The sequence below is a fragment of the Balearica regulorum genome, chromosome 1, assembly GCF_011004875.1.
Source record: "Balearica regulorum gibbericeps isolate bBalReg1 chromosome 1, bBalReg1.pri, whole genome shotgun sequence".
NCBI lineage: Eukaryota > Metazoa > Chordata > Aves > Gruiformes > Gruidae > Balearica > Balearica regulorum.
Genome location: NC_046184.1, coordinates 6180817 through 7262889, shown reverse-complemented (window position 1 = coordinate 7262889; position 1082073 = coordinate 6180817). Strand labels below are relative to the sequence as shown.

Genomic DNA, 1082073 nt, shown 5'->3' with positions numbered 1-1082073 from the left:
GATACGCGGAGATGCGCCGGGATACGCGGGGGGCGGCGGTGCTCACCTGCCCCCCAACACACACACACACACACACACGCACACGTGCAAAACTCGCCCCTTGGCAAGGACTACCCTTACCCAGCACAGCCCTGGGTGCACCCAGCAAGGGGCACCCAAACCCCAGGGTCACCCCTTTGATCAGCACCGAGCCCAGAGGCAGGTGGATGGGCACCGTGGGTGGGCACCGTGGGTGGGCACCGTGGTGGGTGGGCACCGTGCAGCCCCGGCCAGAGGCCCCAGCCCCCCGGCACCGTGCCCGTCCCGCCGGCACAGCAGTCTAAGCCGGGCACGGCACCCGCCTGGCACACGCACACACGCGTGGCCCCGCTGAGAATGTTGCTAAAAGGAGCTTTTTCTCGGCGACACTGAGACCTCTAGTGTCATCGCGTCGGGCATCGGCTGAGCTCTGCTGCGGGAAGATGGGCAGGATTCGTCACAGACATCAGAGAAAATTATAGTCTAGACTGGCTGAGATGATACATTTATAGGTAAAAATCTCTGAGCTTCAGTTTCAGAATAAGTAAGACACTAAAAAAGTGCAATTCTTTTGGGACACTCGAGTTAGGCGACTAAATCAGAGGCCTCGCTGCCGGCAGGTACACGCACTCCTGTGCCTCAGGGGCAGTTCCAAACCTGATCATCAAATTAAGTACCCCAAAATAAATCCTAATACAAGCAGCTAAATAACTTTTACTTAAAACCAGAAATTATTGTATGCACATAACTGTTTAACATGCACTGTGTCCTTTAACAGATTCCTTAAAATGCTGCTTTTGAAGATGATTTTCCAGGTTTCTCAGAATTTATGAGCAGAATTTCCAAAGTATCAGCCTGTGAGGCTTTCCCTGGGTCTGGGCTGAGCTGTGCCTCCCAGCCCAAAGGGAATTTGGTGGAGGTGGGAGTTCAGAGGTGTGTGAAGGTGTAAACAGGCTGGGGTGTTCGGGCAATGCTACCCTCTGCTGGGCAGAGCCATCGGCTTAGTCTGTGCCAGCTCCTGCAATTCATCGCTGCATCCCTCTAATTGGATCCTTTGGTGGCCATCCCCCCACATGGGCAGCCCAAACAACCCGGGATTTCCCACGATGGGCGCTTACATGCTGTCATGGTGCGCACTTTGAACAGCTTTCCTTCTGCTCCTGACTTACTCCCATCCTCTTGCTCCCCTCGGGATTTCCTTTATTGCATGATCCTTACGACCTGCTTCATTGTAGTGTCACCGGGAGTCCCCAAGCAGGCTCTCCATGCCACTGCATACCTGGGAAATGAAAGACGTGACTGACCTAAAAAGGTGCAGTTGACACCCAAACCCAAGTTTCCCTTTGTCGTGGTTTTACCCCAGCCGGCAGCTGAGCACCACGCAGCCGCTCATTCACTACCCCCCATCAGGGGGGTAGAATTGGAAAAGTTAAAGTGAGAAAACTCCTGGGCTGAGAAAAAGAGAGTTTAATCGGTAAAGCAAAAGCCGCACGCACAAGCAAAGCAAAACAAGGAATTCATTCCCCACTTCCCATGGGCAGGCAGGTGTTCAGCCATCCCCAGGAAAGCAGGGCTCCGTCACGCGTAACGGTTACTTGGGAAGATGAACGCCATTGCTCCGAATGCTGCTCCCCCCCCCCCCCCCCCCGCCTCTTCCCCCAAGCTCCTTATAAACTGAGCATGACGTCATATAGTATGGAATATCCCTTTGGTCAGTTTGGGTCACCTGTCCTGTCTGTGTCTCCTCCCAACTTCTTGTCCACCCCCAGCCATCCCGCTGGCAGGGCAGTGCGAGAAGCAGAAAAGGCCTTGGCCCCGCGTAAACACTGCTCAACATTAGGTCCATAGAACAAAAACATCTCTATATTATCAATGCTGTCTCCAGCACAAATCCGAAACATATCCCCACACTAGCTACTGTGAAGAAAATCAATCCTCTCGGCTGAAACCAGGACACCCTTCAACCCTCACCACCATGATATTTTCTCTCTTTTTCACATGTAAATCACCTGGTATCAGAAATGTCACACTATGATTTGGGCTTGCTGAATGGGGCTACTGAACATAACCTCCCGTCTTTGGGAGAAGATTGAGAGAGTTTGAGGCCAGAAAGGGCAAGTGTGATCATCTGCCCTGACCTCTAGCATCACCAAGGCCAAAGAGCTTCATCCATCCAGAAGACAAGCGCCGTAACTTATCTTGTAGCTATGGCATATCAAAACCATCCACCACTATTATTTATGAGTCACGTTGGTCCCTACAGCATTACGTTAAAATCTCACTGCACAGACAGTATCGCCCACTTTCCCATTTCTGCCTTCAGCAGGCAAAAGTTTTACTTAAAATTGCTCAAATCCTTGCCAATGCTGCAATTTCTCAGCGTAAAAATCGCATAAGATAAAGGTACATGTCAGCCTGTACATCTAAGTTCTCTTTTCCTTATTTAACCTGCACCTTTAGCATCACATGGATGTGCTTTTTTTGGTGACAAAATAACTTATATTTGAAGTAACTGGTAATACAGAAATCTCTGGAGCCATTAGTTCTAACGAGAAGTGTACGAGATGCTCCTATAAGGCAGGGACCACTGGCACAATAGACCGTAACAGCCCCTTCAGAGTCATTACAGTCTGTTGTGTCAGGCTGAATTTAGGAAGTCTGTAATCTTGCTTGACTGACAAGCTCCTGCAGAGCTATTGTAGCTATTTGAAGAATAGGTATTTTTAAAAAATGAAAATCTTACATGAAAAGTTCTCTCTAGAGTGGCTGCGTAGAGCCAGGCACGCTGCAGCTATGTGGCTCTGTACGGCTGTATTCAATGTTTAATCACATACAACTGGATTACAAGAACATTAATAGAGCGGTAAAACGAAGCACGCAGGAATGCCAGAATTAGGACTGGCAACGAAACATCAATTCAGGGCCTTTTTGTGGCTGCACGGTGGCGATCTCTCATTACCTGGGCATGCTCCACAGCTCTGCCAAGGGTTCGTATCAGAAGATGGCTAATGAGCAGACGTGGCTGATGTGCGTTTGAAATGGCTACACATGCTGCACGTGCTCCCGTTCACTCCGTGCAACCAAAACCCAAACCCTTCCAAATTTTTTATAAAGCCTTTTACGGAAATATTGGAAATTTAGGGGAGAAATTAAAAATCAACTTCTATTTTATTTCAGAATAAAGAGATAGGGGTTTTTTGAGTAATATTTAAAACTATATTTTTACCATTTCAGTCCTTCAAAACGATGTTGGGGTTGCATACTTATGGTACGGCTGCGCTCGACCACACTCACCGCTGGCCCTTAATATGGGCACTGTGCAAACTGCTTTACAACGAGCATAAATAAAGGAGTCGCATCTACTTTCCAAGCTCTTTCACTTGCAACCTGGCTTTCTTCTGTTTAAATACTATAATATAGGATCTCTTTCCCAATTGTTTCTGAGTTTCTGAGTTTCTGAGTCATACAATTCCTTTTCAATTACAAATCGGCACTATTGATGCTTTTCTGCAAGAATGGCAGAAACTTGCCTAGCTGCCCAGGTCCGAGCCCAACAGACGAGCACCCACATGCCTGTCTCCGTGCTTCGGGTTAAAACCCCATGTGCAAGCTGTGGTTTGCAAGGCAGCAACACCCAGCATCTGAGCCGGAGCAGGTTCCATGTAAAGCAAACAACACTCAAGCACACAGCTGTTCTCTATTGCCTTTACTACCACGTAGCAACCTCAGATAGCGGCTTTTCTGCTTGCAATAGAAAAAATTTTGGCCAACCATACTGAAAAGCTGGATTATTGTTTCCACATGTGTAGGTACGTACACACACAAACTACACTACAGCAGGAGCAAGGTGGTTTGGTGCTGGTCTGCTACCGTGGATGCTGATATCAGTGCTGCCATCCATGAGTGGAACGGAGACCTTGGCAAGCAATTCAAGGCAAAACGACATCTCGGATGCTTCGTAGCCTCTAGGACCAGCCTAAGATGGAATAAAATCCTGGAGCAAGGAATCTTCACATTTGGCAGCACGGGTTACCATCTTAATTTTATTAGATGCCAGGTCTGACTAGCATGATAAACATTCCTTCCAAACTCACTGTTTTTCATGCATTCACAGCATTTCTTGGCATTCTCAAGGATGGGAATGTTGTAGCTCCGGTCTCTGACCCAAGGTGGAGGAAATCCTCTTGGGTATTATACTGAGTCATGAGAAAATTAACATATGACAAAAAATGCTTACTTTAAAAAGAGAGAGAAAAATGCTTATTTTAAATTAGAACTTTAAATGTTATTTAAATGAGAAAATTGTTTATTTTTTGGGGGGGGGGGGGGGAAGGTTCAATGCTATTTCTTTCATTAAGATAATAATTAAAAAGAACCACAATTTGAAAGCTGTACTTTTGTACAGGACCACAGGTTTTGGGTTTTCACTACAGGTGAAACTAGTGTTTATGGTTGGGTTTTAATGTTCTCTAGGTTAGTTTTGACACCACAAATTCAGTACAGAAAATTACAAACTCAGCATGTGCACAATAGCAGGCTGAGTCTGCTGCAGCTGATGCCAATAGCAATGCTTCTTTGAGCTAATGGAAGACTTTTCAGTGACTTTAGGGGGTTTTGACTTGGTCTGTACATCAAGAGGATGCACATGAAGAAAAAAAAAAGAATCCACGCCAAACAAGAGACTTCCACAGATCTTAAACACATGGTGTTTTGTGTTCTTTTTTAGGGTTAATTACCATTAATGTCCTTACACCACCCCTAAGCACGCTAAAGCCTTGGATCAGTTTAAGCTCTTTAAGATTACCTAAGGCCCTTGCTCATCTTAGATAGCTAAAATACTGTCCAAAACCATTCAAAAGCAAGCGAGAGGAGATGATAGATAGTTGCTGCCTGTGCTGCTTTTCTCACAGGGAGGAGGGAGTTTAAATTGCTGTAGGGTTTTTAGCCATGCCTGTAAAGCAGAGTAAGCAAGAGCTGATACAGTCATGAATCCTCAGCCTGCAGTTAGTTGCCTGAAGACCACCGGGTGCTTGGTTAAGCCCCCAAGTGCTTATATTACTTGTGAGGTTCGTAGATGCCAGCCAGACTCTTTAAGTTGTGACTTTTCTTCCCTGGTTTTATTCTCATCTGAATAAACCTAGGAAGTTAGAGGACAAAAGTGCTGACAATGCGATGCAGAGGCCACTTGTTTCACTATGGAAAAATTGGGATTTAAAAGAGTAATAACCAGATTGAACGTATCACTTAGAGTCTGCCATGCCATGTGTGCATTGCAATAAATCTTTAAACTCAGGATCATAAATCATGGTCATATAAAAATGTAGGGGGGGGAACCCTATCACTGCCAAAGCAGAAGAGAGAGGGGTAACATGGCGATAAAGATTGATGTGAGCAATGGGAGAACCAGAAGGAGTTGGACAGGACAGCAAGGAATAGATGAGAGATGAGCAGGACAAAGGGATGAGGGACAGGAAATGCTCCCAGGGCAAAAGTTACAGAACACAAAACCACACACCCCACCCAGTTCCTGGTCTTGAACTCTGCAGCCCCAAATCTCAGTGTTTCCTTGCTGCCAAGCACTCAGTGTGAAATCACCACCAAAACATGTCTCGTGACTTTAGAGACCTGCATGGCTAACACAAACCCTCTTGTACCTCTCCTCTCTCACTCCCTGAGCTGCGGAGGTGGAGGTCTGGGCTTTGGATCCAATGGGCTGAGCCTCACCAATGAACCAAGTTTTGGTAAAAATGAGAATTGGACATTTCTCCAGTTGGTTTGGCTGATTTTTGGCCAAAAATCTCCTCTTGTTTTTTGAGGAGAGCACTGAGTTAGGACATTACATCTCCAAAGTTTACATTGAAAGAACGTTAGGAGATGAGGTAAGGACTCAAAAGCTGCAAAAATATAAAAAAAAAAGAAGTTGCCCAAAGATGTCCAATTCAATACCATAGAATCATTGAATCAGTTAGGTTAGAAAAGACCTTGAAGATCAAGTCCAACCACAAGCCTAATACTGCCAAGTCCACCACTAAACCATACTCCTAAGCACCACAGCTACACGTCTTTTAAATACCTACAGGGATGGTGACTCAACCACTTCCCTGGGCAGCACGTTCCAATGGTTGACAACCCTCTGGGTGAAGAAATTTTTCCTGATATCCAGTCTAAACCTCCCCTGGTGCAACTTGAGGCCATTTCCTCTTGTCTTGTGGCTGGGAGAAGAGATCAACACCCACCCGGCTACAACCTCCTTTCAGGTAGTTGTGGAGAGCGATAAGGTCCCCCCTCAGCCTCCTTCTCTCCAGACTAAACAACCCCAGTTCCCTCAGCTGCTCCTCACAAGACTTGTACTCTAGACCCTTCACCAGCTTCATTGCCCTTCTCTGGACACACTCCAGCACCTCAATGTCTTTCTTGCAGTGAGGGGCCCAAAACTGAACACAGAACTTGAGGTGCAGCCTCACCAGTGCCAAGTACAGGGGGACGATCACCTCCCTAGTCCTGCTGGCCACACTATTTGTGATACAAGCCAGGATGCCGTTGGCCTTCTTGGCCACCTGGGCACACTGCTGGCTCATATTCAGCCAGTACAGGTGTACTTGGGTTTTGTTTGGTTGAGTTTATCCCCAGGATTTCTCCCTTGGTATGAACAGTGCAGCATAGGGAATTCAGCTGCACAGCAAAGGAACTGACCATGAGGGTGTCCCTCCTACTCCTGGTGCCCTGTGTAGGACACTCAGGCTGGATTTGCACTGGGAGACAGGAACAAGTCAATGGGAGATGTGCGTCGGGCGCATGAAATGCGGTGAAACGCCTAGTGCTCTAGAAGATCAGATTCCCAGTGTTGCAAATTCAGCACCCAAAATTAGCAAGCGTGTTTGATCATTTTGGCCTTAATCTCTTTGTGCCTCGGTTCACTAGCTGGTGATATCGCAGGAGCACTGTGAAGATAAATGCATTAACATTGATCAGATGCTGAAACATTAGAGAGGCGCTCACAAGGAAATTAATGTTGAATTCAGTGTGTAGTTTGAACAGCGTGTGTTAATGTGGCCTAGAGCAATTCACTGGATTAAAATAACCCCAAATGATAGGTGATCAGATAATTAAAGGATGTATCACATTCGATGTGCACAAAGGCCCAAATTGTGGCTGTGCAGGCTGTTTAATTCTGGCATTTCTTAGCTCCTGAGAGCTTGACTTTACAACTTTGCTGTCTTCTGCACATGGGGTTTATAGCCCATACCCTGAGGAAGGGAGGTTTACCTGATCACACCCTCTCTGTGCACCCTTTCCATGCGTCTGCCTGTCGGTCTGCTCCACCCCCAATAACTCTTGACTCTCATATCCAATTCCAACCACACATAATACCACCATAGGGAAGCCCAAAAAGAGAAGTTTTCTGTGAATGAGAATGCAAAGCAGAGAGAAAAGATCCAGTTTTTCCTGCCCGGAGAGACAGGTTGCTTTGCTGGACATCAGGGTGCCCACAGAGGATGCAAGTGCAGTTGGAGACACAAGTCATTAGGACGTGGGGCTCCACTGGTTTAGCTGCCCACCACATTGCTCTTTGATCCAATGGATATATCCATCAGGGAACTGGGCTTGTGAACCTCAAAATAACACGTAGAGGCCAGATCCTACCTGCTGTGAAGCAGGCAGTGGTCACAGCTATGCTGATTGACAGCATGGAAGAGCGTCTCTTCCCTCTCCATCCTGATCCATCACTTGCACTCTGTCCATGTTCACCCTGAGGATGGCTCATGGCTCCTTAGCTTCATGCAATATTACTGTGAAGGCTACGCATCTGCTATGAGTTTTCATCTTCCTGAGCTTGACATGCTCATCTGAGCCACGTGAATGTTGCATCAACACAAGTCACTACCAGGGCTGACAGGCCAGAGTCATTCCCTCCAGAGAAGGTGACTTATTCTGGATGTCTCCTCTGCTTGCACCCAGGAGAAATGTCGACAGACTTCAGCACCATCTCACCACACCGATGGAGTCAAATAATAAGTGAAGAGTGGAGGAAAAAAATATAAGACGACACAGACAGGGTAAGAAGATGTGGAAAGCCATTCACTTGCCTGTGAAATAATCACTTTTTTCATTTAAGTAGAACACTCAGCTATCTTTATATTGTTATTGGTAAAGTCCTCTTAGAAGCTGGAAATTAATTTTTTTTTATCTCCTTATTTTCTCTTTCCCATTTGGCAAACGTTGCTGGTTTTCCGTGTTTCTCACAGAACTGAAATGAACTTGGCTCATTTTGTTCTTTCCTTCCACAGACATTAATGTTGCCGAATAATGAAGAGAGAAGGAGCTTTGGTAATTAACCGCAGCAACTGCATTAAGTCCAGGCAGACATTACACTCACATGCAAGAAGAGGCGCAGTGCCATCGGCAGGTAATGAGCATGTGAGAAAACAGCCAAAGCTAAGTCTTGTTGCCCAAACCGACCCAGAAGAGAGACGAGGTGTCTTCATCAGTGGGCAGATTTCCCCATGCCAAGACATTATTTAGGACTGCTTTCTGTGGTTTCCCACTACTTACTTTTAAGCACCATGGGATTCCAGTTTAAAATGATTATATTTATTTTCAATGATGATATGACACAGATAGATATACACATTTGGAGCAGTCTCTCCATTCTGGTTTTCTACAGAAAGTTGCTGCTTTATGAAATGAAGGCTGAGTTTGTCCCCTTGGCCTTTTGCTCCTGGTGTTTGCTATCATAAAATAAGCGAATGCCTTTGAGCAGGCAGTGAAAAAATCAAGTTGGCAGCACTTTTATCTCCACAAAGAGATCTCCACATGTAGAGGGAAGCCTGATTGACAACAAGGAGATCTGCTGGGGAATATGTTCATTCTGTTTCCCCCGAAAAAGCCCCAGCTGAGGACCAGAATCCCTGGCTAGTAAGGCTAGTTTGTATCTGCTGGGATGTGAGCAGACTGTGAAAAGATCTCCAGAAGGTGAGTTATGCAGAGTTTGGTGGCAAGGGAAAGGATTTTAGTAGGACAGCAAGCTGGGAAGCAGTTGACACAGCCTGATCTCACATTTATTCACCCCAAGTCTCTCTCCCATGTTATTCATGCCCTGAGGCCTGCATGAGGCAAGCTAGGGCCATTAGCACCAGATCCTTGGCAACAGGGTTGTGTTGCAGGGACAGTGGTGGAAAGAAGAAAGAATATTCCAGCCTCTTCCAGCCCTGCAATAGTTGGGTGGACCTTAACAGGCCATGGGAGGCTGGAGACCCTCAAATCCGGAGCAGGACCCATTAAAAGTTCATGTATGGGTTGGAAAAAAAAGCTAATGGGTGAAGAGGCCCTACAGGAGAAATGGGTCCCACAGGCTTGGACAGGAAATGTAGACCTTCCCATAAGCATGAGCTTGCTCAAATCTAAATTTTTATTCTTTACATAAAACATGCTTTTGCAACAGATCTAGGTCATGTCCCTGGCAGGCAAATCCCAAATTCAGTGGGTGCTTTAGAAAAAGCACGAGACCTTAATTTCTCCAGAACAGGGACATCAGTACTGCCTTGGGCTGGGCCCTTGAGCTCAGCACTTCCTATGCGGAGGGTAAATATCTGAACTCGAAGCTACCAGTTGGGTTGCTAGAGGGCAACTAATGCAGGTGATAATCCTGTTCACAAGGACAGGCATTACTCATGGAGTAGCTGCAAACTTGGTGTGGGGCACTGGGATGATCTTTTGGATCTAGGCGTAAACACTATTTCATGCTGCGCAGTCCCCATCAGCATGGATGATGGAGTTGAGCTGAAGTTGCCCAAGGGCTAAATCAGTGCCCTCCACTCTTTGCAAGCCATGCTCCATTTACACAACATAATTACCAGGTGAGTTTCCAAGCAAAGAAAGGGTCCAATTTTGCAATTGTAGCCAAAAGTCTCATTCACTGCCAGAGCTGAAAACAGAAGCTGCCAATGTTTAGCAAAAGCAGACTTTTTTTTTTTGGAAAGTTTTACTGGAATTCCTGACTTTCAGGACTCCAGGGCCAGTGACAGCCGGTGTAATTCTTCCAGCTGTCCAAATTTGTGTTTGCTGGGATGTGAGCAGACTGTGAAAAGATCTCCAGAAGATGAGTTATGCAGAGGTTGGTGGTGAGGGAAAGGATTTTAGTAGAAGGTTGAATCTCATTTTTTCAGAGGCCTATAACTCAGCTGGAAAAATGTGCTTTCATCTAATTGATATGAAAGCTACAGCCCCACAAAGGTTGTTACACAGTGGTTAATCAAACGGGTGTCTCTAAGCCTTGTGCCACAATGCAGGTGGCTTTCTCTGATGGAACTGAAGTTCACTTTGTGCTCTTTGAGAACTATTTAATTGAATGGCATATTTTAGGCACTCTCCCTTAATTAAATTTGCATAAGCATAGAAAGGAAGGAAAGCCAGGGTGCTTTATTGCACTCTGCTCCTTTCATTTAGCAATACCTACTTTCCCCTCCAGCGTCGAGCTGCCAGACCCTCTCTCAGCCCAACTACAAGGCTAAATCATGCCTTTATGGGCTTTTGTCAGCTTGCCTTCCTCCATCTCCCATCTTTGAGCAGTGACTGCTGTGGACAGTCTGCTCTATGGCCACATTCACCCCCAGCAGCTGTCAAAAAGGGGCTCCTCACTGCAACTTTGCAGTAATTTCTGCTGGAATATGATGATCTCTGTCCTATTTGTCATCAAGGTTCTTGTCTCGATTTATCCTCGCTGCATGCTGTTTGATAAGCATCATCATCATCATTCTAGAGGGGAAAACTGAGGCACAGAGAAGTCATTGGCCTGATCAACCATGTCACTGGCATGTTTTAGTTGGGTTGAGTCTCACTGACACTCTTGCACCTTAACACAATTCTTTGCAGACACTTGAACTTCAGCCCCCAAATATCGGTCCGTGTCTCTAACTAAAACAAAAGCCTGGTGTGACAAACTGTTCTGGAACTTGGCTGTGCACCTCTTACTGGCTGCTCCTCCAGTCTCACTCAGTTTTGACTAATTGCTTGGACCAAAGAAAGAGGCTAATTAAATAGTGGTGCCCTGTGTCTCCCCACAATTTCTGCGATGTTCTGCAGACTAGGCTGGGACCTGGCTCTGCGCAGGAGAGGCTCACGGAAAATGACCACAAAAGCAATTATTTGGAAAAAGTCAGGTATGATTGAGCAGGAACAACCTCCTGCCAGCTCCCCACAACCCCTGGGCTGCCATTGCATGGCAATGCATTCAACCCATCTTCCCACCACCTCACCACGCTCATGAATGACACCTTCTAGCTGCACCCTCACTCCTTTTCCTCCTAAACCAAGCCGTGGCTTTGGGCTTTTCTCTGCACATTGCATCTCCTCACACAGTTGCTGATTGCTCTCCCACCGGAAAGGAATTCAGCCACTCTTTGTTCCCATGGTCACTTTCTGAGTGGGACTGCGCTGTGTTTTGCCATGTCCGTGTGTTTCCAGTGCCCGCTGACTGTGCTGGCTGTGGTCAGATAAGATCTAATCAGGGCTCTGCAGGCAGGAAAACACCAGCTAGTGCAAGGTTTTACATTGTGCACCACCATCTTCCTTGCTGAGCATTTCCATGTAAATTCAATCCCCTTAACAAAAATGTTTTCTGTCCTACGTGGCCTGTGCTTTATCCCTGTTTAACCACACTTATAGATCCTGGCTGCTGCAGAGCAAGTCCTGTCCTGGTCCCATCTTCATGGTAGGACTTCAAGTACGTGAGTGATAGTGTCCCTTCTGGAATAGACTTTGGCAGAATTTCTCTAGTAAAACTGAAGCATGAACCTCATCTGTCTGACTTCTTAAACTATCAGAGCCCATCATCTTTGGTGTCATTTGCAGTGATAGTTTGACTTGATTCATTCCCACGCTCAGAAGTGAATGAGCAGGTTGAGCTTTGGATGTTAACAATCCATTCGCCAGCTATAGCTATTAGGGCAAACTTGCCAGGGTTACCTGTGCAAACCCAATGCCATTGCAATGATTTGTATGTTTAAAAAAAATTAGAGAAAGGTGATGGTGTCCACCAGTGTAACTCCCATGTAAGCTGCCGTGCTCAAATCCATTTTATTTCAAGACTAATGATGCATCAGACTGCAGTCCCTTGGAAACATTATACCTCCTTATCAAACTGGATTGTGTGCACCACAGCCACGTTATACAACTATTTTTTACAGTCTTAATTAGCCTTAATGAAGAACCCTGGGCCAGGGTCAAATGGTAAGGAGGAGACAGAAATGTTTATTTATCTGGCAGAGGTACCTTAACAGCGATAGTCACCGATCTATGGTCAGATGACTTCACCAGTGTAAGCAAAGCCTTGCAATTCGGGTGAGCTCGTCCTGCTCTTGTACAGCTGCTTCCACCCTTCTGCTAAGTTGGGAAGACAAACCTCACCGAGTATTGTAAGGACTGCCTGGAAAGATTCAGACTTCTTGGAGATTGTGCATGCACTATCCACATTCACCCTTAGGCTTTGGGTGCATCCATTGTGCAGACAAGGCCATTGTTCCTCACCAATGTGGTTCAACTGGGGAATCACCCTGTGGATGAAGGTCTAGAAAAAACACAATGCATCTGCAATTCTCCCTAGAAGCCCATGACAAAGACCTGGACTCATCTCACCTCCCTTCTGCCTTCAAATGCACACACCATGTCTGAGGTTGCTCTCTTGCCTAGGTCCGTCTAATCCACCTCGGACACCTACCAAGGGGATGAAGGCGTCCATTGCTCAGCATTCACTGAGGAGCAAGGCTGGACTGCTGGCTCGGCACCTCACCGATGGCATCGGAGGTGACCCATCCAAAAGACTCCCTTGGTTTCCATCTTACTGCACACCTAAAAGGCCAGCTGGCTTCTCATCCCCTTGCCCACCATCATCAGGGCAGGTTAGATGGTTGGATGGTTTCAGGCAGTGCCACTGCTCAGGCAGTTTCAGACTGGTAAAGCAAAGTGGATCTACCAAAGGCAATGAACTGAAAATAGCAGCACGAAGGAGAACAGATCTAAAGCAGACCCCGTGCTAATACCTGAACAGTACTGCCTTTTCCGTGGTCATTTGCATCAAGAGGTGGATGGGAAGAGTCTGTTTGACCCAGACTATTTGATCCTTAATTTCTGCACCAAATAGAAAAATGAAGATTTCAGGAGAGTGCTTTTTTTTCAACAAGACATGCTTTAGTTAGTAAAAAGGGCTGTTCTAGAAATGCCTGCTGTTCTCCTGGAAGGAGTAATACTGTTCTTGATGCCACATGTCTTATTATAGCACCGTGACATGGGTCTTCTTGTACCCTGGGTTACTCTGTGTTTGTCACAGGCGAGAGCACACAGGACGGTTGTTCAGACAAACAGCCCTCTTCCAGGAACCGCAGCACCGGCAAGCCTGTAACAGCCGTGTCGGTGATGTTTTCAACCCAGCACGAGCTCATTTATTTTTCCCGTTCTCTCCCAGCACAACAACCCCATCTGCCCTGCTGCCGCTTTCCGTCCCCCAGTTCCGTGTCACTTCTTGTTCCAAGAGGGGCCTCTGCACTAACACACACGATGCCTTGCTCTCCTTAAAAATCACCTCCCAGCCAGAAGAAAAGCTGCTCTTTGCTGGAGAATGGCTGTCTTTGGGGTTGGGAGGGGAAAGGGCTGTTTCCTCTTCTTTCTGCTCTTTTCCTTACTGCTCTTATTATTCCTCCCCCATCTGCCTCCATGCTGCTGTAAGAAAAATAGCAACAAGGTCTCCTTGCCTTTTCCCTTAAGGGGAGTCTGGATTAATTTGGAAAAGCCTGGTTGATAGCCAGGTGTATGAACAGTGGGAATATTTTCCTTTTAGGAAGTAATTTTTATTAGAAACACCCATAGAGTGGCTGTAGTCAGGGAGGAACGGGTGTATGAGCTGCTGATGCAGGGGCAGACCTTGTTTGGGACCTCTTCTTCTTATAGCATATATTATATATATAGTATAGTAATCATAACAGACATTGGGTTATTCAGTAGGAAAAGAGTCTGTGAATGAAAAATATATGAAGATACATTTGCTCCTGATGGATTTTTTTTACTGCTATACTGCCAACTTCTCTTTAAGTGGATCCACAAGGTTTATTCATGGCAAGCCCAGGGCATCTGTTTTCCCAAAGCCATGGCAGCAACCAGAGCAGATAGGCTGGCAGCCGAGGCAGTTTTCATGCCAGTTTAATACTGGGCAACTTCACATCAAAAATTCCTGATCTCATCCAGCTGTGTGTAATGGTTCCTGACTTTAGCATTCAAAGTGCCAAGCAGAGACAGACAAGTCTGAAGGTGGCATGTCACCATCATCATCCCTTCTCCAACATCAGTCTGAAGTCAACGTGGGGGGGGGGACTGCGAAGGTGAAAGCCCTTTGGGTGTCCACACAGCTGCTCTTCACTGAGGCTGAGTGGCCAGTGATGGAAGAAATGCTGGATTCTGTCCTAAGAATAGTATTTTCTTACTACATTTTAATTACCTTTCACAAAATGTCCCTTGTTCCTGTGCAATGCCAGTAGGTGAAAAGTAGTCCCAATTCTGAATATCTCTATAATTTCCCTTTATTTAGGTCCTTGCACTTCTACAAATTCCCCCACGCCAAACCGGGAATAGCTGTAATTCCACTCATTGTTGAATCTGCCACTGGAATTTTACCAGGATCACCCCACGTTGACTTCAGACTGATGTTGGAGAAGGGATGATGATGGTGACATGCCACCTTCAGACTTGTCGGTCTCCGCTTGGCACTTTGAATGCTAAAGTCAGGAACCATTACACACAGCTGGATGAGATCAGGAATTTTTGATGTGAAGTTGCCCAGTATTAAACTGGCATGAAAACTGCCTTGGCTGCCAGCCTATCTGCTCTGGTTGCTGCCATGGCTTTGGGAAAACAGATGTCCTGGGCTTGCCATGAATAAACCTGATGAGCAGTATCAGCAGAGGGGATGCCAGGATCCTAAGCAGGTTGTTTGAATGCAGCACAGAGTTTTCTTTGCTTCAGCTTTAGATTGCTTAGTAGCTCGGTGAGAGGGTTAAGGCAACCCTAAGGTACTTATTTTTATAGAAAAGCTCTGGTTTGCATGGAAAGCTGCCCCAGGTGGAGCAGAGATAAACGTGCATTGTTTCCCAAAACCACTGCTCTCTGCATCTTCCCCACTCCCCACCAGCCTCCAGCTAACATTAAAAGAGCCGCAGCACTACTCTTCGAATCACTTCTGCGTATAAAGCTGTGGTCAGCATCTCAGAGCATATAGATTTGGAGCTTCGTTGATTACTATCAGCAGAGAACGTGGTTCTTTGGGGTTTGGGTTGGGTTTTTTTGAATGAGAGAAGATATGTTCTAAGCAGCACATTTGTTTCTACTTTTGTGTCTGAAATGAAAGGACAGCTATTCTTGCTCAGGGAGAAAGTATAAAGGCCTGCTGGCAGCTTTCTCCCAATGCGTAAAATATCAATTTACTCTTCTAACCATATGAAAACATTGTTTTTTCCCTCTTAGCACAACTGAAAATGTGAATTAATGACTCATTTCCTACATTCTTGATTGAAAAGTCAAAAAGCTATTTTTTTTCACTTTATCCTGGGTGCCCAGCTCTCTCAATAGGGTCAATAAAATGACAAAATTCCACAACCTGCTCCCCAACAGTGGCAGGGCTGCCAGCGCTGCCTGTGCACTCATGAAGACATGCTGTAGGAAAAAAAGTCTTTCTGCTGCTGCCACAACAATATTTCCTTCTAGCTCCCATCAAGTTTTCCAGATGTTTTCAAAATTAAGGAATGATGATGCTTAAGTAGCTCAAGGACTGTAACTGAGGCAGACTCCAACAGGACTGATGCAGGAATAGCTGTTATATTAGAAGCTACTTAACCAAGAGCCTTTATTAAAAAAGTTATTGGATTCTGAGTATCTAAAACCCATGACTGTTTTAGTGATTTAGTCCTTATTCAGAGAGAAAAGCAGAAAAACTGGTGCAATGGTACAACGTCAGTTGTATCACAAAGAGAGAAAAACCACACCCATCTGAAAACTTTCATAACGCTAAAAAGCCAAGAGAAGTTTGGGAACTACAACTGGAATCACCATTTTCACAACTGGCTGACGGGGCCTTTCTGCTGTGAGTGCCATGCTGTGATTTCTCCCCGTTGGGGTGCGCAGACTGAGTCCCCTCCCCATTCCCCATGGGACTGTGAGCCCTGGCCATGCCAGGAGACCACAGTATAGGTTGTCCCCATGCAATGTCCAAGCTGGAGACCCTAGACTAAAGGAGTCACGGAAGGGAGAAAGAGGGAGACGGAGGCAGAATTGCCCTAGCAGGATGTCTGGGGCTGCTGCTCACTCGCAGGACTTGGGCAGGAGCGGGGAGAGGCTATTTATTCCCTGGCAGCCTCTGCATCAGTGCAAAATCATCTTTTGATACCAAGATGTAAGTTTGTGGGAAAAATTCAGTAAGACCCCATAGGTCATTGCATCCCAAGCTGTGCCCTTGGTCCAGGTCCTGGACACCTTCTGCTGCCCGAGACCTGGTTTTCTAGCAGGACACTCCTTTGTCATCCCCCTTGGCCTCTTGGACTGGCAGATCCCTTAAAAGCAAGGGAGGATGTGGATTTGTAAAGGTGCTTCAAGGAGTTTTGCACACGAGTGGTGCTCAGGACCCATCCGGATCCAGCCCTACATATTCAGCACAGCTTGCTGGTACAGAGCTTTGCTAAATTAAAGAGTCTTTCAGGGTCAGGAGGGTTTCTGTGCTGCAGCCCTGTGAGCAGGCCTGTGGGTGCCTTTTTTTCTTCAGCATTCTGGCTTTAATGGCTTTTCACTAGGAATATTGGCTTTTGTGCTCCCTTAGATGAATTGGCAGGGCCTAATGAGCTATAAATGAAATTTAATAAAGCTCACATTTGGAGGACGGAAATGGTTCTGTGGAAGGAAATGAATAAAGGTGGGAAGGGGGGGAGGAAGGAGGGCAGAGAGGTGTGCGGCCTCAGAGCATGAAAAAGCCAAAGATGAAATTGTAAGGACTTGCAGAGTCTTCAAACATACCCTAGAAACAGCCAGAAGGGAATACCTGCTTCCCCCAGTTTGTTTTTGGGAATCACTCATATCTATGTTAAGCCATTGGTTCCCATATGTGCTCCAGGAGCTGGGACAGGAATGGTAGAGGTGAAAAGCTGGTCTGATACACCTGAGACCTTCACGAACAGGCTTGATGCTGAAGAGGAAGCCATGGAGAAATAGATTGTGCCAAGAGTGAGGCTTTACTCCAGAGTGATGTGGTTTGCCTTGCTCTGATCTGAGCAGCCATGCTGCAACACTCCGGATCAATGGGCTCAGCCCACACCTGACTCTGTAGGAACGACAAACCTAAGAAAGATGTCCAAAATGCTGGAGTCATCCCACTGTAGAGAAAGCTCAGACCCAGACTCTGATGTCCTTCCAAAAAACCACCCTGCAGGCAAGCCCGGGGCCAGACTAAGCCAGGAGCTCTGACATCTACTCTTGAAAGCTGCTGAAAGAGGTTCAAAACGCATCCCCTTAATATATTTTATTTGGCAGCGTCTTCCAGCACAGGACAGACTGATGGGATGTAGCTAATAGCTTAGTTGGCCTTGATTACTGTAACCTGAGCATCGGGTTTTCTGTTTCCTTCTGCTTCCTCTCTCATCACTGTCCAGAGCAGAAGTTGTCTCTGCACACACCTAATTCTCCTGATCAAGCACAGATGATATTCTGAGAGCCAAATTGATCCCTTGGTCTCATCCTGTCAATTAGACTGAAAATATACTTTACTTGCTCGCTTTTCCTGCTTTTTTGGGTGAGGTTTTTGGGTTGGGTTTTTTTTTTTATTTACAACAAAGTAACCTACACTCTTAAAAACAGGTTTCAAGGACCAGTCTGTTGCGGGGGGGGGGACAACTCCATCGTGCTGGGTTTGCTTTGACTGCTGCACCAGGAACCACCTTTGTAGCATGTCTTCCTTCAACCTCAAGGACAGGTCAGTTCCTGGAGTCTTTAGATGATGCCATCTCGTGGACAGCCCCTCCAGCTGTTGGAAATAAATTGGATTATTGCAAATTTCATTAACACCGTGGAGCATGGCCCTGTGTAAACCTGCTCCCTTCTCCTCATTCTCCCTTAGGGCTGAATCCTGGAGGTGTGAGGTGTTTTCTGCAGTTGTTTGGTTTTTGGGTGCTCCAGGGTGAGGGGGCTGCCAATCTCTGTGTTTCCTGCGATTTCTCTATATAAGAAACATGCTTTTGCGTAACTCCATGTTAGCACAAATCTAAACACATTTATAAAGCATCTCCACCCACATATCCAAAGCACAGCTAAAACACTCATGCTGGAACAAAGAGTCACCTTACGTTACCCTAGAGATGCATAATTACAAGTATATAGGCAATAACACATATTTTATGCTTCCTTCTTAATTTTTTTATGTCAAAGTACCAGACCTGGAATACTTAAGTTTGTGTTTGACTTGCAAGGAGTCTCACTGTTGGCAAGGCTCAGCTGAAAATTTACAAATTCATCACTGCAAAGAGCACGGCGTCATTGTCTACCACAGGATCCAGTTCAATGGAAATCCTGAGCAAAGTTAACCTATGTGCAAATACTGGTTGGATCAAGGTAACCATCTCTCTCCTGTTCTGCTCTCCATTTTTACCTCTATATTCCATGCTAATAATTTTCAGCCCTTTATTTTCTATTTCTCCTGTACAGTCCCTCCCAAACTTAATAAATAACATCTGAATTTCAAACGAATAGAATTTACTGAAATCTGATATAAGATAAAATTCAGCCTTAAGTTACTGGGAATCCTAAATCATTGTCTTAATTTTCCCCAAAATCATTAAATTTACTTTTGCCAAAAGATACTCCTACGTAAATATTCACCAAATTTTGGGGTTTTTTTAAAAGACCTGAATGATATTGTAAGAAGAATCATAGAATCATAGAATCATAGAATCATAGAATGGTTTGGGTTGGAAGGGACCTCAAAGATCATCTAGTTCCAACCCCCCTGCTGCGGGCAGGGACACCCTCCACTAGACCACATTGCCCAAAGCCTCATCAAAAAAAAAATAATCGCCAAACTGGAAGAAAAAAGTATAGGTGAGGAGCTAAATTGTATAAATTGTATTTTAATTAGAGAGGGAAAATAACTTTCTAAAGTTATCAGCTGCATTATTATCTTCTGTTAATAGTATTTTGTTTTTCTTATTTAATTTAAAGATGTCCTTCACTTTATTGATGACAAAACATATCTGAACTGGGAGTGTTGCCTTTAATTAGGAGAAGCAAGTGCTGGATCTATGAATGGAAACATTTGTAGGAAATATGCAGCCAGGATTATGTTGTTTAACAAGCTGTTGGAGGCTCATGGAAAACGTTGTGAAATATTATGGCCCAAGCCCAGCCTCCGTGCATGCAGGACTGCAGGCGGCATGATGGATGTGACTCCAGCAGGAGCCAGGGATGGAAGAAAGATGTGTACAGATGTTGAGATGCAAAACCCACCCCATGTTTTAGCCTGATTTCCTTGAGGTGCAGGGCTTTTGTGATTGCTGTCTCTCTCCATCTGTACCCACAAGTCGTCCAGTGGCCAATTTCTACCAACTTTGACAGTTAAAAATCAAAGATATGAAATAGCTGCATGTTTTGTGAAAAACAATGGTTGGGTAGAAGAAAAAAGTCTGAAATTAGTGCCTGCCTTAACAAGCTACAATATCAGAGCAACTTTTATCTGTTCTGTTTGTCCTTCTGGCTGACCAGATAGCCTGTGAGCTGTGAGCCCAGGCACCGCTCGAAATTATCCCTGGGAAGTTGTGTTGCCTTGCCCATGTCTGAGGAACACAAGAGAGAAGTTTGAGGGCAAACAGGGCACGTGGGAGGGACACGAGCTTAGTGCAAGGGGGCCTGTGTAGACACAGAGGATGTGAAGCCTTTGGAAACCAGACTTAGCTCTACTGTTCGCAGAACAATTTATTGCATTAATTTGTTTTAGCCTCTGCTTTGGCTTCCTCTGGTCCTTTTTCCACAGGGAATGCTCAGTCCTGCAGTCCTTCCCCACAAAGATCCTCTCCCTGCACAGCTTGGGGTGCAAGGTGTGTGCTGACATCCTAAGTCCTGGAACGGGTTACCGCAGCAGGGAAGAGCAAGCTATGAAGGACCATCCCTCTCGGGAAGACCTCGTCCTTGCCTGTAGCTGTGGTTGTCAGCCCATCACCAAGGGGTCCCTGGAGATCATGCATGCATACTTAGCTGCCTGTATGAGGCGATGAAGGCAAGCAGAACAGGTTTCCCATCCAAGTTTCTGCACTTCTGCTGGAGAAGCTTCTGCAAAATGAGAAAGGCTGAAAGCCTCTGTTTTCCCTTGTTTTACAGCAGCCTCTTTAGGCCTGGAGACCCGAATCTCAGTGTGACACACTCATCCTGCCAACATGCCTCCTCCCTTTCCCTGCTCTCCTTCCAGCCTTGAGAGGGATGGGAGAAGACCTCTTGGGGAGGCTTCTGTTGCTGAAGGACATCCCTACAATAGGCACAGAGTGTGACGGAGAACCTCCTGCCCAGGGAGGACCTTTTACAGTCAGAAGTCCTTGCTGAAGAAACCTCAGAAGAAAACGCATGATGGGCATCAGCACACAACGCTGTTCTTGGGCTTCAGAGGTTCCCAGTAGCTGGTTAATGCCATTCCCAACAGAAACCTGTTTCTCTAGCTATAAACGTCAGCCACGAGACTGATGGTTACACGTGGCAGTTGCAGGTGTCTGGAACGACTCCAGTTAATTTATTTCAGGGTTGGGTCCTATTTTTCCCCTACGTTAATTTTAAAGAGGTCTTTGCAACCATGAAGTCACTACAGCCCTTATCTCCTGACACATGAAAGCTGTAGGCTGAATAACTTATTAGCACCCTCAATGATGAAAAACACTTCAATATTTAGGACTAATGCAGATTTCCTACTGGAAAAAAAAAGTATCTGTAAACAGCATCTGCAGCTATGTGCTCAAGGTAATAATTAAGGAGAATTATCTTTGCTATGTGTATTAAAACAACATAATTGAAGTTAAGAAATTATATGTCCATATTAAAGAGAAGCAGATAATTTTTTGCTTAGGAAATTAATATCAAGTGGAGTAACTATTTCCATACCTAGAAGAATCTCAGGCTGAACAAGAAGAATGAGAACCAGATGCCCAAATATCAGATATCAGTTTCTGTGCTCTACCCTGAGAGCCCAGCGTGGAGCTGCCACCGTCCTTGGGCAGTGCTCCGCTCTCTCCCTTGAACACACGTGGTGGAGGCTGCGTGCAATGAGGGTCTCAGGTGTTCATGGGTTTATGGAAAAGGTCCTTCTCCCTAAAGCACAGGGAAGCATGCTGAGCATGATCTGGGGAGTGAGAAGTAAAAGGTGGTTCTTTTACTGATTGCCAAGGTATTTAAGATGTCAGGTATTTTATTTAGAAATCCACGCCAGTTCCCTAATGGGTAATGCAATAAATAAATCTCACGTGCTCTGAGATGGAAGAGAGAGTCATCAATCACTGCTTAGAGCTATGCAGGCCTGACTGGTGAAAAAGCAGCAATTAGCACTCATTAGCACTTATTTTCCAGTCTTTTTTTATGGAAAGGGTCATCAAACACAAATTGGAAGTGTCCAGATTAACCAAAGTTCTTCAATAGTCTAACACTTCTGACTCAAACTCGAAGTCTATCTGCTAGGTAGCAGAACATAAGCAAGCCTTGCACAGACTTGGCTTTGGGGGTTTGGTTCTTCAGTGACTGATGAAAGAAACTCATGCTGAAGGTTCTCCTGCCCTCAGGACATTTGTGATAGATGTTTCTCATGGATTCACTACTGGCTGACAGAGAAATCCCTGCTGCAGCCTTTCCTTCAGGAGGGGAATTTCAGAGCATCTCGCTCTTGCCCTTGTCTCGATCTAGCTGTTTATCTTCATGGTACTTAATATTTTTAAGAAAGCTCTTGATCAAATTAGGTTAAAAATGAAGAGTGGTTGAGCAATAAACACACAAACACACAGAGTACCATTACACATGATTTTCTATCATTAAAAATTACCAGAAAATAATATTAATGCTTTTTTTTTGTTTGTTCCTTACTATGAGTATACACACTCCAAAGAACATCAAATCCTGCAAGTTAAACCCTTTGAGACAGAGGACTTCCAACACTATGCTTCCTTCCCTTTTGCATGCCTGATCCATTCTGCATCTCCTCTTCAAAAGATCTGCTATCCCTTTCCCAACTGTATATGAGTATAAAAGATACTAGACGAGTTTTCTTCCCCTTGCTGTGCGATTAGAGAGCAAAACCTATCTCCAGGCAATCAAAATCTATTATCAAGCCCACCAGGTCTTTTTGCAGCTCAGTGATGCCAATCAAATGGTTTCTGTGAGAGACTAACTGCTGTTCCCAGGCTCTGGCTGACTTCACTACTTGGTGTGGATCATCATCTCCTGGAAAAGGGAGAAAACCCAAGTCCAATGCCAGGGATGGAGCTGAATTCCCCCTCTTCTTCATCCCCATGTACTGAGAAGGGCTGGACCTGTTTTTATCTCTGAGGTATCTCCATGCTCATCTTTGCTATGTATTAGCTGATTCCTTTTAGAAACAACATGGACCTCAGCACCTATTCCCAGATTGAAGGATTCAACTTCTGCCTTTTTGCATGAATCATGTTTTCTTGTGAAACTGTCCCATGAACTATTCATTTCAAGGCAGCTCTTAGTGCATCCCTGAGGCTGAGCTTGAGTGGCCAGGAGGCAGCAGCTGAACGTGCCTTGCACTCTGGCTACTGAGACACTGTGATCCAGGCTAGGCTTGGGCAACCAACCCACCCTCCCGGCTCTGCCAGGGCATTGCCAGGCCCTTGGCGTGAGCATACATGTCATTGCTGACAGCACAGCTGCAGGAGAAGGCACAACACGAATGCAGATCAAGGAGAAAACTCCACTTTTATTGAATGTAGGGACAGTTGAAAAGCAGCAGCTCGGGGGGATCCAAGAGACCCACAGTGTCTTCATGTTGCAAGAGCAATGGGCAGACACTTAGCCAAAATGTCCCAGAGATGCCCTGGCAAGGGTCTGTGTTAAATGTGGCCAAGGAAGACGAAAAACCCACAGGGAAAAAAAAGTCCTTCCTGACCCTAGACCCAGGGTGCAAGTGGCATCTTCACGCTGCAAGAGCAGCAGGCAGTTAATTAGCCAAAATGGCCTGGCAAGGGGCTGTGCTCAGTGCGGCCAAGTAAGGCAAAACCCGCTGGGGATCAGTGCCAATCTGCCCTTCTTCACCCCACACCGCTGGCATCTTCATGCTGAAAAAGAAGCATCGAACTGCTGCAAGAGCAGCAGGCAGTCGCTTATCCAAAATGGCCCAGAGGAGCCCTGGCCAGGGGCTGTGCCCGATGCTGCAGAGGAAAGCGAAAACCCCCCGGGGACCACCAGTGCCAACGTGCCCCGGGGGGGGGGAAATTCCTTCCTGACCCCAGAGCTGGTGATCGGCTGTTCCCTGAGCATGCGAGCAAGACCTGCCTCCCAGCCCCACGGGGTGATCGCACCTACCAGGGATGCCACCACTGCCCGGCCCCTTCCCTCCCGCAACCCAGAGCAATCTCAGGGGCTCCCAAGAGTGGCAAAAAGCCCCCGGCCGGATCGATCTTGGGGGTGAGAATCCTTCCTGTGCCCAGCAGGACACCGGTGGGTGCTCCAGAGCACTGGGGAAGGTGCTGGCTCTGATACCCCTTGCAAACAGCCCATTCCTGAGCGCCACTGGCTCCGCAAGGGATGAGGAAGGCGAACTCTGCAGTGCTCCTCAAGTGCCAAGAACATGTTCCTGTGGTCTTGGCAAGCCACCAAGCCAACCTTGTCCACTGCTATCCAGCTGAAAAGACCTGACAGCCTTGGGCACCTCCAAGTGTTTGTGGTGCTTCTCATCTCCCCAGGAGCTAGTCTCCATCCCCAAAGGAAGGATGAAGCAGGATTGCCATCCAGCAGATGTAACTTTGATTGTAGCCCTGCCGGGAGCTGGGATTGCAGCAGAGAAACTCCAGCAGCCTCATCGAGCCTCAAGTCTTCCCCCTTCAGACCCTCCAGTTAACACCACTGGCCCCTCAAAGACATCCTTTCTCACACCGTGGGGTGTCCCCTGGTCAGCTCTGTCCCAATGGTGCAGCCTGGCAGCAGGGCACGAGAGGATGTCCCTTTTATCACCCGGGCATGGCGACTGCTGCATTGCTGGGTGGTGGCACTGCGACATGGGAGTGATGGGGCCCCCATTGTCGCAGTGGAGGGCCACACAGGAGGAAGGCCTTTGGTGTGCTGGCCCTGAGGTGGTCCCTGTGCCCAGGGCCACGGGCTTTCCCTGCCCTTGGTGGCCATGCGCTGGGCAGAGCCTGCTGGGCTCCTCTCTGCCGCCCTGTGCAGCAGTTCCTGGCATCACCACGGCAGGGCCAAGAGTCAGTCACAGCCTGGCCTTGGCCAGGGGCTTCTCCTGCTGCACCACAAAGCAGCCAGGGAGCTCGTTAGCTGAGGGCAACGTTGCTGGTGCTCTCGGCCTGGAGGAGTCCAGCGTAGCCTTTCCCCTAGGACCTCAGCACAGGGCTCAGGCTCTCCTGCAAGCCACGCTCCCTCCCCAAGGCTCCTGTGAGCAGAGGACACCAGCCAAAGTCTTGCTGTGACAAGAAGTCCTTGCAGTCACCTCCTGCTCTCTGCTTCTCCTGTTCATAAAGCTCAGTGGCTGGACCAAGAAGGGTGGGAAAGACCCTGTCCTCCCTCGCACCTCTGCAGGGTCAGCTTCCCGAGCAATGGCCGCGGCCTAGGCTTCTGCAGGAGAGGCAGCCAGCGCCTCTGGCACGGGAATGGCTGCTACTCTCCAATGCAACACTTCAGGCAACGGATCACAGCACGTGCCACTGCATTGAAGCTTCATGCTGTGGACCCAGCCGAGACCTTGGTCCTGGGGAAGAAAAGCTGGCCTGAGAAGGCAGGCCAGCCCCTTTGCCGACTGCCACCTTGCTGTGAGCAGCAAAGATGGCATCAGGCTCGTTTTCTTGGAGGTTTCCTGTTGTTGCCTTTGCATGAACACTATCTTGAGTTCTCCAGGACGAAGAGTTGTGGGAATACCTCCTTCTTGGTTTCCTCTCTACTCCCCCACAAGCTGCAAGGGGCACAGGAGGGGATATGATAGGCCAAGTTGTTCCTTCTGGGATTAGAGACCATCATCCACTGAAGTTAGAAAAACATGTTTCATGACAGCAGTAGTCTTCTCTAAGCTTTTTGAGTTCTCAGCTGTTCTCCATCTCTGGCGTGTCCCTTGGAGAAGTCCCTCTGGGACTGGAGCATCTCTCCTGTGAGGAAAGGCAGAGAGAGTTGGGGCTGTTTCACCTAGAGAAGGCAAGGGCTCAGGGGGAATCACCAATGTATATGACTGGCAACTTGAATATGGGCCAACATTGTGCCCTGGCAGTCAAAAGGGCCAACCATGCCCTGGGGTGCATCCAGCACAGCATAGCTGGCTGGTCAAGGGAGGTGACTGTCCCTCTCTACACTGCACTGGTGCAGCTCCACCTTGAGCACTGTGTGCAGTTTTGGGTGCCTCTATACAAGAAGGACATCAAACTACTAAAGTGTCCAGAGGAGGGTGACCAATGCTTGAAAGGCCTCGAGGGCCAGACTTACAAGGATCGGATGAGGTCACTTGGTTTGTTCAGCTTGGAGAAGGTTGAGGGGTGACCTCATCGCAGTCTACACCTTCCTCAAGGGGGGCAGGGGAAGGGGAGGTGCTGATCTCCTCTCTCTGGTGACCAGTGACAGGACACGAGGAGGTGGAATGAAGCTACATCAGGAGAAATTCAGACCTGACATTACGAGAAAGTTCTTCACTGAGAAGGTGGTCAGTCACCAGAACAGGCTCCCCAAGGAAGCGGTCGCAGCCCCAAGCCTGTCAGTTCAAGAATCATCTGGAAGATGCTCTTCACCATACGGTTTAGTTTTAGGTATTCCTGCGAGGAGCAGGGAGTTGGACTCGATGATCCTTATGGGTCCCTTCCAACTTGAGGTATTCTATGATTCCGTGATTCAATCTTTGGGTGTTCTCCAATGACCAACATATTTCTTGCAATATTGTGCCTAAAATGACACATCGCAGCACACCATCCCCACATCAAACAAAATAATCAATCTCATTTCTTCCATCCCTTTCTCCCGCTAGCCCAGAACGACACCTGTCTTTATCCTCCCCCAACAGCTTATTACCGCCTTGCGTTTAATGGTCTCTACTGTAACTTATCCACTCCCGCTGTACTGCTGCTCTGCCAGCTCTTTCTCCATTTTGTACTTGAATGTCTGATTTCTCCTTCGAACTGCAGCACTTTGCACTTGCTTTTATCAAATTTCTTCTCGTTATTTCAGGCCATTTTTCCTGCGTATTACGGCCATTTCAAATTCTGACACAGCCCTGGAAAGTGCCTGCACGTATTCTCAAGTCGGTGACAACCGTAGATTTTTATACAGGCTATTTATTTCATCAGTCATTGATGAAGTTATGGAAAAATACAGGCCCTACAATAAAGTGTGTAGTGGTCTCACTCTAAATACCCTCTCTGGTTACATACCAATAGCTATTCCAAGTGCAATTTTTCTGCTACACTGTGATAATTTAGTTTGTTTCCTTCCTTCACTTGTAAAAAGGATATAGTGAGGCAAAGAAAACATTAAATGCATGTTTTCTCTGAATCATGCATCATTTTTTCTCCATCCTCTCATCTTTTCGCACTTAATCATTGCCTTTCCTTCCAATTTCTGCAGTTTCATTTTGATTGATCCTTACAAGTCCTCACTATGCCATTTTTCCTTCACATTAGGAGGAGATTGCTGCTGGGCCATTAAAAAAAGCACCTCTCTCCAGTTATCCCCACCCATCATCTCCAAAACGGACCCAGGCACCACAACCACACTTACTGAAACTGCCTTTCGAGGTCCTTATTCTGCTCCTCTCATCTCCCTGCTTTCTCAAGAGCACCAAATGCCAACTCCACAGCCACTTTCACCTGAATTACCTCTGACTTTAAGATTTTTAGCCACTTTTAGCCTCCAGAACAGTCAACTCTAGAATAACACCCTGTACCTTCTGAAACACAAACTCTGTCCTCTGGAGAGAAAAAAAAAAAAAGTAAAATCCATTACTCTCTGTCTTTTCAAGTCTTCCTGTGTTACTTTCCCAACAGATACTCAAGTAGCAAATACCTCCCATTTCCACCAGACCAGACTTCATAATTTGGGGATACTGGTGGATGAAAAATTGGAGATTAGCCAGCAGTGTGCACTTGCAGCCCAGAAAGCCAACCGTGTCCTGGGCTGCATCACAAGAAGTGTGACCAGCAGGTCGAGGGAGGGGATCCTGCCCCTCTACTCCGCTCTTGTGAGACCCCACCTGGAGTACTGCGTCCAGCTCTGGGGGCCCCAGTACAGGAGAGACATGGAGCTGTTGGAGAGAGTCCAGAGGAGGCCACAGATATCATCAGAGGACTGGAGCACCTCTCCTATGGAGACAGGCTGAGAGAGTTGGGGTTGTTCAGCCTGGAGAAGAGAAAGCTCCAGGACACCTCACAGCAGCCTGCCAGCACCTAAAGGGGCTACAGGAAAGCTGGAGAGGGACTGTTTACAAGGGCAGGGAGTGACAGGAGTAGGGGGAATGACCTTAGGCTGAAGGAGGGGAGACTTGGATTAAATATTAGGAAGAAATTCTTCCCTGTGAGGGTGGTGAGGCCCTGGCACAGGTTGCCCAGAGAAGCTGTGGATGCCCCATCCCTGGAAGTGTTCAAGGCCAGGTTGGATGGGGCTTTGGGCAATGTGGTCTAGTGGTGGGTGTCCCTGCCCATGGCACAGGGGGGTTGGAGCTAGATGATCATTAAGAGGTCCCTTTCAACCCAAACCCTTCTGTGATTCTATGATTCCCAAGCTTTGGAAATACAGGCGCTGTTGATGTTCAGCATCATGCCTCCAAGCCCTTCCTGAACCACTGTTCCAGTGCTACAGTTTATCTCCCAGTCTCTGCAATGCCCATCAACCATTTTTGACACATATCGACATTGAGTTCCTCCTGTATATTCCTCATACCGACCTACAGATGTTTTAGCTTAACATTTTGTTTTAGCTTCATTCTCTCCTGCCTCTTACAGTCCCAGCTCCAATGAATAATTCATTTACATCAATGAAGTGCAACAGTCTGTCAAGACACAGAGTTTCGTAGCAGAAGTTAAGACAGAACCCAAAATTTCAAGCCCCTCCACAATCTGGATGTGAGCCCTAAAGACTAGAAATAATGAGCATTGATTGTTTGCTTTCTCTTGGCTAGAAATGCAGTTTAGGACCTGAAAGTTTATTTCTAACTATCGTGCTTCCATGAAGAAAGGTTCTGAGAAGTCAGCATTTTTGACTGACCAGCCAACAAACCTTTCATTACAACCTGCCAAAACACATTGTCAGAAGCCTGGTCAGCCACTAAGAGAACCGTACAGCAGTCAAAACACTCTTGGTACCCCAGGAGTACATTGCTACAATAGTTCACACACACACAAATATAGCAGGTCTCCCCTGCCCCCTCCCCCAAAAAAACCCCACTCTTACTGCAGTTGATGTATTTATTACTATAAAAAAAAAAAAAGTATAATCACGTTACTGCTTACAGACTCTGTAGTTTTGAGAAAACTTCAGGTCTCCACAAAATACCCCAAAGTTATGATAACAAGTCTTATTTTAATTGGATGAGCACAAGTTGGAGACTTTCTCTTTACAGAGGTCACCAGATTCAAAGAGAAATAAAGACACTGCTAATTCAACATCCAGGGAAACTTTTGTTAAGACAGATTTATTAAGCCTCTACATATCAGCATTACCAAGTATCCATCATGAATCAAAAGCGCTATGGTCTCTGTTTCTGTTACACTTTAAGGCCCACCTTCTCTTAGCCAAAGACATGTATTTTAGTTTAGTATTATTTCCTGAAGTGATAGACTTGCTATCCAAACACAACCAGAATTGTACACTCTTGGTCTCCAAGGTTGAAATTATTTACCAGTTGCCAAGCTGATTTGCCTGTTTATACCTACTGACAGATAGCCTGTAGCCTTCTCCAGCTATGTAACCCCACTCCAGATTTGGGACAGTTTGTGAAAGCTAACATCAGTCATGCACAAAGGTACCAGAAGTATTTTTACACAAGTTTGTGCCACACTACTACCCATCTCCATGCTACCACAGATCTATTTTGGAATCCTTCCTTCTGGCAACACTTTCTTGAAAGCCAGAAGCTTTGATGGTTCAGTCTAATAGTCTGTTGCTCAAACAGGCAGCTGAACTGCATCTCAGCGAGTACATTTTTCCAGCCAGCGCTGCATCCTGGACATCAGCAACAGGAGAAGGCATAAGAGTGAGATACATTAAGTTTCTAGCTAAAGATGTCAGATGCAGTTATGAGGATTTTTACAAGCTGTACACTGTGACCAGAATCCAACAAGTGGTATTCACTTCACTGAGACTTGGAGCTGGCTATTATTCTCCTACTTTTAGGGTTTTTTTCAGATATTATAGAGCACCACTCAAAAAAAGCTCTTTCCAAGAGGGAGGGAAAAGTGGACAGAGAGAGGTATTAAAATTCAGATCAGCATTACCCATGCTGCCGCTTATTTTAATCTTAACATTCACTCAAATATTAGATTGGTGGGTCAAGAAAGATGAGGACAACACTGACAGAAGAAGTGTCAAAGGAGTACAGAGTGGACAGCCTGCAGCCCAGCAGGACAGGAGCATTATTCCAGATCCTGAGCCATTAGACATAGCCAGACTTCTTAAGAGTTTGGCAAGCACATGGTCTGTATGAAACAGCTGCATGCCACCTCCCTCAAACTTCTCATGTTTGTTGTCTAGGCGAGATTACAACTATCTGTATAATGTTTTAAGCGTATAACTAAGAATATAGTGTACCATTAGTCCTTACTCAGCAAATGGTGATCATACCACTCAATCGCATGAGCAAGCACCAGAACAAGTGGAATTTCGTATTTGCAGATTTCTGTATGATGGCTAGAGGCAGAAGCTGATTTTATGATGACTCAAAATAGAATTAAAAGTGTCATATACTGTTCAGTTTAAAACTGATCTGAAGCATTTTTAATGTAGCAACATAAGCTTTCTCACCTCCCCAAGAGGAGTATGTTTGTTAATTATCCTCACAGATCAAAAGGTCGTATGGGATGAAAATTCTTTTAGAAGAGGAATATTTGATCTAGCAGACAAAAAAAAAATTCAACATCTGGTTACCTGAAGTTGGAGAAAGATGCAAAGCAAATAGAGCATACGTATTCAAATTGTAAAGACAGGATATTTTGGGGAATCCAATTATGGAGAACAAATTTTTATAGTGGAGACTCTTTCTGTATCAGGACCTGAACATGGGACTAGTATTTTCGCTCTGCTACCTTTTATGGTCTTCATTAAGACTAAGCCCAGATAAAGTGGCCTAAGTTGCTGCAACTCTGAAGTGAAGTTAGTTATCAGTGTTTGATAGCTTGGCTGAGCAGGCTATTAATTCAGTGGTCATCCATTTGCAAATCATAGGGGAGAAAAACAAACTGAATTCACTTATCACTAGCATAGTATAAAGATAAAGAGAAGACTTCAAGTATGTTAAACAGCTCTTGAAACTGAGGAGCGACCAAGGGGTAAGCTGTGCCAGAGGGCACAGGGCAGGAGACAGGACCAGCACAGCATGTTGATATGGTGGTCCTTTAACTAGGGGACCAGCACAGGCTGGCAATAAGCAAAACTGTTTAGGGAGCCAGGTGCTCAGCCAGGGTCCAACTCCACTGCAATTTGTCCTAGAAAAGCTCAACTATAAATGCAGCGCACCCACAGTTCTTGCAAACACGTGAAAGCTGACGGCAAGGCTAAGAACTCTGCACTGATTATGGTCAGTTCACTTGGTGATGCCATTTTCAGATTAAATAATTATGACAAGAAGCAAAGAACTGTTGAAAGGCTACTGCTCCAGCCTGCTCACCTAAAGGGACACTCTGGAGTGCACAGGGTCCCATCAAACTGGTCCCAACACCATATATATTTTGGTGAATATCCAGCACAGAAAGCTGTGATAATGGTAAACTAATTAGTGGAGCCCACAAAAAAAGATGCAGGAAACTGTCTTGCAGCCTTAAACCAAGACTCAGTATTTCTTAAAGACAATAATCTGTAGTTCAGAAGCATTTATGAATCTGCTGAAAATTCCAGGGCATTATCTGTGTAAAGAAAGTGTTGTTAGATCATCACAATAGTTTAAGTTATGGCTAGAAACTTTAAAAGAAAAAGGAAAGCTTTGTTCATTTTTTATGTTCTGAAGTTCCTACCTGATTTAGAGGCATTTATACTCAAATAATCCCTCTGATAAGGGTGAGAAAAACTCATCCAAAGCCCTGCAGTATGGCAGGATTTAGGTATAGCCCAGCCCTGAGCTAATTATCATCCAGTTTGTGCACAAAAAGCTATCAAGGAGATTCCATCACTTCAAGGGTAGGGCAGATCTTGCACTCTCAGACTCCAGGAGCTTTAATCTATAATGTTTCATCAATATATCTGGTAGAACTGGATTCTTAATCTGCGTAATCTTTAACTATTCATTCAAAACCGAAGCTAAATAAAGACAGTAAGTAATAATTTAACATCTAAGTTCAGATTTAACATCTAAGAACAAATTGTAACCGAACACCATATCAACTTGACAGCAAAAGCAAGGCAAAGAAACATAAACAGCTTTATATACACACACAAAGTATCATGTAACTGGTTGGAAACAGAAACCAATTTCCAGGGGCTATGAGCACCTCCAAACCTCCTTTCGTTTCAACAGGAATTGCGTACATTGTTAACAGATTATTGATGCCATGCAAACACCTACATCCAAAAGTCAGTTGGTTCTTCATCTGAAACTGTCCTCTCCCCACCTCCCAAATAATAGCAATCAGTCATGAGAGCTTCTGTTTCCCCAAATTTAGCCAAGCTTCCTTTTATACAAAAACCATGAAGTACCACCAAATAAATACAGAATTCTAAGAGCTGAAAGAACAATCACTTTCTTAAACTCAGAGATGTGATACTAAAGAAACAAGATTGAGTCCACATATAAAATTACAGGTTGATGTTATGTTTAACTATGTATATTAAAGCCACAGATGATGTCTAGTATGTAATCATGTTAAAAAATAAGTTTCATGAAAGCTTTACTATGACAATGAAATGAAATTTGGTGAAGTGTAACAAATTTCATAGCTTTAGCTACTGTGAAAAAATATTACTTGAAATGCATTCAGAATTTCAAATTCCTGAAATGCAAAATTTTCAAACCTGAAGTAGTCTACGATAGCTACAGCTGTTCTCTGAAATGAAGGATTAGCCCTCGTAACAAAGAAAACAAGATCCCTTCTCCACTTTCTTTTCTTTTTTTACATAAAGGAAGGATGAGAAGTGCTCCCAAAACAAAGTCAATTTACAATTTTAAAGGGTTCTTACAGAAAAAAAAAGTACATTCCTTTCTTTGCTTGTGACTGTATTTTAAGCAAGCCTGTGCCTAAATTCAGAGGATGCTTGATGTTTTAACATTAAATGTTGTCATACTTATCACTGAAGAGTTCGATGGCATACTTCAATGGCATCAGTCTTCACATTATGAGACAGGAAAGCAGTCGTTCAGTTGCACTCAGATTGCTGCTTGCTTGCACCGTGGTGTATTTGCATTTACCCTGGAATCCGTTGAGAACCCACCCTGACCTTTCATGTTTGCCTGAAAGCTTTTCTACACTTTTATATGAACCAACAGACACACAGGATGAACAGCTCTTCAGTTCTTTCACTGACTAGAAAAAGCAGGTTTTCTTTAAACCGATAGCTTAATAGTTATGCTAAACATAGCTTTTGCCACATTTCTTGCTTGTAATTCAATGTAATGCTTCTTGATACCTCAGTCATCATCTTGCTGATTTCTTTTCTGTCAACGGAACAGGAGAGTTCATAACATTAGGACACAGTCATCTGAAGTAAGAGCACTAACAAATTATGACAAGTGTTTCCAGATACAATGGGTATTAGACAATGACTGCATTTCTAAGCCATTTTTTGAATGGTAAGCAAATGGAACAGAGCAATATCAATTCTCTCCCCCATCTCAACCTCTAGGATTTTACTTCCAGTAAAGGACAAGATTTGCTCCACACATTAACCAACAGAATATACAAGAATCAGAAAACACGATGGTGGTGGCAGAAGTCAGTGGTCAAGATGAAGGCAACCTGCCCTCCCTTCCACAGCTTACAGAGACATCATGTTTTCATGTCACCGTCCATCAAAGGAACAAAGAAATCATACTGAAAAAGGAACAAGTGTTTAAGGTTTTTCCCTAATACACTTATCTTCTAACTTTTACAGTTCTTAAAAGCATTAAAAAAAAAAATCAACCTGATAATACATTGTATGATGGCTTCATACATTACTTTTTCTGTAACTATGTAACCTATGTTAATTACAAAAGCACAGGAATTTTTTTCACTACTTCTTACCAGTTTAAGAAAGTCAATTAATTTGTGAACATCCTCTCCTGTGGAAAGGTCCACAAAATCTTTTGGCAGCCGGTAACTCAGGTATGGACTAGGCTGGACAGTAACTTTACTGTTCGTACAACGGAAAACTGGATAGTCCTTTGGAAAAGATATTGGATAAGAGAAGAACAGTGTACGTGAATAAAGCTAGCAACGTTTCTTGAACTCCTCCAAGAGATTGTCTGAGTCACTTTGCCGATGAGATTATTTGGCATTCATTCAACTAAACCCGCACTTTCTAAAAATTGTGGTTTTCTTATTAAAAACTCTGCCCACTTAAGAGCAGAAGTTAAAATGTCAAATAAAGGCATTCGTTCCCTCACTTTAAAGTTTCTAGAATGTACCAATTACTAATGCATTTAATATACATACACTTATAATAGTGCTGTAATAACAGAGCTGTAAGGAACTTTGAGCAATAGTATCTACATAAATATGTGGATAAAGAAAGTCTTTACAATAGACTAAACTCACTTTTACAGGTTCCTTGTTTAAACCCATGTTTGCAAATACAACCTTACCGAAATTATGATCTAAGCTTTCCAACCAATTTACTTACTGAAGGAAAAAATATCTCTACAAAATATCCAAAAATATCTCTACACGGTCAATTATAGCAATGAGTTTACTTGATAACTTGATATAATTTTCAGTTCAACACATTGACATGACACATCATTGTCTACCGTACGGCAATAAGCAGCTTCATTTTAAAGACAGAAGTTCAGTAACTTCACACCAGGTTCTGTGATCGGATGTAAACTGAAGCATAAAGACAAGTCATTCTACTTTTCATCCAGTCTTACACCAGGGAAAACTGTGTAAAGTGTCTGGCACTGAGAAAAAGAAATCCTCAAAACAAAATTCAAGCATGCCATGGACAGCTCAAGAATTGAGGGCATGTTTTAACAAAGGAGATGCAGTTTTTAGCAGGAAGGTACATTGAACGGGTTTTCCTACAGCAAGAGCCACCCAGTGAGACTAAGAAAGTGGCGTGAATGATAGCCTGCAGAGTGGTGTATTTCCCTTTCAAAGTGTTATGAAAATCATGACAGAACTAAAGCAAAGCTCAAATGTTCAAATCAGCTCAATAAAGCACATCATTTCAGTTACCTCTAACGCACTTGAACAGCTAGAAAATAAAGAAAAGCACATGCTATCTGACCTACCATCTCTCCTCAGACAACTACCAAGTGTTTCCCAAGATGAAGTAACATGCTACTTTATATCTTCTATCCAGCTGTCCAAGGACTCGTTAAGATGTGAGGACTCAGTCTCAAGCACGCAGTGAGAAAAAAGCTGGAGAACAAATAAATGGAGACTACTCCTCCCTCTCTGTATTAACAGGAAGTTATTTGTTTTTATGGAGGCAATGCAGCTTGGAAAAGGGACAGAAAAGCCCTGCTCTGCAAGTCCAGGGAGTTCAACCAGAGGACAAGGCTTCCCTGAGGTTATCTGATGTGAGGAAGAGACAGAAGTTAAGTTTCTTTTTGCCTCCCCCCCAAACATAAATCTGGTGCTCTGGGAAACTATGTGACAGATATCAGGAACAAAGCAGAACTTTAAGTGATTAAATAGAAAAGTAACAGATTTTAAGAGAAATTGAAAAGAGCGCATCACAACTGTATAAAAGCAAGTTTCGCGGCATCTGCTTCACACTGTGGTCAAGGCTGCAATAATGGGCTTGTACTGTCGGAACTAAAAATTCCCTTGCAGGCATCTAAAACTTGCATGCAATACTTGTTGAGAATAACTACTGTCTAACAAGGTAGATTCTACTAACAAAGAGTTTATTTTTCATGAGCTAAGGACACCTATTTACTTCAATGGGATTTGTTTGATTATAACAAAGAAATTTAAAAAAAAAAAAAAAAAAAGGCCATAATGCCTCCTGTTGGCTTTGTTAGCCAGCTTCCCTCACTGCAGGGCTGTACCTGTTCCGTTGCTTCCCCTTCACCCTGGTCTCCTTTCAAGTTTTTCCCAGAGGTCAGTTCTTCCCAAGTAAACAGCAGTGAGTCTGTTACTTCACCAAATGGGTTAAAATCTATTAACCAAATCTTACCCTGCAACGGAACAAGAGAAGAATTAAAGTCAGTCACAGAATTTAAAAAAAAAATAAAATAAAAAAATCAGAATACTTATACTACTGTAGTATGCTTGGTCTTTAGATAAAAATATGTCAAAATTGAAATCACCTGGTTTTAAGCACTTAAAATAGTCTAACATCCTTTACATTAGACACAGTTTTAAACACAGCAAGCTATGACTTACTAATTTATTTTATTTAATTTTTATTTAAACAGAAGATCAAACAGTGCTCAAATAAACTGAATTCAGTTCTATGTAAGGTGCTTTCAGAGGGATCACAGTTCTGTCTAATCTCCATGGTCCTCCAAGATCCCCACACAGCATGAAGGAATGGAAAAAAAAACAAACACAAAAAACCCCTCACAAAACAACAAAAAAACAATCCCAAACAAGGATTTGGCTTTCCATCAAAAGTCACCTCAGCACAGCTGTACATTCAGCAGTCTACAAAGACTGCTGTTCTTGGTCTCAGAAGGGACTTTAAAAATACAAAGTAGGGTCTGCAAAATGCTAGAGGAGATCATGAAAGCTGAAAGGTGCTGCACAGATATAGATAAATAAAGAATAATTTAAAGGTATTTTTAATATAGCCATTAGTAGTTGTCCAGGCTAGTTTCTCCTGCCTCATCTTTAATATATTTGTGTTCCAAGCAGTTCTGGTAGTATGCACAACAGCACGCCTGTTTTACAAGTGAGAAATGAAAGCAGAGACTAACATGACTTATTAAATGTAACAGAGATGTCTGCAGGGGAGCAAGAAATAGTTTGCGTTCCTTTAGTCACCTCAAGATACAACTGCCAGCACACGGCCATCTTTTCTTACCCAAGAAAGTGTCATCTATTCTAATAAAGCAAAACATTAGAATAAATTATAATGAAATATGACTATAACCGCTAGTAAGAATTTGCAAAACAAGTATTACATCTGGAAGAAATCAGATCTAGATCTATCAAATATGGAAAGAAAATGGGTGCTGTAACATAAGCAGGACTGAAGGGTTTTATTGTGTTTATTAAAGATCAGTTGGAATTGGAAACCAAACCTGAAGACTGTGTAGCTACTAAAAACTTATTTTGCTTTCTCTTTCTTTCCTTCATTCCTGAAAGATCTTTCTTTAAAAGATCTTCCCTATCTTGATACAAACAGCAAACATGTTCAATGACTTACACTACGGGCAATTGGTTTCTAACTTACAAAGACGCCCTCAGTCACAGAGTAACATGGAGACTTCCTCTCCCACCCACAGTAACCAAGCCACCCCCACAGTGCCCTATAGAATAGGAAATGCATGGAAACCCATACAATAGAGAACAGAAATGCTCTGCCTGGTCTGTTATCATCCACAGCCAGTTACTCATGCAGGTGAGGGCAGTCCCAACACAGATAAACCAGTGATATTACTTTGTAAACTGGAACTGAGCTGGCACCCCGACCGGTGAGTGCATGGTTGCACGCAGGCTTTCACAGGTCGGTCTCTCTCAGGGCAGATCCACGTACAGCTCTCACAGAGCAAATGCGAAGAAGCCAATGCACCTCAACAGCAGCACCAAAACCAGATGGCTACAAAAAAAGCCCAAACCTGCGAACTGTGGGGACACAGACTTGTTCTGGAAGTGTGAAGAAGCACAAATCGGCGTGGCTAAGTTGCAACACCTCTGCACTAATATTGACACCATCAGTGCAGAGAGTGAACAGGGGCAAGCTCTGCTATCATTTTCCATCTCTGCTCCTCTTCAAAAAGCAGCCACAAATTCTCATTATAAGTGATGTTTTACTTTTGTTAATGGGGACATCTTGTTAGCTTCAAGGCAGCAGGAGGAGGAATCTGTAATTTTAGATTCGTTCTATCACACTAAAAAACCAAGCTAATGAAGCAATTTAATCACAGACAGAAGCGATGGCTGGCAAAGTTCATTCACCAGTTCTGAGAATCTTTCCCTGCATCAGAAATGTTTACATTTAATAAAGGACTTCCCTATGAGAGGCTTTTAGAGACTTCTCACCCCAAATACACGAAACTCAGCTTTTTCCTAAGAACTTAAGATCATTTCCCTAGGGAAGAGATGTACCCTGGAAAAAGTGAAAACTGTGTTTGAGACTCCTGAAAACGACACCTGTTTTTTGTGAGCACCCAGCAGTATTTCTCCCTCCCTGCAGACAGCAGTAGGCTATCTACAATACCAACCGTTTCCTTGAGATGGTCTTAAATCCGTATTGAGCTTTGGTAGCTGTAAATTGATGAGAAGTGGCAAAACAAACTAAATAGCCCTTTTCAGGGCTCATTAAAGGGTGTGTATATAACTCTGGGTCAGTAACCAAACTGTATTTTCTTAAGATTAAATACTCTTTCAAGTCTTACGTGTGATGTCATGATTTAAATATAGTTTAAGATGACTTGCGCTGTGTATCCAAAGAGCAGTAGTAAAGCTATTTATCTGCAATCTTCTGGTATTAGTAATCTTTGTTATGAGAGCATAGAAATGCATGAAGCAGACAAGCAATGTTGTGCATATCTGGAGGGGGAAAAACCCAAAACCTGTATTACTTTTTTTTTACCCTCATCCTAAACCAGGAATCAATAGATTTACCGTATCATGTCAGCTTCACGCTTTGCTTTACTAAAGCATTAAGCAACATGCTGCTGAAAGGAAGTGTCTATGACAAAGACTGTTTAAAGGAAGTTAAAAAGATAGATAAAATGCAAACTGAACTGTTACATCTCCCTAACTCCAGCTGCACCTTCATGCACAGTGACAATGCTCACAAGGCAGAGACAAGAGCGCTAGTTTGCATGTTAATAAAAGCAGCTGTAAGGTAGCAGTGGTCTGGAGCCACTGACTGCATTTCTTTGTCTTACCACAGTGACTTGTTTTGAACATGGTTACAAGTTGTTAACACCTGGGTGTTAGCAAAGAGCAACAGCAGAGTGATTCTCAGGCTTGTGGGCTGTTGCACAATGATTGTGAACTGCTGGCAGGGGTAGAGAGGTGGGAGGGTGGAGAGAAAGAAAAAAAGAAAAAGTGGCTTGAAATGAAAACAGGCTACCGGTCCTGCAACATAACCTCTTCAGGACCAGATCTCCAGATCAGCTAGCTTGGAAGACTGTATGGCAGTGTTTCTTCCTTAAAAGATGACTTGTCTGAAGAGAGCGTAACAGGAAAGGCAGACGCATAAAAAAGCTTGCTCTCAACCAGGCCACCGCTGCTTCTATGCCACCCTCCAACTCAACGAGCAGGACCTGTGGCAGCTTACTCTGTACAGTCTCTCAAGTAACTAAAGCAAGCACGGGGAGGGGGTTGCTCTTGTTCATGACCGCATCAAAGAACGAGTTTCTCCAAGCTGAATAGAGTTGAAAGAATTTAAAATAAGCAGACACTGGACATTTCTCTCATTCTGTAGGTGAGGTTGCCATGCAACCAGCCTGATGAGGAGCTCAGGCTCTGGAAATTAATCACAACCGGCAACACTCAATATTGTTTTGCTGCCTATAACTCACATAAAGGGAGCGACAAATAATACAGTTGCAAACCACAAAAGTATGTGTGAAAGGAGGAGGATCTGACACACAAAGGGCTATCTGGCAGTTTACAAGACCTGAGGGTAGGAGGCACCAAGCGATATCTACAAATAGATATGTTTTATCTGGACAGATGAAGAAACACTGTTCATTTGAGATCACACAGGCTGAAACCTTTTACTTAAATAATCTGCCTTCAGGCCTCAGCTGTGAGGCAGAGCACTCAATGGCAGAACCTGGTTCAACGCTGAAGTGTTGCTCCTCATTTTGCCTGACAGTATCCTCAAGTCTGATGATCTGAGCCTGGGCAGGTTATTTTCATTACCATTCAGCATGGCCACTTTTAACCCGTACCCTCATTTTAGATACCTACGTTAGAAGTTGTGCTGAGTAACAGCAAAATAGTTGTTTTCCACACGACACACATTCCTGTTTAGTTTCTGTTTTGCAAACTATGGCATGATTTACTATTACACAATGACAAAAAACTTTAGCAACATTCAAAGTCAGAATCAGGACTTACTACAAATACCCCCAACTCAACTCAAAGACCTTCTCCAATCCCAAGTGTAAACAAGTCAAACAGTGAGACTCAAACATATATAGCAAAAGTATATAGCCTTTTTTTGCATCTGGTTTAGGATTTGGAAAAAATTTGAGCTAGAAGACTTACTTCTCATGCACTAATGTCATTCCCAAAATCAGGTTTTGAGATTTCAGGCTACATTATGCATTTTTGATTGTGGTTGCTTTCAAAACAACAATTGTGTGCCTTTCAAACACAATTCATCAGACCTATTTCTCCATTGACACTAGCAGAGGTCAAGGTGACTAACTCTGATACTGGCACTTCAAGTTCAGATGGGACATTTCTCCCCGCTCTGTCAGTACCTGGATGTTCAGGGTTCTGCCAAGCACTCAGAACCACAGCTGGAGCAGTTTGAAAAGAAAAAATTAGCTTCCGTCTGTCACAAACTAGGCACACCACATTCATATACTCTTTTGACAATTATCCCTTCGTACCCTAGACTTCCATATATGGAGTACAAGTTACCATTTTCCAAACTCACATGGATAATCTGAAGAAATATTAACAAATAGTTGTGATGAGTTCAGATGCTACAGTGAAAACACATCACAGGGGGGAAAAAAAAAGCCCAAGGAATGATTTTTTGTAAGAACCACTCAAATATTTTTTAATGAGCAAAATATCACCCCCGCCTTATATTTTGAAATATCACAGCTATTCTGGCTGAATGTTCAGATACATTTCTGTCAAAAGCACCCAGAATAAGTGTTATGCAGAGAGGGAACCTTAGCAACAGGTAGGGAGTGTTTCACTAAAACAAATTTAGTAATGTTGCATGATATTGATTAAGTACCTATCTTAAAAGAAAACGCCCCAAGCCTGTCAGTGTTTAAGAGGCATTTGGACAGTGACCTTAATAATATGCTTTAATTTTTGGTCAGCCCTGAATTGGTCAGGCAGTTGGACTAGATGAGCATTGTAGGTCACTTCCAACTGAAATAGTCTATTCTATTCTGAATTATTTCAGCAGCAAAGACTCTCCGTGTCATAATGAAATTGCCTCCAGTAGATTCAGAAAACTGACAGAATTGCAGCTGAAGCCAAAGTTATGTGCTTTAAGACAGACTATTTCTCTGGAAGATATTTACTAAAAAATTACATCACTGGCACAGACATATTTTCACTCCAATCCTATTATTCTCCTACTGAAGTCAGTGTCTAACGTAGAAAAAGACCTGGGGAACAGAATAACAACATCAAGTAGGTTTTTTGGGTTTTGGGGGTTTTCTTGTCAGGACCACTTCTAGGACGATAAACCTATTATTCGCTTCGTCTCTGTAGCATTTCAGGAAGAGTTTCCACAGAATAAACAATTATATATAACCTATTGTTCACTTACCCTGCTGTCTCTGTACACATCAAAAACAACTGTAAAGGAGAAAAAAAAAAGTTAATCTTAAAAGATATATCATTTCACAGAAGATGTCTAAATCTGAATACTTACTTGTGTACACAGCACAATCTGCAAAGTCAGTATGTCTAAAGAACAAGCCAGAATCAGGTTCATTTCCAAGACGGAGTGGAAACATTTCAAGAACTACTGTTAATGCACCAAGAGATCAGCTGCTGGGATTTTCCATTTAACTCTGGTTTCTTCTGTTGATTCCCCCCCCACCCCACCAATGAAGAACATTTGATAAACTCTTAGCCCAGAGAGAACCTTATCTTCGACATTACTGTTGTTTGGTTTACAGCGAAACGGAGAAATTTCAAGGAAGGATCGAGACTCCACTGTGCTAAACACTGCATAAACATTTAGTAAGACAAAGTTTCTGCTTGAGGGAGAATAGGACTTCAGCAGATAACAAGACAAACAGGTTGTAGGAACAAAGGGGTCGGTGGGCGTGCTGAGGAGGCAGTGGCAGTGAAAGGGCTACATTTCATGTAACCCAGAGCAGATACAGCACACCTACGGATTATCAACAACTCTTTCCAGCAGGCCCTTTGCTACTTGGTGACTGAGGCAAAGCTGCCTCGAGCAGCTCCATTATTGTCCCTCTCCTTGACTTAATTAAGTGTGAACCTTTGTACACGCATCTATTAGCTTCTGTTCTGTACGGTTAAACAAATCTTTGTCTTTCTACTCAGCTAGGGAAATTGACAGATAAGCATTCAGGCACGACTACATGCAGAAATTGTACCAGTTTAGGAGAAAGAAAAGAAAAGAAAAGCCAGATTTAGAAAAACCTCAGACAAATGCTGTGTTGCCACTTCCTTCACTAATAAGGAAGGGAATATTTCAGCTAACAGATTTCCCAATACACGTGGGATAAACTAAACTCAGGATATGACTAAAGAACACTTGAGCCTCAGCGACTACTCAGGAAGCTGCCTGTCAGTAACAGGGACGTTGATTGATCACGTTCATGCATGTAAAGCTACTCAGCAGCTTAATCCAACATTTCATGCGAAGTTGGCTGGGCTAAGGGCAAACCACAACTCAATAGCACCAAAGCCAGTCACGTAACTGGTTTTGACCATATAGGCTAAAAATCCACGCGGCTTTTTGCACAAGCTTGGTTACATCAATTTTAAATGTCACTCCGGAATTTAAGTGCTATGATTTTCTTGAGAAGACAAGCCCTCAGTGGCTAAGTCATCAATGTGAAGAGGAGCACAGCAACACTAAGTTTCTTCTCCAACTGTTCAACTGCACTTACTGCCTGTACCAGGTACTCTCATTAGTCATATTTCATTAATGGAAAACTTGCATCTGAGCTTTATTATAAAATTACGCCTGTCAGATAGCAAGCCTATGGCAATCATTGAGGCTAACAGCATTTAGCAGAATTTATATCCCTGTTAAGAGTGACTGCACGTTGGAGAGCAATTCAGAACACTCACAAACACTGAACAGAGAAGAAAACCTGAACTCTTCCCTCTTCTTAGGGACCACCTCAGAGCAGGAGTGTCATCTCCCAGTGAGACTGCAGTAAAACTTTATCAGTAATTGCTCAAAATGGAGGGTAAGCCAAGGCTCAACTCTACAGCAACGATCAATACTCCAAACCATTGTTCTTACTGGGCTCTTATGAAAGGTATTTAGAAGGTTCTAACATAATTTAGAAGTATTTATAAAGCATTCACCCATCTGTTATCCTACTGCTCTGACTCTGCAATGCTTCAGCTGCTCTGACTCAACTCTTCCATCTGGAGATGCTACCAGACCAACTGGAAAAAGCAGAGCAAACAGCATCAAACTCCCCAACGAAACAAGAAGTCAGGAAAAAAGCTGTAATACCTTTCCTTTTAAAAGCAAACAAACAAGCAAACCCAGATTTTTATTGTTAACAACACATATGCTACCAGACAGTGGATCAAGGGATAAGCTGGGGGATGACTGAAGGGTGGTAAAAAAAGGCAGAAAATATTTTCTGCATGGCATTTCTCTGCAGAAGGAGAAGTCACCAGCATTTAGAGCCTAGGAACAAAAGGTTAACAAATCTTCATCTCAGAAGGTCACCCTGAAACCCCTTTTCCCAGAAGGTAACTTACATAGCATAGTTTTCCGTCCTTTACATAAGATGACACTTCAGACCTTTCAGTTCACCAGACAGCAGTTTCAGAGCCTAAATCTAGGCACCAATTTCCAAAAATAGTGCCCTGAATTCTTATCTATCAGTTGATTATATACCAGCTAAAATTACTGTGCAACACAGAGGAAAATTAAAAGACAGTAATCAGAATGTCAGATCTATATGACTGTTCTTACTTCAAAACATTAGGGCTATGGACCTATTAAATTAGTATACTGATTTCCAGACTACTAGTCTTCTCCAAGGAGTGGGCCTTGAGAACTTCTCTGGACTGAAATAAAGAAACCCTGCAGAGCCAAATTATTAAGAATTTTCATATAAGGTAGACTGGCATTAGAAGGTATCTTTTTCAGCAAGTCAGACAGGGCAGATCTGTTTGACTGCTCTGGTGGCTCAGCAAAATAATTAACCATGTTCAAAACTTACCTAAACACTGAGTTTTCAAAGCTTTGTCGAAGACAACACAACTGACATACAATTCTTATTTTTATGTATTTTTACCAAACCGAGGTTTGGCCCCACCAGACCCAGTTTAGATTTCTTCATCAGATTTTTCACCACTCCTGATCACCCATCACAACAGAACACTATTTACTTATCACTAAGCCATGTCAGAAACTATTTCCAGTAAGATTTGCAAAGGAGTCCACACTTACAGAACAAGACAATTTACTTGGGCTGCTTAGGTGTATCAAATATCAATGCCTTTATTCAAAAGTTTCAGCAGCTAAGCTGCTGTGCATCAATATTCTAGGAGAAATTACTTCTTGAAAAGAAACTTACAAAACCTTTCTTCAAGGAATATATCAATAATTTAGCAGCAAACATCTGACAAACCTTCAGGGTTTTTTTGTTCCCAATTTTACAGTCATTCAAAAACTACATTGCTCTGCGTACTTTAGCCACACGAGCTGTAAGACTCTCCCAAGTTAAACAGAGCCAAGCCCTGTGAAAGCAATAGCTGTGAATAGATGGATGCATATAGCCGCAGACTTAAGATATTGGGAATGCCATTTTTTCTACTGAGAAGTACTTGTTTTAACACTGATCTCCAGCAGTAAACTGGAATTTAGCACACTGCAGCTTGGTGTGCTGTGGAGGGAACAAGCCTGGCTCACCAAGGGGGCAGGAGGACAGATCTCATTTCTATAGAGTTTCCCTGCAAGCCCTTTCAATTTCAAATCTCCTAGTACCCTGCAAAAGAACTTCAAAGAAGCAGAGCCTTCATTTCTGTTTTTACATCTTTGTAACTATGCATGCAATAAGTACTTGAAAACCCTCATAAACATCCTCCTTCCCTCCTCCATACTCCCCTTGCTAATTCAAGCCTTAAGATACTTACAGTCTTCATCCAAGAATTTATACTGTATATGTTTCTTGAAAAACTCCTGTATTGATCTACAGATCTCCTCATGTTGCTTAGAGATATGATCGTAGTATTGAGTGTAGTCCCTCTGTGAGATACCTGTCAATAATTTTAGTTGATTATAAAGAGCTTTAGGCATGCAAAAAAGCCAACCAGACAAAACGCAGTTATCAGACATAGGCATGTTATCATCTATATTTCAGAAGATGAGGGTCTCCCAAGTTTCAGCCATTAAGAATTACTTACTGTTTGACTTTATTCTCCAATACTTAAAGCACTTCCATTAGTAATCTTTCCCTTGAACAGTCTGCCCTACATTTTGCAAACTTCATTTTATATGTACACACGTTGACTATTTGTATGTGAATTTCAGGAGGAACTTTTGCCCAAGTGCAAGTTTCCAGTTCTTATCTTTTCCTTTCAGTTTTATCCCTCCCAGTTACTCTGGTCAAAAACCTTTTCTGTTCTGCACATCAGCTTTAAGGACCAGAATTTGGAACTATGAAACGCGAGAGGCAGATGCCAGGCTTGTACATTAGCAAAGATGATAGATCCTAGTGTACCGTAAAGATTCTCTTTTAACTGATTTATTATGCGTGGAATAAAGTCCACCTGTTTGATAAAGCACCACAGGTGAAACCTTCAGTTCTAAAAATCAACAAGATGGCATGCAGTCTAGTACCTTCTTTCTTCCGTTCACCCCCCTCAAGGGCTTTCTTGTATATCTGATATTAGATAAACTATCCCAGCTACATCACAAACTCTTAATTTCAGACTTTTGTTTGTCCACAAGAGAACAGTTTAAGTTGACGTCAACAGGATTATATACTTGCATGCATCTTAGTTGGCAGAAGTTCTCATACAGGATATGTCAACATAAGCCACTGCAATACTCTGCTGGACAAATGTCAAATCGAGACCTGCCTCATCAATGCAGAATGAGTTACTCATGCTATATAGGGGCATTCATGCAATTTTATGGGAAGAAAAACCCAGAAACACAGATTGGTTTGGGTTGGAAGGGACCTCAAAGATCATCTAGTTCCAGCCACCCTGCCATGGGCAGGGACACCCTCCACTAGACCAGGGTGCCCAAAGCCCCATCCAACCTGACCTTGAACACTTCCAGGGATGGGCCATCCACAACCTCTCTGGGCAACCTGTTCCAGTGCCTCACCACTCTCACAGGGAAGAATTTCTTTCTAACATCTAATCTAGATCTCCCCTCTTTTAGTTTAAGCCCATTCCCCCTTGTCCTGTCACTACACTCCCTGATAAACAGTCCCTCTCCACCTTTCCTGTAGCCCTTTCCTGTACTGGCAGGCTGCTCTAAGGTGTCTCCAGAGCCTTCTCTTCTCCAGGCTGAACAACCCCAACTCTCTCAGCCTGTCCTCACAGGAGAGGTGCTCCATCCCTCCGATCAGCCTCCCCCAAGAAAGATGTATCCATGATTCCAGTTTGCTATTTTGACTATATACAAAACACAGAGATTAAGTTTTACTGTAAGAGAACGCTGACTGTCTCCAAAGATGTGCTCTTTTAAAAAGTTGATATGAAGTTTATGATGCCAGTGGAACTTTGAATTACTGATACAACTGCAAAGCTTAACTCAGGTCTAAAAACCAAAGATGGTGGCATCTCAGGGGATGCAGATGTGTAACTGGAAAATCATCCACTACCCTGTGCAAGTATCACTCCTTAGTTTGACTGACAGGCTTATTAATTTTAAGAGCATGGGAACATATTGTGAAAAATCTTGGAACTGCTTTCAGAAATGCAGCTGGAGTGCTAGCTAAAATAAACCCCATACTGGTACATCTACTAGGTTTCAAAACCTAGTAATGAAATATACAGAGTGTTTAATTAGCCAGTGTACAAATTCTTTGAGGTATTTGAAAGTAAATATCACTATATATATTCTATAATAAGTCTACATTCAAACATTTTAGAGGTTATTACGGGACATACAGCAATGCTTATCTCTGGCAGTTGTGATGTTCCAGCAGCACATAACAGGACAGGACTCAGCTCTTCCCCTTTCAAAAAGCTATGTCAGTAGCCATTAAGCAATACCGGCTTAATGGAGAATCTCTGCTATTAGCAAGGTAAACTCTTACAGGGAACTGTAATAAACCCTGCAACTGGCATGAATGGAGAGAGAATGGGAGGTTGAGCATAGAAGCACCAGAAGGAACAGCCAAATAAAAGGGCTACAAGAATGGTATGTGTTGACAGCACCTAGATTAGCACATCCCAAAACATCTATGTGCAGCTCCACAGGACACCCAGATCAGGAGACAAAGAACAGGGAGTACGTTCCTAATGATTCAGATGTGGGACAGGATGGAGAGACAAATTGCTGACAGCTCCTAACAGGTACAAAAAAGGCACATCCAAAACAAGTGCATAGTCACCATGCTGAGAAGAAGCCAGGAGAAACAATGAGGACTAGATAGCTAATATCCCTTCACTTCCATATCATCACAAGGAATCCTGGACAGACCACTTGTATATACGCATCTTGGTGCTTGTGAGTATGTAGATATGAGACAGACAAAATGAGCAAACTTGAATTCTAAGAAAAAAAATCATCTTCCTTCCCATAAAATCTGGATTAGAGCTTTGCTACATCACTGCTATAACATCTCCTTGTTAGAAGAGTTTAAGCAGAATGATTCAATCTTAAAGACAAATGTGCACTGGTCCTGTGGTATTTACATTTCTGTTCATCTTTAAAGATTCCATGGTAGGCCACACCAAAAATTAATTGAAACTCCAGAATAGTGTATTTAGCTTGAAATTAAATCCCTCAATTCAAGCACCTGAATGTGCACTAGATGTCAAAGCTGCAGTTACAGTCAGCAGAGAATAGTCAATCTATCTAGAGGAGTATAATTCAGCTAAATTTACCCTAGAGCTGCCTAAAATACATGCTGTAGCACAATCTGCCTGTCCTCCAGCTGTCACAGGTCTCCCAGTGCACCCATCGGCTCTTTGTATGCTGTGGATACCCTAGCTGTTCAGTGCCACTTTATATTTAGGTTTTTGAACCAAAGTAACAGATCAACAGGTTTTCTGACTAAGCTACAACAAATATAATATGAGCTCAGACACCTTGTACACCTGTGGACATGTTCTGACCTCCTCAACTTTCTGCATATATCATCCATATGTCACGTTTTATCAGCATAATACCCAACTGCCTCTGTATTCATTCTGCAAACTGGCTGTGATGCCATTTGCTCCTGAATATAAAGGAGTCACAAAACAGTCTTTAGGTGAAGTTTCTGAATTAACAATTAGAATTACAAATATTCCCATTGTAATATTGAGCATGCTGTGTCATCAGGCTTTCAAATACAGTGGAAAGAGAAATGTGGCACACCACATTTTAAATTACAGAAAGAAGAAAATATTAATTCCAGAAATGAGGTGTGATAAGAAAGAACAGTCTTCAGATTTAGCTGATTCAAGGAATCAGAGAAACTCCTAAGAACTTCACCTAATAATCTTAAGAAAATCCTTACCTATTAGCTTGCTTTCCTTGACAAAGCATCTGAATTCTGCACCAGGTATTAGTTCACACCATTTGCGAAGAACAAGCTATAGAGGAAACACAAATGACAAAGTCTTGTTTCAGAAAGGTAATGGGTAACTTTTTGTCAACAGGTATACCTTCTAGATCAACAGTTTTACTGTAATAAGATGATCTCTGAAGTTATTCCTGATACAAGAAAACAAAACAATCTTAACCTGCAGTTCACATAATCATCTTAGCAAATACTTCAAAGCAATTAGACAATATCAGTTTCATAGAATCACAGAATGCTTTTGATTGCAAGGCACCTTTAAAGATCATTTAGTCCAAACTAGTTTAAAGAAGAAAGGTTCAGACTGGACATAAGAAGAAACTTTTTCACTGTGAGGACTGTCCAGCATTGGAACAGCTCCCTCATAGAGGTTGCACAGCCTCCATCCACCGAGGTTTTCAGGCGAGATTTGATAAAATGCCAAGCAACCCGATTTGATCTCATCGCTTACCCAGTTTCGAGCATGAGAATGGACTACAGACCTCCTGAGGCCCCTTCCCACCTTAATTATCTTATGTTCTTCCACTTTGTACAGCATTTGTAACTGTGAAATTATTTATGAAACAACTTCAAAGCTACATTAATGATAAAGCATGGAAAACAAAAAAAAACCCATGCTGTACAACACAACAAATCTGTCATGGAATTGGCAGAAAGTTGCTCCCTAGTCAAAAGAGCTGATGAGCAGAATTAAATTTAAGCAAATCAACCTCTATTCTGGTATACACCCAGGCAGAATTCTGTGACGCCTTTGAAGGCGCAAACCAGTTAAAATAAGGACACGAGACAGAAATAGTAACCAAACTATTATAGTCAATAGGACAGACTGCCTGGTAATTAAAGCATATCTCTGGCACTTTCTCAAGTTTCTGCATTTCCTAAGCTGAAGAATTCAGATGGATCCATTGAGGCCCTCAATTACTGCTCATGGGTACTGGAAACTCCCAACATCTATCAACTGCAGCAGAAAAACCATCAGTAATCAAAGGTGACGTTCCTAACTACAGTGTAGACGCGAAACCTTTTGTTTCAACTTTCAGATGTCCTGTATTTTTAATGCACTAAGATAGCACTTTAAAAAACCACACTGTTCATTCACTTCTCTAAAGCCCTTTAAGCCCACAGGATGATGACAAATACTATATTTACATAAAAATTATTATTAGAGACATGACTAGATGCTATCATAATAGCACCACATGAACAGTTTAAAGCATTGTTAATATCTACGTTGCTATGTTAACATTTTAATCTGGTAATGAGCATATGAAACAAGATATGATGTATCAGTTCAGGATGTCCCCAGCCACTACAGCTAGCTTCTCTCTTAGTAGCCTCAGTTGTGATAGTTACAAGCAGCATACTATCAAGAACATCGGACTTTTCAGCTGTTGAACTCATCCTTCCTGGCAAAACCTGACAGACATGAGAGGAAACTGCAAGGAAGCTTCAAAAATGTGAACCTGAGCTCATCTCTGATCTGTAATTAAATTAACTCCTTATGGCTTGTAGCACTAAACCAGGCTTCCCCACACTGCCCAAGCAACGCAATTAAACAAAACAAATTTTATGGGCACATACCCAAGCACAAATGGCAGCCTGCCTGCGAGCAATTCATTTAAATTACCTAGAAATCATCCAAAGACTCTTACCTCGTAGTCCAAGGAAGGATCAGGGGAATCATCAGTACAGTGAATAAATCTGCAAAAGTAAGGTACAGAAATCAAAATCTACTGTTACATATATGACTTTAGCCATAGTGAGAAAAATAACTCCAAACTGTGAATCACAAAAGCTACTGTTAAATTATCTGTAAGATGTACAAACCAAGTAAATTAAATACGAACAACAAACCTCATTTTGACAATTATCAAGGGAAAAAAAAATTCTTTTTTCATCTAGTGTAATTTGGAAGCACTTAAATTTGGACAGGGACATGGATTAAATGTGAGTGTTATAACTTGACACTGTCCCACACAACATCATCGTCTCCAAACTGGAGACATGGATTCGATGGATGGACCACTTGGTGGATAAGGAATTGGCTGGATGGTCGCACTCAAAGAGGTGCAGTCAATGGCTTGATGTCCAAGTGGAGAACAGTGATGAGTGGCGTTCCTCAGGGATCACTACTGGGACCAGCACTGTTCAACACCTTTGTCAGTGACACGGACAGCGGGATCGAGCGCACCCTCAGCAAGTTTGCCGACGACACCAAACTGTGTGGTGCAGTCGACACACTGGAGGGAAGGGATGCCATCCAGAGGGACCTTGACAGGCCGGAGAGGTGGGCCCCTGCGGGCCTCATCAAGTTGAACAAGGCCAAGTGCAAGGTTCTGCACATGGGTCGGCACAATCCCAAGCACAACTACAGGATGGGCAGAGAATGGATTGAGAGCAGCCCCGAGGGGAAGGACTCGGGGGCGTTGGTTGATGAAAAGCTCAACATGAGCCAGCTATGTGTGCTTGCAGCCCAGAAAGCCAACCGTGTCCTGGGCTGCATCACAAGAAGTGTGACCAGCAGGTCGAGGGAGGTGTTCCTGCCCCTCTACTCCGCTCTTGTGAGACCCCACCTGGAGTACTGTGTCCAGCTCTGGGGGCCCCAGTACAGGAGAGACATGGAGCTGTTGGAGAGAGTCCAGAGGAGGCCACAAAGCTGATCAGAGGGCTGGAGCACCTCTCCTGTGAGGACAGGCTGAGAGAGTTGGGGTTGTTCAGCCTGGAGAAGAGAAGGCTCCGGGGAGATCTAATTCCAGCTTACCAGTACCTGAAGGGGCCTACAGGAAAGCTGGAGAGGGACTGTTTATCAGGGAGTGTAGGGACAGGACAAGGGGTAATGGGTTTAAGCTGAAGGAGGGTCGATTTAGGTTAGATGTTAGAAAGAAATTCTTCCCTGTGAGAGTGGTGAGGCACTGGAACAGGTTGCCCAGAGAAGCTGTGGATGCCCCTGGATCCCTGGAAGTGTTCAAGGCCAGGCTGGATGGGGCTTTGGGCAACGTGGTCTAGTGGAGGGTGTCCCTGCCCATGGCAGGGGGGTTGGAACTAGATGATCTCTGAGGTCCCTTCCAACCCAAACCAATCTGTGATTCATTGTTCAGGATTTTTTTGTTTGAATCAACAGTGCTGCTCCTTTCCTCTTTATTATGTTGACATAACTGCATTCTTAAAGAACCAGATGAACTTGAGCAACCTAATCTAGTTTCACTGCAGCATGTTTTCCCTAGTACTTTTAATGTTTAACTTCCTAAACTACACAACAGAGACACATCATGATGCCTTAGAGCAGTTAATTTCCATGAATAAGGGATGCAAACCAGCACCACTCAGCAGTTCTGATTCCACAGCACAGTATCTTTCTAAAGTAAAAACCTTAAGAAATACTCTTATAAATCTCTTGGGAGTGGGAATAAACAAAACTATTTCCATAACTGCAAGCAGATGTCAAGGTTTTGTCCCTTGTGAGTAGCTGACTCTGTGTGCCACCTTTCAGGAACTATCAAGAATGGAGGTAGTTATACTCAAGCCAACTTCTATGCAACTTTTTGGTGCTTTTACAGCAAACCTTGCAATAAATCCTGTAACTTTCAAAGGGAATTGGCAAAACTAAATGCATTTTTCTTTCCAAGTGTACTCCCTGACCTTATTGGCAACAAACTACTTCAATGCACAGGACTGTGTAAAGGGTCACTGCTGAGCAATAGTCTTAAATGGCAACATTTATACTGTCTCCCTTTGGCACTGAACTTAGTTAAGCAATCCAGAAGTTCAGCATCTCTAATATAAGCATTGCATTTGTAAGACATGGCTGCCCAGCCTTCAGTTTGAAATGAAAAGCTATTGTAAGAGTTCATTCAGTATGTAGCCAGGAAAAATAAATTTCACACGTTTTAGTTTAGACTTTAACATCCACTACATGCACAAAAGAAGGGCAATAGTAGGCATGCTTTCCAAAAGTACTGTAATCAAACAGATCATATATATCTGTAAGCCTATGTAAACAGATAACATCCTTCAACTACAGTTTATATTCCCCACAATTTAAGATCTGTCAAGGCAATAGAAACAAACTCATAGGAGCTTGCAGTTTTGCTAGACTTAAAATTCCTCCCTTACTAGCATATATACCTACCATGCTCAAGAAAACACCCCCACACACAATCATAAACTGTATATAAAAAGGCAGCTGAAGTCCAGCATATGGAGTTTTACAGTCCCTGCACACTGGGACCTGCAGTGCCTGTCACAGACTTCCATGTCTGAGATCAGGGTACCTGCAATCTGCTTTGTTCCAATAACATGCAGTCTTTTCCAGCAGTCAAAAAAACAGCGTTATGAACAATCAAAATTATTGCCTGCTCAACCCTCAAATATTTTGGGTGAAAACTACATTGGGAAAGATACTTTTTCTGTCCTTGCAAGTCAGAAAATTAAATCCTCGGGTGCCATCCCAAGCCACACAGACTGCTCAGGTACTGCTGACAAATCAAGCAAACAGGCAAAATGATGAATATAGACAAAAATACTGCAAGATGCAGTAACGTTACTTTTCTTGAGCCTCAATGACATAGGACTGAGTGCAAATGAAGAAAAAAATGGGAGAACGCAGCGAAAGACAAAATAAACTCAGGGTTTTGTAGTCTCATTTTCCTTCTAAATAATTTCATGAGGTTTTGTCAACAAAAGGACATTACTACCACCCCTTTTTGGGCAACTTGAGGTAGTTGCAATTTTGTAGTTTTTACCAACTTATTGTAGCATTAATTGTTCAGACCCAGCTAAATTAGTCTATTACATATTGCCTTTTGATCATAAGAGGCAGAAGGCTAAGCAGGGTTTCTTTAACCCACATCCTATTCAGGTTTGGAGGTACTTGAAAGAACAATCAAAAAAACTTCAGGAACCCAAAACTGAGAGATACCTGGGCTCTCTTTTCTGAAGCCTTTGAAAACTGTCATTTTGAACACTACTAAGGGTGAAGGAATTAAACTCTACTGCTTACAGGCCTTGTGCTGTGGTCAACAGCTTGTTTACAGATTTATACTTCAATGTCAAGAACAGAAGGATCAAGGTCTCTTTATATGTAGCAGCTGTACGTTAATCTCCAAATGCATACACTTGACAACACAACACACTACGTGAAGCCATTATGTGGTTCAGTTTTCAACACTGAAAAAGCAATTTAAGAAAGTTTGTAAGACCTCCAGTACCTATCCTGCTAAGAGAGCTGTGAAGTCCTTTGCAAGTCACTGAGATTATTCTGTAGATAATAAACTATTATGAATATAATGAGAACTATAAAAGTTATTCTGTACCTGATAGTTCCCCTGCTATCATCTCATAGTTTATTTTAAAACCTTAATAAAAAAATAAAAAAAAACAAGAAGAAAAACTTCTAACAGCCTTTGAAATGCATCTTTATTTCTTGAATAAGGACTAAAAGAAATAGGAAATTAATGTACCATTCAAAAGAGGATCTGGTACTACACTGTAAATTGCTAGGGAAAACGGGATATGAGTAAAATCTCAAGGAAAAAAAATAAAAAAAATATCAAAGGCCTCATCTTCCACATTCTCTCATGTGGAACTGTCTACCTCAAAATAGATTATACTAAAGTCTAAACCAACAGCTACGGTGCCAAGTCACATCTTTATAAGCCAACACTGCCTCCTGTGTTCTGCTAGGAGAACACACGTTATTCCTCCACATCTCAGAAAGACATCGTAATTTCTTTGTAATTTGTAATTCAATATTTAGAAACATTAAGTCTGATATCAAAAATGTAGTCAGAATGCTAGCTTAAAAATAAAAAGGATTGAAATATCTGCTAGGTTTTAAACAATGTGCTTAGGAGCCTGATGGACTAAACCTCACTCAAGAGCAGACTTTCTCAATTGCTCCAGAAACAGGCACTTAAAATTTAACCACCCCTCTTATAAACATCTAAATTAAAAAAAAAATTGCATCTCCTCTCATGTTCTTTCCTATCTGGCACATTAATGCATTGGGAAACTTTTCCTTGGCCCAGTGGCAGTTGTTTCACCTGCTCTGTTAACCTAGCAGGCATTTCTTACATAGTAAATGTAGCACAGATGGTCCTTCACTGTTTCCTGGGCTTAAGCAGGGTTGAGTAGCTACTTTTAGACTCCTTATTTCACCTGTCTAACCAGCTTCTCGAAAAGTTTTCAGGAATTAAATTCTGGAATTAACATGTCCATAGCACCAGCTGGTCCAATAAGATACTGAGAGTCAATTTACAACATTTAAGTGCACATCAGAAAACAGCCATTCTTACAAGGGACTCATGCTGCCCCTCTATAAGAAGTCAAAGAGCAATCCCTGCACAAAATGTTCTCTGCATTAGGTTGCTTTTGAACAAGGCTGAACTTACAGGACTTCTTATTTCACCTCTATGGTTGTGATTATTAAACAACTGGAAAAATAAAAAACACTTTAGTGTTCATAATCCAAATAATAGCGTCTGCAGATTTAAAACTTCCAGTATTGCCCTCTAGAACAGGAACAATCTCCAAACTCTAACAAAATTTCCAAAGTTTATTAATAAGCATGATATACAACAACAAGCTTATCTTATAATTGAAAGGGCATTATCATATCATTAGAACGATTGCTAATATTTATACCAATCCCAAGGTGGGCAATCACGTCTTAACAAAATGTAGTCCACACATTCTAACAATAAGGAAGAAAACTGTGCTCTAAATCAATACACTCAACAGTGCTTTAAAAGGATATTTGTTCAAAGGAGGTGGTGTATTCAGTCAACAGAAATCCCAGTTAGAAAGGGAATTTTTTTTTTATCACATATCCACAACACTAAGTTTTTGAAAGCTTACATTAAAACCTGAAAAGTTAAGAATCACACCACGCACAAGTCTTTTATGAACTCAGCTAAGTAAAATGCAATGCTTACTTTGAAGCGAAACATTGACTACATTAACGAGTGCATCACTCTGAAGTCTTTGTTAATTTATACAAAATTAACAAGGAGGAAAGTTAGCTCATTATTCTGAACTTTTCAACCAAACAAAGTGTCAACATCATGAGAGAATCCAAACATTTAAGTAGTCAAAGCTTATCTAGTCATGCTCAGTATATTTGCATTAAGGCCATATTTTTTAATGGTTTGTATTGAAATATTGCATAGCTGAAGTTTTCTTGGAACTTGAGACAGTTGAGAATTCCAGCAAGGGCAGTTCTCTGACCTGAACAATGTATAGATCGATACCACATATCCAATAGAAAATGGGAAAAGAAGGAAGAGACAACAGAAGTCATTTGCCTTAAGTCCCACACCACTGGCAAAGCTGGATTAAGAAACAGATCTACAGATTGCCATTGCTAAGTCTTTTCCATATTATGACCCATGAAGTGGATTTTTCAGTTAATACAGTTAACAGAAAACAAAAAACAAACCAAAAAGAGTATACAACGTTTCAGCTGTCACTTATGCAGGCCAATAAACTTTTAGACTATACTGAGCACTACTGAAAGAAGTAGAAATACAGTGCATTTATCCCTTCTCCTCCCTCTGACTAGCCGTTCCAAGGGATTTGGATGTATTATGTATCCAATTTTCATTTGTGCAGCCCTTCAGGTTCTTATGCCAGCTACGTTTTTAATTTCTGCTTGCTAAGGACTGACGAACTGGCAGCTAATCGATAGTATAATTAAGGAAGACCACCATTCTGATTCAGCAATAATCATTTCACTGTTCAGGTGGGGACATTTTGTACAAATAACTTAGCAATTCAGAAATACCATGCACAGACTGGTATAATAAGTGCCTTAATCAAGTATAAGATCTTCATAAAATATAAGATACATAGAGACCAAAGCGATTTTACACATCACACACGTTCCCCTAGTCTTAAGTACAACTTCCACTCAAATTCATGGCAACTGCAAGAATGTACTGCTCATATTAACTCTATCGTACCAGAACAACAGAGCCTGTTCTGGCAAAAAACCCTCCATAACCCAAAATTATACCAACATTAGATTAGATTTTATAGGAAGGGAAAGAAATACAACATTTCTCAAATAAAACTTCACCTTAACCTTTAGATTAGGTGATGATCCCACAGTCATGTTGCAAGGTTGGCTCATTTACCACCCACTAGCTGAGCTGCGCTATCTGGCAGCGTGTACAGTCTTATCACATTGGAAAAGGAGTCTAAATGGATTTGACTACTGCAATTCGAGGTGTTGTCTTTCTGCTAAAGGTTATTCTCCCACAGCAGGATCAGTAGAAGACAGCGTGCCTGCTACAGGCTGCTCAGCCACTACTGTACTTAGTCTGGTGTGAACTTAAGGTGAAATTATTGATGGTTCAAGTTGACACCCATGCTGTGAAATCTCTCCACACAGGAGCTAGAATGCATTCATTGCCTCCACAACTAAGTCAGCACTGTCTGCAGAGGGCAAGGTGAATAGCTGAGGCACTAACTTTACCTGATAAGAGAGAAAACCTGACAGAAAATGCACTGATTTCAGCCTCTGTGAAGGTGGTCGAACTAACTCATTCCACCATACAAATAGCGTAAATTAAGAGCACAAACACTTAACAGGGTTATGTCACCTTTTAAACCAAATGGTGCTTGCTAAACACTTGATTGTGTCCCAAGCTCATTAGAAAGTGGTTAACAAAACAGGAATTCTCCAAGGAGCTCACGATACTTTTTGCTGAACGTCTTTATACACGAGGATAGTAGAGTATAAAAACCCTATTATTAAATATTCACAAAAGGCTTGATACAAAGTGTATGGTTCTTTTCAGACCCACAAGACTCAGTCCTGAAAGCAGTTACAAAGGACACATTAAATTTTAGTGCTCAACCCCTTGAGGAAATCCTTCTCAAGACACCTGCCCAAGTCACCTAGCCTCCCATTAGGGGAAATCATGAAAAAAAACCTCCTTGGTAAGGCACCAAAGTCTCCTGAGAATTATTATTCACACACCTCCAAAATGTAAACTATAGATTTCTCATCTCCCCCATCCCTTCCATTTTCTGTGATCCCAGAATCATAAATTCTCAACGCTCACAATTGCTTCCCGAGTTTCAACATACTTTTCAAACTGTCTTCTCACTCCAACATCTCCCCTCCACCTCGAAATACTGTAGGTTAGATATAACGTAAAACCTGACTGACAGCATTGCTAGCACTCCATAAATGCAGAGATAAGGATGAGGATGTTGCTACCTACATTTTTTTAATGTACCAACAAATTAGAGGAAAAGAGCATTATGAGAGTTGCAGGAATAAAAAAAAAAGAAGGCAGTTGCACAGCATTAATGCAACTGATTTCACATTTTAGACAAGAGAATTCTTAATGGATCATAAGCTACTTAACACAAGACTATTATGCTTATTAACCTTCTCTAAAGCATCTAGAACAAGGGCTCTGCATTTGATTGAATCTCCTAAATATTGCAGTAATATAAATAAGCATTGAATAATTACTGGAAAATGATTGCTTGGATACCAAGCCATGGATTGCCCTTTTTTTTTTGAAATTTGCTTTTTTGGGGGAAAAAATAATAGTAACAAGAATATTAAATTCCAATGATTTTATTTTCTTTCAGAAAAAGGCTGTATTTTAAAAATGTGTAATGTGTACTATAGGAGGAGACTGTTCCTATACAATTAAGTACTTTCTTCATGTGAGCAAACAAAATAAACCCCAAGCACATTGTATCTGCAGTTTTATCTGTAACTATTATCCCTAGTCACAGTTCCTGGAGTGCATTTGTTCAAGAGCTACAAGAACATGGGGTCAGAAGGAGCACTAGGAATATGTCAGCAGAAGTCTCAGGCATTTTCCAGGCAGCCACACAAACAATAGCTTTAAAATTTGAACGGGACATGGTAAAGTCATGCTGTATTACCACAAGAAGTGGCAACGATAAGGCAGGTAGCAACAAGTAAATGCCAAGAGGAGTCAGAAGGCAAAAAACCCCAAGATTAAAACATCACTTGTTCTGGAAAGCAACTCAATAAAAACTGGCTTAGTCCCTAGTGTCATTTTGCATGTACTACTTTAAAATAATATCTGTTTTGCTTTTCACTCATTTGCATATTAAAATCAAGACAATTAAGTATAAGAATAAAATGGAGGCTGCTTCTCTCTTGTTGACTGAAACTAGGTAAACAATTCTAGTTTACTAGAAAAGACTCATTCACAATAAGTAACCATGATGATAATTTGCCTCACAATTCTCTGCACTAAATTGGACCTAGCATTTCTTTTTGCGCGGTGGAGGGAGACAAAGAAGGAGGGAAGGGGTAGTGGGAGCTTCAAACAACAACTAACTTACTATTACTGTACCTGAAACTTTTATTACTGTACCTAAACAACTTTTAAACATGAATATGTGTTTTCGTATCAGATATTTATCATTACTTTACATTAAAGAGTAAGATCTTTCAAAAGAACTGAAAAGTTATCCTTAGAGTTGGGAGTTTTTATGACTGGGTATAAATAAGATTGTCTCCTAGAAATCTACTTACGGCTGAGTGAGGTCACGAGTAATGAAGTCTGAACTCTTGAAAAGGAGAAAGATGTCACTGAGAGCTTTACATTTCAGAGAGCTGTTCATTGCTATCCAGTAGGCATCCTAAATAAACAAGGAGATTATCAAAAAATGAACCTTTACCAGCAGGAAGGATTGCAGGCTGCAGATATATCAGCACTAAATATTATGCGACATTTGAAATACATGCAGAGAATTATTTTTGGATTTTGAGGAAAGCTTCATCAGCTGTTACAAAAGACACAATAGTTATTGCTTTTCTTATGAATACTCTGCTGAAAGCAGAGCAGATCCATTTAAAAACTAAGTTTTTGCCTTACTATTTCCAGGCACTTTCCTGGAATGCTTGAAGACAAGTTTCCCTTGACAACATGATATAAAAACATTTGGGCGCACCCATCCTTAACGTAGAGTTAGAGTACCTAAAAATGACTAAACTGAAGTTTTTTGCTTAAAAAAAAAAAAAAAAGTGAAAGTATTAATCTTTATCCCAGGCAATGTTTTTAACTAATATCCTAAATGAGGAAAGTCTGACCATTCTACTGTAACCAGTAACAAGGATACAGGGTTTTACATAAGAAAGACAGCGCTGTCTTGCATCACCCTCACCAAACAGTGCACCATCTAGCTCTAATCCACCAGCACAATTTAAGGTATCATACTTCATTAATATCTTGACTATCGCTCCTTCCCTTATCAGAACCACTAGTCTCTTCTACTTTCCAATGCATTAAGGTAAAACAAACAAACAAACAAACTCCTATCTGTTACAAGTTTTGGAAGTCAGCATTCTTACCCTTGGAGCACTCCAGTTAAGTTTAGGAAAAACACTACCACCCAAGGAACTTATTGCTTCTTGAACTTTAGCTGTAAACTCAGGAAATTCTGGTGCCTGAACAAAGAACAACAACAAAAAAAAATCAGTTTTAATACATTTAATGGCGAAGCATAGCCATCTTCTAAATACCATTAGAAATATACACTGTAGAAGGAAGAAACGCGTCTAAAAATCAGGAACCAAGAACCTCACAAAAATAACGTATTTGTAGAAATAAATCGCTTAAGAATCAACTCTGACATTCTTTCAATCAGAGAAAATTGAAAATATGTTTCCAGTTCTCACTCTCATTACTATCAATTTTCCATGAACTTCAGGGGAAAACCTGAAATTTCGTAACATTCATCATGAAAGCTGCAACAGCTGTCAAATGTGCAAGTGAAATAAACAGACCTTAAATACCTGTTGTTTTATACCTGATGGTAGATTATTACATACAAATAAGATCCAAGATTTAAAACAAACTTTCAAAAATAGTTTGTTTAGAATTAAGCATCTCCTTAAAAAATCTAAAATACAAATATTGTAGCATTCTGCCAAAGCATTAAAAGGTAGAAGAGATCAGTTCTGTTTTGTAATAGTTCTCTAGCTGCATTTAGGAGTACAGTAAGAGAGCAAAAGTAAATCAATCAATTCATAGGCAATTTGAGTGACAGCTCCTGATTTAAGCTTTAGTTTTACAAAGTGTTGTTAGCAATACTTTAACTAATCAGCTCTTAAATTAGGTCTTAAATTAGCTCCTTAAGAATATATTGCCTCGAAATAGAGAACACACTACAAAGGTATGGGTTGGACTAGAAAATCTCTTGTAAAGAACATTGTCAATGTCATAAACATAAGATGGGGGGGGGGGGAAATAAAGCCTCCTCAGGATACTATAAACTCCACTCTGAATGTGGTGCAATAGGAAAAAAACCCCACAGATTGCTGACCTTTAAAATAATATGAAAGGATTTCAAGCATATGTCAAAGATTTTTCATGTAACAGGATTTATAGAAAAAGTACACTATTTCTGCCTGAGTATTTTTAAACTCAATTATAACTTCTAGGCTAAAGCTCACTGACGTCTCTAAAACAACAAACCTCTCACAGCCACACAAGTGATCAAAACCTGTTCATACATTTTGGCATCTCCTTTCTGCAGCCCCGCCAAATACGAACACTTAACCCCCTCACAAACATTTTAGCATAGTGACCTAAACTGAACTTTAAACATTCTGAATCTTCCCTTATTACATCACCTAGTCTCCATGGGAAACTACACTTGAAAAACTGAAAAAGCACTTCTCTTATTTTACTTTATTTTTAGAGCTTCAGTCAATTCCAGAAATTGTTCCTGCAAGAAGTAAAACTCTTCATCCACTGCATTCTGATTCAATCTCCTCTTATTTTGACAGAAGTCAGGAGTCCTACTACATATGTAATACCAGCACATACTAAGCCTCCCTGGGGAAGTGTTACCATCATGTCATTTGATTAATACAAGTGAAGAAGTTGAATACAAGAGGATAGCTCTAAGGCTGCATAAACAAGCTAAATTCTAACACTCCCTAAATTCTGAATGCCTGACTTTGCAGCCATCAATATTAATGCACTTTTTTTTTAAACAGTTTTCTATAATCCTATATTCTAATTGTTCTTCAGAATATAGAAGGAGCAAGGGAAACAAGTTCTATCTGACGGCTCAAGCGGGTCATCAAATCCAAATAATCACAACTACAGCCCACCTTACCCCTCCTTGAGCCAAGAAACCAATAGAGAATTATAACCTGGGATTTATAGTTAGTAAAATACAAATACCCTAGGCTGACAGCAAATGCAGAACAGCAGTCTCCAGCCTGTCCCACTATTGTTTGCACGTTATGTCCCCTACTGTCTGACTGTTCAGCTTTCACATCGCTACTTGATCCGTTCTCATCTCTTGCGGTAACTCCAACCCTTCTGCAGATCTCCACCCTTCTGCATTCTACACAGGCTGTTTCTTCACTCTCTTCATCACTGTCAAAGTGGTAACAGGCAACACTTAAAAGCACAGAAGACTATTTCCATTTACACTGCCTCAGAGCAGCCCCTAGTTTTCAGCTAGAAAAAGCATATTGGCCATGGATGGAGTCTTCAGAGCAGTCACATACCAAATTTACAAGATCATAAAGAGCATACTGTGAAATTCTACCTTTAGAGTCTCTTTCTTTGACCAAACGTAGATGTATTTTTGTAGGAACTAGCCACAGGCACAAACCATGTTCATTATTAGCCATTTTCAAAGTTCCAGGTTTGGCAAAGACAAAGCCCTGTCAGTGTCTGAACAAGAACCAACTCGGAAGCCAAAACATCCGTCGTCTTCCTCTACCCCTGCTTTTGTTGCTGAGCATGATGTTATATGGTATGAAATACCCCTTAAGACAATTTGCGTCAGCTGTCCTGGCTCTGTCCCCTCTCCTTCTCTTGCATACCCCTAGCCTAGTCCCTGGGGAAGGGCTGGGGCAGACCAGGAAAAGAAAGAGCCTTGAGGCTATGCAAGCACTGCTCAGCAAGAGCTGAACATTAACTCCATCCCAACCAGCCCCAGAAAAACATTAGCTGTAAAGCTGCAGTCTGGATACAGTACCCACTTCTTACCTAGCTAAGCTGAAATCACTCAGCCTATACCCCTCCGATGGGCATCGTACCATTACATATTTCCTTACTGTGTTGTACACTATAACAAAACCCAATTCAAAAGTCTGATATTATTTCTTTAGCAACATTACCATAAGCTTTGCAAAAGATGGATACCAACATCCTTGTTCTGAATAATTTACAACCTAAGGCATCTACTTTATCAAAGCTTAGATATTTGAACTGACGCTATTAGAGTGCGCAAATTTGGCGGGTATTAGTTTTAAAATCTATGCTATAAATTCAGTGGTAGCATACACGCAACGCAAAGCAAGGGCTATGTTTATATTGCACCTAATTCAATGTGAGCAATTCAACGCTATGTTGAACATTAGGCAGCTAATAGGACTGAAGTAATAGTGTCAATGGCAGACAAGTGGCCCAAGTATATTAACTCTGGCAATGACAGGGCAACAGCAGCTTTCAAAAAAGATGTAAAAAAAATATAATCAAGGAAGCCTGGTTCATATCCATGATAATCCTGATTCTAAGCCAGGCACAGTGCAAGGAGAGCATAAAGACAGGAAAAGGGGGGGGGGGGGAGATGATAGAAAGAAATGTACTTAAGGAGGAAATAATGGCAAAGGTGTAAGAGAAGAGCTGTGAAAATTGAGCTGCAGGGGCTTCATTTCTTCTGCATCCAGTCTGATTAAGTAATTGGGAGATATCCAAAGTGGTGAAAATGAAAGAGTTATATTTAGAGCCATACTTCATTTCCTATAGTCTAATAAGTGTGTGATTGTTGGGGATGAAGAAAAGCATTTTATTTTTAGTTAAATAAAATTAAGCCAGCAAAACTTTTTAAAAGTTTTTTAAAGTTACAGTTTTTTAAATCTACACTGCCACTCATCTAGAATAGTCTCAATTGTATGAGGTTCAGCAAGGTTCAGTGCCAGATCCTGCACTTGGGTCACAACAACCCCATGCAACGCTACAGGCTTGGGGAAAAGTGGCTGGAAAGCTGCCTGGCAGAAAAGGACCTGGGGATGGTGGTCAACAATTGGCTTAACATGAGCCAGCAGTGTGCCCAGGTGGCCAAGGCAGCCAACAGCATCCTGGCTTGTATCAGAAACAGTGTGGCCAGCAGGACTAGGGAGGTGATCGTCCCCCTGTACTCAGCACTGGTGAGGCCGCACCTCAAGTTCTGTGTTCAGTTTTGGGCCCTTCACTACAAGAAGGACATTGAGGTGCTGGATTGTGTCCAGAGAAGGGCAACAAAGCTGGTGAAGGGTCTAGGGAACAAGTGCTATGAGGAGCCGCTGAGGGAACTGGGGTTGTTTAGTCTGGAGAAAAGGAGGCTGAGGGGAGACCTTATTGCTATCTACAACCTGAAACGAGGGTGTAGCCAGGTGGGTGTCAGTCTCTTCTCCCAAGTAACCAGCCACAGGACCAGAGTAAATGGCCTCAAGTTGCACCAGGGGAGGTTTAGATTGGATATCAGGAAAAATTTCTTCACCAAAAGGGTTGTCAATCACTGGAACAGGCTGCCCAGGGAAATGGTTGAGTCACCATCCCTGTAGGTATTTAAAAGACGTGTAGATGTGGTGCTTAAGGACACAGTTTAGTGGTGGACTTTGGCAATACTAGGTTAATGGTTGGACTTGATTATCCTAAAGGTCTTTTCCAACCTAAATGACTCTACAATTCTATGAAAAACGTTAAATACAGCAACAGATATCTCCAACTGGTAACAAATTTATATCACAAGGTTGCAGAAAGGATACTGCTGACAAACCCATGTTAGGCTTTTACAGGACCTTACCTTAAGCGTTGTAGTATTCTCATCATCTGACCACTGTTAAAAATAAGAACAAATCAAAGGTTACTGGTTTCCTGAGACACTCTTTATAATTTAGGAGAACATCACAATCCACATAGTTCCTTACAAAATGTACATCAAATCATTGCCCTGGAGCTCCTGTACCATAACATCACCATTATCCAATTATTACAGCTGTAAATTAAGATAGGAAAAATATTGTATTCAGAAGAAGTACTAAAGTATGGATAAAAGAAGACACCTATGTATTTTAATTGTGATTTATATCACAAACTTGGACATTTTAGAACTCAACAGTCTTCCCTGTCTTCAGCACCTCCATCCTTAGACCCATGATCCATTAGTTTTACTTATATTTCTTTTTCATCTCCTTTTTGTAGCTTCTGTTACCTTGCACTTACATTTTTCAGCATCTCTCTTCTAGAATACCATTCTGAGCTATTATGGCCTCAGAAACTGTCATTGTTTCTTGAAATAACTACTCCAAACATACTCCTCCAACTAATTTTTCAGGGCATGAACAGCATTAAGTTCAACTCCAACACCCTTCAACATTCCCTACTCATTATGACAAATGCAATTATCAAGAAATTAAAAAAAAGTCTTCTGTGAAAGAGCATAGAAACATTTTAAACCTTTCCTGACACCATTGTATAAATACTGATGTTTTTAAGTTCTTCCAAGCAACTACCATGTGATTTTTTTTTTTTGCGAAGTACTCTCATCACCTATACATTATGCAGAAAAGGTTACACATTTATATTTTTCTCAAGAGACTTGACATTAAGTTGCATTTTATACTGACCTGTATTTCCTCTGCATCATCACTCCCCTCCTGAGCATGACTTGGCGGATCTTCTCTAAACCAAAAAATCAGCAGGAAAAAAAAATTAAGTACTGGAATTTGACTTGACCATATACATTACATTTCTACAGCTTCTACCAGCTGTTGATCTCAAAACGTGTTCATAAGAAGATTAAGCCTCAAAATCCCTGGCAGAGAAAAATCAGAGCAAGCCAATACAGACAACCGAAGACCAAACACCCTGGCATTAGACTTGGGCTCTACTTGAAACACTTTGCTTCTTTCAAATTAGCAGATCACTTTCTGTTCTGAAAATGTCATAATTGAAGCTTTTCAGCACCCTATTATTCATTCTTTTCCAACTTTACTGTACTCTGACAGAAGCACAAATTACACTTTTTTTAAAAAAAAAAAAAAAAAAAAGAAGTTCAATTTAAACTATGCTTTGCCTCCATACTCCTTTTCCAAGTAGAAATTTGAGTTTCAGATGTTAACATGTGAATTTGTGGTTCTGAAAAGAAAATGTCCTCACACTTCACACACAGAAAAGATCCTAGGGAAAGCGGATGCATAGTCAATAGCTTCATCCTGAAAAGTTCCTTTTTCTGAACAGGTGAGATCTGCTATTTGTAAACAAAGGGAGAAAGCATTTGATTGCAAATATTCCCTTGAAGTTTTAGGTGACTTTTGAAGTTCTTCAGCCAATATAACTGAGTGTGAAGATCTTAAATGAGAAGACTTATTCACAGGAAGACAGTGTAGAAAACAGGGTAAGTTCAAATGTATGTCCCTGCCAAAAGTCAACTCTTCAACAAGCAAAGTTTCTGCAGTCCCTTAATGCACTTCCATAGGCATTAAACTATCAATTCAAATATAAATTTAAGTCAATTATACAGCTGTCCATTATTTCATTGAACACAGCAGCAATTGTTTGTATAACATAGCTGTAAAGTCAAATGCTCAGTTTCAGCTTTTTTGAACACTGATTAAAAAAATAAATAGCTGTTGCTAAATAAGTTGCACAATTCTGCAGAAGGTGACAATACTACTTCTTATCCCAAATGCTTTAAAAAACAATTCTAATCTTCTGGATACCTTGTATAAAAAAAAGAATTCTAAAATTAAAAAATAAACACCTTTTAAAGATGAAAGGTCTTTAACAGCTTCAATTTTATATAAAGCAATTCCTGAGAAATTTTACATAGCTCCCTTATGCTCACAGCCTAATTGGTTGCTGTGTGAGGCGCAAGCTACCAGTTAGGAAATGATGGAGTGTGGACCGATTTCTGAGTCTGATCATTAATAAGATGTATGCATGCAATAATCATTTTACAAGGAAGCTACACAGTGAGATTCTAAGCAGAAAACAAAGAAAAGGCCTGGGTTCTTACCAACTGTTTCTCATATCTATTCACCTTATTCTTCTCCACCCAAAATCCTGGCATAGGTATTCATACAGGACATTCAGCTTTGTCATATGCATGGATTATATATATGCATATGATTACACAGACTCAGTAATCACTCAGATTTTATCTATAGCTTATCTTACTGACAATCAAACTCAGGTAATGTCACCACCCCTGGATAAGGCTGCAGGCATGTGAATGGTATGGCACAACTCAAGCCTCTGAACTGGACCTAATCACATCAAAGTGGCCAAACACAAACCAGCAGGCTGTGCACTGAAACCCCAGACTGAAAGGCTCCACAGGAAAGGTGGAGAAAAAAAGAATGAAAGAACTGCCCCTACTTGGTCTAGAGTCAAATGTATTAAATGGATTTTGGGATCTGCACAAGCACCAGCAAGTCAAGTTTTACTAACAGCTATAGTCAGCCCATTCACATGCTCATACAGTATGAGGTTTACTGCAGTCTGACTGGTCAAATTTAAAAAACTCACAATGCAAAACACAATCTATGTATACAAAATAGCACTGTGAATATAAAATATATTATTAACACTTGGAGGGTGGGGGGAAAACAATCTTTACCTTCCAGAAACCACAAGTGTTCCATCATCCAGCAAATATTCTTTCACATTCTCTGGCAGTGGAAGTATGACACTGGAATAAATATGATCATTTCTTTAATAATTTATTAATAATATTACTTGTTAAAATAATAACAACAAGAGTTGAATAAAAGTAATTTGGCTTTTAACAGAACATACAGTATGTTTTAATCTCTAATACTATGAAAAAAACTCATTTATCTTTGTCCCCTTTCATCTCTTCCCAAAAAGCAGCACCCTCCAGGGAACCAGAGGAGAAAGAGGCAAAAATTTTAGATGAAATGCACAAAAATGCCCTACTCCTTCAAAGCTCTAAGGAATTCAAAGAAAGAGCAGCATGTGGCCAGTGGGAAGGAGACAACATGTTGCTCAAACTAAAGATATCCCTTCTGAGAGCCAAACCAAAATATGCCTATACCACCCAAATGTTCAAAAAATGCAGGACTGTCACTAAACTTATCAAAAATATGCATGTGCTAAACACTCAAAACTATAAAAGATTAAATGCTTTGATTACTAAAAGCCTGATGTCAGCACTTTTTGATCCAACGGGGCAACTATCTTGAGCTTGACTTTCCTGTTCTCGAAACCACCTTGTGACCTGCAGCAACACCTTAGAAACTGCAGACTTGGCTACAGCTTCCAGAAATACACAGAAACATGAAGTCAGCCACTTGCTTTGGGTGTGTTCAGCCTCGGGTTTTTTTTGAGCAACCAAAATATATTGCAAAATGCAATAGCAGCAATGCGAGTATCAGCTGGTACTCAGTGTGAAGTCCCACCAGGACAGCACAGGGGTGTCTGGGCTGCCCCCGGGGCTGCCCAAAACACCCCCTCAGGGTGCAAGGATGAGAGCCCAGTTTCTAGGACTCCAGACTGAGCGAGCCTTCCCCACCTCCATCCCAGCTCTGTCCCACACAGGTCCCCCATACCTCACCCAAGCCTGCCCCAACACAAGCCCCTTTCCGGCCCAGCCCCACGCAGCACCCCTACGCCCTCCACACCCGCTTCTCCCGGCCGCTCGCCCAGCCTAGGCCCACACCCAGCCCAGCCACACACCGCCAGGGCCCGGCCGCCCCCCAGCCCCACACCGCACCCCTCGCTCCCCTCACCTGCGGATGGTGACGGCCCTGAAGAGCGGGTACCACACGGAGAACTGGCAGTGCACCACCTGCTCCTTCTTCATTCTCCTCCTCAACCCGACCCGGCTCGTTCCGGCCCGGCTCGACCCGCTTCGCCCCGCTGCTCCCGGAAGCTCCCGCTCCGCCCGGAACCTCCCCCGCAGCTCTCAGCGCCAGCCGGGCCGCCATCGGCGGCGCACACGGCGTGGCGTTCCCCGGTCCCGCTTCAGCGGTGTGGACGGCTCCCGCCTCGCTTCACCTCGGCTCACCTCACCTCAGCTCGGCTCAGCTCAGCCACTGCCGCCTCAGCGCTGCTCGGTGCCGGTCCCGTCCGGCCACCCCCGGCCTCATCGCACCCCCCCGCGGTAGCGGTTCCCCGCAGCTGCCGGGCCGCTCTCCCGGCCTCGTACGTGTGCGTGGCCCGAGCGGGAGGGGGGGTGGTTCCAGGCGCTTACGTTGGAAACACGGGTGGCCTTGGGGAAGCTGCGGGTGTTTTTGCCGCTTAGCAGGCTTTGGTGTTTGGTTTTTTGTTTTAGTTTTTTTCGGTTTTTTGGTCTTTTTTTGCTTTGCATGTGCTTGGTAAGATTTCACCTGCAGCATTATAACAGAGCTCTACAGCGACAGAGCTTCCTCTCTCCTCAAGCAGGGCTGCAATTCATTTTATTTTGGGGAGAGTCAAGTAACAACTGAATAATATGTTCTCTAAGCCCCATGGTTGTGCCGTCATCTCTGTGCCTGTGTGTCCCCTGCGTGCAGGGCCAAGTCGTCCATCAGTTGTCTGGAAGGTTGAGAACAACTTGGAGATGCTGCTAACCCTCTGCTGCTTATACAAGATAGTCTTTGTTGTCTGTTCTGCAGGGCAAGAACAAGAATATTTCATTTGGTGCTGAGCAGGTCGTCCATGCTGCTAAATACCATGATAAAAATGAAACTTTTTCCCCTCTGCCTTTCTCCTATCAGCTTCTGCTAATGAATTGATTTTGTTGGTAGAATCATATTGCTGAAATGCAAGTGCACTGACTGATGGTAACAGGTTTAATGTGACTTAGGAGCTTTTAGTGATGTTTATCTTCAGCACACGTATCTTGGCATGCTCTTGCTTAAGTTGTGCATAAACCACTGCCAATGTCCCTTTTACGCATTCTTTATAAGAAACACTGTATTTTGTTTTATCTCGAGCTTGCCTTAGGACACTACTGCTAAGCTTCCATTAAATCTGGTTGCTGTCAGCTGGGATATGTAGTTTGGATCAGAAAACACCTTTTGAAAAGTAATTTAGAAAAGCTAATCCATCTGTTGTGACTTGGATAGGTTAATGTGGAGCTCTGGTAGCTTGGCTACTCTCTTAGCTGATTCACAGGCCTCAGTTGGCTTAAGATTTTAACTCCTGGGAAGGATAATTTGGAAACTTGAAGCTACTCAAGGGAATAAGCAATGGGAATAAAGTTTTACCTGTTATAAATGGTATGTCTTTTTCAGGTTGGAGTTTGACCCCCATGTGAAATAAATAGAACAAGTAGCGTGGTTTGCCAGCAGTAGCCTGTAATGTTAGCCACAAAAATCATCAGAGAAGGCAGAAGTGGCCCAAACTTTTTTTTCCAGATCTTATAGTTTTAAGTGCTGTTGATTCGTGCTCAGAAGGCTTAGACATATTCTTAAAATAGCACTGATAACTATTGAAAATTTATACTGATAGAGTTCATGTAATTGTAAGTCAGGTTCACAAGCTGCTGTGTGAGCTGTGTTGCATTTTTAACTCAAATGGTGCAGTGGTAATTTTATGAGATAGAAGAACCTTCCAGTCTGAGGGCTGCAAGAAAAGGTCTATTCTGAAACCTAACATAGGGCTTTAGAAACCTAACCTTGTAGTGATAACTTTAATTTTCAGGCACAGCTAATTTTGTTTATGAACAAAAGGTGTTGCCACCCTTTGACAGTATAATGTGCAATAGCAGAATTGCAGCCTTTGTTTAACCAAATGGTACCTTATCTTTCTAACAGCAGAAGTTCTCACTTCTATACAGTCCACTGAATTTGGAAAAAATTACTTTTTTAGTCAAACATTTTGAAATGTCGCTCATAGATAGAGTTATTGCACCCACTTGTGGAGGAGATCAAAACTACAGAAGCTGTGATAGATTAGTCTTCCTCTCTTGTTTTTACTTGTTTTAGTGATAATTCAAACCACTGAAGCTGTGTAATTTTTTGTTATTTTCAGTCGCAAGCCACCCTTGAATCTCTCCGCTGTGAAAGAGAGCAAGCTGTGTTGAAAAAACTTTCTGCCATGAGATGAGGTTCTAGTATGCATTTGTAACTGGTATAGGTAAGTATTAATACTGTTGTACAAACCATTACTATAGCTGCTTGTGGGATTTAGGGTACAAATTGTGGTAATCTGCATTTGAGGAAGATACACTGATACTTCCAAGTTTATGTAGAAGGATTAGTATGGTCAATGGAACAGGATTTCATGTGAGGGGAGACTGAAAGAAGAGGACTTATTCAGCCCGATTGAAAAAAAAAAAAAAAGTTTAACAAGGATATGGTTCACTGTCTACTCTCTTGATATGTTTATATTGTCAATCAAAAAGGCTATAATTCTTTCCAAACATAGGAGGTGGATTTGTTGTAGCTAGATATGTGAGGTTTTTATATTTTTAAAGCTGGATACTTTGGGTATCACACAGAGCCTCCTTTGACTGTTTCCTCTGGATTACTCTTGGAACTGCTATGCTGGGCTGCGCTTCTTTTGCGTAAGTTTGGTGGAAAGCCTGATTTTGTATTTTAGGGTCACAGCATGATACCATGGCCCTTGTCCAGCTACAGCTCTTAAATCCTCAGTGAAGAGAGTTTGAGACATTGCTGGCTCGAGAACAAACTGGTAACAGCTAACTGAGATAACATGGGATAGAAATTGGAAGATAAGCAAGTGAGGTTCTGGGATGGTTTTTAATTGAATAGTAATAAGGTAGATAGTAAACCTACGTAGTTTAAAGATGGAGCTTCATTGCTTTAAGAAAGGATTATATAACATGTTTTTGAAAGAACAGAATTGGATTTAATAAGTCAGGGTTCTTTTTCAGGATTTATATTACATAAAAACAATTTGAACGATTGATTGGATGACCTATTTCATCCAACAAGACTGTCTTAAGAAAGAGCCTACCCTGTATACATGCTGAGGAAATGGATTTATGTACGTTACTTTTAATACTGCTGATAACTAGAAATATTTTGTACTACCTATTTGTCTTAACTACTTTGTGGAATTAAATGCAAATCTTATATGTAAGGAGGCCGATGTTGCTGCATGCTCTTAAATGTTTCACAAATGGGCAGTAGATGTTATTATAAAAGGATAAAAATGAAGTAAAAAATGAAAGTGCTAAAACTGGGTATGACAGAGGTGGTGATCACTCCCTTTTGGTACTGTTCATTGCTAGAGACACCACAGAGCCTTGCTAAACCTTCACTGAAGTCAACAGAAAGATTCCTGTTGACTTTATGGAAGGTTTACCACCATCAATGCTAAGACTGATAGAGGTCTTTAAGATTATCTCATCCCTCCTGGTGTTTAAAACTGATTTGCTTCTTTGCACTGTCTTTTTTGCTTATGATTCATGCTGATTTCCAGGATTTCAGTATTACAACACAATATCAGAGGTGAGCTTCCTTGGAATAAGAGTTAGTGTGCTGAAAGCAACCCATAGCTCCACAGTGAGACAGGGGACTAATGGTGAATCTCTAATGCATCATATTTTTCTGCTGCCTGGTGTGCCTTTCAGCTAGAAATGGATTGAGAGAGTGGGCAATCTCATCTTCGTAGGGAGCATTAGGATGCGGGCTGTGGCGTTGAGCTGCAGGTGCAGAGCCTTGCTTTGGGAATGTATTCAAGTGCCTTTTGCACAGTGTTAGCCACATCGTTCCCAGTAAGAGAGACTGACATGCTTTGGTCATGCTAACTCCACGTGCCACCTAGACTTGCAACACATGGGTGACTTTTTTACCTTGTTTTTTTGGGGGAAGGATTGAGTCATTTATGTGTTTGTCATGTGTGTAAGGTGGAGGTAGGTTCTAGTTCTGAGTCTGTCTCAATAGCAGACACTTTTTACCCCTGAAGTCCTCTTGGTATAAGATTTTTTTTCCACTTTCACAGTGGAGTGTGTAGTCCTGTTGTGGTAATGCTGTGTTGACAGAGCTCTTCACCTAGGTCAGAATGAAACAATTTGACTAAAATGGATCAATTTGGTCTCTGCGTGTGTCCAACCTTTGAATAGTTAAGGAGGGTGTCTTTGGCCAGCACAGCTACTCGGCAGCTGATAGGTCTATGTAAGTCAGGGATTTGACACAAACTTCCACTTCTCATTTGAATTATTTGACTCTGAAACAATCAGGTGGAGCTGAAAATGTGAATTGTGCTTGCCATCACATATCCCTAACTTTCTCCAGCGAGTTTTGTTTGTTAATTTAGAATGCAGAAATGAACCTTTTAACTTTACTCTGAAAGCAAATATTGACTGTGTTTCATAGTAATCTGGACTTTGCACAGGACTGGAAAAGCCTGACATTCCTGAAAATGGCAGCTGAGACATCCACAGAAGTTCCAAAAACTGCTAGACAATTCGTCCTTAAAGAAGAGGTATAACGTGCTTGGGTTTGACACATGTTTTGTTGTTAAATAACAATTATTTCAGACTGATTAGGATGTTTGTGAGTGCAGAGTAAGAAGTGCTATAGATGTTGTACGTTTGTAAAATCTATTTAGTGGACAAAATACTTCTTCCTGACAGACAGAGAGTTTAAAAAAGGTGGTATTTCTCTTTGTTGAAACAATCATACGAATTATCAATGGGGAGAGAGAAATCTACAGTGTTGTATTATTTTAAGCTTTTTTTTTTTTCCCCAGATTTTGTAGCTGTTTCTTGTATTGTCTGTTCAGGCTGTTTTCAATGTTCAGAAATAATGCTGATACCTCTAGGAGACTATACAAATTGGTGGATCATGAGACTCAGCCTTGCTTTTTCGTTCATTTAGGACGAACCACTAACAGTTGCCTTGATATTTAGGATTGTACCCTCTTTGATGCTTTCTGAAAGGTTTTGAATTTAGATAATTGCTGTTCTGAACACATTAGTAAGGAAGTAGTAAGATTTTTTTAAATATTGTGCTCGCATCTTCATAGAATCAGAAAATATCAGGTCCTGAGGAATTTGGAGGTACTTCTGGGTGTTCATTAGGAGCACTTTCACCCTAATTTAAACTGCTTGTATTTGTTTCTGTTCTCTTTTAAGTGCACTCTTAAAAGGTAATCTTTGGTGTTAAAGGCAGGTTTGGCAACAGTGTCATGCTGTCGTTATAACAGAAATGTAGTTTCTTTTATCTAGCGTTCCTTGGAACAAACGTAGTGTTGTAATTTCTGTAGGTTTTAAGGTACAAGACTTTTTCAGGAAAGAAGAGACACATTGTTGGGGTATATTTATGGCTTTTCCCCTTGGGTGGTTTTTAAATATGAGTATTTCTCAAGCATAAAGGGTTTCATTTTTGTAAGCTTTTTTGGTTTTAAGACCTGTGCTTTTGCAGGTAATGTTTTCATTTTTTTTTTTTTTTTTTTATAAGGCCTCTTACTTCTTCTCCTTTGGAATATTGTACTCTTAGATCTTACATATTTTAAGCCATTTAGCTTTTTCAGGCATTTTGTGGGATTAATACAGGAGAGTATTTACTGTGCTTCTGCCAGTGGCCCTTATATATTGGAAGTGGTTCTGTAACTCCTCAGTAACTATGTGGTCTCATGTTGGAGTATCTTCTTCCATGAAAGCAGCAGCTGAGCTTATTTCCTTCTTCCTGTTGCTGGGAACCCACAGTCAGGCTGTTGTAAGCAAAAGCAGATGTTATTTGCCCATCAAAGTAATAGATAAAGGAATAAAAATAAGTTATTCTAAAATTGGGTATGGTAATTGTAACACATCCTGTATAGTGTTCGTAGGCCCTAAATCGGGGATTTAGCAAAGCAGAAGTTACGCTTCTGTGCCAGCTTCCACAAGTTTTAATTGTGTACCCGATGAGGCAGATGATGATAAAATTCTCTTTTTTCTTCTAGGGAAACCTGGCAACTTTCAGTTTTCTTACCTTGTAGGCTGTTAGCAGCAAGGGTTTCACCCAGCTTTAGAGGATTGTGGAACACTTCCGTTGTAAATGCTACATATCCTATAGTATTTTTTAATTACTGCTCCATGACAGTAGAGGCCAAAAGCTGTACTTAGGAAAACTTGATTAAAATCAGGTTTGACATTGTTCTGTACACATAAAACCTACTTTTTTATTTCTTTTTTTTTTTCTTTTTGGAGCTTGGATAGGTCTAATTTCTTACAGACTAGGGATTTCTTTTTCCTCTAAGATTCCTGGGGACATTGATGTGGTTCTGATTTCAGCCATTTTCCCCTTAGCAAACAATAACTTGGTGACAGGGGTAACAATCTGCTGGTTCTGTTGAATGCTGCAGCAATATGGGACCACAATCAATAATCTAGTCCTTTGTGTTCTCTACAGTGTTTAAAAAAATTAACACAAAACATTTGACCGTGTTTACTTAACTGAAGTATGTATATTCCTCTCCTTGGACAACCAATGGGACATGATTTTCATCTATTTCTCTTTTGGATCTTCGTATACTCTAGTTTTGCAGTGATTTAGGAGTGAATATGAAGCTATTTAAAACATACCTGAATGCTTCCAAATGGAATTACTACTTGTACCTGTAATGAGCATAATATACTTCATCTTCTCCTTTCCTGCTGTCTTTGTGACCACGAAGCCATTAGAAAGCCCTTTTGAGAACACATAGCTCTCCTTTTCCAATTCCTTTTACGTGGAAGTATTATACTTTCCAAAGTAAATGCCAAAACTCCTACCTGTAAAATACGTGTAGCCACGTTTACAACCATAGCAGCGCTATTGTTATTTCAATTGCCTATCAAAATAATTGTTCTGAAGAACACATTTCAAGAATTACATGAGTTCATCCAGCTCAGTTATAATGTACTGGACACCTGAATCACTTCTGATTTACCTTCTGCCTCCAGCTGATGCTGTACTGTGCTTCTGTATGCTAGTGATAGCTGCATCACATGTTACATGTAATTTCTCTGTACTCTTTTTTTAGTTGGTGAATCTCTCCGTTTTAAATTCAAGATCTGCATGGCCACACAGGCCCCATTTGCTCATTGTCCTGCACTACAGGATTGTAGTGTGTCAACCACCTCTTGCACTTCATCCTTTGCTACAATTTAATGTTGTGGGTTTTTTCCCCAGAGCCTCTTTTTCTCTTGCTTATGCTTGCTCCATTGCTGTTAGCAGTGTGTCTCATTAGACAATAGGAAGTGATTTGTTCATCTTACTGATTACTTCTGATTTCTGTGGTCAGACTTATAGCCAACTTGATACAAAATTCTGGAGACAAGCTTCTTGTTTGCCTATACCTTTAGCAAAGCTTAGAATACAAGTTATATTAAAAGTAGTAAACTGCTGGGCTAATACTTAGGGATTTTTCTCTTTTAAAGGAATTACATAAAAGATGAGGAAATATCATAGGGCAGATAAACTCATTTAGCTCAGAAAAGACATTTTGTAATAATGTTAATGCCAAGCACTCAATCAGCAGCTCTCAGAAATCCTAAAACAGCAGGTATGTATCACTGCTTGCAGTTACAGAAAGCGGCGGTTACGCAAGGCCACAGTCTGAGATCACAACAAGGAAAGTTTCAAAATAGTTTGGTTTTCAGTCTTGCATGCTTAGCTATTAGCCCATGCTTTCTGATAAGTGGGCACTCGTAACCACCAGCATAGCTAAGGTCTGTGCAGACCAGTGATCCTTTTTTCTTTCTCAGCTAAAACGTGACCTTTGCAAAATCCTTCTAAAAAGATGAGGACTTTCCAGTACATAAAATCCCATTGAATTCATTGAAACTTGGTTATACAAGTCACATTAAGGAAAGTTACTGGGCTTATTTTCTAATCCTGTTCAAGAACTTGGAGTAAATGTGGGTTTTTTTTCTGTAATAGCTACAGGAATGTTGTTGCATGTTTCTGCACGTATTTTGGTGCTGACATTTTGTCTTCAATACAATCCAAAAATAGTTGTGTTTGTTGTTTCTCCCCTTAGACCCCAAATATCTTTGGGATTAATTTTATTATGTATTTAACAAAGAATTCTTTATTTTAGGTAATTGTAGAAAGAAAATGGTTGAAGCTTGAAGAAACAACTTATACTGATCCCTTTGGTAAAACCAGGTAATTGCCTCTGGCATTTCAGATTCCTATAATGTTCCCAATGGTACAGACTAGCCCCAGGTTACAGAATATGAGCATTACAAACCTATTACTCAACACAAGATGAGATCTATTCATTGTACAATTCCTTTATAGTTCAAACCATTCAGAGAAAAAAAAAAAAAAAAAAACAACCAAACCCTTACTCTAGCAGATGTGCTAGCATGTGGGATCTAATTTGGTTCCTAAATCCTTTTGGGCATGTTGGACCCTGGTTTACTTTGTATTTTCCATTCCTTGTAAGGATGCTATGCAGAAGCAAGTTCTAGCTATGCAACAGGACTGTGATAATCAGAGAGTCTATCCCATGGCTTTTCTGGTTCTTCGTTAAGGGCTCCTTTTTCCCTGCTTGTCCTGGTTTTGGCTGGGATAGAGTTAATTTTCTTCCTAGTAGCTGGTATAGTGCTGTGTTTTGGATTTAAGATGAGAATATTGTTGATAACACACTGATAGTTTAGTTGTTGCTAAGTAGTGCTTAGTCTAAGTCAAGGACTTTTCAGTGAAAATGCTGGAGGTGTACAAGAAGCTGGAGGGGGCACAGCCAGGACAGCTGACCCCAAGTGGCCAAAGTGATATTCCATACCATATGATGTCATGCTCTGTATATAACTGGGGGAGAGTTGGCGGGGGGGGGGAGGGCAGTGATTGCTGCTCAGGGACTGGTTGGGCATCAGTTGGTGGGCTGGTGAGCAATTGTTTCTCATTTCCATCACTTCTTTTTTCTTGGGGTTTGTTTCTTTCTCTTTTTATTATTTTCATTACATTATTATTGTTATTATTGTTGTTATTATATGATGATGATGATGATGGATCTTGCATACTACTGACAAGTTACTGTCCTCTTATATATTATCACACCTGCCCAATTCTTTTCTATGCTTTAGTTTTGCGGCATTCATCTAGATGTGACAACACAGCTTTACTTCCCTCCTCTTATTGTATTGATTGCTTTCTGTAGCACCTCCTTCTTCATCAGCAAAGTATCCTTTTAAAAGAAAGCAAAGATTGGAGGTTTTGTGAAAGGACTTTTGTTGCTGCTGGATTTTTGGGTTTTACTCATCCCATTGCTTATTTTGAGAGAGAAGTTTTGGTCTTCCTTGCATACGTGCTCCTCATGTGCTGAAGTAACTGAGCTGAGAGTTCACAATAACTTCGACTATAAACCTTATGCAAAAGCACGGTAACAGAATGCACGTGGTCTTGTTATAAAACTATCTTTCAAAATCTGACATGTTTTATATATTAATTGCTTTATTTTGCACTTTTCCGGGATCACTTTTATAAGATAAGCCTGTTCTGTGACAATCATTTATGTCTTTCTTTTATTTTTAGTGATTTTAATTATTCATTAATGATTTTCTCTCTCCCGCCTTTAAGTAGGCAAAATTATACTACAGACATTTTATAGTGCTGGTACATGACAGTTTGCCTAAGGCCAACTGTTTTCTTACGCGGCCTCACTGTGTGATGGTTTATTTTGCTTTTAAATGACAGTAGGAAAGGTAGAAGACTTACAAATAAAATAGATATTGTTCATTTTAATGTATTCGTTGTTTTCTCTCTTTGTTAAACAGAACTTGGGAAACTGTAAAGCGTACTGGCAACAGAAAGGGCGTTTCAGCTGATGGTAAGACATCCGTGACTTTTTTTGTTTGCATTTTTTCTTGTGAAATTCTCCTGATAAACTCCCAGTGCAGACGTAGGGCCGATCTATTTCTGAATGAGCGTGTATGTGCAACACATAGCTCAGCAGAGCTTGCTACACCCCTGAGCAAGCGTGCGCTAATGAGATGCTAACTTCAGTGCTGAAGAAGCAGAGCCTTCCTGTAGGAGTGTTTTCCCAAGACCATTGTATTGACTTCAGAACAATGGAGCAATTTCAAAGACACAATGGATGCCCTGATACAAAGTAGCTCAAAGACTAGTGAACTGGGTCTGCCGTTAGGGCAGGGGTACAGTACTCTTTAGGCAAAAGAGGGATGTGATTTGGCCTTGAAGGGAGTGTGGGCAAGGGTTCTGTACAGTGGCTTCTGAACGGCCTCTGCAGGCAGGAGAGCCCTTCTGTAGATGTTGGTGGGCTATGGCTCGGTCTTGTCTGGTACGTGTGCCTCTTGTTTGCTGGAGTACTTTGAAGATCTCGTTTTGGGCTTTTATCTCTCACCACACATGATATAAGGAGTTTAAATTCATAGTTCAGAATTCTGGAGCAGGTACCTAAATGTTTAATGCTCAGAGTAACAGTACTTGGGTTCCTTTCCAGATCTAGCTCTAAATACTCACTTTCTGCTACACTGAAATACTATGAACTTGTGCCTTCTGTCGCTGTTTGTAGGTGTAGCTGTGATAGCGGTACTACAGAGAACTCTCCACTACGACTGCATTGTCCTGGTGAAACAGTTCAGGCCTCCAATTAATGGCTATTGCTTGGAATTTCCTGCAGGTAAGTGACTGAAGCATTAGGATGAGTCACATAAAGCTGACAGTTAAGTGTGTTTAGATGTGCTTGGTGTGTCAATTTTAATGAAGTAGCTCTAACCAGAAAACTGCGCCAGTCTCTGCAGCTCAGTGTGTTACTCAAAAATAATATAATTAAGAACAGAAAATAAACATAGTTCACTTTAGCAAACTGGAGGCATTTTGCACAGTAGTCTGGTAGCAGAATATTGCATTTCCCTCCACTCTTCCTTTCTGTAAGAGCCAAAGCATTTGGCTTCTTTCCCTCATGAGAATATTAACGCCATCTTCTGGGCAGGTGGCACACTGCAGTACATAATCAGTTGAAGACATGGGTAGCAGGATGATGAATCCTGGAACTGGAATCCTTCCTAATGCCTTGGTTTATCCCTCTGTAAAAATAGGGTAGTGAGGATGTTTCATCTCTTCTGTAAAGCTGGATTAGATCTTAGGATGTGTATTGCAGTTAAGTGAAGTGCTAACTTTTTAGTTGTTCTTGTGTATTATTTATCTCCCAGGCCTCATTGAGGAAAATGAGACTGCAGAAAGCGCTGCTTTACGAGAGTTGGAGGAAGAAACTGGGTACAAGGGGGAAGTTGTTGAATGTACTCCAGGTCTTTGCTTTTTTTTTTTTTTTCTTTCTTTCTTTCTTTCCCACCCAAAACTAATTCCATGTCTTACAGATACAAAATGCTTTAAACCAAAGGAAAAATCTACGCAGTTTAGCAGAGTCCCATGGCTTGTACCAATGAGACTTTGGTCCTTGATGAGTCAGCTACTGAACTCCTGTTAAACATACAGGACTAAAGTAACAATTCGATGTCTATAGAAGAAAAGTTTGCTATTAATTAAGATCCTTTACACAAAGCCCAATTATTCGAGCTGTGATTTGGCATTTTCGTATAAAGGTCTAAATTGCTGGACTTAATGTGAACAACATCCATGAAATTAGATTGAAAAAATAGCTGCGTGACGCAGTCTGAGTGGTGGGGAAGTGACAGTACTCAGGTTCTCCAAGCAGAAAGAAGGAAGGAGAGAATAACTGGAGTAAATCCAGAGATCCTTTGGAATGTGATTGTTGCCAATCCAATGCTTCCTACCTAAAATAAGATGGAGGCAAAATGAGGGTTATAAATAAAACTTGAGAAGGTAGGTAGAAAGGTGAGGCAACTCACATATTATTTCAAGTAAATGTTATTACAGTTGAGACTTGGCTCTTGATTATCAGGTACAACTCTGCTGGGGACAGAGAGATGGAGACAGGTGATGGCAAAATTAGACTTTAATAGGCTGAGGAAGTCTTTAAGGAGTTTACAGGTTAGTCTTCAGTCTATGGAATGGAAAGTAAACCTAGCTGCTCAAAACAAGTCTTCCAGCTCTTTTACAGATTCCTTGTGAGTTACAGAAACATTAAGAACATGTGAAAACAAACTTTTCACAACTCTTCAGCATGATCGTATGCCAAATATGAGATCACAGAATCACAGACTGGTTTGGGTTGGAAGGAACCTTAAAGCCCATCTAGTTCCAACCCCCCTGCCATGGGCAGGGACACCCTCCACTAGACCACGTTGCCCAAAGCCCCATCCAACCTGGCCTTGAACACTTCCAGGGATGGGGCATCCACAGCTTCTCTGGGCAACCTGTGCCAGTGCCTCACCACTCTAACAGTAAAGAATTTCTTCCTAATATCTAATCTAAATTAACCCTCCTTCAGCTTAAGGCCATTCCCCCTTGTCCTGTCACTACACTCCCTGATAAACAGTCCCTCCCCACCTTCCCTGTAGGCCCCTTCAGGTACTGGTAAGCTGGAATTAGATCTCCCTGGAGCCTTCTCTTCTCCAGGCTGAACAACCCCAACTCTCTCAGCCTGTCCTCACAGGAGAGGTGCTCCAGCCCTCTGATCATCTTTGTGGCCTCCTCTGGACTCTCTGCAACAGCTCCATGTCTCTCCTGTACTGGGGCCCCCAGAGCTGGACGCAGTACTCCAGGTGGGGTCTCACAAGAGTGGAGTAGAGGGGCAGGATCCCCTCTCTCGACCTGCTGGTCACACTTCTTGTGATGCAGCCCAGGACACGGTTGGCTTTCTGGGCTGCAAGCGCCCACTGCCGGCTCATGCTGAGCTTCTCATCAATCAATACCCCCAAGTCCTTCTCCTCAGGGCTGCAAGTTCTCCTATTGATATTGATCAGACGTATTTCTGTGAAAGCTTTTGTTAAAATGTCAAGGTGCCCAACTTCTGCTTTTGAAAAATTAACCTGTACACGTGCTTGTTGGCAGCTCTCTGCTTGGACCCAGGTTTGTCAAACAGCACGACACACATTGTGAGCGTCACCATTAATGGAGATGAGGCTGAGAATACAAGACCCAAGCAAAAACTTGGTGAGTTTTGTACCATTTATTTGAAAATTGAGAAGATGATAACAAAACAATGGCTTTAAAAGAACTGTCCCTACCACTGCATCTCTTCTCTCCCAGCTGATTTAGATGCTGTATGTCCTGCAGTCTAGATAAGCAGAGCTGTGTTTCTTTGCTGAATTCACTGAGGAGGCCCAGATGTTAAGTGTTGGGTGTTAGCACACCCAGAATGAGAAATTTAGGTGCCAATGTTCAGTGAGGGCCATAAGCACTTGTGAACCTAGATCTTCCTCTTAGTAACTACAGTGTCAGTCAGCTATCGAAATGCTTTTTAGTTGTAAACTCAAGTGTATTTCAAAATCTGTAACTTGCTACTTTTTTGGTTTTTTACTTGCAGATGATGGAGGTATGTTACGTAGCTGTGCTCAGTGACAGTAAGGTCAAGTGTGATCATCTTATGGCAAGTTTTACTTAGAAAATGTCAGTTAAAGCTGTTTTTTATTTGAGCTTAGTTAATCTCCTGACCTGAATCAAACATGCACGAGACCGGCTTTGGCCTAGACATGAAAATGCCTGTGGGGCATTAGCGCATCAGTTATCTTCAACCATTGCACCTACAGCCCCACTATCTCAGGAAATACAAATTACTGAACCCACAACAGCTGTAGATGAAGCCCCAAAGATAAGTAATTCAGATAGACTAGGGAGGTGTAAGGCAACACAAATGCATCAAGAACAACCCCTTTGTCTTTCTGCTATTTTGGTCTTCAAATGTATCTATGGTCCATCACTGTACCAGTATAAGCCAGACAAAAGTCCACTTCAGCAGTGTATCTTCCATTCTCAGAAGGGAGAAGGTCTCCTTTTAGAAGGATTCTCATACTCCATAGCTGTGAGCTACGCTGGTTTTCCCAGCTCTCTCATTTCTTTCTGCTGAACTTGGTTTTTAATGATCCCCTTTTATCGGCCTTTTTGTGATACATGAAGGCTCACAGCTTTTGGATGGTGATGAGCATTAAGCCAGTGTGTTCCCCCTTCCAAGCTGTAAGAAACAGGACACTGAGGTAGCCTTCCTCTACTGTTTGCTAAATTAATGGTGCATGAAATTCTTTTCTTCTCTCCTAGAATTTGTGGAAGTTATTTCACTTCCAAAGAACGACTTACTGCAAAGAATTGATGGTAAGAGCTTTCTGTTGCATTCAGTGCACTAATGTGAGCTTCAAGAAACCCTTAGCTTCTCTTCTCACAGCTCCTCGTGGCATTTCTCATCCTAGAATACTGTATCTTAAAAAGCTCTGAGAGGCTTGGCCAGGTAACAGAGTTAGCAATAGCATTAGGTGTTAGCATTCAGAACTCATGTCTGAATGCTATACATCTTCGTTTAAGTAAAGGACTTAAATTTCTGTAGAAGAGAAGTTTTAACAGCATCTCAATTTATTTTTTTTTTATTATTTCAGAACTAGTAGCAGAAGAACATATTGCAGTGGATGCCAGGGTTTATACTTACGCATTGGCTCTGAAGCGTGCAGCAGAAAAACCGCTCCAAGTTCCTTTTATGAAGTTCTAAAACTAGATGATGAGAAATTTAGTTGAAAACTTCCCAGTTCAGATGGCTTAGAGGTATAACTCTTCTTGTAATAAAGGTCCTTTGCTTTACTTGTAGAACAAAATAAAGTATTTGTAGGAATGATTCTGATATTTTTATCTGGAATTATGTAACTGACAAAAAGCATTTCTTCTAACCGTTCAGTCTATCAAGCTTTGACAGAATAATCATAATAAAAATGCTGTTTAATTTTCAGAATGGCTCATTTCTCACTATATTCATCATTGCACTTACGTTTCAGCATAAGGAAGATGCTTAAGTAACTGTAGTTGGTGTTGTAACACCACCTGGGCGGGAAGAGGGCACTTCTGTCTTCTCCACATGCACAAGCAGTAGCATTTAAACAACTTCACGTCATTTTCTGAAGTAGGAGCAGCACCAGCTGCACAGGATGCAGTGTGCACGCTCTGGCTGCAGCACTTGAAACTGCAGTTTCAGGAACTTTTTTTTATGACTTAGACCTGAAGATGTTGCTTCCTTCTGCCAGCCCTAACCAAACTATCTGGAAAAGAGAAAATCAGTTGGTTTGATCTAAGAAAACAATGACTCTGACAACGATGATGACAGTTAACAACAGAAAACCAGCCAGTGGTGCAAACCAGAAGGGTGTAGGACCCAGCCAGGGGATTCTGTTTAAGGTATGGACTTACATACCCCCAGATAGCACAGCCTCACAGTTCTCCCTCTCCTAGGACACATCCTTGGCGGCCCCTTCGTTCAGTCTGACCACTTCCAGGCAAATCTTCAGCATATCTGTGTACAGTCAACTGCTTCTAATTATGTAAACAACCACCACTGCTTAAAGGTTCAGATCTAAGAGTTGTAATAAACATATGCTAATATCAAAGTCTTGCCTCTGAAATAAATTTGGATGAGCACGCATAATTAGAAAGGCTTTCCTAGCTTAGAAATGAAGCTGAAAACTTGCTTAAGATTTTCATACTTTCACAGACAACACAAAGTTACTTTCAAGTTGAGTGTGAGAGAAGACAGAAGAGATCAAACTGTGAAATCAAAGGGAAGAAGACCTTGATTACAGCTGAGCAGACAAGCTCAGTGATTTTGAAGGGAGGAATGTGGAGATTTGTTTTTTAATTAAGGCTGCTGAAAACTGATCAAAATTATATTCTAGAAAGGATAAAGAGAAAAAAGGCAGCCTTCCAGACCTACCTCACTAACAAAGCATGTCAGAAATGATCAAAAACTGCAAATGAATTATATCTTGCACAGATAAAACACAGGAGAGAGCTTAATTAAATAAGTTTATTGTCTAACGTTTACAGTTGTTACATTGCCGCTCTAAAGTGCGACAACATAAATAAATTTTCAGCAGGAACTCTTCGTTCCCCCCCTTTCCCTTCCATGAACACTGCTTTAGGAACCAGGCCTCATCCTTTAGACTCACAAAAGCAAAGTGGACATGAAGTTTCAGTGGCACAGTTTTCACAAGTACATGGTTAAACAAAACTACTGGGCTGACTTGCTAGCATGACAGCAGCTACCACGCTGTGTCACAGGACACCCAGGACACGAAACCAAACTGCCCCAGGCCCAGCGATGCAGCAAATCCACCACAGAACCAGTTCACAGGTGAGATGAGTATCAGTCTCCGGTAAAATGTTTGCTTGTCCACCCTTACAGCTAAGAGAAGGGTGCCTGGGTGGAGACACCACAGAGGAATAAGCAGTGCTGAGTTCAATGATGGGGAAATGCAAGTTAAAAAAGTATAAAAAAATCAATGTAAAATAAGGCTACAAATAAATTTTGTCAAGAATACTGGCACGTAGCAATCTGAACTCAGATTTTTTTTTTTTTTCCTATTAAGGACAGGGAAATAAATTTAACATTTTAATGCTGTGTGCAAAAACGTTTACCGATACCAAACTGATACATTTTACCATCTCACTGTAGTGTTTGAACAGCAAGGTAGATGAATTGGTTTCCAGCATTACAGGCAACACTAGATAATACTTAAACAAGATAATGTAAACTTTATTCTTAAGGCAGCTGGTACTAATGCTGCACACAGGCATTGCTCAATGCCCATTACAGTAATGGGACATGTAGCACTTTAAAACAAAAAGAAAATAGCATTATTGGACTAAATGATGCATGTTGTCAAAATACTTTCCCTTTCACACAAACCATGAAATATTTGGACATCTAGAAAAATAATGCACCTACTCCTCCAACTTCAGCCTGTTCTTTTACGAATATTTCAAAGTACTGATAAATAATAGTGACTGCAAGCAGAATGCCAGTGCCTGACCCAATGGCTCCTAGAAAGTCAGCCAATACTGAAAGGGCACCAATGCACAAACCACCAAAGGCAGCTGCTGTAGGGATATACCTGTACCAACAACAACACACAAAAAAAAAGTATTCATAATCATGAATTTTCATCCAAGGATTCTAACAATACATCTACTACTAAACCAAAAAAACTAGAATACTGAGCAACAAATTTAGCATTGCAAATGCAGGTCTGCCATTAGCTTGTACTATCTTCTGTGTTTGCACAAAGTAGAAACTAAAATAAACATTCACGGATATGAAAGCTGTGTGAATAACTGAACACTGGCAAAGCTTTTCAATTTAAAGTATAACAATTTTATATATGTGCATGCTATCTAACTTCCACAGGACCAAGAATAACTGCTTTGACTTAAGTATGTAGGGATAAGTCTACCTTTCAATATAGATCTGCAGGTTTTGCAATACTGCATAAAATACCGCTTTTGTAGTGTCATCTTAGTTCAGTAATGGTAAATTAAACACCTGTAAAAATCAAGGTATTTTCCTTTTACAAACATGGAAGAGATTCAACCCAAATTCCCTCATTATGCCACTTAAAAGACACTGTGAGTTAATCTCTTACCTACTGCTGTAAACAGCATCTGCATTACTAGGAAAGGTGACAGCTGAATGAATGGGAAGAATCTTGACATTTGCAGGGGAAACAGAATTCCAAGATACTCCAAGAATATCTAGTCGACACCTCCCCAGCACTCTTAACCACCCAGTACAGCAGTACTGCTGGAAGATGGCACTTCCTTACCTGTTCAGCTCGTGAACCATTGAAGTATCCCGGTGGCCTCTCATCACCATTTGCTGTTCTTTGAGTTGCTTGGCAACCTGCAAAACCCACAATTTTTTTAAACTCCTGTGGTGTTTCATAGTCACCTGATATTTAGTTAGAGTAATAACTGATCAGTTAGTAGTCAGTCAGTTCTAAATTAGTGTCTGAAAACATTTAGGCACGTTTATCAGAACACCTACATCTTTCGCTGATGACCCAGACACCTCGATCCAAGTCTTTGAGAAGAATGCGCAGGATCCCAACATAAATATTATATAAACTATGACATGGACAGGATCCTCAAATATTGCACCCATGGATTCTGGAGGGGACAAGTAGTAGCACAGGCCACCAACAGGGTAAGAGCGAGCAGGGCCACCGCCACTGACATCCTATGAGAGGGGAAGAAAAGGCCAATTAGTTATTTCTCACACATCTCTCACATTCCTGTCCTGTATTTATAGAGGAATTCCTCTTCGATGTTTAAAACAGATTTTATATACAAATGTTAAAAAGTAAGCATTCCAGTTTTCTGCTGGTTAAATACCAAAGTTTTACAATGAAGTAATATATACATATAATTGTATGTAGTTAAAAAAGTGCTAAAATACTTACTGCCCACTGTCCTAATAAGTTCACCAAGAAGTTGCCACTAAAACGAACAGACAACATCTGGGAAATAACGTAGAGGTTGGAAACTAAGGCAGACTGCAGAATGATGGGAATGTTGGAGGTGTAAAAAAGCTTGATAGGATAACTACTGTACTGTCCACGATATCGTGCAGACTTGATAGGTAAATCAACACGGAATCCCTATGGGAAGGAACACAAATGAACTGAGTTTATTTCCAAGCTAGAAGGTATTCCTAGTATGCCTAAAAGCTATTCCTGACTATAGAGTTCTTGCCAGATAAATGCAGAGCACAAGGTCTGAGACAGTAAAACCCAAAGGCTTTCTGCTGTAGTCTGGATTACAAATTTTAAGGATTTCTAAGTGTTCCTGCTTGGGTGCATTACATTCTTTTTAGATAAACATTCTCTCTCATCTACTAAATTACACTTTATTTACCTGTAAAAATACACTTTAAAGAATAGGGTTTGATAAAAGCCTTTAATGGCTTTTAACTTCACTAGCCAGTTAACAGCAGAGTTGTGTGTAATAAGCCCAGCCTTCTGTTTTCTGGGGCAGGCTCCTATCCAAGTAGACCCAAGAAAAGCCACATGGATTTGAAAACCAGAGAATTCGTTTTTTTGCCAGCACTCTGACTCAGAAGTGTTCTTTGAAGTCAATTATGAATATCAAGTATATTATTTGTGTGATACAACCACTGCAGTTCCAGAATCCATTTTTAGTAAAAATACTCTCATAGTGTGTATGGCATTTAATAGAATGTGAGATTACATCGCTGTCTGAGTACAAGTATGTCTGGCTATAAAATTTAACAGCTGTGCTGTCACAGAGGTATGTTACTGAAATAAAAATATTGAGATAGAGTTCCTTACTCAAAGCTAAGGTACTTCAGTTACTCTAGTTTAACTGCTGAATTTTTTCCCCAGTGACTGCAGTGTCTAGGGCTCACACACTTCTACCTACGCAGCTGCAGAGCTACTATCGGGAATTTCTGCAGAGCTACTATGAGGAATTTCTCGCTTTACCTGAAAATATATGACTACAGCAAATACAAATACTGTAGCAATCAGATTCATGAGATTGGGCAAATTCTGTCGGTAAAAAGCCTCCCGCAAAGCACGGACTTTGTCGGTTCGTGTAGCCAGAAGATGAAATAGTGCAATCACAGCACCCTCAAACTCTGTTCCTGCATGAAGCAAAAAAGTAGACATCATTTTAAATTGTAAATTAAAAACATTTTAAAAGATAGTATCTTTTGAAAATTTTAAAAGTGACACATATAAAATCAGATAGAATAGGACAATCCTGTTACAACAAATATATCACATTATAGGGTCCTGGTTTAGTTTGTGGAATAATCTCCAATAATGTTGTCAATTAGTGGTTGAGGAATGAAGAGATGGTAGTCTCTGAAGCATCAAAGCAGCTTAAAGTAATTTGGAGGCACCAACTATAAAAGTATCTTCTAGCCACCAACAACAGCTGGATCATAAACAACTCCTCTGAACATACAGAATTTCTTATCTTCTCTTTCTATGGACTAAATGATGCTAAACCAAGACTATTTTAGTCTTGGTTTGGAAATCAAAAAATCTTCAGTCAAGGGGATTCAAATCCCATTTTAACTACTGCAATTCAAATCAGTGAAGGCAAAGTTATAGGTTATTAATCTTCACATGTCAGACAACATTTTCATCTTCAATATTAGACAACTGACTTTAGAAGCTAATCAACACACAGGAAAACATTTTTAATATCAATCTGATAAACATCTGATAGTTTATGTATAGTATACAATTAGTTAAGTGTTTCAGTGGATGTAATCACACACGTACCTCTGCCAGTGTTGATGGTAGTGGGACTAAAAGCCTTCCATACAATGGTTTCACAGATATTGGTAGCAATAAACAGGGAAATACCAGACCCCAAGCCATAACCTTTCTGTAGCAACTCATCTAACAGCAACACAATCAAACCAGCAACAAACAGCTGTGGGGAAAGAAACAAAACTGAGCAGAAACAAGAATAAATCAAGTCAAGTATTATGTATTAATTCCCTGCTTCAGTATTTTCATCATGTTGGAGAGTGATTGTTAAGTTTTTCATCTAAGTATCATTCACGCAGTATTTTTGCCTTCTGACGTACAAATGCCTGTGCATCTCACCTGGCAATGATCTCTGTGGACTTTTCAACACTGATGCTAGCAAACAGATTACTCAGCAAGTACTTTTTTCAAAAAAGTGTTTTAAGTTTCTGCATTTACTGCTTTGCTCTACAGGATAATGTCTCCAAGCTGCACCTGTGTCATTTAGTGAGAAGTCCTCCATGGTACTGAACAGCAGCTACTGCTTTCCAACTCTGCTGATTCCTGTGTTTTTAATCAAACAGCCACTCCTACCTGAAACATTTCTGATATTAACTATCCCAACTTTCTCCTCTGTTATGGAATATTTAGAATTTCTCATATATAGACAGAAAGATACGAAGGATGATGCTTTATAGCATTAAAACTAACTAAATAAATGGCAACCAGACATAGAAAGATTTTTCCTTCCAGCTACACTGTATCTAACCAGCCTCATTCACATACAAAATAGCTCATTACAAACCTGAATTATAATAAGAAGACAAATTCCAGCACCCATTTCAGCAGGATCTCCATACATTCCAGTCATAACATACACAATGGCTTGCCCAATGGTAATAATCATCCCAAATACTAAAACAAGAGAGAAAGCAAATCCTTTAAAAAAATCTGAAATCACCTACCAAAGAAATGTCACATCTAGTATCACTTAGGCAGGCTGCTTTCCCAAGAATAAAAATATGCTTATTAATTTTAATTGGAACAGCGCTTACATTTCTGAGCTCCATTGAACAAGGCTCTGTCTTTTGGAGTATCACCAACTTCAATGATCTTCGCTCCAGCTAGCAGCTGCATGATCAAACCAGATGTCACAATGGGTGAGATACCTAATTCCATCAAAGTACCTAAACAGGAAGAAAAATTAATACGATTGCCATTCAAGCATCTCTCCTAAAGAATTACACTCTGAGGATACTAGGTCTGTTGAAAGGTTTCTGACCTGTAAGCAACATTTTTCATAATGCTTCAAACGTGTGTATTCCAGTACAGGTATGATCAAAACAAAGACCGTTGTCTACTCACAAAAGGCAGCTGCTGTGTTAAAATCTGTAATTTTGAAGGCAGCATGAGAAACCTATGTAGCTTTTCACTTCAATTATTTTTATGAAACCATGCTAACACTAAAGGTCAATGCACACTGAAGCTCAGCTTTTTGGCATATTGTATCAAGGAACCTTTCACTGGACAGCATCTTGTCCCTGGTTGGTTACTCTGTCAGTGCTTCAACTGTCACATTTTCCAAAAGTTTCATTTTGAAGACCACATGAAAGATGCTGCAGATCCACAGTGGCTGATACTGGCACTCTTGGAATCACTGACTCTAGTTAAGAACACAGAAGTTACGGTTTGTCCTAACAAAACAAACACACGTCATTAAGATGCTCTGCTCTGCCAACTCACCTACTGCCGCAATGTCACCGAGGTATCAACTTCCAACTGTATACAACTCAAACAGGGTGATGTAACTTCATAAAAAACTACTCCTGCAGCACACAGGTGTATATTCTGGAAAACCTGCCTGGTTTTCCCTCCCAGTCACTTCATCTGGTGTAATAAAAACTGGGGCATCACTCACTTTGCTACCATCCTCAGATTGATACACCTGCAACCCCAGAACTACCACCTGATACTCTAAGGTAGAAATATTCTCAGCAAGGTCTTGCTCAAGTACTGATACCTGCTTGAGTTACATACGCAGTATGGGAGCAGAACTGAACGTACACAAAGCAATTAAACTCAGGAAAATCGCCCACCTCTTGCCTATACAATATACTCTCCCATCTCAATACAGAAACATTCTTCCACATCATCTTTTTGGCGCAAGAGCATTATAAAGAGATTACTTTTTGAAATTTGACTTGTCCTTCAGCTAATATCAGATTTTTTTTCTCCTATCTGAAGATGTTGAAAGCTTAAATAACCACAACATTGAAAATATGGATGAAAATTAAGAAACTAGAACCACCAAGTGATCAAACTTTCCACATTTCCCAAGCTGGAACCTTAAAGAAAAAAGTTTGGGTAAGAACACATTTTACAAGTTTAATATTCAATTAGGCCAGATCAAATTACTTTGTCACCATCTTTTACATGGTCACTCAAGGGACATAAATAATGCACATTTTTTTCTGATGTTAAGTCACAATATCCACCAGGCAAATTCCAAAGAGAATCAGCTTACAATTCCTTTCAATTTTGTACATTTAAGTGGAACTCTGCTCTCGTGTAGTACAGTAGCATTCCATCATAAAAATACCAATAAAACTATTAATAAAAAAAGTATTTAGCCACTGCAGACTTTTAAAGTCTCAACAAGAACCAGTGACAGGGGAGACATGGTCTGTAAGGTCATATGGAAGATGAAAAGAAGTAGAAACAATATATCCGTAGCTGATCAGCCTAGAAGCTTGTTATCCTCACACCTCGCCTCTGAAAGGGGCCCCTTCTTTGGGGGAAGTATCACTTTGTATTCCCCTTTTCTCATATATCAGTCATTTATTCAGAAACTGCTTCTGGCAACTTCTGCCAGTAATTTATTCAGAAACTTGGAGTTAATGTGCTGCTTCACAATACCACTGGCTGCCCCTTCCCTCTTACAGTATAAGGAAAAAGTGACTATCCATTCCACTTGTTTCCAGAGATGAAGACATAAAAGACATTTGGGATATGCACATTTCATGGCAAAGAATCCTTATTTTTTAGAATCTCTTTCTATAGATTAATATCTACCTTGTATTTTCCCTGGTGCCTTTTCCTGCGTGTTTTTTTAGTTCTATTATATCTTTCATGGCAGGGTAGATTAGAACTGCATGCAACATTCAATTTGTGGCACCTTACAGATTTGTACAAACATTTCTTCTGATCTTTTCAACCAGGTTTTAAGCCATTAGCTCTTCCCTTTTATCCCGCAACAGCTTAATTTCCTGAAGAGCCTTTAATAAGTAATCTGAATTTAAGAAAGGGTTTTTGAGCACCTCCTTATTGTCTGGAGTCTTCTTTTCATTTCTGCCTAACTACCAGAGTCCTCATTTCAGTTCTAATTTTTAAAAATTTTAAGCATTATTGCACAATTATTTTTTCTTTTTTTTTTAGTGTTTTCCCTGCTACCAAAATGTAAAATGTGAAAGCATTAAAGTCATTATTATAATGTGGTTTTTTCATACTTGCATCCTAGAGTCTACATGCTGTTCATTACCACATTAAATATTACATCGTCTCTCATGGAAATTCTACTTTTCCAACAGCAAGGATATTAGGATGTCAAAACCTTTAGCCTTTACCTCACATCCTCCAATGACATCTAGTCAGTTGAATTAGGCGAAAATTAACTTTCCCACTCCTGCTTTTTGTTGCCTTCACAGTCTCTCTAGTCTTTTCTCGGCCACCGTTACCATTCTGTCTGGGTAGTGGATAGCATATTTAGTATTATATGCTGCTAGTGAGACATGGAATTTTATATGCAAATTCCGCAGTAGAGTTTGAAACAGATAACTTATTTACCTTAATTTATTATCTTCACTGGTGTGACAAAATTTGCCATTCCTAAATAATTTGTACCTTCGCATTACAGGGTTCCACTGATTTTTCTTACTTCCAGCCCATTCTCAAAGACACAGATGAGGTCAGTGTCCTCATTTAGCGTCACGCATGTCACGTCACTCATCTTCAGTTTTAGACTTCTAGCATTAGTTTAAGTCTTACACATTTGGTTGGGATACATTTGTCTATTCTAAAATAAGTTAGTTTGGCTTTGCTAAACTATAACCCTCATCATCTCTGCCCTTAGCTTTCCCACCTATAAAATTACTCACTCAAAATGTTGCCAAAATATTATGAAGCATAACTGACTTTCACACATAAGGTATTTTCTAGTGAACACTCTCATACTGCACATTACTGCTGTTTATTAAGTGGTGGGGCAGAAGATTCCTTGTCCCATATATTAATCAGAGACTGCTCTACAATTCAAAACAGAATCATACCAAAACCTGAGAATCAAGATTAATCTGATCTGCACATCAAAGGAAACCCAACTCCTAAGATGAAATACTCCTCAAAGATCAGTCAATTTTAATTACATCTGTGTTAAGAACTTTACAAAGCGTTTCAACGTGACATCTGGGTTGTATAAAATTTAACAGCCAACTGTTTTTCTCCTGGTCTGTTTATACCAACACAAAAAAGAGAGAAAGGAAATAATCTACTCACCTCTGTTTGACGCAAGAATGACTCGCATCCAATAGAACGGATCTGCAGAATCTGATGACATGATTCCAAACAAAGGTATCTGTCAAAGCACACAGCAGTATTAAACAGATACACAAAGCAAGTATGCATTAATCAAAAAATCTTAACATGTAACGATTCAACTGTTACACTGTTTAATAGCATTTATTCCATTTTATTTTTTTTTTATTAAATCTGAGACACTGACACCATCTATTTTAATCCTCCAACTGGAGTACGACTTGGAGGACTAAACTAAGACCCTTCTATAGGAAGAAGCAGAAACTCCTAGAAAGAAGAGTCAGTGCACATAAACCAGATATTAATGAAGATTTAAATGCCTGTCATATGCAGTTACAGGGTACTACAATACCCCAAAAGAACAAAAAAGCATAAAAAAAAAAGGTTAGCCACCACAAATTATTAACAGAATGGGGAAAATTTTAAAAAAAGGAGCAAAATGTAGCAAAACATCTTTGAGAAGACAGATAAAAGCAGGGGGTTTTTCAATTTTTTTTAAGCAGTCCTAAACAGAATTTCTTTTCAGTACAAATTAAAGATACAGCATAAACTACAATGTAAATATCTTCCTCCAGCAAGCTGAATTATTCAAATTCTACAGCTGGGAATATGTTTTGAAATATCCCATATGGAACTGTCAAGGTCAGCCAAGTTTATACAAAACCTCCAATATTCTATGTGTCAACACTGAGGGATTTTAAGCTCTTCTTAATCACAAAAAAAAGTAGACTAGGAATTCAGGCAATCTTCTAGATTAATTCCTGAAAACTTCAGTCTGGACCATCTGATCTTCTATTCAACTACTTCAATCTTTTGTATAATTACAAAATCTTAATTACACATATATCCAGCAGCTAGGAAACACAGATAAAACTGCATGTTCTTCTAGCTCTACTATCATTCCTGCCTCCTCCTCCCAAAAAAAACAGGTAGGTATGAGAGCTGCGGTTTAGCCTTTCAGCAGTCCTTCACTGTTGTAAACAAAAATTCTTAAACTGCTGCTCCAGAATCTGACTGTAATGGGTAAGTTCAAGTTAATAAATACAACCTAAAAAGCCTAATTCTGAAGATGTATGGTTCATTGTAAATGTTCTAAGAGGTCTAAAAGTTCTAAACAATATCTATCACTATGGATTCTCATTTTCTGCAATATCTAAGTATTCTTTAAAAAACCACCACTGTTTACAACCCCTGTAACAGTTCCAGGAACTCTTGCAACTATGAGTAATAAAGATGACATAGATGTTTACAAAGACCTGTATTTTGGAGGGGTTTTAGCTAACATCTTTGTCAGTATATTCACAAAAAACAAGTTCTAAATGTGAACCAAAACACTTCTGAAAAATGTTTTCCTGCAATCTTTACAATCCATCAGCTTGTTCAAGAGGCATCAGATAAAAACAGTCACTTCTATTTCACTTTCAAACTTGTTACTATGAAGATTTAAATTTAGCTATGAAGAGGGTAAAGAATGCATAAAATTGCTCAGTTTGCTTATACTACTCAATGAATAATTATCTCAGCTGTTTACCCTGCAGCCGGTATCATCATTTGACAGGATCTTTCATATAACAAGAAAAAGCATTATGTATTTTAGACTAAATAGAAAGCATTAGCATCTGAAAACACATACAATCAACAATAAAGACCATTTCAGCGAATCAGGTTTCTTTAACTGAACTTTAAATACTTAACCATAAAAATATATAACTGAAACTGGTATGTCAACATGAAACAAGAACTTCTCACACTTTTAGCACTCTGTTTTATATGTACAGAACGTACATTTGCTGAAACACAGAAAACATCAATTCCTACCTGGCAGCATACTAAGAAAATGAAGAGTGTGATAGCCGTCCATAGTACCTTCTCTCTGAACTGGATCTGCAGAACAGATTGTAGAGATCCATGTGTTCATTGTATGTAGAAGTTTCACCGTACTTTCACATTAGTACTAAGTGCTATATCATTCAGAATTAAATGCAAAGATGGTGAACGAGCAGGCATCATTTCTTATTAGAATTTATTTATTAATATGATTTCAGATTTTATAGAAAGAGACAGTCATGGGGTTACGAAAACTTATATGGGATCTGTCAGACAGCATGGCCGACATTCAGTGAGTAGCATATATTATTCTAATATATAGTATTCTAATACAGTGGGTATTTACAGAAAAGCAATAATATGGCTAAAACCATGGACATACCAGAACAAACATGAAAGATTAATGCAAAAAAACTTAGCTTCAGTGAGTAGTGCTCTAGGCTTCAACAGACTGGAGGCACTGTTTTGTAAGACTGGAAGTTATTAAACTAAAGCACTATAAAGTTTTGAAAGAGATTTAACTGCTGTGAAGAAAAGCCATAAAAACCAGAACCACCATGACTTTTGGATAGCAATTAAAAATATTTAGAATTAAGTTCTTGAAAGGGTGTTAGAGGAAGCTTACATTCACCATTATGAAGGACACACACCACAAAATAATTTTTAAAGACTCTTTTTCCCCTCCAAAATACTTCTTTTGATGTAGATTATATATTACTTTAAAAAGAATGTCAGATCAATGATCATTAGTGACTAATACATTGAAGAGAACCTCAGGGTCACAACATTTGAGGCAAGTGTAACTAGTGCAAGGTGCAAGAAGAGAAGAACCACAAGATTTAAGTTTGAACCAGAGGATTACTCAAAGCATGAGATAGGAAGAAATGCACTCGAAGAGACCAGAGAGAGCTAAGATGCAGTGTTACGTTCAAGTTCCCACCTCTCCTCCATGGACTGTAAACATTAGGATAAGTGTGTTCACTGCAGGCAAGAGTACAGCAGCTACTAAAACATGACATGAACTAACATGTAAGATAGCTACACGAGAAATACTAGCTCTCTGTCTCCAACCACTGAATCTGCCTGTAAAGAAGTAACAAGAAAAAGGATTAGTGCCTGGTTTTATAGGTGCTGAACACCCACAAATGACAAACTACAAACCGATGCAGCAGCACAGCTTCTTAAGCAAAAGAACATCCAGAAGTAGTCTGTATCTTTATAAGTGAAAACATGCACTCACTTAGAAGCAAAATAATCCCAGTAATTTAATTTATTTACTGATACTGCCTCACTCTTTCAAAAGAGGCCAGATGCTAAAAATACTTACAGTACAAAGTTAAAAAAAGAAAAATAGTGACAGCAGCACATAAATCCAAACAGTACCTTGTGTTAGACTTTATGCAGTGCTGACCCACTTTACCAAGTGCTGTTTGAATTCAACAATTCAGATTTTAAGTACAGACTTCTAAAAAGAAAAATGCTTAACCAAATTATCTCTGCAGCCCAACAGTTAACCTTAGCTTCTGAGGTATCAGTCAAGCTGTACAACTGCTCTGGCTCTCTCTGTAACTACGGTGAACATGAGCATTAGAGAAATTCTGTATCACCCAAATCACAGTTATTCACAAGGAAAAAAAGTCTCTATGATTCAGACAGACAAAAAAGAAAAAGGAGGCATCCAAATCCATATGACAGGAACAGCAAAATACTGACTGGTACAAAAATATTCCAGCCACAAATGATAACAAGCACAGGGACAGTACATTTCATCATCTGATCAGATTCAATTGGACATTTTACTCCTTTGACATTTTTCTTAAAACTTGTGAAAATGAAGGGACTTCAGCAGCAGCAGCAGCTTGGTTGTTCTGAACAGTGTGTTCTATTTAGAAAAATCTGTGCATATGAGGGAACCATGAACTGATACTATTAACTACAAAAAGTAGCAATTGCTTCTGTTAATCCCCTTGGCCAAAACACAAAGGCAACACTCCCTACTGACAGAAAAAGGCCACTTTCCTCACCAACAACAATGGCAAAATGATTCAATAGAGCCTAACTGAATCAAAACTTCATCTTCACTTAACAATCAATGCAAGTTTAGAGAAAACAGACTTCTATTCTGTTATCTTCATTTCTTGTCCTGGTCTTAACCAATCCACTAAAACCACTACTAATGATGTCTGCCAGTGACAACATGCAAGAAAACAATAAATAACAAAGAATTACAGTTATATAGAATGACCTAGGTCACTTGATAAACGACACACAAGCAAGGAACATGACTTAAAACGGTCAAAGGGCTCTTCAGTCTAGGAAAGATGTTCCCAATTATATTTTCAGTTGAAATTTGTACAAAGCTGGCAACTGGCAGTCACTGCCTAGACGGTGACCTAGATAGCAATAAGGACAAAGTGACCCAAATAGAGAGGACAGGAATCTTGGCACCTATCTGGGCATCCTTCACCTGCTGATGGAGGGCATGGGCAGATCAAGCCCCTCTCCTCTCTGGCAAATAGAACGGGAGGAGGTAAAAAAGAAAGAGAAAAAATCACAACTGTCAATGAGCTTTACAGAAACATCTGTATCTGTAGATTTGCCTTAGCTCCCTCTTCCTCTCCACTTCACTAGACAAAAGTGGGATGGATGTAACCAATTAATCACAGATATGCCGTAAATCAGCACCAGAAGATTGCACTAAGGTTCACTGCTGCAGAAACACAGATCGGTACCTTCCACCCAGGTCTGGTGCATCCAAATCTTAGCACAGGTCTGGCTCTGGAGATTCCTGCTCTGAAGATGCCTTTGTCTGACCTAAATGATTTGTTTGGAAACCTGTCCCAAGAGGGAAAGATGCTGGAAAGCAACAAGGAAATACAGATGGAGCAAAGAGCCAGGGAATAAATCCCAAACTTTTAAAAAATCAATTCCAGAGAGGAATAATCAGCAGTTTTTACTATTTCTTCTCCATTCAATCCAGCAGGCTCAGGTATGGTTACTGGCACAATCATCTCTGCATCCAGTCCTAACCTTTGAGAATCTCTCATCAACAAAAGAGGTTTCTCTCTAATTGCGTCATGTTCCCAGCTATGCATTTCCTTTTAAGAATATAAAAATCAATATTTAGCTCTTAAGGAATTTTCATGCCCGTCATGACAATGAATATTAGATAAATTTGTTAATCTAATTAGAACCTTTGTGACCTATGCAATATGTGCTTGCTTGAGTTTTGGAAGTAAAAAACAGTGGGTTGCTGGGGTTTTTTTGACAAGACAGGTCCTTTCTTGTCTGTAGAAATTAACTAATTCTAATCTAGAAAACGTGCAGATAAATGGGAGGAGTTTCTAGGGCTAGAGGAATAGAGAGATTAGCTGTAAATAAACTTAGGTCACTGATTTCAGAACAAAGAAAAGTGTGACATCCAGTAGGTGAACAGGGAGCAATTACCTGAACTATATCACAGATCACTTTCCCACTTCATCAAGGTGAATCACAGCTATGGGAGTGGAAAATATTTTGTGGGAAAGGAGGAACTAAATTTACGGTTCCTGAATTACAGCACAAGCCTTTTCAAAGTAATATATAAGCCAGCTCAAAGCCCAGAGTTGTGACCAGTACTCAAAGGCAACAGTGGTATCCACAGGGGAAAAAAAGCTTGAAAACTCTGTTCTAGTATATTAAAATAGATCCAATCATATGGAACTAAAACTAAATAAAACTTAGTCTAGAGATGAGACTTTTTAAAAAAACTTAGCATAATTACCAAGAGAAACAACTTATCAGAAGGCTGTTAAGAATTCACCATCATGGTAATTTTTTACCTTGACATGGATTCCCCCCCCTCCTCCAAACAGTATGTCCTACTGTAGGGCCCACTGTCTGTATTTATATTGGAGTGTGGACTTGAATATCACAATATTCTCTTATCTTTGAGCCAATAAAAGTAAAAACATAATGCGGCACTCACTTTTCTTTCTGGTTTCTGGATTTCAGGTAACACTGCACAGAATGGCTTAATAACTTCTAAAAATTTTACTGTTGCAGAAAAACAAACACAAAAGAAGAGAAAAATATATTAGTGAACCTTTATGAACTTATAAAACTTCACACAATATTTATATTCTTTATTTAACTTCTAGGGGAAAATAACAAAGTGTAAATAACACTTTATAAGTGAATTATTTCATCACCACACACTCTAATTCAGTGTTTGAAAACTAATGCCCTTTTCTTAAAACAGTTGAAAACCGGGGAAAAATGTGAAAGAGGATTGTTGTTCTAATCAGATTTGGTCCATTCTTTTTTCCACAGCTGGAACAATTTCAGATGAGAAGCAGCACTGTATATATCAACAAAAGTGAACTAAATTGTATTCTGTCTGAAAATAAATGACCTATATCAGTCTGTGCTAGTTAAACACAGAAGCAAAGGATACTGACATCAGAAAGTATCCATGTAGCGATTACTATCTTGTGTTCTACAGAAATACTGAACTGAGAAAAATAATTCAATCTCTAAAATACGTTTAGAAATCTTAATTTAAATCACTGCAACACTTATTCCGATCAGAACTTTGGGGAATTTTACTTTAACTTTTGATACATCTCTCTTCACAATTTCTCCTTTAAAAACACAGAAAAGCTCAACAGTTTGAGCTCTTTTTCTGGGGGAAAAAAATCGAAGCACATGTGTTTGGTGGGTAACTTGTCCTCCAAAACTTGTACGTTATTCCTAGCCCTAACATATTTGGATAGCCACAGAAAATGGTCCATCGGTACCTTTTCAAAGAAAATGGATTTATTATACTGCAAGCCAAGTTAAGTAACATTTTGGTCGAAATGACATGTTTCCTTTTCCACTTTGCTGTGATATATTCCTAGTTTATTTATTTCAAGCCCTCAGCCAGTTCATCAGAAGATACACCTTGCTCCACAGAAGGCAGCACGGCTCCCATGTCAAAATATTAAGGTCAGAGGGAAAAAAAAAAAATAACCCAGCACAAAGCGGTGCCAAGCAATGGCTCGTCTCACCCCCTGCTCGGGAGGTTAAAAGGAAACCTGCTGGGAAGGAGGGTACCCCGCTGCCGCCGCCTCTCCGGCCTGCCTGAGGCGGGCACCTCAGCCACGCCGCCGCCTCAGCCCGCCGGGCCACCGACCGGCCGCATCCTCCCCTCGGACAGACAGCTACCCCGCTCCCCAGGGCCGCTTCTCCCTGGTCCGGGAGTGCTCCTCGGGCCGCCCCCCCCGCCCGCAGAACGGCGCTGCCCGTACTCACTGCCCATGGCGGCGGCGGGGCCGGCCGCCTGCCTCAGCCGCTGTCACCGCCGCTCCCCTCCGCCGCCGGCCGGCGACGTGACGTGACGTGACGTGACGTGACGGCGGCCACAGGGCCCCACCCCCTTGTGCTCAGGCATCGCTCCGGACGACTATCCCTGCCCTGAGGGGACGGCGCTACCGACGTGGCGGAGAAAAGCGATATTTCCTTCACGGACGGTTCAATGAACGCAGCCCCGTTACCCTCCTTCGAGGCGAGAGGAACGGCATCCGCGGCGGGGCGGGATAATCGCCGCTACGGTGTGGATCAGGCTGTCAGCGGCCAGCCACAACGCTGAAGGACCCGGTAGCAGCCGTGCTCCCAGAATGCCCTGCGCGCTGTGAGGGGACGTGCCCCCCCCCCCCGAGCGGGAACGGAGCTTTTCACTTCACCGAAACTCCCTCACTCTGAATCGCAGCCTTGTTCGTATCTTCTTAGTCCTCGGGGGTTTTGAGTAGGTTTGAGTTGGTGTTGTTGGTACAGTAGTATCGATTTGAAAAGCACAGATTTAGCGGTTTGGTACCGGTGTGTTTTACTAGTACCCTAATCGCCCGTATTGATGGGTGGATGTGATAATTTCACAGGTGATTTGGTAAAATCACAGGTCTGTGGGTGAAATGAACCTGACAGAGGGCCTGGACTGGGAATGGGTATCACCAAAACAGGTATCAAACCTTCTTCACAGCTTTCTCTTACAACAGGTAGTGGTCTGTAAAATGAGGGTTATCACAATTTAAAACAATATTTATTCTTCCTGAGTTAATTCATCCTATGCATGGGTTTGTATTCTTCCTCATTGACATGACAGGTGTTTTATGCTAAGTTCCCAAGAAAGACTATGAGACACATGAAGGATTATGGCTCCCCCCAACCTTAAATTTGTATATTGGATTTTATTCTGCATTCCCTGAGGAGAAATTCATGTAACCAAGATGTTGCTACAATATCTTTAAAGAATTTTGTTCAGTAGCCTCCCTCATCTGAAATCATTTAGTGAGAAAGGCTTTTTCTTCCAGTTTATACAATTGTAATTTTACAAACACTAATGAGCTACCCTGTAGCAATTACTTTCACCTATAGTTCCTGGAGAGTCTGACAAATGCCCATAATTAATTGACCTAGCATCCTACTTGTAGATTATAATCTACAAATTAATAGCTGGGTTAATAGTTGAGCTTCAGGAAGTTTCTTGTAATTACCCTTTCTTCATATTTTTAGCCATTTTTATCCTTAATTATAAGTCATGTTAGCTCACTTGCTCACAGCAAACCTTCCTATCTGTAAGTCACTGGCCCATGTTTTGGTGATTGATAAAAGGCCCAGGAGGTTCCTTCAACTTATGCTAACACCTCTTTGGGTGTGCTGAAGAAATGTTACTGTCACCTGTGAATGGGTTCCCAGTGACAGAAGTAAAAAAAATCCAAATGCAGTATTGTTTTCTTTGCTCATTCCAAATGAATACTGTTGTGGTGTTCAAAACTTTACACTTTCAAAATTCTGGCTAGATTAAAAAAAATATCTAAAATAACATCACTGTTTCTAAAATACTTTTCTTAAAATATTTAAAAATATTTTCCTGATGGGTTTTCTTCCTGTCACCATTACTAATGTCTCTAATGAACTGCTGAACCTAACGTCTCATTCCTTCAATGCCTTTACTTTTTTTTTGTCGTCTTGGACTTTTCTCTGAAAATCCTGAACATTCATCCACAACTTCTATCATCACTTCTGCATCTCAGCCCACAGCCCATGATGCACAAGTTAGCTAACATTCTAGTTAGTTAGCTTTTTTGCTATCTAACAGCACATAAAGCTTCACTTCTGCTTGTTTTAATGACTCACAAAATTCTTCTGTCCAAGGACTGGGACCTGCACTGTTACCTACTCACCCAACTTATATGCCATATCTGGCATTTTCCTGAATGAAGCTTCCTGCACATATAGGAAACTCATTCCCATTTTTAAGTGGCTCCCTCCTCTGCAGCTTTTGCAATTTCTACTTTTTTCCAAAATGCTTTTTTGCAAAAGGAATCCAGCACTCACACAGGGAGAGCCAAGTCTGCGTGCAGGGCACAGCATGCAGACTGAACACAGCCTTGTGCGCATCCAAAAGTGGTGGCAGAAATGGCATTAACCACTAACTCATGTTAAGGTCTTGCTCCCAGTAGCCATTAGCCATCACAAAAGAGGAGTACTCTGCAGGCAAATCTGCATCAGCAAAACCAAGGAGAGCTGTGTTGAAGCTCTCCCTTCCTTACCCCAGCACCCTTGAGGGGCTCCACAGCAGTGCAGCGCTGGGCTGGAGGAATTTAGCTGAGCAGCGCTACAGAAATAGCTGTCTCTTCCCCCCACGGGAGTGTAAAACAGGCTCTGAACAGAGCCACATAATGTGGCCACATAATGTTCAGGCCACATAAAACTCAACATACTGGGTCTGTTCTTCCTTTGTGTGTATTGTCGTTGTGGAAAAAAAAATGTGATTTTATGTAATCACCAAATTGGAATCAAGGCTGATGATTGTGCTCTACAACTTCCTTAGCTACAGCTGCAGCCAAAGCAAGTGTTACTCTTTGAACTCCTTTTTCTAGTTAGTGATGTAGAAGTTCTTTGTGAGCATCACGAGATAAATTGTACAAAAGTACTGAGCATGACACAAGTGCCTGTTTGGGCAGTGTCCAACAAACTGAAGTATACACCTCAAGTATTATATCCAAAGTGTAACCACGTCCCTGTGAAAGAACAGCTGCTGTTAGTAGATAATATCCATGGTTAAAACCAGCAGGAAGTAAAGGACAGGCACAGCTCCAGCCATTCTCAGGAAAGGTGATTTCTAACTAGAAGAGTCTACTGCCATAGGACTATGGCAAGAAATCCTTAGAAGTCTGTGAGGAAAAACTTCAACCGGGATATGTCTTGACTAGATGATGCTGCTCAGAATGCTTAACAAGTTGTGAAGTTTGCTAGAACAAAGTGGAAGAAACATGATTTCATGTCACTGCGATGGATGTGCTAAAGAAGTCATGTAAAACATACCGAACAGATTACAGAGGTTACTTCTGGGTCATACAGAGTTCATGAATTAATGTGGGAATTAATTAGGGTAAAATACCAAAGTAGGCTTCAGAGATGCTTTTGGGAGCTGTTTCCTCAGGTGAATGCGCACCCTGCCTGTGATCTGCTCTTCCTCACCTACTATGACTTCCCACCTGGAAGTGCTGGATTTGGTTAAACCCCACTTGTTTCTTTTCAAAAAGGTCTTTGGCTCGTGGTGGGTGTGATTTAATTCAAGCACGTTCCCCTAGATAAGCTTGGAAGGAGTAAGGAGGTGCCATCTTCACAATGACAACTAGACTGGAAAAGAAAAAATGCTGGGAAAAATGCTGTGGTGATGGGAGAGCTGCTGTGGGGGAGCAGGAGGGCAGTCAGCATGGGGGTCTGCCTGGGCAGCTTCTACCTCCTTCTGCCATCTGGCTTCATTATTCTCCTGCTTAATCTCAATGTTTTGGTCACAAGAATTCATGATGGAAGGAGAAGATGGGATTCAGGAGAAGTCCTCTCAGAGCCCTCAGGAGAAGCAGGGAGAAGGGGAACACCTGAGGTCACTCCTTGGTTGTGAGGGCTAAAGCTGAACTCCTTTTAGTCATTGTCCCCTCCTGCTCACCTCGTCTTGTTGCTAAAGCAAAGGTGTATTTTGGGAACTTCTTCAAATGACTTGAATACCTGTATCTGTTTGAGCTCCTTTAGAAAACCTGGCTGATTACCTCCTGTTTTGTCATTTGCTGCTCTTCCTTTCACTGATTTCTTCTATAACCTGTTTTATTAACACATTTTTTTCAAGATAAAGTCTGTGATACCTACACCGCAAAGAAGTTTTTGCTCCGGAACCTCCCAACAGGCCTCCAGCTGAGAACCTCCTCCAACGAAAAAACAAAACCTCGAAAAGCTAAGATTTTTTCTTGCTAAGTCTCTTTGACCTCCTAATTCTCCCGCCTCTCGCCCCTCCAGTTACTGGTGTACTTGAAAGAGGCCTCACCATTATAACTTTCAGCACATCGTCCCTCAAACTATTTGCAGCCTGCCTTATTGCACTTTTCTGTTTAGCTTGCCACAGTTTTGGACTCTTCTGTTGCTCTTACTTGGTCACAGCTTCGGCCTTCTTCTGGTGCAAGCAAGATTTTGTGTGAGAACTAAGGACCACTGAAGGAAGAATCCAAACAGAAGTGAGCCCTCGTAAACAGGCCACGTTCCTGAGAACTGGTGAAACAGCCTGGGATTGGAAAAGAGTTTCTTAAATGCACTTTCCTTTGGCTTTACTAGTAAGAAGTTAAATGTTCGTTGTCAACGCGGAATACTGAAGCAACGGAGTGATGTAACAGTACAGTCTTGGGTTAAAAAAAAAAATCAAAACCCCAAACAACAAACCAGGAGGACACTAAGAAGAATTTCCCAGGTAGGAAGTAGTGTCACTCTTCAGGCTAGCCTCCAGAAACTAGTTTGGCTTCTACAAAATATGGTTCTAAGTATGGCATGATCCCTGCAGCACACCTTCCACGCTGCAAGCTTAATGTGAAAGCACTGCTTCTCCAGGCAAGAGAAACAGGGGTGCCTGAAGCTTTCAGGAGCCATTCTGCAAGGTCCTCCCAGGAATTTTGCTTTAACAACGCATGTGCTGAGAAGAGCACCAACAGCTGCAACAGATTTCATTCCTGGCCCATAGGAAAAGACATGAGAAAATCCACACCACTCTGCTATAGAAATGGCTCATTCCCAGGTATGAGGAAGCATTTATTCAACCAAACACCACTAACAGTTCTGTGGAAACAGAAATTGTTTGCACACGGGCACTATCCCAGGGAACTGTGAAGTGCAGATAAGCAATGTGATACAACATATTTTATAGCCACTTCACAGATCTGCCCCTTGGACTGGATTATTTTTTTTTTTAGCTTTAAAAACATGTTTTGTATAAAATACTACAAGAGAACAAGAAGTGTCTAGAGTAACAGGCATCACCCCTCATCTTTAGGTATCCTCCTACATGAAAAAATTGCTTCATCATTACAGAACTTGTTCGATTCTTTTTTCCCATTTTGGAGAACTAAGAGTCTTAAGGGTCTGGGTTTTGTTCTTCATAGGAGCAGTAGTCCATCCGTTGAAAACTTAGATAAATGTGTTGGTAAGAATGTCTTCCTGCTGCTGGTGGTGTAGGGTTCCAATGCCAACTGCTGGGGCTGGTAAAGGAGGTCTACTCACAAGACGGAGCTGAAATTTGAGTCAGGAGGAAATGATTAATGAAGCACAAGCACAGGATCCCATCTTGAGGGCCTCTGATGCCATGGTGGTATCTACTGTCGGATACTGGGCAGTCCCAGCTGGAGGTAATGCAGGATGACCATGGCTCCAAGGACATTACAGTGCTCGATCTGCCCAAGTAAAGAGCAGCTTTGGATTCTCCTCCCACTCACATCAAGTATGTTGTTTCCTACCTGGGCTCTTTCATGATCCTGTCTATTTAGACTGAACCCCTGGTGAAAGAAAGTTCCAGTCCTGCTCATCACCACTATAAAGAGCTAAGTAGCTTAAATTAGAACACAGATTTGGTTGAGGCATGAAGATGAGTCTTTTGTGTTAAGCGTCACAGAATTTTGTGTTCGAGGAGAACTTCAAACTTCATTTTAAAGACTAAAACACCATGGGGATAACTTACCTTAACACCCAGCTGCTTTTCAAACCGTGGTGACACAAAGGACCATGGACCCATGTTCTGTGGTTCTTCCTGACTCCAGATGAAGACTACAGGAAGGATAAAGGTCTATTACAAATGCACAGATTTATCTTTTCAGCAGCTCAAGTAAAACAGCTTTTTCTTTTGTAGCACCTTTGCCTCTTTTGTCTCAGCACTACCTTTGAAATGAAAGCTTGCCAGATTGAATTACCTTGCAGGTCACAGCTTGCTTAAGTCAAACCAAAAGTATGTCCACTATTATGGTATGCTGTGGGTATATTCTGCTTTCCTACTAACATTTTCAAAAGGTACTTAAAGGACTGGACTGCAAAGACCAATGCAAAAATGCCCCAAATGGTTCACTCTGATTTTTAGTAGCGCTTTATGGAAGCTAACAATAGCAGAGTCAAGTTCTTTTAGCAGAAGTGGAAGAGCAAAGAGGAAAAAGCCACTACAAGCCTTCATCCTAAAAGGCAGGCAACAGATTTAGTTCATTACTTCCAAGAGTCTAGAAACAAAAAGGTAAAAACCTGGCTGACCTTTCACACGGCTGTATTTGCTCAACTCTTGCTGTAGAGGTTCCAGGGGGAAAGGACACAGTTCTTCAAGTCTCAGAATAGCTGTGTTGTGCTGTTTCTCTCCTAGCATCTCTCTTTGCTTCACCAAAGCATAGTAATGCTTACCAGAACAGAGCACCACTTGGGTGACACTAAAAAGAAAAAAGGAATGTTTCCAAGTTTAGTGTTTGACAGAAACTGTATGCAGAACAGTTTCACACTTTCAGCAAAAAACAATCAGCCAAACTTTAAAGACAACTTTAGGAAGCTAAATTGCTTCCCCAGACCATCTTTTCTTTTCTTTGCCTTCCCTTCCCTCCCACTTCCCTCCAACAGCTGCAAACTAACCTTTGTGCACAGTATGCCAGAGCCCAGAGGTCCTGCTTCTTTGGTAGTTCTGGGAAAGTTACCTTACAATGGGATTCAACTCTCTTAGCTTTAACTACCTAAAAATTAAAGACCTAGTCAAAGCTAGTCATCTATGGGCTCTCCATAGAGAATAAACCAGAGAGGGAGAGAAGAACCTCCAGAGGACAATCTTCTCCCATGCCAAAGAGGAGCTGTCTGCTGGAGATAGACAATACCCTCCAGCAATCAGAGAGGTCTTGGCTGCCTAACCTTACTGGGCAAAGGCAAGGAGAGAAACCTCACCCCTTCTGCCTCACCAACCCACCTAAAAAACCCAAGATGCTAAGATACTTCCAGCCTTTTGATTGTGGGTGAGGATGCAAACAGCAGGGATGCTGTCAGACTCAGGTACTACTGGGACAAGGAGCACAAAAGAACCTTAGGGGAGAAAAAAATGAAGGCCAGAATTGCCAATTGTGAACAGGATTCTCTATAAATTATATCTGAAGGGAGAGTGATACACACAGAGTTTATTATTGCCCTAACTTCACTTTATCAGCTCAGCTGTTACAACAGCAGAACAAAAATTCTGCATCTCTGTGTCAGAGCTGCTCCCAGTAACTTAGCTCATGGGCATGGCGCAGAACAGCGCCCATCAGATCAGTAACTGCAGTCACAACCTCCCTGTGGGGGCCAGAGCTGAACGCCTGAACACGTTGCAGTCATGCAAACAGGTATGATAACTACCAACAAGTAAGCAGAAGAAAAGGAGAGAAACAAGTAAAACTAAGTCACCCACCATAAAACCGCATTTTTCCCCCAAAGTCACCTCTTTCGTATCACCTCAAACTTGAGCTGTTAGGTAGGAGAAAGGGACAGGACTTCCCTCTAAGAAAGTAGAGCTACCTTTTAGGATCTACAGAGGAGTCACCAATGACAGGCTTGAATGTTGTCCTTGGAGCCATTTCTTCAAAGCTTGATACAGCAGCCTATGTGGGGGAGAATTGGAAGTTACCAAATTGTGCTGCCTTTTCCCTCAGGCCAGAGTTGGGGAGAGGATACCGAGACAGGGTTTTGGTAAGTTCAAAAGATAGTCTTCCCTCTCCCTCCTATTCCCATTCCCACTCCCACCAATGAAAGGTGGGATAAGATTCTCAAGAACACTGCCAGACCTAGAATCAACCCTACTTCTAGCTCACCTCCAGCTTTAATCCTCAACCTATCCAGCCCCAAACAGACAAAACCCCATTGATTTGACCCCAAAACAGAGAGAGGAGAACACAGAGGAAGAACAAAGAGAAAGGGAAAGAAGAGAACATGGAAGAGGAAGGGGAAAAAAAAGAAAAAAGAAAAAGGAAAAGAAAGTTTTTCATCTTACAGGGAGCCTGAGTAACACTTTGGGAGAGGCAACGATCAGAGGTTTCCTGAAGTTTCGGACCATTTGCCGCCGGAGTAAATGGAAATACTGTGCTGGAGTGGTGGGATGCACAATTGACATGTTCACCTGGTCCCCATCAACTCCCTCTTCTGAGCTGTCACACATCTATATAAAGGGAACAGAGCAATACCTTGTCAAGAAGCAAGCAGCGAGCCAAATATGCAAGAGACAATCCAGGCACATAAAGATAGAAGACCACTATCCCAATTCAAACATTGATTGCAAGGAAGAACAACTTCAGAGAAGAAATGGCTTTAGTATTTAACTGGTAGGATTATATCTGAACTGTCTCCTTCTAGCACACTGTAACCAGGGCATGGCAGTTTTTCTAACAGTGGGGAGGCCATGACCTCCCCATCAGAGTGGCATACTAAACATACTGCAAACCTCTCCTTAAGCCACTACTCAGAGGAAAAGGCTTTCATTTACTAACTGATATTTAATAGCACCCAGCGTTCTGTTTGTATCATCTGTGCCTAGTGGACAGATCTGTGAGTGGTTTGCTCAAGAGGGGGACTGGCTGTTTCTGATGCCAATCCCCAAATTGTTTTCTATAAGAAGTGCTCGTTAGAGGTCTGCTATTTGCAATTCAGCAATTTTGTCTTGCTACTGGACTCATCCTGTGGTACAGTGACGTTGCTGAAGAGCAGCAATCAAAAAAAAAAGACAGCAGGCAGGACTGAAGCACGTCCCAGTAGGGCTGTCTGCAGAGGGCAGGGGCCTCTGCAAGCACTATGCAAATCTCACATTAGACAATTCAACACACAAAATTTCACATTATCACACACCCACTTGGGCAAGTGACAGAGATGCAACAGGAACAGCACGCATTTAATACAAGGTTCAATCGGTCTTGCACCAGAGCTGTTACAGCAGCATTTAAACCAAAACTGCTTCCCCACTACTTGTAGACTTGCACCTTCTCATCACAGTACCCCTTCTTCCTCCACCTTCAGCCTAGCCCATTCCTATCTCATCATGAGCCTGGTAAGCCTCCAGCTCCTGATGTCACTAGCAGGTACACCAGGAATGGGATGTTTTCCTGCAAGACTCCCAGAGCTGATTGCCAGCACTGCGACGGGGAGTATGTGAATCAGAGGTGTGGCGGGGTACCTGTAAGAACCGTTCCATCCGGCAGGACGAGTGCTCAGGGCCTGCACCATCATAGCCATGGGGAAGGAGAATTACTATCCCACTCTGCAGAAGCCATTTGGCCTCACCTACAAACACACAACAAGGAGGAAGGAAAGAATGATTTCCACAGAACACAGAGCCACAAAACACATTATTTTGCACAAACTACTCAGGAAAAAAGAATAGCTAATGATTCCACATCGTTAAATACAAGCCTGAAACACACTGCTGGTATTTTGCCAGGACATTCACAACAGTGAAACAGCAGACATAAGATGATCTGAAGTTTCTGAAATTAGCATGTAACTTTGGGCTTCCAAAGACTCAAGCCTCCATGTGGAACATGTGACACAATGAAGATTTTAAAATTTAGTCTAAAACATCACCGCAGTATGCAAGAATCCTCTTAATGGAATTTTCCTCTTGACTAACAGAGGTCCTCAAAGGTAACTCTCTTCAGTAAAAAAAACCCCTAACCATAATTTGTTGCCTATTTTCTGCATACCTTGGCCATTTGGTCCTCTGCAGGTGTGACCCAGGCAGCGTCCTGTGAGCCAGTCCTAGCTAAGACAGCAGTGCTAGCCACAGGCTAGTTCCTCTGGCTGGGCTCCATCAAACCTCCTGCACTATCCAAGGGATTACAGTTAAACCCAGAAGGCAATTCATCCCAGCCTCAAATAGATGTTGAGGATAAGTGGGATAAGAGGGCCTCTGAACTTCCATTTATGATTACGGAGGGAGTGCAGAGGCCTAACTGAGGCTAAATGCCAAAGCTCCAGATGCTTACATGCAAGGAATTCGACTCTGGAAATTAATCTTAGCATTTTCTCAGCGTGTTCCAGGTCAGAGAGGTCTTTTTGCAGTATCTGAGCACTCAGAAAACATGATAGACTCAAACTGAGAGGTTGGTTGTAAGGTGGTGGTGTGGGAATTTTGTTTGTTTTAAATAATCACTTCTGTATTGCTTCAAAAATTTTACAGATGCCTCAAGGAAAGGTACAGCCTAAAAAAGCCATCAAATATATATACACACAGTAAAATAAATATATGGGGAAGGGTAGGGAAGAAAGGCCATTAATATAATCAACTGTCCTTTCGGAATTACTGTCATCGGCCATGGATGGGGTGTCTGTCATTTTAGATAGATTGTCTTCAGAGAAAAGCTGCAGAGAAGTCAGGACCACACAGGCAAGCTCACAAGACTTCTTGAGAAAACAGAATTCTTTTCTCAACATGTTGCCCTTTTACTTTAAAGATGAAGGATTTTCTAAAAATGTGCTTAGTACATGTGTTGGTTTTGTGTGGCAAGGTTTTGGTAGCGGGGGGGGCTACAGGGGTGGCTTCTGTGAGAAGCTGCTAGAAGCTTCCCCTGTGTCTGATAGAGCCAATGCCAGCCGGCTCCAAGACGGACCCGCCACTGGCCAAGGCCAAGCCAATCAGCGCCTCTGTGATAACATATTTGAGAAAGAGAAAAACAGTTAGAGAGAGCTTTTTGCAGCCAGAGAGAGGAGTGAGAAGATGTAAGAAACTCTGCAGACACCAAGGTCAGTGAAGAAGGAGGGGGAGGAGGTACTCCAGGCACCGGAGCAAGATTCCCCTGCAGCCTGTGGTGAAGACCATGGTGAAGCAGGCTGTCCCCCTGCAGCCCATGGAGGGAGGATGAGGGGGTGTAGAGATTCCACCTGCAGCCCATGGAGGACCCCACGCCGGAGCAGGTGGAGACACCTGAAGGAGGCTGTGGCCTGTGGGAAGCCCACGCTGGAGCAAGCTCCTGGCAGGACCTGTGGATCCGTGGAGAGAGGAGCCCACGCCAGAGCAGGTTTGCTGGCAGGACTTGTGACCCCGTGGGGGACCCACGCTGGAGCAGTCTGGTCCTGAAGGTCTGCACCCCATGGAGGAGACTCACGTTGGAGAAGGCCATGAAGGACTGTCTCCCGTGAGAGGGACCCCACGCTGGAGCAGGGGAACAATGAGTCCTCCCCCTGAGGATGAAGAAGCAGCAGAAACACCGCGTGATGAACTGACCGTAACCCCCACTCCCCGTCCCCCTGTGCCGCTGAGGGGGGGGTGGAGGTTGAAGCCGGGAGTGAAGTTGAGCCCGGGAAGATGGGAGGAGTGGGGGGAGGTGTTTTTAAGATTTGGTTTTATTTCTCATTCCTCTACTCTGTTTTGCTTAGTAATAAATAAGATGAATTCCCTCTCTAAGTTCGGTCTGTTTTGCTCGTGATGATAATTAGAGAATGATCTCTCCCTGTCCTTATCTCGACCCATAAGTTTTTTTTTCATTGTACCTTTTCTCCCCTGTCTAATGAAAGAGGGGAGTGATAGAGTGGCTCTGGTGGGCACCTGGCCCTCAGCCAGGGTCAACCCACCACAGTACAAATGATTCATTTTTAAATATATTAGCTCCTTGTACACTCACCTCCAGAGATGAAAGTGTCAAATATTATCTGGGCTCCATTAAAGAAGTCTCCAAATTGAGCTTCCCAAATTGGCAGTAACTTAGGGCTCTCGATACTCATTCCATATTCAAAACCAAGCACAGCTTCTTCAGACAAGGGACTGTTACTCACCTAACAAAAGGAAATTGTTGGGAGGGGTGGGTGAGAAAGAAGACAGCCCAGGGTTAAGAACCTTTGGAACCAGGCACATCAGTGCTAGGCACGCTGAGGACACACACTCCTAAAGGCAATTGATAGTCACCTCTCTTTTTTTTGCTTTTGAATGCAGACGGGAAAAAGAATAGTAGCTGATCTCTCACAGAAAAGCAAAACCCCTTGTCAAATTTGTCAAGAGAGTAACAACAAGGAATGGGGGTGCCCTGACAGGTTTTATGTCTCTGTATCTGGAGTTTGTCAGAATATACAAGCTACCTACATATGTCTCAGCAGCTCTAAAATACGCATTCTGTTTCAGCACAACTTGAAAAAGGTTGTCTTGTGAAGCACAGAACCTACCTCTAGGAAACCTTTCTGGTCTGGGGACATATGATTCAGAGGAATGTAAGTATCATCTGTCTCTTGGCAAACCAACATCGCGTGTCGCTGGCTAAAGGTTCCTCTGCCAACATCTTGTCCACTTAGTCTGATATTAAACCCTTGCAAGCAAGAAACAAAACACTGGATGAGCAAGTCATGTAAAAAGAAAACATACAGGACAACAACTCTCCACTTCTAAAACCTTAACTTATTTTGTTAAGTCTCTTCTTGGATTTCGCCTCATCAGCAACATCAAATCTGAGATGGAATTCTTAACTAGCAGCAGCTCCAACTCACAAGCACAGAGATGCTCAGACATTTCTCTTTTCTCCTCTCTGCAGCCAAGAACTATTTTGTGATAAATAGTTCAGTTTACCGAAGCAAACTACAAAAAATGTGCGATCTATATCATATGTAAATGGAGATAGCAATTCAGGCTAGAGAGGAGGGAAAAGAATTAGTAGCATGAAACACATTCTAAAAGTATTTGGGAGGCCCCACTGATGTCAGCTGCATGTCCAGCTCTATGCAGGAATGTTTTTGGGGAGTGGAAGTGAGCAACAATTCTTTGAAGACATTTAGTACTCAATCTACAAATATTGGTGACATACAGGATACATATTTACCTTCTCTTAGTACCATGCAAATGCAAGTTGTCACATGTATACATCATATCAATCATTAGACTTAGAAACACCTCAGAAGTCTAATGTTATACTTTATTGTCATCAAAGCAAAAACATTTTATTGTCTGCTGTCTAGTTGCCTCTTACCTTGGCTTAGCAGAGAACCAAATGCTAAAGTTTCAGCTGTTGCCCAGTCCAGCTTTTTTCCTTCCTCCATTTTTTGAACTCTTGACTAAACAAGTAAACAACAAGGAAAAGTTACTATTTTGCCTTTTTCCATCTCTAGCTCTTTTGGTAGCACAGATCAATATTAGAAACTAGGAAAAAAATAAAACACTATGGAGAGAAATGCTATATTCCGGCAGCCAGCTTAGCTTGGTTTGGAATTCACAGTCTTATTTCAGCACACCCTGAACAAGGTTGCCCTGAGGACCACAGAATCATGGATGACCCACGTGTCCACTTACCCGTCAACAAACTGTGGACCGACAAATTAGATCTGAGTCTGAAAATATTAAAAATCTTAGCACAGCACAGAACATACTCTTGACAGACTTTTGGTTTGTCTGGTTAGCAGCGATGAAAGATACCAGGCATAAGTATTTCAGTCTCCAGACTTCCCCCCTGTTCTGGCCTGCAGAACTGCAGAAAAATTATCATTCCCAGCTGTGGTGTTCTTGTCTTGGGCTGGGAAGACAAGAACATCAGTCTTCTGAAATATTCAACTCATGGCCTCTCTATGGCTGCCAACCAGACACCAGCGCAGGTCATCATTCAGCGGGAAACGTTCACAAACTCAAATCAATACAACTATTGCACACAAACTTATGAGCTATCAAAAACTGTCTGTCAAACTTGGCCACATGTGTCTGCTTATGTTTATATAAAAAAACCCATAAACACTCACTACTGGCTTTAGAAACTGTGTACACTATTACCAAGTTCTTGATTCATTCTCTCATAAAGTACTCATTATAATCTTAAAGCATATAATAGTAATTTATCATAATAGTGCCTGTTATTTGTAAGAATATTAAACTGTGTTTTCTATAAGTATTTTTCTTCATTGCAACGAAATATTGTTGAAATAACAAAATTAAGTATATGGTTAGATTTGGGGGAGAGGACATGCCTTTCTTCAGAACTGGAAGAAAAATGGCATAATCTCAGCCTCAAAAAGGAGAGCAAGCTGTTTTCCTTAGAGAATACTTTGCCATCCTTTAACTGGCAGCCTTGCTGCGTTTGAGTTTTTCCTGTAACAGGTCGTATCTTTGAGCAATGGGACTAGAAGCATCATTATGCTCTACTGACCTGTGCATAGGTCTTCAGAAGGTGGCTGTGTATCTGGAGCTCTTCAGGCACCTCTACAGACTTGACTCCAATAAACTGCAGAAGTGGTACAGGCATACCTGTGTCCCAAGTGGTGATTTTAGCAGAAGGCTCAACAAAGCCTTTCCAGTGAGCCTGCAGGTTGGTAGGAGGTGGACTATACAAAGTCATGTTGGCAAGATGATCATTCAGTTTAGAATAGTATGTTGTCTTTATCTCAGATACTTCAACCTCAGTCATGAGCCCAGCAGCTATTAGATGTTCTGCATAAGTGTCAGGGATACTCTTACGGGATCTGTTAGGGAGGGAATCAAACCCCATAGACATTAAACCCGAAAACAATGTCACCACAGAACATGGAAATACCACCTTACTACTGTCAGGTACCATGGAAAACTAAAATAAATCATGTCCTGGTGCATTATACTCGTTTGTATTAAGTTTGCTTTCCTGGCATTTCCAGAGAGATAGCAATTCTCTTGGATATGTGCTTTACAGTCCTTTATTTTTAGGAAAAAAGTGCCTACAGCTGGCAGTTACAGGCAAAAGCAAGTAAAAAACCCCTCCCAGTTAGACTGAATCTGTGCTATTGTGCATATTTTCTTCAGACAAATTGACAGTAGGATTTTACTATTAAATCAAGCCATCCATTCTATAAATGCTTCACCTAAAATACCAGAATTCATTGGCCAGGAAATTTTTGTGTGTATTTTTCTTTGGAGATAAGGATGGAATCCCAATACCTTTAAATGCTCTTAAAAATGAGTCCCCATCGGAACCAGCAGGTCTAGGCAAAGATAAGACAAATGTCATACCGGCTTCCTGCCCATTCTCCCACATTATCTATGCTTCCCTCTGGCACATAGAAGACAACATTGCTTTCTGATTACTAGCCATCATAAATTTGAAATCCAAGGGCTATGTGCAAGATTCTTCTCCAAGAGGCATCAAACCGCATATTCAGGAACCAACACCAATGGTTACCTTCACTAACACATCATTATCAGACTCACACCTTAGTCAAGGGCTGCTGATGGTGTCGGTATGGCAAAGGATCTTCATTACACAGAGACCTTGAGTAGAGTGGCAGACAATACTGGGTTGGTGTAGACACGAGTACATTTTGGGTTCCCCTATCAGGTGGTGTTACCCTTACCTGATGATTTTGTACATGCTGGGGTTGGTGAAGAATGGCTCATCAAGTTCATTGTGGCCCCACTGTCTGTAGCACAGCAAGTCTACTATTACATCCCGGCGGAACTGGCGTTGGTACTCGACAGCCAGTCGTGTGGCACGGACAACTTCTTCAGGATCATCCCCGTTCACATGGATAACTGCACTTCCAACAATTTTACCTGTCCAGGGATTCAAAACATAACAACAGTAATCACACCCAACTCCTCCCAAAGAAAGCGGACACACACCTACTCTGCTGAAAACTACAGACAACTCATGTGAAGTTTATTTAACAAAAACAACTCTACAAAACACGCTCTTTCTGATGAGAGCTTGAATAAGGAGTCTTCCCTCAGAGAAAGTGCAATTAGCCCAACCTGTTGTATTCGTCACAGTTTGAGCACAACTTCTTTACCAGCACTAAATTCCCAGAGGACTTTCTATACACAGTTCCTGCATCATCAAGCTATATTTAAGATACATCTATTATACACTCCACCACAATACATTTTTAAAAGCTGTCAATGACATGCCAGGAATTAAACGAGTTATAAAGACTTCACAGTAATCTTGCAAATATTTTATAACATCCTATAAAAAATGCGACAAGATTTTCCCTTGATATTTAGTCTTTGCCATAAAGCAGATGGGGAGGGTGTATTTTTAGCACTTGCATTTTTGCTAGTAGGAGGTAATAATCAATAATAATTTAAATTTCTACTCTATCATGAAAATAGATGTATTAATCTTACCCTCTAGCGTTGACAGGCACTTACTATAAAAAGCCCACAGCACAGGATATATTCACACTGGATCTTTTCTGACACAACAGGCAATCTTCCTTCTGAGTCAACTATACATACCAATATCACTACAGTAGAGAGATGATCTTCCTCGCTCTGGAGGAGTGGTATAGCCCAGCTGGTTATTAACAATCAAATGGATGCTCCCACCAACTCTGAAATGTGGTAGATTAGAGAGGGTCAGTGTTTCAGGAACAATCCCTTGCCCAGAGAAAGCAGCATCGCCATGTACCTACATTAGGGAAGAAGATGGAAAAATCTCATTAGAAAACACTGGAGGAACAGCAAAATCAAAACCATAACTCATTATGCAAGGCTCTTTAAATTGAGTAGGTAGAACAGTTTCAGCCAGATCCACTTCTTAACCCCTTTCAGACTACTGTTTTCATGATTTGAGAGTCTTATCACTAACACAAGGTGACAGCAGCCAACATCTGTACATAACAGCCTGATGTAATCCCTACCTGGAACTGACCTATAATCTCTTAAAATTGACCCACCAGTGTACAGGTGACGGCAAGTCACTGACCCCAGAACAAAAGAAAGCCAGTCACCACAGCATTCGCTACATGCTTTGCTGAAAGGTAAATGCTGTGAACTCAGACTTAAGCCTACTCCCACCTTACCAAGTAGGGACAAAAACAGAGACAACAGGAAAAATGTGGAAAAGGAACTGAATGGAAGCACTTAAAAAGCAAATAAAAGCTTTCAGAAGGAAATAAAACCTAAGTTCTTAGTTACATTTCAAAATTGCAAATAAATGTTGCAAATAAAAAAAGGGTTTGGAAGGGAAGACTACTGCGATATCCAACCCAGGGCCAGAGATACGAGAATAAGTATCATCTAACATTTCAATGTTTTGAAACTAGAGAGAGTTCTCCATTGATGAATATGATCACACCTTCCTCAGAATACAGATTCAATCCTTTGCAGATCTAAGTCACTACGTAGATTGATGTAGTTTCTTATTAAAACCAGATGGCCGTTCTACTTTCTAGTTATGGGATAATGGTTTCAAGCCTTAAGAGACTTTTGGAGGTGCAAGTACACCTGGAAAAGAGTAGAGGTGTAATCAACCAGTGAAACAGCAGCACTGGGTTTTAGATAGTTCTAACACAGAGACTTTTTTAAAAGGCATCACAGAAAACCAAAGTTAACTACTGCAAGAGAGAGCCAACACAGCATCTCCACTCTATCCCTTACCATGCTACACTTGTTCCTGAAGTGTTGGGGTTTCACTTTTCCCTTCTGGTTTCTTCTGCTGCCTAAGAAGGCTATGTATCTCGGTGATACCATTTGAGTGAAGACCCTAGAATATCTGAAAGAACTTTATGGCCTTCAGTACATCCCAAAGCATTTAAAGCCTACGGACAGTGTGACTATCCAACTACACAAGACTCTACATATTTATCTCAACACCAGAGGATTCAGTTCCTGTGGAGCAGGTGGGATTTTTCTCATTCTAGCAGAAAGCTGGAAACAGTTTTTGATAGTACATGTTTTTTTCTGGGCAGCATTTAGCAAAGAACATAAAAGCAAGGTTACTACCATCAAGTTGAATTCATCAAACAGTGACCCCGACAGTGAAACCTCAAATGTGAAATTTATTTTAGGGAGACCTTATTCTCAGATTTCAGATCAAATTATCAATACCAGTAGTTGCCTGATGTCCAGGAAGTGGAGTTAAAGTATGTGAGAAGGTGAAAAATAAACCACTCTTCAGCAGAGATGGACAATTAAACATTGGAGAAGTGTCCATGGTAGTTATCCAAGGAAGAGTTTTATAGTCTTCATATATTCCAAGCACACTGAAGTTCTAAAAGAAAAGATGATCTTCAGACCTTGGACAACTAGGTTTACCACTGATATGGGTACCTTACCTGATCTTTACTCTTTTTACCCTCAAGCTCTGGTAGTCAGGCCAGTGGAACAATAGAACAAATGCCAGAGGCAACCTCAGTTCAGAGTTTCCACACTTATATTTGAGGAGAGAAAGCACTATGAAAACAGAAAGCCCAAGTGAGGCACTGGCACAGGTTTCCCAGAGAAGCTGTGGATGCCCCATCCCTAGAAGCGTTTAAGACCAGGTTGGATGAGGCTTTGGGCAATGTGGTCTAGTAGAGGGTGTCCCTGCCCATGGCAGGGGGGTTGGAACTAGATGGGCTTTGAGGTCCCTTCCAACCCAAACCATTCTATGATTCTATGAAAAGAAACTTCCAAACCAAGATTCTGAAAGAGGAAGTGTCTGCTTTCATCTCTTTCTTCTCAATTAGCTGAATGAGAGCAGTTAACAGTCACAACTGTAAAAATCTGCCTTTTTTTTTTTTTTTTTTAAATCTAACTCTTGGACCTCTTCATGACTACTGATGTTCACATTACATGAAATGTTTTCTTTCTTTTGGGAATATTTTGAGTCAGTTTACTAACATGGAGGTGGCTAGTTCGGAATTAAATGCTGTTCTTCTCTACTATGCAACCCTCCCTACCACTTACCCCTTCAAAAAACCAAAAGAAGTTCATTTTTTTCTTGCATAGGGAGGGTCCATTTATCCTGAAGAATCTTTGTTTAAAGAGTCATTGTAGTTTCATTACTACACAGTGAAGATCTAACATTATGAGACAGAATCCAAGAAGCAATAATATCTCATGAAACTAACTGACATAACTGCACTGAAAGATGAGAAGACGCATCAAATAACAAACTTGTCTTCCTGCACTTGCATGCCCCAGAGCCTTTTTTTTTCCTAAATACAAAAAAAAAGAACCCTAACTTGCCTCCAGTTTTCTCAGTATTTCATATTCTCCTTCGTGCTTTTTCTCAGAATCCACATCCTTCCAGAAGGAAGCAAAACATTTATTTAACTGAAATACGTTTTCACTTCTACTGTTTATTATACTTCACAGGAGAACAGTTCTGCCCCAACTCATTTTTACTCTCAGTTTTAAAAATGTTTAAGAGATCAACTCACTTGTATTTCCAAGTAGAATACAATGCAAGAAAAGAAAATTTATCAAGGAACTATTTAGGACTGCCTCCACAGCTATAAAAGACAGTTCAAGGAATAAAAACCAATTCCAGCAGACTCTTCAACAGTACCATGATAAAATAACAAAATTCTAAATCCTCCTTTATATTTTGCAACCTTGGTGACAGCTGTTCTCCAAACCCATTTAATTTAAAAGAAGGCTAACAGTGGTGGTTTAAATGCAAAAGTGGTCTGTGAGGACAGGCACACATGGCTCTCAATCCAGACTATTATTTAAATAAGGGAAGGTGTCAGAATCAATTCTTCAGAAATGTTAGAAGTGGAATTGTTCAAACGCGAGTATCATCACTTATGTCACCTGGAAATCTTCCTTGCCCTCCTCTTTCTCCATAAAAAGGATCCCAGTTCTTGATATTCTACATTAATTCAGTTTTGTTTGGTATTTCTGTATACACCAGTTCTGTTCACACGCTAATCCAGGCAGTCTTACAAAGATCAGTTACAAATCATAAGCAAACTACCTGCAGGCAAATTACTTTGTCTCCAGGCTGTGCGGAGCTGTCTGGGGAGTAATCTCCATCGAGCAGGGTCTGTTGCCTTCCTCGTGTCTTGCCCACAGCTACTGGATTGATTGCTTCTAAGTGCGAGGGGTTAGGTAGCAAGGTGACATGCACCGGCCTGTGGGAACCGAAGTCGAGATCTACAGAAGATGTCAAGTGGGAGAGAACATCCCCAGTGGCAGCTGAATTCTCTGGAAACTCACTCAAACCACGCATCTTACGGAACATGAGCTGCATGGAAACAAATTTGGTTAAATCGTCTTTGCAATTCACTGACACATTGAAAGAAAAACGTGCAGAACTGTATGCTCTCCTACTTCTGAAATTGCAAGGATGCTTCTGATAACAGCACATAAATCCCTTCATTAGAGTTATTTTAACAATCTCCTGCAGACATTTGGCTGACAGGAGGGGAAAATACCCTCACACAGCTGACTTTTTTTATTGCTCCAGCATTTGCAACATGACAAATTTTGGGATTTTATTGCAAATAAACCAGGCATAGAGCAACTGCCAATGAGATTATAAATCTCTCACCTCAGGTGGCAGCTGAAGTAAACCCGTGAGAAGATTAAGTCTCCCGCGATGAGGCATTCCAAGAATGATATCTGTCACACCGCTGTACGCGCACATCTTGAACAACTCATGGAAGAAACCCATCATACTCTCTGCTCCTTCACCACCATATCGCTTCACTGTGGCAAACTTTGTGGCTAAGAAGTGATCAAACTCCTATTAAAAACAGGAGAACTTCAGTATTAGGCTATTTTAAGCAGCAGTCTTCTGTTTATAAAATTGAAATATAATTTCAGTATGTGTGTACCTTTAAGCATACAAACCTAAGCACAGCCCTTGAAAGTCTCAGCTCATTCTCCACCTACACAGTCTAAGACCAGAAGCTATGATGACTACAAGAAATCAGCTCTTATTTCCTCTGAAGCAGAAAAATGCTGTATTGAGGACCAAACTCTCTTGATCTAACATGGAAGGAGATGCACGAAGAAATATAACACCAGAGCAATTTACAAATTCCTTCATAGTTTATCTATTTCAGGTGGAAATTAAGGAATGCTGTTCTTTTACTGTATAAACTTTAACTATCCTGAGATGCAAAGTGCTAGAGAAGCACAGTGTTTCACTTTGATTACTATTAGACCCAGTACTCAGTACATAGGTAAGAGAATCCTTGAGAGAAGGAAAATAAATAGATCTGTATTTACTTCATTTTCCTCTCACTCTTCCCACTTCACTCCATTCATTTACTCCTAGACAGCTCTCACAAGTGACAAAAGTTTTGGAAGCGCTGAAGTGTCTGTAGTGTTTTGCAACAGAAGACTGAAAATAAACGAATTCTGTAACTGAAAAGGGAAGGCTGAGCCACAGCAAAAGATGTGAGCCAACTGCTGAACACCTTCTACTGAAGAAACATTTAATTCCAAGGAATAATGTATACAAAACTAATCACACATAGAGGCTTTTCCCCCCCGTCAAACTCTATACTCTCAGTACAGTTCTGGTCATACTGAAGTCAACAGTGAATTTATCAGGGTCCTGATTTCACCCTCCTGTGTCACTGTCAAGTTCCTTTAACAGCCAAAGAGGCAAGAAAAATATGAAATGTGCCATATACTTCTGTTTAGTCATTGGTAAATATTACATTTAACTCCTTCCACTTGGAAAACTGGAAACAGGGACAACTTCACAGATTCTGCTCTTCTACCTTTCCATCCTTCTGGATAACACAGGGAGAAAGGGAAAAAAAAAAAAGAAAATTTTTCACAGTACAGAAGTATTGGAATAAATTTCCTTTATATATTTTGCAAGTACATAAATCTTTCACGTCCTTAAAGAATGCATTCAACAAAGGTTCCTTTGCTGAAAAGCAGCAAATTTACCAGTGCTATGTGGCTAACACCTCACTTCAACTACGTTTTGTTCTCCCAAAACCTTGAGAGACATCATACTTTAAAGCTAGTAAAACAGATCAGCATGAGGGTGAAAAGAAAACACAGAACAGCTACACCAGAGCACAAAATTTTCATACAGCTCTACCCAACCTTGCGTTCCCATCAGTAGCACTTAATATAAGCTGTCAGATCATTTGCCTAAGAGAATCTCACTTCTGAAGACTGATAACTCATGGGTTTGTAGGGTCATTATTTGTGTCTCCAGATGATAAAGAATGTATGTTGCAAGAATACAAATTACACACAATATATGTTCTAATTAGTTCTAAAAACCTTTTGAGTTTGGAACTAGCTGGAAATATTTTCCTAGAAATTATTTCCAAAATAATCAATACAAACCAAAACGTATTGCTATTTGTTTCAATAATGGCTGCTAAGTAAATTCAGCAAAAACCTCCAATGAGATTCTTGCATTTGTGTATTGCACTTTTTCAGGCAAAACTTTGTACTTCCTCCTCTTGTGCACTGTCAAAGCTTTTCAGGATAGTGATTCTTCTTTTTCTGCATGAATAATGTCTGGAGCAGTAAAGGGTTCATGACAGATTCCACGACTCTATTAGTGAGTCTACAATGAACAAGGTACCTGGGATTCCAACATCAGTTTGCACAAGTGCTTTTTCTCTTCAGGTGTAAATGCTTCTTGTTTTAGTTCTTCAAACCTTTTAGCAAACCATTCTCTCTCCTCCAAAGTTGGAAGCTGGCTTGTTTCTATGGAAATATGCCCGCAGTATATATGGTCAAGGTAAGTCAACACATCCTCTAGGGAAGCTTCTTCTTTTCCCATGTTTAGAAGCCCTGGTGGGAAATAAATGTTAGTAGCCACTTTGGGGGAGGAAGGGGAAGCACTAAGACCTAAACTGTTGTCTTGCAATTACATTAACATTTTGAGCATACAAATTAATGTCGTCTTCCTTTCCTCCATTTAAAGACAAAACTGAAGAACATTTTTTATAAGCACACTTCAGTGTTATTAATATGAGGGTCTCATGCTTATTTGTAAGGTGCTCAAAATGCCTTTCTGAAAGAGTTTACCATGAATTACACAAAGTCACTGTTTTTGTGACTCAGTATAGCACTCGGTATCTTGTGGCTCAGAGAAATGAGCTCCAATTCCAGCTGCATCACAAGTAGATAAGCACCTGTTTGGCAGATGGAGAAAACAAAGCAGAGAGACAGACTCTCCTTTGTTCAAGGCTACAGCTAGAGTCTACGAGATCCAAGAAACAACAAGTCTTGACTTCTGCCCCAGTGCTCTGTAGCTTCACTACAGTGTTAAGTATTATGCTAAATCATAGAATGTTACAGCAACACAAGAAATTAATGTATAACCTCAGTAGTTGTAAGAACAAGTAAAAATTGTCATGGTTTCCAAAGATGCTAGAAGGTAGCCACTCATTACATGATGATTTCTGCAACAGGCATATAAGTAGGCTGAAGTTAACAATTTTCCGTCCAACAGTTCATTACTGATTGAACCACCACTCAATATTTGGCTCTTCCACAGAGGCCACAGCCTCTCAGTAAATCACCCATGAAGAGAATTTGCCGTGATAAGACTGCAGACTTACCTGTAGTAATGAAAGGCCCTTGAAGAACTTCAGCCAACTCTTGGATTTCAGGTACCATGTTCATAACAGCTTGGCCAGCAAACAGTGGGTTTATTTTGGCTGCTTTGTGGCCATGTTCAGCGTATGCAGTTATTAAACGAGCAAGAGCGTGGTCAACTAAAAACAAAAAGCAAGCAGAACAGTATCGCACGTGTGGTCACATTTAATCTGTTTAGAACACCAACACAGGAGTATGCTGTCCACTGATAATCATCAAGGTTCTGGCTGGAACAATAATTTTTCTAAGCAGTTGTTTTCACCTCGTCACCCCACAACAGCTCCATCATCAAAATTCTAAATGTGCTCACTCATTCAATTTTCAAGCAAACACACTCTAGATTTCTCCCTCTGCTCCCTTGTTAGGCTCCTGTAAACACATGCAAAGCTACTTCTTTTTGCTTCAAATATCTTTGCAACAGGTACATCCAACTAGAGAACAGCACACTACCAGTGTGCTAAGTCTTATTTCCTCAGCCAACTCTATCATATCACTTATGCTTTCCTGTTCCTTGCTGGAATGACAGGACAATAGGTTCTTAACAATAATTCAGGTCCTACGACTTCAAAAAAAGAAACAATCTCTGTGTCAGGAGCCACAAGCCAACAGCATGTGCACGTGCTGAGTCAGACATACTAAAAATTCAAATATGTGAACATGTTTTTCAACAAGTACCAGCAACAGACTGTTGTAGGCATCTCACATCAAGGTCAAAAAATTATCGACATAAGCAAAACTTGACCAACTGAAAAGTCACGCACACAACATTACTGTCATTGAGCACATACCACAGACCAGGTCAATAAATTGTAAATCAATTAAATATATTGCAAGCAGAATCTGCTACAAATTAATGCTATGAACGAGTTTATAATGCGTTTATAATGTGTGTGTGGGGGGGTAGTTTCACCCTGATAAAGACACAGCGCTGACAGTATTCAGGTCTGAAGGCTTTCATTTTCCAAAACAATGCAATTTCTGATACCTTTTCACAAAGTAATTTCTCTGACATCCAGATTTCCATTGCTGGCACTCTGCTCCAGCTACTACATTCACACAGATGGCCTGTTCAAAACTCCTTTTCTGTGAGGAGTTCCACAATAGAAGAACATAACCCTAACATCTCCCACAATATTCTCTTTTAAAAGCAATTTTTAAAAATGTAACATAGAAATATATCCACCCTTTCCTTGCTTAAGGAGGCTACTTAGTGATGGGACTTGGTGTCCAGGAGCTAACAAACCAGTTTCACTCCTGTTTCTCAGCAATGGGCAATTCCTACTGGAGTCTCCTGAGGTCCTAATGCAGAGACGATTTGAAGCTGAAGTTTTCAGCTTCAAATTATTTTTCTGCACTATAAAACGGAGCTAAAAGCATCACAGTTATTGCTATAGCACAGTTATCTGTACTTAGCTAGTTCAAGCATAAGAATATAAACAAGAAAAATCAGAGGCGCATAGCACAGGTGCCTTTGTGAGCAGTAAAACACTACAAAGAACACTTTACCAAAGTAACTTCGGCCACGCACAGTCGCTTCTGCCCGCGGAGCTGGGCAAGGTATCAGCAGGCGCGCCGGGGAACCAGAGCCAACGGCTCTGCGGGGCGGATCTGCACCGCTCCCGGCCCTGAGAGAGGGCAAGCTCGGCCTTTCGGCCAGCGAAAGTCCACCATGAGCCCCGAGGAGATGCGGCGGCTCCGGGCGGCACTCAGTAAGGCAAGGAGAACAAAATATAAAGCGCCTCTGATCGACGCTTCAACGCCTTCGGACTTTGGGCCCCTCAGCGCTCGCGGGGCCGCCGGTTCCCTGAGGCGAGCGTGGGGCTGCCGAGCAGCGCCCGAGCGGGAACCTAGCCTCCCCCCTTCGCCGCGGCGGGATGAGCGGTCCCCCGCCTCCGGGGCAGCCCCCGCCGCCCTCCCCTCAGCCCAGCGGAGGCCGGAGGTAGAGCGAGTGAGTGAGTGAGTGAGTGTGTGTGGGGGGGGGAAGGGTCCGACCTGCTTTGCCGCTCGCCCCGGCGCCGCGCAGCTCTGCCGATCGCCCGCTCGCCGCCTTCCGCGGCTTGTAGCCGTAGACGCCCCGCTCGGTACGGTACCAGCGCCGCAAGACGCCCCGCCACAACGCGGAGCGCACGACACTCGCCGCCGCCATGGCCGCTGCGCTGCCGATCGCCAGCCCCGCCACCGCCACCGCCCCCGCCACCGCCCCCACGCTGGGTAGGGCCGCCGCTTCCCGCCCGCTCCCGGAGGAGGAGGGAGGCGGCGCCTGCGGGGGTGTCTGTCAGGGGCCCGGCCCGGTGTACGGCCTTTAAATCGGAATGCCCAGACTGTTTCTCTAGTCCTTTCAGCGGCTTCAGAAGTATAGTCCAGTATCCTGGTATTTCCTATTGAAAGGCTGCCTAAATTTCCTATTTAACAGTCTCTCCCAAAGCATAATCTTGTCTATAGGGTACGCTGGATTGTGGATAGGCTGGGAAAAGACACAGTAACCTCATCACCTCTGGAAAACCTACCCACAAAAGACATGAGTTACAGAGAAACAAAGTTACAACAAAATCTAAAAACTTCATCTAAAGTTTCCAGGTGCCTACGAATCACTTCCAAACACATGAAGGACAAGAAAGCCATCAGGAGTAGTCAGATGGCTTCACCATGCTTGATCAACTCGATAAACTTCTACAACAAAGTGACCAGCCTGGTAGATGAGGGGGCAGCAGTGGATATTGTCTACCTGGACTTCAGTGGAGCCTTTGACACTGTCTCCCGTAAGATCCTCACAGGCTAGGGATGTGTGGGCTGGATGAGCAGACAGTGAGGGGAACTAAAAATTGGCTGAATGTCCAGGGCTGGTGATCAGTGGCACAGGTCTAGTTGGAGGCCAGTAACTAGTGGTGTACCCCAGGGGTCTGTACTGGGTCCAGTCCTGATTAACATCTTCATTAATGATCTAGATGATGGGGCAGAGTGTACCCTCAGCAAGTTTGCTGATGACAACCAGCTGGGAGGAGTGGCTGATACCCCAGAGGGTTGTGCTGCCATCCAGAGGGACCTCAACAGGCTGGAGAAATGGGCTGATGGGAACCTCATGGAGTTCAACAAGGAGAGGTGCAAAGTCCTGCACTTGGGCAGGGACAGCCCAAGCACCAGTACATGTTGGGGACCACCCAGCCAGAAAGCTGTTCAGCAGAAAAGGACCTGGGAGTCATGGTGGACAGCAAGTTGAACATGAGGCAGCAATTGTACCCCTGCAGCAATGAAGACAAATGGTATCCTGGGCTGCATTAAAGTATTGCCAGCAGGTCTTCTCTACTCAGCACTGGTCAGGCCACACCTGTCCAGTTCTGGGCTCCTCAGTACAAAACAGACATAGATATATGGGACAGAATCCAATGAAGGGCCATGAAGATGATGAAGGGACTGGAGCACCTCAATTACAAGGAAAGGCTGAGAGAACTGGGACTGTTCAGCCTGGAGAAGAGCAGGCTCAGGGGGTTCTTATCAATGCGTGTAAACAACTGAAAGGAGGGTACAAAGAGGATGGAGCCAGGACCAGAGGCAGTGGGCACAAACTGAAACACTGGAGGCTCCACCTGAACATCAGGAAACATCTTTTTACTGTGAAGGTAACCAAGCGCTCAAACAAGATACCCAGGGAGGTTGTGGAGTGTTGTGGTTTAACCTAGCTGGCAGCTGAAGCAACTGCAGAGCTGTTCGCTTACTCCTCCCTCTCCCCCCCAGCAGGATGAGGGAGAGAACCAAAGAAAAAAAAAAAAAAAAAAGGTAAAACTCATGTTTTGAGATAAAGACTGTTTAATATGACCAAAAAATGAAGATGATAATAATAGAATACACAAAACAAGCAAGGCACAGCACAATTACTCACCATGCATAGACCACTGATGCCCAGCTAGTTCCCGAACTGCAGTCTAAAGCCCTGGCCAGCTTCCCCCAAGTTATATACTTGGTGGACATCATATGGTATGGAACATCCCTTTGGTCAGTTGTCCTGGCTGTGTCCCCTCCCAGCTTCTTGTGCACTGCCAGCCTCCTTGCTGGTGGAGTGGGGTGAGAAGCAGAAAAGTCCTTGACTTAGCATAAACATTGCCTAGCAACAACCAAAACATCAGTGTGTTATCAACATGATACTCATGCTAAATCCAAATCACAGCACTATACCCACTACTAGGAAGAAAATTAACTCTATCCCAGCCAAAACTGGGACATGGAGTCTCCATCCTTGGAGACATTCAAAAGCCATCTGGACAACTGACTCTAGGTAGCCCTGGTTGAGCAGGGAGGGCTGGACCAGTTGACCTCCAGAGGTCCCTTCTGACCTCAACCATTCTGTGATTCTGTAACCTTTGTGTGAATGAAGGCCTGGGAGGCAGGAGGGGTACCAGCAAGTTACCTTTCCACAGGCTTAGTTATGCACAGGAATCTGCTTTGTAATGGCCTTCACAACACGGAAATCAAAGAGTATTTTTTCCTTCCAATCAAATTGTGGTGATATGCTTTTGGAATAGGTGGAACTGGATTTTGTAACTGAATCAGTTCTGAAACCACAGATTTAATGATATTCACAGTTCTTGGAGAGGGGCTACTTGTGTTCCTTGAGGCCTGTATGGGTGGTTTTATGCAGATTTACAACAGCCAATTTGGGAGAAAAATAAAAGTGAATGACCTTTAAAGCTGTGGCCAACAGAGTAAAGCACAGTAGCAGTGTGGCTTTGAATATTGATTTTTTCCAATGTGTATTAGAACAAAGGAACCTTGAAAATAATGTTGCAACATTACATGATTTTGTGGAGTTGACAGTAAAAAGGCAGAAAAAGTTCATATAGTTAAATATTTCTATTCTGTGCTTGGGGAAAAAGACAAATGTTGCAGGCAGATTGCATGATGATGAAATACTTTTCCACAGTTCTTAAGCAAATATCAAATAGATATCAATGCGGTTTTGCTTTAAAGCAGATTGTTGAATATTTCCCAATTAGCATTGATAGGAATAGGTTTGAACATTAAAAATCTTACCAAGTTAAAAGGACTAAATGAGATGGTTCAGTCACACAATGTGGAGAAGTAATGGAATATTTGTATATATAGGTTCACTTACTGGTTTAATAAATTCTAAGCATGGGTTTATGGAATATATATCTTGTCAACTTGGTTTTTTTCTGCGATTCAAAATTCAGTTAATAAAGATTTAAAGTACTTTGCAGACTTCTGCCAGCACAATCATCTTGCGTAGGACATGATTACACGTGGCAAAAGCCTTGCTGTAACTATATCTAGGTCAATAAAAGGTTTTGTTGACTTTGGTTCATGTCTAAAATGAACTTTTCATGAGAAAGTGAAACACCGCTGCTAAGGGCACATGCTCTGGCTCTGCAAGGGGACCCTCCTGGCACAGAGATCCTGTCCTAGAGAAGACTCCTGTGTGAGGTTGATTCAGTACTACCTGATGATCTGGCTAAGAAAACTAGAAGTGCTTCAAAATCAAGGTTTTATAAACCAAATAGTATATGGCTGACTACCAAGCACATCTAAACTTGCAATATTTTAAATAAAAAATCAGCAGCAACTGAGAGAATTTCTAAAGGGATCATAGTCCTTGCCACTTTAGTAGTTGTATCAGTCTGAAAAAGCTTCCCACAAAGTGAGTCTTGACAAAGTTTGTCAGCTGGAGGTGTGTGGTGAAGAGAGGTTATCTTGGATCCAAGTGTCAAGATGGACTGACATAAGCAAATGTGATTTATTTGAACAGGATGAGACACAAGCTTGTACACCTTGAAAACGTATATGCACTAAAATATAGCTCCTTTCCAGGAAACAGTGACTATCTAAAAATCATGGGAATAAAACAGATGGGTTTGAAAATGTTACGTGAATATCATTTCACTTGGCAAAAAAAAAAGTTAATTTTCTGTATTTGGCTACAAGGAAATACTGAGTACACCTACAGACTCTACATTAGGCCAGTATTTGGCACAACTGTGATTCCTCTCTGAATACTGTGTGCATGTTTGGTGCCAGTAATTGAGGAAACATATTGAAAAAGTTGGGAAGAAGAGCTTCAGGAATAAAAAAAAAAAAACAAATGGAAAGACATGCTTTACAGCTAAGAGTCAGGAAATGAGATCTATCTGGTTTTCTTTTTGATAAGTTAGTAGGAAAACTTGATCAGTACGTATTAATTACGTAATTTCCCTATAAATTAAATAGGAAATTTATAGGGAAAAGGTTTCCAAGCTATCAAAGGTGAAACAAGATTTATTTGCATGGTCTTTACAAAACACAGTTCCAACGCAGTCACAGCTGTGTGGGAATGTGATATAAACACAGAAGGAGCTTTTGTTTCCTTTCAAAATTGTAGCAGTGGTGCATTTTATTCATTAGAAAAGGTAGCAATATGCTTCAAAAGAAAATAAGCCGACATTTCTTGATGTAATGCCACTGAAACTGATACTTAAACTAATACAATGCTGAGTCCGCCTTTTCAAACCAGACTCAAAAAAGAGTAATTCAGAGGTGTCCACTGACAGGCTACAGAATCGGTGCCTTTGGAAAATAAAGCACCAACACTGACATGGAGTTACCCTCCCCATTTAACCCCTTTTTTTTCAACATTTAGCACATGGATCTTTTCCATTCTAGTGAATCAGTTTAATCTACCTGGTAACTCAAGATATTTCGGCCAGTAAATGAAATCTTTGTGTAGCATGAACACTTGAATGATCTGTGTAAATAACTAGCATAACTTTGTCTTTTCAAGCTTTTCCAGAAAGAGATTTTTAGATGTGTCTGCAAAATGAGCGATGAAGTTAAAGGACAGGGAGAACTCTTTCCTGGAAAAAACCCCAAACTTGTCTAGTCCTGTACCAGTTGGCAGAGGATACCTAAAACTCTGCATCAGTAAACACAGTCTTATATTTGGGCTGACTCTTGCCTCTGAATAAAAGGTGGCTTTAACAGCTGAATAATCTCATTATACGCATCCAGGCCTGCGCCTGCTGTCATGGTCGAATGTTCGTGTGCTCGTTGTAAGTCTAGCTTTCCCATAGCTAAGAAAAAGCTTCTGTCAGAATCTGGAGCCTACATGTAAAATAAATACCAGATTGACGCTCTGAAATTCTGGATTGTGCCAGCTTTTTCCAGCTTGGGCGACTTCAGAGTTGCCCAACAGCCGACATCACGCCCAGACGCGCAGATCACGAGTGTTTCAAATAAATTGGGAAGCTTTGTTCTACTAAATGTACTGCTGTAAAATGCCTTCGGACGTCCAGACAAGAATACTGACAGGACAGGAGGACGGAGATTCCGGGTTTAGACTACAAAACACAACAGACAACATCCACTAAAGCATCAGTTAGCTAATAACTTGGTATTATGCCACTGTTACTCCTAGTATTTTATCATGGTGACAGCTGAACAGATCAGGCACTGCCGTGCTGGGTGCCCACCGCCGCGCGGTCCCCTCAGAAATGCCTTGACATGACGACCAGCGTGACGCCACGTGACGATTCATGCCCAAAGACACGTCACGGCAGTGACATCATACGAAGCGACAAGGCAAATCATGCGCTGCGGCCACCAAGGAAGCGCTCTTCAGGACCTGTTCTCCCCCCAACCCCCCGGTGTGAGGAGCGCGCCCCTCAGCGCCACCGAGCCCCCACCCTCTCCCTCAGCCACTTCCGCCTCCGCAGCCTCCCGGTAACCCGAGCAAGGCCGCCCGCCGCCAGGACCCCGCCCGGGGCTGCCCTCCGCGTTGCCTGACTCCCGCCAGTCGGGAAGCGCCGCTCGACGAGCCGGCCGGAGCCGCGACAACGGTGCAGTTAGGCGGTGCCACCCTTTCTATCGCGCCTGGGCGTCGCGGACCAGGCGTCGCGGCCTCGGTTGTGGCGGTGCTGTCGGTCAGGCAGCGTGGCGGCCGCCCCGAAAGGGAGCGCGGCGGGCGTCGTGAGGGGAGAAGAGCGAGGGGGCCTCGCACGCCGGGGAGGGGGCTGCGGCGGGCGGAGGAGGAGTTGGTGCTCCGCGGGAGGCCGGGCCGATGTCCGCACCGGGCGGAGGTATCGGGTCTGGGGCGGCGGGGGGGGGGAGCACCAGCCGTTTGAGGAGGGCGGGGGTGCCGGGCGGTCCGGAGGGTGGGGCGGTGCCGTGCCGTGGTGTGTGGGGAAGAGGGCCTGGGGGAGGCGGTGGGAGGGTGCGGGGGCCTGTCGGAGGCGGGAGCCGTGAGGCGGAGCGGGGAGAGAGTTTCTTGGGACTGAGGCGTCCCGGGGCAGAGAGCGCAGTGGGGGCGAGAAGAAGGAAGGGGAAGGGTGCGGGTGCCTGCAGGGCACAGGGGGGCGGTGGCAGGGAGCGGGGCAGGTGGCTGTTTGCTGTCAGGTTTGCGGTGCGAGCGGTGAAGACGGAGCCCGAGAAGGTGGCTGGGTTGTTGGAGAGCTTGCCTCTATGGATTGACATGTGTGGGGCCGTCCTGAGGATGCAAGGAGGATTGTTAGCTAAAAAGTGTTTTGCTCTGCATATATTTAGTGAGTTGTCTGTAGGCCTTTTTCCCAGTAAAAAACGTGTTCCTGTAGATCTGACAGCAAAACACTTTCTCCGAGATGTATGGAATCGAAAGTAAAACTGCTTGGCTGGTTAGGCAGGCTTGCCTTTCCTGCCAGTGCATAGTGGGGGGGCTTCTCTCTGCACTCTAATTTCCTGGCTTGCTCTGTGTCTCATCTTTCAAAACTTGTGGCTAAGTTTATTATCTTCTGATTGACCATGGTATTTTTCTTGTGTTCCTTCCCTTATTTTAGGAGGAAACCATAATTGCATTTCAATTCTTGACGCTTTTAGTTTTTGGGTGGTGTGATTTCTAAGGAAGAAGTTTGTTCTTTGAGGTTTTTCAGCAGGTTAGAAGTAGGACATCTTGCCTATGCTACTTACGTCTTTTGTAATAGAGTAGCTACATAAAGGAATGTTTATGTGATCAATTTAATTTTCAGTAGCAGTAAAAAAGTGTGCAAAATCTGAATGTTCTTAGTTTAGTAAAGACATATTTCTTCCCTGTATACTTGTGTTTGCAAGGATTGAGATTCTGGTTCATGGTACTGCTGTCTGTGACAATAGGCTGTTTTTATTGATTTGAGAGGATTTTAGCATATCAGGCCAAGGTGTTGATGTTTATCCTTTTATTCTGAATGGTGACTAGATTAATGATGCTGAATACCTTTTATAATCCTTGGTTTTCTTGAGAGTAAGTATTTAGATGCTTTCTCTTAAATGTTCCCTGTGTATTTCAAGACCTGTTTCTTAAGTTTATGAGCCTATAGTGTCTTGAACCCAATGCCATCAGTTTTTTCAAATTCTGAGATTGACATGAAAAAAACTAAGTAGAAATTCAGGTACAGTAAAAAAATTCTTAACTAAGATTGAGTTAAGTTAGGTCAAATAGTGAAAAATTAAGAGGAATAGTTTCCTCTGGAAAAATAGCATCTGTAAGTGATGAAACTAGATAACACAGTGTTAAAGCATCTAAACGTCACTACAGAAATGGACTGCCAAGAGTCCAAAAGCATATGGAACGCTTGTCTTGTATCTGTTTTCTCTGTCCTTTTTAATTTTCAGCTGTGAGTGCCAGTTCTTCCTATCTACTGGCTTATGAAGCTCATATTATCTTGTCTTTTCATCAGTGCATTCACATAAATATTAGGTATTAAATAGAAGTTTTCTTAATGATTAGATTTGCTTAATGTTTCTTTACCATTCCCTTAATCTGGACCAAACTGTGTACCTTTGGCCTTATTTCCTATGGAAATGAGACCCAGGCAAACCTGCTGCCTGTTTCCATTTTTCTTTGCTTCCCACAACTTTTGAACCGTAGTTTCAGTCAAATTAGGCAGATGAAGGTATAAACTTTCTACAGATCTGGTGATAACTGGCAGCTGAGGAAGAGTAATAAGGTCTAAATTAACATTCTTGCTGAGGGAAGGGCTATAGCATAGGCTCAGTGGACAGCTCTGTTTTGTCTGTGCTGTTAGCTGACGCTCGTGTGCTGACCAGTGAATCAGTCTGTGTATAGCTTGGAGGCAGCAACCACATGGACTGCCTCCTGCCATCAGCGGTTGGTAGACATAAATGAGCTGGCAGTGCAAGCGGAAGGGTTTGCAAGATAAGGAGCTATATATGTAGCAGGTAGTGAGGGGTGTTATAACATACATATTCTGTGATACAGGACAGGAATCTATTATAAACTAGATTGTTGGGGTTTATTGGTCACCAGTGTTTAAGGGGGGGGGGGGGGGGAAGGATAATACTGCCTTGTGATTGAAATCACAATGTACTTGATTATGCTCCATCCCTTTTCTTTTTATCCCATCTTCTCTATTTTGCTTTTATACAAGCAAATGTCAGATATGTCTTTAAAACAGAATTCTGAGTTCCTAAATTTAGTAAGAGTTTGAGTACTGTAATGGTAAGTGACCATGTTCTTAAAAAATTACACGTGTAGGGTTTTTTCCCCAGTAGTAATTGATTACCCTGCTAACAATAGGTGGGGAGACAAAGATAAAACCTGAAGTATTAAAATGTGACATACCTTTCCACCATTTCTTTAATCAAGCAACCCTTTTGTCTCAATGTTTTCCTTTTAAGCTTAGCTCCCAATTTATTATCTTTCAGAATCTAACACTTTCCCTTATTTTTTTTAATGAATGTGTTACCTGTGAGGAACAGGTCCTACTTAACTGGCTTACAGAGATGGAAAAACTAGTTCAGACCTTTAATATGAAGGGGTGTGGGGAGCTGCTTAGTTGTGTGGGGTTTGTTGCCTTTTTGGGGGAGGGGGATTAAGTACTTATTAAATAATAATAGTTTTAAGATGATGTAGATCAGTGGTTTTGAAATCCAAGTAGTTCTGAGATGTTGAGCTTTGAAACCTTTTAGTTGTAGACATGCATTAGGGAGCCAAATTTGCTAGTATTTGTTAAAGCAATGCTGATTTGATTGGCCTCGCTTCCATAAATCAGTGTCAGAAACATTTCTTCATGGGTGCTGTTGCCAATTGCTGTCAAAGGGGCCAAGTCCTAGATAGGTTCTCCATTGGTAAGTTGCCTCTTCCCATATCTGAATATACTGTGAATTTTTGCAAACAATTTCTTTCTTCAGAAGACCTGGACAAGCATCTTAAAAATTGTAATGCAGCTTTCTGTATGGGATAGTATATGAATCTGTCATCTCATTGTTTGGGAAGTGGGGGAGGGAGTGTGGAATACTTAGTTAGAAACAGAGATTTTCTTTAGTGTGGTATCTTATTTATAAATATCTTTCAAAATAGTTAATACTAGAAGCGCTTTACATTAGATTGGAATGCAAGTGTCTCATTATCCATTTTGTTGAGTAGATGCAGGAAGTATGTGAATCTAGCCTATTTTCATCATAGAGTCTGAGTGAAATGTTAGAAAGGCACAAGTAAGGGTCGTAATTGGGAATCAAACTGGTGTTACAAATAAAAAACAAGTGATGGTTTTTTAGGAGGTGTCACATGCAATCATGTCCCATCAGTCCCACCTCTGTATGAATTTAACTTGAAGCACGTGAATATGCAAAAATTATTTTTAGTTTAAGAAATTAATTTAGCCTGAAGTAAATAAAGCTTAGGTGGTTCTGATTGCCTCTGTCAGTCCTGTCTGGCCATATCCCATCCTGGACATGAGTCAGCAGAATGCCCTTGCATTAAGGCCAGCTGCATTCTAGGCTCTAGTAACAAGAGCTACCCAGCAGGTTGAGGAAGGTGAGTCTTCCCCTCTCTTTGGTACTTACAAGAGCCCATCTGGACACCATATCCAGTTGTGGATTCTCTGTTCCAAGAAAGGCATTGACATGCTGGAACAAGTCCGCTGGAAGGCCACCAGGCTCATTAGGAGGCTGGAGGACATGGTATCTGAAGAGAGACTGAGAGAACTGGGTTTCTTCGTACGTAAGAAGAGAGGGAGAAGTCTTATTACTAGCTACCACAACCTAATGGGAGAGTATAGAGAAGATGAAACTGGGTTCTTCTCAAAGCTCTACAGGGATAGGATGAAAAGAAATGGACACAAGATGGGGCCTAGCAAATTCCAGGATGGTATTAGGAAAAGGTTTTTCACAGTGTGTTTATCCAGGTACTGGAACAGGGGCCCAGAAGGGGCCATTGCATCTCCATCGTTGCACATATTCAAAACTTAGCTAGCCAAGTCCCTGATCTGATTGGACCTGCTTTGAGCAAGGGGTTAAATGAGGTGACCTCCTGAGTTTTCTTCTGATATAAATTATTCTGTGAATCTACCCTTTCTTGTTCAATGTATATTATCTTTTGTATCCTTAGCCAAATGAAACTAAAGCTTAGACGACTAAAACCCCAAAGATGCTAAAGCTCCTAGAAATCCCCAGAAAAATGTTGGTTGAGTAGAAGGAGACACAAATTGGAGCCTTTGATAACTCTTGATAATTGTAGCCTTTCTGCTATAATTTCCATTTCTTCTGCTGGCAGGGAGGTTTGTGCACACATCTTAGTCAGCACAGCACGGTCTTCCAGCTAGTGCTTCTGCTGTACAGAAGAATGCTTGAGATGGCTGGGGAAATCTTGAGGGGTAAGGAGAGTGAGGAACAAGATGATGCATTTTCACAATGACAGTCAGGCATTGGAGCAGGTGGGCCGGACAGGTTGTGCATTCTCCTTCCTTGGCAGTTTGGAGCGATCTAGTCACAGTTGACCCTGCTTTGAGCAGGAGGTTGAACCACTTGAGGTCCTGTCTAACCTGCATTATTCTGTGATTCTGAGTAGAGGTAGTGGAAGGGGGAGTGTTCTTAGATGTGTAGAAAGGTCAGTGAGGTGCAGGTTCATTTTTAAGTTGGGGGTACTTTGCTTTTATCAGTCTTAAATTTTTTTTCAGATAGACTTCTGTTTATGTTCCAAGATCTTGTATTCCTCAAGCTGTAGAAACTTAAAATATTTTACTTCACAAGTTATGCTGAAGACAACTTCACAGTATAACAATGTAACAGAATGCTTAGTTTTTACCTGTTGTTAGGTCCATTCCTTAGCTCAAGAAAACCTACCTTAAACTTTTATACTGATGAGTCATGCATTTGTGGGTTATTTATGTAGTTAAGAATGAAGCGAATATGGGTGGGCTGTCAAAGTGACTTTAATATATCAACAACAAGTTAAAAGTACTTATTTTCCTGTGTTTCTGCAGACTTGCCTGGGTAACACAATGCCAGCTGAGCGCAAAAAGCCAGCAAATATGGAAGAAAAAGAATCTCTGTTAAATAATAAAGAAAAAGAATTTAGTGAAAGGCGACCAGTGAGCACCAGGGAGAAGTCAAAAGAAGATGCCAAGGTTGGCGTGAAGAGAGAGACTTTAAAGGTTCCTGAAGATAAAAAGAAAAAACTGGAAGAGGATAAAAGAAAAAAGGAAGACAAGGAGAGGAAGAAAAAAGAAGAGGATAAAGTAAAGGCAGAAGAAGAGCAAAAGAAGAAAGAAGAAGAAGAAAAAAAGAAACAAGAGGAAGAGGAGAAAAAGAAACAAGAGGAGGAAGAGAAAAAGAAACAAGAAGAAGCAGCTGCTCAACTGAAGTAAGTTGTCTTTTAATGGTTTAATTGTGCCAAATGCTGTTGTCTTGCTATCAGGATTGTGAGCAGAATTAGAAAAGATTAACTGTTTGAGTTACTTAGAATAAGTTGTATGTAGTGTTATAAATATTACATGGCTCTCTGAGTATGCTTTATGACCTCTACATAGTTTTGAGTTTTCATCTTTAACCTCTGTTACTTTAGTTTCTGATACGGGGTTTTGATAGTGATTTCCATGTGATGACCGTGTAATGCACAATTATCCTTGAATAAAGAACAGTTTCTTTTGAGATGGAGAAGTGTTAGTGTCATAAAATTGGGAATACAGGCTCTAACAGGTCCACAGACCATAACAGCAGCGAATATACTTTGAAGGATGGCTATAATTTCTTTTAATCAATCATAGGCAATTGATACCTGGGTGGCAAACACAGAATGTAACCTGGCAGTTTGATATGTGATATTACCAATACAGTGTTTCTTAGTATGTTATCAAAAGGTACTGCAGAGTTGAAGATAGCAGCTTTAGACAAATAAAGCCAAGATTCTGGACATTCTTGTGTTTGAAATATGTCACTTTTGAAGACTGAGGCAATGTCATAGCCAAATTCTGTCTGGGACAGATGTATTTCACCTATTCAGAATTTTCTGTGTGATTTCAGTAGTCCAGGAATAAAAATTTCCCTTAACTGTGTAATACAGTAACCTGTTGAAAGGTTGTTGTCCTCTTCTGTAAGAACTTCATCTCCATCTGGAGTAAATGGAGTTTTATGTTTATATTTTCCAAGTCTGTTGGGATTAATATGTTCTGCGTAGAAATATTTGAGAAATTTCATTTTGTAACAAGTAGTACTTGCCTTTTGCAGCAAAAAAAAAATTAAATAGAGTTTATGAAGCAGATGCTTTAGCTTTCTAGGAATAACTTGTTAAATATTGAAAAATACAGTATTAAGGGGACATTGTGTTTGGAACTACTGGAGAGTTTTCAAGTATGACTCTTTTCTTTGAACTGTTAACCTGAAAGTGAAGTTCTGTAATGAAAATGACTAATTTTTATTCCTCTTAGAGAAAAAGAGGAAGCACATCAGCTCCATCAGGAGGCTTGGGAGCGCCATCAGGCAAGAAAAGAGCTTCGCAGCAAAAACCAGAACGCACCAGACAATCGCCCTGAGGAAAACTTCTTCAGCAGACTGGATTCCAGTCTGAAGAAGAACACGGCTTTTGTTAAGAAGCTAAAAACCATTACAGAGCAACAAAGAGACTCCTTGTCCCATGACTTTAATAGCCTGAATTTAAGCAAATACATTGCAGAAGCAGTAGCTTCTATTGTGGAAGCCAAACTGAAAATATCAGATGTGAACTGCGCTGTGCACTTGTGTTCCCTCTTTCACCAGCGCTATGCTGATTTTGCTCCTTCCCTACTTCAGGCTTGGAAAAAACATTTTGAAGCAAGGAAAGAAGAGAAGACTCCCAACATTACCAAGTTAAGAACTGATTTGCGTTTCATTGCAGAATTGACAATAGTTGGGATTTTCACTGACAAGGAAGGTCTGTCTTTAATCTATGAGCAACTTAAAAATATTATTAACGCTGATCGAGAATCCCACACTCATGTTTCTGTGGTTATCAGCTTTTGTCGGCACTGTGGAGATGACATTGCTGGTTTGGTACCAAGAAAAGTAAAAACTGTTGCAGAGAAGTTTAACTTGAGCTTTCCTCCTAGTGAGATAATTAGCCCAGAGAAACAACAGCCCTTCCAGAATTTGTTGAAGGAATACTTTACGTCTTTGACCAAACATCTGAAAAGGGACCACAGGGAGCTACAAAATATTGAAAGACAAAACAGGTGACACTTGACTGTTGCTTTTTATTTATGGAGAAAAAAATAGTTTATTTATGAAATGCCTAGATTTGTTGCAGTATTTGTAAACAAAGTCTGTTAGCGGTGTGTAGAAGATAAGTGTATTCTGCAATATATCTAAAAAAAGTTCTAAATTTGCTCCAAATACTTAAAAACCAAACAGATTCTCTGAATATCTTTAAAGAAAATGGAGGTTGACCTTTAGCTTTAATTCTCTGTAACTCTAAGTTTGGTTGTGCTCCCTTAGCAGCTTGAGAGTAATGCTTCTTTCCCAGCTGGTACTGTCCTTTTCCAGTTGGCACAATCTCATTTCTCCCTTTCCACCCACACGTATCTAACAGAGCATATGCCGCAATGGCTTTGGCTTGTTTACTTTTTTTAGTGTAGCAATATGGAGGAAAAATTAGGTTGGACTAACAAGGTATCCCTTACACTTAATGTGGGCAAATTGTATATGTTAAGGTGTTGGAGGGTATAGACAATTTGATTCAAATCCTCTTAAATGTCTATATGAAATACTAATATTGAAGGGTATGAATATACACACCTTCAAGAGCTGAATAGTTTAATTTCTACCATGACCGTGTTGTTTAATAATTGTTTGCTTTTCTTTAAAGCACCCTGAATTGCCATTATTGGAGCCAGCCTAAACCCAGCTGCTGGTCTTAAAACACGGTCATTCTTAAATCCTTTTGGAAGCATTCCAGGCAGATAGAAATGAACATGTTACTGTGTGTAGGCACAGGTTTCAACTAAAAGGCTGAACATCGGTCCAGAGCCAAATGTATGCTTGACATACACTAAAATTTGACATTCCCAAACCAAGGCTTTAAACTAGGATCCATTGTGCTGATGGGTGCTGTGCTGCAGTCCTATCCGGTCTCAGTTAAGTGTTGTATTTTGCAGGACTGTAAACTAACTTTTAGGCTGCTATTATGGCAACAAGTACCTTATTACTTTAAAGTGTGTTACTTAGTTGTGGGTTTGGGTTTTTTTTGGGGGGGGGTGGGGTGGTGGTGGTTTTTAAAGTTAACAAATACAAACTTTTATACTTTTACAATTACAGTTGGTAATGGGCACATGGGTTCTGGCTGGGATTTCAATGAGTGAGTGTTACAAAGCCTGTATGATAGGAAATAAAGTGAAAAAATTCAAAGAGATACGAAGAATCTTAAGAAACCATGAAGAAGAAAAACGTAAGCAATCTGGGAGAGGGAAATATACTTTAATGTTTACTTGCACAACTGGATAAAAATGACCGGGTAGAGTCCTGAGCAGCCTGATCTCATCATTGAGCCTGCTTTGAGTAGATCAGACTAGAGACCCTTTATGTGCCTTATCTGAATTATCCCTATGGACTTAGATGCAAAGGTTTGTTTTAGGGAAGGAATATGAAGAAGTGTAGTTTATCTTTGGATGAAGATAATTCTATTATTTATCTCTATCTGAACTTATAGGTGTTTATTTTAGCTGCTTAATAAAAGTTGGGGAATAACTTTTGTTAAAGATACAAGATATCAAAAAACTTTCCTGCCTAACTTTATTTGCTTACAACGTGTCTGTCACAAGAGATGCTTGGCATTACTCAAGGCATGAGGTCAAAGACAGAAACTAGCCTGGTAAGAAGTCTGTGAATACTATAGAAATCTTCCTCAACTGTGGATTTCTGAAAAGTTATTTTGGTGATGTGTTGCTGGTTTGTTGTTGTTGTTGTTTTGGGGTTTTTTTTAAAAAAAAAAAAAAAAGGAATAATCCTGTTGGAAAAAATGGTCCTCTGAGTGTTTGAAACCTGATCAATTTTGCTGATAGCAACAGCTTTTATTCCCACTGTTATTCCAGAACTGATGAACAGGGAGTGAACTGTTCCTTCTTGTGCATCGACAGTGTCATATGTTTAGGTTATGAGATTTTTGTCAGGTGAATACCTCTTGAATTTACCTGTGTCAAAAGAGTTACTGTGAAATAATTCAAGCTGTACAGATTAGTTGAATTAATTGAATATTCGTATGCTAATCTTAACAGTGCTTTAATATTATCTTAACTGCTGAATCATTTAGGTAAAATTAAAGCATTATTAGACACGAGGATTTCTGCAAGTGAGTAATTGGGAAAACTACCTTAAGTTACTCTTTGACAGTAGAATCTGATGGTCATTTGGTTACACAGCTAAGGGCATGGCAAAATCTGTGCAGGCTGTGTCATAGGAAGGAAACAACTTGATTCCCAAATTCTGTTGTGAGTTTTCAAAAATGAGTGTTAGATATGGAGGAAACTTCTTTTGTCTAAATTAAAGATATTTTAAGATCTGCTGAACTAGCATTGTGGCACTTCGTGAAATTCTGAAGACACATAAGTACTGTATGCTGTACTTTTTAATTGTATTAAAAAATGAATTGTGCTTTTAAAAGTTTGCTTGGTATACTTCAGCTTGCTTGAATTTGTTAACACTTGTCTGTTGGGAACTGAAACAAAGAACTGAAACTCTTGTACTGTTGTTACAGCACTTTGCTTTCTTTGTTTTTTAATAATAGCACAGAGCTTCAGTGCTCATGTTTATGAGGCTGCTGGTATATTTTAAGTTTAAAAAATGTATCTAATGGATAGCTGTCTCTGTGGAAAGACTATGAATTGGCACTTAACATGTTTCCTGAATCCAAACTGAACTACTGCACTTTAGAAATCGTCAGTGGTTATTGAATTTGTTATTTTTTTCTTGCTCTACTTCCTTTAGAGGCAGATAACGCATGTTATATAGGTGTGTTTTTGTAAGAGGGACAAGAAATAGAACTTTTGCTAGCATTACTCCTTCTTGCCCTCTAGCAAGACATCTATGTCAAGCATTGGTTCTGAGCAGGTAGAAGGGATTTTGTTACTCACCCTGTGAATGTGTTGTGTACAAAGATGACTTTTGTTTTAAAATTAACCTGGAACTGAAAAAAGCCAAAGTTGATATCCCTCAACTTAATATTGCTTAAACTGTTTTAGAATTTTTATGCCATAAAGTGCTTGGGTCTTCTGGCAAGAATGTGATTGTATACTTGTTACTTAATAAAAGCCTAATCATAATGTAATGATGCAAACTGCCTTAGGAATTATGGCATTTGCACCTTATTTCAAACTTTTATCTTCTGATGCTTTCATCTCAGTGCAGGGTGCATTGTCACTGGTTATAGCTAGTTAGTCCAATGTTACTAGCATTATTCAAGCTACTGTAAAACAAATTGGAAACTTTCTAGGCAAGCTCATTCTGTCAGCTTCCCTTTGAAAGTCCGTGTTTAATCTGAGCCTGTATGTACCTTTGTTGTAGTAGGCCCCCAAACAGCTCAGCTGGCCAGGAGTGTCCCTTACTGGTAAAGAACTGACTGTGCCTTTTCCATGTAAGAACTGTTCATGCAGAGTGGATCACACCATGGATGGGAAAATACACTTCTCAGGAGCCCTAGTTGAGGACAAACTAGAGCATTGCTAATGAGCAACCAGCTTATTCTTACTTAGCCCAAAACCAAGGATAGCAGTCTTCCATCAGTCTTCTGTGGCAAGCTTACAAATAAGGTTTATTTACAAGCTGAGATTACCTTGTTCTGTATGTTTGGTTCAAACTACTGAAAGTTCTTGATGTTTTTTGTCTAAAATCTAAGATGACCTTAATTGTAGTTTGATAAGGAAATTGAATTGTGCTGTTCCGCATGTAATTCTGTAACTGCTTTACTGTGCACTTGTAAGCAGTGATGACGTTCCTTCAAATACAAGTTGCTTTTGACAACAGATTTCAATTTTAAAAAAGAATTTAAAATAAGTATGGATAGTTTCATAAAAGAGAACAAAGAGCAAGTGAAAAAGTCCAAATTAAGAGTAGTTAATTTGTTGATAACCTTGAAATAACTTGGTTTGTTGGAAAATTAATGGGCTGGTCTTAATGTGCATGGTTTTTTGAGCCTCCTGGCATTGATTGCCCATTTAGTCTTCTGAATAACGTGGAAATACATTGTTGCAGATGCAAAGCAACTTTTATCCAGCTTTAGTGTAAGTTGAATGTTTTAATTTACTTCGAAAGTCTTTTCATAGTGCAGGACTATTACAGGATAATCATGGTAAAAAAATAAGTTAGCCTTTCTCTTTGGATATTGAAGTTGGAGATTCCATGACTGTGCTACCTCAATGATACTGAAGTCAGAAATTCAGTATGGTTGTTTGGAAAAAAAGCATTGCTCAAATTTTTGCTATTGTGGTCTAAACTAGAATTCTCACAGCTCCCTTGAAGAGGGAAGGTTAGCTTTGCTCGGAGAAATTGGTAGTGGTTCAGCAGGGCTCAAATATATTTTAAGAGAAAAGGTTGTCTTACTGTAACTTTGATTTTTGTAGGCGCATTCTTCACTCTAAAGGAGAGCTGAGTGAAGATCGACACAAGCAATATGAGGAATTTGCAATGTCTTATCAGAAGCTGTTGGCAAATTCTCAATCTCTGGCTGATCTTTTGGATGAAAATATGCCTGATCTTCCCCAAGAGAAACCGACACCTGAGGGTAGGCCATCTTCTAAAGCAAGGAAACAAGATGCTGGACTTGGATGTGGTGGGAAAGCTAATCAAACCCTTTTAATGATGTGTTCTTCCCACTGATTTATTTTTATTTAAGTTCCCCCCCCAAGGATATCAAAGAATGAATAATACATAGTTTTTTATTAAAGTAATTAAACCTAACATGTAACCATAACTATGCTGTGTAGTTATGGTACCTTAAGTAATGTCTATTTAGATGTTTCAGGTAATACAGGAATAAATAGGAAATTAAAAATGTTTCTAACTGAATCCTTTCAAAATAATGCAATGCATTTTTTAATATTTAAAGAGCTGTATATGATAGAGTTTTAAAGTCTGATATTGTTAAATTAAATTGAAGCCTATTTTGGGTCATGATGTTGTGAGCAGGAACATATTGTTAAGCCAGGTAAGTCACTAGGTGGCTATCTGACCTCCTGAGAAGTACAGCATTTTACTGGCAGAGTTATGTGAATACTGGCAGAGCTTAATAAATCTCAAATTTTAGGTTTAGAGATGCTCAGATCATGAATGTACCTTTTGTCTGACGTGATCTTGAGCTTAAAGAATCTGTATTTCTTGCATACCTCTAAACTTAAAATTATTCTTCTTAAACTTCTGTTCTTAAAATACAATGAGGTACCCTTCATCATGCTCAAAGCAATTACTTTTTATGTTAATGTGACTAAAGTCTGTTACAGCTTTCCTTTCTAATGCCATATAATGTGCTTGATTTGACTTTCACTCTGGTACTGTCTGTATTTTCTGTCAATGCTAAATTTACAATTTTAAGATAGCTTATTGATATATTTAATATTAAGATTAGGTTGTTAAAAGCATTTTAAAGTATGCATTGCAATATTTTAAGTGAAAACAGTGGTAGTAATAAATAGGTTAATGCCTTTCTGAAAGGTTTTATTGGGTTTTTTTTAATCTTTAAAGGTGCCTCCTTTTAGAAGGTGAAAAACTTGTGTGAATAACTTTCTTATTGTTTCACTATTTTTGCAGAACATGGACCTGGTATAGATATTTTCACACCAGGAAAGCCTGGAGAATATGACCTGGAGGGGGGTATATGGGAAGACGAAGATGCTAGAAACTTCTATGAGAATCTCATTGACTTAAAGGCTTTTGTGCCAGCAATTTTGTTTAAAGATAATGAAAAATGTTCCCAGAACAAGGATTCCAGCAAAGATGAATCAAGAGGTAGAATGCTTACATTAGTATTTTTTTTAACATATTTTGTCCAACAGATATACAAATTTGATGGAATGAGTAATGAGTCTCTTAACAAAATAATTTATGGTGATCAGGACAGTATAGCATTTGGATGAATTTTTCGGGAAGAAACTGTGGGAAAGAGGTTGTACCTGGGTATGGTATTTAAGGAAGAAAAAAGTAAATGCATTTTAATATTGATAGAACTGTGAATTTAAAGTAATTGGAGCTTAACCTATGTGAGTACATGTTTTCTTTTTCTGTGAGAAACCTAAAAGTTTATCTTCTTCAAAAACTGTTAGTGTTTGTTCTGTTTTTTCCACTAAATTGTCGATGGTAGCTAACTGTCTCTACATAAAATTCCAGTAGATTAAAAGGCCTGGATAGTTCCTCACTTCTGACACAGCCCTAGGTTCACAACCAGGCATTGGCAGACTTTAGTTATAATGGGATAAAAATGGCATTCACCCTCACTGGCTCAAAGTGTAACAGAATATGTAGGTTTGGATAAGAGCCATGTTTTGGCATTGAAAAAATGCCAATGAAGACACAGGCTATATGGTTTTCTAATACACATGCGGTAGATCGGTGTTGAGTATTAATGGAATTTCAACTTTGTATCTCATGGCCTTCTTTCTGAGTTCTAAATTCTGACATTTCCCCATGAGGATAATTAGATGCAGGAGCAGCTTGCCCAGGGAGACTGGAATCTCTGCCTTAAGAGATTTTTTTGAGACAACTGGATAAAAATCCCTGCTTTGTGGGTTTGTTTCCATATGACATATACACTGTTTAGCTGTCACACTTTTGTGTGAAAAATGTAAGTAATTTAATAAGGTTATTTGCTTTGAAAAATTTTTTTAATGAAGCATAGTCTGCAAATGAGGTTTGAAGGAGGCCTAAAAGAATAGTAAAATGTTGTAGATAGTAACGTTCAAAATCTCTTGGAAAAATACTCTATGCTGGACCAGTGTTGTCCAAGAAAAATACTAGCTGTTTCTTTCTGAATCTTCATCTAGAGATTCACAGATTATTTGTGTTCAAGGAAAATATGATTTTTTTATTTGATTTTCTACATAGCACTTTATTTCTCTAATATCTTCCTACTGTTGTGCTTTTTGTGCTTTTCTGGGCCTGCGTAAAATGCTTTCTCTTTACCTTGCTTTGTCAATTTTGTTATCAGTTGATCTATGAAGAATATGCAGTGCAAACATTAAATTAGAATTTGTACCTTTGAATCTGGCTCTTTTTGCATAATGTTTGTGATATTAATTTACTGAGGTTTTGGAGGATACTGTTTTTCTATATGACCTTTTCGGTAGGCAAGGTTTTTGGGTGTTTTTTTTTTTTGCTTGCACTGTCCATGTGATGGCCCGTCAATCTATTTTAACCATTTTGGATGTTTCCTGCGTTTCTGAATATCTTGTTCCATTTGAACGTATGCATGTAATCCAATGAAGACTTACCAGGTATAGTTCAGAACAAACCAAAGGACTGAAAATCATTGGCAATCCTTAACAGACCACAATGTAGGTAAATGTTTGCATTTTTCAGGCATATGGATAAAGCTATATGAAAGATATCAAACCACTGAGACCTAACAGATGAGACAGTATAGTCTCAAGAAGCAGATATTCTTTTCCCCATTTCCTTTTAATAAGACTAAGACACTAAAGAGACATGGGTTTAGCAACGTGAGTCTTTCTGTATTCTAACCGTGACTGCATGTATTTAATAGTTCGATATTTCTACTTAACTTCTTAATAGATTCAAAAGATGCCAAAGATAATAAGGAAGCACCTGGCAGTGAGGATTTGGAGTTGGAGCTGGAGAACCTGGATATTAATGATGATCCTCTGGAGTTAGACTGTGGAGACGAGGCAGAAGATCTTACAAAAAAGCTTCTTGATGAGCAAGGTAAAAATAATTTGGTTTAGGAATTCTTTGTTTCCTGATTTGATTTATCTTTTTTTCAGCTTGATGGTTTTTACAGTAGATAGAGTGGGACAACTATTTATTTATTTATGTAACTTTAGTAGCTAGAAACTGGTAAGATTGTTGTCAAAAACATGTTTGTAACAAGACATTCAGATACAAGTGAACAGTATTGTATGGCGGTTTATGTAATGAAAGTTACCAATTCCTTCGTACAGCTTTTAAAAAAAAAAAGTGAAGGCAATTATCTGAAAAGTGACTAGAAATAAGTATGGAAACTTCAGTGCATACATGATTTTCTCATCAAATGTGCTTAGGGTACTAATAATGTATTTTCTGGTTTTAACTTCTATTGCAATATAAAATTCAGCTCTGCCTTTGTCTTGTTAATTGTTAAAGACTTTTCATTTGATGTTATGGCTTTACATAGCAGGATTTAAGAATTCTAACTTCTAATTATGCTTGAAGGGCTGCAAATGGCACCTGTAAAAATCTAGCTGTGTTAGCTTTACTAGGGGAAACAGCAGCAAGAATTTTTCTTATGAGTTACATGTCTTTTTCAGTGGTACTGAGTAGTGGGGAAAAGCAACATTAGATATTAAGAGCCAAATTCCTAGAGAGCAAGTGAGGTGTTTTCTTTGAGCCCATTTTGTAGTGCACATTGGGTTTGCTGCTTTGGATTTCCAAGGACCAGTGCAGATTCCTTTCTTTCACTTTTGAAGGAGGAAACTTGTTCTGTGTCTAGAATGTGTGTGTGTGTGTGGGGGGGGGGGGAAATCACATTTAGAATACACTGGCTGGAGATTCTGTGGCTTAAAAGTGAAAATCCTGCCTGATCTAGTGAATTTATAATCTAATCATCCTCTTGCTTGAAACTGGATTGAGCTTTAAAAGCTAAGAAGTTAAAGCCAAAACTTCAAGTCATGGAGTTCACATCACAGCAAAGAAGTTCAGGCCCTGGCAAAGACTGTGTATTGGTGTTTAAAGCACAGGTTCATCTAACCAAGCTGATGCACGAATCTATGAGTTTGGGTGTTGAGAATCTTGAATGACAACTCAAAGTGCCAGCCTCTCTCAGCTTATAATAGAGATGGGTTAGGGGATATGGATCTTTAAATTGGATGACTCCTTTGTGTACATAAGCTTAGTTGAGCTGAAATTACTCTTGGGATGATGCTGGACTGTGACACCTCACATATTCAAAGAAATTAGACAACTCTAGAGTCAGACAGTTTCAGACTCCTCTTGAAAGGAGAACTGTCAGGATAATTCTATATAATACTTCCTTAGGTTTTTCCTTTTTTTACCCAGACTGACTGGAAAAAGCCATACCTTCTTTGGAATAAATTTTCCTTTCCATTTGCATTCTTCTCTGAATAGTCATCAGCCCATTAGGCTGGGTAAGATGTTAAGTTTTAATTGCAGAACGTTTACCTTCAGTGAGTTGTTATCCTCCGGTCAGCGATCTTACACAAAACAGTGAAGAGCTTGGTTCCAGCTATCTATAAGGGAGCTACACATAGATGTTCTTTTGGAATCAAAAGGAGAAAAAGAGCAGTTCATTCTGGATTGATCAGAGCCTGCTAGATAGGCCAAAAATACTTTGTCAATAGAGATCTAAAGGAATGTGGGTATTTCCTTCTTGTGGGGGTGTTGGGTTTTTTTTTTGAAGGGATTCTTGACTTGATAGGAGGATGAAGATTATTCCAAATATTTGGCTTTGTCTTTATAATGTGAGAGTCAAATCCTGTAGAAATAAGGAAGGAGTAACAGGAGATGAAATCAGAAATAGAAGATGCAGTCTTTGTATAGTTCTAGCTCACAATGCCACTTTGAGTATGTAGAGTAGCACAAAGGGATCAATTATCATGCTTTTGATTGTAAAAGGAAAAATTATGCATATTTTGTTATAATATAAAGTATTAACCATCTATACCAGCTTCTGTTTTTAAACAGAATTGACTGAGCATTAAACATACTCCCATCTGAAAAGTTAATCTAAAATGTGTCAGAATTAGGTTTATTTTTTATTGTTAAACAGCCAGCCCTTAAAGAAAGCCTTTGACTTTCTACCTTGTGAAGGTAATGTCATTTGGCCCACAGTGCAGGCTTTTTCTTAGTGGAGAACTACTGCTTCATGATTGTCTTTGCTCTTTAGTTAATTTTTTTTTGTGAAACATGTAGAAACTGAGTGTCTTTGTGAATTTTATACCTTTGTCAAATTTCTTTGATACTGAGAAGTAGATCCATAAATTAGTGATGGAAATTAAAATAGATATGATTGCCAAATCCTTGTTCTGCTAGAAAACTAGGCTATAAATTAGCAGCATGGAAGTGTTACTTTACTTGAAATGTATAGAGAAACACAACGATTTGGGGTTTTTTATGTGTATGGACTTCTGAACACCTCCAGTTGGTAGCACCAGATATGCAGAATCATCAACAATCTGAATTTAGATGTTTCAAGTTCTGTGATGTATTTCTAGCTAGTGAACTGGTATATTTTTTTTTTCAGCCTTTCTCTTAACTAAAATTCACATAGGGTTGAAATTAGGAAAATTAAGTGTCCTTCAGCCACCAAATATAGCTTTAACTTTTGTTCATATGTACTGAATTTATCTGCATCTGTACTTGAGGTAAGTTAGTAGTAATGTTTTGTGCAAAACCAGCAAAGAATGAAGCTGCTGTATTATGACACTACTACAAACATAAAACAGTATTCCTAGCTTGAGATGGGCCTTTAGAATAAAATGGGAAGATGCATGAGGTATGGCAGTGTCTTAGGTGTAGGGTCCAAGATGAAGAAAAAAAGTAGCTTTAGTTATTGTTATAATCTGGGGGTGTAGATTTCATTGGCAGAGGGAATAAGTAAATTACAGAGGTGAAAAATAGGATAATAGGGTAGACAATCCAGTCAGACAGTGGGTACTGCATATCTTTTGTTACTTCAGCATCTCCTTCTGTCATATCTCTTCAGTATTTTCTCTTCTGTCCAAATATGAGGGAGACAAGGCAGTTTTCCAGGGTGCAAGGCAGTTTTCCAAAGTACATGTTTTTAAAGCAGGTCTGCCCTGGTGTAACATCCTTCACAGCATGGCAGTGCCTGTTTCTGCACTTTTGCTAAAGGTTGGAGTCTATAGTCAGCTAAGTTTAAGACATGACATGTAAAAGGAAAGTTGATGCAGTTAGCTGAAGAGGTTTGTTCACCAGGAATTCAGCTAATTTATTTTGTTTCTCTATTGTGTTAACTTTGGGTGAATCTTAATTTTCTTATTTTCAATATGCTCAGGGAAAAGAGAGGGAGCAGATAGCACCGGAGCTGAAAATAGTGGCGGAAAACATGCTGAAAGAAGTGAGTTTTGAGGTTGTTTTTAAAAGAGAAGATAAAATGTAAAAAATGAAGCTGTGTGAATGAAGACAAAGATGTTAAGTAAGGAATGGCCAGGCTGGAAGTCATCAAGGGTACTGGGAGCAGGAGGGGTCTGATGTTAACATGTATCTAGTGCCAGTTTTTCTAAGGTTGGTCAGCAGCAGAGATGATGTGTAGAAGTGAGTATTAAGTCAACCCTGTTAATTTTACATCACTGTTTAGAGAGCTAGCAATGCTCCTATCAGAAGAGCAAGAACTTAAAGATCTAAAAATATTCATTAAGAAATACTTGAGACTAGATTCTGAATATGTTCCTCTGTGAGGCTTTGATTCAACAAGGTGTTTAACATTATGCTGATGCCTAAAGTGATGTGCAGAGAGGCAGATCCAGCCAACAATTTGCTCCTGGTATTGGTTTGTACAATCTGAATGTGAGGGCTCCTGCATGATCAAATTCATTACAGAAACTCATCTTACAGAGGAATAGCTATTAATGTTACAAAAGTACTTCTGTTATTTCCACTGTCTGGGTGATACTGTGTGAAGGAGACTGAAGCTTTCTGGCAGAGTGGAGTTTCTAAGAGAGCCCTCTCTAAGGTTATAGTTTTGTAAAAATTAAAAAAATATTTTGGCAATAAGGGAGCCAGGATTTTCTCAGAAAGTATGTGTGCAGGGAGAAGGGAAGGCAAGTACCTATTTTTGCTGAAGTAGAAGATTGGCATCAATCATTGCAGGAGAATGACTTCAGTAAGTCCTTAGTGTCTTCTGATGCTTTCTCAGTTCTGCTCCCTGAAAATTGCAGGATTGCATGGATTTCTGGTTGAAAATAGAGGTGTTTAAAAAGAAAAAATAATTTTTCTTTCGGTCTGTACAATGATTGTACTGCATGATTTTATCTGCACCCAGATAGATTATTACAACTAGTCTAACAGTCATTGCTATAGACTACCTCTTTTAAAAAATTTACTACAAGCCGTAATGCGGTTTTAAAATGTGATGCTGAAAAACTGAAGAGGATTAAAGTGAAAAACAAGAAATTAACTAATTTTTTACATGAATTGATTATTTAAAATCATTGTTTGCTGTAGAGAAGGAAGACCTGACTGTTTCATTTCCTGTCACTGTAAAATTCTTAATTTTCTGTCTTAAGTCTCAAACCTGCTTCAGGTACTACAGAAGAGCCTTTCCACTTAGAAAGGATCCACGTACTGTGTGTGATGAGAAAAAAAACACCTAGAAATAGTGTGTGAGATTATGTGTAGTCCTCCAGTGAAGAAGGCGACCAGTGAAAGAAGAGATGTGTTTGAGAACTGTTGAAATTGAATGTGATAGCAGGACCTCTTGAAAGATTGTCTTGAAAAGTAACTGAATTAAAGACTTTTTAAAAATTTATTTCTAGAGCATTGAGTGAGTTTGAACAGCAAGACTGAGGTGAGACAACTAATCGTTGTAAGAGAAAAAGAAAGAAAAAAAGAACATCAGAAGGAGACATCTAAATGGAAAAATGCATTAAAACAAGATTTGCCAGTAAAAATTGTCTGGTTTAGCTATTGCATACATCCTAGTGAACTCCAAGTATATGGGTGGTGAGAAAGTCAGAGTTCCATTAAGTATTTAAAACTTCATGGTCCTCCTTTTCTCTGAGCATCTAGAACATCCTCCTTTTCTTTTTTCTCCTTTCTTAATGAAGCCTTCTCTCTTGTTCTTCTGATGTCTAGTTGTCTGTGCAAGAGAGGAAGCGATGCCATCTGCTTTAATTTCTAGTGTCTTCAAGAGGGGGTAGCTGGCAGTGTTCCTTGGAGCAGTTCTTAATGTTTCTCTACCTAAACTCAATCCCTGTTCCCACCTGTCTCAAAAAAAATAAAAAAATCCTACAATGTATCATCTTTGTTTTTCTCTTTGCCTTTCAGTAGCTTGAAAAAGGAACTTCAGACTTTTATGCTATTGTATTGTGTAGCCCGTAAAGACAAAAGTGACTTTACCAAGTCTTGGGTATTTTGTAGTTTATTTGGGTGCAATTTCACCACCACCATATTCACCTTTTGAACTCTGTTCTGTTTTCAAATACCTCCTAGATATTCTTGTTACTGCTGAACATCCTCAAACTGAAAGGAAACCAAACGTCATCGTGTTCCTTTTTCAGGAAGCAGTGTTCTTTTGCGTTGCTTTGGCAAAGGAAGGGTTCTTTCCATGTTCATGTTATAACTCATTGTTTTGGCTCATATTGTACTATAAAGCAAACTGGACTAGTTTCTAGGGCTTAGTAAAATCTGGAACATTTTTGAAGCAAACTACATGTTTTGCAATTAAAGGGTAGGGGGATTGGTCTGGTGAGTTCTTCATAACTGATGTCAGAAGATCTGAATTTCTATGGTAGACTTGTCCTGCAGTTTTTTCCTTGAGTAGTGTTACTGACTCAATTAACAGATACAGGTCACTGTCACTACTTCCTATGTTGCAAATTACACAGAAGCATTTGCTTGAGAAACAAGTTGTCACTTGCCTTGCAATTGCTACATGATCAACCCTCCATCCTTGTTATTTTATGTTTCTGTACTCTGGTTTCTGTACAGTTAGAGGCCAGCTAAATTCCTTCAGCTTTTACAGCCTCAAGTGAAAAGATACCAAGAACACTGGGTGAAAGAATGGTCTTGATGGACACTGGTGATCAACATGTCTATTTTTCCTGCAGGGCAAAAGTACATTAAAAAAAGTAGAATCCACAATTACATTAAGGTGTGGTGGTGGTGGTTTGTTTATGTTCTCCCCCGCTGCAATGGTCAGGCCTTCTTGTGTTCCTCCTTTTATCACCTAAAGAAATTACCATAGTTTTCTAGGAATATCTGTTGTTGCTCCTGGCAGTATAAATCAGGAGGTAGGGAACCTCATGAATAGGATGACAAGTTTTAAAGGTGATACTTTTGACTTTTGTTGGCATAGACATATCAATGGATTTATTCTTGCATTAAATTTTGTATTCATCTTTAGATTTTTTTTTTTGAATCTGTGCATGAATGTTTAACAACTAAACATTACAAATGCACTGTGTTTGGGGAATGTGATTGTAAATCATCATATTTCATAGATTAAAGATGTATGCTACTTGTTTATTTCACTCTGTTAGAACAAGAAGATGAAGAAGCCAGTACTGGATCTCATTTAAAACTTATAGTAGATGCTTTTCTTCAGCAGCTTCCAAATTGTGTCAACAGAGACCTCATAGACAAGGTATAGTTGTAGTTTTCATTTTTTCTACTCTTAAAGGCTATAATGCTAGATCAAAAATAAGGATTTGAACCTACGAAATCTAGCAGTAGCTGAATTCATTTTTAACTTGGAGGAAATTTTTTTTTCCTCACTTTGTCAGCCATTGCCCAAATATCATGTGATATCTGTTTCATCTGCCTGTTGTCTAATGTGTTAGTTTGTTTTAAAAGTAGACTTGGCTTTTCCCTTTTCCCCTCCCATCACTCCCTGACAAATTACTCCTCATCTACCTAAAGCTGCTTTCTTCCTTGGGTTGATCCAAAGAATCAGTCCGTGTTCCTGTAACTGAACATGTTTTCTGTCTGTGTCAGTTCTAGACAAAAATGAAGATTTTTTTTTTTTACTTTACACTGTTAAAGCAGCTGCATGTAACAAATAGCTTTGTAAAAGATGTTTTTGAAAAGCATGCTATATTGCTTTAAATAAATAAACCACTGCATTAAAGGTGAAGTATTATATGGTCTTTTCTCTTTATAGGCAGCAATGGATTTTTGCATGAATATGAATACAAAAGCCAACAGAAGAAAACTAGTGCGAGCACTTTTCATAGTTCCTAGACAAAGGTAAGAACTGAAGGGGAAGAAGCTGGATCCACCCTTTGGTTATTTGACTTAGCATATGTATATATTTTTTAACTGTTTAAATTATTGAAGACCAGTGCATATTCCAAGTTGCATTTGTCTTTTCCTGATGTATGCTTCTGGAGTGACTTATGCTAGAGCACCAAAGAAATGTTTAGGATTAAAAATCAAGCAATTCACAACAATATTTAGCCATAGCAGTATAATTTTTTTTCCATACTTAGTTTCTCTTTTCTGGTACTTTTGTGTTTATAGTGGATCTCTTCATGACTTTCAGCCATGAAAACAGCAAAACCTGCTGTCCATCAAAAAAGGAGGATATATTTCATTCTGGAGAACCTGTAAATAGCTAGAGTGCAACATACTTAGGAAGGAGATTTTCTTGTGATATGTTAGTTCTGGTATAGTACATAGCCATTATAGCCTTTTATCTTCTGGAACAGAGCTGGTTCTAGGCCAGCCAGTTTAGAGAAGGGAAGTATAAGAGTTTGAGCCTGGCCTCTTCTGTCCTTGTAGATCGCTCCATGTAGAGTTTTGTTATTTGTCCTTGTCTCTCTTTGTGTAAGAGAGGTCTCTGCACTTACAGGAAGAGCCTTGCTTACAGAAATTATTACAAATATTGAGATAAAATTTTTAAATTCGTTGGAGGCATAATATATTTCTCTACTCTCTGGTAAACTCGTACCTTAGATAGATGCAACTTAAGTGCAATTATGAAGGAGTTGCTTTTCTTGCTCCACCTTGCCCTATTTCTCCTCAGAGGTTGTTTTGATGCTGCTTTTAGTTTCAAATGTTTCATCATCTTGCATTTTCTATTAGAGTTCGTGCCACTTTGATTCCATTCCCTTTTAGCACTGGGGAAGAAACATAGTTTCTTGAGTGTCCTTTTTGTCTCATAACTTGTGTAGACTATTGCTTTGATTAAACAGACTTTGGTGTTTTGTTTTTCCTTATTTTTAATCATTTCTTGCACTGTGTTTTCAACCTTAATTCTAGGCTATTTCTACATCCCATTTGTAACAAGCATCTGCTGTGTTAATCACCCTACACTCTTAGCTGTGTATAAACCAATGGTTTGTTTACTGACTGTGTGCATTAACCTGACTCTGCTTTGATAATTAGTTTTTGCAATTAGAAGTGCACATAATCTTTCATTCTCTTGCATATTCTTTTCTTTAAAAGGTATGATTTTGATACCTCAGTCTGTGGAGACTTCGCATCTATCAGTAATTCACATTTGAGTATCTTCTCAAATACACACACTTGAATATCTTCTGTGTTAAAACAAGATGCTCTTCAGCCCAAACTTATGGTGCAGAGGAAATAACATTTCTATTTATCAGCCAACTGGTAATCATGAAATGGGTCAATACACAATTCGATAAGAACTTTTTCACACAACCTGGAATATCTACAGCAATGTAAATCAGCAGGATGACTTAAACTGTTGTCTTCAGCTCTACCATAATAGAGAATTTTGCAAAATGGAAATGGCTTGATGGCTGTCTGTGAACGTACAGTAATATTTGTACCACTGTCCTGTATTTCTGCCTGGTGCTGTAGATTCCAGATTGCTCAAATTGATCATTAACTCTTGGAACATCTTTGAGGATGTGTGATTTTCTTCACGTAATCCACTGAAGTGTGGTAGATGATAATGACCTAAAGGAGCTTGTTGACATTATGCAAAGAAAAAGAGGTAGTTTCAGACAAAACCGACATGATGTGTAAATTCAGTGGTGTGGTTTCATATAGATACTATGAAAGCAAAAGTTAAATTCCTAGTGTATTGTGATATTAAAAAAAGTGTTTTTCATCAGGCTGTACTAGGAAGACAGTAAGTTTCTGAAAACTTAGTCTCCACATTACCACCATTGTCTTCCCAGTGGTAGTTCCCTTATCCCACAAATTTGTTTTAAAAGTAATATTATTTTAAAAGGATTAATTTTTCTGTAGAACTCAATAGAGTAGGATAGATGGTGTGGTTGGCTCAAGGAGCTGCTATCTTTGTGACAGTTCCGTTCTCTAATAGGTGGAACTAATACTGAAGCGAATGGCTCAGCTGATGACTCTGGTTGTTTAATTATAAATATTAATAATTCTTAATATGAAGAAATATTAATATTCTGTGTACAATTCTTTAATACCTTTTTCTCCTGTCTCCTCTGAGACCTACTGGGCTAATGAGTACTCCAATTTCCAATTGTAAGATGCTTATGTTCAGTTGTATATATCTGCGGTTCTTTTGTGTGCATTAGTGATGCTCATCTCTGGGCCACTAAGCAGAAGAAATAGGATTTTGACTGAGCTTCTTGTTCTGAACCACAAACAGTTGCAATGAAAGTACCAGCTGAATTACCCATAGGTGCAGATGACTTTAAAGGGCATATATCCTAACATTTAAATTAGCTTTACTGCAGTTGGTAAAGGAACAGTTCTGCTTTCTGTCTTGAAATCAACGTTTGTAATCCTTGTGGAAAAGCTCCAGGTGTGTATATGGCACACAGCACTAACAGTTGCTATAAAACACTACAAATTAATTTAGAAAATTATATAACACACTGTTTTGAGGCCTTGTATACTATGCATTAACAATGTTTTTGCTTTGTGTATCTCTTCGCTGAGCCATAATGGCATGCCTTTACTTTCAGTTAGGGGTGTTGCATACTAGTTTTTACTGATTCCAGGCGTTTCTGCAATATCCCTCCAGGATACCATGGGAGAAAAAATCTTGGTGTGGTTATGTTCTTCAGGAGGTTTTTTGTTTTGTTTTGGGTGTGTGTTGGGTGTTGCTTTTTTTTTTTTGTGAAAGGTTCAGAGGAACAGTGTCCTTATAGGATGTAGATAAATCAATGTATTTTCCAAGTGTTTAGTCTCCAAGCATATCAGATAATGTTGTCTAAGCCTAGCTATTTTGTTGGCAGCCATAATAAGGTATTTCAATAACAGAGTAAGTTCCATTTCTTCTTGAGAGATCAGTTTTAGGAAATGTGCAGGTACAACAATTTTAGTGAGAAAGTACAAAACTGGTTTCATGTTTGAGGTGTAACGCAGACACTGTAAAGTCAAAGTTGTTATGCTGTGTTGCCAGGGAGCTTTCTTGCTTCCACTGGGGTTGGATAGATTGAGACAAATACAGGATCCTTCAAGACAGAAAGCTTAATTAAAAAAAAAATTTTTTTTTCCTTAACAGTAGATTGGTGTTAGAATACAACATCATTGCACTGCTCTGTTGAATACTTATGGGTCACATTTACGTTTTCATCTGTGATTTGAACCTCCAACCCAGCAGAACAGAAAATCTTTTTACAAGCTTTTTCAATGCTAGTATACAAGTGGCTTTCAGATTTGCATTGGAGGATTGATTTAAAGCTTATATTAGCCTTTTAATTCAGGACTTCATGGTTTTTACTAAAGTGGCTGTACAGTGATTTAATCCATACTGCTTGCAATTTTGGGGTATTTATGTGTAATTCTTTGCTAACTGAATTATCTTCCTTTACAGATACATATTATTACTTACATTTAATTGTATGCAGCAGATTTGCTGAATTTTCTTCTACTTCAGTATGAGAAGTTTGAAATCCCTTTTTAGGCCTTAAATGCTAAACAGTTCTAGACAAATACTAAACAGTCAATAAGGGCTGTCATGGCTTCTGGTTCTTTTTGCTATTCCCATCTATGGGGATCTGTGAAGTTGCAAGAGATCTGTTGTTCATCATATGGAAGTTTTTTACATTATTGTTGTCTGGTCTTTGACAGCCGCTTCTCAAGCGTTAAATAGTTCTGAGTGTTTTAACTCAAATATCTAAGCTTCCCGTGTATCTACGTTCTTTCAGCTTTTTATCCTGTGAATCCTAAGTAGCAAGGTCATTTTCGTTCAATTGAACTTATCAGTGTTTCAGTGGCCTCTTTCATTTGAGGTTAAAATTGAAGGATGTGCTTGAAATAAGAAGTTTACACTACAGCTAAGAAACAAAAGCAAAAAGTGCTTATCTGATAGCATGCCAATTCCGCAGCATCATTCTCTTCCCGCTGAGCAGGGTGGGTGGCAGTTTGTACCTGTTCAGGCCCTGTGAATACACTGCATTTATCTGGATTATGATTTTGCTTGTGAGGTGGGGCTTCTTGCTCTATTGCTTCATTCTCCAAGCTGTCTTTCTGGTAGAATCCCAGTTAATATGTCCAGAATGCTCCCTTCACTCTTTCTGGCTATAAAATTTTGGATGCACCTATTCTACTGAGATTGCAATTAGGACTTTGAGCAATGTCTTTTTCTTTATTTCTATAAACTAACATTTCTACCAAAAAAGATATGTTCTTATGTATTTCACTGAAGTGCAGCCCATGTGATCCAGAGTTGACTAGATTTCGATCCAAGGTATGTGGTCAAAGTGGCAATGGTCAGAAGTACTGGGTTTTTTACTTATGGTAGTTTATATTTAGGGTGCTTAACATAGGCTTCTGAGAGTAACTGACTCATCCCTGATGCTAGATCTGGCTTCATAATGCAGAAGAGCAGGAAGAGAAAGCAATACTGTGGGGTTTTTTTACTTAATTTCTTCCCCCTTTCTGTAGAAAAAGAAGTACTTCTGGAGAAAACAAAAACCGCAGTTAATTAGCCTTAATGCAGGTACCAGTAGGTGGTGCCACTGATACTGCAATCTCTCCACTTCTGAACACAAATTTCTGTCTCCCCTGTGAGAGAGGGAACAGATTCGATCTCTGATTGCCAATTTCAGAGTAATTGACCCAAGGCTTTTCCTTATTATATTTCACCTATTTAGAAATACACAGTCTTAGTATTCTTCCCCATGAAGAAACCTTTTGTGTTCTGTGAAGGAATAACAACAATGTGCTCTAAGACTTTAATTTTCCCCCAGGTATGTTCAGTTTACAGAGATGAAATTATTAGCTCTCAGCAAGCACGTACTTGTTCAGACCAGAATAAAACTTTCTGCTATTTGTCTCAAAAGAGATGCCATACTGAACTCACCTCAATTAAATCACACCCCTTTGATTCAGCCAAAGTCCCCTTTTAGTGTAGCTTTTGTATGTGTGTAAAGTAATGAGACTTTCACTTCATCTCAGAGTTAATGGCTAAATGCTTAATAACATCATAGTAATTTGCTGTGGCTAGTCATCCTTGACGGTGTGTTCCAACAAACTTGAAAAATGTAAATACAGTTTCAGTTATTGATTAACCAGAGAGAATAAAAACTGTTAAATAGGTAACTGGGATACCTGCAATGTTTCACCAGGAATTTTATGTATTATCAGGAGGCTGCTTAGCTATGCCTCTTTCAGGTAGTATATTCCAATGCTTCTAGTCCACAACTTAAATACATAATTATCCCTCTTTCTGCGAGTGGATATTAAAGATCTTAAAAATGTGCTCTAGTGACATAGCAGTAGAAAGGAGAGGGGAGGCAGTCATGTATGGTTTGTTTTGGGGGTTTTTGTCTTGATGCTCTTCCAGTTTTACTTTGTGCCGGGGCAAGCTCTGTGTATTGACTGTGCTTTTAGATATTTTTTTTTTTTTTTGGCAGCATCTTTTTTTCCTTTGTTTTTTTCTTTTCCCTAGCAGTAGGTAAAACCTTAATACTTCATAAAGTGTAAGCTCAAGATCCGTTTTTCCCCTTACAGGCAATTTCTTACTTGAGACATGCAAATTTAAGATGTTTCTCTCCACTTAAAACAGTATGCTTGTTCTACAGTTCATCTGTTTACAGTATTAACTTGTGTTCTGAAAATAAAGCAAAAATACTTTTTTTACCTTGTTAAATGATATTATGAGGCCTCAGAGTGCAGTTTGCTTCTCTGCATTTAAAAGTAATACACACACATTTATGCAATGCAGCTGTATTATATTCTGTGTTCTGTTACACGATGCCAAAAACCAAGTTGAAGGGCACTTATCCCATTTTTACAACCAGATAATCTTTGATGGAAAGCAACAAAGTACAAACTAAGGAAAACACAAATTGCCCTCCAAAATTCCTTAAGGGAAACATGTAATACTATGAAATGGGTATAATTGAGGAAAGAGAAAAGAAAATAAGGAGAGTTCTGTAGAAAATTTTGCAATATTATTATTTGTAGGAGTGCTGAGTGAGTTTGGGGGAAAAGGGTTGCCACATCACATCTGCTGAGCTTTGTTTTATGTAGTAACTACTACATTCATTTAGAAGATGTTTTTACCTTCCTGGTTATGTCTGCTGTTACTCAAAAAAAAAAAAATTTTTTTTTTGAATAACAAGTGGAGTTGTCTGCAGAATTTTTCCTTTTGCATATTGACAGGGATCTAAATTTTGTTTGTATCCAGTAATTTCTTAAAGGTTGAATTCTGTAGTTAAGATGGTGTCTGGCCTTCCACCTAAGGCAGTACTTTTGAAAGGAAATTAACTGTGAAGGATTCCAATGGGACGTGGTAGTATACCACCTTGTATTATTAATTTTAAATGATGCTGCATTCCGAAGTGTGAGCCCATAAAATTGCATGTACATAGTTCTGTCAGTACAGGCACACTAATTCTTTTCACAAATAAAATGGTACCCATATTTGTAGACATAAATACCTTTTTGCCTATAAATTAGTTGTTTATTTTAGCATTGCCTTTGTTTGCAGGTTGGATTTGCTACCATTTTATGCAAGACTGGTTGCCACATTGCATCCCTGTATGTCTGATGTAGCAGAGGACCTTTGTTCCATGCTGAAAGGGGATTTCAGATTTCATGTATGTTCTATTGATTTAGTTTTTTGCATTCAAAGTTAACCAATCTGATAATAGTAACCCTTTGGGGAATAACATATTGTTTGATATTATGTAGATGCTAATTCTTAAATTCAGTGAATATTTTTCTGTCATCTGAGTGGATTTGTTCTAGAATACTAGATTTGTACTTTTAAAAAGATTTTTTTTTTACAACTTACCGTATAAGTCTGCATATGTATTAAAATGAACTGTACAAGAGTTACAACAAAAGTCATAGAAATTAGAAACACTGTTCCAACTGTGAGTGTTAAGAATTTTCTGTAAATTAATAACTTGCATTTAAAATGAGAACTGACCTATTCTAACAACACATTTCCCACTACAAGGTCACTGTTGTAATATGGTGGTTACTATTACAATGTAGTGCTTAATTTAAATTATATTTTATAATTGTCAGCAACCAAAATTTTTTTCCTTACAAATGTATTTCTCAGTGTTGTTTCTTTCACTTTGTTATAAGTTTTGTAATAGAGTTGGTTATGGTGCACAATGATGATTCCTTCACAGTTTTCTGAGTTTTATGGTATGGATTAATTTTTTTTCTAATATTGAAATTAAAAATGTGTATGAATTACTCAGACTTACTTAAGACTTAACTATCTGAAGTTAAGTATTTGTTCTCAGAAAATCTATTTCTGTTGGAGAAATACAATTTTGTGTTTTGCAGATTATGTTTAGATATAGATATGAATTTGTACTTTATTAGTAAAATTATGCTGGATATCAGTAATTTTAAAAGAAAACTTTAAAAAAAAAAAAGTCTGCACTTTATTAAACCTGACTTGAAAAAGCTGTCAATGTTTAATATTCCCTTAGGGACTGTACAAGTGGTCATATTCATATAGAGACTGCTTATTGATTCTAAAAATGTAGAATCTAGAATGTTTAACCACCACTTCAGTGTGCGGGGTGGCCAGGTTGATGTGAGTCTGTAGCTGTAGGTATAGCAGGTTTTTTGAAGGCTGAGGGGATGGGAAAGAAATTCAAAAGCTTCTGAAGAAACAAGATTGTAGAGAGACTGGTCATAGATAAAGGTAGAGCATAAAGAACCAAACAAATATCAAATACTTCTGAATTCCCAAGCTTATTAAACACATCTGGGTCAAAGTAAGTTATAAGAGGTAGGTATTTTTGAGGGCCTAAAATCAAATAATTTTTTTTAGGTAAGAAAAAAGGACCAGATCAACATTGAAACAAAGAATAAAACTGTGAGATTTATTGGTGAACTTACCAAGTTTAAGATGTTCTCCAAAAATGATACTCTCCACTGTTTAAAGGTTAGTGGTGTGATAATCCTGTACTACTCTATATGCTGATAATGTATCCCCAGCCTATTCCCCTTCCTGTATCTATTGCTGATGTTATCATATGCAGTGAATTAATGGATGTTTTAAACCCTGATGCCTGTTGTTACTGTGTGTGAGGCGGCTTTTATAGTTGTTCTAGAAATTAGAATGTTTTAATTTTTCTGATGGTAGAAATATTAAAATAAACTTCCACCTTTAGACATAACCAAATTACTAATAATTTTTTTGTAAAGTGGTGGTAGATGTTGCTAATTATTCATCTGCTATATATTGCAAAACTTTCATTATATTGGGCAGGGGATAGAGGCAGAAAACTTTGGTGATGCGAGGAGAGGCTTATATGCCATTTTAGCAGATGCTTTTGTTTGAGGAACAAAACAAGTCTTTGGAAACCATTGAACTCTAGGCATATCATCCTAGTGCTGATAAACATTCAAACTTATCTTTGATGTCATATCTCAAATTAAGAATAGATTTTTTTTAAAAAAGTCCCTTTTATAAAAGGTGGTTGAAGACTCACGTGGGTTAAGATCACTTCTTCTAGGAATAGTTTCTATTCATCGACTCATTGGGTATCAAAGCTGAATTCTTAAACTGTACTCACTTATTTTTCTCATCTATAAAATATTGTAAAATCCAAAGGTCTATTGATTTTTAGTTATTGCTTAACTTAATAAAATTAAATTAGATGTGCTTTGAGGTTATTGTGTCCTTGTGCAGCATTATTTGGTGGTTTTTCAGTCTAGTAGCAGGAATTTTAAAGCAAATATGACCAGGTTGGAAGAGGTATGGGAGAGATTATAGTGATTGTTTTAATATTGTAGGAAGCAGCCTGTTTTTCAGGTTTCTGGAGCCTAAATTTGGGGTCTAGTCTGTTCCTATAACACTTTTTAATGAGATTAATATTCTGAATTTTGTTAACATCTGATCAGTGAAATCAATGTGCATTTTTGTCTTAAAGATTATGGAACACCACAGTAGTATAATGTGTGGTAGATCTAACGTACTGTTTTCTGCAGTTTGTTTAACATGCTGTGTTTTTTATATAAATGTATACCAGATGCTTCTGTCAGACTTTTCTCATCACCATATTGAAATGGCATGTACTCTGTTGGAAACCTGTGGAAGATTCCTCTTTAGATCACCAGAATCTCACTTAAGAACCAGTGTTCTTTTGGTAAGAGCAAACTCATTGTCTTATGGGGGAGGGTGTCATGCACTGAATTAAACCAATTACTGCTTTTATTTTCTGGCTTTGTGCTGTGGTCTGACCATAATGATGATGGTGACTAGTATCTTAATTGTCAGTTACAGTGTTCAAACACTAGTAAGTGAAAACTTTGATTAAGTTTTATTTGAGTGTTCAGGGGGGATAAAGTTCTTGATTCTTTAATAAAAACAGAGACAAGTATGGGAGGAGAATCAATCAGTTTTCCTGAAATCTTGCCTCCATGTTGTGGAATGGAGTTCAAGGTGGACTGATGTTACATATGTTCAAGCCCTACTGCTACTTTGACACTATCAACCTTTGTTTGTAGTCCTATGGACTTGCATCATCATGTTACTCGTAGCCTGTGCAGTGATGTCTCAGCTCTGCCATTACACCTCCTGTGACAACAGTTTTCTGAAAATATTCTGGAGAATGCCAGTTGACCTGTAAATTTGTTCATGACGTAAAGAAAATGTAAATAAAGAATTAAATTTCTGAAGCCAAAAGCTATTGCTTTTGAGCTACAAATAATTCCAAGGTAGTGTAAAAGCAGAGATGAGGTTGAAAGCCCCTAGTAGCTGTACCTGAACATGCCTTTCCCTTGAGGGGAAAAATGGTAGTAAGTAGAACTGGAGACTATAAGGTATTTTAACTGGAGGTAAAGACAATTGTGAAAGAGGATTTCTGTGCCCTGTGTGACAATCAGGGGTTCTAAATTTGAAGAACAAGTTTATGAAGACACTAGAGGAATGAGTTTTAGAAATAGAGATTGGTAATTAAGGGTAGAAGTGGTATCTGTAAGTCTAGGTAAGTACTGGCAAAGATTTAAAAATAACAAGGATTAGCTTTTGGTCGTCTTTAGTTTGTAAATTTGAGCCTTGAATAATATATTTACTGGCTTGAGAGAATCCTAATGCCCTTTGTCCGTGGCAAGAAACTGAGTCAGACATGGTTGAAGTGCTTCAGAGGTAAATACTAGCAATGGGAAATGGCATTAAATTAGAAGCACCTTGAGCAGATACTGACCAACTAATAGACCATGTTGTTGGTGTTAGATGACTGACTAGGTTTTTTCATGTTCCCTTCAAATTCGTGCACTACGGGAAGAATACAGACGTATATCTGCTGTAAAGAAAGTAGCTGCTATGTTTGGGGGAGAAAGTGGACGTAGTTTGCCCTTCTGGAAGGGAGTGGTTTAAGTGTTTGGAATCTTTCTCTTAAGCTGTGAAACATCACTGTCTTTTCTGTATTTATCTCCTTCCTTATAAAAGCACAGGTTTATGCTTGACAGGTCTTTCTCTTGAATCTGTAGCCTCTCTTCTCGTTCTGTAGAGTTAATGGAGAAGCAGTTGTTGTGTACTTGGGTATATTGTTGTTCAATTTCTTTTCCACAAAATTCTGGTTTTTTTTCTGAACCTCTCTGAATATCAGAGCATTTGTTGCGATGGTGTAGTCAAAGAGGTAAGAGATGGACAAATTAACTGCAAGCTCTTGGCTCGCGCTTTTTGTTGCAGAGTGTTTTGTGTCATGAAAGGTTTGATTCTATCAATTTCCTAAAGGTTTCCAGCTGATGTGTTTTATTGTTAAATGTATTCCTTCCCATAATCAACTATTTTCCCCCTGAAAGTGCTGTTCCATTATCTTTAAAAGACACTTTACTCTTTGCTGCTGCTTTTTGGTAGTTAGTAAGAATTTTAGAAGTCAGGAACAGTTTTACCAGAGCTGCTTTTCCTTACTGATTACTTTGTCTTACGCACTACAGAAATGCTGATTGTTAGCTGTATTGCTGAAATCTGCTGGATGTGAGTGCTAAGCATGACTTAACTCTGAAGTCTAAGACAAATCACAAACTGAGCCTTAAACCTTCACAAGATTTCCAATAAGTAGTCTTTTCTTATGCATTGAGGAACTGGGAGAAGATAGAAAAGTCAAATAGTTTGGGATATCTACTGATTAAGATGTAAAATAGGCTAAATAGCATAGTCTACAACCATTTCAGTAAATGTGTCTTCTAATGTTGCCCTATTGAAACTACAAAGATTACTTTTTACTTAAATGGTATTGTACAAATTGGGTCATAGGCTTATCCTATGGCTCAGTGTGAACTGTAGAAGAGATTATTCCCAAAGCAAGCTAATTAGGCTCTTGTGGGGAAAAAAAAGTGTAAAGCTGATCTTATCAATGACTCTTATGGGTAGAATTAAGGCCCGTTGATCTTTTAAATAATTATTGGTCTTAATCTTTACTGCTGATGGTATACTATGTAGTAAGATGCCAAACAGGTTGCATGTCTCCTATTAAAGACAATATTACTTTGTCCTGATGTGCAGAAGGTCATAGTTAAGAATGGATTTTTAATAATTTAATTTTCCCTTAATTACTTCTAAAGTGTTCTATAAGAGTGCCACAAACTTAGCGGTACTACATGACTTATTCTAGAAGAACACTTACTGATCACGTTCTAGATCAGTTTGTGGAAATACTGTTATGTTTTGCAAATTATTTAAAGATTCTTCTTTTATCAGGGCAGTGTTTATTTTAGTTCATCATTCTTGGCAAGTCTTTCAAATTCAGTGTCCTTTTTATGTAATTTAAAATATTAATGTAAAACTAATGGCTTTAGGATTGCTCTGTTGATACATGGATTATTTGAATTGGTGCTTTGGAAGGAAGATCAGCAGTGTTACTTGATCTATGTTTCTGTAACAGAATTGTGTTAAAATGTCAAATTCTTGTGTCATGCTGTTGTGATCTTGTTAAAAGAATATTCAAAGTTTGGGTATTAAAAGCTTTCTGATGTGTTTTTAATCCTTTTAAGACAATTGTCACATTTGTCTTTAAGCTTTAAAGCAAGATCGTTTGTATAAACATATGGAACTATAGCTGTGTGGTGGCTCATTTCTCAGTGTGACTCCTTTTATAGGTGGAGTTGAACACATGGGAGAACATTGTCACAGCCTGTCTGTACAAAGTAATTACTTGTAGTTAAAATAAACTGTGTTTTTTTCACTCTAGTAGTAGTGTGCTTCCAAGAAATTTAAAATTTTGGTTTTGAACTGTTAGAACAAATAGAAGGGCAGAACAATGTAGGTAGGAAAGGGGAGGAGGAGCTGAACAGTTTCAGTGTTGTGTTACAATCTGATAATTTAACTGTCAGTCATGCTGAAATGTTTTTCTGAACTGAGCTTTTTCTGTCTGTTAGGTTTTACATGGTGCCTATACTGTCACTTTGTGCTGATTTGCAAAAATTAATTCTATTTCTCACAATGCAAATTGGTATTACCAGTTTTTTGAACTGTGGGAGGCATGAGCAAGACTCTTAACCAGAAGAGCACATCCTAATTCTCACGAGATTTTTATTTTTAAATGGATCTGCAATATGCACTATATACAGAGAAGTTTTTGTTACTCATCAAGGCAGAAAAAGAAATCCTTTTATTGTTTTAACTTGGATGTTTTAATGTTGTTTGTGATCTGTCTCCCTTTATCAAAGGAAAAACAGAAACCTAATCTTCATATGTAATGCTTTACCTTTGTAATTCTTCATTTTAGCCTTATAAAATGAAGACCCAAAGTAGTTCCTTAGCATAAAACACTTTATACTGCAAGTTTTGCTTTTTTCCTCTGAAATGTGTCACGGTTTTTGTTATTGTAGGCAATGTATTGTTACAGTTTCTCTTTCCTGCCTGTCCAGCTGAATTCATGCTTTAAGTGAAAAAGGGTTGAAACACACGTGGTTGTTTAAAGTGGAGATGGCTTTTAACAGAGGTTAAGACTAATACCATCCACTTAGAATATATACTTGGGATTGTTCAAAAAATGTTAAATTACAGTGATTTTCAGACTTGGGGTAGTGCATATTGCCCTTTCTGGGAATAAGCATTTTAATTACAAGCTATGATTGACAGTAAAACATGCAACTTTTTATAACACAGGAAAACATACAAATTATGTAGGTTTAGTTTTTTAAAAATTATTTGCAAGTCCTTCTGCCATTTCCTCTGTTATGCTTTACTTTGCCCCACTTCATTTTCCAGTTTGTAGTAAAACATTAGAAATGTCATAAGGCAGCAGAAATGTATTTTTCTCTTGATACGTCTAGAAAAGGAAGAAAATTTACTAAGTAATACTAACTTATATGACACAGTAAGGTTTTGGATCCTATAAACCACTGTAAGTGTTTTTTCCCCACATGAAACAGTTTATGTACTCAATTATTAAAGTGCTGTGCATCTCTTAAGCACCTGTAAGTTAATTTGCTGCTGCTTGAGAGAAGTTTCCCATTTGGAAAGCAACAGCCTTATTTAGGGAATCAAAGCGGAGGCCATTTGTGTCATGGAAAAGGTTAAAAATGAAATGCCTTAGGCTTTGTGTCAGATTGAGACCTCCTGGCAGTAGATGCAGACGATCTATGAGGAAAATCATGTTATTTGTTGGGTTACTATGTTACACAAAACTACTTTTCCCTATTGAATTAGCAGCTGAAACTCAAGCTTAAGGATCTGTTTGAGTATATTTACGTTTTGGTTGAACTGAACTACTGCCTTGTAAAAGCAACTCGAAATTACTCAAGTTTAGTGGAAAGTCCACCAGAATGAAAAATTCGGTTGCTTCACCAACAATCAAAGGAGGTTTAAACTCTTTCCATTACTTTACTGGGCTGCATGAATATATGTACTAACATTTGTGCACGGTGATAAAATTGCACCTTACTTTTGCTTATCTGTTTGCTGTAAATTACTATGTAGCCAACCTCTATGAAATAATGAAGTTTTCTTTTCCTGTTGAACCACCTTACAGTGATCTTGGAATACATGGGGTTTTGCAATGTAAATAAAAATCTAGTGCAATTTCTAGAATTACACACATATATAAATAGTGTATAAAAAAAGTTCTGTAATGGAGTTAAGCTCATCCTCATTTTTAACTGTAAAAATCAGTAGCTTAGAACTGCTGCTTTTGTTCTTGTACAGAATTTTTAGATCCAATAAATTTTTAAAGCCCACAAGATAAATCTTTATGTACATAACCAAAATGAAATATGGAGAAAAGGTGGTATTCAGTGAGGAAAATTCCTCACAATTAAGCACAGTAATTAGTGTTGATGTAGTAACCTTTAGCTTGTCTGATTTTTTTTTTTTTTTTCATTTTTATTTTCTTCCTCTGAGATACTACTTTATGGTAGGTACTGTTTTCCTTGCAGTTTATTCAGCTTGGGTAAACAGCAACAATGGAGCATATAATAAGAAAAATGGCATTGCCTAAATCATTGAAAATTCATGTGAAACCATCAATATAAACCTTCTGGAATCGCATATTGTAAAAAATAGATTGCCACTCTTAGATGATTCACTATGTTTGTGTCAAGAAATCAGTATTTCAGCTGCTTTAGTTAAATAAAATCCTGTTTTGAATAGAGTGGCTAATAATCTTGTTAACCATTTATGTAAACAGTAACATTTAGATTTCAAGTTAAAATTTAAATACTTCTCTGAAACTTTTTCACCACAGATGAACCATTATAAAAACAGAGATTGTAAAGAAATAGCAACACAGAACTATATATATGCTTTGTCCTTTCTTGTCCCTACCTAAGCATTTAACTTTCTTTTCTGCAACCTTTCATGTTTCCTTTATTCCAGACTTAACTGTAAAAGCCTTTGGCTTGAGAATGTAGTATGTCAACATCTTTGACTGATTATTTGCGTTACTTCCAGGAACAAATGATGAGAAAAAAACAAGCAATGCATCTAGATGCACGCTATGTTACAATGGTGGAAAATGCCTACTACTACTGTAATCCTCCTCCAGCTGAAAAAACTGTGAAGAAAAAACGTCCTCCTTTGCAGGAATATATTCGTAAGCTTCTTTACAAGGATCTCTCCAAGGTCACCACAGAGAAGGTAAATCCTCTTGAAATCTTTGATACAGATTTTACTGGAAGTGATGTAGTATTAACTTTCAAAGGGCTTGGGGAGGTTTTTAATTTATTTTTTTTTCATTGCAAAGAAGAGGGATTAGTTTTGTATCCTTGATTGTTAAGATAGTTTCATTTCTTTTATTGTAATGCATGGAAGCTCCAGTCGTGGACCTGCATTCTCCACAGTTGTTGTGTTGAACACATAGAGAATGAAATGAGAATCTTTGTACTAAATATCTTGCATTCAGAGCAAAAGACTACAGTTAAATACAGACTGTAAGAACAAGGAAATTATGGAACAGATTTGGACAGCTTGATTAGTAGTTTGAGGACAGCAGTTGGGTTACATCTATAAAGTTTTCCATAGCTTTGGCAGATCTGGAGTATGCTTGAAAAAGAGTGTGAGGTTGCTTGCAGAACGCTTTCAGGGATTTCATCCCAACCCTGAAAAAGAGGGGATGGCAGTGAATATCTTGGAATTTTGCCTGCTAGAATGTTAAGCTTGTCTTAAAACTTGTTTAGGTCCTGAGACAGATGCGCAAGCTGCCTTGGCAGGATGCAGAAGTAAAAGACTATGTTATATGCTGTATGATCAACATCTGGAACGTGAAATATAATAGTATTCACTGTGTAGCCAACCTCTTAGCAGGGTTGGTTCTTTACCAGGAAGATGTCGGAATCCATGTTGTGGATGGAGTGCTAGAGGATATTCGACTGGGAATGGAGGTAACCAACCAACATTTTTATTAAGCCATACTCATCAATTTTTATTGAAAGGAAAGCAGTAAAATAATCATGCTCAAAGAAAAGAATCCTTGGAGTCTGTTTTTTTGTCTGACTCTTCTACCTCAGTTGTTTGCTTTATGTAGGTTTAGTTAAATTAAAAAAAAAAACAAAAACAACTCCCCAACCAACTGCAAAGATTACTAGAACAGCTATTTTGCCCCCCTTATTATAGTAAGGGGATACAATTTATTCTTGCACAGTATAGTCAGATTAATGCAACTTCAAGTAACTTTGGAGACTAGCCCATATTTTAATAGGGGTTATAGTTAACAAGAATTCTTTGGGCAATGAAAAATCATTATAGATTTGAGGTAGAATATGTTAAATGTATTTGAACTTTATAATAACTACTAGTTGACCAGCTTTCATAAATACTTTCAGTACTTCTTAAAATTTAATTTTGTGTTGTGTGCACAGCTGTAAATAACCATCTCTTATTATAATGAATTCATCAGTTTAAAATAAAACTAAAAAACCCAAACAAAACTCCACAACCTTTTACAAAGATTTTATTATATCTGCATGATTAAGTGATTTTTCTTTGTTGTTTTTTTGATAAAGGTTAACCAACCAAAGTTTAACCAGCGGCGAATCAGCAGTGCCAAGTTTTTGGGGGAGCTTTACAATTATCGAATGGTGGAATCAGCCGTAATATTTCGAACTCTGTATTCTTTCACATCATTTGGTGTGAACCCTGATGGTAGTCCTAGTCCACTGGATCCTCCAGAGCATCTTTTCAGAATCAGACTAGTCTGTACAATCCTCGATACCTGTGGGCAGTATTTTGACAGAGGATCTAGCAAACGGAAACTTGATTGCTTCCTCGTATATTTTCAGGTATTCTAAACTAGCTCTGTAGATTTCTTTAACAAGCTAATGTAGGTCAGTCTGTTACATATTTCTCTCATTGTTCTCTAGCACTATAATTTTTAGAGTCCTCCCTGATAGCAGTTTTATTTTAAAGTGACATGTATGTTCAGTTATGTTGATGTTACTGTTCCAACAAACTTGCAGAACACTGGGGTAGTAGTTGATTCACTGAAGGGCTTAGGTTCCCTCCTTCAGGGGGTCTCAGCAAGTGGAAAAATGGGCTGACAGAAACCTTGAAAATTCCAGCAAAGGTAAGTATCAAGCCTTCCAGTGGGGATGGAATAGCTCCATGCAACAATTCTGCCTGGCACTGACTACCTAGAAAGCAGCTTTGCAGGAATAGAGCCAGGATTCCTGGACTGTATGAATGTGACATTAAGTTCTGCACCATTAGGGTGATGAAGGCCAACAGCATACTGTATTGTGTTGGCAAGGGTGTAGCCAGTGGATCAAAGAAAGTGATTCTATTTACTTTTTTTTTTCTTCCCCTTCCCTTCTGTTTGGCACTTGAGGCCATACCTGGAGCACTGTTTCCAGTTCAGGGTGCCCTGGTAGATGAGAGGAGAGACATCAGCAAACTGAGCTGAGTCCCATGGAGGGTCACCAAACTGATCAGGAAGCTCTTGGATCTCACATTGTGGGTTTGCTCAGCTTGGAGAAGAGAATGCTAATTAATTTGCTGTCCTTGGCTAATAGTGTTTGTAGAGAAGGAGTCAGATACTTCTCAGGCATGTGTGGTGAAAGAATGAGAAGTAACGGTCACGAGTTGCAGCAAGGAAAGTTCTGATTCAATAGATGTAAGGGGGAGAAAAAGATTTTATAGCAGGAGTATTCAAACACTGGAATAGGTTCCTCTGAACGAATGTGAAATTCCAGTCCATGGAGTTCATACTAAAACTCTTTGGACTTAATTTTTTTTTCTTTCTGCTTCTCTCTTTAAATTATACTAAAACAAGGATATTAAAAAATGAAGGTGATAATGACTTATTTCAGACCTGCCGGATGCATATCCTCCATCTCTGAGATGTAAAATGATTTTTTTGAAGTACAGTGTGGTCCTAGTTTTAACCCAAAATAAACTTGTCAGTGAAGAAGTCATATTTTTGTTACACCTTAAAATTTTCAACAAGTGTTCCTTTTGACTGTCACCTTTTTAATAAACATTCTGTTAGTCCTACTTCATTTTCAGTATGAAATGAGAGCAGTGATGTGAAATCTTTGCGGTTTCTACCGTACAAACATGGCTATTGCAAACTTTGTAAGTTAAATAGTTTATAAATGCCAGTGTGCATATAATTTATTTGAATATTTTATATTCTAGCGGTATGTTTGGTGGAAAAAAAGCCTGGATGTTTGGACAAAAGACCACCCATTTCCTATAGACATAGACTATATGATCAGTGATACACTGGAGCTGCTGAGACCAAAGATAAAGCTCTGCAATTCTCTGGAAGAAGCTATCAGACAGGTGCAAGACTTGGAACGAGAATTCTTAATAAAATTGGGTAAGAAAATGTGCAAGGGAAATGAGGTCTCTTTGACAATTCCTGTGGTTCTTAAATTATCTTTTGTACGATGATGGGCAACTACTGTTATTCTCACAATATGATCTTTTTATTCTCATAATAGAAATATTTTTGTAACTCTTTGCATTTTTCTGATCACCATAGAGATCATATAGAATCACCATAACTCTAAAGTGATTGAGTGGGTTTTTTAAAAAAAAGTAAATAGGCATGTGATTAATATAGTAGTATTTGGAGAGGGGGAATGTGTGTGTATATATGTATTAGTATATGGAGTAGTATGGTGCAGATGATGAGGAAGCAAACTATGAATTTTGTCAGAAAAACTTAGGAAGCACAGGCTAATACAAAGAGCAAGGAGTATCTGTGCACTCAGTTACTGCAGCCTCTTGATTGGTGAGCTCTGGTGGAAACCAGCTTGGTCATTTTGGTAGATTCGTTGCTTGCAACTCTGTGTTTCTTCCCCAGTTCTAGATTTGACTAGAGCTGCTGTGTCAAGCATTAGTGTAAGACTACAATAGAAGCACATGTTTTGCTTTTAAAATGCTTTTGGGTACTTTGAGCCTTACACTTCCCTTAGAATAATTCTGAATGGGTTTTACATTTCAGTAGAGGCCAGAGAATTATTTCCTTTTCATGAATTAGAGCTTTTTCTTTAAAATGTATCTGTCATCTAGATGGTGTGCTAGCTTGTAGTTCCTGCTAAGACTAAAGTGATATATATTTATAAATCTTGCTGTGTTAAAAATCAGTCAATTTCAGGAGAAAAAAGCTGGGCTCAGTTTGACAAAATACTGGTTAGTGTGTGTATCTAAACCTGCTATCATATTAACTTTTAAACCTTTTGTACGTATCAGTTCTTACTAATTATTGGATACTACTGTGCTCATTTCTCATTAAGTGGAGTTGTTTTGTAATATTCCATTTTTCTTTGAAGACAACCTTGGTTGTGAAAAGCTTTTATATGTAAATTTTACACTTTATAAGTTTTAATTGTGGTCTTACAAGCACTTCATCTAGTTGGACGAGTTCAATTTTAAAGAATAATCCTTTAATCCAGTGGGATAAGTATGTGTAATTGCCAGATGAAGCATTGCAACTTCTGGTTTAGGAGGAATTTATATTTTTAATAAACTGTTCATTTAATTGACATGCCTTAAAATTACCTATGTAGCAACTGAAATGCAGATAAAAATTTTCTTATAGTATGATCTAAATTACTGGCTTTTATGCTCTCAAAATAACTGAGAAGTAATTTACCACTAGTTACATAAACTATAATATTATTTTGAAAGATACTCAGCACTTTGTTCCTACAAATCATTCTGTTCTCTGAATCACCACCACTATAGCAGTTGAATTTGGTGTAGTTAAGGGGGACATATGGTCCCTGAATGTAAGTGTTGGAGAACATTTTATTGTGTTTGTTTTGGCACGAGCAAAGCCTGTCAATAGTACAGCCTTTAAAAAGGGAGTTGTCATGTGTCCCCACCAAGTATGTTGCTTTTCTTGATGTTGGTATTGCTTGCTATTAAACATCAGTATAGGCTGGGATAGTTCCTAGTCCTCCTATTTGGACTGTTTGAAGGTGGTCTCAAGAAGGCCGTCATCTGCCTTTTCTGGTCTTTGAGGGTTATGATGATAGGTGGAAGCATATCTGAAGGAAATAAGGTTTTTAATACTTTAGTAAAAGCTCTAGTAAAACTGCAGTGCTTGATCAATTTGTCCCCACCATTCCTCGGCCTATGGACAATAACGCTGAGAAGGCTTTGTGCTGAACACTGTGCTTTGCTCTTTATCAGTCTGAAGTGTAATTCTAGGCAGAACAGTGGGGTGGCTTGTTGCTTGCAGACCTTGAGTTGGGGACTGACTGTTGGTTCCCGTGCTGCTCTGGTGATTTTTGTACCGGTGAGAATATACTGAGTGATTCAAAAGAAACTCTTGTGTAATTATGGAGCAGCATAGATTTTGAAAAGCACAGTGTTTTTAAATAGGGGGGAAAAAGAATGCTTTGAAACTTTTGAAATATGAAGGAGAAAGAGTGTGTGTGTGTTCACACAGAACTGAAATCCTCAATAACTACCATACAGCCATATATATAATTCATTTTATTTCTGAGTTTTATATAATTCAAGTATGGCTGTAAAGATTCACCTCCTCCTAAAGCTAAGCTTTGTGATCTTAGTCAAATTTTTGTAAAGAGACCTGGCTGTATGTGTATTGCATCTCTTAAAGGCATCTGGAGCTGGAGCAAAAAAAATAAAATTAAAAAAATAAAATCTGGTATGCCCTAAACCACTTCTATATTCAGAATCTAGACTTCCGCTTAAGAGTCGTGTACTGCTGCTTGTTTGCTCTCTGCCATATGCAAAGAACAAATGGAGTGCTATGAGCACAGAACTGATGTGTCTTTTGCTGTCCAAAAAACTTTAAGCTAACGGCCAACCCAAAGTATGGTTGGTATAATGTCAGAATATGAATGATGAACTGTATAGTAACTGTATTGACTCCTCAGTAAAGTCTTTGAAAAATTCCTGGCTTAGATCTGCTGTGTCACAGAAGGCTGGTATCAACATAGCGTCCCGCTAGCTCAAAGCTTGATCCTCTGGAGGATTAAGTGGTTTTGTAAATTAATGAAAAAAAAATTAAAAGAACGCATGACAACAATAGTGTATGCTGGAAGTTTGTTCTTTTTTGCATTGGATGACTTAACTTTTGCAATAGCTGTTCTCTAAAAACAGTTCTTTTTTTTTTTCCTGAATCAGAACCATGTTCAATATTTTCTCTGAAAATAATTCTAATTGAAATATATATCTAAGACTTAATTGGACACTGAAGCACTGAAAGAAACTAAAACTTGCTTTTCACTACTGTGGGAATGGTATAGATAAGGGCATTACATTGAAGGATACCTTCTAGAAAGGAAGCACCAGTTTAGGGAGCTGCGCTTGATACCTTACACACAGAGTAAACTAAATGTCTCAAGGGATATTTGACGCTGTCCCGCATGACATGCTTGTCTCTAAATTGGAGAGACGTGGATTCGATGAATGGACCACTTGGTGGATAAGTGATTGGCTGGACGGTCGCACTCAAAGAGTTGTGGTCAACGGCTCAATGTCCAAGTGGAGAACAGTGACAAGTGGCGTTCCTCAGGGGTCAGTACTGGGACCGGCACTGTTCAACGTCTTTGTCGGTGACATGGACAGTGGGATCAAGTGTGCCCTCAGCAAGTTTGCCAACAACACCAAACCGTGTGGTGTGGTTAACGTGCTGGAGGGAAGGGATGCCATCCAGAGGGACCTTGACAGGCTTGAGAGGTGGGCCCATGCGAACCGCATGAAGTTCAACCAGGCCAAGTGCAAGGTCCTGCACATGGGTCGGTGCAATCCCAAGCCCAGCTATAGGCTGGGCGAGGAATGGATTGAGAGCAGCCCTGAGGAGAAGGACTTGGGGGTATTGATTGATGAGAAGCTCAGCATGACCCAGCAATGTGCCCTTGCAGCCCAGAAAGCCAACCGTGTCCTGGGCTTCATCAAAAGAATTGTCACCAGCAGGTCGGGGGAGGTGATCCTGCCCCTCTACTCCACTCTTGTGAGACCCCATCTGGAGTACTGCGTCCAGCTCTGGGGGCCCCAGAGACATGGGGCTGTTGGAGCAAGTCCAGAGGAGGCCACGAAGCTGATCAGAGGGCTGGAGCACCTCTCCTATGAGGACAGGCTGAGAGAGTTGGGGTTGTTCAGCCTGGAGAAGAGAAGGCTCTGGGGAGACCTTAGAGCAGCCTGCCAGTACCTGAAGGGGCCTACAGGAAAGGTGGTGAGGGACTGTTTATCAGGGAGTGTAGTGACAGGACAAGGGGTAATGGGTTTAAGCTGAAGGAGGGGAGATTTAGATTAGATGTTAGGCAGAAATTCTTCCCTGTGAGGGTGGTGAGGCACTGGCACAGGTTGCCCAGAGAAGCTGTGGATGCCCCATCCCTGGAAGTGTTGAAGGCCAGGTTGGATGAGGCTTTGGGCAATGTGGTCTAGTGGAGGGTGTCCCTGCCCATGGCACCGGGGGGGTTGGAACTAGATGGGCTTTAAGGTCCCTTCCAACCCAAACCATTCTATGATTCTATGACAGAGGTGGCAAGCAGGTCAGTGAAGAAAACTGCAAGATGAACTAAAATGCAGTGAAAGAACTGTCAGGTCTGTCTAAAAGTAGGATGAGCACACTAGGTAGTACTTTTGGAAGAGACTCTGATTTTCTAAAAACTTTACATAGGCACCTACATTCTCCTCAGCCTTGGAGCATTAGAAAAGAGTCAGAAAAGTTTATTACAGACTGAGAAAAGTGTTGTTTCAAAACTGTTAATTGACAGTAGTGTGAAGTACTGGAACTAAGACTGCAGAGGCTTGATGTCTTCTGGGTTCTGCTGGTTTTGCAGAGCTTCTGTAATTTAGTGCTCATATTTCAGTGCATGTCTCAGTAAGGTGGCGTATTTAGTTTGACGGTATTTTGAAGCATTTGCACAGTGCAGCTTCTTGATTGCTGTTTTATGGGAGACTTTAAACATTTTCCATAATGCTTTTCTCCTTTTCTGGCAGGGAAATTATCACCCATTATGAGTAAGGTAGCTATATAGAAAATGTTTCATTCAGAAGTTGAATATTATGACCCACTGGAAGTTTTAGTGTTCGGTAACAATGGACTTTTGAAGTGATCTTCCACTTGGTTATATGTGTTCTAATGTTCTAATTCTTGTTCTAGTTCCTTGTTCTAATTCTTTCTCTTTTTCTAAATTTCAGGAATTGTGAATGACAAAGATTCCAAAGATTCCATTACGGAAGGAGAGAATATGGAAGAAGATGAGGAGGAGGAGGAAGGTGGAGCAGAGACAGAGGAACAATCTGGAAATGAAAGTGAAGTAAATGAGCCAGAAGAAGAGGTGAACTTAATTCCTTGCCTTGCCTTAAAAAAAGAGAAATTAATATTTTGATTACTCATTGTTTGCTAAAGCCCTTCTATGTCACAGAGTTAGCAGTTGAAATGTGGGTACACACAAACAAGTCAGGATATTTCCATCCCAGTTTTGTGTATATGGAAAAGTGAATACTAAGTGTCTGAGATTTATTCCAGAAAAATTATGGCACAAACCTGAACCTGACAACTGTGCTCAGGGTATGTGCTGTTTCTCAACAAAAACATGCCTTCATTTTTTTGGCATGAAAACACTTTCAGATAGCTTTCTTTATCTGTTGTAGAAGCAAATGTATTGACTAGATGTCAAAGCAGTTATGTAGGGAAAAAATAACAGGTGTTCCGAGTATGCCTGTATAATATGAATAAATAAAAGATTTATAGAGCATAACAACCTTCCTTGTTTACTGTGCCAGTAATCTTTTGAATCAAAAATGGTGGAGACAATATAAAAACCAGACATGTACGTAGAAATTCTAACCTGTCACTATGACACAGCAAAGTTGACGTGATAATGGTAGTGTTATGAGAAAATTAGTTTATCAAGGAAATAGGAAACACTTTTTTCTCCTTATGCTTGGGTTGGTTGTTTTACTAGTAAGCTTTCTTTCAGTCTGTGCCTCTGAGCATTGAAGTTCCTGAAGTTTGGCTGAGTTTGTGCCTTTAGAAATTAATAATATGATTAGAATCATAAATGGTTGGGGGGGTGGGGAAAGGACCTCTGGAGATCTTCTTGTCCAGCCTCCTTGCTCAAAGCAGAGATCGTCTACAGCAGGTTTCCTGAGGCAATGTTCAATCAGGTTTTTAATATCTGCAAGCATGGAGGCTCCACAACCTCTTTGGGCAATCTGTTCCAGTGTTTGAACACCATCACAGTGAAGAAGGCCTTTTTTTCTTGAGTTTAAATGAAATTTTTCAACTTGCGTCCATTGTCTCAGAGGGGTCTGTCACTGGCACCACTGAGAAGAGTCCGACTCACTCTTCTTTACTCCCTCCCTTCAGGTATTTATACACATTGAGAAGATTTCCCACCCTGAGCTTTCTGTTTCCCAGACTAAACAAGGCCATCTCTCTCAGCCTCTCCCCCTTTGACAGGTGCTCCAGTCCCTTAATCATCTTCATGGCCTATTGTTGGACTTGCTCCAGTATGTCGATATCTGTCTTGTACTGGGGTACCCAGAGCTGGACACAGCGACTCTGGATGTGTCCTGCCAGTGCTGAGCAGGCAGGAAGGATTACCTCCTTTGACCTGGCAACACCACTTTTTCCTAATGCAGCCCAGAATGCAGTCAGCTGCCTTTGCTGCAGGGGTGCGTTGCTGGTTCTTGGTCAGTTTGTTCCCTACCAGGACCCCAGGTCCTTCTTCGCCGAGCTGCTTTCTGGACAGGCAGCATCCAGCCTGTGCTAGTGAACGGGGTTGTTGCTCATCAGGTGCAGGACTTTGTGTTTCCCTTTTTGAACTTACGTTCTTGTCAGTCCATTCCTCCAGCTTGAGTTCCCTCTGAGTGGCAGCACAACCATCTGGTGTATCAGCCATTTCTCCCAGTTTTCTGCTGTACGTTTGTGAAAGTGTCAGGTAAAGCCCAGTGAGTTCAGATTGAACTATTAAATACAAAACATAAACAAATTTGCTAAGATTGAACTGAACTAAACAGGTTCGGATGGGAAGAGGGTAGGAAAGGTGCAGAAAACGTGTGTGAGGAATCAGATACAAGTGATCTTTTTTGCTTTAAAACAGTCAGAAGTTACTCTGTTCTCAAATTTTAAAAATTGAATATTTCAGGAGGGTTCTGACAATGAGGAAGAAGAAGGTGAAGAAGAGGAGGAAGAAAACACAGATTATCTTACAGACTCCAATAAGGAAAATGAAACCGATGAGGAGAATACAGTATGTCTTGTTACTTTAGATAAGTGAATTGACTTTTGCATCTTTGGTTTTCTTTACTGAATGCTTTTTGCCAGTGCTGCTACAAAACATATCTGGAAAAACACGGCAAGAACACTCCTTACTATTCTTTCAGTAGCTTATTTTTGTATTTGCAAACTTCCATTATTACCCTCTGAAAATATTTATGCCATCAACTTTACTACAACATGTTTTCACAGGACGGTTTACTTTCACAGGTAGCTAGACAGGAAATGATTGCATAAATGATGGTTTTGCAATGCCAACAATGTAGCAAACCGATATGGTACAACAAGGTAGACTACTCTGCACTAGATCTCCAAACTGAAAAGGAGACAAACAAATACAGATTTGAGATTGGTAGATTATAACATCTGTAGCAAAAGAACCCATCTGGTTAGCCTGCATTACAGTTACATAGAAAGGAATGTAATGATCATTATAGAGCAATGTGTCGGGGTACTGACTTCAAACATTTTTGTTGTCATGTTGTGCTTTCCAAATACTGAAGAATAGTATTTGTCTTGAAAAGACCATCTAACTTTATGGACTTAATGGAAAAAATAGTTAAATTTGGTGGGGTAGGGATAGAGACTTTTCTTTGTTGCTACATCTAGAACGTGCATTTGTACACATACACTAGTAGGCCAGAATATTATGAGTGGCCAGCCTTCATAATTGATGCAATAAACATCAGAAACTATTTCAAGAAAGTAATCCAGGCTGAAAACTGTTAACAATTTTTTAAGCTTTTGATTATGTATGATATGGAAGCAGTGAGGCTATTTCCCCCCCTTATTTCTAGACTGAATGTTCGTATTTCTGGATGTAGTGTAATAGAAGGGTTTTTTCCCATTGCAATAGGAAGTAATGATTAAAGGAGGAGGCCTTAAGCATGTCCCTTGTGCAGAAGATGAGGACTTCATTCAGGCATTGGATAAAATGATGCTGGAAAATCTTCAGGTATAAATATTTATTTTCTTAATGGAATTAATGTAATTTGCTGTACAGCTAACTGTATTGGATTTTTTTTTTTTCAAGTAAATAAAAGATCAATGCATAGCTTACCATACTAAAGAACATGGTATTTTTTTCTTAGTTGTGGCCTCTTCTCTGCAATTGACATGTTTGGATAAGTAGCTTTTCGCAAAATAGCTGTTAATTGCATTGTTTGCTCACTGAATATATGACATGCTGACAGATATTTTATTGGATGAATAACAGCTGCATCAGATACTATGCAATGCTTCTGACTTTATCCTAGACTATCCAGGCCTAGGTTTTAATATGTTTAAAATGTAGCTGCATTTAAATTTACATAACCTGTAAGTCCTGTTCGAGGTTTTTTTGTGGTTTTTTTTTTTTTTCCCCAGTCACATCTGGTAAATATTTAAGTATTGAGTCTTGCAAGCCCTGTATGAGGAATACATTAATAACATGTCACAAAAAATTCTTGAATGTAGAATGTCCCATTCTCAAGTGTGTTTAATCAAGTCTCTAGATTTCTTTCCTTACAAGGTTAGGCTATCTAAAATTTCTTTGAAATTTGAAGTATTCCATCCCTGTAACTTTCTCCTCCACAAGCAAGGAAATCAAAGGAAAATGTAATAAAGCCTAATACATTTATTTATATATTACTCTGTTTTCTTGGAAAGTTAAAACTTTTCTCAGTCATGAAAATATGAACGTTGCCAGACTGACATTTTTAGCATATGATCATTTATAGAACTTATTTTTTTTCAATAGCAACGGAGTGGTGAATCTGTTAAAGTACATCAGCTGGATGTTGCTATTCCTCTGCATCTCAAAAGTCAGCTCAAGAAGGGTCCCCCACTTGGAGGTGGAGAAGGAGAGTCAGAGTCTGGAGACACAATGCCATTTGTCATGTTAACACGAAAAGGCAACAAACAGCAGGTAAGAGTTCACATGAGGTATAGATATTGCTGAAATAAATACATAAAATCCTTTCACTTTTCTGAAAGTCACACTCTGTGGCTTTAAGTCACAGAATTTTTTGTTTCTTCATCCTTTTATCAGATTAGGATGCAGGCATCTTAATTTTGATAAATAGAAAATACCGTGTGTAGTTTCTTGGAATTCTTGGTTCTTAATAGAAATCACGTGGGAAAATTCTGTGGTTAAATTGTACTGTTACTAATTCCATTTCGTGATCGCCCCAGTGGGACAGTGGTATGTTCTATATGTATTTTAAACATAGTTCTTGAAGATGAACACTTGTGGTTGGTGGAAGTTAAAGGGAGGAGAAAAGAAAAGCATAAAGAATATTCCAGCATCTTCAAGATTCTACAGATTTTTGTGAAAACACAGTTAGTTTCAAATAAAGATATATGGTGTTTCCTAAATTCCATTTCCTGAGTAACTGCCACTTGGTTGTATTTGTTCAACTTGGAAAAAAAAGTCATTATCTCTGAAGGCTTTTTTAGGGGACTTCTAGAATGCACCGAGTGAATCTCTCAGAAAAACTTAAATGGAAGTCATGTTGATATAACAAATAAACCCCTTGCTTCATGCAGCCAAGGTATACGTTTGTCTTGGCTCTTTTCTCCAGTATATCTTTGAATTTTCCTAGCTCAGCAAATGCATAGTATACAAATCAATGCTTAACACATTCCACATGCATTTCTTGTCATGGTTTAGGTCTTTTAAAGAACCCTTTTCATTTTGGTTGTATACATTGGTGATGAAAATTAATGACTTGAGTTTATAGGGAAAGCAAAACCAAGGTGTTGGTTCATTCCATGCATCTGTACCTTTCAAGTGTTTAGATCCATGCCATTACTTTTTGACTTTCATTACCTGAATTGTGACAGTAGTGTCACAGCTGAGGTATATAAACCTGAAGTAGAGTCTTTCTCCATATGAAAGACACTTTAAAAATCTGTGTAGAAAGTGAGAAGGTCTCTTCTCATAAAACCCTTGAACTAGTGAGTGTGTGCTGTGCTAAGTGCATGCTTTGAAAGTGTAAGTGGTGATATCTGCTTGAGTGGGCACATACATGCTTGTGTTTAGTAGTGATGATTAACTAATTGTTTGGTTATTCTGTTTTCCTGGAACTTGAATGTTGTATACAAAGTTCTACAGAAGTTTTGGGTGGGAGTTTTCACTGTTGTCATTGGGCTGAGAAGGGATTTAAAAGAACTCTATTTTTTTAAAAAAATGGTGTTTAGCTTTTTTCAGGATAATTTACTGGGAGTATCTGTAGCTACCAAGAATTTTAGGATCTTCATATTCTGTGTGAGGTGAAAATATTGCCGACGTGTGGCTTAAAAAGAAAGCAGAACTTGTTCAGGAGTTTTCCCTGCTCCTCCCCCAATATTTAGTTTTGGGAGTAGGCTCTTCCTGCCAAAACTCTTCTCGGTGTTTCTAGAAATGTAGAAAACAGTTGCTTTACAGACTGCTTCAGTTCTTGAGTCAATGAAAGGCTTCTTTGTCCGTAGTTCTGCGTTCAGAAAAAAAAGTCTTAGTAGTCAGTTTTAATAGAAAAATAAGCAGGAAAGAAGAGGTGGAGTTGAAAAGAAAATAATTACTCCTTATAATGCTTTATTTTAAATCTGCATGGAAGAATGTGCACAGACTTTTTAAGCGATGGATGCATGCTTTACTGTTTAAAAAGCTGAAAGTTTACAGCTATAACTTAAAACAGTCAAAAGGAATATGCAGACAACCTGGAAGGCTGTAAGTAGTTTCTTGTCTGTACAGTCACTGAAATAAGTATCATCACCTCGCTATGACATCAACCTAATCGCTTGCTATGTTAGCAATTGGTTTGGTCTCTCTGTTCTTTGTCAGTGGTGCTGCTGAAACTAGAAATCTTCACTGTAAAAAGTACTTACTGATGAAACTGATGAATGTGCTGTGCTTCCTTCCGGAGGTTAATATTTGGTAGTTGAGGTCCAGTCACTAAATACTCAGTTCACATGCCAATCTTCAGCCAGATTTTAGTCAAGCGTTGACAACTAGTTTTTTGAAGCAACACAAGAGCAACTGACTGCTATTTACCAGCAGCATACAGCCTGAACTAATAGTCATTGCAGGCTGATAGTAACAAGCTGCCATATTTTATCCTTTTTTTGTCACACTGATTCACAAAAACAGGCAATAACAAGCATATTGGGTAGATCAGTGTCTTGCAATAGATGGTTTATTTCACTTGTCAGCTGTAGAAAAGAAGTCATATGACAAAACTTACAGAGCTAGTAGCAGAAGAAGTGAATGTGGTTATTGGAAATTAGACTATGGCATCATGATTTATCCACAAGCCATGAGAGAGCAAGAGGAAATAAAGAAATATTGCTACCATAAAGGAGCAGAGCTGAGGTCTGTCCAAGAAGTTTTATGCCAAGTAGGTGTGAACTGAGGTGAGATTTGGATATTAGAAAGTCACATAGTGTCAAGAAATGTAGTTAATACCTAAGACAAAAAAATTCCTTTCACTTGAAGGATCTTCAGCAAGGTTCCATAAAAGAGTGGTCAGGACTGGGCCTTGAATGTGAAGGTCTTTATCTCAGTGATGTTCTTATGAAATCTGTAATCTCATCTTCTGAATGATCATTTTTTTATCTATCTTCAGTTTGCCATCTTCTAAGTGAAGTCCTTATCTTCTGTCCCTATCTCGCAGATTTTATACCTTTGACATACCTTTTCAGTATTTCCAAATCAGAAATGTTTCATTTGCTCAGTAATCATCATATCCTTTAGTAATTGTCATCAGTGATGTAATTTCAGATGGCAACTGTCTAATTGCAGTGAGATAGTGACTCAGTGATATTTTGTTAATTACCAATCTGTTATTTGTATTTGTTTCTTTCATTTGCACCCTTCTATAGTTCAGGGTTTTTTTCCTACTTTGTGTCCTGTCTGAAAACACTTACCAATCCCATTAAGCTGATAAATCCATAGAACAGACAAAATGTAAAGGACATATTAAGGTCCTTAATGGTTAAGCTAAGGAATGATTTTTATCATGAAATACTGCTAATGGGTTAGTTGTGTAGTTTGCGTAAAGCTCATTTGACAGTATCTGGGAACATGCATAGTCTGCTCAGCAATAAGTAACTACAGCTTACTTTTCTGTTGGAATTTCAAGAATGAACTTTCTTTTTTTTTTTTTCCTTCCCTGCACACCTTCATAACAAGCTTTATTTATATTCCATATAATATGCTATTAACGCCTCCCTACAAAAAAAAAAAACTTTTGCCTGATTTGTCTCATTTGAATAAATCTTCTAGTTGATTGGGTTTTACTGTACCCAGGTTTTTCTCAAGTCTTTGCAAGAGTCTCTCTCTTCACTGTTTCAAACACAGTTGATATTCAAATGCTGCACCTGAGTATTTGGTGCCTTCTCACACTCATTATTCATCTGCTGCTAGTGGGGCACTCCTATCTAATAGATACCTTGAGATTTCTTAGTAATTACTGCATTAAATACTAACCATACTCAATGAGGATTTTGCTTTTACTACATATCTTCTCAACAGAGGTTTTTTATAATGTATCTTTCTGTCTGCAGTTTTTGACAGTGTAGAAGAAAAGAACACTTAAAAATTTGCCCCTGCTTCTATTTCTGTAGAAATAGATCTCAGATGACGAGAACAAGCTGCAGGATTCAGCATAGTTCCTGGAATATTGAAAGTGATTATCCTTAAATGCATTACCCTGCTTATAGCATGGAAATACTTATTTCTAATGGATGTGAAGTTGAAGGAGGAAGTGAAATTTTTCTAAATATTTTCTCAAACTTCAGCATTAACAGGTTTCTGAAAACTATTGTTTCTGTTGCAGATAAGATTAAGAATCACTTCTCTGTTTTGGAACAACTGTAAAAAAAAAAAAAAAGCATTGTGGAAATAAAAACCCTGGATTTTTCTGACTCTGGAGAAAAAGAAAGCGTCTTTCCTATGCCTCTGAAAAATCTCAGCTGTATTTTTCAGGGAGAGGGTACTTCTGGAGTAGTACCAAGCTTACCTTTTAATGTAGCTTATGGCAAATCAGATAATGTGTTGAATGTGTAGAATGGCTGTTTGCATGTGGGGGAGGAGGAAAAGGTTAAATTTGACACCACAGTTGTCTCCAGACTAAGTAATAGTACTGTGGAGCTAGAACCATTCATAAATGGAAAAGTACTGGCCAAGGAATGCCAGGGGATATCTGAAATGCTTGGAACGTTTCTCCTCTGTTATTACAAGGGATAACAGTAAAAATTCTGTGCAGGGGCTTCACCTCTTTGGAAGGTAGAGACCTTTGGAGGGAGATGCAGCTTTCTGAGCCAGCTGTGGTGCTTTTATCACAAGACCAGTGTAATTTACTGTTATCGGCTTGTACGAAAATAAGAATAAAGCATATAGCTATGTGTTCCTGGTGAAAATTAATCAATTTTGTTACCGTAAATACTGTGTGTCTCTTGTTGCCTTAGTAGTACATCAGCCTGTTTTGTATGTTCTCTGTCTCTGTTGGTCTGAATATCTTGTATTTTTCATGCTTCAGTATGTGAAATAGAGTTTAAGACAAACAAACAAAACCAACAAACAACACACTTTCCAGTAGAAGCTTCTGTAGAAAGTATCTCATCACAATAACCTAGAAATAACCATAACCCTTCTGTATTTTGGATTGTCTTGTGGTTGGTTGTTTTTTTTCTGCGATGAGTGCTTAAAAGCTCATTTTCTTTTGCAGTTTAAGATCCTAAATGTACCAATGTCTTCCCAACTTGCTGCAAACCATTGGAACCAACAGCAAGCTGAACAGGAGGAGAGAATGAGGATGAAAAAGCTCACTTTGGATATCAATGAACGGCAAGAACAAGAGGACTACCAGGGTAAGAAAATCACCAAGTGTTTAATTTTTACTTTCAGAGGAGCTTTTGTGGATCTACAGAAAATATTATTTGTGATAATTAGCACTTTGAGTTCTGAATATTAATTTGTAATACTTTGTGGAAAACCTGTATTTTATGTTCAGTCATTCATTCTTTACTTCCTGGTCTCTGTGCTTGAAGAAGTTTGTATAGCTCTTCCATGAAAGGAGTTTTCAAGTGGGCATCAATAAATCTCAGCATTTCTGTTTATTTTGGGAAAGAGAAAGAACTGAGATTGCTTCCTTAAAAATAAGATAACATAAAATAAGTGATGTCTGTGGTATCTGTGCAAGACAATTGAGTTGGTTACAAGAGGAATTAATTCTGTGCAAATTAAACTTTGCTTTTTTAGATATCAATAGGCAAAGGTATTTAGAATCTTCATCAGGCTTGCTAAGACTTGCAAATACTAAGAGGTAACCTCCACCTGAGAAATAAAAACTGTCACCTCAGTTTCATATTGCTACAGGTTCTAGGAGTGCTATTAATCTGGAACATGAGAATATGTTAACAGAATGAAGGTTTTGTACAAATTACATATCATTTAAATCAGGAATTTTGGAACCTGGACAGATTGAAACAAACAGTTAATACAACAGATCATAAAGCCCCTAAACTGGGGCACTTGATGTGTTTGGTTGTTGGGTGGTTTGTTTGGGTCTTTCAGACTCATTTTTCCTTGGCTTACTCAGATAGTAAACAAAGCCAGACCAATAAAAGTGACAGTGTTCTGTTCTTACGTTAGTATTTCCATTTAACATGTCCAAAGTTCTTGCTTTATCATTTTGTAAAGATGTTGCAGTCTGGTGGTAATCACAGTATAAGTAGTTAGCAGGAAATCTCATTTAAGGTATTTAGTGAAAGGTCATTATTCATCAGGAAATGGGAAATTTAAATTAAAGCAGCTCTAACTCTAAAACCACTATGGAATCTAACATGCCTTTGATAGTAGAAGAATTAAACTTGTAATTGTAAAAAGGCGTATTTTTCCAAAGTATGTGTCTACAGAGTTCTGAAATGGTAGCACAATATCTTCTTTAATATTAAACATCATAATCGGCTTAAAAACTTCTCCTTCTCTTCTAAGACACTCCCCTGTTTTAAAGCCCACTTATGAAAAAGGAAGAGAAACAGTAGGCTCTACAATTAAACATTTAAGTATTTTTTCCCAGATATTTTGGGGGTTTTTTTCCTCATTAATGGTATTTCTAATATTTTTGCTGGTCAGGGCATTTGGGTTTTTATGCCTTGTCATATGACTTCGAGGGTATCTCTAAAATCAGTTGGTTTAATCTAGGATTTTATTGTGAGCAATTGTGCTTCTTATCCAAAAAAGGATCACATTGATTTTGTCCGAGAGGAATGAATCAGACAACTGATACCAATTGGTAACCAGTAATAGGCAATTTTTTTTTTACTTTCTCATAGATTTTCTAGGTACTGTGTATAAAGCATTAATGTAGGAGGAAAATCAACACAGAAGAAACAAGTTTTTCCATAACTGACATCCATTTTTAAAAACAGCTGTTGATCTTTTTTTATTAACCTGCGTATTATACACAGTAAAATCAAACTAAAAAGGACCTTTTAATCAGATTAAACTAAACAAGCCAAATTACATTCCTCTTTGGAACTATTTTTTATTTAGACTTTGTGCAGTTGATTTGTTACTTTAGAAGAGTTAGCTTGCCTGTAACAAGTGGATACGTACCTGTTGGAAGAAAGAGTTGGTTTTAAATTTCTGTTTCAAGCTTTGAAGTTACCAAGGGAGGAAGAAGTCTCAATTTCTGGAAGAATGCATCAGGGTTGTCCTAACATTTGCATGTACATTTACGGTTTTTCATCTGTACAAGGTAGCTAACAGATGAAAATTCACCAATGTACTTCAAAGTACTATCAGGTAACAATTTAATACTTCAGCCGTGTTTATTAGTATTACAACCATTTTTAAAGAAATATTGGGAACTGGGTGACTCTCTAATTTAGACTAGTATTTTTCTGTGTAGTTTTTTTTTCTTCACTAAAACAAGAAATGGGTGACATGCCTAGCTGATACATTGTGCTCCTTTGCCATTTCTTCCTTCTGTTATCTTCTCAATTACTCAACTTCTCAGTTACTGACTTTTCACAAACCTCGATATTTTCTTTCACCTGCAGTGTGGAAAACAGAAGACACAGGCATGCACACACTTGCTTGTTCATTGCTTGCTTCTAGCACCTGGCTGGCAACGTACCATCATCTCTTATTTTCTTCCTGGGTCTCATCACTGCCAACAGAGATCTCTCCTGGCATACAGAATTTTTTTGAAGGATGTTATTTCATGATATTTACAGAAATGGCCTGTCAGTGTGTTGAATGGCTGTCTTTGCCTTTTCCAGGTGTTGATAAGGGAGTATACAGATCGTGAATACATGGTTTATTAACTGTTGAAACCAATAATGTATATTAAATCATTCATAGTTTCCCAGTTTCTCAAAGATTGGGTGGATAACTTATTGAAACTTTCACGTGCATTTTGTAAATGGCAAGAGAATCTCAGTAGTCTCCAGTTTTGCCCTGTGCAAGTCATTGTGTGAGTAGTGTTTGGTTCTAGTAGGTGACGGGTATGTTGTCTCCAATGAGATTACCAGAGATTAGAGAACCAGACAGAGCAGACTTTCAAACATAATCTGTTTAACAGCTTATTCCGCTTTTCCTCTTCATTTATTCCATCTGTCTGTTTGAGCAATGGAGATTCTTGCACAGGTGGACTGTCAGAAATACTTTCCATTAGATGCACTAACATATGGGCAGAACTTATGTGGAGGTCCCTATGATGTATTTGTAATTATATTGAGTACTTAAAAACCATTAATTTAGCTTGGTAGAGCCATTTTTTATCATTAAAAAATGAAATCTTAGAAATGAAGTTTTACCAAATGCCAAAACACAATACTTACCTAGCTTAAACTGCTGAACTGGGTAGTATGGACTTCTTTCTGCACCCACCTATTTCTTCTCACTAATTATGACTGAAAAAACTCCATCCATGGGACAGCTGGTATCATGTAGGTCAGCTGAGTCACCCTCTTCAGGTGCCTGTCTTCTCTGTAGAAGGATCCTATTATGGCTAGCTTAGACTTAAATACCTGACTTCTCAATGCCTAATTTTAGGACAGGTTTCTTGCAGAGTCTTTAATTGGCAGCAACATTGTCTAGTTGTTACTATTTCAGAATAGTTTAATGTTGTGGCTTTTTCTACTGCTGTGAACCTTTGTCCCTGGTTATTGTAAAGAAAGTGGTGGCTGATATGTTCAGAAAGAAGAGGGCACAGCCCTATTCTTAAGCACCTGTGATGAAAACCATTGCTGGCAGTTCCTTCTGTAAGAACATCTGGAAATGCGAGTTCACATTATGGGGTAGCTTGGATTTGTCAAAGCTGTCTATACAATTTTAGTAACTTGTTTTAAATTAGTTGTTGTGGCATAACATGAGGAGTGTTAACGCTAAAGTATAGCAAAGTGTAACTAAGGTGTCTCTTTTTTTTTTTTTTCTACAGGGCAGTAAAATATGCTTGTGTAAATTCCTCTTTTAAAAGATGCATAGAAAATGTGTTTAACTTTCTTCTGTATGAAATTACAGAAATGTTGCAGTCTCTGGCACAGCGTCCAGCTCCAGCAAATACTAATCGTGAACGGCGGCCTCGTTACCAGCATCCGAAGGGAGCACCTAATGCAGATCTAATCTTTAAAACTGGTGGGAGGTAGGACAATCTTCCTTTAAATGTGGTAATTCTAGTACTAGGCAAGTAATTACCTTCATAATTGAAACAGATAATGATCTGCGTAGTGCAAGTGCGTTTATTATTATTTCCATTCTAAAGCATTCTGTTAAAATACTGAGCAGTGCTTTGTGCTTCTAACACAGTGTCTGTAAATATGCCCTTGACAGAGGTTTGGAAGCCAGAGGATTATTTTTAGTTGTGAAATGGCTGCTAGAATCTGAGCCCCTTTTCATAGGGGAAAAGATGCAGATCTGCTTTCTCAGTGAGAAGGGGGAGAGGATGTTTTTGAGTATCTGGTGAAATTCTCACTGTGCTTTTTCAATTTGGTGAATTTGAGCACTATACCTCTGTATTTGAAGCCCTGAATGGAAAGTAAAGATCCTAAAGACAGGGAGGAGAACCTTTGATTTATAGTGTAGAAGAGCATACAGAAAACATTATTAACCTGAAAAGAGCATTCTGGATTGTCTAATAGTCATTCTGCAGTTTTAATATATCTCAGTGTGTCTTTTCTCACTCAGAGTAAGCTTGAGAAGAAACCATTAAATTAACCCTGCAGCACAAATTTGAATAGACAGTTTCAGGTGAAATGCAGACTGCTTTCATGTTTGTCTTTTCCTTGCAAGTTAGTTTTGGAGGTGGCTAGATGGGAGCAGCAAGTGGGAAGGGAGAGTTTACCTACTAATGGGGCTGTCTTTGTGAGCTAGAAATGAGTTAATGTAATGTACTAATCCTATGTTACAGTAACATTGCTAACAATTCAGGTACACTTTTATAGGCATTTTATAGCTTTCTGATGGTCACTCATTCCACTGAGACCCTATACAGATACTGCTTGTTCAAAAAAAAAACTTCTCTTTTTTTTTTAAAACAGACTGCATTTTAAAATAAATATTTTTAAAAAAAAAATTAACCAGATGTAAGTCAATAAAATGAGCAGTGCTGTCCATTTAGCTTTTTAGTATCACTGGCCTAATGCTGTCATAGAAATACAAACTATTCTGTTACACTGAATTGCTGTAATGCTTGCAGATGTTTCATACATGACTACACAGTCTTCTCTTCTTTCAGTCATCTCTCCCAAATCCTTTGCAACCTGTATGAAGAGCATGCTGCAGTTAGTCTTTAAACATAACAGCCACGCCAGTAGATGTGATATTTGCAGATTTTCTTTTTTCATGCGGTTCTTGTGAAAGGTTTTTATTTTTAAACGTTTTAGAGAAACTATAACTTAGGACTTCACTGTAAACTAGGTCAGACATTGTCCAGCGAACAGTTTAAGTAGTGTTTGCTTGTTCAAATAACTGTGCCATGTGCTTGCAATTCTGATGTAGTTTTGTATTATGTAATTTACTCTTTGTTCCTTTCTAATCTGTAAGCTGCTTAGAGCAGAGACCAGGAAGTTTGTTTTAGCAAGCATATTTTATTTGTTGTATAGTGCAATGCTTAGGCTGGCAATCATGCATCAGTTGAGCCATCTTAGCCTGTAGTAAGGGAAGAAGATATTTAAGTGGAGATTGATTTATTGGAAGCTGTGGGTCCACCTGTGGTTTACCACTTGTGGTTTAGATTGTCTGTCACCTACATTTTTAAGGCTTCTGATTTATAGGATATATTGAAGATTGTCTTCTGAGTTTGAAAGGTGAAGTGCAGTCTCTCTGCCCAGACTATCCTCATCTTTTGGTTAAGAAGTTATCCCATGGACTCTGAGGATGCTGGAGTATTCAGCAAGTAGGAACTGAGCTATTGTGCTGGCTTTGGCTGAGATGGAGTTAATTTTCTTCATAGTAGCTAGTATGGGGCTAGGTTTTGGATTTGTGCTGAAAAGAGATTTTAGTATCTGTCTGGAGAACTTTTCACTTTCCTACATGATAGAACCAATTTGTATGATTACAGATGTTATCACTTACATGATGAGTGAGCTGTGGTGCATTGTTTCTTCTTTGCATACAAAGAAGACTGATACATTATTTTCTTGCAATAGTAACTTGAATTTATTTGAAATAATAACGTGTGTTACTTTCTCTAAGGTATGCAACTTTTTATTTTCATTTCCTGAGGTTAGGGATAATCTGAGCAAGTAAATCTCCTGGTTGATTCCACTGTAATGTACAATCTGACAGGGTCTGATAGCTAAGGTGGGGATGAGGACTTCCTTGCATTTCAAGTAGGGTTAAGAGTAGGGAAATTGATTGGGTGGTTTTTTACTTTTGTGTTGCTAAACATGTCCTGAGCATCATGTTTCAACCATCTTTTAGAAAGTTAAATCCAAATCTTGATGATTCAAAAATTAATGACGGCAGCATTGGGTTCTCTCGTATGTTTTTGGCCTTGAACAGCTGGATCTCAGTTCACAATTAGCCCTGCTGTCAGAGCAGGATTTGGACTAGATGACCTCCAGAGGGCCCTTGGAACCTAAATTTTTTTCTGTGTAGCAGGGTGCTAAACCAAAACAAAACCAAAAATAACCCTAAAAACACCCATGAATGTGTTGCCTCTTTTGCCACTAAATGGAAGAATGAACTAGTGGCTGTGGCTATACAGTGTGCATTCTGTTAAAAAACAAGAGAAATCTTTTGCAGTGTTTACTTTTCTTATCTATTAATGTCCTTTTTCAGTATTGAACTAAATGCAGTGAGATATACAGGCATTGTCAAATTTCTTATTATTTAGCGTGTGCAAAATGCTGGATCAAAAATTGGAGTTTATTGCTGTTTATTTGTAATTGCCTGCTTGTATAGCCTCAAGTTTTAAGACCTGCTAATCCTGCAAGGAGGAGATTCTTTTTGGGACTCGTTCATTTAAGGCTGGCTGGCCTTAAAGATAACTTACTGTGATTCCATTAAAAGTAGTATTCCTTCATTTGCTTCAGCAAAACTGGGAAGGCATCAATTTTCACTCTTGCCTCCAGTACTGTAGCAGTTGTGTCTTAAAAGAGGACTTTGGCTATCAAGCTGTTAAACTGATACCTTCAGGAAACATAAAACTTACAAAACTAACTTTTTTTGGTGATGGGATTGTCATGAAAATATTCTTTTACAGCTCTGGAGAATAGCCTCTCACTTCAAAAAAGTGGTTTTTCCTTTTTTACAGAAGATTGAGAGCCATTAAATGGCTTGCTTATAAAGTGAAATGTAAATAACCACATTTTATGAAGTCTATTTAAAAAACATTGATTACCAAGAAAGAAAAGAAAGAACTGCAGTGAGAAATTTGACTATAGAGAAGTGGGCCTTACCAAGGAGTTTTTTGTTAAACCTTTCCTCCTTAAAAGCAGTAACCTCAAAACTCACTGCTGTTTTGAAAGTATAGTAAAGAAAGAGGACCTGTCTGTGTCAAAAGGTCCATTGGGGTGCCAACATAAGCTGACAAACTAAATCAAATTCAAGTTAATTGATAATTTCAGGTCTCCTATTTGCATTTGACTCTTATTTCTCTTTAACCCATATAATAAAGAAAAATGAAGCATAAAGGTAATAACAGGATGCTAGGATTTTATTAGCTAAATATTCTCATAATAAAGAGTATTTAATTAATGCTGAAAAATCAGAGTATAGATAATAAGGAAAAATGTGAATTTAACATGATTTCCTGTTTCAGCTACTGGACAAACACACTTCATACCTCACCTGCTATGTAGCTGATGTATTGACCAATATTCTATTTTGAAGCTTTGAATGCACTTCTTATTGTCATATACCAGTAGTCTTGGGCAGCCTAAATCCAGTTTCTCTGTTAGCCTCAGTCTAGCTGCTTGTCATAGACTGTCATTATCTCAAACTAGACAAACTCTTTGGTGTTGGTGTGGTGCTGTCTTGAACTGACAGATCTATCCCTTGGTACATCACTCTGCTTTGGAAATCTTCAGTTGTCACTTTCAATGATCTCTTGTATTCTTAAAATGATGACTTTTTTTTACTAGTAATGTTTTGCTCTTGCTTTGTAGATTTTTATGATGAAATGGCTCCCATCTTCACATTCGAGATATAAATACTAAAAAATTCAGCGTTCTATTTAATTGTGTGCTAGCTCAGTTCACCTTTATTCTTTGCTATTTTTTCACCAGTATTTTAATCTTGACCTTTTCTCAGTTGTCATTCTTGATCCTGTACTACATCCTCTTCCCTAGTGATACACATGCTAGTGTAGTCATTCACACTCAGCAGAGAAATTCCAGCGTCCCTTTTCAGCTGCTTTATGGGAGGAAAGCCTCGGATAAGACCTTCAAGGAGAGGTTTCCTGCAGCTTTTTTTGGTGGACTGCACTAGAATTGAGCAAAAACAGAATAAGAAAAGTGAGGTCCTCAGGTTTTTGTCTTAGTAACATCGTGCTTATTGGGCTCTGCAAATGTGGGTGCGAGTGTAACCTGTATAGCAAAGGTGAAGAGACACCTGATCACAATTACCATTTAGAGGGGAAGGCAGGCAAAATTTTACTTATAAGAATACTCATTTATAAAGACTCTTTGTGTAAAGAAGTTGTTTCAATATTAATAATAATTATAAACCAAACAGAAACCCCTGCAGCTTTGTGGCCCTCTGGAAACTAAGTACCAATCCTCAAAACACCTTCCTAATAATAGCCCACTTTGCATACTGTGACTTTGATTTGATTTTGTCAGAGTAGTTTATTTTTGTTGAACAGATGAGAATATAAAATAATTTGCACGACTTAGGATTCTCTTACTTAGGTGAGTCTAGCTTTTGTGGATTGTTTGAATCTGATGTTTACTGTATCGAAGTTGATAATTCAGATTTCTTAGGAAGTGACCAGGGCACCTTAGTATTTGACTAGTTCTGAAATATGATTGTTCCAGAGAAATATATTCTTGCACAGCTAAATTGATAACAACTACTTAAAATCCAGCGCTACACTTTTTCAGTACAAAATTGCTAGTTAACGTTCTACAGAACGTAATTTCCAATTTTGTTGTTGAACTTGGTCACACCAGCAGCAGTAGTAATGTGTTTAGAATGAGTCTAAACACCTTTACACTTGTTGAAATTTCTCTCTAGCCCATGTTAAGATGCAATATGTCACGATCTCTGTTAGTGCGTTCATTACTGTGGAATCAAATCACCTCACGGTCTAATGTGAACACACTTCCACACTCCCATGTGGAAGACAAGTGATGTGTTGTCCATTCTATAGATCCATGAGACAGGAAAGAAGCTGACTGTGGCATTACAGGCACTTGAATTCTTTTCCCAGGACTTCAGTTAGTGCTCTCCACTATTTTTCTTCCCTTGCCAGTATACAGGAGCGTGTACCTACAGTTTATTCTCAAAGGCCAGTTGTGTGGGAGGAGAGCTGAAAGCAAAGATCAGTCTCCGTAAGTTATCTCTGCTGTCCATGCAGGCAAAAGTTCAGAGGAGGAGTCTGAACTTCAGAGGCTGTTTTCCTATTTAAGAACTGTCCTCTCCTCTAAAGCTCCTGCATCTGAAAGCCGGAAAATGTGTTCAGCAGAATAAAGCATGCAAAGAAAAGAGCTGTTTGTGAAACAGCATTACATTTAAAACAGAAAAATAAATTTCAGGTGTTCATTGTGTTTCTATTTCATGTTCCTGGTTTTTGGCTAACGTGATTAGGAGAGAGAATGGAGAGCACCAAAGCTGAGATTAGTCATGAAGAGCAAAGAAGCAAGTGAGTTTTGAGAGGAGGTGTTTGGAGAAGTTTGGTATCTGAAATTTGAAGAAATACATTGCTCCAGAAATGCATAGAGCATTGCGGATTGGTGGAGGACATGAAAGGATTTAGGGAGAAGTGTGAAATTTAATTTCAAAGATTTCACATGTTAAGAAATAATAAGAAATTTTTGTGATCTTGTGATGTCAGCAATGTGCAAAAAGGCCTTGATTTAATGTATTCTCCTGGGCACGTTTCAATTTAAGCCATAACATTGTCTTGCTGACTTAAATTCTCCCAACTTCACATATTCAATGGATTTGTGATTATTTCTTGGCTTATGCTGTGGTGTAATGTTTCTGTGCCTTTTTACAAGTTCTGGTTTTCTGCTCTAGCCACAATTAGGTAAAAGTGTATCTGTGTGTTTCTCTATCACATGGAGTATTTAGGCAGTATTAATACTTACGCAGCCGTGTTGAGAAGCTGACCATAAGATTTTTATACAGATTAATAACTGGTGGTACCAGGGAAGGGAGGTGGGGGGAGAAGGTTGCGAAAAACTGATTCATTTTACATATACAGTTCAAGATGTCTTTAATTACAGCTGTGTACGAAGGTTGACCTTGCCAAATACAGGTTTGGATCAGGTTTCTAATTTGGAGAGAAATGTCACGTCTTTGGAAAAACTGCTTCTAAGGTTTTTACTAGTAACATCTCTCCCTAATCCATTGAAACATTGCTCACTCTGCCTTATCTGCTGCCCATGTGCCAAGGCAGCTGCTGTTTTGGACAAGAGTCGTTTTTACAAAGTTAGATACATTCAGCTAGCCCTAGCCTTTCTCCTTCCCTCCTCATCAACGGTAGAATTATTTATTTTTTTTAAAGTGAGATGAAGAGGTAAAAGCACGATTCTGCAATTCATTGATGTTTGAAGTTTCTTCTCAGTTGTAACCTTCTGCAAGTGAAATGTTCTACTAAATATATTAAAGTTCCTTGCTTTGCAACCACAGAGCCAATGCTGCTGATATTGAGCATGCCATAGAATTGGAATATTATATTATGTACCATTAAATCACAGTTAAAAACCAGAAGCAGTACGGCAGTAAGTTCTAGTGATGTATCAGTTAAGTACGTCCTGACAAAAATACACAGTTTACATAAAACACACAACTGCTGAGTAACTGAAATACTAAACAACAAAGCAATATGTAAGAATACTGAATTACTATGAAAGCTTTATCTGTTAGAAGAAACGCAGAAGTTACTGTGTCCAGTTAAACATACTTGTGGCATTTTTCTTGCAAGATTTTCAGTAAAAACTAGATTGAGATTAATTTACTGCTCAACACATGCTTGAGGTTTATGCACTGCTGCATAGAACACAAACTTTTTTGTTTACATGGTAAAAGATTTTGGTGTGTACCCCTGGAGCTTTCTTGTAACTGTAAATGTTATCTAATTCTTAGTTTGCTTTGCACTACTAAATTTCAATTTATGGTCTAGAAATCAACTCAACATCCCAGATACAATAACTGACAGTTGTGCTGAAGATGGTGATACTAGATTAGTGTTACTACAAGATTACTCTGGTCTTCTTGTATCATATCATTGCAAATTGGTGTAATTTTTCAATGCATGTTTAGATTCTTAAGAGATTGAAATGTGGCTTTTTCTGGGTAGGGACATGTTTTTCATGAACAAGGAATGGTCAAAGATTTAGGTATAACTGTCAACTCTCTCAAAATGTTCTAAACAACTATTTGACACTAGAAAGTGCTCTAACATTTCTGTACTACTTCTAAACATTAAGAAATTGTGCATGCAAAAAATGGACGTTATTTAAAATGACTTGTATTTCCCCAAATTCACAAATCAGCTGTACGCTTCAGTAGTTTAGCATCTCATCTGGGAGGGTAAGGCAGCTATTTCTGAACAGTTTTAGATTCATCTGCTGAGATTATGTAGGGGGCTTTTTCCTGATGTAGATCTTCTTTTGTCTGATGTGGTCTTCTGAAAAATTTGTGCAGATACTAGAAATATGTAACTTTAGAGGGTAAAAGAATATCAAAATCTCTAGTGGTTGGTTTCAGTGGTTGCCAACCTGCATAGTATCAGATATATCATATTAAACTATTTCTTTTCTCCTTTCTTTTCTTAGGAGACGTTGATCCGGCAGCAAGTGTCATTTCATTAGGTCCTGTATCTCTGATGTTGTGGATAGTGGAGTCCTCCAGCGATTAAATGAGAGCAGTGGACACATCTCAGCATGTCAGTCTAGAGCGTTCAGAATCGAAACCTGGGACAGGCTGGGGCCGTGGGGCAGAAACAACAGCCTCCCCTCTTCCCCCAAACCCACACAGAACAAGTGGAAGCTTCCAGTCATGGCCTACCAAAAAAAAAAAAAAAAGCAAAAAAGAAAAAAAAAAGCTTTTTGTTATGGGAACCGCGTTGAGGGTTAATTTTCTTATAAGAGCAGAAGTAAATGAATGAGATGGCTAACTTGACCAGTGAGCAGCTTGGTGAAAATAAAGATCAACCTGAAATTCAGATGAATTACACTGGAACGGAAAAGGTCTTTGACAGCTCAGTATGTGGGAGAACAAAAGTTCTAAACTTGATGCAAGTTACGTTATCTCCAAATCGAGCGCTTTGTGTCGGAAGGATATTCTTTGGGGGCTGCAGATCTACAGTAGAAAAACATAGAGCAAACGGTGAAATCTAAAAGAAAACCCTGACAAGTAGGATAACTTCTTATCAAACACTCCTCAGTGAAACAGTTTTTGGTTCAGGAATAACCTTTTGCTGCCAGACAGGCAAAAAAGAGGGGGTGGGGAGGGGTGAAAAACTTCAGAGCCAAGGAGGTAAAATATCTGTTAGGGTTTAAAATAGACTGTGAAGTTGATTTAATACAGGGTGTTGACTCGTACTGCTTGGAACAGCCTGACACCAGCCTAAGGACGGGGATATAGTTGAGCCCATTGTATGTACCATTGAAAACCAAAATGTGCCAGTCAGCATAACAGGAGAATGTCAAGGAGTTGATCTTCATGGGTTGATAAGCCTCTGTGTCATTGAAACAAACAAGAAAGTTTTAAAAAAAGAAAAAAAGATTTAAGTCTGGAAACAAGTAGAATTTTTATTTTTTTTTCTAAGTAGAAATGAGATTTCTTGGTCTGTTTCTGACAATCTGTTATTTATTAGCATAGGGTTTTGTTTGCTTTCAGGTAAAGGTAGTTAATTGAGTTAAGGAGCTCATCTGTATGTTACTACTAATTCTTTTTTCTAGCTCTTTTAAAATCCTTTTTACCACTGTTTTTGGTTTCTGCATGTAGGAAAGAGAGACTTGTAAAATTGTAACATTTCATACAGAAATGCCGCCCGATCTTCACCAGCTTCAGAAATCTGACCTTTGCCAATGCTGCAATAAAGTGTTGTAATTTAGAATTGGCGTCTGTCTCTTTACGTTGACTTTGCTTCTTCTGAAATGATGTTTTGAAGAGTTTGGTATATCACGGGGCTCGGGCAGCGCTGCATACAAGCAACGTAAAAATAAATGGAATTTTACCAAAGCAGGAGGATTCCTGCCCTGAGAAACATACTTGGAGCACGCTTAGTAAATGCAGAATTTCCTCGCTGTTTAGCAAGGAGTTGTGAAACTGAGATGGTCATTTCACATAACATAAGCTGTCGTATGCATTTAATTTAACCTGAGTGAAATTAAGCTGGTTTTGGCTACACTAATAATAATAAAGTTCTCTCTTGTTGCATTGGCACCTCAGTTTGTATGCCAAACCATGAAAGGGTGAAACGCTGTGGTGGCCCGTGCACGGACCAACACCAGAGAAGAGCAGAACTCCTCTTGGTGATGATTTGCTTGAAAACATAAGTGAAATTGTGGCCGAATAGTGTTCCTGTCACCAGGCAGTCCTGAAATAGCAGCAGCCTTCTACTTTGGCGAGTTGGACTGTTAGCTGAAGCAGTTACAGTGAACTTTAAAATGCGTAAGCTTGCCAGTGATGCTTTGGAGAGAAGTCATCAAGGTTTTTAAAATACACCTACTTAAAGTTACAGGTTTTAATCACAGAATTGAGCAGTAAGAGTGGAAAAACAGCAAGTGCAGCTCTAGGTCTGCTCCTTTGGTGTAATAACGGTTGGGGTCGAAGTGCTGGAATGATTGGAGCGCGTCTTCCCCCAGGATCTTGCTGGTCAAGGTGGTGGTAGACAACTTCCACTTTGCAGAATGTGGCTGGAGGTTTTTAGTGGATGCATCTTTCTAGATTTCTGCCAGTCTTAGATCTCATTTTGTAAGGAGGCAAGTATCCCGAAGTGAGGAGTACACTGTGGGAAGAGCAGGTGTTTGTTTCAGCTCTTGTGTTTAAACAGCCTATGTGTTTCTTTTCATGTCTCTTTTTTTTTTCCACGTACAATTTGTGGGTCATTTATTAATCACATTTGCAACTCTGATCTTCTCCAGGAATGTCTTCTACAGCAATATGACGGTTGTCCATTGGTCAAATCTAATTTCCACTTCCCTGATGAAAAATGCCTACCACTTCCTAATAGCAAATTAAGCATCTAATTGTGGTTCAGACTAAAGTCAACTTCCTCTTCTCAACGTGCTGCTTTGTTTCAAAGGCATTTAATTTATCCAAATGGAATAACTGCCTAAAAATAAAACGTGAATTCACATTAGCTCTATCTTGGATGTGTCAGTCTAATGCCTTGGATGTAATTTGAATCAATGGGATACTTTTATAAAATTATTTGCTGAAAATAGTTTGGAATCAGCTGGGGCTTTCCCTGACTTCAGGCTGAAATCAAAACTTAATTCAGTGAAACTTTTTGAAGCTTAATTAAAAAAACCCACCAAACTTCTGAGGTTCTGATGAAGGAAAACGGCATGTCAAAAATCATTGCAATTGAAACAATCAGGCTTGAATATATATAACAAAAAAAAAATGTTTAGATGTTATTTATTCTTTGCTTTTCCGTTTGCCAGCCCAGAGCCCCGTGGTGTGACTAGATGCCATCCTGCTGCCTGCAGAGCAGCTTTGCCACCTGATTCACGTACACCTTGTTGCTGTAGGGATTGCATGGCTTCCTTCTGTGTCATCCGAATGGTTTGTCTTCCTTTAAGGAATATTTAATTAGAATGGTCAGGTCAGCTGCCTGCTTTTGATACAGAAACGGGGCAATAACCTTTATTTTAGTCAGTGTTTGTCCGTTACTGGTGAATATTGCTGCTTTATCCAGAGCACAAGATATTTGTAATGAAGTTACATCTAATATCACTGCTTCTCTTTTCCAACAGCACCATGACCCATGGGTGCGGCGGGTCACTGGGGAAATCATGCCAAATTCAAGCTGTGGCATCGTTTGATGGGAGAGAGGATGTTCCCCAGGAGTGTTTCTCAAAGGATGCTAGTGGAAGGCGCTCTTGCAAAGAGCATTTCTAAAGCAGCATTCCCGAGCATGCGTGGAAGCAGTTAAATTCGGGAAAATGGATGTAGATGAAGGAGAAATTGTTTCATGTCCTTGATTGCGCAAAAGATTTCTGTTATCTTATCGTGCTCTGGAAAGAATTTGGACTTGAGTCAGGTCCAGGCATTGGCAGTTGTGTCTGCACCGATGTGAGGCTCATTGAGCTGGCTTGCTGACAACCAGAAAATGCATTGCATGATATACTACTCAACAATTTTTTGCCTCAGTTTTCTATGATCATCTCTTTTCTTGCATCTCTCAAGCCCCCAAAATTCAAGGCAGGGACTTGGGGGATGAAGTCTCTCCCATTGTAGATCAAGTTTGTGACCACATGAAGAACCTTGAACATACGTAAGTCCATGGGACCCAATGAGATGGACCCTGGGGCATCCCAGGGGCTGGAGCACCTCTGCTATGAGGACAGGCTGAGAGAGTTGGGGTTGTTCAGCCTGGAGAAGAGAAGGCTCCAGGGAGACCTTAGAGCACCTGCCAGTACCTGAAGGGGCTACAGGAAAGCTGGACAGGGACTGTTTACAAGGGCAGGGAGTGCATGGAGGACAAGGGGGAATGGGTTTAAGCTGAAGGAGGGGAGATTTAGATTAGATGTTAGGAAGAAATTCTTCCCTGTGAGGGTGGTGAGGCCCTGGCACAGGTTGCCCAGAGAAGCTGTGGATGCCCCATCCCTGGCAGTGTTGAAGGCCAGGTTGGATGGGGCTTTGGGAAACCTGGTCTAGTGGAGGGTGTCCCTGCCCATGGCAGGGGGGTTGGAACTAGATGGGCTTTGAGGTCCCTTCCAACCCAAACCAGTCTGTGATTTATGGCGCATCACTCGACAGTCTGTTTGAGCTGAGGTGCTGTGTTAGTCCTTGTTCAGGAATGGCGTCAAGGAACCTCCGAAATCAGAAAGTGCCAGGTTCACCTGGGAATGTCAACACTCACAGACAACACCTTGAACTCCAGCTGGTGGTACTGGCCATCTTTTTCTACTCTGCCACGCTGTAATGTGATAGTTTTTTAAAAAATGGTATAAATCTTTTTTTAATTAATTGCTGAGTTTTCAGAGCTGTTCTAATTTTATTAATTTCCCAAGCCTTCAGAGAAATCAGTTCTGCCGTTTGTGTTACGGAGATAAAAATATATGCAAACACATCAATGCACGTACACCGCAGCACGCATGCATAATGTAATTTTTAGATCTATCGAGGCTTAGAAAACCACCTATTTGTATTGTGGAGACTGCTTGATTTGCTCAAGTTTTCAGATTCTATTTTTGTTTGTCCTTCCCGATGAAGCAGTAATTGTGCGCTTGGCAGGGCGGCACGGTGCGAGCGGTGAGGAATTACTGTCTTCGGCTCCGGCAGTTTGCTGATGCAGCCTTCTCTTTACAAGGAAACGCGTTCGATTTAAGTAAATGCGGTGCAGTTGAAAAGTGCTGACTGGGGGAAATTACCCAGGACGGGCTCTGCGGGCTGCCAGCCCGGCTTTTCCCAGCCCCTCCAGCTGATCAGCGTCGGCACCGACTCGGAACGGCTGCGGCCAAGGGCGAGTAATTAATAGTCCGTGCACGTTCGACCTGCAAGGCCTCCGACGCTGCGGGGAGAGGCACCGCGCTGCCCGAGCACGGTGGCTGAGCGCTGTTGGCTACGCGCTCGTTATCAAAACGGTGATTGCGCTGTTCCGTCGGGAGGTGTAAAGGACGTAGATAAATGACAAAGCGAGTAAACAAACTTACTAATTACTATTGCCCGCACAAAGTGGTACTGTAGTATTAAGACCACGTATCCCAGCCAGGTGAGTGAATATTTCCAAAATAAATACAATAATACTGCTGTGAGCCTGCATTTGCCTCCTGATAAATATATTAATTTTTTTCTTTTTTCCTTTTGAGCCTCGTAACCCATTTTTTCCACGGTGAGGTTTTTGGCCACATGCTGCTGCTGAAGATGCTCGTCTTAGACAACACTTCGCTGTCTCTTCTCAGAACTCGACTATAAATAAATTTTTTCCAACCACTCCTTAGGAGATCCCAGCGTACTGGGAGTAGGAAACTATTTGGGCAAGAATCAAACAAGTGAGTAAATGTCAAAACATTTACTTGTATTGTTTGAATTGTAAACTTTGCTTTTAAGTTGTTATTGTCCAGGTACAATTCTGCCATTAAAACACTTGGTGTTTATGATCATCGTTAAAGAACAAACAGCATTTTGTTAAAAACGCCTTCCTTCCTTCCCTCCATCACCTGGATCCAAGCCATCAGGCAAATAAAAAATGGTTGAGACACTTGAAGAATAAATTTCGATTTTGCTGATGTTTATTTGTTCTTTGACATTTACCTGCAGGAAGAAAGTTTCTGTTGTGCGTGAGATAAAGAGAAACGACCTTTCCGTCTGGAAACAAGTCATGGTTGACAGCCCAAGAACTTGAAAACTTTGTTGTGTTTACCCCCCCCCCCCTTTTTTTTTTTTTGCAACTTTTTGCTAGTACTTCAGGGATGTCTTGGTAAGGACACCCCCATCACGCTCTCATTACCATGTTTCACAGCTGTAACACTCACGAGAGGGACCTGGGAAGCGATTTTGGATGCTGGTGATGCAACTTCACTAAAGGTACCATCACTGGACCAGTCTTCTAGCTGCGATACAGCTGTTGGCATTATTTTTTAGTTTCTGGAGACTCTGTAGTTTTGTTGCAGTCCCACATCTATTCCCTGTAATTCTGATAGTAGCGTTTTGTAGGTAAATCGAGATAAGCAGCACGGCTGTCCTGCAAACCCTCATACTCCACCTCCCTCCACTGCAGCGTGGGCAGTCGGACCGATGCAGCTCTGGAGTGGGCAGCGCGAGGAGAAAGGCGGCGGGTGTCTGGTTTGGGTGGTGTAACTGTGGTAGGTACCTGGCTGCGTGCTCTGCTCTGTTTGATGTAAGTTATTGAAATTTTGGGGAAAAGTACTAACTTTGAGTTTATCTACCTGGTATGAAATCCTTGGGGGTACATTTGTCCCCAAGATGATCAAAGAAGATCAGAGGGCTGGAGCTCCTCTCCTATGCAGACAGGCTGAGAGAATTGGGGTTGTTCAGCCTGGAGAAGGCTCCAGAGAGACCTCAGAGCACCTGCCAGTACCTGAAGGGGCTACAGGAAAGCTGGACAGGGACTGTTTACAAGGGCAGGGAGTGACAGGACGAGGGGTAATGGGTTTAAACTAAAAGAGGGGAGATCTAGATTAGATGTTCGGAAGAAATTCTTCCCTGTGAGGGTGGTGAGGCACTGGAACAGGTTGCCCAGAGAAGCTGTGGATGCCCCATCCCTGGCAGTGTTCAAGGCCAGGCTGGATGGGGCTTTGGGCAACCTGGTCTAGTGGAGGGTGTCCCTGCCCATGGCACAGGGGGGTTGGGACTAGATGGGCTTTGAGGTCCCTTCCAACCCAAACCAGTCTATGAATCTAAAAAATAACGCTACTGGTCTGCTCTTGATAAATTATCCAATACTTTAAGGCTAGCTACATCACTCAGCTCTATTTACAGAAAATACTTCTAGACAGTTCCTCTCTTACCACTGGAGCCCCTTGATAACACAGTGACGATTTTTGTGGCAGCTTGTCCTAATGGACCGTCACTTCTCCGCATGGCCAAGTGCTGTTCCCTGTGCTCATCGCCTGAATGCATTTTATCACTCGCCATCCAGACAGTCCCGCAGGGTGTGATCATGGCATCTAAGAAGCTGCGTTGCTAAACCCATCAGCGCTGCCTGCTCCTAGGCAAGCTCCATCTCACCTGATGGTTGTTCGGCCATCCCCACTCCTCTGTGGGTATCGGCATCCTGCAGTGATACAGGTGAGGAGCCTCATTTCAGGGTAGACACAGCTTGTTGTAGGAGTTTGTATCTCACTTGTATATTTGAGACAGCAAATTTGCCTCCTAGACGCTGGAATTGGAGCTCTATGTCCACGAGGAGACTCTCCCTGTGTACTGGTCTTCCTCAAAACAGGAATTTCAACTGAAAGATAACCTTAAAAGTGCAGAAAGCTCTATGGAAGCACCACCAAAGGTGATGTGACCAGTCAGGGAGAGATGCTGTAAAGAATGATGGGTTGTGTCCTGCTGGTTCCACTAAAGAAAAAGCCCTCTGCTACCCATAAAGCCTCATCCAGATGCACAATTGCTCAGGTGCTGCCTCTTGCCTCTACTGGGTGCCTGTGTGTGGAAATGGGCTGAGATGTCTACACTGGGTGTGAGGCATGGAGTCCTGCTACGGTTGGTGGAGATGGGATCAGTGAAGCCTCAGCAGCTACTCGGTGTCTCCTTTAGGGCGAGTTCAGCCACTGCCTAGGTGTAACGGGCGAGATCTCCGTTGCAGTAGCAGGACCTGAGTGTCCCACATGTGCACAGCCACTGAACTTCAGGTGCCTTCACTGGAGCTGAATCCTGGAGGTGCCTGAGGCTATTGGAGGTGTTACCTGAGGTCCTGTGTGGGACCAGCAGACACGATGTGGGGCTTGGGGTAGACCTGTGTCCTTCTCCAGTGGTAGCAGAGGTTCAGACGTGGTGTGGCAGAGCATGAAACCTCTCTAAATTCGTGTGAGCAAACAAATTGGGTTGCTGTGACCGCAGTCAGCTTGGTGCGGGAGAAGAAACGCTGAAACAGTGTTAACGAGATACTTAATTGTGCTAGCGTTAGCCACTGCTGTCAGCTCTGCCTCCCCTGCGAACAAGGAAAAGCCTGTGCAAATCTGGGAGTTAGGGATACACAAGGAGCCCGCTTAGGACTGCAGTCTTCCACTGGCTTGTCCTACCTCCTAGGGCTTGTGGCCACCAGTCAGTCCCTTAAAAGTCACCACTCTGCTTAATTTGGTTAAATGAAATTAAATGTCCCTGTTTTGGGAATAGACATTAATTTCTGAACCCACAGCTTCCTTCTTGGGCAGCTCCTGGCTGAAAACAGCAATGCTGTGAAAGAGCAGTGACCGACCGACTGCGACCACCTCTCCAGAGCCAGAGGCTGCCCCAAGGGAGCTGGTTTCAGAAACCCTTCCATACCAGTGGAGCCCGGAGGTCACACACGCACACACACATACATATGCCCGGCATCGGGGCCACCGCTCATCCTCGCTGGCATCTCCTGAGGGAAAGGATTGCTGGAAGTCCCCTCCAGCTGCCAAGGGAAGCCCATGCCTGCTCTACAAGGACGAGCTGTTCCTGGCTGCAGAGCTGTCCCGTATCTCAGTGTCACTGTCCGGCTGAGCTGGTTGTCCTCTTTGCTGCACCAGTATCTGATTTTTTAAATTATATATATTATATATACACACATATGTATATACACCTCATATATCTGTTCACAGTAAGCTAAAGATCAGATGTTCTTCTCCTGGGAATCACAACTTGAATGTATTGGTAAGACAGGCTTTCATAACCTGCCTGAAGAGATGTTTGGTGTCTCTACTGTATTAATCCAGTAATAAATGTTTTATTAATGTATTAATAATCGATACAAGCTGCTGGAAGCTTCATCTCTGGAGCAATGGAAATGAAGCCCAGGTAGTGAGAGAGATCTCAGAAGTGAGTTTGGCTCTTCTGATCTCTGCTCTGAGCAGCTCTGCATGTGGTGATGGGGCTCCGGCTTCCTCCTCGGGCTCGTGGCAGGAAGAGCCCTCTCCGGGGAGGAAGAGCTGGTGGTCAGCCTGGTCAGGGAGGATCAGTCTGCTTCTCTCCGGGAATTCAGCCAAGCTGTTCCAGGCAGACAGTGGTTCCTCATCCCTCCTGCGGCAGCCTTTCTTTTCCAGTGGAAAGATGGATGCAACAGCAGGACTTGGACAAACTCTCCCTTTCTTACTGCTGTAATTGTCTGGTTTATTATTCAGGTTGGTGCCAAATCCCATGCCCTGTGAAACCACGAGTTTATTACTAGCTGTGACTCTTACCTAACGTAAAATCAAACCAGCTTTTGGTTTCAGAGAAAGCATCGCTGTTGCCTGCAAAAAGTGACACGCCGCAGAGGAAACTCTCGGCATGGCTGGCACGGAGCTCGGGGATTTATTATAGGATGTACCGACAACTGCCATGCTGGGCACACAGTGCCCATTTCCTGGGCTTGAGCATGCTGGAAAACTTATGCCATAAATAAAAATTAAACCTAATCATCAGGCAAAGTAAATCCATTTAGGAAGGCAGGAAATGTTCCATGGTAATGAAGTTTGTGTCATGAAGCCTGAAGCCCCTGTTGATCCTCTACCCTTGTGCTGGCTTGATATTGGAAATAGAAAAGTGCTAACAACTGTTTCCTTATAGATGGTTAAATATGAAGAAAGAGTCTCCCTCCTGCCGTCACAGCTTGTACGAACACTCTTTTCCTTCTGGTGTCATTCCACCCTCTGAGCATCAGGACAATGGGTGGCTTATCTTCGTTAATCAGAGTATGAACAACTCATTGCACACGTGAGTCTCAGCTTCCAGGCTGCTGGTTTTTCTCCTGGGCTGGCAAGTTGAATGCTCCCGCAGCGGTAGGTGTGGTGGTGGGAGAGGAAGGGTGATTCAGGATTAGTGTATAGGCCTGGGAACAGGAAGGTCAAGCTTCTTTCTGCTCCTTTTTTTTTTTTTCTCAGCTTACCATCACTACCCTTGTTTCCCAGCTGGGAAACATTGCTCTTATCCTTCCTCGCAGGAATGGACAAGCAGGCAGAGAACAGATTAAAAAACAAAAAATCAGACAATTTTTCTGATGCTTACAATAACAGAAACCAAAAAAGAGCTTCTGTTGAAATTATGGGAAAAAATAGCTCATGAAGGTTTGATGGTAAATCTGACCTCCAAGGAAATGAGTGATCCTGTTATAATGGAGATGGCTGAGGCTGAATTGGAGGGAAGTGACTTCCACAGGAAGCCTCTGTCACCGATAAGCTGAAGGCTGTGATTGCCACCATGAAGTACGTGTGCGTGCTATGCCCAGCAGGAGCTCGGTGCTGGCTCTCCAGGCTCATGAAGGATGCTCGCACCCCATCACACAGCTGCATTGAGCTCCGAAAGGCTTCCGAGCCGCTCCTGGGCTGAACAAAGAGCAGCTCAAGGAGACAGGACCTGCCCTGGAGTCTGTGTGGGGCTTTGACAGGGACTGTGGTGACACAGGGGAGGGCTGTGCACTTGCTGGGAGTGCTTGGACATAGTTTTGTGCATCAACACACAAATATAAGTGTGATGCCAGGTCTGTGGGTGAAACCTCCCTTGGCCATTACCGGCCCTGCCTCGGTAGTCTCTGGGTCAGGTGCTTTTTTCAGTAACTCTGCCGTAATCTTTCATTTGCAAAGCGGCAGAGGGAGAGGAAGGATGTCTGGGCTCCCCTGCTACGGCAGTGCCCAGGGGCTGGTTGTGGAAGGTGACTGAGCTTTTCTGCCTGATGAACAGCACAGGGTAGCCACCCTTCCTACCCCAGCCTGCTCCTCACAGCTAATAAATAAGGAGAATTATTACAAGTTTTCACAATAGATCAGGTGAGACAATCGTTGCCTTCTGCCCTGTGCAGTGTTTTGCTGCTCAGGTGGCTGCTGCAGCACTTGGCAGGGGCTGAGCCGGTGGGAAGGGTGAGGTGATGCTGCTGTGGGGTGGTGGGACACGGTACTGGGTGCAGCAATGGCAAGTGAAGGGGCTAAAGTGCCCAGCTGTGATAAGCTGCTGCCTGAGCTCTGACAGAGTCCTGGGCTGGCTACTGCCTGGGGATGGGGGATGTTCAATCTCCCGGGCTTTGGAAATCAGAGCTGTGCCCTGATTTGATGGTTAAGCAAATAATTTGTATTTATTGTCTTTTAAATTCAAACTTTCATTGCATGCACTAGTTTTTATCAAGTTATTTTACTGAGGAAGGGAATTTTCTTTTTTAAATGATAGGGTGGAACCAACCCCAAAAAAACTTCAGCTTTGTTTGTCCCTCAGATGAGGGCACTGTAACAGCCACAGTTTTGTGACACAGACACCTCCAGGGTAACAGTCCCTCAGCAGCTTTAGCAAACCTCCCAGAATTAGTTTGTGATTCCTAGGGCCCTGTGAAACAGGGGCAGGTGCCAAGACTCAAGGACAAAAGAGAAATTAAAGCTGAGTTGCTCCTTCAAGCCTGTCAGCTGCTTTCTCTACTGCTCAGTTTAATCCTGAAGTTACTGAAGCCTCTTCATTTGCCAGTTGCAAGTAGCAGCAGGTAATTATGACCCAGCAGAAAAATCCAAAGGCTGAGAAGTAATGACTAGCCCTGCTAACAAAAATAGTCTTTCCTTGCTGTTCCCTCAAGGTAAGAACACATCCGAGCATTCGGTGAAGTAGTCAGGGATGCACTGATGACTTTTCAAGGAAGGCATTTCCTAATGAGGGAGGGGTCACCTCACATGGGACCAGAAACCATCATTCAGAGGAAAAGAAAAAAAACCCCACAACAAACCAACAAACAAAACCAAACTAGGCAAGAGAAGGGTGTGTTCCCTTGGAAGGGTTTGGCTCCATCCAGTCTAAGGACCCTCCTTACCTCAGGGGAAAAGGTATTTATAATTTGGGACTCAATGCTGCAAGGAAGACTCCTCTGCCTTTGCCTCTACATGACACAGGGATTATCAGAAAGCAAAACCCTGTGTGGGAAAAGGTAAATAGGTTTTCAAGTTTTTCCACTCATTCACACACACACACCTCCCCATCTTTCAGTGCTGACAAATTAAAGACAAAGGACTTGCTTAGGATCCAAGTCATGAAGCACAAGTTAGTTGGAAGTGTGGGGGTCACAGGGGTACAGGATACACCTGGACACAGAACCATCAGGGCTTGGCTGTGCAGCCTGGGCCATCCCACACCATCGCTGCCACGCTCACTGCTGCCTTTGAGCTGCACAGCCCTGGGCTCCTGCTCTGCCAGGAATGGCAACAACCAACCAGGCAGCTAAAGAATGTATTCTGTAATTTTTACCTTTACAGTACAGTCCAAGTTCATTCAGGAGCACTGTAAATTACAGTCCTGTTTGTGCCTCCAGCAGTACAGAAAGTCAGCCCAAGTTGCTGGGCTAAAACCATGATCTACCTTTAGTCTCATGTCTTCCCTGATCAGCTATGGGGTTTATTTTTAAGGGAGAAGCCTAATTTATTCTGTGCATGTATAAAACAAGTACAGGAGGAGTCAAAACGTCAAAAGCTTATTCCCAAAGCTGCAGCCACATGAAAGGTTGACAGTACCTGGGCAGCTGTGTGCAGTTTTACCCTACAGCAAAGCTGAGCCACTGTAACTGAGTTTAAGTTTCATTATAGACTGAGGCAAGTGAAATTCTCTCACCTTGGCTCCAGGCTGGAGCTGGACACAGTTCCAAGAGGGCAGCTGCCCTGTCCTGGCTCAGATGGGTACCCGAGCCCCAGGGCAGTGCTAGAAAGCTAGGGCCAGGCTGCTAGGGCTGCTGCCTGCAGGAAACAGAACCAGCTCATGCAAACAGGAGCTAATTTCTCTCTTTTATGATAGAGAACCTCTGTTCAACACCACCTCTGTTTAAGATACTATAAAAACCCCATCCATCTTCAAAACAGTGCAATTGTTCAAGAATTTCAGCTGCACAACCTCTCCAGCTTGAAGAAGAGGGGGCTGAAAACACTGCAACCCTGGGGAATCTGGGCAAAAAGCAGCCACTCATTCCTGAAGGTCTGTTCTTCTGAGGGTTTTGTCATTGCTGCTGGTTTTTATTAAATCAAAGGTCGTTAGTTTTAGCTGTAAACCATTCCATGCTTGAAGCGGGACAAGTCCCAGTGCAAAATGATTTAGGCACCACCTCAGCTATGTAGCATTTCATTATGAAACCTTCACCTCTATACTGTACTTGGCAGCAGTAACTACTAATACACACCAGAGTCAGCACTTACTTCCAACCAAGGAACTACCCTAGCAGCCTCGATGTGCAAGTACCCAAACGAAGGACAGAAAGGCAGCAAACACACACTCAGAAGGGATGGGTAGGAATATTCTCTGAAGGGGAATTTTGTCCTGTGCAACAAGACAGACTTCACCCCTCAGCAGGATCACACCCATTGAAGGCAGCCACAAAAACAAAAATGAGTTTCTATTCTTTCATGTATAGAATATTCCCCTTGGAAAAGTCCTTTTAATATTGCAAATCATCAGGAGAGGGAGGGTTTGCCTACTTCAAACACTGTTCAGGATGAACGTAATTCCTGCAAGGACCCTGGTCACAGTTCCTGAGGCCCAGCAGTAAGAACACACATCTCTTGACAGAATACACATAATTCCCCCCCCGCACCGACGCTGTGACAGGATCGAGCTCTGGCTCACACATCCACAGTTGCAAAAAGAAGAGTTATTAAATTGATATTAGCCATTCAAAAAAGTCACTTCCCTGCCCCAAGAAAGATGCATGCTACTGGGTGACAAACAAAATTTCACCTCCCATCAGCCATTGGTTTTATCCCAGTTTAATATATGATTTATCAGATTTGTGCAAGACAGTTACCTCTAACACAAGGGGAAAAAAAATAAAATCACAGCAACATATACACACACACAAGATACACAAAATAGAGCTAAATTTATATACAGGTTATTAGCAGCTAGACACTTAACTTCATTTAGTACATGGCTTTACTTACTACAGTTTTAGGCACAGAGAAGAATTTACCAGTAGGATATCTGCTATAATGAAGGGCCATAATGAATACCTCGTTCCAAGTCCTCACTGGGCAGAAATTGGTTTATCTAATGAAGATCTAACTCTTATTTCCCACCAGCTGAGGACACAGCCCTGCACAAAGGATGAAAGAATATGATCCAGCTAATTCAGCATACTGCAACTTTAGATATTAAGCATCTAATTTCTGTCTTTTTTTTAAATAGGGTTACGTTACAGAGTTATTGAATAGGCCTGAATTTCCATGAAACCATTAGTGTCGGGTGGTTTCCCCCTGCTCCCCCCCATTTGCTTAGCATGGACTCCCAGCTGTAAACAACTCAAAGAAGAGCTGGCAAGAAATGATTAGCTGTGAAGATTGCTTTGTATGCACTTCACATTTATAGTGAAGAATTTGCTTTAACAGGATTTAAAAGCACAAAGGTCATGAAACATTTAAATTTACTTAGCAGGTTATGTTAATAAATTATGATGCATCATCCACACGTAGGACTATTCCAGGCTGCACTGAAGCAGGTGCTTGGATGCATTTTATGTGCTTCCTTGTCTCTCTGATTTAGGACTGTAGACTTGGAGCCCAGCAAAGTAAGTATGTGCTTTACTTGCAGCATACAAGCAGCCTTTTTTGTTTCAGTGGCACTTCTCACATTTGATTATGCATGCATAAGTGCTTTGCCAGACTGAGGAATGGCCACATATTTTAATTACTGATTGCTTATGTATAATATGCCTGTGACAGTGAGGAACACTATCGCTTACCCAGTGAAAAGGCTGAAAAGAATATCTACATAACAGAACCAGCCAGATACCATAACAACACAATTAAAAATTTAAGCAGCAAGCAGATAATTAAAAAAAAACCAAACCAACAAAACCGAAACAACCCAAAAAACCCCAACAACAACAAAAAAAATTAACTTATGAGGCAGGTTGAGAATGATGCAAAGATTTTTCCTTCACAACAGCTTCATTTACAAGTACAGCTCAGCAAGTTTTAAGTACTTTATCATAAGAACTGCAAACTTGTTTATCACAGTTATGTCAGAGCTCCTCACTGAAGGGTGTGTCAGTTTCTATTATAGCCGCTCCCCTCCTCTTCTCCAAGGTTTATTACTTAGCTTCTTGGGAAAAAGAGGGGGTTACTTCAGGCTTTAGAAAGTGCAGAGAATAAGTGAGTTTTTCCTTTTAGAAAAGAAACAAAACCACAGAGAACTCTACCATGCAGGAATAACAATGAGAAATTTAGAGGGTCTGGAGTTTGGCGTTTGATTTGAAAATGGCTATTCTTGATGTTTTCAGGTGTACAAAAAGGGAAGGGAGTTTTAATGTGGAAGAGCAGCTTTGCCTTATTAAAAAAAATCATACCAACACACAAACATATTTTGGGACCATCTTTAAAAGCATGTCTGTTGAAGAAAGGCAAAAAAGCACCAACTTGGATCATTCAGGAGAGACATGCTCTTACATACAGCTCTCTTGTAACTCCACTTAGCTTGCAAGAATTTTGGCTGTAACTTCTGTTATGTATTGGCAGGGCAGAATCAAGTAAGGCTGTGAACAAAGGATTATCAGGGCTTTCAAACTACAGGAAGAGCAAATGACAGTTTTTAGAATTCACAGAACTTAACAGCTACTCAGTGTCCTACAGCTATTGTTCAAAAAGTAACAGTTTCTTCACGGGAACCCTAATGTAAGAAATAAGACTTCTGACATGAGGTTCTCACATTTGGTACAAAGTTAACTTGTTCCTATGGCTTCTCTGCTATAAGATCGTCACTGGTACAGAACAGTTGGGGTCACAGATTGTCAGGAGACTCTTTGGCTGTCAGTGAGAAAACTGGTGCATGGTGCATATCCTTGAGGCTTATCTGGTGCCGTTCACTGGACATGTAGGTTGCTAGAGCATGACCAAGAAGCAGGTGGCTGGGAAGAAAGGCAAGACTTCAAGTGAAGCAGAGTGATGCAGTAACCCACTCAAAGTTTCAGCCGCTCTATCGAGGAGAAGGTCAAACCAGAAACTACCCTCTATGCAGTCTTGAGTCAAGCGGGGACAGAACAAGGAAGGAGAAGACTCCACCACTCGTAGGGAGAGAAGCCAAGCGAGATAATACAGACAATAAAAAAGTCGCAGAAGTGTGTCATGCTGGTCAGAAACTTCAGTTTTGACATTATCTCGAGCTCACACGAACAGACATACACATGTGGGCAAGACAGAGCTCTCTGTTTTGGCTTCAGAAAGAACAAAAGGAGGTTCACCATTCAGTTTGCTCCGTACAACAGCACTGCACTGTACACTTCAGTAACAAGATGCTATCCGCTATAGTCCAGCATTACTTAAATAAAATTCCTCCCAGAGAGCAACAGATGAGTATCTCTGTAGGAAGGAGAGCTGAAACCCACTGCTGTACATGACCCTACACGGTCCCAGTCCTTCTGGGATAAACACGAGTGGTCATTCCACAGTATCTAGTACCTCCTTAGCTTGCTTGAAGCAGAGAACTCCCCCTTTCTTCTTCCAATCTGTTTGATCCCAATCCCGTTGGGACTATTCTAGCACAACGCCATGCTATGACTTCCTCCCATTGCCAAAGCATTCCTTCCAAATTACACAGTCTCTTTCAGTAGTCCCAGTTTCCGAAGTGCCTCTCTCCTAGCTTCTTCTGTTGAGCCGCGGCCGGAGAACTTTACCGTTATCCCTTGGGATCGAAATCCTGAAGGTCTAGGCAGCGAACCTGACCTCCTCCTCATATCCAGGTTTAGACTAGGTTGTTTATAATCATTAAAACTTTTTGCTGTGTTCTGCTGTGTGCTGCTGACCTTGTTAGCAGCAAGAGCCACCTCTGGTTTGATTGTTACAGTTTTGCCCATAGGAAGGAAAGGGCTGGGCTCGCTTTTTAAAATCTCATGGATGTTTTGATACCCATTGGGAACAGCATCTGCCTGTTTAGGCTGCACATCAAGCTGCCGAGTGCTTGGTGCATGATCCACTTGGTCCTGAGTTGGCTTTCCCTTAACTAGGCCAAGTTTTGTCAGGGCCTCGTATCGTGTTTGCTCAGAGGAGAGATCCCTTAAGGAAGAACTTCTGTTACGTGATAAGAAATCATTTTTCTGCAGCTTCTCCTCCAGTTCAGCTGCCAGGAGAGCTCCTCCATTGATGTTGGCCAACACCTGAGCTCTCCGCTCCTGGACATTAACCGCTGCTTTTGAAATAGTCTCATTGAATTCTTTGCCACTGACATTTGTTATGTTGATGTTGCTCGGGAACCGGTGCAGTTTGGGTGCAGGTGCGGGAGGGTGCTTTGGAGCTGCAAAATAATCACCATTGGCTACTGGTGTTTTCTTCCTATCTGAATTGCCTTCCTTGAGGGCACTGGGGAAATGCACCTTGCTCTCCATCTGCTGCTCAGAAATCTTCTGGGCCATGATGAGTGGAGTGGGGATAGAGCGAAACAATTTTGGATGCTGCACTGGAGGAGGGGGTGGAGAAGGAAGAGGAAGAGTCTCAGACATTGATGGTGGTGGTACAGGGGGATGTGGAGGAAGGTCAGCAGATACAGCTGGTTTAGGGCTCTCGGTTCTCTGGGTAGCATCCAACACTTAAAAGACAAAGCAGCAATAATGTCATTAAGTCTTCACACAGAGCAGAATACAAGACTTTCTTTTGCCTAGGATTAGCAAGTATCAGTACTCCCCTCACCCATACTTTCTAAGTGAAACTCAGCCCACATTGTCAGAAAAAACTATAACTGAACTCCTAGCAACTGCATCTTGTAGGTGACGCTATAGTTCAAATCACCATATTTACAATACATTCACTAGAAGCCCTCTTTCTGCCATTCATCCACAATCTGCATGTTAGCTTTACTGTGTTTCAATGGCTGCTTTTTCTATAAGACTTTTGTAATTCTTATTTCTTATTATAACAGCCAGGAGAGGACACATCACATCCCACCATATGTACTAGCTGATAAATCCATTCTCCAAAAACAAAGAGCGCAAACTCTACAGGGTGAAGAAAACAACATGCCATACACTATCTTGTCACAAGCTTACCAATAGGAGCATGTGCCTTTCAGTCCCACACAAAGTAACACTACAAACAATCTGGTATCTTAACACTCTCACAGAAGGTCTGAAGAGGTCTTAGAGAAGCAGAGCATGAACACATTGACGAACACTAGACTGCACTGCTGCCATGACTCTGCATAATATTCAGCTCTGTTACAACTCAGTCCCCAGGTAGGGGACTGAGACAGCAGTCTGACAACTTAGTCATATGCATGATCTCCATGAGAAAAAAAAAACCCCAAAGAATTTCAGAAATCGCAAGTCAAATAAAAATCATGGTCCTTAGAGCTCCTGATGTGTAACAGACTCATCTTGAGGTAGTAAGGAAGGTACAGAATTTCTTTAGCTGTTTCTAATGAAAATTGGAGTATGTCAGGGCTAGGTCAAAGGGAAAAAAAACACACTTTGAAGAAATACTACCTGGTTCTGCATCTCTGCTAGGAGGGCCTTCATGGTCACTACTCTCAGGTGTTGACTGTACTAAGTCGATGATATCTTCAGTCTCTGAATGACTGGACACATTTTCTTCTGTTGACCTGGGAGACTGACAGTGGATGCCACTGTCACGTAGGACCTGCTCCTCCAAGTCATCTTCTAAGGCATCTATGGTTTCCTCGAAGAACATAAGAACATCCTGCTCTTCATGAGTTAAGTATTTCAGACTCTCATCATCCTATGGGGAAAAAAAGAAAAAAAACCAGAAAGATTAATGCACTACAGGTAAGTACACTGATCACAAACACACCACCTCTTTGAGAAAAAAAAAAAAAGAAAAAAGAGGGAGGATGAAACAGGCAGTGGTCATATCAGAAGCACCTCCTGTTTGCCATTTCATCCCTTCCCAAAGAGGCCTTCAGCCCCTACAATGCAAGGGGAAAATAAAATTTAAAAAAAACAACCCAGGAATTTACAGTGCATTAGTTTTGACTGAAGAACAGCAACTGGTATTTCATCCTTTAAAGTACCTAGAGTTCAGCAGACAAATGTCCATTTGAGTTGGACAGAAGAGACTGCTAAAAGATCATAAGAACAGACCAAAAAAAACCCCACTACAACAAAAAAAATCCCCACATATCCATGCCTTTACAAGGGTTAATATAACTTCTTCAGACTCTAAACTAGAGTAAGCTGTTTCAGTTGCTGTGTCAGGTTCAGAGACAAGGCTTGGGGAACAGTATGGGAGGGAAAGGACAGTCCAACAAATGGGTTGACTCCCTTTTTGCTCTAGACCAAAGTAGGACTTGGCTTCTAAAGGCAGAGCTGGACCTGAAATCTGGCTCTACCACTGCACTCTGAGTTATGCAGAGTTACGTGGTAGATTACAAAGAAATAATAATAATGAGGGAGAGGGTTTCTGAAGATTTTTACCTTTGAGTTACAGAAAGGAAAAATTTAGAATAAATATGAAGATGTGTTCCCTAGCAGTAAAGTGCCTTGGGCTATTTTCTCCCAGCAGGAAACAATCCTGTAGACCACAGAAGCGATAAATAATTACTTGGGTTATCCAGTCTTCATTTTCTATGAGTCACTGCTCTTGATTAACATGATTAATACACTATTGCTATAAGAAGCTAGGCAGCAATGCGCAAACTCTTTTCCCTCCACCTACACTCTCGGAAACACTCACTTTTCCAGAAGCTTGGAGATGACAAAGAATGATTAGGAAAGGCACTACATTAAGACAATGGATACAGGAAAGACATTTCCCAAGAGAGCTGTGTAAGTTCTGGAATGTAACTAAGTATTGTTGAAAAATAAGTGAGGTTTTCCCTTTTCTGGACTGAATTTGTCACCCACCATGTATATACTGGAAATTTTGCCATCAGTAACTTAACAAGAAGGCACCAGCAAAGCAATTCAAGACAGCTTCCTTTCTCATCTTTACTTTTTGCTTTTCCAAGGACATCTGATTGTGCAGACAGGTAACAAGGGTACTTCTCAATGGAGGACTGGGGGAATTTAGGTAAATACATAAAAAGGTATGCAGTGCAAATATCCAAGAGGTAGACATGTTCTTGCTAAGGCAGCACAACTTGCTTCAAACTCATCGTGCCTGTTCAGATCATCTTACATTAGATTAGAATAGGAAAAACTGCGTGCAGCTCTACCTGTTAACTCCTTGTGCAAACAAAGCTTTTATCCCCATCCCTGGCATTAAAAATAAGAACAATGTACCTCTGTAGAAGAGTAAGGCCTATAGATTAAGAACTATTAAGTGCTGCATTGTACCAAGTGGAGTTAGTCTCCAAGCACTCAAAATTCTACAGATGAGAAAATAAATGTTTTAGAGCTCTTAGCTGCCTTCTCCTGTGTGGCCAGTAGAACATTTACTCTGTAGATAAATGAATGAAATACAGAAGATGAACACACAGCCTTTCAGCCATTCTTAGTTCAGACACTCCAGGACAGGTTTGCTTATCTGTGGCTGCAATCATGTGATCACAGGAATCTTCAGTCACAGCTGGTGCAGTTTTCTGTTAAAACAGAAGACTGAAGTCTTGCAGGGAAATACAAAGTTGGTTTCAACAAGAGGTTCATCCTACAACTACATTTCTGGAGATTCAGATTTATTGTCATCAGGGTGACCATAGTTGGATGGCTGGGAGACACATGCAGAGGTGTGGGCATCTCTAACTTAGCCTTAGCATCCACAGTGCACTGTCAGAATAAGTAACTTACTGCAGCTTGCAGCAAAACTGCTACAAAAGCTTAAATTTGGATGCCATTTGCAATTGCCTATTTAAAGCACTAACTTCAAAGGCTGACGTATTCCACAGCTTGCACCCACCACATGGCAGAGCTCAGTTTTCAAAGGCCAAGGAAAGTTTTACAGCTGCACTTGAGAAGTGAGACATAGACAAACCTTCTTTTTTTTTTGTTAATGGATGTTGAAATCTCCTTCCTTCCCCACCCAAATACTCATACAGCCACTGTCTAGTAGGCGAGAGAATGACAGGAAGGGAGCCGTTGCTAGGTAGGTCCTAGCTGGAGCTGAACAGGACTCCAAGAAGCTTTTGTTGTGTGTGAGCTCATTGCAAGAGCCAGACTTCCGCAGTCAAAGGAAAAAGGGGGTTGTGTTTCAGAGGTTCATAGTGGCAGCAGATCCAGAGTGCGGTACAGTACAGAAATGACTGCGCCACACTTAGTTCATTTAAAAGAACAACTGCTCCCACATAAGCTTAATGCATTTTGATCAAGAGCTGAGCAAAACAGCATGTGAATTGAAGTTGAAGGCTTTCAGAAGCCCTTCCTTCCATCCATTTTTGTGCTGCAAGACTGAGTGCTTTTCCATGCCAGGTAAGATTTGCAGGAAGACTGGTCAGCAGAGCTCTGTCTGACTTACCATCCCTCATGGATCTTGCCGGAAACCAGCAGCTTCCCTTTAGGTGAAGGATCTGAAATGACTAACCATCCCTTTGCAAATACATCTGTAGCAAATGGCATACCTAGATTTGAAAGGCCAATCTCATCTCAGTTAGCACTTTGATCTCTTTCCTCACACAGTTTTCCTTCAAGACGACAAATGTCACATTTCCTCAGGAAAAAAAGAAAAAAAAGAGAAGAAAAAAAGAAAAAAAAGAGAAGAAAAAAAGAAAAAGAGGACAGAGAAAAGGCAGCATTATGGCAGGTCACCATACTGAGACACAAGGCATCCAGCCTGCCTAGAAACTCCCTCAGGCAAGGCATGTTTCACTGAGAGACAAAGAAATAATTCCATATCAGACACACAAGCATGGTGAAAATAAACGTACTCAAGTTGGTTAAACCAAAGGAGCTCAGAGATGTAAAGCAAGCAGTGACTGACTTTACCACTGGTCTGAGAACAGTGGTATAAAATTTATTATAAAACGCCCACTTGTATTACTTATAGTAAAGCTTTCAGAAAGATGGGAGGAATTTCGTTGTAGTTAACTGGTGTTAGTTTTAACTAATGTTACCAAGTCTATTTGTAATTATTTCATTTTCAACATATTCCAAGTACTGCAACAGTTCATATTCTTTCTTGTCTGGTTTTCCAGGCCTCCTTTCTAGTTGAAGAATCTAGGTTTTTAACAGTTGAAGCAGAGTTTCTTCAGCTGCTTGAGTTATTTCCCTCAACTCCCTACTCTCAATACACAAACACACCTCCCAAAACTAAATCTCACGTACACCTAACGTTACCAACTTTAAAGCTACTGTCAAAAGACAACCTAAATTTGAAATTTTAAAATTGTGCCTTAGCTGAGGATTAAAAACATTGCTTGGACAGAAAAAAATTGGGATGCAAACAGCTGAAATAGCTGAGTATGCTCAGCTGGCATTAATATTTTAGATCCTTGTGCAGCTAAACATTTCCTGCTTACACCAAACAGGAAAGAGTCTGTTATGACAGTCTTTAGTGTAAAAGAGGAAAAAAGAAACAAGAAAAAAAGAGAGAAGAATAGAATCTGTTTCATAGAAAAGATCCCTTTCCTATCCTGTCCAAAACAGTGACTTAGTATCAGAGGCCCACAATTTTTCACACACATCTGAAGAAATTCTTAACATCACATCCAGAATCCAAAGACAGCACAGCTTTGACAGAAACAGAACATGGGGGTAAATCCCAAGGAATCTGCAGTAATTATTAAAAAAAAAATTATTCTGAAAACTGCTGGAGAACGAAATGGTATTACCTATGTCAAACAGTTAGCGAATTAGCAAAATACCAGTAGAAAAGTAGATTCAACTGATTCATCATCAATCACTTGACAGTGCCAGAGAATTCACAGGCACAGTTCTGTGGGAGAGAAGTGACTGGATGCTTCTCAAAAACACATGAAGGGAGAAAACTACTCTAATACATAGGAGGAAGAGACCAGCGTAGCACCACTTAGGCCTCAGCCTACTAATAACAAGGCCCGCAGTTCTACTTGTAAAAAGAAAGGGGGAGAAGAAAGCCCTGCACGCAGGAACAGTCTCAGAACAGGTACAAAAGCTGCAGCACAGAAGAAAAAAAAGTACGTACCTCTGATTATATTTACAGAAAAGGGAAACAGAATGGTTCATACCCCTGTGTTGCTTAAGTTGGAAGCAAGTGAATGCACAGGGCAGGGAAACGGGGTTGGGGGGAAAGCATTGCTGTAAATTGGATGGATTTGTAGTCTTCTGCTCTACATGCTTCCAGTTTCCAGCAATACATGGCTTAAGGACTTCCCAGTTGCATCCGCATCTGTGTACTTAACAGCCCTTAATGAGCTTTTCTAGCATGAATTCATCTTATTGTTTAAGCCCATTTAAATGGCTGGCATTCACAGCATTCTGTGGCAATGAGTTCCATAGTTTGTGTGCTGTGTCAAAAAGTACTTCCTTTACAACCCACTATCTGATGATTTTGATAATACCATTTCATTTGGTGAAGAAGACTATAATATTGAATGTTGTAGTCTTCAGTTTATTAACATAATTGTACCTGTGTGCTTCATAATAGTTAGCAAAGCATATAATCAATAGGTCATAAGTGAGGAAACAAATCATCTAGAAGTATTTAAAACCCTAAACTAGAAGAACTGAAGTCATAAACTGATTAAATTACTCCTAACCTACTCTTAAAAAAGCAAGCTAAAGCAATGCAAGATCTACTTTAACTCTAAAGACATCTCTTTTGTTATCAAAGTTAGGCTGATCAGCTTATAATTTCTTCTTCCCTTTCATTTCTATTTTAGAACAACATTGACAAAAATTGGGAGATGTTTCAGGCAAAAGCCACTAAACACTGTTTTTACAAAATCAAATTGTTTCACACCAATCTCATTTCTCACGAGAGGGTTACTGATTTGGCCAATAGGCATAAGCATGAGATATGATAAGCCTTGATTACACAGTCCCCAAAAATTACATTCAGAGATGGATAAGGAAAGTATGCCTATATGAAGTTACTGTGGGGGAAGAGATTATTATTTTTGAGAAATAGCATGATGTATCTATCATAGATTGAATAACGAAACAAGACAAGTCCTGAGCAGATTTATCCTTACACCTCTGTTATCTGATCCTTCACTAACAGCAGTAGACAATTAACTTAACATCTTTTGATGCCCTTATGCTGGAAGATGTCACTGCAAGGATTAGGTAGGAGAGAATAAGACCTTCACAAACCATGTAAGTGTGCTTGGTAGTCCACAAGATGAAATTCAGTTGAAGAACACATGAATATAGGGTGATGAATAATGGCTAAGTGGCAATACAAGAAAGAAAGATCTGCAGGTCAGTTTAAGTGCTGTAAAAAGGAAAGAGTGTGCTGTTCAGGTATGTGAATGTCATTCTGGGATATATTAACCTGAGTGATGAAATAACAGCACATCCTCATTCGGAACAGAGAGTTCAGATTCAGTTGCTGAACTTTGGAAAGGATGCAGCCAAGCTGGACAGGGTCCAGAACAAAGCAAGGAGTGCTGAGAGTTTGGCTACACAGGAAGGCTGAAAGAACGGAGCACATAATGTTTTAAAACGGGGAGAATGGGTGGTAGGCAGATGGAGCCCTGTATGTATTTTAATATATATAATGATGACCACTATGTGCACTGAAGGCGAGACAAGTTAAAATTTACTTTCGCATTACAGAAACTCTAATCCAAGTATTCCTTGAAAAAGAAATTAGTGGAATACAGAGAAACTGCTTTGGAAGTTCAGGAATTCCTATCAGTGAGGGTTTAAGAGCAGAGCTACCCACCTGCTGAAATAATCTTTGTCTACCACATCCAACTTTGAAGCAGAATGATGCAGTTTATAGATCCTGAAGACAATTTGCGCTCTATGCACATTCTCACTAGCACATTTTACAGCTAGGTCATTCCTTGCTAAGAGTCAGGCTCTTTGCCTTAGTTCTATACTCATGATCCAAAGCAAGCAGTCCTCAATCCCCTCTTCCTCTTTACTACTTGCCCTCCTGGTAGGAACAATGACTTTTTTTTAAGGCATACTGCTTCCAAGCCATGCTAATATCAATTTAAAGTGGATCAAGTATAGCATAGCTCTCTCCACACCCTGTAAGGAATGGCTTCTACCCACCCAAAGACAGATGTATCCATAGAAAAAATCAGAGAGTCATAAAAATTCTTCTCATTTTTTTTGTGTATTGTTATTTGGCAAAGTACTTGGACATGGTGAAAGACCTTGTAGTACAGTAAAGCCTGCAGAGTATCAGTATCAAGGTGGGGGGAAGACGCATTAATTTTATGGAAAGAGTCTCTCAGGACTTTTCCTCGAATGTACCTGAAGCACAGCACAGCATCACAAGACTGCACACTCAAATTGTGAGGAAAAAAGGTGGCAGTGGGCTAACAGACACACAATCTGTCCTTTTCTAGTAGCTCCTAAAACAACACTAGAATCCCAGGACCTCTTCAGAGAGGCTAGGGCAAAGAGGTAGTAGTACAGTGCACTTAGAAAACCATGTCTGTTGCATTTGAATTATCTGTACTGATCCAAAAAAGGATAAAGGTCATAGCAACTAATTTTTAGGCTCCAAGAGGCATCATAACTACCAAATAACCAGGTCAACCCTGAGTTAAATGTCTGAGTGTGCAAAATAAGATATTGGGCCAGCTCAGACTACTCACAAGATACTTGCTGCTCTTGTCTACGTAACCAATGTACAAAGTGTCACCTGTACTACACATGGTGTCTGGTAGCAACAAACCATCTTCACTGACTGGGTATCAAGTCATGATAGAGCCCTAGAGGAAGCTTGTTAGCAAACAGAGTAAGCAAGACATCTTTTCAGAATCATGGCTATCTGCCAGTTTAAGCCACTTGATTACTTACCAAAAGAAAGAGTGGTGATGAACTGCAGCATTAACTGAGGATCTGTCTGAACCAAAGGCCAAAATAAAATAAAAAAAACCACAGCATCATCTATTGAGAGTAACAATAACTCACTCTCCCTCAAACCTGTAACTCGGTGTGGCACGTTCAGATCCAGAAGGTGTAGTACTGAAGTTGTATCAATAGATCCAAGGCACTGACACAGCTCATTACTAGTGCAGTTCCGAGTAGCACAGCTCACTTTAGGTACAACCAGCACCTTCTGGTATGGTTTTTGTAGGTGATACTATTGTCCTAGCATGTTATTCACACCTAGAAACTAAAGCAGCTACTCATGGCTGAGAATAGATACACAGTGCAATTACCAGAGTGAAGCACTGAAAAAGAAGCATTTGCTTTAAGAAGTTGGTCTGTGCCTATTCGGTCAACAAAACAAGACAAATTGCTTCAAAAAAAGCTAACACCTAGTTTTATCTCCAAATTAAGTGTCCTTAAATTGCTGCAACCGTATTTCACCGCAAGTTAATTCTTATATCACATATCAGAGAGTGTCATTCAAGAATGGCTTTTGGAAGTCAGAATTGCCAAGCAGAACAGAGTGTTTTTGTTTACCCTCCCTCTTGGATAGTGCAATTGATTCCAAGTACCAGGAAGGTACAGTCATCTCATCCTTTTCCCAAGCACATGTATGAATACCACCTCCATTAAAAAGAAACCTCATATTTCATATTTCATCATATTTAAGAACTTTTATAGTTATACAGAGAAAAGTTGGAGGAGGAAACAGCTTTAGGTGACGGTGTGAGATGAAACTGTCAAGGCAAACATTCCTCCCATCTAAACATAGGCTCTTGTACTTGTTTTCAGCTGCTGTGATAAATTTGGCAGCATAAATCCAGACCTGAACATTTACATGGAAAATTCTACAGCAATCAAGACAGGACATCAGCACTTTACTTTCCATTTAAAAAAAATAAATTTGGCTTTAAGGACTGCAAAGATTAACTAAAATGATTAGATAGTCACAGATTAACTAAAAGGACCATTGTGTAGGTAAGAAGTTGAGAAATCTGACAGAATTAAACTGAACTGACAACACTTGACTAGTTAAAAAAAAAATAAATCACACACAAAGAATTTTAAGACCGTTTTGGCACGTGGCAATTCACATCCACCTCCTAGTCATTCCTAAACCAGTTCCACAGCAAGTAATGCCAGCACAGACACACAGTATGCAAGAACAGCCAAACCAGCTCTAAGCAGTCAACGTAGGCTAAAGCCGGTCCAAGTATTTGTCTCTATTATCACATCCCTACATTTGTTTGAATTCCACAGATGCAATACAAAGGTTATATTTAGTGACTAATGTAGTTTGACACCGAGAAGCTTAAGAGCCTCTTTTCTGTAATTGAGTAGAAGAAACCTGCAGCAGTACAGGCCTGTCATAAAAAGCACTGCTACACATCTTTCCTTTGCAAGGCCATTAAAAAAAAATTCAGTCAACCCTGACCTTCCTTCTCGTGTCTCTAAGTGACCAGACAGGCGATAAATGAAAAGGCAGGTTAGTCTGTTGTTGCTTCTGTTTCAGGGCTATGAAGGTCCTGTGTCCCTGAAAATCTTCCCCTTCCCTTCTCAGAATTGGTTAACAAGAAATTGCCTACACCAAGTTATCTATCCTCTCCCTTCTCATTAGGCTATCAAAGCTTCTGCATCTTCTCAATGTTTATAACAAGACTACTGAAGCAAGAAGTTAAGGTCTCTAGGAACATGTTCCAGCAACTAGCTTTTCCTCTTACAAGTCCCCTGATCTGCTTAGTGGACTGTAAAAAATTATGCTTTTAATACACAATTACACAAGGATATAGAAAAAGAAATATTTGAAGAATACTGCTTTTTATCCTGAGGATTTCTAAAGCTTATTTCAGTGCTGAACAGACAAAAGGTATCAGCCAGTGGAACAGTACTGTTTTCTTACATCAGATCACAAAAAGGAAAAATCTGAGCAGCACTAAAGACTTGAGTACTATTTACTCAATTACAATTGGCAGAATTTCCTTCATATTCAGTTCACCACAGACCCCTTCTCAAACTCAGAAACTGAAATTATGCCTTTATTGCACAGAGTTTCCATTCCCCAACCTGTTATTCCACACATGCTATTTGTCAGCCTTATCGGACATGCCACCTACTCTACTGCTGGAAGAACAGTCATGGAAGGGGATCTTTGGCACCAGAATTAAACTTGTCGGTACACGCTTCACTTTCTTCATGTGCAAACCTAAACAAGACAAACTAACAGCTTTGGGAACATCTTTTGCTGATGCACAGATCTGATGGGAATTGCCTAAACTTGCAGCCAGCTTTCACTCCATCTATAAATTGCTGCATTACGGAGTAGAAAAGGATTCCAATTCTAGCTGATGCATCATCATATAGGTTATCACATGGTAAGATCTAGTTAGACTAAGGGAATCTATGTCATTTTCTGACATGGCAGACTCAGGATGAGACTGTACAAACATACTGATTTATACCATTCTATGATTCTATACATAGCCTTGTTATTCAATAGTGATTTTTTCGAATGACCAGTCTCATGCCTGCTACTGCAGCTATTCACGCACCTAAGAATAAAACCCATGGAAACACGACTGGCTACTAGTTTGATAACCTAGAAGACTGGAGTCAGAGTAATGCATAAACTTAACTTGTAATTTTGCATAAAATTAAGTTGTAATTCTTTAACAAAGTGCAACTCCCACTGTAATTCTCTAAGATCCAATCAGTTTTCATATAATAAACAACATACTCTAAATACCTGAGTGCAAATGGTGTACTTGGCTACGCTCTCAATCTCCCCACCCTGATCCTTCATAACTTTGTTCTAGAGCAGATCAGAAACAGTTAAGGGACTAAATTTAGTAATACTTGTTTTGTGTTTTAACTAGCAACACAAGCTGCCTTAAGAATACAGCAGAATATTAACCAAATTGTATTTTCGTTAGGAAAAAACAAGAAGAAACATCTTCAGAATTACCTCAGTTGCCAAAAAGCTCACAAAGTAGCACAAAACACTGAGCATATAGATAAATACAAGTATCAACTGAGGTATATAGATAAATACAGGTATCAACTTGCCAACTTATTTTCACCACTTATTCTTTCACAAAAACAAACCACTTCACTAAAAGGAAGCTAGCAGGGCTGGCAGAGGGAAAGATACGGAAAGCCTAATTCCATGTTCAAGGCAAGACAAAGATTTATATTCCCACTTAGGGAAAGTATGTTTACCAGAATGCTCATTCCTCAAATAAAAATGGATGCTTTTCAAATGGTTGTGATGATAAAAAAAAAAGTGCAGAGAACCATACCTGCTTTCTAGGCTTAGCTTGTCACAGTACAAACAGTACTGTTGAGTTCATTGCCTGAATCATCCTGCTAATTGGAAAAATGCAAAAGTGCATCCTACTCCCTCAATTACTCACATACTACATAAACGGCCACACACTCATATTCGTTAATGTGAAGACAGCTTTGTTTATGGTGATGTATTTGTTACTCACCTAATAATATGAAGGTGGAATAAGCCAAGACCTTCATTCAGTAGTGTCAACAAGGAGCTTAAGCAAGAAACAGCATATAGAACCAATGCTATCCTTAAGTTCCTTTACGAGCTACTTAAGAAAGCCAGGGCAGAGATATGCACTGAACTGTGCACCACATGCAGCTGGCTACACCGAGCTGCCCAGCGTAACGTGTGCTCCTTACTGCTGTTCCCAGTTCTCTGGGACAAATGGCCAGAGAGAAGCACTCTCCAAGCTCACAGAGACAATCAGACCAGAATAACAAGCTCTTGTACCAGATCAGAGTAGTTAATTCTGGCCTTTCAGTTTGTTAACAACCAAGACCACAAGCAACCATTTAGGACTAGAAATGGCAAAAAAAAAAAAAAAAAAAAAATCAATGCTTAATAAAAAAGAATCCTGTGATGTGAACAAAGCTACTAATGTAATTTGTATCACTAAGAGTAAGGCTCATTAAACACTTACCAAGGCAAGAGTTCTGCACCTAGCTTGGCTGCCACGATTCTCCACACTGCCACCCCTCTCCACGCTCCCAAATGCGTGCTTTGGAGAGATGTCAGATGCCATTTCAGGAGAATCTGAGAGGAGATTTCTAGGCATCACACCTTCTTGACTGATCGATCCCGATGCAGCGTAGAATGCCATCAGCTTATTACGTAGGGCTGCTAGCTTTGTTCATTTCTGAAAACAGAGAACAATGTGTTATATTTAAATCTCATTTTTGAAACACTTGAAGAGGAGTGGAAAACAAATAGAAAAAGAGATCCCACACAAGTTAATGAAGAACATATCTTTATGCTCTAGAACATGTCTACCACCTATGCGCACATTTAAAAAAAATGTTGGTCTTATTCTAAAAGGTGACTTTAAAAATCCAACATAGCAAGGTTCTGTACCCCACCTCGTGTGCTTCCAAACCAGATGTCTACATTTACAAGCACAGACCCTGCATACATACCTGTCCCACAGATTCAGTTTGTGTTTTCCATTATGACATATCATTAATGGTAATAAAATCCCATCAGCTAAGATACCAACTGACCCAGTTTAAACATCTTCCTCTTATTAGCTTTTAGACAAGAATTCTATTTATTGGACCACATGAGGGAAACAGAATCCAGTCATTTCCTAACACTGCTGCAGTTAATTCATGTGTTACTGAAGCAGCTCTATGCCAACTACTTCTGGTTAAAGAAGCATGAATAGAACTTAGTGCCATTTTCGCACCATTGCATTACATCATAGAAAAATTGCATTTTAAAGCTTACAGAGGTTTTATTTCACTCAGCCATGAAGCAGCCATGCTTGTACATTTGGAAGATGCTTACTGGAAGAGACATATGCACCAGCACTTGCTGGAGCAAAAGCCCCCAGTTTTTTAAGCCATCCTAGCATGCCATTCTGTAATACCTCTCTGAATTGTTGTCATCTCCCAAAACACTCTGGCAGAATTTCTTCCTTTGTTCTCAAAGTACCACAAAGACAAAAGTCATCCTTTTGCACTAACAGCACAAACGGGGGGAGGGAAAAAAGTAGAACCTAGTTCATCTATCTCTCCAATATGTTAAAACATCCTTCGCAACAAGAAATTGCCTTGTTCTTTAATAGCCCATCTTTTCACTCACCCTGCCTGCAACCAGGAAGCAGCAGTGACATGTTCTTCAAAACAGTTGCTTCTGAGTACCACGTTATATGCAGCCAGCTGGGAACTAGATACCATTACCCTGACACTATACAAATGAAATGAGATGGTCCTGCTTCCCAAGCCCTTCTCCCTTTATTATGGTTCAAGAGGTGACATGAGAAGCAAAGTCAGGTCTACATTTCCAATTCAATTGGACTACTTCTCCTTCCTCCCTACCCCTGTCAGCTGAGGGCTGAGAAACCAGAGCCTCCTGGTAAGCTGATTAGCGTTTCATAGCAGTGAGATAACATCTGCCAATACTGAGCAACAATTCCATCTCGCTGATCATTTCCTCCCAGGAGAGGGCTATGACATTACCAGAGGTATGTACGAACGCTCCCTTGTTTATGCCGTAGCACCAATGTGTGTCCTGTGGGAAGGCTCCCACACAATGTAGCGAGGCTGCAGTCCAGCAAGTCTTGGAAGCACAACCCACATCAGAGCACTGGATTGCCACCATAAAAGCATCTAATAGCCTTTCTTATGAACATTAGGCCTAACAATTAAGATTTAGCTTTGCTTTTACATAAAGAGCACATTCTTCCTTTCTTCTATTAATAACATTAGCTATAAATAGATACAATGCATCCTCAGGATAATGGTCTTTAAGTGATGCCACCGAGGTAGAAATATGGTCTTGGTCCTGGTTTTCAGAATTGCAAGACAGGCAGACGTGAGAGCACTGCAGCAGCTGCTGTACCTCTGGCTGCTACATACCCAGGCTCAAACTAAAAAGCTATGCTGCAGAAAGCTAAACTGAATAAGAGCAACCTGAATTTAGAACACATCCTGCAACAGCAGCTCCATCTACAACAAACCCCATAGCACTGAATGCCACGCACAAACACACACAAGAAAATAGATATCATTTTCAGAAGGCAATGTTATCAGTGAAAATCTTGACTCCTCTGAAATGCTACACACAAAACCCTATATCTCATTTTGAGAAGGCAAGACTACCACAGAAAATCTTAACCCCTCTGAAATTCACAGAAAACTCCCACTGACTTCAGATTTCATCCAATGACTTTCAAGGTGATGCTCAGATGGAAAAGAGCATTTTTCTAAGGAAGGACCAGCAAGAGGCGAGTACTCCTACTAACATCCAACATAAGGTGAGTATTATTTCTCATCAGCACTTTTAAGCTGCAGCATCAATTTTTATCCAGGTGTCCACAGCATAAACTGGACATGTCATGTTTGTTCAGTCCCTCAGTGATATATTATAGACACCTATTAGATTTCTAGAATTATACTCAAAACTGTTTGTGAACATTTTATAGACCACATGAGACATCATAGCTCCAGATTACAATAGATATCATAGAAGAATGAAGATATTAATCCAAGTTACCAAGAAACCAATTAGCAGGCCAAAACTTTGAGGGAGAAGAAAGTATTTAAGGGTACTGTTTTGCTTTCTCCAACAGCAAAACCTTGGCATAACCAGGTCTAAGCTTCATAGTGGGCTATTTGTATCCAGGACAGCAGGAACACCCAGAATCAGTAGCAATAAACATTAAAGCCATTTGCTGTTGTCTAAACAACAACAAATAACTCTGCTTCCAGCAAGCTCTTGTTACTCATTTGGGAGCTCAAGCTCAGATATTTCACAAAGCTCCTGAACAATGAATAAAGGCAGTGACTATGACTGGTTAAGAGAGCCACCCACACAAGATCAAGTAGCAAGCATTACAGCACTGGTTCTGCTTTTGTGTTGTAAGCCATGGCTTCTTTGGAAGTTTTACTCATTTCAGAAAAGCTCAGGCAGCGGTGCGATAGATAGTCTGTGAGCCTGCAGAAGGGGGGTGGGAGGAAGATCTTCCCTTCTATCTTTCACATCATCTTTAATACTTCAAGGGTGCACATCAAGAGGATCATAACCCATTCATATATATTATTTCTTCTCCCCTTTGTTATGTTTGTTATGCTTAAAGGGAGAAACTCCTGCAAATTCGTACAGTGCCTAGTGCAGCTACAGCTGATGTGGGGTTGCCCGGCACTGCTGCAATACATACAGCATGCTTTAGGGACAAATTCCTCTCCAAACCATGGCTAACACAGAAGTCCCCTCACCCTTTTTACGTCCTCTCTATTAAGTAAAAGACTTTGTGGATTTAAGGTAGAAATAGCCAAAAATCTAATAAATTTCAAGAAGACCCCACTGCCTGTGGGGGTAGGGATTCAAAAATAAGGTAACCATCCTCAGAGAGAGCAACAACAGCAGGACAACAGGTGACTGTTCCTCCTGACCTTCAGAGATGCATTAAATACTAAAGTTGCTCGCAACAGGATTTGTTTCTTGGTCTATTCAATGCATTGTAGTGGGGTTTGTTGTTGTTGGGGTTTTTTGGTTTTTTGCTTAGTTTAAGAGATATGTGCCTGTACCAATAGGGATTAATAAAAAAAAATAAAAATCAGACCATGATACAAGAGCACAGAAGTGTGACAAACAGTACTATTTGGAGAAAAGATCCCAAATGTTCAACCAAAAAGGCATCTTAGAGCAGCTGTGATTCTATCAGCTGAAATGATCACTTCTCAGCTACACTAGAGCTAGCCTTCATGAGATATTTAAAACAACACAATTCACATATCATGCATGTCTGTCAGAGGGTTGTAGGACGAAACTGAAATAGTCGATATTTCTAGAACATTCTTGGCATAAAACATTTTTTAAGCTACATTTCTAAGTCTAGAGTGCACTCTGAGCATCACACACACTGTTTATCAGTGATACAACTGAAAAAGAAGAACTGACCAGCAAACTTCAAGGTTTGTTTGATCTGTCAGCTGTATACAGACATACCAATGCACACACTCAGCTCTGCACACACCATCAGTCATCTTGCACTCCATGGTGGTGCTTGAGCTTGGAGAGTTAAGGATCTGCAAAAAAAACATCTGAAAGTACTCTGAGGTCATTCAAAGTGTTACTGTGGGCTAGCTTTTTATAAAAATAATGGTACAGGGCCAGACTACAGACCTGTATCTCTATTAGCTTCTGACAGTTAGCAGCAGATGCTGAAGGAAGAGTATGTAAAACAAGGCTGCAAGCACAACTACAGGCTGGGCGGAGAATGGATCGAGAGCAGCCCTGAGAAGAAGCACTTGGGGGCATTGGTTGATGAAAAGCTCAACATGAGCTGGCAAAGCCCAGAAAGCCGACGATATTCTGGGCTGCATCACAAGAAGCATGACCAGCAGGTCAAAGGAGGGGATTCTGCCCCTCTACTCTGCTCTCATGAGACCCCACCTGTAGTGCTGCATCGAGCTCTGGGGCCCCCAGTACAAGAAAGACATGGAGCTGTTGGAGAGAGTCCAGAGGAGGCCACAAAGATGATCAGAGGGCTGGAGCACCTCTCCTATGCAGACTGGCTGAGAGAGTTGGGGTTGTTCAGCCTGGAGAAGAGAAGGGTCTGGGGAGACCTCATAGCAGCCTGCCAGTACCTAAAAGGGTCTACAGGAAAGCTGGAGAGGGACTGTTTACAAGGGCAGGGAGTGCATGGAGGACAAGGGGTAATGGGTTTAAACTAAAAGAGGGGAGATCTAGATTAGATGTTAGGAAGAAATTCTTCCCTGTGAGGGTGGTGAGGCACTGGCACAGGTTGCCCAGAGAAGCTGTGGATGCCCCCTCCCTGGAAGTGTTCAAGGCCAGGTTGGATGGGGCTTTGGGCAACCTGGTCTAGTGGAGGGTGTCCCTGCCCATGGCAGAGGGTTGGAACTAGATGATCTTGAAGGTGCCTTTCCAAACCAGTCTGTGATTCTATGATTCTAAGGCAACCAGAGAATAGGAGTTCATTCAGGTTCCTGCACGTTGTGGTTAGGAGACCACAGGGCTTCCCAAAACAGGCCAGGTAGTTGTGTCTAATAACCTGATGAGTTTTTCCTTGTATTAAGTGCTCCTGCAACATACCTTTGAACCTGCTGTACAAGATCACAGCTAAACAAAACCAACTGGCCCATGACACCTTCACTGAGCCACTGCTGTTAGAAACTCCTCAAAACTAACTGATCCAGTACGGTGGACATATTTCCTCCTTATGAACAGAACTATCAACAACCGATTTCTTCTTACCTCCTTCAGGATATGAAATACAGAGTAGATCTCTGAGCTTTAGAGGTAAACCATATGTCCTAACTCGTCATACACGAGTAAGATTTAGTCTTTTCTTCTACCAGAAAGCTTAAGTGACAGTACTGGCTACAAAGGACAAACCTGACAGGCAAGTTGACTAACTCTAGGAGCACACAGGATGGCTGAAGAGGTATTGCTTTGAGCACACAAAACCCCCAAAATCAGACAGTAAATTTGAAAGCTGTCCTTATAGAAAGAGTCAAACCAAAACTGAAGTAACAATCCACAATACTTTATGTTTAGGAACCAAGGTAAACCAAAACTGGCCAACATAGTTAAATTCTGACTTTCCTTCTCCATATCATAAGTGTAGATGCTTACGATAATGTACTAAATCATTTTACTATGATGCACATTCCTTATCTGCTCATGAAAAACCCTGTCTGTCCAAAACAGTCACGGCTATTTGACGTCCAGTAACCAGGAAATGTTCCTGCCCTTGTTTAGAGAGGGACTGTCACCATAGTACAGCCAGCCAAATAGAAATGCTGGCCATTAAAAAACTCCAACATCCCCCCCCCACCATCGACGACAATATGGTCCTCTAAACATGAACCATGCCAACAGCATTTTTAAAGACATTTCCTTGGATATCAATTATGATTGAGATTTTTCAGAATGGGCATCAAATAAGTTTGAACAATGTTTAGCCAGGTGGGAACGTGGGGTACTCTCATGGTAGCATGGCAGCCCATGACAGACACGCAATACAGCCAAAGTAATTAGAGTGCTAACAACCATGTGAGACTCCCAGAATTCAAGGGAATTTAAGGCAAGTAACCCCAGTATTTTGTTTTAAACTTTCTGTTTTCTGTGATGCATTTGTGACAATTCAAACTTTCCTCTACAGGCTGGAGAGCTACAAAATCCGTTACTTTTAAAACTAAAAACAAAGATTCTCTCAGTCCTCTAAATCTGGAAGCTGGAGCCTCAAGAAACACACTGAATGTCATTCATACAACTCACGCTAGAATTTACGAGAGCTGCCAACAGTGAAATAATTAATCCTGTGTACCTAAGTTTTTAAAAGAACAAGATGGGCAAGGCACCAACTCAGTAAAACTTAAATCCAGCTGACTTCACTAGGATATTTCATCACACGCTTAAATGGTTTGGTGAATTAGATCTCAAATTAAATGTAGCAACCACTTAAAAAGAAAGGAAACCATCACAAACCAACATTTTCATCACCTAAGTAATAATTCAGTTACTACATTGAATTCTCCAAATCATGCTTTGCTCAGAAACAATGCTTAAGGTCACACCTTTGACCACATTAATCCAAGCCTCAAGATACCAGAATAAAAGGGTTCAATATTGTGCTTCATTCTTAACTAGTCTTTGTGGATTTTCAAGAACAGCGTTTTTAGGTTTTTGAGACCCTATACTTTAGAAACTTCGTTACCTACTGAAGACAACCAAGCCAACACAAGGCAAGGAACCTTTTGCAAAAGTCTAGATCATAATGACCTCATCCTCTCTGCGGTGTTTCAAAAATGCTGCTGCTTTTAAAACAGACAGTGGAATACCAAAGCAGGATTTGATGATGCTAAGCACATTGGTCCACCCTCAAGACAGAATTATCTGGGAAAAAAACCACCCAAAACTGTGAAGCATGTTCTCACACGTCTTTGCCTTATCCCTTGCAAGTGAACTGGGAACAGAATTTACTGCATCAAAAACAGCTTCAGCTGAATCCTGTTGCCTAAAGCAAAGTCCAGTGGCAAAGGTTCACATACAACACTGCAGATTAAACCACCAAAGATCCCCAGAGTGCTCACATCTCCCACACATTTACAGCAACAGAATCCCTCCCTGCCCCAACTAAAAATAAAACTACAGCCAGTGACAAGTAGTTACTTTTCTTTAGATTAACATCTTACTCAAGGATAATAAGGCTGTCACTGGTAGTCTCCAGTTGAGATTTGATGACCAGTATCTGCTCAGTGGGAAAACTGCATGATACCCAGAGCTGTCTACTCCAGTGTTATACGGGTTTAAACACAACCAGGTGATGGCTGAGGTCTCCTCAGACTTCAGGTGTCCTTAGGCAAATTTCAACAAGGAAAGTGTCCAATTCCTTTAAAGTTACTCTTTTTAAACCTCCCCTGTTAACATCAGGGTGGTGCTATCTATGACAGCCAACACTTTAAAAACATGAAGTGTACATAAACAATTTCAGGCAGAGACTCCTCTGTAATTAGCCACTTCTGTCTTGTTACAGCTGTAGCATCACTGGGGTTTAGGGTTTCATTATGTAACTACTGCTACAGTCATAGCAAAGGTGAACCAAATCCTGTTTTACAAAGTATTTAAGACAGCAAGATAATTTTCAGCCCCAGTAGGGCTGTGTCACAGTCTCACAGCTGTACCTTGGGTTGCTTTCCTATGTTTCTTTTTGTGACTGCTGTGCTGGTATAGGGAGGAGGGCAGAAGACAGCTGAAGCACAAAGCAGAGGTGTTTACTTTAAAAAGCAGCTAATTTAATATACATTTCATTCCTATGTAAGTACATAAAGGTCTGCCTGCCAAAGGCAAACAGAGTTGAAAACAACACTGGCAAAACAGAGCAGTAAAGTCTTGCCCTGGACCTTCCTTGGTACAGGGATAATCAATACACACCCAATTGAAGAGGATACCTTTGAGAAGTTAGTTACATTGGAAATTAAAATTCCTTGCTTTTATTTTTTAATTAAAATAATAAAAAGGAGGAGGGAGGACTTTGTAACTGTATTTGACACAGCCTGTCTGGCTCGCTTTGAAAGCCACATTCATATGCTCATTAATTTTCATGCTCCAGTATTTTAGAAGGTCAGTCAGCCTGAGACTTGTCAACTGCTCAGGAGTGAAGTTGTTCCAGTTACTATATCCAACCAGCAGGCCCCTCTGCCAACATTCTTGGTTAATATTTCTCTTGGAGGCATGCAGAGAAAAAGGAGCTATGACTAACAGGAGGAGAAGAGTTTTACTACTGACAAGATAGAGAGATGTAATATAGAATCTCCCTGTTCCTTTCCAGTGTCAGGCATTACTTGTACTTCTAGTCCTAAAATTTCATTTTACTCACTCTCTGTTGTAAAAACCCCAGACAAATCCTTGATAAGACACACCTGGAAAACTCTATTCCATTTCTGAGAAATAATTAGTAAGAAATAGAGACCCGAGTGAACAACTTCTTCCCCCTCCCCTTTTCATTTTTAAACACCAACTCCCCCCTTACAGCAGTAATTACTGCAAAGAAAGGAGAAAAGCCACAATCATTGCTCTTTATAGTAGTACCTGTGCAAGAAGTCCATATGCAATGCTGCATTAGTCAAGGATCTGTAGAAGAGTCTTAAAATAATACCTTTTTATTAGCCTAAGCCAGAAATTGCAAAAGCTTTTAAAACTAAGACTTACGCTTTAGGGTTTGGAAAGAAGTCTTTCCTTCTGTATCCTTCATAAAAGGAAGGGGAAAGGAAGTAATTGTTACTTACATTTCTGATACTTGTTACAATTTAAAATCCTTGCAAAAGTTTTAGAAAGACAGACAACCTCTTCCAAATTTCTTTCCTATTTCATCAGCATGCTTGTTACCGCAGGAATCATCTCTTGCTACACCCATGCACAGGACCAAGCCCAACAGAGCTCCGCTTTCAGCTGCCTCCTCTCGGTGCCATACTAAAACAAAAACTGTTCAGGAAACATGCCCTTGAGATCCTGGATTACTGAAAATCCCGAGAGTGTTTTTAAGGCTGTGGTTTCTCTTACACATACTAAACCTCGCCTGAACTACCCAAGATTACGATCTTAAGAAGCACCAGCCATCTCACACTTACCATCTCCAGATGGAAAAAGGCACCTGACAGGGGGTAAGGAGGAAAGAAAAAAAAAATATTTTGAACTAGAATCTGCTACTGTTTAAGCCAACAGTTTTTCCAATGGTAACATTAAATTGCAGAAAACAATGAGAAGTAACAAGGCAGCTTTTCCCCATCACCCCAAGTCAGTCAGCAACACCATATATCCAAAGTGTAACAATGCACAGGTACAAAACTTTTCCTTAACTATCTTTTAAGTTGCCACTTAGTACACCCAAACTGGTTTTAGACAGGATACGATGGGGAAAAACAAGAAATCCGGGGGGGCGGGGGGGGAAGAGAATCTTTAACACAGCTGAATACTGGGAAACGAAGCCTCACATACAGCAGGGAAGCTGTTAACTAACAGTTTTCTCCTCCCCTCCTCTATACACAAAACTAAACGGAGTCCAAAGCACCTCTCCGGGGCCGTACTAGCCTCCCTCTCCTCGCCGAGAGGGCTGCGGGCAGGCCCGGCGCTGGAAGCGGGCAGCAGCCCGGCAGCGGGCAGGTCCCAGCCCGCCGCCCCAGCCTGCCAGCGGGGAGAACAGTGAGGCGAGAACCCGTGCAACTACACGGAGCAGCCACCGTCCGGGCTCTTGGAACCGCAGCAACGGGCAGGGGAATAATTAAAAATCCATTAGTGAGTAATAAGACCAATATTGAACCATTCCTATCAAGGGCTGACAAACGCGCGGAGAGCTCCGCGGCCGCTCCCTGAAGGGGCCGCTGAGGAAGACCGAGCCAGGGACAGGCGGGGCGGCGGGAGCTCATCGCCTCACGCCAGCGGCTCCCCTCACCGCCAGTCCCCACTCCCCAGAGACAAGCACCGGAGCCGGCAGAGGGAAGCGAAGATCCCCTCAGCTAGAGCGCGGCGCAGGGAAGCTTCACTCACCGGCTGCGGGGCGCAGTCCGCACCTCTCCCAGGTGCTGAGGGCAGAACGAGGAGCGAGAACGAGCCTGGACGGAGGACAGCAGCAGACAGGTGACTACAGCAGCTCCGCCGAGCTCCGAGACGCGGGCTCCGCCGAGCGACCAACCCCGAACTCATGCGCACTGCGCCCAGCCACCACCCACGGCAGGCGGTTAAAGCGACAGGCGCTGACCCGAGCCGGGTGGTTTGGTTTGTCCTGCCCTGTGTGGGGAGTGGCACCTCGTCATGGCTCCGCCTTAGCCCGGGCGGGACGGCCGCCTTTGTCCTGGGCCCTCTGGGCAGGGCATGAAGCTAGTTACTCCTCCCTCCCACGCGGCCGGTGTGAGGTACCGCCTGGTCTGAGGGGCTTCACTGCGCTGCCACATAACCCTCGGAGCGCGGTTTATACGCGTGTCCCCGTTCCCAAAGCGCTGCCTGAGATGACTCCGCCAAGGAGCGATCCCCGGTGTCCCTCCAGTAGTGTGCGCGGAGTGGGGGACGTGGGTCTCCACAGCCACCCTGTAAGGGCAGAGAGGCAGGCGAGCTTGGCGCCATGTCAGCCTGCAGCGGGCGAGGGTGAGGGCAATACCTTTGGCTTCGTCTGAGAACCCTGAGGTAAAACCTGCCCAGCCCTGGCATCTCAGGGCAGCGGGGATGGCCCCCATCATAAGGTATAAATTGTGTTGGATCTGGTGTCTGTGGGGCTTGTCCCTCCACTGAGCTACTGTGAAATGTTGAGGGTAAAAGGGGTGAAAAAAGAGGGTAAAAAATGAGTGGCCCAACGCCTGCATCCCCCTCAGCCACTTGCTCCCTGCCTGTGCCTGTGGCTGCACTGAGGAAGATAAAGGGGTTTGTGTGCCTTGTGCCACCCATATATTTAACAGCTCAATAACAAATATTGCCTATTTGTACTCTTATTTATTGCTAATATGTCATCATACTCACTGGTATTTGTTAAGTAATCATGTTCCCTCCCTCCTTCATTGTGCAAGGCTGTGGCAGCCATCAAATTAAAAATTTTACTTATATTACATGGTAAAAATTTCAAGCCAATCTCAGAAATCATTATTTCTCACCCATGCTGTTGTGGCAGAAATACTCCCAGAACATTAGTACCTCAAAGTACAGAAGATGGAGATGTTTCAAGAAGATGCAGCTCCACCCAAAATAGAACCAGGAAGGGGGAGCTGTGCAATGTGGGTCAGCAAGGCCTGGGAAATGGTTAAGACCATCCCCAATTTGCCGCTTTCTCTTGAGCATCCTTCAGAGCAGCAGGAGTGGTGTCCAGGAGGAGACCAAATGGTTGAGATGCCAAAAATAGATTTACCTCAGGTAATTTTTTGGTTATTTTAAAGCTGGTGTCTCATCTAAGCTGTTTGGTCATTCTACAGGTAAGAGAGATAGGGTATCTCCACCTGCTTAGGACAGGTTGGACAAATCACATTGTGAGGAAACATGTTTCCAGTGGTTGTAGAGTGGTGAAGCCTGACCAGAGTCCTATGTGTCTCTCTTGACTGGAGGCCTAGTTTATAGCTTGCTAGTGTTAGGCTAGATGAATCCCACCTCTATTTTTTATTCTTGGCTCTGCCAACAACTTGGTACAGGATCGTATGACTGTCCCATGTAACATCTGTTACTCAACAGTACAGGAAAGTGCCTTATTTCATCAAGGAGCCAAATGGGAGTGGTATCTACTACATATGGCATGTAGACCCTGGTTAAGGAGAACATATTTCTTAAGGAAACACATTTAATTCAGGAATATACTTAAAGGCAAGCATATACTTTACTGATTTCCAGTGTGGGAACATCAATACAAAGATGCAGAGTACTTTGAGATTCATCAATGTTAGGTAACTTCAATGTATTATTCTTACAGCATTATGTGTAAGTATATGCTAACTCACCCTGCCTGAGCTAAAGCTCTCCTTGCTAAGTAGGACATCACCTTGAGGAAGATCTTACAGTTCCAGGGCTTTGTCAGCTCCACAGTGTTATTTTCTTTATTTCTTGATTTACTCTCAGCACCTTGCAATATCAGGTCTAGTCTTACACTAAAAATGTGTTCCGTTGACATTTTTATACCCCAGGTGTGTCTGAAAGAGGTTTTTGTCCTTTAGATCATCATTTCTATGTTTTTTCTTCTTTCCTCATTCTTCAACATAACCAACTGCTAATCCCAGCACTGACTTTATTCTAGGAGAGCAACTGTGTGTTGACACATTCTGTCCTGAAGGTGGGGAAATTTATGGTGCACAGTTCCAAGAACACAGCCCATTGCTATGTACGATAGAGAACTTCCCTCCTCTGCTCTGTGAAAACTTGTTATACCAGTTTAAAAATATGTCAGGCATGCATCTCCTTCCTCTAACATTAATCATTAATTAACATGTGATACTGACATTTCTGGTTGCTACTTAATAAAGCAAAACAGTATTTTTTGTGCGTTTCTAACTTCTATTGTACTCCAACATCGACGTCACAATATACCCAACTGTCAGTGTCAGTACAGTCCTATGTATGAGAAGCCCAGTCTGCAGCCCCTCTGGAAATGCTGCCCAAACCAGAGCTGCTAGAAGCAGCCCATGTTTGCAAAACTCCTCTTGGCAATCTGACTCCTTTTCCTTGTGTTACAGGCTAAAATTCAAGTTTCTTCTCACAGAATGTGCTTATTATATTTCTTTCTGCAAATAGCTGAGACTAGACACATTGAACTAAGCAGCTGTGGTCAAAGAGGATCTTATTCACCTGTTTTGGCGAATAGTTTTGGTTTGATTTAATTTTCATTTTGGGTCTTTTTTTTCTTATTATTTTTTTTTTTCCCCTCTGCATGTGTCCTGGATTTGATAAACAATTGGTAGAACTGAGCAGTCAGAAAGAAAATGTAGAATGATGGAAAGCTATCTGTTATTTGAATTTCAGTAGGCTTAGAGAGCTCCACAGTTAAAATTCAGAGCCCCCTTGTGCAAGGCAGTGTATATATAAAAAAAAAAATCTTCTTTTAGAAAGCTGGTAATTTACATTTTGAACATAAGGCAACAGATAGACAAAATAGGGAACAAATGTGCACTGAGATATGAGATAACCATGAAAGAAACAGGGTTTAGCCAAAGTGAAGGTCGAGTTACATTTATGGTCATTAGAGTTGACTTGCTGTTGTGATAAACATGGTATTATGATTTGTTATTTGTATAAGAGTGGCCATTGGAAACCCCAAGACAAGACCATGGCTTATTGTAGAAAGTTTTGTACCAATACCAGGTAGCGTACAGTCACTGTTATTCTTGTTTACAATCAGTAATCCCACACGAAATACGCTTCATGACTCATTTATACAACTTCTCCTCATGATTGACTGTGTCCTTTTTTTGGCAAGGCACTTACAGCTAGAGCCAACGAAAGGCTTTGGTGTCACAGCACGCCTTGCTTTTCAGTGCCTAGTTGGCAGACTGAACTTCCAAACAGCAAGATAAACTTACAGTAATCAAAGCTTTGGGATTTGTCTGTGACTAAGCAGCAGGCTGGCATCCCAGCCCAGATGTCACCGCTGCCTCTCTTGTGCCAATCCAATGGCTTTTGTGGTGCTGACAGTCAGGGCTGTCTGTCAGGGATCAATACTGGGTGCCACGCTGTTCAACACTGGATGATGGGATTGAAAGCACCCTCGCCAAGTTTGCTGATGACACTAAAGTGGGTACTGAGGTGGACACGTCAGAATGGAGAGCCATCTTACAGAGATACCTGGACAGGCTGGAAGAGTAGGCTAGTAAGAACTGTATGAAGTTTAACAACGACAGGTGGAAGGTCCTGCACCCGGGACAACATAACTCAAGAGCCCAATACAGGCCAGAGTCTGTGTGGCTGGGAAGAAGCCTTGCTGAGAGGGGCCTGCGGGTCCTGGTGGACAATGAGCTGAATTCAAGTCATCGGTGCACTGCAATGAAGGCAAATGGGATCCTGGGCTGCATCTGCAGAGACATTACTAGCAGAGATAGAAATGTGATCATCCCACTCAGCGCTTGTCAGGCCACACCTGGAGTAGTGTCCAGTTCTGGTCTCTGCAATTCAAGAAAGACACAGTCAGACTTGAGAGGGTCCAAAGGAGGGCCACTAAGATGATCAAAGGGCTGGAGAACCTGCCCTGTGAGGAAAGACTGAAGGAGTTGGGTCTTTGAGTTGGAGTTGGGTGCTAGATGATCTCATCTACTCTCCCTTTCCCATGAAAGGCTGGACCAGATGATCTCAAGGTCCCTTCCAGCCTGGGCTGTTCTATGATTCTATGAACATTTTTGGAAGGAGATTCTATCTTCTTCTTCTTTTTTTTTTTTTTTTTTTTTTTTTAACATTTGGTTTAGAGTGTCATGGAACAAAAACTTAAAGTTGCGGGATACAGATAGCAACCTCTGAAACCAGATCTGCTGCCATAGGGACAGGAATATCTCTGAGGTGCAGAGAGCAACTTCCATTCCTCCCCTGGGTGATTAGGGTACGTGTGCATAAAGAGAGATGAGTTTGAACAGGCTGATGGTTCAGAGACAACTGAGTCTCCTAGACTGACACTTCCTAGACAAGCACTCGAGATACCATCACTTGCTGTAAAAAAAGACCAAGATAGGATCTGTGGAGAGCAGAGGCACTCAGCATTTATTGGGCACTCTCTAGGAACGCCTGCAGCATTTATGATTAAGCCAGAAGAATATCCAATTTCCAGGTTATGTTCTAACTTAATTGAGAAATAGCCCTGAAGCTGCTGTGGCCAGTGCCATTCTCTACCCGTACAGAAGCAGAGCTGGAGGCATGGAGAGCTGTGGTTATTAACATCTCTCCAGCCAGCCTTCACAGTCTTCCTTTTGTCTTCTTCTGGATCCCCAGATTCACTCCTGCCCCTTTCTCTCTTCAGTACCTTATCCCTTCCTGTATTGCTGAGGACATCTCACTGTCCCCAGGCCATTCCTTCTGCCTCCTCCACCATCAGCCCCATCCCACCAGCGCTTCTTGGGCCAACCTCTTTCTCCAGAACTCTCCAGATTGCCTTTGTAGCTTCCTGCTGCCTTCTCTCTCCATCTAGTCATGTCCCTCTTCCTTGCTGGTGGCTCCAGAGCCTAATCTGACAGGCATATTAGTGAGTTGTCTAGTAAGTTGGACCTAATTTCTCTCCTCACCTTACTTTTGATGTTAGTGCACCTCACTGCTGAGATGAGATTTGCAGGTATGAGGAGAACTCTACAGAGGAAGAAGTTACCTAGCGAGTTGTGCTGTCTTCAGGGTTTGCAGTTCACCTGGGGACAGAGAAAGGGGAGCTGGGGTATTTTTTTGGCATTCAGTACTTCAGTTAAATTCTAGTTTTGGCTCCTAAATCCTTCATTTGATCTAGTCCTTCATCTTTTCCTTCAGCAGATCCTACTCGTAGGGCAAATACTTCCCTTTTCTCATGTTTTGTCTGTCTAGAGGGGGGTGGGACTGCCTTCTGCTGGTTTTGCTGTATTGGGTTCAAAGTGACCCAATTTTAGCAGGTTCCCATAGCATTAATGCAGTAGAAAAGTATACCTAATAACTGTTCCTTGGCTTCTACTATTTTAAAAATATGTTTTCCAACATTTAATGATGTTTATTCTCCCATACATCCCAATGAGTATAGACAGCTATTTATTTTCCAATGTCAGCGAGTTCAAAATGGATGCATCTTATTTTCCTGTAGGGAATGGAGACATATGTCACTGAATTGAATTAAATATTAATCATATTATTTCCAAAGGGGAGGAGTGCAAGTAGAATCAAAGAAATATTGAAGATGATTTATTCTAAGAGAGCATGAAATATCCATGATATACTTGGAAATAAACTTGTCTTTTTAAATTGTTGTGGGGTTTTATGGTTTGGGTTTTCTTTCTTTCTTTTTTTTCTTTTTTTTTTTTTTTTTAAAATTCTGGTTTGATTCCTGTTAGAACTGAAAGTTAATTCTTCTAATGGTCTTCCATTGGCCCATGATATGAGTCTGGAAGATTTTAATTCCAGTTCCCAAGGACAGGGTGTCTTGTCATACAGTGAGCTATATTTTGCATTTGAGCTGTATTTCCTGTTTCAGCAGAACTGAACAGTTTATGGAGAAGGAGAGCAGCATGGAGGGATTCCTTACATGTCATCTTTGATGGGAGGACTTGCCATTGTCATCCAGGATGCTCTGTAACTGTTTGAGAAAGGAATTCTGGTAGGGCTGAGGGCTCTGCCCAGGGTCAGCTTCAAGTCAGTGGAACAAATCCCGGTAATTTCATTAGGAGCTGAATCAGGTCTTTACTAGATCAAGAAAGGGGTTTAGACCTCTGTAGCAGAATGTAGATGGACTTTAGGCATTTAAATTTCATCTGCAATCCAAACAATCTCTGCTTATCAGCCATCCAAACCTGCATCTGCCTTATCTCTGTAGGTGCCTCTCATTTTGACCTGAATGTTCACTTGCTGCACACGCTATATGCGGTAAACAGAAAATTTCAGGACAAACTTAACCTTGTTCAACATCGTAGCTTACACATTTTCCATCCTTAGTGTCATCCAGGCTCAAAGTGTCCAGAGCGTGTTTGGGGAGACTCAATGATATGTACTTATAAACTGGGTTTCTGTGTACTGTACCTTCATAGAAACTGGGCTGGTGGATAACCTTCATGGTTCAGAAAGGGAAAGCAGAGATAAAAGCTTCTAATCAAGGCGTTACAGCAAGAAGATGAAAAGAGGGATGGAAATCCTCACCTTTAGACCTTCAAGGACAAATAACGTATTTTACATTGCCATCAACTTGCCATCGACGGATAAAAAAATTCCCCATTGTGGCTATCCTCTAATCCCACAGGACAAGGCTATTAGAGGATAATCCTAGCCTAAATTGCAACCCTATGCTTGAGCATTGGTTCTCCTAATGCTGCAGGATACAATTACAGAACAAGGCCTGGAAACCACAGCCTTTGTTCTGCCTTATTGCTTAATTGTTTAATGAAGTATTCACTTCATCTAAGTGAGTGCTTTGTAATTTTGTACTTGCATGCAGCTGGCAGTGGCAACAAGCAAAGAACTGGCTTTTTTACAGAATAATTTGTTCTCTTGGTAAAAGAAGGTACCATTAAGCATATCAGGCTCCGATAGTAAATAATTTGAGAGATCTCCCCATAAAAGGGAAATCCCACCCTTAAAAGTGAGGAATGAAAGCACATTTGTTACTGCTTTTTTTTCCCCCCCTTTTCCTTTTGATGCTGTGCAAAGACAGATGGACAAGGTAGTGTGACAATTAGTACCAGATCTTGCACTAACAGCTCAGTGTCTGTGGTCAGGACACAGCTATCATGTACACCTCTAAAACTGGAGTAGGAGAGGCATTCCTGACTTAAAAAAAGGTATATCAAAAAGGTTTATATCAAGATGAGAGCAATATTCAGTCCCTTAAATAAGTGCAAAGTCACTACATGTAAGTGCAAAATAACATTAAAAAAAGTTTATTTTTAAATCTTCTGTGGGTATCAAGAGGAAAACAGTGGCCTTGTTCTACTCTTGAAAATATTCCTATGCTCAGGACAAAGTGTCAGACTCCAGCTCCCAAGGAGTTCCCTGATGAAGGTCAGGTGCTCAGAGACATCAGTTCCCCACTGGCCACTGGAACTCTGCACCTCCCAGCATTTCAGGTGTTTTGATCTTTTGAAGCATTTATTTCTCTTTCTAACTATAGAAGGAACTTTGACAATTAGTTCTGGGCTTGGATATCATTTTTGGCTGGGCAGCTAAATGCTAGACACCGGATAGCAGGATCTTTGCAATAGGCTAGTGAGAGAACATGACCCTGGGAACAGGAGAAAATGGCTTGAATGCTGGAGGCTTTTTTGAGTTCCAGCCATGCAGGGTCTCTTGCAAATGCTAAATACCAAAGTAACATTGCCAGTCTTTAATAAAGAGTTTTTCTTTAATAGCTATATAGTGGTTTATGAATAATATCAGTACAAACAGAACAGGTGAGGTCACCTGTGCACTAATTGCTTCCTCTCTTGCCAGCCCTGCCTCTTGGGAGGTAATGCCTATGGATATTTTGCTGGTTCTTACAAGGAAGGGTGCTGCTTCACTGGGACCACATCACTAGAGGAAGACAGCAATGAGAGACGTGGTTTACAGTTAGTTAACTTGTTGCTTTGCATGTAGACTCTGCTACAGGTGCCATTCTTGTGAAGTCCATAGAGTGTGGATGATGAGAAGGAAACCATCATGCAGTGGCATTTGGCCATCAATAAATGGTATGGTATAGGGCACCTGTATGTATATGGTTTAATGCATTGTTCTTGGCCCAAAAGAGGGGACAAATGCATGCGTTGTGTTTGTTCCATTTAAAAGGAAGTACAGTGCAAACTTTTTGTTTGTCAGGAGGGTTTATAACTTGTTTTCATGAAACTACCATTTTCAACATCATTTAACAAATCATTATAAACCTTTTAATAAATCATTAAGTCATTAACCTTGCCTAGGGTAACTGAGGGCAGGATTTTAATTCAGGCAGTAAAGAGTCTGTCCTCTAGGCCTATGTTCAAGATCACAAGAGTGTCAGAGCCAACATCAATTCAAGGACCGACAGGAACAAAACTGGCCCACAGCCATCTTTTGTCCCTTTACAATGCTGACAGGTTCCCACCTGTGCCAGTGTACAGAGCCTTCTCAGGCTGCTTTTATCCGTGCTCACTCCAAGCTGCCTCTGTGATCTGTTATTGCAGTTGGAAGAGCGAAAGCACGGGAAGACTCTGGTTCCTTTGCCTTTAAGGACATACTTGCCAGCTTTTCTGTAGGGAGTTTCCCGCAGGGGGATTGACACAGAGGCAGGGATCTGACTCATGGCTGCCAGAGACACCTCCTGGAAGAGCTGACATGAAACAGCCACAGGGCAGTCATGAATCAGTCCTGAGCAGTCTCATTAGCACCTGACTACTTAATGGCATCCCATATATACTTTCGTTACCAGCTATTTTTGTATCCCCTGTGCAAGCACTGCCTTAACAGGAATTCTGTCCACATAAAAAAGTGGTTTTCTTTCATCAATATGAAAATGCTTGCATGAACTTTTGTTTAAACTCTTTAAGACATAAGTTTTTAATTAAGAAGAAAAAAATAACTTTGCTTAAAACAGATTTTCAGTACCTTTTCCCTAAAACCAACATATTAGCTTCTTTGAAGGAAAGATTTCAAAAACATGTTGCAAAGATATTTCTTTAGCACATTTTTGGCTTAAAATACTGTCTTGCCAGGTCTGTTATTATAGCTGCTTATCACTCTGAGGTAACATTTGCTTTATGTTTCAAAGTTTCAATTGCCTGCTTTTAGTGTTATTACTGGCAGTGGCTCAATTTCTGTGGTTACAGATGGCCATAGTCTGAAATGGGTTCTGCGTGTACCAGCTTAAGCCCCCACACTGAGTCAGAGAAGGATCAAAAGTGGCAGAGAGGAAAATGAAACTGAGGGCACAGATCACCTCTGTCTCAGCTGTGTAGAAGCACAATTGTACAACAGGACCGAAGGTTGTCTGGTGGAAAAGGTATTGAATCATGACTGACAGGTATGACTCTGGTCTGAGTGGAGCCTTGGTAGTAAAAACTGCTGAAGCAGTTAAATTATACCTTCCACTCAGTCTGCTGGTGAGAGTTGTCCAGAAGCTGTGGGGCACGAAGCTGACAGAACCTCTACCCCATTACCATGGGCTCCTGGAGGTTTAGCCAGGGCTGGACCCCACTTGTCACCTTGCATGCTTATCAGTGTGCTCGTTGACCTAGCTGGGTTCACTGCATTCCAGAGCTGGTCATTGAATGTTGTTTATTTGAATTCCTCTGCAGCTTCAGCACAGCCTGGTATACTGACTCTTTTGATGTTTGAAGTTATAGGCTTCCCTCACTGTGGTGGCTTTGAACAATGTAATTGCCCCCATCCTTTTTCTACAGTATGGGAATTTGGGGACAATTGGTTAATTCAGGCTGATAACCAGTGTTCCCTGAAATTTCAGGTATTATTAATGGCATCATTATGAGTGGTTCCGCTTTCTACTTTTCATGAAGCCAGGCGTAAAGCTGAAACTCAGATAAAGAGACACCTGCCATTTGTATTCTTTAATATTTACAACAGTCTAATGATTACCATTGCAGACTCTTGCAAAGTGTTCACCTGCCCTGAGGGATGGAATGACTCGGCAGGATATCTGCATTACAATTGGAATATTGTTCCTGCTGGGAGAGGACTTGAAAGAATATTTTTATTTTTCAACAGTTCCTGCTGTGCCTTGGCATTTACTATGCCTTGGCATTTACAGTCCATCTGGACTAACACCTTCAGCAGTTTTCTCCTCTACCGAGCAGACTCTGGGCCAGCGGTGTGACAAGCACATTAGTTCATCACCAGCCTGTGAGTAGCGCAGTTGATTAGCTGTTATCATTCACTGCTTTTAGTGTGTCACAGAGAACTTTATAACTTCCATTACAGGTGGGGAAACCGAGTCACAGGGAGAAGAGATGATGTCACTTAGTTCACCTGTTAAGGAGGGTGGAAGAGGCGACACTGAGATCCTGGCTGGCTGAAATCTGGCTGAGAGACCTGTCCTCGGGATTGCTACCTATTCCTGAAAATTTGAGGCATGAAGGCATGATTGTAACACTCTGCTCACCTCTTCTGCCTGGCTTGCTGATCCAGTCTCCTAGAAGGTCTTTCTGCATCACTTGTTCCCTCCAGAACCTCTTACCAATTTACACAAACTCATTTGGATATAAAATTAAAACTCCCTAGGAAATCCAGAACAGCCAGGCTTTCTCAAACTGTGCTCTGCTGAATGGTCTAGATCCCTAAACACATCTGTATTTCTCACAGGTGTATTTCTTAAAGCAGAAGAGGGTCTCCTCTTGCTACCAAAGATCTCCCTAGAATTTTGTACCGAGTTGCCCATCTTGACTATAAGATTGCAACTGGTCCTCCAGTGTAATCAGTGAGGATGCAAAACCAGGGGCTGCAGGGAAAGTGGGAGAAGAGAGTTTGGACCCGTGACTTCCAGAAGTACTTTCTCCCAGATGCTGTTCAGGGAGCTGTCTGATTAAACCAGGGACCCATTCCCTGTGAGCAATCAGGTAGAAAAACACCACTGGCAGAACTGGCCTAACACATTAACCAGGAACTGTTTCAGATGTGAGCTGTTACTGCCCTCTGCTGACAGTTTGCCATGTAGTGCCATTGCTTTCAAAATTACGTATTTGCTGCTGTAGCGCAAAACAAGGATTTCTGAGAATCTGTAGTAAACTGAAGGAACCTCCCTCAGACAGAAATTTTTGGGGTTTATTGCTTGATTTTTTATGTTCTTTCTCACTGTTGTAACCTGGATGCTACATATCAATCATCCCTCATCATAGATGAGTCCAGTCTAAGCTGTTGTGCAAGGCACTGAGTGTACACATTGAGAGAGGGGCAATTTTCCCCTGGAGAGCTTGCAGTCTATAGAGACAAGACAGATAAAGGATACCAAACAAAAAAAAAAAAAAAATCAGCCCCATTTTCATATAGATGGCTGAGATACTGAAAGATCTAATTGAGCCCACAAAAAGGCAGTTCTATTACCCTGTCTGGAAGCCGTGGTCAGATGCATTCAAAGCAGAAATAAGCCACAAGTTCTGACTGCAAGGAGAATGGATCACACTGTTGGCATCTTTTTTTTTTTTTTTTTTTTTTTTTTCCCTTCACAAAGTTAGATAATTCCTTAGCTCAACTGAAGTGGCAGTTCAGCCAAATGCCGTACTGGTGTAAGCGGGCCAAGAAGAAATGACCTATGATAAAGAGGAGGTTGGACTAGACAGTCACATTTCTTCTCTGCCTCTATCAGCTTGTCCAAGGTCATGCTGGAGTTTTGTGAGAAAGCCAGGAAGTGAATCCATGGTGGGTTTTTTTGGTCCAGGGCTTTAAAATCTTTTTTTCCTTTTCTTTACATTTTAGAATTAACTAACAAATGGCTTATAGGAATGCATTTAAATATTATAGTGATAAATGTTTGAGAAAGGTCTAGGACATTTTAACAGGTTTTTTTGGTTTTTTTTTTTTTTTTTTTGGCCTATAAACTGCTACTGAGTTTTTCACCAAGACTTTTGCTCTGGTAGATTTACTGTTTGGATTTTGCTGGTTTGGTAGTTCTGAGTGCTGAGTAAACTGGTGTTGCATTCCAACCGTCCAGTGCCTCAAAGATTTCAGGCTGTCCATGGAAATATTCCTGGATTGTCTGCTCTGAACAAATGCTCACATGGAAAAAGACTAACTGTTTACAGGAATATCCACAGACAGCAAACAAAACCAACTTCAACAACTTCCATTTTACCATACTGAGTACATGGTAAGCACTAAGTGTTTTTTCACAGGCTACGTAAAAAGATAAAAGTCTACTCTTGCTGCCAGACAAATGCTATTCCCCACGTCAAGCAGCAGAGGCTTCTCATTTCAGCAATTAAGACCAGTTTCCAAGCCTGACTCTGGGGAGGAGATACCAAAATTTAAATTCCTGAATTGTAGTGGTGTACTGTATGAAGTAGGTTATAGCAATAAAAATAGCAACAATAAGTAATAATATTGATAGTTAATAATAACCTCAGGGTAGTGAATTAGGGGCTCATTATCCTCACATGAATACTCTTGCTGGTCCCAATGAAAAAGGGGTAAAATAGGTCAGTTTTCCAGTCCTCTACGTGGGTGCTCTGGAGAGAACCTTGGTATTTCTCCCGCAGCACTTTCAGACAACCAAATTCTCTCATTACCCTGCTCTTTTGTCTGTTACGTCTCTTTCATTTCTTACAGGTTTTGCATTAAAACCTAATGCTTTCCCCCACTGCAGTATTTATGGCAGCATTACCAGTTGCTAAAATGTGATGTAAAGTTTTCCAGATTTGTATACTTATATAAGAAAGTCAGCATTCATTTAAAAAAAATAATAAAATTAACCCCCAAGGAGGGAGAGAAAAAACCAGAATCATTGTTCTGACTTCACACTAAGGACTCAAAAACAAAAAGGCAAGAAAAAGCACACTAATTTTAAAATATTTTTGATGTAATCTAGTGAGGCCTTGAACGAGAAGGGAGACTAACTCAGAAGTATTTGCCATGTCTGTATTTATACAATATCCTAACACTTAGAATAGATATTTTTGTTATAGGATTAACTCCTTTAAATAGCAGATGACAAAGTTTTAATGTCATGAAAGGTATATTTCATTAAACAGGTACAAGAAACAAAATGGTCATATCTAGACTGAAGACCACATTAGGAGAATGACTTCATGTGTTCCTCTGCTTTCTCCTTTCTCTCGTGGTCTATATATGTTTTACTAATTCTTTATTGTTTCTTTCCAGAAGCATCACTTGGGGTCTACACTGAGAATGATTTTGGGACAGGAAGTGGAGAAGACTGGACCAGGTATATATCACATTATCCTTGATGTTGACAGGGCAGAGCTGACAGGGAAAATGTCGCTCATCTTTCCAAAAATGATTTCATCCACTGTAATTGTTTATAAGAGGACAGGTCTGGAATAAAACCTGAGTGCCACTTTGGAAGACCTAATGCCTTCTCTGTCATCAGCAGCTGAGGCAGCCTGAATGTCAACATTGTCTTATTGCAGTTAATTTGTCCTTAAAAACTCCTTCAGAAAACAGACTACAGTTGGAGCTTCCGCTCTTTTAGACATGACACGACCCATTACATCAGACCTCACTGAAATATGGCTCTAATAAGCCAAGTTGCAGATAGCCTAAGATGTTGCCATCCCTACCTGTTCTGCCTTTCTGGGAGATGACTTTCCTTCAGCAGAATCGGTGGATGAGATCAATACCTATATCTGTATTAAGGCCAACAGGTTAACTTGCACTGCTATAAAGGTTAGAGTTGGTTGTGTTTTGATCTAGGCTACTGAAATGTTTCTTATTTTCAGTTAACTCCACGGCGTTACAAGTTTTGGTTTCAGCAGGCTGAAAACACTGTCCTACCTAAGGAGGGGAAATTAAAGTCTCTTGTATTAAGTAGCTGTGAACAACAGTCATGAATCAAACCCATGAATCCGGCTTAAATTTTAGTAGTACAAATTCAATTTGTTATTTTGTCATCTGGTTTTGTTTTCAACTTTTTTCTCTATAACAAACATAATGAATAAAATATACAATAAATAACCCTGTGATGCTCCCATTATCAGGACTCCAGGATACCAATATTTAAAATAAGTAGTAATGTTTTAAAAGTCATATCATGAAAATTACTACAGTTGGCATCATCAAAGGTTAATGAATGATCTTCCCCTCTCCAAATACACAATGATTTTAGAGGTAGAGTTCTACTATTTTATTTTTATAAAAGCTATGGGTTTGACAAAAAAAAATCCTAATATTGACAACAAGCAGACAGGAAATGGTACATCACAGAATGGAGAGTGAGAAAGGTATAGCTCTGATGTTTTTTTTCCCTCCTTTGTGAGTGTAATACAGGATGAGGATGCGTTACTCAGTGGCTAAATTCAGAATTAGTATAATCGAGGTGCCATACCAGTGAAATCAAGACAAATGAATCCTACTCATTGCAGTATGAGGTTTGTCCTATAGCTTTAGGTCTTCATGGAAACTTAACCATTTGTCTATTCTCCTTATTACTTAGAAAAGGCAGCCAGCATTTCCATGAGATTATTTAAATGTAGAATTATTAGAAAATTTTGCAGCTACAGAGATAGATGGGTTTTACATAAGATCTCTGCTCTTTGTAGTAACCCAATGTGATATTGAGCAAGATAATGGTCAGAAAGAACATTGCTAGGCTCCTAATGAGAAACTGTTGACAGTAAAATTACCCCAACATTCATCAAAAAGCCAATAAATGTCAAGCATGGGGCCTTTGATGCAGTAGCTCATAATTCCTGTTCAGAAGCCTTTGCAGTCTCTTCAGGGCATGCAATCATCCTGCATTTCTGCTGATTTTACTGAAAACTTTGCTGCTGAAGAAGTACGAGGAGCAGGTGTCGGTATTCTGGATGCCACTGTTAGAGTGGCACTGGCTGACCGTGAGACCTCAGGCAGAGCACATTTGGCCTCAATTTCCCCATCTGCAATACGGGAATGACAATATAGGAATTATCCAGGGGCTGTTCTGTGAAGGACACAGTGTTGCTATCCAAATGCTCAGAAATCATGAGCTAGACGGTAAAAACTATGATGCGGACTTCTGCCAACGAGTTATTAATGTATTTTTAATGTTAACTATGTCCATGTTTTTGTGCCTTTGTAGTACACATTTTCAAGCTCTCTCCTCCACAGCTATAGGAGATTACTTCAAACCAACGCAAAACTAAGTCTTACTCAGTCTGCTGAATTCTGGGTTAGGTGGCCTTAAGAAAACTCCATGAAGTTTATATAAAATCTTACATAAAGTCTCATTCTGTTCTTTGGCTCTGTGGAACGTGGAAGGTATAAATACCTTGCCCATCACCCGAGTCCTCTGTTTAACTCTACCTTCAGCACATAACCCCTAAATGATGGGGTGAGGCAGACTGTTGCCTGATCCATGAATTAGGAACAACCTTGTGCTGAGCATTACTCTAGCTATCGCTGCACCCCAGCTTGTTTGTTTGCCTTGTTCATGAGGGAAGCCTCAAGTTGCATCACAAATGATAATCATATCCTTCAGATTTTACCTACATATCTGTTCTAAAATTTCCAGGTAAAGGCTCACAGCCATTTTTCTAAGGCCTGCACAGACTGAGCTCAGTGGCTGGATAGTTCACTACATGCATACTGGCAATTCCTTGCTTGCATTTTCTCGACCAGTTTCCTGCTGTTCTTGTGTACATGAATAAAAAACATGTCCCTGTTTGTCATTTGCAGTGATAAGCTGCATCCTAGAAGCTGTACACAGATGGAGTTGTACTTAGTTTACAGAGAAGGCTGAGTATATGCCACATGCTATTAGGGCCACTTGAAACTAGGCTAATTACCTGGCAGACATCGCTGCAGAGCAGATTCTTTAATAAAAATGAATGGGGTGACAAGGGATAGACTCCTTGCTATTTTGGGACAAACTGTCTCCTCAGGCAGCAGATAGCCACAGCGGTGAGGCTCCCAATCTATCATTTGGTTTGCTGTTTCTTGGCTGTGCAACTTAATTAATAATTCTGGAACCGGTCTGTTTCCCAGGAATAGCCTGCAAATCTGTTAAATTAAACAATAAAGGCAGATGTAGGCAAAATTAAAAATCCCACATAAATCAGAAATGAAAAATTATGTTGCTTTGTCAATCCACAGGGGCCAGCACAGGAATGTTCTAAAACTTTCTGAAGTTTTTCTGTCTAGTGGCTCAAGCAAGAGGGGAATATTCCTGTGGATGCCACCATTTCTGGAACTGATGATTATTAATTACATAATTACTTTATTGTGCGAAATAGTAAAAATACTGTGAAAACTGAGTTAAAACATATTCATGTTTTTTCTCTTCAAGATCTGAAAGTACAACACAAACAATTGCCATACCTGTGAACTGGACTGAAAAAGACCACAAGCCTAGAAAAGCAGCATTCTTAAGGATCTGAACTCAGTTGTCCAGAGCGCTGTGCTTCCACTTCCGTGGATTTGAACTGTGAAGAAGCTTGAGCCATTGTGGTGTTTGGTCTTTTACAGGAAAAGCCAAGGATAAGGTAACACTCCTCCCCTCTGCCTATCGTATAAACAACGAGGACACCATTTTTGGTAGTTAAATTCTCCTCCCATCACCATTTTGTCTTACTTAAGTATGCCTGTTCTTATCTTTTCGTGGCACTTCCATTGTTAGTCTGCTCATAGCGAATAACGCTAAGGACACCTATAAGTCTTTGTAATATTAGTGTCTTATGAGGCCATTCAAATTCAATGAATCCATGGGCAGAAATAAGATGACCAGAATTGGATTTCATTGCAGTATGACTATTTCAAATGAAGTAATTATTCTTTAAAAATGCAGGTTATTTTTTTCTTCAAAAATTATAACCAGGAGTTAACAATAATGCCAAACCCCATCTTTTGTAGATGGCAATCAATCGTGGAAGGGGAATTTCTAAATATCAGAAAGAATGTGCTCATCCAAACTATCACTCATGTTTTAAGATGGCCAGTGAAACCATTTTATTACTGCAGTTAGTTGGAAGGAGCACTATTCTGCAAAAATCAGATAATGTACTTATTTCTAAAAGCCTGGAACAAAAGAGCCAGTAGAGATTTGCTGAGTAGTTGCAAGATAGCCATTAAATATAAATATTTTTAAAAACAATTTACTCCTTCCTAATGCTTTTAGAGCAGCACGTGGGAACAGAGTCTAAGTGCAGCATCTTACTGCATTAAAAAGGACACGATGAAGGTTATTTGGCTCCAGATTTAACCCTTCTATCTCTTAACTGCTCACAACAGTTCCTAACCTGTATAAACTATGTGAGTTTATACAAAACTTACCCATCTTTCCTACTGGTAACAATAAAAGTTTGTCTTTTTAAAACAACTATTCCCAATGATCCACATTTTCCACATTCCTATAGAAACAAACTATTTCAAATGGTGAATTCAAGTTTAAGTTTCCATTCTTCAAACTAAAAATTGCAGCAGAACTGGAAATTTTTTTCATCCTGAGTATGCATTGTAGATGGAAAAGAGGATTGCTTTGTAGGGCTGTATACATATAAGTGATATGAATATTTATATCACTGGTTTGAGTTAAAATGTGTAGGCCAGTTAGAAAGAAGAGAGGCTGATTTTTGCTCCGAACTATCCAGGTCTTGCTCCAGTATAAGGAATAAGAGAATTTAATTCTGCTGTCAGGAAGCAAAGTGTCCTTCAACCCCTTGATCCCAGCAGCGCACCTGACAGAGGGCAGCCCATTGCTACTATGTGGGAGGCAGACTGACTGAACCATGACAACATCTCTCGTAACAGGGGCGCAACGACAAGGCAGACACTAACAACAACGGCCTTTGCAAGGCAGCCCCTCATGCTTAGATTGTTCTGAAGCAGACCTGCAGCAACTGCATTGGATAGCATTGCCCTGGGCTTCCTCCAGCTCCATACAGCACCTTCACGGCCCAAAGACAAAAGTGTTGACTTTTCGTTGCGGCAGTTTTTCAGTTCAAAGTGCCCGAAATAACAGAGCGGCCTGCCAGAAGGGTGTTTTTTAGCATGGTGTTGAGGATGCTCAGGAATGTTAGGCAAGGCCTATGGGATAGTATCGGGGCACTGTGAAGGGCAGAGCGAGCCAAAGCTGGTGTGGACTCATTCATACCGTCTAGAAGTAATTGATCCCTGGAGAGAACTGTCCCAGGACTTTACTGGGTATCATCTGATTCACGCCAGAGGAGAACTGAGGAATGAACTAACAGTTGTACAGACAGGGAATCAAGGACACAGGAGCAAACATACCTCAAAAAGGTCCTTCTTTATTCATGATGCTTCCACATTTGAAGTTTTAGTAGCTGTAGGTAGGATTCATCTGATCTAACTTAAGACATCTAAGTCTGAACTAAACACTTTAGGCTACTTTTACTGTCAACAAAGAAAAAAAGGCTAAAAATCACTATCCATATAGTGATTCACTTGGTCTTTCTTAGATGCCTGTTTAAGAATGAAATGCATGAGCCTTCAGGATCTGGCTATATGGAACTTCAGAAAAAATGTCTTTGCTGAGAGGCCATCCCATGTTGATCACCATGGATTGATACCGAGGCTCATATCATTCAGTATCATCATCAATAATACATCCTCAGCAAATTTGCAGATGTTGTGAAATAGGGGGAATGGCTGACATACCAAATGGCCCAGCTTCAATCCAGAAGAACCAGAATCTGAGGAGAAATGCAAGGTTCTGCACCTGAGGAAGAATAACCCCAAGCACCAGTACAGGCTAGGAGGTGACTGGGAGAGCAGTCCTGCTGAACCGAGGCTTACAGTGGATACCCAACTGAATACGAGCCAACAGTGCACTCTCATCACAAAGATGACAAAATGCATACTGAGCAATAGTGACTGGCTGAACGCGGCCAGCAGATGGAGGGAATATTTTGTTCTCCTCTGCTCAGCACTGGTGAGGCCATATTTGGAATACAGTCCAGTTTTGGCACTGCCAGTACAAAAGGGATGTAGAGAAACTAGAATTGGTCCACTGGAGGGCTAACAAGCCTGGAGAACATGACCTACAAGGAATGTGGAGGAAGCTGGACTTGTTCAGCCTGGCACAGAGGAGTCTGAGTGTGGTCTAACTGCAGCCTGTGACTGTCTCAAGAGAGTTACAAAGACAACAGTGCTGAAGTTTTCTCAATGTCAGTTAATGTAACAATGGGCAAAGGCCAAAAACCTGATGCTTCGAGGCTCAGACTGGACATTTTTGTTTTCATCGGGAGGGTTGCACAGCACTGTGACAGATTACCCAGAGGAGCAGCTGAATCCCTGTTGTTGGAGGTCGTAAAGACCGTAAATCCATGGCTGAACCGCTCCAGTGTTGGTAAAAGCCCAGCTTTGAGCACAAGGATGAATTTTCCAACTAACACATCTAAGATTCTGTGATAAACAGAAGACACACAGCCTGAAAAGTACAGCTGGGTCAAAACACTGCCAGGTGAGAATCTCTGCTGAAGCCCACAGGCAGGGGCTTTCACAGTGTGATGTTTTGAAACCCCCAAGCCATGCTCAGCCTTACTGGAGTCAACAGCAAAATTCTCTAGAGCTGGGAGAAGTGCTTGAACTGATGGTGGAAAAACAGGATTTGCTGAGGGAGACAAACTAGTAATACATACAGTTCATAAGCAGCTGTATTCATAAGGAGCAATGGGCTATTGTTACAGGTTTCTGTCTGTAACAAATGAACAGTATTGGAATCCATTATGATATGTGCTACCATCATCTCTGGAAGGCATCCAAGCCCTTGAATTCTCTGTTAATAACAACAAACAGAAATTCTCATCCAGAACTAGGGGGACAGGTACTGAACAGGGTGATCTGGGCTGTCTCCCAAGTCCCTGTGATTCCCTAAGTAACCTGGGACATATTAAACTGATTTTTGCAGCACAGAGTTCCCTCTAAAACCATAGATTAAATTCACTGCTGAAAAAACCCATTCGGTATTATTTTTCTCAACATTTATTATTTACTTAGAATAAATTTATTGTGTCTTTGGCATATGCAAGAAGAGAAATTTAACTTTCAGTAAGAAAAAAAATATAGTTCCCAAAGGCAACTGCGTGTAGAATCATAAAGCACAGCTAAGGTTAGCTTAGAGACAAGATTCATTTCTTCTCATCCTGAGAGTGTGACCAGACAGGCTTACGTTTTTGAATAAAGGCTTCAATACCCTCCTGCCCATCTCTCAAAGTCAAATTGTCTACCATGACCTGAGTAGTCATTTTGTAAGCAGTATCAAGGTCCTGTGCCATCTGTCTGTAAAAGGTGGCTTTTCCCAGTGCCAGGATGGATTTGCTGCTTTCGCATATCTTCTGAGAGATTTTCATGGTCTCTTCTTCCAGCTTGTCTTCTGGTACCACCTTGCTGACAAGCCCGTGCATTAATGCTTCTTGAGCAGAAAGAGGTTGACCTGTGAAAAGCATCTCTAATGCAACCTGAACAAGAAAAAATATTGTATTAAGTCAATTCAACTGCCTTACTGCTTTGGTTTGTTTGGGGAATTTCAGCTTCCTCCTTCAAGTACAAGTTACTCTTTTGACAAACATAAGATTTACTAAGGAACCTGAAGGTGCACAAGTCCATGGGACCTGATGAGATGCATCTGCAAGTCCTGAGGGAACGGGTGGATGAAGTTGCTAAGCCACTATCCATCATATTTGAGAGGCTGTGGCAGTCCAGTGAAGTTCCCACTGACTGGAAAAGGGGAAACATAACCCCCATTTTTAAGAAGGGAAAAAAGGAAGACCTGGGGAACTACAGGCAGCTCACTCTCACCTCTGTGCCTGGCAAGATCATGGAGCAGATCCTCCTGGAAACTATGCTAAGGCAGATGGAAAATAAAGAGGTGAATGCTGACAGCCAACATGGCTTCACTAAGGGGAAATCATGCCTGACAAATCTGGTGGCTTTCTACGAGGGGTTATAGCATCTGTGGACAAGGGAACACCAACTGACATCATCTACCTGGACTTGTCCAAAGCATTTGACACTGTCCCACATGAGATCCTTGTCTCTGAATTGGAGAGACATGGATTTCATGGATGGACCACACAGTGGATAAGGAATTGGCTGGATGGTCACACTCAAAAGAGTTGCGGTTGACAGCTCAGTGTCCGAGTGGAGACCAGTGATGAGTGGTGTTTCAGTACCTAAAGGGGCCTACAAGAAAGGTAGAGAAGGACTGTTTACAAGGGCATGGAGTGACAGGACAAGGAGGAATGGCCTTAAGCTTAAGCTGAAGGAGGGGAGATTTAGATTAAATATTAGGAAGAAAATCTTCCCTGTGAGGGTGGTGAGGCACTGGCACAGGTTGCCCAGAGAAGCTGTGGATGCCCCATCCCTGGAAGTGTTCAAGGCCAGGTTGGATGGGGCTTTGGGCAACGTGGTCTAGTGGAGGGTGTCCCTGCCCATGGCACAGGGGGGTTGGAACTGGATGGTGTTTGAGGTCCCTTCCAACCCAAACCAGTTTGTGATTCTATGATTTAAATTTTTTGGCCTCTTAAACTGCTAAAGAAGTATTAAGAGGTTTCAGCAAAGAGAAGGACTAAGTCTAAAGCTGGCCTTTTTTCAAACCTGCCCACCGACTGCATCTGTCATGGGCTGACACCTCTGGGTTTCTTTCCAAGAGCCCAGAATCTCTAGTGATTGCAGTAGGAATTAAGAGAGATGTGGATGGTCCACAATGTCAAATGACTGAACTCGGTATTTTAAGCTAGGTCTATAACAACAAATAAAGACTTAAGTCAATGTGTAATTTTTGAAAATACCTGCCTTAGTTTAAGGTTGGTCGGAGTTTTTTAAAATATGTCCCCCCCGGTAGCTGCATCTATTTCAGTCTCCCGGTGCTTCCAGCATCTTGTACTTGAGGTTTCAAATTAAAAAATCCCCCAAATATTCAGTGAGTATTCAATATTATACATCAATCACAATTTTTTTCCATGACTCCTGATGCAATTGACCAAACACCTGAATCATAAGAGTTGATTATTCTCTTTAGTATCTTTCCTCTGGTAGCTACAAACAATGGCAACTTTTCATTTGATAAAAGGTAAAAATCAGCAATCCTGAGAACTGTAGGGAATATTCTTGCTAGTTTGAAAAATGGCACAGAGAAAAATATATCCCACACATTTTAAAAAGGTAATCATAAACCCCAGAAATACTAATTCAGAAACAGTCATAACAGTGCACAACAGCACACTTGAAAAAAACTCCACAGACTATATTTAAACATGATGGCCTTACAGAAGGGAAATTTAAAGTTGAGGCTTTTATCCAGCAATTGTGGACTTGTGCAGTTAAGTCCTTGCATCTCAGTAGAGCCCTGCTGGGCTTGGAGAGTCTGTCTGCATGAATCCAACTGGGTCAGAACTTAAAATTTCTTTTCTCAGTTATGGAGGGTTTACAGATTTACTGTTGCTTATGGTGTGAGAGATGTGTAGTCACAATCAGTAGGGAATAAAGGAGCAAAAAAGTATAGGAGGGTTTTAGATGCTATTTAAAGCATCTTGATCTACACATAGGCAGATCATGCTGGCAGTGAAATGTCACTGCCTGGCAAGAATTGATACCTCAGTGGGACCGATATCCTGAACTTGCAGGGGTTTCCTCATCAGGGGAGAATATCATTGTCTGAAGCACAGACAGGAAAGGAAAGGGATCGCTGAGCTTGTGTGCTGCAGGTATGAGTTCCTGCTGGTTGGAATTGTATCATAGGAAGCTGCTTTCCCTAAACAGAGTTCATCCCTTTATTATTTTTCCCAGTCCAAAGAGTTATTAAGATGTCTTTTGCAATTAAGTATTTTGGATGTTGTATGGGAGGAAAATAAAGTTTAGGCAATGGAACTAAAACTCCTAACATAGGAACCTACTTCTTGCAGAATTACAAAGAGTATCTGGGAGGGAAACCTACCTTTCTTGGAAGAGATCTGCCCAAGGCCACACCTGGTGTGGAGCAGAACAGTCCAATGTTTACTCCAGGAGTAGCAAATTGAGATTTCTCACTCGCCACTGCAATGTCACAGCTTGCCACAAGCTGACAGCCTGCTGCTGTAGCCAAGCCATTTACTTTGGCAATCACCGGTACTGGAAGTTTCTGGATTAAAGTCATAACCTGCTTGCAGAAAAGAAAGGGGTCAGTTAGTCCCTGAAATGTAAGCAGTGGCTGTTCTAAAACTTGCAATTGCTTCACACACCTGATGCGTGCATTTTTCAGCTTTATTAATTGGACTTCAGTAAAAGAAGCGAGCTCTCTGCAAAACCTGTTTTAATGCATAAGACCACTGCTGTTCCAGTAGCTGCCCAGTTATAGCATGAGTTGGTCCTGTGAACTCCAGTGGAAATGGAAAACAGGAGAATAAAAGGCAGAAACACTTATTATCAGATCTGCCTCTGCACTGCAGGTCTACTGTTCCTGGCTGAGGGAAGATGTATATCCAAGACATATCATGTGCCCCATAATAGAAAACTGACTCAATAAAAATCTCTGTCCTGAGAAATTAAACCAGCCTGTTGCTGGTGTCTGCATGATCTCCAGCTTGGGTTGATCTCACCCAAACACAATCACTGGATGTCTTTCTAGGCTTTCTCTGCATTCCAGGGAGAGACTTACCTGCCAGGAAACAAATTTTCCTACTTGATTAGATGTAAGATGGGAAAATACACTCAATCTCTCATTCCCTCTCTCTCTCTCTCTCTCTCAGGCTGGACATCCAACTTCAGATAGCTAAAGTTAAGAAAGATGAATTTGTCTTAACTTTCCTAACTGAGATTCTCCTTCCATACAGGGGGGATCAACAAAATCACTTAATTTTAATGCCTGAAGATAGAAAATCCTAGTTAAAGTATTACAGACATCTGGATTAAAAAAATAAAATCTCATATTAGCACAGTGTAGCAAAATAACAAATTTTCGTTTGCTACCCATTTCTCCAGTAAATGAAGTCTTGCAAATTTTATGTTGCTTAGGTAAAATGACCTACATTCAGTTTTGAATTTGATCAGTGTTTGTCTCTCTTCTTCTTTGTTTAAAAACAATTTTTCAGTGGATCTCAAGAAGCAGACAACAAAAGAGTAACAATACATGCATGTGTGCAGACAAACAACTACAGGGTACTCTTGAGGTTATAAAAATTCAAAGTCAACTGCTTCTCTGAAAAAAAAAAAAAAAAACTCAGGTACTTATGGTTTTGTATTTGAAAAGCCTCTGGAGAAGTGAAATTCTCAGCTGGCTCAAACTTGTATGTGGAGAGTGCTTAGTTCTCAGATTATAGAGTCTTGCTGACATTGTTATGTGCATGGGGAAACAGAGGTATAGCAGCTGAGATGATTTGCTGAAGATTACCAGGCATAGACAGATGTAGATGCCAAGGCTCCTGAAAACCAGTCCAATGCTCTGGACCCCCTAGTCCACAATGCTGTAGGTGTGTCAACTAGGGTAGGATCCATTCTACTTAAGTACTGAAATTTAGGAAGACACAATCTCATTTTGGAAGCCCTCAAAAGTAGCTTTTTCTATTGACCAAAAAAAAAGCAAAACTCAATTATTCTACCAGACAACTAAAATTTAGATATTAATTAGGATCCTACATAAAGCCTAAATTAATTTCTCTATTTCTGTTTGCCTGTAAAGTGCCAATATTATTTAACAGCAAGAGCTTCTTCCTCCACAGGGATAATAGTGAGTTGTGATTTATGAGAAACTTAAATCCCTTTAGGATATTCAGATAGAGAGTTTAAAGCACTTACCACTACCATGAACATCAGAAAAGGGATCACTTCAACTGTCATTTCATCTCTTACATTTAATTTCTTCCTGAACTTGCTTTGCCAATTTCACAGAAGCATTTAGGTCGGCAGTGACCTCTTGAGATCATGGAGTCCAGCCCCCCTACTGAAGCTCAGGTAGAGCAGGTTGTCCAGGACTGTGTCCCAGTTTTTAATATCTCCCTATCTCTGAATTTCAGGGGCTTGGGAATATTCATCTGAAATTGGGATAGCATTTTTTATTCGTAATAATGTTCCCTTACTAAACTCACTATCACTAGGGCACTATTCTCACAAAGAAAGCTAGGCTTGTTTTTAACTCTAAATGCTGACATTCTGTTGGGGGTTTTTTGCTATTTCTCTTTATTAATCAAAGTTAAGCTTGCTATACTACTCATTAATCCTGAATATAGCCACAGTGCTAGTTATACACACAGGACAATTTAAATTCCTCTGGTCCTTAAAGTGAGAAATTTACCGACTCTGGATTTCATGCTGTATGGAATAAGTTTCACATTTTTTCTGCCTGATCTTTCCTATTCTGTGACCCAGAAGCTGCATGGTTCAGTTTTCCACTGACTGTAACAGACTGGTATTCTGCCCTGCAACTGCAATATTAATATTAAACTACTGGCTAATATTAAACTATTGGCTACTAACCTATTGGACCTTGGCTCCTTTCAGATGAAGAGACTAACGTGTCATTCAGTCATATCTGTGCTTACCGCTTTGTGATCAGCACACCCAGATGAAATCCAGGCAAAGCTGCCAGGCTGATTCCTTCGTATTACACTGAAGACCTTTCAGGGGTAACTGTCACACATGGCTTTTACAGCATTTGTTAAATATGGGCTTGACAATGTGTATAGAGATCGTTATTACTGGAGGAACTAGAACAAAAGGTTTCAAATTACTTGCTGTGGTCACACTGAGCAGGATTAGGGGACAAATTCTAGTGCTGCTACAGTCAAGGGAGTTTTGCCATTCTCTCCAAGACACGTATGGGTCTGCTGACTGGACAACCAGTGAGTCAGATCTTACTGCCATACTGTCTACTTGATCTTTAAGCTGGTCTCGAGTTTTTAGCTAGATGCTGTGAAAGAACATTTGATCACGAGTGGTTTGAAGGTGGTCATTCCTAGGTTTCTAGGAAAGACATTGCCCAAATACTCAGCAGCAAGGAACACTGGCTAAACTAAGGAACCATACCCATTGTAGGAGACTTGTACATTGGCATTCTAGCCCTTTTATTTGCATGTAGAGAAATCCAGGGAAAACATAATTTCACCAGGATCAGGTATTAAAATGGCAGAGCAGCAAAAAGCAAGGAATCTGGAGCAACAGTCTGTGCTTTAGCTAGCAGATGGGCAATGCTGTGCCTCCTTAAACCAGTATCATTGCTTGCTCCTAATATGAGGCTAAAGGGGTGGCATCTAAGAAGAACTGCTTACCTCTGCACATATTTCAAATACTTGGGAATGATACTTCACATCATCTTCACTTGACAATTCCTTTAAATCATGGCCGGAACAAAACACAGGTCCTTCAGCTGCAAAGAATTCCAGGAAAAGTCAGTCTGAATTAATCAAAAAACCAGGGGCAACGGCATATCAATGCCGCAATTAAAGGCACAGAGGTGTCAATGGTGAAAAACAAGGAGCCTGGGGAGGGAGTTTTACACAGAGTTCTGAAATACTGCCTGCTGGGCTTTGTAACAACTTTAAATTGCCACAATGCAACATTTAACCACAGTAAGACATTTTTAAAGACCTACTTTTACTTCCATTCCAAGTTAACTCAGTTAAAAATAGGGCACTTCACACCTCTGAGCCCAGTTTCTTGTAAGGATACCCTACTAAACAGCTCCTTGGTAAAATGTAAAGTAGCCAGCTGGAGGAGGATGGAGTGCTCTGCTCTCAGACTAACAGATACAGTTATTCCCTACTGATTGAACCCAGCATTAATGATTAACTTTTGCTAAATAAGCATCAAGATTTTTGTGTCATGGCATTCAAGGCCACAATGGAAAAAAAAAACCAAACCAAAACAAAAAAACCCAGGTTGCTCTGCTAGAGGAGATCCAGAAGGGTCGCTGGGGCATCTTTTCCTCCACCACTAAAACTGTCATCTAGAGAATCCCAAAAGCACGTCTGGGGTTTGGGCAGCAAAAGAGTGGGTTGCTGCGGACCTAAGTTTTGGATTTGCTTGCCTCCAGTGTCAGCTAAGATCCAAACACCCTTTATGGGTACACTACCTTTACAACAGTTTTCCTTTGTCATGAGGGTATCTGCTGTAAGAATAAACCAACTTTATGCTTCTGAGTCCTTCAGAACTTCTCAGATATTTGTATAGACGTGACATTTCCAGCTACAACTATGCAGGCACACCCTTACCTATGCATTTGTTTCTTATGGACCAGATTAGTGTGGCACATTCTATCCAGAAATAACCACACAGTTAACATCAGTCAGCTCATGGGATCACCAATATATACCTGGGAATTAATCACATCTGCGTTTGTGCCTCACTGAAGAAGAATCCCCTGCAAAGTCTGTGTCAAAGACTCAAAGCGTTCCCTGAGAAGTCTTTTATTTTGTTGAGATTTCTCCTTTCAGCAAGGGAATTGGAAATCAACAGGAAAATGCAATTTCTTTTTAAACTAAAACAAAAAAATGAAATTAAATCATGCTCACAAACTCCCAGACTGCTGTATTCCCAAAGAAGAACCTGAAGTGTTTCACAAAATTTGTAACTGCTGTTTGAAACATTGTATATACATATTTAAACTCACCCCTGAGAGGTTAGCTTACTTCCACACATACAGACACTGTTTTCCTCTATGTACAGGAAACAACAGCATTCTAAACTAATAAACCTGTTTTTCCAAGATGTTTGAAAGGGGGGCAGGGGAAGATTACCTTAAAATAGCAGAGGAAAAAAAGATGGCTTAAGAACAGCTCAAGTTTCATTAGCTTTAAGAACTCTACAGGTTAATACCTAAATGGAAGAAAACTCTAATAGGCTCTGAGAGATAATGTTTTATATCTGCAGGTTACGGGCGACTGCAGTATCGATATTATGGTCTCTCCTTCATCGGAGAGTTTTAAAAACAGTTTTGAGAAATGAGTGGCAAAGATAAGGAGGCTGATCTGGCTTAGGGCCCAGGAACGGAGCACACAGTTTGAAGAAACCTTGTGAGCCATTTACACCCATCTATACCTGCCTCCAAAGTCAACAAGAGTCTGACCCCAGCTCAGCCTGCATGAAAACCTCTATCTGGGAATGTTATTTCTGTGGTCTGATATTAGAACCTGGCTTTTTTTCTGTTTAAAGTATTCTTTACATACAGTTTTTAAAACAGTTATTTCATCTATTGATTGTTTTTACAAAGGGAAAAAGCTCATCGGCTCTGTAAACATGCTGCACAACCTGACTGAAACACTGACATTTTGAAACGTGTTTCTTCTTAGACATGTTAACTGTCAACAAAACCACAAGAAACCCCAAGTCAATTGTTAATGCAGTGTTCAAGACTGAGGAGTTAAGTCAGAGTGGAAATTGGGATGGGTGGGGAAGAACAGGGCGAGAGCAGGGTCTGAGGGGTGAAGGCACCTGTGGGACGCCCTGCACGTTCCTGCCCAGCTGTGCCGAAAACTACACGCAGGTCCCTTCCCATCCCATTTTCTGTAATTCCGTGAGAGGTTTTGGGTTAAACTCCGTATTATCCCATTTCTGCTTCTTCCCTCGCCCCTCCTTTCTCTTCTGTCGGCCTGAAATGACGAAATACCTGAAGTGACGAAATACCTGAAATGACGATAACTCGGAGGTCTTTGCTTTTGACGTCGTGCAGCAGGTCCTCCCTGAGGCACTGCAGCATGGAGAGGGACAGGGCGTTTCTCTTCCTCGGGTTGTTCAAGATAATGTTTCTGTGGAAACCATTAAACACAAGGAGAGTTACTATTTCAAAAAGCATTCAGAGCCTCCGGGACGGGCCCGCAGCGGTGCCTCCCTCCTCTGCCCCCACCCCCGGCCGCCGCCTCACCGGACGCCCTCCGCCTGCCGCCGCACCGTCAGCTTCTCCGGCGGGGACGGCCGCCCGGCTCCCGCCGCCGCGGCGCTGCTGAAGGCCGCGGCCAAGGGCCTCCTCAGCCGCCACAGCCCGGCGGAGGCCATGGCTGCCGGGCGGGCGGTGCGGGCGGCTCCTAGTCTCCCCCCTCCCCTAGGCCGGCGGCCTGCCGCTCGCCCTGAGCTGGAGCCGCGGCCTCTGGCGGGCTCGGGGCCGGGCCGCCGCGGGGCGGTGCTCGCTCGGGCGGCGCTGCGGGGGGAGGACGGCCCGTGTCGGCTCCCAAGGCGGTGAATGCTGCCGGGGGACAGACTCCACCGACACAAGCCTTCTTGGGGATCTTGGAGGGGTACTAGAAGTGTTGACTTCCGCTATAATTTCCTCAGCTTCCACTGAGTATTTGCATCTAGGACCACGGGACGGAGATCAGGACCGTGCCGAGAAAACTTGTTGGTGACGCCGAGTGGGGATGTATCACCCACGGAAAGGACAAAGATCACTTTGGGGCTGGGGGTAACCGGTGTGGGATGAAATTCAGTACTACAAGGTTTGGGGAGATACACTTGGGAACCAATAAGATCATCATTTATTCAGTGGGAGCTCATCATTTGGAAATGGTTGTGGAGAAGACCTTGGGTATCTTAATGGGTTCCACAGAGTCAGTCTGCAATCTGTATGATGCGTCCAAGAAACAAAAAGACAAACGTGACCTTAAAATTCAAGTGTGATTTTAAAATTAAAAGTATTTCAGGGACATACAGGTACATTCGCAGCTCATCTTGATTATTGCTTCTGGTCATCCATGTTCAGGAAGCCAAAGAGGGGCAGAGAGAGCAGACACAGCATAGAATGGAGACTCATGAGGGACGAGAGGAGCGTTGTTCCTTGATCTAGCAAAACAAATATCAAAGGCCTTATGCCTGCAATCTCTAGAGGACAGGCACTTTGCAATCTGAGAAGGCAAAAAGCTATGTAAGATGGAGGACTGTAGCAACTGGGTATGCACTGAACGTTAACATCTTTGAGCCAGAAATGGAGCAGAGTTACTGCCACCAGAGGAGTGAGAGTGTGGAACAGCCCTGCCGTAGAAGTCACATGGATAAAATCTGTTTGGTTTCTTTATTTTCTTTAAAGAGGGAGCTCAGGAGGCTTCTAAAAGGGGTTATATGATATTTCTGCCTCAGTTACCAGAGGGATGGATCTGGGGAGCTGTGTCCCTCTCCATCTGTGTTTCTGCTGAACCCCAAAGCTCTCCTTTGCCAGCTACTGGTACGATGAATAGTAAATCTTTTTGTAAATAGTAAAAAAGTAAGTAGTTTGAGAGATGCACAACTCTCTGCAGACCCCAATTACTCAAAACAACTCTTCCAGAAAATGTCACTTTGCAATATAACCTCTCACATTTCTTTCATTATTCTGTTCTCTGCTTACTTGCAAGAGCAATGAGCCCTCTTTCTTCACACCTGGCTCAGGCAGTCTCCTGGGAGAGCAGCAGCTGTGCGGACGAGGCAGCTAGCGAACAATCTTGTCTGCCGTGAGATGCTGACGGGCCCAAAGACCAAGCAGTGGTTTTCAAGGAGATACAGGGTGTTCCAGTCATGATTCCCTGTTCTTCCGTTATCACACCTACTCATTGTGTATCCTTTCATCAATGCTAGAGGAAAGTGTGAGCAATTTGTTTTATGCACATTGTTGTTTGTGCTCCATTTTCTGGCTGAGCAGTGGGTACCCTAAAATAAAACAGATGTATGTTGAGCATATGTTCCTTGTAAATGTAAATCTGTGTTTCTGCTTCCTGATCTCCCCATTCTTGTGAGTTCTTGCAAAGTATTTGTAGGTTCCCAAATGTGTCTCTGGTTCTTATCAGTGTCTGTTGAACCTCTGCAGCTTCTTCTGACCGTTGTGATTGGGGCTTTTCAGTTCTGAGCATCAGCCTCATAAAAGAACCACCTGAATTTTGTGCTTAATAATATACTTACTTACACAGGTAGTAACAGCTTAGTGTGGGGATGCACTTTCTGCTTACTGATTTTATATTGCCTAAGACAATGACCTGTCAGATGACTGGGCTTTGTGTAACAGCAACAGGAGGTTTACGGACATTTTAAAGCATTGAAGGACACTGATGGGCCTGGGAGCCGGGCCTGCACTGGGCTTTCCCCACCTGCCCATTTTCATTTCCTCATGGTTGGTTGTATTTCATGGTCATTCACTGAAAAGTTCTTCCAAAATTTACTTTTAATATCTAGTAGGAATCTGTGGAAAAAAAAAAAAAAGCCCATTTAGAAGAAAACGAGATCTTCTGAAATAGATGACAGCAGTTTTCAAAGTCCCTGCTTGGCGTGACAAAGACCAGCACACTGAGAGCACGACGTGTGTGCTAGCTCTGGGAGGAGTTCTCAGGCCCCTGCTACTCTGACCAGTGAGCTCTTTCATGCTTGTGAATTGCAATCTATTTTTTTTTTCTTCAAGTTCCTTCTCTTTCTCCATCTTCTTGTCCTTTCTCTGTCCACCTCCAAGGAAAGAATTTTATTTGGCCATCTCCAAAAAGCTTCTTTTTAATACAGTGTTTCCACTGTAAATTCCACTCCACCCTGGAAATTCTGTTCTTTTTCACTTTGATTGACAACCTCATGTTTCCTTTCACACTCGCCCTTGTTACAGATTTTTTTTTTTTGGCTGCAGTTTCCCCAATGCATTAAACAGATTTGCTGCTGCCTTCTCTGAGAAAGTGTTGAAAAAAACCCCAAACTTTTCCAATTTCAGACAACTTTCCTTTTTATAGCATTCCCTAGCAGCATTGTGGTTACGGCTGAGCTCACGCTTCCAACTGGAGAAAACTAGGAGCCAGGATTGCAAGTACCAGATGGGGCTTTTCTAACCTTTAGCTGTATTGATCCTTCATATAAAATAAAAAGGAGATGATAAGGGACATAACACAACTTCATCGTTAGATCATTATAGAACTTTCAGGGTATCACACTGTGCTGGGAAAAGATGTTTTGAAGTTCAAGTGTGCTTAGCTGCTCTAAAGCACTTTGGTGTCCCTGTTCTAATGTCGCTAGATAACATGTATGGACAGTGAAGACAGTATACAGGATCCCCTTCTCTATGAAGCACAAGTATTTATTTGTGTCTTTATTTCCCTGGCGTTCAAGGAGCCCAGGTGGGACACGCACCTTGCAGGAGTACCTGCTGCACGCCAATGGTCAGGATCATCCCAGGGCAAAGGCAGACCTTGTTGGGATGAGGCTGAACTGTAAACCACATGTACACACATATGTAAATGAGTAAATATATACATAAAGATGCTTCTACCTATTAATTGGGATGCTGTGATGAAAAAATGGAACTATTTTATGGAACGTGAGACAGGCATATCCCCAGCTGAGTTCCATGCAAATTATTTCTCGTGAAACGTTGGCATTCCCAGAGGATCTTGTGACTTGATGTCCAACACTACTGAAGGCATTAAAATCCCGCTGGGAGCCAGAGGGGTTCAGCATCTTTAAAACTCAAGGACTGCTTAATTCTGGTCAGACGCACAGTAGGTCCAGGATAACGGGAAGAGCACCCAGGCCAAGGAAAAGAATTCATTTTCCTGCTTTGTGAATTCTGCTAGCAAAGGGACAGATTAGTGCATTTCTCTGACGTGGAACCCTCTGGGACTAAGGGTCTGCCTAAAGAAAAGATGAAAAAAAGATTTTGCGTATTTATTCCTTTTTAGCCAAAGGACTCTGACCTGAGGCCTAACACTACATGATGGGTGCTGCCCATGTACCATTCCTTACTGCAGCCTTAGACAATTCCTGTTTTCTATACTGATGTTCAGATGGAAATAGCACAGAAACTTCAGGGCAATACTCACTTAGGCTGGGACTTTCTAGGGGCATGACGTGAAGGGCTCTTTATTCTGCCCGCTCCTGGAATTCATATGACTTTGCTACCTAACCTTCCTTGGGTCCTAGCCTTGTCATTCAGGGTTTTTTTCATTTGAAAATAGATATTCTGATTTATGTTAGTCACAGGAAGACATGCCATGTATCAGTCCTCTCTTTAGAAAGAGGGGCTTCTTTCTAGTAATTTGAAATCAGTTAAAGAGTTTATATATATATATATATATATATATATATAAAATCAGACCATCACTATATCAGACTATCAGAAAAGCTTAGTCTGTACCCTAAGAGAAAGTGATTTTTTTACATTATTGATTATTCTACGAAAAGAAAGGACTTAAATCTAGTTTTAACTCCATGACTGCCATTGATATTTTGTAATAAGCTGTGAACCTGGCTCACCTCCTGCCACTCCATTCAGGCCCGGATCAGGGCCTTACCTGGCAATACTGTAATGACATTTAGCGTTCCATCGGCAAACAAGCTGTTGTCCCACAAAGCTCCTGGTGTCATCACTGCTGCCATTTTTTGCAATTACCGCTCAGAGCTTTCTCCGTCACGGTGTGGCAGCACTGCTCCACGCAATGGATGGCACGCATTTTCCCTTCAGCTCCAGAACCGGGCAAATGATCAAAGCCCTTTTGTCCCCAGACCCATCCCTGTTCCTCTTTACTTGCTGTTTTTCTCTTATCCTCCCCACACTCCTTTTTCATCCTTCACTGTCCTCAGAGGTTTTCAAGCGATTCATATTTCCCTGGCTTTAGCATTAAATTTTTCATAGGTGCCTTCCAATTACGAGATTCCTAAAGATGCGAATAATGATCAGAATTATGAAATATATGGTAGGATATAACAGGCTTGGAAAAAAGGTGGTATTCATTCCTGTCCTCAGAGTATCTAACCTTAGGTTCCCAATTTAGATACTTAATCCTGCGAGGCTCCCTGCACAATGAACAGAGACGCGTGTTCCTCCGCAGGGCTGCTCCAAGTGTCTTAAATTAGATGCTGCTCCGGGTGCCTGCGCAGGCTGCCCGCTTCTCTGTGTGGGGGACCAAGGGGAACCGTCAGGTGGATCTCACAGATGGTGGGAACGTTTCCCTCACCCACACAGAAGCTACAAATGCTGCTCTCAGCCCAGGGACCTACCTTGCTGGAGGAACGGAGTACTGGAATCCTCTCAGCCTGATGATCCTCTGACTGTATCCCAGGATTCACTCTCAGAGGTCAGTGTCTGTCTGCTGTGGTTACAACTGAGAACCTTGCTGTGAAATATACGGGAAGTTGTAGCTGCTGTTTGGGGCCAAGAGGAAAAAAATTGCCTAAAATTGGTACTCTCCATACTTGGGAACGGCCACTGTCGTTGCATGGCTTTGCTCCAAGCCGTGTCTGCAAATGACAATTCTCACCACAAAATTACACCCTCTTCCCACCTTGTCCCTGCCTCTGCGAATAACTTTTCCATAGCAAAATATGTTGAATTTTATGGACTCTTCCAGTTCACCTGTTCCCTGCCCTTTGGCCCATTTTCAGCTTATTTCATTTTCTTTCATCCTTTTTCTTTTCACCCCGTAACAACCACCAGAGCCATCATATCATAACTGGAGAAAATATTAATTTATTTTCAATTAAATAGGATTTTTATCCAATAAGAATACCAGAATCTTACAAATAAGCACGAGTTTTACAGGAAAATAGGAGAACGACAGAATTTTAATAGTTAACGATTCCTTGGTACCATTGAAGTCAGAAGGTCCACGGGGATAACACTGATAAAATCTACCTCGAGTAGAAAAGTTAACACAGTCACAGAAAAAATCAGTTCAGTTTGGAGCTGAAGCCAGGTATGTCGATACCAGGCTGGGGCAAGAGGAGAAGGAAGCTTTCAGGTGTCCTCAGGTGAAACATTTCTTGCAAGGGGCTTGATGCAGAACACTGCTTGTTACTGGGTTGTCAGTGACTTAGGTATTGTAATATTGTACATCTTAGTTATCTCACTTTACATCTTATCTCCCCTGTGCTGTGTCGAATGTGGCAGGACAAGGAATCACCAGTGAAGTTGCCAACTGCTCGTGTGTCTGTTCTTCCCCTGTCCAGGGGGATCACCGGGCAGGAGCCCAGCTCAGCCTGTAAGCCCCACTGCTCTCACGGCACCCTTGTATCCTGTCAGGGCCACACACATTAAATTTACAGGGTGTTGGCACTAACAGCAGAGCGATGGCCTGATTCAACTCAGCTGTCCGATATTGTGGAGAAACATCCTGTAACTCTCTGTGTCAAAGTGCTTGTGGTTCCTGTTTCCAGGCAGAGGAAATATTAACACGTAATGAGCAAAGACAATTATTCTGTAGTTAGGGAATACTAACCCACAAGTTCAAAGGGGCATTTTATAATAAAGATTATTTTAGTTTTGAAGGGAAAAAAGTAAATAAGGTTCAGGGAATTATGTCTGCCAGTCACCCAGATCTGTCAAGGACGTTGGAAAAGATGTTAAAAGTTGCAGGAAAATTATTGCTGAGGAGAACAAAAAGACAGAAACGAATGCTTCCTATGAGGAAAAGGCTGCAGCGCAAGTTCAGTGATCAGCTGTGACCAGCGAATCGGCATGCGTGTGCCAATGGACGTGCATTACTCAGAGCCAGACCCATCCTTGGCTCTCGCCCTGCGAGGAGTAACGGGCCACGGAAGGAAGCTGCGACAGTGTGTTTGTGTGTGTGCCAGACGCAGGCACTGTAAGAGATGGGGTTCTACGTGAGGGGAACTTCAGGTTACTGTCACAGTGCGTGACTGAATTAAAACTTGCGGAAAACAGTCCTTACCCATTCTGTAATTGAAGAAATAACTCGTGCTGCCACATCCTTAACACTCTGGGTCTCTCTCTCCTGCACCGTAGCTCCAGGCCTCCCTGTCATCCTCTCCATTAACTGGGCAGGATGCGCTATGGTGTGAGGCGTGCAGGGTGCTGGCAGGTCACACGTGACAGATGACTGCCCGGTGAGCGCTCCAGCTTCTCTCTTATTACAGGCCATAATGTGGGTCTCTAGGCTCTGTCCAGCCATCGGTGTTCTTAAGAGAGCTGGATACTTAAGATCACCAAGAACCCCAACCTGCTGTCAAATGTAGCAGGAGACAAAGCGTGTGATCATATCTCCAAAGGAAACAGGCTAAAATAACCTCTGTGATAACATTAATCCCCTACATTTAAAATTACACCATTGTTTTCACGAAGAATAGCCTCCTGCGCAACAGCAATGCTACAGCAAACTAGAGATTTTCATTGCTCTGTAACTTTTATTGAGAGCTGAGCTGATTAGTATTGGAAAGATTCATAATATGGCAACGGACTTATCAATATCAATGAACATTTTAATGAACTAATCACATTAGTGAATTTTTAGAGTTCCATTTATTTTAAACAGCCAACTGACTAGTTTATCTTTGGTTTTATTTTCACTTTTTCATTCCACTTGTATTTGGGCTTCACAAGACAGCAGGAGAGATGCGTGCACCCTGATTTCCCCCTCTCGTCTCATCAGAGGCAAGGAAACCAAATGCTTCCTCAATTTATATCCTACTTAATCCCACTGACATTAATTTACTTAAATCTGGGTACATTATTTCTCCAATTAGATCTGTACAGTATGCAAAATATGAGGGTTTAGCTAGGTCTCTTTAAAATAATGTAGTTTAATATATCACTTATTTTAAAACATGGCTACCTGCATTTCTCCTTCATCAGTATTTCTGTGCTTTGTTCTGGAGGCCAAAAAAGACCATTTCTAGCTAGTAATTTATTTAAATTCCACTTCTTTTTGATATCTTCTTGTTTCAGGAGTACCTTTTGTGCTTGGCACATTCAGCTCTACAAACCTGGGCACCTCAACTGATACTACTATACTCGGCAGGAACCTCCAGGGAGATGAAGAGCATACGTTTGGAAATCTGAGGTAAACGAAATACAATTACATGAATTAATTGTGGCTGTGAAGTTTTTCAAGTTCTTCATGTTTTTCACGAGCATACAGATTTGGTTGTTGACAGTGGCATGAAGTTTCATTTGCATTGCTGAGGATGGAAGAGTGTCTGACTTTGCAAGCCAGCTGAATGTCCGTCCTGTTTGAAGTTGATGGCTGGATTCTTACGGACTTCACTGGCACCAGGTTTTCATCCGCAGGCTTTCTGGACCTGCCACAGCAATTCTCAAGCACTGACGCTAGGGACAACTCATGACAGTTCATGAAGAGGGACTAGTCATGAAAGCTGGCGAGGGACTGTTTACAAGGGCAAGTGGTGATAAGACAAGGGCTAATGGCGTTAAGCTGGAGGAGGGGAGATTTAGACTAAATATTAGGAAGAAATTCTTCCCTGTGAGGGTGGTGAGACACTGGCACAGGTTGCCCAGAGAAGCTGTGGATGCCCCATCCCTGGAAGTGTTCAAGGCCAGGCTGGATGGGGCTTTGGGCAACGTGGTCTAGTGGAGGGTGTCCCTGCCCATGGCAGGGGGGTTGGAATTAGATGGGCTCTAAGGTCCCTTCCAACCCAAACCAGTCTGTGATTCTGTGATCTTATGATCAGGTTTACTTTCCGCTTTTGGATATGCAGTGCTAATAATGTCTGTGCAGTCCCAGAGCCACAACAGTACAAAATGGGATTCAGACAGCACCTTGGCTCCCCAGTGCTCCCAAAATTCCAGAGCGGTGTTAAGTACATGATTGCACAGCTTTTTGATAGTAGAAGACCAACTACTTTTCTTCAGTGTACATTAATTAGTTGTCTAGGTCTGGATCAATCTATAGAAGTGAAATTACAGGGACATTAGGAAGGTAAATCATGTCTATTACACGAGTGCCTAAGGCTGAGAAAGTATGAGGCTCCCCCCCCCAAGACACTGTACTCCCTGCTCCAGAAAAGCTCAGAGCTGGAGAAAAGCAGCTTAATGTGTATGTAAAAGTGAAGGTTGCAATTTGATAGCAAGCATGTAGGTTATGCAGTATCAGTGATGCAAAACTAGTTACGAAAATACAAATGGAAAGAAAAGAGAAAGGAGAAGAGATACTGAAAAGAGGACCGTTGGAGCTGCAGTGTCAGGCGGGGAGTGAGGCTGATGTAAAGAGATTTTGCACACAGGGACTGGAACAACCAACCAGCGAACATGGGCAAAAGTCGAGCTGGAACCGCAGAATGGCTCTGGGGGTGGCCGTCACTCCTGCCTCGGCAGCTGCTCTCACGGCTTGATTTTTCCCCATCTGAGACCTGGTTTCGCCAGAAATGGGGACTGCTGTCATTTTAGATGTGAGCCAGAACATCTATTGTTTATTTTTTTCTCCTTTTGAACTTTCTTTTTAAGCAGACGTAAGGAATGAAACACATAGCGTACCTGGAGGAATGTTTGCAGTAATGTGTTGAAAATATTGGCCCAGATCTTCCTATTCAGGAACTAAAGCTAGGTATCCACAAGCTAAATTGGAGCAACTCTAATGCTGGTTTTAAATTAAATCTGGCTGCTCACAGCCTCATTGATCACGTGACATAAAAACAGAGATGTTTTGATGTCCCCTTGTTTCTTCACTACGTCAGCTCTAGGCCTCCTCAGGATTTGTCCTCCACTGAGGGAGTTCTCCTGTAACACACTGAGTTGTCTGTTTGTTTCTTCCATCTGCTCCTATCTGCTACAGCAGGGATGAGAATTTATCTCGAGGAATCCCCATTTTCTTTTTATAGCTTTGCACTGATTCACCATGGGAAAGGGTTCAGGTATGAGGAATGTTACAGGTTGTGAACTATATCCTGCTCAGCTGTACACCTATAGCTTCCGCTCAGCAGTAAAAAAAGACTGACATGCATCCAAGAGGATAATTTGGTCCTGTTCCGGTTATTAGACTTGCATTACACTTGATATTACTCAGTCTTCTGGCTTTTGGAAGCCTGTTAGTATCATTAGGAGACTCTGTTACTCTTTGTAGGAAGAGGTAGGCTTTTGACGAAGAATAATTCTCCTCTCCATATCCTCAAGCCTACTGTTCCCCTTCCAGTTATGTCCAAACATGGCAGCTGGGACAAAAGAGCCAGTCTCCTTTCTTTGTATGGACAAGTAATTTGTAGCTGCATTCTATCCAAGATTCTGAATAAATCAAAAAGCGTGGGGTTTTTTTTTGACCTATTTCTTTGATCCAAACAATTCCTGTGCCCCAAAAGGAAATAAAACAATGTCTAATCCTGCAAAGAAAACAGTGAAGAACAAAATATTATTTAATACATACTTTATAAAGGTATTTGTACTCAGAAACTTTAGGTATGGCTGATCCAGCTGATGCAGTGGATGAGCCCATCTCAGTGTCCCTTCCAGTTATGTTTTCTATGATAATATGATTGGGAAGAGGATAATTATCAGCAATATCCAGTGTGAACACAGGAGCAGATTTGGAGTGCTGCCTGATTACAAGGTATTTGTCTAACACTCATCGTCATTGTACGAGAATGCTTTAATTAGCATTGAAAACATTTAGTTACATAGACCATCTCTAGCAAAAATAGACTGTGCGCCTGATGGTTTTTACACTGCATTAAATGCTAAGTATTTAGACCTACATGGCCACACAGTGTCATCACCTGAGAACACTAAAACCTATAAATCCCTGATTTTCATTTGTAACAGAAATACCAAGAATCATTAAGATTGTTAATGTATCAAGATTGATTTTGATGTTGAAATGACTGGAAGTATCAACCAGGCAGTGGATTTCAATGCAAGGTAAACATTTTCTTGTCAGTAAGGATGAATGATCAGTAAGTGTGTTTTATCCACTCAAAAATAGACAATCAGCTTATAATCATGAAGAGGACAAATGATCCTGATCTATTTCTACAAAGGCAGATCCTGTTCTGGCATCTGAACAGCTGAGTAGGAGGTATGTATATTTTTAAAGACAAGGCACCACACATACAAAGCAGATTCCTGTTTGGTTCTTACACTGGTTTAGATTCATCTCTAAATGCAGTTCAGATTATATTTTCCAAACCGTTCACTTCTCTTCATTTTGTTCATCAAAGTTATTCAAATCTGCATTTTAAACCTGTATTTCTACAGAGTTGACTGGAAGCAGCTTCATTTACCTAATGTAAAGGTTAGACTCAGCACGCAGATTAAGACACCTAAATTTAGGTGTCTGCACGTAGGGGTTTACATGTGAGCTAGCTGTCGTAGCTCCCATGGCCGTCAGAGGAGGCACCTACAGTTGGTTAGCTTGTTAGCGCTCACGATTCATCCACTATTGATCAGATCACCATTATCTGCAAGGCAAGCTTAGATACCTAACTCGCATCTTGAAGACACACATTGTTAGGTGTCAGGGGAGCTTAGAGTGTGATAAATCCAACCTACTCTAAGTGTCTGTTTTATAATGAGGTGAATCATGCCCTAAACTCCTTTGACTAGCCCTCCAGCAACCAGAATGGGAGCCTAAGCACCTGCTTTACATATAGGCACATACATTGTAGACACCTAAGGTTGAGTGAGATCAGTCCCACCCTAGGTGGCTACTAGATGATGAGGTCCTCTCGTCTCACTGCTTGCATGAAACAAGCAATGATTCCTTCTTCCATGGGAAAGGCCTGGGGGTGACTGATGCAGGACACAACATGGTTATGCTTTTCTATCTCAATGCAGATGTTCCAGAACAGAATTATCAAGAAAAGGCTGGTGCAGCTTGTGTGATAGATTTTCATGATCATATGGAAATTCTGGGATGTATTTTAAGTGACAAATCGTGTGTCATTTAATTAAGTGATACAGTGGATATGTTGGCCCTGCCAGAGGATTTCTAAACTCTTTGTACAGACTAATTTTAGTTGAGAGACAGTACAATGAACTTACTCCATTTTCTGTATTTTCCCAAATGCTGATTTCACCCTTTTTCTTAACTGAAGTGGGAGCAGCACCTTGTATTTTCCATCACCCCCCCTGCTTCTACTTAAAATTCAACTACGGGTCAAATCCTTGGCTGGAAAAAGTGTATAGAGACCAGGATCTGCCTTGTATAAAAAAGTTACAAAAACAGGATGTGTTTTATTTGACTGGAGTGAACTTAATAGTCAGGGGTCATTTTCATTTAAGACACATTTTTTCTCATGGTTTTCAAATGTATTTTGTTTCTTAAATGACAGCAAAAATAAAAAGCATTTTTTCTCAGCATTTTTCCTTAAGGATCTCAAGGCACTTTAGTGGCATTAATTTGTTAAACCTTGCAGTCTCCCTACATAGGGAATATATTATTGCTTGCGTTATCTGCTTTCTCAGTTTTCAGGCTTGTTTCCCTCCAGTAGGAGGGAAGACCCTGGGTGCTTTCCAATTTATAGTTATTCAGAGGAGAGAAAAAACATATACTTTTACGTAAAACTTACTTACTTATTTTTTTCTGTTACTTTGTCTTCCCAAACTGAAAACTTGGTAATGGGTCCTTCCTTTATTTCACTGGTATGCTATACTTTTCCCTTGTTTTTAACTACTCCCCAGCACGTCTCCGGTTTGCCCTGTTCCATTCATTCCCTCTGGAAGGGTTTTCAAGTTTTGAAAGTTCACTTCAGGAAGATTTCATAATAAGAACTTAAGGAAAATAATATAATCTGGCTTTAAAACACTTCCTTCCTCTGTTTTGCTGACAAATTACAACAATTCACAACACCATCTGGCCAGAAACTGGTACAGAACTTATTTCATTGTTTTAAATGTATTTGTTTCTTTTGGTTGTGGAGCATATAACATGAGGATTCCCTAGCTCCTGTTCTGTGATTGGACAGACTCAGACTACAACATGAGATCAAGATGTGCCCAATGTTTGGAATTGGGCTAGAAACAGCCTTGGCAAATGATCTGTAGTCTTAGAGTGAATTAGAACCTGAGTTGTGTGGTGGAGGGCAAAATGCAGGTCTGAATTTTGCAGCTTGATCCATTTTCTAAAATCAGAGGAAAATCTGAAGAGAAATCCACCTTCTCCTTGTAAAGCTCCTTAAGGTCAGAGATCAAATTCAAAATGAGAAAGGAATCTGTTTTCTGAATCCAGTTTTGACATAACTCAGGATAATGCAAACATAGCTGGACAAGAAGTTTTCATGAGCTTTCTACAATCCCAGTTTTGAGGAATCTCACAGAACAGTTTGGGAAGTTGTCCCAAGTCTAGGAAGAACAGCCTCCATTCTAAAACCTGAGTGACAAACTAAGCATAGAACGGTTCTGAATTTGATCACGCATGGATCAGGAGCTGTGGTGGTGATGTGGAGGGAAGCACTGCACCTGAGCCTCTCACCAGATCATTTGAAGCACTTAATGCAGGAGGTGAGCGAGACTACGGGGCTTTCTAGGTCCTCCCTCCAAGCAGGTTTGGAGCACGTGTGAATATCAGACTTTTAATACATAATTTGAGGCCTGATTCAGTGTGGTGCAATTTCAGTGAAACTACCTCTCCTTATCCTACAGCCAAAGTTAATTTAATTCACTTCTGTGTTTTTGAAAGACTGAAAATGAAGAATTACTCAAACCAGTCTCATGACTATGGATGTCCTTACAGCCCTTACCACAGTCAATGTTATGGTGTAAATGTACAGACCACTGAGCAACAGAGATTCACTGTCCATCCCACGAACAGACATTAATCTTCAGTGTCAGTGCTGCTTCAGCCACAACCTTGCTGACCAATGTCACGTTTGGTGTGGATTTTTTGATATAGATCTTTTGATCGCCAGCTTTTTCATATAAGTTGTGGCCAGATAATAAGAGGCAAAGGCTAGCTTCACATTAGTGACATAAGGGGTAAAGTTCTTATAATTTATTTTTAGTTCACCATTCTAGTCTTCAGATTTAGATTCTGCAAAGCAAACATTGCTGTACACCCAACACATGATATTCTTTCACATGTTGCCTCATTTACACATGCTCATGTAAATTCCATGTGAACTATAGCATATTGTAAAGCTGTGTCGTATTCTTTTAATGTTTAGACTGAAGGATTTCAAATGGAACCTAACATAATTAGATTACATGTAATCTCTTCCCATTTTGATCCTATTCTCAAGAGTGTTTGCAAAGAAGCTTACCTGAGTCTTAAATGCACAACTTTAAATCATGCTGATGGTGATGAATAAGAGAAGCACGCTCTTAGGAAAACAAACTGATGGGCAGGACAAAGCCTCATGGCTTTATCAAGTGAAATAGGGATCTCCATTGGCAGCAACCGCTTTAAAATCCTCAACACACGATTTTTTAAACTTCTGCACAAAACGTATAACAAGTTGATTCAGAGTCTTTCCTTATCCATTTCTCTCCTGAATCAACACAAACCCTTATTAATAACTGCTCGTAACAAGGTTCCCAAAGAGATGGTATAGTTTCTATTAAGGTGTCAGCCTTGGAGATAAACTGCAGTTTAGAAGCGTTTTCAAACAGCCATCACCTTCCTGGTAGTATATTAAAAGAGATTATGTGTTGCCAGAGACAGCAAGCCTTGTCAGGTCAGGGCAAAACAACATTTTAAGCCGATTGGCTCATATATCTCTAGGTATGTGTGTCCTTGCACAAATTCACTTTCCCCTCAACCCAGTCTTTAAGAAAATCCACCTTTCATGGTGCTGATCGATCTGAAGTGTGGTCAGATCGAATCCTGCTTATTATTTTGAAGTTAGGGAAGAAGAAAAAAACTCCAGAAGTGATAGTAAATTATTGGACTATAAGGAAACTTTGAGGAAAAAAGAGTGTTATTTGGTGGTTGGTACCTCACTCAGAAAGCTCTTCTTTGCATAAGATTTTTGTGCAGGATAAAGCATGTTTACGCTCCAGAGATATCTGCCAAATGTTTGGGCAGCTTCATACTGCTTTACAGCCTAAAGCTGGCTTTGCTTGCCAAAGGTGAGGGGTGCCTTTATTAACGATGGTGGCTATCTATCTACAGGGTCCCTTGGCTTCCTTACAGGATGAAATTGGGTAACTGGTTCCTAGTAAGACCTGGCGTAAACACCAGCCTCAGCAGCATCTGTGAGCACATCTGCATTAGCCAGGAATGTGAATTACCCAACAGTCCCTGTATTTGGGCAGTCTTACCACCAGTTGTAAGATGCTCCTACCCTGGGAAATGAACTCAGTCACTTACTGGTGTGAAACAGCTTGAGAGAGCTTGGCCACCCTCTAGTTGGCTTGTTCCACTCTATGGTTGCCATATGGGATTGGTTAGGGAAAAGATAAATGGATAGGACTTCCATTTCCCTGGCAAGCTATTTCTACAGCTAAGGCTTCACAGGAAACCTTCACGCTGCTTTAGCCCGAACAGGAGGCTGACCGAACACAGATGGCTCAAGGCAGAAGAGGAAGAACATGCTTAAAAGCCCAACTTGCATCCCCCATTTCATGTTGTGCTATATAAATTCTACATGAAGTGAAGCTGGGAAAAGACTCTAAATAGCACGCTGTTGGAAAAAAATTATTTTGATCTTCCATAAGGAGCTTTACCTGAACAAACTGAATATATTTCTTCTCTATCAGTCATTTACACTTCTCTGTCTGCTTGTTTCAGCAGCAAATGGAAAAGGTCATAAAGATTTAACTTTTGCACTACATTAGACAAGTAATTACACCTTTTACAGAATACACTATTACAGCACAGAGAACCCACACATTTTATTACAGGCTTCCATTTTCATTTCCTTGTAACTTCATGAAAATGTATGTTTTTGAGGTTTTTACACTTGGTATCTAAAAAATGATTCTGTTTTTGTTAACTTTGAGTTACTTCTGACATTCTGGTGGTTATGGGTGAGTGGTAATAACGTTTACTCTAACAGTGACTGTGCTCTGAAAACTGACTCTATAAAACACTGTCATGAGATTCCAGGTTCCTTGTCTTACTGTAACTCTACATCAGATCTTCAGAGTTTACAAAAACATCTCTTCCAACTACTGCTCTGGAAAACCACACTAAGACATTGTCCTGGTTTCAGCTGAGAGGATTGATTTTTCTTCATAGTAGCTAGTGTGGGGATATGTTTCGGATTTGTGCTGGAGACAGCATTGATAATATAGAGATGTTTTTGTTCTATGGACAGAAAAGATGAAACTGATGTTTTGGTTTGTTTTGCATCACTGCTAGTAAGACTCAGTCTTTTGTCTTCTTATCTGTTCCCTTCTTTCTATGTTCCACCTTTCTGTGATTTGAAAGCTGTATGATTTGATTATAGCTTACCCCTTTCTTTCATCAAGTCCCTTCTCCTCCTGATGTGGGAGCAGGATGAAATCCAGTTAACAAGAATCTAATAATCTGATTCAGGAAGACACCCCGATTTCATGTTTCAAACACATCCTATGCTTCAGTTTTGATACTGCCACATGTGCCTTCTTAGAATCATAGAATCACAGACTGGTTTGGGTTGGAAGGGACCTGAAAGCCCATCTAGTTCCAACCCTCCTGACACCCTCCACTAGACCAGGTTGCCCAAAGCCCCGTCCAACCTGGCCTTGAACACTGCCAGGGATGGGGCATCCACAGCTTCTCTGGGCAACCTGTGCCAGGGCCTCACCACTCTAACAGTAAAGAATTTCTTCCTAACATCTAACCTAAATCGACCCTCCTTCAGCTTAAACCCATTCCCCCTTGTCCTGTCACTACACTCCCTGATAAACAGTCCCTCACCATCTTTCCTGTACGCCCCTTCAGGTACTGGTAAGCTGCAATTAGATCTCCCCGGAGCCTTCTCTTCTCCAGGCTGAACAATCCCAACTCTCTCAGCCTGTCCTCATAGCTGAGGTGCCGCAGCCCTCTGATCAGCTTCGTGGCCTCCTCTGGACTCACTCCAACAGCTCCATGTCTCTCCTGTACTGGGGCCCCCAGAGCTGGACGCAGTACTCCAGGTGGGGTCTCACAAGAGCAGAGTAGAGGGGCAGGATCACCTCCCTCGACCTGCTGGTCACACTTCTTGTGATGCAGCCCAGGACACGGTCGGCTTTCTGGGCTGCAAGCGCACATTGCTGGCTCATGTTGAGCTTCTCATCAATCAATACCCCCAAGCCCTTCTCCTCAGGGCTGCTTTCAATCCATTCCTCGCCCAGCCTATAGCTGTGCTTGGGATTGCCCCGACCCATGTGCAGGACCTTGCACTTGGCCTTGCTGAACTTCGTGTGGTTTGCATAGGCCCACCTCTCAAGCCTGCCCAGGTCCCTCTAGATGGCATCCCTTCCCTCCAGTGTGTCGACCACATCACACAGCTTGGTGGTGTCAGCAAACTTGCTGAAGGTGCACTCGATCCCACTGTCCGTGTTGCCAACAAAGATGTTAAACAGTGCCAGTCCCAGTACCAGCGCCTGAGGAACACCACTATTGCTGTTCTCCACTTGGACATTGAGCCGTTGACCACAATTTCGAGTGTGACCATCCACCCAATTCCTTATCCACTGAGTGGTCCACCCATTGAATCCACGTCTCTCCAATTTAGAGACAAGGATGTTGTGTGGGACAGTGTCAAATGCCTTGCACAAGTCCAAGTTGATGATGTCAGTTGCTCTTCCCTTGTCCACCAACGCTGTAATCCCAGGCTTTCTAACTTTTGCATTTTCTACACCTAGCCATCTTGCATTGTCTACCTAGTCAGTGCAGAAAGGGCTCTCTGAGAAGTAATATGACATGGGATATACAGGCAAGTGACACATTTTTGGTATTGTGATATTTTTCAATTCACTGAAAAACTACTCTGTATTAAGGAGAGGTTTTTAAAAGTTGTATTGTACTGTATCAGTGTATTAAACTTTGTTCTATGTGCACTTTTCATAGATAAAGGAATACTGAAAGAGCTAAATCAACATTTAAAAGAAACGAGACAATATTGAAGTAAAGGAAGGAGTAAGACAGAAGGAAGCGAATGGGAAAATGCAAGAAGATGCTAGAGGAGACAGAAAATTTGGGAAAAAAGGAAGGAGATAAAATCTGTCCTGACAGACAGAGGGGACAGAAATAGCCCCTCTCATCAGGCAGCCGCAGCAAGCACTGCATACACTTAAACCTGATTCCCATGGCAAGAGCCACCAAAAGCAGGAAGAGGCCTGAATCAGTGAAACCTGAACCTCAGCGAACCAGAGGAGCCTGTACACAATGGGACTGAGGGTAAGCAAACAGCCAGAACCAAAAGGAAGAGTAAACAGTCTTTCAGGCAGCCAGAAAAATGACATCAGCAGTCAATAATGAAGCAAAGGGCAAACCCTCTTGCTTAAAGTCCCACTCCCACCCCTTTCTCAATATAATGCAGTTTCAATATAAGCTGGTGGGCTGGTGGGCCACCACGCCTGTACAGGCAAACCTCTGCTTAAATCATCAGTTCTGCAGAACTGACTGATGATACGCTCCTGGAAATGTCTATGACATGGTAAGGCAAGTGACGGACTGAAAGTAACACCTGAAACACAGTCACCCACAACTTTCATTTTGGGGAAAATAAACAAAAGCAAAACCGGCAGGTGGTAGAGCAGCTGAATACATTTAATCTTATAAAATATTGATGTACTTCATGATACTGGAAAGAATAGCCATCTGCCACCTATTGTTCATAGTCCTATAAACACTTCATATCAAATCAGATATTTTGAGTGATATCCTTTGTAATGATTAGAGTAGGTTTTAGAGGTGACAAGCCTCAGAGGTTGAACAGGCAATTGTTTGAATTTAAGACTAACAGACAGGCTTGTATGTGTTCAGATACCTGCAGGATCTTCTGAGCCACTCACTCTTGGGATACATGCCTGTGCATAAATGGTTTGTATTTTGAGTGACACGGAAAAAAAGCCATTAGCTCATGTGCCTTAAAAACAATCTGCAAGCAGAAGTAGAAATGCCATATGCCACAAAAAATATGTTGAAATCCTACATGCTACAGAAGCTACGCCAAAACCTATAGCACAAACACAATATGAAAAGGAACAGTCCAAAACCAGTTTTAAAAATTATTTTAGGACAAACAAACTTCTACTAACTGCTACCTTTTCAGTTCACAGAATGCATAATTTTGTAAAGTCAAAGTCAAGCTCTTCAGGGCTGCAACTGTGTCCTTATGTGAATGTGTATGTTTACCCAATGGGTTGCCTTAGGGATAGGCCACAACAGCCAAGTGCTCCAAAACTTTCATGGACTTCCAGTCTACAATTGCCAATTCAAAGCCTGAGATTTGATTTTCAAAGCCGTCGTTATTCTGAAACCTCGCTCTGTCAGAGATTACAGCTCTATCAACGACTTGTTGAGGCAGCTGGTGGCAAAAGACATATGCACCAGTACGCACATAGCCCTACAGAGCTGAGTGTAGTCTGAAGACTTGGGAAGCCCAGGAAGGAAGAAAGAAGCTAAAGAAGGAATCATGAGGGGTCATCAAATTCATTCCCTCGTCCCACGGCAAGCCTCAAGTCCCACAGGATTGATTCAGCTAGGAAGCCCATTGATACAGTAAACAGGACTTGAAGACAGACAAATTTATTTCCATGAGATGCTGCAGTTAGCTTATATAATTCTGGACATTTGCTTTGTGTTCTGCTTAATTTTTTTAAAGTGCTGTTTTATTCAAGAGAATGGGTTTCATAAGCTTCATGGCTAAAAAAACGAAGGGAAAAGCACATTGAGAAATAATTGCTGATGAAAATCTCATAATTTTTGCAACATGAATTCCTGTATTCCTTTGAAGTCCAGTGGGAAGGATTGCAACGTTACAGGGAATAGGATATTTTAAAAGGGAATGTTAATACTCTGTTCTTTTAACTCTGGCTTTGTAATATTGCTGCCAAATAACGTCAGTGGCCATGCTGAGAACGTTGTGATGCAGTACGTCCTAAGTGCAGGCTTGACGAGATGAAGTGTTAGTTTGCAAGGTGTTCAGTACCTTCACTTCCATGGCTCCAGCCGCAGCTGTAGGTGGGTACAACATCTGAAATTAAACACAGGCCACGTCATCTCTTGAGGTAACTACTGAACGTTCCCTAACATTAACAGATATCACCATTTCAGAATGTAATTTACTGAAAAAGTCTAGACTGTATTATAAATGTGATGCCCAAGAGAAATCCAAATGTGCCTTACGTCTTTCCAGTCCAAGTTCACACTTGGCAAGCGAACTGCAGCTTTCCCGTTTCGAGAACAGCAGATGGACTTGACACAGGCAAGTTTTCTGCCATGTAACCCACATTGCTCGTCCTACCTACATAACGTGGAAGATAAATCAGTACGTTGGGAATCACATGAAGCCAAACAGCAAGGGGTCCCAGGAGAACTGTGCTGAGATCTGCCTGCTTCCCTGGGCACGCTCCTGCAAAGACAGCAGAGACACAGGCATCTCTTCTATGTTCTTGTGATGCCACATAGATCTTTAAGCACTATAAATAACAATGAGTGCATGTACTTTCTCAGACTAAGAACTGTAATAAAAAATGTAGTGTTAGTAGAAATGATACTGCAGGGATTGTATGTGGGAGTAGTGATAAAACAAGTATGATATCACTGTCAGCCTCCTGGAAAGCTGTGATTTTAGAACTGTTCCACATCCTAGTTATAGTAGTGCAACAGGAAACAATGAGCATATGGGGAAACAAAATTGATGATATATAGTTTGAGAATGTATGAAATAGAGATGAGATGGTTCAGATGAAGTAGAGAGCTCCCGGTGGAAGACATTTATCTTAACTAATTAGCCATTTTGGGAGGAAACAAATCCCTAGCTGGAAGAAAACTAAGTATGTTTTTATATTCCAACACCTAACATTTTAAAAAAGACAATTAAGACTTGAAATTGGAAGGAGTCAGATCCAATCCCAGTATCCCTCTTGCGATTTATGGGATACTGACAGGGTACTTAATCACAATTACTTTCTGAAATGTATTGCAAAGCAATAAATAATTTGTTTTCTGTTAGACTTCCTCTGCACAAGGAAAGGAAACATTTAGACAAAAGTGAACCGAGCTGCTACATCTTACTGCCTTTAGCCATTTTCTCCTACATAAAATGAATGTCATATTCCACCATGCTGATACACGGCTATGTAGATCTGCTAGACTCTCAGAGGCTGTGAGATGTGCTGGCACAGGTATTTGCCATGTCGGGGATGATGCTCCCATTTTTTCCAGAAGTAACACTATTCAGGCTATTTTTAATCTAAAATGAGAGAAAACTCCAAGGACAGAAAGCCTATTAAAAAAATGGTAATATCTGTGGAGAAGATTTACTGATCTTTGGCTAACCAGGCAATAATTATTCAACTCATCTAATCTACCCTGGAATAATGGAGCAGTGATTTCTCCAAATTGCACGAAATGCCTTTGTATTACAAGATTTAGTAAAAATTATTATCTGAGGTCGAGAGCCCCACACTCCACAGTGCAAGTTGTTTGGAACTGCTTATTTTAAAAAGTTTATCTTTAGTAGATTATGCTACATTCCTTGGCTACTATTTGAATAGGAAGTATTTAAATATAATTGTTACACAAACACAGGATTGTTTAAAACATTCAAAACATCTACTGAACATTGCTCTCTTTTTGTGTCATTACTGGGTGTCTTCAGTTACTACATTTTAACTACTGTTTATTATAATCTTGCTTCTAAGGTAACACTGTATTTTATTGCTACTTCAAATTCCCTCTTAAACACAATGGTTTTCTTTCTAAACTAAACTTGCCCCTTCTAGTCATGACACCGCTGTGGCATTTGAGATGTCAAACAGTCTCAGTCAGATGTTTGTTGCATTTCTATGCTTCTTCCCTTCCAGTTTTGTTTGTAAGTTTGTTTACTGCCCCATGCAAAGCACAGGGATGTATAGGCGTAAGTAATTTGCAGGGAGGGAGTGGGAGCACCCTACTTAAGGAAGCGGTAGGGCTGGGATCAAAGTCATCCCTCTTGGGATGTGTATGCAATGCTAGGAGAGCTGGAATGAGCAACCCAGCCTATCCTGTTGTCTGTATTTTCACACGGAAAGCTGAGAAGCTCACCCCTAACACTGTACTTCAAGCCTCCAATATCCAAGGCAGGTAGTTTGCCAGAGAAAAGAAAAAAAGCTGAAAGGACTTTTCAAAATGAGTCTTGGTAGTTCACGCACCACAACCTAGCGACCAAGATAAATCTGAGGGGCACAAGGCCTATTTTGTGTTTTTCCTCCTTTTTTTTTCCCACAGGATGCCTGTTCCTGCCAGGTGCCTCAAAGCTGATGCGTGGGCTCAGCCTGCGGCAGCCGGCTAAGCAAATAGCTGAGCTGGGTGTTGGTGGGTACAGGGCCTGGCCCCGGGGGCAAACGCCCGAGTCTCGCCGGGTGCCCATCCTTAGGGCTGCCGGAGCATCTGTGGCCTCAGCGAGGAACGTTTCCCCCCACCTCCTGGACCCGGCGCTGCCGAGGCCTCGTAACGCGCCCAAGATGGCGGCGACGGGAGCAGAGAGCGCGGCGAGGTCGAACACCTCCATGCCTCGTTGTGAGTCCAAGATGGCGGCGGCGGCGGGTCAGGCCTGTGGGACGGCACCGGCGGGGGAGGGACGGGGGCGGGGAGGGTTTCCATAGCGGCGGCCGCCGGTGTCACACCGGGGCACTTCCTGGTTAGAGGCCACCGGTCCCGGGGCAGCAAGCAGGGAAGCGTCGCTGGGGAGGAGGCGGACGGAGGCCCCGGAAGGAGGAGGAAGCCGAGCAAAGGTAGGGGCGAGCCGGGACGTCCGGCCATTGTGCGGACCCTAGGGGGTGGGGGAGCGCCACGAGCGCGGCGGGGTGGCCGGCTGGACCCTTCCATTGCCGGGGTGCGGGGAGGGCGAGGGAGTGTGTGTGCTATATATATATAGCATATATATAAATATATGTCTGTGTGGGGGGACACGCCACTCCGGACCTCTCCACTGAAGCGGGCGGGGTGAGACCCAGTTCCTAGAGAGCTGAGGGGAGGCGGGCTCTACCATCCTCCCTGGGGGGGAGCCCGGGCTGCGCGCCACCACCCGCGGGGTTGGGGAGGTGGAAGAGGCGGGACCGGCTCCCGGAGGGTACTGGGGTGCTTCAGACTGTTCCATTCCCAGTGGAGGGGTGTGTGTGTTTGGGGGGGGGGGGGGTGTCCTACTGTTTCTGCTGGGGGGGGAGGCGGAGGGGCAGCGTGTGGGGAGCTCTGGGGGGGTCGGCGCGGTGCGGGAGGCAGCTGACCGAGCGTGCTGGGGGAGCCCGAGGGAAGCCCTGGTGGAGATGCCCCTGGAACCCGTTGTAAGGCTTGAGTGAGGTTGTGGCGGCGATGGGGGGGCGGCCCTTGGGGAAGGCACCCCCAAACAGGGCGGTGAGGGGTGCGCTCCCCTCAGGGCAGTGGGGGACTGTGGTGGCCTGGGCCTCTGCAGTCACAATGGGGGTGAGACAGGCAGGGCAGTCTGGAGGGGGTGTGTGTTTGGGGGGGTCACCGCAGTGGGTCGGACACCCCTTAGGGCCTTCCTGAGGGCCCTCCTTTTCTGTCAAGGTGGGAGGCTGCGATCTCAACCCCTGTAGGGAGCAGGGAGGTTTTGGATGGCCGAACCGTTGTTTTAACGTGACTTTCTGACCGTACTGCTTTGTGTACCTGCTCCCTCCTCTGCTTTTTGTAATACTTCAGGTGTGTGGTGAAAAGTGCCAGTGCCAGGCTAAGCGTCGTGGCCTGGTGCAGAAGGGTCCGCAGCCCTGCGTGCTTCCCACCGACTGCGCTGCCAACAGCCTTCAGCCTCCGTAACCCTCTCTTAGTCCTTGGCTTCTGCTGGGACTATCTGCAAAAGAGCCAATTATCAGATGTTTCGGGTTCTTTCTGTGGTGTGGATGGTTGCCTGTAGGAAACCACCGAAGCCATTGAAACTGCCAGCTGCATGAGAGTCAAGTGGTGACTTAAAACACTGTCGCCAAACTCCTGTACCAGTCGTTCGCCTGCATACACTCGAGAATAACTTTCTTTGTGCTGTCTTCTGTTTGGAGCAGGCAGCTGCACAGAAAGCTGGCTGTGAGTGTAGCTAGTTTTTAGCTTTCACTGAATTACAGTGGAATGAAAGCAAATGCGCATTTGCCTTGTTCACAACAAATGCATTTTGTGGAGGATCAGTTCAATTAGAAGACTTCTATTAAATAATAGTTCTCTATGGTTATTTAGCTTGATGTGTACCCTGCAATCTAGAGCGGCTGTGTGGCAGTCGAAACTCAAACTCTGCTAGGCGTGTGTATGTGCAATCCGGTGGCCAATCACCAGTGCCTGAAACTAAAAGCAATTTTCTTCAATGCTTTGTAGTGTAAATATTCCTGCTATGAACAAAGACGAGGGTGTGTCATTGTGTGTTTCATTTGTACTTGTATGTGCTTCCTCATTTGTGACCAGTCAATGATTTTGTCTAGGTTCTTAAACAATAGTAGTCTTATTTTGTTGTGAATTTTACGCTTGTGCTGTCTTGGGCATTTTGCTGAGCTGGGACGCTCAGAAACTTGGTGCTATATTAGGAATTTTTATTATGTTCTTTTTAATAGCTGTGCTCTTAAGTTACTTAGTTTTGCTTCTTTTTAACTTCTGTTGTTACTGATTATAACTTTGAAGTTAATTCAACTTGGAATTGACAGTGTAAAATAAGTATGTAGTAGAACTGCCTTTTAACCAGCTGTTCTTTTGCCCTCTGATTATACAGCACAGAAACCAATAATTTCAGACTTAATGTTTTGCCAGCCATCTATAAAACTTTAAAACATGTGCTTCTGAAATCTCTGTATCGGTTTTCTTTGAGGGGCCGTAACATTTTAGTTTAAAGAAGAAAGTAAATAACAGTAAAATACTGATTTGTGCCAGGCAGGCTCTCTTTAGACTATTTTGTCTTTGCGTGTATGTTTAAACAGTGCAGTTGCCTGCTGCTCCTGTGATTTCTGGTTCTTCAGAATTGGGAATACAAATTCTTAATGTTAACTCTAGCATCTAAGTTAAACGGATACTACATGCACGCAGACTAGACCTGAATTTTTATTTGCCAACTCAAAGGAAAAAAATCTTTTCTCTGGATAGATATATAGTGCACAGAGTTATAATATGCTGTAATTTACTTGCAATCTGGCTCATATTAGTTATCCTGAAACAGAGTATTGGGTAAAAAAAAAAGACCTGGCACTAGGTGTGGAAACAGATAATTGAATGTATTATTAGTGTGCTTGAAGTTGTAAAGAGCTTCTCTCGCTTCAGGTATTCCTTTCAAATCCAAGTTAAAATGCTGGTAGTTTCACAACTTCCTAAGGTGAATACCACTGAGAACTAGTAGATCTGTGTTAGTAGAGGAAATACTGGATGGAATACAAAGGTTAGCTATTCCGAAAAAGAGAAGGATCAAAGGTATGTGTGTGGGTTTTTTTATAGCCTTGTTAATTGCAAGGGAAAGCACAAAGGATGTCAGGTACTATTTTGAATAAAAAGACAGTTTTTCCAAGATGGTATCTTTCAGCAAGACACTCATCAAGTAATAGTCTGTCTTTCTCTCTTGTGTAATAGTTGGTAGTGTTTCTGTGCAGGAGAGAACCCTACAAGCATTGGAGTAAATCAGGTTTTTGGCTGGGAGAGCTAAGTGATAACCATTTAGTTTCTAACATGCGTACTTAGAAAAAGCATATTGTAATACAATATTACATGTAATATTACAGTATTGTAATGCAATAGAAAGTACAGACTTCCTGATATTTGACAGTGTTGACTTTTCCTGACTTTCTGATACTGCTTGCATTTGCTATACTTGAAATTACAGATAAAAGATGAAACGTTCCTTTTTTTTTAGGGACTTAAGCAGTTTTGAATAGTCCAAGTAAATGGCCTTCAGCAAAATGATAAAGTTGTAAACAAGGGAAGTTTTATAAAGCACATATGCAGCATTATTTCAAAGAACAAATACTGAATTTAACCAGAAGTCTATATTGGCTAGTAAACAGATATTAGCAGTAGCTAAGCAAAATATTTAGATGCAGAAGGCAAGATAGCAGTAACATTTTTATAGCTGGAAGTCGGAGCTGAAGTTTCTGTGGTGTACCAAAATATTCGCTTTTCATGATTATGGCACATGTTTCTAGGTAGTATATAGCTACTATATTCTCCCCTACTTGTTTCCTTAGTGTTACGTGACTAGATTTTTATAAATGATATGGTGATAATTATGCTATTATTAGCCTTAAGTGGTTTTCAGAACTGATGTTTTGTTTTTTTTTCCTAATGAACAGCCTTTTCCTGTACGTACACACAATAAAATGTCATGTAAAGCGATGTTTCTGAGGCAAAGTATTGTTAGTTCATATTTACAAAACTAAGGTGAGATTATACCTTTGGAAAAATCAAGTTGAATGGGAGACTCCGGTCTTCCAGTTGACTCTACATAAGATTGAAGAGCAATTTGGGCCCAAAGGTAGTAGGGATGTTTGGTCATAAGTGCTTTGGACCTGGGTTGAGGACCGTTTGTATGACTCATTTGATGTTCTTAACATAATAGCTGTAATTAGTCCAGTAAATAATTAAATGTCATGGCAGTTATATTTGCTAATTTTGACATCAGTAATCAAAAGGAAGCTGACAAGACTGCAGATCTAATGATATGTTTTAACCAGACACTTTATTTTTGATTAGGCTGTATGTGCTTAAATGTCTAATTTAGCAGCCATTCATAGAGAATTGACAGGACCTGCAATTCAAACTGTTCTTCTTCACTGATTGCACTAATGGCTTTGTGTTCATCTGTGGTTTTTTGTAACGTTTGCATACATATTTCTTCAGCACAATACTGTCTTCTTCCCCTAGTAAGCCTCTTCCCTGTGTTACTTTTTCAACACAAAAAAAGTTGTAATTTTCAGTCTACAGTGTTACTGAAGGCTTTCTTTTGGCAATTGGATTTTTTTTGTTGTGTGTGGATGGTTTTGGTGGGGTTTTTTTGCTTTGTTTGGATTTTTATTATTTATTTTTTTTCCAAAACTGGTTTTAGCAATTGATACGGGAACTTTCTTGTGATGTGAATCCAGAGCTGTGATAGTTCCTCTGCTTCTTTGGCATGTGCTGTAAATCTGTAAATGTTATGTGAAGTCATACTTCAGTAAAAGTTAGATCTCTCCTGGTATTTTGGTATTTTATTTTTTTTTAAACATTAAGAGATCAGGAGAGTTGAGACTTGAAATCTGAGTCAGCACAAGATATTATCTGGCTGGTTTAGCACAGGTGGTTAGATTCAGCAAGTTCTAATTGGCTCTGAAAAGAGGAAATGAATTGCATAATACTACTTTACAAAAACTCTATTTGTGCAGGTATTAGAGAAAAACTCTATAGCTTAATAGAGACGTCTGGTTTTTTCTTTTCATCTCAACTGTGAGGTGAAGTTACTTTCGTTTAACTGTTCTATCAGACTTGTATAAACTTGCTTTTAGCAGCAGGATGGAGATTATGTAATAAACTTTCCAAAATGTACTTGCTGTGCTGTCATTGTTGGAGATTAAGTCCTCTGTGTTTCGCTTTGGGGAGAGCCAGGCATATTGTTAATGGATCCATATCTGCCCTACTTGGATAGCTTTTTTTTTTTTTGCCTTTTTTTTTCTTCAATTATGAATGAACTGATGGGATAGTTGACGGTTGCTAGAAATGGTAACTTTTTCAGGTTTTGTTTCTGAGGAGGAAATGTGGAATGCTAATGCTAACCACTTCTCATTTAGTAAACTTATTCTTGTGTCTTAAAGAGTATCTTTATTATTTCATCTTGTTAGCTGAGGCTGCTGAAGGAAAATACTACTTCAATGGTATTTTCAGTTACTATATCTGTATTGTAGTCTTGTACTTGTAACTTCTTAAGAATGTTTGTTATCTCTTGGGAGCAGTTAGTTTTTATGAACTAGTACATACCCACAAGTTTATAATGTGAATGTTAGAAGAAAGTACACCTTTTGAGTTGATAAACTTCAAAATATATCCAAAAGCAGTAAAGTTCCTCAGCCATAACAAATACATCTTTGTGTTCCTTTTTGTAACAAGGAGGATGAAAAGATAATGGGAAAGACAGTTTATATAGAAACATTTATTCTAGTTATTTGAAATTGAAAAAAATATTTGTCTCTCTGTTTTCCTACCATGATCAGGACATGTATACCTCTGAGAAACCTTCTCCAACAAGATACCTTGCTTCAAGACCTGTCTTGGATTATATGCAAAGAAGCTTCCAGTCATGAGTGAGTAGATTTCCTTATTTAAGAAAAAAGAAACCCTTAGTTTGCAGTTTAGAAGAAATGTACTTCTGTAGTGAGTTCTGGAAGGTGCTTATTCCTTAAAAATGTTCATACTGTGTTTTGTCTCTTCAGTCCTTTAAAAATAACGAAATAATTTGGCAAATGCTGTTCTTAATCTGCAAATTTTTGATCAATGTGTGCTCTGTAAGACTTCTGTGTTGGTAGTCTGGTATAATTTTCAAGAAGGTGAGTTCTGTAACAAGCTGATGTTTGTTTTTTTCAGTATAAATAAAACATGTAACTCTGAGGGGGAAATGTCTTGGTTTTGCTAAGAACTCCAAAATATGTGGCTGTCCAGTAAATTAAAATAGCTGGTAAAAATCCAAAATAAAATGAATGGACTTCATTTTATGGGAAAAAATAAATATATTACTCAAATTCCAGTATAGAGGTCTGATCCCAAAGGAATTTTGGCATGCCTTGGAAAGATCTGAGCCATAGAAAACTGTGACTTAAGATCTGTTTTGGTGGAAGAAACAGATGAAAGACACCAGAAGTTTTGTTTTAGGCCATATCTGATGGGTAAGATAATCTCTTTTTAGTGAACTGTTTTGAGTATTTAAAGGTCTTTCATAAGTTTTGGGGATGTGAGACTTCTTAATATAATCCTTGGCAGCAACATTACCTAGCCTTACATCATGTAGAAATAAGGATATAACTTCATATGCACAGGAACTGTATAATGTAGCTTAGTTTCAACACAACTGTACTGAATCTGTTGAAGAAAGAGCAGCTAGTTCATAGGATAATTATATCCTATGTTAGTAAAATAAGACCATTTGATTTTCTGGGAGGAAGTGAGTAAAAAAAAAATTGTTGGTTAAATTTCTTGTCAAACTAAATGAAAAATGACTGTTCTTGACATCTGGAAGAAAAAAAAATGATGAAGGAAAAGCTTGCTAAATGCAGCAAAGGCAAAACTACACCAAAAAAAGGACTGAAAGAATTGCTGAACTCTAGGGCTCGTGCTTAGTGTACATAAACTGTTTTAGTATTTATAGAGAATTGTATCTGTTTCCTCTTTCGTATTGCCATTCACACTTGTTTACTTTCTGACGTTTAAAGTATTTTCTGTATTGCATAGATGACAACTTCACAGGCAGTTATTCAAGTACCTGAATATCCTGATTTGACAAACACTGCTATATTTATCTTCATTTGTTTTATAGAGCATCTCACTTGCTGTCATTGCCTAATGTATAATCTTAAACATAACAAATAAGTTGAAGTCTTTTTACCTTTTGAATCATAGTTGCTGTGTTAAGTGTGACTCACCAAGGTGCTGCTGTGATGTTGTTCGTTTGAGTACAACAAATACTGTCATGGCTTGAACAAAACACCATTGGTTTTGGTGAGATTTTGATGTGATTCCAGACTGGAGAGTTTAGCTTTATATTAGGAAGAATGAAGACCCTTATTCAAATGAAAGATAACACTTCGGCAGTACTTTTTGTGGTGATTAATAATAATAATATTATTATTCAAAATACAGTCTCTTCTTTGCAGGATACCACATTCTTGTGGTAGATTAGATGCTTAAGTCCATGCTAAGTGATGGACTTCAAGGACACGACAGAAAATACTGCTTTTTTTGAAAATACAGTTTAGAGAAGATTAGGTGTTTATGTTCAGCTGGTATTGCATTTCTTAGTTTATGGTTTACTTCAGAGAAACTTGAACTATAAGCATGGTCATAGTTTTAGGCTTCTCTCTACTAAATACCTTGGTCTAAAGGTATTACTTTATGAAGATGCATTTACTTGCATACTTCAGTACACGTAAGCTTATTCACAAAATCTGTGGGCACCTGGAATATCTAGGTGTGTTTAAAAGTAAAGGGAGTCTTTAGTATTCTGAACTTGTGTGTCACCTAGTGTAATTCAAACCAAATGTCCATCAAAATGATTGTCTAAAATGTGGAAACATCAGACTTAAGAAGGCTGATAGCATTCTGAATTTTTTAACCAAGAAGTTGTTATATGCAGGCTACAGTATAGAATCCTACTCATTATTTTCTTGTGATACACTTGATGCGCTGTATATTTCCATTGCTGTTTGTGAAGGGCTATTCTAGAATCTCAGTCCTAAAATGATTAAATCCTTCTTTTAGTATCTATCCAGAATTTATTCACAGGGAGTTCATACCTATTTGGGTTTTTTGCCAACCTTATTCATTAGCTTAAAAAGTAATTTTTACCTTGTATCATATTTGTTGTTTTAGCAGTTTCATACATAGAACATATTATTTTATTGAAATAGTGTGTAGATGTAAATCGGTAATATTTTGGTTCTTAAGAAGCATACAGAAGCTTATTTTTAAGCAATGATCAGTGAAAATTTTTTGGAAAGTGAATAGGGGAACTACTGTTGTTCTGTAACTTTATTCAGGTTATCAGGTGTGTAATTAAGTGGTTTAGATCCTGTTGTACTGATCTTCTCTAGTATCGGGGAAGAGATTGACGGAATTGCAAAGTCCACCGTTCATGGGAGTTGGTTTTAGTTGTTGGGCAATACAAAGAATCTGAAAAGGTGTTAAAACTCAGGCAGTCTCTATTAAGGCTTTTATTTCTGTGGGATGCCTTTATAAATGTCTATTTTGGTGAGTAAGGATAAGACAAATCCATATTTCAAATTATACTTTAACATTGTGTGCCCCATAGGGCAGTGAGGCCACATGCTTAAAGGGTGGGTAAGAGTATACAGTGTAGCTAAGTTAGATTGATTTTGATTTATTTTGTATTTAAAGATAACTTGTCAGAGAAATCCTGGCTGTATGTAACCTGCCTAGCATGTCACACCACAGAAAGAGTTGGTTTAATCTTCTACGTTTTCTCCAGTTGTTGACATTTAGCTGCCAGAAAATGTGTAGTGTCATGATAAATTCGTACAATTATAAACTGTGCTTTTCATGTTTGGGAGTTTTCCTGTGCTTTCTCCTGTGAAGAAAGGTCAGTGCAGTGAACTTATTTGAGCTGCTGCAATGAACTCAATTTGCAAACAATTAAACTAAATGTTAGTACATAGTGTTGCAACTAGCTGCTGACATCATCTTTTTTTTTTTTTTTTTCCCCTTAAACGTATGGGAAGCAGTGCCAACTTTTTTTTAATAATTCTGCTGTCCTAATAAATTGTACAGAATAATTCTTTCCTGGCTTTGTCTTTCTGCTTTTAGTTTTGTTCTGCTCACCTTAAAAACTTAACACTGCATGCAGTTGGGAAGTTAACCTGCTATTCTTCGTGCTGCAGTATAATCTCTTAAGGTTTTCTTCGCGATTGAGGGTAGGAGCATGCTTTGTGTGTTTGGAGAGATGCTGTGCAATGTAATCTTATATTTTCAAAATGATCAGTGTGGCCTGGTAATGAGGTGGGAAACTTTTTGCTTCAGCAGTTCAAATCAAGACCACAATGGTGTGATTAAAGGCTGCTGCTGTTTGATGGTTGGTTATTTATCTTGACCTCTCATTACAGCTGGCTTTCTAGTTTGTGCTCACAGAGGCACCTTAGGGTTTTGTGACTTCTAAAAAAAACCCCAAACAAACAAAAAAACCACCCGACTTTTTTTTTTGAGTTCTTGTAGTGTGTATAAAGAAGTAGTTTTTGCTGTCAGTTTCTCTGTCCATGAGCAATAAACTTGAGAATGAAAACAAATGTTAAGGTCAGCTTTAATAGATGAAGACACAGTGCTTTAGCAAGTATACATTATTATTCCTATGCTTGCAACTGAGAAAAGTGTATTCTGGGCTTCTATAAAGCTTCCTGTGCTGAGAAAAGTCTGTTTGGGTAAGGCTGGCTCAATTTTTCCCCCTTGACTCCAATCTCCCCTCCTCATGTGCCAGCATGAATTTGTAGTGAAGTGAGGACCAAGTGATACTGCTTGTAAAAATAAATGCTGGGAAATGGACGTTTCTTTGTAGCTCACACAAAGTGTAAGGTGGCTTTGCATTTTGTGTGTTTTGGGGTAAAGTGCTGCAGATAACTATGATGCTCATTGACGTAGTTTAAGAGGCTTCGTAGTCATCAGTTCTTTTCAGTGAGCTGACATTGAAAGAAAGGAAAAAGATTAGGTTCTGATTCATACATAAAACTACGTGCTGGGGAAGGAAAGGTTAGAAGTAAGCTAAAATATCTTTATAATGAAGTATAATAATGAATAGCTAAATTATACCAGATTATTGTGTAACATGTTAAGTTTTTGTTTTATTTTTGAACCATGAACCCTGAAAACCCGTTCATAAAATACTGTATCTTCAAGTTTGTATGTGAAGTGTTTTCTTTAACAATTGTTCTTCTGATTTCACAGCACAATTATCTTCTAATCTTTAGAAATAGTGTGACTTGAGAAATATAGAAGCACTTATTGTCTCTTAGATCATCTTTACTGAAATTTGAAATAGTAGTTCTTGATGGAAAAACTGAAGTTCTGAATGATAAAGAATTGTAGGACATTGGGGATAAAGAGCCATAATGCAGATTTGAAAAAGGTTAGTTTGAAGGATTGGGATATGTTTAAAATATTTTAAGAGCTAAATAATAGTAACCCCTCTTGCAGTTCAACTATCTGGAAAAGAATGAAACCTACAAGATACTTAAAATAGTAAGCTACTGTATATTAAAGACCCCATAAAAATTACTTCATTGATAACATTAGTATTTATCATATGTTTGCTTTATTTTTTTTCTGGAAACCATCAGGGCAATTTACCACTGTACGTAACTTGGATCAGAAGTAATAGTATAGTAACTCTTTCTTTTTTTTTTTTTTTTTTTTTTTTTGTGGGAGGATGAAGCTTGGAAAATACATGTACACTAAGTTGTTTGATTCCTGAACCTAGTGGTCTGGACCATTCTTGATCTTGCTGCACAGTTACTCTTCTGTGTTGTCTTAACTTTTCAGTTCTGTTTTCTTCAGATACTGCTGGTTAATGCTGTATCTGCTGGCTGTCCCCTCTGCACAGTGCAGCTAGTACTCGAGGGAGGCTATCAGCAAGTGTGCTGGAGATAGTTTTCTGACTTGAAATGCAGATTCAGAGGTGAGAGTTAATGAGTTACAGAAACTTGTATGGATTTGTGGAAAAAGCTTTGAATGAAGTTCAGTTTCATTAGAAAGGTCTAGCCTGTAGGAGCCAAGCCTGAACTGAGGGTCTTTAAAATTTCATGACCCCTTAAAATGTCGCCCTTGCCAACAGAGGTGGTGGTGTTCTTTCCCTGTCTGAATTCCTGCATTCTTCCTTGTTGCAGGATCATTCATGAGGTTGATTTGAATTGGGTGGGCTGCCTAAGCTGCTTACTACATAGCTGTGTAAATGGTTGTACTGCTGTGAGGCAGGGAGAGAAGCACAGGGGTGAGAATAAGTGGTTGGTGGGTGAAACTGTCCTTTCCAGGTAAAAAGCAGGTAATGCTTTTTTTTCTTTCCCCTTGTTTAAAGTATGTATGGAACTATAGCTTGTTTAGGAATGTAGTAATCTTGGGCTTCCTCTGTACTAAGTGAGAGAGGCTTCTCCAGAGGGCTAATCAGATCTTAGATGACCCAGTTTTTCACGAATGCTGTAACTAAACCACCCCTCTAAATACAGGGGGTGCATTAGTCGCAATAAAATATAGACCCATATACTTTACATGCACAGAACTGATGCATCGCACTGAGGAAATGTAGGCATGCTAGTAGAAACTTATTTGTTTTCTTAATATTCACATTTTATGGTGTTGGATTTCATCTTATTTGTTCAATTGACATAATGATGACACTTTTCAGACCTTGTGACTTTTTTTTGCTGATAGTACAGCTATTTAAATATATCAGAACACAAATGAAAGCTTTTTGAAATGCGTCTGTATTTAAACAGACTTTTTAGATTATTTTTCTTCATAATCCTTTCTTTATTTTTGATCACTTTAGGATATTTAGGACTGGTAAGTTGTGGCTTTTCCTTCCACTTAGATTTTATTTTTAGATTGAAGAGGAAGACAAACTTTTTTGAGTGTTTTATCTGCCACTTTTTTAGCTGAACAAAAGAATTCTTTAATCTCTATGGACTGAAGTGAAGTCACTTTCCCTTCTTAAGCTTTGCAGGAGGTTGCAGTGACCAAAAATGTATTTATCACATTCAGAAACTGTGCTTCCAAGTGGTATGTTCAAGTTCAGTAGTCTCACTTTCTATAAGGCTTTGTCAACAAACAGATGTTGCTTAGTGTTTACTGTTTCATTTAAATTAGTTAATATTGTGTAGTAAAGCTATTTTTTAAAACCCTTTACATATATTTGAAATACATTTATTGAACATTTTAAAAAAAAATTTGGTTTATTTTTTTGTCATAGAACTTCAAAGCTATCTTCTTTCAGTTGGACTTTCTCCCTGCAGGTTTAAATTGATGGTCAGATTGATGGGGCTTCTCTAAATAAGTTAGTGCAACATGACACCTACGTTTAAACCAATGTAATTTCTGTTTGTAAACTAAGATGTTGGCACTGGCAGGAAACTATTGTTAATTTTGAACTGGCAGGAAAATGGCTATCATGAATGTTATTGGACGACCAGTCTTTTTGTTTACACACTTACTGCTCCCGGAATATGTCCTTTTTAGACACTTGCACTTCATGTTTGTTCTGTCACGTTTGCAAAGAAAATTAAGGCTGGATTATTTACAAATTATTTATTTTATGACAAACTAACTCTGTCTGTGTACAAAACAGCAAAGATGGTAGAAGTATGTTTGTAATATTTTATATATTTAAAAATTCGTTACATGTTTGTGCTATATATTTTTATATAATAATTTCCTATTTATGCTATAAATTATATACTTAAAATATATAACAATTCTTTTATGTATGTGTGTATATGTAGAGAGAGAGGGAGTCCTCTTTCTAAATTTTGCTGCCTCTCGCTGTTTTGATTGATGGCCAGTAGGGACTGCTGAATTATGACGACCAATTGGCATACACAGAAGTAGATCCCTTTAGCATGATAATACTCTCCTGTTAGGGTTTTTTTTTTTATTTAAATCTTAGTCTTTGGGTCTGTCTCTATATTCCTTTAGATAGACTATATAAGGCACAATAATGCCTCTATTGTGGATCTTTGGTACTCTTGCAGCAGAAAGAGTAAGTCGCAAAGAACACTGTAACCTTGTTCTCTGGAGTGAGTATCAAGTATGCACCACTATGTAAGCAATTTGTATTTCTGGGATTCTATTCATCCTGTGATAAGCTGATGGTGCTGTTCAAGTACATTCCAAAGGGGGAAGGATGCAGAAACTCACAGCTAAAATACAGATGAAAAGCGAGAGCTATAAATGTAGACATTTGGGCTGACCCCCCCCCCCTTTTGCATAAGGGACTGTGTAGACACCGAACAATGTTGTTCTGGTTACTGCAGGGAGGACTTCATAGAGGTTGCAGTATTGAGCTTCCTAGTGGTGTTATAATTTCCTATTACACTAGAAAATTCACAAAACAACAGCTGAGTCAGATGAAGGATTAGAAATGGGCTGAAGAACAACTTTTCCAACAGCAGTGATAAGTGAGGTATTTAGAGGACTTTCCTTGCCTGTTGTGAGTCATGTTGTTCTCCCTTTCTGTACAAATGACTGAATAATATGCACCACTGTGTTGGAAAAGTGAAGCCATTGCTGCTCGTTAGTGTGACTTTATCACAGATAAGGCTACAGCTCTCTTATTTTTCTTATGTTATTTATCTTCACATTCAAGACGCAAAACACTTGATTTACAAGATGTATCTTTATTTTACACTAAATTGACTGTGTTTCAAGAAAACCTACTCTGGCATTCTTTACCCAGTTTTTGATAGGAAACAACTTCTCTGATTTGTAGCATGGATGGAAAATATTTGGGATCATTGCCATAAGTGGGGTTATGCAAGTAATCCCAGCAGGATTACTGGCTCCGTGACTGGCTCAGTGTTTGTTTAAATTTAAGATATTTACTTAAACTATCCAATCTGTTGTCCTTTCCGTGTTTAAAGGATGGTTGCAGATGTTTGTGTGAAAAAAGTAGCTGCACTTAGGTGATACCCTATCAATCAGCAGATTATAAGGCTCGTTTAATCTCTCATTGCAAAAGACCCCCCTATAATTAAGATATTTAAATACTTAAAATTATGTGGGAGACTGACAAGATAGGACTGGCATTTTTTCAAGGCTATTGGTATGCCTATACCTATTCCGCTAAACATTTCTGAAGCGAGCAGAAAGCTGTATAGGACTTCCAGTCTGGTTTGGGAAGCTGGTGTGTTGCAGTTTCTTTTTCTATTTTCTTCTTTTTTTTTTTTTTTTTTTCCTGTTTCATTTTGTATACCATAATTATCCTCTGGAATGGAAGGCATACCAACACGCTGTAGAATCTGCAGTGCTTTTGGCCAATGCGGTCATTAACCTAATAGATCACTAATATAAAAGGGCACTTTGTTTTAATAAAGCACTTCGGTTTGCCATAGGAGAGAATTCTTGAATGCGGTCTTTCTGTTTTACCCTTGAAAAGCTCTTTGAAAACCTGCCTAATTCCATGGTAGAGTGCTGAAAGGCTCACTCAGAGCTCTTTTGAGCAGGAGTCAGACTTCCCAGAATTTTGAGACATAGGGAAATAAGTCTCTCGCCAGAATGCGTTCTGTTGCGTTCAATATAAAGCTTTTTCCTTCTCTCTTTTTTGGTAGAAGAATTTTGTACAGCATTATATGAGGAGAATTATTTTGTGATGCTACTGTTTCTGTGTTGTACGAACGCTAAAATGGCAAACCCCTCCTTTTCTGCCTTCCCCCAAACCTACTTTTTGGAGGTGACACTTGTCAGCTGCAGCTCTCTTCTTACCAGTGATGCTGTGCTACAGCCATACTTTGTGTCTGGGCTGTTCTACAGACCCTGCTTGCCTTGCATGCTTCAGAGCGGTTATATTTCATATTACTTTATATCTGATTGTAAAAACTAGACAAGTTTTTGATCTTCTTCTCCTCCCCTGCCCCCAGTTACAGCAAGTTACTGTAAGAGTGTTTGAAGGATGTCAGGGTTGGTCGTGGGGGATGGGAGAGGAAAAAATAGGTTTATAGTTTGCCTTGAAAAGATTAGGTACAAACTGAAAAGCGTCAATTTTGCTTTTTGTTTCCTCCCCCCACCATATTCTTTTCTATGCCGGAAGCAGTGACAAAAATGTAGCTTTAACTATGTGGTAGGAAAGTACTTCTTTTTAGCCTTTGCTCTAATGAGTCACTTGTAGTGACATTTCAATATTTATTTATTCCCCATGCATTAAAACAAACTAAAAGAAATAATATTTATGTGAAACTCACTGTAAGGCTCTTGGTGTGTTTGGTTTTTTTTTTTTTTTTTTCTTTAATGCATTGACCATTAAGTGGAACATCCATTTTGGAGAACTAACTCTTTAACTTGTGTTTTTGTTTAATGCTGTGTATTCAGTGGTCCTACAAGATGGTATAGCAAGGACAGGTTACCTGTGTGTTGTCCGGTGAAACCTAACAGCTCCAGTTCAAGGATAAATCTACTACCAATGGAGGATGATGGCACTTCTATTTCTGTTCCTTTAGCACTGGTGTAGTACTGCTGGTAAAGTGGTGCAGTTCAGTCCCTTCTTGTCCGGACTATGGGCAATTGTTGGCTGAAACTGGCATGATTCTATATTCTCTGCAGCTACTGAGAGAGCATGGAGAATAGTAAATGTACTACAGTCTTCTGTCTGCCAAAATTGGGACTGAGTCACTAGGCCATGCACAATTCCTGTATCTTTGCTTCTGTAATAGGTAGGTAAGATGTTCTTCATTTGGATAGTTTGTCTTAAAGTGAAGCTGAATAAAGAAGCCTGTTTCATATGGCTGCTTCCTGCCTCTGTCTAGATGCAAAGATGCCCAGGTGTTTCTCCCATTTTTTCATTGAATAGGAGAACTCTGTAGCTGAGCCATGTATATGCTTTATGGGAAATAGCACTGGATATGAAGCAAGTGTGATGTGCTAGTTACAGTGCACTACTAAATAAATCCGTTCGTGAGAACAGAGGCAAAACAGAGATAACCATAAAAATAGCCACAACCAGCTCCTTAACCAGAATACATCTCTCAAATATAACTCTAACATTAACCTTAAGTAGTCATGGTTAACAGGTTTGTCATATTCAAGCACTAAGCTTGGATTTTTTTAAATACGTTAGCCAAAATATGTTTTGAAAGACTGCATTTTCTGAGTGAATGTACAAGGAGAGCAGAAGGTAGAAGCCTGAAAGTGAACGTTTAATGGTATCTCAGCTGCAGTAAGCAAACAGACCCAGGTAGCTTCCTTTCAAAGGAGGGTAAATCACTTCTGATTTGTGTGACTTTCAGGCTAATTTCCCTCAGTTACTTTTGAAGCACTGAATTCTTTCTTCCCCAGCATGTCTGTCTTTGTACCAATGTTTTCATCAATAGGTAAGCTATATTTGTAGGAATAGATACTTTTTAATGTTAAGTTAGCCTATTACAAAATATTCAGAAACTTGTTTTAAAAACTTTGATTTTTATTGCAGGGAGAGAAAGCCATACCATAGATTAATTGCCACACAAATTAAGCCTACAATTACATGAGTTTAGTAAAAGTACTGTGTATTTTGCAGTGGACTGATAAGGTTTGATGTTCTTCCTGGTGGCTGTGGACAGCTGCATTTTATTACTTGGATTAACTATCAATATAGAAATATTAACATGCAGCAAAGGATTTAATCCTGCTAACAAATAGTGATGCATTGAATTTTGTAGTTTTTCTTTGCTTCAAGGAGGTTAAGAGATTATTAATCTCATTCATATCCTTTTCAACAGGAAACCAAGTAAGGGTTTATATTAAAAGCAAAGTTTTTCTCCTTTTTTTTCTTTTTTTTTTCTTCTTTGATTTGAACACATATTCACTTTTATTAATCTTTGCCAGATTAAACTAATTTACTTTGACTTCAGTATTGACACATAGATAAGATAGTAATAGTTTTGATTTTTGTTTAATATTGCAAAAAGAAGAAAACCCACTCTTCTAATGACTGGTATGGCTTCTTTCTGCATGCTTAAGTTTGACAGAATATTTTGTATTATCCTTTAGCTTGACAATAAATCTGTCGATTAATACTACAGCCATGATCCAAATCCAGGAAACACAAAATTGCTGCATATTCTGGTCAGAATGCTGCATATGCAGGAAATGATGCATATTGTTTGGAAAATAATCTTTTAAAACTTTTCTGTTGTTATAATTACAACTTCATAAATGTTTGGTTACTTTTTGAGACTTCTACTGTGGAACTTTTTTTGCAAAATTATCATTTGCAGCTAAAACTATATAAAGATTTGGACTGTAATATGAGGGAGACTGAGACATTGTGGGGTGTATACATTCACTGAGATGAGATCTTGTACTAACATGCTTTCTTCCACCTGTTTTGAAAAAATGTATTTTATCATATTTAAAACAAGCTACTTAGATACAACTTTTTTGGGGAAAATGTCATTTGCTTTGCTGCTTGCTTTATTTACTAGCTAGTGTGCCTTATAAACTGGCCTTTTGTCCTTTGAATGGTATGGATCTGAGGGAGAGGAGAAAGAAATAGGATAAATTTGAAGGTCCATAATAAGAATCTGTTGTTCTATAGTTACTCTTTATCATAACATCTGTGTAGCTTGCTTAGCGCAATCCTAATCACATAGTTCCACAAGACATGAAGTATCTCTATTGTATCTAATGAGTTCTGCACTGTAGCTTAAGCTATTCCTTCTGACAAGTCTTTACAAGTTAAATATCTAAGAGCTTTTGAAAGCTTTTTAAACTGTGTAGTTTAGACACACTTGTATGTCTAAATCTGATGGTACAGTTTTACAGTAAATATATGAGCAAAGACTAAGCATGCTTGTTTTTTTTTTTTCTTAAGAATGTATCAAGATGTATTTGAACACAAACTTTGATACTCATCTCCATTAGTGTCTGGTGTCTGTTACCAGATGGATGATAAAAGTGATTCACACGGCCAGTTCCCTTGGCTTCGCTGTGGCTCTCTGGGAAAGTTGTCCTGTATTTTGTCATCATCTAGATCCACTTGCAGAATACATTGTAGCAAGAGCTAAGGAGGTAAAAAATAATGTGAATTGAGTAAGAAGGGTAACAGTAAGAGTATTGTGCAGTGACGGGATTTTGCAATGTGTAGTTTCTTTCACTGTGTGCAATAACATCAGCTGAATGTAGCTATGTGTTTTCTGTCTTCCCCTTTCCCTGTTTTTAGCATTTGTGTTTCTTTTTTGGGTTGGTAAGCTTTTGCCTGGAACAGGTGGAATTAACCTTTGACCATTTATTGAAGTTCGCAATCATCATCCTGAATTTAATGAACAGTTTTTTTGTATGTTTAAAGAAAACCAGACTTTAAAAAAAATGTGAACAAATGTGAAACAAATCCTCTTTAATCAGCGTCCACTTAGATAGCTTTCTGTTACAATTATTTATTACTTTCCCAGCCTCTAGCTCAAGCTACTTTCTGCTCTGAAGACCTCTTCTAAAAGAGTTTCATATATCTACATCCAGTTTGTTTTAAAAACTGCAGTCATACTTTCATGCTTTGAAAATGGTAGCAAAAGTGCTAAAAATGAAGGGAAAAAATATTCCTAATGAATGCAAATTCTGTTAGATTAAGGAGTGACTCTGTAGGACCACTCAGAAGACTGCAAGGATATTTATTTATTTATTTATTTATTCTTATGGCTGCTTTGCAAAATGCATAGACAAAAGCAGTTGTCTTTGGAAAAATGAATGCCTTGAATAATAAATGGAGTCATATCACTAGTGGAAACTTTTTCACAGGAAAGGCTACCCAAATTCCACATATGATTTCTTGAGAGCATTAGGTTTTCTTTTATCTTTTTCATGGTTCCCTTTAGTGCATTACTGTCAAAGAATAATCTGTAGAAAATAATGAAGCTCAATTTAAAGTTTCAGAGATTTATGGATAGGGTTAGTTATTGATTTGGAACTCTAGAATTCTCCTATTCCAACTATAGTAGGTTATTTAAAACTTAATGAAAACTGTAGGCTTCAGTTCACAGATTGGAAAATTAATTCAAAATATCAGTGAGAAAGGATAGATAACCTGCTTTATAGCTGCTTTAATAATAATTTGTATCATGATATATTGCCTATCTTAGAGCTCAATGCCTATTTATTTTGAGATATTAATTTGAAGACCAACTGTGACAGGAAAAGTCAGAGAGGAGTATCATAAACCAAAATGTTTCTGTTGATACTTAAGGTGTTACCAGGACTTAGCTGCTAGGTAGGCTTTATCTGAATTTATTATTTTTTGCAAGAAATATGCAGTCTTGACTGTGAACTCATTATACAAATATGTTGAAAGAATCTCTTCCCAGCTAATGTGCCTTACTTGTATTTCCTTAATTTTTTAATTTCTTGTTGAAAACTTTTCTCCTGCTTGTGAAATAGTTGTTGCTCCTGATAAGAAAATCTGCTTCGTTTTCTGAGCCCTTTTGCTAAGATGGGAGAGAAGATGAAGCAGTTCTGCCCTGTGGTTTCTGAAACTGCAGCTTTTAAAGCAAACATTCAGGTTGGTTGGTAAGAACAGCTGCCCTCACTGTAGCTGGTACTTGACTTTTTTATATAGCCCTTGTTTTGAATAGTCCTATTGACTTTGTAACATATGGAGGTGCCATCTGTATTTTACAGATGTAGAAGGAAGAGTCCAAAGAGCAAATGAACCCCCGCTCTTGTAAACGCCCATCTTCTGCCTGTAATTGGACTTTGCTCTCTTGCAGTACTAAAGAGATACCAGGAGGTGTGTTTTGTGTGTATATATGTACGTGCTTTCTAGATGATAGCGGTGAGACTTAAAGCTCGATCCCGCTTCCGTTGAACCAGGTAGCAACAGAACAGCGTATCAGGCTGGTACCTCACTGACCGTTGGTTATGGGCTGTCTGTTTCTTTGGGTGTGTCGGGCCTGAAATCTTGGTATTTTATCCATGTTGAGAGTCTAGCAGGTAGGGAAAAGGACATAAGTAATTCCGGCTATGAGGAACCAAAGTCAGGATTATGAAGACAGATCTGCACAGGTTTCCACAGAGATGTGGTGGAATAATCTGTATGCAGCCTGAATTCTGGCCAGTTCAGGTTGATGTGAGATGGAAAAAAGAACGGTCACAATAACTTTGTATCTCAGATAAAATGTGTACAGTCCTATTGTTCAAATGAATAAATGCCCTCGAGCCTTTTTTTTTTTTTTTTTTTTATTAGTAGCTTGTGCATCTTTCTTTCTGTAAACGAGGGCATAACAAGCAAGTGCTTTTTGGGTAACTGCAATGATGCCTAGGATTACCCTGAGGGTTCTTGATAGTTTTTAAAAAAGTATAGACAGAATGCCATGAGTATATAAACATTACAGATTATAAAAAGAGAATGAAGGAGAAAATACGAAGTTTTCCTCAAACGTAAATTCTGATTTTTTTTTTTTTCCTTTTCTAAGCGTCATTTGACAAATACCCACTCAGCCATACTTCTGCCACATCTTTTATGCTGTAAATGTGTTACCTCCTGGCAATCTGCTTTATAAAAAAGAATTGCTTTCAGAGACCAGTTAATTATAATTACGTTAATGGAATCATTTTTATTTTGAATGATGACAGCTGACTAATCATGATGCAGGTCATTCTTTTTACTATGGTTAGGAGAGGTCAAGGGCTGCACAGTGATCCATAAAATTCCATCCTGGTTAACTGCTCCTTCTCATACCAATGTATTTCATCAGATTGATAACACATGATTTCTGTATTCCCTATGATTGTGAAGTTAAGGAAGAAAAGCAAAATGCAAGAACATCATCAAGCACATGTTATTTAGCAAACTAGCTGTCGAAGATGAAAAATACTTATCGAAAACTCACGAGATACACACTCAAATGTCTAACACTATTTTTCTCCTCAAACAGGATCTACTTAAATTGTTACACTAAATTTATGACACTTGGTTGCTTTTTGGTTTGCCTTGTGTATGTGTGTCAGAATTGTTGTGAACTTTCTGTTGGTGAATATCCTTGCCCACAGGTTGTGTTTTTGTTAGGATGTGGTCTGAGAGATGACAGTTGTAGTGGTGGATTCTGTGGAGATACCAGTTTAGTTTCATGATTCAAAGGTAAGAGTGAACTATAACCAAGTTATCACTCATGAATAACAGTTGAAGTTACATTATTTTGCTAGTTAGTTGTGTCTTGTTTCTTGGAGTCGTTTCGGTATTGCCACTCTTTTAAAGCAGGTGTCATGGTTTAGTATTATTGTCTTGGTAGGTGTTGGAATGGATTTGAGGGAAGAGAAATAGCAGCTGCGAAGCTTATTGCCTCTTTTAGTGATTTGTCGAAGTTTGTTACGTTGTTTCTCATGAATGCCAGGGCCCTGCTTCAGACTTGCACTATTTTCTTTCTTCACATTACACACAGGATGTTTAGTAAACTTGTTCATACTTTCCTAAATTAATTTTAAAGCTTTGGGTTTTTCTTTCAGTTTCTTTCTATATGACCATTTGCCTGACAAATAAGAGGGAAACTACTGTGCGTACCATCTTTGGAGATTATTTCATGTTGAGGGAGGCAGGTGTGTGTGAAAATGACTTCCACTCCTCAAATTCTTGTGTGTGTGTCTCAAAAGCTCAGAGCAGGCTTCAGCTCTTTAAAATACCCCTGCCACTGGTGGAGGGAGAGAGATACTGGTGACCATGGGATGAAAGCCTTTATAATGGCTATTCTGCAAAGCTTAGTAGGTACTGGTTTTGTATTCTCACCGTAGTCCACTAGACCTGCAAATCAGCTACTACTAGTCCTTTTCCTATTAGTCATCTTCGTTACCACAGGACAAGGGATAGTTTTGAAGAAAAGGGAGCAACTTCCCTTTTTGCAGTCGGGAATAGCTGTAACCCTTTCCTGGGTGTTAATTCCTAGGTACAGAAGTGCCCCATTTCTTTTTTTTTTCTTTTTTTTTTTCTTAAGTAATATTGACACAAAAGCAAGTACAAAGCATGCCTTCTATTCCTTTCTCTCTTCCTCCACTCCCTTTTCCTCACTGTTACTCTTTGTCAATCCACCATCCTCTCCTTATTCTAGCACTTGAGAACCTTGCTGTAGAAATGAGGTAATCCAGTTAAAAATCAGGATCTGCAAGGTATACTCATGCTTTTAAGTGGTTAAGCATATGTTATTACTGAAGATTTTATTCTACCTTATTCCTTCTTTCTTTTTTTCCTGTTTTCTTTTTTTCTAAATATGTTTATATAAGACTATCAAAAGTTTACTAGTTCTGTAGAGGTAGGTGTGGTGTTCTATGAACCATAAACTTGTTAGCTTTTCAGAGGAAATCTGCAATGTAATGTAGCTGTAAGTAATGATGTTCCATTGAGTTTGTATCTTTAACTTGAAGATAAGGTTTTTGATAACACAACTAAATAAAAAAAGAACACATCATGGCAAGACAATGGTGGGAAAGTTCATACAGCAGGAATTTTGAGGATCAGATTATTAAGTAAAGGACTGAAAGGTAAACTTTATCAGACAACCCTGCATTCTACATCTTATTTAAATGTTTTGAAATTATAGTTGTTTTGGAAACTTCTATGGTAATCTTTTCCTTACCTGTCTACATACAAAGTCATTTGTCTGAAACCTGGAATTTAAGTTTATGTACAGAAGTTAGAGATTATTCTTAATATAGAAGGTCGGGAGTTCTGCCTCTCATGGTTTGAAGAATCCTTTTTCAGGAAGAGATCAGTTACAGTTGCACAGTATGTCTAAAAGCTTCCTGTTGAGTGGGTGCTTGAATATTTGCAGGGTGGGAGAAGAAATTGGACAGCTTGTCAGAAAGAATGATTTTAGTTGTCTTTGTTTTGCCAAAGCAAATACAATAGTACTTTGGGTTGCTATTACTTCTGGCAGAGGTGGATTAATGGGCAGGCTGTAAATGAGACTGACATCATAGAAACAGTTTGTCATGCCTACACCGTATGTGTTTCAAGAGACTGATGCGGATAAATACGTCAGCAAATCTAAAAATCTGAAACGTTTGTGATCAGCAGCTGGAAATGGAAAGAGATGACCTCTCCTCCCTACCATCTAACACTTAAGCAATGGGAACAGAAGGTCTAAAGGCCAGAGCATAGGTCTCGCTGTGCCTCAGTTGTGGCCTATGGTTTGTTTTGGCATTACAGTTTTTGGAAAATGTAGCTGACTTCCTAAATCGTGCTCTTTGTGTAGGCAAGGCCTTGCAATGCTGTGTAGGTTTCCTAAAGCATTCACAGAGCCTCTTCAAGGTTGACAGTTATTTAACGTGACCGTATAAAACACTATTTCTCATGATTTTTTTCTTTTTTTTTGTTAGCTCTGTAGAGGCTTTGACAGAAGGTGTTTCTAAAGTGCCTTTGTACACTTTCCAAATGGCATTAAAAATGTTGTGGGGCATGTACCGCAATTTGTCTGCTTAAAATTACCTGACAGAAGTAATGATAATACCTTAGCTGAAACAGTTCTCTGGGCCTCTGGTGGTGAAAGAGAGAAGAATGCCTGAAACACTCCCAGGATTTCCAGCATGCCTCCCTGTGTGCAAGAATTCCCGTCACGTAGCAGGGTGTCAGAGGTGTGTGTTCAAGGGGGGAGAAAAGAGGCTGAATGACTTTCTTTAGCAGGTGCTTGCTTGTGCCTGATGGAGTTTAGCAAGCTAGATTTAATTTTAATTCTGTTAGTAGATCTGATGCTGGCTCTACACTGCACCAATAGCTCTCTTAAAGCATTACATGAAATCTCATGAATTGAGACAGACTTTAAAAGAGGATGCAGACACTCTGCTTAGATACTGAGCCTAGGGGAGTATGTTGCATCTGTTGGCATTCATTTCAAGGGTGTTTTCTGTAGTTACTCTGTGGTGTGAATGTTTCCTTTAAACTTTATTTAGAGAAATTAGTATGCATTCTCTGCAGTAAATAATTTTAAAATGTTCTGCAGAAATACATTTAGGACTGCTTGCAGTTTTTTGTCTCCTTGTGCTGAAGTCACTTTAAATCCATCACCCCAGCCTATAGAGTCGTCAGGCAGAAATCTTTCTGTGAAGGTAGGTGAGTTGTTCCTGCATCAGTTTTGCTTGAGCATACTGAAGATGGCCATATAATAACATGTAGTAATGAAACCTGTTGGAATTTCAGAGGAGCATCTAGTCTCTTTGATCTTGCTAATGAGCAATGATTCAAGTGCTACAGATTGTAAAGGATCTGGTGTCGCCAGCAAGACGAAGAACAGATGCTGCTAAGAAAGGTAAGAGCAGCACTGGGATATATTCAGTGTTCTGAGTAATCTACTGTAAATCAGAAATATTTTGGAGTTTGGTTGTAGTTAAATTAAGTGTGTACTTGATACTTAAAAATGTTCTTTGTTGTGGCATGTACAGCTTCCATAATTTGGCTTTGAACTATATTAAGCCTAATTATTATCGTATTGCAACTGCAGCTTTCCCAATGAGAATCCTGGTGACGTTTATTATGCTGAAGATGGAGTTTGTCAGCATTTGTAACTGCTACTGTTGTTCTACAGATCTTTTCCTTATTTTCCTGTGGTAAAAATGTTTTTCTTGTCCAGATAGCTCAGGTTGTGAAAATAGCAACCATATTCTGTGGAATCCCATTAGAATAGTTTTTAGAGTCTTAATATTCTAAATGAGAATAAGAGCAAAAATAGGCTGCTTTAGTGCTTATGGAAATGAGAGAGACTGAAAGTACACAGCTGCACTGCTGTTTAGGTTTTACAATGAGATTATTTCTAGATTACAACTAACTTCAAAATCCGAAATGGCTCTTGCAAGTGTATAAAACATTACTTGAAATACTCAATTATTGTTTGAAATTAATTGATGTTAAATGCTTTTGTTGTTCTCTTCAATGTGTTGGATGTTTGTTGGTTTTTCTTCGCTAAAGTAGTGCCATCCTTTGTGGTATCGTGCATACTTATCTAATTAGGAACTGATTAAACATTTTTTTCATCTTTACTTTTACATCTTAATTATTTGCAGTTGCTGAATATATGGTTTGTAGAGGAACTAAATAATTTGTAGAGATGTCTTTAAAAATTCCGTTCCTTTCTCTGTAGAATTAATTTTCTAGGACCACTTTATTTTGTATTGAATAGGTAATGAATAATTTAGGATCTACAGCATCTGTGTCTGCCTGTTACTATATCATTGTTCTATTCTGTCCTTACATGTAATGTGTGGCTATAGGCAAGTACCTTTATTTTAAGTCATTCATCTAATAACATCAGGCTGCTGTAATTCTGATGAGTTATTTAATGAAATGCCTCTCTTAAAAAAACAAAATGAGTAAGGCTCTGCTGTTATCCTCTTATTCTGGAGAAAACAAAAAAAAGCATGCATTTCATAAACCCAAGCTTCCTAATTACTTCTTTAGATTTTGCAGTAATTGGTTGAACATACCACCCAACAGTTTTATAATTTCATCAGAGTGAATTACTTGATCTCTGTTCACTGTTGTTTTTTTGATTTGTGTACTTACGCTCCATTAGTTACAGAGAAGAATGAAGAGGACAGGAGTTCTACTTGTCTGTAGCTAGCTAGTCAGGCTTGGTTTTTATGGAAGTAGTATAAGAACAGGTTTAAAAAAATAACACCAAAAAAAATATATAAAAAGGAACAGATTCAATGGAATTGGAAGGGAAAGCCTTGAAAAACATAAGCAAATGCTCATTTTCTCAGTTCTAAAGCTTTGAGTTTTTTTTCTCTCCGTTTGTTTTACTCCCTTGTTAAAAGACAGTAATTTGGGGTCATTGTTTGGGCGATATTCTCAAGCTGCTAGTAACTGAGCTAATTAGATGTTAGCTCTTACAGAACTTGGTAGTACATTTTGACAAGCACTATTAAGATCTTAACATTAAAAAAAATTTCAAACATTCTGAAGAAAACATTTACAAAAGATGCAAAATGCTGACAGACTTCTGTGATAAATACAGCAATTTGAGTAGGCACTAGTGTTTTTTTTTTTTTCACAGCATGCAACATTAGGCATCTGGTGTATGTGAAGGACTGTATTCTACAGAAATGACTCATTCTCATTATTGTTTTCAGTAACTGGAAAAATGTATTTGTAAAGGAAGAGTTGCTAGGAAGCCCAATGTGAATGTGAGGTGAATTTATTGAGACATGAGGGATGATATGTGAAGTGTTTACCAACAGGCTTTCAAATTGGTGTTGGTAAACATGTTAAAGGTTTCTAATCCTGCTCCTCAGGTGCATCCTCTTCTTCCCCTTAAAAAAGAGTGTTTATCATTAGGATATGACTTATTGCATAGAAGTCTGAAATTCATTGTTTTCAACTTGTGTGGAAATTTTCTGTAAAATATCTGTCCCTTGTGAAAAATAGGAACTCAAGAAACTGAAATTGAAAATAGCAGACATTTGCAGAAGGGTCACTGCACGTGGGGAGTGGAGGAAGAGCCTAGCCTTGGGTAGGGGCCTAACTTGCACTCGGGAGACAAATGTTACAAAGTAGTATAATGTATTAATTGTGTATTTCATGTGTTTGTATCTAGTTTAAAACTTTTCTTCTTTAAGATTGAATGAATGTCCTATTTATAAAAATAGTTATACTGTTAGTACACAAGATTGTAGTGGAAAGGATTCCTCTGGGCTTCAATTTTCATTTATTTTCAGGCTGAGACCTAGAAACACAGTTACTAGCCAAGAGTGTCTTTTTGCATCCGTGGTTCAACAGAAACTTGTTATAAAGTCTACAATAAGCATAGCTACTGTGGTGGAGAAAATTTAGTCCCTGCAGAAGAAATTCCTGCAGAATGTTGTTTAAAAGAAACCCATTATTAACACTTCATGGGTTAAGATGTGGATTTAATGTGATAGTTGAACAGCCTGCCAAAGTTGCTGAGTCTAATTGAATTTTTTTTTTTTTACAGGCCAGAGTTTTTTTTCATTGTGGCCATGACCTGTGCCACTAGTTAAATTAAATTTCATTTTCTTTACCATAAGAGTGTGATAAATAGATGGTATACAAATACGAGACTAAATCTTGCAAATGGTTAGGCAGTGTGAGTATGAGTATCCACCTTGTCTCCCAGTTGCAAGTCCTGTGGTTATGGTTTTGTCTTTAGTCTTTGACTGTTGAGGTTGACATCAGAGAATCCTTCAGTAGGCCTCTTAGTACACAAGATTGTAGTGTGTATCACTCTTGCTTAGTGATACATGCAATGAGCTAAACAGTAAGTTTTGGTTTATAGTGTCTTTATAATGTCTTACACTTCCATCCTTTTTTTTTTTTTTAATCCTGTGCTTCTTAAAACTTGGATCCTTTAATCCTTTTTTAAAGAAAAAACTCACCCTGTAATTGTGTTCCATAGTCTTCCAATTGCAGTGAAAGCCGAGTGTGTAGAGTTTTTTGTTTGCTTTTTACAGTTTTAGTTTTTTGGGGAAAACCCAGACTCTTACCATAATTAGATAGCATCAGGCCAGTTAAAGGAAAAAAATGCCTCTAATCCATTTATTGTCAAAGGGGTAACACTTTACATGCTCAATAATTTGGAAGGTGAACATGAAGTTGTAAAGAAAGTAAAGAAAATTTGGAGAGGTTGCCATTATTTTATTTCATAAGACTTGAATGTCTTAATTTATGAAATTGAAAGTCTGTCTTTGGATAAAGTCCTATATCATGCCAGTATAAAATTCTCTTGATTAGCATTTGAATTCAAAGCCAAACATCTCACAAGATCTAAAACCTTTCTGAATTTCAAAAAATAATTAAAATGTTACTTCTCCTAGAGAAATCCATGTACAGTGTAAATCTATTATTTTCTTTTTTCTGTTGCTGAAATCCTGGTTGAAATCCAAGTTCTTTAAAATTATTAAAGAAATATTCATGTTTACTTCTTTCTTCCTTCCTTCCTTTTACAGATGGCCACAGCAGAACTTAATTGGCAACATCACCTTGATGTTAAGATATAAAAAGAGATGTTGTATTAAAATACTTCTAGCAGATGGGACAACTAAATTGAAATCATAGAATTAAAAAGGCATGCAGTGTTTTAGTGTAAGATATAGATACCTGAGAGAAAACTTTAGTTTGAGGTTTTTTTATGGATTGTAAGCGGAGATGTATGTTTGGTCACTGCTGTATTTGGGCTGTAAGCCAAAGATAATGCTCATCAGGAATCCCCTGTATTTCTTTAGGCAGTGTATCTTACTGCAGCCTTTGAGGTTTCAGACAAAGCTTATGGATATCTTCAGTTTCAAAGATAATTTTAATTCTGGAAATATGGGCCTATGAGATATGTAAACGTTGGGCCAGACAAGGATAATCATGTTTAAATGTGTCAGTAATAGCTCACACTTCGGAAGTTACTGCCTGAATTCACTTGCAGATGGTAGAACCTTGTATTTCAGACTTAGACTTGGCAAGAAATCTGCCGTCTTTTTTTGGTTTATTTCTTTTGGAATGGACTAAGTTGATTAGTTGCAAGATGGAGAAAATAAAAGAAAGGTCCCACATCAAGTAGCTACAGTATTTTCTTGTTACCTTTAGTGGCAGTAGAGGAAAGGTATAATCAAATTCATTCCCTCAAGGCAACTAGTGAAATGGCAGAAGCTCTCTTCATAATCTCTTGATTTTTCTATTTGTTATAACATCTTTGCACAGGAGGCTGAGCATTTTGTCTCTTACGGGAGTTTCAGGGTTACCTGAATTTCTTTTGTAACTTACTGCTTTCCTTCAGAAAGAATTACATACTTTTTCCTTTCTATTTCTTAGGATTTTTTTTTTTTACATTTAATATTTTATTTTTAAGTGACTTTTGTTTTATATATGTGAGAAGCCATTTTTTACTCTTTCTGAAATTCTGTTTTGTTTTTTTTTTTGTTTTTTTTTTTTTTTTACTTTTTAGTGTCTGCTTGTAGGAATTTGCTCCACTACTTTAGAATTGCTCCACTTTTAAATACTCTGCAATCAACACTGTGTAGGAAATGTCTATTTACAATAAAAGTCTTAAGACTTCTTGATTGTCGCCCTGGACTCTCTTAAGAGCTGAGCTCTGTGTTATTGCAGTTTGCTTTGAAGTAAAGTTCCACAAGCATGCATGTGAGCTGACTGAATGCATCCTAAAGCTTGAAAAATTCTTGAGTAACGTTCTGTCCATCATTGACCAGTGTCTCATTTGTGCTAAGTTTGGCTCAATTTTTCAAGTTTTTGTCACAAAACATAGCCCAATGTGCATCTTCTGTCGCTTAGATGGAAGGAAGAAACACAGAAGATCCTGATTCCTTTTCAGTCACAGGAGAATCTCATGTTCTTTTTGCTGAGCTCTGAATTAGTCTCACAAAGGGTTGTTTTAGACAAGAACTGTCATGATAATTTGATTGAGCAAGTGACATTATAAAAGCATATGCATGGTTTCTGATGCAAACCAATAAGATGATTATTTTTCTGAAGAAAGCTCTCCCACCTCCTTCCTACTCCTGAGACAGAACCAAAATATTGAACAAATCAGTAATGCTTTCAAAGATTTCTTAGGTTTCTTCAGGAGTATTAAAAAAAAAAAAAAAGAAAAAAGAAACACTGGCTTTTTGCCTGTATCTCTTTGGTGCCAACTTCCTATATCAGTATATTTTTTTCCCCATGGTCCTGATCTTGCACCTTTCCTCACAGGCTAATCATCTGTTATCTTCCAAGGAAACTGAACACACACAAGGAGCGCAGCAGGACTGGATAACTTCTGGAGACTTTAAAAAAAACCAACCAAACAAAAAGTTGTTAATGAAACCCAAAATGGCGTTCTCATAAAGTGGGTAGATGGAGATGTCTTGTTCTCACATTTAAGAAAAAAACCCCATGAAATGGAATTCAGCTTTTTGTTTTTCTCCCTCCTGGGGCTGCTTCAAGAATTCTAGTTTGTGTGATTTAGTTATACGTAGAGTTTTCCTCAATCTTTTCTTTGAAAAAACAATCGTGCCTCATACCCTGCAGTGTCTTCTGATTTGACAAAAACATTATTTAAAGGTATTTTAGGTTGAAAGAACCCTAAGAAAAACTTCAGCTTCCTTGGACTGTATCTAGGAGGTAAAAAATAAGTCTTTTCACTCAAGTGTACTTAGAAAAGCTGATGTGAGAAATCAGTATATTTAAAGGGTAGATGAGATTATCACAATCTAGTGTGACCTCTTGCTTGAAGACTGACTATTAACTGTAGCAGATCCTCCACACAACCAGTGTTTCTACAGTTCATGTGAACATGAATGAAAGTTAGGTATTCGTGCGTATTTTATTGTTGAAAGAACACTGTTATATTCCAGGTTGGATATTTTATCTGAGAAATGCTGGAGAGAAGTAAAAGTTTCCTAGACCTGTATACCTGTTCTCAAATTACTTTGATTTTTAGAGGTAGAATGGATATGGGAGAAGAGCGATCTTTTTCTCATGAGGCCAGAATGTGGATGAGCAATACATTTTATTTATTAATTAAAATACAGATGAACTTGGCAAGTTGTTCAGTGATCAGCCAGATCTGACAGCAGGGAGGTAAATCTTTTTTTGTTGTCATTAAATATGAAATTCTGCCCACAGCAGTCAAAATAATTGATTGTATTCTGCAGCTCATCAGTACATATATACAGCTTCAATTCATTATTTACTATGGCTAAGTTTCTACTAATGTGACAAAACTTAACTGTATTTCAACAGGCTCTACTGACATTATTATATTCGTATTAAAGTGAGGCCTTTCGGCTGTCGTTTCACAGACAACGCTAGCATAAATGACTCTTCTCAAAGATGTACTCCTGCCTTGCTTCTGCTGCTCATCTTGTCTCCTCATCCCAGTTCAAATCCCTTCACAAGCATTTGTATAGCCATCTAGTGATTTGAATTGGGAAGCTGATCTGAATTAAACTATTCTTTCTTGTTGAGCTCATTTTAATCTTGATCAGTTTAACCACTCTGGCTGGTGATGCAGATTCACAAGTGTGCATGCCAGCTGAAAGTGATGTGAGTAAATACACGGGGGTGGCTTTTCTTCAGTGGTGATGCTGGCTGAATGCTGAAGTGCTGCTGAGACTTCCTACTGCACAAGTATGAGGAATTCCACCTTAGGATGATACACACAAGCAAGTAATAATACAGTTGGTTCATTCAACAACGGGGACATGCAGTGACTAATCTAGAGGATTTTTACCTAAAATACCCCATGTCTGTGGCTGCCATTCACTATCTCTCACTTTCCCATGAAAGTTTTTACTATTCATCTATATACATTATGGCTTTTCTATTGCATTTCTTATCCTGACGATTTATTGCCTTTTTACTTTATTTAAAAAAAATGCTCAAAATATATAATTCTTCACATTTGTGTGATGCCAGATGTAGTGATTAAGAAAGGTTGCAGTGCTGCTTAGCCATATGTAGCTGTTAATGAATTTAGTGTCTGTTTATTTGGTCTTTGATTATTAAGTAGGTAGCATCATTTAACAAAGTACTTAGATGTTGTATCTTGGGAATTGATCTATGGCTTAAAAAATTAATACAGACAGGTTGATTTTGATTTAGCTATAGAGGAACTACAGAAAAATGAAGTACTACTTGTTCTTTCTTTCTGTGATAATATTAGTCAACTGAAATGTGCTAATTGACGAGATGGAAGGCATAATGAAGACAACTGATCTCCAGCTTTATACCGTGATTTGTTATTCCAATATGTGTTGGGGTTTTTTTTGGGGGAGGGTGGGACCTTAAACGCATGAATCGTCAACTGTAATGTTCTCAATAATCCTGAAATAGAACTTTGAAAGCAGCCCTGAGGAGAAGCACTTGGGGGTATTGATTGATGAGAAGCTCAACATGACCCAGCAATGTGCGCTTGCAGCCCAGAAAGCCAACCGTGTCCTGGGCTGCATCACAAGAAGTGTGACCAGCAGGTCGAGGGAGGGGATCCTGCCCCTCTACTCTGCTCTTGTGAGACCCCACCTGGAGTACTGCGTCCAGCTCTGGGGTCCCCAGTACAGGAGAGACATGGAGCTGTTGGAGAGAGTCCAGAGGAGGCCACGAAGCTGATCAGAGGGCTGGAGCACCTCTGCTATGAGGACAGGCTGAGAGAGTTGGGGTTGTTCAGCCTGGAGAAGAGAAGGCTCCAGGGAGATCTAATTGCGGCTTACCAGTATCTGAAGGGGCCTACAGGGAAGGTGGGGAGGGACTGTTTATCAGGGAGTGTAGTGACAGGACAAGGGGGAATGGGTTTAAGCTGAAGGAGGGTCGATTTAGGTTAGATGTTAGAAATAAATTCTTTACTGTTAGAGTGGTGAGGCACTGGTGCAGGTTGCCCAGAGAGGTTGTGGATGCTCCATCCCTGGAAGTGCTTAACACCAGGTTGGATGGGGCTTTGGGCAACCTGGTCTAGTGGAGGGTGTCCCTGCCCATGGCAGGGGGGTTGGAACTAGATGGTCTTTGAGATCCCTTCCAACCCAAACCATTCTATGATTCTATTCTATGAATCATAGCATATGGGAAAGGTGGTAGCTTAACATAAAATATTCCTGTAAAAAAGTAGGTTTGAAAAAGAATGAAGAATAAGGAACGGTGCGGTAATGTAATGAGGAAATCCACAACAGGTTCACAGCAATGTGTCTGCTAGATGGGACAGAAATTAAGTTTGGTATAAATCAGCACAGCTGTGTTGGCATCAATGAAGCTGATCTGACTTGCTCTGTGTGTGGCTTTTTTAAAAAAAAAAAAACAAACACAAAAACCAACAACCCCCAACATCCACAATAAAAAAAAAATCCAAGAAAAACCCTTATTGTTTCTTTAGGGGGTGTGTGTGTGTTTTTGTATGTAGCTACAGAGTTCCCAATTCTTGTCCTGTAGATGAAAGATCACATTTAAAAAAAAATACGAGCAAGGAGTTGGGTTTGTGTGTGTGTTGGGGTATTTTTTTTTTGTTTTTTTGGTGTTCACTTGCTGGGATTCCTGCTATGGTTGTTTTCAGTCTGTCCAAGGATAGTCAACTGTAAAGTAACAGTGAGCTGCAAACCCTGGACTGGTTTCACTGATGTCGCAAGAGTCTAAACAAGCCTCTCTTCTTCAACTAATGTTAAAAAATCTCAAATATAAGTATAGCTTTGGTTGAATTTTTTTTATTGCCACAAACTAGTAAAAAAATGGAAGCAAGCATCATGCGAGCTAGAAAGGTTGTATGATGGTATATGGTTGCAAGTTGCTGTTTATCCTCTTCTGGTAATAAGCAGTCTTGTGGTTGTAAATCCTGTGGGAGATGTGATGTCCCTGTGTGGCCTCCAGAGCTTTTTACAATTCAAGTTCATTGGTTTGGTCCTTGCTACTGGCTAAGTAGAAATGAGGGAGAAATGAAGCCTCATATTGAATCTCTTTTTAAATCTTCTGGTATTGAGGATAAGTTTAATCTTTACCTGTTGCAGTATGTGGATGGATGTTGTTAAATCCATCTGGATGTCTTGGTTTGTGTAACGCACGGGACTGTTGCTGGCCTAGAACAGCAGTACTTGCACAAACTTGTCCTTGTGATTTCACCACAGCAGAGGGAACCTGGCAGCTGGTGGAAAAAACAGCTGAAAACAAGGTGGTTTTACTGGGTTTCTTGAAAGAAGACGACAGCTGTGTGTGGGGAGTTAGGGAGATTCATTCAACTGTTTGCTTAATGTTTCAGAAGGTTAATGGGTTACATAGTTTTGAGCTTGAGCTGGTAGGCTGAATATATTTGGATTTTGGTTTCAATGATACTGCACCTGAGACAAGGATTTTGTTTTGCCTGAGGCATTTGTCCAGTATGTTTGGAATGGAGATGAGATCTTGAGCCTGGATCTGAACACGGCAAAAAGGCATTTGTGTCCTGTACCTTTCCTTCTGTAGCTGCTCTTGTACTTCTATCATGATGTGAGTTTTACGTTTAGGCCCAGACATTTTAGTTTTGGATTTGGAGACTTTTGAGAAAAGGCTGGGAAGCTCTACGTGGGGGATCTAGAAAAACAAACCTCATTCTCTGTCTTACATTTTCATAGTTCAAGTGAGCATATTTTTCTGACCTCGATTTTGATAAGATCATGCCAATGGTGCATATGCTATTTTCAAGTATGTACAACTTTTGTCTTCCTGTGGGCTCCCAAAGTGTAATGTAGGCATTATTTGACACTACAAAGCATTTTTTTCCTTAAAGAAATACTGGTGCTGTTGATGTGCCTTTTTTGCCTTAAATTGTTGAGCTTCCAGTATTTTATCCTCATGCTTATGAAATTCAGAATCTAATATTAAATATGAATACTAGCATCCATCTTTATTAGCTGTGAACCTTGCACAGAATTTAATACACTTACAGCTTAAGAAGGTGACAATTTTGTTTGTTAAATTGCAATGGATAGGAATAAGTAACAGTGCAGAGATAGATGCTAATAAGTTTGCCTCTGGTTTTAATAACTTAAAATGGGATGAATATTTCAAAATGACAGGGTCTCAGCTGGACATTTTCTACAACAGATAATTATAGCAGTCTAGGCTTTGATAGCGGTTTGGTGTATAGTGACAATTCACAACTTTCCTGGACATCTTATCTGGCTTCTCCAAAGTATTTTTATGTCCTGTTGAGCTTCTAGATCTTTTGGTATAGCTTGTAAGCAAAATTTCGAGACTTCTCAAATCAGATAACATACCCAATTTTTTTAGTAGTCATGTCTACCAGCAAAAAAAAATACTGGTTTCTCAGTGGAATATGTTCCCCTGTTTCATCCTTCTTGTTGCAATCCAAGCAGCTGCTTCTATAAGAAGTTATCTGTCAGCATTAGCATTAAACTATCCATAAAAATGTTAATTTGAACTGAATTTCCAGATCAAACAGAAAACTTAATTAATGTCAGTTAATTAAATTCTTGGTGGAAATGAGAAAATAAGTACACAGATGCCCAAGACTGCTGCTGTCTCTTTGCTAATAAAGCAGCTAACAAAGCATTTTCTAGCTGTACCTGGAGGGGGCAGGTCCTTGGTGGGAATTACTTCCTTGAGGAACAAACCCTACTACCTTCTCCATCATGTCCCAGGTGACATGGGTTTCTCTTTCCTACTCTTATCTTCCTTAACATTATTACATGGCAACATACTCAAACAAATCAAAGAAGATAGATATGAAGACACTTGATTGCACACACTTCTCTCCAGGAGAAGAACGCGACACTCGTATCAGGTGTCACAGTTAGTCACGGTCACTTAACTCTTCACCGCAGGCCACTGTGATGAGCACGATATAAATCTTGGAACCTGCCAGCTACAAGGGCTCTGCGTGCTCACGTGGGCTGTGTTGTAAAATCGATCTGGGATCACTGACCACAGCCCTTGTGAGCAGATTCTGTCCATATGGAGATGCTCATTGATAATCAGCTTGTAGTCTTCCTTTGATACTCTTATTTGCCAGATATCACTGCAGTACTGCTGCTGGATTGCAGGTGTTTGCTGCTGCCACTTAGAAATGGCTCGAGTGCATACTTGATGTGGAATTTGCAGTTTGAGCAATAGATCTACAAGAGTTGTTTGAAGAGTCATATAGGATTTAATTGTGCCTGTAGTCTCAGGGTGTTCTGAAGACTTTTGGAGTCTTGTAGCTTTTAAGCCAGGTACAATCTTGATGTACACAGTTGAAACCACTTGTTCTTGGGGAGTGAAAATAGTGCGCAGTAGTTGATACTTCTCCCTCCCTTCCGACTGTGTGTGTGTGGGTTTTTTAATTATTTTTTGTTTTTTTAAACATAACAGTTCTTTTTATGGCACTGTTGTGCTTCCAGAATGGCACATTATCACAATACAGATGCTCCATTCCTATGGCACATTAGCAGGTGGTCTTTGTGATAGCTGTCTAATGCAGATATTAATGAAATATAAGTGGGATGGTAGGAAAAGAAATTTCTTTATTTCCCTTTAATTCTTCACTGAAAAATAGGTTTCTATTTAAGAATATAAAAATCCAATGTTTTCTTCTTAGCATTCATGCCAGTGGTATAAGTGATGTCTGCGTCTTCCTTTCCTTGCACCAAAGCAAGCACCAGTTATATCTGAACATGAAGAGTTCAAAATGTGATCTTTCTGTCCATTATTTCTCCAAAAGCAAGTGGCAGAGGCCTGTAAGCTATGGGTTAATCAAGTTGCACAAAACTTTCTTCATTTATTGACTGGCAAATATTTTTATTCCCTGGAAACTGAAGGGGAAAATGTTTGGTTTTTCTTTTCCTTGTTTTTTAAATGAGACATGCTTTGCTTTTGAGAGTTATCTAATGTACCAGGCAAGATTAATATGTAAGCAATTGGAGGGGTGGGGGGAGAGAGCCTGACTGCGAATGGGCAAATTTCACCATGTCTGGTAGTCTACGGTATGTGCTGTATTTAAAAAAAACAACCAACAAACCAACAAAACCCCCCCCCAAAAAAACCTAACCGAAAAAACTTGACTAAAGGGCACTCTTTTCCATGCCATTTTTATCTTCCTTTTGTCAGGAGTATTTTCCAGAGGTTAAGGCTAAGTTTTTCAGGCTTGTTTTTAGAAATACATTCTTAAAAATTTTAATTTTAATAATTTTGGTTCACTGATTCCTGTCACAACTAGAATGCAAGTGTAGCTTTTGTTGTTAAACCTAATTTTGAGTGGGAAATAGCAGTAGTCTGAAGGAAATAGTTATAGTACAGTGCATGGGTCTTAACTGCAATGTGAGAAGTTGTCTTGTTCTGAGACTTCCTCTTTCTGATAGAAAGGAAGTGCTGTTTGTACTAATGAAGGGACTTTGGTAACATGAATATGCTGTGATCTTTCATAGAGAAATATTTTCTGTTTCATTTAAAGTCACATTGTTTGGATTAGTGGCACAATTCTTCATCATTTTGAAGTCTTGGGTGTTTTTGGGATGCTTCCAGGGCTCCCCAGCATGTGATATACTGCTGATTGCAGGCATTGCACTTTGCTGTGTGATGGATAAATGGCTGCACCGGTGCTCTATGTCCTCATTTTTCTCCTTCTAAAAAGAAGAAAAAACCCTGAGTAATCCTTCCCTTTTTCTGACGACAGCTGTACATTGAAAAGACTTTAACATGTTTTGAAAAATTTCCTCATCTATGCTGCAGCTGCATCAAGTCCTGGAGCCACCATGTCTCATCACTCAGTAAAAGAAAATGTTATGTTTGCAGACTATTGTGTGGAGCACATGTTACACAAATCAAAGATACGTAGATCAATAAAAATGTTTTTGTCAATTCTGTGCTATGAATTAGTACCATAGTTAGGTTTTAAAATATGTGGGATGAATACTAATTTGGAGCTTGCCAAATCTATAGATGAAAAATAAAAAAGCTACGCAGACTCCAATGCCCATTACTATTTAGTTTATAGGCGTTGGAATGACCTTCTCAACTGTGCAGTGATTAATTGCCCATTTTACATAATGTATAAAGCTTCACAGAGGAGTATTCATAGTGATGGAACATGTATTAAAAATCATTGTCTGGTAACTAGTTAGAATGTAAAGCCATTCTATAAATAGTGCAGATAGGCTCTAAAGGGAAAAATGAGCAAATATGCTTAGGCAAATAAAAGGATGACTGGTTGTGCTGGGGCCTGCGCTGTGTATTTAATGTAACAGCAGCCTGTAAGACTGTGTGCATGTTAGCAAGTAGTGTGGCACTGGAGTAATAGCTGTAGAGGAGAATTGAGGGTCCAGCATCCCTCTGTTTCAGCAAGCTTTTCAGGCTAGATCAAACATTGGCCTTAATCTTTGGGCAGAACATAACTTAGAGTTAGGAGTTCATCTCACAAATAGTTTAATCTGGAAGGAATCCAGTTGTGCATACTTCTGTGTTGCTTCCCAGTGCAAACTGAAGAACAGTAAATAGAGATGATCTGGAGATTTGCTCCCAAAGCACTCTTCCAACCTAAACTAAAATGCTATTTATGGAATTCCATGGAACCCCAGATTTATGATCTTGACATTGGATAGAATATCTTAATGAGGCTTTTTAGGAATAAGTGGAAGTTCTAGTAGGGTTAATATTTCAGGGATAGAAAGGGGATCAAGAGATTGTGCATTAATGCATTGAAGACAGACATTTATGACTTGTGTTTGTATATGCTCTGCCTCTCAGATTAAGTGCTAAATTCACGTGAAAGTTTCTAGTTGGCCACTGTATTGGGCATAGGTGGCAAGGTTTTGGTAGCAGTGGCTGCAGGTGTGGCCTGTGTGAGAAGAGGCCTGGGGCTGCCCTCTGTGTTGCACACAGCTGTTTCCAGCTCAGTCCAAAAGGGACCCACCATTGGACAACGCTGAGCCCATCAGTGAAGCTGGTGACACCTCTGCAATAAGGTATTTGAGAAAGGATAAAAACCACAGTGCAGCAGTTGTGAGAGAGTGAGAAAAATGCGTGGGAATCACCTCTGCAGACACCAAGGTCAGTGGAGAAGGAGGGGCAGGAGGTGCTCCAGGCACAGGAGCAGAGATTCCTCTGCAACCCATGGGGAAGACCCTGGTGAGGCAGGCTGTCCCCCTGCAGCCCATGGAGGACCATGGTGAAGCAGATATCCACCTGCAGCCTGTGTAGAGCCCATGGAGCAGGCTCCTGGCAGGAGCTATGGCCACTGGAGAGGAGCCCACACAGGGGCAGGTTTTCTGGCAGGAACAGCAGCTCCTGGGAAGGACCCACACTGGAACAGTTGGTGAAGGACTCTGTGCTGTGGGAGGGACCTCATACTGGAGCTGGGGAAGAGTGTGAGGAGGAAGAAGCAGCAAAGACAGTATTATGGACTGACTGCAACCCTCATTCTCCATCCCCTTGTGCTCCTCAGAGTGGGGAGGAGATAGAAGAATTGGGACCGAAGGAGTGGAGTTGAGCCTGGGAAGACGACTTTGTTTCTCACTATCCTACTCTATTTTTAATTGTCAATAAATTAATTTCCCCAAGTCAAGTCTGTTTTGCTCATGGGGGTAATTGATAAGTGATCTCCCTGTCTATCTCAGCCCATGAGCTTTTTCATCTTATCCTGTTGAGTAGGGGGAGTGAGAGCAGCTTGGTGCCAACTAAGGGTCAACCCACTACAGCTGTGCTGAGAATGTGGACGAACTTAAACTTTGCAAATAGTCTCTCCAGTCTAAATTTCCTTAAACTGCTAGTGATGGTAGATGAGCTAATTCAGCAGTTTTGTTTTTCTTGTGGATTACAGTGCACTCACATGATCCTGTTTACCAGCACAGCCCTGTGCAGTAACTTCCAGCAGAGCTGAAGACAAAAAGCAATGACATGTTCAAAAAGCGCTGTAAATCCAAGATGGGATGGCTGAATAATGTCTTCCTACATTTTCCTTTATGCTCTCTTAACATAATGCTACAGGTAATCTGTTCATGTTAAAAAATAAATAAGCTTGGCCGAAAAAAAAACCCAACCCACCACAACAAACCTTCTTAACACTTCTAACTACTGATCTGTAGTAATTCGTTTTGAAACAGTATTTATTGGCATGTCAGTGAATTTTTGGACCAATTTTAGGTAGTAAGTGTTGGAACTACTGAAGTCATTACTGCCGTTAGGAAAACTCAACAAATTGTCTCTTTTGCATCCTAGCTACAGAAATGGCATGATATGTGAAGCTTTCAGAAGAGATTATCAAATAAGGATTAATGGGAATACACTTCAATGCGAGGTAGTTTTTGGGAGGGCAGATGGATGAGAGAACACAACATTTATTTGACATATCTTAAACATTGCTGCTGCTACTGTGGAACTGTTATTTAATAGTGATTTCATTTGGGCTTTGTTTATTTAAGCTGCATTTCTTGACAATTCTGGATTCTTTTTTAATTTATAACAACTTTTCTGCAGTATTTTATATGAGCTTCCTCTCCCCAACCTATTTTTGCTTGCCTGCCTTTTACCTGTCATGCAGCTTTCATCAACTGAGTTCATAGATTTCTTACTAGCAGGAAAACAGTTGTTTACAATTAAAAACTAACAAGAAAAAAAAACTTGCAGATTTGAGAACAATTTATTTTAATACAAAGATGTTACAAAATTGCTGTAATATGAAAACTATGTTAGTTCTGTTTTATTATTTTGACTGATCTTCCCCCCCAATTGAAACAACTGCGGATGAGTTTGTTTCCAAACCATTCTTCTTCATTCTGAGACAGATCTGAAAAGTCCTTCAGTTAAAATTTGGTGTAAAACCTGTAGTCCTATGTGAAAGGCTGTACCTGTTTGTTTTTCTATTTATATGAACTTAGAAGCTTGAATTTAAAATACTGATGGCTAAATGATGTATCGGGAAACTACCAGGTATGGGAGTAGTAATGGAATACTGATTTCACTGAGAAATAGTTACTTCTGAGGTCCAAGAATATGCAATTTGCCTTGAAGTGGCCACATAGCAATTGTGTCTGGCAGTCAGACCATTGCAGTAGCTTATAAATATGGTAGCTCCCTATTTGTGTGGTACCCTTATTGATTAACTTAGAGCTTCTTAAAAGGTGGCTATAATGTTTTAAAATGAAACCAATCTGGAGTCACCTTATTTGTGTCCCTTTTGTGCTGATAAGGTTGGTTGTTTGTCGTGTCCCCCCCCAGTCTCAGCTGTGTGGGCTTTGGAGAATAGCTATGCTTTTCTGCCTGTTTATGGGGGTTTCGACATTCAGAAAGTTACTTATACTTCAGTAGACCCCTTTGCAGTAACTTCTGGAACAACCTTTTGTGTCCTATTTCTTCATCTTTCTAAGCCTGTGCAGTTGTTTTGCCTCTATATGTTTCCATTAATTTTTCTTGGGTTTTTGATTTTTACTTTTTTTTTCCATTTCAGCACTGTTTGTGTATGCAGGGAGATACAAGTTACTGCTGATCTGATGTACAGGTGTGAAGGATGAAAACAGGTGCAAGGCAATGGAAAAATTGGTGCTCAAATCTGATGGAATTATTTGTGTAACAAGATAGTAAAAACTTGGAGCAGCTCAATAATTTTTTCATTTAATTTAATTTTTGGATTGCTTTCGTGTAGTGTTGTGCATTAGAATACCTGTGATGCATGGTGTAGTTTTAAAATCCCTTTCTATTGCTTTAAGTCCCTTACCCCTTAGTGATGATGACCCCCTGCATGCTTTAACTTGACAGCTAATTATATTCTGGCAGTTTTGTACATCATCCTCTTAAAATGCCATTCCCTAAATAACACATCACGCTCCCCTCCTTCTGTATCCTCTTTTCACATTGTTCACATTGGTACTTTTCATTAGGTATGACTTGTGAATAATCACTCTTCTGCTTTTCTAGTCTCAGAAGATGTTATATTACCAGAAAGCAATTATCCAGGTCCTTGCCTCTTTACAGCGTGTTGGGTGTCAGGGTACAAGTTGCAGCAGTGTCTTGAGCTAAGCCAGAGCTGTTAGGCTGTGCTTCCATCAGCCCTGAAATTCTGGCTGCTGTGGCTATACGTGTTACAGCCTTTGCTTGCGTCCACAGCATCAAAAGAGATTTGGACCACTGAGAACAGTAGTAGCTTTCCACTACATTCCCACCAAAGATTTCTGATTTAGTAAAGCCTGATTAGTTGGGTAATCCATGTATTTGTCTTGTGTCTTCACTTAAACTCCTCAAAGATCCACCTGTTTATCTGAAAAAAATGTGATTTAGGTTGTGTTCGAGCATGTGATTCAGTGAAATGCCATCTCAGCTCAACAGCACCTGAAGGAGGATGGCTGTTTGCGATAGTGTTTTAATCAGAGAGAAAACTTCCCCCAGGACGTGCATCTGACTCATTTTTCAGAGAAACCTGTCAACAATGCATGTCTGAGATGGCTTGAATGTTACCCTGGGATTAAACAGCCTATTGTACCTCAGGTACAAAGTGATCTCTGATGCTCTTATTTTTCTACATTTTTATAGCGCATTATCACAATAATATGAACTGTTGGTCCCAATTGTCAATTTTTAGGTTTGATGTACTCTTTAAAAACAGTGGGTGTTGGCAAATAAAGAGTATGTGTGAGTAATTTTATGGTGTTCAGTAGTTACACCCCTTGTTTTTTCTATGCCAGGGAAGAAGGTGAGGTAGGGAAGGAGAAAAAAAAAAAGTGAGCAGAATTTGTAGACCAAGTATAGTAAAGTTGGTACTTGTGGCTAACACACACCAAAAGCTGTTGTCTTTACTGTGGATTATATTAAAATAAATTTAAGTTGAAAATTCTCTCCTCCCAGCCTTAATGTAGGCTGAGTTCTATGTAAATTCTTTCAAGAACTTGCTGTCATAACAAAAAGTTTGCTGTTAAATTACCCAATTTCAGAAAATATTCTAAATCAGGAGAAACACTTGGTGATTTTCACTCGCACTCAAACTTATTTATGTGATGACAGATGACAACTGTACTGAAGAGGGAAGAGGTGATCAAAGGCTACTGGATTTTCATTAAATTTGAAGCTGCTGGAGTGATAACTCTTAATCCTTCCAAAATGCCGTAACTGGCACAACATTTATGTTCAACCTCTTGATTTTCTATCCTATTGCTAGACCTTTCAGCAATACCTTTGCAGAGGTGATAACGTTTGTTTCCTGCATTACAGTTCCTTGTTTCAAGGAGATACTTTGGCTTTGTCTGTAGTAACATCAGAAATGCAAAGTTGGAATTTTAACGTGTACTGAAGAAATGCCTTCCATGGTAAGGTAAGAGGGACCCAAAATTTATAACCAAGATACATTTTTTTTTTTCTTTTGCAAGTTATTTTGGATTTAACTTCACTGATGAAAATTTCAGGCTTGAAGTTGTTGAGCTTTCATGTGAAGTTGATGAATTTTAGAATGAGAGTTGCGCCTCATGGGAAGGTTTTATGTCTGATCACCATGGCTACACCTGTAAGTCAAAAAGAGGATTTAAAGGCAATTTAGGCATACCAAGTGCTTTGACCAGTAAGTTTTCTATCTGCAGCTGCTGGTTGTAGTTGGAGCTCAAAGATATCTTCTTGTGAAGAGCTGAGTTGTGATGTTTTGTTGATGTCTGGGTAACCAGTCAGCCCTGTCGTTCTTGTTCTGTCCGAGCCACCCAAATGAGAATTTGAACCCTCCCCGAAGTGCTGAATATCCTAGTTGCTTGTGTATCAGCACAGTGCAGACAGTGGGTGGATCTATGTTTAAATCTCAGCTTGTACTTCACTGAGTACAGACGTGCTGTTCCCCTTACTCTAATAGACAGGACAGCTCGTGTCTGCCCTTCTTTGGGAGCATTCTGCAATTAGTCTGCTTCTACCAGGTTACAGGATCCTTGTTTGCTGAATGCTGCTCCATGGTCTAAACAAAATCTTGACTCTTGTTATGGATTTTGATTCTGTAAGGGATATGAAATTTGCAGAGGCTGAGAGCAATCTGTTTGGAATGAAATAGGTTATTGAGCAGGACTGGAATCCATAAAAGGCTTTATTTGTGTACCATCCTAAAGCTAGTCCTTGTAACTTGGAATAGGTGTTGCCAAAGTATTGCATCAGTGTTCAGATGAAGTAGACTTTCTTCTTTGTACTGAGTTCAGAAATGCTTTTTAGCCGTTTCAGGTCATTTTCTGCGGAGATATGAGAGTCTATGATGAACAGTCAGATTTTTCTGGATTTTTTTGTTGTTTCTAACAGAGCATAGTGGTAAAAAAGTGGATCTTCATTAATAGGTTTACTGCATCATTGACTTCAGCATTAACAGATAAATGGATTTTTTGCTTGATGCCTGTGCACAAGACCTAGACTAGAATTAACCTCATGTTGGTCTTGTAACAGAAACTTCTTAAGGTCTTTGCAGCAGCTGCTTGTAGCTCTTCGCCTTGAATCAGTACTGAAATAAAAGTATTGATTTTGAGAGAAGTAGCTTTGAAAACTTGACAGTAGGTTTGTAAGTGTCATTAAGTACCTCACTGTCTGTAATCTTCCTATAAACCAGTAAAAAGGAAGTATTAATGATATATCTGTTAGCATACTGATTACTAAATCATTGTTTCTGTGCAACGGCAGGACAAATTAATAATTGGCTTCTGAAGTGCACACTGGATCCAAAGCCAAATGGTACATCTCACGCTGATCTCTTACTTGAAATAGGAGATTTTATAACCCCTGTGGAGAATTCTGTTCTGATTAATCTGTGTTATCCTTTCAAATAAAATATTCAAGTAAAAGCCTTTTCATTTTTGTTTTGTGGTCCTATACTACAGCAGCTTTGTGCTTGCCTCTCAGTGATAGGGAATCTGTTATCTCCCATCTCCCTGGCAGAGGTTGGGGAAAAACCCAGACTTTTTTGCCAGACTGTCCTAAGGTTTATGGATAGATTAAATCTAAGAACTAATTAGGTGTTACATCTAGCAAAAATAAATTGAACTAAAGGTGATGAATAGAATGTAACCAGAAGTTTATTTTACTGTTACAGAGTTTCGTGCATAAACAACCACAAGTTTGCAGGATTAATCTGCCCCCACCCTGCTTTGTGTTGTTTTAACCAACTTCTGGAGTTGTTCTATATTAATAAATGTTTTAGCTGATGCATACTAAATGGATGCAATCAAATTTGTACTGGTATTGCTAAATACCTGATTGCAATTTGGTGGGTATGCCATTGGGCTTCACTGCAGCTGCTCTGCTGTGTTTTCCCTTGGCTTGAGGCTGGGACCCAAAGAACCCAGGACAGCCTTTGAGGCCCTAATTCCTGTTTTGCATGGGAAATGCCATGGCTATTTACTTGGTTTTGTTTACCAGTCGTCAATCAGTGAAACTAAAAACAACAGAAGCTTCTTGTCTCTCACTAACTTCCTTTTTTCATAGCAAGGATGAAGAAACTGATAGCGATTTCTTCCCCAGTTTCTGCTGCTTCTCAACAAACTTGTTTACTCTTCATTTGGCTGGCTCTTATTCCTCCAGCCCTTCCTATAACCACTTTATAAACATAAAAATGTAGTGTAGTGCTGCATGACATAGTTTCAAATGTTCAGAGGGAATTTCCGGCTCTTTTTTTTTTTCCTCCCCCCCCGCCCCTTTCATTTTAGTTTTTAATAAAGCGAAGGACAGATACTGAAAAAACCGAGCAATCAGCTACTTTAAAAGCAACTCTGTGTCGTGCTATGTAGGCATGACTGATAGTATAAGCAGGCAGGTATCTAAATTTGCCTTGATGTCTTTTTGTGGACTTAAACTTATCATAGAGTCACCAAGAGTAGGTTTAGTGTCATAGAAACTTCTCAGTGCCATTCAGACTTTTCATAGGATTTACTTAGAGTATCCTGTTTGTATTTAAGGTATTACTGCAGTTAAAATGTTTAACTGTTCAAAGATGAATAGTGAGACAGAGTTGCTGAAGAAAACTATTCAGTTATGGTGAACAGAGCTGTAGCATGTAACCCAGTATTTTGTGTGAAAACAGTTTTAATATGTGAAGATTACAATTAAAATTGAATACAGAAGGGTCTCACAGCTCCTGTGTAACTAGTACTGTGATCCCTGATGGTCCATTCAGTGTAGAGTTACGGCAGGTGGAGGGACACCTTAGATCCACACCATATGGTATGGATCACAACAGCCTGTCCAGGAGCCTGTACTAACTACTGTAAGATGCCTTTGCTGGAATAAGCAAGAAATGCTTTTTCATCCTGCTAGAATTTTTACAATATTTAAGATCTTATTTTCCTGTTTTGCATTGGGATGAAACTGAGCTTAAAACAGCAAGATAAATCCTGAGGTTTCCCTGTGCAGAGGCTGTGCCCAAATACGCAGAGCACTCCCTCGACATCTGGGAGACATAAGCTGAAGTGTGGACAGAGGCTGAAGGCTGATTTTCTCACCCTTTTGGGGAAGGACTAATCCCTGGGTACCTCATGATGTCTCTTCCAGGAGAAGGCAGGAAAAAAGCAAGTCTGAAAGTATTTGTGTAGCTGGTAAGTAAAAGCTAGTACTATTAGTAACTGTTCGTCTGTCGCTTGTTTGCAAACACTCCTTTTCTGTATCGTGCAAGGTCCAGGGAGGTTTCAGCAGCCTGCTTAACTGAGCAAGAACGCAGCGTCAGCCATTAGGTAATAGCTCGTGGTCAGCTGGGCAGGTCGAGTTTCTTCTTCCCCATGATGCTGGTAAGGTTTTACTCCTGCCACCTTGAGTCAGTGCTGGTGTTTTTCTGAGCTGACTTGGAGCTTTTTAGTATTAGTAACTGGCTGAATAAGATCTACTACAAAAACAAACCCTCCTTTTCTTCCTGTTTTAATCAGTTAAATTGGCTGTGTAATTAAATGATGAGTTGGACTGGGTCTATGTCAGAGTATTCAAAGATTGTCTGTGTAGAGGAACGAACCTTTTTATTTTAGCCGGTAAAATGATACAAATACAGATGAAACTTTTGTAACTAGAGAACTCTTGTAACTTCTTTAGCCCTGGGAAAGAAATGAAAGAGCTTCCTCAGAATTGAAGAGCCCCTTTCAAAAAGTTCTTCCAGAGTATACAATGAGCGTTGTTTTGGTGATGCTTTAAGCTGGGAATAGACTTCATATCATTAACGCTGAATTTTAAAAATATAATTATTGTTTGCTCCATTAATTTTGACTAATGCTGAGATAAAAATGATTAATCAGGAGACGTAACATAATTAGTGCAGCATGGCATCTGACTACTTATGTTCAAGTATGTTAATGTGGGAAGCCTAACTCTTATGAAATGTTCTGGCTTGTGTCAGAATCTAAAATATGAGAACCATTTTACTGTTTAAATTGATACTGCAAATCTTAATGCTTTGACAACATTTGTGGCCATCTACTAATGAAAATGTACAATACAGAAAATCTGAAAATATATAAAAATTTCAGATAACTTTTTCAAAAAATGTTCTTTTGATTTATGTTGCTGGGAAAAATGATTTTTATATGTCATCCTGATGTATGGTATTGGGAAAACAGAGGAAATTTATTGCAGAGAACTGTTATGTTCAATCTTGCTGAAAGATCGTTTTGCTTGTATGTTTAGTAGCCTGTCACAGTTAAAAGAAGTATGAGTAGTGTCAATGTGCAGAAGGGATATTTTAGTTTTCAGAAGCCTCGGGACTGCAGACATAATATACTTTTAAATTACAAGGGATTAAAAAAAAAAAAAAGACATTTTCAGCTAAATTTGCTTATAAAGTCATAACCAATACCTGAAAAAGTCCTAGTGTGGAAAGGATGACTTGACTTACATTAGGTTGAGGGTAAATTCCTGAAATATTCCTACTTTTTTGTCTGCCAATACTGCTTTTGTGCTCAAGTGGCTGATCTTACCATCTAATACAGCAGCTGATTGCAGCATATTTTATGAAGACATTAATTTATAAAGGCTAGGACTAGTACTGGGAAAGGTCATGGATTTCAAGGGGAGTGTGGGAGTAATACTCATGGGCTGTAAATGTAACAGATTACATGTTACCGTGGCTAGAACTGATCCTGCTGTAGGAGTTCCAGGAAATTTAGTCTTTGGTGGAAGACCGTAAAATGATTTCCAAGTAGTAGAAAACCTCCTGTGATTTTCCACGAAGGCTGCATCTTTGTTGTTTCTTTGCTGCTGGGTTATAGCATTTTATGGAAACAAGGCTTTCTCTGTCTTATTGAACAACAAGAATGCAAATCTGCTCCAATCACCACTTGAACAGCTGTTCGTAGGGCTGATGTTACTTAAGTCAGCATAGTGTTTGCATCTCCTTAAAGATGACATGTATAGGTGAATAACCACTTCGTAATGGTCATAATGCTGCCCTTTCATAGCAGTGAGGAATGAGAAAGATAGCAACAAACTAGTGAAAAGGCCAGATGCCAGCTATACCCTTGGGAAGAAGGAGAACAAAGGATGACTTAAGCTTAGACAAGAGACATTAGCTAGTTGTTGCACAAGTCAGACCAGTCTTTACATACTGGCAAGCTCCAAATTATACCCAGCCCAAGTCTTTACATTTAAATCTATTAAGAGCTGGTATGTATGTTTTTTGGATTGTATTGACAGAGTCCTGGACAGGAGGGTGGGTTGTGTGTTGGTTTTTGGGGGTTTTTTTGGTTTTTTTTTTCTTTTTTTCTTTTTCTTTCCAGAAAGGAGCACTGTTCAATGTCTGGGCTTATTCTTTCCAGTGTAGTTTGTCGCAAATTAGCAATTATGGTTTCTTCTGGCTTTGCAACTGATTATGTTAACCTTCAGCAAATTAATTATCTTCTGGCTCATGTCTGCACGCACAACACTCTGTAAACTGGAATTACAATAGAACCCTGCCAGTTCTTGTTGCTCCACTTTGTAACCCTTGTGGTAACATTCGTAAGGCTTAATAGTGAGGTGATGACATGAGCGTTCAGCTGCAGCTTCCAGCTGGGTTGGTTGTAGGCATAGCTGATGGAGATGATTTAATTTTAAGGTGCACTTATTTATGTGAAACACATATAAAAAGTAATTGCAAATTAACACTAAGTAAATGGCCAAGTTGTATTTTATTAGATTACGTTCTTTTGCTGTTTTATTGCTGCTTTATTCTGAGTTTTGTTCTTTCAGCGCTCTATTAACTAATATGTGTTAGCAAGACTGTTCTATTAAAAAGTCATACATGTATTGGAATAACTGATTAACATTAGTAGAGTTTCTGTAAGTCCTTTAGTCAATTGCTGCTTAAAAGTGAGATAGTAAGAGCAGTTGATTTAAATTCTTTGCAATATATATTAGACTCCTATAATTCTAATTTCATGTTTTGACACAGGCTTCCTCTGTGGAATACTGCTTAGCAGGGCTGCCTTGGTTTCCCTGCTCTTGCTTTGAGCCCTTTGGGGATCATTGTGAAATTGCTTTGAGATAGCTTTTAGTAGCAGTTAATTCTACTAATTTCCAAAGTGACCATTTGCCATTGGTGACTGTGCAGCATCTCATAGGGGATGCTGCAGAACTGCAAATATTCTGCTGTAGTGAAACTTGATTTTTTCGTTAAGATAAGAGTTCAGTCATGTTTCTTCAGGCAAGTTAAATCCTTATTTTTATATCTTCCACCCGTTACTCCTCAGGCCGTAAAGCTACAACAGGTTCTACTCTGAAGAAAGGCCGATTCTTAAGGGCAGGGAAGGGTGCTTGTGGAATTTTTTTTTATGTATGTGTGCAGAGCATAGTGGAATATATTGATTTTACAAATACTTTTACTCCACCTTTCGTGGTTTTTTTTTTTTTTTTTTGCTTCTAAATTGAGAAAAATTTCAATTAAACCAAAAGCTTTGTTTTTCTCTGGGTAAGTCTTTACTTGAAAACACTCACAAAAATAAGCATACTAAACTCAAAACCTAATTTTATATATACACATATATATAAAATCAGTGTAATATAGCTCTTAACTTATTGCTGCCTGAGGGTAATGTGTGGCAGGAAAAAAAAAAAAGGCAAGTTGTTTTCATGTGGTGATGGTATCTGTTGAGAGAGTTAGCCTGGAATGAGTGCTCTTGTTCATTGTGTGCGAGTTCTTTTCATCTTCCCCACAAAGATACTCTCAGGTAAGGAAACAAAGTAGTTGGTTTTACAAAACCTAGTAAAAAACTAGTGGCTCTATAATGAGAAAAATGGAAGATGATTTTTGTATAGCAAGAAGATTACTGCTGTGTGTGTAGAAACGTCAGCAGTAAGAAAATGCTGCTTTTGAGGGAAACATGCCTCATGGTGGATATCTCACTAGCTCACTCTAAACTCATACCGAATCCATAGACTAAACTATTGACACTTGGGTTTGGGTAGGATCCATGAGTAGTAATCAGTGGTAAAGACAAAGGAGTTGCTGCTTGTTTCCAGGCTCAATGCTCTGCCAGGCGATACAGGGAGGAAGATTAAAACAATTGAAGGAACTTTTTTTCAGTCCCTGGGTAAAAAAGAATAGTCCAACGCACTTGATCAGTTCCTGGCATTTTGACACTTTTCAGGGTACGAGGAAACCACAGGATGGTTGAGGTTGAAGGCACCTCTGGAGGTCTTCTGGTCTGCTCAAGCAGGGCCATGCAGAGCTGGTTGCCCAAGACCATGTCCAAACGTCTTTTAAGTATCACCAAAGGTGGAGACTCCACAACCTCCCTGGGCAACCTGCGCCAGTGCTCGATTACACTCACAGTGAAAAGCGTTTCCTGATGTTCAGAGGGAACCTCCCGTGTTTCAGTTTGTGCCCATGCCCTCTGGTCCTGGCACTGGGCACCACTGAACAGAGCCTGGCTTCGTCCTCTTTGTACCCTCCCTTCAGGTACTTACGTCCATTGATAAGATTCTCCTGAGCCGTCTCTTCTCCAGGCTGAACAGTCCCACTGACCATCTTTCTGTTGGCTTCACAAGGAGCTGGAAGCCCACAAAAGTCTTCCAAGCCAGGTCTGGCAGCACGTGTGCCCTGACTTGGTTAGGTTAAGAAATGAAATTGGCTGGCTCCTGGCTGTAAGCATCGCATAGCAGCTGACGTTTTGCTTGGGAGAGTGTGTGCAAGGACTAAAATCTATGCAGGAGAACGGCTTGATGTGTGTGTGTCCTTGAATATTTGACACAGAGATTTTTTTTTTTTCCCCAGCTTTCAAAGAGCAGATGAATTCTACTAATATTAAATCTTGAATTTTTATACTTTTGTCAATGAAAACGTTCTTGTCAACTCCTGACATCCTAGGTCTTTCAGATCCCTCAGATATCCTGAAAAATAAGAGTTTTAAATAGAAAATAGTAAAATCTTCATCTTGTAAGTAGGGAATGCCAAACAGTTACAGAACTCTCAACTGTATTTTTAGAGTTACATAATTTCATAGTTTCTTAAGTAATAAGCCAGAAATAGGGTATGTTAAGCCTCATTTCTAGTAAGTCCTTTAAATAAGATGTTTTTCGTGCAGTACTTGGTAAATACCAATAAGAATTCTTACCCAAGAGTGTAACAGTGATGTGTTAGAGGAGCCATGTCCTCTGAGGCTGTTTGTTCAAATCCTCTTGTTTATTATTAGCTGGAATGCAGGGCTGTGGGCTGCAGTGGAGAACACTCGCATGGTGCCTGCATGACACTTCTTATTAACAAACGGCATCTTTGTTTGAATAACTGCAGCTCGTGTGACTGTAGAGGGGCCATGTCTTGAAAAAGGAGGAGCACGTGTCAAGTGGCTCGGTTATGTGGAGCAAACGCTGCAAGTGGAGGAGGGTAACTTTGCCCTGTTCGTTTTTGAGAAACTGATTTAGAATATGGTCTAGAAATAAACAGATTTACTTCATGAAGACTAAAACAGAGCTTTACAAGGACTGGGCAGAAAATTGCAATCTAAAGACTGGTAAAATGTCATTTTATTTTATGCACTGGTCTTTAATTGTTTATATCGTGCTATTTTCTTTCTCTCTCATTTTGAATTGGTGATAAACTTGAATTTTAAATACTTAATACTATTAGGGTAGATCATTGTGTTTAATGGTGGAGGAAATGTAACTCAGTTAACTTCTGGAAATACTGTTTTTCCTGAGGAAGTATTGTTATGTAAAATGGATTGCTTTTTTAACTGTAACTATTTTACTTTTATTTTAAAAGTTCTCTCTGCATCAAGAGAAAAATAAAGTATAATAAATGATGCTTAATCTTTTCTGTTCAGAGCAGGTTTAATATCTACGTGCAGGTATGTACTAAGATTTTTTCCTTTTGAACATTGGCTACCCACAACAAAATACTATTAAGTGTACGTCATGGCTTTTATTTCATTGTTTGTGGGAATGGACTGGAAGGAAAATAAACAGCCTGGGTATTAAAGGGACTTTCTGATAGGACCAGAGACTTAAAAATGTTTTGTTTATTGCTCTGATATGTCCTTAGCATGTGTAGATAGCGTAGCAGCTGGTGGTAGTGCCTGCAGACAGGAATTTGTGCCAGGGCAGCTCTTTGTGCAGTGGCATGTGTAATGTGCCAACAAGCAAGAATTTGAGCGAAGTAATGGAAAACAAATTAGCATGTTCCAAGTCTTGTGGGGTTTTTAGAGTGCTCTGCAGTTCAGGAGGCAGTGGTGGTGGGTCAAAGAACAAAAAAGGGAGAAATCTCCTTTTCAGAATTCTGGATAAGATTACACAGGATGCTCTTTGTATACTGACCCTCATCGACATGGAAAGAGGCATTCCTTAAATTTATGGCACATCTGTAAAAAGCAATTTATTATGTTGCTGATAATGCGTAAGCACTAGAATGTAACTTGTACCTACACACTCCTTTTGAGACATGTAAAGAATACGCTGAGGCTCTCGGTGGTACTCATTTTGCTCTACGTTGATGAGGAAGCTAGCACTCAGCTGTTGCTGCCTTTTGCAGGTCAGGTACTGTATTTCACTAGGCATCTTCAGGCTGGTTGCAGGGACAAGTCTCTCTAATGAGTTTGAGTCACCCCAAAGATCATTCCCGTAAGTCGTATGACTACTTTTGCATGGGCTAGAGATGCATGCTCAGTGGATTGCAGATGAAAATGACTTTTTAAAATGCTGTGCCTTACTGTTTCGCAGTTCGGTAGCTGAACAGGATTAGGTAAACAGAGTTCAAACTACAGGTACTTGGTAGACCAAAAAGAGCAGAGGCTTTTCTTCTCCATGGAAAGACCAGCATTTTACTGACTTCTGGCAATTCCTCACTCAGCAGCAGCTCAGTTCCGTCAGGCTGTCGATGAAAGCCAGGTGTAACTGTGGGCTGCTTGTGTTACAGTCATCCCTGGCCAGGAGCAGCCAAGCTCAGCTGCTGCTCCTTGGCTGCTGGAAACACAAGGGATAGCGCTGCCTGTTTCACTCACTCGTCTTGAACTGAGTTACTGCTGGGGCTGCAGGATGGATCCTCAATGTTTACCTTGGTAATTAACACAAAATACGTTATTACCAATTCTATTTCTTCCTTTTTTTGCTCCCCCCCCCCCCCCCCAACTGTGTTTTCAGTGGGTTGTAGGGGGACCTTGGATCAAAGGTTCTCTGGTGTCTGTAGATGCCTACACCTACAGCTACCAGTTCTCCCTCTGAAACAGAGGGGAGAAGATAGCACGAAGGTGAGAGTAAGGCAAGATTATTTCTTTTTGAGATGGATTGAATCTGTCAAACTGTAGCTATCAGTACCTGGTTTCTTGCAAAAATTTCTGTCTTTGAGAAAACTTTACTTAATAGTCAGATTTTCATTTTTACATCTATTTGTAGGGCATGTCCTTATTTTCTCTTTAATAGTGTTTATTTTTACTTGGATCTGTTGTTTTGCCGTTAAATATGTCAGTTATGGCAGTTGGTCCATTCCAGTTAGTCTTGCACTCACTAGAGAGTGGAATATTACATGTTTTTTTCTTTGCATTATGTCTATGAATATTATTAGTTCCTCCTCGCTTAAATTTACTGCACTTGCAGTTCTTCCTTAGGATTGGAAGAATCTGGAATTCTGGAAAAGTACCGTTTTCCCCAGTATTCCTTGCAAGCTGCAAGATACTTAGAATTTCAGGAACTGGGAGTTTCTAGTTAGTTTTTAAGCTTGTGTAAGACACCCATTTGTCAATTTTGGGAGTTTATTTTAACTTAGTGTGGTGTTTTTCAATTTTTATATCAATTGACTGAACTGGACAGGAGTTTACACTTCCAGCTTTAAAAATGTGGGGGTTTATTTTAAATGAGGTTATGATGAGACTACCTAATAGTGGATAGCAGGATAACACCCAGAATTCATCTGTAAATTTGTTGCTACTAAGTAATGCTGACATGTCCAGATCACTCATTTCCTCTCTCAGAAAATAAGCAGTGGAGACTAATTAGGATTGTGTCCTTGTGTAGGACTAGTTCAAGTTTTTGCCTACTGTATTGACTACTTACATTTTTTACATACCATCTCATCTTTCTGTTCTGAAGAAATGGTGTCTTTTTCAATTCTTCGGTAATTGGTGAGGTAAGGAGAGACTCTTACTAGAGTGACAGAGGAAGAAAGCTTGTGCTGATGCTAGGCAATGCTTTCCTCTCGTTTTTGTAGGGCTGATGGCAGTCCACAGGTCTGAATCTTTAGCAGTTTAAAACCAATCAGCTGCAAAATGAGACCAATGCTAGTCCCATCCTCATGTATCTTTTTGAAAGTTTAAATCCAGCAGTTTATCAGTCATCTCAGTAACACTGCCAAGCAGGATAATCTGTTTTCCAAGGGCAGCAGGAAAGCCATGATCTGGCTGTTAGGTCAGTCCTTTTTCACATCATCACAGACTGGGATTTTCTGTCTGTAATGATGCTTCAGTTCCTTTGCGTACTGCTTTTCAAAACTTCTAGAAGTTTGTAATATTTGTAAATATGGAAAACAGGTCAGTGTGACAGTGATGAGGGCAAAATAGTCTCTAATGGGGAGTGTTATGTGTATCAGGCCAACTGCTCAGAAGATTTTGTTCCTGGCCTTTCTTTTTATGATTTACATTTTGCAAAATCTGGATGTGTAACATTGCTGCTTGGCAGGGTTTTAAGCACACTCATACCTTGTAAGCCTGCCCAATTTTGGGGGGGACGACTTATATGCTCTGTTTAATATGCCATTATTGGCAGATTTTATCACCATTGGTTATAGTTGTTTTTTTTTTTTTTAGGTTGTTGATAATATATTTCTGCAGTTTTTAGTCAAAATCACTTCTCTGTGCTAATTAAGTGACTATATATTGAAGTCAGCCTCATCTGAGACTGCATTGTTTCTGGTATAATATGGTGTTGATCATTTGTAATGCTAAGTTTTAATTAGAACATTTAATGATACTTGTGTCACATCTTTAACTGCTTTCACTGAGATAAAACTTACTGAATAGAACTGATAAGACTTTAGAATACCAGTTATTTGTCCTTAATTTTGTAGTGATGTATTTTTGTGCCTGGGAAGATAGTTCATGAAGTTCATGAAGAATTTTTCTTGTTTCCATATTTAGCTTTTACTTTATCAGGAATCATTGTGTTTCTAACACAATTTAAATAATTCCTCTAATAAGAAAAATCATGTTTTATGCTTATCTCCCTAAATATAACCTCTTGTCCCAATCTCAAGCTGTTTTCTGAGTTTTCATATGATGGATTAGCATAACTTGAACTATCTCAGTGCAGCTAGAAGGTTAAGATGATTCTGGCAGAGAGTGAAGAGGATTACTTTAAAGGCAGTGAATAATTTCCACACTAAACGTAATTGAATTGTCATGAGGCATAGAACATGCCAAACTTTGATTCATATGTTACTTATGCAGAGGAAAGGAAGGTAAGCCGTGGCCACCTTTTCAGCATAAATTAGGACTCAGTTTCTGGTGAAAATACAGTTTTGCATTCTTTTGATCAAAGGTTTAAACTTTGTTTCAATTTCTGCCACTTATTCCATCTGTGTTGTTGAAGAGCTGTGCGTGTCCTTTTGAGCATATTTTTAAATTTTCTTAATAAAAATGTATTGACTACAACTTGAACGTATCGACTACTGTGTATTACAATATTGACTACTTATTATTTAGCCACACTCTTTCTCAAATCAAATCTAATCTCTCTTTTACTGGGAAAATAGCGATAGCATTTTTTTTTCCCCATTTCTTGAAGCCCATCAGCAGTCGTACTTAAGCAAGTAAGCTTTTTCCCCCACATCTGTCCATTGGAGAAGTGAAGATTAGGATTGCTCAGTACTCTAATTCTCTGAAGGAATGTCATCTTTCTAAGCAAGCACAAAGTTTACTTTTAAAAAATGCATAATTGGTCTTCTATAAAGACTTACTGTAAGCACAAATCTCTTTGTGTCTGACAAAAGAAAATGCAATTTAACTTTGATTATGGTTCCTTTAGCTTCTCACTTTGAAAGTAGTGATAATTTTCACGTACTACTTTGTCAGAGTAGATTTGGTAGCTTTAGTGGACGTTGTCAGTTTAGTAGGCATAGTATGTCAACTAGCAAAGGATAAAAACCGGATTGTTATAATTGTGTTGCAAATATATAGCGTGTGAATGCGCTTGGAGTAGCGTAGAGTTCAGTCTGTGCCCTTGTGCGTGAGAGTGCTGGGGAGGGGTTCTGGAAGGGTGCTGCACTTGGTGTGTAAGAGTTGTGTCGTAGTCAGCGTTCATGTAGGTGGTAGCTGGGCTAACAGTCCTGCAATTGCTATAAAACTGCCTCAGAGAAAAGCAAAGCTGAAACCAAACTGCTTTGTGTCTTGCAGTCCTCTTTAAGTTTAGGAATAAAGGTGGATCCAGCACCTGAAGGAGCAGGAGGAACAGCACGCTGCTTGGACCACGCCAAAGGCTGAGCAATATGAAATGAGTCTACTTGCTTCTCACCTTACAGAGAGGGAATTTGTCAGTGTTGTGTCACAGAGATGCACAGCTTCCAAATAGAGCACATGTAATTCTTATTTATTATATTTTTCTTCCTCAAATAATTGTGTAAATACACGTGTGCTGGTTCTGGTGCACACTTGAAAAAATGACAAAGCTCCATGTCTTTGCTAATAAATGAGAGTAATGTGATTAGCAAATGATGAGGACAAGCAGCAGGGGGCCAGAGTGAGGGTAACAAAGTGTAACTTCTGGAGATCATAAGGAAAGGCTTTAAAGGAAGAGTCAGACTTTCCATTGGGGAAGTTTCCGTGAATGCTGGTGCTTGCGTCCATGATGGGGCATACTGAGGTTCTCTCTGCGTTCCCCTAAAGAAACTTCAAGTGAAAACATGAAAGAGACCATCTCAATCTCTAATAGGTGGCTTAGAAGGCCACTTTGGCACAACTTCTTGTCTAAACATCTGAGAAATATGTAGGTAAATTTTATTGAAGAAATACTGGGTTTGAACAGATAAGTGTGTTAATAAAGTCATACAAGAGAAAACTGTAATAATCTGATCTGTTTTTTCTATTTCATGGCCCACATGGTTGATACGTAGAATTCCTGAAGTTCATTATGTTGCCATGAACTAAATAACGAAGAAAACACACATGCTTGGAGTTATTTTTATAACAGTGTGTGCTTGAAAACTATTTCAAACCTTTTTAAAGCTTTCCTTTATCTAGAGTTCATTGCTTTTTAATAATCGAAACAAATCTACTCTTGAATCTTTCACAGCTGTCATTGATTAAAACCGATTTGCTTCACCAGTTTGAAATCATGATTGCATTTGGGATATTGAAGTGCATTGTCTTGTTGAATATTCAAAGTAGCATCATTCTTACTTTGCCTTTCATGGTGCCCTCTTTACATTCCTGACCGTGTTGTAGAGATGGTTTCTGTTAAGGGAACAATGCCAAGGAACCTAATTTGGTTACGTACACAATCTGCTTCACTTTTGATCAAAACAGATTTATCTAAACTAACTCCACTGCTGTAGTAAACTGTGTACTGATGTCCAATGCTTACCCACGCATCCGTGTTTTTTTTTTTTTTCTCTTGTTTGTCAACCTTCCTGTTGTCGTATCCTTATGCTTATTCCAACTCTGAGCTGCCCAAGTTGCAGTTCTGGTACTATAACAATGTCCTTCCCTGTTTTCTGAGAAATAAATCTTAGGCAATTTCTCAGATGAAGTCATGCAGTATTTCTTCAGCATTCATCAGTATTCAAATCCCTCCCTACAAATCCTCTAAGTAGTTCACACTTTTGTTTTAAACCAGTAGTGTATGTTTTGGCTTTCTTTGACTATGTGAATGTTTGTGGAATTGGCAACTAGTAGCTTTTACTACTTTATTCAGTCTTTCAGTTAGAGGGTTGTGGAGTATTATTTTTTTACTCTATTTAATACCTGCTTTGGTGGAAAATCGGCAACATTCTAAACTCAGCAGTTAGGATACCATCCAATAATTGTATTTTACTCTGAACAGCATTCAAGACATGCACCCAAGGTCATATTTTGCTGTGATACAATGGTTTTGGCATTTCTCCATCCAAGTAGTCTCTCTGAAGTTGAAGTTTGTTTTCCAAGTATTTAGCTGCAGTGCTTTGTTCACAAGGGAGAGAATCTGAACAGCATTATTTTAATTCTCCACAGGTGCAGATGCTGAGCAGGATGCAGCTGTCAAACTTGCCCAAGAACGAGCAGAGATAGTTGCCAAGTATGACAGAGTAAGTGAACTTGATAATAGTTTTGAAGACATTTTATAATTAATCTTAGTAATATGTCTGTTTAAAAAATGAATCATGGTTCCTGCTAACGTTTGTTTAAAATACTCTCTGTAGTACTAATCTGATGGCTTCATGATACACTGGCCTCTGGGCAAATTAAATTCTCCCTCCACAGGGGATATTCTGGATAATGACTCAATCAACTCATTTTTCAGGTACATGACAAGTTGCTTTGGGGCTATTTTAAGGTAGTGTAATCTGTTAGAAGTAATGAAACTGGGATGTTTGAGGATGCTCAGTACATCTATGAGATCAGAAGGATTCTTATTTTACTTTGTTTCTTTAATTTTTGGTTATGGTAATAGAGACATTTAAATCATTACAGAGAACTTAAAAGATGAGTGAACTGCATTGTTTGTCAGATTGTACTGTACTTGTCCCCCTGTACTTTGCACTGGTGAGGCTGCACCTCAAGTTCTGTGTTCAGTTTTGGGCCCCTCACTGCAAGAAAGACATTGAGGTGCTGGAGCGTGTCCGAAGAAGTGCAACGAAGCTGGTGAAGGGTCTAGAGCACAAGTCTTATGAGAAGCGGCTGAGGGAACTGGGGTTGTTTAGTCTGGAGAAAAGGAGGCTGAGGGGAGACCTTATCGACCTCTACAGCTACCTGACAGGAGGTTGTAGGCAGGTAGGTGTTGGTCTCTTCTCCCAAGTAACCAGTGATAGGACAAGAGAAAATGGCCTCAAGTTGCACCAGGAGAGGTTTAGGTTGGATATTAGAAGTTTCTTCACCAAAAGGGTTGTCAATCACTGGAACAGGCTGCCCAGGGAAGTGGTTGAGTCACCATCCCTGGGTGGTGCTTAGGGACATGGTTTAGTGGTTGGACTTGGCAGTGCTAGGTTAATGGTTGGATTTAATGATCTTCAAGGTCTTTTCCAACCAAAACAGTTCTATGATTCCATGATTTCGGTGAGGAATTGAAGAAATACCTAGTCATACCCTTTTTTTCTTGAACCACTTATCAAGTAAAAGCCTGGGACAGAGTATGCCTAGAATGCCTACACTATATTCGCATATTCTTCTAACACTTACGGACTTTCTAAGTGTCATTGGAGTACTAAGCAATAGACTTGTTTGTAGAGTTCGTGAAACATTTTACATGCTAGAGTTAGTGGCAACTTGCACAGTGTGCACTTAAGTGAGCGACTGTGGTTTTGTTTTGTTTTTAATAAGGAAAAACCTGCACGTGGTTTGTGTTCTGAGTGGTGGCTTCTCTTCACGCCCAGTAACCTGTGTATAGCCCATACCAGAAGAATATATAGCTGAAATATACTTGAATTTGTGCAAGTCTTACGAAAACTGGCAATTGGAGTAGAAGAGAAGAACATGATTGAGTGCTTCATTGAGGGGAAACTCAGTGCTGTGTTCTGTTTGACAGCTGCTGGAAGTCAGCATGGATGTTAGCTCGAGACTGTCTGCAGTATGTGCTGTTGCCAGCTGATGGTTTAGGAAAGATGGATTATGGAAATAAAATGAGTAGAAGGCATTGTCTGGGGACCTTGATGGACTATTGTGGAGATTAACAACAGGTGTGAGATTATTACAAGTCTGTAGTTGAAATTTATTCTGTTTATAGCAGTGACCAAAAGAGGTTTCCTGTGATGAAAACACTGTAGGGGCTGGGAGAGGTCTGCTACTCTTTTTTCTTTTTTCTCCCTTGGTTGATCAGTTTAGGACCAGTGTTCTCTCCTCTACCCTACTACCAGTGTGTCCCAAAGATTATAATTCGAGTGGTTGAGTCCTGCCTTCTGTGTCTAAGCTTATTGTGTCATAAAACTTAATTTGGCTCCTTTTTTCTTTCTTTCACTTTAGGGACGGGAGGGCGCGCAGATTGAACCATGGGAAGATGCTGACTATCGTCTTTACAAAGTCACAGATAGATTTGGGTTTCTACAGTAAGTAACAAGCTTGAAAAGAAACTAAGACTTTGTTTCTATTACTATTGTATCACCTATTATACCTTTTAATACATCTTCTGGAAACTGCTCTGTAAGTTTTGAGTAATCTTTCACTCTGCTTTTTAATTCTGTTCCTAGCTTTTTTTAGTTCTGTAACTTGATCCTGTGTAGGGAGTGAAATGGTTTTGAGTATTTTATTTGGGAATGAAAATTGAGAGTCTATGAAAAAGATATTTCAAGCTGAATTAAATTGCAGATAAATTTGAAGTAATTGTGTTATATGTAAACAAACTTGTTCTCAGAAGAATTTTAAAAAAATATATGATAATGTTGATTTTAAAAAAAAATAACAAAAAAACCCCAAAAAACCAAACAAAAAACTCCTAGCACATTGAAGGTTACATAATAGTTGTATATGAACAACTGCGTATCTCAATCCTTCAAATCTCATTTAATTTCATATATTTAGTAACCTTACTGAAGTCTCTGCTGATTTAGGACCTAGTCTTGCATCATAGAGTCAAAAAATACCACAATCCTGTCAGGTACTTCCTTTGTAACAAATAATCTGTATCTTTTTGGCAAATAAAGGTGAGAATATTAAATTGTATTAGGACTTTTGTGGTTGGCAGTTGGAAATATCCCACTTGCAGAAATGGAACACAAGCTGACTTGCTACTTCTGATAATATCCAGTCAAGGCTCTCTGCCATTCTTGGTGCTTGGCGTTTGTGTTTGGATTTTAATTGCACTTCATATATTCAGAAAAATCAGTGATAAGTGGAAAGCTTAGTAACAACTATGAACTTTTATAGTATTGGGGGTTGTGAGAGGAGTGTTTTGGTTTTGGGGGGACTTTTTCCCCCCTCTTTCTTCCATTTTATAATGTCATTGTTTTTATAAGCTGTCAGTTAAAACAGTTATCTTTACCTGTAGACTGCCTTTGCTTCATCAGGGTGAGTGAATTTGGGATGTGACCTCCAAACAGGTCTATTTTACACAGGGAGGTCTTTGTGTTGGTAAACTACAGCTGCAACACCACGTGTCTGGTTTTGTAGCTGCAGTTGTAGGCCCTCTTAATGGAGGATGGATGTCAGAATTATTTCTTGTGCAAAAGTAATTGAAGCTGCTATTAAGTTCACCACTGACTTCAATGGGAATTGAATCACGTGCTGTCAGATTTGCGGGTGGATTCTTGATTTTGGTATCCTTATGAACTCCTGAACTTTTCCTGTTACTTGTGTTGTAATGTTTGTCTTTTTATATGTTAGGTAGGGAAGAATGTTACTCATGCCTGCTACAGTTGCTGCTGCAGTCACTTTTCAGGAATCTTGGGTTTCATGGCTCCCATACCGTAATGTATTTGAGATGCGGTTATGGAGGTACTGCTTGGCAAATCACTGTGTGCCAGTTTTCATGCTGCTGTAGCTGTAACTTAAAGCTGCTGTGGGCACCCTTACATCAGACTGCAGTCGTTCTTGTGATGTGATAGCATAGATGGACCTTAGTTATTAGACCATACTTCCTTTCTAGTAATGTCATGTCAATGCAAAGTCTATGCAGAATTCCTCCTCTGCATAGTCAACTTCAAGGGACGAAATCTGAAAGATTTATAATACATGAAGACTGCACAAATTAACAGTATGTGTAGATACTATCTTTTCACTAATTGTGTGGTATTTGTTGCTTATATGCTAATGATGTCTTGTTGTAAGGCAGATTTCACCTGAGAGTGCCTTCAAGGCTGCTTTATGATTCTTTAAAGCAAATTCATTGCAAATGATGTTTTTATTTTCCTGAGAAATAAAATCATTCCTAATAAGAGAAATATAATTATGATAAGCATATCGACTGTCTTTCCATAAAAAGACAATTTATATTGCGCTATAGATTTTAACTATGGTCTGGATTCATATGTACTGCAATACTGAGCCTGTGCAATCTACCATTTCTGAAAGAAACTCCTATTCCTACAAGAATTTGAAACTAAGCAGTACGTACCAAAAGCCTCAAAGAGTTGCCTTAACGGTTATTATCCATAAGACTTGTAATTCCCTGTGACCCATCTGTCACGTGTTTACAGTGTGAATTAATGTTGAAAACTGAAAGTCTGGGGACAGTATCAAACTTACTGTCCTCTGAGATCTGCAATGATTTGTAATCCTGTTTACACTGACATCTTAAAATACTAAGTAGCTGAACAGGGACTCTTGTATCAGAAGGCTGCTGGATGTGGGGAACCTGATGGAAAATTAGGGCTTGTTTGCTCAAGTACAATAGGCCTTGATTACTATAGGTAGTTTATAACTTCTCTTTCTCCTTGGCTATGTCCCGTCCACAGCTTTCCTTGGCTCTGCGAAGGTGCACTCAAAGTTCAGCTGATTACTGACAGGGCAGAAAAGAAAAGTTTGATTGGTGAAACACTCCAGCTGTCTGTGTGACTTGCCACTGAAAAGACGATGGGAGAAAGTAAAGACTAGGCACTTGTAAAGAGTAGTTTACATCGAGATCTGTGATTCTTCTCGTGTCCCGGTGTCCTTATTTGTGTGTCAAACTGGGAATTAGTAAACTTGGGGACCTTGAAGACACTTACACTTCTATTGTCTTTCTGCCATACCAGTAGAAGAGCGTAAAACTGTTTAGATTTTTCTTCTGAGAACATACCAAGTAGCAGACAGAAGGTGCCTTTTTATGTAACAGTGTAGAAAAGGCTAGTGATTGGAAGCAGATTTGTCATTTCCCTTCAGGTGAAATAGCTTACCTTAAGGCTAACCTTCATTTAAGCCCCACAGTTGAAATATCTGTTGGGCAGCTTTGGTCAATTCTAGTTGCTGTTGTAGTATTCATTGTTTAGAATAGTTAGGACCATCTTTAGCTAACACTGTCTTAAATTTTTAATAGCTGCTGCCTTAAGAACACAATTTAATTTGTTCACTGTAGTACTGTTTTTTGTTTTGCAATTCTGCAAATGAATATGGAAGTTCTAGTTGACTTTGGATATTAAAAGGAAATCGGTTAAAAAAATGAAAGCTGAGTTAATACTGAATGAATTTTAGAAACAAAGTAAGTTCAGTGGGAAGTACCAGAGCATTATAATAATGAGACTTGTTTGAAATGAATAAAGGGAAGTTTTAGAGGGAAGTTGGATATGGGAAGGTTTCCAGCAAACACGCTAAGCTGCAAAATAACCCCATGGGGAGCTGAAGTGATCTGTCTCTTGATTGTACAAAACAAAATGCACCTAATGAGAAGTATTGTCAGTGGAACTGACTAACTTGTAACAGGTGTGTTTTCAGTAGAGTAGCTTATAAATTGTATGAGGCATGCATGAACCAGAAAGAGTTAAAATCTCACTACTGGCCAAAATGTAGAAAACTGAGCCTTACAGATTACTGTTGTTGCGAGGCTTTAAGGAAGTGGTGATCATCATGGTTTATTAAGCCATATGGCATTGCGGGCAAAATAGTCTCAGCTTGGAGAATTTTATACATTTATTTATTGCCAAATAACACAACATTGATTGCTGGTTTGGATACTGGGGAGGGACCCCAAGACATAAAACTTTAATGAATACCTAGAGGAAACACGTCTTTTCCCCTCTGCTCCTGGGGACGAGCTTTCCTTGCCTTCTGCCGTGGGTTACCCTTGGCTCACCCCAGTTTCTTTGGTGAGGCGATAGGCAGTGCAGGAGGTTGGGGTCCTGTGCGTAATGTCTTCTTTCTGCCGCTCCTGGTTTCTTGTTTTCATCTACTGCTCCTTGCATCTTACTTGTTTTCTACTGCCCCATTGTGGGTTACCCACAGGCTGCAGTCCCCTCGGAGATGTCCCTCCTTCTGAGAGCACATCTCCAGCTGTGTCCCCAACAACATCTCCTTCCATGTGTCTCATCTGCTTCTCACCACGTATCTTCCGTTACTCCTGCCTCTAGCAGCTGCCCTGTCTTAAAAAAAATACGCTTTTAGTAGAGGTATCACGGATTCCTCCAACTGACTGAAGTTTTGGCACATGATGGCTTGGCACATGATGGCTTGGATAGAGTAGTCTCAGAGCTGGCTGGAGCAGCCATGGCCTCCCCCTCTCCCATGCAGGTCACCCCTGCAGCCCCGGCCACCGAAACCCTGCCAGTTCTGCCCAGTACATGTAGTGGTGAGAACTGCTGCCCTGGCTATGGAGTCAAGCACTGGCACAAGGAAGGTAACTGAGATGTTGACTGAGGGAGCCAATGTTTCCTAGACATGTTGGTACCAGAACACTGTAAACATGATGACAGTTACCAACTTGTACAACCCAAATGTGTGTTTGCTTCCTTCTGTAAGATTGAGGATGTATTTGAAGAGAGATGCTTTCAGGTGTGCTGTTTTCCAAGGGAGAGAAGGCCATTTCAGAGTCCAGAGGTCTCAAATGAGTCTGAGGACATAGATCAGTCTGAGAGCGCTGCGCTCAGATGCTGATGTACCTTCTCATAGCTGAGATGCTGCTGCACGTGTGCCACCTGGACCCTGTTGATAGCTGTTCATGCTTTTCAGTGCAGTATTTCCAACTTCTTTATGTTAATCTCAATTTGTAAAGCAATACAAGAAAGGCAAAGTAGCATTAGTTCATCTTGATACCATTTCATACAGTATTAATTTCATTAGCATTGTTCATCTTAATATTGACTTGTTTCTGTCACGTACTGTTGGTCTTCCTCAATGTCACCTGACATACGTGGAGTAGTGCCTATTAAAACTTTACTCTTCACTTAGAGAATGTTTGTCTAGGAGAAGCCCATGTCAGGGAGCTCATCTTAGTCATGAACACAAGAGTCTCAAGAGAACAAACTAGTATATTTTTTACAGGTGCACTGTGGTTACCTATAATCCTAAAAAGATGTTTAAAAAACAAAAGCAGCAACATCCCTACCCAAAAAACTTCAGGCATGGTCCTTATTCTGTAAATTTTCCATTGAAAATCCTGCTGGACTCCTGATTTCCCATTATACTGCGGGAATGCTGAACAGTAGGGCTGGTGTGAAAAATACCATTCATTTTTAAAAGGAACATTTTTTCCTCCAGGAAATCCTGCACCAGTGTTTGTATATACAGTCTACCAGTGTTTTGATAAGATTGAATATTCTTTTCTAGAAAATGCATGCATGAAACTGTACCTGATGGACAGTTTGTTCTATACCCATATTTGATCGACATCTAGCAGACCATCTCAGGGGACCACCATAGCGCTCAGATAAGCCCTAGTCTGTAACAGATGACTTTCAATCAGGTATTTTAGGAATGGGAGAAATGCCTCAGATATCTTCAAATAGTCACTACAAAAACTGTTCCAGCTGTTTTTGGAAATGAAAAAGATGGAATGTGTTTGGTATTCATAAAAAATCAGGGTTTCGTTTGGTGTTTCCCCTCCTTTTTTTTTTTTTCCCCCCTCTTCTTGGATATGTTGTGTCTTTTTGGTCAACGTTGTGTCAAGCTCTTTTTTTTCTTCTTTTTTTTCCCCTCCTCCATATTTAATCAAAAGTTCTTATTTCATGCTTGGAATACACACACAAAAAAGCACCTGAATGTTGCAATTAAAAAAAAAAAAAGCCAAAACCCAAACAAGTAGAAAACAGAAATAAAACCTTCTACCCCAGAAAACCAAACTCCAAACACCCTGCCTGCTACAAAAAAAGCAGTTCCTTTCTGTCTTATCTTGGAGCCTGGCTAAATTTTAAAGCAAATGTTCTTAATCTTTTCACTGTAGACTGTTTTTTTTCATAGAAACTCTACCTTGTAGATACTTCTACTTGTAGTTTTTTCTAGCAGCAGTCATTGATAAGGGAATAACTTCAGGGGAAAAAAACCTAAAGGAATTTCTGAGTGTCTTGAAGTTCATAGCAGGCATTCCAGTAATGCCTTGGGCTCTGGGATTTCCCCCTCCCCCCTCCTTGAATTCTTTACTTGATTTGTAACTGCTTTGGGATGGTTAAAAAAGCTACTAGAATGAATACTGTATTCCTTGGGCAGTGGCAAGTCCTGTGTTACTCCTAAGAATGTTTTAAAAGATACTTATTTTAAGCCTATAGTTTAAATTATATTAATTCATCTATTTAGAAGTGGCAATTATGTGAATGATTTTATAGTTAAAAATAATTAAAGTCTTAAAGCAACAAACAAAAGCAAGAGTCCAAATGGCAGTCAATGTTTTGTAAATAAATAAGAATTTAATCTTTAAAGATCATTGAAGCATATATTTAAAGATAAATTTTCGTGAATGTGTCCTTCTGTTTATTGTTTGCGAAACTCTCCAGCTAGCTACAAGGGCAAACCAACTTTATTCCTTCTCCTTCTCCCCTGCCTGTATAATGTTAAGGTTGAAAGGTCCCAAGAGCATTGACTGATTGGGGTTTGCAAACCAGCCTAAACTTTGTACATGCTTCTAAAATAGGGTAGAAGCTGAAAGCAGCATTTTGCAACCCTAAAGGTCAACACCAGTTTGATGTTTAAAGAACCAGTCCTCTTTCGGGCCTTTCAGCACCAGGACAAAAGTCAGAGAGCAGGATGAGCAAAACAGCTTCAGTGTCTTCCTAGGATGGCACAGAAAACTAAAATTTGAGCAAATCCGAACAGCCAGAAGGCATCTTCCTTTGCTTAGGTCTCCAAACCCATATGCCCCTGGTTGACATGCTGCCAGGTTCTGTGCGTCTTTGTATTGAAATCTCTGAAGTCGTGGAATGACATTCCCTCTCAAGGATGAGCCATCAGCCAGGATCATTCGTTTGGTACCTGTTGGAACTAGTGATTTCAGTCCTTCATCAGATAGTGACAGACAAAAAGTGTTAAAAAACCTGTTCCTTTTCAGCTAGCAATTAGGATTTATATTATCTGGTCTTTTATTAGCCGTACTTGTGTGTATATCTGTTTGATTCTTTTATTTATCTACCTCTGTACATCACCCAGCTGTGAGGGAGGCATTCAGTTTTCTTTTATAAGAAAAGTTTTTAAGACTACAGTTGTGCTTTTCTAAGTAAGAAGAAAATAACATTGCTTTCTGGAATTCTGGGCAGGTACAGCTCAAGGCCAAATTTTACTACTCTACATTGGGAAACATAGATTATGACTAATACACACTGACTAATATATTGTGGAAAGCGTTGTAATCATTCAGGTCTTAATAGATACAAAGTAGAAATAACAAAACTACAATTTGTTTACTGCCACTTTCAAGAACTTTTTTCTTTCCATCATTCATTGATGAGTGCCATCAACTGAATTGTCCTGTTAACTTTCAATAATGAGCTGTGAAAATTTTAAGCTGCCATGGCATCATTTTAAAAAAATGCAGCAATTATTTTAAAGGCTTTTATTTCTCCAACCTGCACAATATGAATTCTTTTCAGCTCTTGTTATTATCAAGGTCTATGTTAACTTGTATTAATAATTTATTTTCTTATGGCAATAACCAATATTGTCAGGTTTTGTGGTCTAACTTGGGTGATTCAGCTTAAACATGTTTTTCTGTTCCTACCTGTTCAATAAATGGAAACTGGGGATGTGTGTGCACTGTGGCAGATGCTCTTATGTTGATAAATATCCAGGGATTGTCATAGTGAGGTTGGGCATATTGGAGGCTTGTTCTGCAAGGTTGTGGGGTTTTTTTTTTCCTAGTGAAGGAATAGATGTTCAGTAAAAGTACTAATGGCAGAAAATACAGATGTGGGGGTTATTCTCCCGGCCCCTGTTCATGACTCTCTCTTGAATCGTGCTGGATTCTTGTACTACTCTTACAGTAGCTCTGCGCTGATTTTGATGGAATTGAACCAATTTACGGCAGCTGAGAATCTGACTCATACTCTTATTCTTTATCCCATGAGTCTATTAAATCAGTGAACATGCTTTTAGAATAGTTTGCTAATGCTGGAGATTATGGCATTGCCAGAGGCGCTTTTCAAATAGCAGAGTTCATTATTCTTTCTTTTGCTAAGATAGAGGCTTACCTGCTCTTCTCCATCAAACTTTGCTCTTTAAAAAAATGTATTGCATTTTTATTAGCTCTGTAATGCATTTCTGCAGCATGCTGCAAAAATGAGCTTGGGGAGTAAAGAAATGGAGAGCTCAATCAAGAATTGTGTGATGCTCCATTAAATGCCTCAAATGAAGCTATTGATCCCCCCCCCCCCCCCGTATTATTATTTTGCCTCTAACTTTTTAATAGGGAGCAGTAAGATGAGCAACTAGTTACCTTCTCTCTCATTCTGTTTCTTGATAATTTATATGTAGTCTTGCTGGAAAATAGTCCTTGTCTCTAGAATATTCTTTGTGCATACCTTAATACTTTTCAAAACATGCCTGTCGAACCACATGTCCAAGAACAATAACTTATCCAAGTAGCCCTGCTGATTTGAGTAGGTACACAGGTGAAGTCTCTCCAGATAAGAGATGTAAGGACTGGTCTCTGTGTGTTCTTGGCAGCAAAAGCAGTTATGCTGAGATACAAGAAGTTTTGGATAACAGAACTTAAAAAAGAAGCTTGGTGGCTGCAATTTGGTAATAATAATAATAAAAAGTATTAAAAACCCAGAAATTTTTATATAACTTCAATTTTTTTTTTAGTAGACAAATCTGTACATCAATGCTCTAGGAAAGAGTTCTAAGGTTCCTTGGAGAGTTGCAAAGTTATTGTTCATAGTGACACACAGCCACTAGCCTTTAGTGTTCTAGGCACAGTAAGTATTGCCAAACACGTTAAGTGATATGATGATGGATTAAAGAGCAATGAAATGTTTATTCTTAACAGTTCAATTATAAAGGTAAATCTTACTGCATTTTATATATTGTGGTCATGCATTAGGGACTTGCTGTCACTTTGCTCTCCTCCTCTTTTCGGCTTTGTGAGACAGGGTCAGACCTACTTGTCAGGAGAGTGGCTTAACTCTCCCCTCCCTTGGGAAGAAAGTGTGCTAAGTTCAACCTCTTTCAGCTGCCAAAGACAAATCTTTATTTAAAAAAAAAAAAATAAATTCACATCTCAGAGAAGACTTGTGGTTCTCTTAATTCCCTTTTTTACTAAATACATGAATATGACTCATTTTGACTAGGTAGAATTATTTCATGTGACATTATAAAGATTTACTATGAAAACTCTACTATAGTCTTGCATTATGTGCAGTAGATTCTGCATTCTAATATGTGATATGCTTCCTTGGACTGATTTTACTCTCAAATATTCATTGCTAATCAACGTACTGAGGAACTGCTGTTAAAAAAAAAAACCAAAAACAACCACAAATTTCAGCCCTATATAATGTTCTTTCCTTTTGCTGTAATGTACACTAAAGATATTATTTTTATTTAAGGAGAGAAATGGAAGTTTTCTTGGGTTAGTTGAGATTCAGATTTTTTTTTTAATGTCCATCTTCCTAGCATTAGACAAACCCTTTTTTTTTTTTCCCTTTGCGTGCTTTCACAGGGAACTACTTCGAAAGAGTATTTTAATTGCATTTCTGTATGACAAAGCCTGGTTTGTGATGGATTAACACACATTAATGAAGAGGGTTTACAAATTTTACTATTTATCAATTATGGAAGTCCTAATAAGTTGAAATGAATCTGCTTACTATGCAGTTGCAAAGTGATGGGGCTAAGTTTCAGAGACGGACCTTTCAAACACCAAGGTAAAATAGGGAGTTTTATTTAAACATCACTGACAGTGGAAGAGTACATTGGACTTGCTGTAAGTTTTACTTAGTCGTTATCCATTCCGACTGTTTTAGTTTACAGCTTTGCTTCCACAATGGACAATGAACTTTGTTTTCTGCATTTGTCTCCAGTTATGGTGGTGGTTGCATTGTGATCCTTTTCTCCGCATTGATGCATTCGAACTTTTTTCTAAAAGCAGGAGATATTTTTTTTTAAGAATATATAATCTGACAGGGTTTTTTATTTTTAAATTATTATTATTTATTTATTTTTCCTCTTGTTGTCATGATGACTAGCGTATGGTTCTACTACTACTCTCCCTTCATGCAAGGAAAGAATGAATGTTCTGGTTTTATTTGCTATCAATCAGAATGGTATGGATTTTTTTTTTTTCCTAAAACTGTGTCACAATTGTACCCATTTCTTGAGCTTATTCTTAGGACTAGAGTTGAAATTTGAATTTTAAATCCATTCTTTCAGCTGAGTTAGTCCAGGCTGTCACTTCAACAATCCTCTGCAGATACAGAAAGAAATGAGGTGAATGCAATCCTGCAGACTTGCAAACACACAAGTAGGCTGCAGGATAATTCTGCCAACTAAGGACAAATAGTGTGGTTTTGTTAACAGCTGCTGCTATTTGATTTGAGTAAAAGATCACCCACTGTGTACTAGGAATTAACGAACTACTTTTATGAAAAGAGCTATTAGGTAGCAGAACTGAAAAAATGATTGAATATGGTAATACATGATTTAATTTATACAACATACAGCGATACGCATTGGGTTTGGGTTACTGCTTAAGCATTAAAGTGTAAGGATTTTACATAATCATTATTACCACATATATGTCCTACTATATTTAGCATTTATAGAAGATTAACGCAATACAGGGACTGATCAGAGTGTGCTTCGCTGACACTGATTATTAAGAGTGCTAAAAGAGGTCTGGGGTGACAGTTTTTAGAGGTGCAAAGATGCTGCTACTCTCGACTCAAGTGAAAGACCTACCGAAATGGAAGTTTACACTGCAGAAGCTTATTTCATAAAAGAAGCAAGTGTAGGTACATAAAGCATTGAGCTTCAGCAGAGGACAAGATACAGTGCGGGAATACTACCATCTTAGTTACTTTATGCTGGAATGTGCTTTGCATAGCACATGCATTTTAATACAGTTGAAGCTGCCAACATGTAAGTTCTGGATCGCTGTTAATGTGTAGTTTAAGTGATCTGTACAGTAACTAACCTTCAAGCAGTACTTAAAAGTAATATATCTATATATACGTTGAAGGAAAAAATCCTAGGTGTTTTAGACATGTTTCAAATCTAAATCAGTAGCAAGGCAAAGAGATTAATTCTTTTTCATTTAGCCTCTTGAGAGTTTTAAGTTAGCTTAGACTAGTTTTTATCTTGTCTTAAACTCTTGGAATGTGATTCTGAGAGGGCGTTTTTCACCTCAATGTTTATGTTCAATTAAAGTGACATCAGAAATCTCTAGAAGTGCTGCTGTGCTCAATTAAGCAGATTATAGATTTTCTCAAAGATTTTCTGATTCCAAGCTGGGAAAACTTTAAAGTTTGCATATAGAACATGTCCTTTACTAAAGGCACAAGAAAGCATATATCTTAGCATGTGGCAGTGAAAATACAGGTATCTTTTTTGCTATGAATTTCTTGATCATTTTTTGTATTGGCAATAAAAACTTTACAGTGAAGTTATCCTATCCCAAACAGGAAAGTACTTTACTAAAAAATCACCACTTTGAGATTTAATAGAAATTGATAAATCTTTTGATTTTATTTTATCTTATCTCTGGGAGTGTGCATTACTTGAGACTTTCTGGACAGGAGCTACATGTTCATGGCACTGTGCTGTGCGTATTGGCAGCAACATCCACAGAATCCACAAATAATAATTGTAACTAAAACCTTGTCACAAAATCACATGTGATCCAGTATTTTGCCAGTATTAAATTCTTCCTTGGAGCATATTTCTTGATAATTATATTGTGGAATATTGCATTGGCTTATCCCATATGTTAATTAATTGCTTTGGCTTGCTTATGAATTTTAACAAAACTTCTGAAAGCTGGTTTTTAATCTGTTGTAGTCACCACTCCCATACTGTGCAGAGGTTATTTGGTGAAAATTCAGAGTGGATGATTGCAGTAGCAGAGCTCCAATTATTTTGATAGACACACACAATCAAAATTGTGAGTTATGTAAGTAAAATGTGTACTGGAAAGAAGGGAGTGACTGTAGAATTTTATCTGTGGAAAATCCATCGTTTAGTTTAAAAACCAACTTTCTTATTTTCTGCTTAATATTTTCTGAAATATTTTCCATGTATTATTGGTTTCAAAAATCACATTGTTGCCTTTAATTTCCATTCAAATTTTGGAAGATCAAAACAATCATTCATAATCAGAATTTGTCTGCAAATTAACTTGTTTAGACTAAAGGATCTGAATTCAACACTAAGTTGTGCTTTAGATATGTGCTATAAAGAGTAGAATAAATTAATAATAGGTCTAAAGAAAGGCATGCCATTGAAATATTGTTTTATTTCTACTAATGATGGTTAATGAGTTTTTTCAGTTAACTTCAGAAAACAGTTTGCTTTGCAGCTCATCTTGTGACGTAATGCAGACATAAAAATAGTCATTATGAGTAACAATGCGTGCCCTGTGAATTACACAGTCTTATTTATCTTTCCTTCCATAAGATGATTATGAAGCACTCTTCAGATAACTTTAGAACAAAGATCAATATGTATATGACATGAGGCAATAAAAGCTCCCTGGAAACTGTGTGTGTATATATATGTAAACCAAGGTGTCATTCTGTTGCAAAGCACTGTTGTAACTGTCCATATTATTGTGTATTGGACAATACACAATAATTATTGTGTATTGCTCTGACAGCTTATGTGCTGTGTATGGGCCACTGAAAGGGAGGCAGCCCTGAGAGAACACCTTGTTACTCTGTTTATTGTTGTAAGATTGGTTTCCAGGTGTGAAGATACTAAATTTTTGTCTAGTAAAGCTGTAGACTCCTACACCTCACTCCTGACAAATTCCACAGCCTAAAAACTGTTCGTACTTGGGAAGATTTACTTTTTTCTAATACATCTGAGTACTGAAGTGTTGTTAAAATTTGTTACTCAGCAATCTGAGTTCTATACTGTACAGCAAAACCGCTCTGTTTGTACTAAAGCTTTTCTTGTTCAGGTATCTGTCAACTGAACTCTTCTCACAGCTTATCTGTGCATGATCACTCTTCATGAATTTATTTCATGACACTTTTGCTTTGGAGTTTTATGCCTTACTAATGGTTTGGTGGATGTTTCACTCACAAATTCCTTGACCATAGAAGTTTCAAAACTATACAAATGTCTGATTTTTAATTTTTTTAAAAGAATTCCTTCAGAACTATTTTCCTGGGTAGTAGCAAGTATGTTTTCCTCATGGATTTAAACACTGTTACAAATCCATTTTACAAATGAAAAACTGAATGCACAGCATCTCTTTCTTCATGATTGAGTCAATGAGACCAGGAAGGCAAGTGTTCTACAAGAAACTTTTCCCACATAGTATTTAGTATGTGACACACATACAATTTCAAAATACTTTTCAGGTAAAATGTGCATGCAGTGATACACGGTGATGATGTTGCACTCAGTACTTTGAGGAGAGCATGAGAAAATAATTAAGAAATAGTTTGAGAAACTATTTTGTGTAGGGAGTCCACCACAGGCTCTATGAGGATTCAAGTTTTTTAATAGTCCTGTTATAGTGATAGAAGAATATTGAATTTAATTGACTTGTAAAAAATTAAATAATGAGTTGCACATATGACAGTTATTCTTGCAACATGTTTCAGGATAAAGGACCCCAAAGTTCTTCACAGTGCACTGGCTAATTCTCTCAGGGGCGAGAAAGACTACAGAAGTAGAGGCGGTTTTTAAGCAAGTGGTGTGTTTTGAAATAGAAGTTATGAGAAATGAAAACACAGCTTAGAAAGAAATTTGGAACCTAACAGCTCTTCAGGAAGCAAGCTTTGGTAAAGATTTTCAGTCTATTATGGTCAATTTTTGCCACTTTTTCCAATGAAAAATTGAGTGTCAGCGTTTATACAACTAGGAAATGTGAAGAATTGAATTGATCTTCAGGAATTTACTGTTCTGGGGTTATCAACATATCAAGACTGCTGATTATTGCACTAAACATCTTCCATCCTCAGCTGAAGCTGCAAATAATAGAGCCTTTACATTTCTTAAACTCATTTAAGCCAAACTAAAAGCAGGAAAATGCTGTGATTTGAGCCAAGAGGGAACATATTTGGCATTTAAATCCAAATGTAGGAAAAAAATAAATCTTAGGAGTGACTAATATGAGAAAGTCTTTCTCTGTGTTTATATTGAACAAATATATCAAAGTGCTGTTTAAAGAAGACTGATTTAAACAGCAGCAGTGGGTAGATGGCTGTAAGCTTGTGAAGTCGGAGACTTTTCGATTTATTTAAACTACCACTGTTGCTCGAGGATGCTAATTGCAACACATAGCTTAATGGCCAAACCCAAAGATCTGCATGTTTGACGTTCTGAAATGTTGGATATTTATGCATTTAAGATTAATATTTCTTTTAAGTTGTCTTTAAAAATTCATGAAAACCAGTTTTAGCCATCATGATGGATTTAAAGATGTAAAATCTATTCATCACTTATAATCTAATAAAAAAAAGCATTTTCAATCACATCCTTGTTCTTCAAAATGGAATCCTGTTTCTTTGAACTTATAGACCTTGTAATCCTCACAAGAAGGTGGTAGTAGGGAAGAAAGATAGGAAGACAACTTTGGGCCGGTGCTGCAGCTCACCACCAATGAGGACCATGGGTAGAGGTCCTGAGTTCCAGTCAAACCTTGGAGTCTCATACTCCCTTCCAGTGAAATGTCTTTGAGGAGACTTCTAGTAGGAAACCCGGCATGCCTTCACGTGGACCCTGCTTCTTAGTGGAGTTAGGATTTGGTCCCAGCATTTTGCAGCTCCCAGACCTGTAGATAACATCTTCAGACCTTTGTCTTAAGGCTGTGACACCAGAGCTGCTTGGCAGTGACACCAAGAGCCATTGGGCTGCAATGTGGGCTGCCAGGTGGAAGGCTGTAGTCTTTATGCCTGGGGCAAAGGCATGTACCAGATGTAATGATTCTTGATTCCTGTCTGATTAAATGCTTGAATTTACCTGGTTTGGATCTTTATTTAATATGGACAATCGAGTGTTAAGATTTCGTTTCTGGTGAGACCTTATTTACATGAGTTCAGTTAAAAGCAGTCTCTGTGACTCCTCTTTTGGATATCGAGTATTGTATGGTTCCAAGCTAATTATGTTAATCAGCCCTGTTCTTCTATCCCCTAAATGAATATTACTTGAGCTATTAAAGGAAAGCAGTCATTTTAGGGCAAGATGTGGCTGTATTATGTTAGTATTGTTTACTACTTCACATTATTATGTGGTGAAGTACACTGATAAAAACCATCAAAAAGTACGAGTTTAAATAGACTGGAGACAGTGGGAGAAGATTCAACATTAAAAGAAGTAATGAAGGTATAACAAAATTAGATTGGCTAGGCTGGGGAAGGAAAAGGAAGATTCATTATTACAAAGCAAAAAAGAAGGTACAATAAAATTACATTGATTAATAGACATTAATTGATTTTGTGTCTGATGCCACCTAATCCTTTTTAGGAAAAAAAAAAAAATCTGTAAGGTGCTTCTGCACAGAAATCACATACACTAAGTGTAAATGTATTTATTTAAAGTACCTTTAGGGGGTTGAGACAGTTTGTTTGCCCACCATGCCTTTACCTCACTCCTTGCAGGATAGATTTGAATATTATGTATATACATACGCGGGCGTAGTTAGTGCAGTTGAGTTAATTGAGAGGAAGATCTCCAGCAACTCCGGCGTTCCGGTCCAGTGAGTTACTGAGCAGCCCGGGGCAATTTGCTCAGCTTCTGCCTGCTGGCAGCATCTCCAGGAGTAAAAACACTGGGCTGGCTTAATATGCTCGGGTGGAATTTCAGTGCCTAAATGTATTGGTATGTGGTATTAATGCATAGCTCTGTAGCTAAAGAAATAACAAGGAATGTGGTCATAAATTTGCTGCTGGATTAATTTAGTGAGGGAATACGGCGTCTGCTTCCCAGGATTAAAAGAGCCTTCTTTCATTGCTCGGCCTTTCGTTTGTATATCAATGGGAACTTGCAAAGAACAACTCCATAATAAATCATTGCAATTCATCCTTACTTTGTGAGAAAATGAGATTTGATTAATCTTTTGTGTGGTTAGCTTCCATGTCAGATTAGCAAATGTGAAGATAACCTGTCAAGTGGTACCGGTAGAGCAGAGGAGTGAGTAGCTGTGTCCGATGTGAGTCCGTGGGGATGTGGAGCTGTCCGATCCGTGTCTTGCACTGGGGGAAGAAGAGCGTTGTGTGCGCAGCCGGCTGCTGGCATGATCTTGTAGAGCCCCAAGGAATGAGGCTGCTGTGCACTCATCTTGCCATGTGAGATCGATGCTTCTGGTGGAGGTAGACAGTGCCTGCAACTGAGGAGGTTATTCAGAAATTTGGTGTGGGGACAGAAGGAGGAGGTGCTAAAGAGTGGAAAATTTTAAGTCACGTTTGAAAGGCTGAGCAATCTTTGTACTTAAAATCAAGCAAAACAACAAAAAACTCCAAGCAGATTATAAAATCGATTTTTTTTTTTTCTTCCCCTTTGCTTATATTTTTTATATATTCTGCTTAAATGAGCTTCATTTTGAGGTGATATTAGGCTCAGAAGGGCTTACTTTCAATTTGTTTATTTATTCAATTTAGTTATTTGGGAATGTGTGTGATACTATGGTTTTATAGCACTCACAACCTCAGATAGCACTGAATATAGGCTACTTCTAGTGCGTTAGATGTTCATCAGGGGTTTTTTGGGTTTTGATGTTCTTCAAGAAACCTTTTGAATACTTGGAAAGTGTTTCTAAATGAACGGATTATATTTTTTCAAATGCTGTTCAAAAGAAACACTCTTTTGGTTTTTAAACTAGTTTCTAGGGTGTGTACTGGAAACTTTGACTTGTGCGTGCGGTCTCCAAAAAGGTGTTGATTGGAGCAAGCTTTTCTGTTGGATGAAGTAATTCAAATTTATTTCTTAATTCAAATATAACTTCTGACTCTGAAACTGCATCTTATAAATGAAGTGAATGAAATCAAATACAATTCAAGCATTTTGCATCAGACTGTTGTTACATTGACTGCAGCAACAACTACTTTTCTATCTTCCCCAGTGGTTTTTTTGCCCTTAGATTTGATACTGGTCTGAAGTAGTGGGGTTTAATGTCATTGCTATAGACAACTATAATGATGTGGGTAGGAATTTTTTCCATAGTATTAAGACTCGGTAGGAACTTTTTTTTCCACAGTGCCTGCTTATTAGTCCCTTTTACTCAGGGTTTTGTTGGGTGTGTTATTTATCTGATCTGCAGAGCAGAAAAAGGGAGCATTGCTGCTTACAGATGAGCTGCTTTGTTTTCAGAAGCTGCAGGTGATGCAGGAAGGAAGGCTCATTTGGCATCAAAGTGGTCCAGTTACTTTTGATAAGAAAAATACAAGTTTCTTTGAGAAGAAAAACGGAAGTTAGAGCCCTCAGAACGAAACTAAAATAATACAAAGTCTGAAACTGTATCTCTTCAAGGGCTGCTTTTCAGGCTTTCAATTCATAACCTGCCTTTTTAAAGTTAGGCTAAGAAGTGAGATGACTATTTTTTTAATATTAATTAGATACCTAGAATAAAACTGGTATTTGTTGGATTTTTTTTTTCCTACCACCTCCTCCTTGTTACTCAGTGTGAGTTTTGTAGAGTTTTGAGAAAATGAAAGTTAACTCTCCTAGGTCAAGCAAAGTCTTTGTGCCTTTCACAGGGCACAGTAGTAGTAAAGAAAGAAAATCTTTTTAGGGGTATTTCAGCTAAAAGTAGTATGATCTAGTAAACAAAACTGGGTTTTATGTTTAAAAATGCATAGAGTGGAGTTAGGAGTCTTATGTTTGGAAATAGTTGGATTTCTAAAACAAAGCTGTATGCAAATATTTAGGAGTGTGAAAAGTTTTAATGAAAACAACTTTTCTTATTTAAAACTCTGCTGTGTGCATTTAGAGAAAATGTCACTTGGGTTTCAGTTCAGTAGTACAGCACGAGGTGTTTTTACTACAGAAAACCTTTCTGGTAAGTCCTTGTCTTTTGAAGCTATGCAACTGCTTTGACTTAGAAGGTAATTCAAAAGTAATTCTATGTCCTTATTTAAAATGTTGTGAGTTTTACTGTGTTTAAAAAATAAATTCCAAGGGTTCCTGTGTGTCATTGTCCTCACTCTCTAAAGTTCAGAATTCTTGTTTACTTGTTACTACATATTGCTACTGTAAATGATTACTTGTTAGAACCTATACAGTAATGATTTTGTGCCAAGATTAACCAAAGGTAACATGAATTTTGTCTTTGTTTTCAGTCCAGAGGAGCTTCCTGTCCATGATGCAGCGATAGAAAAGGTAAGTCCAGCGTCTTCCATTTTTTTGACTAGGATGTAAACATTTACAGATTTATGACTTTGATGTACCTAAAAAAATTGTGAAATTAGGAGATGAAGCGTTTTAGTCATTTGCATTCCCAAAGAAACATGTTCTAAGTCCCGTAAGGACTGTGGTCCTTGAGGCCACGTTAACTCACCCACCGATCCTTTGGGGCCCACATGATCTTACACTTACTAGTTGCAATGAGACATGAGTTACCCATTATATGACCTAGTAAAGAAAACAGAGCTACTTAAGAGATCACACCCAGCTTTGCCCCGAAAGAGCGAGAGCTGTTGTCCCTGTGTCATGAGCTGTCATCAGCTGTGCTGGGTGGATGGATTGTCCAAGTGAGGTGGTGGCTTTGATGCTGAGGTGTACATAGCCTTCCCCTGACGAGTGCAGCGTGCTGTTCTAGATTGGTCAATGATGACACATATCCTGGCTGCCACTGAAAGTTCTTGACCTCCCTTGTCATGTTCAGTTGATGAGCCGGGTGTATTCTGTACACACGAGATCTGTCAGCAGTCCAAAAATCCTTCTGCTGCTGGGTGTACTGGAGGAGAAGTTTGGGAGCTGATGTTTTGGGAACTTGGAAAGCATTCATTAAAATCATTGGGAACTGAATTTCTACTTGGCTGGGCCTAGTTACTGTTGGTATTTCCTGTGGCTTGTCAGGTCCGTTGTTATCTCCAACATCAGATCCTTCTTGTTTGTCTATATTGATCTTCTGTATCATCAGGAAACTCAATATAAAAATATATAAAGCTAAAGTTTACATTTAGCCCTCTTGGCTGTACAAATCAGTAGCGTGCATGGAAGAGGGATGAAATGACTTGTTCTAAGGCAGCTCAACTCCCTGAGTGTTAGGAGCAGCAGTGCTTCTGAAAATGAATTATTTTGAGCTTCAATATTTGGCTAATAAATGCTTCTCATAAAAGAAGGGAACTTCTGAGTCCCTTTTGTTTTGCGTTGGTTCACGTGTGTTTCTGCATCCACAGCCTGAAATAGTTGCGTTTTCCTGCCATGTTTCATTACATTTAATAACATAGTGAGTGTATATATAATTTCATTTCCATCAGAAGGACACAGCAGGGCGGTGAGTCTGTAAGCATAAATATTAGGCAGCTTGCAATTATTACGGTATATGTGTTTTGAAGCTCTGATTCACTGTGGCTTTGTAGTTAGCCTTAAATTATTGGGGGGAAATAATGTCTCAGTTCTCTGTCCCGTATTGTATTCATGCTGTCTCAGACAAAATGTCAGCCTAGAAACTATGGAATCAATGTTAAATTGCAACTCTATTGTCTTTTTATAGTCATACGGTAATGCTCCTGTGTTAGACTCCTGGTTATACTCCTGATGATATCCTGACCTCTGCTGGTTTGAGGTTTATCTGTCTCCTGTCAGCAGTGTTTGAATCTTTACAATTTTTAAGATACCATTCATAGGATAATTAATGTCTCATGTTAATGTAGGCTAAGACTAAAAGCTTTTTGTGCAATATCTTTTAAAGTCACTTTCTTGGGAGAACTATTTATGCTTTCCTTTTGCCTTACTTGTGAATTTTAAAAAATATTCAAGTCATGTTTTCATTTCGTTTGCAACTTATGTAAAGGATTGAGTATCCTCGTGAATTTTGAATCTATTCTTTGTATACATTCTAGTGGAAAGCTTAACCTGAGTTTTCTGTGTGCGTATTTACATGCATAATACTTTTAGAACAGGCAATAGTACTGTGAATGCAGAGTAATTTTGATGCTTCATTACCTTACTGGGCATTTGGTGACTTAAATGCATCGAATCATTGTCCTACCTTATGAACTACTTAACCTTCAGATGAATCATCCAGCACATCTGAGAGAAAATTAGGGGAGGAAAGATCATCTAGAGGAGAAAAGTAGACAGAGAACTGACCTCAGGAAATCTGGAGTCTGTCTGGGTCTGGTTTTGAAGTGCTATGAAATGTTTTGTAAGTAATTTTCAGTTTGGTTTTGTCTTTGGTTTACTTGATTTTCCAGGGAACAGTTCAGCAAGTTCTGGTTTTGTCTGAGGCTTCTGCTACAGCATTGCTTTAAGCCTCAGCTCTAGCACACTTGCTTTCCAGGAAGGTAGAGTGCTGCACAAGAGATGGACGCTTGCCAACTTAACTTCATGCTTTTTTCTTTCAGTAGTGTATTATTTACTGACACAAGAGTAAGAAACCTTCTCTGCTTCAGTTAGGGATTCTGTTATTCCCAATGGCAAAAATGCTTCAAAGTGTAAAATGTACTGAGAAGGCAGATAAATGGATTTTTTTAAAACTTTTTTTTTTTTTTGGTGACAACTACATGGAACTTGCCTGAAAGAGCATTATCATCATTCCTCTACTCTGCAATGAGCTGCCTCAGATCTATCCATGTTTTCAGTGTTGCACCTGTTAAACATGAAAGTGAACATAATTCAGGCTGGGGAAAAATAGCTAAAAGTTTTCAACAACTGAACACAGAAATAATTGCTATTTTGACTACAGTAGCATGACTTGAGAACTGGGATAAATTGATACAGAAGACATAAAAGCTTGAACAAACATACAATTGAAGTGAGCTTCTGGCTCAAAAGACCAGAAATCTTGAAAGTAGATCAAACACACAAACAAAAAGACTGTGGGAGCAGATAGGGTTTTATTTTTCTTACCAATTATCTGAACAACCTGTTGAGGGCAGAGACCTTTCCTGACTCGATAGCAGTGTTATTCCTGCAGTCTAAACTATGCCTAGAGAACATCTGCTCTAAGAGATGTTCAAAATGCTTGTTTCTTAAAGGGGTTGTGAGTGTGGAGGAGAATCAGAAACAGTGTTGTGAAACCTATGAAATCTGGGAAGCAGTAGTTTTTCTACAGTTCCCCTCTAACCTAACTCTTATAATTTTAAAAAATAATTTAAAGAAAGCAAGTGATTGGGTTATTAACAAATACAGCATGGAACCTGAACAAGAATGTGGGCAGTTGATTGCAACATGAATAGTTAGGTAAGTTAAGGTTGAAAGAGTAGAGGCACTTCTTTCCCCAGAAGCACTTTCTAATGCTTATGTCAGGCTTATGTCAGTTGGATTCAAGTAAAAATAACTTAAAAACCCAAAACTAACTAATTTCCAGGACGCTTCATGGACTGAATCATGGGTGGGGTGGTCCTGCAGAGTCATCAAGCTGTACTTCTGCAAGTGCAAGGCTTTGGGCTCCTGGATTAAAGAAGTCATTTGCCCATTTTGTTGCATTGATAGCCAAGAAAGAATGCACAAATTCTGATGAGTAAAAGCTAGAAGTAAAATTACAATTCTGTTGAGACAATAAGTAATAACTTTCTTTTATATTTTCCCCCAACATTTCAGATGCAGTTAATGAAAGTATTAATAAGTTTTCAATATCCTGCAGAGCTTTGAAATTAAATGCTTACATTGTTACCAGATTGCATCACTAACCGTATGAAACAGAATATCCTTCCTGTCTTTATTAAGCCCTGGATTTGAAGTTGGAGGTAGAGGGGCTGTCCTTTACAAAAAACCCTAAATATTTGTTTATATTCATCTTTGTGTGTGGCTGTTGCTTTCTCTTCATAGATTTTTCTGCTTTAGCTTTTACAGTGTTGATCCTCAGCTTCAAAGCATTATGAAAGAGTTGAAACAGTGTTGTTAACTATATTTTTTAAAAATTTCTTTAATAGTTAACTTTGTAGTGTAATCAGGGACACCTTGCCTACTTTACAGCGTGTGAAACTGGGCTGTAAAAACACATACTAAAAATCTTCTTACCATTGGAGCCAACAAAATAAAGATTTTTGGCTGTGAAGAGCCAAAGTGCCTTGGAATTCCAAGGACTAAAATAGCTAATTCCAAGTCCTTCTTCGGTTCCCAAATTTAAGAAGTTGATAGCAACTGTAGCAAGATTTTCATAGGCAGAATGGCAGTCTTTAGGGTAGTAGGTTTGTCCTATGCTTTTAAAGCTGTATATAATATAAATAATGCATGGAATTAACATATTTGTCATCGTACATGCTATACTACTTAATATAACTATTTTGAGAAGATGGGATTTGTTTTGTTTTGAATTGGCATTTTATCACCTTGTTACTAAAATATTCTTGTCAGTAATATGATTTAAGCAAGTAGATCTCACCTTCAGAAGAAATTCCTTGATGTTAAGATACAGGGCCATTTAGGTAAAAATGTACCAAGCCAAAGATGAGAATTATAGCAAGCCTTTCTAGTTTTTAATGTCTAGAATTAGAGCTTATTCTTACTTCTGCTACTGCATTGTTGCTCTTGCGTGCCCTTGTTTTTGTTCATGTACTTTGTGCCTTTTAAGAAGAGTTGGTTTGTGTGATCACTGGAAAACAGTAGCTAATTATGTTTAGGGCAAGTGTAGGTAAAGATCATCATTCAGAGTCAACTGACTTTTAAGAAGCTTGCAGCAGAAATCATTTGCCTGAAAAATTTACCAAGTATAAAAACAAATTGCATTTTCTGTACTTCCCAAAAATGTGCAGAAAAGAAACTTTTATAAATCTTAAACTCCTCTTACAAAATACAATTCTTGACATAGTGCTGAAAAGAAGAGTTTCTGCTCAGTTTTTATTGGGCTGGGTTTTTTGACATTTTAAGTGAACTGGTGTTACTCTTTGTTGCTGTTCTTGGATGACTGGATAAAAAGTTGATGAGGCTGTGTTAAACTGTTTCTCAATATTTTTAGAAAAGCAGAAATAATTTTAAATGTATTCATTTGGAAAAGATTAAAAAAATTCTAATCTCTTTTCAGCAAAAACACCTTGAAATTGAAAGAACTACAAAATGGCTTAAGATGCTGAAAAGCTGGGAAAAATACAAGAATAGCGAAAAGGTAAAGTTATGCATGCTTTTTTCATTAGCTATCACTTCTGAATGAATGTATAACCTCAAATTAGATTGTCTCTGTTTATGAGATCTGAAAAAAAATCCACCAAGAAACCCACACTGAAAGGAAAAGGTGTTTTAATCTTCCAAAATGCAGTAATACATAATAACCAAATAATAATAATAATAACCCAACAGAAATGGTGGTCAAATGCAAGGAATTTCTGAGGGTAATATTGCGTAGGCTCTTTAGCATATTCATAGTAGTAATTGTGTGCTGTACTGCTTTGCACTTCCACTGTGGAACTGGAACTAGGATCACACAGCGAATTGTGAGCATGTCTGCAAAATAATCTGTGGAGTGGGTGAAGCATCAGACCTGCTTGTCTTGTCTTGCAGAGAGCTAGAGGTTGTGTTTGATTTTGGCTTTGAGAATGCAAAGGAATAAAAAAAAAATCTTTATAAACTTGAAAAGAGGGGACACCTTTAAATGGGTACAGCTGAATTCTTCGGGAATCGTTACGAGTTTTAACATTACTTTTTTAATTCCTTCGTATGCTGGAAATTGTACTAATATTTAAATACAAAGTTATTCTTTTGAGTTACTGGTGGCGCCTTATTAAGATATATGAGATTTTTTTATTATTAATCTTCTTCTCTTCTACAATATCCATTCCCCCCTCACTCCCTTTTTTCCCCTCTTTTTCTTTTTGGCAGCCCAGGTTTACTGAAGGGCCTAGGATAGCTTACAGTCATGGATCAGTGAAAACCGCCTTGAATAACTCTCCAAGGCAACTGATTAGTCATAACATGGGGCATATAGTTTGATGTTTAAATTATCACGCTTGCCAGCACAGATATCTAAGATATCCCAAGATACCAGGTTGCTTTGTTAAAAGGAGAGTGCATGCATAACTTGTTTCCCAAATTTTTCTTATAATCCTACTTTCTGTCCTGTCATCTCCTCTGGAAGGAGAAGCTAGAGGTCATTAACACTTGTGGCTTTGTTTCTTTACCGTGGGGATTGGGTGATTTGGAGATCAAGTATGTTCCCATGTCAAAGGGATGATCAAAAAACCTGTGTAGCAGCTACTTTGTTTGCAAAGATAATGCTAAATATGACGTTTCAGGTAACACAATAGCTACATATTGTCTAAACAGCAGTGGTCTTCCTCGTTAGCCATCGGTGACATCAGTCCATGATACACTGACTTATCCTCTATTCACTGAACATGCATTGCAGATCAGCTGAGCAGAAAAAGTTTCAGTTCATGTAACAAATTGTAGGCTGAACTATAAATAGTGGCAGGAATAATTCGATGTGTTCATAAAGGGGATAAACTTTGCTTGAGGCTAGGAAAAATTTTCATTGATTGTTGAACTCTAGTGGAGCACAAGAGACTTTAAAAACAAGGGTGTTTTCCGTATTCTTTCTCACATCTTGTGTGGCAAGTGAACCAGAACATACAGAATAAAGAATCAGCCTCCTCCTCCTCCTCCCGAGCATGCACTGGAAAGTCAGACGTTATTTGTCACTGCTCTTTACAGAAAGCCTGGTGATGTTCTCAGGGTTGTACAAAATGCACAAATAAAGACAGTTTTTATCTGAAAGTGTGTTGGAAGAATGCACCGGCTTCCCATGCTCGCTGTCTTGAAGCACGGAAGCAATAGTTGCCAGAACAATTCCTGACTCTTACTTTTTGTCTTCTCTTGATTGGATAAAGTGGTTAACACTAAAGGAACAAATTGCTAAAGAAAACGAACAGCCTGTATCTTAAAAGACTCACTTCACCTGACATTCCCATGGTTTCTGTGCAGTCAGACTGCTCCTGAAATCAGCGTTGTTTAGAAACATCGCTGAAGAGAACATGCAGCAACAGCAGCGGTGATAACGTTGTAAGGGTATAGATTATAATTGTAGTGATGGCTTGGTTTTGGAAAATGGCATACTCGGTAGATACTTGCGTTCTTAGAAAGAGAGCAAGGAAGTCAGAGAAGGTGATGGTCCCAGGGAAAGAGCAGATATGTACAAGTACAGGGCTTCAGACAGCCTGTTTCTAATGCACCTTCATAATATACAGCCGAGGGAGTTTGGGCTTGAAGAAATCTGTTCATACTGTACACAGACTGTAAATGAATCCATATATTTGATTACATTATCCAAAATTGTCATGTGCTTAATTGCAAAATACAGTTTTCATTTAATACTCTTGCAGAGCTGCCTATAGGCTGCTGCCTTATTTTTTTCCATCATAACTTCACAAGGAGAATTAATGAGAAAACATTAACACACTGATGTGTGTGTGTGTGCACGTGTGTGCGAGATGCCTCAATTTACATCTTCCCCTGATCTTTATTGCAGCAGAATATTGAGAGAGAGATGTGGGCTCTGGGAACTTCATGCTGTTTTCCCATTAGAACTTCTGTGCTAAAACTTAATTAAAAAAAAAAAAAAAAGGGAGGGGGCAAGGGAGGGTGCAGGGCAGCGATGTGTGACCATGAGGAAGTGGAAATAGATGGAAGAGTCATCATATTCAGACCAGAAATTGGCCAGTCTCTGCCATATTTGAGTAATGATTTAGAGGTAATGAAGGATGACATAATAAAATGAACTCATGTACATCTCCATAACCGTGTAGAAAACTCCTTGATTCCTATATGATTATTTAGGCATCTTTTCAGTGGAGTCGTCATGATTCTTACAGACACCAGTCTCTGAAGTGTGTAACTGCCCTTGCGTCTTTGCCTGATTGATATTTGTCAAAACAAAGCTTTCATCTCCCCATCAGTCATTTCTTACGCAGGAAGTGTCATAGAGCAGCAAAGCTTGTGTTTCAGTGTGGTCTTTCTCTAGCTTATGCTTTTATTTCCTATTTGTATTCTACTACTTAATAATCCATTGTACAATCAACCACCATGGATCCTGGCTTAGTATGATCATAACTTTCAGGAAAGATTAAATAAAACTGTTATATGTGATATCCCATTTGAGTATTTCCACCAAAGTATTTCTGTCTTTTACTGTCTCCCTTCATCTGTCTGTGATTGAAGTTACCTAAATTGAGAGGGAAAGGAAGAAGAGAAACAATCAGGGTAACTGGCAATTTCCAGCTGTTCTGGCATTCACACAGAATATAATAATCAAGTCTCCACTTAGTTTGGAGTCTGAACACAGAGCCTTAATGAAGAACCCTCTTCGCATTCCTGAGATTTTTTGAATGAGATTGAGCAACTCTTGTATTTGCACTTTTTCTTCCTTTTATGCAACCCACAGAAGCTGAAGAACCTCTAAAGGCAGCAGCCTTTATAAATATACTTTCTTTTCATTATAAATATACTTTCTTGTGCGACTTCAGATTTTAATTCTTACACTTCTCATTACTGATTCTTTTTGAGGTGGCAGAGTCCCTCTGCTGCTTGTGCAGCTCTTCCTGACATAACTCAGAAAGTTTTCTTTTCAAGAAAACCAGTTTTATATCTTGCAGCAACGAGAATGCCAGTTCCCACTCTTCAGACTAGTGCTGTGTGACATTGGCCTTGTTTCTTGTGCTGGAGCTAGTTGGGTTTGAGTTTGACGTTGGGGCAGGACAAGGAGAAGGAAGGGGAGGTTGTATGTTTTCCAGGTTTTTCCCATGGAGGCCTTATTGAATGTTGGATGTTATGGACTTCATTATTTGAGATGATGGCTAATTTGGAATATTCCAAATTTGAGAAGTTTGGGGTTTTTTTCTTCTTGCTTTGTAAGCCTTTTAATTCATTGTGTAATTCTCTTGTTTCATAATTCGAAGGTCCAATTTACAGGTCCAATTTCTTTCTGTGTGAGAAGCTCCTCTTGAATTCCCAGGTGGTAGGGCCTCATCTAGTATGCGCTTGTCCTCATCTAGCATGCGCTTGTCCTGTCTACTTCAAAATCAACAGTATTAGCAATAATTGCAAGAGTTTGACAACTATCCTTGGCTGAATGGCAGCTTAGATGTGATACAGAATTTGAACCTGTATTTTTATTTAAGTTGTGTTTATATAATTATATCTACCGAGGGTGACTTTCTCTTTTTTCTATGTCCTATGCTGACAGAAACATCCCAGATTCCATAATTCTTTGAATGATGCATGTTTCTGTAGGACGATTATCTGAACTCTGAGTTTGTATACTTGTATTTTATTCTGAGCTATTGTTTTAAGAAAGCCTTAATTTTAAAGAATTTGTTGAAGATTGACTCATCAGAGAAATAGAAGAAAAAGTAAAGCAACTTGCTGAATTTGCTACTTTTTGTTTTAATTAATAATTCAAAAAGAATAGACAAGTAAATCAAGTTCTGCAAGTATATAGACCCAACCCAGTGTTTCTCAACATGTTTTCAACCATATATTACATATGGAAATAAAAGACAGCAGAGGGCAGTAGTATGGTACTTATGGTAAAGATGCTCAATTAGCTAATAATCAGTTTGCTCATTTATACATTCTTTAACTGGTGACTGAATGATTATGAGAAATGAGTTTTGCTGTGAAGTATGTATGGTTCCCCCCCTGCAGTGCAGCTGTGTCTTTTTTCACAAAATTGCAGAATCACACAGGATCACAGGCTGGTTGAGGTTGAAGGGACCTCTAGAGGTCATCTGGTGCCGCCCCTCTGCTCAAGCAGGGCCACCTGCAGCCAGCTGCCCAGAACCACATCCAGACAACTTTTGAGTATCTCCAAGGGTGGAGACTCCACGACATTGCAGGGTAACCTGTGCCAGTGCTCGGTCACCCTCATAGTGAAAAGTGTTTCCTCATGTTCAGATGGACCCTCCTCTGTGTCAGTTTGTGCCCATGCCCTCTGGTCCTGCCACTGGGCACCACTGAACAGACCCTGGCTCTGTTCTTTGTACGCTCCCTTCAGGTACTTATGTCCATTGGTAAGATTCCCCTGAGCCGTCTCTTCTCCAGGCTGAACAGTCCTAGCTCTCTCATCCTTTCCTCACGGCATAGATGGTCAAGTACCTTCATCTTTGTAGCCCTTTGCACTCTCTCCAATAAGTCCATGTCTGCCTTTTACTGAGAAGCCCAGAACTGGACACTGTACTCCAGCTGTGGCATTACCACTGCTGAGCAGAGGGGTAGCATCACCTCCCTTGAGCTGCTGGCAATACTTCTAACACAGCCCAGGATACCATTAGTCTCTTTTGCTTCAAGGGCACAGTGCTGGCTCTGTGCAACTTGGTGTCCACCAGGAGTTCCAGGTCCTTTTCTGCCAAGGTGCTTTCCAGCTGGGTGGTCCCCAGGATGTACTGGGGCTGTTCCTCCCCAGGTGCAAGACTTTGCACCTCTCCTTGTTGAACTCCATGAGGTTCCCATCAGCCCATTTCTTCAGCTTGTTGAGGTCCTTCTGGATGGCAGCACAACCCTCTGGGGTATCAGCCATTCCTCTCAGTTTTCCGTTACACATAAAATTATTCACCCTTGTTTCCACGTTATCGTTTGTGTAATGGAGCTTGCTCCATGAAAGCTTCTGGTTTTGAGTTACATTTCTCTCTTGTATACTGGGCAGACAGTGAAAGTTTTTAGTCTCGTGTTCTGCTGAGTCTGTAGGCAGGATCTTGCAACAGATTGACTGAGAGGGGTTTTTTTTTCTCTGCCTAAATAGAAGAATAGTTGGAACAGCAGAGTCAGCTGGATCTACCTGTAAAATGTTTTGCAAGAAGCTCTGAATGTTATTTGGGTTTATTCTGTCAGGTAGTGCAATAATTCTGATCTTAGTTGCTGAAAATGTCTGCTTTCCTTCTGGGTTTTTTTTGGCATAACTGTAGTGGGGTGATGAAACTGCTGGTCTCTCTGTCCTTTCCGTTCTTTTTAAAGTTATATTTGCCAACTCATTTTTCAAACTTTTCTTTTAAAAGTGCTTCCACAATTCTCTATCTCAGTTTTTACTTACTACTTTAACAGCTCTTCTAGTGTTTGGCTGTTTCAGTCTGGGAAGTGCAGAAGATGGGAAAACTGTAAATGCCATAGACTCCTCTGAAACTGGTTGTTCTTCAGTTACATCTCCTAAGAAAACCCAAACCACCACCACACTTTGGATGGTTTGAATTTGTTTTAATTCTATTTTAATAAGAAACTATTATTACAAAGGCTTATTTCTGGCCTTTGGTGTCCACCTGACGTTCTCCCAAAATATTTGGTTAGGACAACAGTAGTCTTGAGAATTTATTCTTCAACCAATTGTCTCCATTAATAACCTTATGGTTGGTGGAGACACTTGAAAATGAGTTACAAAATTATAATTAACTGGCAAAAATGTTTGTTACCAAGGTACACTGTTGCTGTGTACCATGGGTCTGAGGAATACAGCTGGATGTCACTGGGGATATATAACAACATTGCTTTTTTTTTTTTCCTTCTTCTTTTTCTTTTTTTCTTTAAAGTTCCCAGAAAATATTTCACAAATTTGGCTCATTCTGCTCTTCTGCTTTCCAGTAGACAGGCTAATCTCTTCTCAGGATGACTCCACTGCTTGGCTTTCAAAAGACTGAATTATTCTCTCTCTCTGGCAAGCAGTTATCCTTGTGTCTGCATTGATGCACACTGAAATTCTTGGTGTGAGCTGAAGTCTGAATATACATCTATAGAAGATGGACTTTGTAGCACTGTACATTGTTCTTTATCCTTACAGAAGAAACTACTGACCCAACTGTGCTCACACTAGAAGTGTTGCTGTTTTAGCATTGTTAATAATATTAAAGCAGCAAAATTTTCTTTAAAAAGCACAACATTTTTTTTTTTTTGTAGACAGCCTCCGGGATTGCTTTTGCATCTTACATGAGTTTAAAATGTTCATTTGAAAAGGGGACAGGGAAAAAAAAGTCATAACCTTACTTCTGTAAGAGTTACACGTTCTAAAATCCAGACACAAATCTTTGCTGGCATTAAAGACATCTTCAAAGACCTGATAGATCCCAAACACCAGAGATTCCCGATGGCGTCATTGGACACTTTTAGTCCTTCAAAAGACACTGGAGTGCTTTGTCCCCAGCAGGTCATGCCTTTGCTAGGACAATTCATATTATTGTATTTTTCTCTTTAGCATGTTGTATGTCACTGTTCCTTTCATTTAGAACGTCATAGATTGTACTGCATTTATATTTTCTTTTCTTTTCTTTTCTTTTTTTTTTTACAGTTTCATAGGAGAATTTATAAAGGAATCCCACTGCAGTTCAGAGGGCAAGTCTGGTCTTTACTACTTGACGTCCCTAAAATGAAAGAAGAAATGAAAGACTTTTATAATGTGAGTTTGTAGAATTTCCACTTAATTAAAAAATTTTGGATAATAAGACTACAAGCATTATTAAGCTTTTATTGTTATGCAGTGTTTAAAAAAAAAAAAAAGATTAGAAATTGCGTTTAACTCTACTGCTTGTTTTAGCTAGGAAAAAGCTATGTATTGAAAAGCACTTTTCCAGCTTATTTTTTGGTTCTGTAATTCATGTAATTAATCTGATGTTCTTTCTGTTTATTTTCCCATCCTCCAATACTTGCAAAAGCCCTTCTAAAAGCAAAGCAAAACAAAATAAGAAAAAACCCTGTCCCAGTAAGAAGACAGACACCTCTGAAACTACATCTCTTTGAGAAATGTCTATTAAGGAACCACCTTGTTAGCTGAATATCAGTAAGAGGGGTTCCAGTATTCTGGAGGGGATGGAGGTTGGTGACTTAATCTTGTAAAAGCCAGAATGAAATCATCTCCAAGTGAAGCTTAAGTAGCCCTTAGAAAGCACTGTCTGGTTACTTGATTGTATTCTCAGAGGTTAACCCCACAAAACAGGCATAAATTGAGTACTTAAGCAAATCTCCTGCTTAGAATTTAAAGAAAATACCTCTGTGTTACCCCTCTAGCCTTCATCCTCACCCTGAGCAGCATTTAAAGCAACCTCTGAATTATTGTGGCTGCATTTCTCTAATTTTTTCCCTACTAACTCTACTTGTTCTGTGAGTGTGAATACAGCTGATGGCCATCAGAGCTAAACTTCACACCCAAGAGTGGAAAGGCTCATGTGCAGGCCAGTAAGTTAGGCAGAAGGGGAACTGAATCCTTCAAAATTCTGTCTTTTCCTCTCTGTCTGTCTGCTAAAGGATTATAGGGAGAGTTCAGCTAACAGAAAGGCAATTTAGTATTGTAGAGTAGGAATTTAAATGTTCACTGCCTTTTAAAGTAGTAATGTCCAGAGCTTCAAGGAAATGCATTGCATGTTTGATTTTGGCATTTTCTAATAGCGCTTTCTTGTTGCTGAGACTTTGACTCTGAGTAGATGAGGAATCTTGTAAGGTCATGAAAGAAGATCGATCTTGGCATTGATGTTATCTAAATTTTGGTGCCTGTGATCTTCCTCTTAAATTATTGATCGCTCTTTAGTCTGACAGGCTGCTCTTTCTGACTATTATATTTTGTTTAAGTTTGTGAGTAAGACTAGTGGCAGATCTAAAAGGGATAAAACAGAATTCATGCTGAATAATGTAGTTGTGGGAAAGAATACTGAGTAAAGCTAGAAGCATTTAAAAATAGGTGAGTTCATCTTCGGAAATGATTAATGCCATCTAGTGCTCAATGCAAAACAAAGAAGTGTTTGTAGTTCAGCTATAGAAGTAGAAAGAGTTTCTTCCATTGTTATCCTAGCTTGTTTATTTGCGATAAGCTCATTTTACTGCTCTCCATTTTTCCCATTTCCTGAAGTGATATTAGCACTCCTCATTACAAGTAGCACTTACAAATCGCATACCTTAAAATTAGAAGGAAAATATGTACATTTGCTGCAGGCGAAAGAGCTTCTTTCAGTTCTCTGTGCAGGGCAATCACCAGTTCTAAATCTTATGTCCTTTCTGTTTCTCAAACTCTTGGTACCCTTTTTTTTTCACTCATGCTAGGGACTCCCATGATGGCAAGGACTCAGGGTGCTTCTTTTCCTATATTCCAACAAATCATAGGCTCTGGGTCCTCATGCCACCTTAAAACTATAAATTTTCTCTATGCTTCTTTTCTGTCTGTCTGGGAACAAATCATTCTGGATATTAGTACTTTAAATTATACTGAAAGGTGCAGGAAGCTGAGATTGTGGTTAGTGTTGTGCTGGTTAATGCCTCCTACCAGTTGGTTCAGTGACTAATAGCTAATTCCCGATGTGCCTGGATGTTATTTTTCCCTGTTTGATCCCTTTGTCTGTCTTATTTTTGTCTTTACACCTTTCTGTTTTCTTGCAAGCAGAATCTATAGGAGTTCTGCCTTTTGATTGTCTGGGGCATTTTCTAATAACGCCTACTTGGATGTAATGTTTTGAAAATACCATGTTGAATCCAGTTAGAAATGTCTTGCAAACTCAACTTTTAGGGACAGGAGGGAGAATGAATGAATGTCGAGAGACAATTATTGTAGGTGTGAAAAATAAGGTGGTAATCTAACCTGTGGGGGCTTCCTAAGTATTCAATTTCATTAAAAAACATTAAAGCAAGTGCTAAAGTAGAAGTATTCTACAACTAAATTAGATTAGAACAGAAAGAGGAAATGACTAGAGAAATGTCCATTATCTATACTTAGATAATGACTGGCAACTATGTAGCTATTACTTCTGCTTCAAGAAAAAGGCAGGAAAAGTATGAAAACCACATGAAATAATTTGCTAAAAGTCCAGTCTGGAGCACTTGCATCTTAGGTTCTTGTTCCTGAGTAGTAAAATTCCCTTTCTGTCTTTGCCCAGTGATGTGCCTACCTGAGAAATGGCAATTAGAAATTTGAAATGCTGAAACAGAGCCATGAATGTGGGTAGTAAATGGTGTGTCACAAAAATGTGTATTATTGGTCTTTTTACATCTATACTGTGTGAATGTGTCTGACTCTATAGAATTTATATATGTATATGCATATTTTGGAAGTTAAAATTGTTATCTTGTGAGCTGCTATTCTATATTAAGTGTTTTAAATCATGAAATGGCAAATATTTCAATATAGGTGTACAGTCAGGCAGGTTTCTGCTATTTTAGAATTCACAATTTTAAACTTAATTTCTGTTCTTTACTCTTTTTCCCAGAAATTGAAGTGTCAAGCACGAGGGTCTTCACCAGATATTAGGCAAATTGATCTTGATGTAAATCGAACCTACAGAGATCATATCATGTTTCGAGACAGATATGGTGTTAAGTAAGTAAATCGAAAGATTTTGTTTTGCTTGTCTTAAGACCGGCTTCCAATGTGCCTCAAGCCTCTTCGACCCACGTAAGCTCCAGACTTTCAAAGCAGGGTTGTCTGTGTGCAGTGATGTAATTACTGTTGCTGCCGCAAAACCAGATGGTCACTGCCAACCAGCTAGTTTTCCTCACTGTGGTGTGGTCAGTAGCATTCCAAAGAAAACCATTTCTAAATTTCCCATCTTGTTTCATATTTAATAAAAAACACTCTCAGATATTGTAAATACAAAAGCATGGGAATACCAAGCTAATAAATTAATGAAGATTTGTTACCCAATCATCTTATTTAACTGTGTATTTCAGGAACAGAGTAACTTTTTGCATGTCTAATAACTCTTATCTTCCCAGAGATTTTACCCTTCCTTTGGATTTTAAATTCCTCTTCTCCTAGTATCTAATTCGGAACCAAATAAAGCAGTATTTTATATGCGAGCATTTAATTATTTACAAATGTAGGTCTTAATGCTTTTGAATTTCTTCAAAATGTGGGTTTTTTTAATACTGTCATTGGATGAGGAATATTAGGCAGCTGTCATCCTTAAAAACGCTTAATAGTGAAATAAGCGGTGATACAAACATCAACGCTGTTGCTAGCTTGCAGCATCAGCACCCTGCTGAGATGAAGAGGTTATTTTTTTCCCTTCTGTGACTGTATTACTTCAGTGTTTAATCAGCTTTTCTTTCCAAGGCAGGTTCTACGGTAGCCTGCTATTTTCAAAAAGCAATACTCAGAGCTGAGGATTTTAATGTGATAATAAACCAAACGTTTTCTTACATTATTATTCTAGGCATTTTGTGGACAAATTCTAAATATGGGGAATTTCTCTGATGGCTGCAACACAGGATGGAGTACAAAGCCAAAATTTCCAAGTTGAGAGCTATTCTGTGCAGCCACTGTAGTTTAGCTACATTTGTGCGGCACTGTCTGTGCTTCAGTGGACATGCCTCACCTCTCAGTTATACCGGCACAGTCCCGTGCAAAAATGGCTGTGTTGCGTCTTGGCCTTCGTTAGTTTTTATGCACACGTTTTAGGTGTTGGCAGAAGCTTGCTACCTCATCAGTTTGGGGTTAACGCAAGCAGAGCCGGCTCCCGTCCCCATAGCTGTGTTGTAAGCATGCCCTCAGAGGCCGCAGGAAAGCCTTTGGCTGCATAAAGCAATTTCATACTTGGAATAGATCTTGGAATTACTGTACATATATTATGTATTTCCAGTGATGCCTCGATGAAAAATTCAGAAATCATTTCACATAGCAATGAAATAAAGTCCCCTGGGTAAATCAATAGCTTGTTTGACTTTTAAGTAGACTGTAAGTCTTTGAAGGTTCATTCTTTTACAGGTCTTTAGTGGTATCGTCTAGTGTAAATAGCACTAAGATTACTATAGTTCTATGTATCTTACTCTGAATGAGATTGAGGTCTTATGTTCCGTTTCATATGGTCAACTGAAGATGTGGAAGGGTCCTGTGTACATTTGGGATCTTTTAGTTTGTCCTTGTAAAATAAGGCTCCAGCTTAATATCTAGTACTTTAGTTTACGCTTTACGTTGGTTATTGAAGAATGTCTAAGCTTCAGTTCTGCAAGAGGGCAAACAAAAATGCCATAATCTAGATGTTTTGGTAAAAATCTCCAAGTATCCATCCTTTTCCCAACAGAAAATATGCAACTTTTTACTTATGCTTTCTTTTTTTAACCTGTTAATATCTATTTCTATACATTTGATGAGTGGCAGGCAGAGGGGATTTCAGTGGGCAGTAAAAGGACAGTATGCAAAACTCAGCAGTTAAATTTTAGCAGGTTTAGTTGCAGGTGAAAGTAGGCATTCAGGTTTCCAAATCCTCTCCCCAACAAATCACAAAAAGTAGGTGTGAGTTTAAAAATTCATTATGAGAGCTCTCCACCATGAGTTTGATATCCCAATTGGAGACAAGCAGAGTTTTGGTTTGGGTTTGGTTTTTCGTTTTTTTTTTTGTTTTTTTTTTTTTTTTTTTCTGGTAGTCTTATTACCTTCACAAGTTTGACTGTTTTTACAGAAAGCTAGATCAAGACAAAGCTCTTTGTAATACTACCTCAGAAGTACATGGAGCTGAGTACACTCTGGAGGGCTGAGCATAGGATGCCCAGTCGGAGTCAGTATTGTTTTTCTTCAGTTTACAGTAGCAGTCGCTGAAGTAACCTTTAATTTGGGTGCCAAGATTACGACACCTTTGTAGCCGCTTTGTGTATTTTAACTCTTCTACACCTCTGTTTGATATTAGTAACAGCTGTTAGTGTTGTGCAAGCAGAGAAATCAGGTCTGGAGTGTTTAAAGCTTGGCATTCAGAATAAATCAGTGTTTGAAGTGTAGCCCATCCTATGTTTCGCTTTACCTATCTGTAAAAATGATGTGACACCATTGCCTTCTCAAAGTATTACAGGTATTTTCTTGAAACCTTTCCGTACGTAAGACATCAGAAAAGTGCTGAATGTAATGTTGGTTTGAAATCAGAAGCGCCTATCATTGTAAAGTGTGGCTTGTCCTATTCCTTAGTGCTAGACAAGTTAAATTGGGGAAAGAGGTTTCCAAAACATACTTCGCTAGTTTTATGTTCTTCTGTTTTTACAAAAGGCAATATTATAATATTTTCCTTTTCTGCTCTTATTTCTGCAGGCAACAATCTTTATTCCATGTTTTAGCTGCATATTCCATTTATAATACGGTAAGTTCTGTACCTTCACACTTAAATATGATTTCTCTGAACATGCTAGAAGATAATGACTTGCAATTCTGTATCTTCTTTCTCCCTTAAAAAACGCCCAAACAACGGACATTTCAGAGACCTTTGGAAGTACATAAAAATAAATTATTTGTTGACAGGTTTTGAGCTGAAGTTAAAACAAAATGTCTTGATTATGGGTACTTTATTGGACAGACTGAACTGTGCATACAGTTTGACTAAACTAAATATTGTGTCTAATAAGAATATTTTTTCCCCCCATTGTATTATATACCTTCCATTTAAATCATTTGAATGATGGGAAGGAAAACACGCTGCAGAAAGATGCATATTGGAGTAGGGCAGGCATGCTTCATAACCTGAAGGGTTCTAACAAACAGAAAATGGTTTTAAAGGTTGCATCTTCTTTACATAAGCCCTCTTTTAGGGTGTTATGCTTCAATATATATGTTTAAGTACCAAGCTTGGTCCTGAGTGGGGATTTCTTTAAGTGGAGTTTCTAGACTATATCACAAGGGTTAGAAACTTTTGTATTTTGTAATGACTTTTGGCTGCATGCTAAAAAAAGAAAACAGATGCTACCGTCTCCACATTTAACTGTGGTTTTACTGCACTGTGTCCTCATTCTTTGTGCCTGTTTTGATACTTTTTGTACATCTTTCATTGTATATCCACCAGCCGCTCCCTAGAATTCAATGTAAAATTACGTAAAGTTAAGAAGTTGTTACTCTAATTAAATACCGTTTTATTTCATTTTTCAAAGTTCCAGGAAATGTAACCTTTCTGTTCTGTTCCTGTCTCCTCACAATTGTTGGCCCATGAAAGAACTTACATTGCTGGAATTTGTTGTCTTTCACTTGTTATGTTGTCTTACGCTTTTTTTTGTAAGCAGCCTTGACAGACTGAGAAATTAAACTCTGGGAGGGCCTTCATATATCTTCTATAGAATGTTGGACTAGTATTTTCAAGTTGCATGAAAAATGTTTAAAATCAACTGCTAAAGTGTAATGATGGGAATACTGCAGTCAGGTTTTTATTTTGCACTTTGTTGCATTTTTCCCTCTTAATGTTATAGCAGTTCTTTTGCTTTGGTTTTATCTGTAGAGCAAAGTTCTCCTAAGAATGTGTAAACCTGAAAAAACTTACTCAACAGTTAAGTCATTGTCCTTACAAATACTTTATCAGTGGGGTTATCTGAGCAGCTAAATGATAGTGACAGTTGGTTCCTGCCATAAAATTCAAAATTAATAGCAAAGGAAATACTCAAGTTCAGTTTTGGAACAATAAAATTTTTTTCTTGGTGTTTATTACATCTGCTTGCTATGGGCTGCTAAATTTGAGATGGTTTATAGTTATAGGTCACTCTTGAAAAAGTCCTGTGTTTATCGGGTGGTCCCCTGACTGTAAAGCAAAACAAAGCAAGACCCTTTCCCCCCCAAAAAAAACCCCCAAATTACAACTAAATGGAAAATACATCCATTTGGAGAATATTATACAGTTACTTGAAATGATTAGTACTGACAAGGATTTTGTGCATCACTAGAGAGTTCTAATGAACAATCAAGACTTGCAGTTCATTTTTCAATTGGAGGATTGTACCCCTTCTTTCTGTCTATCAATATTAGAAATCTTTAAATAATTAAGTGTGTTTGGTGGTGTCATAATTAGGGAACTCGCACCATCAGGACAGGCATCCTCTTTCCTTCACTAGCTCAAGGAAGAACTAAGAGCTCTTGGTAATGAGGCTTTTGTTTTCAGTGTTTTAATATTTTCACTGTCTGATTTTCAGGAAGTTGGATACTGTCAGGGAATGAGCCAGATCACAGCTTTACTCCTTATGTACATGAATGAAGAAGATGCCTTCTGGGCCTTGGTGAAACTTCTCTCTGGTCCAAAGCATGCTATGCATGGTATGGAGTTTCATGTCACTTAGTACATAGTAGGTTTCAACCTGCCCTATTTAAGTTGTAAATTATTTGAAAATGGAATTATGCTGTTCTGTCTGTACAGTCAAAATAGGACATAACGTGAGCTTTGTACTGGGAGGCATTGCATGTGACTGAAGCTCACCCATGGTGGTAGGTCATCGGTTTTATTTGTGATATCTTTCAAATAGTTCTTAATGAAAATCAGATGTTTCCTGTCGTCTTAATCTCTCAGGGAATGTAACCAGTTGAAAGCTGGTTATGTAGATATATATAAAAGGAATAAAATACTAGTGGAAACTTAATAGAGAATTTATTAAATAATACTGTGGCTATGCTATCATTTGGCAGGACAGGAATCCACAGAAAAAAAGTTGTCACTGTATCTAGGCATTAACTTTGAGTTTCTTTGTTTTATCACAGTATTTCCTGCTCTCATTGTCTTGTTACTTTTATGTTATTGGTAGTTCTCTCTTTCCATGTCAAGTTTAACGTGATCTATGCATATTCCGTGCTGATTGGTATGGAACTACTCCAGGAATTCCAGTATCCTGGAATGTAGATGTTAATGACATGGTGATTCAGAAAAGCTGTAGTTCTTGGAAGCCTGAAAAAGTCAGTATTATCTAGAACTTTTTAGCAAATTTCTAACAGGCTCTGGCTCCTTTTCCTTGCTTAAGACTTCCTCATACTGTGATAGCTTCCTCCCCTGGCTTTTCAGTGTTCCTGCATCTTCTCCACCCCCAACAAGAAGTGCTAGTTGGCCATTTTTCTGTTCCTACTTCTGCAAAGTTATCACCTTTTTTTAAAAAAAACCAAAACAACCCAAGTGCTATCTGACAGTGTCATAAGTGAAATTTTGAATCCCTCAAGAGCTAAAGACTTGCTTGGAGCTTTACAGAGTGATATCACAGACTAAAATAAACTTACAAAAAATCTATAGATTTAATAATTATCAAAAGCTGTGCAACTACAACTGTGCAAATACAACTATGTAGAATACTGGGCTCCTCAAAGGTCACAGAAAATTTTAGGTGTTTGGAGGGGTAAGTCTAAATCAACTCACTATATACCAAATCAATTGATCTGATTTTGGTACATGGGAGCTTCACATAGGCATGGTTGCCTTTTTAAGATGCAGTAGACTGTTACACAGGATTTTAAAACTTTTTCCAGATTTTATGTCTTAGTGTTTTGTCAATGACACCTTTTTTTAAAACAGGAGAGTCCTAACCTTGGAATGTGATGCTGATGGAGAACTCTTAACATGAATGTCTCAGGCTGATTTTTGTAGTCATAATTTTGAACTTGCTGTGATGAACTGGTTCATCTGATAGCTGGTGATGGACTTACGCAGGCAGATGTGTCGCTCGTGTCATACAGGAGTCAGCGCACTGCCTGTGTAACTTACTGAATACCCCGTTCAGACCTCCCTCTCTCCCTTTTTCGTGCCATCCCTTCTTCTTTCCACTCCAAGTTACAGGGCACGCACCTGTCAAATGATGAGAGAGGGAAGGAGGGAGCTTTGAGTAGCCCAAGGCTTGATGAGTTCCTCTGCAGGACATAACCATCGTGCCACAGGTCCATACGCACACTGAAGCTGTCTTGGTAATATCTGTTAAGGAAGCTTGCATTTATAGATATGCTGACAAAACCTTAATTATAACTCGACTGTTCCAAATTTATTGTTTATCATGTGTTACCTACCCAATCTAAGGTCCTGCTTCCAGCAGGTTGGACCAGATAATTTGCAGAAGTCCCAACCTAGATTGTCTATGATTCTTTGAATGTATATGTTTTAAATGAATTTATCCCACAATGCGGCATTGCTGTATATATCACTGTAGATTCTGGAAGGAAAATTGTAAAAACTGACTTAACTGATGTCATATAACTGTTTGCACTTTTTCTGTGTTGTGCTTTGGGGAAAGTAGTTTCAAGCGCTGTTTGCCAACTCTTTAAAGCCTATATCATTTCAATTCAAAATTGCTGATATTCATGAAGGAAAACTTGTATAATTACATTTGATGCCACTGACCATCAAGTGGTTGTCCAAAATGAGTATCTTTATGTAAATTATAGAGGTGGGCTGAGTAATTAAATTAGAATCATATTCACAGGAGTAGGATAGTTAAAAGTTCCTCCCTATAGACAGAAGGGTTTTCATCTTTTTTTTTTTTTTTTTTCCCCCCTCTTCTTTCTGTGATCTGGAAACCTGGAATGCTTTTTGGGTGCAACCCATGTTTCTCAGATACACAGCCAGATTAATTTCTAGCGTAACGCCTCTTGAAATCAAGGGATTAATTTGGCCTCTATGATGTTTCATATTGTAAGGATGATGTAAAGTCTCTAAACGATAAAATATAGGTATCTGACCAGGTGTCTGAAAATGATTTAGATTTTTGAGAGCTCTTTCCATTGAGGTTTTTATAGTCTTAAAAATTCAAGATAATGAATTGGTATATATAAATTAAAAGAACAAGTTTCCATGGAAAAAGCACCTTTATGTTATTAATGATGGCTAATTAGCTTTGATGTAGTCATTCACTGTTTACCTTAAGAAAAAACCAAACACCTCACCTATATTAGTAAAATTTCCTAATATGTGACCTGTCATGTAAATATGATAGAATGTGTATTTGTATCCATGAAATACTAAACCTGTGTGAATCTGAGATAGTAAATCTTGCAGCTTAGTGATCATGCACGGAATTAATAATAATTGGTAACTAGAAAGAAATTTCTTTTTGGTTTGGGACTTTTTTAGTAGGGTTTTTTTGGGTGTGGTTTTTTTATGTGTGTGTGTTTTGGTTTTGTCTTTTTTTTAAGTGACGTGTTCTGTGGGTCCATACTTCTTCCAGTTTGCATACTGCCTATCATTTCTAAGTAAAAACTGTTGAGGTTTTTTGGTAGCCTTTTTAAATCCTAAGAATATGGAGTTGCTGTGCCGGACCTATTTAACCCAGCGTGCTGTTTCTGATAGTGACCAGCAACGCATGCTCAGCAAAGTGTCTGAGAATAAGGCAACCAAAAATCAACACCTCCTGCAAAATGTATTTGAGGCTGAAAGAATTTCTGGAGGAACTTCTTGAAATGGAAATTCGTTTTGCCTTTAATAGTCTCCAGTAGACTTTTCTTCCTTAAATAAGTCATTGCGTTTTGACTATGGATTGTATTCTTCTATTTTTGTTTTGGCACTGTTGCATGATGGTCTCTCGATGATGCCCTCTAGATTTTGCCTTAGAGAAGACACTGAATGTTTATAACCTGTTCACTGCTGGCACTCAGTGGTATTTTCCCTCAGCTGTTTCATTACTGCAGGCCAATCAGACATAGCGTTTTAATTGTTCTTGACACAGAAATGGTTGTATACCAAGCCTACGTGCTCACTGATTTCTTCAAGGAAGCCCAGTACATTTGAGACACGACCTCTCTTTGTAAAAAACACATTGATTCCTCTCTACATCACATTCGTCTGGACGTCCACTTACAACAACTTTCTTTATTAAGATTTCTGTTGGTTTCTTCTCAGAGTATTGGCCTGAATATAGGACAGATATTAGACTGACCACCCATTAAAGAAAAGCTGACATGTCAGCCATTTTCCAGACTCCTGGTATTTTAAGCAAGAGGTGTCATAGAACCCTTAATGCTTCAGCTAGTTAGTCTTTGAGTTCTTTTAGAGCTATTTATGGTTCTGACTTGGGAACCTCCCCAGTGTCTTCCATGCTAAAATTTAATTTGTTTTTAATATTGACTTTTATCTTCTCTGAGCACTTCTAAAAATCTTCACAGACTGTTGAATCTACAAGTTCTCTGTCAGACTTTCTGCCTCCAAGGTGTTTGAAAATAGATCTATTAGTATTTTTTTAATGCCTTTTGTGTTTTGGGGGGGAAGCTTGCTTTTTTACATTTTTATACTGCCAGTGTTTGATCATCTCTGTTTTTCTGATCTGAACACAGCTTCAGCTTTTTGAAGGATCTTCTCTGAATGATCTCCTTTCCTGCTGTATAGCTGTGCTAGCTTTCCTTTACATTGCAAGTTTTTTGGCTAGTATTATGTTTGCTCTGAGCCTGTTTTTAACTCTGCTGATAACTCAATTGGAATGGGATCTTAGTGCTTTCCTTTTCCAGCATATGATGGCTAAAACTGCTTAAGATTTTTTTTTTATATGCTCTTAGTTTCAGTTGTGTGAGCTCACAATCTTTACTTTATACTATATATTAATTAAATTTGTTCTGGCAGAATATCCCTCTTTTTTTATGGTCTTTTCTTCAGTGCAGACAGTTCTAATAGCTGCCTATGCTGTTTGCCCTTCTGTCATGACTTTGCTGGGCATAATCCTGATTTATGTCTTTTTGCTTTTAAAAGTTTTAGTTGGTGTGGGTTGTGGGAGTTTTTATTTTGTTTTTTAAAGAATAATTACAAATTTGGTTTCCCCATGATCTTAGAGTGAGTAGACTACCATAGGACTGATGGATCTGCTGTCATCTACCATTACTAATCTAATAACAGTCACTGAGGGAACACATTGATGTTTTGCTGTAGTCATTTAGGCAGGACTATGTGCATATCTGTATGTGGACATCATAATATTGCTCTGAATATCTGTTCAGATCCAGTGGTCTATAGAAGGATAACGTTCTCAGAGCTCTGAATGCCTTTTAATGTCATTTTTATAGTACATATACCTGTTACATGTTCGACTTTCTTTTCTTAGGTTTTTTTATTCCTGGTTTTCCAAAACTGTTGAGGTTTCAAGAACATCATGACAAAATACTGAAAAAATTTTTGTCCAAACTTAAGCAGCATTTGGTAAGTATTTATATCATAATAAAAGCAGTACCAATTTACAGCTTGCTACCTTGTTTCAGTTCAGGTTAACCCACTAGGTTAAGAATACCTTAAGCCTCAGAAAAAAATGCAGAGCTCTAAGAGGCAGAAGTGTTGCTGTTTTCATTATAGACAAATTTATAGTGCACCTTGGTAGAGTTACGATAAAATTGGATGCTAAGAGTAATTAAATTGTGTGTCTGTCTCATTTTTTGACCTCTGACTCACGGAAAATAAGTGGTCCTTCTACCTAGCCTTGTGCAAACTACTGTGTGGCAAGCCGATGTTAAACATTTTATGAAGAGTTTATTGTCTGTAGAGCTTTGTGGCTCATCTCTGGACAGAGGTGACTTTGCAACCAACCAGTTTTAATCTCTGTTTAAAAAATAACCTTTATAAGAGAAGTTAATGATCCTTTTAAAATTTGCACATATTCAGTAGTATTTGCACAAAGCTAAATGTTGAGTGTTCTCTCTTCTAATGCCCTTAAATAGGAAATAGTATGTTCTTTATTTTTTTGCTAATATTTGCTGTATACATTCTAAGGAACAAATTATTTTTCTAATGGGAGAGAACTGCCCTTCCAATAGTCATCAAGAATTTTCTTTTACAATCACATTGTTTCCGCCAGAATCCATCTCCAAGTCTTAAAAGGTAGTTGCAACTACATCTCAGTTTCAGCAAAATCTTGTAAGAGTGATAGCTGCTTACAAACATTATCTTCCCGAGACTATATTATTTTCTGTTTACTGCATCTCCTTAGGAAAAGAAAAAAAAGACAATTCGGGAGCAGACTAGCACCTTGGCAATGATGAACTGCATCTAATGTGTGCCTGTTGTATTATAAAATAGAATTTAATGTCTTTTTTTAACAACATGCTGTAAGACCTGCTCATAACATGGAATTAGGCAGATCTGGCTGGAAAAAACCCAGCACTCTTCTGTTAAAATGTCAAGTCACAATTAGTCATGCAAGATGATCTTGTCATTTTAAGAAAAAAATAAATAAATCAAGACCAGTTCTGTAACTAACTTGACTCTGAAATTAAAGTTGTGGATTTAGTTTTTACAGTACATGCAAGATGATGATTCTCTTTTAGAAGTATAGTCTTATTTGTATTTTTGAGATTGTCATGTTTCAGGAACAAAATATAGAATAATCTCAAGAAGATTGGGTGGTTTTCACAGTAAATGGTAAAAGACCCTTATACTTACTAAAAATCCAAAAATAATTATGCATGATTGAGGTGATACAGCCTGAGGCTGACACATTATTAAATTTTGTGTATTACTTATATACCTCTTCTTACTGCATTTAATAATCAAGAACTTTTTTTTTGTCATCCATCCCTGTCCCCTGTCTCCTCCCCCGCCTCACCTTGACTCACTTGAAAAAGTTTGAAAAATGCAGAAAGTTGCTTTAGTAACTGAAAAGCTAATTTAAATCAAGTGCTTTGATAGCTCCCTTCTGAGAGCGCTCTTGGTCACTTGTTTAGAGGGATCCAAAAAACATTCACTCTCTATATATTTATTATATGTATTTTTCTTTTCAGTTTTAAATCAGAACTTAATTCTATTTTTGTGTGGATTAGTTTAGTGGCATTGAATTTAAGAGCAATCAGGTTTTTTTAATCAGAGAAAAGCATGGTCCATTTTATCTATCAGCAGGCTGATGGCCATTCTTACAGGTTAGAAAAATCTCAGAATAAAGTGCTTTTTGTTCTATCTGCTTTTTTTTAAAGACTGCCAAAATGAAAACCTCATAAAGATTATTTCAATTACATTAAGAATTACTTTTCCTCATATCTTACTGTGAATGTATCACTAAGGTAAGCCCATTTTAACTTGCAGAAAGATGAAGGTAAGACCTGCAGATAAACCAGAGAGATATGGTCCATTGCTTAGTCAGTGTTTGTATACTTGAAATTTTTGGAAAAGCTGAATGTGGTGAGTGTAGAGTATGATGTTATCCCAAACTTAAAATTCAGAATTTCTTAATGTTTCAGCTTTTACTTTGGCTTTTCCTCTAACTGTGCAAAGAACTTTGAAGCGCTCAATGAAACTGCTAAGAGCCTTTAGCCATCTTTGAATGGGGTAGTGTGTCAGATGGACCATCTATGCTCTGAGGGAAATTAGGCCTTAATTAATTCCCCTTAATTAATGAATGAAATTCCTTATCAGCCCAAGTGCTGTTTTTGAGGTCCTGTGTTCAAAGAATTCAACTGGTTTAGGCTGGTTTCTGGTAGATAGGTATTCTTGTCAGAAAATATTTCAACCTTTGGCATGAATTGGCAGCCTTGCTATAGAGAAATGAAAGACTAAATCAACCCAGTGCCTGAACTCTGGTTGCTCCAGAATATTGATTTATTTTCTTGAGAGAGGATTTAATCCTCTGCTACCTCTGTCCCAAGAATAAGATGGAGGTTTAAGACGTGTTATACCTCTGCATCTCCAAATGCATGTTTCTTCAGGTGATAAAGTTGATGAAGAAACACTATAAAAGACATAAATTGTATTTGTTAGATTGAAGTAACAATGTTTCATGTAGTTAATTCTTTAATTAATCCTGCATGGCTGGCAGGTCGAAGGAGGTGATCCTGCCCCTCTACTCTGCTCTTGTGAGACCCCACCTGGAGTACTGCGTCCAGCTCTGGGGGCCCCAGTACAGGAGAGACATGGAGCTGTTGGAGTGAGTCCAGAGGAGGCCACAAAGCTGATCAGAGGGCTGGAGCACCATTCTCAGCCTGGAGAAGAGAAGGCTCTGGGGAGACCTCAGAGCAGCCTGCCAGTACCTGAAGGGCCTACAGGAAAGCTGGACAGGGACTGTTTACAAGGGCAGGGAGTGACAGGACAAGGGGGAATGGCCTTAAGCTGAAGGAGGGGAGATTTAGATTAGATGTTAGGAAGAAATTCTTCCCTGTGAGGGTAGTGAGACACTGGCACAGGTTGCCCAGAGAAGCTGTGGATGCCCCTGGATCCCTGGCAGTGTTCAAGGCCAGGCTGGATGGGGCTTTGGGCAACGTGGTCTAGTGGAGGGTGTCCCTGCCCATGGCAGGGGGGTTGGAACTAGATGATCTCTAAGGTCCCTTCCAACCCAAAGCAGTCTGTGATTCTATGAATATTGGGTACATTAGACTCAAGGTGAAAATGCTTTTTCATGGGCAGTCCAAGGCATTACTTGATTTTTTGTGAGTATTTTTAAACTTCTGTGGTTTTTACAGGACTCCCAGGATATGTCCACTAGCTTTTACACAACAAAGTGGTTTTTCCAGTGTTTCCTTGATCGTGTGAGTATGTTTTCCATTTTCTATTTCTGGTTTTAATTGTGACTTGGGACAGACGGTTTTCACAGTGTTGCCTAATTCTGTCATTGCAGACTCCCTTTACATTAAGCCTCAGGATATGGGATATCTACATACTTGAAGGAGAGCGGATTCTCACTGCTATGTCTTACACAATTCTGAAACTACACAGAAGTAAGAAATCTCTCAAATTCAATCTTTGAATGCTAAATGGAGATTCAGCTGGTTTTGTTCTTATTTTGTGTAGCTTGACTTTGTCTTGAAAAATCTGTTTCCCATTTGCCTTATGCTATTTCTGGCAGGTATCTTTCTTTCCTTATGGACTAAAAGATCAAAATCTTTGCTTTGTTAATGTGTGTGATTGCCAAAGAAAAATATTTATTTCAGTAAGAAAGCTATTTAAACATTTACATGAGGTGAGCTTTATTGTGGATTAAACAATGAGGGGAAAAATGTACTTCCATGGTTTGGAAATGGCTTGTTAGCCCCTGCAGGTTTTAAATTAATAAAAAGTGCACAAAGACTCCAGAGTCTGCCACTAAATACCTGAAATTCTATCAGCAAACAACTCAGCAATGAGGAATTACCAGTGCATGTCTCTCTCTATACCATTGTTTGCCCAAGACTGTAATTAAAATTCAGAATTTCTGTAGTCTGTGTGGATGGCCTTCTCTTCCATCTCTTGCCTTTAGATAAAGTAAAATTTGAGATTTTGAACACAAGAATTGTCCAAAGCATCTATGCTTGGTTCCCCAAAGTGATTCAGCACCTCATGTTCCAAAGGTTCCAAAAAGCTTTTGAGGATGGATATTAGCTTCTAAATATACTTGAAGCATTTCTGCAGATGATATCACGTAGCTCGAGTTTGATAAAGTCTTACTCTGGGACTTTGCTTTCTTAGTGAAGTCCTTTAACTCTATTTAAATTCAGAGGTCTGCATGGAACTCTGCAGAACTGATGTCTTAATTTGCTTGCTAGTTTACCCTCCTTGAACTGTAGTGATACTACCTCACTGTCTCACTGGGGTGTATTCTTTAGTTTGTTCATAAACTGCTTTGAAAAATGAAAAAGGTTACTTTTTAAATTAGAATCATAAATTGCTTTGGGTTGGAAGGGACCTTAGAGATCATCTAGTTCCAACCGCCCCTGCCATGGGCAGGGACACCCTCCACTACATCTGGTTGCCCAAAGCCCCATCCAGCCTGGCCTTGAACACTGCCAGGGTTGGGGCATCCACAGCTTCTCTGGGCAACCTGTGCCAGTGCCTTACCACCCTCACAGGGAAGAATTTCTTCCTAACATCTAGTCTAAATCTCCCCTCCTTCAGCTTAAGGCCATTCCCCCTTGTCCTGTCACTCCCTGCCCTTGTAAACAGTCCCTGTCCAGCTTTCCTGTAGGCCCTTTAGGTACTGGCAGGCTGCTCTAAGGTCTCCCCAGAGCCTTCTCTTCTCCAGGCTGAACAACCCCAACTCTCTCAGCCTGTCCTCGTAGAAGAGGAGCTCCAGCCCTCTGATCAGCTTCGTGGCCCTCCTCTGGACTCACTCCAACAGCTCCATGTCTCTCCTGTACTGGGGCCCCCAGAGCTGGACGCAGTACTCCAGGTGGGGTCTCGCAGGAGCGGAGCAGAGGGGCAGGATCACCTCCTTCAACCTGCTGGTCATACCTCTTGTGATGCAGCCCAGGACACGGTTGGCTTTCTGGGCTGCAAGCGCACATTGATGGCTCATGCTGAGCTTCTCATGAGTCAATACCCTCGAGTCCTTCTCCTCAGGGCTGCTTTCAATCCATTCCTCACCCAGCCTATAGCTGTGCTTGGGATTGCCCCAACCCATGTGCAGGACCTTGCACTTGGCCTTATTGAACTTCATGAGGCTCACAAGAGGCTACCTTTCAAGCCTGTCTAGTTCCCTCTGGATGGCATCCCTTCCCTCCAGCATGTCAACTGCACCACACAGCTTAGTGTCATCAGCAAACTTGCACTTGATTCCACTGTCCATGTCACCGACAAAGATGTTAAATAGTATAATTGTTGTACTTAAGAAAGCTGAATATTTAGAGGGAAATCGTTACACTTAGCATTTTGATTTATCTTATTTGCAAATAGTACCTTATGTCAACAGAGAATGTATTAGAGGAGTGGCAGGGAAGGTGGCAGAAGACAGACTCTCACTTGTTTTCCAGTCTCTTGTCTACCTTTAAAAACATTAATGGGATAGCTATCCAGTCAAAGTGCCATTGTGGAATACATGCCAAGAGCATTTTTATTACAGTGGAAAAACATTTTTGATGGTTTCTGTATAGAAATCATACATTCTGGAATTTTTGATGTCATACATGTGCTTAAAGAAGCTACATAGATGTGCAGTTACAGCCTTGCAAGCCAAGTAGGTTTGTGTGGGAAACTTGGCCTTACTGCTGTCTAAAAAGGGAAAGAAAAATAATCTGATAACTGTAAAATGACTTTCGAAATATGACCTGAATTAATTGAAGTAGCAAAAAGTACCTGAATTTTCACAGAGCCTGAAGCAGTGATTCTGAAGTGGAACTGCTATTGTCAGTTCATTGGAAGTTAATTCAATTGTGAAAGAGGATACCATAAATATAAATTTTTAAAATGTTTTACTGCTTTTCAAAACTCTTAATGAGAGAGATGACGTATGTTGTACAGACCTACAGCAGTGTTTTGTAAGTTGAGGGTGCAGGCTGACAAATAAAGACCTGAAGCTGTTGGTCTTAAGAAGGCTGAAGTAGGGTGACTTTAGTAGTTAGCTTTCTGAAGATGCCTCTTCTTGTAAAACATTGTCCTATGTCGAGAATGATAAGTAGAAAGCATTACCATGCTGGTTTGTAAGTGAATTTTTAATGTATTTTATGGATTTCTAGTGTAGAATTGTTACCTGCAGAAGAATAAGTGGTTTCCATTCTACTTTGAAAACAAAAGCATGTAATGTCATAAGTACATTTTCCAATGTTTATAACCAAGATATTTTAATGTATAATATTTTCTTCTTGTGTAGAACATCTGATGAAATTACAAATGGAAGAGCTTGTAGAATTTCTGCAGGAGTCTTTAGCCAAGGATTTCTTCTATGAAGATGACTTTGTAATAGACCAGCTCCAAAATTCTATATCAGAATTGAAACGAGCAAAGCTGGATTTACCAGTAGCTGGTAAGAAACTTGTACATATGCAGATTTAGATATTTGGAGCTATTCACACATTGTCCATTTTTAAAGTGTTAATTCATGCTGTTAAAAATTGTACAAATATTTCTCTCTTCATCACTGCATAGGTTTTGGGCTTTTTTCCCCAAAAAATATTTTACAGTTTAAAATCAACACCCTTCATTTCATGAGCTTGCTCTTTTTTTGGTGTTTTGGTTACTAGTTGTAAGCTAATGGCAAAGCACTTTAAAACATCCCATGTTCTGATAATTATAGTCACTTTGATTTATAAAATCTGTAAGATAGAAGATCAAATATTACGACATTGTCTGAGAATCCACATTGTTTTGTAGCTTGATTAGCTATGGAACAAACTTCAGGTCAAATAGTTTCTTCTGTTAGTCAAATCCAGATTTTTAATTGTTTGCAGGTGATAGACCTTCTGGGTGTTTAACTGAATTTTCTTTGTTTCTTCTCAGCCTTTATGTTTGTGCTTTTCCATTGCAAGGCGGAGATGGTTGTTTTGCACTTCTGAAATGTGTATGGGATCTCTTCTTTCTGTGTTAAGAATCTATTATCTTTTCTATCCTTACCTCCACAATCTGTAATTAGAATTTTTCTTGTGATTATTCAGAGTCCTTTTTTTATCCTTGCTAATTGTAAAATAGTATGTGGGAAAGAACATAAGCTTTTTGAAATTTTAAATATGTGGCAGAAACTACTTTAAAATAACTTTATTAAGTTGCTCTGGTTAGCTTCCAGAATTTAAGATGTGTCAGAATAAAGGTTGCCGATGTAGTGTTTGTTCTGGTAATTTGTTCCTGAAGCTCTTTCATTAATAAACTTCATTTTTCCGTTTCTGTAGACCTTATTGCATCCAATATTGGGCTGTTTCAGGACTACTCATCACAAGTAGATGCCGGTTTCATTTGGTTCCTCACGAGATCTGTCCCTCTGGAGTACAAACACTTCCTGTACATTTATTTACCATCGTCTTCTTGTCAGGTTTTCCCATTTTACCTGGCTTCTTGTCAGGTTTTCCTATTTCTCTTGCTCCTTGTTTCTGTGTTTCACTCTCTTTCTGACTTTCTATAACATCTCTCCAGCACACTTTCTCCCACCCACAGTAGGTCTAAGTCTAGTTCCTGCTCTTGTCTTTTTGTCTGCTCAGTCTTCTTGGTCCTTCTCATCTACAGACTGTGTTGAGTAAGTCTGCAGTTCTTCTCCACGTTACCATGTGCACTGCTTCTTCCCCTTTCTAATCGCAGCCTTCCCATCCTGCGTTTTCTCCGTCCTTTTTCCACAAGCTAGGTTTCACTCTTGACTTGTTCTTCAGAGCAAGTTGCTCTCTTCAGCTGCCTGCTTTGTCAGACATCTTGTCGCAGCTGATGTTTGGACACGGTGACTAGATATGAGCAAATAACGGCAATGAGCAACTTTGTCTTTTAGCATCGATTCCCCTCCATCATGTTAAAGGAAGATAGATCATGGGAGTGCTTTTAAAATGTTAAATTTTAAATGCAGAGTTCTCTGTGATTATGTTTGAACAGTGAGGGAGTTCCTCCCCTGGAAATTTTAATTGTTTGTAGATGGGTAGATTTTTCATGAATGTGGTAATGTAGAAGGCAGTGAATGTGTCTTCACAACGAGACAGTTTGGCAATGGAATGCAAGTTGCTTGGTTTCATGCTTTGTATGTTTATGTGTAACTTTTGGTAAGACTAGCTGACAGGACAGTAATTGTTTTGAGTCATATTGGTTCTTTCTTTTGGATAGCTAAAGCAATATCAATAACAATAAAATGCTTTTTTTTTTTTTTTTTTCTCAACATGAGACAGGTTTAATATTAAAATCGGAAAAGCAAAGGCAAAGTGAAGTACTGGATGAGGAATTGAGCTTTTTTCTTTTTAATTTCAAAGTAGCCTGAGAAAGCCTCTCTGTGTGGTATATTTTTGCCAGGGGTAAATGGGAACATTACTTAACCTTTCACAATAAAGTGCCTTCATCCTAATCCTTGGAAATCTAGCTGATTTGTCTGCTGTTATCTGTAGTGGAGTGAGGCTGCCTCATTTGTTCTTCATATAAATTTCACAAGCCTTTGATTTTTTTTTTAATTTTTTTTCCCCACTCTGATGTTCTTTTTGGTTTTACTAATCACTGTCTTCGGGCAATAATATTTTTCTACAGGTTCTCAGCATTCTCTAGACATTCAGCTTTGCTTACTTGTCTGTCTGACTCTACTATCTTTACTGCCATCAGTGTCTTTTTACTACTTTTCTTTCAATTTCATATAAAACTTATGAAACCATTGTATATCATGCAGTAATACACACAAAAAATAGCAGACCGTTCATTTCAGTATCCACTGTAGCCTGAGAAAATAATGTTTATTTTAGTTTTCTGAAATCAGAGGACTACTTCCTATATTGTATGGTTGGTTGGTTGTTTTTTCACTGAGCAACAATTACACCTTTAAGAACTAAAATAAAAATGCACGTGAGGAAAAATTTTAAAAATCTCCATCTTACAGTTGCATCAGTATCAGTCATCCAGGAATAGCAGTGAGCTAATTAAGCTCAGTGGAATTTTCCATCTGGCATCCTTTGTTAGGCTGTATAGATTTTTCTGCCCTAGTTGGGTAAGAGGTAATAACTTCTGTGTTACTTTAAAGTGGATGTCTGCTTATGTCTGATGTAGCTTTCTTTGGCTTGCTTCCTCCATGGCTTCTCCCACTACATTAAGGAGCTCCGTGCTCCCTTCAGAGCAGAGAACTTTGTTCAGTGCTTTCTCACTGATAAAACCCTTAAAGTACTCAGCCAGAATGTGGATGTTAAGAGGCACTGCTGAATCGATCGTGCTAATTTTGGATGTCAGGGAAAATGTTTTTGCCAATGCTAGGGCTATTTTGCATAAAAGCATACTGTGGATTTTCATTCCTTTTTCTGGCAATTTCTAGTCTAACTGCTGGCCAGTACAGGATTGCCTGCACTCAGCAGCTACAACCTTTGGAGGATGGATTGCAACTTAAGTGCTGTTTTCTAAAAACCCAAGGTTCAGTTCCCTGTTCCAGTGACTATGGAGACAGTAAACTGTAGGGATAAGCACGCTTCTTGCTGGCAAGCCCTCAGAGAAGCAGGCTGTGACAGCTATACGGTAGAAACTGTCCTTTAGGGTACTTCTCCTCTGACACATCCTCAAGCAAATTTAGTAGAAAAAGCAATTGGTATTTTATGGATTGCCTGGAAGATTATGAAGGGTGTCCACACCATGGCAGGTTCTTGAACAGCATGCTCATCTAAATCTGTATGATTCCTGTTGACATCTCAAGGAGACAGGTCTGACACAGAGCAGACAATGTCTTCCTTAATTCAAGGATGATGTCTAGAGCATAGTGAAAGGAATTTTCGTGATATACACCACTGATTTCCAAAATTTTTTGATGCAGATTCTTTCCTTGGATGTTATTCAAAACAGCGGCAAAATTCTTTAAAAGCTCTCAAGATTTGGATAGAATTTCCAGCTTTGCTATAAGTTATTCCTGTAGGACTACATAAATAATGAAATGTCTAATAAGCAATATTTATATATTAATACATATATTTTAATAGTGTCTGTCTTTAATAAACAAAAGTGCTTACCAGTGAAAGTTTCATATTCTACTTAAAAATACGTAGTTTATTAATCTAGTGCTTCATAAACAAGACAGACAGGCCCACCTTCAAGGCTGAAGGCTCCAGGTCTGTTCTTGAGACAGTTTCTCACCTGTGTTTTGATATAAGGTGTCCTGAAAAGGGAGGGCGAGGGACCTGGGATTGGATTTTGGATTTTTTTTTATTTTTTTTTAATTTTTTTCAAGTGACTGAAAGTTTAGTAGTTCTTACAGCAGCTGAGAAGGCTTTAATCACAGATAAAGGTCTTGTACCTTAATTTTAAAGCAGTATTGGAAATTTGGAATTTGGATCATCTTAACTATATTTGTGCGTGATAACACCAGCTTTAAACTCTGACTTCATTCTAGTTCTCCCAGCCTTTTCTGTATTCGGGGAAAACAAGCAAAGTTTGAGTCTGGCATTTGCCATAAATTTTTAAATGTTTATCTGCTATTTATCTTTAAAGGTACATTTTATTAAATTTATTATCAATGTCTTTTATTCAAGTATCTATTTTAAATACTCCTTGGTGATAGTGCAGAAGTATATAATATGTTGATAATCTATTAAATAATGTCTAGTCTCTGCTGTTAATGCACTTTGACAGCCGAAACAATAGAAATACGTAAGTCAGCTTGACTTTCCTGTTTCTGATGGTGTTTCTCTTTTGGTTGTGTTTTGTTTCAGAGGAATTTTGGATTTTTCACTTGTGCTTGAAGAACGTACAAGTAGCTATTCCATACGATGCACTTCATATTTTAATCAACTAACCTAATTTTTCTGCCTTGTTTCTTGCGTGATACAACTACTTTACAGTATTATGAAGGGAATTAATATATGGAATTATACTAATATAATTAGTATATTATTTTCAGTAGTTTTGGACGTTGGCTTTGCATCATTTAAAAATCTTTACTGTTTAAAACTTGCATGCTTTTTAAAAATATGGTCCAGATAGTTATGTTGGTCATTGTGCGTATTCCTATTTTTAAACTGACTTGTCAAGAAAGTATATTTTCTGGAATAAATGTGGAATAAGAGATGTAAAGTGAAGAGGTTAACCTGAGGGTTTTTTTGGTGGTGGGTTGGGGTTTTTTGTTGTTGTTTTGGGTTTTGTTTTTGTTTTTTTGTTTTGGGTTTGGGTTTGGTGTGGTTTTTTTTTTTTTTTTTTGCAAAGGCAGCTTACAGACATACAGCTGTTATTTTCTGCTTGATGACCAAATTCGTTAATGTTTCTATTGTTTATCTAAATGCAGATGATTATAAAGTAAGTTTTCTTTACTGTCAGTACTACAAAAGTGACATAGCAGCAGAAAGGCAAACGGTGTGTTTTGTTCTACCTTCAAGTTGTCAGGCAAGATTTCATTTTAGTAACTCCTTTGCTGATGATGGCATATGAAGGAGGAGGAGCAGAGGTTGACTTTGACAGCAGCTTGAGCTTCTAGTGCAGGCACTTTAATTTCTTTAAAATTCTCTTGGACTTGTAAACTGAAGAAGTAAGATGGGACATCACTGATGGAAAATAAACACAAAATACCAAGATGTCATTTTAAGAGTTGTTTTTATGACCATTACCATCCTTGAAAACTGTGTTAGAACAGTCAAAGTGCATGTATTCTGGTGCTGAAATTAAGGACTAGACTGTTATTCACCGGAGAGAGCACTTAAAGCACTTTACTCCAATTATATGTCTGCTATTCAATGCATGAGGCTGTTAGTGCCTCCTGAAGCAATTATCTGTAAAAGTCTTGTAGTTGAGATCGACTTCCACTGGGTGGTGACCAAGACTTGTTAGAGCAGGAAGAAGTCAGCAGAGTAAAACTTTCTTTAATATGACTTGAATTTCTTATCTTTTTGGGAACAGTCAGATCTGCTCATATTTGCTTTTGTCCTTTTCATGTCAGGTAATATGTTTACCAGCAGCAAACAAGCACCTGATTGTTCTTGTTTTGCTTCAGTTGTCTCCCTCTACTTCCATTTCTCTCCTTCCTCACCCAATTTTCGCCCTATTTTTTCTTTTTTCTTTGCTTATTTTATGCTATGCTGCATACAAGCCAACGAAATCACTACTTTTTCTTTTAAAGGAAAAATAAAAAATCCTATACTCCCAGCTCTGTAAACTCTGATATAAGCTATATTGTTTGTCTTTGGGAAAAGCCAGTAACTAAACTCTGTTTAGGAACCTGCTCAGGTGAAAGGAGAGGGGGAGAGAAGGACGAGAGTCACCCTGTTCTGCATCTCATGCAAATACTGGCAACATGGGAAAAACATCTGATTGCTTTGTTTGCTTCAGAAGACAAAGGGACATTCAATAACTGTAGTGGTCGCTGCCAAAAAAATCTCAGCTGAACTGGACAGCTTTCTCTTAACTTCTCATTTTAAAATGATTTTAAACCTTTCATGTAAACATCATAGATTGTATAGAAAAGCACTTATCCCAGAAATACTTCTTGTAGAATTGAAACGTTTCTCTGTTCTTTAGTCAGAATGGTATGTCCAGAAAGTGAATTAACAGACTTCGGATCAACAGCACAAACAGATATTCAATTGAATGTCCTTGAAAACCTCAAAATAAAATGTTTGCATGCTCAGATCTGAGAAGCTTGAACAGTGTGTTCAGCTGAAGTAGTAAAGATGATGGTTGAGAGCTGCGCGCAAGGCTTTAGGCAGATTTGGAGTGGAAAATTGGTAGATATGCGGCTTATAAGCAGAATTGGTACTTTTGCCTGCTTCTCTGGTGAGCTATTGTGTACCTCTTAATGGTAGAGATGTTTGTTGCGACTTAGTTTCTTTTGTTTGCTTTTCTGTTGTGGTTTCTTTTCCTCCGCTTTTTGCTTTTATTACCCTTTTTCTTTCTTTCTTGCCAGCATGCAGCATCATGGTTTTCTTGCTATTCTTGCTGTTAGTGAACTGCTTAAAGCATTCACTGCCATAGTTTGCATGTTATTTTGTGCTTTTGAGGAATGTCTCGTATTAATGTGCACGGTGATAGATTCAGTTATCCTCTACTTGTTTAATTTTGTGGATGACTTTTTTTTTTTGAACTTCAGGAGTTTTTATTTCTTTTTAAAGTACTTGGTAGTTCCACTGGAAGTGACGGTTCTGTGCGTGTATATGTATATGTGTGTATGATTTGTATGGTTAAATTAGAACTAAATATCTGTTTCACAGTTTAAAACAAATTGGTTTTCCTTTAGAAGGTGGCTGGTTTGCAGGATGTCTTTGTGCTGCAGCATCGTAGATCCTTATACAACTCCTCTCCTTCCAGTGCTTTTTATGGCAGGAGGTGATAGAAGCTCAAGCATTTTTGAACCAGAACAAGGCCCATGCTTCTTAGCTTTGATTACTGAATTGAATTCCTCGAGTGATGTGGCCTTTCTTAAAGTTTCACATGCAAATGTCGTTGATTAAGCAAGCTGTGTCAGTTGTTTTTGTCTGAGGTTAGGTTATACCAAGTTCTGTGGAAGCCCTGTGGCTAAGATTTAAAGCTGTATTTCTTCTTTTCCTCACTGACCCTCCCGCTGCACATATGCATTCTTCGTATTTTTGTTTTCCTTGGAAGGGCTAAGCTCCGGTATTACCAGCCTATAAACACGATATCATGCTGTTAGAATGCAGAGGCGTTCTTCTAAATAAACTATTGTCTTGGAATTCTTTGCTTGTTACTCAGCACATGAATTAATGTCGAGTTTTAACAGTTTCACAACAGAACTGGAAAGATTTCTCTGATACTCATTTTACAGCTGTAATTCATGTTGTAGCATACATCATCTATACAGTGCAGCACACATACGTCTAGTTGTCATGTTTTCTTTTACACTGAAACGTGAAGGAAAGATGACAAAGTAATCTTCAAAGCAGCCTAGATAGAATTCAAAAAAAATGTCTGCAGTATTCTCACTTGGGTTTTATTAGAGCTTAATGGTAATTAAGAAACCTCAAGTGTGTGAAATTAAAAAACAAAAAACTCACACAAACCCCACCTTTATTGTACAACCAAGTATATTTCAAAGGCTCTCATATTGCTCTGTATGCATTTCTTAAAGAGTAAAAGCTGGAAGAAAGGAAACCAGTTCATGCTTTTAACGTCTTTGTACAAATGAAGGAAGCATGGCAGCTACTAGAGGAACTTGTCTTAAGGGGGTTTTTTTATATAGCTTGAATAGCTGAATTTCAAGCGTGGAAAAATAAATAATTTTTCTAAAACATTTATTGCATAGAAGGACAAAAATTAAATAATTGAGAGATGTCAAGAGCCATTTTGTCATGCTATCCCATAAACACTATGGATCACCTGGAGGTTATAAATGGATTAGCAGCATATAAAGACTAGTTCTGTATGATGTAGATGACAAGTTTTTGGTGTGTACTTTGAGTATTGTTTCTTAATTCAGACTTCATGCTATTTTAACATTTAAAACTAGTAAGATTGAAAGCACTGTAATATATAGTTCCAGTATCAGGAATATTTATTATGGGCAAAATTTACCTTTATTTAGGAGACAAGATCTTCAGCTTTGCCTGACACTGTGAATGCAAATGGAATTAAATGATACAAATGCCATTTGCCAAACTGAAGCAAGTTCAGAAAGTGAACTCCTGTTCATAAAGAACTGTTTTGAAGAGGCTGGTGCAGCAGGCAGTATATTGCACAGCTGTTAAATCATCTGTTTACAACATCCATGCCACTCATTCTTCTGTCCCCTCAACTGTTCTTCTAATGGTGCACTGCTGGGGAGTGTAAGTTTATAAATCCATGCTTCAGATTTTAGCCTGATTTGTGAAAAGTGGAGCCCCACAGCGAGAGACCACATACCATGAGGCTTGTAATTCCAAGAGCTACTCGTTGGAGCCTAATGCTGAGGCTCTACCGCACCATATAACCTGCTGTACTGTCTTGCAACCGTTTACGTAGGTGTTCTCCATTCACAGCGGATAGGCATGCCAGGTGTATAATCCTGTACGGTGATTTAACACGTGGAATCTCCACTTTGGGGACGAGTAATTGAGGAGAGGGCTCAGCATGAGTATCTTCCTTTTGCCAAGTTGTAGCAAGGTGTAGACAGTGAGTATTCTCAGTGTAAGAGCATAGGTTTGTGTATCTAAATAATTGTATGACCATAACTGAGCAGAGGATAACTAGAGAAAAAGCAGAGTGGAGGGGTTTTCTACAGAAAGCCTGGGTAGGCTGTGTTTGTTTTATGTAAACTGAGGTTTCTGAAGTTATGTATTTCTAAAGGAAAGGGTTGGTTTGCATATGACCTTTGGCTTCTTATGAAGACTTTGAAAATCAAGAAAAGGCTAGTTTGTTTGGCAAAACCAGACTGTTTTTAAGTACTTTTTATTTAGTTATCTTGTCATGACACATGGCGTCATTGTATTCTTCTCTGCTGTCCTCCTGCTACATCCTAGCTGGCACAAACTAAGTTTTCATTCAGTTTATATAGCAGCTGATCTGTGATGGTAGTTTGTTATGTTGTTATAATAAATAATACTGACCTTGGCTGCTGACTTTCCTCTGTGTATCTCTATCATGAACCAGTTGTCAAAGATTGAGCTCGTACTATTCACTGTAAAAATGAACATAGCTCACTTCTAACCACAGCACTCGTCAGGGATAGAGACATTTGTATGTGTTCATTCCTGTGAACCCATACAGACACGTAAAAGGAATTTTAATTACAAATGGCTAGAAAGAGTGAGGTGCTAACTTTGTGATCTTTGATTCTACTGTTCTTGTTTTAGGAAGAAGCAGGAATTAAACAAAATTATTTTACTGACAGCCATTTTTATTTTGTATAACGTTTAAGCAAGGGTAGCCATTTCTTTTTTTTTTCAGCAGAGCTTTTGCTTAATAGATAGTGTTGAGTAGGATTTGTTTGGTTATGCTGACTTTAAAAGTTGGGTTTTTTTTTTTTTTGAGAAATACTGAACATCAAATAAATTAAATTTAGATTAATATGCGTAATGAGAAGTATGTGACCTTTTCTGCTTATAATGGGAAAGTAATGTATTACACAATTAAATAAGTTATATGCAAGTGGATATGATAAAAGGCTTTGGCTGAGGATATGAAGGGCGTTGACTGCTAAGGAGAAAGACTGCAGTGGAAAATTCGATGTAAATTGTTCTACGAACAGCATCAAGCAATGAAACACTTCTTTATTCTTTCTGTAGTGGTAATGTGGATTGTTCTGGGTCCCCACATAACTGATCTTTACCACTGGCTGTTGTGATGTGTTAAGCTCCAGTCTGGGAGAACTTTCCATTCATATCCTATTTCTGTAAATCATGTCCTTGTGTTCAGCAAAACTCCTCCATTGAACACTCAAATGAAATCATGACGTAGCCAGTATCAGCATTAACTACTTCAATTGTTCTATAACTGATGGAAAACTGAACTGAAAAACATATGATTCTGTATAGAGTCTTTTAGTTATACTGTAGCTTTTTAATACTGAGGATGAAATGTCTAGGCAGGGATTGAGGGGCAACAAGGACTGAATTGTGCAGATGTTAATGACAAGCTCCACCCAAAAAAAGAAGTGAAAGAAAGTTCAAAGATGTCTATTAGGAAGCTTGTGCATGTGAGGGAGGAACTGATAGTATAGTTTACCAGAGGTGAACATTAAAAGATAAATGAATGGAAAACAATAGATTGGGAGAGGGTTATTGGGAAGGATTTTTGAAGTGGAGAAAGTAGTTTACTTAATGCGACAGGGACAGTGTGAGGAGGCTTACATACAGAGTAGGTACTGTAACCAAAACGTCATCTAGCAAAAGGATTTTTTGCAGCAGTGTCATGAATGAGCAAAAGCTTGGCAAGATTGCATCAGCTGTAGAATGAAAGTCTAGAGTAACTAGTTGAGATGAGAGCCTAAACAAAATCTTTGTTTGATGTCAGTATACAGAAAAACATTTGAGGTTTTTAGCAGAATAGTGACCCAGAGGGAGGCCCAGGTAATAGAGTTCATTGCTATTTTTGCTTGCATGACCAACAGATCAAAGATGACTTCTGTACAAAGGTGAATTTATGTTATTACTGTTCTTGCTTTAGGTAAAGAAGATGAATTTCCAAAGAAGCCATTGGGGCAGATTCCATCAGGACCTCAGCCTGCTGTGCTTAACTCCACTCCAATGCTTAATGGACAGAACAGCACTGGTACACAAACAACAAGAAGGACAGAGAGGAGACCATCCCCAGGAGAAGAACCAGAAAGTTCACCAAATAACCGGAAAAGAATTAATTCACTGGAAAAGAAACCTTCCTTAAAACAGCAGAAGACTCGACCAATAGAGACACAAAGTAGTGTGGCTAAGAACGAGGTAGATACCAGAAGAAAGCCTCAGCCAACAGAGCAAGACAACTCGAGACAGTATAATAATGCAGCTGCTAATCAAAATTCTAATGCTACTTCAAATACAAGAAGGGAATTTGTACCTAAGTGGAATAAACCCTCTGATATCAAAATAATTGAAAAAACAATGAAACTTACTGCAGAGGTGAAAGGAAGGCCAATAAACCATGCAGTTTCAGGACCACCGCCAAGTCCTGGAGAAACACAGCCTTTGAATGTAAAGCAAAAGATGAGGGTTTTGGATGCTGATGAAGGTAAGCGAGGGTCTAATGCTTCTCAGTATGACAATGTTCCCGAAGCTGAGAATGAGAATCTTGTTGAAGAGATGCTTGAGAGAGCTCATCCGCAGAGCCCTAGGCACGTAATGTATTCTAATAGTTCAAGAAAGCAAACTGAAAAAATACCTTCTCCATTAAAAATACCCAATAATTACACCTTCACTTCACAACCCAGGTCTCCAAAATATCCATCACAATCTGATGGACCACCTCATGGACTGAATGTAAAACAGCCACTGCCATGTTACAGTAATCCACCTACTTACCATGGAAATTCTCCAAAGCACGTTTCCAGTATAGGCAATACCAGTTCTGTACCTCTACATTACCATGGGAATCGATCCAGCCCTTCTGGTAGGCCATATGGTTCTTTTATTTCGGTAGATTATTCTCCGGATAAACTACAAATGAATTCCTATCCTGCCAGTCGCCAAAATCCTCTTTCACAAGCCCCTGGTCAGATAGAAGTAGCCCCTGCCGATGCTTATACCAGCAACTCAAGGTCCCCTGCAGGTGTCAAATTCATAATCCCTCCAGTGGATTATTTACCAGAAGATACAAAGTGGCAAGACGCTGCATTTATTTACAGACACGAACCCTACAGGCAGCCCTGGAGCCAAGATATTAACAAAGGCCACTTGGATAATTTCCAGAAATACCAGCATTTTCCATCAACACCTTTTCAAGACCATAGTCTTCCTGCTGTTTGTGTGGATAGTCCAATAAGATACAGGACTTCACCAGCCTTTGAAGAGCATGGTTCACCACAATACCAATATTCAAGCCCATCAGCTCAAGCCCAACACTATCGAAATAGAAATGATGGATTGTCTATGCATGAATCCGTGCTTCTCTGAGAATAGTCTATTCTTAGTAAAATGGCAAGAACCAAACCCAGTTAAACCCAGTTACTGTGTTAGTGGTAGTCCACCTCAGTTCTCCTATGAAATGCAGACAGTTCACATGAGTCTCAAAAATAACACTATTTCAAAGATGTTTCAGACTTTCATTGAAGGCTAGTTGAGTTCTTGGACTTGCCTTGAAGCTATTGGCAGTGATCTGATGCACGTAGATACAGCAATAAGATCATGTACGCAATGTGGTTAATACTGTCATTGTTCCTTACGGTTAAGTAACTTGTGTTACAATCTTTCTGCCTAAAACCTGTAACACATTTACAAGTTTTATTTTGACTGACATTGTTAATGCACTGTATAGATGTGTGTGTGCACATGTGTGAGTGTGCACTTATAATGCACAAATGCATATGGAAAAGAGCTAAAGAGTTTAAATGTAAATGCATTTAACTTTGGGCAAAGCTTGTGAAGTACTTTTATTTCATATTAATTTTCTTTGTAATTTATTTGCAAAACCATTCATTTTGAATGGGAATTTCTGTCATTTTTATACAGCTGCCTCAGCATCCCAGTATCTGTTCTGGGCAGGAGAGATGCTTTGGGATAATTAATTTAATCTTACGTGAGAGTTAAGTTCCTCTCCTTTGACTACTGTTTGTCATTTTTCTCAGCAAGAAGGAGCAGGCAGGCAAAAGCAGAAAGCCAAAAATGTCTCTCTAATCTGGCTAAGAAATGGTGCTTTAAATTCAGGGCAGTGTTTAGTTTTTTAGGTGCATCGAAAGTGGAGAATTTTTACCTTCTCGCCCAAATCTACCTTCAGAATGTCATCCTATATGCAACATATTGGAGCCCAGTGAGTAATGCCAGATACAGAATGGTGCTGCGCCCTTCGCTTTTCACCATGCTGTGCTGTCAGAGTAAACAAACTGGTTCAGGGCCAAATCTCGCAGGTATCAGAGGATGACCAGCTCCTCGACACTCTTGCAAAGTACACGCAGGAGTCTGAGATTTGGGTGAGGCTTGACATTCCCTGAGCTCTGTGAGTGTGCAGTGTCCCTTCTCTTAAGCTTTGTCATGTCAATTCCATTTTGGTTTTGCCCTTTTTTACCCCAAAGAGCCGGTAGGTTCATGTCTGTGATTGGACACGTGCTGTTGTACTATCAGGCTGCTGAGAGACTGCATGGTGTTTTACACTAAAATGATCCTGACTGTTAATAGGAAGCTTAGACTCCCAGTAATGTAAGTATTTTTAATTAGTGTTTGCAGCCTTTTCTACTTTGCATTTTCCTTTCCTTGACTGTGAATTGGGAGTGAAGGAGAGAAAAAAAAAAAAAAAAAAAAGGCAGGTTAAGTGGCACACATAGGATACAGTCCTGCGAGCTGCTGGGTGCTGAACGCACTGACCTCTCATCGAAACCGGTGGGAGCTGAGGCGGGTAAGGATCTCACCAGAAGAGGTCCTTGGAGTGCTTAACAGAGAGATTTTTCTAATACTTAAGTACCAAACGTTGGTATCAACACCAGTTTTGGATGGTTTGGAAGGTTGTCCTGTTATCTTCTTGTTTTGTAAGATTTGTTAACTGAAAACATAGAAATGGATTATTTTTTTTTTCCTGTAAAGAATGAGCTTTAGTGCCTATTATTGCTGCAGGTTGGCTCTGTAAGTTTTAAGGTACAGAAGTAAAACAATTTTTACAAATGGAAGTAACATTGACTTAGTATATTTCAAAAACTTTTTGTGTATATAATGTGTCTGATGTAATTTTTAATGAACTGGGCAATTTTATTTTTTAAAAATTGCAAACTGCAGCGAAGTAACAGTAGCAAAGCACTACACTGAAACTCTAAACTAAAATTGTGAAGATAAATATGACTTGGGCTTACCTTAGTTCTGATTGCTTACAGCAGCTTAGAAATGTATGTATATAATATTGTGGCTAAGTGTAATAATCTCAATGTTTAACGATGGTTCTGTAATTCATAACAAAGCTGTACAATTTATTTGTGCAAGCAACACAAGGCTCCAAAATATGTATCAGCATTAGTAAATACTGTAGATTTTTATATATAAAATATATACACACTATTTTCTTATGTCATCCGCAACAGTTTTATAACTGTGTATCCTATTTTGATGTGACTGTATTTTTAACATGTTAAAATAATAATAATTAAGCTTATGTTGCTTTGTCTTTATTTTTAATTATCCTATTAGCTCAGAACTGGACTCTTGCTCTTCTCAGCACAAATAATTTCTTTTTGTGAATCATGCGTGTATATATATTTGATGTATGTCCTATTTAATTTGTTTATTTTTAGACTAAGCAATATGGATACAATCTATATAGTGCTTTTGCATTATTACAGAAGCAGCAAGATTATTGATTATAGTTTACTACACTGCTAAACCATAACCTGTCATTTGCAAAAGCTAGGAATATAAACTGTGATCTTAGTTTTCTGGTTTTGTTTTAATAATCTCACCCAATACTAACTCAAAAGAGGAGAATTTATTGGCATGAGAGACTTGCAAAGTTGCATTGATCAAAGTGCAAAATAATAGTCTGACTGTGGCTGCCATGTCTCACATGTTTAGAGGATGGGGTAGACACCTTGTGTCATCTGTTTGTAGCGCAAAATACATTTTTATTTTCCTTTAACTGGTCAAACCAAACTAAAGGTACTGCCAGTCTCAAATCTGTCATTCATACCAGTAACAAAATCCCCTCAATGCAGAGTGAAGTGAGACACAGCTGTGCCACTGTCTTGCTGGTAGAGGGAATCATCTCAGTGTAATGGATTAGATATCTCATAAGAGCTTTTCTGTCACTGTTTTCTTTGATCTGAAAACAGTCAAGCAGCAAGTATCAACATAACATACTTGAGACTTTTTCTTCCTATGGTTTCATAATTTTCCCAAATTTGCCTGCTTTGAGCTATGTGAACTGGAGGTTTCTTGTCCGAGTTAGTTGTCCTGGCTCTCCTTGTGGTTAGTGAGGTGATTTCAGGGTAGGGGTTTGGAGATGATTCATGCCACGCTCTCTCCCTTAACACAAAAGACTAAATAAGGATAGATTTCTAACTTCTGTATGGTGAAAAGTAAGTGAAATTAAACTAGTGAGAATTTGAGAGGAAAAGGAAATCACTCAAATCGTATGCTCTGGTCTTCTGTGGATGCTTTTCCTTTCACCCTGATGCCATGCTAGATTGAATCTAAAGGCTTCAGTGTTGGACTGAAGTATTTCAGTCTTCTGCAGTACAAATTGTGGCCATGGAAAAAAGGCAGGCAGGATCACGGTCTCACTGGCACTCCTAAACTTTTTGTTCAGTGGGATGTGATTATGCACTATAAGTGAAAACAGAAGCATCCCTGCTTCTTCCTCATCCGACCCGGGGGAGGAATCTTTCCTGACATCAGGATTCGGTGATGAATTTGAGTCTAAGCATCCACACACTCGGGCCTCTAAGGAAGAGAATCTGACCTCAGGAGAATGATCTTACCCTTTTCCTCTCCCCAGACCCAGCTGTGGCCTGTCTGTAACGCTTCAGGGAAGGCGACTCAAGAGAAAACCCGTTTAGCCAGAAGTCTATTAAGGAGAGTATTCCCTCCTAATCCCTCTTGATTACTACCTAAAGCCTTAAAGCATGATATTGTTTGCAATTGTTTGAGAATGATCAGACCAGCGTGGGCAATCCTGGTTTTCCCAGGGCCAGGAAGGAAGGTCCTTCACACAAGTAAATGTCTCTTACCTTCATAATATCTGACAGCAGGGTTATCCCTTACTGTCAAAGCAACTGCTATATCCTTGCTACCAATAAAACTTTCAAAATGAATAATAAGGGATTTTTAGAAATCTTAGAGGTTGCAGAAGAGAAATATTGTTAGTCGAAGATCCACCTTTGTAATAAACTATTCGATAATTCCAAAATTAGATGTGAAGAGTAAACAACATTGAAATGTCGAAAGACAGAACAGCCTTCCGGTGTGGGGAAGCAAATCCAAAGCTCCCCTGAGGTACATATACATTTTCCAGGGAGATTTTTCTCAAGAATCCTATCCTGAATTTCACATCATCCTCAATATGACTTTGAAATGGACTTGCAAATTACAGACTTTTTTTTTTTAATCTCCCCCTTGGGTGGCATTACACTGCATGCACAAAGAGGAATACTATTTAAAATATGCCATCAAACGCCCACCGTTTCATTTCCAGCAGAGTACATTCTGCTTTCAGTACTTCAGTGAGAGGAAAATATAATCTTTTTTTGTAGTCCTTTTAAGTAATGCATTTTTGCAAAGCTCTGTAAATGTAGCACAGTTACAGTTTAACAGTTACTTAACTAAGTATCATTTAGGCTCCTCTGTAGATGGCATGAAGCTACTGCATAGTTTACTGCAGGATTTGTTTTCTTTTTCTTTTGGAGAATATTAAGACAATTCAAATGCTTTTAATGGCAGAGTTGCAACGAGGAGATGACTAGGCCAGCAGTTGGAATTGGAAATATAATTGCAATTGTTTGAGGATGGGCTTTAAGTGGTTGCCAAATGTGGTGAGCTGGGTAAAGACACCATTTTATCACAGAATCACAGACTGGTTTGGGTTGGAAGGGACCTCAAAGCCCATCTAGTTCCAACTCCCCTGCTGCGGGCAGGGACACCCTCCACTAGACCAGGTTGCCCAAAGCCCCATCCAACCTGGCCTTCAACACTTCCAGGGATGGGGCATCCACAGCTTCTCTGGGCAACCTGTGCCAGTGTCTCACCACCCTCACAGGGAAGAATTTCTTCCTAACATCTAATCTAAATCTCCCCTCCTTCAGCTTAAGGCCATTCCCCCTTGTCCTATCACTACCTGCCCTTGTAAACAGGCTTTTCTGGCTGCTTTGTGCCAAGAGGGCTTCTTACTGCAACAGAGAACACATAGGTCCCTCTCTGAAGTGATTTGATTCTCTCTGCTTGCACCTACTGCCTTTTGTTGTGCTTATGGAGTTAATACATTGGTGGAAAATCAATGGTGCTTTTGGAAGATCCAAAAACATGTGTTCTGAATAATCTGAAAATTAACATATCTTGTTCTGACTTTCCTTTCTTCTTTTTTTTTTTTCTTTAGTATGTTTATTTTACCGATGATTTTATTGTCAGCCTTGTTGAGGTGAGCTGTGCTTGATTCTTCTGTCTCCTTGCTTACTCTGATGATATGCCAACTTGTGTTTTTCAGAGGGTTTGTGATGCCTTTTTGCTGCTGTTTCTGCTGTTCGTTGGGAACATGATAAAGCAGTTAATATCAGAGGTTACTGTTTGCCTCCTCAGATTTTCCTCTCTCCAGACAATGTGCAAATTAAAAAAAAAAAAAAATCATTTATATTCTCAGTATTATTGTTGGTCAGAAATTCTCTGGAAAGGGTTTGTTTGGGGTTTTTTTTTTTTTTTTTTTTTTCTTTCCCCTGACAGAAAGCAATTTAATTTAGCGATTGGTGAAGGACGCTGTAGTGTGGAGGCACTTGTATGGTCTCTGCAATCCAAAGTCATAGGTTGCTTCTGCTTGGTATGAAGCAACAAAAGCTGTATTACACGCAGGGCCAATCAAGCATTTTTTTGCAAAATGCTGTATTGTGCCACAGAAACGTGCCAGCTCAGACTGGCAGCAGGTCAGATGTAGCTACAACATGCTTGATTTGGTTAGGTAAATACCCCCTTGTTTCTTGATAATACGTTGCTTTTGTCAGATTTTCTGCTTGAAGTGAGACGAGGCGGAGAATTGAAGCCTGCGCGTTGAACTAGGGTGCCTGTGCTCCTGTCCTTCCTTGGGAGACCTAGAGCTGGTTTCTGGTTCAAACCATCTCCATCTTTGAGCGTTGCATTTGCAAGTTGAACAGTATCTTCTAGAATCATTTGCAGTATTGTCCCTTAGGAAAAAAACAGATCTCTCTTCTTTGTTATAAAAAAGAGCTCTGTGAGATTATTTTGTTTGATCTGTGCCTTCTTTTTAAGCTTACCTGTTCCCAGACTTTTTCCCCGAAGGTAACTCGGTTGGCAGGGTGGACTGAGTCACTGACACCGGAGGTAGTAAGGGACCTCCGGTGCTACCATCGGTTGGCTGGGTGGCGTTTCTAGGCAAGTTGGCACCCAGCTATTGAAACTGGGTTTTTGCAATACGGGAAGTGGAAGAGCTTTGCTGGCTGAAAGCTGTGCTTGAACCCAGCAGTAATGTGTGGGGTTTATATTAAAACTCACAAAGCGTAAAAGCAAAAGGGCTGGATTTTCAAAGGTGGTGATGCTCAGCTGCCTTAATGTTTGGGAATGGAGTTGGAGTATGATATGAAGCCTGTTTCTAGCAACCCCTGGGCTTTCTTCCTCTGAAAGACGAGCGATACCCTGGCTGAAGCGCATGATGGAGAACCCATAGTCTCAGAAAAGGAGGACTTGGGTCCATTCTGCAAGTCAACAGGTTTCAAATTACGGGGCACGTGCTCCATAAAGGTAACCTAGAACAAACTGGATATCATTGTATTTTTTTAAAGTGGTTTTAAAACAGTCCTCTTGGCCTCAGTCTTCCTTAGAGGCAACTCACCAATCAACCTTTCACTCTCTAAAGAAAGTGAATGTGTTGGAAGATCTTTATTTCATGTCAACTAATGCTCTGGCATCCTTCATTTGTTGACACTTTGTGTCTGTAACTCCTGATACCCTTCACGCCTCTGTCCCCTTCTGTTCCCCAGGTTTTACTGTGTCACATCCTTTCCCTCACAGTTATTTCACTTCCAGTAGAGATGTCCACCTGTTTGCTACTCCAGTGCATGAGTTTCCTTTCCAATTCTTATGTCACCTTGTCATGGGCTACCTGCTCCATATCAATTCATTGCATTCTCCAGTACATCTCAAAAAGTCTGTCTCCAAGTTGCAACGCTGTCACTTTGCATTGGAGAAATCACGGAAAAAGGATAAAGTACATGATTTGGAGACTATAAACCAGAAAATGGCATATATGAGTATAAAAGCCAATCGCAAGGACTTTAGAAAGGCCTGTCCGGTGGTTGTGCTGTGCTTTACAGTATGCAACACCTATATAATGAAAAGTGAAACAGGTGCTTATAATTATCTAGTTAATTGGAAGGACTGGGGTAAGTAGCTTGCTGAGTTTTTTCCCCTTAGCGATACCTTGCTTGAGTGGGAGGTTACGTCCATGACTTGAGATCTTTATGGTGGCCAGCAAGAAGGAGCAAGCCAGCCTTTACTGGGTGGCTGAGTGCAGTGCTCTTTGTAAATATTTAATCACATATAGTGAGTAAAGAAAGCATAGTCTCTCCCAGCCATAGAAGTAGTACACTCACAGCTATAGAAAGTCATTTGTAGCTGCTGGAGTTCATCTGTTGTGGAGAGCTATACCTCACCCTTTTTGAGGCTGTAAATTGTAATTTTGCTATGTAACATGTAAAAATGAAGCATTAACCTCAGGTGTTCTCTTTGCCATGCGATTGTGCAGCGAGGTTGGCAGCGTATGTCCTGCCTGCAGCAGTTGTTGTACTGATGTGCTCAATTTCTGTTGAGCACGCCTAGTCTCACAGTGAAAAATAAGCCTCTCGTCTCCTCTAAGTATTCATGGCTCCTCCTGGGTGCTGGTTGTCAGGGGGTTTTGTTTATTTGTTTTGTGACAAAGCTTAAGGACGTTTTCAATTTTCACAACATTATCTTCTCCTGGTCCTCCCTGCTCTGTCCAAATTATGCCAAACACCAACGGAGAGGGAAAGATCGTAAATTCTCCTTGGCTTAAACATCTGCTGACTTGACCTGCTGGAAGTTACGCAGCTCTATCTGCTCCCTGCAGAGAAAAGTTCTGACGGCAAAACTTCAGGCAAGGAAGAAAGTAGTTTTGCTCTTTAAATGCCATTATAAAAAAAGCATGATTTAGTGAATGGGTGGGGTGTCACGCTGTGCACACATTTATCATTGTAAATGTTATGTCTGAAAGGCTTTGAAATGCTTTCAGAACTTGTGATTCTTGGGCACGTAAGCAAATCACTTTTATTGTAACCCTCTTGTTATACTCAATAGGGTTGGTCAGGTGGTGTTTTTCCCGTTGGATTTAAGTGGTTTCTTACAGAGGCCTTCATGTTCCAGAATAACATTTTGTGCAACCCTGATAATTACTTTATTATTAACTCTAAGGATAGACTCCCTCGTCTACCTCCCCTTTTAGAAGTGAATCATGTTCTGATATTTAGAATGACCCTAAGCTGAGTTCTCAAATTTCCTTTCCAGCAGGACTAATGGAGCTTGTAGGAGGGAAGCCAAACTTCCACGACTTCTAATTATCATCAGATTGGATGAATAAAGGAAAATTACTTAACTACTGATCCAAAGATGGAGAGTTAGCTATAGCTTTGAAAAGACTTGTCAGCTATCAACAAGGTAGTTGAACTGCACTTGCTGATTTTTCAAGTTACCTTTGGTATATCGTCCTCTGAGTACCGTACGCAGAAGGATTCATCCTTGTGTGCACCGTTTGCTGGAGGGGGTTCAGCAAAATCTTAGCTGACAAGTTGGCCACCTCAGAATTTGTCTCCAGAGGTAAACCAAAGACTGTATTTCCATCTATGAGCCTAAGCCACAAGCTGTGGAGGTCCTTGGGTGTCTGTAAGTAATTTCTAAGGGGTTTATATTCAGAATAAGGAAGGTGAACTGCCTGAACTCCTGTCTTGCAACTCCCTTCTCTTTAAGCAATACAGTAGCAGTCAGTTGCCATGGGGCTGGAGTTGTTTTCAGCCATAAAGCAAACACGTAATGTTTATGCAGGATGAAAGAACACTCTCCACGATGGTGCTCCTCTGAGGGAGTTGGGTCTAATTATTTTAAATGACAAGCAGGTCAGAGCGCTTGTGTCCAACTTTTCAAGTGACTTAGCACCCACTATTCTTCATAGAATTTGAGGAGCCACTGTCCAAATTGCTTATGAGGGCAAGGAAGAAATCCTGTCTTTACGTCCTTGACATTTATTTAACAGATGCTCAGTTTTACCATTAGCCCATAGCTGAGCCACTTCATAAAACCTTCCCAGCTGCATCTTCAGTCTTGACGCTCCTGTTCTAGTGGTGTTTAGAATAAAAACCTGCGGTCTTTTTATTTATAACTTTGTGTGTTAATTTCTCCCTAAGAGTTCCCATTATTATCTCTTTGCTTTTTTACCTTTGCTATGGAAAAAATAATAAATGCTTGTCAGCCTAACAAGATGTAAGGGGTCTCCCATGTTTTACAACATTTAATTCCTAAGGTATCTTTGTAACTGCACTTTGTTCTGCTGAACAATATTTCTCAAGTATTTTTATCTGATTGTTTTATGATAAGTCTTGTCTAACCCTTTAGAGTTATTTTTTGGCTTGAGGCATTGGTTTTGGGTCATTAGCTGCTTTGTTTCCCTACCAATGAGGAACTGAATTAGACCTAGAGGATGCTGTTGGTACGTTGAGGTGGGTACATCTGAACCTCTCACTACAGCGAGCTTACAAAAGAAAATGAGAATGGCTTTTTGAATTCAAAAAGCTTTATTAGAATGTCAGCCAGAATACTTAATTATCTTAATTAGAATTCAAAGCAATGAAGAGAATTCTTAAATATTTAAGCGCTCTCTGCCCTTGCCCATTAAGGCTCTTCCTGTTCGAGTCTTTTCCTCCAGGATTTAAGTCAACCCAGCCGTGTGTTTCTGGGTTTTTGCAAGCTCTGAGCAGCCCCCTCTCATCCGCAGAGAGTTGGCGCCATGGGATGTCTGCTCCCTGCCCCTCTCAGCAGTTTTTTAGTCTCTCTGCAACCCTGCCTAGTCTTTCCTTGCCACGTTTTTCCTCTCAGCCCCTTCTGCTGCCAGCCCACCCTCCACTCGTGAAGCTCTCCCCTGTCACAGGCAGCACAGGGGACCGTCGTCCTGTGTTGCACTGCGCCCTGCCCGTCCTGATCACTCTTCTGCGCTATGTCAACTGGGAAACCACCAGTCACAGCTGCACAGCAAGCATTGGTACAGGTTTGGATGGCTCTTCTTGCCTGATGTCTGCCCAAGTTTTCCTACTTCTTAGCTTGTGCTTGCTTGGGGCTGCAGAGGTCTTTCTGTCCTGGAGAGGAAAGCCTTCCACGGCAGAAGTTCAGTCCTCCAAGACTAAACACAGAGTACACTGAGCTCAACAGAGCGGGAATATTTATGTATGAGAGAAAATTTCATAACCAAAGTGAAAAATCCCATCAGTCTTTGCATTTTGGTGCCTGAGATTAAAAACATTGGGGAGGTCTTCATACCTGTTAGTGATGCATTTCATGCAGGGTTGGCACTGTACAAACAACCCTTCCTGTGTCTGATTTCCATTTTTCTTTCAAATTAAATTTCTTCAATCTTTAATTTCATTCAGGTTTGGGGTTGGGGTTTTTTTGCATACACAGATGTGGGATGATGCTTTCATGTCTTTTCAGAAGTACTGAACTAAGTGTTGGGTCTCTGAGTTTCTGTGCATGATACCAAAAATTTTCATCTCTTCAAGTTAGATGAACTTGTTGCTCTGCAACATATTTATTAATTCACCCTGGAAAACATTTTTTATTTTTTTACGGGAGTGGTTTTTTTCTGTAAAGTTGTTGTTTAAAAGCATGTATTCAAAATGAGATTTTTATTGTCACTGCTCTGAGAGGCTCAAAAACCTCATAGCCTTGACATCTGAAGTCTTCCAGAAGAAGCTAAGTGGGCTCTGTGTTTGAAGTGGCAGTACAATGCAAAGATGTAGCAGAAAGGAAATGAATTGTATTAATTCTAACAAACTTCAAGAAACTTATTATATCTCTGAAAGTTCTTTACAACTTTGGTTCAGAGGTCTCAGATATAAAGGAGCATTGAAATCAAGGACGAAGATGCCAACAAAGGCCTGTGGAAGATGGAGGACCCAGACCTCCTATGAAAGTGAGACTTCTTCACTCAGGCTCCTTTCAGAGAAATAACAATAATAATAATAATAAAAAGCACTTAGCAACATCTCTGAACACAAAGGCTGAACAAGTCTTTGGCCTCTGAGATGGAAAGGATTTTTTTTTTCCCCATTTATAATTAAACATAGTAACAGACAGTTGTCACACAAGGTGCAATCTGTGTGACTTTGGTTACCTAGTAAGGTCACCACTTGCCACTGGACAGGCAGGATCTGGCAGTGTGTACCCGTTAGAGATGCATACAGAGAAGTTATTGACCTGCCTTGCCTACAAGTTTTTTCTCAGTAGTATTTGATGTGATTCTTATGGATAATGAAAACTTTCAAGAACTGTATTGGGTTTGCATGGCAAGGTTTTGGTAGCGGGGAGGGGCTACAGAAGTGGCTTCTGTGAGAAGCTGCTAGAAGCTTCCCCTGTGTCTGACAGAGCCAATGCCAACCGGCTCCAAGATGGACCCGCCACTGGCCAAGGCCAAGCCCATCAGCTTCTCTGTGATAACATATTTAAGGGAAAAAACAACTTAGGGAGAGCTTTTGCAGCCAGAGAGAGGTGTGAGAAGATGTAAGAAACTCTGCAGACACCAAGGTCAGTGCAGAAGGAGGGGCAGGAGGCGCTCCAGGCGCTGGAGCAGAGATCCCCCTGCAGCCCGTGGTGAAGACCATGGTGAAGCAGGCTGTCCCCCTGCAGCCCATGGAGGAAGGATGAGGGGGTGTAGAGATTCCACCTGCAGCCCATGGAGGACCCCACGCCGGAGCAGGTGGAGGCACCTGAAGGAGGCTGTGGCCTGTGGGAAGCCCACGCTGGAGCAAGCTCCTGGCAGGACCTGTGGATCCGTGGAGAGAGGAGCCCACGCCAGAGCAGGTTTGCTGGCAGGACTTGTGACCCCGTGGGGGACCCACGCTGGAGCAGTCTGCTCCTGAAGGTCTGCACCCCATGGAAGAGACCCACACTGGAGCAGTTAGTGAAGAACTGCAGCCCCTGGGAAGGGCTCAGGTTGGAGAAGTTGGTGGAGGACTGTCTCCCGTTGGGAGGGACCCAAGGCTGGAGCAGGGGCAGAGTGTGAGTCCTCCTCCCCCTGAGGAGGAAGGAGCGGCAGAGACAAGGTGTGATGAACTGACCACAACCCCCATTCCCCGTCCCCCTGTGCCGCTGGGGGGTAGGAGGTAGAAACTGGGAGTGAAGTTGGGCCCAGGATGATGGGAGGGGTGGGGGGAGGTGTGTTAAGATTTGGGTTTATTTCTCATTGCTCTGCTCATTGCTCTGCTCTGTTTTGCTTGGTAATAAATTAGATGAATTCCCTCTAAGTTCGGTCTGTTTTGCTTGTGATGATAATTAGTGAGTGATCTCTCCCTGTCCTTATCTCGACCCACAAGCCTTTCATTACACCTTTCCTTCCCTGTCTAGTGAAGGAGGGGAGTGATAGAGCGGCTCTGGTGGGCACCTGGCCCCCAGCCAGGGTCAAGCCACCACAAGAATGTATCCATTATTTGGCTGCAAAATGGGAACAAACCAATCTTAGGCATCTTCCAGTCTTCTGCTTATAGCTGACTCATCTTAAAACTTCCAGCTGTAGTGCTGAAATGTTGTCTCAAAGAATGAATTTCCAGAGCGGAGAGTGAATTCACCACTAACTTCCAAAGAGCCGCTCCTTGCGTGCAGGTAAGTATACGGTGGCTTATTCCTCCTTGAAAGCAGAACAGAAAAGTATCTTTTTGCTGTGGAGTTAATGAGTTTATTGTTCTCAGTTTCAGGTTTGCAAAATTGAGGATATGCATGTGCTTTTCATACTGGTGTGTAAATGATGTAGAAGCGAGTAAACTGGTAACAGTCCTGGCAGTGCCCATGCAGCGCAGCTCTGTGCGGCCTGCCAGGCCGCTTTCCGTGTAGCCGAGCCCTTACTTCTCCTTGAACTTGGACATTTGCTGTCCTATACATACAAACTACTTTGGAAATGTAATTAATGGCTGTTAGACTGGTGAGTTTGTGCTACATAGCACAGGTATTTAGTAGGTTTTTGGTTGTTTTTTTTAAATCTCAAACTCAAATCCTTTGGCTCAATAAGTGTGTTAATATGAAACACCCGTAAAACTAAACTCTTGTTCCCCAAGCAAAGATCAGTTGAACTGAGACCCCTATGACAGAAGAGAATTCATAATGCTTTGGCTTCTAATTCTTTGTTAATAAAATCCCACCACCACCCTTCCTGGTTCCCAGCAGGATTTCCTTGTGTTTGGTTATGTTTGAATCCATTTGCTTGTATTGTGATCCTTCAGAAAAAACCCCAGAACAATAAACCAACCCCAGAACCAGTTTATTTTGTAAAACTAAGTTCTGATCATTTGCTACCATCCCATCTATTTGTGATCTACAGAGAATTTTATATGAACATCTAGAACATTGATAAAATATTAAATAATATTGAGCCAAGAGTTAGTCCCTGGGGGAATCTGCTGGAAAAAACCCCACTGATTCATATCTCCCACTAATGCGATTACATAAAGTTGCCTTTTTATATCAGCGTTTAGAATTTTAACATTAAAATCTAACAATATAGCTGTACCTGACACTTGGGATTTCTCTGTTGCAAGTTGCCTTCTTTATTATGCTTAATTCTTGGAGTTTATAAAGTTTTCATTGAATTCTGTAGTCTCCGTTATTACTTGTCTATGTTTTCAACCCAATTGAAACTCTTGGCCACTTCCTGCTCTGCTTTTTATCATTTTTCTTTATTGAAGTATTTGTTCTTTGTAACTAGATGGGTTTTTTTGCAGAGCATAACTTTTTATGTGTCTGCTGGGTTGTTTGGGGTTTTTTTTGCTGTCAGGTGGAAGACCTTGAACAATTTATTGTTTGTGTATCTCCCACTCCAAATGCAGTGCTCTCAGGTATGCCACCAATTCCCTTATGCTTTGAAAAAATTGCCCTTTAAAAATTTCCAATTCTCTTGTGTCATGTGCGTATCTGGCTGCACAAAGTGTAGACACAAAGTCACGATTCCCAGCACCGAGACCAATTCTAATTTCTTGATAAACAATTTACTCCTGGGAATTTAATCTAATCAAACTGTCCCTTGATTTTGCATGCCATGAAAGTTGTTTGTTGGTTTTTTTTCCCCCAGGAAACTCTAAATTTTGTTAGGTAGCCACAGGCTATGTCCAGCCATGCTTGTTCATGACAGATTAACTTTTCTTTCTCTACATTATAGACCTTGTTGTCTCATGACATTTGGTTGTGTGTTACAGATGCCAGGCTTTTACTGCTTATAATGGTGAGTATTCGAATGCCTAGGAGTCTTGAGTGTAAATGTCAGAGGGCCTAGCTGTGTAGGGTGGTGGACACTTCCCCATGAGGAGCTGAATTAAAACTTGATAATGATTTTGAGAGGCAAATAGTATTAAAAAAAAATTCCCACCTACCCAGGATTGTGACCCTGGGTAGGTGACGACTTCTGGCTGGTAGAGTAGTGCTAGGAAGCCTTATATATCTTAGAAAAAAATTATCTATTTCTTTATCTATTACAATTGTAATAGATATGTTTAAAACAGTAGGTGGAGGTATGGCTCAACCAGCACTTATTTTGCATAACAGTTGCTGGGCTTATTTACATCCTCCGCCAGAGCTGTGAAACCACTTGCAGACAATGGTGTTTGAAGCAACCACTCGTGAAAGCACTGTGTGTTTCTGTACTGGGGTGATGGCACGTGTGAGGACCTCTAATCAGAGTTTCAATGCAAACTACAGCCATCGGCGCATTGTCCGGCTGTGTCTCTAGACCATTCATTCCTCTAGGTGAGCACGGCTGAGAGCACTTACCACTTGTTCATTCTTCTTCGGCTGGTTCTGGGAACAATCCCTTCACCATTTCTACCGAGTGGGTTGTGAGTGTTCGACCTTTCTGCGTGGTCACAAAAACGCCCTGCATTGCATTTTGGGATTTTCCCTTTCTCTAAAACCCTTTCTGCAAAAGGTTTCATTGTGTTTTCTAACCAGAGCTGTCTCAGCTTGCCATTTTAATGCACAGAATTAGCGATATTTGTGCCAGGAAGCTTTTTCTGTCCTCCTCATATTGCCGAAGGATTTATTATCTCTTACAGTCAATAGTTCATAGACTTGTATTATGAATGTTTGTTGTTTAGAATTTGTCACCGAGGAAAGGCTAATTCCAGACGTGGCACTGTAGATTTGCTATGTCGTGCAAAGCATAAGTTATTTTTCATAATTATTAATATAGCTTCGGTGACAGTCCAAAGGCGAGTTGTATCTGCTCATCTCCAAATGACCCTGTGAAGATGAGCAAGATTTGTAATGACTTTGGTCAGTAGCTACTTGACTGCTTTAAGTCATTTCAGAGCCCAGCCAAGGGATTTACGTTTCCATACACAGATCCCACCTTCAGAGAGCATCTGAGAATGAGGATCTGGAAGAACTGGATGTCCTCACCAGGGTGTCCAGAGTTTCCAGCCCTGTTGCCAGCACAGGACTCGGTACAGCCTGGCTAAGAATGGGGAAAGCACCCCAGGTGGTGACATATAAAAACAAAAAAGGACACCAAGCATTCCTTTTCTTTCTATTCCATTATAAATAGTTTGTGGTTTTTTAAAAAACAACAGGTTTTGGTCACAAGTTTTCCTGAAATAACTTTTTTTGGGATATATATGGCTGGATGAATTGAAAAAAAAAATGAAAGTCTATGATGGCCGCAAGAGAAAACACTAAAACCTTCTCTTTTTCTTTTTCTTTTTTTTTTTTTTTTTTTTAACGGACCTTTTTCTTTCTGTTGGTCAGAGTTACAGGAGGGTTGGGGCTTTTTGGGGCAGGAGGGGAGAGGGGACAAGACTCAGAGGATTTTAATTTTTAGCCCTAACCCTAGATATTACCAAGCTCAATAAAGCCTTCTAAATGGGGATTGCAGAATTGGACTTGGGTTTGTAGACCTGCAGCTGAGCAGCCTTCACTTTTGCTGATGGAAACAACTGTGGTTTGCTCATGATCCTGAATAAACTCTGAAAAGTAAATGTTTCCATGGAGCAGTCCAAAAAAAAGGGATTTTTATGGAGAGAGCTTGTCTAGATGCTCTTTTAGGAAGACTGGGTGATAATTTATCTACTGGGAAATGAAACCATTAGGAATCAACAGCAACCACCTTTGGAGAGCACTGTGTTGCATCGACTTGACCTCCATGCACGCTTCACCTTTTCACCATTGTGCTCCTTTGGAAATTCCTGGTAGACAGCCCAGATCCCAGAGGTCCTGAAGAGGGGACCAGATGGAGAATGTCTGGCATTTATGGCAAAGGAGGAAAAGCAGGTGTTGCTGCAAGTTTTACAGTGGGAAGCATAGCTGGAAGAACATCTTCCAAGTGTCCCAGGGACACCAGATGTCCTGTATAAATAACTGGAGATTGAAGAATACTACGTGGTTGAGAAAGAATTGCTTACTTTGGAGATTACAAAACATTCATCCTACCCCAAGCTCCTGGCATTTGCTGTCTTGCAGGAGAAAGTCCTGGGAGGAATATGCTTTAATACTGCCCAAGATGCCTGGGCAGTTGCTTCAGGATCCATCCCCAGGGACAAGCCACACACTGAGGGTAGTTAGCAAGGCAAGTCCTCTCCTGTGTCGGCAGAATGATGGAGATCCCCAGGAGTCGAAGGCTGGTTCTGGCTTTCTGGTGGGGAGGAGTAGGAATATTTGTAGTACGTCTGCTTACGCGTGCAGCAAAGCCGAAGTGGCTCAGTGGAACCGTGTAATGTACCACAAGCTGCTCGTAAGGCACGCTGCTCAGAGAAAGCATCTTCCCAGCAAGCGTAATGGCACCATCACTCCCTTCAGGAGCTAGATGAAAGCAAAAGCAGGTAGGGCTAAATCCATCCACCCAAGAAACAGAAGGAGGAATCTTGTGCCGGATGTGATGGACAGCCCAGGAAAGGGGGAAGCTCTAATTCCTCTGGCCCACTTGGTTTTGTTTTTCAGACCTTTGAGAGGATTTTACTTTGGAGACATTCACCCTAACGTTTGTGTTTGTTATGTCCTCATGTGTTCTTGCTTGTAATTATTCACGGTAACTCAAAGATGACTCCAGCGTGGCCCCTGGGTGTGTGGTCGCACCCCTCTGGAGATGGCCCCACTGTGGAAAGCAGTTTTGCGGCTTTCGGGGAGCTCAGCGTGCTCCTTTACAGCAACCCCGCGGAGGCCCAGGTGTTTCTGTTCTCGCCCATGTCACTGAGGATTTGAGGAGATGGTTTATTTTCCCTGGTGAAATAGATTGACTGTGTTTGACATTTAAATTGTCATCCAGAATTAACCTGCCACTGAGATAACGGCAGAGGTACGGAGCAGCTTTCTCTTCCAGCTATTTTTTTCCCCCCAGATTTTCCTCCAGAGACCTCAGTTTCTTCTCTGTACCCTTCTCCCTCTCCAACTTTACATCACGCTGGACCAGAAGAGCAGCAGTTCCTATATGAACATTCAATTAGTCCCATATTTAAATCTTGCCCCTGTGACCTAGTGAATTATGCAAGGGGCTGGATACCAGAAATCAATTGAGCTCTAATTCCCAGCCCTGGCATCGGCGCTCTCTGCATATTGCTACAGGCAAGTTATTTCAGCACGTTCTTTCTCCATTTCTTGCCTATAAATCGCACATGCTAACATTAGGTGACGCAGCAACATCACAGATGCAGTGAGATATTTGGGTAGAAATGTGAAGAATTAGAGCAGCGTATCCCGCTTTAACACTGTGCGCTGGCACCTTCGACTAAGATGTTTATTTAAAAGTGCAGCTGTAGCAAAACATTGACCAAACCTACAGGATGATTCAGGCTTTGTCTAACTTTTATTAAAGATAGAAGGTCTAGGGAAAATATTTCAAATTATCATACAAAAGACAATTTAAGATGAAGAGGAGGTTACAAGAAAGTAGAAATACACAGTAATTTGCTATCCCAAAATGCTAGTGCTAAATTATCACTCACATGCAGTCCAGCACGATGGCAATTTCGAACCGCAGGGGTCCTTATCTCCCATGGCTCATGCAGAAATTATTGCCTATGTCGTCATCAAGAATAGACCAAATCCAGTCCAAGAGACTGCATCAACGAGAAGGGGGCTATCACACGCAGGGCCTTATAATTTTTGTTAAGTTTCTTTTTCACCCTGTAGGAAATGTTTTTAAGAACGGCTTTGTAAAAAGTCAGCACTGAGTCTTCGTTGCTGAAGAGTACTGTATTTATCAAGCAAAGCAAATTTAAGTATGATAGAGGAAAAAATAAATTTTGTAACAGTTTACAAGCCTTTCAAGTTGGTTTCTTACAAACATCAGTTGAGTAATTTGTTTCCTATTGCTATCTCTTGCTACCAACCTGGTGCTTCCCATCACGCCACACTTACAAGTTAATCATTACACTTTGGAGTTATTATCCACTAATGGATGAACACAAGCGATTTTTGGCAGAAAACATTTATTTATTTTATTTTATTTAAAAGACTACTGGAAAAATCTAGTTGGAATCAGTGTTTCCTGAATGGTTTAAAATGTCATCCGAGACAAAGTGCTGTTCAGCTGTTCTCCAGCATGGTATTTTCGTGGTGCAACATTTGTACAGCGTGGGAGAGCCAAAATATGAGCTCATGAAAGGCAAAGTCTTTAAGCTGCTTAGGTGGCTGCATAAAGCATCCTGAAAAGAGTACAGGGCAAGGACAGAAGAATAAATTAGATGGTTTAAATATCCTTAATTTTAATTAAAGATGGTAGCACTGAAATTGGAAATGCATTTAGCCTGATAGCTTCCTTCTAACACAGCATCCTTCGTGTGGCTTCTGGGGATCTGAGTTTGGGTGCCTGCGTTGCTGAAACCTCCCCATGTCGCACAGGGCTTGGCTGAAATCAACAGTTTATTATTGGCTTCAACAACTTTTGGCCTCTTACTGCTATCTTAATGCTACCTTGGCTCAGTCAAGCTGTTTGCACATCCTTTCCCTTCAGCCCTTAGTGGAAACTTCACTTTATGTGAATGTAAAATCGTTCGCCGTGAGGTGATTCATCGGGTAGGATATATGACGCTCTCTTTGGTCTCTGAATGTTTCAGCCAACTGATAAATAATCAAGAACCTTGAATGTTCCTTTCTGTCTGTCATTCTCCTTGGAGCGCTTTATTTGACTAGCAATAATGTATTGATGAATGCATGAAAAGCCAATCACTGTGATGTCATGAACATGAATTACCACAGTACGCTCTGTCATTTGGTGGCTTTTTTCAACGCCAAGCATCAGACTAATCCCAGGGCGGGGTGCGTTTGTGTGGTGGTGGTGGTGTTTCACTCCTCTGCGTATTTAAGTGTCCTAATTAAATATTGAGACTGAAAAAAGAAAGTTTTAAACCTTCTTCCAAAATCCAAGTGTCATTCATGATGAGGGCTTTCAGGGTTGTTGTTGCGGGGGGGATTAGCCCCTTATAAGCTTAAGTCCAAACTTTTCAGCTTTGATACCTTTGTTACCGTTGTTTTCTGATCGCCCAGGTGAAGGTGAATGCAATGAATGTCTGTGGAGCCATGTCCTTGAAGGATAGCTCTGCAAATTGGGATTTTCTCTTGGAAGGTCAGAGTCGCAAAGTCTAAGCCTAGGTTGGCCTCCCCTCCTTTTCCCTCCTGGCAATGCCTGCATGTCAAATGATTGCACTCTTGAACCGTGAACTCCAAGGCCTGTTGCTCCTACTGCTGCTTGGCAGGAAAAAGTAGTGATTTTTCTGTATGGAATTAAATAGCCTACCCTGTTCCTCTGATTTTAAAAACAATTTTTAAGAGACTTTTCCACCCCACATCTTCTGAAGTTAACACTATGCCCCGCAAGGCTGGTAGCCTCTGAAAACAGTAAGAAAGAGACCCTTGAAGGCAGGATCTTGACAATCTTGCAAGAGATAATTTTAATCTCATAGAATGTCTTGGCACACTGGGTGAAAACAGGCTTTGTCCCTGGGATGAAAAATGATGGGTTGAAAGCCAAATTGTGTCTTGCGGCGATTATGGAACAGGCTAATGTGCAAGGGAAGGCATGCCTAAATGGGCTGTCTTAATCCCTGGTCTAATAGACTCTAAAATGCTGGGGAGAGGAGAAATCCTCCATTTGAGTGTCACCTGCATGCATGTCCTGACTACCTTGACCTGGCTTATGTTTTTGCAGAAGCAAAGCTGGGGACTGGAGGTCTCAGAGGCTCACGCCCCTAGTAGCCTCTGCTTCCTCCCACTTGTTGTTGGCCCACTGCCCTTCCTGGCATCTCTGGATGTCCAGCACCTGCTCCTCCCTCCATACATGCACAGCAACGCACGCTCTTCACTGCCCGCTTGCTTCTAATGTGCAGCCTCCCTCTTTTCCAGGCAGTTATCTTTGGGTAGGACATCCCATCCTCCTCTCTCCCCATGGTCTGCATAGTCTATTACCTTTTACTTCTGTACATACACACCTACGTACTGCCTCTATCAGCAACCTTTTAAAAAGCTCTTCAAGAGCAAAAGAAAAAGAAAACCAAAAAAACAAAAGACAAACCTAAATGGGAACGTGCCCCCTTTCCCCCCTCCATGTAATCTTATCCTCCTTACACACCGCAGTATGCGAATACCGTCGTACAGTAATTTTAACCTCTGCTTAATTTCTGCCATGCCTCATTCGTTTGAGCTGGCCAGCCCCCAGAGAGGGGATGCTGGGACCCTACCAACCCTGGAAAAAGCAGGAGGTTTCACACAGGGATCACACTGTTTCTGAGGTGCGCAGCAAAATGTGTTGCTGTCGGTTTTCATCAGAACAATTGGCCAAAAATGTAGAGTTTTGCAAAGCTGACTCAGGAGAGAAACCCCAGGAAATCGTTGGCTTTGATGGTACTGTATTTATTTACATATTAAGTATAGAGCGTTGGTTCCTAGGTGCAGGTTCTGCCTAGGCAGAATCAAACACAAGAAATTTCCCTGATTAAAGCTCCAGACCTCCTCCGTCAGCACCCCAACCTCATCTCGCTAGGTTTGCTGTCTGTCCCTCCAGCGCCCGATAATTGAGCGCTGAAGGATTTGGGCTCCTTTAGCTGCCAGGCTCAGGTTTCGTCCACTCTGTCCTGCAACAGTCCTCCCCAAACACCCAGAAAACCCCTTCGTCTGTTGTCCTTCAACCCCAAGACTCAAATGTGCCTTGGTTTCAGGTGGGGATGTGTGCCTTTGTGTTGGTTGCACGTTTCTGTTTGGACTTCAGCAATGTGTGCATGCAAATCTGGGCAGTGTGGGGTGTTTGATGTGCTTTATAAAACCATAAATCACTTAAAAAGGGGAACGAGGGACCTGTTCTCCTAGGGGAGGGCTTGGCTGGCACTTCTGGGTTGTAATCTCTGCTTGCAGTCTATCATGCAGTCTGTCGTTCAGCCTAAAGCTGTCTCTGCTGCACAGTTCACTCTTGTAGAAGAGGAGGTGAAGTGGGGAGCACGAGCCAGGCAGGGGTACCACCAGGCATTTGATCTGATACAAGCTGATGACTTAGACTTAGTCCAAATTTTATGTGTGTAGGGGAGCTTTTTGGTTGTTGGTTGTTTTTTTTTAATTTTTGTTTTAAATTTTATTTTATTTTTTAAGATAAGCTCACATACAGATGTTTGTCACTGAGATCTGTAGCAGTAACTACATGAGGCCAAACACAATTCAGAGTTCTGCTGTTCTGGCTAGACCAATTTAATGTGATCTGGTACCTTGATTTAGGAACTGTTGTGCTTAGAAGTTGCTTGGCAAGCAGCGGGTTAGTTTTCTTCACCTTTGTGCCAGACAAGGGTGTGGGTGAGGGAGAGATGTTGCACTGAGATAAGGAGAAGCTTTTAATTCATTCTGTACGTGACCTAAATTCAGGCCCTGTGGCCATCATGTCAATCCCACGGTCTTGTCTGCTAGATTACTGACGTAAGTAATGGTGACACATGTATATATCAAATGTTCTTCTCTGTGGCTTCAGGAAGGACATCTCAGGGGAAAAAAAAAGTTACTTGGAGATTTAATGATGCTCGTCATCGGTTCTGTTTTCCAAAGCCGTGAACTGGTTTCCAAAGCTGGTTTATCGTAGCATTGAGAGAGCATGTGACAGTGCACATCACAAAAATATAATGTATTTATCCTACGAGGGCAGCTTACATTGTAGGAAATCAGACATCTTTTCTACTGTTGAGGCAGCAGATGCACAGAATCAGTGACTTACTGAAAATAATGCAAAATGCAGATGTGGTTCCTGTAAAAGAAATTGGAAAACCCAAGTCCTTTGTGCAGGGCCAGAGCTTGTATCGGTGGGCTGCACAATTTTGTTCTCTCTTGAGCTGTGGATCTCCTCCCATGCTGAGGCAGTTTTGGGAGGGGAGGTGGTATGTCCTATCTCCTGTTCCGAAAGAGGTGTCTGAGCTTCTAGGTCATGAGAAGAAATCTGTGCAACACATCCTCCCCTGAGCTTTGTACCTAAGAAAAAGCTGAGACTGCTTGGGGAACTTAAGCACAGAAAGATCTAATTTGCAGATCCCAACAGGCACGTACATGACATAGATGCTAACCCACACAGTCCTGCTGAGACGACAGCATTTCTGAGTGCAGTAGCAAAACTCCAGACAGCTGGGTAATTACAGTGGCAAAAATTATGTGTTTATGTGCCCTTCAGGAGCCTCAGGTGATAAATGTTTTGTGGATTACACTTCTACATTTGAGTGCACAAACTCTGTCCAGGTCTCCTGCAGTTCCTTGTGCTTTCAGTGGCACCTTGGGCAAGGTATGTACAGGCTGCTTTACTTCTGAATTAACTTCACCGAAGTAATCCCAGTTTTCCTGTATCCTTTTCATAGGTCGGCCCAAACTTAGCGTGATGGGAGTGCTGTAAGCAGTGACTCAGCAGCACACCTGCCCTCCAGTACATGGTTGAACATCTCATGCTGTGTGTTTCATCTCCAGCATTGCTACTTCCTAAAGTTAGAAGCAAATAAAAGTCATGCTTCATGGAAAATAAACCTTTATAATTTCGGTCTCCAGTACCACCTGGTTTTCCATCCTCTCTTTTAACCTCTGACTGGATAACATTTCCCATGCTGATTGTATTAGTGTAGCATGGAAGTGAAGTACAGTCAAAGGCTAATCTTTTTGTGATTGAATATTAGATTCCTCATTTCAAGAGGCTCTCACACACAGCTTTTTGTCAGACTGATGGAAGATGGCAGGGATAGAAGAGAACTTGAGGGAAAAGTATGTGTGTCTTCTTCAGAATGGTTATATTCTCTTTTTCTTCCTAGTTTTTACATTATGGCAAATGGTATAATTGAGGGTTGTAATTTCAAGAAAGACTTTCATAACTGAGAAGCTAGCTTGACCAAATCTTCCTCAGAAGGCAATTAATTGACTGTGTTTAGGACTGACAAGACATCTGAGATGGGTCACCAGCAACTCAGCCTTGGAGCAGACAGAAAGGACAAACTTGGAGCTGCAGGATCTAAAAGGGAGTAAACATGCAACTCAATAATACCAATCCTGTGTCTCTTGTGGCATCTTTAAAAGTACAGAAAATTACATGTTAAAAGCCATTTTTTGCTATGTTTTGCAGGATGAAGACCTAGGGTAAACACTGTTGCTCCTCAGGCAAAGTCAATCCTTTACTCCTTATGCAGAAGGTGGTAACTTTCCAAGGTACTGGTCCTACCCGACTGTATGACCTAGTGCAGGACCTGAAAACCAGGTCAGGCCCCAGTACTTCCCATTCCTATCTCAAGGCAGCATTCTGATGTTTCTTCTTTCAACTACTTTTACAAATTTGTATGAATTGCTCTCCTCTCCCTGCCCCCAAAAGAAAACTAATGGAACCAGCTGTTAGCCGTGTTTGCATGCAAGGCAGTAAGGGTGGTGTCCAGAACGGACCTAGCAGTTAAAGTGACATGTGACACTGAAACAAGTAAAATATAATATGACAACACATAATACCTATCTCCAACCACCACCCAGTTCTGGAGGTTCTTACTTTGATTATGTGTCTCCTTGCATTACTTGAGTCCTCTATGCCTACAGGTTGGCTGCTGTTCAGTCTTACCAATCATGCTTTTTTATGTTGAGTAAAAGCACGAAAAGGTACAATCTGAAGTCCAGGTTATTTTTTGTTTATCATGGGATGGAGGATTAAAGGCAAAGGTAAATCCTTTGGGTTATCCAGTCGGGTAGCGGTTCTCAGAGCAAACGTAAGGGGCAGTGACAAGATTAGGCTGCTCAAAGAAAGTAGTGGGATCTTCCTTTCTGAAAACATGGAAGTGGTTCTCATCCCTCATCCTTAAGGGGTTCAGATCTTCCTCTGCCATCTCCTGGAAGAGACATTTGGTTTTGTTTGAGCTGCTGTCTAGCAAATAATGTGGGATTTGGGATGTTCATGGGAATATTGAGCCAAACAGTCAGCATAGCAAAGGGTCTTTGCTTTGTCACCTCACGGTTAAAACTCTTGCTGGGAATTTGGGAAGTGAAGGAGAGAATGACCAAAAAATCTTCTTCTATTTTAACACAGACATTCAGGAGAGGAGGAGGATTCTGTCCAAAAACCCTGAGGAGATGGAGCTGCTTCCCTGCAAGCCTGGGAGAGGAGTCTCCAAGAGACGTGAGATTGCAGACGTGTCCCTGTGTGCAGCATTGCCTATGAGCTTGGCCTGACATGACTTTCTGATCTGTGCGTGTGTTTTTTTTTGGGGGGGTCTATTTTCCACTCCCTCTCCTGAGTGCCCTGATCTCTTGCTGTCTGTTGGAGGCAAAGCAGCTTCTGGATTCACTCCCTACAGTACAAAAGTCTCAAAACAAAACACGATGTCACCTAATTGTGAGAGCTGAAATTATTTATGGACCTGGCCTTTGGAGTCAGAGCCTCAAAACTTCTTTAATTACCTTTGGGGATCTGTGCACAGGATGCCATGGTGATGAGAATAATATTTGGAATTCAAGTCTTGTCTACTGTGCTTTAGCAGCTGGAATTGGCAAGCAGCTGATTATGACCATAACAGAAATCATGCCAAAAACCTACATACACACAGTTTGGAGTGTTGGCTTTTTAATCAGACATATAAAACTCTTGTTATCTTTCTTAAGCCCTGCTGGAAACAATGTTTGGAAGGAAAGCTCCTGTTCAATATTCAATGTCCTTATGCAATCTGAATCTTTACCTATAGAGCTGCCTTTCAGAAAAAATCCTCACCAAAGGAGAAAAGGCTAGAATGTATTTGTTTTTCTTGATACTGCTATCTGGGACATTAATATATATACACCAATAAACAAAACCTGAAAATGCAAATTATTCCTACTACAGATCCATACCAACACTGCTGGAATTAGGCTGAATCTGCCATTGTTTGATTCAGACTTTATAAAATAAGAGCTCTGGGGACAACTTAAAAGTTTAAGATGATTTGTTTGTCAAAGGAAACAATCCAGATTGATTAGCAGACCATGGCAATTGTCAGCACATTACTTTTATGGCAGCACTGATGACATCTGGGGACAGTTGCTGCTTTTCAAATTCGCCTCTGAGGACCCACCAAGGCACAGCTACACTTGCTCGCTGCAGACCACAGACTGGTGCTGCAATTGTTCCAAGAGGAATAAGAGGTCTGGAGGCTCCTGAAGACATCTCATAGCTGGTCTAGTCTTAAAACACAAAGGGACAGATTTCCCAAGAAGAGTAAAAGTTTTCCAAAGAAAATGAAAGTGGTTAGAAGTGATCAATACTGATCACTGATGAATACTCAGCTGGGCAGGAAGGGGGCTGGAAGAAGTGGTTTCTAGTCCTACATTCATCATGCTTCCAGTGTGACTTTGGGCAAGTTGCTTTTGCATTTGCTGTTTCTTTTGCTTCCCATGGTCCTTCTTGTTAATACAGCAACACGAAAGCAATGATGGTTTCTTTACTGCGTTGAAGGTATGTGAAGGGGAAGGTATATGTAGAACTGATTTCCTCCACCTGATTTTTTGGCTGGCCAGATGCAAGACAGCTCTTGTACTGGTGGCATATCATGGAATTAGTGCATAACTACCCAAGCTAATGTATCCAACTCACAGGACTCTGTGTAGGATGATGTAAGACTTGGGACCAGAAATAGTTCACATTCAGCCAGATCGTAGCAGTCTATCAGCCCCAGCCACGTGGGATTCATCTGAGCAAATAAACTGGTTGTCTAGTCTTGCTTTGGCACCACAGGGAAATTGGCACATTCAAGGCATGATTCATCTTGCCCTAAAGCCGATATCTAAAATAGGTCAGCTGAGCGTGCTGCAAAAGTGCCTGTTTCTCTTCACTGTTACAAAGGATGGGAGGCTCAGTAAGACACAGATGTCTCCAGCGTGGATGTTTTGAATTAGGCAAGATGAATCCTGTCTATGCTGTATTTTTATAAAACGCCTTATGTGATGGATAGTCAGGTCTCAAATTGGAAGTACAAGTCCAATTAAAAAGTACAGTGTCCTCAAGGGCCCTTGCAGAAATGCGTTCATGCTGTGCTCAAGTCTAACCTAAAGCCCTGATGGTTTTTTTGCTAATATTTAGTGGCTATAAGTTGCTAGACACTTCAGTGTTTGGTCCTCTCTATCACTTTTGTTTACTGACTGAATTAAAAGATTTAATGGATATTTTTAGAGATTTGTCCCATAACTTCAAAATGATTTGGATCAGGCAGCATACACATTTCCCCCTTTCCTCCATGAAGAGCTATAGGACTTATAACTGAAAATATGAGTTTGCTCATTTTTGCTATTTTCTTCCTTTTATTTTTTCCTTTGTCTTGTAGCAATCCATAACCCTGTGATTGTGCCACAGCTAAGAGGGGAAGATTTTTTGAGTAGTTTGGTATGTCTTGAACTTAGATATCTAATCAATTTGCACTAACAGCTATGGAAACCAATATAACAAGCCAGGGCTATTCTGTCTCTTTCTCTTTCTTACATTTGAAAAAATAAATCTGAACAGCGACATAAGTGAGTCTTGTATAATTACTCTTCCATTTGTATTTCTAGACTTGTCAATCTGGCAAGCATCACAGAGTGGGATTAAAAGCTTTCTCCTTCTCTCTCAATCAGACATTTCATTTGCTTCCGTGTTTTACAGTAAATATAATCAGTTCAGCAGGAGATGGTTTTGTTCTCTGCAGTGGTGTCTTCCTAGTCAAGGGAGTTCTTATTAGCAGCCCGGATAGGAAGTCAGTTGACATGAGCGCCCAGTGCGGAGTGCCTTTACAGCCGTAGCCAGAGCGCTCAGGGCTGGAGTCCCTGTGGGGCACCTGAAAATGTGTCTCCCCAGCAGGAAAGCCAAGGACCTCTTCTCCTCATTTGCTGGTTGGGGTTTAGGGGACTTCAAGTGTGGGTCACACTCAGCCGCCCTCCAGGTGGGAGCAGGATGATGCCGTAAGTCAGTTGGGTGGTTGCTGGGCCAACGGCAGACCATGCAGATCCGCCTTACCTCCCTTTTTGTCCCAAATGAGGGGTCTCTGGGAGGCTCCTCCAACCAGGCACGGGCCGCAGCCAGGGACACAGGGAGTCCTTCATCTTTTGCCCTGGGATTGGCCCCAGTTTGGCAGGAAGGGGAGGTGCTGGAGCATGGCAAGGCCTGGCTGTGGAATGGAGGGGGCCATGCTTGGTGGGGCTTGGACTGAGGGAACACCAGCGAGGACTGTGAGTGGTCTGGCACACTGTAGAGGAGAGGAAAAAAGGAATTTTCAATTAATGAAGAATTATGCTTTGGGCGCTTTAATATCTCTAAGTTTAGACAACAGCAGAGCAGGGAGTTTTAAATATTGTTTTCTGTGCATTTAAGCCCCTGAATTCCACTTGCACCTCATTTAATTTGTCTTTGTCCTTTCTTTCACCCTGACTTGCAGGCTCTGTGCCTTGATTTCCAACACATAAACACAATACAAAATACAATAAAAAGGAATTGGAAACACTTTGGTTAAGCCTTGGCGACAGCTGGTGTGTAAATGCAAAGACTTACACTGTCTCTCAGTACAGAGCAACCCTTAGCGCTTCACTGTTTATAACTTTTGCGTGGTCAGACCCACAGATACACCAGTACTTCAATGTTTTCACCGATTGCTCCATTTCCCAATTCTGTATATGAATTTGAGAGAGACGTCAAGTTTCATACAGCATAAGTCCTTTGCCAGTCCTTCATTAAACAAAAAGCAAACCTGCCCCTAAGCCCCAAGGATCGCTTTTTTCCCCCATATTTTTCCCAACATGTTTAATCACTTTATAAGGACAAATTGTAAATTTTCTACCTACTGACTTTGCAAAAGTCAACCTAAGAGTTGATATTTCTATTCTTTCCTGTTGTCACCACTAATAAATATTCTGTGGTGCGGCCTGAGCTGACAGTTGTGATGATGAGACGGGGTGGAACAGAAATACTTGATCTTCTGTGGCTGCGCTGACAGCTGGTGTGGACTGGCACGGCTCCAGCGGAGATCTGGCCCCTGGTCCTGAATTCGTACAGGGAATCTGTCTGCGAAGGCAGGAGCCATTTTACAGCCTGCATTTACCCTTAGCCTGATGGGTTTTAATAGCTGGTATCAGGGTGCTGTTGCATCCTACAAGGTATTGAAGAAACATAATTAAGAGCAACCATGCTGCATAAAGTGGATTTAAGTGGAAATCAGAGAAAATGGACAGGAGAGGATGCGATGCATGGCAAAGCAAACTGGTTTTCAAAGCAGGTGAGGTTTTTAGCATTATGCTGCTGGTATTTGAAGGAGAAAAGCTAGTAAAGTGGGGACGTCGGGAGCACTCGTCTCCTGAAAAGCAAGGAGAGGCTGCTGAGCCAGCCCAGCAGTGTGACAGTGGCAGCGAGCATCCCGCCCAGCGAGGCGTGCAAGCTGTTGCACAGCCCCACACCAGCCAAGAGCAGAGCAAGCCAAGGCGCCAGCCCGGGAGCCAAGCGGTGATCCAGCTGCCGCTTTCGGGGAGGGGAGAACGGACTCGGCGACTTTGCCGAGCTTGGCACTGGAGCCCGACAGCCCGGCCAACCGTGCCCCTCGAGTGCGCGTGGCAGTAGGCAGCGCTTCTGAAGCAGATAGATAAAGAGGTTGTACGGGGACCACTTTCCACACAGCAATTAACAGGAAGAGACGGCACTGAGCGAATATTTCAATTGCATATACAGGAGGTGCCAATATGTTTTGCCGTTCTGCGATTGTGTTCTGGAGGTGCCAGCAGCGCCGTTACAGTGAAGGGTCTGTTCGGTTGGCATTTCCACTGTAAACCTAATTTTTGCAAGGGGTTATAATTCGGCCATTTTTAATTAACGAGGGGATTAAACTTGGCACGTGGGTACTCAAGGGCTGTTTGTTGCTGGTTTAATTTATTTTTTTTAATCCAATGTGCTAGGCCCATCTCAAATAATATTTTTTGTTTCCACTTGCTGGGGTTGACTTTAAATATCTCAACGCATATGTGTGTGCCTATATCTATGTATAAGAGAAATGAGATTTACCAAGGTGAAGAACTGCATTGGAGTAGGTGAGGAGCTTGCCGAAAGATCCCACGTTCCCAAGGCCACTGTAACTCATACCAACTATCTGCTGAAACAGGGTATGCAGAAGCAGTTGCAAATTTTTTGCTGAGTCTCAGAGCAGAATTTTGTCCACTTGGGACATGCAGAAAGTTTTTTCCAGACTTAGGCATCATTCTTGTACACAATATTTTGATAAATAAATATTAGTAGCTCACAGCTTCAAAAAGAACCAGGCAGCTTGCTAGTAAGTCTCTCTTATAATGTATAAAACCTTGTAAATAATATGACACTGTAAACAGTTATGTATCATAGACTACATTATTCTAAAACCCAAAAGTTATAGGGCCATAAACGTCTCAGTATTCCTTCTGCAGTCTTCCCTTATACAAGTTTCCATTTTTTTGTCTCTGCACCATGTTTAAGAGAAGATTTCAAAAGAGTATGTACAATTTGTAACAGGTATTTACACTGACTTACAGAATTATAGTGCTGGAAGGAATGAAAGAGTACCCGCTATGCCAGTAGCACTCTTGAGAGCTGCTTTTTTCTCTTTTTTTTTTTTTTAAATCTGTTTAAAACCTGCTTTTTAATGATGTAGAGTCCACCTTGTCAGAAACATTTATTCCAATTCTCTAATATCCCAGCCACTGGAAAGTTCTTCTTCGTATCTAAACTGAATCTCCCTCTTCTTAACTTAATCCCATTAATTCTTGTCCTATATGCCCCAGATATGGAAAACAGATTGTCCCTTGCCTTTTCACAGCATGTTTTTCATGTGCCAGAAGGTTGTTGCCTTGTCTCTTGGTCGTTCTCGCTCCTTCAGGCTTTCCAGCTTCCCCAACACGCTGTGTTTTCGAGGCTTCTGAAAATTTGTCTATCATTTAAAAAATGTTTCTTACCTCTTTCTAACTGTTCCGGCCTTCCTGGGAGTGCTGAAGGTTTTGAGCGGTGTTTCAGCAGCGTCCTTGCTGTGACCCCTTCGAGCTCAGCAATACTGCACCTCTCAGGCCCTCTGCTCTTTCATGCATGGTTTCTTAAGCATCATCTACACGTGACCACAATACATAGAGTACACAGCTTGGACTCATCAGGAAGAATGACAGCATCTCTGGTTTTGTACAAGTGCTTCATAACCCTGTTGACAAACACCCAGCTGGAAGGATCTGCAACATGGCTATATCTGAACCCTTGAGCTGGTGACCAGTGGGTCCTCAGTTGCTCATGAGACCAAAGCTCTGTGATGAGCAGAGGTATAAGAGTGAAATGTAAATCCCTCAGGGTCTATATTGCTCTAGCAAAAAGCCTGTGTGCCATGTGAACCACTTGCACAGCTGACAGGGTCCATTGTTCACAACAGAGGTGTCCTTTGGTCTCACCAAAAGTCATGTCCTGGATTGGCAAGCCTACAGCTTTGTCTCAGCTTTGACCATAGTCTCTGGGCAGCTTCAGGAGTCACTGAGCTGGTTTGGTAATTACCATGAACAATTTCCATCTGTCTGTGATGTCTGTCAGTTTGCTGGACCATGGCCATCTCAGCTGATGTCTGTCTTCATGCCATCTTTGGGGATGGGCAAAATGGAAATCTGAAATACAAAGCAGGTGGGTAACAAAGGATGGAACAGAGGAAGCCCTTTATGTTCTAGCACTTGGGATGGGATTCAGCCTGAAGCGACACCTGTGTTAGGTCTCTATGTGCATGCTTAAGTCTTTAAGTTCCTGTTATTTTCAGTGGAGGTGAAGTCAATCTAGAGAGCAGCACAGCAGACCAGGCAGTCAGGGCTTGATTTGTTAGATCAAACACAGATGTCAATCCAGAAGAGCAGAGGTCTTCCTTAGGTCCTGTGTCATATCTGCCAGCCCCATGCCCCCAGCTCAACTTTCGGTGAAGCTGACTTGCTTTGTGGGCTCTGCTGGCTCTGAGGGGAGCCCAGGGACCAAAATCGCGCAATGTTACTTAAATCTGGTGCCTCAGAGCTGAGCTCTGGCATTGACCCATGACCACCTTTGTTTTTTCAAATGAAACGCTCCAAATGCGTGGAGCTTGGAGGATGCTTTGATTAAATTCACAGTGAAAACATTTTAGGTACAACATAGCTGCTACATAGATTTCCAGTGATTTTTTTTTATAGCCCTGCTTTCCCTGCAGCCCCTCTACCTTGACATGCAACCAGGTGTGTTTCCAAACTGGGTTTTTGGTTGGCCGTTGGGTTGCAGCACAAGGGAGAAGCCGTAGGGGTAGATGAAGAAATCTGTGTGTTTTGCTCGAGTCCCTGCACCGTCCCTGGCCACGCTGCAGGCAGCCATGGTTTGAGGGCTCAGTTTAACTGGTGGCCTCTAAAGTGAGAAAGGGGTTTTGCGTGAACAAGGAAGTCACCACAGCAACTACGATCACTTTTGGCAATGCACGCTCCCTCTGGACTCCTTTCACTTAATTCAGAGGTGACACAACACCCAGAAGTCCAGAGAACTGTTCAATAAATGATATCAGCTGCCTTCTGCTCTCTGGATGGAAAAACTCCCCAGGGGGAGTTGGTTCCTCTTTTCTAGTAGCAATTGGGTGGGAGGAGAAGGACAAGAGCATGATGTTCCCCTTCCTGGGAAGGCTGAGGGCTATTCCTGATTTTAGGATTTGAGGAAGGGTATTTTTGCAGGAAGCGTGGCAGCTTGCGTGAGCTGAAGGTTGTTTTTCTCCTATGAATTGCTTTGCCTCGGGGTGGTGAGGACGCTGTTTGAAGGGGTACAGCGTTCACTGTTCCCCAGTGTGATGGGTTTGTCATCCATGGTAGTGCTGCTCCTGGGGTATGTATGTTTGTCAGTTGAAATTTTTCTGCAATTTTCTTGACAAGAGCAGTGAGCGACACATTCCCTCAGGAGTTATTTCCATGGTTTTACTATTCTTCAGGCTTCTGTGACATTTCCCAAGTCCAGTTGTTGGAGCCTCAGGTTCAAGCATCTACACTGCCCTGGACCACGTCCCAGCAGGGATAATTTGGCCCTGCAGCAGCAAATACATTGACTTCTGTAGCTCATGGTATGCACAGTCTGGGGGTGGGTTTTTCTTGTAAAACCTTAAAAACCCGTGGTGGAAAGCTCCATCACCAGGTGCTCAGTGGCACCAGGTCCAGCATAATTTTTCATTCTTGTAAATCCCATCAATGTCTAAAAAATGAAGCTTAAAAAAAACCCCCCAAACTGCTTTTGTTTTCTTCTTAGGTAGAGAAACATACAGGACTGACATTTTCAAGCTTTCAGTGATACATGAAACACATGCATACAACTCCAGGAATGCCAGCTATTAGGAAAAGCACCACTTGCTATGAGTTTCTTGGTAAAATCATGGCAGTTGACACCACCAAGCAGCAAAAACAAACTACATAAACCCAGCTGCTCTTCTGCGTGTGTTAACACTGCCTGTGCTTCTCTGGCCTGAGTAGTGACATGTCTTTTCCAAATCTCTGGTCAGCTGTAAAAATTTAGACAAAGCAACTCTTGCTGTCCCTGGACTTTAGGGGTCTCTGATGACCCTTGGTTGAGAGTGAGGGGTCTCAATGGACAGACCATGAGGTCTCCTCCATCTTCATCACAGTGAAAAGAGAGGAGGAACTGCCATTTTTTTTTTCACCCTGAAGGTGCATCCACACAAATGGTTTGATTTTCTGGTTGCCCCCCATCTGTACTGCATGCGTGGGTGCAGGTTCACTCCCCAGCTTTCAACCAGCTTGTTCTCCTCAATGTGCAACCCTGAGGGTGGTTGCTCCAGGGTTTGCTTCTCACCTCTTCTCTGGACTCCACCAAGGCTGGTCCTCTCTGCCCTCACATCCCTCTGTACCCCACCCCAAGGTAGGCACCGCATATTTTCAGTAAACTGGGATGGAGCTAAATTAAGATCTTTGTATTTCTGGCCAAAGGAAGAGGGACTGATATCAGGTACCTGAGATCTGTTACCAACCGCTATGGAAAAAGAGAAACCTATCTTATCTGTTAGTGTTGTTGTTGTTATTATTATTATTATTATCATAATTATTCTAAGAACCTACCGAGGCCCTCTTATTATGTTGTTAAAGTCAACGTTGTCCCTGTGCACAGCATTCTTCAACCTGGGAAAAATAAAGAATTTTTGATAAAGATATGCTGATAAAGTTGCTAATTAGTTTCTCATCTTTAAAAATATGGCTGCAGGGAACTGGAGCGATCTCTTTGTTGCAGGACATTGTAGGTTGAAATGTATAGATGCTTGATTTCCTCTGCAGGGATCTCACAATATGCTAATTTGTCCTTGCAGCAGGGTTTTTTTTTTTAGGTCTTTGCCACTCTATTTTGCAAATCCGTTATGTCAAAATATGATCAATCATACGTGCACAAGATGCAGGCCTCCACCAACGTATATTGATATGTGTGTGCACGCATGTTCACACATATATATATAAAAAAATTAAATAAATCCACAGATATGTGTGTATGCATATATTTATATACACACAGAGATATATTTATATTATTTTATATCATTTAATGAAATTAAATGTTTAATGAAATTAAATGTTAATTTTTTATAATTATCTATAATATGTGCATACACATGAAATTTGACATCTATTTAGGAACTCAGCATGTGAATGGCTAATTGAACTCATAGGGCTTAGCTCTTCTAGGGAACATTTCACTCTCATTTCACTTCAGATATATAGTTTATAGTCTCTATTCAACACATACAGTTTGCAAGCTGAAGTTGTATGCTTGCCTATGCATTTTCCTAACACTTCTATCTGAACTCTCATTATAATTTATTTTCAATAGTTATAATCTGTCATTTTTAAAAGTTGCATAATAATGTGGTTGGTTCATATGAAAAATGATGTTTGGTCTAAATTTGGCTACGATTGTGACATTGCTGTTAATATTTTTGTAAGCTTGACGCCCACAAGCTGAAAAGACAGGTGGCAAGTTTATTTTTTAAACTTCCCTTTCAACCACCTCCCCCCAATTAAAAAAATAAAAAAACACATAGAAAATTTTCAACACATTCACTGGACTTTCTATGTTCATTTCCAGCAAAACTTCTCTGAGGCAAAGGATAAAGTCTGAGTTTTTTACCCTTTCAGCTAAAATAAATAAATAAATAAATTTTCAGGTGCTGAGAAGTAAAAATATTCCTTATTCAATGAAAGCCATCAGCTGTAAACACTATGTTGTTTCTTCCCTGGCCCTGATGGGACCCCATGGGAATGAGCTGGAGCATCTCGTGCCCTCTCCCCACCAGCACTGCCTTCTGCATGGACCACAAAAAGGCACCAAAGGACATTTTTCTCCCTTTTCAAGCTTCCTTAAAGGGGGAAAAGAATAGGGAGGAAAGGACAATTCCTTCAGTTTTGGGGAGAACGTTAGTAACTGGCCCGTTGTGTGTAATTAATGTGAAGGTGGTCCATGGCAGTGCTGTGTCACAGCCAGCTCCATCCTCCCAGCTCCCGGCGTATGTCCTGGCTCCTCCTCTGTGCTGGGCCTGGGAATTATTGTCCAATATCAGATTTTTTTTCCCCTCTCTCCTTCTCTGGGTGCTGAAGCAAAGTACCAAAAGGGGCTCCTGGTGTTGCATCTTCACGCAGCTGAGAAATGGGAATGTCTTGTCCCGAGCAGCACCTTGTGGCTTGCAGAGCTGCCAGGAGCTAGAAGCTAAATGTCCCAAACATGGAGTTTTGTGGCAAAGGTCCCAAACATGGAGTTTTGTGGCAAAAAATTGCATTGCTCTTGAAATGACTGAACCAGGTGGTTTTCTTCTCCATTTTTTTGAATTTTGAAAATGATACTTGGAAAAAAAGTAGTTTCTAGTGTTTGAAAACCTGGTTTTAGAGCATTTTCAAGAACATCTTTTGGAAAAGCAGACATGACATCTTTCATTAAAAACAACCCAAACAGCTTTTTTTGGCAACTTTTTAAAAATTCGATTTGTTTCAAGTTTTATTTCTCTGTACTGCTTTTGCCTTGGTTACTCTCCTGAAGAACCAGCTGTGAGGAAGGAAAAGTTTTGCATATCTTTTCCTTCTTGTTATCCAAAACCCTTATAAAACAGTTGTGAATCACCCTGAAAAAGATTCTCAGTTTTCAGTAGTGGGGCCAAACCAAACAATAATTCTAAATGACATTCTTTCTAGGTCTGTCCTGAGCAAGAACAAACACTCTCCTAATGTGATCTCAAACTATTTTTGAGCAGTTCAGTCCCTGCTCAAAAATAGTTTGAGATCACATGGAAGCTTTTCTATCATCCTGATGGTATTCTATTTGGAGTCTTAAAATTTTGTATGACAGCGGAAAATTAGGAAATCTCAGAAAAGGAAACATTAAACTCTTGTGAGCTTTGGGGGAGGCTCTTTTGCTGCTTTTTTTTCTTTCTTTTCTGATTTCAAACTGTTTACTGGTTTTTACTCAAAACTGCAAACTGTCGTTTTACCTGTTGCTGCTCTTTTCAGGGAGGAAACTGTCCCCCTCCAAGCTCCTGGGCTTGTGGTAGGAAAGGTGGAAGGGTGTGCTGGCACGGATTTAGGGCTGGGGGAGTCATTTCTGTGGGGCCAGTGTAAGTTCAGCAAAGGCTGGCTGTGACCTAGAGCAGTTGCCAGCTCATCTGTCATGGATGTACAGAGAGTTGGTGGTGACATTTTTCATCTGTCAAGAAACATGCTATCCCAAATGTCACAAGTAAGGTTTTTGGTTTTGTTTTTTTGCTAGCTGTTCCCCATTTGCTGTTGTAATGGCTGGGGATAATGAAGCTCTTGTGCTGTACACACCTCCCCTCTGACCTGAGATGAGCTGTGAAGGCCATGCAGGTCCTGTGCACGCATCACTCACACCAAGCTGGCTCAGGTTGGTGGTGCCCAGGGAGAGCTCAAGGAGCCCCAGGCAACCTTCTGGAGACCACCACGGCCTGTCCTGGGCTACATGGGCAGGAGCTGCCTTTAGTCTTTTCTTCTGTTTCTTCCCTTGGCAGGCACAGAAAAACAGATCTTCCTTCTGTGCTTTTGTTCTCACTATTTCTGCACCCAGTGAAAATGGTGCAATTACTCTGAATAAATGCACACTCATCTAAAATAACCTGCTTTCACAGGGAGTTGCTTTTTCCCAGAGCCTGAGCCTCCTGAACGTGCAGGAGCTGCAGGAACATGTCCCATATTCAGCGGCATGTTTACACTGACAGCTCATTAGTGACGTGATGAGTGGTGCTGCAGTGGCATGGTGTCGAAAAACATGGGAGCATGTTGAGCTGCAGGATCACTGGGTTGGCTTTGGGTGGGGATGGGACACGGCTATTTGGATGCAAGATGAACTGAGGAGGCTGTGAGCGACCAGTGATGGGAAGGATGAATTTAGGGAGGGATGGGTTAGATAATAAATGATGAGGCTGCCAGTAACAAAGACAAAAGGGGTTTCTGAATGAAAAGGCAATTATTTGATCAAAGGGGAAGGGGAGGGGAATAAATACCAGCGGGAATGACAGAGTGGTGCTCTGGAGTTGCCTCCTTCTGCCCCAGGGGACCATAGACGCCCACCCTACCTGTCAGCTACTGTCTCATACTGACTTCCCTGCCGCCTCCGCTGCCTAATTGCTCCTGCCTTTATTTCACCCACCGGTTCCTTGTCTTTTGATTGACTGGTTGGTTGTCTGTTCTTCAGATCACCTTCTCCATCGGTTCCCACCCACCGGCCTTCTTGTTGGCACATTTGTTATTTTCAGTCCTCACCACCTCCTCCGCTGTTCTCCTGAGATGTTTCACTGGCCCTGGTTAGCCCTGGATTGCCAAATCCTGACTCTGCTCTCACCAGACAACCACATTTAATGTCTTTACTAACTAATCATGCCCCATCCTTACATCCTCTATGGTTGAGGATGGGTGGGCAGGCACCAAAGGCCACCCTGGGTCCTCACAGGCACAGGAGGCTGGCTGGGCCAGGGGCAGGGACATGCTGGTGTTTTTTCACCACATGCACATGTAGAGGAGAAACTGTTGTCCTGCCTCTTCATTTTGACTCTGATACAGCTACAATGAGAAACCAACATCTCTTGGCCTCCCTCAGTCAGGATGACCTCTCCTCTGAGACTCCTAAGGGCCAGTCTTTGCACCTGGAAGCCAATTCAATATAAAAGCCTTAGGCATCTAAACCCATAATTAGACTTTTACTAAGCACCCCTGTTCCCTCCTCTCCAAATCTTGCTGAGCCCACCTCTCCTCCAGGACAGAGGACATGGGCATCTTCACAACAGTGGGAAGTCTACTGCAAATCATGGCAAAGCTCCTTAAATAGTCACTTGCATTTTTGCCAGGCATGAGCCCACCGCCATGGGCTCGCACAGAGCCCAGCAGCCCTGCGCCTTGGGCAGAAGGTGATTATCTCCCTCACCATCCCATTGCACCACTGTGGGGCTGTTTCCCATGCCGGGCTGGGTGCCCCAGTGTGTCTGTACACCCTCTTGGGCTCAGCTGAAGAGGGAGACAGGAACGTTATTTTTGCCTTGTGTTGAGGAGTCTCTTTTACCTCTGACTAGTTCCCTTTTGCAGGAGATTTTGTAGATGAAGGTTCATCAGAGGATAAAAATCAATGCTTTGTAGTGTGTCTCCTGTACATGCACTTGACAGCTGACAGCTTCATCGCTGGGTGATGTGGCAGAGAGCCTGGACATTACAGAGGAGCCCTTCCCAGGGATGGGGGCCACCCAGGGCACCCCGCAGCCACTGTGAGCATCTCAAGGTCTTGTGTGCACAGGGGAGGACGTGTCCAGGCAAACAATTATTACTTGTTGATTGTGGAGAGGAGGTATTTTTTGCATATTTACTTAACAGCTAGAGGAAGGGTGGAAGAAGATGTTGTTATCACTTGAGTGATGCGCTGTTTCTCCAGAGGGTTGTCTTGCGCAGCACAGAGAGGCTCAGGGTTGGCGGGTGGGTAAGCATTGCCTCCTTGTGAGCCCAGAGTAGGACGTTCAGAGATCCTAGAAATCCTGGCCAAAGGGCTCAAGCTGTGATGTTCAGTTATGTTAAGAGGGATCTTAGCATATTTAGAACTGATCCTGCCATGCACGTTTTTCACAGATAAGAGGTCTTTTCCCTGGGCAATGAGCTCATGGGGTGGTCAGGCATTGCCTGGGTCACTAAAGGTGTTTTAGCATAACTGTTTTCAGGCCGCATGAGCTCTGCTGTGCTGGCTGAGAGCTGCCTAGCAAAGGATGTCTTTAATCTGTGCCACATTAACCATGGCCACGGGGCATTGGTAGTTTTGGGGCATGAACAGCATGATATCAGTGCAGCCCACAGAGCCATGCACTCGGTGGAGCTGGCTGTATCCGTGAGGCTGAGGGAGAACCGAGTCCTCTGGCTCCAAGATTTGCATAATGGCTTTTACATCTTTAAAGGAAACAGGTTGTATTTGCCAGGAAACTCACCTGAGCTACCTTTTGGGGGAGGTAATGAATGCCAAATACATTAATTACAAATAATTTGCTCATTTTTTTTTATTCTAAGCCTGAGCCACTTATAATCATAAAATAGACTGAAACATCAAGAATTCAAGACCTGCCTTCATGTCTGGCCATGCAGGGTAGTGCAGCTCAACCTACTAAGAGTCCTTCACAAGTTAAAACAGGGAACTACCATGAGAAGGTGAAATTCAACGAAAGAGACACCAGAGTAGGATTTGGGAGACCTGGGTTAGCTGCTGGCCTCCTGCAACCTTCGGGAAAAATTGGGCCAGCCTGGTCTTTGCCATCTCTTTCCACTCTTTGCCTGACTCATGTCTTTGGACGACAAGTTCTCTGGGACATGGGATATCTCTTCCTATCTATCTGCACAGTGTCTTGGAGCTCATCTCTGTGTTGTTAGTGTCATAAGCGCCATTTCCACTGCACTGAAACACTGCAAGTCCAAAAGTGTTTTCTGAAATGGTTTGACTCTGAAACCAAATGGCAACATTTTGCAATAAATAACCTCCTTAAATATTTAATTTCAGCTTGGTGAAAACATTTTGCTTTGAACTGTTCCTAACTCAAAGAGGTCAGTCCTTTTAAAATTACTTTTTTTTTTTTTTTTAATTTCATATAAAAATAATTTCCAGGCTAGGGAAATTACTTTCATTGAATGTCAACAAAATTTTGCTATATCATTTCTGTTGCATTGCAACCCTGAAACAGCCATCTCTGAACTGCTTTTCACCATAGCTGCAGATGGTTGGGTGGTAGTTGTGTTCTCATCCTGCAAGTGTCTGAATTTTAGTCTTGAAGCTTGAGATCCCCAGTAGCCATTAAAGTCAATGTTCATCAGCTGTCACTTTATTCTAGTGGCTTAAATAGTGCAATTTTCATTTCTTGAAGAAAAAAACCTGCTATAATCCTGTGTCTCCTCTATCATATGAGAGTATACTGGAGCTTCCATTAATCACTATAAGTTGCTGAGAGATCATAGGCAGAAAAGCACTTGAAAGAGCAAAATTCTCTAAATGTTACAAACTTAAACAAGAAAAACTCAAAATTGCAGTAAAAATCAACTTCAGAATTGCAATTTATAATTATTTTATGCTGCTTGCAACTGGGATCTCATGGATGAAAAAGAAGAGCAGATTTGGCTCTATTGGCTCACTGTATATGCTTGATTGCTCTCTCTTAGCTCAAGTCATAAAATCATGGAATCGTAGAATCATTTAGATCAGAAAAGACCTTGAAGATCATTAAATCCAACCATTAACCTAGCACTGCCAAGTCCAACCACTAAACCATGTCCCTAAGCACCACCCAGGGATGGTGACTCAACCACTTCCCTGGGCAGCCTGTTCCAGTGATTGACAACCCTTTTGGTGAAGAAACTTCTAATATCCAACCTAAACCTCTCCTGGTGCAACTTGCATTTTCTCTTGTCCTATCACTGGTTACTTGGGAGAAGAGACCAACACCTACCTGCCTACAACCTCCTGTCAGGTAGCTGTAGAGGTCGATAAGGTCTCCCCTCAGCCTCCTTTTCTCCAGACTAAACAACCCCAGTTCCCTCAGCCGCTCCTCATAAGACTTGTGCTCTAGACCCTTCACCAGCTTCGTTGCACTTCTTTGGACACGCTCCAGCACCTCAATGTCTTTCTTGCAGTGAGGGGCCCAAAACTGAACACAGAACTCGAGGTGCAGCCTCACCAGTGCCGAGTACAGGGGGACGATCACCTCCCTAGTCCTGCTGGCCACACCGTTTCTGATACAAGCCAGGATGCTGTTGGCCTTCTGGGCCACCTGGGCACACTGCTGGCTCATATTCAGTTGGCTGTTGACCAACATCCCCACATTCTTTTCCGCTGAGCAGCTTTCCAGTCAATATATACCAAGATATACCATCAAGAAGACATCAAAGGTTGCATTCTGGTCAAAAGTGACCAAATCTAAATCAAAAAAACACATTTGAATTCACATTTTCAGCTCTGGGCAGTAGTATTGCAAAATGCCATGGTGAGTGGAGTTTGAAAATCCCTCCTGATGCTCTGTTTTCTGGCTGGAAAGGACTTTTAAAAAGTTTCGCTTCTATATTGAAAAGAAGGGATGGAGGGAAAAATTTGAGTTTGCCTAAATTGCTTAAGAATCCGTATTTGTGTTATTTCTCCTTCAGCATGTGCTTTCTAGTTCCAGAACAGCAATGGATGTTAGGGAAAAAGATCAGCAATAGGATAATGGGAAAGAGCATTATAGAAACTATAACCTTTATAACTCGAATAAAGAGATCCTTTATGCTGCATTGACCCTGGGAGGGGAACATGTCGTGCCCGTTATTTACCTATCTGATCAGGACATTGGCCTTTTTATTACAGGAGGCATTTTCCAGATTGGTTGATTTCCCAAACGAAGACTGAGGATAATATCCGGAGGCTCAATACCTTCTTTAAAGACCATGTAGCCAAAATTCATGACCCAGTTTCAATATTTGCAGCATCCCAATGGGAGCAGATGGGTCTTGTTTATTTGGTTGGTTGGTTTTTTTAATTGCTTACCCTTTGCTTATGGGTTGATCCTCCTTTAAACATGTTTGTTATTCTGAAGAATCTGCTAAATGGGTGCGTGCAAAAAAACCCCTTTGGATTCAGCTCCCGTGGTGTTGCTGAGTGCCAGGCACCCAGCACAAAGTACATTTATGCTGTGTCATCAGCTTCCTCTGTTGCTGGGTATTATTACTTCTCCATGGCTGGATGCTTCTATCTTTTAAAGCAGAACAATCAGGAATAAAGAATGTCAAATGAGAAATGAACTATGAAGGACAAATATTTCCATTTCTGCACAAATAACCTGTCCCTGTTAGCCTTGGATGATGGTCCATGTGCAAAAAAAGAAGCCATTATCCAAGTACCTGGCTGAGCAAAACACCGATTGCATGTTTATTTATGAAAAATAAAGGCAATTCCTGGCCTGCAAGCTCAGAAAGGATCATTGTCTTATCTAATTTTCTCTCCTCTGTAGGAAGCCCATTGTTTCCACCCTGTTTCCTGTTTGAGGTTTTGTCAGGTTTCAACTTCCCATCATGGCTGGTTCAACCATGCAAACAAATTCCTACAACTCTGCATGACATATCAGTTAATAAAGACTACACCGGCAGGTCAGAAGAACTTAAAAAAATTATGTTAGTGCCAGGGTGTAAGCCTGAGCACAGGTTTTGTGTGGTCAGCTTGGTGGAGATGTCCTGTCCTGTAAAGATCGAAGCCTGTTCAAAGATTATGGGTTAGTCACCCCTGATCGCCAAGAACATTAAAAGTCTTTGCCTCTGTGCTTTGAAGTGAACGATGACAGTTCAGTACAGGAGATAGATCTGTCTGTAGCTCTAATTAAGAATTTACTGCTGCATCTTTTGCACCAAGTGCCAATGAGGGTGAACACAATATGTGGTTAGTTTATGACCGGTTTTTCTTGTCAGAAATAAGCTTATAAAAAAAAAAAGAAGCAATGATGCCGGTAATAATTAAATAACACTGAACTGGAAGCTGGTAGCTACGTGAGACTGTTTCTGCTGAACTGAGTTTGGTCATTTATGATTTGTAAATGCAAGTGCCGCTGACTCTGGGAATCCTTTGTAAAGAGACCTATTGCTTTTGTCAGTGAAAGAAGAATACGGATCCATTTGGAGCAACTGGACTAAAGCATGGTTTTACCTGCCTCCCAGGCACGGAATGATGCTTCTGAATGCTGCGGTACAGACTCACATTTGAATGAGGCTATTGTCTGGAAACAGAACAAATTAATTTCTGGTTTCTACATTTATTAGGCAATTGTATGAAACCATTTTTCATGTTTTAATTCACTCTGCATTAACAGGGTGTTCATATTTCTGACCCTCAGGCTACATCCTGCCTTACTGCTTTCACCTCTTCAAAGAAAGAAGCATGAGTAAAACCTAGTTCTACTCTGAAAATGGTGGACATACACAAAAAAGGTTTGTTATCACCTGTGTAAGCCTGGACGTTTTCTGTGTGTTAAAAGTTATGTTTTCTGGCTGGGAAAGAGCATGCAATTTTTACTGCCATTAGCCCCGGTGTACCAGCAGAGCTCAGGAACTGGAACCTTTTCTATCTTCTACATCATCTGAAAGAATTGATCATGAATTTCTAATTGTAGGACACACAGTGTAATCCCACTGCTATCAGATTGTGCTCTTGCTTACCCATGTGTAACCTCCAGGAGACACTTTATTACTCTTGATGGATGAGCCTGGAAGAGCTCATCTTGACTTTCAGATCCTAAGCTGCATTTATGCCCTGGAAGATGAGAATCTGGACGAGAAACATTTTGCTAGTAAACAGAGCAAATGAACATACAATAAACCTCTGAGACACAGTAATCCCAGAAACCCATGACACTATTAATAATGGGTCCTTTTCAAAGTGAAACTACACTTCATGCCCCAAAGCCTCTGGAATTATGTTTGGGTAAGCTGCAGACATCACATTCCTTGGAGGGCAATAGCTTGTATCTTCCATTTCTCTGATGCTGTTTATTTTTTCCCTTTATCAGAGATGGATATAGTTCCCTTAAGAATCCTCATTTAAGTAGCTTCAATCTTCTTCCACTTTACACTTATTGATCTTCTGGGCAGGATGGGTATTCTGGTTAGTGGAAAATTTTAAGGTTTTGCAGTTAGTTTTTATTCTCAGGAAGGGTGAAAAGAAGAATTTTACTTGTTGATAGAAAGGGTGTGAGTGTCTTTACAAGTAAATATACATGTTCCAATTCCTACGTATACCGGGTTTATATATGGTGAGTAACAGAGACATTTATGTGGAAGAAAAAAAAAATATCCAACACTCATGCTGGTTCTAGATTTGAGCCTGAGTGAAGATCTGAGCCACCACAATATGACTTGTCTACACTTCTTGTCTCTGACATTACCCCCAGTCCTCGTCTTCCCAACTTTAGAGTAGTTCCTGAAATAAAAGTTTTTATCAACCATCTCTGTGTGTGGCTGTAGGAAATGACTCCGTGCTCTTGGGTAGGGTAGGGGCCTAGGTAGATTTCCTCCACAACTTGTTAAATCAAACCAAGAAGCTGCCACAGAACCTCAAAAGAACTTAGATGCCCTCTGCCTCCTTAAACACCTAATTTGTGTGTCAGTTAACAAAAATGAGTACTTAAACGTTCACCAGTGGCTGTGATTAAAGCTCACAGAACCCAAAACTCATTAAGAGAAGTCTTGCAGGTCCACCCTGAGAAGTTCAGCCTCTTCTCCTGCCCGCTGCACATCCTGAGATCAATCTGAAGATTTGCAGCCAATGTAAAAATATTGTCTTCCATCACAGATGGAGCTCTGCCCAAGTCCTTGTGGATGGGGAACCAAGGTAGCATATGTGTGCTCAAGTTCCTGGCTTTAATGGCCAATGCAGAGTTTTGAGCTAGATCTACAACATCCATGGTAAGTGCTCTGAATCACATTGGGGAGCTGCCTATCTGCAATGAGTTTTCTCACTCAGTCTGAGCTTAGGAACCAAATCCTAGCTCAACCATCACAGCTCAGGTTCATAAAGCACAAGGGATGCCTCCTCCCCATCCAGGCAGGGCTGCACCCAGGGGTTGCATTGTCCTTCCTTGGGAAGAGGCACATCAGCACCGCAGAATTCATCCCCGCATTTGGTATTGCGATGCCCACATCCCATCTGAGGGAGTGGAGTGGGAACTACTGCTGCTGCCGAGTCGCCTGCCCAGAGTTTACATCTGGGACATCAGACTACTCCTGCAGTTGTCAGTCTAGCAGTTTTCAGTGCTCTGATAGACCGTATTTCTGAAAATTGGCCTTCCTGCTTTACAAGTGTTATTGATTATGATGTGAGTTGTATTGCAGCTGGAACTGTAATAGACTTGTAAAGGATTTATTTTTTATTTTTATTTTTTTAACCAGACTTGGGGGTTAAGTGGATACTACATTATGCCATTATTTTAGCTTCAATATTATTATTTTTCTTTACTGGAATTGTTTATTATGCATGTGTTGGAGCACAAATGTGGAACAAATGAATCCAATATCAAATTAATGCTGCGATCAGGTTTCCCCCCTTTCCCTATTTAGTTGCCATAACAATCTGTGATCTTGAAGCAACAATAAAATTAGAATTGCATTAAAGGTGTTTACATCATGTACACTCTGTCTCCCATTATTATTTTTCACTGTAATGAAAGCATTGAGTGTTTGCTTTGGAAGAGAACACCGTTACAGCTCTTGCCTTGCCACGTCTCACGTTGTTTTTTGCAGCCAAAAAGTTGTTTGTTTTGAGAAGAGGGAAGGGTATTCGGGGCTGGAACTTTTGGAGGAGGGGTTATTTTGTTTATGTTTTTTAAGATAATGTTTGTCTTTTACTTGTAGGATGCAATTTTGGGTGTGCTACCTTTGAATTTCAGAGCTTCAAAGAAATGCATCTCTGCTTTGAAATGTGTTGCAAATCTTCCCCCCTACTGTTGTGGAAAGTACGTCTTCTAGCTCTTCCCCTTGTTGACAAAAAGCAAAGCAATGTGTGCAAGGAAGAGATTCCATCGGCGCGTTTATGTGCATGTGCGTGGGTGCATATATATGTGCGTATAAGTGTATGTATATGATGTAATTAACTCCCCCTCCCCATGACTGCACAAGCTTCTGCCCCTGGGGACAGGATGAAAGGAAAAAACATGACAGATGTTAGTCATATTGCCTAATGTGAGACTTGAAAGTGCTCTGGTAGTTCAGCAATGAGCGTTATGGAAAAACATTTATGGAACAAAGAGGCCGTTATCTCAGTATCTCGACTGTGCCGGGCATCACGGAGCCCCTTTACTGCTGCTCCTATGCAGTCTGGCACACTACTCCTTGCTGTGACATCTTTCTGTGTAGCCTTTGTAGATAATCCTTGTGATAAAGCTCCCTTCAGAAAAAATGGGAGTTTTTCATTTTTAAATACATAACGTGATCACCTTATGCTGAAATTGGACTTGAATAGAAATACCATGAGAAGATTTTCCTTCTCCATCCGCTAAGCCTGCTGTTCTCAGATGCAAACCATCCTTTGATTTTTTTTTTTTTTTTTTTTTTGCAAGTTTAGCCTCTGTTAGGAGCACAGGATCCATCTATTTATGAACATTGTGTGTGATTATTTCCCTGATTAATCTGAATGAAGATGTACAGCAACAAGCTAATTCTAAAGCCTTTCCTGGTGGTGCTAACACATCTTTGAATTCTTTATTTCAGATTCTGCACAACACAGAGGAGAATTGGTACACTGGGCACAGGGATTTGGGGGGGGGCAGGATAAAAGAAAATAAAATGCCATGTAGGCTGAGCGAGGAATGTAGTTAGCTGTCATAAATCTCTGAAGACAAGATCTCTCCAGAGCTGGGCTCATCTACTGATCCCCTCACTGACTCCAGTCCTAAAGATCAAAGAACGGTGGATTAAGTAGCATGTATTCTGCAGTGACGTGCTGCTGGGGATTAGCTAGGTAGGAATCACCTAGCTAAAAGATCACAGCACCATAGTACAATTTTGACTGGAAGGGACCTTGGGAGGTCCTAGTCCAACCTGCTTCTCGGGGCTAGGCCAACTTCAGCGTTAGATCAGGTTGCTCAGGGCCATACCTAGTTGAATTTTGAATGTCTCCAAGGATGGGGATCCCACCTCCTCTCAGAACCTCTGTTCCAGTGCTTAACTCTTTTCATAATGAACTTTTCCTTTATTATATCCAATTGCCCTTCCAGGAAATTCTTGCGCCCATCCCGTCCATGTAGCTTTTTGTCTTTTTTTTGTCTTCTGAGAAACATCTGACTCCATCTTTAGGTTATTGAAGACAGATATAAGATCTACACCCACGCACGCCACCCCCTTCCCCTGAAGCTGTTTTTTCCCAGGATGAACAAACTGACTGTCTCAGTAGCACCTCATACATCATGTATATCATCATGTGCTCTGGCTTCCTCATCATTTTGGACTATAACAAACCTGAACTCACTCCAATTAGCTGACCACTCTCTTGGTGACCCAAAACTCGCCACAGTACTCTACATGTGATCTCACAAGTGCCAAATTCCCTTGACCTGCTTATGGAGCAAAGGAGATGCTCTGGGATACCACTGATACTGTTACTGCAGAGCTTTTGGAAGCTGCCACCAATTGTCAGTACCAGTCACCTGTATAAATGATGTAAATAATGTAAATATAAATGGTGTAAAATTCACATTGATCCAGGAAAAAAATCACTAGTTGTCTCAAAAGAGGTCCAAAGACGAAGTGATGGTGGGTGGAGGCTTTTACTGTTCATCGTGGTCTGTCAGGATGGGGGCTAAGGTTTTTCGGGGCAGTTGGGAGTCTCCAGCTGCCACTGACATTTCTTGGCCTGTTATCTGCCCCATGCTATGCACCACGCTTATTGGCCACAGGGGCTGCTTCTGGAGTAAGTCAGCTAAGACACTTGGAGAAGGCTTTTGGGCATAGCTGCCATGATAACTCAGTGTAGGCTCTGGAACTAGACCAGTTCTCCAACATGTTCCTACCAGGCTTTGCACACTCAGACACCTCCTAATCCTTGATCTGGGGCACTGAACTTGCAGTCAGCATCATGCTGTAAAGATAAAACAGAAATAGCTTGTGAAATATGAGAGATTGTATATGGAGACACCTTCATATTAGCTCCAGGATTACACAGTGTAGCCATGTCAGTATAGCTCTGTGCCCGAGACAAAATCTTATCAGCTTTGCTTTGGAGAATGGAGATCCTTGCAGGTGTGCCTATACTGTCTTCAAGACCCGAAATTTAATCCTTGCATAGCAGATTCAACTCCTTGGAGGTAATGTGGTAGGTGGCCATCTCCCAGTGCATGGCAGAGACGTGCATGACTATCACACTTCTAAGCTTCTACGTTTTAGAGTAAATGCTTTACACCACAAGCATTTACCATTTTGAGAAATCAAACAAAAACCTAACTGAGAACTCGATTACCTTGTTCTTCTGATGACCCAAATCACAAGGTTTGCTGCAACACTTTCAGATACTCACTGCTGTACTTGTGCTTTCCTTTGGGTGACTTAGTGCTGCACAGAGCAGCTCTGAGGGTACTCCAGTGATTTATAACATCTTTTCTAGTTGAGGGCATGTATTTATCACATTACAACAAACGAATGATTAATAGTTGCCATAGTGATAACGAGAACTTGAAGTCTTTGAGCACTACAGAGTCAAATGCAAGCCTTGGCACATCTTTGCTGCAAAGCAATCGTGGTGGGGGCTTAAAAATAGAGGCTCAGGAACCAGCATCAATTAATAACACTTTAACACCCTATGGAGAAAACATTAAAAAATAATCATACGCTTATTTAGAAATGTGAAAAAAAAACAGATGGGAAAGACTCACTTCAGGTTTTTCACTTTAAGAAGACATTTAAATATTTTTACAAAATCTACTTCTTGTGTTTTTTCTTTTTGTTTTTTCTTTTTTTTTTTCTGTAATGCAATTGAAAGCTGCTGCTTTTTACTGCTAACCTTCCCCTTCTTCTTTCACCTGGCACAACTTTGCTCATTGAAATGTTATATGGGCAAAATCTCAGCTTTCAAAGGTCCTGCCAATCCAAGGCATGTAATCATTTCTCCTCAAGTTTGCTTACCAGCCACCAATAAAAAGTCTTTACAGGAATGTGCAGATTTTGCTATCATTATTTCTTGATATTCTGTGAAGGAAAATGTCATTCAGACATCTGTGGGACACTAGGGCATATGGGTAGCTGCTGAAACTTATAGCTGTTGTTCAAGACCAGGATGGCCACAAGTCTCTCTGTATTCGACAGCCGGTGTTGCATAATCCAATGGTCAAAGAGGAGCTTGTTAGTGATGGGATACCCAGACCCAACAGCTGGTTAAGTAAACTTGAGTGATGTGTCCTAACAGTCTCAAATCATTCCTCAAAAAATGGCAGTGTGCAGGAAAAGCTTTGACTCAGTTATCCTCCACTGGTGTCAGTTTGCTGCAACATTTAGCCTGGAAATGAAGACTCAGCAAAAGTATAAATAAAATGTTGAGGGTCAGAGTGGCAAAGCTCTCCTCTTCTACCTGATGCCTCCTGAGATCATTTATAAATGAGATGCTCGTAACCCATGGGGAAAAACAGAGAGCAGGCTTGGTGGCCATTAACTACTACAAGAACTAATTAGGTGAGAGGGAAGGAATCTGAAACCACTGGGACATGCAGAACCTTTGTTTTGCTTACTGGTACACTGAGAAATTCTAGCTGAGGATCTGGAAGATGAGTCAACTGATTTATCCAGTAGATCAGATACAGAGCAAGACAGGAGGTATTGTGCCAAACTAAAGAACATGCACAATATTGTTTGGCATCAATGCGCAGCTAATATATTCTGGGAGGAAAAGTGATGAGAAATGTCCTCCTTGTATTCCGCATTTCCCCCCTCCTTGGGGCTTTTCCTGTGAACAGATCTGAAACATCAGGATCCTGTACTGTAAAAGTGGTGTAAAGTTATTTTTTCTTGCTTCCTCAGTCTGTTTTTGTGGGAATCTGAAATCACGGTAAGCTCTTTGGAGCACTGGAGGTTTGAAGACAGAGCCTCTGCCCGGGGATACCAGGCAGTCCCCACCTCAACAGCAGTAAATTAGAGAAAAGAGAAGAACATGCATTGACAGGAGTCCCATGCGATGTGATAGTTGAGGGAAAACAAAGATAAATTGTTTTGGTGTTACCAGCAAGTTATAAAGCATTAATTATTAGCCAGTACTGCTCTGCAAGCCAATATAGATTTGGAGCCTCAAGACCTGTGAGTCCCTATCGCCAGGTGTTGCCACTCACATGCCTCTACTTGGCCAAACGTCTGATGGTTGCACTGATGTCAGCACATGGCTCGGTCACTATGAACTCCTAAGACCCATGTGGTAGGAGCCACCATTCACAGGCTATGTGTGCTACACACAAAGCACACGTGCAGATCAGGCGTGTTGACTTTGCTGTGTGAGATGATCTTGTGCTCTGCCTTTTTGATTAGGTCAAGAGGAACACGATGCTCCAGCAGCTTCAAGGGCTTAGGGTAACTAATTCAGCACTAGAGTGGGAATTGCTCCAGAGACAGTGTTGTGTCCCGTAGATGTACTTCAAGCACTGAACACAGCTAATGAAGCTATTAAAAGGCAGCAAAATTTTAGCCATTTCAGTGAACCAGCTAAGTTTTAATATCCACAGACAGGCTGAATGGATGTTTATAGCACTAAAATGTCCTACTGTTATACGTGACAAAATTGTCCCCTAGCAATGGGCTTCACCCAAGCCAACGTTTGGCCACTCACAATTTCCTTGGGTTGCCCACAGCATGCAGCCTAGCCTGGCTGATGGTACCGCTTTGTCTGCAGCCAGGATGGGCTGAGTTGCCAAAATAATCCTGAGGCTTCACATCAGCCACAAGTTTGTGTCCTATTTCTGAGCTATAAAATTTTCCAAAAAAGGTAAAATGATCACTTCAGTGAGAAGGTTTTTGAACCAGTTTTTGTTCAATTAGTGCAACTTGATTTATTGCTAGGTGAGCCCTCAAACAGCCTGTAATTACAGACCCACAACTGCAAAGTAGGAAGATTATGAAGGTTAAACATATCAAGTCTTTGCATAAGAAGGAAGTGATCAATGAAAAAAAAAAAAAGTAGAGTTAACGAGATAAAAGGATTCGAGAGCGTGGCAGATAGGTTTGTGCTAGGACATTCTGTAATGAAAGGAGACAGCACAGCAAATGAAAGCAGAAAACCTTGATATTGCTCAGAGTACTATTAGAAATTGTAGATGTAGGCTTCAGAAATAACTCTCATTTTAAGGGCTAGTGCACTTTCTTTTCAGTCCCAAATTTACCTGCTGTGCTAATGCAGTGTCCTCTCACATTCATTGCTAAAAATTATTTACTTGAGTAATAAGGATGTATAAAAAAATGTCTTCAAACAGGTTATAAAAAGAGTAGTTTGCACTGAAGGGAAGTTGCCTACTGCATTTTAAGTTTGCAGCATGAATAAATCTCTTTGTGTTCTCGTTTCAGTGCTTTCTCACACACTGTGTCCCACCATTGTGCCTAGAAGGGAGAGACAAATACAGTCTTTTGGGCTAGCTAACCTTGTCCCAGAAGGATTACTCTTAAAGACCATTTTCTGCTCTTTGCAATCTTAAATCCCACAGAGGAGAAACTTCCCGTGCTGCCCCAGAGGCAGGCTTGCCCTCTATTACATTTCACTTTAAGGAAATATTTTCCTGATCTTCAGCCTTTATGTCTCACTTGCTTAATTCCTTCCCACTGCACCTAGTTAGATTCCCTTGTACAATCCTAAATAATTAATCACCTCCTTCATTCATTTCAAACACTTGTTGAATACAGAGCAGAGAACAAGAATTACTCATAGGAAGAAAAGGACTGGGAACTGGATGAGAGAGGACCAGTTGGGGCGAGGAACGGGGAAAGAACGATGCTCAAAGCATAAAATCCAAGCTGCTGGTAAGAGTAAAAGGGATACAGGAGTGCTGCAGTGCCCGTGGCTGATTCATGCTGCTTACTTTTGCATATTAATTTGGGAAGGCAAACAGAGTTCCTCATGGGGTCTTGAAGTGCTCTGCTCAGAAGAAGGTATCCTTTGATGCCTGTCAGTCCAAAACAGCAGTCATATGCAGGCAGTTCCCCAGGCATGACTGGTCAACCGAACGTAAAATAGGAGCGGTGGTGAGTGCACCACGAACATAAGCCCTGCAGCCATTCAGATGCCTTGCAAGCCTTCAGAAGGTGAAAGCTGCTCAGGGGAGGGCAGTTCTGCATTTACGCAGAAGCAGGACTCAAGAGAGCTTCCAGCACTGATAGTAATTCTCCTCACAAGCTTGCTTTCCCAAGGACATGGGTGGATTTTGCTGCATAAAATCCATTTTGAAGAGTTGTGGGGGCTTTGGGGTTTTTTTTGTTTGTTTTGTTTTTTTCCTGTGTATTTTTTTTCCTTAGACCTTGAAAGCTGAAGATCACAAATTTCTAGACAAGCCCAGAAGCACATGCCTAGAGCAAGGGCTCCTTCCTGGCAGAAGGCACGTCCCAGTGCATCGTGTCCAGCTACCATGAGCTGAGCACCCAACCAGGATGCTAAAGTCACGTCTCTGCACCAGGATCTTTTCCTCACTCTCCTTCAGGGGAGAATGAGCAGTTTCTTCAGATACATCATAGGTCAAGCTACGGTCTGACCCACATCTGGCAATATCTCTCTAGCTTTCCCGAGAGGTGTGCAGGGATGCTCAACCAACCAAGAACCTCGGTTAACCAAGCCCAAGGGCTGGCCACACAAAAGCTCTTATGTCTAAGTAGGCAATTTGGCACCAGTCCCCTGGGTTGAACTCCACAGCTCTGGGGACCGTAGGTAGGAAACATTTCTGTATTTTGCCAAGGAAGAGAGGGTAGTCAGCAAGCAGGCAGATGGCTAATTATTAAAAGAAAACAGTAGGGCTAAATGAGCTGAATAAAATGAGACTGGAGGAGAAGGGGGCACCGTGAACACCTCCTATTGAGCCTGTTTGCCCTCCATGCAAAACTACAATCCAGCTACTCGGTGTTGTTTCCATTTGTGCACTTTTTATTTATTCACACCTGGGAACATGACCTCTCATCCAGGAGCTCTGTTCCACCAAGACTAAATTTATGGCTGGCATCTGCTCCTGCACCAGGCACAGGGAGGTGATTTATGGCAAAGAAATTACATTCTGACCCAGTGACAAGCCATTTTGCCGAGATGTTGAAGATATAAACTGTCAGGCGGTGGCATAAGCACGGCTACAGTTTCAGTAGTTGTGAAAACGCTTACACTTCCCAGTCCACCCCACAGCCCCGTTGCTGTTGTTCAGAAGTTGGATGCAGCTATAACTCTTGTCAGGCAGCAGGAACACTAAAAGGGAGGCACATCGGCTGGGATAGAACAGTACTAGGGTTTTATTTTTTATTGGGAAATATATTTTGTCACAACTGACAGCTGACAGCAAGCATCCCCAGTCATGAACAAGGTGCTTGGAAGGGGACATGGAAGTGAGGCATCTCACATGGGAATTTGTGGTAGCATTTGACTGTGTAAGGCCCATGAAGATGACCATGGGATCCACTGGCTTGGCAGATGGTCTTTGGGAAAAAAAAAATAAATAAAAATTAACTGGAAGCAGACCTGCCTATGCAACCTCATTTGCTGGGCTTGTTTCTCCTTCATCTGTGTATGGCCATGGTTTGAGATGGGAACTGGGATGTGGGAAGGAGAGGTGAAATGTCCTTTCATGACCCCTTCCTCTCCCTGCGTATATGCTGGTCAAGGTCTTCATGCCTTTCTAGTCAGCATGGTCTCAATCTGTAACTGAGTGGTGGTGGTGGTGGTGGTGGTATTTTCCCTTACCCTCCCCACGAGATTGCTGGAAACCTGAGGTCTGTGGAGGGTGTGGGGAGAAGCAATAAAAACTGGGATGAAGGCAGGAGAGCAGGAGGCCCCAAACCTTGTGCCACAAGTTGTTCTCATGCATGTGAAAAGGAAGAATGTCTTTGGCTGCTGGCCGCAGACTGACACCAGGTTAACAAGGAAATGGGTGGGTGGATGGATTCCTGTCACTTGCAAGCACAAAGATCTTGGCCACCCTGGAAGTGCTGCAGCCATGGCTTTGGCTTTGTCACTGCTGAGGGCATATATAAGCACTAGTAGCTGTTTGGACCAGTGAAAGCATTGCCCAAGACTGTGCTTCACAGCATGGTGGTGAGCAGAAATCCCCATCCTGCCTCCCAGGGTGTGCTCTGAGAGTGCTGTGTGACCAGTTACAATGTACCTGCTGGAGAACAACCTCTTTCCTTTATTAGCACCTGCTGGAGTTTCCTTGGTCTTTAAGTTATTGGCTTTTTGACATGAAAGTAAGAGGAGAGAGGAGCGGGTGAGGTAGCCTAATGTGCTGTCTCTTCAGCCTGGACTTGCATTAGGTTCAGCCACCTGTAGCAGGACAAGCGCAACCCAAGGCAAGTGCAACATCCATATTTCACACTGCTTCATATCCCATCCCGTCAAGTTTGTAGATAACACAAAATTGATGGAGGGTGACAAAGGGCAGGGCTGCCATTCAGAGTGACCTCAACAGGCTGGAGGAATGGGCCAACAGGAACTTTGTGGAATTCAAGGACAAATGCAGAGACCTGCACCCGGGAAGGAAGAGGTGCTTGCAGTGATAAAGGCTGGGCATGGACAGGCTGGGGAGGAACTCTGCTGAAAAGGGCCTGGGTGGGTCCTGGTGGGAGGTGACCACAAGCCAGCAGTATGCCCTGGCAGCAAAGCAAGCCAATGCCCTAGGCTGCATGAAGAGCAGCAGAGCCAGGACCATGAGGGAAGTGATTGTTGCCTGCGGTCTACCCCCACCCCAGAAGACGTGTTCTACCACATCTAGATACTGCATCCAATTTTTGGTTCCTCCAGTACAGAAAAGTAATGAACAAACTGGAGGGAGTTCAGTGGAGGGCCACCAGCATGGGTGGGCAGGCTGGAGCACTCCCCTACCAGCAGAGGCTGGTGGAGCTGGGCTTGTTCAGCCTGGAGCAGAGACAGCTTCAGGGGCACCTAACAGCAGCACCCTCCTCCTGTGAGGAACTTATCAACAAGTTTTAGCAGCTTTTTGCAGTGGCATATGGCAGGATGTGAGAGGCAGGGGGCATAATTTGCAACATGAGAGGTTCAGGCTGGATATCAGGAAAAACATCTTCACCATGAGGACAGTCAAGTAGTGCAACAAATTGCGCAGAGAGGCTGTGAAGGTTCCTGCTTTTTGTTTTACTATTCTTTTGAGCAGGAGGATGCAGGCTCTGGGGCAGGGGCGGTGCTCCAGCGTGCGGCATGATGACAGCAGGATCAGAGATAGAGGTTGGTGTGGCACAAATTATGTCAGACTTTGGCCAGATCCACAAGAAAGGTAAGCGATCGTTTCCTAGGGATCCTCAGCGCCAAAAGTTGAATAGGATGACACTAATGGCAGAGGTGCTGTATAGATCATGTAAGTCCAACTCCTTGGGGGTCTGGCTGTTCTGTCATAGGGACAGTCTGCATACACCTGTCCCCCAGAGAGCAGTCTCATTGCAGTCGGTGTTTTTTTGGGCACAATTCTCACTTAGGGCCTGTGGAACGTCACCTGGGTCTCATTTGTTAACAATCGGATTCACTGAATTTCACCTTCAGCCGTCTACAAATTAGACCCCTAGAGCTCAATTTTATTTTATTTTTTTATAAATGCCGTTTGAGCTGCCCTGGAGTATCTAATGTGGCTCAGGTTTAGGGAAGTGAATAAAGGCCTTAAAGTGGGATTCAGCTCACAGACTGATCCTTCTAAGTTTAGGAATCCTTAACTGGGTATCTTGATGCACCAGACTCATATGCTTATGCTATTTAGAGCACTTGAAATGGCCTAGGTTATCCCACATTGGAGGTCACAGAAGTCCTATTCATCCTGCATCATGTCTGCTGTGCCTTCATGGATGTTTTGGAGACTCTAGGACATCTCAAACAGTACTCGATGCCTACATCTGGCAAACAAATTGAGCTGTACTTGCCTGCTTCAGGACAAGCAGAACAACTGCTGACCAGTTAACTGTTGCTTAACATGGGAGCTAAGACTCTTGGTGCACCTGGAAACACCTCAACCTGGGTCTCTGAGTTGGCTAAGCTAGTTAGCCAGGACTTGACCGAATTGCCTAAACAGAGGTGCCTAGTGCCATCTGAGATACCTAGAGCAGTCTGAGACACCCATGTGGGGCTGGCAGACACGACGAAGGACCTAGAGGACACCTGTGCCCTTCTGTTGTAGTGGTTGCAGCCACTGGTTAACCAGGGAATTCTCAGGCACTGGGAGCAACACTTGATGTCTCTACTAAGAAAACTGAATTCTTCTCCTGTTTTCCTCTTACAGTCAATGGAAAGTCAGCAACACCTCCAGACAACTCCCCCACTCCCTGGTGTTAGGCATACTGCTTCAGGTGGGAATAATTGCCTCCAGGATGCGTTTATGCTACCCTGACTAGCAGAGATGTCTACAGGGTTAAGCTGCATGTGTCTGCTTTGAGGGGTGCTGGACTGAGGTTGAGGTTGAGCAGATACATTGGTATCTCAGCACCTTTATGGTCTATACTCAAGACACCTGATCAGGGATGTATATGGTATCACTGTGGCCTGAAAGAGCACTGGTACCTATGCTGTTGCATAAAACAGCACATTGCCTTGCTCCGTTATTGCTGCTGCTTATCCATTTTTATCTGTAATGACACTGGTCTCAGGTCAGTTTGACTGACTTACGTTTCTTCTGATCTCCAAATGACCTCTCTTCTCCAATAGGTCCTGTGTATCCAGCTATCCCCCCGCTCCCCAGGTGATACTGACTCTTCTCCACCGTCAAAGCCACAGGGCTTTAAATCGCATGCGCATCAATGAGAAGGAAACTCATTCCTTCTCATTGATGAATGACATTGTAACTGTATTCAGAGGAGGATGACTGAATGAAAAAGTATTCTACCTTCGCCCATGCTTCCTATTGACTTATAAATAAATACGCATTATCTCATGGTTCTCCGCTATGTTGTCAACTCTACCTGGGTGAGAAGAGCAGGACAACTGCAAAAATTTAAGTATGTTCATTTTAGCATTGAACTTTGGCTTACGGAGATGGGAAAACTGTTAGTCATGATGCAGAAAAAGAGGAAATGTAAAAAATTATCTTCTTTTACATATCTACATGTCAGGAAAAGGATAAAGTTGTTTGTGATCAGACTCTAACAGTCTACTTTTAGCTACCATTGCTATTAAAGGTACAATTTTTTCAAGCAGGTAGCCCCAGGTACCTTGGACTGAGAATAGGACAGAGAGTTCTCATCCATTGATATGGACCTTTAGGACTCTTGAAGCGCACCAGCAGCATCCCAGACAACGGGGAACATGCTGTTCTCATGCTCACAGTCATAAAAGACAAGCAGGATGACCCAGCTCATGGTAGGCTGGTTTGACATTGGCAAAATAATGGAAAAATTGATATGCGTATAAAGGGGTGGAAGACATTAAAGAAGAGGTAAACAATTAATGCCCATCAACATGCTTTTTAGGGAGGAAAGGCTGTCAAACTCGATTTCATTCTTTGATGCGATTGTAGGTTTTGGCTGATAAAAGTAATTGCAAAGACAGAATATATTCTGACTTTTGTATGTGTGACAGCGCAGTAGATCCCAATTAAAAAGTTAGCATTCTACCCTATCAATACAAGGCACATAAAATGGATTAAGAACTGGCCGACATGTCAACAAAGAAGCTGTCAAAGGGGAATCGCTGTAGGAGAGTATTTTTTTAGAGGGGTTCTGCAGGGATCAGTAATAGGTCTGAATGCTATTGAATATTTTCACTAATGACTTGGAAGTAAATATTAAAACTGCTGATAACATTGGAAAATAATGAAGAGGACTAGGAGTTATACAAAAGTGCTCTGAGTACGGTTCTAAGCAAGCTTTCGAGTCTAAGAACAGGCAAGCAGACCACACACGCGGGAACCTGGTGCACAACACATCTGAGAGGGATTTAGGCGTACTAGAGAAGCAACCCAAAATAATTCTGCCAATATGGTGTTTTGTGGCTTTTGTGTGCTATTCTTTGCAAAGACTGACGCTATCCCTGACCGTGTAATTCAGAGGGGTAAAGTAGGGATGAAAATTTTAATTTCTGCATGTTACACCACGAGACTTGATGTTGAAAGAATGCATCCAGCTCTGGTACCCCAAATTTAGAAAAGATGCCAGGGGAAAAAAAAAAAAAAAAAAAAAAAAAAAGGTTGCAGAAATAAATCACAAAAAAATATTCAGGGACCAAAAAACCACTATTGTATGTAGATGCTTCCAGAGCACGATATATTTATTTTCTGAAAAACAGGGATGAAAAGCAACTGCAGATGAATACCTTTGGGGGAAAAATGGTAGATACAAAAGGGCTCTTGAATGTAGCAGACTGAGCAGAGCCAGAACCCACAGAGAAAACATCTGCAGAAGCACAGGCACGCCTTCAGCAGTTCATGCACCTCTGGGACGTGGTGGACTTTCACCCCAACTCCCAGTGGCTTTGGATTAAGACTGAAAACATTTGGTTCCACATTTCTTGACTTGATCAAGCAATCAAGCATGGGGTCAGAGGGAAACTGTGTTGTCCAACATGTGGAAGGTGAGACTTAGTGATTTATTGGTCTAACTCGCTACTCAAAGACATGGAGCTGTGAAACCTACAGTTCAGGGAGCTAATAAACCCACTGCTTTCTTTTCCACAGGACTTCGTCTTTGGTCTTCTGCTTCTTTTCAAAATCTCTCCCTCCAACACCTCTGTGGTCTCCACCCTGTGGCACCACGCAATGTGGGCAAGCCAAGAGTGACATTTTTCAAGCCATCGATCGGAGGGACATGAGGTAATGCTGAATATTTTGCCTGATGTGTTCTCAGGCAGTTTTTTTCTGAAGGAAAAGAGCCAGCAAAACTTTGTAGCAGAAGTCAACCCACTTTTCAAACAGACGCTGTCTCCTTTCACTGGGACCTCAACAATTTATGCATGTCCTGCAGTAAGATGTCCCCAGAGCACCCTGGAGAGGCTGGGACATTGCTCCCTGCAGTACCATCTTCAGGAAAGAAGTCTCTAAGATTCAAATGGTTCTTTGTTTATGAAATAAAGTCCACCAGACCTACTGCCAATTGTTTATGCTAAAGAGCACACTCCCATTAATGTTAATGGTGCTTTGGAGCATAAATCCTTGCTAATTGATATAGGAATGTATCCCAGAAGAGTTTACTTTACTGCTGATTTAGCTGATAGATATAAATGTGTGAGAAGGAAATATTAGCATTCATGTAAAACAATTAGGTTATCAACAGGGGTGAATGATTCAGAAAATGACTGCAACTTTCCAGCTCCCTTTAATGGCAAAAAAAAGAAAGTCAGCTAATGAGGAAAATGAGAGGGAATTCAAATATGAGCTAATTGTCGCTATTACTTAATATCTGTATTACATCAGCAGCCCCTGATGGGCTGGATCCCCACCTGAACTCTGTGCAGATGTGGGATGGACAGGACCATCCTGCTGCCCACCAAAGTCAATCCTCTCCATGGCCTCTCTGCTGGAGCAGAATTTTGGGCTTACAAGTCTAACAAACCTGGCCGTCCCGGGTCGAGCTCAGTAACATTTGCTATATATGTATGAATAGAGGAGAATGATACAAGCAGCGGATAGATTTCCACAATTTAATTTTTTTTTTTTTTTCAGATAATATAATGGCATATGAAAAGTGAGGCAGTAATGCAGTTCAAAAGAAAAAAAGAAAGCAACCCCCACCACTCTCCTGGATCTTTCTGCCAAAGGCTGACATTATTGAAAGTTTGCTAAATACAAGAAGTACGGGTATTTCCATAAAAATCTGATTGTTCGAAACCTACAATTTTGTGGCAAATGTACAGCCATCGAAAGAATAAATTTTTCAGTCTACTCAACAGTTTTGGCTATTCGACTCCCATTTAATTCATGGGTTTTGCTGTGAAAATGTTTTCCTAAGAGAAGGCTCGGATACAGGAAACGTACAGTAAGAAGCCGCACATCTTCCGCAAAAAGGTGCTTTGACCTCCAGTGGTGAATCTGGGATTTTGAGGATACGGGGTTTCATTTTTTATTCTAAACCTGTCTAGAATCAGGAGGAAAAAAAGTCACATACCAAAAAAAAAGTGTAGTCTTGTTGTGGAAGAAATATAGTATTGTCTCATTACATTTTCCGATTCACATATTTTAGCTATTTTGTAGTTTTCGTGCAAAAGCAGGCATGTTTGTTTTTGCAAATACAGAAAAAGAAATTTCTGCAGTTTAGTGTCTTTTGCTGAGAGTTGCTGAATGGTAAAGACTTTTTCTCCTCACACACTTCAGTAAACCTAATTTTCAAGGTCTCGTTATTAATGAAATATCAAGCTAATTATTTAACATTTGCCTGGGCATGGTTAAAGACCGTGTACCCAGTAAGATTTCATATAACAAAAAGCGCCCAACCCTAGAAACATGTTTGGTTTGGTTTTTTTTTTCCATTTAATGCTCATAAAATTTTACAGACAACAGAATCCTTTCTTAAGCTTTATTTAAGAAATTGAATACTATTATAGTTCAATATATATAAGACACATCCAGTATTGTGTTCCTGATAGCAAGTGCATAGATTTTGTTAAGATATCATTTTTATATGTTAATTTTTTTTTTTTATTTGTTACTCAGTAGCATGTTTCATGATCACACGAAGGGATATTCCCAGTGATTTTGCTAAGAGCATGAGAGAAAAAACAGAACACAGCAAAGTAGTGAAACTACAACAGAGATGAGGAACAAAAACAATCAGGCAAACTATCAGTACAGTCGATTCCTGATAAGTGAATAATCTGATTGCTTGGTCACAATGCTTTATTCACTTATCAGGAATGATTCACACTACATTTTGTTAAACTGTTTTCCTTAGCCTAATACCTAAGAGTCACACTGGGCAAAGGCACACACACTCTGGCAGGCTATTCTTTAATCAGCAAGTCTTGTGACAGTTTGGTAATTTCCCATGGCGATACACGTATAGCTAACAAAGAGACATTTTGCTAACACTGCAAGGTGCCTTACATAATTGAAATTAAAAGCATGCATTTAAGCAGGACAAACTGTTTGGCTGCATTGCTTTAAGGAACTCATTTTTCCCCATTGTTGAAATAAAAAAAAAAAGAAAAACGAAAAACCTGTATCTTTCAGCCCTGAGTATTTAAAAGAAACCCAACTGCAGTACAAGTCTTTTTTTTTTTTTTTTTTTTCAGTTGTATTTTTGGAAGAAAAGACCCTTCACAAAGCTCTAGTTTCTTTCCTAAGACCAAGTTGTGGAGGTTAAAAAAAAAAAAAAAAGAAAAAAGGAAAACATTCACAGCAACCTAAAAAACCCAGAGACCAATTCTGATTTATCATTCATGCAAGTCAAGACTTATTCAACTGAATCCACTGGTGTCAATGTTCATTGAATCACAGAATAGAATCTGTAAGGTTGGAAAAGACCTCTAAGATCATCAAATCCAACCATCAACCCACCACCACCATCCAAAATCAGGATCATAAACTCTAGAGTTGTAAAAGACCCAGGACATAGCCTGACCATCGGTTTCTGCTCTCCTGCCTGGGCTGTCCACTACAGGTGGTTTTAGCTTCAACGCAGAGTTGCTTGGACCCCTGACCTCTGACAACAGACCCTGCAGGATGACACGTGAGCTTGTTTGGGACTCCAGACTCATCACTTATTTGCCTTTCATTGAAACAGAAAAGTGAAAAAAAGCAAAAAAAAAAAAGTTTTTTTAAAAAAAATATATCGAGCAATAACAACCAGGCCAACTCATGAGCCACCAGAAAATTTCAAAACTCTTCCAAACGCAAGAGTCAATGTCACTGCTGACATCACACGGAAACGCCCAGTGCGCCATGACCTCGTAAGACATTACTTGAGGGGGGTGTGTGTGTGTGTGTGTGTTTGTGTGTGTGAGCCAAAGCCAGAGTGCCAGAAAGACCAGGGGAGAGGAGACAAGAGGGAGGAGTGTCATTTGGGTCTCATAAGAGCACTTTTAAGTGGTCTTTGATTCCTGAGCATCACAGAAAGTGGGACAAAGGAAAAGGACGGGGGGCGTATGGCTTGAATTCCAGAGAGCACTCGCCAGTGCTGCTCTCTCCTCCTTGGGTTTGGTTTGGTTGGTTTTGGTTTGGTTTTTTTTTCCCCCTCCCTCTCCAAATTGTAAGGTTTGTATCTGCGATCAGTCAGAGGAGAGAAAAGAGACCTTTTGTAAACCAGAATGACATAGCTTTTTCTTTTGTGGCTTTTATTTCATCATGGTAGATGCTGGTTGGGGGAGAGCAGAGAGATTCTTGTGAGGAGGAAAAAAATATAGGAAATGAAAGAATAAAAAAAAGCTAAAAGCCAACTGTAAAAAATAATAAGAAAAAAAAGTGCTATGGTATTTCTTTTGTCCCTTTTGAGATTTGTGTAATACTATTAGCCAATGCCGAGCATGATCTGCTATGTAAGCCCACAGCAAAAATATCACCCATTTGAACAACAAGGGATCTTTTCTCCATCATTTATTCCCCCCCCCCCTTTTTTTAAAAAAAAAAAAATCCACTGGCTTTAATAGAAAGTCTTCCTGTGCTCACTTGGATTTTATTTTTAAAATTATTATATGTATAACTGCACGTAACAAGCTCGATCACTTGGTAGGCTTTTGCAGGCTCTCACAGCCCTAGTTAAGATGTGATTAGTTTCTAAGGAGAGTTTGACTAACACCATATGCCATCAGATTACTGTGCAGTTTGGAAGAAATCCCAAGGCTATATCCTCCTTTTGTTGAATGTTTCATATGCTTCTGCGAAGTAGCGGCAGAGTATTATTATTATTTTTTTTTAATGCCTAGGAAGAATTGATCTCCACAGTCCGCATTTGCCAGACTGACTGAAATGTCACAGCAAAAAAAAAAAAAAAAAAAAAATTAAAAAAAAAGTCTTTTCAGGTGGCTTCTGTGTGTTTGTGTGCAGAAGCTTTTGCCGTTAGAAGTCTAACAAAAGCTACCTTCAATATGACTTTGCAGGAAACTCATTTAAAATGCTTCCTGCTCAGATAGATTATCCAAGTGATAAGGCATGACTAGGGGGGAGGAAGAGAGAAAAAAAAAAAATTAAAATCAAAGAAACCATAGCATGTCTAAAATGTACAAATCCTCTTTTGCCCCCCAATCAGATATTCACTTAGGTGGAATCGACTGTATCTTTTGTACACAACCAACAAATAGAGAAAAAAAAAAAAAAAAACAGGCACGTGAAACAGTGAGGTGTGTAGATGTATTACCAACACAGAATGACCACCAACAATACAACACACAAAGTAGAGAGACAAGTATTAGGAAAATGGTTTAATATTGGAGACAGAAGCAAAAAACTGCATCACACAATAACATACGTTACAAAAATAAGTCTGACTGTTTCAACTACACGGTTATGTTCACAATGAGGACAGAAGAATCAGAAAAAACTCTGATCTAAACAGCAAAAAAGCAAACCCCTAACGTTTTAACTAATACATTTATCCACGCAAAGTGACCGAGTACTCCTAATTCTAATTACCTTATTGTGTAACTGCACGATACAGAATAAAAAGTGAAACTTACCGCTTTTGTTAAGACAAAATTCTAAACACTAGATATAAGCAAAGGGAAAAAAAGAAATCAAGCCAAAGTTTTGAATTCTCGAAACAAAACCAACTCTCTTTCTACCGTCCAGAAATCAAACTTGAAAATCAGTCATGATCGAGGGGGCCCACGAGAGTAAGCCACAAAAATTTCCATTTGTTTTTTAATCTCCAGTATAAAAAGTTCCACTGGTACAAAATGCATAAGTACAATCAAGTTGTAGAAATAGGAAAGCCTGCTTTTTTTTTCTTTTTTTTTTGTTCTTTTTTTTTTGGCTCAAATTCCATCAAACAACAAAATCCAAATGCATCAATAAAACAGAAACAATACTCAAATGGTCTTACAGTTTCCACTAGATTGCATTAACTTTGGCTTTTCTCAGACAATACTTAAAAACTAGTTTGTAATTCTAAACAAAATGATAGTATTATTAATCTACAAACAACAATTCTCACAGCACAAAAAAAAACACAAATACATAGGTTTTTTTTTTGTTTGGTTTTTTTTTTTTTGTATGACATTATCCAAAAAGGTAATGAAACTACAGGATATTTTTTTCCTTTTGTTAATTAGCACTTAAGATAATAAAAACAGAAACAGTAAAATGATTCCAGAGTAGCACAAGCCAAGGAACTGTAACCCCTATGGTGAAAGAAAGATGAACTTGTTACTCCTTTGAGGACTGCCATTTCATCGCAATTAGCTAATTTGTTTGAAAAAACAACTAGTCTAGTCTTTTGATTAGAATTTTGGAAAGCAATTTCCCTTGTTTTTCTTCCTCTCTTATTAGGCCCTTGCACCCTTGCAGCTTTTTCCTTTCAATATTTTGAAAGAGAACTGGTAGATAATTTGTCTCCAAGGAGGTGTATGTTTGGGTTTTTGCTTTTGCACTTGATTTCTCTTTTGGTTTTGTAAAATTTTATTTCAAGGTGGACACTTTTCTCAGCAATGACCCGTCTCAGTTGCCTGGAAGCACAGAAACATTCCTCCTTTCCCACTGCTAAGCCAATGTCCCGTGTAGCGTAATTCGGGGCAGCCCGATGCCGAGTTACACTGCTTGAGGACCAAAGGCATCACCGCTCTAACTGGACTGGTAAACCCGCAGGACACACTAGGGCATCTAAAAAAGCTTTGGAAATTTATACGGTGGGTACAATGAGAAAAATTAGTGAAACAGTCTAAACAATCCAAATGATGATCTCATATTATATATATATACACGTACATATATATAATATAACGTGCGTGAGATGATACTTTGAATATGCAAAATTGCTGCAAGTAGTACAAAATAGCCCTCAAAGGGTGTAGGAAGGCCCCAGCAGTAGTAAAAACATGTGAGAAAAGTATAGATCATTTATTTATAAGTGCATGTGCTATAAGAAGGAAACTTTTTTGCATCACTAGAGGCTAGTCCTTTCCATCCCAGGGCTCTACATAAAGAAGCGTTTAAGTTGGGGATGAGAGACAAGAGTGCACCAGCTGATGTTGTTCGTATAGGGCTTCATTTTTAATTTTAGGCGGCTTCGAATATAATCGGATAGAAATAGGAAGTGGAAGAAGGTATGGCACTTTATCATCAGTAGCAGGTACTGCTGCTCACACGCATTGGATTGGCAATGAATTCTCTATACCGGTAGCAAAAAACCAAATTTGGTTGTTGGTCACTACTTGTGCGGTAGAAATGCAATCTAATCAGACTTACAAGGCAGTGAAAAGGGCTACCAGCATCTCTTTTTCTGGTTCCTTACACAGAGCTTCCTCCAGCAAACACCCACATGGTCACAAATATATTCCCATGGACTACTTGAACGAGTAAAGTTACTCCTCTCTATACGAGTGTCTGCAGGAGTAAGCCAATATATTGCCGTTACAAATAATGGCGGATAACACCAAACATTACAGTGTATGTAAACTTTATCCATAAAAAGTAGTTTAACTGCAGTGCACACTGAATTTTCACCCAGGAAGATCTAGTGCATCTGATTTAAGCAAAAGTTCATTTATTTAAATTACAAAAATATTTTTTTTTTTTCTCCTCAAGGTTTTCAAATGGTGGATTTACCACTCCTGGCTGGGAGTGGCTCACACAATAGATAATTAAAGAATTGTTTTCTTTTTTCTTTTATTTTATTAATACTGAATAGCATATTCCAGCAGCATATTAAAAGCTCTTTAAGAAAAGACAAAATCCCCAAAATCTAAAAAGGAAAACCACAAGTTAATTACGGTTTTAAATAATTTTAGTTATAGATACAGAAGAAATTTAGACAGCAGTAAAATATTTTTGTCCTTCAGATCTGCCCTGTGCATTGTTCTGATTTCAACCATGTATTAAATAAACCACAAAAAACTAAGTATATATATATTTATAGATATAGATATATATATAAAAATAAACAGCAAAATGGTGAATGTATAAAAGGTATTAACACTCAAGACAGCTCTGGGTGGAAAGGGTTAAAAGTTCAAAACTTTCTCACCTTAGAGGTTTCCATACAATATGAAGAAAATACATAGTGAGGTTTGCTTTCACAGCATTGATGTGTGCAGAGTGGTTAAAAAAGTGAAACATGGGCACTTATACAATGTTTTACAAAAAACATCAAAGAGAAATAACAAACAATAACAATTTCAGGCAACAAGACCACAGGATAGCAAGTTAACAAACTTTTTAACCTCTTTTTTCTTTAAATATTAGGGATTTATACAAAACACATAATAAAATACCCATGTTATCAAATTACTTCACACAAGAAACACACTGAAGCTCTAGGAAGAAAGTACCTTTGGAATTTGGCACTATAGTTTCACTGATTTTTTTTTTTTTTCTTTAAAAGAAAAACCGATCACATTTTGCTGAACACAAACACATCTAAATTGTTCACAATAAAAAAATGACATCAATGCGTCACAAGCCAACACAAACTTATTCTGGAATATTTTTTCATTTTTCACATGAAATTCATTTTTTTAAGCAAACAACTTTTTTTTTATTTTTTTTTTGACTCTTGTTTTTGTTGTCGTTGTTCAAGTAAACCAATTTTAAACTTGTCTTTTATAAACATAGAACACTTAAGACCATAAGACTCATGATGAAACCACAACTTAATTCACAGAAGCACCAACGTAACACATTTTACAGTAACCTTTCTTCTGTACATTGAAACAGTATAAAATATAGGTAATTTCATGTGCATTAAACCATGGATTGTCTAACTGTGAGTCAGTTCAGCAAAAGGTGACACAAGTAGGTAGCATTTGCCCTAAAACAGGGTAAATATTTTCTTATACTAATCTACAAAAAGTGGTTCTATATATATACTTTAATGAGAAAGTGAGCCACCTAAAATGGCCTTATCAAAAAACTTTACACTGCCTGAAAAATGTAAAAACTATTACAGACCTCTAGAGACTTAAAATCAGACAGTTTTATTTCTCAAACTGTTTTGGAAGTAGTCTGTTAGAAACCAACATTCTGTGCCTCTGGACACATATTGCTATTGTCACCAGTGACCAGGCAGAATGCCAATCCCTGTATAATACTTTCAAGTCTGTTTTTTTTTTATTTTTTTTTTACGAAATGAAAAAAACCCAAAAAAACCAACAAAACCAAAACTAAAACCAAAACCAAAACAAAAAACCCAAACGAGAAAACCCAAAGGAAAAAAGAAAACAAAAAAAAAAAAAAAAGGAAAGAAAGAAAAAACATTTTGCCACAGGTTGTTTTTAAATCCTATCATTAATTTATCTAATAATAAATTTCAGTCTTGCATGAATGCAGCAATGTTTTTTCACATTGACTTCCCAGAATTCATAGCTAGATGAGGTCACATGCAAATTTCAAAGGTCAAACTAGATCAAAGGTCAGTAGGAGAACCAAATATGATGTGAGGTCAGAAAGACATCAGAAACAATGACGGGACGATGAAACTTTTTTTTTTTTTTTTTTTTTTTTTGATACGCCACAGGGACATGCTAGGCAAACGATGGGCTAACGGGCATGGAGATGTCTAGGGAAAAAACAAGGAAGAGGAAAAAAAGTTACATAGAATCTATGCAGCACAAACAAAATCACTTTTATGGGTGCAGGAGAAAACTAATGCAAATCTTTTATCAGTAGAGTCTATGAGCCGTTCACATAATTTGCATTAACTTACAATACTTGTCAACAAGAGCACAATGGAGAACCCCAAAAGAATCCATCTGAAAGGAGTCAGAGAGAATGGATTCCTCTTTGGGGAGAAAGGAGAGGAAAGAACCAGTTTCTACAAACGTAACAGAAAGGTACGGGGAGAGGGAAATAAAAGATCAGACAACTGAACTTTCAACTAGGCAATGGAAACTACGAACAAAATAACCAGACAAATACAAACAAGAGGATAAAAGCATGAACTGTAAAGGGTGTAGGGTTCAACAGTGAAAAAGCGCCCATTCTTGGCACAATTACTCTAGAGACTACTTCAAAGGATCTAGCTAGCATAGAGAGCTGCTCTTTAGGTATCCAATAAGTTAACAATAGGCAATAAATAACTTCCATTATTTCTGAGGCAGTAAAAATTTTGTATAAAAATAGAAATGCTTTTTACAAATAAAATTTACAGGCCTGTGGCTTTCTTTTTTTATTATTATTAAATTTATCTCTCAAGAAACATCAAGTATTGTCACTCATTTTATTTTATTTTTTTTATTTTAAACCCTGTAGCTTTAGAAACAGATCTCTAAATCTTTTTTACATTAATCCTTTCCAAAAAAACAAGAACTTAAAAAAAAGTGAAATATAAAGACGACCAGTGTAAAATCAGACTAATATATAACAATACATTGATTTGAACCGAAAAAAAAAAAAAATCAAATCTTCTCAAAAAACAAGTTGATGTAGCGGAAAGACTTGTTTCAATTTTCGTTGCAAAATAAGTGCTTCAACTGGCATGAGGCCATTTTGTTTAACCTATAAACTGCTGGTGCCACCCTGGTAAAATACGATCCATCCATAGAAAACAACTTTTATTGTGTGCTAATGGCACCAGGGTTCACAGAGTTAAATTGCACATTTTTGTGTGTGTGTGTGTGTGTGTTGCTTTGAATTTCAAGACGTTTATTTTTGTTTTAAAAAGGAGATAAATTATGCTGCAAAACAAAATACAGTAACACAACTCAGTAATTACTTGGCAAGGAAATGGGAGCCAAGTGGAATAAGGACAAGTGGGGAAATGGAAGTGGTAACTGTAAAAATAACTGTCTCTTGGTGAAGGTTGGCTATATGTTCTTTCTTAACCCCCCTGCAGAGGACAGGTTTGCTCATGGGACTTACCCTAAGAAAGCTAAAATAAGTGCAGTAAGCATCTGGGGTTAAGATCAGTAAGGTTTGCTGTCATTTTTGGAGCGTTTCAGCTGAACCTTCAAGCGTTTCATGCCAATCTGAAAGCCGTTCATAGCCTGGATAGCAGCTTGTGCAGAGACTGGATTGTCATAGCTAACAAAACCTACGAGACACAGAACGGAGGCGGGAGAGAAAGCGAACTATAGGTTAGAACAAATGTCAGAATGCTTTTTGTTAGGATTTTATTTTTACTATTTATTTGACACATTTACCTCTCACTTTCAATTAGTTCTTTCATCACACTTCGTATCCCATTTCCTCTCCCGTTTCCTTTGCCTCCCCCTTTACCTTCGTAACATTTCTTTACTAGCTGGGATGCACTTGGCCAGTTTTGGTGCAATGCAGTTTCCAATCTGTTATTTATCTACCTAACTTAGAGACCAAAGTTATTTATCACTGTGACACTTTTCACTGTAATATCTACGTACCTCCCAGTCTGTGAGGAAGTACTATTAGGCCAGCCTGCAGACGTGAAGCTGAAACAGAAAGCCTGGTTACGGAAACAAAACCCAAACTTAGATGCCGGTACGCATTTGCGCACCTGAAGTTCATGTGCACTGGTCCTGTGTGCTACGAAACATCTCCGTGGGCTTAGCCTAGGACAGTTGCAATATTCGTATTTTTACAGCTCCTTCCAGTTCAAGATCTCCAGGTGCATTAAATGTTAATTAATTCAGCCTCTTGGTCCCCAAAGGGGCATGCAAGCATCGAAATTAAGCAGCATCGTAAAGACAACGGCAGGGCTTGACGAGAACTCCAGCTCTTCTGCTCCTCGGCTGCGAGCACTAACTAGGGGGATAATGCTTGCTCGGGTAATTCAGAATGGCTGGCCTGGCTCAGCTTTCTTGTCCTCGGGAGAGTAAAAATGCTCTGTTCATAATGGACTCAAATCTCCCTGATTCTGGAAGCTCAAAATTCATTTTCATATCTGGGCCTCCCACTTGTAATTGCAAAGCTCGCCTAACTGCTGCTCTGCCTCAGCTCTGGCTAATTACTACCGCACTCAGCCTGCTATTATGCATCTGCTTTGAAATGCTCCCTCCTCTTTCCACTTGAATTTGCCTTAACACATATCCCTTCACTCTCTTAAAGCACGGATCCCACACACTTTGTTTTCAGCCCTAACACACAGGCTTCTCGGCGCCTCTCTTCTACCAGCTTTCTTCATTTGTGCTTAGCGCCTGTGTACTTTTCTGATCCATAATCTCTTTTTACTGTCTTTTTAACGTTCTTTTATGGGTCTCGCTTACCTCGCACCGCTGCCCTCTTCCATCTTCAGTGTCAGAATGACACACTTTCCCCATTGTAAAGAACCCCCCCCCCCTCTTATCAACTGATCTTGGTCGTTGTCCAGCTGTCCTCCTTCATAGACCTTCCCTGTGGTTTCACCTTAAATCAATCCCACCAAACTATTTAACTTAAGACTCTTCTCTGACAATTCAAGCTAACTTCTGCTCCTTCCACTCAAAACCACCTCTCACTTAAATCTCCACAGACCTTCTCCTGGCCAAAGCCAATATGCTCTATTCATGTTGTTCTGTGGTTGATTATTTGTTACCTCCTTAGGGGATAATGAATGTTCCTCCACACTTTCCTTGGCTTTAGTAACTCTTGTCACTTCCTCACTTTCTCCACTTGATTATTTCCTCTTAATATTACTGCCATATCCTGAGGAGCTTCATCACTCTCTTCCTTTCTTCCTTTCCTCTATTTTCTTGTAGGAGATCTTATCTGTTCATAGGATTCCAATCACTGTCTTAGCACTGCGCTCCTGTGTCTACTTCCATCAGCTCGCAGATGATCTCTAGGATTTCCTCAGGGATAGAAAAGAGATCTACCGTGAGTTGGAAGGCAGTTGTAGCACCTTCCAGGCAGGTACTCCACAACCATAATGTAGCTACTCCTACCTCCCTTGAGAATTCAGCATTTTCCTCTACAGCTTTCCTGACCTTCACCTTGCTCTCTTAAGAGCATTCAGAACATTCTGCTGTGAGATTCTCATCACCTTAGTTCCTTTTCTTCTTAGCTAGTTTTAGCCACCTGAAAGTTAAGCAACTGATCTAAACTAGTCACTTAGATGGCATCTATGAACGGTGAACGAAGAGATGTAAGCACACCCAGAGGTGGCTTTTCCACCCACCATTCAGTTCACCAATTCAGACGCCTCCACTGACAACAGAGGAACAATCAGCTCAGGCTGTGCTTACCTTCCAGGGGATGAGACAAGTCACCTCATGCTATGTCTCTTTATTAGCTTCCTTGACTCAGCCACAAATTCAAACATACATCCTCTGCGCTGCATCAGTGGAATCAGCCTCTATCATTCAGTTTTTACTCTGATTCACAATTTGTCTCTTTACACAGAATGCTGTATCTACATTAGCGTGTTATACTTTCATCTTCTCCCTTATCCAGAACCTTTATTTATAACACTTACAAAGGAATCTGACATTCTCCCCCTTTATTTATCTGTTTCTGATTGCACCCATTCATCATTTTTTGTCTCAATTTTAAACCACAGGTTACATGAGGATGGGATGATGTTTCTTATCAATTTTCAAAGACCCTGTCATGCCGATTCTGATTTTTTTTTTTAAATCTCTAGGTATCTCTGTAACCAGGATAAATATTTTTAATCATTCGAGTAGCAATTTTGCTATGAGGCAGACTGTATTTATGCTCTGATGTAATTTGGTTCCCCCTCCCCTGCCTTACTTTTATGTCTCTCATTTTTGCTATTCTAAGGTTTATGAAAGGCAAGAGATAAGCTTGAACAGTGAAACCCTTTGCTGAATCAACTACAGCTCATGAGAACTCACGGAAGAGCACTTCCAGGCATAAACAGACTGACCTGTCATCCTCATAACCATTTTATCTTTTGAGCATTCATTTGAAGTGGACAACAAAGCAAATAATGCCAAAGTCCATTTTCTGCACAGAGAAGTAATTTTTCATTTTGAGAAGCAGTGTTACATCAAAATTCATCACTCTATATATCATTACCCTATGACTCAGAATGCACCTTCCTTCCCAATTCTGCCAGTGGCCTCAGACAATCTTTCCACCTTTCTAGCGTTCAACCTGTCCTCATCTGTAATTTGACTTCCTCCTCCTTTGGGCAGGAGATTGGAAAGTCCAGAGTAGAAAGCACCAAGGATGTGCAAAACATTATTATTATTATTGTTGTTGTTGTTGTTGTTGTTGTTATAATATTACTACTTCTACTATTACTACTACTGCTACTGGGGGAAAGAAGACCAAACAACCAAAAATCCCAAACTCAAACTGTACCAAGAGCAATGACCGTTAACTGTACAGGAGATAAATGGGTTCTTCAGATGCGCTATTGTCCTAATTTTTGGGTGCGAGGACAGAGAAAAAATAAAGCTTTTTAAAACACAAATATGGGGCTGAAACAACAAACAGACGACTCTTGCTAATAAAGCTGAGGAGGTACATACAGAATATGCTAGCATGTTAAACTAGCAGGATTAATTCTGGCTTTGCCTGTGATGAGCAGCATCACCAAGTAGTCACCTACTGAATCAGACAATCTCAACTTCCTCTGCCACTGCAGCACTTTTTGTTTAAAGCAGAACTCTCTCACTGGTGGCAGAACATCTAAGGAGGAAGAATGAGAAATTGAAATGTTAGTGAAAGCTGACTAATGCCAAAAAGACAGAGGACTTCTCCATCCGTTACATGTTGACCCCTCTGTTTTCCCTCAAATAAGATAACCTAGGTGCATCACTCTAAGTTAGGTAATTGCATCCCATAAATCCAGACACCTGTGTAACTAGGTAATCAAGGAGTAAAAGGAAACCCACAAAAAGCAAGTGTGGGAAGCGAGCTGATGAATTGAGCTGCCTGCCCAAACTAATCTACATTCTTTCAGCAGTCACCACAATTGCTGCATTTCGATTAATGTAGCTTGATTTGACATTTCATCAACATTCCTGGAGACCTCAACAATGATTTTGTCACCCCGACATACTAACTGAACTGGCTCCAGATCAATAGGGAGTCCATTTCAATTCCACTTTTCAAATATGCTACAGCCTCAGGGGCTGTTTTAACCCATTGCAGAAACATGCTGGACTATATTAGTCTAGATATGAAGAATTTTTTGTAAAGCTTAAAGAGGTGAATGCTTCAAAAATGAACTGAAAGACTACAGAAAAACACAGAAAGAATGTCACGCCGTTTCTCTGAACCGAATTAACTTTTCCTGTGTACTAAGGGCTCATCTTCAGGTGAAAAACACTCAGCTTGTGTCAAGCCTTGAATTCCAGTGCAGTAGGTATTTCTGACTAACTTGACGAATTCTCCTCGTGTTTGAGTACTGTCTGTTTAGACAAATTCAAACCCTTTCAAGATGAGTTAAAGCCCAATAGCTGTTCCTGAATGGCGCTTGTGGAGATGAGTCCTTAGACAGACATATTTTACCAAAACCTAGATTTTAAAAAAAATAATGATATGTAAGCTAAGAAACATGTATTATGGTTAATGGGGACACTTCGAAATTAAGGGATGGTGCTGGTACAAAGGAGTTTTGGAAACTAGGGGGTTCTCTGGACTGGTTACTCTTTTGTCACACGTACAGCTGTGTTCCTTTACTCTGGGAAAGAGTTGTCACTCTTTCAGCTCCAATATTTTAGGCCAAACTTTATAAAACTTGTCTTTAAGAGATTCTGTCCTCCTCCTAGATGCTTCTCATGTCTTGCATAAGACCACAGTTATCAGACCAATGCTCTAACAGATTGCCACTCTCTTACATTCTGTACTCCACTCCATCAAAGCACTGAACTGGTGCGCCTATGCTATTCAAAGGACGTCAGCCGACTTAATCAACCCTAGAACTTGTTTTATACCAACATATCATCATCTCCTCTGTTGTGATCTACTTTTCTGGCAGCTTAAAGTGTTCTCTGGGAAACCTGACACTGATCGTGTGAGGCTCCCTTCCTCCTTGCCCTAAGGTTAGGGGAGATGCCACCTTCCATAACACACTGGAGCCCACCCACAACAGCTGGAGCTGCACATCTAGACGTCAACTGTCTGCAAAGTGTTCTGAACTGCATGTACACACCATTCAGTCACTAATTGCAAAATCTTGTACTTAATGCAGAAGAAAGAAATTCCTGTAATGTAGAAGTAATGGGTTAAACACAGCGTTTTTAAGTGGCTCAGCTATACAATAGAGAATAATTAGGTATCCATAATAAGGCAGTTTAATAGTATACTAAATGACATTCCCCCACATAGGGTGTAATTAGTTTCATGTACTTGACACATTCATGCGAGATGTCAGACTGGAAGATTATTATTGTTTTTTCATATGCAATTTTTAGTTAGAACTAGTTTGTCTGTGCACCTTCCCGCTCATTTGAGGATTAACAGTCCATTATTTTTGGAATGAGATTCCAGTATGACATTTCTCACATTGCTGTTAATTTTCTTTCCTGGCCCCTTTTCAGTACAGTGCATGTGGTTTTTACTATTCGATTTATTAAATTTGACATACCAAAGCACTTGCTCAGATTGGTCTGTTTATCAATGAAGACTTTAGCAGAGATAACATTTCCAAAAGGCATGAACATCTGCAGAATGTCCTGGTCTCCAAACTCCTGGGGGAGGTGGTAAATAAAGAGGTTTGCCCCTTCTGGACCTTTAGGAAAACAAACAAACAAAAAAGTATGAAAACAGCTATTACAAGAGCTGTATTTAATCTAGTTTTCCATAATACTTACTGAAGGTGATGGTCAGAAAGCATTTCACTTTCCAACTTCGAAGGAACAAAAGCAAGTGGATCATCAAAGGAACAGAGCTGAAATGCAGCTCTTTAGAGCATCTTATCTTGAAAAGTGTTTACTTGATAACTCTACTACAGAAGAAGTTAAACTGCAGCCTCTTTGTTCAATTTACACAAGTGTCTTTCAGTGTAATTAGGGTTAGGAAAACAGGTACACAAAATATTACTTTCTCACAAGGAGTCCTCTGCTGCCTCAAACACCTGCATAGGTTTGTGGGTTTAATTCTAGTTGCGGGAACTTACGGAAATGCAATGAGCTGAGCTCAGATTTGAGTATCACAGATTTAAACTCAAAGGGCAGGAAATTGGTGGAGATGGGGATAAAAAGGATAAGACAAAGCAAACCTTGTGACTTGGAAATCAGTGAAGTCAGAGAGAGAAACATATTCACAATTAAATTTATACTGACTCATTTGACAATGATACTTTTTTTTTCCTTTAATACAAATTCCCTATAGAAAGCTCTGTATCCTGGAAGAAACTTTATAAAGTAAGTCTTTTAAAAAAGTTCAAAATAAAGTAGTTGTGTTGAAATTAAAGTGGCTTTAGACAAAGTTGAGTTTGCACAGAAAGGTGCAAACTCAAAGGTACTTTAAATAATTTTCTTACAGCCAAAATTTGAGATACACATTATTAGTGCTGTTGGTTTAAACGCTCATCCTAGCACGAATAAGGTATTTTTTCCCAGCTCAATTTCTCCTTCCCAATAACATACTGGAAATGAGCAATGGATGCCTGAAAGAACACGATCTACGATGGACCCAGACACGTGGCCTTCCCATGCAGATCCCAGGAGCGTAAGTGGTACACAAAGGGAGCAAACATTTCTGGTAAAAACACATTTAGAATTATCTGTTTAAGTACTCCCTTGCTTAATGGAACCTAAGTGTGCCTCAGATATGCTGTCCTTGGTTTTGTGGAGAGGAAGAGGAAAGTGTGCATCATATTTATGGAGTACCTTCTGCAACAGAGTCCTGAAGCCTCACCTTTCCCATACAGAAGAACCAGGCTGGCTGCTTTCTCTCAGCCTGAAGGAAAAGGTTGCAATGTTTACCCAAAAGGAAGGGACAAATGGATTAGGGGGGAAAAAACAAAAAAGAGTTTTTAAAAAGAAAAGCTTTCTTTGGGGGAAAAAGAAAAAGAGTAAAAAAAAAAAAATTGCCACCTGTAACTTATTTCTTCTTATCACAAGTAAACTATCTTTTCCAGAAAATGATATTTCTTAAAATAGTAAGAACAACCTTATTAAACAATAGTTTAGAGCATATGCATGAGGCAATTCACTGTGCTTCAGCATTTAATATTTATATAGCATTTTTCTCTGGTACTTGTTTATTCTCAGCCACTCCAGACTCTTCACCATTCCATCAGAAATCATGTTAAGAGACAAAACACAGTTGTCAGTATTCAATGATGGAATTTACTCACTCTAACTTAACCCCTCACTAACAGAAATAAGACATATAACAAAAAAAGACTGGAGTTTAAAAGGGACACTGCCAATTCATAATAATAAAAAGTAAGCCTACACTTGATATGAATGTTCATAAACAGGAAAAAAAAATAGAAAAAAATCAAACTGTCCTCCACTAAGTATCTTACAATGACACCAAATAAGCAATTTATTAATTTATTTCTGTTGTCAAATAGTCTATTGTCATTGACCAAAGTGAACAAGATGAAAGACAAAAGCAGAGAACACAAAAAAATGAGGAGAAAAGAGTTGATTAAAAAAATAAATCCTTTCATTTTAAATAATCCAAGCTGTTAGCAGTAAACGAAGTAAAGAATTCAGAGAAAATATACATTTTAACTCCAGTGTTCCTGTACAATAGCCAGCTGGGGGAATGCCAAATTTGTCTTCCTCGGAAACACATCCCATAACAGTACAAGATACTACTTTAAAAGAGGATAAAAAAATTTCTCTTGGGGATATTACACTAGGTTTATTTCCAAAGCTTAGCCCTGGCAAGAACAGGAGTGACAACACAGATACAGTCTTAGAAAGCATGCAATATTTTCCCATCCTTCTAGAATTAGCTGGAAATTAAGATGAGACAAAGCAATGAAAACAGAAACAAACCCCCAAAATGCCTGGGAAGTGTGCAGGGGAACGGAAGAGGGGAAAAGGGTAACCTCATTTTCCTAAACATCTTGCAATTAGTATTAATTTATTCTTAGCAGTAACTTCCTGAGGTTTATTTGCTATCGACGCGGGGAGAGGGGGCAATCATTCACTTAGTTGCTTCCCCGCAAGACCCACAATTAAGCAAAGAACCACTCAACGCAAAAACGGATCTTGTCATTAACTCAAAACCTTGAACCTAATCATATTAACGCCATTATCACAGAAAACGGAAACCAGAAGAGAGAATGGCACCCATAAAGGGATGATTTTTTGCTACCAGTGCCTTTTTATGCGGTACTCGGTAAATGCTTTTAAATAAAAAAGGGTGGTCAGTGAAGTATAGCTTGAAGGACAGACAGTTAAAGAATGAACTACATGAGAGGTTAAAAAAAAAACCACTAAACAGGAGAAAACTGAAAAAAAAAAAATCAAAGGTTAGGCTACTCGAGGTCCTTCATCAAGCCTCCATGAAGAAATGAACCCACGACACCGCTTTGGCTTGGCCGAAAGTAGTTCACTTGGAGCGGGGCCTTGCTCCGCCGGCAGCGGGCGCTTACCTTCCTTCTGGCTGCCCGCAGCGCTTTGCTGCTGCAACAAGCTCTGGCTGTACAACGTCGGCAGCGCGGCCGCAGCGTACTGCTGGATTCCTGAGTAGGCCTGGGTGAGCGCGTCCATCGTGCCGGCCGTACCGTTCGTCAAGCCTGTTGCGCCGAGTCCTCCGTTCAGGGCCGCCATACCTGAGAGCATTTGAGCAACTTTACAAAAAACCCAACAATAGAGAAAAGAAATTGCACTTGTTCATTAGTGCTTTCCGAAAGTCGTTGGTATTATATGACACTGACAACGACGGCAGTGCATGCAGCTCGGCACTTCACCAAATGGGACTGAAAACAGAGAAACACGACTTTGGCGTCAGGGTCACTTTAGCACAGGGGTTGCACAGTCAAACGGACTCACATGCAGCCTGCTACTGGCAAGTACTACAGCTCGGTGCTCCTGAAAGCCTCTCTGCCCATCCTCCTCGACACCCATGCTTCTGCTGAGGGGATCTGAAGGACCTACTCGACCTGCATCCTTGCAAGCTGGCCACTGGGAAAAAGCAGTCTGTGAGGAAAACAACTCTTTCTGACCAGGGTCTTTATCAAGAGGACATGACCACACCATATCAGGAGTGTTTTCCTTACACAGAGTTAGCAGAGAACCCTGACTAACAGCATTTTGAAACAACCCTCCGTACAATTATGGGCTTCATCCCTTAGGTTTGTGGTAGGAGGACGGACTGTGATGCTCTGCGCTTCCACCCTCCAGTTACTCCACTTACTCTGGAAAAGATGAACAGCAGCGTATCTGGAGTGACTAAAAGTGCTTCATCCAGACCAGGCATCATTCACAAAGAAACAAAAGCATTCAGTTCTAGCAATGCCTGCTTTTATTTCTCACTGGAAGCAGAGCTGCTTACTTTTTATTTCTTTAAAGACATTCTACATCCTGATAAATAACAGATTAATTTAACTGTGATGACTGCCAAAGAGGAAATTTCAGACTGGATTGCTAGCTGTGCGGAAAATAGCATCCCTCATCCGCGCAAACGGTGCAGTCTGCAAAAAGTTTTACTACTCTGACTCGATGGTGGACAAACTCCTGGGCTACAGCCTCTCTCCATTGCTTCTATTCATCATAGTGACTCCTAAATGAGACACATTGAAGTTAACAGTGTTAACATTTTTTTTTTTCTCAGAAATTCAGGAAAAAGTGAATTTTCTGTTGGAGCTACAGTCTATTTGGCAGTCGAAGGGGTGGCAGAGTTCAGAGCCCTGCTCATCACCCACACCTCCAACTTGTGTCAGCTGGAGCAGTTGAGAGTTAGGCCATGTTTTCTGCACAACTGGCTATCCTGTGCTCCCCAGATTTTAGGTGAACAGCTCACAAACAACTTAAAAAGGGCTTAATCAGGCCCCTTGAGGTACGGTAGATCAGTCACCAGAAAAATGGGGCACCCGGGACCACCAGTGAGCATTTCTTAGACATTGTGTAGTGTTTTGGTTGGTAAAAGGATGGGTGAAGAGGTGACTGGTGGAGCCATACTAAGATCCAAAAGCTAAGAACACTGAAGAGAAAGAGAGGGCTTAATTTCAGAGCAATAATAAGGGGTTATATGTAAATTGGAGACAAGTGAGGAAATTAAGCAGAGGACACTTTATAGTAAATTAACATTGAAATCTATTAGACTGGGAAACAATCTTCAAGGAAAGTGGCATAAACCTTATCACATGAGTAATTTAGAGATAGAAAGAATACTGCAGGGAATTATCCTGCATTGACAGAGGAGGATAAAGATGCTGACCTACTAGTTTTCTTCCATCTCTTATGTAGATTTGAAAAGTGTATTCCTATGAGTCTCTGATAATCAGGACAATTGCTCAAGTGGCACCTTTCTGGCTCCACCAGAGTCTGTGCCAATTAAGAGAACTGTACTGCATAAATTATACCTTTTGATATTACTATAATTTGTGTGACTAAACACTTGACAGAAATGTGATATTCTTAGCCTTTCCTTAATAAAATGTCTCGCACTTTGAAGATTTCTCTTCCCCTTCACCCCACTTCAGAGCATCACTGTATCCTGATAGGTGGTACTGGCTGCCACTACTTTGAACAGAGCACAGGAGTCAGACATTTGTTGTATAATGGTTCCAGTTATAAAACAAAAACTTGCAAACCAAGATACCTTGTGAAGCATCTTATGTCTAAAAGACAGAACATTTGTAGTAATAGTAGTAATAACAACAACAACAACAACAACAATAATAACAATAACAATAATAATACTAACAATAATTTGATCCTGAATCTGGTCTTAACTTGCTCTGATATTTTTGTACTTGGGTTTGTGTCATTGCTTGCACGGGTGTATGCACAGCACTGGTTAAAGTAAAGGCTCCTGATAAAAAGCTTGTATCTCTCCTTTTATTATAGTGTTGAAATAACTTGATAATAGAGGAAGCATTAGGATAACATGTTATCTTTCCTGAGTCATCAGCCTATTAGATAAACACGCTTTGTGTTGCAGTGGGCAACATCCTCCCCCTTCTTTCCCCTAGAATCAATAGCCCCTTCCCACCAAATTATTTCAGCTTAGCAAAGAGCCAGACAGCCCCAGCTCACCGCACTGCTGCTGGGAAGGGCGCTGGTACTGCTATCGCAGCGCACGTGTCTAAATACGCTTGCCTCTGAGCAAAACAGACCTGCAGAAAGCTCTCGACATTTTCTCTGTTCTCCCTTTTTACATTTTTATGAAACCTACGAGGTCCAGCTGCAGGTACACATCTCTGCCATCTCTTTATTATCTCTACCAACGCACCTCGGTCTGATATTGAACTCTGGTCCTTTCCTCACTTCTGCAAAATAACCTTCTGGAGTCTCTCATCTACGGCCTTCTACTGTCTTGAGTTACTCTACATAATACAGAAGTGACAATGCTTGGCAAGTCCAAAGGTCTCTTAAAGTGCTTTCCAAGCACCTTCAAACCTGTCATGAATAGTTTTATCTCCATTTTACAGATGTAAACATGGGGGCAGAAAGGCTAAGTGACTGCCCTGGGTTCACGCACAAATAAATATTGTGTCATAGCTGTCCAGTATCCTGAATACTTGGTGTTCTTTCTTAATTGCAAAGAAATCTCTTCCTCTTTCTTTATTCATTTTTCCTCATTATTCTAAATACTTTTTGTTAGTTAGATTTCCTGGAGGATCCAGGAAATTATAGGCCCATCAGCCCTCCTTCAGACCCTAGAAAAGTTATGGAGCAAATCCTCCTGGGGGCTATCACAAGCCAAATGAAGGACATGACTGGGAAAAGCCAGCATGGATTCACCAAGGGCAAATCGTGCTTGACAAACCCAATTGCCGACAAAGTAACCTGCTCGGTTGATGTGGGGTGAGCAGTGAACATTGTCTACCTGGGTTTCTCCAAGGCTTTCGATACAGTTTCCCACAGCCTCCTCCTTGAGAACCGATGCGTTACAGTCTAGACAAGTGGTCCATGCGGTGGGTGGGGAACTGACTGACGGGGCACACCCAGAGGCTGGTGGTAAATAGCCGCTCTTCAAACTGGCTCTCTGTCACAAGTGGGGTCCCCCAGGGACTGATACTGGGCCCAATGCTGTTTAATATCCTCATATGGGATCTGGCTGATGGGATCAAGTGCACCCTGATGAAGTTTGCAGATCATACCAAACTGAGTGGGGAAGTGGACACTTCGGAAGGGAGAGTCACCCTGCAGGAAGACCTGGATAGGCTGGAATAGCGGGCTAACAAGAACCTTATGAAGTTCAACAAAGACAGACAAGTGTAAGGTCTTGCACCTGGGAAAACATAATCCAGGAGTGGAGCACAGACTGGGATCTACCTGGCTGGAGAGCAGCACTGTGGAAAGGGACGTGGGGGTCCTGGTGGACACAAGCTCAATATGAGTGAAGAGTGTGCTGCAGCGGCAAAGAAAGCCAACAGGACTCTGGGTTGCATCAACAAGGGCATCGCAGTAGAGATAAAGAAGTCATTATCCCACTCTACCCAGCACTTGTCAGGCCACACCTGGAGTACTGTGTTTGGTTTTGGTCCTCGTTATGCAAAAAAGATGTGGACAGGCTGGAAAGGGTCCAGAGAAAGGCCACAAAGATGATCAAAGGACTGGGAAGCCTGCCATAGGCTGGCTGAGAGAATTGGGTTTCTGCAGCCTTGAGAAAAAAAGGCTTAGGGGAGACCTCATCACCATGCTCCAGTACTTAAAGGGTGGCTACAAAGAAGAAAGAGACTCCCTTTTTACAAGGAGTCACATGGTAAAGATGAGGGGTAATGGGTGCAAGTCAATCCTGGGGAGATTCCAATTGGACTCTAAAGGAAAATTTTTCATAATGAGAACAATCATCCATTGGAATAATCTCCCCAGGGAAGTGGTGGATTCCCCAACATTGGACACTTTTAAGATTCAGCTAGACAGGGTGCTGGGCCATCTTGTCTAGACTGTGCTTTTGTCTGGATGGAGCTTTTGCCAAGAAAGGTTGGGCTAGATGATCCTTGAGGTCCCTTCCAACCCGGTATTCTATGATCCTACAATTTAAATTTACATGCCCAAAGGAGACAGTCTAATGTTTGGTCATTTAAGGTTTTAGATTCTTCAAGTACAACTGACAGAAGACTGAGTGAATCCCCAAATGTACGTACAACTACTGCCAAACACTTGGATACACTTAACCTTACCATATTCCACTTTCTTTAATTTTTAAGGTCTCCAGACATCTTTCTACAATGCTTCTCTTTACAATGAGAGCGCTATCAGTCTCCACAGCCCAGCTTCTTTTTCATGGACCCAGCCAGGATCCAGAAAACGGATAAAAGTCTCCCAGTGAGCTCAGCCTGGAAGGCATTCTCTTTGTGATTCTTACATAAAAGCAGAAGATGACTTCAACAGAAAAGTACCTTTTCCAACACCTCTGTGTAAATCAATGCCCAAGCCCAGTGCCAACTTCTGATTCATTTCTCGGTTAAGCACTGCTTGACTTGTGCTTTGGACCACTCTTAATTCCCCAATTAGAAGCATGTCACTCAATTCCAACTACTCTGTGCAATTACTTCAGGAACTCCCATGACCGAATGACATTTGACTGTTTTTACTGGAGTGCTTATGACCATGGCATAGTGTGAAACATCAGACTCATTGACCGTGAGGTTTCCTGAAGGCAAACTCCTAGGCAGGTTTGAGCGTGAATGACTGGATCAGACACAGTCACTAGGAAAAGCACCGGTTCGTCATTAAAATAGACAGGGGAGGTTGTTGTAATTTGATCAATGCTTTGCTATCATTAGCATCACAAGTACCTGAAATTGATAATCAGTGTCACCCTTTTGGGAGAAACAGTGCCACAACACTGTATTGTGTTGTGGAAAAGCAATTTCCCCTCTTTAGACCTCTCTCATCTATGTATATACATAGACAAACATATCCACATGCATTTTGTAAGTGCTATGCACATATAGATATTCTAGGCACATACAATCTCTTTGTCCATAAAAACATCCATGAAGAAGATCTGGCACTGAAGCCACTGTTGGTACAAGTCCATGGAAGTAATGGTGGCTTAAAACAAGCTGAAATTTGGTACTAGGTTGTGAATATGTCATTAAGACTTCAAACGACACATGTGGGTAAGTTTGCGCACACATCACCTCAAAATACTTGCTGAGAAAATGTAACCTCTTTGCTTGTAGCCTAGCAAGAAGTATTAAAAGGAGTGCAACAGAAGGGTTCCCACACAAAGTCAGGAGCTCATAGGTAATTCATTTTTGCTTGATCCTGATGAAGGGGACATTATCTTGGAGTGCTCCAGCGTGCCCGGGTTCTTAGTACTTGTGGAAGGGAAGGAGTGGGAAGCCATACTCTGCTCTTGATATTGTGACTCTTATAAACTAAGTAAAGCACAATGACTGATTATCAGGAAAGGACATTTAATGATTTCTTACTTATGACAGGGTAGCTCTCTTACTAAGACAGCTCATGAGAGGAGGTTACGTCAGCTGTTCGTGCATGCCATTTTGAGTGGCTGGCTTTAATACTAATGTAATAATAAGAAAGGAAACAAAAATCTGCCTTTTTTGGATCTAATACTTACTTTCCTTAAGTTGTTCTTGAGTCATGTTTACTATGAAGTTGTTGTTTGTGTGAAATACGCATGTCCTTGCCAGAAGCAAGACCTGTTTTACACAAGACCCCATGCAACCACTCAACATTCCTACATGGACATCCATCAGCCCCCTTCCTTCCCAACTCCCAACAATGACAACCAGAGATCACAGAACAAAAAAAACTGGGTGAGCAGCCAAGTAACAGTGACAAAAAGGACATCATGCAGAGCATCAGAGTGAGCAAGAGATACTGAGGAGGACATCCATTCCTGGGGGTACGTTATGATGGATCGTGGACTGGCAATGACCAAATAGATTCCTTGCATTGCAAAAGGAAATGCAAGGAGCAACAGCAGCTAAAAAAAAGAGGGAAGGGAAAATGCAGCTGGACAAATCTCTTCCATTGCAGGCAAAGGTGAAGTCATTATAGCAGAAACAGTAAAAAAAATTTCTTCTTCAGGAAAATCTTGACCAAGGCTAAGAACAAGGAAGAATATTCTAACAACTACCGGCATCTACTTAGCTGGAGATGCCAGGGTTTGTTTAAGATGTCATAGGACAGATGTGCATGCTCTGGTATTATAGGTGACTGACTGCATCATTCTATTATACTTGCCAATTAAAAGCCAAAGACTTGCCTTAATTTTTAAATTATATTGCTCTCAGGTCAGTTTGGTAATTCCTACAGACATTTTAAAAGGACTGCCTCTGTGGCAAACATCTTCCTTACCACTACATTTCTGAGTGAGATTTTGGACACTGGGGTGATTACCTGTTTTCAGACTCCCTAAATGAAAAAGGAGCCTCTCCTATAACCTAGATAACCCAAATCCCTGGTGACATTTCTTTTACCTTCCATACACCCTGGAAGAAAAGGAGTCTTTGTGCAGGGGCCCAATGGTCATAGCAAACTACGTGAAACTAAAAGCCTCCAGAACTGCATGTGTACCATGAATGGAACTAGATCAACTTGACCCCCTTATTTCATATATAGATTAAAAATAATCATATAATAGCTTTACAATTGATAGTTTTTGTGGCATGATTATTGGGGAAGGCTGTCCACCACAGCAATAAATACTCACTGTTTACGGTACCTGCTAGTGCATTAATATTATTCAGTCCAACAGTGGCTCCAGCCAATCCTTGGAGAGTACCCAGAGAAGTCAAAGAATTCATGGCCGCACCAGCTGTAGAATTAGCAGTTGATGCAGCCACTGAAAGGAAAAAAAAATCAAGGCAAAATTAAGGCCATATTTTGCTTATTTTAGTTGATCACAAAACAGCTTACAATAATGCTGAGCTCAACAACAGGGCTACTTGCAAGAAAAAGAAAAAAAAGAAAATGAGACCAATAGACCAACCTTGTTCAAGATATTACTAGTACGTTTGCTCATGGAAAGTGTTGATAAGCCTTGAACTGCAAAGACTCGATCACAAAATTTAGCGTTGTGCTATTATTTGCAAACAAAATACAGGAACAGTACGTATGGGATGTCACTTTCTCAAAAGTTTGTCAATCAACCTAGCATCCCAGGCTGATCAGCTAACCAGGCTATTGAGATTTTGCCACATTTTAAACTCTATCATTGAAAACAAAGTAGAATTACTCATAGTAATTTTGTCATACAACAGTTTTCTGTTCTGGGCCCCAAGTGTTCTAAGAGAAATTTTAATTATTCTAAAAGTGAGACACTATGCCATTATGGCTCTGCTCTAGGACACTGTATGAACATCATTGAAAGCCTTGAAGTTTATGAACAGAAGAATGACCAGCCAAATACAAAACGTAACTACTATCCATGTTATTGCAGGCTTTTAACCTGGCCTTTGTACATAACTAGGCGTGTATACGCACCCCACAAATGATATTATCTATACACATCCGCAAAAACTCTGCCAGTGCTGAGCTGAGGCTCAGGTGGAGAAAAAGTCCTTGATGCCACAATGCCAAGGGAATGATGAAGGTGGATGAGAAGAATCCATCTAAACTACACGCTTAGGAAGAGAAAGAGACTCACTCTTTTGTCATAGGAAAGTAATAAAACACCTTAGAAAGAGGTATCATTTAGGATAGGTAGGATGAATTAGAAATACGTGTCTCTCTCATAGAATGGCCTTGAATAACCAGTGTAGATTAAACACAACTTACAGGTAGGTAAAGTTATATCAGATGAATCACAGTCATAAAAGCTGTGGAAGCAATTAGGTTTTTAGCTTGTCTCCTGAGCCCTACTTCAGTCCATCAATCATAAAGACTTTCTTTTCCTTTAAAAAAGTTGCATTATCTTCCGAAAAGTGAACATTTTAAGTCACAGTTTTGTTGATGATTTACCAGAGGCACATCATGTCTATACCATGCTTGTTTTGCTCCTATTCATTAACTAGCTGTGAAATGGTTAAGATCACTTTTATCTTGATGCTCTTTTGAGCTGTCAAACACATCAGATTACTAAGTGAACCCTCAAGAAAATGAAGTCTCTGCGATGGCAGCATCCAGTAAGGAACATAGGAGGCAACTTTTTCACTCTGTGGGTAAACCTCAAAGCTCTAACCTACAAAAACCTCACCTTTACAACCTTAAAACCCACCAAAGACAAGCCTCATGGGGCCTCAAAGTACAAACAACTCTCCTGGTGTGGTTGAGGAGAGATTTCCAGACTCCGTGAGACATTCCTTGTCACCACTTCCCCAGCATTTGCAATGTTAACTTGAATAATTTTATATCTTGCAGATAGAAGCGGTTTTGATTATTCAATCTGTCTCCACAAAGCAATCAGAAGCCAATAATGTCTTTGATTAAAAAAAAAGTAATCAAAAAACCCAAGTAAAAACCACTTTTGTCAGATAATGTGGGCACCAACAGAGAAGAGAGAAAAAAATCAAAGTGAATGAATGTCAGTGAATTCCCTGTGACCAACACTGCTCTGTGTTTCTGCTCATGTTCATTAGCAGATCGTTTAAATGAAGTATATAAACCTAAATTCTGAAGGATCTGATTGGTTTTGACTGGGCTGAATTCCATCCATTTCTGTTTCAGAGGATTATTACCCTTTTCTCTTGCGGAAACACATATATTTAAGAAATGAGAGAAATGGGGGCTAGGAAACTGCCTGAAAATTACATTAAAGCTCTTGGGGGCAAATAACTCCAGCGAATGAGAGCCATACGCTTATGGCTTGTCAACACATCTGTTGGAGAAGGCAGAAAAACCTGATTAAATCCTTCCCTCTCGTGCATTGTGGTGGCTCTTATAATAGTCTCACTGCTCAAACACACGCTTCAGGGATGGCCAGTATCTGGGGCCAACATATCTTTTCTTCTTTGATTCATATCAAGTTTCTCTATTCCATCAGACAAACACAGAGCAGGTGCCTCAGTGATTCTTCCATTTGAAGTTGCAATGCAGATTATCTAGTTTGCCTAAAGAATGACTTGGCATATAATCAATGTAAAATACTAGTTGGAGCACTGAAGCACCTCAGAAATCAGCGTTTTGTTGTTGCAGCTATTTCTTCTGTTTAGCAGTGATCTGTCTCACAGATCCACTGGGACAATGTTTTTTCCTCTTTGGCTTATTATTTCTTCGAGGAAAAAGAAACCGAACAAATTGTGTGGTTTCCATTATCTTACTGAACATGGGGTGAACAGAAGCGAAGGGAGCTCCTTTTGTTAGGGCACTTGTAAAGGACAGATCCAGCACCTTGCTGGTTTCCTGAGAGACTCCACACTAGTTATCTCCTTCTCTTTGACTGAGACCTGCACATATGAAATGAAGATGAAGACAGCGACGAGCTAAAACACGATCATAAAGGGGCCATAAAAGGTCCAAGATATTGAGAGAGGTGAAAATTTCTCACAAAATACTGGATAAAACCAACAGATGAAGCAATGGTATTCCTTGTCCCCACAAAACTTAAAGGGAGATGAAACAAAAGTTAAAAGGTCCTACAAGACATGTGTGGAGGCTTAGGCCAGCTGAAACTTTTTACCTCATGTGCTCCCAGAATACGTTGAAATCCATCTAAAGACAAGGACTATGCTTCTCCTGTCCTTTGCCCTTTCCTAGTTTCTTTCAACTAAAAAATTGTAACATATATTGAACCAAAGGGAAAAAAGAAAAATCACATGCCTTGTGGTAACGGTAGATGACTGCACTACTTTGGGGGAACCTGTATAACTCTCTCGTGTCAGCAAAGCTCTTGGGCTCCACAACTGCTCAGAGTAATGGCAAAGGAAGTATAATTCACTGTCGGAACAGCGTTATTCTATATTTATGGCTTTAGTTGTCCAGATGACAAAAACAGATTGGATACCTACCAAATTTATAAATTGGTTTTTACCAGGTTCCCCTGCCACCAAATAAATTAAGAGAAAACATTTCACAACTCCATCCTGCACACCAGAACACTGCTGCTCTGAATCAAATCACTTCATCGTGCTGCTTAATAAACAGTAGGCATCTGTCTCCAGGTACTTAGCTTGATGTACAGAGCTGCAGTGTCACTAGGAATTGCCCTCTTTGCGCTACTGGTGCACCAGCATTTAGTGCAACAGTCAGGAAAACTAAAACAGACAAAAAAATGTGCAAACGACTTGGTTTTCTGGTGTCACTCTGTATGGCACACCCTCTATCCACATTTGGTATTATTTTTCCCTTTATACTGAGAATTTTGTCCTTGCCTCCTTCAAACCTATATATGTCAAGGACTCAATGTGTTTCTGGGGCAGCATTAAGCGAGTTAACTAATACTGAAGATAAGGGGAGAGATTCAGCAGACGGGAGCTCCGGCCTGATGAATGCTGGCTGAATATACAATAGTTGGTGAAGAACAGAGCTGCTTTTTACCAGCTGCGCTGATCATTCCCTCACAATGTTAAGCCCTGGATAAACATCAGAACATGATAGATAAGATTTTGTCTACTCAAAGGAACTATTTCCTCTCTAACATCAGTCATTGGAATAAGCCAACAACTTTCACAAAGAGGCTGTTGCTCAATCAGAGACTATTGGCAGGAGTTATGGGGTTGAATCCTTCAGCTGATGTTGCAAGAGTTCAGACAAGATGTTCATCATATTCCCCACCGATCTTAAAAATCTATTAATACGTGAAAATAATATCACAGCGTTCGATAAAGAGGTCAGTTTAGACTTGTAAGAGTAAAGAGTTGTCCTGTAACCTGTAAAAAATCCACTCTGTTTCCCGCAGGTACACTGCATGCTGGTCACCTGTTGCCTTCTCCACCCCGACCACATACAGAGACTTTACAGAACACTTTAGCTTCTTCAGCCATAAAAGGTGAGCAGGTTAAAAATGTTTATTTTACTATTAGAGACCCTACTCTTTCTTCTTCATTGACCCCTCTATTCCCATATTTTTGTGTCAGTCTCACAGCCTTCCTCTTTTTTTCCAAATTCAACTCCACTTTAATAAACATCCAGAAACCTTTAAATAATACAAATAATATTTTTAAGAAGCTGTGAAATGGAGAAGGGCAACCCCCCAAATCACTCCCAACCCCAGCCATTTGATCTTACTGTGCTTCCTCCATTTAATTGATGAAAACTTTGCTATCAGCTTCACTATGAATAAAGAGGCTTGGCCTTTGGTTAATATATTCTTTATCAGAGCTCTCTTTGATACAGAGAACACATTTTCATTTGGAGTGGATGCTCTACACAGTATAGATATTTGTATTTAACTACCAATGTTGCATTCATAGAGATTCGTAGGGCTGGAAGGAGCTGGCATTTTCAACTTTTCTCCTCAACACATTTATTTCTGCTTGTAAAAGGTTACAGCACCTTTTAGGTCACAGATTTTTTTAAAAGAAATCTAAACCAGCAATGAGACATTTCCCTTTTAATTTAAATAACATTTCAATGTAATTCCCCAAAAGTATGCCAACCTAGAAAATCAACCCGTATTAACATAGAAACTTTTGGCCATTATTTTGGCTAGCTTACGTCCACAGAGTCATGACGATTTACATCATCTGGATTTACATCATCTGGAAAACTAGATTCAGGATAACAGCATCTAGGAAAGGCAATGATGTGTAAATATTTCTTGACCTTTGCTGTGCACATTGTGGATGGGATTAATTTCCCCACCTTTGGCAGCTTCATCATTAGTTTAAGCTAGTCTAGTGAAAACTATTCTTTTGGACTGTCTCTGTGGTTAAGAGACCTCCAACTCAAACACCCTACCTTTAGATTTCTATCTCAGGATGGGCTGAATTGCTCTCTGGAAGTGCCCCTGTGTCCACTGATTGAGATGGTGAACTCAAAGTAGACATAGACCATTCACAAAGGAAATGTGTTGTGGGATGGATCCTGCTCTTCCTGTTGGCCACAAGTTCTGTTACAAGCCAGTGATCTGAAACTGAGGGATCTGCTTTCATCCTGCACACAGAACCAATGCCAAACCATGCAAACTCAGGAGTTTGAATGTAATCACCTCAATCAAATCTTGGGCTCAGAGATTTGCTTGATGCCGGGCAATTCTGAGCTGCTCTGCAGAGGACGTGCACTCTTCTGCAAAGCATACCCTGTCAGAGAAAGGAGCTAGGCAGCAGGGACTCACAGTGTTGCAGTATAGGTCATACAAAGTAGGATGGCCTTGCACAAGAGCACGCAGGATGAGCTAATTTACCAGATGCTAACGATGCCTTGCCCAGTTCTGCCTCAAACTTCTTGTGCTGCCCTGGATAAAGCACTCACTATGGTTTTTGCTACAAGACAGGGCTAATTCTGCTTCTTTCCAGTTGCCGGCTTGTCTCTTAGCCGTATCTTGGAGGCACATTTTTGTCATACCTATTTACTTCCTACACCTAAGACCAAGGAGTGCCCTCGACAGGGCTTCTATGTATGCTGAAGTAAGAAAACCACAGATCTATGTTCATCTGTAGTACAGCCTTGGGCAAATCCCACCCCTGTCACATCTGGGGGCCAGTTTATAAAATGAATCCTCTTCCCCAACAGAGGAGCTCGACTGGAGGGTCCAGGGAGGCTGCCTGAGCACTTGGCGATGAAACCAAGTGCTGATAAACACTCCCTCTCACTGTTGCTCTGAAGAAACGGACCTATTCACATCACACATGTACCGCTATGATACAGCAGAGAGATGGTTTGCAGTATGTAGCCAGCCCCATTCTTTCCTTAATTTGTTTGGTAAATGCCTAAGTAATAAAGAACTCCAACAACTTCTCAGCAATGTCGTACACCACAGCAAAATGGGGTCTCTTGGAAACTCCATACTATATATATGCTAACTTATTTTATTTGTTTTATCTCTCAATTCCTCTTTGCCTTGTTCTGTTCCCTTCCTCCTCTTCCAACACCAGCATACTGTCTGGAAGTGATATACAGTCACGCTGCAAGCCTGGGACGAAGGCATTAAGAATATCAGAGGCATTTTGAAGATTTTAAGTGAAGTTTCTTTTTGGAAACATTATTTTGATTTTAGGGCAGGACTAAAGGAGAGAACGGGCAAAGAAAAGCAAGGGCAGCTTCAGCTCTTAGCCTGCATGAAGGGTTGCTGTAGACCTTCACCCATCCCATCCACGTGAAGAGAACAGCTAATGTTTCTGGAGCAGAACCAGCCTTCTGGTCCTGCAAGGCTTCAGGGCAGCTCCAAGACTGGCTTAACTACACACGGGCTTTCCACATAGAGATTCACAATGGTAACTGTGTCAGGCCTGCTGACAGCTTTCCTTTAGGCAGCTCTCGGTTACACTCCACAATTGCCTGTCACTACCTAACGCATGGCACAACAGGAAGCTCAACGTTTGCTTTGATATCAGCTACCTGCTTATCTGTCTTCTGGTCACATCCTGCTCAGTCAGTTGTAGAGGATGTGCATATGTTAAAGAGCAAACCACACGGCGCGGCTGTGAACCACAACTTTGTTCTTGTTGTTTGACTTAATGGAGAGTTTAAATAACTCAGTGTTCAAAGTACTTATTTTGCTCTGGTTAAGACGATACGGTAATGCACCAGGGATCAGTATTACCCACAAATTTAAGGTTCAGTATCTCTATGGCTTTAAGCATGAGACGTTGCAAAGAAAACATGATTTCTTTTGGGAAAGACTCCTGTCATATCTGTATTGGCAGTTGTCTGAGTCCAGAATGCTCCTTCTTGTACTGAATTTGGGTGTATTTCTCATTTTCTGCTGCCTTCCTGAGCAAGATCTGACTTAATCTGCTCCCGACTAAATGGCTGCCATTCAGAGAGACGCAGACGGGCAGAGTTGGCCGACAGGAACATTATACAATTTAAAAAGGACAGCTGCAAAGTCCTGCACCTGGGAAGGAGTAATCCCTTTCACTAACACAGACTGGGGATGGATGGGCTGGGGAGGAGCTCTGCTGAAAAGGACCTGGGGGACCACAAGCCAGCATGATTGCCCTGGCATTGAAGGAAGCCAACACCATCCTGGGCTGTTGGAACAGGAGAAGAGTTGGGAGACTCAGGTGATTTTTTCTCTTCACTCAGCACTTGTTAGGTCACATCTAAATGCTACATCCAGATTTGGGCTCCTCATTGCAAGGAAAACATTGACCAGCTGTGGGGAGTTCAGTGGAAGGCCAGCGAGATGATTGTCAGAGACTGGAGCACTCATCCGGTAACAAGCTGGGCTTGTTCAGGCTGGCGAAGATATGGCTTCAGGTGGACCGAGAGCAGCCTCCAATTACTTTTGAGGAGGTCATCAGCTAGATAGAGCAGTAGTGCATGGTGGGAGGACAAGAGGTAAATGTGAACAAGAGAGGTTCGGTCCAGATATAAACAAAAAAAATTGTACCATGAGGATTGTCAAGCACTGGAAGAGATTCCACAGATTGCCCAGTCCATGTCCTCGGAGATTTTCAAGACCTGACTGGATCAAGCCCTGAGCAACTTGATCTCAGCCCAAACCAGATGTCACACCAGACCCTTCTTTGAGCAGGGGTTTGGACTACAGACCTGAGGGACCTTCCAAGCTCAATTATTCTATGAACCTATGAAAAGTAGAACGGTGTAGCGGAAAAGTAGAAAAAGTTAGGTAACACTGAGGCAGAATGAAAGAAAGCTGAAGACTGAAGATGTGTTGGCAGAAAACTGAATGGGAGATCTGGCTTCTGTTCTTGGGTCTGTATACAGGAATAGAGGTTGACACCAAATATGCTGCTTAACTCTTGACTGTGCTTCTGATTCTAGTCTGCCACAACTGCTTTGTGTGTAAAATTTCCAGGTCTACATCTACATGTAACAAAAGGAGCTCCTGATCTTGGATGATTCCTTGAGATTTTAGATTCCTCTTAGTTTTCTTTACATTTAGCAATGTGCAACAGAAAATAAAATCGTAGTAGAACGGAAAGAAAGGATATAAAGAAATCATGCAGAGAGTAAATGCAGTAAGAAAAGAATATCAAAATTATTTTAATACTTCTAATACGTCTATCTCCCCAGTTAGTGACATGAGAAAAAAATATATGAGAGTTGGGGACAAAAGGAAAAGAAATATTAACCCCAAAGTAAAAATCCTTAATTTTAGCAAGTTGAATTTAAAATCTTTGTTTACTACCCAAAATCTCTTGGGTGAACAGAATATTCCTTTGTCCCTTTGTTAGTACAAGAGGGATAATAAAGCTAAGAGACAGCACTGGACTTAAGGATAATCAGATTAAGGCTGCATTCTCTGTTTTCTTTCTAATCTTTAGTTGCAAAACCCAACAATGTTTGGAACAATGTCTTGCAAACTGTATCTAAACAAGACGAGCACCTGCTGGCCTGGGTGAAAGACTAGAGATATTGGACAAAGTTTAGTTGTGTAGGACAAAGTCTGTGGAAAGCTTCCAACTTTGGTCTGATTTACAAAATAAGATGTTGGTTGTGGAACTCACTCTCTTAAACAGAGAAGAAAGGCATCCAACTGTAGGAGGTTCTTATGTAGCAGGGAATCTGGAGCACTGATCTGCTGTTATGTGGGACTCTGGCCAGATCTGATCTTACATGTTTAAGGTCAACTGATGACAGTGTATTCTCTTGATTTAGCACTAAAACCAACTGGTTGTTCTAAAGAGATGGAGGCAAAACCCCCTTTCTCCTAAACATGCAAATTAAATGTATCCTATGGAAAACAGGAGTGATTTAAGTATAGTAATGATGGAGCTTATGAAATGAGGATTATAAACATGGGCGTGGGGGAGAAATGGGTAAATCAATCACACCGCCCATGTGACACTGCTCTCAGGAATTTGCAGTTGCGTTTCTGTCTGAAATGAGCACACTCTACGGGCTCTGACTGCATAAGGAACATTTTAAAGGGGAAGAATAATTAAGCGATGACAGAGGCATCATCATTATTAGATAATCACAACCCAGAGGCATTAACAAACGTTGAGTGTCGCTAATCCCATGGGGTCTAATTATTCTGTGATAATAACCACACCTCCAAGTTTTAATTTATTCTTGTGGAGAACTGGGGGGGAGGTGGGAGAAAAGGGGGCATTTTAATATTTTTGCTGAAAGAAGATGCAGTTGGCCTTTTAAAAGGGCTCATCAGTATTCTAATCTAACTAGCATGTGTGATTGGCATTAAATTGTCTGCCCTTTACGATGATCTCCAGCCGATCTGAGTATGCACCCTTGCACAAACCAGTGGTCTCCCAGTCACTAACATAGCACCGGTTCTGTTTCTGGGAGCAATTTTTGGCAAAGGAGAGGTGGATTTTCCTAGTCCGGGGAGGTTAATTCTCCGTAAGGTCCTCTGAAAACACATTACCATTTGGGGGGGAGAGAAGTGAAAACTTGCTCATTTTCTGGTATCTTGGAAGTGCTGTCTGACATGTCAAAAAGGAAGATTCTAGTAAGTTTAAGTGTTCTGCGTGTGCTTGGATAGAATAAAATAAAAGTGACAGATGCACTCTAGGGAAAGAGCACCAGAAAAGCAAGAGAGCAAGAAAGAGTCGGGGGAAACAAGAATGATGATATAGAAAGACATACACTCATATCACAGCCTTTCTCAAATGAGTCAGTGTCCCTCTACTTTGTCACTACTCACAGGTGAACAGTTCCTGTGAAAGACTGTCCATAGCTTCTCAGGGTACAGGAAAAGAGAAGTACCAGTGAGGAAAAGAGGAAGGGAGAGCAGCATCCACTGAACATCTGGTTGTTTCTGTGTGTCTGTGCGCATGCACGTGCAAATGAGACTAAGTAAGATGGAGAGGGAGAGGAGGAGAGGAGTCTTTCCCCATGGTGATTGTTTTGGCTGAAGCTGGCTTTCTGAAAACACCTTTATATTTTACAAAGTACTTTGAGTATGTTCAGTTACACAAGAAAAAAAAAAGGAGGTGAACCAACTCATTCGAATTCTTTGCAAATTCAGAAGCAGCCAAGGTCTTCAAGAACTGGAGACTATCTCTAGACTCATAAATTCATCCTCTTCAGTAGTGCATGGGTCTTTGAGAGCTAAGGAAGCTCTGTGAGCTTGGGACAAGTGAAAATCAGGGTCACATATCACTTATGTCATTTATATTAAAGCCTAACTTGACATTTCTAATTGTCTTGAAATTACAATGTCTACACTGAGGACCTTCCGCAGCAGTGCAAAGAAGGAGGAGAAAACAGCATACAAAGGTACTATAAGTATGGCAGACAAATGTATCAGCTGGCTATTTTTGTAGTTTTCTAGTCTTATGTTCAATAAGTTTCCTCCAAACCTATCTAACCAACAGAAGGTATTTTAGGAAACAAGGGTTTATTGACTGGGCATCTCTTTGTGAATCTAGGCTATCGTGTTTAAGGGTACATTTCCCTGTGAGATTATGAAGATGGAGAGAGTAAAAAGCAAGTTAATATTCTGGGCCAATTCCACACTGATGCTTCTGTTTCATTGAAATATCTTGCTCAGTGAAGACCATCCACCTCTAGTGTAAACTACAAGTCATTTATCCTATGTCAACACTGTGCCTGCAACATGTCGTGCCTTCTGTCCAGCAAGCCACAGCGATAAATAGCTTTTGGTTTTGGGTAGGAAGTACTTTAAAGAGAGACTGGGGAACAGAGTAATAGGGCACAGTGGACTGGTTTGGGTTAAACTTCATAGCTGCCCATTAGATATTTCCAACTGTAACTCAAACTGAAATCAAACCAAATTGAAACCCCATAATGTGAAGAAAACAAAGAATAATTACTGAGCACTTACAACTCTGTTTTACTCAGTGGGGCCAAGGGCCATGGCCTGTGTTCATCGAAGCACCACTGAGTTCACATCAAAACCAGAGCATTAGCATTTCTACAGAGAACTTCCAGCTGTGCTCTCATGTTTATTACTGTTATCTCACACTATTTGGAGAGAGCTATTGTTCAGGGACTCGTGCCCCGATGCTGAAATGACCTCCATGTGGAGCCACTTCAGAATACAACCACTCCTAAATCACTTCCCAAAGAATTTCTAATCTAGAATCAATAAGGCTCTACTTGAGGCCAGGAGCTCCTGCCTGGAATACAGGTTCCTTCACACTGCACCCCACGTGCCTGCAACATCTCTGACATACTTTCACCACTAAAGTAGTAACAAACAAGAAGTAGTAGCATTTCTCCATAAGAAAGAGTGTCATTAGAGTCCAAGCCTAGTTCAAGGTAAGCAATATTTTTGTTGCAAGAATGCTAACCACATGCATCCATGGCAATTAAAATTCTGGTACATAGGAGAGGATGGCCCGATTCATCTTCATTTTCACCTTTCTAATACATCTGTCTTAAGATCAGGTAAATAGTCCTTAGGAAGTGTTTGTCTTTCCATTGCTGCAAGATGTGCCTAAAAGATTTGTTTACTTCAGACACCGGAGTCCTATCCATGGTACTTTAGAACAGATATGAGATAAACTATGTATTGAAAATTTGAGTCTGTAGGTAAAGGAGGTATGGGTCCAGAAAGTGCACGAATAATAATTTCCACGGAAGAAGGGATTTTTAGCGGGGTGTGCAAGCACAACCTCATTGTAATAGCACACCACAAGATATATTCATTCACCTCTGTAAGCTGCAGAACTCGAGGATTATCTTGTCTCATGTAAAATTACTCAGCCAGGTCCTTTGCAGACCATTTGTAAAGCCAGATGTTGTTCAACGTGGCACTGGTTCTTTTCATTCATATTGCGCATTCTTGTTCCATGAACAGCGAAGGCAGTCAAAGGTTTACTTTAGCTGATTTTAAACTCACGCCGTTGTTGAAGATATTTTTGTTTGCTCGATGCATAAAATAAATCAGTGGCCCCATATTCAAACAACTAGCTCTTTTCAGACAATGCTGAAACAATTAGGTTAAAGACATTCATCAACTCTAATTCCCATTATGTTCCACGATTTACCCTGCCTTAGGAAAACAGACCATGAGTATCCATGGACACATGCACAATTCAGTAGTGTTGAAGGAGCAGTGCTGGCTGTAGTAAACCTTAAAGAGTTGAAAGCTCCTTCAAGTGCATGAGTTTTGCTAAGATTTACATTATTTCCTGAATATTATGAACTCCAGCATTTCAGGGCTTGGAACTTCTTGTAGGATATATATATATAGAGGGAGCATAAGCTCACATATCTACCTGTGTAGCCAAGCTGACAGTATCATGTTTCTTTAGTAGAAAAGAACCCTGAATGAACTTGAAACAGTATTTCCAACAGAAAGAAAAAAAAGCCTTTTTTACAAACTGGGATTCTTGTGGCTTGAAATAGAGATTAAAAGTGGGGTAGAGAGAGATACTTACAAAATATAATGTATTACAAAGCGTTATTTGTATACTGCAAGTAAATCCTGAAATGTGCTAAGGCAATGGATTTCTTACTTTAGGAAAATGATAATGTACTAATGTTTAAAAAACAAACATGTCTCCTGTTGAATTAGATCCCACTAATCCATGATTTAGTACTGTACACTGTTTCCAAAAAAACCCCAACCTAACCTCAAAGATTTAACTAGCGCAATGCTTCACAGAAAAATATGCACGTTTCTGTCCTTCAGCATACAACTCTGGTATTTATGCAATTCTGAGGAAAGAGTCAGAGATTTTTCTGTGCCAAAATTCATAAAATGGTAATGCCTAATCTAAAAAAGAGGCGAGGAGCTTTTGCAGAACATCTCCTACTGCAGTTGTCGGGCAGCCTCACACTTCTTCACTGCCAGGTTCTGCCCACCCTAAGCCCAGCCGTTTAGCAGCTGAACCTCCCTGAGACCCTTTAGGCTGGATTGATATACCTGTTCAGAAAGCAATTTGCTAGGAGAATATACAAAGACCTGTTACATTTTAAGGGACAAATCTGCAAACAGGTCATTCTGGTTAATTGATGGCCTGTCTGCTGCCATCAGCATCCTTCAGGTTATCGCTGGCTCATTTTTCCAATGAGGACAGCGCTGTTCCAGGGAGGCTCCGCAGGAATTCATCACCCTTTACCTCTCCTTTTACTGCGCTGGGACTCTGGGAGATTTTTAGCCACAATTCCTACTCTTTTCCTCTTTAGGCATTTAAGAAATTTTGAAGCATTGTTAAAAACACAAATATAGGTCAAAAATGCACGCCTAGTTTCCTATTTTTGGCTCCACCGCATGTGTTTGGATGCCTGCTTAAGGGTGACCTAATTATCAGATGGACTTAGCAGCAATGTATCTCTCCAAGAAGCAGCATAATCTCCGGGCACTAAGAGCAGTCAAAATCAATTCACTTCTTTAGGAGCCTAACCACAGACTTGGAAACTCAACACTACGTGGGAAATCCCAGCTGACACACAACAGTTCAGAAACATACTTCTCCTCTCAGAAATCTCCTTGAACTAGGCGGTCAGGTGAGAGGCAGTGAGTGGTGGGCATGCTAAGGCAAGATCTTCTTCTGTGGCTTCCTTGCAAACATCATACTTTTAAAAAACTGGTGCTAAGATCAGGGGTTAAGGTATTGGACTGCCCTGTGCTCAGAGCACTAAGATAATGGTGCTAACAATGACTAGATTTAAATATAAAATTCAATTTTTTTTACTACATTTAAATATAAAATTGCAAATCATACACTTGCGTGGTGTCCATCCATCTGAAGTATGTGTACTGTATGTTCACTGTATATATAAACCTTTTAAGATATGTGTTATATTTATCAACTGTATCTTTATCCTAAAAATAATGAACATTATGCTAGGGAAGTTTCCTAGGTACTGCAAAACTAATAAAGCTTATTTTAAATGATTTTATAATAATGGAACCTGCATTAATTCCACATGAAATGGTACAGAAATAATCAATTTGTACTACAGTATGAAGAGTGCCATTCTGCATTTTAAACCAATCTTTTCCAACACGAAAAATCTACCTCAATTCATTCTTTAGCAAACTGTCAGACCTTCCTACACACCTACCGGTAGGGTTATTTTTGGATCATCCTGGAAGCAAATCACAGCTATCTCAGTGGGTGTACTGGCCTCTAACAAAATGTCACGGTGGCAGACTTGCACTACTGATTGGAGAAAAACGTATTGTACTGAAGTGAACAAAAAGAGACTCTTCTAAGAATGATTATTTGAAGATTCTTTACTGCTTCTCAGCTGAAGCATCTTGGATATTCTGTAAAATATCTAACATTTCAACAATTGTGTTCACAACAACTAACAGACAATCTTATTGCTACATTAGGGGGTAGAGAAAATAATGAACCACGGACGCTAACTATAAGTTATAATTCTCTGCTTTTAGCGGGGGGAAAGGATGAATTAATTCTTACAGGACAGGAACTGTAATCAGGTTTTTCTTTTTTCTCTTTTTCAGTTTATTCTATACTTCACAGACTTCCTTTTTTGGGGTTGTTATTCTTCAATGTCTGCATCTGTCTGAAAATGAGTATTTTTAGACTTTTGTGCTTAGGAGAGCTTTTTTTCCCAACGTAAAAGTTAATGGCTGAATTCTGATATAATATGGCAAAAGCTGGGCTGGATTTGAAGAGGTTGTTAAAGTCTTACTTTCCACATTGACAGTATTTTCTTTCAGAAAGATTTCCTCTTAGGTTTACACAGCACATAAACCTGAAGAGCTTTTTTACCGAAGCATGAACAGCTAGTTCAGCTGTGTGAATAAATAATAGTTTAGAGAATCAAATAATCATGAAAATGTCACGGAAAATCAAGACTCCTAAGTCTGAAACTGAATTAGCTTCTGGTTTAGCAATTCTATCCCCCCGCAGCTTAGAAGTTATATTGTGTATGTTTATGCAGATAAATTTGGATGTATAATTAGATGTTTTGTCTCTTCATTTGCACATAGAAGGGCTTTCCTAGTGGCTACTGAAAAAAAGCCAAACATTTACGCATGGATTTTAAGAGCTAAAATTGAAATGAGCTCACAGAGGCTGTGGAATCTCCATCCTTGGAGATACTGAAACCTTGACTGGACACGGCCTTCACCAATCTGCTCTGAGTGGTCCTGCTGCAAGCAGCAGCCTGGAGTAGAGACCTTGGGAAGTGTCTACCAACCTATATGATTCCGTGACTCTAATGTTACAGCATTAAACAATAAAAATCCGTGCAGTGATGGAGAAGGGCAAGATGACAAAGTAAGCTGCTGTCTGAAACCAAACTTCCATATTCTTCCTGTGAGTACAAAACATTTTTCTGCTGTTGCTTAACATCAGTTTGCAAAAAGATCATGAGCCTCATAGCTCCTGATATCAGGAAATTGTTTAGAGTGCCGCATCAACCTTGTACCACCCAGGACAGTCAGAATAAACATTATTATCCTTGGGAAAATTAGGGTAGCAGGTCAACTGAGGCAAATTAAATGTCAGACAGCATTACAGGCAGATACTCTGATCCTGAGCTTGTACGTCCCTCCTTCACAGCCACCTCCAGGCCTTCCCACCACTCACTGAATTAACCATAAATCTCTGCAGGCTCTGGAGCAGCAGCCTCCCTGCGAGCTCTTTGCTAGTCGATTCATTTGCAGGACGTGTCAAGGACAGTCTGTGGAGCAGAGGACAAGGTTCCTCACACTCAGCTGAGATTCATCCTGCCTAAACTGAGAAACGTACAGTGTCGATACCTACACCTCAAGTAGTCCCTTCAAAATCCCTCCCCAGTTAATGGGAAATGCAAACTTCCTGGGCCCAGCCAAAAGGGAGTTGAGACAAACTGGCTCAGACAACCTGGAGTCAGGTAAAATCTACCCCAGCCCAAATCCTTACGTTATAAAGTACAACAGGTACCTGCCTTTAAAATAGGAAAGTATTCTAAGTGAGTGAACTGAAAAGAAAGTGAAGAATTAATTAACTAAATAGAGGTGATTAAAGTAAATAAAGGAAACAATTATCATATCAAAATAAAAGACAAGGAAGATGATTAAATGAGTCTTCAAAAGACCCGTGAGAAACTCATGAAAGACATAATATTCATTTACCTGGTTTTTATTCTTTCATGATTTCATTTTCATTTTTATTCACTACCATCTGATAATTGCAAGAAACAGTTACTTTAACCATGGGCAATTTAAACCATTTCAATTTTTTTTTCCAGGGCCAAGAGACAAAAGAACCTATTTATTGCCTGAGGGGATTTTTACTAAAATGAAAGCTTAATCTTTCATGTTTTTTTAAGCAAAGGCTTTTAAAAAATCATTTCTAACAATGCTGTGGGGAGAGACTTCCATGGGTATGCAAAATTGAAATTATAAATTTACAATTATAAAAAAATTAATAGTTTGGGGGATTGCATTGTCTCTGTTCTTTCTGAATGAATACTGTTTCAAGCTTAAGGGAAAGTATTTAGCAGATGGAGGAGAATGAGTGTCCTTAGACTCTCTTGCGGTCAAAGCTATTTAGTAAGAATGTATGAGAGAAAAGATCTTTGGAGTTTACTTTGTTTGGAAATATGTGATTGTATGAACCTTGAAGAGGGAGTTTCATACAGACTGAACAGTCACTGATGCTGAATATTTTTCTCTTTTTTTTTGAATATATTGCAATTAGAAGCCAGCAGCAAAACTTGACATCCTCAAATGTCAGATGCCATGCTGGTTCCTCACCTTCTGGCCTTTTTCCGTGCTGCAAACGCATCAAAGTTGGCCTGACCACCATCCCATCCTTAATAGTTTGATGCACTGAAGTTTGCTAAACCTTACCTATGTAAAATTAAGCTGCAAGATTAATTTTAACTGAAGTAATCACCATCTGGGGCTCTTATGTCTACAAAGGATAGAACAAGAGCTCTTGGTCAAAGGCCGATTCACGAGACATCCTCAGGAGACAGACATTTATATATGGGTAAAAAAATGGATACGATTTATGTGGCCGCCATGGTTTAAGGCCTATTAAAGCACATGCTCGTGCCCATCCCTGTTGCATGCAGTAGTTTGGCTTTAAAAGCATCAAGGAAAGGATTAAATTTAAGCATGTACCTTTGCACTCCTAAATTTGGGCAGTTTTCTGAACTGAGAAATATTAATTTAATGCATTATCTGGAGAGACACAAACATTTCTTCCTGGGCTTAGTGCAGGCTTTGAAATCAGACAAAATAATTTACACTTATGAAACACAACAAACTGACGTGTTCTTTAAAAGAAAACTAGACCAAAAAAATACCCTCAAGGCCTCCAAATACCCACACATTGAAAGGCAGATTTACATGTTTTCTGCCAACATATTTCAAGTTTTAATGGAAATTCTTTGAGCTACTATGAAAAGCTTTATCAAACTAAATTCATTTTCTATAGAGCAGAGAAGAATCATTGAAGATATTATTAAGGTTTACAAAATATTTAATAGGGTGGAGAATGTGGAACCAGATAAGAAAGGTTAAACTGAAGGACATTTTAACAAGGCTTGATTTTAGGTTGGTTGTGCAAGATAAATAGGTCAATGGACCTATTAGATATACACTTTCTCTTTGACACACCAAGCTGTCTAATATTAGAAACATTTGTGTGCAGCTAACATCCATAAGACTTTCAAAAACAATTGTCATTCTGAATACACTATTTCAAAGGTTAAATGTCCAGAATTTTTTGAAAATAACACCTCTTCAGTTAGCCAAAATCATTAATCTCTTTGGAAAAACCTTACATCTGCTCTATGGCACCACCCTGAGCAATACTAAGCTCTAGTTATCCCAAAGAAGTATCTGCCCAGCCCAGCTGAAGCACCTTTCTAACCACGTGCCTCTGCAGACTTGGACATCAGACTAAACCACCTTCCAGGTAACTCAAGGAGCCTGGAGACCAGGTTACAAGAGGGAACAGCAAGTCATCCAGGCTGGATAAGAAGACTGCGTTGGAGAGGGAGAGAGGAAAATGTGGACCTTAAGAATGAATCTGTGCTAACACGGCAAGACAAAGAGCACGACAGAGACCTGCTGCTACCTGAGGTTCTGTGCCACTTCGCTGCAGAGCAGCGACGATAAGGAAAGTTCATTTCCAGCCCCTCTGCACTGCAGTGCAGTACGTTGGGTTGTCCTGAGAAGTCTTGTCCGTCCGGCTCAAGAAATGCTGAGCATGCTTTGGGAGGACAGGCTGCTCAGACATTTAATAACCCAACTGCAGAGATATTACAGAGCATGCATGAAATGCAACATTTCCACTTCTATAAATGGGTGACATTTAGACAGGAGTAGCACAGATGCACTGACGCTGAGAGTAGCCTTTTGCAAAACGCTAAGCCCCCAGCTCCAAGACAGAGGGAAGAGATTTCTCAGGTTTAAAAATAAAATATATCAGCAAACCAAAATTATTTTCACCCAACCTGCTTCTCAGAGACGTTGCAAACGAGTATTATTTTTAGGTCTAGATGAGGCTCACACCAGAAACAGGAAAATGCTGCACAAACTTCATATTTAGCCAAGCTGCCTTCCATTTAACCTCTCCCCCAAACAAACAATAAAACCGTAATATAACAGGAAGCGTTGGCCAGCTTTAACACCCGGCACCACACTCGGTCCCAGTTCTATTGTGCAGTGAAGACTGTTTTCCTTACTGATGAGCTCAAACCGTCTGCCATGAATTACTTTTTCATGGGGAATAAATACACACTTAAACAAGATTAAACACAAATGTTCTTTAGTGGTGTCTAAAATAATATGAATGTTTTTTAGAACAGCAATAAACACACTTCATGATGCAAATAATTATACCCCGCAGCCTTTATGTAAAGATAAGTGGCCAGATTCTTGACTTGGCTACATCACTGTTAATCCAGAGTAACTACACTGAATCAACATCTCTCTCCGTGGATTCTGGAGATGCTGGAGTGTTACTGACCTCTAGATTCGCCCTGATTTCTCTCTAGGGTTTTGCAGACATCGGACATGCATGGCTGAAAGTCCAGATGGTGGTCATGGAGGCACCACCACCTCTTATCCTGTCCCTTATTCCCCCATAAATCTATCTCCTGCTTAATGTAATGAAGTCAGAATCTGTCTTCCTTGTGCATTTGATATCACTTCTGTAACTGTATTGTCAGGACCAGAAGAAAGCTGAACTGAGCCTACAGGAGGGAAAAAAAGGAGTAAAAGAGAGGACTTCACAAAAAATCATGATGGGTGAAGGCAAAACATGCATGATGTGCTGGGAATTAAAGAACTGTCTCTCAGGGATTAAAAAGAACCACCTTGGTTGATCTTTAAGCAGGATGGGAAGGACTGGCTCGTGTTCTGAATTATTTCTGAAAAGTATAATTTAGCTTAATTTTCCCATGCAATTGTAATTTTCATGTAGAGTTTTGTAAGATGGGTCCATTAGGCTTTAATGGCCCCTGAAATGAGTCTGGAAAGGTGAACATGCCCGCACTGGACCACTTGAAAAATTAGTTATTTGCTTAAAAAAAAACAACAACGAAAATGTATTCAGCTATTAAAAAGGTCTCTGGAAATTATATGAGCACAGAACTCAGAACATGGAATCGCTGTTTTATCTATCATTGTCCCATTTATTTTCATTTTTTTGTATTTCAAAAGCAAGCACTCTGCTCTTACCGGGACTTGTGAGGGCTCCCAGAGCACCAGTCGTTGTGGAGAGAGGATTTGCATTGGTGGTGGTAGCTGAGGTTTGGGCGGCGGCTGCTGCAGCTGCTAAAGTTGCCAAATTCTGTAATTGTAAAGCGTTCATGCCTGCGTGGAGAAGCAATAGGGTTAATTAAAAGATGCCATTTAAAAAAACAAACAAACAAAAAGAAGCTATTTTCAATGGACATGGAGCTTTGGTTGTACCTTTCCAAGAGATTCTTGTTTTCATTCCCAAGACACCTATAACCTGGGAACCACCTCTTACAGTCCCCAAATAGCATCTCTCACCTCTCTACCTTAGAGCTGAGAGAATACAGCAAAGGCAACAGCCTATAGGTTAGGAAAATTAAACCTGGTTTGTGCCTCTTCTATAAGGAAAGTGTAGAATTAAAAGTCATTTAAACTCTACGTGAAGCCCAGGCGCAATACTATTTCCTGATACAGCAGGGGGTGTAAAGACGATAACTAATGTTTAAAACACATTCAGGACGGGGTCATATAATTGGGATGAATACAATTTGTTTCCTGTGTCTCCTCTGAATATATATACTAAGGCTACACTGTGCTGATTTTCCTTTTGATAGTTCATTTCTAAAAACACATATGAACTAAGAACATCAAATTAGTATCAGTCTGATCACAGAGCCATCATCAAAGTAGGGACTTTTGGGCCATAAGCTCTGGACTGTGATATCAAGTCTACTCAGTCATCTGTCCCTTCATTATTTTACAAGTTGCAGGGGAGATATACCTGCATTTCAATGAAGACCTTCAAGAAATGGATGCATTCAAATAGCAAAGGCTTTAATTTAGATAGCAAGTAAAAAAGGACAAACAATAAATAGAATTTACGTGAAATGAAAAAAAAAAGTGATTAAGTAACAGTATCACAGAATCATAGAATATCCTGAGTTGGAAGGCACCCATAAAGATCATCGAGTCCAACTCCTGGTTCCACACAGGACCAACCGAATCAGAGCATATGACTGAGACGCTTCTTGAACTCAGTCAAGCTTGGTGCTGTGACCACTGCCCTGGGGAGCCTGTTCCAGTGCCCGACCACCCTCTCAGTGAAGAAGCTTTTCCTGATATCCAACCTAAACCTCCCCCATCGCAGCTTCATTCCGTTCCCATGGGTTCTATCACCGGTCACCAGAGGGAGGAGATCAGTGTCTGCCCCCTCGCTCCCCCTCGTGAGGAAGCTGTAGGCCATGATGAGGTCTCTCCTCAGCCTCCTCTTCTCTAGGCTGAACAAACCAAGGGACTTCAGCCTCTCTTCATACGTCTTCCCCTCTAGACCCTTCACCATCTTTGTTGCCCTCCTTTGGACACTCTCCAATAGTTTTATGTCCTTTTTGTACTGTGGCGCCCAAAACTGCACGCAGTACTCGAGGTGAGGCCTCACCAGCACAGTGTAGACTGGGACAATCACTTCCCTAGACTGGCTAGCAATGCTGTGCTTGATGCACCCCAGGATACGGCTGGTGCCTTCCTGGCAGCCTGGGCATGCCACTGACTCATGTTCAACTTGCTGTTGACCAAGACCCCCAAGTCCCTTTCAGCATGGCTGGTCTCCAGCATCTCATCGCCCAGTCTGTATGTATAGCCAGGGTTGCCCCTTCCCAGGTGCAGAATCTGGCACTTGCCCTTATTAAACTTCATGCGGCTGGTGATTGCCCCGTTCTCCAATCTGTCCAGATCTCTCTGCAAGGCCTCTCCACCCTCGACAGAATCAACAGCTCCTCTCAATTTGGTGTCATCTGCAAACCTTCTCACAAAACCTTCTAGTCCTACATCCAAGTTGTATATGAAAACATTAAAGAGAACTGGCCCTAAAATGGAGCCCTGGGGAACCCCACTAGTGACTGGCTGGCAGCCTGATGTAACCCCATTTACGATAACTCTTTTGGCCTGACCCGTCAGCCAGTTGCTCACACATCGCACTATATTTTTGTCAAACTGTATGCTGGACATTTTGTCCAGAAGGATACTGTGAGAGATAGTATCGAATGCTTTACTGAAATCTAAAAAAATGACATCAACTGGCTTCCCTTGGTCAACTAGATGGGTGACCTTGTCATAAAAGGAAACTAAATTTGTTAAACAGGCCCCTCCTCCCACGAACCTCTGTAAATAGCATTCATTTGACTTAAATCAGAGGGACAGGAATCTGCCTCTCCAGAGGCCTTCATAAGTAGCTACCTTTTACCTTGGACTAGAAAAAGGACTTAGGAACTTACTCTAAGGTGAACTGCTTCAGTAAGAGACTAAAATGCAGCTACAAGTTAGGTGCTAGCATTAACCAGACTGGATCTTCAATCAGGATCCTCTGAACAAGATACAACTGTCCACAGGAACGATGTTCAGACTGGGTGTCTACATATGGACGTGAAGGAGATTGGAGATTCTCTTTTTTGGTTTGGACACGAGGAAGATCTGTGCATGCTGCTTGAGCCCTCAGTAGAATTGACAAAGTGCATAAACCCAAAATACTAAAAGAGTTGATTATTATATGTACACACAAAAGGTTAGGCAGTAGTCTACCTACAGTAGGAGGAGCAATACCTTCTTTAGACCAAGTGATAGAGCTGGGAAGACTGCATGAGTTTTGGGGAACACCCAAAGAAGAGCCTGAGTGCCCGGAAACTTGTCTGATTTTTTCTGAACATTGGTTTGTCTAACAAGAGATATTATTTCTCCCTGCACACCATTTCTCAAACCAGGGGAATTTAGTAACAACTTTGAGAAGATGAAAAAAGAAAGAGGTTAAATGTAATACCTTCTAAGTATGTTTCAGATGGAAAAAAAAATGCAATGAAGGCAAGGTATTTTCTAGGAATTGAGAACTCCTGCAATAATGCAGAGTTGATATTACTTTCAAACGCATATGCTGCAGACTCAGGTTGGTACAATCAACGAGCCCCATAAAGAGGTATTCTTACTGTTTTAGGAACTGTGAGGTGAACCTTGATATAAGCATCTATTTGTGAATAAACCCCTGCATTTAAATACAGCGTGTTCCATCAGGCAGGTCAGGTCTCAGGTGAGCACTAGCTTGGCTGAGGTTCTAACTTCTGTGCCTCAGTCAAACGCCCAAAGTCAGCTCAGGTGCTTTTGAAAATGTGCCACAATGACAATGTTAGGAGTAAGGTTTTAGCTGATCCAAAAATCCACTGCTTTGTAGTCTGGAATCTGCACAACACACTTGGAGGAATTATGTGACCAAAAAAAGCTCTTCCAGGTTTCTTTTGGAGGCTAATGACCATCTTAAAGACCAAGGCTTTTCTCAAACCCTACCAACCCAAATTATTTTGCAAGGTGCAATAAAGCTACCCTAGTCACAAGTCATTATTAACCTAGACAACTAGGTGTAACTGCTAAATAAAATGATCATGGGCCATTGTGGCAATTTGGTCAGTCTTCTAAACCAGATCTCACAAAGTTTAAGTGCTTAAAATACAAAAATAACTCTGAAATGGCAAAACTGTACCTTAATTACATGGACATTTTATAAATACTAAAGAATTAGATATTGGATACCCAAATGAATAGAATAAAACTGCTTAAACCAGCTCAAATCTTTAACGAAGTCATTTTCTAAAGCAGGAAAGGCTGACTGAATATTTTAAAAATATTTTATTTTTACTATCAGTCTAAAACTAGAGTTTTGGAAGCAGCATCATATTAACAAACACATTTCTGAAACCAGAGATGGTAAGGAAATTCATAAGTTTTCAAATCCTCTCTCTGGTTTAACTTGAGAACTTTTCAGTCAAAAAGTACAATTCAGATAGAAATTCAGATATGCAAGAATCATTTTAATTTATTTTTTTTAATTACTCAGTTGACCTACTTGCTTGCCTCGGATATATATTTTTTTTTAATTAAAAAAATCCTCTTTCTTTGATAGTAAGATTCTGCAGATTATTTCAAGCAAGATTTCAGGGATGGAGAAGACTTAAGCTGCAGTCCAGCTCTTTGCAAACAAAGCAGACAGTGGTTATCAAAATGAGATATGGAATCCACTTTCATCCTGGATTGGTATTTGGTCCTCAAATATCATTTAGCTTCCTCTTTCATAAGAAGTATAAGTAATTCGGCAAAGAATGTCCAGCAAACATTGCTGGTCTTCACTGAGGCCATATTTCATGCCATTCTGTAACAGAGATTTGGGAAAGCAGTGGGTTGCTCTCCACCATAGCAGCGTGGTTTTCTATCACCCACTGGTTAGTTATTCATCAGAAGGATCAGTCATAATCAGCTTATATTTCTTCTGTAGGGAGGTTTCCACCTTGGACTTTTGAACAGCACATGTGCTAGGATTAAATAATAGCAAACAACTACAGAACGGTACTAGAGGAGAGACTGCAAAATAACTTCACCTAGATGAAATCCCACATGATTCTGGAAAATAAATGGACTTTTTCTCCAAACCTCAGTTTAGTAGCAAATGGGTTTTGAAGCAATTTAATACTGCTTTTTCTATTGCATTTTATGTGCACGGCTTTGCCCATGCATGCGAGGATGCAGAAGGCTATGGAGCATAGAGGGCTGTGAAGCTGGAAGGCAGCGTACGCGCCCCGTACAGTGGTCAAGGAAAAGCACAGCAAGCAAGACAAGGTCAACAGGCAGCGGAACAAACAACTGATCTCTCTAGGCTCATGAATCACCGTCGCACCTATGTGGATGTAAAACGAACACCAGCATTGCCTCCTCCTACAAAAACATTTTTTAGAGTGGGACATTTCCTATGGAAGCACAAGAGGAACCCATCAACTTGACAGAACGAGTTTCAATGCCAAAAACAGATTAAGAAACAAGAGCTAGGCAGTGATGAAGTCATCTCCCCACCCAGTCTGTTTTACTGTAGAGGTGACTAAAAGACACTGGCCACAAACCAGCTCTGCAGATGTTGCAGGGTGTCAGCTTCAGTGCCTTCAGGAAAGAAGACTGCTTGCTGCTGTCACACACGCCTAAGTGAAGAACAGCAAGGAGCCTGCTGAAGTGAGCACCCCAATGGGACTGTCAGCAAGGACTCATGGCACATGCTGTCATCCAGCATGGTCTAGAGATGATTGTGTCAACAGGTTTATTAATTAACATGCATCCTCTTTAGGATCCTCTATTTGCTAAAACATATAAAAAATAAGTCCTGCCATCGGTGTTTCACGTTCCCCGGGCATTTCACCATCTTCGCTCCCTCTTTATTGGCTTTTCCCGTCAACTTGTCAAGTGTGTCAACATCCTGCTTGCTAGGACAAACTTGGAGGAGGGAAACCAAATGCTCTCGAGTTCCAGACCCAAAAATTACTTTCCTTTCAAATGGGGATTTTTTGTTCAATTGAACTTCAGCCAAAGTATAGTTCTGTGGGACTAATCTGCTCTCTCATTCTCTCCCCTTCCACATACTGTCTTCACACATTTCACATCCTACAGCTTTTTCAAAAAAGTCCCAAATCCCGCAACAGAGTTGGACCGCAAATGAGTAGATCGTTTTTATTTGAAAGTGCTGCTCGCTCAGCAAATGCACCTCTCTCTGAAGAAATGCAAATTGCTTAACGCTCAAGAACAGCCTCATAGGCAGAGCTGCACATGAAAAATGAAAATCCCCCTGCAGGGGAAAAAAAAAAAACAAAACAACTTCTGGGTAAGAAATAACTCTTGATCTTCATGATGGAGACAATGTTGGGAATTAAAGGGAAATTATTAAAAAAACCAGAATCACAATACAGTTTGATTCCATTTTTAATAACATGTATTTACCAATGTGCTATCAGCTTGGCAAATATTCAAGATTGCAAGGAAATTCAACTTTCATTTTGTTATTTGGCAGATTAAAAAAACAATTAAATTATGTACAAAACAGATGCACAGTATGCCTTGCTTGAAACTTAAGATTTAAAAAAAAAAATTATTTATAAGGATAGGGGCATGAAAATTTAATTTAATGTTCACCTTAGGTAATTTTGTGTCTTATTGTTCACAGCGATTACCATAAATCTACATATCAATAAACGAGAACAGATGTCAGTTGTTACAAGTGCTTGCCAATCAGGCCTGTTAAAAAGTGACAGATGGATGGTGATAGAACATTCTCATAAGGCCTATTAGCACATTCGCAGGAAATTTTTGTAGTGCTGCACAGTCACAGATGCAGTTCTGTGAAAACACGGGGAAATTTGAGAGCATGAGATTTACATTTTACAACTTCTTGTGCAGCCTCCGATGCAAACTTTCATACAATGAAGTAATTTGCCTCGTTTCCGTCACCACAGCTTTTCTCCTGTGATAACTGTAAATTCAGAATTACTGGATGTTTGTAGAGGAGACAACGGAGTCACGAGCCGTTCCTGAAGACTTCTTAGGCCTCATCAGCTCTTGGGTTTCCAAAATCGTAATAAAATCGTATTAGGAAATAGTTGAAACTCGCTTGCTGAACAAATTCCTAATAAAGGAAGGCACTGGCTACATTCTAGTGACAATATATGCACCGAGAACTTCAAAGTCAGTGGTGATTATCAGAGCCAAATCTGGATAGCTCATAAGCAGTTCCCAAGGACCTTGCCTTCCTTTTCTTTGGAAATTTGTTTCCTTCCCAATTATTAGAATTTATTCCTTCTGAATTAAATCCAGACTGCACCTTAACAATTGTGGATTAAGGTAAAATTTATCACCTCCAGGCCAAAAAAGCAACTATTTGCTTAACACTGACATCAGCCATTCTAGATGCTGATGTTACCAAATGGGGGTGAAGGCTTCATGTCCTGCGTCTGAAAGTGTGATGTCATTCCAGCAATATTCTAAGAACTGAAATAGGCAGGAGACCTGAGCACTACCTCCATCAAACCATACATACTCCATGCCTACGTTTAGAAAAGCTGCTTATCTGAACAGTGCTTAAGGTACCCCAGCCATTTGGTGTTTCATTTAGCAAATCCCTTAAAACAATTTTTAAGTACACATTTGATTCGGCCCTGTTTTTTAAGAGTACATGCTTAAATCCGACTGAAAGTCAGAGTTACTAGTTGACTCAAGTAGGACTTCAGCACATTTTCAAGTTACGCATGCTCTAAACACATCCTGGCAAGAAATGTGCTTTTCTCAATTGAAACTTCCCCAGTCCTAGTGGGAAAGAGTCATCTGATCTAACTATAGCCAAATAAAAGTTACTTGCCCAGGCTCTTGCTATAGTCAAAGGAGACAGAGCGAGCAGATGATTCATCTGATCCTAAAATAGATAGATTAACCCCAGCCCCTGGTAGGATGAATTGCAGCCTGGGAGTGACTCTCTCTTCACGACATCGCAGGGAGATCGGACACCTAATTTCCAAACTGCTGAGGTTCAGTGGGATGAATTCCACCCACTGAGGAACCAAGGCAATAAAAAGTCCCTCTCCTTCCTTTCACCCTTTATGGAAAGCCCAGCCAGAGCTACAAATCTTGTGCCCGGACTCAGCCAAACTTCCACATCATGCCCTCTTACCACCTGAATAAGCATCTTGTAAACTGCCGAGCATCGATTTTCCTCTCAAGGTGCCTCTCCTTCTCCTGTGAGCAGGAGCAAAGTGGGGATTGAGAACAGCATCACTTGCTTCAAACTCTGCCTCTCCAAAAACATGCTAAATTTTTTAATTTATTAGCTAAAAATAATAATTAAAACCCCCTAATAGTATGGGTTAAATTAAGTAGAACTTTCAATGGAATTACTGTTACAAAAGCTCAATGTTCCTAGTCCCTGAGGTCAACATTTTCCAGACTGGTAGTTATCTTTAAGAAACAGCTATCTCCCTTGAGCTGGAAACAGTTTCTCAGTGACCTTTACTTTTAATATGATATCCCTAAAGAGGTCTTAGCAGGAGAAGCCCTCCTTCAGTATGGCTTTGCTGGAACGAAGCCACCAAAGAGTCAGAGGATATAAAGGATCCTTGGGCCAATGCGAAAGTATAGAGCTTCTGTGCAGATGGTCCTGGCTTCCAACTGGTCCCTCCAGATCCACTGAGCCAATCCAACAATTAGAGGAAAATATTCAGAAAGCAGAACCTCGCAGAGTTTCTCTCACCCATCTGCTCCTACAGACTTTGCAACAGGAGGAAATCTGGCTTGGGTAACAGAAGAAGGGTGAAATGGATTGAAAAGGGCTCAGAAAGGGCCAGAAGTTCAACCCAAAATGCAACCAAACTGTGAGAGAGTTTGGAAAGGACTGGAAAAAACCCCATACATTGGGAAAATATAAAAAGTCCCATCTGTAGAGGGTTTAGGGATCTGAAAACCAAAGCAAGAAAAGCCAAAAGCATGGTTCCTTCTTCCGCATGACTTCAGAAAGGAAAATACACTGTCTGTTCAATTAAGAGAATACCTTTGTGTCTTTTATGAGTAATGTACACGTTGATGTGTCCTGAATGGTCACACATAGAGAAAGATTTCTGACGAGGGAATATTTATTCCTGCCAAAACATTTTACATTAATGGACAACAGAAAATCTTCATAGAACATGTATTTTTCAACATTTCAATTTTCTACAGTTGCCCTATGTAATATAAAATTTCCCTGTTTATATTGCCTGTCTAGTACTTTCCAGGTTCTTAAACAGGCAGGTTGGCTTAAATAACTGCAGCTTTTAGGGTCTGATCCAGCACCAGCCAAATTCAATGCAAACATTCAAGCCACATCAATCTCCTTTGAACTAAGCTTTCCGTGCAATTCGTATATATTTGATGGAGGAATCTTTTTTTGCTTGAAAGGTTGCTAGTGCTCAATGTAGCTTGCACTGTCTTTTTAAAGTAAGACAATCAAATCACATAATGTAATTCATCTACATTATTAGCCTTCCCCAAAGACAAAGCACAGGCTAGACGCTGAGGCTTGAGAGGTATGTCAGAGAAAACACTGCCTTTAAATTAGCATTAACAGATATCGCAGGAGGGGAGGAAAAGTGAGGAAGTGCTCGCTATAAAATACACACTTGACAATGGTACGTGGTTGTATGTTTTACAAAGACAGTGAAACAGTTTGGGAAGGTAGGGTTAGCTCCTGTGATCAAGACCAGGGGATTACTGTACTACCGAAGGCAGCACTGACTCCTGAAATAAAACAATTTCAAATAAAACTCATTTTTTAATAGAAATGAGAAAACCTAAACTGGGGAACCAAGTGTGGAACCTTAAAGCTTGGAAATCTAGATGGCAAACCATTACTTTTTGTCTCTCAAATTGTAATATCTCACAAATTTTAGTCAAACCAGTTTCATGACTTCACGCACAGTTTGTGAACACTGGGCAAAGGCAATACGGCATATACAGTGGGCTGCTACAGCAAGGGCAGCATTCACTTCTGGAGCTGGAGCTTGGTGTGTTTAATGTCTGTATGTTAGTGAGTTCTTGAGAAAAAACCCCATTATTCTTTGGATTGGATCCCTAGCTCCCAAACAAACAAACGAACGAACAAACTCCAATTCCCTTCAACTGGAAACGCCTAAAACCCCACTCCTTTCAAAAAACCAAATTCAACCAGACTTGAGGCATGATATTAGGGACAGGGAATTTAAAACTTCACGCTGAAGATCAGTGTCTTTGTTCTGCTATGAAAGCAAATCACTTTACTTTAAGAAATAATATCACTGAGGACTGCACAGCAAATATTTCTTCACATGTGCGGCCGGGTGTGTGCTATGTCCCTTCTGCTCAGTACAGGGACAACATGGCCTTTAGCAGTACAGATAAATATTTGTGGATCTAAAGGTCCCTAATTTTGGACAAGGGGGTAGCTGTATTAGAAATCCTAATTTAGCAAACCGTGACTTCGTCGAGACTTAAGCACAAAAGAGGTGCTAGAGCCCTGACATGTAAGTAAGAGTGCGATTTCAATGGCCCACGTGGCTTTTGATCAAACTTTCAGTGCCTGAATTCAGTGGTAAGCACACCCATTGACTTCAAAGAGAAAGGTTGGACCCCTCAAACTCAAAGTTCAAAGAACTTGCAAGCTGCAATGATGGATCTTCTTTAGCACTTTACTCAATTCTGTCTAGATTTTATTCCTCACCTTGAAATACTTTATTAATAGACAAGCTATATGCAATATGGAAATACATATTCGATTCATTTTTGTAAAATGAACATATATATCTTAAGTTAAAAAACTCTGGGCATTTACAAACATTCAAGGATGGCTTTGGCCGGTAATGCAAATCCTTGCTGCAGACACAGGAGTATTTTCTATTCCTTTCACAAAACGTAATGAACAAATCTTTAATAGCAGATACACAGCATAACATAGTACCACATGATTGCTGAGGACAGCACATGAACTCTCAGTCCTAATGAGGAAATAGCAGCTAGTGTTTGGCACTTTCATGTAAAGCTGCAGCTTGGAGAGAAATTTAATATCACTAATTTGACCTTGAACATGAAGGTTTAAGACTTAGATGTTTTGGGGAAAGAAAGGAGTAAACTTCAAGCTGTTTTGACAACATGTATATAAGGTAAAAAATACGTATTTTCTAGTAGAGGCAGTCGGTCATTAAAGTATCCCATAGATGAGAGCACCAGCAATCTAATCTTTAGTCGAGAAAGCATATCACTCAAGTAACAATGACGTGCCACTACGACTTCTTGAGATGATTTTCTACTAGAATCAAGACCATACGTTTTTCAGAGAATAAATCACACCCCGGATTGAGAGCCCTTCCTGAAATTACTTGACTAAAATTCTTAGTTTCAACACAGTTCTTGGAGACAAAGCTGAATCTACACTAACAGTGAGAAACAGGCAACAGAAAACTTCTATAGTGTACATAATACAATGGATATCACATTATTTTTCCTCGGTGTCTCAATTCTTTCATTTTGTAGAACTAACCAAATATGAAAACATTAAACACAATCTCTGAGCTCAAAGCCACTTCCAAAACTGCCAAGTATAAAACTGTTACTGAACCGCTCTGGTCTGTTTATCATATTAAGACACATTTTTTTGGAAGAAAAAATGCTAGATTGCAAGTGTAACATAATAGAACCAGCAAGCACTGCCAGCAGGTCTGAGGAAGAGAGAATAATTCAGAGATATTGTCATCTGTAGGCCAATTTATATTGTCAGACAGCAGGTTCACATTAGTCTCTGATGTCACTGCAATAATGGCATAATATAACGATTGAGCAAAGAATACCTGTGGGGTATAGCTATATGGTGCGGTATATCTATACTTGTTAAAGTATTTCAGGATTCATTCAAAGCAGAATCAGAAGAAGCAGAAGACCAGGATTAAAAGAAGAATGAGAAAACGGTGTTCATAAAGACTTTTGAATATTTTAGCCTTTGTTTTGTGATGATCAAGCACGATGTTGTATTTCATTGATTCAGTGGGTTCATGATTAAAATAAACTAATGTAGCAATTTAGGGGTTTTGTGCTTCCTTTTTTTTTTTTTTTTTTTTCCTTTTCCCCTCTAACAAGAAAAAAGCTTTTTAACAGTTTCTCGCGTCAGGCATAATGTGCATCTGTGCTCTGATTTACTGCACATGCTGCCTTCTCTAGCATCATGTTAAGTTAGGGTATCAGCATGGTAGGTCACACAGTGGGAGTGACCTTTTGCTAATCACTACACATCAGTTACTACTGGCACACAGCTCATTACTAAGAAACCCTCCAACTAGCTGGCTTTCAAATCTGCTCACACTTTGATTTTTTTCCCTTTTCTTTCTTTCTTTTTTCCCCCAGACTAAAGATTATACTTTTACATAAAAGCTTCTGTTGTGTAATTTTGTCAACTAGGGTTCCAAAGTCAAAAAGGCACCCAGTTAATTTTCCGTGATTATAAAAGGAGCCTGAAAATTCATACCGAAGGTAGGCCTGTAATCTTGGGTTTCATTAAAAAGGTCAGAACATTTTTACTCACCACCTATTATTAAAATGTTTGAGGGCTGCCATTAATTTGATTTTTCAGGACACAGAAATCTCACTGGAAATTAGAATGTAATCCTGCTGTTGCTTTACTGACACTTTTCATAGGGTAGGATACGGCTGCGGGGACTAAGAGCTTTCCTGCAATTTACAATTGGTTACTTTGGACAAATGGCAGGTGACTAATGCAAGACAAACTGTTTGTACAACCTGGGAGCACCGGGTTTAATTTCAGTTTCTGAAAGAGGGGAGAAAGTGTTTCTACTGACGTCGAACCGCGAGCTATCCCCTGCTAATACATCTGCCACATTTAATACACAGCGTGCCCCCCCTCCCCGCCTCGACAACGTGATTATTAGAGGTACAGAATTCAATAGCTTAAGAATACAAAACATAGCTGGAGCAAAATAAAATGGTTTTTAACTTACCGGCCATTTGCTGAATGCCGCTGAAGGCACCCAAGTTACTGGAGGAAGTTGCTTGCTGCAGAAGCTGCAAATTAACAACATAACACAGCAATCTATCTGACATTAATGTTACAAATGAAGATAAAACTAAAATGAGCTATCATTTCACATTTGGAATATTTATGCTTTCCTTTACATTTATATAGTCTCTTGCTTCTGTCTATTGTTGGAATGAACATCCCTAGAGTCAATGCTGTAAATCCATATTAATGTCTAATCTCTATTAAGAAACACAGAGACACAAGGGAAACTCAATAACATTGCTGCTTTAAAACAATTAATCAATTTATTCTTTTTAACAACCAGGTGTTAAATCTATTTAAACCAACATAGCGTGACTAATTACAACCCTCTGTAGTCTAGTAGTTACCATAACTCATCTCTGTCAATCACAGTCCATTCTCCCCCACTCCCCTGAATTCAGTTTTTTCTTTATTATCTTTATGAATCAAGCACACAGATACTCATTAGACTGGTATTTGTATATAACAATTTAGCCTACCTCAGTATTAATTAGCCTACTTCAGAACTAATATATATTTTTAATTGCCAGGTAAATAGCTGTTCATAATTATATCACTATACCAAAGCATTGTATGCATACAAATTAGGTATTGATGCACACACAGTACATATATACGGACGCATCTCTTTGTCTAGCTTGGAACCCTCAGGATCTCTCCAAGTTATCCAAAAGCTGCTCAACCAGACATCTCAACTCCAGAGCCACAAAAGGCAGAGGCTCCCTCTCAGCTGTGCTGCAGGGGAGTCATCTGGGCCACCCAGGACCTAAGACACACGGCTGTGGATTTCGGATTTCTCCAACAGGGGCAAGAGCTAACGTCTGGTTCTCGTCTTACAGATGGACCAAGGAAAATACCATTTTCAATTTATGAGAAACAAATTGCTTTCCCCTGCCATCTTCGCTCTCTGTACAAGGTAGCATGAACCACGCATGTTTAGCATTGACGGAACCACGCATTAAAGCGAAAGCCATTTCCGAATTCAAATGTGAAAAATTAGAGGACTGAACCACAACATTCCAGTTTAGAGGCTGCACCATATAGATATGGCCTCTACAGTGCTCAGCTGCCTATCTGTCCTCCCCAAAGGAAGAACTTAAATTTTATTCCAGCTATAAAAACCAGACTCTAACATTCAAAAGAACAATGAAACTAATGGAATCAAATTTTATTTTGCAGCACGAATAAACTTTAAACGCTTGACTTGGACAGCACTGACACATCTTGAAATGTTTATTCAAATTCTATTCCTTGTTAGGTTTTTTTCAGACCATGTGATAAACATAGAGAGTTTTTTATATAGAAAAAGACATGCTACATATCCTGGAGGATTTAGCAATTTATTGCTGGGAGCTTACTATAGCTGATTTACCATGATTCAAAAATAAATACATTATAATGTAGCTACTGTCTCTGAAACGAACTTACAGCTAGATATTGTGGTGTGAGTCCTCCAAGACCTGTGAGGTTTCCCCAAGTGGCAGTATTGAGCTGTTGCATCTGCTGTGCCAACTGCTGCTGCAAACGCCGCTGCTCCTTGTCCTTTTGGGTATCGGCAAACTTCACCACGATTGGCGAAGAGCAGCCCTGTGGTTAGACAGATCAGGAAAGACAGAAGTGTTAAATCCCATCGAGCCACCCTTGCACTGTGAGCTCAGCCATGTCCCATAGGGCCACCGGCAACGGCACGACCTGATCGCTCATCCTCTCTTTGTGACTGGCATATGTAGCACTGCCGGGACTAAGATTTTTCAGCTTCTTAGGAAAAGAGGCTATGGAGAAATTATTGATTCCCCAGTTCTTTTTATAAAGCACCTTTCCTCAGGCTCTCTTTTCCTTCCAGCTATCAAAATTGCTGCCAGAGAGAGCGAAGTGTACCAGTCCTCTTTAATTAAGCTTCACAGCTGATGAGATGGATGTGATGCTTTGTCTGCAGTCTGTTTCCAAGGCATCGCCAAAGGGAGAGGTGTCCAACCTCCCTGCTGCCAGGGACCACACAGCCAACGCCGCCCTGCCGCCACGGTCTGGCTGTGTGGCCTCGCTCGGTGCAGCTGGCTTGTGTACCCTACGTAAACAGACTGCGAACAACCGATCTACTGCAGCGCCCATCATCAGCGGGTCCCCAGTCTCAAGTGAGCACAAAGGGTGATGCTGCTAGGACAATTCACCCACCTGTGGTCCGCTCCCAGGCACGCTTTGTATCAAGCACCCTTGAGATGTGAACAAAGGGCAGGATGCAGACCAAAAGTGACTAGTTCTGGTGATAGCAGCCCATTCCTGATTGCCACCATTTCTTCTATTGCTTCTATGAGCCTCTTGTTACATGATATGGGAGGGCTGTAGGACACCTTAGGAAACAGGGAGGCTGTAAGAAAGAACTAGAGATCTGGTCTGCAACCTACTCCTCACCCATGTCTGAGGGACCCCTGAGAAGAAGTAGGAGGTCATGGACCAGATGGACTTTTGAGGTAAGCTGGATGTTTCCCTTGGACTTCAGGTTGAGTATTCTTGGGCAAAGTCACTGAGAGAATGAGACATGAATGTGAAAGATGCCTCTGTTGTTCTCGCTCTACTTTTTTCCCTTGCTAACATATAAAAATATGTTTTTATATTTTAACCTTTCGAGTCTTCATTTTTTTCAAACCAAGGAAGCAAACTATATACTGCAATGATTCAGTTCCTCAAATTAATTCAAGCATTTTGTGAGTCACAGAAACTGTCAATCCATTTCATACTGTTTTCCAACTTCACTGGATCCAATGAATAACTTCCCTCCACCCGCCAGGCTTTGTTACACTAATTTCTTGTCTAACTGCAATCTGAACACAATGGTAGGAGTGAAAGGTGACTCAAGTCCAAAGACCACAGCAGCACTTCAGCCGAAGTGTGTAGCGTGGGATGGGGAGCGGGGTTATACTTAACCTAACACTTCCCATGGCTGCTCTCACAACACTGTGAACATCTTCAGAAAGGTTCCTGCCCTCTATTATTTACAAAAAGCAGCCGTGTATCTTTTCTCTGAAGAACTTCACACCAGGAGAAATGATAAGAATATTCACAATCAACAGATGAAATGATGAAATAAACCACAATAATAATATCTCTTGTATGAGGATCTCACATCAATACTGTTCCTTTAGAATTATCTTAGACAATCATCACTTGTGATTTATTATTCCACCTCCAACTCCTTTCCTGTGTGTTTCATTGTAAAAATGTCTTTCGATGTTTCAGTGAGGAAGGAGATATGTACCACTCCAGCAATCAAATAAAGATTATGAAGGAGTCAGCTTGTTACACAATTACCTCTCTGTAGTGATTTTTATACTAATATTAAAAACAAGACCCTTTAAATAAAAAAGAAAGAAGAAGGAGCTGGGGGGTGGACAGTGTGAGCGAGTTTCTTCTGGTTTTGCTAACAAAAAAATAATTTCTATTTAATGTAAGGTTTGGTAGCGCTGGGCTAAGAATAACCAGAACTTACTGCCTTCTACCTAGATGTACAGGAGAACCAAGTCTGTTTCCAAAGAAATAGAAATTAATTTTAAAGGAAGAAATATTATATGGCTATTTCAGTTCTCAGTTCAACAGCTCAGCACTCAACACTACAGCTGACATCAAATTTATGAATGCTTAAATGTCAGTAAATTGTATAAAAACAATATCTCTACAATTTATGAATCTATAATTCATTTTTTCACTGTCTGCTCTGTATTTCAGCACTTCATCATTTTCAAGAGAGCAAACATTCTGAAGACTGAAATTATATGTAGCAAGTGGCTCTATATGAGAAAAGGATTGTTATTGTTGCATCAAATTTACTCCATGATAACAAATTAGTGTCTTCTACTGGTGCTGCATTTGAATGCCTTAAACAAACAAACAAAAAACTCCACAGAAATGAGATGGAAGAGCAAAAACCTAGAGCAGAAATTATGTTTTTAAAATCAGTTGATTTAACCTGGTCAGAAAGTCAGGTGGAAAGAGTTGTAAGAGACTTCATTATTCTATGAGGCGTGTTCGTCTGGACATTAACATCCCTATTGTTCTTTCTTAGCCAACTTGGAAACTTCATCTTGGTCAATGGTGTGTGCCAAAGAACTGAAAATAATAAAATGAGGAAAAAAAAATCTGCAGTAATTGGGTTGAAAAGTAACTGTGTACTACCTATTGTCCCCCCCAGCTCACTTCTGTTTGCAAAAAAACATGAAACAAAAGTGTCCAAGGACCAGTGTTTCAGGCTGAGTCGAGATTTAACACTAGCTAACCCAAGTTAACTTTTTATTAGAAGACTATTGGCAAAAGTAAGCAAAAGTTTTGCTTAAAGAATGATTTGTGGTTTATGCTTTTCCATGATCTATCTTGTGAAGAAGCTCCCAGCATATACACAGGGTGCAGCTCCCTTCCTCATTCAACGGCTTGGTATCTCCACCCCATTTAGTGCCATTTTCTTCCCAACAGCTGTTGCTGCCTTCATATTTTTCTTTGTGCTGTCAAGACAGTAGGTACAGACTCCGTTGAGTCTGACCATTGAGGTCAGACTCCTCCCGAGCACCACCGAGGAGCTGGAAGGTGTACTGCTTCTCTCCAAGAAGGGACTCTCAGCCTAAGCTCAACTGGCACAAAGACCCGGATGTTCAAAGTGTAAAATATTTGGAATCGCCTTGCCAGTTGGGGGAGCTCATTGATGACGTCTCTAAAGGTGTTGAGAAGTATTTTGATCCAAGAGTAACTATTCTACAGAACTAATGTCAACAGGAGCATCACACCAAAACGCAGCCTCTTGTGGAGTACTGCGTACAACAGAAGAAGGGGAGAACTTGTCTGGGAGGTATTATCTCTTTAATTTTACCATCTTCTGAAGCAGAGCTGTGTAAAATTCATTTTGCTAGACAGAAAAATACATTAAAACACATGGAAAAATATAGGTAAAACACAGTATTACCAATAAACATTTCCTTTTTACTTAGAATCAAACCCAGAAAAACGTATCGATCTGAATTAATGGAGCAGTGCATGGCAGACAAATTACGAGTGTTATTTCAGAGACTCAAAGTGGCAGGTTTTTTCACAATATACTGTCAGACTGCACAGACTGTGTAACAGCAGCTTTCTAGTAAAGATCATTTCAATTATTCTCATCTCATTGGCAGATTCTCATCTAAAACTGTATACTCGGGGTCTAAAAATGCATTGCACTGAAAAGAAAACACATAGATTATAAAAGAAGCTCAACCAAATTTAAACGTGATGTTTGGAAAGACAATAGCTTTGCAATGCCGGTATCATTACTTGTAGTATACAGGAAACAGTTAGTGACATTTTCATGCACTGGCTTGATTTTTATCTTCTCCTTCTCCTCTCTCCACCCTCCCACCCCTGGTCTCCCCCCTTGGCTCGTTACACAAAGCAGCTCAACGACATGACGCAATAATGATTGTTTAGCACCCAGCATGCTTTGGGAGACTAGAGCATTGCAAAGAAAAATCACTGAGGAAAAAAAAAAAAAAAAAATCGAAAGGTCCTGGTGGAAAAATAAATAAAAAAAGAAACAAGTGCACATAACATCAATGTCACCTCTGAGAAAAATCATCACTACACGAAGATACAGTATACATAATACAGTATAACATGCACTCTCCAATGATAAGCTAGAAGATCCAGAGTAAGTAAAGACTTCATACTTGTGCGGGTTTTTGTGCAAAATTCTGAAAGACCATGACAAAAATCACAGACTGAAAAAAGTTTTGAGATTGCCAGACAAGCCGTGGCATTCGATAACCACTCCAATGAACGGATCGTTAGCCTGCAGCTATATTCACATTTAGTGAACAGGTTTAAAGTTTTGTGTAGCTCATCGTGATAAAATACGAGGCCGTAGAGGCAGTTTGGGAGGAAATAAAGAGCGTTGCTTGCGAGGGGCCAGCCATGACGGTGCTCTGCAGGAAGTGCCACACTTCGATATGCTCTGTCATCATTAGCATTTTTATTGGCTACATGAAGAAGGAGAAGTTATATTAACTTAAAAAGAGATTCTATTTCCAGAAAAACACATGCGCTAGTAACTCAGCGTGGCCAGGTTAAATCTCTTCGGCTTTTTCTCAGAGCAGTGCAAACCACAACACTTAAAAATCTATTTAAAAGAAACGAAGATTTTTCTTTGGGAGTATGTGTTAAAATTAAAGGTAATTTACTCATCCGATACACTCTGAGTATGACTGAGGAGCGGTATTCATAGCATTTTTATTTTCTGCTGAATGCCACTGAAAACAGGATCGGGAGCCGTGTTTGGATACCACACAGCAACCTTATCGTGCGCTTTCAGGTCATTAAGAAAAATAAACTTCACAAAGAGAGGTAGAGTGAGTCAGTAAAAAGTTTAAATCTGTGATTGTCATGTGTCTGATCTGGTCCAGGAGAGCATGGCTTTACCATTCGCAATCATTTGCACAAAGAAAACAAAGAAAGGGCAAATGATACAGTACTGTACCTCCATGGTCTGAGACTGGTGCATGGCTTTGATTGCATTCTGTGCCATTGCCCTTGTAGAAAATGTGACAAACGCACAGCCTGTGGGAACAAGGGGACAGGGAGCAGGAAAGACAAAAAACAACAAGACAAAAGGGTTGGACGCTTGTTAAACCAACACAGTCTACGAGAACGGCCACAAGACGACACTGTTCTCAGTAGTACATAAAAATAAACAACTTCTCTAGTTTATTTATCGACAGTGCTGACTTGCTAATCTGACCATAGATGAAAGAAAAAAAATTAGGTGGGGATGGGTGAGGAGAAAGGGTTTTTTCCTTTAATTTGTGGGTTGTTTTGGGTTTTTTTTCCTTTTATTTGTTTTTAGCCACAGGGTTTGAAATAGGTAAGGCTTTTATGTAGAGTTTGGATTGCATAGTTTAGTCTATTCAGGCCATGCATTAACAGTTGCTTGCTATGGCTTTTGTGCAGGTGAATTGTGAAGAGTCAATAAGTGACTGGCATCACTGGCAGCTGAACTGGGAATTTAACAAAGGAGACCATAATGTCACGTATTTCCGTGATGCGCAGAGAACGACCATACAAGTAAGGATGAGAAAAACTCCACTGTGTAGCCTGTGACTAAGTGTGAAAAGACTCAGACAAAATTCAGTAATGTAGGTGGAATCTCAACATTTAAGAAAATAACATATTAAAAATAAAAATCTGTATGATTTTTGTTTCTCCGAGTCCTAAGTACAAGTATAATTCTTTGACCTTTGAAAGCTACCACCAACTTGAACGATTCTGAAGCTATGTGCATGAATAACTAAAAAAAATCACTTTTCTCCCTCCTCAGCCTTTTAAATCATAATGAAAAGCCAGTAGGCTAATGCCTGGGCTATTTTTCCTCCCTTTTACTACTGTCAGTCATAGCTACACTGGGCATGGTACAGGTCAACTTTTTTAGTGCATGACTCATTGCCCTTTTGACTAATAAAAACATTGCCTTCTGAGATTTACATTTTATTCTTCATGCACCCTTGGGCATCTTAAAGAAAAAGACTGTGAAATTAATGCAGATTCAGGCTGATTTTGTAATAATACCATGGCACACTAAAAGCTTAGCTAAAGCAACACAGACTTATTTCACTTGTGATCTCTAATGACTTTAAAAGTGCATTGATTTTCAGCTCCCTTAGCCTTGCACAGTTTGAACTTAGGTTTCAGAGAATAATTTAGTGTTCCACTCAATTTCCTGAAAACATTATTATTATTACTACTTAAAAGATTTCCAAATGAAGCAAATCTAAGCACTGAGAGGCTAAAGCATATTGTCATTTTAGAGCTAATGCATGAAAGCTACATTCTGGCATCAAAAATACAATATTGTTGCCCCTGTGGCCAATGGGCAAAATAAACCATTTTGCAATCCAACAAGCAACAGATTGTTTGGTTTATGCAAATCAATTTGAGGCACAAAATACCTTTTCTTTTTTTGCTCCATGTGTACCTGGTGAGATTATCAAGTCAAGACTGTATTCACATTTTAATCAAACAACAGTAAGAGAAAGCAATGCCTGATCATTACCCAAAAGCACTACATCTAGTCATGAAAATAAAGTCAATGCATTTTTGCATCATGCGGTATTTTTTTTTTTTCTCTTTAACGTAAAGGCCCGTGATACAAGAGAACCTAAGCTGGCTTATGTACCTCTGACTGATAAGCAAGCATCATAAAATCAGAAGTCAGAATTCTTTTACGCGAACTTCACGGCATATTTCTCAGGTAACATAACAGCTGATGATGTCTTACTGCTGTTAAGCCACACTACGCGTTGCTATACTATTCTTATTCAGCAACAAATTTCTGTCAAAGAAAATGATGTAAGAAACCAGCTTTCTTTATGGCAATCTAGACAAAATGTGCAGTAGAAGGGTAAATAAACTACAGTACCTCCGCTAGATTCCACATTGCTGCTGTGCACTAAAATTAGAGGCCCAAATTTACCATCAAAGTAATCTCTCTTAAAAACCGTTTCTGTTATTATCATTAAAAGAGGAAGTAACACCAAGGGTTTTCATTTCTCGTCTTGCAAATTCAATGGGGGATGAGCACAAATAGATATACTGGAGGGCAGGCAAGAAACCCCATACAGAGCCTTGAATAATATTGTTTATAATGGTCAAGAAACTGCCTCACTCACTTCTTCCGCTCTCATTATCCAGGAGCGTGTACCATAGTGACAATTACTGAATGGAGGTTTAGAATGCATAAGAAGCATGTAAAATGTCAACAAAAATCAATAAGACACAGTTTATGCATTTATCACAATTTCTACCCAGCAGTACGGCTGTAAGTAACTTAGTGAGAGATGTTGCAATTAGCAGGTCTCAAAAGAAATGTGAATCAGCAGAGAAATAAAGCTGCGCTCCTCTCAAGATAAAGCAGACTGTCTCTTCCCTCCCTTTAGCTTTTTCTCTTTTTAACCACAAAGCTCAGCTGTTGGGGACTTTCCGTGCCCATCACTACCACAAAACCTCCCTCCTCGCTCCTCAGCCCAAATCCATTTGCGTGGATCCCACTGGCTTTGTCACGGAGTGAAAAGACCTTCGTAGCAGATCTCTGTAAAGTGCCACGTAGCGAGGTACCAATTTAAAAGAAACTTGTTCTCCGGGCAAGGGGAACGCCTGATGAATGAGGTTATGCGGCTTGAATATGAGCAATTCGGAAGCAGCATTCCATAGAGAAGATGGGACTGCATTTTAATTACGGTTTGCCAGCCAGAGGCTACAAGGTTAGGTCCCCTTGTTATCTCCAGTCGGCAGGCCATTTCCCACCGAAGGACAGTGGCCATTTGCACAGTAAATACCCAATTTGCCTCAAGAACCAAGGTAAAAATTCAGTAGACAACCTTATTTCTAAATTATTTGATAACCTAGACCTTCAGTTGTTACCATCAAGCACCCCAATTAAACGCTAGCTAATTTAACCATCTTTCCAGACGTTGCTGCATGTATTCACATTGAAGGGTTATTTTTTTCAGATACCAAACCTGGACACACACACATAAAATCTGTATATTTATTATGGTTGCACATATATTTTATTATGTGTTGAACATGGGATCCTATATATTTTATTATGTGTGAAGCATGGGATCCTTTCCTTCATGACCAGACTGCCACACCGGAGGGGAGCTACGCCTGTATCATAGATTCAATCTACTTAACTCAATTGCTGAACTTGCACGTATAATGTAGGTATTCAGAAAAGCTGTTCTGAGATGGTTGTATTCCCTACCGCGGTCGATGGCAATGCCTTTCATTTTCTATATGGGGTACGCATGCACTTTCGGAAGATGGGGTTTTTTTGGGGGCTTAGAATTTGATCAGAGGTTGGTGTCTAGGCATACTGGATTTCACTTGTCTAAGCCAAATGAGCTCTGCCTGAACCATCCTGTACTCTTAACGTAGGAGTTTCTGAGAGGTTGGGAAAAGCCTTTTCAGCATACTCTTACTATATCTCATGGATACAGGTGGTCTTTTGGGAACATACTGTCAATTTTTAGGACCGTAAATCACAATTGTAAGAGGACAAGACTGATTAGATTTCATGCCTCGTGGTGCAAGGAAACAAGAAAGATTTCCATGGCCTCTTACCTTATCCTATGAAACACTGCACTGATTGCAGCGCCACGGGCTGAGGTCTTCAGGACCAACAGCTACAAGCAAACTATTTCTGTTCTACCATACTGAGTCCCGATACTTCAATTACTCCCTGCGTACTGGAGCTATGGATCTCTCCGGGAGAGAAAGCACGGAGATGGGGATATTTCTATAGCTAACGCCTTGAAATTATTTTGTTTTACACCACCAGCTACCTAACCACAAAAAAACCATGTATCCTTTTATAAATACGGCCAACCTGCAAGTCGTCTTGCAATTATTTATCACCTCTGGTTTCAAAATGTCAGGGATCACTAACAGAAACTAAAGCGGGGGGAGGAAGGAGGTCTAAGAGTTTTAGTTGCTTCTCCAAGACTGCCTTCTCACCCCCTACACCAGATAAATGATTGACTGGGGAAAGGCTGCTCCAAGTAATTTCCTCCTGCAGGCAGAATCGGAGGGAGGCATCCAGCCCTGTCACAGAGGAGATTTTGGAGCACGTTATCACATTTGCCATCTCAGCTGAGAGAATATCTAAACTCACAGGGTTGGGCCTTAGCCTCCTCCCACCCCAAACCAAAAAAAGAATTTTGAAGAGGCTGCAAAATTAGAAAAGCTTCCTCCTCGACCCTTGCCATCCCAAACCTAGGGCTTGCTGCTCGAGTGACTGAATTACTTGAAATATTTAAAAAAAGCTCAGCACTGCCCCATTTCAGTTCCCGCTTCACTCAAGCCTTCTCATCTCAGGCGTTCACAGACTGTTTTGAAACGTTCAGTCAGCAGTTCATGCACAGTCTAACATAACATCAATACTTGCAAGCTGCAGGTGAAGTAGAACGTTTTAAAGTATGGAGGCCTCAAGGCAAGGGGTCTGATTTCATACCTACAAAAGAAACCTCCCACTACTGTGGTCTACCAGAGGTTTTAAAGCCCCCAAAACCTCAATGAGGCCAAAGGAAGATACAAAACCCCTAGACATTTTTGGATCAGGCCTAGAGTTAAAAATGAAAGTTTAAAACCCACGGCTTTAAAGTTTTGGAGATTAAAGACTGGCAGATGTAATCAATTTTATAAAAAAAAAATATAGTGACCCCTCTGACACAGAAGAAAGCTCAAGAGATTTTCAAATCGCAGTGCTATGCACGTGCACTTGGTGGTGTAACGGTTGCACTACAGCTTCCTAGTTCACCGTAAACAAGTTTTTTCTCCACTTTCTGCAAAGAAACAATAGTGAAAAGCTGCCAAAATACTCCTGGAAGAAGTATTTGGGATCCTCTGAGATGAAAGCCTCTATTTCAAGAAAAGATAAGGCTCCAATAAAAAGCTATGGAAATTGAAGCATGATAAAAATAAGCTCTAGTCGAGTTAAAATATTTCTAGCTGAGATTGCAAAGTAGACTTTTTCCCTTTTCTACACTGTGCTAATATAGCACGGTCTGAAGGAAGGACTAGCCTGGGAAACAGCCTTCTAATGAAGACATCACACAAAAATCTGTCTTAGTGGTTAGAATACAGTTCAGCTACAAATTAAGACATCAGATTGTTTACTGTACAGATATTTGGTCATTAAGTATTGCTTAAGACACACAATGGCAGGTCTCAGACCAGGTCCAACAACTCAGCCCGAAGTAAAGCATTGACAAAGTCACAGTGAAGTGCCTAAGTTTATGCGTATCAGGCATAAAGGCAACGAGGGCATGTCCTGTAAACATGCCTCATCTCTTTGGCTTTACTGACTTCTCTTGACTATTGACCAGGAACACGTTCTAGATTTTAAATTTCCTGAAGTTGGTGGTTCCTTTGAAGTGTTTCTAACCGGACAGTCAATTAACCACTCTGCAAAATACAGACTTGAGTAACTGGAATTTACGCAAAACCAGAATCAAACGGGTTCCAAAGACCACATTCTCTAACAGTGCTTCGATGACCCTCTTGTTGGAATAAAAACTCTTGTAAATTATTTCATTTTAGACCTCTCTCTGGGGAGGGTTTGCTGCGAAGATGCAGTAATGGAGATCTGACATGTAGAGTTACTGGCTAAAGGCCAGCAGACACACTGGCCACGTGGATGTGGTCATTCCTTCCCAGCTTTGACACAGTTTCACCAGGGGAAAAAAGAAAATTAAATGTGCCATAATAATCGGAAAAAATTAAAATGCTACCATATTACAGCCAAAGAGATAGGGCATGGGGGTGCTTCTGAAGAGCAATTAAAATACAGCACTTCCACCATGCTCATTTCCCACCACCGATACACGAGACAGAAGTTGGCCTAATCCAGGCTGTTCCCATGGCTGGCACCTCATGTTACTTAAGCTCATGAAGGAGCAGTAACTACCCGTATGGAAAACCAACCAGGCATAAAAGCTCCTCACCTACCCTTCACTGCAATTAATTATGATGCAAATACTAATTTTCTTTTACTAATTCATCAAGAAAACCTGTGAATCTGAAAGTTATGAATGGCTTTACATGAAATTAAATTGCCTGACCATGGTATAACTCTTTATGCCATTTCTAGCCTGCTCTTAAAGCAAAGGAAAAAAAAAAATCCCTGTAATCAATGTCTGCAGAAATGTTCACTTGTCCCATGTGCCTGGTGATGTTTTGTTAAAAAATCATACAATTAGGAGCCTAAAAGATGTAGGAATATGCATTTGAAGATCTTCTATGATTTTCATGGCATATCCAAGTGTCTGTACATGTTATTAGCAGGGTTTTTCAGTGCATGCTATTAACCCAGTTGCCTTCTTTCTGGTATCGGTTATACAAATCTGCACTTAGCTATACAGCAGAATAATTTGCTGTGTGGTGCTCCTGTGATAAGGATAAGAGGATTTTTTTTATCATCATTACGGACGGTAATAATTCCTAGAGTGATACAGCGATATTGATCCACTGATCTAAAAAAAGCATTTTACAAAGGTAGAGGAGCATCATCCTTATTTTAAGGAACGGGGTAACGGAAGATGATGAGACCAACTCACGGTCAATACAGCACATCAGTGGCACAGCTACAAATCAAACGTGGGTATTTCTGGTTATTTTTGCACACTTCAGCTATCACTGCATGTCTGTCTGTGTTGGCATCTGTGGTCATGTAGACATTACATAGCGCTAGAAGTCAGGAGGTCTGAAAGTTTCCTTAAGCCGTTTACAATAAGTGATTTAAAATCTTAATCATCTGAGGCAGTTCACTTCTGCTTTTTCATGATAATGAAGCTTAGCACATGATATCACAATCATGAATTTTTGTAAAGCATACTTAGCTCTTCAGAAAAAGTGCTGGATTAAACAACCCTGCAGGCTGAATCCTTCTCTTTGAATAATGAATATAGTACAGACAGTGGCAAGCTGCTTTAGATAGTCCCATGAACCCTGCTAAAGCGGAGGCCAGCCTCCACGTCTGTTGAGTCCCTGGTTTCTTTATCTCTACAGCCAACAGGGTATTTTCATTTTTTAATACTTTTCACAGCTAGGAATTACTCTTTGCCAGCCAACTAATTTCACAAGGACTATCCCAGAGCCTTCGGAAGGCAATGCCTTTTGGTTGCTGCCCATTTTTTGTAGGTGGCCGGAATATAACAAGTTACAGATTTAAACAACAATTATTTCTTAGATGCAGGAGCAAACAACGGTAGGGGAAAAAATGACTCAAGGAAAAAAAAAAATCTCAGTTTCTTTAAAATATACTGCTCCACCACTGGAGCTTGGTATCATTATTTTAGTTTCGTTTTACAGATGAGTTTCAAAGAGCTGACAATAGGAATTTGGAGTGGAAATGCTGATGGTCCATTATCAGTAGTGACAGCAATGGGTGCGACTTTATTAAAGTTCTGTCAACTCTTGGCTAGAAACTACAACAGAAACAACCAGTTCAATCTCTCTCCCTCTCTCTTTATCTTAGCACTTATATCACACTCATCACCAAGTGTTACATTTTCCCTTGATGCCACAAGACGGGATTTCTCCTTGCTACTGGAGCCACGTGGTACGCTACACCCCTACATCCTGCCTATCTGTGGGCTGACAGCAGACCATTATCGTACTAGTGGGAAGGTTGCTGTCGTAATGTAGACGTGGCCTAAAAGTCAGCTGAAAGCTTTTTACTCTTTATTAAGAAAAAAAAAATAGCAGTACAAACCAAGACTCTTCTACTGAGCAGTGTAACCTGCAGCTATTTCTTGCAACTATCTGCTGATAATAAAGATTATTTCACTGAAACTTTTAAGAAAGCTTGAAAATTGGCATAAATACCAATGAATATACTTTTCAAGCTCTTTTCTGCTGAGATACCATCATGTGCGCTTGTTATGCAATTGGAAAGAGATGCCAGAGTTTATTGAACCATATTTCCATCTCACTGCTGTGAGCACTATGAGCTCCCCAAGGCTCTGGCATGGTGCGGACAGTGCTTTCCTAAGACAGCGACTATTTTTCCTTCACCACTCTGTGTCTGGGAGGGAGGCACATCCGGATGGGTGCAGGGAAAACAAATACTGTTTGTGGGAAAGGGAACTCGCCTCTTGGAAACAACAGCATGAATTAAAACTCGTTAAATATTGGAACTTGTTACAAAAATTGAACTGTCTAAATTCTCCCTCTTGCTTTAGTGAAGCAACTTTTCACCCTGAGTTTTTTTAGCCAAGCTCCCTCCACTGCAAATCTCCCTTAGCACTTTTCATTTCGACTGCAATACCAACCATTTTCCCAACACTCTGCCTTCTCTCATGGCGTGGTGGTTTTGTGAAGCTGATAAACATCTGCCTGAAAACCTGGTTGGCACAGCAGAACTCATTTTCAAGTGTGAACATGGGTGTGTAGAAAGCAATTCAAGTTTAACAAGGCATGATGCATGAGGGCATGATAGAATATCAGTCGTGATTGTGACCGAAATAAACCCGAGTGGCAGAGAGGATACAGCTCAGCTCTGCTATGACTACTGGTGTGTGACCTACCTGGACTGAGATCTTCAGGCTCCAGCAGGAGAGAGAAGCACATTAACTCTACGGCTCTCCTGGCCGGCAGACGACACTGCTCTGCCTGATACGTTGGTGACATGGCTTAAAAATCTCAGCTTCTGATTACCGTGAGATTGCTATTTATGGCAGAACAAAACTACCTCACCACCCTTACTTACCCTGTTGGATTTCATAACTAGCTTTTCTATGCTCGTACTATGCCCAATGTCTGTTGAATAAAAGCAAGTACACAGTGGGAGTTCTATGGATCCCAGGAAAGATCCATTTCTTTGTTGGGTGATGTTGAGGAGTCAGTTAAATCTTTCTGGGGATCAAAACATCTCATGCCTAGACCCTGTTATTTCAGCAGTTACTTGGCTCCTTTCCCACTTGTGTCTGTCCCTTCCCTGTGCTACTTACAAAGTGAAATCAGTGACAATCAGAACTACTTGTTTTGCCTCAGTATCAGGTCTAGACAGATAATGACAGCACCCGACTCCACCAGTTAGCATTCATTACTGACCTGCAGGAACCCACCTCAGAGCTTTCCCTTAGCCTACCCCAAGGCAAAAGCCACGATCCTGAGGCTCTCCTTGCCTGAAGGGACTGCTGCATCCCAGCCCCCAAAGTTTAGGGATTGCAGATTAAGCATGCATAGACGTAAGTGTGGCATTTTCTGGGGGCTCCCTATTTATTTTCAGAGTGTCTTTTCAACAAGTCCTTATTATTCAGAAGCAGTATACTAAGTGCTTTTAAGCAGCGCCATGACATACAGGAATACCTTCAACTTCCCCTACCGAAATTTATTGGCATTTTAAAGAAGCTAGGCCGCACACAAATCAAAAAACCCCATGCACAAATTGTTGCACAAAATACTGCGGATCCTGTAGCCTACTGAAAACAAGTTGATCCAAAAGTAAAGAAAGGTATCTATATCTACACATATATCTATACCAAAATGGGTACTATTCTTTTTTCTGTGCCTTTGGAAAATGTAATAAAATGCATAAACTGTGCTATGTTTGTTTTTTTTTTTCTATAGAAACAGAAGGGATGTTTTCAGGGCTCCACACTTAAAATTACTTTACTCCCCGTGCCATTAAATGGCCATGGTTAGTACCACAGCATCCTTCCCCACTGACAGACGGGACTATCGCTATTTTCTTTTCCACTCAGCACCACCAGGCACTGACTTTTTGAGAAGGCTCACGCTCTGAGAATAATTTCAGACTACGGAGTTAACATGCAGCCTGGGTCATCAATATACATTTATTTTTTTCTTTTCAATATGTCTGCAGAGGGCCTTTCCCCAAAAGGCACTTTTGCACTCAAAAGGGATCACCAGCTACTGAAGTCTGTGCTGCACTTTATTTCCAAAGTTCAGGTCAGCTGCTTGACCGCTTTCGGCGGTGCTGCTTAACACCTCTGCCCTGGTTTTTGGGTTGTGATAGAGGCACAAGATTTAAAAGCTCTTTTTACAAAGTTTGGTCCAGGCAAAGCTCTCAGGTTCAAGCTAACCTCTGTTTCTGAGTTACAGCAGACCTATGTTTTGCATATAGTTATAGAAAACACAGGAATGGAGGAGATGATAGATAGTGCTACGACGTGGGCCAGTTCCCATGACCCTATATGCCTTCAAGCAGTCATTTACAGTCCTTTCTTTTTTGGTTTTTTTTTTTTTTTTTTGGCCTTATGCTACAAAGCAGAAAGGGGTCAGGGAAGGATCTTTGATTTTGTGAGAGCAGAAACTGAGGGTGTTTTCTCAGGGTGCAAAGGAACCTTTCCAGCTGACAAACAGGGCGATAACACAAGTTAATATGTTGGCACCGAGACCTTTCTGACACTGGAAATAAAAGGTGATAATTTCAGTCACTGTGAAAAGTTCATGCGGATACCTTCATCACGTGGGACGTATTACGGCGTAACCTCTAGCTGCAGACAGCGGCTCTGCCTACCCTGGCTGTGACATATAGCTCCCAATTAGCACTTAAGGAAAGAGACTTTACAGACTGCACACTCACCTCTGCTCAGCCCATCCGGTCCCCGAAGGATTCGGCATTCTTCTATCTGGCCGAACGGAGAAAACATCACCCTGATATCATTCTCATTACACTTCTTCGAAACCATTCCTATGAACAATTTTCTGTCTTCCACAGCTAGAAGATAAAAATAATGAATGAGCAAAGGCCATTTCATCTTTTTCCTGTGATCAATGCTTCATTACCACATCAAACCAAGCTCCAGTCATGTGAGTCTGGCTCTGTAACTGAAGACAAGTCCTAAGGCAAACACTTTATACTTACAACCTCCCTTCCCCCCCTCCTCCCCCACCCCAAACTCTCATTTTTCTTTCTCTCTCTCCTTTTTCTAGTGGCGCTTGCTGTTTATATAACATATTAATTGGCTGCCTTAGTCATTCTGCGTATGCCTCCCCATCAACAGCTTCTAAGAGAAAAGCATCCTCTGTTAGAGAGACTTTTGAAGATATCTTTGCATAGATTTTAATTCAGATAGATAAATTCCCTCACCTCCCTCATGTATGAAAGAAATCATGACAGGGGTGAGGTTGAAGAAGGGATTGTGCACGTAATGATATGAGCTAATGAAAAATATTCCTGAGGAATGTTTTGAGAGAGCGGCTCCTATCTGAGCTTTCAATTTCAGGCAACGTAATGCATGGCACTGGAAAGGCAGATGTGTAACAACTGCTCTGGAAAAAGAATGCATTAAATTTTCCTGCTTTTTTTCAGACTGACACAGCCCTCTCCCCTCCAAGAGGACACAAGGCATATATTCCAGGGCATCACTTTAACAAGGAGGCTGCATAATGCTTTCCCAGAGTCAATCCCTTTGATTCGTAATGATGCTGAGTTTGCAAAAAAACCCCATGAAAAAGGTGCTTTACCTGAATTATTGGTAGAATATTTCCTGCCTGCATTGTCACCAAAATCAGCAAAAGCTGGACTGCTGCAGGAGGACGCATGCAGTCCTGTTAATCAAACTCAAATTTACAGGACTAAAGCTGTGGACTCTTGTCAAAAATGACATAGGTCATCAAACTTAATTCACCCTGGAAAGGCTAAAAAATGTTAACGCATCCTCCCATCTACGTTAAACCAAAAATCTAAGTGCTTATTATACAGTATATACCCCAGTGCTTTCTTCTTCCCTTGAAATGGCATGTAAATCCAATGCACTGTTAATGAGCAGACTGTCAGAGATTGTGGGGAAGCAAAGAGAGAAGGGAAGCTTTACTCCAGAGAGTTCTGCAGTGCACTTACTTATTTCTATTATTGTGCAAATTATTTTTGTAATGAAGTATTTTCATTTCTGGGCTTACAAAAAAAAAAGAATCTTCCCTTGCTCCCCAAGTCTCTCTCCTGTATTACTGTGAGTTTGTCAAATGGAATAAATTGCAGCCGAGGAAGAAGAAACTGCGTCTATTTTCATAGGATTTTATTTGTGTTATACTTCAACACTTTAAGTGCATTTAATAATTTCAACAATAAAAAGAAGAGCTTCATGTTTATTGATCACAAGAGGTGTTTGAAGTAATTTTTTCCTTAGAATTGCTGACTTTAAAAAGCATTTGTAGCTTTTATACAAGCAACCACCAAGACGATGCATTTTTCAGAATCCAAAACAGAGACCAGCCTCTACAACCCCAGCTTCTCACTGTACAAGCTTGCAAGAAAATTGGCGTGAATTTAACAGCCAGGAGAAGTTGTCTTCCTCAGCAGAGGTTCCTCAAGACTCAATGTTTTCATTGATGCTTTATACTGAGGTTCCACAGGCAGGTTAACCCTCCAGAAAGGGTTAACAAAGGATGGATGCCCGGGATGAGCCACTTACTTACATACAGATCAGGAGCTGAATATGCGGGATTGCAATTAAGAACTGCAAGTTGGGATGTTTATTTATTTATTTATGGCTTACAATGAAACTTGACATCCGATTCATAATATATAATTGGCCTTGATGCCAGTAATAATTATTTTAAGGGTGGTGAAACTAAATTGTCTTGCTCACAGCCACAAGGAGAGTCTGCGTAATCACCTTTGCTGGGGAAAGGATGCCTGCAACTCGGCTGCTTAAAATTCCTGTATTGCCTTGACTAATTTCTTTGAGGAAGGTCCCGGCCAGCCTGTCCCCTTGACAACAGCCACACACTCTGCTCAGGGTGCAGGAAAGGGTGTGAGGCAAGGGACCGAGCTGGGCTGCCAGGGATGGGTTTCTCCAGACCACAAAATGAAGTCAGGCTGGGAGAAGCCTCAGGGCCAAGCATGGGTCTGAGCATCGCCTCCTGCTCTGTGTTATGAACCCCTTAACTTCTGCCTGTGTGCCAGCTAAACCGGTTTAAATTTGGGTTGATTTTAGGCTTGAAATACAGTGCAGGTCGACCCTAAGTATGACTAGATCCCAACCTCCTCTTAAAAATAGCTGCTGGCTGAGGTGGACAAATTCCTGCCACATCATCCCAAAGGAGGTCCCCTGGGTCCTGCTTAGGTGCCAGGACAAAGACTCCAACCAAAGATGTTCACACGGAGATTCAAAAGAAATGAGCTGCAAACGGGAAGGCTTTGTTTTAATTTTCCAAGAGCAGCAGACGACAAACTCCCCACCGGCCTCCTTCAGTTTCACTAGTAAACCTATAAATATGCCATTTAACTAACATGATTTGCAGGTTTTCGGCTTGAGGGTGATTTTATAGTAAATTAAACATCCAGCTCCCGTGTACTGTACATCTTAAAAATGCAGATTTCACGAAGAATGCTCACGGTACAGAAAACATATTGATATAATGACGTGCTCTGAATTCAGCGCTATTAGTCAGTGCTGATCAGTGTTGAAGCTTAAGAAAATTGCTATTCTTTTTTTGGCTAGGGGCCCAGCATAAAAAACATTTAAAAGGACAACTGTCAGGATCAAAATGACATGTTTTCACTCCATCTGATAGAACATCTGATATTATTAAGCTGAAAGAGTTTTTAATTGTATATTCTCATGCAGAGAAAAGAATGCTTTTTCACCTCCGTTAAGACTGGCTGTCTGGATTTGTTTCTGCATTTCTGGTCAGCCCCTTCTTTCTTTCTTTCTAAAATGAATACCTACCTGCCAAGCAGGCATGGTTTGAGAATCAAATGGACTGCAAGAAGCATGGGTCAAACGTATTTAGAGGTTAGCAACTTTCCCTTTCGATCAGCCAAGCCCGCTCATTTGCCTGTGCGTGTTGGGTAGCTCCCAGAGACTGTAAAATGAGGAGCCCAACGTTAAACATGTGCGACCCAACAAAGCGTCGAGATGGGGAAAGGTGCTACCTGCTGCTGTTTGGTGAAAGGATGGCGGTCTAAAGCCATCTTGCCTAACTTGGTCATCTACAGTTTAGATGTCCAGTCTTAATCTCAGCTAAAATGTTATCGATTGGCTATGGCCAATGCCAAGAGATCAGCTCCACCAAAGACTGACTGATGTCACCTCTCCCAGCAAGACGGGATGACCTGTTTAATGAGTCTCTCCCCTGCTACTGACAATTGATAGGGCTGGTACCTTTTAGGCAACTCCCAAAACTTGCTCATCATGACAACACGTAGATGTCCTGAGCTCCAGCTGCAGGGGCAGAAGGAATAAGTGAGCTCTGAGGGACTGAACGAAGCTTTGGAGCTGGGAGTGCTTTGGGCAATGAGAGCAGGCAAAGGAGAAGGCTGGGGGAAAGATAACAGGGCACAAGGGTCAGCACTTGTGTGCACATATCTCAGAAGTTTTCATGGCTGCTTGATCTTTCTCTCTCCCACACTAGGGGTACGTTTCAATAATTCAAAATCCGGAAAATTAGTGAATTTTTTTTTGGGGGACCGTTTGATATCATTATTCCTGAACCTTGCTCATAGGCCTAGTAGTACCTTCTGGCTGTTCTGTACCACTCTGGAAGCCTTAAGTAGATACAACCATCCATAAGCAGCTAGTAGGTCGAGGTGGCTGAATACCCCTCATTGATGGAGTAGAAGAAGCCAGAAGGTCACAGTGAACAAGGCCTCAAGTTCTGCTTAGATGAAGGAAGATATAAAACTTCACAGCATCTTGATTAAGCAATTATGAGATTCACCTCTAATCCATCCAAACGTATTACAAACACAAGTCAGCTATGTTTCCTGGACAGTTAGTGCAACACATCCAGTGCTAAGCCTGCTGGATTTGGGGTGGGAATCCTTTGACCAAATGCAGGAACCCTGCCTCACAAATTGAAGATACCTGTTTTAAGACGAGATGTGTTGTCCTCGTAACTCCGTCAAGACTAGCTCTGCAACCACTAGCACGGGTGCCTAGGCATCGTGTTTGAAGCCGGAGAGCTACGTTAGCCGTCAAAAGTTAGCTGAGATGAAGTCTGCCTCTGCTGTGGGAACTTCCTTCAAACCAGACCCTACTGCCTTCTGACAGCCCTACAGCCAACTTGCAGAATAAAATCCTGAAGGGTCTAATTTTTTAACTTTACTTAATTTGCTTCAGTAATGAGCATTTCTTGCAGGCTGTATTAGATAGCTTGTGCTAACCCAGGAGAATAAAGGAATAGAGATTATTTTCTGTACACTATAAAATAATTAAACCCTATAACAATGATGGGAAATCTCCCTGAAGATTCAAACTTTTCTTTCTTCTAAATCCCAAAAATTCTGTACTGAAGAATCAGTTATGTCCCTTTATTATGCATTTTTGAAGAGTCCAGTCAGTGAAACTGCATCTTCCATCCAGAAGTTGCCTTCTCTTTTGAGCAAATTAAGAAATAGTTAATTATGTATAAATGGTTTTTTTTTGTTGCTGTTTATTTCTCATCCAGAAGGGAAGGAGGGGGGGAAACAGACTTTTTATTCCTGTTTGTAAGCCTGTGAAAAGCCCTTGCATACAATCTGTCAAAATCACACCTGGATCCAGAGCTGCCTGCATTAATTATCAACTTTCCTATGTGTTAGTGCTAACATATGGCATTTAGTTACTCCCTCCAAATTGGCAAATTTGTGCCACCTGGAATTTCAAAATTATTTCTTCAAGTTTTCACTAATAAAATAAATAAAAATAAATTATAAAATCACTCAGGTAACACCCACCCGCCCCCCCCCCCCCTTTTTATTTTAGAGTAGGAAATTTTGTCATTTTCCCTGAAGTGGTGATCCTTTGATCCATTTAAGAGCATACTGTCCTCAGGATATGTGTCTGAAAATACTGACTGATCCAAGAAACATTTAAGTATTTGCTGAATTGTAGCATGTTAATGGTCATGGACAAGAGTCAAGCATGACTTCATGTGCTTTTCGGTGTTAGAGTGCAGGAATCCCCTTTGTTTGAAAAAGGAAAAATATCCTTAAATGGACAAATACTGCAGGTGATTAACAAAGTGAATGTGGCAATGGTGGAGCCTTCAGAGTCTTGAAACCATGTTTTTCTGGCAGGTAATCCTTAACCAAAACTTTGTAGATAGGTTAAAACAACCTCCTAGTAATATAAAGGTGGTGATACTAGACCTAATGGGTGATCAGAACAGGACACACTACAAAATTCATCATCTGAAAATCTTTCAGGGCTGTTACATTTCTGAACAACAAAAGCCTCTGCAGAATCCTCCTGGGTAGAGAAATTAATTAGATCTAAAGGCAAGTCTTTCCCCATCAACTCTAGCTGCTAAAAACTTGGTGGAAGAGAATAAGCTTTGCTTCACTTGCATGAGCAGAGAGAAAACTCAGACACATGAGCTATTGTACCCAGGGACGGAACGGAGATGATTGCAGAGATCTATCAGCCACCCAGTTCCTACCCAGAAGGAAACAGATCATCAGGTTGCTAATAAAGTCCTAATCCTGCAGAAGTGCCCAGGCACTTAGTCAAACTTGTGCAGCAGATGCCTCTTCCATACCCATCTCCCAGTTTCCACGAGCTGAGTTTGGTCTTTTGTGCTAAGGCACAAGTTTCTGAAGTGATGTATACATCTCAAGACACGAACAGTCATGGAGAAGGAGGAGCATTTCGTCCTGGTACTCCTGGGCTTGGATGTTCATTCAAACCCCTTTGCAAGGGACTGAAGATGGGGAGGGGACATCTTATCACACAGCAAATACTGTTCTTTGAAAACCTCTGTAAGATGAATGAGGGGATCTCTCCTTCCTCCCTGTGGAACGTGAACCTTGTGAGTGTCTCAAACCTTCACAAATATGTGCAAGCTCAGAAGAATGTAATGAGCGGTCAACCTCCCCTACACATCTTTCCACGAGCTATCTGGAAATTTTGACCAAGATAATTTCTTTAATCTCTTTGAAACTTAAGAAAACCCACTGTACCTATAAAATGCAGTGGGATCCTCCCACTACTCAGAAATCAAAGGGTTTCAAGCATTACTCAGAAGCTCAAACATCATGGATCATGAAAACCAAGATGCCTTGGCATGCTTTCTTTCTTTTCCCCTTTGAACTTACCAATCTGGTTGAAGAGGTACAGTTTACAATTTGCTGTTGGCACAGATAACATACCTCCTCAGATGGATAGCCTGAAGCATACGGGAAGCACGTGCCAAACAGGCCTCCGCATTCCCTGTGCTTCTGTTCTTTCTCTTTTTGGTTCTCTAAGCTGCTCGCAAACTCTCACCTCCTCCATGGATCCCATGCCTACGCCCCGTCTTTCCAAGGAGCTATACCATTGTTACCATCGTCACGGTATTAGATTGCCTTCTGTCTCCCCAGTCATTAAAAAAGAAGAGTTCACCACCCCCAGAACATGCCTACCAGAAGTACCTACGCCCTCCAGGAGTCTAAATTTAAAAAAGTATTTAATTTGACAATTGCAGCCTCTGATCTGTCAATGTGCTTTCCCTAAAACACAAAGAAAGGCAAGGAAAAAAAAGCAAAAAATTCCAAATCCCTCATGATTTTCATGACAGGGATAGGTATAAGGAAATAAGAGAGTACTCCCCCAGTGCAGACAGGAGTCTCATGCAGATAACCCCGGTCTAACAGCAGCAACGAGGAGCTAACCTACCCTGCTTTCCAAGCAGGTGCTATTTGCAGAACAAGACAGAATTTGCACAATTCCCCATGGCGCTTTGCCAATATGTTCAATCTCCTCTAGGAAGGAAAACTTCAGGCAACGTAACTCACGGGAAGTCTATTTTGGCCCATCGCATCTTATTTTTCTAATTTGCCAAGGAACCTGAAGTGAAATTTATCTTTGAAAGAAGAACCCATAGAGGCTATACTTAGTTCAGAGGGTCCAGGCCAGTGTTCCTGTACCTAAGGGATGCACAATAAATACTAGGGAGTGGAGTCTGGATTCCAACAGCAAAGTTTTCCTTGACTACAGCGGTGCTTGAAAAGTTTGTCCCTCCTGTCCATGCGGGCGCCTTGGCCTCTTTTCTGAGCACTCAAAGACAGCGAGAAATCACTGCTGAAACTCAACCCAAGAGAGAGAACACCATGCCCTTACAAATGGGGGATGGCTCAAATTTCCTGTGCTTGTGGCCAGTTTTGTTTTGAAAGTTATCATAATAGGAAACCTACTATAATGTGAAGTTTTAATTTCCTTCCAAACTTTATAATCCTTGGAGAAGGCTGAAAATGGGATGCACTACAATTAGCAAAAAAGAAGCCTTAAAAAAGCCTTGCGGAGAGATTTAGAGCCCAATCATAATTTACATTTGCAGGTATGTAGATCTCTAAGTGCACGGCTTCTGCCCTGATTACTAATTAATGAGGTGCAAAGATGCCTGTTGGAGGAACCAGCTCTGATTATGTGGGCCTTATGGGAAAATGAAGCTCTTGCAATCTAAGAAGGCAGATGATATCTTTAACATATATTTTAGAAAATTACAGGAACAAATCAAGGGGCAAAATATACACACGTATATATTTTTAAAGAATCACACACAGCCAGGTTGCGTTACCATCCGATTATCTTATTTCCTTGAATATACAAACCTGGCATGTTTAATAGATTTAGGATGCTGTCTATTTTGCATGTCATATACATCCACTTAGGCAGTACCCTGGTATTCTGAATGGATACTACTGTCATTACAGCATTCATTTTACAATCGTTTAGAGGAATGAGTATACGGAGAGCTGCAAGGTGGGGTTCCCAGTTCAGAACCAAGCATATGATTAAAACTTCAATTTGGCTCAGATTCAGAACAGTACCGTTCTATAAAAAGGAACTTTAGGCAAAGGTTTAAGGCCCATCAGATGCTTACGTGGTTTGTTAACATGAGAAGGTTTTTTGTTTCTTTTCTATTTTCTCCATTAAAATTTCATCTCCATCTCATCAATATCACGTGCTCCTGCATCACCTCGCTGCTAGGAGAGCACAAGGAAAAGACAGATGTAGCGAGGTAGGCCATGACATACAGCAGGTAGAAGGAAGACCATTTTTCAGAACATTTCCTTCCTTCTTTAAAGCAGAGGATAAACAGTAGTTCAGAGCAGGTCAACATCTTCCCCAACATGTCAGGTGTAGGGAAACTGCCTCGTATCATTTTCACCACACAAGGAGTAAAGCAAAAACTCTCGCAGTGTTGTGTTTGCTTTAGTTTAGAGAGAGTCACGAGTAAGTAAAAATAAATGAAACACATACCATTTGACTTTTCACTATCTGCGGGTTTCATCTGAATAGGATGATGCATCTAAAAACAAAAATGAAGAAGAGTAAGGCAGGTTGGATAGTCATAAAAAATCAAGAATCATGTTTTTAATGAAGAGCTAAAAAGATACATGATTAATATTAAACATGTTGAAATGATATAAATTCAAAATAACACTATATTACTGGCTTTTAAGAAAAAAATAAAATGGTAAAGGAGCATTTTATAACCAGGAAGATTTAAAAAAAAAAAGATCATTGGGCCCACAGGACTTATATAAAACTTTAATTTGTTGTATCTAGTTTCAGAAGACCTCTAAAGTTACCGCCCTCATTAATTTATGGCATGCTTGGTTTCTGTTTTACCAACTTTTTTTCCTTGAGCTCAACCACTGCCAAAACCGAGATGGAATTTTCAAGTAATTTAAGAGCTAGCAAGCATTTCAAATACACTCAGAGGAGTTGAGTTTGACAAATGAACTTTGCTTGTAATTAAAAAAACATGTGCTGATTCTTTCAGGACTGAAGAGGAAGAGACTTGTGCTTACTATAACTGTTTAGTATATAGCTTTTATTTTTTTTTTTAAGAATACATTATGCATTCATTCACAAAGCTTCAACATGGTACAATTCTGGCTTCCATAAAAACTCCTACTACGTTCTCCTTCTCAACCTCTTCCTCCATTCGTGTCCCTCTTCCTGCAAAAGATAGCAACCCCTCTGTGCAGCTACTAGCTGAACATCACGTGGCATCCTACCTTGGCACACTCGGTATGGTGTGTCCTCAGCTTGCATTAATAAATGATGCTCCCCCCCCACTGAACTGTTGATAACTCCGACCAAATTTTTATGAATGGTGTTTTCTGTTGTTTCAGGAATAGCAACACCACAACAGTTGAGCTTCCTCTGATCAGACTTCCACTGGACATTGGTTATAGGCAGCCCTGTGTCCACCGTGATGGATTCCGGGAAATATTGTTACAGCTTCTCTCAAAAGCCATCAGAACTGACCGCACATTGAGCTTCAATGTGGGAGATGTTTAAGACCCACTCTTATTTTCTTCCATAGGGTTCTGCAGAATTGCTGGGATTCGACTGCACAAACCTGGCAGCAGCAGAAGCCTCTTCTCTCCTCAGCAATTCCTCACCATTTCACGTGAGCATTTAAGAGATCTATGCTCTTTCGGCTTTTCTGTAATTTTTTAGTGCAGAAAAAAACCCTTAAAACTTAACCTCCAGGGACACACTTGCTAGATTCTTTAGAAAATACAAAATATTGCTATGAACATTTCCCTAAGATTTACTCCAAGTCCAGAACGCTCCCTGGCCCTGCAAATCAATGCATTCCTTGTACTGCTTGCAAAACTCCCACTGTGCCCTAAGGAAAAGGCAAAGCCACAAGGTGGATGCAGTCACCGGGATGCATAAATTTACTTCAATTTTAACAATTCTGTTCTCTTTGAATCATTTGTTTCCCAAATGGACTTTAATAGCCCAGCACTTGTCTGCCACCACTCTTATTCGATCTAATTTATAGAAAAAAAGGAACTTCTATTGTACTTTATCTTCTTTAACTAGTGCTTAACATTTATCCTGGCATCAACAATACACTGGGCACTGCAGGAGACTTTAAATTCACGGGAATGTGATGCAGCTTGTCCACTCAGCGAGCAAAAAGTGAAAGAAGAAAAAAGGTGTAACTTGCTCCATGAGCCCATCTGCAGGTATTGATGTCTCTGCAGAGCAACGGAGCGGTGAGAAAACAGAGGGGAAAAAAATGAGCATTGAAAATTTGGGAATATGCAAGTTATAGAAGAAAAACCCAACCCAAATCCAGACCTCATGCAGACAGAGGATCTATCACTCTATCTAGCTGCATTTATATGTCCCTAATTGGAGATCTTTTGAATAAAGGCAATTCTAACAATGTTAAAACCCTTTCACTTTTCAAACTGCCTGATCCAGAGAAGCCAACTTCAGATCAAATTCATGTGAGTAAGTTATTTTTGCAGCCCCATGGTCACAATACAAAGATCAGTGTTACCAGACAAACACAGGTACCGCATCAGAAATCATCCTCTTCTGTTATGCATAATTACCCCAAGTTCATTAAGTCAGTAATCTGTTATGTTGGCAAAGCAAGAGGCAAGATTTAAGAAGATGCTTCAGCTGGGTTTTGACTTGATTTCAAAGGTTCCTGGCTAAAAAGCCATGGTCCAAATTCTCTTCGCACCAGCAAGTCAAAGTCAGGAGTGACGCTGTTGCTCTTAAAATTATATCGGTGCAAAACTAAGAAAAGACTCAGATCAGGCCTGGAGGGTTTAAACCGCAGAATGCCCGTGCTAAAATGGATGCGATACACAAACATGGCTTTGGCGAAGAGGAAGGTGGAAAAATACGTTACTGACAGTTTCCTAACATGAGAGGGCTCGTGTTGAAGCTTGTTTAACCCTGACCATCACCAATTGATACGTTAACAACCTTTAACACTAGATTCAATAAAACATGCCATTTATAACCTGGAATGGGTTTTACAGAGTCACTGGTTCGCATCTCATTATTAAACTCATTGCTGACCTCTAGAGACAACTGCCGTGACAATACATATTATAAGCTCTCTACCCATAAAATATTTAAAAGTAGGTGTAAAAAAGAAAAGAAAAGAAAAGAATGAGTCTCAAAGAAGTGTGCAGTGAATAAGAAAATTAAAGGGGCAGAGACAAACGCTAAATAGGTACTATCCTTTCACTCTACAATGAGCAAAAGAGAAAATAATCTCTGCGTTTTTTATCTTGCTTGTATAACTGCAGGCTATAAAATAATAAAATAGCTGTGCTTTCTGAGGCCCTCCAAAAGATTATAGATGATATAAACCTGTTTCAAATTAGATGCCACCCACTAGAATCATGTCATCTACTGAAATGAAGGATTTCATGTCTTATCAGAAAGCTGTTATTGTAGCTATACATCACAAAGCCATACACTTATGGATCTCAAGGTAAGTGATTTCTCAGTATGTCATGTTGTCACACAGAAAAACAGGAAACATTTTCTTCTGAGCTTGAAGAAAGCTTTGCTTACAAAAATACAGTATTTATGAATGCATAGTTGCAATTAATAAATAAGCAAAAGTGAGAGAAGTAACTGCAGTAAATAATTTATAGACATTAACATCACTCTGTGCTCAGACCCTGTAGTAAAAGAGAACAACGCAGCTCTCAGGCAAGTTCTTTCTGAGGGTGGGCAGCTTCCCTCAGCAAGCACCGTGCACGGGGATATCAAAACCAGACCAGATATCCCAACCTTACTTACGGGCTGTAAAGAGCAACCTCTCCTCGGCAGTATTTGAGAGAGCTCTACCGAATGCAGCTGTGCAGCCAGTAACGGCACGACCTACCTTTCCTATACATGCTCTCTATCCATAGGTCTCAAACCACACCACGACACTGTTTTACAACTGAGAGCAGGCAAACGCCCGTTGCCCAAGGTCATGTGGTGCCTCGCGGCAGCGCTGGCGGGGAAGCCGGGGCTCCATTGGCTGCCTGCGCTGTCACGGAGGCCACACGAAGCCCGAGGCCGAGCACGTCATCGCTTCTCCTTGGGCGCATCCCGAGCAGGGGTGCTGAGGTGGTCCACGGGAACCAACAAGGGAAAGAGAGTTGTCAAACGTGCAATCCTGAAAATCCCTCTGAAATCAATGAGAATCTGGCCACCGGCTATGTCGAGGACAGCAGCAGGACCAAGCCATGGCCTAGAATGACAATTGACTAGTTACATCTTTTTTCCTCCTCTTTTTCCTCAGTACATCCCACTGTATGTAATATAACTTCATTAGAGAAAAAAACACAGCAGAGCAACCCAAAAACCTCTCAAATGCACACATCCTCTCCAGCTTTGGAGACTCAAAGTCATCTTTTCAACAATAATGCTACCTATTTACATTCTTGTCAAAGCCATGTGACATCTGCATGGGAGAAAACAAGCCGGCTAAGAGTCTATTTCTGGCAAAAAAATTGCAAGGAAATTAGATTAACCTGGGTGGAATTCTATCTGGGAATTTGGAGTCTGTCGTGGTGATTAAGTCATCATTTCTGTCAGATTACTCTAATCAGCTGTCAAATACGATTCCACAACCCCATCTGTAACTTGGCATCCTCGTTATTCAGTCGATGTTACCTTCTGTATACAAAACAAACACCAAACAAGGAGGTGTGTGCAGCCTAGCATTTAGCAGAGTCATTAGCTGTGATTACTATTGTGTGCTTGCACATTGCATGACGCGATCAGCTTACGGCTTGTTTTATTTAGTCAGGAGATGCTTCAAATCAGGTGTAATCTTAAGCCCAGAGCGCTAGGGGTGAATGGGGAAGAACTATCTCCGGGCATGGGATTGGCACGTTCTGAGTCACCGCCGAGATTGCTTAAATCTCATTTCAGATTTGTCAGCGTATTTGGTGGAAAGGCTTTTGGGCACCTGTTTTCCAGCCATTTTCTGAAGCGAAATGGGCACTCAGATGTTCTAGGTAGGCTAAAGACTTCCTGCAAGGAGTAGTTTCTGCGAATGAAGGAAGGTCTGTAGGCTGAGGCGGTCGACACTCTAAATGATCTGTATCAGTTGGTTTAATAAGAGGTAGTTTGTTATATATGTGAGTATGTTTGTCTCACTGAGGACTTCAGTGATTAAAAAGCAGGAAATGCCTTTCAGTAAAGATGAAGGAGCTGATGGGCTCAATTTGCTGCAGCTGTGTTGAGTCTGTCAAATTCGGGTGCCCTCAGCACCTCCAAAACTCTGGCCATGTAATTAGACTATGTAAAATCATTATTTTACGGTCCATTACAAAACCACCTTCATACATGATTACCACCTCTATTAGCAGCTTTTATTCTCTGTTCCTGCCACTGCAGGCTGCACGTGCCTTGCTCCCGTCATTCGTCGTGCCTCAAGGAAAGAAAACCACTCTTCATAAAGGACTCAAATGCACACAAACCTGCCCATGCCTTCACCAAGCTCAGTAACAGATCATCTCCTAAAAGTCCTCTAAAGTGAAACACAGTCTGACTTTACATCACAGGAGTTTAGGATGGTTGTGTGGAGGACATTATCCATGACTCTTTACTCCTCACTAGTCCTCTTGTCATCTTTCTACAACCCTTTAAAGCCATCAGCAGACTTCTAGAGCTCTTAGCCCTCTTTAGACCTGTCCCCTTCCTCTCTTCCCTGTCATTTGCCATGGCTCTAAGTTTCTAGCCATGCCCCAGCTCAGTTTGTCCCTTACCTGTCACCCTCGCAGACCGCATCGTGGGGAAATACCACACAAAATTGAGCTAAACCTTCCCCCAAGCAAAGGGGAAATTTAAAAAACTTGGGTTACTCGGGTAACATCCAAACCAAACAAACTGCAATAGGATTAGATGATGACAGCTTGCATGTATCTTGTCATTTATAGCACTTTGGGACTTGCTTCTTGCTAGCATCAATCATTGTTGAAGCCAAAGGGGACTTCCTTCACATTTTGTACATCTCAGAATTGTAAAATGGCAGGAGAGAATGTGGGAGAGAGAAGAAGAGATGTCAGACCTTAATAAAACCCTAATGTTCTTCTTGGGGGAAAGACTATAAATCCATAGACTTTTTTTAACCAATAGGAAAACCAAAGAGGAAGAAAACATTAAGGAGCAGCAGGAACAGGCTACAGGCACGGGGAAAGAAAAGCACCTAAAGAGGCATCGGCATGAAAACTGGTGGGAAAAATTTATGTTCTTTGCCTAACTCTGGTCTGGTAATGAATTTAAAATTTTCTCCAGGCTACTGATCAAATTAGTGAGAGCAGCTTAATCAGAACAGTAGTCCAAGGAAAAGAAGAATCCAAATCTCTACCTGCCAGGTTCCTGAGCACCTTTTCTGAGTCTGGAAGTCAGGAAGGAAAGTATTGACCTACCAAAAGACCATGGGAAGAAGGGGAAATGGTCCACAAGCACCGGAGAATTAAACGATTTTCAGTATCTTCAGAGATCACTGTTCTTCCAGATTATTATCATATTACTAGTATCTTCTGGAACAAGTTGCCATTACTGAAACTTGGTGGGACAAATCGCATGACCGGACCACGGTTATCAATGGCTACAGGCTGTTCAGAAGGGACAGATGGACAGGTAAAGAAGGAGGGGTGGAGGGGTTGTCCTCTACATCAAGAAATAGGTAAGAGTGTGAAAAGCTGTCTCTGAAAAATAGCCACAAGCAGGCTGAAAGCTTATGGGTAAGAACTAGAGACTGAGGCAACAAAGGGAACCTTGTGGTTGGTTACTACAGGCTGCCCAGTCAAGGGGAGCGTATCGATGAAGCCTTCTTATTCCAGCTACAAGAGGCATTGTGCTCACAGGCTCCTGTCCTGCTGGAGAACTTCAACCACCTCAACATCTGCTGGAAAAGTAACACGGTGAGCTGTAGGCAATGCAAGAAACTCCTGGAAAGCATTGAGGATAACTTCTTAAGCACGGTAATACACAGCCCTACCAGAAGGGATGTGATACTGGACCTGTTGGTCACTCACCAATGCAAGTGAGATAATCAGTGATGTCAAGACGAGGGAGCAGAACAGAGCTGGCAGATCTTTAAGGATGCTTTCCATAGAGAGCAAGAGCTCTTGATCCCCAGTTGTAAGAAATCAGGAAAGGAAGGCAAGAGACTGGCATGGCTGAGTCAAGACTTGCTGGTCAAACTAAAGGGCAAGAAGGAAGTGCACAGGCAGTGGAAGCAGGGACAGGTATCCTGGGAAGAGTACAGGCACGCTGCCTGGTTGTGTAGGAATGGGGTCAGGAAGGCCAAGGCATGGCTAGAACTGAACTTGGCAAGGGATGCAAAGAATAATAAGAAGGGCTTCTACAGGTATATCAGCCAGAAATGGAAGGCCAAAGAAAGTGTTATCCCCTTGATGAGCAAGACTGGCAAATGGGTAACAATGGACAAGGAGAAGGCTGAGGTACTCCACAACTTTTTTGCCTCAGTCTTCACTGGCAACCTCTCTTCCCACACCTCTTAAGTGGATAGACTGCAAGACAGAGACCGGGGGAGCAAAGTCACTCCCACTGTAAGAGAAGATCAGGTTCATGACCACCTGAGGAACCTGAACATACATAAGTGTATAGGACCTGATGAGATGAGTTCCAGAGTCCTGAGGGAATTGGCTGATGTAGTTGCCAAGCCACTCTCCATGATATTTGAAAAGTCACAGCAGTCAGGTGAAGTCCCTGGTGACTGGAAAAAGGGAAACATTGCACCCATTTTTAAAAAGGGTAGAAAGGAGGACCCTGGGAACTAATGACCTGTCAGCCTCACCTCTGTGCCTGGGAAGATGATGGAACAGATCCTCCCAGAAGCTATGCTAAGGCACGGGGAGGACAGGGAAGTGATTTGAGACAGCCAGCATGGCTTCACCAAGAGCAATTCCTGCCTGACCAACCTAGTGGCCTTCTGTGATGGAATGACTACATCAGTGGATAAGGGAAGAGCTACGGACATTGTCTGTCTGGACTTCTGTAAGGCCTTTGACACAGTCTCCCACAACATCCTTCTGTCTGATTTGGAGAGATATGGATTTGATGGGTGAACTGTTCGTTCCAATGAGGAACTGGTTGGATGGTCGCATCCAGAGGGTCAACAGCTCAATGTCAACAGAGGTCAACAGCTCAATGTCCAGATGGAGATCAGTGACAAATGGTGTCCCCTGGGGGTCTGTGTTGGGACCAGTACTGTTTACTATCTTCATCAATGACATTCCAGGATTGAGTGCACCCTCAGCAAGTTTGCAGATGACACCAAGCTGAGTGGTGCAGTTGACACGCCTGAGGGACAGGATGCCATCCAGAGGGACCTGGACAAGCTTGAGAAATGGGCCTATGTGAACCTCATAAGGTTCAACAAGGCCAAGTGCAAGGTCCTGCACATGGGTTGGGGCAACCTCCAGTATCAATACAGGCTGGGGGATGAAGGGCGCAAGAGCAGCCCTGCCAGGAAGGACTTGATGGTACTTGTGGATGAAAAGCTGAACATGAGACAACAATGTGTGCTCGCAGCCCAGAAAGCCAACCGTATCCTGGGTTGCATCACAAGAAGTGTGGCCAGCAGGTTGAGGGAGGGGATTCTCCCCCTCTTCTCCACTCTTGTGAGACCCCACCTGGAGTACTACGTCCAGCTCTGGGGGCCCCAGTACAGGAAAGACATGGACCTGTTGGAGTGAGTCCAGAGGAGGCCATGGAAATGATCCGAGGGCTGGAGCACCTCTCCTATGAAGACACGCTGAGAGAGTTGGGGTTGTTCATGCTGGAGAAGAGAAGGCTCTGGGGAGACCTTATTGTGGCCTTGCAATGCTTAAAGGGGGCTTATAAGAAAGACGGGGACAGACTTTTTAGTAGGGCCTGTTGCAATAGCACAAGGGGTAATGGTTTTAAACTAAAAGAGGGTAGGTTTAGACTAGATATAAAGAAGAAATCTTTTCCATGAGGGTGGTGAACCACTGGCACAGGTTGCCCAGAGAGGTGGTAAATGTCCCATCCCTGGAAACATTCAAGGTCAGGTTGGACAGGGCTCTGAGCAACCTGATCTAGTTGAAGATGTCCCTCATTGCGGGGGGGTTGGACTAGATGAGTTTTAAAGGTCCCTTCCAATCCAAACTATCCTATGATTCTATGATTATGTGCAGCATCTCCACACGCCCGCCGCCCCGTCCCAGTCCCAGTCCCTTGTTTCAGCTCTTAGCTCCCAAGTTTTTCAGTAGGATCCTTCTGGAGGAGCTCTTGAACATATTTCTCACATCACTTCGATGCCAACTGGTTTCGCTTGTTTAAACCCTTGTGACTCACAAGTAATGCAAGTTTCCCAGAAGTGAAAGAGGTGTATTTTCCTATCGAAAAGAACTGTTTAGAATGACTTCTCTAGGGTCAAACTAACTTGAATTACACAGTCAATATCTGGCTACAGTTTCAGGGAACTTCTCCGGGAACCAGGGATAGTCTCTGAGGCCAAATAAATACTAGTGAATAAAAGAGGCGAGGGACCGCTCTCTGGCTCTTACGAGGAGTGGCGTGGCATGGCTTGCATTTACACAGCTATACTTCTCCTTCCTCTCAAAACAGGATGCCCTTGCTCATACTGCCCAGTGGGAACAGGCTCCAGCCCATGTTATTCCCCCAAATATGCCCACACACACCGGGCAGGAAAATGCTAGCTAGCACTGAGACCAATGCCGTGGTCCTGCTTGCTTTACCAGCACAGCCAGAGCTTTGGATTCCCAGTATTGATTTAAGTCATTTACCTTACGTTTATTCACGGGTAAAAGGAGGACAAATGTGCATCCGTCACATAGACTCTCACAAATAAATGCAAACTAGTAGCTGTTACTGCCTGAGCAATGGCAGAGCCAGAAGATTGTTTGCTGTCATCCTTTCATAAATCCCAGTTTAAGGGATTTAAACTGTGTTAGGTATTCATACAATTTTAGTAGCAGAAAAATGTGGTCTGTTACTTGGCCTCCTAGATTACCGTCAGTCATATATATAGATATATATATGCATATTTTGGAGAGAGAGCAAGAGGGAGAGAGGGAGGGAGGGAAGGAGGAAGGGAGAGAAGCAGGAGAAAATGAATACTGCTGGTGGGTGCCAAATATAGTTCATGCGGTAATGCATAACATCATTATTTTCTATTTAGAGCACAGAAACAAGCATATAGCTTGCTTAAAACAAGTTGTTTCTTTTACCAGAGAACACTAAACCTGCTGAAATTCAATGACTTTTGGAAGCTTTCCAACTCAGTCATTTGCAATCCACTACACTCCATGTTTTAAATTCAAGTTAAATTGAACATTAGCTGGAGAGACTAAAAACAATGCCGTGCTTTAAAATAATAATAATATTCTAGTGATCCCTTCCACAGTCCCCCCGCATCCTGCTGCTCCTCCCATACATTTACTGATTAGGCTATACACTCGATCTTCCTTAAAAGTTGTACCCTCGTATAGAAATGAAAAAGTTGGTGGTCTTAGAAGTGACAACCTCACTTCCTAATGTACAAATAACTACTGTTGCTCTGTTAGCAGTTCTACTCCATTTATTTAATTCCTTCATTTCTTACCACCCACACAAATGGCAACAACTCCAGGACACGTGCGAGCCAAACGGAGTGGAGATAAGGAAGAGGAGGTATGACCAGTATTTCTCTCTTCAAAATCACATGGAAACCACAGTGATTAACTATCTTTTCTTCAAACAAATGAGCCTTTACGGAACCTATTCAATCCTAAAAATAGACATTAAGTGGGATGCTACATCTTGTTGGGAATAATGCCTTGGGGATATTTTGTATCATCCATGCTTAAAAAGCAAACCCATTAGACATCTGAGCAAAACGCCAGATATTATTTTAACAGCAAGAGTTATCCATCTCATCTGCAGCGGCAATAACTTTTGTTGACATTTTGCCAATTGAAGTTTGCATCCCGATGTGTTTTGGCTTTTTTCTTCCCCTTTGCATTAAAACGATAAGGCACAGAAAGATAACGAAAGTCTCTCCGTGACATTAATTGACTGAGTTTTAACACCCATTCAAGGTAACTGCGAGGAGTAAAAATTACTGCCCACGTTTCTGAGTGGAAAACGAAGCGTGGTGAAGCAGCGATTTGCCCGGCGTCATGCAGGGAGGCACCGCATGGCCCAGAATGACTACTCGAAGGGAGGCATCCGAGCTGTCCGCGCCGCAGCAGAGCCTGAGCTCCTCATGCTCTAATTGATTTCTCCTCCCAACCCCATTGCGAGGTACTTACTGCTGCTATCTCTTTTTAGCAGAAAGGAAGATGATGGGGGAAAAAAAGCACAGATGCTATACGTGATTCATCTGGAGTTATTCCACAACCAAAGCCAAGTCTCCCAAGCCAAAATCTCGTGGTTTTATCACCAGGTATAGGTAAGCCATTAATGACCAAATGTACTCCACACAAGCATTTTTTTTTTTTTACATTATTACTCCCTAGATACCCTACTCAAGATGTAACATAAGAACCTGAAGCAGTGATGCAGGATAGCTGGAGGAACGAAATGCCAGCCAAGCTGTTGTGGGTTTGGGATCTCAGCTAATAACTAACGCAACCTTGCGCTGCATTGGGTGGATTTGCCCAACATGACTTAAGATGCCAGGACTCAATTCCCAGCATGACACAAGTCTTACAGTCAATGTCTCACTGGAGATGACTCAAGTGTTCTGAAGCCGTCCTTTCCTCCATCTCCCTAGTTGGGCGTTGGCTTCCAGAAGTCAACAGGAGGTTGAGACCTAAAAAGGAGTACTTTTCCTTCAAATCTAACAGCACCACTCCCCTCACCACCACCAGCCCCCGTATTAATATTTGGAAAGCAGAACCAGAGCAAAGCCAAAACACGCTACCTATTATCTCATCTTCTATGAAAAGTCTTCCCACCTCCCATGGGAATGAAACAGAGGCCCTTTAACCATCCCAGAAGGGGAAGGCAGTGCTTGTGCTTACTCGAGTGGTCTGGAGATGCGTATTTCCACATTTCTTTTCCTAGCAAAAGTCAAATCCCCTGCTCAGGAAGCCTGACTCCTGATGGCCTGCTCAGGGAAGTTTGCCCTTCTCATTTATGACTTTGGGATCTTCAAAGACTCAAGATGATGTTCCCATCTTAAAACAAAACCCTCTCCTGCTGGTAAATGGAAATCTTTATATAGCTCAGGCTACGGGCACCATTTTAGGGTGGTAATGTTTGAGCCCGGTCCACATGAAACCCCTCCCTTTCTACATAAATCCCTCTGATTCATCATCAACATCTAGGATGACTTTTAAAAACTTGTGAAGAAAACAAAGTAACCCTCCATCCCCTTCTTCTCATCCCCCAAACGAAAATAAAATAAATTCTCTTTTAGGCTACCGATGACCATGAAGAAATTTAGTTTAAATGAAATGTTTTTTAAAACATGCAATGGCTTTTGTAATGCAAAACACTAACTCGGCTGTGACTGAGGGCACAGTTACCAGGATATTAAATGCTTGTTTTGCAGAAGTTTTATTTTAAGATTTACGCTGTTCTGTGCTTGCATGTACTGTCTCCTCTGTGAACTGTGCTCTGGGAAAACACCATGTGATTATGCTCAGCAATATCCTCTACCTTTGCCAAGCTGAAATTCAGGAAATAACCCTTTAAAGGCAATGGCCAGCAACAGCAACATTTCAGAAAGGCAAGAAAGCATAGTCAGGGGTTTCTCTGTTCCTTTTACAACGTTATCTCATCTACACTTATCTTCTCCATTTTTGGCTTTCATTCAATAAGAGAGAAACCAGCCCCAGCTACTCCCTCAGTTTCACATCACGGATTTTTCTGTTCATTTACTAAGCGGATCTTCTGCCTGACTCTGTCTGCAGCATGGAAGGTCACCTTGATCCAACAACATGCCTGGTCTCCTCTTCTAACAGGAACTAAAGTATTTGGTACAAAACTTGAATTCTAGGCTATGGGATATTTTTATTTTTTTTTTTATGCAAAGCTTTTTTAAAGTTCTTGTTGGAAAGCTTTTGTATTTGCATTACAATGTGCCAGCAAGAACATCTTAAGAACTAGAAAGTGTGATTGAGGTAAGTCTAAAATAAGCCCAGAAAGCATCAAAATTATAACTTCTATTGAAATTCTACCTTTAAAATTAGAGCAAAGGGTACAATTTATAAAAACAGTTGGCACCGATGATGTGGGGCTGCTGCCGTTTTCACTCAGCAAAGGTGCAGAGCAGCTCTGAGTCCAGAATCCACATCTCGATTCACAATTCCCACCTCGCCAGCAGTCAGGCAGGCAGTCAAATTTCTCCCTGTTACCAAACACAGACGAATCCAGATTTCTTCAAAGGTCAGCTATGAGCCCCAAACTACTTGTCGACACGCGTGCCTCTCTACATATTGCAGGGAATAGCCAAAGCATTCAGGTAGAAAAGGGATTTTGAATGAAGATGTCAAAAATCCTGCTCTCCTGACTGAGATCAGCTGGAGTAAGCAGTACAGTTCTATTGTTTAACGACTGAAGCCATAATATTTTACGCCAAATGAGGATATGGCTCATAAATTCTATTTAAGCTCTCCATGAGCTGAAGTTACAGGAATTTTCCACAACTATCCAGTATCAGCATCCAAATAAAAGCTCTCGGTGTTATGCCAATACTCTGCAGTGGTGAAATAATCTGGCTGTGGAGAGAGAATGAAAAAAGATAGCTCGATATTTGATCCATCTATGAAAACAGAATGTTACTGCAGTCTCCAGCCACAAGCGTACACAAACACACACTGCCCGCACGAATATATGAACGTCTAGTTGTGTGTACATAGAATTGCAAACAGCACTAAGAATCACATTAAATAACCATGTAATTTTTTAACCACCCTTTGTATGAACTCATTCTCTTTAATTTTTTAGCATCTCTGTAGCTAATGCACTTTGCCAGCGCTTTCTTTGGGATGAGGAAAGTATTTTTTATTCATACTAAACATGCAGGACACATTTATAATGCTAAGCTTAAGGAATTCTAATGTATTTAAATATTCCCCTCAATAGGTGCTTGGGAAGTTAAACAAAAAAATAAATGGACAACATTAGCAGAAACATGTATTTTTGAAGAATGAGTCGGTTCCAGCTGGCTGTGGTATTTGGACCGAGCTGCGATTAAGCTTTCAATAGTAAAAGGGACAGCATCAGGGACAGTGAGGCCAAGGTCAACCTGCCTCCACCTGTCTGCAAAGCTCTGAACTAGCATCTGACCCCAAATATGAACCTTAATGTATTTTTCCAGAGACTGGGTCCTTTGATTCTCTTGAAAAAAAGGACCAAGATGTTTCATTTAGTGACTATAAATGCCAGTATGTGAAAAGCTGTCTTCCCTTACTTATTCTTTATATTGCTATTCTACTCAACTAGAAGCTTTCTCTGTGTTGTGCCCCATGAGTAACATCTTGATGCGCGACTTGCCTAAAGGTCAAAGAAATCCGTTTGCAGAGATGGCTTCAGGTGGAACAGCTGGAGGCCACGGAGAGCTATCACGAAGGTCCTCTGATAAAACCAACTGAGCTAAAAGCTCTTACCTCATTCATCCTACCTGCTCCAAAGGCAGCATTTGGAACTACTGGGAAGTCTTGAACTCCCGGTTTCTTGGCGTATGCTATTTTTTCTGTGGGGTTAAGGCAGCCCGAGGGCTGTTGCAGCTTCAGCGAAGCTGGCAGAGGGCAATGAAAGCACAGGGGAAGATGGCATGGGTGCAGAAAAGAAATTTTCACCAAGTCACACCCTCTATTTTTGGCTTTCATGTCAACAGGGAGGAAGACAAGTGCCAGACGTGGAAGCTGGTAGCTATCAGGCCACTTTTAAACTGGGATAAATCCATGTCATTCTTTGCAAAATGAATAGGGTCACGAGAGGCAAGGGACACGCCTGCCTGAGCAATCCTCGGAGCCCTCCCGACACAAGCGTGTAAGCACGGCATTTAAATCCACTGTAGCTCTTACTTACCAGCATCTTTCTTTCTGGTTAGTTATATATTTTTGTACAAACAGGAGGATTCTATATTCACACAAGCATAGCGATTTCTTTCACTTCTTAGAAATGGCAGAATTGAGAGATAAAAAAATCCAGTTGCTCATCTCGAATGAGTTAATGCCAATACAGGATTACTGCCTAGCATATATTTTCTAATTCTTTCCTACCCCAGATGTCCCTAAGGATTGTGATTTAACTTTGTTTCCTTTAGAAGATTATTCTAATTGGGGAGATACTGGGTTTTCCTGATACTTGATATAAGTTTTATTTCACCTTTTATGACCGTAAATCCTCAGTTCTGTGTACAATCAAAACTAATTCCCATTTGTCACTGACATTTGGGCAGGACTTGGCCTTGGAGGAAATAAATGCACCATCTACATCCATGCTGCTCTGGATGCTTGGCGAGGTACTCCCACAACAGCATTTATCCTCTCTGTATTCCTCGCAATATTTGAAACGAACTTACTGTATAATAACACAGCACATTTTCCTCTAAGGTATTGTCATGAATCGGCCACAAAATAATATTAGTCGCTGTCTGGCGGATACTTGCTCAAGTGATGGTCTAGAACACAAACTCCCTTCAATCATTTGAGCCATTTACAGCTGAATGGAAGCGGAAAGGTATCGCGTACCTCGCATCTCTGCATGAGGCTGTAATCCCATCGAGAGATCCTGGCAGCGGGAAGGAACACTGGAGTGTTTTGTTTATTTTCATGGTGGAATTACAAGCTTCACTTATGGAGGTACCTGACTTTCAGTGCTTAGTTTAAAACTAATCTTATCCTCTGATTAGCGTCTTATTTTCCACAATCTTATTTTCTTCAACACAGAATCCTATGTTCTCTATCTTGAAATCAATGATAAGGCTCTATTCATACGTTCTTAAAGATCGTTACAGACTTCCAATTATTTCTTTCAGACATGAGCTGCCTTTTTTCTTTCTTTCTCTGTTTTTTCCCTGTGTTTCTCCTTCAGAAGAGAAAATTTCCACTCGCTGCAACTTGTAACAGTTGCAAGTGGGATTGGGTGAGCATTCCTAGCATGAATGACAGAGGCAATGTATTCATGAGATTCCCTGATACATTGCAAATTCCATTTGCAAAGAAGCAAAGTTGCTTATTCTAACCCCTGCTTGCATATATTCCCCCCCCCGCGATGGGTGATAGCCCATCTCCGAGTTACAATAGGGCGAGAGCTGGGATTGACTGCAGACTGCTTTAATGCCACTCTTAATGACAACTTGTGAAGATTAGGAAGTTGTCAGAATCAGATATCAGCAAAAGCTTCAGCTTGCTTTGTGAAGTCAGTCTGAATTAATTAATGGGTAGCTTTCCTTTGATATCGCTTTGATATTTGGCTGCAGCTGGATAAAAATCAACCACAAAGGAATCTACATTTTGTTTACCACTGCTTAAGACTCTGTTTAGCTCAGTGGTTTGTTTTTTTTTTTTTTCTTTTGCAGTTTTTGCTTTTTTAACTTCCCTGGCACAACGCAATAGAGGTAGGCTTTTGTTAATAAATGGAGTCATGGTGGCATGTTTTTCGACAACTGCTTCTCTCCGCTCCTGGAGATACTCGGGCTACATTCTGGGAGCAAAGCCATTACAGATTTCAGCAAAGCTGCAAGTGAAATTACGGACCGTTCCAAAAGTAAGACAAACATCAGCCTTGCCCACTCTGGTATTGCTTTTCCCATTAAAAGGTATTTAACACTTTAATGATATTTGCTCTCTGTTTTGGAGGGTGCTGATCACTTGCTCCATACACTGACAGCCTGAAATATAAGCTCTGCAACTGGGGGTCTTCCTTAACTTTTCAGGGTGGGAATCCACAGCCCATTTTGGTGTCTTTTGGATGTCTACCATGACAATCAGATGAACACGTCTCCACCCCAAAGAGGTGCTTGCACCCAAAGGACTCCCTGAGTATTTCTAGCAGCCCCGGTGACCCTGCTGGCAAGAGGAGCAAGGGTTGCTCTGCACACCACGGGGGTGGAGCGGACAAAGAAGTGGCTCTTCCAACTAAGCTGATGATGATAATTTCTTTAGGACAACATGCAAAAAACCAATTATCTTTCTGGGTCTGCAAAGAGTATTTTTAATTAGGCAGAATATAATTGCCCAAAGTGTGTTATTAGAGCAGGAAGCTCAATCAAGCCACGCAGTTTCACCTGGTTTTCCAGGATGTATTATGGGATTTCTAATGACCACAGAGAAGACAGAATGTATGTCTTCTCTCTCATCGAGTAGGTTGTCACATACAACAGCATGGTGCATCTAAGCAGCATGGTTCATTACCTGACTGAGGTGGGAGAAAGCTAACCAGGGATGCCTCAGCTTCCCACACCACCACGGGAGTCCAAACGCTAAACGAGACAACTGATAGCAACGCACAGAGCCACAGACCACACAGCAGAGATCTTTGAAAGAACCAGCAGAGCTCACAGGGTTGGACACAATGGCAGAAAGATGCTGAACTAACATTCTCTCTGTTATGAACATGCCATGAAGCCCAGGCTCTTCAGTCATAACAGAACCCAGATCCACGGGCACCAAACATTGCTGTCGAGGCAGTAAATGGCATCCAAGGGCATCACTAATGATGTTACTTCCTGATGCCTGCAACATTTTTTATGATTTGCCTTTCTAATTTCACTGTTGTAGGAATAGTCAGACAGCTAGGAAGGCTCCCTGAACTAGTTTTTCATTAAGAAGACAATTTTAATAGCTTGTGTCATGGTGCTAATGAGGCTGACTGAAGCACCTGTACTTTCTGTTCCGGATAACAGAAAACAGCTAACACCAGCAGGAGGATAAATAGCTCCTTAAGAGAGTGCCTGGGCTATTACCCTTAGCTAAGCACCCCACCTAAATCTTGGTGAGCTTTGCAATACCCTAGAGTACTCCAGTGACAGCTTCTCAGTTTTGTTCAGTTTCCCATTCTGAAGTGCACAGCAAAAGGTTCCTCGGTCAGTGATTTTTGGGTACCCAGCCTGAAAGTGATATCCTGTGAACAGATCCTCCAGCCTCACTGAGTAAGATGTTCTAAGTTGGACATCAAATTCTGGAAGCATTTTGCAAAGTGATGACCTCAACTGTCCGGAGTTATGGAAATCAGAGGTAAAGCCCAGTGTCACACACCAGAACAGTTTGGCCTTTTGGGGATGGGCTTCACATCAGGGAATTTTTCTGAGGTTAAGCCAGGATTATGCGTTACTTGGTCTCCAACCCAATATTATTAGACTGCAAAGCTGCGCAAAAAAAAAAATAAAAAAATCCTGAACTACTCCAAAAGAGCTGTCTAAAAAAGCTAGCGTGCTTCTAACTGCATTTGCAGCTGGGCTAATGTGCTCCTGCTTCTCAGCAGATCTGCTCCACCAGGGATAAGCAACAGTCCGGTGTCAATGTCCGGGATGTGACACAGCTCCCTGATGCCCACACCCTGTGCAGCTCTGCACCCTCCTGACATACCCCGGGGGTAAGGCTGGGGCAGCACCCCCCGAGTAGGGCTGAGATCAAGGGTTAGCCTCCTTCTCCCAGTGCTTCAGGTCAATGGATCTTCCCGCACTTCCCTATTCTTGGAGAGTATCTTCCAGAGGTTTGAAGCTTTTCCAAATAATAAAAATACTTATTAGAGCACGGACTCCTCCAGATGTCACAATTCTTGAGTCACCGCCCTCTGTACTAGGCAACCAAGTGTATTTACTTCCTTTCTCTCAACCCCACAAGAGTTTAATACTTTCATACACAGTGGAACAGCTTCAAGAGAAGCGGTGACCTCCAATCTCAACGAAGTCCAGTGGTGAAGGCTCTGTTAGGTCAAGTCAAGTTAAATCCTTACAACTAACAAGCCAGAGAGGACATGAACTGCATTCTCCTGCACGCCAGAAAGCTATCCTAACGATCAGGCTGTACGGGACGGTGACCCTGCCCCCATCCTTCATTGAGAAAAAGGGACAATCGAATTATGAATTAAATGTTTTGCTCAATTTAGAGAAGTTATTTTCACTTAGTCAATGTTCCCTTCTCCCTATGCCTGCACAACGTCCATCGTTCTGCCATTAAGCTGCAAGTTCAGCTATTTCCAGGGATTTCATTTGGCTCCTAAGTCACTTTGTACCGTCTTGTGAATTCAGGGCTGGCGATCCATTCTGTTTTTCACAGTAATGGTAGATGCACACCCAGCCTTTCCACTAAGGTACCTGAATTTAGTGCAAATATTGATTTTTCCTTTAAGTGGCAAAGTCAGTGTAACTTTTTTTGAGGGTAAGAGGTGGCAGTGGTGTATTTGCATAATAAAAAAAAAATCACTTCTTCTGAGCTGGACAAAATGCATCATTAAGTGGTGCCATTTGCATAGTATTTTAAAGGAAGAAATGGGCCAGATTCACTTTCTCAACATCATTCAATGTCTTCTAGTTCAGTTCCGAGGAATAGGCGCTCCCTGGGAATTCTCTGCTTTCCCATCTGGTTATTTTTATCATTTAAACAGTTCTAGATTTTTCGGATCCTTCATTAAACAGCATTTGGCCATGCTGTATGGGTACTGAATTAGTTTAATTCATCATCATAAATCAATCACTCCAATTCCTTAACTAACTTAATTGCTCTTTCTGTTTGTCAAAATCTCTCAAAGTCACTGATATCTCATATTCAGGCTATTATTCAAGTCATATTGGATGATTACCTTTTTATTACAGATAATTTTTACATAATGCTCACACGGTACTGACAACTCATGAGGCCTAAAGCAGAGAAGGGAACTGGGTATTAAAACGCTGCTCCAGAAAGGAGCGTGCCGGGAAATTCATTGGAAACGAGCAGAACTCATGATCTAAAGCGAAAATCAGAAACATATTTTGTTTTTTGCTTCTTGTTGGACAAACGGTATTTTATCAGAAAGCGAACGTGGGTTCACAGTTAGTCGTCATGGACGCTTGCATTTTGAATCAGATTATTCTGCAGGTTAAATAACCTGCTAAACCAGTTCAGCACAGTGCCGAGATTTCTTTCCTACGTTACGACCCCTTAAGCCCCACGCAACCGGAGCGGCCGTGGCACTGCCTCGCCGATATCTGCGATACCTCCACCCGCCGTGGCATGTAGCGAGACCAAGAGTGTTTTACACTCCGCGGGAAACCTGCGCTGGTCTGCGGGAGCGAGGGGAAGCCCCAAAACGGAGCGGTGTGATTGCAGCCTGGCGTAAGGCAGAACGAACCCTACTGTGAATGGGCACCGAAAGAGCAGAAGGAGCTAAGTTCCTCTTTAAAAATCAGTTTTTTGTATTCTACACCCCTAAATGGACCCTGAGGTTTCCTTACAGCCAGTGCAGAACACTTAGGGAAAAGTTCCCCCTAAGGCAGTCCTGTTTCCTTGTCACGTAAACACCATTTAATAAACCCAGTAATGATCCTTATAATGTAAAAACTGAAAAATCTTTCCTTAGACAACATCTGGCAAAAAAGGAAGCCATTAATATTTTACAAGACAGTTAGATCCTACAAACTCCACCTTGCTGTTTTAAAATTTCAAAGAGCTTTCTCAAAACTGCATTTCTCCGTTGTTAAACCCTTAAATAAATTGATTCATACAGCTTATGTCCCAATTTCATGCCAGAACTTCTACACAAAAGGTCTGCTGCTACTAGGAATATGTATATCCCACTTGAAATAAGAACCACGTGAACCACTAGCCTGTTAAAAGCAGACAAGTGCTGAGGACTAAATCAGCGTGGGCTGTTAATTACTTTTGTGATAACCTCAGCTAGCTATCAGGATATATGCAAAAATATACATATAGGCAACAAATAATCATTGCCATGTCAGATCAATCTAACTTCAAATACAGAACAACGACTCCAAAGAGTTTTAGGGGTAGATTTTACAAATGGATTCTCATCGATTCTTGACTTCAAGTAGCCTTGTATGAGCTTAAAGGTGTATTTGTTCGGGTACTGGGCTCCAAGGATCCAACCAACATATCGTGCTCGTGTCACCCGTCTGCACCTAACTCTTGCCAGGAAATCCTATCAGATCCACTAGTTAGTTAGCCAAACAGAGCACATTCTGGTTTTAAATTAATGCACGTTAAAACTAAACCAAACACAAAATGTTAGTGCCACGAAAGCGGCTAAAGCAGTCCCCAAGTACAGCTCTTCCAGGTTTGCCCTCTGTACAGAAGCCAATTTTCACTAAGCACCAAATCAGAGCACGGGAGTGACTAAGATTATTACATCTAACTGAAGGTAGAGAATAAATTGAGATGGGGGGAATTTATTGGATTATTTTGTTTAGGGAATAGAAGTTAAACACCTTTAACGAAGCCATGAGAGTCTTAATGAAGATGAGACTAGTTAAGGCCTCAGCTCTACATCTCATCCCAAAGAAGCACATTTCTAAGATCATTATTACATTCAAATTGAGGTTTTCCCTTTTCTCCCTGCTGCCTTTTAAAACAAAATCCAAACCAACGTTCCAAGAAAACCTGACTGTAAATCGAATCATATAAACCGCATCCCTATGAGCCAGGATATGAGCTACGTGCTTGCATGTCGTATTTGAAAAGACACATCTGGAAATTCGTGTTGTTCATTTACAAGACATAAAAGCTACTTGTGATGCCAGCACCAAGTAAACAGAAGACAACTGGCCCTATTTCGTTGGTATGTATCATATATATCAATATGCCTGTATTTCTCAAACACTGTATATCTTCTTCTTCTCTGCCTAGTAGCAATCCTACTGTAACAAGAGATATCTAAATACATTTTGGGGGAAAGATAAAAGCTCCATTATATGACAAGGAATATTATGACTAACCGAGAGATTATACTAATCATGAGTAAAAAGACGATGTTTGATCCTACTTATGCTGAAAGTTTTTAAAAATTAAAAAAAAAAAAATCTTTTAAATGAATTTTATCCTCAGGAAAATGATTAAAACCAGAAAAGCCTTGAGATGTCAGCTGGTGACATGTTTTTCTTCTTTATCTTTCTTTTTTGTTGTTGTTGCTGTGAAAAAAAAATCTGAGAGAATACAGCAAAGTGCATCATTAACTTCTTATTAATTTTATAATACAAAGGCAATTCAGTTAAAATAGTGGTGCTGCAACTTTAAATTACAGAACTAGCTTGGTATTTAATGAGAGATTTAGCGCAGCGGGGTTTCTGTTAAATTAAGTTGTGCCTTCACATCACAGTGGGAAAACAGGTGTATATTGGTTTAGAATTATGGAAATGTTGACTAATTCCAAGGCTTGTAATCAAACAGCAAGGCACCCTGCAATATTTTCTTCCAAGATTCCGCATTAATCATTTATGTCTGGTCTTATTTTCTTCATGTCCACTAAAAGGGTGCAGCTCAAAGGAGCAGATAAAGCGCTCGTGTTTTCGTGTCTCTGTTAAGGCTGAGGTTCGTGCGCAAAGCAGACACAGAAGCAGAGCGCTGCTGGCTGTGCTCGAACACCTACCTAAATTAAACTGAACACGCAGTCTTGGAAGGGGGATAAATTTCACACTAAACCCCCACTTTTTTTGGCTCCACCAGTGCTGGTCTAAAACCTGCTTACGGACCCACGTGGAGCAGGTCTGCATTAAAGAAATGAAGAGTAAGCCCAGAACTAATCTGGCCGCTGTCATTTACTGAGCATCGAGATGTTCCCCTCCACGCTTCTGCAGCAGCGCGGGTCGTACCTGCGCGCAGGTAAAACGCGGGCGACTTCCAACCGTCGCAGCATCCCTGCAGCCCCCTGCTCCTGCATCTGCCGTCATCCTCATCTTACACTAATAACTCACCTGCCTGTGCCTCGGATTTTCTTCCTGGGCTATTTAAGGATGCCTCTTATCTGACACATGGCGGTATTACAATAAAAGTGGAAGGCACGGATTCTTTTGTTTCCAGGAGACACCTTATTACTGAACCTCCTACATTCCATATCTCATTTACTGGAAGCAAGCTGACACTTGATGCCCGAATGAACCTGATCCAAATTCATCCCCTGTTGTAACCCTGCCAGAAGATTGCTTCCATTTGCTCCGAGACTGTTTCGCACGTGGACCTATCCACTACCGATTCCTGCTCGTTCGGCGAAAGCTGCTTAGTGGGCCAGAGCTAACAACATGAAAATTGCTGAAATTCATATAAGGAGAATCCTGCTAATGTGAAGTGTTTTCAGCACGTGTGTGACAACTTTAAAGTGTGCTTAAATGAAGTTATTTTGGGAATGCACAGATGCAGCATAACAGTATCACCACGTACGCTGAATGTCAGCACACTGCACGTGCAAAATGTAGAATCTCTTATATAATATACGCTGAATTGTTCTCAAAGAGAAGTAACGAATCTGTATTTGAGTCACTTCTCTTTATTAGAGGCGTCCCTTTAAGAAGCAGGTGTAACAAGTTATCTCAAAGTAAAATCTTAACGTCTCTGGCAGTGTCAGGAGTATTTTTAAAGCCCAAAGCCCCAGAGTCACGGGAATGTAATTTTCGTGTTGCCTTAAAAGTTTGTAACCTCACAGTCAGGACAGAAAAACACAGCTTGAAAAGATAAGTTTGAAACGATAAAAAGCTAGAGGTAGCACTAGAAAAAAACATTACATTTTTGAGCTTCATTTAAAGAAAATCAAGAGGCACAGTAGTGTCTTTAACTGCTGTATGCTCATTAGCTGTACAAAAGTGGAGAAGAAATGATGCCCTGCTCAAGTAAGATGTGCTGCAGAGCTGAGCCAGCTCTGCCACCCGCGCGTGGGAGGTCAGGGAAGGAGTGTGCCCCTCCGAGGCACCGCTGGGGTAACGAAGATCTCTCGAAACACAGCAGCCAGCTCGTGGGGCTCAGGGAAGCAAACGAAAGGATTCTCTCTGCTTCTGAGGGGAGGGATGTACAGGTCTCCCGGTAGAGCTTCAGGGTGGGGTCCCACACCCTTCCTGGCCCCGGGGAGGCTGGCTGGCCAGGATGCTGCTCCAGCAGCTCGGGACCACCTCCGCTGGAGTGTCCACCCTACCCAGCACAGCCGCTTGACTCAAAGCGTGTTGGAGAGCAGTTACACAATGAGTTGGGTTAAGTGGAGCATTAGCTGAATTGGATTAGACAGCATTCATCCGAGGGCGTGGCATTTTCTGGCAGTGGGGATGGGGACCAACAAACTGGGGTTGCAGAGCCAGAGGATGCTGAGATTCAACCTGAGTTCCAAAGCCATGTCAAAGGAAATCGTCCCTCAGAGTCCTCCTTTCTCTCTGCAGATGGCTCATACATCCTCTACACCCTCAAAAGCCAAACTTGCCACTGGGAGCCTTGCAAGGTCTTGACACTGTCCCTTGCAAGGGCCCATTGCTGGAAAACATCACTTGAATCTGAAGTGCCACAGATAGCTGGTCTACCTCTGCAGACTTCCTACCACCCCCTCCAGCATTTTCACTTGCAAATGACAGAGGACTCGGACTTTACCTCGGTGAATTAGCAGGACTTACAGGTTACTATCTATCTGACATACTTCTCTACGTTGGTCATTTCCATGACAGGTGAGGTGGCCTTCCTAACAGGAGTTGCATAAAGTGAGCTGGCCAGATGCAAATTTTTCAAACACATAGTGTCCAATTTCACATACAGCACATCGGAACTACAGGAGATATTGACCATATAACTGTCAGTCCAGCCAATGTTGTATTTATTTATACAGTGTTGTATGCATTTATTTATTTTTGTGTCTGTAACCACACACTCCAACCATACACTTGAACACTTCCCCTACATCATCCCCATCCTTTGTATTTTTCTAATCCCCAAAGTATTTGGCTGCACCCAGAAGAAGAAATTAAAACATTCAAACACGATTGCAGAGTTAAGGCATGCAATTACCAGTGACATACTTCTCTCTAGCCCCGTAACTTAAGTCTGAACTATTGAAGGATAACGCAAGCTACGGTTTGTACAACACAACCGCAACTGTTCCAACCGCCGGTGTGAGGCATCAGTGAGAACAGGTTGCTGAGGAGAGGTGGTGGTAGGAATATGGTGACACCGTGCAAGCAGCTACCCGGTACCAGGCTCTGCGGTACCTTGATGTGCAGCCACCACACCAACGGAGTCAGGCTGTTTAGAAACTGCATTTAACAAAGTTGGCTGTATTTTGTCTTTTCCTCTTCTCTCCCTTCTCAAACTAGAAGCCCCAGTGGTGCGGTGTTTTTCTGCCATCTGTTTCACCCCCCCGCTTAAATAAATAATAAAAAAAAATTGAATCTACCTCGCACTTCAGTAACTGCCTCTAGTCAGCAGGAATCAGCACTGTTTCCAGCCAAGGGACTTTCTACAGAAGAGCAACTGCCTTTTGAGATGATGCCATTGCTACAGGACTGGCACCGCTACAGGACAGACCATCAGGTTAGCCACCCTCCCTTGAAGAGATCAAGGTCATTTGGGGCACCAAGCAGCATCTTCAGCAAAAGGGCTATTTTTCTGGCAATAAAATAATTAGGATCAAAAAGTAAATGTACTCACCCCAGGTAAAGTTTTAATATTGTGCAGTGCATTCTGTGCCTCAAGAGCAGCTTTTCTCGTATAAAATGTTACGAAACAACAACCTATAGAGAGAAATGAAAAGCTTTCAGAAATTAGTGAGTATGATTTGTGAGAGTACAATAGGCAGGGAGAAAAAACAGTGGTTGAACAACACGTTATGAAAGCTGGAAATGTGAATTATCATGAGGCTGCCTGTACGACATGAATAAAAGAAAGCTTGCATGGTTTAAAATAAAAAGTCACCCCCTGTGCATTGCATCTATAGCACACCTACATTGTTAGTGAACTGTAATCACTTAGAAATTAAGTTAACCAAAATCCAATTGGCTTTGTACACTGTAAATAAGGTTATATTTTTCTGAAGGCTCCCGATTATACTTTGAATATAAGCAACATGGCAAGCTCAAGCAGCAGGAATTCATTGTTGCATCCCAGGCAGAAATTCAAGTTAAAGCAGGACCTTATTTAAAGGGTCTTATATGTAAGAGCTAAGGTTTGCTCCCCCCCATTGGAAACAAGGTAGGACTGGAGGTAGGGCACTCATCTCAGTTGCAAGAAGGAAGATAAGCTAGAGGAGGATTCACCGCTGGTGGGATAGTGGAGGCTGGTGATGGCTGGCAGCACTAAGTGAGGCTCCATCCGTCTGACCTTCAGTAACGCAGATAGTTTTAGGTGCCTTAATCCCCTGTTTATCCCTTTGGCAGCATGGTCCAACTAAGTGGTCTGTGGGACCAAACACAGGTTGTTGTCACTTTACTGCAAACATGGGAAGGAACTCTTCCCGCAGCACACGCAACCCAGGCAGTTCAACGCCTGGCCCAGGGGGAGGTCGGGGCTCACAGGTAGATCCTCAGGGGACAGCTATACCATGGTAGGCATGGGACAAAGAAACAAGGACGAAGATTTGACTTGCTGCAATCTGTAATGTCCCACAGTAATGAAGTCTGCTGCCAAGGATGCACGGGGCACGTGCGGAGAGCTTACTGCGGGAGGACCTTGCATCCACGTTGCAGGTGGGATGCTCAACACAATATCCCAGCTTGTGACTTCAACTTTACTTCCAGCAGAAGGGAATCCACTTTGAGAGCATCACTTGTGCACTTACGTGCATAAAACAAGATTGCAGGTATAGACGCAAGGAAAATTCACACTTAAACAGCTCCCACCCAGCGCAGTAAATCAGTGATGTAGGCACACCCTTAGAGCCTCATCTCTTGCTACTCTGTCCATAGGGGAAATAGGGTGAGGCTGAATGCAGCCCTTGTCCTGCAGACATGGGCAGCCCCTGCTTTGGAGCCAGGTCACATTAATAAGAGACCCTGAAACTCCTAGAGAGCTCTCTGGCTGCAGATGGGGCGCTCGGTGACCCAGCTGCTATGGGGAGATGGAAAACATGCTGGGTAATGCTGGTTGGGAGGCAGAAGTAGCTACTGAAGCAAAAACCTACTTGGTATCAAACAACATGATGCAGATTTTACTGATAGAAAACAAACCTGTTCTCTTAATCACAGACAGAGATTTGTTGCAACTCCAGAGAAATGTCAAAACCAAACAGTGAACAGAAGAAACCCCGGCTCTCAAGCCTTGGTGCTCCCTTGGAGTGTGACACAAAGGAATCTGTCCTTCGGGCAGCGAGCAAAGCTGCTGCTTGCACCGGTTCCCCAACGTTGACCAAGGTGAAAGAGCACACCCCACCTGATAGGCCTGGTTTTGTTCAACCTCGCAGCATCCCCGTAACAGCAAAGGAGACCTAGGAGAAAGCGTGCGCAGGAGACCGCAGCGAGCACATCTTAAGTACCCGCGCGGAGGGGCCCGTACCAGCCCTTGGAAGGAAGGGCTGAAGCAGAACGCGCCCTCCGCTGCCTCTCGCTTGGCTCCAGCCGTGATTGCACCGGGAACGCTCCCTCCCGCTTTGCAGCCGGGCCAGCGACGACCGTTACCTTCACAACAAGCACAGGTAATCGTGTATTCCCAGCTGGAATACAGCGAGTTTATCCCTAACGCAGAAAAGCACTCGCAGGCAATACAATACACTGGCAGGCAGGTAACGCAGACTTAACGCAGCTGAGAGGAACGTTTTTCATACTGCCAACAGGTTCCCTAAAATTTCACAGTTTACGACAGAGACGGTTTAATAATTATTTCAGTGAGCCGAACATTGTTTGGCAGGGATGAGTATTACAGACAGCTGCAGCCTGTGAAGGTTTGAGCTTCCTGTCAGTGTTTCTAAATCTTCTATTCCACTGTAAAATTCTGCAAATTTAAATTATTTTACTCCGGAATGAAAATGGAAAACAAACCTGAGTTTGTGACATTTAATGGCGTGACTTTGAGAAAACATTGCTACATTTTTCTATCCTGCCAGCCAGCTCCAAAGTCTATCTGCTATTGTTCTTCATTTGGTTTATTAGCTTTTTAATATAAAGCTTTTTAACCAGGAGAGAGGATTCAGAGGGGAAAATACCAAGCAGTATTCAGGACTTTGCGACTGCGATGTCCTTTACCATGGATCCAAAGAGTTTCATTTTAGATTTCAGCTCTGTGGGTTTATTCCGATAAGGAGAAGTTTGGAATCTATTGGTTTATCATCTTGGCACTACTTGAAAGAACTGTACTTGAAAGATGAATATACTGTGAAATACCCTTTAACTAGTCATTTTTTGGGAAGTAATAGTGCAGGAGAGAAAAATGTCTCTGTGAATGAGGACTGGGAGAAAACAATAGCTTAATGGGAGACGTGCAGATGTTTCAGGCAGATCATCGGACCCTGACAAAAATGGAGACTTCTAAGCTCACAGATCGACACATCTGAAAATGCACATGGATAAAACCTTCCTCTGGACTCATTTTGTTCGTATCTTCTCAAAAAAGTACAACAAAACAAGAGGGGGTTTGCTGTGGTTTGAGGAGAGCATAGGCACCAGTTGTGGACACCCGATTTTGAAGCTATCATCTGCTAAAGAGGTCAGGGCTGGACACTAAAGAACAAATAAAATTAGAAAACACAGGAAAACAGAAAAGGCAAAAGTACACACGGTCCCAAAGGAAACGCTATAGCTCAGCCTACGGACTTTCTGGATGTGGTTGCTGCCAAGTTACGCAAACCGTTGCAGCTCTAACAGGTCGGCTTTGAAGATGTCTCCAGTGTAAAATCCCTTTGGCTCAGTACCGCATCCTGCAGGAGAAAGTACCAAATTCAGCCTTTTCTGCAGAAATATCGGAAGGGAAGACGCCTGTGCAAGAGGATGGGGCTAATGTGTGCTTTAAGACCGGTAGCTGGCCCCTGCTGAAAGACAACTAGGAAACGACTTTCCTTCCTCCATTTTTCCTAAGAAACTGTAATACTGCCAAAGACAAACCAGTGGCACCACTGGAAAAGAAAAAGTGCATTTCCTAGTAGGAGAAAAGAAAAAAACCCCAAGTGTCCTCTCTCCAGCCCCCTGCACACATAATCTTGGCTTCATCACCAACAAACTTGACAGCAGCTTGAACCACAACTACAGTTTTCTGACATCCAAATAACTCGAAGCCTGACAGTGATAACCTTCTCCCCCTCCTAGTCAGGACAACTTAAAAGGTGAATTGGTTTGTGGACGTGGTTCTGCCGATCCTCAGCAGCCTGAAATAGAGCCCAGTTTAACTCCATGTGGGCTAGTATCTTCTCAACCAAAGGAAGAGGAGCTTGCGCTGCCAGTCCCGTGCCTCCAAAGCGGCAAATCTCCTGTGTTTTGGTAAGCCGGTTGTGCTCTACTTGGAACCGTATTTACTACAGCGTAAGACATCTCTTCTTTGTACCTAGAAAAAATACTGAATGAATCACGCGGATCCCTACAGTCCCTTAAGGACATCGGCAACAACTTCGTGGCTATCCTGCCAGATGCTTGAACAGACTGAATAAAACCTGCCACCCCGTGCTGCACAGCGTCTAACGGCAACAAATGGGACGCTGAGAAACCAAGGCAGAAACCAGCCCCACTTCTCAAAGCATCTGACGAGAAAACGCTGCAGTGTGTACACGACAATGCTCAACTTCAACACCTCATTAAAAAACAGGGAAAAGATCTCTTATTTCAGCTTGTTTTCTCTCGCTCTTTTTTTTTTTTTTTTTCTTTTTTCAAAGGAAATTTAGTGCCAGAAAAAGACCTCAAGGTCCCAGCCACTGGGAGAGAGTTGACACATTCAATTCTCCATGACACATTCAATTCACAAGCCCCCGCTCAGGCTGCCAAAGGCACCAATTAGCACCGGTGGTGGAGATTTTATTTATTTAATTTCCACATAAACCTGTTTAGCAAGACACCGACAGCAGCAAACAGCCTTGCGTATGGCTAGAAACAGCTTTACCTGAGTCACTGTCAAAGATGGCAGCAACTCGACTACACGGGGATCATGCAGCCAACGCTTCACTAAAGCAACCATTTAGAAGTTAGGGCTGGGCAAAAAAAAGCAAATGGTGAGGACTCTTCCACCACTGCATCCATTAATTTCTGCTGACAGTGAACCTGGGTTTCTGGAGGACGTTTGTGCGCGTTGTGGAATTACGACAAATTGCAGAGTTTTCACCGTGAAACTTCAAAAAGTGCCATTCCTCCTACGAGCAAGAGGATTTTTTCAAAGAGCTGGTAGTGACCTCCTGCAACGGGACCTCTCCTCCCGTGCGACTTCTGCTCTACGACCCAAATTAGCCCCTTTGTGAAACCCTTGTCCCCATCCACCCAGCAGAGAAATGCGGCTTTGTTAGGCTGTAAGATACAGCCCTATGACATCGCTAGGAGCTCCGTCATGTCATTGTTTTTATCCCTTTCTCCTTATTGAAACACGGACTAATTACTCCGCGAGAACTGTTTACGTTCCTAATTTTGAACACCTAACAAAAGGAAGCTCTCCTCCACTCAGAGATGTGGCTTACGCGGTCCTCGCTGGCATTTAACGGCACTGGGATCTGTGTAAGAAGCTTAATCTCTCAGCCAGGATTTCATGCTTGAATGAATACGGCAACCTCCATCTTGCTTCGGGTGTGAAAATGTCTCTCGCAGCTCCCTAAACTGAATCTATAGTTCCTAGGTTAAAGTTACCAGGAATTACGCACGTGCATCAGTATGAGAAAATAACCCTTGGACGTGGCCAGGAATTAAAACAAGTTGTTCTACGAGATGCTCTGAGGTTTTGATTTGCTTGAAGAAAAAACGTGCTGCAATTTCCCAGGCCTGAAAATTTAACTTTTGGGAATTAAAAGAGAAAAGATATGGGAGAAAAAAAAACCCAAAACCCACCTCATATTCATTTGTCTGATTTATGAATTTCTATAGTTTTCAACTGTCAAAATTTGTCAGTTTGGATCTCTCCTGTGTTGTGCATATTATCACCTGCTGCCAGTATCTGAACCCTAACCATAGGGTATAGAAATACAAGAGCTTATCAGCGCGCCTGCAAATCCTGCGACAACTTAAAAGTATGAAATTTGCTTTACCTTCTAGACTAATAAAATAAACACTTCAAAACAGCTATAATGATTATCTGATGATTGAACTCTGTATTCTTTTAGCGAGTAATGGAATCCTGGCAGACAAATTCAATTCAAAATACATTCACATTCAGGACATCAACAAAGTCATCATGTTGTGAATTGAAAATTCCTTTAAAGGCTGCGTTTGAATTCTAAGGGGCTGACAGATCAAGGGACTGGAGGCCCTGGAAGGCTAAATGAGTGAAGTCCCGCTATGTTTCTTTCTTTCTGTGAATGAAGCTCACTTTTGTGTGTGCATTTGCAAGCAGAACAGGTGCTGGCTTCATACAAGCTTGGAATCTCAATGGGGACAGTAGCTTCTTGTCAATCCAGCACAGTTCAAGCTAGCCTAAGTTAAGGAGGATTTATTTTTCTTTTTTTTTTTTTCCTTTCTTTTTCTTCCCCCCTCCAAATGCTCCTCTCCTGATTTCCACATTCCCTCTTCCACTACCAAAATTTAAACATTACACTGCGATTTAACAGGGCTGCCTTTTAAAAGGACATTCCAGCTGTTCACCCGAATGCTGCAACACGCGCTCCGTAAATCACAACCAGCTGCCTGAACAGTGTGATTTGCAGCCAAACCCACCATGACCTACACCGTCATTTTCCACAAGGCAATGAAGACATCACAAATTCTCTAAAGCCACTGAAAAGACCTATTGCTACAGGAGTTTAGGTGTGTGGTTGGGCAACAAGCTAGTTCACATTCGTTAAATTTGGTGGAAAAAACAAAAAAAAAAAGGGAGCCTTGTCCTGCATTTCTTCCGTATTACAGAATTGAGTGCAATCAGCTAACCTGCGCGGAAGACACCAGTCTAGGACCGGGAGAGGTGATTCAAGTCTTAGAGATTTCAGTTGGGTGATTCAATACAAAAACCAGAGAAAAACATGAAATGGCTGAACAGCAAATACAGACGTTCCTAACAGAGGAAAGCAAAAAACCTTTCCAGAACTAAAAATCCAACTATTTCTGTAATTCTGCTGAACAGAGAAAGAAGGTGGCTACGGCAGGGATGCATTTTGATTCCTACCTGCACCATCCCCTTGCTCTACTGTATACGGCGTCGTTCGAGAGTACGATGGCAGCGATTCACTCCCGAAGCAATCCCTGATAGAATTGCCATATACTACAGAAATCAACCTTTAACGATGCCGCCTCCCAATTAGCTCAGGTTTGCTAATAGTTTGATATAATTGGCACCCTGATGGAAACCGTATTACCAATCCTGTCACCAGCCAGGAAACCGCATCGCCACTCTAATGACAGCACATATTATAGCGATGCCACTTCTAATATTAATACATTAGCTGAAGGTAGGCAGGGGCTCACAGGCGAGGAGGATTCACAACCGGGACGTGCCAAATTCCACCCTGCGCTCTATTTTTCCTCCTGGTTGTAACATCCAGGGCAGCGATGCACCAGCCCCGGCATGCCCCGAACCGCCCCGAGCGCGTTAAAGCACAAATACTCCAGGTCCGTAACGGCCCTGTAAATGGCCGGTGAAAAATGATCCCACGGAGCTCAATTTTTTCTCTCCATGCCTTGCAAGTTATGACGGCCTTTCTGTTAATTGGCCACAAGTCCTAGTTTGCTGTCAGCCTTCAGCTGCACCGGGGAGCTCTTTTGGAGGAGTCGCACTCTGTCATTCCTCTACCCTTGTGAATACAAATGCTCTCTATAAATGTCCTCTGCCTACAAAATGGAAGTGTGGGGTTTTTTTTTGTTTTTTTCTTTTTTTCTTTTTTTTTTTTTTTTTTTACCTAGATTAAATCTGCTGCATTTTCAAGCCTTTTGGGAGAGCAACTAAGAACTAATACGCACCGGTTCGTGTGCCACAACACTTTCCTACCCATTATTATGTAAATTTTGACTAAAGTGCGACACAGATAGAAAAGATATCAAGGGCAAAATTGCCAGAATCTGCTTTTCTTGCTCTCTGAAATAAGCCACTTATATTAAACAGTTTTAAAGGGCTAATAGCTCTAAAAGTATCTGAAGAATTTCAATGTACATTTTTTCGTACAGGACAATGACAGCGTTTAGCAAATTCCTGAACTCTCCCGCTGCTTGTGTAATGACCAGGAAGCGAACGGCCAGCACGTTGGTACAGCGTGTCAGGCTCTCGGGTTTATTTTTGAAGAAAAGGGTCAACTTTCACATCTGCAGCTTGATAATACTCATTCAATATTTGCACTAGATGGTGATAAAGGGGGGGGGGGGGAAGCAGATGCAGAATTGGATTATATACGTGGTGGCAGGGTAAATAAATACATATAAATCAGGTTTAGAGCATCAAGGCAGTTTCATGTCGTTCCTAACTAATCTGTCCCTAAAGAAGCCACCACACTATGAGCCGAGCTGTAACGGTCTGAGCTGACTAGTGGATGAGAGATGTTCAAACGTAAACTCAGAAAGTGCTGTGGAGATACTGAGGAGCAGCTGATGGCGTTGGACCTGCAGATCAGTACCGTCCCTACACCCCATTGATGCACGTTGATGGAAACACCACTGGCCAGGCTTGCTGTTTCCCAAGCACCCATCCAGCGTGCAGCTCCTTGGGAACTTTCCCAAGCCCCTCCAAGCACCTTACACGCAGTGTAAATCCCTTGGGAGAGCCATTGCTTTTCCAGCCCTGCGAGAAGGAAGGCTGTCAGTCCATCAACATCAGTGAGAAAATCAAAGCGGTTGCTCAGCCCCTCTTGCTGAGTTCATGTGTGGTCCATTCATGTTTCTAGATCTCAGGGGCAGAGAAAAATTGAGATCTTGTACATCGGTCCATACGGCTTACAATAAAAACTGCCTGTCTGAGCTTTTGGAAGGAAATTTCTCAAGTAAGTAGGACAGCAGGGGGAGAGGGTGGGGAGATAGTATTCCCGTCTCTAGCTCTGTGAAGGGTCTCCCATGGGAAGTCACTGTACTTCCCACCTGTGAAATATAGAAAGGAATATACACAAAATACAGGAGAAACAAGAAATTTTTTAAATTGGAAATAATTCTAAACAAGGCCTGCCACTATGTATATATACTGTATCACAGAGAAATTCTGAATTTTAGGAGGACAGCTAAATGAAACTACAACACAAATAATCACTTGTTTCTTATGCTGCCTTCTCCTAATTTCCCCTTTACCTTTTCTTTTCTTGTTTTCCTTCTTACTCTCACGCTAATTCTCCTTAATCTTTAATTCACTTTCTCCTCCCCCCATACAAATCCATACTCTTCTTCCTAGCAGCTGGTCATTCTTTGCTTTTTGCCTTGGCCAGGTAACAACTACTGTTTTGATTTTACTGGACTTAACTCCTAAGTTTGTCCATCTCCTAAATGCGTCTTTGGATATAGTAGAGAAAGAGGGTTCAGAGCACAGATGCTTAAAAAAAAAAAAGGAAATTAAAAATTTCCTCTCTTATTAATCCATTCATACAGTAAAAAACTGGTGTGACACTGTATTTCAATCAAAAGAGACTCTACAAAGATCATGTTTGCATCAATTAATATAGGCAGGGACACATCTTTCCCTAACGACATTTCAAAAGCCCTACAGTCACCAACCCTGATATTCACTAGTAGCAAATCAAACTTCCTAGCACACACATCTTATAGTCCTGGATTTCCTTCTATGTTTTCTTTCACTTGAATGCTTGAGAAAGATCACTAAAGACTGGTTTTCCCCGATAAGAAGACTTCGAGACCACTGCTCTGCTGAAACCTCTAATTGCACTGAGACTCCTGAGAAGCCACTCAAGTCCTAGTTCAAGTAGGAGGCAACTCTGCAGTGAAAAATACTCAGAATAGCATAGCTTTACCATAAAATTATTCTCTTAAAATCTTCAAATCTTTGCTTTTGAGAGTTAATTGCGATTTATAAACCTATACTGTCACTATGAAAAACCTGTGTTGTGTATTGGAAATTATTTTCACTGGTTAAATGGCAACGGCATCCTGGGCTGCATCGGGCAGAGCGCTGCCAGCAGGTTGAGGGAGGTGATCCCTGCCCTCTGCTCAGCCACGTCTAGGGTGCTGGGTCCCATTCTGGGCTCCTCAGTACAAAAGAGACATGAACATGCTGGAGTGAGTCCAGTGAGTCTGGCCATGAAGATGATGAAGGGACTGGAGCATGTCTCATATGAGAGGCTGAGAGAGCTCTGGGACTGTTCAGCCCAGAGATGAAAAGACTCAGGGGATCCTATTAACGTGTATAAGTGACTGCTGGGGAGGAAGTAAAGATGATGGAACCTCCTCAGTGGTGCCCAGTGACAGGACAAGAAGCCATGGGCACAAATTAAAATACAGGAAATTCCATTTAAATATTAACGAAAAACATTTTTACCATAAGGGTGATCAAATGCTGGCATGGTTTGCCCACAGAGGTTGTGGGCTCTCCATCCCTAGCGATGTTCAAATCCTAACTGGACACAGCCCTGAGCAACCTGCTCGGGTGACCCTGTTTTGAGCAGGGGTTGGGTGAGATGAACCACAGAGGTCCCTTCCAACCCCAGCCAGCCTGTGATTCTGTGAAACAGCAATGAAGTGAATTTAAGTGGCTTTTCCACAAAACCCCTACTAACACAGTTAAACTTCCTTAGAAATATAGTGCAAGCTTATTTAACTTTAGCAGGCATCAGTTAAATTACCGTTTTATGGTTGCATTCATCAGTTGGCAACCAGCTCTCATTCACTAGCAAATTCTGCACATGAGTTTTTTCATAGCAAACCCACAGGAATTAATTTTTTTTTTTTTTTTTTGAGATATAGAACCAGAGACATTAAAATCTCAGTGTGGCCCATGGTGTCACAGACATGCAATACACCAAGAATGTCTTGTGTCACACCTTGTTTTCAGAAATATATCCAGAAATTTATGAATTCAAAAGCTGGTGTTATGATGCATTTTTAAATTACAGCTTATCCAGTCCTGTTGTATCTGACACGATGTTTTGTTTAAATCCCACACATTCCTTCAGTACTACAAGGCCACCTGTCCACCCACAGCCCTGACAGCTCTAAAACTCTGGGTTTGTGTCTTCTAAAGACAGGATATGAAAAGTCAGATCTAGTATTACAAAGAGACAAAAGAGGAAGAGGTCCAGGGAGAAGAAGTTACAGAATAAGGCAGAGGGTGGCAAGATTGTCATTCCTGACACTTAATGAAAACCCATTAAAAAAGAACAACAAAAATCCAACCCTGCCCCTTACCCAGAAACTTGGTAAGACGACAGTGTATGGGTTGGTTTCAACACTTGTCTGGATCTGGAAGACTTGCGTACCATTTTTGCAAGAGAATCTAAATCTGACCTTGGATAATTCATTTCTAGGAATAGTGTGTTGAAGATCTTCTGAAAATAATGTTCAATGCCCATCTCAATCTTTAGATGCTTAAATGCTTTTGAACAATCTGGCCTTTAATCTCTCAGTGCCCCAGCTTCTTCTTATAAAATGGAAAGAATAAAACGTCCTGAGCTCAAAGGAATACTGTGAAGAAAATGTTAAAAAAAAAAAAAAAAGCAACGTGAGTAACAGCAGAGCAAGACTTGCAAGTGCTGCTTCCATCTAACCAACTACAATCGCGCATGCTTCCTCCAGAAGTTTGCTTATAGGAAATGGCAGAAATCAATACAAGACATTCGAGTTGGCTTAAGGGGCACTTAAGCAGCATGGGAAAAATTCTAGGTATAATACTGTCTCAAAGTTTTATCGCTTTTGGCCAAGCAAACTAACAGGGGCTCCATTCTTTGCCAGTCAAAGGACAAAGCCTCCACTCTGAGTCACGATTTGTTAGAACATACACACTCTTTTCAAGGAGCAAATTTTCACCTATTTCACAACTTTTTCTCTTAAAAATGTGTTACTTTTCCCCATCTTTAAAACTTAGGTCAAAATCCATTGTCTGAATACGTCATACTCCCTGCTCCGTTTGCCCAAGATGCAGTCAAACACTTTCAATTCTTTCTTGACTTCAACATTATAAACTCCTACATATCTCGTATTGATTCCCAGGCATTCACGGTTTCACTCTCACAGGGTCACAGCACATGTCACATCTTTCCTACGCTGTGTACACCTTCAAGGAGTGTTTCATCTAAGGAGCTTCACTTTCCCTGAACTTGTTAGCAGTGACACATTGATTCGCCAATTAAGCTTTTTTATAATAATAATAAGAAAGAAATAGAAGAAATTCCTGGCAACTCTTCTATCTTTCGAGCTGGTTGAAACAATTTTATGCAGATGAAAATGCAATGCCACAGAGCCTTTGAACTTTAAGCATCATCTTTACTTGGCTTTGAACTCTCAACAGGGCCCATGATCTTTCAAAGCAATATACTCTGCCTGCGGAAGCTTCAAACAAGGGGGAAAAAGGCATAGTTAGAAAAAACCGCAAAAGATGTGGGTTTTTTTAAAATGCTTGATGCTCCTGAAAATAAAAAAACACAACTGAGTGGTATCTGAAGAAGCGTATTCGGCACTCAAGTGTTTCCCTAATTAATTGTTTAGATGAGTGCTAAAATAAATGCAGCAGCAGCAAAGATAAACAAACCACTTTAGTAATAAAGCCATATATTTGTGCAGACGCACAAAAATAAATGGCAGCGCTTAATGAGCACAAGCAATGAGAACGAAGAGCACACTTCGTGTGGGGGATCCACGCTCCGAAAGCTCGAGCTCAAAGATATTTGAGAGGTATCTCACAAAAGCTCCCCAACCCGACTCACGTTTGCTCCTTGTATAGCATCTTGTTTTGCACGGACTAACAGTGTAAAAATAAAAAATGTCCTGATGAAGAATTACAGCTGATGTTTCACCTGGCCTGGGCAGCCTCACAGGAGCACGGAAAATGCTTGTGGTAAGAGATTGTTATCCCAGTTTATTATTATTACTTTTATTTTTTTTTTCTCTGATGATTAACATAAAATCAATGAAGGGAGGTGCAGGATAGACGTGTAACACATGTACTTCCAAAACAAGAGAGAAAAACTAAGATGATTCATACAGTCTTTTCCTTGTGACTGGAAAATGAGCTAATGAAGTATAAATACTGGGGGAAACTGTTATCTTGCACATCTAGGAAAGTGGTTTTTATGGTATTATAAAGCTGTTAGAGGCAGGAAAATTCAGCTAAGCTCCCCTCCCAGAGAGGACAGCATTACGTTTCCACGTCTAATTCTTGCAAAGTTTTATCTGGTCCTATCTATAGATTTCCCAGAATCAGGCTTCCCATAATTTCCCCAGAAAACTATTTTGCAATCTCACAAACATTAATTTTAAAGACACTTTTCACGGTAAACACTTTCAGCTTTGCCTAATTTCCCACTGCTATTTATTTCTTGAAATCCTTCCTAAATAACACTACTACTTTGCAATCTTTGTATAAATAATTCACTAACCAGAGCAAAATGGTAAAAGCACGAGTGCCATACAAATAAATATGTTATTCCCCCCCTAGAAGTCTTCATACAATTGACGGTTTCTTTCTTGATACTATCAACCACGTATGACTTGGAAAACTGATTAAAAAAAATCTGTTCACCAACATTTAATATCTATTAAGGGAAGGGAATAGTGAGAATGTGTTGGATGACCTATGGGGCACGTCTCAAGTCTTCTAATTAATGCCAGTTCACAGCAGTCCAAACAAGATAGTACCAGGATGTATAGGTCCTGTGGCTCTCCAAAGATCAAGACGTGGCATTTAATCAGATCAAGATTTAAAATAAATCTCCAGCAGCCTGTTTCCAAGTTATGACAAGAGAAATACTTGGCTAGAGAGGTATAGGCTGTATGAAATGATTGGCAACTTATCAAGACAAGAAGAGAAAGAAGCTGGATGATTGGCAACTTAATCAGAGGGAGAAGGAAAAATAGAGAAAAGGAACAAAACGAGTGCCTAAACAGCTACGAGTTGGCTCCTGCGGTTGTCAAAGGTGGCCTTGAGCAGGCAGTGGCAGGAGGGCTTACACTGAAGCTTGTCTGCAAAGTAGATGAAACTATTCAGTGTTCCTTGGCATCAATAGCATGCGGATCCTGAATGTATCTAATCACGTTTGGAGTAGCATGATTCTGTACGGCGTTCTCCGTAGGTCACCATGGCAGCCACGGGAACACGTCCAACAAAATATCACGGATGTGCAGCTTAACGGTGCTTTGCTACCAAAAAATTCATAGAGCTTTAGAACAAAGTCCCCGGTCTTATCTGAAAGCTAAAAAAACCCCAACTCAAAATAAAATAAATAAATAAATCCAAGGGGTCCTTGTACAGTATTTCATCTTCAGCCTCTGCTCCTTCTCTGACAAAAGGTTCTTTCTTTTAATCAGCGTTCATTTCGCAGGAAGACTGACCTGAACAATCATAATGTTTTGCTAGCAGTATCCTTTAGATAATGTTACAGCGTGCCCTCGTCTTTTATTCAACATGTTATTATTGCTTAAAATATCTAGTTTAAGGAAAAACCGTGCAAACTTTTCCTGAAGGAGAACTAAGGAATGGTGGGTTAGGGGTTAGACTGTCAAACCACCAGTTCTTACTGGGAACAAGCGTCGCTTGGTCTTTTCACCAAACCCCCCTAACTCATAGGTGACTTGTATTTGTCCACAGCGTGCAGCGCGTCAACAGAGAAACTGCAAAATGATGTCCTAAAAATGTGAATTTTCTTTTCCCTTGAGATGGGGGATAGGGGAATAAGGATGCGCTTGGAGAGAAGTCCTGGTAAGATTGGGTTCCATATCTCATACCGTATTTTGGCTCCTGCTAAGCCTTGTTAGGGCAAATCTAAAGATATTTCCAAGCAATTTGAAATCCACTATCAGCATTACTCACTCTTGCATTTTGCATGCAAGAAAGATAAACCTTAATGTATAGCAAAATTATTTCTGGAACTGCATCTTGCACGTTTTCACTATAATGCATATCATAAGCTTTGACACAGAGATAACGAAGCGATTACTTGTCAACCTCCTCTCATTCCATCAGTCTTAAAAGATAGGATAAAAAAAGCTTTTCATGTGCAACAGCAGGCTTCAGATTAGTCCTGCGGAGTTACCAAAAATGTGGAACTAAATATCAGACAAGCCCAATTTAAAATGATGAAACACTTCTGAATTCTAAAACAATTAGGCTGATTTACAACACACGGCCTGATACAATATGGGTTTGAATCTTTTTTTTTTTTTTAAAAGGAGACACATTTTTTCATGCTAGTCATAAATTAGTACAATTAAGATTTATTTCCTGTTTTTCTGAATACTCAAGAGCAACTCTTACACCTCCCAAAGATGTCTGTGGAAGACGCATATTTTCCCTGGGAAGATATACAAAGAAGTGAGTTACAGACCTAGGAAAGGCAAACCACGATTACAGCTGAAGAACAGCATCATCTTTTTCTGTGGCTTTTCAGTGACGCTGTGCTGAGATTTAGTCAGTTTTCACTGCTAGGTCCCTCATTTCTGCTTGCAAATCAAGGATTCCGGGGTCCTATGAAGATAATCAGATGAGGCTTGCAGTTTTCTCCTCTACTCTTCGTGATGGTTGCTCCCAGAAAACAAACACATGCATCTTGAATACTTCTCATCCCACCGGGGGTGAGATTTAAACAAACACTGACATTGGCAATGCAACTCTGCTTGATGGTACTAAAAAGTCATTATCTGTGTTCCAATATCCATTTGATTATTACCTGTGTTTTAAGACAAACAGGAGACTGGAGAAACTCTTCTTTCATTTACCACAAGACCATGCTAGTGATAGCAGCAACATTGCTCAAAACCTACTTCGAAGAATATTTTGGCTCCTTTATGACAGAACACTGGAATTTACAAGATAAAGGTAAACCAATAGATACAGGGCATTCACAACACTTTTTTAAGGCTTTCACTTCTGCAACACATGGACAATAGATTTTAAACGAAAGTTCTGTTGCTCTGTACTTAAGGGTATTAATATTTTAGTATGACTGCATCTGTGAATGAAGACATTCAAAAAGCCATTATGTTTTCAACTTAGGTTAATAATAAGGCTATTTTTCCACCCACTCTCTGGCACAGCTGTAATGTTCTTGGCCTCAAGTGGGAGGCAATGTGGAACAAGGATTAGCAAGATGGATGATATACAACATACAGTGCCAGTTCATATAAAATATTACTAGATTGGAAATGACTGTTTACTGTCTCAGTAATTACATGACCACTTTTTTTCCTTCCAAAGAACATACAGTATGTGGTGCTGCTCTATGCCAATAAAGCTTAGTGCATAGCACCTGGGTAATGACAAATTAATTTTTGAGCTAAGCCTGATGAGCGGGTCAGCCAAAATCTTAGGCAGAGTTTATCCGCAGTACTATTTTACATGACAGAAAAATACATCCTTCACATTCACCCGTATTAGCACAGAGCAGGGATTATACAACAGAAAATAAATAAAGTGGGGGGACCAAAATACCAAAAAAATATGTTAGGATTGTGTGTGTTTACAGCACAGTAATAAAACATTTAATCTTGGAGGAGGGGGAGAATTGGAAGCGGCATCCCATGGTCCACTTCCAAATGAAATTGGACAAAACATTTAGGAATGCACTAAACGGAACAAGCGTGGATTTGGCAGACAACAAGCTGGATGAACTAGCAGGTCTCTTCCCGGTTAAGTCAGATTTCCAAACCTGAGACCTTTGCATCCTGGAAGAAGAGATCTCTTGCCCGATCTAGAGACCCATGTCTCTTGACCAAGGCTGTAGCGGCTCAGCCGTGAGCAGCCAGAGACACTGAGCCCTGGCTCCTGGCACGCTGAGGTACCATCGTACTTCAAACCCAGAAAACCACGTGGGTCCACGTTTTCTATCCTGTCCAGGCAGAACATTTCTTTTACCACAAAGTCAACACAAATTGTTTAAATTCCGAGCGCTCAGCAGTTCCCATCGCTTGGACTAGTGGCCACAGCCACTGCCAGAATATCAGCAATACTTCAGAGCTGAAAAATGTTTTCCTTAGTAATTTTAGTGAGAGAGCACTTTCACATGAAAGAGAAACAGAAGTGTTTCGAAATGGCAAAATCGTTTCTCGTCCCTAAGCAGAGCTCCTCTGAAAGAGCCGTTTGCACAATCCAGACACCTCCATTTTCATGTGAATAGTTTATTGATTTAAGAAAACACACAGACAGGCTTATATCATTATTGTACCAGCTGTAGATAATCTATATTCACTGAACTATCTATTCCCACAAAAACATTTTCATTGAAATTAATGTTCACTCCTCCTTCCCCCACAAGCTAACATCTAGGAACTCTGAAATGCACATTAGCTACATCAATAAATAAAACAAGCAGTTCTTGGTTTTCTTAACCACACGGGGCACAAGTGGATGATCTCTTTACATGCCCTGGACCACGAAAAAGACATTAAGTACTGGAATTTTTCCTGTTTTGAGTAGCCCAGTGAGAGGAAGCCAAGTTTGCAGGCTCGCTCTCGTTGTTATTTCCAGAGCGTCAGAGTTTCCATGAGCCGTGCCTCCCAGAGTCAGGTCAGCAAAGCCTCAGCCCTGCACACCCCAGCCTTTTTTTTTTTTTTTCAGGGCATTGTTCCAATACTGTGAGCAACTACCCAAAGTTTGAAAGTCTGCTCCTTTGACATGCTCGATTTGGCAAGTGTAGGAGAACTGCTGTTAGATGAGAAGAAAAAAAAGAAGGGAAAAAGAAAAAAAGGGAGATGTAGGCACATTCCTTTCTCCTACTCACTCTCTAATGATGTTTGCGCTATTTTCTTTTAAATCTTATTTAAAACTTCAGCCCGTTACAGTAAGATCAGCAAGAACAGATCTTTGCTTCAATAAAGAAAGATGCACAAAGCCCTTTTTGTTGAGGACACGGGTCCAAAACTCTGGCGTCTGGGCTGCGCAGCTTTCGCTGCAGGCACGCTTTCAATCCTTCTCGTTCCTCTGCGCCATCAGGGTTTCAGGACAAAGATCATTTTACCAATCTGTTTGTACAGCATATCGTACAATCTGTTACGTGCATCTGCAATACAAACAGCAAATGATAATAAGAGCATGTGGACGAGACTGGAGCCCCAGATTTTGGGTCCCTTTGTTATCTGCGGCGCACGGATCCTGATCCACAGCGGAGGCAGCCGCTCTCCTGCCTTGCTGCGTGCACCGCAACTCCCCATGGGCGCTCTCCTTCCAATCGAAATACTGGATATGCCCGACAAAAAACCCCAAAGGTTCCCCCCCCAACCCCCCTTTCCTCCTATTTCAAGGGAGTCATTCCAAAGTGAAAACCCTGACACACCAATGCGACTGAGACACCAAATTACCTTTTGTCATATCCTCCTTCAACGCAAAACAAAGCCATGAAACTTCGGGAGAACGAGGAATAGTTCATGCCAGATGCTACCTAATGGATCATAAATGCTACATACGAATGTATGAAAAAAGCTCCCTATTCTCTCTTCTAAACAGATTGTTCCCCCAAATCACATCTGACCGCAATGGTAATAATGTTTCTCATCCTTACTAAATATTTATCTCTTTCTTTTTTAAGATAGCAAGCACTTCTGACATTCACTGCACAGAACATCATTGCGCTCTCACTCCTTGCAGCACAGATTGCTAGGCGGCTGCTTTACATGCTGATTTCTCTTTTGTGAACTGAGACCTTGAATATTTTCACGGGAGAAAGCAGATCAATGATTTTTTAAGAGAGCATTACAGTTTTCGTGTAATGAACATCAGTTGATGTGGGCAATTACTCTTTCTTTTTCCCCCCCAAAAAACCAAAACCACAAAAACAAAGAGGAGATTGTAGCCCCTTTGAATGGCATGTGCTGTACTGATTGTACCGGAATGTCAACTGCATGCAAAAACACGAGTGGGTGAAGTTCAGGGCTGACATATGGATCATTAAAATGTACGATGCGGAGGTGAATTAAAACTTTTGTCATTTGATTCGGCCAACGATAAAGAAAGTTGCTGTAGAAACTATTCCACTGTTTCCCAATTTCCATAAAAGAGTGGTTCGAACCCTTTTTTTATTGTTTTGTTTTTGTTGCTGAATGAATGGAGAATAAAAGCATTTTTTGCCAGATTTCATGTATTCGCTTTTTAAAGAATGCATATGAAAGGAAAATAAAATAATTTCAAACATAAAGGAGATGCGTACTTCAATGGTATTTTTGACATTCAGAAATATTCTGCAAAAACATCCGATATATCACATTTTCTCCTTAATAGTTAAAACATAAGAGCAGACTGGGAAAACTGGATATCTTTATCACTGGCTTGAAGCGTGTCTCAGGCTGTGTCACTGTGTTTCCACGCGTCTGAGTTCCCCATTTATAAAATGTGAATATGTTAACATAGCTTATTTGCATTTCTGCTTTTATGTAGGAAGTCACACCAACTACCTTCCCGGATCTCACTGTGGCATCTCCGTCTAACGTGAGAGTGAGAATCCTGCATTAATAACAGCATTACAAACACCACCAGGATTCTTCCATGAAATCCCTCTGCCACCACGATCGGTCACTGTTCCTTTTAGCGGAGGGCTCCGAAGCCCCAGCTCGGGCCACCCCCACACCCCTCCTGTTGTACACCCCGACTTGCGCTCGGGCTGCTCGTCCTCGTCGCCGGTGCAGCCGTTACCCGCAACAGCTATGCTCAAACTGGGAAAGACGCTTCTGCCAAAATCACACCTTCATTAGACATTTGGAAAACCATCTGTTAGATGAATCTCCATAAAGAGCTGCCTTAAAGGGCTTGGTGATTACGCGTTATGTCCACACACCAATACCTGTTTCTAGCCTATTCCTATTCAGCGAAGCAGTGAAGAACATGCTTCAACTTTAATCACTTGCTGAAGTCATCACGACTGTGTGCTTAGTTGAACAGGGGTCTTTATGAGCCAAATATTATTCTTAGTAATAAGGAGACCTGGCAATACACTAGATGGAGCATTTGATAGTAAGTAACATTAATTCAATTAAATCCTCTTACAGCATACGCTCTCCAGTTAATGTAGTTTACAGTGAAATTTTCTCCGGCACTCATTTAAATATAATTGCTGCACTTATCTTGTCATGAGGAAATTTCTGAAGGTTACTTGTACTGTGCACGTGTAAACCTACAAGCTACGCTGACCTTTAGTTGTGAGATTTTTTTGAACTACTTAAACTGCAGCATCTAAATAATGATGATGACAATAATAATAATAATAATAATAATAATAATAATAATAATAATAATTCCCTGCTTTCACAAGCACCTTTTAACTCAATACATACCCAGGCGAGAACTAGCAAGGAACAAAGCACAGAAAAGCATTGCATGCTAACAGCTCAGGGCTGGAAGGAAAGCTAACGCTGTTGGAAATGTAAAGACTGGGAGATGACACACTTGGAAACCAGAATTTTGATAAAGTGTTTTGCTCAATTCTTCTGAAAAACATGAAGGGGTACTCTCTGGAGATAATTTCATATTTACCTTTCATACACAAGCTGGCATTATTAATAGCTATGGGGCACTCCAGCATCACGCTGCGGTATGATCTTCTGTCTGAATCAGAGAAGAGGTTCCCATCTATTGACCCGATTGACTGGTTTTGCTGACGCTCCCAGGTGCTTTCCTATAGGCAGCCCAGACATATACTGGAAAGCAGCCTAAATCATTTGTAAAACTGGAAACTGGGAGGTGTCAGTCAAAAAACCCCAACAAACTAATAAACCCCCTCCCCCCCCATCCCCAAAGTAAAACTATAGCATCCACAACTATCCATAAATCTACTGTCTTGAGAGTTTAATGAAATATTGGAAGGACAGGTATGGAGACAGGTAGAGCAACCTGCTGAGCATGACGGAAACGAGCATTTTGGAAAGCCCCACCTATAGGCAGTGGGCATTTCAGGCCCTTGTCTATGGTAAACCTTCCCCTACGACTCTATTGCAGTCTCTTTTTCGTGTCTTCTCTTTCTCACAACAACAAGAAGGACCCTCAAATTAAAGACCTACTCCATTTTTCCCTTTAAAAATAGGGATGAAATAGTTTTGGGCTACTCCAGCAGTGTGCACCAAGTGGAGTGTAACCAAGCAATCTGCACCCAAGTACCGATGGCCACGGGCGGTGAGAAACCCCAAGTCTGAAGGGATAAAACAACTTCTCCGGGCACTCAACCTCTGTCCTGGACTCAGCATCGCAACAGGAAACTCTGCTTAGTTTTTATTTCTCCATACGCGTAGCCATGTGGATGTTTGTAGGGATGGGAAACATTTGACATAATCATGTCTGTTTGGCCATCAAGGCTCACCAAGGCTTTATTTATTTTCAGTATTAAATAAAACGAGGGAAACGAGAATCTCTCTCTCCCCATTTCCATCCTCCCGCTCAAACCCAGATGCCTGTCGCATTAAGAAACCAAGCGGTTTCGTTCAGCTCTTACGGCACACGATAGCAGACATTCGAGGGAGAACGTGGGACCGCGAAGCATTTTAAAACTCTTAAATAAAACGTGGGCTACAAGAGGCTCTCATTCAGAAGTAACATTTTCCCTTCCACAGAGAGTTCCCCCATGCTCCGGTGAAGTGAATTAAAATTGACACTGAGAAAAATCTAATTGAGCCAGAGACAACACAACGCTTTTCACTATAGAAACTGAAGCCCCGGCGGAATTACTCAGGTTAATATAGTGCATTTTAAATCTACAATGATTTTTATATCCCATGATCTGCAAATAATAAAGGAAGCCTGTTGTTTAAAACTTAGTGTTTTAATTAGGGGGGGGCATAGAAAGGGTGGGAGCTGGTGTGGAGTCTGCTGCACACTCGTTTTCTAACTGGAGCCCTCATCAGTTCCAACTCATATGTGAATAAACTAATGCGGCTCTCACTTGGGCAGTGTTAACAAAACAAAAATCTTTACGTCAACCAGCTCAGGGATTCAAGCACTGAGAATGACGGGAGCGGATTTGATTTAGGTGACGCAACAATGGCACAGGCACAACATTATTCTCTGCCTGCTCAGAGTGACTCGAAAATTTTGGGAAAAGTCCCTCCAGGCCTCTGTATCCCAGTTCTTCCAGCTGGTAAAAATTGGGTGATGATACTTGTCTCCCTTTGCAAAATACTTAGGAGATCTATGGCTGAAGCAGCGGCGCTGCTCCTTACGCTGTTGCGCTCCTCCTTGCAGCTAAAAACTTTCATGCAGTACGTTATATTAATCTACTCCCTATTGTGGTACAGCTCCCTAAAATTGCAATTGAAAGCATGACATCTTGAGCTACTAGGACAGTTTAATTATTGCTTGAAACATAATTTTTCCCAATTCAGTTAGGCAAATAAGAGACATGCTTTATTAGAAAAGATCTTCCACTCCTTTACAGCTCGTCTTACTCTTCTAGAAGAATGCAGGACTCAGATGTAGTAGTTATTTTAAATTAAAACCATGAGGTAGTAGACACTGAATTTTTTTCCTCCACAAATAATAATGAATTTATGCACCACAGAGTTTAATCTGCGGAGCGAAAGTCTGATGTCCCACTTAAAACTGCATACTCGTGGGCAGAGATTAGACAGTAATTAGGTTCAGTGAAAAACCTGAAAAGATCCACTGGAAACATTCAAATTTAATTTATTCACCAGCTTGTCTCAGAGTGTTTTTATAAGCAATTAGAAAGACACAAATTCCTGAAAATGCCTTCTTCCCTGAGATAGATGGACTGGCAGATTTATATGGCATATGCAGCCTTCCACCCATAGCTCACTGGCTTGAGTTAAGCTCAAACCAGGCTTAGAAGCCACTACCAGACTTTATCCTGAGGGAGTTATTTGCTATTCTTTTGACATACGCTGACGGTTCCCGTGCACTACGGAACCGATGTCTAAAAAAAAAAAAAATAACACTACGACTGGCACGGCACATCCTTTCCTGGCATCTGTTATCGCAGAAGTCTGACACTGAGTAGGTTGTGGGTCCCACCAGACCCAAGACTGTCCTCTTGCTACCCTGCTCCGGCAGAAAATACAGCATGACAAGGTCTGGTGTGGGGAAGATGGAAGTAACGAACTAGTAATTAATTTACACTGCAAATTCAACACGTATGTCCATTTTGTAACGTATTTCAAAATGAGAAAAGAACAACGGACATCCTTTCAAGGCTTTCCTGGGGTTTAAATTTCATGTTAAGAACTAGCAAAATTGATGACGTATTTATGCTAAAACATTTTATATGGTCTTTAGCTTCTTATTGTGACCCATCATTGTAATATTTACGTATCTCCTCATCTCAGCAGTGACAAAGAAATCCATGCTGCCTTGGAGTCTCTTCTTCTGTCTTGGAATGAGCAAAACTTCTCGCACTGTGGGTTTTAATTTTAGGCTTTTATTTATTTGTGCGTATGCGTCCACATGCACTTGCGCTTGATTTTAGAGGGATGACAGGAGCAGAAAATGAAAGCAATAAAACGCCGTTCTTACAGTGGAAACAAGAGACTTGGAAGGTGCTGCGCAGCTGAAATACTTGCTCATAAGGCTACTTACTCCCCAATTACACTTCATTTTTGACATTGCTTAGTTGTCAAATTTTTTCTTCTTCTGAGCTCCATGCCAAAGTGCGTGAAGATTTCAGACCGGTTCTCAAGTCCTTTGCAAAACCTCCCCCCATGTTATGAGCAAATGATTGAAGCATTAAAACCGAATAGAATTAGAAACATTCTGTAATAAGAGAAGGGTTGTGGGGTTTTTGTAAGCCATTGTTGTTTAACAAAAACACACATCGTTTTTTTATGTGGCAAGCAGATAAATATTGTATGTTTATTCATTTAATAGAAAATTGGAAGAGGAAAGAATTTCAGTGCCACAACAATGTCATAAAAAGATCGAAACTCATTGATGTGAGCTTTAATATGCAACTGAAGAAACTGGATACCATAAATCTCAAACTGACAGTATCTGGCACTATTACAGAGGTATATATTTTAAATGTAGACACCAATCTTGAAATGACTTAAACATGCATGTGATTTTATGTCTGAGTATTATATCCATTGATTAATTCCTGTGTGCAAGTGCGTGCATGACTTGACTTAGATTTTTCCGTGCACTACAATTTTTGCCTTTGAGTTTAAATATTTGAGAGGCTGAGGTTTGGCATATTATTCAGATTCAACAATGCAATTTGATTAGCTGTTTTTTTTCAATTTTATCAAAAGTTCAGGCTGTTTTAACTGCCTGCCTATGTGTTTTTTCTGATGTAATGATGGCATTACGAAAAACAGATTACCCATTTACATTTTAAGAACATTTGGGATATTTTGTAAAGTTGTTCTAAAATATTCTATAGGTAAATGCTGGATGGTGTGCTGAAGAAATCAACATTATAGCAAAGAATTGCCTGCCTTTTTTAACTATTGTGCAAAATACTCTTTTCCACCGTTGCCATGACAAAACCCCACTATTGTTTAAGCCCCCTAATTCTCAATCATTAGCCTTCAATTGTTTTAAAATATAATTAGGAAAAAAAACCAGACAGACAGACATATCCCCTCTTTTTTTGTTTTCTTGTTTTTCCTGAAGTCTCAGGAAAATTGAACCCCTATTTTCACCTGTATTCCTGGAATTGTTGAACGTACCTGGAAAGCGCTTGGATTTACTCCATGCCTGAATTGAGGTGCAAATATCCCTTTCTAACTTGCCTTTGCTCCAAGTGCTTATCAGACATGAACATTAGAGATCGATTAAGAAAATCACAACTGGAATATGAAGTCCTACTCTTCTAATGGCTGCTCTGCATATGGGTTTTCTATCAATTTAACTAAACCAATTCATGTAGGTAAAGTTTACGCACTTTTTCAGCACAGATGTAATTAGTAATGTGCTTATACAGTCTTAGCTTAATTTTGAAAATTCATATACAGTTGTAAATCATAGTTAAGCTGGTCCAAAACTGCAACCAATGAGCCCCAAAGTGATCTACTTTAATCCCTTATTTTTATTAATCTCTTACAGAAACACCTAGAGTCCTCACTTCTGGACCAAGCTCCCACTGTGATAAATACTGTAAAAACACAGAGTGAAAAGATGCTTAAAAACCCCACTTACTTCTGCTACAGCTCCAGTCATTCACATGCTGTATATAGGAACTTCAGAAATAAGGCAAAGGAATGATTCATGCGCTATCTCCCTCTTTAAATGCCTCAACCAAACACCACTCTCTACCCAATCCCCCCGACATCCTCTACTCTTTCTGTTTAGCAATCCCAAAAAAAACCCCTCACTTCCCAAAGATCTTCCACTACTTCTGCACAGTCCGACTGGGTTGGGTTTGCTGTGATACTTTTGGGTATCAAAGGGGTTGACTTTCTCACCACGGTCAATGACGGGAATATACAGTGAGACTGATTTATGTGGGCAACAGGTTTGCAGCCAAGTACGCAACGGGACGTTACCCTCATCTGCTCCCTCTCTTCAAAGCAGTGCAAAAATATCAGGGGTCATCAGAAATCTCAGACCCTCTTCACGCTGGACGCAGATAAGCCACTGTCAGCTGCGGCCACCACGGCTCTGGCACCTCGTCCTGCTTATGGGGTGAAACTGTACGGGGACGCGGGGAGCAGTCATGTTACGCACCGCTCCAAGCGCATTATTTCAAACCACTAAGTGGAAGCAAGCAAGAGAAAAGTTTCTTGAGCAACTTTTCTTACTGCTACTTCAGGAAGACCATCCTCTGCTCTGCAAGTGGAGGAAGAAAGTTTGACTTAAGAAGATGGTTTTTTTCTGTCGGCCTGCTGTTTCTCAATCTTAAGTCTATGCTGTGCAGTCCCTGGGTTTAATATTAATTGAAAGAGCTTACCTATTCCTGCCTTCAGCATGCACTTCAGCATACGGCAGAAACTTCAGTCGTATCCCCTTATAACTTTTTCTTTCTAAACCAAGGTGCACTGCTGTATTCTTCCTCAGCTCTTCCCCTTTTAGTTTTCTTGGAGTCAATGCTTGAAGCCCTTTACAAGTTAACCTTCTTAGACCTTTCACCATGGCTTAACCCTTCCTGACTTCATACAAAATCATGCTGCTCTTCTCCGGACCTCTGCCCTTTTCTATAGAATAGTACTAAATATTGGTAACTGTAGTTTAAACATGATAAAAAAAAATCCTTCTTTAAGTGGTACAGTATTTCCTTGAAAGATATATTCAATGCTTCCATTTATACAGCTTCGCATTTTCTGTGCCTTTTTGACCACATGGATACAAAACATCGTGTCAGTCCTTTTATGATGTGTGCACTGTTCAAATCCTCTCCTGCTCTTGAACCTTTGAAAAATACACTCATTCAACATACATGTTCACTCAAAACTCAGATTTACTCTTCTTGCTCACGGTTCGTTTTACCCAACTGCATCTCTTTGTATTGGATTGTTTTCTCCCGGTTATCAGGAGGCTTCGCTCCCATCCAGTCCCTCCTGCATGATCCAAAAAGTTGGATAACAAGTTGGTGGTTCATTCTGTCAAAGCCATTTACATAGAGAGTGAAAAAGTATCGATCTCCAATAACAGTCCCTGTTGCTCTTCAATCATCATCCCCTCTCTTCCCCTGGCCCGTAACCTTTCCCCATTCTAATCTGCCCTCGATCATCTAACCAGCTCCTCTCTCCATTTGAAAATGGGTCCTTCTCTGCTTCACCAGCGACCGTATGTATTAGTCTCCCGTGTGTGACTCTCTGTGAAATGCCCCTGGGAAATCCAGCTTGATTATATACACGATTTCACACCTGTCCACTTTCAGAGAAACCTCTTGAAAAACTCCGGTAGATTTGTCGAATAAGAATTACCTTTTATAAAAATCAGCTCACATCTATAATATATTTTATAATGCTACTTATAACCCATATAAAATTACAGAATTAAGGTTCTTTAAGGTTCAAATTTAAACACCCTGAAGTCAGAAACTGAAAGTTGAAAACTCAACTTTATCATTCGCTCTCCCTTCTATCTAATGACAACGTCTGGCTTTTGCCAGTCTTTGTCATGTGAAACTTCATATAGTGCAGAAAGAACCTGCTAAAAAAAATATATATGCAAGGCACTTTTTCATTCAGCGTATGAAAGATTTCAAGCCTGCGATTGTAAAAAAGGTCTCTCAGCTGTGATCGCTAAAATTTAGTCTAAAACACACAAGCATAGTGGCTGGGGTCCCAAGCCCTGCAGTTTTGACAGCATATGTGCTCATGACGCAACTCATCGGATCGCAAAAGCCAAACAATGTTCATGTGGACCTACGAGAGCATTCCAAACACAAAATCAGTCAAAATGCGTAGAGAAAGCCTGACTCCTGGAGCACTGGCTGAAGGGAGCTTTTAAAGAGCACCTAAAATAGTTTTGCAAAACACAATGCACTGAAATTGCTTCAAGGGGAAGGAGCGTGCAATCGGCTGAGCGGCGGTGCAAGGGCAGGCAAGGAACAGTTGGGTAACGTCTTTGCTGCTGCTAAGGACAGTCGGGACGGGTTTGTGTGACAAGCAGAACATCACAGCTCTGCTCCCATGCGGCACTGCCCGACTTCCCTTTTCTCCTCCCGCCGCGCAGAAAACGGGGCACTGTGAGCAGGGACCGGGAGCGGAGGAACTGTTCCTCCTGCCTGCACAAGAGCATTTCTGAAGGACTAAACTGTAGCCGACGTGGTACCCAAACAAGCCGCATCGTAACTTCTGCCTCCTATATGCCTTGCCCATCCGGTCTCTCCTGTGTGCAGCAGATGAATGCCTCATTATCAGAGTCCTCTGCTTGCTTCCCGGTAGACTTAAATTACCACGTTAAATAGGATAATAATAAACACTGGCCTTTAACTACAGCACATCCTTGTTCACTCAGCAGCCTCCCTCTAATCTGATAAAGGGTCTGTAAAAAGCTACAAGGAAACACGGAGTTAGCTGTTACACGGGTGCTTCTCCCCTGCTCTCTGCAACGCGGTTCCTACGGCAGCACAAGCGGGCTCGGGCTCGCAAAGCTGGCTTAGGGCACCTTGATCCCGCAAGAATTAACAGGTATCGAAACAGGGGCGAGGTACCGACAGGACATTGTGGATCTGGCGGGAGACTCTTCTGCTGCATTTCGAAAGGCAAAAAGGAGCCCTGTGCCATCTGCTTGCTTCAGCGCTCGGACTCCGAAACAAAAGCAGCCAAGGCAATCTTTCCGGTTCAGGAGAACAGTGGGGAAGAGGAGAGAGCTCGGTGGCAGCGTATACTGCCGTCGCATAGAGCTCGCTGCATCTGAGGTATTACAGAAGCTCTCTTTAACAACTATTCTGAAAAAAAAAGTCATCTATCCACCCAGAATAAATTATATACAGGAAGCAAGCTGGACTGGGAACAGAGAAGGCTGATCTGCCTAGACTTTGAATCCCCTTAGCCTCCAGAAGCCGAAAGTGCCATTTACTTCAGCGTTACAGGATTTCCTGCCTTTTCTTTTTTTTTTTTTTTTTTTTTTAATTTAGTTTACCTAATCCCCCGGATTTCTCTTGTTGCAGAAAGAGGAAAAAGCCTTACAAAACAACGGGGGATAAACACAAAGTCAAATTACTTTGCTGAGCTCTTTCACACATCCAAAGAGAAGTGGAGAACTGCAAACTCTGGAAAAGCACGAAGAGTTTCCTACTGACGGAGGATATTCCAATCATCCCCCACCGAAACGCAGCCATTCCTGCGGTTCCCAATTAATAAACCGAGCATCAACATTCACATCAGCAGCAATATATCCGTGGAAGCAAGATGGTTTTCCTCTAGTTTTCCAAAGCAAGTAAAATTTGGCTTTCTACCTGTCTTCTTCCTCTTCCTCCAGCTTTGCAGAGCTGGCAAGCAATATAAAAAAGGAGGAAAGAAATGAACTAGGCCGTCTGTCGTTGGAGGGTATGAAAGACAGTCTTAATAACAGCAGGAGAGAGAGAAGCAGCCTATGGTTATTTTTGACAGAATCGGGAGAGACTCAGATTGCAGCTTCATAAACAGTTCATCAGAGAAAAATTCTGTCCAAATTGGAGAAGCCCCTTTGGCCAAGCTAACAGAAATACACAGCCCTTGTCTGGTAAGAGAGAAATCTTTTGAAAATTAAAATGCCTTTCTTCAAAGAACAAACCTAAACCGCCACCACAACCCCCCGCATGGTGTAGTAACACAAACTTGCATTTTTGTCGTTGCAATTCATGGCTTGCAGAACATTCTGAGAATATTTCTGGGTGATACCAGCCTGTGAATGTTCTGCATGATGCACAGCCACGACCATGCAAGGAAATGAAAAATGGACTTTTTCCAGCGTCACCCAACCACAAGGTCCCTTTGATGCACTGTTACGCAAAACTGGAGGTGATGCAGAGAGGCAGCGGGCAGGAAAATGGCTGGCATTACCCCAATCCACCCAGCTCAAATAAAATACAAATGGCTGTTTCATGTGGGTGTTTGCACAGAAGGAGAGCATGGATTTGATCCCATCTCTGAACAAAAAATCAAAAATCAGCTTCGTTATTAAATGCCAATCAGATAGCACAGGCGAAGTATTTCTCATGCATCGTGATGACAACCAGACTATCAGACCTTATTCAGGGCAATTTTTTTTTGATTGTTTGTTTCTAACATTCTCAACAATCTCTCACTATATCGGGTCTGGCTGAGATGGAGTTAATTTTCCCTGTAGCAGCCCTCATGGTGCTGTGTACTGGTAGCTAGCAAGGTGTTGATAACCAAACAGCAGTTTTGGTTACTACTGAGCAGGGCTGGCACAGCACCAAGGCTGTCCCTCCAACATTCCCCCTCACCAACAGGCTGGGGGTGGGCAAGATCTTGGCAGGGGACACAGCCAGGACAGCTGACCCAACTGGCCGAAGGGATGTTCCATACCATATGATGTCTGCTCAGCCATAAAAGCTGAGAGAAAGGAGGAGGAAGGGGGGACATTTGTTACTGTCTTCTGGAGCAACCGCTACACATACTGAAGCCCTGCTTCTCGGGAAGTGGCCAGACATCGCCTGGTGAAGGGAAGTAGAGAATAAACCTTTCATTTTCCTTTGCTTCTGTGTGTGACCTTTGCATTTGCTCTATTAAACTGCCTTTATCGTGACCCATGAGGGTTTTTTCCATCTTATTTTCTCCCCTCCCCATCCTGCTGAGGAGGGGAGTGATAGAGCAGCTTGATGGGCGCCTAGTGTCCAGCCAAGGTCAACCCACCACACTCACACAGAATCCTTCGTGCTACTGTATTAAGAAAATAAAGATCATTCCTAGACAAGAGCTATCCACAAGAAACTCAAGAGGTTTCTGTATCTAGCAACTTTGCTGGCAGACTCAGCCAGGATGAAGGATAGAGCCAGCATGGAGATACACTCCTCCAAAGCTTCCAAGGGAAAATCTGACCACCAGAGAAGCTTCCTGCTGTGTCAGGGAAATAGAAGTCTGAAGGTTATTCTGTCTTTCTTGAGGATTAATTTCATTTACTCATTAAAACATATAATGCCTGAAGTGACACAAAAGCATCATCTCTGCATGGCTGAAAAGAGTCCAAAGCAAAAAACAAACAAACAAAAAACCCCAAACAAACAAAAAACCAACCACCTTTTAAAAAGAATATTGAATATAGAGACTACAAGCCTTCATAATTAGTCTTCAATGATTTGCATGACCTGTGCTTAATCCTTATGCCTTCCAGCTGCCTGACAGCCAGGTACAGTATAATGGAAAACACTACAGGAACAGGAATCAATGGCTTGCTTCTGTCTAACCACGATATCATTCTCACTTCATTTACTGCTTAGTGGGAAGGCATTTCTGTGGCCTGGGAATCAGCTCCTTCTAAATGGACGAGTCTCAAAGTTCAGCATTTTAGTGGTTTAAACTAAGTAGGAGTTTGCTCATCCATAGCAGCCTGGATTGCAGAAAATCCAGTTGCTTGACCTCTTAATGCTGTCTTCTATCCAGCTTTACAAGAAAAAGACACTTGGTGAGGGCTCCGTGCTAACATAGCAGGGGGCTCCACGCTACGAAACATCAGTCCTGGGGAATGGAGAGAGCTGGAAGCAGAGCTACACTGAAACGCTCCAACCAAAAATAGAGCAATCTAGTACGAGGACTTGATTAGCAGCAGGGTATGGTGAGATGAACCCCCTCCCTGACACCAATGCACCGAGTCTTTTAACCAGAAGTGATGTATGAAGCAACCCAAAATGAACTAATGTCTCTCAGAGCACAAGTCTGCTTACATCGGAGCAGCAAAGAAGAAGCCACTAAGAGAATCCTCTGCCCCGTACCAGAGCAAGGAGGAGAAGTTGTGGTGCGTGCCTCGTGTGACAGCAATCACCGCTCACTGGACGGGAAATCTCAAGCGAGTGCTGTTTGCACTGCTAGCTGCTAGCCCACGAGATCATATTATGATACTCTCCATAGCTCGTGTGCTTTAAAGGTTTTTAGAAGCACGGCAGGAGTGCAGTGAGAATGAATAAATATCTAGTAACCTTACAGGCAGGCACACAGGCATATCTACTTATGCCTCTGAGCTGCACTAATTATTTGTAATCTTAGCAACACTTTCATATACCAAACCTGAAGAACTCGAAGTGTAAATGAAAGTATACAGCTATTTAGGAAGAAAAACGCAGTCTGTAAAACAAAATATTCACTTTCAGTCTACATGTAAGCATGTGTTATACTTACAGAGCTAAACCACACAGAATTCTCATGTGCCTAAATGTGCACAGATATACAGTTAAAGAAAGCAATATATAAGGACAAATACTTTACATGTGCATGGAAAAAAAACGCAGGAAGGAAAAAAACCCCTTTCTTTCTGAAAAATACCAGTGCCAAAAATCAATCCTTTAACGTGACTACAGAAAAAAAATCAGATTTTGGAAAAAAGGGCAGGGCAACTCTATTTTTTAATTTTTACTGCCTCTAGAGCAATGACGTAGCAAAATCCCACTGCTACCCTTTCTCCCCTTCTGTATCCTGAAAATTATTCCCACCTGGGGTGCAAAGAGAGGAAACGAAAGGAAGTAGAAAATTATATTTTTCATGATCTAATCCCGGGAAAGTGACCGCTCAGGTTTCCATGTCTCTTGGCAATTTAAACAGGACGGCAATCTTTTGTTATTTTTTGCACAGTTGGAATGCACACTTCCAGATAACAGACATTTAAAGTGTAATTTAAGAAGAGGAGGAAGACAGTAATCAATAGGTATTCGGGAGTCCTCTCCTCTTAGGACTGCTGCATAGCTCAACACACTATGCTTCAAAACAGACAGCCCAGATGCAAACCTCTTTGGAAATCCTGAAGGCAAGCAAGATCATCGGAAAAAAACCAAACTGAAAGCAAAGAGAGCACAACTACTGTACCTTTACTTTGGGGAGGGTTCTGACTTCTGTCTCGGAGAACATTAATCTGGTAGACAGCTCCATAAGGCTCAAAAAGTTCTTTTAACTCTTTTTCCGACCATGAACGGGGAATCTGTCCAACAAACATCTTAATGGCATCTGGGTCTGGTTGGTCTGAATGATCCAAAGCTCCATTCATCTTGTTAGCTGTGCCGTTACTAGAAAGTGGAAAAGGAGATTGAAAAGAGAAGGCAAGTTAGGAGACTACGCAGTTTTCATGTGCACTAGATGCAGAAGATGATGTCAATTGGCACAAAGCAGGAAAAAAAAAATCAGTATTTAATTAATAGCATAAGTATTATGAACAAAACCCAATGTGATTACATTTTTCATTGAGTCTGGTTTTCTCTGCAGGCTGCTGCTTAATGTCATTATATAAGAAGAGTGTGGCACAACGCAAACCGGGACTTTTGCATTTTAAAGCGGAGGATAGTTGCAAATAAGTGCAGATTTCTCTCCATGGCTGTTGTAAACAGAACTGCAGTGAATTTTCACTACACTGGCTACTGGCAGAAATAAGGCAGTGCGTATGTGTGTGTGCGTGTTTTGTAATAAAGTCACATGAAAGGAATATGAAACACTTGGCAATCTGTCAGATGACTAATGCAAGATGCCAGCGATGAATTTGCAGATTGTGTGAAGCATCCATGTGTGCATCAAATTAGTACGATATTGCCTAGAATGGAAAACACTCCAGCTATGCGGCTGGTTGCTGCCGATTAGTTGCCTACGCTCTTTAGAAAGGAAAAGCAGTCTGGAGAGCTCCGGTTTAAAGCACATTGTTTATTGCACCCTGGCATTGAAAAAAAAAGCAGGATTCAAAAAGGGAAGGCAGTGGTAAAATTGCCTACTTTGTTGCGAAAATTAAAATGCTGCTTCAAAAAAGTTTTTCTCCCTGTGAAAGGACATTAAATTTTTGAAATTTTTCACACCCTATAAATTGTTACCCTATCTGATCTCCAGATGTACATCAAAACAACCACACACTTTGCAGGGGAAAAGAACTTAGTAACAAAAAATAACCTGCTCTGTGAGACAAATGACATATTATGGTTTAGGAAGAGTTGTACTCTTATCAGGAAAACATACAATTTTAAATACTGAACACAAGTAAAAATACAAAAAAATCCTTCATGCCATTATTGATAATTAAAGACAATACTTTCAACTAATTACTTGGCTGGAGATTCCATAAGTGATGATAATTTTTGGATGCTTGAGTTTCAAGACAGAACACTAATGAGATGTGGTTTTCAGAGCATTCCCCCCATCTTTCCACAGGGGAAAGGGGGGAAATGGCCTGTGTTTGGCGATGTCAAAAAGTTGATCACCGCAGAATTCAGGCATTTCGGAGCCACCTGCCACTTTCAAAAAACTTGGCTTTAATTACAATTTCTCCGTTTGATGATTGTTCAGGAGAGAATGCCCACAGGAGGACTTGGAAGAGCTCAAAATCTGCACAACCAGACGGAAATCATATTTTACATGCGGAAAAAAAATAATCTAAGAATGGCAAGAAAAAACCAACCCTGTGTAATTCCCCTGGCTCACAGCAATAACCTGTGCAAAGACAAATGATTTAGTTTCATGTGTTTCATCTCCTTGAAAGCATAATTCACCTGAACGCATTAATATGCCCATATTAACTTTAGCACTTTCCCTGCTTACGGCAGGAAGGAGAAAGTTATATTAAAGACACGTTTTAAACCAACAACAAGAAGTTTGATCATCACTTGTGAAATGTCTTCAACACGGATCTGCAGACAACAGGATTTATCACACTCATTTATTAGACAAAATTCCTATTGATTCTGGTAAGAGTCTTGCCTGAGTAAGAGACTGAAAGATTTGGTCCACCAAATCTTTTTATATCACCTTTCACGCACAAATACCCTCTTTTCTCTTGCAAATGCTCTTTATTTTGAAGATGTTCTACAGGTCACAAGAACACCTGGAGAAATCACAATTTCTCCAGGCCTTAGAAACTGCATTTTCCATACAGACATAACACTTCAGGCAAACCAAATGAACCAACCCAAGAACCACCCCCCCAAAATCTCCAAGAAACAGAAAAACCCTGGCTGACTTGAACGATACTCCATGGGGAGAACTTTTGAGACTTTTCATGGAGCAATAGGCGCCTACATGACACTTGTGCCTCTAGAAAATCACTCCGTCATTTCTTTCCAATTCCTATTCCTTTATGTAAAATCCAGTCTGTTACTGAACCTCCCTAGCTGGGAGGCTGAAAAATCCCTGACCCATAGTTTAAAATAACTAAGGAAAACGTTTACACGTTATTTCGGGCCTGCAAAGACAAGAAAAGGTAGAACCTTAGTTGTGCAGCCCCCAACTTTGCCCTGGACTCGGTGAACTAGTTTCTTTCAGAAATCATTTTCATTTTTTGCTTCATTTATTCTCTAGGTTGTTTACCTTAAAAAATGAATTGAGTTCATTTTTAAATTACACCCTTCATCTATTCTCTCTGTTAGATCTTTTCTTTAAGAAATACACACAAAATTGCTACTTTAGCCCCAAATTACAGCAAAGGTCCTATTTAATAAAGAATAACAAGTTTAGTCCCTTGCTTTTTCCTTTACTCAAACCACCTTTACCACCAAGAACACCACAATTTCCATTGCTAACAAGCCAATTTTTAGGAAACCACAAAACCGAACATTTTTACCTGTTTTCTCAGGTTAATGACTCCATTAGCATCAAGTTCCTGCTTTGAGCTAAAGGTTTAGGCACAGGCCAAGATCTCTTCTAATTCCACAAAATGCTTAAGCCCTTTCCTTACTTTGGTAAAACTGAAGTCGAATTACGTTGATCATATTCCTTAAATGCTTTATGGGATAACGATGGTTAAAGGCTCTGACTCCAGGCAAAAGCTGTGATGCAAAGCTCCAGGGGGACAGGTTTTGTCACTCGCTGCCTGAATTAACTTGGGTAAGTCATTAAAACTTGTCCAGACTAAATTCCACCATCAACTGACAGCTCCGGCAACGCACTAACTCCTACAGATTTAGGGAAAAAACAAGCACGACTAAAGACTTTTCTTTATAATCCTTTTCTACCCCAAGGTGGGGGTTTCACTGAGCTGCCAACATTTTGAGGGGTCGAAAGGCAAGTTCAGTCCACAGAGAGGGGACTCACTTCTACAAGCAGAGCTGGGCTCCTTTCTGAATTGCATTTCCTTTCACTTCAGCGCAAACTAAGGCTCTCGAGCACCTCGGTGGAGAGATCTAACTCTCACTGCCGGGGTTTTGAGGAGCACATGAGCACTGTTGCACCAATGGCTCTTACCGTAGCATCCTCACCCAGCTTTGGCAGTAGCTGTAGGACTACAGCCAATGCAGACAAACCGAACAAGAGAATAAAGCAACAGAAAGATAACAATGGAAAAACCCTCCAGTTTTACAGATTCTATGGATCTGATCTCTGCAGTGTACTTGAAGGTTCCACTGAGGAACACAACTATACAGCACACCTGCCTAACCGTTCAGTTGTCACAGAGCTTGTTGGGTCAATACAAAATCCAGCCAAATATTCTTGATCCCTCACAAATAATCTCTACTAAAGATGAATTCCCTTATCCTCGTCCAACCTTCATCTTCCCCCAACGGACATCACTGCTCTGCACTAAGACCTCTTAGTCGCAGGGTTTTTTGTTACTTCTCTTTGCCTACACAATGGCTCTCTGAGGAAGCGGCTCCTTCCTGCCCCCATCTTCTCCTCCTCCTGTACCCAAGAAATAACAAGGCAAACGAGAAACCAGGCGTGAAACTTTCCAAGAGGAGGCAAAGCAATCCTTGCAAAAGCTTAGGACTATTTCTTGAAAGCATGAGCATACAGAGAGAGTTGTGTCTAGGGGACACTAATGAGAACGGGATCCCTTGACAATTACTGTCAGTACCCAAATGATGACATACATTTTAAAAAAAAAAAAAAAGAAAAAAAAATTAGATTATGTGGCTTGCTGTCTCTACACTGCAGCAATCCTTCCCTCCATGGCCAATTTAGCCCATTGGACTCAGGGATGACCCAGCACATCATCTTCACTGACAAGGTGTCATCTATATCGTAGAGAGCAGCCTGAGGGCAGAGATTAAGCCACCGAGTCGCTGGCTGCTTGTGGTTGCTGCCAGAGCATCCTCTCTCTCAATTTGTGCCAATTTTCCTTCTAATAACCTAACTACCATTCCATCATTTCAGCAAGTTGACAGGGCCACTCTTTGAGGAGCTAGAGATTGTTTTAATATCACTGCTGCTTAAGCAGGAGCACCGGAAAAAGCGAGTAGACGCCTTCTCTGTCTCTCTCATTCATAGCTATAATTACAGCAAGACTGCTAAAAGCGAAGTGACCACTAAGGAGAGAGAGGCAGACTTCAGAAACAAAGTCTGGATCAAAAGGGACTCTCTTAAATTCATCATTATTAAGAGCTTTGGCGTTAATCCATGTTCATTTCCATTAATGAACTAGGTGTCACGCCAGGTGCTGAAAAACAGCTGTTAACGGGGACCAAATAGGTTTACATGAGACCCGTTTTTTAACTCTGTTTTTAACCCTGCCCAGAACCCTTCTCACTGGTCCACTTTGGTTAATTCATGTCTCAACCCTCACCTCATTTTAGCGGTTTTACCATTTTCCTGGAGATTTGCCTTTTTCACGTTCTATGGTGTAAGACATCTGTAAGAGAACGCTGAACTCCCTCTAAGAGCCAACGTAACAACAGGAACACGATAACGAACGGGATCCAAGTGTAAAGACTACTAAATTCACCCCAGGGCAGAGGCATTTATAGGCATCAGGGTTTTACAGTAATAAATATTTACATCCTTGCTGCGGAATCACTGCCAGGATATCACATAAGCTGACAAAAGGGACACCACCCGTTTGAAGGACTCCAACTGCTGTCAAGAGAGACAAACAAGCATCACCTTACCGTACTCGAAAGATCGTAATTGCTGGTTTACGAGCAAATTTTATCTGGAAGGACCCAAAAGGGCTTTATAAACTCATTGTTTAGAGAGGAATGACTTCATCGTAAGGTGACAGACGGCAGCTGTTTAATGACATGGAGCATTATCGCACAACAATTTCAGCCAGGAAGGGTAGAACAATACCATCCCCAATTGAAAACTGCAGGGGGTTGCGATTTATAGACATGGAACATAATTACCTAAATTGGATTTTGGCCAGCAAAGTAAGGGCCAGAACCTCTGACAAACAAAAAAAAAAAAGAAGCCATTCCATATTTTTAAGCCGTAAATGACCAGATCTCTGTGTATTGGGGAAAAAAAAAGTTGTCTCCAAAAGCTTTCTGCCCCATCAGCATTTTCACAGGCAGTAGCTCAAAAGCAGCTCAAAGGAAAGAAGATGTTTCAAAAATCATTAACTGCTCCTGCTGTAGTGTCTTATACAGTTTTTGGCAGAACTATTAAACGCTAATAATGGTAATAATTATTATTAAGTAACACATATCCATAACAGCAGTTGCTAAATGAACCTGACATCATGCCCAATGAACAAAGCAGCATATGGCAGGACACTTGGTCCTACACATGCAATAACGTCTACAAAATAATTTTCTCCAGGCTTTCCTGCACCCATCGTCAGGGCTGACAACTTAGTAGCCCTAAGACTTGCAAAGCTGCCATTCTGTTACACTTGAAAGCCAACCACAATTGCAGTCGGGATACCAAAACTCCGAGCTTGCAAAACATTTCCCCTTACTCCATCTTCCAGGTCCATAAAGCCTTTAACAAAGGGCTGAGCAATTCTTCAGCCAGCCAGCAGAGAGCAACTGCACTTGCACTCACCCACGCACATTAACTACACGAACAATTCCGACGGCTTTTAATCCCTGACATCCACTGCTCGGGTTTTATTCTTCTCAGTAGCTAATAATACTCAAGTGCTCGTGTAAGCACTGAATGGTAAATGCAAAGATGTTTTTCTTATGTTGCCTACACCTTGGCAGAAATTATCTGTAAAAGCATAATGTTGCCTAAGACAATGGAGTCCTTTTTACTGCCCTGATAATTTAAAATTCACAGTAATTTTTCTGGTGGAGTCAGTGATTAGCTGTTGCTCAGCTTTACTAACTCTCTCCATATGTTACATCACACAAATCGTGGTAAACCATTGTTACTATAGGCGATGCTCATTTTTTGAGTAATTCCAAATTTAGTACATGTGATCACTTTAATGCCCTAAATTTTATGTAAGGTAAGGAGGTAGCACCCTGTCACAGAGCAAAACGGATTTTCAAATCTGGGGAAAAAACTTTTCCTGCCTTGAGAAATGTTTAGATGCGCAATAAATAATAAATTTGGGCTGGGAGAAAGAACAGCAGAGGGAAGTCATCTTTCAAACAGGTAAGTCAGAATGCAGGATACTAAGAGCAATTATGAATTGGGAAAAATATTGAGCAATATACACACTAGAGAAACATCAGAAGAGACCTGAGCACACCTGAGATAAAACATAATTCTTTAGAGGTATAGATGCAGATTCCTCATTAGTATCACAGGAAGAAATCAAGTCTTCAAAAGGAAATCAGAGTAAGAGCTACGTTAAAATGCAATTACTTTTTCAGCTCGTTTGGCACATTAGAGCACATACACGCCTTTGTGCTAAGGCTTCTTGACTTCCTAAAATCAGCCCTCCGGGTTGTGCTCCCCGAAGCAAACGACGCAGAGGGTTTATCCCTACCTGGCTGCGACCTTCCCCGTGCTCACTGCTAAACATTCACCACTGGGGGCTGGGGGCTGTTTGGGTGCTCAGCCTCGGTGCTGCCACACCACCCCCAGTACAAACCAGTTTGATTTAAGGCTGAGGTTTCAACCAAAACCTTGGATACTCCTTGTATACGTGTTTAAATGTACCAAGTGGTGTTACTTTAATCTCCTGCTTTTGGTAACGCTCCCTAGAGCTGTAGAGTCAAGCAACAGTAAGTTTGCAAAAGCTTTGTACATCTGCTACATCACATCTTCAAAAAAACCTTACATTCAAACACATCTTTAAAAAAAATGTATTGAAAGTGGCTTCAGACTGTGTCAACTCCTACCGCTAGTGTACGGACCTATTTTTTATCAAGCAAATTATTTTTCAGAACATGCTAGAGTAGCGCATAATGATGTGTATATGCTGTATACAGACAGAAGTTGAGAACTCACAGAAGTTAAAATGTAGTTAAAGTTAAAAGAAGAAGTTAAAATGTAAATTTTATATTTAGTTTATACACGCACCCATATATATGTAAACAAGAGACTGAATGAGTGCAGAAGTGAAGGCAAACAGGGAGAGGAAGAGGTTTGTTTTTTTCCAAGTCCTCTATTTTGGAAAGCGATTAAAATATTATTGCTACTTCGTCCAATAGTGGAAGCAAACAATTAAACACACCATCTGTACAGGTCTGAACCGGGTAGCATCTTTTTGTTTATGTTGATAAAACTTATAATGGTCGATTTTTGGTATCTTTAAGGATTTGCTTACACTGGCCCACAGATTTTACTAAATTGAAACTAGTGGAAGCTCAAGAGCCAGTGACAGACAGCTGTCCTTTAATGGCTGAAGAAAGCCAAACCCACCCCAACCGAACCCTTACTTTCTTGAGTTCATTTCCCTTCTTGTTCAAGTATCTCTCCCAAGTAACAAGCGATAGGACAAGAGGAAACGGCCTCAAGTTGCACCAGGGGAGGCTTAGATTGGATATCAGGACAAATTTCTTCACCAAAAGGGTTGTCAGTCACTGGAACAGGCTGCCCAGGGAAGTGGTGGAGTCACCATCCCTGGAGGTATTTAAAAGCCCTGTAGATGTGGTGCTTGGGGACACGGTTTAGTGGTTGGCCTTGGCAGTGCTAGGTTAATGCAATGTTGGACTTGATGATCTTAAATGTCTTTTCCAACCTAAATGACTCTATGATTCTAAGTATGGATGAGAATCACAAATTTGTAAGAACACATGATAAGAATGACTAAAATATGTGCTTGGAAATCTATACTGAGAGGCTGTGTAATAACGCCTGGCCTTATTCTTCCAGGCTCTCCTGTAGGCTTTAGGAACTAATTAGTTCAAGGCTAGATGAGGTCCTCCAAGCAATAATGTTCTGCAGCATAAAGCTCAGCTTAGGCAACCACCCAAGAAGCAATTTTTGCTGTATTCCCAGGCAGAATTTGTTCTGTACATTAAACCCTCAAAAAAGCTTGGGTCTGTCTCCATCAGTTGTAAGGTAGTTGCATTTCTAACTCTATACAGCAGGAGAAAGGTTCCACAAGAGTTAAGACATGCCTGATAAAAACCTAAGTCATGATTTTTAAATATCTGTTTTCTGTTGGCCAAATCCCAGATGGGCGTCTGGTTTTGACCTGAAGAACTTAGCATTAACAAAGGCTTCTAATTCCTAATTTTTCTGTTTCTAAACTGATCTTTGTTATGGCAGGAAGAGAATTATAACGTTCGCGAGCAACGCCTGCAACTTACCGTTCCACTCCTGTTGTGCTCCTCACCAGCCTCTCCCATTGCCATCTCTTTGGGGCAGAGGCTGTCCTTTTGCATAAATATCTGTGCTACGTCTAAAAGGGTCTCAAATTGCAAAGGGGCCCTCTCCGCATTACCATAAGCCAGACAGTAACATGGGAGAGCGCTCACGCGCTTGCACAATTATATTACAGTTTTAGAGCACCGACTGACATAATTTTTCACGTGAAGCTGAGTCAGTATTAATGGTGTGGATTATTAATGTCTTGCTTTGCTGATTGCATACTTCTTTCTTTGTGTGGCAGGAAACATTTATCGGTATTACTTAAAAAAAAAAAAAAAAAGGATTTGATTACACTCAAATGCTTATATATTTGTAACATGTCAACAACCGAATTAGAATAGTACCAGGCGTCTAAAATTCAGGACACAGAGGACGACCTGTTTTCTTGTCAACACCCTCAATCTCTCTCTCCACATTCCAAACAGTTACTGCTCCAAATTTACAAAGTTGTTACTCAATTCCATTCTTCCTTTGCCCCCAAAAAAGGTCAAAGGCAGTAATGAAGGCTTCAATTTTTTTTTTTATTTTTATTTTTTCAATTAATGATGTGACTATTTCAGTAAGTTTCATGTCCAGGCTGACAGTTATCAACAAGTTCTTCTGAGGTTTGCAAGGACTTGTCTAGTTTATGGCAAACTGTGTCCTGGAGTTGGGGCTGGGGGGATGGAGGACACAGGAAAGGTGTCCTGCAAACATTTGATTTGAAACACAGCAGTGATTTCTGTACGCTAAAGTCAAAAGATTATTCCAAGAAGTAATTTACAATCTGAAGTATTTCAAGACTGGCACCCACATGTGGACGTACACGCTCGGACCTGCTCCCAGCTGAGCTCCACAAAGGGGAGGTAGTTATTTTCCTAGGGTCCAAACGCGTATGTCCACAGAGAGGGGACCCAACGGCTCGTGCCTGACATGGCTGCTTTACCTAAACAGCTTCCTTGGAAAGGGTATGGCAGATCACAGCGCTGCTCGTGTTAAGGGCACAGCCAATTTCGGTTAGCTGCGCTTATTTGTGTGAGATCTCAAATAGACAATTAAAGCAAGCTGTGACATTCAATTTTCTAACTTAAAACAAAATATCCTAGCAAGCTCACCCACGCTTCCCCCTTTTACAAATCTGAATATAAGAAAAGATTATTGTCCAAAGTGTGATGCAACTGTAATTTTAACAAGTTGAGCATCGTTACAGCAAAATCCCCCTCAGTTGATTTTTTTTTTTTTAAACCATTTCTTCATTTTTTTGACACCACATCTGGCATATAGAATACAGATGATCATTTGTTTATATATCTGTCTAAATGCCTTTTCCAAACACAGCCAGATGGAGCCTTTCAAAATCAAATTAATTTCAGATTAATTCACTCTGGACCCACTCCAGTTTCATGACTCTATGCTTTGAGGCACCATCTAAATTGATTTAGAGTCACGAACTTAGAGAGCTCAAGTCCTTAGGTATAGAAAAAAAAAAGATCCTTCTTGCATACTGAAAGAGTCAGCAAATCAAAAGAGTTCGCAATCGTAAGTTTTGGCTGCTTCAAAAAAAACCCCAAACCCAAACCAGCCTAAGAATGTATCAGTCTATATAGTGCCAAAATCATTGGTAAAAACCTTCATATTTCATCCCAGAAAAATCACTCTAGAATTTACATCTTCAATGCCTCCCTTGCCGAGTCTAATAAAATTTATTGCTCTAATTAAAAAGCAAAATAAAAAAAAAGTGTTGTTCTAAACCTTACAATAAGCAGCAGTCATAGAAAGATAGGACACAGGTAATAAAAATCTCCACCGCAATGGATTTGTCTAAGGAACTATAAACAAATGTAGCCTGCAAACACTGTGGGCTTGCATACTGTCAATCCTCTATGGATGCCTTTATTATCTCACTTGTTTCAATTGCAATTTGGGTTTCCATGGAGATGTAACAGTCAACTCTGGAAAATTATAAGATAAATGTCAGCCAGTGATAACGGTGTTAATGAAGCTTCATTGACAAGCAGAACTATGCTTCAAATAATAGGCATATTTCTATTAGCATATGTATAACCTGTCCAGAAAAAGAAAGAAAAAATCCCAACAACAGGCACAGACAATATTAAAAAATTAAAATGAATTTGTGTATATGGAAGATACGCAACGCACAAGGAAATGTTGCATCTATGTGAAACGATGAATTCCTAACAAACAGAAGAGATGTGGGTTCAAAATTTAATTGCCTGATTCCTTTTCAAATTTTTGCACTCAGCTCTCACGCTGAAAAAGCACTTTGCTGACACGCGCAGACACACTTTTGCATGGTGTGACTCTTGTTTCCTTACAACGCGAGGCTGGAAGGATCCGCTTCACAAGGCACTTTAAAGCACGCTATTTTATAATGTGCAAATACAGCTGCAGTGAGCTGTTAGAAAGATGCAGACCTCAGTGGAAACACTAATAGCGTACACACAAACACAGCACACGCTACGAGAGCTCTTGAGTATCGTACGTGCTCAGATTAGGGTGGCGGGTCCACCACATCTTGGTACATGATGGGTTTAACGTGATTCTGCTGGAGCGACAACCGTCAACGCTTCAGACTACAGCGTGGTGGGGTCTTGACCTGCCTCTGTGCTAACCAAGCCTGCAGGAATCACACAGAAGCTGCCAGTCCTCTTTGAAGGATCATAGCCAACTTTTTGCTTTCCACACATGGAAAGGTTTTGGTCAACTGGAAGTCAAAGAAGTGACAAAGTTGGTTTCTCCAGCCCAGAGGGAAATGCAGACCACCGTGCCTAATTTCAATGAATCAAGTGTTCAGTTTGGGCAGGGTGGACTTTCACCACCGGCCAGGGGAAGGGGACAGAGTTTGGCTCTTCCAGTACTTGACGTTTCATTTTGGCAATCTATCAGAAGCCAGACGGAGCAGGGCAGGAGTGGGGCAATCCCACCCCAGAGGACTACAGGGGAAATTTTGCAGGTGGATAAAATGTGCTAAGATATTCAGTGCCTATTCATCAGGCGGTACTGCCTCTGGCTGGAGAATCAAGAGGTGCCAGAGGTTGTTCCCATCTCTTTCCACCCCACTCTTTGGCCTTGGGAATTTTAGAGCCTTGCCTGCCCCTCCTCATGTCTTTGTACATCTTGCAGGTAGAGTCAATCCTCCTGGACAGTGTCTTGGAAAAAAGGGTTCTGCTATTAGACAAGTGTTAGAGAGGCTACGGATAAAATGATGAAACTGAAAATCAGGATCAGGCTTGGTTTAGTGGCAGAGGAGGGCAAAATCTTAAACATACAAGCAAACAAAGAAGAAAATCTTTATCCCTCCCAAGGCTGGAGGGTAAAGTATGCGGGCAGGCAAAACTATGGGAATTGTGGAAAGCTCTCAAATGTTACTGAGATGAATAATCTTATGAAACCGTAGCTCAGCTGAACATCTGCATGCAGGGCAGGAGACAAGCTGACTTTGCCATTTAAATGGAAAATATAGCAGGGGTGTGAGGTCAGGGACAGAGGTTTTTTGCTCTTTTTTCCCCACCTCTCCGCAGAACACCTCTGCTCCTCCTACCTCTTCTAAATTCTGCCTGTTTAGTAAAGGAAAACATAAATGTTGCCTGGGAAATACTTCCCAGTTCTTCAGAGAGGAGTATGGAAATCATCTTTCCCCAGCCAGGTTTTCGGAGGCAGAAAAGGGAGTTGGAGAAGTGCCCAGTCTTCCTGTAGAGCAGACCTCAGCTCTGATCAGATTGCTGGACAACAACAAAATCAATAGACTTGGTTTTTTTTCAAGTCGTATTCAGGGAAGCTTAAAAAAATCCAAAAGTTTCCCTTTTCTGAATCTTTTCTAATTACTCCTGAATATAACATACTAGAAAAATCTAAGTACCTCATTAGATTGCTACTAAAATGTCAATAGTTAGAAAGTGATTTTCCCCAGTGACTTTCAACATACTTATAACTCACTTTAGTGCTTGGGTGGGGAACACCAAACTCCTAATATTACTGGTAGTTGATTCAGTTTTACAGCACGACTACTCCTACCAGCTTCATGGAAGTCAGAAGAACAGCTTCAGCTGAAGCCTGGCTTCAAGTTCAGCTGGGCAAGTCTTGCATGCTACCGCTACGTCAAACGGTAGCAGAACCAGGTCCCCCCAGATGTACCACTATCAACACGTGCAACCGCGATACGTAGATTACAGGAATTGGCTGCGAAGCCAGAATGCTAAGCAATTTTTAATGAAAAAAACCCACTACGCTTGCTGGATGGAAAGTATCGCCCCGTACGCACGGTGCAACGGGCCATGCTGTCTCCACTTCACTCTTGTTGAAACCTCTAAATCCCATTGCAACGTCTGTTCTAAGCTCTTCAAAGAAAGATTCTTTTTTGTTTGTAGTTTGGGTTACCGACAGTCATACTTTTCCATCTGAAGAGAGAGCAGTTCTACAAAAGGCTAAGTAGCACCAGCACACAAGTAGTCAACAGCAAACCTGAGTCTTCAAGGTACATTCTCTTTACAGTACAAGATTGTATTTAGTTTCTTATTTTTACCCTAATATTGCAAATAAGTTATTTTGCTCTGCTAGTTACACTGTTCTTCTGAGACTCACAAGAAAATAATCAACTACTCATCATTAGGAAAGGAGCAACTCTCCCTTTAAAAGCATCATTCAAAGAAACAAACAAAAAAACCCAACCTCAGAAAAACTGGTTTAAATTTTCCTAATGAACATAACATGAAAAATCCTGACAAAACCACACCCGAACACGCACACTTCCCAAGTCAGATGGCAGCCATTTATGGAGACACTTCTGATTTCAAAGACAGACCTCCATCTTCTAGTTTCCAGGGCGCTCTGCGCAAATGCAGCATTGGGAAAACAGCAGAACGCTGCCATTTGGAACTTGTTTGTCAAATTGACAAGAAAATACATCTCGAAAAGCTGTCAAAATCCGTGTTTTTAAGGTCACAGTAAATACTTGCAGCAGGAGAAATTTAAAAGGATGAGTTAACTTCTTAATTGTACATTTTGGACAAAAGTTTATTCTAGTGGGTTATTATTTGTCACGGAGGTTTTACACACAAGCAAAAATGAACCCAGGTCTTGGGGACTTGCTGGCGCTTTTCCAGAAGAAATGGAAAAGGAGGAGATGATGGGAAAAAATGGGAATACCATCCACATCCCTTTGACCACCCCGTGATGTACAAAACCTCTTAACTTCCAAAGCCTCGTGCAACTGAAAAGGTAGTCAAACACTTGTGGATGTATTTTTAAGCTCCCTGTAACGTACTTGACCTGCGGAAACTTGGCCAGCTCAGGTTTGGCTGGCTGTCAGCAGCAGTGTGAAACGCAGTGTGATTTATAGAAATCTCTGTCATCACACCACAGGGTTAATTTCTTTCCTTCTTTTTTCCCTTTCCCTCCTCACTCTGAAAGTGGAAAACTCTTATTTGTGATGACAAGTCTTTGGAAAGCTGGAGGATTAGTAACACCATGTGGTTCCCTAAGATCTCTAGCCCTCTTCCAACTGTTTTTCCATATAAACCCCTCTCTGTACCGTCATCGGCACCTTCGCTCGGCAGTTGGAAAAAAGGAAGAAACCTGCCCCAGGGCAGGCGGAGAAACCCGGACACCGCTGATGGGAGAATAGAGACTTAAAGCTCACAGGTCTCAATTGCTCAATACAGGGAACGGAGGGGAATCCAAGCATCAAATACGGGATTTTAATAATATGAACATTTATTTTAATGATTGGAAGGCTGAACCTGCTGGGCTTGTCACTGTAAGTGAGAGATATGGAGAAAAACCGTGAAGCCTGAATTTTCATTCTGACTGTCACCACGGGAGAACTGTGGCCTCGTGCTCCTTTTGGTTTAACCAGGGAAGGATATCTGCACCTTGTACCCACGCCATCACCCACGCCAGACCGCATCCAGCTGGGCAGCAGGTCAGCTGTGAACACCAAACGTGGAGCTTTACTCGAGCAACTTCAAATTCATCGAGAGGGGTATTTCTTACAGCGTATTTTAAGGCACATCAGTTTTCTTGCTATAACCATCCTTCAGAAAAGACGAAATCCGATAGAAAAACAAAACTGGGAACTGTTTCTAATGGTAAAGTGCAGAGGAGTCTGCAACAAAGAAAGCCGTTTCCCAGTCATGCTCTTTCATAAGTCTCTTCCCTTTGCTGTGCTTATCTCCTTTACATTACGTTCCCATCCCAACGAAGTACTCCGAAACACTCAGTGGAAAGCACTACATAAATGTTGAACTGTTATGTTATTAAAGACAAAGAACCCTCTTCATGATATACTTTTTCTTTAAACCTCACGCAGTTCTAATTTGCCTTTGAAAAGCAGTGTTTGAAAATTATGCAATACAGCAGAAGGAAAGTCCTTTCCAAAGCCGCTATTATTATTATTACTTGCATTGCAGGAGCATCTCTGAGCCCCCAAACAATGCTGGCTGCTTTATAAGTAGCAGACCTAATTTTATTAGGAAGCCCAGATGTTTTCCCGCTATTTTCATATGTTAAGAAACACGACACACTCTCACAATATTTTAATAAGTGGTTAAGAAAAAAAAAAAAAAGGGAAGAAGGGGACACAGCAAATCTAAGTTCACTTAGCCTACAAAGTCAGGAATTTTTTATCTACTGTTTTCTACCAAGTATCTTCATTAAGGAGCCCAAGATTTTGAATGCTTCTTTACTTTTCTGTGCTTCCATCTTTCTGTGTTTGGACTGAATGTCAACACATTTGACTGAAACAGTTAATGCTTCACTAAGAAGGCTCAGAGAATCTGGGGGTTAATATCACGAGTTTCCTGGACAGAATGGGAACATATTCCCTGAACTTTCAAGGTAGAAGAGAATGCAGCTCTGATGCGCCAGCTCACATCTCACATTACTCCGTATTTTCCAGTCACCTATCCAGTACAGCCTCTGCTATGCTTTCTTATTTAATTCGATGATGCATTCGAGGACAGAGTTGCATTAGGGTGAGATGCTAATTAAAACTACTTTGAAATATTAGCAGCTATATAACATTTGATTGGTAGCAGAAAAATAGGTGGGATATTAAAATTAATATTAGCTTTTACATAAAATAAATTATTATTTAATAAATTCTAATTGCCTGGGGGATTTTTATGAACAACAGGGATTAACAAATATAATGTACACAATGCATTTGTGTATGTAACAAAGAGAAAAATCAAGCCTGACAGCATACTTTTGTTTATTTTAGAACACATACACAGCTCTCATGGAAAAGGAAACGGATTACAAGCTGCTTTCCCTTAGCCATAGGGAGCGGTAAGAAGCTCAGAGTCAGCAACAGCAGCGCGCTTACGACCCCTGACAGTTACATCAAAACTACAGATCCTCGAGGAGTCATTTAGTCTAAGTCACAGCTCGTGATTTCTCATCTTGCATGGTCAATGAGTCTGCATTTCTTAAAAATGGGAATATCGGTGGAGGTAGGACTGCAGCTTCGGGAGAACTGTTTTGCTAGCTGTGTTCTACGAGCGCTGCAGAAATGTACACAAAGCTTTACAAATGACCTCACTTTTACCAGGAAAGGACAGCTCAGCTATGTTCTATATTTTCCTGAACCGAAGCAAAGGCCCCACAGCCAAACTGTCATGTCTAATCATTGTGTTGCTTGAGTGTGTTTAAAACAAACAACTTTGTTCTTTGTCTTTTTTTTTTTTTTTAAATAAAAAGCCGTGGAGCAATTGTAGTGTTTGCGAGAGTGGGAGCTGTGTTTTCTATCACATAACCAAGCCACCAGAATACAAGTTTTGCCCAGTTTGATGGATGAGCCTTATCGGGATAAATTTTCACCTCATTAATGATCTGAGCTGATTATTCCCTCCCCCCACTTTTGCTTTTAGGTCATGGATCAAATGTGACCCACTTTCCTTGAATGCTTTCCCACCATCTATTTTTCCCATCAGAGTAGAAAGCCAGTTGCTAAGGACACATTACAAAGCAACCATGCAACCAGTAAATATCTGCCCCCCAAACACACACACATGCTTTTCTTCTCCCCCGCCTTTACGATATTTTCCCCCCTCTCAGCATCTACTCTGAGCAAGATCCTGCTTTACATTCAGGAAAGCCAACAACAGAACTGCTTATAAGGACAAGCTTAGCACGAGAATAGGATTTTCTAATGACTACAGAGACTCCTGGGGCCCTTCATATTTAAAAAAATATAAAGGCAGCAGCCTTGGTTTTTAATTACTCCTAATTCTAAATCTCATGGCCTTAAACACAATAGCTCTTTCAACTCAGAAAAAAAAAAAATTACACTAATCAGTAACAGAGTCCCCTGTGCAACCTGCTAGTCCTCTGATGGCATTGCAATGTTTGCACTGTTATGATTTTTCAAGGTTGACCAATGAGTCAGCAAAGCCAAGATGACTTAAAAGCATTAAATCATGCAACTAAAATGGCTTTTTCGCATACAGCGCTGGATGGATTGCAATTAGCAAGGGGAATCAGTACAAGGCAAATATTGTAAGAGCAGAGAGAGACAAATAGGGAATTAAAGGAGACGGTGTTCATTTTGGAACAAATGAGCCCCAGATGTTAAGGTATTTGTGGTTTAATACAGCCCCTCTCACCAGCCAGGTAGGGAATGTTATTAAAAAGCATTAAAGTTCAGTTACTGAGGCTCAACAGAACCAAAATGAAGAGTTAATTCCCTCCAAGTAGCCTACTAATACTCCTACTTGGGGCAAAGTCCTGTGAAATGGAAGACTTGTGTCGTTCTGCTTTCTGCGAAAGTCCTTCTCCTTGGCATTTATAAAAAAAAAGACGTCCTTCCAAGTGTCTCATTGAAAAATTAAACACATGTATGAAACACTGCAGCTGCTTGGATCTCCCTGACCATTTTGGCTTTCCATGTCATGTATTACACTTCCCGGTAGTACTGCACAACACCTTGGTGTTACTTTCTCTAACCAATACCTCAGTTCCTTCTAGCAATTAGAGGTACACCATATGATTAAATGTATCACATATAGATTCACATTTAAATTACAGTTACAGAGTGGACAAGGTTGAGGATTTGGTCACAATCTGTGCTTCTGCCTCATACCACCCACTCTTTTTCCATGGCACGACCACAACGTACTTTCTCCTAACTCTTGTACAGATGACAGAAATCCTATCTGCAATGGGATTTTCCAGTTAGAAGGATGGTGAACCCATACGTCAGAGCTGAATTACACCACTGGCACTATGGAAAGATTAGAGTCATAAGCATCCAAACAAAATGATCTGTAAATAAAAATTACTGTTGAACTATCAACAAGCAAATTAAGCCTCCTGAAAAAAAAGAATAAAATCCTGTTGATTGTAGGAGTCCCTGAATTCAGCCACAAAATCTCTGATTTTGTATTAAAGGAACAATGCCATTAGCTTTCACTGAAAACCAGGCTTTTACTCTCAGTATCGACTGAGCTGCCCACAAGAAAGAGGATCCTGACATATGGCCAAGGCTTCCAGGCACCCCAAAGAGAGTCCATCGAGCTCCTTAGATGTGCACTGAAAGCATGGATGGGGTTCCTAGGGGAAATTCAAGGGAAAAAGGCATCATTTGTCCATCCCGAGCAGACAACCAAACCTGTTTTACTGGACATTCAAGTAACTTTCTGTAAGTTTGACCACATTTTCTTCTTTGTGCTATCCCCTACTCCTCTACTTCCCTTTGTATTCACACACCTTTTATTTACATCTAGTTTATTTACTCTTCACTAAACACATGATTCCACAAAAAATACACCAAGTATATAAAAATAAGGCAGGCAACCATGGTAGCTGGCCCTCATTACTGCTTCATTCCTGGACAGCACTCCAAAAGCAGAGTAAGTGACAGCAATTTCAAAGCATCTGTACACAGGGTCCTAGCACCACATTTTATCATTTTTGAACCTTGTCTGGATTCCCAACAGCTCTCTTCCAGTCTGAATAACTATTCCACAAAAATAAATGTGCTGTACACCGTTGATCTCTTTTTCTTGTTACTGGTTTGGTCAAAATGCTTTCAAGCACCTGTGATATTCTCCGTTGCTCCTTCACTTAACTTCACAGGAAGAAACACACGAGTCAGATCAGGAAAACATCATCCTTCAGTCCTTCCCGTAGCCAAGGCAGAGCTGTCCTCTGCGGCGCACCGGTTATCTGCTCACTTGATGGATTCTGAAAGACACACCACTTCCATTTCCCCCAGTCCCCAACAGTGGCTGAGCTCCCACCAGAGCTCCGGCGCAGATCAAAGGAAGGACAGCCAGGCATCAGTTTTCCCACTCTTTTATTCTGGAAAAGAGATGTCAGGGCAGCAGCATTCAACTGCTCCATTTTGGTGTTTAGTGCCTCATTCCAGTGGTACAAACAAGCAGGGACTGTTTTCCAAAGGCAGACATGGGGAGCCAGGTTACAAAGCAGCAAAGAATACTCATTACTGTAAATTAAAATCCTTAAACAAATCACCAACAGTGAAACAATCTCTGCTTCAATTACGTGGTTAGCTAGCACATCCAGTCTTTTCTTGCTTTGGCTAGAAATACTGAAGCCATGATTGATCTAATCTGTAATCATGTTGTTTATTTCAAATTAGAGATAATATAAAAAGCATAACAGTGTGTATGTATATATTCACAGTACCACTGCAGACATCGAAAAGGAATTCCATTTTATCTTCGCTGCTTTGCATTTTAGCCTCATTTCTTCCTTTTTACAGTCTATGGTAAATACAATATTTGCTTTTAGAGTTCTGACTCTCCAGGGATTATAAAGGAAAAGTACTTAACACAGAGATTATCTTTCTGGTGTTGCACTGTACAAATGAAAATTGTTACATTAATGGCACTACGCAGTCATATTCAAACACCATTAAGTACGTCTCCAGAACACCAAAGGAAAGGGAGCGATGAACTCCAGCATAGTTCTGCTTGGACTTGCAAGTACATTTGTGTTTCTCCCTCCCTCACTGTGCAAAGGATTCTCTGGAAAGGAATCCAGAAGGACCCTGACAGGCTGGAGAGGCGGGCCCCTGAGAACCACATGAAGTTCAACAAGGCCAAGTGCAAGGACCTGCACATGGGTCAGGGCAATCCCAAGCACAGCTATAGGCTGGGCGAGGAATGGATTGAAAGCAGCCCTGAGGAGAAGGACTTGGGGGTATTGATTGATGAGAAGCTCAACATGACCCAGCAATGTGCCCTTGCAGCCCAGAAAGCCAACCGTGTCCTGGGCTGCATCACAAGAAGTGTGACCAGCAGGTCGAGGGAGGTGATCCTGCCCCTCTACTCCACTCTGGTGAGACCCCACCTGGAGTACTGCGTCCAGCTCTGGGGGCCCCAGTACAGGAGAGACATGGAGCTGTTGGAGTGAGTCCAGAGGAGGCCACAAAGCTGATCAGAGGGCTGGAGCACCATTCTCAGCCTGGAGAAGAGAAGGCTCTGGGGAGACCTCAGAGCAGCCTGCCAGTACCTGAAGGGGCCTACAGGAAAGCTGGTGAGGGACTGTTTACAAGGGAGTGTAGTGACAGGACAAGGGGTAATGGGTTTAAGCTGAAGGAGGGGAGATCTAGATTAGATGTTAGGAAGAAATTCTTCCCTGTGAGGGTGGTGAGGCACTGGCACAGGTTGCCCAGAGAAGCTGTGGATGCCCCATCCCTGGAAGTGTTCAAGGCCAGGTTGGATGGGGCTTTGGGCAATGTGGTCTAGTGGAGGGTGTCCCTGCCCATGGCAGGGGGGTTGGAACTAGATGATCTTTAAGGTCCCTTCCAACCCAAACCAGTCTGTGATTCTATGAATTTCCAGCCTTTCTTTTTCTAGCCTGCGTTAAGAGTAGCAAGAAATATTAATACTAAGCAAGTGAGGAAGCACAGTCACATAGAACAGTCATTTCGCTGAGCTTGCAAGGTCTATACAATTGGTACAAAACCTTCCACTGAAATTCTGCGCAAATACGGACTTAAATCATCAGCTCAGATCAGGACCCAATTTCACACCTACAGACCCCAATCCTGGTTGTATCTGCCTCGGGTTTAACAGCATGCAACTAAGCGCTTTCAAACAGACCCAGGCTCACTACTTGCACATTCCTCTTCCTTCATGGGCTTAGGACTTATTTTTAGCTGCTTTAAATCAGTATAGGTCAGATGTATATCTGCTAATGAGTATCGGTAATTAAGGTTTCAAACCACACAGCAGCAATCCAACACTTTCATGTTGCTGATATCTCTCTAAATTTGTGTACGTTTTCAGAGCAATTTCTAAGAGTCCTATTCGATTTAATTCCATCAAGTTCTTCAAGGCTAAAGTTACTGGCGAGAGCTCAAAATATTGCTAAGCTTAGATTTTTCATGTCAGATTTTTGTCTATTTTATTTTTTGAAAACTATTGCAATCGTTCTGTATATTAGACTTTCACTTATCACAAAAATTTAAAAATGTATACCCTAAGACTATAACTTTCGGGTTTTTGTGTTTTGCCATGCATTAAAAAATGGAGAACATAAAAGCTGCCTGATAATAAAGATGATAATAATAATCATATTATATTGTTGGTGGTATTATTATTATTATATAAAAATAAAAAAAATATTACAGCAAGAACATTTACAGCTGAAGAAGTTTGATCAGAAAGCTTGGCAAAACTTACTGGAAAAGCTATAATCATAGCTCAGTTACTTCTAGGAAACATTTTGGGAAAACTCAGCATATCTCACTTTTCCCTCCTATAAATTGGAGGTATCTGTCCAGCTTTGTCAAGTGCTTTAAAAGAACATGCGAGAAAACTGGGAGTTTTACAGAAAATGTGAAGGAATGTAGCAAGAAATGCACTCCCTTCCCATAGATTTCAATTTAAGTCGTTTATAGGAATCGGACAGGCCTCCATGAGTAGGTCTGTTCAAACATAATTTCATTTGTATGTGTCTGCTCCCTCCTGCACAGCGAAGAAAATAAAGAAGCAAAGAAAGCAAGCCTCAGCGTGATCCTGAAATTAATTTTCATGATAGGAGCAATTGAGTCCATCTACTAAGGTACTTATAATTACATTACACTGTTACTTGGAAGAAAAACGGTCAGCTATACTCTAAGAAAATATTGACCCCATCAGCCCAATCAAAAATCACTACGTTTAATGTATTCTTCCTTTTATTAACGCCCACAAGGTGCCCATTAGAGGCACCTTTACTGCTACCCTAAATCACTTCTAATTATCGGACTACCAAAAACACGACGGAAATGTTATTTCACGTCTGCGAATTAAAGGTCCTTTGCTGTCCAAAAGACATGTCAGCACTGGATGATTTAGTTCATGATTTTGTTTACCGCTTTCAACTTTCATTAGTGTTAAAAGCACTAAGATTGTTTCCCTGACTGCTGAGATTTCCTCGGAGAGAAAAATCTCACGGATACTGAACTCTCCTCTGCCTGCAACAGGCCAGGGAAGCAAAAAGGTGCTGGGGTGAGAGGCAGGGAGCAATCCCCCGTGCCTTGGCTGTTTCAAGTTGCGTTATCACGGCGCTGGCTTTCCAGGGAAGGGACGGGAGCTGTGCCTGGTTCCCTGCGCGGAGCTTGCAGACCCTGCCCCGTCTCACTCCTGCCCCGCATCTCGCCAGTCTCCCGAGACAGGTTTGGTTCAGACTCAAGGTTTTCCATTCATCCCACATTCCTGCCATCCCACAGCAAAAGAAGCAGTAAATGTAAACACACAAAGTGCCTGAACTGGGTATTTCACTCCAGGTAAGCTGTCTCATCGAGGTGTCTGTGTTCTTCTAAAAAAATGACTGAAATCAATGCTTGCGAAATTTTTACTAAAACATGTATTGTTCCCTGATTTTAGCTCTAAGCTTTCGACTAAGCTTTCAAAAAATACTAGGAGCCTTTCACAGGAGTAAAACCTTCTAGCTGAAGAAAACAACTATTTCCTAAAACATCAGTCACCACAAGGCTTCTACATGTTTAATCCCATTCAGACAACTAAAACGAAGAAGCAAAGTATGACAATTTATTACTAAGAAGAGAGAATTAAAATAATTAATCTGGTGTTTCACTTTTAGAATTCTTTTGTGTGCAAGGGTATGACGAGCCCCTGAGCATCCTGACCTCATTGGATCTGCTTCGAGTTCAGGGTTGGAGCAGATGACCCCAGAGGTCCAAAATTACTTTACTCTATGGTCTAGACATCAGCACCCAGAAGAAAATTTGCTGGAATTGGAGGAAACACTTTAAGAAGTATATTTCCTTAGAGAAAACTGGTTTCTTTTCAGTGGGACTCAAAATAAATCAGTTTGTAATATCATTTATTCCCTAGATATGGTATTATGCATAAGTGAGCTCTGACACTACAACCCACAAAAGGTGGTACAGAGAACGTTCCCTCCATCCCCAAAACCACTTCAAACCTCCGGCATTTCGCATTTCAACCCCGTGGCCACCGCTCAGTTGGTATACACAAAGTGCAATTTGCCCAGTGATCAGGGAGCCCACGACTCCCATTCGATCGTGAGAAGCAAGAGCTGGAATTTCTGGGGATGGTAATAATTTTCTCAGACTTTAGATGAAGCATAACCCTTCTGTCCACATCACAGACGTAACATACACCTTCTGGTTAGAAGCTCTGCACTTGAATCATTACCATGATAAGGATGATAGACAAGAGAATCTATGGATTTATTATACAGGAACTGTACCATGGCATTATGTTTTACTAGAGAAAATGCTAACACTGTTCTGCTAAGAACTTCTCTGTGCCATTCTGCAATGTTGTTATTAAGATGCGCACACAACAATAAAAACTTACGGGCATTCACAAGCAGTTGTTATATCATTTATGAGACAATGATAAAGCTGTAGACTACAATCGTAATTTGTCAAAATGGGAAAATGGGTACAAATTATACCAAAATCAATTATTTAAACTATGATGAGGTACTAAAAAAGTAGTTTGCTATTAAAATGATACAACTGATGCACATGGAAATCCTGAAATCAAAAAGCCAAACACTGAAGACCACTGATTTGCATGTCCCCAGCCTTTGTCAGAATGAACGATTAAAAGGTGGTATTTGAGCTGACGTACGACAAAGCCAAGTGTACGACAAAATACTGTAGCACTTCCCCCTCTCACTGCCCTGAAACTGGTGGGTCAGAAAAAAAAAAAAAAAAAAAAAAAAAAGGAATGCAGATCCCCAAAGCCGCTCATTTTGATTGCAAACTGAAAACTTGACTTCTACAACCTCCCTTTAGCTTTTGGTCACTTCTCAATACTTCACAAGAAATGTTAAATGATTTCTAGACTGAAACCATTCCTTGAAGCCAGCAAGTAACAACCTACGCAATTTAGTAACTCTCTTTCACCTCCCTTTCTCCAGGGTTGGCCTTGAGCAGGGGAAAAAAAGCAAGCTGCCAGAGAACCGACTCTTCTGGAGCCTGTGCAGGACACGGAATTCATGGGCCAGCCCCGCTTCAGTCCAGAAACGGCACCTGAAGGGAATACGGCCCCTGGCCGGATCTTCTATTTGAGCAGCTTGGGAGCCAGGAAAACCATCGCACTGGGTCTGTGCCTTCTGCACATTAAGCAAGATGGACACCTCTTATGTATATGTAAACAAAAGAAGGGTTTATAAAATATGTTTTCCAAACATCATTTTGTAATCTGGTTCCACTTAGAACAGCACACTCCAAAAGGGAAAGCATATACTTAATTTTTCAAAAATGAAAGGCAGTGATAACATATTTGCATTTAATCTGTTGCATACATTTTAGAAACCTTGTTAGCATGATATCCAAAGAAATATTTATCACTGCAGAAAAAACATCCTCTTGTTGTTGGTTAGACCGTAAACCCAAACCATGCCTTAGAAAGATCTCAGCTATAAATGAGCATCTCGGCAATTTACTATGCATGGAAGCAAGTCAAGCAAAACCAAATACAAGCATCTCCCACATGAACAAAAAGCTGGTGCAATTCACTTTAAACATGCTTCTCTCCTGGCTTCTGAAACACCACTTTGCTCTTCTCTTCTTGGTCCCTAGTTGCCTCTTTGCCAAATGTAACACGGATTTATAAGAAGTTAAAAAAGAAACAAAACACTACCAACAACCAACCAACCAACCCAACGCTGCATAAGGAGGAAGACAAATAGCGGAGTCAGATGTAGCAGCTTGCTTTTACTGTCTCTTTGCTCTTGGGAAAATGCAGTAGTGGCTTCTGAATATTAATTGAATAAGGAGCCGTGGAAATTCCAGCTGTTGTCCATGCGACTGGGTCTGTAAGAAGGGTGTTTTCTCAGCCCTTGGTTTCATTTCTGGACTTCCAGAAACCCTGCACATATGTAGTCCTGCAAGTTGCAAAATTTAATTCCGTAATCCATCTGTGAAACTCCAGCTTCTCCGACTCCAGTGGCACATCAACATTATGGAAAGTGTAACTAGGATAAGAAACAGATTTAACGAGGCTCTCCTCCACGTGTTGTGGTTACATATGGCAATAAAGGGACCAGGTTGCCAACAGAAGACGGTATGACGCAAACCTCATTTTTTTGGGATATGTTTAACCAAGTTGAAAGGCTATATCAGGCAAGTTTACTGGACAAGTGTTTCCCCTGATTTTCATGGGGTTTGCTACCAGATTACTTAAACACATGCTACACACTGTAACGCAAGTCATCCCTGTAGAGGGCAGTCCTGTACTACCAGCGCCCTGGAGCAGTGATGTCCAACATGAAGGGTCACCTGGAAGGACGGGGGAAGGACATCACAACTGCGGACCACGTTCACCCAAGCTCACCTTGCTGGTGTCAAACCTGAGAGAGCACGAATTTGGAAGAAGTGCTCACCACCTGTTTTATGGAAAGAAGGGAATAACAGAACTCTTTTAGGTGTTCCATGCTGAGTCCTTGCATCTCTGACCAGTTTTGACCTTAAAGGACATGTGGAAGTATCAATAAGTGCAATCAGGGAGGTCCTTAAAAAGATTTTTTAAATGACTAGGGTCTTTATCCTGTCACATTTTCTGGGCACTAGCACAATTTAATTTGATTTTAAACTGTACTGTTTGATGAAATGTCCTGTTCTTTAGTTCAGTGAAGTCAAGACACAATAAATGGATTTTTAATGGACGAAAGTTCAATTTCTCTGGCAGCAGAGGCACATGAGGAAAAGAGACACAATGTACAAATGATGCACTCTGTGCCGACTTTCGACCCCAGCCATTTCACGACAGGTATAAAAATGAAGTACTGGGGGGCGGGAGGGAGGAGAGAGAAGAAAAGGAGAAAGCTTTGAATGGCAGCAATGCAGATAGCCAAACAGCATACAAATAATTTAAAAACAGAGGCCGGTTTCAGGGTACGACAACAGTACAGCTGAAACCGAGCTAAAACCATTCTTCTTTTTCTTTTCTTAATCTTTTTACATATTAGCTACTATTTCTGTTTGATGTTTGGCTTTCTGCTGTAGGGCATGTGGCTTAGTAAAGTCAAGTCAGGTGTTTGGAGGAGGGAGAAATACAGTTGTAATATTATTAATCTCTGTATTATGTGGTGGAATCCTTAGCAGAATACATGCAAATAATGCTATTCTGCAGTGTATTTATTCAGCAGGAAATGAGTTCACCATCAGAGACATGGTTCAAGGCGATGTTTCCTCAGTCCAGTTAGAGCAATGAATCAGGAAACAAAAATAGCTCTGATGGTGCCCATATTTATCAGGACTTGACTGAGCCACGTTAATTAAATAATGATTCTTTAATTGAAAATATGATGTGCTACATCTAAAGCTCTGAAAGACCATTACAAATTATTTGGAAGCTCCAAAAATACTTCAAAAATCAATTAAACGATATTAAAATTGAACACAAATTAAAGACCAAAGCACCCGTTCCTGTATATTTACTTCAGCTAGTTCAATGATCTCCAACTTCAAAATCTCTACTCGTCTGCCAGATACAGACTGTGGCTTTTAACATACAATGGCAATAGATTGCAACTGCTTACTTCTGCTCAGTGGCTCTGGGCTAGAAAATGCTATTTTCCGTGTTTTCCCAGAGAGGAGGAGAGCATCACCGTCTAAAGGTATCCCCACATTATATCTGAAGCACTGTCGCTAGATCTCCTTTACACGGCCTCGCTTACTTACCACGAGGCAGTATTTATCTCCCAGCTTCACCTGGGAGGAGATACACTGCTGTTTCTGTCTTTGAACAGCACTTGGCAGGTTAATTAATGAATTTCCTATCAAACGTTGCTCCCACCTGCCGCTCTGCCAGACATCCCTGACCCCGCTGCTCCTTTTAATTTCAGCGGTTCTGGGGTTTGGGGTTTGGGTTTTTCCATCTTGGCAGCTCTACATGTGGTCAGCGCCGTTTCTGTCCCTCAGACACGGCCAATTTGTTCTCAGCAAACAAGACATGGGACATACCCACACTTGGAAAAGCCGACCCGAGGGGCTGGTTTTGGCCTCTTGTTGGTTAGGGCACGAGAGACGATGGCGTCTCTCCTCTTCCATCGGCACTGGTGGCTCTTAAGGTACCTGTTCATCAAAACTTCTTGAAGAGGGAGCAAACTTGCTGCTCTGAGGGTGTTGTGGGTATCAGATCTGGAGTGAATTGAGACTTTCTACAGCAAACATCAATAGCACAAAGACAATTTTGGGGGCTCTTCTCATTGCCTTATAATCCCCTGACTACTCAAGTTCTCGTGACCTCACGTGCCTCCAAAGAGTATCCCAACATTCCTGTAATTCCTATTTGGTTAGGGGCCTGTTTTCTCTACTTGATTAAAACATTTTTAGGTTTTTCATCAGAAGAGTCATATTTCGCCTTAAACCTTCATTTCCCTACTAACAACTCCTTCAAATACACATTGCACTCGATTACAGTAAACCCACAAACGTAACGTTCCCTTTCCAGATGCCTTCATTTGCATCCTTCGTTAAATGGTTTATAATAGAACCATATCATTCGAACATTAACGGAAAATTATCATTCTTAGTTATCTCACACCTTTATAAATTCTTCAGGTCACCTCTCGTCTATTACGAAATGTAATCCGGGTGCCTCGATTTTATTTATAATCAACAGGGTGCAGAAAAGCTACACATAAGCTCAGTCAATATTTTTATGAGCCTTGGTGCCTCCCCTTAGAGAAATTACTGAAGCTCTTCTAATGTTTACAACCAACTTCTTCAGAGAAACAGTAATGTCTTTTCCCCTGCAGTCACAGCCAACAGCAACCTTTAAATTGCTGAGGGAAAGACATTTTGAGGTTTGAGAAACACGGTGCAGAAGGCACAAATCACTGCCATCCTTAGAATATCTTAGTATATCCAAACCACAGGGAGTTCAACCCTGAATTATTGCAAAAATGTTATTGCGGGGGCTCCCTCTGAACCTCCAGCCAAAAATAAGTATTGATCTTGTAATGTGAACCTAAGAGTTCACAAAACAGGAGCGCTACGAGTGTCTGGAGCAATGGTGATTCCTAGAGATGCTTTAGCAGTGTTGCAGCATCTCTGCTTCCAGGCAGAAATAGAGGGCTGCATGAAATGAAATAAAAAGAATCATCAGCCTAAATTATCCAGGAGGTCTGCTGGAGCCAGTGTTGTGCAGACCAGCGGTATTTCATATAGGTAACAAGTCCGAACAGATCCAATGAATCCATGCTTTTCAGTGAATGCTAGGAGAACGGTGGGACAACAGGGCACTCATATTAAATGAGAGAGGAACCCCCCCATTTTTGCTTCACCAGCAGTACTAAGAGCTCTGATCTCAGCCAAGGTTATTTATTATCAGGGGCTAACAGCAGATAGATGAAACCCACGAACATCAGAAGAGAACACGGTTTCTTAGAGGACAACCAGTCTTCGCTATCATCCTTATGAGAGGGTCAGCTGGGAAAAACACTGAGGAGCTCCCCAAAATTGGTACTTTTCTCACATTTTTGGTTTAGAAAAAGATTATAGTAAAGTCTTGCTTCATTACTTTGCTGCGCCATTTCAGTTGAAAGATGACGGGCATCTGTAGCACTTAATTTAGAAAGGGAAAAACTGTAACACTGTGTACTAAATATTTCATCACCTTTAAAAGTAAATAGATGAAAGAAAACCTGCACATCATTACACTGGACTTTTAAATGAAAAACAGTTCCTGAAGAGCTTTAAACATCTTTTGCAATGGCATTATGTTTTGCTTTATTTCTTAAAATTTCCAACTCTGAGAGGAGTGCGGGAATTGCATATCCAGGAAAAAGTAAAAGGAATAATGTACATAAATTCCACAATTGGATTCAGTCCTCCTCTTTTCTTTTGAGTGAGAAGTGTTACTCTTAACATTAGCAAAACCAGCAAATTCTACAGAAATTCTGCCAATGAGTACATTCCCCACTCCAAGAAAAAAGGAAATATCGATGAACTTAAAGTGGTTTTTTCTCCTAGTCAAAGGCTGCATGCGTTCAGATCTTTAACATCCCCATTTTCCAAAAGGACTCATTTTCTCTGGACCGCCAGGTTTTGGTTGTCTGTTGTACCATCTAAAACATTCAAAGCACCGTAGCGCGTATATTCCACGACTGGGTTCTCCATGCAATCAGATGTAGTTCAGACTTGTATTCTCCTAAATGAGTGTGCTTAACCAAACAGTACTGATATGGCTAACTGCTGGAAACATAACCGCAGATCCCAACCCCACTGGTCTTCAGAGCAAATAAAGAACAAATTAAACTGGCATCCTTGTCATGGACCAGACAGTGACAAAAATTAATCTTAAGATTTCTGTCCAGTTTTATTCTAAATCTTGCTAGACAGAGTTGTCTATTGACATCCAAGAAAGGAAATTAAATAGAGAGATCTGCTTCCAAGCTGAAGCTCAATGCCTATCCTAAATCAAATCTGTATCTGAATTTTGCCCAGTTGTCTTACTCCTGGCTCTGACACTTAATCCCCAAAGGTAGCTGAGTTAGTCTCCCCCTTGCCCAGATATTACATCTTAGAACACAAGTTGACAGCCTTCCATGCATGAAAAATATTAAACGTTTTCATTCAGGAGATGATGTATGGAGCTTCTTAGAGGCAGTGAAAACTGGCTTTGGAGCTGCTATCAGGAAGATGATGGAAAAGCATCCTTGATAAAGTCACACAAACCAAACCCATCAAATCTGGGATGCCATGAATCCCAGACTCCCCCTCTTTCTTCTGCAATGCTGGCTAGAACTGAGTAGCTCCGAGTCAGCTCCTAACACGATAAGCGTGCGTGCAAAACCACACGCTTTAAAAAGCCAAGTGTCTACAGGTAAGTGCTTTTTGGAATTACAATAGTGAAGACTGTGATTGAGGACATATTCTCCCAGCACAAATTCTGCCAACAACTTACTAAGATTAGAAAGTTGTTGGAAAGAAATTTATGGAGGAATTGCTTTCTGGAGTCATCTTGAATTAATAAATAATAGGTACCTTTCTGAGATAGCTGTTTCAGAGCCGTGTACAGCTGGATGAAAACTGGCACTATGGTCCAATTTATTTACCATTAGTTTCTTTCTCTCACTCTCTCTTTTTAAACTCTAACACACAATTTCAGACTACTGTGAAAGCCTCTTTAATTTGCCTCTGTATTGTGTAAAGCAGATGTCCTGCCTTCGCAAACTGATTAGTAAGTGGTTTATATTATTCCAGTGGTTGTCATCATTATTGCAGAAATGTTGAGCAAGGCTGCTGTAGGCTGCTTTTGAAAAATGTCTAGAATGACAGACTGTCTGTCTCAGAGTGATACAGGTGTGCAAAACACACTTTTCTGGAGAAAACAGACCAAATAATATTCCATGAAACAGCACATCATCTATTAGGTAGAGGGATCGTGGTAGATAGAGTATATATAGAGTATTCAGGATCATGGTAGATAGACTACAAAAATAACACAGGCACTGGACCATGACTCAGAAGACCTGGTCCAGTACTAGAAATGTGGTCTTTGTTCAGATAAATCACGAATGTGTTAGCCTAGTAGCATCTAAAACATTTGAGGCAGTCTTCTGCAGGACCCATTCTTTGTCCATTGGCCGTAAAAGTCCCACGGTGGATGAACACTTAAGACAGGTACAATTAAGTGGGGCAGATTTTGTCACCAGTCACACTGACAGCTTAACATTTAAATTAATTGTTTTTGTTGGAGAGGGTGAAGCAAAGTCTGCCTCTCTTACATGTTTGTTCACCTAGCAACTGACCTTGATTGAGCTCTCTGAATACTACTGCAATAGAAATTAATGCTAATTATAGCTTTAAAAGATTAGATATGTTAAATCTGCTCCTAGATGTCCTGACAGTCTTAACAGCAGAAAGAAAGGTGAGCATTTAGTTGATTCTGAAGTTATACTTCACCACTGGCTCATCCCATTCCTTACAGGATCCAAGCAGTTCAACAACTCTCCAACAAAATTAGAGCACAGCGGAGGTGACTACAAATACTTATTGGTTGCAAGAACTGTGAATGGCTACTGCAGTCATTGCAAAAAACATAGCCGTGTGGTTTCTGCTTCTGCAGAACGTAACCTCAAAAGTTTTAACTTGCTTACTTAAGGTCACAAGTTGTGCAAAACTCATAACTGATAAACAAGGGCATTTTTTTTTTTTTTGGTTTAACTTCACACAAATGGTTCTTAAAGCAGGAGGAACTGACCTCTTCCCTTTTGTCAGCATTAAAATTTCATGACTACATCGTTAAACAGAGAGTCTGTGTCAGCATAGATTCACAGAGTAATTTTGGTTGGAAGGGACATCTTGAGGTCACCTGGTCAAGCCACCCTCCGAGCAGGGCCAACTAGATCAGGTTGCTCAGGGCTGTGCCGATATTTCAGTATCTCCAAGGGCAGTGCCTCTGGGTGCCTGTTACAGTGTTTGACCACCACCATGGTGAAAATCTTTTTCTTTACATCTAATCAACATTTGCATTTCCATTCTAACAACTTGTGCCAGTTGCCTCCTGTCCTACCTACTGTGTGCATCTCTGGAAAAAAAGTCTTGCTCTGTCGTCTTTGCAACTTCTCAATAAGCAGTTGAGAAGAGATTTCCCCTTCACCTTCTATTCAAGATAACAAAGCAGCTCTTTGAGCTCCTCCCTGTACATCACGTCTTCCAGACCCCTGATCATCTTGGTGGCCCTCCACCAAACTCCTCCCAGTATGCCAACGTCTCGTACTGGGGAGCCCAAAACTGGACACAGTGTCTAGATGTGGACTCACAGGTACCAAACGGAGAAATAACCACCCCTCGTCGCTTGTTGCCTACGCTTTTGCTAGAAGACCCCAGTATGGGTCACCCTTGTGTGCTGCAAGGGTGCAATGCAACTGGCTGGCCAGCTAGACCCTCCCCCAGGGCCTTTTCTGCAAAGTAAATGATACTCAAGTCCCACGGAAAGACCTATGTGCACAAAAGCTCAGACTGCTTGTAATCACTGCTAGAATCAAAATAAACCTACAAGCACGGTGGCTAAATGGCTGTGTGATGAGACCAAGGGCAGAAGATGCCAAGCCAAGGCAAAGTGTGGCAACCTGTACCAAGGCTTTAGAACATAAAAAAAAAAAAAAATCTAAAAAAATAAATAAATAATAGTCTGGTCATTTTTTTGCACCAAATACCCTGCCCTCACACACAAAAGGCACAATTCAATTACCTTCTCTTCGACTCGAAGTTGACTCAGAAATACATAAGCTGTATTTTTTCAAATTCAGTTGAGGACAATAGCGTCAGTACAAATTATTCTTTCTTAAGACAAAGCAAAAGCCACTCTCCATCTCTTACACAGAAGTGAATCAAAAGCTCAGATTCCGACATACTCTCCATCTTTGCAGATTTTCAAAGTACAAACACAGAGCCAAGCTCAGCTTTTACAATGACTCACTCATACCCAGCAAACAACTCGCAGAATTTTTATCTTGAAGCCTTTCAGAAGTATCTTTAAAAAAGACAAAGTATTTTCTAAAATACTTCAACAGAATTTTTATCTTGGGACTCTGAGAAAGCTTTATAACGTAAAAATCTCAATTTTTCTTCTACTACAGACAAATTTCTTCCCCATTTTAAATACAAACAAGCTTTCCAGTTACAGACAAACCCAAGAATAACTCCAGTTGCTAAATCAAATTTCTGATCAATAGGAAAATAATCTTCAAAATGTGTCAAAGCAAGCCAAATGAATAGACTCCTGCTTGAGGAGCACTAGAAAACTTCAAGAGCACTGTCATTTACTTCAGATTACTAACTTTAGAAAATTAGTTTCTCAGTGAGAGTAAGAAACTGTCTACCTACTAATGAAGCCAATAAGCGTAAATATAACTTTTGAAACATTCTTTTCTCAATTGACATTTTAATAGGGGTTGGGATTTTTTTTTTGGTACTTTGATGCACATTACAAAATTAAAGCCATAAACCATTTCTGCTTTTCACTTCTGTTGTTAGCAGCTAACCCGAGCTAAGGCTCAGGACTGGCAGCAGAAAGCCGCTCCTAATACTTTTCATAATCTAATTAGTTTCAAGCTCCGTCTGCCTGCAGATGAACATACGCATATGTGTATACACGTTATAAAATTTACACAAACAGCCATTTCCACAAAGAGCATACGCCTTCTTGGCAGCCAAGATCCTGACCCTTTTCATTTAGGACTAGCAGAAAGCAGCTTTTCTCTAGACATCCTTCCACCTTTAAACATCATATCTTTAATAAAAAAACCCTGAAATTTAAAGACCACTATAAAAAATTTCAACATTTTCATTACCCTTTTGTTCCAAAAAGCACAAATACCCAGACTAGACATTTCAGTGCAGCCATTAAAGCAGAATGCCTTTTAAGGCAGAATTCTATGAATGCACTCTGGCTTATAAAAAATGTATTAGATGATAGCTCTGAAAAAGGCTCTGAGGCGTAACATGGTCTATCATGTTGTGCATGCATGAGTTAGCTTTTACAAGATCAGAACCAGAAGCGAAGATAAATGCTATTCATTGTAAGCCCAAAGCTTTGGAAGTTCAGTATCGCAGTGCTTGGGGGTCAGTACTAGAGCTATTTAAAAAAAAAAAAAAAAAAGTACATTCTTTAAAGAATCGTCCAGTTTTTAAACGTTCAGCACACATGCCCACCCTCGGTTCTCGATGGCGTGGAGAAGACAACTGCCCGCTATCCGCTTCTCCCCGCTCACCAGGCCTCATTCGGCACCGACTGAATTTGTTACGAGAAGGTCAGCGGTGTTCTTGTTAGTGGGTTTTAAAAAGTCAAAAATCACTTGATGGAAAAAAAGCAATGACTTCACACCGGGTGTAAAGAGGAACAATTCTGGCAAGGACTCATCCACTTACTGTCAAAGAAAATTACATACAATTTACTATTTTGACATTCTGGAGTGCGTTCGACGCATTATTAGGATTTGGAGGTCTTAAAGAGAAGCAATTCAAATGAACATTAAACTAAATGGATTTTCTTTGATGAAATAATGATAAATAATAACACAGATGACTTTGGTTGTTTGCAAAATAGCTTATCATAGTCAGTTGCCCACATTATTTTGAAAATATCCCGAAGCTCAGGACAAACCTTTTTTTGACTGCTGGATGCTTTACAGAGCTAACAAAGAGTTGTTATTCTTATTATTCAAACTATTACATTTATTATGTGAAAACACGCCTGAACAGTATTACACCGAATCCTGAGAAAACGTCCATTTCAAAAATTATCTTTGCATTTTCCTGCCGACTCCTAGTAAGACGAGACCACGGCTGACGCGAGTCCCAACGTGGCAGCGTCCCCACAAACGTACCCTCCTCAGACGTCTCCTCTGTGTTTTCCCTTCTAAGCCAGTTGCTCTTCTTCGCCACCAACCTAAAGCGTCAGCTTTCTGACTTTCTGAGCAGCTCTGAGTAATGGGATCGGCTAATGTTCGGCACATGGAGAAATGCCGTACCATTCTCCTCTCTAAAAATACCGCCGGCTGCCGCTAGAGCCACTCAGCAGTGATGAATAGCTAAAGGGACAAGCAGGTCTCTAAATTTACTTCATATCTGACAGCCCTTCAGCAGATCTGGGTAATGGATCCTACTTACTCCAAACTACTGTATACTGCGAGGCACTTTCCCACCGCGTGAATATATACACTCAGTATGGGATTCTTAATGATCGCCATTTTTTTCTTCCCCATTAAGTCAAGCTGATTCCACATTAAAAAGCTGTTAGTAAATTTTGAAACGTGTTACTAATTCAAGCGAAAAAAGGCACGTTTGGTCTTCAAATGCACCTCCAAGCCTCTATCAGAGAAGGTCTCAATTGACTTCTAGGGATTTGCCTCGAGTGCTGGAAGTATGTGCATCTTATATGTGCACACAGCTAATTATCTTCAATGACTTTAGCTGATTTGTTCACTTAATACACGGGTATGTCTTTTCTGGGTATACAGCAATGCAGAATTTTATTTCCTGAAGGTCATTTGATGACTTTATGTGATTTTTTTTTGGTGTGTGTGCATCTTTAATAAGGTCCCATTTCTGAATCGAGGAAACGAGCATTCGATGAGACAAAGGGTATTTACTGCATATCTAGGGATCTCCAGATTGGCAATTATATCATAATTGTTTTTAAATTCTAAAAAAGGGGGTGGAGTGGGGAGGTAAGAGATAATTAAGTCACATGAACAGGACCCAAATTGCATTTGCTCTCAGTTTTGTTGTGCACAATATCAGTTTAATTGAATCATCTGTAATTCTTCTCACTTTTTTTTTTTTTTTTCAGCCTGCAGGAACGCACAGAAGACATTATGAATGAGAGGCTGGCTGGCAAATTTCTTGACAACAGAGATTCCAAGTATCCATAGGATTTGCTAGAAAACAGCAGATGAGATTATATACGTCCGTGTGTGTGTGTGTGTGAGTGCACACATGTGCCAGGGAGGGTGGAGAAGAGGGATGGCCTCTGGCAAATTGATGTCTGTCAGCTAGCAAACCTTGATTTCACTATTAATATATCACGGTTCACTGCACAGAAGCTTTCAGCGAGCATCAGCTGTGCCACACGCGCGCGCACACACACACATATATATTTTTATATATATACAGTGGCTGACTGCAGTCAAACCGGTCTGTCATATTCAATGAATCACCGAAACAATGGAATAGGCAGAGTCTCTCCTAACTGAAAGCATTTTTCAGTAATAATTGGTTTGAGTAACATTTGTCTCTGTGTTTTTAAAAGAGAAAATCTTCATGATTTAACTGGCTTTGGCTAATGGAAAAGACCCTCGCTGATGCGAAATCAAATCATGTTGCTTGCTGTTAACACCGGCATTACAGAAGCAAGCAAGGGAAATTGTAGCAGCACCTAATCCATAATCCTCCTTGTGCAAAATGAAGGACTCCAGCATATTTGGGAGCTTCCCCAACTGAAACACCATCCCTAAAAACCTGCAGTGCTCACTCTTAAAGATATCTGTCCTAAGTTTTCTTTGCTGTTACTTCCTTTGGTGCTTACATCCCTGAAACACGTGCATACATCCATACTACACGGCCTTTGCTGGAGCAGTATTCGGGTGACTCATAAGCTTGTTTCATTTATCTCGACGTTACCCTTAGAGACAGGCAAGCACAATTCTTCCTTTACAGACTGAGTGACCTGACCGAGGTAGGAATACAGGGCTGTGGCAGAGGAGGGAAATTAATCTGGGTCTGCTGAGTCTCTTAATAGCCCCGTAACCACCGAACACTCTGTCCCTGTATCTTTTCATTACAAGTCATCTAAAGCTCATGTATTCGGCTTTGGACTGTGGCATTCCCTGTTCCCCAGACAGTAAGCAGGAATCCAATGAAATCTTTAAAATAAAAAGTGCGTTCCCTTCCTTTCCCTTGAAGAGCACTAAAGGTTCAGGGAATATTCTTATTCCCCATCTAACACACTTTTATGAAAATTTTGCCAGTTATTGGATCATTTTGGTTTCTTTTCTATTTGGTGATAGAAATTTGGTGATAAAAATTGAGGCCAATTTTTGCTCCTTTATATCCAGATGAATTTCTACTAACCCCACAGATTTCAAGACTTGCCCAGATGGAGCAATACATGAAGGAGAAGAGGTAATTGCTACCAGCTCTGCCAGCCTCGCTGCCACAGGTAGATTAACATCGCTTCTGGCAATCCTAGAAAACTGTGCCAGGCCAAAGTCTACACCATAAATAGCTTCTGGGACAAAGGCTTATTGTGACACCTTTAATGATCTGGCTATTTATAGGTCTCAAACCCAGGACAAACGAGAGATTCCTTGCCAGCTGCTTATACTTAGCAAAGCTTAGCGTATGGGGAGGGAGGAGGAGAAGGTCTGAGCGTAGTTTCATCTTTAGACTCTGCTATCAGTTACTGGGCAAGGACTACCCGCTGAGTAGACCGATGGTGAGAAGGATGACGTGCAAAGCCTAGAAGCCTGCCAGGCGCACTGACACGCGTACCAACAAGCTGCATTTGGAAAACAAGAGATCCTGGAATGGGTTTTCGGTGGTGATAAGCACAGCCAGCCCAAGCTAGATCCAACTTGCTCAGCTCCCATTTAGCCACCTGAAAGATGCAGTCGGGTTATCAGAAGCGTTCACCACAAACAATCCCAACAAGATCATTTGAGTCTGCTGGATGCCGAAGGATCTGCAATTCTAGGTTGCTTATTTAGGTACCTAAATGCAAACCATCAAATGACAGGCTCTTTTGAAGTCAACCCCTTTGAGTCTTATTCCCTAAACCCTTAAAGAAATGATTTGACATATCTGTAGTTGTAACAAGGGAGCTCGAGATGCAAAGAGTAAACTCATGAATGCTTCTGCACTCTAAACACCTCGAGGGCTCATTTGCACAGATACTCCCAACCTATCAAACCCCAATGTAAAACTACTGCTGTTCTCTTAAATTGATGTGCAGAAAATATTCCTCAGCTTTCTACACTAGCAAATATCCGGTTGTTTCATTAGACATATAACAGGCTAGCAAAACCTCAAAAGACGTTACACAAACACTCTCAAACGAACCCATGGGATGGACAAAACTGGTTTTTGCAAGGAAAAACTACTGGAGTGAGTGGTAGTTAGAGAACAGCTGCAAAACAGGGCATTAAGTCAGCTCCACTGCAGTCAAAATGAACAAAGGCTTTTTGCTACACTCTAATAGACACACATAATATGACTAGCTTTATTAGAGTCTTTCGAAATCACGACCCTTCTAATACAAGGCAACACTGCTCGGTAAGCAACGTAGACAAGAGCCCCAAAATCAAACAAGCACACTTCTGTGTCCTTCAACAGCAGCAAATAATTTGCCATTTTACTTAGCTTAATGAATTTTACAGTGCCTAGGAGAATAGAAATGATGGGTTCTGAACTCAAGGATATATCCACAGATCCCACTTAGAAGGGGAGACATGGAATAATCTCTGTATTTCTATCTTTATGTACACGCATAAATGTATACAAATGTACAAACACATATGTATTACGTACGTATGTGTATGTATATATATTTAGATCAGGACCCAGGTTCTAAGTTATGACAATACAATCTCCTTCTACCATTTCAGTCATCAAAATATATCAGACGGATATAAAAAAAAAAAAAAGAGAAAGTCTTGGTTTAGACTTGGTTACAGTGCTAGCTCGATTTACCTTAGATACTAAAAACAACCCTTAATCCCTCCAAACACTTAATAGCAATATTCTTCTTAGTGCAACATTTAATGAAGAACTGAAATTAAGCGGAGTTGGTAAGACGGTGATGATAAGGCAAACAGTCATAGCGGGCAGGATACATAGAATGTCAAAATAAAGGGAAATGGGAAAAAAAAGTCAGCCTGTAACAAGCTGTGTTAATATATGCTTTTGCCTTTTTTCTGCAGGCTGATGAAGATGCTGATACAGATCATTAATGCTCTTAAATTGCCATCACATTGATGTCCGTAGCAGCGTACGAGCTTGTTTGATCATATCATCGTAAAAATCCTACTGAGTGTGTCTACCTTTTTTCTTTTTGGATGTTTGGTTTCATTCACCCGTGACCACCTTTGTTCTGTTCGTAAATCATGACAAAGATGGATTGAGGGAGAAGGAAACAATGTCCAAAGACACACCTGCTGCATCAGATCCCCAAAGAGTGTCGAAGAGAACATCTGCAAAGGGCCCTTTACTGGAAAAACAACCAACACACCAAAGCCATGGAAATACTCGCTTCTTCCCCTTTTCTGCCTCTGAAAACAGAAAGTGCTTCCTGAACAAACTTCTTCATCTGTGGTAACGGGATTCCTGATGATTTATAGGCTTTGAAGGCTGCTGCAACCCTCCAAATCTCACCCAAGAAGAAAGAAAAAGAAGAGTCAAGTCAAAGGGCAGCTTGGTCTAGTGGAGGGTGTCCCCATCCATGGCAGAGGGGTTGCAACTAGATGGTCTTTGAGGTCCCTTCCAACTCAAACCACTCTGTGATTCTATGATTCACTGGTTACAGAGTACCTGGGGGTTGCACTGTGGCTGGAGCAAGAACCCCTGACATGTTCAGGGAGCCAAGGAGGCAATTCCCAGCACAGGAGAGTGGTTAATGTCTGCAACAGGCTACACCACCGCTCTCAGGCTGCTCCTCTGCTCTGTGAACAGGCAGACAGAACTCCCTGGGTGAAAAAGAGCATATTCAGGAGAGATGCTTCTAGCCATGGTGGTAAGAGTATGGTAGTCCCAGCAATGGACAAGAGGCACAGCAGAGGACCACTGGGAAGAGCAGGCTGCAGACAGACATGCTGAGAACCAAACGCATTCTGCAAATTTTCCAGTGACCCAGAGAGCTACTCTGTTGACTGAAAGGACTCAGCTGGCAATACTCATGATGAAAAGTGGAGCTTGGTTTACATCCCCTTTTGGATTCCAGTCCATCTTGTTTACTTTTTTTTTTTCCTGTCTTAAATGGCATAAGGCATTTAATACATATTCTAATAAAACGTGGGTTTTTTGAATATCGAATTCAAATTTTTGGGAATGCTTGCTTTAACCAGACAACCAGCAGATCCTGGCTGGCTTGAGCTCATATCAGAGAGGCTTTAGCTCAGGACTGAACTCACTATGTGTCTATTGGCTGCCATCGGCAGACGTATTTCACAGGTGTTTGGTTTTGCTCGCCCACATCCAAGCAATTTCATGATTTAAAATCAAAGCTAATTGACTGAAACAAAAAGTTTGAAAAGGTCTCATTTTTCAAGCTTATTGCAGAAAAATACCTTGTCTTTTAGGAAGCAACTGGTAATATGCATAAATGATTTCCCCATTTCAGGAAAAGGTGAAATCTCAAAGCGCTAAGAATTTCTTTTGATGGTCCAGAAGACATCCCTTGTAATCCCATACTCATCTGTAACTGGAACTGTAAAAGCCTTAATGAGTAAAGCATCACAATTCCCACCAATTTTAACCTTCTTATCATCATCCCTGAGGTGAGAATGCAAAAAGAACATCAGCTGGTTTCACCCGATGTCTAGGAATGCTTCTTCTCTAAAATATGCTGTATTACATTTCACAATTGTGTTCATTCACCATCTTTAGGCTGAAAGGTGGCCACACCACCCTCAGCAACCCTAGGAATATCCATATTAAGACCAGCACCTCTACAATCCAGTCTGAGAAGCCCAGTATCTGTATCTCAACTGTCGTTCCTCACTCTGCTTAAATAAAATGTTCATTACTTTTAAACAAAAAAAAAAAAAGATTGCTGTCCTTTTAGCACTTTCAGCAATTCTAGAATTGCCATGTACGCTCTAACCCTAGAGTTTTCAAGGTGAAGTATTGTCAGAACGTGAAATATCCCATCAGACGAACATCCAGCCATAACTCAAAAGCCAGCTAGTCTTTGCGTGCAGCTCAGTGGGTAGACACTCTCATCATAAAATTCATCACCAGTGATGGTACTACTTGGTATTCAGCACAAAATTTTATGGGGTGTAGAAAACAAAATCTGAAGCAAAGACAGGTAGAACCAATATCAAATTTCTGTTTTCAAATTACAGGTTCTTTCGAACTGGCTGTGGAGAAACAAGTGAAACTGGCTGGCTGGCAGTTTGCAGTGGTTTAACCACCACTTCATCGCTAGTGTGGGATGCAGCAGAGTTGGACTGAGTGATTTTCCAGTATTATTTACTTCTGTCACAGAATGTTGCATGCAAAACTGTTATACTCTTAAATTACTGTTATGATAACCACTCATTCTTCTTAAAATCTGATGCAACTTCCCAGTTTGCTCCTGACATTGTTCCCATGTCTCCATCCTTTTAAGTTTATTACTCATTCTTGTGCTGTTTCTTCTGCTGCCTAGGATTATCCCAGAGAGTTATTTAGCTATAAGAAAGCAAATAAACTTGAATGAGAGGTCAAAGACTAAGACTGACAGAAGCTGTCTTGGGAAAATGACAAAACTCAACTTTATCTAACTAACTGCTTCTCCAGAAATAAGCAGTCACTGCATAGACAGAGCCACCTCACCCACTCCAGTCTACCTTAGAGCACCAGACCCTCACAGCAGTCAGGGAACCTGTTGATCGGGCTCTAGTTTCTTTCCTTATCTCTTCTTCCCTTGAAGTTCAAGGTTTGCCAGGCTACAATAAAAACCACAGTGGGCCTGCGATGATAACCACAGGGATGATGTAGGTATGACCAAACATGAAAAAAACGAACTAGAAATTACAACTCTATGGATGATGCTCTGAGAAAGGCAGAAAAATGGTTTGATTTGCATTGAGCTACTCTTCTTTACATAAATCCTTCTGACTCTCTGAAGCAGCCAACGACTACCTCGTAACACGCAAAAGCTCCTGATTGCAATGGAGCAAGAGCTTGACCCTTGGTCTGGCCAAGGTGGCTGAAGCTAAGCCACCACACTTGGCAACCAAGCGCACAATTCTCTCAGCCTTTCTGCCTCAAGCTCAAACTTAATTTTGCAAGAGCAGAGCCAAAAATCTTGTTGACACATGACTTTCAGCTGGGGCCAACAGAAAAAGGTAAAGGAAAACAAAATGTCAAAACTTCTTGATGCATGTCTCTCAGTAAACATGTTTTGTTGTAATATCACTATTATTTCCAAAAGCTCTGAATTTAACTCTTCCAGCTCCACCAAACTGACAAAAGAAATAACGGCCTTCCTCCTAAAGATTTAGTCCTTAACCAGTTTAGTTGGTACCTTCTATACACTCAGGAACAGTGTTCCCACCGTTGACAGTCAAAGAATGACTGTTCTGTATAACTGCTTACAGTACGCCGTTTCTCAGCAGAGGAACGGGAAACCTTCGGATTTAAAGAATCTGTGTGGATTATAGCATGTTATCTGTTTTCTGACTGATTGGCAGAAGATTATAACGGCTTGTAGCAATACAAAAGACAAAATCAAATAAATGAGGGCGGATGCTAGAATTAACTCCTTATACACCTTGAGCTTTTAGAAATCATTCATAAAACACTGAACACAACATTATCTGAACATAAATATAGCCTCAGTATACTTTGTTGGCAGTGACAGGCGAGATCAATATTGGAGACCAAATGCCAGCAGTAAAAGGGTATGTCAGTCAGTATTTCACTGACTAACTGCCCTTATCTGAAGCTCTCATGCTTCACTGGGTGAAAATACAGCCATTGATCTTAGTGTCACAACTCAAATTCTTCATATATCAACTAGGTTTTTTCCCCCCATTTCAGTTGAGTTTCTGGGCCACTACTTATTTTTATGATCAATATTTCTATCACTCTCACATGAACTCCACTTTTATTATATTAACCTTTAAGTACAATTTTTAACATATCTGTTTGGTGTAATGTCACATGTTTTAACTCAACATCTCTTTTACAAGTGTCAGAGCTACAGCTGAAGTTCAGGCTTCTTAAAGCATTCGTGGCAAAACTACTCCAATTAGTAGATAAATCGCGGCGCTCTCGAGAAGTTCTCTGGGGCTGTGGAGCTGTGCTTTCAAGGATTCCGTTTCCCTTTCCAGGAATTCACAGCTGAGCTGTAAAAACTTTTCTCACAAGAAGAGTTTTTGCTAGCGATCGATCTGACTGCTTTACCTGAAAGAATTTAAGTGTTGGAAATTAGCATGAGAAAAATCCATCCATGCAAATAGTCCTATGTTTGTAATTGAGAGAGATTGACTGTTCTGCTAAACAAACCTGAGTACTCGGGAGGGTTTAATGTATGTAGCGTATATGGATCAGGTTCCTGGCTTGCTTTATGGTCTTGGCTGAGGCACTCGAGCTCTCCGAATTTCGCTTTTCCTGTTTGCAAATCGGAGATACGAAGGACAACCTATTTTTCTTAGGTCCTTTGGATCTACATATGAACGAAACCATATTCCAGAAGTAGTAAACGTAACTCTCTGATCTACATTAAGTACTCTGTGAGACTATTCATTAATAAACTAATTGAAGCTAAATGTTCTGAGATCTTTAAATAAAAAAGCATTAGATGGACAATAAAAAAATATATAGATGTTGTAAAACATATTACTATCTTAGGGAATAAGTTTTAAACTAAGAATTTGAGGGAAATTATTAAAAAACACAATAAAACTCTCTCCCTCTCTGTTAGGAGAACGTAAAGCTGTCTCACCGAGCTCATTTACTTGGCTTAGTGAAAATTACAGAAAACTATTACTTATATTATTAATGTCTATCTTGGAACTAATACAAACAAGGTAATTCCTTGATTATTTGGATTAGCAGGGATAGAATCCTTTAGCTATGTGAGTTTTACTGATCCAGAGCCCTTTTCAATGTTTCCTTAAGAACTATCAGAAACTAAAATCAGTGAGAAACACTAAGTAATGCATCAAAGACTATTTTATTTTATTTCTTTAATTATTATTATTTAAAGTTTCAGCATATTACATTAGGAATACAATTTTAATACAAAAGTTGATGTCTCCCAAAGGAAATTGTTCGACCCAAAATGTTCCATCAATTATTGCGTTGCTCCATCATTATCCAAATTGTCAAAGCAATTTCATTATAAATCCCACATAAAGTAGCACTAAGAGGTAATGGCAAAATGGCTTTGGTCCCTGTAGGACTATCTCAAGAAAAATAATTTCAGGCAAAGAGGAAACAATGCTTTATTCTTGTGCTGTGGGAGGGAAGTTTGTCTTTCTTGGCTATGGCTCCACGACAGAAAAAAACTCCACACAAATGGGGACTGCTTAATGCTGGGAAAACAGCACGCTCTACACAAGTTAGTTCATTTAGGCATCCCACAACAAGAGTTTAATGATAACGGGATTGACTGGAGCTGGATATGTAATGAGGCTTAATTTTGCAGATATAGAGAGCTCTTCAAGGGAAGAACGCAGTGGGAGGATGGGAGGGCAAAAGAGCCCATGCGCCTGCATGCACAGACGGGTAGGATGGAGGCGCCTGTTTGTACAGAAATAACCTCTCAGTTATGGTCGAAATTCTCCTCTAGCTGTCAAAAACTGTGTATTTAGCATTAGGACTTCGGATAGTAAGGTGTCAGGGCCACCTTTTAAGAAGGGAAGATAAAAAGGTATAGGGTTAGGGGATTTCTTTCATAGGAGGGAGAAGGCATGAAAATACTTATTGTTTAATTAATTCTGCAAAATTAAAATACTAATTCCACAGCATCCTTGTACATAGGTCAAGAGGACAAAACACACAGACCTTATTTGTGCTTAGAAACTTCACTTTGGGGGGAGGAGGGGGAGAAAAAGAGGCAAAGCAAAAAGGAAATATAAAAAACTAAAAGGGGAAGAAGCGTTCTACAGATCATGGAAATACCCACTCCCAACTGTACAGTGCACCAGACAGTATAATCCCTAGACAGCAAAGAGTTCAAAGGAAACTTAAAACATTTAGAATATACCAAGACAATATGCGATCGTGTTTTAACTGATAAACACAGAGAATCAGTAAAGGGGTTGGTGGCTGGGGGAGTCCTGGTTCTATTTCTGGCTCTTCTGGAAAGAAAATTACTTTGCTTCTCTGTGCCACAACAGAAGAATGTGACAAATGACTACAGAACTGCATAAGGGAATTTTTGAGGCTTACTTAACATTTAATGAAGGGTTTGAGATTCTTGTGTGAACACCACCACAACAGCAACTATTATTATTAAAACTAATTAAAGAACAATTGTTATACAGCTGAATTATGACCTTCATGCAACTATGGTTACTATAGTTTATTCCAAAGCTATCTGCTGCCAAGTTTACAAGTTACTCAAGTTCACTCTTTTAAAATGTAAGATTTTATTAAAATGCACTAATTAAATTTGCCAGCTTTTAGGCCATTATTACCAGTTATATATAAAAATTCATTTTATGGCAATGTTCCATCCTGCAGAAAGCCTCAAGGTAAAATGAAATTTTAAGTGACTGGATCAATGAGTACTAGATTCTTGAATGTGTTCTGCAATTCTGAAATCTCTATGCCTTACCAGTTCAGTCTCTCCGTCCTTTAGCTGTATTCATATCCCATGATGCAGTCATAGGATTTAAACCTAAGATTAGGGACAGCACTGTATTCTAGATGGAAAATACATCATCATCAGTGGCCACATCAGTACACCAGGACATCTCAGCAGCCAGTATTACAGAAATAGTAAAAATTAAATGTGTAAATGGATTAGCTATAAAAATTAGTCTGCTTTTTTTTTTTTTTTTTCACTCTAATATGGAGAGTAGGAAAAAAAAAGTCTTAAGAGGGAAACTCTTAATTTTTCTTTTCTATTCTGTTGCCTGTCTTTGGATGTCAGTAGAGGAAGCATCAATGTCTTGATCATACTGTCTCTCAGCCCCTTATTTCTGCCGAAGACAGCGATACCCCATCAAGAGAAGTATACAAAAGCTTCTGCAGTGTTAAGGACAGTGTGGTTGCATCTTCAAGGGGACTAACAGAAACTTTTCTGTTTTCCATCCAAGAAAAAAAAGAAAAAAAAGACAAAAAAAAAAAAAAGAAAACCCAAACCCCTTCTTTACCCCAGTTGTGTTGTACAGTACAAGTTCTAAGTGCCACTGTGCGTGGAGACTAACCGTCTCCCTTTGCTTTCAAGTTACTCTTCCTGTTTACAGAGAGAGAACAAGTGTGAAACTAAACCCCAGATACAAATCTTTTTCTGGACTAGGATGTCAGAACCACATTGAACATTTTGCATATCAGCTTCAGTTCAGCTCTGGTTTTTTTGAGTCATTAGGACTTTCCCTTACTGTGCACAAGACCTTGGCACTTGATATGGCTGGCTCTGCCTTAAAGAGGGGAAAAAAAAGAAGATGCACATTTTAGCTATAGGCTCCATAAATGGGGAGCAGATTCCTTGCTGGTGATAGAGGGTTACCATGAACCTGGTATTACACTATCAGTTGGTCTACTCCAAACCACCATGACTTCTACGCGGTTATGGATGCATTATTGAATCTCTCCAAAAGGTATTCTGCCCATTGCTCAGGGTGGTGGAGTCACAGTCCCTGGAGGTGTTCAAAAAGCATGTAGACATGGCACTTCAGGATATGGTCTAGTAGACATGGTGGTGTTGGGTTGACGGTTGGACTTGATAATCCTAGAGGTCTTTTGCAACCTTAAAGATTCTATGAGTCTATGATTCTATGAAAGCATCAGCCACTGGTGATCTCCATCACTTAGAGCAGCCAAAGAGCACCCTCGTGAATACAGTTTAATTACGGGACCCACTGAGGGAGAGAGGGGGAAAAAATAATTTATGTCTAACCACTTACCAGTGTTCATCAAGATACATCACCTGATCGTTAAAAGCACAATTTTAAATGAAAAAGTAACGCATGCAGCAATTAGATACCAAGTAGCATGTGGCAGGTCACTAACCAAGAGCAGATTGCAATGAACCAGGGAGATGAAGGAAAGACAGATTACAAAATATCAATAAAACTAACGTGACTGTCATTATTGATGGGATTAACTCTCTCAGCCCAACAGCAGCAGCAAAAGGGAAAGCCGATATTCTATTTACTGTCAACTTCCCATCTGTACTTGTCATATGAAATGGTCGTTTTGCCAATCTTTTTTTCCTGGAAATATTCTGAAGAACTAAGAAACAATACTTCAAAGGGAAAAAAATCAATTCTGACAGTGGCAAGGACAGGCCTCTGTCACAGGTGATAAGAAAAAGGATGTTAAAAAAATCTGGATATTTATATCACATGACACAAAGCCCTTTTACACAGACGTGACTAATTTGAGTCACTTTATTGCACAGTTAAGGTGATGGCATATGTTATTATTTCTCCTGAAGAGCAGAAAAGATACTTACATTTTAGCCTGTGAAATGTTCTATCACCAAGCAGGTTGGAAGGAACTATATTCAATTTCTATGACCACATTTTCATGAGCTTACATTTCATGCACCCTAAGCAAAGGGCGAGCACGTTCCGTTTGAAGCATTTCATTTCTCCAGTTACAGGTTTGCAAGTTCGTTGACAAGAAGCCCATAATGCTGGTGCTAAGTTTTGGTCAAGGCAGGGCACTAAATTTATTAAATTTCCTTTTAAAATAAATAAGCATAAAAACCCACTCTCATGTTTATATTTAAGAATCCTGGAATACTGGAAGGTGGAGAATATACTTTGTAAATCTATTTCCAAACGCAGAGCATGGAGAGGTAAGCAGAAATCCCTTTAATTAGTTCTTAACTTGCTTTTTGAGTAAGACATATGCAGGGGTTTCAATTGTATTTTCTCTTATTGTTAGTACTTGTGAACACTTGTGGTTCATTGACTGAGCCTCATTACCCCTGGAGATTGTTTGTTCATCTGTTTGTCAGAATTTAATTACTGGAGCACAACCACTGACATAAGGACGTTCACGCAAGAGCCTAATATTTTTCTCTTCTCCATCTACTGTAGGTAGCTTTATTTCCTCTCTAGAAAATTGCTCTTAATCAACTTGTCACTGTGCAGAACAACAAATTTCATAAGCAAAGGAGGGTCTATCAGAGACATGAGTACCGTTCTGCAGCCAACTCTAAAAATCTGCTTTCTCAACGAAATGGATGAAGACCTGAGCAACTCCTGACCACCTTATTCAGAAGCAGAAAGGCAAAGGCTCTGTGGCACCCACCGATTACAAACTCTGTTTTCCAGCTGCATCACTGAAGCAGCAAACCCCTGAAAAAAGCAAAGCAACACCATGGGTGGCAGAAAGGAATCACAAGCCAACTTCTTGGAGGCAGAAGCAATGTGCTAGATTGCCCACTTGCTCTTCATCAGTAATCTCTGCCTGTAGTCCCCAAAGACGACTCCTTGCAAATTTAGGCCAAAAGACACTTTCTGTGCAATTCTTGCATATCTCTACAACTGCAAAAATGACTCCTGACTATACCTCTGAGTGATACACATGTATCAGTATATTCAAGTAGCCAAGAAATCAAAGGCTCATGGCTTCGCCTTTTTTCACCTGGGGAGAACACCGCAGGCTCACATTTCACCTAGCTGTCAAACAGCTTGAGTTATCACCTATAAATATATATGACAAAAATGAGGACAAAATATGTCAGAACTTGCATAACATGTTTCAATTAATGGAATGTGTTTAAGGGCTGAATTTCCAGATATTATATGAAGTGTAAATTTTTATCAAATACCTCAAAAAACTATTTTCAAATAAGCCTTCCTTCACAAGCATGCAATAAAAACTATTTTATTGTATTAACTTTTCCCTCTAAACATCCTCAACTAACAAAACCCACTAATCTTGAAAGAAATCAACCTACAGAAAATTAATATTTCAGTATCACAAAACCATTCTTTAGCCACAATTCTGACTGTCTTCTAGGTAGGACGATCCATTTTTACTATTTTCCAACACACATTCAAGCTTAACACAGGAAAGTCAGCAACAGTACTAACACATGTCAAGAGGCAAAGTGAACCTCGTGGTATCCAGAGACACTATAGTTTATTCTATATTCTTCAGTATTTGTTGTGGAAACATACCTCTCTCAAACTGAATCCAAACCAGTGTCTTGTCCCTATTTTACAATCGCCATAAACGAGAATGGTCTCCTAGTATTGCTGGTTTAATGGCACTACTTAGCAGCATTCAAGGGTGTAGAGTAGGACTCAAGAGGCTGAGAAACCTATTTGAATGCATAATAAAGAAGCATCTAAAGCTTTACTAGGTTTATTAAATTGTTTATGGCTATTTCAATAGTAGCTGTTAAATTAACCATCCTAAAAAAAAAAAAAAAAAAAGAAAAGAATAGGTAACGCTGGCTATTATCACAATTTTAATATGAGTCTAGTGATAATGCTATGCTTTACTTTAAAAGCTCTGTTTCTTGAAGTCCTATTTATATGGGTATCTTGGCTTTCATTTTCATACAAAATGCCCATTGAATAAAGCTTGGAGTGACACGAATTGTTAAGGTTCAGATATTAATAGGTAACTAAAAACAATTCAACTACTTTAAAAAATTCTCACTTTTTAAGCCTCTGAAAATCTTGCAAAGGCTGATTCATGAATTTCAGAGCGGCTACACTGACACCGACACTTCAAAGCTTTCTTTTTTCCCCATGTATCTAGACTACAAAAATTAATTTCCTGAATCTTCTGAGTCATTTCATTTAACAATTTAAGAAGACAAACAATACAGAGAGCCCTTCCACTGCCCACTGCGGCAAGTAAAATTGTGCAGATAAACAAAACAATTATGAGGGCATGCAGGAGGGATAGATTCAAAGAGCTGCCTTTACTAGTTTGTTAAAAACACGATCAAATTAACAACTGAGTAGCTGTCTGCGCTACCTGGTCTCACTGGCCATTTGCAAACGCAAGGATGTGATGTTATCCTCTGCGACTGGCTGGGCCGAAGGATCCCCCCTGCTCCCGGTGCAGAGCAAAGGATGCACAGCACGCACCCTGCATGGGCATGGGGGCAGAGCGGGAAGGGGATGTCTCAGGGTTATCTTGGACTTCTCTTCCATCACGGAGTCAGTAGAGCCACGGACCGGCAGAGGCTCGTTGCAATAGCACAGATACATCCATCCACTTTTAAGAGGATTTTAGTTTTCTTTTTTTTTTTTTTTTTCCAGGGCTCATTTGTTTTCTTAATAATTCAACCCACATACTTGTGTTTCTTCCAAAACAAAATGATATAAACTGAAACATTTTTAAAAATTCTCATCCACAGCTAATTACTGATGCCGAGGATTAACATTCTGTGGCACTTCAGCTTTAGTTACTTTCCTTAATTAATGTCATATTTGCAAAGATCTATAAAAACACTCTTTAGGTAAATGATGTGCATTCATTAACTATTTAAAGCCCACATCTATTTTTTTAAGTATTTGGAATGCCTCTTGCAGTTCCTACAAATAACCTTTAAAGCCTCAAAGGATCCGTGGGCGCTTAACAAAAACGCCAAAATTTCATTAACTTTCAGGACAAAAGTGCTTGTGTCAGGCATGTTAAAAGCCCTCAAAACGCATACGTGTGTGTATTTCTAAATAATTATGTGTGAAAAATTTGATCTTTGCAGGCAAAGAAAAAACTTCTGTTGTGCTACACAGGAACAACGCCTAAGTTGCACCATGCAGTAACAAGATCTAAGCTGTTATTAATAGGACCCTGTGGCTAAGGGTGGTTTCCTCGCTCTGGGTAGGCAGGCAAACCATCTCCGATATTCTTTTCCTGTACAGCACAGCAGAGTCCATAAACTGAAGACATCTTTCCCGGGCACTTTTTGTAAATTATGCCACACAGAACAGCACATTTAGCGATACTGGCTTTTCTAAAAGCTGAGGCATAAAGACACTGCTATTGCGATGGAATGAGACGTATTTTTGAAGACTACCTACTTATTTACAGTCCTAGGGCGTGCTTGGCTGACGCAGTTTTAGTACATGTCAGTAAGCCAGATAAACCACAGGAAACCCACACTATTTGTCCAGGCCTGTTTTCAACTTAAAATAAATTTCAACATTTCAGTAAATACTTTTCTTGAGAGGGTTAACAACTGGTATCGCTATGGTCCCATCAGGGCTAAGACATCATTAAGTCTCTACTTCCTTGGGATTTTTTATAGCCAACCCATCTTTTTTTTGGCCCTGTTTGTTCTAAAAATGCATTTTTACCACTTCCACAGCAGACAGTGCTGCTTACATAGTTGGGGACATGCAAAGGGAAAAGTTGTGCTGGGCACAAGGAAGGAGGTGACAAACCCCAGCCAGGAAACATTTGCGTTTGGGTTACAGAGCTGGAGAGTGACCGCAGGCCCGTGACGCTCATGTGAGCACTGCAAACCTGAGCGATGGGTCGTGTGGGGTGTGCACCCAACTATGCACAATTCATGTGCCCAACTGTACAAGTTTATTTTATTTTTGAGGTTTTTCATAGAGGAAAAATTGTGTGCAGCCCCTACCTCTGCCTGGGACAGGGGATATACATGGACAGAGAAAGGAAGCCATGCTAGACAGGTCCCTCTGTCTCCTCCTCAAATTTCTGCCTCATTGCGATGGTAAACAAAAGTCTGTTACCGGTTGGCAAAGAAGCAACTATTTTAAAGACAAAATTTTGGGGCCAAATTCTCAGTCTAGACAGACACTAACTCTGAGAGTAAACCCACTTAACCTCCAACGCTACCACCAAAGACACTGAGACCACCATGAGATTAAAGAACATCACAGTCCATCTTCTGTAGATTAGAGACATCTTTTATGATAGCTTGTAAAATACCCATCGCGAGAGGACGGCTTGGGAAGCAGGAGTTGGGTGCCCCTCTTGTCTTCCCCTCTGACTTGCCGCAACTCACTTCGCTCATCTGAAGCTCCACCGCCGTGGCAGCTGGTTTCTGCAGGGGAGCTCAGGTATCGCTAGCAACGTGGTTGTGGGAACTCTGAGCTCAGCAGCTACTCACAGATCAGGAAAGAACCATCTCAGCTTCCTGAGAGCGCCTGGCTGTCTGAGCCAGCCCTTTTGTTGCTCAGTACCCGCCTGCTCTTCCCAACCGGACACTTACAAACCAGTTACAAAGCAGTCAACAAGGGGCTGCAACCAGTTTCCTCTTCCATCCTTTAATGCCCTATTCTGACTGTACACCAAGCTTCATCCCACAGCAAGTGCACGTTGTCGTATGTACCACAGGTTGCAAAGCAAGTCCTGTGGAGATTGCAAAAAGCAATAGAAAAAACCCCAATTCAGGCAAGAAAAATTAATTGCATGCATATTTGTAGGACTGGGTTCATGCAGTATAAGCTGCAGCTAAAAATGAAAGAAAATTAGTGAAAATATGAATTAATATAAGCATGCATAATTAAGAACAAGCACACTGTCATAATTTTCAACCTTTGGAATATGTGGAAAATATTCTGTAGAGAATGGGACAATTTAGCACATCATTTGCAATCTTAAACGCCTTCCTAAATAGAAACAAAGGAACAGTAATCACATTGAAAGCTATTTTAAAAGAAAGCAGAGCTTGTGCCTGACCCAAGAAAGCAGGTAGACCCCCACTGCCTGTTAATCAAAGAGAACTGAACGAGAAAAAAGATAACTATAGGAATAAGTGATAGATACAACGAATAGCTTGAAAGATTAAAAGCAGATCTAATTCAGTTATTACTTTTGCAGAAATATCAAAACATAATTATGCCGTTTTCACACACTGTTATTTCACTTTCTATGGAATTAAAATGAACGCAATTAATAAATAAAAAGTATCTAGTTAAAATAGAAGCATGGGGAGCCCTTCTACAACTGCAACTAAATTGTTGCCGTGCTTTCTCCTCCCTCATATATCATTTGTATCTTGACTATATTAACTTTGAGTTAGGCATAACGAATTGCATTATTATCAGTCACATTACAAAAGCAAGACTGTATAAACGTGTTGGATCACTCCGGCAGATACACATAAGATAGGCTGCAAAAATTCAAGTGCAGGATACAGAACAGTACAAAGTGCTCTCCATAAAACATTCTCCTCTTGAATGCCATTTAATTATAGCATCTACTCGGTTTCCTTTTCAATTTCTTTCCTTCTTCCATCTCTTCTACTAAAACCCTCAGTGCAACACATGGATGTAATGATTTCAGTGGTACGTTAATTGGCTCGGGCCCATTTTTAATGCAAGTATTCCGCACGCCAAGGGACAGCCTCATCACACCCGGGAGGTGATGCTCACCTGCTTCAGCAAACTGACAGTATTATAAATAATGAACTGCAGGGAAACGATCACTCTGATCTGCTTACACCCTCTCCTTCCACCGGCAAAAAGCAAGCAACATGTCTGACCGCTAAGTAAGATATTTGCAAATCAAAAAAAGAAGAAAAAAAAAAAGAAGAAAAAAAAAAAGAAAAAAAAAAAGAGGAAGACTAAAAAAAATTTTAAATTTCTAATTTACTACAGTCACTTGAAACATATAGGGTCCAAAGGCATCTTCCAGTACTACAATTGCTGTTTTCTTTGAAATCATTGGGAGATCAGTTTGACAACTGCAAATATCCTTTTGTTTCTTAAAATGACATAGAGAGGAGAAAAAAAAAAAAGAGAAGGAAAAGAAAAAAGTTAAACCAACTCTATCTAAACTTGCAAATCTCTAAATATATTTTCTTCTGCTTATTGGTTCTACTTTCAAAATCCTGTTCTACTTTCTATGTTACAATAATACTCTCTTCTTGCCATTAATATTGTGTTCACTGAAATGCTAATATTTTTCAGTTCACTGTCAGAGAGAACTAAATCTACAGCAAGCTAATCTGCCATAAAGTCATGTTTTATACACATGACTACAAATTGAGTTTTACACTCCATGGAAAGCAATCTTCCATCTTTAAGGGTATCATGAGACACAGAATTAGATCTATTCTTCTGGCATTACTAAATCATAAGATGAAATATAATTTGACGTGCAAATGATATTGTAAACCCAAGGCAATGAAGCACTGAGAATGTTTTTAGTACTAAACTTACTTGTTTGCTAAGTATTAAGAGTCTTTTCAAGAAAATTAGTCTCTATTTATAATGGAAACAGCATTACATAAACTTTTTTTCCATAACACAGGTCCTAGTCTAAAGATCGAGAGCTTGCATGAATTTATTTCTAAATTGGTCATCTGAGTTTAAACACATGTTTCTCATCTTTTAAGCTCCGGACAAGTGAGCACTGGGAGTCTGTCACAACTACAACTTCTATTTCAGATACTCAGACTAACGTTCTTTGAATCTGGATGTCATTTAGAGCTGCTTTCACTTGTCAAGTTTCCAAACAGCTTAAAAATAAACCAGCTAATGTATTTTTCTGTTTACACTGGGAACAGGTTTCTGGTCACTCGATTTCACCGAAGAAAGCAGGGGAGTATTGGCAAAGTGCTTATGGAGATGTTTCCTTAGGTAAAAGGAGATACCACTGCAAGGGTTGTTAAGTGCTTTGCCAGTTTAAGCCCAGTCACCTCAGTTTAAACCAGAAGGGTCAGTATCCCCTTTTGTACCACTATGTGCTAACAAAAAAAGACAAGACTTTCTAATGGTTTTTCAAGATGCAAAAAGACAAGAGTATCAGAGTCACAAGTGTTGCTGTTCAAGCAACACAAATGCTGTCGTTTGGGATTTAAATTGTCCAGAGTTACTATGAACCCTCTTGGTGTTCATTCCTTTTCAACTCAGATGAGGGGCAAGTTAACCCAGGGCCAATTTCTACTTTACTGTGTTGACCTTCTTGCACGTTGCTGTTCTCTGCCATACTTCCAGAAGAAGCATCCACACTTGGAGCGTGTCTACAGGGGAAGTGGCACAGTCCACTTTCACAGAGGAGCAGACTCCTTGCTCAGAGGCAAACGTGGTACCCTGGGGACGTCTACAGGTAAAGAGGGTGGTGTGCTGCCAGTGCCTTGTGAGCTCACCTCCATTAGCTGCACATTAACTTCCCAATGCAGACAAGAAGCTCTTCATTACCCATCTTCCTCCTCTTCCAACTGCCTCCCAAAAAAGCACTGCTTTGAAAAGAGGCACTAACCTGTAACTTGCTGCTCTGGGTGAACGCAGAAAGCAGACAGACTGTTGCCACTCTGCAGTTTATCAAAGAGAGAAGAGCCAGAGAAGCAACCAAGGTCATGTGGCTGAGCTGAGACTAGTCAGAGGTAGAAAAAAATCAACACACAGGAAAAATATTAAAATGTGTGTTAACCCATTTAAGAACACATCATGTTTTCCACTTGCTTAACCTCCTTTTGCTGGTGGTCAACTACTGTCAATCATTACCTGAATAGGTGGCTTTTTGCATCAACCTCTAAAGAAACAATCCCTACATTTCGACCATCTCCCCAAGAAACGATGAGGATCACCTCCCACTTTTGGAGGCGACTGCAAGTGGCATTATCTAAAGATGAGTCCAAGCATGAAAAACAGCCAGTAATCCATCGGATGACAACTTGAACTGCAAAACCAAAGCTGCTCTCCAGCACTGACTCCTGGCTCTTTTGGAGGAATCAGCCAGGCAGGGCAGTGGAAGGAGAATGACTACAAGCGACCGCACATCACTTTGCATCCACTGGCGTGCTAATTTTTTGACAGAATAGGAAATTATGGCCAATACCAATCACTGTATTTAGTTCTACTGCACACACTGACATTGATGGAATTGTATTGCGTGGCATCCAGATGACCAACTGCATTCCTTTTCGTGGAGAAGTGAATGACAAAATATTGCTAATTGAGACACAGGAACACCTCATGGCAGACTAACACTCGGTACAAACAGCTCTTTGATGTTTATATAATGTATTTCTTCAAGAATAAGCAAGTTCATGCTTTCACTAAGAGTAACACTTTGAACTTAAAAAAATTCCTTTCATCAGAAGACTAAGGAACATTTTACAAAGATGGTGAAGTATTATTAGTATAGTTTTATACAGGCAGAAACTGAGGCCAAGAGAGATTAAGGAAGTCACTTGATTTTGTCTCAGACAGCTAGGAATACAACTCATTTATCCTGATTTGAGTCTGAAACTGTGCTTCAAACTACCAGAGTGTGCTGATATCAAAGAAAAATTTCAAGCCAAAATGCACTACTGTTTGACACTGTCTTTGCAGAGGTCTGCAGAAAAATGTATCTAAACACGAAAGCCAAATCCACAGGATCCTGAATCTATCTAATCAAACTTGTAAGATGGTGAACATTTTCAATTTTTTTCTCCCCTTTTTAAAACTTATGAGAGGTAAGACCTGTTCTTCACCTCTGTGCCAGAAGGTATTTTGCCGGTGGATATGATTAATGTGTACGTATTTAGGAACAGAGACACACCGTGCAATGTAGGCTATTAAAGGAGCGTGATACTTTATAGACATGTATTGCATTCACATGCAAAAGAATTAAAGAAGCAGAACTGCTTAATTGATGTGCACAGCAGATCTTGGAAAAAGAAATGGATCCAAATGTCACGTTGTTCTCGTTTCAGCTCTGAAAGATGATACACATGTTCTCTTTTCTATTAAATTTTCAGGAAAATGAATCCTGAGTACTTGGTACAAAGGGTGGAGGAGGGACAGTGAACAAGAGGAAATCCTCCCTAAAGCAGTTCAGTTGTTACTCTTTCAAATCCTTTCCACTCACACAAAACTGCTATTTTGGTGCCCCAGGTCACAGAACAAAATCCTGGGGTTTTGAGAGCATGTGGACACATGGCGGGGAGGGAGAAGAAAGGTGGCAAAACGGGGATGCAGGCAAAGATGAGGGCAATCAAATCTCATGCTCTGTACTGTATAAGAGGAAGGATCAGCTGTGAATACAGCTTTACACTTCTGAAACTTCAATCAGCAGAACGTACTCTTAAGCACCGGGCTAAGGTCACTACAATTACGAAGATATAAAAGGTACTGGTCCACTTCTATGGAAAAAAAGGTTCTTCTATTTCCCTCTTCACTCCACTTGCCTATCCTTTTTTAATACCGATTGCATTAAACCCAGAATATTTTATACATTTTTTAAAGTTAATGTGTCTCCTATATTTTCTTTTCTTTGCACAATTAGCTACAATATAACCATGGTATTTCTGAGCTGAAGCACAGCCCGTGATCCTTGTGTCAAGTATGGGTATTGGAGCACCTCTGTCATTCTTACTGAAAAGATCATGAACAGTGTTAGTCTAAACATGATGTCCTTCACAGATCTCTTATGCTGCACCAGCATATTTAAGTTGCAGTTGAGAAAACCTGATAAACAGGTAAAGACCACATCAGATCAGAACTGTGGTTTCCTTTGATAACTTTGGCACTTTTCAAAGGAAGGCTTTGGGAAGAGTATAAGAAAAAGAAGGAATCAGTAATATAAATTATAAACAGTAAATTGTTTGGAATTCAGAATATTTCTCAGCTGCTCCTATTTTCCCCCGTCTACATTCCTTAAAGAGCATGCACGAAGGCTGCAGCTGCAGACTCCTTTATCTCCCTGGCCAAAACTCTCAGGAAGAAAACACCATCTACTTCAGGCTATAAATAAATGAATTCCTTGATTCAAATATTCAAATAGAGACATCATAAAGGGGGAGGGGGGAACAACCCCAAAACCCAGAAAAGATGTCATCTTCTTTTCACAAGAGTCTCTGCCCCACTTGTTTCAGTCCAGTTCATTGTTATTCAGACCCATCCTTTTTCTACAAATATTTGTCTTGCATTTGTCAAGACTCACATTTAAAAAATGAAATTCTATTTGGGGTTTTACAGTACGGGAGGCTATTATATATACATTATCCTTATGTGCATGATTGGGGAGAATAGATGATTTGTGAAGTTATCTATTATGGGGAATAATCAAGATTAATGAGCCCTATGGCACTTGCTGAATGCCTCCAGAGATTTATTACTCAGGTTGTTCGTTTTTCTTGTTATGTTGGTGCTGTCAAGAGTCCTATAACAAATGCAAACACAGACGTGTATTAATTGCAAATGTGGAATGAGGCTACTGTGATGTTGCTAAGTACTTACAACTCTGCTGTTTGTACAGCATCTTCACAGGCTGCAAGATTTCTCATCTGCCACGTTTCTGATGAACTTTCTATTTTGGTATATAATGTAACTTTTTTAAAAGCGTAAAAAGATGAGAGGGCGGGGATTAAAGAGGAAAGGGAATTCTGTGTCCATCGTACTCTTAATAATGCAACCTCTGGGCAGAACTGAGGGACAGAGCCCTGGGCTTTTCCTGAAGGGCTGTGCAGCCATCTCTAGAAGATGTGATTTCATCATTTCATAGATGATTTCATCATCTTTTAAAACAAGACTTTAAAAACTCCAGTAACTGTGGCATAAAATAAGTTTCTTAAGAAACGCGTGAGCTCTGTTTTACTTCCAAACCCATGTAAAGATGCTATTATAACACACATCTGTCAAGATGCTAATTCTGCTTTCACCGGCTGACATTCCTGCTTTTCCGCAGAGGTGTCAGCTGCCTGCAAACTCCACAGTATCACCAGGAGGATCACTGTGACCCCTGAGCCTATTAAGTTATTTACTAAAAGCTCAGTGTGTTCTAGGAAGTTTAGGCAGCCACAGTTCTCTGAAAGCAAAACCGTTCAAGAAGAGCTCCTTGTTTATTTTAAGCAATTATTTTCCTGTATTACATTTTTTCATCAATGCCGTCGAGCTCAATACCAATCAGGAGTTGCCATGCTTAACATACACCATTCATCCTGAATGGGCAAAATTAAAATATTTCAAAAATCCAAAAAAGGCCATTAAAAAAAAAAAAAAAAAAGAGGGGGAAGGATCAATGTTACCTTAAATATTCCCTGCACTGAATTTAAGGTCAAGCAATGCAACACTGACCTAAATTAATGACAAAGTAGTTAATGAATGCTAATGAAATAACAGCATGTGTATCTCCGTGTCACGACGTCTGCAGCTTTACTCTTGGAGGAAGCAGTCACCCTGCCAGTTTTCTTCTTCATTAACACTGATGTGGACAGACACCTTATCCCTTCCAACCTTCTCACACGGGATTTGTACAAGGGCCAGTTCCCAATTGCAAACATTCACAGGTCTCTCCCGTCCTCCCTGGTGTGAGTTCAAATCAGAAGGTGTAGAGTTTTCATGTTTACGCATTCATACATAAAAACACATTTCTGCCTCCCAGGCAGATGTTTTTCTGATTCACCATGCTGGCATAAACACAGAATGTGTGGGATGATGCTAATAGCTCAGCACTATTAATGTACAGGAGGGTATAATAATGTAGCAGCAAACAGTGATATCATGAAAATACATCGAGCTCTTCTCTCTCAAAATAACACTGAATATGAGGCCCTGGAAGGACCCACTGAATTCTTCCCCAGTGGAAAAGAAACCCAACAAAAGCTATTTAAGACAAATATGTAGGTGCACTTTCAGGTTTGGATGTCACCATGTTACAGTTTGAAAACATCTGGGAGAGCCTATAGGGGAAAAAAAAAAAATCTCTGAGCACTTTCACCATTCTTTATTTTTAATTACACATTTTCTATGGGCTTCTGTGGAAGACAGGCTGCTAGGGCAGGTGGACATTTAGTTTGGTCCTGTAAAGCTGTTCGTGTGCTTTTACGTAGCTAGTGCTGAAGTTTAAATAGCTTTAAAAAGAAGATTTAATTGTCTTTTTATAGTCATATCTTAAGTTAAAAAGCATCATAATCTGGCTACTACGCATTGTGCCTAGAACTGAAATCCTCTGATTCTCGCCTGGAAAATCATTTCCCAGAAAACCTGAAATCCTCCCCTTTCTCTACTCCCCACTCCTTACTTTCCTAACGCTCCAGATTCAGAAGACAAACTTGGTTTTAGATGAGAAATTGTTCTGGTTTTGTGAAATCTGCAGGTATGCTTTGGAGGCACCGCAAGTAGTATTAGCAATAGTAACAAATATCCAAAAATAAGAAATGTAGCAAGCCCTTTGAAAGGACTAGAAAGGATATTCTTTTCATTAAATAACTACATGCACTCATTTTTCTTCTGATCAGAAATAAAATACAGTAGAAGTTTGTTTCATTTAGGTCTGCAGTTAGTATCTAAGTAATTTGCCATGCTGGGGGAAACAGGGTCGTGTGAGATTTAGAAATACAAATTAGAGAGTCATCCCTGAGTAGTAATCCGCTTTTATTTCTCTTAACACTATGGAAAAAATGCAAAAACCTGGAGATACACAACAAGGAAATAACAGCATAGTCCCAAATGGTTTTCAAAAAGTCAGCTCAAATAGTTGTGTATTTATCGGCAGACTTAAAAAAAACAAAACAAAAACCCAAAACCAAACATGTTATTAAATAGCTAGAGAACACCAACGCAATTCTTTGCCTTTGGGTGCTACTCTGCCTTACAATGAAACAAGTTTTTGTATACTTGCTACCCAGACTGATAGGTACAACAAACAATTTCCCCATTTCCTTAAGTGTTAACCATTTGTAGCAGTAATTTGTATAACTCCAGGCAGTAAGTTAACATGAGACAGCTACTGGAGAGAAAATTCAGACATATGCAAAAATTGAGACGACCATTCTTATTTTCACATATGTAAGTGTTAGCAATCGAGGGGGAAAACCTGTTATATCTGTTTAGAAAACCTGGAGCAGACCAAGCCTCTCTGCATCTATTAGCAGACTGCCAATGGATTATGGATGCTCCAAAGACTAAGGCAATGCATGCAACTTCAGTCATGAGACAGGCAAAATGTCATGCAATGCAGAATAGACTCCCTGAGCCAAAGACTAGAAGGAGGGCCAGAATCCCTTAAATTCACACAATCGGCAGAAACTCGATCACTTTTCTTTAAAACATCTTCTTGCAAAGACTTTTCAGAGTGAACAATTCCAGACCAACCTACATTGATGAAATGGTACAGGAATATCTACCAATTTAAGAGCTTGGCCCTGTCTTCTCAGTAGCCTCTTGTAAGTATGTCAAGGTTCCTCTGAAGCCTTCTCCTCTCCAGGCTGAACAAGTCCAGGTTCTTTGCATAGCACAATGGTGTGAAGACAACAAGCAACATATATAAGTTAGAACAAGAGTATCTTACTGGATAGAAGGAAAAATATTTTCCCCATGAGGACAGTCAACCATTGGAAGAGGTTGCCCAGAAACACTATGCCATCTCCAGCTTTGAAGGTTTTCAAGACTCAACTGTATCAAGCCCTGAGCAACCTGATCTGATCTCACAGCTGACCCACCTCTGAGCAGGAGGCTGACATCTCCTGAGGGACCTTCTAACCTGAGTTATCACATTATCCTACTACTACTAGCAGCAGCAGCACTTAGTAATACTTTACAAAAATGAGAAGTGACAACAGAAAGCCATCACATCATGTAGGGATGAAACTGAAATACCAGCGAGTATGAAAAAAGTGAATTCTTTTTCCAGGGGCAGCATAATCTTATCGCATTCACCACAGCAGCAGCTCAGTCTTATGTGACAGGATAAAGAGTATCAAAGTCTTTTGGTTTTGATAAATTATGAGCCACCTACTAGCAAAGAACAACTTTCTTACAGAGGCTAAACATCACCAGATCATCTGAGATTTCATTCAGAAAACCTGTCCCACTTTGCTGCAAATGACGATTTGCTGCAAGTAGGAATTGAGATTTTTGCTCTCTGCCTACGACAACATACCGGATGTAGGAATGAGTGATAGATATTTTATAGTGCCTGATAACCTAGGCATCTTAAGAAAGTAGATACTTGATTTCTCCGTACCCAAAAAGAGAAGAGAAAGCTCTATGTAGGTTATGTCAAATTGCAAACTCAGCTCGTATTTTAAACACAGGAAAGTTATTCTAGAAGACCTGATATTATATATGCATGACAAAACCATAAAAGAGGAAACTAAACCAAGGTAACATGTATTTGAAGGGAAAAGTTCCTACACAGTAGCACCCTCCACTCTTTAAGACACACAAATAAATATTCAGGTATAAAGTAGGAGCCATCCAGAACATCACATGGCAGTGGTTGAAGTTACAGAAAACTTAGCAGCCCCTAAGGAAGTGCTGTTAGATTAATTTGGGGTTCAGTGTAGAATCTGTGAACACCAGTAAGGTCAACCTTTCACAGACCCTTTAGTTCGGCTTCCATAAGGGAATTACTGCAGATAAAGAAAGAAAAACCCCACAAGTGAATGTTAAAAGTGTAGTTTGGAACCGCTTCCCGCCCAAACAACCTGAACGACAGAGACTAAATTATAAACAACTTGAGCCAAAAGCTCTTTTAGCTGTTGGCCAGTCTGATTCCAAAGGTTCAACTCCACATTTCAAGCACTTTAAAAACCAGATAAGATGGTCAGACACTGCCAGACTATCTATATAATGATGTGCTGCAAAGTCCAAGAACCATCAGTGAATAGCTCAAACTTACAAATCATTTCCAAGCTATATGATTCAATAGAGTAAAAAAGATATTTTTTTTTTAATATCCTCAATGAGATTTTCCCAAAATCCAATCATCATGATACTCTCTATCTTTTTAACTATCTTAATACTTTCACTACAATTCAAAACCTGTGACAGGGCCACAGAGCTGCAAGATGGACAAAGGAAAATGTGAAACACGTGGCACTGGAAGCGTAGAAGCCCCATGCACATCAGAAGGGAGTTTTGTGTGATTCCAGAGAAAGACAAATGGATGAGATGAAGATGTGGCTTATTCAGACAGGCTTCATTTCATACAAAGCTCTAAAGTTTGAAACTTTGTCATTTGTTATAAAATTTGTAAGAATAACTAGTAGTCGATGCTGCAGGCCGGCTGATTGTGTCTGCTGTTTGATGATGCCTAATAAAGTCATATACATTTTTTTATTTTATTTTACAGGTTAATGCAATTAGCAAAAGTGAGCAGCTAAAGACAGAATAGTGAGCCAGCAGATGCAGGGAACTACACACAGCGCCCTAACTGCTTGCAAATATTCAAATAATAAATGTCTTCTACCTTTGCTGTGTACATTAAAATGAGTCTTTTCAGGATTGACTGGAAATATTTAACTGCTTTCCAGAGATGCCTAAGAATAACACCTACAAGCATTACTGCACAAAGAAATATGGCTCATAAGACATCTAGTGCTAATTTGTTTTTCTGTGCTACACTTTCATGCTGTGTATGTCCACATATGTATCTGTGCAATACTTTCAGGCTGTATATTGCAGTTTTCAGAGCAATCACCACACCGATCAGAATACCACCTTGTCTTTTAACTTTGCCTTTTCTCCAGGCATTTTGAACACAGAAATAGTAAGGATCGTGATTCTACTGCGAGTCGCAGCCTACATTTCGCAGATGGGAAAATTAAGGCACTAACGCTCAGATTGATTTCACTGAGCTACAGCAGTCTCAGTAAGTACCACATTAGTAACCCAGCCATCCTCCTTCTTTCTACAGTCAATAATGAGAAACAAGGGGACCAGACTGCCCTGCCAAGGATGCCTACCACTCCCTTGACATTAGCAGGATTTTAGGGTAAACAGACTTCTTTCAGGTTCCGTGAGGTGTGGAGAGCATTAACCCTATTTTATGCACTTGCTGCACGTAGATGCCTCTAGGGAGAGCGGTAGCATCACCCAGATACTTCTTCCTCCTGCCTAAAATCTGACTCAGCCCTTGCAGGACTTTCTCCACTACCATACACTAGGACAAAAAGACTATTAAATCTGTAAACACACCCCATAAGAGATGAAGTGTTAGGTCACTAGCAGATAAAGGCATAAAAGCAGGACTCTACTCCCAGACTTCAGTTTCAAATGCCAGATCATGTATTTTTTAAATCCTCTTTAGCTTCCACATTCATCTTCATGCCAAATGGTACAGTCTGACTGACGTTGACCTTTCATCTATAGGAAGCTATACAGAGGGAAATGATGGGGACATTAAATTCCTAGTTTTTTAAATTTTGGCTGGAATTGAGATCCAATATTAAATCATTTAAATAGGACTGCCAAAAAAGAATGAAACCCTGACTAATATCTAGTGAAAATCAGGTCTTTTCTTGCACTTGTTGGGAGCGCAAATTTTCCTATCTATTCGTGGACATTAGTTAAAGGCAGTAAACATAATTCTCAATTTTCTCAGCAAAATTTATGATTTCTCTCACAATGTGGACAAATGATATTTCTTCTTTCTTTCAGGTGGTTTGATAGGCTGAAGAAGAAAAATTCCTAGAAAATGTCTGCCTACTACTGAAGGAGGGGAAAAAAAAAAATTGTCGGCAATCCGAAGAGAAAGAGAGCATCGTGAAAGTGCTGTAGAGTCTTTAAAGGGCAGTCGAAGACTCAGAGCAAGAGCTTTGAGCCTGGTGTACACAGGTCAGTCAGCACTTTCAGAACTTGACGAAAGTATTTTGGGGGAGATGAAATAACTGTACAATGACACTCTGCCAGGCACTATCTGTTTCATTAGAGAAAGAGCTGAAAAATGTTTTGATCAAAGTTGTTTCCTCTTTCTGCACTTGCTGTAGCTACCGAAACAACGGAAGAGGAAATAGTCCCGGCTTGCTCAAACCTGCTGCACTACAAAGTCAGCTGGAAGCATTAGTAAGTCTTGATGTTTTGGTGTGCTTTTCTGCTATTTTGTTTTTCTGTCTTTAAGTATGAAATACTACCCACAGCCACATGCTACGCTCAGCTTGAATGCAATTCAGCTAAATTCAGTTGGGTAATAACATTTGGCTCTTACATGTCTTAAAAGTACCACAAAACACACAAAAAATCCCTACAAACATCAAGTGAATAATTCTCAGAGGGCTTTTACCACTGTCCATAAGTAAACTGAGGCACAGAGACACACAAAAGCCCTCCCTAAAGCCTTCTGAAATCTGCAGGTGGATCCACAGCTAGGACACACCAGGCACTTCTCTCCTGTTCATTATCCTGCAGGCTTCACGTTACAGACTACTTCCCAAGAAGTCATCCTCAAAAGCATAAATTTTCATAGTTCTTATTCATTTTTAGGCCTGGATTCTTTGTACACAATGATCATGACAAAAGATAGCCTGGTAGCCTACGATACTGAGCGTTCACTGAAGCAACGATAGAAATATTCAGCAGTGAGACAACTGGGAGATGCAGACCTGGGACGCAGCATCCATCCCACGGCAGAGTGGAACAGACCCAAAGTGCTGGAGATGCCGGGCATGGTTTTCAGTGCTGCACAAAGCAGGGTTATCGTGGTCTTCCCCCTCATCCCACCCTTTAAACACACGCAGTTCAATTTATTCAGTACTCTGAACTCTCCGACTTAATTCTTTTTGTCTACGGTGCCCAACACAATAGGACCTCGATCCCTTGTTGGAGCCCCTCAGAGCTATCGTGAAACAACAGCTTTAATCTGTTTTATCCAGTCCTAGTGAATGAAGCTTTAGAGGGTATTTTTTGCCTGCTCTGCCAACTAGATACTTCATAAAGTGAAACAGAATCTCTGCTTCCTTCAGGGCACCTGCTTTCAATTACAGGAAACATACGGCACCTTCAGATTTTTCAGCTTTCAACATCTGTGCTTTGCAGGTACAATTTGTTGCATTCAAATTACTGCTAAACCTGCAGAATGGTGTCGAGCTTTCCGGGGCATGCTTGAGAAACACTAGAGATGGACAGAAAGTAATGGCATTTGCAATTGTTTTTTAATGACTGATTAACGACTGTTCTGAACCAAATCCTTTAAGTTGTTTAGAAATCTCACCTCACTCCTCTTGGGAAGTCCATTCAGCCCCAGGTTGATTGGAAACATCACCTCTACCCTGTAGTAGAGGAACATACTGACATTGCTATCCAGCCAAATACGCCAGTCTCACACCTCCTTTTAAAAGATAATGCTATAACTAATACCTTTAGAAAGGAAAACAGCCTGTTATAACCAGTCACTCACGCTGGTTACCATGCTGGGATGACACAGTGACAGCTACAGGTTTAATTCTGTTTTCTGCGTTAGGTTAAACGTGTCAGTCGGTGACACACACACAGACTTTTACTCTCCCACCTTTTCCAAACAGCACTGGCCCACACAAAACACACCAGCTCATCTGAGTAACCCTTCAGGCTGGTACAGTAGGACATAAACCTGCGTGCCAGTTCCTAGACAGACGTCTGGGTGCATTGATGGCAGGAATTTCAATTTAACCATCACTGTGATGCTCTCTGTTACTCAGGTTCCTGCTGCTAGCCTACTGGCTCCTTAGTTCAGCTGTCACCACGTCATAGCTGGTGCTTGCCTAATCACATAAACTAAAATATAGCTTGCTTACCGCTTCTACTGGGTCTAGCTCAGGAAAAAACTTGCTGGTCCTAGGGAACCGGCAGCCCCAAGGCCTAATCAAGAGATATAAAATGGTAAGGAGAAGTAGCAGAGCGAACAATGAGCACTACTGCTACAAGGAAAAAGCAGGGGGAAGCATTTTCTAATTCTAGACCTGCAAGAATAGATTTTCATGGACAGATGGATGAGAGATCTGTGGCAGAACAGGACTCGTAGAACACAGTCTAGAAGATACTCTCAAGGATAAAATCCAGTTGGTTTACTATATAGTGATGGCTACTGGGGTATTTCGGTATTTACATTCTTTATTATTATGTTATTAATTTTATTAATTATAACTACATTGTATTATTTCATATTTATTTACAAGGATCATCCTTCTACTTAAGGTGAATTCAGATCCAGTGGAATTTCACTGAGCTGGCTTAAAATCATGGGAGATCTGCTACGCAGGGATCTGTGCTGAGTGCTCCTCCCTCTCCTGTTCACAGTACAATATGCTGCTAGGGCCATCTATGTGAGAGAAACTAAGAACATAGAAATCAATTATTACACTTAGAGAAATCATGTCTTAAGAGGAGACTATTAGACTCGAACAAACTTAGTAAAGGAAACTAGAAATCAACTTATATTGTTTAGTTAATGTAAAGAAAATCCCCCAAATTAATGTCTAACCAACCTCCATGAGCCCTGCATTCCAGAAGTCTTTTCTCTTAGATCACATAATTTTGTGCAAGTTTGTATCACGATAACGAGCAGAACATTGTGGCAACTACTAGGCTGCTTCACAACACCTTTCAACCTGGATTCAGCTCTGGACTTCTGTCTACTGGAGTTTTACTTCAGGAGATTGAAGCAGTAGGATGGGATCCAGGGTCATCTTTGTATTCCAAGCAGGCTACATCTCCTGCGTTTGGTTCAGGACTTTTTCTAATTTAATTATGTTTGCACTTGGATGTAAGTTAAGTCACAGCTCAACCATTAACTGTGCTCCGCTATGGCATCCACCCCTCTACATTTGACTTCACTAACTGCCTAATGTTTTGCAGTGAGTTTTTGATAAGTGTGTGTTTGCAGGTTTTCATGACAGACTAATAACACCAAAGGAAGCTCCAGGAATGTTTAAAGTAAATATTATGTGTATATTTTCTCAACAGTGTCTGCCTACCAGCACCTTCAGAGCTGCATAATCTTATCTAGAATACGTTTGCATTCTGTTTGCGCTAACCAATGTGGTCCATACTACTAAGCAAACTGTTATTTGATTAAAACATTATGCAGAACATAATTCCAGGACAGTCACGTGGCTCTGAAGAGGTGGCAGTTTCTATTTCTGTCTTGCAAAATTGCTTGCCATCATTAGGTATTTCCTCATCAATCATAACGAAGAATGAGTAGATGCAGGCCTTTACCTGGGCCAGGAACTTCTTAAGGTATTTTTAGAAACTATTTGTTCTCCTGCCCCTGTCTTTTCCCTTCTCTATTGTTATTCCCTATTTAGGTCTAAAATTCACAAGAGGATGGATGCCTGGAATGTAGGTCCAGCTGCAAATGATTTGAATTTGCAAGAACTTCAGAGCAGGCATCTTCTCTTACTGTGTCAAGAGATGACAGAACATCAATACAGGGAAGATGCTCGAGCTTGGTGGAGAGCAGATGTTAGGCATCTTAACTTTTTCTAGTAATTTATTATATTGTCATCTTTTCGGCTGCCACCAGCAGATGGTTTAACAGTTTGGAGTGGTAGCCAAACTGAAAAGAATTGAGTAGTGCCACTGACGGCATTACACGGACGAGAACTGATTAGGGCATTATCTTCTCATCTGAAATATGAGAACTGAATTCCACACTCAGCCATAGACTTCCAGTGGACACGTCTCATTTGGGGTAGAATAACAGCACAATTTAAACTACAGCAGTCGCCTATATAGACCATATACAAAATAAATTTAAGCTAAGCTAGTTACTAGTAACAGCTGTGAAAGCACAGGCTCTGAAATTCATCTGCTGCAGACAAATCTCTAATCTCTTTGGCTCAGATTTATTAAATCTATGTGTGCAGGATTTCCTATTTAGTCCGTGAAGAGAAATAATCATTTTAGAGGGCAATTCAGACTTCAGGTGGACTGAAATGGAGGTAGCAATGTCTTTCCATTGACTATAGAGGCATCCTAGGGCAACTGTAGATAAATACGATCTGTCTGTAAAGGAGGATAACAGCTTTTTCACAGCGATATCATGAAGATGAATAGAATACGTATGGCTTAGAATAATGACAGCAATTATCTACCTCAGTTAGATCAACTTTCTCGTTTTCTGTTCAACATGTCTGCTAATAGTACGCCAATATATGTCTGCCCTGTGAAAGCATTCCCTTTCTATTCCAACAGTTCGAGGTGTTGCTAGGAACCTAAGACCAGAAAGGCCATCCCGTGTCATCGAGCTTGGTCCCCAGCCAATATGGGTAAACCCAAATAATGATCTCAATCATCACGCTCAAGCCCTGTAGCCCAGTAAACACCGTGTTGCTGGTGCCAGTAACAGGCCACAAACTTTGTGCTGAGTCTGCACGGCCTCAGGATCCAGGCATGTCAGGCTTGCCTACACTTGTGCTGCCCAGCCTGGAGCTTCGTTTTAGCTGCTTTAGCTGTAGCAGCAATTTTCCTAATGACCAGGTGGCTATTGCCTAATTTATTTTACTTTTGCTTATCTTTGCATAATGATGTGGTTTAAGTGTAATTTTTATACAGACAGTAGTAACAAGTAGTTACTCTGAGTTAGGATGAAATATTTATGAACCCAGGATAATGACGGAGTGCAGAGGAACGCAGACACGATATCACAGCGGAGGCCTCAGAAGAGGCGACACACGATGCAGTGCAGAGGAGCGGAGGCACGAGCTGATATCAGACGGGGCACAGTGACACTCAGGACCCTGGGGCTATAAAAATTCACCTACAGCTGGCAAAAGAAATGCAAACCTGTGGTTTTAGGGATAAGAAAGAAAAAGTATCCAACACACGTAAAACATTGCGTACCTACTGAATTCAGGTGAATGAATAAAGAGCAAGGTCTAAAAGCATGTCAGAAAACATTAAAGTAGCCAGAAGCAGAGCCCAGAGTGAGGAGGAAGAAAGCAGCAGCAGCATCACACTCCTCATGCCGAAGAGGAAGAAACCCCCACTAGCCCTCAGCACCCGACAACTTGCCATAACCACTTCCCTGCTCCAAAAACTAAAGCCAGCAGCCTCACGACCCACGGAGTAAGGGTGAACAAAACACCTCAGAAAGGTGTAGATACCTGGAAATGTGTGTGTATCAATTTAAAATGTATTATTATTGCAGCTTTTCCTCCCCCAAAACAGTATTCTTTCTTTTTCCTTAATAAGTAGATCTGAACTAATAATAATTCTTTGATTAGACCGTTAAGATTTCAATTACGCTAACAATACATTTTTGCCTTTACACAGAGCGCCCATTTTGCCCTGCCTGTAAGAAGACTGTGAGTGTAACAACATTCAATATTAAAGCCAGTTATGCCTCTTGCCCTCAGTCCTCCTACAAGACAGCCAGGCCAAAACCTCACAGCTCTGACCAAAAAAAAACCCCAAACCAAAAACCTACTAATTTTTTAGCGTGAATATACCCAATTTACATCCATTACTGTCTTGTTCTCCTCTGTAGCATTTACTCTTTCCATATGTTCCTGCACAGTGGTCACACTCCTGTTAGGCACCGCAGAGGCTAATCAAGACAAACTCTTTTTAGTCTCATCTTGTGCGAAAGTCACCGTCCCTCTCACCTTTTCTCGCTGTGGAAACCCCAGCACAGAGATTATTCAGGAAGTTCACAGTGAGACCTGATCCACCCGTTAAGAGGAAAAGCGCAACCACAACAATTTTACGCTGTTTTCAAACATTCGTGTTTGCTCAAGTAGTTTTTGAGTAGTAACAAAGCGAGTTGTAATAATATAACAATCATGTTAATATGTTAATAGTTTTAATTGAAGTAATTTCTGTAGACAATAAGAATTATACTCTAATGTGTTAATTAATATGATTAGGAAATGTTGCGAAAATGAGTACGTAAAATGATATAACATGATATCCGGAAAGGCGTGTTTTACCGGGGATGGTTCCTCCGAGCTCTCCTCGGGGTGAGATTTATGGACGTTAACACACAAGGCTTCGGCAAGGTAAACAGCTGTTTCGATTTTAGTTATAATGAACATTAACTCTACATCCCCATTTCTGCTTAATTAAACCTCTGACTCTGCAACCAATCAAGAGCAAACAGCAAAGGTAACAGGCACTAATTGGGCCCTGTGCAATTTCAGCCTCAGCTTGCAGCCAGAGTGGTCTACCTAACCCAAAAAATCGCCCCCCCCCCCCGCAAATAAAAGTTTCTCTCCTGCTTCCCCTCTGCCAGCCTACCCAAGAATTTCTCCACTCAAAGCCAAACCAGGCGTATGCAGCATTAAAAAAAAAAAAAAAAATCGTACGAAAGCACTGCAAAACGTACAAAGTGAAAGACTAAATTAAATGCCTTTTTACTCCTGTCCAGGTAGTTGCTTCCTTATTATTTCTTATACAATGTGAAGCAAAAAAACCCTCCAAAACAAACTAAAAAACTCACAAAAGACTCTCCCAAACCCTCCTGCCGGACAGATTGACAGCAAGCTCCTGTGCTTTTTGATTAATCTTTACCCTCCCCTAGAGAGGATCATAACCGTGCCAGCACGGAGTTAAACACCAAACAAGCACACTGAAGAGGCGGAGAAGGAAATAGCATGCAACCTTCTTTTTATATGCACATGTAAAAACCACGAGATGCGCCTACTAATAAGAGAAAACCTTAAAAACCATAGTGCTGTGCCCCAAATGGGTTTTGAAGAGCACGCAGCCTCCCTGGACAAAATGTCCCCCCTTCCGAAGCAGCTTCATCTGAGAGGAACCGAGGGCTCGGTGTGACAGAGCGCAGGCTTCTCGTACCACGCTTACAGAGGAGGCAAAAAATAACAAAAAAAAAGAGGAACTTACGCCCTAGAGGACGCAAGATAATTTCACATTATTCTGTTAATGAATTTTTAAGGCAAGATAGGGTAAGAAAATCGTTGAAATACCTCAAGCCCCTCAGATCTGGAAGTGACAGCTGCAGCCTCTCTTGAACAGCCTCACTTCACGAGCATGCTCCCCAAGGTTTCTTTCCGACCTACAACCTTTATCTGAGCTTCCTTTGTGGCTTAGTAATACAAAAAGCGTCGCTTAATTGTTACGTTTACACCATTCGCTCCCTGGCTAACTTTTTCTTCCCCCCCCCCGAAGCTGAAAGACGCGAGTCCACAAATCTAGTAGGCAAAAGCTGGGAAAAATATCCTGCGGTTCCCTACAAACACACAATAACCCTTAATATAAATATACATATTAACTTGCGGCGCGGTAATAGTCAGTTGGGATTTACGCGCACAACTGGGTTTATCTTCAAAAAGCACCATTTTGTAGCTCTCTGAAGGAAGTGGTAAATACCGTGCACGCTCTCGCCACTTCATGGGAGGCTTGCTACCTAAGCCCTGAACTGAGAGCAGACCTTAAATATAAATCACTTAATTGTTCATTTTATTTGATACCTAAGTACTTCATGCTAATAAAGTTAAGCATTAAAGGACTACAATGTGACAAATTATACGCCCATCTCATAAAAGAAACATTACCGAAACAGAGCCGGATCTGAAAGGCTCTCGATAACGTACAGTGTACGTCTAATTTTAGATGATTCCTCAATCACTGGAGAGTTTGCAGCATACACAGCCAACCCAGCTCAATCGACTGACTTCTATCTCCATGACTCCAGGTCACATTATCTCATGAATGAACTGTTATGTAGGTCAGTCAAGAGTCATCTCCTAATTGAATGCACGTTTCAGCCTTGGCATTTATGCTCTAGATATCAAGGCTGTAGACAATTGGGACAGTCAAAAGAAAATATCAAGGAAGGGGCTGTGATAATTAGGCTTTGTTTCAGACAACAGGCACGGAAACAGATGCCAGCAGAAGCTTGTATATAGCTGTTTTTGTTTAAACTGGATTTAATACAGGTGGAAGGCGCAGGAAGAACAGGCTCGCTGGAGAGAGGCTCTGTTGGGTCGCAGATCAGATTTTTAGCCACAAATCAAGCGCTGTCCTGCTAACGTACCTTGGCTGGGCTGGGAGGTATACTGGTGTCTGCTGATACATGTGCCAAGTATGTGTCTGCTTACTTGCAGTAACTGATACCACCGACTCCTTTCACTCAGGCCCCCGAACAGTCATCAGTAAGGAATATTTTTGGTTGCTCCCAAATCAAGGTGGATTCGAGACATGAACAGCACAGAAAGTTTCCGTTCTTCGTCGCCAATCTCCTGAGTCATACACATTTTAAACAGCAAGGTCTTCGAGGAGACTTCCCCATATGGTTCGTGAACTGTTTATTTAACTTTGCAATCAGGGAGCTGATGTAAAATACATTAGAGGTACAGCCCGGGTAATATTTGGGTAAAATGAAGAACATCAGACTGGAGATGCTCAACGAAACTAAAGCGAGAGAGTTATTGCTTCATAGAAATGCTTTTGATCAGACATTTCTTTTCACTTCCCGTTCAATCCAAGCTATTCTAATTTAGATTTAAAAGCAAAATTGCAACTGATTAAAATTGGGTCGGCGGTAGGTCCCTTATGAGGAAACACATGGCTCACAATCAGATAAAAGCCAAGCTGTCTCAATGCAGCACTGCCTGTACTTTATAACCGTGACCCAGCAGCTATTTACTAGTTACTTGTGTATTTTCAATTTTCAGAAACAACTCACATAGGATTTTCTCCTCCTTTGCGCTCCCCCAACATTAAAAATGGTTTCTGGTGTGCAAAGGGTTAAAATTACTGAAGTGAAAGTAAAATGCCCCAAGGCCAAGTTTTCCTGTAGCCTGTATACTTGGTTGCATTTTCATCTCCTGTGTCCTGACAGCTGTTATCTTCAAGTGTGCTGCAACATGCCCGTTGCTGTTCTAGCAGTCTTTTTGTTCAACTCCGAGCTTGCTTTATAAAGCTTTAAAACCTGGATGCATGGGGGATGTAAAAGGGGGATGCAGGAGGTAGCACTATGGGAGATACCTTTTGGCATCTTGTGCTCCACCTACTTCAAAAAGGGAGTTTTAAAAAGGTACCAAAGTAGTTTAAAAGAAAAAAAATAATCCAAAAATAACCCCTATCTGACCCTCGCCCCATCTCCAATAAAGCCTTTGCTCCAGTGTTTTCTCATCTCCCAGCAACAACTGCTTTGCACTCACATAGTCTGATTCTTAGGAGGATGTGAAAGCAGTTACAAACATCTGTTAATTAAGTCTCAATTTGCATGTGAGATGGGTAATACACTAATTTTACAAATGGGTATGTTGAACCACGCAAGGTTGGATAAAGCTAGCCAACACAAGTACTTGAATTCAAGCAAGAAAGAGGGAGACTGAGTTTCCTTGTTCTGGCTACTGTTCTTCTAAATAAAATAAAAACTGTGTAAGCATGCCCGATATGTTGATGGCTTTTACTTTGCAAAAGACAAAGTCAAAATAATTTTCCAGAAAATAAACACAGATATTCACACACAAAACACAAACCAGTTATCGATGAATAAATTGCATCGGGTTCAATTTGCAAGAAAGAGTATTAATGTATTTTTAATGGCTGAACCAAGGGAAGGTCATTATACAATGTTTTAATTCTAGTACATTAATGTTGCATTTGTACATTAGCAGTTAATGTGATAATGTCAAAGTCTCCACTAGTTGTGACATCATAAAAAAATAAAGGCTGTTTTAGTATTCTTTTGGAAAAAAAAAATAATCAGAGTTATTATTAAGCTCCACTACTCCAGCCACTGGGAGAATGTTTATCTTCCAGTATCAATTGTAGATGCAAGATGAAAACTATAATGGGAAGTCAACAGATGTGAAAAATGTAAATCTTTAGTAAAGTGCACAATCAACAGAGAGATTTTTGCTGTTGTTGGTTTTGGGGTGGGTTTTTGTTTGTGGGTTTTTGTTGTTGCTGGTTTTTTGTGGGTTGTTTTTTTTTTTTCCCTAATGAAATCTTTTCAATGCTCCTCGACCCGTAAATGCCATTTTTAATGGAATGTAGGAAATAAATTAATAGCAGATGTGAAAAAAAAAAATAAATCTGAAAGTAAGCTTGAGGAAACAGCCTCTTCAGCAGAGATGTTATTTTTTGATTCTTGAAAAGTCACAAGCCACCATCTGACACTCAGCACTGTTACAGTAAACCGATGCTGCTCAAAGCTCATTTCAGGTAGTTCAGGAAGAGAATTCAGTGTGCTGGGTCCCATATGTGGACACTGTGTATATCCACCAAAGGCAAAGTATCCTTCTAGGATTAGCACTTACAGAAATGGAGTATTTCCCTGAAGATCACACCTACAGCTTCCTTTACAAGGCTTCTAAATCGAGATGGTTGTTTATCATGCTATTAAGTTTGTGGCTTTTTTTTTTTTCCCTCTTCCTCACTCTCTATGGATTAACATTTAGCAAAGTGAAAATTTCCTGAAGGTAATTACCTGGCTGCCATTCAAGGCATTCATAAAAATTACAGTTCCCTTTGGCAAAAGGTTGCGCTGGGCGGGGGGAAGAAGCACCATCACGAGGCTGCAGATCCGAAATCCAGAACTTCCTGAGGACAAACATGTCACAGGGCTCTGCCGCAGCCCTTGCTCTGCTTTTGACTCTTCTTTCCTACAAGCTCATTTGCATTTGACCCACAGGGGGGTTTGGCAAAGGCCCTGTGTTTCTCAGTAGTTAGATGCTGCCTCTTGGATTGATTCCCCCCTCCCCCCGCCACCCCTCAGGGCTATGCAATACCACCTATGCTACGATGTTCTGTGCAGCTTGGCTGTTTGCAAGTCCTGCGGTGCGGCTGGGGCTCATCACCTCTGCAGGTACATGGCGGCAATTTTGCTAAGCCACATCCTACTGAAAAAGGGGAAAACAAGTCACAGGCTTTGCTTTCACTAGTCATCAGGTGGGGTTTTTTTGCTCCACTCTTGACATTTTGTCTTCTTTGCAATCTGTCACCTCTTCTCAGGTGTTGGCCATTGCAACTATCCCAACTGAAGGCAGGTTTAGCTCTGCTGTACTTCGACTAAGCAGTTTAGAGCACTTAACTACTGCGTTCAGGGCCGTACAGAGCTGATGAGAACCGAGACCCTCAAACATTCCTGTAGCACAGTCCGTGGTGACAAAGATCTCACCAAAAATTGGACCAAAGAAACAGTGGATCACAGCTGGTCGTCTTCATCTTCAGATGGCTGCATCTGTGGACTTCACTACCACTGACGACAGAGTCTTGTTGTTTGTCTTCATTTTATGGATTTCTTCCCAAAATCTTAAAGGTATTCATGGAAAACACATCAGTTTCATTAAAATTTACATCAGCTTTCACATGATTTGCTTGCCCATCCTCCTTCTCCATACTGTTAAAAAACTGCTTTACCTTCAGTACAGTAACTGTTTATAGTTGCTTCAGCTTTTCAAATACCTCCAAAACTCTTCTTATTAACTTTTTCTCTTCTGCCAGGTTTTGTTTTTTGGGGTTTTTTTGGGGGGAGGGTTTGTGGAGGTTTGTTTTTGTTTGGGTTTGTTTTTGGTTTTGTTTTTGAAGGCAGGTGCTCATAGAATTAGACATGATGCAGTAAAGTTGCATCTGTGTTTTGATGACTGTTTGAATCCCTAGTCAGTTTATCTGCAAAAGTGAATGGAGTTTCAAGGTTTTCTTCCTTTTTAACAGATATACAATGCTACCATCCCTTCTTTTAGGCATTGAACCCATGTCCCTATCATGCAGAAAGAGATTACACTGATACTCTTGTCTGAAAAAGTATGTAGGCTTATGCAAAATGAAATAAATCAGTAAAGGAGCAGCTGACATCTTCATGGTGCCCACTAAACTATTAACTAAGCATGCAAATAGACAGTGTATAGTAAGAGACCTTCTTTTGGGACAATTTATGCAATTACGAATATGTAAGTTATGTTCTCTGGGTTGACCTCTGCTTACTGAAATGTTGACAAGGACACTTATATTCTGACTGCAAGTCATGTTTTTTGATGCATCCAAAAAATCCGAGTACAAATCAAAATCAAAACTGAAAGAACACAACCCGTTAGATTACAGGGGGTGGCCGCTTTCACTTAAAAAAAAAAACAACGGACAAAGTAAATTTTCAGTCCATGCGGCTACAAACAGAAAAATTTAACACATGAGACAAGTACCCTAGAGGTTTATGATTCTCAAGACAATGAAATATGTATCTGGTTAGGTTTTTAGGTTCTGTTACTTCACTGAAATCTTGCATTTTTCAATCAATTTAACGACTTCTAAAGGCACGATATTATTTTTAATGACCTGAACTTAGCAGCACCTTCCAATTTTGCAGCTTGTTTTATCTTACTCTAAGGCCTTTGACTGTTTTAATTTGCAGGGAGGTATGAAGGAAAGTTTTCTTTGCTTACCTCACTGTAAGCTTGATCCAACGCAAAGATTAGTGCTAGGACCTGTTTTATGTCTAAGTCCGAAGAGCAGGGTGTCCTAGTGGGACTTACCGGGGAAGAATTGTGCATATTTTGCCTAGACTACTTTGTCTAGCTTTTAAGTACTCAGCTTTATGGAAATGCAAGATTGCCCCCTGCATCCCTGCAAAAGCCAGCCTGAGATGGCTGCAGTCGGGCTCCCAACGCACTTAAACGCAGATCAAGAAAACACGTAGACAACAGGATATGCTACACAGCAGTGCAGCTCACTGTTGACTTTCTCCGGTACTGAGATAACCAAAATAGTTAATATCACAGAAAAGAAACCAGAAATCAAGAGGCTGGAAGGGAGGAGGATCAAAAAAACCCAACACACATTCATCCCCCTGAGTCCCATCCAAAACCAAGCTGCCCAATTTTAGTCTTGGCTCCTTTTACTTTTAAAGTTTTGCATCAGAGCTCTCTGTTGAACTGGGGAAAAGGCAGCTGGAAAAATGGTAAGAAAGGCATGAAAATGGAAGGTCTTATGACAACCAACCTTGGCTTTGTATAAGGATCACGTTACATTGGATAAATCAAGTGTACTGGTATGCAACAGGGGCAGGTAAAGACAGAGCCCTAAGGAGTACAGCTCTGGTTTAATGCTTTCCTCGGCAAGCTGGCAGCAGCGTTTCGTTATGAGTCTTGACTCGCTGACTATCACACATCTAAGACAACTGAGAAAAATTTCCATCACCGAATATTTATAGGGCAAAAGGTTAACTAATACTGAAAAAGAGGGACTGAACTCATTGCAGAACACAGTTGGGAAAAGAAATTTGGAAAAGTTGAAAAGGATGAATTTTAGTACAGATGAAATGCTGGAAACAAGTAAAAAAAAATCACTTGGACTTAAAATTCAAACTGAAAGCAGGAGGTTGCAGGAGGACTGCAAGACACACAAGAAAAGTTTTCTAGTAAAAAATGAGATTATTGAATATCTTCATGGCCAGCAACGGAGCCATGTAGCAGAACCAGATATTTAAAAAGGGCCTGAGACGAGGTTGAGCACTGGTTACCTGCTATGAAAATGGAAAAAATGATGTAGCCTTTAAAGATGATATGTAATATTTTTAAGCTCTCAGTGTTATTTTGTGAAGGGCAGAGATATTACTGGAGTTTGTAGAGAATTATATTGGCAATTCTTCCCCATAACTGACAAATTACATACAGAACACAAAGATCAACTATAATAAAAGGAAAAGATTCACAAAACGTTAAAAGAAACAGGATATTTGGGATTGGGAATCTACTGGAAATTAGTAAATTGATTAAAAATAATTCCTACCTTAAGCTTTTAAAAGCAGAACTTGAATACAGAGAACTGAAGTCTATAAAATTTTCCAGTTTTCAGCCCAATACATTTGACAGATAATAAAAAAGGGGAAAAATTACATTTCTTCGTTAAGGTGCTTTGCATATGAATTAAATACACAGCACATATCAAACTCACTTTTTTCTTGAGTTTCCCAATTGGTTTTTTTTTTTTTAAAGCCTAAGATCTTACAATGAAATGAGTAAGTGGAAACACATTATCACATTTACGAAAATAAAAGTTTTAAATGATGAGATCTGGACAGGAAATTTTACATTCACACTGTAGTTTGAATCTAAAAGCTAAAAACATGAAAGCAACTGAAAGCTCAGTTTGGTTGCATTTTTAATAACTTCTTGCTAAGCCTGATAGTTTTGCATTGTACAGTAGGAATTGCTGGGCAATGACGGCTACACCACTGCCTGAATACGGACAGATGAACTTAAGTTCCAACACCAATTTTTAAATTTCAAATACTTTAGGCATATTGCCATATTGCCTAAAGGTTATTAGATTAAACTGAGATTTAGGTTCATATGGGAGTGAAAAATCATAGAATTGTAATTGAAAATAGCTTGTATTAACAGGGAAAAAGGTGTATTTTAAGTGAAAATAAAATATTTCTGGGAGGGGTGGGAAAGGATGAGTTGTCTTCATATTTTTAGGTTCCCAAGGCTTTGATGCAAAATTTGTCATTTTGCAGAGGTTCTGTAAGACTGTCCCCCTACAGCAATATAAACTGATCTTCTCTTCTCATTTTTGCCCAGCTCTGCAGACCTTACAGCTCGAAATGAGAACCACTACTAAGGAAGGCACGTGCACATGGTTGCAAACACCCATGCCGCGGCGCGCTCGCTCTCCACACTGTAATGGAGTTTCCTGCACAAAGGTGATGGCACGAGACTCTTATGCAGCAGCACGAGACTCTTATGCCTCACCACCACAATGGCACTCTTTTTTGCCCCCAAAATCTCCAAGATTATGGGAAGGAGCAGTTCCCAACGTATTGTACCTAACAGGCCTACTCCGTGGGTTAGTCTGACACATTTTCAACAAGGTTTTACCCAGGAAAATACCAATTAGTTGAAACTTAAAACTTTCTGGAGGCATGCAGCAGGCATTTCCTCCATCTGCCAACAAGCTGGGAAGGTCCTGTAAGAAGAGATAGTGCAGGTGTTTTCTAGTTCTTGGTATTTTCCTGTTTTTTTCAATGGGATTTTGAAAAAGAGAGTGCCTTTTGCTAGCAGCAAGAGCAAGAGGGTCCCTGGCCAGCTCTTTAGGTTTGCCATTTACTGAGGTCAAGGCAAGAGCAAGGCGGCCTCTCCCAGCCATGCTGCTGCCTCTCCCTGTACTTTCTTGACCCTCCATAATGTTCACACGTAAAAGTGTGGGAAACCATGTCCTAGAAAGAAATGCTGTAAAGGTTTGAAAGGAGAGAACTGTCATCTCTCCCATTGCACGGCACCATCAGCTTTGAAAGAGACGCAAAGAAACACGAGAAAAAGAGAACATAAAATCTCAGAAATATAGAGGGAAATGGAAGAAACGTGAAAGTATTTATTTTAAAACTCAAGGCTTGGGGCTTTAATATTTAAAGCATCACCCACCTTACCAACTTTTGATCCCTCCAGTTAATGAAGAGACAGGCAAGATGAGCTGCCTCTGCCTGGCTTCTGCCTGCGGATGGAAACCCGGCAAGTCCCCTGGTCTGTCCCCTCATCTCCAGGGCCAGAGACAGCAGAGAGGATCCTGGCCCCAGGGCCTGACCCTGCTGCCTATTACCACAATTTTGCCTGTTATCTTTTCGGCTCTAATTGAGAAGCAAGGTGAACGGGAGAAGCAGCTGTTGTTCAAAACGTTTCATTAATCTGACACATCGGGCCTCTTGGAGGGTGTAAAAAATACATAACATTAAAATCCAAAAAGCAGACCTGCTAAGTTCAACATCATGTCCTGTCCCTCTTCATGCACTCTTCTTGGACGGCTCTTCATTCAAGATGCGGCCCTGATACGGTGCCTTTGAATAAGAAACCTGGCTCAGCAGCTAGTATTGCCCATGTTAACAAAAAAACCCCAACTCTGTATGGACATGAACATCTTTCTGACATGTATACCTTCCACAAATAGTAATCTCACACCTACTATGACTCCAGTTATCTGCTCTGAGCAGCAAGTATTTCTACAAGCCCAGTCTCACGCGTCATGAAGCAACACAATTTTTAGCACAAGAGCAAAACTCTTCGCCAAATCTGGTCCTTCCAAAGAATCTTTCCTCCTAAAAACAAACCACCTCACACACCTTCACGTAGATACAACCTCCTGACATACCTTGAATGCTACTGCAGAAAGCACCTGCTACACTTGTGGTGGTTGATAAGTAGCAATGTGCTGCACATGGTCCACCAGCAAATCCAGGGACCCTGAGCAGGAACAGCAGATGCTGTGTGAACAGCAGCAGAATTGAAAAGCAGGGGGAAAAAAGTAGCAGGTTTTATACTGAGGATAAAATTTAAAATGTCTGTTTCAGCGAAGTTGTATTAGGTTTATGCAGCAAAACAAAAGCACGATGTCAGCAAAGGGGTATTTCAAGAACTACATGTAAAAACAAACACCGCGATTCAGTTTAATTGAAAAACACAGGCACAAAAATACAAGGGGACACAACCACAAGCGAAGAAAACATTCCTTGGTGAAGTAACACAGGCTATAAAACAAAACCACCACCCCGAACCGGCTCGCTGAATGCTTATCTCAATGGACGCAGACAACAGCATCTGTCCTCGTCAGGAGCCATCGCACCATCTAGCTCATCCCGGTCCCTACCTGGAGGCAGCGGAGCAGACACATGCAAGGCACGGCAGTCAACCGTGCAGAAGTCGTACTCTATCCTAGTCACTTCCAGCCTTCCCAAACCTCCAACTCCTTCACCACAGGCAACCAGAATTACGACGTTGACTCCTTGAATATTCTTTTTCGCCCCCCAATAACAAAGTTTAGCACTTCTGAGAAACAGCCAGAACAACGTTGCTTCAGAAAGCACAAGTAACAAGCAGTATCTTCCAGGCAGCAGGGTAATAAGTTACACCCAGAATCCTATTTAGCAGTTTACATAATTCACAGTTTCTCTGGTTACATACTTTGTAAAATATGACATCCAGCTGGGAAAGTCGGTCCACTTTATTATCATATGGCAGTTGCTTGCTTTATATCATTCAAATATCAATTAAAAAGCAAAAACAAAACTGTAAGGCAGATATCTTCGTATTTTCATGTCACACTTGCACACCTGCACACAAATACTTGGTGTCATTCAAAGAGGAAAAATAACCTTGCCTGAAATGCAAACCGACTCTCCAGTGTTAGGCATCAAAAGTAATTTTCAAAAACCTTGAAAAAAGAGAACAACGAACTGACATGCTTAAATTCAGCATCAGCTATTTTAATGGTGCAGTGTTTCAGATGATAGCTGAAATTAAATCATAATATTCTGTCAAATAACACATCTAGATCCCAGAAGTCAACATGACGGCATTTTAACAATACAGCATATGGATATAGAGCCTTTGCTGATACATATGCACTTAGCAAATATTAGAAAAATCAATCAGAATCAAAATGCAAACTTGCCGAAATGACTTGTGTTACTCATTTCTAATCCTAATTGCTTGATTTCATTTATCAGGATTTATATATGCACCAGTACACTACTGAGGCAGTTAAAATTAAATACATCCCATTTTTTCCCCAGAAAAGTAATGGACTTTAACAGTCATTTTATTGCAATGAGAGATATTAACATACAATTCTGCTCCTAACTCCAGGTTATAATGTAAGTGGATCCATTGATCACTTGCAAAAGGCAACAAAAAGAAAGTTTTGCTTGATGCTGAGGGCAAATTAAATCCTGACCAGATTGTCCATTATTCTCACTGGAAATGCATCCAGCATCTAAGTACTGTGCAAGTGTTTTTGCCAACTATTAACTCAGATTCGTGTCACACGAAAAGTAAAAATACACCATTTTACCAAGCGCTAGGAAAGGTCTTGCAATGAATCCACGTCCGTGCTGGACCAAAACCACATCGCTCTATTTGAACGTAGCAATGAAGGATTTTAGTGTCCACTAAGACAAGCATAGAGAAAGAAACCATAGGAAAAGATGCATATCACAAGAGTTACCTGGGGTTTAGATACTATTTTTCATGCCTAGCTCTCACAGCAGGTTACGAGTGTAAGTGGAATGATCTGTAACCTACAGATGGAGGGAATAAGGTTAACTAGGGCAGCAGAGAAAGTCAGCGGCTTATTCTACTGGAAGAAACTGCCTCTAACATGCACTGTACTAATAAACAGTAGCATTGCCTTTGGAAAAAGTAAATTTCACACCCATGGGTGGGGAAAAAAAAAAGTTTCATTAATTAGTGGAGTCTGCCACCATTCATTTAATGCACACGAATCCCTATGGTTTAAATCTGAAGTTACATATGTGTATTGTATACACACAGAAGGCATCAGTTTAGAGCGTAAAAATGGAAATTAGATTGGGGGAAAAAAGAGTGTGCTCCATAACTCAAGCACCAAAATCACTACAAAAGAGTAACAGCTATGAAATATTTAAGAGTCAGCATTAATATCATTAGACTTCAAAGGATATCACCTTCTCAGCGCCAGCTTCTCGCATTGATCATCTGCAGAATGAGCCATCTCGGATCAGTTTGTTTGCGGAAACTTCTTCCCAACCACATCAGCTAGAAATGAAACACTTGAATTCTCTGAGAGCCATAAAATGCCCTTGCAGAAATCTGCTCCGCACCTTCTGGAGTCAACTCCTGGATTTCTCAGGAACTTTGTAAATAATTAAATATTTCCATGGGGAGAATAGGAACGCTCTTTAAGAACAAGAAGATATTAAACGCTAACAAGGAGGTAAGAGGCTTTTGAACATTAAAGTTGTTATATATTTGCAAAGCCTTCTTCCAGTTTTCGCATACTCTCTTCTCCATACGTAACCACAATGGGTGGAACTGCAGTACACATTTAAACTGCATTGCATTATTGTGTACAGTAGGAGATTTACATTTTTATTTTCTCCAAGGAGAAGCACTGCCTATATGCTCTCTAGTGGAGGAACAGGGTTTTTACAAGGCCCCTCCTTCCCCCTCCTTTAAATGTGATCAAATATGAACTGAAAGGCTTTTATTCTGCCAGAATCCTAGTCCAAGGTTTTGTTTTTCTCTAGCAACAATGACAGACTAACAACTGAAGCAGGGCAGAGAGCACCTTCTCCTCCATCTCTCTACCGCATCAGGTGCCATCTGTGTCAGGGAACACCACACGACTTCTGACCTGGACCTTGGTGACAACTAAGGGTAAATGGATTAGTATTAATTTTTTTTAAGTCACATTTTGAAGTGTACATTTGTGATGGGTATCCACACACGAAGCTGTGCAGAGGCAATTCCACAATTTCACGAGTAACTGTACGTGAAATCTAATATCAAGTAACTACGGTATGAATTCACTGAGGAGGACTTCTTCCCAGGCTCCCTGCCTCGCAACCCTCCTGGCACCACAAGTCTTTTCTGCGCTGCCCGTACATCCCAGCTGGGAGGAAAGAGGCTGTTCAGAGATTGTTTCCTAGAAAGACTGTTTTCCACGCCGAAAACATGTTGGGGAGGGAGGCACGAAGCGACTCACGAGCTTGACCTAACTAAACGCCACCATGGTTTCAGAACAAACTGAACCCTGCATAGACAGCAAAGTAGCCAGTATTCGGGAAATTCAAATTTACAAGCCAAGACTAAGCACTGCTGCAAAATCCTTAGCTTTACTTTATCAAATTTTTGGGTAAACCAAGCGCTTTAGGCTCCAGGGGCAATGACCTTTCATCAACACTAAGTTAAAACAAGCCACCCTAAAGATTGTCAGTATTTTCCCCTTTTAACAGAGGAATCCTGCGAGCAAGCCTCTCCCCTCCCTGACAGCAGATGCTCAGGCTTGCAAGAACCCATTTTCCTTTAGATTAGGTGTATGCATCACTTCTTAAAAATTTATAAATCACTTAGCTTTCCAAGAGCCAAATTCCCAGTAGAGTAACTGGAATTACAGCCATGCTAGCAGTAAAGGAGAATAGAGTTTGTTAGAGTTGGCATAATACAGTGAACCATACTATAAATCACTTTAGGAAGCGGCTGCTAATGTCCCTTCTGTGCAGGCTTGGGGGATACCACTCTTCCTGCAGTCCACTTCTGTGGAAATTAAAGAAGTGTAGTCATTTGAACAGAGGATATAGGCTTCTGCTCAGCTGAAAGCATTTTTTCCCACCTAGAGGGCATAATCACCAATTAAATCTAGATAATATAAATTTAATTATTTTTATTGGCTAATATGGTCTCTATCAGCAAGGAAAGAAAATACGCTTTCACAACTACCATCAGAAATTAGCACGCTCGCAACAAGCAGCAAACCCCTGCAAGATGAGGCACTCCTTGGGACGGTTTCTTAGAGCCAACTGAGGAGAGTTCCTGCAGGAGGCTTTGACAGGCAGTAAAAAAACCCCAAACTGAAACAACAAAGAAAACCCTGAAACCCCTCTTTGTTCCTTCACAACTCACCTTTTCTTTTCTTCTTCCTCCCTTTCCTTCTTGACTCTGATTTCTGAATTCTTAAAAGTCTTCAAAAAATATATTTTTATATATTGTGCATTCTGTACGCTGAAAACCACGTATCCTCTTTGGCTTTTGAAGTCTGGCATCTTTGTACACTGCCTTATTCTGGGACTTCAATTTTGGTTTGCTTCGGAAACTTTCGTTAAAAAAGCACGTTTTTAAAATGCCCCCCTTTCCTGGTTTTTACTCATGTCCCTAGACCTACCTGCACATCACCTTGTCCCATCTCAGACGCATGAAGTCCTCACGTCTGAAGCTGTACAGGCCACACCATTGCCTCCCTCTTTCATCAACGGACAGAAACTGGCCCTCCGAGGCCATCTGTTAGCTCTGCCGCACACCCGCGGCTCAGGGCGAGATGAACATCCCTGGGGTGCCCCTTCTCCTCCGCCAAGGGACACAGAAGAACCCGAGATTACAGCCTCGGATTTCAGAGTTGGCTGCTTGAGCCAGGGCAGGTAATTCCTATTTTAATCCCTGTTCAAGAAAATCTGAGCTCTAGTCTATGACCCGCTGCAATTCAGGCATCCATAGGTGGAAAACCACTGCTGTAGCACAAGGGTGAATGCCAATATCAGCATTGGCAAGGGGCAAGACGCACCGATGGTATGCTCAGTTCTCCTGATTGCCACCACGATATCAACCATGATAGATAGCAGAGAGGCACCAATAACGGTACTCAGCATCACGCACCGCTCTGCTGGGGCCTGGCACGTGGGAGGTTCACCCTGCGGTCTCTGCCATTGTGTCTTTTTTGTTAGCACGACCCACGGCAGCCAGGACTAAAGCTGGCTGGAGGCGTACCTCCAAAAGCAGCATAGACATAACCCCCGGTCTATTAAGTGCCAGTACCACCTGCTTTGTATTCCATCCTCTTGCAAATACAACCATCCGTCAGGTTTGTCTTGTCTTTTCCCTCCAAGCAGAAGGAAAGCAGAAACACAGATGCTGCAGTGTGACCTTCCTCAAGCTCCAACTTTTTCCCCTCTCTTTACTTCTCCCCAGATCTGCTCAGGAGAGGAGTTTGGTGCTGCCCGACCCAAGAGCTGCAACCGAAGCCGCGCTGCAGCACCTGTGTGCAGGGTGAATCAGCAGCTTTCCCCCCCAAAAAAAGGCTGCTGGGAGAGCTGGGGCAGTTACATAAGGCTGCAGCAGCCCAGGGAGGTTGACGTCAGAGAGCGGAGGCAAGAGCAGCACCAGGAAAGCTGGTCAGGAGATGTGGATGCCTCTCGCAGAGGACTCGTTAGGTAACCCTTTATGGTGAAATGCACAGTTGGGTGTCGAGCAATATCTTGCATTTCTCGCTTCTCTACAGCGGAGGCCAAACGACTGCTGGCCCTACCCGAGGCGGTGGAGATGGAGCTCCCTTCCGACTCGTAGTCATGCGCAGGAAGCAGCTGCTAATTGTCTACGGGCTGTGGGACGTTCAAGGGGGAGAACGGGTGATGAGGGGAGCTGACAACCCCTCTGAGGCATGTCCTCGACTCCTCCACACACTGGCAAAACAGAGGAGATGAAGGGAATCAGGCTACAACTTGCTACAGGAGCTGTGTTACTCCTTAAGCATCCCTGAAGGCATTGTTATATCCACTGTCATTAGGGCTCTCTCTGCTCTATAGGAAGGGGAAAGGTGACTAACAACTACCACAGGAGGACATCCAACTACGTGCTGCACCTCACCCACCGCACTCCAAGCTATAGCTGGATCATTTGAAAACATGCAGACTGTCAGGCCCCTATCACATATAATTCTAATTGACTGCCATTTCAGTAACCTCTTCCAACCTAGGTGTTTGCATCCTACTTCCAGTCTGCAAAGCCATCATAAATCCTCGAGTAGTTTCCATTTTTCATATTCCTTCTCGATTTTTGGATTTTGCATTTATATTTCTAAAACCTCTCTCAAAGCTCCCCTCAAGGGGGGCTGGAATTTGCTACTCAGAAGCACGGCATGCATATTAGTATAGTAATACTGACCACTTTCACAAGGGACTGCTTGTGATCAGTAACACAAAAGAAGAGCCAGGAGGATTTTCCACATGACCTTTTTTTTTTTTTGTCTTGGGTTTGAGTGTTCTTGTGGTGTTTTTTTTAAACACAACATAGTAATCACAAACCCTGAGAGGAGTTTTACTATCCGCATTACTGTCTCCGACACTGCCCTTTTTCGCACCCTCAAACACATCCAGCACACCCGTTCTTCACTCCCTGCCAGGATCTTTCTGCTTCACCATTTCCAACATGGTCCTTTTTTTTTTTTTTTTTTTTATCACTCCCTCCCCCTTCCCACTCATTTCTTTTAGTATTTCTTTCCCAGGACTCTCCAATTTTTCAAACTGTTCCTTTTGGAGGGCAGCACCTCCTTGACTACACTAAAATCCCTCCTGAAAACACATCTGCTGAATCACTTGCAAGAAATTAGTCCTGCAAATTGTGTCTCTCTTTACACGCATCTGCGTGCCTGTTCTCCGAGCCCAGATTCACCTACCCAGGAGCACAGTCACCCCAGACTTCAGCTGGGAACAACAGAGAGAGGGAGGGAGAAACACCTCTGGAGGATCATTCTGAGCACCTAAGATTTAATGTAATAGAACTATTAATAATACATAAGAAAAGAATTATCCAGAGCTTTTTAGTCAGAAAAATCTACAGCTCAAGTCCCATCTGAATTGGAGAGGTGGGTTTTTTTCTCTCCTGTTCGCTAGGACATGAATTAGTACCAAGTACATAACCTACATTTCCAGTTGAACGTGCCGTGTTGCATACAGCCCTTGCTTTATATTTTAGTTCCTTCTTCCAAGTATAATCGTCTTATGCTTGCACTGAAATGCACTTGTCATTTACTGCCCATCGTGTCAACTGTCAAGGCTTTTTTTTTTTTTAATCCTGTTCCCTGTTACGTTGTTCCCAGTCATTAACTCTGCCTCCAATTTTAGTATTTCCAGCCTTAAATTGGATAGATAGCTTGTTTTCAGCACAAATTGCAATTGTCAGTGTATCTCTTCCTCCTCGTTTTTAGCACTATATGCACAGGGTTGAATTCTCCAAGTGGTGGGAGACAAAGTACTTAATGTACAAACCGGACCACATCCCTAACCGTGGGCTCCGTGGGACTCTGTATCATTAAAATTAGGCACTTTTAGTTAAACGCTTTGCTGAATCAGCACCAACACACCCAGAGCCTTCAAGCCCTGAGCACCTTCTTTAAAAATGGATCTTAGCCCCGCTCCTACTCACTTCAGTGCAACCTAAAAGTTTCAATCGCACGTGAACTTATCTTTGCTCTCTGAAATAGTGTCTAATTCAAGCTTCTAATCTGTGGCTTTTTATCTTATTCATTGCTCCCTGAATGTGGAATTCTCTATCTATTTTCAAAAGGGAAGTAAGTACAACCACTGTTTCCTAGACAACAGAAGAGCCAAATTAACTCTTCTCCCACCCCTCCCAAATCAGAAGCAGAAATATTGAATTTTGCTATCTGAACCATATTAAAAAAGAGCTACTGCTAAAATAATTGACGTTATAAAGCAATGCATGGGGGGGAGGGAAAAAAAAGTGTCACACTGCTATGTCACGAAAACCTACCTTGCCTTTCACTCCACATCCTTTCCCAAAACAAAACACAATTAGCCTCAGCTATACAATCTACAGACTAATCTTATGATAATTAAAGCAGAGAAAAGAAATTTTAAAAATTTCACTCATCTAGTGTGGGTAAAAATCCCTGCTCTTTCAGCAGGGCACACAAACAGAATTTTGCAGTTCATCAACTTTGCATGACATTTCAGTGGGCGCCGATACAACATAAATTTTCAGAGTTTGCAAAAAAACAAAGCACAAGTAAATGTGAATCTATTGTGTTGTTTTTTAGCATGCTACAATACACTGAGGGGTATTCATCCAGTGGGATTACTGGGCTGGCTGAACCCCTCTACCTTTATAACCTGGAATCCAGATATGCCTCATGCTGGGGAACCTATATCTGCTTTTATATTATTTCCTTGTAAAACTGCTGGACTGCACTACTCTGAGGTGACACTAAAGGGGAAAAAGCATTCTTAGACACCAATAAAGCAAAACTATTTCAACTTGTTTTATTATTTCAGTGCTTCACAGTTAGTTTTATGGAACCTTGAGGATCCCGGGGTCTTTTTGTAGTTGTGTTTTGTAGCCATTTGCCCGGGTTGTGCCCGTGCAACTTCAGTACTCTTACAGCCCAGAGCCCAGAGTCAATCCCAAGACACACCGCAATACAAATAGAAGTGATTCGGGGGCATCATGTATGTTTATAATACATGAGAAGAAGAGATTTGTTTTCTGTGACGGGGCAAACTCCAAAGGCACCATACAAGTCCTCTGCAGGTGAGTATCATGCAATAGCACCGTCTGCAAGCCTGCTACCTGACCATGTAGTTCCTGGATGTTTTTAGTGTAAAACATCTATAGGATAAAGGGCATTTGCAGAATGACTGGAACCAGCAACATAAGAACACTCTAAATAGCCAAGTTCTCAAATATACAACTATAGAGTACACATAGGTATCTCCTGGGTTTCCCAGGAGTCAGTGCCACATAGGGTCCAGTGCAAAGAAAAGAGATGACAAATCTCTTCCTTTAATACCAACGTGTTTGGGTTTTTTTTTTCTCTCTTCCCCCCAGCCCCAGTGTAGAGCACAGCAATCCATCACGCCTCCAAGCCTTTTTCCCTTCACCAAAAATCTCCTTCCTTGTGCTGAATTGTGTTGGTAGAGAAAAACAAAGGGGAAAAAAGTGTATATTCTAAAGGAGGGGAGAAACAGGATTCTTCATAGTTACCTACTCACGCGGTGCTTAAAGACATGCTTGGACACAGCATAGTCACTCATATAAACTGTATTATGGTATTCATACCTATATGCAGATGAAAGTGTTCATGCACATTTTCCTCCTTTCCAGGCCGTACAGCTCTCCAAGCTGCCCTGAATGTCAGAGACGTCCAGGGAGAACAGTAGATAAGAATTTTAGACTTAAGAGTACAAGTCACAAAATGCATTATTTGGCTGTCAAACCAGGACTTGCTAAATTAATGAAGCATTTTAATTCCCAGATCAACAGAAGCAAAGTTAATTTTGTGAAAGTGTGCTAGATTCCAAACCTATTACTATTAAGACTAACTTAAACCTCATCTACATTCTTCAGGGAGCAGGAGAGGAGAATAAACAGAGGTGAAATTAAGCACAAATGTGAAGTGGTATTTTTTTTTGACTGCAGTAATTTTGATGAAAGAAACTTAGGGGCCTGTTAGCACGAATTCCTAATAGACTGGTCCATTTTCCAGCAGCCTACCAGATGCCATTTTCTTTATGCACACTTTTTTTTTTTCCCTTCCACCCTTCAACAACCAGCAAATACATTTGTTTTTGCAGGGGTTAAGCCTATATTTCCCAAATGATTATTTGCACTGTAGGAGCTGTTCAGATCTTTCATGGATCAGGGTCCCCAGAATTAGGTTTTGTATAAACAGAAAGTACAAGAAAATGGTCTTTTCTCTAAAGACCTTGCACAGTCTAAGGTCTCAAATGAGTCTGAAATGAGAAGTAAATTTATTCAGTAAAAGAAGTTCAGGACAGAGCTGAGCTCTTGACTGTATGTGGCCAGTCTATAGACCATCTTCTATGGCTTTTACACTGCAAAGCAGCCTTTGAGCTGTACAGCACGTTAACAAATAGTAAGATTACTCTACTAATCACCAGAGAGGTGCAGAACTGGATGCATAGCGTTTCTTTAAAGGGACAGTATTTACTTCAAGGTTTAAAAAGGTATGTATAGATCAATTGGATGTTCTAAGACTGCCAGTCTTGAGAAGGATGGACAGTGGTGATATGGGATGAGACTTACACACAAATAAGAATTACTATGATCTCTGCAGGTCAGTAAACATTTAATTTGGAAGACCAGATTTGTCTTGCACTGTCCTCGTGAGTTCTGAGCCCAATGGTTTTGAACAGGAGGGACAGAAAGGCCCTACTCTTTCCACCATTGCACAGGAAATCACCAAACAATTGGCAGGCAGTGAACTCGGTCGGTGTAAAGACACCGAGGTTCAAGTTTCTCACTCAAATCAGGTCACTCTAGACAGTGGTCCACTTGGTAGCTTGCTAGCTCATCTAGATCAATCTCTTTTTTTACTTACTTCCACTCCTAGGCAAAGGACTACTCCTTGACAGAAAGCTGGCACACTTCTACAAAACTGACTGCGATAACAAAACTTGACATTTTGCAAAGAGAATATTTTCACTGGAAGTTTCCCAAACCACATAAACCTAAATCTCCATCCTCGCTTTCAGTGTTTGATGAAGAGCTTCTGAGACAAGCCTGCATCTGGGATGCTTCTTTTGCTTTCTTTGAGCCTACTGCTTTCTCGTTGGCTTGGATGGAGCTGCTGAAAGCAGCTCTAGTGCTCAGCCTGGACAAATGGGTCATATGGGACTAGCCAATTAACAAGACATTCTTCACCTAACTTGACTAAAATCAAGATGGACTACATAAACATGAACCTGACAGAAAAATCTGGTCCCATTTTTATGCAACACAGGGGTGTCCCACCAGGCCCTTCAAAGGGAAAGGCTTACTCCTGAGTAAATACTTGACAATACCAAGATTAATCAGCCCCACTCAGGCATTTTATTGAGTTTGATCCACGGATCTCCCAAGGATAAGAAAAAGCAGGACCTGAAAGGACAAAAGTTCTCCAGGTGGCAAGCATGGAAGAATTGTTATCCTTCTATACTGCATTAATCGCACAAAAGGAAGCACTCATAAAGCTAGTTTCAGGCATAGGAATCCAGTGCCCTAGGTTCCCTTTACAGACACCAGACAAAAAGCTTCTCTAACGGATGATGCAGAACACCGACATTTGTCTCCAATAGGACATTTCAGAACCGGAGCCTCTTATTCTCCACTGATTATGTAGGAAGCCAAGAAAGATAATCCTCCTTGCAAATACCTCCAAAGGCTCCACGCTGGGTTGAAAGGACAGTTGTATATTAAGATGAGAACACAGATTCAACTTCCCTGTGTTTCAATATCAAATTTTCTTTACCAAGACTTTGACATACTTCATAAAAACATTCAGAGCTCCTCAGAGAAAAAGCACTAAGTTAAAACTAAACCATCATTACTTGCATAGAAAATGAATATGAGGCTTTACAATGTATTTCTGTGCTTGCAAAAATGGGTAGGAAGACCAAAATAATTGGCCTGATTTTCAGTGTCTAACTTTAGATACCCAAATTTCAAAATTTAGGTCATGTGACAATCTATACTATTTAAATCTCATATCCTGGATTACTGCAACACAAAGCCACCTTTTATTGTTCCTCTAGTTTCGATTTAAAAATGAAAACTGTTCAGGGTAAGAAGTAGATCTTCTCTGTATTAAAATGTTCTCAAAACTACATCATCGTATTAATCAGCAGTGGGAACTACAGTGACTTTAAACTCAGTGCATTTTATTTTAAAGAATTAATCACTAAGAAAGGCCTCTGCACGCCTGGAAATGCGGAGCCTTTGCCAAGTTTATCAATACACAGAGGTAAAATTGCTGTTAACCTGACCTGGACAATTGCAAAGGGTTCATTATTCATGCTCATTCAATTTCTGGCCGTTTTGCTGAGACAAGGATGTTACTCAGTGCCAATTGAGATGGTGGTTTTGAGATGGACACTTTCCCACTATAAACTGGACCACATCCACTAGCTTATTTCATGCACTGAACAGCTGTTGCAAGAAGAAAAAAAAAAATCCTGATCCAAGCCAGTGTCCCAGAGGTAAAAGATCCTGTAAAAAGAAATGGTATTCAGATGCAATGTTCATAAAATTATGTTTCAATTTAAATGTTCGTTTGGGAATAGAGAAATACAAAGTCTCCTTTTAACCCTTTCCTTTCTAGCTTTGAAAACCGCCAAGCTTATACAGCTTTGACCAAGAAAGTCCAAATAAACCTCAAATTGCTTTTTCATGCAGTTTGCCATATAAAGTTTTAAGCAGAGGAGAGACTTTTCTGAATGTGTAACTAACACACAAGGGTAAGGAGGAAAAGTTTGTTAAGAACATCCCTTATATGTAGCAGTTTGTGAGTGGTATTCTTAAAATTGCATTTCACATAGAATCACAGACTGGTTTGGGTTGGAAGGGACCTTAAAGATCATCTAGTTCCAACCCCCCTGCCATGGCCAGGGACACCCTCCACTAGACCACGTTGCCCAAAGCCCCATCCAACCTGGCCTTCAACACTTCCAGGGATCCAGGGGCATCCACAGCTTCTCTGGGCAACCTGTGCCAGGGCCTCACCACTCTCACAGGGAAGAATTTCTTCCTAATACCTAATCTAAATCTCCCCACCTTCAGCTTAAGACCATCACCCCTTGTCCTGTCACTCCATGCCCTTGTAAACAGTCCCTCTCCAGCTTTCCTGTAGCCCCTTTAGGTACTGGCAGGCTGCTATGAGGTCTCCCCAGAGCCTTCTCTTCTCCAGGCTGAACAACCCCAACCCTCTCAGCCTGTCCTCGTAGGAGAGGTGCTCCAGCCCTCTGATCAGCTTTGTGGCCTCCTCTGGACTCACTCCAACAGCTCCATGTCTCTCCTGTACTGGGGCCCCCAGAGCTGGACGCAGTACTCCAGGTGGGGTCTCATGAGAGCAGAGTAGAGGCGCAGAATCCCCTCCCTTGACCTGCTGGTCACACTTCTTGTGATGCAGCCCAGGACACGGTTGGCTTTCTGGGCTGCAAGCGCACATTGCCAGCTCATGTTGAGCTGCTCGTCCAGCAACATCCCCAAGTCCTTCTCCTCAGGGCTGCTCTCAATCCATTCTCCACCCATCCTGTAGTTGTGCTTGGGATTGCACCGACCCACGTGCAGGACCTTGCACTTGGCCTTGTTGAACTTCATGAGGTTCTCATGGGCCCACCTCTCAAGCCTGTCCAGGTCCCTCTGGATGGCATCCCTTCCCTCCAGCGTGTCGACCACACCACAGTTTGGTGTCGTCAGCAAACTTGCTGAGGGTGCACTCGATCCCACTGTCCGTGTCACTGACAAAGATGTTAAACAGTGCTGGTCCCAATACCGACCCCTGAGGAATATCACTCGTCACTGTTCTCCACTTGAACATTTAGCCATTGACCACAGCTCTTTGAGCACGACCACTCAACCAATTCCTTATCCGATATTATGGTTCATCATAATATTTTAATAGGGTCTGTCATTGCTATGTGAATGTATTCCCAATTATTTTGCATTAATTACATAAAAAAGATGTGTGACAGATTCTTACAAACATTTGCATTCATTACTTTCCACCATTATTCAGGTCAAGCATCTTTATCACTAAAGCTGTAGAACAAACCTTATTTATTTTGGTTCATTTGTTTGCTCCCTAGGGAGAAAACAGCACACACAATTAGAAATTTTAAAAAAACTATTTTGCTTACACTTTCTATGCATATGTAGAGAACTTCGCAAGAATACAGCAGCCTGAAAATGGAAGAAATCACATTTCCTTTGAATTGTTTATGCAGTCCTACTCCTTGAACATAAACACTTTCTTCTTTGGTCATTCTTATTTACATAAAAGACCACCTGCACCTATTACAACAGCATAGCATCACAATACTTGCCAGAAGTCCAGTAATGTCAGAGACACAGGAGAACAACAATCCACAGCTTGCCTATTTACCTGGATTTCAGAAAGCTAAGTACACATGATGGCACCTTAAGTGAGTATTATCATGCCTGAAAATGCCTACTCCGTTGTGTACAGCCTTCTTACCGCTCTAGTTTTTATATGCTTAGCTGGTCACTCATGTACAACTGCTGTGGTAACACCTGCTGTGAAATCATAGCTAAGGTTTTGTCCTTTTTTGTGGACTTTCAGGGTGAAAGAACACTTGAGCAGCTGAGCTGCAGGAGGACTTTCTTTGAAAACATCTTAGGAAACTAGGACTTGCTGAAAGTAACTGGGACTTAGAAGCCATCAATGCCCTCTGAAGGTGGGATTGGGTCTCCTACATGTTTTCTGAGCTCCAGGAAGCACGAATTTATCTAACTGTGGTGACATATGGTTGTTACATTCTGTACAACTTTGCAAGGGAAAGCTATGCAAGAATGCTTTAATTACCCATGTAGCATATAAGCATGCTTATATTAATGATGCCTTTACATCTGCAACACAAAAATATGAGGTGCAGAGAGGTTAAGAAATGCTGTAGGATTTCATAATGCAGTATCAACCAAACAACACTGTGCTTTCTGAACAGACCAGTCACCAGCTCCTCAAAAAATTTTGAGGAATTGTTTCCTTCCTGGTGCATCAGAAACTCATCTGAAATGCCATCCCCACTTCTGAATTTAAAGGTCCATATGTGACATACTTTTGAAATGGAAGGGGAAAAAAAACCCAACCCAAAACACAGAAGACATTCCCTACCTCAGCATCTGCCAGATGTTTATCTGCCTATGCTTGAGCTCCTTGGCAGAAAGTATCTGCAAAATATGCAGCATGTAACTAATGCTATCACAAACCAAACCAAAATCAAAGTCCATTGAGAGGGTACAGGACCAAGAGAGAGGGAACCAGGCATCTCCTGGCCTCTGCCAGTGCCACACAGTGAGTCTGGATGCACCTCCCATAACTCAGGTGTGCTGCCATTTCATTTTTCACCTTCCAACCATTTTCTTGCCCTGTTGTTTACCCTGTATGCCTGTTAAGACAAGGACTGTATGCTTGTTGAGACAGGGGGAATAAACAAGAGGAGTTAAGAGATGTGCGCACACCTGCAGAGCTATGATGTCATTGGCATCATGGAGATGTGGTGGGATGGCTCCTGTGACTGACTGCAGTGTTGGAATGGAAGGATACAGGCTCTTTAGGAAGGACAGGCAGGGGAGATGAGGAGGGGATGTCACCTCTATGTCAATGACCAGCTCTGTGTGAATGGAGCTCCACCTGGGGATGGATGAGGAGCCAACCGAGAGGTTATGGGTCAGGATTAAAGGGAGGGCAGGGGCAGGGGACATGATAGTGGAGGTCTGCTACAGGCCACCTGACCAGGAAGACTGAGCAGATGAGGCCCTCTATAGGCAGATAGGAGCAGCCTCATGTTCACAAGCCCTGGTCCTCCTTGGGGACTTCACCACAATATCCATTGGAGGGACAACACAGCAGGGCATAGGCAATCCAGGAGGTTCCTGGAATGTGCCGATGATAACTTCATTCTCCAAGTGATAGAGGAGCCAATGAGGAAAGGTGCCATGCTGGACCTTGTTCTCACCAACAAGGAGGGGCTGGCAGGGAATGCGAAGCTCAAGGGCAGCCTTGGCTGCAATGACCATGAAATGGTGGAGTTCAAGATCCTCAGGGCAGTGAGGAGGGCACGCAGCAAGCTCACTACCCTGGACTTCAGGAGAGCAGACTTTGGCTTCTTCAAAGATCTGCTTGGTAGAGTACCATGGGACAAAGCCCTGGGGGGAAGAGGGGCCCAAGAAAGTAGGTTAGTATTCAAGGATCACCTCCTCCAAGCTCAGGAGCCATGCATCCCAGCAAAAAGGAAGTCAGGCTAAAGCACCAGGAGGCCTGCATGGATGAACGAGGAGCTTCTGGACAAACTCAGACACAAAAAGGAGAAGCCTACAGAGGGTGGAAGCAAGGGCAGGTAGCCTGGGAGGAATACAGAAAAACTGTCCAAGCAGCCAGGGATCAGGTTAGAAAAGCCAGATACAATTAAATCTGGCCAGGGATGTCAAGGGCAACAAGAAAAGCTTCTATAGGTACGTCAGTGATAAAAGGAAGAGTAGGGAAAACGTGGGCCCTCTTCGGAAGGAAACAGGAGACCTGGTTACCTGTGATATAGAATCATAGAATCATAGAATGGTTTGGGTTGGAAGGGACCTTAAAGATCATCTAGTTCCAACCCCCCTGCCATGGCCAGGGACACCCTCCACTAGACCACGTTGCCCAAAGCCCCATCCAACCTGGCCTTCAACACTTCCAGGGATCCAGGGGCATCCACAGCTTGTCTGGGCAACCTGTGCCAGGGCCTCACCACCCTCACAGGGAAGAATTTCTTCCTAACATCTAATCTAAATCGACCCTCCTTCAGCTTAAACCCATTCCCCCTTGTCCTGTCACTACACTCCCTGATAAACAGTCCCTCCCCACCTTCCCTGTAGGCCCCTTCAGGTGCTGGAAAGCCACAATCAGATCTCCCCGGAGCCTCCTTTTCTCCAGGCTGAACAATCCCAACTCTCTCAGCCTGTCCTCATAGGAGAGGTGCTCCAGCCCTCTGATCAGCTTCACGGCCTTCTCTAGACACACTCCAACAGCTGGAGAGAAGGCTGAGGTACTCAGTGACATTTGTGCCTCAGTCTTCACCAGCAAGCGCTCCAGCCACACTGCCCAAGTCACAGAAGGCAAAGGCAGGGACTGGGAGAATGAAGAACCGCCCACTGTAGGAGAAGATCAGGTTTGAGACCTGAGGAACCTGAAGGTGCACAAGTCCATGGGACCTGATGAGATGCATCCACAGGTCCTGAGGGAACGGGTGGATGAAGTGGCCAGGCCACTCTCCATCACATCTGAGAAGTCATGGCAGTCTGGTGAAGTTCCCACTAACTGGAAAAGAGGAAACATAACCCCCATTTTTAAAAAGGGGAAAAAGGAAGACCTGGGAAACTACAGGCCGCTCAGTCTCACCTCTGTGCCTGGCAAGATCGTGGACCAGATCCTCCTGGAAACTATGCTCGGGCACATGGAAAATAAGGAGGTGACTGGTGACAGCCAACATGGCTTCACTAAGGGCAAATCGTGCCTGACAAGTTTGGTGGCTTTCTATGACAGAGTTACAGCGTTGGTGGATAAGGGAAGAGCAGGTGATATTGTGTACCTGGACTCGTGCAAAGCATTTGTCACCATCCTGCACAACATCCTTGTTTCTAAATTGGAGGGGGGTTGGAAGTAGATGATCTTTAAGGTCCCTTCCAACCCAAATCATTTTGTGATTCTATGACTCAATGACTCATGGGTCTTTGTAGTATGCTTAGATAGGGTGAAGAGAAAAAGGAGCCCACAGGCATCATGTGGCTATCAACATTGAAAAGAAACCAGACAGTTCAGTGCCGCCCAATATTCCAGGTCATCTTCTCTAAGTAAGAATAAGCATCAGAAAATTAAGAGAAAAAGGAAACTTCTGTTCTTGGTTGGTCTAAAGCAACCACTGAAGCCAAAAATCAAACATACAAGGACACTTCTGTAAGTTGTCCCTTCTTAGATTCTCAAAGCTAAGACAGAGAGAGAAGAGAAGCTAGCGCAACCCAGGAACAATAGATGCGCAGGAACAGTTGAAATTTAGATGCTATTGGCAGGATTATCTTTAGGTCTCATATATAGTCAGCTCAAAAGGAATACATCTTCCAGAAAGGTAAATATTCTTGCAATGCTATACTTGTTTAACATTCACCGCTGTATATTCGTCATTGCCCACCTATTATAATGACAGAGTGCAGTTAAGTAAACACCACTGCTGCGTGAGAGAGGTTCGGTTTTAATACACGCAAGTGAATTAAACTAGACGTAAGCAGGTTATGAAATAATGAGAGAGTTGCCAAGAATCAAAGAAGAGATTGAATTTAACCATTATTAAAATGACAAAACTTGGGATCGCCAACTGTAAACAATTTTCATCACCTAATTAAACATCCCATTAGTGTTTTCAAAAGAGATGGCTGGCGGTGGCCACTCAGAAAAACTGTTGACTTTGCAATGGTTTGTGCTCCGAGTTAATGGAGTTGATTTCAAACAAGCACTTCCCCCATGCAATTCATTACAATCGCATCAAATCCTTTCGCTCTGGAATCAAAACATGAGCCCATATTGCCCAGCACGTGGGGCAGAAGCCTGCTGCTCTGCACCACTAACTGCCCTGGCCATGCAGAGAGCAGAGGGAGGAGCTGAAAGCAAGGCACTGCTCATAACCTGGACAACCTTGCTGGATTAGGATTACTTAGCGTGCAGAGTAATAAAAATAAAAAATAAAATAAACACAACAGGCTGGGGGCAGGGGCTGAGCAAGGGAAGAAACAAGGAGCCGCTGCTACACATCTAATTCTGTTCTCATTCTTACATTGAGTTAAACCGTACAGCTGGAAATGAAAAAGCAGAACCCAAAGCATGTGTTATAAAGACGCACTGCCAATAAAAATGAAAATCCCTAGAAAAAGGTTAATTTCCATAAAGATTTTGATGCATGCCAAGTGCCCACTGACAGGGCATTTTGCAGTCGTGAAGAACTCTCCTGTCCAAAGTTTCTCAGAGGTGCCTAACCACACATTGGCATCGACTTCTAGTGTAAGGCTTGACCAAGACTCCCCAAGCATGTGTGCAACCCTAGATGTGCTGAAGTGCTCTGCCAAATGCTTTGGAGTGATCTGTGGCAGAAAACTCCAATGCTGTGATTCCCTTCTGCGCCACCACCCAGGCCAGGAAAGCTGAGCAGAGCAAGAGTCGCCTGCAGCTTGAACGAGATATTGTAAAGGTTCCCCAGATATCCATAGAAAACAAAAAATTAAAGAGGGTGAAGATTTGTTGAACTGTTCTAAATTACTGCAAGCCATTGTTTAGAACAGGCTCCTTTCTGTCTTTATCTCTCTTAAATAGAACTGTATCTGAAAATATATTTGTTTATGCAAATTGGACATCCTTCTCCTATTTGAATTAGCACCATAAGTACATTCTGTATCAGTGCAGACATACTCGATGTATTTAATGTCAACACTGCTAGCAATGATGGAGATTGGAAATATTGCTCTGCTTGTTGGCCATGGAATAAATTTGCCAAACAGAATCAGTGTAGCTCTAGAGTTTAAATTAATGCAAGCAACACTGTTATCAGTAGTCTTTAGCCTGCCACTCTTAGCTTCTAACAGAAACATTTAGGAATAGGAAGCATTACATCTGGCTACAGCTGCATATTACATGGTCCATTGAGACTTAGATGCTGATGGCTGAACTGAATAACAAACAGCTGGGTATAAATGCAAAGATCAGGGAATCATAAGAAAATGCTTGTATAGTATCTTTGAAGCCTCAGACACAATGATACTGTATTAGCGCTATTAGCATCACAGAATAAAATAGCCCGAGGATTAGCGTTCAACTCCCCAGCATGGGGAAACAGCGACTTTAAGGCAGGTAGCAGCACTCTTTTCTGACTACTGTAATATTTATATTCAAATAGTGTATTTTATTAAAAACTTGGTTGTGAAACTAACATCAATCCCGTCTGCAGTGCCACGTAAAAGTCAGCCTGCCTCAGAAATTATGGGACATACTTCCTCTCCATCCTTGGGAACGTCTTGAAAAATCTTCTAAAATTAAAAAACTTGGTATTTTCAGTGCCATTGGAAATTTAAGACACAAAGATCTGAAATTAGACAAACTTGATTCAATACATGAACAAGCCAATTTACTTAAAACTATGTTTCACTCCCCTGTAGGTGTAAAGGTTGCCAAGAAGAAAACCCAAATACCAGACTACTGGTGTGGTCACAGTGATGGGTCTTCTCAACTGTCCTTCAGGTGTTCACAGAAACACAAGCTTCCCTGCAATCCTTGTAATTCAGCAGCTTCCACTGAATGAGGAATTTATTTTTAAGGAAAAGAACAAATGAGTGTTATTCTATTAAATTTACTATACAGATTACACGTTGCCAGGAGTGACACTAGACATGACTCTCTGACCTACAAAGCAACAGTACAGAAAGCATCAAAAGACCTCTCTAAGGCAACTGAAGAACAAAGACAAAAAAATTTGAGTGTGGCAGAAGAGAAAACCTAAAAATTGTCACTAATTGGCATAAGGGAAGGAAAAATAGCTTTATAAAAAGACTGTTTGTTCAGTAAGTGAAAGTGAGCAGTCTGGACCTGTAAAACCCAGAAACCCATTTTCCTTCCTTGTTTGAACTCTCCATACCTTCCTAACTGGACATCCTACAGTTCAAAGAACACTTCGTTAACTCTTGTCCATCTATACCAGAATTAGCAGGGAGGGGGATGCCTGGGGAAGGGGATAAGTATGCAAGCTGAATATAGATATTTAATACGAAAAATGAAGAGCACCTCTCCTTGTAGCCTACTCAACAGAGCATGTCTCTCCCTGTACTGAAGGTCTTCAAATCTACTGAACATTCCCATCTCATGAAGACAGCCACTCACACTTCTGAGGTACCTTAAAGGCCAAAGAGATCTCCCCAAAGACATCCTGAAGGCCTGAGGACACATAGCTTTGATTCAGCAAACAAGACTGAACAGGCTTGAGACTACTTTTTGGATTCCAATGGAGAAACAAATATTCACGAGGACAGTCATGATGATTTGTTGAGTAAATGTAGCACTGGGTGCTGTTGCAAGCAGAGAAAGAAAATACATTTCTAGCCTGCCAGAGTTAACAGATGAGGAAGAAAGAAAGAAAAAATGATTCTTGAAAGGGAAACAGCTACATAGTCATGTTATAGTTCTTGAGCATTAGGAGCTGACAGAAAGTTGTAAGGTGACACGGCATAGAACACCACCATGCATAAGAAGCAAGCAGAAACACAGAACCTTGCATCTCAACAGAAATTCATCATAAAAAATAAAATCAAAGGTGGGTTATTTTCACAAGTTGGCATGCCACTGCCCTTTTATCTGTCTGGGTCTTGATATTATTACGTAAGAAGAAACTCCCATCATGATGGTAAGACCAAAGTGGGTTTAACTTCAGCAAAGAAAATTGATTCAATTTCTCTACTGGAAACACAGCCTCTGCCAATGTTGAAGATAGCTCTGAGAATTCAGGAGCATTAAAGAGGCTAATGTACTTGAGCTTTGTTCTAATTACTTTTCTTAATAAGTTTTGCTGGACCACTAAGAATAGATACTGTCCTGGGAACTCCAGCACTCAATCACCATGGTGTTCCTGTGCATATCTTGCAGCAATCAGGCAGCAGAACATGGAGGCAGAATTACCAACTTGGGCAGCAACTGCATAAAGCCCGTGGATCTAATCACCCTTATTGTCACCTGGCTGCAACATGAAGTTGCCCAGAGCCCCTTCCGTGGAAAGCTAGATGGTCATAAACAGATATGTAATAAGACTCATTATTTCATCCAAATTATCTTTAAAATTGCTTTTAAAAATAACTGTGAACTTATGAAGAGCATCCAAATTATCACTTTCTTTAGAATCAGAAAAAACAACCAGACTGAAAGGAAAGCAGTGGACACAAACTAATTTCAGGCCAGACTTTGATTTTATTGCTTCTAGCAATAAATTCACTGACCTACATGCATGCACTTATTAATTGCTCATGGATGTATAGGCATTCAGGACCAACCCTTATTTATTAGCATTCATGTGATCATTCAACACCACTACCCAATGCGGTACATCACAGAACCAATAACTGCATGCACCTTTCTCATCAAATGCATTTATCTCCCTGGGATCATCCCTACAGGGTCAAATTCCACTTTCAGAGAAGATTCAATGTCCCACTTATTGGAGGAAAAAAAACCCAGCTCAAAACTAAAGCTCAGGAGAGGAAAAACAATGCATGAGTGTTAAGAACAGGCGATTGATATACTATGATTCCATGAATTTCTATTCTAAAATGCATACTACAACACTTCAGGATTAGCTGTCTCTACCTAGTAGGTTTTGTCTAAGTTTCCAGTGCTGCTTTTACCCAATTAGGGAGTCAAGGATACGTATCGCCTTTCTGCTTCTGGTTCTTCAGCTACTGGAACTGAAGATGGTAACATTTTGATGTAGGGAAGAGGTGCTTTACTCAGATGTGCAGAGTTTGAGCTGCAGCACTAAAACTCCTTGATGTCAGGAGAAACCAGAAAAACAGCATTCTCAGTACTATTGCTTTCCTCCTGAAAAACAGGGCTGTTCCACAGCATGGCGTGGTAGGAAGTTTCAACACCCATGTTATGACCTGTCTAATAAATCTTTGATGTTATACCAATCATGAATAAAATACCAAATCCATGAAAATAGTATTATAAATAAGCAGAGTAATTACTCTGACTTTATTTATACTGATCTCAATTACAAATTTTAGTAACTAGTAAACTAGTTTCAATGGCAAACTACTGGAAATAACAGCACTAGCTTGATCTTCAAAAGGTCATAATTTTCAGTGAAAAATGCTCTAACACAGGCTAACGGTGCTGGTTTCCGGTATGTGAAAGCTACAGCACTGGGCCTTATAGTTTGATTTTTATAAGCCTTATAATGAGAGTGGAGAGGATATACATTCCATTCTTCAGCTGCATTTTTGTTCCACAAAGACTGCAATTTTCAGTCTCTTGAAAATGTAATTATAGATAATGTTTGCATCAGTGGCAAGAACACAATGAGCACATGGGGCATGAAAACTCCACTCAAATCACATCCTCTTAGGTTACGAAGCTTGTCTTCTGCCAAGAGTGGAGGCATTTCAACAAGCTAATGTTCAGTATGAAAAGGATTGTGGTTTGTACTAACCCATACATACATTCTGCTTTTATTTTTCCTGTCATTCTACTCTTTGCATAGGGAACCTCCATAAACCAGAACAAAGATTAATTGGTGTTACTTTGAAAATCTGATGTCTATAAAAAATTTGAAATATACGAACCAAAAATATCGAGGTATATCAGTACACCTTGTTTAAATGACCATACATTTGGCAGTTGCAAAGGTAAATCAAGATCAAACCAAAAAGACAGCAAGTGGAAAGGTATCCATGTTAGAAGAGGGGAAGTCACTTTGAGACCAACTAACCAGGTTCAGGTCAGAAGTGAGACTAAAGACTGTTTCAAAACTAACATGACCAGGAAATTCAGGAAGAGAAATCAAGCATTGGATGTGGTCAGAAGATCCACCCAAAGTAAATTATTTTAGGGTAAAATGAAATTTAGGTATCTGGTATTAAAAAAGAAATATGTAACAGAGGAGTTCTGCATCATATAAATTAACCATATCCTAAGCAAAAATTATTTGTGCTTCTATATTCAGTGTAACTACTTGTCCGCCTCAGTAGTAAACCAGAATCAGCCTGAGGCATAAGTGATCTTGATGCCGCTTTGGTGCTACTTTCAACATATCCATCCCTTAGAGTGCATTGAGCGTCTTGACGAAGAAAATTAACCTGCTTTCTAAAGAAAACAGAGTTTTACACACAGAAAGAAGAGGATGCATATTTGCACATCAGCACAAAGAACCTACATAGCATCCCAAAATCTCACGGGCGGTTAGGTGTGGGGGGCAGGCAGACCCAGAGCTTGATGCCACAGTGTTCCCCAACCAGCACAAAGGGGTGAGAACGGAGGGCGGTCAGCAAGCAGAGAACCTCGTCCCACTGAAGCCCACAATTTAACTGCAAGTCTTTTGATGCCATTAAACTTACTGCCATAACAGATCAAGATGCCTTTTTTTTTTTTAAAAAGGGAAAAAAAGGAGATAAATGAATGCCTTAAAATCCTGAAAGCAAATCAGGATAACCCCAAAATACATTGCTGTCAACCATAACTTTCTCTCCAATTCATACAGCATTGTGATTCCTTGCACTAGGAGCCAACACTCGCACTAATTGGGAGTCCTAGCATGCAGCTACCAAAACACTTGTCTTCCAGCAACCCCGGGGAGAAGCACACAGTTGTGTTTCATAAGCAAAGAGGAGAATCAGACTTAAGCTCTGTCACACTGAATATGTCCAATCAACATAAATTCTTTGTCTTTATTTGTTCACGGTGCATTTGGATCACAGATACAGAATGCTTTGAAATCAAAGGCAGTCTGCCCATCAACTCAACAAGCCTTGGATTCAGTCCTTAATTTATTCATAAAACCCAGTCTTTCTGGAATCTGAATCTCTGAGCTGATTCTAAACCACTCGTGTTCATTGAGTTTTACCACCAGTTTCACTGTATACAAAGTTAAAGGCTTAAAGAAAGGGCCATAATCTACTGAAGCCCATATTTATCTTCCTGCTGCATCATATAACTTGCAGATACATATACTTACTGTACAGGGGAATACCATTCCCCTTAATGATAAAAGTTTCACCTAAACACCTCAACATTGAAGCAACTGCTCACACACAAAGTCTGTCCGAGCTATAATTTGCGAGAATTGCTTAAAATTTGATTAAATTTAAGTCCTACTAGTTTAACCAGGTCTTCTTTCGATGCTCAATATTCCTGGCTGAAACTCCCAGCTTATCATGTGGAATTAACAGATGCCCTTGAGAAAGGCATATTACGTAGATCCACAGTGATTTGCATTGGGTAAGTAGGGCAACTTGTGGTTGTGGGGGGGAAAAAAAAAAAAAAAAGCCATGACAGTATCGTATTTGGTTCACAACTGTTGTACGAGACTGTTTAAAAAAGAGCTGAGAGAACCTAATAAAACATCCATTACAAAAATGCAAGAAAACCTACTGTATTTCATCAAGCAACACTTTTAATGGACAATAGATCCCCAGAAAACCTAGAAAATCATAAGCAGGGCTGATAATTCCAATATGCTGGGACAGTGAGTACAGACCAAAAAGGATGGTTGTACTTCCAAGGACTTTCAAGACATGAGCTACTAGGTGGATAGTAAGAATATAAAATCATTAAGCAGTTCAGATCTAAATTCTAGGTGGTTCTCCAAGTTCAATAGGTTTCTCTAACCTATCTTATCAAAGAATGAGGAAAATAAAGTACATATTTTGCAGATATTTATAGGAACTTCTCCTGCCAGAGAAGCTGGGGAGGAATCATGGAGGTATTTGTACTATCATGGCTTTTTTTTTTTTTTCCCCCCACAACCACAAGTTGTTGAATGGATGGTGATAAGGGATAGCAGAGCAGGGCGGGTCTTACCTCGCGAGGTAGGAAAGGGGGGAAGGCTTCTTGCAGGCGTGCAACGTGGAGCAGAGCATGCTGAAGGCTCCCAGCATTTCAAACAGATATAAGCAGGGCAAATTGCATATGTCAAGGACAGAGAAAAATATGACATGAAGTGGTAAGAGACTGGAAAAAAAGAGTTTTAGCTACGTTGATGGATTTTTAAAGTGCTAGATGCTAAGCTTCTTCACTGATAAAAAAAAAAAAAAAATCCAGCTAGATCTATGAGGGTTTTCATTATTTACAGCATATTATAGGATTGGATAAAAGGGCTTTGTTTGCTGGTTCTTGGCAATGTGCTTATTTGCTGTTAAATATTTACAGATTTTTTTTTGCCCAAAGATTTTTGGGGAAGGAGAGAGAAGTTGATTTATTTCCTTCTAAGTTTCCTTGAAGCCTTCCAGGTTCATGTTCAGAAATTATCAGCAGCAATTTTGCATTTTCTGGGATTTGAGGCTTTGCTGAGCTTAAAAATAAAATCTTCATTCCTGTTAACGCAAACGATGCTTCACTTTTTAAACATAACATTAATTTTAAATGACTATTTTCTCTGCTAAGTAATCCTGAATTTGCATCTTTTATGAAAGTCTGCCTAAATGCATACCTTTCTCCCCCCATTTTCTTCTGCACATCTCCCTTCCACAATATTCATCTTACCCAGGGGCCTGGCATCTCTCAGCTCCAAATTCACTCTGTATTTGTGACTTCAAACCAAACAGAAAAATTAGAGACCCGACTAGCTCAAGTCAGCAGCAGTCCTCTCCCTTTCCCACTTGAGTAGAAATGGAGAGCCTAGGGAAGCTCAGAGACCTTCAAATCCTCTGAAGGCCAGCAAAGTAAAGAAGTCTAAGTATCCCCTGATGTGGAGGTGAGGACAGAGGGAGCAAAGAGGCACAGAAACAGCCGAAAAGTCTCTAGCTCCTGCAGAGCTTCCAGGTAGCAACATGGGCATCTTAGCAAGCTGAAAATTGTTCCTTTCTGAATCCCGGCGCGTAGCTCTTGCTACAAGTAGCCTGCTGTTCCTCAAAAAAGACACACAGGCAACAACGATGCTGATGCAGGACCTGTTCCCAAATCCAATAAACCGTACACGCAGGGGGAAGGAGAAATGACCTAAAGGAGCTTGGAATAATACTTTGAAAACACGGGGATCAGTCAGTGCTGTTGAAGACTGCTTGGACCAAACTAAGCCTCGTAAGCAATGTTTCTAGCTGGAGAACAGATCTCACTTCTCCATGAATTACCGCACGTTTGCTCCAAAGGAAGGGTTTGCACAGGACATTGAAGAGCTGCTTCTATCTTACTTTACAATGACAGCTAGGAACCCTATGTCAACATCTACAGGGCAACGTTGTAATGGCCATTGTAGGAAAAAAAAAAGCTCAAAAATACATAGAATCTGCCCCAAAGTCATTATGCTCTACAATATACAATACAGCACACGAAGCTTCATTCCATTCCAGTGAAATACCCCAGGAACAGCACAGGCATGAGCATCATAAGATATTAAAACTCTGAGGTTTCTATCCTACGCAGCTTTATTTTGAATATAAATAAATGCGGTCTCACAAGCAAGATACTAAGCTACACTTAAGCAATAATGAAATCAGGCAAAACCACTTGTTTTAAAAATCTGTGATACACTGTTGGACTTTCCGTGACTGTATCCGAGCGCTGTTACGAAGCTGCTGCATTTAGTCTTTTCTCCACAGACAGCAAGCCAACTTAAAAGAAAAAGTTGTACTGTGTCTTCTGCAGCCAAATGATAGAGATGTATGTTGGTGAAAGCTGAGAGCCCTCAGGCGTCGAGATGAATCCTCCTCTCTGGCAAAGGGGAAGAAGTTCGTCAAGAACAAAAGAAACCCCCTGCCCCAACCTGAGATGTGTGAACATCCCTCAAAAGAATACACGCCAAAATAAAATCGACTTATCTTCCACTCCATCATCGAGATAGGAGCTCACTTGGATAGCAAGGTAGAATAGCATCTGAAAAGTTAGTTGCCTTATGTTTCTGCATTGAAGTTCACTCTGAAGCAAGCGATGGGAAAAAGACTGCGAAAAGTGTGTATACGATTACGATTCATGGTTCAGAGCCGGACAGCCTGGCATGGGACGCAAAGCCCAGCATTATGTATTCCTCATTCAAGCCAAGCTCCTGTAAACCCAATGGAAGTTTGGCTTGGACATGGACCACAGGCTATGGTCGCTAATAAGATATAGAAAATAGTGCTTTACGTGTCCAGAGATGTTCTCTTTCTCTAAGAATTGCTTCATTTGTCATTTATTTTTCCACATCCTGCAAAATTAAATGCTAATTTTATTTTTTCCTCTTCCCTCTGGTCCCTTCCTACTCAATCCTGATCTCCAGAAGGAGTTGGCAACTCTGAACCTGCAGGAGAAAGCCAGTGCTCACCTTGCAATCCTAAAATTTCAGTGCTTCAAGGAAGAAGTTGCATTACACGAGTCAGTTTAGGACAACGGGAATAACTTTTGCAATCCCTGGAGAGATCATCTTGACCTATAGCTATCTCTTAATTAGGCACTTATGGTTTTGCAGTAAGATCTCTAAAGCAGCCACAAATCAGGATATTTTCAAGAATCAATTCTGAAGAATAAATTCATACCTGAAGTATTAGTCACTATAATTTCCTGAACTTAGCGCGCTCTTTTTTTTTTTTTTTTTAAAATAGCAGGGGTAAAAGTAGTTTGGATAGGGAAGTTAAAGTAAGAAAAAAAGGTTTCTAAGCAATAAAATTTTGGAAGAAGAAATGAAAATGAATTTTAAAAAAAATACTGAAAGTTCATTTACTGACTAATGAAATGATCAACTTTTCTATATGTTTATACAGAAACACTGCAGATGAAATGATAGATTTTTTTTTTTTCCCTCCTGAAAGACATGACAAGGTGATCAAGTTTACCAAATTGCACAGTGAAATCAAGCAAAACCGCAGCCATCTAACTTGCAATTTCCACAGCGTTTTGTATGGAAAGCAGGCACAGAATAGGGCTTTCTTTAAGCGATAGCCACTGGGCATGGAGTGTGTTTGACAACGTTTCAGACTCCTAATGCTTGTTCTACAATCCATCTGTGGTAAAATATTAAAAATAAATAAAAGCATTTATTGATAAAGGGCATAGCCAGATGTCTCTCTCACCAGTAATGAATTGCAAGTGAAGGCTGACAGATCTAAGCAATTGAATGAGCCAGGAAAAAAAAAAAAAATTAAAGAGAAGAAGGGAATAGATCACTTGGGTTTGTAGATTTTCAAATACAGTTATCCTCTGTCGGAAGTTAATAATTTTCAATTACCTGGGTTTGTTCCAGGCAAATGAAGCGCACTTCTCTCACACCAGGCCAGGCACCGTCAGTGCCCCCGGACCAAGTGCCACTGAGGTCTGGAGTCGATGACACAAGTGGGGGGTCACACAAGCTGCGGATTTTTTTTTTTTTTTTTTTTGCATCTCTGAGCAAGTTGGTGATGTGAAGCCATGGAGAAGCAAGAAATGGGAAGAGTGCGTGTGTATCAAACAAGACAGTGTCATGCCTCTGGATTAAGAGGATGAGGGATCTTCATTATTTTTCAGGGTTATGAAACAAAAGATAGCTCTTGTCAGCTGTGACTTGCAATCAGACTGGAACTGCTTCAAAGGACACATGATGTAGGAAGAGAGCGCAAGAAAAAGCACGGTACAGTCTGGGGCAGAAATGGTCATAGTTGGTTCAAAAGGAACTACTTGTCCTCCCATCGTGGAGACACCCACCTAAAGGGGGGCGTGTAGCTGGGTATCTCCCATCTCTTACCCATACCTCAACTCCACCGTTGTCTAGGGGCCCCTACGTTTGAATGGGAAGAAACTGAAAAAGTTGGAAACAAGCATCGCGATGAATTACCCCCACTACTGGGAGACAGTCAGTATTAGGCCTTTCTGTCATGACTATATCACCTTTACGATGTTAACCTGCATGGAAGAAGGAAAACAATAATAATAGATATAAATCAGTAGATCGCTAATGCCATTTTCATGAAAAAGCAACGGCTGCATCTCTGAAATAACCATGGTCGTAAACTTTAAAACCCAGAGTAAGATCCACAGAACAGTTTAAGAAATTAACAGGGACATGAAGAATCATAAATCAAAATAGTCAGGTTGCTGCTGTTGTTTTTCTGGCAAACCTGAAGCGGCTCATCTTGCATAGGCTGACAGGGAAAGGACGGACATGAATTCCCTACATATTCCTTCGCAGAGGATGAGTGCATCCCGGGTGGCAGCGGGGTGAACTGGGCACAGCTGGACACATTTCCTTCCCGCCAGGCTGCCCCGGGCACAGCTGGACACAACCGCATCCCTCCCAGCGGGGCTGGTGCACTTACAGGCACCGGGTAAACCTCTCCCCGGTCCCACGCCGTAAGCTCTTTACCTCAGGTACGGTGATATGCTGCACCTGATAGTAAGCAATGGGTAAACTCACAAAATACCGCTCAGGAGGCCGACGTGGAGTCCTTCCCGCTGCTCTTGCACCAGTGTTTCTTTGGGAGCATTGCCTTTGAACTTGGCTTCAAGTTTTGCCTTGCCAGATAGGCAAGGGCAGCCAGGCAAGGGAAAAGCTGACCCAGGGCAGAGACCAGACTCAAGGTACTCGGTCTTCTTCCGCTGAGTTGTAAAAGGCAGGAGAACATAGCTGTTCTTTTCAATATAAAGCTTTTTTTTATATTTGTGTAAACCCACAGGGAAAAAAAAAAAATCAGAAACAGGCACTATTGGTACAGTAGGCAACTCCTTTGTGAATTGGCTCATTTAGGCATTCATTTAAATACAGTAATTAAGATTTAACACAAAACAGAAGCTGCTTTCAGATGTCATTTTGAAGGCCAGATGATCTCCTCTTTATTAATATTATAATTTTAAACTATTGTCAGCTGATTTTTCAAGGATCAAGCTGTGAGCAAAGAGAATACACTGCTGAAGTGGGTGCTATTACGTAACACAGTCTCAATGAAAATGAGAGATTGATTATAAATCTGCGATACAGAGGATGGATAAACGGCACAACTAAATCTCAGGGTGCTTGATCTGTACGATAGGAGAGAATTTATAGCTTCAGCATCTGCCATTCACCTTTTCTATTTAACGCCATATGGAAGAACACAACAGCGTTTAAGGCAACATATTTCTGAAAACCTTTACGAGAAAGCCAGCAGCTTACTGCAAATGAAAAATGAAATCCTGGAGGGAACACAAGTGCTTCTCTTCTTTTCCATAGGCATGCGGAACGCGGGAATGCGGGGGAAAGCAATTAAAGTATGATGATTCTAAAGGGGAATAATTATTTCACAATTACTTGAGAACATTACATTTATTGCTCTAATTAGTTTTTATTTTCCAAATAGGCATGCTTGTTCCTGCATTTTTCTTGCACCTATGAAGGTTTTTCCTGTTTTCCCACTTCTTTGCTAAGGAAAGCTCAGCCTCGCTCTCTACGTCTATGCTGTATTTTGTGACTTTAGCCTCTGGTTAACCTTGCCCTGCCACCAGTTTGTTTTAATCAAAGGAAACCATGTCAGGAGATGTAATATACTTTGCAATTATATGAACACACTATAGGAAACACAGTTTGTAGAAATGAAAAAGAAAATAATAAATCACCTCTCTACTTTAAAAGGAAAGAGGTTTTTATATACTTAAACTAGAAGACAATAGCTTTTCTCTAGACAGTTATGTCTTGCCAAAGCGTATTCCTTGCATTCCAGGAGCTTTTAAAGACGAAAAGATTTTATACACCTTTTCCCTATATCAGTTGGGTCAAATATTTTTCTATTAATCTATGAATTAATTATGAAATTTGAATAGTCCAAATGCTCATAAGATATCGAGCATCCTAAAGTGCCAATGAAATATTTAGAGTTATCAAAGTTTTTAAAGCAATCATAACTGATGATTAATTTGGATGATGAATACATGTGGGGGAGGCTTAAAAACTTGTGAGATCATATCACAGGAAGTGGAAGATATATTTAAATATTAATGTGCTGAGAGTTATTATAGGTTAAATACTGAATGGGGTTCTAGGCAGCTACTTGAAAAGATGAGGGGGAGAAGGACACCATGAAATCATAATTACTTAATTGACATCCAAGATTTATTTTCCTTCCTGAAGCTCTTTGTCAACCAACAGTGGAGAATTTTCTTCTTCTTTTGCTCTGCTTTCCCTCAGTAGTGGCCCAAGGAATCTGTCATGCAAGTAACTTAAGTAACAAGTCTTAATGCTTAAAATAAAGCTATTACTAAATCAAAGTTTGAATAAAATGCCAGTATAAGGATGAGGCTATGGACTTAAAAAAACAGCTGATACCCAGCTATCCATTTTCCTGTAGCAATTCATGGATTTGATATTCTACAGATTAAAAACCCCATATAGTTGAAAAATTATTTTTGACAGTATGTTGAGTTTTCCCTGCAGTGAAGTTTAAAAAAAAAAAAAAAAAAGTTACATTTATTACCTCCAGTTTACGCTTGAAAAAGTCGTATTTTGCAGGTTTAATGCAGAAAGGGAAGTTTTGGTTTTTTAAAGTGCAAGAATGCCTCATGACTGATGACATCCCTTATTTATTAAACAATAAATACAAACAAAAAGTATTGAAAATTGATCTCCACTGCCTTTTTAATCAGCATATTGCACATATATCTGATTTTGACTTATCTTGGATAAAAAGAGGCAGGAATTCAAAGACTAAATACTTTTACGCATAACTGCCACGGAACTCATGCAGTTGCATGTGGACTGCTTTAAGCACCATGTATTTTATTGACATTATACCCAGCTACCAAAAATTGAAGTCAAATTTGAATTTGTGTTGGTAATAAAAAACCCGCTATTACTCATTTACATTAAAGGTAATCCCAGGCAGTGGAATGTGTAGCATGGAACCGAAAATCTCTGGTGGTACTGCAGAAATCAACGTGGGGGGTTACTATGATGAGTATTTAATCCTCAAAGCAACCACTTTACAACCATCCAGTTGGCATGTACATGTAAGTCAGTGAAATTACTAAGCAAATTACACTGAATTCACATTTTATAACTGCACTTAGTAACCATTAACCCTCTCCTACCCTGTCCAAATACACACACACACATTTCCACCTATATCTTTTCTTCACAGTTGCTTCTTCCACACAGTTAACACACACAGGCCATGCATAACGTCAGTCAAACAATTTTGGATCCTTTAAGTAGAGCACTAACCAAGCGGGCTCTTTGCAAGCATTTACAACGGCTAGAGCATCCAACTTGCCATCTGCCCTCAAGAAGAAAAGTCCATGCATCTTCACGCTTCATATCCTAGACAGACTAACTTCCAATGCCATTTTATTAATGAATTTTTATTAGTAAAATTGGCATTCAATTACTAACCAGGTATGCTGATGCCATGCATATAGTTTAATTATACTAAATAGTCATGCTTAAAGTATCCCATGTTCTATTTTACTTATATTTAGCTAGATAACAGCAGCAGCAAAATCTGGAAGAAAGCAACATTTAAGAGCAATTAACAGTCTCACAGAGATAAGAGCCTTTTAACTTTGACAGCTATCAAGCTGGCAGTTAACTGTCACAATAGGTACGCACTGAAAACTAGTCCTTGAAAATTCTCTTTTTCTGTTGTTTGTTGGAAAAGAAAAAAAAAAAGGATGGTACTGAAAATAATTCCCTTTACAAAGAATTTGGAAATGTGTAAAGAATGGGAAGTGTAAGTGATATTACATGGTGCCAGTTTCCTAAAACATCTGATACACCACTGCATTAAAAAAAAATATAAAAAATATCTAGTTCTGCAAGTTTTCGCTGTGAACATGTTTTACATACATCTTGCTAATTACCTCACTCTAAGATAGATAGAAAATTCCTTTCTGCTAAAGACCGAACTAAGCTACACTCAATGGCTAGACCAGATGGCAAGGTTAAAAGTTTTGCGCGGCATCGTAACTTGGAGCATGCGCTGCGATGCCCTGTGCCACCCCGTCGACCACTGCTGGCATCTCGCTGCGCGGCTGGGCTGGACCAGCTAAAGGTGCCTACGTGCCCCTGACCCCTTACGCGTAACCAAACCGCGTTCTCGTCAGCACTGATTAGTCCAGAGAGTTGGGGACTTGCAAATAAACGTATGTCACCGCTTGGCTAGAAGGACAAAACAAAGATGTTTTAAACAGTGAATCAGAGAGTTTTAGGAAGGCAGTGTAGCAAAGCTTCCACAGACTTTCTTTAGTTTCAAGATTTCTTTTTTTTTAGGAGTAGAAGTTTCCTTAGTTAATAGCCTCGATATTAATTTGTATGCATGACACATGATCCCTTGAAATCATACATCTTCACCATTACTTAGATCAGCAGCAAAGCAAAGCTTGGTTAATACAAGGAAGCACATCACAACACGACCACTGATGATGCAGAAGGTAAAGTTGTTGTTTTTCCTTCAAGAGATTACAAAGTGCCCTCCAAAATATATGAGGAACCAGCACCAAATCCTACAAGGATGTGTGTTTAAGGATTTCATTCTTAAACTGCTGTGTTTAGAGATCCACTTAGAAGCTGACATCTCTCTAAAGTAATTTTTGTTTCTTTGGACACACATTAAGATCTGCGTCTGATGAACACCGACTGCATTTCAAACTGCGTTAAAATATATTATGGACGCTTTCCAGAGGAGTATAAAGACAGCAGAATGCAGAAGGAAGAGTTTGACACGGTGCTCCCCCCTCGAGGGGCAAGTTGAAGATAAAGTTATATAAGCCTAAGTGACAACAGGGCATCCTCAGCCGCAGTTAATAGTGCCTCTGAGCTTGGAGATGTTTGTTAGCAGTATCTTTTCTGACTGCCTGGAAGGACAGCAGGTAGAAAGTCTAATCAAAGCGGAGACGCTGAAAACAAGGGAAAGCTCGGCTGTGGCAAGCCCCTACAGAGGGCTGCGAAGCAAGCGATACGAATGTTCAGCTGTAACTTTGTACCCCGACAGTCAAACCTACGCAATTTTTATGCAAAAAGGGAGAAATACAGCACCTTTTCCCAGTGTCAATAAACCCAGGGATCTTACAATGGCAAAAAGAAAACAAAAAACAGCGTAAGTCATCCACACCAAGTAGCTTCTCCTCTTGCCTCCTTCCCCTCTCCCACACACTTATTAAACCTCAGCTGCCCGAACAACTGCCCACCGCTGAACATCCCCGCGCAGAACGTTGCTGGCTCAAAAGAAACCACTCCACCTTAGGAGAAAGTTTGCTTGCCAGTAAAGAAGGCAATAAAAGTCTGAATAGTCTTAGATGGGGGCACAGTATGCAACCTGATTTGTGCAAATCGCAGGTGACAGTCTCTGCTGCACACACGGGTTTATTTACACTTGTAACTTAAGCGCTGCCTCAACCGGAATAGCTCCAGTACAGAGTCAATGCCAAAGCCTCTCGCTTCATTCTAATGTAACTCAAACCACATTTGTCATCCCGATGAAAGAAGAAAAAGCAACAAAATAAAAGACATTTTGGATACAGTAAAAACGCAGCACAGCCCGCAGCCTTTGTATCTTTCAGCAAGTGACTATTTCCTCCTTTCTAGCTTTTATTTTTTTTTATATAAGGCTTAGGTTACCTGAAAATCCCTGTCAATTGGCAATGCCCAAGAGGATGATAATAGAAACTTTCAGATCAAGATTAATGGAGCAGAGACGGGCTAGGGGAATACTTCTCCTTCTGAAATTCCAGCATTCAGCGCCTTCCGATAAATCTTATCCCCAGTTCAACTGCATGTAAAACAACCATCCTCACCCTAATTAACACTCTCCGTGCCAGGCAGCTGTCTGGAACAGGATAAAACAAACAGACAAGAGATCCTTGCTTTCTGTCTGGTCTGACTCCCAGGGGACGCTTAGCATTTAATTTGAATTTAAAAACCGATGAAGCTTTTGCAAGAGGGCTTTTATTCCGCCGGGGAAGGTAGCACGGGTGGGTCCGGGCTGGGTGCCGGGGACAAGTGTCTGTGGAGGAATTCCCGCTGGGCGCGGAGGAGAGCGCACTCAGTTCTGCGCGACCGCTGCGCGTTTCTCCACGTTGCATCAGCAGCACAGAAACCCCCCGCGCTTCCCCTGCCGCCCCTCGCCCGCCTTTACCGACCTGCCGGAATGCCAAACACCCGGCTGCCGCCCTTTGGGGGGGGGCACACGCCACACGGAGACCACCAAGTGACTTGAGAAGGGGATGGGGGGTGGAAATAAAAGGGGGGGGGGAGGACCCCCTTCTCCTCCCGCGGAGGGGAGGACGGTGCGGGAGGGACGCGGCCGAAGCGGGGGCTCGGTGCCGGGGGGTTACCCGGACTCGGGGAGAACCGGGGCGGGGGGGGGGAATACCCGGCGGCAGCCCCGCCGCCACTTACATTCTGTCTGAGACCAGCAAGCGGCCGTCGACCATCATCTCCGGAAGGAAATCCAGCTTAAACGAAGAAGTCATGCTGGGCTCCGGGGGCGCCGCGGCGGTCTGGAGGGAGGATGCGGCGGGGCTCGGCGGATCCCACAACTGCGCCGGGCGGCGGAGAGGCAGGCACAGGTGCGGAGGCCTCCCCGCGGCAGCCGCCAGCCCCGGCAGTTGTCACATTTCTCTCCCCCTCTTGGTTTTTTCCGCCAATCCCCTCCGAAATCGACTGCTGAGGCAACTGTCGGTGGAGCGCCAGGTGCTGAGCGGGGAGGCGGAGCCATCTCCCCGCTGCGGCTCCCCGTTAACCCCTACGCCCCCGGCGGGGCCCGCCGCCCCGGGGAGAGGCCTAGCACCGCCACCGGGGGTGGGGGACGCGCCGCCCGGGGCTCCCCGGGGCGAGGAGGGGTCGGGGCGTCGCCCGGCCCGTGGGCAGCGCCCGGCCAAACTTTAAGGGCGGCGGCGTGGGAGGGAGAGAGGGAGGGAAGAGCCCGCCGAGCCCCAGCGCCCGCCCGGCTGCCCCGGCAGCGCTGCCCCACGCTCACGTTTCGCGTGTGCACCCACGGCGTTGTAAAGGGGGGAGCTTTGCCCCCGCGGAGTTAGCGGCCGGCCGCCGGTGGAAAACCCTCTGCTTCAATGTCTACGAGTGGGTGGAACAGACCCAGTTGTGCCCAGTACGGTAGGAAGGCGCAGTGCTGCCAAACTGGGAGCACTGGGAACACCGAGGCAGGTTGCTCAGCACGGGCTGTCTCTCCTCAAATTCCTGCCATGCAGACCTTGGCACCCACTAAACGCTCAAAGTGTTGTTACTGGCTGCCGAGAGACTAGCAGTAACTCTGTCCTCACTGATCAGAAATAGGGATTTAAATAAATAACGACGGTAAATCCTTCCTCACGTCCGTAACCTGCCAAAAGCCCGTTCCCAACCCCCTGCACTCGGAGTTGGCCGCAGCGAGCGCACAGACGCGACACCACCAAGACAAAATTCCCCACACACAAATAGCTGGAGCCACCCCACACACACACCCCCCCCGCTACCGCCCCCTGAAAATCTGTATAAATTTTCCTTTGCTTCTCCAAAACCTACTTGCTTCAATACAAAGCAGCTCCAGGCAAAAGAATATTAACATATTTACGAAGATTACTGGATGATCTGAGCAGTCTAGACAGACAAAACGTTTCTCGGCATTGTGTGTGCTTCTCCTTCTGAATCTCTCTCCAGGTTTTATAATTTGATTTGTTCTGGGTAATCAACACTTGGAAAAAAGTAACAAATGCAAATGAAAAACTACTAAACTTTTCAAAAGAGTATTCTAAAATTAAATTAAATTGACCAATAAATAAATATGCTATCTGTCAGGCCAAGTTTTATTTAAATTTTGACCAGCAATGGTTTGATAATTAAAATACAGACCAGGTGAAATTTCAGAGTCCGGCTTATTGCACTAAGAGACTTTTCCATTTTAAACAGTTAAAAGGAAGAAAAACCCCTCAGGCTGCTAAAATTTTTGCCTACTTTGCAAGTCTAAAGAAAGAAAAGGTTCACTTGGCCCTCAGCGTAATCCCCGTAGGACAGCTGCAATCCTGAACAGATATCTATAGTGTTATTAATCTGCTCTGTTCTATATGTTCGCATACTGTCCTCATCACCATGGCACCTAAACATCTACATAGAAATGCGCAAAGCAAAGCTATGGCTCCTCTTTAGTAAATTAATGGCAATTCCTCCACGCCACCCATCCATCGCGGTGTAGGACTATACAGTGGCTAAAAAAAAAAAATAAGTGCAAAGGCGAAAGAAAAGGAGAAACCAGCACAACTTTCTCCAGCTGGATGCAGCCACCTGGGTTTTGATCTGAGGCCTCCATGGTGGTTAATCTAGCCCAGAGCAGGGTTGGATTAACTTTCAATTTCAAAATCTTGCCACTGCAGAAGGGGCAGGTTTTAGCTCAGAAGAAATACGAGCAGCTCAGTGAGGATGAAGATATTCTTTTAAGTAAGAAGTCTCTACCCCCACTTCACCCTGTGCAGCTGGATCTGTACCTCTTCATCTTTTTTTTTTTTTTTTTTTTTTTTTGGATAACTGCTAAATCTAAGGGACTTCAGTCTCACCAGCCTGTCGCTTTTAAGGACCACAGTCCCACCGCTGCTGACTGAAAAGTGAATCTATGTTTTGCACAGGATGCAAAGCGGGGAGGAAGGCAGAATCACAAATAATTTTGCTTAAAACCGGCATATGGAATAGTGAGATCTTTATAAATTTGCCCCATTTCACAAGGTGTAAGTGCTTAAAAATGCTTCATTAAAACATATGTTCTTTTGAAATATTTATTTTCCTTTTAATTACATGTGAATTAGCTGGAAGAAGCTGTAGGGAAGCCCTCTTACTGACTTAAGCCTTCTCAGCAGTTTGTTAAATTCTAGCCTCAAATCCCTTGAGGGAATAGTGGATTCAAAGCAGCTTTTAATCATACTATAAGGAGGGTGAAGTAGTATGTAAGTAGGTCATAGAGAAAGCATTACAAGTGCATAGGTTATTGCTTTATTTAACAACTACAGTGTAACACACTTTTCAAAGCACATTTGCTTTTGCCATTTAAAAGTTAGAGGCAGGAACAGGGTCAAATGCAAAAAGAAACTCTCTCTGTAAAAGATACCGAGATATGACTCAAGGAGGGCTTATAGGGAGACACTGCGTTCGAATAATTTGGTTCTCAAACATAAATTATGTAGTGTCTGTGTATGAATTAACTCTCGAATGCAGAGGGTAAAAGTGGTGAAAAACAAAATTCTTTTTTAAAAAAACCCCAAACCTTGAATGTTTCACACTGTTACAGGCTCAGCGCTGTTATTTCTGACGTTCATACCAGCTTCTTGACCGGCACACGTGCGCAAAATAGCAACTTTTATTAAAAATGAAGGAAAAAATGAAAGCTTTGGTCCATTACTGTAGTACAGAGGGAAGTGGGGAAGGGGAATGGCAAATGAAGCTGCATTAATTTTCACAGTATAAATCAGACAATAGATGTAAACACTGGCTCAGAGGAGCTGCGTTCTTGCTGCGCTGTCGCTGCCTGCCGATAGTAAGCTTTTTCAGCTGGTAGAGCATATGGCAGTTTTGAGGCAGGAACCTGGAATTTGGAATCAGCAATTCTCGGGCTTTAATCCTATTCCAGCTACAAATGTCGCCTCCTATCCATCCTCCTCTCGTTTCAGAGGCGCAGACCCCGCTTGCCCCCGCAGTCGCATCATTTACTCTTTGTGCCTCGGTTTCTCCGTACGTCTAAGTAGGGCAGATGAAGCGATTCCACCTCAAGCTTGCAGATTAGTCACCGTTCAAGTGGCTTTTAAAACACAAAGCTAGACGCAATTTCTCCAAACAACTCAACCTTTGAAAACCGAACATCTCTTCAGAACAAAATAAAAAAAAAAAACAAAACAAAAAAACACCCCGCAAAAAAGTTCAGCTGGAGAAAGACAAGTTGAGCGGTAGATTGCTGTCAAACGTATGAGCTCACTCTGACATCACTGCCCGTGCCTCTCACTCAGCGAGTGACAAAGAGAGCGGACACCCCCTTCCCTTCCAGATACTGCAGCCCAATCCAGCGTGGAGCTCACATCACGTCCCCTTTCCGGACCCCCGCCTCCCCCTTTCCTTAATTGCCATTCTTTTAATCAACTTGCCCCCCAGTCTTGGGCCAAGGAAATGCTACTGTTGGAAGCACTTCAAGGGAAAGTTTCCGAATGACTTCACTCTCTCCCAAGCCTGCGAGGCAGTATGAAGAGAGTTCAAATCCTCTGCTTTATTCCCCCCTAAGCCAATGAACATGCTCGGGATTCAGCTTATCTCTGGCATCAAAGCAAGTTTCTAACAGAGGCGGCAGAAGCAGAGCTCAGCGACGGCGGTGTAAATTTGGAGCGGGCTCAAATGACTTCAGTGGAATCGCTCAGGATCTTCCACTAATGCGAGGGGAAAAAGAAATCTGGTCCAGATAGCGTTAGTGAATGCAAATGAGGTGTTCGCTATCTTTCAGAAAGAAATAACCTTCCAGGCAAACCACGAGCCTGGAAGTAGTAGCATGGCTAAGAGCAGAGAATAATAGCGTTTTGGTTTGTGTGGCGGAACGTGAGCCTACCTGCCTATAAGCGAGGAAGCCCATCAGCTTTTAACTTTTAGTAGCAGACTTCTGGAGGGACAAGAAAGGGGGAGGGAAAAAAGAAGGGGGAAAAAAAAAAAGAGAAGAAAAAAAGCAAAGCCCACGAGCACAAGTTACACAAAGCATTTGGGCAGAGCTAAAGAACGGTGTAAAAGCTGTAAGCAATTAAAGCAAAAAGCAGTGCATTTCTCTGAGTGGCAAAAAGTAATGGACCCGATTCTGCACCGTTTTACCATTTGTGAAGATTTTGATTATTTGTAACGAATCCATTTTTGCCAGTTAGATCTAACATTGGAATAAAGTTTTTGCATTATGAAACCTTAACCTTTCAGAAAAGATTTTTTTATTTATGAAACCAAACACACAACAGTCTTCTCTTCATCATATTTTGAGAAATAAAACAATTTCCATATAACCGAAACCCTTTTAAAAAGAAAATTAAATTATTGGTTTAAGCTGATCAATGAATTTTAAGTATTCACATCTTAGCCGCTTGTGAGGCTCCCCCCCACTTCTGTAAGCTATTGTAGCTAATCAGTAATTTTCAGAAATAAACGTCATTTAAAATTAGCCCTGTGAAAAGGTACCTCAAATCAAGCATTTCTAGAACTTTCACTTGAAGCACATTGATATTATGTAAACTTGGTTGCTATAGTAAAACTTCCCACTCACTTTCCCCCCCCTTCCTATTTCATACCACTGAAGAGGTGATTTCATCCCACTGTGGGTACACGGCCTTTGTTCCGTTTTGCGGGTAATAACTCAATCTTTCCGAAAACAATTAGGCAAGATTTTATGGCACAAGGCAGACGCCACACGTGATGGAGAGCTTTTAGGAAAGGCCTTTAATTTGGTTTAATTTGGAGGAACACCCTACTTTGTTAATAGCATGCAAATACTTGGGATAGTCAATCGCGACCCTCAGGTCCAATCCTGCGTAGTGCTGGTGCTGAGCAGGGCCTGGCCTGCTCCAGCTGGGCTATCCACAGTGCTCAACACTATGTTTAGCAAATACTAAAGCAAAGTAGTAACAAGTAAATATTTGCAAGGCCAAGTCTGACCGTCCTGTTAGTTATGTCCAGCCCTGTTGAAGGGCATCACATCGGTGTGTAGGCGTTGCCTTTCTGCAGTGCCTGTGCATATAGACACACACAAGACCAAGGCTTTTGTCAACCCAGTCCTATCTCAACTTGACAACAGGCATTGATTGGGTTTTTTTCCTCTTTTTTTTTTTTCTTTTTTATTTATTTTTATGAACCACCTTATCTTCTCACCCGTTGACTGATTCCATCAGCAACCACTACCCAACCAGGAGCGAAACTGGGGCACCACATGCACTAGGCAGACCTGATTTCCTACTAGACAGCAGGTTCATTATTTATGGTTAAAAAAAGCACCTTACCAAACAACCCTGGAAGAGGGAACTTAATATTATTGGATTTGGCTATTACATTATCTAGTATGGTCTTGCATTATTTAGGAGAGGAGGAATCGCATGTGTGGTGCTCTTGTCTGTGTTGCTCCATCCTCAGAATATGCAAGAGCCCCACTTATGCCTTCACAGGGCAGGGGAAAAAGCCCACCATAACAAAAAAACCTCCTCCTCCCACCCAAACCCCCAGGAACAACTGCTAGGAGACACAAAACCCTCCCTCATTTTATCTAAAGTTGAGATTTCTGAAGATTTTTGCCCAGCTAGCGAGGTTGGTTAATGGGAGAGAGGCAGGATCAGGGAAGGGGATGGTGAGGATGGGAGGAATACAGCAAAAGGCTGGATCAGGAGACAGTGCTGGAGGGCAGCTCCAACTCCAACAGCCATGGGCAAAGGCAGTTGTGAAGTTCTAAGGTGGCATCAGCAAGGCAAGAGGATGGGTAAGGAACATCAAAAGAGACAGGAAGCCAAAAGTAGACTTATTTAAAAAAAAAAAAAAAAAGAAATCTAGAGAGTTTATAACAATATCTGAATTAGCCTACTGGAGACTCCACTCCTAACAGCAGGATCTTCATAAGGTTAACCTCCATCTTCCCTTCTCCTTCACTTCTACCATGTGGGTTTTTTCCCTTTTCACTGCAAACGACTGGATCTCAACTTATGCTCAGATATTGTAACATCTTTAAGGTAAGAAATTTCACAGGTCTTTTTTTCACTTGTTCGTGAAGTGCCTAGCATAGATCTTTGTCCTCAAAAATAACAAACAATCACCAGGATAATATGTAAAGTAACTATCTTTCTTTGACATCATTATTTCCTGCAGACAGAACCCATTAAACTGTAGACATGAAGGATGGAAAGAAGAGGCTCCTGCAGTAACTGTAAGGCATTCAGACACGCACCGTGCCTGGTTTGGCCGCTTTCCCCCCCCGCCCCGAATGGACATGTAAGAATTGCCACAAAGGTCAGATCCAAAGGTCCACCTAGTCCGTGACCCTGCCGCTGATGATGGCTTGTAATGGATGCAAAGAGCATGAGTACGGCAAACGCATTGTGATCCTTCCCACCTTCCAGCAAACTGTGGCTGAGGGACTTCCTAGAGTCAAGGACTGCATCCGAACCAAGATGTTTAACATCAGGCTCAAAATCGCTGATTCAATTTTCCCCCCAAATTCTCTCTCTGAAAGGAACATTGATGAAGTCATATGTTTATTACTCCCAGAGCTGCCTGTTAGACGAGCTGTTCTTCACAATTTCAGAGGTTTGGGGCTTGGTACAACGAATATGAGCATTGGCTTTCATTTCTGCAGCAAAACGTGAAAACCAACTTAGTTTTTAACGCAGAATGTTTCATTTCAGTAGAGTCACAATAAGTCATCTGCAACTTTTTTTAAAAAAAAAAACAAAAACCCGAACCCATTGATAACACAGTTTTGTAAAGGAAAAATGCTGAAACCACGAGGTTCCAAGGGCAGGCATCTGGTTTGCCATCCTTTTGTGAGGATGACTCTTTAAGAAAAATTTTGGCCACTTTGGATTACTGTATTCGGGGGGGGCGGGGGTTAACTGAGTTAAATGTATGTTCATCAGCCGTGCACAGACAAATCTCCATATGATTCATTGGAGCAGCACTGCAGAACACCTGATGTTGCCGATGCAGTTCTGTTAGTGTTTTGTTATTTTTAAAGGGGGTTATATAACTCTCTCATTAAAATTAAATGTGGGCTGAAATGATGCAGGCAAATTCTCAAGCTTTAGAGTGAGCTTCTTCCTCACAGTTTAGCTGAAAATAGATCATTTTTAGGCAGAAGAGAAGGAAAATGAAACCAAGAGGTTGTTACAGTTGAAAATCGAGTCTCCAAGAATTTAAGTTTTCTGATAATTCACCGTTTCCTTTCTAGAGGGCCTCAATTCTTCAGATGCTGACCTGCAGCTTCCAGGGAGAGCAGGTGCAGGATTTGAATCTTAAATTCACTCCGTAACACATCTATCGTATCATCCACAGCTATCTACACTTGCAAGGTTCCATTTCCAGATGATCTACATTCAGGTGCCCTTGCTTTTCTCTTCGCTCCTCTATTTGTCTAAAAGGGATAGTAAATTCCCATATCCTCACTCTGGTTTTCTACCTTCCCCCCCGCCCCAGCCCTCTGCTCTATCTTCCTCCCAGTGACAGACTGTTGTCTGGCATCCTCAGAGGCTGCTCTTGAAGATGACCTGCTGATTTGCTGCCATGGGAACTCCAGAGCGAGGACAGCATTTACCCCTCGCACACCGAAGGGCACAAGCGACGCTTCCCGATGCCACCCCTTCTCGCCGGTAAAAGTTTGCCCTCCTCTATTTCTGAAGCCTCGCAGGGACATCAGAAAGCTGTGCCTTAAATAACGAGACTGCTGCAACCTCTCCAGCGTCCGGCAGCAGCCACTGCTGAATTGTTCGGAGGAAGGTGAAGAAGTCTAATAGCGTATGGGAGCATGCAAATTGCTTTTCAAAACTAGTGGAGAAAAAGCTTAGGCAGCAAAGCGTAAGACTCCGGAAAAACCCTCTGTAATGTCAGGCAGAAAGCATTATCTTCGTCTAAGTGCCATACTTAAAACTTCCTAAGCAATTTTATTGGCAACCCTATTCCTTTGAATCAGAGAGAGTTAACTTAAAATTAGGTTATTTTACCCAAATAAGGGACGTGGGCTAACACATCACCCAGCGAGTATGCTACATGGAGAGACGAGCAAGTAATTCTCTCCATTCCCCACCCCCAAACGCAATTTTGGGTCTTTTAATTGAAATGGAAGGATCATTTTTACTTGGCTGCATTTTGCAGAGCAGCTTGTGATCCGCACTGTCTCAGGCATGTCAGTGCACTGCCAGGTTTACAGACCTACGATACTTTCCTACAGGCACCGGCTCAGAAAAGCCTAATCTGGTAATGTGGGCTTAATGCATAATATAATTTCACAAACCACCCAGAAACTGAGTGCAAATTTGGGAGTCGATGCTTTCCAGAAATGTCAATTTAGCCATTAGTTCAGACACCCTGAAGATGGATCTGTCTGATATTAGCCCACGAAATGGTCACTGATCCTTCAACTAGCAGAGAAAATAAAAGTTGTGCGTGAGAACGGCTAAAATCCTTTTACAGCTTGCTCGAGCTGATTAGTAGTTATGTTATCTCAGTCTCAAGACTGGAGTGAGAGATGAGAACATCAGGGTCTGGATCAAGATTTACCCCAAATTTGAGAAAATTCCTTCCCCTTTCCATCCAATATAGTTAACCTTCAGCGCATCATTAACTTGCGAAGAACAGTATTAAAGCGACTTTAATTGACACATTTACTTCTGCCGCAGGGTGAAATAACACAAAAGCAAAACAAACACACAAAAAAAAAAAACCCAAAAAAGCTTTTTGCCACGACGAGTGTTAGAGGAAAAAAAAAAAATAAATAAAAAAATCCCGTTTTTATTTCCTCTGTGAGGATGCCAGCAGTCCTGTTTCATAAACTCCAGTGATTCATCACCATCCCAGGCAGCCAATGATTCCGCAGGTCAAGTAGAAATGGGCTGTAGAGCCGGCAACTCCTGCTGCCCCGATAATGCATGTCATTCCAGGCATGGCGACATGCTTTCTCACCAGCTGCCATTTTCAGTTACCTTTTCTATGGCTGACATACAAGTAAATGTGTTGGAAGCAGTAAAACAGTCATAGGAAAGCAGTTGCAAAGATAAATAGCACCTGCACATGATAATCTCTAATGTCATTAGAGAGGAAAGAAGGATGTGTTTTGAAATGGAATTTCTTTCTTCTGAAAGCATCGCTTGACTTTGGGGAGTTTATGGGAGCGTGTGCGTGTGACTGAGAGGGGTTTTTGTGGGTGGTTTTGGGGTTTTTGGTGGGGTTTTTTTGCTTGAATAAACATTCAGACATTCATCTTGGTTATAAAATCAATAGATATAACTAGGGGAAAAGGGAAAAGAAAAACCAAAACACCCAGCATTAAAGAAAAAAATCTCGCAATTCACCTGTGAGAAAGATTTTGTATAGCTCGATTGTGCTTGAATGCAGTAATGCTCACTTTAAGAAACACAACTGCTCTAATTAAGGGAAAAGAAAAGGATTTTCTTCAGTCGTTTCTTTTCAGTCTTTATTCCTTATCATCAAACTTAAATTTCATGAACTACTTGTTCAATAACTGTCCTCTGAATTACATGTAGTTTAATACTTTTTTTGCAGATGGAAACTGAGTGGGAGTTTTGAGGGCACAGGACTATAGAAATAAACGCCCTCAACGAAAAAAGATGTTTCAACTCCTGGGCACGTGTGTGTGTGTACAGATGCACACAGATGTGTACCTGCGTATTAGATACAGAGCATGTGGAATTTATGGACATATACCATGTAAACACCCCGTGCCTGCACACAAATGGTGAAAAAAACAAACAAACAAACAAAAAACCCAAACCTGTTCCAAATAACAGTGCTGGAACAAGATTTCAAATGCATAGGATTATCCATATTAATTTATGGTAATCTACAAATGAATGCTGCAGAGACAGTACAGGTTATCCAAAATGGTACTTGCATTTAATGAGAAGCTACCACAAAATATCTTCAAGACAGATTTAGTTGCATCTTCTAATACTCCGTGAATTAATATCATGCAAAACACAAAGTACGAGCGCTGTTTCCCCTTTGGAACAACTGGCTCTTGAAATGCCAAAGCAAAGCCAAGCTTTTCTCTCCATGCAAAGTCCTCTTAGACATCTTGCTTTCAGATTTCATCAACTTAGGTGTTTTCAGGGCTGTAAGCAGTGAACTTTCCATCAGCAGCATCTTCAGCTAATTAACCCTCCTGATTACAATAATTAGTATTGATTCACTCCTGAATGACTTCTTAAGTATTCAAGCACAATCTACACTTGCAGTAAAACTTCTAGATATGAATATTAATTGAATGCTCTCCTTTGTTTTTCAGCCCCAAAGGTATAGTTTGCAATCTTATATACTTAAATTTGATAACAGAAACACTTCATTTTTATTCTCATTTAACAAAGAGAATATTAACATGTCGATGTTAGAGACTGTGGTTCATGAATCTGAAAAAATAATATATATATAGACAAAGACTCCAGGCTAAATAAATAAATATAATTCACTTCCATTTCCTATGGTGGCATGGAAAGCCAGTTCCCAGGTTAAGACCTGTCCTGCTCTGACAGACAGGACCGGGGACGGTCTTTCTTTTTGACTTTACACCTGGTCATTGCAAGAACAAGTAACAACTCGCGTAGAGTCTGAATTCGCTCTCTTCGCGCTGCTGTGGAAACTGCTGTTGCCAAGTTTGACAACTGCGAGGCACCGCATCGCTTTGTGAATGGGTGAGATTCAAACCAGGTAATGCTAAGGACACCTCCGATGTTCATGCAGAAGGTCTCTAAACCTATATGTTCTCTCAAAAGCCGACGCTTTCATTAAAGCATGCGAAGAAATGGCTTGTGTTACAGATTTGCTTCACCTTCTTTGATGTTAATAATAATTGTTATGGCTCAAAAAGCAATATTTCAGTAAATATGCATAGAAAGATTTTTTTTTTTGGAGTAGGGTTCACACAGAATAATTCAAAAATTAGTCTTTGATGTGAACGCAATGTCAGAAAATACCCTTGGAAAAGAACAAAGTAATTGGTGATCCAAGACAAAAATCTGTGGTATCTGTATTTTATGTGGCATTTCATCTGACAACACAGGAACTACTGTAAGTTTAGTATGAACTCACCTGTGAGAAGAGCGCTTAGGAAACACTTTTAGTATTGAACAGTCCTTAAAAGCGATGGTTGGGTAGGTGGCTGGTGGTGTCTGCTACAAAAGTGGCATTGACCCTACTCTGGGCATTCCCTAAAGGGGCTTTTCCACGTAACCGAGAGCGAGGGATTCACTTTATTGCCACTTGCAAAGGGCAGCAGCTGCTACAACACCCGGGCTGAAGGAGGAGAACTTGATTAAAAAAAAAAAAATCCCCCCTCTCCAGTTCCGGCAGAGCAGAGCAGTTGTGAACGAGTTAATGTTTGTCTCGAAAGAAGTTCTTCCAAGAAAGTGAATTATAGCATGGTCCCATTATATTAACCACCATCCTCGCTTTCTTCGTGTTTATGCACAACACGCAAGCATGCAAGTTCTACCTGATAATCCATAACCTCTAGGCTTCTAGCATATTTTATGCAATATTACCTTTTTGTTCACGTAAACTCTTTCCTATTGATTTATATCGTCTCAACACACGAGGGAAGGAGATGCAACAATTAAAAATTGCAAAAAAGCACAGCAAGTACTCACAGTCTCCCCATAAAACGTTTTTTTGTTGTTGAAAATACATGCTTTAGAGATCTCTGACCACTACCAATAAATCTTTAATGTCTTTTTTTTTCTTTTATTTAAGGGGTCCAAGAGACCCCCTCAACTCATATAAATCATGCACCAGAATCCAGTTTAAAAAAAAAAGCACAAAACCCCTACAATTACTTGATCTAAGCAAAAAATAGAAACCACTGATAAATATCTCTCTTTACTCTCAGAAAATGACTACAATTATTGCTAAAAGTAATATATTTACTTAACGTGTAAAGTATCTAAAGACTTCAAACAGTTTCAGAAACTCCACAGACTGATGTCAATTCATTTTATTTAAGACACAGGCTGCTGTCCAAGTAGTAACTCAGAATTTTTCAAAAGCTTTATAACAATTTCTTTTCATAATGCATAAGGTACCTGAGCATATTGCCAAATTCAAACCCAAAATTGTTAACTGTTCTAATGCTAAACTACGGCTGTCTAAACAGAAAGATAATTCATGAAATGTCATATGAATAATTTGTTAGATTTTGGGATAGGAATCATCCAGGGAAATTATTCTGCCTGACCTTAAAAATTCTTAACGTATGCTAATAGCTGGATTATAAAAATGGAAAGTAGCATGGGCTCCCACTTTGAGATCTGATTTATCATTTTTATTGCATTTTCATTACCTAAACAAAATTAGAAACAGTATCTTCAAAACAGCAGTTAAAGTTGATATGATCAGGCATAAAATCCGGCAAGGGCACATTTGGCAACTCTGTATTTGCCAGATTGACAGCTGTTTTGTAAGCTTTCAGAATCAATAAGTTTTCTCGCCACAGTTAAAGGAGAGGTTAGTAATAAATCTCCAACTTAATGCAATAGGCATAATTGTGAGATGCAAACCTCCCCCTCCCTGCACTATTAGCAGCAGATAACAAATGAAATGACCGTCGCAGAACAGGCAATACGCTTCATATTCTACTGTATATACAAAAAGATTAAGGGAAATGAAAAAAGGGGCCGAGAAAAGGAAAGGAAAAAAAAAACAAACCCCAAACCACCCCATCGCCAGACATACATTAAGCTAGTTGGACAGCACCATTGTTCAGCTGTCCCATTGTCAGACCAAAAGATGTATTCAATGCTACGATGTCTGCTAGCAAATAAACAAAAGACTACATTTTTCAAAGCGGGGTGCCAATTCTAGCATAATTCTGTGTGTATGTGCATGTGTGCGTGTGTCTGCGTGTGTGTGTGTGTGTCTCTGAAAAGAGTAGTCGATGCTGGCGCCCCGCTAAACCTTGGAAGATTAAGAATATATGTGTAATCCCACATACGGGAGCATTTAGATATTTTTAAAGCATCTTCAAGTGGTAAAGACTAGGTAGAGCATTAGTAACTATTTGCATAGGCTAAGTGAAAATTAAAGTGGTATTTAGGGCACTAGCTCTAATATGGAGTCTCCCTGAGCTTTTCCATGCTTATTCCATGCCCAGTGCATAATAATGAAGCAGGCAGAAATATTGCAAAGGAGGTGATAAAAGAAATACCAGCTCTCATTTAGGAAAGGAGAGAGGAAAAAAAAAAAAAAAGATATATATATTTATTTTTTTTTCCTCCTTGCCCTCTCCGTACATTTGTCGTCATACATGAAATGTGCGATTCTAACTAGTGGAAAATGCTACTTGCACACAGCAATGCCTGTCTTTTCCTTTAAATAGGGAAACAACTTAATACACAGCACGGTTATAGTTGCAGCGGGCCCAGGCAACTCGAAAGCACGCGTTAAAACAAAGGAGACAACATACCTTAAAAGCAGCTCCTCATTTCTCATAGTAACAGCGGATTTGGGACAGCGCATGCTTTCTGCACCGATATTCTCAACAAAAGCCAGTTCAGAAGTGCGCTCAAACATCAATGCCACAGTAGCTACTCACTAATGGCTACTCTTTCTCTCTTTCTCTCTCTAGGCAGACGCTGAGTGGTGGAGCAAAGGGGCCCCTGCAGATTCACTAAGCAGAAATAATCCTCTCTGACAAGTTATGTTGTCTGGGCATATTTTACATTAATGCACTGTGCTGCCTATAGGGGTCTTGTTTGCGTTCACTCTAGCCTAGCTGGTGTTAGCTCTCTTAATTACCATCCAAAAAAAAAAAAAAAATTAGCAAAATACCCCCGCCTTTTAGGAAAAAAAAAAAAGAATTAAAAAAAAAAAAATCTATAACTAAAAGGGGGGAAAATCTATGGGCGAATGAGGGAAGGCTTTCCCCCCCGGAAGGATGCATGCTTGATATGGATCTTTTGTTTGCCCTGCGAACTCGGTGAATACGGTGGCAAACAGATGCTGTGGCTCGTGAGGCTTGTGCACTTTAAGGGAACTGGGTTAGAGGCTCTTTCTGGGGCTCTGGAGTCGCAGCTGGAGCTCCTGCTCTCTCCCTCCTTCCCTTCCCTGTTCAAGGCTGAGTGGCTTTATGGGACCTGCCAGCTCACATCAGAGAGACTGGGGAGTATTGATGCAGGCACCTGGGGATCTTCTTCAAGTTTTCAGGGGTTTTTTTTGGCAATTTTAACCCCTCCAAAACACAAGTCCAAAATCCCTCCAATTTTAACCCCTCCAAAACGCAACTCGGTTACCAAGTAACTGAATTTGCTTTAACCCAGACCCTTAGGCTCGGCTTTGGCAGAGTCCTCGCAGACGGGAAAGGGTGTTGCATTATTCAGTGATTTACTCACTTCCTATGTATGAAAGGAACTATAGCGTGACACTGATTTCAGGGCAACAGCCTCTTTGGCCCTACTTGGGAGATCCCCCACATAATTTGTAGAAACAGGCTGTGGTCTGCCCAGTTGCCAAGGTAGTGAAAGAGAGGTTTATTTTCACATCTTGATTTCAACTTTTGCTGAGTAAATCTTTAAACCACGCAGCTACTTCTGAGGCAGGAGGACTGTTGGGTTTTTTGGTTTTGGTTTATTTTTTTTTTTTCAAAATCTACATCAGATACTTGAGTAGGTGCTTATTTAGTAGACTGAAAAAGTCAACAAGACCTTGATGCTTTTTTCAGTCAAAGGTTTCTCTGCACCACTGTGACAGTAAAATGCATCTTAAAAATGACTGTAATTTCCTCCGAGGTCCTGTTAACAGAAGAACATGCAAAACTCAATAAATGTGAATCTTCCAAAACCGATAACTACTCTAAAAGCCCAGTAGGAGTCAAATACATTAAGATAGAAATAGATCTGGACCTCAAAACTTGAAGTCAAACTTGCCTAGACTTCTGGCTATATCTGTGGTTGATCTGAGCCTCTTCTCCTACATTATATATTAGTTTCTTAAAATATACTGCTACAATATCCTGATGCAGTGCTACCGCTTCTAATTCCTCAACACAAGTTAGCATTTAGGGGCTTGATCTTTTTGGTAAACTTGAGTCTGGGGATGAAGGCAAAGAGGGAGCAATGACCAGTATAAATACACCGATAGCAAGATCTTGCCTTCCTGATAGCAGCTGTAAACTTCTATTAAGGCCATAAATTGTTAGCAACAGAAGCGATCCTTTTGTTCTACACTTCTCGTTGAGCACTGCGAGACCTTGGGATTAGTTTCAGTCATTCTGATATAATATTTGTCAAATGACCAAAAGACAAGTTAAAAAACAAACCTAGGCGTAATCTGCTTTTAAAGATGTAGAGAGAAAGAGCTGAAGACGGTAGTTTAGGAAACATGGCTATCATGAAGGACTGCAAGTAAAGAGAAGACAGGTTTCAATTTGCTTCCCTTTTCATCTGCAAAACATGACTGGGATCTAGTTGCTTTTGTAATAAAAAATAATAAATCATTTTAATGATTAGCAATTCAAACCAATTCCATGTTAAAATGTCATGCTCCAAGGTCAACTGACACAACATAGCTTGTACTTCATGCTAAAAATATCTGAACAGTCATGGAAGGCGGCCAGGAAAATACTCAGCCAACATGACAAATCCCATACCTCCTGCCCCAAATACTAAATCCATTACTACCATTTCAGGCACGGCCACCACCAGTCCAGATTCCTCCTCCTTCGCTGTTTGCCTCCAAATGACTTTTGCCCAGCATAACTCACCGTGACGCCTGGGCTGCTCCAGACCAGTCTCGCGCTCGTGAGACTGATGGATGAGAAGAGGCAAATACCAGAGTATGCTACAGAATATACAGCTGAACGGGAAGTGTCAAACAGTCTGATAAACTGCTACAGTTTTCCAAAAATATGGCAAGGATCAGCATCTTAAGACACTACCAGCTGAGGGAACAAAGCTTTCTTTTCAGGCTGGAGTAGAATGGCTCACACAGAGCCCTTTGGTGGGGAATCAATGGGCTTCTGTTGGGCAGCTCTGCGCGGTTGCAAGTTCTTGATCGTTTCTGTGCTTAGAAAGAAGGCGAAGCAGCAGCAATAGGAAATAAAGTAAAGTATTATGGAAGGACTTATCTACGGCCAAAGGAATAAATAAAGAAAAAGAAATAAAATCCACAAAGCGGTAACACAGACAGACAAAAAGAACCTATGCGTTCTATCACACATAATGAAACGTCTGACAGAACAACATCTGCAGAGGGATCACAGCTGCTGAGGATGAGAGGGAATATGAGTATTATTTTTCAATTGTAAGATGTACTAAACAGGACTGCCTTTAAAATAATATGGCTAAAGGGAAGATTAAACCAGATGCACAGGGCTATCTGGCTTCTTTCAAGATGAAAGTCCAGCTGTGGAGTTTAAATTCAACATTTAACATGAAAATTGGTGGTAGATTCATAACTGATATGTGTATATTGCAGAATGTTCTGCACAAATTACATACAGTAGAATTTTAATAGTTTTGTTGCCCTGTATTTAATATAAACTCAAACCAACCTTCTACATATGGCCTATGCGTTTGCTAAACTAATTATGCAATGTTGCAAATGCTTGCAGGGCCACAGGAATACCAATCATTTACAGAGGCAAAATGATCAAAACTTCTGTGTCAAACCAATATATCAACTAAAAATCATATCAATTAAAAATATGCCTTATGCTCTCTACTTCTACTTCACATTATTCTTTGACCATTCCATTTGCTTACAGTGTTTTTAAAATATTCAGAAGCCCAAAATATAATGACATTTTGCTACACTAAGCAAGCAATTCTGCCAGCCAAGCAATGAACTATATTTCATGACAGAGAAATGGTGGACAAGTGTCCAGGACAACAGCCCAAAAATCATGAGTGCAATCATGAGAGGAATAGAAAGCCTTGATTCATTTTCCCATTTCACCACATGTCCCCGTGTCAGATCTTATGCAGGCCAATTAACCTCTTGCTCACCTCCACGTCTTTAAAATGGAAAACCCCACTAAACTCCAGAGCAGTGTGACAATAATACAGACCACTGAAAGCTATATAAAACAGTGTATTATTGTGAGTTGTGCAAACATTTAAAATAAGTCTTCTCCTCACAAGAGGGACTTGCAGTCTAAGTCTCGGTTATCTGCTGTTCTGTGTAGTTATTTAGGCTCAAATCACGTTTGTTTTGTATAGGTGTGAAAAGCTACTCTTCAATCTGATAGCATTTTACTGTTTTAGACGGCTAAATCCCACCTTTGAAGTTGAGCAATTAGTCTAAGCTAGTCACCTAGGGTTTCTCTATTGTCACTGAGGAGAGATTAGTTATACTAAAGAGCATTACCATCTCTCTCTGTTGACTACAAAGGGATTAGATCCCTAACTTTTAGATAGATATATTAGGCACGATGAATCCCACCTACGTGCCAAGAAATCCCATGTTTCTGTTTCAGTGTCACCAGGGCATGTCCCTGCACTCCACAGCACTGCAAGCACCGGACATGCCGCGACCGCTGTGCAAGTGCAGCTCGGATACCTTCAGCACGTCTGGCACTTCCAGATGGAGCTGTGACCTGCCTGCAGGACGTCTACGGCAGTCAAGCTGCAGCTAGGCAAGACTTTCAGGTCTGAAGCAGACACAACCGACGCAAAGTTTGAAGTAGAAAGGAAACTGGCCTCGGATTCAGAAGTGGAGCACGTGGACTCTTTCCAGCATGCTTTGAGAAAGCAGACAGTTCATTTAGGTATCTCCTTCTAAAATCTTCTAGAAAAATGACCCACTCATTGCCTCACGCTATTTAAATTGTGGAGCGCAAGACCAGGTGTTGCTAGAACAAGAGTATTCCGGACCGCTTCACTGGCGAATGTGAATAGCAAGAAATGGGCTATAACTCAATAGGCTGTACCTCATTAGGCTCTACCTCTGCTCTTATTGAGGCTTTTGTTTGGTTTTAGAACAAATTATTGCATATTCGTCTCCATTTCCTCTTTTGTTTTTTTGTTTACACAGCCTTTAAGATGGGAGTACATGGGAGATCAAATTTGGTCCCAAACTCCAGCAATCTGACAATATTACTTTTATCAGGAGAGCAGTAACCACATGGTATTAGACAGTCCTGCATTTGCTATTTGTGTTATGCGCGTGCATACAGGTGGAGAACTTTCTTTACTGTTACAGGCTATGAAAACACAAGTCGCAGAGACACACTTCCTCACCAGTAAGTATCTTAATACAATTTCATGGTAAAACCGTATCGATCACTTGTAGAGGCAGTTGCACATGTGCAGACCACGCTGTCCTCAGGCCAGATACTAACTCTTTATGCGTTGTGTGGGTTAATCATACCCGCTGTATCTGCGGGTGTCATCTTTGTGTGCAGGAAAAGGCAAATTATTTTCAAGCTCCTGCAGCAGAGATACAGCAAATCATAGGTTTTTTTTGTTTAAGCAGGCAACAAAAACAGTCTAACATTTGCCCACATCTTCTTTTGTCTGTTTTGGTAGATCTAGCTAGCCTAGCTTTCCTCTCTGAGTCATGGGGGTAGCAATTACTTACAGACCTACAGGTCAGTCTGGATGATGCAAGAGGTCTTTTCTAGCCTTACTTTTTTACCTGGGAGCATCATAAAAATTGAATAGCACAGGCAGAAAATGCAGAAGTACAAAATATTGCGTAAATGCTGAAGATTAATGTTTGGGCAGCAGGGGAATAAAAAGTTTCATATTTAAAGCACACAGCATGACTGGTATCCACTGCTTCTCTCCGTTAGAAAAGGTGTGCGCTGCCTCCCTCTAGCATTCAGCAGTGCTGACTCTGCATCTCAGCATCTGGAAGACAGAGGCACCAGAAGGAACCAACACCCCCCCCTTATTTACTTAAACAATGTGCTCTGGTGCTTCCCCCTCCCTCGACAGAGAAGGGTCAAAAACTGCAGCTTGTCCAAATCACAACTTCTAACACATAAACACACATCAGTGTGGTTTTTAAAGACAATACATCACTCGAAACAACTTACAACTGGCCAGGTTGTGATTGCAGACATGGCTACTCTACAAAGCAAATAATTTATTTGGAAAGATCTACATGTCATAAGAACATCTGGCCCGCAACTAAAGGGAAGGAGGAGAAAGCTGATCAAAAGAGCAAAGAGAAGCAGAGGAGGCAACAGAGCACCAGATCTGAGAGAAGGAGACAGAAAAGAAGGGAGAGAGAGAACAAACACAGCTGGTTATAGAATCATTTATTTTCCACTTTAATTTAAAGACTATTTAAGGTATAAGTAGAACCTGCTCTGTCTAAACAGGAATATCTTTATGTTACACTTGTAGTAATGCCAAGATCATCACTTTTAGAAGTGCCATGTGGTATATCAAAGACCTTGTGTTCTTGTGAGCACAATCTAAAGAAAGTGAACTTGTGCAGCATATACAAAAATATAAACTGTGTATATTAACACATATGAATGAACGTGAAAAATGTTAATAATTACAGATGAGAATTTAATGGCTACTCATGTTCTTAAGTTAAAATTAGAAATAGAACCACATTTAACAGTTTCATCGAGCCTATTTTAAAATGATCTTATGGTGCTCTACACAGAAGGTTCATTTCACACATCCACAAAGTGTATCCAACACTAGGGAATAATGTGGATATTTAAAAACAAGATATCACCAGAGAAAGTGATGCTCAACAGAAACTCATGTAGAAGCGAAAATGAGGAAGGAGTTGAATTTCTCAGATCTGTGATCTAGATGAGTGGATGCATCTACGAAGAGAACCTTTAGCAAGGAATGAGATGTGAAAAGTGGACCTTACTCCCACGCTGTCCAGCATGAAACGTAGGCTTAATAGAACGACTCGTCATCCATCAAGTTGCCTGAAAAGGAAAGTAATGTGGCATTGTCCTATATAGAAGGAAATCAGATGAAGTGATCTTTGGTTTCAAATGCTGGTTGAGAACTCTTGCTTCATTATCTGATAATACTGAGTCAGACTTTGAAGAAAGTCTATGAAAAAGTCTACCTATCAAATTATTATTATTTTATAAATGAATTAGTACAAACACTTGTTTCAGCAGCTTTTATCCTCCTAAATAATTTTATTGCATGGTAGAAAAAAAAATCACATCACTTTTTTAATACTTTAAACTCCCTACCTAACATTTTTTATCCAAAGGATACTCTTCCTTTCTCTTTTCCTTTCTTTTTCTCTCTAAAAATCTATTAGCATTGATTAAAAAGAAAGAGCTGGGATATAAATCTTCGGTTAGATTTACTAGACAATACATTTTTCTTTGACATTTCTCATGTCATCCAACACTTGACAATTTTGTGCAAGATGTCAAAAAAAGGCTAGTGATTTTTGGTGATTCTAGTGCCCAAATTCACAGAGTTTCATAGGGCCTGTAGTTCAGAGTTAGGATGTTGATTTGTGGGGAGGAAGAAATAAATCAGACCCTGTGAAAACACCCAGAAATGTGGATGCATTTGAAAGCCCTTGATGAAAAACCTGACCAAACTGAAGTTCTAGGCTAATGGAATCTTTAAAATGTCAGAGTGCAAGTTTTTGAAGAGAAAAGTATTGAGTTCAAATTTATTTTTGTTAGTCTGTCATGTAACTTAAAAATTAATCATACATTTTTTTAAGAGTGAGCTAACTAAGGAAAACATTGCTTGAGGATATCTTGACACTGTAGAGTGTCAAGATACCAAAATCTTACTGGACCAATGGAAGCAGCATGAGAAGTAGGGTAAGTCCACTTGCAAATAGCTTTTTCCATGGCAAGTAGAGTGTTCCTAGTAGCTTGAATGTTTTAGTGGGTGATGTAAGCATATCCTAAGCCACAGAGGGAGGAAGACTCAAGCAAAACCAAGCCATCTGATAAAGATATGATCCCAGTTTGTGAGCAAACTGGATCCTAATACTTGGTCCCAAAGTGACCGCACTTTGCATGACCAAACTCTTTGTATAGCTGGTTCCTTCAGAAATGCTTACCTAACTGTGGGTACATAACAAAGAAGCTCAAGAGCATAGTCACTTTTGGCTTCCTCCAACAGTCAACAGAGAAAGTCAGATTTTCCCCCCTAGTAATTCCAGTTCAACCCATCATGGACCTCCAGTTGACTAGGCAAGAGGCACAGGTGAACTAGAGTCAACCTCAGCATCTCAGTTTAGCATAAATACCAGGATGAGAGGTCTCCATGTCTACTTTGCCCCTAGATCCTGTTTCCAGAATATTTAGGCAGTGGGTGCAGACCTGGCAATGACATCCTTTCTTGAAATGGGCTATGCAATGCTGCCCATGGTTCTTTCTAACCCTGATATCACAAAGATGTACGTGAACTAGAGATGTATGTGTGGCACCTCCAAAGTGCCTTAAGATTATCCTCTGGAAAAAAAGACAGGTACCAAAAGAGACTCACTTTCAGACACCTTCCATGCCCCACAACTGATAAACGCTTTTCATTCAAAGAAAAAGGTATAACATCAGCCATATACATTTTATCTACCCCCTTACCATAGCCAAACACCACCAGACTCCTCAGCATCTCATTTCCCATAACCAGATTCTCAGATACCACTTGTCAAAACCAATTTCTGTGTCTCCAGCAGTGGATTTCTCACAACACCATGTTGCTAGCACCAAAGGCTCACGGAGCCCCAGGAGACTTTGTGAAATTAAATGGCAGTGGAGGGAAAGGCTGGCGAGTCAAATGGGTGCGTGAAGTGTGTCATTTCCCTAAATTCCTCCCACTTCACAGCTCAGTAAGGTAATACTGCGGAGCTGTAGAGAGATCTGTGCTTTTGAGATATCTGTCTGTGTTCTTGAATCATTTGGCCGAACACGTGGTCAGCGCACCCAGCCTTGTGGGACCCCATCCGCGTTCAGCCACACACAGCCCTTCAGTGCTAGTTCAGTGTGTTCGCTGCTTCAGCGAAACCTGCACTCTGATCTTTACAAGTGCCAAGAAGTCTGTTAAAGCGTTTACATATTGCAACATTAAATGCTTGGTAAATCGCCACAGCATTTTGTGCTTTCAGTGTTCCCAAATCCACATCATTCATCTTTCTTCTGCAAGGCCAAACCCTGCAAAACTTGCTGAATGCACTTAACTCCAAATTAACACCCTGTAAAAAACAGTTCCTCCCTTCTTCTCATATGCTGTTGTATGTAAAATCTACACCCAAAGTTAATTTCTTGCTGACCTTGTGCTGATTAATGCAAATTAAATTACATGCTAATTGCCCCAAATGGTTTGCATGCAGCCCAGAAATCAGTTCTTTTTGCTAGTGGTAAAACATATTTGTGATTTTTTACACAATGGTTACATTAAGTCATTGTTAGTCTTGCAGCATCTTCAAAAATCAGATGTTTTTGTAGCACCTTTTAGAAAGCAAGAAAAAAATTACCTAAAAAAAGCATTATTAAGTCCTGATCCAGTCTTGCAGAAACCTCACTTCTGCCTTGTGGGAGGAATTTTATGGCTCGTTCAGAGCTCAAGCTCCAAGATACATTTTACAAAACCTTGAGCCAGTTTTGTTAAACCCGTCACTCCCTAATCCCCTTGTGCTTCTCAGCAGAGTACGCAAGCACTTGATTTTGGACATCTGATTAGATAAGGGAGGGGAGAGGGAAGAAGGGAGGGAAACAAGGACTGCTATTTTTGATAGATCTTACAATATGCTTGCAATTCAAGAGAGAACAAGGAACTATTTCAAACAATGGTACTGGGCAGAGAAGCTCTTAGAAAGGGGCTGTGGATTGCGTTTCAGGATATCAGCGTTGCTTTGGCACCGAGTCTGAATCCCAGTCATCAGACCTGAGACATGATGGTTTGCTGGGGCTCTGGTTGACAATTGGCATGGGGATCAAATGCAACAGCAGGTAGTGCTTAAGCTCTTCAGCAGTCCCTGGAGTGGCTGACATTTACAGTACAAATGCATTTTGCATTTATATCCAGCAGTGAGGATAAAATTTGATTTATGTCATGAGGAAGGTAGGAAAAAAAAAGAACCCCAAACATGGTGTTCTCCAAGAGAACAGTGGTTTCTTCTTCACAGGCTTTGCTGCAGTAAGTAGTTGCACTCCACTCCATACTTTATCCCAAAGTTGGTAAACAAGATTATGCCCATTTTATAGACGTGATGACACAGAAAAGTTAAGTGAATTGCCCAAATTTACACATGCGGCATGAGACTGAGCTGAAAACAGCTTTTGCTGAGAGAAGAGCAATGTGTTCAGATATTATTCCCACCTGAGCACTCAAGTCTAGAGAGGATTTAAGTCCTTTCTGCACCATTCATGGGTACTCCACCTGCTCCCAGTCACACAAAATATCCTTACCCTGACAACCAAACATTAGCCCTGGCAGCAAATAGCCCAACTTCCACAATACCAAAGGCTATAAACATTAGACCATAGAAAGGACAAGGGCGGCTGAACTTACACACATTGTCATTCCTGTTCTAGTCAACCAAAGATTGATCAAGTAGGATGAACTGAAGATGACATATATATATGGTAACCCTTAACTGACCTGATGCCTAAGAAGTGTTCAGTTGTTTGGTTTTTTATAGTCTTTTCCATTATTGTTCCACTCTTACTTGATGGTATTTCTCCCTTCCTTCCCTAATATGCATGTCCCTGTTTGCCCTGATTTTGGTAGCAGACCTCCTTTCTTAGATATTCTTGACTTTGAGCTGTACTACAAGCTGTGGCTGCCAAAATCCTGGGCCCTCTACGCTAGAGATAGTGCAATTCACTCGGTTTTAACCATGAGTTCAAAGTCAGCGTTTAGGAAGCTTAATAACCGATACCTGAGCACGTAAATCTCCTCCATTCAGAGACGAAAGTGTGACCATCACCAACATGAGTTCTGCTCCACAACACCAACCCTAAGGGGCCTGTGCTGTCGAGTAATAAAAGTATTCCCCCTCTGTAGTCTCTCCTGAGCAGAGATTGTCGTGTCACACTCTGTTAAATTATGTGTGATGGGTCTGTCATTAGGATTACTCTGTAGAAGAGACAGCTTGGAGGCTGCCAGATTCATTAAACATCTTCAGTGGGACTTCATGGGGGCCTTTCACTTACCCTGAACAAACAACAAACACACCCTTTGTGCTCAAGAACAAAGGGAGTTTTTGCACTTTTGTTTGATGTCAGTCACAACTGGAGATTAAAGCTTCTGCTCTGTGGATTTCAAAGTTGTCTCCCCCCTCCAAAGCTGCTCCTCTTGCTGTTCACTAGGCACTTCAAAAAGGTTTACAGCTAAAAAACCCCAAACAGAACACTATTAATAACAATCAGCTTGAGAAGTGCTACGTATTTTTGGCATTTGAATGTATTTCACTCGTAGATACGACTGAGGAAACCAAGTGCAGGAGTAACATATGCAGGAACTGTGTTTTTCTTAATCAGTCTGCATCAGGGACTGGAAAACTGGAATTGTAAACAGGAATTTCTGTGTTAAGATTGAAGCATGGTAGGCTCTGACTCACTGAAAGAAGACGTAGCCCAACTGAATCTGGATTTGGGGAAGAGCAGTTTCTGTTTTCCTAGCAAAGGATGCAAAAGGGGGAGCTTGTATTAAGCCCACACAAAACCCAAGACATGGCTTCTCTTGCAGTCTCCATGCTCTGATGTGGGTGAGAGATGGATCTTCACTGGTATATGCTACAGATCGCTTGATTTTGGAAGCCTGTTCTAAAATCTGTAGAATATACCAGTGAACACCCATCTTTCAGAAAAAGCATCCAAAACTAACAAGATGATGTCTAGGGGAAGGTTACACCTCTTGTCATCTCAGGGACAAATCAAAAGAGCTCTCTGGAATGCCACAGGGAGCACCCAAACTTAACGCTTCGATTGTGTGGGAACCTGTATCTCCCCTCTGATCTGTAGGGTCTAACAATTTAAAATCTTATCTGTGAGGCAGAGGTTGGGAACCACCTCTCCTCTCAAAACAGCCTGACTCGATTACATGGAGCTGTTTGATCCAGCCCAACTCTTCCCAACCTGTGAAGACAAGTTTTTCCTTTGCTTCACTGTCCCGCTCCACACCCTCCAGGTACAGAAGTCAATTAGACAGAAAACAGAATATAAACTAAACGAAGTGTCACATTCTGCTACCCAAATCCTTCAGTGCTGTCAAAAGACGGATGGGACCACTCTGAATATAGGAGTCTTCCCCTTCAGTCGAGACATCAAACATCAGAAGGCAGAACCGGAAGGTGAGAAGGAGCCACAAGAGCAACTGACTGATGGAAAATGCTTTTCAAAGCAAAGGACTAAGCGTTTCTACAGTTTACCTGTGCAAGACGGTGAAGATTTTAGTGCTGCTGGATGCCAGCTCTCTTTGGATGGCTGCATGAGTCTGAATGTGTTTCTTATAATTCTACCATAATCCATCAGTAAGGGAAAAAATGCCCCTGTTTTCCACCTAAAATAATAGATGTTATGAAACATGGTTTCTTTGTTGTTTTTTGGGGCTTTTTCCCCCTCAAATCATCTTTCTATACTGCATTTGAATTAGGGGCCTATTCAATGTTCTAGATCTTCCTCACACTGACACCACACACCCCATATATTTATTTCTTAGACAGTTGGGCCATATGACTTGGTACACACTTTTAACCTAATGACAGAGCATGGCTGAAGGGAGAGCATACAAAAATGTGTGCAGCGATTTAAAATGTGCCAAACCAGAGATTAACAGAAGCACACAGGTGGATTTGATTTCTCATTTAATTAAAGCCCTTTCTGTTCCAGCCATGTTTAGAAGTGTTGAAACTGTCTACAAATTGTGATATTTGGAACTTCTTCTGGGGCCTACTGTAGCTCTTACACATCTCTTTCAAGAAATACCATAGGAAGTTTTATAAATCCAAGCAATTTGGTGATGATTGGGCAAACCCTGTGATTTGAACATGATTTTTGCTTGCCAGTTCTTGCAATGGTCCATCTGATGGCACCCAAGTATCTTATTTAAAGCATCTGGGTTTTCTGATGATGATGCTATGTAAAGAACAGCCTACAAAACATATTTCAAGTTCTTCATGTCTGACCAGTTAAGAGAAGACTATAAATTCAACAGTTACCCAGAGGCCCACCTTGCTACACTTGCTTAGTAGTTCCAGCATGAAATGATCTAATTATTGCAAGCAGCAGTAAACATGGTTAAATCCTCAATTTTGTGTCAGCATACTCTTCTTTGGACATAAATTATGCAGAAAGCCTCACCAAAAGTTATGCGCTGATGTGGATTGGTAGCACAGTGCTTTAATGCACAGCAGCCCCATGATTAATATGAGGTTTGTTTTAAATAATGAAACAAAAATAAAAAAGTTTCCCAGAGGGCACAAACCGTAAAGATGTAAAGTTGTAGTATGGGCAAGAAAACAAGTTGTGTAGTTCAGAGCATCTTCATAAGCGTTAAGCAAGCAGCCAGGGGATGTACTCAAGGGGTTTCTATTCCACAGGAGCTTTCCCATTCACTTTTTCACTGTAGTTTGATATTAGAGTTGATCATGTTGAAGCTCATTTTACAATCTAAGGCAGCGTCACAACATGCAGATCACACACATGCGCTGCAGAGTTCTGACTGTACCAAAATGTCTTCAAGTTCCTTATTTCCAGTTCATAAAGCTACACCAGGAGTGAGACAGGGAAAGATCCTACTTCCAAACGGTTGCATTTCCCCAGAGGAGCTCTTACAGGTATTGCACTAGGAAATGTGCCTAAACCCAAGTTGCCCACTAATGGCAATCTGGGGAAGACAGACAGCAAGTGAAAGAAAGAAATGAGAACACACGCTGGCGAGGGTCGTATCCTGACAAAGTCGGGATGCAGCCAGGGAGAGCAGACAGATCTCTTAGGAAGGAAACGCTCTGAGACCCCACCATTTAGATGCTTGCTGGGGTGGAAGTACAGCAGTACCAGCAGAGATGTTTTGCAAGAAGAACTTTTCCAAGACCATGTATGATTTCTCTCGTTAGCTTCGTCAGCTCTCGTTGCTTCTACCCCGCTGCGCTGCTAACCCGCGAGCACATGACACTCACACAGAATAGATGAAAGCTGGCACCCAGAACCAAATTCTGCATATCACCAATGCTTGGGTAGCCTTCAAAGCTGGCCAGGTGACTCTCCCTCTGGGCTGAAATGCCTGTGGCCAGAGGGCATCCAACTGCTCTCTGCTTCATCAGCTCTCAGGGCCGAAAAGAAAACTCGCCGAGCTTAAGTGCCTGGATGGAGGCACGGTGCAAGGAAATACGTAGGCAACAGTTCTTGGCCTCTGTGTCAGGCAGAATAAAAGACATCCAATGCTTTTCCAGAGCCTGAAATTCATACACCATGAATCAGTTGGAGGAGTCAAAGGGTTCTGGCCTCAAGGAAAGGGTTATCTAACATTTTATAATAGTAAAGAATCTATTCCATATTCTGCCCAGCACAGTTCAACTTCACTTCACTGCAAAGTTCTTTGAAGCCCTTGACCTCTACTTTCTGAAACAGAAGAAGAGTAGGAAAACATAACGTTCAAAACAGATTATGATATTCAGCTGCTCCTAGGAAATTCTCTATGCAGCACCAGGAGATCAAATTATTTTCATTATATCATTTGGTCACAAAGAATAGTGACATAATTAGGGAGCTAAATAGCAACAGTTTCCTTCTGGTAAATTTGCTATAGCTAATTTTGTTAATAAGACTGATAATTGTTTTACACTCATTCAATATGTTAAGTTTACCTAATACTAAAACCAATCAGAACCTTTAAATTAATTTTTGTTTCATTTCTAAAGGAATCAATGTCATTATTAATCATAAAAGGAGTGCCGAGTCAGAGGATGATAAATCTCCTTTGGGCTTATTTGACTTTCATATTTATGGTTTGGATAAGGTTGTTATGAAGGAATTTTCAAGAAATGATTGAGGAGGAAGGGGAGGAGAGTGAGCTAGGAAATACTACGCTTGAATGCTGTGCTACTATTGACTTCAGCAGGATGTATGCAAACAGTTTGATTTCTTTAAGTTCTGCAGACTTAAGCATGGGGAAAATGTTCAGAATAAAACAAACTGCTCAGACTGCCAGGCTACAGAGCCCTAAGATGTACAATTTCTAAACCGATGTGTTCAAGAGTGGATTTACAAGACAACAGGAGAGGAGAAGATCTGGGGCATAGAACTGATGGGATTTTGCATGCCTGGCACCGGTGGTTTTGCTTTTAAAGCATTAGGAAAAACATTCGCTCAGACTACAGTTGCCTTTGTTGCATTTCTAGCTTCCTTGCAAAAAAACTTAGAACGCTGCAGCTATTTTAGCTACACTTCTACAACTCAATATATGGTAATGCGGTGAAATGTCCTAGATAAATGTGTCCAATTTTCACAAAGCCACTGTTGCCCACATCGCTTTTTACATGCTTTGACAGGATAAGGTCAATGCCCATTGGCTGTGCAAGGAACAGAGAATGTCATCGGTGTTGCTATTGTCATAGTAACATTCAAACTCAGCTTTGGGAGGTGGCAGTCCTTGGCCACCGTGCGGAGGAGCTGCGTGCTCACCCGCTCATCGTTCACTCTGTGTATTAAAAGACAGGACAAACAGTGCTTTCAGTTTAAGTGCACTATTATATTTTACTATTGTCTTGAAAGGGAAAACACATGGCATGTTATGCTGAGATGTTGGTAATCCCAGTCTTTTTCCTAGAACTTATCATGCCTTCTGCTGAAGAGGATTTTAATAAAACCCGAAAGCCAAACGTGCTTGAATGCAGATGTGAATTCTGCCTGTATCTTCCGTCAGTTACTAAAATAACCTCCCAAACTTTCAGATCCATGAAGTGTGCAGCAAGTTTTCTTCTCTACCCATCCTGTTCGTTGCACCCTGTTGACACAAATCACACAACCCAGACACCGCCTCACCACAGTCTGTTACAACTGCCCACCATCAAACACCAAATAAATGCTTTTTGAAGATATATGATGGAACACATTCCACTGATAAAATACACAAAATGTGAACAATTAAAACAGACATAACTTCAATGTAAGTCTTACAAAGGCATCCTTTGTCTTTCCTTGCATCTTTTAAGAGACAAACCTATCAAAGGAAAATATTATGATAATGTATAACCATGCTGAGTTAATTGTCAATTGCAAGTTACTTAAGTGTACTTTAATGACATGTTTAAAGCCTTATTTTCAACTCTAATAGCTATTAATGGTAGAAAGAGAAAATGAAACCAATTTTCCCTAACTTAAAGTGGAGCTCTATTAAGCATAAGTGAACAAAATTCTAAATATAACAAATTCTTTAGGTATTTCAGCTAATGGGAACCCACACTGTCCATATTTCAGTCTAGCTACATACTATTTTCCAGGCAGCACTAATATAAGATCACACAGTATTGAGTATGTCAGTCTTAGGGAAGTCGGATTCAGTTCTTCAAATGGTATGAAATCATTCCCAAAGACCGAGATGGCTGAACTGAAGGGAGAATGACATTCCCAAAGGATTAATTCAGTATGAAACCCAGGGAGACATTAAACCTGGTTTTCAAGGATTCCTGTCTCCATAGATGGACAACAGTGTTTTGTAGATAGTTGACCCTGTGGACACAAAGCCAAATATAGCTTAAAAATTCCTATTAGCATTCAAAATGTCTACAGTTAAGCTCAAGAAAATATTTTTGAGAGACAGAAATTCCAGCTCCAAATAATTTCCATTTACTTCAATTTCTCTGCTACATTCTTCAACACATATCTACTCCCTCTCCATCCAAATGAGTGAATTTTGCCGGTCTTCTGTGATTTAAAAGAATATTGCAGTCTTGATTCATCTGTTGTCCCATAAGTCAAGTAATATGACCAATTTAAGACAGAAAAATCATTAACCTAGCTGGTACCTTCTGTCCTGGAGATGCCATGAGTGTGAACAACTAATTGCAAGGTGTTCGCAGGTTATTCTAGAAAAGACCTTCTTTCCTAACTCATAAATTAAAATAAATAAGAGCAAATCTTTTATGGGAAACAGCACAGATGACAGCATGACATCTTCCACACTCTTCCATGCTGGGCTTTTAAAGCTGATAATTTTATTAAGGTATTTAAGTGTCAAATAATTTTATAATAAAACGCACAGGGAAAACTGTTAGCAATGTGAAAATCGGCCACTGTCAGTCATTACAGGTCCAGTAACTTTCCTTTACATGACAGAAAAAACCCCAAACCCCTGTTCTTTCATTACTGATTTGCTTCTTGCATTAGCACTGCTAAAACAGGCCTATGAAACCTAATTCCTTCCTATTCCATTTTCATTAAGAAAAAAAATTGCAAGTCATCTTCTCTACCTTGGGAGCAAGGTACTCATTAGGAAAAGCTGTTTCACTCAATCATCAGGTTTCAATATGCTTAAATTAAGCTACTCCTAAATCTTACAACTATATACTTCAGCAAAGTCCCTCGAAAGAGGGAGATTTTTAATGCCAGGGATGCTGCAGTGTTAAATGTCCTTTGTGACTATTTTCTTGTGCAGGGTCCCAGAAATGGGGTACGAACAACCTGCCAAATAAGAACCGTGTTCTTGTTTATGGATTTTTAAGGCTAATTTTTTTTCTTTTATGGCATTTAGAAGCAATCTTCATATAGCATCAGATAAGCTTTATAATTAAATGTCTCCACATCTGAAAGAACATATGTTTAGTTGTTTGTTGCCGCCCTCTAAATAAACAACATAAATAGAATCATATGGTAGAGTGTCCCTCTTATTTTTCAAAAAAAACCTTCCAAAAAGAAGGTAAAATCTCCTGAACTTGAACAATCCTACCATGTGCACGTATAATGGCACATGCTGGAGGCAACGGTCCCTGGATGAAACAGGAAATAATGAATGTGATTCCTAGAAGTAGGGACATAACCATGCAGGTTTTTTTTCTTGGGAATAGGACTCTTGTGCTGACTATTCTTCTCATGTAAAAGAAAGCAATATTCCTGGTATATATACTCCCAGTATGCTTTCAGGTGAATGGAATGGATAGTAGTCAAGCACAAGACTTTCAGCATTAGCTCCTAAATTGCCCTCTACTTGGTAAGAAAAAGCAAGAATTTGAAACTTGGATGTTCATGTTAAAAAAATCTGATTGTTTTGTTAACCAAGCTTTCCAGGTCCATTTAGACTCTCGCTGGAGTGAGGTTGCAAAAAAAAAATGAGTCAAAACTCAAATGCCCCTTCCCATGGGAGCTTTTAATAAAAGGGGAATGATTTATATGATCTCCAGAGAAAGCAGAGCTCCCACTCACTAGTGTTATTACTTTTAAGCCCTTGCCAAGGAGCTGCAGATTTTCACTCGTGGAGTGAAAGAACAAAAGAGAGGAAGGAGGAAATTTTATGCTATGTAAACAAATACTCTACCTGAAGGGGAATAAAAAAAGCACAAAAACTGCAGTCAAATATTTACACTTGTGAAGATTCAGGCAAAACATCAAATCAAGCTGTACTGTTAAGAGCCCCATTTTCTTCCTCTCTATTCTTTCTTCTTTACATCCTCCTGTATGTGCTCCTCTGCCACCCCTCTCTGCGTCGAGAGCTGCAGCTACAAAGACAGATCTTCTTCAAAGCCAGAGAGATGGAGCTGGTGGCTGGCTGGGGACCCAACGATGGCCAAAGAGCATCCTTGTCAAAGAGGCTACACCGGCCGTGCCGAACCCTCTGTGAAATCCATTCACGTTCCTAAAAACGGATCCAAAAATATGGGGAATCTAGGTCCTTTTTTGCCCTGTTTGTATGTTTTATAAAGTGATTTAAGTATTTGGGAAGCCCCATCATTCCTTTAAAGTAAATACTTTGTAAGATCAGATTGATTTTTTCATTGGATTTTGTTTTGTGTGGAAAATTAATTCCAAAATCTTTGGAGGTACATCAGACTGCATTTCAACTAGACATTTAGCACAGAAAAGGTCTGGAAATAAGATGCCCAAAATACTAGAGTCTTCTTAAGCTCGTTCTATATAGTGTCAGTGTGTCTGATAATCACAGTAACACAAATGCTTTCCTGCCTGAATGTGTGTCTACCACCTAACTTCATAATAATTGCTCCTCAGCTGAAGAAAAAAATGAAGCAAGCAACATGGTTTTAATATTATTTTTAACTCAAAGGCACTAAAATCAATATTTCATGATAACAGTATCAAACAGTTCTTGACAGAGGGTTATACTGCCCTTGACCAAACCAACAACATTATTTTAAAATTGCCAAAAGAATTTGTTCTGGATATGTTTTGGGAAAATAAAAGAGTAAACAAGTGTTTTCAGTTGTTTTCCATCACAATCTATTTATTTTCCTTATCACTGCTACTTTTAAAAACATCACCAAATAATTAAAACTCTCAAAAGAATATATTTAGAAGACTGTCACATAAGAAGATGACATCTTACAGAAAGCGACTTCTCTGTATATTCAGCTAATTGATAGTTTCCATACCACCAAGTCTGTCTGTGTGTTTTATTCTGAAACAAAACTAATTTCGTAATAAGCAGCTAGGGCTAGAAATGACTTTCAGTGGGTCACACTTAATCCCTTTTCATCTCTCACCAAATCAATCACTTGCTTCAAAAAATACTTAATTGCCAAAACAAAACAATTAGCAATATCAAACAAAGCATTTTCTTTCCACACTCTCCCTCCGGTTCATCAACATTCATCCGCCTGCCTCGCAGATTTTCGGATGCTCTGACCATCCACTCCTGTTAAAGATCAATGAAAGCAACAATCGCTCAGAAGATCTGAAAAATCAGGCCCAATTGGGAAGCCCTAATTAGTGGATACATCTGAAATATTGGGTGTTTCAAAAGAGTTTTCACAGGAACCATGTGCTGCACAGTTGCCACACTTAAACAAAATATATATTTAATTTTTTATTTTTTTTTTTTACTTTTTATTTTTTAGGAAAGGAGGAACAACAGCTTTACCCACATTGGAGAAGTTAGGGATGAGATGGCTACCAGAATGCTGCTCTGGATAGAAGAGCTACAGACATATCCTGATCTATTTTTTTCGTAACATAATAGATGGGATTTTCCATAGGACACCAACAGGCATAAAAGCAAAAAAGGACCAGTGACAGCAGCTGCCCTACACGGCGCACACAAGTGTTCACAGCAGACATTTTGCCTGAGCCACGTTGCCTGGCCCCAATCTGCATCCTTCCCCCGCAGCATCCTCAGATGCACCTGCAGCAGGAGCAGCTGGCAGCTCGACACCCCAGATTTCTCTTTGCAGAGCTGAATGGCTTGCAAGAAGAAAGGGAGGCCACCTTCCCTCCTCCATCTGCAGTGGGGACAAGGTTACTGGATTGTATTTCATCTTGCCTTGAATAAACTTGCTCCTAGGAAGGGCACCAGCACAATTTGGGGGTCGCATGGGCAAAATCCTGTGCTCTGGCTTTCCTATGAGTGTTGCAAAGCAGAAAATCCTTTTCAGCGCCGAGATATATTATGTATGGGCCTCGTTCCTGCTCACGCCCATATCCCCTCTATGTTACAAACATCATATGCAGGGAACTGAACATAGGTGTAAATTATTTCCTACAGCTGCTGTATATTCCAGAGGGACATAAAAAGACTTTAATGTAAAAGATAATCACCCGTCTCGTTCCCACACTCGCACGTGTATTATGTGAACAACCTCCTGAGAAAAATGTGTTATGGATGCTTTATGTCTTGATTCAGCTTTACTCTTACCCTTAAAGCAGCTTTACACCAGTGTCAGTGATTTTCTTGGATATATTAGTGTTATTATTGTAGCCCCCGTTGGCCCTACTCATGCACAAGGATCACCTCAAAGACCAAAGGGCCTACAATCTTCCTTAATTATATCAGTATAAATGAGATCAGAATTTGGTTCTGCTGCTTCATTTCCCAGCACAGAGTTAGTGTCAGTTTAGGTAACTTTTCAAGAAAGTGATTCTTCTGCAATGAAATTCAATGGACTTATTTAAGTTCAATAGATTTTAATATTATGCTTTCAAGAAAGGAGCAAGTCTTTTTCTTCAGAGGTGTTTTATTTTGTAGTAAATGGGCCGCCACAGATCAATTACAGCAATGTAATCAATGCAATCTCTTCACCTTCTCTGGAAAAATAAAACAACCAACCATCTCCCTCCCTGAAAGCTCAGTTCCTCAACACAACCCCCTGAATTTATGTTCCCTCAATTATTCAAAGTTTATCCAAGTATCCAGAGACTTCACTATCCATGAAACCTAAGGGAAATTATGCAGTGATTGACTTCATAGTTATTGCGATTTGACATTGTGCATTTCAATCTCCAGGGTCTCAATTCTTCCTTGAATTATACAGATTAAGTATAATGGCACTAATGAAATCACTGTCAGTTTATAGAGGTGTAAAACTGAGAAGAGATTCTGCCCCAGAACTCAACCAGTGCAAAGACATGACCCTATCGGCAGAGGCTGAGCCTCTTTCTGTTCGCTATGTTTATTTCCTAGACTAAATTGCTTTCAAATGCACAAACTCTGGTTTTAATTTTACTTATTTAGATGGATATAAACATTTAGGTTGTAAAGAGAGATTTGTATCATTAAATAATCTCCAATTGCTTAAAATCAGATTAGGAAGATGCATTAGATCTTTCGAGGCTATTCTTAAATGAAATAAGAATAATATATGTAATGCATCATCACACCTGATGGTTTATATAATACAGCTACTCATTATTTCAGATTTTCATGATGTTAAAGAACAAAAAAAATCCAGTCAGTCTCTCCCTTTTACTACCCACCTTAATTGCTTAATACTTTCAATAGTCATTCCCTAGATCTTCTCATTCGTACCTGTAGCAATGAAGAGCAAGGCAGCCTATATTAATCTCATTCAGGCATCACTTACTGCCACTTATATAATTGCATTCTAGACAAGCAAAAGGGTTTTGGAGTCTGAAAGTCATCAATATCTCATTTTTATCTGTGCTCCAGACATGAGGAGCATCACTATGCAGGGCTAAGAATAAAACCGGCATTAGAAATAACAATTTGGCCTTTGGTCTGTTACAAACCCTTCTCTACTGCAAGGCCTGATTTTCACCATAACTCTAAAAATAGGTCCCTGAAGCATGAACCCCAATTAGATAGCTGCAAACCTCCCCCCAGCTCACCACAGAATAGCTAATGCCGATTATTGCAGGTAGTTTAGGAGTAAATCCAGCACCAAGAGAGTGCAATTCCAGCATAATCACAGCCGGATTTGTTTACTACATCTCTCTCTGCATTCCGATGCAAATGAAACAATAGAGTTCCTAAAATTATCAAAAAACTTCATACTTGCAAAACTAGCAAGCGAGGGAGCAGTCCCATGTATTATGACTGACTTGGTAAAGCCTGACTTTCCCCTGATGTGTGTTGACTTCACTCACTATGTCGTACTCCCCAAGCTTTGATCCTGACAGCATCTCTCAGAACCAGGCTCCCTAATTTTGCCAGATGTGTGCATACATTCATCTTCAAACTGTTGATAAAGTACATGACGTGTCTGAATCCCATCTTAGATCTGTGACTGCTTTGTAGGGCAGGTTCATCATATAATCATGCGAAGCACCTTAGAAACGGTGTTTTGAAGAAAGGTATTTTAATAATTAATTCTGTCTATATAAGTCCGCTACATCACTTGTAAAATCAGTGTATTAATTAGCGCTGTTTGTGGCAGGTTTACAGAAACAACAGCTTTCTCCCCCCCCGGCCCCCCTCTCTCCCGATGTGCACTAGTAGGAAAGCCTCATGGTTCTGCACATCCCTCTCTCCTGTGACTGCGCTCCCAGGACAGGTAACAATTTTGTTTTAGAAAACCACAGCGTTGGAAAAGCAATGCGATGAATTGTCAATGCTCAATTAATAATTGGTAAAGATTCACCAGGGTTTAGTCATATTCTTTTATGCCTACATGTGCATCTCTCCCCAAGACAGTAAGAGTCACCTGAAAGACACTGTTACAATATAAACTGGTTAGTAGCTAAATCAAAAATAGCTTTTATTAACTGTCATTTCAGAAGGATACCATTTCAGCCGCAAGGACCCTTATGTTTATGAACGTACTACAAAACCCTGAAACATTTATGTTTATTTATGTCCAGAAGTTGTTATAAATAATAATAAAAAATTACTTCTAAGACATAACACTGCAACTGCTTTTCTCCAGCAGCCTTCAAAACTCCCCAGCTTTTTAATTGAAGATGCTTTTTGTTTAGGTTTTTTTTTTTTAAGCTGTATATACAATTATCTCTGTAGAGTGGCACGAATGCAAGAGAAAGAAGTTGAAGGCAAAATGTTTGCTCAGTTCAAACAGCATCACATGATGCTACATTCAGGATGGCATGCCTTTGAAAAGGCACCATCAAAAATCTGAAGGCTTCAGTATATTCTTCATCTAATATCTGTTTTGGATAGGACTTACAAAAGACGCTCAGCGCTTTGATCAGGGAGTTATATTTAGAAAGGACTACATGAGCCAAATGATTTTTCCAACAGATTCATGCCTTGTTTTCTGTCCACTGACTATCCAAATAGGCCTCTGGATGGTGATAAATGATGGCACTTGCTTTAAAAAGCAGAATAAAAAGCATAGCCCATCACTAATCAGATAAACTACAAGATATTATTTATACTGAGGATATACTATTTTCACATAACTTCAGAGGCCTCGGTTTCTCAAAACACTGCACTCATCTCTAAAGGCAGAGAGACTTAAACAAATGCTGACATGCTTTGCAGAAACATGGCCTTGAACCAATATTTAAATTAAAAAAGAAAAAAAAAAGTACTGGAGACGCGAGGCACCCTTTGAGTTTTATTCCTACTTAACGGACAGACAGGCAGAGGAATAGAAAAGATACAAGATCAGAACGTGCAAGGCATTGTGAGTATAAACCAGAGGATCTGATTCCAGCATCTTTTGGAATACTACTGGGCTACACTAATTTTTATTAAAAAAAAAAGAGAAAATAGATAAATCTATTACGGTAAGCAATGAATTTTCTCACACTGCAATGACTGGAAGACGGTCCTCAAAGAAATCAAAAGACTACATCTTACATTTTTAATCCAATGATACATGGTCGAGCTACCATGTTATCCCATTCTCCGTTGCCTGAAATTTTGCAGAATGTCTTGACTGCTGAAGTTTTTGCTGTCTGCACTTACATTCCTGACTGTTGCAGCATAGGAGGAGGAATTTCAATATGCCAGCAATGATGAGGAGGTGGTCATCTCAGATAGGGTCTTCAGAGAAGTCAATGTTGGTTTGTTGGTTTCTACTAAACAGGATGTTAAAATTTCCTATCCAATGCCAACAGAATTAAACTTGGTTTAAAAGAGTATTGCAGAGACCTGATTCAGCCCATGGATCTTTGGATATATTTTTATTTTGCTGTCTCTCCTTAGTCTTTTAATCCCATGAATTCCTATAAAGACAGCTTTAAAAGTTTTGAGGTTTGGTTTTGTTTGATTTTTTTTTTTTTTTAAACCTTACATTTTTATAACCGTACTTAGTAAAATGAACAAGCCCCTAGAAACTTGTCTAAACAACACATTAAAACACAGGCCAGAAATGTAAAAGGTAATTAACAAATAGGACCAAAAAGAAAAATCGAAATTTTCAAAGTCCGTGTTGCAAGAAAAATTGAGAGCAATTTCACACCATATCTGGCACTGCAGTACAGCAGTGATTAATATATATAAAAAAATCTTCAGTTACTTTGAAAATCAAATTATTTTAAAAATTATTTCTAATATTTACATTAATTTCTTGGCACAAGGAAATCACCTGAACTATTTATTTTAGTGGAGCACCAACACTTTAGAGCAGCCTGAGGATGTGACAGGTACGAGGTCTATTATTTCACTTGGATTTAACCAGATAGAACAGCTTTCAAAGTACATTACTGATAAGGGATGGTTTGATACGAACAGCCTAACTTTATTAGAGGCTCAGCTGATTCAGAGGCTCTGAAATGAGGTAGCTGAAAATCCCTCCAGTTCTTTGATAACGTCAACGCTGTATACGAACAGGAGACCGATGAGATGCTGATAAATAACAACCAGCATTAGAGGAAGGAAATCAGTTATGTACATCGTCATGAACAGAATTTCCAGCTTTTAAATACGAGGATATTAACTTTCTAAACCTAGGCAGATTTGAAAGCCCAAAGCAAGGAAAACTTAAATATTTACAAGCGCTGTAATCTCAATATAGTATTAAAAAAGGAACAGGTCACTCCCTGTTTGTTTCAAGCATTTCCAAGCTTTTATGACAGACCGGCTGAGAAGTTCCTTACCTTGCCGTCTTCACTGTGCGTACTTTGAAGCTCAATTGGATATGGTTTTAAATAGTTCCCACCTTTAACAACCAAAACTCCAAAGACCCATTAAACTGATGAAGTTAAGGACGACAACCTTAACCATGAAACATATTAAAAAAAAAAAAAAAAGTTGCACTCTTGACTAAAGCAGACAGAATTACTTACAAGGAAGGCTAATCCATTCGACCTGCTAAAGCTATATTTCACATCTGATTAAAAACATGCCACTCTAAGTACACAGAAGAGGCTGGAGCACGACGGAGTCGGGCCACTCCTGCTCTAGCCAATATTTTCTGTGAACTTGCGGGGACCTGGCAGAAACATTAATCTTCTTTCCATCCCCTCTCTGCCCCCCGTTAAATCCACCGCTAGGAAAACACTCTCTCGTGAAGCCCGTGGGGAAGATGTCCCTGCTGAGACAGGATAAAAGATTCTTACATGACTCTTACTAGCCTGTATGGGTCCATCAGTGGCTCATATCCAGGAAAGCAATCTTATAGTCTGTTGATCTGTGAAAGAGCCCTCTACAGATTGTGAGCGATGAGCGTGCCCCGTCTAGTTCCGTTATAAACACACCTTTGCAAAATAAACATGCTACTGGCTTTTTGTGGCTCTAGTTTAGTAGATTCTGTTATCACTGCGATCACAGAGAGGTAAAAAGATAAAAAGGACTGTGGAGAAAAAAAAAAAATCATCTTTTTTTTATGCCGTGTACATTCTTAATTCTCTTTTCAATCCCCTGGTGTTGTAGGACGCTAAATGCAGTGGAAATTTAAATTGGCATCCAGCATCCAAATCACTGAAAGAAGAAGTGCAGCAGACTAGAAAATGAAAGAAGCCAAAAGGCAAAAAAGTCTAAGCTCAGCTGCTGGCATATTTCCCCTTTCTCTTCCCCTGTTTTGCAAGTCACACTATTTTCTAATTTGCAAGGAAAGAAATTAACCTGTAACAGAATGTCACAGTCTCCGCCACACAACAGGGGTTTATAGCATTTAAGCCTCAGTAAAAATTAATCCTAACTTGTAAATAAGAAGTGGATTCTCTTAATGATATCATGGGGCCAGCTCCTTTCCTTGAATTAAGTCTCCTGAGCAATGGAACCTATTTTACAACCACTAAAGAAACTTTCCCCAACGCTTGAAATAGTGGTGGGATTTTTTCCTTTTATTAATGGGGTGCATCTGGGCCACTTCGTAATTTAACCCCTTGTTGCATTTCCAAGGGTTCACATCCTTTAACCTGGTCTTGTAGTGTTTATTGATGTGTTTATTACTGGATAGTGCTGTCTTGAATAGAAAATGACAGTCATCAGTGTATCTTTAGAATAGAGGGTGCATCTCAAAATCAAGACAAGTTTTACATTTATTGGGCCTATATTGGCAATGTCAAAAAAAAGAAGCCAAGATCTCAGTAAGCTGTGGAGATTGCCTGAGAGATAACCCACCTAGTTTGAAATGGGCTTGGTAAGTCACTTTTTGAAAACACAAATTGCATATATGCACCTTATTGCCTCAAATGCCTTCAGTCTGATGCTTCTCTGAACGGGTAAGATTCCATCATTATATACGTGTATTTCTTAACAATGATACTGGGAATTTGTACTATGACTAGGTACAACAGCCCCTTAACAGCTGCTTGCAATATCCAAACCATATTAAAAAAGCAACAAACCTCCCCAAAACCCTGGCACAAGAGGACAGAATTCAAATGAAAGGATCTCATGGTTATCCTGAGCTCCTTCAGGAGAACACTAAATTTTTGCAGGTTCTCAGAGCTGGAACAATCTAGCCTAGGGCAGAATCATCCTCAGCTTCACCCTGTTATTCAATTTAACATTGACATTAACAATGGGACCAAGGAAAGCAGCGTTTGGGGAATCTCAAATATGAAAACCATACCAGAACTGCAAAGATCTCTGTTGTAGGGCTTCACAATACAACTAGAAGAATAAAGCCTTCCTACGATACTACACTGAATAAAACTTCTTTTGTGTATGTCTCTAATGTTTAATAATTGTTTGAGGATCTCTTTGATATAAAATTATCCTCAGTTGAAGGGGTCAACGATACAGAAATGGGGCAAATTTCATGAAACTAATTCTGAGATTTAGCCATTTTGGAGTTGTATGGTTTTGTCTCTACTGTCCACTACAAAGGTCTTGATTCCAGAATGAAGTCTCTCAAAAAGTTAAGACCTCTCCTTTCTTGTATGAAAGAATCAAATTGTTGTGTTTCATCTATGAGATTCTGTGAGCAAAAGATAGGTTTTTCAAAAGTACTTGGGTTGCTAAGTCTTCTGGGAGTCAGAAATTTATTGGTAGTGACTAGGATACGAGCCCCTAAATGCTTAAATGTTTTTTCTGCTATAAAACTAAGTTGTTTTGAAAACTACTAAATCCAGTGCTTCCCCTTCCTTCTGTGAAATGTAATTGCTACAGGCTCACCGAAGAGAGGATATTTACTGGGCCACAGTTTAGTAAAGCTTATCTGCACAAACACACAGGTAAATTAAGGCGGTTTGACTTGGAAAAGAAACACCACATTTCAGTGTAAGCATCTTTTAAAAGCTCTTTCGTCATTACACTTACAAATAGAAGATACAGTGCAACACTGCAGGATGAAGTCACTCAAAGCAGTGTTTTATTTTGAAGGTACGGCAAACTGAAAAAAGCAACGCAAAGAGAAACTAAGGAGCAAAATGGTGGAGGGGGAAATTATTCATTTTGATTTGCAGCAGTTCTTCTGATGGGATAAATTCAGCTGTCCCATCCTATTCTTATATTTTTTTAATTTTAGAAGGATGAGTAAAGAGGGAATTTTTGCCTCCTGCTCTGATCGATTCTATACCACTTGCATTCACAGCATCAGTATGTAAAGTTTCATCAATACATGCTATCAGACAAAAGATAACCCTGTGTATCCCCCAATCTACTTAGGTTGTATTTATAAAAACCTAGCATCATCACTTATCCATACACACTATATTGCAATACCTGAGATATTATTGGGTCTTTTTATGTAGCTTTTGTTGCTCAACGATCATTTTCCTCTAGCTTGTAAAGATTATCTATGCATTCATATTCCATAATTCTATCTTTCAGAGCTATAAGGAGTTTAATTTTGATTTCTTTGAAACCAACTTCATGAAAACTGTTTGACCATAAAAGCTAATTAGTAAAGACTCTCAGTGTTAATCATGTGCAATAGATTATAGCTGGAGGATGCAAAAAGACCATTTCTTCCATAATAACTGCTGCATTTCATCATCTTAAGCTACGCAGCAATGCAAAGGTAATGACTTTTTTATTTTATCTTTTTATGATGGGACTCATCAATACAACTATCCATTTTCAGGTTTTTTTCTAACATCTGCTTGCATTATCCAAGCAAAGTCTCTGGAGAATCATACAATCATTTTCAGATGCTAGCACACTGAAAAAGAGGATTTTGAGATCCCAAGAAGCATTAATGTCATGCAGCCTAATAATACAAACGTTAGCTCTGCCTTTGACTCATTCACATTACAGGCAGTTAAAAAGACCCGCTAAGAATGGTGCAAGACAAAGCCGTTGGCTCCATTCTCTGAGGCAAGGGAACTTCTGTATTCTACTATACGGGTGGCCTCTGAGCAGAAAAGCTGCTTTGCTTCATTTGTGCCAGACCGACGAACCAACTTTCTAGGAACATTCAAGGAAGAAAAGCCTAAGTAGAGCACCTGATATAACTCTCATCCTCGGGGACAAACAATTTTAGAGCAGGTAATGGCAATATGATTCCTGGCTGACTTATCCGGAAAGAAAAACCAAAGAATAATGTTGTATCGATCACAATCCTTCTGTGGCTTGTATGGCCCTTGGTGACTTAAGGAACTAACATCATCTAACTGCCTTTCTCATTCATAAAGACGAGAGCAGTCCAAATCTGCCGACTTCGGTGGCTACCTTAATACTGGGTAGAGAAAATTCTGAGAAGCTTCACTAACCATCATGCAATTCATGTGTTGCTTGCAATCAATTTATTTTTTTTTTATTGTTTGATATTTGCAAAGTACCAGCAGTGTTCTGCACCAGCAGGTAAAGGCATGAAGAAAAGTTTCTTGTCACAAAGAGATTGCCATTTAGATACACTGTGTACTGACAAAGGAGAGTGTAATGGGAAGCAAAGAGTGAGCAGAGTAATTGAATGATGCATTTAAGCATACATTTTGTTATCTCTGTGGGGTTTTATGTTTGTTTTCTTCTTGACTTATTGAATTCGGTGTTCATACTTTTCAATCATTCATTAGCTAAACAGTTCTCTTGTGGGTTGCCTAGATTAGGAAATGAGGACTGGGACAAGCTAAAACCAAGGAAAAAGGTGGGTATTTTGTTAAGTGGAGGCAGCTCACATCACTTCTGGAACACCTCTTGGTACTTACTCGTTAGCATTTACTGGAGAGCTGCCTGATGGAGGCTATACTCTGCAGAATTAGTCTATTCTTAACACCAGTCAATGAAGCCTTTGCAGACAAGATGGTTTGCTGCAGACACTGCAAGTTGGCCAGCCAAAACTCAGGCAACCAAATCATTGGGATTTGGAACATAAAAAGAATTTAGGCAGAATCTAATTCACTTGACAGATCATGGAAAATGGGTGATCTTTTTAGTGTATGTCAGTCCAATAGAAGTTATTCTGTGAGACAGCATAATGGAAAGGATTTATGGAAGGATTTATTTTCTTTTCCTCCCCATAAAGAGTCATGGGGCAAGCTGGTACAAACCATTTCGTATGACTTTAGATCTCTTCAGAGAAGGTGTCCACACCTAAACCAGTAACTCAGATTCTCTGTGTAGTAAAGCCTGGTTTTCCCCATTGAAGCAATGGAAGCAATCCATAAAACCTATTTTAAACAGCTACCTTGGGAAAAGTTATTTGGAAAAGTGCCTGCTTTTCTCTACTGACTGTAAGGAAAGCACTGAATGGCCAGCCCAGAGGAGGACATCTGCAGAGTTGATACCAATATGGAATGACAACATGTTGTTTAAGATTCATCTAAAGTCTCGATCAATACTTCATGGGAAACGTGGATCAGCAAACATTACAAGCCTAAAAAATGCCAAATCTGCATAGATCCTTTCCAGTGGAGGTATCTGTCACTTCTTTAGCAAGTATCCACTAGGAACCTAGTGATGAGACATATTCGGAATATGCATAGTTAAGAAAACACGTAAAATTAAACACACATAAAACATTTAGAAAATTCCAAGTATTTAAAGTGGGTAAATTTACAGGTAGACTTTTCATGATGCTACCCTCATTTAAAGGAAGCTAACAGTAAAATGAAGATGTTGAGCATGCAGAGCTAAGATGATGTGACCGTCTCCCAGCTAGATCAAGAAAATATTTACAAGAGTGATTTTATCCCATTTTATCACAACAATGTAAGTAAAACTTCTTCCTAGCAAGGCAAGCAAAGATTGGTTGCTGTATGGCACTTTTGTTCAATATGAAATGCAGAAAAAATTCTATCAAGAAATCTTACAGCTATATCCTTAATTAGCCAGTAAGTTGTGCTTGTGACTATGGATATTATAATCTCTTGGGGCAATAATTACATCTCCCTGTGTGCTTGGGAATAAAAATATCCCAACCCATCAACCTGACTCCAGTTGGTTTTCACAACACCATTATTGGAATATTATTGCTCATGAAAATAAAATCTAAATTCTAAAAATATAACCACAGTGTACATTCAGGGTCTCCAAAACCAGCCTGAGATCTTGTTAGTCAATATTATTCCTTCCTGTTGGAGCAGAATTCTGAATATTTCTTACGTCTTCAGAAATGTCAGCTCAGGTTCAGTTCTGACTTTTAAACACCAGCGATGCCCAAGCTACCTTTTCACATCACATTCAAGATGCAAGAAGTTTTCAGGACAATACAGGTGATTTAGATACAGCTTAAAATGGAAGACGATGAAGTCACCTACATTTATATTCAATGCTGATGTAAACCACAGCATGTAGCATTTCCAGTTGCTACACACAAATTTGTCTGGACATCTGGTGGACTCTTCTGGCCATACTTTGTTTCAGGGACCAATTATAACCAGCAAGGTGATTGTCATCTTACACGAAGAGGTGCTTAGCTAGTGCATTAGACTGTATAGGTGGAAAAACAAATTTAAAAAAAATTTCTTACACACTTTTAGATTTATATTTAGGATAACAGCGTCCTTTCAACTATCCTTGCAACATGTTATTTCAGCTACACTCAGAAGTAAATCAGAAACCACAGCTATTGGAACAAGCTTATCCAACAGGTTTGGGGCCTCTTCTTGGAGAATCCATTTAATTAAGTGTGGGAGATTTTTTTAATCTCATTTCATAACACTTTGGTTTTTTATGAAAAGGAAAAACATAACTTGCAAAACAAGTATCCCACATTCTGAAAGCTCTTTTTGGAACATATGGTCTTATCCTTCAGAAATTATGAGTTCTCTTGACACGGGCTGTGACAATCAAGTTGCATATGAAGTACTGCTATATTATAATTACTCAGTTATGCCAGGCTTTTCAACAAAACTTTCCCAGAAGTTCCTGTCACTCAATTTTGAATGTGCATTCAGAGATTTGAAGCTTTAATGAGCCTTGATCAAGCTAAGTAACGGCCCCGCCCAGCCTGTGAAGGCAATCTCTGCTAGCTATGCCGAGTGTCTTGGCAATAGTTAGCCGCAGACAATGAATACCAAGTCTCGGGCAACTTCCAGAGAATTCAGAAAGCTTCAAACTAGAAGCAAAGTCGCCCATGAAAATGGCATCAACACACTCGCATCTCCTGGGAACAGATGGATCCATCGCATAAAGCTTTGTGAAATGAGAAACGAGCCACTCTGGAAGCGTCGTACCATATTACAAAGTCTGCTTGCATTTCTTCAACACCTTCCTATAAAAAGACTCATTATTGGCATTATGTTAATACATTTCATGGGGGTCACCTGATAGTCTCTTAAGTTAATAATGGAGTGAATTTGGCTGGTGTATTAGCTGGTGTCCATGTGAGTTGCATTTTAAATCTAAATCTGAATTTAGTCTGGATGGAATTTGTATCTCTTCCAGATCAATTCTGTACAACTGCAAATCCCGTATTTTAAAGAGCTGTGCCCAGTCACTTTTCAGTGCACAGTTTCTGATTTTGTCAGTTCTCTATGCCACTCCTTTTCTAAAATCCAAAGCTTCCTTTCCCTAGGATGCATAGAAAAAGTAAATTTGCAGTGATAAGCTCTGACGGCTCACTTCAGCACAGCAAACAGAGCTACATAAAGCCTATACATCACTCTAGTGAAATGTAAATACAGTTTGGGGCTGGGCATATTCAGAACATGCCTCTGGTCACAGATTACGTCCTGGTCCGTGGACTGTAGCTGCAGAAAAGTGCAAACTTGTCGGTCACCCACCAGACATCATCACAGCAAGCTGGATCCACAGATGGGAGCTCTTCATGGGTCAGCAGCCTCCAAACCTCCCGCTCCACAAGATGCAAGTAGATCCTCTGAACACACCAAGTAGATTAGCACAGAAACAATTCCAGCCTGTGGCCAGATATTCATTCTGGGGACCTGCCAGGCTTTCCACTCAGCCAATCCATTTTTAAAGACAGCGTCTTATTAGCACCTTACAGTTCTTGAATTACTTTGCTGAGTCTTTCTAATGAGACAGCAATCTGTCCAAGGGTATTAAGAGAAATAAATGATAGACCTTTACTTTCTGATTTGATTACACAGGTGTATTCAAAGGTTAGGGGGATGACAGCAGACTGGAACCCAGGAAAACTTACATGGAGCAGTTGTAAGCTACAATACAGGTGGGAATAGTCTTGCAAAAACTGGCTTTTTGGCTTTGCAGAGAATGGTGATCTTCTCTTCTACCTCCCCTAACAGCTGCTAGCCACAGTACACTCGCTTTCCCCTTTGAGTGAATCCAAGTATAACCTTCAGCCCTACACATAGAACTTTCTGTATTCATACCCAATCTAAGCAAACTCAAAGCATCTGCATCAGCTCTTTTTCTCCCATTTACATTTTACTGACCTCTAATTAAACAAGTTCAGCAAGGTGCAGTTTTTAAATGCATTTTTCTAGTTCTGCTTCCCAATATGCAAGCAATACCAAGAAATGACAGTTGCTTACTTCCAGAAAGATAATTAAATATATTTTACTAGCCAAAATATATTCATTAACCTCTAATGCTCAAAACCACACAACACATTCTCACTTTACCATAGTCTTCAATCCATTGGCCTAACTTGTGTGGTTTGCCAAACGGCACCATGGAGTGGGACATGTACATCGCTATGGTCCCCCCTGCCATGTGTTACTTCAACAAGATGAGAATTGTAATCCCAGTCTCACTAAGATGATGGCAAGGACAACAGTGAAGCTTTTCCCCCATAACGTCACCTGTCTCCAACATGGAGTTTTCCATGGGAACCCTGTTGCATAGGTGCCCTTCAAGTCAGCAGTGAAAACAGACAGGAATGATTCATCTCACTCCAATATGGATCTGTAAAGAACTGTGGGATGAATCCCTTCACCTGAGAAGGTGGAGAACGGTTTCAAAGCCAAGTGGGAATAACACAAACACTAGCAATGAGTCATGCAATCAGGGAACCACATGGAAACTCAGCATGTTTCCAATGGAAATGAGGCTGTTGGGATTTTCACTTCCTTACCCAGAAGTTTAGATTTTATATTTAAATTTTTTATTACATGCATTTCTACTCTTTTTTTTTTTTTTTTTCCTGGGAACACTTCCCATAGAAAAACATGTTCAGAAACCTCCATTCATAGATGCTCTGCAAAGCAAAAAAAGCACCTTCAATGGCAACCATTTTATGTGAAGCAGAACAGAAAGAATACACTGAAACAGAGAAGCTTCTACTAGAAAAGCATGAGCAGTACCTTAGCTTTCACCCCTCATGCACAGTTTGGGTCGATAAGGTCCTGACAGCTTCAAGAGCTGCGTCCTGCCTGCATGTGTTCTGCACTTTGGTCATACCCACGAGGCATCATGCTTAAAGCAGCACAGCCTGCCTGAGCTGCTGCTGGTTGGAGAGATGGTTGGGAGCCATGCAAGAGCATCCCAGTCCCTCGATGGCCTCCATGAGGCATAGCATGCAGCTGGGTTCCTTTGGTCTGTGGATGTAGGTGATTTGTGAAAAAAGACCATAAATCATTCACAGCTGGCAATTTTCCTCTACCATCAAAAGTGCATTCAACGTGCAAAAATTACAGGCGCTTTATTTCTACTTATTTTTTGCCTTTCAGTGTAGAACTATGTCTTTCCTGAACTCAGCACTTCCCCAGCCTTATCCAGTAAACTCCTGTCAGCTGAGCACTATCATGTGGCTGTGCTCCTCCCCCCCCCCCCCCCCCAATCATGGGAACGCAAGTCACAGGTTATAGTATTAATCCATGCAACCTCTGCCCAAACCTACAAGATTCACACAAGCTCTTGAAGAAAGAAACCACTCCAAAGCAGAGAAAACTCTCTGTGCTGCATCCCTTTGATGCCCTCCATCAATCCGGCAACATTTAGATGATAACATATTGCGTGCAGGCACAAAAGAACATACTTTAAATAGTAGTCTTGTTACAAATTTGTAAACATAGCTAAGCAGCAGTAATACCTCCCTTCGTGCTCTCTTTTGGAACAGCTGCTGTCACTGTTGCAGACCATCTGCAGATAGGAAGGTATCCTAGCAAACACCTCCAAAATCCCCCTGCTTAATGAGTAGGTAAGGACTGACAATCAAAAGCAGAGCTGCAGCAAGAGATGCTTCTGTTTCTGTGTTCCCACACTTCCAGCTCTTAGGACTAATCTCGAGCTTTTGTTGATGAATTGGACCTGGGTTGGTTGAAGTTGAACCACTGAAGTCAACGTTGCTGAGAACTGCCCTGCCACTTGTGAAAGCATTTCCATAAGCACCAGAAGCATGCAGTCTAGCTCAACCACTCTCTCTTTATTCTTTAAAATAGGTTTGGTTTTATTTTTAAATATAAAGATCAGTCATTTGCTCCATCTGATGATTGCTCTCAGAAGATCTACATTCACCACTTGGCATATTACCGAGCTTTCCTGAATTTGGAAACAAAGTTCACCCTCTGGATTTTGATGCAGGGCGAGACATCATGAAGGCTTCATGGGGAATTGGGCGCAGACAAGCTCAAGGAAAGGAAAGGGCTGGGATGTGTGGAGAGCTGCTTGTTGTATGGGCAGCAGGAGGCAGCTCCACGCGTAGGAGGTGAGAGAAGGCAGCACGCTGGGAGTGGGAGAAGGCTACAAAGAAAGTCAGCTCTGAGAGAGGAGAGTGAGGAACATAAGGAGTATCACAGTGTGTGGGATGAGATGAGAACAGAGATGTAGGTTTTTAGAGAACTTTAAAACAATTATAGGTTTTTACCATGGGAGGTTCTGTTTGACTAGATCAGAGTGCTTGCTTCCTTGTTACGTGCCTGGAATTGAAGCTTTCTTTGAAAGAGCTTGCTAACACTATTTCATACTTTCAATTAACATTTTATTTAAATGCTTTAAGATAGTTTCTAGATATATTAAAGCCTTACTGATGAAATCTTGAATATAATTTACATATCTAAGTCACATTTGCATTCGATAACAAGACAGCTTTCCAGTATGGAGCATGCCATCAATAGCCCCCCTTTACTAGCATCTTGCTGAAGTTCCCTAGCTGCAGCATTCACTACAAATTCAAAAGGCTACAGATTTAGCTGAATATCATCAGTGATATCATTTAGTGATATCATCAATGATAAGGTATCTTTTCCAAATTTTAGTTTAATGTGTTGCAGAGTACCATTTTAATGTGTACATCGTTTAGCCACCACTTGGACATATCTTCAGGAGTTTTAAAAGAGACACAAGTCTATTTTTTAATTTAATATTCTTTTCTGTTAAAAAGTGTTCATACCCTTCCTACAAAATAGCACAAAGTGTCAGTATCTTTCCACAGCACATCTGCACGCTTCCCTGGGGGATTTTCCATTATAAAATCATATCTCAGTTATCAAGTCTCAGCACCATAAAGCACATATGGAATATGTGATAAAAGCTCTCTCTTTTTTTTTTTTTTTTTTCCTCCACTCAGGAAATGCCAGTAAGAGGGACTGTTGGTTGGAGCAGATTTCTTTTGGAAAGCACATTTTGAGAATTTCTGCATGTAAGGAAGACTAAAAAACACGGTGAGAGAATCAAGAGATGACTGATGCATGGCATGCCTGAGAGCAGCAGCCCACTGGTGAGCATCGTGCAGGCAGTACTGGACGCAGAAATATCAGGTGCCACTATTTCTAGTTATTCTGAGAGATTCTTATACGGGCAGAATAATACCAAAGATGGGCTTGGTGGAGGTTTTGGGCTTTTGTTTTGCTTTGTGTGTCTTTTTGCTTTGGACAGTTTGATTTTTCTTATATTAGACTCGATGCTTCACCATAAGAATTATAGAGACTGTAAGTCATATAATGTCAGAAGAGACCAGCTTTGGTGCATGCAGAATACTGGGAAAGAAGAAAAAAAAAGGAATTTGGGGCCTTTCCTTATTTATTGCTAATTCTTATTTCCTTATTTATTGTTTTTCTGAACTCTAACCATAATTCTTTAAATCTGTGCCTTGTCTTACAGAATGAAGTTAATCCAAAGTTGAATTTACAAAAGGAAATGAGTTTTTGGTTTTGGCTCATCTGAAGAAAACATCACAGCTGAAAGTCAGAAGAAAACTGGACATCCGTATCTCTTGAAATATAGAATATCAGGAATTATAAAAGCCCTAAAAACCAGAGAAAACAAAGATATAAAGCATCTTCTGTGAAAGAGGTTGGGGTAAGGGCTGAGAAGATTTTCCTGCAGATATTTCTTTCCATAGCTGCCTCTTCTCAACTTTGCCAGCCTGTCTTTCAGAGCAGCTGCTAAATACCAGATGAAGAGATGAACCACTGGCTTCCCCCTGAACAACAACTTGTATGTTGCTGTAAAGATAAACAGCTCCTGCCACATGTTTTCTATTATCCAGAACCCACTACCAAGGCCCCACAGCATTCCTCAAGTTAATAAAAAAATCACCTACTTAAGATCAAAATTTGAAAACGTGCATTAGAATAGCAAGCCCAACTTGACCACCAGATTTTCAACGACTGCCTCAGCTCGGATTTTTTTCAAATGGGTGAATATCTAAAAATGTCTGTTATGTCCCTGGCACTGTGAGACAAATTCACGATGGGAATTTTTTTCCCGTTTATGTCACATTACCTGGTGGAGCTGCTAAGGAAAGTCAATCACTCACAAGATAAAATGGAAGGCAGAAATGAGCTAGAGTCTCTCACTGCCTTGCTCTAACTGTACAGCACTACAAGAAAGTACAACTGACAAAATTTGTCTCAGTCCCTAAAGTAACTTTTTATTTATTTATTTTTTAATCACCTCGAGTACTTGCCATTCGCCAGACTCACTGTTTTTTACAGAAAAACTTCAAGCAGTCAATCTAAACCCCTCGCATTAATACTAAGAGGTTCAGAGACCGTCGAAGTGCTGGGGTTGTGGCATGAGTTCATGCGTAGCTCAGCCAAATCAATATCCTCTTTAAACCACATCACTCTTTTTCACCTTGCAAGTTTTGAAATAGAAGATATAGTTGCTGCTTTAACTGAATATTTTTCTTATATGATTTATTTTCCAATTTCTACACGTGCAGTATTATCTTGAGGGATACTGTGGGGTTTTTTCCTGCTCCAGCTACTGAACTGTTATTTCCACAGGCATTCTCCATAACAGAGAGGAAAAACATCACCACTGCATCATTTCTATAAGAGAAAGCTAACATGAAATGCCAATTAAAAGTTTCTGCTACTGTACGCTCATAGTGGATTGAATACTTTCTTTGGAAGTAAGAGGTAGCTGTCAAACACAGAACTCTGGACACAATTGTGCAGCTCCTCTGAAGAATAGGTCACAGAGGGAATCAATAGATAAAAAGTCCCTTCATCATTAATCATTTTCTGAAGTTTTAAATCAGACAGAACATTTACAAGTTGCATGTCAAGTTTCTTTTTTGCAGCTTTTTTTCCTGGTCTTTCCACCACTCAGCCGGTGCTTTGGTTGCACAAGTTTCTGCTGATGCCAGGGCCGGCTGCTGCACCGAGCCCGGAGCTCCTCTGGGGTCAGAGGTGCAATATCTATTCTGTTATTAGAGAAATTACTCAGTGCAACTTCACAGTTCAGCAAAACAGACTTATTGCTTGTATGCACTGTGTGTGCATGCCTTAACAAGCACTTAAAGTTTTTCTACTTCTGTTCCTTCGTAGAAACATCCATCTTTAACAGCTTTAGAAATGTTAGCGAGCATGGTTTCTTTTTCTACTTAACTTTCATAAGGAATTACTACCTTGCATATAATAAGGTTTCTAAAGACCTGGATTTTCCTCTCTGCTATAAATTCAGAAACAAAAAAGTGAACTCTATGCTTTAGATAAAAACTGAAGAAAGTAACAGGTGGCTTTTTAGTAACATGATTACTTTCATTATTACATTCTGAATATTCAATGTTAGCAGCAACCATCTCTTCTTGTGAATGCCTTTCCGAATTCAATTGCTTTATCCAAGTTATCGCTGTTTATTTCTGCAGGGGCAGGACTGGGGAAAAGCAATGCTATTTCTGCAATATTTTATTTTATTTACTCTCGATGAAAATGAGAAGGGCTTTTTTACAGCTGCACAGCCTGTAATGTCAGCTCCAAGCAATCAGCTAAAAAAAAACCCCACAGTCACTTTGCAGGTTTAAAATAAAAAAAAAAAAAGAAAAAGAAAAAGAAAAAAGAAAAAAGAGAAAGAAGAAATCAATTCATGTTGTCACAGTCTATCTAGAGTCATATTGTCCCCAGCCATTGATACAGAATGAGAACATCTGGGGATTCAATTACTCATGACATGAATAATAATATTTCATTTTTGTTAAATAAAACTTGGTTGCAGGAACTTCTGCTTACTTTACCATGCGATCCTGGAATGAAATCTATGAGTGACTGAGACATGGCAAGCCAAAGTCACTCTGGCATCCATGAGCACACTGGTGCAGGTGTACCCCCCAGCAGAAAAATTTTAATAAAGAAAATAATTTTTGAACATCTAGTCAAAAGATGGGCTCCTGAGCTCCCAGCTCTAGCAGATTTCCTAAATGTCGCAGCCACCTTTTAAGAGCTTGAGTCAGTAGCCTGGTTCCAAAAAGCACGCTTGCCCTTTGAACCAAAGTCAGTGGCATCTGCAGTTGCCCAGTACTTTTGGTTAACCCAAACTATGTATCTAAATAGTATTCGGAACCATTTAAGCCTTTATTTGAGGCTTCCACTTTATGATTCTCAATTCATGTTTCAAGAGGATGCTACCAAACCCGAGTTTCTATGTGTATATTCTGTTTTCTTAATCAAGTAGAGCTGTCTATAGTCTTAGTGACAAAGCTGGGATCAAATCAGATGATACTCATTTTACAGCAATGAGTAAGCAGCAATACTCATGCTAAAATTGTACTGACTAGTGCAATCACTTTGATATCAGCAGGACTATTCTCCAAAATTAAGCATGTGAACCATTGTGAGGTGAGTATCTAAAAATTCAGAAGGAAAATAATCAGAAAGGGCTGAAAGTCAGTTTGGTGGGGTTTTGTGTGTGTGTGTTAGGTGAAGCCTGGCATCTTGTTTTCCCTCATTCTTTCTCCACGGGCATTCATTAAGGTTAGAGTATGGCAAACAGACATGATTTGCATCCACTCTACAACATCATGGCTCTGCCGAGGCTTAAACGTTCCCTGCAGAAAACAGTGCAAAAGCTCTAACAATTCCAAGGGTCTGAATGAAAAATATGTTCCATTACAGCCCAGCTAAGAGAAGCGCCACGCCGGCACTTTGCTGTTGTAGAAGTGCTGTGTAGGGCACAACTTGCAAAATACGTTGGGAGAACGTACACGGAAAGTGGGGTAGCTCCTCAGTGGCTCCAAACTGGCAAAACCTCATCGCTAGTAAGAGAGTTACAGCACCGCTATGAGAGACTGCTCCAAACAGGTGAATTTGGGGCTCACAGCCGTCTTCTGCTGACCGCAGAAAAACTTGAGGGGCTGCCCGCTTCTAATGGCAAGGCACGGACGTGAAAATCTGCCTCGTCTCACAAGAGGAATCTCAAGTCAGCACCCTCAAAAAATAAAAAACAGTCACCAATTACTGCTTGCAGATCTCGTGTCTGGCTTTATGTAACCCATCTAGTCCCACTGTGATCATTGCCTTTTAAAAATGTGTAACATTTATGGACTCCAGTAAAAATGTTTTTAATATAATGTAGATGAAGTATAAACTGTTAACCTTGAACACTGGGGAATGTGTTAGGTTCTTGGGATTTTTTTAACCTCTTTAAATAATTTACTAAGAATTGTCTAAAAGATTTGCTTGTAATTCATAGCAAATCTTTTGGAATCATTAAAATAGTTGCAACTTTTTTGTAAATGTTACAATAGCTATTATTTCTTAAATAAAAGCAATGCTCAGAAGGCAGAGAACATTGAAGAGAGCACTACCCCAGCGTCTTTGCTGCCCTAGGAATATCGGGGTGGGTTTCCTGACACTGTCCCACCCGTGTATCTTACTACTGCTCTTCTGGGACCAATGGTAACGATGACACACAAAAAATCCTGCGTATCAGCAGTTCATTTCTAACTATTTATAAACCATATTATATAGTACTCTGTATTATATCATTTTATATATATATATCTCATAATATATGATACATGCCTTGCCTATGCTGTAGCAAAGGTACTAAAAGAAAGCTTCTCAACTTTGCCAAGTTAAGAAAGCTCTCATTGACAGACATATATACACCTTTTCCCTCCCAAAATACATATTTACACCTGAGGTTATTCCCACAAGTTTCATCCTTTGCACTGACTTTCCAAATAACATTGTTCTGATGATCTTATGTGCTAAAACACCACTTAAGCAAAAGATACACTCAAATTACTAACTTGGAGCACAAGTATTTCAACTAAGCTGGGAAATAAAACAAGGAGAGGAAAAAAAGGTTTTGTATTTTAAGTTGGTTTCCTTTGCTGTTTCTTACACTGGAATGGCCTCTCAAAATCCACCAGTAATGGTCCCTCTCTCTATCTTCATTCAAACTCCGGTTCAAAGGCTCATTTTTTGAGCAAACCCAAGAAATACCATTCCTGTGACACAGTCAAATGTTCTCTCTCTCTCCAGACCAATATAAATTTAACTTAAACCAGTAAGATTTTGCAGCACTATTAAGTGGAACAGATAATGAACCTAAATAACTGCTCAATCTTATTAGTGTAGCCCTCATATACCTACCGTTTTTCTCCAAGCCCTGCTGCTTAGCATTCATACTGCCTGATTTGAGACTAAAATTAGATTATAGGAATGCGTGCTTTTTACAAGAGGTCTTTTATTTGTTCCATAAAGTATTTAGCACTCTTTAGGCACTGTATAAATAAAAATAATCACGATCTTGGAATTCACCTTCAGGAATGGAAATGAAGAGATCTGAGTCCTTGCATTTCTGCTGCACGTTATCCTCATTGGGCACGTTCGGATGGCAATGCTTTGTAAGACAAGTTAAAAAGATGCTTGGAAGTCTGGTAAAGGTGAATAACAAGAAAAAAAAAAAAAAAAGGAATATGTCTCTAGTATTAGAGTTTTACAATAGGGAATGAAAATAAAAGCCCTACCAGACTTTTAAGATAAAGGTCTGCTGTCAAATTCATTAGCGTTTGTGAGAGATGCTAACAATTCCTGGTGAAAAATGGTTGTGGGTTCGAAACCCAGGTCACTGAGTGAAATCACTTACACTCATTTTAAGATTCAAAGGCTACGTACAATTAGGAGCAGTTTCAAGACTGCGAGCCGTGATTTCTGAGGACTCTGCACTGTGAGAAGTGTTGCTGCCTTCTGGGTCAGAGCCGTATCAAGTCCAACAATCATTTTTGTTCGACTTTCCCCCCTCCTTCCCAGGGTCTATATTTAGGACTTAAGTACCAAATATCAAAAGGTTTTTTTTGAGGTTAAGCATGCCGATGTCCTCAAAACTCCAGTAGGCATCGGCTTACGTCACTTGGCACTTTAACACTGATAAAACTCAGGCTGCTAGGACTCACCTTAAATTAAAGCTATCATCGAGTGAAACCTCTAGTCTATACTATTCCCCCAGGCTGCACTTTCAGACAATGGAGAAAGAAAAACAATTCCCCAAGGTTATTCCCCCTGTCCTGAGACAAGGCACCTATTTCTCTTCATTTTCTCCCTGGTTCTTTAGACTGAGGACATTTGTGATAGCTAAATTTAGGCAATGTGAATCCTGCCATTGGTATCTTAGTAATTTTTGAACGCAAGTCATCAGTAAGCACATATGGATAATCACCTCTATGCTCCTTAGGCTCCTCTTAAGATTTTAAAAATGTCTCTTCAGAAAGGGATCAGATTGCACATAAGTGTGTTTTAAGATTAACATTAGCTGTAAAAAACATATTTCAAAATGGATGTAAAATAAGAAAAAAAAAAAAATGCTGACAGCTACTGGAAGGAATAACTCCATCTCACATGTTAATCATATTGAAGCTTTACGTAGAAAAAATAAAGATCAGAATAGTTCAGAGACAACTTGTGTATTATTTCTTCAAAAAACCCCAGATTCACTTACGATAACATCAAACCCATTACTATCCCAAATAATTATAGTAATTTATATTACAGCACCTGAGAAAGACCAAACATGATCAGGGCATTCCTATACAGCACATATAATGGGTAATAAGCAGTCCTGCTTGTAGTACAGAAAGAGACCTCAAAGGTTACATGAAAGAAAACGGTATTTAGAAATAAGCATCTGAGGCATAGAAAAAGGTCAAACATAAGATTTTTTTTTTTTTTAGGTTTTTGGGTTTTTTTTTAAGGGAGTGATTAGTTAAATTCAAGTCTCAATTTAAAATAATGATTTTCTTCAGAAAGTGGCAGGCATCCAAATTATGGAAAACCTGCTCTTTAAGACTGTTGACTTGAGAACATTTAAATATCGAGGGCTGGAATCTTTTTCTTTTCTTTTTAATGATGTGGTTTCAGAAAAGATACAAGATGATATCATTTCCAAAGACTAACTCTGGTTAGCTGCATATAGTTTGACATTCAAGAGATTTTAATGTTATCAGCCATCACTGCCTGCCACCCAGGATGAACAACATTTTCTCGACCTATTATTTATATACCTCTAAGTGGAAATGAGTTTTGGGAAGGGATTTGGAGGTGGAAAGTAGAACTTCTCCATTAGAAGAGAGGGTCACAAATGGACTACGCCAAATCCCTGCTTTATTTAAGGGAGAATAAAACTTCAGTAAATATTATATGTCAAGGTAAGGAAAATCCTGTTGTAGATTGGCAGATACACATATGGTGCAGGTGGGTGGGCGTTCAAGCCTGACATGACTGGCAAAGCAGCACCAGACATGAGAGGACATCCACAGTTCATGAAACATGAGGGAGGAAATGTGTAACCTGGTGTTCTCAGAGTGAGAGAAATTGCTTGGCAGAAGACCTCAACTGGAAGGGACCAGAAGAGCAAATACAGAAGCTAACCCCAGCTCCCACTGTCCATGCAAGACCAGTGAAGGCAGCAACTGAGATGTCAAGTAGGTCTTTAGTCCACGCCCCTATTACTGTCCGAAAAGAATACTTTTCATTTACAGTAATTAAAATGCTCACAGATGTTATATTAACTCACTCTACAGAGCCACATAGATTTTATAATTCATCCAAGTACTTACAAGTAGTTACTTGGGTTAGGCTGTCAAGACAGAAATGATTCAAAACCTTGTGTACTTAGCTCCTTGGAAGACATATCATTCCCTAACACAATGGTATTAGAAAGACTGCTGACAGTTAGTGATCAAGAGATTTCATTTTGCTTGTCATATGGTGGGTTGTCAATTCTTCTTTTCCCTTTAGATAAAAGCTTAGTTGCATTAGATTTAAATAATGGTGAAGTTGCAGGTTAACATTTTTCAAAAGTACCAAAGTGACTTCAGTACTTAAATTATATTTCCAAAATGCTGTAGACACAGAAGAACATAAGTCTCTACAGTAAATGGAACTTAGACATTATTCAAGAAATTTATGGAAAGGTGGAGAATAAAAGCCCGACTCAAGAAGGCTTAAAATTTGTACCCCACTCCAGACTACTGGTTTAAAATATAAAAAGTTTTCAAATTATTATGATTTTAAGAAAAGCTGTACATTTAAATTTCCATTTTGAACATACTTGATTGTTTTCACATCAATGTATCCATGCCACTATATTTTATTGCAGATTTCCTCCCACCCTTCTAAAAAAAAAATTTTCTAAATGACAGTTTTAAGATGGCCTTTACCTCAAAATACCAGTTTTCGGGAGTTATGCTCATGATTTAGAGCAGGGGCTGCAGAGACCTTTCTAGAATTTCTTTACGAAAAATATTTATGTAAATTATTCTCTTCAATTTTTTTTAACAGTAAATAAGAACAGCTTAGAGGAGGAATGACCATTTAAACTTTACTCCCTCCCACCAGCCGAGTGAAATGTAAAATTGAGCCACTACATCAAAGTGGGGAAATAACCCAAATTTTACTTCTGTTATCATTACTAACCTAGCATTAAGCAAATAAATAATCCACGCGGTTGGTCCATATTTAAAATATTTGTTCTTCTTCAAATATAAAGTAACTTTCCCAGAAACAAACAGAAGTGGCTAGAGACTGAAATCACTCCTTTGATATTGAAGCTGAATATTTTCTCGTTTAACCTCCAAACATCATCTCCCTCGTGCCCATAGGGCTTTGCACTGTGCTCCAGCACTCCACCTCGCTAATTTACCACTCCCCTCGACCGCTTAGCTCAGATGCTGGTCTGTGAAAGGGTGGTTACAAGCTTAGGTACCACAAGAGTTTAGGAGGTTATCTTTATTCATTAATTGTTCTGTATCATGTTTAAATGGTGGATTTCTCAAGCGGAGCTATGTTTCTTCTAATACTTTTAGTTTGGTCTGTTATCGCAGGTACCATCTATGTAATGTTGAGAGCAAATACAGTTTGAAATAGAACTGCCATAGCAGCTATAGAACATCTAAAAGGAAAAAAAAAAAAAATAGGCCAGACCTTTATTAAATTTTAAAGTATGCCTTTGCTACACTCTTGTAAAGATCCAAATAGGGTATTCAAATCTCTAGAGATCACCAGTATAATTTCTTTATCATGTTCCATTTAAAATTTAATTATGTAGTCTACAACAAGAAGTATCTGAGTACTCTAAATAGGTCATGCAATGAACAACTTAATATTATTATAAAGTTTTCCTTGTGAAGATCCATTCTTTGATGTGCTGTTGCACACAGAAAGTCTTTCTTCGAAAAAAACAATATGCATTCATAGATATAATAATGTCATTTAACATAAAAATTGTAAAGCTTCTTTATCATATTTTAAGTTGAAATTTTCAATTCCTTCTCTAGCCTGAGCTTCCCAAAATCATCAGAAATAACTGGTAAATCAGAACTGACACAATATAATTGTGCTGAATATTTTCGTATCTTTCTACAGGCAAAGTTAATCTATTAGCTTTCCTTCTAAATGATGTCCACCAACTCAGTTTTTTTCTGCTTTTGTCTGTCAATGATATATATTCTTCAGTGGCAAGATGTAAGGTAATTTCTTCTTCCTCTTAAAAATAATAATTAGAGATCAATCACCAGTATTTAACAGAAAATGACGACATTAAGAAATCACCATTTACCAAGATATGATATTTTCTCTTTCAATAATTCATATAAGTAACCTCTCTTGGTTACTACAGGAGAAGAGAAAATATTCAAAATATACTCTTCTGTAACTTCTGACTATTTCTGGGAGCAAATCCGTAACTTCTTTAATTCAATCATATAAAATTCAGAGGTGGGTTTTGTGAATTTTTTTTCATCAGTTTTTTTTTTTAATGACAACAAAAAAAATTGATGGCACCAGTGCCTAAACCTTCCTGACAGTCGGACAAAATATTCCAAGTACAGACACATCTGCTCACACTTACATCGCTTGCGGTGAAAACCCTTTCACCAGGTTTACGAATGCTTGAAACAGATTTGATCAATCCTGGCCACAAATATATCCACGAACCATTACTGCCCTGAAAAAAGGCTTCGTGTTCGCCTGCACAAATGAGAGTTAGATTTCTAGGGTTACAGAAGGCTTTTTCTGCCCCATCGGACAAAATACGAGCAGCACAGTTCTATGGGAAAGTGGTTATTAGTTTCATCATTTCAAGGTGCAACACCTCAAATTTTATACGCTGTAAAGCAGTTGCAGGGTAAGGGTGGAAGAAGATGTGGGGTTGGTGGGGAAATTGGACCGTTTCACTGTTATGAATTAATAATAGCAAAATGGTTCACTTGAAGTTCGAAAGAACAAAAATTATTAGATTAATACATCACAACGTAAGATTAAAAACCCCAAGCAACTGCTTGTTTAGAGAAAGGCAGGAGCAGGTGATTCCCCGAGAAGGCTGGAGGACCAGCCAACCTGCGCACAGCTGTAGACATCTGTTTTAAATCAAGACAAGATCACCGGTTTTAATATTTATAACACAATTGCAATGCCTCACGTACATTGCTTGTATAATCTGATTTTTACTTGCGACACCTTGCCACAGCTGAAATTAAAGCCTTGTGGTAATAATTCAAAAGAACCATTTAGGCAATCATTAATGGCAACTATGAAACTGGATGTTTATTCAAGCACCTATATCTCCCATTTTAACTTTAATTTAAAATGGAATTCATTTCTGCAGTACAGGGACTTCATGTTTCCAGTATATTAGTCATATAATACCTAACCAATTAGGGGCATGCAGTCAAACTGGAAATATTTTAGCATTAAAACCAGGAAAAGATACAGCTAAGCAGTGTTATTGACATTCCTAATCAAGGCGGCAGCTACCCTGCTGAATCTCTAATTTTTTTGTCTTTTTTTTTTTTTTTTTTTATCTGTATCAGGAATTGTAATTCTTTTGCAATGAAGATGAATAAAATCTTTTACATGTCAGGTAGGCCTGATCATTGGTCAGCACTTCAAACGCCTGGCAAAATTTTACCAGCATATTTGCTGGCACAACTCAGGATATCAAGCGATGGTAAGTCATAAGAAGAAAGGTCTGTAATAAATGAACGACTGATATAAATTACACAAGTTTGTACCGACAAAACAAGATGATACGTTACAAAGGGGGAGAAAAACATCATACAGTGAAAGTCTGCATTTTTACAGCTTAACAACACAGTCAAGCCAATTAATATACACCACAGGCACCATAAAGAAGGATAGACTTTTTTTCTCTGCCTTAGAAGCAGGTAACTAACTTGTATGTATTACCATGCTTAAAGAAAACTGATTTTCTTGTTGAAATATCCATTTAACATTATACATTGTATGAACTACAACACTAGTACTAATCAGAGGATAACACCCCCCACCCCCCCCAACCATGATCTCATTAAAAACCCCTGCACCTCAAAGAGCAAAACTGGTGGCAGAAGATGCAGGAGGACTGAGATCACCTTTTTTTTTTTTTGACAGGTTACCATATCGGATTTTTTTTGTTTCCCTTCTCTCCACCCTTTTCTCTATCTGCATGATTTCAGCATTTTATTGCATCCTCTGACAATATGTAGGCAGGTCTCTCTTCAAAAACCTCTATCGCAGCCTGGGAGTCTTGTCTACTTCTATTATTTTATGAAAAGCTTTCTCAGCATCGAAGAATTTGGTCTAAGCTGCTTTCCTGCTTTCCAAATGAAAATGTCTTAAGATCACAGTGGTTTTTTCTCCTACCTCCAAGTTTCCCTCCTCTCATCCCTCAGGTGAAATTTAAAGCAAAAGCCAAGCCACCTGCAATGGGTGTAATTGCACAGCTGGAAGAAAGCCACATCTGGGATTTTTCTCATCAGGTGCACAACTGTGCTAAGCCTCAAAGCAACTTCAACGTGGGGCTTTATGCTGTGTAGTCGTGGTTGCACCACTATTTCACAGTCATTTGTCTGTCTATGGCACGCAGTGTGTGTTCTCCTCTCTGCACTTCCAGTTCTCAATATCCCAGCAGCTTTCCTTAGGGAAAAGATCATGTTCTGGCTCAAAAGGTCGTGCTTCTTTCAGCACCTTCCAGACACTGATACACAAATGCGGTATCGAGCGACTTGCTTACCTTGGTAATGTTCCAGATAACTCTGTGGCAGTCTCTCTGAAAGACACAAAGTGAGGAAAAATTAGCTTGTGTTTAAAGAAGTTACAGAATTTTAAAGACATCTTTATACTGCTTGTATTTTTTAGCAGTGCAGGCACGCATATCCAGCTTTATACTCGAATGCGTCACTTGCGGATGCGACGTCCGCATGATCATATACACAAGAATGTGAAAACCAGATGATGGAGTGTGATCTAAGGATTTCATCAGACTAAAGTTCTCGGTGCTTCAATTACTCATTTTTTAGGCATAAAATTATCACTATTTCAAATGCCAGCACTGCATGATCCTACATAGCCAAAACGTAGCGCTGGGCCAATTTTCCAGTGGAAAAAGTTCGCTTTTTTCAGTGCTGCAACAAAAGCAAGACATTAGACAGATTTATAACTATGTCATGCGCTGAGAAAAATACCACATTAGTGTTAAATCTTCTTATCTTGGATTTTAGGCAAGAGTTATTTTCCAAATACGTGATTTTTTGATCCAATTTACTCATTTGAATCTGTTTTGTGGGTTTGCAATTTGTTTGAGGGAAACTGAGGCTCGTTAGTGAAAATGGGCTGATTAACTGTTATTTCATGTTAAAGCACAATTAAATACATTATATTACCTAAGTATACAATCTTTAAAATACAGCCCAGATCTACCACCACTGTATTTCCTTGCTCCCCTCCCCAGCACATTTGCTTAGACCTTATCCGAACATCAGGAAAACAGCTGGATAGCTCCATGTCTCCTTTCTTTCCCTTGTGTAAGACCTTAAAAAAACCCGCAAGGAGGCACAAGGGAGTTCATTGTCCTAGACTTGACCAGAGGTTCATCTCTTTTAACACTTGGCTCGTCCAGTTATGAACTCTCTGTCCTGTGTTTAAGTTTGCTGCAGGAAAGATAGCTGGTTCATACCCTGTTTGCTTCAGCTGAGATCCAAATTGCAAAATTTCACATCTGTAGCTTTGAACTTGTGCTACTGGACAATTCTCAGCATAATACTCTCTTCTCCTTGTTTACAGCTGAGGAACAGAAAATCCTTCCATCCACTTTTACATACAGGGGAAAAAAGTCTAATCCTTTTTATTTTGGGGGTTGTAGTGGTGGTAATTAAGACACGTCTCAAAAATCTTCCTTGCTTTAACAATTCCCAGAACCGTGGATCTGGTGATGTCTAAGTATGGAACCAAGCTCACGCATTTTTGTTGCGAGGATATAAACCTTATAAATACAGACTGAACCCCCAAGCCGAATTTCTTTAGGAATCCAAAGAAAAAAGAAAAAGAAAAAAGAAAGATATTTTTGAAGGCTCTTGTAGAGCTTTACCACGTTCTGAAGCCACTTTTTTTGATGGGGCAACTACAGAGTTATTACAGTAAAAGCACAGTAATTCAGAGCTCTTCTTTAGTTCTAGAAGAAGTTCTAGTTTTAGGCACTGTATGAACTATGAGTAGCCACAAGGGTCTTGGTTTTTTTAATTATTAATTTATTTATTTTTTATTGAGCACCCCACAGTGACGCCCAGGCTTTTTCCTTAATGGTTACACTGGCAATTGTAGACTCCATGACAGTGTCAGAGAAGATAAAATGGTCCCTCTAAACATGTACGGCTTTGCATTTTCATTGAGTCTCTATCTTCAAGCTGTGCAGTTTGCCGGTCACAGAAGGTTGCCTTAAACCTCCCAGTGTTTTGCTTCAAAAGGCACACATCAGAACAGCGTTCGGTGGTTGCAAAGAGGAATAAGCAAAAAATAAAAAGATGGCTCACACGCCATTCGGCAACAGACCAGCAGATGTTTAAGCCCTCTTAGAAGAGCCAGCTCCCACCCCAGCAGACAGGTACGTATTTAGCAGGTGCCTGTGATGAACAAGGTCCGTGATATAAATGACATCAAAGGTGACAGCCAGGAGCAAGAGGTAGAGAATGGAAAGAGATAAGAAAATGAAATGAGAGTGGAGCAATACAGACTTGGTGTCTATGGGGTAATTTGATACAGCTGTACACTTTAGATATTTTATTTTCATTAAACTCCTGCACATTGGTATCATACCATCTTATTTTCCAAGCCCTAGTCATAACTTAAACAGTTCAAAGAACTAATACGATATTTTCTCTAACCCATGAAAGAACTGGATCACTAAATGGTTCCAACAGACAGGAAATTTTTCCCTTCCACCAGCAATCATGGGCATCGTCTTTCATTGAAATGCTTTTTTTGGGAAAGTATTTGGACTAAAAGGTCAGGCTGGCCGTTTCTTTGTTTCTACTTCTAAAGGGACTCCCTAGCCTTTAGCTACTTATTATCGCTCTAATAACAGAATAGCACAGACCTTATTGCTTTAGGGTATTGGAGCACATTTTATAAAATAGCAGTTGCTCATCCAGCTTAAAGAGACAACCAGGCAAATTGCAGGTGGGTATCGCAGGAAGCATCAAGAAGCAGAAGCAGCTAGGTTTAAAAGAGGATGCTAAACTGGAAACACGCTGTCAGCTCCTGAGCAGAGCAGTGAGTGATTGGTACATCTAACTTTCTAAAGATTTTCATTTTTGTTAAATAACCCTCTCTACAAGAGCTGCTGGCCTTATGAAAACAATTATTAAATAGTCGATAGAGTGGTAAAAATCTGAATGTGATCAGAATGTTAAACAAAGACACTGCAGGCCTTCAGCATATACATTTTTAATGTAATTAATTGTGTTGCCAGTTTCACATTTGGTCAGATCAAATTCCAATTTTAAACAAAAATATGTAAGGTAACGATTTCTGAAATACAGATCAAACTCAACTAAAACTCACAAAGCAAAGAGGAGAAGTCTGATTACTTCCCAACTTTCCAAAGGTTTCACTGCTTCTCATCAAATCAGTAAACATTTAAACCATTAAAAAAAAAAAAAAAAAAATTACCCCCCCTTTAGATTATTAAACTGAAATTATTATTTTCCTAGAAAACAAACACAATTATCCCTTTAATGTCACTGGAAATAAATGGTACATGGACTGCTGAAGATGGTTAATGTCCACTGTAAGTGTCCTATAAATATCAGGAATTGAAACACTGCTCTATAAATATATTTCATGGGAGTTTAAAAAAGAAAATCTTATGGAGCAAATTACTCATCAAGAAAACCCTTAAAGTTTATTTAAAGATAATGGATACTCATTCTGCAGTATTTCTAGAAACTGAAACTAGACTTATACAACCAATTTTCAGATCCCTAGTACTCGCAAATGACACATACAATAAATATAACTCATAATTTACTGTATCTTCAGGAAAAAAAAAAAATTTCCTTGGATAAAACCAAGAGAAGGATAATACTAATATGAGACCATGTGTTTTCACATCCTGCCTATGACATGAAGGGATGACCTTGAAAAGGAGCGAGGATGGAAACCTAAATGCTTCATCAGGGCTGCCCCGAATTCCACTGAAATCAGTGCCAGGTCAAATGGGATAAGCTAATGCACAACAGCGCTGAGGACAGGAGAGGACAAGGCTAAAGACCCTGGAAAAGCTGTTAGGTGGAGGGTGACGTTACGAAGTGCAGTCACATCATTTCCAGGAAGGTCTTTTACAATTTCCCAGCATTTTGTGTTCAGCCGTGTGGGACAAGTGAAGGTGCTGTTGAAGCCAGGAGGGTGCTGGGTGGGAGGTCTGCACACCAAAATGTTACCCCGTCGCGTGTGATCTTCCAAAAAATGAAATTGCAGGTTTACAAATTGGTCACGGGACACAGGAGGAGCTTTGACCCACTGAGGAGGCTCTGCACCCTCCAGAGAAGACTGCGTAGCTATTTTTAAAAGCCAGTGTGGGCAAACCAAGCACCACACACGCATTTTGTCATCTCTCTCTACAGGCTGAGAAATCCTTCCCGTAGGATCAGAGTAGGATGTGTACCAAAGCAGAAAAGTATAAATATTTTAGTCAAAACCTTATAGTGAAGTGGAAGTGGGAAGATCTGCATAAAAATCAGCAAACAGACTTTACTGCCTATTAGTTTTGTTTAAAGAAAGTTGTTCAGGATAACTCTTCAGAATATTTGGAAAGTGGTGTGTTTGTATTAAATGTTTTGTTCACCGAGAAATCATATGGTGCTCTTCTCTCAGAGGCTGACTGGCAGCTGTTGTTACCCACCTACGTGCAGGGTTTGGCACAACACGGCTCTGAGGTTTAACTGTGCAACATTTTTGTCTGGTTTAATACTCTACGCTGTGCTTCTGCGGAGATGTAAACTGAGGCACAAGGGACAGGGCAGGGGTTTAAAGGGTGACTGAGGTAATCTTGTGTATATTCTGCTAGATGCATGCCAGGAAACTTAGCAAGGACTGAGTTCAAACCCCGTGAGTCAAGATTATGCTTAGAAACAATTTTTTCTTCTGCAGGATCATGACCCTTCATGATTTGGAAAGCCTTAGGTCTCCATCGCGAACAATTTTTGTTGTGAAAAGGAAAGCATATGGATTCAAGCTAAGCAATCTGTTGGGGTGCTGGGGAAGATGCAAAAAGAAAGGCAGTAACATATTCCTGCAATCGTGTCACCATTCTTCCTTTTTCCATCTCACACTTTGGGGAGAGGATAAAGCCCGCCTACGGCGCATGAGGCACATGAGGATAAGGACATAAAGATAAGGGCGAAGCTGAAGAAGGGATCTATATGGTTTGCTATTAAGAAAGCAGCACAAATGCAAGCAGGAAAAAAACCAGATGCAAAATAGGGGAGTCTTCCAACTTGGGAAGAGAAGCGTCCACTGCCTGAGGTCATGGTTGTAGACATCAGAGCCGGCAGCTGTCGTTTCAACCAAGAGGGTTAGAAGTTCCTGTTTTCTCCCGGACGAGCGACCATGACCCATTTGATTCCCCAGGACATGTAGCAGCAGTTAATTCTATCATTTATGCTCATTTTCCATGAAGCACAAAAAATCCCCAAAGGTTAAACTGATATTTCTGGTTTGGGTGAAACCCTTTACTAGACAGAGTCCTACACCTGGCACAAGCATTAATCATACCAGAGGGGATATATTTGTGAACAGAAATAAGTACAAGTTGAAGGGAAATGAGGTATTTGAGAAGATCACTTGAAAAGCCATACGCTTTTCCAGGAATATCCACTGTGGGCATAACTGGATATGCTAAGTGTCCTGATAAGGTGCGTGTAACGAATTGCAATGTTGATAACTAGGAAGGTCTAACCTGAAATAATTCCAAATATTGCATAACTGTGAAGTTGTTCTTCGTTTTGCCCCATGGGCAAATCTGGCTTGCTAGAACAAACAACGCACCTGGCTTTCAGCCACTCTCCTGGCTCTGTCTACACGCAGACAGGGAGCAGACAGCGTACCACCAACTCGCTACACCACATTCAGCAACACAAGAAAATCAGGGTAAAGAGGGGTCCAAAACATACCGTTGAGCAACACCTGTCAGCTACCGCATTGATGGCTCCTGTGACCACCAACTCAAAGGGATACGTCCCATTAATTTATTTCAATGGCTTTTAACCAGACCATCAATAAAGAGCTTTTTAAATTGTAGGGGTCCGTGCTTGCACACACGCTCACTGCTGCTGCATAGACATGCATCAGTGATGTGGCAAGAGAAAGGACGGCCACTAATTGTCACTATAAAGCAGAACTAAAGAAAAGTTTACAAAGGGAAATGAAGGATTTTCCACTTAAAGCAGGGGAGAACAGCTGAAGGGGAACATTAAATTAGCTTTAAAAGGAAGGTTGTATCAGGAGGAATATAATTACTTAGTTGGAATTTCATCAAGACTTGGGTGGGAGTCAATGCCTCTACTCTTGCAGAAAAGTGCCATGGGATTTTTAATGACCACAAATGGTCAGGACATTGATTTCACATTTCAGCTGAAAAATGGCACCTCCAAAGACACATTGTTGTCTCTGCTCTTTGTAAAATCACGAGGGGACTACATCCGAGTTGACTTGGAGGAATTAATAGCGCGTATTGAAATACCATTGTGAGACACAAGATATTTCACCGGTCTTAAATTGGATGGTTTCTCAGCTTTGTTAGAGTGCAGCAAAATAAACAAGCTACATTTTGATAAAATACGGCATTTAAGTTTGAATTCAGTTTTGCTATGACTAATTTGATGGATTTCACAGAAGGTTTTTTTTAGAATTGTTCCCTATGACCAGTAAAGATCAAAATGGTAGAAAACAATTCCACCTTTTTAAAAAAAAAATTAAAAACTATCAAGATTTCAAACTGATACTTTCATAAGTATTCTATCTTTCACACAGTAAGCAGCAAATAAATACATTGCAGTTTTAAAACTTCACACAGAGCTTAGCTACCTAACAAGGATCATACATTTGCAGCAGAAATACTGCATAAACAGTCTCTGAATGTGCTATTTAAGTACAAGCTAAATACTCTTTTTTTAGGAAGTGATGTAACAAGTTCATATGTAAAAATCTATTTCTATACAAGCTGACATTCTGGAAGATTAGCTGACTGAGATAAAGGACATGAGCAAACATGCTTGTTGTTTTCTCCCATGATTATTTTTAAAAGCTGCATTTTTCACTATTCTAAATTTGCTACTTCTGAATTTTTCGTTCCTCCTTAGGTAAGGAGGAAAGAAATCTCTGTGTATTCAGTGCTAAGTGCTTGCCACCAAAACAGTGTAAGTCCAGTGTACATCCAATATACAACTAATACTCCAAATAAAACATGCCCTCTTTGTTGTGACTATTTTATATATTTCATTAAAAAAATAAGTTTAATTTTACCCCCCCACCCAACATCTTTGAAGACAGCAATATTATAACTTACAAGTTAAAGCATGATTCAGGCCAAACCCTCACTCCTTGCAATTTACCTACAAATCCCAGCTAAGATCTTGGCCTCTTGTCTAAGTACCCACCAAGGACATCAGATGCAAGCTCCTCTCTCTTATATCTTCTGTTCTGGTATTAAAGAGCACGATAAAAATGAATAGGCAGAAGAAACAGGGCGGTGTGTCCATTTTATAGATAGGTAACGGGGGCACAGATAGGATGCAATTTAGCCAGGGTCATCGGGGGGAAATGCCAAGGCATAGAGAAGAAATGAAGAAAGATCCCGCTTTGGTGCTTTGCTCCAAGGTCATTCCCTGCCATCGTGGATGTGCAGATCCAGCTGTCGCAGCACAGGAACCGCTGTTGCTGTGTGTTTTCTCAGGGAAATGCTGCATTTTGAAAGTTAATGACTGAGAAATGAAAGAAGGAAGTACCATGAGTACAGAATTTGGTTCTCTGGGGCACAGCAAGCAGCAGGAAGAACATGTAGGAGAATCCACTGTGGTACCAACTCCTACATCCTCACCCTGTTAGTGCAGGGAAAGAAGTGATGCACAGGCTCCTGCCTCAGAGAACTGTACGAGCTCAGTGGGAGGAAAATACCCTCTGCCTCTCTCCAAAATGAGAAGAAATCTCATCCAAAACAGAGCAGATGTTCCTCCCCAAATGCTCATTAAACCTACTGTAACCTCGCTGGGTAGAAAATGTTGCACATTAGATATTTGACTGACCTGTAGCTGATGCTGCCATTTCCATTGGTTGCAGTGTTATACTTTGCCACCATCTCTTTTCCACTGCACAAAGGAAAGGAGGGGAATCACACCTGAAGACTCAGCAGCAATTGGAGGTCAAACTCAGTTGTATAAATGTAGAACTGAAGGAGAACTCTGGGCCATGTGTTAATTCTACAGTAGTAGTCATATAATCACAGGCATGCGTAAGATATATGAAGAAAGACACAGAAATTATTCAAGTACTATAGATGGTGATGGCCTAGATTCTTTCCTTAGTTTCTAGGATGTTGGACAGGGCTACAGTAAATATTTTCTGATATTTAAGACTTTCTCATATTTGTGTAGGGTGTGGGGAGAAGTTATATGTACCATCTACACAAGCGTCTTTTATGATGTAACAGCTGTTAGTTGGGTCAAATGTTGATAGCTTCGATGTAATGATGAATGCTGAAAAGAAAAAACCAACACCCTAACAACTGTTTTCCATTGAATGCCCACACCTCACTTCCCCTCCCCACTCCCATCTGAATTTCACATGTTAACAATTCAAAACTCTGGTATTCCCTGGCGTTGGATGTTTTCACTACTGTACAGTCTTGAAGCCACTCAAGGAATTTGGAGGCTTTATTTAAACTTATTTCAGAGAAGTAATGCTTGATTCTCCACCAAGAAATGCCAGGCTTGGAAATGGCATTTCATTCTGGTCTCAAAATACTTTACTGAATCAGAACAACTTGGATATCTCAGCTATTATGTATTCAAATACTTACTCATTTTCTTACCCAATGCAGACCAGGCAGACATGCATTTGGGAATCTCTGAAGTTTTGTGAAGCTGAGGGACTTCTGGAACAAAGTGAGATGCTAAAATATAGGCACCTTAGAAGAACTAACACTAGTTAGGAAGGGAAGCCTTCCTTAAGCAAGTCTTGTTGGCTCAATTCAATATGCAAACAACTTGTTTTATATAGGAATTCCACTGGGAGCTACCAGGGGAAAAAAAACCCCAACAAACCCAAACAAAACCCTAAAAGCCTCCACCGAAAATCCCACAGATTTCCAGGATTTGGGATCTTCCTACTTCCAGTTTTGAGAGCAGTGAACTTTCACCGTATTTTGTCACTCAGAAGAAGGCAACAAATACCAGAAATCTCACAAGACCTGCTCTTTCTGAAGTGTCATGCAGTAGCAGGGATGCTAGACACGGCCACACGCTGTACCGCAGGCAGATGCAAACTCCTCTGTCTACACTCCCAGCTATGGAAACAGGAACCAGCTTTGATAAACGCTGCAGCTACCTTAACCCAGCTCCGAGGAAGCATTTGATGATTTTGGAAAAGCCTGCCTACATTTTGGATGCTTTTCTTTATCAGAGGTTTCATCGGATGGATACAGGAACTGCTGAAAACAGCTCATCTCTACCTGGAACAGCGGCGTTACCAACACTGCCAACATCTCCTGCAGACATCTGCCCATATTGTCTTTTAATCCACCTGCTGAAATAGTTCCTGCCTCTCTCTCCGCTGGTTAGTCAAGGATAAAGTCACTACTTAGCTCCTTTCTGTCCTGACATCTCCTCCTTGTGATCCAAAAAACAATGATGTCAGGTGGAAACGTGGGCTGGAATAGGAAAAACACAGAAAGGACTCTGTGAAGAAGCCAGCAGTCTGTGTCCTGTTAGCTGCAGTTCAAAACAGTCCTTATACTATTTCCATAAATACTTCAGTATCTTCTGGATATCTCGGCGCAAACCGCAACAGATGTTGGATGCTATTATTTCTTCGTTCTTGTTCATTTGTTGTTCATCTGTTATTTTTTGCCTTTTTTTCCCTCTCACCACCTGCCCATCCACAAATCAGAAGTGTTTAAAAAAAAACATGGTCAAGCTCTGTGCTTACTGGTCCCTCTGCTGCTGCCCAAAATTAACAGGACAAGAGAAGAAAGGAGATAAAGATCTAATTCACTGTCTTATTTCTGACCTTAAAAGGATGGGTTGAACTTAACTTTTGACAGCCCTAAGCCAAGAGAATAAATCTGCTGAGCTGGCCACCTCGGGAAGCTGAAGTACACAAGTACCACCGATCTCTAACGAGTTCATTAATGTTACTGAACAATATATTGATGGTCTTGTGAAATTATTATGTAAAGTGTTTTAAGGTCTAAGTTACCAGTGATATAAATCTACAAGCAAGTCCTTTTCTCCCCAACCACATCCAAACCAGAAGATGTTAAGATAGTTCTTTAATAGCAAAAACTATTAGGCTGCAATATATAGCAGGTACATCTATTAATCATCAGACCATTTATGTTCTGTAATTCTACCAGAGTTAAATAACATGGACTACTAAGTACCTGAATCAGCTATTAGCAAGCATTCCTGCTCATTAAAACTCACTTATTTAGACTTTAGCAATGGTAAATGTAACCAGCCCTGGAGGAGTGTCACAGTGCTTGGAAATGGCACATTAAGCTTCATTTACCCAGCTACGCTCAGAGGCAGGGGGGGAAGGGAAAAATACAGGGACGGTCCATAACGAAGCTCAGAAGCTTTTTGAAGCTGCATTAAGAAAATGACAAATCTTGCAAAGAGAGCCATAAAGCTTCCTCAAGTACAACAGTTCTGCAAGGAGCTATTTATCATAGTTTGTTGAAAAGACTCCTACGTTTAATACTATTGGACTGTGAGAGCTGATTATTAAATGTAATTACAGAAGTAGCACAGAAATAATAGTTTATTGCTGAGCATAAGCAACACTGTATTAACAAAGAGGACTGGGGAACATGTTCAGCATTTGGAATCATATCATTAGCTTTTCTGGGAACACATACACAAATGTATACACATTTAATTCCACATTAGCTTCTACTAACCAGAATTATCCTTCAAGATTTTCTGATTGGGGTCAATGCATCCATCTACACTTGGAGTGAGAAAACAGTAGCCAAAGTGGATTGCTGTTTGGGTTTCAGCTTTTATTCCTTTTCTACTTAACACAGATTTATTAAAAAACACCCACAGCCTGCTGTCAAGAAATATTGCTCACATTTGCTTATTAGCAGCCCTGTAATAGATACATATTTGCTACGGTGCTGCCGTTTGAAGCGAACGCTTTATTTAGAACACACCAGTTATCAGGAGATTGTCCATGCAGTAAATCTTTTGAAACAACAAGTTTTGATTTCTTATTGCTACCTGCAAGAATGAGTTGAACTTCTATTATACCTACATCTTTGCATGCTTGCTTGTGTATCTAGCCATCCATTTCACCTCCTCTTTTTGCTGTGAGTGATTTCACCCAATTTCCTGATGCTGCTTCTTACTGTCAGAAATCTGCCACTCACCTCATGTTCATCACTGTCCCTCTTGGTGAACCCCCCTTTTTTAAAAGCACACAGTTCTTTTGTAAAGCCTTCTCTGCTGCTTTGGGGTAGATATACACACTTTTTCCAAACCACAAAGCTGAACAAATTTCGAAGTACAGCTCCTTACAGCCTGGGCTACGGTTTGTGCCAGCAAGCAGGGCAAAAACCCAACCCTATCCCAGCAGTCTAAAAGATCCCTTCTGGTCCGCAAATTTTAGACTGAATCAACTCTGCTGCTGGTCCAAGACCGAAACATTTTGCAAAACTATGTTTTGGATGGAAGGCATTCAGTGACAGATGGATTTTATTTATTTTTGGGTAAAAGGAACAGCTTAAAACAGGTTGGGAACATCGGAGAGGATTCTGGCACATCAAGACAAAGCCTGAATGGATCTGAAGGACTCAAGAGATGTAGAAATTACCATCACAGGAACATGCACACATTCATCAATTATACGGCGCACACTGACCCTCACTCAGCAATGATCTGTTTTGCAGTAGGAAATATAACCAGTAGTTTTGAAGCCCGACAGCCTCCTTTAAGCATCTGCATTCCTTCTTTAGTTCACTATATGACAAAAGCTTAATGTTTTACAGGCAAAATTGCACTCAAAACCAGGAGATGAAAAATAGTTAGACTGTAAATCAGGTGCAAAGAGAAGAAATCAGCGTCTTCCTTTAGGCATTCGCATCTCTAGATTTTGTTCAAAGCAGTGTTTTCACATGGGCTAAAGACTGACGGGTTACATTTTCAAGCAGGTTGAATCTAAAAAAACTTGTGGATAGATTGCTATCAAAGATTTTCAACCATGCTGTAAAATCTTTGGGAGCTCAGTGCTGATAATATATAGTGAGATGCTTAAAAAAAATCCTGCTAGCCGTCTATCTGCATCAGTAGATACACAAGGGCATTTGAGAAAATCTCTCCTGGTCACATCACATCATTGGTGTAAAAGAAAACAAGTTTTCCTTTTGAAGGTTTTTTACTCATTTGAAACAGATAAATCACTGCAGCAGCACTTTCCAAGTGAAAATTATCTTGCCACAATAGCCATAAAAATAAAATAAAATCAACACGAATGGAATCCAAAGTAGGAGACCTAAATTATACATAACTATATTCATAAAACTACACCTCTGCTCAAAGTTGCTCTGTACACTACACATATGCCAGGATCTCTTAATCTGCTGCTGATGTGCTGCATATTGCAGTCGTGTGCAATTACAGTTAGCTATAATTAAGAACAATTACGGCTTTTATTTCTCCACTTGTTCTTTAAAAAGCACAGTTGTAATAAAACTTTTTTCCCCCTTTTTTTTTTTTTTTTAAAGGTGAATATAATTATACATCCCTATAACATCTCCAATAATTAGTTTGACTCAAGTTTCTTCTGGAACAATTTTCATTTTAACTGTCAGAACTGCCATCTATAGTCAATAGAACACATTGTAAAAAAAATTCTATCATTAACCTTTTTTAACCCCATAAATCTGCAAAAGAACTTGAAGAAATTGAAGAATTCATTGCTTAAACATCTAAAGGGCAAATTCAACTCACACCCCTTTCCCAGCAATATCTTCTTAATCACACTGAAACATCATCATCATCATCATTATTATTATTATTATTGCTAACTATAACAATAATAAATTAAATCTGGGCATAAAAGGTATTTGGCATCTCTCTATATTTTATAGGCTACTTTCCAGCCCTATTCTCATAAAAGAAGCTCTCTACTGTATCTTTGTTTAGAATCTACCCGCGATTACTAACCATGCAGACTGCAGGGAAAAGTAATTAAGTTTAATAGAAGCCACCCTCATTTTTGAAGCTGCCCTCAATTTAAGCCATAGAAGGAGAGTAATTAAATTTAATGCGTGCCACAGCTTTTAAATGAAGATATGCCATGTAAAATTCTCTCACTCTAATGCATCTTTTCCGAACACTGCAAAATAAGTGTTGTGATGCAAAAAGATAGCAACTTACAACCACCAAATCATGTTAAGTTTTCTTTTTCAACTGGCCATGTCTTCCACGGGGTGAGGCCTTTTTGTATAGATTAAGAACAGCATAATTTAAATCATGGGAACTGGGAAAACTGGAGTAGGATCACTGAACTGTTTCCTTACCCATCCTTTGCTCACGTCATCTGCTTTGATTAAGTTCAGAGGAAGCTCTTGTGGCAAAGTCCATCCTCTGCATGTTTTTAACAGAGGTTACAGGTTTCTGGGTCAGAAATCTCTATAGCACAGACATTGTTTGTCAAGAAGAGCCTCCCCCAAAGTAGCTGAACTAGAAGCAGGGACTAACGAAATGCATTTCGGCACACTACCACAGATCTCCCATGTATGTCTTCAGTCTTCTTCGCGTTATCAGACAAAAAAAAAAATAGTGAAATTACCCAAGGCTCAGCTATTTTGCCAAGCAATAGTGTTACTACTTTTATGCAGAAATACAAATCGCAAACTGCAAAGATAACTTAATGCATGAGGAACTCTGAGACAGAAAGAGAGGCATTTCCCTTTTCCAGCTCTGTAGGGAAGTAGTGGACGCTCTCTGTGTGTATAAATAAACGTTCTCTTGCAGAGAGCCACAGAAATCTCATCAACTGATTTAAAATAAATGGGGAATTTGGAGCCTTGAATTACTTTGTAAAAGGGAAGACGACTGCCACTTTTTGTTCAGAAGAAGGTTAGACCAAGATACTAAACTCACAATTGGTTCACAGAAGCGCTCAGAACCTATTTCCAAGCAGCCTCCTCTCCTGAACACAGAACTGTACCCACTATTAGGGCTGAAAAAAACTTCTGCACTGAAACTGAGACCGGACTTGAAAAGACAAAACCTGGGACAGAATTGCAAAGGCCTTTTGGTCCAAAGGCTCCCCCAAAAAACAAGACAGTGAAAAAAAGAGAAAGAAAGAGAGAAAAAGAAAAATAAAAAAAATAGAGATGAAATAAATAGATCCTTTATTTCAATTTTAGATCCCACCACAAACCTGCCACATACTTCCCCAAGAGAGGGGCTGAACACTCCATTTTTAGCAGCATAGAGAACTGACACCCGTATCCCTGGTGCACACCACACATTGCACAACCTGTATGTACAACAATGAGATTCACACACGTTTCATCTGGCTTTCACTTCTTTACAAAATTATCAAAAGTGAACATCCATAATAGCAAGCAAGAGACAACCAGGGTTTCATGTCTGGCTGCCTCCTGGACAAAGCCCACAATCTCACATCCATCGGTTCAGGGACTGTTCAATAGGCAGATCCACACTTTGAATCTTGAAACCACTGCTAATATAAATTGCATGCAAATTGGGAAAGAGACTGCATTTGTAGTTATTTTTAGTTTCATGAAAGAAGGAAGAGATTTGTTTATACATATCATAACAAAAAAGTTGGATTTTTTTGGTTTTAAAGTAGCAAAATAGGGACAAAAATGCTGTTTAAATTCTAATTTTTACTCAATTATATTTTAAAGTGATCCTACCAGATGCTGGAACTATAGCGACATGATTTTGCTATATTTATAACTAAGCTGCAAAACATTTCAACATTTACAAAGAGAAGAAATCTCTCTGCTAATGCCAGGAGAAGAATAAGCTCAAATGCTATTGCACATGATGGCTCTTAATAGTTGGCACGAGGAGAGAAGAAATGTCTCTATAACAACAGTATCAAGGAAACTTGCATTGCAAATATCACATCATCACAACAAGGAGGAAAAAAAAATATTTGTGGAGAGTGTTAACATAAGGACATAACATCCACATGGTCCCAGATAGTCAGGATGGATGAAAACAAAGGCAAGCCGTGGTCTCTTTGCTCCTCGCCCCTAATCCGAAATCCCTCTTCCCATCCAAACTGCCTGCTGTTCATGCCTTCTGCTTCCTCTTAGGAAGCAGTATTCTTTCCTCACACGTTTCTCAAATCAATATTTTGGCCCTTCTGCAGTTGGCTACCTACAAGAAGACTCTCACTGTTCCCTAAGACACCCTCATGCCTTCCCGCAGGGGCTTCAGCAGAAACGTGGGTTGTGGACTGGCTGGCCAGAAGCTTAGGGGAAAAAAATGAAACCAAATACAAAACAAAATCTTCAGAAGCCTCTCCCCTCCATTCCCACCCACAGCGATTGCTAGGCTTACACCACAACCTTCATCCCACATCTCATCCTCTCTTTGGAGGCTGTGGGTCCTGTAGGGTCCTGTCGCAATTGCCAAGTGCTCCGAGTGTTGGTGGGATGCAGTTCAGTCTGTGATGCTGGAGCAGCAAGGCTCCCCCAGGGCACTGGCATACGCCACTCAACTGGTTAAAAATTGAAACAGAGCAAACGGGAAATTTTTGAACAAATGCTTTGAGATTATGGAGCACACGTTACAGCTGTAACCACCCACAGTTCCCTCCTACAGAACAGAAACACTGAAAGCAAAAACCATTCACTGCAGAAGTTGAAAAATAACAAAAAATGCTGCAGTAAGTATGAAACTAAAGCCTATGGGTATTTCCTGCAAGAAGTTCAGCAAAGAAAGAGGAGAAGTCTGCAGGACACAGTGGAATAAGAAAATGCAACCTTGGTTTACAAGTTCATGAGAAGTGTCAAGACTGGTGCACAGGTCTGTACTAGTTATTATGTTCATCACTCATTTCTCACTCGTGAAGGAAATAATATTTTACAGTATAAAGGTGCAATAGTGGGTGGGATGGGAAGGACAGCTTCTGCTATCCATTATTAAAAATAACTAAACTAGACAAAACCCCAGATAACCTCAGTTAAAAATTTTTCCAAGTCTCTGAGGACAGCGGACAGAAGAGTGAGAATTCAATGTGCCATTCAGCAGGGAAAAGGGCTGAGCGTTCTGAAACGCTCTGGGAAAAGAAAAAAAAAAAAAAAAGGATAAAATAAAAGCAAAACTACACGCTCTCCACCATAAAACTGATTTTTGTGTTCACTACTTGTAGTGATCATTGAGCTCTACGGATCAAAAAAAAATCCTACTGATACCAATGTGCGTGGTCAATCAGCAGGATATTCTGTTTCAAATACAAGATCTGAAGTTGTTTCTTTGATTTTTTTCAAAAGTGTGACAGAATTTTCCATTTCTCCCAGTGCCAGTCATGTTCAGGTAAATGTTACAGCTCCTGCAAGTGCAAATTAAAGACAATTATAACCTGGCTAACCTACCTCATCATTAAAATGCCTGGCACAACTCATTTGCCCAGGGAGTGGAGATTTGCTGCTATCACATTCACTCGAGTAGCAAAATACTCATCTTTAGATGCTATGGGCATGCTGACTGCTCTTATCAAAGACGACAAAAATGGAGGTGACTGTTTGACCCTGTAGGAAGGAGTACCGTGGTATAGGAGGAAGAACATATTGCCATGTTAGTCAATACTACCATTTGGGCAAACAGCTTCCAATAGCATCGTAATGCAGGTGTGTTTAGGAAAATTGAAGATTTCTCTTTCTGGTACCAACTGCACAAGGGAGAAAGTAGGACCAGTGAATGAAAGCGTTTAGGGTGTTAATAAATACACCTTAGGGGGAATCTACTGTATTTCAAACTGGTATTAGGGACTCCTTAGGTATGAGGTCTGACTTAAGTCATCACACCTCCATGGCAGGTGGAAATTGGGTGCAACTACAAGAGCTGTAAACAAATCAATGCCAAAGAGAAAAATACTGAGAAGAATAAAAATAGCTAGCAGCAGAAGTCCTTTAAAAGCAGTCTCAGAAGCAGAAAACAGAAACCTCCAACCCTCCTGTCCACAGTAGAGATATCTACAACAGTTTATTTCCAGCCGGGGAGCCAGTATTAGTGAGAACTCCCTCTAGTTGCATTATATTATATATATCATATTCTCTTTGAGCCACAAGCAACTTTTTTGTTGCATTTACAGACAGCACAAAACACAGATAGGGCTTTGAGGTGATGCTGTAAGTGTCTCAATAGAAAAAAAAAACAGGAATGTTTCAATACAAGAAAAAAAACATCCTTATTGAAGTTTTACCCCATTTAAAATCCTTGCTTGGTTAGGTTTAAAACTTTATAGCAGGGACAAAAGGAGAATTTTCTTAGCCAGGCAGAGATCTTAACATTTCCCTCCAGTTTAATCCCTCGAGAAAGAGGGGTATCGGAGCAGCTCTGCAATCCCACTAAGAGGTGGGCTTTCTTGGATGTTACTGGGTTATGGAGCCATGGTCCTGAAATACGGAGGGTGTGGGAGGCGTGAACTGGCATATCCAAACAACTGGGACATAGCAGATTAATGAGTTGTAACCAGCCAAAATCCTTACAAAAGTCCTGATATTCAAGGGTTGGCCATGTTCACTTATGTTTGTGGACCAGAGTGCCATTAGTGAAATTCCAGCCAAAAGACAAATCCCACAAACAAAACCCCCACTTCTTTTTCATTGAAACCTGACCTTTTCATTTCATGAAATGTGTGTCAACTTAAATCTTGTCAGCCTGACCCCAATCCGTCCTATTCCCCGGATCCATGGAGCTCTTTGCAGAAGACATTCCCACCCCGGGCTATGATCTCGTCAGATCTCATAAGTGAAACGGGGCCAGGTCTGGCCGGGACTGTGGGAGACACCTCTGTGGGAACCCCAGATGCTTCAGGAAGTTCTTGGTGGTGACTCTCACAAGTAACGCTCCTTGAGTTAACACCGAATCCACAGCCCACAGCAACACGAAGGGTATTAGACTCCTAAAAGCTTTGTATTTTAAATAGGAAGAACTAGAAACACTTTTATAAACTCTGGGGACATTTCCTCACATGCACTACAGTGACAGTTACATTATCGTCTGTCAGTTATTGAAGTTCTCCCCTCATACTCCAATACTATCAACATGCACAAGATTTTATCCATTAAAAAAAAAAAAAAGACAAAATTCAGCAAGCTGGCTGCTGTTCTTGCTTTTTCCCTTCCACTGTTGAGGTTTATCTTCATACTTCCACATCTTTTCCTGGCAGAAGTCTCAGTGGCCCTTGCTTATTTCACTGCCAGTAACATGTCTTTTCAACTTCTTCTATTTTTAAATCTCTTCTAGTCTGGTTTACTCCCAGGATTCAGTTTGCAGTCACATCCTCTTGCTTTTCACTCCCCTTTTACATCATCTTCCTCTGCCTCAGCTTGCTTCATTCTGGCAATTCTGATCTGTCTGTATACCCTTGCCTCCAGAAATATAGTCTCCTATTTCACCTCCTCTACCATCAATCAAAAGATTTCAAACAAACACAAGTATTTTCTCCATTACATAAAACTTTTTTAGTACATCAGACCTGTTTCTAAAGCCAAAACTTCCCCCAAACCATGTAGAATAGTGAACCTGGAATATATGTAACAACCCAGTGCATAAGTTACCAATAGATTGCAATATTCAGCCATAGCCAATTGCCACTTCAATTACTTCTTTCCACATTCAGGTTAGTGTCTATGAACCACAGACTGCTTAGATACAATTATTTTGCCTTACACTGCACCTTTCCTCCTATTTGGCAAGTGACAAACACACAATGTCCCAGAGAATAAGCATAAGCATGACGCTGGTACATAAGGAATGGTCAGTAATTTTATGTAATACCCTGTTATTGACTCAACACAGGTATTAGCCTCACTTTTAATGGTACTCATCTTTTAGTGCTGTTTACCTGAAAGGTTCTCACTTTACTGACTTACACAGGGTGGGGAAAAAAGATTAAGCTGGCTAGTGTAACAGGTCTTGCACCTTCAAAAAGAGCTTTCAGCAGAAAAAAGAAAAAAACCCTGGAAAAAGATTGATTTTCAACGTGAGCCACAGAAATAACAAATTCCTGTACTCTGTTTTAAAGTGTTTTCTGCCCCAGCAAAAGCAAAGATATGTCTTGTTGAGCTGTATAAAGCAAGCCAACACATGTGAATGGTAGCTTTTTTAGCTATCGCTATATAAGCTCTACTTGTTAGGTTTCTAATTGCAGGCTTGCCACTATTTTCTTTGGTTATTATGTGAGATGCATTCACAGGGATCTCAAAGAACAGTTGGAGCACTACAGATATAGGACGTGCATTCTCTGAAATTTCATTATGTATAGATTAACACCTCCCAACAGGCACTGTCTCACTGAACGACAGCCAGAAGTAGAGAACAACAAAAAAACCCCAAATCCACAGATTTCAGACTGAAAAAACTTCCTTGGCTTAGATACATTTTTAGAGATGAATTCACATACATGAAGAATTTATAAATTTGTTTTTTTTTTAAACAAGCTGTAGATCATTCTTTTCCCTCTTATTTACCTGAAAATAAATGGAGATTTTTAGCCAATGATTAGGAACTGAGGAGATGCACAAAAGCAGATCATGCCTTCACCAACCTGCTGTGTTTTCACCGGGCAAATCACCTAGAAGTCCACAAAACTTCCACTTGTGCTCTCCTGGGCAGCTCTAAGAGCTGACAAATACCTCATCAAATAACAGTATTAGCATTCACGGGCAGCTCCAGAAATTACATATACACACAGAACATTATTTAACTGCATGTCCTTTCATTTCCCCTGAATGAAATTGCTACCAAGCTACAAAGAAACGTAAGTAATAGGCACTGCAAAGACACGCAGCACCAGCCTGCCTGACCCGCTGTCTGCTCAACCACTTTGAGTGCACAAACCATTTAAGCGGGGCCGTTTCCCTGCCCTCCCCAGCTCCCAAGTCCATCCAGCAATAAGAAGCGTATCTGAACTTAGTTTTCCCAACTGCTTTTTGTGTTGAATGTAACACCAGTATAGCTCACATTCGTCTTATGTCACTCCACAGCGTGCTCAGACAGAGGATTAATCCGTATCTGCTCCTAATGATTCAGCTAAACGGAGAGGCTGGAGAAAGACGAGGGGTTTGGTGAGTGGCAGAACCAAAGGGGCCTCGTTGCCTATTGATTTATGTCTGAAAATTGCCCTCCCACACGAATTTTTGAATACCTAATAAAGGTTGATCTCCTGACTTTCCCTTGTAGAGACTACTTTTTCTCCTCTGTAATGCCCGCTATTTGCATGAAACTGGCAGAAATTAAATATCTCTGAGACCTCTGTGCCTGTCAAATTTGGTTAAAATGTACTCACTGGCGTAAAAAGCCAGAGACAAGAGGAGAAAAAATAGGGGCTGAAAGACAATTCAACTATATAATCCTTGCTTCTTCAGTGAAACAGAGAGGAAGAAAAAAAAGAAGAAAAAAAAAAAAGGAGGAGCAAACCAGAACCTGGCTCCCACAACATGGCAGGGATAACCACACACCACGTTTTTCCTGTGGTCACCAAATATTTACATTGCAAGGGCCAAAAGATGCAGAGCATCTTACAGTGAGTGAGAACAACAAGCCCAACCCAAACACAAGAAGGAGGGCCAAAATAAACCAAAACCAGATTTCAAATGCCACAGGAAACCCCAAAACTCTGTCCTGGCTGACAGCCATCATGCTTTGGATCAAGGTGGTGACCAGTCTGTGTTCAATGCTTCAGGCTGACTATGGAGACTATATAATCAAATAAGTAAATTTTAAAAGCAGCTACTGGAGGTTAACTGTGAAGTTGCACACCCAATATGGTCCAACAATTTTATCTGGGGACTCCAGAGCCCCAGACAATTGAGGCTACCAAAAACCCACTGACAGCCTTTAATTTCTGGTTGCTTGTGCTAGAAACGACAGTCAGACTTGCTGGATTTCACCTCTGATCCAGCAAAGCTCTTAAGCATGTGGTTAACTTTAGGCACGTGGTTAACTTCAGGCACATGGCAAACGCAACTGAGGGGGAAAAAAAATGCTCGTGCACTTAAAAACTCATGATGTGTTAATCTCGCTGCTGCCTCTGGGCCTTTGTGAAGAGGAAAAAAAAATCTGAAAGGAAAATAAAACCCCACCAGTTTTAATTCTGAGCTTCTCTGTGAATATAAAGTTAGTTACTTTGAATTCTGTCATAAAGTGTTACATCTAAATACATAAAAATAAACATGGGCAACGGGTGCCAGGTGAACACACCGCTTTATTCCCTCCACTTGCTGCAGATCCGCACTGTGCATGGAGCAGGAAGACTCGAGCACCATTTTTTGATCACAGCGGATGGGCAGGACTGTGAAAAAGCTTTGCTGATGCTACAGAATAAAAATATTTTAAAAAATCCCACCGTTTGAAATCCAGGCTAGATCAGAGAAAGCCACAAGAATTTACCCCAATTTCAAAAGGATTTGCCAAAGAGGCTGCTCGTGCCTCGGTTCAGCTTCGTACGCCTCGGCTGGGCCAAGACGTGCCATCTGGTTCCCAGCAGCGCTCGCTGAAGTCCGTGGGAGTTCTGCCTCCAAAGTGACAGCGTGATGTGGCCCATCGTCCTCAACAAAGCTAGCGCCTACACTTTTAATGGATGTCGTTTCAGGCAGGCATTTGAGGTAAAACAAAAAAGGAAAAAAAAAAACCAACAAAACCCCAACTAAGTGAATGTGGTGCTGAGGATTTGATCTACATTCATTAGTCATCAGAGTTCCCAGAGACAAAAAGATTATCCCCATTATCCCACAGAAATTTTGACCTATCCCCATATGAGCTTTGCGTTACCATCGCTTATGTCTGCTTCATCTTAGTGGGCGCGACCCTCTCTTCCATTCACCGATCGAGGGGAAAAGTCGATTCAGATACATCAGTAAACAGAAAGATTTAAGATGTGCGGCTCTCTCATCACGCTGCAAACTTCATAAATAATCTAGGAATACTTAAAGCTGGCTAGAAGATTTCCAGATGATGTGTTTTACACTTCTTTGTTTCCAGGTAAATCTCTCAGAAGAAGGTTAGCCCATACAAACATATATCTACCCAATATAAATAGATATGGTATTCTCCTATTAGATCTATTTCTAACTCTGTTTGAACAGTGTAAATTATTTCAGCAAAGTATACATTGTTACAAAACATATTATGAGATTTCCTGTATACCTAAAGCCGGCCTCAGGACAAAATGCCTTGTATGTTCCTGCTTAGACAGTTTGAAGTTAAGCTCTTTTTTTTTCTTTTTTTTCTTTTTTTTTTTTTTTTAATTTACACTTTGCCATATTCATTACTGCTTCCCATCAGTGCAGCTGACATTGGTTGTTACGTTACATATGCCAGCAGACAGACTCCTACCTCTTATAGGAGCCTACGTACTACAACTGTTTATTATTCTCAATGCACAAAGTGCCAGCTAAATCAATAGTTCAAAAGCCTTGTTCAATTCAAATGGACTTTACAAAGTACTGCACTGTAATAAACACATGCAGGCAGAATGTTTCCCCAATTGCTTACATGACACAACTCTTATCGCATAAAGTAATACAACTACCACATTTTTCTTACTATGCAGAGCCCCAGTTAAGTCAAGAATGAAATTATCCTATTAATCACAGATGAACGGGGTGTACTGGCAATGACATATAGTAAATAAAGTGATAAAAGAGAAATACAGTGACAAAAATCCTCACAGAGATCACTCCTAATGCGTTAGGCACTGTAGCAATTTGGACTGGTCTTCATTTCTTACTCGGCAAAATTTCCCCACATGAGTGTTTTTATAGGTTCCAAATAGTTTAAGGATCCATCAAGACAAAAATTATCTACTAAATTGCAATGAAAGCAATAAATATGCTTCTCCTATGCCTAGGAGGACCATTAGGTCTCCTCTGTATCCCCACTAATGGTCCTACTTCACACAAACCCTGCTGTCAATTTGCAGGATGTTTTACTGAACTAAGACCAGGACCAGAGACACTCGACACTAGAAGAAGCGCTTGCATGAACGGAATGAAGCAGCCAGAGAAAAGGGTGACACTTCCAACATGACCAGCAATTTGGTCAGTAGGGCCTATTTATACAGAGATGATGGAAGGTCTTAAACTTTTGCCCTAAATCTTTTTACATGATTGTCTGAGCTCAATCCAGGTCCCTGCCCAGCTAAATGTTTAAAGTAAAACGGATCACTCAGATCAAGGATTTGCTCAAATTTATTCAGGCTTTACTAAAATTCCATGCAAAATAAGAATAGTAATTACCAGAGGGCAATTTATCCTACTTTCTTATTCCTGCTCTATTAGCAGAAATCAGTCAAAACAGAGCAATGACTCCAGCTCTCTTAAAAGAGGTGGCAAAAGAGTTATCAGCCAAGGATGGTATTGTAAGTACCAGCCTGCCCACTTTCTATCAATCAGATACTACTGGCAGAGCAATAAAGAAAGAGTGAGATAAGAAGGAAACATCTGTCAAGCAACATCCCAGACAGCCGAGAAAGAAGGAAGGCAGTCTGGGAAAAGAACAGGATAACAACAAAAAATTACCAGCAAGTAATTTTCCCAGTGTTGTACATTCCTTTTCTCCCACCCTATGAATAGAAATTGGTCAGATAGCCCAGGTAGTGAGTTTGCTATTTGAGGCAACTTCTGGTTGAAAGGATTTTTCAGTGACAGATCGTGTCTGAGGAGCAACGCTTTGGCTGGTTTGACAGCTTTCAGGGCAGTTTCCCAGCACTTGAGCCACTTGAAGGAGTCATGACACTTCACGTTTACAACTTACATGCTAGATAGCAGAGCCAAGTTGATGTGCGCAAACCACAGAGGTCTTCCTGCTAAGGAGAAAAATGGTCTTCAAGGCTTTGGTCACTCCTATGGACACTTGAAGCACAAGAACAATTATGCCCTTTATACAAAACTAAATGCAGAAAAGGTGATGTTTGGAGGCCTCTCTAACTCTTGCATGGGAAAAAAGAAGTTTATTTTCATGAGGTTGTTGCAGACGACCATAGGCTGCTCAAGCTGTTGAATGTGGACAGTAGTTATCATGCGTCATCTTGGGTGGCAATGGGAGTAGAGATTGAGTTGTCCAACTACAGAGATTAAATGTTGAGAGATTAAGAAGAGGGAAACTTCATTCTGATGTATGTGAGTAAGATAAATGTGACAGAGAGCTACACAAGCTTCCAAGTGATTAGCACTAATATTCTTTGCATTATCAAGGTCATGTTACTCAAGTTTATTTATTTGCATAAAAAGCCATATAGGACTGAACTTGCCACAACACAGGAAAGGTGGGTCTAATAAACTCAAAGAACTGTGCTTGCTGCCTTATTTCCTTTTTGTAATTGTTCTTGATGAGGTTTTTTTTAATCTAATAACTCCTTAGTAAAGATAAAAAAAAAAAATGCATTAAGTCATTTTTGTCTGCTAAACTGGGGATAGCATTAAATTCATGTCCCTTGCAGTGTTTTCCCTCTATCAGTGGTCCTGTCTTAAACCATCATAAACTAACCAGGAAAAAAAAAAAAAAAAATCAATGCCAAATAAAACAAACCCCTACCCTGTCCATTGCTGAGTTTTCTCCAAATTTATTTTGGGTTAGGACACACTTAGGCTGGAATGTCTCACTGGTATCACTGACCACTTAAGCATATAAATAGACTAAATAAGGCAGCACTCCAGAGGTATTTTTTTCTTTCTTTTTTTTTTTTTTTTTCAGCTGATAAGGAAACATTTTCAGGATCTTTGTAAATATTGTAAGACAAGACATTTTCATTTCAAGACAGTAAAAGAATAAAACAAAAAAACCCCCCAAACCAACGAAACATTAAGTATACTTAAATTTGGACTGTCAACTCACCCACGCTGCAATTCAAAAGACAAAACCCACCAAAGTTTCAAGCTAGGGCTGAGTAAATTTTCAAGTCAAAGTTGTAAAATTCTCAAATGTATGTTTTGGAGAGATAGGATATAGGATTATCAGCTGCTTCACTTTTATTGCTGGTCCCATGGTAGCACTTAGCAGGATCCTTGTTTTTTTGTTTGTTTTACAAGTAAGTTTCTAGGCCTCACATTAATGGAGAGAAAAAGAAAAAAACCCAACAAACCTAAATAACAACTTTAGAGCTTTGTATACCTTTGAGCATTTGAAAGACCGTCTCTCTAGTTTCTTCTGAGGGCCCCCGCCACAAAGTTTTGATGAGGATCTCTCAAATACCTGGTTACCAGTGCTGGGATGAGTGGATACCTGTCCTTATCCAGATGATGCCTGCTTTACTCATCTCCATTTTTGCTGTGCCATCACTTGGGTGAAAAGAGATGCTTTTCTTGGGCACTGAAGGAAAGACAGCAGCTGGTTTTCAATGTGAAAGTATCCCAGCGGTCACCCATGGCTGTGAAACCACCGACCCTGGATCTGAGCCACGAGGTACCCGGACTGCAGCTCTCTACAGAATGGGCACTGCTTGCAGGAATTCAATCACTTCCAGCATCTATTTGCTACTTGCTTAAGAGCTTGAGAGTGCAGTAAACCACGAACTGCCCCTTAAAACACTCATTCCTGAGAGTTTACTGGATATGGATTGCTCCAATGTTTTCCACATCAGGGATTTGTGTGTTTTGATCCATTGCCCCCAAAAGGCAGAGGCTGGGAAATAAAAATCCATTCAGAGATCCTCCCTGCGCCACTCCAACCCCTCACCTCTTCCTTCTCAGGGGGAAGAAGGAAAGCAATATGGGAGCTGAGATAGCTCTGCATCCGTGGGTCCTTCTCCCGGTGTTCGGCCGCGTTATGGGAAGTGACAGTGTTTATTTTCCATTAGGAGGAAGTGCATTGCTGTGTATGGAAGGAATTAATTGCTTTCATTTGATTACCTAAAGGCTGACCACCTGTGGGTACAATCAGCATTGTTTTCCTCTCTTGATGTAAACAAGAAAGTAATTGAAAGCCTAATGTGCGCCCAGCAGTAAAAAAAAAAAAAACAAAAAACAAGAAAGAAGGGCCAGGCCCATAGCAGCACACTGTACCCAGTCTCATTCTCTCCAGTTGCTAGAGAGAAAGGATTTAACATTTTAAAACAAAGGAGAAATTATCTTACAAATTGGGGTGATCTCAGTTACCACTTTGGCATTATGTTCTTGCATCTGTCTGAATAAGTCCGTCATTCTTAGACCCACAGAGTCGTGTTTAACCGTAGGCAAGCTGCAAAAAAATACTTCAAAGTTCATCCCAGATTGTTGCTCACTTGCAACTCAGGCAGGGTAAATGGAGACTCATGCCTACACCTGATAAAAGGTAAATTCACAAGCTTTTCAAAACTTTTATCAATATTTTACAAAGGAAATTACATTAAGGCCCTGATGAATTGTAAACTATATAGGGGCTGCTGTGGGGCATTAGCCGTGAAAACCTGTACAAGCTGAGAAGGAAACATACTCACTGCAGTAAAAAGAGCAAAATGGTAAGGTGAGAGACCCAGCTCCATTTCCTTCCTGGCTCCAGTCACATAATCTATTGCCCAGTCGAATTAAATGGCAAATTTAAAAGGCTGTTTCATGTTAAAACCTAAAAGAAGGAAACCCATTTATGAAGAAAATATAGATTTTGCACAAAACCCCCAGAAGTATTTACTGGCAAGCATTATTTATTCATTCAAGGAACTTATCATGTATAGATACAGCATCCCAGAACTACCATCCCATCTACTGGACAAGAAATTTTCAGTGCAATGGGAGAACTGTGAAAAAATTCTCACAAGGAGATTTCTTGGGAAAAAGGCAATGTGTCTGGATTTGCAGATAATGCCTGTACGCAGATTGGGTAACAGCAAAAAAACCCAAACCACCCTTCTTTTATCGTCTCATCAGTCAGCCAGATGGATAGGATCTCTCAACATCTTCTGTTCTGGATGCACTTCTTGAGCCTTTCCGACATCAACAAGGTCAGCTTCCAAAACATAGGCTATGGGCACATGACTCAAAAGTTTTGCAACACAGCAAATTCAACAAGAAAACATGAAGACAAATTATCTCCAACTGGACAATATTAATTTGTTTTTGTTACAGCTTAGACTGGCCAGGCTGAAGGAGTTCTTTCCGCAGGCAGTTAAGTCCTAATACATGAGTGCAGCGTGGACATAGTGGCAAGAGAGTATTTTGTCTTGAAAGGAACATGCAGAGATGTGAAGGCAAGGGTGGGAAGACCACCTTGGTTACAGGAAAGATAAACAGAAAGTCGGTGCCACCACATTTACACAGTCCAGTGGGAAATGGGAATTTTTGTTCCACCAAAGTAACTTTTAGCACAACACACTCTACCCAGTGCAGCTGAGGTTTCAGGCACCAAATTATCACAAAGTAATGAGCCAACTAGGGAGAGCCCAGAGGAAAGCAATAAGAATGGTCCGAGTTCAAAATGCTATGACCTACAGGTAGCAAAAGGGGAAGAACTGGGGTTGCTGGGATGATTTGGAAAGCAGATGTCTGAGGGAAGTTTCAACATCTTCAAATACAGAAGAGGCTGCTGCAGTGAGGAGAATAATATGTTCTCCATGTTCAGAGTGAGAGGAATGCAGAATTTACAGAACTAGACATATTTAACGGCAGATGTCTGACTTGCATGTTATAAGTGTCATAGGTAAGCACAGAGGTCAGATCACAGTAAAAACTGAGTTTCCTTATGGTCCCTTACTTAGAGTGTCTCCTCTAGCTCTCGTTCATATGTAGGAGCATGAAGTCAAACCCTGCAGTTCAAGGAAAGGCTGCTGTACTATAAAAGAGGAATGGCAGCATCAGAAGCTGATAGAGTTTAGGTTTAGTAGCTTAGTAGATATAGGGAGGCATCTGTGATGCAGGTAGACTGCAAGAGGAAGGCAAGAAGTAATTACTCAACTGCAGCTCAAAGATTCTCATAATTTATAGGACAAGATTCAGAAAGAGGTGAAAAGTTACAGTAGGTACTAATACCTCTTGGTTCATGATGGCATGGGCATTTTTCCTGTTAGAAAACTAACAAACCTGGGAGCTGGATCTCTACAAATCTGCAAACAATCTTTCTACAAACTTTATAGACCAAAATATAGATTAAGAGGAGGAGGAGGAGGAATGCATAGTACCCAAATGATCACTGAAATCTTAGCGTGCTGCCACATACACAAGACATAAAAGCCACAGGTCAACAGCAAGTAAGTTTTTCTTCTTCCATAATTATTAAGGTGGTCTGACTATCAATTTGTAACACAGATGAATGCAGAGCCTGACCTGAAAACCTTTTCACCGCTGCTGAAGCCATAACCATGGACAGGACAGCTGTGTTATTGCACATGCTATGGCAAGTACATACATCATATTTCACCTAGTGTGATTGTTCACAGTTCCATCCAACACTGTTCTCCTGCCAACATTAATTTTTTGCCAATTATTTTTCCTCAGCTGATTTATTCACCCCAAAGCCAGATCCTTTAGCTACAACAGAATCAAATTGAAATCAACTGCTTCTCCTGTTTCAACAGCTGTACATTCCAGTTTTGCTGAGGGAAGAGGAGAGAAAAAAACCTCTGCCGTTATCTGCTGAAGTCAAGACACCTTACTGATAAGAAGCACCTTCAACAAGCATGGGTAAGTCCCTTACACTTTCTGGAAAACAATCTAGTGACAGGTCAGTGAATCAATTTTTTCTTCACAGAGGTCAATACTGAGCAGTGTAGGATTCGTACAGGCAATCATGTAGTTGATTAAATGCAGTGGGGATCACTAATACTTAAGCTATTTACCTTTGAGTGACTGCTTAGGGAGAGTTGCAAATGCTCTCTTGCTGGAAGGAATCACAGGGTAAACTTTTTTTAAATACCCTTCTGACACCCTACACTTGGAACTTTGAATAAAAGTATTTTATGCATTTTATGGTTGAAATGCCAAGATGAAATAGATTTTCATTCTCCTCTGGACCAGGAATTCAAAGAGACAGAGACGTAATAGTTTAATATTACTGACTGATGTGATTAGAAGAAAAAGAAATGGGCAAACTCTGAAGCACACATGAATATATTCAAGCTCTACCTCCCTTACATCCCTATAGAGCAGCAAGGTTGTAGGCATGCCAGTTTAACAAACGAAGTTATTGTGTAGGTGCAAGTAACACCCTCTGAAACAGGTTTGTGTTGCATCTGCATTCAAAACCGGACAAATTGAGGCACAGGAAATTAAATTATTCTGCACAGATCACAGATATTGTTGTGACATCTGACATGGAAACCTGACCTGGAGTGCTGGCCTAGGAACACGAGGAGGGTTTTGGTAAGGCTCTCAGCACACAGATGCTTACTCGAAAAGACCTCTTCACCTTCGGAGGAGAATTACTGTTTTCGGTAATGCGTGTGTCCAATTTCTGCTGAAGTTGGTTACGCACAAATAAATGACCCCTTTAGTTCCACACACAGACTAGAAAGGGTTTAAAATAAAAAAAAGTGTGTTGATGGAAGGAAGAAGAGGAGACAAAGGCCATCCCGTAGCATCAGGAAACAGAACAATTAAGTTTTACAAGCTCCTTTTTCCCCTGCACCCCCCCATGATTAATGACCGTGCTTTACTTTCCTTAAGGAGTGGGCCCAAGGCTTGTGTATCGGTTTTTACAATCTGGTTTTAATGTGGAAAGATAATAACTGTGCAAAATGGAGCAGACTGTATAAAAATTCTCTCTGCAAATGTGATTACACATAAAACCCATAAAAATTGTACAAAGCGATAGATGAACCAAAACTGAACAGCTGTAGTTTTTCATTATTTTGGAACTGAGCAGAAAGAGTGTATGTATAGCGAATGACTTCAGTTTTTTTAATCTTCTGGACTTAATTGAATTATACATCTGCTGGGAATTTAAAATTTCAGAAGGAATATCACATTTCTGCTAAATTGAATTCTATATTGCTGAAATGAAGAACCGTCTGTGAAATATTAGCAATAAGGTTGATATATTTCAATAAACCCCTAGCAGTATAGTTCAAAATAATGTGGCACAGTTATATATATATATATTTAAAAGTTATTACAACTAAGATCATTGGTAATCTAAAGACATTTTTAGCCCAGAAGACAAATTAAATAAAGTATCATGGCTTTTATGTTTACTTTAGGGATGATTTTAGACAAATAAATTAATGACTTTTAACCACTTCACGGCTGCTGCAGAACCACTACTTGCACTGCTCTAGTCTATCTTGTAAACTGTTTTTACTTGCAAGGCAGCCAAAAAAAACCTCCAAACCATAAAGTGCTCCAGCTCTAATGCAGTTGGAGAGTTCAATATGGTCTAGGGGAAAAAAATAGAAATAAAATATACTTGAGCATTTCTCAACTAGTACAGCACATGGATGAAAATGAAAGGATGGACTTTATAAACAACAGAGTTTTGACTATGGCATTAAGTGCTATCACAACACCCTTTTTTGATAGTTAGATGTATCACGATATTTTACAGTGTGAAGAAGTCATCTTAAAACTCTTTAGTTTTATTTAAGAGAGACATAACACAGAAAAAATGAAGACAACAGATTAAAACTGCAGTGAGAGATTAACCATCTACTTCAGGTGACAGAAATAATGTCCTGGATCCACTTGAATCAAATACTGCACCTGCTGCTGAAACAGGCCCTGACCCTTGGCAGCTCTCCATCACAATCAGCCCCTTTGGTACCATGAAGACCTCAAAGCTAATGGTTTTCATGCAATCTTGATAAACTAGACCAATCTGAGCTGTGGCAGGTTTACCTAAAATACTGCTGCTGACCAGTTCAACATTTGGGTTGGGAATTACCTCTCTACTGTGACTCCCTCTGGGCTCCCCAGTACAAGAAGGACGTGGAACTGTTGGAGTGAGTCTGGAGGAAGCCACAAAGTTGATGAGAGGGCTGGAACACCTCTCCTATGAGGACAGGCTGGGAGAATTGGAGTTGTTCAGCCTAGAGAAGAGAAGGCTCCGGGGAGAACTTAGAGCAGCCTGCCAGTACCTGAAGGGGCTACAGGAAAGCTGGAGAGGGACTGTTTACAAGGGCAGGGAGTGACAGGAAAAGGGGGAATGGCCTTAAGCTGAAGGAGGGCAGATTTAGATTAGATGTTAGAAAGAAATTCTTTACTGTGAGGGTGGTGAGGCACTGGAACAGGTTGCCCAGAGAAGTTGTGGATGCCCCTGGATCCCTGGAAGTGTTCAAGGCCAGGTTGGATGGGGCTTTGGGCAACCTGGTCTAGTGGAGGGTGTCCCTGCCCATGGCAGGGGGATTGGAACTAGGTGATCTTTCAGGTCCCTTCCAACCCAAACCAGTCTGTGATTCTATGATTTCAGAGGAAGCACTCCATGGTGTTGTAGGCTCCAGGTGGAGCATCCCTAACATGGGCACATCTGTGCCTGGGGCCAAAGCGCTGCCCCTCTGGGGCAATTCAGTACATGACCTGATTCACAGACACACACCAAGTAACTAAAGATCTTACGGGTATCAGCTGAATAAATTCAGCTCCTACCCTGCATACTGCTGTCTGCAACTCACATGAACATGTAGGAAACCAGGTTAAAACAAAACAACAAAAAAAACCCCAAATGCTAGATTATCTGCAGTGCGTCAGTATGGCTGCTACAAACAGCCTGAATTGTGACACATCTTATTAAACACCCTGGCCAAAACCCAGTTCTCTTATCATGTAGTGTGTTTAAATAGAAGATGTCACTAAAACAGTTGTGTTTACTTGCTGAAGAAAAGGCAAACAAGTAATGTAAGACGTTGCCAACGCTATTGTTAAACACGCCAATTTTTTTTTAAAAGGGTCAAAAAAGTTTGCTAAATTCTCCCTGAAGACACCGAAAAGAAGAAATGGCTATTGCAACAGAACAACTTAATTAATAAACATTGATTGTGCTCATTGACTGCTGCAAATTGTATTAAATATTAACAACAACATTTTGTATATTTTATATTACTCATGAAAGTTTTATACCTCTGCCCTACAGCAGCCATAGATTTTATGTAAGCTTGCAACAGAAGTGACAAACTATTAAGCAGCACAGAACACTTCTATAAATATTAGACGCAGATTACTATATACAGATATAATGCCTTTCCTTATATCTAGCCGTACAAGAAGGTTATTTTCAAAACTAACAGCCTTCAAGTCAGGAGTTGCTGCCTTGCAACGGCAGTGATAGCAACCCCTGACAGCCCCAGGTCGTGCAGTAACGGCGTCATTGGGCACCGATACTGCCACCGGGTATGTCATCTCTGCGATACCAGCTCTGGGTTCACCTTGCCTTGTCTGGTACGATTATGTCTTTATTGGTCAGGGTTATGGCAAACCACTTGTGTGATGGCTGCACATCTGGTTACACATCGGGGACAGTCGCCTTTCGGTCACTTTGCAGGAAGGCACCGCGTTGTCCTTGGATGGAGGGTAACCACAAATGGGACACATGGACTGGTGAAAGACTATGGACCACCCATTCAAAGCAATGGAATATCTTCAGTGACCTTTGAAGTGAGGCAATTTCCAAGAAAATCTCATCATTTTGGACAGTGGCTCCCCAGCTCTATACTTTTCATTAAAAAACACTTACCGTATTTCTGCAAACAGCATGGCTTAATGCATCCGCCTCTAGAGAGGAAGGTAACAGCTGTTTAACAGTGCACAGCCATGCGTTGTAAAAAGAGTTTACAACAGCAAGAGTAGAAAAATACTGTATCTAATCCAAACTGTAAGGGAACTGAGATAGGGAAACCATTATCCAGTCTGGAACATTGCCAGGACATTGCAAGCGTGCGCGCGCACGCGTGTGTGTGTGTGTGTGAGCATGTGAGACCCATCTTACCAAAATACAGAGGAATTTTACTGATTACGTGTGATCAGGCCTTAAAGCGTTCACATCTTTGACAGCTGAATGCAGTGTTCTTGTTTCTATTACCTTAGCCTTTTTCAATGGCAGCAATTGGAAAAGCTGTACTGTCAACATGATTTTTAGCATCTACAGTTCCAAAAAGGTAGTGTTAATGGAGAAATAGTGGCATCCAGGTTTTATTAATTATTCTGGAAAAGCAATTTAGAAGATGGGACATCTGCAGATAACAATACCTCATTTAAGACTTTCTTCATAAAAGGAAGGTTTGTCTCTTCTCTCTCTTCCCTCCAACATCTCCCACCCCTAAAAATTTTATTTTTCTCTTTATCTTTTTTGTTTTTAAATATAATAGAAACTAAAGAATTCAAAACATACTAACCTGCGGAGGAAATTGTATCAATTAATGTTTTATTTAATGAGTGCCGATCAGAGTCAAAAGCATTTTCTTTTTTCTTTAAACAGAAAGCAATATAAAAAACTTTGAAAATCAGACATGAAAGATTTTGAAAGGCTGAGCTAACTAGTCAAAGGATATTAGTGACTTTGGATCTTGGCTTTAAATAAAATATAAGGTAGTGTCTTGTTTTAATCACACTCCTTATCATGGTACTCATTCTCCAAAAAGCAGTTTTAATGTGACCTCCTCATCAGAGATGTGACAAATGTGTGCCCTGGCGATGGGGTGGGTGGTTCTGCGGAGCAGCCCCTTGAGAACTTCCGGAAGGCTGACGTCAGTGCGAAGCAACCGACCGGTCCCCAGCATCACAGCTCAGAGGACCATTGCCATGGCAAGCTGCAGGCCATGCGCAGCTGATTTCACATTTATGGTGACTCAGTTGAGTTTTGATTTTCCTGCGCTTCATTTCACAACCTGAACATTACATTTGGGAGCATTTCAGCCCTATTGTCTATTACCGTCCAAATTTTGGCAGAGACAATTACACATCACCTTTCCAATTAGGTTATATCATTTCACAGGAGCGTAGAGACAAAAAAAAAAATCTCATACCATGCTTCCCCCTGCAAAAATACCCCACAACCAAAAAACCCCCACAAACCCAACCCCCGTGTCCATTTCTGCTACTATACGTATGATTCATTATGTTTTTTACCTACTTCCACAAAAGTATTGGAAAATATATTACTCCCTACTGCTTGAGAACTGAAGGGGAACTGTTTCATCTAAGCACATGTAGCAGACCAGAGGGCATGCTCATTCCTGGCAGAGAATTTGACAGGTTCAGTGAACTATTTATGTACCCGTACTCAACACCTCCAGACACAGACAGTAAACCGAACGGATTCAACCATCTTTACTCCTGGCCTGTAAGTAAATTAAATCTGCATCTTGACCATGTTGCCTGGAAGAGGTTATTCAATTATTTACAGGGCAATAACAGGTAACTGCACTTTACAGCAGTTTGTAGACAGCTACTGTACAGTTTTGAACAAAGAAAATATGGACTGTGGCAGTAAGGATATATTAAAAAAAAAAAAAAAAAAAAAAAGTCCTGCAAACCCAGAAGTATTCCTAACTATGTTTCTCCAAGGCTCCTCAAGTCCCTGTGTCATAGCTATCCTTGTCATATATTCAGCAAAACATGTAGCATCTGAAAACAGGCTATTGCTGGAGTATGAACTGATCTCAGAACTTGAAGTTTGCCCAGTTTTATCCTTAAAGCCAATTTTCAGAAGCTCAGTTTACCTCCCTGTCTCCCCTTCGCCTAACACTGATCTCTTTTTTAAGCTTTTGTGTATGTTCTTAGTTTTAAGTGTCAAGAAACATTGGTATATGTAGTAGAAAGAAACTGAAATCCTGACCAGGTCAGGAATTTGAGAGCCTGAAAGAATTTGACAGGAAAGTCGCTTTAAATAGTCCTTTAGCCACCTGGACAAGTCTCCTTGGATACTCTTGCTTTCTCAATTTTCCATCTTACTTAGAACACAGTAGAAAAACCAGTTATTTCTTTGTATCTTCCATACTTTGCCACACCTGCTTTGCTCTAAAATTCAATTAAAGCTGTGTTACAGCGTTGCTTAGGCAGGTAGGTGTCCACATGCACACGTCCAAATCAACACGCTGCTTCAGCAGCCAGCTGGAACTGGCCGCGCAGGGATTTGCAAAGCGCTTCGAAGAATTGACACGCTGGTACGGGATGCAAGAATTACTCATGTATTAGGGCAATGGAAACTGAGAATGCCCAGAACCACTGGAGGAGCTGAAGGTCTCCACTGGCTTTCAGCCCAGGATTCAGGGCAGGGAACCGAATCACACTAAACACGATGAGCACAACGCTCGCTGACAAGCAAGGGCTCCTTTTACTCGCTGGGGGATGCTGTAGAACGGCAAGTTGCAAGCAAATTAGGGGTTCAGGCTTTTGGATTTTGCTAATGAGATGTATCCTTTGCTGTATGTGACCAGTAGCGAGTCAACACGACGTTATATGTGCAGATTGTATGTACGGCTGAGGGCGTGCCCATGCTTGTTTTTCACCGGCTAGCTCTGTAGTGAGCCATTATGGGCTTTGGCTTTCTTACCTTCAATTTTGCAGCTTTATATTCCTAAAAGTGCCACTGGTGTGAACTATGGCTCTAATTCTGATCACAGCAGAGTCTCAGCCCTGCACGTCAAGTCACCTGCCATCTCTGTATAGTGCGTTTAATTAAGGGGCATTGTGTGAAAGTAAGAGCTGGGGAAAAAAAAGTTGAATTTGCCCTAATTGCACATCAAAATAAAAAATTATGCTCATTGAAAGAAATCAATGTAAAAGCCCTTTCTCTGAAGAGTGAACATGGGGCTAAATCTTTGGGCTCATTTATTTCAATCAAGAAGAGAAATGATTGTTAAACAAACTTCCCAAAGTTCAATTTTTTCACTTCCAGATAATAACATTTGCTCATTGCTAGATGAAGTCATGTGGAGGGCTTGTGCTTTTCCATATTACATTTCTTGGAAGGTTTATTTGCCATTCAGAGAAAATTATCACTGGCAAGAAACTATTAGTTTACTGTCTGAGAAGAGGTTTTGGGGGTTTCCAGGGCGGGATAGGTCCTCTGCTCTTGCTGACCACACAGGAAGCATCACCTCTTTTGCAGCACCACACCTTTACATACCCAAATTCTCACATGCTTGGCTTTTCTAGATATATTAGTGACATCCAGGGTATTTTTCAGAATTTGAAGCAGTATTTCAAGGATTTTAAATAGTGCATATTTTCTTCTCCTTTGGAAAATATGCAACATCCCCTTAGGTCATATAAACATCCCTATCCAATCAGTAGAAAAAACTTTCTGATCGGTATTTGCTTTGACAACGGAACACCACTTTTAATGACCGTCCTGGTGCAGTACCTCAAAAGTAAGTGCAATTAGGACTCCCTTAGCAGCTCCCATCATGACCAGTTGATTGCAACTTTGTCCAACTCCAGCTGCTTGAGTTTGTAGTAACACTCCTTGGTTACTCAAACTCCTTTTGGAGCCACCCACAGAGTTATAAATTCAAACTTTGCAGCTCTAGAAAAAGAAAAGGGTTTTACATGATATGCTATGCACCTGAATCACAAAGGCAGGCAAAGCTAAAAGATCATAGAACTATAGAATCACAGACTGGTTTGGGTTGGAAGGGACCTCAAGCACCATCCAGTTCCAACCCCCCTGCCCTGGACAGGGACACCCTCCACTAGACCACGTTGCCCAAAGCCCCATCCAACCTGGCCTTCAACACTTCCAGGGATCCAGGGGCAGCCACAGCTTCTCTGGGCAACCTGTGCCAGTGCCTCACCACCCTCACAGGGAAGAATTTCTTCCTCATATCGAATCTAAATCTGCCCTCCTTCAGCTTAAGGCCATGTCATGGTTTTGGCAGGAATAGAGTTAATTTTCTTCCTAGAGCTGGTATAGTGCTGTGTTTTGGATTTAGGAAGAGAATAATGTTGATAACTACTATTATTATTATTATTATCATCATCGTCGTCTTCCTTTTCTGTCCTATTAACTGTCTTTATCTCAACCTACAAGTTTTATTAATTTTTTTTCTTTTCCATTTTCAATTCTCTTCCTCATCCCACTGGGCGGGGGGGCGGGGGGCGGAAGTGAGCCAATGGCCGTGTGGTTGTTTTAGCTGCCGGCCGGGTTAAACCACAGCAGGCCATTCCCCCTTGTCCTGTCACTACACTCCCTGATAAACAGTCCCTCCCCATCTTTCCTGTAGGCCCCTTCAGGTACTGGTAAGCCGCAATTAGATCTCCCTGGAGCCTTCTCTTCTCCAGGCTGAACAACCCCAACTCTCTCAGCCTGTCCTCACAGGAGAGGTGCTCCAGCCCTCTGATCAGCTTCGTGGCCTCCTCTGGACTCGCTCCAACAGCTCCATGTCCTTCTTGTACTGGGAACCCCAGAGCTGGATGCAGTACTCCAAGATGCTGTGAAGGCTTCAATGTAAAACACATGCTACTGTCCTCTTGCTTCCCCAAAACTGTAACAATGTTAAGTCAAAACATCTAAAGCCCTTGAAGGGCTTTATTTGGAAAAACTGTAAAATCATGCAACAGCTAGTGAAATCATTAATTAAAAGCAGGTATCATCATATGTTTTCCTTTGGTGTATTATAAGTGAAAGTATTTAAGCAACCCTCTACACTGATAAAAATAATGATGTGCTTTATTTAATAAGCTATTCCTACTACTCGGGCAATGTCCTCTATAGTGAGACAAGTCTCAATTTAGACTATTTGGGTATGCTATATGATAAATAAGTCCTGAAAACACAGTAATAGACTGGTCATGGAAGATAAAAGACTATGCACAGCCACTAGATTTGAACTTACTCTCTTTGAAATAAGATTGCTTTATCTGCCTGGATTCACAGGACTAGGTTAAGAGCCGGGTGGGCTTACAGGTGTTAAACTAGCCACTGGCAGGCTATCATGGCTTCTCCAAATGCAGAGGAAATATTTTCCTACTTCACAGCGGGAGCTGCATGCATGAAAAATCTCATGCAAATTGGATTTATCTGACTTTACTTTTCTTCTTCAGTGAAGATGTGGAAAGATGATGATTAAGCAAGCAGTTTCCTCCTACATTTTCATTCCAAATTGTTTCCACAGGCTCAAGTCTCAAATGACATGTGCCTTTTTCAGCTGGTCTAATGTTGGAGTAAGTAGATCTGTGCATCCCTCTCCACTCCCTGAAAGTCTAAAATTAGGTTTCAGGGCTTCAGATCGTCTGGATGACTTAGATTCCACTTCAGCTTCTCTTTTGCATAGATAACTGCGATAATGTTCTCTTCTACAGCAGACTTGCTACTTTGAGTTTCTCAGACTTATCAGAGAACTGAAAGTCCAAGAAAGAAGAGTTTAGAGAAAAAGAATAAAGCAACACTTGTTTTCAGCCTGTTTGGGACCTACCACTACAATTCCATTTTAGAGAGAGGACAAAAGAGAAGCAGCTTCTCAATTTGCAGCACATTTGAAACTATCATCTGCCCTGTGGCCACTTCGTAGGTGCTCAATGTTATAAATGCAGCCACGCAGGACAGTCCTGATAAACAGAGACTGCAAGCCTGCCGATGTCTATCTATGCAAGCAACTTAAATAGTTTTAAGTTTGCTTATCCAGTATATCAAGACTGATGAAAGCAGACCTGAAAAGTAAAAAAAAAAAAAAAAAAAAAAAAAAAAAAAAAAAATCTAATATGGAATTTAGTTTTCCTCTCTCAAATACATGTAACTATGAATCTCTCTGAACAGAAAACAAGCTGCAGGTAAAAAGCAAAAAAAAGTATTTGCTATTAATGAACGCTGCATGAAAGTACTTTCCTTTTTAACGCCCTCTCCCTCTGCCAAGGGTAAGATTTTGAACTAAAACCCCCCTTTTTTTTCCTGAAGAACAACACAATATTATTAATTAGTGGATTTTTACAATTGAGCTGTGAACTCTTCAGTTTAGGAAATGAGAGCAAATATGTCATTAAACTTACTTAACTAATTAATAATATTGTGTTGTTCTTCAGGAAAAAAGGTTTAATATTAAAACTCCTTTGCTGCTTAATGACTTAAGCCCAACTCTAGTCCTCGTTTTCATTTTAAAGCATCGTATACAGTCTCCGCTCTGTCAGAAGTGGTGTTCATCGCTTGCTCATGTACTTCATGTATAGCAACTACAGTATCTTGCTTCTTCAAGTATCTGCCTCAAATTAGTGCTCCAGAAAGGGACATAACTACCTGTAACAAGTTAACTGGACTCTTTTTATACCCAGCTCACATTCCTAGGAAACTCCTTCCAGCTATAAAAATCCCTCCTGAAACACCACTTCTGATACAGGAACTATCACTTTTTAGTTGGAAGATGTTAGCAGCTTCCTAACCTACATATACTTACTTATTTTAAAGACAATGAAACCCCCTACTTGTGCTGAAAGCGCTTCGAAGTGACAAATATGATTAATCTCCGAAGACTCTTGCCTTTTGCTTTTCAATTATTTCCTTATACTCATTGCAGTTTATTTTAATTAAATTGTAATATGTACTGAATTTAGCTGCTTTTGTACAGAGCCTGGCACAGTCGCAGATAGGTCTGTCTGGGTTTTCTGAGTCTAGCTGTTTACACAAGAATTTACAGAAGGAGACACCCTGTTTATATTTCTTTCTACTATTTTTCTGAAGTACCCATAAGCAAAAAAAAAAAAAAAAATTACAGAATAAATATCTAATTTTAAAAATGTTTGGCAGAACACACAACCGCCAAATCAGCCTCTTTGTATTAAGCTGTCTTCAGGGAATGGATTTTTGTGACTGTGAATTACTGTTTTTAATATAAAAACATAATCGTGTTAGTTATTTGTACAAAGTAATTTAGCTTGCATGATACACCGTTTCATTCAGTCCAACCACAGTGTCCCTCATTTCCAAAAGCCTTTTGCTCCTACCTTGTCAATGGAACTGGCGTAATGGTGGGAAAAAAATTACCCAACCGAAACCAAAAAAACCCCTCACACTAAATCTGTTCTTATTCTAAAATCACAGAGAGAACTGGACTCAGTAATATTCTGGGGACAGACTGGATTTTGACTGAGTCTACTCTAGCCGTGAAGTTAAGACCACATCAGGAATGTGCTTTCATGCTTGCAGTGTCCAAGTCCCATGGAAGTGCTAATGAGTTTTACCTTCATAATACTGAGGTTAGTACCATCCTGTTTTTCTAACACTGAACAGAGGCCCCCTGGATATTAAACAATTTCTCCAATGTCACACAAGATGCTTACTGCCAACCTGGAATGAGATCCCTGATTCCTATGGATTCCAAGTCCTACATCTTGACCCCTTTTGATCTATTTATTAACCATGGACCCTTGCCTCTTTATTAGGCAGATAAACGATTACGCTCTGGTTCTTACAATGCAAGGAGCTGAATACAATTTAAAAACAATCTAATCAGCCAACCCTATTTGGTCATTGCTTTTGATGTTTGTTCCTGAGGATTCATGAAAGCTTGAAACTGTAAAAGGAAGGTTGGAGACATCCCTTCTCTCCCATGTTATCCATTGTGGTGGGCAACACATTACTACATACAGAAGGACCCCTTAGCAGTCATACAAAAAGCAATTGCTGGGCATTGCCTGATTTTCACTCAGCAGAAACATGGAAATCAATTTTAAAAAAAAAATCACAATTAAAGTATGCTGCATGTCAAGAATTTGAACAAACAGGCTTGACTCTTCTTGACTAGGGAATTTGGGAGAGTTTTCTTTGTCATGAACGTGTTTCTTTTATTTGTCTGTGCTTGTTCTGCATCAAGCGAAATGCTAAAACCAAACAATAGCATTGGCACTGATTAATATTAATTTCAGTTGTATTCTGATACCCTTGCAAGCCTCAGCATCTAACGAAGGTCTTTCATGTGTAGTTGCTTTACCCTACACTGCTTCACAAGGATATCATCTCTCTATAGCATGGACTTTAGACATCAGAGTGGTTTAGTTGTTGTGGGTTTTTTTGTTTATTTGTTTTTTAAACATAACAGTTAAGAACAATTGCTGCCAGCAATCCAAAGAAAGAAAAAAACCCCTCAGATTTTGGAAGCCTCAGGTCAGACCTGGGGAAGGACTAACAGCTTCTACAGAAGCAGCAGCAACCAAGTTCAAAGCCAATATTTGAACCAGATGCTTTCTTTAGATTAAAGAAGTTTGATTTCATTCTTGTTCAGGCTTCAGATAGGTAGCACAAAAGGAGCCTTTCTTTTGGTTTTCTTTCAGTTTCATCCAAAGTATTCATGTGAGGGGAAAATCTCCAAAGCAAGCAGACACAGACTCCTGTCAAGAGATGTCTCCTTGTACCTTATTTTTGTTATGCTTCAATCTGCTTTACTTAGCTTTCACTGTGCAAAAATTAGATACATCCTTTCTAATTAATTTCCCCTGGCTTTCCACATATGCTACAGACAGAGCAAGGCACTGACAGAGAACAGGTTGAGTTCACCTAGCACTTCCATGTCTTACTTAGGGCAGTAAGAGGCAACCAAGAATGAGCTATTCATTTAAGCGGATTTTTAAATTCTTTCCCAAGTAGTAGAGACTATTCACTGCTTTTGGTTGCCATCTCACAATAGCCAAAATGACATGTTAGCCACAAGGCTAAGCAAATGTGAAGTGATGTGAATAGCTTTTCAATTGTTCATTGTCTGAATAACTGCTTGATACAGCAGAACTGCAATTACAGTTGGAATTTGCCTACATTTTTGTCACCATGCCCTGTTTGATCTGAACGCTTTGAGCTCTCATGCTCTGGGATTTCTGGATTCCTACCCTTAATCACTTATAACTTCACGGAAGTCAGAAAGAATTGTGTTTGGTGGAGGGAGGGTAATTTCTGAAAGGGGACAGGCAAGCCCAGCAAAACGCGACCCTGTTGTGACCCTTCTTCATTTCCTTCTTCCATATCACTCACAAAGCTTTGTCCCAACCACTGAAAAACACCACAGACACCTGCCCGCTTCTCAGCTGTGGTAGAACCATCAAAAATAGCCTGCATAGCTATGGAGAAGCCCTGGCTTTATTTTAAAGTTAAAACTGAACTAGTGAAAGACTGACAGCTCTACAGCTGGAAGTTACTGATGGAGTCCATCGCTGGTACATCATGAGCAGGCAGCAGAGAAATGCTCGACTTTTGGAGTAACCCATCCTTGGTTTCTCTTCTGAGGTAAACTTTTTTGTGATTATCAGCCTCTGGGATGGGACTGAAACATCACATATTTCACAAGGGCATTACATCCAGCCTGGGTTCTCACCACCCAGCCTCTGGGAAATTGTCTCAGATCCATTGGCTTGTGGAACCACTGATGGCTAAAACTTTCCAGCTGTTTTGGCTTGTGCTAGATGCAAAGGAAGATGGTTGAATTAAAACACTTTTTGCTATCAATCTCACCAAACACCAACATACAACTGTACACTATTATTCAAAACATTACTGTTGGACTGTTAATGGCTTGAAACCAAACGTTTTGTAACTCCTAACAACTAAATCATGGTTTTCATACAGCTCTGATAATTTTTTCCACCAGAATTTAGCACTTGTACTGCTTCCTTATCTGCTGGGAAGGCCAACACAACATGCAGTACTTGCTGCAGTTAACTCTGCACTGCGTTTTGTGAAGTTTATCTATAACCAAGATCTGCCTTCAGTGGAACCCTCTAAGCAATCTGAAATGTAGCAGTCCCATTAAATTACTTTCAGGGTCTGTTCTACCAGGATGATTTCCTGGCAGCAACCAATAAGGCAGCAATGTCTCGTTGCCTGCAGATTTTGACGCTGACAACTGGAATCAAGTCACCTTCGGCTGGCTGGCTTCCAAATTGCTCCGAAATACGAGCGGGATGAACTGAACGACAGCGCATTCCCACGCCGAGAAGAGGGCAAAGCAAGGAAGGCACTGAGCTAACGCAGCGGTGGCACTGCAACGTTGGGGTCAAAACACAAACAGTTACCAAAAGACATAAACGCTACCTACTTGGTGGTGAACCAGTTCTCACAGGGACATGGGTGCCAATGGGCTGTGTACAAGCAGCTGGCACAATACCACGGGAGGTGCAGTCTCGGCTGCGGGAAGTCCACCCTATGTGACAGCTACGTCACTTCTGTGCCGCATGCCTCTTTACACCTGATCACACTTGTTGACACACGTGCCAACACAGAACATTTGAACGGGTGAGAAAAGGAAGAGGCCGAGTGCGTGTATAAACAAGGCTGCCAAATTGACATGCTGCATTACAGCAGGGGCTCGAGAAGTCTTTCACCATCCATGCCCCAAGGATAAATAAAAGATATATATATATGCAGTGCAACTGCTGACATGTATTGCACTCACATGCCTGACTGCGAATTGCACTGCATGTCAAGGGTAGAGGTCATCTGGCACCAAAACACAAATGAGGAGCCAAAACCACCCAGATCTTATGAAGACTATTTGCTTTCATACCAACGTCAGAAGAAAAGCAACCAAAAATGGATGACATCATTTCCCTCAAGACATCCTTCTCGGTGTTATTACCTGCAGTGGGTGACAGACAACTCTGCTAAAGCTAGTAATTTGATCTCAGAGAGTGTCCTGTGCTTTTTACCTGCCATTGACTAATGTTCCTTATTTGTAGGACAGTAGCTTCCTCCAGTTCTTATGCGTCTATGAACAGTGAACAGCACAAGAGCAGTGCCTTTTAGACCGAGAAGGTCATTGCTATGGATTCCCCAGTTTTGCCCATTTGGGCAAATTTGCAGAAACGTGACTGTCTGCAAAGTTTCCCCCCCAAATATATCATACCGGTCTTTTCTTTTGATTAATTCTTCAAGCCCAAGCAGTATTTGCCCCTTTAAAAATGGACAGCTGTGGTGTTGATAATAACTAATACATTCAGCTTATTTTTTCACTGGATGGTAAATTCCTCAATTTCTCCACATATCAAATTTCTCCATAAAAACTGAAACAAAAGGAAAGATTCCAAAAATTAACTAAAAATCAGTGGGACCAGCATACTCAAGTTGTAACAGCCAAATAGTGGTCCTACAGATAGGATTTAATCTGTAGACAGATTTTGCTAACATTAAATAAAAGAAAAACCAAATTCACAGCCTTTCACAGGCAAAAATTGTACTTCTGTACCACAGATTTATTATTGTATAAATCATATGATATATTATTCTATCTATATAATTATGTAATATCTTATTATATAGAATCATCGCTCAATGATTAAAACAGAAGTTTTGGAACTAGAAAGCCCACCTGACCGAAGAAGTGTCTTTTGCACAGTAGCTCCACGTTTATTCGCCCTTGTGGGTGAAGGGAGCCTGGGACTGAGCTGTAAAACTCCACATGGTAAAGAAATAACAACAGCAAGTAGGAATATGTTTGGGATGCCAACATCTACAGGCCTAAAATGGGAACCAGATCTGATTGTGTTGAATGCTGCATAAAACACATTGCAGGAGAGTCTCCAGCCTTTGTGATTTCAGTGGAAAAGCAGCAAAACCTGGAAGGGAACCAGCCCAAAAAAAAAAAGGTGAAGACAGTTACTACGTGACATATTCCAGGCAGTGGCTAAACCATGACTAGATGGAGTAAAGACAGCTGGGATTTTAAATCATCTATATTTATTAGATCATATATTGCTAAGATTACTGTCTCATGGGAAGGAGAGGTGAGAGACGTAATAACGCCAGTGATGATTAAAAAAAAATCCAGCTTGACGTTCAGAGCCCAGGCTGAACATGCAGAGCTGGCAGTTAAAATAGGAACCTGGTGTTCCCTTACATACTCAAATTCTTGCAATAGCACACTAAGAAGTTTGAGTCATACTACTTCATAGCTTCAAAAGCCTCAAGTAACTGTATTTTTCAGACACTAATACTATGCCATCACAGAAATTTTAGTGCGTGTGCAAACTACAAGGTGTTCCTGCTGAGCAGCTCATCATTGAAGCAAGATAGATACTTAATTTGACCATCCTTTAAGAGGTGATTCCTTCACATCCTGGAACACAAATAGTCTAATAAGCCTGTAGTTTGGGAGTCCCCTCTGTTAATCAGAAATGGATCCCCTCTGTGAATCCAAAATGTAAATTTGAAAGCAAAACTACGTTTCCTATGGGGTCCCCTCCCAGCACAATGCAAAATTGTACACAGAAAGAAAATCTGCAATTCTTTTAATTTTCTGGTGCTATTTTCCTTCCTGTACTGCAGATATTACCTAAAACGAACCCCAGGCATTTGACTTAAAACCAGATTGAATTTAAGCCTACCCCTCTTGAAAAAAACCCACCAAATCTCAGCCAGTTTTCAGAACATTAAAAAAATAGATGAAGAGATCAAATAAAAAGGGCTTTTTACCTGAGATGTACGTAACGGGATGATTTTATATAGAAAGGAAATTAGTTTTACTCAAAAGGATTTAATCCAAGAATACATGCACAATATATAGCAGAAAACCGCAATCTTCAGATATCTGATACACCTACAGAAACTCCCCCCCAACCCAAAGGCCTGGCTAGGATAGCACAAACATGTATTGCCATGTACCAACATGTCCAAAAAGCTCAAAATATTTACTTTAAAATACTCATCATTGGCTATAAAGTTCGTTTTTAAAAGTTGCCACCAAAAAGCCACAAAATAACAGCACAGCTTGGTCTTACTTTAATTTTGTTTTAAGAAGGTGCAGCTTGGCACAAAATCTCATTCTGATTTCACTTCAGTAGTGCAGAACTTGTCATCAGATCCCTTTCTAATCTTACTTCAATAAAATATGCTTGACATCAAGATCCATATACATTGCTTTCAATACTGCCTATAAACACGTCTCTCTGCTTTGCTTTAAATGGAACCTCAGGGTACAAAGCAATACAACACAAAAATAATTGTGCCATTTTATGGTTGTGAAAGCCATGCAACTTTAAAAGCACAGCTCAACAAATTGGAATGATAAAACCATCTTTATTACATACAATTTTAAGATATACATATATATTTTTAAATTCATGTCCTCGTGATGAAAGAGCTAATGAAGAGATGAAAGGAAAACAGAGGTTATTTTCAGACAATTAAAATGCTCAGCACGGCCCAGAGACAGCAATAATATAAAAATGTACGTCTAGGGACTTAGTAAATTCACCTAAACAGGCTGGCATCTGCATGAATGGAAACACAATTGCTTTTAATATCAAGCCGTCAGCCTGTTGTGTTTCATAACGACAAAGGAAATTCAAACAAAACAGGAGAGTTGCTTTGTAATTGCAGGGGAAGCACAGGCAAATGCTGCCTCCATTTTATTCAGTGCAAAATTGCTGGAGTTTGCATTGCACAGGAGCCTTTTCCATTCTAAAGAAGTTCAAATATTAATTAAAAAATTAATCAATAGTAAACTCACCAAAAAACCCCCACAACCTCAGATGGACTTTTGAACTAATTACCGGTAAGAGGCCTTTGTTCTACACACTGCCCATGGTCGGAAGCTCAGAGTTACTAATCCTTTTTGCCCAAGAACCTTTTTTCAATTGTTATGTTACTAGAGGTAAAACCAAAGCCCACAGCCCTGGAGGAGAGGGCTTAGCTGGAAAGCAGCAGCTAGAAGAGGAAGGATAACTTTGTGTTTATTGCAGCAGGCTTTTCTCCGCAAGACCTGGATTACCATTTTCATTTTTGACAGAGGATTTCCATGTCACCTTGGGCAAGGCACCTAATTATACCCATTCATATCATGGTAACAACTATTCCCTTTCTCTTTTGCCTCCTCCAGCCACACGCTCTCACAGAAAAACACGTGTTAGAGCACACACGTACGCTGCCAAGCACAACAAACCCCGTTGTCCACCTGCAACACCCAACGTCATGTTTTCGGTCAGCAACTCGCATCTGTGTGTGCACTCAGGGCCGGTCAGGATAAATGCTGAAATATGTGCTAGATAAACTTCTTCCTGTGTTTTTCCTGTTTTATTCTGTTGTTTTGGTGTGTTTGGTTGTTTTTTTTTCTTTTGTGGGGGGTTTTTTTTGGGTTGGTTTTTTTTTTTTTTTCAGTTTAGTGGAATGAAGAAAGAAAAAAAAACCCAACCCAAAACCAAACTAAAAAGAAAAAAAAAAACAAAACAAAAACCATTCTTGTGAAAATTTCAGTCACAGCATCCAGTCACTAGTCTCAGCTCTGGACTCCACCTATTACGTAGATAATGGCAGTGCTCCCTATGTCTCCTATGGCTGATATGGTCGTATCTGTGCCCAGCACCAGGAGTGCTGTGGGATCCTGGACTCTTCTCAATGCCCTGCTGGTACCCGCCACACTCCCTTCAAGTGGGATGTTTTCCCTCATTCACTCGTCCCGGTTTATGAGCATCTTACATATATAGTTGATTCCACTGTAAAAGATAACTAAGAAACTTCTTTGAAAAAAAGAATCAGAAACTCAAAAAATCATAAATTTGATGTAAGATGATGTTCTGTCCCTCCCTGCCTTGGGATAGACTTAGACATAACCAAACTCCAGACTCTATCATCTTTCCTTTTCAGAGCCCACTCAAGTCCAGCAGATATAATTATGTGCAAATTGTCTGTGATTTTTAAGACGGGCAAGTCTCTGACTATGCAATCATCTTCTGAAGCACAACTGAGCTGCATTTGCATCCGGCATCCCCCAGAGCTCTTGTGAGTTGGTGGAACAACCCACCCTGCATCCTCACAGATCCTGCCCCTTTTATCAATAATTTGTAGCCAGTTACGTAGAAGATCCCAGTTTCCCTTATCCCACTTGGGATAAAAGTGTTCAAGAAACATTGATCAAATGTAGATGTGATAAAAGAAGTGACTCTGCTTCTGTTACCACAATCCTCTGTGCTGTTTAAATTGAAATAACTCAGATTTTCCATCTTACTTTTTTTTTTTTTTTTTTTCTCTCCAAGAGAAAGCAGCAAGAGAATCATTGTTTTGGCCTCAAGGCATTCATCAAGCCCTCTCATTTCTTTCTTGAGTTCAGCAGAGTAGCCACTTTATCTGGTGTGTGATTGGATAGATTTTTTTTTCCCCAGGAAGATACTTCATTTTAGTGTATATGGAAGGTATATTGCACATAGAAACCAGGGGAATAGAGTAGTAAGGCACTAAATCTATCTGCTAAAGAACATTTATTCAAAGACAACCACAAGGCTCAATCTAATTGACAATTTCTGCTCCGGGCCCATGATTAAAATACGAAGGCTGCTGCAGGTAAGAACAGGAAAGAGCTAGCACTGCCATTGGCAAGAGCTTGCACAATAGCTGTCATGACCACCAGTTATCACCAATTTGCTTTTAGCACCTAATATTAATCAAGATGTGATGAAAAAAGCCTTCAACTCACTACAGCAGGGTGTAGCCCAGGGGAAGAAGGGGTTAGGGAGAGCTTGCACATGGTTTTTGTTACAAGTCTCCTCTGGAATGTATGTTGGATATCCCAAATATGTACGTATAAATTATTGGGTATTAAAACACATTTTAGGCACATTAACCCATACATTCTGTTACTCTTTGTATAACCTTATCAATTCAATGAGTTTTTTCATAAAGATTTTCTTCCCTTCGTGTCATCTCTGTATGAAGGAGAAACAGTACACAGAAGAGTTAAGAGTCTATTTCTGTTTCTGAAGAGTGCTGTATCAATTAACCCCAACAGATGACAACTATACTGTGCACTTGGTGTGATGCGCTGAGTGAAGCATTTTGTGAACCCAGCAGTTGAGAAAGCAGTTTTTTATTTTTTTTTTCAGCCAGGAATCAGTGAAAAGGAGATGTGGTACAACCACTACATTAATAAAAGAAACTTCAAACACTTCATGTCTGTACCAATTTCATACACCAGTGGAAAAAAATCCTTGCACAGAGCACATTTTTTCTCACATGTGGTGTACTTTGGTGCAAATGCTGGCAGCCCCCTTATTACAGCAAAATCAAACGTAACCAAGACTATTGCTGCTAAGGACGACCATTGTATGGTCCTACCCCTGTGTTAGTTCATGCTTATCCAAACAATGTACTAATGAAGATGTGATTGTCAAGAAGTAGAAGCATAACTGATAAATTTTTAGTTTGACCAACAAGCCTTGAAGAACCATTTGGACTTGCCAAAAGTACCAGGAAACTAGGGGAAAGGTAATTCTGGCAAGGGGAATTGCAATCACCGACCTATGGACCACCTACCCCAATTATACCACCTACTCAGAAGACAAAGGCGGAGAACTGAGCATGCATTCTAGTTTGCATGTTAGACAAAGAAATCTAAACCAATCATTTCATAGAATAACAATGCATATGTATTAGAAAGATGAATATGTTAATGTTGTATGTATAAATAACCACTGATTTGGAGCTTTGGCGTGCTGTCTTGGGACCGACACCCATATCTGCAAAAATATGCAATAAAATACCTCTGCTCGGTGTGTATATTGGCGTATTGCACACTGGGTAAATGAACTCCCAGTTTTGGGACAACACCCTCGGTTTAATAATGCATCTACCTGGACATCATCTCCGTCAAACTCCTTTTTCAGGTAAATAGCTGCAGCACACATACTCAATCCTTTAGTCCTTTGTGACTTCAGTCTAGCTCATTTAGATCTCAATGTACCGAACCTTCTTGAAAATGGATACCTATATATTTACTTTTTTTTTTTTAAGCAGTGAAGAACTGACCCTTGACAAACTGCTCAAGTATTTGCCACATTTCCTGGCAGATTTTGAAAGCAACACTGAACTTAGTGGGGCCACTGGCTGCTTGGGCACCTCTCTAAAAATCACTGTAAATCACAAAAAACCCACAAAAGCCATGTAAATGACATTGTTCCTGTATCTGTGTCTTCATTCGACAGAAAGAAAATGCAGTCAGGCATTTGGCCAGCAATTACATGAGTGCAAATCTCTAAGACAGAGACTTGCATAAAGAAAAAAACCCCAACCAATCAACTAATATTGCATGAGAGCTATGCTTGTGGTTACAGAGTAGCTTCACTTGACCTAATTTAAAAGGTCTTTGTTGATATACAGACATATTTATGTATTTTAAAATCTAACCTAGTCTTAGCTGACTCAGAGCCAACGTTGTTCTGCTTTTAATGGCAGCATTGGTTTGGGAGTTAGGAGTCTCAGTCACTGCTGGAATTTAACTACAGATCATCCAACCTCTTTTAACTCCAAGTATCAGTATCTGAAGCTATAACAATTTGTCACTGTCCTTTTGATGAGATAGTTTGAGAACTCCCTGTGTATGACTGGAGACCAAATGGTTCTGCCCAGTGCCTAAGCCATCTTTACAAGATTGATCTCTTTCCTCTGCTTGGGCTAATACAGCTACTATATGTCCAAGCTTCTCTAAAGGATGATATTTAGGGTTCTGACACCTAGATTCTCCTCAGATTTCTGATTTAACATTAATTTAAATTACTGTTTGGAGAAGAAGATGGACTAAGGATGGTGAGGAGATGGCAGGAGAAGAGAGACTTCCCCTCTAACTTTCTGAACCATCAGTGATGAAGGCTATAAGGAGGACCTGCTGGAGGAGAGGCACCTATGCTAGGAGGAGTTTCAAAGCCCTGAGAAAATCAGGTGGAAAAGGGTTTATTAACTTTATGTAGAAAGGTATTCAAATAATAACTATTATTCCAGCTTCAAGATGCAGACCAGGGTTTTACACTTACTTTTCCATGTCTTTCCTGTGCAAAGATAAGCCATTTAAAAAAATTTTTAATTTGCTTCACTTTTAATAAGAGCTCACTTTTTAGAAAGTACAGATATCCTATTTATTCAAATTCTTCCCTAAAATGGGTTAGCTGCAAAATGTAAACAGAAATCATTTGTATCAAAAGACTCTTAATCAAAGCACAGAAAGTTTATCTCTGTACTCACTAACAGATGCAACTATCTTCATTCATACATTTTTGAGAGGAAACCAATTATGTCACTGACTTATTCCCCTCTCCAAGGACCATCTTCCCACAGCTAACAACCCTTGATAGATTATTTGAGGAAAATGAGGGGGGGTTAGTTTGTACCCAAGAGTACCAAAGAAAGCTAGAAGGTGATTAGAGTGAAGTTTGAGAGTTCAAAGCAAAATATGTTATTTAATACCATATAAAATAATTTATATTCAAAGACCTAATTAGGATTCATGTGTGATGAATCCTACCTGCTCTTCATGGAGAACCATTTCGTTCAAAATGTTTCAAGCTTATTTGTGCTTTTTGGAGGTGGACTGGCATTGAAATGGCAACCACCATCTCCTCTGGAAGATACATATGATTACATTGCTGCTTACAGTCCCGCAAGCTACTATAAATACCATTTATTGAATTACTGTAGTTCCACATCATCTTTGAGCCTATATATCATGTGCATGCATATGTGTGCATGACATGTTTAAATCCAGGAGCCAGAATTTGTTTTGTGCTTTGAAAAATGCTACACAGTATCACCTAAGGAGTGCCCTTATATATTCAAGCTTGAATATCTGTTAGCGTTTCAGCAGACCATTCATGGCGGTGCAAGGAGATATTTAGGAACCAAGGACATTCAGTTTTACCTTATTTGATCACCTCACATACCACATTCATCCTACATTCACTCTACATTCACAAGGTCTCAATGTCCCTGGTCTGGGAAGGTCAGGTAGGACGTTGTGTTGGTCCACGCTATGTCACTGCTTGCAGTTACCCATCTTGGGTATCACCAGCCAAGGACGCCAGGCATTCCTCAACATTCATCTCTGCCTGTCTTCCTCATCTCCAGGACTTGCTTCACTTCCCAGAACTTTCCTTCAGCTGTGATCTTTATCTTCTTCTTTCTAAGTCTACTCCTCCTCTCCAAGATCACTTTTTTCTAGGAACATATCTTTTCAGCCTCTTCTTCTTTCGGCGCTCCCAAACTTCCCATTTACCGATCAAAATAGTCTGTTTGCAGAAGGACGACAAGTGATCAGCCTGATAATTGGTGCATCAGTGTCATCTCTATTAATTGGCAGACTTATCACGTGCCACTTCTGTTTAGTCCAGGTGTTCACAAAATCTACATCCAGCCCGTACCAGTTACTGAGAGGAAGCAGCAGGCTTTTATGCCTGACAGTTCAAAAGTTCAAATCCAGACATTCACCCCCACACACATCCCAATTATCTCCCTCATATTAGCATTCATGATTTTTTTTTTTTTTCTGCAACTGTCATCAAACATGTATTAACTCATCTCCTGCAAGTGCTTCACTGCAAAGTCACATGGTTTGAAGCAGAAGAATGATAAAAATCTATTTTGTATATGAACATGACACTTGTTTACTGATTACATATATGCTGATAAGATTGTTGTTCTCTGCTATTTTTATTAAGATGTGTAAGGCAGGCACTAATCTACTGATTTATGAGTATCAGCACTATGCATTAACTCTCCCTCTGCTAGATAACCTGTTGAGCTGCTGCTACATTTCATAAGAATCCCCACAAGGCAGCAAGCATAACTCATAACATCCCTCCCCCCCAAAAAATACCAAACACATTTAATCATGCCCACAAATATTAGCTTTAGCGTTATGTAAGCCTCAAATGAGCACACAAATCTTACTATCACTATTTGAAGTTTAAAACACTGGCAAGATTCCCAAGTAAACCACTGTGATTTTGAAGAACACCAGGAAATTCAAGCAAAGCAGTAAAACTCAGCCTGCCCCAAACAAGCAAATACGTTCCTTTGCCAAACAAAAGTTCAGAGCAAAGTTAAACACAGTATTAGAAACAATTGAGATTAACAGAGAAGAAATGGCAAGAGAGGTTCAAAACCTAATGAAAGCATACCTCCCTAAACTGGGGGTCTGTTTTCTTTTGATATGTCAGTATGGAACTCAACCATCAACACTCTTTGAAGTCAAGAACAGTTAAAAGTGGCCAGTACCTCGAAGGAGACGCTTTAACAAGAACTGGCTTAAAAACTTCCCAACCAATGTCTTAATTTTAGACTGTGCAGATCGGAAAAAAACCCCAGTGCTTGGGCTAATCTCAGGATATAGGCAAAAGGCCAGGCTCTCTCAGGAGCTCAAATTCCAGAAAATGAGAGCATGAAGGATTTTTGAAGCACTAGCCATCACTTTTCCTGTCTCAGCGAGTGCCAGTGAGCAAGAGATTGATTTGAAAACTTGGCTATAGACCTCTCATTTTCATTTTGTTTCTTTTAAGCAAATAGTTCAGCCTAACAATCTCCAGGACAAACACAGCTAAACAAAAAAGATCCCCACCCAGCACTCAACGATTATTAAGCCTTTGGTTTGGCTTGGAGTCTTCTTCGACAAATAAAAACATAAATACATTGTCTTCACACATAATCTGGGGACATGTAGCGAAGATTGATTAGTACTGGTATGAAGTCTTAAAAACAACACATATTTAAAACAGCAAGCTATAACCATGAGATTATAAAAGAACTAGAGTTAAACTATTTTAAATGACTTAAAATCTTCCTCTGAAGCACACTGTCAGAAACCTTCACAAGCTGATGTCTTCTGTGGATGTTGGGCAGGAGTTTTACTTAGTTTCTAAAACAGACATTTAAGAGGACCATGAAAAGTTGGCCCAGAAACAGGACTGATGATTCCATTTGAAGTCAAAAAACCTTTGTATCACAAGTAGTCCAGACCGAGGGGAAAATATCACAGCTGAAGCAGAAGTGAACATTCGGTCTGAAGTTCATGCAGAATTTAAAAGAGTAATTTCTGTTACCTTGTGAGGTCAGAAATCTCATTGACTGATGACCACAAAAAAAATGTAGGTCTCAAAGCAAGTCCTAAGTTTATGCAACAGTCTTAGTGAAGAGGTAAAGAAAACCCCACTATATGATTTTATATATATATATTTGAAAAAGTAGTAGCAAATTTGTGCATTTTTACCTTCTGACTGAACAAAAGGTTATTGACCTTAAAAGTCTTTGTGTACATGTGAGCATCTGTGCCTTTTCCCTGTGGGTTTATAGACTAGAAATCTCCTTTTACATAGTCATTTTCCCCAGAGTCACAGAAATTTGTAACTGTGAAAACTGGCAGCACTGGATTCATTATCTTTACTCCTAAAGATTTCCAAACACCAGGATGATGGGGAATGCTATATTACCCTATGATACAAATATCAAACTCATAACCTTAGGTTATTAGTCTTGTTTCCCCACCCACCCCCCCAATGACAACATCACATAGAAAATTAAATTTCATGGTTTATATTGTTGCTTTCTCAAACAAAAAAAAAATCAGGAATTGAAGAAGGGGTGGGGGGGAGGAATTTTTTTCCCAACCTTACAAACCATGTTTGTGTAAAGGTTTGACTCTGTTCGAAGGCAAAGGTTGCACTTTTTCTACAGATGGGAAAGAGGGAATGTTCAAAATCAGCTATTTGCAAAGAAAGAATGTAAAGCTGCAAAGTAGCGGAGTATATTGGAGTAATTAAGTTAAGGATTGTTCCCGCAGTGTGATTCAGTTCACCACAAGCTTAAGAACGACTCAAAGGTTCAACTCAAGTTTTGATGCTTATGTAACCAAACCCCTCAAATTTGACATTTACAGACCTAAGCTGACTATTGCTAATTTCAAAATAAAGTGAACATCGTAGTCCCTTCCCACCCTCTTTAGGAAGCAGATGTATAAGTATAGTCACATCCAAATGTTAGCTGAATCCCTCCCACCTATTTTGAACTTCTTGCCCAGCTTCTGAGATGCTTGGCAAGGAGGTGATAATCTCAAAAATACTAAATTGTCTTAAGCCTCCTGAAAATAGGCAGTCGAGTAAAGACAGAGAGCCTCTCAGGTATGCTGCTTCAGACAAGGACACTTTTAATCCTCAAAAAAACCTCAAACAAACAAAACCTACACTCAAACCAAAATAAAACCCACTCCAGACCAAATGAAATAATAATAAAGAGAAAAAAAGAAGAAAAAAAGCCAACCAAACCCAAGACCACAAAAGAACCCCTAACAACACTGAAACCACCAGAAATATCAAAAAACCCAAAGCAGGACATGCCCTCCCCCCATCTCCAAGTCTGAATTTCAAGGGTTCCAGTCTTCAAGAATAAATTTTTCATCCCTAATGTGGAAAGATAACGCAGAGGAAAAATAACTTGCAATCCAAAATGACTAAAGCTTTTTTTAAAGACAAAACAAAAAGCCAGCTTGGTTGAACATACAGGTCCTTCCACATAAAAGTAGATTAAAATGAAAATCAAAACCAGTTCAAATTCTATCAAGGCTTGCTATGCACGTAATGCAGTTCTGCATTTATACATGTTCAGGTGTGCTATCCAACTTCAGAAAGTTTGAATTACAACATACGAAAGATCTTATGATCTTGAAATCTTCAAGACCTTGTCTCTTCTGGTCAGTCAAATCTAATCCTTTACCTCAGGGATATGTCTGAATTTATCTTTGATCACCATTGCATCAAGCTCCCAGGAATTAAATGAGAATCTTGTTACATTAAAACAAAGTTGTTTATAATCAACCATGCACAAGCTGTTGGTATGGCTAGCTGCCACACAAATCAAGGTTAAAACAGGCCAGGCTTACAGCTGAAATATAACTAATATGACATTATTCTTTCAGACATTTGGTTAGGCTGACAAATTTGTAACTCTGTAATTTACACAATGTCCCCATGACATGTGGCAGTACAGCTATTGTGTACGGAGATTTTTATCATGGGAAGGAGGGGGAGGAAGTCTACATTTTCCTAATGCGAATCTTTCCCATAACAATTTTGGAATGCATGCTGGCTTGCTAAAGTATACAATTTACCTATCCGAGAGTCTAAGAAGTTCAAATGGTGATGGATAATTATTTTAATGCAATGCAAAATTACCCTACGGAACTCATTGGTCCACTAAGTGGTGAAGATACCATATATAATACTGTTAAATAAATGTATATGCTTTAGTAACACAAGGCTTGAAAGATTTATTCTTTCTTTTGACTCATGCATTGCATCAATAAAGTAAATGCTATTAGAATTCAATATTAGGAAAGAAAATTCAATTAGTAGGATTTTAAATCTCCTGCATAACACCGGAATTGTTTCATGGGATCAGACAGGGATGGAAGGTCATATAAAACAAACTCCTAAGAGGTACAAAAAGCCTACATGGATAGAGATGTGTTGCCAAATACAGAGAGATTCTTCTCAACTTCAGACAGTAGATGGCCAAAGCGTGAGGGTTTATATCCTTCCCTGTCCATTTTAATCCTATCTAATTGTAGGTGTTCTCATCAGCCATAAAAATAATTTTTGTCCAATTCCAAGCATTTAGCCTCCATGGTATCTACTGGCACAGCATCCTGCAAACTAATTGTCATGTGGGTTATTGGTTTCAAATCTCTCAAAAGATTGTTTTTTCCCCTTTGTGTTATGACAAAATTCAAACAACAAAAGCCTAAATCACCATTTCTAAGAAGTGCTTGTTATTCTACACAACTCTTTGCCTCCATAATTAAACACTCCTCATAAGGAAGTCCTTCTAGATCTGAAATTATTAGCTGACTATTGCTGGAACCCCTCGGTTAAAGCACATTTTTTATCATCTTCCTGATGGAATTCAAAATTGGCTGCTACTACTGAGAAGATACGAAGATACCATATATAGGTAACTGCTCTGTTCCAGATCATCACATCTTAAGAAACCATCATACATACTGATTATACAGCTTCCTCCCTGCAAAGCTGATTTTATTCAGTAGTGCCACACTAAGCTTCCAGCTGCTGAAGAAAGAAAAAATGCCCAACCCTTTGCTGCTGAACAAGTTCTGCTTTCCCATCCCACTTTCACTGTGTAGGTTTGTGCAAACTTCCTGTGTGGTCCGACTGCTGTTGTGTATTATAAGAACAAATAGGAGAAAAAAAATAAATGCAGAACTCATTTTTTTCCTCCAAATTGTTATGTTTGGTGATGTTGCAACCTGAAGCCCCACATTGTTTCATGTCTAAATCACAAGTTCACTGTATACATGGCTCATTTGCAACAACAGAGCTTGTTTTCCCCCTGTTGCTATAGACTGTATTTTCATAATACCTGCTTAAATTTAATCCACGACCTGAATTGCCAATACACGATGTACAATCAACCCTGTAATAACTTGCAGAGAGTTTAATGGGGAAACAAAGCAATGATGAGTACGGTCAGATTAATACAGGTACACGGTACATTCAAGCAAGGCTTCTGTACATTACAGGACATTTTTGTTTAAGGTGTTTTATTTTTCTTAAAAAGTGACTATGGGTTTGGGTTTTTTTTCTGGAAATTAACTGAAGTCTTTTCCTAGGACTTTTCTGCTATGATGCCTGCCCAGTAAACATCTGTAACTGTAGCAAAAATAATTTTGGCAAAGGTAACTTCTCTGCATGTAAATAGGATAAAGATATGTTTCCTAGAATTGGATCTGCAGCTTCATCTATGCTCATTCTTCTTGTAGCCTTTACTCAACCACACCGACTTGAACAACATGAATTTTCTTTGCAGTGGCAAAAGACAAAAGTCTTTGTGCTATTTTGTCACTGCAAGAATAATTACCTATTTTTGTTGCTGGACACTGTGCTGTGCATGGCTGCACAGTATCTACAGATAAGATACAGAAGAAAGGATGTAAAGTGCAATAACTGCACCTCAGACTCATACCAATAGGAAAATTCAGATTGTAGCTTACTATAGAAAATATTGCTAGAGAGGGCACTTTTAAATTAGGGGACCTCTTAATAAGAGAGTAACTTGGTTTTTCTCTGGGGTGTGGGGGTGGAGAGCTGAGACTGCTTTTAAATTCTTCTTATGGGAAGAATGAGAGTAAAGATGTAAGAGAAGACCTCAAAGTCCACAGAAAATGGAGATCTAGCCAGCTTTGAGGCATCATGTAACACGAGTCTGCAGTTGCACTTGTAAGACCTGTGTGCATGATGCAAGCTCTCATTAACCACAGATTTTAATGAATCTCATGGCAAACAGAGCAACTTACTGCCCACAGATGTAGCTGCAACTCTCAGTGAACAGTAGGGAGATCTGAACTCAGTGTAAGAGCAGTCCCAGAGCTATATGTGGGAACCACACTGTTCTGCGTTAAAAGTACAAACTGCTTTTGCAGAAATAATAATAAAAAAATCCCTTTGCAAAAATAGGGAAACTTTCAGCTCAAACGGGTAGCAGAGAAAAAAAAAAAAGTTACTCTACAATACAGCAAGTTTTGTTTTTCCTATCAACACTTTCTAATGATTTAAAGTTGGTGTGCAACTTATATAGTTAGTTTACACAGCTCATCTGCAACCTAGGATGTCATAGGTTTAGGTTTGTTAGTAGATTATGCTAAATTTATTAGTCTACTTGAATGCTGACTAAAAAGCAAAGACTAAGGTCATCTGTTTCTTTTAAATACAGGAAAAAAATAACTAGAAAATTAAAACTGAATGTAACCTTATTCCCAAGGACTTTTTAGAGCCCAGACTTCAGACAGAGTAAACTGGGCATCAACAGGCTGGAATTAATTAAGGCAGTAAGTGCTCTGACCAAGACATTTCTTGTCCTATTAGATCCAGAAACTTTATGTATAAAAAGAAAGATGTCAAGTCTTCTGCGAAACACATGGGGCCCAACTCCTAGTTACTCTAAGTCAGTAGATCTTGCTCAATGGAGCTTTGTCAGTTCGTGTCAGCTGGAAATCTAACCCCAAAAGTCACATAAAAGACCCTGCCAATTCCTGTTGGAGTCAATGAAAGTTTACATCAGTGTTTAAATACTTTTCTCCCCATCACCCCATTTAGACCTTCAATACCTATCTCCCTCTTCCAAGCCCATAATTCTTCCCAGGATACATAAATCCTTTATTTTGGCATGTCCAGCCGAAACTCGACCCCAGTCAACAACATTTTGCAACTCTTGGCAAGGTCAGTTATTCCAACAAGGGGGAAGTCTGAGGGCTACGGGGACACCCACCAGCCTCAGCAGTGCCAGCTACTGGTGGGACTGAAATTCTTCCCTAAGACCACACCAGGGCAGAAAGGATGTCCAGCTGAAGTGCCAAGTTAGCAAACATGCCCAGCAGCTATACTGACAGGGCACGTAAAAATTAAGGCTTAAATACATAACCTGGACCCAGTACTTCTTGAAGGACACCACGTGGAAAGCCATGCAAACCTTCCAGGGACTAGAAACCACCTCTGATTAATATGCAGTAACTCCTTGCTTGCAAAGATTAATTACAGCCTAAGAGATTGAGGAGTGAAATTCATCCTACAAATGCTTGAAGGTGAATTTAGTTACTATGTGCAGAATTAGGTAGTCTAAGCTTCAAATCTGCCAGTGCCTCCTGGTTCAGGATGAGCATAAGGGGAAATGTTGTGCTGGCATGACACATGTAGATTAATTCACTCGTATATTTATAACCTATTGTTTGTAGAGAAAGATTATTAAGTCCACATATTTTTCAGAACTGGAATGTCCACCACTTCAAAGACTCACTTGAAGTTCTTTCTATAATACATCACTGTTTTCTTTGGGACCTGGAAACCAAGAACCCTATTTGAAACTAAGAGTCTTAAAATAAAGAAAAAAATAACCTCTCCCCTTTTTTACTTTAAAACTTTCCATAGTATCTTACAAATCTTGGATGGAATATGCTTAATCAAATCACTCAAAAGTCATACCAAGATTTCCAACCCAAACTACGTTCTGGCTCCATTGATCTACTAATTTAATACATAAATGTAGTCTGCAGTTCAGGTATGTTAAGCTGAGAATCAGCCTTCCACTACTGAAGACTCCTGCAAAGTTACCTGAACAAGTAAATTAATATTGTAACAGATACAAATTATCTATATAAAGCATTTCTTGAAGATAGCTGGCTACAGACAATTTATCTTCACATCAAAAAGAAAAAAGAGAGAGAAGAAAGAGAGAGAAGAGAGAAGAAAAAGAGAGAAGAAAAAGAAAAATCTAGCACAACTGTCATGCCAGATTTTTTTCCAATAATCTGAAATCCACACATTCAACAAAAGATACAGTACAGTTATTGTGATAATCACTGGAGCCTCCCAGCATTTCTACCTTTAGAAAATCTTCAATTTTAAAACTCAGGAAAAAAACAAATGAACAACAAAAAGCCAGTATCTGCGGATCAACAGCAGTTCAGTAACAAAGTGGCCCACTCATATCAGCTTGGGACCAACTATAGAACAACTATCCTACAATCAATTATCAGAAAGAACTCTGTGCATGCATGGACCTTCCCAGATGAGGTATAAAAAACTGAGGAACGTCTTCCACTTGTGATGAAACATGGGGAAAACACACACAATCAAAGAAAAAGCATCTGAGAAAGTTATATAGAAATGAAATTCATATGAGGGTTAGGGGTTTTTTATTAAGGAAAATTAGAGTATAATCAGTGGAAGCATGTTCAGCTGCTCTTATAGAAAAGGTTGGATGGTAACATTTAGGTTATACTAAGAATTTTTTTTAGTGCCACAGAGCATTTTTCAGGAGTATTAGAGCTCCTGAAGTCTGAACATGTTTCTTGGGAGACACCAGACAACACCCACAGGGAACAGTTAGAGCATTTTCCTTACAGGTAAGAGATTCAGCTCCTGCTCAGGTCAAGCAAAGGAAAATCTTCTGGATCTAGATGTAAAGTCCCAGCAAGAGAGACTGCAAATCTCCCTGGTTTCACCTTCCTTTGCTCCGTCCTTGGTATGGCACCTTGAGACTAGCAGGGGTGCAAAAGATCTTTAATGAATCTCTCTTGAACAAAACAAAGCCTGACACATAGGCAATGCTGAAATAATGACTACTAGAAGAGTTTCATTGCTCTAATGACATCCTTCCATGGGGACAGCGGGGTACGCCACCGATGGCTGGGAAAACGCCATGTGGCACAGGTATTGCTGAATGAAGGTGATGAAACACAGGTAAGTAAAGTTGTGTGTCAGCTGGAGAGGGGATTAGAAAAACGAAGGAGAGCAAGAAATGAGCCTATGAAAAGAATTATTCACATGTGCAGTGACCAGACATGAAAAGAGCAGCTATGCGGAGAAGGAACTGCATACCAAAGAGGAGACTAAGCTTGGAGGGGAGGGGTTAATAAAGCAGAACAGCAACTGAGCTTACATATTTTTATAAAGGATTACTGAATAGAAGCATCACACATGCAAACAAAACAAAACAAAACAAAAATTCAAAACCAAAACAAAGGGGAAAAATAAGAAACCCCACCACCCCACCACCCCCCCCCCCCCAAGCTAGTGATTTGCCATTAGGCCAACCTCAGCCGGATCATTCAGCTCTGGGTTCCAGGCTTCAACCAGCTTCAGCCTAACAACTTCTTCAAAAAAATATAGCACGTGCGAGGAATCTGAGCAGCTCGACTGTGGAGCTGCATTGCAAAGGCAGAAAGACTGAAGAAAGGGTTTTAGTAAATGAGCAAGGAATCAACCTGTTCTCAAAAGAGTTAAATTCTGATTTCAGTTAAGTAAATTACTTTTATGAGGGCATGCGGTGAAAAGCCCAGCCCAAGGCTGAGCCCTTGCTGCTCCGGGCTCTATACAGACAGAACCGTACACCTCTATACCCATGAAAAGTTTATAGCCAAAATTGATAAGACAGGTATTAACAGCTCCATTTTACTGGTGGGAACTGAGGCACACAGAGATTAAGTAACTCATCCAAACTGACACAGAAAGCCTGGGAAAAGCTTGAAATTATAACGTTATCTGTCAAGGCACAATGTAACGCTGGCACTGCCCGGTTACCTTTCCTTTCTACAGGCAATTTCCTCCTTTTTTCAGTTCTGCTGAGCGCAGAACTAGACAAAGCTTAAAACTGGTGATGGGTTAGTTATGAAAGAGCTGCAGAGACCTGTAGAAGTGCATTAGGACTCTCCTTGATCTAAGAGATGAAGATGATGAAATGGTAGATGAATGGCAGTATGATTAAGCAGTGCATGTAGGAAATTATGATCCTGATTTTACCTGCATCCTGCAACATGTGCATCCATGTAACTAGATGTCACTAATCACCACTCAGGAGTGAAATTTTGGTGTATAATAGGTGCAGAAAAAACCCGCAACCTTCCTCTCCCCTCAAAAGAAACGAACTTGAACTCAGTGTCTCAAGGCCTTAGCAGGGAAACCACTCCAAACAGCTACCACATGTCCCAAAACATGGATGCAAGACAAATTTATGCATAAAAGAGCCCTTCCAGTGCATTGCTTTGTTAGCATAGATGCAACCAGTGTGTCAAACCACAGGATTTCTTTGCTGCGAGACGTTGTGGGCTCAAAGTTAAAACTGCAAAACCAGTCAGATAAATTAATGGACGAAATGTTCATCAAGAAAGAGTCATCACTGCTGGCAGAGGACGTCTCTGAACTGCAAATCACTGGTGGCTGGGACAGTGTTACTACACACCATCATAGACTCTTGCTCAGCATCTGTGTTGCTGGCGCAGTAATTTTATATTATGTTTTAGGGGTTAGGGCAATTTAAACAATTAGGCAAAGGAACATAGCGGCAATTGTAAATAAACCTCTTTGTGAGAGAGCATTCATTCGAATTGGATGGTTAAATCCCCCATAAAGCACCTGGAAGATTTAACAACTCATGTCCAAATGAACAAGATGTAATAAGCTTGTATAACGGCTTGATATGAAAAGTGGATTGTTTTTAGTAAAACAGTGGAGAATAACCTCTTATTGAAAAGAGTGATATTGAATTTTAATCAGGGGAAAATAAAGATGCAAGAATGAAAGCTGCACAGGCTTAGAGAAGGACTAGATGACTTTCTCAGTCATCAACAATGGATGCAGGAGCGTGTTACATCCTAATCTGCTATTTTCTGTTATCTTTACTTTTTCAATCACCCTATATATCCTGCCTTTTTAAGAAAAAAAGCCAAACAAAAATACCCCTGCCGGTATTGTCCTCTACAAAGTGCAGAGGAAGCACAGATACAAAAGATGAAAAAGTGATTAAAACCTCATACTTCCATCTAGCTAGCCCTAATTTTTCATCCCAGTATTATTCAGTTGAGTGATTATAGAGTTACTGAAAGCAGAGGAATCCAGACTGTTTTGCTCTTCATATTTTATATATCAGAGTGTAGTAAGAACCATCATCCCCTTGGTGATACTCACCTATGTCACGACTTGGGACTTATGTGACCCTCACTAACATCCCTTTCAGTGCCATCTCTGACACAATCTGTATTTTTGGAGGGGTTAACTAGAAAACCATTTCTCAAATGTGTTTTTAGTTATTACAAGATACACACACCCTCTTTTCATACAGAGTTTTTTTTTTTTAAAGCGAGCACATTGTGGCAATTATGGGGGATTTGTATTCTCCACTGACACCCAAAATTCCATTATCTGTATTTCATGGTGGTGACGAAGTCCAGCATTATGTCCCTGGGCCAAACTTTCAGGGCTTTATTTGTTTTGTTTTTGAGAAGTGGGTAGAGACAACATTGTTCAGGTCCTCAGAGTAAAGCACATGTGAAATAATTTTTTTTATCCCTTTTCTGAACAGTAATTCTATGTTGGGGGTCCATGTACTAAACCGGTATGTTTAGATACTGAACACAACACAGGATGCCTTATCTAAAGCTTTGCTAAGATGGAAAGCCAAAAGCCAAATCAGGACCAAGACTTGCATCACTACAGTTGTTTCAGTTTATTGTGTTGTGCCAACAACTGAATTTGAGCTGTTGTGTGTACTTTCCTCCTCCCTTGCCCAATTTGAAGACCTTGAAGCTATTTAACCCATCTTAATTCACAGGCAGTCACAGGAGCGGGGTGTGAGGATAGGACTATTTGCCCCAAATAGCTCATAATCCATCACCAACAAGGCTGAAATTGCTCCTCCTGGACTGACTTGCCAAGCATGAAAAACACTTTTTTCCTGAAAAGCCAAACCATTTACAGGCTGTTTGGATGGTGTGCGTGGTGGGAAAAGGCATTTTGGAGAGAACATTTGAATTGGTACATCCGCCTGACAAATGACGTGTTCCAAACAAGATGTTCCCAGCTCCACTAGCCAAGTTGTACGGGCCAGTTCAATAGGACTTGTGAAATTCAGGTCATCTGTATGCAGAGCAGTACAGCGAGATTTGCTGCTTCACAGACAGCAAGTTGACCGCTCCTCTGAGTGACGACTCCTACACTTTGCTTGGGTTTCACCTTGAGGCTGTGAAAGCAAGTTAAAACCGACTTTTTTTTCCCTAGCAATAAGCCCTAGAAAGGTCACATACTTCTTCAGACAGGAATGCAAAGGGGTGCAAGGTCTTCCCTGTATAGGTAACTCATGTGATTTATAGTGCTGCATTTAGCCTTGTGGCAGCCAAATTAAGGGGGAGAAGCAACTGAGGAGACATGGCCTTGAAGAATTTTTTTTTTTTTTTGGATGCATCTCTTTGCCAGGCTCTGCTCTTGCTACTGTAGGAGCCCAGAGCACAGGACCAAAGCTGTCCCTGTCACGTACTAGGAATAAAACCACTTCACAGAAGTACAGGGAAAGTTTTGACCGGGGATTGGACACATCTCTGGAGTCACAGCAGCTGATCTTGGCCTTTCTTATGCACTCCCATATCATTTTGGAGACAGGTCAATGGGATTTCTGTGTCTGCAAAGGGCTGGGCAAGCACGCACTATTTGCTGGTAAAGCTCTGCAGGATTTTAAAAAGGCCTGAAGTGTTGCCAGTCTCTCCTGGCTCCAAGGAGTACAACAGACACAGCACTTACTCCAGTCACACCACGCAAAGGGAGTCGGCATCTACAAGGGAAGATCAGGCAGCAGCGCGTTAATGGCAACGCACAGATCTTATGCTGGGAGCTTATCTGAAAAGACGCAACAGGAGGGGGAAAAAAATGAATCCATGAGCCCTCACAGATTTACTTTCCAATAACTTTAATGTTCAGATCACTATCAAGAAATCCAGTGAAAGACTATTTCCTGAAGTGGGTTTTGTTCTACACGTTAAACTGTGTTCAGAGCCCGTAAGTTGCTCCCCCCTTGCTCTAACGTGAAGCCGGAGGGTGCTGAGGCTTGCCAGAAAGTATTGCAACTCTCGCTGTCCTACCCCAGCGAGACACAGCGAAAGAGGGAGGCCTGATGTAACATTATATATACACGCTGCATTGCCATTTATTTATTTTAATACCTCTGCTAGCTCTCCCAGCCTCGCTGGGTGAAGTCCAGCAAAATCCCCTGCCGTCCTCCAGCACCACCTCCCACCTGTTTGGCTCCACCACAAACCACAGCTTTGTCTGTTGTTATATTGTACCTTTTCCTTTATTATTACCTTTATTCCGAGGGCAGAGGATGTGCTTCTAGGGGATTTGGGGAGCAGGGCAGAGGAGCCAGGGCTTAGCTGAGATGGGGGTAACCAGCACCAAGGCAGCCCATAGCTGCTCTGAGCCCCTGGGAATTATTAAACCCCAATGTAATTATGTGTGTCCCCCCGCCATGAGATCTGTATCCTTCAGTCTTTTCTCAGCTAAGCAGGTCTCAAACTGTGAGCAAATCACAGAATAAATTACAGGGGGGTGCACAAGGGAAACAAAATTGAGAATTTGCCACTGTAGGACACTACTCTCAAGCTGATCGTAGCATTTGCTACAGCATTTCATTTGGGTCTTCAAGAATTGCTTTGTGCTACCCAAGAGAAACACACAGAAACTCTTCTTTATTTCTTAAAAATACTAGCTACAGGGTTCCTTAATATGTGGAAGGGAGACACTAAAAACAGTAAGCTAAGAGGCATCAAACAGGGTGGAAAGTGGCCTGCAGAAGAGGAACCAAAATTTGTAAGAAAACTTAGAAGTGGCATTACAATTTAATAAGTCACAAGCATATGAGCTGCATGTTGACTTCTAGGTTTGGGTTTTTTTTACTATCAGTGATCATTTCACTTATATTACATACTGCCTTTCCCCACCTCTTAACCCTCTGCATCCTGCAGTCGATCTGCACAATGTCACATCTGTACAGAGTTGCTGCCGTAATCGTAAACAGTAACACAAAGAAATGTCCGGTAAAATTGACTTAATCACATCTTTGACCTACTCTGTGTCCGTACAGCTGTAATCTCCAGACTCACACACAAAGTTGAGAAACTTCAGTCATGCTATAGGGAAAAAGTGCCAGGGAGATATTTCTTCTGCAGTCATGTAAACACGTCATTTTTCTAAGAAAACAGGATTCTTTGAGAGGGCAACGGTCTCTCCTCCTTAAATCTTCTCAACTTTCAAGTCTTGTGTCATCCCTCAACTCAGCAAAAGCCAGGTATCACCTGACTTGACGAGCAGAGGAATCAGAAGTAGTCTCACGGAGCTAGATAAACTTTTAAAACAATTCCTAGGATGGCTTTTCTGGAGCACACACACTGTAAGGCAACACATACAGAGCTCTGCAAAAGCACTTTACTGGCATTCGTTGGTGGTGACTCACAGAAGTCACCGTGGTCCGTAGTGTGACCACCCGCCCCAGATGCCAATCACAGCCCTGCACTCCACCATCCCACGCATCACTACGTGTGAGCTAACATCCACACCGAAGTTTTGGAATTCAAATAGAAATTTATCGTTCTGTGCTGACAGTCTTAAATTGCTTTAAAAAAAATATAAAAAAACTTGCAATAAGACCGCTATGCCAAGTCTCATATCACTGACAAAGATAAAGGATCTTAGTCCACATTCCTGCACACAGGCTCAGAAGATGGTCAGAGAAATTTAAACTTCTGAAAAAAGAAAGTTCAATGCTCTGCAAATATGAAGAAAGAACTAATAATGTAAGTTGACTTTATGGTTTGACTTTTGAAAGGTTGTTTTTCCTCTTGCAGCTCAGGACACATTAAGCTCCTTAAAACAGTGTAGCAAGAAGCTCAAGTATACCTTAATATTATTGGGTGAAAAAAAAATAAATCACAACTCACCCACCCCTCAAAATCCCTGCAAGTTACCCCCTTAAAAAAAAAAAAAAAATACTGTATTAGGTGCAGCTTCATGTTTTGCAGAAGAGCTGAGGGAAATAAACTTTATATTTAACTAATTTTATAATTTCGCCATCTACATTCCCAGGTGTTTCCAATATTTTAGTGAAGTTTCTGCAAACCATCTGCAAACTTTTTACATGTCCGACTTCTCAATAAGGCAAAGCCAGGCACTTACAGCAGCATTGAGCATGGACATTTAACACTTTGGAGTTTTAATATCTGCAGCAGGCATTAACGGTGCTTTTTTTCCCCCCACTTTATCCTTCTTTTTAGCAGTTTGAATTTTTCACTATTCAAAGAAAAAAAAATAGCGCTGAAGGTAAAAATCGGTTGCAACTGTTAAGTATTAAAAGCATGCCTTAGAGGGACAACAAGCTGTGGAAGTTTGAACAACAAAACGAAACATGCACATTTGTCCCCCTTCCTTCCCCCAAGACTATTTTCCACTTCTTGATCAACTTTCACGCTGTTTTTTGCTCCTCTGAAGTTTCCCACCCATTCCCCTGCAGAGCACAGCGAGGAAAGCAGAGAGTTAATCCTGCAGTTTCAACTGGTGTGAGCCTTTACTATTAACTTGAATTTACGGAGCAATCGCTCCTTAAAAAAAAAAAAAAAAAAAAGAAAGAAAGAAAAAAAAATTCCTCACTGCACTGTAACACTGAGAAGTATATTTTAAAAATCTCCCTCGGGTCTCTCTAAACATCTGCTTAAAGGTTTGCTGTATCTTAAAAGGGCTCTAATTACCAGAAACTCCTCTCTTACTTAAGCCCAGGGCTCACATTTCGATTATAACTCAAGCTCCAGTTAATTTAGGGCTAACCCAAAAATGCCTGTACCAAACAGAAGAAAACATAGGCCTACCTTAAAACTTTCCAGCTTTTCAGAGGATCCAAGTCAGAGATTATAGACACCATTGTAGTAATAATAACAATTATTTTTATATATATATGTGTGTGTATATATATATATATAAAACCACGGCAGGGAAGCCTGACCACAAAAGCAGCAAGAACTCTACTCAGTGTGGGAATGACAACAAACCCAGCACAGCTCTTCCTCCTTCTCAAGCTGATAAGCACTTGTCCCAGCTTCTCTCCACCCCCAAAATCAATCTTGTGCTATATTGCTTCACAGTCCCAGTTTCATTTCTTCACCACTACCTTTTAAAGCCCTTGTAATCTGCTCCAACTGATCAAATTTGACCTTTTTGTAGCCCACTTTATTCCAAGCACAACCCTCAGTTAAATCTCTCTTTATTAACACTGTCCTTCTTGGCTTTCTTTTGGAACAAACACAGCTCAAGCTCGAAGCCTCCAGTCTTTGCCAGCAATCATTTACAGATTACTGCAAGCTGCAGTCTTCTCCTTTTGGGTATTTTCGTCTACCTCTGAGGTTTCCTTTTATATTATTTTCTGAAGGTTGTTGGGGGTCTCCCTTTCCCTGCTCTGTGCAGGCTGGAGTCCGACACTTTTTGAGGAGGGACTTTGCTAATGCAACTCCTCTCCCACCCTTCCCTCCTCCCCTTATACAGGCAGATACACACGTTAAAAACAGTTTACAGCCTTTTGAATGCAGAATCATCTTCCTCCCCCTCTTTATTTTTTAAAAAATCTAATAGACCTGATAGAAGTGAAGCTGTGACTGAAAGCAGTCTGATTTATAGCAAGACTGCTGTTACGGTAGAATAATAAAAAGCCTAATAATGCAAAGACAGATGTAACCCTTTGAGTGTTTGAAAGGGGAAAAGGTCTCTATATAATTCCATTAAACCCATTTCTTCTCTTTGTTGCTACTAAAAAAATAAATAGTAAAGCATCCTCCAGATCACTATGGTGATTTGAAAAGTTGTGTAACTGCTATGTTAGTATGTGTTTATTTAGGAAAATCTAGATGATTGGCTTCTTTTGTGTTACTATAACACTTTTTGACATTGATTTCCCTACTTTTAAATATTTATCTTTTGCATTTTTTCCCCCTCTAAATGTTTTCCATTTATCCTGTGAATGACTGTATCCTCTCCTTGAGCTCTGCCGATTCATTGGGATTTCTGGAAATTCCCAAATTAAAATTCTGGTGGAAGAAAAGCAAAACTGTATCTTATGAAGTGTTCAGTCAGAACCAAACTACCCCAAATGACAGATACTTCCACTTTGCTATTTATACCATAGGCATATGCTCTTAGTTTCTCTCTGCCACCAGTTCTCCAAAAAAAAAAAAAAAAAAAGTAACATCATCCCTTATATGTTAAAAAGAAGCAGTAATACGATAGAGATCTGGTAGCGTGTGACATCATGGAAACATAATAAAGGGTGTAATAAGGCATAATAAACTTTTGAGGCTGCTTTAAGTCTTCCACAACTGCCTCCTTCGTGAGATAAAACTCGAGCTGTGTCTAAACTATGTTTTCAGGGCTCCCATGTATGCTGTAGACTGGTTTTGGGCAGTCCTGAACCTCCCCTTGCTGGTGTCCCTATGGCACAAGGCAGCACCTTGCCGTAAGGTGACACTGAGGCTTCCCACCACCCCAAAAAGACTTTTTGTGACCTCTTTGTCTGCTAGACAGCAGCCAGGAGCTAGTGGTCAGATAAAAACAACCACTTTTAAACTACCTAGATACAAAATGGCTTCTCTGTTCAAAGGCCAGCGCGTCACTGACCCCTCATTTAGGAAAAATGTACTTTGAGTCCTCTCCTGCCTCTTTTTCCACCCCTCAGCCGGGTGAAGCTCCTGGCTCAGCACGTGGGGCCGTATGGGTTGATCAGTGTAGCAAGGCAGGCCTCAAGTTCAGACCTCTGGATTTTACATCCTCCCCTGGGCTACGGCTCCAAGAGCTTTGTTTTATCTCCCAGGGGTTTTAACAAGGATAAACACATCAGAGACTGCTGATGGTGAGATCTGGGGGAGGAGGGTGGAGGAGAATTGGGGGGTAACAGGTCCTCCACCTCCCTCTTAATGCCAGTGTGTCACAGGGTGTTTCTCACCTGATGCACACATATCTCTGAGTACTGCTTCAGAGACAAGGGTTGCATCTACCTCGGGAAACTTTGGGGCCATATATTTATTTACTTACAGGAGACGGGTTAGATGCTTGCCTTGGAAAGGAAAATTCAGTTGCCACTTGTCATATGTTTCTTGGTGGAGCTGAGGAAACCTTCATTTTTAGCGTGGGAAGCAATTAAAAAGAGACTGGCCAGTGATTCTTTCTTTCTTCCCAAAAGTTTGTAAACCACTGTTACACAGGTTAATCCCTCACTTGAGGCTGAGGAGAGCATAGGTGGTTACAGCACACTGCCTTTTCTCTTTCTTCTTTACTTTCCTGTCACATTTGCTGGTTTTAGAGGTATTTCATGTATTTTCCCATGTAAACTTCTCACTGACTGTTTCATATTGATGACCAGGCTCAAATTAAGAAGGGCTTCAAGCTTAGCCTGCAAACAAACAAACAAAAAAATTTCAAAATATCTTGTCCTATCATGTCGCTTCGGCAAGCCCAGTTTGAGTCCTTGTCACATCCTCTCCCTCCACTGTTGCACATCAAGATGAACAAGAGGCAATGATGCTCTGCCTCTGTACCCCACTTAGGGATCTAACTGGTTTTAATTTCTGTACGGGTCAGGCGTAGGTGAGGGCTGCAACAGTAAGCGACCTTTACCTTAAGGCTGGATGCTCCTATGTCCCTAGACTTCAAGGACTAGACACATGAGGCAGAGGACCACAGTTTCCCCTGGTGTATATGGAGGAACCAAGGCCAAGAGACACAACTCATCCCCTGTTCTCCACTTCAGGTCAGTGCCAAACCTGCCCAGAGCTCCACTGCACCAAGATGCTGAGCTTCTTTTACTCTGTCCATCCAGAAATTCCACAAACTCTCTCCATTTCAAGAATTATATCTCCAAAATTTGTATTTTATACTTTCCCTGGTCACATTTTTCACTGCCTTCCCACAGAAAATGCTCTATTATTTCCTCCGATATAGACACTTGAAAACTATACCGTAGGAGTAAAGATTCTTATTCCTTTCCCATTTGCAATTATTTACGGTTATTTTTATTATTTTCATCTTAAACTTTTCATTTCTGAAAAGAAAGCCAGGTGTCTATTTTGCTGGACCTGGCTGGCATTTTGCCAGCTTTTCCTACAACGTTGAAGAAAGCAACTATAAGCTTTCTAAAAATAAAACTAGAAGATTAAGTTTAGCACAGAGAAACTTGCGACAGGCAATGGATTTTCCAAAACAGCCTCACTTATTTCATACAGCATGTAGCTATAGTAGGAGAAAACAAATAAAACAGAAACAGAAACCCACTGTAAAATTATTTTAACTCTTGTGCTTGGATAGCGGCACTCCAGCCCATCTTTTAGCTAAATGTTTTTTCTGTTGTGGGTAGGGACTTTGTCTGCAGAACTTTTATTTTTATGCTTTAAGTGAAGAAATTTCTTCTGATCTTCAGCTTGTTTGCCAAGAAACAGCCGGCACATCTGTGAAATATTACTTAAGCAAATTTATTACAGTTAGCCAGAAGGCAAAAACCCTGAAAGTTTCCTCTACCTGCTGAAATCCAGCCTATTGTATAACTTGGGTCTCTCATGCCATAACATGTCCCACCAGTGAGAACTTAGCAGTTCTCAGTTAATATGATAAAGAAGTACAAGCTTTCCAAGATTTTGAATCATGTTAAAGTAAATATATATCTATATATACTTTTGAAAACAGTATTCATATATACACACACATACACAAAAGGATCTCTAAGCAATGTCATCATCCTTAGTTTAGACAGCTGTGGAGTCAAAGAAGTTCCAGATCAGCTAGCTACAAACATTTGAAGGTCATGTACAGGACAAAGCATTTAAAAAAGCATAAGCAATGATGGCTACTGACCATTAGAAAGACGATTTTTGTCATGAGATTTTTTTTTTTTCCCCCAGCTGTTTCTTTACCAGAAACCTATTGCACTGAGGACTTTACATAGTGTTGGGCAGGAAAATAAACCAAGTATAGTAAGCAGTTTGGGTTGGTTATTTAATCTTCTTTCAAGGGTGTTATCTCATTCAAAATATTTTAGGACCCAAGGAAGGTCTGCCAAAGCACAACTTTCTAGTCAGGATGCCCAACAGCCTGGTTATCAGACAATAATAGAGAAATAAATAACCTTCTAGCATCTTCCCAACACATATTTTCCATTGCTCTTTCATACAAAGCAATATTAAGTTATTTGAAAGAAATCTTGGTCTTTTACCAGGAAAACCTCACTCTCCCTAGGGAGCCTGTTGTTAAATAAAAGCTTATCTATTAAAGAGTGGCCTCCAACTTCAGGGCTGCTGTTGCAGGCTGATAAAGGCTCTTCTCCAGACTGTCTCATGCCGTCCCTCCCCACCAGCATTGCCGCCCCCCTGCCTCTCCTCCCAGTGCCTAGTGCCTCGCCTTTTAAGCAATGCAGTGACTAATTGAAAATGCATTCCAATGCTTTACAAGCAGCTTTTCCTTTCCTGCTGACCAGCCAAATGTTTTAAAGTTGGCAAGATACTGTTTTAACTTGGGAACTCGGACACTTGTTCATGGCCTGGATGTGTAGTTCTGCTGAGAAAAAAGAAAAAAAAAAAATCTGACTTTTGGAACTGGTATGGGTAAATCCAAGTATTACAAATCTTTAAAGCAAGTCCATTCTCCCTAGGTGAAATACATGATCCAGGAGACAAGAAATTCTAAGTCCTAAGTTTAAGAAATGCAGAAAGTCGTGTGCCAGCACTTGAACACAACGAGAGAAAAAGCAGTTACAGGCAGGCATAAATCCAAATGACAATTACCCCTTGGGAAAGAGTACTGTAACCAAAACACCCCGGCGACAGTCAGTAATTGCTGATTAACGGCCAGTCAATGGCCAACCAGACTGGGATTCAGCACATCTTATCACACAGAGCAACTTAGAAGTTGGCTTCATCTAGCAGCTGCAGAGATTTAAGGGTTTTGTTTCTTTGCTAAACAGCAGGCCTGATTGTACAAAGCCTGCACTTTAACGGTTAATCATTAATCTGAAATTACATAAATGTGTCTCATACTTATCGACTTCTCACTTCTACGAAGTCTGTAGAGACAAACTTTCAAGAGATGGTATTTTTTTTTTAATACAGATTGTGATTTTAATGGATTTTCAAGTACTTTCAGGTTTTGCTCATGACAACTGCTACAATAAAAAGCCTTATGAACAAAGATGTGTTTTGTGCCTATTCACCTAGCAGAAAATGACTATTACAGCATACTTTATTATGGGAGAAATGCTTTCCAGCCTCTCTGAAGAGACAGTCTTCCCCAAACTCCCATCACCCTAATTGTTTTTAAGGTGTTTGTAGTTTACTCTAAACAGCACATGAGCCAACATTCGCGTCCTGTGCTAAATTTCTCTTTATTGGCTAGCAGGAGGGTTTCTTCATGCTGCAGCATTGGTAGAGCGAGAACACGTCTGTAGTCCGAGGCAGGGCTTGCCCTTCCTAACCCAAAGGAAAGAATGAAAGAAAAGAAAAGCTCCTTGTATTTGCCAGACATGTTCAAAAAGAGCTACTCGCACACCCCAATCTGCTTCTTTCATTCCATTCGGGAGAGTCATGGGTCAAATTTGGTAGAGAGGAAAATAGCAGCCGTTAACTGTTCCAGCGCCGCAGCAGACCGAAAAGCCAAAGCTGACATTGTCTGTCCTTTCATTTCCATTCTTTTGGTGTCAGGTCATACAATGAACACCAAGACGTCCTTATGAATCCTTATGAAAAGGTTATTGTACAGACTGCCTCTGTAACATAGCCCAGAAAATAAAAACTTTGGTAATGACCTTAATAAGTGCTTTGCTGCGAAGGCCATGTTTTCACATGGACCACAGCTGCATTTATGCAGTCTGAATGCCATCTCATGCAGTGTTGAAGTATAAATCTAAGACTGATTAAATTATGCTGAAAGCATACTGTAAAATATTTAGGAAACGATTTCCAAAGAGACAAAGGAAAATTAGTGGCTCCATATCCATATGTGTCTTTAATAGACTCTTCAAATATTTACCTCTGGTTTTCTATCCATCGTTGAAGTCCAGAGGATAGGATGATTATTGGTAAGAGACTAGACAGAGATATTCAGTTAATTCCTCTTAGTCTTTCTTCTTGACATTGAGAAAACTACTTTTTTATCTGTGCCCTACTTTCCCATCTGGGAGGGACAGATACCACCCTAGCAATCTACAGAGCAGAACACTAGGAACTTAGTAGAAGACACAAAAATTGGCAGCTTTATGAAATTTCCTCCTTTCCAAGATTGTTTTAAGTCTAAATCATCTGAAATACTAGTTCATCATTCAGTGTAAAAGAACATGATCTGTTGAGACAGATGGCTTCTACCACTTCAAAAATTTAAGAGTTGCTGTAGCAAAGCGAGGAACCCCTGAAGCTTTAAAAAATGGTCACCTATACCATACCCTTTAAAATGAAAATAATTTAAAAGCTCCGAAGTCCTAGAGGGAAATATGGGGAAAATAGCAAAAGGGAATAATTATGAAATTACAAAAGTGGTGAAATAAATCTTCCATTTCTGAGATTTGTCTTTCTTAAACTACATTCAGGCACATAATTTTGGAAGCACCAACCACAAACACCTACCTTTTACATGGAGCTTATATATTTTAAATAGAGGGAGAAACAAGGTCCCCCGTGACAGTGTGCTTTGCTATTGACCTAAAGATGATGACATGCAAGTAGGGAAGGAGAAAATGCTTTACATGCCAGAGCAATCACATACATATTTCATGTAAAGGCATGGAGAAGTATCCTTTTAGCCTGTGAATGAACTGCACCAGCACAGGCTGAGTTTATGTCTGATGCTGGTCAGGATTCAAGATTTGCCGGACTCTCTAGAGATAACACTGTTTCATCTTCCCTTCCTACTACAAAGGCAGGGAGAGCTGACAAAACGCGAAGACTACTTTTTGGCCTAACAGCTGGCAGGAGATTTTTATAGGCACAAAACCCAATTAAGTGTCCTGATTCTGGGCATGTAACTCCCCTGGAGCCTTTGTTTAGAAGTGCTTATCTGCTTGTATAGGCACAAGCATCTACAAATCCATGTACAGGTGTGTGTGCGTATCTAAACAAAGCGCCATGGCGCACACCAAAATAATCTGTTGCTCTCTCTTGAGAAAATCCCCACTTTATCCCTGTGACAACAGTACAGGGGAGAGGTTCATAACAGTGTAACTGTTCGCAGGAACGCTGCAAACAGAGTGGGCAAAACGGGCATGGTGCATCAGCCAGGGCGTGGCGCGTCATTTGGTGCATCAGTTGGCGCGTCGTTTGGCGCAGCAGTTGACGTGGCAGTTGGTGGGCATGGAGGATGCCTCTTTGAATGAGGGGCATTCCACTGGCCAAGTGGAAGACATGAAGCACACATAACCCAGCAACGGGGCACTGTCCTGTGACAGGTGAAGGGTGCCCATCCCACCTGACCCTCAGGCAGCATGGTGGGTGCTCATCTGAGAGCAAAGGCTGGAGCTCTGGCTGGGGGGTCTGCACCATCTACCCCAGCAGTGGCTGATGCCTTCACCCGGACAGAGCTGCTGAAGGGAGAGGCTGCAGTGCAGACCTCAGGCTGCAGGACATGCCCAGACCTTTCTCCTAGGGCAGGGGTAGGCGGCAGACCTGCCTGCAGAAGGTGTGCCCAGGTGGAGGACCTCCTGCAGCAGTGGCTGAGCTGCAGGAGGCAGTGAGAAGGCTGCAAAACATCAGGGAGGCTGAGAAGGAGTTAGATAGCTGGTTTCAAGTACAGTCTGCAGTGGACCCGTGGCCAAACAGCCAAAAACTCCCCAACTGGTCCATACAGAAGGGAGCAGGGGCAATAATGCAGAAGAATGGAAACTTGTGACGGCAAGGACCAACAGGAGGAAGAGACTTCCCACAAAGCCTGAGGTGCCCTTGCAGAACCACTTCACCACTCTGCAGACTGAAGAGGAAAGACCCATCACATCAGGAGAGATTCTGGACCTGAGTAAGGCAGCCCGGTCTGCTCCCCGTGTAACAACCAGAGCAACTAAGAAAAGGGGACAGGTGATAGTAGTAGGTGACTCTCTTCTGAGAGGTACAGAGGCACCCATGTGCTGACCTGACATGCTCTATCTCAAGGTGTGCTGCTTACCAGGGGCTCGGATCAGGGATGTCACAAGGCTACCAAGCCCCGTGCAGTCCACTGATTGTTATTCGCTGCTGTTGTTTCACCAGTGACACAGCCAGGAGCAGTCTGAGGAGCATCAAGAAGGATTATGGAGCTCCGGGACTCTGGAGTGCAGGTAGTTTTTTTCTTCAATCCTCCCGGTGAAAGGGAAGGGATTGAAAGGGCCCGTTGAATCTGGTGAATCAGCGAACGATTACAGGACTGGTCCCACAGCCAGGGGTTTGGCTACTTAGACCATGGGACTTGCTTTGAGACACCTGGTCTACTGGCGGCTGACGGGGTCCATCTGTCAGAGAGGGGGAAGAGAAGAACATCTTCAGTCATAGGGTTGCCAAGCTGGTGAAGAGGGCTTTAAACTAAAGTTGCTAGGGGAGGGGAACCTCAATCCATCCCACTCCTACCAGTTTGATGCCAGTGCTGGCCATAGATGCCCAGAGCAAGAAAAAGGATCACAGCTCAGCAGGAGAACACCTAAAGTGCAGCGTGAAGGAATTCCAGCCACTCCAGCCAGTAAGTCAGCTTCATCGGGGACCCAATTTAAATGCCTCTATGCAAATGCACTTAGCACAGGGAATAAGCAAGAAGAGAGATGTGCGCATGCCTGCAGGGCTATGATCTCATTGGCATCACAGAGAAGTCGTGGGATGGCTCCTATGACTGGAGTGTTGTGGATGTCCCATCCCTGGAAGTGTTCAAGGCCGGGTTGGATGGGGCTTTGGGCAACCTAGGCTAGTGGAGGGTGTCCCTACCTATGGCAGGGGGGTTGGAAGGAGATGATCTTTAAGGTTCCTTCCACTTTTCCAACTGAAACCATTCTGTGATTCTAAGATTCATCAATAGAAGGCTGGAATTAAATTCAGCTCTAAAATGCCACTTATCCATATAAAAAGTTCACTAAAAAAGGTCCTTTTCCTAATTCAGGGGAAATCAGAAAGAACTTTTTTTTTTGTTTCATTATTGAATGCAATTATTTGTCTTTATTTTCTAAAGAAACTTCTTTTATTTGTGAAAAAGCAGTACCATGTTTTTCCTGTTTCTGAGGACTGCTCACTTTAAAAAAAGCATCACGTAAACGTTTGTTCATTCCCATGTTGGCTGTTCCATTACTTCCTACATCTCTTCATGAAAGTTTTATATCTTTCAAAGCATTAATAGCTACTGTAGTCCAGATTACATTATTTATATACACAGGTCGTATTCACACATACAGTTTGTTTACAAGAGATCCTTTTCTTCCGTTCAAAAATATTCAAATTCTCATGTCACACTTTTCTTTCTTGCTGACCTCATTTACAAAAGCCCAAACACTATAGTGATTTTTCTCCCAGACAAGGCCTAGGCTGTGATTCCAATAAAGACAAGCACAGGTCCCCATGCTGAAAATAAAACATTTTTATTACTTTCTAAACCTCGGGCATAAACATTCATTGCTTCATCTGACAAAATCCAACCAATAAAGACCGGGAAAAGAGATTAATAGAACCAGCTTTCTAGAACATTACACTGCCCTCTAGACACTGGATGTCTTGAAAATTGGATATTGTATGGTTGGCCCATAGAGGAACAAGGAAAATATCCTTGTTTTCTCATTTGGATGGTCAATTGCTATAGCCTCAGCAAAGCTGTGCTTCTCTGGAAGCTGCAGGACCTAACATGGGCTGAGTCCCCCGAGCCTGGATTGAGTTGGTTGCTAATAACTCTTGGGGCGTCCTTGGGAAACTTACTTCTTTTCACAGATTCCCGGTGTGTCTGGCAAGAAGAGATCAGTAGATCATCCTGTGTGGCCTTCTTAGATTTCACTGCTCCTCCTGTCTGAGAGTGTTTTTAGAGAACTGAATTATGTTCCTCATAGCCAGGAAGGAGTTCAGTCTCTGAGGAAATCAGAAGGGGAAGATGCTGCAGCTTTTCACAACAGTTTGTTCAAATAGTTTATATTTCTGTCTTCTAGTTTGTAGCTTGCCTGCAAATGAGAAGTTCCAGCTCTTGCTAATTATTCCTTATCCAGTAACTTGAGAAAAATTTTTCCTCTTCAGAAATAGATGTCTAGTTATTTACCAGGCTGCTTCTTCCTTTTTACTTTTTCTTTTTTTTTAATACTAAGTCCTTGGAAAGTAAACAGAAAGTGAACTAATCATGAACCTTCAGAAGGGTGCAAAAAGTCTTCTCTTCTCCAGGCTGAACAGTGCCAGCTGTCTCAGCCTGTCCTCATAGGACAGGTGTTCCAGACCCCTCATCATATTTGTGGCCCTTTGCTGGACTCTCTCCAATATGTCTATGTCTCTCTTGTACTGAGGAGCCCAGAAATGGACAAAATACTCCAGCTGTGGCCTCACCGGTGCTGAGTAGAGGGGAAGGATCATCCCCCTCGACCTGCTGGCAATACTTTGTCTAATGCAGCCCAGAATACTATTTGCTGGCTTTGCCGCAAGGGCACAGTGCTGGCTTATGTTCAACTTGGTGTTCATCAGGACACCGAGGTCCTTTTCTGCCGAGCTGCTTTCCAGCTGGGTGGTCCCCAACATGTACTGGTGCTTGGGCTGTCCCTCCCCAAGTGCAGGACTTTGCACTTGTCCTTGTTGAACTCCATGAGGTTCCCATCATCCCATTTCTCCAGCCTGTTGAGGTCCCTCTGGATGGCACCACAACCCTCTGGGGTATCAGCCACTCCCTCCAGCTTGGTGTCATTAGCAAACTTGCTGAGGGTACACTCTGCCCCATCATCTAGATCATTAATGAAGATGTTAATCAGGACAGGACCCAGTACAGACTCCTGGGGTACACTGCTAGTTACTGGCCTCCAACTAGACCTGTGCCACTGATCACCAGCCCTGCGACCCAGCCATTCAGGCAATTTTCAATCCCCCTCACTGTCTGCTCATCCATCCCACACATCACCACCTTGTCTATGAGCATTTTATGAGACACAGCATCAAAGACTCTGCTGAAGCCCAGGTAGAGAATATCCACTGCTCCCCCCTCATCTACCAGACCAGTAATTTCATCACAGAAGTTTATCAAGTTGACTACTCCTGATGACTTTCTTGTCCTCAACATGCCTGGAAATGGTTCCCAGTGTTAGTTGTTCCATCCTGTTCCCAGGGATCAAGGTGAGGCTGACTGGCCTGTAGTTCCCTGGGTCCTCCTCCTTGCCCTTCTTATAGACAGGAGGGACATTTGCTTTCTTCCAGTCTTCAGGCACTTCTCCCAATCACCACCATCACTCAAAATTATTGAGATCATCCTTGCAATGACATCTGCCAGCTCCCTCAACACTCATGGGTGCATCCCATCAGGGCCCATGGATTTATGTCTGTCCAGTTTGCTTAAGTATTCCCTGACCTGAATCACTTCCACCAACGGTAGATAATCCTTGGTCCAGCCTTTCCCCCGGGTCTCTGAGACCTGGGTTTCCTTAAAGCTGGTCTTGCTAGTAAAGACTGAGGCAAAGAAGGCATTCAGTGCCTCAGCCTTTTCTACATCCTGTGTAACGAGGTCCCCTGTCTCATTCAGCAACGGGCCCACATTTCCCCTAGTCTTCCTTTTGTCAGCTATGTACTTATAGAAGCCCTTGTTTCTGACAACAGATTCAATTCCATTTGGGCTTTAGCTTTCCTAACCTCATCCCTGGATGACTGGACAATGTTTCTATATTCCTCCCAGGTTACCTGTCGTTGCTTCTACCCTCTGTATGCTTCCTTTTTATGTTTGAGTTTGGCTGGGAGTTCCTTGTTCATCCACACATTTGTGTGGCCTCCTGACATATTTGCCTGACTTCTAATTTGTTGGGATGGAGCTCTCTTGAGCTTGGAGGAGGTGATCTTTAATTATGAACCAGCTTCCTTGGGATACCCTTTCTTCCAGGGCCTTATCCCATCTTTGAAGATCCCAAAGTCTACTCTCCTGAAGTCCAGGGTTTTGAACTTGCTTTTCACCCTCCTCCCTGCCCTCAAGATCCTAAACTCCACGCAAAGGTTGTGTCTGGACAACCTTCTTTTCAAATTACGGCTGCTGCATCTAAAATTCATGTTCATTTCATGATGCCTATAGTGAGGTCAGGCTTCACGTTGACATTATTGGCGACGAAGCTGGGCCTAGTTCTTGTCCCAAAATACAATCATCCAGCTGAGGCCTGCTTAGAGATGTTAATTGGCCTGTGTTCAATCCAGTTAACCTGTGCCCTGCTGATAATGAATAGCCATAATCTTCCCTAGATTGCCAAGGGATACAAAATAAAGAGCCTAGGAGCACTAATACTTTTCCATTGCAATGTCATAGAGGAATGAAATATGTGTTTTTGATGGAATTCCTGGTTTTCATTAGTTACATTCTTATTAGTCAAATATTTTTCAGAAAAATATTTTGTATCTTTTCTGGTATTTTCCCTTTGCTGAAAAATTGAGCAGCCCGTGGGTATGTGCCCACCTTTGTCTTTCCTGCAGTTCTATTAATGACTTTATCTCCGGCTAGTAATGACCTATACCAAGCGTTCATATACAGAAGGTGATATGAAACTGTTTTAAAAGAAAATGTTTTAAAAGAGTACGCAGCCCAGCAGAGAAGAGCAATGCCACTTTTTATCCCTACCCGTACGTGCTGAAAGTTTGCCAGCTCTTGTTGAAGCAAATTCCTACTTCTCAGCTCCCATCTGGCCACTCTCCCTCGCCGTCAGAGGTGACAACCATTTTAGCAAAAACACCTGAACTGATATGTCTGTTATAGTTCAAAATAACTGTCGTGGAAAGCTGTCTTGACGTGGGCAGCAGGACAGCTTTTGGATACTGGACTGGAAAAACAACACTTAAACATTAATATACTACAGATTCTTGAATTTCTGCTCCAACTGCTGTAAAACCTGGCACAGGACTGGAGAAATAGTAGCTGCGACTTCATAAGCCGTTGAATTTGGCAGAAAGGAGAGCTTTACCAAGATCAATGGAGTGTTGTGGATCATGATTTATTCTGGAGCTCTGCTCAGGGGAGGAGAAAAAGGAAGGTGCTCTCCCCTCTGCAAGCACTGCTCGTGGATTTATTGAGAGCTATCATCTAAAGCTGAGAGATGAAATTCAGTGTGTATGGATACTCTTTGAAAGACTGCCAACGGCTTTAGAAATAAGAACATAAATTGAAGGTGAACAAAACTGCAATTGAAGCTATCTCCAGCAAATATAATTAAGAAAATAACCTGGTGAATGAAAAATACATTGGATTTTCAGAAATTATGTAATTTTCAATAATACAGGAAAAGGGTTCCTAAAGGCAGGAATTCCCAAATTAAAGAGTGATATAAGAACCACTTTCAAGTAAATAGTCTGTCCCAGAGCCAAAAACTGTTACTGCCTTACCAGCAACAATACCAGTATGTGGCAATAAATGTTCACAGTTCCCTGAGCTATAGCACTGCTATTTGCTCCTGGCACACCTTCAGCTTCTCCCACTTGGTCTTAGTCCTGAGAGCCACCCCCTACCCTCTGCTATGCTTTTGGCTTCTCTATTACAACCTTGCATCTTTCATAAGTTTTCATTTACCCCTATTTCCCCCTTTTTTTCTCATTTTCTCTTACTGTATCTCTATATATCTATGATTGTTGTCCATACCACTGAGATGGTATAAGCTTTTAGCTAAAGGTATCCTCTTTTCTTAGTGTGGAATTATGATAATCTAATAAACCATGAATAAAGAACTTTCTATTTTCCAATCAGTTTCATTCAGAATTTTTCTCCTTTGGAAAATTATGTCTTTTAAAATACCAGTATATGTATGACTAGCAGGGATGTACTCAGTTTGGTGTACTGAATGTAACCATGTCATGATTGTTCATCCTTAGGCAACCACTGACTTCCAGTCTAGTGACCAATTCATCTTTTCATCTTTATCCAATATAATGATGTCTAGAACAGACCTATCATTTATGTTTGAAACTACTCTCCTTAAAAAATCCAAACAAATCATCACTGATATTTTGCTACCAACTGCATGGATACAGTAGCCATATCTCAGGAACTGAAGTCTCCCATCACACCTCGATTCCCCTCCGTGCATTACTGACTAGTGCTTATGGAATAACACATCTTATTCTGAGGTTTGATTTGTGTCTCTTGTTTGAAATAGTGTGGAGAGTGGAGTGGAGATGCCTTTGCAACACTATTATTTACATCATTGATGGATGTGTAGTCAGTCCTGCTAACACAGATACAGGTGGTGGTTTTAGTACAGAGCACTGCCTCTCCTATGATCCTATGGTCCATGACCTTATGAACATGCACAGAGCTCCACAGCACTGAGACTCTGGGCATCTCCTATTCCATCCATCCATTAATTCTACAGATGATCTCCATTTCAAGTATATTATTATATATTATAGCAAGTGTATTTTATCCTTTGCATAGACTCATTCTTGCAGACTCCTGTTTTTGAGCAATCTGGTGTGACCTCATGACTGGCCCAGCTTTGAACAGGTGGTTTGACTAGAAATCTCCTGAGGTCCCTTCTAACTCTAGTCATCCTGTGATCCTAAAATCCTCTCCACTCACCTTTTTTTTTTTTTTCCCCCCACTCCACCCTTTTTAGACTGGTTACGGGTAGAGATACTAAATCTGTTTATTCACATCAGCAGCCTTTCAACAAGATAACTATATCAGATTTTTCTATATAAAATCTCAGTTCCCTTGATTTTAATTCCTAGGGCTAGCACTCACATGTAAGCGATAAGAAAACATATTATTTATTTCACGTTCATTGCTGCACAGGTTCAATTTTGAGTTTGGACTGCCTTGACCTTCACACTACCCTACTAAATAAGCTAGTTTAAAGCCGTCTTGGCTGCTCCAGCTATTATTTGACTGAAACGTTAGTATTGTGCTGTATGGTTCATCAGCTGAGGGTCAGGCGGTGCTAAGCGCAGGCAGACAGCTTTCAGCCAACACTGAGCACTTGTGCGACCAGCTGTCTAGTGGGGAATCGGGGGAGACTGATCTCCAATACGTCTCAGTCAGGTTGTGTCTTCCACAAACCTGGAAAACTGGCCTTTTTCCAAAATGCCAAAAGCACTGAAATTTCTACTGTACTGTTGTGGTACAAGAGCCATCCTGACGTGCCCTGCCTTTCACTCACCAGCTTGCCTTACGACTTAGAGCTAATAGGGGGCAACTTCTGCTCCCCTGCATCCTGCCAGGGCTCAAGGAGCAAGAGGTGGTGATGAGCTTATTTAAAAGAAAAAAAAAAAAAAAAGCAAAAAGCCATAGTGTAAGGCACGTGTTGGGATCTTCTGAGGATTATAGAGCAGCTGAAGCCCAGGGATCTGAGGGATGAGTCATTTAAGCCAGACATAAAGTTTCCCCCCCCGCCACCTCCCCACCTCATATGAAAGGAAAGAGGGTCGGAGCCAGACCATCTGGACAACTCTGTGGGAGCAGAGGCCTGCAGAGAGGATTGGGCCGCCCACAATGCTTAGCAGGAAACAAAGCAAAACAACTTGCTCTGCAGACCTGGCTCGAACATGCTCATCGACAGCTATCAGCTGATTTTATATCAATGAGCATTTACAATGATTAACCCTTATTTCTGCTCTCCAAATGGGAAAGACGAATAAACTAAAGAAGAAGAAAATATTAAGAAGGAGATGACACTACAGAGAAGATGATATTATGAGAATGGCTTTAAATTATATCTGTGATAGCGTTTCAGAGCCATTGCCATTGAAGCTAAGAGAAATTTGCCACAGAACTTCTTAGAAAGTGCTATAAGGATTCAGAGCACTCTACTGTTGTCACACTGCCTTACTATATTCACAAAGGGTTTAGAAGTTAAATTTGAAATGGAAATTCATAGGAGAGGCAACTGAACAAACAGGATAATATGTCACCAGAAAATGTAGATTTGCAGAGCTTGTGAATTTGTATGAAAATCCCAAGACAATTTCTTCATTGATCAGATTTCTATTGCTATACAAATCTTCTCTTGTGCAGATTAATGCAAAGCAGTCAAAATTAACATTTGTTCCTTCATTATTAGACTAGAAAAATTCCAACTTTTATAGCTTTCCCAATTATCACTTGCCATTATCCCCATGACCCAATCTAACTTTTTTTCCTAGGACAATTTCAGCAGTTTTTCAGTTTTGAATCACCCAGCAATAAAACATACAATGGAAAGAAATTGGCAATTGTTGTATAGCGTTATGCTGTTTATTCAGGAAAGTATGGTCCTATATTAAATATACCCTAAAAAGGCAAAAATCAGCTTAAAATTTCTGTTAATGTTACCACACCTGTTAGCACAAGAAACAGCATATTCCCCCCCAATATTGCATTGCCTATGAAGATTGTTAAGGAAAGATTTATTCTAGTTGACACAGTTAAGATAAAACTGTTGGCTAAAACTACAAAGTACTCTGTTTCTAAAAGAAGAAAGGATGGTTCCGCAAAGCTTAATAAATTACAGAATTTCTGATATATACTTCCCATATTCATTTGTTTCAATTAGGTGCATGTAAGTAAAGGACTGTTGGTTTCATCAAAATCATGATGTGTGATTAATGAGACCAGGTCTGTTAATTTTACTTTTTGACATTCAGGATTTATAAAATGTATGTTTTAAAAAAGTATATTTTTGGGAAATTGCAATGGAATGTGACAGACGTCACTGTTTCCTTCTCCTGGATTGCTGCAGAAAATGACTGTGTCCACTTACCCTGCTGGAAAATGAAATAACCCTTACAAGTAGATTTGGAATCTCTTGAAGTTCAAAAGTTAATAGTAGGAAAATTTCTATACAAATAAAAAATATTTTAATTACCTCTGGAATGATTGTTACTAAAAGGATTTTATGGTGCTAGAAAGCTTGGGAGTTTTAAAAGAGACAGAATATAGAGGTCAGGAAAATGATCTTTAGATTAAATGAATGTCATAAGAATGTATTTATCAGAGAAAATAGTAGAGGTTTCATATATAACTAGCTTTCCTTCTAACATACATGTTAAGTTGATGTGGAGTGGGTCCCTGCTGTTCAAAATACCAAGAAATAAAAGTTCAGATATGTGTCACGATAGAGGCAAATATCTGTTGTATCTAATTTGGCAGAAATATAGGAAGTGTGGAAGAGATGTAGACAGAACATAAAACCCTCACCATGAAGTTAGGTGATGGTACAACTCCAAATCTTAATTAGTTTATTGATTAGCTCTATAAAGATGATGCGTTGTTAACAAAATGGTATGTTACCCGTTCTCTGCCTATTGCAGTGCTGTAGCAATTCCAGCAAGCTTAGTCTATAGATTTATATACTTGTCTCTACAGTCCATTTGTATAAACAAGTAGCTCAGAGGATTTAGCTAACCCCCATCTGGTTACTTTAAAAAACAGAAGCACAAAAAATATCACAGTAACAGAAATAAAAATCATTTGAACTGGTCTCCATCTGGCAATTTTAATAATGGAAATGCAAAGTTACAAAACGTGCCAGCTATCCAGGGCTTGTACAAAAAGAAAGTGATTAAAAACATTTAAAAATTTCCTGTACAAGACAGGTTAGCTAAGAGTTTAGCTGAGGTTTGGCTAACTTCAGTGTCGCAGGAATCTAGATTGCAGTTTAGCATAGCACAGGACAAGCCCTTTTTCTTCTAAATGTTGAGGTTTACAGCAATGCAGAATTATTGCCTTGTAAACCAACACTCAAGTAACAACCCTAATGAACATTAGGGTGCCTTTCTTCTGGGCTGGAGCCTAAGGCTGTACAAGGAGATTTCTAAAATACCTCCTTCTGCAACTGATGATGTGACATTAATTTAACATTTTAAAACTGTTTTACATTCTCAGAAATATTTTCTTTTGGCTAAAATGTTTAGTAGCTGAAAGTGTTAAGATTGCTCAGGAAGGGCCTGATCAAATGCTCATTTGAAAGAAGAAAAGAGAAAAAAATCTCCCTGACTACTTTTAGCTGAATTCTATAGGTCAGACTTGCATATTACATTAAGAAACTTGGATGCTAAGACCATCAGTGCTGCAACAATTAATGCAATATAATTTCTAAGTTAGTACAAAACCTTTCCACAGCAGGTTTGGAATGATCACGGTTTGCATTTTTCTTCTTCTTCCTTTTTTTTTTTTTTTTTTTTCCTTCCCACTTCTCACTTTTGTTTTGTTTCACTTTGAATACTTCACAGTGTTTGTATTTTGAAAGCTGGCCTATTTTCCCTCACAAAGCAGAAGATTCAGTTTGTGGTATAAGTGCTAAATCAGCATGTGTCAAACTTGTTAAACCTTTTTTATACCAAGCCTTGAAGGACCTGATAAAATAAAGCTGTAAAGATATACATTTTAATAAAACATTATTCATGCACTGTTAGTCCACAAAATATTCTCATGTACTATATAGAAATGAAAAGCAACATTTCTCTGGCCTAAAGCTAACTTTTTATGACTCCCTTGGTAATTTTTCCATTCTTTAATACTATTTTATTTATTTATTTTACAGTAAGCTTTCAGAAAAGGGATGGCATTTTTTGTCGACACGTTTACATGTGCTTTTTTTTTTTTTTTCCTCCTGACCTTTTACATCATCTATAGAAAATTTAATAGGGATATGGAAATCAGATAGGGTAACTGCTGGAAGCAATATGTGCTGATCAAAACTCAGAGACAGCAGCTCTGTGGAGAGCACAACTGTGGTTGTGTGGTTCAGACACTGGCCTGAGAGTCGCGAGATCTGGGGTTTCTTCCCTAATCCGCCTGACCAACCCCCCCCGAGTGATACCAACTCTTTGTTTGCTCAGTGGGAATGATAATATTTACATTCCCCCATTCTTTTGTCTATTTAAATGATAGGTGGCTTGAGAATCCTACTGTTTTTTATAGTGCTGGTACAGCGTACAGCACAGTGCAGTTATTTCAGCTGGTGCTTTTAGGTATTACCATAAGGTAAAAATACACAGTAGGGACTTAAGTACGCTGCCCTAGCACGTGACTCTGCCCTCCTGCAAGTCCGAGAAAGAAAGCCCTGAGACAAGGAGGACAGTGTTGGCTTGTAGGCAAAGCCAAGCCTTTGGGTGCTTAAATACTGGAGTACGAGGTTTTGTAGTGCCCAATCTGCAAGCCCTCTAATGCATTGGAATGTCTCCGGTATTCCGATACTGGCTGCATCGTGTAGGTTTTCCGAAGATATTCACTGGTAGGCACATTGTATTCAATGATAGATGTATAGCTATCTCTTGCCCTTATTCAGGAAATCTCTCTTATTAGTCTGGTTTTCATCTATTTGGACTCTTTTTGCAGTTGTGGCTCACATCTATCTGTAAGCCGCCATCCATTCAGCTGTATCAGAGAACATGAAGAGCACCATGATATTCTCAAGGATATCAGCAGATTTCAAGGTTTTGTGAATGTACAGACCTACAAGACCTCCAGAAGAGGTCCTCTGGATGTCTCCCTCAGGGACTGGTTTTCCTACAAATGACCCTTGGCTAGAAAAGCGGCTATCATCAGTAAATCAAGCCCCAATAGATCCAACTTTTTTTTTTTTTTTTTTCCACCCCCACAGCTATGTGCAACTCACTAAAACTTCTGTGGATATTTGTTCCCTCTTGTGCCATGATGGTGTGGGTCAGTACCATTTTCTCTAGAGGGACATAGGCCCCAGATGTGTCACAGCCGTGTAGACCTTTTTCAGAGCTCTCAGGAATGCAAACTAGTCAAAGGGTCGACCACAGGTCTCCTTGAATTTGACCACGCTGCTGCTGACTGAGTGACCAGCAATCAAGGTCAACATCTGGATTGATAATGAGTTCTTCAGGAACAAAGGATTTCTGTTCTGAGGCAGTAACAACCAGTTGCTGTGCAAATATCAAGGGCTGTAACTGGGTTAACTATAAAATCATAGAAAACCACAAGGACTGCGGGAGATAATTATCTTTAATACAGCATGACAAAGTATCTTTTTCTCTTATTATGCAAAAAATGAGGTGCGTGGAGAAAGAGGCAGAACTGCTGTTGGGAATGTAGTTTAGCTCCTCCACTGTAGGCATTGGTAGCACAAAGCAACTTATTCTCCCTTTTTCTCCCCATGCCTGAGAGTATTTTTTCCTGTCTTGAAGGAGTCCCACTGTTCTTCCCTGCCTTCCACACCTGCTCTCTTCTTCTTTGTCTGCTGAGCTACAAAGTAAAACAATAAACATTCAAGGCACAAAAAAAATTCATGTGGTTTGGCTCCCAATACTCAAAAGCTGATGAACTGAGAAGGAAGGAAAGTTTTGTTTCTAATTGAGCCTGGAGTTCCTTCTTCAGCAGATGAACTGTTCAAATATGAAGGTTAAATCCATATTCCGCCATACTTAAAAGTCTTTTGGGCTGAGGATTTCAGTGGGATTCTTGCCAAAAGAGCGGGCATACAGGGAGTGCTGGCTGGTTTTGCAAATGTAGGTAGAAAACTGTCCTAGGGTTTGGGAGGTGGGTTTTGCTGCACTGGCATGCTGGGTGATTAATGCAAGCCACTTAGCATCTCCTTCCTCCCCCTTGCTGTGCCTTAGGTTCAGGAGGAACAATGACATTTTTCTCCTTTGTGCTGATTTGAAAGCTACTGATGAAAACTGCTACTTAAGGATTAGTTAGAAATGTAGAGAGGAAATTCTTGGGGAAAAAAAACCCCAAAACCAATAAATATGCTTTTTAGTCCAAATGTATACTACATGTTTTTAAGGTAGAAAAAAAAGCCTTTCTCAGAAAAATGACATTTCCAGAAGAACTTTTCATTTTCACACTTTTTTTTTTTCCCTACTGAAAGAACATGGATGGAAAATTTCCAGCAGGCTCTGAAAACAAATTAATTCCTTGTTTGGCTAAACATACTTTTATGCGATGGTTGTATTATTCACAATCAAAGAGAATCTTAAAAGGAAAACCTGGTTGATTTCCCATATCCCTCTAAGTGAAGCTGCTATAACCTTTGATGCTGCTCAGAAAAAATCTCAACAGGTCATAATGTTCCACTGTGTGTCTTAGACCTGAAGGAGCGGGGGAATTCACATTCATTTAAAGATACTGCAGTACTGCCTCCATAAATCCCCTCAATGGGACAAGATGTAGGCCTAGCTTGATGAGATAAAGATAGTGTTTTATACCAAGTTTTCAAGCTTCATTCTAAACAGTCATTGATTTTGTGGGTATACATCAGATTTTTATGTTCTTTGGGATATCATTGTCTACAATTTCATCCTTTACTTTAAAAAGAGAAGCAATTGACTGGCAACACCCAGAATACATCCTAGAACATCCATCTACTGTGTTTTAGGATCTTGCTGTAATGCAATAAAGCACTTTTATTTCATATGAAGAATGATTTATACTGAAGTTAATGTCTTAAGTGTAACACATGCACACTGGGTAATGTTATCATAGCTTATATTTCTTCTCTAAGAGTTTACCTACTATCCAACTTGCTTTTGCAATGAATGTTTGCATAATGTAAAACAACCACTTTGATACTAATAGAAATAAATGGCTGAAAGAACACAAAAATTTGAGAACTTTTGCTTACTATTTAAATTCTTTCAAATAGCAGTGCTGTGTGAAATTCTAATACACTTTCTCTGCAACAGTCAGATACTAAAATGGTCCAAAGATTAGAAAATCACTTAAAAATGTAATTAATACAGCAGCACAATTCTCTGTGGTCTGTAAGATACGATGCATTTAGTGTAGCAAATAAAACATAGCATAGGACAGTCATCCAGGTGTATTATACATCTAATCCACTAAAATATGTACATAGATTTGTATTTGCCTTACAAACTTTGCCTTTTCTGGACTAGATATTTAATTTAATTTTACACCTTCTTTGCTGTTGTTGGGGGTTTTTTTAAGTTAATTTCTTCAGAAAATTCCTAGTTTTAACTGAACAGTAATAAAGCTGGCAATTAAATTTGTAAGAATATATCCTAAAAAAAAACCCTCTTATTCATGATTTATAGGATCACAAGTTGGAAGGGACCAGAGAAGTCACCTAGTTCAACCTCCTGATCAATCAAGGTCAGACTTACTTTTCTGTGGACAATGTCTTGGTTTTGGTTCCTAAATCTTCATGTTGCTATTTGGTTAAAGGTTCAAGACTAGGAAGATGCTCTTGCTCTTGGCAGCCAGCTTCATCCTGAGCAATTCTGTGTGTTGGTGCTTTGAAGTGATGGTGTGTTTCCTTAGGGATCTCAGTTTCTGAAGCCATTATTATGTCTCTGACTGTTTCATGAACGTTTTGCCATGAGACAATGTTGTTTTGCTCATTTCAGAGGAACTTGATTTTTAATGATTTCAAAATTGCGAGCACTTCTAAAAGTTTCACAGTTGCCTGAAGTTACTTTGAATAAAGACTGAGATGCTACCACAGTTAATACACCAAAAACTTAAGGTCAGGGCAACAAATCTTTTGTGAGTGGTCTACAGCCATCTGAAACATGCTATATAATCCTTGGATCTCCGCTTTTCAGTCCTATACATTGATCTTCATATGTTCTTAACATTTTCCATATCTTTACACCCTATAATCCAATTTCTGAGCCAGTAAAGAAGAGAAGAATCAAAATACTGAAAAGCTATTTTTGCTAACTCTTGGGCAGGAGTATTGATATGAGTTCAAAGAAAACACTACGGCGCTAAATTTAAAAATCACACTGCAGACTTTCGTAATGTTGATAAATACAAAAGCCTCTGTAAACTTTATTGAAGCTGAGTCTTCAAACCTTGAAGGTATTTATTCAGGCCAAATAATCTTCTTAAAGAGAGAGCCTGGGCAGAGTGATGAACAATATGAAGTAGATAATTGCAAGATTAAGTCTGAGAACACACTCAGAAGACTAATTCCTTTTCATCGGAACCTATAGAGACCTAAAAGTATAATATTAAAGAAACTGACTAGTAAGGAAAGAGGAAGCAAATTAATAATGGAAAAGAAACTAGAAAATAGGTGGTGATTGGGAAACCACAAATAATTATATATTTAGAACTAGTTTCTGGAACTTACTACCTCAGTGTAAATGAGTGTGGGGTGTTAGTAAGGAGTAAAATTAAAAGGAAATAGGCACAGCTAGTCAAGTGCTCTGCATGGTGGAATTAGTCCCACATAGGGAAGCAGAGATAGCTGTGGTACTCAGAGCAATGCAGTGGCCTCAGTGATCAGCAGTAGCAATCCAGTTGAGCGGTGGAGCATTGTGCCCACACCTCTGCATTGCTTCTGTTACCCAAAGCTATTGAAGCCCTGAGGAGCCTGGTCTGACCTTGTTGCTGACCCTGTTGGGAGCAGAAGGTTGGACTAGATGAGGTCCTTTCTAGTCTGCATTAACCTATGAGCCTATGATCTTAGGATTCCAAGATGAAACTAGCTTGGACATCACTGTGTGACAAAAGGTTGCAACACACATAAATTAACTGAAATTCCACTTAGAGTTGTGTGTGAAAGAAGAACAGGAATGAGGGAGTAAGGTAGACCAAGAGTGGCCTCTTTTCCTCTTTCTAACCATGTATGTGCTTTCAGACCTTAATTAGAATATGTTCAATGGAACACTAATTCTGTGTGAGCTGCTGTTCAATGGGCGAACAATATTTTCCATTAAGGTGTCAGGGTCAATGATATGGATAATTAGCTAGCACTGTGGTTCAATACATTAATTCTCTCTGAAGTAGTAGTAGAACGTATGTTGACTCTTGGTAACCTCAGTGTAGATGTCGCAACCTCGTAATGGATGTGGATGCAATAACCTGCTTGAGCTTGTCTACTTGAGATAAGGTGTTTTCTTAAGTGATGATGATGAATTCTGCTCTTCTAGGGAGCCAGACAGTGTCATTAAACTAGCTAATATTTTGCTGCACTCCCATGTAGAGGAAGCATTGCTAAAGGGCAGCACTGTCAAATCCTCATAGGCTAGAGCAGGGAATAAAGCAGAGAGAAAACAGGATGAAAAAAGTAGATAAAGGGCCTAAGGTGAAGTCAGGCCTAATACACAGTACATTGAGTTGTTTTGTTTGCTCGCTTTTTTCCCTTCCTCAGTAAAAGTAGTTCAATAGCTGTATTTTTTCAGAAGCAGACCGCCCCCCCAACTCTCCCCACCTTCCTCAGTCACAAACAGAGTTCATCGTCTATCAATAAAAGCATTTCAGATCTCTCTAGACCTGGAGACACCAGGCAGAGTTATTAGTTCTTCTCCAGCTTATTCTGAGGTGCCAGAGTTCAAAATGAAAACGTACAGATTGCTGGTAGCCATGCCAGAGCCAGAGAACTGCACAGATCTATCCCTGCATCAGTCTCTGCATCTATAGAAAGAAAACCAAGCACATCCAAGGATATCAAATTGAGAATAAATGCCTGTGTGCAAAGCATTTTTGTCTGTGACAAGCCTTAAGAAACTAGAGGGCCAATTCTCTGTTGATGTAATTAGCACAGCGTTGTTAAACTCCACGGACCTGTACCAGTTTTAAAGACACATGAGATTTGACCCCATTACTTTATTTAGTGACACTTATAGTAATTTCAAATTGTCAAGTCTGCATTGCTGTATTCCAACAAGTAACACCTTTAAACTCTGCTAATAACTTTTCCTCCTCAAAATGTTGTGCAAGCAATTGCCTTTCCTTTATGATCAGGCCTAAACCATGAAAGTAGATGATTTTTTAGTTATCTGTGTAGAAGTTTATATCCCGAAGAACACCAACACTCTGAGGCACAATTATATACTTTGCAAAGATAACTGCAGCTTGGGAAAATGCAACAATCATTTTATATTGGTATGAGACAAATATATTTAGATAGGAAATACAAACAGTGAGGTTTCTCTCCTTGACACTTTAGGCAGGTAGGAAGATCTTGTTTCTTCATCTTAAAAAAATCAAGAAAACCTAGCAGTGTTGGGTTATATCTTGTGAATTTAGGAGAACATATTTATTCTTTGATGACTTGGAAGACAATATTCCTTACAAGGAATCACTGGCACCTTGATGCGCATAGGTTTTATTTGACTTGTCATCATGGTAAAGACTCCAGGTAACATCCTGGTCAATTCAAAAGACAGGGTGGACTCATATCCGTTGCTATGCATTTCCCTGAGAAGGGGAATGTGCTGCCATTAGGTAAAACTTGCCTATGTAAGAAAGAGTTGCTACTTGCAAAGAAGCAAATTAAAATAGATTACATGTCTGCAAGGGAAGAATGGCCCGGTGTAGACTCTGATGGCTAATAATGGTGCACAGTTACTAACCAAGGAGGAAACCCTTTGCCAGAATACAAGCCTCTATTGTACAGAGAGCTGAAGCGGTCTTATGGAGTTCAAAACATACCGCCTATTTATGAGTGTTGCTCTATTGCTCTTCTGGTGAATACACTGCTATCTCCAAGCCAGGCTACTCTAAATGAAAGGTAACCTAAAAATTTCCAATTAGGGATATTCTAGGGTTTCATTTCCCTCATCACTTTGAGTGGCACAAATGATGTTGTGTGCTCATGTGATCTTGAATTCTAAGATGGAATACACTCTAGTGTATCATTATTTTTGTTAGCTTTGTAATATTCCCCACTCGTCTCCAACCAATCTAGTCATTCAGGTCCTCTGTAATAAGGAAACAATACAAATCTGGACTTCTGTATTTCTGCTAAAGAATGATCCAAACTACAATAAACTCCATGTAACAGCATTATGAGCGTTAGTGTGGACTCCTTTCTTTCATGCTCAGTTTGACCACTGGGGAAGGCTGAACAGGCCCTTCATGTGTCTTATGCACAAAGTCACCTAGATCTTCTGATTTGCCAGCTAGCCTAGCCAGCACTGTGAATAAGTATTTCAAGCTATCTTTGCTACCATACTTCCTATTTAGTACTGTCAAAATTTCCTCTGAGTAAACTTTAACTAGAGTAAATGTTCTGTCATCTGCCAATGTCCTGCTTATCCATTGTGCACATCATTAGCAAATGCATTCAGCTCTGCAACTCTGAATGGCGAACCTTTGTACACCATCGTGTTAATGTTTTGGACAAATAAAGGAAGAATGGGTGGAAGGAACATCAAGAGGTCATTCTTTTAAGCAGGCAAGACCAGCTCTCTCTGAACTATTCCTGACATGTTTATCTAAAACTCTCTTATGGTTTCCAGTGATGGAGATTCACAGTCTTCTCAGACAATATATTTCTGTGCTTAATCATTCTTACCATTAAAAATTCTTCCAGCGTCTAACATAAATATTGCTTTCTGCAATTTAGAGCACATCATTATTTCTTGTCACATACAAAATGGGTATGTGGAACAATTCAATCTTCTCCCCTTTTCAGCAACCTTTTATGTATTTGAAGACTACTAATCCTGTCTCTACTTGGTCTTTTCTCTTGAGGAAGCAATCTCAACTCTTTGATTTCTAATAGGTCAAGTTTCTACACCCCTAATCACTCTGCTCTGTCTTCAGCTGACCCAAATATATCTTGAAATGCAAACTGCAAAGGGATCACTGTGCTTCAACTACAGCCTCATTCATGCCAAATAGAGCAGAAAGATTATGTCATTCATCTTAGAGAGATTATTCCTCCTTGGACATCCCATAATAGTATTTGGCTTCTCTGCAAAAGTGTCACTTTGCTGATAATATTCATTTCAGGGATCCTCTCTTATCTTGTTCTCCATCACTGTTCTTTTTCTGCAGAGCTGCTGATTAGCCAGTTATTCCCTGAAGTCATCTTAGATGTTTCAGACTGTTTCTACAAATTGTCAAGCTCATTCTGAATTCTCACCGTCCCAAGTGGTTGGACCTCTTTTCAGTTGCTTGGCATCTTCTGTCCTAATAAATACTCTTTATTTTCCTCCATATGCCTTGTGTACAAGTTTCCAGCCATTTCTCTGCCCATCTTATTCTAGTTTAATCTAGCCAATGTTTCCCTTCCTTACTATGACAGTGTCAGGTGAAACATTGTTGGAAAACTCACTGAAGTCAAGACATATAGCATCTACTGCTTCTGCCCTATCTACAAAGCCTGTTACCCTGTCACAGGAGGAAGTGAAGTTGGTTTGACAAGATTTGTTTCTGACAAATCCATGTTGGCTGTCACTCATCTTTTTGTTATCTTCTAGGGGCTTACAAATTGTTTGCTTGGTTATTTGCTCCAGGATTTTTCTAGGAATTGAAGTTAAGCTGACAAATCTATCTTCCTTTCCCCCTTTTAAAAAGATAGGCTCAATAATTGCACTTTTCTGGTATTCTGGAACCCCCCATAAGCTCCCCAAGATAACCAGTGACAGCTCTGAGATTGTCCTGACAGCTCTTTTTCTCTGATAGTGCTCACCTGGTGGTGGATTTCCTGAGGCTCAGTGACCATGAAAATATATAACTAATAAAAGCACTTATCTTACTTAGTCTCTGTGTTTCTCATTTGTTCATGCCTTTAATTGCTTTAGCCATTTCATGACATCAATCTCTTTAGTGAAGGCAGAAGCAAAAGAGGGAGTAGACCCTGTGGCTTGTTTGGGTGTTTCTGTCCATAGATTTCCCACTCCATCTGGTATCAGAACAAGTCTTTTCTTACTCTTCTTGAATTGCCTGACTTTCTAACAGTATACTCTCATACAGGATTCTTTGACCTGGATATTTCTGATCTAGCCCATGATTACTTTGTGTTGTTTTTCTAATAGCCTCCTATGAAGTCTCTGACAAAAGCTTGTGAAAAAACCAAATGAGGTGTGTCAGTTGTATTTATAGTAACCTGATGTGGTGATGTTAAAAACACTCATCTGCCACATTTAAACAGTTAAGGCATTTCATGCACTGATATATTTCCATCTAATATCAAAAGGCATTTCTGATCACATAGCTCTTCAAACATTTATTTATATTTACTTTTAATAAGCACCATAAAACCTGTTTCAACAAGCAGCAATTTAATTGCATCATTGCATTTGATCAGATGAACATCCTGTTCATAATAAAGCCTTCCCTATAAATAAACATAGAAAATACAAATTAAACTTCCACGTTAAAATGCATCCAACTTAATGTCTCAATTCTTTCTTTACATGTGAATTGTATTTTTCTCTGGAATAATGTGTATGCTGAAATGTTGCTATGCATATTTACATACTCATATAAATTCCACTAATACATTCTCTAACTTGGGATTTGCCCCCATTTCAGCCATCAGCATAACTATACTGATGTAAACCACTTGTATTCTAGCAAAGCTGATGAGACAGCTGAAGAACTGGGAAAAAAAAAGCACAAATGAAATAGAGTTCAATTTTGCTTCTAAAATGGACATTTTTATTCAGTCCAAGTTTTCCATGAACATGTCAGTCCAACTTTCCAAATTTTAAGTTATTGACATTTTTACCTCCAAAGCACTAAATAATTTTAAGCATTCTGATGCACTAAGCACTTATCAATTGCAGCAGTTGATATTAAAACTTTTTGCATTTTCTGCTCTCTAAATTGCATGGATTGTGTAGGAAAGCCCAAACAACACAAATCTACAGTTTCCAATAGTTGTTAATGATGTGGAGTGAATACAGGAGTGGGATGCTAAACTAATCAGTGCTATCGGACATTGGTGAGTAGAAGCCACTATATTAGTGCCTAAACTGTGCAGTGATCCATGTCTCCTAATTCTGGGAGATAGTTATGTTAAATTGATTTGAAAATAAGTGGACAGAATCATTATGCCTACATTTATTGCTAAGCTGATGGAAATCAGATGGATTTTAGTTTTGCAATGCACCTCATAAATTGATGCTGAAGATCCCAATAGAGACTTCACTGCCTGCTTTCTGTCCACCCAATAAACTGTGATTATTGGAACCTGATGACATCTGCTCTGAGGCTATATTAAAATGAATTGAAATAAACCTACAGAAAAAGCATGTTGAGGCAACTTGAATATGAAGGAAGCTGTAGAGCTTATCATCGTTGACATATGTGGTCCAAGGAAGGACTGTTGTAGAGCTATGGATATATGCTGAAAAGCAAGGTTTCTCAAAATGCCAACTCAGACCCATGTCAGCGTTGCCTAGGATTGCTCCTGGTAAATACACTCCTTTTTAAAACAAATAATTTTCAGAACAGAATAATGCACCAAGAGAGTTTATAACAAAAGCAAGAAAATGGAATACAGTAAGTCATAAAGGTGTGCCCTTGTGGTTAACGCTCTGAGGCTGGTTTATTTCTGAAGCGCTAGAATATCCTGGCCTCACTGAGGAGCAGAGAAAGTGCTCAGTGGAAACACTGGGAATACCTTACTACAAACTGCTAGGCAATGGATTAATGGTTTTATTAGGTGATTCTACCCCAATTCCTTGCCTAAGGAAAAGCCCACATGGTAAAAATAATAAGGGCGAGAGGTGTAAATAAGAAGAGGTGCTTCACTGCAGTACAGAAGTATTCCTTAACAGTCAGTGCTTTTTACTACTTGTATCAACTTCCAGTTCAGGACTATGAAATATGCAATATCCAACTCTCGCTATTGAAGAAACTGTGACTTGATAAATTTAAGGCATGAGGATCCAGATCCATAAAAGCACTAAGGAACATTAAACCCCTGAAATAACAGATATCCTACCAACATCAATGTGACTTAGGAACTCAGTGCCCTAGGGAAAAGGAGTGTCTTTAATGAGATTTTTTTCTCTCTAGAAATTTATTTTTTAAGTCATACTTTTAGGCCTTTATTCAATAAGTACAGCCAGAAAGGAAGATTTTATTGACTTTTAGAACTTCTAATTTAAGCTTTGATTTCTTTTGATATGAGCAATAATTAAAAATAAAGGTCTTTTTGCAAACAGTTTTTCTGTTTCCTCTAAGTGGTCAACAATCACGGACTGAGATTTTCAAAGCAGGAGAGAAATCAGTCCATAGCTCTGATACAGATTTTGTTTAATAGAAGTGGCTACTAAAACTGTCTATACTTCCTGCCCCTATATCCATCCCCTTCTCCTGGCACCCGTACTACCCATGGTTGATTAAGCAGACGTGCTTTTGTCCAAATTCCTGCATCTGCTTGGGCTTGGACCTGGAAATTCTTGGGTCCACATGAAGAGCAGCTTCTTGGCCCAGACATCCTCCTCCTCCCCCATATCTCCAGAAACTGTTGATATTCTTTTGGCACCATTCATCTTGAAATTAATGGGTAATAAATACGTCCAGTTGTTAGCCTAGCAAGACTATTAATTTACAGGTCTATAGCTGTTGAATGCCAACAGGGCTTTCCAGCTCTCTACGCTGAGGAGTCACTTACGTATGGTGTATATCAGAAACTGCACCGGAATGAATCAACTGCTTTCCAGATTAGCTGAAATGATGAGCTAATATCTTCTCTAATCCAATTTAAAAAAATATATTTTTAATAGGAGGACAAAGAGAAACTCTTATCAGTTTAACCACATACATCAGGCAGCATCTACCTCATTATCAGTTTGGTGTAACAGACATAAAGTCACTGAAACAGAACATGTTTACAGGGTAAATATCTCCCACTTTGAAAATAAATATCTTGGCTTTGGCTCAGTATTTATTTAGCAGTGGGAAACTGCTGTCCTGTGGCAATGTTCCATTTCATTGACATTATCTCCTAATGATAAGTGGGGACAAGTTAACTTTAGAAGGTTCAGAGGATCAATTTTCATTAGGATAAGCATCTAGAAACTTTGAAAGTTTATGATCTATTATCCCAACTTTGCTTGATATTCTCATTTCTAATAAGTGCTGTCTCTTTTAGTCCTACCCTCCTGAAAAATGTCCCCCAGGTAATCTCTCTGTCCCTGTTTCCCATCAGAAGATGTGGCTGGTCTGGCTCTATGAGGTCCTGAGCAGGTTCTGGCTGCTGAGGGCACTGCATTTCCCAGAGTTTTTCAGTGCAATAAATAAGATTACAAAAGGACTTTCAATAACCTTCCATCCGAGGCCACTGTACAGCCATTTCCTGCAGCATCCACAGCTGGTAACATTCACAGATGGCACCAGGTTGATGCCTTGGTTTTAGGCATTTAGCATAAATGAGTCATTTAGGTTCCTTTTGTAACCACCAGGAGGATTCAGTTGATGCTGGAAAGGTCTTGAATTTACCTGACCTTGATGGAGTTTGTCTGGAAAGGTTCTGTCCTGGTTCTCATGTTTTCTTTTCAATTAGGTTCCTCTACCTCTTGTGTTCTCCAGGAAAGTCATCTCCTCTCCTGTGAGCCTATCAAAGTAAACCCACTTTTTTTAGCTACAGCCCAGGAAGATGACAGCCTTGCAGTAACTACATTACTATCTGCCAGTCTGATACCTATAGACAGCAGCTTTTTCCTCTTTTCTCTGGCCAATGCCTTAACCTTTGTTCTTTCCCCTGTCACGATACCCTTGCAGGCTGCATGTCCTTTTGCTTATGAATAAATTTAAGAAGTTTCTTCGCAGCTGCTGTTTTTTCACTGTGTTATTTCAAATCTTATTAATTTAAACTGCCCATTTCAAGTCTCTACACCACTTTTGGCCAGATCCCCACTCATAGTTTACTCACTATTATTTGTGTCACAAACTAGAAGTAATACAATTTAAGCAAGACTGGTGATTTTAAGTGTCTAAATTCTTAGGGTCCCAACTTGTGAAATATAACAATTGCTGATTACTTCTCATCCTGAGCAGCAAATCTGTCAGAGTCTGAAATTGGATACCCCAGCCAGGGGAAGCGTTCAAAATACACGTATCTCTTGGGAAAATTAGTCTATATAACATCTTCTTACTGTTCACTTATTTTTCTAAAAGTTTTTCTCTCACACACACATTTCACTCATAGGAATGCAAGCATTAATCAAAATAAACAGCTAGTGTATGGGGCACACCGACATAATAGATCTACTTAACTCCAATTAAACCAAGCAGTGGGCAATGTAACCTCTCGTTGCTGTTGCTGAACGAGCTGCAGCGTTGCATACAAATTATGGGAGGCAGGTTTGCTGCTGACCATTCAGTACAGTCTTTAGTGCTGGGCACTTAGCAACAGTTCAGAGACAGGGATCCTTGAGGTTTACAGTTTGATAGGGGGAAAAAAAAATGAAAAAAAGAAAAAAGGGATTAAAAATTAATGTAGAGATCCCAAAACAAAAGTGTGTACCTTGAAAGTCAAAGATGTGTTCACAGACAACAAATACAGGGTGCATTCTTCTAATCTTTGTTATGCATGCCTATAAATTTATAGCAATATTGCCAAGTCCTATAATTTAATGTGAGTCATATGGAAACAGAAGAAACCTCATCTTTTATTAAAACTCTAAATTTTCAGATCCATAAGACCTTGAAGAAAAGCATGAAAATGTGACTCAGGCGTGCCCTATAGACTCAAAACACAATGGAAAAGTAAACCTTATGCTTTGCCTTTAAGTCTTATGATCAATAAGATGCAACCAAAGGCATAATATTATATCTGTATATAATATATATTTATAATATAATATATGTCCATAAGAACAAGACATTGTTGGTCTGGTGCATGATCTGAGCATTGTCAAACTCTGTGACCAGACCGATAACATCCTATTATTTTTTATTTAAACGGTTATTTTTTTCTATCACCCCACCTCCACCTCTCGTGTTTACTGTGAAATGTGGTCTCTTTCAGCAATAAAGATTCATATACCTGTGGTTATTTTGTCATTTATATGCAGTTCTATCATCAGTTGTTTTAATATCTGTTTTAGGGGGTGTTCTGTTTTCTACACTGCAATGATTTTTGAATTAAGCTCAGGAAAAGTGTTACTACATCAACTATATCTTTGAATATTTGAATATATTTGTTTGCTTAAGCATTGGCTTAGTCAGACAGCACTGAGGATTTGTTTTTAAGTACAATGTTCGCAATTGACAGATGACTTTTCTCTTGATGGATTCTAATTACTTGTAACCCAGTGGGAAAATGTTTGCTATTGTATATATTGATTTTTTTTTAAACTAAGAAAGCAGTGTTTTTTAAAATATAACAAGAATTAATACTTCATAAACCAGTACTCAATCTGCAAACCCAGTTGGAAGTAATGGAATTCTAAATTTGAACTGATGCCTGTAAGAAATAGATTCAGAATTGTTTGATGTGATATAACTCTTACCTGTATTACTTCAGATCCAGTGTTATACATGTAATGAAATTATTAGTTGTAATGCCCTACGGAACATTTTGAGATAGTAATGGAAACAATAAGAACAGTAACAATATTGAAAATACTGTTTACAATACGGAAAGAATACCAAATAGTTTCTTGCATCTGCAGGTTTATACTTGTCCCTTTGGTTCCATCTCACTCTATGGCAAGCCAAATGAACTTTTATAATTTGAATCTGGCGATTGTAAGGAGTATTGAAATATGATCATTGCACAGGACAAATTATAGTGTGAAAGTAAGGTGGTAAAGTGCTTGTAATGGCATGCAGGTCTTTAGTAAGAAACCTTTGCTATTCCTCATGTTGATAGCACCTTTACAGTAGTTAGCATAATATTTGCTTTGATTTTTTTTTACACACACTATGTTTTGTATAAGTACATATTGATTTTAATGATACATGGAAATTCTGATCTTAATCAAGAGCATGCAACAGAAACAGTACAAATAGCCCAACAGAAACAAAATAAATAAGACTTCTTGCTCTTTACTTTCTAAATATGTAAATATGCTTTCCACCCCCAAATTTCAGAAACAAAGAAAACAGACATATAGAAAATAGTTCCACACAAAAATTTGCATCAAATAACAAGATGGATCATATTTAGATGCTATGAGAAGCTGGAGAAAACAAACACTCTTGTCTCTGCCTGAAAAACCAACAGCTTGATTTTCCTGTAAACACTAATCACATACATATTCCATTATTATGTTGGAAGCAGAACCTCTTGGAATAGTTTATCTTAGTCCCACAATTCCTTACCTAAGGGCTTCTTCTGAACTATTCTTTTTAGGCTAACCAGAGTCTGAAATCTCAAAGACTCCTTTTGATTTTTGAGAGCTTTCATAGGGCACTAGGAAGGTATGAAAAAATTACTGAAAGCTCACAGTCACTAGCAAATCTTGTGAGGTATGTCACATAGACAAACTGTGTTCTTAATCCCTATATATTCTATGAAAAGAAGGGAAAATATTTAGGTTTTTTTTTTTTTTAAGTACTGCAGAAAAAAATGTGTGAGATTCCTACATGTTTTCAGAGAAATGCTGTCTGTCATTTCAGTAGGTTTCAGTGCCAGCTTGTAGTTTTTAACGAAGGGGTATGGCACATTTTATAGACCCAGAGTCTGAATAGGAATTAAAACAGATTTAGTGACTCTGGGACCCATAGCAACCAACATTGAACAGCATCCCATTACATCAGTCAGCGTATATGACACCTTAACCAATTCTAGCCTAACTAATGATGGATGAAGTGACATGCAGGTGACAATGCCACGCTCTTTCACTTTATCACAGGGGCTACAAAGCAACTGTCATGCATAGACAAACCTTCTGACTAATGTTACCATTGCCTATTTGCATTTCAGTTCCACACAGGTCAAACTGGGTTTGCTGCATGATAGTTATTCTGATTGTATATTCTGCTGAAGCGTATGTTCTTGAACAGCAGCTATTTCATATCTGAAATAATTAAAGGTACAAAGACTTAAAGTGGAAAAGTCCACTGAGTGAATGAAAGCTGAACGTAACAGGAAAAAAATCACTTCCATTTAAATTTGTCATGACTGACTGTCACTTTCAATTATTATATTTACCCTGTTTTTACAGGGGTGTTTCCATTTTATTCAAATGTTTTAGCTCATCTGTTAAGACACTGAGCACAATTAAAATCAATGGGCCTGAAGGACATTAGAGGAGGTATTAACTTCCTGCAGGATTAGCTCTTAGGGCTGAGAAATACTAAAGAAAAAATGCTGTTAGCTTCATCGTATTGTTGGCAGTGTACAGGAGGTGCATATAGCCTTATGTTCTCCCTGAAATGCTGTTTCCTCCTCTACCAGTGGGATTTTTCATTTTTATCTGAACCCTACTTACTGAGACGCAAGACTCATCCTGGATCAGTATAGTACAAGTCATAATCAACTGTGATTTCTTGAGCAGATTTTGCATTTGAAGGTGAGTCATTATGCATTATGTTAGCATCCAAAAGTGCTGTCCAAAATGAGAAATCCCTCATGCCAGGCACACACATTAAAATAGAGCCCTTTCATTGAAGTTTACAACTGACGTGGGAAAGACAGATCAGAACTAGTAGAAAAATATATAAATTCAATGTTGGATGAATCCCACGTTGTGTTGATGGCAGATCTGTGGATGGAGATTGTCTTCTTCAGTCCAGCAAGGGCATCCCTTTTTCCTTATCTTAATGTGGCTCGAGACGAATATTATCTTAGATAACTAAACTGTACATAAAGGAAGATGTGTAGCACTTGCAAGGACGATTAGACTCTTATTGCATACATATTTGTCCCTGCGAATGCCCTGTGGAATGTTAAGGCAGCCTAGAAATACACACTCAGGCTTCTTGAGACCCACGGTCCTATTTTTCATATCTTCTTTCTTACATTTTAATGCCAACCTATCCAAAGTCTACAGTATCAAACCAGCTTCACTTAAGATATCATAAGAGATGTATGGCTTACATTTTTGTTTCAGAACAAACAGGTCCATTTCAATGTAAAGCTGTCTTCATTAAATATCTTTATAAACTTATGGAAAAGAGAGTTGCTAAATCTCCCAGCCTATTTTTAAAATCTCAGTGCTCGATGCATTACCTTAAAAAAACCCAGCAACAGCAGCTTTTAGAATTTTTTTCCATTTCCAATTCAACTTTCAGAAATTAAAAGGTTCTACCTTTTGATACAGTTTGTGAAGAGGTCTTTAAAGACAGTCTCTAAAGAAGACTTCCAGTTTGACCTGAACAAAGGTACTGGGATTTAGAGAACGCAATTGATAGGATTAGTACTTTTCTCTAGCTATCAATGTTAAGACAATTGAAACAGGAAATAGTAAAAATAGAGTAAGGAAGAAGATCCAGGGAATAACCTGTTAGACTTAGCTATACTATGTTTAACAGATTTTCTGCTATCATAGAATCACAGAATCATAGAATGGTTTGGGTTGGAAGGGACCTTAAAGATCATCTAGTTCCAACCCCCCTGCCATGGGCAGGGACACCCTCCACTAGACCAGGTTGCCCAAAGCCCCATCCAACCTGGCCTTGAACACTGCCAGGGATCCAGGGGCATCCACAGCTTCTCTGGGCAACCTGTGCCAGGCCCTCACCACTCTAACAGTAAAGAATTTCTTTCTAACATCTAATCTAAATCGATCCTCCTTCAGCTTAAACCCATTCCCCCTTGTCCTGTCACTACACTCCCTGATAAACAGTCCCTCCCCACCTTTCCTGTAGGCCCCTTCAGGTACTGGTAAACTGCAATCAGATCTCCCCGGAGCCGCCTTTTCTCCATGCTAAACAATATATGTTTTTCTATCCACATCTTTTCTGAAGAAAAGGCCAGGCATAACCAACAGTTAAGTCATTTGTATCCTAAGTTATAACACATCACAGTGTGAGTGCAAATGGCATGCTTAGGGTGCAAGAAGTGGCTGCAGGTAATAGATGGGCAAAATTAAATAACAGAGTCTTGCTGACTGGAAGGTGAGATCTGTTAGAGCCTCAAGAGCTTCCTCAGGGAGCTGGTGGGAGCTCTGTAGCTTTGGTCATTGAAATCAGACTGAACATTTTAACAGTGAATATACTTCAGGGAACCATCAGTGATATTTAAGACATCATTTGCAATACATCTAATGCACCAGGATTTTGTAAAGCCAATATAAAGTAGTGTGTGAGAGAAACTGAGAAAAAGCCACCTGGAAACAAGCTTATACAGGTCCCAATTCAGCAAAGCACTGGAAAATCATGCCCCCCTCCTCTTTCCAATAAATTTGCAAGGCTGTCCTGTGGCTATAACACTACTTTAGCCCTTGGGGACCTGCCTGCACATCCTTGTGCTGTCCCAGACCTCCTCTGTGAAGGGATGAGGGACTTTGATACAGCAGCAACGAAGTCTTTATGTACTCCAGCAGAAATATGAACAACAATTCACATATTTAACTAGGAAGACTGGTCACGGGGTAATATGGAGAGCTGTAAAATTTTTAATGTATTTTGCATTTTCCTTCTCATGGTAGTAAAAATGTTTACCGAAATGTGTTAATTGTCTTACAGCTCTGGAGAGGCTCTGATATTTCTTTGGGATGAAGGTGGACCAAAATTGCGAAGCTAACCAAAGCCAGCTGACCCCTGTGATGCCTGGACAGATCACAGTTTGAGTCCACAGGGGGTTTTTTTGAACCAAAAGCTGAACTTCTGCTGTAAAGTTATATTTTTCTCATACTGGTAGTCCTCTCAAAAGAGTACAAGAGAAGTTCAAAAGCCTGGGAAGCATGTCATTGAGGTAAATTTGTGTACAGTTTAATTTATTTTAAAAATAACCCAATTAGGCATATTTCACGTACTGAACTTCACACATTAGGAAGTCAACGGCACGACTCACAGCATCTTGTACTATTGATAACTTCCGTAGGAAAGGGACTGGTAATAGGATCTCTGTTTCCTTGGAGATCACATGCTTTGGAACTGCTCAGGCAGTATCACAATCTTGTGCCTGTAATCATTTCCATAGAAAACACTTAGTATATTAAGACATCACAAGAAGGATGAAGTCTTCAGATAACCAATAAATAACAGGGAATTAATAACTCCTAACATTCTGGTTTCATGGGACTAAGGCTGAAGGAGAGAAAAATGGACCAAGAAGCTATTATCAGATTTTGCATTTTTTATGCTTGAAAACCTTTTAATTTCAGATTTCAAAATAATGTAGTGTTTATAAATATAATGAGCAGAATATGCAGAAGATACTCTATTGAAAAGAAGAAATAAAAATGCATGTAAAATAAGTTTCCTTTGAGAAACATTTCATTATTACTCTGCAGGCAAATTAATTTTATTAATGTCAGATGAGAGGAAGCGTACAATTTCTTGGTTTTCTTTGGGCACAGTGATATTATTAAACACCATAGAGAAATCTCCAGTGAACCCCTGTCTGAAGGAAGCTTATTTTGGCTTTCCACATTCACATCCCTGACAGAAGTTAGGTGACTCGGAGAGTCTAATCAATCAGTCTAAGTTTTCTCACGGTTCCCATGGTCGTGGGATATGGGAATCATAGTGGAGTTTAAGTACTTCCAATTCATGAGAATTCAGACTCAGATATGGCTACAAACTTAACAGCTGCCCAAGGACTGTCTGCAAAATTCAAGCGCCCTCCCTCAAAAAGCAACAGATGTAATTGGAGCCCAGTGTGAAAAGGGTGACTTATTCACCGCCGCCTTTTGTCTGCGATGTTTAGATTCAAAGGCATGACCAAGGAAGATGTCCCACTGAGGCCAGCTGTCTGGATTCATGCCAACAATTTACATTTTCTTATATTGCTTATAGGAGAAAGGGCTGATACAACCTGTTTTGCAAAATGCATGGTATAAAGAGAGCTAGTCAGAAAATAATTTCTTTTACCTTGAGGAAAAATAAAATCACAGAAATTATTAAGTATTAATAAATATTTTTGAAAGTTTTCTATATTTTCAAGATTATGAATGCAAAACTATAAATTTATTGTCTGATTTTCTTCCTTCCAGCCCAAACCCGCAAATTTTACCAAAAAAGGACATTCCGTTTCACTGAAAAGAGCTTTCCATCAAAAGACAGTTTCAAAAAGTTTTAACTTCTCTAATTAAAATCCACCAGGAATTACTCTAAACAACATTTCTTATAGCTGCAGAAAACTATATTAATGAACATTTCGATGCTGTAGTCCTTTTCAAACACCCTTATACACCCTCAGTGAAATAAGAGGACATTTATGTTCTGTCATTTGTGCCTATGTATGTCTAGAAAACTCATTCTCTGATGGTGAAAAAAATGCCATGGAAATGGAGGTAGAAGCTGGTTCTAGCTACTGGACTTATTTAAAAACATTTTGGCTCCAACTAAAGGTCAACTCGGTCTTCAGCACCCACTGGCCAGTGCCCAGAGACAAAAATGGGAGATGGTACAATGCCATAACACCATCCAGACTCCAGCGTCGAGTGTTTCAATAAGCCAGATGTGATATCTTGATATTTTTTATAGCTTGGAAAATATGTTTTGTCTCTAATTGGGTAGCTTTCAGGACACAATGGCAGATATCATAGAATCACAGAATCACAGCATGGTTGTGGCTGGAAGGGACCTCTGTAGGTCACCCGGTCCAACCCCCTTGCTCAAGCCAGTTGCTTCCACCTTGTATATGGCTCCTTTTTGTGTTTGAATTTGGCCAGAAGCTCCTTGTTCATCCATGCAGGCCTCCTGGCATTTTTTGCCTGACTTTGTATTTGTTGGAACGGAACTCTCTGGAGCTTGGAGAAGGTGATCCTTGAATATAAACCAGCTTTCTTGGGCCCTCCTTCCCTCCCGGGCCTTATCTCACGAGGCTTTTCTGAGTAGATCTTTGACAATGCCAAAGTCTGCTCTCCTGAGCTTGCTTTTCACCATCCTTCCTGCCCTCAGGGTCCTGAACTCCACCATCTTATGGACGCTGCAGCCAAGGCTGCCTTTGACTTTCACATCCCCACAAGGCCCTCATTGTTGATGTGTATGAAGTCCAGCAGAACACCTCTCCTCGTTGACTTCTCTGTCACTTGGGGGAGGAATTTATCATCAGTGCAGTACAGGAACCTCCTGAATTTCTTATGCCTGTTGTGGTGTCCCTCCAACAGATAATGTCTCTGCTTATTTTTTCTCTAAACTAGGACTATCAGACTCTGTCAATTTTGAGTGTATTTCCTTGGTAGGCATAATCTTTCTGTAGGAGATTGGTCAAAATAGGGGTCATAGCTCTTACAGAAGTATTTTGTCTCAGTTTGGAGAAGCAGCGCCCTGACAGTTTGGGAAAGGGCACAGTAGAGCTAACCTCAATTAGCAGGTACAAAAAGTAGCCCAAGCTGGGTAACACAGGAGGGATGCTATTTTCGATCAATTCAGTAGACAAGGTAATTTTGCCTTCGTCCAAAGAACTGTAGATAATTTTCAGTTTGTGCAGATAAATAGAGTGATTGGAAAGTTCAGTATGAATACCCAGAAGATTTCTCCTTTTTGAGCCATCTTAGAGACAAAGTGAACATCCTTCTAATCATGTCCAGAGAAGAGCAAAAGCAATTAAATATAACTCCAGCACGATTCTGGGCTTAAAGTTATGTCAAGCTCACAAATAGCCCCACTAGCAGTGAGCAGGGGATCTTAGCGCACCCCTAGGCAAGCATAGGTTACATCGGAGCATGATCCAGATTCAGTCAACTGGGCACCTCTAGTGCAACTCTTTAGCGGTACAAAAAAATTGATTAGGGAGGGGAAAAACAACTAACGGTTTTCAGAAAGCAGGTATTTCTCAGCAGTCCTGATTTCCAGCCTGTTGGACTTGCACGTGGAAAACAAGACATTCAATCAAGCACTGTTATGTAAGTGTAGCCTTTGAGAGCACTCCATATACAGTATAAATTCTACAGGCAGAGTGTTTTAAGCACTTGGAAACTACAGAAGATGGATATGGACTCTTTCTAAATCCATATAGCTTTGAAAACAGGAATAAAAAGAAGTATCAGTATAAGAAACATTAAGAGGTGAGAGGCAAGGTTTATAGGGAGAGGTAATATCTTTTATTAGAATAACTGATAGTGTTGGAAAAAAAACAATCTTTCCAGGACAAAAGCCCCTTAAAGCTTGTCTGTTTCTTTTCACTTCTATCAGTTTGTCTCAGAAAAGACATTACTTCTTTCTACAAGTCTCATCTCTCTTCTATGCTCAGACAATCATTTAAAAGACGGTATTTTACTTCATTTAAGTGCTTATGAATAACGAAAGCTGTGTTCCTTGCTTGCCCAGAGAAAGGGTTTACACTCACAGTAGTCAGTACACCGAGGGTGGTCATTTGAATAGGACTGGTATCTGCCTTTTAAAGGTGTGATGGGCTGACCCAGGCTGGAGGCCAGGTGCCCCCCAAAGCTGCTCTATCACTGCCCTCCTCAGCTGGGCAGGGGAGAGGAAATATAAGGAAAGGCTGGTGGGTGGAGATAAGGACAGGGAGAGGTCACTCACCCATTGTTGTCACAGGCAAAACAGATGGAAATCTGGAAAATTAATCTAATTTATTACCAATCAAATCAGAGTTGAGTAATGAGAAATAAAACTAAGTTTTAACACACCTCCCCCCACCCCTCCCATCTTCCCAGGTCCAACTTCACTCCCCATTTCTCTGCCTCCGGGGAATAGGGGTTGCGGTCAGTTCATCACACCTTGTCTCTGCCGCTCCTTCCTCCTCAGGGGGAGGAGGACTCACACTCTGCCCCTGCTTGGGGTCCCTCCCATGGGACACAGTCCTCCACCAACTTCTCCAATGTGAGTCCTTCCCATGGGCTACAGTCCTTCACCAACTACTCCAGCGTGGTTTCTTCCGTGGGGTGCAGATCTTCAGGAGCAGACTGCTCCAATGTGGGTCCCCCACGGGGTCACAAGTCCTGCCAGCAAACCTGCTCTGGTGTGGGCTCCTCTGTCCATGGATCCACAGGTCCTGCCAGGAGCTTGCTCCAGCGTGGGCTTCCCATGGGGTCACAGCCTCCTTCAGGTGCCTCCACCTGCTCTGGCGTGGGGTCCTCCACGGGCTGCAGGTGGAATCTCTGCTCCACCAACATCCTCCATGGGCTGCAGGGGGACAGGCTGCCTCACTGTGGGGAGCCTCTGCTCTCCTCCCCCTCCTTCTTCACCGACATTGATGTCTGCAGAGTTGTTCCTCCTCTCTGGCTTCAATTCCTCCTGGCATTCCCCTCCCCCCACCCCCCCCCCCCCGCCTTCTTAACTCTGTTATCCCAGAGGTGCTACCACCATTGCTGATGGCCTCGGCCTTGGCCAGCAGTGGTTCTGTCTTGGAGCATTGGCTCTATTGGACGTGGGGGAAGTTTCTAGCAGCTTCTCACAGAAGCCACCCCTGTAGCCCTCCCGCTACCAAAACCTTGCCACGCAAACCTGATACAGAAGGGCAATGGGGAAAAAAGAAGGGTCAAAATGAATTTACAAACCCTCATTTTTCAGGACTAATTTATCTGCCTCCAGGCAAACAATAATTTTCACATACATTCACTCATCTTTTGAAGGTACTGTTCCTCATGAGAGAAGGCCAAAGAAACTAACCCTGAGTATCTTTCAACCAGTGAAACTCAAAGCATTTTGTAGAGATTAATTAATCAAGTTCTGATGTCCTTAGCAGGCTTACAAGTGTTTTGCAAGTGACACTATGGTAACAGAAGTGCTGAAATCTATATTTCAAAGAACATTATACAAGAGCAACTGAGTACACAAGAGCATATTCTTCTACTCATATGGCTGGATTCATTTTCCTAAGATGTAGGGAATGTCAAATCAAGCTTCTCATAGCTTTACGTTAGTATTTTTCATGCATTTAGTTTCTTTAGCTTTCTAACTGACTGTAACGCTTCCTAAAGTGGGGTTACTGTATCAAGGCAGGCTGAAAAGCTACCAATTGATGGTCACTGTGGTTGGCACACATTTCATTTGCCTTTTCATATATATCTAGCAGATGTCCACATCTGAGCTAGTCACCACAGACTCTCTCCAGAGTTAATGATGAGGAACAGGCATTTTTAGGCTGTAGCTAAAATGAATCTGTTTTAAGGATTTATTTTCAGAAGAGTTAAAGTGTGCCTGAGAAATATCTTTTTCTTCGTTGTCTAAAAGGGTGGTAAAGAGTAGGGATGGATAGTTGAGATGCTTTCTATACACTGTAGATGCCTACATTGATCAGACGAAACCCATCTTCTACTGCCAAACTACATCAGCCCATCAAGGAATGATTTCTTCTTTACAGCTCAATCCCTTTTCATCTGCTCTGTCTGTGGTATTCAAATGTTTTATGCACACTATGTCATCCCTCTGAAAACCTCATGAATGTTATCTTTTATTTATGCCCTCAGAATTGCTGCTGATTATATTATGGCAATGGCTTGAAGGCTTAAACAAGATCAGGGCCATCTCTGCTAGTCACTGTCCAAGTGGAATGACTGCATCCAAGGCAGAGATTGAGTATTTCTCAGCTTGGGATACATCCCCATTTCACACTCTGGTAATATCCAAATATGTGTGAAACCCGCTCCTGCATTTGCTGCCCCGGTTTCCATAGGAAGGAGAGTCTGGTGCATGGGTCAGACAGGAGCTGTAGCATGGCCCAGCCAGGACCCCAAGATACATGACTGTAGATCACAATGTTGGTCTGCTACAACACGGTTGTGCACAGCAGCTCCAATGTGGTTAGGAATGAGACTATGCCCAGGAGAGAAAATGAGCTAAAAGATTAGCTTATGTCACCCTGCTGTTTGTGAATAGGAAAAGACAAGGCACAAAGAGATTGATCACCCTGCAAAGTCGATAGAAGAGTCTGAAACAGAAGTAATCTCTTAACCTACAAGACATTCTTCTTTGAATGTACAGACATCTTATTGTTTAATCTTAAACACCTTGCCCACAACCATATAGCAGCTGTGAGACAAAGCTATAACCCGGGAATTATGACACAGAGTTTTAGCTGAGACTCGAGAGCTATAAAATCTGCAAACCTGTGGGAAAAGGATCTAAAACATATCAAATGCATTCAATTCCTGCATTTGCTTTGAGAACTGAAAGTTGGAACAGAAAAAAATACTTTAGTAAATTTCTTTAAAAATAATGCAAAAAGCCTATTCCTTTAAAACCTATGTCAGTGTACTAAAATGTGGAGTTCAGAACTGTAGCATGATCTATTGTGCACAGACATGAATGACTCTTGGTATTTGATTGTTTTATTACTTCCATCTGAGCTAACCTTCGTTACTTGGATTTTACAAATTTAAGGACTTGCCAGCATGCTTGCCAGTTAAATAAAGGGCACAGCTAAGGTCTCCGAACATCTGGTCCAAATACTTAATCATCTTGTTGCATGAAGGCTGGTATTTTTATCTCGTACCCTGATTGGATCTGCATAATTTTTTTTTCACAAATTGGTATTTAAACCTCAAAACCTTTAGCTAACTACATCTGTCATTGATATTTTATTGTTTAATTTCTTTTTATAGAGCCAAATTACATCTCTCCCACATACAGCCTGCACTTTACATGTCTAATTTGTCGACATGTTCTATAATGATAATTTCATTGATTTAGAAAGTGACATTATGAGCAACATATGTTCAGTTTAGCAGTAAACCTTGTTAAAGCAATAATGTCCCATTCTTCCCTCCACCCTCCCCAAATTCAAATATAACCCACATTAGGAGGCAGCTGAGTCATTTAACTGCTTTGATTCTTGTAAATATAGAAACCTGCTAGCTGTTTAGCTTTACACTTTGGCTGCATATATTTCCTACTTTGGGTTGCTAGGAAAGGACAGTGCAGAGATGAATTATGCTACAATACTTTGTCTAAAAGCATGATATGTGTTAATTTCCTTTGGAAAAGTCACTTGGAAGGCGAAATTGCTCCCTTAAAAAAAAAAGGAAAAAAAAATACAGGACATTCACATAAAAAGGATATAATTGAGGAACATCAATTCATAGACAATAATGAGAAGATGCCCTATTACTTTCTCCCAATTATCCTTAATATAATCATCAAGAAACAGACCTATTTTCATATTACTTGTGAAACAGCTGAGTAATAAAAAGGAATTATTTTTATAGACTCCAGAGCTAGTTGAATGCTTTGCCATCTGTACTGGTGTAGGGCCTTTCCCCAAAGTGTTTAAAAACTGACTACATTTTGATCCGATAAAACAGAGTTCAGTGATTTCAGAATTAGGCTGAAACTTTACACTGGAATCTAGGCTCAGTTTTTGCAAAGACATTTTACAAACACTTTAGAAATCACTACAAATCCCACTGAAGCCTATAATGTAATTTACTAAAAAAGGCACAGATCTCTTCTCAAGAATGTAAAGAAAGGGAATAATAATAAACAGGAAGTTAAATCTTTGATTTTGAAAAGGGAATCCACATTAAAATAGCTAGAGAAAACAATTATTGCAGTGTAGTGGTCTGAGAAGAGGTCAGAGTCAGGAGACTCATCAACAGAGATGTTATCTCCATGTTGTGAACATGCTTGACCTCTGCAGATCACTTTTATCCGCAGGTCAAGTGTCAAGAATGGATGACTACGAGTCCTATTCCTCTCTTGGCCATCCCACTCACTGTGTCAGAGGTACAAAAAAAGTCGTAACAAAAAAAATTCTCTGTTGATTTTCTACATACAAATTCCCTTCAAGGGATTTTGTAAGGATCAATTTTGGAATATACTTTATAGGTGAAAATCTGTTTATATATTTATGAAAGCTTTTGCTGTGTAGCTATATTTTTCACTTTAAGTGGGTTGTTATTAAGTGGAATAGACATGACTATGCTTCATTCACCATCTGGAGTAACATCATAAGTTTTCTTCTAAGATTTTCAGATCTTTTCACATTGCATTTGAATGGACTAATAGCACATATACGGGGGGGAATATTTCTCCAGATACAGTTTTTGAAACTTTATTCTTGCTAATAAATTTTCAAATACATCAGATCATTGCACTTTGGAGCTTTCTTTTTTCTCCCCCCCCCCCCCCCCCCCCGTTCTTCTCATTCACTGTCTTCTTTCTGGTTTTCTGTCTATCCGCTTGTTTGTCTTTTTTTTTTTTTTTTTTTTTTTTTTTAATTAAATAAATGGTTTCTAAAGAAATCTGGGTTGTTGGGGTTTTTTTCCCTCTAGAGGAAAGAGTGCCAACTATAAGCTATACCTGTTTCTGTGACGAGCAAGCTACAAATTCTAGAAGAAACCACACATTTATTTTAATGCTTCCTCTGAAAAGAAGTGTTTTGTCAGTCTAGAATGAAGATAAAATATTTCTCCACAATGAAAATAAGTGACTTTCATTATGTTAATGTTAGGAGAGAAAAAGTGGTTTTATCTTATGTTAGCTAAAGCAAAGCAAAAACCTCAGAGGAGACAAGGTAGCCAGCAATTTTCACACTGGACATGCCAGTCTGCTAACTTGCATGGAGATGGATGAACAGCCTTTTTCTTCATAAATTAATCTCAAATTAGTTGCCACATGTTAGCAGATTTGGGTGAATATCTCTTTTTCCTTAGTAAAAGTGAGGCCTTTGAGAGCAGAACATTGTTCTCTCATTTTACTTAATTCAGGAAAGAAGAATCAAATTACTTATGTGAAAGAAAAAACTATTTCTTTCTGGATTCCTATATGTTTCAAATATTAGCCCCCAATAAGCATTATTAAGTCTTTTCTTGAGGCATGGTATGCTGCAGTATTAGCAACATGTTTACATTGGTAATGCTTGTAACTTTTCAGTGGCATTGCTCTTATTTATCACCACTTTTGGCATTTTTCTCAAACCCTGCCATACAAGAGGTTGAACTCACCTTGGCTTCTTTATATTAACATACGTACTGACCCACTAACATAGAACCAATAATTCTTTATTAATAAGGAGTTAACATATAAGTTTCTACCTGGTAAAACCTGATGGTTTAATTATTCTGATGTATTTGAAGGGTCAAAGTTAAGCACGAGGAAGATGAATTTTTATTTGTTATCAAATATGATGATGGATATAACTGATGACACTGTGATTTAATGGATAGCACTCCGCAGCGATGCAGAAAACCAACCCTATGGGCACAGTGGGCAAATTGCCTCAATTTCTTCATTTCGAATGCTATAAGGTACCATTTAAAAATACTTTGGGATTTGTGGGCATTCTTCTGCAGTCTGTTTAACTAGCAAGTTCTAGCAAGTCTCCCACCTAATCTCACAAGCTGGATCCTATTGCTTGTATAAGACAAATGAAAAGTCCTTTCTCCTTGTTTCAGCTAGAAGAGCAAGAAAACTACAAAAGCATGTTATTTTAAGAGCATGAAAGCATGTCGTTTTTTGAAGGCATTGTGTCAAGCATTGTAATCCATCTGTGGTGCACGAAACTCTCTTGGAAAATCCCTGATTTGTACAGCAGACCAAACACTGCAGTGGGAGACAGATTAACATTTGCTGTAGCAAAGCCTTTCACCCTGAGACAACTGATTAAAAACTTGGCTTGATAATGAACAGGATGCATTTCCACCTGAAACCTGTCAGTGAGTTCTGTGTAAAATAAGTTAAATGTACTCAATATGAGTTTTAGCAGACAGTTTCTCCCATTTAAAAAATATCACAATTTGCAACCCAAACAGAGAAGCAAACAGATGTAGAGACTGAGTTGTTTTTCACTCAAAGATGTGATGTTAGTTCAGGCTTGGAAAAAACAGTTCGGAAAAAAAGTCCAGTATCGTGTTCAAAAAGTGTGTGGATACTTCTGTGACGTATCAGTAACTTTTCACAGCCATGAGGATCTGGAGACATAAGTGAGGCAAAGCATGTGGAGAGAGGAAATCTTTGTTTTGGTCAACTGATATATTTCTGCTCACCTTTGGCTTTAAGAACTCTCCATAGTAATCTTACAATTGAAAACATACTGAATCTTCTCATAGATATATATTTTGCAAAGCATAAGGACAGCTATATCCATAAATGTTTACATTTAAATAAAACAGCTGAAGGCCTCCTGTAGTGCAATCCTTTTTTCATTGGGTGTGTTACTGAACACACAACTTTTTCTGGAATATTATGATCACTGATTCTCTTATCTGCGGGAGATAATGACACTAACTCTTCTTCAACAAGGCCAAGTGCAAGGTCCTGCATGCGGGTTGGCGCAATCCCAAGCACAGCTACCGGCTGGGCGAGGAATGGATTGAGAGCAGCCCTGAGGAGAAGGACTTGGGGGTATTGATTGATGAGAAGCTCAACATGAGCCAGCAGTGTGCGCTTGCAGCCCAGAAAGCCAACCGTGTCCTGGGCTGCATCAAAAGAGGTGTGACCAGCAGGTCGAGGGAGGGGATTCTGCCCCTCTACTCCACTCTTGTGAGACCCCACCTGGAGTACTGCGTCCAGCTCTGGGGGCCCCAGTACAGGAGAGACATGGAGCTGTTGGAGAGAGTCCAGAGGAGGCCACGAAGCTGATCAGGGGCTGGAGCACCTCTGCTATGAGGACAGGCTGAGAGAGTTGGGGTTGTTCAGCCTGGAGAAGAGAAGGCTCCGGGGAGATCTAATTGTGGCTTACCAGTACCTGAAGGGGCCTACAGGAAAGCTGGTGAGGGACTGTCTATGAGGGAGTGTAGGGACAGGACAAGGGGGAATGGGTTTAAACTAAAAGAGGGGAGATCTAGACTGGATGTTAGGAAGAAATTCTTCCCTGTGAGAGTGGTGAGGCACTGGCACAGGTTGCCCAGAGAAGCTGTGGATGCCCCTGGATCCCTGGAAGTGTTCAAGGCCAGGTTGGATGGGGCTTTGGGCAACGTGGTCTAGTGGAGGGTGTCCCTGCCCATGGCAGGGGGGTTGGAACTAGATGATCTTTGAGATCCCTTCCAACCCAAACCATTCTATGATTCTATGATTCTATAATTCAAGGGCTAGATGCCATAAACCCCATGGCCAGTCAGTGGAACCCCTTGTTTAAACTCTTTCACAGTACAAAGAAAAAATATTTAATGGGCTTACTGTTTATTCACTGAAGTTGTCTAAACAGGATATGTATTCATTACCCTTTGAAGAATATGGCTCAAAGTCTCTATCACAGATCTTCAAAGCATTCATGTGATGGAGTGCTAGAGGGGGCTCTCGGGAGCCCCAGTTTTAAGAAATCCTCCTCCACCTCAAGAGTAGGTGTGATTTTTCCTGTCTCTGATGGAGTCCACCCCCTCTTTGTCTACAGCTAACTCTTTGCCAGAGAAGACTTATCCTTGGGGTTCTGAAAAATATTTCTGAAGAGTAAATTATTTTTTTTTTGCCTTTGGAATAGCCACACCACAAAGAAAGATTTCACTTCCTACCTTGTTTTCAAAGTGCATAAGTGAATTAAGCCACATGTTTTATTGACGGGGAAAATAGTCGTAGTCGAAGTGCATGGATTTCATCTGCTTGGCAAGTGGTGTATTTGTATCATAGGTCTATCTCAGTTATAAGATATTCACGTATGTGTGTGTGTGCACGTGTTTTTTGTAAGATCCCTTTAAAAACATTGGCAATAAATCTAGCAATAAATCCACACCACCTTTCACTGTTCAAAATTTTTCTGTGATAGCACTATAATTCTAGTTCAAAGATTCTTCCAGTTCCAAGAGCTTTGCCAATTTTTCATATGTTGTACGATGGGAATATTAAAGGCTAATATCTGTATAGATAACTTTCATCCAAAGGTCTTGTGGCATATAAGTTGCACTGTCAGCAAAATTTGGTTTTGTTGGAATTTTTTAAAGAGACTCAGCCTCCAGAAAACACTTCAGACAAAACATGTTTTCATTAAAAAAAAAGTTAGCTAAATAAATAGAACTTTTTCCTTGAGATTTTAGCCAAATTCTTGTATAGTGGTTAGCTCCAATCATTTAATCTGAATGCTTGTAACTGGAAATCTGCAGTCAGCTCGACTTGAACTTTGATTTACCAAGTCTTTCCAGCTGAATTCATGTGAGACCAGATCACATTTAGATAAGAGACTACTAAGAAAAAAATGAAGTAGTTGAAAAAAGATGTAGATGTTTGAGTATTTGATATTATTACTTTTTATCCCTTATCCACTCCTGGCTGGTGTGAAATACAATACGAGCTGAGCATGTCTGATTGAGTCCTTCTGTTGCAGGACTGGGTCTTACATTTGTGTGTGGAATTTTTCCACAGGTCACTTGAAGCTACAAATAGAGTCTCAACAACCAGTTGACATTTCAGCATCAGGACTGGATTCAGTGCCTGGTCCTGCCTGAGGTTAGGGGCATATATAAAATTGCATGCTCTTACAAAGCAGCTTTTATTTAAATATCCATAAGGATTATTTGATGCAAAGCATCTGCTTGGTTTTCATCAGTGCTTAGATCCAAGGGACACAATAATAGCTTTTCACTTGTGAAGTCCTTTGGTCTCTTCATCCCATGGTGTTAACTGGAGCAGGTTCTCTGCTTCCCTAACCTGTGTCTGGCTGCAATAGGACTCTCACGGTAGCAGTAGACTTCCACTGATTTACCTGCACACCCCATTTCCATGTAATCTTTCATCTTCCTATGATGGGAGAATTCCTTTCTTGCCATCAGAAAGCTCTGAAAAGCATCAAGAAGTTATCCAATATGTGTGCTTAAAAGGAGAAGAAAAATCATTGTGCAGTACTGGTTTAATTTCAAAACTTTGGCACAAAAACATTATTCAAAGTCTGCAAATAGCAGCTCCGAGATATATTTTTATATATGTGTATAAATAATAAATCTATGTGTATTTTTAATATATATTTTTTGTTCCCCTGAACAGTTACTGAGTGTTTGATGCTTGTGTATTGACTACTTTTAACTTCCAAGGTTTTTTTATGTAAATTTACACAGATAAATTATATTAACTACAAGCAAACACATAATTAATATTTTAATAGTTATGAACATTTGAGACTGGCCTAGGCCTGCCTCAGTCCTTCTCAATGGAAGCTTTAATTTACCACATGTCCAAGTGAAGTATGTCAGTTTTCAAATTAAGTGATTTTTTTTCCAGATTTTTCCCTTGTGCTGGGATGCTACAAAACACTTAAAACTGAGATCTAACAGGGGTTTCCTTAACAGATTAGATTAATGTTCTAGTTACTCAACTGTCCCATCTCCAACAATAGCAGTACCTTAGTTCAATAAAGACCAGATGAGACCTCATTTGTTTGTCTTGCATTAATTAGTGCATTATGTGCACCTAAATTCAGTTTCTAGAAAAAACAGTCCTTTTAGATGAAATGCCTCAATTCCTTACACAGGCAGGACAGAAACAGCACCTTTGCACGCCTCTTCCTCGTGCAGCGAAAGGCTCTTTCACCCTGGAGCGGTGGCTTTGTGCGTTAAAGTGCGATGTTCTCCGCAGTTTCAGCTTTGGCCCTGCCCTGCACAGCTCTGCAGCAAGGATGGCTTTATTTTCCCAGCTAGTGAAGAAATAGTGATGAGTCCGCTGGTTCTTACGGGAGAGAAACTTTGTCAGTGGATGAACCACAGTCAAAGGAAATGTAGAAATCAACAGTCAGATGAAAAGGAAGTTGACGGCATCAGCATTTTGACATACTGCTTTCAGTCTATAGGTACTTTGGTAATGGGCAGCCCAGAGTACAGTGCATGCAACAAAATGTAAGCAGAAACCACAACATATATCCACACCTACAGTGTGCAGAGAAAAACTTTTTTGTCTTTCTCTCTTTCCAGCTGCAATATGCCTCAGGGAAGAGTGGGCCTTGAAGAGGCAGAAGATCTCACTTCTAGGAAAACTGCCTATGGGCTGCATATGGGTTCCCCCTGATATAGATACAAAGCCATCTCCCTGGAAGTTAATATACTATATGTAGCCTTCCATTCCCATGAAGATTGCTGTCAAATTTCGGAGAGGATCTTGCTGTGCAGAGAGCATCTCTTGAGCTGGGCATGACTTCCCTGAGCCACCCAACTCCCTTCTAGGCTGAATCCATGTGGAAGAGAAGAAGAGGTGAGGACATGGTGGATGTGAGATGAGTGCCTTGCTCCTATCAGCTTTTGCTCAAATGCTACCCTATGTTTTTTCAACCTGTTTTTCTCCTGTTTAATATCCATTGAAGCACACAGTGAATTTCTTTTCTACAGATAAAAGTGCTCATTTATTAAACTAATTTACTTCCTTAATTTTAGAGTAAACTGAAAAGATGTCTTGAACATCAAGACAGATTTATACTTTTAGGAGGTGCTAAGGAAACCTAGTGTTATTCCCTGTAATACTGAAATCCCTGCAGATGTCAGGTCCTCCTGCTCAAAACCCAGATATATTTATACTCCTCATACATATTGTATATATCTGCAGTTATCTAAATCCTTGGATGTCTCTTGAATTAAACAGTCATTTTGCATTATAATTCATGTACATTATACTTCATATTTGCTGTGCAAACTAAACTCTCGAACCAGTGTAAGGCTACTGCATAACAGGATATCAATGTTTTCTACATATCCCAGTGGAATATTCCAGCTGCAAAATATTCCGCTGTCTTCCAAATGAATAGGAAGAAGCACATGATAAATGATATATTTACCTGCATATCCATAAGGTAGAAAGACATCATGGCATGAATTTTATCTGTGGGTGCCCTACAACCCATAATGAAAATTGGTTATGTGCCTGCTGATAAGGGACAAAGACTTAAAAGTGATTTGCTCAACCAATTTATTCATAAGTCTGAGACAATATTTAGTCAAATTAGTCAGAGTCATTCTTACTCTCTTCCATCTTCCTAAATCTATCAGTCAGTTCTCCAATAATTCCTGCTGCTTTTATGAAGAGCTTCCCAGTGTCTTCCCGGTATCGTGCAGCCCAGGAACGAAAGCACTCTCCATGCCGCAGTGTTTGCACAGCGCGCTCAGTGCAATCCAGTATTGTTTATATATTCAACATGAAGTTTAGCACATAAACAGCCTGAAATATGGTGGCAAGACTGTATGCAGATCGCCCAGGATCCTGTAAATACTTAGACATGTGGCAGCTTTGAAGATTCACTTTGATCAGCACTTTGATACTAATGCTCGTATAAGAAATGCTTCTAGCATCTGGATTAAGTAACTTCATCAGAGGAGGGAGTGGTTACAGCATTTACAGATTATGCTCTATGAAGCTAATGTAGATATTAAGGAGTATTTATGGATTTTATTTTCATAGATGATAGATATTATTGAGTTATGACTTGGCAAGCACAGCCTGATTTTGGCATTTTTATTTTCTGTACAGCAATTTACATTTGCAGAGTGTCTAGGGTCTGAGACTGGGCCCTTAATAAATCAGGAAGAAATCAATGTGAAATGAATGGAAGCCATAAAAAGTAATATAAGAACAAGATAGATCATTAATGATATAAAAGCCTGTAGAAGTAGCAAAAGATAACTTCAAAGCACTGCACAAACATGTTTTGAAAGGCAATGTTTTAAAAGTTTGGCTACAATTTTTGGGGGTGATGTGCTTTTGAGAAATTTCCTGACCACAATTTTGTTACGTATCACCCTCTTTCTGTCCCTCCAGCATGTAGAAAGAAAGATTGTGTTTTTCATTGCTCACACTTAGTGGAGTCCTAACACCCAGAGCAGGACAGCAGTGTGTTACGCTATTTGCAACAGTCTAGTCCAGACTAGAAAGAATTTCTTTTCAGGGGTGTGAAGCTTGATCAGCATACACTTCTGAATATTTTAGAATAATAATAAATAAATAAAAAAATATTTCAGCACTCTTAAGATATAAGGCAAAAAAATATTTATCTAAATCTTATATTTGTGCTTACATTTCTATATACATCTTGCATACAAGTTCAAAACCATGCATGAGAACGTTGTTTGGGGTGTCATTTGCCAATTATCTAGAAATGCTGAAGGCTGCAAATGGTGACAGTCCATCTTTTCCCCCCATGGCCAACTCAACTGGTGTGCTCCCACTTCTGACCTGGTGTTATGTAACCAAGGTCGGTGGGAGAATTTTAAACAAAACTAACCTTGAAAAGAGAGTTCTGCGTTGAATCACCTCTCCATACAAGCCTTAGTCGACAAAGATGAAGGGAATGTGAAGGACTAGGGATGGGGAAAGAGGAATGGTCCCTTTTGGAGATAACTCTGGCTTACTTAATATATCAAGTCACGCCAAAAGTTCCCAGTGGGAAAATACCTTGATTGCCTCAGCTCAGTAACACAGCCATCGTAGCTAAGATGATACAGAAAATACAGTCATAGACACACTTTCCAGGGATCCGCATGAACCAAGGAGGGACACAATTTCCACCATTGTTAATTTCAAAATATAAGCCAAAGCATAGTGTTCAATTTTGTCTCTGCTGCTAGATTCACAAAAATGATATCCTGTTAAAAAATGAAAACAGTCCTTTCCTCTCCCCTAGCTCAGCCACATAAACAATAGAGAAGCCTAAGAAATTAATCTCATCATTTTAGCTGTTAAAATATTTGGTGTTTCTTTTGAGGTAATTGCCTAGGCTTCCCCTGTAGTCAGTGGAGAGACGTAGCTTCAGAAGAAAATAATTCCATCTATATCAGAAGTGTATCCTAGCAAGGGATCAGCTGTCCCTGCAGAAAGCTTAGATTGCTCGTTTACTCCACATACTAACTTCTAGATGGTTGAAGTCACATTAAACGAATTCTAACTGAGTGACTATACAGGGGAGTTAATGAAGGTGTGTAAGCACAAAGTTCTGACAAATGCTCAAAGAAATACTGAAAGATTAAAGAGGCAGGTTTAAAAAATACATTAAACCTTCAGTTATGGGAGTCTTAGGTGTTATGTGTAGCAAAAGCTGTGAGAAATGTAAGAGAGAAATTGATGTTTTAAAAGTCAATGGTGCATTTTAACAAGCTGATATCATCTGCAAATCATCAGTGTTGACAATGTTACTAAAAAGTATTTTCAGCTCTGCATTTTTTTTACCCTAAACAATTTTTTTAAACTATAAAAAAAATTAAGTAGGAAAATACCTTGTAAAGAATCAAAACCCTTTCTGATTTGATTAAGACAGTTCAATTAATTGGTAACTAAGGTAAAGGGAATTATACAGGAAATAGAATACTTAAATTTGGTCAAGCTTCTTATAAACTTCATGTTTTCTTCATCTTTATCTTCTGACAGACACAAACACCATTATCCTTTAAGGACTGATTCAGAATAGGAATTCCGTTCTGTTGTGCACTATATTTAAGCAAAGAAATATAATTATTTGGAGTAATTTTAGACCAAGAGCACCAATAGCATACATGTATTACTAACTAGAATTTTTTTTTAATCAGGTTTTCATTTCTGCTAGCAAGAATTACTCATTTTAAGAATCTGTAGACGGTCCCATGAAAATAAGACAGGTTATCTCACTGATGCCAGGAAAAGGAAACATCATAATACAAAACATAGATTTTGAGAAAGCTTCAGCAGTTTCAATGAAATAAGAGAACTGTCATGAGAAGCAAGACAGGCTGAGGAATGCTCTTCCTTGCATAGGAAGTAAATGTTCTGCCTGCAATTACGAAGAAGCACAAAGGCTTTTGGTATCCACACTAACATGCTCAGTTAGATGGAAAGTGATCAAAGGCATGCCAATAACTGGATCAACCACAGTGACTAACTAATGAACTATGCTGGTATAGAAGCCAAACTATCCTTAGGGAAAAAAGTCAACATTTAATTATAAATTAATATATCATGCTGGTTGCATGTGGTGGTGATTCACAGTTGAGATTCTGATGCTCAAATTTCTCTTCTCATTTACACTCAACAGTATCCTACCACCCGTGGCCACTCAACCTCAGGAGTTATCTTCTCAGATCTTCCAGGCTTAGTGAGATATATAGGATATATAGCTTGGTGAATACATGCATGGAAGTCTTCTCTGTAAGACAACACACCAGAACGGCTGAATTTAGTAGACAGGCTGTTTCTCTGTGTCAAGCCTGAGGTAATGTTTATGTTATTAGGAGACAAGAGGCTGCTGAAAATGTCTTTAATAAGGAAGTGGAACAGAAAGTTGGCCACATGTAGTTCTCAAAAATCTGTATCACTTAGTATGGAATACTATATCTATATTAGATCCAGGATCTTGGCTGATTTCCAAAAGGATAATTAGGTTCCTACTACTGAGACAGAAATTACCTTCACTTCCCATCCTAAATGGTGTGGTTTGAGCAGCTCCCGCAGTTTACTCTGGGTCAGTGGATGAAAAAGATTCCTTAACTATATAACCCTTGCTGGCACCTGACTCTGTAAGGATCCCTCACATTTTCTTGATCCTATCTAGTTTTAAGGCACCATTGGTTATCACAGTGTCACACACGTATGAAAATCTTACTTGCATATCTCCCTGGATCTACACATAAACACGCGTGCAGATGATTTTAGCTAATGCAGATCTAGCTACACAGAAACATGCATGCAGATGATTATAGCTAATGCTTTGGCACTGTGGTTCTGCAGTGCAATGTCCATTAATAATCGTGAATAGATATTTCCATGAGTGTAGTACTTAGTAGGGCAAATGATTCAGAAAGAAAAGCTGTTAAGGTCTAAGTAACCAATGAATACGTGGCAATTGTAGACCATCAAAGAAATGGCTTTCACTTAGTATGGCAGTGATGGGCTCTTCCAGACATATGTGCATTAGTATAAACACGACTTGAGCAAAACCTGGTCAAAACTAGACAAGTGAACAATTTTTTTAAGCTTAGTTCCAATCAGATTAGACAAAAAGCAAAAGTAATAAAAGGAATATCTTGAGTGCTAGGACATTCTTATCAGATGTATCACTTAGAATACAGGAACAGTCACAGAGATAAGTGGAAAGTGCTCTATTTAGAAATTTGAATGAATAAATTGAGGAATACTAACTTTGTAAAAGCACAAGGACCAACTCACTTCGTTCCTGTTTTAAAGCTCAGAAAAATACTGTTGTGCTCACCCTAGGAACAGAGGGCAAGACTTGACCCAGGAAGGGCCAACAGTCAAAGAGATCCATAGAAGATATTTCTTCTTTGCTGTATCTAGTTGATCCAAATGTGGATCAGCAGAGATGGCTCCACATGGAGTCACCTGAAGAAACAGCAGAGAGAGAAGTTCCCATCAGGGTCCTAAGTGCTTTTGGCTTTTCTAGGCTTTTTCATAGATTGTTGCTACTAACTGCCTGTCTCCTCTTGACTGTGCTTCAGGCAGGTCAGCCAGCAGACGTGTGCTTATGTTAATGACTTTTTTGGAGTGTTTTTTGTCTCCAGAGCAAAGTACAAGAGCCCTATACCTTTCTCATCAGCATAGTCTCCTCCTGTAACCTGGGACAGACCACTCTAGGCTGTGATTGATACAAAACTAGGGGAGTGGTTGATATATCAGAAGGCTGCATTGCCATTCAGCAAGACCTGGACAGGCTAGAGAGCTGGGTGGAGACGAATCAAATGAAATTCAACAAGGGCAAGTGTAGGGTCCTGCACCTAGGGAGGAATAATCTCATGCACCAGTAGAGGTTAGGGGTTGACATGCTGGGAAACAGTAGTGCAGAGAAGGACCTGGGAGTCCTGGTGGAAAACAAGCTCTCCATGACCAGCTGTGTGCCCTTGTGGCCAAGAAGGCCAATGGTATCCTGGGGTGCATTAAGAAGACTGTGGCCAGCAGGTCGAGGGAGGTTATCCTCCCTCTCTACTCTGCCCTGGTGAGGCCACATCTGGAGTTCTGTGTCCAGTTCTGGGCTCCCCAATTCAAGAAAAATGGGGACCTACTGGAGCGAGTCCAGTGGAGGGCTATGAGGATGATTAGGGTACCGGAGCATCTCTTGTATGAGGAAAGGCTGAGAGAGCTGAGACTGTTTAGCCTGGAGAAGAGAAGACTGAGAGGGGATCTTATTAATGCTTATAAATATCTAAAGGGCAGATGTCAAGAGATGTGGCCAGACTCTTCTCAGTGGTGCCCAGTGACAGGTCAAGGAGCAACGGGCACAAACTGGAACACAGGAATTTCCATCTCAATATGAGGAAAAACTTCTTCACTTTGAGGGTGATGGAGCACTGGAACAGGTTGCCCGGGGGGGTTGTGGAGTCTCCTCTGGAGATACTCAAAACCCCCCTGGATGCAATCCTGTGCAACCTGCTCGAGGTGATCCTGCTTTAGCAGGGGGGTTGGACTAGATGATCTCCAGAGGTCCCTTCCAACCCCTACTGCTCTGTGATTCTGTGACTCTGTGATGCAGGAAGACACTGGAGGAGGTTTACCAGTCATGGCTGTTAAGCAGACTACCCAACATGCCTGAAGTCAGTGGCTTGCTGAATCAGACCATCATCTTTGCATTTCTTTTTCTAAAATGAGGATAACTCAAGTTCTCCTGTTTGCCGCTACTGGCTTTTCCTAGCTATTCCATAAATTCTCTATGAATGAATTTTCATGTGTCAGTAGCAATTCGAAAAGTTGTTCAAAGCTCTGCCCTACATCTCCACTAGCCTTCAACAAAAGACAGATCCAGAGGAGGGAAAGAATTCTTCCTAAGATATTTGTACAAATACTTAGGCCGCCTGTGGCAGTCCCATTGCATCTGGTCGGTTGCATTTTTCTACACTGAAAGGTCAGTGATAATTACACAGCAGAGCCCTGTAATTTTTCATCCAGGAATTAAATAACAATAATTGCTAAATATCACTTGGGAGAAAAAAGGGGTAGATTGAGTACATGAAGCCCATACTCAAGAGTCAGAGCATATCTATTCAGTGAAATAAATCTGCAAAGTTATAAATGGATACAAAGACTTAATGTGAAAAATTAAATGCTAGGTCTGACATTAATCTGTTTCCATTGTAAGTGTAGAAGAAAGAAAACTAAACAAACACCATGAAATCTCCTACCTTCTGTTAAAAATAATTTTTAAGACCTAGGTTTAAGAGACAGTATTTTTAACAACCCCAACATGAGTCCTAGAAGAGTGGGTGTCTCACTGGGAGTCAAAGGTACTTGAGCATCTGTAATCACCAGTGATGTCCATCTTTAGACAATTTATAGATCCCGGCTGATTTCCTGAATTCCCATATGCGCATTATGGTCATGCTAGAGTCTCATTTTCAGGCTCAAGTTTCACTTTCATTCAAGTTTCACAGGTTGATTTTCAACATGTTATTACATGTAAGGTTTATTTCCTGCCAGCATAGCTAGACCTCTTAGTTGTATCTCTGTTTCTGTGATACCATTTTTTTGGACATTTGCAACTTTAACTTGCTTGTGTCCATTTCAAATGCCATTGCAAATACCACCTTCTAATTTCTTTGGTTTTATACTAATTTATTCTCCTTGCTTGCTGCATTCCCATGTATTAAATGGGAACCATTCCCTTTACTTTCATGGCTCTTCACCACCTACAGCCTTGTCTATCATCGCTCTTATGTGGTGGACTCTTGTCTCTGGTTAAGCAATGAGTACATCTTCAACTTCACTGCTCACATGTAAGCACCCTCTTCTGCCCTCCACTGCCATATAAGCTTTAAAGCAGATTTGCATACAGTTACCTCATTTTCCTCCTCAAAATTCTCCTTTAACATATTTACAAAAAACTTGTCATGTGGTAACATGGCTATTCAGTATGCCGACCAATACTGCCTCATTATTTCTTCATATTCCACTATCTAACTGTTGACTATCTCTTATTTTTAAATTGCACATTTTCTTGACAGCATCAAGTGTCTTTTTTGTTCTCTTTGTGATTTGCTTTGTACAGCAAGCAGCCTGCTTTGAATGTTCTATTTGTTTTCATTTTCCGATGTCTTTTACCTTCAAGTTCACATAAAATACACCAGAAAAGTAAATTATTAATTCTGTTTTCAGGCCATCAGGGAGGACTCCTACATTTGTATCACTATCCAGTCAAACAGGACACCCATGAGTAAAGAGTTAGATATAATGCAGTGGAATCAGTCTGACCGGAATATCTACTTATAAAATGGGAAACAGTCCACTGGGCCACTGAATCCAATCTACTCATCACAGGCATCCACACCATATAATCCCTTTCAAAAACTATTTAATACCTCTTCTTAAAACCAGCTAGATTCACCATTTCCTTTATTATTCGTACTGGAAGTCTGCTTCAGAACCTTACTCACTAGAGGATTAGAAAACTTTATCTAATTTCCAGCCTAAATTTATTCATGGGCAATTTATAACTGTTTGTTCTTGGACCAACATTGTTCTTTAGTTTAAGCAGTTCTTCTCCCTGGTGTTTACCCACCTGATAAGTTTATAGAGAGCAATCACATCCTGTCTTCGTCTATGTTTTGCAAGGCTAAACAAGCCAAACTCTCTTTGTGCCCTTCTGCAAAGGAAACACTGTTTCTGTGCTCATCCTAGCAGCCTCTGCTTGTGTCTGTCCATGTTTGAAAGCATGCTTCTCATATAGGAGTGATCAGCACTGCACCTGATTTTCCTGGTGAAGTCTTAACAGTATGACAAGAGTAGGAAGAATAACAGAAATACTTCTCACATCCCTCTTCACAGTTGCATCCAACCACTCCAATAGTCCTGTCATCCATCTGTAACTTCTTTCCAATCCCTTGTTCTTTCACTGTATTACTCACTTTGTTTCCTTTTAGCTGACCTTCCTTACAGTTTCTGTATTAATTCCCACTTTTCCCAGCAGGAGTAATGATTTTCCATATGTTACCAGATGAAATAGTTTAGTAAATTCCAAATTTCTCTTAACTAGCCAATCAGTTATCTTGCCACTGATAAAACTGTGTTTGTATAATATTTTTTCTTTTCCTTTTCCTTCAGAGATGATGATTTTCTACAAAATAGGTTCTAAAATATTATATAATTTCAAATTTATAGTTTTCCAAGGTCCATTTCTTAATTATGGGATTAATTATAACTAGTTTCTAGTTACATGGTACTTACCTGGCTTAGCAAGTTTCTCATGTATGATTGTCCATGTTGGTACTATTAGAGTTGTGTGTTAGTAACTGTAACCAAATGGTCCCCCAGTTGGGGATTTTTTTCTCACCTTTTTTGACTGCAACTATTAATTTTCTGATCATTATGTCTGCTAGTCAGCTTTTCTTTGCCCCTGTACTCAGCCTCAAGAACTGCCTGGGCAAGGGTCTGAGCAACCTGGTCTGTTCTTGTGGCTAATCCTACTTTGAGCGGAAAGTTGGACTAGAGACTCTCCCAGGTCCCTACCCACCAGAATTATTCTAGGATACTATCAAGCTAAGGTATACATGGTATGCATGGTTTGGTGGGGGGTTTTTGTTGGTTTTTTTTTTGGTCCTGTGTGTTATAACACTGGGGTGATGAACTACAAATGGGAGCTCCCAACAGATGGGAGCATAAGGAAAGGCTTTCTCAAATTCTGGGAGAGTAGAGAATACATGAAGACCATCACAAACATTAGTCTCAGTGCTCAGAGAGCTGGACTGCAAAGTTTTTGTCATTACATTTGGAGACGATGCCTAGAAACCCAAGCTCTGCTCAGCCTATTTGAGCTCTTCAGCTCAAACACACCAACATGCAGGATGTCCAGCGGGTGGGATTTACTAGTTCCCAACTCACTTCTGAATTCCCAAACAACTTCTTTTATGTTCATGTGAGATTGTTAAACCTCTTCTGGGAAAGATGAGAGGCAAACATTCAGTTAGCATGAATTTTTCCACCTGAACTTAAGTTAGCCCCTGGATACTGAAGAAAAATTAAAAAGATGACACAAAAGATTCAGTTGAGTGTAGAGATGAAGAGAGATGGTGACAGGGCCAGTGTTCACATACTATGGGACCCAAACAGACCTGAAGGTCCTGGGTAATTTGTAGTAAGTAGAGATTTTATAAAGAGTTAATTTGTTTGGCAATTGCTCAGGCTGTTCGCTGTTGTTCAAATACAGCACATAATCTCAAATCTCCTTTTCCCTTTTTAACCTTTACAATGCATGATGTCGAAAAAATTTCGACAAAGGTTTCCTCTGATTCAGTTGTAGACAGTGTACCTGGTGCTGTTAGGATCAATGAAAGACCCACAGATGATAAAAAAGTGCAAAAATCTATCTGCTTTTTATTTGTTATAACTCTGTATTACTAAACCACTACAAGAGGGACCTAATTTCTCCACTAATCCTGTTTAATGAAGATTGAAATTTAATAAACATGTAAGAAAGCTGCATCACCATGAACTAAGAGACTTCAAAATATGACATTTAGTTCATTATTTATTAACCTATCCCCCAGGAACATGACAGAGGGAATGCAGACTATCCATATTAGAAGCTGTTTCATCTTCAAGAGATAATGGAGACCCTATTTCCTTTGCAGAAGATTTATATTCTAAAGAGGAAATGAGATCTAAGATGCAAAATTTATATCACTCATGAGTTCTTTTTTCCCATGGAAGGTAGAAAGAATATTCCCTTACAGACTGAATGTGCTTTAAAAGCACAACATGTTTATAAAAATCAGAATTTCCTATCCAGGAAAAAATTAACAAATGCACATGTGGTGAAACAAAAGTAAAAGAGCAATGTCCCTCTAGATATTAAAAAAACCCAAAACAAAACCCATGCAAAATCCACAGTTAAAAGGATGGAGACTGGACACAAACATGCCAAAAAACCTATTTATTGATACTGAGACAATAACAGCTATACAAATCTTCTCCAGCCAGCCAGACATATTGCATTTCAGATGCAGTATGGTTACTCCTCTTTCCCTTCAATGTATTTAATTTTCATTTCCTGGTTTGAAAGAAATGCAAGACCCACACTGATGAGAATCACAGCTTATGGGCCATAACCATAAAGTAGAATATTTTCTACTCATTCTGGGATGACTCCCAGTTTAAGTAGTGTGACTGGGGTCAGAATCCGGCACACTCAATTAATGTCCATATCTGTAACGCTCTTTTCTGAATTACTGCCTTTGTGCTGGAAACTGAGCCCAACTGGCAACCTTTATGCCTGCTGGGAGCGCCCCTGAAATCTGCAGAGTTTCAGCGGAGAAAAGCATTTGCTGACATGCATTAGCCTGCAGATAGCAGCCTAGGCCTTTTAATGGTTTTGGAAGTGGTTCCGTGATGTTGACTAAGTAGACCTGGAATCGCAAATGAAATACAACTTCTAAAAAATGAACTCTAGTCATTAGAAATAAGTTGATATGTACATATGTGCTAGACTTCCTTCTTCTTATAGGGAACAATCTACAAACTAAGAAGTCATTCCAATAAACTGCTTTAATGATATCACCCATAAGTGTATTTGACTTACTTTTTCTCATTGACAATGAAAATGAGACAGCAAATTAAAGCTACAATTTTAAGAAAAAGTTACAATGGCAGGACATGAATTATTTTAATACCTTACCAACAGAGCCACTGGTACTTCACAATTCATGAACAAATTTTCTATTACTACAGAGTCATGCTTTTATTGACTGGTATAAAAACACCATTTGTATCTTTTTTCATCCTGCTGTGTTTCTATTTTATTGGAAGTGTCCTGTAAAAGGTATAACATCAGCTCAGATTACCAAGAAATCTATAAAATAGCTTCCTGCTACTACCTTTGGTGGAGATTGAAAGAATACATTATGATCCCACTGAGTAAATGATAAAAGCTGTTATTCACAGGCAAACATGATTTATCCTCACCTGTTCAAAATTCTGAATGTACCCACTTTATTATTAAATTATGAAAACATTTCACTCACATTGATTAGGAACACAGATACATTATTAAAGAGAGGCTATTAGGAAGCATGTATTCCAAATTTAAGTTCTGAGGTTTGTGACTCATGGTAGGACCACAAATATTTCAAGCAAATGGGAGTGGATAGATACAGTTTCATAAATGTGCCATTGCAGCATCAGAAATACATGTTAATATTTTTGATTAGTGATTATAAATTGGAAAATGACACTGCCTGGTTCAATTTTTTTTTTTTTTTTTTTTTTAGGTTGGATATTAGGAACATTTTTTTCACCGAAAGGGTTATCAAGCACTGGAACAGGCTGCCCAGAGAAGTGGTTGAGTCACCGTTCCAGGAGGAATTTAAAAAGACGTGTAGATGTGGCGCTTAGGGACATGGTTTAGTGGTGGACTTGGCAGTGTTAGGGTAATGTTTGGACTTGATGATCTTAAAGGTCTTTCCAACCTAAACAATTCTATGATTCTAACTTAAAGTTTTACTCAGTGCTGCTTGTGCATTAAATACAGATAAAATTGTAAAAGGAAGCTGGATTTTAGAACATTATGATTGCTATTTTTTAATACAGAAGAGGCTTTTGTTTTTTTCCTTTTTTCCCCTTTGGAACAACCTAGGATTATAAGACATCTGTATTGGGTCTGGCTGAGATGGAGTTAATTTTCCCTGTAGCAGCCCTCATGGTGCTGTGTACTGGTAGCTAGCAAGGTGTTGATAACCAAACAGCAGTTTTGGTTACTACTGAGCAGGGCTGGCACAGCACCAAGGCTGTCCCTCCAACATTCCCCCTCACCAACAGGCTGGGGGTGGGCAAGATCTTGGCAGGGGACACAGCCAGGACAGCTGACCCAACTGGCCGAAGGGATGTTCCATACCATATGACGTCTGCTCAGCCATAAAAGCTGAGAGAAAGGAGGAGGAAGGGGGGACATTTGTTATTTATGACATTTGTCTACCAGAGCAACTGCTACCGCGTACCAAAGCCCTGCTTCCCGGGAAGCGGCTGGACATTGCCTGCTGATGGGAGGTAGAGAATAAATCCTTTGGTTTTTTTCCTTTGCTTACACGTGCAGCCTTATGCCTTATTAAAGCTGCCTTTATCTTGACCCACATTTTTTTTTTTTTATCCATCTTTTTCTCCCCTCCCCATCCTGCTGAGGAGGGGAATGATAGAGTGGCTTGGTGGGCACCTGGTGTCCAGCCAAGGTCAACACACCACAACGTCCCTTTTAAAGGGTATAGTTTTGCTATTTTCAAGTTCTATACCAGGCTATATTAAGAGTAGTTACCAGCTCCAGAACTAATTTCTCTGTAATGCCACCAAGTATTTTTTCAGCATCTAAGATAATTATTTAAAAATATAAAAGATATGAACACGAATGGGGTATATTGCTCTTAGTACAATATATGATGGCTATATGATGTGAAAAGTCCTTAATTTTAGACAAGTTTTGTTCTTAATAAAATCAACAGATCAAAACCTGAGAGGTTTGAAAACCTCACCATGAGTAACTATTAGTCACAGCCAGACAGCATATTCTTCTGTCCTCTAGTCACCAAATACAAAAGATAGTCTATTTACAAGAATGCCATTGTGCAGAGAATTGGACTAAGCATTTGGATTATATCTGTATGATATTGCTTTCAAAGATGCTCAGACTTGAAGGGTTCATCAAAAGTGTCTGTATGTGTGGGTGCGTGTATGTGTGCACACATTTATTTTTTATATTAAAAATGGAAGCATATGGAAAAATGGTCTCCCTGTATGCTGAATAATTTATATCTTCCCTGTCTTCTCCTGGTTCCCTTCACACTAATGACTGGTTTAATGCTGATGTACATCAATTTACAGTGTAACAATGTAGCTTTGGATTGCTTTCAAGTCCAGATTGCTTTAAAAAGCAATAAGAATACATGGAGGCATAAGAGCTTTGCAACTAGCAGTGACAGGATTCATACCAGAGCTTGGACAAACTGTATGTTATTAGTTGTGAATTCTCTCTGGTTTTATTGAACACATCTTTTTAATATTGCATTGGCTTTGAAGGATAAAATGTGAAAAATATTTTTAGTGTTTTCTTTTACATAGGAATTGCTCAGAAGCTGACTGTTGTATTCACCTTAACTCCTTGCTCCCTACCTGGTTTGTATCTATAATGTCAACCTTATTGTGTCCTTTCTTCTAAATACCAACTATTAAAATTCTTGCTGGGTGCTTAATGTAGATAAAATTATGATGTTTCTAATGTCCAGTGCTAAAGCTTTACTGACACCCAAGCTACCTCTCTGTAACCCTTAGAAAATTCACCTGATGAACTCAGTGAAATCTTCTAAATCCATTTGATGAGATCACTGGAAGTTATGTTTTAACTGTCTCTTCACAAATGCAAGATAAAAACCTTCTCTAGTTCAACTAATAAAAGGTAGGAATATTACTCATCATTTAAAGGCTCATCTTTGTTATATAAAATCCTAACTGAGTTCATTTATATCAACTGAGATGTATTGCATTTACAATGATTTTATGGACTGTAGTAACTTAATTTATTGTGCCTTTGGTAGTGTATGAAGAGAACGCTAAAAGTCATACTTAACGCTTGGAGCTAACTTTAATCTCTGAAAATGACTGTAAATATAATCTTGTTCATTTCAATGATTATAGGGTAAAGTACATAGTTTATTGCTTTTAGGCTCATTTAGTTCACCTGGCTTTCAGTAAAGAGGTCTGGCAAAGTGTCACTACTTCTACAACAACAGGGTGAAAGATGCGTTTTACTTCCAGTTTGGTAATGTGAATGTCACAGTAACCCTGCACAAGACTGAAAAACAGTCAGGTTTACCTATGAAACAGGTGCTGTAACAGAGGCAACTCTCTGCTTCTTTAGCAGAGTAACATTTTGACCACATTTAACCTGTTTTTCTTTTCAGTCATAAAGAACAATGTCAGATTGCAAACCTGCTACTGAAAGAAAAAACTACACAGACAAGTCATTATAGGTGTTGGTTTAAAAAATGTTCAATTCATTAAGTACATCCTGCAGCTAAAAAGAAGATTAAATCCTTCCCCTCTTTCTGCCATTGCGGTTGTGTGATCCACATTTCAGTTCAGCAACTCCCTCCCCTTCCTCTGAGACCCCAGGGTAACAGTCATCACGGTCACTTGAGTTTTTGTGATGCCCTGCTTACTATGCTCAGGAGGACTGGTGGAAGGCACGGAGAATCTGAATTGTTTCATGTAAAGAAAGGTTAAGTGAAAGAGAAGACACATAACTGTCTCCTTGTAGTAGTGAACTGGCAATTCATACCTAAGGTCAACACTAAGCAAGGTGCTGAACTACAGTAGTGCCTTGTTGTCATTCAGATATTTTTATATGACAGGAAAATTACACTTTCTAAGCTGAAGCAGCGTTGAAGAATATCAAGCTATCATTACCAGTCTCAAGTTTTTGTATCATCTTTGGGCTGTTGTGGGAGAGCAAGAAGGCTCTTTCAGTGGGCTGAAAATTTACTGCGTGACCATTCTTTCAGTCATTATTTTCCCTCATGCTAGAGCAGTGACTGTTCTGTAATGACACTCTATAGCTTAAAAAGCAGTTATCATGTTCTCTCTCTTCTGTAATACTCTCTTGGCAAGGAAAATTCTTGTGTCGGTTCTACCTAAAAGATTATGGCATGGGTGCAATGTTCCACATTCCACATGGATCACAATAAGAAGTTCACCGACTTCAAAAGGAGCTTTTGGAGCCAAATATTCAGCTGATGCAAGTCTGGCATGACACACTTCAATGAAACATGGCAGTTTATACTAGCTGAGGATCTTGCCTTTCTCAAAAGTGAATTTTTTCAGGGTTATGTAACTCAGTAAATCCAGTTGTGTTTATTGCCAATGACAAAACTGAAGTATCTCTACACTACTGTATCTGAAGATCTGAACAGAAAAGCGTGACTAACCACAGATTTGCATACTTGAAGGAGACAGAAATCAGAAGAAATGAAGCATAAATGGAAAAAGAAAAGAAAGAAAACAAACCAGAAGCATTGCTGAAATGACAACTTAACTACACTTGGATATTGTTGTATTTAAGTAGCGACAGCTTTCATCATTTTTATCATTTTTGCAAATCAGCAGTGCTCCAAAGACATAGCTGAACCTTGACTATACTATCTGTCAGTGGAAAGCTTTTTTGCGTGCATAGGTATATATAAAGTTGGGTAAATTGTTAAGTTCGATGGATTCAAGAATAATTTATGATTTTCAGTGCCAGATTTGAAACAAAGGAGTGCAGATTTTTGGAAAACGCTGAGTTTATTAAAAAGCACATGTCAAAAATGAGTATGTAAAAACACTGGTATAATTGAAGTTAAAGGTCTAAACAGTGTGTTTGCTGAAGAGGCGTTACAGTTTTCTTCTAATCTGATTAATAAAACATTTCTTGAAGTGAAATCTCCTGGTTACCATGACTCCAAGTTGTAACCCAAGCAGGAAGCCCAGGCTACAGAAGTGTTTTGGGACATCTGAGGAAAGCTGTCATGAAACATCACATTGGTATTCCTAGAAGTACAGCAGCCACAAAAGGAAGACTGGGGAAAATGCGGGCCTGCTGCTGAATGTGGCAGGGCGTCTGATGACAAAGGTGGAAGAAAAGGCTGTGGTACTCAATGCCTTCTTTGCCTTGGTCTCTGCTGGCAAGACCAGCTGTTGGGAATTCTAGGTCCCTGAGACCAGAGGGAAGGACTGGAGCAAGGAAGGCTTATCCTTGGAGGGAGAGGATCAGATTAGGGAATAATTAACAAACTGGACACATACAAGTCTGTGGGACCTGATGGGATGCACCTGTGAGCGCTGAGGAAACTGGCCAATGTCACTACAATGACGATCTCATGTATTTTTGAAAGATCGTGGTGATTGGGAAAGGCTCTTGAGGGCAAAAGTAAGCAAATGCAACTCCTATCTTCAAGATGGTCAAGAAAGACAAGATCTATGGAAACACAGGCCAGTTAGCCTCACCTCAGTGCCTTGAAAGGTAATGGGGTAAATAATTTTGGAAACATTTTTGAAAGACATGAAGGGCAAGAAGGTGTTTGGGAGTAATCAGTATGGAATTACAAAAGGGAAACCATGCTTAACTAACTAGAAAGCCCTCTACAGTGAAATGACTGGCCCAGTGGGTGAGGAGAGAGCAGTGGATGTTGTTTATCTCAACTTCAGTAAGGCTTTTGACAGTGTCTCCCATAACATCCTCATAAACAAGCTGATGAAGTATAGGCTAGATAAGTGGACAATAAGGTGGACTTCCAACTAGCTGAACTGTTCAGCCTCAAAGGGTTATGATCAGGAACAGAAAGTTCAACTGGAGGCCAGTCCCTTGTGGAACACCCCAGGGGTTAATATTGGGGCCAGTAATGTGTAGAAGCTTAATAATGACCTCGGTAATGGGACAGTGTGCACTCTCAACAAGTTTGCAGGTGACACAGAACTGAGAGGGGTGATGGATACACCAGATGGTTGTGCTGCCATTCAGAGGAACTTCAGCAGGCTGGAGAAATGGGCCAACATGGACTTTATGAAGGTAACAAAGGGAAATGAAAAATCCTGCATCCTGGAACAATTCCAGATACCAGTACATGCCGGGGTCCAAATGGTTGGAAAGCAGCTTGGAAAAGAAGGACCTGGGGGTCCTGTGGAACTCCAAGCTGACCACGAGCCAGTGATGCACCCTTGTGGCAATCAAGGCCAATGGCATCCTCTGCTGCATTAGACAGAATGTCCAGCAAGAGGGAGGTGATCCTGCCCTTGTGCTCGGCACTGGTGAGACACTACTGGAGTGCTGTACACAGCCCTTTGTCTCGCAGTACAAGACAGGCATGGACATACTGGAGCAAGTCCAGCAAAAGGCCACGAAGCCCTTAAGCAAGGCCTTGGAGCAACTGTTAAATGACGAGAGGCCGAGAGAGCTGGGGAAGGCTCAAGAGGATGTCATCAATCTGTATAAATAAGCAATGAAGAGGAGACAGACTCTTCTTGGTGACGTCCAGCAACAGAACAAGAGGCCATGGGCCCACTTTGAAATACAGAAAATTCCATTTAAATCCTTTTACTGCGAGGGTCATCAAACACTGGAACAGGTTGTCCAGGGAGATTGTGGACTCTCCATCCTTGGAGAAAGTCAAAACATATATGGACATAATCTTGGGCAATGTACAAGTTGACTCTGCTTTGAGTAGGTGATTTGATCTGGATGATCCCCAGAGCTCCTTTCCAACTTCAACTGTACAGTGATTCTGGGATACAAAATATTTTAGTGTGAGGAAAATAAGATTTAATTTTGTCATCTCCAGTTTATTTCCTTCTTGCTAATGTGTTATTTTCTCAAAGATTTTTGTATTGCAGAATGTCCAATGTAAAATCTATATAACTAATTCAAGGTTTCAAAACCCCAGATGCTGAAATATAGCAACATTCCTCTTTAAAAGGATTGAAGACATGCAGACCAGTACCAACAAAGTTCTCTGCTACACAACATCCATGAAAATTTTAAAGAAGTTAATGAAGTTTAGGATGACAATATCAGTTCATGTATAATTACAAACTGTAGAAAGCAGACGACTTGATACAAGTTTAATTTGTTAGAACATGTTTTGCAGCTATAGCAAATTTACTAGATGTATAGTCAAATTTGGTTGAAGTTAAATTAGGCATGCATCTTGATTCTTGGTTAAAATTCTTCAGCTGCATCCTCCTAAACTGGTATAAGTAATAATAATAAAAAATTCAGTACAAGCTGAAGCCTGCAGCTTATATCCCATTATAAATTACACTTCAGATTTTCTAAACTAATTGTTAAATTTAGACTTAACAATTAGCACTGCACAACATTTACCAACAGAATTAACTGTATCACTTGCTATCAAGATGACATTTCAAGCTCAATTACATTTTCATACGTCCCAGACTGGTAGCTCTGATGCATTCTAAGAAAATAAAACCTAGAAATGGGCCAACTGCAAATTGTCGTGATAAGATTCACAATAGGAATTTTTTTTTTTCTGTTTCTGTTTTGGGTAAAAATACAGTCTTATTGGTTATAAATGCAATCTTATCTAAGCAGTGTGACATTTTTTCTCAGGTTGATGGAAGTAAAATGCAAATAGTTACTTTACAGAGTTCTACCATTTGAGAATTGTATCTAGCAACTTCTCAGTTTCCAGGAGTCCTTATTAGCAAGTACATGAACATTGCCAGGAGATGCTACCTGGTGTTGCTTTTTAGTGTGATAGGGTATGAATCTGAGAACTTCAAAAGATATTTTCAGCAAACAGCCAAACCTACAGAGAAACTCACAGCTGGATTTCATGTTGTGTTTACTTAGTAGAGCCAACCCTTAGGAAGTTTTTGCTCTGCAACTGTATAAAGACTAAAATTCAAAGCCACTTACTCCTGATAACCCATTCAGAATCAAAGAGTTGAACTAAATTCACTTGCTTTCAAGACATAAGTAGTGAAAGATCTTAAAGTTGCAATAAGATGAGCCAGTCACACTTTGATGTAATTGTATCTACTTGCATAATAGATTCACAAGAGAAAAGAGTGCTCTATGGCTGCTGTTGAGATATAGACCCCAATACCTGTCATACATGTGTCACCACTCTCACCTGTACCCCTTTAAGCTGACTTTTGGAACAAAGTAGAATGTAGAGGGAGGCATTTGATGTCAGTCTGGAAAAAGAACAGAACTGTAGTTTAAACAAAGAATGGGTATAAAAGTCCCTTTTTCTTTTGATGAGAGGCTGGGGTATCGTTCACTCTACCCTCTTTCATGGTAAAAGACAATGAGTAATAATGTTTGTCCTAGGACTTGTTAATGGTTCCTCTTCATCCTCTAGTATCCTTCTCTTTCTCTTGGTTGTATCAGGATAGTCACAATGCTTGTGGCTCTAAAACGAACATTCTTTAATACCTCAACTTTTCCCAACTCCAACTTCCTATTGAAAAAGTAATCTCCACCTTGAAAGCTTTGACATTCTCTTCCAAATACTTTTCTGACTTTAAAAATCTATTCTCTCACAATCAAAAGAATCTGTACGACCTTATGGATAACATCTTTTCCCTTTCTCCTCATCTATTTGTTGTTATGCCTATGACCCAGTACTTTTCCAGGATATGAACCCTGGGAGCACATTTTCAGCAGGAGGGATGTGATGTAGGTTCCTAACATTCAATCATTTAAAATGTCAACTAAGTACCCAAATGCCATGTGTGCACGCCAAAGCATAATCAGCATGTTCTGGTTCTGAGTACCAGAAATACTGATGGGTCTTCACATATTATATGTTATTTTCATATTAAAGGTTTATTCAGGAGAAATGTTCTGTACCGTGTGTTCAAAATTCATTTCAATTTTTTTGCTATTGTGTAACAAAAGCTTTTTCTCCTGTATTAAAATAGTAAATGAATGATGCATGCAATACAATAAAAAACTCATTTACTGTTTTTCTGAGATATCATCTGAAATGTTATTGAGTTACATCTGGTTCTGTTCAAGCCTTCTTAATTTAACCAGATGAAGAAGCTTGGCATGACAACCTTTGGCAGGTTCATCTGACCTAACTTCAGACATCTGCAGTGTCAGTTTCTCATCTCTAACTAATTTCCTTAGGCTGATTTTGTGGTTATAGGGAAAAATAGGCATCATTAGAATGCAATTCATATGTAGCACTACATTACAGGAGATGAATCATGTTTTACAAACAACTTTTTTTTTTTTTTTTCTATAAAGAGAATTGAAGATGATTGTCCCAAGAGGCCTGCAATTAGTCTGACAAAGCCCTCCAACTTTTTTTTAAAAAAACATCTTACCTAAGAGGAGTATGAGTTTAAAAAGGAAAAGAGAAGGTCTGTCAAGTGTTGTAGCTAGGCAGCACTCACAAGTATTTAGGGAGCAAAATGCAGAGAGGCAGTTGTCATTTTTGAAGGACATCAGAGGTCTACTTAAGTTGTTTTCCTGAAACCTAAGTAGTTACCTAAATTAGGGATTCAATCTTTTAGAATCATTACAAAGTTAGAGAAGAGAAGTAGGCTGTTTCAGAAGTTGATTTGGGCCCAGGACTTTGACGTAAAACCTAAGCTTAGATAGGCAGGACCTCTCTCTGGAAGCCCTTCTCTGTTGACTACATGAAGAATATTTTGGCATAACTTGAGAAATAGTTCAAATTAGATGTCTAATCTGCTGACCTGAACCCCACTCCTAAAGTGTATGGTGCAAACACCCCACTGGTTTTGTTTTGAGTACAGGCTGTTATTACTAGGGCCTTTCCATCTAGGAATCAAATACACATTCATAGTCTAGTTTTAATCAATCTCTTGGAGTACAGATCATGCTTTGTCAAAGTCAGGCTGTCTAGGAGAAGGCATCTGTGTGTCTCCATACTGCACAATACTAAAGTTACCAGCACATTCCAGGCTATTGATTCTATTAAATATCATGATTATTGCTCCTGTATGTTTTGCTATCTATAGGGATGGAAACCAGAACTTCAGTGGAGCCCTTGCACACGAAGAAGAAGAGTGCAGCGCTGCCATATGGAAGATGTGATGGAGACAACTGAGTAAATTGACAGTATTGTGCTACGAACGGTGAAATCCGGTGAGGCTTGTTGTAAAACTACTTGCTTGCTGCTCTACACAATACACATCAGGAATTTCAGCCTAACATCACAACCAGGCAGTAAATTCTATTTGAATATTGCAATTTTGTCAGAAGATTTTTAGACTTCAAAACTGCAAGCAGCAAAGAATCTAAAACATCTATAGGGAAGTTGTTAGTTGAAGATGGTTAATTACACTCTTGAGTATCTTATTTCTACCTCTGAATTTGTCAAGCTTCATCTTCCATTACCTGGATCTTGTTATATATTTTTCTGCTAAATTAAAGAGTCAATGATTATCAGAAATTCTTCCCTCAGCAAGTATTAAACTCTGATCAGTCAGTTAACTTCTCCTTATTAAGTTAAATAGCTTGAGATTTTCTCTCTTTATTTAATGTACAAACTCATTCTATGCACCTGTTACAGCAATACGAATCATCAAAAAACCCGCAACAATATGAATTTGCGTACTATCAAAATAAAGCAGGAAAATAATAAAAGGAATCTTCCCTGGCAGTCTATCTTCTCTTTTCTGAATAGAAGAAAGAGAAAAAGTGTGTATGTCATACACTAGAAATCACACCGGTGACAATAAATGACACAGGAAAGTCTACTGTATATACAAACTATGGAAAGAAAAGTTAAAGTTACAGGCAGGCAACACAGAAAAAAATGGTTTTCTATTCATGAATATTCTCTTCCAACTTAGGACACGTTCTACACCAATAAGTCAAATAACCCTAAGAACTGTATATTTTTTAGAAGCAAAATCACAAGATATGGGTGTGCAAAAAAGAAAATTACAACCTCGAGAGAAATTTTAATAAAAGAGAGTTTTTTTCCAATCTGATGTCTAATATACACGTTAAAAAAAGCTAAAAATAGAGGAATGATTCAATGAAACATGAGATCGTCATGTCTTCAAGATCTCCTGAGGGATAAATAGATGAAGCTTAGATCCACAAACCTAAAATTAGTGCCCTACCAGTAGTGGAATAGAAGGTATCCCTGAGTTATTCACGCTAGAACAGATTAACAGATGGGAATATGTAGCTACCATTGTCCTGGTACCATTAGTCATATTTTTTATAGCTTTGGTTTACAGCGCAACAATGTATTTTCTTAAAATCCTAAAATCAGTCCAGATAGTTTTTATTTATAACCAGTCAAACCTTCCTATGGCATGAATATTTGAGTTAGATCTTTTAATTTGACCTAAGTACTTTTTTTCATCTTGTGCCTGTTGTCTTATACTGCAGATCAGAGACAAACAATCGTATCTGAAGAGCAGGGTGAGAACATTGGCTGGAATCTCAGCAGGGCGACAGATGTCAAGTGCGGGTTTTGCGATGGCTGCATCCAGAGCCCAGAGAAATCAGTGGGAATCTTTGGTAAGTTCTGTTTTGGTGGTTTGGCTATTGGAAATAGCCATGCAAAAGCAAGAAAAAAAACCCCAAACCCAAACATCTGGATACCTTTAATGTCTTATATTTTATAAACCAGCATTTACAGTGTAATGAGTTAGGACATAGCAAATGGCTCAAAATCCTTCAAAAATTCTGACCCTGTTGAATTTGGGCATCTGAGAGCAGCATAGCACTCCTTGATAAAGTTTTCCATTGGCTTAGTGTATGTTTGGATCAATAGCAAAACCACATTTTAACCTGGACAACATGTCGGTAATTATTATGGTAATACCAAGCCTCTACGAGCCTCTACACAGTGATTTGGCTTGTGGAAAGGGAAGGTTGGTGGCGAGCAGCCTCAAATGGCTGACCTCATTTTGACATGCACATTGCAAGTCATCATTGGATTTCATTGTAACTAAGTGCCAGGCCTTTCAACAAGCTGTTCTGAGGTTGGTTGTTTGGAGTCCAAAATGAATAACTTCGGTAAGGCTAATTCCTACAGTTTCACATATTGTCAAATAACTAACACAATTTGTAGGAAAATTAAAACTGTACACAGTTGATCATACATACTGGATTTCCTCCATTATGTCAAGGAAAGTGATTTGTATAGGGAGAAAATGTGGGACAAGGTTTGCAAGAACTTACAGGGTTTCATTCAGTTCATTCTATTTCAGGATTTGATTTAAGCCCTTTTCTACATCAAGCACTGATCACCAAAAATTGTAACATCTGGATTTCATTGTTAACAATATTTTCAAGGTGGTTCATCTCTTTTTCCATCCCTGAGACTCATTGCTACTGTCCCTGGGTGGGAATAGCAGCAACAGTAACATGTAACATGACACTTGAAGCTTCTGTTGGAAAATAATAGGAATCTAGATAAAGCACCTAGAAGCTCTTTCTAGACATTTTGTCACTAGAGAGAAAACACATGGATATGTGTTTTTATATTCTACAGCAAAACAAGATTGGATTTAAAGAAACTTTGAAAAAGACTGGAGGAAATCTGAGGCACAATAGGCTGGCTGAAAAACCCCATCAGTATTTACTGTACTGCATTGCATTTAGCAATGCAAGCTAAATTGTGTATGGTTTAAACTTTGTAACGCTGCTTCTCCATTTTGAATTGAGATAGGATAAACTACTTCCATGGGCTGGTGTAAGAAGGTGGCGTTAATTCTTTTATTGTATCAGAACATGACACTAAGCTTCTCAAATAGTACTAGACATGAATGTATGGGCAAATGAATCAAACTGAAAGGGTCACATTTGGCTCCAGATTTAGACTTTAAATGGCAAAAATATAGAAGTAATTCCATCAGGTGTGTAAATTCCCATCACAGTCAGGGGAGAGGCAGTAAGTAGAGTCACTGTATCTATGTAGGTGCAACAGCTTTTTAGATACCTGTAACTGGATGGAAAATGTATACCTTAAAGCAGAATCTTCATCTGACATTGAATCCTAATCAAAAATTTGCCACAAAATAGATTGCATCATTTGCCTTAGTCTTTTCACTGTAGACAGTCAGGAATAATAATAATAATAATAATAATAATAATAATAATATCATGCACATTGTTTAATTAGGGAACAGGGGATGTATCTACTGTGTAAAATTGATTTGTATTCTGTAGCAAACTACTGGATGGAAGCAGGTTTTGTCAAACAAGTTTAGCTTCAACACAGAGCTAAGTTCAGGGGTTTTGGTTCAAAATACTGTCTGAAGTGACATGTTTCCTTTGTGGTTGTTATGGTAAACCTAAAGCACCCAGATATTAGGCCTATCTTTGCCACTAATTTGATAGTGTTTTGCACATTTGGTCTTTGTCTTATGCCTACCAAATGTCCATGACATTAAATTCACAAAGACCTGCAGTAATAAAAATTATTGTTAGTAACAGTAGGCAGAGGAGAGGTTAACATCAAGAGATGTTTTGGTCAAAAGCTGTGTTGCATTGCTGTCCAAAGTCTGGACTTATGAAAAGAATAGAATTCCTATCTAATAAGCTATATTAACAACAAAAAGAAATAAATCAAGTCCTCATTCATAGATCATGGCTGAACTATGATAATGTAGAGTTGAGAAAATACCATCTAGTCTGCTTAAATTCTGGCCATGCTGCTGCGCACTCGCAAGTATCTCAAGCAGGAAATGATGGAAAGCTCCACTGATCTCAAATAACTCAATTGTTTTTCCATTTCTAATCAAATATCTTCATAGTGAGGAATCAGAAAGGCATCATTCAGCAGGCAGTGTTGTTGCGAAAGCATGAAATATGGCACTTCACTGTTAATGTAACATTAAAGATTAAAAATGTTTATTACCTGTTATTCTTCTGTTAATTGTTTTGTGTAGAGAAAAATAGAAGTTGTTGCCTTAACGCATAAAACAAATCACAATGTGCATTCATAGTTGAGAGCAAAGGGTTGGGGCTATGAAAATTATGTAAATGATGAATTCCAGTGAAGGAACTTTCAAACCCTTAGGGTCTTCAAACAGCATTAATTCAAGAAATTAGATACAAAATTTAACTTTTTCATGCTAATAATGATTTCATAAGGAAAAACTCGTTAGTAAAGGTGACAAATAGGAAGTTCTATTGAACATTTAAATTCAGGAATCTTAGTATGCGCCCCTGGGATATATTTACACAGCCAATGACTCTCTGATGTTATTAAGTAATTTATTTGAGAAAGTCTCCATTCATGAGTTTACATAAGAACAATATCAGGTTTACAAAGGCTTGTGTTGTCAGTTCAGCAAATACCTAATTCACAATGACTTTTGCTTAAGATTTTCATTAAGTTGTTCAATATTGTTTGATCATTTAATGTCAGCTTCATAAGACCATAATTTCACCTATATGAAAAGAGGAAATTAAAAGGAGAAATAAATTAAAAAGAGTGAATTAAACTTAAATTTAAATCAGCTTCACCACAAAAGAGAGGAGAGCAGTGTCACCACTTGTGATCATACTTTGCTTGGGTACAAACTATCCACATTTAGTGAGTTGAGGTTTTGCTGTAGTATATTTCTATGCCAGCAACACCAAAAATAATCTGGAATGTTGCATATGGTTCACTTGTTTGGGGCTGATCTGTGATGTGACAGTATCAATTTCTGGCAGCATTAGTTAAGGGGGCCATCGATTAGATAGGCATGGAAATGAAAGCACCTTACATCTCTTGATTTCTATGCCTGTTTGTGCTTGTAGTCTAAGGCCTCCAGCCAGTGTTGCAGGCAACGTGCAAATATAACTAAAGATGACAATTCCTGCATCAAGGACCAGAGTGGATATGACAGAGAGAAGTAGCACAAGATCCCTTGATGCTGAAAATAGAGCTGGTCAAAACTGTCAACAGAATATTTGTCTTCTTACAGAAAATGCTGGTTCATCAATACAGAACTATTTCCCAGGAAATGTGCTGATTTTGCTCAACTTTCTGATGAAATACAGACGAGCCTTGAAATCCTCATTGTCTTCTGGCTAGATCATTCACCATCATTCCTCACAGACCTCCCTGGTCTCCAGGCTCCGTCACAAGGCTGTGCTGGAGGAGGTTTGATTCAGTAAGTGTTTGAAATCACAGCTGGTTCCTGTGACAACCTGCCCCTGGCACTTTTTCTCCTCCTCAGGATGGTTCTTACTCTCCCATCACCATATTTCCTGCACTCAGATGTCTTTCCACCCTTACCTCTCCTACCCATTCAGGATAAAACCGCAACACGTCACCTTTTCTGTTTCCATGGGAGGGATTCAATCTGTGCTCCAAGGCTTGTCTCTATCCCTTCCCATGTTCTTCATTGCATGGGTCCTAAGACAGCTGAAACTTAAAGGACAATCTCCCTATGTGTTAAATCTTTTGCTCTGTGGCAGCATGAAACCCTGGCCTACACATAAGCCTAGGCAAAAAAAAAAAAAACCAAAAAAAACCCAACCAAACAAAAAACACCAACAAAAACTCCAATATTACACCAACTACTTAATTGTGTCACATTTGACTGGAGTATGAACTGCCCAGCGGGTCTGATTCGGGCATGGGAAGGCAAAAGTCTTTTTCCTGGCAACATGTCCCATAACAAATGAAAATACAACTTACAAATAAAACACACAGAATTATGCAATGACTATCTTGAATGAAACCTATGTTTCCACAAACCTAGATGACTATTTAATCTTTCACTTTTCTTCTTTACTGAATACGTATATAACGAGCGTGAACAGGAACGGGCAGATGAGATTCAGTCATATTTACTAACACTTGCAGCACTCAATTGTAACGGCATTTGTGAGTGGTTCTCTGACAAAGTGGTTGTCTGATATTTTAAGGACTTCTGAAATGCAGAAGGACTCTAAGCTATGTAAAATTAAGCTCAATTAGTAAGTAGGATAGTGACAGGATAGGAGTGGGTACTCTAAGAGAAATCACAAGGCCAGAAACATAATAAACCTGGCAAGAATTTTCTTGTAAGTAAGGAGCTCTCAAGAGGAAATCACAAAGTCTTAAAGGAAAATTGAGATAGAGGAGATGAGAAATGTTACAAAATTAGGCAAGGGTTCAAAAGCAAAGAATGGTGATGCTATATAACAATACCCAACAATCCTGACATCACACATATTACAAACCCAGTCTCATGCACTTTGATGCGGTGCTGGAGGTTTATATTCTGGGCTTGGCTCTACCTCCCAGCATAGCCTTGCACATTTTGTAATCTTCTGGCAGCGTATGTCCAGAAAGCCATGACAAAAGGGAGGCTGATGTAGTAGAGGAAGGAACAAGTAGATAAAAGAGAGTGGCTGTAGCTCTAGACATGCAGTATAGCATGAGTAACAGACAGTTGGAAGCACTGGACTTGGTGATGGGACAAGGACACAAAAAAACAGAAAGAGATTTCAGATGTTGAAACCATGAAGTTGTTTGACTGGATGAGTATTAAAGTGCAATTTGGCTGAGTAAGGGAGAGAAGGCAGTTAGAGATGGTTTCCAGATACAGACATGAGAGAGAAGAGGGATTTGTTGGTATAATCTTTGACAGGAAGTGAATAAGGGGAAGTGTCTGGAAGTAAATAAAAAAGTTTTAGTGTAGGTAGTGCTTAGAAACAGGTTACCAATCACTGAGAAAAATTAACAAACACATGATCACTTGCCTGATTGCTGAAAAATAAAATAAAGCTATTGATATTCTTAATATTAAGAAATTATGTGAAAACTGAAGTTTGTAGCACCAATAAAAGTAGAAGGATTGGTTTCACACAATTTGTGACAGCACGGGAGAATAGTTTATTCTGAATACTGTCACAGCATATGAGTCTCCAACAGGGATTGCAGTCCTTTGTTTAAAAAAAAAAAAAAAAAAAAAAAAAAAATTGTATCTACAATATTTGTTAGAAAGGGATAAAGACCTGTGATTCCCTTCCCCTCTTCAAGATTAGAGGTTGGCTGTTTATGGTACTGGTGATATTTGCTACCTTTCTATTCATGTCTTTAAAAACCATTAGACTTTTAAAATAAAGTCTTTTTGGTGTCTCTTTCTTAGGCTTGAGTTGGATACTATGCTAGTGCGGGAACATTGCTTACTCATATTTATAAGTGATCACATGCTATTCCAACTCAACTGTAAAGAGCTATTCCTCAGACTTGAGATGGTAGGATTGACTTAAGTGGAGGATACAGGCATAGTGCCTGACACATCTCTGTCCAAGCCCACTCTTCTACAGAGGTTCCTCATTGTAAGGAAGAACCTGGCTACCCAAAACCAAGAGTAGCTACTTGGATGAGGATTCTGTTTCCATTTTTCTTTGTTTCATGGAAGAGAAAAAGAACCTGTAAAGGTGCTGAGAGGACTGAATCCTCCTTGTGAAACTGTTGAAAGTTTTTTATAGTGGTTTTTTTCCATATGACTCTGAGACATTCACAGATCATAAAAGAGAAAGCAGCACAGTTTCTGTTAATGAGATAAAGCCACAGAAAGAAGATGGAGCAATTTGACAGCAAACATGGGGACTGGGACTATAGGTAGCCTGGAGGACAATATCCTTAACCGACCATGGTGCCTGGATGGGCTCCTGAAGTCCTGCATTGACTCCTTGGTGTCATTTGTTCCCAAAATCTTACGAGAAAGTTCAACACTCAGTTCCTTGTCTTTCCAGACAAAATGAAGCATTTCCTATACCCTTCATAGTTGGGTGTTGCTGAGGAAATGCATCTTGACTCCCTATAACCTTGTCCAGTTCCTTTTTAAACCACTGTGCATCGTGTGCTTGTTTCAGCAACCTTCTAGTTGAAGGCAGCTGATGAAAAAATAGTAATATAAGTGAATCTTTCACAGCAGAAAATTTTGCTGTTTGATACAAAATACAATCATACAATATACAGTCAGAGAATTATGTCAAACTCTGATTTCTTAATAGTTGCACATAGTGTTTCTCTACTGTTTGAAAGCAGTCTTGAAAATTGCCCAGGAAGTAATACTGCTAAGGGAAGATAAAGAAAATTTATTTCTATTTCTTAAAGGTGAGACAAAGAGGTCTTACGTAAAATTTCTTTAGCTTCAGATAAAGCAAAAAACATCAGACACGCAGTACAGGGATATGTGCCTACATGTTATCTTTCCCAACTAAATTGCCAGCTGCTTAACTGTTGAATAAAAAGCTGAACAGACAGAGTCAGGATCATATATCTGAAATTTCATTTTGATTATATTGTATGCATTTTTAGAGTCCTAAACCTGATATTGTTTATCCTTGACCTCTGGAGGTCTGACAAAGTTTGGCCTTGGAAGATTGTTTCCATTGGAGGGGGCTAGTAAAAAATATGGGCCAGGGACATTTTTAATACTAACTTGATTCTTTCTTTAGAAATAGGTACACATATGCTCATTTCCAGAACATGAGAGGATAAGACTAATAGGCATTTTTTTCTCTCAAAAGTCTACAACTCCAGGTTTTCACTCCAAAAAAATCCTTATTTATGCTGCATCTTAAAAACGGAACTTCAATATATGCAGTAAAGAATGCAGGAATAATTATCCCTCATCCACCTGACTCTGATACAATTTTTCCAACAGCCCAATAAAATATGCTACTTTAGAGTAAGACTTGAAACACAACCAAGCCCAGCAAGTAACAGCCCACAGTCTGTAATTTAGTTGTTCGGAAACCCAATGTGAAATAAATCATGTTTATCCCTTGGATGAAGTTGCCAACCAATTTCCTGCAATATTCATCCTGAATGCTGTTAGACCATTTTCTCTTATTGGATCAATCAATCGATAAATCAATCTATCTATCTACTTATACACACACACACGTATATACATATATACGTACATACATACATATCTATCTATATACACACACATCCTTCTGCAAAGGGTGCTGGGGTTTCCATGTAAAGCAGGAAAGAACAAAGAGAATTACAGTGGCATGTCTTTACAGAAACGTGGTGCTAGCTAGGTGGTTATAGTACATTATTTAAGGTAATGAACTATGATTTATAGCAGCAAATAAATAAGACAAAGCTTGTTTAACATAGCTCAGCATTAAGTATCTCCTGCATTAATTGTCTCCAAAGTCTGTTCCATTTGTTATCTAACAAGGTACGCTCCATTATTATTTTTATCCAGTTCATTGCTTGATTCTATCTGTCCTTTCAAAATTAGCTTGTCTAATCAGAAACCACTTTTGCTGGTAGTTCATTTCACATAAAAAGGAGGAATTCTTGTTTACTGAGAAAGTAATTGGATTATAATTTTGAAAAGAAAGAAATATGAATTGTAATAAATTATTTCTTAAAAAATACATGGGAGAGTGAAAACCAGCAAACCCAAAACAAATTAAAAACTCTAATGAATGAAAAGGCTATAAACAGAATATGAAACTGGAAACAATAATTTATCATTGTAACTTACCTACTCCTTGTTATTCTGTTGAAAAGAGCTGAATATCTAAGGAAAGAAGAAAAGATTTATGTATTTGCTAAATGATGGTCAAGTAAATATTTACAATAGCTGCTCTTTTTCTTCTAGCTTTTCAGCCCTTGTAAACAGTAATTAAATCTTTATTATAGAAAGAAAAAGTATAATCTAACCATAGATTGGGAGTCCACAGTTCCATTTCAGTTATTGATTAAATTCTATTGATAAACTTTGCATATTCACAGGTAGACTATATTAAAATCTCACACATTATCTTGTTGCACGCATCTGCGTATATTTAAGTGAGGGAGAGAGAATGCAGCAATTGTGTTCAAAACTCTGGGCAATATACTTCTGATGTTTATACAGCTGATCTGTCCCATATATTTCACTATTTTACTGCTTCCCAACATTTCAATTAACATCAAACAACGGTTGGGTGGCTTTTTTTTTTGTTTTGTTTTGTTTTTTTACCAATTAACTAATATTTTATTGATAATCCTGATTGGTTTTGGTTTTGTTATTGTTTTTAGCTAAAACAAGGAAAACAACACATATTAAACACATGAGAAATAACTGACAGGAAATATGAAAATTGCCTAAAAGACAATAAAACACACAGAAAAAAATGTGCAAAATTAGTGTAAATAAGAAATAGAAACTGGAAACAAGATCTGATAACTAAACTATAATCTTATATGATAAATTTATTATAATCTTATATTGTAGAGAGTAGGAAAATAGAATAATGAATATGAAATTCTGAAGTCCTATGGAAAACTTGACCCTTACCTGTTCAGCTGATTAACACCTTGAGCTCCTTCTATTTGTAGACCTAACAAAGAAAAATACAAAATGAAATTAAATATACTAAATGATGTGAGAGGAATGGTTATAGGTTTACATTGATTTAACCTGATTTTATTGATCTGAAAATCATTCAGGTTTTCCTTGTTATTGAATTGCATTTATGATAGAAATTCAGGCTTTGACCCTTAAATTACATGTTTGGGGCCTGAAGTAATAACAATTTGGGATTAAAAGGATCCAGTTCTTATCTTTGTACCAAACAGGTTGTTTATAGTGCGGTTTATTCAGTGAGTATACTCAAATTTAGTGCAGGGAGATTGATAAAGCGATCACTGAACACTGTATTATCTTAGAATAAAGATGAAAGCAAAATGCACCTGACTCAGCAACTATAGGAGTTAAATGCCAGATTATCCATGTAAGTGTGTCAGTAAGAGGAATTTCATGCATGACAGGTGCTAGAATGGGCATTAAAAATGGTCAGGACAAAAATCATTAACAGTTCGATAACGCACATCGCTAGAGCGTATGTATAGTGTCACATGCAAATTCTCTGCAACTTCAAAAGGCCTATTTGCATGCTCAAAATCAGGCTTATACATGAACAAGACAAAAACATTAGGCAGTTTCTTAATACACACTCAATGTGTCTATTCTCAATTTAGAAAGCAAAAGTTTAACGTGCTACCGATACCATGAGACTCGAAAAGGCATTATAAAATGACCAGACTGAATTTTATTTCTTTTGGTCACTAGTGTGTACGTAACTACTGAGGACCGTAGCTATAACCCAGGTACTAAGCAGACCTTGCCCGTCCAAGCTGCATGGAAAGGAAATTATTGGTATACGGAGTAGTATGTACTATTACTATCCCCATGGTGCCTGGGTCGGTGTCTCATTGCAGAAAATGATATTATCCCACCTGAGAAATGCTGTTTTGATTAAACCTGAGCCAATGGCTACTTAGAAGGATTATTACCTCCATAAGGTAGGGAATGAAAAGTATTTGGATGGGAACGACACAGAAAATCACTGTTGTCCAGTCAATACAAAATATTTAAACCAGATTATTTCCTTTTGTTAACCTAAATACAAAGTAACGTTGTACTTGCTCTCCAGCTTCATATCATATGAGAAAGAAGTTTGATGGCAATGTAGAGTCTCTCGGGCTGCCCCAGTCATAAGCTTCAGGTTTCTTATTCAGGACGCTTGGGAGAGCAAATCCTACTTGAACATGCAGTCAAAAAATGAAAATGAAAATCTTCAGCTAACAGTTGGTGATAGGAAGCCCCAAGAAGTAGAAAAGGTAAACCGTGACCAGTTTCACAAATGTTTGGATTTTTTCTGTTTCTGAAAATGCTAAAAACAAGGGTGGAAGTACCAAGGATTTTATTAGTGAGTAGGTAATATTAACCTCAAAATTATTCGCATATAATGTTTTGTAGACTGGTGGGGGTTTTTTGTGGGTTTTTTGTGGGTTTTTTTGGTGTCTGGGTACGCATTGTTGTGGCTTGAAAGACTCAAAATGAAATCAAATATGCCCACATTAAAGTTCTCAAGCAGCTTATTCCCTTTGATTTTAGTAGTTTGATTTTTATCTAGGATCATGACCTTGTAACAAGTTAATCCTGTGAAGCTAACTCTCTATTGGTGTTCCTCATCTTCTATCCCTACTGCTCAAGTTCCATCCAGGTTTGGTCCAGAGGCCACTTCTGTACAATACACCTAACCATCACAGTAGGTGTTCAGCTAAAACACAGGTTTGTTTTAGGAATGTAAGGCAATTCCTACTCATCCCACATAAACTACTAAGAAGTGAGATGGTAAGCTTCTTCTGGTGTGGTGCCTTTGACTTGTTTCCTCCTTTATAAATTAAGGAGCCATGAACCAAAAGAGTCCTTTTTCCTCTCCTACTGGCTGTTCACTTCATGAATATCCATTTCTGACCTTTCTCATTTGTCTCCTCTGTCTGCTGTGTCCTGCCACCTAATGCAAGATCCATCCTCTTCATTGCCTGCCTACACACAACCAGACTGTCAAATGGGCTCTTCAATACCCACATAATGGAGGTTAAACAAGCTAAATAAAAACCCCACAGAACAACTGTGAACTGATTACTTTGGTGCAATCCAAGTCTTTGACAGACTCACATTGGAAATCAGATGAAAGCATAATTTACATTATTTAAAATTTTCAAATTAAGTGAAATTTTTTTTTTAAACCCAGACAATACGGGGCTCTGAAGTTTCCTTGAACAAATTGACCTGCTTGCCTACTACATTCAAAAAATTGATTTTTTTTTTTCCTGAATGGAGACTTTTCTTTTAAAAAAATGAATTCAATTTGTGACTCACACTGTGAATGTTCTGCATGTGATTCTGAAGTTTTTGAATCTTTTAAATCAATAATAAAACCATTTTAATTTGGCTTAACTTTGTAGAGCACGTGTATTTGTAATTCTCAATGAACATGAGATGAGGAAGCGTTACAGATCTGGGACTAAGTCCTCTGAGCCATCTGACTTCCCAATTTGTCTGTTTTAGCCTTCCCAGTCTGTTTGCGATGGGAAAATTCCTGGGGTTGGCTCAGCCTTCATAGTTATAGAGTCAGGCTTTCGTCAGAACTGGATGAGGCCACCAGTCTATGAAGAAAAAGCATCATGTCATTATAAAATATATATCGTCCAATAACAAATCAGGAGCTTGGGGCTATAACCTACCTCCCTATAGTCTCTACCTTACCAGTGAGTTTTATTTCCCTTCCTACATCTCCTTCCTCAACAATTTATTCTTGTTCCAGGTAAGCTTTAAGAGACTATTTGGCAGCACTAAAATGCATATGCAGTTCAGGGACATACCTGGTCAGCTAGTCTGGGCTATAGATATTCTAATATAACCCTTTTTTGTAGGCACCTTTTTCATCAGTGATTGAAATCCCTTTTCTGTCAAATAAGTTCCTTTACATAAGATGTATGATAATATTAACATAGTGATGATTACTCCAACTGAGATATTCTGGTTACTTTTCTTGGCTATCAGAGTACACTGTTTGCAAATCTTTGATGTATTTTTGTCACTAAATTACATAACTCATATAATCTCAGAGAAAATAATTAGGATGGAAGGAATCTCTGGAAGTCATCTAGTCCAGTGCTCACATGCTTTTGCTCACTGTAAATGATGGTTCTTCGATAAACTCCTACTGAATGTGACTCTAAGTGCATTCGTCATCCCTTGTAAATGCAAATTAAAATGTTTTAAGCTAACGCGGCGGTGATTTAAGACTATTTGCCTAGTTTTACAAATGGGATAAGAATGGAGCATGCAGAAGATCAGATAACTTGGGTCAGCTGGCAAGAGGTATGTCAGCTGAGTGCAGCTGCTCAGGCACTGGCAGTCGTGTAAGCACGTCCATAGCAAGCACCTAGGGAGTCTGAAGATGAGTTCTCAGACTATACATAAGCAACTTCATAGTGCTAATAATTCATAGCTGTTAAAGGTTAAATGACTAGAATTATGGTGATACAATCCTTTAAAGTTAACTAATTGAATTTGGTTAATTAACGATTGCTGTTAACAGTTACATAGGATGTTTTTGAGAACTGTTTTCTAGACCAACACTTCAGTAAATTTTCTATGCTTACACACAACCGAAAACAGACGAAATCCAGACAATTAAGTGACATTAAAGTGTTTTTATTACTGATTTAAAACTGTGTTTCTCTGTGCATAATGTAAATTGTCACCCAGATACAAATGTGAGAGACAGAAACGTGCAAGTCTATTTCACATTCGAAGCATACACACTGAAGTCAGAAAACCAGATTGTTTTGCCCGTAACTAGAAGGCTGAAGAGCAAAATCTCATTAAGATTGGTATACAGAAGTAGGTTTACAAGCCATGCATATCCATGAATAGGTTAGTTTAAATGTCTGAGAAATAGATGGCTTTTCAAATATCTGGCTGACAGTCTTAGGTTCGGAAATACAAACTAAGATGAACTCAAAACTTGATACTCAGAAATAAATCTGTCTGGAAAATGGTGTTATGAAGAAATGAATCTACATTCTAGAAAGACTGCTTTTTAAAAACTGTTCAGATCTTCCCATGACTCGGCAGCATACATTTATCCCTGGCATTCTGGGGGATTTGGATCTAATGCATGTGTTCTCACACGGCACATCTGAAAATCTGATTTGCATGAAGTGATGGTTGCATAAGGTGTTTAAAAGATTTGTCCACAGGAGGAATATTACTGCTGAAGAAATATTCAAAAGGCTTAGACTTTCATGCAGTGTATTCTATAAAATCAGACTTACATGCTCATAAAACTAAAGGATGTCTTTCCAGTGTTTATCTGCACTAGTAACTAGTTGGTACCATTTTCTGATTTTGTTTGGTTATGTATCTATAATGGTATGCTATATACATTGTCCACCCCTATCGGTTTCTGAACCTTCTCGATGCTATAGAACTGCATAGATGCAGAAAAGGGGAGGGAAAGAGAACTTGCCCTTGATGTTTGCTGCCAAACAAGTTTTGCCCTTAAAGCTAGGAGGCAAAAACCACCACAAGACTAGTTTCTAATGGTGTTGGGTTTATATTTTGGACTGATATCTCATGGGTGGTTGTTTGATAATTCATCTGAAAGATTAACAAGTGCCTTATTGAATGTAACTCTAAACAGTTAATTGGTGGCCTGTGTCCTATCGTAAGACCACATTGACCTTGATTGGATACTGAAAACAGCATAGGTGTAAGAATTCATTTTTATATTTATTAATTCAAGGTTAGAGCACTAATGCAAAAGTCAACACAGGCTATTGCTATGAAGATATGACGCAATCAAAATATGCTGGTTTTACACTGAATCTGTTGCTGATGCATGGCACAGACAAAATACAGAAGAACAAAAGAGGCAAAATCATTGCAAATTAAGCTTATTTTCCATTAACTTTGTCATGTTTGAACTCAGGTAGGTTTGAACTTTGCAGTCATTGTAGTGCATTCAAAAAATAATAATGCAAAAATTTTCCATTACTTCAGTAGAGTCCTGTTGTATTAATAAGTGAGCTCTCCAGTGGCCAAAATAATATCTGTAAATTCCCATGAATTTTAACCCAAAACGTGGCAGCCTGGCATGATTAAAAGCTTTACATTCTCAAAGAGCAACATGATTAAAGCAGGACTGTAGTCTTGAGTGGCACCTCACTGGTTTCATTTGCCAGTATTGTTATTTTCCAAGGTAATATTTGATTTACAAGAAAAATGCTTTTAAGTCACACAGTAAGTCCTACAATGTATCCACAAGCATAAAATCCTCAAATTGCCTTCATTTGTCAAATGCTAAAGCCCTACCTGAGACTATTCAGTGGCAGAGTAGGAATCTAATGATGGCAGTAGGAAGGAGGGAGGTTAGATTTATAGCGGTTTTAGAGGCTATACCTCTTGTCTCTCCTCCCTTGTCCCCCTCCTGACTCCCTTTAATTCAGTACTTTGACCACGGTAATGCAGTTAAGCTTCAGTATATGGCACAGATGGCTCATAAGTCCAGTCCACCATGATTTTATTGAAACCTTTCTCGTGTTAATAATTTGAATTGATTTTAAATTCCAAATTATTAGTGAAGACAATGAAATACTGAGCTTTAATGTTAATTCAACTTTCCCCTGGTGCTACACTTTCACTCCCAAACCGTCATGATTTTTCCCTTGCTTACACTATAGTTGCCTCCATTTTGTTGTTTTGCTGCATACAGCTAAGGTTCAAACACAAAGAATGAAGGCATTTTTGGACAGAACTAATAATGAATGCAGCCTGGATTAGAAATAAATATGAACAATACTTTACAATTAGGTGATTATGCAAATTAATGCTTTCTATTTTTGCTTACCTAATAGAAATCCAAGTTCTAATCATTACCAGTGGGAAAAAATCTTAGGTCGTCACACATAGACCATGAAACTATCATAGCAGGCTACCATTTAAGTCCATACAACAGTTATGGACTGCTAGGTGCAAAGATCTGTTTGTCCCACATAAGCCAAATATTTTTCATAGTTAACTTCATTTTGTAAAGAACTTAGCTGAAGTACAATCAAGGTTTTGTCTACCATTTGTTTCAAGAATCTCAATCAGATCCTTAAATCAGAGCCAAATGTGAATAAAAGCAGTAAATTCTTGGGCAATAAATCCTCAGTGATCTGCATTACTCAAAGACGGGACCTGCTGGAACATCTTCATAACATTCTTTTTCCTTCCTTCTCCTCATGTGCAACATATTGCAGTAATCAATTAACATGATGGAATATTGCTGCACTGAGACCTTCTTGTAACTCCCATATGGTCAGAATTTGATCTTAATAGCTCAATTTTTTTTTAATTTTTTTTTTTTTTTTTTTAGAAACTGAAATCATCCTGCGCATTAGTGATGATGGAAAAATAAACCCAAGTTTTCAGAGGGGATTAGAGGTTTTCAGCCCGTTGGTATTGGGTTTAAATATTTTGGAAAAGTCTGGTACTCAGAGAGGACTGAACATCATTTACCTACATTTAAACCACCAAAGTGCACAAGCAGAAATGGAGGTGCTCAGTTTCATCAGTTGCATTTAAAAACATGGGCATTATTGCACCTCTTTAGAACAAACATATAAACAAAGTTGTTGATCTCTTGATCTTGTTTAAATACTTTATCCCTGCCCATCTCATCACATCCTTTACTTGCTTTTATAACTCAAAAGACTTTGATTCCACTGTAACAAAGCAGGAAATTCAGGCTTATATCCTGAATATTACCAAGTAGTCCTTGGTTCATATAAAGAGAGGACAGTAGCTGAACTTGTGTCTCATTCTGTCTTCAGTTGTTTTCTAGCGGGGTTTAGAAGTGTTGCTAAAAGTTATAACTGGAACCTTGTTTGAGTCTTTTCATAATGCTTCTAAAGTTTGAAGCAACCAAGGAATCCCTAGAGGTCCACAGCTCCACAACTAGTAACATGAAAGCTCCCTGACCAAATTCCATGAAAATTCTCCTTGCCATTACTTCCTTTGCTATAGCTGTAGGAACTGAATTTTATGTACTCGGTGCACATTAGTCTTGTAATAAAATTTATTACAAACAGATTCAAAACCTTCCCCCTCCTTTTTTTTTTTTTTTTTTTTTAAAGCATGATGTTAAATTAACCTTCCACATTCCTTAATTTTTTCCTATATCTGACAAGAAAATGTGATGCATTTCATACTGTTCATGCTAAATAGCTATGGGGATGTGGATAAATTGCTTGGTCCATGTATCTTCCAGCAGAGGGTGGCAGTACACTACCACACTCCCACAGTAAGGGGAAAGTTGCACAGTCGTATTTGCAGCTTGTGTCTTCAAGAGAAGACTGCACCATGCAGATGAATATGTTTTGGGGATGAGATGGGAATTGGACTGGTAAAGTAATCCCCAAATCACTGCAGTGACCTTGCTCAATCCACTCAGTCTCCATCTCTCTTTCATCTGAAATATTTTTCTTCCATAATTACCATCAGCTGATGACTACAACCCATTATAATACTCCTGAGGATAATCATCTATGAGAATGAATACTAGGATATCTGAAAATGGGAATCTCTACTGATTAACTAATAATACCAGAACCATTAACTTCATCAATAACAGCAGCATATTCATCAACAGTATTATGTGGGTTAAACTCTAGAGGATGGAAGGAGCCGCACAGTGGCAGGATGCATTACGTTTGCATTTTCATGCCACTATGAACATGCTAAATGTCTCTTCCCTGTCTTCAGTCTGGCTTTGCTGCTTCGGTAGCAGAGTATTCTTCAAAATTTGGAATTCCTTGTTGTCTCTTCAGTAGAATGTGGATTTTTTTGATACCTTCTGAGATTTCCCTTATTCTTACCGTGTTGGTTTTTCTTTTCTTTTCTTTCTTCCTTCTTTTTTAAAAGTAGAAAGCAGTTAGGAAATTACACATAGACCAGCAAAAAAGGCAGGGTGTATTTTTTCCCCTTTGCAAATCTTTTGTAATCTTCTGGTTGACAGAAAAAGTAGCAAGTGGTACAGCCTATTTTAAATTACTGCTGTGAAAGTGTTTTAACACATTGTCAAACTTTAGACCTTCGTGATTTGAGGCTATGTATTTTTTGGATATGAAGAAATATTTCAGTGAAAGAAGAAAGCAATGCATAATAGGAATACTACTCCGTTATGCAAATATTGAAAAATTATTTGTATACAGAGCATGATTTCTTTAATGCGCTTTTATTTTCCCTCAAGAATTTAAACCAAAGGATTATGCAGGTCAAGAAGAACTTGAAGAACAAAAGCCATTCATGATCAAGCTCTCAATATGGACTTACGTTTGTAAAAACATTTGAATAACATTTTTCTAATAGTAATCTAAGTAGCTTATGTTAACTTCTCTAGTAACCAAAGCCAAGCATAATTTTCATGCATTCTTTCAGCAGACATTCATTATTTAAAATACGTAAAATATGGAAGTAGTGTTCTGGAACATCTTTCTATTAAGAGGAAAGAAGTTGGAAATGATGCCAGGAATTTTAGGTGAGGAATGACATGTCCCTTCTCAAAAATAAGAGGGTTTTTTTTAAGAATTAAGGGGATGAAATATTTTCACTCAAAATTGTTGTTCATAATAGTTCCTTACTACTACCTTAGTAGATTTCAAAATGTTTGAGATTCTTAACAGAATCCCACCTGTCATATGGAGATCTAGACTGGGATCCCTGAACTTATTCTGGCATCTAACTCACCGTGGAATCAGTAGGTGCTAAGTCCCTAACTATACTTGAGGAATTAGAACTTGTGCCCATTTACCTGTCAAGCAATTGTCAGAGCCAAGAATTGGGTTCAATTCTTCCATGTCACTTTATATTAACTAGTGTCCTCTCAAAAGTCTCTGGAAACCTTCCACAATACTGAACCATAAAATATCCAGAAGGTACTACTATGTGCAATGGGGAGATTGTGTGTAAAGGTGTACAAGACATAAATAATGTCAACCTAGTAACATCAGTGCTTCCAGACAGTCAATTATCAATGATTTAATTTTCTTTTGTAATTAGCTCTCCAGTTATCTGGTGAGCAAGGATTCAAAAATCTGAGAAAATTTCAGATGTGTTTTCTCACCTGTTAGTAACTTCCTCTATAACTTCTTGTAACATATTCTGAACTATAGTAACAGGAGGTGACATACTTCTCAGCAGATTTCTTAACTAGGAATTAACTAGCATAAAGTGATGAAATATGGGGGAAAAAAAAATAGCCAGGGTGATCAGAAGGTCCAAATCATTGCTTGGTTATCATTAAGATTATTTTATGTATCAGTGTAGAGGGAATACATTTCCCACAGTTAGAGAAACAGTTGTCCTTAAAAGTTCCTCCTACTTTTTGGCTAGTGTTGTAGGGACTATGCACAAAAATGCATTAATCATTGAGCTTTCTGCTAGCAAAGAAAGCTGATTTCCCCAATGGGAGTGGAAAGCTGCCATCGATAGATGAGCTCATCTCCATGCTCCTTCATCCTCAGCTGTTTATATGAGACTGCAGCAAGCCCCAGTAAATGAGCAACATTTGTGGAGTTCATTGGGAGAAATGTCTTCTGGCTATTGGTATCCTTCAAGCATCTGACAGAACAAAGGCCAAACCTCAAAAATATATTTAGTCAAGCATGTTAGTCAAGCTAGAAACGTATTTGCTCTCCATAGTAATCTCATCCCACAGGACTAATAGGTTTTATTAGATCAATGCACTATTCATATTAAATCATCAGGTGAATGTCCTGGAGGATGATCTGCAGATGGTCTAACTGCTTCCCATCAGGAGGTATCACCTGAGAAGATGAATGTCACAGGCTGTCTCTACAGGTGTAGTATGTCCACTGACAGATGAGCACATCTTAGACACTTTCCTGGATCCCTGTTTTTGGGAATAGTAGCAGAGAGGAACCGAAGGTAACATCTACACAAGAGGTTTTGCAGGAGACAAGTGAAAGAGAGGGGATAACATTTGCAAGATGTGGTAGTAGCAGGAGCATATTTTTATATCTATATGTGGTGTAAGAAAGGTATAGGGTCCTATGAAGGAGGAACAGGATACACAGGGTTTACATGCTTGGAGTCCTGAAAGGCCCAACTATAGTGTTGAATCCTTCCTGGTTAATAGAAAGCCTTATAGTAAAATGTTTTTAAAGAATAAACTGGGCTATAAGAGAAAAAGGAATTGTTTAGAACATTCTTTTTCATGAAATAAAAAAACCTGGGAAAGACAGAGATTTTCTTGAGGAGGATCAGCTTCTCTCAGAGTAGAATAGATTTAAAATCTGTTTCACTGATATAACTCTGAAAATCCATGATTGAAAACTCTAGCCTTGAGAAGTTACAATACATCATAAGAAAAAGGTGAGTCAACATGTAATGTTTCAATTATAGGGTTCTCAAGAGTACACAGGTGGTGTAATAAGTAAGGTCACGGTCTTTCCGTCAGCAGTACCCCTGCTATTTCTGCAGTTGCTATGAATGGGAAACAATAATACTTATGATTGTGAAAAGAGCAAAGTTCAGAGCAGATCGATCTAATGTTCTGAAAGGTAAATAGATAAAGATTTGTTACGTAACAAGTACCTATGGTATTTAAACCGGCTGGTCTATCTCTGTGTGGTGGTCATCCAGACCATGAGGATGATCAATATATGCAATAGCAGGTAGCAATGACATTTAAAATATCCTTCCCCTCTCCAAGGACATTATTGTTTCAAACAAGTGTCTTTTAAACCCAGAAATAATAATAATAATTTTATAATTATTTATTTATAATTATTTATTTATAATTATTTTTATAATTATTATTATTATTGATTGATTATTCTAGACTGGCTTGTGAAAGATCGACAAATTGGACAGGTTCCCAGAATGGTCACCCGCCAAACCTCCTAGGTTATGCCCTGAACTGGGAGTCTCTGGAGCTGATTCTGTTCCCAGCATCATCTAGCTGCACTCTGTGCTTGTTAGGCTATTCCCATCATCTTTCCACATCTGCATTCCATTTTCTCAGCTTTTTCCTCCACTTTGCTTTGTTTGTTTAGACTAAGCTGCTACAGACTTGCACTAGCTCTCATCTTTTTCTGCTGTTGTGGCTTTGGCCTGAACACTAGCATTCAGAGTCATGATAGGCTGTCTCCATTAGCAAATAACAATGATTGTAAGTTCAGATGCCTCTGATTTCTTCAGCTCATATGCCTCCATCACTAATGATGTGCTGATCTACTCAGTGTAGTAACCAATGTGATATGTATTAGTGATGTGACACAGTTTAACTGGCACAGAACTTACTCATGAGTGGCATGATTGTGCTCCAATGGAATAGGAATGTGACTTTCAAAGACCCTAAAATAAAAGACTCCTAAAGAAAACATCTGAATTATTAGAAAGGTAGGAACAGACCAAGAAAGGAAGTGCTATAGTCCATTTTTCCATTCTTATCTCAGTCTCCTTTATTTCCTAAGCACTGAGGAAATTCAAAAAAGAAAATCACTGATAGCAGAGGAGTAACAAAACTGGCATTAAAGGAGCACGGGTTCACTTCAGACATAAGTCACTCAACAAGGAATACAAAGGTTTGCAGTAGGGCATGAAACAACTTCAAGGAAAAACCCACACTGTCATTTCTATTCTTGCACATTCAAAACTGTAAATACAACTCAAATAGGAATTTATAACTCCATATACCTAATCTATTCATTGCAAATGTAGCTGGCCCATTATTTTTAGGATATTTGCAATGTATTCAGATACAACATGTCTCTCTCAGGTTACTTGTTGAAAACACACACCTGATATGGATTACTACTAAAAAAGCCTTAGCTTTTTCATTTCCTGATCTTGTGCCTTAAAATTCCTAACCTTAATGTTGTATTAATGCAATTTTTTTTTTTTTGCATTTTAATATTTTATCTTCATTTAAAATGCAGTGAAATAAGTCACTGTGATTTATACAGTAAGCTAATAGTATTGTCAGATTCGTTGAGTGTCCTCTTACCTCTAAGGCTCTTTTCTGGTGAAATATCAAATGAGAGGGTACTTTTAATCACCTATTTAAAGCTAACAGTGCATTCTGAGAGTTAATTACTATTATATCATAATTCAGAACAGAGAAAAAAAAAAGATATTTTGTAATAATTGATCTTCTATATCCCCCAAATCCAAACCATTCTTAATTATGCAGAAAGCTGGACATGGCTAATACAACTATTTGGCATTGTCAGATTTTGCAGCTACTCTTCCACTGCCTTGCCTGCTGCAGAATGGAAGCAAGCTCTTTTGTTCTATGAAAAATACCCATCAAAACTCAGGGAAAGCCAATAGAGATGGTGTTGTCCAACTTTATCTACCTGTCATTAAGATTTTTGAAAGGAGACAAAAATGTTGAATTTCCTTTGACATATTCTAAATCATTACTGATTTGTTGACACTCACATGGCTGCTTTGGTGGCAACAGAGGAAAATTTTCAAAGTGGTTGTCAGACAAGAGGAAGATGTATTTCTGAGTGGAAGAGACAAAGGGGAAAATAGATTTAAAGAATTTACACAAAGTTGCTTTCATTTTTTTCTTTTCCCCTCGGTGTGTGTTTGTTTATTAAAGAAATGCCATATGCATTAAAGAAATGTATGAGGCAAATACAAGCAATCTGCTCATAAAATTCCAGTTTTATATTTCTGTTCCAGGGACATCTTCCTCATCACAGGAGTGTTAATTTCATCTGGTTGACAGCTATGGAAAGAAGCTACGTATCTAAGCAGTGAAAACAGAGGTAGCAACACATTCACACAATGCAGTCTGTTTGCTATTTGGATCTAAAATCTAAGTGCTGTCCCTTTAAAGGAGACTTTGCTATCTTGATAAAGAAAACTAATGAGGTGGCCTTTCTAGGGCTAGTCACATAATAGCCATGGTGACAAGGACCTCTATCAAGAAATAAAGCAGAAGATAAATGAGATTTTTCTAATATCCCTTCCACCCATTGTTCACAAGTGTCAGGCGATACAGCTTCTATTTATCATGAGATAGCAGATACTGGGCACTATTTTGTAAAGGAAGCCCAAATTGCAACATTGTGTTATTAACAGCCCATAAACACTCTTTACTCAGTCCTGTTCTTTTTGTAACTGTGCAAACCCACGGTTGTTTGTTTGTTTGTTTAATGGATCTAAAGGACATTACTTAGAGAATCATAGAATCGTAGACTGGTTTGGGTTAGAAGGGACCTTAAAGCCCATCTAGTTCCAACCCCCCTGCCATGGGCAGGGACACCCTCCACTAGCCCAGGCTGCCCAAAGCCCCATCCAACCTGGCCTTCAACACTTCCAGGGATCCAGGGGCAGCCACAGCTTCTCTGGGCAACCTGTGCCAGTGCCTCACCACCCTCACAGGCAAGAATTTCTGCCTAACATCTAATCTAAATCGATCCTCCTTCAGCTTAAGGCCATCCCCCCTTGTCCTATTACTCCATTCCCTTGTAAACAGTCCCTCTCCAGATTTCCTGTAACCCCTGCTAGTTACTGGCAGGCTGCTCTAAGGTCTCCCCGGAGCCTTCTCTTCTCTGAGCTGAACAACCCCAACTCTCTCAGCCTGTCCTCACAGGAGAGGTGCTCCAGCCCTCTGATCAGCTTCGTGGCCTCCTCTGGACTCTCTCCAACAGCTCCATGTCTTTCTTGTACTGGGGCCCCCAGAGCTGGACGCAGTACTCCAGGTGGGGTCTCACAAGAGCCGAGTAGAGGGGCAGGATCACCTCCATGGACCTGCTGGTCACACTTCTTGTGATGCAGCCTAGGACACGGTTGGCTTTCTGGGCTGCAAGCGCACACTGCTGGCTCATGTTGAGCTTCTTATCAAGTCCTTCTCCTGAGGACTGCTTTCCATTCTCCACCCAGCCTATAGCTGTGCTTGGGATTGTGCCGACCCACGTGCAGGACCTTGCACTTGGCCTTGTTGAACTTCATGCGGTTCACACGGGCCCACCTCTCCAGCCTGTCCAGGTCCCTCTGGATGGCATCCCTTCTCTCCAGCGTGTTGACCACACCACACAGCTTGGTGTCATTGGCAAACTTGCTGAGGGTGCACTCAATCCCACTGTCCGTGTTGCCGACAAAGATGTTAAACAGCGTTGATCTCAATTCATCGCTGGTCTCCACTTGGACATCTAGCCATTGACTGCAATTCTTTGAGTGCGACCATCCAGTCAATTCCTTATCCGCCAAGTGTTCCATCCATCAAATCCATGTCTGTCCAATTTAGAGACAAGGATGTCGTACGGGACAGTGTCAAATGCTTTGCCCAAATCCAGGTAGATGACGTCAGTTGCTCTTGCCTTATCCACCAATGCGTTAACCCTGTCGTAGAAGGCCACCAAATATATCAGGTACAATTTACCCTTAGTGAAGCTATATTTGTACTAGATGTCCACACAGCATTTAACAGTAAAAAGACAATACATGTTTTAGTCAACTAGCCTGAAAAATAGAACTACCCATGGCAAGAAGGGTATTACGCCTAGACCTCCTTTTCTCATCTCTAGCTTCCTTTATTTTACACAATATTCTTAATAAAAGTCTCAAACTCCAACACAATTTTCACTTTTCCCCCATGTTCCAGCCACACCATACATGAAGGGTCATCCTGCCTCAGGGACATTTTGGAGTGTGGGGGAGTGTGGCCAGTCTCTCTGTAAGTGTCCTCATTGGATTCCCTTTTCCAGTTTGGAAATACCTCGTCCTCCTGGGTGAGCCTGGACCTAATTTATAATAAAGAAGTTTAGAATAGGAATTATCTGTAATGATGACCTGCAAAAGCAGGGAACTGAATGCAGTTGCTCTGGATGTACCCTTCAGACCACTGTTCTCATGGTATTAGTTTCCTATGGTGTTCAGAATTTGCAAGTCTTTATTCTCCCCCAGCTCCTGTATGATATAGTAATGTACTATGGTTCCCTGGGGAGACAGTTAAATTAAATCTGATTTTTCCCCACACTAAAATATTTTATTTCACAGAAACACAGAGTCACAATATGGCTGAGATTGGAAAGGACCTCTGGAGTTTATCTAGTCCACCTTTGTGTTTAAAGCAGGGTCACCTACAGCAGGTTGCTCAAGACCATGTCCAGTTGGTTTTTGAGTATCTCCAAGGGAGGAGACACCAAAACCTCTCTGAGCATCCTGTTGCAGTAGGCAGTCATCCTCCCAGTTAAAAAGTTTTTTCTTATGTTTAAATAGAATTTCCTGTATTTCAGTTTGTGCCCATTGCCTCTTGTCCTGCCACTAGGCGCCACTGAGAAGAATCTGGCTCCCTTTTCTTTACTGCCCACCAGCAGGTATTTATACACAATGATAAGATCTCCTTGAGCCTTCTCTTCTCCAGTATGAAAAGTCCCAGGTGTCTCAGTCTCTCCTCATAAAAAAGATGTTCGAGTCCCTTCATCATCATCATGGCCTGGTGTTGGATTCACTGCAGTATGTCCACCTCAGTCTTGTACTGGGGAGCCCAGAGCTGGGCAGTGCCTAATGCAGCCCAGGAAGCCACTGGTGTCATTTCTTGTCATTCATTCTTTGATGGTAGAAACAGATTATGCTGAGTACTTAAACTTTGACTACTGTGGGAGCTGGAACAGAAAACCTTTGATGGATTAGATGCACCAGGTACACAGGAAATGCTATTCAAAATTTAATTCTTCTAGGAAGAGCATTCATAACATGTTTTATGAGCAGATGATCCCACCTGGAATTCCTGGCCTAGATCCAGTAGCATATTATGTTTATATGGCCTCCAAGAGCTAAGCATTCAAAGAAAAGGTAGCCTTCCATGTAAAGCAAGTATATGATATTTAGTCTGTTGCACTTCAGGTATATCAACAGCCTGAAACAGTGAGTCAGAAGTCCGAGCACCACAATCTTTGTGTAATTTCTGGAAGTGAAGGAGCTATATTGATACATCAGTATCAGCAATATTATGTAGACATTATCATTTCGGTGAATGGAATGGGGCTTGGCAGCCATAATGAAGTCCACTAAGTTGTAAAGGGAGAGTAGCACCAGGGAATGAAACATTGAGGAAAAGAAATTCAGAAACGAGAAAGGTAGAGAGAAAGTGATAGTGAGAAGAAAGAGTAACCTGGTGTGTAATGTGGTAACAGCAGTTAAATGTTCAATTACTCCATTGGTCTCTGTGCAGAGAGTGACAATGGAAGGAAGCTGCTGTGCAGAACAGGGAAGATTTATGCCCCTGTCCATTGTCCCAGTTTCAATATTTGATTCATCCTTCTTCTCTGGATGGGCATGCTTTGTCCCTGGGACTTTTCCAAACCCCTGGCACCTTGGAGCAAGTACTGTTTCCTTCTGCTGCAACTTCCGTTCAAATACATTGCTGGAAAAACTGTGTGAGATTTTGATTGCTGTTTCATAGGATGAAAGAATCTGTATACTTTACAATCTGTGCAGCTTTACTGCTATATGGTCACCTCTGGGGTGTCAGGCAGGCCAGCAAACTATCAGCAAACAGTTTTCTCCATAACTTGAGAGGAAGGGAAAAATTCTAGCCATGCATATTGGAACAAATCCACTCTCTCATGAAAACTCCCACTAAATCTTTAATGTCCAGAGAGAACACCTGGAAAAGCCTGTGCTTAAGGCACTGACTTGCAAATTGGATCCCTGATTTAGCTACAGATTTCCATTGCGACCAAAGGAAATGTACTTGATTTGTGTGTGTCTGTTTCTGTAGAATGAGGATAAAGCTTTCCATTTCCTACCTATGCTGTCTTACCTGTTTTAAGCTGTAATCGCTTGGCAGTTATGGGTGGAAAATACTTTGCCTGAGTAAAACCCTGATAAAGATAATAGCAATAACTGTCTCTCATGCAACGCTTTTCATCTGAAAATATTAACGTAGTCATTATTTCAATTTATAAAAGCAGAAATTAGGGCACAGCGAGGGGAAACAACAGATCCAAGGTCATGACAGAAACGTCAGTCTGAACTCCCAAGTCCCACATTTCTGTGCTTTACTTACTATGTCCCACAATGATGCCTTTCTGGGACACATGGAGTAATAGTGATGATAACGAGCATACAGATATCTCCTTTGAAAGGTCTCGTCACATACCTGCCTGCATGAAACTCAATTTATACACCTTGGAAGGATGAAGGTCTGAGTCAATGTAGCATTGATGTAATATCCTGATGGCTGTTAGCTTCAAAGGCATCTTATCCCACTTTTCTTGAGAAACAAGACTTTGAAAGGAGAGCAGTCATGATACAGATTAAATGCCACCTTTTAAATTATGATCAAAGTTGAAATGCGCTGTAAAGTTTCCAAGAGACCTATATATTGGCTTATAGACTACTTAATAGATCCATTATTTCATACATGGTGTTTCTAGCCTGTGTACGTGTGATAGGTTAAGAGAACAGGAATTGTCTCTTTTTTTCCTCTTGGGACATGAAATGGAACAAAGGACACTGATGTAGCTCAGATACTAAAATGAACAAAAGAGACTTAAGTAAGTTACTAGTACTTTTCTAGACTTACTGGGGATCACCAGCATGTCAATGGGCGTGAGATTCCTGAGTACCTTTTGGATCTGAGTCTTAGCAGCTTCTTTGTGCCTTTGCTAAAGGCACATTTAATTTCCTTTCATTCATTTCATTAAAAAAATTAAATAATATTTATTTCCCTATCTAAAGGGCTTGCTGTGAGGACAAATGTGGTAGTGGTTTTGTAGGCACTCAAATTCTATGATAGTAGAGACAATGAAATGTAAAAGTGGGTGGGAAATGTCTTTTCTCTGAGTTGGGACCAACTTCACCTTACATCATTTCTGGTAGATACTTGTCTAATCCGGTGGGCACTCTACCCCCTTTCTTCTCAATTTATTCCAGAGCTTTACTGTCTTCATTGCTAGAAACTGCTTCTAATGTCTAATCTGAATCTTTCTTTTTGTCACAATGTAAGATACCTTCTTCTGTCCTTTGCATCAGCTTCTACTTCTAATAGCCTTTCATATCTTTAACACTTATCATATCCCCTTTAGAATTCTTGGCTTTAGGTTAAATAAACCCTAATAAATTTAGACATTACCATCACTATCCTTTGGAATCTTTCCAGAAGATCTAAAACTGGCCAAAGAACTACAATTGAGATTTTTATGGGTATTATATTGTCCTTCAGAGTGTTTTCTGTCCCTTTGGGGTTTGTGTCATCTGCAGTTTTAGTGAACATAGTCTTTATTCCCTTGCTGAGGTTTTAATGGAGCCTCTCAATACAATCTAAAGTAGAGCTGAAGTCCCTGGAAGCTCTGCTTGATATCTCTCTCTAATTTGATAACAAGCTACTGTTGATGAATTACTCAAGTGATTTTGCACTTTCTCTCTCCTAATATTCCTTGTGAGAACATCACATAAGGCAATGTCAAAAATTGTGCTAAAAAGTTAAATGATCTGCTTTCAACTGCTTCCCCTCTGTCCCCAAACCTTCCTGTTCCAGTGGGTGGCATCTAGATTGTTTTGACACAATTTCTGCTTGGTGATTTATGCTGACATTTGTAAGTACCTAGATAAGTGTGTTTGCATTAAATAGTTCCTAGAGAATAATGATGTGTGAAGTATTGTAGGTGCTGTCTTTGGCAGCTGGGTCTTGGAGCTCTTTAAGACTGTTCAGGAGGAGAAACAGAAATAGGAAGGGTGAGGTCAGAGCACTGCAAAGTGACAGGGAAAAATAGGATTTACCATTTGGCCTGTCATAAGCTGGGTAGGATAAAGGATGATGGAAAGCACATCCGGGGCTTATTTAGGAGAAGAAATTAGGAACTGCTTAGTTTTTCTGAAGAACATTATTTGAAAGATAGTGAGCAAGAAAGAATATGTTGAAAGAAAGACTCTGATTATCACTGACGTAATAAGTCTGAAAAGCTAGAGCTGGTGGCCACATGAAGTAGATGGAGCTTCAGTTACTGTCTGGTATCTGAATCACAATCCCACACGAGCAAGAACCATTCCATGTGCAGTATAAGTTTCTTTGAACTTGCCTCCTCTAACAAATATATCACATAAATCATATTTTCTGTACCTGCAGAGTACAAAGCATTCTATTGCATATACTTTTGATTCAGAGGGAGGGCTGCACACAAAATATCCAGAAAAAAAGTTAGTAATATCACTGCATATGGGACTGGAAGGCTTTCAGATATTGTTAGATCTTGCGTAACAGATGTATAGAACAGGAACTTTGTTTACATCTCATTTCCAAATAAAACTTCCCTGGGAAAAAATTGATAACTAAAATTTTTTTCAACTTTGTCTAAGACAGTTTGGAAGCTCTCCTCCCTGCCATAATTAAAAATACAGCATGTCATGAATTGAAAATTATATTAGCCAGTAAAAACAAATCAAGACATTTAGGTATTGTATTTTGTTATCCAGTGAGACTTTCACAACTTTCATGCCAATCACCAAGAGACAATACAAATAAAGTCATATTTGCTTCTAGACAATACATTTTTTAGTGGCTTATGACTAATTATAAACCAAAAAGATACTGTATGGAGCACTCTTGAAGTATATTCAATGTTTAGAAGAAGCACTTTCTGGAAATCTAGTTTGCTCTTTGTTATGTCTTGGCTTATAAGTGGACTAGCTAACCAGTTCAGATCACCTTTAGTTTGCAGAGACATCTGCTGAACAGAGAAGAAATATTGTTACGATTTACACGTGCAATATGGCCTGAAGAGGTCTCTTGGCAGGACAAAGGAGCTCCAGGCCACCCCAGTGGGGCTGTTATGGCATCTAAACAATCCATTTCAAAGCTACCTCTTGTGTATCGATACTCTATGGTAGTTGCTAAGAGCATTGTGCAGCTTCCTCTGTGATCACGAGCTCGATGGGAGTTAATTATTCTTCCCAGGTAGCCTGGGAAGAATACAGAGAAACTGTCCGAGCAGCCAGGGATCAGGTTAGAAAAGCCAATGCCTTGATAGAAATTAGTCTGGCCAGGGATGTCAAGGACAACAAGAAAAGCTTCAATAGGTATGTTAGTGATAAAAGGAGGACGAGGGAAAATGTGGGTCCCTTCCGGAATGAAACGCCTGACCTGGTTACCCAGGATATGGAGAAGGCTGAGGTACTTAATGACTTCTTTGCCTCAGTCTTCACTGGCAAATGCTTGAGCCACACTGCCCAGGTGACAGAAGGCAAAGGCAGGGACTGGGAGAATGAAGAACCGCCCACTGTAGGAGAAGATCAGGTTCGAGCATATCTAAGGAACCTGAAGGTGCACAAGTCCATGGGACCTGATGAGTTGCATCTGCAGGTCTTGAGGCAACAGGCAGATGAAGTGGCCAGGCCACTCTCCATCATATTTGAGAAGTCCTGGCAGTCCGGCAAAGTTCCCGTCAACTGGAAGAGGGGGAACATAACCCCCTTTTTAAGAAGGGTAAAAAGGAAGACCTAGGGAACTACAGGCTGGTCGGTCTCACCTCCGTGCCTGGCAAGATTATGGAACAGGCTCTCCTGGAGACTATGCTCAGGCACATGGAAAATAAGGAGGTATCTGCTGACAGCCAACATGGCTTCACTAAGGGCAAATCGTGCCTGACAAATTTGGTGGCCTTCTATGATGGGGTTACAGCATCAGTGGAAAAGGGAAGGGCAATTGATGTCATCTACCTGGACTCATGCAAGGCATTTGACACTGTCCCGTACGACATCTTTGTCTCTAAATTGGAGAGACCACTTAGTGGATAAGGAATTGGCTGGATGGTCGCACTCAAAGGGTTGTGGTCAATTGCTCAATGTCCAAGTGGAGGGTTCACTAGGGATCAGTACTGGGACTGGCACTGTTCAACATCTTTGTCGGCAACATGGACAATGGGATCAAGTGCACCCTCAGCAGGTTTGCTGACGACACCAAGCTGTGTGGTGTGGTCAACATGCTGGAGGGAAGGGATGCCATCCAGAGGGACCTGGACAGGCTGGAGAGGTGGGCCCGTGTGAACCGCATGAAGTTCAACAAGGCCAAGTGCAAAGGCCTGCACGTGGGTCGGCACAATCCCAAGCACAGCTATAGGCTGGGTGGAGAATGGAAAGCAGTCCTCAGGAGAAGGACTTGATAAGAAGCTCAACATGAGCCGGCAGTGTGTGCTTGCAGCCCAGAAAGACAACTGTGTCCTGGGCTGCATCACAAGAAGTGTGACCAGCAGGGCGAGGGAGGTGATCCTGCCCCTCTACTCGGCTCTTGTGAGACCCCACCTGGAGTATTGCGTCCAGCTCTGGGGTCCCCAGTACAAGAAAGACATGGAGCTGTTGGAGTGAGTCCAGAGGAGGGCCACGAAGCTGATCAGAGGGCTGGAGCACCTCTGCTATGGAGACAGGCTGAGCGAGTTGGGATTGTTCAGCCTGGAGAAAAGGCAGCTCCGGGGAGATCTAATTGTGGCTTACCAGTCCCTGAAGGGGCCTACAGGAAAGGTGGTGAGGGACTGTTTATCAGGGAGTGTAGTGACAGGACAAGGGGGAATGGGTTTAAGCTGAAGGAGGGGAGGTGTAGATTAGATGTTAGAAAGAAATTCTTTATGGTTAGAGTGGTGAGGCCCTGGCACAGGTTGCCCAGAGAAGCTGTGGCTGCCCTTGGATCCCTGGAAGTGTTGAAGGCCAGGTTGGATGGGGCTTTGGGCAACGTGGTCTAGTGGAGGGTGTCCCTGTCCATGGCAGGGGGTTGGAACCAGATGATCTTTAAGGTCCCTTCCAACTCAAACCATTTTATGATTCTATGAATCTATGATTCTAATGGCCTTCCAGAGTGCAGTCGATGATATAAAGCACTATACGTTGAAATTTCAAAGTAAAAAAAACACTTGTAGAAGGCTACCTGGAGAATATTTACCGTTATCTGCATGTGATCCTTGTTCCCATGGGTGACTTACTGGGATTTCAAGTTAGGATGATCAGAACTGAGAACACAAACTGCACCACCAGGAGGTAACAAGGCAAAGCTCTGTGTGTGCCGTACCACATCCTCGCGCTTGCCTCTCTATAGAGCTTAGCGCAGTATTTATTTACATGCACTCAGTAGATCAAACAAATATGCATACAAGGGGAAAAAAATGAAAACAGCATTCAGACGGAATTTTGTTTGAGATCATCATGCCATCTATATTCAGAGACATATTGCAAGATGCCTATTAGAGTGCAATAAGAGAGAAAGAGCTCTTTCTGCACAGAGTTTGAGATTGAGTGTGTTCTCGGAACTGACTATTAAGAGAAAATAATGCCTTGTTAAAGAGCTAAACAAACGACACTGCTAACTCTCATGGTTTAAATCAGGTCTTGCGATATTTGATTTTTTTCTAGCTTAATGACTCATGTGACTTGAAAAGAATATCTGTTTTCACTTCTTTATAGTTATGGTAAAAATCTTTTCCCACCCCAAAGAACTTTAAAACTCTAATGTCTCAAGATCTGAGCAGGGAGGAAAAAGCCTGCAGACAAAAAAAGTATTAAAGGAACTTTTTTGGAGTGAACTCATGATTTTTTATTGCTTGGAGTCAGCAACATGGGCAGGTATTGTGTGCTTTCTCAGAACTAAGGAACGATTTCTTTCTGTACTTACCTGAGTGTTTTTTTTTTTTTAAGCTGCTGTCTCCAAAGCTGCTAATAAAGCATTATCCCCAAAAACCAGGTTAACAGGTTTTAAAGCTCCACTGTCATTAAAGTCCAATGGTTCAGTTTCTCTGAAAAATTCTCCTAATTTTGTTTTGAAAGAGTTAGGTGGAAACCACAGTGCTGGTGTTTGGGTTGGCAGTGCAGCGGCTGAGATGCGACTCATGTCTCTGGTGTGAAAAGATCTGAAGTCTCCCAAGAGCAACAGAGTTAGTGAGCCGCTGTGGTCACAGGGAGAGCCTAACAACCTGAAATCTGCTATGCATGGGTACATGGATGTTGTGAGGATTTAATTAACTCTTGGAAAGCATTCTGAGGTCCTCAGATGACAAGGTTTACAGAACTCCAAATGACTGTTATTATATCCCCTCTGTGTTTGTGGTGGCAGATAGCCAATGAGAAGAAATGTTCAACCAAACCCAGGCATATTTCCCAAAACCTTTTTTATTTCTAGGCTACTGTTGGAAAAAAAGGTGGATCTGTATCCAATTTAGTGAGTGCAAATTACAAGTGGCTTTGTTGGGATTCCTCTGTACTTTTGAGCATGGTATATGTAGCCAACAGCAAGCTGTCTTGCTGCCTGAGTATATACTTATTACCCAGCTAAATCAGAGAGCTGGTTTCAAACTCTAATATTTGAGTAAAACCATCTATCTGTGACACTTGTCTGATAGAGAATACCATAAACAAATAATTTCCTCCATCTGCAACTTTGCTATTTTTGAAAACAGTGTTCATCTTGTCAGACCTCAGCATATACGTTGAAAATAAACCCCAAACAAAACAAAACCCTCTCAAAACAATGCACCATATTTCACACTCAATTCTTCCCTGGGAGAAGTTGAATTATAAATTGCAGATCTTAATCACAGATCTTAATGCGTGATATGAAAGTGCCCAGATATTGTTGTAATGACAATAACATTAGAACGTGTCTATAACAGATTCTTCTATTCTAGATGCATCTACATGTATATATGCACAAAGAATATACACAAAGAGTTTTCTGTCAAAAGAAGTGTTTAACCCCTGACATCTTTCTGACTCGTTTGCTCAGGAAGATTTTGTCACAAAACACAGATAAACCCCATTGCTAAGTTTCCAGTGAGCTACACTATAGCTAGTAGCAGAATGACCAGGATCAGCAGGATTGGGTTTTGTGTATCCTGACAAATTACTAACCTGTATTATCTCTGTTTTATCTGTGTTCCAAAGTGATTTTGGCTCCTACAGCCCCACTAACAGATTCACCACTTGGTAGACATGAAATAAAAAATAGGGACATTACTCTGATACCATTCACTGCCCAAGAGCAAACGTTGCTGTGTAGCATTAGCCTGTAGCGACTCATACAGTCACACAAGAGCTGGGTTTATGTTGCTTTGGGCCTGTCAGCATCGCACCCTTTAGTATGCACTGACAAATTTTTACGTGTTTCCTTAGCTCTGAGCATGCAATGGGTGCTGGCCTCAGTGGCATCCCTGCAGGGTTTCTGCACCCCTGGTTGCTCAGCCAGCCACAGCTAGAAGTGATCAGAGCTGCCTGGGGACTAAAACAGTTGACGTTAATAGTAGTGTTGTGGTGGTGTCCCCTAGCTGGCTTCCAAAATCTCAGTGATGAAGCTCCTGCTCTCTTTGCATCCAATACTTTTGCCAGGTATCCTTAATGTTACAGTTGTAAGGCTCAGTGTCAATTGGGAAGGGAAGGGAAGAGGTTGAAGACCAGGAGAAGAGAAGATGAGGATGAGACTGGAAATCCTGTTCTGTCAGCTGGTTTCTGGGATTTTAATAGACAGATGTGTTAGCCAGAACTAGTGATAAAACTGACCTCATGGATGGGCACTTAGCCCTTCTTTGTGAGTGGCACAACTGTATTCACTAACCAGGGGGTTGAATAGGTAGCAGTTATTTGCAGTTCTACTTTTTGCAGAGGCTCAGGAAAAAGACTTAGTTAATGCATAAATATATGCTATCTGTACATGTATGTGGAGACCATTAAATCCTCCTTTCCACCAAACTTTCTTCCACAATTTATCCAGCTTGAGTGATATTGATGTGAGTCATATGTTTCTATTGTGTTTTTATGCTAAAAACATTTCTACAGTGTAAACACATACAATTATATTGCAGATGACTGATTCATCTCTTTTTCCAAATTGATCTACACCACTGCCATGCAAGGCTATTAACGTAACCAAACTCTGGATCTGATTTTATTGCAGAACTCAAAGCTGCTTTAAAAAAGTAGATACAGAAATGTTAATATATGCAGCAGAAGGTATTTTAAATAAATATCTGTCAGATAGTTAAATCTGTGTCTCCCTAGTGTTAATTATGGAGCAATCAGAAGAGGACAGGGAAAAGAATATTTATTGCAGGTTGAAAAGCCAGTTATTAGGTCTGTATCACAGCAAACCATGTGGACTTACCTTTAGAAACTGTCTTTCTGATGATGGATGGAGTTCTTTATAAATATTTTTCAACCTACATTTGAATTAGTGATAGTGGTAACTAGCAGGGAACAATTCAAAAGCAATTAAAAGCAATGGACAAAAAATACTGGTGTAGGGCAAAGAATGTAACCATTTGCTCAGTTATAAAGACGAAATAAAGTCTATCAGGATCAATGAAAACCCAACAAGCAGAAAGCTATACTTTCATTCAGCCCAAATGCATAAGGCACTTAGACAGCTAGTTCCTGTTGATTTCCATGGAATTTATGACTCCAAAGACCTGTATGGATCCCAGCTTGAACACTTTGCTAGATCTGAGATTACAAATATGTTGACTAGAACTGAAACTTTCATCTGTGCTTAGGGAATTTCGGAGTCTAATTAGCACTGACCCTTAAGGGAGGTTACGTTACCATGTCTTCTCTGAAACCCTTGCCATAAGGTGCTAAGTTATGCATGGGCATAATTGCAAAAGGAGTGGTTAAATGTGCCCATCTGTTCTTCCATGATATTCTTCTACAGATATATTTCGATGAACCCAAAGGAACTAATGTGAAAATACTATATGCCAAATGTCACTTGTCTGTGGTCTGGTTGTAGTTTCTTAACAATAGGCCCTTATAATATGAAAAAATCCAGTGAACAACAGAACCTAAAGAGATTGGTCAGCAAAGGTGTGTCTGAAGCAGATAATCTGACTCATCTCATTTTAGATTTACCGCACATGACCAAATTAATCTCAACGTCTGCCATGCAGACATCTGGGTGACCAGAACTGGATTGGGTAAATTAGCAAAGTGGCAACGTGGTGATTGTGTAGTGCCTGTGATGAACAAAACCAGTAAAAATTCTCAGCCAGTCAAACAGAAATAAAGAGTTACTTAACAGAAAGAAGTTGAGATGTGCAAAGAAAGGTTCAGCTAATTACTGGCCCCAAAAGTCCTATGTGCTGCCTGTTTCTACTTGTATAATCTTGTTACCAATTGTCCTGAACTCAGCAGGAAATCTGTGGATCAAATCCAGTGAGACACAAAAATAAACATTTCTGGCAGAAATCGCAGGGAAAAAAAAGCAAAGACTTTGGGATTAAACATTTTATTTTTGGAGGCTTTGTGGTTTGTAAGAAATCAAATATTAAAAAATGAAGTTATTATAATTGCTGGCTTCTCAGTCTAGTCTTGTTCACAATGAAAAGTGAAGTGCCAAGTTCTTACATGGTTAGAATGACCACTGACATCAACAGGAAATGAAGTGCTGTCTTTGCATCCCAGTTCTCACCAGAAAATAAGAAGTGGTTACAGTGACAAATGCACTCTCCCACTCCTGCACATACATGTTTTTAAGATCAAAGGCATGCAGTGAAAAAGACCTCTTTTTGCTTTCCCATTTCCACTACAGAAAAGTCTCATTCTTGAGTCTTCTGCAGCATGAGAGTCACAAAATTCAAAAGTACTGTATCCAAACCCATGAATATAATGCATGGTGATTTCACAGTGCATCCACACTCCAAAATGCAGTCTACTGATGCTGACAGAAAATACTACACATACAGAAATGGACTAGACTGTAGGGTGCCTGATAGCAGCAACATTTGATGATTTTGGTCTTTCTGAGCACAACTTATCCCAGCTGATACATTGCTAAGAGCTTTTTACACAGCTAATGGCAGTGTCTCTATTTTCTACATAATTCTCTCTTTCCCAAAGTAGAGTTCACATTTACATAGACATACAAGCTACTACCTTTTCATGTGATTTTTCTCCATTGTATACAACATAAGCTACTGTTCTCCTGTCACGAGTCAGTGTTGAAGTTGGTTGCCGATGGACTTCTTTAGAACCCAAAGACTAGCAGAGCTCATTGTTTTCCAGATGTTTTTTAATATCATTTTCCAGGTGTCCATTAGATCACTGCCACTAGGATGCTCCTGTTGAAAGACTAATTCACTCTTTTGGAAAGAAAAGCAAGTAGTGAGGCAGGAACTGCTAAGATGCCTAGCCACCTGAATTTTAAAGGGCATCTCATTTAAGATGTTATTCTTCTATGGTTAGTTGAGTGGTATTCTTTTTGACTCATAAATATAATAGTTCACTGTAAAGAGAGAGAGGGGGTTTTATACATCTCCAGGGATGTCTCAGTAAACATGTTGTCAGCTAAAACTCAGAAGCAGGACCCTATCAGTGGTCTGAAAGAGGGTTCCTTTCTAAGATGTTGCTGTGGGATCAGCTAGACTAAATCAGAAGAAGTCTCACTAAATATGGTGACTCAGATTTGGGCCATGAAATATTAGGGAAAGAAAATGTTAAAGTGTCTACTTTTCCACTTAGCTACTATTTCAGCTAAATGTAACTCCTGGCATTTAAGTGAAAGATAAATTAAACCCTATTTTTTATTTGTTGAAGTACTACAAAGCAGCAGGAGATTCAAGTCCCAGGTAGGGGCAGAAGCTAGTATACAAGGAGAAGGCGGGGTTAAAGACCCTGAGGAAATTAATTTTTACATGAACATTTTGCCTATTGCTTGAAATTAATAGGCTCATGGATTTTAAAGCCGTAGAGGACCATTATGATTAACTAGTTCGACCTCTGTCTAGTCTGAGTTCTTGCATAACACAGGCCATACTTCATCCAGGGATTTCTGCCTCAAGCCCAGCTGTATGTTGTTAAACTAAGATGTATGTTTTATAAGCATATCTGATCTTGATTTAAGGACTACAATGATACTTAGTAATTTGCCCCAGTAAGTTAGCTCATTATACAGTTAGAAAATAAATGAGTTTCCTTTTAATTCTAGTTTGAACTTTTTTGATTTCAGCATGCAATTATTAGACCTTATCCTGCCTCTGTCTGCTAGATTAAAGGCCCCTCCAGACTCAGCATAAGTACTTGTGCAAATAGAGACTGTGATTTAAGTTACTTTTAAATCTGTTCATTTGAGCAGCTAAACAGAGAATCCTTTAAAGTTCCTGCCAGGATTGAACTGGTTTCTTTGGTGCGATTGAGATAAGTGATTTTTCTGAGGCATTTTGGAGACAAAATACTGGTTTAGAGGACAAGATACTGCCCCATTTATCAAACTTTTCAAAGAGAGTGAGATTAGTCCCACAGCTTTCAACAGAAGGGTCACAGTCACAACCAACTGAAAGAGGAATCCCTGGATTGTCTTATCCCCTTCTAACACTGATAATGAGTAAGAGGAAAATACATTTAGAAACGTGGACCTTGTCTAGAGAGCATTAGATGAGAAGTGGCTCATGCCACTCAAACCAAAGTTCAATCAGCTTTTGATATTGGATTGATATAGTTGAAGACTGAGGCACGTACGTGTGCATTAGTTCCCAGATCCTTCAAGATAGTTAATGGAGATCTAATTAACAAAATCAGTTATCTAAGGTGTGATTCATCTGACAACATGCAAGTATTTCTTGTGGGGTTTACTCTATAATTGTCTAGATTCCAATGTATCAAGAGGGGCTTGATCCATCTGCCCCCCTGTTGGAATTGAGGTTACTGCGGATGGCACTGGTGCCTCATTTGCTCTTCAGTTACTGGTCCAGATGGACATGGGTCTCTCATAAGTCCTGTATCATAGCCACCAATATGTGTGAATGCCTACGATACACTTGAGCAGCACAGGTTGCAGAAGATACATACGTATGGGTAACTGGTGGTCATGAGAGCCCAGCTGCCCAGCTCACAGATACAGAACTATATGTTGACATCTAAATTTCAGCATCTTAACCTCAAACCTACGGGATGTGAGTTGCCTAACCTTAAACCAGTGCTCTAGGCAGTGAATGTAATCCTTTACCCCCTCACTCATTTGCTGGAGTCACTCAGGGTGGAATATATGCCACCTAAAATCAGGGATAGAATTCATCTGCCTCAAATAGTTCATTATGTGTTGTGGACTATTTTGCCTGGTCTCTAGTTGCTAGTTTACAAGATCTTGGGCCTGCTGTAGGTCATGCATCCTATCTGCCACCCCATGTGCGTGCTTGGATACCAGAGGGCATCTCAAATGACCCTAGGAGTCTATTTTAAGCAACTGAATCCTACCCTATGTATCTAAAAAGTGTGTTATTGCAGTCTGATGTAGACAATACAGTCTCTCTCTGCAGTTACTAGAGAAAAATAGGCACCTTCAGAGGGTACTTCATCTGACCTAGCAAAATTTACTATTTTGGAGAAAATTAATAACTTTTAAGAAGTAATGATTTATTTCTGTAGACTATGCAGGGCATATGTGTCATTCAGATGTAGAGAAGGAATTTTTAGATGCCTAAGTTAAGGTGCATGAACCCTGTCCTAAGTGACCATCACTTGTGTCTTTTGAGATGAAATGACACGCTTTACTTGAAAGTAACCCTAAGCCATTTACAGAAGGTTTTTGTCCTTTCATGAAAGAAGTGGCCATGATATTAAAACACAAACAGAAGAACAGATTACAATCCATATTTGACATACATTAAAAACTAACTGAAAATTAATTTACAAGACAAAGCATGTTATAATAGGCTGTCAATATATTCAATTTAAAATGTACCACATATGATCAAAGAAAGCCACCCAGGGGATTACGCTGCCTAAATTCCTCGATAAAATGGCAACCTTTAGATGTATTAAATATTACATTTGGAAAAAAAAAAAAAAAGTAAGAATGAAAATCTATAGCTAAGAGAAGCACAAGCCCAGAGGGAGAATTCAGGATCTGTTTATGTGTAATTGGGTTTTGCTTTGTGAAAATCCTGACAGCTAGAGGAGCTGCCTTACTTGCATGAGACTGTTAATCACATTCACGGATCTACATGCTGCTAACTGCATACTAAATTCCTGATTTACAGCCTTTGCTCTGGTTTTACCTCATTTACACGACATATTGCCCTATAGAAGTTGCTCACCACATATGGGGGATTGAAATTTTAGCATTATCTCAGTATCTTAATGACTAATCCTGAATGATGAAACTGTGAGTCCAAGCACTGTTGCACACCCTGAAGTAATTTAAGTTGTGACAGTCTGTAATTCATACTGTAAATCAATGAAACAACTGACATATTTTATAATTTGGCATAGGCACATGTGTATACCAGATTAATAAAAATTGGTACAGACAGATAAAATTTTGCATTAACATGTTATTTAGCATAGTTTCATAATCAGTAGTTTCCTAGTTAAGTTATGGCATATTTTTAAAGAGAAGACTGCAGCTTGAGCAGAAAATTAGCAGCACTGTGAAATACTGGTATACTATGCTCCTTCTGACTTCAGCAGCAAAAAATAAGAAAACATCAATGAAATCTGGATTGGATAACAGCAAGCTTCCTCCTTTCAGAGTCTCTCCTGGCTTCAAATTTGGGCTCTTCCCTTTCAAATTCTGAGCTGTTTGTGTCTCTGTTGTCCTTTCTTATTAGCATTTCCTTGCTCTGCCTAAAAGACCTTGGTTTCTCATTACTTCTCATTCTGATATTTTGTTTCTTAGAATCCTCCAAAATGAATAATTAGGACATTCTGCAGTGTAGGTTTGAACTCCCTCAGGCTGAGGATGTTTAACCACATTCTCACCTTCAAAATTTCTACCCAAGTTTCTCTTTAAAAACAGCTATTCCAAATCATTAAATTAAGAAGGGTCAAAAATGTATAAAGTAGCAGATGATGGAACATGAGACTTGGGAGTCTCATGATGGATATTTACTGGGAGGATTTCAATGTAAAATATTAGCATTGTCTTACTAAACCTTTGAGAATGTAAACCTGGGGGAAAAAGGAAGAGGAGGAGAAAATGAGTCCACCTTGGATTGTACCCAATGTGTATGGTTAATGTGGAGAGACCATTCTCTCTCAAAGTGCAGAGTTCAGTCCAACTTTGAATGCCTAATTTTGAGGTTTTGGAGTTTTCTGACTGAGAATATCTTGAAGATGAACCACTGTGTGCCCATGAGTGTAAATCATGGGCCAGAAATTAGAGCTTATGCTGTTGAGGAAAGCCAGCCGAAAGTGGGTAGCCAAGGGATTTCAACTTTGCCTTGGGAGTTTTTGTTCTTGGCTTTTGTTCTTACAGTAATGTAAATGGAGGAAAGGAAGACATTCTCATCCAAAATGCTTCATATCCTAATATTATGCAAAGCTATGCAGCACTCTGGCTATTGTGGTCCTGTCCATTTCCAGCCTTGGGGCTTCTCTGGGCACATCAGCACAGTGGGCATGATTGGCTAAACCAGAAATTACAGCAAGATACGTTTTCCAACTCTGCATAGCGAGCATTTCTAAGTGTATTTGGGCAATTACAGTTAGGTACCGAGTAAGGAGATGCCTAATGAATGTGTGTATCTTTACTGGTAGACTCCCCTGGAAACGAGTCAGACCAGACTATGGAGTGGGATTTAGGTTTTTGAAGCCTTAGTCCCAATTTAGGTGGAACAGAGTTTTAGGCATTCCATTTCACACTGTCTACTTAGACAATAAGCTCCTCACAACGAGAGTGATCTTCGGGTCTGAAGATATCTGTCAGCATTTAACAAGTAAATAGGAAGCTCTTGGTTAAAACAGGAGGGTAAGAATAAATCCAGGATTCCACACTAGATGAGAAGGAGACTTATAAGGTGCTGGATGTGTATTCTGCCACACATCGTCTGCCTAGCTTTAGGAAAGTCACTTTTCTTTCTTATTCCTCAGCTTGTATAATATATGTATGATTCTTTAGAAATACCAACACACTAGAGAGAAGCAGCTAATATAAAACCCTGGATGAAAAGCTTTTATGCTAAACAGAACTTCAGATTAGCCTCTATGCCTAAATTTCCAAGTGTAAAAAATTGAGATAATACTGCTTGCTTATAGTCTGCAAGGGATTTTGAGGTCTGTAGAGGATGCCAGCTTATATAAGTATGATATATGTAACATAAACAGAGCCTACATAAGACTTTGTGAAACACTTAGACCTACACATGGTAGGTAGACAGTGTCTTAATTTTCTTTTCTGAATTTCACACCAAACTCTATAATTTGTGCCAGTGCAGATTAAAATATTGTTTTCCTGAAATCCATTAAACACTAATTAAAAACTGGAAAAGACTTAGATCATACAATCCTTTAATGCAATCAATTAATAAAATAAATCCAAAAGCTGTCATAATGATCAAGGTTGGCAGCAATCCATTAGCTATTTCTGATTTCATACCATAGAGTATATTTGCTTTTTATCTCTGTTTTAAGAAGTGAACACTGACATTAAAGCCCATTGTGAGCAGGTTGGACAAAGTCTGAAGGACAATTCTGTCGACTACCTAGCACAAGACTAATAAGTAGATCAGTGTTGATTACATAGCTATGAGCTAACATAAAAAATCCCCAAGAGCCCCAAAACCAAAAAAAAACCCCCAACCCCTCAATTTTTATGGAATTCAGGGCTTTGGGCTCATGAAAATAGTAAAATGAAGAAAGAAATCATAGCAACTAGTCTGTTTACCATAAAATAAGAGCAGCAGTTTCTACCTGAAATAATACAGTAAGAGGAAAAACATCTGTGGTTTTGGTTTTTTGCCAGTTGTACAGACAGTTGTGTGATGCAAATATCAAATGAAGATACAAATTGTGCACATTTGTTGTTAGCTTTTTAATATACTCTTAATATTTAAAATGTTTATATGTAGGCTTTTTCTCCAAGCGAATATGTCATGATATAGTTTAAAAAAATATCCCCAAATAGAAATGGTTAGAACAATGAGAAAAAACAGGAGAAATAGCTATGATGGGTTAAGAATCCTGAAAGAATTGTACGATAGACTGCTCCTATAGTCCTGTCTTCCCCCAAAAGTATCTCTAGAAGAAAATTTTTCTAAAATTTTTAATCCTATCCCAATGTAAGAGTTTAAATGAGTTATTTTGTTGTGGTGCTTATTGCTGTCCATTAAATACAAAGGGAGCCCTACAGTAACAAGCTTTGTAAGTTTTGAAAGATTATGTTAACATCTGAAAGCCTAACTCAGCCCATACTCTGTTGTACTGGATGTTTTATAAAGACATATAGGACACTGAGCACATCCTTGCTTCACCAGATAGCTTGGAGGATGAAGCCAGAGTAACCTAGGAGACATCCAACTTCGAAACTGAAAGCTGTCTTGTAGAGTTGGTCGAGGATCTTCCAATAAAATAAATTTTCCTGAAAAACCATAGAACTCTTGAAACACACAGCAGTTTTGATAGGAAAGAAGCTCTCACAAAGTAAGTGAAAGCAAATGTCACTCCAAAACCTGTTAATAACTTGGTGGTTAAGGAGTGAACCTGAGATGTGGAAACTGAGGTTCAGATTCCTGACCTGAATTACGTGTAGAAGGAATTTGCTTTTAGCACCCTACTGGAATGCCCTATTACTGTCCTATGAGGTCTGCCTCTATCTCTTTGAAAAGCTTTAGAGTCTTAATTTAATTCTTGTTTGGAACACATAAATCTCTGGAATCTCATAACCTCTTTTCCCCCAGCACAGCTCCTGCTTCTTGTAACCGTAACTTATCAGACAGCCAACAAGAAAAAAAAAAGAAAAAAAAAAAAGAAAAAAGAAAAAGAAATATTAAATTCTGCAGCATCTAGACAAGAAATATATACTGGGACTGATCCAAAAGCCACTTAAAAGCATGAAACATTTTCCGGGATTGGATTGTCCACATATAAATTTCACATATATGCATATAGTGCTTATAGATATACAGTATGTAAGCTGCACCGATGTTTCCCAAATATTGAGATATATATCACACTAACGGGACAATTCAGAATAGAAGTAATGTCTTTTTTATGTTTAAATATCTCTGCACACCTAAAATGCCATACCATCAAGCAGAGATGGCATGTTTATGTACACCTATTTATGAAGAGTAGATGCCATTTGTTTATGCCAATGAAAGACAGTGAGAAGTACATATATGAACAGGTATATAAATTCATTAGATTGCTTTTTATGTGCACATCCTAAAACGTAAATTTGCAATTTGCCAATCCATCTTCTTCCAGACTCTCTCCAATATTGCAGCTGCAGTGAGAAATCCAGAAATCATTATCCAGCCTTCAATCAGTAGCTTACACACCGGGGTAACTTGCTTTATCTTAATAGTAAGATAGTGACTGGCAAGAGCAATAACACTGAGATAAGACTGGATTCATATTGCTCCTTGTCAACATTCTTGGCACACCACTCGTTTTTTATTCTTGAATAGAGACCCAATCAATCCTAACTCACAAAATTACTAGTGGCAATGCCTGGAATGTTGTAGAAGCTTTAATGATATATCAGTTTTAGAGACATTCAGCTCTCATAACTTTTTATAGAACAGTTTGCAAAAGGATAAGCTTGTTTAATTCAGACAGAGAAACATATTTCATGAGGTGCCCTCACATCACTGAAGACATACATGAAAGAGAGTTCCTCACTGTCATCTCTGCTTAGTCCATTGCAGGGGTAACACATCTGCCCTGTGTGTGATACTGCCCTGAGGGATAACCCGGAGGGAGTCAACTCTTTGTTAATAGCATTTAAAGGCAGGTATAAATAGAGGAGAGCATTTTGTTCATAGTCCTGCCAGCGCCCAGACCTTTGAGGATATAAAACATCTCCAGCCAGAGCAGCCTATGCCCCAGCCTCACAGCATTCCAGCGCCCTGCCCGAAAACCACAGCAAGTCCCCAGCTCTGGTATGTTGGAGCACCTCTCCTACGAGGACAGGCTGAGAGAATTGGGGTTGTTCAGCCTGGAGAAGAGAAGGCTCTGGGGAGACCTTAGAGCAGCCTGCCAGTACCTAAAGGGCCTACAGGAAAGCTGGACAGGGACTGTTTACAAGGGCAGGGAGTGACAGGACAAGGGGGATGGCCTTAAGCTGAAGGAGGGGAGATTTAGATTAGATATTAGGAAGAAATTCTTCCCTGTGAGGGTGGTGAGGCACTGGCACAGGTTGCCCAGAGAAGCTGTGGCTGCCCCTGGATCCCTGGAAGTGTTGAAGGCCAGGTAGGATGGGGCTTTGGGCAACGTGGTCTAGTGGAGGGTGTTCCTGCCCTTGGCAGGGGATGGGAACTAGATGATCTTTGAGATCCCTTCCAACCCAAACCAGTCTATGATTCTATGATTCTATGATTCTATGTTCCCTGTGCCAGGCACTACTGCCATTGGCAATGGATGTCCAAGGATGACATTTACACCCTTAGAGAGGTCATGCAATAAAGCCACCCTATGGGTGCTGGCCGTGAACTTTAGGAAAGTGCCTTGTTTTTTGGCTTTCTTTGCCTGAGGCGCAGCCAACCTGTTAGTGAACATGTAACACGTTGCCCATTAAAGATGTTGGAGGTTTATTTGCCAAATGCAAGGAAAAGAATAATTGCACTTGTTAAATAAATGAATCAAATGATAGTGAAAATAGGGAAGAGAAAAGACTTCCCTAAAATACAGCATCTAGCATATGCCTAACAGGCATCATGACTGACTATATTTTTGCTAGAATACAAGGTATACCCAGTCCAATTTTCCTCACAAGCTTACTCTTGTTAAGGATATTGGAAATACATGCTAACCACTCTAACTCATAAAGACAAACATACTTCTTATAAGGCTTATAGCATAGGTTTAAGATGATCTTTTTTTTTTTTTTTTTTTTTTTAATATATATATATTCACCTTATATTTGTTAATTAAACTTTTTTTAAAAAAAAGAAAAACTTCTTCATGACTTTTTGGTAGAAGGCAGTATTAGTCTTCCTATATTTGAAAGGAGAGTAAAAGTAATTAGAAAAAAAAAAAGATACAAGAGTAATCTTCCTAATTAAACAGTAAGACTGCAGTATATAGTTTCACAGCACATTGTAAATATGAAATTAGGGATCCTAGATGAAATGTCAGAAGCTTTTTCTTATGAGTTTATATCAGCAACTTGATTATCATATTGATTCTGCATATCAATGAGATAACATCCCACAGTGTTTATTCTTCACCCAATTGCTTTCTTGAACATAATAAAATTAAATCCAATATGATATTAAATGTAAACATACAGTGATATTATATGTAAATATCCATTTAAAAATCTCTCTGCTTATTGATATTCAAATTCTCTCTGCAAGTGTAACACTGTGAACTACAATAATATATTTTTCAACCTTCATCCAGGGACTGGAACTAAAAAGAGGATAATCTTTTTCTATTCCTTTCCATAATAACATTGTATTATTTATGTAGAAGAAAATGAAAATAGTAAGTCTATTCTGCCTGAACTACGCTTCTTAGTTGATCCCTCCTGATTGGTCTTGGAGAGCAGAATGGAAAAAAAGAATGTGATGCACATGCTAAACCAGGGCTGGCCAGACTGAGCAGACAGTTTTTTACCCTGCCCTCTGCAAATCAGGAGCTATATTTAGATTGTAAACTCCTGACCCGGGCAGTCTCTTTGCTCTGTGCTTGTACTGAGAGTAGTACTACGGGGTCCCGTCCTTGTCACTGGCCTCTTGTGTAATATAGTAACACAAATAAAAATTACTTCCTTTCTGGTTTATAGAATTCAGGGCCTTGGTGTTATATTTTTTTGTGCAGTGGCATTGTACGTCGTCAGTATGTTCAGCGGTGACTCAGAACATGATCCTGTCCCATTAAGAAACCACCCTTCTTACTGGTGCTACCTGTATTCACAGGTGGGAGCCCGAGTCCCATTTTTTTCTGAACTGGTGCAATTATCCTGTTATTTCTTGGTGACATTAAGTATTTATGGTCACCACTCTATGCCAGCTCTCTACAAAACCCTGTCTTTCAGTTCCTCCCGTGCTGATTTGGTTCAAACATTTATCCTGATCTGTTATTACTAAGACAAAGACAAAACTTAATGTTTTTAATAAAATATATAATCCAATAATAACTATCACAATTACCAAAATGTTAATTGTTGCCAGTTAGCCAATAATGGACTGATTTGACATTATATCAGTCCAGTTTAATGTAAACAGGTCTCAGACAATTGTATGATGGGTGGATATTTCTTATTCAACAAAGAAAACAGAATAAGGAACATTAAAATCTATAACAAACCCTCACGAAATTCATAATAACTAGGTATGCAACATGTTTAGCTGAAATACTCAAAAGATCACTGGAATTCTTGTGCCAGATGAAGCAATTTATATCCCACTCAGAGTGACTGAATCTTTCTCACTTGAATTGCTCTCCGTATTTCTTTGATTTGTTGCATGGATAAGGGGAAAGCTGAATCAATCCATCAAAACTTTACAGAGCAAAACTAAGCAATGTAGCTGTTGATTAAATTTTATTTCCATTCAGAATTAAACCCAAAGAAAGCTAGCGATTTAACAAGAACTAATCACAGAGCTGGAAAAAAAAAAGGTTTATTTTTTTTGTGTGTTGTCTTACGACTACGTGTAATTACACATCTGAAATAAAAATTATGGCTGTGGCCTCATGTTTGGTACTTTGCCTCTTAATACGTGATATTACACTTGACTTCTCCTTTTGCAATTGTCAGTAGATAAGAACATAATTGCTTTCTTTGTCTAGCCTTGCCTTTGTGCTACAGGCTCTCCATTTTACATAAGACTATTTTCCATGTTGTAGGGGTTGATGTGTTATTACTTTAACAGTCCTCACAATTTACTATCACTTTCTGCTCCATATATATGGAATATCACTTTCTTTCAAATGCTTTATTTGATTGATTAGCTTAATTAAATCCTGTGAAATTTATGTATAATCTTGATTTTGTTGTTAGCCCTGATGCAGAGATTTTTTTTAGCCTGAGAGAAATTATTTTCTAAGAACATTTTCCCTATTACAGACACTTTCTTTGTTATAAACTGCTCCTTAAAAATACTTGACTTTTTTTAAGAGATACCACTCTGCAAGTTCACAGGAAATTATAATAAGTACTTACTTCCAGCTAATTGCCCAGTTCATACATTATATAATACAGGAAACTATGCCATAGAGAATCATTATTTGATGTTGCAGGTTGCATAACAAGTATTTGGTTGCTTTTTGATATTTGTCAGAAGAATTTGAGAGGCAGAGGTAAATTTATTTTGCCAACATATAATTAATGGAATGTATGAGGTTTATTAATCACTAGATCTCTGAAGCTGAAAACAAACAAACAAACAAACAAGATGCTTCCAACAGTACAGTTTACTTTTTGATTACTAGTTTTCCATATAATTATTGGCAGGTCAAGATTACCGAGATGAAATTTTTATAATCTTTGGGGGTGATGAGGATACCTGAAATGAGTGAAGACACTGAGGAAGAAATATAACAGTATTGCATTGTAAACCATACAAGCTTAAAATTATAAAAATCTCATCTCCTATGTGCTAAATTTATGATATTGTATACCTATCAGAGGGAAATTTATAACAAAGAATTGATCTTAAATACTTTGGCTATAAAGAAGTAGAAAGGAATTTAGTTCATGGGAAGGTTTGGCTTCACATTTTGATTTCAGCAAACAAAATAACCTCACCTGATCCCTCCACTTTCTCTGAAGAAGTCCTGACTTCTCACGAAATTGTGAGCATTACAGAAGGATTGAAGCTTGATAAGGTGTGGGGGATGGGGGCATGGATTGTTTGTCTGAGGAATATTGTGTACTTAGCGATTCAGCTCAGGGTGTGTGTGAGATGAGGAGTCTTGCTCTAGAAAACAGATGGAAGCTTTGTCTTCAAACCTCAACTCTTTGCACTTCTGAACATTTGTGAGCTTTTATTTTCTCCATTCCTGTCCCAAAAGCAGTAGTAAGAATATTTCTTCTTTCAAAAAGATGTGAATAGGCTGCAGGAACTGGCTAAACATTGATGGCTAAGGCTGGAATAAAAATTAAAACTCTTTTCAATTGCACCTTTTTCAGTTTTAGGAGAAGTGATTAAAAATGTATTGATGTGTTTGAAAACTGATAAGCACAATTTTAAAAACTCAAATTATGGTTGGAATTAAGCTCTAATGACTTCTCTACTGGTAACTCCAGATGGCCTGAAACCAGATAGCACTGCATGGCTCATGTCCATCCAGCTGAACTAGCTCTATTACCTTCCCAAAACATTGTGGTTGCACCTCAGAATATCTCAGCACAACTGTGCCCAGGAGTTGTTTGGAAGAAGTGAGGTTGACAACACAAAAGCGTTTCAAAGCCATCCTGTATCTGAACTCAGGTTTTCTTGTGCTCCTCTGGTCTCCGGAAGGGAACGGACTCTTTCAGGGAAGAATCCTCTCTTACTCTGACTCTGATAGTCCAGGCTTCTCAGCTCTCCATTGCTCAGGTCCTGCTGCTCTGGCACTATATTTGCCTGGAAAATACAGGAGTCATCTGAGGAAAGATACTTGTGGCACTTCAGAAAACTTGGCATCTTGAGACACTGGAAGCATGACAACCGCAGTTTTGCCTTTGCTTGGAACTGGACTGGAAAGCCTCGGGAGTAGAGAAATTAAGTCAAAGGGCCAGATTTGAAAGATAACAGAGACATTCATTAAGCCTGGCTTAGTTGCACAAGGCACAAATCGTACTTGGTGACCTGCAGATTATAAAACACCACCAGGCAGCTATTACACTGTGTTTTTCATCAGTGAAAACCAAGGTGTTTTATGAAGGAGGTCAACCATATTCAGTTGATGGGAAAGCTGAGGTTAGGACTTCAGCCGTATGGTCCTAACTGAAGTAGTCATTTGGATGAAACCCTTTGCTTAGATTTTCAAAAATATATGGAAAATAATTCTTCCTGCAGTTCATTGTCCTCTTTGTTCATTTTTCATCTTTCAAAGCTGTACAAAAGCATCTTGGCTTTTTCACTGTTATTATGACAGCTGCAGAATGGATTTGAATCAGTGTGTAGCTTGGCCCAAGATTGCTTTTAAAACATAACGTGTTGTTTTAAGGTGTCAGTAATATTGTGCATCACACACTAATCTCTCCCCTATCTTCCTGTGTTTAGAAGGCTTTGAGACTTTTTGAGATATTTTAACTTTGGACACAGAAGTTCATGTGTACAGCAAAGTAATAACTTGTTGCAAGCTGGGAGAAGCCAAAATTTACAGGGAGACACTGGCAAAGTGATTTTACTGGATCTTAACAGATCCAGTGGCTTTAATAGGTGAAAGTAGAGCCGACGTTCTTGGCAGGGTTGGCTTAAGAGCACCTTGATTTGGACTGTTTCTACTCTGCAGTCCAGGTTACAGCTCAGCATATAACTTGACCTTACGTACTTTGTCACCCCATGCCAAAACGTGACCGGAACAGCTGAGTGTTTTTCATTAAGATATTTAGGGAAAGATGGCAAAATATTTACTGTTACACAAATTTCAGAAGGAAAATCCTGCCCAGCTCTACAGAACGAACTTGGATTATGCCATTGTTTATGCCATACTTGCTGTTCATCAGATATGGCAGGTCTCAGACGAAAGCCCTAGAAGTAATGATTTATATTGTAACATCTTTATTGTAAGTAGCATTGATAACTCCACTGAAAGACTGAGCAAACACAAATAAAAACAGAGAGAGAGAGAGAGACAAAAGATGGGTGGCTTTGCAGTACAGACCATATGACACCACATAAATTAATAATTTTACGTATGTGTTCTATGGCACCCGCTTCATTCACCAGTAATAAAGGTTATAGATTTATTTTCATATTTCTAAAAATTGATTTGAGAAACTTTTTGTACAAAAGTTCTTGGACATTAAGGGGTATGAAATTCCACATCTTCCAAAAACACCAAGAAAAGCTATTGTGTTGACATTAGAGTCAGTCAAGCAGCCAAATAATGAATTTATTTGAACAGTTACAAATATAATATTTCCTTTCAGTTGTTTTTATTGAAATAACCTTTTGTGACTATTAATAGCTTTCACGTAACATCAGTTTCAGCAGCCTGACCTGACTCTAGACACAAAGCTAAATGTAAACTAATGAGCACTTAACTCTCCATTACATAAATGGACATTTATCAGATGACAAATTAAAACCAATAAGACACCAAGACAAATGTGCTGTCAACAGCATTAAGATGGGTCATTTTCACTACTCCCCTGAACTGCACATTAATAAGCCTTCCCTATTGCAGTACATTCAGTGCTTTGATATTGATTTTTACAGCGGTCCAACACAAGTCAAAGTTCCTCCACGCAGCACGGTGTTAAGTCCCACAAGAAATATGGTAAATGTGAATGTGTTTTTGAAGCAATGATGACTGACAAATCTATAAAAGATATTTCAAGACAACATACAAAAAACATGCTCATGTATTTTGCATGTTATCTTCAGTTTCGGAAATAGGTCACCAGATATTTCAGCATTTTGAGTATGCTAAATATTCAGGCAGCACAGCAAATGCAAAGACGAGTCTTTGTGCTCTGTTTAAAGAAAAATAAAAGCAAGATAGCTTGATTTAGCTGGCTTTACAGCTAATTGATTTAGTGTATGCCTGGTATGTTAGTTTAACCGGGAACTTAGAAAGTTTTCATTCCTATTTGACAATGCCTTTCATTTCTTCAAGAAGCAAATTTCTAACAGGAGATGATCATTTTAGTCATGCTTCAGAACGACATTTTAACAGAATAAGGTTGCAACTCCTACTGATGTTAACCCTTGCCTGAATCCTGGAATAGCATCTCAGCCTTAATGAACAAATGCCACATGTGATAAGAAGCCTCTGATGATGAGCAGCAAAATATAAGTGACTACATTATAATTGAGCAATGAGATCTAACAGAGTGAAAGAGATTCATGGACTGGATTGTGGATGCAGTTAATGATTTTTAGTGTTCACTGCCTGTGTTCATCACGCCATGAAGAGGCAGAGTTCACTGGCTGTCAGAAGCACAGGATGGGGAACGGAGATACGTGGGTTTTCTGGTACTAACTTGCTAAGTGAACGTGTGAAATCACTTAACCTATTGTTAAAAACAAACCTGTATGAGCAGCCATTGAAGTTTTGTAAGCTAGTATCACAATTTAATACAGGGAATTACATATAAATCTACATATCGGGACTAGAAAAAGTGGGGAGAGGGAAGAAGGCTGAAATCAGCCTACTTGATACCCAGAGATAGGGACAATTTTGCTGTGTGGATGAAACCCAGGCACACTGAGTGGATGAGACCTGAAAACACATGGCGAGGACTGGTATATCCGTAACCAGCTACATCTGGCAGCCTGAATTCCCTGGTAAGGTGGACAGAATAAACTGTGGATTTCCTTAGGACTGCATAACCCTAACTCTGAGGAAACAGCATAAATTCTAACTTCTGCAAGAGAAAAAAAAATAAAAAAATCTTTTTTTATCTTAAATAAAGCTTAGAAAAACGTTAAATCGCAGAGTCAGAAACACAAACTGGGATTCATCCGAGGAAAGGTGAGTGTATGTATGAGCTCAGGCACCAGAGCTATGAGAATCTAGGCTCCATGAGAGTCAGTGGAGATTAGGGGGAAGACTTATCTAATGAAATGTAGCTGTCTAAAATACGATGAGACTCTTGGATGTATTGACTATCTCTCTACAAAGGGAGTTCGGAGTTACTTCGTGAAATGCTGAAACCAATATTTTACATGTGTCTCTCTACAGCCAGAAACCCATGTGTGGTCAGATGAATTCCACCCTGTGCAGCACACACACACAGAGTAAAAAAGGAAAAAAGTTTTGCATTTCATTTGCCCCAGAGATAATGCTGGAAACATTTTCTAGAGCAGCTTGTACTTTTTTATTAGTATTTACTGTACTCAAACTGAGACAGGTCAATGGGGCCCGATCATAAATGGGTGGAGAGTGATTGTCTGTTGAAAACTAAGCCCATTTAAGGGATTTTCAGGAAGTTTTCCAAAATCAAAGAATGCCAAATTAGCAGTCAATTTGGATAATTTGTGCAGATTTGGATGTAAACTTCCCAGAATTCTTCAAGTGCCGTCTAGGTTTGCACATAAACCAAGTTAAGAGAATAAATGCATCATCAAATGAGCTGCTGGAGTCTGAAGCTACTACCAGCTTTGTGCAGCTACGTACCGTATGAAGATTTCCCCTGTAATTTCAGTTTCACACAGCTAAAAATGCTTCTTTCTATTTAAAATTTCATAGGAAGACATTGGTTTAGTCTCAAAAATAACTGAACAAGTGTTCACAGAAAATAATTCCATCACTTGCTATGCATTTTTAAGGACTCAAGGTCTGTGTTTGACATGTGGGAATAGTGAGAAGGTTTAACCTTTTCTCTCTTAATCCCCCTATGGTAGTGAACGCAGGAAATATTTCCCGCTATCACCTCAATTCCTGTCAAACTTTAGCCTCTCCCTGGAATTAATTAGGAAAGGGTGTATAATTTGCCCTAGCTTGATAGCATGTTTTCAGAGATGGTCAGACATCTCTTGGTGAAGCGACAATGTGACACAGGCAGGTATCTGGACCTCTGTAGTCCAGCAGAAGCAATGTGCACTGTTTTCATCATCAGGAATTTGTATTTGACATCATGACTTTCTTTACATTTTAATGTTAGCCTGTTTTTTTTCATGTGGAAAGTTTTAAAAGGAACATTAGACTGAAATCAGGTTGTTCCACATTTTCATATTTCTATAAAAGTAAGAAGTTGCTGATTGATCCCTTCTGTGTTTGGTCACTCCAGAAAAAATGTGAGGACACTGACAGGATGAAATGTAACACTTTAGAGTGAGTATTTTTTCTTTTACTTTACTTTGGAAAAGTACACAATCTACCTAAGTATTCCTTTATTTGGAAGAGAAGTCAAGTCCTTTTTAGCAAAACTTCAAGGTGGAGAATTTCTCCTTGTCTCTGCTTTACATTAGAGAGTAATGAATTTTTCTACCCTTTAAATATTTTTTAACTTTTTGGCCCCTTGCTTTAAAGCAAGCTGTTTGTCCCATTGCTATTGCCACTCACTAGACCAGCTGCAATGAGCGCTCTTGGCAAGAACTTCTAATATATATATATTTTAGCCAAACCAAAGACAGTACTAGTGGCCTTGCTAGGGATGATACTCACCTTGGGAGACATTAAAAATCCTTCTAAAGAGCAAACATTTACCTTCAAAATAGGCTACAGAGTACTAGGGATCAGGTGTTTTTAAAGCTTCCCTGAGGGAAGTTTTTGGGTGCTGTGACTTTGCAGAGCACTTCCATTTCAACGAACACATTGCATCCACATTTGTGCCCAGGGACACATAGAAATGCCTCTGGGGAAGGCTGTGATCTCATGAAGGGAAGTCTGCATCCATGCAGAAAGGGTCAAAGGCAGTGAGGCTTTGCACAGCTCTGCACATTCCCAGGAACGCTTGGTGTGTACTGAGCATTCCCTCTTTGCCTGTGGGGATACCTGGGAAAACAAATTCTTTTACCTTATCTCCTGCCAGAATAAACAAACCTGCTACATGGAGCTTGTCAGAGGCCGAAGAAATTGGGCAGCTTTTTGTTACAATTATGGCTGAGCACTAGTGAGGGCAAGGATTTTGCTAGCTCTCCAGGTCCCAGGTCCTTGCACTGGGCTCTGTACAAGCTGGCAACGCATGGGATGCCTGCTCAAGGCTGTGCACAAGAAGCCCAAAAACTGTATTTCTTGTGCCTGACTACCTGCTATAGATGGCTTTTCCCTGAACTGTTTACAAATGTGCACAAGCCTTTCTTTAATGGACACATCAATTCCTCAGTTAACTAGAGACTTTGAAATGAGTAGATGACCTTGCTGTCCTCTCACTTTTTAGGGTTTTCTGCTCCTCTCTTCCTTCAGCCCCTTTTTGCCCTCAATGAGATCTGTCTGCTTTTAGATACTCTGTCAAAATCAAAAGGAGCACCAATACTGAAGCCCCCTTTTTCTTGTAACATTGCCATTACTGAAGAAATGTGGTGTTACTTGTTTGGTCTCGCAGGCATGTCTTCAGGGGTTATTTTTGAAAGATGACGGTGGCAATGACTTGTCTCATCTCCACTCTAAGTTTCCTCAGCACAGGATAATTGGCCATTCTCACCTGGCCATAATTGAACAGGACTTGAGATTATGGACCAGCTACTGCCCTTCCTTTGGCTAGCTGTCTCGCTGAGCACTAATGTCAATTATCCTGGCAGGCTGTTTTAGTGGTCTCTGCAAAACTTGGAGAGTTGCCTCTCATCAGCTGAAAGATTGATTTTGGTGATCTGAAGATTGTCTCCATTCAGATGCTGATGAGCCTGCAAACCAATCGAACTGGCAACACATCTTAATGAAACAGTGAGTATTATCATGAATCATCACGTATTCTCATTAACCACAAACTGCTAATTAGCTGCGACCTCTATGTGGCATATACACAGATATCTCTTTTCCAGACCACTCTCCTAATAATACTGCTTTCTGATGGAACACCGTTGATTTGCAGGGGTGTCCAAATCTCTCCACATTGGGTGTGAACAGTGCATCAAACCCAGAAGTATAATTTGTCATAACCACAGCTTTTTGTGACCCTGAGCCTTATCCAGTTACTTGGCTGTTTGTTTCCATCCTCCAAGAAAAGCTTCCTAAAGCAAATGTGTTTGAAGGCAAGGCAGGAGAAGAGAACACCAGCGGCCATGGTTTGAGCTTAAATCCATATAATTTGCTGGATGCAGAAAAATGCTGTTCTGAACTGGCCACCAAATTGACCTCATCCAGTATCTTGTCTTACCAAGACTGACACTTGACAGGTCCCCTGGCAGCACAGGAACAATCTGAGAGTGAAAAGGCAAATGGGAGATAATCTGCTTTCTCCCATACTCATTAGTTGGCAAATAGATCTCCGTTAGTGAAGCCTGAAGCTGAAGATTTCCTCACCTCTCTCAAATATTGCTAGCATTTATTATTATTATTATTACCCTAGTTATTCTTGTTAGTTTAATGCCATATCTAAACATCCCAAGTCAATTTTGGAGGGAGTGTAGATGGAAATGTGAGGGGTTTATTTATTTTTAATAAGGATAAGCTCAGGCACTAGAAACCAACTGTGCTTTCCCAGTTTTCATATCAGTCCCCAAACATCCCCCTACCACCATCTTACAAACTCAGACTGACATAGAGCTGATAAATTGACAGAAAGTATCAAATGTCAGCTGGGGCTCTGATTCCCTCTGGAGGCTCTTGGGAACAAAGTATGAACAGATTGTTCATGCCAGAATACCTCATTATTTTAAGCAAATTGACTTTCTTATTGACTACATTGAAAGGTTGTACACTAGTTATAATTACCAGTTCTACTTAATTTTCTTTTATAAAAAGGTCTGTACTCTCTATTTGACAGTATTATTTTGATTAACCTACTTTTTGCCCCAAGAGGCCATTTAATATTTAAAAAAGAATGGCTTGATCATATAGATGTATAGCACATGCACACGATTATTGTGTTATAATCACCCATATATAATCTGAATGGTGAAGTGCATTACACTACATTTTGCAATGAACTATAAGATTTTGTAGAGACGGTGAGGTTAACAGCAATATACACATTAAAAATAAAAAAGTCCTGCAACTGCAGGAGCACAAAGAGCATTTTGCGCAATCTACCGTAAAATACAACAGTGTGATGTGAAGCAGGAAGATTAAAGCATTTGTTTCACACCCCTTGATTTTAGTTTGTGACTATTTTATGGTCACTATATTTGGCTGATGCTTTATTGTTAATAATATGATATATTAATTTTTACATTCTCTCCTCTATTGCTCTCAAATCCAACTTTCACCCCCCTCTAGTTTCAAGATGACAGAGTAATATGAACTGACTACAGTTTGGTCTGCTCAGATATGGTCACGGTAATGGTTGGAAACAGCCTCTTGGCTTTCTGAGAGACGAGAGAGGGATTGAAAAGAGCCTGCTGATGCAGAAACTTCTACCTGGAATGAGGGCCAGTGAAATGTCACCTATAAGCCCATTAGAGTGATCCTGGTTGGTTACCCCACGCTGCCCTCAGGGAAGCACTTGGTCTGCACAGTAGTTCATTGAAACAGGGGGAAAAACGATGACTGGTTCAATAAAAATGATGCTGTCAAGGTTCTAAGCCAAACATTGTACTCTCCTGTCTTCTTAAAAAAAAAAAAAAAAATTCTTCTAGATTTTTCTTTCCTTATAATCTTATAAAGTAGTAGGACTCCCTGCTGACATTAAAGTCCAGTTCTGATGCTATTTCAAATTGATCTTTGAAGCCAAGAAATTCAGAAACAAACTTTGATATCTTCCACATATCAATTTTCTCTTGACACATTAACAAATCTCTGTGAAATGCTGTTATACTATGACACATGACTTAGTAAGTGACCTCTTCTTATTCGGATATTGGCCCTTACTATGTCTATCCTGTTGACAGGACAAAGACTCGATATGATTAGAGGAATAAAGTCAAAAGTGAAGCCCAAATTAGAATGTGTTCTCATCATTAGAAAGGTAAAACTCTGCTTGCAGAACCTTTATTACTGGTAATGAGGCAAGAGACACGAAGAACTCTGCTTGGTTTTCAGATCACAGGCTGTGTTTGCAAGTGGGAGAAAAGAAAATAAGCATCTTCTCACTCATGATGTGCGAAAATTGGATCTGGAATCCATTGGGAGAAGACATATAGGAACCTACAATGTCATTTTTACTGTCACTTTTCAGACTACAAGCACTTTTGGGGAGCTCCAGTCAGAGTTTGAAGGAATGATCTAATAAAACACATACACTCTGTGGGGCTGTTGTGCTAGGGAATGAGTGACCACAATTAAAATGACCCTAGGATGCTTCAAAATAAGATATCTGAGATTTATAGTGAGAACACTTCAAAATGGTAGGCTGCTTTTCCTGCTGCAGAATGATTAGCTCTCTTGAGAGAAATGAAACAAGACCCAAGTATGCCCTGTTTAAGCAAAGGATTAACTGAAGACACAGGGATGTCATTGAAATGCCAGATATCTGTAGCTGTCGTAGTGGAGCAGATTTAAGAAACACATGATTTATCTGGAACTCTTTTGCCACAAAATTCTAAAAGCAAAGTTTAGGGAAATAATTGCTTTCCAGTTAATTTTTATGAAAATGACACAAAATGCTAATGTACTTTCACACACAGTATCTATTTGGTTTAACTTATGCAGTCAGCTAACAGGAAATCTGTGGAGATGATGCAAATCTTCTGGTATTCAGCTACACACATCCCAACTGTGGCATTTATGGGCATGTAGGATAAGATTCAAAGAAGGCTGTAGGAAACTGAATTTGGTTGTGGGTAAAATTTAGGTTCTGGGATGTTGTAGTTTGGTGACTCTCTGCTTCTAAAGATGCCCAAACCCTCTATTTGCAGAAAGTTATTTTTCTGAGGTGATTTCTTAATAGCATGTGATTCTCCTTTTGAACTAGGTCAGAAATATCATGTGCACTTATTTGCTGTGGTCTGAACAGCTTTTTTGCTGTCTAAATTCCACGTAAACTAATGGGACGACAACTTAGCCCCTTCAGTTGCCGAGGTTGGTAGATCCATGGAGAGTGTATTTAACTCACATTGACATGATTGAACTTCTCACAAAAAGCATTACTGTATGTAGATTTTTTTTTTTTTTTTTAACTTGTTGAGTTTCTTTTACAACCTTTTTACAACTTATTGATCCCCTGGTCAATACAGTTGAAAGAATCTGGAGAGCAATTCAGCTCACCTAAAAGTAGACAAAGATTAAGTTGCTTAAAAATAGGCTTCGAGTGCCACCTGATACACCCTTGAGGATCTGAGGTGCACCAGGAGACTGGCTCATATAACACAACATATATGATGCCCAGAGCTTTCTGGAAGAGTGTCTGGAGGACAGGCTGGATGCCTGACCCTGGCTCCACCCCAGATAACACTGCACGCCTATTTGTGGACAATTAATTGGATCCCTCATCTCCAATGACTACAGTGGAAGCTTAGGCACCTAGTTTACATGTAGGTACTTGCAGTTCTCTACGTTTAGGTATCTTGATCTGACTTGAATCCTACTTGCCTTCTTAGGGTTGTGAAGGATCTGAGCTCTAAAATCCCAAATGAACTGAGATGCTTCCCAGCATCTTTTAAACAGTTTTTTTGGAGGAAGAGTTCAGGGACATCTGTTTGGCTATGGCATCTCTGCTAGGAGCCTGGCATTTACCATGTGGTAACCCCGGGAGCAGGTACTAACATGCAGTACATTGAAAGGCTTATGCTGAAAATATCCTAAATCCTACCTGTTACTCTGAGTTTGAGTATTGTAGTGTATTTATGAAATGACACAATAATGCCAAAATTTATTCTGCAATCGCAGTGTTATGTACTAAGAAATATATAAATGTATAAAGTAAGTATATAAAAGTAAATGTTCCTTATTGAACGTACAAGAATTTTTTTGTCAGCTAGGATGCTATACTACTTATTTCTTGTGTGTATCTCTATGTACATCTATATATGCATATACAGATGTACGACTGTATGTATTTAAAAAGAAAGAGGTACACGAGTAGGTGGTATAACTGTATGTAAGAATTGTTATGAGTTGTGAAAAGCTAACGTAAAAAACCCCGATCTCTTCAGAAGCATAATGGAGCAGTAATAAATCAGCTTAGTGCAATTCATTATGCTCGCACTTTGGTCTTTCAGCGAGACAGCACTGCTCTTTGCACTTAAAATGTTAACGAGGGAACAATGCTTTTACTACAGCTGTGGTCCAAAAACGTGTGTGCAGAGAAGTAGTTACATAACTCAGCAGCTCCAGGTGGATTTGTGCATTCAAGCTCTAATGGATCCATCTGTGCTTTCCTACCATTGCGCCAACCTATATGCGTTACTTTCAGAGAGGTGAAGCCAACATGTTAGAAAACAGAAAGGAAGAAAAATCAAATGTGTGAAAAACCTGTTGAAGGGATTAATTAACCTCCTTCCATGTGGAATTGTGTTCATGAACCTATAGCTGTACATAAATGCACTTTATATCTAGAAAGATGTTACATGTTTGTGACTGATGTTGTTGATGGTAGAAGCTGGTGTGCTGCTAACCTTTGAAGTCTTAAATCCTCGCTCTGCCCTGCAAGCCATGTATATCACGGCAAGTGAACAGTTCCTCACATTGGCATGTCAAGGCAGGTCAACCTTCATATGAAGACATGGCCTCAATGGGAGAAAATTAAGGTCATTTCCATCTTTGAGTGTTGAGAATGGCAGCAGGAATAACAGCAAATGATATACCATGGTTACTAGGATGTTATTCTCCTGCCTACTGGGATGTGGACTATTTCACTTTCTTAAATGACCACCAGATAGTAACAACTTCTGACTGATTCATAGCTGTTGAGATCCAAGTATCAACTTATTGAGTAGCCTGGTTCCTCATGCGTTCATAACCATGGTATCTTTATGGGTGACTAAAAAATGCTTTAAATATATTTTTAAATTTATTTTTTCTTTCTCTAGCATTAGGGTCTTTTTGGAGACAGCAAAACAGGAGGTACTCCAAGGTTTGGAAATGCAGTAATTCCCTTTGCATTCAGAGCATTTCACAGTCCACAAAAAGCCTAATATACCATAATGGCATTTTATTATGGGTACTTTACCCATTGTACAATAAATATGTTGAGGATTGCCTTTGTACATGTATTTTTGTCAAGTGCAGCATCGTGACCTTGCTTTCTAGTTCCAGCTTGGGAGCTAGATCAGGATAGTTGAATAAACTATAGCGCATCAAAAAGAAAGTATATGGTGAAAAACTGGCTCTTCAGGAGTTGTGTAACTGGGAGATCTGTGAACTCATCAGAGATAGTTAGGCTGAGAAACAGTGTGTTTCTGGCAGGAAAACAAGTTAGATAGTATTAGCTACACTTCCGGACTATTATAAACATTTTCTAAGGTAGATCTTATGCTCTCCTTCCTTCCAGCTCAGTGATAGATGATGGCTTTGAAAGCAAAAATTCTTAGATTCAAATTGCAGATGAGCTGCTTCCATCACAACTGTCTTGAAGGCACTTAAATACCACACAGAGAAATGCATTTGAAAAGCCCAGATGTTCCCCCTGTGTGTTTTCAGGTGATGGTTATGACCCTCGTGGTCCCCAGAACAGAGCACAAAGCTCCACCAGAACCGCACAGGCCTATTCCTGTCCTATACACCAAATTTCTGCAATTAAGAGCTAGTTGTCTTCATCACCCTGATCATTCCCAACCTCTGCTTCCGAAGCTCAAATCTGAGAAATGTCTAGTATGGCTTCTGACCTTAAACAAATCCAAATAAGCTAAATGTTTCTTAGAAGTTGTTTCACTCCTCTTTCTTCTCTCTGTCTTTTTATGCAATTCATCTACTGGCTCAATCACAGATAAACTAGCACAAATCAATGAAAAAGATTTCAATCTTAATTGCCTCTAATTCGCAATGGAATAATTAATTGAACATACTGTATCCTGAAAGCTTCTGTCCTTTGTTCTGCAGTTTTACTGTGCCATGTTTAATTGATTCTGGTAGTAGCTTATAATGGACTGCAAGAGCTCTCTTCATAAAATAATAAAATAAAATAAAAAAAGTAAAAAAGACTTACTGAATTGCATGTGAAAAAGGCACATTTCCAGCAGGTGGATGGACTGTAACTTGTAAATTTTACCTTGGCTCGTAAAGCAAACAGCTCTTACAATAGTCCTCTATACCGCCCCCTCCTCCACAAAGACAGCAGGTAAGATTTATTGAAGAGATGTAAGGAAGAGATAAGGATACATTTAAAATTTCTCTGAACTAAACTATGATTCTAAAAGCAACAGTATAAAAAGAGACATCTGGCTGAAAGATGTCCCAGCATCGTCAAAGGTATATAACATCGCTGCTTTAGCACATGCCCACGCCTGTTGCAGAAAAATCTGGGGAATTATTCATTCCTCTGAATGCTCCATTGGTAGGAGGAGAAATTATGATCTTTTTATTAAGGCACTGTGATTCACCAAATCAGACTCTTCCATTTCTTTTTTACAGATTTTAGACAGCTCACTAAATTCTGCCTATAATCAAGTAAAGTTAGCTGTCATTCAGCACTGCTTTTTCTTTTGGTATTTGGCCTGGTTTTACAAGAGCTTGAAGATTTTCATCTTTCTTTTCCCCAGTTTCCACCAAATTCTGTGCTCTAAGTTCCTTATTCCTTCCTGTGTGTAACATTTCTTTCCACAAAACAGTGGAACTGTGGTGGGTGTTTTTGTTCGTTTTCTTGGTTGTTGGTGGGGTTTTTTTGTGGGGTTTTTTTTGTGGTTTTTTTTTTTAACTCAGCTCATTTCAGAAATCTGAGTTATGGTGCAGCTCTGCAAAAGAAGCACTGGTAGAACAGAGGTATTGAATTATTCTGGTGAGACATGGGATGGAGGTGCCTGGGGCATGATGGGGTAAGAAAACCTTATACAGGTTTTTCAGCTGGAGAAAATGTACCATGGAACAACACAAATGAATCAGACAGAAAAAAAGATGATGAGCTATTAGGGCTGTTGAAAGGGAAATTCAATTGACTGTCATCTTTATACAAATCTGTGAGAGTCAGGCTTGGAGTCACAGTGAAGAGGTCTGAGAGCGCAGAGATAGTACTGCTGAAGTGCAGGGTTTTTGGCTGCTTTTTAGCATAGCCTTGTCCCATGTGTTAAATTACAGCCCCGTCCTACTGTACCATTGAACAGTATCACTGAGATGCATTTTCATTTATTTGTTCTTTTGTATCGTGTAACATCTACTTTGTTCAGAGAGGCAAATAAATATCAAAAGTGCGGGGAAACAGCAAACCAGAATCTTTGCCTTGTTTTGAGCTACGACTCACTCCTTTCGTTCTCTGTTCCCTTTTTCTGCATGCCTTCTACCTTGTCATATTCAGATCATGCTTCATTTAGCTGAATTACTCAGGTCACCTTAGATTAATTGTGCAATTTGGCACTGATGCCGCTGATACTTCCCTATCGGAGTGCTGTGTCAAAGAAGTCATAATATAAGCAGGATTTAAGAAGATATCTGCTAGCAAATAAGAACACAGACTAGGAAATCTAGTATTTGCCATCACCTTGTTTTTTTATGATGAATTAGTGGATGTACTGGAGTAATAATCCTGTGCATGTGCAATTTTGCTCTACATTTTCCAAGCCCCATCCCTTCAGTTCAACCTCCCATCCTCATTAATTTTCAGTGTGAGGTGCTGAAAATGTTCCCTTCCTACAGCAGTTTCGACTTGTGAATCTATTTTCTTAATTAAGAATTTTGAAAACAAGATGGCAGTGAGACCATAGGATAGATACATCCCAGTTAAAAAATAGTCTGTCTTGAAAAGCTGGCTTTCATTTTCAGTTAAAATCAAATAATATGGGAAGAGATTCAATTGAAAAGAGATCCCAAATATTTGCATAGAAACCTATACTATCACTGAAACTTTGAATGAGAGAAATTGATGTTGTTTAAAACTACCTTCTTTTGTAGGCATTAACTTAACTTGTCCCCAGAAATCCTAATCCAGCAATACATTTAAGCATATACTTGCTTTAATCAGCTATGGCAGTGAATGAAATTTTTGGAATGCTTAAATTTCAGCGTATGCTGAAGTTTCATGCTCAGTTAGATACCTGGTGTATTATGTCAATGTTAAAAAGTGTCACAGCTTAGAAAATCACAATCACAATAAAGCTAGATTCTTTTCTTTGTTTGCGTTTTTGTTATATGTTCAGTATGTAACATTAATATTTATAAGCATATGGAAAGCATATTTACAAGCACTTTTCTGTAAATAAGATGCTGGGAATTATTACAGCATTTCTTGGTTTTATTTTTCTTCATCATTTTATGGTTTCTTTTTCGCTTTCATGATTTTTTCCTGAACTTTTCTACTTTTATGTTTACCATTCCTTTAATACACTGAAAATAAGCAGCATCCCTCTTTTCTCATTTTGAGCTGTTATCTCTGTTTGTTTCTATTGATTTATTTAACTTTTTTTTTTTTTTTTTTAAATTGTCAGTGATTTTCTACACCTTTGGCTTTCATTCAGGCTTTCTTTTATTTTCTTTTTTTCATATTTTTCCGAGTTTGTTTCTAGCTCCATTGCTTTGCCTGGTTTCTGCTATGCATTAACAGTGACAAAGAATGGACAAACAATGTCTACGGTATTTTCTTTGCCTAAGACCACCAGGAGAAACTCCAGTCCCTCGGTATTTGTGACATGGTATGCTTAGAAAGTGGAATGCAAAAAGCAACATCCCCGAAGGATACTTTTCAATGTCAGGCCTGTAAACATCTGCATATCTAGGGGGGTTAGGATTTTAATTCCAAAGCAGACTATTTACCCCAAAATAAGCACAGATAATTACCTAGCAGTGTATATATTTCCTGGGAAATGCTTTGGAAACATTAGAAACCCACATCCATCGATTTTACTCTTTGCTGCCTGGTATTGGAACTCTGAATGTAAAAGTCCTAGCAATGATCTGAAAACAGCCTATGAAAAAAGTCAACATAGTGAAGTTTCTTGTCTCATTTAAAGCTGTAACATCTGAAGGCTATTTTATTAGGCTCTGAGAGAACAGGAACCTTTGTAAGGTAGCTTAATACATGTTTTCAACACTTATTCAGTTGTCCTCTTAAAAGGCAAGAAGAGGAAGACGTTTTTTACTATGCTTTATGCTAGCAGTGATTGGAAATTTTTGGACAAAGTTAACAAAAGAAAGTTAGATGTCTCACTCCAGATGCAACTCTCTGTGAGACATCTCTGATGTGGGTTTAGCTGTGAGGCAGAATGGTACTTAAAGCCAGAAACCATGGAGATATGAGGTCCTCACTTCTGGGGTAGTCTTCCTGAGTGATTTGCCCTAAAACCAAGGGGCTTATGAAATCCCTGCTGCAGCCCTGTAAACCTGATATCCTTGTATATACATGTAGCCAGACTGAAAATTTCAATGCCTCTTGAGAGCTCCTACTCCACAGAAAATTCTGGCATAAAACATTTTTAGACCAATTCAGTCTTTTTCAAAAGAATGAGGATTTTTCCACAAATTGGAAGCATTGCCTTTTGTCTAAATTATCCTTAACACCACCCATTTGGAGTTATTAAAAAAAACCCCAAAACAACAAAAAACAGCAGTGGATTGTTCTCATGCTATTCTTAAGTATGAGATGATAATTTTTAAAAAATGGAAAAAAGGAAGATCTGGGGAACTACAGGCTGCTCAGTCTCACTTCTGCACCTGGCAAGATCATGGAGCAGATCCTCCTGGAGATTATGCTAAGGCAGATGGAAAATAAGGAGGTGATCAGTGACAGCCAACATGGCTTCACTAAGGGCAAATTGTGCCTGACAAATTCAATGGCCTTCTATGAGGAGGTTACCGCGTTGATCGATATGGGAAGCGCAACTGACATCATCCACCTGGATTTGGGCAAAGCATTTGACACTGTCCTGCACGACATCCTTGTCTCTAAATTGAAGAGACACGGATTTGATGGATGGACCACTCGATGGATAAGGAATTGGCTTGATGATTGCACTCAAAGACTTGCAGTCAGTGGTTTGATGTCCAAGTGGAAACCAGTGATGAGTGACATTCCTCAGGGGTCAGTATTGGGACCAGCGCTGTTTAACATGGACAGTGGGATTGAGTGCACCCTCAGCAAGTTTGCCAATGACACCAACCTGTGTGGTGCAGTCAACACACTGGAGGGAAGGGGTGCCATCCAGGGGGACCTGGACAGGCTTGAGAGGTGGGCCTGTGAGAACATGAACTTCAACAAAGCCAAAAGCAAGGTCCTGCACATGGGTCAGGGCAATCCCAGCCAAGCACAACTACAGGTTGGGCAGATAATGGAATGAGAGCAGCCCTAAGGAGAAGGACTTGGGGATGTTGCTGGACCAGAAGCTCAACATGAGCTGGCAACGTGCACTTGCAGCCCAGAAAGTCAACCGTGTCCTGGGTTGTATCACAAGAAGTGTGACCAGCAGGTTGAGGGAGGTGATCCTGCCCCTCTACTCCACTTTTGTGAGACCCCACCTGGAGTACTGCAACCAGCTCTGGGGTTCCCAGAACAAGAAAGATATTGAGCTGTTGGAGCGAGTCCAGAGGAGGCCACAAAGCTGATCGGAGGGCTGGAGCACCTCTCCTGTGAGGACAGGCTGAGAGAGTTGGGGTTGTTCAGCCTGGAGAAGAGAAGGCTCCGGGGAGATCTAATTGTGGCTTACCAGTACCTGAAGGGGCCTACAGGAAAGATGGTGAGGGACTGTTTACAAGTGAAAGGACAAGGGGTGATGGCCTTAAGCTGAAGGAGGGGAGATTTAGATAGATGTTAGGAAGAAATTCTTCCCTGTGAGGGTAGTGAGGCCCTGGCACAGGTTGCCCAGAGAAGCTGTGAATGCCCCATCCCTGGAGGTGTTTAAGGCCAGGTTGAATCATAGAATCATAGAATCACAGACAGGTTTGGGTTGGAAGGGACCTCAAAGCCCATCTAGTTCCAAGCCCCTGCCACCCTTCCAACACCCTTCGCCAGACCAGGTTGCCCAAAGCCCCATCCAACCCTGCCCATGGCAGGGGGGTTGGAACTAGGTGGTCTTAAGGTCCCTTCCAACCCAAACCATTCTATGAATCTATGAATCATGCATATTCCCAGGATAAAAAAATAAATTAAAAAAATTTTCAAATTTCTTGCATTCCAGTCCTGACTCTGCCTTTAATATGTCACATTACCTAGATTAAATTTTGTAACCTCTTTGTCCCTTAGATTATCCTTCTGAAAAAGTATGGAATACCATGCTTTGAATTATTTTTCACTAGTACTCAATGCTGAAAGTTTTATTTTAATGCTTAAAATTTGCTATTTTTTTTTTCTTGGAAAGAAGGTGGGGGAGGGATTTCTTTGATTCACAAGTACAGAAATTCTTTCAGCGGAATTCTAATCTTAAATACTGGTTCTCTAAAGGGATCACTAGCCCTTGGAAGTGTTGCAGCAAGCCTAATTAAAGCAAATATTGAATTAGACAAGATTTACATGGATGTATAGTATATTGCTTTTTGATAATTCAACAAGAAGTTCTACTAACCTTGTTTTCACTGACCTATAAGAAAAAAATGCATTCCCTTTAGGTTTACTATAGTGAAATCTCATAATTCCTCATTTCTGCACACAAATGCTCATCTCTTCCCTGAGAAATCCTTGTAATTTATGTAGAAAAAGGTACCTTCAAAGTCTCGATTGAAATATACAAGAAATAAAAAAATTACTCTGACTTGAAAAATATCTTGGGTTCTAGTTATGATTCTATCTATGCCCAGGTCAGCTATAAATGTTTTGACCATGAATTCAGTGTAAATTATGTCTCAAGTTGAAAATATGTCTGTCTTGTGATAATACCTAGGGTTTAGTTTGCCTGGCAGCTGTGGATAATCAAAGCCTTGTTTTGGATAGAATCAGAGAAACAATCCATATTTTGTCACTGATGCTTCAGTGCAAATAAGCAAGTAGGACATGGAGGCAATACTATCTTTTCATTTTAAAGGGTATGCTTCAGAGCTGCCTGACACATCGTTTAACACCCATTCAGGAATGCAGTATTCTTTGCTTAACATCGAACATTCATTTCTGTCTGAATTTATCTGAATTCTTTCTTCAGCCAAAGACTAACCTGTATCCCATTGTACTGGGCAATTTCAGAGTGCGGATGTCTCTCCCAAATGGACTCTCTCCTTTAGAGCCTTATGCACCACCAAACAAAATAATCAGTGTCAGAGGTACAAGGCAATCGTTCTATCTGAAGCCACCCACTCCTCTTTTGTTTTCCTGAGAACATTGTGTGCTTTTTATTTTACATCCTCCTCTTTGGATCTGCAGATGTGAATCTTTAAATGCAGGGTATTAAAAAAAAAAAACCAAACAACCATGAAAATTACAGAGCTTTGCAGTCAAGCACTATGTGTCTACAATTCTACAAGAGAAGAGTAATTTTACATGTTACTTACAGACAACCATGTGATAAAAAGAAAAATAATAACCTTTTCCACAAAAAAATGCAAAGATTGCTATCTGCATTTAATACCAAATACTAGAAAATGAAAAGTGCATTAGTTTCTATGAAATAAATAAGCCTTTAAAATGAAGCTCTAAAGGGGCATTTCTATGAATAAAGGAAACTGCAAACTGAATATCAGAAAATGCTCCCTAGCTGTTAGATCCAGCATAGGTAGACACAAGCAATGACACAACATGAACTCTAAACTTATGAGAAATGGATACTGTATTGGCAAACCAGCCAGCGGAACAATCCATAAAAAAAATCCTCTAAAACCTAAGAAGAGTCCCCTCCGTGCCTAATTCTACAGTTATCTGATAAAAAACCGGCTACACCGCACCCTACCATTACACTCTTTTTGGGTTTAATAATAGATTGCAGTTAAAATTGTGGCTGCAAAACTCACTTTTCCTTCAATGGGCCAGAAATTCTCCCTCTGGTACAAAAGTATCCCTGGTGAAGGATATAGTTGGCCTTATATCTAGCATGCTCAGAAATAAAAATGAGTAGCTTTTCTCTCTGTAAATGTCAGGTTTATTATAAGCACAATATATTATTATTAATTGGTTTCCAATAGCACTTAGAAGTCCCAGCAGAGACTGAAACACAAAGGAATACATACTCTTTGTCTCAGAGATCTGACAGGAAGGAGATAAAACAGGAAACAAAGAAGGAGATTTGTCTAAGACTGAAATTCGTGAATGAGCTTGGAGGAGGCCCTAGGTGTCCTGATCCCCACGGACTTTCTGCAATCCAAAACTTTTTTTTGTATGTGACTTGTAGAAATGTTTTGTGCCACCAAACTGCGAAGCACAGACACTGGAGCAAGGTGTAGAGTTCTAGAGAACAAATTTACACAGAGTTCAGGAAAGATATACTAAAATGTACACACATTCAAAAGCAGACGTAACAGAAGTACATTTATTTAGAGTCCCACTTACATTTAGATCGACATAAGACAGATACAATATACAACACCACATCAGCAATAGTTAATATCACGTACACATATTTATAGCATGAACAACAATTGGTTGTGTAGCTTTTCCATGGAAAAGGAACTGGGTTTTACAGTGTCTCAAAATGGGCCAGTGCTATACTGGGAAATATAAGGAAGAGCATAACCTGCAAGACACAGAAGGACTCAGTTGCCTCAACATAAGCAGATAGTGCCATCTTAGACACTCTGGGATACCTGAGACCTCTGTGTAGGACAGTGACACAGAGGAGCTGTATGAGACTCATGTCTTCCTGAAGAGGAAGATGGAAGGAAGATGGAGACCAGATGGGATAAGCCTACACTATCTCTAAGGATATTAGATGGCTACATGGGAACAGCACACAACTAAAAGCAATTATCTTTGGAATCACTGTTCCAGAATTTGTATCACTTATTCTGGCATCTACAAGATGAGCTGTCTGCATACCTACTGTACATGAATGAGTCTTCCCCTATTCAGAAGGAGTTTAGGATGCAATTAATCTGGCCAAAAGCAAGCATTCATGTTGTAATGAAACCATTTGTGCCCTGAACTCTGCTGATTTTAAGGAGGTAATGAGCTCTCTGGTGAATATAAAAGGAGCCTATGGTGACTTGCCTGGCTGTAGACATCTACATCATCAAAACTGGAATGAAGTTCCAGTGAAAATGAAATCTCACCCAGCGTCGACATTTTACTCATAGGGCTTGGGTCAAGCTAGAGAACCTTCAGAAGAATAAGGAAATATGGTCTATGAGAAACGAGTGAAAGAACAAAATAACCTGATATGGGAATAGTAGCAGTCTTCAGATACAGAAATGACTGCTGCAGCGTGAAGGGGAGCAATCTATTCCTCAGGCCAATGCCATAAAGGATTAAAAATGATGGGTTTCAATCAAAGCAAAAACATTAGGAAAAAAGAAAACCCAAACAAACCCTTTTTTGAGCAGTGTGGATAGGGAAACATCAAGCAGACTGTCTGGGAAGTTGTGACGATTCCATCACTGGAAATCTATGAGAAGACCTTAAACAAACATCTGTCAGGACTAACACATCTGCTGTTGATGCCTCTTAGGGCAAGGGGATAGATGAGATGGCCTCTGAGATCCCTCCCAACCATATGAGTCTATGACACAGAAATGAATAATTCACTTTTTATCTTTGCAGAGATGTGGAAATAAATAATAACTGAAAGTCTAATCTTAGCAAAACTCAGAAGACTAGGAAAAACACATATAAATCATTGGTAATTCTGTAAGATAATTTATACTGCTTTGCAAAAGTGCTCAGCACCTAAGCAGTTAGGCAGCTTTTCATAATACCTCAACTACAATTCAAATGTCAAGTGAAAACAGACTTACCAAGTCTACCAACCAACAGTTTAGAGATTTTCTAGGCGAATTGCCATATGAATTTTGAAAAATAGAGCAAGTGGGGTGGAGGAGTAGTCCCTTCTAACCTGTAACGTGTCAGATCTTTGACTGTACATGATCCATTATTGTGACAAACAGGACATTTGATTAATTTACAGTCAGTTTTATTGCTGAATCTACTTACTACATAGTCTGTGCTACAATTTAGCATAGCCAGGCACCCATACATAGGGAAGAAATGGATATTTGAAGTATCCTTCCCTCAAAATAGCCCATGTTAGTTACTAGCATTGGTATTATTTACTCTGAGAGCATGCACTTGAACAAAGCAGAGGCTGCATACAACAGATAAAAGCCAGATTAAAACCATTTGTTTTAAAAAGGTTAAACTGTGTATGAATAATTTATTCAAAATGCTCCATGTAATTAGCAATACAGGAGTTATTTGGTAATAACTAAACCATTATTGTACACTTTCTCAATTAACATAACAGCCTCTACTGTCAATCTATGAAAATGGTCTAAGAACTCAACAACAGTTTCTCAGATAACTGCTTTTGCACAAGTAGCTTTCGTGCTTCTGAAACTATTTTGGCTGGATTAACAGCACCAGGTGCCCTAGATATAAATGTTATTTTTAACTGGTTTTCACATTTCTTTCACTAATTGGTATTATTGTCAACCTCTGCCCTGAAGGGACTGAACTACAATACTTGTGCCTAAAGCTTCACAGTTACCTTTCTTGGAATGTCATCAAAATAATGCATCTCTTTTGCTGTTTTATCCTCATTTATCTCAGGTTCTGAAATGGTCTTAGTGTGAAATATTCATCATTTAAGAGCTGCTTTCTCTGGTGGCCTTCATCCTTGGATTTGTGTAGCTTTCATCATGGTACCCCATTAGAGGTACTGCTTGTTCTTTTCTTCCATCTTCATTCAGTGTGGCTGTGGGTTAAGCTGTTAGCTTAAACATTTGGCTTGTTTCCTTTGCTCCGATCCATGGTTCATAGGGTGTACAGAAGACCAGGGAGGTGAATGAAAGGTAAGGACAGAGTACTGATCTGAAATCTTGGACAGAAATTTCTCAAGAAACAAGTGACAAAAGCTGAACTAAAGTCCAAGCCAAATTCTCACTTAAACATATTCAAATAAAGCTTCTAATTCTAGAAGCACAGACCTTTGTCGATTCCTGAAATGTCACTGGATTATGAATACAGAAATTTCCAGATATTGTTTTTCCATCTCTCATTCTTTTATACTCCAGCTCAGGCTTCACTGAACTTGAATGAAGTGGTTTGTCTCAGCACCACCAAAATCCTTCGTTATTTGGGTGCGTATTTCCTGGAAGTGTTCAAGGCCAGGTTGGATGAGGCTTTGGGCAACGTGGTCTAGTGGAGGGTGTCCCTGCCCGCAGCAGGGGGGGTTGGAACTAGATGATCTTTGAGGTCCCTTCCAACCCAAACCATTCTATGATTCTGTGATTCCATGATTCTATGACGGGGCCCCAGGGAGAGTTTGCAAGTTTATAAATCTCAGATCTGTGGAAATACACCAATACCTAACTTTTCATCTTGTGTTTCAAAGGAGCCTTATCTGGTATGATATGTAGTTTGGAGGTGTTGGATCAATGTCACACAATTAATTTAAAGCTCCCTGCGTTATGGTGGAGAGGTCTAGACACTAACATTGACATATCGCAGGAAAAAATCTGAATTAAAGGAGCATGTGGCAGAAAGAGGAAGGCACGAAGGGAATGATCCAACACGCAGCATAAAAATGAGACACTTCTGGGCAGCTATAAACTTTACTTTGCTCTTCCATTGTCTATAAACTGAAAGCCTTTTGTCCTTGTTGCTTACTTCCTCTTTTCTCTTCCTTAGTATTGCAAATCTGTAAAACCCACTTAAGGAAAACTTAATGAGTACATCTCTGCAAGGATTTAGGATCAGTTAGACTGTGCATTTTGCCAAACATTGTCCAAAAAGTTCTAACCAAATTTATTTAGGAGATTGTTTGGTATCATCCATTTCTCACTGGCAAGGAAGTCTGAGGAACACTTTCCAAATATATATAAGTTTTGCTGTTTGGATGCTCAGCTGAAACCATGGACTCAATTTTCAAAAGTAATGAGTACCTACACAGGCCTGCTGATTCCAGATGGCTGAAGACCTTTGATGATCTTTGAAAGTGCAGGATGTAATAACCCACTGAACATCCCTAAAGGAGGAAGCCAACATTGGTGAACATCACTGAAAATGTCTTTGTTTTTCTTCTGATTTCTAAAATTCATACCAATGACAATTACGCCTCTTGGGGGGAAGTGTATTCATGAGCCTAAATTTGAAAATGTAAAGAATTGCAGACAGCTATGCTAAAAGAGGACCAAGGAAAACACAGCAGAGTTCTCCCTAGGAAACATGCAGTGTTATTGTGCATTGTATCTTGTTGTCAGCTTTACATTTCAGAACTGAGCATGACACCCCGAGCATGCCTGCTAAACCAAATGTGAATAAAAATTCATATTACAGCAGTTCTGTTACCAGGAAACCTCTATTAACGATGTCCAATTTGCTCCAATATACATATCCCGTGCTTAAGTGTATTGCAGTCTGTATTATTTCTGTGTGTGTTTGTATGCCTGCTAAGATTTATAGTGTATAACCATTCAATTGACACCACATTGGAAAAGAAAGCCCCGCAAATACAATGAATGTACATAAAAATCTCTCCCGTAAGAAAGCAGAGGAATCTTCTTTTTACAACATATTGTATGCAAAGCAGATGCTGATGCTGCTTTGAATGTTTCATGGGGTTTTTGATAGCATCTAATTTGCCTGTACTATTTACAGCATCAGTAAAAAGTGTTCTTCATTTTACAAATGGAAAAATGTCAGAGAACTAAGCCGTATGTTTGAGATAGCAAGGAATTCTGTAAGTTCGGTCCCCTTTGGACTTTCAGGAAAATACAATGGAAAAAAAAATTTAAGAAAAAATATCAGGTCCACAGACTCCTTGTAATCACCTTTTCAGATCATCTTAGCTTTTCAGCCTGTGATGTACATTAATTTAATTTATAATGTGTGAAGGAGACTTTTGGAAAGGGCTTCAGCCTAATTTCCTCCTTATGGCCACTCCTGTCTGCTTGAATATTTTTCTATCTTGAGGGAATTCTGTCACGTACTAAGCCTCCTACTGAGTTTAGTGCAAGTAAAAGGACATTCAGAGCCCTTTGCAAGATTAGGGTCTTTATATTGGTTGCATCTGGATGAGAGAGAGATTTTGGGGGCATGTCAAAAATATAATTGTGCCTGTGCATGTATCTCCCCCAAAATACCTCATTATACCTCTCCCCTCAGTATACCTTTGCTGGAATGACTTTCCACATTCTGTGTTAGAAAGATATTTTTTTCAGATGATATATTCGTTGTTAGTAGATGCAATAAAAATTATAAAAGTAGATTGTGGAGAATTGTCAGATGTAGCCTGTGGTTAAAATATTAGCTATTAACTAATCTAAGAATCCAGGGGAAAAAAAAAAAAAAAAAAAAAAAAAAGAAAAAGAAATTTCAGCCTTTCCTGCTAAGCGTTCAGTATAAGAACCATGAAAAATTGTCTCAATACAAGTCACATATGAGATTTGTTAAAAATCTGTCTACTGAGAATCTGGTCAGAAGTATTAAGTGAAATTACCATTTCTTGCACTTCTAATTAATTTGATTCTCCAGGAATATGTCCAAGTACCTGCAGCTTCCTATAAACTCTTCTGCTGTACTACATTTAACGCATCTGTTTCCATACTTTTGTCACATTAGATAGGTATGAAAGCACATTATATATACGTTACTTTTTAAGAAGCTGCAAGTTTATCATCTGGTATAAAATGAATAGAATAGTCTGTAGATCAAGACTTGTAGCATGATTTCAATATCCAGGTTTGTACTCAGAACACAAAAATTCAGATCTAATGGATAATAGATTATTTTCTAACAAGCATCATCCTATTCTAAATATTAACGAACATTACACATGGTGACGACCCCCACCAAACTACAATGCTTCATCATGCAAGAGCATCTCTTTGCTTACAACTTCCACTCATACTGTTAGATTTCGAACTGTTCAAACAGAAACTCTGTTTTGGTAACAGCTTGTTGAGAGAACTCCATGTTTTCCCGGTATGTACTTGAAGAAGATTAATGAGTCTTACTAACATGCCAAGTCAATCTGTTCCCTTCTGTCAATCAACTCCCATAGAACAAGTATGTCTGTCTCACTGGCTATATTTTCATGCAGATACACTGCAAAAGTTTAATTAAAACACTAACCACAACTGATCATGAAATACATTCCAGAACACTATTTAAGAAATAATTGGATAGGTATTAGATAAGCCTTTTTATGAAGAAGCTTCCCTTCAAGGGGTCAGTGAGGATGAAGGAAAGGATAAACAATAAGAATAATTTGACAGAATAATTCTTGTGATTGAATTTTGACTTCTGTTGTCAGCTGGTTCAGCCTATTTTAAAAAATGGTATCTACTTGCAACATCCTTCTTGCCTATTGTCCAAGAATAAATAATTTACATTTAAAAGGAAGCACAGTATCACTCTTACCTTGTTGGATGGGAGAGGGTGGAAAAGAACTTTTGTAAGTAGGGAAAGCAGATGACAATTTTTGCAAGACTGACTTTTCATGTCAGCAAGCAATAAGATATCAGCCTATTCCATTATATCCATTTTTAAAGAAAGAAATTAAGAAACAAGATGGGAATTTCTCTTTCCCTTGAATTCCACGGACTTCCAGTGGGTGCAAGGCACTGCTATCATTGGTGCAAGTGCAAAATTGTGGGGTAGTATAGTGCTACCTACCCTACATTGCATACAACCTGAAAAACTGTAGACTTCAGCTCTCAACCAGCTAAATTTGCCATGTTACAAGTTAATTATGGGTGAACCAGAGCACGGATGAATTAGCCAGCAGAGTCAGATATGACACTGGAGGGAGAAGTCCTTTGAGAGGGCAGTAATAGGAGCCAGGGGAATACCCAAGGGGAAGTCAGTCATAGTAGGGGAAAAAAATAAGAGACTAACGTAGAGGCAAAGAGAAAGCAGACAAACGTTAATCTGTGGAAGACTGAGTACCACTGACAGAGGACAAGAACCTTTTCTACTTTCATTACTCAAGTTTCACAGAGATTAAATACTTTCCTCAAAAATTGAAAATAGAAAAAATACATAGGATGTAAAAAATTGTAAAGATACATATCTATATGTCTTCAATAGATGGTTAACAACTGTAATTCCTCTTGTTCACTGAAGTAGGACAGCTTCTAATCTGTTTTCTAGTTAGCAAGGAGGTCCAAAGGGAATGAAAATTCAGCAGGACTCAGAAAAATAGAGAGAGTTAAGGTACTGCAGAGAAATTCAATGGTTGAAACACATTTATTCTTTTCATAAACAGTAAATGGTCAATTAGCTTAATATAAGAACATTAAGAACAAGAAAAGATTATGCTTGCAGAGGTATTACATCATTGAGGGAAAAATAACAACTGCCATATGGCCTGTTTCAGACAACATACATGTGGTCCCTACCCATCACAGTCATTGAAAAAGGAGTCAGACTACCCCAGCTGTTCTAGTGATTGAAGATGTAGCCCAAAATATTGAAAAAAGTTTCAGTGGACAAAATTTCTGCAGGGTTATGGGGCTTTGTCCCCTACCACACTGGGTGCTGGTAGCAGCTCTGGCACTGTACAACACTTAAAAAGCTCTCTTAAGAGCTGCCTTTCTGGTGCTTTTTTTGTCCTACATTCATAGGCCAAGAACTTCTGGTAGAGCCCAGCTTGTTCTCCTCTGACTTTAGGTTGATCCTCACAGTCCTTCTGGACCCAGACTCTCACTTCAATCCTCTAGTTGTCTTGCAGTTTCTCTCCCATATCATCTGCTCTTGGTCCCCTTGAACAGGCAGAATTTGTTTGGAAATTGCATGGTGAAAGCATCCTGGATCAATGTCTCTCCTTTATACATGTCTGTGAGAAAAAGAAGAAAAACCAACTATGTCATTGCTTTGCATGATCAGCAAGACAAAAGATAATAAATCACATCAATATCCAGACATGGACTACTGAGACCCTTATCCACAGGTCAAATTTTGTAACTTTGCATCTCGAGCCCAAACCTGATTGTGTTACCTTGGAGATCACACAAAGAAGAGATAGAAAACTACAAGTAAATGTCTGAGAGTCTAGTACAAATGGCCAAGAACCTTTTCCATTTTTGTAATCTATAGGTTATGCTATTGGAGATGGAGCAGAGAGTGGTGGAGTGAAATGGGATGAGCTCCTACTAGACCTTGTTCACTATCATCAGGCTTGGGAATGTCAGCAGAAGATGGAATTTGATGAGCTGAGCGAGGTACATGAATGGAGTCTAGACAGAAGGGTGAGAAAATGGGGTGCGAAAGAGCTGCTGCTGCTGCTATGTATCACTGGGTAATGATCTAATTCTACAGTTAATTGACTTCATGGTCTTTTGGAAGCTAGTTTTCCATCTCTTAGGATCTTTGTCAGGAAGAACCAGATGGCCCAACTCAGATATATTTGTGGTGTTGGGAGAGGGAGAGACAGGAGGACACTGTAGGCTGGGGTCATCTGCTCAGGTCAGAGATGACCAGACTTTTTCCAGGTGTGAACACTGAAGTTTGTGAGGCTGGCAAAGTTGGGTAATAACATTTCTGGTCATGACACAACTGCTTGCTTGCAGAACTTTCATCTGGCTATGTTTACATGCCTCTGCTCTGTAATTAAAGGGTGTTTCTGTTTTCATGTAGGTAGACATCCAGAGCAAGTTGGGGAGGGCACCAGTTCCTGAAGTGATGGTGGGAAGTTTTAAGATGAAAAGGAACCCTGACATCCTGTTGTTGCAGTTGTCATGCCCAGAGTGCCACGTACATTATCTGGTCCCTCGGCAGGATCCATGTGCCCCCCACTCACATGCCCCCTCTCCATGTCCCCTCCACCAGAAATTTACTCACCAGAGGCCAGCTCTTGGACTGTGGAAAAGGTCTGGCTGTGCCTGGAGAGATCTGGGAAGATCAGGTCTTGGACGATGCCACCAGGTCTGAGTTTGAAAGTGGGCTGAGCCTGAGGTGTGACGAGGACCCCTTGTCGAGGTGGCCCTGGGACTTCTGTTGGACACTCAGCTCTGCCCTGCTGACAACAGTCTGTGAACACTTAAGCATCCCCTTGTGACCTACCATTCATGTATCTTGTGAAAATCATCTTAAAAAGGAAAAGTATATCTCAGAGCCCTAATTGGATCAGTCCTTTCTCTAAGGGAATATCTTTCTTCACCTTTTGCTTCTGAAATGAGCATTGCTCTGTGGACACAAGTCTCAGCCTTAGCCTGGCTTCTCAAAGTAGTGTTTTGGTTTTCATTTTTTCCATAGGTCTCCTCAGACAGAAACCTACACCATGGTTTCATCTAAGTGCCAGCCTCTGTCCTTCCAAGTGAGCTGCTGCAGCAATAACAGTGGGTGGAGAGTTCTTTCACAGTTACAATTCTTTTGCAGAGACCTACTAAAAGTAGATATTTCTTGGGATGAGGGGACTGACAGGGCAAGAGAATTCATGACCATGCCTTCCCATCTACAGGGCACGTAAAGACAGAACTTGAGCATAATGACTCCACCATGAAGAACTTTTCCTTCCAACTTGCCTACCTAGGCCACTGCGGGCTCAAGCTGGAAAGCAAGCAACTGAGGAGTCTGGACTCTAGTGCACATTTAAACCTAAATGTATATGATGGTATATACATGATTTATGTTACTCGAGAGCCTAGTGGCATGTGTCCGTGGGGAACAAGAAAGAGTTTTCTCCTCAGTTCAGATGTTCCATGCGTCAGGGATGCAGAGCAGGAGGCTTCCACAGGAAACCTTAGAAGAAGCTGCAGAGTCCACAGCAGTCTACTGAATCCAGCAAGGGAGCAGTTTCTCTCCTCCGAGGTTCCCAGGACTAAGTGGACTAGAAGAGGTCTCCCCTCCAAGGGTATATTTTGCTTTGTTTCCTTTAATATTAGAAGCCAAAAATGCTCCCATTAAGTGTAAAATGACATTTCAAGATTTTATTAAGTAGGTCTAAGTGTGCATTTCTTCATGGGAATTTCAAGTAGGATGTCCTGAGAGAAGCATTAGGAAGAGTTTTCTGGTGGGGTTTTATATATATATATATATATATATATATATATATAATGTTTTAAATTGGGGCTTTTACTGGCAAACATAGGAAATGAAAGGTTCTTATTCATAAGAATGCCTGAGGCAAAGAGCATTAGAAATACCATATACATTAATAAAGAGTTGATAATTTAATTGTAGTATTGAATAACTGCAGAAGCCAGGCACATGCCTACATAAACTGCCTGTTTGTGTGGCACGATGTAGTTAGGATATGTCTAGATATCTGGCTTGCAAGCTTAATGTATGAACTGTTCTTTAAATTGCTGATTATATCCTTAGGCAGGTTTTAGTGAATTAATAGGACTTGTTGATTGGTAAAAAATAATCATGAATCCTAGTTTGCACAGTACTGTCTAGCATAAATATTTGCCTTAAAGGTAGCAAGTTTTAAATGAGTGAGTTAATACACATAAATATAAAGTATAACATGAACAAAATTAGCAAATCGAATTTAGCATTAAAACACTTCTCAGGAAATTAACCCTCATTTGTGCCCACACTAACAAGGGGAGAGCAGATGTTTCTCAGCCGCACAACAGGTCATAATAGAAGACCTCTCATCCCCAAACTGGTTCCCTTTTTTCTTGAAAGACACTTTCTTTATAATCAAGTGAGATCAATATCTTGATTTATCGGAATGACACATTTAAGCAAAACATAAAATTTTGTGATCGAAGGTAATGAAGACTGAGTGCTCAGGGAATTTTTAACAATTCATTTTTCTTTAGAGAGGTGAGAGGTTGTGATGACTTCTAGCTTTTCCTTCTCATCCTAGTAACAGATTGAGTATATGAAAGTGACCCAGAGTTACCCATTCCACTTAAAAAAAAAAAGGCAGAAAAAACCAGATATATTCTCTATTAGCCTTATAGCATGATAAACAGCAAAAAAAATTCCTGTGTGGCAGGTGCAAACTTACTGCTGCTTTTCTGTGAAATTTAAAGACAAGACTTTAGGAAAGGCCATTCAATATATGTCTGCTGAACCTAATCAGAGCAATCTTAATGCTGAAACTAGCTTTGCATGTCTGCACTGTAACAAATCTGATACCTGGTTTTAACACTCCAGAATTTCCAGCAGTTGGACTCTAAAAGACATAATCAAAATGTTTCATGAACAAGTCTACTTCCTTAATAATGAAAGAAACCCCTCAGACTCAGTGCACATGCTCCAGCAGGAATGATGCCACTCAGAAGTAAATTGCATGTCTGCTTAAGATTCTTCCCCAGCAATATTATAATCTGTCCAGTAAAATGATACGAACTAAATTTGCCATAGTGCTAATTTACATTGCCATTAATGAGAACACAAGTTTTAAATCACAGACATAGAAGTACTATTGTGCATGCAGCTTATTTCGGCTCCACTCAGGGTGATAAGGCATTCTCTAGACAATTGTAATTATGAGTAATTTGTAAAAGTAATAAGAACTGCTTTTTATTACAGGCAATAAAAATCAATTCTTCATTCAATTATCTTTCCTGAGTATGATATGATATCTGCCCTGAGTGAGTGCAACAGGAAAAAAGCTTAGCTAAGTTCTAAGGACAAGAACTTTAAAAAAAAGACAACAGCATTGTTTTTTTTTTTTTAAAAAAAAAAGCTACCAAAATCTCATCTCCATTTCAACTTCTTGTTATAAAGACATAGTAATAAATGCCTGGTACTGTTGTTATCATCCATTCTTTTCTTTAAGACCCAAACTTCACATATATTCACATAAATTTAAGCATAAGACTAATTTCATAGATTCAGTGGAATAATTCTTGTGGTTAAGGTGAGGCACAAATGTAAGTCTTTGTAGAATCAGGGTGATGGTGAAGAAAAACATTTTGCATGCGATTAGCTTCCATGCAATAAAACCTACTGAACTCAAAGTTAAATTCATTTTAATATGAATTAAAGCTTAAAATCATAGATACTTTCTATTTAGTAATACATGTTTTTCGTGCTTCAGGGAAAGGTGTTTTTTTATTTTTAATAGAGGCAACATTAGAGAGGGATTTTGGACAAACAGGAAACTATCTGGGAACAAGTTCCTGGTTTTGATTCGTATATTCCTTTTTAATTTCAAACTTTTCTATCCAATTAGAGGGGTCTGGAAACAAAGTCAAACAAGCGAACCTGTCTAAAAAGCATACTTTGAATTTTTTCGTACATCTTTGGTTCCAGGGGAACTGGAACTGAGAAAAAAGGGTGGCAAATTTCATTTTGGAGGTGAGACCCAATTGGTCAGTCATAAAATCATAGACTGGTTTGGGTTGGAAGGGACCTTAAGATCATCTAGTTCCAACCCCCTGCCATGGGCAGGGACACCCTCCACTAGACCACGTTGCCCAAAGCCCCATCCAGCCTGGCCTTGAACACTTCCAGGGAGGGGGCATTCACAGCTTCTCTGGGCAACCTGTGCCAGGGCCTCACCACCCTCACAGTAAAGAATTTCTTCCTAACATCTAATCTAAATCTCCCTTCCTTCAGCTTAAGACCATTCCCCCTTGTCCTATCACCCCATGCCCTTGTAAACAGTCCCTCTCCAGCTTTCTTGTAGGCCCACTTTAGGTACTGGCAGGCTGCTATGAGGTCTCCCTGGAGCCTTCTCTTTTCCAGGCTGAACAACCCCAACTCTCTCAGCCTGTCTTCATAGGAGAGGTGCTCCAGCCCTCTGATCATCTTTGTGGTCCTCCTCTGGACTCGTTCCAACAGCTCCATGTCTGTCTTGCACTGAGGACCCCAGAGCTGGTTGCAGTACTCGAGGTGGTGTCTCACAAGAGTAGAATGGAGGGGTGGAATCACCTCACTCAACCTTCTGGTCACATTGAGCTTCTCATCCATGAACACCCCCAAGTCCTTCTCCTTAGGACTGTTCTCAATCTGTTCTCTGTCCCACCTGTAGTTGTACTTGGGATGGCCCAGACCCATGTGCAGGACCTTGCACTTGTTTATTATCTTAGTCTCCTAGCCAATCTGAGGGAAGGATGGGTAAAGAAAATCAGGAGCATAAAGATATTCAAGCACGTGAGTCTGACTAGGTGACTTGTTATGGTAGTACTCATTTCCTCATCTGCCAAGGATGTGAGATTTTCATGGAAGTGATATGTTGAGCCTCCACTGCAATAAAGATCTCCCTTCTTAATAAGGAGAAAACATGGTAGGTTTGATTGAATTTTGATTCAGAAGAATAAAAATGAACCTCACTGAGTCTGCACAAAGTGAACTACCCTATAAAGACTGTTTAATGGGCAAAATATTCAAGAATTAGATGAATCTAAAAGGTTGTAGGGGAGTCTACTTTTTACAACCCCTCTACATCACTACTCTACATCACTACTAAGATAGCAATGGATGTCAGCTGAAGTCAGGAGCCATTTGTGGAGCATTTTATAGCCATATAAGATATACGCTATGGATCATTTTGACTGATCTGGTCTCCTTCTGTGACAAGGTGAGCCACATAGTGGACGAGGGAAAGGCTGTGGATGTTGTCTACATGGACTTTAGTAAAGCCTTTGACACCATTTCCCACAGCATTCTCCTGGAGAAACTGGCTGCTCATGGCTTGGATGAACGTACTCTTCGCTGGGTAAAAACTGGCTGGATGGCTGGACCCAAAGACTTGTGGTGAGTATTGTGAGTGTTTCACTCTTGTGAAATAATTCAGTGAGTAAACCTTTACTCTTGCCAGTTAATAGTACATTTGAATGAGCTTACAACATATCAGTATATTGGCAGCTTTGAGACATCCTCTTTTAGAAAACTCATATACCATTTACGTTCATTAAAATAATTAGCCAAATCCATAAAATACTGTATCATATTTATATATGTAGACAGTCTGTCTCAGGAATTTATTTGTTTTAGTGATAGCTGTTTTGTTTTTCCAAGAGCTTCCCATTTCTTCCTCTTCTAAAAGGCTTATGTTATTTTAGTCCAGAGTTATATATAATTAACTTTTTAAAGTTCATCCTGGTTTTCTGCAAGGTTAACACGAGTATGTTTAAATGAGTTATATTTAGGAAGAATTCTACAGTCTTGGGAAAGCAGATGCCTAACACCTCTGGTTTACCATACTAATTTTGTATCAGGCAGTTAAGCCCAATCCATTTTCCATGCTACTTTTTCCCAAGGAGTAAAGTGGGTCTCGTTCACACAGCTACACACCATCTGCATGAAAAACAGTGCTGTGTTTTCGCCCTGTTAACCCCTTACTCCTATCATTCAGAGGACTCTCCTGATGTGTGGTGACCGAGGGGTGAGCAGTAAGGTGACATTATGGACCCAGAGCACCTGTCCTGCTGCTGTGGTCAGACTTTGGTCTGCTCAGCGTAACCCTTCTGAAGAAGCTCCATTTCCTATCGAAGAAGTTGAAAGATAACTGTACAGAGCAGAACTGTATGTCTCCAGACTACCTCCAGAACTTCAGATGTTGACTACAGTACTTAGATATTGCCATGCTCTTTTGACCAAAGGTTTTTGTTCAATTGGTTTTAATTTCAAGAGAGAATAAGATACCCTGGAGCCTAACCTATATACTTATATTCTTTCTTTTTTTGTTTGTCTTATAATATAATTCTCCTGTCAACTTCAATATTTACTATATTTCAAAATTAAATATCATCACCAGTAATACAAAATACATTGATTAAAGTTTCCTATAAATAGCACTTCATGATATATGTAAAAAAAAGATATTCCAGGTTAATTTCTAGCATCCTTTCTATATCTAGGTTATTTCTTTTGGTTGCCTTGTATGCATTTATACATTCTAGATCTAAAATTAACTTTGAACCACCCTGTCTAAGTTTGAAGTCTGTCCTTGATTTTTTCCTTATGCTTTCAACAGGCCATTTTCCTGAAAATGTGAATCCTCAAGCAGCTTTCAGTTTTGCACTCCATTGGCTTTCCCGAGAGTGTAGGAATTCAATCTAGCTCTCCAATGGATTCAGATGGATTGCTCTGCGGCAAAGCTCCATGGAAGTAGTTTTACAGAATCATAGACTCATAGAATGGTTTGGGTTGGAAGGGACCTTTCAAGGCCATCTAGTCCAACACCCCTGCAATGAGCAGGGACATCTTCAACTAGATCAGGTTGCTCAGCAATTTTTACAGCAATTATCTCTCTCCCTCCTCATGACAGACCAGGGGAATGAAACTACGGGTTCTACATAAGCAGTTGTGAAGAAATAGTAGAGGCAGAAGCCACTAACCGCTACTCAAAACACCTGAAAGCAAAAAATCTGTTTTGCTTGAGCAGCATAGCTTTCTACATAGCTTCTAGGGTAAAATATTACCTCATTGTGTGAGATTCATTCAAACAAATGTAGGTATCTACAACACAGGCACCTAACATGAACAAGCAATCTAGACTCTTAGTTTGGTCAAAGGAGAAAACAGGTGCTTCACAGAAACAAGTAATCTCATCCTGCAAGGTAGAAACCTAAAGTGGATCATACCTTAAAAACGCCTGATTTCCTCTGTTGACTATAAAGGACAACCTAATGTGACTAGCTGCAATGGAGATCTCCACATTGTAGTTTTATAAATTGGGGTGAGATGAACCCTACTGTGGGTGCCTGTTTCCTAGCAAGTTCAGCTACTTGAGGATTTAAATACAATCTTTGCTTGGTTTTATGACGTTCTGTCATTTCATTCATGATCTAAAAGATAAAAGTAACAGGGAAAGCCCATCTTTATTTAACTTTTCCTGTGTTAGCAGAGACTTTAATTACTGCCTTTTCTTTAAAGCTGTATGTGGTATGTTTCGAAACATGTTATGTCCTCCTTGACAGGAATCAGAAAACTTTCTGGCTGTCTCAGATTCTGCTTTATCTGTGATAACTGATATATTTGTTCCACCTGTAAAAATAATGTGAGGGCTGGCTTCAAGTATTTCTCAAGACCTTCCCTTAAATCTTTCAGAAGCCTTCTACTTAGCTTCTCTGCCATAATGCCTATACTCACCATTTTTCTATGCACGATATTTCCTTTCTTCCTCACTACTTCCTGACTATTACATTTTGCAGATCTATTTCTAATTGTAAGACTTTTCCACATTTTTCTCTAGATCACAACTGATCCTGCTAATTCATTGACCTTATTCTGTCTTGCTTGACATCCAGGGGGTATTTTAGAAAACTTCTTTCCAAAATTAAATCACCAAGTGCATTAGAAGTTTTTAATCCTTCTCCTTCTTGGATATCCATCATTGTTGGATGCTCTGCACATTCTTAAGTTACAATATCCAACCAAGATTTTTCTTGGGAATAGCTTCTCAGAGCGCTGCCTTTAGAGGAATATACAGTTCAGAAGTAAAGAAGGTACTCTTAGGAAGAATAAAGAATCAGGGAAATCTATACTGAACTGGAGTAGAAACTTGCTACCCACATCAGTAGACGCAACATAGTTCCCTTTAATCCTTCACAAAATTCTGATTTTAAACAAGTAAGTTTGGAATAGAACACCTGCAAAACATGAACACGAAATATTTAGGCTATTAAAAAAAAAAAAAAAACCAACCCCAAAACAAAACCCAAAACAACCCAAAAAACCCAACCGGGGTGAGATGCTATAGTAAATAATAAACTTTTTCAGAGTGCCCAGCTCTGGTGTCAACAAGAGGGCATGCTATCCTGCCTTCAGCAGCGAGTCTGAAGAGGACTGACATAACCTAACCTCAAAAGCTCTCTAACACAAAGTTACTGTCATAAAAGTGGGTGCTCATTATCCTGGCAAGACCCAGTTTTAATACTGGCAGGTGTAATGCAATCTTCCCCTGCATCACGGTTCCTCGGTCCTGTGCTACACCATCCTTGTTATTCCACTCTTGAAACTCTCTTAAGTAGAGAACTTATCATTTGCATAAGTTCCCTGAGGATCTAGGAAGAAAATGTTCCAAGGCCCTCCGGGGCTAAGTGTGTATGGTGAAGTATATGAATAAATCTGTCAGTTTTGAATCATTAGGAACGGATGGCTTTAGGGTTGATTTTAAATGGGTGCCAGTATATCTCAGGGTTTTGCTAGAGACAGAGGATGGGCAGGATAAGCTTATATTATTCTTCTTGTTTGGATAGGGTTAATGGGAGTGTTACCAGGGATTGTGTGGGAGTTAATTGTATTAACAAGGAAAGATAGAGAGCCAAGCAGCGTCTGCTGAATGTCATAGCCATTTTTTCCTATTTTATTGCAAGCAGTCTAGGTGGCATAAATCAGTACTGACTCTGAATTTACAAAATTACTTGCAATTGGCTCACAGTATTTATTTTTCCCCTATGAATTAAAGGCAAATCACATAGGTGCATAGGAGGCGGTACTTTAAAACACTGAGTTTAGATATAGATTATCTCAAATGTATACATGCTGGTCTAGTTAATGGGAATATGGACTATTGGTACAAGTAACAGGAAAGTAACTCACTCTACATTGTCTTAGAAGTCTGAACTTTCACATTGAATTACATAGACTATGCACAAAATACCTTTCAGTCCCTAAGGTGAGGACGGATAGTCTTGTCAGTCTTAGCTTTGAATGTGATGTGCCTGGCTCTCCCTAAAATTCTGTGTGTGATCTGTACATTTAGGTGAACAGCCTCAAAAAAGTCCACGAGGTCCATTATAGAAACACCTAAGGTTTGATTAGTTGAGGTGCTAAGCACTTCAGTCTACACATTATTTGACCTGGAGTTAGAGTGAAAACGATTTCTGAAAGTCAAAGTTGCTTGACTGCTGTTGGGTTCACAAAACAGAGGTAACAAAAAGGCCCTCGTGTGTGCTAACTTACCTAGCCAAAAATGCTTAAAACAGCAGAGCTAAACACAAAAATACAATTACAGCTTGAACTGAAAAGCAAAAGTTATGACTGGGGCATACTCTTTATCTTTTGTGGATCACATTGACACTGAGGAAGACCAGTGACATACTTGCTGTACCTTGCCTTCAAAGTCTTTGTCTTAGGCTCAACATATTAGTGCAATGATACTTAAATTCATGAGGCTTGCCAGGCTGTCATCTCCAGGATGCCCCAGAAGGACTAGTATGCCGCTGTGTTGTGTAAGTGAGGAAGTCACTGGTGTATCTAGTAATCCAGAGGATGTATTGTAAAGCTGCATTTGCTAATGGTGGGCTCAATTTGATATGATATCAAATATATATATATATATTTAAAAAAAAACCAGAAACCTGAGGTTTAGAAACAAGGGAGAGCACAGATTGTCTGCAAAACACTGTGTGCCTTAGTCTTTTGCATAAGCAGATGATATCAGAGACGTTGTCCAAGCATAACTAAGCAGATCCTTTGTCATGTAGTAAGATGGTCAGCTTTTCTAGTAAACTACAGGGAATATATAATACATGCAGCAGGTACAGATTCACCAGCAGCAGTCAGACTCGTGGACACAACCCACCTTGGGTTTTAAGACAAATCCCTTACTGCTGCACAGAGTTACATGCAGCTGTTACAGTGACATGTACATTAAAACTGCTTCAAGACACTAATCTAGAACAGCCCTTTGCCTTTTGACATTTGTTCAGCAAGAAAAGGTACAATTCCTTGCTAACTACACAGCTTTGCTAGAATCAGATATTTCTCTTTCCTGTTATTGCCACACTGAAGACTCCATTTTCCTTAGAGAAACCTCAAGAGGCAGTAATCTAGTTTTGAACTATTGCCTTCAACTCTCTTAACTGCCTAGATAACACAGCAGACTGTGATATTTTTGTTGTTTTAAATACACGAAAAGTGAGCAAAAGCCATAGTGCATGAAAACCAAGAAGAATTTAGAGATGACTGCAGTAAGCAGTAAGTACTCTGAGCTTATCCAATCTGAACTTTTCCTGAGGAACACAAACAGACGCAATGATAATAAGAAAATTTGAAATTATTTTTTCAGGGATATTCTGTAATCTGTTTATTAGATATCTCATTTTCAATAGAGATAATATAATATAAACTAATAATTTTATATAAAAAAAGATTCTGCTAGTTTGCATGAGTAATTTGGTTTTTTTTTCCTATATCATTAAATGGAGATTTCTCCTTTGACTGCTACACTGTTAATTATGTTCTGACATTTTGGTCTCATCTGCTTTTTCAAATAGTTTGTTGCAGCTGTGAATTTTCTGGCAAAGTAAGATTCTGTGGAAAAAAGTCAATTCTTCCTAAATATGGTGCTCTGAGAAAAAAAAAAATCTTTTTTTTTTTTTTTTCTTCTTTTTTCTTCCTTGAAATTATACTTAGGCAGGTTTCTCTCAGAAATGAGCTTGGCCTCCTTCCAGATTATCTGACAGAAGCCCAGATCTTCTGTGGCTCTGAGAAACCTCAGTGCATCAACTGCCTTCAAAGCAAAGGTGTCAGCCTTTGGCATCCTCAGCTTCAGTGTGTGCTGCTTTAGGAACAGGGAATCTAGAGCAATCAAGGTTTTAAAAGGTTCTGCATTTCCCAGGAAATGCCAGAAATCTGGCAACTGAGAAATGCCTCCCTAAAACAGCCCAAGAACAAAGTGGGATAGGAGATAGGGAGAAGGAAGGTAGTCAAGAGTGAAAGAGGTTCACAGAGTTGATCTGACCTGCACAAGACAGGACTCACAAACTTGTCACATCCTGAGCTGGAAAGCCCTGAAGTTTCCCTATTCTTTTATTTATTACCACGTCAAGTTGTAGCCTTCAGATTTTTGGGAGTCCTGGTAATACCAAGGTGAGCTTCAAGCTCCACAGCTCTGAGGCATCTCAGTCTCACAAAATCCCTCAGATTCTCCACGCTCTTGTGCATAGGACGCCTGGACACCTTTATTTCTATTCCATTGTTTGATTATAGGCTCATTTATAGACATTTGGCCTTCAGTTTTTAAAGATATTTCTCCTTAAAATAACGCAAAGAAAGGGAAAAGGCAATGGAAAAATAAGCCAGCCACTGGTGACTGATTCATTTCCTTTTGACACATTATTTTCCTAATGTTTTATTGGAATAGAATAACATTTGTGTGAACATGAACTGCAGGAACATGGGCTTTTAATAATCAAACTGCTACTTAAGTGTCAGAGTAGTATTTGGGTGATTAATGAAAGGTGTTTATACAGCCAGTTATTCTGTTTCATTTCAGCAACTGTGCAAAACTACTTACAGGGAATATGACATGTTGCTCCCTTTATAGAGCAGCCTCCATATGTTCATTAAGGTGGAAAAAAACAAGGAAGCTAAATGCAGGTGTCAGCTGAAACCTGCAGAGGATCACAGTTTCATTGGATTGTGCTTTCTTGTTTGATTTGCAATTAACATATTTCTGGACTTCAGACATATTTCGTCTATTGTCCCCAGGGTATCAGCATCTTGCTTGTGTGGTTTGATTTCTTTCTTTCTTCCTCTTTTTTTTTTTTTTTTTTTTTGATTTTTAAGGGTTACATTTTTACTGACACAAAGAAAGATGTCTGAGGACAGCAAAGTATTCTGCTGCATTTGCCTGCCAAGGGATAGCATATTAGGATATTTGCTTCTCTCCCTATTTTTTTTTAAGCACACAGTTATCTTTATGATGGGGACATGGAAATCTCTTGGGAAGACCATCTTAAATGAGGAATCAAAACATTTCAAGCTTCTCATCACAACTGCGAATTGAAAAATAAGCACTTACACACCACATTCACTCACCTAACTGAAGGACTTTCTTCAGCCTGTATTTAATGACAAAATGTAGCAAGCTTTTGTATTTGTACCATAAGTGAGAAGGTGCATTGCATGGGGCAGAGCTATTGCAACCATGCCAAGAGAAACCAGTGTGGCAAAGTTTGTTAAAACCCTCTGCCCACACCTTGTGCCTCTTACCTCCTCCCCCTCTCTCTCTCGATTACTTCTGCTGTGTCACTGCAAAGGGCTGAGCAACGTTAATGTAGTGGGGCTCCTGCCTTGACTTGCAAGGTTAGAAAACAGAGAAAAGCAGCTTAAAGCCTTCTTCTGCAGTGGACTCCAATTTCTTATCTTCATAAGATAGTGAGTGGTGAGAATAGCTGACATCTGGACAGAGTGTCCACAGGTGATTATTTCTGTCCTCAAAGTGGCCAGAAATCCAGATGACAGAGGCTGTTTGCACATTGACAAGACCCATGGTGGTATTTGAAAGGAGGTAGTTGTCATTCTTAGCATTTCCATGTTGAGAAGCTAGTGCTCCTACTTAGAGGAGGGAAAGTTAGTCATCTAAAATCCTGGGGAGGGGAGGGGGGAAGATAGTTTCCCAGATTAACATTAACGCGCTAACCAAAACCCCATGGAAATAGAGATATGGGTGTGCTATGGGTGAGTGAAGATATTTTTTTCAGGATTCACTGTTATCTCACAGACTTCCTTCATCCTATACTGTTTATGCTGGTAGAAATGTCAATACATCCTGGTAGATGCATGCATCATCCATTTCTTGGACATGATAATATCAGTAAGGTTCATTTCTATGTACTTCACATGGCTTTTTTTGAAGCTCCCCGTCTCAGATTTTTAATATCCTCTTCATCTATAAATATGGGACTGTATTACATGCTCTCTTGTATATGTCTGTATCCTTTTATTCTTTTGCCCCTTTGCTGACTTAACTGGAAGTTGATTTAAGAGCTGAAGCTTCTGAGGTGCAAAATCTGCCTTGACCTTTACCTGTTATTTCCAAGGAGGTAAGTAGGTGAATATATTTAAGCAGAGCCAAACTTTAAAACTTTTTGTTTAAATACAGAATCTTGTGCTGTTTCAGGATGCGTGCAAGTTGAATAAAGGATAGATTTGATGGCTCTGCTGAGCTAGAAATGTTAGAATTCTGTATTCCTATATGGTGCCTGATTTGTGCTTATACAGGGTAACATTTTGCAGAGGGTTCATACTCTAAAAAAACTGCTCTGGCTGCCATGACTTGGGCATATTAGTATGGGAATAGTCAGTACTGCAGCTGCTTTTTGCAATCATAGTTTTGCACCTGATGTATAATACTCTCCTCAAGAAAATGATTAGGCAGTAGTTCAGGTAAGAGATCTGCATGTTAAACAGCTGAGGTTGCATTGGGCTACTGTATCTGTAGAGAGTTGCTTGCTGGTAAAATGAGCTCATGCACTAAACTTGGGAATTTTTCTTCCCCTGAAAGAGAGTCCAGCCCGTGAAACAAAAGATATCTAAGTCTGGGTATTTTCCTCTTCTCAGGTCATCAACAACAAAGTTTGGAAATGATGGTTTCACATATGACAATCATATGTTCAAGAATGAACCTAGCTCGTTTGCTTAATGAGGATCTTCCAAACCACGCACTTTGAGGATGGCCTGATGGAAATCTCTCTATATTTTTTATTGCATATTTAAAGAGTTGCTGTCCCTGTAATTGTCGTTTATGCTTCTTGTCACCTAACACCCCAGTTGAAAACATTTTATTGATCCTGTGCTCAAACCTCTCCATTTTCCTCTTGTGTGGCTTAGTATGGAAAGTGGGAATACAAATGGAGCTTAAAAAATATGCATATTTGTTTTCAGGGTGTCTTTTCTATGGGGCAACACTTATTGGTCAATGACAGCTGCTGTTAGAACGGCTTAAAAAATACAGAACATCTCTGTGCATAACAACATCTTAAACAGATTTCAGAAATACAATTTACAGGGAATAGCATAAGCCTAGGCGCACTCAGCTGTCCATATTACACTTTCATATATACTTTTCTTCTTTAATACCAGTATTTAAACATCCAGTGGCCACAGTAATTTATGGAGCAAACCCTGAAAAATTCTAAATCAGGATTAGTGTCTATTAACTCTATTAAGTTATATTTGGCAGTCAACCATAGTGTCAACTGAGCTGACATTCCTCTTTATCCAGTAACTAGTGCTGGAGAAGGCACATGTACACTATCAAGTGGAAAAAGGTGTCCGGGGTAATACTGCAGCTATCAGGCCAAATTCTCTGCTGGCATAACTCATAGTATTTCTAAGCCAGATCTTTCAGAATAGCCCGTCTGTCTTGAATTAATTTTTTTTTTATTTGGTTTTTAATAAGCAACTTTCCAAGCATTGAGGGTTTTTTAGCTGCATGACTCCTATTAAAGTCAATAGGAGTCATGTGGCTAAACCCCTATGCAATGCTTGAATTTATTGGAAATTGGCATCTGGTGCTGAGAGCACTTCTATTGTCTGGTCTTCCTGCCCAATCATCTCCTCCTGCCTGGTCATGTAGCCTCTTACACTCCTACTTGCTGGAATCTCCATGCCTAACCTTTCTTTTCCTTCCCCAATATCTTTTCAGACCAAAAATAAAAGACCCTTGTCTGTAGAATCATTATTACCTCATGCCCTTTTGTTTGGATTTTCTGTATGCGGCTGCTTTGTTCAGCCTCAGCTGTTGCTGAACTTTGCTGTTGGCTGCAGTGAATCGTTGCATTGTTCATGCAATCAGTTATGTTCGCACAATACTTTAGGATCTGGTTAGATGAAAGGTGGTCTGGAAACAAAAGCTTGGCTCTTTACCATTTTATTCCGAAATGCTATGGGTTAAAATACTGTCAAGTGGGTCTGATGTCATTGCTTTACTAAAAATGGGCTTCTAGCAGGTGTTATCAATTATTACTTGGTAATTTCTTGCTCCCCAAAATGATGTTATTCCACTGAAATCAAGGGCAATATTTCAATTGATATGAGAGATGCACATCTTAGCTCCAGACACATTTTAACCAGTGTGAATACGGGCAACAAAATCCAACCTTAGGAGCATTGCTGTAGGATTTACTTGTCAATAACTGGAAGTAATGTATATTTTGTTAAAAACACTAAAATAACATTTTATATTGATGTGCATTTGGACAATTTGCTAATTTGTATATGTATCTGAAGAGTGGTCTCTTTAAAACAACAAAAAAAAATTTCTAATTATTTTTTACTGTAAAGGTTATGGCACCGACCCAGGTTACATCTGGGATTCGATTGAAAATAATGCTTCCTCCAGGGATTACTGGAGTAGTTTTAAACCAAATGGAAAAAGAGACATCTTTACAGATGAAGATTTATTTTTCTCCCAAAGGTGGCTGTGAACATCTGAGTTTGAAAAAAAAAAAAAAAAAAAAAAAAAGATTTTATTAAATTGCAATGTACTACAGTTTACACACAGTTTTAAGAACACTGTATAGGAAAGTTATTAATGATTGAATCTGAGTATTGTACAGCTCTGTAATAAAGGATAGAGGCTATCCAGTATCCTGAAGAGAAAACGTAATTCAGATTCCTTCAGGCACTATATGTTTTTAAAAAATAATCTCAGGATTGAAAATCAAATCTATCAGGCAACACTAGTCAAGAAACTTGGGACTGTGCCAGCCAGCCTATTTTAAAGTATAGCTAAAGTAGACTGAAGATTATCTTCAAGGAAGATATTGAAGAGCGACAGAGCACTGAATGAATGTAAAACTGTTTCTAGGACAGTTGCTGTTGAAAAACTCGTCAAATCATCATATTTTAACATGGATACACTATGCAAAAAAGCAGTGTTTCCGTGCAAGACAATTTTGCATTTATTCATCTACCAGAAAGATTTTTTTTCTTTTATTTTAACTTTTCATTGAGTGCCTTTAGAGCTCATCTAAATATACCAGCGCTTCAGAAGCTTTATTTGTCTACCGGAGGTGCAACATTTGCGATGCAAACGTCGTTGAACATCACTCCTTACCCTCATTCTTTGGGGCGGTGCTTATAAATAAATGCAGTCTTTTTCTTAGGCTTCTCTTCACCCCCAGATTTGCTCCCCTTACAACCAGAATAATGCAAGTTAGTGGCAACTGCTGTGATGGTTTTTCAGGGTTTACCCTGAAAAAAATGGATTAATGCTCTTAGTACATTTTACTTGTAAGACTACTGCTGCCCAAGCTAAATTGCAAGTGTGTTTCCATTTGACAGGGTTCAGAATGACCTGTGCTCATTTTCCACAGGATTTTCTGTGGAACATTTACCATAGCCGTGTTTATCAAAGTATTTTTTGCACATTTTCCACCTTTTTAGAAGTCCAGTGTTTGGCCCGAGAAGTACTTTGTTATTAAACAAAGGATGCCAGAAACTGTGAAAGATAAAATTTGCAACATGAGCATGCAAAACAAAAGTGCTGAGAGTAATATTAGCATACTGGAAAGTGCGAGTGGATGAGAGGTTTTTTTTATTTATTTTTTGAAGAAAAAAAAGAAGATACTTTTCATTAAAAATAGTCTATCTGGAGTAAATCTGACCTGAGCTAAATTTGAACTGCCCTGGAGAAAGCAAAAACCTGTGTCCCACTACGAACCATCCAAACCAAGCAATCCCCCAGCTAAAAGATTTAGCACAGAGAGTTAGTTTTAAACTAAAGACGACCAGCACTTTAATCTTTTTGCTTGATTTTCCTTTCAAACACAGTCATCTATTTAGCTCCCTGCTGTCCTCATGAAGAATTTCCTTACGATGAAATCAGGGTTCGGAGATTTATTATGCAACGAGCAGAGCAGGTTCAAGCTGATAAAGGCTTCCTGGGTGAGTGAAGGATGCTTAATGCCAGGAAAGATACTCTTTTAATGTGAGGTTCTTGACCATTTATTACATAAAAATGTTAATCTGATAGTGTTTTTAATCTGCTTGTTATCAGCAGTGGCTGCTTGGTGTTAAAGACAAGATAAAAGGGAGAGCTGAAGAAGCAGATTTGGGGAGCACTCACTCAGTGAACATGCCGGATACACCACACCTGCTTCCCATTTATCTGCTCTTGCAGAGGGAGGAGGAGAGGGCTTACGGCCGCGATAACGCAGCAGCTCGGTGGTCTGATTGGGCAGCGGTGTGCGCACGCTGAAAGGACACTGCGTGAGAGATAAGCCACGATAAAGATTGGGACAGTCATTTCCCAGGAAACTGCAGAGCGGCAGATTTGCTTTACATGCCATTTCGAGGGGTTCTCCAAATACAAAATATTTAATCCCTTCTCGCCAACCCACATCTCCCTCCCACCCCACAAACCACTGTGTGAGCTGCAGAATTAATGAAGCCAAACGTCCCTGCAGCTTTGCATCCGTGTTGTGCCCTGGGCTTGTCTCAGCTAATGTATGGGCTGGTCCTCCCCGTGAAATCTTGGCAGGCAAGAGGCATTGTGACTAGTCCTGGCTTTCCTGCGTGCAGAACCGATTGCTGGTGTAAAATCTAGAGTGGCTGTGAAACTGGGCTGAAGTCTGCTCATGGGCTCAGAAGTTATTAGTTATGGTGGCCTGGAGTACGAGCACAGTTATCATATAAGCCTTGGTTTTTAAGAAGGCCAAGATAAAAGTTATCTCTGTCTGCAAGACAAAAATACAAACTTTTTCTTGAGGGATTGGGGGCTCAGTAGTAAATTTTTAGGTGTTTTTTTGAGTTGATATAAACATTTGCAATCAGTGGAGTAGCTGGATAGCAAACAGCTTGTCCATTTCAGAAAATGTGGGGGATTAAAACCATTTACCTTAGCATGAAACCATGCCCAGTCCAAGTTTTTTTATGCTGAAGGAGACACGAGCTCATTCCCTGTGCTGGAACTCTCATATTTCCCACTACCTAGATGAGTACCATAGCAGCCAGCCACGTTTTTATTTTGAGGTGACTGATTTTTACCCAAATGAGGTATTTACAGTAATATTTCTGTTGAAATCAATAGACTGCCTTAAAAAAAGACTGCTTTGAAATGCAGTATCTCCTACTGAGTATCACACTGCTGAGAAACTTCTCGCTGTCTCCTGGGCTGAAGGTGGGTTCACACAGCAGCTGGTCTGAGCGAGCACTGTGCAGACACATGCACACCGGCTTTGTTGCAACCTATGGAGAAGCCACAGAAGCACAACCCGGGTGCATTTAGGAACAAGATATATATTAAGCAAATAAAGGCTGTGAAACGTTGACCTAAAAAGCTACCTTGAAGCTAACAGGCTGAAGTCTGCACATGCTTCAGTTCAGTGTGGACGTGAACTGGTCAGACAGAGACAAATGGGTAGAGCTTGGTTGGGTGCTGTGTGGGTGCTGCCGGTGCAATCAGTGTCTTACCGGAAATCCTGTACCACACCTTGTAGTCAAGTAGGATTTCTCTATCCACATATGTTAAACCGAAGGGAGACACATATTAGCAATCCCATATCATAGGCATATGGATTCATGAGGGAAACCATGGTTAGAGTGAACAAAACTCTCAAAGGCTGAGCAAAACTAATGAAACGTCAAGTGTGTGTTGCTTAGTCAAACATTCATTTGCTGATGCACTCAACTGCATTTAAAAATGTTTGTACTGCGGAGATGTGCAACTAATAGCACAGAACGTTTGAAGCTCTACATTTCCCCAAAGAGCACAAGCAATATTAGCAGAAGAGCTGCAAGGTTCCCCAAAGTGACTGGGCAATACCTTTGCACAAAGACTGTTTAAATGAGGGTTTTCTCTTGAATTCAGATCTGGGAGCTCCTTGCTCAGACCACCAGACAGAGCAGCCTTCATAGATGTTGGTTTTAGGTTGAGAACTTCAATCTGTTCACCACAGCAACTGAGGAAACGTGTCTAGACAGTATTTGGTCACTGCTAAACTGAGTTCAAGTTGATCTAGACATAAAGCCCCGTCATATTCATCTTACACTGGGAAACAAAGTGAAAGTCTACCACAGTACAAACTTCTGGTCATAGGCAGAGGACTGATGAGAATGATGATTGTGAAACAAACTGCAAAATAATGAACTCCTATAGATGATCTCAACTCAGCCTACATTTATTCCCCAGGCAATCATCTGAGTAAACAGTCTCTCTACCAGGCACTAAATGGGTTAAAATTACTGGGGCAGCAGGAGAAGTACTTTGTATGGTAGAAGCTTGGGTCCGTCTCAGTTGATGGAGACTGTTAGCAGATGGATCCCAACTGATGTCTAGTGGCAGGACACAGGAAGGAGCAAAGAAGAAGAAAAACAGTCACAGACACAAACCCCATGGCTTTATACAGCAAGTCCAACATCCAAAAGCAAATTGGAAGTCAGTGCAAGCTGCAGACAATAGGTGTAATGTGCGTTGTTCGCTAGTTCTGCTAAGTAAGCGATCAATATATTTACTCCCTGGATAGAATACAATTTTGCTGTTGTGACAGTGTTACTTCTACTACTCTGTGAAGAAAAATGACTCCGTGGAGTCCGTGATCCCTATCTGGTCAGATCCTCCAGTCTTTGAAAGATATTTTTAAAGATAACTGAAAATCATAAAAAACAGACTTACTGAACATTTGCAGTACACCAAAGCCAAGAAATTCAGATGTAGAATAAAATTCAATGGCTAGTGATTAGCCCAATCTATTTTACTGAGATACTGCCAAGTTATCTGGATGGTTTCAGCAGCATGCAGCACTTCTGCAATCCCTACATGTAACAGGCAGAGTTCAGGATGGATTAAAGCTTTTTGCTGAATTTTCTTTCCTATGGATTTTTAAAGGAAACTCTCATCTTGTCAGTGGTTTTTTGTCTGTTTGTTTTTATTGTTGATGTTCATGCTTATTCAGGTATTTCAACGTTACAAATATAAAGTTACCTATTCACAGGTTCAGGCTAATCAGCAGATAAAAATCACGAGTTAGAGCTCTGTTATATCTCACTAGCTATGGAGAAGGGAGAGAAGAAAGGAAGGTAGGAGCCATGAGGAACAGACACTGACTTCCAGCTAGAAATGAAAAGAAGTTACAGTGACGAGGCATGTTATTGCAAACCTACAGCTTGGCTAGGAATTTTCTGCATCCCATATGGGATATCACAGGAAGCTGAGAGGAACAGAAGCAGAGAATCTTTCTGGGAAGCTCTTTAAGGACTATGTAAAATCATGGCAAAACCGGCCTCAAGGAATATTCTATTTTTTTGACCATTGCAGTTCATTACTGGGAGATTAATGAGAAGAGTTTGAAGCAGAAGATTAATGTGGTCTATTCTTATAACCTGCTTTCCTCCTCATAAATCTCCCATTATTACACATGCACTAAGCAGCATGTTGCTTCACCTTCCCTTCACAAGTCCACCAACAGCTCTCTTTCATTTGCTTCCCTGTACTTCTCAGAGGCCAAATTCCACCAAAATAATCCCTGCTCCCCCCTAAAGTGACATCCTCTTGCCCTCTGTCAATACCTCACCGCCACTAATGAACAGAGAGGGCAAGAAGAAAAAAAAAAATCATCAAACTAATGGAAATATCCTGTTTGGATCAACTTTTGCTCTGAGTGCACAGATATTTAAATACAGTTGTTGAAATCAACTGAAATAGTGCAAAATTAATAAGATAGTATCTTGAGTTTTGCTTCTCCATCACAGGTAAGTTTTATACTTAGTTGTCTCCTTTTTGTCTTGGGAGAGCTAGACAGCCTTTTCTTTCATTCTCCATCTCTTGGTCTAAAGAAGTCAATGAGCTAACATTGCAGATGGCCACCACCACCTCAGGTCTCAAAGGGAACGCACCCAGAAGAGGTAGAGCTAACAGCCTAGGTGGAGTCATATATGCTATGGCTCAATTTCAAGAGGCAATGCATATTATAGACCAAATACACAGTGGAGTGGACAGTGAGCTATCTAAACCCCAAAGAGTTATGAACAGCTTGCTTTTCCACTGTGTGCCTGGGAGAAGAAATCTTAGCTGTATTTGGATGTTATGCAAAGATGAAGAACGAGCTAGATTAAGTGATTTATTTAGGGTCACTCAGGACATCTCTAGGTGAATCAGAAACAGAGCTTCAGTACCTGGAGCCCTGCTCCAGTTAGCAATCACATCTGCCCAGGTGACAGACTTCACTTTCACTCTACAGAATAACAACATCAACTCTCCTGAATACACCCTGTTAGAACTGTTGTCCCCCACAGGAAGATTGCAAGAGATTCACAAGCTTCCTCTGTGCACAGAGGCCAGAACAGCCCTGGCAAATGCTGTCCTAAATTATTCGTGTATAAAAGTAGTTGGGTACAAAACAATAATAGCAGAAAAGGAGGAAGGAGAAGAGCTGTTCTTGAAAGTTTTTTCTTATTATGCAAACACAGAGTCCAAAGATTTTCCAGGGAATTGTTGTGTTAAATAGCCACAGTTGTAAATTGTGAATTCATAAATGAATACAAATGTGTAGCTGTCATAACTGGCAGATGACACTTCCTGAAGGATAAGCTTGTACTCTTCCCCAGCGAAGGCGGCATGCAAGAGTTGCATCTCCTGAGACTTCTAATGTACAAATTCTTTGGCAATTCTTCCTAAGGCGGAACTGTTTTTAATTTAGAAGACGTCAACCTACTTGTACTAGTGGGAGAAATTAATAAGCCAAGGATGCAGGTCGGCTGTACTGTAATACTGAGTAGATATGTCTCCATTAATTGCAGGATTGTCTGTGCTCACTTAAAAGCTGTTCTGTCTCAGAGCTTGATCCTGTTGCCTTTGTTCAGATAAAATTCCCTTGAGCTTCTAACACCTTTGCTGCTGCTGACCCCTCAGGGGTGGGTTTGTTTCATGTCTGCATGCACCACATGCTGAACGACGTATTTCTCTATCTGTATAGCACGGATATGAATATAGATATTCATATGTTCCATTATGTTTATGTGTCCTGGACTTTTAAGGGAATTTTTTTTTAATTAGGGAATTAAAGCAAAGAGAATCTAAAAGCCATATTGAAATGGCCTGGATTGTAAACAGGGCTTTGGATCTAATATTTTCTCCTGGCTGCTCTAAGCAGCCCCCTACACAGTGCCTTACTAAAGCAACAGTTGTTCTTCAGAAGCAGCCAGCTCTCTCACGTGGGCCCTTCGTGCTGCCTGAGTAGAGCCCTGAGAGTCTTGATAAAGGGAATACAGTGAGTCTGTGACAAAAAAAATTGCTTAAATCCACATATCAACCCTTAGCCCAGTACTTTTCTGCCCACTTTCTGACTCTTCTCCACTGTAACTCATCAAAAGGCCCTGTGCAGGAGATTTACTGAAGTTATCAAAGTCTGTTCTCCTGCTACAGCGTGGAAGAAAACCCTGGTCTAAAGGTCAAGTTGCAGTGTTTAAGCTTGCAGATGTTCTAGCAGATTTACAACATATGCACATACATGAGAATAACCAAGGTCCTTCGGTTTTCCACATCCACTTCTCTTCATGATTATTCCACCCCAGTAAGCAATCTATTATCTTCTGGATGGACTTATTCCCCACATTTAGTAACTTTATTCACACTATTAAGTGAATGATGCTCTCTACATACCAGACACATATTATGCACAATTAGACTTCCTAAATCTAAATTTAGGGTAATAAAAACTTAACAGAATTAATGCTGTACTCTCCATACATAACCTATGTAAATGTTTTTAAATGAAAGCAAATTAAAAAAACCCGAAAAAACCAAAACACCCTAACCAAAAAAAGGAGCTTTAATTTTTCAGTGAAATTCTGTACAGTTCCGCACACTCCTAGGCAATGGGCATGGGTATTTTTTGCAATGATTGCTTTTTTTTATGAATAGTGAGGAAGTCTTCCCCTGTGTACAAAAGCAGCAGATATTAAATTTTGGATAGTGCTTATATTTAGAGGCAGAATTCAGAAGGTGCACTAACATCAGAAATTTGCCAAGAGGTATTGTTTAGGAAGTGAGTAGCTTCTACTAGCCTAGGTATTCTTACGAATAGTTCATGCAAGTAGAAAACATGCTATATTAATTTACAAACAACTATTTCAGTATTATTTAAATATTTGTTTTAACTGAGGTTGAACTGAGCTTTCTAGTCAGATTTTGACCTTAGCTAGGTTAAAATACAGTCAATGGAGCTCCCAGATTTACACTGACATATATAAAATGAAATTTTTTGTTTGTTTGTTTGTTTCCTATCATTGGAAAAACACAGCATAAATACTGGCAGGTTTTTTTGAGGAACTATGTTAAAGCATAAACTTCTTCATATTACCTATAAAAGGCCTTTACAGAACATCCTTATTTGTACTGTCAGCTCCATGAAGTAGGGACAATCAGTATTTTGTGCAAAATGAACCATATTATCCTCATTAATAAAAGGACCAGCCTATGAGGTCTGAAACTGTGATGAGTAACAGAGGGAATTTCACACTCGTAAGCAGGAGCTTACTGTTGACTTATGATTGTGTCCTTTTATCAGTCAAAAGTATAGCGTGGTGTGGTACTTGAATCAAGACTAGACCAAGACTCAGATGTTTCCCTGAATTATTTATGACCTGGGGTGGATACACCTGTTCTCCCTGCCTTTCTCACTTCTCACTCTTTGTATGTCTCTCTTTTCAATGGGAAACTTTTTGGTAGAGGCTCCTTTCTTTATGTGCAACACCGAGCACAGAAAAGCCGCGGTTTTAAGCAGAGACTCCAAAATGGTAATATCGACAATAAACAACATCTACTACACAGTACAAATGGCTGCAAAATGGTACATAGAAAAAAAATGTGGAAAAAAATTAATCTGAGATATTTAAGGTTCAGAAAATTTGATGATTCAGTCTAATTGGACACATTAAACAAACTATATTCAAGGGATATGCTCCTGGCACGCTGTAAAAGCCTTTCTTTTTCCTTTTTAAAATGAGAAATCTGGTTAATTAAATTTACTTACTAAACAGCTTGTATTACAACAGTAGAAAATGACAGATGTCTTTCATAAAATTAGTCATACTGTGGTAATTTTCTACTCTCCCCCAAACATTGTGTGATTATGGACATATTTTCTCCTGTTAAAAAGCTATCTATCATAATTGCTAATGAATTCAATGCAAAAATGTTCTGAAAGAAAAGGTGTTCCACACAAAATGTAGAAAAGTTTTTCTGTGACACATTTTCTCGTTGCAACTTTATTCTGCGGCCTGTTAGCTGCTTGCAGAATACCGCATAATTTTAAAGGCTTATACTTATAAAGGCCAATCATGTATTAATTCATTTCGTATTCATTGAGAGACCTTTAATCATGATGGATTAATTTATTATAAATGCGGATATAATATGTTATTTCATAATATCACCACTGTAATTTAGCAATTAAACAGTCTGTTATTATTTCAATCACTGCCCAGATCTGTATCATGATACAATGTTTTGCTCCACGGTGAATTATTTTACATTACATATAGGACAATGGATTTTTTTGAAGAGTAAACCTTTGGGGAAGCAGAAATATATAAGATAATACTTTGCTCTGATATTCTCCTTTGTCTCTGGGATGATTCATCCTAAATACTTAGAGCTAACTAGTCACAGGCTTGAAGTGATTACAGGTCTGATCCAAAGCTTGCTGAAGTCAATGCTGCACTCAGCATCTCAGACCCTATCGTGAGTGAGAGGGGTGTAAATACTTACCGAGAAAAGGATGCGGAGAGGACAAAAATCAGCGAGGTACACCAATTAAGTGCAATCTGGGATAACAAGTAGAAATAGTCAGGTACAAGAAAATCTAACCTGTTATTTTTTGAAAGCTGGGTGAGACTCCATTAGTACTAACCTGTACTCCTGCTCCCTAGACAGACAAATTTAGGGCTTTCCAAAGGGCACGGGATGAGGCCATTACACCCCCATTCTTGAACTGCATTCTTGCACAAGACTTATGCCTTCTGACACTTTCAGCTCAGGAGAGGAATTGGGGTGCATTTATGTTGATCCAATTTTACCAATGTCAGATGTCTAAACATTACAGTGACCCATGTGGAATGACCTCAGAGAGAATCTGGATCAGAAGTATAATTTTCATATTACAGATGTGCAAATTGAGATGCTTGGAAAAGAGATATCTTGCTTTGGTACCTACAGTAAGTGTGGAAAGATAAGAGGTAGAATCCCTGGAAAATTATATTCACTTGTTTGTCCTTGTTCTAACCACTTGGCCTCATTTCTTTAGCCTATGCTGTTGCCATGTTTGAATTGACACCATAGCAGTGTATAACTGCACCACTTGCCACAAATTCTAAAGCTTTTTTTTTTTTTTTTGAGAGGGGAAAAAGTGGTAGAAGTTGCCGAGTCTGTATCTCTGACCGGACACTAGAGAACAAATTGATCTGTTACTTTGAGCTCATTTTTTAAACTCCCTCTATTGACATTTAAGTAACTGATTCTTCTCCATCATTGTTAGCTGTCTTTTTTCCTGCCTGTCAAGAGCTTGCTAAATTAAGATTCACAACCCAGGACAGTTTTCATATGAACCCAAAAGGAGTCAATATGTTTACTTAGATAAATGGTTATTTTACAAGGTAGTGTAAAATGCATAATTTTCTGTGGTATATAAAGCCATGAAGCACAATCCATCATGACTGACTCATTTAATCTCTGGTGCATCACTGGATGCCTTCTTCAAAGAGCAATCTGGAATAAGTGATTCATATTAGGAGATCTGGAAAAAAGCTGCACAGAGAGCACATGAAGAGATCAGAATCTAAATGATGATAATGTATACTCGATCATATGATAGAGATCACAAAATCCTGTTAAATCCTCCCTATCCCTATCCAGGATTCGCCCCCTCAAGAGCATTTTCTGCTGCTTTTCCTTCTCATATTTTGGGCTGGATAACAGAGCTATCTGGAACCGGAGATGAAGAGCATTTTTACGGGCTAACAAATCTACTAGAACCAATGGTTTTAATCTCTCCTTGGCTACAGAATCAAAGCCAAGTTCTCTGCAGGTGTAAATGGGATCTGCTCCACTGCCTTAGGTGGAGTTTCACTCATTTACACCATTAAAGAATTTGGCACTAAGGATGTTGAGATCAAAAGGTTCCAGTTGGCAAAGGGATGTACAGAAGAGAATCTGTCTGGGGAAATATTCTGGGAAGACTTATCTATCCTGTGGAAAGAGGGCTTATTTTTCCTCAGAGGAGTCTGATATTGATAAATCTAAATTATATTAATTTTTGGGACATCTCTTCTGACCCTGCTAATTCTAAACTGGCCAGCTACGTAGGAAGCCTGCCAAAAGCCCTGCAGAAGGAAAGCACAGTGATGTGGTCTGCTGTGTGCATTTTCACATCATCATATTATATGCATATTGGATGGTTTTATTTTCCACTGACATAACACTTATTGGTGGTCTGTATTGTTCACTTAATAAAACCAGGATTGGAACATGTCCTGCCATAGCTGCTTGCACAACACACACCATGAGAAGGATGTGTCTTCATAATGCCACCTGCTGCATTGCCAGAAATAATTTTCACCTAAATTGAAGTTCCTGCATATGCAATGAAGCCTTTGCCATTATTATTTCAGAGACAACTAAGAAAGATTTGTTTATTTGTTAATAATCATTTTGGGAAATATAGGAAGCAGTGAAATACCAAGACTCAATTAGAAAAATTATCTAAACTGATATTTCAGGTGAGTAGAATAACACAACCCCCACTCCTTCACCCCCTCCCACTCTCTTAAATATATAAAAGTGACTTTTCCAAAAGGATAGCATTAGTATATTTATGCTTTTATATCTTTGGATGCTTGTTCAGAATCCAGTTTGCTCCTGGACAAGGGCATATTGATGAGTACCTGGTGTGTTTATTTGGATGGATACAGATGTTCTTGGTCTGCTCCACTCCAGCAGCCCTCATTAGGTCTCATTAGCTCAGTACCAACAGCCAGCCTTCTTTCCTCTAATGAACTCAGAGTTTCCTTACTTCTGCCTACACGCTTTCAGGTAACAGGAGGATTCTGTACCAGGGTTGCACCAAGTTAGATCAGATGTCTATCCAACTCACTGTCCTGTCTCCATTAGTGGTCAATAGTGGGTGCCCAGAGTAGGCTGGAAGAGTAAAGCAAGCTCGTAACACTTTCCCATCTTCCAAAACTTTATTGTTCAGAGAAGTCCTGTAGATATATCCACACACTGAATTTTTATTATGCAGGTTAGGGATATACTTTCATATTTAAAAACCTCCTACTTAATCTGTATAGTCACCTGCTAGCAAATATTCCCATCTCCTCTTTTCAGGTCACTTAGAGTGGGCAAGGTGTGAAAGTGCCCCTGTCTGAAGTTCAAACCAGAGCGGGTGAGTACTCTGGAGAGGACAGTTCCTTTGTTCTGTGTTTCTTTTAGTTATGTCTATGCTAATGAAAAAAAAAATAAGGCCAGGGTTGTGGCTTCAGCACTATGGCCTGATCATTCATAGACCTTTAGTTGATAGTGTAGAGCTTTGGGTTGTGCTAATTAACACTCTCCTTCAAAATGTTCAATCTTGGGTTGAGGAACAGGAGGTACCAACAGCAAGGCTGGATGCTGTCTGGGGTTGCAGGGAGTGTATGCAGTTGAATATGAGCTGTGCCATGCCAACAGGCCTTGGGGCTATAGGGTGGTCCTTGACTGTTTTATGCCGTAGTACTCACATAATCATAGAGGCATGTCCACAAGTAAGGTATTGAACCAGTAACATGAACCACTATCACCAGGACTTTCAAAACTTGGTTTTATTTTCTTCCTGAGAACCAGTTTTCCCACCCAGTGGGAATTTTAAGGCAATGCATGAAGCTGCATAAAGAAACTTGGCGGGATGGAGGACATGTTGAGTTAAGTAGTTCTCCAAACTAGTTTTGCAGCCTGTGAAAATTAGTTCCTTTTGAAGTGTTTCCTGTCCTGCTTCAATGTCTAATTTGACCTAATGTATTTTGTGAAACTTATGCAGAATTATACATTTATATAAGATAAACCACTAGTAGGGGTCATGGATTACCATTTTTGTTGTGGTAAAGTCTTTGAACACTAATGCGTATGAATTTGTGAATCACATTTCACGAGAAAGACTTGCCTGAGTTTTTTTGATAGTTTGAGGTATGAAGTTGATTGATTGGCAATAACAGAAAAAAGAACTGTTCCTCTATGTTCATTCCTGTATTCAGCCAAAGATAAGTAGCTACAGCACAAAAGTATATTCTTTTACTGTTGAAAGAGAAGGACAGAAAGAAAATTAAACTGTGACAATGTTTTTCTGCTCTTTGCTGGTCAGCTTGTCTTCACATGCAGAAGGGGTTGATTATCCTTGCTCTAAACTATACAGCTTTTTTTTTTAGATAAACACATCAACTGATGATATTTCCATGTTTTTCCAAAGGTGATATCTATGCAGTAGATTGTGAAAGATCCTGAAAGGCAAGAAAAATGTATTTATTTGAAGAAAAGGGGTACATGGACAGAGTATTGCCTTCCAGAAAATCACTTTATTGGCTTATTTGAACACAGAATTTGCAATTCTGCTGCAAAGAAGCAGGATCTGAATCTTTGCATGTCAGCAGTTAGAACTGAGAATTTCTAATACAGAGGTACAATATAGAACAATATAGAGGCCTAATGCTCATATTCCTTATTATATTGACTACTACCTGTCTGCACAAAACTTTGAACTACTGCATCCATGTAAATAAGTTTGAAACCTCTAAAACAGGTATGTTGGGTTTGCATGGCAAGGTTTTGGTATTGGGGAGGGGCTACAGAAGTGGCTTCTGTGAGAAGCTGCTAGAAGCTTCCCCTGTGTCTGACAGAGCCAATGCCAGCCAGCTCCAAGACGGACCTGCCGCTGGCCAAGGCCAAGCCAATCAGCACCTCTGTGATAACATATTTAAGAAGGGAAAAAAACCAGTTAGCGAGAGCTTTTGCAGCCAGAGAGAGGAGTGAGAAGGTGTAAGAAACTCTGCAGACACCAAGGTCAGTGCAGAAGAAGGGGGAGGAAGTGCTCCAGGCGCTGGAGCAGAGATCCCCTGCAGCCCGTGGTGAAGGCCATGGTGAAGCAGGCTGTCCCCCTGCAGCCCATGGAGGAACGATGAGGGGGTGTAGCGATTCCACCTGCAGCCCGTGGAGGACCCCACGCCGGAGCAGGTGGAGGCACCCGAAGGAGGCTGTGGCCTGTGGGAAGCCCGGGCTGGAGCAGGCTCCTGGCAGGACCTGTGGACCCGTGGAGAGAGGAGCCCACACCAGAGCAGGTTTGCTGGCAGGACTTGTGACCCCGTGGGGGACCCACGCTGGAGCAGTCTGCTCCTGAAGGTCTGCACCCCATGGAGGACACTCACGTTGGAGCAGTTTGTGAAGGACTGTAGCCCGTGGGAGAGACTCACGTTGGAGAAGTTCGTGAAGGACTGTTTCCCATGAGAGGGACTCCATGTTGGAGCAGGGGAACGATGAGAGGAGTCCTCCCCCTGAGGATGAAGAAGCAGCAGAGACAAGGTGTGATGAACTGACCGTAACCCCCATTCCCCGTCCCCCTGTGCCGCTGAGGGGGGTGGAGGTTGAAGCCGGGAGTGAAGTTGGGCCCGGGAAGATGGGAGGGGTGGGGGGAGGTGTTTTAAGAGTTGATTTTATTTCTCATTGCTCTATCTGTTTTGCTTAGTAATAAATTAGATGAATTCCCTCTCTAAGTTCAGTCTGTTTTGCTCGTGACGATAATTAGTGAGTGATCTCTCCCTGTCCTTATCTCGACTCACAAGCTTTTCGTTGTACTTTTTCTCCCCTGTCTAGTGAAGGAGGGGAGTGATAGAGCGGCTCTGGTGGGCACCTGGCCCCCAGCCAGGGTCAACCCACCACAACAGGACAGGATGCTTTGCTGCAAGAATACAGTAAAACTATACTGCAGTTTTACAGAATATGGTTATCCCTAGTGTAGGAATTCCTGGCTAAAATTGTTTTGTCTGTGCCATGCAAAAAGTTGTACATGTACAAGTACATGAACTTCTTTCATCCTTCAAGATTAGATTGGCTTTAGACACTATCATTTGCCATTCTGGGGTTGATGCTCTAGCAGACTTCAAGGGATCACTCTGATTTATATCAGCAGAAGGTCTGGCAGACTTTGATTGTGTGAGTGGAACTTTAGTCATTCTCAAGAAAACAAAACTGAAATGAGCACTAATGTCAAAACCTCTATATTTTAATGTAGTTCTGATGTGGGTATAAATACACTTGTGCATCCAAATCAAGAAGGTTGGTGGATTTAGTAAAGTGTGTCTATTTTTTCTAGGTTTATTCATAATTCATTTATTAATAAAGATTTCAGCTGTGGTGGAGCCTTTATCCTACCATAACAGGAGCTCCTGGCTTCATAACTTCACTAGAGCAACCGAGATGATGAATATGAGCTGAAGAACAGAAGCCAAATCCTTCTAGGCGCTGTACATTTGTGCTTGCCAGAAAAATTATGGCCAGTCAAAGGAGCAGGAGATGGAAAGTAGCCACCTCTGTTTTGGTGCTTCTCAAAGTCCACTGAGGCCACAATGCAAGCCTTTCATACTTGGACCTGCATAAGTAACTTCTGAAGCTCAGTACAGGAATTGGGGGGCAGCAGAGACTGCTTATTTATGAGTTAGTTAGCAGTCCCTGATGCAGCAGTTGCCGTAATGCATAGCCTCAATGCAGCTTATTCGTCCTCCTGGCAAGAATTATCCTCATGGGGAGCTGCGCTTTTGGATGTTGCTGGCTAGCATACGAGCATACTTTACTGCTTCTCTTGCAGAGCATGAGTATATTCACTCTGGGGGCAGTTTTAGCATTTGGCCCTGTGCCTGGACATCATTACTATTGGGCACTTACACTCAACACAATCACGCTGACCAAAGTCTGTACTGAAAAGATTACATTCTTCCAAACCAATATTTTCAATTTGGCCCTCATGCTTCTGACAGCAGGAAACTTTTGGAAACACCGTAGGCAATGTTTTCTGTAAACAGCATTACCTGAAAAACCTGGTGAATATCACAGGTTTCATTAAAGCAAGATAATGCAGAAATACGGTACCCTCTAGTTAAACGGGATGAGCCGAAGTGAAGCAGTTAAACAATATGTGCTCCACATGGCACAAAAGCTCAAACTGCCTTTAAGCAGCTTCTAAGAAAGCACCTGGTTAAAGATTTTAGGGCAAACCGACAGAATCTAATTTACAGAGAAGAATATTTTCCTGCTTATACTGCAAGCAGTTTTACTTTTTTTAAATTTAAAAATGTTATTCTATTTAGAAATGGGACTGACTAGAAGGCAGCAGCACCACATGTGAGTGTACCGTGAATCTAAAAGCGGAGGGAGCTTTGAATTTCAAGCTGCAAGTATTCCTATTCGTATCACAATTGCAGTAAAGTGTTTTGCTATATCTGGGCATAAAGAAGTATAAAGCAGCTAAAGAATCTGGGTACAAATCTGAATATCACCACATTTGTGGCATCGCAAGCCATTAGCTTTCCAGAAACTGTACTTGTTAGTCTGCTTGGCAGAGGGGATTGACTGAAAAAAATATGATGGTACTCCAGCAACAAAACATTTACTTAGTTGCTGAACTTAGAGCATTTCTGTGGTTGCAGTGGCTTCTGTGGGACTATTCCCATACCATAATCTTAAGCACATAATTAAGGGCTTTACTGGATCAGTGCCTGAACAACCAGTGCTGATTTCGATTGAATGCACGTTATGTTAGGGACCAATTGTAAGCTCATTAAAATGAACAGAAAGGATCCAGCAGATGTTGGGTCAAGCCTCATCTCAGGACTTTTGTCAGGGAAACAACATTGTCTCTTGTTTACTCTTTTGCAGGTCACTGAGTTCCCAGACTTTGAGTCATTGATTACATCGGATTATCAATGAAGTTAGAGATTTGCCATCGACTTAAACGGGTACAGGATAGGGCATGAGGAAACAAAAAGCAGAATCATGTACAATTTGTGATTCTGGGTATTGGGTACTTAAAAAGCAAACAAGGAAGCAGGCGTGCTCATGAATTCATGGACACAGAATTGCCCCCGTTTTAGAGCACTGTGTGTGCCATGCAATGTGTTTGATAATGTGCATTGCATTTCTTTGGAACAGCACTGGATACGACTTTTACCCTTCCCTCAATGCCCAGACTAATAAATCTCCCATTTGTCTCACCTGTAGTTACAATAAAGCTGTTCTCAACAGTGTTAACATCTGCCATGGTCATTCTTCTGGGGTGAGAAAGGCAGAACATTCTCATTGCTCGCTCATTTGTGAACACTAGTTAAGTAAAGCTGTCACTTGTGTCCAATTATGGGTGAGGATTTTATAGCACAGTCTCCTTCCCAAAGCTAAACTGACATGGCCAAGACCCATTTTATAGGCATTCTCAAATTCTTCCCAGCCATATTTAAAATCCTTATGCTAAGAGATGGCAGGTGCCATGTGTTTTCACAGCTACATTAACAAATGCAATTTTGTGGCAACTTGACCGTGCCAGTGAAGCAGCAAATTTCCGTAATCTCTATGGTTAAGAATTTCATGCAGGACTTTGCTGGGAATATGTAAAGCCCGTTAGTATAGGAGCACGATGAAGAAAAAATTAAAATACCTTTACAGTAAAAGTAAAAAAAAAAAAAAAAAAAAAAGTAAAGTCTGGGGATTCTTTTCACTGCTGGAGCAATGAAACATGTCAGAGGAAAGTGCTGAAATAGAAAAAAGTTTTTTTGCTGGGCTCACCCAACCTAGTGTTCTTTTCAAATGACTGCCACCAATTTAGGTGAGAAGTTGTAATTTGGCTTACACAAATGCTAACATAGGCTTATCCTAAAGCGTAACTGGAATGCAAAACCTTATAAATCTCTTTTCCAAGCCCTTATTCCCTGTTACAGTACATTTGCACTGGGATAATTGTCCTCGCCAATATTTTTGCCAGTGCACATTGCATCACACGGAGAGCCAGACAGTCTGTGGAGGGGGAAGGATCATTGATTTAACTTGCTTTGGAAAGGGATCTATGCTGAAAAATGGGACTAATACCACTTTCCCTCCTCCCCAGCTCTTCACCAACCTCTTCATGACTCCACAGCGGGTCTCAGGGGCACCAATGCCAGGGGACAGTTTTACACATGGAGGCAGAGCCAGGATTGGGTCTCTGGTCTCCAACAGATCCTGAGACAGCGGTTAGATTTTGCAACAGGGTGTCTCAATTACCAGCAGCAAGCAGATGAAAAAAGCAGTTACATCCTGCACAAATTCATTCAGTATTGTTTTTCTGACCTGTAAGTCATTTCAGTAGATATTTCCCAGATTTCCTATAAAATCATGTGAGCTATAGATTTTTTCCTCTCTTTAAAAAGGAAAGATGCAATTCCAGCATAATCACCTCACTCCAGGGGCTGGATCTTCTGGAAAGTAAAGAAAACAACCTGCTCAGAGTGCAATACCAGCCAGGGAAAGGATCGCGTTATGGATTGCTCACAGACTGCTCCAGCAGAAACCACTCCCACAGGTTTTACCACGGGGTTTGGGCAAAACCCCTAAAGAACACAGATCAAACAAGAAAACATCTTTGAATGCTTATGGTTTGTTGTGAGACAGGAGCGTTTTGAAAGTTACACTTAGCGGCTCCCTCAATCTCTTAAGACTTCACGCAAGCAAGCAAGGTTGGGGAGATCAGCTCACACGCTTCTACACTCTGTGTGGCTGCACTGAAGCCAAAAAGGCTATTCACGGAGTGGCCCTTTGAAGTCAGCGGAGTTTTGTCATTGATTTTGAGAGGCCCAGGATTTCATTTGCAGTCTGTAAGGTTAAGCATGTGTGTAAGTCCTTGCAGGATCAAGGCTTAAATGTGTAAACCTGTTCAGCAAGAGTACCCAGCTTTTAATGTTCTCTGAATGTGGTCTCTCTTAGTGTGTGACACTGGGTAGGCTGCTATTGCTCTTCACTCAAGCGTGAAAGCTTCGTTTGGTATGCATATGTCCTTCATAATTGTCAGTGACTTAGGATACAGCAAGAGAAAGACGTTAGTAGAGCTGCTTATTAATGGAGTGCCTATGGAACACATTGACTGCATCAGATTGATTAAGAGCCACTATTAATCTATACTTCTGCCTCTTGTTATCCAAATCGCAGGCAACAGGCCTTCTGGATTGCTCGCTATGTCAGTGGCTTGCACAGTGTTTATACGTTAGTCACTGAAAATAGCAAATGTATAAGAGAACAAATCCTGTGTTCAGAGCTCTTTTATTATGTGAGCAGTTCTATTTCGTATTAGTACATTTTCTGCATGCTTCAAAATCCAGCCACTGTCCTTGTCTGAATAAAGACTATTTCTGCAAAACACTGCGGAACTCAGGTTCCGAATGGAGCTACCTAAATCACTCCTGATGATCAACAGCATTAGATTTAAATGAATGGTAGAATGCAGTTTCTCTAACTTAAACCAAACCTACACTTAATCTTTAGGATGCTGAAGGTTATCTAAGGGAAGAGAGAAATGAATCCTAAAGGAGACCATATTTGTCTGATGTACAGCGTGTCTTAGCTGTCGTGGTCGTATGTCTCACAGCCATACTGTGTATTTTTATATATATATAAAAGTATATATTTATGTGCTGACAAGTTTACTTTTGAAATTAATCAAATTTTCCTTGAACTTAAACCTGACTGTGATGCTGGTTGTGGTCATCCTTAGGTATCACTTCCTCTAGACTTTATGTACAAGGCTGCTCATAAAGCAGCTCTGTCTTCTCCTTTCAGCCCTCTGTCCAAGTGGGCTGTGAGCCCACCAGCATCACCCACAACCCTTCGTGCCATGTCCTCGGCACAAAAGCAAATGCTCGGGGCCAAGCACAGGGCCAAGACAACACAACTAGCCCCTCCACAGATGGCCAGGTGAGACATGGAGGTGACGCACACTAACATTTGGGAGACGGGGATATCTCTGCAGCAGATATTTTTAGCACTGTAAATGCAGCCTTAGGTGCATAAATTTAGGAAGCCAAATTGTCTGTCTGGAAGCTTTCAAATGCATGTAGCTTCCTCTGGGTAAGGGAACTTACATCAGGAGCATCAGCTCATTAAAATGCTGGTGCCTAAATTAGGTAGACTTCATTGTACTCATGGAGTTTTCTGACTTTTAGATTTTTTAAAGCATTGCAACATAACTTTTAAATGCCGCTGGTCTGCAAAGTAGAACAAATAAACCAATCACAGCATCTCCTTTCACTAGATCGGTTCAGCCTAATAAAAGTAGCCAAGAGGAGCAAGATTAATTGTACATTAAACACACTGCCTGGAATGCACTTGTAACTTCACCCCCCCAGCAGCCCTTGAGGACTAATGAAATATGTGACTGACATTACCCTGTCTATGCAATCCAGTTCTAATTTCACTATGATTAGCCTTGTTTTAACCCCCCTGCCAGATATATGAGGCTCAGTAAGTCAATAGTACTATGACTGTGGTTTAAGTTATGTAATTCTCAGAGTTTTAAGCCCTCTTTCTTCATGAGGTAGTTACAAGGGAAGCCAGGCAGATGAGGAAAAGATATCTAAATAAAGCAATGCAACAGTACGGTTAATTAAGAAAATTTTAGGAGGAGAGGCGGTTAAATGATCTGAGTCTTGAATGTGATGTCCTTCAGTGGGATTCAGAGAAAACAAACATTTAAAATAGGTCAGATAAATCACTCCCTGAGGGCACCTGCTTGTTTCCTCTGACTATAGTGAGACCCCGAGGTGGTTAGCTCAGATGCAGGCATCTACAACATAAGTATCTTAATTTCAATGAGATGAATCCTACCTCTGGTGTCCAAATACCATGATCAGAGAGCAGACACTTACATGGGGGATATAAAGGCAGCTGGACATTCCAGTTTGGGAAAGCAAATTAGAAAAATAGATATGCAGAGCCTTTGGCTTGCTCCCTCTTTGTTGCCTTCCCCAAGGAACATGACAGTAAGTGTCTTCAACAATAGGAGTAGGCAAGACATGGCTCCCAGAGCTCTTGGAGCACATCAGCCTTAGGACAGGAGCTAAGTTATCAGCCTCACAAACCATGGGAGATGCAAAGCAACCAAGGAAAACTGAGTGATAAATATAATGTAGAACTGAGCTCTCTGGGGCTCTACTTCTCTTTTTGCTTTGTTTCATTCTTGCTAAAATTTTACCATTTACCTTAATACAATAAAATATTTATATTCTTAATTCATATCTAGTGACCTGATAAATACTGTATGCTCTATTGCCTTGGGAATGATGAAAGTAATTAGTAGGTATTCGATTATTTTTAGGGTTTCCTATACCCTACACAGGATTAGGAATCCCAAGGAGTCTACAGCAAACCATGCACATAACACCAGGAGATGAAGGACATGTGAATGGATGCCAGGCTTGTGGAAGGAGTGTGTCTTGACAAGTGCTGGCCCGATCTGTTATCAGTCAGCTAGTGGGGGAGGACCAGAGACTTGGGACCACTCCAAGCCAGGTTACAGTGGTCTTGCTTTATTTGGTGATGTAGTGCTTCAAGAGCGGTTCTTGCTGAAAGAAGACCATAGCTAATTTGTTAAATCAAATGGAAACACATTTGCAAATGTAAATCATTTGCAGTTAGAAGAGATATGTAAAAGTATTATATTAGAATGAAAAAAAATAAATCTTCAGAGGTTAAAAATCTAAGCATTTTCTGTCTATGATACTTCAATTCAGCTGACCAGAAATGTAATGTTAATAAATAATCCCATTCAAGGAGAAGACTTGCTACGGCACGTTCTTAAGTATTTCTGCAGAGTCCTGAGAAAAGTCTGAGAATCTGGCCTCTCTCAGGAGAAAGAAGCTGATGAAATCCCATCATTATTGCCCATGACAAGTCTGGGATTTACCCCAATTCTACCTGCTGCGTGCAACTCAGACTTGCAGTGACTTTATGTGGAGAGTTGGGGATGTGGAAGAAATACAGAATTATGCCAGCTTTTCCTGTAAAGAAAATTCATAGCTATGTTATCAAAGTTTCTAATTATAAAATTTCTTTAATATTTTATTAATAGGAGGGGAGGGAAGATGCCAAAACTTATGGCATTTCACAAGTAAGATTATGGGTTGATTTCTGATTGGATGACAGGGCCCTAATAATAAAACTCATAATTTTATACTACATTCCTCCAGTGATGATAGAAGTTCTTTGTGCATAATAGCACCATTTCTATTCAGGAATCTCGTTAACAGTTGTAAACTCAGATTATCATTTTTATTAGCCTAGTGTTTTCTTATTTCTGTGTTACTGACAGGAAATTACAGCAAGTTTTCTCGCTTGCTTTTTTTTTATTTATTTTTTTTGTTACAGTGAAAGCAATTCCATTCAGTTAGAAATTTCCAAGCACTGGGTAGAAGACAGTATTGCTAGAAGCCAACAGCAATTTAAAATACACAGATTAATTAAATATATATATAGAGAGACTAAATTCAAAGAGAAAGTATACTGGTGGATTGGGTTAGGATGGTGTGTTTTTTTTAAAGGTAGAGATATCTGACTTTTTATACTTGATGATTTCAGGAACAAAGTCTTGACACCAAGCTCAGCATCTAAACTTGTCTGTATTATGTTTTCATGTTGCCCCATAACAGTAACTTTGACATCACCTCTATGACTGAATATCTATGGCTGTATTCAGGCTCTACTCCGTGCAGCCTGCCCATGGCTGAGATGCCCACCATGGGCAGTGGGAATCAACCACCATGGACTTCTCATGGCTTTGGGTGATTAGGAAACTCAAATGAGAGTATCGGTAGTTGTTTCACCCCATTAGGCTACTTGAGCATTGTAAAAGCACTGTTTCTAGGAGAATGTGAGACTATAGCTGCATAATTTACTGTCAACAGCCTACAGTTTATTCATATTACATCAGATACGCTTCTAACTGTCAGTTGATACTGAGTGAATAAAAACTTATTTCCATAACAAGAACGCTGAATTCAATCCTTTTCTTCTCTGGTTATAAATGGATGGGAGTTTAGGATTACAAGGGACAAAGCCTAATTTTCTGGGCCCTGCAGACCTTGGTGGTGGAGGGGGTAGGCAAGTTGTCAGGGCAAAAGCAAGATGTGGGAGCTACAACAATGTAATTTCACAAGGCACCAGTATTTTATGCACAAGCAAGGTAAACCTTCAGAAAAGTATTGCAGTGCTTGAAATTGCGGCTGAAATAGGGAATGATGAACTTCTGCAAGTGCAGCACCCTTAACCCTGTGCCCTAACCAAGCTGCTGCGAAAGAATGTGATTCTCCATATGGCATTGGCACATCCTCTCCTTCTCTCCAGGGACATGAAAGAGAATCTGTGTTTAATCCCTGGCTGCTCCTCATCTCCCCTCTTCTTGCACAACTTCATTCCTGCGATCACGTTATGCATTTGGAAAAACAGAACTTCAAGTCTGGAAAATGTGACATAACAATCTGCAGATGATTAATTTCAAGACAACTTTTTTTTTTTTTTTAATAAAATATTAAGGAAAACAGCTTTCAAGGAGTTAGAGGACTGAATCACGCTGGCTTTCTAATTTCATTAGATTTCTCTGAAAAATCCCATCCTATGTTCAAAAAGTTTTCCTCAGCATGGCCACAAACCTGTGAACAGCTAACTGTAAGAGTAGTGCTCATTATAAATACTTCAGTAAAAGCTTACATGATCCAATCTTAAGTGTAACAACAACTAATTGCAGTTAGGAAAAGAGAGATCAGCAATCATAAAATCCAGTTCTGCTCGTACTCAGCAATTTTGTCTTAAATACAGGACAAGCTGAGCCTTCCTGTTGATTTCAGTAGGTGTTGTAGCATTTAATACTTGGCAAAATTACATCCAGAAAGCCTGAGAAAAAACACGTCACCTTGTAAGTTTTCTAAAGGTAAACACAAAGCAAAAGCAAAACACATCACATTTTCTAAAAAAATAATAGTGTATTAGTGTCAGAAAAAGACTAGAAAGCAGACCTTGGAAATCAGGGGACTTGCAAGGCAGGGACTGCAACATGTATAATACAGATCTGATTGTATCTGGCAGGCTTGTATTCATAGGAAACTATCCACAGCATCAAACTCATTCTTTACAAAAGCAACGCTTGTTATTTCGTCTCAAAGTTTGTCAGCTTCTTGCAATTAGCTACTACAATGGTATGACAAGATATGAAGTGGAACATCCCTTCCCCCTTTCTCCAGAAGAACAATGCAAGGGACAGCAAGAACTTTACCCAGCACCGGACAACAATAAATCCTGGATACACTGACCCCACTCGATGCAAGCTGAAAAATATTTATTTATTTTTTTAAAAAAGTTTCAGTGTTGCACTTCTCCACCTAGTAAACAGCTGAACAGGCAGAATGATACCCAAGACCATCTCCTCCACCCCCATCTCCACCCCCATCGTATCAGTGCTTCAGGCGAGGTTCAAAAAAAAAAAAAATCACACACACAAAACCCCCAACTCAAGTATCTTTTCTGATAGGAGCATGGAACAGTAACCAAAAAACAATCAAGTCCTCATTGTCATAGTGCGACAATCACAGCACCGCTTCTGTTGAGCAAATAGTCAATTCAGAGAGAGAAAAGCATCATGAGAACAGACACGAAAGCTGTTATTATCCATTTTAAGTAATAGGAGAAGGTCACATATCAAGCAGTTACACCTTTTCATTACATCCTAACCCTCCACAGCAGGGGAACCACACTTATGACTGCGTTAGATATACAAAAGCTTTCAGCTCCAAAAAAGGAAAAGAAAAGATGGGGAAGGGAAAAAAAAAAATTTAAATTCATCTTACCAGCACTTTGCAGCACCAACTTGCTTGAAGGAATGTTGCCTTTACAGGTTTCTCTTTTAATTATCCTGGAAGCAGAAGGGGAAAAAAAAAAAAAAAGACGACGAAGCAGGGTTGTTAAATTAGCGTGTGCTAGAATCTTTTCAGTTTGTCGCAGAGTAGAAAAATACCAAAAAAAAAAAAAAAAAGGCATGCAAAGAAAGAAAAAAAAAAGAAAAAGAAAGCTCAGTAATTTAAATTTGCTGTCAGTTCAGGCAGCATCGCTCTGTCCCGCCCCTCTTCCCACTGGGTTCTACTACCTGCAGGGCTGCAACTGACAGCTACTGTGCAAACAAAAAAAAAGGCAAAAAGCATGCTGGGACCATGCTGTCTGCTGTCTGAGCCTCTCTCCACTTCTGATGACTGAAAATCATTAGTGGAAAGGTTCTGTTGTTGTTTGCTGGGATTTTTAAGTTGGGTTCTTTGCATGAAATTTAATTTATTTTTAATTGATACAATGCAGCACGTCACAGAAACCGGTGGTTGTGTTTCTCAGCTCTGCTCAGAATGGAAACTAATCCGAACAGATTGATTTTAATGGTATGGTATATGTAGAATATATGCCGACGTTTACCACGTTACACTTTGCAGGCATGCGTTCAGCCCTTCCTGTAATACTGTGTACAAAAATGTTTGTTGGAATGGAAAGTCGGGAAAGCGTTTCAACAGAAAGCAGTTAAAACTCTGGCACTCAAAAAAGTTGCCAGTATTGTTTTTGCTCTGCTTTTAAGTTTTCCTTCTAAATTTTTGAAAATTATTTTTGAGAACAAAAAGTAACGGAAGTCAGAGGCATAATGAACAACTGGCACAACACTCGTGTAAAAGGGACGAACTAACAATCTCAGTACAAAAAAAGCTATGCTTTTAACCAGATGTTTAAAACAATTTTTGAAAGTCTGTTCTAGTGACTATTAGCAGACTGCATACATCATATGAGTGTGAAATATTTGATGAAAACTAACAAGAAAAACAAGTACAAAAGCTATAAACGCCTTTTTATAGCTATTTTAATTGTTGCGAACAGACTTTTAGCAACAGGGCTAAAATCATCCATCCAAAACAAAGAGAAGCATAATCTATAACTTCTAACTATAAATGTATTCACCAAAATATGGTTCCCACCTAATTATAAAATAAAATTAAAAGAGTGAAATGATGCTTTTCCTTAATACTTTAGTAGTAATTGCTTGGATCATGCCACAGTAAATATGCAACATTTGTATTCAGTTATTGCTCTACTTATGTGTGTAACCATAAAATAAAAAGCTGAAATGTTTAAACTTAATTAAATTAATCTCTGTTTTACTCGAAGTTTGCCATTTACACAGAAAGAGACACATGCATGCTGAACATGCCTGCCATAGACAATTGGCTTCTAAATAGATTTTTAAAAACTCTGCAGAAACTAATTGCTGCTACGCCTGCATCCCTTCTGCAGCCTTTACTCACTGAAGTAGCTCTGATAGGATGACTCCTAGCACCAGGAGTTGCACAACAGGGCTCAAGGTGTAGAATCTGCCCTACAACCCTCGTAAGGTTCCTGTTCATGAACAGCCAGCCATGTTAAATTGGTACAGCATTCGATTTTTAAGCTGCCTGCTTTCTCTTTTAAAACCTCCAGACCCTTTTAACAGATGACCATCTGAAGCCATTTCTATAGTTCATGAAATTCAACAAGGCAAAGTGCAAGGTCCTGCACATGGGTCGGGGCAATCCCAAGCACAGCTATAGGCTGGGCAGGGAATGGATTGAGAGCAGCCCTGAGGAGAAGGACTTGGGGGTATTGATTGATGAGAAGCTCAACATGACCCAGCAATTTCTTCTTTCAGCCCAGAAAGCCAACCGTGTCCTGGGCTGCATCACAAGAACTGTGACCAGCAGGTCGAGGGAGGGGATCCTGCCCCTCTACTCCGCCTCTTGTGAGACCCCACCTGGAGTACTGTGTCCAGCTCTGGGGGCCCCAGTACAGGAGAGACATGGAGCTGTTGGAGCGAGTCCAGAGGAGGCCACGAAGCTGATCAGAGGGCTGGAGCACCTCTCCTATGAGGACAGGCTGAGAGAGTTGGGGTTGTTCAGCCTGGAGAAGAGAAGGCTCTGGGGAGACCTTATAGCAGCCTTCCAGCACGTAAAGTGGGGTTACAAGAAAGCTGGAGAGGGACTGTTTACAAGGGCATGGGGTGATAGGACAAGGGGGAATGGGTTTAAGCTGAAGGAGGGGAGATGTAGATTAGGTGTTAGGAAGAAATTCTTCCCTGTGAGGGTGGTGAGACACTGGCACAGGTTGCCCAGAGAAGCTGGGGATGCCCCATCCCTGGAAGTGTTCAAGGCCAGGTTGGATGGGGCTTTGGGCAACGTGGTCTAGTGGAGGGTGTCCCTGCCCATGGCAGGCAGGTTGGAACCAGATGATCTTCGAGGTCCCTTCCAACCCAAACCATTCTATAATTCTATGATTCTATGAAATTTCCCACCATTCCAGAGATGAGGTTTAAATTGGCAGGGCTGAGAATCCCCTCTTTGCAAAGTTCACCAAGATCTCTTAGCAGAATCATGCTGCCTACAAGAATTTTTGCTATCACTTGTGGCTTCAGTCTCAGTACAGAGGGAGAAGACATCACAGAGCCTTGTCTTCAAAATGGAAATACAAATACATAAGAACTGTGAGCATAATTTGGAAGAGGTGTAATGGCAGATTGCCCAAGTAGTCACAGCAGAAATGCAGCATTTTTCCACTAGAATTTCCTCTCATTTATACTTGTGTGGCTTTAAAGCCCTATTTTTATGCTAGAAATATTTTAGTATATGTTTGCATCCAAGTTCAGTGTCTCCAGGCTCCCTGTCCTTTGTTTGAATCACAAGATGTTCTTCCTTCTTGTTCCTTATTAAGAAGGAAAAATCATAAATGGTAAAAAAAAAACAAAACCAAAAAACAAAAATTAAAACATTCTTGATGATTTGACAGCATTTAATCCTTATTTTGGTATCTTCATGTGCACATACACACACATATACACACACGGTCAATTTCAAAATTCTGTTAAATCCAAACAACTTATTATCCTTCTATATCTCCTTGCAAAAGTCAAGGGTGGCCTGTTTTTAATGCACTTGGCATTTTAAGCAAGGCACTCAGACCTTCAAAAGACAAATAATTGAACTTTGCCTTTAATGGAATATGGTAGTGCACTAAATAACAAAAACTAATAAAGCTAGATTTAGCAAGGAAATACAGTCAAGAAGGCAATTTGACTAATTGGTTGAGAAAATGCACAAGAGCTCATAAAATCAAACATTTATAGAAACACCTTACTCGTGCTATTAGCTAGAAATAAAATTAGTGGTAAAATAAGCTGTTAATATCAACCTTTTCTCCTGCAATGTAGGACACTAGAAAACGCCATAACAAAGATTGAGGTGTTTAGAAGAGCAGAGTCTGACTGAAGTCAGTGGCAACTTCATTCATTTTAGGGTTTTAGTGATGCTGTTTGTTACTATTAGCCATTCAATGTCTCTGTTAAAATCTAATTTTGATTAAGGGTCATAGGCTTTGGACTGTAGAAGTTAGGTACCATGGGAAAGATAACACTTCGTGGTTCTACAGTCAGTTTTTAATGAACCAGTGAAATTAAAGAAGCAGTAATTAATGGAGGTTTCCTGCTATATAATGCAACAGAAAGTACCTAATTAACCTTTGTATCCCTTACAAAGCACCATCGAGTGAAGCATTTTCTAGTCTTGGTTTTTGTTGGGTTTTTTTTGCTTATCACGTCAGTGGAGTTCATATTGACTGATTTGGGTTTTTTTTCTTCAGAAGTTTTCATGTCATTGACCATCAAGGATTAGGTCCTGCAAACACTGAAAACATTTTGTAAATTTCCATTCCTTAAAAAAAAACCCAAAAAACAACAACCCACACCAAACCTTCAAAATCCCTTTTTGCACCATGTCTAAATAGACACTGCTATACTGCAATGAGAAAAGGGTTGAAGAAGGGGTTTTAGCCTAGTATGAGGTTAGTCCCAGTATTAAAATCAAGACTTGTAAACTTAGCAAATACCAAACGAGACCAGAAAAATCCCTTTCCCCCTCTTGTAAAGTCTTTCTTTGTAACCAGATCTATCTAAACGGCCTTACTTCAAATAAATAAACCCCTGTGCCTTCCCACCCCTTAGAAATAAAGGGGTTCACTCAGCTATATTGAAGCCCTTCGCCTATGCAAAGGGAATTCAGAGAAAGTGTGAATTACACAGCCGAGCAATATAAACGTAATTTTGTGTAAACAGCCAACTCTGTTGTTGTAGGGATACTCGGGAATAGACGTCGGCCGTACACCTGCTCTGACTTTCAACTTTCAGTAGTCACACATTTTAAGATTTATGATATGTATTAATTATGTCAAAGGAATACCCAGCTTCTGGTGACTTCATGTATCGTATTTCTTTGTGTGCAAGGTAAGACTTCGCTTACGCTAATTGCTTGATCCTGCAGCTTTAAATTGAGAGTGGGTTTCTCATACATTGAATTGTTTTGCCATGCAGCTCACAAGGAAAAGGTAGTTCAACTACCTTTAGAAGGTAGCTTCTAAACAAAGATATACAGTAATTAAAAGCTCTTTTAAAGAGAGCTTTTTTGTACAGCACCTGCTGTTAACGGAGTACTTTGTGTACGGTTCTGTGTAGTCTTTGAATCCAGTGCATTATGTCAGAAGTAGTGTGTTGTCAGAGGATTTCTACATCTGACATGGTGACCTGTATATGTTAATTACCCTATGCTGAAAAAAAATCCACCAGGAGACCCTCCCTTCCCCCAGCAAAATCCAGCCCATAAAAACAGTTTGGTAAAGTAAAAAGTAAGGTTATAAACTTCTGAGTGCCTTGTGGATAACAATCACTTAAATTTGTGGTTTTGTGTTTTTGGTTTGTTGGGGTTTTTTGTAGTTGTTTTTTTTTTTTTTTTCCCCAGCTGAAAAAAATGGCTGTTACAGTTTCCATTGAAAGATCATAATTTATAATGTGTAGTTTTACTTACCAAAATTTCTTACTGAGGAAGAAAAAATTCTGTAGCTTATGTGATTTAAATGACAGTTACACATCTTAGTTCTTCCCTATTGCCTTGCCTGTGGTTGAGTTCATTTTTCATACCGATGTTGCTGTCCCCTCTCTACATTCTGCTGTCTTGCAAGCAAAGGGGGCTAACAAAGAAAAAAACCAGAAAAAAAAACTCTAGAGAATTTGATGCTTTGATAAATTAATCCATCCTTGTGTGTTAGCCTTCCAAATGCTCGTGTCTTAAAGATAATAGTTTGTGGGTTGGAAGTACAGCCCTAAGACAACAGAGACAGATGTTGTGTATAAGTTGCCATTCTTTTCACAGGAAAAATAGTGTGGAAGATAAGGGTGCCACCTCTATTCATAATGTGTTTTGGGGTTTGCTTTGATGTCTGGTTGCATTCAATGAGATGTTAACTGATGATTCCATGGAAACTTCCAGGTGCTAATACTGGACATAGTAGGGACAGAAAATTACTCAGCAATTTTGTAATGTTACAACAGCAGCCTTAGCTCTGAGGTGAAAGGGGGTGTTTTCCATGCTGATGTAAACAGGAGGGAAGATAACCAGACTCTCCTTAACAACACCAAGTTCAGGTGTTCAGAACAGACTTAGAGCAGAAAGGGACTTATTAATTGGCTCAGGAAGTATTTGGACATTTTCTCATTGCTATAGATTGGAAGGGTAAAAAAACCCAACAAACCAACAACATCTACTATGGTTATTATGAGAAGGTCAACACTAAAACTTTACAGGAGCTACTTACCTTGTGTTTAGGAAAAGCAACAATAAATCAGACAGCAATAAGCCTTATATATTTTAATGGAGGTCAACACAAACACAGATTTTTTTTTCTGACAATATTGCTACATACCTCCAGCATGTGCTCCTCAGAAGCAAATCTTCCAGACACATTTGAGTGTTTTTTCACAGTACACACTGATGAATAATTCATTCATGACTAATTCGTTCTTGCACTAGCACTGACTTATTTTTATTTACTGACACTCCATAAAATGGCTCCCAATGCTCAGGGTTTGATGCATTACAATGCTAGTCCATCTATAGCTCATCTATAGCTTTGGAGACTGTATGTTGCCTAAATACACTTTTCTCCAAGGTTCAAGGGACCAGTTAACAAAGCAGTTGCAACTGCTTTAACCACACCTCTACCAGCCTGTAATTTCTGAGTCACTAACCCTTTAGGATTATGAAGTTTATCCCCTGGCAAGCACCACTCCATCCTCTCAGACTCTAAATTAATGCCCAAGAATGTGATCATTTTGATGGGACCAGCTGTTTCTTCTGCTGCCAAAGCACTCCAAACACTTTGGCAGCTTCCCTAAATGTGCTCAGTGAATCCTGACATGTACCATAGGAGTGTGGTCTATGGGGTCCTCAGCAAAAAGGCGTCCCTGTATGCAGCACTGACCCTGACATTTGACTTTTGTGTTCACACCTTATTGCGTAGATCTGGGAGGGATCCAACATGAATTCAGAAAGTGCAGGTTGGCAGCTCCAGAACCAACACCTTTTTTGCCTTCAAGCTTAAAACTTAACAGGTGAGAAGTATGCAAATATACAAAGACATGATTTGGTATTTATTAAGCCTGCCTGTAAAATCTTCTTCATATTTTGCAATCTTTACAAAAGGATCAAGGAATATCAGACCAGTCAAAACGGTATTATTAGCAGGGCTAGGAGCAGTGCTTGTCAAAGTTTCATGATGTTTCCTTTTATATAGTCCTGTTTTCAGGTGCTTATGGCTTTTTATCACACTATATTTGGGGATAAAAATTTTCTCTGCTAGAGGTCTGCTTTTGATTGTTGGAAAACTTCAGCCAAATCAACCCAGTCTTTGCTGAGAGCCAGGCTGGGGGAAAAGCATCTTAAGATGACAGTAGTCTTTTCTCTCAGGAGGTCTGCAACTATTGTGTTTCTGCCAGGATTCAAGCAGGGACTTGAAATTTGTCCATAAGGGTGGCATTTATGTCCGGGACCGCAAAAAAATACATCCATAATGAAAATTATACAAATGAGAGCACTTCTGGACAAGCTAGTGAAAAACACAGGATGAACAAGCTATATTCTTCATGGTTTAGGGGAGGGTGCAGCATGACTGAGATGACAGGATGACACCATCGTAATTTTGGGGGAGAAAGTTCAGGGACGAAGGCTTAGGCACAAGGATTTGTGCAGTGCTACCTGCTCTCAAGGCTGTAACCCACTTCACTTACTAGTGTGGATATGCCCATTGCAGTAAGAGATGAGCACTTGAACTCTTGGTAGAAATGCTCTGAAACTAAAGACAAGAGAAGCAAGAGTGGACCCGAGACTATATATTTGGAGAGCAAATCTGGACACCTATTCAGGAGGACGGAGAAAGAAAGGAGACTGAAAATGCCTGGAAAAAGAGAACTGAAACTGAGATGCTGCTGGAAAGGTTGGTAAAGCAGGACTTCTTGCCTGGAAGTAAGGTAGGAGCAAGTGGTTGGAGTGATTGGTTCAGACATGGAGACTGGCAATACGCTGTTGGAAAGAGAAATTGAGTAATGAAGAACACGGGATTATGTAGCATTGTACGGTGCAGGCTTTGGAGGAGGGAATGAGTATTGCTAGTGATCTTCACTGTAGTTTTTCCTAACTTTTTGAAGTGCTTGGCATCTATAAACGGTAATGTTCTTAGACAAGGTTTTTCTTTGCTAACAACTATACAGACTCCTAGTGGTGTTCCTCTCTTGAGGTCCTTAGTGTTATTGAAAATATACTACTACTACTAATAATAATAATAATGATGGTGATGATGATGATGATGATGAAAGAAAAGGTAATAATCAGCCAAATGCCATTGAACCCTTAACTAGTTTCCGTGCCTGCTACTTATTTTTCTCCTCTGTGTGTCTCTTTTGACAGCAGAGCTTTGCCTCGAAGGGCAAGAACATCCCATCTGTTGAGCTCTGGGGGTGTAAATGCTCTTGAAAAGGAAAATATTCCTCTCTTTGGTGTATATGAGAGGCTGGAAGACCTGGCGTTGCCTGCACTGGAAATGGGTAATCTCCGTCTCCCTCATGGCTAACTACGCACAAATTGTGTCATCTTGTACACAAAGGGCAGATCCGATTGGGGCATATGTTATCATATAGCTGCAGTCACACAGAGGCCCTCAACATGAATACTATTAAAATGTGAAATACTCATAGATTATTTTAGGCTTCACAGAGAGCCATAACAGCAACTGTAATAAATTAGAGCAGTTGCCAGGCACTTATGTATCAGTGCACCCTAGCTGTCGCTTGACAGGCTGCAGTGCATCTCTGCCTTGCTGTCGTATCGTACGCGGCAGGCACGTTCCCCAGGCCAGAGCTTACACACACGGCTCAGCAGAAGAATGGTCCTCTGACAGTGTTGCGATGGTCCCTTGTACAGAGCTCGAGAGATACACAGGGGTCAAAATATGTGCCAAAACCCTACCGCCTGTCTGAACAACCTTTCTCTTTAATGCTCACAAGATTGCAGCCTGACTCCCTTCCCAGATGCCTTCGTTGTCTAATGAGGCAGGGACAGAACTGGATTTTCCTGAGGACGAGTGTGAGAAACAGCACCCGGTCTACCTCACGCCTGTGTCATCAGAAATCCCTACTCCTTTCATACGATGTGAAATGACCGTTTGCCATGAAGTGGAAAAAGCCATGACCTTAAACACAGACATTTCCAGGTATAACTGCACTCTTGCTCCATAGCAAATAGTTTCTATTGCCTGTACAACATCAGGAATTTGTATGTTGCACTTAGAGTAAGTAACGAAGCAGCAAGTGTTTTCTTTTTTTTTTTTTTTTTACTATATTTGTTTCAATTCAATTGACTAGATAATTCAATGGAACTAGTTATTAGTTAATACAGCACTCAGGACAGATTTTATTAAAGTTTTGGCCTTAACAATGAAAGTCATTAATCATTCTTAAGTACTGTACATAAAATAGCAACCTCTCACTGAAATGATAGAAACTGAATATGTCAGAGGGGAAAAAAAAATCCAACACATAAATTAGGCTTAAAATTTGATTGATCTGAAAACTGCTATTTGCTGAGGTAAGTCTTCTGGACTAAAAAAATCTATCAATTCAGAATTAAGAGCTTTTGGAAACAAATGTCAGTAGTTTAACTGAACAAAATAATATAGTTAATTTAGAATGCAATGTTAGTGTGTGTAAATATATAGATATAATATTCGATGATATAAAGTCTTTCTCTGATACAGAAAATTCCATGCATGGACAACAGTTTTTGAAAATGTGTACTAGTACCTGCATGTCGTCAATATATAAGGAAAGTCTAAAAGATATTAAATAACTTCCCTACAGAGACAAAGAAAGTCAGGCACAGGAAAAAGGAGAGATCTCTGAACACAGACCACACTCCCTTGGGACACACTACTACCCTTTTATTTCCAAAGTTGTCTAAATGAAGTAGTAAATAACTAAGTACTAGGGCTGATATTCAGTAATATCTAGTGATCTATCATATTAATTGGACTAATGCGACCTGATTTAAAAAAAAAAAAAAAAAATCCTATCCTACATGAAAACACTGAAGCAAGCCCCTTCAGGAGACCAGATGAGTTTAAACATGCTTTGCTGGAAATCACATGTTATCCAACAGGAAAGCTTAAGTTGGTAAGAAGCAGCACAGGTTACAAGTGGGAAAGATCTGCGGTGCTATCTAGTTTACTTTCAATTTTACCAAAGTTTATTATTGCACAACTCTAAAATTGCATGCTCCCTCCTTCAAATGCCTGAAGTGATAAAGCTTATGTCTTCTCTATGTGTGGCTGTTGCACTGGCTACTAAATGTTGATTTTTATCTCTTTAAATTCTTCTTATTCTCTTTGGTCAACTACAACGGACGTATTAGTAGCAGAGGAAAATATTTATTTCTGGAGGGACATGCCCACTTTCACATCACTTATTCAAGCCCACTTTTACATGACTTACTCAAAAACTTCTTTATCGTGTCTTTAGAAAACAATTATCCCTGAAGGGAAGAAAAAAATGTCTTCACTCCTAGTATTTTGCCCTCTGGTACTGAGATGCTTTCATTTAGAGATGGTCTGTCAGATACTGCCATGCACAAAACTACAATGTTTCATCTTGCTTTATGACACACGTGAATTTCGCCTAAATCTTTAACACAACAATATTTTTCCTGCTTCACACTGCAAATTTGTCTCTACGTTTAAGTTTTCTTTCACCCCAGATCTCTTTCAATAACCCTGCATTTCAGGCTCTTTTTACCTTCCTCCCTTTGCTACTCAACATTAATTATTTTTTCTCTAGTGGGATTAGCTTGCAATTTTCCAGGCTAAACATAATTTTGCTTTAAGCCCACATTCCTAACCTATTCAGGTCCTCTTGCATTATTTCACTGTGGTTAATAACCTTTACTGATTTTAGTACCATCTGCAACTTTCATTAGTATTCTGTTTACTCTTTTTCCCTGGACCAAAATGAAGACATTAAGGCCTGACCTGACTCCTGCAGTACCTGCTAGATACCTCCCAGCAACTTTCAACTTTGTTTTTCATTACCCATCATTTAGAATACTCTAGACAGCTTTCAATGTGAGTGACAATAAAAAGATGTTTCTTCAACCTTAAAATATCTATTATAAAGAATGGTAAGTAAAACTATCCACTGCCCCCCCAGCCCTGATAAAATAATGGGTAGACTTTCTCTTTGCATGACTCACTAACATATCTATTGCTTTGGCTTTTCAAAAAAAAAATAATAAAAAAAAATTCGAAGTGGTAATCCTCTTTCTGGCTGGAAAACGAACATTATCTGAGTTCTTATCAAATTGTTCCGAAATGTGTTATACAACAGCTTATTTACAATATCTGTAAATAGAATTTTAGTAGATAACAATATGGAAAGCTGGTGTTTTCCCTTCGCTGAAGGCTCATTTGCATTTTTCTGTTGTAGAATGAGTTATGGGAGTGCCTGGGCCTCCGTCTTTGGAAGAACTTAAATTAGAAGGGAGTTGCCAAATGCTTGAAGATCTGGACATTCCTCCAGGAGGCAGAATAAATAAATTCCCAATGGCCCATGTTACATTGCCCTTTGTCTGCACACGGCAAAGTCTTGGTTACCCTGACAGAAGAATGAATGTAGGGAGCACCTAATTTATGGTGCACTGTAACTTATCCTTTCAGGCAATTTTGAAGATCACATACTTGAGATTGCTACTGCTTGATTCTGCTATGAATTGTCAACATTTTCTACAAGCCTGCAGTGGTCCTGTGTCCTTGTGGATCTGAGTATCCCTAAAAATTAGCGGGAAGCAACACTCTTCCATTTTGGGAAGTGTGGGGATGTCTACACACCAGGACCAAGGGTATATGTACTTTGCCCTTATGCCAGAGACAAATCCCAGGCAAGGCGGATTATATACAGATCTAGATCAGACCAGCATGTTCTCCAGGCTTGTTGCTGCTGCTGACGGTTACCTTCCAGCTTTCCAGAGATCTCTTTCCTCTCAGCCCATCCTTATATTGCACTGCCAGGATACCGCAGCAAGACAAAATGACTGAGGGATCCTTTTAACCCCTTGTCCCCTGTAGAAACATACTTCAGAAACAGCACAAAGCCATCTGTATTAACTTGGGCTGAAACGGTCATGTTTCTGGCATGGAGAGGAAGAGAAACCCTTAGGCTAGCCTCAGTCTTTACCACAGCCTAGTCTAGCTTAACCTTTTTAGATGTTTAAGTCTGTGTGAAACAAGAAGTTGCCTTTTCAAACAGAGCTTTGATCCAGAAGACTATATTGGGGGATCTAGCTGGGGACAAGGGAGCATTAATAAAGCATGGCATTAGCCTCCTGCTGAGAACTTCTCTTCATGCTCGCCATAATACTAGACCAGTTGGACCTTGCTGCTGACTCTCTCAGGAACAGCTGTAGTGGAAAGGTGATATTAAATGATAAAGCCACTGTCTAATGTATGCTATCTCACTGGTTCCTTTGCAGGAATACCAGTTAAGAGCCACTGTAACAGCAACTTCAGTCCAGCCTTGCTGTTTGTAAAAAGTCAGAGTGCAGGTGGCTTTGGCAGAGATGAAGAAAACAGTTAATCTACTTAGAAACGTACCTGCCTTACTGACTGCTTGGCTAACAGTCTGGATTGCTTTTTAATGTGCTAAAATTGTCATGTTGGGATGTATATCTGGTAGCTGTAGGGATTAAAGAAATAGGGTAGAGTCTCTACATGACTGTAGAGACTGTGGCAGGAGAGGCTTCTTCTTCTGGCTCATGCACGTACACCCTGGCTTGACCTGATGAACCTGTGAGGCAGCTGCCCATTATGATACTTGGAGTACTTAAGGGCCCTGATAGCCCAAACTTGGGTTTCCATGGTTGCCAGAGTTATCCTGGATAGGTGAGGAAACTGTTCCTGCTGCTAAAGGAGACTGGGGAAGCTTCTAGGTGACCCAAGACAATAAGTGCTGCATTGCTATCCTCTGAGGGGCTTGCTGAGGAGAGAGCAAGTTCACTATTCACAGATCCTGTCAGTGAGGGGAGCAAAGGTTCTCCTCCTAGAATATGGAAATGTTTTCTTATACGTGTCAGAAATCTTGTAAAAATAGAGTATGCTTGTCTTGAATTGCCCCTTTTCGAGACTGTCATCCAAAATGAAGTCAAGCCAAGCCTTACGCTGATACCTTAAAGATTTGTTACCAAGGGAAAAAAAATTAAAAAGAAAACCAAAAAAACCCTGTAATGTTAACTAACACTAGCATTTATTGATTTGTCTGTGAAAAATAAAGAATCGCTATTTTACATGTAGTTTTACAAATATTCATTAAAACAAAGGTAATGAAATGTACAAGCAGAATCTCCTCGAGTAATAACCATGAGTGGTTTGCTTAAAACAGAATTTATTAAAATAAGGGCTGCTCTGGGCAATCTGTCACTAACACACCTATTTACCTATTTAGTAATTTACAGATTCCCTAAATTAAATTAAAACACATTTTTCCATTTCTAAACTACTGTTTTGCAAAAACAATCACTTGATCCCTATTTTTGGATGTACAACTAACAGTCTCTTCTGAAGACTTCAGGAAACTGAGGACAAATGAGAGAATATGTTAGCAACAAGTTCTTCACCGTGAAGCAAGAAGCCATAAATGGACCTGCAGCACTTGTGGTAAGAGTAGCTCGGATGGTGCTGGCAAAAAGGGTCATGTGTCCTCTTTTTTTGCCTCACTGCTAGAGTTGGTATTGGTCAATAGGTCAGGAGTCCTGAGGTACAGCCTCTAGTTATACCCTTGCTGTCTGTAGCTGGTTAACTCTTAAAAAAATTTTGTCTGTAATATATTGAGTGATATTTGTATAGATACATAGGATGGGTGTGAATCTGTGGTGACACAAGGTTCAGTCGCAGTATGTATAATTTGAGGTATGTATGGTTTGAAGAGGGTTTATGTCGCTCACATTAGGGCTATGTTTCACTGATGGATCTTTGTGTTCTCAATTCCTCTTCCCAGGAATTAGTGTGTAAATGTGTGTATGGGAGGGTTACTGGGACCAAGTGGTTCACCATGCCCATAGGACCAGAAGCTATCCAACCTCATTAATAAAATGGCATATGGGAGAGATTCTACACCTCTCAGCAGGGCTTCCTAGTTCAGTGGTTTCACCCTGCTCATGTGGCTGTACAGCTTCCTCAGAGGTGGCTTTGAACCCGCTGTCCTAAGGGGAAAGGTAAGATCGTGCAGGCTTCTACAAGCGTAACATGCTGTTGATATAGCCCATTATATCAAAAGCGGGGGTCTTAATGTAATTGTGGGGGTCTTCCTTTGTGAATAATGGTTATGATCAGTCTCCAAAAATTGGCAGTTTTAAGAGACTCTACTTGTGCTGTCTCCAAGTCGCTACACCTAAACACACCGAAGTGAAATTCATCACCAGTGTATCCCAGTGTGACTGGAAGAATTATAGTAGAGATTAATTTGGCTCCTGTGCCAAATTAACAGCAATTCAAGAAACAGCACTTTGGAGAGACAGCCCTGGGTTTTTTGTGGGTTTTGTTGTTTGGGGTTTGTTTTTTTTTTTTATTCCTGTCTCTTCTTTACATTGTGGAAATGATGAGGAAATTGCTCCTGTGCTATTATGCAAAACCTTATTTGTCAATCTCTTCAGAAAATCAGGAAACATCCCAGAAAGCCAGGGAGGAAGTTCATACCAGCTTTAGCTAATCTGCAGAAAATCCGGCCTACATGACTCCCCTGTCACTGCTGCTCCTTTCATCTATTCTTTATAAGGAATCTATTGAACTTTAATTAATATGAAAAATTCAGGTTTTCATCTGATTTAAATGTGACTGACATCATGCTGCTACTAAAAGTGGAACAAAGTCCAAGTGTGATGAAAACAATGCTGAATGTCTGGATTCAAGAGGGAATCTCAGAGCCCACAGAAAACGTAATCTTAGAAATCTGTAATGCTGTGTAACAGCTAAGTAGGGGAATGCCAGAAACTCATTTATATAGATGTCTGTGATAAGGATAAGAGAGTGACACATGAAATATCTGTATTATCCTCAGTCTGGAAAGTTTTCTGAGAGCTAATCTCACTCTTTCTACTCAGGTTGCAGCTAGTTAGAGGCCAGGATAAGAATTAATGCTGTCCGAGTTCAAAATAGAGGAGAGAAATCCTGGGGAATACGATGAAATATATCTATCTGTCTTTGAGGATGAGCAGCATCGGGAAACTTTAGGGTTTGAGGACTAAAATAAAATCTCGATGCCTGTGTTTCTAAGTGCTGCAACATCTATGTTTTGATGTAACGAGTCTGCAGAGTAAACCCCCATGTTTGGAGTTGGATACATAGGCTTGCCATGCAACAAATTTGATGAGATAAACAAGTCAGGAAAGCAATGCTTAAAATTGAGCAGACCAATCTACAGGAAAACACTGAACTTTAGAATGATGTCTTTAGAAATTAGGTATCTTAATCAGGGCTACAGCTATGTGTTTGTGTCTCCACAGAGACCGTGTCTGAAGGTCAGAACTGATAAAAGCTCTTCTGTTTTTTGCCCCAGATGGGTAAGCACCTCAGATTTCTTTCCCTTTTCAATCTGTAAGGATTTGAATCATCATCTCAAAAGTGACCTGGCCACCTTTCAATAATGTTCAACAACAACAAAAAAATTACACCTAAAACTCTTGTGTGATGGCACCTTTCACGGACATTCCAAGTGAGATTTAATCTGACAGTTGTGGAACTCAGGAGGCACAGCTTTTCCAGCATGAGCACCCCAGGTCTTGCAGGATTGTGCATCTCACAAGAAGTCCTTGCTACCATGGAGACACAGCTAGAATGATGTCAATTTGGGTATATCTACACAGGATAGCCACCCACCTCCAGATTGCAATGTAGATAGAACACATACATCAAAAGACAGAATTACGTCCTTAGATACCTGATGGTTTCTCCCTGTATTAAGTTCCATACACCTATTTCTACAAGAACAGCTGCTGTTATGGTTGGCTGAAGCCAGAGAGAAGTCTGTGGAAAAATAAGTGTAACAGTAATAAAAGAAGACCAGTGTTTAAAGTGAGTAACTGAAATCTATGTCCAAGCTTTCCAAGAAGTAATCTGACTTTCAGTTTTGTTGTATGCCTTGAACTTCACAGCTGTGTATAATTTTGTTGAAAAGAAAGTAGTATTAATTGCTCTCGTGATATCAGTGGTGGCGCCTGTAGCATTGTGATATTTCTTCCTTGAGCTGCATGGCCTATTTCCCTGAAATGCAGGAGAAAAAAAAAAAAAAACAAAAAACAAAACCCCCATTTATTTCCTTGATCTTCTTTACTTGCTAACTTCTGCAGTCACATTAGGAGCCATTAAACCAGCATCTTCAGCCTACTTTCACTCCAAAGAGCTAAGTCTTGATCTAAATTTTTGGATGCACCATTAATGTTTTCTAGGCATTTCTAGGGCATTACCTCACTGGGATCTGAGCATATTTTAAAGGAAGTAATTTTTGGCATGTGCAAAGTGCTTTCCTAGAGCTTTGCAATTTCAAACAAGGCTGAAACCTTCTCCCACAGCCCCCAGATTTTAGCAACAGTGGGAAAGGTTAATAATGCTCACGTAGATCTAATGCTCGGCTTTAATCCAGTTTCATGCTAAAGCCAAGAGGCTTTCAGACTCAGTGATTTATCCCGTGATTGCCCATTTGGAGCAAGATGTTAAGAGGCATTGGCCTATCTGTTCCCAGTAAAATCAACACTAACACTTCCTTATATTTGAACTTGAACTGAGTTTGGCCAAGAATTCTGAAAGAACCTCATGCTGAATTAAAAATATAGAAATGTGTACAGTATAATTCCAGCACCTTGATACAGGATGACAAGAAGAATAATGAAAGCCTTGGTCTGTCAATGATCAATTCCAGGAAATGTTTTCTGCACACAAAGCTCTTAAATCTGAAAATTTGGTTGAAGAACATCAGTGTCTCAGGGTTTACCATACTTGATTAAGCCCTGTCATTGTTGCAAAATAACATTTTACATGTTTTAAGTATTCTTCTGTCCATATTTTGAAATAATTCTGTAATGTTTGCAGTGCTTTCACTTATGCCTCCAAATCTGCCCATATATCAAGTAACCGTCCTAACAAAGAGGGTCTTTCTATCTAAGGTCTGACATAAAAGCCATGTATTTGCATAGTGGTCAAAATGGTGGAAACATATTTAGAAGTTTTGACAGCTTTTTTCCACAAGAAAAAGGGTCATTTGAAAGTGGAGCTACTGACAAAAAAATAATTTGTAATACCTAACATATGCATTCTCAAAATTGAGGAAAGCTTTCATTTTGTTACTCACAGGTGGGCATTTAAAAAAAGGACTATTACTGGAATTGAATGAGACATTCAATCACAAAATATTTGTTTTGAAGTGTTCCACAAAAACTCTCAGCATAAAGAAAAATCAAAAAACCCACCCCCTCACCCCCTCCACCCCTCCATACAAAGTCTTAACTAAGTTTTCCTGTATAGACCTTTTCATTGTGAATGGAGAAAGTCTATTCCAGTTGGAATCATTCTGCAAAACTGTTGCATGGACACTTTTTTCTCTGAATGTCACAGAGCTATTTTTTTCTTTCCTACAGTAGTTTGAATGCAGTTTTATAAAATATGTTACAATCAATGAAACTGGTTTGAATTTGATCATACTAAAGAAAACCACTGTTTTACTTGAAATTGAAAAGTCATTTCCTGATTTTTATTACCTTCCCTTCCAGACACCACAATATATCAAGGTTCCTGTTCTGACTGTCGGTTGGCAAGTCCAGAATGGGACAGGGCACCCCAGAAGAGCAGGGAGCCAAGGTCACATGCACAATGACATCTGCACATGCGTCAGTGCAGTGGTGCAAACTCTCCTTCCACGTCTCAGAACATGGGAACTTGCTCATGGCTGGCCCCAGGCTCTGGAATCCTCTTTCTCCATACCTCTTGCTTCAGTCCTTCTCCCTATCCCCTCTGCAACATGCTGGCCACGGTCAATGTGCAATGGAGCTCCCTGCTGTAAACTGGCATGAGTTACCAGTCATATACTCAAGCAGGCATGAACAGGCAAAGATCTTCTCACACAGGTGCTGGTTTTAGCTGAGGTTGGTGAAATTAGGATTTCATGCAGGGTACTTATATAAGGAGAGATGCAGGAGACTTCTTTCCAGCTTCTTCCTGCTGGAGCAAAAGGCTAGACATTTTTAAGATAAATAATTGTAAAGGTGAAGGAAGGATGTACAGCTGATACCAGCTGAAATTCTGGGACAGGTCAGATGGTTCTGATGGAGCAGGTGTTATGACAGAAGGCCACAGTGGCTCAGATGATACTTTTCAGCCTTGTAGGGTAGGTACTGATAGATTCAGGACGCTCCACAGAAAAGCCCTCCTGGATAAATGGCCTGTAGGTTGTCTATGGAAGATACAAGGTTTGGGTGACCTCGAGGTACCATCATCTGGGTACCAATTTGGGACCCTCTTAGAACAACTCAAAGAATGATCCAAAGGCATCCTGTAGGTAACGTAAACAGACAGAAACAGGTCTTCAGTGTACCACTGTGGTCCTCCTGCAAAAAAGTGCAAAGCAAGATAAACTATCCTGTTAGTCTTCACTTATGAAGTTACAAAATTGCCTTTCTCTGTGCTTCCTTAGAAATATAAAGGTCTGTATTGTGGAGAGAAGGATTCAAGGAACTGCAGTTCTCCTTAGAGAAGGACAGACCTTACAGCACAGGGAGGATGGTGGTTAGGTGGCAGGAGCAGGATGTCTTCACCTGGTATGACAGCCATAGATGGGAAATAAATGCTGATGATTTTAGAAAATATTTGAGACAATCATTCATTGCATTGCAGCTAGGTATCATCTTAGTTTTATGCTTTGCATTGCTAGTCACACACTGTTCAATATAGTGCCTCTAGTTTTATCATAGAATCATAGAATCATAGAATCATAGAATGGTTTGGGTTGGAAGGGACCTTAAAGATCATCTAGTTCCAACCCCTCTGCTGCGGGCAGGGACACCCTCCACTAGACCAGGTTGCCCAAAGCCCCATCCAACCTGGCCTTAAACACTTCCAGGGATGGGGCATCCACAACCTCTCTGGGCAACCTGTTCCAGTGCCTCACCACCCTCACAGTAAAGAATTTCTTTCTAACATCTAATCTAAATCTGCCCTCCTTCAGCTTAAACCCATCAAGAATGTGAAAAACAGTGTATGATTTTTTGGTCTTATATTACTGTCCGTGTCAGTACTATACTGAAAGGCTCTTGCCAAAGGTGATACCCTACACATTAAACAAGGAGACACCTCAGCATAAATTCACAAGATGGAGTGGAAAGTAAAACACTGCCTGCCAGGCCAGCAGGAGAGCAAGGGTTATAACCAGAAGTTCAGTTCCCTGTCTAGTGCCGCACTTATGAGACCGTATTTCCTTCCCTAAGCTTGTAACTGAATGTGATATCCAGCAAGTACAGCACAAGGCCGGTTGCTGTCTTGCCAAGTCCTTTGGGATCGGTTCTCTTATCTGACAACTATGCCTACTTATTTTGCAAGTGATGATGAATGCCCATGTACGCTGTGTTTTGTAGATTTATTTCATTCACCTCTTGTTATTACTGAAAGCATAATAGGGCTGCAGCAAAAATAAAACATCTGTGGTCTTTGACAGAGAGACTTAAAGAGAAAGAAGAAAGCTTTCAAGGCATGAAACATGTAAGAGAATTAATTGAAACAGGTGGTTGCAGCTAAATGGTACTGTTTAAACTTTACCGCTTCATGGATCAGCAGGAAATTTTACCTGAATACAGTTTTAGACATGCTTCAGAAAGCCCAACCAGGGCCTTTAGTTGTAAGTCTTTGCTAGAATTTAGGAAGCTGTTCATACTTGTTTACAGCTGTTTGCACTGGCAGTATGGGAAATAGTCAGACCACAGTATTTAGAAACAGAAATTACAGAAAACCTTCTTGCATTCAGTAATTGTGTTCAGTTCCATATACTGTAGCAAATTTCTCTCTTCAATTGATATGAATTTAGACTCTCTTCATCCATTGTGCTGCCTAAACAGTTATATATTTCCTTGCATGCTCTGAAGGCACATAGCAAGGTCACCTTGCTACAGAATGTGCTTTGCATCTCTTATGTCTAATTATGAACTTCATGATGCAGGTCAAAAGATGCTTGTTGCTATTACTTGGCAATATTGGACATTACAAACTATGTATGAACATAGTATAAGAACAAATACATCTAAAATAGAGAGAGATGCAAAGTTGTAACTATCAGAGCAACCTGGCTCAGTACGTAAACAAGAGGTGGAATAAGAAGCTTAACCAGTTTGAAGATGGAGTTTAATAGATTTATGAATGGGACTATTTGACAGGGTCACCTAAAACCATAAGGGACTGTTTTCAATGATGTAGTTTACTGTTCTTTTTTCTATTACTGCAAGGACAGCCTAGCAAGCAGTGCACAGAATAAGGCTCCTGTTCATTCGGTTCCAAGCATCACTCAATGCCTAGGCACTAGAACAATCAGAAGGGACACATTTAACAAGTTACAAGATATTAGGTCATCAATTATGATATATAAAGTAGATATAAAAATAGTACCAGGCAAGCTATTTAAAAACGATTAGTGTTGTTGGTTACTGCGAGGTGTTTCTCAGTTTTGTGCGTCTAGCTTGATTTACTAAGTGAAAATATTTGTTATCACAAAATCCCTCCAGGGCTGAACAATTAAGATCGAACAATCAAAAATGAATGTTCATATCCGTAGTCTTCCCCTGAGCTGCAGGTGTCCTTACCATTACTTAGAGACACATCCAGTCCTGCAAATAAAACCAGCCGTAACAAACTCTAAATAGCAACAAGAAGAGGAAAAAAAAATTAATAATCTGGCCTTATAAACAGTATTTCAAGGCAAATCCCCTCCCCGGATGCCTTTGAACATAGAGGAGCTCTGCAGCTGCCTCAGTTATCCCTGGCCTGGGGTGCGTGCCAGAGTTCAGGCGCCAAGGGAGGTGTCCTGCGAACCCTTCTCAGGCTGAAGGAGCTTCAGCAGACTCTTCATTTCAGGTGGGGAAGAGCCGCGCTTGGGACTAGGCTTTAAAGGTCAAGTTAACAGCGAAGTTTAAAAGTCCAGTGTCTTTCTGACAATCTGAGAAGCAAAAGCCTGTGTGAGAAGATAGACCTTCAGCATACCCTGGAAAGCCAGTTCCTTAGCTGATGTAAGTCTGCTGAGCTGCGCTGCTGTCGATAGGATTACTTCTATCAGCTGAGCATTGGTCCCGTATGAGCAGCAAACTGCTTTCCTGGGAAGAAAACCGTTCCTTATATGAGTTGTGCTAAAAATCCCCTACAATTAGCTCCTTCCCATCAAAATCTAGTGCAGTTAGCTCAGGCAAAGTATATCTCCAGCAAATACAATGCACGCGGAGAGGCAGTGAAATGAGAATTAGGATCCAAGCCATTGCGAGACTCACACAGCTATGCAAAACTCACGTTGAATGGAACCAGAAAGGAACTGGAAGCAGCTGTGAGCAGAGGTAGAAAAGATATATGAACATGTCAGCAGGCAGTATCATTAGGTAACAGATGTGGTTTGCAAGCCGCTCTGCCGCTATGCTAATCAGGCCCACACAAGTAGGACAAATAGATGAGTGGTTCAGGTCTTTGGAGTCAGCCTGAAATAGAGCCCCTTGCCGAGCAAAGGTGGCTGCTGCTGCATACGGGTGCTGAACAAGGAGACATTGTGTAGTTTGCCCACAGCCACTAGACGAGAGTTTATCCTGGAATCACAGCACTCATTTGCAGGAGGGCAAAGTTCAACTTCAATATGCAGCATTTTCTGAATTTTAAATACTCGGACATGTATCTTACGTTGTTTCAGCATGGATAATGATATGGGAATTATTTGTAAAATAACAGGAAGACAATGCAAAATCTAGGTGAAAACATAATGTACACTTAGGGTTTTGACTTTCTCAGTGGTCATGCTGCTAAATAAACCTTTAAAAGTAACTGAATAAATGTCTATAAATAACTGAAACAGCAGCTGTTTGTCTTCCCAATTATTAATTGGCATCTGTACAGCTGATGGCATTTCCATAAGACCTTTTTTTCAAAGACAAGGCAAAGTTCAATTGAGAATGATCTTTTGGGTGCACTTAGGGTGTTCTTTCATGGTGTGTAAGGTTTGCTTTAATCCATGTGAGCAACTGGCTAACTTTAAAAGGACTCTTCAAGGAGGACTGATAGAAAACACGATGGTTTAATTCCACAATTTACTGATCCAGCCAAACTCTACTGCTGCTAGAACCAGAAAAGACAAATTAATCTAAGAAGAGAAGACTATACCTGATTTTACCAGATTTGGCTCTGTATCTTTTTTTTTTTTTTCCCTTTAAACTATTTCAGGGACAAGCTCCAAGCTTGTATGGAAATACTCAACATGCCATTTTAGAAAATATGTCATCTGCGTAATTGAATAATGTGGAAGGTATTCATCATGCCTGTGTACCTGGAGACACCTAGAAAAGCATCTGCAGCCTACATACTGAACAAAAATAATTAAAAAAAACAAACCCCAACAACAACACAGATTGGCATCAAAACTTAATATTGTCTTTTGTGGTGCCAAATATGCATTGTTTGCTACTGGCCCCTGGAGCTATAAAAATGTAAGCTACCACCAGAGTTATGCTCAATAGCTCCAGCTGGTTCTGTTCTGCCAGGAATATTCCAGTTCAAGGATTTCACAGTGATAGGACCACAAGATGTGTTTTCTGAAATTGTCTTTTATTATTTTAATAAATCAGTTGGAAATTTGATTCTTTGAAAAGATTTTCACTTCAGTGATCTTCACCCACAAACACACAAAACTTTTTAAAATTTGATAGTTTCATTTTTTGTTGGATACCAGGTTATGCAGTAGTTCTAGAGCCCCACCAAAAAAATAAAACTAAGATAGCTCCTTTGCTTGCTGTATCTTGATGATGCACTGTGTGACAGAAATAAGAGCAGCCCAGTCCTGCAAAGTGCTTATGAGACTGAATGTCAACTGGTAATATTTTTGGTTGGTGGTTTCCAAATATGAATTGTATGTTTTTGCTTTCACCTGGGTGACTTATGTTCAAGATTAAAACAGAGGGGGGAAAAAAACCCAAACAAAAACCCAAGAGTGACAAGTAGTGGAGATATAGGAAATATTTGAGACCTTCCCTGGACTGTAACACTGTGAATCTATAGATAGTGACTCCTGTGAAAATAGGGTATCCATGCATCTTAAAAACTTTTGTCCTTTTCTTCCCCCCCCCCCCCCCCCAGTTCTGTGTTCTCAGTTTTGGAGCTACCCAGCACAGGGCACTTAGAACCCAGAATTCAAATATTTTCTTACGTCACCTGAGAAGACACTTGGAAACTGGGGACTGAGATGCTGAAAATAACATACTACCTGTCTCCTCTTGGTTGTGGGAGTACTGATGGGTGTCTGGTCTCTGCTAGGAGACTTGTTGTGGACTTCTGAGCTCTGTGCTAATCCCAACTAATTCCAAGGGGGAAAGCTTAGTTGTTGGGGAGAAGAAGTCTTCTTCCTCAAATTCATCATGAATCACTTAAATGCAAGAGAGAGTGCCCATCCTGTACAGAACCCCATATCTGAATTGACACTGAACTGCTTCCTCATGCAGGACATCTTGGAAGTAAGGTGCAATATATGCACACACCATCACATTCATCCTCACAAATATGTAGTTACACCTTGTTTGATAACATCTTGCATTTCCAAGCTTTGCAAGTGTAAACCTTGTTCAGGCAGGAAATTTTTATGGTTATGTAGATTGCAACATATGTTAACAAGAATATAGGGTAATAATGATAAAGTTTATTCTGCCTTTATGTCTTTAGTTTCAAAGTGACAAAGAAATACGTGATTCAAAGTGCCCTATTTAAAAGATATCTGTTTAGTATTACCTATTCGTTATGCTTTCTTGATACTGGAATTATAGTATTACTATGCTAAGCAGGTCCACACAAGTAGAATTTCCCCTAATTAGCGTGAAATTCGTCTTACATGATATTGGCTGTCTAAAATTAGACATCTCTGTTAGCTAGTTTCTTGGTTATCTGTACTGTTGGAGAAAGGCACCTCCAGGAGAAAATTCATCCCAGTATCTTGGATGGTGACATGTTTCAAAGCCATGCCACATATTGAAGCTAAATTCTCTGTGTTGAGGGCTAGCAGAATCAGGTGTTAAAGATGAGAGGATGTCTCTTTCTTTCCACCAAGCAGGAGACTCTGCACTATCTGACCTGTGATTTGTTTGGCATTATAAAGGCCAAAGTAATCAAGTTTTTGCATCAAAGACCTTGTGAGTCAAGAGCTCTGTGCTTATGACTCATTAGAGCCCTAGGATCAATGGGAACTGTGGTTTTAATGAAAATAAGGTACCACAATAAGCAGACTTAGGGTGTCATTCCTAACATTAGGCACCCTGTTTTGAAAATGTTGGCTTTAGCCTCTTATTTTCTGTTTAATCACCTATTTAATACTTTATATGCCTACGTCAAAGAAGTGCTGTGAGATTTAATTAATTTTTGTAAAGCTCTTTGAGATCTCTAGATAAGAGGTACTATACTATATAAGTGCAAAGTATTACCACATTACTGAAGAGACTTATCACAGAAAAGGTTAAGGTCAATTAACATTTTCTTGCCATTTATGCACATATTTTCAGATCACAAAAAGAAACTGGTATCAATTTAGTTAATTTCACTTGTATCCATTTTCAAATGAGTTATTTATAATTGATTTAAGTTGAAGTCTTACAGATCATCAAAATGGCAATAAATTATACCCTGCTTATAAGCTTCTAACACCCTATGGTTTTAGGCTGCTTTGTTTTAATTGAAATGTAAGTGTTTCAATTACACATTATAATTAAAAAGTTCCAGGATCAAATTATCCATCTTTTTAAAATGGCTCAGGCAAGTACAAAAAGAAAAAAAAAAACCCAAACCTCTCCATGAGTTCTTGGAAATGTCTGTATAGGTAATGATCCCCTGTGTTTTTGAATATCAAATCTATAGCTTAATTGAAGTGGCAAAAAGATTTTTTCACAAAAACTGTTGTTTTACTAGACATTTGAAAAAGACACATTTAATTGACTAACCCTAGAGAAATTTCTTCTGAAAATCACATTTAAGCACTTTGTTAAGCACACAGATACACTCATACGCACTGCTGCAACATTAAAGAACTCAGACTAACATTTTTCAGAGAATGTCAAGACTCTCAAATCCTGTACAATTTCATCAAGATTTAGGGAATTTTTAGAGAAAAGGTTGTGAAGTTCAAGTTGAGAGATACCTAAATCAAACTAACCACATTGTAAATCACTTCCATTACGCATGGAATATTACCCTTGTCTAATTAGAACCATTTGATCTTACCATCATCTTTTAATTAAGATCTTACGTTACATTCTTGCCATTAGGGTTGCTTGAGTTAAAAAAAAATAAAAACTTAGTCAAGAATATTTTCATAAATAAACACAGTTAATCAATACACTGCTTCTAGAGGGATCATATTATTTGAGTATTCAGTGGGCTAGATGTTTTGCAAAAATGCTTATGAATCCTGAAAGTATCAAGCGTAAATGTTTGAACAGATATACTTGCTGTTCTCTAATTTATTATTTACTATTCATTCACCCTGTTTGCAAAAAAGTTTTAGGAAATTCTGATATGAATTAGGTGACTAGCCAAACATCTGGAATTCCTTTAAATCATTCTCTCTTTCCTTGAATTGGATTATAATCTCAGAGAATGCAAATATTAGTTTTGATACTGATTTTATGAGACCAGGTGCTAATATTTTGTTTATATTGGAAAAACAATTGAAGTTGGCAATTTACCATATACCACACGCATCACAAAGAGAAGGAAAACTCATTTAGTCCTGGAAAATGCTGAGATCTCTATATCTTCATTAGCTTCACTGGATAAAATTGAAATCTCGCTGAGTGGACCTTGAAGTAAAAACCCCTGGATTTTACATTAATATTTAATCAGCTCTGGAATAATTGATACTTAAAAAAGTATGAAAATTATGTATGTAATAATTTCTTCATGTTCTTCTTTTACTCAGACAACCATGCAGATGGAGGCAGATAAAATCTTCAGCTCATGCATTCTGACACTCTGTACATCAGAAACCATTTAATTTTGCCTGAATTGAACCAAATTGCAGTTGTTTGACTACCACAAAGGCATCTGTGCTTGACACGAAGACATCAAGAGTCAGAGGAACCAACACTTCCATTGGTAATTTGTTCCAGTGATTAATCCCTTTAACTGTTTACAGCAGGTACTTATTTCCAGTTCGAATTTGGCTTGGTTCGGCATCATTCTGTTACAGCTTTCTCTGCTAGATTAAAGAACCATTTAAAACATCCGATTTTCCTCTCCTGGAGGTACTTATCAAGTCACCTCTCCACCTTCCTTCGAGCCGTGGCTGTGCATGTGGAGTTGCTCCAAGGGAAAAGCATGGAGTTAATCGAGATAGGACAGCCATGCACAAATTAACCTGGGAAGCTGTCCTAGGAAAAAAAGCTATCTCACCTCTGGAAGAAATTACCTTCAACTGGAAACAAAGTAATATTTTCTTGGTGAGAGCAGATTTCCTATGGTTCGAGGAATTGTGTCCTGCAGTCACAACCTTTTTTCTCAGGGCAAGCAAACTTTTATAGGATGCATGTATGTGTGGACTTAGACAAAAGAAACACTCTAAGCTCTTTAAATAGAAAAAAGAAAGCTGTTTTTTTCCTAGCATTTAAATATCGTATTTTTTTTTAGCTTTGCCTGTACCTTGTCCAATTGTCATCAACTTTTTACTTTAAAAAAAAAATAAAATAAAGCCAACAAGACCAAACAAGATTATTTGACTCATTAATTCCAAATGAACAATTAGTATCAATCTTTTGCTTCTCTAGGAGTTATGATTGTCCTTCTGGACCAATAACTTTCTAGGACTTTATACTGAGTTCCTGTTACACTGCATTGCCATATAATTTTAGGGTTAGTGGTTTACCAGGATGCAATCTTCAATTCTGTAATGTTCCTCACTTCTATGTGTGCAACTAGATGCAAATATCTGTAGGCGTTTTTCTTTGCACAGACCCAGCTTGTCAGATTGTTCTGCAGGATTTCCTTGTCACTATCGTTATCTATCATTCTGCCAATAATTACCCATTTTTTGGAAGCTGTATCATGTTTATTTCTGCATCACTATGGAAACACTGAATTTTCTCAGCCTTAATATAGATTTCTGCGGAATCCTGCTAGAAATACTTTCATAGAGTGAAATGTTTCCTGTAAGTATTTTTTTCTGATGTCCAGTTTAATCTTTGTTGTTTAACTGATTTTCTGTGAAGCTTTTCTTTGATTACAGTGTACTTGGTACTTTTCAAAAGAATAAGTGTACGGGTATTTATATGCCCATTTGAATCCCCATTACAGACTTTGTCAGAGCTTAGGCACCTGGGTGCGAAAGACCTACTCAGCATATTATTCAAGACTGTGGGATCACAAGCCAGCACCTTCCTTTCTCTCCTCTGGGAATTTTTTTTCTAAAATACAGTGTAGATTTTAGACCCCTCTTCTCTTTCTCTCAGTCATGATGGAGAACCAATCTGCTCAAACTGAGGTACTGTTTTGGAAACATTTCAGTTGATGCACCAAATCTACTTCAGCTAAGGTTCTTCTTCAGAGATGCTTCAATTTATGCACCAAATGAACTTTGTGCTGCAGATGGATGGCCAGGACTGACTCAGCAGCTCTCTTTTGCCAAAAGAAGGCTTCCTGACTTTTCCCATCTTTCCACCTCCCCTAGCCACCTCCCACCTACATGCTCCACTTGTTTTCCATATGCATTTGTCTGAATTCTTGATGAGTAAATTCCACCCATTAAGGCAGAAGAAAACTAGCCCAGCAAAACAGTGAATAAATTCAAGTAGAGTTTACAAGTTGAATTAGCTCATCAAAGGGTCAGATAAGCCCCACAGGCAGCAGAAGGGTATGGTTTGAAACAGAAGAAGGTGGGAAAGAGAAGGAGAAGAGGGGGGAGGGAGGGTCAATAATGCCTCTTTAGGCAACAGAAAGCTGTTAGACTGACTTAGAGGTCCCGTCTGCCTGCAGCCTTTGATAGCACACTTATACAACTCTCTTGGACCAAGTATGTACACAATGCCTAAGCCCATCTGAAGTGTTATATTAGACAGGTGGTGTAAATCTCTATGTGAGGTCATGTTAGGCATTGTAATACCTAATTTGCATACTCAAAGTAATATGTTTCATGTCTTAATTATCCCTACCAAGTTCATAATCTCATCAAGGATGACGTTCAAATTTGTAAAAGATATTTTTTGCATTAATTAGTACTGGCTGATATTTCATTCTTTGAATTTCCATCACCTTAATTCCTATTTCTGTTTTGCATATTTTCCACAACTTCATGTCACTCTGATAACCATGAAGCTTACCAGATGATTCCATGCATCTTTTCTGAATATTATCACTTTAGTATTTTTTTCAGTCTGCAGAATTTTTTTCTGGTATTCCGGAATCTATTAATAATATCTTAGTAACTGAATCGTGTTTCATTGACTAACTCTTAAAGACCTGTAAGTTGTCCAAGTCTGCTGATATAAAAAGTCATATAGAATCATGGAATGATTTGGGTTGGAAAGGACCTCACAGATCATCTAGTTCCAACAACTAGATGTACATCTCCTAGGTGTTATGTTATGTACTCTTCACTTATTTATGAATTTAAAAATGTTTCATTTTCCTCAGACTGAATTTCCTATTCCATCATAATATCTTTCATTTCCCTAAACAACTGCCTGTTCTTCTGAATGAATTCCAGTCTGGTTTTTAGACCTTGAAATCTTTATCCTGGGGGAGAATATAAACAAACCTTCAAAACATTCTCACAACTGAGAGGGAATGGCATTTCTCCTGGGTTTCCATGTGATGAAAAAAATAGTGATGGGAAATCAGAATATCTCTTGTTGTTATCCTCTACCTTACAAAAATTATTTTACTTTGAAGGAAAAGTTACACTGTATCAGGTCTATAAAGCATTAAGAAATTTGTTACAACAAGGAAAAAACTCAGGTAAGATTAGATCATGAGTAATACCATATTGCACAATATTTCCAAGTTAAGTCTTATTACAGTGCATTGAACTTTTCAGGTCATTGATTTTCTGTACATTCTTGTTAGGATACCATAATAGCTGGTCAGAAAGCCTCAAAACAGAAAAAAAAAAGAAAGTGACAAAAGTAACTTAAAAGTGTTGCAATAATTACAGCAATCAGTGGCCCAATGAGCTACAGAACACTTTCATCTCCCTGTGTTTTTCAGAGATTCACTACTTCAGACTATTAGTAAAAGATAGGTGCAAACAAAAGTGCAGTTTCTTTGGAAAGATCATACAGGAGAATTTTGAATGACCGGCAGCAGGAAAGCTGGTTATCATAATTTGCAAACCATAATTCTTTGCAAAAGAAGAGCTATATTTAAATACAGCGACTTAACCAAGAATATTGGTTTCAAAGGCAAGAAAGTAGAAAGGGTATCCTTATAGTCCTTGGAGAACTTCAAGCATTACTTCTAAGCCCTCTCTCCCTTTCTACATTCTGTCATAGTATAGGAATTCCACAATGATTTATAAAAGGAAGATTTTCAAAGGCACAAATGGGAGTCAGGTGTCCGATTTCCATCGACTCAGGCACCCAACTCCCATTTGTATTTTCAGAAAATCCTCCCTTGGAGACATGAAATATAAAATAGTAAAGTAACTTGTATTCTAAGGCCAGGACCATTTGCCTTAATTTTTTACATGCAGTTCCATTTCAGTTTCTTTTGATTTGATATCAAAGCAAATAGAACTCTGCATTTTAAGAAAGAAAGACTGGATGATCTAATATCTTTGACATTGCTAGTTTCTGTGGTTCTGTCATGCACACAGTGGGATGTTGAATATGAAACTGAGTAATTTAAAGACAATTCCCCTCTTTCAGTCTGTCCTGTTATTTTGGCTTTTTAAAACAAATGTATAGATTAAAAGGCATGTAAAACAAAACAGCAGACATAATTTGGAGTTAACTTCAGGAAAAGATGTAGACTGGGAGAATTGATAACCTGCTGAAAAATTTAAGTAAGTGTAAATGATAGGGTTATCCAACAGATTTTTAAAAAATTGGGCTTTGTGATTGTTGCATTTTTATTTTCATAACAAGGAAAATATACTAAAATTATTTTCTTTTGAATTAAATACAAATTTTTTTACTTTAAGAAGTATGATTTGTTTTAAGTATTTTTAACAAAGCACACACACTTCAGAGTCTGTAACGAAATGGAAAAGGAAAAAAAAAATCAAGTTAAAATTATTTTACCAGTTCCTTTCCTTTTCTGAAGAATTATGCTGAGTGAAGTCAAGTGTAGTATGTCTAGGTCCAGAGATGGATTTCAGCAGTTCTCCCACACAGTCAAAGAAGGTGCAAAAATCACACTTTTTTTGAGATGTGTCTTCATTAACAAGTAGTACACCAAAAAACTCACTAAAAATACTATGTTCAAGCCAGGCCCCCTCTTCACCTTTGTTTTTTCAAATATTTTTTTCCTGAAAAGCTGTTCAACAGGAGATCGCAAAACAAAAAGGATGGAAAGATTGAGTGAATTTATGCCCGCATTGCTCTCTGGTCTTGGTCCCCCAGTCGTTTTGCATCCATTCATTCATGCCTGGGTTTCCCCTTTGGAGGGAACCAGCTACCTCCCTCCCAGGTGACACCAGGATATAATTCAGATGGTAGATCTTTCCAGAGATCATGCCCTGTAGGAAATATGGATGAAATCACACCTTATTTTGCTTCCTCTCCCTGCACAGCCCTTCAATATTACTTCAGCAGGTTTATACCTCCCTTATGGCTCTCATGCCAGACTCAAGGCATACAACATGTACCCCTTGGGTCATTTTACAGAAACATCTCTCTGATGCACTGTTACATGGTTGTTTCATTATTTCAGGCATTCACAACTGGAAAAAATCCCAACCCCCTCACAAACAAATCAATAATAACTCTTAAGGCTGCAGAACTTCCATGCTTTCCCCAGACGACATCCAGACTAAGAAGGTTCTGGATGTGGGAAAGCTTGAAATCTTGGTCCATGTGTCTGTATGACACTGGGACAAGGGCCAGAAGTTGCTCCCAGGACCAGATGACTAGCCATGTGGATATACCCTGGGAGGCAAGGCACTTTATGTAGCTGATCTAGCTGAGCTGACAGCTAGAGAATATATGTGTAAGTCTCCACCCTAAAAATGGCTGATCTTTGCTTATCCAAACTTGCTATATAACTCTTCGTTCTTTTCATTTATTTCCCCCCCCCTCTGTCAAAGAATGCAGGAAGGATGCTTTTCTCTTGACAATACAGCAACTTGAGTCATCCCTACAATGAAGAACCTCAAGTGGAGAAAGCTGATGCAAAAAGTCTTTGCTAGGTAAATCAATCGTATCTTCAGGTTAATTTGTGTGAGTGTAAAAAAGGAAGAGAATCCACTCTGGGAGTGAAAAAGGGTCAAGATAATGTACATATCTGCCTTCAAAGTAGTCTTGATGCTTAGAAATGTTGCATATGTATGTAGTCATCTCCCCTCATCCTTGGTTTCTCTAAGGGATGCAGAGGCTACATTTCATCGATATTAGGCCATTTCCATAAAAGAAGACTCTAAACAAAATGTAACTAACTGTGGTGTTTGACAAAAGGGTATTTTACCTTTGAACTATTAGACAAACAATTTTATTTGTCACCCAGAAGCCCACTGAGTTTGAAAGGAGATAGAGCACAAAATCATATGTCTTACCATCTCTTTTGTGTGGAATAAAAGGGCCAATGGAACAGAAACTTGTTTTAATTCAGGGAGAGAGAGGCATCAACAAGAACAAGATCAAGACAAGAAGTCCCAGAGCTAAAGGTCAAAAGTCCTGAACACGAGGGAATAAACCATTAGATTCAGAAGTACATTTTAAAAGAAGAAAAGATGCTAACAATATCCCCCAAACCGATTTGAAATCAATAAGTGTGTCAGACAAAGGATGCAGTGGAAGTTATGGTGGTTTATATATTACATTAAAAAGGCAACAAAATCTTAAATTTTAATCCTTTTATAAAACAATACAGAAATTGATTTAAAAAAAAAAAAAAAAAAAAAAAAAGAAAAACAAGAAAAACCCCACCAGCTGTTTCCTGGCCAAAGAAACAACAGGGGATCTTACTCTGTAGTACAGTAAATGGCTAACTTCCCAGGGTAGTTTAAGTCCCCTGCAGCCTGCAGTGTCAGCAGAGTTGGTCATTTACGAATCAGTGGGGTTTTGTTAGAAGTTTGTTTATCTCTCAATGAAACCACCCGCCTTGCAGTTGAATTGTCTGAGCTATAAATAGAGGAGAAGTGCATCAAATTCTTTCAGAATGAAACACAAATATATGGGTAGCGGGAAGGGTGAGAAAGAGAAGGTGCAGGTCACCTTATTGACAATGAGAGATAAAGGTTGGGAAATATTCTGTTTATTATTAAGTTGTAGAATGTGGAACGGGCAAACATCCAAACAAGCATTCCTCACCCACCCCGTGTAAGGCCATTTTTGGATGACGGGAACTCTAAAGAACCTGACCTCTTTCCATTGCTCCCTTCCTTCCATATTAATGTGTTGGCCTGAACTGTAAAGGGTAATTCTGTTGAGTCTGTTGAAGATATAGGCATTTGAATTCTTACCAAGTGAGTATGTTGCCATCTGTATGAAGTGCCTGATAGTGTTTTAAACTCTAGAAAAAAATCTTTTGTTTCTAACAACGCAATGAGTTCTACTGGCCAATCATACACTTTCTGCTTGTTTATTTAAACACAAGTGCTTCTTTCTGTTCATTTCACACTGCTTGCCTTTCAATTTCACAGTACCTTCTAGTTGAGTTTGTAAAGTTGCCACTAAGTAGCCCTGCTCTAAGTCTTTCCATGGAAAGACAACAGGAAATGTTCACAGAATTCACACTCTTTTCCCACTGCAACATATCCTGGCAGATGTATTAGTTACCATAGCAACAATTAAGACTAGCTTTTTTTTTTGTTATTATTATTAATAAGAACAATCAGTAGTGGCTGAAACATTTTCAAATAAATTTGTGTCTCAGATTTAAATTATGCAGTGTAAAGATCTTCCTGATGATGTGTGCTTGCTAATATTTGAAAGAGTGCAAGATAAGGAGCAGTCATCCGTGTGACTTGGATACCTGTACCGTTTTATTCTTCCTCAAATGAGGGATTACATGACTTTGGCCTGTTTCTGCTGATGTAGAGTAGGAGAGCTGGAAAGGGAGCCGGCTGATCCCACATACAGAAGAAAAAAAAGTAGCCCTTCAGTGTCAATACTCTAGAGCATTTAAATGAGGTTCAAAATCTCAAAAGCTGTTCTCTGCATTGGAAAGATGGATAAACCCATATAGAGAACATGGAGTGTGTCTACAACTTCATCTGTCTCTCAAAATTCTTCGTGATCTAAAGCTCTTGAACCACACATTAGTGATAGCAATGTGAATTTGGATCACCTCATTGGTCTGCTGTAAGTAGGAGAAGAATTGAAAGGTAATTTTAGTAAAAGTTATTGTTCTCGAAAGAGACAATGTTGATCAAATAAGAAAGAAAAAATTAAAAAGGAAAGGATACAGGCTGAATCAAGAAACCAGGCATGGATCAATGCCTTCTACAGGAAGGCAAATACTGAGCAGCTCCACTCAGGCCACAGATGACAGACTCATTCAGGGTAGAAGGGACCCATGGAGGCCTCCAGTCCTACCATGTCCCAGTTACTCCAGCAGTGCTTGCATCCACATCCACAGCCTGATTCCTCCTGCCTGTTCCTCTGACTGCCTTAATCTGTGTACAGGCACTCAAGGTGGCCCCTTTTGACAGGGTTTGTCCTCCATGTCCCTACCAGCCCAAATTAAAGTTGTTATCGCTATCTCCTCCCACATGCAGTTTAAAGCCCTCCCCAGCAGTTTGGCAAGCCATTTGGCAGGGATGCCCTTACCTCACCAGTCCAATACGTCCCGTCTTTTGCTAGCACTCCTCATTCCTCAGAGAAAATGTCCAGGCATTGCACCTATAGAAAAGCTCATTTTCATTTCTTCATTCTGCTGTTTTGCTTAGAAGGAAAGAGAGTGTTTCTTGCCTTGCAGCTGAACTATTGAGAACAACCACAGAGTAATTGTATATGGATAATCCTGTGAGTGCCTGTATAAATGGAAATATGAATCTATATTGGGATTGTGATGGAGAAGCATAGTCATTAATTAGATGCCACAACTCTTTAGTGCCAGGAAGAACAAGCCATTACTGAATCTGAAGTGATCCTCATGTTTCCTACAATAACACCGTGTGGCTGAAATACTCTGCTTGTATCCAACTAATAGCTTCTGAAAAAAGAAACGACATCTTTTTTAACCTTTCCAAAACACACTCGCTAACATACTCTAATGCTTGAAAGTATATAAGGTCACCTGCAACAGCAGCCTTTACATTTAAAACAGATGTGGCTATATACAGCAGTGAAAGAATATACTGCTTTGGGTTTTGTGTAACAAGCATCGGTGATTTTAGCCCTTTGCCATTTTGACACTTGCAGCTTATACAAAGTACTGCTTTAGAGTCAGATATTCAGCATGTGTTCATAGAGATGATTAAAAAATATTAATTTACACACAGCTGTCAGCAAAGGCTGGTGCATAAAGATAACCACCCCAGACACGCAGTCTCAGTTCCCCTCATTTCCTTGCTTAGTTGCACCAGAGCAAGGTAACCTGAAGTTTCCAGCACAGCAATACCATCCTTAGCTTGCCAACTCTTCAGTCCTGGGTCAGCTGCACTATGTAGTGAGCAGTGGAGTTATTCCCCAGCCTCTTCTTGCCATGTGTTGTGCTAGACTGAGGTTAAGTAGGCACTTGGCTTCTTTTATTGTGTGTGCCTGAACCCAGTGTTTGAATAGCCACAGAAGAGACATACAGAGGAAAACCAAGTTATAACCCAAGCCTTCAGCATCGTGGAATTATAATACACAATGTATTGAAATATTCCCAACCATAATAAAGGGATCCTGTCTTCGGTTTGTGTAGCACCACAAGAGGACATTTTCAAATCTTTTCAAAAAGTCATGGTCACACCGTTATCTTCTACAGTGATGACGAAAGATCAGTCCTGCCTATTCCAGGTGTGTTTGCTGCAGGAAAGGAGTAGGGTCTGAACCTTGGAAGCCCAGCAGAACTGTATTGTAATGGAGTTGCTGTATTGTAGTTGCAGCTGTTGTCTGAACGGGCACAGCTGCTCCGCTGGTTAAAACTAATGTCATAAACCAGAGAACAAGGGCCATCAATACAGACCGTGGAGCAGAACTGTCAATACATAGTGGTGCCACTGCTAGTACATTGGTTTCCTCTGATCTGCCTGAGGTGCAAAATAGTTTAGTCTCTTGAGGACTGAAGTGGTTTAAAACCTGATTTAGGGATTAGGCTCAGCTCTGTCTCCTGGTGAAGTATACATCCTTAATCCTAAGAACCAGACACTCATTCAGCAACTGAGTTGTTTCCCTGGGCAGCAGGTGTTATAGAGGTACCTCCTCCCACCTATACATCTGTGAGTCATACAATCATAGAATTATTTTGGTTGGAGAAGACTTTTAAGATCACCAAGTCCAACCTTTAATGTAGCACTGTCAAGTCCCTAAACCACTAAACCATAAGCACCCTGTCCACATGTCTTTTAAATACCTCCAGGGATGGTGACTCAACCACTTCCCTGGGCAGCCAGTTCCAGTGCTTGACAATTCTTTTGGTGAAGAATTTTTTCCTAATATCCAATCTAAACATCCCCTGGCACAACTTGAGGCCATTTCCTCTTGTCCTATCACTTGTTACTTGTTCATCCAGTCATTCAGCTCCTTGGTGCGTGCCTGATGATACCAACCCATAAATTCACACTGGTGCTCAGAGTGAGGTAACCTTCTCTGGAAACATCTCTGGTACTCTAGCACAAGGAGCTATGTCTCCATAGACTCAAATCCATTCTCCTACTCTGAGGTGGACTAGAAGTGACTACTAAAATTTACAGCACTGAGACTTGGTTCTGTCTGCTTTATCAATGCCAGAGGAACTAATTTTGTGTTTAAAGTTAACTAGGTCTGTTTGGATTTCTATGTGTGTAGGTTTTGGGCTTAATCCATGGAAACGAAGATAAGCAGAACAGCACAAAAGAGAAGAACAATTAAATATGTTGGAAAAATACGAGGATGAAAATGAAATGAAATATTTGTTAGCTGGTTCTTAAAAGCTTTTAAGGAAAGTTAGTGGAAATCCTAAGAAAGAAAGAACGAAGGCAATACAGCAAAGCAAGCAAAGCAAAGCAACAGGAGGAATGGGGGCTGGGCATCACTTTCTCTTTGTTAAGCTATTACTGTTTCTCTGTGGCAGAAGGACGGAAAGAATAAAAGTAAATGTCAGGTCAGTTAAGCTGATTTCTGTCTATCGCAGGTATTTTTCTGATCTTCATTATCATAGTATCATAACACTTCCCCGTCTAACTATTTATCCTCACGACACCTCTCTGAGGAAGGGCACTGCTATTATTTCTATTATACAGCCAGAGCTAGATTCAGGTAATGGAGTAGATTCTTAGCTAGCATAAATTGTCACTGCTCCATTAACTCCCATCTGAGAGGACTGCAATGGCGCTGTGGCAGTTTAGGATCCACCACTAAATGAATCTCCCTGTTCCCAGGAAGTCAGGGGCAGAGTAGGGAAGCAAGCCCCCAGGTTTTCCAAGCTCTTAACTACTGCTCTACCCAGAACACCATCCTACCTCTGTTTAGGTAATCTGTGATCTTTGGGCCAAGCCATGCTGGCAAGAAAAGTCAATGAAGTCTACATGGCATTATTCACATAAAGCCTGCAGGACACGGCTCATTG

At 40.3% G+C, this 1082073-nt stretch overlaps 9 protein-coding genes across 38 annotated transcripts; 3 read left to right on the top strand and 6 right to left on the bottom strand.

Annotated features, from left to right (window-relative positions):
- Positions 1-31752: 31752 nt before the first annotated feature.
- Positions 31753-68305, bottom strand: CDC123 (cell division cycle 123). The gene is made up of 13 exons (XM_075765057.1): positions 68136-68305; positions 67004-67075; positions 65010-65064; positions 64187-64219; positions 59724-59819; positions 58905-59011; positions 50026-50074; positions 48311-48386; positions 44760-44882; positions 41221-41249; positions 35621-35749; positions 33648-33785; positions 31753-33079 (listed from the first exon to the last, which is right to left on the bottom strand). The coding sequence occupies exons 1-13, from the start codon at positions 68207-68209 to the stop codon at positions 33053-33055; spliced, it is 1008 nt and encodes a 335-aa protein (XP_075621172.1). The 5' UTR covers positions 68210-68305; the 3' UTR covers positions 31753-33052.
- A 112-nt stretch (positions 68306-68417) lies between these two features.
- Positions 68418-83088, top strand: NUDT5 (nudix hydrolase 5). 5 transcript variants are annotated; one of them, XR_012837559.1, is made up of 11 exons: positions 68418-68550; positions 70363-70467; positions 72675-72783; positions 76366-76433; positions 78047-78099; positions 78805-78912; positions 79445-79540; positions 81207-81308; positions 81682-81744; positions 82410-82463; positions 82742-82826. XR_012837559.1 is itself a non-coding variant. In XM_075765142.1 (10 exons), exons 3-10 carry the CDS (start codon positions 72721-72723, stop codon positions 82849-82851), a joined length of 654 nt encoding a protein of 217 aa, XP_075621257.1. In that variant the 5' UTR covers positions 68418-68550; positions 70363-70467; positions 72675-72720; the 3' UTR covers positions 82852-83088. The 5 variants fall into 5 exon arrangements, 4 of the variants coding, with proteins under 4 accessions (XP_075621257.1, XP_075621342.1, XP_075621428.1 ...); XM_075765142.1 differs by lacking the exon at positions 81682-81744 and having other exon boundaries at positions 82742-83088; XM_075765227.1 differs by lacking the exon at positions 81682-81744 and having other exon boundaries at positions 68418-68556; positions 82742-83088.
- A 1051-nt stretch (positions 83089-84139) lies between these two features.
- Positions 84140-100470, bottom strand: SEC61A2 (SEC61 translocon subunit alpha 2). Of its 2 annotated transcripts, XM_075764866.1 has the most exons (12): positions 100097-100470; positions 98790-98857; positions 94814-94879; positions 92957-93035; positions 89461-89592; positions 89211-89320; positions 88436-88589; positions 87626-87786; positions 86585-86782; positions 86170-86361; positions 85949-86025; positions 84140-85240 (listed from the first exon to the last, which is right to left on the bottom strand). In XM_075764866.1, exons 1-12 carry the CDS (start codon positions 100101-100103, stop codon positions 85054-85056), a joined length of 1431 nt encoding a protein of 476 aa, XP_075620981.1. In that variant the 5' UTR covers positions 100104-100470; the 3' UTR covers positions 84140-85053. The 2 variants fall into 2 exon arrangements, with proteins under 2 accessions (XP_075620981.1, XP_075621047.1); XM_075764932.1 differs by lacking the exons at positions 98790-98857; positions 100097-100470 and adding an exon at positions 95763-95886.
- Positions 100471-104886: 4416 nt separating this feature from the next.
- DHTKD1 (dehydrogenase E1 and transketolase domain containing 1) lies at positions 104887-125560 on the bottom strand. Its single transcript, XM_075764753.1, has 17 exons — positions 125361-125560; positions 123332-123487; positions 122347-122558; positions 120334-120528; positions 119758-120027; positions 116310-116481; positions 115427-115625; positions 114253-114565; positions 113089-113173; positions 112295-112434; positions 111760-111910; positions 109317-109423; positions 108144-108308; positions 107672-107754; positions 106400-106569; positions 105843-105928; positions 104887-105397 (listed from the first exon to the last, which is right to left on the bottom strand). The coding sequence occupies exons 1-17, from the start codon at positions 125512-125514 to the stop codon at positions 105296-105298; spliced, it is 2760 nt and encodes a 919-aa protein (XP_075620868.1). The 5' UTR covers positions 125515-125560; the 3' UTR covers positions 104887-105295.
- A 5714-nt stretch (positions 125561-131274) lies between these two features.
- UPF2 (UPF2 regulator of nonsense mediated mRNA decay) lies at positions 131275-197782 on the top strand. Of its 2 annotated transcripts, XM_075764643.1 has the most exons (23): positions 131277-131428; positions 136583-136962; positions 138026-138805; positions 143183-143343; positions 144366-144563; positions 146343-146492; positions 149800-149862; positions 153005-153108; positions 153625-153710; positions 160357-160465; positions 161668-161781; positions 162872-162988; positions 168739-168924; positions 169464-169667; positions 170289-170564; positions 171919-172102; positions 176911-177050; positions 178866-178970; positions 179853-179951; positions 180735-180902; positions 185683-185824; positions 189486-189606; positions 197411-197782. In XM_075764643.1, exons 2-23 carry the CDS (start codon positions 136601-136603, stop codon positions 197418-197420), a joined length of 3879 nt encoding a protein of 1292 aa, XP_075620758.1. In that variant the 5' UTR covers positions 131277-131428; positions 136583-136600; the 3' UTR covers positions 197421-197782. The 2 variants fall into 2 exon arrangements, with proteins under 2 accessions (XP_075620675.1, XP_075620758.1); XM_075764560.1 differs by lacking the exon at positions 149800-149862 and having other exon boundaries at positions 131275-131428.
- A 13362-nt stretch (positions 197783-211144) lies between these two features.
- On the bottom strand, positions 211145-237615 carry PROSER2 (proline and serine rich 2). The gene is made up of 4 exons (XM_075764230.1): positions 237368-237615; positions 227277-227492; positions 215863-216115; positions 211145-214970 (listed from the first exon to the last, which is right to left on the bottom strand). The coding sequence occupies exons 2-4, from the start codon at positions 227454-227456 to the stop codon at positions 213979-213981; spliced, it is 1425 nt and encodes a 474-aa protein (XP_075620345.1). The 5' UTR covers positions 227457-227492; positions 237368-237615; the 3' UTR covers positions 211145-213978.
- A 19908-nt stretch (positions 237616-257523) lies between these two features.
- On the bottom strand, positions 257524-266734 carry ECHDC3 (enoyl-CoA hydratase domain containing 3). Of its 2 annotated transcripts, none has more exons than XM_075764431.1 (5): positions 266388-266734; positions 266150-266271; positions 263797-263894; positions 260493-260693; positions 257524-258015 (listed from the first exon to the last, which is right to left on the bottom strand). In XM_075764431.1, exons 1-5 carry the CDS (start codon positions 266516-266518, stop codon positions 257686-257688), a joined length of 882 nt encoding a protein of 293 aa, XP_075620546.1. In that variant the 5' UTR covers positions 266519-266734; the 3' UTR covers positions 257524-257685. The 2 variants fall into 2 exon arrangements, with proteins under 2 accessions (XP_075620546.1, XP_075620470.1); XM_075764355.1 differs by having other exon boundaries at positions 260493-260696; positions 266388-266623.
- A 22103-nt stretch (positions 266735-288837) lies between these two features.
- USP6NL (USP6 N-terminal like) lies at positions 288838-412234 on the top strand. 2 transcript variants are annotated; one of them, XM_075764100.1, is made up of 15 exons: positions 288838-288983; positions 294405-294494; positions 346582-346655; positions 348526-348608; positions 366834-366873; positions 371687-371767; positions 378920-379027; positions 381819-381928; positions 384626-384674; positions 386482-386602; positions 391339-391433; positions 394673-394738; positions 394828-394927; positions 397771-397923; positions 408624-412234. In XM_075764100.1, exons 2-15 carry the CDS (start codon positions 294491-294493, stop codon positions 410057-410059), a joined length of 2520 nt encoding a protein of 839 aa, XP_075620215.1. In that variant the 5' UTR covers positions 288838-288983; positions 294405-294490; the 3' UTR covers positions 410060-412234. The 2 variants fall into 2 exon arrangements, with proteins under 2 accessions (XP_075620215.1, XP_075620131.1); XM_075764016.1 differs by lacking the exons at positions 288838-288983; positions 294405-294494 and adding an exon at positions 339596-339903.
- Positions 412235-477160: 64926 nt separating this feature from the next.
- Positions 477161-1045673, bottom strand: CELF2 (CUGBP Elav-like family member 2). 22 transcript variants are annotated; one of them, XM_075762404.1, is made up of 17 exons: positions 1045350-1045673; positions 938114-938156; positions 937316-937351; positions 787106-787141; positions 609329-609525; positions 577464-577546; positions 552385-552433; positions 543801-543935; positions 533172-533251; positions 528110-528268; positions 526620-526683; positions 514267-514401; positions 494377-494508; positions 487169-487348; positions 484196-484339; positions 478603-478774; positions 477161-477301 (listed from the first exon to the last, which is right to left on the bottom strand). In XM_075762404.1, exons 1-16 carry the CDS (start codon positions 1045537-1045539, stop codon positions 478647-478649), a joined length of 1791 nt encoding a protein of 596 aa, XP_075618519.1. In that variant the 5' UTR covers positions 1045540-1045673; the 3' UTR covers positions 477161-477301; positions 478603-478646. The 22 variants fall into 22 exon arrangements, with proteins under 22 accessions (XP_075618519.1, XP_075618432.1, XP_075619136.1 ...); XM_075762317.1 differs by having other exon boundaries at positions 487169-487366; positions 494389-494508; XM_075762230.1 differs by lacking the exon at positions 477161-477301 and having other exon boundaries at positions 477902-478774; positions 487169-487366; positions 494389-494508.
- Positions 1045674-1082073: the final 36400 nt, after the last annotated feature.

Excerpts from the sequence above, each read along its gene's own strand:
- CDC123 (XM_075765057.1), bottom strand. The coding sequence starts at position 68,209 with ATGAAGAAGGAGCAGGTGGTGCACTGCCAGTTCTCCGTGTGGTACCCG. Across the intron at positions 59,820-64,186 it reads AGAATACTACAACGCTTAAG|GCACCAGAATTTCCTGAGTT; the intron begins GTAAGGTCCTGT and ends TTCTTTGTTCAG. Across the intron at positions 33,080-33,647 it reads TAATTGACTTTCTTAAACTG|AAAAGAAATCAGCAAGATGA; the intron begins GTAAGAAGTAGT and ends TTCCGTTGACAG.
- NUDT5 (XM_075765142.1), top strand. The coding sequence starts at position 72,721 with ATGGCAGCTGAGACATCCACAGAAGTTCCAAAAACTGCTAGACAATTC. Across the intron at positions 79,541-81,206 it reads AGTTGTTGAATGTACTCCAG|CTCTCTGCTTGGACCCAGGT; the intron begins GTCTTTGCTTTT and ends GCTTGTTGGCAG. Across the intron at positions 82,464-82,741 it reads CTTACTGCAAAGAATTGATG|AACTAGTAGCAGAAGAACAT; the intron begins GTAAGAGCTTTC and ends TTATTATTTCAG.
- SEC61A2 (XM_075764866.1), bottom strand. Across the intron at positions 89,593-92,956 it reads CATTCTTGCGTCAAACAGAG|GTACTTTGATGGAATTAGGT; the intron begins GTGAGTAGATTA and ends CTTCCTGTTTAG. Across the intron at positions 86,026-86,169 it reads CTGGGTCATCAGCGAAAGAT|GTTGCCAAGCAACTCAAAGA; the intron begins GTAGGTGTTCTG and ends TGGGTTTTGCAG.
- DHTKD1 (XM_075764753.1), bottom strand. The coding sequence starts at position 125,514 with ATGGCGGCGGCGAGTGTCGTGCGCTCCGCGTTGTGGCGGGGCGTCTTG. Across the intron at positions 122,559-123,331 it reads AGGGCCTTTCATTACTACAG|GGCTTCTAAACATGGGAAAA; the intron begins GTAAGTCTGCAG and ends ATTTCCCACCAG. Across the intron at positions 111,911-112,294 it reads ACCAGAAAGGTTTCCTAGAG|GTGAGTAACAGTCCCTTGTC; the intron begins GTAGGTTCTGTG and ends TCCTTTTGTTAG.
- UPF2 (XM_075764643.1), top strand. The coding sequence starts at position 136,601 with ATGCCAGCTGAGCGCAAAAAGCCAGCAAATATGGAAGAAAAAGAATCT. Across the intron at positions 161,782-162,871 it reads ATACTCTCCACTGTTTAAAG|ATGCTTCTGTCAGACTTTTC; the intron begins GTTAGTGGTGTG and ends AATGTATACCAG. Across the intron at positions 162,989-168,738 it reads TAAGAACCAGTGTTCTTTTG|GAACAAATGATGAGAAAAAA; the intron begins GTAAGAGCAAAC and ends CGTTACTTCCAG.
- PROSER2 (XM_075764230.1), bottom strand. The coding sequence starts at position 227,456 with ATGGCATTCTACGCTGCATCGGGATCGATCAGTCAAGAAGGTGTGATG. Across the intron at positions 216,116-227,276 it reads GGTGCAGAACTCTTGCCTTG|GATGATGAGAGTCTGAAATA; the intron begins GTAAGTGTTTAA and ends TTTTCCCCATAG. Across the intron at positions 214,971-215,862 it reads TAGCAGAGATGCAGAACCAG|TGTTGGATGCTACCCAGAGA; the intron begins GTAGTATTTCTT and ends TTGTCTTTTAAG.
- ECHDC3 (XM_075764355.1), bottom strand. The coding sequence starts at position 266,518 with ATGGCCTCCGCCGGGCTGTGGCGGCTGAGGAGGCCCTTGGCCGCGGCC. Across the intron at positions 266,272-266,387 it reads CGGCAGGCGGAGGGCGTCCG|AAACATTATCTTGAACAACC; the intron begins GTGAGGCGGCGG and ends TGGTTTCCACAG. Across the intron at positions 260,697-263,796 it reads TATTTGAAATATGTGCAGAG|CAGGTTATGACTTTAATCCA; the intron begins GTAAGCAGTTCT and ends CTTTTCTGCAAG.
- USP6NL (XM_075764016.1), top strand. The coding sequence starts at position 339,846 with ATGAAGACTAAAACAGAGCTTTACAAGGACTGGGCAGAAAATTGCAAT. Across the intron at positions 391,434-394,672 it reads CCAAACTTAAGCAGCATTTG|GACTCCCAGGATATGTCCAC; the intron begins GTAAGTATTTAT and ends TGGTTTTTACAG. Across the intron at positions 397,924-408,623 it reads GCTGGATTTACCAGTAGCTG|GTAAAGAAGATGAATTTCCA; the intron begins GTAAGAAACTTG and ends TTCTTGCTTTAG.
- CELF2 (XM_075762317.1), bottom strand. The coding sequence starts at position 1,045,539 with ATGCCTTTTTTTTTTTTTTTTTGGTATTTTTCTACTCTGCGACAAACT. Across the intron at positions 577,547-609,328 it reads GAACCCTCCCCAAAGTAAAG|GTTGTTGTTTCGTAACATTT; the intron begins GTACAGTAGTTG and ends TTCTCTCTATAG. Across the intron at positions 533,252-543,800 it reads ACCGGATGGGCTGAGCAGAG|GCTGTGCGTTTGTCACATTT; the intron begins GTGAGTGTGCAG and ends TTGTTCCCACAG.